Source organism: Triturus cristatus, chromosome 4_2, assembly GCF_964204655.1.
Source record: "Triturus cristatus chromosome 4_2, aTriCri1.1, whole genome shotgun sequence".
NCBI classification, from domain to species: Eukaryota; Metazoa; Chordata; class Amphibia; order Caudata; family Salamandridae; genus Triturus; species Triturus cristatus.
Genome location: NC_140586.1, coordinates 593,813,540 through 594,966,972, shown reverse-complemented (window position 1 = coordinate 594,966,972; position 1,153,433 = coordinate 593,813,540). Strand labels below are relative to the sequence as shown.

The following is a 1,153,433-nucleotide window of genomic DNA, read 5'->3' as shown; positions in this document are numbered from 1 at the left end:
GTACAGCGTGATTATAATTCCTTACAACCATAGGAAATCAAATGGTGAAAACGAGGTATGTCGCTCTAATGACCATAAATTCTGGGTACTAATCCCAGCAAGGACCTCATCTTGCCAAACTCCTCACTAATTTTTGGACAATTCACTTATCTGTGGTGTTCCAGTTTTCAGTGATAAGACACGGTTATCACAGCCTATCCATTCCCATATCTCCCTCCGCTATGTCTCTTGGCTTTTCCTTGAGTGTGTCCTATATTTTGCTATTATGCTATTTAGACATGCACCAATACTCTCTGGTATATGCAATTCAGGATTGTCTGTGTCTTTTTTTTTATATATGGGACTTCTTTCTTATGTATTTTGCACATGTGTTTTTAACGTTCTTTCCAAGTGTGACTATTTACATGTGGATTCTTTGTATGTGAATATTTCTATGTGAGTGTTACATGCAGATACCCAAGATGGAATCATGGTGTTAACACTGGTAATTTTATGTATCACTGTGTACTTTGCTGTTGTACACATTATTGTACTATACACTATATGTTTAGTATACCTTTACAGCCCTGATGAAGTCCACTGAAGCTGGACGAAAGGCTGCTTGGCTGTTTTTTATTACAAAAGAAAAATAAAGAAACTTAATAATAACAAACATTGGACGGACCCAATTACTTTTGAATCTGAACTTGAAGGTACAATCCACAGTTGCGGCGAATTTTTTACCTGATGTTTACTCTAACAACTTTTTTAAAAGTCTCAACGTAAATATTTTTTTAAGTATGCCTACATTCTATGTGATGCAATTATTGGTTGTAAAAATGTAATTTTCCATAACGTTATTGGGGTCCCAACCTTTCTTGGTGTTAATACCTAGCCTGAAACTAGGTGGGGGATCTAGTTTTCCCGCACTTGTCCTTCCTTTGGACCAGAGGCAGCCAAGCCACCTCGAACTGATCTGGACTGTGGCCTAGTTTGTCCCTATAGACTACAAGTGGCCTAGTTTGTCAAATGTGATTACAACTCTTGGTCCAAGGACCAATATGAGACGTTATACTTTCTAGAACAGTTAAGTCGAAGGTAAAACAGCTTTTTTATGATGTATGAAAGGTCAGAGGGGGAATAGCACATTGTTTTCTGCATACTGCTTGCACAGCCAGAATTTACTGGGAACAAGGAAGGGCTAATGCCATTTCCAGTGTGCCAAGCATACTATGCTGTACAAATTAATACTGTACCCAGGGTGTGCCAGAATGCCATGCCTACATGAGCTATGTACAATATACATTGTACACAGGCTACTGACCAACCCAATGCCCTGCACATAGTGCCAACATTTAGTGGGGATGGTGAAAGCTATTGTGGAAAGGGTGGTTTATTGTGAGAAAAGATGCAGTTGTGTACGGGTGGGTTGAATACGGAGGCCAAATAGAGAAATTGTGTAAAGGACGGTGAATATGAAAAAAAAGGAAGAGATTGTTGAACACAGAGCTGCTGGGTAAGGGCGATGAATGCGGACAATAGAGGAGGAAAACGTTGTGTGAAGGGAGGCAAATGCAGAACAATTGTGTAAAGGAATTAAAAACAGGACACATTGAACAAGGGGAAGTAAAGACGGGGAATGCGGGAAATTGTGTAAAGGGGAATAAAAAACAGAATACACTAAATTATTGTGTATGGGGAAATAAACATGGGAAGTACAGAGAAACTGTGTGAAGCTAAAACAGAATATACTGAACTATTCTGTAGGTGAAGTTACAGAATGGAGAATACAGAAAAATATTCTGTAAAGTGGATCAGAAACAGAAGACACTGAACTATTGTGCAGAGGTAGTAAACATGGAGAATATAGGGAATATTGTGAAAAGAGGAGCAAATAGAATAAACTTAAACTGAACCATGGCCTTAGGGAAAATATATACGAAGAACACAGTGACATTTTTTGTAGAACAAAGTAAAAGGGGAATAAACTGAACTGTTGTGTAAGGGTAAGAAAACATGGAGGATACAAGGATATCGTGTAAGGAAAGGATACAATGAGAAATTGTAGAAGGGAAATTAAAAATGGAAAGCACAAGGTAATGCCTATGGAAAAGTGAAACTGATCACAAGGAACTATTGTGTAAGGGAAAGTATACATGGAGAATATAGGGAAATGGTGTGTACAGGTGAGTAAAAAGAAAAAACGTAACTATTTTCTAAAGGAAAGTAAATATGGAAAATGCAGTGAAATATTACGGTAAAGAAGAGTAAAAAGAGAACAAACGAAACTGTTGTGCATGGGGAAGAAACTATAAAGAATACTGGGGAAAAAAGTGTAAGAGGAGGTGTAAACACAGGGAACTAATGCCATAGTGGAAGGTAAATGCAGAGAACATTAAGGGCCTTATGTAGGTGGGCTTGCATTTACCACTTCATAAATACCGAATCATACCGATTCGGTATTTATGAAGTGGTAAATGCTATGTAGGTAATGAGTCGGTAATTATTACCGATTCGTTAGAATTCGGTAATTACCGAATCGGTATTTACCGATTCGGTAATGAGGCATACCTTCCCATTGATGGGAAGGTATGCCTCATTACCGAATCGGTAAATACCGATTCGGTAATGGGGGAACACATGCAAGGGTGACAGGGTGTCACAATGACACCCTGTTGCACCCCTGAAACGGCCATGTGTGCACATGTGGCACACATACATGCCCTAAGGGCATGTATGTCTGCCACATTGCACACTTGTAGGCGCTTTGAAATGCATTTCCACATCCATTCTTCATTTACCACCAACTATTAGTTGGTGGTAAATACCGACTCTAAACATCACCCACACACTCCCCCTACATCTAATTTCTGTATTCGGAATTTACCGAATCGGTAAAATTACCAATTCGGTAAAATTACCAATTCGGTAAAATTACCGAATCGGTAATTTTACCGAATCGGTAATTTTACCGATTCGGTAAATTCCGAATACAGAAATTGTCCCCCTACATACCAAAAGCCTAAATACCGGTCGGTAACGGTATAATTACCGAAAATCGGCCGTCACCGACCGGTATTTGGCTACCTACATGAGGCCCAAGATGTGATTTAGGGTGGTGAATTGTAAGAATATTAAGAGCTGCGTTGCAAACGTCAGGAAAAAAGAGGATCTTAGAAGCTGCTGTGTAAAGAGGTGAAACTGGACATAGAAGGAGGTGCTGTGTAAAAGCAGTGAGAACTCACTAAGCGGTTGTGTAAAGAGGGTCAAATACTGAAAATATGGGTAGATGTGTTAATAGTGGTGAATTTTCAGAATCACGAGAGCATGTGTGTGAGGTGCTTTGTAAGGGTAGATGAGTCGAGAGATGGTGCTGAAGAATGTTAAACAGTTGAGAATAGGAGCCGCAGTAAATACTGAGGTTACAAAGTGCTGCTGCCTAAAGGTGGTGAATGCGGAGATTATAAGGTGCTGCTGTATAAAGGTGGTGAATGCAGAGATTATATGGTACTGCTGCATAGAGGCGGTGAATGTGGAGATTATAAAGTGCTGCTGCATAATGGTGGCGAATGCATAGATTATAAGGTGCTGCTGCCTAAAAGTGGTGAATGCGGAGAAAATAAAGTACAGCTGCCTAAAGGTGGTGAATGCGGAGATTATAAAGTACAGCTGCCTAAATGTGGTGAATGAGGAGATAATAAGGTACTGCCGCCTAAAAGTGGTGAAGGCAGAGATTATAAGGTACTGCTGCCTAAAGGTAGTGAATTCAGAGATTATAAGGTATTGCTGTCTAAAGGTGGTGAATGCAGAGATTATAAAGTGCTGCTGCATAAAGATGGTGAATGCAAAGATTATAAGGTTCTGCTGAGTAAAGGTGGTGAATGCGGAGATTATAAAGGTACTGCTGCCTACAGGTGGTGAATGAGGAGATTATACGGTACAGCGACCTAAAGGTGGTGAATGCAGAGGTTGTGAGTGCTGCTGGGTAAAGGTGGTGAATGCAGAGGTTGTGAGTGTTGCTGGGTAAAGGTGGCAAAAGCATAGATTATAAGGTGCTGCTGCATAACGGCGGTGAATTCAGAGATTGTGAGTATTGCTGGGTAAAGGTGGCGAATGCATAGATTATAAGGTACTGCCGCATAACAGTGGTGAATGCGGAGATTATAAGGTACAGCTGCCTAAAGGTGGTGAATGCGGAGATTATAAGGTACTGCTGCCTAAAGGTGGAGAATGCAGAGATTATAAAGTACTACTGCCTAAAGGTGGTGAATGCAGAGATTATAAAGTGCTGCAGCATAAAGGTGGCGAATGCAGAGATTATAAGGTACAGCTGCCTAGCGGTGGTGAATGCAGAGATTATAAAGTAGAGCTGCCTAAAGGTGTTGAATGCAGAGGTTGTGAGTGCTGCTGGGTAAAGTTGGTGAATGCAGAGTGTTGGACTTGGCCCGTTTTGGCTAAAGTCCCCTAAACGTTTTGCCATCCCCCTGGACCTTTTTTCTGACATGGTGTTGCCAATTTAGATGCTTTGGGCACTTTGCCACTGCTGATCAATGTCAAAGTGCAAGTGATCCCTATATAAAGTGTTATGGTAATTGGTTGTCCATAATTGGTATGTTTGCCTAACTATTAAAGTGCACAATGTGTGCCAGGGCTGGTAATGCAAATGCTACTAGTGGGCCTGCAGCACGAATTGTGCCACCCACACAAGTAGCCCTAAAGAGAGAACTCAGGCCTGCTACAGCAGTGCCTGCGCGCAGTTTGCTAACTGCCATGTTGTCCTGACAAGTGCACCCACTTGCCAGGCCTTACCTTTCCCTTTCCATGCACATCAGACACCCCTATAGTAGGCCCAAGGGACCTGCCTGAGCAGGGTGCAGTGTCTGTGACAGGTAGGACATGTACTGAGGTGTGTAGCATGTCCTAACAGTGAAATACTCTGCATTTCGTTGATCACTGTTGCAAGGCCATCTTGCCCATAGGACAGAATGGTGAAGGCTGTGTAATATGTTTCCAGCCTATCTATCCATAGCCTTAAGATGGAGAGGTGAAGTTTAGTGTGCCTGAACTCACGATTTAATAACACATCTTTTTGTGAAGGTGGTTTTTTGAATTGTGTGTTTAGGAATCATGCTTTTAGAAGTGGCTGAGTTTTTTGTTCTAACAATTCTGTGTGTCTCTGCCTGGCTGTGGATTGACTGTCTGGATTTGAATGTGATTGGATATGGGAAAGGGGAGGAGTAGGTGAGACAGCAACAGGCTGACCTGCATCTGGAGTGTAGGGGGGAGGAGTAGCCCCCTGGATGTGAAGAGGCCTGGGCTGCTGTCATAAAAGAATGTCTCCACCTCCTGCTGAGTGATTGAGGAACCAGACCCCCACTTTCAAAGGAAGAAGGTGTCACTGGCAGGGAAACACCCAGAACTGGTTTGGACAGGGGTCAGTGCCCCCTGAATACAAAGACTTCAAAGACATTTAGGGGTATAACTATGAGAGATGAAACCCCTGAACGTTGGACTAATCAAGACTGAAAAGGATTGAAACAACTTCACGGCCAAGAAGAACCTCTGCCAAGGAAGAACAGCTGAAGAGACTGAAGAGAAGGACTGACCCTTGCTGTGTGTTCCGGGGCTGTCCTGCAGTTTGCTGATTTATCCAAGGAGAGGCTAAGGGACTTTGCTGTGTGCTGTATCTCCCTGTTTGAAAGGACTTTGCTGTGTGCTGTGTCCCGAAGTAACTTGTCCCCAAGGGCCCGAGGAGAGCTGGCTCCCTGTTGCGGAAACTCAGGAACATCAAAGTTTCCATGTGTGTCTCAGCGACGCTGTGTGCGTGTGCTTTTTCCAGCCTGAGACCTTGGTAAGTATTGCCCCGGGACTGTGTGGCCCGAAACCCAACCCAGTCTCAGCAACGCTTTGTGTGTCTGCAGCCTGAGCCGTGGGGTCAGTAGTGCAAGTTGGAAAGTGCCCCCGCAGTGTGAATCATCGTCCACGCTGTGGTGTTGCGGTTTGTGGCCCGAGCAATCATAGTAACGGAGGCTGCGGACCAAAATTACCGCCGCCGGCCCGAGCCGCAGCGTGCTGAAGGATTTCGTAAAGCTAAGAAAGTTGTGAGGTAATAGTGATCGTTGTTCGCAAGAGGAATCTGCCCAAGATCGTCAGCAACAGAGAAAGCAGTGCCGTAACCTGTCCGGGTACAGCGTCTCCTTGCATCGGAGCTGCGTCGTCATCGGGAGCGCCCAGCAGGACATCCAACGAGCGGGGAGAGAGAGAGAGAGAGAGAGGCAGCGCATCCCCCAGGTAAGGCTAGGACTCCGGTAGGGAGCCCCAAGCATGTGTGGCCTGGCGAGGTGTGCAGGAGGAGTACAGGAGTGCTCCTGTCTCTCTCCCGCTGAGTCCTCAAGCGGCCTGGACCTGCCCGGCAGGACCGGGGCCGCCCTCGGAAGTTCAGGACTGTTGTTTGTGGTTGGGGCCTAGTGGTGCCCGCGCTAATCGGATCGATTGGCCTGGTATTATTCCTGCATTACGAACTGCCTTAATACTTGCATTAGGGATTGTATTATTCTGATTAACTGCCTGATTACGTGCATTGAGGATTGAATTATTCTCGCATTACGAACTGCCCGATTACTTGCATTGAGGATTGCATTACGAACTGCATTGGTCTGACAATACGAACTGCATTATGAACTGAATAGCATTGCATTAGGACTGAATTCGAACATCGTGAACTGCTCATTGATACTGCAAGAACCTACAAGTGTTTGCTGACCTAATAACCGGCCAAGTGAAATATTAAGAATACGCATATGTTGGATGTTTTTCGTTTGGTCTTACCGTATTTTTCTTCTTGATAAAGATACAGCTATTTTCATACATCAGTTTGGTGTCCATTTGTGGTGCGATCACTGTGTCACTGAGATTGTGGTTGCAAATACTTAACACATTGCCTTGAAGATAAGCCTGGCTGCTCGTGCCAAGCTACCAGGGGGTGAGCAAGGGTTTTTAAAGAGGGTCTCTCTCCTCTCCCTGACTAGAAGCAAGGGTCCCTATTTGGACTAAGGTAACTGCCTCAGATAGCTAGAGACCCCCATTTCTAACACAGAGGTTATAGAGAGTGCTGCTGCGTAAAGGTGGTGAATGCAGAGGTTGTGAGTGCTGCTGCGTAAAGGTGGTGAATGCAGAGGTTGCGAGTGCTGCTGCGTAAAGGTGGTGAATTCAAAGGTTGGGAACGCTGCTGCGTAAAGGTGGTGAATACGGAGGTTATAGAGTGCTGCTGTTGAAGATGGTGGACTCTAAGGTTATAGAGAGCACTGCTGCCTAAAAGTGGTGACTTCGAAGGTTATACAGAGCGTTGCCGTTTAATGAAGGGAATAGTGAAGTTATACAGTGTTGTGTAAAGGGCGATAAACAGTGAGATTATGTTGAGTTGTTCCGTAAAGGTGGTGAATGTGGAGGTTATAGAGTTCTGCAGCATAAAGGTGGTGAATGCAGGGATCATAAAATACGGCTGCCTAAGGGTGGTGGATTCTCAGGTTATAAAGAGGGCTGTTGCATAAAGGGGGTTTTGCTGAGATTATACGGTACTGCTGCGTAAAGATGGTGAATGGGAGGTTATAAAGAGTGCTGCTGCGTAAAGGTGGTGAATGGGAGGTTATAAAGAGTACTGCTGCGTAAAGGTGGTGAATGGGAGGTTATAGAGAGTGCTGCAGCGTAAAGGTGGTGAATGTGGAGGTTATAAGGTACTGCTGCATAAAGGTGGTAAATGGGGTGGTTATGAGGTACTGCTGCGTAAAGGCGGTGAATGCAGAGATTATAAGATACTGCTGCATAAAGGAGGTTGATAAAAATACTTTTATTTGATCTGTTAAAATCATAAAAAGAGTGGAACATACCACCATGATGAAAGCATCATAATTCAGATACAGAATAAAAATTACATTAAAACATTTTTAGTTGTCGTAACCCTTGTGTGGGATGAAACCAAAGAGCAGCAGATTATTATAACACCAACGTAAACATGTCCATGCTTTTTGTTGTAATTAAAGTGCTAATGCCAACGAAAAGTGAGAAGGGAGCAAAGTTCAAGACTGCTATGCATTATTTTCTATCCAGTTTCTTAAGTCACTATGGTTTCATATCCTGGAACATTTACTGGTATGATCATATTTGTGCCTGGGGCTTATCATAGAAAGGGGCTTTAGAGAAAAGGGAGTACAGGGACAGGTCTAAAAAGGACTTAGGCTGGCTACTATATACCCTTCTGCCAAGTTCTTATTTTGGTGTTTCATTCTTTCCAAGATTTTGTGCCGTTTCTTTCTTTTCTAGTTCTTGTGCTGCTAGTGACAAGAATTTGACGGTGTTGCAAGACAGTTGAACTGAAGAACCGCTGAGGCATTTTATGACACCGCTCTGCAAGTCCGAATTTGAGTTTCTCTTAGGATTGGCCTTAAAAGTGACGTCCTTAGGTTATGTAGTGCCGGACAGATGCACAATAGATGTAGTAGTGACTCTGCTCCGTTACCACAGAGGCGGCAGTCCAGGGATGGCCAGGTCTGTAGCCATTTTGGGGTGAGATCTTTATTTGAATAAAACCCAATCTCAATAAGGTCAATTTCCACTTGTGGTGGTCTCTGAAGGATTCTTGCAGATAGGGTTGTGGTTTCATATGATTATAGTATGGAATCACTGACCATGCATGACTTGTACCGGCAAATATGGTTTTATCGGTTTGAAATGATGATTTTTTTTATTGATTTGTGATTTTTTGTTTAAACAGGGTATGACGTGGGTGTTTGCCAGGCTTCCTCCAGATTTAGCGTTAGAAGTGCTTGTTTTAAATTTGGCATATCGCATTTTTGTTCCTTGATTGTATTTCTACCTCCTCCCAGCAGTGGTGGGCAAGCGTGTGTCTTCCGCAGCCCTCATACACCAGTAATATTTGGCCAGGGCACCTTGTCTAGCCTGCGTCTGATTTGTTAATCCATATTCCAGGCGTCTCTGCGCCTGAGAGATGTGTCGCGGGATTAAAAACAGTTTTTTAAACAGTCTGGACTGGGCTAGATTTAGCATTTGGGAATCCTTAGTATTCAGCATTTCTGAGCCATATGTTATCGCTGGCAAAAATTTTACTTCCACTACCTTTAGGAGATTGTTTGTTGAGCTGCCACTTAAGCTTTTCTGTAAAGTTTTGAAAGCAAAACATAATTGATTGGTTTTTGTGTTGGCATGTTCTAGGTGTTGTTTAAAACTTAGTTGACAACCTAAAAGAACCCCCAGATATTTATATACTTCTACCTGCGATAAAATACTTGAGTTTATCCTCCAGATGAATTTGGGGCGTTTTTTATGAGTGCTGGAAAAACATAAAACATTAGATTCTTTTAGATTGATTATCAGATGTTCTTTTGAAATGTATTTCGCTAGTTGGGACATCAGGAGCTGTAGACCAAACGGAGTTTGTGAGATTAACACGATGTCGGCCACATACTGCAGGCTTGCTATTGGTGCCTGTTGGAAAACGAGGCAGCATCTGTGAGGCCTGCACAAATAACATGACTACATTTGTCCTTCACTGGGAACCAAACACCCAATTGTAGCGCCTGACTCTCAGAGGGTAGCGTTGCAGAGCAATCTGAGGCTTACTCAAGGGAGGTGGTGTGGGCTAGTAATCGCCATTTGCAGGTGCACAAAAATAACACTCAATAATTGATTGTCCAGTCTGTACTTTGCTTTATAAAAGTAAGAGTACATTTATTAAACACACACACTACTCAATACCATGCACCAATTTACAAATATACATAAGCTGTTGGAATTACTTTGTGACATTGCATAACATCTCCACCCCTCCCGCAGGGGGCGTGGGGTCTAATACCACCACTCCCATGTATGCACATCAACTTGCCCCCAATGCAGTTAGTTGAACATAACCTGGAGCGAGGGCCCTGCGCACTGGCACCATCCCAGTGGCGACCCACCCCATTACCTCAACAAGCATTAAAAAGGGGTAAACCTGCCTTGGTGACACATGACCCTGACTGAGCATCTTCTACTGACCATAAAGTATGCACCTCTATATCTTAAGGGCTAGCAGTCTGGGGTCTTCACCTAAGCGCAGCAGCAAGAATCCATGTTTACGCACACTTTGGAATGACAGTACTTATCACCTTGGTTTATCATTTGAATGCATTGCAATTACAGCCCCTAACGGCATCACAGATGAAATCACAGGATTACGCACAGACACCCTAGCAGGACTGTCTGGCAACAAAACCCCACTTGGCTTATGACATCACCTCACACCAGCACATTACATTAACCCATTGAACTTCAGTCCCTCTGAAAGAAATAACTATTAGTAAATGCATTTCGGTGCAGTTACACCACTTCACCTCCAGGGGATGCCCTTCGTCGTACACCCTCAGCTGCAGAACATAAGTTCCAGCCCAGAAGATGATAGATGCTGGCTGCGCCCTTGAGGGGTTATTCTTTCAGATGCCCCATGAAACTTATGGGGGGGGACGGTTCTCCGTTAGGCTGGGGGAGGCTGAGGTGCTCCTGCAGCCCCCATGCACTGTCTTTCACTCATGAGGGTGACCCCCTCCTCTGGAGGCCACCCGGCGCCAAAAACGATGTTCTCACCATGCCTTGCAAGGCATTATGGGGCGCTTAGAGCTCCTTTCCGTGAATATTAGATGAGCGGCTCTCCCGCTGTGCCGGGGAGAGCCGCGCTGGCGATGCTGGCGGCTTCGCCGCTTCTTCTCCCCTCGGTGGGGGGCCCGGTCCCACCCGGACCCCCAGGTGCTGCGAGGCGACTCGGGGAGCCCACCCCCGGCCGCTCCTTCCATTTCCTGGGGCCCGGTCCCACCCGGGCCCCTCGCGCCTTATTTTTCTGGTTCGGGGTCCCGGTCCCACCCGGGACCCCCGCCTGCCTCCACGAGGGAGGGCAGCCTGGGGAGCCCACCCCCGGCTGCCCCCGCCGGCTCCCCGCCCGGCCAGCACCCTCGCGTGCTGCCGCGGGAGCCGGCACGACTCTTCTCGTCTGCCCGCTCCAGCGGGCAGACACGCCGCCTCCTCCATGGAGCGGTTCTTCGGGGGGAGTGCGACGGCACGTCCCCCCCACCTTCTCCACCCTCGGGGCCCGGGGATGGGGTCCCGGGCCCCCGAACATCTTCGGGGGGCGCGACGGCGCTCCCCCACACCCAGCATCGGTGGGGGCCAGGGTGGGCTTCTGGCTCCCAGCTTACAATCAGCTTCCCGGGGAGCGCTCCGGAGCTCCCCACCCTCCTTCTTCGGCGGGGGCCAGCGTGGGCTCCTGGCACCCCGCGGAGGTACTTTCACGGGGTGCGCGACGGCGCACCTCGACTTTTCTTCCTTGGGGGGCAGCCCCCGGGACCTGACCCACCCCGGGGGCAGTTGCCAGACCGGCGGCGGAGCCCCACGTGCTTCGTCGTCGGTCCCATCAAAGGTCAAAGGTCGTGTACCTTCTGGGGGGGCATATCTCAGCCCCCAGGGGTCCGATCTTCTCCATTTTCGCGTCCTTTTGCTCCTGGTGGCGCCCCCCAGCCACTGGGCGCACTCTCCTTCCTCCTCAGGGTCTCCAAGGGGGTGCCTTCTGCAGGGAACGGTCTTCACTGGCTCCCTGCGCCAGCCGTTCACCTGGCTCTGGGCCCCTCTTCTCCCTGCGCTGGGGCCACTGCTCCTGCGCACCGGTCCTGGGCTTGTCTTCTGGCGCTGGTAGGGTCCTGGGGGCAGTCAGGGGGTCTCTCCTTCCAACTGCCCATTGCGCCAGGCTCCAGCACCTTCTGCCTCTGCCGACCACACCCCAGAGAGAGCTTCACTTCCTGTGCAAGCACTTTTTAAAAGTTGAGTAGGGGGCTGGCAGGAAGTCCCTGTTGGTCCTATCAAACAGCGACACATCACTTTCCTGCCCCTGCTCCCTCCTTGTCCAGCCTCTGCGTTTGTTAAAAATGGCGTCGTCCAGTGTCTCTGGCCACATGGCCTCTGAAACCCAACTCCTTCCACGCTACCTTCCTTCCTTGGTGCAGCCTGGTGCCTGGCACCCAGCGACAGCAGTTGATGCATTGGCCTGCAGCCCCTCCCATCTTCCGTTCGTGGAGAGGAGGCCCTAGCTCGTGGAAGAAAGGTTATCAATCCATCCAGCTGAGGTCAGCCCTCAGCCTGGGTCTGGTCCTGGCTGGCTCAGAGGAATATGACAGTTCTGGATGACCCAAAAGCAGTACAAATATGACTTTGGACTCTGCAGAATACTTCTTTTCACATATGCTACAGTGGACTTAAGTGCGTGTCTGGAACCTGTAGGCCTAATTAAAGTTAAACTAGCCCCTGGCTCCACATTCCCATAGGGGAATAAGGAAGTGAAGACACAGTAAAACACACTGACTTTCCCTGGCATGTCTCGTCCATCCTGAGTTCACTGTGGGTGAGTCCCAACTTATGAGGCTCACCCCCAGTAAAAGCTCAACTATAAGGTGCTCAATAAGCGAAAAATCTGGGCGGCCCATAGTGTCAGAACCACCTTCTAACAGTGCCTTTCCCAATTTGGGTGGGTCTCCATGAATGAGACTGAGGTTGCTTTCTAAATCCGCCATGTAGAGGTTGAAAAGACACGGCGCCAGAACGCATCCTTGCTTTAGCCCAATTTTCTTGGTTAGACTCCATCCATCCCCTTTTTTTATCTGAACCCAGGTTTGTGAATATAGGTTGAGGATTGCTTCTAGTAATTTGGAGGGGATTCCCCAAGCTTTCATTATAGCCCATAGCTTGGCACTTGATCAAAGGCTGCTTTGAGATCTATGAAACATGAGTAAAGGATGTTTGAATTAGCAACCGCGTTGTTTGCGAAGAGGGTGAGTGCTGAAATGTTTGTTAATGTCCCCATACCGGCTCTGAACCCGGTCTGTGTTTTCAGGGTTAGACTATTGCAGGTTACCCAGGTCTCCAAGTCTGCCAATAGGTTTGTTGCATAGATCTTAGCCTCTATGTCTATAAGGGCTATCAGTCTATAATTGCTGGGCTCTGAGCGTGTTCCTGACTTATAAATGGGTTGAAGGATACTGCCCCTCCAAGAGTCAGGAATATTTCTAGTCTCTAAGCTATTGGACAACAGAGGGGTTAGATAGCAGGACCAAAACTCGGGGTCATGCCTGAACAGTGCATTCGGTAGACCATTGGGGCCAGGTGCCCCATCCGATCTCAATTGTTTTATTGTATGCAGAGTCTGCTTTTGTGTTATCTGTACGGGTTCTACTCTTTGCACATGCCTGATAAAAATACTGCTGTCTTTCTGTATTTCGGTATGGAGTTTGGCGTTGGATAGTGTCTTAAAATCGTTGACTGATGCGCCCGCCGATGTCCATTTTTCCTTGCTCTGACTCCTAGCCTCTGATATTTTCTCCAGACTGAAACACCTTTTGGACTTGTTTGTATTGTCCCCAGTGCTGTCTGTGTCTGTTCAGGTCTGGAATTGTAGGTCTCTTAAATATGAATGCTCCAGGATTGTTCTGTTATGTCGGAGGAAAATCGGCGATGTTTGCCATTTAGCAGGAAATTGATTTTTGCCCAAAACTGTTTCGAGTTGCTCTGCTTACTTGCATGGAGCAAGTTGGCCTCAAAATGTTCCTTGTATCTTCGTTTGGCCACCTTTATTTTGTGTTTTAGTTCCCTTTTCGTCTTTTCTATGATTATGAGAGTCTGTTGTGAGGGTTGCGTACGTTGGTTCGAAATAACCTTAGTTGTTTGTTCAGTCGTGTTTTTATTGCCCGTATCTTTGGCATATACCGTGGCCCTCCTCCGGTTCTGGGAATTTTATGATCTCTGTAGGTAGGTTGACATTTTTTATTGATGTTGTTTGTAAAAGACTCCCAGAGCCCCGTAATATCTCCAGGGTGGTCTGCGTCTATAGGTGTTGGTTGTATGAAACTTGGTAGGTTGCACTCTTGGCTTTGGATTAAATTCATATTAAAATCCCCTGTTATTAGTATGTTGGCACTTGGGTAGGCGTTTTCAGTGTTTTAATTGCCGCTATTAATTGCTTGATTCTTTGATCCTTCTCCTTTCTTACTGGATGGATGCAAAGATTCAGTAATAGTAGGTCCATTGAAGGTGAAAGATCTACTTTGGTGCATTGCATCCATGAGGAGTTGAGATCGATGCTTATGTCTCCCCAGGAGAGGTCCATAGATTTATAAGTCGACAAGCCCCCTTTGGTCCTTCCATACTGTGCCTCCTTTTTTGCTGGAATAATATTTTCTTTGTAGCCCACTAATGGAGTTTTTTGTCTGCCAGGTTTCTTGAAAAAGGAGTATGTCATGATGTTGGATAAATTCCACAAAATCTTCTTCTTCTAACTTTGCACTTATGCCATTAACATTCCAGGAGCAAATCCTAATGCCCCTTGATTTCCTAGGTAATTGGCTTGGACTGGTTCATACTTGTCCCCGCTGCTTAGGTCCCGATAGTTTTTGGGGAAGTGCCTTGAGATCTGCTGCTTCTGTTTGTGCAATTGTAATTGTTATTTGTCTAATTGGATGACCCCCTTCTTCCTTGATGCGGGCCACATCCGAATACGAAGAATACGAACTGCATTATGAACTGCATAGCATTGCATTAGGACTGAATATGAACATCGTGAACTGCTCATTGATACTGCAAGAACCTACAAGTGTTTGCTGTCCTAATAACCGGCCAAGTGAAATATTAAGAATACGCATATGTTGGATGTTTTTCTTTTGGTCTTACCGTATTATTCTTCTTGATAAAGATACAGCTATTTTCATACATCAGTGTGGTGTCCATTTGTGGTATGATCACTGTGTCACTGAGAGTGTGGTTGCAAATACTTAACACATTGCCTTGAAGATAAGCCTGGCTGCTCGTGCCAAGCTACCAGGGGGTGAGCAAGGGTTATCAAAGATGGTGTCTCTCCTTTCCCTGACTAGGAAGCAAGGGTCCCTATTGGGACTAAGGTAACTGCCTCAGACAACTAGAGACCCCAGTTCTAACACAGAGGTTATAGAGAGTGCTGCTGCGGAAAGGTGGTGAATGCAGAGGTTGCGAGTGATGCTGCGTAAAGGTGGTGAATGCAGAGGTTGCGAGTGCTGCTGCGTAAAGGTGGTGAATGCAGAGGTTGCGAGTGCTGCTGCATAAAGGTGGTGAATACGGAGGTTATAGAGTGCTGCTGTTGAAGATGGTGGACTCTAAGGTTATAGCGAGCACTGCTGCCTAAAAGTGGTGACTTCGAAGGTTATACAGAGCGTTGCCGTTTAATGAAGGGAATAGTGAAGTTATACAGTGTTGTGTAAAGGGCGATAAACAGTGAGATTATGTTGAGTTGTTGAATGCGGAGGTCATAGAGTTCTGCTGCATAAAGGTGGTGAATGCAGGGATCATAAAATGCGGCTGCCTAAGGGTGGTGGATTCTCAGGTTATAGAGAGGGCTGTTGCATAAAGGTGGTTTTGCTGAGATTATACGGTACTGCTGCGTAAAGGTGATGAATGTGGAGGTTATAGAGAGTGCTGCTGCGTAAAGGTGGTGAATGGGAGGTTATAGAGAGTGCTGCTGCGTAAAGGTGATGAATGTGGAGGTTATAGAGAGTGCTGCTGCGTAAAGGTGGTGAATGGGAGGTTATAGAGAGTGCTGCTGCGTAAAGGTGGTGAATGAGGAGGTTATAAGGTACTGCTGCATAAAGGTGGTAAACGGGAGGTTAGAAGGTACTGCTGCGTAAAGGCGGTGAATGCGGAGGTTATACGGTAGGCTGCATAAAGGAGGTGAATGTGGAGATTATAACTAAGGTACTGCTGTATACATGTGGTGAATGCAGTGGTTATAGTATGGATCTGCGTACAGGTGGTGAACGCTGCGATTATAGGGTGCTGCTGCGTCAATGTGATGAATAAAATATTTTTGCAAAATGTGGCTTTAAAAAAAGTGCGATAGGTGGTAGGAATGTCTATTGTGTAAAGTGACAGTGAATGGGGCTAAAATAAGAGGCAAGTCTCAGAATGAGACCATCTGAAGGAATATATGGAGACGTGGGGAATACTGAACCTATAGGAAGTGGTTTGGAAAGGTCGGGGGGGGGGGGGCACATAGAAATGCTCCAAGCCAATATAGGAGGCGGAAGAAGCGTGTAGCCAGCTCCTCTCACGAACATAAGACAAAACACGGCGCTCGCCGAATTCAAAAAGAGTCGTTTATTTTTAGCAACATTAAAACCAGATACAACATTAGCAACAACTCAAACACAGTATGCATACACAAAGCATCTGATCAAGAGTATGAGGTGTGCGCGTGGAGCTGCTGTGTCAAGGGGCGCGTGGTGCGTCCGGCAGACCTTTGGTACATACCGGCCCGTTGTTTGATAACTGAATAATGGGGGTTACGGCAAAAGTCCCTTTTTTTTTAATCTACGCGCGAATTGGACCCGAAGTATCAGAGCGCTTTACATAACATGAGAACCAGTTGCGTCACAGAGGGACCCTTTCATTTTGTTAGGCACGGGGAGATTAAGTGATTTGCCCAGAATCACAGGATGTTGAGCGTCCCTGCCGAGATTCGAACCAGGTTTCCCAGCTTCAAGCTGTTAGGCCTCATCCTCACCCTATAGATGTTTGCTTAATATAGAACGGTCGTTTTGACATATGCCGATCGTCAATACTCTTTCATATAAAGATCACCAGAGACCGCGTTCACTCCTACATACACAGCCCATAGATTGACATAACGAAAAATCTTGCAATAGTAAATACAGGATGCGAACCCTTGAGAAAATGCGGAGCTGGTGCGTTTAGGAAGTCACGTGGTATCGCTTGGACAATAATCTGTCACAGAGCTCTGGCTTTCGAGGTATTCGGTAATAAGGGGTCGGGGGTTTCACCTATAGATATTTGGTTAGTATAAACGTGGATTGTTATGGTCGCCGGCGTTATACACAGGGAGGGATAGGGACTGTCCTATAAGCGACAATCCCAGCATCCTTCATTTCTGCTGGTTCCTTGGGGGTGCGCACATGATCTTTAGTGGCTCGCTGGAGAAAATGATGAGTTCTGATTTCTTGAAAATTATTATAAATATCCATAGTATATTCGTTTTCCATTCGCTGGCGACCATTTGGCTTTTGTTATTTTGATTAGAACGTGCTGGTGTGGCCATCGTCAACAGGGGGTAGGGGAGGGGGTCTAAGAGGGCGAATGCTGACGGGTTTGCGAATCTATTCTGTGCAGCTCAGGAACCGAGATCTGATGCAGGCACAGTAGCCAACCGAGCTAACTTCTCCCTTCTGTACAGAGAGCCTGCGATGTGAACTCGTCTCCGTGGATGGGTAAAAAGTTGTTTTTTTATAGGATCGGTGCAGAATACAAATCTACATTGTATGGGGGGGGGGTTGCACGGCGTTACCTTTACACATATTTGCAATAACACCGGATAGCTAGCTACAGGGTGGACAAATCGGGTGTGTGTTCCTTTTCTGATTTTTGGTGGTGAGGCTAAGATTTAAGCGGCTTATCAAACGTTGCCACTGGTTGGGGCACACAAGATTTCTGGGAGCAGTGGCCTGTAGGCGCTTGAGTGTATAAAATACAAAGATTGTGTACGCCACCTCAGGGCTGCGTGTACTCCTCGGATACGAATCTAAACAAGCACAACTCGTGTGCAGTTGCAAACCCACACACGCCTGAAACACCACGTCATATCTGGGGGTTGTGACCCCTAAAATGTGATTTATTAATCGCTTCATTCTAAAACCTACGCCTGTCTCGGCTCTCCGACGTTAGCAGAAATCCTACAGACAGGTCGAAACCCCGCTTTTACCTTTCACTTCCAACAGTTATTTACATTGCTTTCGAGTGGTAAACCATACCCTGCGCCCAGAGAATGTGTGTTTTGTTTGGTGGTCTTATTACGCATGCATGTCTTTCTTCCATTACAGTACTTAATTTGCCCATCCCTACCTGCATAGGCTCCACACAGAACAGACTTGGTGTGTGCAAATGCACATATTATGCCAGTAAGTGCCTGGGGAATACCAAAACTCACCTGAAGCCTGCTGGGCCACGCCACGCTATTGCCGCCGACACCGCCAAGAGTCATACCGAACAGCGAAGTACACGCCATCTTCCGCGTCGCCGCCCCGGGACTGCATTTCCCGGCTGCCTCAGCGGCGGCGCGACGTAGTGACGCCATAAATTACTGGAAGACCGGCGGAGCGGGGGGAATACCAAAACTCACCTGAAGCCTGCTGGGCCACGCCACGCTATTGCCGCCGACACCGCCAAGAGTCATACCGAACAGCGAAGTACACGCCATCTTCCGCGTCGCCGCCCCGGGACTGCATTTCCCGGCTGCCTCAGCGGCGGCGCGACGTAGTGACGCCAGGAGGCGCCATAAATTACTGGAAGACCGGCGGAGCGGGGGGAATACCAAAACTCACCTGAAGCCTGCTGGGCCACGCCACGCTATTGCCGCCGACACCGCCAAGAGTCATACCGAACAGCGAAGTACACGCCATCTTCCGCGTCGCCGCCCCGGGACTGCATTTCCCGGCTGCCTCAGCGGCGGCGCGACGTAGTGACGCCAGGAGGCGCCATAAATTACTGGAAGACCGGCGGAGCGGGGGGAATACCAAAACTCACCTGAAGCCTGCTGGGCCACGCCACGCTATTGCCGCCGACACCGCCAAGAGTCATACCGAACAGCGAAGTACACGCCATCTTCCGCGTCGCCGCCCCGGGACTGCATTTCCCGGCTGCCTCAGCGGCGGCGCGACGTAGTGACGCCAGGAGGCGCCATAAATTACTGGAAGACCGGCGGAGCGGGGGGAATACCAAAACTCACCTGAAGCCTGCTGGGCCACGCCACGCTATTGCCGCCGACACCGCCAAGAGTCATACCGAACAGCGAAGTACACGCCATCTTCCGCGTCGCCGCCCCGGGACTGCATTTCCCGGCTGCCTCAGCGGCGGCGCGACGTAGTGACGCCAGGAGGCGCCATAAATTACTGGAAGACCGGCGGAGCGGGGGGAATACCAAAACTCACCTGAAGCCTGCTGGGCCACGCCACGCTATTGCCGCCGACACCGCCAAGAGTCATACCGAACAGCGAAGTACACGCCATCTTCCGCGTCGCCGCCCCGGGACTGCATTTCCCGGCTGCCTCAGCGGCGGCGCGACGTAGTGACGCCAGGAGGCGCCATAAATTACTGGAAGACCCGCTTCGCGGGACGCGAGCGGGACGCCCGGAGCGAAGCCCGGGCAAAGGGCGGGCCCTCTACGGCCCTCATCGGCAGGAAGAGGCAGGGGCAGGGCCATACATGCCGCCTGAGTCATATTGGACTGCATTGCGCAAGTAAGTTGAGCACTAAGTAGCCCCCATTCACATTGTTCAGCGTGACTGACGGTTACAGTTTTTCCTCATGCCTAAAAAAGCAGCAATAGTTCAAAACAACAAGATGAACAACTATTTGGTACAGACTGTACAAAAAATTAACACGCAAAGGAGGGAGTCATTGGGGCTGAGTCAATCCCCGGACCTACTTTGTCTGTCCCCGCCCTCTTTTGCTATTACTTCATTTAATGAAACGAACACACAAGATGTCTTTAGCGCCATAACGTCAGCAGATAGTGTTTCACAAGTCATACCTGAAAATCTGGTTAATGTAACTCCGGCTCTTGAAGTTTCTTTCATTGAGGGGGATATAGTGGTTGAGAGCGATATTAATTTAGATCAAGACATGCAGGTTCAGACTTTTGAGGTACCTATCCTTGATGTAACATCCCCAGCTTATGAAGTAAGAACTAAACGTCAATGCACTAAGAACCCCCCTAAACGGGGTGGCCTGCGTTCTGGGGCTAAAGGGAAGAGGGCCAATACCTCAAAACTTGCACAAACGAACTGCTCCGAGGACTTTTCTACTTGCCCTCTTGAAGAAGCGCTTTTAGAAAAATTTGCGGATTTCTTTGAGACCAAAATTAATTCCATTATTAAACCCTTAATCTCCAAGATAGATAATCTACAAGCAGAGATCAAGAAGCTGGGTGGTCAGCAAAATATAGTTGCAAGTGGCATTGAAAATTTTAACCACGCTAGTCACCCCTTTAAATGATGACCATGGGGACCCCGCTGATGGTCCAAATTTGGGGGTTGCAAAGGGAACAGAGCCAATTAGGGATAACCCAGCGACACTCACTTCTAACGTTGTTGCTGGGATTTCTTTGCCACAGTGCCCCCCAGCAAATTCAATTCCTGTGGCGAATGTTACCCAAACACAAACATCACAACCCCATACTTCCACGTTGGATTCCCTGCAATTCATTGTTGAGGCCACACCTGTGGTATTAGTCCTTGCAAATGTTCCTCTTTTAGAAAAAGGCTCAGCGGAAAGTTCAAACTCACTGTGTAGCAAAGCCTTACATTGGTTGAGCAGAAATGTGCGGCTAGCTCCAGGAGGTCAGCAACACCTTGCAAGTGTAATTAAGTCAGCATTTAGGGTTCCGTGGCTTGGAAATCGCCCAAAAAAATTTAAAGGAGATTGTGTGACTGTGAGCTTTTCAAATCCAAGCGTCCTTCCTAATATCCTTGCGAATATTCTTCCACCCCAACGTAGACAAGGTACTGTGGTTCCCCTAACTTTGAAATTCTTTTATGGGGAACAGCAGAACGTATCATTCCCAAGGACTCCTTTTTTAGGACCAATTACAAATTGGGATTTTCATTCTAAATGGGGTCAAGAATCAAGGAATAACGCACCAGCTCATCGACAACAACCCTTTGTATTTAACCCTGTTACACAGCCTGTGGAACTGTTTAACCGCTTTGCGCCACTTTCTTTTTTGGACCAAAATGATTGACTCTTGCCAAGTCCAATTGAAAATGCTGAGGAACAACAGCCGGCTCCTGTCTTACCTTCTGTGTATTCTGCTGGTAATAGAGCTTGTAGAATCTTGAGTTGGAATATTGCTGGTCTTAGACCCAAATTTAAAGATAAAATTTGGTTGGAAAAAATCAGGAGATATGACATTCTTGCTTTTCAAGAAACTTGGGACTTGTTAGAGTGTTTGCCCTTAGATGGCTACTCTTACTTTTTCGTACCCGCCGTCCCCAGTAAAGCAGGTAGAGCTAGGGGCGGGCTAGCTGTATACATTTCTCTTGACGTTAAAGGCAAAACTAGATATATTCAGTCTAATTCCAAAAATTGCTTAATGATTGAATTGATTTTATCAAACTGTAACCCTATTTTACTTGTTAATTTTTATAATTCCCCAACCAGTCAATTTCCTAACGAGCACTTGTTAGCCTTACAGGATTTCTTAGCCACTCATACCGAGAATAGTTGCCGTGACTTTGAGGTAATCCTAATGGGGGATTTTAATATTCATCCCTGCTTGGCAGGTTGTTTGAGGGAAACTGAGATACTTCCTTTTTACCCTTTATCTCCGCATTTTGAACACACTTTAAGCGGAGAGTTTTTGGAATCATTCCTGGCTACCCTCAACCTTTATGAATTTTGTACCCCCTTAAATGATACGAGGCCACCAACATACGTGGGTCATGATTCTGGTACAATCATAGATTATATTTTTGTTTCTTTAAGTCTTTTATCAAAAATATTTTCTTATGGGGTAGAATCCTCTGTTTTTAGTGATCACAATCCTGTGATTTTAGAGGTTTTAGCATCTGGAGTCCTGGAATTTAGGAAGATTGACACATTGTGCGCATTAGGCCTTGAGCTTAAGGATCAAAATCGCAGGTTAAAATGGGACCAAGTTACCCCAATGTCCTTTGTACGGGACACATTGGCAAAAGTTCCTGATGAAATTGCTATTTGTCTTGATAATGAAAATTCGAGTGTTAAAGTGGTAGACGCCTTTGGTGTCATATGTCACCAAGTTAATTTAGACTTGACCGTAAAGGTAAAGTCAAAAAAATCTTCCGGCCCTAGATGGTTTGATTCAAACTGTTCTAGGGCCCATTCAGCCCTTTTAAAGGCGTTAAAGGGTAAGCCTAGAAATAAAATACTGATAGCTTCTCTGAGGAAACAATATAATTTTGCCATTAGAACGAGGAAATCCGAGATTAAAAATGAGGCATGGAATGAGCTGTTACTGCCCGAAACACAGAAAGATAGCGCCAAATTCTGGGCAGTTATAAACCATCCATATTTTGCGGGATTAGACAATCAGAGAGTTGACTGTATTATTCCAGATGATCAGTGGGTGTCACATTTTAGTAACATCTATAGTCAAACTCACACTACAATAGCTCGCGAAATAACACCATCAAACTCACTGACTCGCATTCCCCCTTTCACTCAGGAAGAGGTGATATTTGCCCTAAAAGACACTCTCTGTAAAAAGGCACCGGGGCCAGACGGGGTCCCAGCAGACTTTTTTAAGACCGCCCCTCAATTCAGCTCAAAAATTTTGACCAACATTTTTAATGCTACTAGGGAATTCATCTTCCCCTCTAGTTGGTTAATCTCGACCATTGTGCCAATCTTCAAAAAGGGACAGCGGACAGACCCGGCCTGTTATAGGCCTATCTCTCTCATTGACTCAAGCGTAAAAATTTTGGGGAGAGTCCTGTTAGGCAGACTGTCCACAATTTTAGAAAGCAAGGGCATTTTATCCAATGCACAATATGGCTTTAGAGCCAAAAGAGGAACTTTAGATCAATGCTTAAACTTGGAGCTTATCATAAATAAATATGTGGTCGCTAGGGGTGGTTCACTGTACATGGCCTTCATGGATCTCTCCTCAGCCTTTGACCTGGTTAACAGGTCGAAGCTGTGGGGGATCCTGTTGACCATGGGCCTTGACCCACCCCTGGTCGATTACTTAGCTGAGCTACATAAGGACCTCATGACTTCTGTTAGAGTTACTAGGGAAGGAAGATGCACCTGTCTCTTTAAGTCTGAGAGGGGGGTTAGACAAGGGTGTATACTCGCCCCTCTCTTATTTACTTTATACATTAATGATCTTGAGACAGTAATGCAAGCATCACACAGTGACATCCCGCGTGCAGGGGAAACAAAGATACCCGTCCTACTGTATGCGGATGACGCCGTTCTTCTTGCACGCTCTGGAGTTGCATTAAATAAACTCCTTTTATCTTTCGGAGCTTTTATGGTATCTTTGGATATGAAAGTTAATACAGATAAACCTCATGTAATGATCTCAGGACAAGCAGGCAGGAAAAAAAAGATGATGACATTCTACTGTGCAGGAAAGGAGGTAAAGAGAGTTTCTTCTTTCCCATATCTTGGTGTGACTTTTGACGATAAGGGCTCTTGGGGCCCTCAGCTCCAGGTTAAAACCAATGCTGTCGCTAGAACGACCGCAGGGCTGATGAGCTTTGCCAAAAGACTGGGCGCTCGTCCCATGGAAAGTATAATTAAAGTTTATAAAGCAAAGTGCTTGTCAGTTGCCCAGTATGGCTCTACTATCTGGGGTCATACTAACCCTACTAAAATACAGAACGTGGAAAATAAATTTTTAAGATCTCTTCTTTCTGTTCCCCAATCAACCCCGACATTTGTATCACACAAAGAGGTAGGACTGGGCTATATATCTGACACTTTGAAATTAGCTCCAGTGATTGGGTGGTTAAAAACTTGGCTTAACCTAGAGCTTACTTTAAATCACACCATTTTAAAAGATTGCTTAGCCCTGGACAGAGCACTTAAAATTCCATGGCTAAGCTACGTGAGATCTCAGCTGTCCTTAGCAGGTCGATTGGAACTCTTCTCATCTCCAGATAAAATAACTCATGAAGATTTAAAATTAATTAAAAACACTCTGTTAAATCTTTATGCTCTGGAAAGGGAAGCACAAGAGTTAAAAAAACCTTTGGTAGGGAAATACATTCTGCTCACTTCTGTTCCCGGAATGGAACCATACCTTTTGTGGGTAACAAACCCTTATCATCGTTTTCTCTTAACAAGATTTCGCTTCAACTTAATTCACTTTATCCTGGGTAACTTCGGAACTTGGGCTAGACCTGATGACGCTGAACCCTGTGACTGTGACAGTTTCTCAGTCCAGGATACGATGCACTTTATTATGTTCTGCGGCCATTACATTGAGATTAGAAAAAGGTACTTGCTCCCTATTTTACGCACTCAGAGTTTTATTCAGGTAAAACCAGCCCTGTTGTTTTTGCAACTCCTCCCTAACATAAACGTAGCCTTTGCTGTTGCCAGTTTTTTAGTGGCAGGAGCACGTTTGAAGAGGCTCCAAACAAGGCATGGGCATTCTATTTGTGATAAATGAATTTCCTCTTTTTTATATCGTACCCTTTTCTTTCTCTTTTTAAAATATTTATGTATGTTTTAATTGTATTAAACCCTTAATTTTTTCTTTTTCTAATAATTGTATGCAGTATAATGATCTGATGTATTCTTGTTATGTAACTTCTTGCTCGACCTTTTATGATTTTTATTAATCGAATAAAGATAATTTGACTGACTGACTGACTGACAAGCGCCGTCATATATTAAGAACTATATTGAAATGTTATTTTGCGCATTTGTTTGCAGCAAGGTGCCTGGGTGGTCCATTTTGCGCACTTGTTTATTTTCATTCCGTAGTCATATTTTGCTAGTGATATATATATATATATATATTCGCGAATTCGACTCGATGGTATCGGAGCGCTTTAAAAGATCATTACACACCGACACGTTCATTTTTAGGCACGGGGAGATTACGTGATTTGCCCAGAATCAAAGGACGCCTGAGCCTCCTGCCAGGCTCGAACCTGGTTCCCCAGCTTCAAAGTCGGCGCTATATATTGCCCTTAAGCCGCATATTGAGCAAAGCCGAGCTTGACCATTGTGGCGTAATAATTTCATAGACAACTCGGGATATCACCAGAACCTGCACTGAAAACGGACCTCGGCGATTTTCCAGAGACCTGTAATAATTATTCGTTAATTTCCCTGTGCGTGTTTTGCTCGTGTCTCATCGTAAGACAAAAGCGGCGTAATTGCACAACGACGGGTTTGATAGCTGACTGCACGGTCTGTTTTGTATTTAATAACATATGTTCTACTGCGTAGGTTAGAAAAATAATTGTATTAAAGAATGCCAGGTTTTCCTTTAATTTATACAGGACTGCCATCGTATTCAACGAATGCGACCCGGGTAAGGGAGTAGTTAACTCGCACAGACTCACTTCTCCCAGATTTGGGGAATCAGGAACGGGTCCAGCGGAAGCAGCCATCAAGTTAGACACACTACCCTGCAGCTTTGGAGACGCGGGGTCCACGCGGTTACTGTCGAGCGCCGCGCTCTCCGCCCGTCAGAGATGGGTGGGCCGCCGGTCTAACCCCTTACCCGAGCACCAAGCGAGCTGTCCTGGGTGTCCTCACACCTGGCCCGTGATAGCAGCAACTTCGGGCCACATCGGCTGCCATCTTGCTACGTTTGATCCGCGCGTGACAAACTGCATCAGAAAATAAAGGGGAACTGAAGTGAGGGAAAAAAGAGGCACGTGAAGGAAAAGGAACACACACAGATGTCATTAAGAGCGCCTGCAGTCGAGTTAGTCCAGACTATGCTTCTCACCTGCTTTACAGGGTTTGCGTGCCTTCTCTTCACCCGGTGTAGTGTAGTGTGTGCCTTCACCTGAGGCAGCGTTGCCTGCCCCCTCACCTGAGACGCGGGGTCTCTGCTTCATCTCTCGGTCTCTGGCTTCAGACACACTCTGGGTCTCCTGGCCAGCTGGAGGGGATCTGAGCGCTCCTGGGCGTCTTTACCTCACCTGAGCTTCTTCTCACCTGTCTGGGGCTGTGAGTAATCTGCCCACCTGATGCAGTGGTGGTTTTCCAAAGTTATTATAAATGTTTGCAGGTTTGTGCGCTTTCTTGGCTTAGAATCATTTGCCAGGGAAGGGACGTTACTCACTAGTGCTCGGGGAGGTTGTGAGCCTCTGCGCGCTACTCTCGTTTGGCTGTGCTAGGGAAGAGTTTAGGTTTAATTGATTCCGAGTTTTATTTTGGATGTAGCTAGCAAGAGGCTCGAATGTCTCTTCATTCAACCACGGAAAGTGTGAAGATGGGCCCTCCAGATTCTGTGAGGGATGAGGCAGTGACTGTCCTCTCCGCAGCCGGATCCTCTCTGGGGGGGCTCCTGTTCAGGTTCTGGTGTGGGGTCTCCGCTGCCCCTCGCTACTAGAGTCGTGCACCCCTCCTTGGAGTGAAGGTGGGCCCGTCTGAGCTTTAGACATCAGCACTGTGGCGCCCGCTTGCAGGATGGCGCATGCGTTACCTCGTCTTTTTGACAGCACTTTACGCAGCAAAGAGAGCCAAATCTGGACAGAGGCATGGGCGTGCTTACACCAGAAGGGGCGGACAGGAAGCCGGGGGACGTTTTTCTTCACCGCAGAGGTTCCACCCACGTTTAAACTTTTTTCTGAAAGCGCTGGTAGCAGTTTGGCTGGAGCCGAAGAACCGCCCCAGCAACACTGCGCCTCAGTGCTGCCGTGCCAAAGCTGCCCGCTGGTCCCTCTGGCACAGAGGGCACTTATACCTTTACTCCTTTGCTGTTCGGGGTTCTAACTGCATAAGGCTCAGCGGGTACCCTTCAGAAGTAGCCAAGGAATCCGAGCTGCTCCAGGGTGCCTCTTGTGCAGAGGGAGGGCACGGGCGCCTATCGTTCTCTTGGAGTATCATCTGCACTGAACCCACCCTTTGCCCTCAAGAACTGCCACTGCACAGCGCTGCCCTGGTGCCGCCGGCTCGTTGCTGCCCCCCGGTGCTTCTTGGAAAGTGGGGCTCCGGTGCCCGCATAACTCCCTCCGCCTGGCTCTCCACAAAGCTGCCACTGGTGCCCCCCCGCCCAGAGCTGAGCGCGCGTGCAGTCTGCACACAGCTGTGCTCGGATGCCCCACAGAGCGGAGTGCTGTTGACCCCCACAGTTGAACCCTGGTGGCCCGTACCTCGGGGCCGCTCCGCGTCCGGAGCCCCTGCTTGGCATGCGCTGAGCCGCCCTCCAGGGCCATGTATTGGAAGAGCGAGCAGATGTTTGCGTGCAAGCTGGAGAAGGACGTCCCCGCGCTGCCGGCCCCCATGGACAAGGTAAGGGCTGCGCCCCTCGCCCCAGGGAGGGATACGGGAGGCAGAAGAAGCTACCCGTGCCCTGGGCATGCCCATGGACATTTAGAATCAACAGGGAACTTTAGCAATATAGACAGTCAGGTCGCTCCACCCAAGGGCCAACGCTCGCAGTTAAGACAATCAAAACATTTTATTAAACTATTCCACTTATCTTAATATGTACTCTTAATATTATTTTTTTTACGCGTAGCCTCCTTTTGGCGCTTTTTTATTGTGTTTTTTTATTTAATATATTTTTTAGGTTTAGGCTGTTTGCGTAGACTTGTATACAACACGTTAGCGTGTGGCCCAAAAATGACACCGATACATTATCGCCCACACTAGATGAATTTCAACAGTGTCTGTCATGTTTCAAAATGTGCCAGGTATCCCCCACGCATCTCTCCTTGCATGTAGTTTTGGGGAGTGTGAGATAAATATCTCGATATAGTGGGAATAAACGATACCGTGAATACGGTTGATTCTTGAAACTCGTTACAAAATATATATATATATTTTTAAAAAATATGACGTAAGCAAAGTCTTGTAAAAATTGTTTGTGGGCATTTATTGTTTTTAATTTATTTTTTTATTTAAAAAGCGTGTATTTTCTACGGAGGCATTTGACAAATATTGCAAGCGCTCCTATGAATGTTTATTATTTAATGACTTGTTTAAATAGTTCTTCCGACAACAGCTTTAAATTTCCCTTCTGAGAATTTTGTAGCGCTTTGAATGTTTTTACAGACAGGTTGATGGCGCTCAACGTAATGCTTAAGACTTTAAATCCAAGGCCATTCCTCTCAATAATGGAGCGGTACCACTACACTCTTTCGAGTATATATTTTGTGTGTGTATGTATGTATATATGTGTATATATATATATATATACACACACCCACACATGCTCAACTTCCTGGGTCATTCGCACACGATCTTAATTATGCTGAAACACGTCCAGACATAATGTGGACCCGTTTTATAACATTTTCTTGGCTGGTGCTTGCCCACTCAAACCACGCTGATGTGAGTAATATTTGCGAAACGCGCATAAATACCGTTTGCGTGCGTAATTCCCATTTATTTAGGAAGAAGTTTTGTAAAGCGCTGGTATCCCCCTTTTATTGACTTCATAGCACTGTATGGCACTCAAGTCCTATCGGGCAGAGCGAGTAAACCTTTATAATATTGTTTAGCATTGACCCCTCTTTAGCCCCACTCTCTAAGGTTCAGTTTCCGGGTAGAATAATTACCAACCAATTTCTATCGTGCCATTGCATGGTTAGAAATCTATCGGGTGTGACACCCACCCCTCGATCAGGATTACACAAAATTCAGCATGGCTGCTGCACCTGAACCGGCATGCAAATATAAAAAATATTGGAACAACCTGTCGAAATATTTTGACGTTCCCAGTGAAATATGCAATTTGGAGAGTATAAATATTCTCGAAGTGATTGTAAAAAAGTAAGACTACACTGTATCACTCTGGTTGCATATATGTTCAACATTAATGAACGTTCACAAAAGAAATTAAAAGTATTTAAAGTCTGCTCGTTGTGTAGTAGAATTTATGGAAAGAGCCGAGTTAGGGGTGTGAATGTCTCCAAGAACCAAAACACAAGCCAAACCTGCAACAAAAATGATCCTGCGGGGGCTAGGAGGGGATGGGGACATGGGTGGACTGACCCACAGTTTGGTAAGGATGTACTGTGACAGAGGCCCCTGGCAGACTGCATAGCTGCCAAGTCTCCCACTTCTATGCGTGACTAGTTAGGCCCGGATTTTGCATAGAATTCTGAGACTTGTAGTCTTATAACCAGGACTACCAGTACCAGAATTTTAAGGGAAAACGTGATTGGACCAACTAGACAGGTATGGACCTGAGAACATTTTCAGCTATGAGACTGGCGGTCTGGGCAGTCACACTTAGGACTTTCCCTAAAGCCCAACTGCCTTTCAACCAGAAAGACAGCTTCACTCCTCCGGGCCATGTCTTTCCTTTCCCCGGTCTCTCCGCTTCCCATGCCAGACCAGCCCCCAGTCCCCCCCAACCCATCACATGTCCGGCAGAGGTTGGCAACTCTGCCTTGACTTTTCTAACCACAATCGCCCTTTCTCCCCCCGCCCCTCCCCGTACAGGAGAAGTCCGTGTTCTCCTCTGGGTAAGGGGGCGCCTCGAACCCGTGACAATCAGTGAAACGTCATAGCGGAAAGGATTCGATTGGGTCCAAGTGGGCTGCTTTTCGCTCTAGAGGACTTTGGGCTGAGTCAGAACCAGGCTCGAGCTGCCACCGGTTCTTCACTTTTATTGTGTACAGCTCTCCTTGGCTCCATTTTCATCTCTCCGTGGCTCCATTCTACGCCTCTGGATTAATTTGCCTCGCGCACCTAGCTATCTACTCCCTCACGCACCCTGTGTCCATTTCATTCACATGCGTAATGCCAGTCTCTCTACTCCCGAGTCCCACGTGTTCAATTCCACCACATACAGGAAGCCAGGCTTGCTACTCACGCACCCCTGTGTGTCCACCCCCTTGCCATACATGATGCCAGGCTCTCTACTCCCTCATCACCCTGCGCCCATTCCCTTCACATTCATGAAGCCATGCTGCCAATTCCCATCCCTTTAATCCCTTCACATGCATGATGCCAGACTCTTAACTCCCTCACTCACTGTGGCCAGCCCCTTCACAAATATGATGCCAGGCTTTGGCCTTCACATAGTCATAGAGGATGCCGGGCTTTCTACTCCCTCACTTACCCTACGCCCATTCCCTTCACATACATGGCATTCTGTCCATTCCCATCTCCCTCACACACCTTGTGCCCAGCCCCTTCACATACATGATGCCATGCTGCCCATTCCCATCTCTTTTATCCCTTTACGTGCATGCCAGGCTCTTTACTCCCTCACGCACCCTGTGCCAATCCCCTGCTCATGCACCACGCCAGGCTCTCTGCTACCTCGGGTATGATGGCAGGCTATTTACTTACTCACATACTCTAGCGTCATTCCCTTCACTTACACGATGCCAATCGATTTACTTTCTATGTTAATTCTTCGCCACACATGCCATGCGCCCTTGTCCCTTGCACACTCGTCTGCCCTTTTTTGAACTTCGGGTCCTTAGTGCGCAAGTGTTTGTGACATTCAGTAATGATGGAAAATAACTTTCAAAGGGTGACTGAGTGACTTGGGGAGGGTGTCTACTGCCCTCCGCCCTCAGCTTTCTTCCTCTTTTAGGGATACGTCTGTGTGATTTTATTCTGCTTTGAAATTAAGGCATGCATAGAGAAAACAAAGCTTTCGGGAAGATCTAAACAGTCAAATCTATACGGAAATAAGGCATTTACCTAGAAGGAAGAAACTGAAGTACCAAATTGGGTTGTCACTTGCACATTGACTAACAATGAAATGTCGCTAATGGTATGGATAACTGTCCAGGGTTAAATGTCTCGGTTCTTAAGCCAGACTCGTTTAAACTCTCCTCAGCGTGTCCTCGCGCTGCAACCGGTGTTGTGTGCCCGAGCTGCACACTCCCAGCCTGGCTCTAAAATGCTGTCCGGGCATCCAGAGCACACATTTACTGTAATGCCACCCATTAAATGCAGATGGATAGCTTCCATTCTCTGCCCGCCTTTGTGATTGGCAGGACGTTGACTTTTATTGAGCCACAAGTGGCCATTTATGGCTGAAAGGCGCGCGCGTGCATCACCTGCGGCTCTAATTGGGCCGGGCGGGCCGGGTTCAATCTGCAGCTTTTCAGTCACGGGCCCCGGCGCGAGCCGCAGCGCCTGCTGTGCGGCCGCAATTAACTTTCAAGTATCCGATTAAAGGCCCCGCCCCCAGCCCGCGCGCTGCTCATAAAGCGCGGCTGGCGCTAATTGGGGCGATTAGAGCCGGACCTGCGAGCGGCGTCCTCTGAGGTGGACTCGGGAGGGGCGGGGCTGAGATGGGAACCGCCCCTCGGGAAAATGGGGGGGCCAGGGTGGGAACCATTAGAGGAGAGTAGGTGTAGAGGCGCTCTGAAAGAAAGTGGTAGTTGGTGGTCGTTTAGAAATGGTGGGTATATTAGGGGCGGCAGGCTTTTGAGGTGATGAAGGACCTTTACAAAAAGTGGGGAATCCTATAAAGAGCGGCGAGGTCCTGAGTGGATGGGGCGGTGAGGAGCCTCCAAGAAAGATGGGGGAGTAAGCTGGCAGGGTTTTGAGTCTTTAGCTAATGTAACCAGAAGGACAAAATGCTCCAAATCATGGTTGTCGTTGCATTGTGGGAGTTGTAGTTCTGGTTGCTTTCAGACTACCCCATCGAACGCACACATGAGACCTGCTTTTTAAAAATAAATCTTGTATCCCAAAACATTTTAAACTAAAAGCTCTGGGGGTTAGTAACATAATTGAAATCACTAATTTAGAGTACAAGGAACGCTCTTGTGTTCTGAGCCCTCTCGGCTTTGAGGGGCTTATACGGAAAAGAGGGAGAGGCCGTAGCTTTAGGTTACAGGGATAAGACATAAAACTATTCCTGACCGGTACGAGTGTTGCACTACTGTTATCATGTTGGTACTTTTTCTGCACTTCTAATGCAATAGGAAAGAAGTACTGCAGTTAAAGAAACACTAACCTTTCGCGTGGGCGACCTAGTCCTCCCTCAGATGGGGTCCCATGCGCCCAGAAGGCCTCCCCCCGGCCCTGCAGTGCGCGCACTGCAGGGCCGGAGCCCCCCCCCCCCCCCCCCCCCCCGCAGCCGGGTGTGTAGGAACGTTCCTTGCACCGAATCCAGTGCACGCGCCTCCTCCGGGAGAAGACGCCCTGTGGCCCCGGGGTGCGGGGCCCCTTCTCAGGGCCGCTTAGTTAACTTTTTCGGGCTCTTCTTACCACCCAGTAAAGGAAGGTTCCTCTGAAGGGTAAAGGGGGCAGCAGTCGGGGCACTTGTGGTGAGTTTGGGGACGGGAGGAGAGTCGCCAGTCTGTCCCCGAAACCTAGTCGAGGGTGGTCCGGTCAGACCTGCGGCGCTCCTCGAGCGGCCCCTGGGGGACGGGAGGCCACCGGGGTGGGGGTATTGCTACTGGGAAGGAGGAAGCCTCTCGCCCCTTGTCTAATCCTCTCTCTGTCCCAGTTCAAGGTGCTCATGGCGGAGGAGTGCGGCAGGCCGGTGTCCGCGGGCAGGAGCAGGAAGGGGCCGGCGCCGGAGTGCCTGGTGAGTGTCCGTGTCCATCCAGCCTTCACCGCCCTCGCCGCGGCCGAGGAGGCGTGGGTGGTTCCGAGCAGCCCGGGGCTCTCTGCGCCACACACCATATCCCCGGCCCTTCTCAGTACTTGGGCCCTTTTTGCCCTCCGGCCCCCGGCCGGTCGCCATGCTCTGCGGGCCTTGCACAGTGCACGAGTTTGGTTACTCCCACACACCCTGCAAGCTCGCTACAGCACAACCTACCCACCCGGCCGCCCTACACCTGATGGTAAACCATGCCTCTACAGCACGGCACATGCTGCCAGTTCAACACCCAGCAGAACAGATCCCTTGGTCTAAACTTTCCCTCTGACACAGTGGCCCTCCATCTTCTCCGTGGGGTGTTGGTCGCCCGTGACTGCCCCAGACTGCGTCATTCTGGTGACGGTTTGTGGCCCGGTGCTTTGGTCTGATTTGAACTTGAAAGCTTGCGCGTGAGGGCTCTGTGAAATGAGCTTCTGTCGTCCGCATGCATGTTTTTGAGTTGATTTGTGATGTGTCTGAACTGGTTTCATGACTTGTCTCGCTATGACAGTAGCGCAGCCTCTGCAGTTCTGCGCGTGCCAATACATCTTCAGATACTGTCGGTTTGTTAACCGAGACCTTGACGTTTACAGAAATATAGCAATAAAAGTGTGTGTGTGCGAAACGTTTATCGCCCGAGAGTCGCCTGCCAATTATCTGCAAACTTTTCCATACATGGGATTTATACTTTATAATGCCCTTTATGTTTTTAGCGAGGCACAAACTCTGCCCATATACACCTGACTCAGAATAGACAACACCACTTTTAATGCTAATTATGCAAAACCGTGGGTTAATTTCAGGCCAGCTCACACTTTTAAGGAAATCGTGTCGTATTAAAAGGTTACCTTAGACTAGTGCATCGAAGCTAAACAAAAAAAAAAAGTTTTAAACTCCTCCAACGTTTGCTGACTAATCACTTATCTACTGAGACCAAACTTGAGTAATAAAATATGTGCACATCACTTCATATATACTCAAATTGAAAAACATGTATTGTACGTTTTGTATTAAGTTTCATGTTTTGTTAGATATAGTACCCATTTACCGAGGTACATGTAAAAGACGCCCGCCTCAAACCACAGGCACTCGTAGAAAAACGGAATCCACATCCACGAACGATAGGTGGGTGTAACGGGGATCACTTGGAGCCAGTAATTGTTCTTGTTTCTGGAGGTGGCAGTTTCTTGCACATATCTAGTCGCAGGGTGTGCTGGCTGGCCTCATCCGTGCTTTCCAGATGTGGAGTCCTTGGTTACACTGAACATGACAGTACTGTTCCCTGGCCTTGCTGTGGTGATGCTGCATTCCCGGTTTATTGGAATTGTGCTGGTTAAGAAGTGCTGTCCCATGCACACTACTAATGTAGGCCTTTGTATCCCCCCAGCCTGGGCCCACCAGCCCCTGTGTGCCCCTGGATGAAGACTCCAGCTCTTCCTCGGTGCCGCTCTCACCTGCTTCCCCTCCACCCTCTGTGCCCCGGGGCAAGAGCGTGTGCAGCAGCTGCGGCCTGGAGATTGTGGACAAATACCTCCTCAAGGTAATCTTCAGCCATACATGATTTATAGCTGTCATCCAGATGTCATTCCTTTTTAGAAGCAGTGTATATTGGTCTTATGAACTAATTTTAACAACTTCAAGTTGTAATTGTGTTGCTTACAATCTTTTCGCAATGTTGTCAAGTGTCCTGCACGACTGTTATTCTGAGAGCGTTTCAATCGATGGGTACACATTGAAACACATTTATATCCTATGTATTTGACGAAAGAGCATAGTATGGAAACTCTGTTGCACGGCTTTATGGCCCCACATGAGCACACTGGCAGATGTGCAATTACCTAATAAATGGCGATGGAATGTTTGAGGAAGAGATGCACATTGTATATCAGTCAAAGCGTGTACAGAACTTTACCAAAAGTGTAGCACTCATGAATTTTTGCTGTCTTTGCTAATTTATCCTCTACCCCTCCTTCCTGCCTCTAATATACTAACCAGACGAAATACCTGCTAACAGACCTGAGCAGTGTCACTGATGTCTGTGTGTGTGTGTGTGTGTGTGTGTGTGTGTGTGTGTGTGTGTGTGTGGGGGGGGGGGTGTATTTTTTTTTTTTTAATTTTATTATTACTACTTCATTGAAAAGAAAGTGCCTCCTCTCTGGAGTCCTTGGGTTTTCGTAGAGTTCACGAGCCTAGTTGGGATAGCTCAGGTTCAGCACCTGAAAAGTGGACTTTAATTTTAAAATAGCAACTAGTTAGTATTCCAAAGTTTCCATATGTTAACGTGGTAGAGTTCTGGGCTATCAGACAGACTCCTATAATAGAGAGCCTGTTGGAATGGGCATGCTTTGGAAATTGACAGTTTACTGTTGAAATACAGATATTTTACATTGTTGTATAATGTGCAACCTTGCCAGAAGCGTGTTCTAGAATTCTGTACAATGTGCAATAACACAATATAGTAAATACAGTGCACTACAACTTGCACATACACAGGATAACAATACAGACCTTTAGGAAGGCGAAGCATTTCCCTGTGATGGCATCCTATAAATGCAGGACAGCAGCTGCAAGAATAGTGGAATTTAAAGATATTGGTGTAGTGTTTGTAAAGGAGAAAGGATGGTAACCGAGCAGAGAATTACTAGAGTAGATACATTCTTAAAGTAGCAGTACCTGTTGGCTCATGGCTGTCGTTTTTTTTTCAATTTTATATTTTAATATTTTCTTGTGATATCAATCGGGAAGCTAATCCTGATGTGTCATAGGTTTATATATATTCTCTCAAATGCAAGAGCAATACGTGATTCCCCTGGGGGGGAAGAAGAGATGACCCGGTTTGATATGATGTACCCCTCTCTGCTCTCTCTTGTGCCGACGAGAATAGGGCTGTCGTTCTATACCCAGATAAAATATACATTTTGGATGAGTGATAACGGAATGCAATCATTAGGACACTGCTAATAGTGAGACCCCATGGCATATGAAGGACTGCCTGAGAAATGCTTGGTCGACCGGTTACATTTTCCAATCGAGGGCAAATTGAGGCACATTCTTTGGCAATATTACTTAAGTGCTATACATTTTAACTCGCCTTAATATTGTCAGTGCAAACGTTTCAGGTCATTGCCACCACTTTAATACCGGGCTACCACAATCCGAAGCTAGAATCTGACCAGTTAACGTTTTCACAATTCATCCCACGTGTTTGCCAGTTGAACAGCATTTTAATCTAGTTCAGCACTTCAGCAAATATGCCAGCCTCCTCATTCTCTGGAGTGTTAAGAAACTCCCAGTTTTGCGGTGGAAACTGTACTGCTGCATTCCAGTTGCCACAAACGGGGATACTGGGTGAAGTGGTCGAGGCCTTACAAAAAAAAGATACAAACCAAAAATGAAGTTAAAGGGCATGTCGACTCCCTATGGTTTGTTCTGTTCATTATAGATTACTGTAAAATTATGAGTAGAGGTCCTGCCTGTGGTCAAACTTGAACTGTTTTTTAGATTTGTGTGCAGATAATTCTGTTTGGTCTCGAATGTGGTTGCTAACTGAAAAAGTACAGCAGATAACTTGTAAAATACTGAGGTGGTGATTTCGGGTGCAAAAATATACTTTACTTGTTTCTGATGGTTCTCGCTTCCAATGGAGATCTTTCAGCTCTCCTTCATAATTGATTCTCAGTTTTATGGTTGGTCAAAGATGTTTTGGAACTAAAGCCATAGCAACAACAGATGTCTGGGCCTATTAGCTGAGGTTGGCCATATCCAAAAATCTATTCTGCACTGAAAGTTCGGAGTGATACTCTGTGAAAATCCATGTTTTAAAACTCTGCATTTCAACCTCGGCTGTGCCACTCTGTTCGTTCACTGCTCAGTGGGGTACCTACTAAACATATTCGTAGTGGTTGGGTAAATGTAAATCGTGTTATTTTATAATCTGTTCGCTAGGCATATACCTCAAGACTGTATTGCTTATCCAGTTTTAACTCCTAAAATATTCTGTTCTGAAAATATCTTGTTTGATTTTCATTCCTCCACTGGCATGTGCCGAAATTTGAAAAACTTTACCCCTGGAATTTATTAAGTGGGCACGAAGGTGTAGCAACAAAAGAAATTAGCAACCGGGAGAAATAAGACAGTAAATCTGATCCAGCTAAATTAGTCGCAAAGGCTGCATTTAAAAATATCTTATGTTAAGGCACCTGCTGCAGAGTGCCCAGTATACCTGCGGCAATAATAATGGTAAAATAACTCTGGTACAGTACTTGTTGCAGAGAGAGAGTGAGGTTTTATCTAATCAGTTTTGGCTTCTAAATTAGCAAATTGTCTCCTGCAAAACCCATTCTGTAACATGCAGACGTCAGATTTGAGTTTTATGTAGATAGGTATGTGGCTTGCTGCTTTTGACAGTCTTGTATTACTTGCAGTTCATATCTTGCAATCCTTCGAGTAGACCACAGTGAGCTATGCACTGTCATCAAGGACGCGCATGCAAAGTGCAAGGCATGCGTTTAGAACCATATTCCTTTTTTTTTTTTTTTTTTTTTTTTTTTTTTTTTCTCTGTCTCTTATAAGTTGCTAAAAGGGTTTCTATGGGCACTAATAACTCGTAGCAGTATCGAAAACCCCAAGCAATGCGTTGCGCTTTGAATCCTCCCTTTCGGTTTCTTCCGGCCATGCATTCCATCAAATAATACCTACTTATTGTCTTGTGTAACATTCTGTACATCTCTTTAAACACTTGTGTGGTTATTGTCAATGTCAAATGTGTTTGTATGATATAAAGAGCTCTTAAACACTACTTTGGGATGACCAGCGCTATAAATGAATAAAAAAACGAGTAAGTGCTTTTTAAATTATCTGTAAATACTCGTACTGACCCTGACATTCCTACAGTGTCCACCCCCATATAGAAGAGATATACATGCAAAGTCAAAAGCTTGCCTCCAAATAGTAGTTTCTCTTAAGTACTTGTGAAGCGATAGCAAGCTGTGGGCCTTTTTCACTCCATTGCATTGACATCTAGGTTTTAGGCTCAGGATAGCTCCCAGCCAGGATGAAACTCTAACAAAAGGAGGGCTGAAGGCCCATAACTCCAGTCTGTGTTTTGGGCCCAGCTGTAATCTATAATAAAGTCCCCTCTTCTGCATGTTGCTACTCCGAACAGAAAACAGACAATATGCGGGCGCTGCTCAATTGTGTCCGGGTGTTGGCTAATTACACCGGTACAAATTCCATCATATTTAACTGGGGTCAGATGTTTATCTGATCTGTCTCCATATCTTCTGGATATGGGCTCCAGCTAGACCCACCCCATTATTCTAAGCACATTTGTAGTCTTTTCACAGCTGGAATTTTCTTCTTGCCACATGAAGACCTACTGACCTGCCCATGCGGTGTTTTTCACCACTCGCCAAACAATCTTATTTCACATTAGAACTCAACCCCTAACCAAGTTGAGTCATAAGACTGTGGTGATAAATGACTAAGAATAATGCAGTATGGTGTTTTCCCTCCCACTAGAGCACCCACCTGATGCCATAACCGTTCTTCAGAACTACAAGGATTAACCTGTAAAATATATTTTTTTCTCCATCAAGGCTATATCCACTTTCTGCTCAGGAAAGTTTCAGTATAAATAACCCATTTCTCAAATGGCAACTTTCCTAGAACTTGAGAGAAACTCCTTGTTGGTTAGGAGCTCTGTGCCAGTTCAACTCTACTGAAGTGTGCTCCAAACAAGGAGTATCTTGTTGATACTTCTGAGGAGCTACACCCTTAGGCCTCAATTATGTGGATATTTTGAGGATGTATTGCGATTTCTTATAACTGAGAAGCTTTGTTAGACGTTTTTCTTGTAGTACTTCTTGAAGCTATGGATTTTAGTATCTCACAGCAGGTGGGCGATCGTGTTCTAGTGCTGTGAGCCTTGAAAAGCCAATTGCTATCCTAAAAAGAACAAAGTGCTTCCTGGTTCTTAAGTCAACATGCCATTTCTACTTTTGCCTGGGTCTAAGCTGGAAACATTTCTTCTTGAAATATGTACTGATGCCCAACCCCAGTGCACTGGGGTTGGGCATCAGCACAGATTCTTCTTGTCTAGGATACTAGCTGCATGGATCTGATCATGTGAGGACTGTGATCCATGGTGGGCAAGTGAGCAGGTTGCTGTATGTGGCAGACATGCCTGCTCTGCACAAATCTACACCCCCCCCCACAGTTTGCTACTGTCTCTATAATCGCAGCAGAGCTCCACCTGTCCTGTCATTGAGCTGGGACCTCTACCTCCCCACCTCTGTGTTGGGCGATATTTGGTGGCGCCTTCTGACATGCAGTTGCAACAAGATTCTGTGACCCTTATAAAGCATTCCTTGTGCACATGGACTGGCCCCGATTGAAATCGCTGCAGGATCCCTTTGTCTTGGGAGTTCCTAACCCCACCTAGAGCAGATGGAAAGAGCTATCATTGTCATACAAACTTTGTGATGGCACACCTCGTTCACCGGAGCACTATCATCGAAACACAGCATTGAGAGACTGCTCAATGCACTTGGATGTGTGGAAAGGGATACATATTTCCATTCTAGATACCAATGAACAGCGAAGGTCCTTAGTGGAGGACTCTGTAATACTGCTGAATACCTGTTAATTCAGCTATCATCGAAGATCTAAAGGTTTGAAAAACTAGAGGCATCTGATGACCGAGAAATCGAAGCAAGGTGAGCCTGCAAAGGAAGAAGCATATGAGTGAAAGTGAATCTAAGCCCTCCCATTGCTGGGTTTTAGTTGGACTGCAGTGACGCGTGTATTTGAGTCCGTGGAATTAGGATAGAAATTTTGATTAAATCCCCCATGGGCAAAGATGTAGTTGGTGTGTGGAATAGCTGGGCGAAGTTCCTTTTTCCAATTGGTCAGGACATGTGGCGCATCTGGTAGGAATGTGAATGGATGAGGGTACAGTCTAAGATTTAATTGTAATACTTTCCATTCAAATGTCAAATGTTTTTGCGGTGAATACATTCTTTGAATGAGTACCAAGTAAACTGAGGGACTCCAGTACTGCAATATTGAGTTTTTTTCCCCTGTTGAAAGTGAGATTTTGGTTTATAGGTTTGGTTCTAGGAAGAAATGAGGCGAGATTTTTTTTTTTTTCTTTCAAACATTTCCTATAAGATAGTTTAATACCTTTCAACATCAATCTTGTGAAGACCTTCCTAGTTTTGTCAAAAAGGAAACTATTGCAAGTTTATTTTGCTCAATTTACGGCTGCTGTAGTTTGAACATAATCTTTCTCGTGTGTGTGTGTGCGCGCGCGCGCGATGGAAGAGTCTAATGTGCTTTTTATTGCCACTGTTGCTTGTTGGATTGAGCCCGGACTTGAAATTCAGGAGTCGCCCAACCATCCCTTATTGGTTACATGCAGTCTGTGAGGCAGTAAAGCGCTTGGGATTTTGCTGCTAAATTCTGGACAGGCATTTTGTGCACAAATGAGTTGTGTGTGTTTGTTTCTCCTTTAGGGCGGAATATTGATTTTATTCACACACTTAGGAAATGGACAAGCATTTTTAGAAACTTAATTGGGTCATGTTCTATATAATGCTCACCACAAAAGGTCACTTCAAAAGCATTGTAAGGCAGGAGTTGTCCAGGTTACTGGCTATTGAGCTAGGATTTACTCCAAATGTCTCTTGGAATGTGTAGATGTTATCTTTTCTGAAATTTCCTAGTGGAAGTTCCCTGGCTAATTTACTTTGTGCAGACAACTGCCCTGAGACAGTGATCTGATGACAAGGTAGATTGGACATAATTGCTGAAACAGTGTGATCTATGGAAAGTAGAGATCACTGGGAGATAGAACTTGGGGTAATGGGGACTAGCAAGAAGTAATTTGTATTGTGGCATTCTAATCCTTCTATGGTCACCTTGTATTTTTCTTTTCCTGACTTTTGTTGAACCGTGTTTTTGCTGGTCGTAGAACTCTGCACTTTACCCCTGCATAACCATAGTAAAGTGCCTGTTCTCTTCCTTTAAATATGATAAAATTGGTATGCTCTAAATTGGCATGGTTCACTGTAAGTATTTAGTGTATGGTACAAAGTGTACTCTGCCATGTAATGTAGTTGTAAATGCTGCTAGTGGACCACAGCACCTTCTTGTCATCTACTACAGTGGCAGTGTGAAAAAAGGCTTTATTCCAAACTAAAGCAGCTTTTGAACTGCAATCCGATATTCAGTTTGAATACGAATACATCACTACTAAGTAGGCCACATTGCCCATAAGGCAGGGTGCACAGTATTTAATAGAACACTTAGGAATGTAATGTTTAAAATGTCCCTAAAGTAAAAACTGCCTGCGCCATAGGTATACACCGGGGTGTTGTATCAAATTTAATAGTGCTATCTCCTGCTAGGAAGTGCCTAGAATTTTACTCCCTGAACTCTTTATTTATTAAAATCCCAGTTAACTGGTGAAGTTGGGGGTTTAATAAATATTAAGGAAAGGGTACTTTTAGACATTCACCTTTTCCCTGTGTAACGCCTCTGGATGTTAATTTGCATTTGCCTCTGCTGCAGCTCTGAGTGCTGACCTTTGTTATAGGAGGAAATACTGCTTCCAAAGCAAGTTACAAAGGCTTGGATGTGGACGGGTGCTTCAGGTTCTCTGGTAGAATCGCCATTTGGGCAGTGTCCAGGAACTGAATACGTTTTAAAGGGGAGATGTCTGTCACAGGCAGTAGTCAGATAACCCCTGCACAGGCCCCCTGTTCACCCTCCTCCCTTTGCTCTTCCGCCCCCCCCCCCCACCCAGCCAGGCTCAAATCACAGTGGTTAAGGAACTCTTCCTCCCCCACCCCCCTAAACTTGTTTTTAGTGATCAGAGGAGGGGTACTCACTTCCCTGGTCACACATACAGGATGAGCATACAGGCTCTACAGAAGGGAGAAGGGTTTCACCAGCTTGGATTCAGGCATTGAGGTGCAACATGGAATTAATTGCTATAGGAATGCAGGAAATGCTGTAAAAGTGGGTAGGGATACACTGAAGATTTTTTTACCCCATTCATCAAAAACCAACTCCGCCACATTCCCGGAAGACTGGAAACATTCAGAGATCAACCCCTTGCTGAAGAAACCCTCTGCCAACCTGAAGGGCCTCAAGAACTTCAGAGCCATCTCTTTGCTCCCCATTCCAGCCAAGGTGATCAAGAAGGCAATACATGCCCAACTTTTCAAGATCAAGTGGAACCACAACCTGGATAACTCTTATTCTGGCTTCCGCAGCAATCGCAGTACGGAGACCGCCCAACTCCCAGCCAAAGACTACTTCCACACCCTCCTCGACTGAGGTGAAACTGCAGCCCTCATCCTCTTGGACCTCTCATCTGCCTTAGACACCATCTCCCAACACACCCTATGCACAAGACTTCATGACGCCGGCATACACTAAAATGCCTGGAATGGATCCGTTCCTTCCTCACCAGCTGAACAGTCAGGCTACCACCGTTCCTCTCAGAACCCACAGATATCCGCTGCGGAGTGCCTCCAGGCTCCTCCCAGAGCCCTGTTCTCCCAACATCTATATGGCCCCACTCGCAGCCATCGTCTGGAAGCACGGATTCAACATAATCTCCTACATTGACGACACAGCTGATCCTCTCCCTCACCAATGAGCCCTCAGTCGCCAAGACAAACTTCCATGACGGCATGAAGGCTGTTGCCACCCGGATATCAAAAGGGAAAGGAAGGTACTCTACCTATTTTTTTCTAAATGTACAATGTATCCTGTCATAAATATACTGACACTTAAACTGGACCTATACAGAGCAAAGAACTTTCAGCACTTGGTCAAAGAAAAATTTGTTTATATTTTTATTTTTTGTTTTAATCAATTTTAGACCAAGGAATTCAAAAAATGAATGAAATTTTCAATAATTTATAAGAATAACAAACAATATCGTGAGACAAAATACAAATAACGATGATAGCTAGGTCACAATCACGCACATACAGACACACAAGCTTATACCGGTATCATATCACACCTTAATAACAAAACTCATACATCTACTCATAAAAATGCCACTCAAGTGGGGGTCCAAAACATTGCCTCGTAAATCAATATATAAGCAAAAGCATATAAGCATTCAATGCTGTGCTAAAGAGTACATGTTCAAAATACAAGATTTAGGGTTTGAGTGGACCCCTTGGGAGCGCCGACGCGTGTTTCGGTGAACGCACCGAAATGCAGGTGCCACCTTCCTCAGTGCGAACAAGGAAATGGTTTTGGCGTTTTGCTGGGACCTGTGAGAAATCTAGTTGTGGCAAATATGTCCAAGTGAGGACACAGGCAAGAAGAATCTCTGATCTCAGGAGAAAAATGGGGGTCAAGAATGTTCACATGAATAAAGTCTGCTGTAGGGGAAGTTTTGGGCTCGCCGTCAGCCGTATCTTTTTAATTATACATTTTCGGCGACATAATGGTGAGATTAGGATCCCCGATGACGCTAGAAAAACCCAATTCCTGGGGAACAGGGATTTATGCCACAATGGAAGAAAAAGGCAGGAGCAGACTCTGGTTGCTGCGGTGGATATCAGCGAGGCGAATAATTGAAAGCCTGATGGCACGAACGTCACGCAGAAATGCACACCATCAGAGCGCGAGACTCCGGTGAAGATGTAGACTCCTCGGGGGCGGGAGAATCAAGGTGAACGGACGGTCAGGTAAGCCACCCGGATGTCAGACAGCTGCCCCAAACTAAACTCAGAAGACCAAAGGCCTCATCTTGGGCTCCACACCCTCCACTTGGGATGACTCCTGGTGGCCTGCAGATCTTGGACCTTCACCCACAAACCATGCAAGAAATCTCAGCATCATATTGGACTCCTCGCTCACCATGAACCGCCAGATCAACGCAGTCTCATCTTCCACATGCTATGCCTCCTGCGAAAGACCTTTCCCAATGAGTCCAGAAAGACTGTTACTTATGCACTCATCAGCAGCAGACTCCACTACGGCAACGCACTCTATGCCGGCATCACTCAAACTCATCCAGAAACTGCAAAGCATCCAGAACGCCTCTGCCAGACTCATTCTCCACATCTTTCCCTCCCCCCCCCCCCCCCCCCCCCTGCTGTAGCCACATCAGCGGCCACCTGAGACCCCACTGGCCCAGTCAACAAAAGGATCACCTTCAAGCTCCTTGCACACTCCTACCAATCCCTACACGACATTGGAACTGCATACCTCTACCACCACCTCTCAATCCCCACACTCACCTGAGACCTCCATTCAACTGGCCCTAGCCACCATCTCTCTTATCTGCAAGACCACAGCCAGGGGATGATTCTTCTCCTGCCGGGTAGCAAAGACCTGGAACACCCTGCCTCTCTGCCCCCCCACTCCGCCAAGTCAATCCCCGTCACTGCCCCAATTCAGGAAGGACCTCCGCACATGGCTCTTTGACAACCTCTGTGCCTTGCGACCGATCTGCAGCCCCTCCCACACCTTGAGACCCTTATGTGTGAGTAGTCACACTTTACAAGCCACATAATTGATATTCATAAGGGAGTGGCCAGTAATGACACCATCTACAAGCTAGTGCCAGGCACAAATGTGGCATCTACAGTAACCTTCCCAGAGCACTACTGGTCCTGGGCAAGATCAAGAGGATTGAACCTACTTTCTAAGACCTGAGGTGAAAAAAAAAAAGTAATGTGGAATGCTTGAATTTAATCTTTGCCACTGTTAATAATTTGAAGCTGTATCCCATTCCTTCATTATTTGCACACCAACACTTTAAAATGTCACATCTTTGGTTATCCTTAATTGTATTTTTTTTTTTTCGTTTTTGGTGTCACTTTTTTTTTTTTCTTTTTTAAAGTACTTTTTCTAAATTGGTGTCTTTTGTGACATTATTGATGTTGTGTACTGAATAAATACTTTATACATTGCCTCTAAGTTATGCCTGTCTGCTCTGTGACGTAGTTACCAGGATCTTGAGCTTGGGTTTTAATGACTTTAGTGGTTCAACCTGACTAGGATTGTGATTATTACTGTGGTTGGTTAGTTGCTCCCCTAAATTAATACTCCTAATTTCTTACAATAAACTAGGAGTTAGTAGAGGTTTGTCAGTCCATCATATTCCCGCTCATGTAACTATGCTAAAACATATAGTGTGGCATCTCAAAAGAAGTTGTCTGATCGCATAAATAGTAAGATGTTAAATGCTAGGATAGTCTTTTTCAGGATGCAGTCACCCCCCCCTTCCACCCACCAAGGTGTCAAGGTTCATCATTGGGCCGTGTTGCTTGATGGGTAGGGGCTGCAGCAACCCACAAGCTTCGTGCCGAACACTTTACAGATATCTTTTATTATGAGTTTATGGGTCACCAGGATGCACAGAACACCCCCTTGCAGAAAAAGTGTTCAAAGGAATGCGATTAATAGATTGAGCCTGGTGATATAAAAATGTCTGAATGTCCAGTAATGAGGTTTATATTAACTGATGTTGGCATCTATGATAATGTTCAACATAAAAGGACTCGGAACATAGGTAGCCAAGGAGTCACTTAAGATTAGCCTACATGTTTCTTGCCCCCAAGTAGCCCTGTAAGGTCTCTCATTTAAGACTAAAGTTTTGCCCTATTCGAAGTAATAAATGGGCCTGCAATTTACATTGCATGTTGTAAACTGGTTCCTATTGCGCAACCCCAACTAGAAAAGGCTCCTAAATTGGTGTCTGTCTGCCCTATTATTTCCACGAATGTGCAGATATCAATGACTCTTAGACTTCAATGAGCTGATGACTAGTCGCACAAGGACCTGACTGCAGCAAGGGAGCACATCACTGAGTCTTCTGTGGAATTAAAAATGCATGTGTTGAAATACTGTGCATTCCTGCGGCCAGCTCTGGCTCTGCTTCCTTGCTGCAGCCGGATGGCATGAACTGATGATAAAATGATGTGCCAGGTCCGAATGAAGTAGCTCAAGCAACACTGCACCTCCGTTCTGGCAAGAGAAGGCAGATGGGAGTGGCTGGTGTTGCTGTACCACTATGTGCTCACCAGTGCTGCAGCAGGTAAGGTGTGGGCTGCCTTGCAACAAAAGGGTGACACCCAACAGTGTCAAGATAGTGTGTTTTGGGGTTTTTTTTTTTTTTTTTTTTTTGGAACCAACTTTTTTTTTCATAAATTGGGCACCACCCACATACCAAGACAAATTGCCAATTCTCTGAGATTACTCAAAAATCCCTTCTAGTAGCCACAGGTAGAGTTCTGATTTAAAGAATGACTCTCCTAAAGCAATCTGTTAAATTCTCCACCCAAAAACAAGAATGCACTGTAAACTGTGAATTTAATGCTCTGCTTATTGCATAAAAGAAAAATGCTCCAATCTAATACGAGTGGAGCCAAGTTTGTTTCCATAATGAGCCAGCGTTCATTTTCTTATCAACCAAAAGCAAATTCCATTTTGGCTCACTGTCTGTGTGTGTGTGTGTGTGTGTGTGTGTGTGTTTTTTTTTTTTTTTTTTCTTCCTTGCTACCTCCAGCCAATTTACAGTTCATCTTAGTCTTGGACTCATTGTCCTAAAAAAACATTGCAACACTGTAAGCAGCTAGGTTCCCTAGCTTTAGTTGGTGTTGCAGACCTACAACCATGTGATTCAGTTTTATTGAAATTTGTAAAATACAGTGCTCGAGTGGTATGCTGCGGAGCTTGAGGTAACAGCAGAATACACAAAGTCCCCTTAACCTTTTGTCAAATTCTACAAAGTATTAAGACCGGGTGCACAGCACGCTTCAAGTCCAAAGCACATGATGCTACTCTTGTAAATTGCACCACATTGTTTCTAAAAACTACTGCGTATGCATAACTGAGTGAAAAGAACACTCTAGCCAGCAGGATGACCGATGGCCCCAAGAGTCTAACTTTAACGTTCCAGGCGACCCAATCTACCTTATCAAAAATCTCTGTCCACTAATGCACAATGTCACAACTGGCCATTCTGTTGGCCTAACTACATTGTGTACTGAGGGCAGCTCCTGCTCTCACTTAGTGTTTGAAAGCCCATGTAATAGCTTCATGCAGGCTGCTGATGAGATGCTCCTATCAAAGTTCCTCCCAAAAAATGTAGGTGATGGTTTCTGGGAAATTTTTGTGAATTGAAACTCGTGTGTCTAGGGCCTCTACACCGTTCACAATTGTATACTGCCCTACACAATTTAAATATGGGGCGGAACACTCCACCTAGAGTAGGCTCGGACACAATTGCTTGACAACCCATATGGTTCCATCACTTTTGAAGACCCCTCCCTTACTATGGACAAAATGAATTGATTGCACTGAAGAGTATCAGCCCCCCCCCCCCACCCCATTCAAAATGTGGAGGCTAAAGTTCTTAAGGTGACAGCTAGACAGTGATCGAAATCCGATCAGTCTCTTTAGACATAGTCCAAAAGTTGTGCTGCTCGTGTTAATAAAGTATCTCTCGACCCTTAGCTGAAGTGTTTATTATAATTTTTATAACCGATTTTTGCAACCGTTTTTAAGTGGTTTAATTTGGTTCACTCAATAGGGATCATCTGCTGTTACCATCTTTTGAGCTCGACATATTGTGTTTCCTCTTGCTTCAGTCACATCTGATCAGTCAAAACGACTTTTCACTCTGGGTGCAGACCCTGCTTCTCTGGGTGGGGCTGATCTTCATGCCAGTGGCAAGGCTGACAAAATAAACTTGCCAATATTAATAATGAACACATTAAACTGAAGTTGTACATGATTCTGCTATCGAGTAACTTATGAGTGAATTATTAGCAGGATGCTTCTTCTGAAGCTTTATAAAATGTTATTCGTTCAATTATTGGACTATGGAATTGAACGTTTACCCCCAGAGTTCAGTGCTTCTCTCTCATGGTCTATTAGATGATCCTAAAAGCTAACGACCATGTTGCACGTCAAAGAGTCATCTACTGACTTGCTATTAGTGTTATTTATGCAATTGCGCCTGGAAAGACCATATAAAAACAGATTCCAGTCTTTTTGTGCAAGATCTCAGACGAAATACCGAGTGTAATTCGAGCGACAGTGAATTAAAAAGGTAATCGCAAATTTCAGGCTTAAGTCCAGCTTAATCATGCAATTGTCTTTGACCATATGACAATGGTCAGGTTTTCAAGAGATTGCTCAGTAGGATATTGGGGGTGAACATCGGTCTTGGGTTTATCAGTGCTTAATTTGAAAAAGAATAAGTGCCAGTTCCCATAGCACTGCTCGGGAGCACGAGGCTGGTGCTATCAAACGCACTATTGGCACTCTGGATCTTTTATTTCCCTACTAAACAGTGGTGGAGGGGATAAACACTTCATAACACGATAATATTATACCTGAAAGTACCACAGACTCCGACTTTAGGTTTGTCAATTCATTATTATAAGGCCAAAAATAAGATCAGCATATAGAGATAAGAAAATCAAATCAATACAGAGCCGATTCTATGAATGGAAGTAATTCGGCATAACAAGAATACAATGGTAAATTCAAGGATCAAGATACAGCTCAAAATAGAAACAGAATCTAGGTCCTTTTTCATTGGTAATAAAACTAATCTGTCCCTACACTGTACTAAAAGAAAATGCTATTGAATACCCTTCTATCTATTCCCAAAGGTGTCAGCACGTGTTGATTTCCTGAGAAGTACTCATGTCAAATGGGTTAAGGTGCTTAAGGCTAGGAGCGAGTTCTAAGATGCTCCTTTCTCTCCGAAAGTTAGCAGAAGTCTGGGGTCTCTGTCACTGCGCATCATACAATATAGAATTCTGTTCATCATGGTAAAATTTTCCATTGCAACTTTTTCTATGTGGGTAGGTTCACGATCTTTCCTTAAGATATCTTTATTCGGCATGGTGACCTTGATTCCCAGACCGGCCAGACACGAAAGATAGCCTCTCTTCTCACTTCCAACTGTCTTCAAAGCATTCCTTGTATCTTCTCCAATCTGAAAGTAACGAGTCTGCATTCCAATACCTGCAGTCGGATGAGAACACTGCCATTTCTTGAAAAAAACATGCATTTCATTATTGATTTTCTCGAAGCCAAGGAGGTGCAAAACAAATAGTCTTGGGCCTAGGAAATCGGGCAACTTAAACAACGATCGATTTATAGTATATGATTATAAACTGTCCTGCTCTCTGTATATGCAGGCATGACAATACATACATGATCCTATTATAACAATTGCACTACAATAAATGAGTAAATGAATCTACTAAATACATGTTCATGATCCTAAACACTGCAAACGATGTACTTGTGCGTAGGTGCATGGCAACTATGACTATAATGCACCCATACAAATAGAGTGCTGAAAGCGCTCTATCAGCACAATTCTCATGCCGTATTTATAACAATCAACATAAATAAGACATTTTATATAAACAGAATTATTCAATTCAAGTTTGCTCAGCGAACCCCAGCCAGGCCGCCAGCAACCTCACGAGGTGGATCAGCAGATGCGCCGATGACCTCGCCCCCCTGAGGACCCCACCCAGTAGACCCAGCAGTAAGAAAGCACCATGGTTCACCGACTAACTCAAGAGCTCCAAGAAGAACTGCCGAGCCCTCGAGAGAACTTTGCGCAGAGACCCAACACCAGACAACATGACCACCCTCAAACTCGCCACTCAAACACCACCAACTGATCCACGCCACCAAGAAAACTGCATTCAAGGAACGACTGGACAACAACGCACACAACAGCAAGGAACTCTTCAACATCGTCAGAGAGCTCTCCAACCCAAACGCCGGCAACAACGACATCACCCCATCACAAGACCTCTGCAACTCCCTCGCCGCCTACTTTCACAACAAGATCGCAGACATACACAACAGCTTCAGCACAGAGCCGACGAACCCCACGACCGCAACGGCACCCCCCACCACCATCCTCCACGCCTGGAACCAGATCAACACCGAAGAAATGCAACGCACAATGAACTCCATCCACTCCGGATCCCCAACCGACCCCTGCCCCCACCACATCTACAACAAGGCCGACACCATCATTGCACCCCACCTACGAGACATCATCAACACCTCCTTCGACACCGCTACCTTCCCGGAGAGCTGGAAGCACGCCGAACTCAGCGCTCTACTGAAGAAACCAGCAGCAGACCCCACCGACCTCAAACTACCGCCCCATCTCGCTCCTCCCGTTTCCAGCCAAAGTCATCGAGGACCGTCAACCAGCAGCTGGCCACCTTCCTCGAGACGAACGGATCCCTCGACATCACGCAGTCTGGCTTCCGGGCCAACCACAGCACCGAGACCGCCCTCATCGCAGCCACCGATTACATCCGAGCCCTGCTCGACAACGGGGAGACTGCGGCCCTCATCCTCCTGGACCTCTCCGCGGCATTCGACACTGTATGCCACCGCACCTTAGTGCAGCGCCTCGACCGTGTCGGAATCCAAGAGAAGGCGCTAGAATGGATCATCTCCTACCTCGCCGGAAGGACACAGAGTCCGCCTCCCCCCCGTTCAGATCAGAAGCCACCGAAGTCATCTGCGGCGTCCCCCAAGGCTCCTTGCTCAGCCCCACCCTCTTCAATGTCTACATGAGCCCCCTCGCGGCCATCGCACGCCAACACAACCTCAACATCATTTCGTACGCCGACGACACCCAGCTGATCCTCTCCCTCACCAACGACCCCGCCACAGCCAGAGCCAACCTACACGAAGGGATGAAAGATGTAGCCGAATGGATGAAGAACAGCCGCCTGAAACTAAACGCAGATAAGACGGAAGTCCTCATCCTGGGATCATCACCCTCTGCCTGGGACGACTCCTGGTGGCCCCCCGCCCTGGGCAGCGCACCCAAACCTTCGGACCACGCACGCAACCTGGGCTTCATCCTGGACTCCTCCCTCTCATTGACCAGACAAGTCAACGCCGTCTCCTTGTCGTGCTTCAACATTCTGCGCATGCTTCGAAAGATGTTCCGGTGGATCCCCACCGAGACCAGGAAGACGGTTACACAGGCCCTCGTCACCAGCCGACTGGACTACGGCAACGCCCTATATGCCGGAACGACTGCCAAACTCCAGAAGAGACTCCAGAGGCTCCAGAACGCCTCAGCAAGACTCATCCTCGACATCCCCCGACACAGCCACATCTCCGAACACCTGAGAAACCTGCACTGGCTCCCAGTCAACAAGAGAATAACATTCCGACTCCTCACCTACGCACACAAAGCCCTACACAACCAAGGCCCGAGATACCTGAACAACCGCCTCCGCTTCTACACACCCACACGCCAGCTTCGCTCGACCAACCACGCCCTCGCCGCCGTCCCCCGCATTCGAAGAGCCACCATGGGAGGAAGATCCTTCTCCTACCTGGCCGCCAAGACATGGAACTCCCTCCCGACCCACCTCCGACAGACGCAAGACCACCTCGCCTTCAAAGCAACTCAAGACCTGGCTGTTCGAGCAGTAGCGGACCCCCCCCCCCCCTCCCCAAGCGCCTTGAGACCTTGAGACCCTCCGGGTGAGTAGCGCGCTATACAAATGCCTTGATTGAATTATCTAAACTTTCACATGACATTTACAATATTTACATCAAGAATCCTTTGACTAGAGGAACTAATGCATGTCATCTCCTAGCAACAGATCCTTTAAAGGTGTCCTGGCTGCCCCCCCAGGCACCATGGCATTGTCTATTCCAAATGATTTGGGATCATGATCCCCATACTGCAAGTTGCATATCGCAAGGCAAACTCACCGGCCCCTCAAAATAGAGGGAGCATGGGCCAGTATGAAAACTGGACCCCCCAACATATCATGCTAGAGCCAACCCAAGAAGGAATCTCCCCCCCCCCCCCCCACCCCCACCCCCGGCACCCAATGAGATGGGCCTGGGCAGCCAGGCCAAACCTAGGTCCCCTGGTGCAGACGCCACCCCCCCCCCCACATTCTATGGGGCCATGTAATTGAATACAACGAGAGGCTAGGGACAATCGCTGTAGCAGGAGTCCCAACCCCTTCCTTACCTCAACTGCAACCCCTGCCCCGGTTTTAAGCCAAAGGCTTCCTAATTCAGAATTCGCTTGCACTTCAATTACTGACGCCAAGGTTGTCCACTTGTTTTGTGACCAAACATGACTTCTTCCCCCGTCCCACAAAAAGACTGTCTAAGGGGATGGGAGGGTGGGCAGAAATGCAGCTTCACCGGCTCGCTCCCCAGCAGTGGTGACAGAGTCAAGGGCGCAGGCTCTGCAACGAGGTCATCTGGGGCAGCCAGGTGAGGAATAGACAGGTTATTGTGTGGGTATGCATTCCCCCCTCTTATCCTCAACTGGCTGCCCCTGCGACCGCCCAGGTGCCCCCCTTCACCTCCACTGGCCTACTGGCCAATCACCTATCGCGGGCATCCCGCACAAGCAAATTCAAAACTATGGCATCGTTAGCGCCACCAGGCACTGGTCCGAACGGGCTGCACATGTCTTGGGGGCCCGCCATTGGTTGGCATTGCCCCCCAGGCCAGATCTTGAGGATATTCAGACTTAAGTTAGCTTTAAAAAGCCTTCTTTGGAGCTGGATGCCTTGTATATACAGCAGGTCCTGAAGAAAACGAGTAAACTTACCCTTTGGAGAATAGCCTGTCGGGTGAATTCTGACAAGAATTGGTGGGCGTGCACCTTTTATGGGGTTGCAGCTCTTCTGAAGTGTAATAGATTTGTCTGAACCACTCCTGAATTACCAGAAAGATGGTTTTGTTAAAATTGCTTTACCTTCATGCTGCATATGGCCAGCTAAAGGTCGGAGCACTGGGAAGATTAAACGACCTGCATCACTTGAGGCCTAACTCTGTTCCCTTCCCAAAGAGGTATGAAAAGGGTTCTCAAAATGAGCACGATCCTCTGCCATAGACTACCTATGTCGAAGACGAACTTTCTGTAGTGAATCTTTATGGGAAAATTGTAATTGGACTGTTCTTGGTACTGAAGCTATCACCCCATTCGTCTTCTAATAATTTGTTAGCGTTTTCCTTCTTTAAAACTATTTTTTATCAATGCCATGATGCAGAGGTGCGTCCTGCAGGTGCCATCTAGGTTTTTCCAGTCATGCAAGATCACGTTTGTATTGTCCTTTGTTTCCACATAATCAAATGTATCCATGTGGTCTTTGTGTTTCTATGAGGATTCCTAGGGAGTAGTGTGTGGAGTATGTGTTTTTGAGTGATTGGTATGAATAGACAAATAGTTGGAGGTTTGTGGCTTCGTTTTAATCTTTCTATAGATTGACACAATTGTCATGAGCAAATATAGCACTTGCAATGTAAATCTGTAAGCATAAGAAGTAATCATATTGAATGTATACATCAATGGAGTCTTACGCAATTATGGATTTTGTATGAATACTTCAAACCATTTTAAATTAAGTTCCTTGAAATAGTGTTAGCAATTATTAGAAGATAATTCATTTTAAATCAATGGCTAGCAGGTTCTTTAGTATATATTGATTTGCTATTTCCCCGTTCCAGAGTCGCTAAATAATTGTTGGAGGATACCCATCAAAGAACTGTGCTGCATGAAGATGGAAATCAAATTAGTCCTTCTAATAACATTCCGTAGTTGAAGTTGTTAAAGAGGAGTGATATTGTGTGATGGAAGTGTTTTTTGTTTTTGTTTTTATGGTTCCCACCACATGTTCTGCTGTGGGTACTCCAGATTCGCTGGGGCTTCTTGCAGACCTACTTGTCCTTTAGTTCATTGCTATTGCAGAGTTCCACTGAACCGGAGGCCAAGAACCCTACCTTCGCTATCCCATTTAAAAAAACAAAAAAAAAATATTTTCCCATTTTTCTCCTGCTACTTTTGCCTCAACAGTTGTCCACAATACACAAAATCGGAATCCATGACCCCGGAGCAGAATGATGTGCGTTGTAGCAAGCCTCATACCTCCTACAACTTACTTTCATCTGACAAAGCATCATTGAAACCCATGGACCAAGTAAAGCTTTTTACAGTTGCTATTGAAGTCTAGAATCGCCTACCCACCCTCATGAAAGATCAAAATGTTCAAACCTCATCTGAGGAGAAGTTCAACTTACCCTTTTTTTAAAATTCACAAACTTTAACTTGTTTGTGTGTGTGTGTTTTATTATTCAAAAAAAGCAAATATGACAATTGGCAGACTTGAGACACCCCTTGAATGTACTCCGAGGTGAATTATGCTTTCCTTTGTCACAAGGTATTGCATAGTTCACTCTTGTTACACTCCAGTACTGTGCTTAATGCAGTGTGTACTCCACACTTGGCAGGCTCAGAACACACAGGAGCTGAGATTTCCAGCTCTAAAGACTTGGATTGATGTACATAGCATTTTTTAGGTCGCAAACTGAATCGAGCCACTTGCGACTACAAAAATGCTTTTTTAAAACTTACAAACACCAAATTGTGATAATAACAACTTGCCAAATCGCAATTTGGTTTTGAGACCAAATGCAGATTTGGAAGAGACTTGTTAGCGGTGTCATTTCCAAATTATGAATCGTAGATGTATGTATTAATGTTTTGTGACTGAAATCCTGTAGCAAAACATTCAAATTCTACTGACCCATCGAAGGAAGTGGTAACTGGTTTGCATTGAAAGAAAAAAAATGCTTTATCTAGAATCAATCACAGACCTGGTTGTGTGCTGACCTCAGCAGGCCACCATTCCTGTAATGGATGCAATTCTCAGTAGGTCATAAATTGTGACCTATCATTAATATTCATGAGGTAGGTCGAATTGCCACCCACTATGAATCAGTAACTACCTATTAGTAATGTAGGTTGCTTTGCATATTAGCACACTGGGTGCAAAAATATTGGTTGCAAATTGCGGCTAGTATTTTGTGACCGGTTCTACGTAAATCTGAGTCTGAAATGCTAATTTGTTCTCCTCCCTCATGATGTCCAGAGTAATGTGCAATTACCTTTGCGCGCACCGATGTATGCTGATGAAATGCTCAGCATGAAATCGTAATGAGCAGATACCACTAATGGCAAAATAAATGAGGTTTTAATCGGTTAGAAAAAAGTAGAAAATTGTCTTAATTTTGAGATTTGTGACTTTGTCATGAATCATTTTTGACGCCTCCACACTCCATGACTGCCTCCTCGGATTCTTTCTCTACTACCAGGCATACGGGCCTCTCAACACTTCAACCATAATTTTTTTCTAAACACGGTGCACCCCCCCCCCCCCTTAAGGTTGGTGCCCACTTCACAGGTCCACATCTAGTGCGTCAGCACCAGTCGCACTGCCCTAAAGCTGGCCACGGTACCGTTCACTTGCTAATTTTGAAATTGCTTTAGGGCTTCGAATGCCAGCGTGGTAGTGTCCTCTTCTCCCTCCTTTTTTTTTTTTTATTTTTTTATTATAGAAGGGGAGAGTGGCCTCATAGTGCATGCCCATGGCAGGGGGGGAGGGGCAAGTGCTTCTGTCTCATGCATTTTGTATAGTTAGTTTTGACAACAAGAGTTTTTAATGTTCTTGGCCTGGGTAAGATTTCTTTTTTAGCCTTGTAGCTAACTTGTGGAAGCACTGTTGAGGTCGAATGCCCGAGACGTACGATTCGATGAGTAATAAAGACACACAGTTGATCTTGTTTAATGGGGATGACCAAGAAACTTCCATTTATTTTTTCAGATTAGAAAGGGGTGCCTACTGATGAGCACTGCATTTACAAGCTTTTTCGGTTAATCTATGTGCATCACTATATTTAAATTATTCCTCCAATATTAGTATGTCCGTTCTCTTCTTGTCCAGAGTCTGATATTATTAGAATCGTCATGCATGCTGCTCTTTGTGTCGTCATGGGTTGTCTCTGGAGGACCTCCCCCCAAACCCGAGGAAAAGTGTGAATCTACTGAAGTTTTCCAGATATTTCTATGGAAAATATAAGCTATTTTGTAAGCGTTGGTGAGGAATTTACATTACAATTTCCTAACTAATCAAGAAATATTTAAACTAGCTACACTGGGAAAATGTTTCCACATTCGTGGATGTTTAGATGGTGAGTTGCAATTTATAATATATTTGTCCCATCAGTCCACCCCACCTCCACCACCCACACTATGACGCATCTTTTCTCAGCTACTATTTGTGCCTTGGTGTCATGTCTGTTGATCTCACTCAACTCTGTTAGGCTTTACTGTCGTTTTTTTTTTTTTTTTTTTTGCATCTTTGCACATTAAACTGCTCTTCACACTTGGGAAGTTTTGCCAAGAGCCTGCCTGTGCTGGACCCATTCAATCGCAGGCAATGAGTGATTTAAAGGGGTAGCAAAAAGACTTTGGCTAGCGTGCAAAAATTCTATACAGTGGCCTGTATCTATGCTCCGCTGTTACAACAATAAATTTGTACCGCTGTATTTCCTAGCAGTGTTGCTTTATGTTGACTTGGGCCTGTTGCCTTGCCTTTCCAGTCATTCCTCCTTCCGGGTGTTTGCTTCTACTTTGTAGTTACAAAAATAAAGAATAATTAACAGGTAGCTTCCAAAACGTTGTAGGTAAGAAATCTAAATAAGGCAGGAAATGTGGATTGCCTCTAACCAATAAGCATTGTCAAAGCTGCTACGTCCGCACTAAGTGAAAGAGTGCTTCCTCATTGAAGTTTGTATATGTGAATGTGGCGGATGGGAAAAAAATTGCATTTGTCAAGCCAGTCATGTACTAATACACACAAGCGTAGACCTGCGAAATACCCCAATCTGCCATTATCACATCTGCAAACAATAAATTAATAAGCACTTTTACTTACGTGATACATATTTGATGTAGAAATGAACCCACATCTCGTCTGCTGAACTCAGTACATATAGACATAGATTTCTGAGAGAGAATACATTACTGGTTAATGTGTAATATGGGCATGTAGTGCCAACGGTGGGCGCTGGCGATCTTTAATCTGAGGTCAAAGGCTTGGTGGTTTATGTAATCTGAACTCTGAGATGGCATTATATAAGGGGCAAAGATCTCCAGCCTTACATTTTGAGGACCTTGCAAGCCACCGAGGAGCTCCCACCCCATCCAGAGGAATTGGACTGAAGGCTGAGTTTGTGTATAAGGTAATTTATCCCATATAATGCATGGTCAGGCCATCCCCTCTGCCTCAAAACACTTAAAACCTTGGTGTGTAGCTCTTTCATATGAAAGAGGGCATGTGTGCAAACATGAAGGAGAAAATAGAGCCTCTAGTGCAAAATTAAACTCCTCAAAAACCTGTTCGATATTAGTTCTAAAAAGATTTTTGAAACCGCTCAAGTTGTTTTTTTTTATTTTTTTTAAATGTTTATTAATCAATAAAAACCATAAATATTGAATTAAGACACAAAACAGATCATATGAAGGTTTATCAGTTATGTAAAAACACTTTCTTATTTAGACAGTGGTCCTTCATACAATCAGTAGCTCAATGTGTAGAAACATGCAGAAAGATTCATGCATTTCTATAATTATCTAAGGAATAGAAAAAAATCATGTTTACCTGTCGATGTAAGCTAGAAAAAATGAAGCAGAAAAAAGAAAAGCAGCGTTTCATTTTCGTTGCTTTAAACCGCTTCACCGTGACTTGACCGGTCTTTCACATCGACAGCTGGCTCTAGCAGCAGGCACTGATGTCAGAACTCTACTACAATACCTTATTACAGTTAAGCTCTGACGGCTTTTCTTTAAACTGCTAGTGGGTGCATCACAAGTCACCATTTATAAAGAAACTGGAGACAGGGGTTTATATAGGGTTTGCAGAATCCCATGTATTATTGAATGTTGCTTGCTTTTGTATTATGACTTTTATTAATTCAAATCAATTATCTTTAGAAAGATTTAGAGCATTTGAACCGTCTATTTAGTAGTCCATATTTGCCTGAGACTGCAGATGTTTGTCAATGTTTTGAAAAATGTTTGTTTTTGTTTAGGATAATTTAGTAATAGTTAATGTATTTTATATTAAAATGTGCATAATAAAACAAATAGTAAATGCAAAGTGCACTGTAAGGAATTTGAAAACATGCACTATAAAATGTGCTTTTTTTTTTTTATTTGAGTATGTTGACACTACAGAATAGGTTTAACAAATCGTAAGGAAAAACAAGAGTGCAATATGGGCCTGTAACATCTTGCTTCTGCATTTCCTTTTTTTTTTTTTAAATATATTTATTGAATTTTTACACAATACAATAATTACAGTCCACCAAGCAAATTCATCATAGCACAATATACACATAGGCAGCTACAAATCGCTCTCATAAAAAGAGTAAATAGTTGAAAATTCATCACTAAACAATATTTCAATAAACCATGAAGTGCAACCGTGCACATCTCCTACTATGAGATATGGAAGACTCTGTAATATACCCCAGTTCAAATACCACCACCCCATTGTTCCCCAATTAATCACCCTCTGCCATTGAAGAGGTCCAATTCATCATAGGTGTGCAAGCGTGTAAATCTTTCAGTAGATTTACCTTTCCGGTCAAAAACTGAGGTTTCTGTATGATATTTGGACCAAAGCCATGCCAACCTTTGAGGAAACTATGGGGAGGAATAGGATCTAGCCATACATATGCCAAACGCAACCCTAAATCTGACATTAAGAGAAACACAAAGGGTTGAGAGTAAGAAGGAACTTTTTCCTTAAGAACCCCAAGTAAAATCAACCGGTGAGTCACCTCAGTAATCAAACCCAGTTTTTTTTTTCTTTTCTCAAAATCGCTAATTTCCTTCTTTTAACCTTTCCAGTGGGGGACATAGATATGTATCAAATCCGTACCACAAAGTTGACCCTGGCCACAACACGTGGCAGAAGAACCTCCCCACTTTGCAATTTTTCCCGGGGTAATATAAAGGTTAAAGCAGGTTTTAAAATGTTGGGCTTGCAAATTAACTGACATTAATATTGATTGAGCCAGACCTAGGGACTCTGCCAGTTCACTATCTTCTGCCGGCACCGCCTCTTCCACAGTGTAACATGTTTATCAATATCATCAGGCTATTCAGAATCTGATATAGAGACCCTATTGAAGGCTTCTTCCCAATGATCAGCTCTACCAACTCCACCTTAGAGAACCCCGATAACCCCCCCCCCCCTTATTGTTTCCAAGAAAATCCCTAATCCGCAAATATTTAAAATATTCATTCGACTCCAGATTAAAATTGGACTTGATAAATTCAAACGTGGTTGTACAGTGGGCCATGCTCCTTCCAGTATCATGCACAAGAGTCCCAAGGTATATCTGTGGGGAGGTTTTCTTGGTACAAGCTTGCTTCAAGGCCGGTCCTGCAAGGATGAGCTCTCTGGGTGTGCGGACTGTAGTCTAAGAGCTGCACTGTCATTGAGTTAAAGCTTTATTTTTGTTTTTACGCAGCAAGGAAAGACTAAATCCTATGTTTACCTTTATTACTTGTTTAGGGAAGTTAAACATCTTGCAATTGAATTCAACACTGTGAACTACAGCAAAAAATGCTGTTGGAACTCGTCAGTGGTATTAAAGCTTGTATTTCACAGAAAAACCATTCAATAGGGAGGCCTACCCATATGGGGGGTGGTGGTGGGTGTGTGGTTGGATGTGTGTTTTCTGGCATCCAGTTGCTCCCGAACTGGGATATGAACTCATCAGTGATAACCTACCACCAATAATGTTATTTTCCTCATTCACTCTTTTGTGACTGTAGACAGACCAACTACACTAGTGGATATCCTTTTATGTAGTGGGTTTGTAAGCGGATTACAAATAAACGGAGTACCAAAGCGAACGCATTTTGGCCATGCTCGCAGTATCTCTAGGGGATCCTAACTCAATTGATTTTAAAGTGACAATATGACTATTGGAAAGTAAAGGCGCGTGTACAACACACACTAACTGGTTACAACAATTCAGGGTGTAATCTTTTTAGTATGGTGCAGCATTGTATATATTTTTCCATATTTACAACCTATCTACATGCATTTCGACATCACAAATGTTAATCAAAAGTTATAGCTAGAAGTGGTAAATTCAAAAATACTCTTAAACATCACTGGTTTAATTTCCCAAACCTGTCCAACATCAAGAATTGTCAATTGTTGTGCTAAAGTCGAATTTTCCAGTCATATTTAATGGGGAATTGTTTCCGTTGTCTAGCTCGCTCATGATTTATTTCAAAGTCCTACACTATATGAGAAATGTGGTTTGCTTTCACATGGGTCATGAAAAGTAAGTGTTATAAATTAGCACCACTGCAATCTTGACACCAAATGGCAATTACAGATGGCTAGATAATTCCACCTGTATTCATTTGGTGAGGGTTACAGCTTTTTTTCGTATGAATCTGGATTCAGTTTTTCTTCGATTACATATCCTCTTCTTTTTTTTTGGGGGGGGGAGGGGGTGGAATTGTTCAATTACAAAATATTTTATATCGTACCAGTTTGCATTACGTTGCTCCCACCACGATGGGAATCCAACTGCAGATTTATTAGTAAAGGCGATCATGCAATCTGGTTAAAAAAAAATTCCGACCCAGATGGCACCAGTGAGAAGCCTTTCAAAGGGTGTTCGGGGAAATGAGGAGCGACCCCCAGGGTAAAGTGAACAAGCATTGGCATAGCCAATAGGTCTCGTCCTTGGAACCTTATAAGTGTTTAGCCATGCAACAGTTGCATAACTAAACACTTATAAGGTCCCAAAAGCGAGACCTATTGGCTATGCCAATGCTTGTTTTAACTGCTGCAATCTATTGAAGCCTCACGGAGAACATCAAAGCGGACGAATCGCGGTAAAGCGCGACGCGCGCGCCCGCGCACATGCACAGTAGCCCTAGGCTGGCCTGGTAGCACTTTTTGGAGCCCTCTCAATAAGTCTCGCCAGACCAGCGCATGTGCTGGGTCAGGCGAGACCTAAAAACGAAGAGTGAGATGCACTGGAAAGAAGGCGAGGCATGCAAGATGAGACATGAGGTGAAGTGGAGGGGGGAGCTAGCACAGAGAAGCCACCAGAGAAGCCCATCACTGTCAAATACTGCCTCATGCACTTAAAAGCACGCACGCCACTGCAGGTATGAAGATGTGCTCCGAACCTGTAGCTTCGGCTCCGAGATACTTTTCTGGGCTGTAGATGTGAGTGACCAAGTTTCAAGTCGATGGCTGAAAGACTTGTCACAAAAAAACAAAGGCTAAAAAGGGAGGACCTAAAACCCACTCCATATATTGCAAGCAACAGGTCTGTTCCACAGCTGTTATCAAAACTCGGTCCTTTCAAAATGTGTTCTGCCCATTGATTGGGTGGCTATCCCATTGTTATGTAATCTTCTAAGAATGCCAAGTCGTCATGTGGCCACCATTTTTCATGTGGGGTTACCACAAGGGGTGTGTGAAATTCTTGTTTTTGCTTTCATGTAAATGCGCAAATTTGTGACCATTTTATGAAACTATAAGAAATGCAAATCCATAATTTCAAGCTTTGTGTTTAACACTAAATGGGGTTTTGTGTTATGTTTTGACACGAGGACCTATTTTGCACCAAAGTAGTGCAACAAAATCATTGTGAATGGTTGCTGGCATTCTGCGCCCTACATTTGCGGTAAATGTTTACCACTAATGACTCGTAACGATGCCAAGTGTCAATTTCACTTGTCCTTCATAAAGGAAAATTCCCTGAATTGGGTGAAATGAGCTCTCCTAATTTTAATTTTGCGCAAGCCCAAATTCCACCAGTAATCCAGTGACGTCGCTATACACTGATTCATAGAGTGGCATTTTTCCTCTGCCTCACGTGAAGACTGTTTTGTGTACTACTCCAAAAATATGTTGCGAAAAAAAATGCAGAAATCAAAATGCTGGTGACTGGTACAAACATTAGATGCCCCATCAAGCCAATGGTCCGAGGGTTTACCAAGATAAGTAAATCGTTAAAGGGGCGGTCACACAGCTCCCGTGCGTGCCAGGATGTATGTAAGTTTGGCACGCGCTCTGGCACGCAGCTTGAGTGCCTTGCAGTCCGATCTAAGAAGGGGGCCTGGCTGATTACCTCGGCTACAAAGCGAATCTGTTTGAGGTTCCCAATGTGCAATGCCTGCCCACACCCGGCCCGAGTTTAGATGGTATGTGAGGGATGCTTATTATGTTTCCGATGCAGGTTGAGAGGGCAGGTAAAACTGAGGCGGGAGTTTTGGGAGATTCAAACGAAAGATTTGTCATATAATTCAATGTGTAGAAGTGTTACTTTTGTACAGACTGTGAGTTATATTAGAGTTGTTACAATGAATGTCTAAAATACTCTAAATCGTCGTATTCCTCTTTACGAGAGAGCTAATAATAGTACAGGTGTAATTGCTTCAAGATTAAAAAGTCCCTGTTAATTGTAAGTGCGAAGACCGAGTTGAGGAGTTCAGACTAAGGTGGGCTGCAGCCTTTTTTAGAGATTTTTTTTTTCTTGTGTTTTTATTTATATTTATATATATATATATATATATATATATATAATATATTTTTTTTTTTTAAATTAGACCGTGCTTGTGAATAAATCAGAGGCATCCTTCATACCTTTGCTTGGCCTCTGTTTTCTCCTAACCCGTTTCTAATATCTGGTTTTCTAGAAAACGGTGGTTTGTAGACTCCAGGGAAATGTGAAAGTTCTCGCCAGCTTCCTTTGATTTATTTTAAAATGTGTGCTAACAATGTTTATTGCACGATGTTAATGTTCCGCTGTTGCCTTTGCTATGCCTTAATTGGTGCCCTTAGTTTAAAGATTAAATGTATCGAGCTGTGAAAATAGATGGTCAGGAAAAATACTTTGATACAAAGGTACCATTTTATACGATTCGGATGGTGGTTTCACTTTAACGAATAGATGCGTGATTTAAACTTCTCTATCGGTGATTTTCTAAAATTGCCAGTAGCGATTGAATGTGTATAGTGTATGAAACCCTCGCCAGCACAAGTTTGCGAGCAGGTGCCCGGCGATTTGAGATCGCGTATAAGTACCAGTGCAGCAGGTGCCATGGTACCGGGGCCCAGGCCACTGGAGTTTACACGTCAGCCCCTCTCCCGGTGTGAGAGACTGCACAGGTCTCAATACAGCCTTGTTCCTTGTCCTGTTTAAGAGTTCTGTTCGCTCATGAATTGTCCCCCTGGATTTGGAAGGGGGCTTCCACCCGCTCACTTGCCTTTTACGCACCGCGTTCTGCCGGCTCTGCTGCGCCTCGAGTCCTAAGTGCCTTACACTTGGGTTCAAAGTGCAGCCGGGCCTTGGCTGGCCCTCGCTGGTGCTTCGCCAGCTGTTCAGGCTATGACCCAGAGTGTGCCACCCTCGCCCCTAACGGTCAGTAACCCCCTCTCTCTCTCGCTCTCTCCGCAGGTGAACGAGCTGTGCTGGCACGTGCGCTGCCTCTCGTGCAGCGTCTGCAGGACCGCCCTGGGCCGGCACACGAGCTGCTACATCAAGGACAAGGACATCTTCTGCAAGCTCGACTACTTCAGGTACTCGCGGCCCTCGAGGGTGGCGGGACGTTCATGGACTGTTGTTTAAGTGTCATGTATCTATCCAGTGCCCAAATATATATAGTTTCGAGCGCTATACAACGAGCGCAAGTTACATTCCACTTGGGACACAACGCAGTTCAATGGCTTTTACAAAGAGGCTCGGTTACCTGTTAAACCGTGTTTGTTTTTTATATTTGTAATTTAATCTATAACCTGAATCTGTAGTATTAACCCCCCCCCCCCCTCCCCCAATTAAAACATAATTCGTAAGGGATTTTTGGCAATGTGTAAGCATGCTTCCGAGTAGCCATGCGCTTTACAAAAACCCATTTCTTTCAATCAAATAGTAATACCTGCTTTGTTCGGTTGGACTCCTGAGTGCGCTCCTGGTCCGTCGTTTTTCTCCTCGCAAGCCGCAGGTCTGTGGGTGGCCGGTTACCAGAGACCGTTACTGTGTGTAAACCGAAACGGTATTGGGGCACACAAGTCCCTCGTAGGACCTAGAAGCTGGGGCGTGTGTGTGTAATGGCTATGGTTTATTCCAACTGGAAATAAAAACGCCTTGACTATCCTGTTCTTTTTTTAATGGAGAACTTTTTTTAAAGTAATAAAAATGCCATTCTAGTGCGTTGTTTAATTTAGATACATGGTGCCTAAATGAGTCAGTTGACAACTAAATTTATCATGTGTGAACTTGAAGGTCAGAAAAAAATGGCCCCACCGATTTTTCCGCAGCTCCACGCTAGTATCTAGAGCCAAGCGTTTGCCTCGGTCACGGCCTCAACATCCTCGGTGCAATAATATTCTATTTAATCCTGTCCGGGGAGGCGCTTTGAAACGTCTCTATTTGTCAAGGCACATCGGCATTTTACTGCTTGGGTTTGTTGTGCAGTTTAAATGGATTTCCTTTGTTAATCCATATAAATAGTGGGTACGCCTACCTCATAGGTTTGAAAGTTCTAAACTGTCACATTGAAGTCCTGGCAAAATGGTTCTGACTGTGTTTAATTTGGTGTCGCACGCCTAACATCCCTATATCTAGAGTAGATTTACTGGGAGAGTCCCCGTTTTAAAACCTGCGCCGGGAAAATGTCAGTAAATTGAGCACGTCCTGCTTTTTTAGAAAGGATCGACAGAACTCAAACCGAGATAAGTTTTCAGGGGTTCAAATGCAGGGTTACTGGTCAGCTATTCACCGAAACCAATTTTGTTCGGATAGGTGGTGCTTTAAAAGTTGAATTGAAATACTAGGTGCATCAATGTCTGTGTGAGTGGTGAGGTCTGTCTTGTTACTGTGTGGCCTTTGGTTAGTGCAAAATTGTAGTCCTACTTCTGTTTTTGTCATGTCTTTCTAAACCACCTTATCTCCCCGCCGCGCCCGTGTCGCTTCCTCTGCCTTTATCTACTCTCTGGCCTCAGCTGTCACATTATTTTCTCTTAGGTCGGTGCCCCCTCATTCATTGTCTTTTCTTTTTCCCATCATGTGTTTCTTTTAGCTGTCTGTCCCTCTTTTCTACCTCCTGGTCACAGTCGCTTCCCATTGGGGCTAGATGCTCAGTACTCTGGCAGGACCCCCTCAGATCATGTCATACGCACACACGACTCCGAATTCTTCCATATCTCACATGTGTTTACCCTCTTTGGGCTGAAGGGCCCCACTGAAGCAGGGAGTGGCCCTGAAGGGTCCCCACCCGCTCCACGCCCGTGTTTTCTCATCCGTGTCGTCCCCTTTTCACGCTGTCTGACTGGCACCTACTTATCACATCTCTCCCAATCCCCAGCCGCTGTCTCTCGTCCGTGTGGCCGTCTCTCTGTCTCCATCTTAGGGTCACTGAAGGATTGAGGGCCTCTGAAGACCCCACCACCCGCTCCACGCCCGTGTTTTCTCATCCGTGTCGACCCCTTTTCACGCTGTCTGACTGGCACCTACTTGTCACATCTCTCCCAATCTCCAGCCGCTGTCTCCCGCCCGTGTGACCGTCTCTCTCCCTCTCTCCATTTTAGGCGCTACGGGGCCCGCTGCTCCCGGTGCGGCCGGCACATCCACTCCACGGACTGGGTGCGGAGGGCGAAGGGGAACGTCTACCACCTGGCCTGCTTCGCCTGCTTCTCCTGCAAGCGGCAGCTCTCCACCGGGGAGGAGTTCGCGCTGGTGGAAGAGAAGGTGCTGTGCAGGGTGCACTACGACTGCATGCTGGACAACCTCAAGAGGGCCGTCGAGAACGGTAAGCGGCCGCTCCTGCCATGTAAAGTGCACAGACCCAGCTACCCGCCATGTTTCCTGTGAGCCTTCATTGGGGTGTGGGCTCACCTGCTGCTCTTTGTCGTTGCAGGCGGCAGGGTGAGCGTGGAGGGAGCCCTGTTAACGGAGCACGACGTGAACCAGCCCAAGCCCGCCAAGAGGGCCCGCACCAGCTTCACCGCAGACCAACTCCAGGTAGAACTAAGCGCTTAGAGGCCTTTGCCGGACCATGGATAGCGCCCCCGTGCGTGTTCTCGGACGCGCCCTGCTCTGCAGGGTCCTGGTGCCCGCATTTACTTACTGCTGTTCCATTGCTTTGACCCTTTTCTTGCCTTTCTTCCAAGAGTTCCACTGAAATTGTGTGATGTTAACAGTTATTATATAATGTTCTTACTTTTTTGGCTCTTTCTACTGGTGTGTGATGCTGTAGTTTAAAATGAAACCGACTACTGTTCATTTCTGCCAGCGAGGGCCTCACTCCTAGTTTACACGCAGCTGTTCAGCGTGTTTTGTTTTTATTTTACAAGTTTGCAGTGTGTCTGCGCTGCGCCCTTGTGTGCCTGCGGTCTCGCTTGAGTGAAGCGGGGCCACCCCCGAAGGAGCGCGCTGCTCGCTTGGGAGGGACTGCTGTTTCTCCATTCTGCAATATTTCGTTCCTCAACTGCTCGTTTGTAGCCACTTACTTATTTTTGCCAAGTGTATGGAGCATTTCAGGCTCGACTATTGGCTGTACTGTTTAATTGGAAATGTATCTGGTTTACTTCCAAATATATATTTTTCGGAATATGTAGTTTTGTGCCTTTTTTTGTTCAATGCAAGCTGCCCAATGTCCAGGGCTCTGTAGGTGTGGACTCTGGGCGTTGTCCTGCACCCTAGGGACATCCTTGTAAAACCTGGAAGAGCAGTGAGTGGGGGAGTTTACGATAACTGTGAAAATCGTTCCGGAGTGCAATGTAGAACAAAAAATGCCATTAGCGCCCCTCTAATACTGTATTGTATTTATTAATCATGATGCAGTTAATTAAAACCTTTCCACGATAAAGCGCAGTCTACACATCTAAAGACTACTAAAAGGAAGCACATCCGCAAAAGGGCGCTTTTAGAGCGTGTCTAAAAATGCCACGATTTAAAGACCTGCACACGAGCCCTTAACAGTGCAACACACGCGCGATAGAAGCGAGTGTGCGTTCAGTGCAAATAGAAGGAGCGGGAGCGTTTGGCATTCTGACCTTCGGGTAGGTTGTACAGCAGCTGTAATTAGCTTCGCCACAATGTGGTTAAAGTCTACCAGGCAGACTATTACTTGGGCACTAGAACCTTGCAAGCCGAAGGGGGCCTCCTCGCATGATCTTATTCCATAAGTATCAAAGAGGTTACATACAAGCTTTCTGCGTGCAAATTGGGACATATGCCCAGAAAATGCAAAACACTTCTCCTGGCCCCTGACTTTGCCTACATGATGGCGCGCTAGGTTCTGGGGCCCGCGGCGGGAGCGCATCCTTCGTTAGCTAGGCCAAATCTTGGCGCTAAAATCCTGGGTTTTTAGAAACTGTTGATAGATCGGAATGGATAGCTCTGGGGAGAAGGCGATTTGTATGCGTTAATGGATAGGCACGATTGTTTATACTCCTTTGAATATGCTCCTTATCGTGCGCCCACGAAAATGGCTTTATGTTAATTGCAAGTTTAAAAGCATAATGGGGTAAGTCGGGGTGCTTCCCAGAGATGTAGTGGGTCTAGCGCCTCTAAAACCTCGCTGCAGTTCGGTTCACTGTTATCCTGAATTTCTTTCCAGAGGAGTGTTTTTCCTTTGTCCTAGGGGCCCATTCTTAGGGATGCCGAATACTTGAAGGGCACTTTGTTGTACTAGCCCTTGTAATCCGAATTCTAAACACATTTGTGCAGGTGACGCATTCTGCAGAAGGTGAATGTGAGGCGAAAGACTTTACTCTGAGGGCTGTGCAAGAATAGGCATAGCTTTCCGGTGAAGGCTACCCCCCGTAGGCGAACATTGGGATCATATTTGCTTTGATTGCCCCCAGAATTGCTTTCCAAGTTGGCGTGGGGAATTTACTGTGCAATATTTGAAAAGCGGCGATGAGTGAAGCAATGCAATGCAAGGCTTTAGCGTAGTTGGGTGGAGTTTAGGGGAATGGCACTCATGGAGCTAGACCCCTAGATATCTGTAGCTCTTTTCTACCAGTTTACCTCCAGGTACCATTTTTCCTTTATTTTATTTTTTTGGCGGTTTCTGAAAATAACTATTTTAGTTTTGTCTGGATTGACTGGCTTACGGCTTGTTGCACAGTAGAGAGCCAATGGGGGTTAATTTTATGAGTATTATATTGTGTGCGTGTTGGAGTGACATCAGATTTTGTGTACATTTTTGGGGGGTGTGAATGTGCCTCATCCAATGCTTTACGCCAACCTGAAATGAAGAGGTTAAACCATGTTTGGGCGAGTACACATACCTATTCTTAGGCCCCATCCAGTTGAAATTGGTGGAGTTAGGCCCTTATTTGTACCCAGGCTAACCGTTGGCCAGGTTTCGGAGTACAGGAATGTATTGCTCTCAGGAGATTAGGCGTGGTATTACATGGTGCCAATTTATGCCACAGCAGATTACCATCAGCATGGTCAAAAGCTTTTGAGAAGTCAAAGCAAGTGTAGAATTGTTGCCTTTTCTCAGCGTATTTCTGTAATGGCATGGAAAGGGCCACGCGATTGTCTGTCATGCTTGACTTGAAATCCTGTTTGGTTGCGCAAAAATTGACCTGTTTCTCCTGCACAATTTTCCAATTCCTGCAGCAGGATGCCTGCAGAGATCTTTGAGTCCATGTCTAATAGCGCAATCATGCAATAGCTGTCTGGCGTCCTAGTTGGGGCCTTTTACTTGTAAATCAGTTTGAGGATTGTTCCTCACCAAGACTCTGGTATGAAATTTTCTTGGAGGCAGAAATTGAGTAGTTGGTAGAGTAATTTGCTCTACAAGTCTGGGTCGTGCTTTGAAATTGAAGCTAGCAAACCATTTGGGACCTCTAATAAACCTTGTCTGATGTTGGCTAATATAGCATGTTTTGAGTATTATTGTGATGCAGGGTTTAAATCTGTGGATTTCTGGGCTTTTAGAGCTTCTGTTTAACTGTATTGGCTAGCACAAGTTTTAATACGTACACCTATCGAGTCTTTGAGTGAATGGCACAACTCGCCACAATCGCATAGTTGGAAAGTCCTTTATTTTTTGTATTACTTGTCAACTGTGGTTTGTGCAGCGCGCTTTTGAAGCCAAGTACATGACACCACGCAAAATTAGTTCTTATTGAACAAATGTTTTTGTATTTCTTTTGGTGCTTTGTAAGTTATATATATATATATTTTTTTTTTTATACAGTGGCATTCACCAATAGGTAGCTAGGTCTGCTGTCCTAGGAATAGCTTTTATTTTTATTTTTTTGTGTTGCTAATAACTTTTGACCTGTTTGACAAATGTCCATGAAACTTACCAAAAAGATGCTACTTTATGACTGGTTTGTGCATGGAAAGGTGCGGGATGATTCGTCAAGTGGTGCTTTGAAAAAAGGGGAGTCCAAAACACAAAATCCCCATATATTTTCCATAGATGTTTTAAACAAGTGCTACAGCAAAAAAGTGCTGAACGAATTAACACCAAATTTGGCAGGAACCTAGATCTTGGTCGGCAGATTGTGCTCTTTGTGATTTGATATAAATCAGTTCAGTTGTTTTTAAGGAAAGAATTGTCAAATATAGATATCTTGATGGTTGGGTCAGTGAGTCTCGAGACTCTAGCAGCAGTGCCAATTTAAAAATAGAGCATTCTGTTTGGACCAGGGAGCTTCATTTCCCTTGGGCCATCTCGCTCCCATGGAAGTCAGACACTCGCAAGAAAAAATGCTCTGACTGCCAGAAACGTGATAAAAAATGTTGCTGGCAGCCATTTCAGGCCTCGAGGACTTAGTCCACTGTCCTGAACATAAAATAAAAATAATATAGAGGAGCAGCGTAATTATACTCTGCCCCCTCAGGCTCCATGGGGTCCCCCCCACACCCCAGGCCTGAATAAAAAAAACATCTGTAGATTCTGCTGCAATCCCGCTGGACTCAGTGAGATTGAAAAAAAAAAATGCTGGGCCTCTTTCTTTTATGGACAGGGTGCATCAAACACCCCCCCCCCCCTCTTCCCACACCAGCACATGCCACCCGAAGCAATCTCAGGCCCTTGGGAGAGCCACCCTGAGGCCAAAAAAATTCCCAAAAAGGGGAGGGGGCCCATGCTGCCCCCATCCCTGAGCCTCTGTAGGCCCAGAGCACCTCATTCCCCAGTGCCCTTAAACTAATTAAAAGGGAGGGGGGCCACATGCCCCCCCCCTCCTTGAGCCATTAATGGTTCCCAGGACCCATCCCTGGGGCTGGTTCACTAGCTGTGTGCCATGGAGCCCACCCCTGGGACATAGCAGTTTCCCTTCCCGCACCAGTGAGTGTAGGGAAATCTGCTTTTGCTGCTGCCAAGCGGAAGCTATTTTGAATCTCCTGCCATGCCGAAGCAAGCAGTCTGCTCCCAGTGGGGTGGTGCTTAAAAAAATGCTCCTGCCAGCTGGGAGCAGACTTTTGATCGTTTTACCTGCCTGCTGTGATACGGACAGGAAAAATGATAAAAATATTACTCGCACCTGGAGGGAGCAGCTTAAGTAGCTGGTCCCTACAGGCGGGAGCAAGGCCGGTTCCCGCTGCATGTGTTAAGGCAGCGGGGACCATGGTGCTCTCCCGCAGACCCAATGAACGTATGTTGAATTTAATGCGTGGTGGTGGCTCCAGTTATAGTTGACTGTGCGAACGCTAACTGGTAAAGATGTGTATTTTTTTTTCTTTGTTCAAGTTAATGTCACTGACCTATTCACCTTACTAGAGCTGTACTTTAACCTGTTTTTTTTCAGTGAATATATATATTTTGTTTTAATGGGGATGTTACATTTTACAGCATGAGTCTTTAGCCGATTTTTGGCCTTCTGTGTGTACATTCCCAAAAGCTGTTTCACATTTAGTGCACTTTTACCGAAGATGATAACCAGAAAATAATGCATTCGGAATGGCCGTTGAAAGTAAAACGCAAGATTGAATGTAGCCAGGCTCCTGCAGCTTCTATACAGTGCTTGAACGCAGTGGTGTAACAAAACTTCAGCCCCCCCCTCCCCCAACCAGTCACAAGCACGAAGGCCAGTGCCGGAGGGGGCCCTCTGGATCTCGGGGCTAATGTTGCACCACTGCTTGTAGGTGGTCGTCCATGACGCTCAGTTTAAAATTTAGAGAATCTGTCATCAGTGGGAGAAGCAAACCCCACAAACTTTTGCTATACCATTACAAAATGAAGTTAAACGAATATAAGGCTGTGTAGTGTTCTAAACTTTATTTAAACACTTCAGAGTATGCTTATTTTCTGTCTGCCACTTGTAGTAATACAGCAAAAATGGAAATTTACAAGACTGTGGACTTGGAGCCGAACTGGCCCAGTCTTTGAGAGGTGTCGACTTGGAATGAGCTCCTGTGTCCCCTTTTCTGTACCAGGGTCTCCATGCCTGTAAGAGGGCAGTGTCCTTCAGTTCTCAGAGAATGTGCATCCATTTGGCTCCTGGTACATGTTGCGATGCTGTAATCCATGCCCCTGCCACAGAAATGGTATGACCTGCTGCTGTCCGCAGGGTCAGACTGGCCTGTGGGGCAATCGGCCAGTCTCCGACTGCTGGGTCTGTAAGATTAGTGTGTGGGTCGTGTGTTGGCTATTCGTGGGTTTATTTTATGATTTACTGGGCCAGTTTTTGCTTTTATTTCCCTGATTTAAAAAAAAAAAAAAAAAAAATTACCTCCGCCTGTTATGCCCAGACGTGGGTCCCAGGCTCACTTCACCACTGGATACAAGCTATCCTGGCTGAAGAGGGGTGATTCCCCGCAACCGGTCCCAGGATGCTTGTTTCCAGTCCAGGGAGGACCTGGCTTAGCAGTTCGGGCTGGAATGTTCCCATGAGGCACAGGGTCAAGCCTGATTTGCATATGGCCTGGTCTAAACTGGTGTGGCATGGTGAGCAAAAGAATGATTGATTTAACCCAGATCTCTTGACTGGGGGTGAATGTTTTGATTTGTTCTGCATGCCGTCCATCAATTGTCTTTCATTATCAGCTAGGACATAGTCCCAGATTTACCATTGTATAACTAATGCACATTTCCGGAGTCATAAGGGCTCATCCCTGAGGTAGGGTTTTCACTCTGCTAGCTCCAAATTGTTGGACCAGCTTGCTGCAATTGTGGCAGATTCCTAACCTTGCTAGCCTTCATATGTCATTCAATAATTTTTTCTGTTGGCTTCATATAATTATTGTCTGGTAGACATTGTCGTTTTTTCACCCTATTGCCAAGATTCCTGGGGTAGATGTGCACTTGACCACCATTAATTAATTTATATTGGGTTGTGGAAACAAACGTATTGGCATTCTTTATTCATAGAACCTGGACTGAAGGACCTCAAACTCTGATCATCGGATGCTGATGTGAGTGCTTCTGTGAGGTGGCTTTTGCACATGTCCAACCAGGGTTGTGGGCAGCTAACTCTACCTGTTTCATGCCAAGGTTTCTCTGCCAAGACCGACATAATGGCTGCAAAGTGCCAGTCTCCAGTTGTTGGGCCAAATAAGAAATCACATGCAGGCATTCATACTTTACCTTGTGTATGGTCTTCTCTTAAGTGGCTACTACTTTCCTAATCTGGAGTCTGTGGTGTAAGGAGTCTCCGCCCCTGAGGCACCTGAAGAGATCTACACATCTTGTCCAAGGAGGTAAAGCAAGTGACTTTTCAAGACAAACAAGAGAGATGGGTTAAACTACCCTGGGCAGGGCCTATTGAATTTAAATGGAGCTTTGCCAATTTCATGATGATTTATCACAAACAAAGAGGGGGGACCCAGGAGCTGATAAAGGTCCAGTGTCCATGCTCCATATGCCAATATCAAAACCACAAGAGGACACTGTTCCTGTTGCATGGTGCAAACAGTCACCAATGCATAAAGGTGCAAAAAGTCACCCATTTATTAAAAAGGAAAGAAAAAGAAAGAGATTCATGATAACCGGATGTCGATGGGATGCAAGGATGCTGAGAGGAGGGTCTGGCATGGATTGAGGAGACCATGTGAGGTGAAGACTTGTGTGGGCCCAACGAGAAGGTAAACAAGAATTTTAGGCCTGGATGAATGTCTTGTTCTAAGGAAGATTCTATTCTACAACATGTGGCCCTATTCTATCCGTTTGTGTGATGTTAATCAACAGATGATTTGTTACGTTGTTGGCATGTAAGGTTGGGCATTCTATACTTTAAAATATTGAGGTTATGGTAAACTTTATGGTATGTCATTCATGTTTTGGAGTGGTATAACATGTAATTTTTGTGGTACAGTGTGTTATGATGTATGGAACAATGTGGTATATTAAGGCTGCGGGATGCTGTGGTGTTTTACACTAAGTTAGCTTACGCTATACGATAGTGTTAACTGACCTTGTGGTGTCCTGTGCTTTATAATTCTATGGACTTTTCAGGAGGAAAGACTCCATTGAGAAAGCTCCATGCTCTGTGGTGTTAGGTGTCACCCGCAAGTTAGCAGCAGTGTCAGCCAAATGATCCCATCCGCTATTTCCCTAAGAGTGTACGTAGTTTGTTAGCCCTGGATTAAAAACGAGTGCCACTTCTGCATCCCTGCTAGCCTAATATAGATCCTATTCGACCACTAGAGTTAATAGGGATACCTGCATCTTTAAGGTGCTGTGCTAGTGGTGTGTGGGCACTGCACTGACCAGTGACACAGTACTTCAGTGGGGAGCAAGAAGGATGTTACTCTTTCATGCGTATTTATTTATAGGTATTATTTTTGCACACCAGTCCAGCACTTCTGCCCGCGCTCACCACCCAAGTACCTTGACTAACAACACAGAACTACATCTGTATGGCCAAAAGCTGGCTCTATTGGGTCAGCTGCATCCCTGCTCAAGGGTCCCATCATAAGCAAAAGGTTTAAGGTCACGTGCCCTCTTCCACCAGAATGGGTACAATGCCAGCTCCCCAAGCAGACCTGAGGTCAAGTCTTGTACACTTGAATAACACGTTGAATCCGGTCATTTAGTCGATTGACTCATTGCATCCACTGCTGAAGTCTGCATCACTGAAGGCTGCAAGATCGAACCCCTGTGAATTAATTGAATGTCACAAAGAAAGAACAAGGCAGAACTTAATTTGATGGGGAACCTGACGTTGGCATCTGAAGGATATGTATATTTTTGGAGAATCTGCCGCACATTACATGTGGCTGCACAGAATATGCCTACGTAATCTATTGTGCAATCTCTGAAAGTGGAATTGCTGGTTGACCTGGGACTAAAGACAGATTTGCATGTGGTTAAGTATTTACAAAGGCACGGGAAAGTTGAACGCGATTCTACCCAGAAAATATACAAGTGATTTAGATTAGTCAAAAATGACATGCTTAATAACAAAACATAACTCCTGCTAGTTGGATGATCGTTAAGATTATTACACATGCTTCTTAATAGGTGTTCACATCACCTTTCAGAAATACTCTGATCCTCTGAGATTTAGGCTTCCAGTTATTTGGCTACTAACGTGGAGATTTGCAGGAACTGACGGGCCCAGCAGGACTCCAGAACTACACAGACCAGAAACACTCTTTTGTTGGTTGAAGTAGGACAACCATCAAAGCTCTATTTGGCACCGGACGCTCTTGGGCTAAGGGTGGGGGGGGGGGGGGCAGTCTTCACCTGTCGGAGCCTGGAAGAAACTGGGCTGGACAATCCCTCCAAGGTCTAGTGTTTTCTGGGTGTTCCTTTTTGCTGTCCTGCTATTTAATGTGCAATGTACTCTTGCATCACGGGTAAGAGGAAGTCAACAGCTCAACCTATAGTAAAACACAGGTGCCCAAAAGCCACAATTATAAGTTACCTCTTTAATGCGTATGGCCTAACTAAGAAATTACAAATGTGATGAGATTAACCTCGACACAGCAAACTACACTAAAGGGTCTAATGATACAGAATTGACACTGTTGATGACTAAACAAGCCTTCGCTGGCAGTGATTTATGAACCCTGCAAAATAAAGGGCTAAAAACCCACGAGTGATAACCGAAGGCATGTGTAATATTAGTGTTTATCTGACTCTAAATGCACAATCTGCAATTCATTGCCCCCCAAAAAAAGAGAATTACCTCGACACCCAAGTAGAAAGGTTCAAGCTATATCTGGCCCTGGAATTAATAGTATCAATCCTCCTTATTACTAGGACAATAGACTCATTTATAATGTGTTTTTAACTTTCATAATGCTACTTTCGACCTGGTTTCTGCGATTGTTGTAGAATAGCTTTACAAGATTGTCAAACACTTGATCAGCGATAATGTCCAAATGAGTAACGCGTGAAGCTTCAATCAATCAGGAAATTTGTAGTGCGCACTAATTACCCGTGAGGGTCTCAAGGCTCTTGGGGGGGGGGGGGGGGGGGGGCTGCTACTGCTCGAATAGCCAAGTCTTGAGTAGCCTCCTGAAGGTTACTAGGTATTGGGTCTGCTTTAGGAGGATGGGGAGGGTGTTCCAGGTCTTGGCGGCGAGGTAGAGCGATCTGCCGCCGGAGGTCGCTCTTTGGATGCGGGGGACAGTAGCGAGGGTGCGGTCGGCGGAGCTGGCGGTTCGGTAGAAGGTGAGTCTTAGGTATGCTGGTCTGGTGTTGTGGAGTGCCTTGTGTGCGTGGGGGAGGAGTTTGAAGGTGATCCTCTTGTTGACGGGCAGCCAGTGCAGGACTCGGGTGGGATGTGATGTGGCTGTGTCACGGGATGTCGAGGATCAGGCGGGCGAAGGCGTTTTGTATGTGTTGCATGTGTTTCAGCAGTTTGGCTGGGGCTTCCGCTTAGAGGGTGTTTCCGTAGTCCAGCCTGCTGCTGACGAGGACCTGGGTGACCGTTCTTCTTGTGTCGGTGGGGTTCCACCTGTAGATCTTGCGGAGGGTGTTGAAGCAGGAGGATGAGACTACATAGACCTGCTTGGTCATGGAGAGCGTTGAGTCCAGGGTGAACACCAGGTTGCGTGCGTGGTCGGTGGGTGTCTGTGCTGCTTCCAGGGCGGTCGGCCACCAGGAGTCGTCCCAGGCTGAGGGGGCGGAGCTGAGGATGAGGACCTCAGTCTTGTCAGAGTTCAGCTTCAGACGGCTGTTCTTCATCCATTCGGCAACGGCTTTCATTCCTTCGTGGAGGTTGGTTTTGGCAGTGAGGTGGTCCTTGGTGAGGGAGAGGATTAAACGATTTCTAAAGTTTACTAATCTTTGTGACACAAGATGTTCTGTTGGTGGAACTCTTGTTCATGCCTCTACTGAGTTGTTGGTTCCACCCAGGAGGGGAGCCTGTGCGGAGATTGTCCCCTGCTGTAACCCAGACCCAATGTCGCCTACAAAAATTAGACCGGAAAATGGGTATCCTCAGGGAAGCACAGAGACTCATAGGACATGAATCCATTGAAAGAGGACCGGCTATTGGTGCAGCCCTTGCTGGGACCCATGTTAAATATACCTCAGGCCCCGAAGAAAAATCAGTTAAAGGATATTCCTGTCTTGCATTTACCCCTGGAAGTAACACTGTTTGTTTTAATCTTAAATGATGTCTCGTCCTTTAATGAAACTGAATCTGTTAATTCATTGGAGAAAAAATACATTCATTGACTAACAGAGTAGGTAATGTGCAACATCTTAATGGTGAGATGAGTCCCTTTTATAAAGGTAACGCAAGGAAATCCTGTGGAGGAGATTGCATTGCAATTCAGTTTTAGAACTTTGTATTTCTATGATGTATTCTCAGTGCTTTAAATCCTTAATCTCATCCGAATAGCAGAATAACACCAGTTACTCTAGGCTTCTTTTACAAACCAGGAGACTCCGTGCGAGAATAGTCTAGCAGCAAACGAACCAAGGTTCTTTTGAGTAAAGAGAAACGTATTGATTTTGCGTGGGAACATTAGATCACCGCCAGGTGAACAGGATTGACAATGACATAAAGCTATAACTTAAGGCAGACATTTCTCTCCTCTCCAAATTAATTCCCATCAAACAGGAGATATGCAACGCCCTGCTCAGAAGAGCGAGGGTTCTCCGTCCCAACCAGATCAAACCGAAATAAAGCCAGGAGTATTAATCCTGTGTAAAGGATTATCTAATTCTGTACAGGTTACTGAAACACATAGTTTAATAGCGAATGCAATTTTTAATTCATCTCCAATGCCTTCCACATTCTAGGTTTTGGAGTGGGCAAATGCGCTAACCAAACATAATGCCGGTCTGCTGGAGACTTGGGTAACCGAGGAGTGGACAGCTATACAATCTTGTACTCCAGTTACCCGATCAGCATCTGGCAGGGCAAAGGGAGGGTTACCAATTGTTATTTCGATCCTCCTTCCAACAGATGTATTATGGTCCAATTTAAAATCACATTTTCACTTAATTTCAAGTTTGAACTCCACTCATGAGTTAGGATTTTGCATTTTGTTAAAGTATTTAACTCGCAGCAGGTGGACCGAATTAAACCGCTGGAAGCACAAAGAGAGGCTCATAAGTAATAAAGTCATTTTATTTAGGCTGGGGACTTAAATGCTCATTTATGTCTGAAATCTGACAAAGATATTTGGGGTTATGAAGACAACTGAAGGAGGAAGGCCGGTGTATCTTTGTGTACTCGCAGTACAGAGAAGCACTCCATATACTCCTTGCTAGGTTTAACTTGAACCTTGTGGCTGGTATAGGGAGCTCCATTAAATCAAATATGTTACCAAAGTTTAGTGCTAAAGGGGCCTCAACTAGTCTTAATCTTATTGTAATCTAGGGTAATTTTACTCGGTTTATGTACTGGCTTTTGCACAACTTGGCGTGATCGCAATATGTTAACTATTGACCCAACTATACCTTTGCCTGAAACCCTGCCTCCCTAAACTAGAGTCAATATGGAGGCCCAGTGACACGATGGATATCCATCAAAGTGGTCCGGGGTGCAGCCTACAAAGTTAATGGCAGATTTAGTTGGTTTAAATATGTCTGACTTTTATGTTCCTCCAAGAACAGCTGACTGCAATGGATATAATTACATCCTTTGGAAAAATCTGCCGGTCAGCGGATGTTTTTGCTTACAAAAAATAAATCAAGCCGTAAACATTTAAAAGGTTGGTTTGACAGCAGATGCAGACAGGCACTAGATAATCTCAGGATTTCATTAAAATCTCTTCCGAAACTACCTTACTTGGTACAAGAAGCCAGAATAAACTATTACACATGCCATATTCCAGTGGACAACCATACTAGAAAGAAGCGTGGGGTTATCATGTTAAAGTGAGTGTCTCCGAAGACCACCCGTTACTCTGGCGCACCATTAACTCTTCTTTTTTGTTTTGGAAACAAATTGCAAACATAAACAATAGGACCTCTTCTAACACATTTTTCATTATATATTCAAATGTATTAACTTTTAAAGCATAATGTGTTTATAGCCGGAGAAAGTGAGTATTTGTGTCTATACGGCAAGATGTGCACTTTTTTTTTTTCTTTTTTCCCTGAGGTGCAAGCATTTGTGTTTACAGCCGCATTAGGCGAGTACATGTGTGTTGTCACTGAGGTGAGTACTTGTCTGCATATCTCTGCGCCCCACCTTGCCATGTCACTCCACCTGGTCTTCTCACCACCTTCACTCAAAACGAGACTTTCTAGCCCCTCAGTCTCAGGAGTACCTGTGGTGTCATTAGAGTTTTAGGAGGCCTCTAACAGTCTCAGAAGGTGGGCATTTGATGACATCCGAGTCAGAAGACTTTCACATCTGGGAGTGAAATCCCGCACTTCCCTCTCACATCGAGGATCCGTGGTGAGAAAAGAGGTAGGGCAGTCTCGAACACTGGGGGTGGGTCAGGCAGGGGCAGGTCCACCCTTCAGCCCCTCCGTCTCGGGAGGGGAGTCTATGGATAGTGATGTCAGGGGGCTCCGCCCAGAAGCCCCGGTGGTGCACTTACTGGTGTGTATAAAGAGAGCAGCCCCTGCGCTGATTACCAGCTTTGGAGGGGAATGAGGCAGACTTAACTTACAGCGAGTACAGATGTCTGACCAAGCTGCTTTACATACATAGTTTTCACTACAGCTTCATCCAGCTCAACATGGGCTCTTTAAATTTCATCTTTTGAATCCTTCGGTTCTTCATCCACTCCATCCACTCCATCCATATATGCATTCATCCATCTGTTCCTTTCCATTGTACAATATTGGGTGTCCAAGAAGGCTGAATTCAGTTCTTTGTATCTGGTGATCCTATTGAAGTTAGGAGAAGGTAATCATTTTCTTGACTATGAGGAAGTTTATAGGGTGGGTGTCCTCATTAAAGTCTATGGAAAACATCTAGCTCATTGGGAAGGTGATCGTTATTCCAAAGTGGGTGATATAAATAGTGAAAGTTTAGTAGTGTGCCTTTCATCCGTCTTCAAGTTACCACAGGTAGGAAACGCTGCTCTGAGAACACTGCCCATCTCTCAACTAATTCGGAGCATACGGCGAAAGGCCAACTTTTCTAGGTTCTTTTTTTAATTATACGTACCCAATTAAGTTATTTTCATATGACCTGTGTAAACTCAAAAGAATTGGGATTTTCAATTCCGCCTCAGTCAAATGCCCTGGAAGAGATGGTGCAGAGTTTTCTCAAACGGTGTGGGACTGTCCCATAGTGGCTAGAATATGGCAGTGGTGATGTTAGAAATTGGGGTCCCCAGTTGGCAGCAGCTGGTGCCGGTGTCAAATAGAGGCCCTTCTTCCTAAGTCAGAGTAAGGGGGCTACACCCTTTGATAACCCCTGCTCAACCCTCTGGTAATGTAGCACGAGCAGACAGGCCTATCTCAGAGACAGTGTGTGAAGCATTTATGATTGTACACAATAACACTGGAAAAAGCTACAAAACAGACACCACAACCAAGTAAAGAAAAATAGTTCTCTTTATATAGGTTGGGCATGAAACGGAGAAATGCTCAAAGAACCACAACGCACAATTTTAGATTCATTTGGGGTGATGGAAGCACTCATACGTGCAGGTGGAACAAGCTTAGTTCGAGATCGGGGCCTAGGCGGCCTGATGATACACAATGTACTGGAGATATAACTGGGGCACAGCTCCACGGGGGAAGGTGCAGGATGGCAGGCGGGCTGACAGCGGCCACAGCTCCTTGGCTGCAGCGGCCCACGGCAGGCACCCATGCTAATCTTAGGACGGAGTTTGAAGGCGGCACCCAGCGGCACACGCAGAAGATGGCAAGGTTTGTGATGTGGGGGCTAGCGTGGGCACTCAGCGGCACAGTTCCTCAGCTGCAGCGGTCCACAATAGCGATGATTCTTGTAGTATCTCCTCGTGGTCGGACTAATGCAGGCACTCTGCGTCACAGCTCTTCGGCGGCAGAAGCCCACACTAGCGATAGTAATGGTTTTCATAGCAAAGCCAAGACGGGCACTCAGCGGCACAGCTCCTCAGCTGCATCGGCCCACAATGGTGATGGCATTAGTTTCCATAGCAAGTCAGATGCGGGCACTCGGCAGCACAGCTCCTCGGCTGCAGTGGCCCACAATGGTGATTGCAGTAGTTTCCAGAGCAAGTCAGATGCGGACACTCAGCGGCACAGCTTCTCGACTGCAGCGGCCCATAATGGCGAGAGCAATAGTCCCCGTAGCAAGTCAGATGCGGCGTTTCCTACATTAGAACTAGTCCCTGGATTTCTCGACCGAGGCCTTACCTGCAAGTAGGATTTCCCCCCCACCCCCCTTCGGCAGGAGGCAAGCTCGATTCAGGCCCTTGGGTAGTTGCTTCAGTAGATGGATGAAAGTTTCAAAGTCCTTTTTTTCTTGTTACGTGGACAGAGGTTCGTCTTGGCATCCCGAAGTTACACACCTTGAAGGTGTTTACGCGCAGATCTCTATACCTCAAAAGTCTTTGTTCTTGAGTCACAAATCACTCGACCCGGCCAGAACCAGTTTGGTGTCGACTTGGGTCACTTTATATAAGAGGAGCATCCTCCCTTTCAGGGAGAGGGGGCCCACCATCAGGCGCCCAGTGGGAGGTGGAGCCATCATTCACCTTGCCAGTTGCAGTCCTGTTCAGATCAAAGGGGTCACCCCTCCCCACACTCCAACGGCAGATTCCTCCATTCGACCCAGGTCGGTCTTGGCCTGCTCTGGCCCTCTAAACCAGACGGCCAATACACATACCAAGAAAACACGCGGGAAGATTTAGACAAAAAGATACCTGCTTTTCCAAAAGCGGTAGTTGCACACTCAGAATACAAAGACTATCACCGCTACCAGATGCACGTTCAGATTTGAAGCTCAAGCATATCCAGTTCGATTCTCCTAACATGTTCCTTGGCACTACTAAGACTATACTAGTTCAGACAGTTAATTTAAATTTTGCAACATTTGTGCTGTCACTGAATGGCAGTAGCACAGCGCCCAGAGCGTCTAACGCCAGCAACCGCGAAGGAGACAAAAAATGACAAAAATATAGAAGGGAGACCTATGCCAATGGTGCCAGGTCTAACCTGATTGAATCAGCTAGGTGCCTGAAAGCTGATCTGACACTAACCATTGGTTCTCAGATTTAAGCGGCTCTATCTGAGGCCCTAATCCCAGTGTTCTCTTAGACGCTTTGCTATATTGCCTTTGCAGACCTCACCTTCCAGGGGAAAGCATCGCATCCCCACAGCTGAGCGCCTCGATTGCTTTTACCCTACAAGAACAGAAATGACAAGCCTTTGCAATGCAATAGATCTCACATTTGTGAGAGTTTATGCTATTGGCATTGTAAATGACAATGCCTTTAATTTATCTGTTTTGAAAATTAACACCTAAATAAAAGGCATTGTAATTTCAAAATGCAAATGGCTGCAACTCTCGTAAATGTGAGACCTATAGCATTGCAATGAAGTGGCCATCATTTTCTGGCAGGGGGGTGGAGGGGGAGGTTTGGAAAGTGAGTGTCGCACGCAGTAAAGCACTTTTTGTTCTTTTTTTTTTTTTTTTTTTTTTTTTTTTTTTTTGCAGAGTTTTATATAGTGCGAACTTGACCCGAATCCAATCGGGTATCAGAGTGCTTTACATAGCACCAGTTACGTTACATGAGGACACTCATTCCTTTTTTTTTTTTTTGTTGGGCATGGGGAGATTAAGTGATTTGCCCAGAATCACAGGAAGTTCAGTGTCATTACCAAGACTCGAACCCAGGTCCGAGGTCGAGCGCCCCAGCCGCTAGGCCAACTCCTCTCCTTGCCTGCAGTAGGACAAAACTGATTGAAGAAAATAGTGCTCACAAACTAAATAAAACATACCATGTAACACAGAAATAAAAGGGGTGAGTCCTCATGGGCGGTTACAAATTAAGAGATGGTCGTACTAAGGCTGGACTAACAAGCCTAGTAACGAATCAGAAGCCAGCATTTACAAAGGACACCGAAACAACTTAATGAAAAATATGTGCGGAGAGTGAGTTGAACTTAAAGTCCATACTCCAATACAGCATGCCCCGCAGAGCAGCGCATGCGTTGGTCAGGCTCGACCAAAAAATTGCTATTGTAGGGCCCGTTGCGGTAAGGTTAGACTTGTTCCAACTTCTCAACTGTCCGTTTCTTGTGGACGGGGCATAAGTTTCAGAACTACAAGGGACACGTTTAAATGAGTTATTTATGCGCATTTGTTGTAACAAGGATGTCTCCTGCATTATATACAGGCACATGCCCTTGCCCTTAGAGGCTAACTGTGTGTGAATCGAATATTCTGACTTTTTATTTTCCCTGATCTAGCATATGCGAAGAGGCGTAAGTTCAGACAAGGCAAAAGTGAGGCTAAGAACATTTTCTCTAAGCTGAACGGGTGCACCAAATGTGCCCCATATTGCTTGTGTAGGACTACTGTCCATGTCCTGTGATGGTCACAAAAAGCGGTGGTGTCATTGCACTAGGTTTTGTGAATGTCTAAAGATGCGGATTGCAGGTAAAAGTATGTGACCGGTCCAGAAAGATGTCCCTTGTGAGCATTATTTAATTTGTGAAACCATTAATGCTAGAGCTCAAAATATTTCTCCGAAGGCCACCGCTGCTGTCACCACCCACTCTCCCTGCCAGAGCTGCCAAATGCCAGCACCAATGCTGCTTGTCAACCATCATGCCAATGCAAACGGGACAAAAAGGACTGTTCCTGGTCATCCATAGAAGCAGAAAAGGCTTGGAGGTGCTGAACGAACTTTGTATTTATTTTGTATTTTTAAATCGACTGCTGATGTATACAAATGGACCGGGCCACCGTGTGGTAGACTGTTATAAATATGTGCTGGTGTCAAGACATATGTGCCAGTGCTGAGCACCAGCAAACACCAGCACTAATTTAGCACTGCTTATGAGAGTTCCATGCATGTCACAGTACAGAAATGGTGGTACATTTTGGTCAGGAACGAGGTGCATTGTGTGAGCTCAGTGAGTCTTTCAGTATTGGGACCAAAGTGCCAAGAAGCGTCTAGAAATAGATGCTTTGTGTGACCTCTGTGGATGTTTCAGCACACAGTAATGTATGACCGGTTTGGTAAATGACTGCAATGCGAAAGATATGTGGATGTTGTAATGCTGAGAAGGGAATGGTCTATCGGCAAAGAGGTGCATCGTCGGAGCTCTATGGATGTGTCCATCAACTGAGGTAGCGGTGCTGGACAAGTGAGGGCAAAGGTTATTACCTCTAACCGCATGAATATTGATATACGATTGCAATTCTTTTAGAAAGAACATTGACTGTTTATCAAAAAACAAAACCCCAGGCCACAGCCCAGATGGACCAGCACTGCGCTGCCACTGGGTCCTTTTTCCTTTGCAAAAGAGGTTCAAACCCTCTTTGCATTCCTGTCCACTCCACATCAGTTATGATATGGAATGCCCTTTCCACTAAGAGGCAGGGGGCTCGCAACTTCCGGACTCTGGCTCTCAAATGACAATATTCCAGTGCCATTGTAGCAAACTACAGCAACAACTGGGACCCACAGAGGGGTCTAGATGTCTGCGTAGGAACAGCATCTAGTCCAGAGGGCACTTGATCAAATGAATACTAGTGTCTTTGGCAATAGTAACTTGTTTTACCCATGATACTGAAAAACACACGTTGCCAGACCATGCATTGTGCCACTTTAATGGTGCTCGTCCAGCAAGAGAAACTCACAATGCCAAATTGCAAGAAATAGTTTTCGAACCTAAAACCCACAGGTGACAATAGGCAATGTCTATACTCGCCCCACCAAGCTCTGTGCTCCACAAGTGCTGAGTTGTTGTGGACATGGGTGAAATCCAATGCCCTAGCTGCATGGGTTCAGACCGTGAATAAAGAAGGTGCTATTTTCACCCATCTCAAAATAGGTTATTTTATTGACCTCCGAAGGATGAAAGGCTACTTCGAGCACCGGTTTCAGCCTGTGGCCAAGTTACACACACATCTCAGATTCAGCTCTTTCGTCCTGACTGGGCCAAAGCACCAAATTTGAGAAATATATAACTTCAGAGGCGAACTGACCTACAGTGGGTAACCTGTGCAGCAGGTTTTCAAAAACGCAAATAAAAGGCTATTGGCATTCTCGTTTACAATGCCAATAGCTGAAACTCTTGCATTGCAAATGTTTCTTTAATTTTATGGATGCCTCGTGGGTTGCAGTTTCGAGTCCCTTCATTGCAATCCTTTTCCGAGGGAACAATACAGATACACTTTGTGACTGGGTTGACAATAGGGTGACCAGAATTTTAAAGCCAAAAACCAGGACATTTCCTAAAAATAGAAGGACTACAATTTTATTTCAACCCAGCACACATAATGGCGGTGCTCCTTAGCAGAGAAACACAGAGGAGGCAGTAAGAACATAAATAAAATGCAATTTTTAAAGCCAGTATCACAACTGTTAATTACATTACTCTCTGACAGCTGCTAACAATCTCTGCTTTGCAAAACATAAAAAGATACCTCTGACCGTTTTCATTCAACCATCTCTAGAAACGGAGACATGAGCTGAATTTCCTTAAATCTGCTGGGACAGCTGTTGAAAAACTGGGACTGTCCGGGCAAATCTGGGACACCTGGTCCTCCTAGTTCAAAATGGTTGAAAACAGTGTGGGCCTTAAAGTTTGTCACCGTCACATGAACGTCTCATAGTTGCTGTGCCCTGCCTGTCCTATCATTGCCTTGAGGCATCAATAATGTAATAACTCGTTCACACGAATACCTACTCCACAAATCACATTTTCTGGACGTGTACTACGAGTTATCACACTGAATTAATGATACACTTTTATTTTTATCCTTGGAAAAGGAAAAAAGTGGGGGGTGAACCCAGCATATTACAATTGTTGCACGTAGATCTGCACCGGATGCAGTATTGTACTGCAGTAACCTTTTTTTTTTTTTTTTTTTTTTTTTAAGTGGAATAAATGTAGGTACTTGCGAGGAGGCTTTTCTTCTAAGCACTTCGGATTGAATCTCTGCTTTGGCAATTTCTTGCAATCAGGTGTGTTGGTCCATCTTAAGCATTTGCAGAGAGTCAAAAGAGCAACTAATAAAACACATTCTTTGAAATGCATAATCTCACACCTAGACGTTAGCTTCCCGTCGACCTGGAGTCCGCTCGTAGCTTTACACACGCGCTATATAAAACTGAAAAAAACACCAAACAAGAAAGCACAGCCGCCATTAATTAAGACTGTAAACAAAAACTCAAGTGGGTGAAAAAATAATAATTTAAGCAACAACATCAAGGGGAATCTACATTAATGCGTACGACAAAACAAATGAAACCTCAATAAAAAAAAAGTACTCACAAACAGGGAGATAAAAAAAGTAATCGTAAGTAGACTGTACTTTACCAGTGCTCCTGAGTCTTGAAAGGAAGTGACGTATGGGCTGCAGGACGAAACAGGAGGCTGCAATGAAGAGCGATGCTGGAGAGAACCAATGGTAAGCAGGGGGTAGGAATAGAGTGGTTTTATTGATTACAGCAGGTCTAGCAGCCGCGAATGTGCTGCTACGCTCGACCTAAAAAGTCCATTTGACGGGGTATTCCCCTGCCCCCCACAGGCTCACAAGGATTGTGTCACATCTGTGTTTTACCAGGTTAAAAAGCTTATCCCCTGCACACGCTATCATCAAAAAAGAATAAATGTCTCTTCTGTGTCAAATGTCCCTATTCAATTATTACAATTAACATAAAATCGTCTTGTCCATTCTTGATTAGATGCTTCTTCAATAACCAGTTGTTGGGTGTTCGTTTATTTTCTTTATTTCACATGAAAAAATGCCAAGCCAACACGTGTTTCATCGTGGGGAGTGACCCACACGACTTCTTAAGGGCTACAAGAAAGAAAGTGGTGTAAAGGATCAGCCGATCCCATACCCATCTCCAAACAATATGCTCACTGTATGTCGCACACCCAGTGACTGTAGCAATGTGATCCTGTTATTAAAACATCATTTTAAGGGAGCGTAAGTGTTGTCCCGTGTTAAAATTCATCGACGGTGGGAAAAATTAAACAATTACTTCTATTTCAAATTAAATTGTGAAGAACATACTTAAGTTCCTCTTTTTGAAAGGGAGTATAAGCCTGCTTTCCTCACGAATTTAACTGGTTCACACTACCCCCTTAATACATTAAGTGTTTGCTTCCTCCTTACCTAGGCGTGTAAGCCTTGTCTCGGTTTCCCACTCCGTGCATTTGTTGTGACCCGGCAGTGCCGAGTAAGGTCTTCCGGCATCACCGCACGATTATAGACCTGAATAAAACCATACGATTTGGAACAGTTGAATTACTGTTGACTGCAAGTGGGTCTATTTTTACGGTCTATCTTGCACAAAACTTTTCCCTCATTTATGTTCTTGCCTGAAATATACGATATGAAATGTGTGCACCAAGAGGAATTTAAGGATTTTCTTCACAATTTAATTTGAAATGGAAGTAATTGTTTAATTCTTCCCACCGTCGATTACTTTTAACACGGGACAACACTTGCGCTCACTTAAAATGATGGTTTCATAACATGATCACATTGCTTTGTGACATGTGCACGCTACAGTCACTGGGTGTGCGACATACAATTAGCATATTGTTTGGAGATGGGTATGGGATCGTCTGATTTACACAACTTTCTTTCTTGTAGCCCTGAAGAAGTCATGTGGGTCACTCCCCACGATGAAACACGTGTTGGCTGGGCATTGTTTCATGTGAAATAAAGAAAATAAACTTAACACCGAACGACTTATTGAGGAAGCATCTATCAAGAATGGGCAAGACTATTTTATGTTAATTATAATAATTGAATAGGGACATTTGAGACAGAAGAGACATATATTCTTTTCTGATAATAGCGTGTGCAGGGGATAAGCTTTTTGTTTGCATGTTGGATCTGGTTAACGGTCCAACAGGAGGGTTCAGGGTGTGTATTTCCTTCACCTGTCTGCACCGCACAGATTTTGTCATCACACTTTACGCACACTAGGGAGGCGCCACATCCACACTTAAATATAAAACCACACCACCTGTTAATTTACATGTATTTTACCAGGTTATCCAGCTTTCAGGCTCCCATTGTGCATGTGTGGACGTAGGACCCCCTCAGGTGTGAAGCACAACCTGATCTGTGGAGAGGGCTCTGCACTATGTGAGAGGCTGCAGTGCCCAGGGGCGATGGGAGGCGCCTAATGCAACAAGTGCATGGTTAATGCAAGCACTTCGAGTGAGGTTGGTGAAAACTGCTCTGTCACTGTTGCAGGCAGCTGCAAGTGCAGATTATCTTAAGTGTCCTGTTGAAGGGTGCTGTGAATACTGGTAGGGCATCTGGTGCTAGAGGTTGTGAATGTGCCCAGATGCAAGCTACTCTTGGCGCTCCAGACGCAGATGACGCTATGCTCCCCATCTCTAATCAATCAGAGTATTTGTAAAGCGTGCTACTTACCTGTGAGGGTCTTACGGTGCTGAGGGGAGGGAGGGAGGGAGGGGGAGTGCCACTACTGCTCGAAGAGCCAGGTCTTGAGGAGTCTTCTGAATGCGAGTAGGTCTTGGGTCTGCCGTAGGTGGGTAGGGAGGGTGTTCCAGGTTTTGGCAGCGAGGTAGGAGAAGGATCTGCCGCCGGAGGTTGTTCGTTGGATGCGGGGGACATCGGCGAGGGCAAGGCTGGCGGAGCAGAGCTGGCGGGTGGGGGTGTAGAAGCTGAGTCTGGTGTTCAGGTAGGCTGGTCCGGCATTGTGGAGTGCTTTGTGTGCGGAGCTTGAAGGTGAGCCTCTTGTTGATGGGTAGCCAGTGTAAGGGTCTCAGGTGGGGTGTGATGTGGCTGCGGCGGGGGACATTGATGATTTAGTCGGGCTGAGACGTTTTGGATGCATTGTAGTCGTCGTAGGTGTTTGGCTGGGATTCCTGTGTGAAGTGCGTTGCCGTAGTCTAGTCTGCTGCTGACGAGGGCTTGTGTCACCATTCTTCTTGTTTCGGTCGGGATCCACTTGTAGATCCTGCGGAGCATGTGGAGGGTGTTGTAGCAGGAGGAGGAGACGGCGTTGATCTGCTTGGACATGGAGAGGGAGGAGTCGAGGATGAATCCTATGTTGCGTGCATGGTTGGTGGGTGTTGGTGCTGTTCCCATTGTGGTCGGCTACCAAGAGTCGTCCCAGGCTGAGGGGGTGAGTCCGAGGATGAGGACCTCCGTCTTGTCCGAGTTCAGCTTGAGGCGTCTGCTCCTCATCCAGTCGGCGACTGCCTTTATTCCCTCATTGAGGTTGGTTTTGGTGGTGTGTGGGTCCTTGGTGAAGATGAGCTGGGTGTCGTCAGCGTAGGAGATGATCTTGAGGTTGTGATGGCGGGTCACTTGTGCGAGGGGGGGGGGTCATGTAGACGTTGAACAGCGTCGGGCTGAGGGATGATCCCTGGGGGTGCCGCAGATTATGTCGGTGGCTTCGGATCGGAAGGGTGGGAGGCGGACGCTCTGGGTTCTCTAGTAAGAACTGTCAAGTGCCCCTGCTGCAGGTTGGTGGAGGGAGTGTAAGGGCTCCTTCTGCAAAAGCCATGTCACTATTAACAAACTAGGGGAGATTGCTGCGAGTACCAGAGACGGGCATGTCCTGGGGTGCAGAGAAATTCCTTGCTAAATTCAGATTAACCGCCCCTTTGCTGTTCAAGATGTGGAGAAGAAGGCTGGTGAAAGTGCTTCTGACACAGGAGAATGTTGCTGTGTTGCTTCGTACGTGCAGAAAGCACAATGCCTTCTGCCTAGTGTGGTAAAGTGTTGCACTGTAAGCCCCCTGGTGTTTAGAGCGATGTCAGTGTAGTTTGCCTTTAGTGTCCATCTGGGCCACGCAAAGGCTACTATTTTGCCACAACACCCCCACACCTACTCTCCCCCAAAACCCACCACGGTGGCACCAAAGTGCCCTGACGCGATAACTGCTTCCACTGTTTTTCAGCAAAGTGCTTGCTGCAGTGTCAGTGATACGAGCTGATGAAAGTGGTGTTAGTGCAGTAGCCTGCACATGTACCAGGAGCCTCTGCCATTCCCAATGGGGTGTCGCCGATGGGAGTGGGAAGTGCATACTTTAACAAGTGACCCAGCACTAAGACCACCCCCAAGGCAAAGGAGCTGCAGTGTGCATAAAGCATCGCTAGTGCAAGGTGCTGTGACTGTTCTGGGTGTATGAGGGGAATGTTGCTTTCAGTCCAACTGGTGTAAGGACTCCGATACTGTATTTGCCCCGGAGATCGTGTGGTAAAGGGCTGCAGCTTGCAGGATGATGTAAATACTGCTGATGCAGGACGAAGTAAGTACCCCGCATAAGTTCTGTAACTGCTACTGGACAATAGTTGCCCTAGCTGGCATCAGATGAAAGGGCTGTATATGTAATTTGATGTAAATGTCCTGGTGCAGAGCGAGGCAAGGGTCTGGTATGGGTTTGCTTCAAGGGCTCCTGTGCTTTATTTACTGCCCCCCCACCTTGTGAGGTAGGGGCTGCAGGTGGAGCTATATGTCTCTTGTACATGTGGCTGTTAAGTACCCCACGCGCTGTCATATTAGCATCTATGCTGTAACTGTTCCAGTGGAAGGGGTGCTCTGGGGCGTAACAAGTGAGTGGTAACTTCACAAGTTCATTTAAAAGCTGAATTGCAATAAATGTGCCTAGTGCTGAGAGTGCCACATGGTGCCTGATGAAGGATATGCCCCTGTTGTATGTGAAATTACGTGTCATTGATGCAGACAAAAGCTGCCTCATATACAGTGGTTAGTGTGCCTAATTCAGGTTGGGGTGATTGCGCTTCGTGCAAGTTGTGGTAAGTACCCCATGTGCAGGCAGGCTTCAGTGCACGAGCAGTTGGAGGTAAGTTCAGGGTGAGATTAATTACCCTCCCAACCGGAGCAGGTAGGAATAAACATTACCAGGACAAGGTCCCTTTGCACTCACCCCTGCTGGCGAGTTGTCCCGGGCCTGACTTTCAACTGGGCACCGCACTGCACAACTAAAAGTACCTCCAAGGAGGATTTCAAAGCCCGGCGGCGTGGCGTGATGATTGGGCGAATGACTTCGTACGCGGGCAGGCAGTGTAATGTATACTAGGGGCAGGCAGTGTAATGTATACTAGGGGCTGGCAGTGTAATGTATACTAGGGGCAGGCAGTGTAATGTATACTAGGGGCTGGCAGTGTTATTTATACTAGGGGCAAGCAGTGTCATTGTACCAGTACAGTCATTGGCGGTGCTTCAATGCGCTGTACAGATTGACAGCCCTATGAGCAACAACCACACCACTGCTGTTTTCAAAACATTCAAAAATGTAACACCACACCTAAATTAGGGGTGGTGTTCACATTTTATAACCTTTTCAAAACGACAACCGAGTCCACCTGTGGCATGTGGGCTCCGGAAAGCTGGAATCTAAAAGTGAGTGCACTGAGGGACTTGATAGCCCACTGATTATGATACTGTGCCGATATTGCAGCACTGCTGCAAAATGGGTCCCCGCTGTAGCAAACCAGCATTTGCAATCGGTCTCGCCTTTGGGACCTTATAAGTGTTTATCCATGCAGCCATAGAGTGAATACAGCATTTCTAACGGACACTGTCTACAAAATGCACCAATAAAAAGGAAGGGAACACTGCAAGATAATTTCAAGTAGCCTGAAAGACAGATGACTACATAAGCCTTGACGGACTGAAAACACAAACCAGAATTCCTAAGAGTGAGAGACCTTTCTGATCGTAGCAAATCCTCTCGAATGGCCAGATGAATTGAATGCAAACTCTTCATAGGAGCCTTTCCAAGCCATCTAAGGTATTGGAACTACCCTCCTCCCCCGGAAAGAAAGGACAGGGGTCCTTCGCATACAGTTTCATCACAGCTGAAGTAGATCTGATCAGTTGGACATTGAGGCAAACCGCTAACAACCTTTATGGACGTGACCCCGAAGGAAAATAATTATTCACACGGAGAGAGTGCACATTTATCAAGACATAGAAGGATTGTTAGTGAAGCAAAATCTACTGCTTTTACCCCTGAGGCCCAAAACCTGCTTTTCAATCGTAAAAAGCATTTGTGACATTCATGGCACTCCTTAGTTTGTTAAATTTTATAAATACCTAGAGGCGAAACAATAAGCGAGCGTAGACCTATACAAATAATCAGTAACATAACACATGACATAACTTTAAATGGAACTGTAGTGACACGCTAGATGTATTGACTCTGTACTGTTACCTGTGCTGCTTGCATTCTCATTGTTATTAAAATCTCCTTAATCAAACAGTTGACAAACATTTCACACTACTTCACAAACAAAATATGGTAATGTGACACCTGGGTAACCCATCTAAATACCTGCTCCTCAGCTTCGAGGGTACAGCCTTTAAAGATAGGATCGCATCCCATATAACACGCCTGGTTGCATTCAAGTACGGATTAATATTTTCATTATGTTTTTAATCATAAGTGCACAAGTTTTCACCGCTTGTGTAACACCCCGGTTTGTGTTGTTTCTTAAGTGCTCCCAGCCTTAGTGAAACGGTAAAATGGAGTCCGAGAGATGACCTTACTCGCCTGCCGAGGCTCACACATCGGGGGTCGCGGTGGGGGAAGTATGCATTAGAAATAAAGTTAGGATACGTGTTTCTATTGGTGGAGAGCGGCCTACCCGACTCTTCCTACAAAACAACCGAAAACCTGCCAAGCCAACATTTCAAACAGAAAGCAGTGCAGCGCCACAGTGATAGAAGCGCTGAAGTCCCAGCACCGCACCTCCAGTCAGGATGAGGGTAGCTAAGGTACGTGGGGATACACTTGGACAGCGGTTACCTGTCCTCGTTCTTTCCATTGTTTCTTCCCCATGCTTTTGCCGCTGTTGGTGCTTTGTGCTTATGACAGGCTGGAGAACAGACTGTCAACAGCCATAGCTGTGGGGGACACAGCATCCAAACAAATGGAAATGTGCAGTGACATATATAACGTGACCAGGTACAGGCCGGGTGGCTCAATTCCTTTGAAAGCACCACTGTTAAATTAAATGGGCAGCCAGGTTCGAGTCTCTGCATCGGCTCAAAAACATATGAATTGGGTAAATCACCCAATCGCCCTGAAAGCAATCATGTTATGCACTCCAATACCTTCAGGTCAAGTTCACGATAGAGAGGAAAGCATTTTACACACTTCATTTAAGTTATTCATCACTGTGTTTTTGTGACGGGAATCCATGTTAGCTGACGCCACAGACAGCTGTTTAACAAGCCCAATCCTACTAATAAAAAGCCCAAATTAAGAAATTGCCTCGCGTGTAACGCGAAAATGAAACCATTACTCCAGAGCAAATAAATTTGCAATTGGAGCCGCCGATTTTATTTCTGCCCCTTACTGAACGCAGCATCTAGCCTGCAATACACCACCGCGCCCACTGCCTATTTTTACCACAATTTGACGCGATGCAACTGCTGCAATTCCGGACTGCGGGGGGGGCGAGAAGGCACCGGACTGAGGGGGGGGGGGGAGGGAGCGCGAAGGCATCCGACTGCAAGGGGGGGTCGGGGGACGGGAAGAGTTTGCCTCATGCAGAACGCGAAAATGAAACCATTACTTCATAGCAAATAAAGTCGCATTGCGAGCCGCTGATAGATTTCTTCCTTACTAAACACAGCATCCAGCCTGCAATACACCACCGCACCCACCGCCCATTTTTACCACAATTCTCGATGCGATGCAAGTGCTCGCTTTAACCTGCGGGTGGGCGGGCGTTAATAAGGCACGAACAACGGAAGTGGGGGGGGGGGGGGTCGGGAGTAAGGCTCGGACAGCGGGAGGGGTGCACGAAAACAAAGTAGTGCTCAGCAAACATGCAGTAAAGGGGCCAATAGTTGTGGTAGGAGACATGACCGCCATAAGGTGGGACTAGCCGCCTCTAAACCAATCAGAAGGCAGCATTTATACAGGACAAAGCCACAAACCAATGAAAAAGTGGGCGCGGAGTGGGCAGGGCTTCCCTCTCCTATGGTGTATACTGCATACCTCACAAAGCGTTCAGCGCATGCGCTGCATCGCTAAGCGAGACCTAAAAACGGCCCTGCCCTTCTAGCCTCCTGGTGAAACGCCCAGTACTGCCAGTCCAGGCCTGTTGGGTAATAAGATTCTTAAATCTATGATTTATTCTAGCAAATGCATATCTGCAGCAACGTATTTTGGGGCATTGGGGAATTGAACTGTTTCGCAAGGAGCTTGTTGGCGGTTCACAAAAGCACTTTATCCCATATTGTACATAAGGAATTGGCCGTGTCTTTGTTTGGAAGACATTATTAAAATATGCCTGTTATAATTTTGGTACTCTACTAGGTCTAAAATAGAAACCTGTTTTAATAGGTTTCTTTATTACAGATTGCATATAATTGGATAATGCTTTTAATATCCCATGGTTGGCATTTATTAGAAAAATGTATAAGCGATGGGGAACAACCCCGGACATTACAGGTCCCCATGCTACCATTATGACGAAAGTAGAAAACCAACAGTAGCTAATCATGCTTTGCTACTAACAGGCTATGCAACCTTCTCTCATGTACGTATCCAGTCCTCACCATTGATTTCTACTGAGTAGTTTCCACGTTAATGATTCATTTTTTGATATCCTTTCCAGAAATGGGCCAATGGCTTAACTATGTCCGGGTTTGCCCATCTATTTGAAGGTAGATCTCTGCGAAGCACTATATTTTTGTGTACATTTTGTAGAATTCCAAGATTTGTTTTATAAAGCCTTTTGATTCGAAATTTTACACAGTGTGAGCCCACATTTAGTTTTGTACCAACGTTTGAATCCCCGATGATTTGTGCTGCACTGGTAGCATTTTTAAATAAATCTTGTTTTTTTTGGTTTTTTTTAAAAATTAAGTGAAATGATCTGTAGAATATGGGGAAGGCTTTTTCTATTTACTTGATATTTTAACTGTTTTTATTTTTATTTTTGTAGATCTATTTTAGAAGTAACCGTTTGAAGTGTATGTATTAATTTTTTTCTAAAATAGAATCAAAGATTGATTGACCACGCTAAAATCTTCTTTTGAGCAACTGTGGTGAAACGGGTTTTGTTTCTACACCTTTAACAATAACTAAAGTTTCTCGACAACGTGATTCATCTGGATCCTGTGACATTCAGTAAGTAGTGTGCTAGGGAAGAATGTGTAGGCTAAATATGGTGCTTTCTCCTCGAGGCTTATTGCTGCTTTGAAAGGAATCTTCTGCTTCATATCTCGTCCTGCGCGAACATCCATGTACACCTCTCCAACAGTTGCTTACCAATCCATATTTAAGTCCTAACTTGAGGGATGGGTGGCCATAGACTTTCATTTATAAATCCACCTCAGCAAATGGGATTCTGCCAGCATTGCTGTGATCTGCAATATTGTAAGTGAGCTTTAATTGGAAAAGTTGTTGCAAACAATCTCATCATAAAAACAAATTGGGCTAAAAAAAATAAATGAATTGAAAAAAAGCTGCCCAGACGTGGATCCCATGCGCTCTCCATGCCACTGGAGTCCAGTTATCCAGGCTGAGGGGTGAAACCCCCAAACCGGTCCTAGGATGCTTGTTTCCAGTCCAGGGAGGACCTGGCCTTTCAGTTCGGGCTGGACTGTTCCCATTGGGCACAGGGTCAAGACTGATTTGCATATGGCTGGGTTCAAACTGGAATGGCATGGTGAGCAAAAAAACGATGACTTTAGGCCAAGATCTCTGTACTGGGGTGAATGTATGACCTTGTTCTGCATTCTATCCATCAATTGTTTTTGCAGATTGTGCACCAGCATCATCTATGCAGAAGTTAAACTTTATAAATGAATCACAGTGCAAGTCATCCATTCATGCATGTTTACGCATGACTGAGCCGCTGCTACATGTGACCCCCGAGCGTCTCAATTCCTGCGGACTGAATTATCACATGTGGACGTAAATCACTCTATATAACTAACCTGAAGCAGTCTGTTACTGGGAAATTTGAAACACAGTTGAACAAGGTGTGTTTTTTCAGATTCCGTTTACAAAGCCAGCATTGGCAAAGCCAGTCCATCTCGCTTTGCCAGTGCTGTGTGGGCGATGCTATTGGCTTTGCCAATGTGGGAACCTTTTAGGCACCCGAATTGACGCCGCCAAAAGCAGCAATCAGCCACGTTAAAAGTATAGGCAATGCTGTTTTCTATACTTTACACCTGGCTGCTGCATTGCATGTCACATTCGGCTAGCACAATATAATGGCCATCTTAAAAGTATAAAACCCATTGTTTTCTATGCTGTGACGTTTCATGACTGAACAATGTGTTCTGTGCTTTTAATGTGGTCGGTCAATGTTAGTAGCTTTGCTAATGCGGACACCTATTAAAAGCGTCCAGCATTGTCAAAGCCAAGAGGGGCCACAACCATGGAGATGACGATGGAGGGCGAAAACGCTAACAAGGGCACAAAGAGGCACAGGAAAACATAGCTGGACGACATCCAACCTATCCCCAGGGCTGCGTAGCAGTTCCCGGTGCATCACAGGCAAACCTATGGTGAAACAGTGTGGGGGGGGGGGAGACACTGGGTGAATGATTGGGGTACCAAGTGCAGTCTGAAGAGGAGTAACACATTCACTAGCATGCAGTGCTAAATAACAAATCCAAGAAAAAATGTAGATCCATTATGTTAGCAGAATACACCCATTAAAGAGTAGGAAACTAAGATTGATTAGAGAGACTTCTATGGGCTATTACGGGCCGCCACGAAGCCCATTCTGTGCAGTATTGCTGTTTGTGACTGAGACGGAGTCTGAAGTGAGACTATGAAAAGGTAGTTGTGGGACCTGGCCCTTTCATCATGTCACTCCCAGATTGTTTTGCCTTTCTTTGCTGAGCTTGTTTCTGTTGGCTTTTAGAGCTCTGTGCGTTTTTCCTTGCTAATCAGTGGTAAAGGACTTGTGCTCACCCTTTAAAACATGGTAAACCTTCCTTTTGTTTTTTTTTTACATATACAACACACCTAAAGTAGGCCCTAAAGTTTCATAGGGCAGGGTGTGTTGTAAAACCCAAACCCTCATGTCCTAAGTTTAAAAAACATGTTCTAGTAGTGAAAATCTCTTAATTTTCACTTCTGTATGGTCAATCTCTCCCGTAGCCTAACCCTGAGGTGCCTTATTACATATAAGTGTCAACTTCAGATTGGAAGCATAAATACTTATAACATTCAAATGAAGTGTAATTTAAAATTCTCTTTAAAAGTAATGTCTTATCAGATAAGTTTGAAAATGGCATGTTCTTGTCTCAGAGTTTGAGGGCTTTCTAGAAGTTTTCAGCTGCTTTGGCCTGTTAATGGTGTCCCCATCAAGAGTGTCTATTTGACTCCGAGTGAACAACGGAACCTGGATTTAGCTAGGAGAGGGTTTTCCTTGCAGGTATGCTGGGAAGGAGTTGTACCCAGCCCTGATACATTTATAAGGACCTTGGCCATAGCACATACAAAGGAACCAGACACCAGGCCTACCCTTTGTCACCTTAGACAGTTTGGAGCCTAGCCCAGGGAACAAACTGGCCAGAGCCAGTTTTGGAGGTAGATCAAGGAATTCTCCCACACAATGGCTGGCCCCGGGTTTAAAAAGTACCTGCAAAACCATTCATCTGAACACTCCTGGACCTTTGGGAGACTCGGGAGGACTGCCCTGCTGCGTGAAGGATTGCCTTGCAGGCTGAAGAAGGATGCCTGGACCTACTTATCGTGATCTAGGCTACCCAAAGTGATTCCAGGGACAGTTAACTGACCCTTTTGTTTGAGCTAAAAAGAACACTGCAAGCTTCCACAGGTCTCCCTGCAGCCGACCAGCTGCAACTGGACCGGACTGAGCCCTGCTTGTGGCCTCTGCTGCAGTGAGACCTGACCCCCCTAAGATATGCTCTTTCCCCCCCCCCCTTAACAGTCCTGGACCCTTGGCTAGCATCATTGCAAGCTCCTTCTGAAGTAAAAAAAAAACCGAAATTCTTGAAGTATGAGTTTCTTGTGACTATGAACTGGTCTGTGAAGACTGCCAATGTAAAGCTTCAATGAGACCCTCTTCGTGCCACCATCGGTGACCAGCAATGCGAGAGCTGCACTTCCCACTGCAACAATGACCACCCATGCAAAGCTCCACCAACAGTCTGCGATGTCTGACCCTCTCCTCGTGCTACCGTGATGACCTTCCACGACCCTCAGCCAGCTCCTCGCAGTCCCCTCCAACGTAAAGGGAAGACTTTGCGCTAGATTGAAGATGCAACTCTCAAGCGGACTAACCTGGTCTCTGTATCCGGCCCATACTCCATCTCAGTCAGCCTGAACCGGTGACGTTTCCCCGGTCTAGTGCGACCAAATAACCGCAAGTGTCGCTTTATGCTTTTTAGCGCTATTATCACTGAAAACTTTGTTCTTTCCGGTTATACTGATAGGATTTCATTAGTTTTGGTGTCCAAGTTTATATATTAAAATTCACTCTCATATTCCAAATTGGTTTGGGATTCTTCTTGTATTGTTTCCACTTTATTACTGTTTTTCTGCTGCATAAATACTTTACACATTGCTTCCAAGTTAAGTCTGATTGACTGTTGTTGTACTAAGCTATCAGAGGGGTTAAGTACAGGTTAATTTAGTGAGTTTTGGGGTTCACCCCGACAAGGATTGTGTTTGTTGCCTGAGTGGGGCTATCATCCCTCTCAATCAATAACCCAATTTCTTACAGTAGTGCAAAGGAATAACCTTACTATTTACTGGGTCCGGCTAAACCTTGCAGCAGCTAAGTCACCTGCTTGGGTTTATAGACTCATCCATAGAAACCTCTAAAACAGGAAACCATCTATATTTTTTTCTAAGCAATCTTTTTTTTTTTTTTTTTTTTTTATGGTTGGGGGAAAATTAAAGTCCTGAACCACGAAAAAATCTGAACAGTTCACTTAATCAGTATGCTTTCTTTTGGGCACAATTCGATTTTTGCGGTATAAATTAGGCCTTAATCATCATTGACCGTTACCTAATGGTGCGTTGATTACCTCTCAGTATCTTTTTGTTTTTATGCTGTTTCCCAGTAGATGGATGTAAAATTAAACGGTTGCTATAAAGATCCGGTACATCTACTAAGTATTATCATAGCTTTTATCCTGACGAACGGGGCACCCGGGACTTCTTGGTTTAACTTGTAGATTGTCTTCAGATATTTACTTTAAAGAACATCATATAGTGACATTCGAACAGTCCAGTGTTCCAGCCTGATGTGTCCCTAATAACTGGATTGGTGTAGCTGAAGACTGATCGAAGGCCTCCTCACTGCATTCTGTCGGATGTATATTGGAGTTTCGCTTTTGGCTACTGGGGGAAACTGTTTTGTTAGTACTAATTTTATTTACCAACAAAAACGTGTTTATGGGAAACGTTTACATAGCAATAAAGGTGGTAAAGAAAGCAGGTTAGTTATAGTTGGGTGGGGGAGGGATAATTACTTCCGCCAATATAATAATTTGGTTTGTAGAAAACAATTTGTATGTTGGGCAATGTCCCATGTCTATCTGAAGACTTGCAGTGTACATAGTTTTATCAGTGGTTCTGCACCAGTGTAACCGCTGGAAAGTAGGGGAACCAGGTATCTTCAATTCATGGGCAGGGTCTCTTCCTTTATAACCAGACCACACCTGGACTGGCAACTCTGCCAAAGGAGTGAACATACAAGATGATGCTAGAAACAACCACTTGACGATAAATGCCTGGCCATATTATGAGAAAACCCAATTGGATGTAAATGGGTAACAGGCACCGCTGGAGGAAACTGCATTAAGTCTAATTTATTAAAGGGCTTCTTGGAAAGGACTAACCTTGCACTTTGAAACCACTTGGAGCAATGTACGCTTCCACCTCTTGCCATAACCACTACTGACCATACCAGGTATTATATGTGAGACACATTGTACAAGCGGGGAAAGGTGGATAAGCGGAGAAGAACCAGACTGCAGATGTTGTCCCTCTGTCTTGTTCACTATTGGGCGCTGACACCCGGCATCTTGGAAAGATTACATAAAGGCAAATACGAGATCCTTCATGTGTCATAAATGTTGAGAATTGATTTTTCACAGTGACCGTGATATTCCTTGAAACTATCTTTGTCTGATCAACTTTGTATTTTTTTAATTATTTTTTTTTATATCAAGGTGACCTACCTGAAACTAAAATGTAGGAAGACCGAAGGAATAACAGAAATGTATTAACCTTCCTCCCTACTGCCAATTTTATATGTATGCTCCCTCTGCTAATGAATATTCTTTTTATAGGTCATATAAATCTTTGTACTTTAAATTGTACACGTGCATATTATATAATTAAGTGCCATTTGTACTGGAAATGACATGTAGACATAAAAGGTTTTTAGATACAAGAATTCCCCTTTTGATTCCCAAAGGATTAAAAGTTCAGCAAGACATGGAAAGTCATACTATTTGATTAAACATATCGAAGTACAAAACACTTCAAAGTTTGTTTTTGGCTTTGCTTGATACCCAGGATATTTCTATGAATGAAATCTTTGAACAATCCCCCAAGGATGACAATTCCCCTCCATAACCCAACACCCCCAATCATAAATCTAAGAAGCGCAAGGGTCCTGGCAACAGAAAGGTAGCTCTGTGATCTAAGATGGCGCAACCCATCTCAAACTCTCATGAGTTTTGGGGTGGGGTTGTTTGGGCTGGAAAAACCTAGTTTATTGTCTTCTGCTGTAATGTTGCGCTGCCTCCATGCACACAAAGCATTCCGCCTGGTTGTGTTGACAGTGTGTATACCAAAAGCCTCTCCACCAGTGAAATATGTTTGCCATAGATTAGTTTAGAGTATAGTGTCCTGCACTTGTCTCCTAGCCAGTAGTAAGCCTTTTCTCCTGACAGTGCCAACCAAAGGACATACAAGTTCAGGTCTATGACAACCAAAAGATCATGGGAAACGTCCGCCAGTGAGAACACACAAGTGCTAGAAAAGTTACCCTGGGATGCTCATGGGGGCCGAGACACAAGTATTCTATTTTTTCTCTTTTTTACTAAGGGATGTTTAGTGTCCGGTTTAAGTCTGTAAGCATAATTAAAAGCAAGCCCCAAGCAGAAGTGGGGATTTAGGCAAGTTAATCCGTAAGATAATGGTGCACTGTAGAAGGAACTGTTACTGCAAGTGTCAGTCAACTGTTGAGCAATGCTGCTGGGAGCAGTGCTTATTTTGTGAAATAAGGGCAGAGGCACAAGATTTTGCTGCGTAATCTTGATTCCACCTGTTGCCTCTTTCATCCCCACAAGTTGTTCTCTGCCCCTTTATTTTCATGTTTGAGGTTGTTCTCTATGCCTTCTTTCTTTATCACTGTTTCAGTCTTTCTCTTTATGCTTTTCTCTCTTCCTCTGGATCAAAGTCCAATGAAGAAAAATAAGCACAAGACCCCAAAAATGAGTGCCAATGGGTCCCACCTTCACCCACCAGCTCAAATTAAGCACACGGCTGGCAGATGCAATAAAACTCATAAACAATACTGTGGTAGACCTCAAAACCACAGTCCCTTCCTACCATATTTCTGCTTTGTGCTATTCAGAATTCTAGTACACCAGTGCCTTGCAATGGAAGCTGAAGATTTAGGACATTTCCTTTTTGGGCCTTTTTGCTCCAGAAATGATTTTGGGCCAGAGCCACTGTTCTAATGAAACCTACAAAGTAGGAGCTCATTCTGTACCTCACCCAGCAGATCACACTGATTTGTGCTGACACAAACACCCAACATCCTATACATCTCACTAAGCACACTCCCTCAAATTGCTTAACACACATTCCAGTTAATCCTCATTATTGTAAACACTGCGCTAGACATCCTCAACAATTGCATCCTTGATGCACTTCATCAAAAAAGCCAGATTTACCTTGCATCCCTACAATCCTAGACATCATCCCACAGACTACAGTAGGTGGACTTCTCATAAGGGAGAAGGCCTCACGGTCATTCAGAAATTCACCTGGTCCTGCATCTTAGGTAGGCAAGCAACTCTGACTCGACTGAGCTTCTTTAATTTCACTTCCTGCAACTCAGTCCATCACCTTCTACCTTATTTACAGGCCTCCAGGACATAAAACCAGATTTCATAAATTCATTATCTAACCCTCATTCTCCTCCTTTGCCACCTTGCCCATCAAACAAGCCCACACCACTATCCTTGGCAACTTCACCTTTCCAAACTGCTTCAGCACGGAAAAAAGGCACCCTCCTTAATCTCAATGAGACACTCTGTGTGATACAACATGCCACCCAATCAACCCACTGCAGAAACCATCTCCTGGACCATGTCTTGTCAACATCATCAACCATCAAGTGGAAGCCTCATTGCCATAGGCTGGACTGACCTTACTACCTACACATGTAAGTAGACACAAAAATGAACACCAGACCTACAGATACTTCAAATACTTAGACACCCTAAAGAGTTTTCTGTTGCTCTGCCACAAACCCATCAGACATCAACCCCATGCTTAAGGATTTCAATGCATTTCTCAAAAGTCAAGTTAATACTTGCGTTCCAACTAAAACACAAATGTGCAAGCTGAAACCCCCTTCCATAGATGGGAAATAAAAAAGAATGAGAGCCCCAGATGACCTTGCACTACTGTAGTACCTTCACATCCGCCAAAACCAAATACTAAGCGCTCATCATCAATGAAGATGGCAACAGAAGCAGAACTCTCTTCAAAACAATGAAGCACTCCAACTTCCTGTCTGACCACCCTAACCCACATCATATGGAGTAGTGCAATTCCATCAGCCACTTTCTTTCATGAAAAAGTAGGGACGACCCAACAGCACAGCAACGATACCAGATTTTTTTTCTCATCGGACAGCCACTATGCTCTACTGCATCCCACTCTGTCATCCTCCAAACCACTTTCTTCCAAGAACTTCACCAATATCCTCAACTCCCTCATAGCTACTATCTTTATAGATGTTACCCTCCTCCTTGATGGAAGCCCTAGTTGAAGAAGCTTTCTCTCCTACTCTCCATTGTCAACACATCCCTCATGGTTTCTGAAGCTGTCAAGGCTATCCAGATCCATTCACTCTTGAAGAAATCCACAGAAGATCTTGATAACTTTGACCGCTACTGTCCCATCACTCATCTACCCTTCACCAGTAAGATCTTAGATAAAGCGTTCAATACACATCTTTGAGATCCCAGCATCCATCTCCTACCTAACTTTGTTTCAAATCGCACTGCACCATGAATCATAGAAGAGGCCCTTGTGACTACAGGAAAGATGACTCCTTCCTCCCAATTCTTAATGGACCTCTCCGTGCCTTCAACACGCCCTGCTCCAGCCTTACAGTCTCACATGGGGTTCACAGGAGAGGACTTTTGTTGGTTCTCTTCCTGCCAATCTAATTGACACTAATACATTTGTAAGGGATCTCCCAAGTCCCAGAAGGTACCAATCATCTGTGGTGCTTAGGGTAACCAAGTGGCATGGGTGCAAATTCAGGGCAGTGAGTGTAAAAATTCAGGACAAAGGGTCAAAATTCAGGACAAAACTTCGAGACAAAAGGTACATTTTACAGACTCATCACAGGAGGTCGCGCAATAGAATATTATTAAGCCCATCCATAGCCAAACATATTCAACCATTTGCAAACCTATCCATCATGTATCCTTCCATCCACCATTTCACTCATCTAGTGCCCCATCCACCCTTTCACTCATCCATCCACCCACCCTTTCACCCTATCCATTGGTACACTCATCCATCCACTCTTCCACCCACCCATCCATTCACTTATCCATATAGCCTTTAATCCATCCAGCCATCCTTTCAATTACTCACCCATCCACTCAATCACTCATCCTTCCACCCATGCACCCTTTCAGTCATCCATTCTCCCTTTCTCTCTCCATTGACCCTTTCACTTAGCCATCCTTCCTTCCACCACCTATCCATCTACTCATACTCATGAATCCATCCATTGAGCCTATCACTCATCCATCCACCCTTTCATTCCTTCACTCATCTATCATCCTTTTGTCCATCTACCCTCCATTTCACTCACTCGTCCATCCTTACATCCACCCTTTCACTCATCTGTTCATCCAGTCACCCTCACTTAAAAATTAATCAATCCATCCATTATTTGACTCCTCCATCCACCCATTCACTTGCCCCTCATCTACCCTTTCACTCATCCATCCTTCCACTCACCCATCCATCCTTTCTCTCATTAGTCATCCATTCACCCTTTCACTAATCTATCCACCCATCCCTTCACTTACCCACCGTTTTATTATGAGCTGAGCCTTTGTCTGCAGAGTTGCAGACCGAAGAGGCCCATCAAGAATTTCACCCTTGCTGTAGGTCCTAAAGCAAGCGGTGGGGTGGTAGTAGGGTTCACTATGCACTTGCACATTGGCAATATGAGTCATGCATGATGCACAGTGCTAGGCCATGAGGAGACTGTGACATGGTGCTGTTTCCAGGGCTTTAGGGATGAAAAAACTGGGGGGGGGGGTCTCTCTAAAGGGGGTGTTCGATGTAATTAAGGACGTGGCTTAAAACACCTAAGCTAAAAATCTGTGCTTAGTATACTGTACCGCCTGACTAGTATTTTGCCTCTTCAGTCTGTATCCAGATATATAACACAGCGCGTAATGTTACACCTGCAACACGCCAGAACTATTGGCTTCGTCAATGGTTGTTAGTCGCATTAAAAAAAAAGCAGCAATCATGGTTTCCTTGAATATAATATTGAAAATGCATCAGTTCTAAAATGGTGAGACTGTAGACAAACTCTCTAGCCCCTTCTTTTTACCTTCTCACCGGCTTCTTTTCTTAAACTGGATTCTCATGTAGCGCCATTGGCGTTTTTGCACAATTCTTGCATCTGACATTCTGTCCTGCCCTAGACGGAGGCTGGGGGAGGACCACCACATGCTTTGCAGCCCAGTTTGGCTCATTTTCATTCTGTATGTGGCAATCAGCCAGAATACAGAATGACAATGGGACAGTGGGGCTGCTCCGAGGAGGAGTGGGAGGCGGCCCTATCAGGCTTCATGCAGGGAACAGTGCTGTTCCCTGCAATGCCCAAAATTATGGAAAAAAGAAGTCCGTGAAAAGGATCTACAGGGACAAAGGACGTGAGGCCCAAATTACGGACGGTCCCTAGTGGTGCTCCCACATGTTCCATCTTGTGCGCTTTCTTTTTTATCCTCTACATTAAGCCCCTCGGAATTCCACTCAAGTGAAAATTAAATTTTCTGTTGAATATACAATTTACAACTATATCTGTTGCCAAATTATCATTCAATATTTTTTCTCTTCTTCATTGTCTTCGCGATTTTTTTTGAGTGGATTTTTTGCAATCATTGTAATGTGTTGATTAAACTTAAATATGGACTCTTTTTGCAATTATTGTAGCATGCTTATTTAATATCCAAAACTTTCACGATACAGGAATCTTTATTTCTAACTCCAAAAAGTTGCCCTGAAGAAGCATAGTAATTAATTAATTAATACCTCATATCACTTGAAGGCGCTGCTTTCATTGGACGGGTAGAATCCAAGGGAAACCCAGTTAAAACATCTAATTTAAAAAAAAAAAAAAAATATATATATATATATATATATATATATATATATTTCTCCAAGCACAACTCATTGCGACATTAACAAATAACGCACACAAGATTACAATAAACCAAAACTAACCCTAACAAGTCTTATTTTCCACGTTTTTTGGTTCTAAAACCAGCAAGAAAATACATTTTTTTTTTAAACGTATAGAGTTATGGTTATCAAAGTCAATTCGTTTATGAAGTGGAGAAAAAACCATGACGACTTCCAGCAACATCGTCATTTCATACAACCTCCGTCTGCATCATCTGAAGTGAAAACTAATCGGAACAACTTCAAGTTACATATTTCTGCCTGGGTGAGGGATGCAGCGGATCCTAACCATCATTTCCCATCTTTGGTCTCGAGTGAGGACCAAGGATGCACTGTTGTAATTGCTGGGTTATCTACCTGCCACTAAACCTGTGGTGTCACGTAATCCCAAAATCCCTTTACAATGGCCATGTCCATATCATATGTAGGAGGTCCACTACCCAATTTTGGCATCTAGGGCGTTCACCCATACTGAAAGGGTTGATTCACTGCACGATCTGTTGGTGAAAAAATTCCTATATAGGAATTTATATTAGGTGCACTGGAAGCGTGCATTGTTAGTGACTGTCTTATTCAAGCATCTTGTCCATCTGTGTCTGAAATACGTCTTCCTAAGGTCGGACTGACCGTACTGGGCATCAGACATTTCCCCAGGACACTGGAATGGTGGGTGGCTAGTTTTGTTAGTGGGAGCCAGTTTTTCTGCAGTGCAACAGTATTAAAAGCAATGCAAAATTCCTTGTATATCCAGCAGTTTTCAGGCAACAAAAGTGTCAAGATAACTCTGGTGATTTAATGTACCTGCTGGAGAGTGATGGAAGTTTTGTTTAGCAGTAGTTTTGACTCCTCTAAAATAGCCCTATGGTTAATATGCCTGCTGCAGAGAACATGTGCCATGCATATCGAAGAAAAGCATTTTATGTGCATAGCTCAGAGGCTTACTGCTTTTGTCACAGAGCTTCTTTTCTTACTGTGCAGTTCATAAGTTACAATCGTAATCTAGCACAGTGAGCTATGAACTGCCATCCAAAGCGCTGCGTGCAAACTGCATGCTACAGGTTAGAAAGTTATTTTTTATTCCCAGTATTTCATTATCGTGATGTAGCTTAAAAGGGGTTGTTTGAGTTGAAATACCTTGTTATTATTAGTCAACCCCAACCACAGTGCTATGTTCTGAATCCGAAGTTGGTGCTTCTCTAGACCAAACCCTCTTAAAAAGGCCTCCCAGTATGGATGACATGTAAATCTTACACCTCGTAGCTCCCTTTACCTTATGTATCATTTTCTATACGCTGATTTACACGCTTATGATTTTCTGTTTCTGAATGTGTATTTGAGATGTAAAGTGCTCCGACGCCCTACGGCGTGCTATTGAGCGGTGTTATTAAACAAATGAAATACATGCGAGATGCACTGTGAAATGATGAGGCCCTTTTGGAAGGTGATCTTGAGGGAATCCTTGAAGAGCCTCAACAAATATTGTTGTATCCTGGTGCACTGCAAGGTCATCATTTACTATGCTTTAAAAGCTAATGCAATTGAATATATAATGACCAATGTGGTGTAGAAAAGCACCATTTTATCCCAAATTTTCGTGGGGGGAGGAGGCCCCCAAGTACCCCTTTGTAGTGGTTAGGCTCACTTGCTGCACTCGCTTTGCACTGTACAGGAGATGGTTTGACAATTTGGCAGGAAGGCTTTGGGTTACCAGTCCACCCCAGCGCCTTCTATGCACCTCTCCTGCTCTGTCAGAGGATGGTCTGCACAGAGCTCTTTGTAATATGGACATCTCTATGCTTCCTGTAATGAAGTTCAACTAAGGTAATCAAACTGTGTTGCCTCCCAATGTACGATGGATTGCAGAAGCCAAATCTGACAACTCCAACAAATCTAGCTACGAAAGGGATCATGAAATTTGTCAGGCTTGCACATCTATCTTTAAAAAAAAAAAACACCAGTAGTCTTCTCCAAATTGTAATAGCTTGTGGTCCCAAAAGCAATGAAACTCTCAAACAATTGCAGTATCCGCAGGGCTCACGTGAACGCATCATATCTCAATTTGCCTTAAACCCAATGTTGGCAAAAGGAGTGAGAAACTAACATCGGGACCAATGTTAAAGGCGTTTTTAATGCAACAGATGTGGGCTTCTAATGGAAGACCTGCCTGTCCTTCTAAAGGTTTTTATTCATCACAGTTGTTTCTAAAAGACGTATGAGCATGTATGACTGGCCAACACTGAACCTCTGCTTTTATTTCTATAAAGTGAAGGTGATTCGAAAGGCATCTCGGAGTCTGTGTTGCTGCTTAGCGTCGAAGTTTGTCATCCCCAAATCCTGGGACCCAGGCTGTGTTTGGCCCCCTGCAGAATGGATTCCATGGAGTCTTGGGTAGTGAATCTGGTAGCATCCTTTTTCCTCAAACACAGGGGTAACAAAGGAAGCATCAAATAACCTTTGGCCCAATGACCTCACATGAAGTGACACCACACATCCTTTGAACTTGACCATGAGCCCTAGTAACGTATTGGCTAGACCTATTCATACCCACAAACAATCCGCTGTAAAACCCGGAAAAAGGGAAGTAGTTTTTTGTTTTAAAAGATAATTACTTTTGTTGAGTGAGACTAAAGGGTTGCAAGCATCTATGTTATAAGTATCCGCCACTGCTGCCAGGGGTGGTTTTCCTTTGTTTGACTTGACTAGAACAGCTTGGATTGCCTGCAGTTTAGATGGACTAGGAGGGACACTATTTGCCTCTGATCTAGAAATTCTGATGTTAAAATCCTGGCATTTGTCTTGACTAGCATTCCTTTGGGGTTTGCTGCTACTAATCCATGGAAGGCATTTTGAAGTCTCCCTCTTGTTAATAAAAACTAGCCCCTAGAGCCTGCTTGTCTCCCTCTCCCTAATGTGGTCTGAGCACCACTTGCCACATTATCAGCAAATCTAAGATGGCTGCCCATAGGTTCACATGTACTCCAGGCGTCCTTGAATGCATTTTCTAAACCTTTAGGAAAAGACCTTCAAAGATGGCTGCCGTCGATGTGCAGTCATCTCGAATTCTTGTTTTTGTTTTTTTGCAGTGCTGATGGGTTTTCTGGGTGATACCTTTCAGTTTTGTATTTGCTTTGTCTCTTATCCACTACCAATTTTGTTTGTGTGTTGGTATAAGGGACTGGAATTTTTTGTCTTTTGTGACACCAAGAACTGTAGATATTGTCTGGTAACAACCTTTAGCCGTTTTTCCAGACTGCAGGACAGGAGTAGGCCCTGCATGTACTAGATGAGCGCTCAAGTCTACAAAGTTGGTAATTTGTTATTTCACCTGCAATTGCACCTCTGATTTATTCTCTATTTCCTTTTCCCCATTTAGAGATGCTCACCATGTTAACCAATGATGGGATTGTGAAATGCATCTATCTCATTGGCTGAATTAAGTTTGCCGTATGATTTTTGCATACGCACACACATTGAATCATGTACCATTAGAGTATTCATGCCAAGTCTGGTTAGTTTTAGCAATAAATTAGTCCCATGTTATTCTTGTAGTCTGTTTGCTACCTGCTGATGGCATCAGCTATAGGCTCATTGTGTATGCTCTTCTGCTTCTTCAGTTCATGCGGTGGTTTGCCAGCTGTTGCAAAGTCATCCTGTGTCCCCTGTGCACCCTCATGTTTTGCTGACTGGTACTGGTGGTAACTGACTCTGACTGGCCTTGGGCTCTGTCTAACCAGGCCCAGGGCAGGTGCTATGTTGAAAATGCAGTGTACACACACACACACACACACACACACACACACACACACACATATACATATATTAGGGTACACTTGCAATTGGCATGACCTACCCTGTAAGTCGCTAATAGGGCAGGGGGAATTGAAACGACCTACAAGTCCGAAGTATGTAGTTGGGCATGGTAGTTTAGAAGCCAGCAGCCCTGATGTCCTTGCATGTGTGCACTGCTGAGGGCCTGAGGTCATTGTAAAAGCAGCCCTGTCTTGCATCATTCCTTTTTAATGTACATTGTGCCCAAATTCAACTTTGGGGGTAGGGGCACTTGAAAAGTGATAAACTAAAATAGTTTGGCATTTTAGGCACCCCCAATCCTACTGTTGTGTGTAGATTTAGATTCCGTATATAGGTTTCTCGATTTATGCCCTTATATAGGTACAATTCATATTGCCCTTATTTAGGCATAGAAAATCCAGCCCTTATTTAGGCATTGTCCATGCTACCCAAATACAGTCATGGTCTCCTACATCCGTCCATCCACGTCACAACGAGTTCTTGGAAAACCAGACTCTTAAGCTTTTAGGAATTTCCCTTGCTTGCATATTGATTTCTCCAAGAACTCATTTAGTATGCGTGAACATCTATTCCTTAGGGGTTCATTCATGATGTTCCGATGCCTGACTTTTATGTCAATACAGGCATTCCTAAACACCTTCAAGGTATAAATATACCTGCACTTGCCCTGGCAAACCACGGTTCCGGTACGGTCGAGCTCGACTGCCTACTTGCGGTTCGCCGCGGCAAGTTCGGAAGGAGATAGAGTCCCAGCCTGATGCACTGACCAGATGCTGTCCTCCTCGCAGAGAATCCAGCTCCAGTGTTTCTGACTCCCCTTGCGGGGTGTTAGATATCGGGTCCCGGAAAGAGATTACAACCTCGCACATTCTAAGGTATGGAGCAGACTAGCACTTACAGAAACTTTTGTCAACTCTTGGCAAAGCTATAGCTAGCTATACTTTAGAAAACAGCACCTACTTCTTACCTCGCACTACACTTAGGTTAGGTAAACTGGGGTAGAACTATTTAGAAGCATCAGATGAGTATTCACACTTTAGCCTGTGTTATTTATGTATGTATTTTATAAATATAGGTCATAGCTACAAACCATGCTATTACTCTGTACATATTGTACTTCGCAGCCTGTCTGACGATTGTAGCAGTTCATATCTCTTGCATGGGAAATAAGACTGTTCAATAAGCCCTTTTTATTGAAATGCCCGTCTCTCTATTTCTGTGCAACTCTGTAGAAACGAAGCATGCACGATTGACTGAGTGAAACTTATCTATTGTTTCTACGGTTCTGAGATTGTTCCGATTCAAAGGGAAACAAAGTTGTCATGTTTATGAGGTTGTCAGAAACTAATCCCGTCTTTCATATTTGAGAAGTTTCTAGTGACCTCTGAGTTAGCTGGCACACACAAGTAATTAAGTTTAATGTACTCGATCAAGACATACTGACCTCAGTCCTATGTCAAATCTATAGTGTATATTCTTCCAATGCGCAGAGCCGATCAGGGATATAGGAACTACACTACCCTAGGTGTCCCAGCAGAGGAGGGTCATGTTATAATAAGATGGTCTCTAATAAAAGATGTTGACATGCCCTGGGGATAGAGAAATTGCACATTTCACTCCTACACCCCCTCATTGAAGTCCAGTTCCTCCCCAAATTGACTGGTTTCTAGAAGCACTGCGGAGTGAGGATCTAGACTATATTGTTTTCCATATTCAGGACCCCTAAAGCCTCCTCCTAGGTGTCGAAGGGGTCGAGGGGTGGGAGAGGATCATGTAACTATAAGCAGGGGGCTTAGAAAGATGTTTTATATGCTCTGATGATGGAGAAATTGCGCATTGCAGTTTCTCTATTGTAGATGCCTAGCCAGATAGGATAACATGGAAATAGTTTATGAAGACATAAATCTCGCTAGAAATTAAATAAAATACCATTCAAGGACTTGGGAGAATGATATTGATAATTCCAACAATATGCCACTGTTGAATGTATCCTAAAGTATACAGAAAATAAGTTATAAGACTTTCATGTCTGTGAGGTAAAATTCCGCCTTCCTGCCCTCTTCCCCGATTGGTCAGAGTTAACAAGATTAGCCAGGCTGCTTTCATGAAGTGATCGGGGGGGGGGGAGAGCTTTGCTAAACCTAGGTTTCTAAGTGCTATATAGTGCTATATCTTTAAAAATTAATATCTCCAGTTCCCTCAATTTGGCTTTTTGACGGTTTATCATTTTAAAGATTAAAATATTTCCTAATTTGATAGATTGGTGTGGGATTTCTATTGTGTGTTGTCTTAATTATCTACGTTTTAATTATTTACTGAATTGGGGTTTTTAAATGCTTTACATACCAGTCTCCTAAGTTAAGCCTGCCTATTTGCATCCAATCTACCAAGGGTTGAGCATGGGAATATTTTATTGAGCACTAGACCACATTAGTGGCCTTGTAGCATTTAGCAGCAAATCTGCAAGTGGGTGACTCCACTTTGATGAATGACGTGGCTCAAAGAAGGCATGTGTATGAGTTGGTGATTGCTTGTCCTCACAGATGTAATGTTGAATAGTTGTTTACACACAAAAATGGATCTACATTAATCTCCCAACAAGTGTAAGTTCAATTGGATTGCAAAATTGTATTCTTGTTTCATTTCAAAACTCTAAAGAGTGCTTATAAATTTAAGACACTAAAGGCCTGATGAAAAGTTTGGCGGATGGGTTGCTCAATCACAAGCGTGATGGATATCCCGTCCACGGTATTACGAGTTCCATTACATTCCATTGGATATAATGGAACTCGTAAAATGACAGATGCTATATCCGTCATGTATGTGATTAAGTATTCCGTCCCCCAAATTCGTAATCCGACCCTTTGATTGTGACCACAGAAAATCGGAAGCACATCCAGCTAGTGGTGACATTCGTGTAGTCCATACTTTCACCACATGTTTACATAAATTTAATTTGGAGAATGAATTATGCTGTGGTCCATGAGTGACCCGTAGGAAACCTGTGCATTCAACAAAGGTAAGTGGGGGCAAGTCAATTACCTAATTAACAACTCTTCCACTGGTGTCATATCCCTTCTGTCACTGGCTTTGCTGTGCTCTGGAAGGGCACTAACTGGCTATTTTGAAGTTGTACCTCCAGACACATTGCCTCAGCTACCATTATGCAAAACTCTACTGCTGACAAAGCTGACCACACTTTTATTTCTTCAGTATGATTGGTGGCTCTCATTGTTACATGCACATAAGCGGTGCTTATTCCATTTGCGTGTTGCCTTGTTTGCCTCATTTTCTTGTGGCTTTTTACACATTTGTCGTGAGCTACGTAGATCAACGCAAACTTCATTGTGAGCAGAATGTGGAAAATGTCCTTGCTGATACTGTTTTGATCTCAGGCGACCCCATCATGTTTGGAAGTGAGATGCACCACAGTTGTCAGTCAGAACTTTTTCAGGGACGCCGTGCAACAATGTTGATCCCAAGTTAAAGACTCCTAGCTTCCAGAGTTAATGTTTGCCACTCATTCTTAGACACCCTAAAGCATGTATTTGCTGTAAGAGCAAATGGTCTTCTGTGGAATGTGCTCTGCTACCCAGTACATAACATGAAGCTGGGAATTATGGTCCAAAATCCATTAAGAATGTCTGGTAGTTTGTAAACTTCACCAGAAACCAGAGATGGTGTTATTGAGCTATAGTGCATGGTTATCGCATTACGGTAAAACATGGCGAGACGATGTGGCCTAACGGCTAGAGCGGTCGACCTCTAAGCTGGGGAACCTGGTTTGAGTCCCGACAGGGAAGTTCAACATCCTGTGATTCTGGGCAAATCACTTAATCTTCCCGTGCCTAACAAAAAAAATGAATGTCAGTCTGTAACAAAACTGGTGCTCATGTAAAGTGCTCTGGTTCCTTGAAGTCTGGTCCCAAACAAAAGAACCATGGGTTTCAAACCCGTAGTTTGTTTTGTAAAATAAGCCGCGAAACATGGTTGCGTATAATGTAATTCACAAAAATGCTCCTGGAACTGGGCTAGTTCTACCACCATAATATAGTTTGCCACTCCCTCTGTCTGCTGTAGGTACTGCTGGTCTTTGTCTCCTCTCTCTGCAGGGGCGCACCAACTTCTTTCTCACAAGAGGGAGGAAGGCCTTTGTAGTGCAAGTGGCTTCCCTCCATGGAGCTTTGTTTCATGTATGTGCCTAGTTTGCAGAGCCTTTGCATCTTTGGAATCAAAGTATGATGTTGCCTCACATCAAGTGTCTTGTATCTTGCTCACCATCCACTTTGCCTAGATACATTAAAGGCAGATAAGCCAATATGTACATATTTACAGTGGAATGCCATCTCCAAACCTTTAATTGTTCCAAGCTAAAGATCACAATTAGAAATGGTGCTGTCTGAATGGTAACAGACTATAGCTGTTTAATAAACCCAGATGAGTCGTATCTACATAATTGTGCCATAGGCAAACGTATAAAAATGCTATATTTCTTTTCTGCAGCAAAACAAACTGCAGTATGGCAAGGGCACATGTACCTGCACGTGTCATACTGCAACACGTGGTAAAAATGTAAGTTCTTAGTTAAGGGGAAGGGTGACTACTCTCCTGAAGTAATATGTACAATCCTAGTCGAGATGAAGCACTAAAGTCACTAAATTAGCCTGAGCCCACCCACCCCCTTACTTCCCCCATTTGTAGCTATGGCACAGAGCAGACTGGCTAAACTTAGACCATGTGTAAAGTTTATGCTCCACCAAAACAATAATGCAGCCAAAAAACAACACAATAAAATTCCAAACCAATTTAGAAAAATATTCAATTTTAATAACAGTAAATGAAACCAAAAATAAGGGAAATCAGAGAGATGAATTTTTAAAGTTTAAATTAAAAAGAGTGCCAAATGTAAACCGCAGTCAACTGGTAGCTGTAGACCGGCACCTTGGTGCGATTGGAGACATACAGCAATAGAGCAAGAGTTGGAGGCAGAAACTAGGATGTAGTCGTCGGAAGTTTTACATAGGTACTTACTCTCAAAAATGGAAGTAAAAAATCCTGAGCCTTGTAAAACCGAAGGCTGTGTCCCAAGAGGGCTCCATCCAAACAAGGCTGTACTTTGTAGCAGGGGAGGGCTCCACCACGCCATATATCGTCTGTGAGGTTCAGTTAATGAAGATTTGCTGTTGCAAAAAATCTCAGAGGAAGAAACTTGAATCTTAAGGCCAGAGGCCACGCACCTTGTTCGGATTTGATGGTTAGGTTTGTCCTGGTCCTCCGCAGGTCTTTGGAGCCAAAAGGATTCTAAGATCCTGGTTCTCAGGCTGGGTAGAAGTCCAGACTGAACTGCCAAAGGATCGGACCCAACTGGTATGTCAAGACCATCACGGGTACTCACCTGGGGACCTTTTGTCCAACTTCTTTGCGATCACCTCAGTGCCCTGTATGCTTCCTTTTATGTAAACACCAGGGATTCAGATAAAAATGTATGGCAAGGCCTTACACAATCGGCCCACCTCACTCGCCAGAGAACACGTGTGGCAAGTGGGCTCCCATCATTAACTGAGATTACTTATTGGAGTGGTGGAATACGAGATCAAATAGTTTAAAAAAGGCAACATCCTGAATTATTCCTTTTAATGTTGAAGGGCCTCTTAGATGGCTACATTATCATTGCCTAGGGGTGCTATTTGCCCCTCTATCTGCTTGGTCAACATGTGTGCCCTTACTAGACCCCGGTCTACGGTCCCTGGCTTTCATCATGGCCAGGATTCCTGATGTCCCACCTCAGTACCTAATCGCTCTCAACCAGCACCCATGCTCATAGACCGAATTATGAATGTCAGCTAGCAATTGTTCACCTTTTTCAGCTTGTTGGTGACTCTGAGGTACATGAACATAGAATTCAAAATAAAATGCATATAGATCAAATAAGATTCAACAAGACAACATATGCATATTTTGGTCATGTGCCACTGCCTTGTCAAATGTGTGGTAAATCACTGTAAACCACTGCAAATCATTTGGGAGTGAGTAAAAAGGCATTCTGCAACCATTCCCATTTTATCCTAATGTAAATTCAGAAGGGCCCCATGGATGAAATCACAAAGGGGAGCCTTGTTGTCAAACTCTATTGAAAAAGGAAGCTTGGTTAGCAAAGGGTCTTCAGTGAATAAATGTATAATTCAGTCTTTGTCCCCCTGGGTGGGCTGTGTGCTAAAAATGCCCCTCACTTACTTAGTCAAATGATCTATCCCTGCTTCCATACCTGCAGTTGGTTCATTTGGTAGTGCAGTCTGTGGTTAGGAATGAAGCAGACAAGTCCAGCCCACTTTTTGCCTCTTGTTCCCTTTATCCCAGTAGTGGGAATCATATGTTTCATACTGGTAGAAGTCCAGTCAGTCACAGCCAAAGGTTCCAGGTTTTCAGGAATTGCACTTGGGGTCAAGACTTGCTGCAGCAGAGGCCATGAGCAGGGTCCAGGGCCGGTCCTGATGGAACTGTTCATCTGGGCAGTTACAGGATAGGCCTCTGATAGCTTGTGAGGCGTCCTCATCTTTGTTCTGGATTAAAGCATAGATGTTTAAAGGTATGGGCAAAGTGGGCTCTGGCCCAGAGCCTCTGCCTTTCAGGGGGGCACCTGATCGAGCCAGCTCTGTTCTACAAAGACTTGATCTGATTACCTTGAATCATTTTTCAATAGATTGTTTTAAATACTGTTTTGCTTGAATTTTTTTTATTGATATGAGTGGTGTGTGAAAGTCTATAACTGGCATCTTGCAGAGAAATCTCATGTTTTATGTTGCATGCAATCTCCATAAAAAGTTTCTTTTAGATCAAAACAGGGCATCATATGTGAGAAATGGGAAGCTGCCACAGACCTTATTTGCAGTAATATTAGTGAGCTGTTGCTGTTACAATTTTAAAAACACATCTATTAATATATTAGATGCAACAGCTTTAGAATTTGGAAGAGTGTGCCTGTCTACTGTCTGACCTGGCCAAGGAGCATGAAATAGCTAAAATAAATCATAAATACAAAACTGTTCTGAACGGGTGCCCCAAAATACAATCTGACCAGGCCCCCAAAATCCTTTAAGATGTCCCTGGGTTCAAGAGAGCAGGTCCAGTCCTTCAGTACTCTTATCAGGTCACAGTCAGCAGGTTCAGTCCTTTTCTGCTCTTCCACAGGTCCAGTAATGTTATGAAAAAGGTACTGGGTATGCCACATTCATGTCTGACACCAGCTCGTGTTTGGTGACAAATGGCGTAAAAGTTCCAGGGGTCCCCTACATACATTGGAGCATTTCCTGTAGCCCCTTCTGCATACAAACCCACTGTGCCCCCTCTGCCTAAATCCAAGATGATCAAATCCTTCTCCTGTGCAGAGCCTGTGTGCCCACCCCAGAGGCATGGCCAAGGAAATGATAAGCCTCTTCATATGTGGTCTCTCTGCCCCTGTTGTAGGGGCAGCTCCCCTTCCACTGGGATTGGTGCCAGAGGTATAAAAGAAGGCACTGTCCAGGTGTCGTCTGACATCTGTTTGACAGGGGAGGCTCCTTTGAATTACATTAGATTTCTGGGCAGCATCCAAATGGTCGCCCTGTCAGAGGAACAAAACACCTCTCCACACCCATGCTTTTGTTTTTGCTCTGGGAGCAGTTTCATACCTCATTCAGGGCTTGAGGACTGCAGCTGGAGGCTGATGCAAATACACCTCCAGAGGCTTTAGTCAGGGAAAAGGAACTTTTCTTGAGGTACCATATTTCTTAAAAAGCTTACTTTACCAGAGAATAGGGATTTTAATACATATTACAAAAGGTTTTTAATGTTGTCTCTAACTGTTTCCTAACCAAAGATAGCATTTTAAATGTATTAGTGCATGTCAGTTTTTGGTATGGATAGCCGACCTTGCTACAGTACAAAGAGCTTTTAGGTGCTAGTCACCGCAAGGAAATGTTAAACATTAACATACATTTTCTAAATGCCATACTTTTAAATGCCATGCTCTCTGCTTTTGTGGGCTCTAAGGCCTAATTAGGGGTGAAATAAATATTTTAAAAGTAAGTTTTTGACCTGCCAAGATTTGTTTTGACTTGTCAAATTGCAGTTTTTACACTTCTACAGTCAGGCTACAACGGTAGGCCTGAAGCCATATTTTCACCGTCACTGTAGAGAATGGCATATTTGCTGCAGCAGTCCACTAGTGACATCTATCTTGCGGGCCCTAGATACACCAGGTGCCATATACTAGGGACCTGAAAGTAGGTTAAATATGCTTAATAGAAGTATACCAATTTATCCATCTTAGAATGGGGAGTACAGTCACTTTACTACTGGTTAATATGTGTGAAGTGCACAGAGTTCTACAGCCACATAAAGTATCTGGGAAAAATCTGGGGGTACACCACCGAAAAAAAAGATTATCATTTCCTTCACATCACCAGAAGACGATTTGTAACCTGGGACAAGCAGCATGATGGAAACTATTGTTTAACATTGCTGTACTTAGCCCTAAAACACGATTTTATTCCTTTTTAAAATCCTGGCTCTCCAAGGGTAGGGATAGGCAATGGTAAAGGAGTCCCTTTTAAATTTACATTGACAAGTGTTTTATTGCACATTGTCACCATAATGGTATTATACATACACACTATTAAATATACATTTATGCTTGCTGAGTTTGGTTATTCCTTTCCCACGAAGTCTCTATTGATTTTTTTTCTTTTTTTTTTTTGGTCAAGTGCAGGATTTTATTTTTTGTGTTGGGCTCTGCCTTTGGTTACAAAGGCCACACCTCTTATGAAGGTCTCTTAGATACGCTTCTTAGTCCACACCCATTTCAGAGCTTCACCTTTTAAAATCTCCCGGACGGCACTGGAAGTATTTAATGGAATGTGCTGCAGTTCATCAGTGACGCAGAGTAGTGTAGCATTGACACCCGAAAAAAGTGGACATTTCTCCATGTCATTCTTACTAGCACATTGGCAGCCATGGATATCTTTGCCCCTGAACTCGAAACACTTATCTTGACATGGTGACGTAAGAACTTATACTGAAGAACAAAGTTTGTATTCCTTAGCAAATCCTAAACATGAGGTTCCTACTTTACTGCAACTGGGATTAGCAATGGGCAAGATGGCTGTGAAGTGGCCCAGGTGGCATTTGTATCTTGTCACAAAGTAGGAGATGGGCCTGCAGATGATGGTACAAGCATTTGTATGCTTTACTTCCCTTCTGGAATAGAAGATACTGGTTCAAAATGTATTCTGGTGCTTATCAGAAGAACTGAGCGTTTCCCAGTGCTCTGTTAATACTGCTGTTCAGGGTGGAGGTATGCTGGTGAAGAATAATGGTGCAATAACAGTATGCTTGAAAAGGTGGATCTTACCTGGTTTGCCACGGATAAGGTCTTGGGTGGGAAGGAAGGGGCATGCGGTTTGAATAGCTACTCCATGTGGCCCCATCATTCCACCTTGAAAGGAATTACTGTACAGAAAGCCTATATGGGCAACAGGCACAAGGAAATTACCTTGCCGCTGTCCACTAAAATCTATTGCACAGAGCAGCATGAAGTCACTCTGTCGTTGCTTTTCCTTCTGTTGGAGCTATGGGTAGAGTCGGTCAAGCATTGAAGTACTGTAATTGTTCAAATCAGTTAGTACTGGATTAGTTAATCTACCTCTTTCCAAGATGCTTGTAAAAACTATTGTCAATTTACTAAGGATGTTTTGAGAAACTTTGACCATTTAGCATATTTTGTCTTGATTATATTGAGAGCTGAACTCGCACCACTATCCCCCGAATAGGCAGGCGCTGGTGAGGATCTGTTGGCACGTGTCCATTTGATAAAAAAAAAAAAAGAATGTATGCAGAAAACCTTTGTGAATAAGCACAATAGACAAATGTCTGTCACGGTCCCATTGATTCCTCTCATCAGGATGACGCCGATGCTATGTGTGGGTCCCCCGCCCATCCGTCCCCTCTCCGGTGTACGTGTGATACCCTCGGACGAGAAGATAGGTGGGTGAGGGAAGGAAGGGTAGGAACAGCGGGGAGAGACCTGGAAGAAACAAGACGGATTAGCCACAGGCTCTCCTCAACCCCCAAGTCACCACCCTAGACTTGTCGTTCCCCCTACCTGGTACTCCTTCCTTCCTATATCGGAGGATGGGCTAGGGTTCTCTCTGGAACGCTGGTGGGGTCTTTGGTGCTGGGGAGTACAGTTGGGGGGCTCTCCGCTAGTCCCTGTCCCGTTAACTCACGGGGAGACGAAGAGGGAGATGGCCCTACACCCCCAGAGAAGCCAGCTCGGAATGTTGCCGTTGCTGTTGGTTTCAAGGCGCCCTCCTCAACCGCCTTCCTCGTTTCTTCCCGGGGAGGCGAAGGGAAAGAGCCAAGCGTTACCAGAGGATTCAGGCGCTGCCACTCAACGCCCAGGAAATCCAGGGGCGGAGGAGCGCCGGTGCAGCCGTAGGTGTGGTAGGCGCTGCCACTCAACGCCGCGAAATTCTAGGGCGGAGGAGCGCCGGGAGGTCTGGAGGTGTGGGTGGTGCTGCCACTCACGCCGGGAAATCCTAGGGCGGAGGAGCGCCGGGAGGTCTGGAGGTGCGGGTGGCGCTGCCACTCACACCGGGAAATCCAAGGGCGGAGGAGCGCTTGAAGAATCGGCACGGTAGCTGGTCGGGGCCGAAGGTACTGAGCGGGCTTAGGAGAACTCCCGAGTTCCTGCGGGCGATGCGGAGTGAGGTTACTAAGGCGCGCTTACCTTCGTGAGGGAGTCTCGTAACCTGCTTCAGTAATATCCTCGCCGAGTCTCGGCAGGATCGAAGAGACTGGAGCGAGGACGTTGCGAGGGTCTGCTCGGTGGAGCCGTTGATCTTTGCAAGTTTGACGGGAATCATTGGCCCCGCCTTCCTGGTTGACGCGCTTTTTATCTGCGTACGTGGTTACGTGATGTCTTCTTCCGCCGGGTAACGGCGGGGGCTTCTGGGACTTGGAGTCCTCTGCTCTCGGACTCGCGTCGTCGGACCCCGGATCATGACAGCACACCCCTCTTCACCCCGGTCACCGGACCGCCGGAGCCCCCGGGCTTGGAGGGCGAACGACGTTGGAAGTCCGCCACCAGTCGGGCCGCTTGCACCGCCGCAGCCGGCTCCCATGAGTTTTCCTCGGGTCCGTAACCTTTCCAGGCCAAAAGGTACCACAGTTTGCCCCTCACAAGTTTGGAATCCAGGACGCGGCGAACGACTTACTCCTGTTCGTGGTGCACCCAAACAGGTGCCGGGGCCTTCTTCACTGGGCACAGAGAGGGTTTGAGCAGCGACACGTGGAACACCGGGTGGATGCGCAGATGCGGGGGTAACTGCAGCAGCACCGCCACAGGGTTCACATGTCGAACTACAGGGTATGGCCCTATGAATTTCGGGTGGAAAACACTGGGTTTGCAGAAGCGGATGTTTCTTGTGGATAGCCACACCTTCTCCCCTTTACGGTATACAGGTGCGGGTCTCCGCCGCCTGTCTGCTTGTGCTTTGTACCGTGACTTTGCTACCTGTAGGCTAGCCCTGGCCTGTTTGAGAGCGGAGTGTATGGTGCTGAGCCGTGTCTGCAAATCAGGAAGGGACACAGTCTCCTGGGGAGAAGAAAAGGAACAAATCGTGGGTGGAACCCCGAAGATAGAAAGAAGGGAGTGTGGTGTGTTGAGGTGTGTTGTGAGTTGTTATATGCTACCTCAGCCACCCAGAGCAAGTCAACCCAGGAGTCTGCTGCTTTATCTGCGTAACAACGCAGATATTGTTTGAGGGTCTGGTTGAGTCGCTCTGTCTGCCCATCCGTCTGAGAGTGGAAGCTCGTGGAGAGGGAGGAGTGGATGCCGAGCTGTTCACACCACACCCTCCAGAACCGGGCGGTGAATTGCGACCCCCTGTCAGACACTATCCCCACCGGGAGTCCATGAAGACGCACCACGTGTCAACAGGAGTGTCGCCAATACCCCTGCCAAGGGGACTTGCTTGCAGGCGATGAAGTGTCCCATCTTCGTGAGGTAGTCAATGACAATGATGATGGCGGTACATCCCTGGTCCTTCGGCAGCCCCACCACGAAGTCTATGGAGATCCGTTCCCAGGGATTCATCGGGGTAGGAAGCGGCATCAGCAGCCCTTGTTGACGTTGATGGTCGGTCTTCATCTGTGCACATACCGCACAGCTGTTCACCCATAGTAACACGTCCGGTCGAACGGAAGGCCACCAAAACTGTCAACACCCTTTCCAGGGTTTTGGTCCCTCCCATGTGTCCAGCACTGGGTAGGTCATGGCACCATGAGAAGACGAGTTTTCGTAGCCGCAGTGTGGGGACTAATACCCGGGACCCCCACAGAGGAAGACCTTGGTGTAGCCGCCATTCCTTGTGGCTTCGTAACCATGACGACCAGGCGAATGTTTGGATTCCTTTCTTTACCCCCTGAATAAAGGATTCGGTCTTCAGACTGCCTATGACCTGTTCTGGAGCGAGAATGGATTGCTCAGGAGTCACCGCAGGGAGACACGGAGGGCTTTGGCGTGAGAGGGTGTCAGCTTTTCTGTTCAGCGCCCCGGGACGATACGTCACCACGAAATGGTACTCCGCGAAGAAGAGCATCCACCTCTTTTGTCTGGGCGACAGATGGCGAGCGGATCGTAGGAATTGGAGGTTGCGATGGTCCGTGAACACGGTCACTTGATGACGAGCCCCCATCAACCAATGCCGCCATTCCAAGAATGCCTCTCGTATGGCGAGCAGCTCCTTCTCAGATATGGTATAGTTGAGTTGGGCCGGGCTTAATTTTCTGGACATAAAGGCCACCGGATGGAGTAGCCCGGTATCCGGCTGACGCTGAGATAGAACAGCTCCCACAGCTTCGTCGGAAGCGTCGGCTTCTACAATGAACGGTAGCTCGGGCTGGGCATGTCGTGAGATGGGAGCGGATGTAAACGCTTTTCTGAGTTGCTCGAATGCGGTTTGGGCTTCTGGAGACCAAATGAAGGAGGCCCCTTTACGGGTTAACTTGGTGAGTGGTGTTACCGTTTGGGAGAAATGGTGAATGAACCTCCGGTAAAAGTTCGCGAAGCCGAGGAAGCTCTGTATCTCCTTCACTGTGGTCGGTTGAGGCCATGTGGCCACGGCTTGCACCTTCCGGTCGGTCATGATCTGTCGTTCGGGGGTGAGCAGGACGCCAAGGAATTCAACGGTGGTAACGTGGAACTCACATTTTGTGAGCTTGCAGAACAGTCGGTTTCGTTCAAGGGCCCTCAACACAGACCGCACGTGTCCGACGTGTTCCTTGGGATCAGACGAAAAGATCAAAATATCGTCAATGTAGACCACGACGTATTTGTCCAGATAGTCCCTCAATACTTCGTTGAGGAAGTATTGGAAAGCGGCCGGGGCGTTGCAGAGCCCGAATGGCATCACCAAGTACTCGAACAAGCCGAATCGGGTCTTGGACGCGGTTTTCCACTCATCCCCAGCGCGTATCCGAACCAAATGGTACGCCCCTCGGAGGTCCAATTTCGTATAGATCCGCGCTTCCCGGACTTGTTCCAATAAGACGGGAATGAGCGGCAAGGGATATTGGTTCTTTATGGTCATTGCATTGAGGGAGCGGTAGTCGATGCAGCAGCGTAGCTCGCCGTTGGCCTTGGGTATAAAAAAAAAGGGGGGATGCCGCAGGAGAGCTGGAGGGGCGTATAAATCCCAGTTTCAAGTACTTCTCTAAGTACTCTTTCAAGTGGCAGGTTTCGGGACTGGTGAGAGGATACACCCTGCTGCACGGAACGGTGGCTCCTGGGACTAGATCAATGCGGCAATCAAAGTCGCGATGTGGTGGCAGTTCTTTGGCCTTTTGCTTATCAAAGACTCTGGTATATGGTGCATACCATTCGGGGAGAACCACCTCCTTCTCCGCTGCGGTGGCCACATGGTGCGGGGTTCCGTCTTCCCTCCCCTGAGGTTCTTCACTGTGACGGCAATGGGTCTGGCAGAAGGGAGAGTCGAACGTGACTGTGTTCGTTGCCCAATGTATCCTGGGTTCATGTAGCCTTAACCAAGGTAACCCAAGGATGATCTTGCATCGAGGGGCTTGTATGATGTTCAGGGTGAGCCACTCTCCATGTTCTTTCCCTATCGTCACCCACAGGGACGGAGTGACTTGCCGAATGGGACCAGATTCCAACTCCTTGCCATCGACGGCATACACCAGTTCGGGAGTGTCTTTGAGATGGAGGGGAATTTGCAACCTCTCCGCTTCCTTGATATCCATGAAGCAACCTGTGGCTCCCGAGTCAATCATGGCTCTGACGTCCAGAGGGCTGTTGTCAATCATCACTTGCGCGGTGATAAACATATGGTCGGGTTCCTTGGTGACGTCGGCTTCCAGAGAAGGGATAAACTGACAGCTCGAAGGTTTCCCTTCCCGTTCCTTCAAGCTCGGGGGTTTTCCGCCGGTCCCTCGCCGAGGCTGGCCGCTGTTTGACCCGTTCGGGGCCGACTGGTCTTCGGGCGCACCGGGCATTCGTGTAAGAAATGGCCCTTCTTCCCGCAGTATAAGCAGAGGCCCTGTTTTCGTCGGTGGTCCCGCTCCGAAAGGGTCAAGGACGCTCTCACCGTCCCTATCTCCATGGGGTCGGGTCTGGTCGACGTTGATTCCGACAAGCGGGGATGTTCGACCGGTGATGAGGTTTTGTCCTTCCGTTTATGTTCGCCTTTTCGTTCCCTGAGTCGATATTCGAGCCTGGAAGCCAGTTCAATCATGGCCGAACATGTGAGAGGCTGTGGGTCGATCTGGGCGATGACGTCTTTCAGCTCTTCAGTGAGCGGAATGCTTCGTCTCAGGCCAATCGGTTTCGGCTACCAAGCGGCGAAAACTGTTAACATACCCCAGGAAATCGGAGGGGGTTTGACGTAGGTCTAGAAGGTCGCGATCGGCGGAGAAGGTGTCTGCTCTGCGGTCGAAAGTCTTCTCGAATTCCTGCCGAAAGGTGTCCCAGTCGTATAAGAGGGCGTCGTCTCTCCTTACTATGGGGACAGCCCATTGTGCGGCTTCCTCGGTCAAGTAGGAGATCAAAAACGCCACTCGAGCCTGATTCGTGAGAAAGAGCTTGGGCTTGCAGTGGAAGTGTAGTAGCACCTGTGTTAGGAAGACCTGCACTTTTTGGATGTCCCCGTGGAACCTGTACGGGGGGCCAAGGGGATGTGAGCCGGCATTTCCACAACAACCTGCGGTGTGGGTAACTGGGATGGCATACCCGCATCAAAGGGATTACGTTGCATGCGGTCTAGGCGAGCATGCAGGGCGACGGAGTCTGCTCTGGATGCAGCTAATTCTAGCTGAACTTGGGCCAATACAGCCATCACATCGTCCAGCGAGGCCATGTTTCCGCACCGACGAGATCAGGAGAAGAAATATTCGTGGGCCAATGATTCTGTCACTGTCCCATTGATTCCTCTCCTCAGGATGACGCCGATGCTATGTGTGGGTCCCCCGCCCATCCGTCCCCTGTCCGGTGTATGTGTGATACCCTCGGACGAGAAGATAGGTGGGTGAGGGAAGCAAGGGTAGGAACAGCGAGGAGAGAGACCTGGAAGAAACAAGAAGACGGATTAGCCACAGGCTCTCCTCAACCCCCAAGTCACCACCCTAGACTTGTCGTTCCCCCTACCTGGTACTCCTTCCTATATCTGAGGATGGGCTAGGGTTCTCTCTGGAACGCTGGTGGGGTCTCTGGTGCTGGTGAGTACAGTTAGGGCGCTCTCCGCTAGTCCCTGTCCCGTTAACTCACGGGGAGACGAAGAGGGAGATGGCCCTACACCCCCAGAGAAGCCAGCTCGGAATGTTGCCGTTGCTGTTGGTTTCAAGGCACCCTCCTCAACCGTCTTCCTCGTTGCTTCCCGGGGAGGCGAAGGGAAAGAGCCAAGCGTTACCAGAGGATTCAGGCGCTGCCACTCAACGCCCGGGAAATCCAGGGGTGGAGGAGCGCCGGTGCAGCCGTAGGTGTAGTAGGCGCTGCCACTCAACGCCGGGAAATCCTAGGGCGGAGGAGCGCCGGGAGGTCTGGAGGTGCGGGTGGCGCTGCCACTCACGCCGGAAAATCCAAGGGCGGAGGAGCGCTTGAAGAATCGGCACGGTAGCTGGTCGGGGCCGAAGGTACTGAGCGGGCTTAGGAGAACTCCCGAGTTCCTGCAGGCGATGCGGAGTGAGGTTACTAAGGCGCGCTTACCTTCGTGAGGGAGTCTCGTAACCTGCTTCAGTAATATCCTCGCCGAGTCTCGGCAGGATCGAAGAGACTGGAGCGAGGACGTTGCGAGGGTCTGCTCGGCGGAGCCGTTGATCTTTGCAAGTTTGACGGGAATCATTGGCCCCGCCTTCCTGGTTGACACGCTTTTTATCTGCGTCCGTGGTTACGTGATGTCGTCTTCCGCCGGGTAACGGCGGGGGCTTCTGGGACTTGGAGTCCTCTGCTCTCGGAGTCGCGTCGTCGGACCCCGGATCATGACAATGTCGTAACTCCATAAATAGTAGTCTATTGTTTGCACAAAATGTTTAGTACATGAGTGCACATACTCCTCTCAATCAAGAAGTTGAATTCATCCTTTTCGAGCTGGGACGTAGGAGCTCACTTTTAAAGCCATTATTACCTCCTCCACACACTCCCACACCCTTAAAAATCCTATCCAGTCTTTTCCCAGGAGTAGAGGAATGCACCTATGCCTAAATTCTGTGACCTACTTTAGAAAGTCGTCAAAAATGACATTTTTGTGTTTTGTTTTGTTTTTAAACTAAAAAATGCGAATATATCTTGTTAAATTGTGTTTGTAGTTAAGCATGGCCTCAACAGAAGATTTGCTTACTAAAAGCACCAGTTGTCAAATGTGTTCAGATGGGGGAATTTGTATTTCACCATTATTTCATCACATAGAAGTGGTGGTCCATATTTGCATTTTTTGCTGTTTCAGATGCTTCCTATTAGCGATTAAAGAAGGGAACGAAAATCGAAAGTAAACCCAGAAAACTATACATTTCTAAATGTCACACATTTGAATTCCGTGATGGACAATTTGCATAGACTGTGTTAAATCACAAAATTCGCATTAAATTCTCAAGAAGCGTGTATCACTTGGATAAGTAACCTTGCCAATGAGGTCTGACTGAGGACCTTATAGTGATGATGGCTAATGTATGAAAGCGCTCTGAGAAACCGAACATTAGCCAGCAATTTATCCTTGGCGTGCAATAGTTTTTCATTGCGTCCCTTCCATGCATTAAATGACCTTGGCAAATATATTGAATTCATATTGTACATCGAGGAACGCTCTGCTATTTTCAATTGTACCAAAGAGTCTGACCTCAGGATTATGTGGCACTTGTATCTATCAAGCTTGGAATAACCATGATGCCACATGACCGATTTAGTAAATATTTGTGTTGACATTCACTTTACTAATCTTGCTAAACGTTCATGAAAATTGAGCGAAATGAGAACTTCATGTCATGAACATAACTCCCACGTAGATGGGCACAGCACATGCGTGACAAACGGCTTAAAACAGCATGGCTAGTTCATTACTATGTAGTGGTTCCTAGAAATGTGTCCAGTGGAATGAATGCCCAGCATCCACAACACCCTCCCGATGCATACCGGTTTAAAAAACAGGACACTACAGAGAATGCAGAGACATGTGACTGGGGTAGATCATATTTCTTTATTGCATTTAAGGCCCTGCTAACGCCAAACTATAGTTAAGAAAACATTTATTTATACCTGCATACCGTATAAGAGAACATGGCTGCAAATATCCCTTATCATCCCTTATATGCCCTTATCATAATAGAAAATGTATTCCACATATGTGATGGACATAAGAGCCGAGGACGCCGACTTCACACACACACACTCGGTATACCGCGTGAGTCTACAGTGCTACACATATTGGATGCGATTACCAGCGTCCGTTAGCCAGCATAACACTACCTGATGAAGGCCAACTGCCCGAAATGCATTGGGCTTTTGCGAGAAACCGTATGAATGAAAATTGAATAATCATAATGATGGAATTATGAGTATAGATTATGAAAACCACCTATGAAAACCATTGAGAAAATTCAATACATTCAATTGGAAGAAAAACGTTATTGACAAAGATTCTTACTTGATTACCTTTTTTTTGAGTGCAAGTGAGGGATGCCCCTGAACTTAGAGGGTCTCATTTTCAAAAATGGACATTAGTGCCACAACCACGTTATGGAAGTGCCGTAAAATCTCCTTTCCAGTGGTTCCTGTCTACACCATGGTTGCTGTGGTTTTTTCAGTCCCCATTTTGGCACTAAATGCATCCGAAACTGATGGTGCCTAACCCTGGGCGTAGTTCGCGAAGTAGCACTACGCGAAGCTACGCAAAGTGCACTTCGCGAGCTACGTGTAGCACTTCGCGAAATGCGTAGTACCCTGTTCGCACTGTGCAAGATGTAGTTTTCAATGATTGCACAGTGCGGACAAGCAACCTGCACTGTGCAATCATTGAAAACGGCATCTTGCACCGTGCGAGCTGTAGTTTTCTGCCGCTAGAGTAGATTTTTACTCTAGCGACAGCTTTCTCAATGCGGACTGGTAGTTTCTCGTCACGAGCATACGCGACCACTCGCAATGAGAAACCTGACCTCCTCGCGTTGAGAATCTCGCCGGGAGGTTTATTTTCCACGCTCGCAATCGCCAACTTGATGTTGCTGATCGCGAACGAGGAAAAAGTCTCGCCGGGATGTCATTTTGCTTGCTCGCGGTCACCAACTTGTCGTTGAGGACCGCGAGCAAGCAAAAAATGACCGCTGCACTACGCAACGCGTGTTCGCACTGTGCTACGTGCAATTCGCGTAGTGCGAAGTAGCGCAAACTACGCTAGCCTAGTGCTTTGCCCAGGCTTAGTGCCTAGCAGGTTTGCCTCACCGGTAAGGGAAGGTGATGACCCCCAATCAGACCCTTCAGTTGAGGGAGAAGTATGTTTATGATTTGTCCTCTGGTAGAGATGGGCTGTTGCCATTCACTCCTTGCCCGCCGGGTGTCAGTTGGGAAAAATCCTGCATGGGGGACTGGAATCTTGCTTCAATCGGAAAGCAGTAGTCCTGCTCGTGGAGGGTGAGGACCAACTCACTCGCAGTGAATGCTGTCCCCGTTCCCCAAGCACAGGATAAAGGTCGTTGGAGCCTGCAGTGGGTGAGTAGGGTTTTGTGCCAATGGGGCCTTCCTTCTTTCAAAATCACTGGCTCTAATGTGCTTTCTCTGCCTCAGGAGTGCAGATCAAGGGTAACCCCATCGGATCCGTCCACTGACATCTCCCAAGGAATGGAAAGGGTGTTTTCAGTGGAGCAAACATCAGTCCTGTGTCATGAGTGCAGGAGCTAAATCCCTCTCCTTGGAAATTGTAGTTCTGGCATCATGCCCAACGAGGGATCTTTTCAGTGAAGGTATAGTTATAAAGGGGAGAAAGTTTCCCTTTGCAACAATATCTTTGCCATCTTTGGCCCATAGTAGTACTGCAAGATCTGATGCAGCCATACTGTTTGTCTACTGCTTCCAGATTGCTACAGGAGCTTTTGGCTAGGGGTTTTAATGATGCTGGCATAGATTGTATGACAAGTTTTATTGGAAAAAAAATCAATATAACACTCTTGGCACTGAAACAGTTCTGCTTCTATCCACAGGATTGTGGGAAGGAGTGTTGGAAGAGCCTTATGGCATGAGTGCCATTGCATTTTTTGCAGACAGGCGCTAGGATGTTGAAATTAGATCTTCTCAATTTTTGTATGTCTACATGTTGAATGAAATTGAATACAAAAAGAATGGAAGAATGCTATTGGCAGGCGAACTGGATTGTAAAGCGGTGTATCTGGCTACTGGATTTCTGATTGGCTTGTAGCAGATAATTTAAATGGACCTAACAGAGTCCTATTCTGATTGGTTTGAAAGGCATGTGAACCCTTTGTTGGAGGACCATTCTGTCAGTACATCCCATACTCAACTTTGTGAAATACCCACAACTTGTGTGGTTGCTAGAAATTACATAGTGGTCTGTGGATGACTGCTAAATTGCAACTTGCTGCTCACTTCCTTTTTTTCTTATTGTCAAATGTACAAATGTAGGCAGAACCAGATCCCAGTGTACATCAGTGTATTAACAAAAATGCCTACCCATAATCGCACCATAGTGCTGATGACATGACCTCATCATCCTCCACACTGGAGAAGTTAAGAATTTATAGAGAGGGAAACTAATAGCTGAGCTCATCTACCCAATTGACGTGATCGTTTCTCATGGAGATTGAAAGAGAATTGAATGTTTCTGGGAAATGAAATTCAAGAAGCTAAACAAATCTTTTCCCATATCCTCTTGTGGCCAGCCAATTGAAAGGAGTGAGATTTGTTACCCACTAACAGATTGTTTCCAGTAGCCATCCTTCAAAATAAAGTGTATTGGTAGATTTTCCTATAGCTTTTTTTGGGGGATGCATCTCTGAAGGAAAAACATACTATTATCAATATTTTGATCAGATGTAGTTTAAGATGACCTGTGCATACATTTAATTGTACATATCGAGCACTCAGTTTTCAGCATTCTATTATGACATTTATTATACTCTGCTGCCAAAGGTTGTACTACTTGTTAAAGGCCCTGAACCTTAGATATAGGTCCATCCCACAGACTGGGCTCATACCGAGGGAGAGGGGGCCTTTAACATCCAGTATAGCCTAAGTCTGAGAGCTACAATGCTATGAGCACATTGCAACCACTATGGGTAAAAGGTTTCTAAACCGCGAGAAACTAAGACGAGCATTGGATTGTTGGAGCAGAAGGTCTATACCAACCGTTATTGTCCCAGAAACTCTTCTTTGTATTCAGTGGAGCTTTCCACATTCCAACGTCGGAATATCTATGAACGCATTGATAATGTTTCTAAAAATGAGAAACCTCGTATTTGGTCCCAAACCGCATTGTTTAACGTTATAAAATAGCTTTCAAATGATATAGCTAGTTAATTGAAAATTTAGAAGTCGAGCAGTTTTGTGGGAAAATACTCAGAAGACCGTATCATATTTTCCAGAATAATGTTCCATTCAAGCTGGGATTCTAGACATATTCTGCATATGTTGGGCTATTCTGCTCTCCTGATCGGCCTGAAAATTCCAGGTTCAAGTACAGTTTATGTCCATAGGCAGTAAGCTAGAGGAGCCGAAAAGGCCCCTGCCTGAGTCCTGTAAGAAGGCTTGGTGTTGGTCCACTGATCTTACTCCATCCTGTTGATCGTTCACTGGTTGGTCATATCTAAGATCTTGCAGAGTAGTAAGCATACTTGCTACTCTACATAACATTTTTTTCTTAATCGTTTAATAAGTGGTGCTCTGAAAAATATACAATGTTTGGACATGTTGATGCCCGATCTATAGTTGAACCTAGACTATCCAAGTCACAACAGTAAAATGTGTAATTCTTTGTTTCACTAATACATGTTTGCATTCGAGATTCTGGTGTCTTCAGTCCAATCCCCCCCCCCCCCCCCCCCCAAGGGTTCATAAATTAAAATTATTTTACTTCTTTCTCAGGTCATGCAAGCACAGTTTTCACAGGATAACAATCCAGATGCACAAACACTTCAAAAATTGGCAGAAAGAACTGGTTTAAGCAGACGTGTTATACAGGTAATTGTATGGGAGGTGCATTTTCCAAATTCACTCTAAATACATTTAGATGGACACACAATATCATATTGATACAGTGGATACACTTTTTTTCTGCTTCAGATTAAAGGCTCTCCAATGGTACGACTTTTGCTTGTAATACACAATATACAATTATTTTGTACATAGAAACTTGACTGTAGAAACCATGCTGGGCAATGGAGTAATACAGTGCACCTAGGGTGCACGGTGCCTCAATTCCAAAGTTCTGTTTTAAACGCAATGTACACTTCCTGGCATTGCAAATATTATTACTCCCTCGTGTTGATAAACTACAGGAATCCTTTAGCCCTGTAAGTGATGGTAGTTTTCAAATTCTAATGCATTAGACGGCTCTCTCCTGTGCATTTGACCACTCTCCTACAACATACTTATTCATTATATTTTCTCTTTACAAGAGTGGCATTGCTATTGCTATGATACTATTTCTGTCTTAATGAAGACCTACTTCCACCCCCACAACCTATTTGATCTTCCATTGTTTATTTTACTTTGTTGCAAGGGAGATGTGGTTGTAGTTTCCTGCTGTTGATCCAGTCAGTCCGTTTAGGCTAATATTGGGAATTTCCACTATGCCACTTAATTGATGGCTAGCTATAATCGTTGAAGTGCAGTTTTCCTGGATACTGAATTTACTTTTCAAGGTTTGCAGACCGCTTGTAGGTAGCTAAGGCTCAGTACAGGCCTGGTATGACTAGTAAGACCTTGCGGGTAGGGTGCCCCATCTGTATATTATAATCTATTTTTAGGCTATCCTAATTGGGTTTAAGCCTATAATAACTGATAAAACCCCACCAAAATGGACATAGCCTTCACCAGTGTAAATATATAAACACTGGAAAAACACCTGCACAACCACAAACAAAATGCCATTCAAAGAAAGGCGAGTGAAAGTCCGTTATTTCATCCTGAAGGTGCCAATACAATGAAACTTTGTTATACAAGTAGCAGCAAATAAGACTAATAACATTATTCTGCTTGGGCTTTGTTGTTTACGGATGTCTCTAAAATATTGTTTCGTCTTCCTTTTTTAAGTTTTGTGGTCTTTGGTCTAAAGATGCAGGGTTTAGAAGCATGTTTTAGGTCTCTTCATTATTTTATAAACTGTAGAGAATCAGGAAATATCAAAATCATATTTAAACTTTTAGCTAGGTTTGATTGTTTCACTTATAGGTAAGATGGCTGGCTTCATAAGAATCGTTCCCAATATGTATCCTCTCATTTACCCACAGAGAATTGGTAAACCCCTTGATACATCAGCCCCCTTTTCTAGAGAGATCATCTTAATAGTAGGTGAATTTCCAAACACCCCAGGCTTTTAACATTCAATGCAAGGTGTTGTGACTGGTATATGTGAAGAGTGCTGTCACCAAGCATCTGGGATAGAGGTGAAAACATGACACCAGATGTTTGGAAAACATGGACCGCAGTGTTACTTGGAATGCTGCTGCAAAAAGGTCTTAAGTTCAACAAAGATTGGAGTGCTATTGTTTGTATTTGCAGTGATTCACTAGGTATATGAGAAAGTTGTGATAACTTGTCAAAATCGATACCTGAGCTGATGTGCTTCCCTGTACGAGATCCTTGCCATATGCTAAATGGTATGCTAAAAGCATCCCTACAATCTTCAGACTTAATGAAGAATGCTATTGACTTTTTTCTCCATTCTGGTGCACTGCTTTGTTATGCGTGGGAACTAAAACACGAATATTTCTTATTTTGTGCTTTGTGTAGCATCAAAGAAAGAGTCATCCCCACGGTGTCATTTAGCTGGTGGTTCTCAGTCCTAGAGGTACTGAATGCTATATTATCCATGTGACAAACATTTACAGAATTTATACAGACTGATGATGCCAAAGGCAAGAAATGTGAGGATCTTTGGTCACATATTGATAGTGATGTGAAAAAAGTACACTCTACTGCATTCTTTGATTTTTACAGGAAAACATGACTTCTGTAGTGGACATAATAAAACTAGAGTCTGAAAACACCCTTGTCTACCAATTGTTCAGCATAATTGGTGTTGATGTGAAACATCTCCTTCAGAGTAGGATGGGAGACCCTGTTGGTGACTTTGGCACTGCAACATGTTCAGTGTTAGAGTGGTTGCCACTTGGTAAGCAAAGAAATGTTGAGGAGCAATTCAGGAAATTCTATTTTACAATGTATGAGAAATGGCTTGCAATCCATAGAAATATCCCTTCACCAACCATGGCATTTGAAGTCAATGAAGCTTCACTGTGGTACTCTGCACAAGTCCTAGATTTCTTCTGTGAAGGGGAATTTTCCCCTGACTTTCAAAAGTGTGGGCTCAATAACTCTGAGGGCATATGCACCCAATTCAGCGCATTTGTTGCAGAACCTGTCCCAGAGAATCTCTATGTTCAGGTGCACCAGCATTGGCATGGAAAGCTATGTCAGTGGTCAGAGTTAGCAAATTGTTTACTGGCTGTTTTGGTGTTGCCCGTCTCCAGGGCCAATGTTGAGAGGGCCTTTTCACAGAGAAGTTTGCATGGGAAGGAAAAAATGAACGTGCATGACCAAAGAGACTCTTAAGTATTGTATGGTGTATTAAATAAACTTTGATTTGTAAAAATGTATTTGGACCTTCTACACTGTACATACACTGAGTGTATATATAATGCGCCATCAGTGCAGAAAGCAATATTAAAAGCAAAACGCACCATAAACACCGGAAAAACACTGTTTCTAATGGCGCAAAAATGTGTGACCAATGATAACCACTGTTTTTTTAAGGTATTGAAATCACTGGGACAAAAACACCAGAATTTACAAAAAAATAAAAGCTAAAAAAAAAAAGCCTAACTATTTTGCAGAACATTTCTTTTGTCACCAGATGAAGGGGGTTTGAAGTGTTCTTACTTAGGTGCATAGATGCCATGATGACCTACACTCTGCTCAGTCTCACAAGACTGGTAGCATAATGCTTCATGATGAGCTTCGTTCTGCAGCACTGGTTAATTGAAAGAGTTGAATTGCTGAAAAGATCCCGGTCATGCCAGGCTTGCCCATTGATCTAAATCTTGAAGATATTTTGTCTGATAATGAATGATTCAGAGAGGCTGGAGATAACCATCACACTCAATAAAATCTAACCCTGGGATTGGAATTTACTTGGTTCAATAACTATTATTTAAGCTTTTATAGCGCAACGACTACCCACACATGGTTTCCCGGCACTTGACGCCAAATACTCCAACCAGAGTCAACTAAGAAGCCAAATAGTGCAACCGTAGTCTACTAACTAAAACAACCAGGTCTTCAACTGTTTCTGAAAAGCAGTCCGTGAAGTGCATTTTCTCAAGGTGGGCGACAGGTCATTCCAGAGCTTAGGGCCCAGGTAGGCGACGCATAGGGGTCCGTTTAACTCTCGGAACCAAGCATAGGGTGAGAATAAACTACTTTCCTCACCAAAATCTTCATGTCCTAGTTTTTACAGGGCTTCCCCCCACAATACAGTAGTAGTAGTAGTAGTAGTATTAGTAGGTTAGATCTGTTTATAGTTATCTGTGAATTATCATTTAGGGAATTAATTCTATCAGAGACTGACATCTTGGCAATAGAATCATCTGCATATATCCTGGGAAGGTGCTCTCCTGCTTGCCTCTCACGGAGGGCACCTGAGGTATTAGTGTTGGCAAACATTGCATGCTTTTTCTGTCTTTGGCATTACTTAATTTTTGTTGATGCCTTTCTCCCTATTTAATACTGTTAAAGCCTTTGTCCCTTACAGAAAGTGGGGAAACATAATTGATTTAAAATGTTCCTCTTTCAGGTTTGGTTTCAGAATTGTAGAGCACGCCATAAGAAACATGTTAGCCCAAATCATTCCTCAACTGCTCCAGTTACAGCCGTTCAACCTTCTAGGCTATCCCCACCAATGATGGAAGAAATGGCCTACTCCGCATACGTTCCTCAAGATGGACCTATGTTAACAGCTTTACATAGTTATATTGACAGTAAGTAATTTTGCATCAACCTCTTGTTTTGCCTTCTTCCTATCTGATCTGGGGTGACTGCATTGCAGGCAGGACTGTACTAGGCTTCTCAAATGAATGCTGTTAGTTTAAATGTTAGACACACAAGTAATGGTCTCCTCAATTGCACACCAGACATTCCTGCAAGCTAAGTGTCTCAACTGCTACAGCCCACTACTGATTTTTCCTGAATCAGTTGGATGCAGTGAAGGAGTTCCTGTGTTGGCCATTGGCACACACTTCTCTGCATCCCCTTTGTAAAAGTGTATTTTTTCCAGGTTCTTGCATTCAGCTTTTCTTTTCATTACGAAAATCCCTGCCTTCCTCTTCTGCCTATGTTAGTCAAGATCAAGCAAGCAATGTAATCAGTGTAGAAATGTTGATAGGAATCCTGTATTAAATCCCAGTCACCAAAGGATGTGCCTCATTGGTTTCTGGGTCCCAGTGACTTGATACCAGTGTTCTCAGGATTGATACGTCTGCTTGGAAAAGATTGACAAAACGCAAGGAACATTCAAATCACACCATACAGTGAGAATGGAGGAGACGGGGTACAGCTCAATGCAGCTCTGCCCCGCCTCCACATCACGGCCATAGCCTCAATACTTGCCATATGATGCGGCTGCAATGAACTCCCTACTGACAACACAGAAGCAGCTCCTGCTCCAGCGGCCAGGTACCACCTCTACAGGAGGAGCATAATTCAAGCAACGGCTTACTTGTATTTTGTCTTTGTGAATGCAGAAATAAGGCCAGCACTTGCAAATACAAAATACAAGAGCACAACACCATATAGTGCATGGTGAGGGAGTGTGGGTCGGGGTGAAGGTTGGGGAACAGGAGTCACACTCTACATGGATAAAAGAGGGTATGTGGACTACATTTTACAGTTTTCCATTTCCACAAAATGCTATGGGCTGATCCTAGTGCTGATTGGAAGCCCTGTTGGCCAGTGCCTAAAGGCAGTTGAACCACAAAAGTGAATCTCTCCATCAAAGTCCTTTTCTATATCTGTATTTCGGTGTATGTGCATATGTATGTGCGTGCATAGTTTGTGATGTGTGCTCTTACCAGACAGGGAAAGTGGTCTGTAGGTGAGACCTAAAAATGGACTCCTCTGCCTGATGTTGCAACAGTCGAACAGGAGCTTCTTTTGGTGTTGGACTATGTAGCTGGTTAAGGCGGAAACCAAGAGCAATACTGTTTCAATGAGCATAAAATTATCAGCAGGGAACCCTTCATGGACCTCCTGCAATGGGAGACATCATTACCACGCGGGCATTGCATCGCAATGCCTTTACATCGCAGGTATTACAACGTTACAACGACTTGCGCTGGATGGCGCTCTCACCTAAGGAATAGTATGATTTACTATTCCAACACCTTCCCTACTATACGTAGGCTGGTGTTGGATTAGTAAATCAAACTATTCCTAAATCCAGCGCAAGTTGTTGTAACAATTGCGTTGGAAAACTGCGATGTAACGTTTGCATAATTTACTATATTCGTAGAACGAATTCCAAAGTGTACACCAAAGAAACGTGAAGCACACAGTTCAGATTATTGAATAACTGAGACTTAAATGAATACTGAAGCCAAGACAAAATGTGTTTTGCGATGCTAAAAACTGGTCCCACACATGATCTAAACTTCCATCCTAATCTGAAAGTCTATCCATTATTAATCCAATAATTTCATGATTCTACTAATTCTATATTTTGTAAGAATCCATCTAAACCAAATTTAATCTAAACCGAGGTCATTTGCTCAAAGGAAGATCTATATATATTAGTCCCCAAATGAGGAATCGCTCCGAAAGGAGAGCCAATTGTAGTAGAATATGACTCCAATAACGGGGAAAAGTTTTTCACAAGGTAAACAAATGACGCGACACATTAATTCAAAGAACATAATACGAAAGTATTGTACGAGAACAAAGTTAATTCAGTTTGTAGGTGAAAGCTACTTCATCTAAATATAGAGAAATTTCAAAACATATTGTAAGACCATTAACATAGGCATAGACAGAGAAAGATACAGAGCGATTAAAATGGGAATTATAACCCCTTATCTTACTGATTAGGTAATTGACCATAATATCAGATCTGTTGTGTAAGCTACTTAAAGAAAGGACGGTGATACCACACACTTTCTTACCATTCATTGGGGTTTCTCAAAAAGTATCAGCCGATTTTAAAGAGCCAGTGAACTCGTTAAAGAGAGCCAGTTTTCAACAACAATCCAAGATGAAGAATACTGGCGGCCCAGCTGGGAGTTATTAATAAATGGGTATACAGCCCCCAAACAGAACCAGCACTTCAACTAGCTAGATTACCAATGGGAAGGGACGGCTACAATGGGGTCCTATACTCCAAACCCACACAAACGCCAAGTAACCCCCACAGATCTTACGTTCAGCATATGGCACCAGGCTACTAAAACACTCGGATGGCACGAAACTATCACTCAAGCTACCCCGCTCTGGACAACACAAAATCTGGGTAGGTTTTGCACGCAGCTGGGTTTCGACAAGTGGGACATCATCGGAATCTCAACCATCGGTGATCTGTGGAAAAAAGGGACAATCCTCAGTTTCACAGACCTGCAAAAAGAAGATGATCTTGCCAACCCGTAAGTGTATAGTTATATCCAAATCCGACACGCCCTCAACGCGATCTTACCTATGCAAGGGGAGGTACTGTAAGCGTCCCCACTAGAGAATAGATTGTTGTCTGATCCCATGATGAAGAAGGCCATATCTAACATCTACCGAAAACGATGCAATAATCTGCCAGATCCACTCACACGACCCCAGAAACAGTGGCAGGATGATATAGGGCTGCTCAAAGATGACGAGTGGCAAAATGCTCTAATGTCCCCATGTGAAGCAGCTAACCCACTTAGACTCCGCTTGATACAACTTAAAATTCTACACAGAATATATTTAACTGGGACGATACTGACCCAACTGGGCTGCAGAGACAATGCGTGCTGTCTCTGGCATTGCACGAAAGAAGCCGCATTCTATCACGTGCTCTGGAGCTGTGCAAACATATAATTCTGGGTGAAGAGCACATGACGTATGCAAACCACAACAGGCAAAGAAATCACGCTCACACCCAAATTAGGGTTACTCAATATATGGGGCGCCACAGATCTCACTAGCACTGAGCAACAATGGGCCACCCTGGGGTTTACATTAGCCAAGCGAAGCGTAGCCATGAGGTAGAGTGTAGACTTCGCCAACAATGAGAAATTGGGCAAACTAAATGGACAAATGTATGGTAGCCGAGAAGGAGGTCTTTAAAAGCAGGGGCTGCCCTAAAAGGTGGTATACGAAATGGGGGTAATGGCACTCATATAGAGGGGAGATCTGCATCTCCCCATCCTCTGAACAGAAGAAAACCAAACCAGAAACACTCTGCTGGAGCGTTCCATGAAAATAAAGAACTTTAAATGTGTAATGTTATACATGTTGATTGAAAAGACGGTCTGACATGTACTATAACTATGTTTGAAACTAATAAAAATGTATTTAAAATAAAAAAAGATTACGAATACTCTAATTCCAAAACAGAATTCATAGATCAAAATATTAATTTATAAATGTATATTTTAAAAGGAAAGTGAGACATTTCATTCAGGGAGAGTGACAGTCTTCAATAGTAAAATGGGGGAATGTTTCGCTTTCATTTAGAAGGGTATGTTCCTCATCTGAAAAATGCAGATACTAAAGCATAATCCAAAAATCAGATGGTGTCAGAGTGTAAATAGTTAAAAATGCCAAAATAGTAGGGGAGATGGCCTGCCCTGTATTGCATGATGGCAAGCACTTACTTTATCAACATCATAACTGCGCCCGCTGTCTGAAAGTGTCAGGTTAGAAGCTACTCTTCAAGATCGGGTGTCAGGGCCGGACTAGGAACCAAAACCGGCCCTGTCAAAGTGCTCGACCGCCCCCCCCCCCCCCCCCCCCCCCCGGCTTGAGGGGGAGGGGGGGGGGCGGGGCGGGGCGCCGCGCTCCTTGCCAGGGCCGATTTTCGGCCGATTTTGTTACAGGGCCGATTTTGCAGCTATGCTGCAAAAACGTCTCTGTAAAAAAAACAGCTCCCAGGGGCCCAACACCGGCCCCCACCCGTGCGGCGCACCGGGGGATTGCCCGGTGCCCGCTACGGCCATCCGGCCCTGTCGGGTGTAATGTACCCGGCGCCATGTTGTGCACGAAGAGAAGATGCAGTGGTCTACATTATCAAAACTCTGTTTGAGCCCTTCCCCAAAGCACGAAAATACACTGTAGATTTTACTAATCACCTCTAATTCTAAAATTATTCACCACAATCCTTATAAATTATCCCCAAGATTACAAGCCTTTACAAAGGAAAAAAAAGGAGGGCATTTTTAAAAGATCAATACTGTGTCTGACCCGTGATGACTAAATTCGCTACATTAAAGTGCACCTTTCTGTTGTGCAAAAGGCAATGCTGACCTTGGATCTGGCTCCCACCTTCTAAGCTGGTCGCTTAGTGACTCTTGGAGACTTCCTCGCGCAAGCACAAATACATTTTGTCTGTCTTTCAACAACTTCAAATTAACAAAGAGACACTGGAGCCTACAGTGATAGCCATGAATGACTCCACGTTTTTATGCAGACATGTATTCTTAACTTACCAACCCTTTCCTTATCCACGATCCAGCGTTTAGAAGACTCAAGATGTCTTTCTACTATTTTTCTTTACTTCCTCAATTAGTGCAATTGACTATCCTGACTTTGGTCCTCCGATGGATCTGGCTGATCGCATTGATGGGTGGGAAAAGTAGGGTATCAACTGTGTTGGTTACCCAATGAGCAGCAGGAATTGGTAACAAACTTACAAATTAGAAATTAAACTTTAATATATCAACCTCAGGACCATACTATAAAGACATCTGATGGCAACAGGAAGTCCAAACGTACTGAATAAGTTTTGTTGGGCCAAAATCATGCAAATTAATAACTCTGCTACCACTTGCTAAGCAACAATAGGACTTGATCTGATAATACTCTGACTAGCTCAGCTATTCATTAGAAATTAAAGTATTATATGCACAGTCTGTTGAAAGAAGATTAGTGAAATTTAAAAGACTCAAACATTTGAGGTTTCAATGTATTCAGTAATGATAACAATGAAGGCACTAACCGGCTTTTCAGAAAACAGTCTCGGTTTGCAACTACAGATGTTGTATAAAACTACACATTAAATGGAGTCTAAAGGAAATGAATCTCAACAGTCCACAGAGGAAAGAATCTAGTAAATCAGGCCTAAGGGAAATATATCAGCAGGATATTGGACAGTTATGGTTAGATCAAGGAGTTCAAGGAAAGTTTGCTAGGCATGGGGTTCCTGCCAACAACAAGGGCAGGGGAAAGTCCACAATGTTCTCTCCGCTGGCATTGAGTCTGGTCAATAGCAGTGAAGGAGAAACTTTTAAGCTGGCAGACCAGAGAGGCCAGCAAGTCCACCAACATGAGTTCAAAGGACAATAAGCTAAGAGGGGCAGCCGCTCGAATGGGGAGACAGAATACGCCCATGTGCGTTCTCCTCTGTCTCTCTCCTGCATTCTGTCATGCCTCTCTCAGCTGTCCACCTCTGCCTCTTCCAAAGAAGCATTCAATAATGTAGTTGCACAAGTCCAGAGTTGACATTGACTGGCACAGTATTAATTCAATTTCCATGAAGTAGTCATCGGCTCACAAGGTACAAGAGTGGCAACATTCACATATTTTCCCACACCAATCATGGGAATCGATTGTCCCTCCTGGGTACCCTGGTTAATTTACAAAGGTCTATTTATTGCTGGAGTTTCCCATGTGTCAGTAGCAAAAGTTTATGCCACATGGTAGTGTCAATATTGTATTGCAGTATGTAGTGACTTACTCCGGAATGCCATGGAAAAGAACAAGAAAGTTACACAAGTGACTCACGATGTCTGTGAAAAGAAATTTTACTTCAGCAGACAGTTCAGGCCTAAAGAATAGTCAAGAAAAGGCATTAAAAGACAGCACATCATAATTAATATATAGGTGCATATTTAAATATAAGCAGCTGTGATTCATTTAATACATTTGTCAAGGAAGTCAAGTGTCATAAATAGTCTGAAAATGTAGCAGTAGGTCATATTCACTATTGAATAATTTAATTAAAGTGTATACATGCAACTTGTAGACCTACATTAATATACAATTTTGTTTTACAAATTCTAAGTCATTTAATATAAAGATTAAGTGTGGAAAAATTCATTTTTTTCTAACTAGTTGCATATATTTTTCGCCAACTTTTCAATGTCAATGGTGCATTACAATAAGAGTAAAAATGATGTTCTTCAACGATTATACATTCATATGTAGTATGCAAGTCCACACAATTGGTAATGAAGCTCATTAATGCATCAATATTCAGTTGCCATATACAAATTTCTTATTCATTGCAAAAAATACATTTTTGTGAGTTTCTTCAACATAATTTAAAATGCATAGAAACTTTAACTGTTAGCGAAGTTAGACACACGGTATAAGATTCTTCTATTTCTACAAACTAAGCACTCTTTTACAGTGCTTGTACTATGTTTTCTCCTAACATTGTAATTTGCTATAACGTGTACAAGGTGCACATAGTTCTGTGTTTTTTCGTTCTCCTGTTCAGTATGTGAGTTGTGCAAAGGAAGATCCACTTTTCAGCTGGGTCATCCATGATAGGGGTGTTGTATTTTGTTTAACACATTGCAACAGAAAAACATCTACTGCTCTCTGCTTTTTTGAGGTTTTCTTGGCCAGGCAGATGTACTTTTTCACTTTAAACCATCATTTATTAGACTAAATGAACATTTACAAAGCACATCTGCTCAGAAAACAAGCCGACATTAAAATAGAATTTTTATTGCTTCAGCGTAGTTAAATCCATTTCTTTTTACATAAAACAAAGTATTACACACATATTAAACATTTGCAATAGATACGTATGTTAAACCCATAATTGGAACTAGTATACTCCGCTACTGAAAATGGGACTAAATAACCAATAGCAAGCCTTTGTCAATAGGGCTGAGAAAAGAAAAATCATCTCTGGTTGTGCTATTCATATTCAATCCCTCTAAAAACAAAGTGTCCTAATGTTTATACATAATGAATAAAGTGCCTGGCAAGCAAAGAGAGCATAGGGGTGATTTGTGCATCCTTCTTTCCTAAGTAGACATTTTTTCATTCACTTTCAGCCTCATGCACATCCCTCTTTCCTTTGCCAGATGTCGATCACTTGATTTTAGATTTAGATACATTCTCCTAATTTTGCCTGTTAGTCTGATTTCAAATAAAGCTTGAAAGAGCCCATTACAGAAGTCTGTCAGATTGTCTGTAGTTGCTTGATCTTCATACAGTGTGCCAGATCAGAAAAAAAAACCTTCGCTGTGCCATCTGCTTCTAGATGTATCTTTGGGCAAATGAACGACTCACAAATAAAAATACCTTCTGTCTAGGGAGTTTCAGCTTCAAAATACATAGCAATGTAGTTGGTAAAATTAAATATCTATCTCTGACCCAGTTCCAGGTCTGCAGAGATCAGGTAAGGAACATTCTGGGGAGAAGGGCATCTCAGAAAAGTACTTAAGAATTTGCACGTAGTCTTTGTGAGTAATACAAAGTCGGCCTATGCTCATGGTGAAGGTCTTTAACAGACACCCATTACCACACCGCTGTGAGAAGACCGCAGATTCCTCTCTAATTGATTTCCCAGCAATACTCAGTAAGTATGCCTTTGATTCTATATAGCACCACAGAGAAATCTTTGCTTCAAAGGTCTTTTTTAAAGCCTGTATACTCCTAAATCCTATAGAGGAATGCTAGGGAGGCTAGTATGCCTCTACAAATTCAAGATAACAATCCAGTTAGTTTCTGAAATTGGGCTTCCCATAGCAAATGACTGGAGAACATTAACCCCAGTGTTTATTAACAACCTTCAGCTGTTATTTGTCTGGATGCAGCCTAAACTTAGCCTTCACCCAATCTTTCGAGAAGATCGTAACCTTACTGTTGGAGGGGGAGGTTCATAGATGGTTGTGCCTACCATACTTAGATCACTGGTTAACGGTCCATTGAGCACCAGTAAGGATGAGATCCAAAAGTACGAGGCCATTAGCATACATAAAGAGCAGTAGCACAACAAAACAGACATTGCCATATAACTTTGGGCAAATATGTCATTGCTAATAAAAATAGTCAATTTTACCGCAGCTAGTCTTTATATTCTTTTAGTTAATAATTTGAAATACTACTTGCAGAGCCTCTGCATAGTGATTCTCAGTGTCAAGGTATTGTCCGCTCTGGAGCAATACACGCTAAACCCTGCTTGCATACTAGGATTTGGGCCATTGGATTCCATTGAGTCTCTTAGATGTTGATGGACCTATTTAGCAAACAGTTTAATACACACATCTAGTAACATTGCAACATTGGCTCTCACTAGCATGAATGTGAGAGCTAAAGGGGACAGGTGGCTGTGGCAACGTTACTTAAAAGAACGTTAGTGGGTTGAATTGAATACTTTACGGGACACCTCCCGTTTGTTATTCTGAAATTCTGCAATTTACCTGTGAGCAGTTCCTTTCTAGAATCTTAGATTCGAGATATTTTTTTTTTTTGCCCTAAAGGGGTCTTGGATATTCATATGAAACATCTTGTCCTGATGATGGTCTCATAGATACACCTCACAAGACACTGACATGTCTACCCTGTAACCCATTTCTTTTTAGTTTGTTAAATATTAAAATCTGGAGATTTTGTTTGTCTAGGACACTCTCCAAACCATATGTCCTTAAGAATAGGTTAATGAACATTCAGTAGTGAAATCTAAAGAAAGTATTTCTTCATGTTGAACCCCTAACAAAACTATTTGTCTTTGATTTGAAATGAAAAAAGATTTCAGAGATAAGCCTGGTTGTGTTGATATATTTCTCTACTTAAATAATATAGACTCTAATGCTTTGAATTTGTTTAGTTTCGTCATGATTAAATGTTCAAGGAGTAATTATTTTAAAGTGGCATTTTAAAAATTGTAATCAAAAACACAACTTTACCGTTAAATAGGGTTTTCATTCAATTACCAAAGATACTAAACATGACAGAGCTGTCTGTTCTCAATTGGAAATTCTAGCTCATTAAATGTAATAAGGAATATCCAATGTTATCCTATGGGAGGGATTGGCCTCACAGTAGTGAAAAATTAATGTAGGTGTTTTTCACTACTAGGACATGCAAAACTAAAAAGTACATGTCCTACCTTTTAATTACAAGGCACCCCGCCCTAGAGCTTCCTAGGGCCTACCTTAGGGGTGACTTGTATGTAATAAAAAGGGAGAGTAGGCCTTTGCAAGGAGATTTTATTGACAAGTCGACATGGCAGTTTAAAATTGCTTTCAGCCTGCAGTGGCAGGCCTGGGACATGTTTGAAGGTGCTACTTAAGTGGCCCGCTGGTAGCATTTATTTTACAGGCCCTGGGTATATGATACACCACTCTACGAGGGACTTATAAGTATATTTAATATGCCAATTGGGTATAAGCCAATCTAACCATGTTTTAGTGGAGTGAGCACAAGCCCTTTAGCACTGGTTAGCGGGGAAAATGCATAATCCTAAAGCCAACAAAAGCAGTTTCAGCAAAATGGAGGAGGAGAGGCAAAATGTTGGGGGAAGACCACCCTATGGCTGTCTGGTCTAACAGGTGAACACACACATTAGGATAACGATCTCACAGCTGAGGGACTTATTTATGTTATAACCAATCCCTGACATTGGCTCCCTACCCCAGGACACAAAAACAAATCTAAATCTTTGCAGCTTGAATGGCCGTGTCCAAACCCATCACACATTATTTGTAGTCCCCTCTCTGAGATATGGCTATGACTCTGGATAACCTAGTTCATTGGCTTTCTGGTTCTCAGATCCAGGTTCTAAGGTGTGCACATCAGACTTTTTAATTAAGGTCACTTTTGTCCATTTTTTTTTTTAAGTCCTCACCGTTATTCTGGTGAAGAGCTTTGGTATCATTGATATTTTGAACCTTGCTTTAAACTCTCAGGAATTCCATGGACAAGATCATTGAATAATTTCCTGTGTTTTTCTTCATAGCTGCTTGACTCACTTCTAACTAAGGCAGTTATTAGTAGGTTTAGTTGACATTTTCACTATGCCAGAGTAATTTTGGGTATTTAACATTATTCTTATGTAAAAATATGGTATTATGATGCATTGTGTTATTACCCATCATTTGTGGTAAAACGAACGCACAGGAACAACGCAAACATCTGAATGTAAGCAGCTTGTTTTTGCACAATATTTTTAGTGGGAAATGTAATCTTGCATCCAAAGTGGGAGCAAAGAAAAAATCTGCGCTAAAAGACAGCGTGAAATAACTGTTTAAATGTTTGTGTAATTAAAAAAAAAAATAATGGCTAAAAGCAAATTATGGGAGTGTAGCACACTAGTTATTAGTAGGGATTGTCTATTTAGTTCAAAGAACTACACGGGATGGGTCCTTATTCTAGCGCATTTTGAACCTTGACCTAGGTCCAGTTTCAAGCCCAGTTGCCAATTTGTTAAATGCTCATGTCACAGGGTACAGATATCCTGGCTGCTCTTATCATGGCCTTCTTACAGGACCATACCGCGGTATTCCTAGTTTTTTGCCTTGAGCTGCACCCTCCAATTCTCCAATTCAAAATTACTTCATTTAAACCTTTCATAAAAATACTTTCAGAATTTATAACTACTTCGGAGTCTCACTGCCTCACTTGTTTGGGTTGTTAATTTGCATGTTTTCCTATTGTGAAAAAGTTTAATGTGAGATGCATGGGCCCTCATACCTCTCCCCTATTAATGACTGTGCATCATTTCTATTAATTTAATCTACCCAAAAGAAACTGGAGTAAATGCATGGAAGATCAGCTTGAGCACATAAGAGTAATACTAGTCACCAACAATAACCAATAACTTTGGACTAACCATCAACCTTGGGTTCTGGAGCAGCATGCTGCCCGATATAAAGCACTATATAAATGCAATGCAGTGTATTTTTCTCTTCATAGAGTTGCCATGCTGAAATCTGCTAGGAAAACATGCAACCTAAATTTGCCTGATCTATTGTAGGTTGGAAAACATTCCCTACATCCTATATACCACCAAATGCATTTACCCTGTGCAGGGAGCACGGGCTCTGCAAAGACAGTTGTCTCAACGGAGTGACCATAAATACTATTTGGAAATGAGAGTTCCCATTTAACTAGAGCACATGTGGCTATGCCTGCTTATCAGACAACAGGAACTGCAAACCTCAAAACATGAGATGTCTATAGAAAAGAAAACCAAAAACACTGAAAAAGATGGGATTCCTTATGGTAGAGATTAAACGTATCGATTATCAACTCCTTACAGGCTGGTTTATAGGTAATACATGCCAGCATGAAAAAGTTGTGTGCCTAAAGTGAGTGTAAATGATAAAAGTGGCTGATAGTAATCAAATGCCATGATACCCAGAAATTTGGTAAGCCGTAGCATGTTCGCAAATTTGAATGGGTTTTGGTCGCCTGATCAAAGACCGACCAAGGCTTGAACCAAAGACTGTAATAATTTAGATGACTAAAACGCTAAATGTGCATCACTAGATGTAGCTTGTGATGGGGTCTGTCTGTTCTCTGAGCAATAGCACAGGTCCTCAAAAAGCTCACAATCAAACCGCTTGGGCAACATTCATTAGGAGTAGATATTGTATAGGGGATGACCTCGACGTCTTAAATCAGAAACCAAGATTGAGTCTTGGCAGAGGTTCCTTAGTTGAAAATAGGATGCTCGGTCTTGAATGGATTAACTTTTCAGTGGCTCTTGGTCACCCAAGATTGAATACCGAGACTGCATTCCATCAGTTAGATGTCTGAAATGGCACAACATGAAAAACATTGGTGTCGCTGACGGAAATTGTCAATACTACTGCTATTATGTTCATATTTTTCGAATCATGACATTGGTATGGCTTGTAAACAATCACAAGTTACCACAGCAGCTGTTGGCAATCACCCTTTTGGGCTACCCCTTTGCTCCTCACTTTATCAGTCTTAATCGTTAATTGAAAGGCATGAATCCTTATAGGCTATATATGCTTATGATATACAGACTCCCTGCTCTGAAAGAATAGGCACCAAAATACTTCTGTTGACCCCGAGGAGTGGCATGTTGCTGGTCGCTGTGGTCTGTAGTACAGCACTCGCTCCCCCATACATGGCATAGCAAAAATGCTGTCACACCCACGTATGGCTCGATAAGGAACAATCTGTGCCATGCTCCTCCACAACTTCTCGAGCCAAATACCTTCTGCCCCGCTGTACAAAACTGCCATTAGCTTCCACCTCTCCATTCAGGGTAACATTTCTCATGCGTCCATAACACCTTCTTTCAACTAACTTCATTTCTTTTGACTGTAAATTGCGTCATTAAGGTAGTTCGCCTCTTGGTTCTAACAAAGGATCTCTTGTTGCTCACTCACTACAATCTGACCCCAAAGTAATAAAAAGAGAGCTAAAGCAAATGCATTTAAAATGACACGAACATGACTAACAACCCTAATAACTTTCCTTGAGCAAGGGATGTGCATTTCCTGTAGTCTCCTTCTGGGTTTGTACAGAGGGAATGTACTGCTGCACCTTCCCTCAGCTGGGGAAAAACTAAAGTAAGTTACCTATACATATGTCTTTATGTGAATATTCAGCTGTCTGTCTCTTGCCTCGCCACATCCAGGTGAAATTGTAATCTTTATTTGGCTAATATTTGTATTCAGGAGCGACACAAATCTCCTTCGGAAAATTTCATGGATTCTCATTCGCAAACATTGCGGTGTATTACAGAACCTTCACAGGAGGCATGTGGTCCTCAATTCAGCCACAGTAATCAGTGGATCACACTGAGCCTCCGAGTTGTATAGATCCTGGTGAATTTTGAAAGTGAAGAGGCATGATCCATCCCTGAGCCATGCATTATTTATCCACATTTATGGGGAGCAACGACCAGTAGAATCAAGAGGAACTCCATTCTTTGATTGAGTTTAGTTTATACAGAGACTGAAGCTAGAGCAGTTTATAGCACATGTAAAGAGTACTGTAGGAAGTCTAAATAATTCTGCTATATTTCTTTTGTAAAACATCCCACCAGTCTATTTTGTTGAAGGAGCAGACTGTTTAGTAAATTAGGATTACCAGCCTATTTTTTCCATATGCTTTCATGAATTGGACAATTGAGTATCCAATTGATTTTTGGAACCAACTAAGTTAGATGCATCCATCTTCGCAACTTTGACAGAGGGTTAAGATGTTTACATCAAGCTTACAAGCCACTTGTGATCCCATTAAAGTAATCTGAAGGCACTTCTCTGCTGCCAATACATCTATCTTTGTAAAATGGATGTCAATTCAAAATGAGTAGAAGATTTCTGTGCAAACTCAAAGCTAGCTCTTGATTTTGGCAGCGGCCTGCTACCTTTAAAGTCACTGAAGGGCACTTAGTATTCCTTGTATTACTGTGGATAGCTACCATCAATTCAGTTTTTAAAATATTGTCATTGCGTTTTTTCTCCACAGGTTCCCAAGTTGCTGGGTATCCTCGCCGTCATGCAGAGGGCCCAGAAGCCAGATATGTCAGCTTAAAAAGGACAATGTCCAACAGCTGTGTGAGTTTACTTGTTTTCCTTGGAGATTTTCTGCTGGGCTCTTCTCCCCCTTGGCTTTGTGGTTTCTAGTGCATAAAGGTTTTGTATTGAAGATTTGATGCTTCTGAAGAAAGCCTTTCCTTGCGCAATGCTTTCATTGACTGAATTCACTTTAAAGTCATCCGATTGGCATATTAAATACTCATGCTCCTAATCCAGAGGAATACCACACTATTCTGTACATGAATATCCTTAGTAGAGCTCTACCGAAAATCAGAGTAGTTAGTTTAAGGGCATGCTTATCACATATCTTGGAAAAGGTTACAGGCTAGATCTGAAATAACAGCATTCCTCTCCTGAACCAAATTCTTCTAAGAACCCTTATGAAATATAAAGACTTTGAAACCCTAGAGAGCCCACTAGTCCAACAAAGCTGAAATTTTCAGATCCTCTTAGCTAGTCCGATAAGTGAATACAGCATACTGCTTAGTCCTGGGAACAGAATTAAAGGTTTCATCCCAACACTTCTATAATCCTTAGTTGCACTCTGGTTTATGATACATGCTGAGGGAATAGTTGCATAGTTTTTTTTTTTTTTCTAGGTCAATTCTTCTCCCGCAAAAACCCCGTCTCAGTTCAGCTCTTCATTGGAAGTCTGTAATTCGAGTTTTTAGAGAGTCCCATTCAAAAAGAACTAAAATGGAGCAGTTGTCAAGAATCCCAAAATTGACTCTTGTGACATAGGTCATTTTGAAATTTAGGAATGTCAATAGTGACTTTAAATTTACATATATTGAGTCTGATGAAACTACCATTTTTTTGTTCAGTACATACATTGGACTTTGCGGAAGCCCTCTTCAATCCGTAATCTTACCTTGCAACATGTCAATCACATCTTGGATCAGCTATGGAACTATTTTAAGCTTACAGTCCTACTTTTTGCTCTTTTGGTGTATCTTTCTGTGCCTTAACAATTGCTTTTATTGGCATGCAAGAGGGGCTAGTTCATATCCGAAAAGTACACTCAATCGCATTTTTTGTATGATTCAATTTTTTATCTCATACTTGCATTGTATACAAAACACAAACCTTTTTTGTTATCCTATTTTAAGGCAAGGCACACAAGTTCACTTTGTAGGAAAATAAGGTAATCTCTATGGACACCTGGGGACTCTACCTCTAAGTTTAATTAAAAATGACTTTAACCACATGCAGCCACCGAGTAACTGATGAGATTGATTTTGCTCAGCAGCTCCTCTGATCCTGCTGCAGGGCCAATGCTGAAAAAAACAAACATTCAATGTACCTGGCTGCTATTACAAAACCAACAGGTCTCACTTATGAATGGAAATGCAAGTCAGAACTACTACTTTGCCATTTCTTATTTTAATGATGGAAAGGTGATCAGTCCATGTTCCCTTAACGTAAGCTACTCAGACTGAAAACCTGTTTGTTCCTGTTCCTCGATAACCGCAATCATCAGTCTGCAATTCCTCTATAATCCTACTGAGATTAACCTGGTCCACTACTTTACTTCAAGGGGATGTACTCCTAGACTTAACCTCTACTTTTTGGTCTTGTTTCATCTGCAATTGCCTTAATATGGACCTTAACTTTTCAACATCTGGGGCCTCATGTAGGTAGCCAAATACCGGTCGGTAACGGCCGATTTTCGGTAATTATACCGTTACCGACCGGTATTTTGGCCATTGGTATGTAGGGGGACAAACTTTGCTTTCGGAATTTACCGAATCTGTAAAATTACCGATTCGGTAATAATACCGAATCGGTAATGTTACCGAATCGGTAACTTTTCCGAATCGGTAATTTTACCGATTCGGTAAATTCCGAAAGCAAAATCGAGATGTAGGGGGAGTGTGTGTGTGTGTTTAAGAGTCGGTATTTACCACCAACTTATAGTTGGTGGTAAATAATGAATGTATGTGTGAATGCATTTTTACGCGCGTAGCAGTGTGCAATGTGGCATACATACATGCCCTTAGGGCATGTATGTGTGCCACATGTGCACACATGGCCGAATCAGGGGTGCAACAGGGTGTCAATGTGACACCCTGCCACCCTTGTATGTGTTCCCCCCCATTACCGAATCGGTATTTACCGATTCGGTAATGAGGCATACCTTCCCATCAATGGGAAGGTATGCCTCATTACCGATTCGGTAAATACCGATTAGGTAATTACCGACTAGTAACGATTCGGTAAAAAATACCGACTCATTACCTACATACCAGTTACCACTTCTAAAATACCGATTCGGTATCGTTCGGTATTTTAGAAGTGGTAACTGGTATGCTACCTACATGAGGCCCCTGATGTTTGTCCAACTTTACATTGAGCCCCCTCTGTTATCTCAAGAACTCTAGAGTACTTTTTATTTTCCTTAGCACAGGAACCTATTGAGTGATACACATACTTGCCAGTTTATAGATGTTTCTTTCACATTTGGTCAGTTTTTGCTGTTGTATTTAGCTTTCAAACTATGACTACAAAATATGATTTTCACTAAATTGATTTTCCTGGTGACTAATTTGCTGTCCAGAGCAATCGTAGTTTGGCTGGAAGTAAATATGGACTCTGAAAAAGTGTCTCGGTGGGGTGCATTCCTTCAGCATGGTTTCATCTGCATAATACATTGAGGAGTTTTCCAATAACCTCTTGAGTCAGTCTGTATCTTGAACTACTTGTAATGTACATTAACTAATGGGCCTACTCTGCTCCTGGTTGTCAGTCAAGTGATTGACATGTGCTATTTTAGTGCCCTATGCCAAAGTTAGCTCTTAATTTGGGAAGTGGGAATCGTTAAAAAGTTTATATAGCCTGTCTGTTCACATCCCAAGACCAGTCTTGCAGGAGCTCTGCTCAGTCCCTGGTAGCTATGGGACAAACAGCAGGCAATTCCCCAGAGAAATTCATGTTAAGCTCAAGAAGTTCTAAGATGTTCAAGTCAAATCAATACAATAAAAATCGTGTACCAATTTAGAAAGAATATTCCAATCCATTTTTAAAGTTTTAAGGCTAAGAGCACCTGTAAAAAGCCTTTAAAGAGATTCGTTTTTTAATGACTGGTACCTCGGTTCGATTTCAGGCTTACCGTGATGGAGACTATGTCTAATACACAAGCAGGTCATCTTGGTCAAAGTTTGTACCTTCTGACGTAGACTGTGATGAAGATCAAAGTCTTCCAGTGAGGCATTATACAAATCTAAAGCCAGCAATGGTCATTAGAAGTCCTGTTAATGCCATTTATTTTGAAACCAAAAGCTCAGACTGGGAAGAGCCTGGCCTTCCTAGCTGCTGCGGTCACTTAAATATGGGGCCACATTTGCTTTCTTGCCTGGGCCAAGGTTTTAACTTCAGACTTTGGGTCATATTATTGGTTGTCAAAATCCTACAGCAAGCATAGATGGAAGCTGTAGCTGTGTAAGGCTCCTTGAGTCTGGATACATTTCTGTAAGGTCCAGCTAAATCGATTTCAGTGTGGCAAAAATCACATAGCGGGAAGAACAGAGTTTTCTTACCCTACTTGGGTGCGACCTCCATGGGCAAACTTGACACCTTGCCTCAATCCTCTTTTGTCCAGCTGCTAAAAAGGTTTCTTCCCATCTCTCAATGCATACTTCCAGGCACCAAGTTTGTCTTCAGCCAGGGCTCCCCTCAGTGGTCAGCTGGGCCTGTTTGAAGTCATGAGTCCTTTTCCTTTCAAGTCCCTGGAGCAGGCTAAAATGTCAGCCACTTGACTCTTGCAGAGCAGCTCTACTCTGTAGGTGTTAGCATTAGCCAGAGGTGCTCAAGTTCTTTCCATCTAGCAAGGCTGTCTTCTTGAAGTGTCTTCCCAGTTCCAGTGGAGAGGTGCCAGATTTGTCCTGTGCACTTTCCAGTGTTGGACACATTTTTCACTTACTTTGGACTACTTTCTCACACTAAGCACACCTCCTTCAACAGCACTTTCCCTTTGTGTTACTATAAAAGTTCCTAGAAGCTATAAATGCAATATAAGTTCTCTGTTTTCACTGTATGATACATATAGGCGAAATCTGCCCTAAAGTGCAGTTTTATTCCACTTAGGCCTACAGAGTCCAGCAAGATGTCAAACCCTCTGAAATTTTGGTTGGAAGCTGTGATGTCAGCTAGGGGTGTAGCGAAGGCCCTCAAAGGAGCTCTTTTGAAAGGAAACTTGATAGAGCCATTTTGGATTGTCCTAGAATGCTGTGCAGGAGTGTTGGAACCAAGGTGAAGGCATGATGTGGCATGCAAAGATTGGCCACTGGGTGCCTGGCATCTAGAACCTTCCACCCCACTTAAAAAATGCTGACGATGCTGCATGTGGTTAGAGCTTACCCCCAAGATCAAAACGAGGCCAAGATGAAAATAATGTTACACCCCCCCCCCCTCCCCCCGGGGGCGAGATGTATTGCTTTACATGTTTGACCATTCTAACAGTCCAAAAGAAAAAAGTGAAATGCGCTCTGCAGTTTTCAGCTATCATTCACCCGGGGTGGGCCAGGGGCCAGCATCTTTATTTTATTTACTGGGGAGGGGGGGCATGCATGGGGTCCCAACCCCTGAATGTTTACCACTTCTGGGGCCCCCATCTCTCTGGGGGCTGGTGCAACAAAGAAAAAGCTTATTTGGGGCTACTGAGGGCAGAGCAGGATTCCAGAACCCAGAAGACGGAGCCGCACAACTATACTCCGTGCCTTTGGAGCCCCATCTTTGGAACACATCTTTGAATATAAATGCTTTATAAATCTTGTTGAAAAATCCCTCAATGCTTATATTTATAATGGTTGCATATGAACATTGTTATTGGATTTAATGGTGGTATGTTGGTACTGTATAACATGAAGGTTATTGTTGTTAATGTGGTGAAACTGACAGTCAGTAGGCCTGTGTTGTATATATTGATGTCCAGACCCATTGACAAAGCCAACTAGCCTGCCTTATAAATAATGATGCCCTGTTATATTATGATGGTACATCTGGTCTAAGAGGCCCTGGGGGGCAAAGGGGGGTAATATGGCATGAGGGGGTCACCAAAGGTATTTCCATCTACCTGATATATATATTTGTAATTTAATGGATAGTATTTAGGTGTGTGTGGCTCTGTGTGTGTGTGTGTGTGGCTCTGTGTGTGTGTGTGTGTGTAAAAAATGTACTTTTCCTTGTTGGGGGAAAAAAAAGCATTGACTATACTATCATATCAATATTGTTGCGTGCCAGTAAATTATGATTGCTAACGCCGACCACCTCACCCGGAAAGGCTTTTGACTTCTGCTACGCTACCCTGAGAGAGTCCAGTGCCACAACGGGGTTCTTGGGTCCCAGTAATACAACTATTGTGGCCCTATTACTTGTGAATGACTCCCATCCTGAACAACTATTAACCCAATTGCTTACAAGATTGGTTTCTGCAGATCACAGGTGTGAGACCCGCCTGCTCCAATTCTGTATTTTTATACAGAAAAAAAAAAAAAACTAAGCACCGTTGTATTGGGTGATAGCACTTGTCTCAATGTTCCAAATGACAGTGTGCTAATCAATGGTTCACAAAAATGAAGATGACTAATCGTGTAATAGTAGTGAGTGTGGAATCTTGAAAGCTGCATCTAGACTTTACTATATTGAAAATCTTGTCTGGATGTCCATCAGCAGTCTTGTACTACTTTTTCAGCAGTATAAAATTGGTGTGTCCTTAGATTGGTTCTTTTGTGTGTGTGTGTGTTGGGCGGGTGGGGGGGGGGGGGAGGGGCAGCGTTTATAGGGTGCTTCAAGGGCCTCTATGCTCCCCTGTCTTGAGTATAGAAAATGGGGCATTTGGGACAGACGGAAATTAGAGATGTGTTTAGCTTCAGATAGTAATCATTTTTTTCTATTCTAGTCGAAAGAAAAGGCTGTCTGCAAGGTCTTAAGGTGTATCTATACTTGTTGCCCAACTTTAAAGCTCCTATTTTTGGCTTTTCCATCTCTCCTACTTTATGATCCATTGTTTAGAAGAACCATCCTTAGAGAGCGACACAAATGTAGACCTGATTGGTGCAACTGTGCTTCAAAATTTCGGTCTGTATATGGACTTTCCTCTGTGTCCTCTCAGGAACCAGGGTGTTGCTTTGCATACATATAGGTCAAGTGAACCATATTTGCAATTTTGAAAAGCTTTTAATGTCTTGTAACTTGTCAAGTCAAAATATGATTTCTTATGAAATGGTACTGGGTTCAAAGATTTAGACATTATGGGTTCAGAGTACTATATTTGATGGAACGTTATGTTAGTTGGCTTCGAAATATTATTTGACTTCTTGTATTTACTGTGATCTCCCTTGTTACTTGAAGAACTTCCTCCAGCGTCTGTTAGCAGAGAGTTTGCATGGGGCATATCATTTTGTCTCAAAGAATTTGAGATTGGTGAAGGCGAGCAGAGATGTAAAATTCCCTAAGAAATAATTTTAATTCAAAATCGGATGCCTGCATGAAAATACATAATGCCTATCAAGATGTAAATAAAATTTGTGTGTATATATATATATATATATTGAAGGAAGCATAGGCCATGATCAGAAGCAACCCTAAAACATTTCGGTCAATGAATGAGGATTAACTATTTGGACTGCTTCTGGGTCACATTACTGCAATTCTTGCCAGTCAACAAAATTGGTTGTCACATCCCATGGATATCTTGAGTGCATTGTGAGCTTGTAAATAAACTAATAGTTATAAGTCAGACAAACTGGTACCATGTTTAAGTGCTGCTTACATTCTATAGAAAACATAGGTTTCACAATGCTTCTTTTCAGTAAAATAAATATATTTGATGAACTGAAGTAGGCTCCTTTTGCAGTATTCTAGCCTGCAAAAAGTAAACCTGGATGTATTAATTGTCTGAGAACGCTAGGCAGATTGGATGGATCGGGGGTGAACCTGTGTCTTCGTCAACCACTATCCTTGCTCCGTACAATATCCATTATCTTGTCTGAGACCAATATACATTCTTGGTAGCAGCTAGCAAGAAATGTTAGAGGTTACAGAAGCACCAATTATGTATTTTTCCTTGAAGCTTATACAGCAATTTCTGCCACTGGTTACCAATATTTCGGTACTAGCGTTTAGGTAAAGCAGACGTATTTGTCATAATAAAGTAGAACATTTAAATAGTGGAACAAAATAATAAAGTAGAAATAAAGGAACCACGTTACGTGATATGATCGCTTTGAGGGACATTAATGCGGAGAATGCAAAAGGAAGTGTTTGGACGAAACACAAGTGCAGAAAATTAAAAAAAAAACTACAGTTTTGCAAAGGGAGCAAATAAGGAATGATACTACAATCGGGTCAGCAATGGACATGGGGGAGCTATGTTGTGGTGCCCTTGAGAAAAAAAACGATATCCTCAAATAAGAGTCTAGCAATTAGAAATGCTTCATCAAAGGAAGTAGAGGGGATAGTAGGCAGCAAGAATACACATGGAGGGGATGTGAGCTAGAGTCCCCAACGTTAAGCGATTTTATGAAAATACTTGAGGATCTGGTGGAAACAAGACAACGGGGTCAAGAAACATTCGAGTGGGGGATATCACCTCCAGAAAATAATAGAAAATTTAAACTGGAACTAATGGGAGCAGAAGATTTTGAAATAATAAACTTTACCTCTACTTTTTTTAATAGTACGTAACATCAGTAATGTCAGCCAAAACGGACTGATACCACATCATATATCACTCTATTTGTGATTATTTTTTTGTAGTGAACTTTTTACATACATTCAACAGGTGCTGCATTTTTATATTAAACCTTTGTTAGCAAATAATTTGTTATGCTTCTCTTTGTCTCCAAATCTGCTGAATGTTCACATAAAACAAAATCAATAGGTGACAAAAGCTATTACTTCCTTTACACTCTTGCTAATATTTTCCCTTTATTACATCGTGTTACCATTCTGAAAGAGCATTTCTGGAATGGTTTAGTGAGACTGAATTTTTTTTCTGATTTCAGTCTTTACTCTGGAAAATAGATTGCTTCCAAAACAGTTTATGGGAACTTTCACAAATCATTTTGGTAACATTTTATATGACTAAGGTTTTTTTTAATACCCCGATCATCTTTCGTATAATGCATGCATAGTATGTACATCCTAAAAGATGATGGTTTGCATTATTTTTATTTCCTAATACCTCCATCTTGTTTATGAGGTTTCATCGGCTTCAGAGGTCGTCTAGTTTTTCCTTCATATATTTTTTTGTATTAAAGTAACAGTGTAAAGAAAATACATTTTATTGGGCCCCTCTTTCCTTTCTATTTATTTTACTTGTACATTTTGTAAACAAGGATAATGTCATATGCTGAGGACTTGTTCTAGGCAATCCCTATTCTTTGCATGATGTTCCCCCGGATTGTTGCCCCATCTGTTTTTGCTGTATATAGAACTCTGTGCAATTTCCACTGATTAGCGGGTGACGTGCTGGTCTTCCCCCCCCCCCCCACCCCTTTTCACATGGTTGAATTGACATAACTGTAGCTAGCAGATTTAACTTACCTGGAGGTCCCTAGTATATGGTGCAGTATACCCAGGGTTTGTAGGTTAAATGCTAGAAGTGAACTGCAACATCTTTTGTGGCAGTGAAACCTGGCTTCAGGCCGACCATTGTAGCCTGACTGAAGCAGTTTTTAAACAGCAATTCAATCTGTCAAAATAAACCCTTTTGATAGGTCTAAATCTTCCTTTTATATATTGATTCAGCCTAGGGTAGGCTTTATAGCTGATTAGGCAAGGTGCAGGGTATGTAAAAGTAAGATCTGTGTAAACTTAATGTTACACATGTCATTACGGTGACTAATGCCTACAGCTATTTTCACAGTAGCAAATCTGGCTGTTCCATAGAGAATCACTGGGACACAATATTAGATTTAATAATTCTACACCCAGTAATTTCAGTCTTGGGCTCTTTGTAATATTTATTAAAAGTCCAACCCCCTAATAAATCAGATTTCTAATAAAATATTAAGTAAACTGTACTTTTAGAAACTTACTTTTTCCTGCCTAACGCCTCTGGAGGCTAATTTGCATTAGCCTTTAACTGAAACCTTCTCGGTGCTCATGCCCTGAATGAGGTGTGAAAACTGCTCCAAGAGCAGAGGTAAAGGCATGGATGTGGGTAGATGTTTATGTTCCTCTGGCAGGATGGTTATTTCGGGAGTCACAGGCAGATGTCAAATGACACCTGCACCGATTCTTTCATTGTTTTCCCTGTCAGCTAGGCTCCAATCACAGTGGGGAGTGTGCAGTCCCCTGAACTGTTTTGAAGTGACCACATAGAAGGTGTTGCTTATTTGCTAGGCCACACCTCTGGAATGGGCACACGAGCTCTGCAAAGGGGAGAAGGGCTCCACCACCTACGATTCAGGCAGAGAGGGGCACTGTGAGATAGTTCTCAATAGGGCACCCAGGAATGCTGCACAAGTGTGCAGGGTAAACCCTGGGATCATTTACCCCATTGGTAAGGGAGGAGTCAGCAGTCACCCCCACCCACAAGCTGGTGTCCTGTATAAATATGGCATCCCCAGTACCCTCCTCAGAACATTACTATACCTGAGGCAAATCAGCAGAGGGATTAACCTACAGTTTGAGACCTGAGAAGAGCCCTGAATGACAGGACCTGCTCTCTCTTGTACCCAGGACAAAGATGTGGATTCCAGGGGACACGAGGCTCACCTCCTGGTCAAGCTACAGAGAAACTACATGCTACAAGAGGACTTTCTTGAACTTTCCAGCTGACCAGTTCAAACTGTAACTGCCCTGGACCCTGCTGTTGGCCTCTGCTGCAGTGAGTCCTGACCCCCAAGTACTGTTGCTGACGTCTTGAAACCCGTGGCTTTGTGTAGGTGGACTTCTACCAACCCGGAAAACTAGGGGCATAGAAATGTTTGGCTCTAAAGACCTCTGGAGTACAGGGATAAACCTGTCATGCCAATCCAACCAAGATGCATTGCCGCTGAGCTGAAGGTTCAAGTGTCTCCTGCTGCAAGCTTTTTCTTAGCAGCAAATGCAATTTATTGGTGTCTCGTGGAGATTGTATCTGGTCTTGTGGAGCCCTCTTCGGCTATAGTCCAAGGCCTTGCCCAACTGGAGGCATCTGGGGTTGCTTGTTCAGGAAGGACCTGTCCTGCCAGTTTGGTCTGGCCTGCTTGTATTGGAGCAGGGTCAAGACAGATTTGCGTATGGTGAAGTCCAAACTGAGGTAGCATGGTGGGCAAAAGAATGATGGGTTTGAATGCTACCCTGAGTGATTAGACTTACTGCAGTCATTCCTTTCATCACCTTTTGTGTGTTTGAAATAAGAATTGTGGTCAAGAAAAAACGTTTTTGTACAAGTTGCATACAGAAAGTGATGTTCTGTTGAGCTTTCCTACTGCACACCTTTTGGGTTAAGATTTATTTTGCCACTTGTGTTTCAAGCATGTGTTTTTTAATTTAAAAAATATATATTTTCCCAATTGCAAAGTTCACAAGCTTCCCTCCCCCTTTTAGTTTAAAGATATTTAAATTGAAAGTGTTTTTCTCCTGCATTATAGACAACATACTTTGGCTCTCACTCTTTAACCACTAACCCTTCTTCTGTTGTACTTTGCACTCAATATAATATTCTCTTAACCTACCCATCATGTTTGTTGAAACAGTACTATACTTCACCACCTCTCTTAACTGAAACTATTTTGAAGCAAAATATGTAGGAGTTCAGTGTATTGTTTTCATTTCTGGGAACATGTGTTTGGAATGGAGATTGCACTGGTGCACATATGGCGAAAATAAGGAAAACTGATTGCAAATAGGGATGAATTGTATTCAGGGATGCAAAATAGTTGTACATCTTTTACGTTAGCGTGCAGTGAGGCAATTGTGTAAAACTGTGAAAAGCACATTTAAATATTTTACGTATTGTTTCTCTTTTTTTTTCTTCTTCATAGCTCATTCACCAACCGCACTTGGACTCCAGCTTATGTTACACCGCTCCATGACACAGCTGCCAAGGAGTCACACTTAAGTTTCTTTTTTGCAGGGATACAAACTTAAAGATTTATTGTGCATTAAAATATCTGTGAAGATATTGTTTATTTAACAAACTTTGAAGACCATTTTTACATTCTGCTATGTATTGTTGGTCTTTAAGACGTTCTTATGAATTCTACATAAGTACTCCTGTATAGTTTAAAAAGTACACATTTTTGTATTGTCTGGAAATAGTCAACGTTAGCTGTGTATTTGTTAATTTATTTGTCATCAAAAAAGCACTTTTCCTAATGACTAGCAAAGGTGCACAATGTTTACAATTCTTTGTGAAATTATAGTATGTCATCCGTTACGTCTGTAAATTATTGCCATAAATTGCATTATTTGTATTTTGACTTAAATGCAACTCACAGTGCAACTCCCGATTTTTATCAGAGAAGTGTCAACATTAAATTCAAATGTTTTGAGTGAGCTGAATAAAATTTCATATACGGCAAGTAAATTTAGTATTCAACCGAAGTCTTCAAAAATGCACTGATGTCTTTGACGCTACCAATGTCCCCCTTCTGTGCACTATTTCATGCAACTGTCGGAACCAGCTTTACCAAGTGAGACGCCCTAATCCTTATATTATTCCCTCTTGACTGTAGTGCCACATCTTTATCTAAAATACTTTTGCTACCACTGAACAACATGCTTGTGTTCTGTTTGTGTAGAAGTTGTGTCTGACTGATGTGAGTGGAGTGCTGTAACCAATGTAATTTCACCACCATCTAAATGAAGATTCCAAGAAAGAGATCCTTCTTCAGTGTGATCCGACTGCTTCTGTTTAGTTTAGAGTATTAATATGGAAAACAAGACGGCAAAACCACAAACGTCTTTACAACGAAACAGTCTTTGCCACGAACGACGTTTTTAACCATGAGTATACCTTAAGCACAAATTGCCTTAGAGCGAATTTCGTTGTAAAGGCATTTACGTGGTAAAAAATGAATTTTGCACGTAAGTATTTAATGTGTTTTATGTATATATTAGGGTGGGTGCGGTGAATTCGGTGGTAATGGTAATTTTAGTGTACAAGTTGGGTATGAGCTTTGGGATGGCAATGTTATGTTTAGGGTACGAATGGGTTTTTGGGTGGCAAGAGTGTTTTTATGGTTTAGGGTGGGTATGGATTTTTTGGTGGTAAGGGTAATTTTAGGGTGGGTATAGGTTTTTGGGTGGCAAGGGTAATTTTAGGGTGGGTATGGGGTTTTGGGTGCAAGGGTATTTTTAGTGTTAAAGGTGAGTATCGGTTTTTGGGTGGCAAGGGTAATTTTAGGTTTAGGGTGTGATGGGGTTTTGGGTGGAAAGGGTCATTTTAGGTTTGAGGGTGGGTATGGGTTTTGGGATGGTAAGGGTAATGTTAGGGTTTAGTGTGGGTATGGGGTTTGGGATCGCTAGGGTATTTTAGGATATAGGGTGGGTATGGGGTAGCAAGGGTGATTTAAGGGCTCAGGCATTGGGGGTTAATAGTTATTTTAAAACAAATAGAAATGGGGTTAAACTTCCCCCTTAACATTTTATACCACGCAAATACCTTTACTATGCATGCTTTTACAACGGAAATGTCCGTATTTTATAAGCAAGTATAAACCCATTGCACTTATAAAGAGTTTAACCTGCCTGTAAAATAGTAACATTTTTGTCGTTGCCTTGGTTCCAGCATCGTTGAAAAAGGCAGTTGTCGTAAATGCCCTTTGCTGTTCCGTCATACATCCTATTGATATACGAGCCATTTCTTTGCAGGTCACATGGGTTTAAAACAAAGGATCTGAACAAACCTCATGGCTGGTCCCATAAGTATTTGACTTATTATATCAATCAAGTAAACAACAGAGATCAGCTTGCGTTTTCAGTTATATATTGAACTTGGCTTTAACAATGCTAATTGTGGTAGCAGGCACAGGGGGTTCAGGTAGAGCGCTCTAGGTGGAACAGTGGATGCAAAGGAGACACCGGATTGTGTTTTAGGTGATTGGCACTTAATGCGGACAAGATGCTAGTGATGTCCATTGGTTGCAAGGCATGGGGATACGGAGTTCAAAGGAAGGGTACACATCAAGAGAGACTGGATGCAAGCAGTGGATTTGTGAAGGACAATGGATTTAGGACATGAATACAAATGAAGGTCCAATGGATGCCAGAGTGGAGTACATAGGAGGGACGTAGGATGCAAAGGATTGTCAAGCGGCAGGAATACAAAACACAAGCATATGGGATGCCAGAAGTAAATTATGGACAAATAGGAGGAATGCAAGGCGGCTTTTGGGGCTGAATGCAACTTACTAGCGAACACATAATTACATAAGAGAACAAGCATTGGCATAACCAACAGATCTTGCCTTTGGAACCTTATAAGTATTTAGTTGTGCAGTACAATATCCTTGGTGCAACAACATCAACTGTTGCATGGCTAAACACTTATAAGGTCCCAAAGGCACGACCTATTGGCTATGCCAATGCTTGTTTCTTCTTGTATCCTTTTTGTCCGGACTCTGGCTCTTGCATGCGGGATGCAGATGCTGAACTGAATAACCCCTTCACCTTTTGTTATTTAATGAACCTGCAACAGCGCTTTGTGTGCCATCGATAAGTGGTGAGAAAGGTTTCTTAAATTAGATCATGGGTTTAAACACAGAGACCAAAGGGGAAAGGACCCATTTTGTTGAAACATGTAGGGACAATAAAGCTGTCTCCGAGTCTAATTCAGCCTGTGGATGAGATACATCTGCGAACGTTAAGGGAGGGGGGAGTGCATGGGCAGGAAACAAATGCTGTGTGTGTTAGCTGTGAAGTGAAAACCCTGCCTGCAAATACAGATCGGAGAAAGTATATTAACAAATTAGTGCAATGTCAACCATTTACTATGAAAGCGAGTTCCACTGAGACTCGTTGGATAGCGAGCGCATAATGCAAAATGGATTCTAAATACTTTGTGGAACGTTTCATTCATGTCTAACTCCGTGCAGTCTCCATTGGCCATTATGAACACAGTGCAAAAAGATCACTTTAAAAGGTAACTCAAGCACTGTCCAAAATTAACTTATAACAAGCTACATATGCAGGAGTGGGGCTGAGTAAGCAAGGACGCAGAATGGCATTAGAGATTGGGAGGTGTAAGCAATGTGGGAGGAAGGCGCACGTTAAGTTGCAGGTTCCATCGCCTAAGGGGGTGGAAGGGGCAAACAACATCGGGGCAGTTAATGACGCAAGCAATGACAAAGCTACAAAGACGGGGCAAACAACAACAATAGAGAAACAACGGGGAAAAAAAGCAACAAGCCCCATGGGTGAAAACACAGAGACCAAAGGGGAAGGACCCATTTTGTTGAAACATGTAGGGACAATAAAACGGTCTCCGAGTCTAATTCAGCCCATGGACGAGATACATCTGAGAACGTGAAGGGAGGGGGGGGGGGGTGCATGGGCAGGAAACAAATGCTGTGTGTGTTAGCTGTGAAGTGAAAACCCTGCCAAGTGAGAGGGTGAGAGCCAATGGTGGAGAGGGACACGTGGAGGGAATGAGGGGAAAGCGTTAGTAGGCTGATGGCAGGGAAGAGGTGAGCGAAAACACGAAGGGAAAGGTAGCGAAATAGAAGACGAAAGGCCTTGCGGAGAAAGCAAGGAAAAAGTACAGAAAATGGTGAAGACAGACACGAAAATAACGAAAAGGCAGATATAGACACTACAAAGATACTGGTAGAGGGGGCAGCGAGAGGCGGCAAAGTATTAAAAGATAATATGCAAAACAACAGGAGGTAGGGGTACAATCACCTTTGAGTAAAGAAAATGAGAGAATAAGCAAACCATCTAGCTGCGAGAGAGCATGAGAAACCGGTGGGTGGACGATCCCCTTTAAAGAGTATGGAAAATAAGAAAGTAAATGAGACATTGGGATGCGTAAGAGAAACAGCAGGGGATAAGATCACCTTCGAGTAAGGAAAATGAAAGAATAAGCCAAACATCTGGTAGGGAGGAGAAACAGCAGTGTGAGTAAGAGAAGCAGAAGAGGGTGAGATTCACAGGCTCGGGAGGTGGCATTAATGGGAGAACCTGGGTAGACACTGAAGACAGGCACTGGGGAGGATGAATAAACAGGTCAACAGGGAGCGATTTAATTTAAAGAAGGGTAGAAAGCGATACAGAACGATGTACAGAGAGGGACGCCCAGAAGAAGGGAGGCAAAGAAAAGGTACGGAGTAATAAAAATAATGGGAGAGATGCAAGGAGCAGAGAGAAGAGATGCAATCGAGCGTAGTGGCAGACAGAAAGAGATAGACAGGAGAGAGACAGGAAAAAAATACAGGAGGGTAGAATGATGCATAATGAAGCAACAAAGTAGATTGGTATTGTGAATGGAGTAAAGTGAGAACCAATGAAGGGTGGGATGAAAAAATATAAGAGATGGACACAAGTTAAGAAACTAATAGGGAGGGCACAAAGTACGAATGAGCGGAGAGAGGTAAGCAGAACGGAAGAGAATAAAGTAATGGAGGAGCAAACAAAGGCAGCAAAAGGGTAGAAAGACTTAGGGGCCTCAAAGGAGAGAAGATATGTGTGGGTAGACAACAGAGAGAGATGTGTCTACTGTAGAATCTGCTGGGTGTGCTTTAGCAGTATATGGGTGAGTGTACAGAAGGGTGAGTGGACAATAGGGAGGAGTATGTGGACAGCATAGAGAGATAGGTAGACAGAAGAGAGGTTTGGGGAAGTAAAATGGTATGGGTAGCTGCCATAGAAGAATAGGTGTACAGCATAGAGAGATAGGTAGACTTGAAGAGAAGTTTGTATCAGTAGAGTGGTATGGGTGGATGTTGCAGAAGATATGGGTGGAAAGTAGAGTGGTCTGAGGACAGAAGAGAGGAATGGATGGACAGTAGTGAGAGGTGGGAAGACTGTAGGTTAGGATAGGTGGACAGTAGAAATGCATGAGCTGACTGTACAGTGGGTAAACGGACAACAGAGAAGCATAGGTGGACAGCATATAGAGATGGGTAGATAGAAGTGAAATCTGGGGAAAGCAAAGAGGGATGAGTGGACAGTGGGGAGAGGTAGATGAGTGGGCAATGGGTGGGCTAGCTGTACAGAGGAGCGGGTGGAAAATAGTTAGTAATGTGGAGTGAGGAAGCCCACTGAAAGGAGGGGTGGGGAGGAAAGATGCAAGAAAGATAAAGAGCATCCGGGCAAACATAACAGCATGGGAAAGAGAAACAGCAAGGAGGGGGAGTGAGAATCAACTATAGGAAATTGAAGACAAAACCAGACAGAATTCTGGGGGAGGGAAGAGACTGAAACACTAATAGGAGCGATAAATAATAACAGCAGGGAGAGCCATTAGGGCAGAGAGATATAAACAGAAGGGAGAGAGAAAGAGAAAAGATGGGGGCAGCAGATGGAGGAAGAGTGAAAGATATATTGAACATTAAAGGGTAATACCAGAGGAGAGACAGAGCAGGTGACGGGCACAAAAGGAAGAGCAACAGCAGGACGGGGCAAATCAACAGAGAGGATGGGTCGAGAAGCAGCAAAGGGAGGGTGTGAGAAACAGCAGAGCTAGGCGGCGTGGATGGGACAGCAGGGAAACTACAGTAACAGGAAAGACAGGAACAGCAGTGGAGACGAAGTCTCGGAATTTATTTACATAGGATAGGGAAACAGCAGACTGTGGAACGGTGAAGAAGAGATAAGGTGAGCGAAGATGTGGCGTAACGACAGAGCAGCTGGTTTTGGAACTGGGCATACAGATTTGAGTCTCGGCTTCTGCTCATCAGCCTGTGATTCTGGGCAAATCACTTAATCTCCCCCTTCCTACCAAAAATGAATATGTCCTTGTATAATTAAACCGGTGCTTAGGTAAAGCGCTCCCAATACCTTCAAGTTGAGGTCGCACTGCATAAAAACTGCAACAGAAAAAAACGGGGGTGGAGTAGAGGAAAAGGCAGAGGAACAGAAGTCGGGGAGCAAAAGGAGAGACAACAGGGAAACACAAACAGAAGGGGGGCGGAAAAAGCAAGCGGGAGAGCAACGGAAAGGAGAGAGAAAAGCAAAAGCATTGGCCGCGTGTTAGTAAAAGTAACGCCGCGCGGCCGTAAAAGCGAAAGTCCTCGCGATCGCTCTGAAAGCGAATGTGATCGCGATCACGATGACGCGCTAAAGCACGAGTTTTCAAAGTGCTGCTGAAGGCTAGCGGTTTGCGCGTGCACACTCGCATGAATGCAAGCGCTAGGCCAGCCAGCAGCACTTTGAAAACTCACCTCCAAAATGGCTCATCGAGACCTAAAAACACGGGCAGCCTGGTAACTTTTCAGAGGCATTGGTCTGGAGTTTGCTCTGCTGTAGAATAATCTTTGGGAAAGGAAACCCCTGGCAGACCCAGTTCCCTTTGAGACAGAGAAGAAGGGAAAGGCAGAGGAACAGAAGTGGGGGAGCAAAAGGAGAGACAACAGGGAAAGACAAACAGAAGGGGGGCAGAAACAGCAAGCGGGAGAGCAACGGAAAGGAGAGAGAAACGCGAAAGCATTGGCCGCGCGGCAGTAAAAGCGAAAGTGATCGCTCTGAAAGCGAAAGTGATCGCGATGATGCGCTAAAGCACGAGTTTTCAAAGTGCTGCTGAAGGCTAGCGGTTTGCGTGTGCACGCTCGCGTGAACGCAAGCTCTAGGCCAGCCAGCAGCACTTTGAAAACTCACCTCCAAAATGTCTCTCTGAGCCAGCGCATGCGCTGGGCTCAGCGAGACCTAAAAACTAGGATCACTGGATGGGAAAACAGGAAATGCAAGGACAGATGTAGATGAGACCAGTCTCAAAATGATGGGTACACCTGATGGGCAGATGGTGAAAGGCACTTGTGGCAAAAAGGGGGACAGTAGAAACAGGTTTTGCAAATATGGTCAAAAAGTTTAAACAAATAGTATTGCCTACTTGCTCATCATGCCTTTGACATAAGTCCTCTTCACAAAGGTAAAACTGGTTGTCGACTTTATTTACCAGTTTATGCCTGACTATACAACGGAATTGCTGGCAGGTGTAATCCAATTTGTGTGTGGACATCTATGACACTAGTGTGGAATGCTCTGCACCTGTAAATTTCACTTATAGGAAAATGGATGTTCCCAGGCCTAGTGAGTCCTCAGGTTTATTGGCATTTTATAAAACCTCCAATTCTCCTTTCCACCCCAGAAATGGTAGGATTTTAATCCAGCCAAGTGCTGGCATGAATCCCATCCCTGAGTGGCAAGGGGAATGGATCATCTCCAGATTTAGAGATTTAGAGGGGGTACAGGGGAAGGAGTTTCTCCATGAGGAGAATTTTTAATCCGAGACTATATAAAAATTAATTAGCGACAAGGTTTTCCTCTGGCAGGTAAAAGGGAGTAAAATATTTTGGCTACTTCAGTAGCCAATGGACTATGTTCTCTCTTCACCTCTCACCAGTCAGCCCCTACCCTCACTCCCCAGTGCTGAACAGATACCAGAATACGCCGAGGTCTGCAGAGGGTAAATTCAGACCTGCCTCTTGGCTCACCAAGCTTTCCATGCCACCTGCCCCTCCCTGCCATGACTTCCCCCTCTTTTAGGACTTACGCCCTAGATTGACCTCTGCTTTGTAGAGCGCACTCATATCTCCCTTTCTCCGTATTAAAAACGTAATTCACTCATCAGCCCTAACTTCATTATCAGGCTATTATTATTTTTTTTTTTTATTCATAATGACTATATTGACTGTAGCTCTTTGACCCAAAAGGAAAAATATAATATTACATCGAAACCTCAAGGATGATACCGGTAGGGGTTCTCAGAGACACATATCCATTTTAACAAATTAGTGAAAAATTGAAAGTGGAATTTATTACATTGATCAAGAATACAAACTTTGTAACAAAAATATCCTTAACTTTCCAGCCCTAGATAATCTGTTCATTCTTTTGATAAACAAGTGCAGTTTGGGATTTGCAGCTCTCCTTCACTTTAAATTGGTCTATTGCAAGAATGCAACTCCAGCCATAATACAAATGTAGATCAAACAATTATTGTACGTGCACGATGTAGATGCAATAATCCATTCCACTTTTAGTATCTGTCCTAACTTAAGCAGTGCCTGATAACTGCCAATGCAAGTGTGCAATCAATTCAGTTTTTTTAACGAAATATTTCCTATTGGAAAATGAGTTTCTCCTAGCTATTAGTGAAGCAGAGTCCTGATTTCATTAAAGATAATGGAGGTGATTATTATGTAATCTCTTTTCCTGCTTTATATGTACAGCACATTCAATGAAACCACTACAGTTCCCCCATTCTCCTGCAGGAAGAAATATCATCAAAGAAAGATACCCTACACCATACATAGGTGTGGTTCCCAACAAACTTCCTCTTTTCTTAATGTGCTAAAATTACGGACTATGGAGAAATGTGAATTTAGCAAAAATCAAAAACACACAAGCCACAGTCAAAGCAATTTTGCGTTCCTTTGAGCAAAATCCTTGGTACCAAAGTCTTTATTTCAGGAGGCCTTCCTCTTTAGCACTTCAGTCAGGCTTGATCCTTGAAGCTCATACTTAATTAGTTGAAACCGGTATTTGTAATAATCAAAATAACTATTCATGTAATACCACATAGGGTGGGGAAAAGATATTAACATATAGTGGCAGGATACTGTTCACCTCCATTATCTTTAATAAAATCAGGACTACCCTTCAATTAAAGCTAAGAAATTATGAAATTTCATTACAAGGCAGGAGTTGCTATTATGCAGCTTCAGAGTTTTCCTGCTACATCTATTGCAGCATGCTGGATGGTTTGACAATACGTTTTAAATGTAGGAACCCTTGACCAATCTGTTGATCTTAGAATATCTTTCAGACGGGCTCCAGCCCAGAATGAAGCTACAGCTCTCAACATGGAGTCAATACCCCTTTCTATTCAGTATGGCTGAGGACACATGGGACAAAGGTTTTTTTTTTGCAATGCTCTAATTAAGTGTAGGGCTACTGACCGAACACCTCAGTTACCAGTGTATATTGTTGAGGACCTGTTTCCAAACACAGTTTAGGATGTAAGGAAAAAGTAGGAACTTCAGTAGGAGTTCTTGGTATGCCTTGTAATTGTACAGTGCAGCCCAAAATGCATAGAAGAAACCTCTAAAACCGAAATATCAGACACATATCTAAAAGAATAAATAAATAATAGAAAAGAAACCAAAACATAACAATGTTTTGCTAAACAACCCGTTTAGCTGTCATACTTGAATAATAATTTCATTGTCTTCCAGGACTAAGAGTTGTAACACCAAAATTAACACCCCATAGGCTAGAATATCTAGTCTAAGGAGGCTTCTCATTTCTAACCATCTTCAGCAATGTTTTCGCCAAAGATGCACAGCTGAAATTTCAGACCAGTTGGTGTTAACCATTCTGTAAGTTTTTGACCCAATGCCAAGCAGTTCAGAACACTTGCACCATCCAAACAAATGGTATTGATGTTCCTTTCCACACACCAGACATCCCAAGATGATGCATAGGCTCTAGCTGTGCCTTTGGCCAAAGACATATTGATATATTTGGAAGCTGTCTGTGAAAGGTCTGGTGTTAGAAATTGGGTTGTTGGTTAACTAGGGTCAGAGCCCAATTCAGGCACCAACCACAATCCTAGTCAGGGTAAGAAGCAGGCAAACCCTAAATTAACCTGTGCTCACCCTCTGGTAGCTTGGCAAAAAGCAGTGAGGCTTAACTTTCAGGCAATGTGTAAAGTATTTGCACAACAGTTCAAACAGAAAATCTGTGAAAACACCATACAAAAGGACTCCACACCAGATTAGAAAAATAGAACGGAATAGAATAAATGAAACAAGAACAACATGACAAAAATCCAATAAGTAGAACTTGAGATTAGAAGTTTTAAAGAATAGACTGTAAAATTGTGCTTAGAAGCGATAAGTGCATATTTGGAATATCTGGTCGTGCCGAACTGTGACAGTCAAAAGTTCAGACCAACCATGATGGAGCGCAAGCTGGATACAGGGACCCAGTGAGGCCCGCTGAGAAAAAGTACCTTGATCCTGGCTGCGTAGACGTTGAAGATGCTGGATGCAGTTGAAGCGATGCATTGGTGTCAGTCCACACAATGGTGGTGAAGCACTGGTCATGATCTGTGCAGCAGCGATAATGTGTTGGCTTCAATGAGCAAACGGCTGCGATGCAAAGGGTCATCATCGAGGGTGCTGTCGACGGAGATGCAAAAGACCTACCGCCAAGAACAGCATCCCGCAGTGGTGGTTCTGAAGATGATGTGTCGGGGCCTAGCCACGCAGCAGAGTCGATCCAACACTAGCGATGCACCGGTTCTGATCCACGCAACTGTGGCGATAGGGCAGTTCGACAGAGGATGCATGGGTTTCGCTCGAGCAAGCACCTTCGTTCCACTTCCAAGGGTCCAGGACTGGAATGGCACAACTTGGCAAGGCAGACTCAAAGATAGGTGCAGCAGGTAGGCTGGAAGTCTTTTATGTCCCTGAGACTTCAGATCAAGATGCCTGCTAGCTAGACCTTGGAGTCCCTCTGGGTTCAGATAATGCTTGCTGTGCAGGCAGGAGTCCAGGTCAGAAAGGCAGGAGTCCTGCCAAGCAGCAGCCCTTCAGTAGCACAGCAGCCCTTCTTCCTGGAAGAGTCTTCAGATTTCCAGAAGTGTACTTCTAACCAGTTGTGCCTTTGAAGTGGAGGGAGACTTCAGAGACAGGCCTTTGAAGTTCACAGAGGTCCTCCCTTCCAGCCTGTCCAACCGCCCTCCAGAGTCACTACAGGGGGTATGCAGCCCTTGTGGACCCCATCTGTGCAGCACCTAACCATAATTTGCCCACAGATGCATCCCAGTAGGCAGACAGTAGCACTGTGGCCAATAAAGTGATGTGGCCCATTCCTACACTTGGATCAGACTTCTGTCCCAAAGAAAACTCTGTCCACAAGGACAGCAACCAACAGAGGCTACTGACAGCTGACTTGTCAGGAGGCTGGCCCCAGGACATCCACTGGCAGGTGGAGATCCTACGTGGGGTAATTGGATAGGCCTCTCTTCCAGCCTTGGGGTTGGCCAGGAGTTGCCTATGGGCTCATGAGGTTTCTCCTACCTTTGAGGTGTCTCATAGAAGGGGGCAGTAGCCAAAGGTGCTTTGACCCTACTTCCACTCTACTTTCTCCCAGTTCACAGGTGGTATTCTGACACTGGCCACTAAACGCAGGCTCTCTACCCTGAGGCTGAACATGAGACAGGGGGTTAGTCCTCCCTATCCCTTCCCCTGGATCCTCGTTCACTCCGTTTAGGAGGGGCATCTCCCCAAAAAATAGAACTGGTAGGGCACCTGTGGCTCCCAGCTCCCCTGGCACTGTGGAGCTCATATCAGTGGATGGTCTCTTGGTACAGAACATGTCCCCCTGCTTTTGTCCCCTTTGGGAGCTATCCAAGCTCTGGGCCTGGAAATAGGGCACCCTGGGCCTCCATCCATCAAATCCTCATCCTACTCTTAGAGGGAGCATGGGATCCCTGTCCCCCTCACCATCCTGGGACCTGTCTGGGTCACTGCATACCTCCCCCTCCCTCTGATGAGCCACCCTCATTAGGATCGCTCTCCAGTGTATTCTCAGACACTCTGGTACTCACCCAGATGTCTGCCTCCTTTGCAAGCTCCCTGGGGTAAGTGATCTTTCAATCAACCAGGTGTAGGCGTAGCTCTGGAAAACAGTGACTAAAAGTGCTCTCTAGCAATCAATTATATGACTCCTCATAGGTGTTTACCTCGCTACCCTTCACCAAGCACCTTGCAATAGTACCCCATGAAATCCCCCCCAAGGATGGTGAGACAGTTTCTGGCTGCCCCTGAATCTCAACCTGGACTCTTGTTTGGGTGAATCCATATCTCTTCATAAGGGTCTCCTTCATGGTGGGCTACCTCTGCCTGTCTCCCTTCTCTAGGGCAAAAATGGCGTCCCTACCATCACTAGGCAGATGCCTCCATATGCCAGCCCACCAATCCTCAGGGATCCTGTGCACCTCTATAGTAACCTCATTTGCTTTAAACCACATGTCTATGTCATCACCCCTCAGTGAAGTCCGGTACCAAGTCACTGGGTATGTGGAGCCTTCTTCAGTGCTGGACACTGTCATGTTTCTGCCACCATTCTTGCAAAAGCTGCTTGGTTTTCAAGTTCAGCTCTTTAGGACTTTGTTAATGAACTAACAGGATGTTTCCGCCATCTCAAGTTTGGTGATCTGCAGCCTAAACTCCCTATCAGCTTCCCTGTCCACCAGCTCTTCTGGTGACAGAGCTTGGGAGGACATACTGCTTTCTGCGCTTGATGGGTGCTCTAATTCTGGAGGCAAGACATCCCCCCCTACCCTGTGTGCTGCATCTCAGTACCTGCATTCAAGCCTTCCCCTTGCTCCTCCTCATACTGGTCCTCTGTTGCTGACAGCAACAGGATAGCGACCCCTAAGACCCTCCGAGCATTCTGACGCCCTAACTTGCTGGTTCCTTTCTTGTTTGGAAGACCCCATTCCTTACATAACTCCATGAGCTCACCCACTGTGTAGCTCTACAGTTCAGTGAGCCCAAATTCCATTCTTGCAGGTATGGTCGCAGACAGGTAGGATGAGAGAGTAAATTTGAAAAAAGCAAAAATGCCAATCAAGGAGTATTGAAAAAGAAACAATTTGGTCTTCGGTGTGGAATAGTAGTGTACATCAAATCACTGTATGGCACTGTATAATCACAAGTCCTATCCTCACTGCTGAACACCAATGTTAGAATTTGTGTTCTTGGTTGATTAGACTGAGAGCCCAAGTCAGGCAGCCACCACAGTCCTAGTGAGGGAAAAATGCTGGCAAACCCAAAATTGACCTGTGCTCACCCTCTGGTAGCTAGGCACAGAGCAGTCTGACTTAAGCTAGAGGCAATGTGTAAAGTATGTGTGCAACACTTCAAACGGTGAAAACACCAAAAGACTAAAACAATAAAAATCCAATAAATAGAACTTGAGATTAGAATTTTTAAAGAATAAATGCAAAAATAGAGCTCAGAAGCAATAAGCGCTCATTTGGGATATATGGTCAAGCAGGATCGGGACAAAGTCAAAAGTTCAGGCCAACCGTGATGGTGCGCGCGCAAGATACAGATACAGGCACCCAGTGAGACCTGCTGAAAAAAAGTACCTTGATCCTGGCTTTGTCAACGTCAAAGATGTGGGATGCAGTCAAAGCGATGCGTCTGTGTCGTTCCACGCAGTGGTGGTGATGCACCTGTCATGATCTGCACAGCAGCAGTGATGCACAGGCTCCAATGAGCTGCGATGCTTAGATTAATTGAGGATGCCGTCTATGGAGATGCGTAAGATTTTGAGCTGGGAAGAGTGTTGAGCAGTGGTGGTTTCAAAGATGATGCACTGCGGCCAAACTGCGCAGCAGATGGGATGCGCCTGTTCTGGTCCACCCAACTGGACCTTTACGCCCGTTCTGATCCATGCTATGGGGGCGATCAGGCAGTTTTGATCTGCACAAAAGGGGCAGTGCACTGGCTATGATCTATGCAATGGTGGCGATGTATTGGTTAGGTAGAGGATGCATGGATTTTGCTGGAGCAAGTACTTTGGGCCCACCTCCACGGAGCCAGGACTTGTGCATGACTTGGCAGGAAAGATTCACAGATGGCAGAGTCCAGGTGCAGCACCAGGTAGGTTGGAAGTCTTTTATGTTACTGAGACTTCAGATCAGGAGGCTGGCCAACTAGCCCTTGGAGTCACTCTTAGTTCAAGTGGTGCAGTCCATTCCTTCTCACCCAGGCAGGGGAACAGTGGGGCAGCACAACAAGGCAGGAGTCCAGTAGAGTGGCAGTCCTTCTTCCTAGCAGGGTCTTCTCAGGTCCAGGAGTGTAATAAAGTGGGGGTGTCTGAGGTCCAGTACTTCTACCCAGTTGTGACTCTGAAGGGGGGGGAGACTTCGAAGACATGCCTTTGAAGTGCATGGAGATCCTCCCTTCCTGCCCTGGCTCCAGACTCACTATAGGGGGAGTTATGGAGCCCTTTTTGTGGAGACAGGACACAGCCTATTAAGGTGTAAGTGAGGCTGTGTTCATCTCCTCCCTCTCATCCTGCCAGGATGGCCCATCAAGTCACACCTAAGCTCTGTTTGTGTGAGGCTGTCTAGGGAGAATACACAAAGCCCAACTGTCACCCAGCCCAGACATGTGACCAGAGACAGGCAGCAGGCACCAAATGGCTAAAGTAATAAAATGACAACTTTTGAAATGTGCCATTTTCAGAATTGAAATTTAAAATCCAATTTCACCAAAAGCTGTGATTTAAATTGTGATTCCAGAGATACGAACCTTGAAATGCGTCTCTTCACAATTGGAAATTACACTTATAGAAGGTAATAAATGAATCCTAATGTTATCCAATGGGAGAGATAGGCCTTGCAGTAGTAAAAAACGTATTTGAGAGTTTTTCACTACCTGGAAATGTACAACTTAAAAGTACATGCCCTGTCGTTTAAATGCATTGCACCCTGCCACTTGGGTTGGCCTGGGCCTACCTTAGAGGTGACTTGTATGTTAAAAAGGGAAGGTTTGGGCCAGGCAAAAGGTTTATTTGGCCAAGTGTAAATGGCAGTGTAACTGCACACACAGGCTCTGCAATGGCAGGCCTGAGACATGGTCAGAGGGCTACTTAAGTGGGTGGCAAAAGCATTGCTGCAGGCGCACTAGAATCATTTAATTTACCGGTGCCCTGGGCACATTTAGTGCACTTTACTAGGTCCTTATAAATAAATATGCCAATTGGGTATCAGCTAATATTACCATGTATTAGGGCGAGAACACATACACCATAGCACTTGTTAGAAGTGGTAAAGTGCGTAGAGTCCTAAAGCCAATAAAAATGAAATCAGCAAAAAGTGGGGAGGAAGGCAAAACGGCTGGGGCCATTTTCCAATATCTAGCAATTCTCTAAATGCCCTGAAAGGTTACAAACCCCAGCACTAGCTTGCTCTCTACAACTAAACTGTGAGGTTACCCACCGGGATTCCTCAGCAATTCTGAGAATACCAGGCTTAAAACTTGACAAACCACTGACAATTTCAGAAGAGATGGCAACCAAGGCTGTGCCTTTCATAAAAGAGTCACGGTTGCCACCCTTGCTGAGTGTCTGAACTTTAGCAACGCACCTGGGGACTACAAGCAGGAGCAGCCCATGCAGGTAGGAGCGGGGGGGCGGGGTGGGGGGAGTCGACAGACAGACTAGGACAAGGAAAAATTAAGTTAAAAAAAGAAAAACACTTACCTTGTGCTCACTGCATCGCTGACTCGGTGATGCAGCTAGCACAAGGTAAGTGTTTTTCTTTTTTTTTTAACTTAATTTTCCCTCGCTGTCGACTGAGAAAATGGCATAGGCATTGGGGCTGTTTGCACTGTATAGTATTAAACTGCAAATGATCCATGAGAGCATGGCAGCTCTGGTTTACGATGCAATCACATACAAACAATATATAAATTGAAGCAGTCTGCCTCCCACTTTTATGCGGGGGAGAGGAAAGAACAGTTACTTAGCCCATGCTTGGCAATTGCTGATCTTAAATCATCCTCCCTTTCTGTGTGAGAAGAATGTGGGCTGAGTGTACTGGAACCATTCCCTGAAGGGATAGGTTCTGAAGACGGCTGTCCGGCTGGCGAAACAACCTACAAGACTGCCAGAATTCGCTAGATTGGGTGTAGAGGGTATATAGGCGCTCATATAGTATTCACACTTATGTTTAGTCAGACTCAACAATATACGGTGCATCCAAAATGGGAGGGAAAACACCCTACCTCCCCAAAACTCAATCAAAGATTGATCAAACTATTCCCAATTTTCAGAGTACTCGTCCCTTATACAATAGAAAATATAATAATCAAACAATAAAGCACAAAATAATTGATTGGGCTCTTGTTGTCTTCTCTTTAATTTCAACAAATCCTCCAATCCCTTATGCTAACGTGTTTCGTCGTAATAGGGAGTAACCCTACGACTTCCTCAGGGCTTGTGGTTTCTTTCAATATGACTCTCTAATAAAGGTAATCCACTGAGTTTTAATCTTCATCCACTCGTAAAATCAAAATCCACATTTCTTTATGAAAAGTATTAAAAATCCTCAAGATAATGTAGTTCTCCAAATTATACAAATGTCCAAAGTAATTTGCCGAACAATTTGTGAGTCAAAAAGGCCTTTTATGTTTCCAACAGCAATAATAGTGTAATGTGTCGCTCCGTGGCTTAGCTTTGTAGATGTATCCCACTGTGAATGGCGTTCATTACCGTTGTGAATCGTATTTCAACCGTTAGGTCCCTCAAGTATCGGGCACCTTCACCTGTAATCTGGTGCAGTTGCGGCAAGAGAAGGTTCCCGATACTTGAGGGACCTAACGGTTGAAATACGATTCACGACCGTAATAAACGCCGTACACAGTGGGATACATCGGCAGAGCTAAGCCACGGAGCGACACATTAAACTAATATTGCTGTTGGAAACATAAAAGGCCTTTTTGACTCACAAATTATTCGCGAATTACTTTGGACATTTGTATAATTTGGAGAACTTCATTATCTTGAGGATTTTGAATACTTTTCATAAAGAAATGTGGATTTAGATTTTACAAGGGGATGAAGATTAAAACTCAGTGGATTACCTTTATTAGAGAGTCATATTGAAAGAAATCACAAGCCCTGAGGAAGTCGTAGGGTCACTCCCTATTACGTTAGAAAAAAGTTTTCCCTTTGGACACAACCAATACTCAATCATTCACACATCAGAAATACCCAGCCAACAAGGACTTCTAAATGTTCACCATGAATGTATAGAAGCACTTATGAAACCAATTATGAAAAAATATACGTCTTTTTAATCATAAAACCTGGTCACCTGATACACCGTATATCATACATTAAAAAACATCTTATTATTTATAAAAACGTGTAAAAAACCCACAATTCATCAGAATTATAACATCTCTAAAGGAGAACAAGCATAGACAATACACTTTGTCATTTGTATGTTAATCCGGTTATCTTATATACAGCAGATAGCATAGATCTAAATATCCTGTCTTTTTGAGGCTGCTGAATGATCCGGATTTAACAAAACAAGTAGGCGTCGACGCGTTTCAGTGGTATATATACGTTTAAACCACCTTCATCAGGACAAATAGAAGTATTTTCTCCTTAAGTTTGGTTGTACTCTTGCCTAGTATGGGATCAAAAAGTAAATAAAATATAGCAGTCTGTCAAATGAATTACATTTACATAAAATCAATCAAAACATTATATTCATGGAAAAAAAAATGTCCCCCTTTTTTTAACTAATTGTTTTGACAAGCCATTAGTACGTATGTCTACATATTCATTTGATTATATAATCATTCACGATATATATTCCAAGGCTGCTTCATATATTATATCATCTTTTATTCATAAGTGCTTCAACCATTCCCTAATCAAACTATTTCAAAAAACGATTTACCCCTAGGCTGTACATACTTAGATTAAAAATCCAACTGTTCCCAAAATCCAGAATATTTATTTCGTCTCAATTGGATGACGTTTTCACTCTAAAAATCGATAAAGAATTTTTGCATTCTCTTATCTATGTTAGAAAAGTTTTTTTCTTTTCTCACCGGTTATGCATTGATCACGAAATTCCGGCATTCATGTCTTTTCAATTGCGGGGATATTATTCGCGGCTAAAAAACAAATAACAGTAATGCCTAACTACTCCAACCTTCTCATGAATTTCTAATGCCTTATACCATCCGTTTAATAGCAACCGTATGAATTGTAGTCTATACTATATATCCCAACTTCCTCGCTCCTTTACTCTTCATTGGAATCATACATTTTTATAAATTGCCCAATGAATCGTTTTTATGAAAGATTAAAAAGGGCAAAGATTCAATAGGGCTGTCCCACCGTATTCCAAACCGCCCTACATCAGCTCTGCTGTGGTCGAACGTATCTAATGCCGTATTCCGCCGCTAAAATTGTTATATAAACGAGAGACCAAATATCAATTTTAATCATAGCCCCTCACGGTTCCATACCTTTCCAGCCTGACGTGTTCTTTTACCCGGTACGTGATTTCGTTGTGCCGTGAATGCAGTATATGGGTAGCCCGTCCTAGCGTTAACCTTTTTAAAGTCGCTACGTCGTACGTGATCACATGTCCACGTCATATCACGTGATTTATTTTTATTTTTTTTAAACTCAAAGAGTCTGTATTGATATACGATCATGTCGACATTCAATGCCCATTGCGTCTATCTTAACCGATAAACGCAATCGACATCATTTTTATTAACTTCATGTTTTATGGAGAAACGATTCATTGAAAACTTTTGTCTACCTACTAAAAAACTGTTCCAATACAGATATCATTTAAAATTTCAGCATGCCCACAACACACTACTAAATCAATTTTGAAGGAGAAAAGAGAACGTAGTAATGTCTTCTACACGACATCGTCTACTGTTCTAAAACATAATGTCACAGTTCGACGTCAACAGTCCAAGTTGTTTGCTGAAAGATCTATATATTAATTCAACCCAACTACATGCAGGTTAAATAACTATCCTCATCCAAACTTCTTTCATATTTAATCCTTAAATCCTTTCAGTATGGTGGCAAGAGTTGAAATATACCATTGTTCCCTACATTTTCTCTTGATTTCAACATTACTCCCTCTCTTGGAGCTGATAATTCTCTCAATGATGAACCATTCAAACTCCATATGCTTGTGGTTCATCTTCATATAATGATCTACTAGAGGTGCATTTGGCTTCCACGTTTTTAAAGCTGATTTATGTTCCAATAATCTCAATCTAACTTTTCTAACATAGATAAGAGTAGGTTAATGTGTATTCTAAGAAATATATAACAAATAATGGGCGACCATAGAAATCCAAATAGATATCTCTAATTCTTATATATCTTTTTCAGAATCTAATATGAAGAACATAATGCTTATGGAGTCTAATTGATAAAAAACTACAGAATGCAAAAATTCTTTATCGATTTTTAGAGTGAAAACGTCATCCAATTGAGACGAAATAAATAATCTGGATTTTGGGAACAGTTGGATTTTTAATCTAAGTATGTACAGCCTCCCATCATAACTTACAGTTAATGTTCAAGATAATGAGGTGAATTGAGATAAATCCCCTTTCTTTGATCATTCCAGCAGATGAGATTAGCTGGTTTACCCTCACTCCATTAAACAGCGGGAGTATTACTCACTACAGTGCTGTTGCACCGGTGAGTATCAGCAGGTTGAAATATATGAAATGCATGAGAGTGGTACATGAGTGATGTGAGATTAGGGGTAAATCGTTTTTTGAAATAGTTTGATTAGGGAAAGGTTGAAGCACTTATGAATAAAAGATGATATAATATATGAAGCAGCCTTGGAATATATATCGTGAATGATCATATAATCAAATGAATATGCAGACATACGTACTAATGGCTTGTCAAAACAATTAGTTAAAAAAAAGGGGGACATTTTTTTTTCCCCATGAATATAATGTTTTGATTGATTTGATGTAAATGTAATTCATTTGACAGACTGCTATATTTCATTTACTTTTTGATCCCATACTAGGCAAGAGAACAACCAAACTTAAGGAGAAAATACTTCTATTTGTCCTGATGAAGGTGGTTTAAACGTATATATACCACTGAAACGCGTCAACGCCTACTTGTTTTGTTAAATCTGGATCATTCAGCAGCCTCAAAAAGACAGGATATTTAGATCTATGCTATCTGCTGTATATAAGATAACCGGATTAACATACAAATGACAAAGTGTATTGTCTATGCTTGTTCTCCTTTAGGGATTCTGATGAGCTGTGGGTTTTTTACACATGTTTTTATAAATAATGAGATGTTTTTTAATGTATGATATACGGTGTATCAGGTGACCAGGTTTTATGATTAAAAAGACGTGTATTTTTTCATAATTGGTTTCATAAGTGCTTCTATACATTCATGGTGAACATTTAGAAGTCCTTGTTGGCTGGGTATTTCTGATGTTTGAATGATTGAGTATTGGTTGTGTCCAAAGGGAAAACTTTTTTTCTAACTTGATGGTTATTGGGAGCTCTATCCCTTTGGCGTAGAGAGCCCCCTCTCTTTTATTTTGAGGTCACTCCCTATTACGACGAAACGGTGGGCTTAAAATTCAACTGCTTAGAGCTATCATCTGATGGATCAAACCACACACTCGGAGAAGGAAAGGCTATGGCCTTCGCAGGAAAGGAGGCATAAATGTTTACCACCTTTTCGGAAACAAATTGAATTAAGACATTAAAGACATCCTCTGATGGCAGGGTGGAAGCTGAGATAGGGACAGCAGGTAGAGTGATTTAACTATGCAAAACATTTTGCAAGAAGAGTTATGGACAGTTTGATATTTATTGGTGTAATATTCATGCCAAGGCTGATTAATACGGCAATGATAACATTTAAGAGCTGTCAAATAATCCGCTCTGCAAGTTGGATCATAGGGTTTATGCCAGAGGTGCTCAAGGCACTTGCAATTCTTTTTTCACAACAGAAGTTCATCATTAAACCAATTGACCAATGGCTTTTGTCTGTGAAAAACCTGATTCACGGGGGGGGGGGGGGGGAGTGTGATTTTGCCAAGTGCTCCACTGCTCCAGTTATCCAGCTGTGCATTGCCCTTTCGACTTGGTATCTTATGCATGGCTGAATCTAGCAGCGGTCACTTTAGCCCACTGACACGCCCATGCCAATTTTTTTTTATTGTTCTATTACTACATTGTGAAAGAATCAACACCCACTTAAATATATTGTCAGCTCTGAAGCATTTTGGGCGGGGCTGAAACAGGACTGCTCCCATCCGATTTGAGTACAAAAAGGACAATGGTCAGCTGTTCTGCAGGCCACACCAAGCCAGGTACGGGTTAATCGCATGCGGGCAAGGCATGTGTGTAACTGGACATACCTCTATGCCCAGGCAGCAGGGTGAGAGCTCCGGTGTCACACAGCCCCACAGTGCTCTGACTCACTGCGTGCTTGGGGTGAGGCCACCTGCTTTGCGCTGTTATCAGGGCAGCCTCGGCCAGTGTCCCGGGACAGACTCATAAAGTGCCCATGTCACGGCTGCCAGTGACTTCATCACGCAAGCCTGCAGTTTGTTAACCTAACGTGCTGTGTCAAGGCACTGTGTACATTATTTTAAGACTGTGGTTTTGTGCCGAAATTACATTGAAATCAAGGTTTTTAAAATAAGTCCTTAAGCAAAAGTGCAAAAATGCACTTGCATTAAACACATATGCCCCAATATTGTAATGCCACCTTACACATAGGCTTCTGGTGCCAAGGCATGGCTTGAAGTGAGAAGTTATTTCACTGAGGGGGCAGCTGCCATCAAACATGAATCTCCAAGGTAGTAGCACTCCATCGAGGGAACACATCTGTCTCAACACACAAGTTGTCTGTATGTGGTCAATATTGATGGTTTTTATTTGCCCGACTGTTTAACTTTTTTAATGTTTCAAAAATGTTACATTTGAGCTCCTGCTGCCCTGTTCTTCTTTTCCTCCTCGTACTAGTAAGTGCCCATTCCAGTGATGGAATCATAAAAAGGCAATAGTGTTCTTCTTGTACATTTAGAAGTATAAGTTGTAATTACACAAAAGGAAGATTTAACTATTTCATCATGCCCTTGCTCTATATATCAACTAGAACTATTTAACAATTTGACTGAGTAGAGCTGCCTTTTTTGTGACTGTCAGTGATACTCACTAATCCCCATTCAGGGAGTAATAAGTGTAGGTTGGCTCTTCTTTATGGCCCTCTTGCAGGCCTGCTAAGGTTAGATACTCTTTGTAGTGGGTGGGTCAATGTGGTTATGCAGGTCAAAGATTTGTATTTTATGTAGGTAGTCAAGTAAGTTACTGGTTGTGTTACAATCCTAGTGATATATATGCATGAATTGTGAACTGGAATCCAAGAATTTTGTAGAAATTGCAATGTGTGAGTTTAGAACCTTAATGCTATTCTCAATTTTTCACATTGCAATTTTGCTCAAAATTAATAAACAGTTATTAGCAAGTGCCATGTAAATAGTTATTTATCAAATACCTCATCTAGACAGTTACATCTGACGTTCTTACAGTGCATGCTTAGCTCTTACATACAGAACGGAGAAATGTCAAAAAGATGGCTCCCAATTCTAGTTTACCTCTAAACACAAGTGAAGTGTTTTTGTTTTCTCAGTGTCATTGGAATGAAGGTTCTATACTCCAGCTAGTTCCTTGGCTAAATGATACTTAAACAAAGATAATGCTAATGGCCTTTTAATTGAGCCATTTGTGTTGTGTCAACCTGGAAATGAAAATAAGAACTCATTCATCAACTGTAGGTTGTTGCTCTGAATGCAAAGCACACAATGTGGAGGTGATGATGAATGTGTCCTGGTGCCTATAGGTTGGACAGGGACACAGTCCTCATATTTCACTGGTGCTTCAGATCTGATTCAGTATTAGCTACCAGATCCTGAATATGGCTAGATCCGTCTACAATAGCATTGTTTCTCTTTCTTAAACACATTCTCCCTTTCTTGTCACCCTTTCATGTTTAATCTCCAACTTACTTCCACCTTCTTTCTCCTAATTTCAATCTTGCATCTGCACTCACATTTCTCTTGCTTTATTCCAGCCTATCATTCCCTCTGCTCTGTCCTTCTCGCTTTACCTCCATATTCACCGCTGCATTTTCTCTCCATCTGTGCTTTGAGGTAAGGAAGCCCTCCGGAATGTTGCCGGTGTGGTGTTTACCAGAAGTTCTCTGAAAGCTGGAGATCGTTAGCACAGGGAAGGAGTCATATTACCCACCACTGCAGTCACATTTTAAGGGGCCTCTTGTAGTTAAGAAAGTGTGACCCCACAATTTCAGGCAGCTATCAAAGTCCACAGAGGAAGCACTAAAGCCATAATGTGGAACCTTGGAAGCAATGGTGTAGTACGTTTACCAGGGGTCTATAAGCACTTGTGTGTAAAGAGTCTGAGCATCCATATTTAATAGTAAAAACACATTTGGGTGGAAGTGAGCCCCTTCACATGGATGGCTCCTGTCACCACTACTAATGTTGCGTACTGATCGCCATCAGGGAAGGCTGTATCTAAGAGGCAAAGGCCAGGCTACAATCGTAGTCCATCAACTTTCTTCAGGGCTATAGGAAAATACCCCTTTTTGAATTTGTATCCACACCTTTTGTTGGTTTTTGTACTGTGTACTGCTGTCCAGTGCTCCGTGTATGTGCTCTGACCCCTAAAAACATGTTGAATTGGTACACATTTAAATGGAACATTGATCTTACCTATAAGTTCAGATGCTATGCTACAGAGTGAACCCAGAATCTGTTAGTAAATGTCACTAGTAGACTGCAACACCTTTTGTGTCTCCTAATACAGTGACTGTAGCCCGTCAGTGCAGGTTTAAAACTTTGACCTGTCAAAATAACCTTTTTAAGTGGTCTAAACGCCCCTTTTTAAATATTAAATCATCCCTAAGTGGGCCTTAATGCACCTAAGGCAAGGTGCTTGATATTTAGAAGCAGGACATGTAAAGGCTTAGCACTAAACATGCACTTACAGTGACAATGCCCCAAAAGCCATTTTCACTGTAGCAATGTTGCTATTCCATGAGAAAGCATTGGAATAGAATATTAAACTTAATAAAGTCATCTCCGACGATGTACCCACAACAAAGTTCATTGTTGGACTTTTTAAAATATTTATGACAAACCCAATTCACTAGTATAGTCAGGTTTGCAATAAATATTTTTGGAAAACTTACCTTTAGATATTTACTTTTTCCCTGTCTAAAGCCTCTATAAGACCCCTTGATGAGGTGCGAATTTGTGGGTGTTGGTAGGTGTTCTATTCCTCTGGCAGAATGGTCCTATTGGCTGCACCCAGGAACTTGATTAACTTCAAAGAGGCATATCCTGTCACAGGTAAATGTTAGCTGATGCCTGGGCAAGGCTCTCTTTTGTCCACCTAGACAGGCAGGTACAAGTCCCACTGGGTAAGGAGCAGCCCTTAGAACTGGTTTGCAGTGATTATTGGGGAGAGATTGTTCATTTCTTTGACCACACCTCTGGGGTGGGCAGAAGAGAGAAAGAAAGGTTCTGCAATGTTAGCTTTAAGTAGAGGGGGGCACTATGGGATTCTTTGCAGTAGGGTCTATTTGGAAAATGGGTAGGGGAATATCCAGGAACTTTTTCACTATTGGTTAGGGAGGAGCATTGAGTCATCCCCCCACCCACAGGCCAGTGCCAAGCATAAACGTGGCACCCCTGGGCGCTGTCTTCAGAAAATCTACTGGACCTGTGAAGAACCAGAACCTTATGGGCCTGGCGGCGCAGGGTACGCCTTAATCTCCTGGGTTCACCTGCTTTATCTAACAGAGACACAGGACACTCTGTTGGGCGTAGAAGATCAGGTTTATTAGCTGCAGCTAAGTACAGTTGTCCCAGAAGTACACTCGGTATGTTCTTAGGAGACTGCCACTTCACTCCGTGGCGCACAATCTTTTATAGTACATGGATGACATACAGATTAACCAAGAACACTCCCAATACATACATAAAGAGCCAATAAGAAAAGTTCGAAAACAAGGCATTACCAATGGAAAGAGCTTGGGAAATAAGATATCGAGTAACCCGAAGAAGCCTCTCCTCCAACTGTGTTTGTCACCCCTCCCCACAGGTTAATTCATTAACGTGTCTGCAGCTGACTTGCAGATGGCAAGATACATTTGTGTGCTTTGGAGGACAGTTGTGAAACGAGAGAATACGAGCAGAGAACAGCGAAGGCCAGAAGATAAGATAAAGTCAGGAGAGAATAGTGTGAACCAATAGATAGTTGAGACAGGGATTAGTCAAACCAGACAGGGATTAGTGGACTCGGCCAGTCCCTGACACCAGTTCGTAAACAGAGGCAGAAGGCTATTTTGACACGATGCCGCAGGAAAAGCAGAAAAGACCTCGTTCGCCGTGCTGCCTGAGTGAGGGCAACACAAAATGGCGGCGGAGCACAAAATGGCGGCTCAATACGATCGAGATCGAAAAATTGAATTTCCTCACCTGTGGAAGACAGACGAAGGACTGCATCTGCTGTTGAGACCTGTGAGGAGACTTCAAAGGCTGGACGTGCTCCCACTTGAACCCACGGAAAAACAGGGGACTCCAAGGGTCAATTGACTGATTTCCTTTTAAGCTATAGAGACACATCAAGCTGCTAGGAGTATTTTTCCTGAAGAGCTCTGCTGACCAGGGGGAAAGAATGTAATGTCTTCAACACACATCCATTCCCACGCAATGCCTTTACCACACATGTTTTCACTACGCGTATATATGTATATATATATATATATATATATATATATTCACTGAAAAAACCATAGGTTTCAGGTCTGATATAGTTAGGAATTAGCATTTAAAAAACCTTAGAAATTCACTGAAAAAACAATAGGTTTTAGGGGTGTTATAGTTAGCTGGACATTTCACTCGAAAAAAAACATTGAAATTCCTCCGATATAGTTAGTTGTACTAACTGCATCTCGCGCGCCCGCAATCCACTGCTGATGATGTCACTTTTTACATCATTCATGACATGGTCAGTGACATCACTGATCACATCTCAAATGACATCACTGATGACATCACTGATGACATCATCCACGTGACAATCAGATACACCTCATCATACACTAGTATAACCTTTCATCACTCACTGTAAAATAGAGAGTGCCAGATTTAAAATCATTGACACACCAATACAAGTTTCTAAACACCCACTCAGTGATTCCTAACACCCACTCAGTGATTCCTAGATCTATACACACATCTAATCACTTACCTATAGATTCACTCATACATGCTGTCAATGATCAATAGAACACTATCAAATATACTTATACACCTATATTGACATAACACACCAGCACACATCCTAATCACTTATGAAGTCATCCTACTCACTTATGCAAACAATAGATCATACTTACTTTTACTTAGCTATACACTTATAAAAACACCACTTCATCTATTCATATAGATAATAACTCATACTTAGTGTGTTATAAAAACACTATTACAACTATACAGTTATCCATACAGTCATTCATACAATCACTGAGTCTTATGTATACTTATTTATATACAACAACTGACACATACACTGGCTTTTATTTTTCTAATTTGTTGGACATGTACCATTGAGACATATATTAGCTCATCGCCACACCCATAAAGAAATTCACTCACCCAAACAACTGTTATAACATGTAGTTTTAACTTCAGATACCTACTGAATCAACTATTCACACATCTTTGGGCAGTCACACACCCCCCACCGAACCACACACACATTCACTCTCCCATACAAATACTCAGTTAACTAATCAATAAATAATATAGACTTTCATGTAGCTAGTAACCAACTGGTGCAGCAGTTTACACAACAACTGACAAAGTGATACAGATATTCACACAGTTTTGTCACTATCCAATATATTTAGCGAGACACTATAAATTAGTTAAGTAAACAGTCAATCACACTGCTACTAAATCCTCCATCCAGATATTTATATTTATATATCCACCCATTCTTCAATGCAAATTGCTGTATATATATATATATATATTCACTGAAAAAAACATAGGTTTCAGGGGCGTTATAGTTAGCTGGACTTTTCACTCGTACAAAACCATTGAAATTTCCCCGTTATAGTTAGTTCAGCTAACTATAACTCGCGCGCCCGCAATGCACTGCTGATGATGTCACATATTACATCACTCATGACATGGTCAGTGACATCACTTATGACATCACTGATGACATCTCAAATGACATCACTGATGACATCATCCAGGGAATGTGTGTTTTTCTGAAAATTACATATGTTTTATATATGTATATCTCAAGGTCGATGGAAGAATAAATGGGTATATAAGTGTCTAAATGGATGATTTGTTTTTGAAAAATTGATTGTATATCTGACTGATTAAGTGTATCTTAGTGAATACATGGCTTAGTGAGTAATGTTTAAATGTGTAAATATCTGTATCAGTCTCTCACTTTGTGTATAAGTGGCTGCATGGGTTGGTGTGTAGCTACATGAGTGTCTATATAGGTTATTAGTTGGTTTTTTGAGTATCAGTATGAGTGTCTGAGTGTCTGTATGGTTTGGTGGGGGGTATTACGTAGTGCATAGGTGCATGAATGAGTGACTCACTGTTTGTATGTGTTGAAGACAGCATGTGTGCAGGACTGTATGGGTGGATGAGTGTGTGCATGGGTGTGTTAGTGAGTGATAGACTGTCTCAATAGTGTCTTTATGAGTAACTACATATGTTTTAAACTAGTATATGTGACTATTGGTGTATATAAGTGAGTATATGTGAGAGTGAGAGATTGAAAGAGTTCCTGTATGAATAAGTATGTGTTTCTATAAGTGATTGTTTAAAAGACTAAGTATGTGTAAGTTTCTGTAGAAGTAAGTGTGGTGGTGTGTGTATAACTGTATATGCAAGTAAATGGATGTTTGATTCTTTATTAGCATGAGTGACTATGTGTGTGAGTAACTCTATGGATGAGTGGCGTTGTGTAACAGGATGTATAGGTGTGTGAGTACATATGATGAGTGAGTACATGTATGAGTGACTGTATAGGACTGTTGGTGAATGAGTGGATGTGTATGTGGATCTTAGAATTACTGAATAGGTTGTTGTAACTAGTATTGGTATGTCCATTGTTTTGAACATTGTAGTTTCTATTTTTGAATGTGTGTATCAAAGGTTATATTGGGGGAAGAGGAGGTCTGCCACTCTATCACAAGGATGATTTCATCAGTGATGTCATTAGTGATGTCATTTGAGATGTCATCAGTGATGTCATGAGTGATGTCACTGACCATGTCATGAGTGATGTAATATGTGACATCATCAGCAGTGCATTGCGGGCGCGCGAGTTATGGTTAGCTGAACTAACTATAACGGGGGAATTTCAATGGTTTTGTACGAGTGAAAAGTCCAGCTAACTATAACGCCCCTGAAACCTATGGTTTTTTCAGTGAATTTCTAAGGTTTTTTAAATGCTAACTCTTAACTATAACGTGCCTGAAACCTATGGTTTTTTCAGTGAATTTCAAAGGTTTTTTAAATGCTAATTTCTAACTATGCCTACAGAGATAGGACATGTAAAGAAAGAAGAAAAAACGCACAGAAAGAAAAAAAAGAAATGCAGAAAGAAGCAACAGAAGTCCTCAAAGATGAAGAAAAGTGCAGGAAGAAGGATAACGTGCAGAAAGAACAAACAGAAGAGCAGAAAGAAGCCTTGTTGCAAAATCATCCTGTACCCTCAACTTTTTCAGACAGATACTGGTGGTAACTGAGTCTGACTAACCAGTCCTAGAGCCAGTGCTATGTTAAAAGACATTCAGAATACAGTGAAAACACCTACATACACTAGGGGACACTATGCGTTGGAGTCCCCCTGTGATCAGCATGACCTCCTCTGTAAGCCCCTCGTATATAATAGGGCAGGGGATTAAAACTACCTCTTAAAACGTGCCACAGGGCGTGTTTGCACACGTCACCTCAGGCCCCGTCCCCTCACTTCCCCACTGTGTAAACACGCCCTGTGGCCGTTTTAAGTTGGGAGATTAAGTCCCCTTGAATCCTGAGGGTCCCTAGGGTCCAACTAGACCACTAGGTACCTCCAGTAAGCGCCACAGAGCTGCGTTTCAGAGAGATGTAAAAAGGGGCACGGCCTAGACCACCTCTCTGCAATGCAGCGGAGTGGGGCTTACTGGAAGCACCTGGTGGGGTAGTTGGCCCCCAGGGTCCCTCAGGATTGAAGGGGAATTATTTCCCCAACTTAAAACGCGCCACAGGGCTTGTTTGCACTCGTTAACTCAGGCCCCGTCCCCTCCCTTCACCACTGTGTAAACACGCCCTGTGGCCGTTTTTAGTTGGGAGACTAAGTTCATTTGAATCCTGAGGGTCCCTAGGGTCCAACTAGCCCACTAGGTACCTCCAGTATGCGCCACAGAGCTGCGTTGCAGAGAGGTGTAAAAAGTGGCACGGCCTGGACCACCTCTCTGCAAAGCAGCTCAGTGGCGCTTACTGGAAGCACCTGGTGGGCTAGTTATCCCCCAGGGGCCCTCCGGATTGAAGGGGAATTATTTCCCCAACTTAAAACGCGCCACAGGGCTTGTTTGCACACGTTAACTCAGGCCCCGTCCCCTCCCTTCACCACTGTGTAAACAAGCCCTGTGGCCGTTTTTAGTTGGGAGATTAAGTTCATTTGAATCCTGAGGGTCCCTAGGGTCCAACTAGCCCACTAGGTACCTCCAGTATGCGCCACAGAGCTGCGTTGCAGAGAGGTGTAAAATGTGGCACGGCCTGGACCACCTCTCTGCAACGCAGCTTAGTGGCGCTTACTGGAAGCACCTGGTGGGCTAGTTAGCCCCCAGGGGCCCTCAGGATTGAAGGGGAATTATTTCCCCAACTTAAAATGCGCCATAGGGCGTGTTTGCACACGTCACCTCAGGCTCCGTCCCCTTCCTTCCCCACTGTGGAAACATGCCCTGTGGCTGTTTTTTAAGTTGGGAGATTAAGTCCCCTTGAATCCTGAGGATCCCTAGGGGCAAAATAGCCCACTAGGTATGTCCAGTAAGCGCCATTGCAGAGAGGTGTAAAAAGGGGCACGGCCTGCACCACCTCTCTGCAACGCAGAGCAGTGGCACTTACTGGAAGCACCTGGTGGGCTAGTTGGCCCCCAGGGTCCCTCAGGATTGAAAGGGAATGATTTCCCCAACTTAAAACGCGCCACAGGGTGTGTTTGCACACGTCATCTCAGGCCCCGTCCCCTCCCTTCACCACTGTGTAAACGCGCCCTGTGGTCGTTCTAAGTTGAGAGATTAAGTCCCCTTGAATCCTAAGGGTCCCTAGGGTTAAACTAGCCCACTAGGTACCTCCAGTAAGCGCCACAGAGCTGCGTTGCATAGAGGTGTAAAAAGGGGCGTGGCCTCAGAACACCTGTCTGCAACGCAGCTCCCTGGCGCACACTGGAGATACCTGTTGGGCTAGTTGGCCCTCAGGGACCCTCAGTATTGAAGGGGAATTAATTCCCCAACTTACAACTGGCCAGGGGGCGCGTTTGCAGAGTGCTGCAAGGAGGGGGCGTGGCCTCCAGCGCGATGCCGGTCTTTTATTTATTTTATTTTTTTAAGAAGGAGGGCTGTGTGGCCCCCCTTCTTTTTCTAATTTACTGGCCCTGGGGACCCCATCCCCCAGGGCCTGCACCCTAATTTATTTTGTTGAAAAATATTAATTTGGCCCTCCCAAGGCCTTAATCGGCCCCGGGGACCCCAACCCCCGGGTCATAGCCTTTTTTTTAATTTAAATTTTTTAGGAGGGGGCTGCGTTGCCCCCCTCCTCAGGTCACTTATGGCTCCGGGGACCCCATCCCCCGGGGCCGGCCTTTGTTTTTTAATATTTTAAAAATATATATATTTATAGAAACACCTAGGACATGCTGGACAAACCGTATGTACCTTTCACCATGACGAATTGCGTGATATTCATTAAAAGGCGACTATGCATAGAATGAATCCACATGGAATGTATTTACACCGCTAGTGAAGCTCTGACGTGTCTGACGCCCTACCGTGCCTAATCCCGGCGCCCCCACCGGTGGGTACTCTCCAAGTAGACACCCTTGTCGTTTATTTATACAAACATGGGTAGCTATTGACGGGCACATTTAATATACACGCACACCAAGCCATTCAAAGGGGATTCGACAAAAATTCGACCAAACTATGCAAGAAACCCCCCTCACGGTTAATAAAAAACACATCCACCGCAAGATGTATAATACGTTTTATTTTACTCTCTGAAAAGGAGACGAACCTCACTTGAGAGTCACAGCATGCTCCTGGCTGAGCCCAATGCTGTGTTACACCCACCAGTGCCCGCCGATTGCCTCACACCTCTGTGTTGTATTCCACCAGCTAGTGCGTATGCTATGACACTCTCTAGCCCATGTGCACTGTAACACCACCCCGTGAATATGTCATGCCACACTTGCCTTCGCACGGGTTATATTGCCCCATCTAACGTGCCTTCCTCGATGTGTATGTTATAACGCACAGCGCTATGCCACACATATTATAATCTGGGATCCATATCTTTGTCACAGTGCATATGCAAAGTTACACTCCCCAGCACATATTTTATATTACAACTTTAGAGACTAGTTATGTTACACAACACTGCCCTGTGCATATTACACTCCAAGGCGCATATCGCATAGCACGCGCTAGTGCCTGTGCTATCTCGCGCTCTCCAATGAATCTGTCATTGCGCACAATGTATTGCATATTATATTTCACGCCACGGTTCATCTTATATCACACTTTTTGGTGCATAGTTTATACCATATATAAGGCTTCCTGTTTTCCGTTTTTACTGATTTTTACAGATAAATACAGACAGAAAACATTTTTTTTTGTGTCTGTATTTATTTTTAAATGTGGATAAAAACGGAAATTGGGGTGCTTTTTGAGTAATTCTAAACACTGTTTGCCATGACTGTCAGGTCAATAGATGTGTGGATTGATAAATAAGGGGGATAAAAAAGAAAGGAATTTTAGTAAAGAAGCTTTAACAGCGGTAGGTATGCACAAGGTTGATACTGAAATTTGCATATTTTCATATAATGCACTGATTTATCTTCTGCGGGTGTTCACAGCACTGAAACCTGTCAGGCATTCAAACATGAGTGCATATTTATGGGTTAAATAAATGTGGAAATATACTAATTTCAGCTTAATTTTTGCACAAACCCAAAATAAATATGGATAAACACAGATAAATTTAGCAAAAAATAAATATGGATAAATACAGACGGAAACGGTAAGAAAATAAATACCATAAAACCGGGAGCCCTAACCATATACTACATCTAGTTTTCATTTTCAATCGTGCTCTCAGGACTATGTTCGATATAACACTGCGTCCACCTACCCTTTTCACGGGCATTACATTTTGCGATGGGGGTGGAGGGTCAGGGGGTGTTTCTGCCAAGTGAGCCCGGAGTCACAGTCACAAACGTCCTCTTCTTCCTGAATAAAAGTGAGATTATGCTGCATACTTGTTCATATTTTAAGTAGTTCGCACAGACACACATTTTAAAAACAATAAAGTTCCTAATACCCACCTTCTCTGAACAGTTAGCTTGCTGTCCCATCCACCTCCTCCCTATCCTCTGTTGTCTGAATCCATGGACTAGCCTCCTCCCTCCTGCCATGCATGGTCTGATGTGCTGCCACTGCCTTCCATTTAGCATGATGTACCAGTCCACTCCTCCTGCCCTCCATTGCCCAATTCTATGGCCCATCATTGACCTCCTGCTTAGCCTCTGTGCTTAGCTTGCTGCCCCTATTCTCCTTCCCCCTGCCCTCCGATGTCTTTGTGCATGCCCCTGCTCCATCCTTTTTGCCCACTATGTTCCATGGACCTGCCACTCCTATCTACTCTGAGTGTTCTGTTGAGCTGCCACTCCCCTCCCACCTGCCTAGCATTGTCAGATGACTGTAACCTGTCCCTGCCACCTTGTCGTACTTTAGAATTTGGGACCGCGTAGGAGACAGGGCCCTACCCCTGTCTATCCCGGTATTAGCGAACCGCGAATGGTTAATGCGGTATGTACAAGTGCTTTTGTATAACGTTTTAGCTATGAATGCACTGTGTATACGCTATTATACATCACTACGTGGGTTCCATCTTAGAGCGGTGGCCATCTTATGGTTGCCCTCACATAGGCTACATAGCATGGAGCAAATACGAGCCTTTTAGAGCACATGTGTTTTCCTTTGACTTCTCTGTGACCTGGGCAGCTTGGCTCCGCTGCCCCAGGTCAGTCCGGTCTCACGAGTTCCCCCGTCCTCTGGCCACCTGTGATTAGCATCAGGGCTTGACACACCATAAAGCCTTTACATTAAACACGAGCCTCCAGCTAATCTCTTTCTCACCTGACTGTTCCTGCTTTATGGCTTGTTTTCCAAACAGGAGATGCTCATGTTTATTGGGGCCTATCGATATCTGATGTGGGATCTGAGCCTTGCTGGGTAAATAATTGCAGGCTGGCTTAACTGGAATGTGGGATGGTCATCATGACTCTGCCTTTTCGTTTGTAATGTATACATGTAATGGCCATATCGTAAACCAAGGAATGTATGCCTGAAGCAGGATATTCTGTATTTAAGAAGAAGCCCGTTTCTGTGATTTTCAGCAGTCTCCTGAGAACATACACGCTGTTGTACTTCTAGGATACCTGTAATTGGTCTGCAGCCAATAAACTGATCTTTGACTTCACCCAGAAGACTCTGTGTTTCTGTAGGTCTGAAACAGGAAGAACCCCGAAGTCATAGGGTGTGTTCCCCTGCACCGCTGGGCTTAAAATACCCAGTACTTCAGTTGGCGCCCAACTCGGCGCGATTTAAGCGGTACCGGTCCAAGCCAGAGGTTCGTGAGGAGCTTCGTGTGGAAATTCTGGAGGAAGGCCGCCACTTCATCGACCCCTGCATTTCGACGTGGTCCAAAAGTCTTTTCTGCGAGGTTCTCCGCGTCCCGACGGCTACGAAGGACTGCTGCCCTGATTAATCGCCCTGTGTTGGACCCTTGACGATTTTTTGGTAGAGCGAAACAATCGAGAGAGTCTTCTGGTGACACCATCGATCATCAATATTCAGTTAAGTATAAGTGGAGCGTCTCCTAGTTTGAATTTGGAATCCTTCGGGATCATTTTGATTTGGTGCTTGCAAGTCCCAAAGCCAGAGGACTCGTGTATTCACGAGACTATCGTATTCGATAATCCTTTGACGTTTGAAACTAGACTAGTAAGCGAAGATGCCTGGTTCTAGTGTATTTTGTAGATTGTTTTGTTTGGGTTGTAGAAGGGATTTCCAGTTAGAGGATTCATGTCCGGTTCCTCCAATTGGAACTCCTACTTATGAGCTTTATGTAAAACATGGCGTGGGTCCCATTGCATATAATGAAGTATGGATCCGATACACCAGAAAGGACGGTGTTTTAAAATGGCCCCAAAATGGTAGTTTCGATACAGATATCTTAGATAATTTGGAAGTTAAATTGTTTAAAAAGAAAGCCCGGCCGGCGATGTTTGATTCTTTCCGCCTATGGCGAAAGGAAGCCAAACAGAAGGAAATTAAGCTAGCAAAAAAGAATAAGAAAGAAAGAGGTATGTCAGTGATGCAAGCAGCTCTGCAATTTAAAGATAATGAGGAGGACCAAATGAATGAGCAATTACACAGACGGCGCAAACTAGGGATTGATAAATGTTACCCTGTTTTGTCACCCCTTGTGCAATATGAGACAAAAGAGAAAGAGAAAGATTCCCTAATGTCCCATTTGCTAAGTTCGCCACCCCCGTATGCGCAAAATGCTACCGCGCCTCCACAGCTTGTAAATGCGCAGCCTCCAGTAAATATGCCGCAAGCCTTCCCACAACCGCCAGCTCCTCCTCAGCTGGCTCCTACCCCTGCAGTGCAGCCTTCTCAAGGGCCGCCAGTTTTGTTACCTGTTACCCCCGCGCTTCCTGCGACTTTGCCTAGCACACCAGCGGCTTCCCCTGGCGCTCCTTCTTACACTACCCAGGTACCTGTATCTGAATCTGTTTTTCTTCCCTCTGTCTATCCCCCCGTTGTCGCTTCAACTTCTCCTTCAGCACGACAACGACTATCTAATGTAGTGACTACTTTAATGTCGCCTCTCTTTGGGTCATCTAGTGCGACCCCTGGTTTACAACGTAGGCAATTGCGCAGTCAGCTGCCTGATCCTGAAGAGAAAAAGGTATTAGATCATATGGCGCGTAGGTGGATTATTTTTTCTTCACTCTATGAGGTGGAGTCAGTTGTTGACGTTTTTCACCAATGGGATGCCCCGAAACAGAGGTATGTGTTCGAGAAAATGTGTGAAATCCTCTGTGAGGAATTGGATGATCATGGTAGAGATCCAAACCCGCAGGAGTTATGTCGAGTGAGATTCGATTTTGGAAAAGGCACGATTGTGGGCCCCGATGTGAATAAAGCAGTTGCGACCTTATTATCTTTGAGGAATGATGATTGCCAGCAGTCGTTGTTTGAGCAGGATTTCTCTGTGGGGAAGAAGGTAAAAGCGCGCCAATATCCGATGCGTGAGGTTCCCCCAGTTTGGAGACCTGCTGATCCGAATGCTAATCCACCTGTCTTAGCACATTTTCAGCGTGTTTGGGTGCATGTCCCATGGAAGCGATCTGAGGAGTTAGCGCTTAAGCAGACATTGCCTGACCCCCGTAAAAACCCTACAGGGTATTATAAGGAGTTATCCCAAACTGCAGAATCGTGCGTCATGAATCTGGCTGACATAGATATGTTATTTGGGAATGTTGTTCCACAGCTTTTATGGGGATCCATCCGTAATACGGATCATGCTGCAGAACTAGGGGGTACATGGGCTAATATCGTTGCTGCAGACGCTAGACAAGTTGGTGGCGCAAAGCCTGACCCTTTAGTGGCAGAACTCCCTGGTCGAATTATTACATACATGAAGACCATAATGCCCGCGATGCACATAAATTGGGACAAACTATCTGCATGCAAGCAGAAGAAAGATGAGACAGTGTCCGATTTCTTCACCAGGTTTGAAGAAACGTTTATCGACCACAGTGGTCAAGACATGAGCACTGAAGGTGGCCAACGGTTATTTGTTGATAAATTTGTGCAGAATCTACTTCCGGAGTTGTGTAAAAAATTAAAAGACTCAGAAAGTTCTTGGGCTGTTTCCTCTTCAGCGCAAATACTGGCTACTGTACAGTATTATGAAAATAGAGACAAAGATGAGAAGGATAGAACAGATAAGAAAACGAAAGAACTAAAAACAAAGGTCCTCTTGCAGCAGGCCTATCCGCCACGTGGAGGACAGAATAATTATAGGCAAACACAAGGTGTCTATCACCAGCCCCAACAGTTTCAGAATAATCAGCAAATGAATGGGTATTATCAACCACGTATCCCCATAGGTCCCAATCAATGTTCATATTGCAAAGAGGAAGGTCATTTCAAGTATAGTTGTCCTAAATTAATGCAGCGTAACAGTAATGCGTATGGCGCAAGAGGTAGAGGTGGTCAGCAAGCTCCTAGAGGTAGGGGGCGTGGAAATGTTCCCCAGAACGCGCGTCCTCTTCCGCCTCAAAATACCATAAATAGCTTTGATCAGCAGGCCAACGCGACTGGTAATACAGCTCAGTACTACAATAATGATTATTATGCAGAAGACGACAATGTAGAGGATAATGATTACTAGGACAGCCGTAGACAGAGAGAGGGAGTTGTTTCAGTGCCAGTGGATCAGAGCGGACCTTATGTTAAAGTAACTACAGCAAATGTAACGGAGCCCTTTCTGCTAGACACTGGTGCTGCAAAGAGTTCAATTATGCATTCAAAACTCCCTGGCGCGCCTTTGTCTGGCGAAATTAATGTTTCAGTAGGTTTTTCTGGCGCCCCAGTTAGGAACCCGATTTCTAGTCCTATGTCTCTTTCTGTTGGACCTTGCGAGCTAAAAGCACCTCTCATCCTAACAACAGGTTGTGGTGAGAATTTGTTAGGATTAGATTTGCTAAAGAGATTGCATGCAACGCTATATTGTTCTCCCTCAGGAGTACAAATTACACTAGGCAAGAAAGTGATTTCCCCAATGTATTTGTCTAAGAATGCAATGCCACCTGAATTGTCATCCCTTCCGGATGTCCTTTGGGCTGCTGGTCCCAATGATGTGGGTCTCTTGGAAATACCGCCATATGTGGTAACTTTAAAGGCCAATGTCAGATTGCCACGTATTCCCCAGTATAAGATCTCCAATGAAGGTCAGAAAGCGTTGTTAGAAATTGTCAACGATTTGATTAAAAAGGGTGTGATTGAAGAGACAAGAGGCAACGTTTGCAATAGTCCTGTTTTACCTGTCTTAAAACGAACGGACCCTTCACAGCCACCTGTTTACAGATTTGTGATTGATCTTACAGAGGTTAATAAGATTGTTGTGCCACAGTTTCCAGTTGTCCCTGATATAACTGCCTTGTTAACTATGATTCCATCCTCCGCTGCATGGTTCTCAGTGATCGATTTAAAGAATGCTTTCTTTAGCATCCCAATTGCAGAGGAGAGCAGAGACATTTTTGGCTTTAGTTTAGGAGGTTGCAGCTTCCGCTTTAAACGCGCTCCTCAGGGCTACTGTGAAAGCCCATCAGTATACAGCCAAGCTTTGAAAGCGCAGCTTGATGCACTTGTTTTACCGAGTGGCGCTATCCTTATTCAGTACATTGACGATTTGCTAATCGCCGCGGATACTGAAAAGATTTGCAAAGAAGCTACATTGTCATTGTTGCGTCATTTGTCTGCCTTTCATCACAAAGTGTCTCTCTCAAAATTGCAATACTGTCGACAAGAAGTGACCTACTTAGGTCATCTCTTATCGAAGGAGGGAAGGAAACTGACCCCAGAAAGAATTCAAGCCATTGCACAGTTGAGTGTGCCAAGAACACAGAGAGAAGTGCGTGCTTTCTTGGGCATTACTTCATACTGTAGGCATTGGATTCCTAATTTTTCCTTGTTGGCAAAACCTTTGTTAGCATTAACATGTAAAGACACACCGAATCCTATCCCATGGTCTGAAGAGTGTCAGAAAAGTTTTTGGGAATTGCGTAATGCATTATGTTCAGCTCCTGTGTTGGGTACCCCTGACTACAGCAAGCCTTTTACATTGTATGTTCACGAGAAAGATGGTTGCGCGTTATCAGTGTTAACACAGCCTTTTGGCGACAGACCGCGTCCATGCGCATATTTTTCATCAACCTTGGACCCTGTAGCGAGGGCATTGCCAAGTTGTCTGAGAGCCACAGCTGCCGCAGCTATGTCTATTCGACAGTCTGCTGGCCTAGTAATGGATAATACATTGATTGTTATGGTTCCGCATGCTGTGGACACATTGTTAAACAGGACCAAGATGCAGCACTTAACTAGTGCGCGATTATCTGGATATGAGCTGACACTGTTAGCAAATCACATACACATAAAGAGATGCAACACGTTGAATCCAGCTACATTATTGCCAATTCCTGCAGATCTAGATGAGATTGAGCAACATGATTGTCTGTTCAGAACAGAAGAAGAGACGAAAGGGAGAGTAGATCTCAAAGATACTCCCCTGACTGAGTGTGATGGTACCTTATGGGTGGATGGTTCGTGTTTCAAGCTCCCGAATGGTGATACGACTGCTGCATATGCTATCACTACTTTGCACACGATTGTGGAAACTGCACGTGTGCCACAAAATTCGGCTCAAGCAGCAGAATTGATTGCCCTTACAAGAGCATGCGTGTTGTCTGAAGGAATGAAAGTGAACATATATACGGATAGCCAGTACGCCTTTGGCGTGGCTCATAGTTTTGGGCGATTATGGAAGGAACGTGGGTTCCTGACTTCGCATGGAGCTAAGATTCAGAATGGCAAGTTGGTGAATGATCTCCTTGAGTCACTGACCCTACCGTTACAAGTTGCGATTATGAAATGCAGTGCGCACAAGAAAATCACTGATGATGTTGGTCGTGGTAATGCGTTTGCTGATGAAGTCGCGAAAGAAACAGCAAAAGATGTGAAGACTCGAATGTATGTTGCAGGCCCTGCCAGATGGGTTGGTGATGTTGGAATGTGTGAAAACACAATAGAGAGTGTAAAGTCCCTTCAAGCTGAAGCCACAGAGAAAGAGTTGAGCAAGTGGAGAGAAAGTATGGGTAAGTTGGATGAGAATGGTTGTTGGATTGATTTGTCAGAACATAGGCGATGGTTGTTACCTGATGCATATGTGCTTCCATTGGTTACTATGGCACATGGAATGGCACATATCAGTACGAAAGGAATCTGTAAGTTGTTGGCTCCAGTATGGCAGAATGCTGGAATTCCCAAGTGTGCAGAGAATGTGGTCAAGAATTGTATGGTATGCTTGAAGTACAACCCTGGTAGGGGAACCCCAACTCCAGCTGGTCATTTTGCGCCTCCATCATATCCATTTGAAGTTTTACAGCTAGATTTTATTCACATGGAAAGGTGCAACAACCTGAAATATGTATTGGTGGTTGTTTGCGCTTTTTAAAAATGGATAGAGGCCTATCCCCTAAAAGATAATACTGCTCTATCCACAGCCAAAGCCCTTGTGAAAGAATTTCTCCCCAGGTTTGGAATGCCAAGAATGGTGTGGAGTGATAATGGGAGTGAGTTTGTGGGTAAAGTGATGAAGAATGTGTGTGAGGGACTAGGTATAAAGCAAAAGTTCCACGCTGCAAATCACCCCCAATCAGCTGGATTAGTAGAGCGCTACAACGGCGCTCTAAAACTTAAATTGGCCAAAATCCAGGCGAGCACCGGTCTTAAATGGCCTGACGCTCTGCCTTTAGCACTCCTATCCACAAGAATGACCGTGCACTCACGAGTGGGACTTAGTCCTTATGAGGTTGTTTTTGGCCGCCCGGCCAATGTATGGGGTGTGCCAAGACCTACGAAATTCAGTGAAATCGAGCATCCAGTACTGCTTGATTACTTGTATGATTTGACGGTTAAACTGCGTGTTTTACACCAACAGGTGCATGATACTCTCCCCCCGGCCTCTGAGGCTCCAGGACACCCTATCGACCCTGGCACATGGGTCCTCATCAAAAACTTCCAGCGCAAGAGCAACGATGAGCCTCGTTGGATCGGCCCTCATCTCGTACTACTGTCTACAAGATCAGCTGTTCGAGTAAAGGGGAAGAAGAACTGGATCCACGGCGCCCACGTGAAGAGGATCCCTTTGCCTCTGCCGTATGACCAGTGGGTCCAGGAGGGTATCGCAGACTCTGAAACAGACACTGTACCTCGTTTTGTACCATTCAGTGATAGACGCATAAAAGGCACCACTTCAGCACAACAGAGTGACGATATTTTGCAAGAAGCTGTGCTACCGTCAATTCGATTGGACACCACAGAGCCTGAAGTCTTGTTTCAAGATCAGACAGTACCTGGCCGTTTTCATTACAATCTGAGACCAAGGCCTATGGACAAATAAATATTCTTTTTCTTACCTTTTTATTTTTTGATAACCAGAGCTCTCCCATCTGAAGGACTTTCTTGATTTTTGTTTTTCAAACCACCATCCGGGTTCAGCCGCAGGGTCGCGTTGCCAAGACTTTGGGGTACAGGCCGAAGACGTTCGGTCAACGGTTCTGGTTGGTCTAGGGCGTTCCCTGGACTGACAGGCGTACTCCTTAGCAGAAGATACTCACCCACCGCGAGCGGCACGATTAGAGGATGGAGTTTTGTAAGAGGGAGAGACCCGCTGAGCAAATTAACTTTAAAGCAAGAATGTGTAAAATAATGAAGAGCAAACGTTTTGTATTTTTATGCCTATTTGTATTATGTAGTATGGTAGTGTTTACTGTAGGATTTGTATTCTTCTCCTCTCAAGAGCCCATTGCACCCACTGTACAGCCTAAACCTCCTCCTACTGTCTCCTCACACTCTTTTCACCCTCTGCCTGAACATGAACAAGCCAGACGATCAGAATTTGTAAACAACTCGTTTATTCAGCTCCTGCACCAGCACCAACTAGTCATGAATACAACCAATTGTTGGGTGTGTGGTTTAATGCCACATACCATTAATAAGGGTATTCCCTATCTAGTGCTGCCGTATAGTTACAATGGATCGTCATGGGCATTCCAGACCATGTTTCTCTATGCTCTAGATGCGTACTCCCCGCGACAACCGCGTTCCATCAGACCTAGCACCAACAATAAAGCCTTAATGAAAGGAGTTGCCGATATGAGCAGAGATATCGATGCATACTCATCTATACCCAAGGAAGAATTGAGAGCTTATGTAGGGTGGAACACAACGGGGTATAGTATTAGTCTGGGCGAAAGACAGCGAAAAATCTCATCCCCAATCTGTGTCGTACCCCACATAGGTCGGTTCTGTTTGCAAGGTAATGGTCAGAATCCTAGAGCTCAACTGGGAAGAAGTGACTGTACTGAAACGTACACTTTTCCGTCACAGTTTTCCCCTGCGTTTTTGGCTGCCAAGGGTACATATTTTATCTGCAATGACCGAGCATATACATGGTTACCCCCTGATTTCTCGGGCTCATGTTATATTGCAAATCTGCTACCGCCAACATTTACTGCCGCCTCTGACTATCACAAGACCAGAGTTGTGAGAGGCGTGATTAGTAAGGAAGATACTGCCGGTCAGGAAGCAGGAGATTTCTTTTTGGGTTTCCTGCCGTTTTGGGGACCTATGGTCAATAGTAGGAACCTGAGACAACTGACTCGTGTGGTTGAATCCACTGTTAATGTTACGGCTGGTGCCCTTGGTAATTTGACAGCTGAGCTCCAAGCGGATTGCCTCATGACTTTGCAGAACCGCATGGTTCTAGACGTCATACTTGCAGACCGCGGTGGGGTATGTAAGGTTATCCAATCTAGTTGTTGCATTTTCATACCAGACAACGCTCCAACAGTTTATCAAGCCATCTCCAAACTACATAAAATATCTGAGTCCATACACGTGGATAAAGGAGATTGGTCACTGGTGGGGTGGTTCTGGGAACTGATATCTGCCTGGGGTTGGAAAGTTCTGATGGTCATTGGAATGATCTTAGCCATCCTTTTCCTGTTCTGTCTGTGCATACAGTGTGCTCCTGCGATATGTGGCCTCTGTGCTACATTATGTGTAAGGAAACCTGTATCGAGGGACGAGCTAACTAATAGGATGATGCTACAGCAACATCTCCATGACTTCGTGAATATTGACATAGACTCGGATTGAAATGAGTATAGTTATTGCCTATGTAAGGGCAAAAGGAGGGTCTGTCGTACTTTAGAATTTGGGACCGCGTAGGAGACAGGGCCCTACCCCTGTCTATCCCGGTATTAGCGAACCGCGAATGGTTAATGCGGTATGTACAAGTGCTTTTGTATAACGTTTTAGCTATGAATGCACTGTGTATACGCTATTATACATCACTACGTGGGTTCCATCTTAGAGCGGTGGCCATCTTATGGTTGCCCTCACATAGGCTACATAGCATGGAGCAAATGTGAGCCTTTTAGAGCACATGTGTTTTCCTTTGACTTCTCTGTGACCTGGGCAGCTTGGCTCCGCTGCCCCAGGTCAGTCCGGTCTCATGAGTTCCCCCGTCCTCTGGCCACCTGTGATTAGCATCAGGGCTTGACACACCATAAAGCCTTTACATTAAACACGAGCCTCCAGCTAATCTCTTTCTCACCTGACTGTTCCTGCTTTATGGCTTGTTTTCCAAACAGGAGATGCTCATGTTTATTGGGGCCTATCGATATCTGATGTGGGATCTGAGCCTTGCTGGGTAAATAATTGCAGGCTGGCTTAACTGGAATGTGGGATGGTCATCATGACTCTGCCTTTTCGTTTGTAATGTGTACATGTAATGGCCATATCGTAAACCAAGGAATGTATGCCTGAAGCAGGATATTCTGTATTTAAGAAGAAGCCCGTTTCTGTGATTTTCAGCAGGTCTGCAGCCAATAAACTGATCTTTGACTTCACCCAGAAGACTCTGTGTTTCTGTAGGTCTGAAACAGGAAGAACCCCGAAGTCATAGGGTGTGTTCCCCTGCACCGCTGGGCTTAAAATACCCAGTACTTCAACCTCCACCCTGCCTGTCCACATGCCATGCCCCTATCCCTTTCCTCCTGTCCTCCATGGTCCATTTTACTGCCACACCCTTCTGCCCTCCCTGATCTGTTGTGCTGCAACTGCTCCTCCTGCCTGCCCCGCGCGGTCTGTTGTGAGGCCCCTTTCCCGGAACTCTCTTGTCTGTGCCCAGGTCCTGACCCTCCCTTCTATCCTCCATGGTCCTTTGTGCATGCCCCTGCACCCTCCTTCTTGCCCATCATAGCCATTGTGCTGCCACTAACCCTTCTGCTTGCCATGCATGGTCTTCTGTGCTGCCATGGCCCCTCATACCTTCCCTGTGTGGTCAGCTAGCTGCCCCTGACCCCCTCCCACCTTCCCTCCATGGTCTGTGTGTATGCCACCATAGTTTCATTGTTGCTCTCCATGGTGTGTCTTGTTTCTAGTGCCCATCCTGCCTGACCTCCATGGTCATCTTGCTGCTCCTGCCCTGCCACCTTGCCCCCAGCCCTCTGTTTCCATGTGCAGACCCCCTATTCCCTCCCTCCTGGCTTGTCTGTTCCATTGTAATGCCCCTGATCCGTCCCTCCTGCCCTTTATGGTCTGTTATGCTGCAGCTTTCTCTCCTGTCTGTCCATTATGGTCAGCTAGCTACCATTGCCTCTTTCCCATCTGTTCTCTGTTGTCCATGTGCATGGTCCTGTCCCCTCCCTATTGCTTTCTATGGATTGTTGTGCTGCACTCCCGTCCCGCATGCGCTGTATGGTGTATTGTGCTGCTGCAAACCCTGATGCCTGCCCTGTAGGGTCAGTTTGGTGCACCTCTCCATGTCCCTTCTGTCCTCTGTTATCCGAGTCCATGTCCCTACCCCAATTCCTCCTGCCTACCATGATTCAATGTACCATACTTGCGAACATTTTGAACTTGGTAAGAGGGAGATTTTCAAAAAAAACTGGGGTATTGATTTTCCATTTTGAGTTACATTGAAAAAGAGGAGATTGTAGACAGGAGACAGATCAAATAAAGCCCATTTGAGCTTAAAAACATTGGACGTTTCCTGGCTGAAACGGGTCTGTTGGCATGTATGGTTGTACTACCACTGCCTCTTCCTTCTGCCCACAATGGTCTATTATATTGCCACAGCCTCTCTTGCCAGTCCTGTATTGTTGGTTTGTTGCCCCTGCCCCCATTCCACTGCCGTCCATAGTCTGTTGTGCTGCCACTGCCCTTCCTGCCTGCCCAGTGTGGTCAAATTGTTGCCTCTGCACTCTCCTACCTGCCTTCAATTTTCAGAGTCCGTGCCCCTGGCCTCTGCCTCTCAACAGTATCCCAATGAACAACTAGATTGCTAACTTTCTATATTTATTACAAAAGTGTGGAACGTCTGACGTCATCTTGATGTAATCAAAACTGTAATACCTAGAGTATTTCCTTTAGAAATTACATATATGAGAGGGTCTTATTTGCATCAAAATTATGGTTAGTGCTCTAAAAAATTAAAATGAGGACATATTTTCTGAGTTTTCAAATAGCGACAAAGAACTTTTAAATTATTTGTAATCTTTATGTTTTTTTATCCAGTTGACCACTTGATTAAATGTCGCACCTCGGCGAGAGGATGTGGTGTTACTTCCAGAGCTGCAGACTTTGCAACTGGGGAACCAGGTTGGAGTTTCTGCTTCAGCTCAACATTCTGTGATTGCGGTCAAATCACTTAATCTCCCCATGTCTACAACAAAAATAAATTTGATCTTGTGTGATGTAACCAATGCTCATGTAAAGCATTCCAATACCTGACAAGTCTGCACTATATAAAACTGCAAATACACAAAAAATAAGTGTTTTGCACACTTCTGTCATTGGGCTACATGTGGGCTACATCTGGGTGATATGTGTGCTGCATTTAGGCTCTTTTGTGTCTGGTGGCCATCTTGGGAGATTTATTTGTTATGAAGTTTCCTAATTTCCTCATTTACTGCAGTCTCCTCAGTAGGAAATACGTTCAGTTTTTTACTTTGATTCCATCAAGAAGGTATTCAGATATGTCACACATTTACCATAAATTCTGAATGTTAGCACTCTAGTTGCTCATTAGATCACTGTAGTAAAGCTACTGCTCACCACGGAAGTCTGCTGCTGGTATTAAAAGTGCATATTTCAGTCTGCATGTCAGAATTTTTTAATGACATAGAAGAGGATTTGAGAAGTCACTCAAAATGTGCCCTAATTTTTCATTCTTCAGCACTAATCATAATTTCTATGGCAAAATGAACCCCCTCATTGTGTTCCTTTTTAAATTAAATGTTTTAGGTGTTACCAGTTTATTCCAATCAAGATGGCTTCAGGTGTGCCATACTTTTGTCATAAGTAAGACAGTAAGCGCGCTAGTTGTTCTTAAGAACACTCTGGGACATTCTGTCATTAGGCTGTACTTGGGCTACATCTGGGTGATATTTGGGCTACATTTGGGCTCTTTTGTCTCTGGTGGCCATCTTGGGAGATTTATTTGTTATGAAGTTTCCTAATTTCCTCATTTACTGCAGTCTCCTCAGTGGGAATACTTTCAGTTTTTTATTTTGGTTCCATCAAGAAGGCATTCAGATGTGTCACACATTTGCCATAAATTCTGAATGTTGGCACTCTAGTTGCTCATTAGATCACTGTAGTAAAACTACTGCTCACCAGGGAAGTCTGCTGCTGGTATTCAAAGTGCATATTTCAGTCTGCATGTCAGAATTTGTTTATGAAATAGAAGAGGATTTGAGAAGTCAAAATGTGCCCTAATTTTTCTTTCTGCAGAACTAATCATAATTATATGGCAAAATGAACCCCCTCATTTTATTCCTTTGTAAATTAAATGTTTTAAGTGTTACCACTTTATTCCAATCAAGATGGCTTCAGGTGTGCCATACTTTTGTCATAAGTAAGACTGTTAGCGCTCTAGTTGTTCGTTAGAACACTCTGGGACATTCTGTCATTGGGCTATACTTGGGCTACATCTGGGTGATATTTGGGCTACATTTGGGCTCTTTTGTCTCTGGTGGCCATTTTGGGAGACTTATTTGTTATGATGTTTCCTAATTTCCTCATTTACTACAGTCTCCTCAGTAGGAAATACTTTCAGTTATTTACTTTGATTCCCTCAAGAAGGCATTCAGATGTGTCACAAATTTCCCATAAATTCAGAATGTTAGCACTCTAGTTGCTTATTAAATCACTGTAGTAAAGCTACTGCTCACCAGGGAAGTCTGCTGCTGGTATTGAAAGTGCATGTTTCAGTCTGCATGTCAGAATTTTTTAATGAAATAGAAGAGGATTTGAGAAGTCACTCAAAATGTGCCCTAATTTTTCTTTCTGCAGCACTAATCATACTTTCTATGGCAAAATGAACCCCCTCATTTTGTTCCTTTTTAAAATAAATGTTTTAAGAATTACCACTTTATTCCAACCAAGATGGCTTCAGGTGTGCCATACGTTTGTCATAATAGGACTGTTAGCGCTCTAGTTGTTCTTTAGAACACTCTGGGAAGCTGCAGTAGAACACAAAGGAATCAACTGACAGTCTCTGCCCTTGTTGGATGTACATGTTTTACTGAGAATGTCAGACTTCATTCTCACATGACTGAGAAAGATAATGTGAATTTACAGAAAATATGCTCTCAGTTAGCTTATAGATCACCTTCCAAACCTCTGTGGGAAAAGCATGAGAAAATAGTTTTCTCTCAAACATGATTCATGATATCACAGCAGAAGGCTTTTTCACATGGTAAAATCACCTTAGAACACACCACAATTCCTAAAATGAGTATGGTACCATCAACAAATGATTTATAATGTAACTAAAGTCTTAAAACCTTCTAGTAACTGCAATGCTTTTTAATGAGGTGCTATCATGTATATTGGTCCCAAGATGGCTGCCAACATTTCTTGGATGAAGTGCTGACAGCCAATCAGATCTCACGATGAGATGTGTGGTTAGGCTCCGCCCAGATATATATGTGATTTTACTTTTGATTTTCTCAGGAACTACTGAACGGATTTACACCATTTAAGCAAAAGGCACACGCCTGACCTGAGGACTACCTCTTTGCCAAATTTTAAGTAATTCTGTTCAGCCGTTCGGGCTGTACCTTCGACTAAAGGTCCTATGGGAAAATGCATGGGGAAAATGCGTTTTGGGACCCCCCTTTTTTCTCAGCCCCCGCTTGACAAATCACCCCGAGACTTTCAGGGTAGGAGCTGAGCGGAGCGCCCCATTAGTTTTGAAAATTTCACGAAGATAAGTCAACCGGCGCCAAAGTTATTCAAAATAGAATTTTCAGATTTCCTATGGGAATTCGGTCCTAACTATAACTATCTACTGGCGACCGCCAGTAGATAATATATAATACATATTTAAATAACGAACCAAACCACATTCACTGGATGATGTCATCAGTGATGTCATCAGTGATGTCATTTGAGATGTCATCAGTGATGTCACTGACCATGTCATGAATGATGTAATATGTGACATCATCAGCAGTGGATTGCGGGAGCGCGAGATGTAGTTAGTACAACTAACTATATCGGAGGAATTTCAATGGTTTTGTTCGAGTGAAATATCCTGCTAACTATAACACCCCTAAAACCTATTGTTTTTTCAGTGAATTTCTAAGGTTTTTTAAATGCTAATTCCTAACTATATCAGGCCTGAAACCTATGGTTTTTTCAGTGAATTTCAAAGGTTTTTTAAATGCTAATTTCTAACTATATCAGGCCTGAAACATATGATTTTTCAGTGAATATATATATATATATATACCACTTAACCTTGTGATACATCCAATTGTTTGGAAGAAAAGACGAGTGCAGACCTCTAATTGTGTAACAACTATTTTATTCTTCAGTCTTCTGCCATGTGGATAGATAGATAGATAGATAGATAGATAGATAGATAGATAGATAGATAGATAGATAGATAGATAGATAGATAGATAGATAGATAGATAGATAGATAGATAGATAGATAGATAGATAGATAGATAGATAGATAGATAGATAGATGGATATACATGAGAACCTGTTTCCATCTCAGACTGGTATTTTGTTCTTTAAAGGTTTTCATTTGCCCTATATATGATGTCTACTGTGGGTATGTCATGTGCCCTAACATCAGGACTTTTGAACCCTATGGGGCACGAGCCAAGTGGGGCTTCGGTGCCACTTAGGTCATGCTTGGCAGAAGGGTGCAATGGTGCAGTCTGGCTATAACAGACTTCCGAGTGTTAACATTTTAAGCAGTGGAGTCGCAACATGGTAGTTGTGAGTGCTGTGTCACTACTATGACCAGTTTTAGAAACCATGCACTAAAAGGACTCTTAATTTAATTGTGCTGCAGCCCTAAAAGTGTAGCACATCTTCCTCACTGTGTGAATACGAAACTAAAAGAATCCCACAATGGGCCGATTTACCACAATAAAGTTATGCACCACTCCTTAATCCTTCACACTATCGTTCGTCGAGGAGGTGCATATAATAGCAGGATAGGCTTACAACAACAAAAAGATTGTCATCAATATACTGAATACATTTTACTGCCCTATGAAGAGGGTTCACTGTAGAACTTATCTTCATATGTGATTTACAAAATTATATAAACCCCGAGTGCGGATATGTGTTGATGTGATGCATAAATTATGGTTCTTGTTGAAACGGGTGAATTATTGTACAGATGTTTCTAAACCAATGATGGTACAGTAATATATAATACGCTTGTTGTCTTGTTAAAAGAGTGGATTAAGCCCAGCAGAGCATCATGGTGTTTCTGTACTGGCCTCTAGCTGTCAGCAGTCTTTAGTGACAGCTACTTAAAGATAGGCCAAAAAACAGATGTGTGTGACTGTCTTTCCTAGAAGTCTTTGGGGCCCTCCACGTCACTCGTGCCTCACCATTTGCTCCACAGGTAACTGAGGAGAAGTGTTTAAAAAAACAGCTTAAACTGACGCACTTCTAGCATGCCTAAGCACTCAAGGTGAGTTTACATAGTGTGAGTATATACTATCAACTTTTCACACTTTGCCAGAAAGGCAACTAAACTGGAGCACATGGAAAAAGTTTGACTGGGATTACATGGTTTTTGTTCATGTTGTGGAGGTGAAACAAAACGCAAGGGTTTGGTACTCCAGGGTTATCTTTATTGCTTGCCCCATAGAACTCAGCCACCCAGTTTACACACAAGCACTTTGATACCGGGACACCTCGACAAAACATGCCACAGTTGAGCTGGAGTTAGAAGCTGCCTCTGTGAGCTTTGCAATGAACAGTCACTAGTGTCAAGTGGCTCTCGTGACAGAAGTCCGGTCTGAATTTGTTATTTGACATGAGTTTACTTTTGTGATGTGTTGGTCATGAAGGACAGGGTATTTGGTAGTCCAAAATAGTGCATGTATGAAATGCACACATCCATTGTCCGCTAAAAGATGTGTTTGTGGGAGGATCTAGGTTGTGGAATTGTAAGAGCTGTCTACACAGCATCAGTTCAGCCAACACTAACATTATTATGACTTTTGTGTTTTATGTACCGCTGACGGCATAACACCCATACAGGGATTTCTGGGGTGCTAACTAGAATACGAAAGTGATGCACAACTCTCCCCACTGCAGTAGTATCAGGATACCTTCAATACTCCCATCGTACGTTCAGACTTCTGCGATCTGGCACTTACCCAGAAATGCCTGTGCTTGATGCAAATAGTAAATCAACACAGTCCAGCTAAAAACGGGACCTGCTTTCCTCGCACAGTCTTAGGTGAAAGTGAGGCGTGCCGAGGTGTGTGTATGAGACACTTTTATAGAGAGACCGTGTGCTGAAGCAGCTTTCTCGGTCTATACTGGTACTTTATTGGCGTGTTGTCTAGGGTGTATCTATCAATAGTGCAGCAGGTGCAGTGGCACCGTGGCACGTGGGTGTTAGGCAGCCAATTTCACCCAGGTGACTGCTGTATTTAGCTTCTCAGCCAGAGGAGGAGTGCACATTTGGCTTGCTTGCACCAGGGCCCGTGGCACCACTGCTGTGCTCCCGCTCTTGTCCCACACTGTGGACCGGACATCTTCCAGAGTACTGTGGGTGCTCCTGACCCTCGGCAGCTGAAGGCAGGGAGGCCGTGGTCTCTCGGTGCAGTGCGGAGGGCAGTGAAGTGGTGTCTGCGTGTGGCTGGCAGGCAGGGGTCACTGAGGCGCCGAGTCGTGAGCTGTGTGGTTTGAAACCACAAGCTCGTGAGCGATCCAGGAGGGCTGTGCTCGTGTCTTGTAAGGCAGAACTCGAAAATGGGTCAGAGTGTATTTGCGGTTCCAGAGTACCCTACAGCCCAATTTCCACATCAATTCGCTGTCAGGTTTTGCAGAGTCCAGATTTTTCGGAGAAACAGCTGTCACGTGATACATTTGGGTGACACACGATCGCTGAAGCTACCAATATCAGTGGATTTCAGCTGCAAGTTGAGGACACTTGAAATAGCATTCAGGGGGCATTAAAAATACAACGCCTCGCCCCCACTGTGCTTTTCTACGCAACCAGGTAGGTGCTCGGTGCTGCGCATTTTTTAAGAGGAAGAACATGCACGTCTTGACATTGCATGCACCTATATCTATGAAAAACTGAGCTCAGTGGTGTGTGCGTGCACGTGTGTGTGTAAGTGAGAGAGAGAGAGACGTTTCATATGCCACCGTGTGTCTGCTTTTTTTCTGGTGTGTCTGCTTGTTTGTGTATATTTGGGTTAGAATGTGTTTTATGTGTGCGTAAGGGTGACTATGTGAATGTATGCATGTGTGTGCGCGCGTGCATGTTAGTATGTGTCTGTAATAATATACGTGGGTATGTTTGCTGATGTGTGTGCTTGTGTGTCTTTTGCTTGTGTGTCTCTGTATGTCAATGTAGGTGGTGTAGGTACGGCTGCATGCGTCTATGCGTGGAGCGGATATTTGTTCTGTGCTGTTTGCGTGTCTGTGTGCCTCGGTGTGTTTGTGTCTTTTGTTGCAGTCAGCGCTCTAGCGGTTCTCGCTAGAGCGCCCTTGTTACCTGTGACGTGCGTACGCCACGACGGTGGCGTACGCGCAGAGTATAAATAAAAGGGGCGTGCCCATGTCGGGCACTCGCGCACCGACCTTGAATCTGCATGTGTGGTCTCTGTCATTGCGCGCCACTGCAATTAGGCCCGCGCTGCGCTCCACCGCAACATTGGCGACGAGGCGGTCGGACCCGCCGTGCACACCCTCAACGGCGCCCCGCTGAGCGCGTCGCGGCAGACCCGCGATCGCGCACCTGAGGCCCTCGAGCTTCTCCTGATCCAGCGCCTCTCACGCTACAGGCCTGACCTGCGAGGTGAGCACGTGCACCAGCCACAGACCACGCAGCTGAGCGGACGAAGATTCCCGCCCTCTGGCCCTGCACCGAACCTGCTTCTGCCCTGGCTGTTGGCACAGCCCACGTGCCACCCACTGCCCGGCGCCCTGGCTGTGCCGCCGTAGGCCGTTCTCTGCGCTCCTCACTGTCCGGAGTCACTCCCCAGTTGCTGCGCCATGGCAGATGACGAGGCTCCGCCTCCTGCCCACCCGTTCCACCCGCCCACAGGTGTCCTGCCTCCGTTTAGTGAGACGGCTGACCCGGCGACCGCCGCACCACGCTGGCACACGTGGATTGGGCGGTTGAACAACTATTTCATCGGCTCCCGGGAGACGGATGGCGCAGTGAAGAGGTCCCTCCTTCTACACTACGCGGGGGAGGAGGTATACCTGTTATTCAAGCACCTCCCGAACACTGGTAACGCGGATGACTACGATGCCGCTGTGACGGCCCTCAACACATATTTCGACCCCCAGACGAACCCGGATTTCGAGATGTTCAAGATGCTCCAGGCCAAGCAAAAGGAGGGGGAGTCAGTAGACACATTTCATGCACGACTGAGGGTGCTGGCGGACACCCACCTGGTCGGCGACCGCGCAAAGGAGGAAATTAGAGCCCAGCTCATCTACGGCATCTGCAGCAAGAAGTTGCGGACCCTCATCCTCCGCCAGCCGAACATTCCCATGGCCGACATCCTCGTGCTAGCCCGCTCCCACGACCTATCCGACGCACGGGCAGAAGAGATGGAACAAGCACTGACGCGAGGCCCAGGGCCGAGCGCGACAATCAAAACAGAGCGCGCAGACGCAGTGCGGACGCACGAGAAGAAACGCAGGCCTGCAGCCAGACAGTCCACCCCGACACAGTGCGACTACTGCAGGTATGAAGAACACCAGGGGAAAACCTGCCCAGCAAAAGGGAAGACGTGCACGAACTGTGGTACGATGAACCATTTCTCCTCCGTTTGCAGAAAGCGCGCCACAAGGAAGGATGCTCGAGGGAAGAGGCCCACAAGAGGCATGGTGAGGCAACTGTCCCATTTGTCCCTCTCATCCAAAGCCGACACAGGGCAGCGGCACGCGCAAGCCCTACAAGAAGACGACTTGGAGTCCGATGACGACGAAGAGACGTACGTGGTCTCGTTTACCAGGGCACTAAAGAGCACGAGACGTCCCCAGCCTTGGTGCGACATCATGGTCGCCGGATCGAAGGTGAACGCCGTGATCGACACAGGGGCGTCTGTCACCGTCATGGGGGTGCAGCAGTACAACCGCCTTCGACCCAAGCCAGAGCTCAGAACCTCGAAGGCCCGGATCTATGCATACGGCAGCGATGTTCCTTTGCCCCTCCTAGGGAAGATGACAGTGCCGGTGGGGACGGAAGATGCGGAGATCACCATTGAAGTGCACATCATCAACCAAGAGGTAGACACCCTCCTGAGTGGGCATGCAGCTGAAGACCTGGGGCTCCTGGTGTTCCTCCGGAAGGTTCAGGACACGCAAACGGCCGACCTTCTGGATCAGTTCCCCGAGCTGTTCACGGGCCTGGGGAAGATCAAACGTCCGCCGGTCAAACTTCACATCGACCGCTCTGTTGCGCCCACAGCCCTGAAGCACAGGCGAATCCCGTTCTGTCTACGACCTCTGGTAGAGGAAGAACTCCGGAAACTCGAAGAACAAGGGGTCATAGAGACAGTCACCGGACCCACTCCGTGGGTGTCCCCGATGGTAATCGCGGAAAAACCCCGCCAACCAGGCAAGATCCGGGTGTGCATCGACATGAGGCTCCCCAACAAAGCCATCAAGAGGGAGAAGCACATCACGCCCACCATGGATGACATCATTGCAGATCTGAATGGCGCGAGGTGGTTCTCCAAACTGGACCTTAACGCAGGCTATCACCAACTAACACTAGCCAAGGAGAGTAGGTACATCACCACCTTCAGCACGCACCTAGGGCTAAGGCGATACCGGCGACTCAACTTCGGAATATCTTCGGCAGCGGAAATATTCCAGAACACTATCAGAGACATCCTACAAGGCCTGCCTGGGGTCATGAATGTGAGCGACGATATCCTGATTCACTCGACGACCATAGATGAACACTATCGGCGGGTCAGAGCCACACTGACACGCCTCAGAGAGTACGGAGTTACCCTCCACAAAGACAAATGCCAGCTGTTCCAGCAGCGGATAGAGTTTTTCGGATACACATTCACAAACGACGGCATTCAAGTAGACCCCCGCAAATCACAAGCCATCAAGGACGCTCCTGCACCCACGTCAGCCGCAGAGGTGCGCAGTTTTCTAGGGATGGCCATATACTGTGGAAGGTTCATTCCGAACCTAGCAACGATTGCAGAGCCGCTCCGACAGCTCACGAAAAAGGACGCCCCGTGGCAATGGGGGCCCCAAGAAGACTCGGCGTTTCAGTCCGTTAAGACGGCGCTCCTTGACCAAGCCACATTAGTATACTTCGACCCGGAAAAGAAGACAGAGCTGATAGTCGACGCCAGCCCAGTGGGACTTGGTGCAGTCCTCACCCAAGAGCAAGAACCAGGCCGGTGGGCCACGTTGGCCTACGCAAGCAAGGCCCTCACGGCGACCGAACGGAGATACTCCCAGATTGAGCGGGAGGCACTGGCCATACGGTGGGGTTGTCGACACTTCCACCTGTATGTCTGTGGACATCCTTTCACGGTCGTGACGGACCATCAACCGCTGGTACCCCTGTTCAGAGGAACAGCTCCGCACCCCCCGCCACGGATAAAACGGTGGGCCATCGGGCTGCAACAGTACCACCTGGACATAATGTACCAGCCTGGAGCCAAGAACCCCGCCGACTTCCTGTCTAGACACCCAGGCCCTCGCGAGCACATCCCAGAGGGGACAACCGAGGAGGACGACGCCGAAGCACACCTCGACTTCATCGCGGCCTTAACGTGCCCACAAGTGCTGACAATACAAGAGATAAAACAAGCGGCGGAACAAGATCCCGTGATGGCCAGAACCAAAGAAGCCCTCCTGCACGGATCATGGGGTAACTTCCTACGGTCCGCTAACGCGTGGACACCGGAAGAAAGAGCGGACTTGCAGCAGATCTTGAGAGTACGAAACGAGCTCAGCATTACCAGAGACGGAATAGTCCCACGAGGGGCCAGGATCGTCGTGCCAACAACTCTGCGACGCCAAGCCACCCTTCTGGCCCACAATGGACATCAAGGGACTGAGAAAATGAAAGCCAGGATGAGAGAGAAGGTGTGGTTCCCAGGGATGGATGCCCTGGTGGGTGAGGTCGTAAAGAGCTGTCCAGCGTGCCAAATGACCAGCGGACCGGAGCGTCCAGCCCCCATCACAACTGAGGAACCCGGAAAACACCCCTGGGATAAAGTCAGCGTTGATTTTGGGACCCTCCCTGATGGCAGAGTCACGCTGGTAGTGATGGACAATTTCTCCAAGTATCCATTGGTAGAAGCGCTGCCATCCACTGCGTTCACATTTGTAGGACCAGCGCTGGAGAAAATATTCCACATGTTCGGACGCCCGTCGGAACTAAAAAGCGACAACGGGCCACCGTTCCAAGGCCACGAGTTTAAAGAGTTCCTCGCCCGCCAAGGAATACGACACCGGCGGATCACTCCACAGTGGCCTCAGGCAAACGGCGAGGTCGAACGATTTATGAGGACACTGAACAAAATCCTCCGCATTGCCATCACGGAACAGCTGGACCCCGAGCGAGAGATCCAGCGTTTCCTTGGAGAATATCGAAGTACACCCCACTGCTCCACCAAGCAAACTCCCTGGGCCCTCATGCTGAAGGGGGCCCGCCGGGATGGTTTACCCACGATCCCGGGGTGGGCTCCCCCACCGTTTGATGCAGAACAAGCGCTACGACGACGAGCGCACCGAAACCAGCAGGTGAGCCGGACGAGAGGGTGTCGGGAGCGCGCCCTCGAGCCGGGAGACAATGTCCTTATCAAGGATCGGCGGCCGGGGAGCAAATTCAAGCCACGATACGAGCAGGGAAGTTGGACGGTAGAACGAAGCCAGGGGACAATGGTCACAGTTCGCCGGGGAAATGAGTCAGCCACCCGAAACATCTCGTGGTTCAAACGCATCCCCACAGCCACAAGACACCGGCCCGAATCGGAGGAAGAGGAGGACGGGGACGCACAGGGCCCCGTGAGGCCGCAGTCACCGCCGCCCGACCAGCCTGAAGAGACGGCAGCCCGGGACGGGCCCAGCTCCGGAGCTGAGGAAGCAGCCCGTGACGACCCGGGGGTCACCAACACCCGAGCGACGGCCAGGTATGAACTGCGGCGGAACCCCCCGCCAAGCAGCCGCCTCAAAGACTTTGCCTGTCAAGTAAGTGACTGATAAAAGGAACTTTTGGTCCGAGTTTTTTTTCAGCCAAAGTTGGATAGGGATGTTGCAGTCAGCGCTCTAGCGGTTCTCGCTAGAGCGCCCTTGTTACCTGTGACGTGCGTACGCCACGACGGTGGCATACGCGCAGAGTATAAATAAAAGGGGCGTGCCCATGTCGGGCACTCGCGCACCGACCTTGAATCTGCATGTGTGGTCTCCGTCATTGCGCGCCACTGCAATTAGGCCCGCGCTACGCTCCACCGCAACATCTTTGTGCGGGTTTGTGTTGCGGTGAGTGCGTCAGTCTAAAGGTGGCCATGCCTCTATATGGGTTTATCGTGTTTGTGTCTGTTTTATAACATATGAAGAACGTGTGTGTGCTTTTATGTGGATGGAAGTGTCCAAGTTTCTCTCTGCTTTTTGTGCTCGTGTCTGTGTTCCGTTTCGCACCTGTGTACGTTGTGTGTCTGACAGTGTTCGCTTCCATTAAGGTGCCACTGTATTTATTGAATTGCGATCAGCGCAGTTTTGCCGCTGGTGCTCAGGTCGGTGGAGATTTCTGTTGTCCCATAAAATGTCCTCCTGGTGCCCAGCGCGGCCTCCTTTCAGGGTGCATTGACGGCAGCCTGGTGAATTATCACCGTCCTCCTCTGCCCAGCACAGCCACAGCTCCGTACCAGCAGCTTCAGCGCCCCTATCTATGCAGGAAGCATGCCACAAGCGAGGGAGGTGAAATCATGCTTTTATATTGCGAAGTTTGCACCCTCAGTCTTGGTGCCTGAGTGTAGTGAGGGGGGGACATGCACAGACGCCCCAGAACGCCACCTACCAGACCCAAATCTGGGAGGAAATCATCCTGAAGCGGCAAGGCAGTCAAAGGGTTAAGTAGCTTGGCCAAGACTGTGTCGGTGAATCCTTGAGACCCTCGGAACACTCTGCCTCCTCTCTAAACTCACCCCCCATCCAACCCCCCAGCCATACACTCCGATACCCAGGGCAATCTCCACAGTATTAGTCCCTGCTGTCAAATGTGACATGCAGAAGCCAGCCGAGCACTTCCCCCCCACCCCACCACCACTGCCACAACAGAGTCCTGTCGGACACACATTTGTATTTATCGATGTAGACCGGTTGTTGGTCACTGGGGTATGAAGGGGGCACGGGGTCAAATGCGCTAATAGGTCGACGCGTGCTAGAGGTGCAGCAAAGGCCCCATAAACCCCAAGCCGAGCAAGGAAAATTCCTTGTGATCTAAAGTTGTGTTGGGAAAAAAGATATAATTGGGGTGCAGCGGATCCCTCGTATTCCAAGGGCCTCAATATGACTGCACCTGCTGGTGCCTGCCCCCCCATTCTCGATGCCGGTCCTGGATTGCACCTCGGTACACTGGACCCTTCAGGGACACCTATCCCGCATCAAGGCGATGGTAGGGGGCCTTTATCCAACCAGATGGAACCTGACCGGGATGACTGTTAAAATGTGCACCTTGCTCCCCACCCGGTTACACAATGCCGGATTACAGAAGAGATGCATTCAGAGCTCCCTTTCAAGGGACTCCTAATCCGGGATTATAGCAGGTTATGTCCTCTGCCCCCAGCTCTGGATCCCTATTCATAATCACTGCACATATACGTGCCTTGCTTCCAAACGTTGGGTCCTTATCCAGGACTCTAGGCAGGATCTCTGCCCTGCTACCTACCCCGCGTTCCATTCCCGGTCTACATACAGGGTATGTGACCTCCCACACACCTTGTATATTCTGGCCTAGATTACAAGGGAATATGACAGAAACCCCTATCCCAGAATATGGCAAGGATTATTTCACAGCTGCCCTCTCCTGGCCCTTATCCAGGGGTGTGCAATCACTGCTCGGCTCTGTGGCTCCCTATACCGGCTGCAGCACGGGTGTGTGCCCTGCTCTCCACAGAGTCCCAGTCCATGATAACAGCACACCTGCGTGCCCTGCTCCCCCCACAGAGACTCAGTCCATTATTACAGTGCATGTATGAGTCTTGTTTCCCACCTCAAATCCCTTATAGGAGCTCTGCCCTGCTACCTGCCCCATGTGACCTGCTGCCCACCTTGTACGCCCTGTTCCGGATTACATGGGTATATGGTCACTAATCCACTTCCATGAACCCTATCCCGGATTACAGCAAGGATATTATCACTTCTGCCCTCCGGCGGCCGCCATTCAGGATTACAGGAGGTGTACACTCACAACTCCACTCCGTGGGCCCCTATACCGGCTACAGCGCAGATGTGCGCCCTGCTCCCAACACAGAGTCCCAGTCCATGATTACAGCGCATCAGTGTGCCCTGCTCCCAACACAGAGTGCCAATCCGTAATTACAGCGCGGATGTGTGCCCTGCTCCCAACACAGAGTCCCTATCCAAAATTACAGCGTGGATGTGTGCCCTGCCCCCAACACAGAGTCTCAGTCCATAATTACAGCGCCTATGTGCGCCCTACTCCCCACACAGAGTCCCTATACATAATTACAGCGCGGATGTGTGCTCATTTCTCTCATGGAATGGCTATCCCGGATTACAGGCAAACCCCGGCCCGCTCTGCTTCCCTAAACCGGATTACAGCGGGGGCATGTAAATTAGTCACTTTACTGGAGCACCCTCCCGGGTCCTCGTCCTGGAATACAGGAAGGAAAGGTGTTCTGCTCCCAATCCCGAATTCCGCATTACAGCGGGGACATGTTCACTGTTCGTTTCATCGACCGCCCCCCCTCCACCTTTGCCAACCCCCCAAAGAGATTACAGTGAGGATATGTGCCCTACTCTTTAACCCGTTTCCCCACATTACATGTGTTCACTGTTCCCCACCTCGGAGCCCCTCACGTGCAGCGTCCATGAAAGGGGGGGGGGTCTGTGACCAGCAGATGGGCCGGCTGTAAGTGAGATGTAATCCCTCAGGCTGTACTGCAGACCGGGCGAGCCGGCCCCTCCGCGGTGACAGCTCACCGGACTTCTTCTGAGACCTGAGAGGTGCCGTGGTGTAATCATTCATTGGCCGGGGTCCGCCGCTGAGATTTAATGTCTTATTCTTATCACCAATACACCCCCCCTTCCTCCGCCTCACCGCATGCTTGCTAGAGCAAAGTTTGGGATTTGCATACATTGAAAAAGCAGCAGCCGGAGCTAATAACAGGCTGCCAGCAGATTTGTGGCAGATTAAATCACAATTAAAGAGCAGAAAGTGAATTCTGACGTCTCGAATGCAATTTATAAAGGACGTTTATAATATTGTCGATGGATATTAGGAGGTGTAGTTGACACCTCATTTTTTTAAAATTATGCCCCCGGGATTTGGCCCCCGGGGGCAAATTAGAATACTCAGTGCGGAAGCCCATTTTATTTTTATTCTCGGCCGAAATTCACGCTGGGTGCACAAATCTCACCGATTTAAAAAAAAAAGAAAATCTTTTTTTGGCCCTGGGGGTCCTTGTGGGACCCCCTGAGCAGGTCTAGGGGATCAGGGTGTTTCTACCCTGCCCCCTTGTCGCGTATTTCGCGTTTGTTTTTTATGTTTCTTGTGCCTCGGTTCTACCGAGGCACAAGATTGCTGCCAACACTTCCTGATCTGAAGTGTTGACAGCCAATTAGAATACAGCTCGCGCACGGCAGGGTGTGCACTGGGTGCGGGGAGGGTGCGCGGATCCTCCGAGGCCATAGATATATCTATCTTTTTAACTCTAATTTTCTCAGGAACTACTGAACGGATTTACACCATTTAAGCAAAAGGCACGAGTCTGAACTGAGGACTACCTCTTTGCCAAATTTGGTGTAATTCCGTTCAGCAGTTCGGGCTGTAGCTGCGTCAACAGGTCCTAAGGGAAAATGCATGGAGAAAACGCGTTTTGGGACCCCCCTTTTTTCTTGGCCCCCGCTTGACGAATAACCGTGACATTTTCAGGATAGGAGCGGACCGGAGCTGGCCAAAAGTTTGGACAATTTCACGAAGATTCGTCAATCGGCGCCAACGTTATTCCAAATAGAATGTTGCAGATTTCCTTTGGAAAATAGGTCCTAACTATATCTACCTACTGGCGACCGCAAGTAGGTAATATATGTGTGTGTGTATATATATTCACTGAAAAAACCATAGGTTTCAGGCATGTTATAGTTAGGAATTAGCATTTAAAAAACCTTAGAAATTCACAGAAAAAACCATAGGTTATAGGGGCGTTATAGTTAGCTGGACATTTCACTCATACAAAACAATAGAAATTCCTCCGTTATAGTTAGTTCAGCAAACTGTAACTCGCGCGCCCGCAATGCACTGCTGATGACGTCACATATTACATCACTCATGACATGGTCAGTGACATCACTGATGACATCACTGATGACATCTCAAATGACATCACTGATGACATCACTGATGACATCATCCAGTGAATGTGTGTTTTTCTGAAAATTAAATATGTTTTATATATGTATATCTCAAGCTCGATGGAAAAATAAATGGGTAAATAAGTGAGTAAATGGATGATTTTTTGTGTGAAATTGATTGTATAATGGACTGATTAAGTGTATCTTAGTGAACACATGGGTTAGTGAGTAATGTTTAAATATGTAAATATCTGTATCAGTCTCTCACTTTGTGTATAATTGGATGAGTATCTATATAGGTGATTAGTTGGTATTTTGAGTATTAGTATGAGTGTCTGAGTGTCTGTATGGTTCCGTGGGGGTATTACTTAGTGCATAGATGCATGAATGAGTGACTCACTGTTTGTATGCGTTTTGAAGAGAGCATGTGTGCAGGACTGTATGGGTGGATGAGTGCGTGTATGGGTGTGTTAGTGAGTGAATGACTGTCTCAATAGTATATTTATGAGTAACTACATATGTTTTAAACTAGTATATGTGAGTATTGGTGTATATAAGTGAATATATGAGAGATTGGAAGAGTTCCTGTATAAATAAGTATGTCTTTCTATAAGTGATTGTTTAAGAGAGTAAGTATGTGTACGTTTCTGTAGAAGTAAGTGTAGTGGTGTGTGTATAATGAATGGTATATGCAAGTAAATGGATGTTTGATTCTTTATTAGCATGAGTGACTATGTGTGTGAGTGACTGTATGAATGAGTGGCCGTGTGTAACAGGATGTATAGGTGTATGAGTACATATGATGAGTGACTATATAGGACTGTTGGTGAATGAGTGAATGTGTATGTAGATCTTGGAATTACTGAATAGATTGTTGTAACTGGTATTAGTATGTCCATTTTTTGAAAATGTTAGTTTCTATTTTTGAATGTGTGTATCAAAGGTTATATTAGGGTGAGAGGAGGTCTGCCACTCTATCACAAGGATGATGTCATCAGTGATGTCATCAGTGATGTCATTTGAGATGTCATGAGTGATGTCATGAGTGATGTCACTGACCATGTCATGAGTGATGTAATATGTGACGTCATCTGCAATGCATTGCAGGCGCGAGTTATAGTTAGCTGAACTAACTATAACGGGGGAATTTCTATGGTTTTGTATGAGTGAAATTTCCAGCTAACTATAACGCCCCTGAAACCTATGTTTTTTTCAGTGAGTTTCTAAGGTTTTTTAAATGCTAATTCCTAACTATAACGTGCCTGAAACCTATGTTTTTTTTAGTGAATTTCAAAGGTTTTTTAAATGCTAATTTCTAACTTTAACGTAACTGAAACCTATGGTTTTTTAAGTGAATTTCAAAGCTTTTTTAAATGCTAGTTTCTAACTATGCCTACAGAGGTAGGTCATGTGAAGCAAGAAGAAAAAACACACAGAAAGAAGAAAAAGAAATGCAGAAAGAAGCAACAGAAGTCCTTAAAGACAAAGAAAAGTGCAGGAAGAAGGAAGACGTGCAGAAAGAACAAACAGAGGAGCAGAAAGAGGCCTTTGTTGCAAAATCATCCTGTACCCTCAACTTTTTCAGATGGGTACTGGTGGTAACTGACTCTGACTAACCAGTCCTAGAGCCAGTGCGCAGCTAAAATACAGTTAAAACACCTACATACACTAGGGAACACTATGCGTTGGGGTACCACTGTTATTAGCATGACCTCCTCTGTAAGCCCCTAGTATATAATAGGGCAGGGGGATTAAAACTATCTCTTAAAATGCACCACAGGGTGCGTTTGTACACTGGTGAAGGGAGGGGGGAGCTGAGTTGACGTGTGCAAACACGCCCTGTGGCTGTTTTAATTTGGAGGATAAAGTCCCCTCGAATCCTGAGTGTACCTTGGGTATAACTAGCTCATCAGGTATCTCTAGTTAGCACCACAGTGCTGCGTTGCAGAAACAATGGGCACGGCCTGGACCACCTCTCTGCAACGCAGCACAGTAGCGCTTACTGGAAGCACCTGGTGGACTAGTTGGCCCCCATGGGCCCTCATTATTGAATGGGAATTATTTCCCCAACTTAAAACGCGCCATAGGGCGTGTTTGAACACGTCACCTCAGGCCCCGTCCCCTCCCTTCCCCACTGTGTAAACACACCCTGTGGCCGTTTTAAGTTGGGAGATTTACTCCCCTTAAATCCTGAGGGTCCCTTGGGCAAATTAGCTCACTTTAAGAAGGGGGTCTGTGTGGCCCCCCTTCTTTCCCTAATATTCGTGGCCCTGGAGACCCCATCCCCCAGGGCCGGCCCCCAAATTTATTTATTTATTTATTTAATTTGGGAAGGGGGCCATATGGCCCCCCCCTCCCGAGGCCTTAATCGGCCCAGGGGACCCCATCCCCCGGGGCATAGCCTTTTTTGTAAACAAGGTATTCTTTTGGAGGGGGGCTGTGTTGCCCCCCTCCTCAGGCCACTTAAGGCCCCGGGGACCCCATACCCCGGGGCCGACCTTTGTTTGTTTAATTGTTTTTAATTTAAATATTGGGAGGGGGGCCGCGTGGCCCCCCTCCCGGGCCACTTGTAGCCCTGGGTCCCCATCCCCCGGGGCTGGCCCTCCCCATTGGGAACCGTGGGGGGGTCCCCAATCCCCCCACAGTCCCTGCTGGCTCCCCGCATCCCTCAGGAGCCGGCATTGCTTTTCCACATGGGGAGCTGCTAAGATGCAGCTCCCCATGTGGAAAAGCAATTTGGTTTGAATTTTGAAAGAGAGAGCAGGTTTCCTGCTCTCTCTTTCAAAATCCAAACCAAGTTTGGATACCAAACTACTGTGTCCCAGGGTGGGCACCCCAGGACACTGCAGGAGCCGGCCCTGGGGGGTGGCGGTCCCCAGGGCCACGACAAGGCTCCAGGAGGGGGGCCGCGCAGCCCCCCTCCCACAATCTACAGAGCCCCGAGGAGTGGCGGTCCCTGGGGCTGGGGGGTCCGTCCGTCACAGAACCCCCAATTTAAATATTTAGAGCCCCGGGGAGGTGGCAGTCCCCGGGGCGTGCCCCCCCACAGGGTATTTTTTTAAAGGTCTGAGAGCCCCCCCGCAACTAATTTAAAGAAGCCCCGGGGGTGGAAGTCCCCCAACTAGCCCACAGGTACCTCCAGTAAGCGCCACAGAGCTGGATGGCAGAGAGGTCATCCGAGGCCACGCCCCTTTTTACACCACTTTGCAAATGCGGCTCCTGGCGTGTGGCCCCCCTCCTTAGGCCAATTATGGCCCCAGGGACCCCATTCCCCAGGGCCAGCCTTCCTCTTAAAAAAATAAATAATATTAATTGATTAAAAGAGAGTGGGCCACTTCTGGCCCCGGGGACCCCATCCCCGGGGTTGGCCCTCAATTTGGGGACTGTAGGGGGAACCCCAATGCCCCCACGGTCCCGCTGGCTCCCTGCCTCCTGCGGGAGCCGGCATTGCTTTTGTACAAGGGGAGCTGCTGACGTGCAGCTCCCCTTGTGCAAAAGCAATCTGCTTTGGTTTTTGGGCCGTCCCAAAAGCAAAGCAGAGTTTACTTGGACAGGTCATAGCAAACTGCAAAGTCCCAGGGGTGGGCACCCTGGGACATTGCAAAAGCTGGCCCTGGGGGATGCCGGTACCCAGGGCCATCAAGGGCTTCAGGAGGCGCGGCCCCCTCCCTTCATTTGCATTGCCCGGGGAAGGTGGTGGTCTCTGGGGACGGGGCTCCATAACAGACCCCCATATTACCATAACCAATGCCCCGGGGAGGTGGCAGTCCCCGAGGCTTGGGGGGGCCCATGAGGCCACCCACCCTAATTTCAAGAAAGCCCTCTGTAAGTGGCAGTCCCTGGGGCTTGGGGGGCTGGAGAAGCCCCCTGCCCTTATTTCATTATGCCCCGTGGAGGTGGTGGTCCCCAGGGCTGCGGGGGGGCCTCATGCCCCCCCACATCATGAATGAAGCAGGCATGGAGGTGGCAGTCCCTGGCAGACCCTCAGCCCAACATTGTTCAACATCTACATGGCCCCGCTTGCACACGTCGCCCAACAGCACGACCTCAACATAATCTCCTACGCCGACAACACTCAGCTGATCCTCTCCCTCACCAAGGACCCCATCACCGCCAAAACCAACCTCCACAAAGGAATGAAGGCCGTCGCCGACTGGATGAGGCCCAGCCGCCTGAAGCTGAACTCAGACAAGATGGAGGTCCTCATCCTCGGCTCCAAACCCTCAGCCTGGGACGACTCCTGGTGGCCGACGGCACTGGGGACAGCCCCGACACCCACAGACCACGCACGTAACCTGGGAATCATCTTAGACTCAATGCTCTCAATGACCAAGCAAGTCAACGCCATCTCCTCCTCCTGCTTCAACAGCCTCTGCAAAATCTACAAATGGATCCCAACAGACACAAGAAAGACAGTCACCCAGGCCCTCGTCAGCAGCAGACTTCACTACGGAAACGCCCTCTACGCGGGAGCCCTGACCAAGCTCATCAAACGACTACAACGCATCCAAAACGCCTCGGCACGACTGATCCTCGACATACCACACCACAGCCACATCACCCCCCACCTGAGAAACCTGCACTGGATCCCCGTCAACAAGAGGATATCCTTCAAGCTCCTCATCCACGCACACAAGGCACTCCACAAGACCGGCCCTGCCTACCTCAACAGTCGACACTCCTTCTACCCCAACCGCCAGCTACGATCCGCCGACCTCGCACTTGCCACCGTTCCGTGCATCCGAAGAACTATCACTGGCGGGAGATCCTTCTCCCACCTCACCGCCAAAACATGGAACACCCTACCACTGAGCCTACGACAGACCCAAGACTTGCTGACCTTCAGGAGAACACTCAAGACCTGGCTTTTCGATCAGTAGCAGCCCCCCCGAGCGCCTTGAGACCCTCGCGGGTATGTAGTGCGCTTTACAAATGTTTTGATTGATTGATTGACATAATTTGGCATGCCCCGGGACCTGGCCCACCTGGGGGCTTAAGTACAATGAAATGTGGGAGCCTGCGCTTTGTTTTTTAAAAATTATTTTGTCCAGATTCGCACACCCAGCGTGAATCTGGCCAAAGTTATTGTAAAAATGTTTTTTATGGCCTTGGGGGTCCTTGTGGGACCCCCTGAGTAGGCCTAGGGGGTCAGGGTGTTTCTACCCTGCCCCCTTTTCTTGTTTTTTAACCTTTATTTTACTGTTTTCTTGTGACTCGGTTCTACCAAGTCACAAGATGGCTGCCAACACATTCTGGTTTGGAGTGTTGGCAGCCAATCAGAATTGAGCTTGTGCTTGGGACTGTTCGTGAACCCTCCTCGATGCTGAAGTATAAATATCTATCTTTTTTTAATTTCCCAGCAACTACTGAACAGATTTTCACCATTTAGTAATAAATCTATTTTATTGTCAGAACCCAATCCAAGGAACAGGAGTAAGATGCCTACAACCCAGAGGGCTGGCTTATTGTGAATTTGATTATATCAGGAGGCAACAAACCATATAATACTGTCCACAATTAAACACAGCAAGTCGCCTACAACCCCTCTGGGCCGGCCGCGTCTGCAAAATGTGGGTATTAGCTCATACATGATGCCCGGGACAGGCATGTGAAACAGTCAAGAAGCACTAAGGCCGTGCCTACAGTGAAGCGGCCAGCTGAGTCTATAAGCTCCAGGAGGTGTTCCAGAATTGAACAGGAAACAAAATTGGACCATAAAAGAGGAATACCAAAAAGAACTCATAACTCCCATCCCACCCCAACCCCCCCCCTTTCCGAGAGCGTAGTTTGAATCCTTGCTGACCATCTAAGTAGCTCTGCAACATCGCCCTCACGGGGGTCATGAACCCTCCCCTCCCTTCCCGCCCCTACTCCTGCCCCCCCCCTCCCCATGTTCCACATCCATCTACCCCTCATCCCTCGGGGACTCTGCCAGTCTGTAAACCTTACTCGTCTTCTGTTCTTCGGGTAAGCGCAGTAAGCGCAGATATCGGGGGCAAGTGACCTCCCGAAATTCGGAGGCCAACAAAGCCAAAAAGGGTTTCCACAGATCCCCGTATTTGGGGCCCTCCCCTGCTAACGTTAATGTACGTTTTTCCATGCCCAGGACATGCCATAACCGATGTAACCACACAGTGAAAGTTGGAACGCTGTTAGTGCGCCAATGAATAAGTATATTTTGTGTCGCTGAGCCCAGCGCTATGGCTATCATTCTTCCCCTACGTGTTTGAAGCGGGTAGGTCAGGGGATTTGGAAGGCCCAGTAGCGTGTATGCAGGGAAGCGCGGTATCGCTGTATTAAAGTGCCTGTCCACCTCATCGAGCACCTGTGACCAGTACGGACGGACATACTCACACTCCCAAAGTAAGTGGGTCAAAGTGCCCACCTGCACACATCCCCTCCAACAACAAGCCTCCCTCTGCTGGTCCATAGCATGTAGACGCTCTGGGGTGTAATACCAGTAGGTCACGATCTTCGTAAGCGTGTCAGTGAGTCCCATATGGTATGCGGAATGGCGGGCCCTATAATATATTCCCTCCCACTCCTTGTGAGTCAAAGTTCAACCCAGCTCCCTCTCCCACCGTGTCCTACCCGCATTATAAGTATGCATATGTCGGACTTGCAGCATTCTATACAAATCGGAGATTAGTTGTTTATCCAATGTACGTGTTATTAGCCATTTCTCATACTGTGAGAATCTCCGATCTGCCAACGGGCGCACCCGTCTGTCCAGCGCCCAATGCCGAACCTGCAGGTAGCGGAGCCTCTCCGTCTCCTGCAGCTCGTGTTCCTGCTTGAATTGCGTAAACGGACAAACACCATCCCCATCATACATGTGGTAAAGAAAGCGACAACCAGCCGGCTTCCACTTATTGTATGCCTCCGTGTCCATCCCGGGGTGAACTCAGGATTATCAAACAAGGGGGTAAGCGGAGAGGGGAAGGTGGTGAATGCATGCGTGATATTGGTGCGGTCCCAGATCTCTAAAGGCACACGAGTGATGTGAGAGGCGTAGAGGTTAGGGGGCCTGTGCTCCTTACGTAGGAAGGGGATTTCCTGCAGGGGCCGAGCCGCAACTGCTTGGTCTTGAAACAGCCAGTGTTTCTCTGATTCCCAGCGACTCCACTCCACTAGGTGCCGTAACTGTGTGTCCTGGAAGTAGAGCTGAAGATCAGGAATCCCCAGCCCCCCGCTCTCCGGTGGAAGAGTGGATAACAGCGTCTTATTCGTGGTTTCTGCCCGCTCCAAATAAATTGGGCCAGCTCCGATTGCGTCTGTCGAAGCCATCCGATGGGCGGATATAGGGGAATAGTGCGGAATAGATAAAGAATCTGTGGCAGGACAGTCATCTTGACCACTGCGACTCTACCCAACCATGAAAGAGGACAATACTTCCATTGCCCCAGCTCCCTGCGGATCTTCCGACGCAAGGCTGCGTAGTTGAGGGCCACCACCTGCGGCAGTGTAGAAGCCAGCTGAATCCCCAAATAGGGGATGGACTCCCCCTCCCACTGGAAAGGGAGTAGAGTCTGCAGGTATTCCCGGGTGGGCCGAGACAGAGATAGGTCAAGGGCCAGTGACTTGTCCATATTCACCTTGAACCCCGCCACACGTGCAAAGGTGTCTAGGTCCGCCATACAGGCCGGCAGGGTCTCCCGCGGGTTAGCGATGGAGAACAGCACATCGTCTGCATAGAGGCTGATGGTGTGTACATATCCCCCAAATTTGATACCGGAGATTCCTGGGTTCTGTCTGATCTTCTGGGCCAGAGGTTCCATATAAGCGGCAAAAAGCAGCGGTGACAGCGGACACCCCTGTCTCGTGCCCCGCTCTATCTGAAAGCTGGAGGACGTGTGTCCATTCACTCGAACCACCGCCGAGGGGAATTTGTAGCAATTAAAGATGTGGGTGCGGAATTTCTCCCCTAGGCCCATTCTCAGCAACACCTGCTCCAAATAGGGCCAGTGGACCCGATCGAACGCTTTTTCCGTATCGATCGTGAGCAGCATGTACTCTCCTGTTGTACGGGAGGCCTTCTCAACCAGATGCAGGACTTGTTTCGTATTGTCAGGAGCTTGACGCTCTGGGATAAACCCCGCCTGATCTGGATCGATAAGACCTGGCATACAAGGTGCCAACCGGCTGGCCAGTATTCCCGTATAAAGCTTGAGATCGACGTTCAATAAGGAAATGGGACGATATGCCCCACAACGGGTCCGATCTTTCCCCGGCTTGGGAATGACCGTTATGTGGGCCCCCAACAAGTCCACGGAGAGATTTTCACCATTTAAAGAAAAGAGTACTTTCTGGACCAAAAGCTACCTTTTTGCCAAATTTGGTGTAATTCCGTTCAGCAGTTCGAGCTGTAGCCGTGTCTAACGGTTCCTATGGAAATTAACATGGGGAAAGCGCGTTTTGGGACCCCCCTATTTTTTTGGCCCTCGCTTGATGAATCACCCCGGAACTTTCAGGACAGGAGCTGACCTGAGTGAACCATTAGTTTTGAAAAGTTCACGAATATTCGTCAAACGGCACCAATGATATTGGCAAAAGAAAAAACGCTTTTTGAATAGAAACAAGGTCCTAACTATAACTATACCATATATATTATATATATAGTATATATATATATATTATATATATATATATTCAGCTCCTCACTCAAAGTAAAGGGACCAGCACTCACGTCAAGGTAAATCCACATTCAGGATTTATTGTGATTTAAAAGTTACAGAACAAACGCGTTTCGGCGTTACCCTTCGTCAGAGTCAACGGGCGCCATTACCATGGCTGTATATATCACATGTTCAATTCATCATAAACATAAAAATAGAAAGTGGACTGTTATATTGGCTTGAAAAATAGGAGCCATATTAGAACATCTCTAAACCTCTTATCAAATTGCAAGGCAGCCTATTACAACATCATAAGCGCACTTGTAATTAAGCAGTCACTTCTTTAAATTCATTACGATTACTAAATCAGGCCAATCAAGTGTATCAATACTTTCATTTGATTTCTGACATAATTTCAATCAGTATTTACATTATCTTAGAGCATCATAATACATTTTTCCATTCAGTGCCTATGAACCCATTGCCTACCTTCTCTCTTCTAATTCTATAAGAGCGTATATTATTAATTTATCTGAGCCGGTTGGCCATTCATGTGACAGCCTATATAAGGCATAATTCGGCTATTATGTGAATAACACATATTCCCACTAAAGCCCATATAGGGCGGCCTTCCTCCCAAGTATTTAAAACCTCGGAGAAGTGGTGGTCGCCGGAACCAGGGGTCTGCAACGGACCCCCGCATTTGAATATTTAGTGCCCCAGGGAGGTGGTGGTCCCTGGGGCAGTGTGGGGGGGCAGGAGCCCCCCACACATCTTTATTATAATTTAAGCCCCGGGAGGTGGCGGTCCCCGGGGCAGCATGGGGGAGCAGGAGCCCCCACACATTTTTTTAGAAGCCACAGGGATGTGGTGGTCCCCGGGGATGCGGGGGGCTGCGTGCCCCCCACACATATTGAATAAAGCCTCATTAATTACACATTGCCCCCAGGACCTGGCCCACCCGGGGGCTTACAGATAACGAAGCGCGAATTCGGCCATTTAAAAAAAATGCTTTTTTTGGCCCTGGGGGTCCTTGTGGGACCCCCTGAGCAGGCCTAGGGTGTCAGGGTGTTTCTACCCTGCTCCCTTTTCTTGTTTTTCATCTTTTTTCCACCTTTTTTTTTGTGACTCAGTTACCGAGTCACAAGATGGCTGCCAACACTTCTTGGTTTGGAGTGTTGACAGCCAATCAGAGCAAAACTCGTGCCCGGGAGAGTTCGCGAATCCTCCTCAGTGCTCAGATATATATATTTTAATTTTTGTAATTTCTCAGCAACTACTGAACGGATTTACACCATTAAAAAAGCACGCTTTCTGGACCAAGACCTACCTTTTTGCCAAATTTGGTGTGATTCCGTTCAGCAGTTCGGGCTGTAGCCTGTTTAAAAATCCCTATAGAAATTAACATGGGGAAAACGCGTTTTGACCCCCTTTTTATTGTCCCCGCTTGACGACCCACCCCGAATCTTTGAAGACACAAGCTGACTTGAGCTAACCATTAGTTTTGAAAATTTTGCAAAGATTCGTCAAGCGGCGGCAAAGATATTGGCAAATCAAAAAACCCATTCCCTATTGATAATAGGTCCTAACTATAACTACCTATTGGTGACCGCCAGTAGGTTTTATATATATATATATATTTCAGAGCAATTTGAAAGAAAACGCCGCACTCACTCTGGAATAGTCAATAGGTTTTATTGACTACATTTCTCTCTACCTACTTCTTTCAAAAATATATATATATATTTTAATGTATTTATTTTATTTATTTGTCTAACGACGCTTTTCAAAACCCGTAGTTTGTTTGCCCACATAAATTTTTGACTTTGCATTTATAATCGGAGTGGCTCGTTTCTTACTGCAAATTGGTAAGAGTGTTGGATTATTTACTAAGCGGGGTGTCTGCTCGTAGCGAGCCCCGACCCGAGTGGAAGGGCATTCTAAGGCGCCATTCATCTGTTGGATATATATATATATGTATATATATATACACACGCACACACTCGCACACATACACGCACGCACACAGGCACTCACACACACACACAAAATGTCCTATAGTATATTGTTCAAGTAAAAGGTAAAATAAAATAACACAAAAATTGTGTAGAGCCTCATAGTATTTCTCAATACTTATTTCTTAGAAATGTCAGAAATAAGACACTAATATTCCTTGCTGAATTTTGTCTTTCAGGTTTTGGCAAGCAATGGGAAATTTCGGATAGGTATAGCACATATGGTAGTATTGCTTTACCACCATTTATCCTGTAAACATAGATGCTTTAAATATTGTTTAAATATTGTTCTTGTTATGTTTTGCAGGTAGCAGAGCGGGAGCAGGTCGCAGGAATCGTCAGAAGCCTTGGAAACCAAAGAGAAAGCTGTTGAACAGCAGCACTGCCGTCAGAAAGCTATGTGGATGTGACCCTGAACTGGAGGTAAGTGATCCTTCGGCAGAAGATTGCAGACTTGAGGGCTAGAACGCTAAGTAATCTTCTGCTATAGAAGGATGGCTTTTAAGCCTGCAGTGCTCAGACCCTGTCTCTTCCAAGACCAGGAGTGTGGCCGGCACGACAGAAATGAGCATGACAGCCATAATGTAACCTAATTTTTTTCCAATAAGAGTTCACAGTTTTGCCGAAAATGTCTACCCAACTTAAGTGCTACCTCGTTGTGTAAATATCTAGTGCATAGTCTACATTACAGCTTAAAGACCACAAGGTATGTCTCCACTGACCTTGTGTGCATGTAATTTCGGCAATGTGATTGTTACTCCAGGGTCTTTATCCACAAGTCTGTGATAATGGGAAAACTCATCAAGAGAAGATGACGAGACTACAAAGAGGTGAATCTCCACCGAATAGGGTTACATACTCTTAACTAAATGAAACAAGTGCTTCTTTGTTTGATGGAGATGTCCTCGTATTCCTGTGCATTAATAACTCCCTGCTAGAATCGGCAAGAAATGTCCCCGGGTACCTATGGGTAAGTTGTACATTAACATGGGAAATTGCGGGAAGACCTTTGCATACCACTAAGGAAAATGGGTCCGGGCCAAATGAGCGGAGCTTGCAGCTCATTTGGGGCATTTCCATACTCAGGGTAGTTACCAGGTAAACCCATGGTCTCTCTTTTTATATATTTTTTACAACAGAAGGACACGTGGCCCCCCTTCCTGGGCCAAAAGACCCCCATCCCCGGGGCCAGACTTCTTTGTCCTGGGTGCCCTGGAGCCCACCCGGAGCATCCAGTGTGCTATGTTGGGGACCGCAGGGGGAGCCTGAATGCCCCCAAGGTCCCTGCTGGTTCCCCACATTCAACGGATGCCAGCATTGCTCCCACACATAGGGAGCAGCCAAAAGTGCTGCTACCTGCATGTGGGAGCAATCCCTTTGTCTGTTTCCCTGCCAGCTTGACAGCAGGCACGGAAACAGATGAAAACTCCGCTCCCAGCGAGCGGGAGCAGTTTAACTGCTCCCACTTGCTGGGAGTGGAGTTAGTGTTTGCTCTCACTTAATGAGACTGCTCCCACTTGGTGGGAGCTGTCAAAGTTCCTGCCAAGCGACAGCAAACTGCTATCTCCAGAGGGTTGGCACCTCATGAGATAGCAGGAGCCGACCCTTGTGGGGGGGGGGTTGTCCTCAGGGCCTTTAATGACTCCAGGAGGGGGAGGTAAAAAGATCCCCCTCACTTATTAGCATGGCTGGCCCCAGGGAGGTGGTGGTCCTCGGGGCATATATGGCCCGGGAGGGGGCCCCTCCCTGTCTTAAATACACAGTTTGCCCTTGGGAGGTGGTGGTACCCAGGACCCGAGGGGTCTACGCAGCCTACGCATCACCATCATTTATTTAGCCCCAGGGAGGTGGTGGTCCCCAGGGCATATCAAAGCCCCAGGAGGGGGGTTTGCGTGCCCCCCACTATTGTGGCAAAGCCCTGGAGAAGTGGTGGTCCATGGGGCTCAATTTGCCCAATATAGGGGGTGTACACAAGGCACCCCATATTTAAATGAAGCTCCGGGTAGGTGGTGGTCCTCTGGGATAAGGAAGCCATAGGAAGGGGGCCCCATGTTCCCCTCCTTCTTTTTTAATATACTAATCTGCCACCAGGTCCAAGCCCACCCAGGAGCTTTAAAAAAATCAAGCGTTGGGGACCGCACTTTATTTTATTTTTTTACTGCGGATTCATGCCTCCTGCGCGATTTTGTGTCATCAAATTTGTAAATGCTTATTGGCACTGATGGGGTCCTTAGGGGACCCCGGCAACAAGGCTACAGGGTCAGGGCATTCCTAGCATGTCCCCTTTTTCTTTGTTTTAAACCTTTTTTTGCCCTTTTTCTTTGGGACTCAGCTAAGTTCGTGTCTCAAGATGGCTGCCAACACTTCCTGGTTGAAGTGTTGGCAGCCAATCAGATATCAGCACGGGGACTGTCGGATCCTCTGAGGAACTACATCCCTATAGATACAAATTTGGATTTCTTTTATTAACTCTAAAACTACTAAACGGAGTTACACCAAATCGAAGTGCTCTTTCTGGTCCAAGAGCTAGCTATCTGCCACATTTGGTGTAATTGCATCCAGCTGTTCGGGCTGTAGTCGTGTTCAAAATCCCTATGGCAATTATCATGGGAAATACACTTTTTTGACCCCACCCCCCTTTTTCTTGGCCCCCGCCAGACGGATCGCTCTGAAACTTTCCATGCAAACTAGAATTTGCAGCACACTTTTTGGGGAAAATTTTGTGAAGATTTGTCTATCGGCACCAAAGATATAGACAAGTCAATTCAATTCAATTGAGTGTAAGCTTTATTCAGTTCTTTGAATAGAAACCAAAAAAAAGCAAGATACCAAAAAGCAACCAATACAGCGACATGAGTCAATATTCAAATATGCCAAATGTACACGATAAAAACAATACATATATAGTTAAAAACATCAAATGTAGTTCCATAAAAATCTTAAAAAGGCCTATAAAAAGGTTATTTATAAAATCAAGCCCGGCTTATAAATGTCAGTCATTATCAGTCAGATTGAGTAATTCATCACACGTTTTCCTCAGTCTCATGGCAGCTTTAAAAACTGACCACATTTAAAAACACACTTTTCTGAAAGCAATTGTAGGTACAAAAAGGGTCAGTCATACTTGGGAGGAATTCATTATTTTTAACAACGGGATAATGTATCTCTTCCTTGGGACCTCATAACATTTTCTAAATATTGTAAAATGCAAGGTGTCCTGCTAAGACAAATTGTCGCATTTGCAGGACTGGCTCTCTTACTCCCCCGGGAAAATGCTTGTAGAAAGTGCAAAAGTTCCAGCCTAAATCTGGTTAGCAGAAAACGATCATACCTGCTTTTTAACCGAAAAAGATATGGTTCAGTAGATGGAACGGATTTTAGCAGGAAGTGGGCACGCACAAAAGGTTTCAATAGGCAGCCTCTTTTCTGAAAACAGATCTAAGCCGAAATACATTTTCTTTTGCCCACTTACGATCTGTCCTAACAATACCCTTCAATGAGCCAAACAAGTCACTCCTGCCTAGGCTCTGAAGAGTATACTTTATGTACTTGAGTCAGGGAATACAATATGGCCGATCAAGGGACATGCAATCTTTTAAGATATCCTTGTTCAGTTTGGCCTCAGGGCTAGTCCATATGTCTAACAATAGGGCAAGGGGGCGAAATGCCGTAACGTCCAGAATGTATCCAACAATCCAGCTCCTCATGCCCTGAAAAGGCAGGGGCACTGTACGGGACACACATGAGGCAACTCAGGAAAACATTTTTTACAGTCCGAAGTTCAGCCTGATCAAAATAAGAACAGAATTACTTCCATAGACTGCCTTAGAAATACATTCAGCCTGGTAAATCTGAAATAAGGCCTCCTTCCTAGTCTTGAAGCAAAGTTGAACACAGAAGCCTTTGCCCGTATAAATTCCTCCTTCATGCTGCTCGCAAGAGGGCACCAAGACAGTGAGGAATCAAACAGCATTTCCAGATAAAAAAAGAGTACATCTCAATGACTTAGTTGTGCGAGAGCCAACCACCATCATAAAGGATTTTTATATTAACTAGTAAATCCAAATCCTCCATGAAGTTGGCAAAGAAACTTAGCAAGGATTGTAATCTCCTGGGAGTTTTGGCCATGATGATAACATCGATGGCATTTAGGAGCACCAGTAAACACCGGGCCCCCACATTTGGACAATCTCCTTTGGTGTCAATCAGGGCCTGCTCCAGTCTATTAATGTACAAGTTAACTAGAAACAGAGCCAGGTTACAGCCCTGTTGTACCCCTGTTTTAATGTCAAAACTTTATGACCATTTTAGGTTTTTTGAGTATCGTACTGATGCTGTGGTATTCCTATGCAGATCTCCAGGTAGATAGGCAAGTCAAAAAATGCTTGTTTCCTATGGAAACATGGTAATAACTATTACTACCTACTAGGTCATATATATATCTATATCTATATATATTTTATATATATATATAAATATATATATATATGTGTATATATATGTATATATATGTGTATTACCTACTGGCGGTCGCCAGTAGGTAGTTATAGTTAGGACCACGTTTCCATAGGAAAACCTCAACATTCTATTTTGAATAACTTTGGCGCCGGTCGACGAATCCTCGCGAATTTCTCAAAATAGGTGGGGCGCTACGCTCCGCTCCTACCCTGAAAGTCTCGGGGGGATCCGTCAAGCGGGGGCTGAGATAAAAGGGGGGTCCCAAAACGCGTTTTTCCCATGCATTTTTCCATAGGACCTTTAGACAGGGCTACAGCCCGAACGGCTGAACAGAATTACTCAAAATTTGGCAGAGAGGTAGTCCCTAGGTCAAGGAAGTGCCTTTTGTAGGTTTGGTGTAAATCTGTTCAGTAGATTCTGAGAAAATAGCCTTTAAATCAATATATATATCTGAGCCCGCTTACGGTACGCTTACCGTACGCTTACGGTAAGCGTACGGTGGCGTGCGCGAGCGCGATTCTGATTGGCTCTTAGATCTTAGTAAACATTCGAATCGGTCGAAACCAGGAAGCGGCGGCCGCCATTTTGTGTATTTCACTCTGAAAAAAAAGAGTGAAAACAAGGAAAGGGGGCAATGAGGAGAGTTACAGACCCCCTAACATTTGTAAGGGGGTCAAAGAAGGACAGAAAAGTACAAAAAAAACATTTATTGATTTTAAAAAAAATCACGGGGTACGCGTACGGTAAGCTCACGGTAAGCGTACGGTAGAAAAAAAAAAAAAAAAAAAATGAAAATCAGATTTAAGTGTTTAGATATTAGGGGGCTCTAAAAAGAGCCGTTGTGTTTATGAAATGATTTTTTAGTGGTACCTACAAGTAAGTACCGATGCAGAGTCTAAGGTTCAAGAGGAAGACTCTGTTCCCTTCATCATTGAAGTGCACACCATCTCCTCTATAAATGTCTTGCATGTCATAACGCAAGTTGTTGTGGTAAATGGCACCCATACCATAGTCACGGAGGAAAGCAGAAACAGATTTGTTGACGTGCTTTCTTGCTTTGTCATCGCACCGCGTGCCCACCGTGCGTGCACGGCACTAACTGCGTAAAGTGGGCGCGCGGTGCGCGAAGCGCACCGCGTGCTCACTGTGCGCGCACGGTGCGCGAAGCGCACCGTGCGCGCACGGAACGAACTGCGTTAAGTGGGCGCGCACGCCACGAATGGCGTAAAGTAACTTAGCATTTAAAAAACCGTACAAATTCACTGAAAAAACCATAGGTTTCACACACGTTATAGTTAGGAATTAGCATTTAAAAAACCTTGCAAATTCACTGAAAAAACCATAGGTTTCACACATGTTATAGTTAGCGGAAATTTTACTGATAAAAAACCAATGAAATTCCCCCGTTATAGTTAGTGCAGGCAACTATAACTCACGCGACCGCAATCTTCTGCTGATGACATATGTGTCTTTATGAAAAAAAATATTTGTAATATATGTATAGCTAAAATTTAATGGAAGAAGACATGGGCAAATAAGTGTCTAAATACAGTATTAGCATCAGCAGAGGATTGCGGTCGCGTGAGTTATAGTTGCCTGCACTAACTATAACGGGGGAATTTCATTGGTTTTTTATCAGTAAAATTTCCGCTAACTATAACATGTGTGAAACCTATGGTTTTTTCAGTGAATATATATATATACACACACACACATATATATATATATATATATATATATATATATATATATATATATATATATATATATATATATATATATAAAAATTACCTAATTACCTACTGGCGGTCGCCAGTAGGTAGTTATAGTTAGTTAGGACCTATTTTCCATAGGAAATCTGCAACATTATATTTGGAATAACGTTGGCGCCGATTGACGAATCTTCGTGAAATTTTCCAAACTTTTGGCCAGCTCTGGTCCGCTCCTATCCTGAAAACTTCACAGTGATTCGCCAAGCGGGGGCTGAGAGAAAAGGGGGTCCCAAAACGCATTTTCCCCATGCATTTTCCCATAGGACCTGTTGACGCAGCTACAGCCCGAACTGCTGAACGGCATTACATCAAACTTGGCAAAGAGGTAGTCCTCAGTTCAGACTCGTGCCCTTTGCTTAAATGGTGTAAATCCGTTCAGTAGTTCCTGAGAAAATTAGAGTTAAAAAGATAGATATATCTGGGCGGAGCCTAACCACACATCTCATCGTGAGATCTGACTGGCTGTCAGTACTTCATCCAAGAAGTGTTGGCAGCCATCTTTGGACCAATATACATTATAGCACCTCATTAAAAAGCAGTGCAGTTAATAGAAGGTATAAGACTTTAGTTACATTATAAATCATTTGTTGATGGTACCATACTCATTTTAGGAATTGTAGTGTGTTCTAAGTTGATTTTACCATGTGACAAAGCCTTCTGCTGTGATATCATGAATCATGTTTGAGAGAAAACTATTTTCTCATGCTTTTCCCACAGAGGTTTGGAAGGTGATCTATAAGCTAAACTGAGAGCATATTTTCTGTAAATTCACATTATCTTTCTCAGTGATGTGAGAATGAAGTCTGACATTCTCAGTGAAACATGTACATCCAACAAGGGCAGAGACTGTCAGTTGATTCCTTTGTGTTCTACTGCAGCTTCCCAGAGTGTTCTAAAGAACAACTAGAGCGATAACAGTCCTACTTATGACAAACGTATTGCACACCTGAAGCCATCTTGATTGGAATAAAGTGGTAACTCTTAAACATTTAATTTAAAAAGGAACAAAATGAGGGGGTTCATTTTGCCATAGAAAGTATGATTAGTGCTGCAGAAAGAAAAATTTGGGCACATTTGAGTGACTTCTCAAATCCTCTTCTATTTCATTAAAACATTCTGACATGCATACTGAAACATGCACTTTCAATACCAGCAGCAGACTTCCCTGGTGAGCAGTAGCTTTACTACAGTGATCTAATGAGCAACTAGAGTGCTAACATTCAGAATTTATGGCAAATGTGTGACATATCTGAATACCTTCTTGATGGAAATAAAAGTAAAAAACTGAAAGCATTTCCTACTGAGGAGACTGCAGTAAATGAGGAAATTAGGAAACTTCATAACAAATAAATCTCCCAAGATGGCCACCAGAGACAAAAGAGCCCAAATGCAGCACAAATATCACCCAGATGTAGCCCACATGTAGCCCAATGACAGAAGTGTGCAAAACACTTACGGGCAGATTTACAAGCCCCTTGCGAGACATTTACGCCGCCGTTGCGTCACTTCTGTGACGCAGCGGCGGCGTAAACCATGCGCCATGCTGCAACAGATTTACAACGTGACGCATCTAAGGAGATGCGTCACTTTGTAAAGCCCTGCGCTATATTCAACCTGCATCAGGTTTAATGTATGCAGGGTGGGCGTTCCGTCGGAAAAAGCCTCGGAAAAGTGACGCAGTGAAATCTACAAGATTTCACTGAGTCACTTTTCCAACACTGCTGCGTCAAAACCCTGCGCCTGCTTGAAGCAGGCGTAAGGCATGACGCAGCATTTTCGGTATGGGCAGCCCCTGAGCATTGCTGAAGTTGCGTCGTGCTTGCGACACGACTCCAGCAATGCGCCGCCCTTATGCCATCAGATGCGTCACGCATCTGTTTATCCTTGCGCCATGATGCGCTGCATTGTAAATGCGGCGCATCTGTGGTGGCGCAAGGGTAAACTTGCGTGACGCATCTTTCCTGACGCATCCCTGCTGATTTGCAGGGATGCGCCAGGAAACATAAATCTGCCCCATATTTTTTTGTGTATTTGTAGTTTTATAAAGTGCAGACTTGTCAGGTATTGGTGTGCTTTACATGAGCATTGGTTACATCACACAAGATCAAATTCATTTTGGTTGTAGACATGGGGAGATTAAGTGATTTGACCACAATCACAGAATGTTGAGCTGAAGCAGAAACTCCAACCTGGTTCCCCAGTTGCAAAGTCTGCAGCTCTGGAAGTAACACCACATCCTCTCCCCTTAGTGCAACATTTAATCAAGTGGTCAACTGGATAAAAAAACATAAAGATTACAAATAATTTAAAAGTTCTTTGTCGCTATTTGAAAACTCAGAAAATATGTCCTCATTTTTGTTTTTTAGAGCACTAACCATAATTTTGATGCAAATAAGACCCATTCATATACGTAATTTCTAAAGGAAATGCTCTAGGTATTACAGTTTTGATTACATCAAGATGACGTCAGGCGTTCCACACTTTTGTAATAAATATAGAATGTTAGCAATCTAGTTGTTCATTGGGATACTGTTGAGAGGCAGAGGCCAGGGGCACGGACTCTGAAATTGAAGGCAGGTAGGAGAGTGCAGAGGCAACAATTTGACCACACTGGGCAGGCAGGAAGGGCAGTGGCAGCACAACAGACTATGGAGGGCAGTGGAAAGGGGGGCAGGGGCAACAAACCAACAATACAGGACTGGCAAGAGAGGCTGTGGCAATATAATAGACCATTGTGGGCAGAAGGAAGAGGCAGTGGTAGTACAACCATACATGCCAACAGACCCGTTTCAGACAGGAAACGTGCAATGTTTTTAAGCTCAAATGGGTTTTATTTGATCTGTCTCCTGTCTACAATCTCCTCTTTGTCAATGTAACTCAAAGGGGAAAAAACAATACCCCAGTTTTTTTTCAAAATCTCCCTCTTACCAAGTTCAAAATGTTCGCAAGTATGGTACATTGGATCATGGTAGGCAGGAGGAATTGGGGTAGGGACATGGACTCGGATAACAGAGGACAGGAGGGACATGGAGAGGTGCACCAAACTGACCCTACAGGGCAGGCATCAGGGTTTGCAGCAGCACAATACACCACACAGGGCATGCGGGACGGGAGTGCAGCACAACAATCCATAGAAAGCAATAGGGAGTGGACAGGACCATGTACATGGACAACAGAGAACAGAGGGGAAAGAGGCAATGGTAGCTAGCTGACCATAATGGACAGACAGGAGAGAAAGCTGCAGCATAACAGACCATAAAGGGCAGGAGGGACGGATCAGGGGCATTACAATGGAACAGACAAGCCAGGAGGGAGGGAATAGGGGTCTGAACATGGAAACAGAGGGCTGGGAGCAACGGGGCAGGGCAGGAGCACCAAGATGATCATGGAGGTCAGGCAGGATGGGCACTAGGAACAAGACACACCATGGAGAGCAACAGTGAGACTATGATGGCATACACACAGACCATGGAGGGAAGGTGGGAGGGGGTCAGGGGCAGCTAGCTGACCACAGAGGGAAGGTGGGAGGGGCCATGGCAGCACAGAAGACCATGCATGGCAAGCGGGAGAGTTAGTAGCAGCACAATGGCTATGGTGGGCAAGATGGAGGGTGCAGGGGCATACACAAAGGACCATGGAGGATAGAAGGGAGGGTCAGGACCTGGGCACAGACAAGAGAGTTCAGGGGAAGGGGCCTCACAACAGACCACGTGGGGCAGGCAGGAGGAACAGTTGCAGCACAACAGACCAGGGAGGGCAGAAGGGTGTGGCAGTAAAATGGACCATGGAGGACAGGAGGAAGGGGAAAGAGTAATGGCATGTGGACAGGTAGGGTGGAGGTGGCAGGGACAGGTTACAGTCATCTGACAATGCTAGGCAGGTGGGAGGGGAGTGGCAGCTCAACAGAACACTCAGAGTAGATAGGAGTGGCAGGTCCATGGAACATGGTGGGGAAAAAGGATGGAGCAGGGGCATGCACAAAGACATCGGAGGGCAGGGGGAAGGAGAATAGGGGCAGCAAGCTAAGCACAGAGGCTAAGCAGGAGGTCAATGATGGGCCATAGAATTGGGCAATGGAGGGCAGGAGGAATGGACTGGTACATCATGCTAAATGGAGGGCAGTGGCAGCACATCAGACCATGCACGGCAGGAGGGAGGAGGCTAGTCTATGGATTCAGACAACAGAGGATAGGGAGGAGGTGGATGGGGCAGCAAGCTAACTGTTCAGAGAAGGTGGGTATTAGGAACTTTATTGTTTTTAAAATGTGTGTCTGTGCAAACTACTTAAAATATGAACAAGTATGCAGCATAATCTCACTTTTTTTCAGGAAGAAGAGGACGTTTGTGACTGTGACTCTGGGTTCACTTGGCAGAAACACCCCCTGACCCTCCACCTCCATCGCAAAATGTAATGCCCGTGAAAAGGGTAGGTGCACGCAGTGTTATTAGAACATAGTCCCGAGAGCACGATTAAAAATGAAAACTAGATATAGTATATGTAATAAGCTATGCACCAAAAACTGTGATATAAGATTAACCGGGGCATGAAATATAATATGCAATACATTGTGCGCAATGACAGATTCATTGGCGAGCGCAAGATAGCACAGGCACTAGCGCGTGCTATGCGATATGCGCCTTGGAGTGTAATATGCACAGGGCAGTGTTGTGTAACCTAACTAGTCTCTAAAGTTGTAATATAAAATATGTGCTGGGGAGTGTAGCGTTGCATATGCACTGTGACAAAGATATGGATCCCAGATTGTAATATGTATGGCATAGCGCTGTGCGTTATAACATAGACATCGAGGAAGGCACGTTAGATGGGGCAATATAACCCGTGCGAAGGCAAGTGTGGCATGACATATTCACGGGGTGGTGTTACAGTGCACATGGGCTAGAGAGTGTCATAGCATACGCACTAGCTGGTGGAATACATTACAGAGGTGTGTAGCACTCGGCGGGCACTGGTGTGTGTAACACAGCATTGGGCTCAGCCAGGAGCACGCTGTGATTCTCAAGTGAGGTTTGTCTCCTTTCCAGAGAGTAAAATAAAAAGTATTACACATCCGGCGGTGGATGTGTGTTTTATTAACCGTGAGGGGGGTTTCTTGCATAGTTTGGTCGAATTTTTGTCGAATCCCCTTTGAATGGCTTGGTGTGCATGTGTATTAAATGTGCCCGTCAATAGCTACCCATGTTTGTATAAATAAACAACAAGGGTGTCTACTTGGAGAGTACCCACCGGCGGGGGCCCCGGCGATCAGGCACGGTAGGACGTCAGACACGTCAGAACTTCACTAGCGGTGTAAATACATTCCAAGTGGATTCATTGAATGCATAGTGGCCTTTTAATGAATATCACGCAAATCGTCATGGTGATAGGTACATACGGTTTGTCCAGCATGTCCTAGGTGTTTCTATAAATATATATATTTAAAAAAAATAATAAAACACAAAGGCCGGCCCCGGGGGATTGGGTCCCCGGGGCCATAAGTGGCCTGAGGAGGGGGGCAATGCGGCTCCCTTCCAAATTTATTTTTTTCAACAAAAAAAATTAGGGTGCAGGCCCTGGGGGATGGGGTCCCCAGGGCCAATAAATTAGAAAAAGAAAGGGGGCCACACAGCCCTCCTTCTTAAAAAAATAAAATAAATGAAAGACCGGCATCGCGCCGGAGGCAACGCCCCCTCCTTGCAGCACTCCGCAAATGCGCCCCCTGGCCAGTTGTAAGTTGGGGAACTTATTCCCCTTCAACACTGAGGGTCCCTGAGTGCCAACTAGCCCAACAGGTATCTCCAGTATGCGCCAGGGAGCTGCGTTGCAGACAGGTGGTCTCAGGCCACGCCCCTTTTTGCACCTCTATGCAACGCAGCTCTGTGGCGCTTACTGGAGGTACCTAGTGGGCTAGCTTGACCCTAGGGACCCTTAGGATTCAAGGGGACTTAATCTCCCAACTTAAAATGGCCACAGGGCGCGTTTACACAGTGGTGAAGGGAGGGGACGAGGCCTGAGGTGACATGTGCAAACACACCCTGTGGCGCGTTTTAAGTTGGGTAAATAATTCCCTTTCAATCCTGACGGACCCTGGGGGCCAACTAGCCCACCAGGTGCTTCCAGTAAGCGCCACTGCTCTGCGTTGCAGAGAGGTGGTGCAGGCCGTGTCCCTTTTTACACCTCTCTGCAATGGCGCTTACTGGACATACCTAGTGGGCTATTTTGCCCCTAGGGACCCTCAGGATTCAATGGGACTTAATCTCCCAACTTAAAACGGCCACAGGGCGTGTTTACACAGTGGGGAAAGGAGGGGACGGGGCCTGAGTTAATGTGTGCAAACACGCCCTGTGGCGCGTTTTAAGTTGGGGAAATAATTCCCCTTCAATCCTGAGGGACCCTGGGGGCCAACTAGCCCACCAGGTGCTTCCAGTAAGCGCCACTGCGCTGCGTTGCAGAGAGGTGGTCTAGGCCGTGCCCCTTTTTACATCTCTCTGCAACGCAGCTCTGTGGCGCTTACTGGAGGTACCTAGTGGGCTAGTTGGACCCTAGGGACCCTCAGGATTCAAGGGGACTTAATCTCCCACCTTAAAATGGCCACAGGGCGTGTTTACACAGTGGGGAAGGGAGGGGACGGGGCCTGAGGTGACGTGTGCAAACACGCCCTGTGGCGCGTTTTAAGAGGTAGCTTTAATCCCCTGCCCTATTATATACTAGAAGCTTACAGAGGAGGTCATGCTAATCACAGGGTGACCCCAACGCATAGTGTTCCCTAGTGTATGTAGGGGTTTTCACTGTATTCTGAGTGTCTTTTAACATGCACTGGCTCTAGGACTGGTTAGTCAGACTCAGTTACCACCAGTATCCGTCTGAAAAAGTTGAGGGTACAGGATGATTTTGCAACAAGGCTTCTTTCTGCTCTTCTGTTTGTTCTTTCTGCACGTTATCCTTCTTCCTGCACTTTTCTTCTTCTTTGAGGACTTCTGTTGCTTCTTTCTGCATTCCTTTTTTTTCTTTCTGTGCGTTTTTTCTTCTTTCTTCACATGTCCTATCTCTGTCGGCATAGTTAGAAATTAGCATTTAAAAAACTTTTGAAATTCACTGAAAAAACCATAGGTTTGAGGCACGTTATAGTTAGGAATTAGACGGATACTGGTGGTAACTGAGTCTGACTAACAAGTCCTAGAGCCAGTGCTATGTTAAAAGACACTCAGAATACAGTCAAAACACCTACATACACTAGGGAAGACTATGCGTTGGGGTCCCCCTGTGATTAGCATGACCTCCTCTGTAAGCTTCTAGTATATAATAGGGCAGGGGATTAAAGCTACCTCTTAAAACGCGCCACAGGGCGTGTTTGCACACGTCACCTCAGGCCCCGTCCCCTCCCTTCCCCACTGTGTAAACACGCCCTGTGGCCATTTTAAGTTGGGAGATTAAGTCCCCTTGAATCCTGAGGGTCCCTAGGGTCCAACTAGCCCACTAGGTACCTCCAGTAAGCGCCACAGAGCTGCGTTGCAGAGAGATGTAAAAAGGGGCACGGCCTAGACCACCTCTCTGCAACGCAGCGCAGTGGCGCTTACTGGAGGTACCTAGTGGGCTAGTTGGACCCTAGGGACCCTCAGGATTCAAATGAACTTAATCTCCCAACTAAAAACGCCGCAGGGCGTGTTTACACAGTGGTGAAGGGAGGGGACGGGGCCTGAGGTGACGTGTGCAAACACGCCCTGTGGTGCGTTTTAAGAGGTAGTTTTAATCCCCTGCCCTATTATATACTAGGGGCTTACAGAGGAGGTCATGCTAATCACAGGGGGACCCCAACGCATAGTCTTCCCTAGTGTATGTAGGTGTTTTGACTGTATTCTGAGTGTCTTTTAACATAGCACTGGCTCTAGGACTTGTTAGTCAGACTCAGTTACCACCAGTATCCGTCTGAAAAAGTTGAGGGTACAGGATGATTTTGCAACAAGGCTTCTTTCTGCTCTTCTGTTCGTTCTTTCTGCACGTTATCCTTCTTCCTGCACTTTTCTTCGTCTTTGAGGACTTCTGTTGCTTCTTTCTGCATTTCTTTTTTTTCTTTCTGTGCGTTTTTTCTTCTTTCTTCACATGTCCTATCTCTGTAGGCATAGTTAGAAATTAGCATTTAAAAAACCTTTGAAATTCACTGAAAAAACCATAGGTTTCAGGCACGTTATAGTTAGGAATTAGCATTTAAAAAACCTTAGAAATTCACTGAAAAAACCATAGGTTTCAGGGGCGTTATAATTAGCTGGACTTTTTACTCGTACAAAACCATTGAAATTCCCCTGTTATAGTTAGTTCAGCTAACTATAACTCGCGCGCCCGCAATGCACTGCTGATGACGTCACATATTACATCACTCATGATATGGTCAGTGACATCACTCATGACATCACTGATGACATCTCAAATGACATCACTGATGACATCACTGATGACATCATCCAGTGAATGTGTGTTTTTCTGAAAATTACATATGTTTTATATATGTATATCTCAAGGTCGATGGGAAAATAAATGGGTATATAAGTGTCTAAATTGATGATTTGTTTTTGAAAAATTGATTGTATAACTGACGTATTAAGTGTATCTTAGTGAATACAGGGTTTAGTGAGTAATGTTTAAATATGTAAATATCTGTATCAGTCTCTCACTTTGTGTATAAGTGGCTGCATGGGTTGGTGAGTAGCTACATAAGTGTCTAAATAGGTTATTAGTTGGTTTTTTGAGTATCAGTATGAGTGTCTGAGTGTCTGTATGGTTCGGTGGGGGATATTACGTAGTGAATAGGTGCATGAATGAGTGACTCACTGTTTGTATGTGTTGAAGATAGCATGTGTGCAGGACTGTATGGGTGGATGAGTGTGTGCATGGGTGTGTTAGTGAGTGAATGACTGTCTCAATAGTGTCTTTATGAGTAACTACATATGTTTTAAACTAGTATATGTGACTATTGGTGTATATAAGCGAGTATATGTGAGAGTGAGAGATTGAAAGAGTTCCTGTATGAATAAATATGTGTTTCCATAAGTGATTGTTTAAAAGACTAAGTATGTGTAAGTTTCTGTAGAAGTAAGTGTGGTGGTGTGTGTATAACTGTATATGCAAGTAAATGGATGTTTGATTCTTTATTAGCATGAGTGACTATGTGTGTGAGTAACTCTATGGATGAGTGGCGTTGTGTAACAGGATGTATAGGTGTATGAGTACATATGATGAAAGAGTACACATATGAATGACTGTATAGGACTGTTGGTGAATGAGTGGATGTGTATATGGATCTTTGAATTACTGAATAGGTTGTTGTAACTGGTATTGGTATGTCCATTGTTTTGAAAATTTTAGTTTCTATTTTTGAATGTGTGTATCAAAGGTTACATTAGGGGGAGAGGAGGTCTGCCACTCTATCACAAGGATGATGTCATCAGTGATGTCATTTGAGATGTCATCAGTGATGTCATGAGTGATGTCACTGACCATGTCATGAGTGATGTAATATGTGACGTCATCAGTAGTGCATTGCGGGCGCGCGAGTTATAGTTAGCTGACTAACTATAACGAGGGAATTTCAATGGTTTTGTACGAGTAAAAAGTCCAGCTAATTATAACGCCCCTGAAACCTATGGCTTTTTCAGTGAATTTCTAAGGTTTTTTAAATGCTAATTCCTAACTCTAACGTGCCTGAAACCTATGGTTTTTTCAGTGAATTTCAAAGGTTTTTTAAATGCTAATTTCTAACTCTCCCTACAGAGATAGAACATGTGAAGAAAGAAGAAAAAACGCACAGAAAGAAAAAAAAGAAATGCAGAAAGAAGCAACAGAAGTCCTCAAAGACGAAGAAAAGTGCAGGAAGAAGGATAACGTGCAGAAAGAACCAACTGAAGAGCAGAAAGAAGCCTTGTTGCAAAATCATCCTGTACCCTCAACTTTTTCAGACGGACACTGGTGGTAACTGAGTCTGACTAACAAGTCCTAGAGCCAGTGCTATGTTAAAAGACACTCAGAATACAGTCAAAACACCTACATACACTAGGGAAGACTATGCGTTGGGGTCCCCCTGTGATTAGCATGACCTCCTCTGTAAGCCCCTAGTATATAATAGGGCAGGGGATTAAAACTACCTCTTAAAACGCACCACAGGGCGTGTTTGCACACGTCACCTCAGGGCCCGTCCCCTTCCTTCCCCACTGTGTAAACATACCCTGTGGCCGTTTTAAGTTGGGAGATTAAGTCCCCTTGAATCCTGAGGGTCCCTAGGGTCCAACTAGACCACTAGGTACCTCCAGTAAGCGCAACAGAGCTGCGTTGCAGAGAGATGTAAAAAGGGGCACGGCCTAGACCACCTCTCTACAACGCAGCGCAGTGGTGCTTACTGGAAGCACCTGGTGGGCTAGTTGGCCCCCAGGGTCCCTCAGGATTGAAGGGGAATTATTTTCCCAACTTAAAACGCGCCACAGGGCTTGTTTGCACACGTTAACTCAGGCCCCGTCCCCTCCCTTCACCACTGTGTAAACACGCCCTGTGGCCGTTTTTAGTTGGTAGATTAAGTTCATTTGAATCCTGAGGGTCCCTAGGGTCCAACTAGCCCACTAGGTACCTCCAGTAAGTGCCACAGAGCTGTGTTGCAGAGAGGTGTAAAAAGTGGCACGGCCTGGACCACCTCTCTGCAACGCAGCTCAGTGGCGATTACTGGAAGCACCTAGTAGGCTAGTTAGCCCCCAGGGGCCCTCAGGATATAAGGGGAATTATTTCCCCAACTTAAAACGCGCCATAGGGTGTGTTTGCACACGTCACCTCAGGCCCCGCCCCCTCCCTTCACCACTGTGTAAACGCGCCCTGCGGCCATTCTGAGTTGAGAGATTAAGTCCCCTTGAATCCTAAGGGTCCCTAGGGTCAAACTAGCCCACTAGGTACCTCCAGTAAGCGCCACAGAGCTGCGTTGCATAGAGGTGTAAAAAGGGGCGTGGCCTCAGAACACCTGTCTGCAACGCAGCTCCCTGGTGCATACTGGAGATACCTGTTGGGCTAGTTGGCCCTCAGGGACCCTCAGTATTGAAGGGGAATTAATTCCCCAACTTACAACTGGCCAGGGGGCACGTTTGCAGAGTGCTGCAAGGAGGGGGCGTGGCCTCCGGCGCGATGCCGGTCTTTTATTTATTTTATTTTTTTTAAGAAGGAGGGCTGTGTGGCCCCCCTTCTTCTTCTAATTTATTGGCCCTGGGGACTCCATCCCCCAGGGCCTGCACCCTAATTTGTTTTGTTGAAAAAAATTAATTTTTCCCTCCCAAGGCCTTAATCGGCCCCGGGGTCCCCATCCCCCGGGGTCGGCCTTTGTTTTTTATTATTTTAAAAAAATATATATTTATAGAAACACCTAGGACATGCTGGACAAACCGTATGTACCTATTACCATGATGATTTGCGTGATATTTATTAAAAGGCGACTATGCATACAATGAATCCACGTGGATTATATTTACACCGCTAGTGAAGCTCTGACGTGTCTGACGCCCTACCGTGCCTAATCCCGGCGCCCTCGCCGGTGGGTACTCTCCAAGTAGACACCCTTGTTGTTTATTTATACAAACATGGGTAGCTATTGACGGGCACATTTAATACACACGCACACCAAGCCATTCAAAGGGGATTCGAAAAAAATTCAACCAAACTATGCGAGAAACCCCCCTCACGGTTAATAAAACACACATCCACCGCCGGATGCGTAATACTTTTTATTTTACTCTCTGGAAAGGAGACGAACCTCACTTGAGAGTCACAGCATGCTCCTGGCTGAGCCCAATGCTGTGTTACACCCACCAGTGCCCGCCGAGTGCCACACACCTCTGTGTTGTATTCCACCAGCTAGTGAGTATGCTATGACACTCTCTAGCCACTGTGCACTGTAACACCACCCCGTGAATGTCATGCCACACTGGCCTTCGCATGGGTTATATTGCCCCATCTAACGTGCCTTGCTCGATGCCTATGTTATAACGCACAGCGCTATGCCATACATATTACAATCTGGGATCCATATCTTTGTCACAGTGCATATGCAACGTTACACTCCCCAGCACATATTTTATATTACAACTTTAGAGACTAGTTAGGTTACACAACACTGCCCTGTGCATATTACACTCCAAGGCGCATATCGCATAGCACGCGCTAGTGCATGTGCTATCTCGTGCTCTCCAATGAATCTGTCATTGCGCACAATGTATTGCATATTATATTTCACGCCCCGGTTCATCTTATATCACACTTTTTGGTGCATAGTTTATACCATATACTATATCTAGTTTTCATTTTCAATCGTGCTCTCAGGGCTATGTTCTATATAACACTGCGTCCACCTACCCTTTTCATGGGCATTACATGTTGCGATGGGGGGTGGAGGGTCAGGGGGTGTTTCTGCCAAGTGAGCCTGGAGTCACAGTCACAAACGTCCTCTTCTTCCTGAATAAAAGGGAGATTATGCTGCATACTTGTTCATATTTTGAGTAGTTCGCACAGACACACATTTTAAAAACAATAAAGTTCCTAATACCCACCTTCTCTGAACAGTTAGCTTGCTTCCCCATCCACCTCCTCCCTATCCTCTGTTGTCTGAATCCAGGGACTAGCCTCCTCCCTCCTGCCATGCATGGTCTGATGTGCTGCCACTGACCTCCATTTAGCATGATGTACCAGTCCACTCCTCCTGCCCTCCATTGCCCAATCCTATGGCCCATCATTGACCTCCTGCTTAGCCTCTGTGCTTAGCTTGCTGCCCCTATTCTCCTTCCCCCTGCCCTCCGATGTCTTTGTGCATGCCCCTGCTCCATCCTTTTTGCCCACCATGTTCCATGGACCTGCCACTCCTATCTACTCTGAGTGTTCTGTTGAGCTGCCACTCCCCTCCCACCTGCCTAGCATTGTCAGATGACTGTAACCTGTCCCTGCCACCTCCACCCTGCCTGTCCACATGCCAAGCCCCTATCCCCTTCCTCCTGTCCTCCATGGTCCATTTTACTGCCACACCCTTCTGCCCTCTCTGGTCTGTTGTGCTGCAACTGCTCCTCCTGCCTGCCCCGCACGGTCTGTTGTGAGGCCCCTTCCCCTGAACTCTCTTGTCTGAGCCCAGGTCCTGACCCTCCCTTCTATCCTCCATGGTCCTTTGCGCATGCCCCTGCACCCTCCTTCTTGCCCATCATAGCCATTGTGCTGCCACTAACCCTCCCGCTTGCCATGCATGGTCTTCTGTGCTGCCATGGCCCATCCCACCTTCCCTGCGTGGTCAGCTAGCTGCCCCTGACCCCCTCCCACCTTCCCTCCATGGTCGGTGTGTATGCCATCATAGTCTCATTGTTGCTCTCCATGTTGTGTCTTGTTTCTAGTGCCCATCCTGCCTGACCTCCATGGTCATCTTGCTGCTCCTGCCCTGCCCCCTTGCCCCCAGCCCTCTGTTTCCATGTGCAGACCCCTATTCCCTCCCTCCTGGCTTGTCTGTTCCATTGTAATGCCCCTGATCCATCTCTCCTGCCCTTTATGGTCTGTTATGCTGCAGATTTCTCTCCTGTCTGTCCGTTATGGTCAGCTAGCTACCATTGCCTCTTTCCCCCCTGTTCTCTGTTGTCGATGTGCATGGTCCTGTCCCCTCCCTATTGCTTTCTATGGATTATTGTGCTGCACTCCCGTCCCGCATGCCCTGTGTGGTGTATTGTGCTGCTGCAAACCCTGATGCCTGCCCTGTAGGGTCAGTTTGGTGCACCTCTCCATGTCCCTCCTGTCTTCTGTTATCCGAGTCCATGTCCCTAACCCAATTCCTCCTGCCTACCATGATCCAATGTACCATACTTGTGAACATTTTGAACTTGGTAAGAGGGAGATTTTGAAAAAAAACTGGGGTATTGATTTTCCCCTTTGAGTTCCATTGAAAAAGAGGAGATTGTAGACAGGAGACAGATCAAATAAAACCCATTTGAGCTTAAAAACATTGGACGTTTCCTGGCTGAAACGGGTCTGTTTGGGACCATTTGTTTGTTGTAACGCTTTTCGCCCTAAGTGGGATGGGTATTCCCAGATGTGGGACCCGTGCTCACTACGCCACTGGAGTCAAGCTATCCTGGCTGATGACGGCTGATAGCCAGAAACCGGTCCTAGGATGCTTGATTCTGGTCCAGGGAAGACATGGCTTGGCAGTTCGGGCTGGACTGTTCCCATGAGGCACAGGGTCAAGACTGATTTGCATATGGCCATGTCTAAACTGGGGTGGCGTAGTGGGCAAAAGAACGATGGATTTAACCCAGATCTCTTGACTGGGGGAGAATGTCTGCATTGTCAGCATTCCGTCCATCATTTGTTTGTTGTAATGCTTTTCGCCCTAAGTGGGATGGGTATTCCCAGACGTGGGACCCGTGCTCACTACGCCACTGGAGTCAAGCTATCCTGGCTGATGACGGCTGATAGCCAGAAACCGGTCCTAGGATGCTTGATTCTGGTCCAGGGAAGACAATGGCTTGGCAGTACGGGCTGGACTGTTCCCATGAGGCACAGGGTCAAGACTGATTTGCATATGGCCATGTCTAAACTGGGGTGGCGTAGTGGGCAAAAGAACGATGGATTTAACCCAGATCTCTTGACTGGGGGAGAATGTCTGCATTGTCAGCATTCCGTCCATCATTTGTTTGTTGTAATGCTTTTCGCCCTAAGTGGGATGGGTATTCCCAGACGTGGGACCCGTGCTCACTACGCCACTGGAGTCAAGCTATCCTGGCTGATGACGGCTGATAGCCAGAAACCGGTCCTAGGATGCTTGTTTCTGGTCCAGTGAAGACATGGCTTGGCAGTTCGGGCTGGACTGTTCCCATGAGGCACAGGGTCAAGACTGATTTGCATATGGCCATGTCTAAACTGGGGTGACGTAGTGGGCAAAAGAACGATGGATTTAACCCAGATCTCTTGACTGGGGAGAATGTCTGCATTGTCAGCATTCCGTCCATCATTTGTTTGTTGTAATGCTTTTCGCCCTAAGTGGGATGGGTATTCCCAGACGTGGGACCCGTGCTCACTACGCCACTGGAGTCAAGCTATCCTGGCTGATGACGGCTGATAGCCAGAAACCGGTCCTAGGATGCTTGATTCTGGTCCAGGGAAGACAATGGCTTGGCAGTACGGGCTGGACTGTTCCCATGAGGCACAGGGTCAAGACTGATTTGCATATGGCCATGTCTAAACTGGGGTGGCGTAGTGGGCAAAAGAACGATGGATTTAACCCAGATCTCTTGACTGGGGGAGAATGTCTGCATTGTCAGCATTCCGTCCATCATTTGTTTGTTGTAATGCTTTTCGCCCTAAGTGGGATGGGTATTCCCAGACGTGGGACCCGTGCTCACTACGCCACTGGAGTCAAGCTATCCTGGCTGATGACGGCTGATAGCCAGAAACCGGTCCTAGGATGCTTGTTTCTGGTCCAGTGAAGACATGGCTTGGCAGTTCGGGCTGGACTGTTCCCATGAGGCACAGGGTCAAGACTGATTTGCATATGGCCATGTCTAAACTGGGGTGACGTAGTGGGCAAAAGAACGATGGATTTAACCCAGATCTCTTGACTGGGGAGAATGTCTGCATTGTCAGCATTCCGTCCATCATTTGTTTGTTGTAATGCTTTTCGCCCTAAGTGGGATGGGTATTCCCAGACGTGGGACCCGTGCTCACTACGCCACTGGAGTCAAGCTATCCTGGCTGATGACGGCTGATAGCCAGAAACCGGTCCTAGGATGCTTGATTCTGGTCCAGGGAAGACATGGCTTGGCAGTTCGGGCTGGACTGTTCCCATGAGGCACAGGGTCAAGACTGATTTGCATATGGCCATGTCTAAACTGGGGTGGCGTAGTGGGCAAAAGAACGATGGATTTAACCCAGATCTCTTGACTGGGGGAGAATGTCTGCATTGTCAGCATTCCGTCCATCATTTGTTTGTTGTAATTCTGGTATTCAAAGTGCATGTTTCAGTCTGCATATCAGAATTTTTTAATGAAATAGAAGAAGATTTGAGAAGTCACTCAAAATGTGCCCTAATTTTTTTTTCTTCAGCACTAATCATAATTTCTATGGCAAAATGAACCCCCTCATTTTGTTCCTTTGTAAATTAAGTGTTTTAAGTGTTACCACTTTATTCCAATCAAGATGGTTTCAGGTGTGCAATACGTTTGTCATAAGTAGGACTGTTAGTGCTCTAATTGTTCGTTAGAACACTCTGGGACATTCTGTCATTGGGTTATACTTGGGCTACATCTGGGTGATATTTGGGCTACATTTGGGCTCTTTTGTCTCTGGTGGCCATTTTGGGAGACTTATTTGTTATGAAGTTTCCTCATTTCCTCATTTACTACAGTCTCCTCAGTAGGAAATACTTTCAGTTTTTTACTTTGATTCCATCAAGAAGGCATTCAGATGTGTCACACATTTGCCATAAATTCAGAATGTTAGCACTCTAGTTGCTTATTAGATCACTGTAGTAAAGCTACTGCTCACCAGGGAAGTCTGCTGCTGGTATTGAAAGTGCATGTTTCAGTCTGCATGTCAGAATTTTTTTATGAAATAGAAGAGGATTTGAGAAGTCACTCAAAATGTGCCCTAATTTTTCTTTCTGCAGCACTAATCATACTTTCTATGGCAAAATGAACCCCCTCATTTTGTTCCTTTTTAAATTAAATGTTTTAAGAGTTACCACTTTATTCCACTCAAGATGGCTTCAGGTGTGCAATACGTTTGTAGGACTGTTAGCGCTCTAGTTGTTCTTTAGAACACTCTGGGAAGCTGCAGTAGAACACAAAGGAATATATATATACACAATATAAAGAATGTATTTCTGTTTGAAAATAAGTCCAGCCTAGACAGTATCATGGTAGAGGATGAACAAGCAGCCATTCCAAAGATATTGAAATCAGGCACATCCTCCAGAACACATACACCCTTTAAAAATAAATCTACTTTTAATCCAATTTTGGCAAGAGATTCATTGGATATCTTTAATGAACAGGTGGTGGCACAAATAAAGAAATTGAATTTCAATCTCCAAAAAGCAAGACGGAAACCCACATGCCAGGAGCAGAGATATCGCCAACTCATTTCTAAACTACAGAATGACAAACAAGTAGTTATTCGAAATTCGAACAAATGGCGGGAATATTGTCCTATGGCCGAAAAAAGACTATATAGAGGAAGCATTATCTCAGCTCAATGACAGTGCATGTTATAAAAAGGGCTCCACACAATTGGCACAGATTACACACAACGAATTCTATTGCAAGCTGTTGGCTTGGAAAAGTGCAGGGTTGTAAAGTCTGGAAGAACATACATTTTTGAAAATGGAACATCCTGTCATGCCAGTGATCTACTTTATACCCAATGTCCATAAAATTTTAGAAAGTCTCCAGGGAGACGAATATTATCAGCATGTGTTGGGTTATTGGAAAACACATCCCGATACATTGATTACTTTCTACAGGATTATGTTAAAAGTCTGCAGTCGTATATACAGGATACCAGTGATTTCCTTCGGAGGATTGATGACATTGAGTGGCACAAAGGTTATGTTTTGATGTCATTGGATGTTGCATCATTATATACTAGGATACAACACAAAGATGGCATCCGTGCATTGGAACATTACCTCAGCAACAGGACACCTGGCCTGGTACAACATAGTAAGATGCTCGTGAATATGACCCTGTTTTGTTTGGAGAATAATTTTTTTTTATTCCAAAATCTGGTCTATCAACAACTACAGGGTGTTGCAATGGGAGCCAGCTTCTCTCCCAGCTATGCGTGTCTACAAATGTGCTGATGGGAGGAGCTGGCACTCAGAGGCAAATTACTCATCTAACACAATTCCTGACATTCTCAGAAAAAGCAAGGACACCTTGGAAATTGAAGTATAAAGATGTTACTGACTGCACCAGCAACGCATTTCAACTTGCGCCTTGGTCACGCCATTTTTTTCTTTTTTTGTTTATTCTAAACTTTATTTAAGTTTTTTCTTAACAACATAACCATGATTGTGCACACAGTAGTAAATACGGTTGCACCAGTTCTACTGGAGGTACATGAGGAAGCATATCAGGTTTCTGCGATCAATGCAAGTAGCAATAATATTCACGTTGCTGAAGTCGGGTAAGCCAACATATTCTGTGGTTGTATAACCCTCTGTCCTTCAATAATATTGATCATAAATTGCTGAAGAAAATTCTTGCTAATAGACTGCTGCCTCTGATCTCTGCCTTAATAAGGCCAGATCATTGCGGTTTCATGCCAGGTGGCTCTACAGCAGATGACTGGCATACTGTATTTGTGTATTTGTCATCACCCACCATATAGATCCACACATAAATGTTGTAGCAATCTTTCTGGATGCAGAAAAGGCATTCAATTCTATTGAATGGTCTTTCCTGTTTGTGAAACTTAAAAGAATGGGTGTGGGTAGAGCCATGTTACTGGATTAAATTGATATACACTGAAACTTTAGCCATAATAAAAGTTAATGTTGTTCTATCTGCTCCAGTAAGAATAGGCAGGGGAACTCGCCAGGGTTGCCCGCTGTCCCCTCTTCCCATTAGACAGCTGGTCGGGTCTACAAATAAATTGTCAAAAACGTCATGATTCCACTAAAATCTCATTCTACTTAGCTCAACCTTGGCTGAAGTGGAAAACCGACTCTATTAGATATTTGGGGATAATTTACCATAGAGCTATTCCTACTGTACTAAGAGAAAATTATGGGGGTTGCACAAATAACATCAGGGAACTGATAGGTAGATTAAACTCCCAATGTCAAGATCTATAAAGACCTATTTAGACCAAGTTTAGACCCCCTTTCTGATCCTTTTGGGTCTCTCGTGGCATTCAACACAGTTTCCCATCAAACACTCCTACAGTGATTGGTGGGTATGGTGGTCTGTGAAAAAGCTCTGCAATGGTTACAATAATTCCTCAGTAATAGAGGACAATCAGTATAATCGGAGACCTTCACCGTTAAGAACGCTCTGAAATATGGGTCCCACAAAAATACACAGTGACACTTGCACTTTTTAATGTGTACATCCACAGCTGGCACCTTGCATACAATCATATTGTATACAGGTAATCTCTTATGCATATGATGCACAGATTATTCTTTCCATTGGAAAAAAGGTGACAAACCTCACAAGCTTTTAAATTGTCGTGCTCATGTGACTGGATAGGGCAGAGCTGTTTGAAGTACAATTCAGACAAACTGAAAGCTTGCTCTTTGGACAAGCCACAGATAACTGGTCTGATAACTGGTGGCCTACTGCATTAGGAGCGAACCTCAAGCTGGCATCTGTCACAAAGAATATAGGGGTAAAATGTAATAGCAACCTATCTTCTTGAACCCTTCCATTTTGTCTGTAACAGGAACTTGTTTCTCTTTATTGAGAATATTGAGGACAGTCTTGGACTTTATTCCTATGGAAACCCACAAAACCATAGTTTACACATTGATTACATCCAGAATCCAATGTTCTTTATTTTAGGTTTTCCTAATTATCTCACTGATTCCCTTTAGATTGCTCTCAATGTAGCAGCAAGGCTGATTCTCAAGCATCGTGCAGACAGGCCATAGCTCCTCATTTTAAACAACTGCCTGAGCCCCGCTGGCCTCTGCTGGATTGAGTCGTTGATCTCCAAGAGATGCCCCCAGGTCTAGGAACCCTGGCAGGCATCAGACAGTACTCCTCCAGAGGAAAAGGTGAAAATCCTGAAGTTTGAGCTTGTTGCGAATGGGGACATATGCACCAAAACTCTGCCACCCTCGGTGACTGCCAGCATGAAGCTCGGGTGAAACCTGCTCTTCGCGCCCACAATGACAGTACATGGCAACTAGCAATGCGAGATCTGCTCTTCGCACTACAGCAGTGACAGCCTGCGATGACCACCAACACGAAGCTACAGCAACGACCGACCACGATCTGCTCTTTGCTTTACAGAGACGACCATCCATTATGCTCAGACTGCTCATCGTGGCCTCTTCCAACTCTAACAAACCTGGTCCATGCATCGGACCTGTGCTCCATCGCCGTCTACCTGAACTTGTTACTTTCCACCTATTAAGGCTGGCAATCTGACCGTCAGTGGCTCTTTGTGCTTTTAGGCAATATTTTCACTAACATCTTTTAAGTTGAATATCTCCAGTTTTACTGATTGGATTTGGTCGCTCTGGTATCATTTTATTTAATAAAATGTACTCTATTTTTCTAAATTGGTTTGGGATCTTTCTTGTCTTTTGTTTTTAGTTTATTAGTGTTTGTGTGCTGCATAAATACTTTACACATTGCTGTTAATGGTAAGCCTGACTACTTTTGTGCCACGCTGCCAAAGGGTTAAGTGTGGGTTAATTTAGTGACTTTTGTGGTTCACCCTGACAAGGATTGCAGTTGTTGCCTGAATAGGGCTTCCATCTCCCTCAACCAATAACCCAGTTTCTTTCATTGGTGTTCAGTGGTGGGATCCAGTACTCGTGATTGTGCAGTGGCACTGAGTGAGTTATGAAAAACTGAAAATCCTATATAAATAAGGTGACATCAGACTCAGCCTCTTTTTCAAATTTTCCTTGATTAGCTATTTTTCCTTTTCCGAATCCTTACCTAATCTTTGCACCTGTACCTCTTGTCTGTGAGCATGGAGACGGGTATCAGCAACCTGGTAAGCTACACTGTGGCAGAGTTGAAAGGAGTTTGCAGGTAGATGGGGTTACCAGTAACCAGGAGCTCAAAGCAACAAGTGCTCAAGAAAGCTCTCAGCACCTGGGAGAAGGCCCACCAACTACTAACTACAGCACAGGAGCAAGAGGATGATGAGGATGTAGAGAAGCGGAAGGAGGAATTAATAGAGAAGGAAGATGAACACCCCTGACCATAACCTTATTGGAGAGAGAGGAGGACCCACAGGAGTGAGGTACCCCCCTGGATCCACAATAGGCAGCTGTGTTTCCTCCTGCAAGCTGTCCCCTGTGGAACTTGAGGACAGGTGGGTAGAGAGGGAATTTAGGCTACAGCTGGTACAACTGAAGCTGGCTGCAGATGAAAAGAAGGCAGAAGCAGCCAGGGAGGATGCTGCTGCTAAGAGGGCCTTTGAAGAGAGGAGATTGGCCCTGGAAGAAAGGCTAGTAGATGAAAAGAAGGGTGAAAGTGATGCAGATTGGGGTGTATAAAATCTCCCTACTTCCACGGATAGAGTAATTCCACAGTTACACGCACATACACTCACCATACACTAGGGCCCATTTCACTAACATACACTCAAATACTCTACTAGCACTGAACCTGTGGAAAGAAAACTCCTAAACCTCCTAAACCCCACATCTACACCGAGGTCGATAAGACCTAGTTATTGCAATTGTCATAATCTAAACAATCTATACATCAATAATCAAATAGAGTACTCAATAATTGACAAGAAATAATCACCAACACCGTATTTAAAATTATGATTCTTTATCTAAAATTAGTCAAAAGAAATTAATCAGAATAAATCATTTTCTCATAATTACCTATTCTAGCTAAATGTCAAAATGGGTCATCAGGACAAGTCTCCCAGTAGGAATCTCCCAAGTCACCGTCCTCTCAGCATCGATTCCTCACCAACGCAGGTTTGGGAAGCAAAATCTCGAATGCAATGCCATGGACCCTCTCTAGTCTAGTATATTTATAATGAAACTTGCAATATTAAAGAAACATTAAATGTTTTACACGTCCGCCGAACCGCTGAGCAGAGCGAGCAGGAAAGGATGTAGCATCGCTACATTTGGAAAATCTCCGCTCAGGAAATCACAAAAATAAAAAGACAGAACAGGAACCAAAAATAAAAAAGTATCTTCTTACAGTCCACATTTCCTCAGCGATGACACAATGCTCAGAGTTCTTTCTTAACAGCTCCTTTGTCCTCCAAGGCTGTCCAATACATCTGGAAACCTGCCCAGAACTGCTGCTGTCCTCACGGAAAGTTTTAACCAGGCAAGGACTGTGATCAACCGTCATATTCAGCAAGGCCTTCTCATCACAAATTCTCACTCGAGGCCAGGCTGCAAACGGCGGACATGTTTGGTTAGGCCAAAATGGACCATCTTAATTAAAAGAGACAAAAACAACGTTACCACAGCATAGTGATTAATCAGTGTTAACCCCACTAATACCCTTATGTGTATGTAATTATCTAGCTTTAGCAACACAGAAAAGCATTAATTCAAAAGCGTTTCGTGCTTAAAATAAACAGCACTCAGCAACGTTTATTTAATAAAACATGCACATTGTTAATAGGCAACACATACGCGTTCCCACATGTAGTTCTCTCTTGTTAATACATACATGTTGATAAGTAAAAACACTTACACAAACAAATAATTAGTAATGAATAATGTTAACTTATGACAAATAGACAAACCAGAGCTTCAAAACCCTATAGATTTTCATTAGAAAATCCTGCTCCAGCAATCCCCCCTTTGGTGATTTTATAACCAAATAACCCAAAAAAAAAAAAATTAGTGAAAATTTAGTCCCATTTTAGGAGAAATTGGAAATGTCTTTTTCCTCCTTACACAACACTACACACCAGACACTCTTTCATCATCCCTCTTTGTTTCTAAGTAGACACTCTCCCTTAATTCTTCTAATTCAATTTCTTGTGGTTCTCTTTTCAACCTTTTATTTCTCTTTTCATTATTTCTTTTAATTAATTTCTTTTTCCCTCCCCTGTTTTTACAACACAAACACACCAATCTCAATATTAATAAAGCAACAATTATACAAGTTAAAGGAAACAATATTTTACCTATAATAGTACTACCTATTTTTGCAATAAAACTCTTAACAGCTATCACCTTATTAGCTAATTTAGTCCAGATACTTTCAGCTTCAAGTGGTACTAATTCTTCATGCAAATCAGTAATATTTTTGATATAGACCTTCAGGTCTTTGCTTTCGTCTGGAATGTAAGTGCAACAATGTTGAACTTTCAGCATTCCATAAACTCCACCCTCCTTAGCCAATAGAATATCAAGAGCAAGTCTATTTTGCATAGACATGGCACGTACGGCAATTAATTCCGTATTCACCAAAAGAAACCCTCCAGCGGTATTTGTCGATAAGCGATCCACCACTGTTGGCAGTTTCCGAATCCCATAAGCATTTAAAGAAATTCCCACTGCTGGAATTAAAGCTCCAAAAATGTCACCCACAATTTCAGACCAAGTTTCCCTCTTGAAGCGCATTAGTAAATTAATATGTTCTACATCTTCTATTCTATCTATATGAAAAATCTTTGGAAAAACCAGGCCCACATAACACGTGCCATACCAATGGTCAGGCAACTTGTAATAAGCCTTGTTCCCACAAACATAATACACTCCTGGAAAAATTGTATCTTCTCCACCTCTGAAACCCCATCCTGTTGCAATGAAGTATGTATCATGACATTCACTAGTCCCAACAAAATATGTATCATATTGGGATTTCCCTCTTGTAATGCACAGCTTACCCTTCTGTGGTGCATCTAAAGCTAAAGTTGGACTAGCTCCATTTCTCAATTCTTTTCCCATCTCAATGTCCCAAATTGTCTCACTCACTTTATATTTCCCTGCCTTTTCATGCATACTCAATCTCCTTTCCTCCACCATGTTCAGGAAAGCTTTCTCCTCTTCTTCCAAACTACAAGTTAAATTATTCTTAAAAATGTAATCTAATGTTAATTCTTCTTTCTCAATAAAAATCTCACCAAAAATGTTAGCTTCTTTAGCTGGATTCAGCTCTTTATTCATTGGCAAGTGCCCAAAAATACTATCTTTGTTAGACATCTTATAATCTATTTTCCCTAACAGATAAAAAACACTACTTAATACACTACAAGAAATTCCATACGTAGCTGGTAAATGGTGATAAGTAACACCCTCTGAAACGGATGCAGGTAATTGCATACAAACGTAGCAATCCCTTACTTCCATTGTTTTCACATATTCGTATAACAACTTTGAAAAAACATTACTAGAAAAATCATTAATTGACCTATCTTTATGCATGTAAGTATTACTAATTCTAGTTGGAACTACTTTTTGCAAATTCTTCTCTGCATTTGTCTCATTCTCAGTATGTATTTCAAATGTACCTATTGAAACTCTAAATGGAACTAATAAAGCTAAAATACCCCATAGTAGCATTAATAATCCAGTACAGCAGCAGCACATTCTACACCATCTTCTTAAGAAGGCACATCTACTTTGATTATTCTCTATGTTAGCCATTTTACTACTTTGACCTTGTCTTTTGACTTAGCCTCTACTACTCCACTACTGTAATTTTTCAAACTTTGGATTACTTCAGACAGCTGAATTTCAGACTTTCTCCTTTTCACTTTCTCCAAGTGATTTCTTCAGTTCACTCAATTTGGATATTCATCACTTTTCACTCCTTCTTCTTCAGCAACATCAAATTGTATCAGATCATCAACAACATCCTGTGCATCCGACTCTTCTCCAATGTCAGTCAGAATAACTTTTAAGATTCCAACAGATTTTTCCTTCTCCTCAACCACTTTTCTCAAGATCCCCTCCGGATTATCTCGAGTCACTGTTTCTTCTTCTCCTTCTTCAGACAGTGCCACATAAGACCATTCCGGTGATCTGTACTTTTGGTTGGGTCTTCTAATTCTTTTTATTTCCTCAGGTTCTCTTGACTCCTTTTGCTCCTTCCTTTTTACTTCGTTTTGACTCGACACTTCATTCACTTGTTCAGCTTTCGATGTATTCCCTCTTATCAGTTTGTATCTCAGCCTCTTTACTCTGTTGTTAGGCCAAAAATCTCCTCTTACGACCTTTTTCGGTCTTGTTTCTGTATTATTTCTTTCTCCAATCCAAGTTCTCTTTCTCAGAACTCGACCCTCTGATTTTCCATTCTCACTTTCATCCGATTCTGTTTCAAATGCCTCTTGTTCTTCAGCAGTTTTCTTTCGCTCCACAGTCTTTTTCACCACTATTTGAGACTTCCCTACCTTTACCTCTTCGGGTCTCCGACACGCAATCTTCTTGCTGTCTACTTGTCCCTTCACCTAGCTTATTAGAAGTGTTCCCTACACCTCCTCGGGGGTCTTTCGCAATCTGTCCCTCTCTATCTTCTTCTGACCCTATTTCTTCAGATATAATCTCAAGTGGTTCTTCAATCTCCTCCTCTTCTGATTCAGGAGTAATTTCTGTAGAACTGCTCTTTTCTTTTCCTTTTCCTCCACTGCTTTTTGGAACTTCAGGCTCTCTTTCAGAATCAGATCTCTTTTCTGAGATTCTCAATGGTTCTCTTGAACTTGAAGCCTTTTCTGCTTCTTTTCCTGAACTTTGATTTTTTCTCACTGGTTCTGGGTCTTCATCATCACTGGAATCTGATTCTTCAAAATACTCTCTACCAGTCCCATCCTTTGGGTTTGGAACTCTCAGAGTATGACTCGCATGCACCCAGTTTTTCACACCAGCACACTTCACTGCAGTCGTCGTAGTTAGAATGACTTGTCTTGGTCTTCCCCACCTTGGAACCAAGCAATTTCTTCTTCTGTGAACTTTAATCCTCACCCAGTCTCCTGGACTCAGATCATGAGCTTGCTTCTTCTCAAGTGTAGTAGCTTCTTCTCCAATCTGGTGAAACACAGAATGAACTGCGTCAGCCAGGCCTTTACAATAATCCAAAATCATGTCATCAGTTATTGTCATCAACTTATTGACAGGTACATATGCATGTCGCATTGCACGTCCCATTATTATTTTGTGCGGACTTAAACCAGTAGTTCTATCTGGAGTAGATCTAATAGTCATTAGCACTAGAGGCAAGACATCCGGCCATTTCATGCCAGTGGCTAAGCACATCTTACCAATCCTGTTCTTGATTGTGCCATTTATCTGTTCAACCACACCAGAAGCCTCTGGTCTGTATGCACAATGTAGCTTCTGCTGTATGCTTAATGCTTCACAAATCAAACTCATGAGTTCATTATAGAAGTGTCCACCTCTATCAGACTCAATCGTTACCGGAAATCCGTACCTAAGAATCAACTCTCTTAACAGTAACTTTGCCACTGTTACTCCATCATTTCTCCTAGTCGGATAGGCCTCAACCCATCTTGAAAACAAACAGACTACAACTAGTACATATCTCAGTCTGTTCACTTGGGGCATTTCAATGAAATCAATCTGCATTCTTGTAAAAGGACCTCCTTCTCTGCCTATAGTTCCCAGACTCACCACTGTCTTTTTCCCAGTATTAAATTGCTGGCAAATCAAACATCTTTGACAGATACTTTCTGCAATTGTCCTGAACTTTGCATTGTACCAGGTTTGCTTAAAAGACCTAATCATTGAATCCCTTCCCAAATGTCCCTGGCCATGATACATCCTTGCCCTTGCTGACAGCATGGAATTCGGCATTACTGGTCTGCCATCTCTATAGACCCAAACATGGTCTGTCTCTCTCGGGGCACAACCTGCCTTAATCCAATCTTTCTTTTCTTCCTCCTCTGCCTCATCCTGCAACTGTTTCACTTCATCCCACGTCTCTAAGACATTAGTAAACATCACAGAACAAAAAGACATTTCTCCTTCTCGTTCCCGATTAATGGACTGGTTATTTTTGGCGCAATATTGAGCAATGTCATTTGCATAACGGTTGCCCACTGTCACAAAATCATCTCCTTGTCCATGAGCAGCACATTTTACAACTGCTAATTCTTTAGGCAGCTGTATCGCCTCAAGTAATTTCCCAATCACTTCAGCATTCTTTATTGGAGTCCCACTCGACGTCAAGAAACCTCTTTTTGGCCAAAGTCATGCACAACTCCAAATCCATACTGACTATCAGTCATCACAGTCGTTCTCAAATCTTTCCCAATTTCACAAGCTTTTGTCAATGCCACTAATTCAGCAACTTGCGCAGATTTCACTCCTTTCAATGATGATGCTTCCATTACTTCTGAAACCTTACACACTGCATATGCTGCACATAGCACACCCTCATCATTCCTCAAGCATGATCCATCCACAAACAACACATGATCACTCTCATGCAAGGGAAGATCCCTTATGTCTGGTCTCGGTTTTGTACAGTAATCAAGCAGATCCAAACAATTGTGATCATCTTCTGTTTTCACACCCACATTTTCAATATCCGGCAACAATGTCGCTGGATTCACATTCACACATCTCTCAAGAGTCACATTTGATGCTCCCAGAATGACTTTCTCATATTTAGTCAACCGACTATGTGACATGTACTGAGTTCTGCTTCTCGTCAAAAGAATTGCCACATTATGAGGTACGAATACCCTTACAGGATATCCCATTATGATTCCCTCACTCTGTTCTAGGCTTCTGCATGTTGCAGCCACAGATTTCAGACAACCTGGTAAACCCACAGCTACAGGGTCAAGTGTCGATGAGAAGTACGCAATAGGCCTTCTCAGTAATCCATGCTTCTGAATTAACACTGAAAGTGCACATCCATTTCTCTCACTGCAGTACAATTCAAATTCTTTTTCATAATCTGGCATACCCAAAGCAGGAGCTTCACACATTCTGCTTTTTAACTCTTCAAATGCTGCCATTTGTTCTCCATCTAGTTCCAATGGGTCTGTCATCTCACTTTTTGTCAGCTTAATCAGTGGCTTTGCTATCAGCGAGAAATTAATTATCCACTGACGACAATAACCCACCATTCCCAGGAACATTCTCACTTCCCTCTGGGTCTTTGGGGTCTTCATTTCCCTGATAATTTTGATCCTGTCATCAGTCACTTTTCTCAGACCTTTCTCAATATTGTGTCCAAGATAATGCACCTCTTTCTTGCAGAATTGCAATTTGGCTGGAGATACTTTTAACCCTCCATCTGCCAGATGATTCAATAAAGCTATAGTATCTACTTCACAAGCTTCACGTGTCTTTGATGCCACAAGTAGGTCATCAATATACTGCACTAATACTGAGTTTTCAGGCATGATCAAACTCTCCAATGACTTTTTCAATAACTGATTGAATATTGAAGGACTCTCCGTATACCCCTGTGGGATACGACACCATGCTAAAATACGCTGGCCAAATCTAAATGCAAAAATCGGCTGGCTGTCATGATGCAATGGAATTGAATAGAAAGCATGACACAAATCAATCACTGTATACCACTCAGCATCATGTGGAATCTGATACAAAATCACTGATGGATTTGGCACAATAGGACAACATGCCACCACAATTTGATTAACTTTTCTCAAATCCTGTACAATCCTGAACTTCCCATTAGGCTTCTTTAGCCCCATTATCGGTGAATTACACGGACTACTTAGTAGTTCTCTCAGAACTCCCTGCTGAATCATTTTCTCAATTATAGGAGTTATTCCCTCAATTATTTCTGGTGTCATTTTGTACTGAGGAATGTTAGGATAAGTAATTCCCTCTTTCACTGAAATTTTCACAGGATCTACATTATTCATCAATCCCACATCCTCTCCAGTAAAATCCCAAACTGTCCTTTTCACTGTGTCTCTCAACTCTTGAGGCAAATCCTCTGGATCAAACACAGCATATGCACCAATTAACTCACTCTCTCTATTTTCTAGAGTCATTCGGTACAAAACATCCTCATCTGGTGTTTCAAAAGCTATTCCATCTGGTGTACAAAAAATTGTACAATTCATTTTACAGAGTAGATCCCTACCTAACAGGTTCACTGGACTTGTGTCACAGACGATAAATCTGTGCATGTCTGAAAATTTCCCTATTTGTACTCTTACTGGTTCAGTAAGACGTGTTCTGATTTGTGTATTGGCTACACCAACTACTTGGATTGCTTCATCCGAGAGAGGAAGATTTTTAATATCTGTTGACCTGACAGTTGATCTTGTCGCACCTGTGTCTACTAAAAAAGTAACACCTTCTTCATTTATTTTTCCATCCACAAATGGTCCTGCCTGGTCTATTTCTAGAGTTGCACCAAGTATGCACTCTTCCTCCTCTCTTCGGCACCGTCAATAATCACCCTCAGACTCACTCCCTTCATTCTTTAACAAGTACTGTTGTACCTGGTTAGAACGCCTTGGTTTGTTTACCTGCTCATCATTGTAGAATCCCGAATCCGGATTATACTTTTGTGCTCCTCTATTCTGCGGCAAGGGCGGTTTTGGCTCTTGACTCTGCTGTCTCACAACTTTCTGCTGTTGCTGCTGTTGATTATTCCCCTCGTTCTGCACCTGTTGATTTAAGGATTTTCCCTCATTATTCACTAATGGTGGATTGGTACACTCAGATCTCCAATGTCCCAGTTGGCCACAGTTGTGACATGGGAACTTCTTTTTAGCTTCCTCAAGATTCCCCTTTCCTTTCCCTGCATACCTAGGTCTATTCCCTGCATTATTTCCTGCATTATTCGCCTGTTCCACCAACTGTGCTTCCTGTCTTTCCGCAACTTTCACTTGTGCCCACATTGCTTTCTCTTTCAGCTTTCTCTGTTTTGCTTCAATCTCATCACTGAAGTATTTTGCATGTCTCAGAATCTCATCTATTTTCTTACTTTGCCAATCCACAGTATGCTCACGAATTCTTTCACTAATCTCAGGTCTCAGGCCATATACAAATCTGTATACAAAATGACTCAAATCCTTGTCACCCAGGTGTTCATCTCCACTGAATTGCTTAAATGCCAGTATCAGCCTCTCGTAAAAAGCATGAACTGATTCTTTTGCTTCCTGATGTGTTCGATCTATTTTAACCCAGTCTGTTTCTTTTGGAGGTACTTTATTTTTCAGGTATACAATCACCTGCTCATACTTTCTCATTACTTCTGGATCTGGTGCTCCTGTTCTCTGATCCCTTGGATATTCCTCAGTAGGCCAACTCACAACTATTTTACACTCAGCCCACAAGTCTGCTGGAACAATTATATCAAACAGACTATTCAGGTCAATCCACAGCACTTTTGACAATTTCACAAACCTGTCTACCTGCCTATACCACTCGAAGGGCTTTTCTCTCAATCGAGGAAAATCATTCGTAAATGATAAAATATCCTGTCTGGTCCATGGAACATGTACATATCCTCCTCCAGGTATTTCTCTCATAGGATAAGTATCCACTGGTTTTTCCTTTTCTCTCACAGGAAATGCTGAATAAGTCCTATCCCCTGATTCTTCTCTATTTTTGTACCATCTATCCTTCCACTTCTCAACATCACCCCATTTTCGCAATAAAGCGATCATCTCTTTAATCTGTCCTGTTCTACCAGTACCATTCAAATTTTCAATATCTTTATCTGTGAAATCCATCCTGTAAAACTTCTGCAAAACTTTCACTTTATCAATGTCAACTCCATAGTCATTTGCTATTGCTCTTAATCTGTCATGTGTATTTCTCGCTCTCCAGGTGATGTTCTTACACATAAACAATAATTCACCATCATGATGATTTTTCAGAATTTCTGTTGGAACTGTCCCTGCAACAAGCTCTTCTAATTCTACACGTAACCTAGCAACATCAATTGCTTGTGAATCTTTATCCCTCTTTTGAAGAACTTTCATCCATTCATTCAAATCTTCAGCTATTATTTCAGTAGATTTTCTCACTGGAACCACTTTCTTCTGTGGTTCTAAAATTGGCATCCCTGAACAACTAGCTTCACCAGCATCCAGTCCTGAATTAGACTCCTCTAATCCTTCACTACATGTGTCATGTCTGAATTTTCCTGCCCTTTTTCCTGAATCTCCTGAAGGACCAGCCAAACTTGTCAATCTATTCCCAACATATGGAATAACCAAACCATTCTCACCCGTCCTCTGCTTATCAAAAACAGGCATAACCGGACCTATGGTTACGGGTACCGTAACAGCGTCTAGATTCTTTGTCAGCTCCTTGATCTTTTCAGTCAACTCCGATGTAGTTCTGGCTAGTTCTCTCGTATTTTCGCCACTGCTTCTATTCTCTCTTTCCCTGAAAGGATTACGACTTCTTAACTCAGGTGTCACATTTTCTGTCTCAATGATACGCACTGTATCTCTTATCGGAGAAACAACTGGTGTACTCTCTTCTGGTTCCGGTCTATATGGAGGTGGTCTTTTGTAAATCATGTCATTTAAAACCTCATCCTCATATTCATTAACTCCATATCTTCTCACTTCTGCCTCAGGAACCCTTTCTGCTCCCTCTTCAACTGTTCTCACAGGATATAATCCCTCTGACATACTAGCATCTCGCCATCTCGTCATTCGATCATGATGAGTTTCACGACCATGTCTCCTCCCGAACATATACCTATAGTTGCCTCCAGATCTCTGTTTCTCTCGCTCATGCACTTCCTCTTCCCATTCCACTAAAGCCTCGAACTGTGTCGGCCTTGGTCTTGGGTCAAGACATAACATCTTTTCCCGTAAATTTTTCAACACGGCCAGATTAAATGAACCATGTTCTGGAAATGCCAAAACTCCATCTTCCTTGGTATACCTAACCCAATTTTCCAACCATATACAGGTATGATACCCATATCTCGCAGCCATGAAGGATGCAGGCGTTTTCGATGGAGGTAACAATTCACCCTCTCTCGTTTTAACATCTTTATCCTTGTCGAACCAATTTTTAATCTTTCTGAACAAAGATTTTTTCTTTTTCTCTTCTTGGTAATACATTTTAACGCTTACCAAAACTTTCTAATCCCTTCCGTAATACAACTGCACAATATGATTTTTTTAACCAATAACAGTGCGACTCACACTAACGCACCAATCCTGGAACGTTACGTCACTAGAATAGCTCTTCCAATCCTTGCGCGGCTCACACCAACGCACCAATCTCAGCGCGAACACTATTCTGATCTAATATCCAATCAGAGCGCGGTCTGTTTGACGTCAGCAGTCGCTGCAGTCGCTTCTGTCTCCTGTCTCTTGTCACTCGTCTACCCCTCCTTTACAAAATTTCTCAGTAGACTCCGTGTCAAATTTCTACAAAATCTATTAGTTACAACATATAAACATCTCCATTGTCTGCTTCGCTAACCACAGAATAGTAAAGAAAATCTATTTCACAAGAATCAACGGAATTCTTTCATACATTCCTTAACTGTTTCCTCTAGGACTTGTCCAAAGAGTCTTACAATCAACTAAATATACAAACATTCACGCACATTCATACAAGAAAATATAGTACATACACACAGAATCCTGCTTTTCCCAAGAACAGCGAACAATCTGCTCTACTACAGAATTATAACACACATTAACCAAGCAGCTTACTTCTACCCAGTTTCTCAAACAAGCTCAGAGAATACCTATTACTTCTCCTGCGATAAGCTTTAACGGCGAACCTTACGGATCCCTGGGACTTAAAACCAGAGTTTCACAGATAACCTTCACTACCATACGCACTCCTTATATACCAGAAATATTTCTAATAGTAACATACGACAATGTCACTTATTCCGAATCCAGACAATGTGACGCGCAACTTCAATTGTCACACGTTTTCTTTTACCTGCATACATACAGGACCAACAATCCCGTCTTTCCCGAGAGCAGCATATACGTCCCTCTGCCCTACTACGGAACTGCTACTAGCTCCCAAGTTCCAGAAGCACTACATATAACTCAACATGACGACTCCAACATATAGTATTAGTACATATACCAACATCAATCAATAATCAATAAGCTAATGTACAAGCAATCTAATCAGATCAAGACAATCCTCAATAACCATCATCACTCTGCTACCAGGAACTTGATGCAGATTGGGGTGTATAAAATCTCCCTACTTCCACGGATAGAGTATTTCCACAGTTACACGCACATACACTCACCATACACTAGGGCCCATTTTACTAACATACACTCAAATACTCTACTAGCACTGAACCTGTGGAAAGAAAACTCCTAAACCTCCTAAACCCCACATCTACACCGAGGTCGATAAGACCTAGTTATTGCAATTGTCATAATCTAAACAATCTATACATCAATAATCAAATAGAGTACTCAATAATTGACAAGAAATAATCACCAACACCGTATTTAAAATTATGATTCTTTATCTAAAATTAGTCAAAAGAAATTAATCAGAATAAATCATTTTCTCATAATTACCTATTCTAGCTAAATGTCAAAATGGGTCATCAGGACAAGTCTCCCAGTAGGAATCTCCCAAGTCACCGTCCTCTCAGCATCGATTCCTCACCAACGCAGGTTTGGGAAGCAAAATCTCGAATGCAATGCCACGGACCCTCTCTAGTCTAGTATATTTATAATGAAACTTGCAATATTAAAGAAACATTAAATGTTTTACACGTCCGCCGAACCGCTGAGCAGAGCGAGCAGGAAAGGATGTAGCATCGCTACATTTGGAAAATCTCCGCTCAGGAAATCACAAAAATAAAAAGACAGAACAGGAACCAAAAATAAAAAAGTATCTTTTTACAGTCCACATTTCCTCAGCGATGACACAATGCTCAGAGTTCTTTCTTAACAGCTCCTTTGTCCTCCAAGGCTGTCCAATACATCTGGAAACCTGCCCAGAACTGCTGCTGTCCTCACGGAAAGTTTTAACCAGGCAAGGACTGTGATCAAACGTCATATTCAGCAAGGCCTTCTCATCACAAATTCTCACTCGAGGCCAGGCTGCAAACGGCGGACATGTTTGGTTAGGCCAAAATGGACCATCTTAATTAAAAGAGACAAAAACAATGTTACCACAGCATAGTGATTAATCAGTGTTAACCCCACTAATACTCTTATGTGTATGTAATTATCTAGCTTTAGCAACACAGAAAAGCATTCATTCAAAAGCGTTTCGTGCTTAAAATAAACAGCACTCAGCAACGTTTATTTAATAAAACATGCACATTGTTAATAGGCAACACATACGCGTTCCCACGTGTAGTTCTCTCTTGTTAATACATACATGTTGATAAGTAAAAACACTTACACAAACAAATAATTAGTAATTAATAATTAATAATGTTAACTTATGACAAATAGACAAACCAGAGCTTCAAAACCCTATAGATTTTCATTAGAAAATCCTGCTCCAGCAAAAGAACCTTGGAAGAGAGAAAAGCTGGCTGCAGATGAAAAAAAGGCAGAAGCAGCCAGTGAGGAGGCTGCTGCTAAGACGGCATTTGAAGAGAGGAGATTGGCCCTGGAAGAAAGGCTGGTAGAAGAAAAGAAGGGTGAAAGAACCTTGGAAGAGAGAAAAATCTGGTTAGCTCATTAAGGGGCATATTATCAAGATAGGCGATAAAATTATCACCGCTTTAGCGGCAGAAAACTGCCGCTAAAACGGCGATAATGGGCTTGATAATATGCTCTATGGAATTCCAATTGAAGCCCATGTTAAATGTGAAGGACGTCTAACATGGGCTTCAATTGGAATTCCATAGAGAATATTATCAAACCCATTATCGCCGTTTTAGTGGCAGTTTTCTGCCGCTAAAGCGGCGATAATTTTATCGCCTGGCTTGATAATATACTCCTAAGTGAGTCTTAAAGAGCTGGACCTAAAGGCCAACAGTACACAGAGGCCTGCAACAATGGTGGCAAAGACAATCTAGGGGTAGATTTACTAACCAAAAGTGATGCTCACTAGCACAAAATGTTTTTTTCCCTAATTTACTTTCCAGTGTAATACTTGTTTTGTGCTGGAAAGTACCCTGAAATTAACACAAAGCAGCACAAAGCACTGACTTGCGTTACTTAGCACAAAGGAGGCGTTACATGGATGGTACATTGGCATTCTACCACCCATGCCTTTTGATGCAAAACCCTATTTACAAAAAATAGTAGACAGGGTTTAGTGTCAAAAGCTAACGCCATTTAAACAAAGGCATTAAGAGGAGAAATATTGTTATTTCTCCTTTCTTTCCCAACTTTGCATGCGTGCTGCACTGTGCAGTACACATGCAAAGTAAGACAAGTTTTAAAGTGTGTCTACGTATATTATTTTGTACTGGAAGGGTACCCTTCAGTACAGAACCTAGAGTAGACTCAGCCACGCACCCTAGCACTATGGTGCTAAGGTGTGTGCATGGCACACGGCAGCTGAAATCAGCGCCTGCGCTAGGGAGTGAGGAAGAGAGAGCCACATCTCTGTAGATATGGCACTCTCCTTCTTCCTCCCTGCCACGCAACGGAGCACAGTGCTGCATTTTTGGCTTCTGTGCTGCATTCCATGAATGCTTTGAAAATCTGATGCAGACAGAAGGGCCCTCATCCTCCAGGATCTGGTGCTTAGCTTTATTGTGGGGGATAACATTGACGAAGCGATTTGAGGCACATGAAGTAGCTCTAGAGATGCATAGAGTACTTGAGGAGGATTATGGAGACAGTCTCCAGAGGCATATACTCAATGAGGGGAGGGATTCACTCTTGGCACTAGGGAAGTATGACAGGATGAAGTATCCACTCATGAAGAAAACCCTTGTCAGGAAATATGGTCTCACCCCTGCGAAGTATAGGTTGTAGTTTAGGGACAGCTGAATATCTCATACCAGACTTGGGTAGATTACATGGATTACTTTTGTAAGGCTCTGGGTGGTTGGTTGAAGGGCAGTGACGTGAGTGATTACAATTAGCTGTACAATTTGATTGCAAGAGAGCCCATGTTCAGTAGTTGTTTTCCAGAGATGCACCAACATCTGATAGATTCCAAGCTCAGTGACCCCAGAGAGGTTGCAAAGAAGGCGGACCACTGGTTCAGCACCAGAGTTCGCAAGAAGGTATCTGGGGGGTTCATTAAAAGAGTGGACTGAGTCCCTACCAGAATAAAAAGGGGAGGCAAAGATAAAAACAAAAGGCCATATTATCAACAACGGCAATAACATTATCGCCGGTTTAGCGGCAGGAAACTGCCGCTAAAGCGACGATAAGGGGCTTGATAATATGCCCTTGTGAACTCCAATGGAAGCCCTGGTTTGATGTCCAGGTTTAAGCCCCTTATCGCCGCTTTAGCGGCATTTTCCTGCCGCTAAACCGGCGATATTGTTATCGCCGTTGTTGATAATATAGCCCAAAGAGTTCTCAAAAGGCCTCCAAAACTGTTTTCAGGGGAAGGATGCCCAAGCCTACAATAACCAGAAAGGTGGATATCTTGAGAAGAAATCCTAAGGATGTTTTCCCCCTAAATCCTACACGTGTTACAGGTACAGGCAGATCAAGGGGGACGCCCCACTTACGAAAAGGTCAGCAGCCCCCCACTGGTGGGCAAACACCAGGGATTGCCAGTGTAGCACTTGAGAAGGAGGTTGCCCAAGGCAATGTGGGGGAAAGTGCAGATATTACCCTTGTTTCTCTAGGTGACAAGGTGATGCTACCCAAGGCTCACATGCCTAGTGATACTAAAAGTATAGGCAATGGGTCACCATCAATGAGCAGTGGTTGAAAGACACAGGCCAGCATGACTGCTGTCAGGTGTCATTTTGCGTGTGCAGAGCAGGTGATTCATATATATAGTCCACCAAGTTGTGGTAACTGACGACCACAACAGCCACTATCCAATGGCTCTGGTTCCCTTTGAATGGGGGAGAAAGGGTAAGGCTCCTTAACGGTAGCTGTAAGACTAGCGATACCTGTGGATTATCTGCTTGGTATGGACCTGGAGCACACCATCTGGAAAGAGGCGAAGCTCCAAATCCCACTTGGAGATACTTAGGTTGCCTGAGTGGGTGAGTCTGACCCCACAACAATGGCATGGCCCCACACCATGGCAATTGAACCTGGAGCGTGGAATATGTCCCAGGATCCTGCCAAAAAGAGAAATGGCATAGGGCATGGTAAACCTACAGCCTGGGAGTCTGAGGGTGACACCCAGAACCTACAGGGGAGGACATTGCTTCCCTGTAGGGCCTACACGAGTTGGCTGGCTGGAAAGCTGAAGGGAGAGTCATCCTTGGCAGAGTTCTGCAATGCCCAGAGAGAGTGTACTACTCTGGAGGGCCTACAACAGCAGGTCAAGGCTCAGGCATCTGGCGACACCTCTGGAGACGCTTTGATTTATTGGGAGAATGATCTCCTGTATAGGGAGCCTAAGGATCTTGAGCCTGGTGCATCCTGTGGGCTGATGGTCTGCCAGTGCTACAGGGCCTTTGTATTGGGTTTGGCTCATGAAGTGCCCCAGGCAGGACATATTGGACAGGCCAAGACCTTTGCAAGGATGGTCACCCTCTTTTATTTATACTGGATGAAAACAACCCCAGATACATTATGCTGGTCATGTTCTACCTACAGCGTCTCCACATCCTACCATCTCCAGAAAAATTGGCTTGTTGAAAGGTTAAACAGGACTCTCAAAGGCATGATTATGGGTCAGAGCCCTTGAGAGGGAAGTGGAATGTCCTCTTGCCATGCCTGTTGTTTGTGTAGAGATGTACCACGGAAGGGAGTAGGGTTTGTTCCTTTTCACTTCTGTATGTCCACACCCATCAGAGGGCCTCTCAGTCTCGTAAAGGAGGGGTGGGTGCAAGCTCCCAAGAACCTCCCACCCCCAGGATGTAGCCAGCTACATGTTGGCACTCAGGACTCAGTTGAAGCCTTTTTGGAAGAAAGCCACTTCGACCTGGAAGCCATTCAGGATGTCGTGAAACTCTGGCATGGCCAGAAGGCCACTCTGTTTGAGTTTCAGCCTGGTCAGAAGGTGTGGGTGATGAAGCCAGTGGAAGCCCAGGCCCTGCAGGACCCGTGGGCTGGGCCCTATGAGGTAAAGGAGCGTAAGGGGAAGGTCACCTAACTGGTAGATGTCCAGACCTCAAAGAACCCCTCAATGGTCCTACATGTAAACCGCCTCAAACCCCACTTTGAGCGATCTGAAGTAACCATGCTCCTGGTTACGAATGATGGGGTGGAAAAGGAGAGAAATATCACCTATCTTCCAAGGAGCACGATGGATCGGTGGGAGGTGCTGTCCTCTCTCCTATCCTGTCCCCGGAGCACCAGAGGGACTGGCCCTACGTGCTGGGGCAGTTTGCCTCATTATTCTTGTCAACCCGGGGCTCACCACTTGGTGCAGTCATGACATTTATATGGGTACAACATGCATGTTAAAACAATGTTTGCAGGCTGATTGACAAAGTGAGGGCCAGTATTCAATTTTATTTATTATGTTTTGGCTCTCAAAAGAGGGCCACATAGAAGTTTACAATGATAAAAGCAGAAGACAAATACATATCAAGATTATAACATTTAAGAAACATATTTAAGTACAAAAATAACATACAATGACAGATCTACAGCAGGAAGCAATGTCAAACATCTCCAGAGGCATGTTAATAAATAGCTAAAAAACCTTTAAAAAAGTTAAAAATATAGAAACAGAACATTTCATTAGGAGGCCAATAAAGTGCTTGGAGAAAGCCGTTCAAAGTGGAAATGCCCGGACGGATACAAATAGGTTTTAACCATCTGAGACGCAATATACGGAGCGCAGGGCAGGTCAATAAAACATGCATACAATCCTGGGTACTCAATTTACATAAATTGCACATAGGAGAAGAACCGTACCATTTGGATAAAAGTAGATTTAAAGGTACTAGGTCGTAACGTAAAAGAAACCAGAATCTACGAATACCATGCGGCAAGTTCCATGTGACATAGGGTTGGGCCAACTTCATCACATAAGAATTAAGGAGAAGGTCTACATCCCTTTTTTCACAGATTAACTTCTTATCAGACTGAAAACATAGTTCCCACGAGGCCTGTTTTAATACGAGTTTTAACTGTAAGGGAGAATACAAAAACAAGGTGTTTTCATCTAATTTTAGAAGGGTTACGGCTTTTCTAAAATTCCTTACAAGTTGTGAAAACTCTTTAAAATTACCCAGTAATTCACTTCTGAGGAGAGCTCTCATCGTCCCTAGTTCAGCTCTAGCCAGGCAGGCCACCCATTTTACTAGGGCACATAGTCCCTGTACCCAACTGCTCCTGAGACCGAAATCGAGCCTACAAGCGGCCAAAGAGCACGCAGTATTTAGAGAAGATAGGGATCTTAAGAGTTTCCCCTCAATCTTATGGCAAAAGTCCCAATATTTCACCTCTATAAGTTCTATACCATACAGTATCGTTGCGGGGATTTTAGACCTGTACACCTCCAGTAAACACGAAAAGTGCCTTTTCCCCGTAGCCTGATAGAGGGAGTTTAAACCTTTGCCATGGGCGAGGGCTTTGCGTGAACTATGCTCAATATGGGGCCTCTCACTCAAGTTAGCCGTGATAATTTTCCCCAGGAAGGTATAGGAGTTAACAACCTCCAGTTTTTGGCCGCCGATATACCATCCAAAATTTACAGATCGGCACTTCTTCTTACCGGCTATGCACATAACTTTACTTTTAGATATATTAATCTTCATGCAATGGGCAGCAGCAAAAACATGAAGGGCATGTAGCCGATTTGTAAGTCCTTTAGGAGTCAAGTCTAGAATAAGGACGTCATCGGCATACATCAAGCAGGATATTGGGGTCCCCCCCATCACCGGAGCAATACCCTCACTGGCAGACAAGGCGGCGGGTAGGTCTACAGTATATAAGGAGAACAAAAGGGGAGCCAATAAACAGCCTTGTTTAAGGCCATTCAAGGACGAAATTTGGTGGGAGAGCCCCCTTTCGCCCCCTTGCAAGACACTACACCAAGTCTCTGTATGGAGAGTCCGAACAAGCTCCAATAGATAAGCTGGAACACCAAGAGCTGCCAATTTTCTCCACAGCGTTCTACGATCTACTTTATCGAACGCTGTGGAGAAATCAATAAAAGCCGTATACACCACCCCCCCTCTCACCTGCACGTATTTATCAGTAACCACATGGAGAGCGGTGAGGTTATCTAAAGTACCATGCCCCCTACGGAAGCCAGTTTGTTCAAGAGGCAAGATATTATTCTCCTCGACCCAGTCGGAGAGGAAATTTAAAAGACATTTCGCAAAGACCTTTCCGATAGAGTCGAGGAGGGCTATCAAACGATAATTGCTGGGGCTATCCCTGGTTCCCTTCTTAAAAATAGGGACCAAGATACTTCCCCTCCAGGAGGCAGGTACCGTTTTAGACAAGAAACAGGCTTTAAACAATGGATACAGGATTTTACTCCACCTTAAAGGATCCTGCTTCAGGAATGTCATAGGGAGTTCGTCAGGACCCATTGCCCCAGAGGCACGCATATTTTTTATAGCCATCTCAATTGCTTCCTCTGTGGGATAATTAATGAGTCCTTCGGGCGTTGCATCTAGGACAATATCTTCACCTGTAATACCATTCCCTGCATAGAGGTCCCGAATATAAGTGATCCATACCTCTTCAGCTATAGGGATGGGGCAAGGGCTTATTCTAGTACCACATCCCTTCCCAATTATTGCCCAAAATTCTCTAATCCTACCATGAACAACTGATTCCCTCAAGTTGATCCAAACTGTATCTTCCTTCTCCTTTTTTATTTTCGCCTTTAGTCTGCATCTCTTTCTTTTTAGTCTAGAAATTTCTTTTTCTCGTTCCATAACTCTATCTAGATATTGCTCACGGACTAGTTTATTTATTTCCTTGTTCAGGATGCGTAGTATACTAGGCACCACTACCCCTTTTCTAGGGCGGGAAGTCTTTTTTACATGTAAAATAATGTTTCGCATGAGTTTTTCAAAATTAACTATTTCTAGACCACGCCACTCATTTAATTCTATTAAAGTTTCACATAATATATCCTGGACCCCATTAATGGCAGAAGGATTCCAAAAGCACCTTCCCGTGGAAGCGTGGAAAGCGGCGTCACTGCCGTTAAGGGACCATGGCGCAGTGGGCATGGGATTTAAAGAAATAGTTATGAGCATTACACTATGGTCGCTCAGAGATGTAGGAATAATCTTAAAATCCTGAATACACGGAAACAAGCCATAATCCGAGATTGCATAATCCAAGATAGAAGACCCAAAAGGAGACTTATGTGTAAATTTGGCAGGCACATCGGACGGGAATCTCCCATTTAATATAAGTCCCTCAACGGCCGCTAGTTCTTTTAGCAGAATCTTCCTTCTTTTGTTAGTCACTAACTTATCTGGGAAGAGGGGTTGGGGAACAAAATGCGCCTCTTCTTTAGATTTATTTCTAAAAAGTTTCAGACTAGCATTGGAAATTTTGCAGTTCAGATCTCCTACGAGAATGATTTCCGGAGGGGATGGAACATTTTTAATTTGATCAATATATCGAAATACCTGCTTCAATATGAGATTAAAACGCTCTTCTGGAGGAATATACACATTAAGAATAACAATGGGTGACTTTTTAAAATTACTAAACAGATTTGCTATTGTTATAGCGTGAAAAAATGTACTTGGGTCGGTGTAATGGGAAAATCTCCACTGCAATTTATTTGATAATAGACAAGCGATTCCCCCCCCTAGCGTGACCTTTCTTGGAAGGGGCAGCTGGCACTTCCAAAACATAGAAATCCTTCGAAACGTCCAGCATATTAATACACCAGGTTTCCTGTATACAAATCAGATTTGCTCCTAAAGAGAATAAAAGGTCAAATTTCTCTGGGCTACTATGAATCCCTGCCGCATTCCAAGAAATAATTTTCAATGGGGTGTTAAAGATGGTGAAACAATTTGGGGTTATCTGTGGTCTTAGTAGATAAAGCACTGTGCAGCCAATTCCACCGATTATTATCCTCTATGAAGGAGGAATTCTGAGGCAGAGGGAGTGGCTTTACCTGAGAGACCGAACGTTTCCCCTTAGAGACCCAAATCTTCAGGTCTCTAAGAGGGGAGGCTACCCCATTTTGTTTATCGCCCTTTAGTGCCATCCCAAGGGAAGGGTTGGTATTACCAAGGTTAAAAATAGGGAGAACATCAATACCTGTGCGTTGAAAATTCTCAGCTTGCTGTAATATCAAATTTACAATGATAGGTGAATAAAATTTAACCCTTATACTCAAAACCCTGTCTCCACCAGACAAAGAGACTAGCTCAATGTCCCTAGATTGAATAGGGTGAAGACTTTCAATCTGGCTAAAACGCTTAAGTAGCCATGCTCTGTTTAGGGGTATATCTGCATCGAATAAAGGTAAAAAGTCTAACACGAGAGTGTCCACATGAGCCTTTGAGTTTTTTGGATGGCGCGCAGGAAGAGAGCGGTCTCCAATCTCTGGGGCAGGAGAGAAAGAAGAGGCCAAAGGGTTAAGGGGCCCAAGTTGATATAGGATTGGGGCTCTTGTCGCAGTCGATGGAGAGGAACTCGGAAGAGGGCCCTCCATTTGCGGCAAAACTTCCAAAGACATTGGTGGGCAAAATTCACTTTCCACCTTTAAAGACGTAGAAGTTGGATCCAAGTCTATTTCTTCGTTCTCCGATGCAACTAGAGAGTTTTGGAAGATTATCCGTCGTTGTCTTTTCTTCCTGTATTTTCGGATTGGTTTCCTTTTATTCCCTTTATTATTTCTATGTTTACCGTTTTTTACCTTTACCTCTTGTTTATCTTCAGAAAGTTCTTTTTTATTTTCAGACATGAAGATTGGGAATAAATCTTGAACCACTTTAGAACCGGAAATAGATTTGTTTTCTTCCTCAATCTCTAGAACAGAGTTCTTAACACAATTGGGCACTGCGGTTAAAGGCTGAACTGTAGTATGAATTTCATGAACTATTGCTGCAGCCTTTATGCCAGTATCCACTATGGGCGCATTTATTTTCCCCTTTGGAGAACTGGGTTCAGCCTTGGAGGGGGAAACACTCCTCGTATCTGGTGATTTTTGTAACAATGTCTTCAGTATTTGGGTAACTGAATCCAGGATACAATCCGAGCTGCCTACAAATTTCCCCAGGAGAAATAGAATGGAGGCTAATAATTGTTCCAAAGCAATCATGGATTCTGATATCGGTTTATCACTAGCTTCAGCTGGACGACAAATACCAGAAAGATTGAGACCCGAGCTCCTGGAAACATTTAACAGATCAGACATGTCCTGTCCGTTTAACGAAGGGGTACTACTATATAACATTAGCCCAGAGGGAGTAGCACCCCCAGAAGGCTTAATAGGATCCAGAGTCTCCAAATTAGCTGTATTTACATAGCGGCCGCAAAGTTCAAGATCAATGGATAACGGTGAGGAATCCCCACCTAACCTGTCATTCAAAGTAACAGCTTGAGGCATAGGTGGTTGATTCTCTAGTTTTCCTTCAGATACAAGAACTCCGAGATTACTCTCCCCCTCCCCTTCAGGATGTACAGGGCAGGCATTCATCGCTGCTGCTGTTTGCGGTGGCGCGGTCAGCAAGGATGAGGACAAAGAGTTTGTAACAGCTTGAGTAAGATCCTCCTGAACTGCGGAGCGGAGAGCTTCCTTTACAGCAGAATTAGACTTCTTATCCATAGGAATGTCCCATAGCTCAAAGAGTTGGCATTGACCCTTCAACGGGGGATTATTCACAGATTTATTTCTTGTGCGGATGGTATCTATTTTAGCACCAGGTTTTCCTCCCACTAACCTTCCTGAACGGAGTTTTTTAGACATCTTCTGCAGACTTTTCCCACAAATCGATGTTATACAAGTAATTTACCTCCAGAAGAAAAAGTCACAAAATAGTACAAGGTTCATAGGAGAATAAATATAGTTCTGGAGATGCAGCAGTAACTAACCGGTAGTAGATAGCAAGGAAGCGACTTAATAATTTCACAGAATGTTCCTTCCTCTAACTGCCAGACGTATATAATATGAATAGCGACAAGGACAATGAAAGTAACAGGGCCCAGCCCGGCCTACCTCAGCCACTGAGGGCCACAGAGGGCCCGCCCTTTGCCCGGGCTTAGCCCCGGGCGCTCCCGCGACGTGGATGTCAGACTGGATTTATGGCGCCTCCGGGCGCGTAATGCGACGTGCGCGCCGCTAAGCCCCCTGGGAGTAGTAGTCCTCCCCTCGGCTGCCGGTCCGATGGTAGTGCGGCAGCGGGAGGACTACGGGGCTTTAGGAGCAAGTGGCAAGCAGGTAGGGCTTACAGGCAGCAACAGCGGGTCCTCGGGGTCCGCAAACAGTCACACCCGATCCACCCTCGGGGTCCGCAAACAATCACACCTCCGCAAACAATCACACCATGGCCAGTATTAAGGATAAGGTATCCAAAATGAAGGAGTTCGGGGAGATAGAGCACTTCAATAGCCCTTGGTCCAGTCCAATGGTTCTGGTACCCAAGGCCACCCCGTCGGGTGCTTCACCACAACTCTGGTTCTGGGTGGACTATAGAGGACTCAACTCAGTCACTAAGAATGATGCTCATCCCATTCCCCAAGCTGATGAGCTCATTGACTATTTAGGAGCTACCATGTTCCTGGGTATGTTTGATTTGTTGTCAGGGTACTCTCAATTTGCCTTAGCCAATGGGGTCTGCATTCTCCACCCGCCAGGGCCATTTCCAGTTTCAAATTAAGCTCTTTGGGTTAAAGAATGCTCCTGCCACCTTCCAGTGGATGGTCAACTCTGTCCTGGCTGGGATGTAGGACTTCAATGCTGCCTATCTAGACAACATTGCTGTCTTCAGCTCCATTTGTGGTTTACATGGGGCAACATATTGGTGGGGGGCAAGGTGCAGTCCCTCCAGGCCAAAATCCAGAGTATATTGGCTTGAGAACCCCATAAGATCCAGACGGAGGTGTGAGCTTTCTTAGGCCTCACAGGTTACAACACAAGGTTAATCAAGGGATATGGCACCATTGTTAACCTCTTGACAGAGCGAACTTCCAAGAAACAGCCCAGAAAGGTGATCTGAACAGAGGTGTACCTGAACACTTTTGGCATCCTGAAGGAGGCCATGCACACGGCTGTTTCTTCACAGCTGAACTATGAAGGCTTGGACCAACCTGTAACCTTCATCAGTACTTCCTGGGAACAGAGGTGGAGTGCATTTGAAAGGGAACCTTTGCATTAATCTGGGTACTGAAGTAGTTGAAACCATACTTGTTTGGGACTCACTCCCGGGTTCAGACAGACCACAAACCCTTCAGATGGCAAATGCAGATGACAGGTTAGAATCACAAACAGCTGGGAGTGGTTAATCTCTTTACAGGGAATATACTTTATGGAGGAACATTGTCCTGGAACTGATGGTCTTTCCAGGTTCTTCCACCTGAGCAATGAAAAAAACTCCCATGAGGTGGGTAGTTCTCCCTGCTGTCTGCTGGGGGGGAGGGCACATGTTAGACATAACATCCTTAGAATGATTTTCCCCCAAACCCTTTCCTTCACCCCTCCTGTTTTGCTGAATTTATTATTGTTGGCTTTAGGACTCTGTGCACAGTACCACTGCTAACCTGTGCAAAAAGTGCTGGTGCTCTTTCCTTGAAACCTGGTAAACCTGGTAAAATTGACCTACACCTAACTGGCACATTTAATGTACTTGTACCTCTCTAGTAAATGGTACTGCGTGCACCCAGGGCTTGAACATTGAAAGCTACTCCTGGCCCTGCAGCACTCATTGTGCCTCCCACTTTAGTAGCACTGTAAACCAAGTCTCAGGCAAACCATTGCAGACTGTAGTGCAGTTTTAAACTTCCATTTCAACTAGGCCTAGACCTTCCTTTTTAATGTTTATAAATCATGACTAAGGTAGGTTTTAAAGGCTCATAGGGCAGGCTACTTTGTATTTAAAAAGTGGGATTTATGTACTTACGTTTAACATGTGCTAAACAAATGCTAAGCCATTCTCACTGTTGTGAGGCCTATCTCTCCCATTGAGCAACATTGGCTTACCTTATTACATTTAATAAGTGCTAACTTTGGATTGGGAGCAGATAGAGATATGCTGTTTACACTCAAATGAATTGTAATCCTCTTTAATTGGGAAGTTGGATTTTAAGTTATAACTTTGAAAATGCCACTTTTAGAAACTGTGCCTTCTGCCAATACCCTGAGTCTCATGACTGTGAATGACTCTGCTGTTTGGGTTTGTGTATTGCTTTCAGGCAGTAAGATAAAGGGGACTTAGGTATGGACAGACCGGGCCTTCCTGCCAGGATGACTGAGGAGGAGCTGTACCCAGTCCCACTTACACTTCCAAAGGCTTTGCCTCCACACACAAAGGGACCTGACACAAGGCCTGCTCTGCATTTTGGCACGCCCAGACAGTTTGGAGCCTTGATGGGGGAAGGAGAACTTTCCAGAACCAGATTTGGGGGTAGGACAGGGAGTCCCACCACACAAAGGCAGGCATCAGGTGTAAATATTGGGCCTCCAGAACCACTCATCAAACTACTCCTGGACCTGTGAAAGTTACAGAACAAAGACTGCTCTGCTGCCAGAGGGCTGCCCTGCTACTTGAAGAACTGCCTTGCTGTCTGAGAAGGAACAATATACCTGCTTGACGTTATCCCAGGCTAACCAGTGTGATTCCAAGGGTCACTTGGCTGACCTCCTTGTTGCAATGTACAACAGGACCCACACTGTCTCCATTTTAGCTACTCGTTTTAACTTGACATTTTTTTCTAATGGTGACTTTTACCCGTTTTACTGAGGAAAATAAAATATCATGAGGCCCATGTGTCCCCGTGCGTTCCCCACCACTCATGTGCACATACATGTAACCTATGTATTTCCCCTCCATGGCCTGTCTATCATGATGCTTATGCTATAACGTGGCCTGCCATAATCCAGTCTCCCATGAGAGAAACGACAAATCTGCTCTGAGGCCTACACGTTTTACATCATGTTTTCCTGCATTTCCATTATTGTGGCCCAGCCAGAGCCGAAAAGAGGTTTCAGGCCTCAGAACGCTCTGAAAGCTGTAGCTGCGTATCCTTGGCCTTGCACACTTGGGCCTCAGCCAAAGGGGCCCTGTCCGAGACAGTATTAAGCACGGTTATCTGCTTACTCCTACCGAAACCACATTCCTGCCTGGAAAAGGAGGGATAAACATGACCCATCTGCAAAGGAGAAAGCCTAGCCTTTCTGTCTCTTTTTGTGCGATTACAAAGCTCACGTCAGTGGAAAGCCCATAGCCCCCATGTAAGACTTCAGCAGTAAACGAAGAAATAAATGCCACATTGGCCCTTGGTGATGGGCAACCTATGTCACGAATCAGTCCCTGCTCCAGACTTTAGATATCAGATAATACAAGATGTGCTGGTCGCCCTGACACTGAAGGCCTCACTTCTAGACTACAGACACCCCGGTTGCATAGCAACCCTTTCACACATCAGTTACACGTCATGCTCGAGTTGAGCACAAGTAAGGCAAAGTTCCAGTAAAGTTCCAGCCGATCACGCAACCCCCTCCAGGCATCCACCCACCTATGACACTTACCTATTATCATCAAGTGGACGCCCACCTTCACGCCTACTTACACACCCACATGCTCTTATCTCATCCTCTCTTGCTCCGCCTGAAGCACTCTTGCTTACGTATATTATTACAAACATATATATACTGTACTCTGTGAATAAAGTTGGAGAATATCTTTTTGAGAATCCTGGTCCTGATCCCTTGTGGTGATGGAACTATTCTCCCTATAACTCGAGTTATTTGAATAAAGCCCTTTTGAACCTGATACCACGGACTCAGCCTCTTGCTTCATGCATGATCATATTGATATATAGAAATTCAGAACGCGTAATATTTTATTTACGACATTAATGGCGCCCGAACAGGGACAAATCTCCTTCCCCATGCGCCGGAGATGAAGGTCCAGTTTTGCCCCCTTCCACAGCCGTGACGGACTTCGAGTGTACACGCCGCGGGTTTTCCCGCCAACTCCCTCAGGCCAACGAAGGAGACGGACTGCGACCAGGCATCCATACGAGGCGGTGAGGATTGCGGATCGTCCCGACCCAGAGCCCACCCTGCGAGAGAGCTGTGTCCGAGGTTTCTAGGGATCCACCTAAGATACGCCATTCCCTGCGCAGCGTCAAGTGTCCAAGGCCTTCAAGTTCAAGTTCAAGTTCTGCTTCCCGGTGAGTTTCTCATGGGGGTTGCAATAATGACGGGTTCATTTAATGAACACGGTAAAGACGTGTCTCACTTGTGAGACCGATATGTTCAAGAGCATGCATTCAAGAATTCAAGTCCAGGTTTTTAGGTGCACCGATATAACTGTATGAATGTTATTGTCTTAGTAAGGTTCAGTTAGGTTTGAATGTGTCAGGTTTTTGTGTAAGTTTGTTTCATTGTGATTTTTTTTTTTTTTTTGTTCATTGTGATTTTTGTTTTCGGTTACATTCCAACATGCCGTTATTTACAAAACTGCGTAAGATATGTACCAGGAAAGGTGTACTAGAGGAACCAGTTAACATTCCTCCTAGGGACACACCTGGACATTTTATGTACTGTAAGCATGGTTTAGATGCCGTGTTGTTTTTAGAACTATGGGTGGATTACACGAAGGATTTAGAGACAAAATATAATTGGCCCATTACGGGAACGTGGGATGCAGAATGCATTATAAAGGTAGAGGAAGAGATATGGAAGAGAAAATCTAGACCTGCTCAGAAGGATGCCATTGAGTTATGGCGCAAGGAGTCACATAGAAGAACAGAGAAAGAGTTCCACAAAGCAGAGAGAAGTAGACAAGAGTCCGAAAAAGCCAAAGAAGAGAAATTACAGGAAGAAGGGGAACGGGTAAAAAGAGAGCAGGCTGAAAGAGAAAGAAATACTGCCGTTGCTGGTATATATCCCGTCCTTTCAGAGGAACTAGCAAAAGTGGCCCCAGTAGAAAGACCAGTTAGAGTGCCACCGCAAGTACCCCGAAAAATAAAACAAACTGCATCCGAAAGGTTCATTAACACCTACCTAGAGGAACCCCCACCATCATACGTGGACGGAATTTTCCCTGCACCCCCAACGCAAGAACAGCTCCAGGAGCTCGAGGACGGCGGGGAGGGAGGATCCGGGGCAACATCAGGAGGGGGGCCGACAGTAAAAGTAGACATCTCCGAATGCATATATGACCCAGATCCAGGAAAGGGCAAAATGCTCGTGTTTTCACTATGGCTTAGACGAGCAGTCGCAGATTTGGAAAAATGACCAGATATGGATAAACATCTAAAGAAAATGTACACATTCATAAGAACAGGGGAAGGTCCTGAGTGTATAGCAGAAGCTGTACAGAATAGAAAGGTAATTGTTAAGAACTATATCCTTCGCTTCCTAATTAATTGTCTGATCAGGGAAAAAGACGAAGGCGACGGGGACGTAGACCGTTGTTATATTGGTTGGAGTGATCACATAGATGCCGGTCAGCATGATAAATCAGGCCAGACAGACAACATGTTGACCAAAATCCGCAAGGCAATAATAGCGTCACACGAAGGAGGCCCGAACGAAACAGCTGAGTTATCGTCTGATGACGAAGCAGGGGACAAAGACAGAATAAATTATGTGGGCCGTGCCCGGCGATTCGAAAGGCCCAAGGGCCTCAATCACCGTAAACAGGGAACTGCCATAAAAGAAAGATACTCCCTTGAAAGTTTGTTCCAGATCACCGAAAAAGCGGTGAATAAATGGCTAGGTAACGATCAGCCCCTCACCCCGACTGAAAATGAATTAGCACGATCAGCCACCCTGTGGATATCCCAATATGATATATATAATAATGATATCGTAGCCCAAACGTTCTTGAGCCTCCCACCAAACGAACAGCGCATAGCTGGTGTTTACATGGTCCAACATTTGATCACGTTATATGAGAGTCAATATTCTGGTCCTGGTCTATTGTATAAGTTGCTGGACGACATAATACTAGACAGGTGGATGAACATGGGTACTGAACTGATTAATGTCATTCTGGATCAGCGACACAAGTATATAGTATACGTGACTAGATCCCTGCTTCCCGCTCCACCCCAGGTTAAGGGACAGTCATACGACAAGCTGAACCCCCTACGAGAGGTTCATCCTGTAAAGGATGCAAACAATGACCTGCAACGGGTGTATGTCTACACCCCCTTGTCGAAATTAGAGATACTGGAAATGAAGAAAATGTTACCATCCCATGATAAAGACCCGGGGGGTTTTCACCGAGAATTAAAGGACATTCTTCGCTTAGGAGAATATACATATGCTGACATTCTAAAGTTATTAAAAGTACTATTGCCTGCTGGTATTTACGAGAAGCTGAAAGGACAGGACTGGGAGGTGGGAGAGAAAAGGCTCAGCTGGGATCTGTTGGAAAGAGAGGAAGTGGGAAGAGGCCCGGGGGTTGGTCTGGGTCCCCGAGCTAAAGACCTACCTGAACTCCTTGTACAAGTTTTGCCCAGATTACTAATTACCAAGAAAGAAGACTGGGATGCTATTTCAGCCTGTAAACAGAAACCAGACGAGGACACTAGCGACTTTTACTCTAGGTTTGAGAAATGTTTCACTATCAATAGTGGTCTTAAGCCCGGTAGTGATTCATATCCCCATCTTTTCGTGAGCAAACTAGTAGAAAATTCCCTACCAGAGGTGAAGTATAGGGTACTGAAGGTTGAGAGTACTTGGCAAGCAAACAGCCCTTCACAAATGTTACAGATGTTACAATATCACCAGAACAGAATTAGAGAAGAACACGAACAGGACAAAAGACGCATGAGAGACACAAAGATGAAGATGCTGGTGGCCCAATCGACCCCGGCAAACACAAACACGAACAAGAATAGCACGAAACAAAATAATGGGACTTGTAATTATTGCAAGAAGCCAGGCCACTTCGTAAATGAATGTGCGGTCCTGAAACACAATATAGCGATAGGTAAAACAAAGCCACGATCTAATCCTCCCAAAGAAAATAACACACATCAGACATCAGATACATTTCCACCGCCGCCGCCGCCTGTCCATGCACCTGCACCAGCCCACGCCACAGCACAAATGTATGAGCACGCTCAGACTAACTATCCAGAATACCAAGCATATTCGTGAAGAAGCCCAGAGAGGGAATTCGACTTGCCCCTTATTCCAGTTCCTGTGGACCAAGCGGGTCCCTATGTGCATGCACGTTTACTAGGAAAGAATAAAAAGTTTTTGATTGACACTGGGGCAAGTAGAACTACCATCAGTCATTCTGAGGTTCCAGGGGCACCTCTCTCTGGCTCAAAGAGTATATCCCTGGGCTTTTCAGGAAAGCCTATTATCAATGAGGTTTCAGAACCAGTCTCTTTAGGAGTTGGTCCACTAATACATACAACAGACTTACTGCTTACTAAATCATGTCCAGAAAACTTACTAGGCATAAAAACGTTAAAAGAACTGGGGGCAATTATCTGTTGCTCGCCAGAAGGAGTGCGACTGTATTTACGTGATTTCAAGGGACATTTCGTTATGAAAGATATTGACATCAGGCTTCAAAATGTACCACAGCACCTATGGGCACAAGGCCCGACTGACGTAGGTTTCATGAACATTACACCATACCAGGTCACCCTCAAGGAAGGAGTGGTGCTGCCACGGATTAGACAATATAAAATTCCACCTGAAGCTGAAGTAGGGTTGCTGAAAATTATCGATGAACTCATCGCACAAGGGGTGGTGATAGAGACAGAGTCAAATATATGCAATTCACCTGTTCTTCCTATTCTTAAAAGAACTGATCCCAATGCATCACCTGTCTATAGATTAGTTGTGGACCTGCGAGAATTAAACAAATGTGTGGTGCCACAGTACCCTGTGGTCCCGGACATTTCTTCATTATTGACTGCCATTGATGCAAGGGCTACGTTCTTTACAGTTATCGATCTGAAGAACGCTTTTTTCAGTATCCCAATACATCCGGACAGCCAATATCTTTTTGGTTTCAGTTTAAAAGGCCGCAGCTTCAGATTCACAAGAGCACCACAGGGCTTCACGGAAAGTCCTAGCATCTACAGTCAGGCACTCAAAAGACAACTAGACAGTATTCATATGCCTACCACTACAGCACTGATACAGTATGTAGATGACATTCTCATTACTGCACGATCGGAAATTGACTGTGAAAATGCATCACTCACTGTTTTACATTACCTGGCTGACAAGGGGCACAAAGTGTCCCCTTCGAAGTTACAATTCTGTGAACAGCAAGTGGCATACCTTGGGCACTTGCTATCCAAGGAGGGTAGGCGACTGACACCAGAACGTATTCAATTGATCTCTGGCCTTTCACAGCCCAAGACACAAAAGGAGGTACGTGCATTCATTGGCCTCACTTCATATTGCAGGCAGTGGATTCCCCAGTATGCTCACATAGCCAAGCCCCTAATACAGTTGACGACACAGGAGGTAGCTTCTACTAAAGTCCTCCCTTGGACACAAGAACACACTGTGGCATTTGAAGAATTAAAAAGAGCTTTATGTCAAGCACCAGTTTTAGCGATCCCTGATTACAACAATTTTTTTTTGCTTTTTGTGACAGAGCGAGATGGAACAGCACTATCTGTCCTAACACAAGATCATGCAGGAAAACACAAGCCCTGTGCTTATTTCTCTGGTACATTGGACCCAGTAGCACAGGCTTTGCCTGCGTGCCTAAAATCTGTTGCAGCAACAGCCTTAGCCATAAGACAAAGTGACTCGATAGTGCTGGGCCACCCCCTGACAGTACAAGTACCACACGCAGTAGAGGTTCTCTTGAATCGAACACAAACACAACACCTGACTGTAGCGAGACTGACAGGTTATGAGCTGACGTTATTTCAACCACACATAGAGATCAGACGATGCAATATACTGAATCCTGCAACTCTTTTGCCCTCCAGTACAGAAAACGTTTCCCCACATGACTGTGTTGAAGTAATACATACCGTGACTAAACCAAGACAAGACTTGACAGATGTTGCACTCCCAGACCCTGACCTAACACTCTATGTTGACGGTTCATGTATGAGGACGGGGGCGGGAGAATTAGTGGCAGCATATGCAGTGACCACTGCTACTGAAATCATAGAGACTAAAAGAATAGACATACTGTCAGCACAAGCAGCAGAGCTCATCGCTCTGACACAAGCGTGCATAAGAGCTAAGCACCTGAGAGTAAACATTTACACTGACTCACAATACGCATATGGGGTAGTTCATGACTTCGGCGTACTATGGAGGGAAAGAGGATTCTTGACCTCTCACGGGGCCAAGATACAGCATGGCCCCCTTATTCAAGCCCTTCTAGATGCAATACATTTACCAACAGCTATAGCGATCCTGAAATGCAAAGCACATACTAAAGCCACAGATACCATTTCTCAAGGCAATGATCTGGCAGACCGAACAGCTAAACAGACAGCTCAGACCCCACTAGACATGACGAAATCACAGGTACCATCAATGTCCAAAGCCATGACAGTTAGGGATCCTTCCAAGGATGTACAAGACATACAGACACATGCTACTCTAGACGAATTGAAGAAATGGTCGGAACAAGGAGGGGTACTGACTGATCAGGGTTGGATGACTAAGGGCAAAGAAACATGGTTTCTTCCTGATGCAATGGTACAAGTGATCATAAATACCGCACATAGTCCTGCACACTTAGGAGAGAAAGCAATGCTAGACAGCTTACAGAATATATGGTTCAACAAGCACCTGCGTGCAGCAGCGAAACAAAAGGTCAGAACATGTATGATCTGTTGCCAATTCAATCCAGGTAAAGGCATTCCAATGGAACAAGGTGGATTCCATCCACCTGACCATCCTTTTGAAGTCCTCCAAATGGACTATATCCAAATGGACAGATGCAGAGGTTACAAATATGTCCTAGTAGTAGTATGTTCACTATCAAGATGGACAGAGGCCTATCCAGTCCCTGATTATACTGCTGTAACTACCGCCAGACAATTGGTACGAGAGTTTTTCCCACGTTATGGATTACCGCGTGTCGTATATTCCGACAACGGTCAGCCTTTCTCCTCTGAACTCATGAAACAAGTGTCCCTTCTGTTAGGGTATACCTGGAAGTTCCATTGTGTACGACATCCTGAGGCAGCAGGCCTTGTAGAAAGACATAATCAGACTTTAAAGATAAAACTAGCAAAGATTTGCGCAGACAAAGGTGTGGATTGGATGGTAGCCCTGCCGGTTGCCCTCTTTTACATGCGAATGGTAGCCCATTCTAGAACAGGCTTATCTCCCTATGAAGTGGTCTTTGGTAGACCACCGAATATGTGGGGCACTCCAATGCCTAAAAAGATCACTGATGTTGATAGTAACATGCTGACAGATTACCTGGCTTCCTTGATGTCTGCACTACTCTCTTGTCGTTCGCAGGTTGCTGCCGCCTTCCCTGACAACACCCAGGTCCAGGAACATTCCCTCGTTCCTGGGGATTACGTGGTCATCCGGAACTTTGATAGAACGAGCCCTCTTGAGCCAAGGTGGAAGACGCCCAAGTTGGTGTTATTGACCACGAGGACCGCTGTTAAAGTCGAAGGACGGAAAGGATGGGTTCATCTTCATCATTGTAAGCGCTACTTTGGAAATAACGATTCGTTTAAAAAGGACATAAAGACTTCAGACTTTGAGCCCCCTTTACTAGAGAAGACTCCCCAGCAGGAGTACAAAGCTAAACTTAGATCTAAAAAGTCAGAACCCGTTTGATCAATTAAGTCCACTAGGTGGTGAAGCGGTTGAACATGTATTCTGGCTTGCATAAGATCTTGGATACTGCGGATGAGAAAAAGAGCAAGATGAAAAGCAAATACTGTAAAATATTACGTGGTAGATGTATAGTGACTTTGATTTTTTTATTTCTTCTGTGCATCACGATGATATGTATCAGCTTAATACTACATGCTATTTGTCCTCCTATTGCCTCACTCTTACACTCTTCTACTAATGATACCATAAAGCACACATTTAGTGATCTGCCATCCCATGAGCTATCATATCGACTTGCCTTACGCAACAATACCTTTATTCAGATGCTGCACCATTCACATCAGACTAGCAATGCTACAGACTGCTGGGTCTGTGGTCGACTTCCCCCCGTATCAGAAGGTGAAGGGAGTGTTGCCTCTTTTCCCTTTTCCATTCTCCCATAATGGTTCTTGCGGAGCATGGTTTGCCTTAATGACATCCATCAACGGTGATGCCAAAGAATGTCAAGACAAGGAGTGTAGGGGCGACTGGATATGGGGTAACTTGAATAAAGTCATGAATAAATCATGTTTCCCAGATGAAGAAGGTCTTCCCCAAAGGAAAGGTACAGATCTAGAAAATGAAGAGTATCTGCAAGGAAATGCGACCCTTGACTTTATAGTGTTGAATGTCAAGCCCATACACGATTTAGGTCCATCCTCAATCACAGTCCTGCCAGTAAAAGGGAACTTGTGTGTCAGAAAAGAAGGCTCTGTACATTTGGGGCACAGCGAGTGTAACACTATACTGGTGTTTAAAGACAAAGGAAAGTCTTACTTCAGAGCATCACGACACACCTACTTTATTTGTGGCCAGACAGCCTATGTACAACTGCCCTTAGACTGGGGTGGGACGTGCTATATATCATTCCTTTTACCGCCCGTTTTCTTGGCCCCATCGAACTATCATCAAAATCTCAAACTAGCACTTATCAGACACAGACGAGGGTTCGATGCCTCTGGCATTGACCAGACTGAAACAGCTTGGGAACAATATACAGATTTCAACAAAGGATTCTTTTTCTTCATAGGTCCCGTCCAGAATAGTAAACTTATCCGCAGATTAACAAGGATTCTAGAAACAGTTGCTAATGAGACTGCATCAGCCCTGGGGAACTTGACCCAGGAACAGTCTGCTATGAGAATGGTCGTTCTTCAGAATCGTCTTGTTCTTGACGTCATCCTAGCGGATAGGGGCGGGGCCTGTAGGGTCATCGGTTCTAGCTGTTGCGTTTTCATACCTAATAACGCACCGTCTGTATACAGAGCAATAACAAGGCTTCACAAGATTGCCCAAAGCATTCACCAAGACCCAGGCACGTGGACTTTGTCCAGTTGGCTCTGGGAAATAATATCAGCATGGGGATGGAAAGCGTTGACAGTCTGTGGACTAATACTACTGATGATATTCAGTTGTTGCCTATGTCTGCAGTGTGGCCCGGCCATTTGCGGCCTGTGTGCTACTGCATGTGTTCCACATCCCCATTTACAGAGCATTGAAAATGGTAAAATAATGCTGCAAGAACATATTGACTGTCTCATGAGAATAGATATGACATGAGGGTCCACTAGGGGACAAGGAGGGAATGAGGAAAATAAAATATCATGAGGCCTATGTGTCCCCGTGCGTTCCCCACCACTCATGTGCACATACATGTAACCTATGTATTTCCCCTCCATGGCCTGTCTATCATGATGCTTATGCTATAACGTGGCCTGCCATAATCCAGTCTCCCATGAGAGAAACGACAAATCTGCTCTGAGGCCTACACGTTTTACATCATGTTTTCCCGCATTTCCATTATTGTGGCCCAGCCAGAGCCGAAAAGAGGTTTCAGGCCTCAGAACGCTCTGAAAGCTGTAGCTGCGTATCCTTGGCCTTGCACACTTGGGCCTCAGCCAAAGGGGCCCTGTCCGAGACAGTATTAAGCACGGTTATCTGCTTACTCCTACCGAAACCACATTCCTGCCTGGAAAAGGAGGGATAAACATGACCCATCTGCAAAGGAGAAAGCCTAGCCTTTCTGTCTCTTTTTGTGCGATTACAAAGCTCACGTCAGTGGAAAGCCCATAGCCCCCATGTAAGACTTCAGCAGTAAACGAAGAAATAAATGCCACATTGGCCCTTGGTGATGGGCAACCTATGTCACGAATCAGTCCCTGCTCCAGACTTTAGATATCAGATAATACGAGATGTGCTGGTCGCCCTGACACTGAAGGCCTCACTTCTAGACTACAGACTCCCCGGTTGCATAGCAACCCTTTCACACGTCAGTTACACGTCATGCTCGAGTTGAGCACAAGTAAGGCAAAGTTCCAGTAAAGTTCCAGCCGATCACGCAACCCCCTCCAGGCATCCACCCACCTATGACACTTACCTATTATCATCAAGTGGACGCCCACCTTCACGCCTACTTACACACCCACATGCTCTTATCTCATCCTCTCTTGCTCCGCCTGAAGCACTCTTGCTTACGTATATTATTACAAACATATATATACTGTACTCTGTGAATAAAGTTGGAGAATATCTTTTTGAGAATCCTGGTCCTGATCCCTTGTGGTGATGGAACTATTCTCCCTATAACTCGAGTTATTTGAATAAAGCCCTTTTGAACCTGATACCACGGACTCAGCCTCTTGCTTCATGCATGATCATATTGATATATAGAAATTCAGAACGCGTAATATTTTATTTACGACATTACACTTACACGATAATGAACTTAGAAATTAATCTGCATACAGTTCATTTCTTTAGAAGTGTTATAATCATGTTATTCATTTACTCTGTCTAAGGCTAGGAATATTGAGCACAATGCCTTTGCCTTGGGGTATCTGGTTGGAGACAACTCTCAGGCTCCATTCAAATCATCACATCTGCTCTGCATCTTTGGCACAATGCGATTGAAACTGTGCTTTCATTATGTAAACTGCCTCTACGTTATATTCTACAGTGGAGCACTTCTGCTAGGTTTATCCTGGAACGCTGTGCACTGTCTTAGATGTAGCCCTTCTGACTCTGACCTCTATCCTAAAAAGGACAATAGCCTGGTCAACCCAGACCGGCTTCCTGGCACATTATAATTAGGATTGGGGGGTAGGCTGTCCCAAGGGTTCTGGCAGTGGGTACTTCCACTAAGCTCACAATAGTATAGGAAGTATTAGGTGGGAGTATAATTATAATCACACACTAATATTATCATGGTTGAACTGTTATCTTTTTCATCATTCTTATAATGCTGGTTATAATGCTTTGTTTCATCTGCCTAATAATTGGAGCACATGCTTTCTATACGATTCTTTCAATAAATGTTTGAAAAGCCAGATTCGTATCTTTCTTGTGTCTACCTTGGGATGCAGAAATAACAACGAAAGAGTAGGGAAAGGGAATAAGAGTGATCACGTTTGAGGTGCAGATATCATCTGGTACATTAGTAAGGTTAGTGGTTTGGATGGGGCACTGTGAGCTAGTTAGGAATTGTCCCAACATTTTCTGATGATATGTGTGGACTGAGTATCCATAATCTGATGTGTATGTTGTCCAGATACACAGTCCTACTTAATTTGAAAATCTGTATAACATCTTGTGTGAGCTACAAGGACACACAAACTTCACAGGCCTCCCTGCAACTGCCCTACTGACCTGCTGCAACTTGACCTGCCTGGTCCTGCCACTGGACCTACCTGCCTGGGCCCAGCTGGTCTCTGCTACAGAGAGTCCATATGTCCAAAAGGTTCCTCCTAGGTCTTGGACCCTTGGTTGACATCAGAGGGTACTCCTCCTGAAGAAAAGGTGAAAATCCTGACGTTCTGGATCCTTGCAACTTCAAACAGGTCAGCTTGTGCAGAAACTCTGATGCCCACAACGATCATCACAGTGAACTTCCTGTCCTCAGCGACCGTCAACCAGAGATCTGCACTTCGCGCGATAGCAGCAGATGCCTGCGACACCCATTCTGCCCTTTGCTCTACAGCGATGACTGTCTGCAATAAACAGCATACTTCTAGCAGCTTCCTGCGGCCTCCTCCTAACTCTTCGCGCCAGACTTAAAAGGAAACTTTTAGTGGGAATAACTACTTTCACTAAACACTGTTAAATTTAATATTTCCGATTCTACTGATTGGATGTTTGCCATCTGATATCATTTTATTTACTAAAATGTACCCTATTACTCTAAATTAGTTTGGGATCTTCCTTGTGCTGTGTTTTTACTTCATTACTGTCTGTGTGCTGCATAAATACTTTACAAATTGCCTCTAAGTTAAGCCCATCTGCTTTTGTACCAAGCTACTAGAGGATTAAACACAGGTTAATTTAGTGACTTTTGTGGTTAACCCTGACAAAGATTGTGGTTGTGGCCTAAGTCAAGCTTTCACCCCTCTCAACGAGTTCTTACATACTCATTTTACAGTAGACCTTTTTTCAATTCCAGGAACTGAAAAGATTGTGAATTAAGGACTGTTAGTTTTTAACAGCCAATCAACTTCCAAACAAATAACAATGAAACCTTGCATATACCTTTAGAAATTGGAGCACCCATATGTCCTTTTATTCACCTAATTTATGACAGCAGAACTCTACGAGATCAAGTAAAAATGTTAATTGCGATTTGATTTTGGAACATTTCTTACAGAGTCATCAAACAGGTGTTAGATATAATAAAATCATTTGTAAAATATTTGGTTCACAGTATAACGTTTCTGTACTGCTGTATCCCGTGACTTATTGAAACCTAGACATCTTTCTTACCCAGCAACCTTAAAATAAAAAAGTCAACGTTTAGGTCATTATTATGAAAAGATTTTATTTGAAAATTATTATTCCTTAGATACAAAAATGGAATAGTTCTCAAATGCAATTTTCTTGCCTACTTTATTAGGACAATGTAACAGCTGCAAAGCACCAAGCAACAATAAATTTAATTAAATATCAACCAATTTTATTATCAAGGATTCTTTAACAAAATGCTCCTAATATTTCTGCACAGCAGAAGCACACATTATAAAGCTTGAATGGACATGCTCATGTGATTTTTGGCATTAGAATAAAGAATATTGAAAAACACTTTAGATGTTATAAAGGTATAAATTAACAATCTATTATTCACAATTGTTTTATTACCTAGGGCCCATGCAATGGACCATAATTACATGGTACATGACATAGGAATCAATATGTTGCAGTTGAAGCTGATGCAGCAGCAAAAATGTAATGACAAAAAGAAATTATTTCCAGAGTTTTAGCTCAGTGCAGGGCAAAGTTTCAAACAAGTTCAAATGCAACTAACATTCTATATCAAAAGTTAGAAAAAAGTCATATATAAAGCATTATATTTATATTAGTAAAACTAATATTCAAAGTAAATACATCAAGTCCATTAGTACAAAGGCATACACTGCCAATGTACAGTAAAATCTTTGTCCCATTCACCCCTTCTTCTAACATGAAGAGTAAGAAAATGTCTTGAAGCCCTATTTACAAATGCTGCTTGCCCTAGGCACAGAAAATACACCATATATTTTTTTATCACAGGTCAAAAGGGTTGTTGCAGTATATTTTATCAATTGATTACAGAAAAAGTCAACATCCATATTCTTATATTTCATTACCGAAAGAAAATTAATATTCTCTCATGATAATATTTATCTTCATAATGCTATCAAAAACAGTAAATTCAAACATTTTGACTGTAACATTATCTTACATATCAAATAGATGTTTCAATTGGCAGACAATAAATATGTTTGGCTTGGAGCTTGTTACTGCAAATCACTGTTAGTAAATTCATTACATTTTGGAGAAATATCAAATGTAGGTGACCTATATTCTGCAAGTACACCAGCTACACTATTTAGGCTTGGTGTATAAGGCAAGCAGCTAAGGCACTTTGTTGCAGAGGAAGTTATAATTAGGGATGGGCGGAACTGGTGGAGTTTCACTCTGCGGAATTCGGTGGAATTCCACCAACAAGAGGAAAATATGCAGCTCACAAGCAGCACTGAAAATCAGCCCGCATGCCACTATACATTACGCAAGAACATGCGGTCCCTCGAGTTCATTTTGTTGCTGCTTGAGTAGAAAATCTATTCTAGTGGCAGCAAATCTACTAGAACGGCAGCCCTCTTACTCCAGAGGCCCGCGAACACCGGTGAACGCCCACGTTAGAAAATTAGTGGATGCCAAATCTCCCTCGCTCGCCAATTCCAATATTCTGGAGCCTCGTTGTAGAAAAAGTCCACCACGCGGCTGCTGGCGGAATTCGGCCTGAACTGTGCACTAAAGAGCAATGCAGAGTGTTCAAAATTCAACCAGTTCCGTGGGCAAAACAGAACATTCTGCCCACTCCTAGTTATAACACAAGTAAGATCTACTAATATTTGTTTTAACATAAAACATATGAAAGGGAACATAAATGCGAAATAGTGTTGCAATTTCATGTTTTGATCATTATTGGGATTTTGAAATCACAGGTTCTACTGAACATATTTTGTAATTTTACATTATGGAAAATAATGTCTGAGTTGTCCATTAGTGGCAAGTAAAATTAAAATAATCTATTTAAAATTTAAACACATTTATCAAGTTCTCAAAATATTCAGGATTCATTGTGACTGAGAAAGCATAATAATAATCAGTTTACCTAACGTCAATCAGGAAAGTTGTACACAATTGGCCTTTGCGGGAGATCCCAGCAGCAAAATGTCTTCTTCTGAGTTGGAGACTCAAAGAATTTACTTGTTCATGTGTTAATTGTCACACATTTTATTAGTAATCTGTCATTTCAAAAAGTGCTCAACTTTGGATTGAGACTGGCATATACAATAGGTAATTGGATTTGACAATTAAATATCTTTCAGCATTTTATTATCAATTATTTGCACAGATATACACTGCCATGTAGATCGAGGAAAAAGATAACTTTGTATTTAGCTTTAGTGATCTTCTATTGAGTCCTCATTTCTACATTCTCTTTGTGCAAAATCTTCCTCAGAGACTTGTTCATGAGAAACGGCCTGTCGGGTGAGCCATCATTTCTTTCTAAATCTTCCACTAGTAGAAAGAATGACACATGATAAATAACAGAGGTACTAGATGAGAGCAAAGCATTACATATTGATTATTGATGCCATTGATTGCTCCACTGAACTTTTAGCAGCATTTTCAGCAACCCATTGCTCATTTTCATGTTTCAGTTATGAGATTTGAGGTTGATCAATTTTAAAATATGAAACTGTTGCAAAACGTCCATGCCCTTTTAAAATGTGAAATCAATGTCTCCATTCCTAAGTTAAGTGAGCTGTTACCTCCATTACATTTTCCAATGCATTTGTAGTATTACTCCCTACAAATTTTCAATTTGAAGACAGTTCAAAATGACATCGCAATATTTCCATCTGGCATGAAAGTGTTAATTTCTAATCTAAATTATTTTGTTTTGAAAATTGTGTAATGAAAGGTGTTAATGTTCCATCAGATAAAATAGATTTTCTGGATGGTGATACCTAGCATTGAATAAACAGAAATATCAGACACATTTTACAAATATGTGTGAAAGATTTTGGTTCAATTAAGAGCCCTTCTTCAAATAGGGGTACATGGAATAGACTGGAATGTAGAATTTGTCCCAAGGAAGAGTTGTGTATTGAGGAAAGAAAGGAAAGCAGTTGGAGTGACTTTATGGTAAGGTGAATACATAAAGAGTTTACCTAAATAGCAGCAAAGTAGCTTCAGAGTACAACAGTGAGAATTTAGAAATGTTGGGACTGGTTCTGAACGTTTTAATATGGATTTCCAGGACATGACATCACATATTGGAGATCCACCTCGGTTTTTCTCTGTGCTCATACTGAAGACTAGCAGTATGATATGGCTAGTACTTGTTTAATTTCCTATCACATGAACCCCAAAATTAAGAGAACCCAAATGTTTTGAGATTGAAAGGTCCAAGTTACTAGTAATTGACAGGTTTTCGCCTTCTAAGTTGGCTTTAAAATTGCCTTTATTTTCAAAACTAATAACTTCATTAGGGTGGATATGCAACACTAGGCTAATAATCATGTCTGATTTATTGAGTATTATACTCTGTTTGATTTTTCTTGTTCTCGTGCAATTGTTTTATCTTGCCTATTTATCTATTGAACAGCATTTCTTGGTCTGAATTAGGCGCAGGCAGAGAACTCCGCTCTGCCCGCGGAGTGTGCGGAGATTTGCCTACTCCGCCTTCTCTGCCGAACGCGGAGTAGGCAAATCTCTGCACACTCCGCAGCAGAGCGGAGTTGGCCAACCCCCGCCTCCACACCCCTATTAAAAATTAATTAGAAATTAATTAAAACAAAAACAAAAAAACAATTACCTGTACTGCGGCATCCCCGGGCTGCCCTCCTCCTCCTTGCCGTCTCTGGGTGATCATTGCGAAAACTGCACATGCACGTACACCCGCACATGCACATTTCTCGCAATGATCACCAGAGACGGTGAGGAAGAAGAGGAGGGCAGCCCGGGGATGCCGCAGTACAGGTAAGTGTTTTTTTGTTTTTGTTTTAAATAATTTCTAAGTAATTTTTAATAGGCGAGTGGAGGCTGGTGTCGGAGTGGAGTTCCCAACTCCGAGGACATCCGCATAGTCCTGCTCTGACAGCTCCACCCAGGGTTAGTCTGAATGCTTTACATTACATTTCTGGATTTGTAGATAAAAAAGCCAAGATCTTGGCATGTGTACTTTTTAATTCTGTAAAATATGAACATTTAAAAAAAAGCACATGCGTTTTGCAATTTTGGTTGTCTGTCTAGGGCTGAGCACAATCTCAGCTTAAAGGTGTTAGTTCTTTCCAGTTGGTAAGTTAATTTAATACATTTGAGTTCTTTGTAAATTGTAATAGGTTCATATAAGGATATAAGGATTTAGTTCAATGGAGTTAATGTTGTATGGCATATAAAAGCCAAGGACACCCTTATTCACTTCTTAGATCATTACCGTTTTTCAGGGATTTGTTTCTCTACTTGTCTCCTCGAATGACCCTCTTAATAATCTGTTGATTCAGATCAAGAGATGTCTATTTTATGTTTTGTTTCCGCACAACTATATTTTGTCTCTATGTAAACCTGCCAGTAGATTACATATTTTTCTTTTGGGTAACTTCAAAAATACATTTAAACAACTCACTGCAGAAATTACAATAAATGAAATGGTAGATAGATGGAGACAAGTTTTGATGTAAAACATTCATTTTGAATAGATTGCTGTGTTAGTGTAATAATATTGCTTTGCATATTCACAGTTATGGGAGCTGCTTTGATAATGGAAATGGCTTTTCAGTTTTGTCTAAGAAAACATTCATATGTTTCATTCTAGTTTTTAGAAGAATACTTCATAAATATTAACGACCAGCACTGAACTGAATATAAAAGTGTTCGCACTAAATGCATAGCTATCAGAATATTTTGAATCCAAGTCACACTTTCTAACTCTGGTCAGGTTGTTTTCATTGCTTTAGCAAATAATGTAATCCCAGTTTCTTGCGAAATGTACAACTGCAATAATAATAAGCATTCACACTGGTCTAACTGCAATAAATGTTCTTCAAGTACAATGTATTTTTCTTTTGCCTACTGAATTGTTGCTGCATATATTTACTAAACCACTAAATTCATTACCAAAAAATCATCAGTAATGAAATGCAATGGTCTATATAATACAATTAGGCGTATGTAAACAAAGTTACTTCATAACCAACTTTCCTGTACTGTCATCTAGAAGTTTATAGTTTTCTTATTATATAACTAGTTGTTATTCTTGTGGTTTTTTTTCCGTTTACTGGAATAAATTAAAGCCCTTTCATTAGAATTTTTTATGCTATCCACTTGAAAATAAAAACTAGTTTCACAACTAGACAGATTTCCTATGTAAGTCAAAGCACTATTCCATTCTAAATTATTCACCATGAATTGACAGCAGGAGAATATACAGTTGTGAAAAAGGTAATTGTTTGTTTGCCATAAGATTCTACATTTTAACGATATGGGCTTTTTATATTTAGTGTTTGTAACTCTTGTTAATCTGATCTATCTATGTATAATCTTTGGCTATAACCATTTTTCAGACATAATCTTGACATGCAGCTGCTCATGATGGAGGACTTTAAAGCAAATATGATTTTCAACTTAACTGTGGGCCCGAGTCTGCCTTTCTAGGAAACAGTATGTCAATCACCATTGGTTTCAATTACTCTAAGCGCATTTGTTCACTTAAAATGCAAACTTAGCACCAAATCCTGACCACTTATCTGTGTCTTCATCATGGTACACCAAACACGTTTGTATGGCTAATAAGTATATTACATAACAATGCTTTCAAAAATAGCGAGGGAATATTTAATAAATGCACATTTATCAAAAGACACATATCAAAAGTGTTGAGTCTCGAAACAGCACCCAGCACTGCCAAACATCTTTAAAAGGTTATTATCAACAGATAGAAAACACTTCACAATTATAATTTCCATTTTCAGAGGCACTATAAACTATCATACTGTTTCACAGCTGTTTAAATTATGCATTTTTCTCAGCATTTGAGAGGTTCCTCCATAGCTTAGGCCTGGGTATGTCCAAAATAAATAAAAAAAAAGACAAGTATTTTTTCAAGGCCTTTTCTCTCTTTTTCGGTTTTGCTAGTCCACATCACAAGTACTGCTTGCACGATGAACCATTTTTCAGGTAAATAATTCTGACGTTTACTTAAATGCCTTTTGTGGGCTTTTGTCCTTTTTTTCCAGGATTCTGTGGAGGTTGGGAGACATGAAGTACGGTTTGGACGCTGAGCCGTCATTCCTTTCCAGATCTTCGCCTGAATGTGCAGCCCCCAGCAGCAGCAAGTGGTCAAAGCAGCAAGTAGCAGCAGCATTCAAAAGCAAAGGAGGGAAAAGGAGAAAGAAAGAGACAGAGGGAAGCAGAACGATTAATGTTAGAAATCCAATGCAGACTGATTTTGCAGGTTTGTTGAACAAAATCACGGCGGAGTGCTGCAGAAAAGAGCTGTCAGGAAATTGACAGGAGGAAAAACAGCATGAGGGAAAAAATAACGCTCAGCGTAGTTCATTTACCACACAAAAGCCATACCCTCAAAATAGACCCACTGGCATAGGCACCAAAAGAGAAAACATTTTCTTCAAATGTCTAGCAGCATTTCTACTGAAGGCAAATTGTTTCTTTCCTGCAAATCAACTGGTGGCATCCAGAACAAAGAGCATAAAGCAATCTAAAATCCAAGCTGTGACGATTTAGCGAATGATTATATAAAAGGAAGTCACCGGCCAATTTCCATTTTGTGTTTAATAGTTTCTAAACGAAATATGTGATGTACAAAAAAAAACCTCCACAGGACTCAATTCAAACTGCTCCATTTGAAAATCTACTAATAATAAAAGATCGGTCGGTTCTGCCGAAAAACAACTTTTTGCACAAGGTTTATGTGGAAAAGACTAAAGCGCCAAGTGAATTAACTATAAATGGCATTGACGACATAGACGCGGGAGAGTGTAAAGATTGCAATAGAAGGTTTTCATGTTTGTAATTCTTTTTTCTGTAGTTATTGCTCTTTAACACTATTACCAACTAATGTACACCCTACATATATATATATAATATATGTGTGTGTGTACATATATAGAGATAGAGAGACATAAATATATTTATGCACACATATCTATCTAATCTATCTATATATATAGAGAGAGAGAGAGAGAAAGAGAGAGAGAGAGAGAGAGAGAGAGAGAGAGAGAGAGAGAGAGTTCTTTGTATGTGTTGTGTGTGTGTTCCCAAATAGCAATGCATTCTTTTTTCAGCAGATACAGTGAAGTATACTACGTTCAGCTCTTGGTTGGTGTAAGGATTGTTTGTGGCTAGTGAGATTTGATGTAGTGACTGCAGATGGGGTGCAGCGAAGAGTAGGTTTGTGAGGAGTGGTGTTATTCATTTGAAAGGGGAGTATCCCTATCGAATTCATGAATCCACTCTGGTTAGGCTAAATCATAGAGGTATGTGATTAGGCATGCCACATATAAGTGATTTGCTATTTATGAGGTCAGTAGGTTTAGGGGTTAGCCTTTGAAAGCACATGTTTATCCAGGGTGGGACATCCTATTGACCCAGGAGGTTTCAGATCAGGTTCAGCATCAATCCATGAAGACCACCCCCATTTGCAAGTTTGCTCTCACTCCCAAAAACTATCAAATGAAGTTTAGGAGTACCCCAAAACAGCCACAGTAGTCTTGGGGCGATTTTGTAGATGTATCTGTTAAAGCTTTGGAGGGTTGGGTGAAGGGTAGCAAATTAGCAGACTATGATGGTCTGTATAGGTTGATTATATGTGAGCACATTCTGAATCATTGTGTTACAGATTTGCTCCAGCCCCTGATTGGTCTTAAGTACACTGATTCCACGGGGCTTGGAGCGGACTTCTAGTTTAGCAACAGAGTGTCCAAGAAGGAACATGGGGGCACCCAACAGAGGATATTTCTGGCTCTTAACAACAGAAGCATGGGGGACCAAAGATACTAACAAAAGGAGCTCTTCAAAGGACCCCAAAAGATTGCCAAGGCGGGCGGGGACCCAGTCCACTTTAGATTGGAAGAAGGGAGTAGGGTTAAGGGGATGACATCTCTAGTTCCCGCCGTCAGAGATTGTATCCTGATATTGCTTCCCTTAGGTATCTGTTGAAAAAAGAAAATTGTTCCAGCTCATCTATACCAATATTTTCTTTGCAAGGGATATAAAACATAGAGGGAATTGAGAACATTTTTTTTTTTATTTACAGATGTAGCATGCTCTTCTGACGGTGGTGTCCTATAATAGTTGTCATAATCATTAGGCTTATGTACTTTATGGGAAGATATTTTGCTCAATACAAGATGCAACCTCACACTTGATCCTGTCATCCCTTTGCTGAATAACCCCAAAACAGATCTCTCTTTTGGAGAGAGGGCTGACTCGATTGTTTCAGAAACTTTAAGAGTGAGAACACATTTGTCTTAAGTTCTAAAAGTCACAACAGTGAACTACTAAATGTTTCTCCTTTTATTATATGCTTGTGTTAAGAGGGGTCGATGATGTGCGGATTGTCACTGAGCAGAACATTTCAGTGGAAGTATGGTATTCAGTTCATTAACTAATATAATTTAACACTCGGGTTCAACATATCAATATTTATCTTTCAATTTTTAAAATTAAGGGTGCAATTGTTTCTGGGTTGTGATGCTCCATGGGTATTGTAGGGAATTCAGTTGCTCAGCTCTGGATTAGAGAGACCATGGTCTAGATGTTAGCTATTGTTGAGAGCTGCCCAAACAGAAGACCTACAGACATATGCAGATTTCATTAGGGTCATCTTGATTCACCTGTGACAGCTTTCCTCAGCAGCAAGGCAATCATTTGAGGAAATGTTCACCTTGTATTGTTTCACAAATCAACCAAACAGCAATACAAACAGCACATGATAAAGTAGAGAAATGTCACAAACAACGAGAAAAATGAATACATTCGAAAGTTCAAAGGTTATGGAAAAAGGCATTTAGCTCATAGTGCAAGGATGCCTGCATTGTGGGAATGATTGTTAATGTCCAGGAAGGTGTCCCTTCCTACACATAAACAATCATTTTAAAAATGACCAGTTACAACTGCTATGTGTGCTGCACAAAGCAGCACACATAGAAGTTACAAATCGCCATTTAGGGACCCATTCATGCACATAAGCATCATTCCCACAATGCAGGCACCCTTGCATTATGATGCAAGGGGGCCTGCATTGGCACTAAGCAGCTGTAATTAGTGCCAGCGCGGGGAAAACACTGGGCTGCTCCTTATTGTTGCAAATACAGTGCAGCCCTGCGTTTCCAAAGTGGTGGAGCGCTGCGTTAAGCCAAGAAGGCTACCGCATTGCGATGTCTCTTTCCTTATAAATATACCCCTATGTGAGGGCATTGTGGCCAATGTGGGAAGGATTTTGGAGTTGCATGTGAGTGGCAGAACCTGCTCTGTCCATGTCACCTCCAGCAAGTAGCTGCACCTATGTGTGGGTGAGGGAGGACGTGTGATAATAGATGGGGTCATGAATGCACCTATCGTCAGAAATATGGCATATATTTCATGACAACAGAGTGCCAAATAGGGTCAAGGCACTATATGCTTTGGAATAGTTTAAGGGTTGTAAGAAAGCAGCCCCTGGGAAGGGCATTATTTAAGTAATGGTATGAAGATTATAGGAGCAGCCGAGGGCAACCTACTAAAATGGGCATAGCGTGAACACAACTGAGGGTGCTCTGATGGGTTCGCTGTGGCATGACCAAGATTATTGGGGTAGGGAAGGTATTCATCATCTATACACTCCTCTTAGCTGTGGTACAGAGTGGCCCATTTTAATGGGTTGGTCCAGGAGTGTCAGAAGAGTACTAAAATGATGGTTGGACCAGTGAGAATCGCACACTCTGCACATGTGCTGTCAGTGGACACTGCTGGAGGATCTGATAATCTCAACAACACTGCAGAGTACTCTTCATGCAGTGGTGCTAGAAACACACAACAGGACAAACAGTACATGTCAATCTAGTTGAGACTTAGACAGAACGGATGCATCCATCTTAGTACAGCATGTTTCACTTTGCACAAATAGTAGTGCTATTTGATTTGGAGGTGAATGGTGATACATTTCATGACAAATGGGTCTTGTTGTGCCCGTTTATGTGTAACACAGATAAATGATTAGTAATGGGCATTAAGCATCGAGTCCATGAGTGGCAGGTGAGCAATCCCAGGATTGTTGGAAGGGAGTGGTGCAGCCTTTGGTGGCATGGCCTATGAGTCACAATGGAGGACTTGTAGTCCTAGCAGTGCTATAAGTTACACTTTACTGTTTGCTTTACGGTGCTCGCATAAGTACTGGCAATTCCAGGATACACTTCAATTTGAGCACGCCTTAAATAGATTAGGGAGTGTGATAATAGTAGTACAGCAATTGCATTTTAGTCCATTTGCACCATTTGTATTAACCAGTCATTTTACGTGGTTTTATTGAGCCTTAACCACATTAAATAGTCCATTTAGGATAGAGGCATACCACAAGGGAAGTCTAAGAATACATTAAAATTCAAGTAGGCCCTTATTAGGTGAAATATTCTAAAACAATCTGTAAACAGATTAAAAAGTTTAGTAACATCAGTAGAGCAATTACATTATATATCATTGAGTATGTTTATGCAAACAAAAAAGATCGTTTACATCTTTTTCCCCTAGGCTTGGACGAAATTAAACAGTGTGTAGACACTACCCAGATGTAAACAGGGATAGTCAAAGAATGCATTTCAAACTTCGCTGATACTCAATCAGATTAATAATGCCTTTGTAATGTACAGTCATTTGCACTTTAAGCCAGTAGTGCTACTCAACCAGAGGCAGATCAACGGCAAATGAACTCAATTAGGTGTAAACAAAATGGGCAGTGAGGTAGCAGCAGTACAGCAACTGGGGCTTACACTGGTGGTACTATTTGCACAGCCACATACTCTGAATTTCTTTTGATTTAGCCCTGCTTTAAGCTGAATGAAAGTAGCCTGAAGCAGGATTGGAATGACAACTCTGTGCTGCAGCACTTTGAAGACCACAGCAGGTATCTGAAGCTTAGTGATCTATTGAGAGCATCTATCTTTTGCTGTGTTGACCCATTGTACATCTGGGGCCGTACTACGCAAATGTTTCCGGTGGAACAATGGGTGTGTGTGAGACCTGTCATCATCAGGGTGGTTCCCCCAAATATCTTGCATGCTACCTCCTCTTTTTGCTGATTCTTTTTGTTGGCAATAGAACACTGAGCACTTTACCACTACTGACTAGTGCTAAACTGCATGTGCTCTCTCCTCCAAACATGATAACGTGTATATACAATTGACATACTTAGTTACTTGTATGTCCCTTTCAAAGTGGTATACCATATACCCAGGGCCTGTGAATTAAATGCTACTAGTGGGTCTGCAGCACTGATTATGCCACCCACAAAAGCAACCTTTCAAACCTCCACTTTTAATAGACATAGGTCACCCCTACGTTAAGCTAATTGTGCGTTATCTACAATCAATGATGTGAAGTACAAGTAATCCCCCATATCAAGTTTCAATTTTAGGACTAAAGCCTCAACCATTTACCTACGAACTTTCTATATATCCCCTTTTCTGTGTTAAATGGGCGTGCAATGGATGTTGCTGTGGGAATTCCCAGCAACACCTATGGCTTTCTGACATTGCCCCAGATTTAGGAATCATAAATCTGACGCAGCACCCAAAACATGCTGGTGGCGCGACGAGGTAAATACTTTTATTTCTCCTTGTTTTTCGCTCTTTCTATGAGTGCTGAATTCTGCAGCACACACAGAAGGAGAGAAACACCATTAATTATTGTTTTTGTGCAGGAAGGTGTCCCTTCCTGCACTACAACAATCATCCCTGCAATGCAGGCACCCTTGCACCATGGTGCAAGGGTGTCTATGTTGCCGCACGGCTGCTGTGTGTGTGCCGGCACAGGGATGAGTACAGGAATGTACTGTATTCCTGTAAATACGGTGCATTCCTGCACTTAGACAATGACACAGCTTGGCGCAGTAAAATTGTTTGCAGCACAGTGCTGTGCCATTGTCTTGTAAATATGCCCCTTATATTTTACCATCAACGAAGTGGTAACCCATTCCCAAACGAGGAGCCAAGAGACCACTTACCATTTATGAATATTGACAAAAGCATTTTCGTCTCTAGGCAAACCCCAGCGTACCCCTTGAAAAGGTTAGTGTAACTTTTCAATTTTTGAAACGCATCCCATTGTCCATTATGGAAAACGAGCTGCATTTAAAAAAAAATGAAGATTGCTGTATTTAAAAGCAATCCGAGACATGGAGGTCTGCTGTCCCCAGCAGTCCACCATCCCTGTGATTGTGGCCAATTGTACTGGGCCACAATTTGCAACCTACCTCATGAATATTAATGAGGTAGGTCGAATTGCAGCCGACTAAGATTCTGAACTTTGTGAACCAACCTATTAGTTAGTAGGTCAGTTTGTAAAATCAAAAATGAATTTATAAAAGTCTGTGCGCAATTTGTGACCACTTTCAACAAAACAATTCTTTGTACGAGACTCTAGATACCTTAGCAAGTGTAACCAACTTTTCATCCACTATGGGCTCATTCTAATGGCTTTAGTCACTTCTAAACAATCCTCCTTCCGATGAATAGTTTCAGACATAGTTTACTGTTATCAAAAATCTAACCGATCCCCTTCATGGTATCCAAAGATTCAGCCCGCAAGGGGAAAAGTGGCTCCTGCAAGCCTGTTTGGGATTGTCCCAAGTGAAAACATTTCCAAGAAAGTCACCTATCTGTGCATACCTTTACAAGATATTCTTGTCTTGATGGTGATAGTACATTTTTTTGTAGATTTATATAGCGCGGCTTATCACCCGTGAGGGTATCTAGGCAGTGGGCACAGGGAGATTAAGTGATGTATCCACAATCACAGGATGTTTAGCCAACGCTAAGACTCAAACCTAGATCCAGAGTGTTTTCCCCGTAGGTTGGTTATCTCAATAGTTTTGAAGGTGAAAACAGCCAAAATCTCTGCGTGAAAGACAGTGGGGGAACATACAGGAATGGGAGCAAAAATACCGAGCACTAGTAATGGTAATTTGGACAGTGAAATAACAGGGAAGGATCCTGGGCATTCAAATGGATATTTTTTTTAAAGTAAAACGAAATCGAAATGCAGTCAATATTGCCTGCAGATAGACTTTAATATAGTTTTATGTTTAAACTGTCATATTTAAATATACTTAATTTAACAAATATTCCTTGAAACCAAGTACGAGCAGAGCTATTACACGCTTATGGCATCAATATAGAGGGCCTCATTTACTACTTTTTGGCATAAAGCAGCACCGCAAGTCTCCATGCAGCGCTGCCCTGCATCAAAAGGAAAAGGGCAGCAATGTACCGTATTAATGAAATACGGCACATCCCTGTCCTCTCTGCCTGTGATGGCGCACAAATTGGTGCCTAGCGCCAACACAGACACCCTTGCACCATGATGCAAGTGTGCCTGCATTGTTGGCACGGTTGTTTTTGTGCAGGAAGGGACACCTTCCTGCACAAAGACAGTCACTGGAGGGTGACTTTGCGTGACCTCAAAGCTATGATTGAGAGGCCTGCTCCACCGGATTGTCATAAATAGGCGTCTTGTAAATGAGGTCCAGTGTTTCCATAAAAGAGAAGCTTTTCACTAGATTCTAGGGGCCTCATTTACAAGAGGCCTGTGATGCTGGAGCATCACTTTTTATGACACTCCAGTGGCACAGGCCTCCCAATTGCATATATGAGGTCATGAAAAGCCACCCTGCGTGGCTTTGTATGTCTTCATAGATATGGAGTAAGGCAAGGCAGCGCAAAAGGCTGCCTTGCCTTACTCTACATCAAGTAGGCATTCCATATGCGTTGCTGTGGGTTTTCCATGCAACACCTATGGGTTTTGACACATTCCCACATTTACAAGGATCTGTAAACCCAGGAATGCATCAAAAGTGTGCACCACCCCGGGGGCGGCATAAGGAGGAGAAATATCTTTATTTGTCCTTCTTACTTCCTCTTTCCACACATAGGAAAAAGGAAACGTTTCCATTGATTGTTTTTGTACAGAAAGGTGTCCCTTCCTGCACAAAAACAATCATGGCGCAGGCAGAGAGGACAGAAATGCGCCATATTTCATTAATACGGCGCATACCTTCCCTTTCCGTTTGATGCAAGGCAGCGCTGCAAGGAGACCTGACGCGTGGCCCTATGTCAAAAGGTAGTAAACGCGGCCCTAGAGGTTTTTAGATCCATTAAGTAAATAAACAAGTGCTCGCTGTTGTGCCAATGGACAGAGAGTGTTAATACTTTGAAATGTGCTCACGCGAAATACTTACAAAAGCAGAGGAAAAGTGTATCAACACACATTGCATAGACACTGAAAAATCCATGTGCAATTAGATACGATCCGATGATGACAGTCTAAAAATAAAAAGATACATTATATTAGCAAATAGTCTACGGAGTCACAAGTCTTAAATAAACAGTTATTTAGTTATTACAATTACAGATGTGTGTTAGAAATGGGATTTCTGGTTGGCTAGGGCTTGCGCCAAAGCCAGACAGAAACCACCACTCTAGTCAGGGCTGGGGAGTTACACGCCAAAGATAACCCCTGCTCACCCCCTTGGTAGCTTGGCACGAGCAGACAGGCTTATCCCTGAGGCGATGTGTAAAGCGTTTGCGCGCGCACCCAGCAACAACACCCAAGGCCCACCACAAAGGAAACTCCACACAAGGTATTCTATAAAAATAGCCTTTGTATTATACACAACACATTAGATAAAAACACACACTCTACAATGTGCCAACAGGCACGGGCAGAATTTACAAGGGATTATATATACAGGGGACAGGGCCACATGGACCACTGTCAGGAATTAGCACTTAGAACATAGCACAAATCACCAATAGTAAATGTAGAACATAACACAAAGTAACTGTAGAGCACAACCAGTAACTACTGGCGCACTAATGACCTCAGCGTCATCACACTAGCATCAGGTGTAAAACCTATCCTGCATCTATCACAGGGGCATAAATCACATTATGCAATTCTCATTGGTCTAACTCATTAGACCTAACCACCTAGCTATAACTATACTAGGGGCGCACATCGCACAGGGAAGTACATTCTCCCTACCATCAACCTAAACAAGGTAAAACAACCTCCTAGGCAGAACTAACCACAGTTAGAGGTACAGACACAGGGTGCGCAAAACATGCTATATACAATACATTTCCTAGCACCCAAAAGCACATTAGCATGAATCGCAATAACACCTCAATCACATTAGAGTCCCGGACGCACCAGAACCTAAACGTAGCAGCTGCCCACTACTTGCTGGGCAGCTGAAGACAAGGCAGGGCCTAAACGCTGCAGCTGGCACTAAGTGCTGCGCAGCTGGGGAAGGCAAATAGGAGGCATGGGCTCTCACTGGCCCTTGATACACTGTCACAACGTTGGAGCCACCTAGGCTCTAGAAACAATAATGCCCCCTTGTTGGAGCCATCTGGCTCTGGAAATACATAGCCCCTCTGGAGCGCACTGGCTCCGTGATTAACTGGGGCCCCGAGCGTTGGAGCCCTCTGGCTCTAGACTACTGATGGCCCCTGTGGGAGCCTCGTGGGCCCAAACCATAAGATTGCCCAGAATAACGTGGGAGCGGCCCGCTGCAAGACGGGGCCGCTCGAAACTGGCATTACCGCATCGTGCCTCAATCAGGCACTAACCAGAGTCCATACGGAGCATCCCCCCCAGCCCTTTCTTACTCACCGGGCTGTTCTCAGGGGGGACTCCTCTCCAGATGCAGCAGGCAGCAGGCGGGGCTCTCTCTTGCTCATGAGAGCCTCGCCGAGGATTCAGCTGCCACACTCTCGCCGCAGGCTTCACCGGTGCAACGGGCGGGGCTCTCTCAACACCCTGGGAGCCCCTCTCGGCCCGCAACCACGCCTCCTTACTTCAGCTGGTCACCCGGGGCTCTCCCTCGCTCTCGGGAGCCCCGGTGGAAGACAATGGCTTCTTCCGCTTCCCGGCTCGCTGGCCGGAACTTCCCTCGCGCTGGGCCAAGCCCCGCCCACGTCTTGGCGCGGGCTGCCTGGCTTCCGGTTCTCCCGCGACTCGGGCCACAGCGGTGATTGAGGAGACAGTTACGTCGCGGGGTGGGCACCCGCGACGTGAGAAATATTAAGAAGGCGGCCATGACGTGGGGTGGGCACCCGCGATCATCACGGGCAAAGTCACGGGGTGGGCACCCGCATATACTTAACATAAAGCGGAGTAGGCTCCCGCTATTAACGACCAAAGAAGCGGGGTGGGCACCCGCGAAAGCACGCATCATGGGGGAATCCCTACGCTGGGGACTCCCTCTCTCTTGCTCGTTGTGCAGCGCCGTGCTGCGAGGCCCAAGCGCTCCCAGGGCCCTTGGTAGGCTGTAACAAGCCTTGGCAAAGCAAAAGGACCAGCACAAAGGTCCCCAAGGTCCTGAGGGCATCCAGGGGGCAAGGTAGGGCCCAGGGGCCAGCACACAGGGCCCTCCAGCAGGGAGGTAGCCCCCATGGCGGTCACTCCTGGGCCCCTCCAGCAGCAAGCCCCCCCCCTGTCAGGATCCAAAAAGAGAACCAGCAATAAAGCGCTCACCAGGCGCTAGAAGTACAGTCCTCCAATATCCAGGACATCCAGGGGCTGGGCAGGGCCCAGGGAGGCAAGCCTTCCCCTGGGCCCCAGCAGCAGCACGCCCCTGGTAGATTCAAGACAGAACAAGAACATTTTGTAAGGGGACACAGCCCCTTTTTATACACCAAATCCCTTTGTTCTGGGTTCAGGGTGAGGGGGAAAACCAGTCGCAGCTGGTTGGGGAGCACCCTTGATGTGCTCAGCCCCTCACTCTATTCACTGGCAGGGCTAGGGTCGTCAGTCGCACCACAGGGGGCGGGGCCAGCATTGTGTGTGGAAAACCCTGTCCTATTCAGGACCCAGGTGTACTCCTCCCACCCATCTAGCTGCTGATCTCCCCATTCACCACTGGGTGACTCATCCTGACTCTGGGGAATCCCTAGCCCGTCACATGACATGACCAGCCAATCACGCGACAGACACACTGCACACAGAAGTGCCCACTTCTAGAAGTGGCACTTCCACACTAGGTACATGCACGCCGCACACATCATCGCGCAGCATTCACTCCCACGAGTCCGCACATACCAAACTCGGGCCTGCACACCCCACGCATCAGGAACTACTAGGGACACATACATTCCCCATGCATTCCTATGGGAGGGCAGGCCTATCTCACCACATGCACTCAGAGTGTGCACGCACTTTACCCTGGGACACAGGGAAAGTGCGCAGGAACCAAACAAATCACCACACCAAGTCACCAATAAAAAGCAAAAAGTTCAGGGGTGAACCTGCCAGAAGGGCCAAGTCCAACACAACCCCCTTCCAGCCAAAACGCAGGGCAGACCAATCACCACCGTGATGGACTTCCCTGCTTGGGGCGATAGAACACGGACGCAGGCCCGCACTGCAGGGACACTCTCCGGTTCTACGCCATTCTCAATCAACATGGTTCCATCTGAAAAAAACACAACCGAAAAGAACTCAGGCCCAACTAGGCTACCCCACTGGTACTACCTAGTTGTCCACGGCCAGGACCAGGCCCTAGGCCACCCAGATACCACTGGTCCTTGCCAAACCCAGAGTGGGGGGTAGTAACCCCTGGCATACAAGCCATTCTCCACTCTCCCTCTCAGTGTAGTTCCCAACTACCACTGATCCTTCAACCTAGGGTCCGCACCCTCAGGCTGACCAGAGGTCACGGGCAAGAATGCCCCACCCTACCTCTACTTCTGGGGTTCCGCACCCTCCCAGGGAAGCACCCACCAGAACACAACTCTCCCACCAGTTCAGGACCTCTCTCCACCAACTGGTCTACCACCTAGGATCCAAGGGGTCAGAGGCGAGGACTCCCTCCCTCTGCACCCCCTTCCACTGTAGAGCAGGGTCTCTTCACCTAAGATGAGCCCCACCTGCCCTCAGGACTACAGCTGCCCTTACGTCCAGATCCGGAAACACCGACTACTGGCTCCCCAACCGAGGGACGTACCCTTTGGTCAGATGCCTGGCGAACCAGGACTTAACGAGGGTGACACATAACTAATGGGTCGTGTGACAGTCTGCCTGGCGCTGATCTCACTACCTCCTGTCCATCTGACAGTGCGTGCAGACCCCCCAGGACAGAAGTGGCGACACCACGGTCACTCAGTGGCGACACAGCCCTCCCGGCTGGTCCCTGACCTACTGGTTCCCACTGGGGAATCCCTCCCCCTCTCACCCCTCCCTCTGGACTTCTGCACCCTCCCAACTGGAGCGGTACCGCCAGACACCAGGACTACTGGAGCTCTGATTACAGACGCTCCACGTCCTCTAGACACTGGGAGATCCTCCTCAAGTGACCTATTGGTACAGCCTAGGCCCCCGACCTGATGTTCCCTAAAGAAACCATCCAGGCCCTGACACTGGGTTTCGGGCACCTGGAGACACGCAGTCCCACCCACTCCTTCTCCGCACAGACAGGCCGTGAGCCCCTACACCGAGACCTAGCTGGGCTACTCTGAACCTCTTCCACCACGCTGGGCTGGAAGACACCTCAGCCACTACTTGTGGAATCACTCCCCAATGCAAGCTCCCTATCCCAGAGAACTCACACCCAATCAACCAGCAAGCTCCTTATTTCAGAGAACTCACATCATTCATCCACATACACACACCCCCCAGACTAGTAAGACAGTTTCTACCGCCCCTGATTTCTCAACCTGACCACCACGTGACACAGGTACTATTACTCTGGGAACTGGGAATGGGACATTCACATTCATCCAGCGTATTAACCATTCATCCCCAAACCCCTCCCAAGACTGGTAAGACAGTTTCTACCGCCCCTGATTTCTCAACCTGACCACCACGTGACACAGGTACCACTACCCCTGGAACTGGGAATGGGAATACATGCACTGGACACACATCTGCTGCCACCACTGGATCCCACCCTCTGGTGAATCCAGAAAACACAATGCACTAAGGGGGATGATCTACCCTCCCGAGCTAGGGACACCTAACTCACAGTGCACAAGAACACATTAAAAGCAAACTTTAAAACAATAATCCCTATACCATGTGATTTATCTAAATGCAGAGTTTTGTAGTGCGGCCAGTTGCCGCTGCGGTACAGCGCAAACGCAAGTCCAAATCCCACCGCTGATCACCAATGTTAGAAATGGGATTTCTGGTTGGCTAGGGCTTGCGCCAAAGCCAGACAGAAACCACCACTCTAGTCAGGGCTGGGGAGTTACACGCCAAAGATAACCCCTGCTCACCCCCTTGGTAGCTTGGCACGAGCAGACAGGCTTATCCCTGAGGCGATGTGTAAAGCGTTTGCGCGCGCACCCAGCAACAACACCCAAGGCCCACCACAAAGGAAACTCCACACAAGGTATTCTATAAAAATAGCCTTTGTATTATACACAACACATTAGATAAAAACACACACTCTACAATGTGCCAACAGGCACGGGCAGAATTTACAAGGGATTATATATACAGGGGACAGGGCCACATGGACCACTGTCAGGAATTAGCACTTAGAACATAGCACAAATCACCAATAGTAAATGTAGAACATAACACAAAGTAACTGTAGAGCACAACCAGTAACTACTGGCGCACTAATGACCTCAGCGTCATCACACTAGCATCAGGTGTAAAACCTATCCTGCATCTATCACAGGGGCATAAATCACATTATGCAATTCTCATTGGTCTAACTCATTAGACCTAACCACCTAGCTATAACTATACTAGGGGCGCACATCGCACAGGGAAGTACATTCTCCCTACCATCAACCTAAACAAGGTAAAACAACCTCCTAGGCAGAACTAACCACAGTTAGAGGTACAGACACAGGGTGCGCAAAACATGCTATATACAATACATTTCCTAGCACCCAAAAGCACATTAGCATGAATCGCAATAACACCTCAATCACATTAGAGTCCCGGACGCACCAGAACCTAAACGTAGCAGCTGCCCACTACTTGCTGGGCAGCTGAAGACAAGGCAGGGCCTAAACGCTGCAGCTGGCACTAAGTGCTGCGCAGCTGGGGAAGGCAAATAGGAGGCATGGGCTCTCACTGGCCCTTGATACACTGTCACAACGTTGGAGCCACCTAGGCTCTAGAAACAATAATGCCCCCTTGTTGGAGCCATCTGGCTCTGGAAATACATAGCCCCTCTGGAGCGCACTGGCTCCGTGATTAACTGGGGCCCCGAGCGTTGGAGCCCTCTGGCTCTAGACTACTGATGGCCCCTGTGGGAGCCTCGTGGGCCCAAACCATAAGATTGCCCAGAATAACGTGGGAGCGGCCCGCTGCAAGACGGGGCCGCTCGAAACTGGCATTACCGCATCGTGCCTCAATCAGGCACTAACCAGAGGCCATACGGAGCATCCCCCCCAGCCCCTTCTTACTCACCGGGCTGTTCTCAGGGGGGACTCCTCTCCAGATGCAGCAGGCAGCAGGCGGGGCTCTCTCTTGCTCATGAGAGCCTCGCCGAGGATTCAGCTGCCACACTCTTGCCGCAGGCTTCACCGGTGCAACGGGCGGGGCTCTCTCAACACCCTGGGAGCCCCTCTCGGCCCGCAACCACGCCTCCTTACTTCAGCTGGTCACCCGGGGCTCTCCCTCGCTCTCGGGAGCCCCGGTGGAAGACAATGGCTTCTTCCGCTTCCCGGCTCGCTGGCCGGAACTTCCCTCGCGCTGGGCCAAGCCCCGCCCACGTCTTGGCGCGGGCTGCCTGGCTTCCGGTTCTCCCGCGACTCGGGCCACAGCGGTGATTGAGGAGACAGTTACGTCACGGGGTGGGCACCCGCGACGTGAGAAATATTAAGAAGGCGGCCATGACGTGGGGTGGGCACCCGCGATCATCACGGGCAAAGTCACGGGGTGGGCACCCGCATATACTTAACATAAAGCGGAGTAGGCTCCCGCTATTAACGACCAAAGAAGCGGGGTGGGCACCCGCGAAAGCACGCATCATGGGGGAATCCCTACGCTGGGGATTCCCTCTCTCTTGCTCGTTGTGCAGCGCCGTGCTGCGAGGCCCACGCGCTCCCAGGGCCCTTGGTAGGCTGTAACAAGCCTTGGCAAAGCAAAAGGACCAGCACAAAGGTCCCCAAGGTCCTGAGGGCATCCAGGGGGCAAGGTAGGGCCCAGGGGCCAGCACACAGGGCCCTCCAGCAGGGAGGTAGCCCCCATGGCGGTCCCTCCTGGGCCCCTCCAGCAGCAAGCCCCCCCCTGTCAGGATCCAAAAAGAGAACCAGCAATAAAGCGCTCACCAGGCGCTAGAAGTACAGTCCTCCAATATCCAGGACATCCAGGGGCTGGGCAGGGCCCAGGGAGGCAAGCCTTCCCCTGGGCCCCAGCAGCAGCACGCCCCTGGTAGATTCAAGACAGAACAAGAACATTTTGTAAGGGGACACAGCCCCTTTTTATACACCAAATCCCTTTGTTCTGGGTTCAGGGTGAGGGGGAAAACCAGTCGCAGCTGGTTGGGGAGCACCCTTGATGTGCTCAGCCCCTCACTCTATTCACTGGCAGGGCTAGGGTCGTCAGTCGCACCACAGGGGGCGGGGCCAGCATTGTGTGTGGAAAACCCTGTCCTATTCAGGACCCAGGTGTACTCCTCCCACCCATCTAGCTGCTGATCTCCCCATTCACCACTGGGTGACTCATCCTGACTCTGGGGAATCCCTAGCCCGTCACATGACATGACCAGCCAATCACGCGACAGACACACTGCACACAGAAGTGCCCACTTCTAGAAGTGGCACTTCCACACTAGGTACATGCACGCCGCACACATCATCGCGCAGCATTCACTCCCACGAGTCCGCACATACCAAACTCGGGCCTGCACACCCCACGCATCAGGAACTACTAGGGACACATACATTCCCCATGCATTCCTATGGGAGGGCAGGCCTATCTCACCACATGCACTCAGAGTGTGCACGCACTTTACCCTGGGACACAGGGAAAGTGCGCAGGAACCAAACAAATCACCACACCAAGTCACCAATAAAAAGCAAAAAGTTCAGGGGTGAACCTGCCAGAAGGGCCAAGTCCAACAATGTGCAACTAGAGTTTTTGATCACCCAAAGCCATGACGTAAGCTTGCTGCCTCAGTTTCATTACTTCAATGCCATGTGCAAAATTCCACCCTTATATGTAGTACGTGGCACCAAAAATCGCGATGAGGTAAACATGCCGCAATCTAGCATTTTACTATTACACTCACAAGCAAAATTTTTGTCTAATGCTTGTTTATTGTTGCAGGGATTTTATTACATGATATCTCTTTAACATGTTTAATTCATTTATAAATTGACTATTTTTTTCTATGCTGTTATTGTGTGATTCTGTTGTTGACTGAAAGTTTCAGTGTTGAAACAAAATTTGGGGAAACTGTTATGACGTGGTATCTTTATATTTTACCACCATGTGCTACAATGGGTCCACATCAATGGGTCCACATATATTAATTAAAACAGTACAGATACTATGGGGCAATGGAAGCTGCATTGTCCAGATCACCAACCTAGGTCTGAACTAAACTTTTTGCACCATTACATTTCTGAATAGCAGACTGCAATGGAGCCAAAATAATTTTCACTGATATTTGCACCAGCTAACAAGTGTAAAAATAACATTTGCACCAATCAGTCAGTGCAAAATCAATATGTTGCGCTAAGCGGTAGGTTCAAATTTATTGTAATATTTTAGTGGCACAAATGGAACCTTGACACTTCGGTGCAACATTGCATCATTTATCTGTGCAATTTATGCAACCTAGTCATAGAGTGAGGGACATTGTTAAATTAATAGAACCACTGTATGTTGTTAAACTTTCAAAAAAGAGTAACACCACTAACCAACCATCCTCTAAATGTGGTTCTTTGTTCGTGCAATATGGCTCCTCCATATATAAATCCCCTCCACAGTAAGTCTACCTTAGTTTACACTGAACCTAGCCAGCCACATAACACAGAATTGTAGAAGAGCTTGGAAAGGGAGAGTAAGAAGTGTATTAGTTACTTGAATGAGACTATGAGTTAAGAGGACTGACGTATTCGGAATGAAGTGATTGATTACAAAGCAAAACTTAACTTATAAGTGCGATGTGATATAATTATAAATGAACAAAGTTGACCAACTTCTTCCAATCACAAAGGTAACCATTTTTGAACCTGTGGAAGCTCAAAGGGTAACCCGCTTGTGAAGTAAAACATGTAACAGGTGCTAAGAGGATCTTATCAATAAATACCGCTGTTCAAGAAGAACCTGGTGGTGGTGTTTGAGCTGTTGCGAACTGTGAATAAACAAAAATGCAGATTTGGCAACAATGGACAGTCGTACAAAGGAAAGAGCACTGTGCTTTCTGATACTATAGGTTCAGTAAAGTGGAGGGGGGGCTACAGCGAGGGATGCGACTAGGCACTTAACCTCTTCAGTGCCCCGCCCTTTCCACGCCCTGTGCCGGGCGTTTCATTAGCGGGCGGGGTTCATGACGAGGTCTCGTCATGGGCACAGCGCAACCGCGCTCCATGACGAGACTATCTCGTCATGGGCACTGAAGGGGTTAAGGTAAGCATAGGATGGATCTTGCAGAGGCCGCCCCCAAAGGGGGCCTCACAGGTTGGCGCCTTAACAGCTGCCAGGGACCAGAAAAATCCAGTTTGGGTGCGTCACCAAGCCGAAGACAAAAGGGGTGAGGGGCGGCCCTCTCCTTTCAAGATTTAGCGCACCAAACAAAAGGGCGTCGTAATACCTGGCCAATGGGGGGGCAGATATTGGTTTGAACCCCCCAATGAGGATGCCGCTGCCGCAATGAGGGGCTTGGGGGGATTTATAAGACACTGCTCCGCCAGCACAAGCCAAATAATTTACCTCAGAGAGCTGAGGAGCGGTGCCACGACAAATCACCACAACATAACAACCCATGTTGGCTAATTCATTGCAAGAGGATAATGTAAGATTTGCATGTCATTTGGAGTGGGTACAGTGCGGGGTTTACTGGAATGCAATTACATGCATTGATATATAAGAAGCGTGAGCACCTGACTGACGAGACTCAGGCAGCATGTCCAAGAGGGCTGCAGTAAAAGCTTCTGTCACATTCGGGTGATGCTCTCTTTGCACCTTTTCACTTCTGCTTGCATCAGCGTTCTCCCACAAACTCCAGACGTGAGCCAGACACACACAGTACATCCCACCTGATCCTCTTGCTGACAGCTCCACTCATTAGTGGACTGCGAGTTTCCAGCTTGTATTCTGCTACCTGGCTCTTCCGGAAACTGGTATTAATATGTGTACCTTCTGTCTGTCTTGGTATTGTCTACTCTGTGCCTGTGTTTTGCAGTTGCCTGCTTGTGCATGTACAGCACTGCACCGTGGCGTATGTTGTGTGTTGACATAATATTTATGCCGAACAATAGCAGAGAACATTACGACCACATAGTGAAGTACTGCCAAACTGCTGACAGGATCTGTAAACTGTAATGTAAATTGACACATTCACCCTCATTCTTACACAGAGAACACAGCCTGAATGATGACGGCCCACTCTCGCAGGCTAGGTCTCGCGAGAGTTAGGACAGACTTGAGACAACTTTAGTGTCACCAGGGTCAGGGCGCTGAACCGCCAAACAGGATACACAGTGTTCCTCTTTATAAAAGTAGCTCCTCTCCCCTTGGGTTAAAACGGACAGCATGTCAATTTACTGAAAGAATCAAACTACTCAAATCTAGGGTTACCATAAGGACCATCTCACCTGCATACCTGATATCCGGTCAGTACAAACACATCAGTGCATTCTGGGAGTGTTTGTTGGTTCAGTTCATTTTAACCAAATAGGTGAACACACCGCTAAACTAATACATGATAAACGTTAACTCCGAACTGTGACATCGAGTTACCATGTAACTCTACTCAAACCATTTTAAAAGTGCTGTTTTAAGCAGGGTTCCAAGACCACTGAGGCTGAACAAATGAACTCGTGCAAAATATACACTAAGCAGAGTAAAACACAAAAGTGTCAATTCATTCTTCTGGTGACGCATTTTATAGGAATAGAAATATGACGTAAGTTCACAAGGATACCTTCTTTGCCGCCCTTAGCTTTTATTTTCTATGTAAGTGCATTCTGGGATTTATTGTCTTTGGTTCGATTGAAAACTAGAAAAGGCGTTGGGTGGAAATGGTGGAATTGCTATGAATCTTTAGGAGTTGCTCAGGACTGCAATCCTGCAACCATTTGTAAATTCATTGTGCAATTACATACACATATTAGCCAAACTAATCATTAGTTGTTCAGATTCAGTCACCAAATTTGTGCTCAATTAATGCAATTTAATCCATTGTTCTTTCAGGAATAAAAATACTGATTTGTAAGAAAAATCTACTACAGGAGTGACTATTGAGGCTGAACATACAAAGCTGCGAAAAACAGCAGCTGCTGCACAGAGTAAAGCACGTTCTTATTATTATTATAGTGGATAATTTTGCTTCAAGAAGACATCCCTTTACTCCTGGCCTAACACATGAAGTGCCTAGAAATAGAAGAAGGATGCTAGCTCTGCAGTCCTATAATTGAGGCAAAAGCGGAAACTAGAATATCTGTACAACCAAGAAACAAGAACAAATCAAAGATATTTGGCGCACCTGACACAATCGCATTTTGCTGCAGGATCACTTGCTGTCCCATAAGAATGAGGCTATTTTTATGCTCTTTCCTTGCTATTTGATTCTACCTATTTGTTTCTTGCTTTATGGATGTGAAAGGCGTGCTAGAAAGCATATTGTGGGGAAACTCATCTTAAGGGCTCGTTCAGACAGGTGTTTGAGAGAAATTGTGGTATTAGTTGACGGGGGGAGTAACAGAGCTGAAGAGCTTGTCTCATTCCCTGAATCATGGTAAAATTGGTTTACATATTCAGAGTCAAATTTATCAAAGACTTGGTCGCCCTTGCACCACGCAATGAGGTGCAAGAGTGACGCAACTCTTAACTTAGATTTATCAAGCCACGCAAGGCCACCTTGTGTGGAGGTGACCTTGATAAATCTAGTGTAGCAATTTGCCCTGAGTTGCATAAATCTGCCCCAGGGAGGTGTTTCATGGGTGGAGCGTGGGGGCTCCCATGCAACCACCCATGGATTGTGGCGCATTCCTTGATTTACCTTTACTGGTAGACCTGGAAATGTGTCAAAATGCTGCGCCTCTTGAGGTGTGGCGTAAAGAGGAGAAATATCTTTATTTCTCCACACTACTTCCTCTTTCAATGAATAGAAAGAGGAAAATGCCTCTCAGGATTGTTTTTGTTTAGGAAGGTGTCCCCTCCTGCGCAATAACAATCCTTCTTACAACGCAGACACCCTTGCACCATGGTGCAAGGGTGCCTGCATAAGCACTAGGTAGCACATTGTGCAAAAAAGACAGGAATGCACCGTATCATGTTAGATATGGTGAACTTCTGCCCTTGCCCTATCACGCAGTGCAGCGCAGAAAAGTGACTTGCTGCACTGCGTTATTTTTCAATAAATATCCCCCTTAATTTAACTTGAAGTCTCTAGCAAAGTGGTGTACCATATACTCAGGGCCTGTAAATTAAATGTTCGTATTGGAAGATACAAGTAGAGAGTCTTATTTCTTATACAAAAATACATTATTAGGCTTAGTACGGTGGCAGGTGTGGCAGTCCAGTAGGTGAGTGTAGGAACACGTAAACTGCTAATTCAATTTGCCAAAATAACCCCATTGCCGAGCCTTAAACTTCCATTTTATTACATATAAGTCAACCCTAAGGTAGGGCCTAGGCATCTCATAAAGCAGGATGCAGTGTAATTAAAAGGTTGGACATGTACATTTAAGTTTTACATGTCCTGGTAGTGAAAAATTCACAAAGTTGTTTTTCACTACTGTGAAACTTACCTCTCCCAATGGATAACTTTGTGGTTGCCTTATCACATTTAATCATTGCTAACTTTGGGCACACATAGGGAATTCATGTTTGGAAATTGTAATTTAAAATCCTCTTGAACGGTAAAATCGGATTTCACATTTCAATTTTAAAAATGCCACTTTTGGAAAATTGGTATTTTCCTGCCTTAGCTATTTGGTGCCTACAACCTGTTCCTGGGTTAGATGACTGGGTGTGGTTGGCAGTTGGACTTTGTTTATTCCTCCCAGACAGATTAGGAGTGGCTGGATGGGCCATCACTAGCAGCATGGGTGACAATGCTGGGTACAGCCCCACTTCCAACTCAATATGCTGTGTCCTGCCTCCACACAAATGATTTCACACTAGCCTATTGTGCTTGCAGCCAGGCTGGAGCCAGGGCAGAGAAGGCAGGAAACTCCAAGCACTTCAAAGCTTCAAAGAAAAATCCCTATAAACTTCTCCTACTTCAAACAAGGCACCATCGATAAAAATAGGACCCTCAGAATCAGTTTACCCTCTGGCTCTGCATAAGAACTCTCAGATGATTGCCTGCTGTGGCCAGCTGTGTACTTCAGAAGACTACTTTGCTGCACCTGGGAGGACTTCTCTGCTTGCTGAATCCTGCTTTGAACTCTAAGAGGCCTGCCCTGTGGCAGGAGCTCTGTTCCACTGCTTGAGCCCTAGACTACCAGAGTAACTCCATGGGCTAGTTGGATGACCTAATCAGAGCCTGATGGAAATAAAAGGCTTCCACTATCTTGAACCCGCACCTGGACTCAGCCTGAGTGAGTCCTGACCCACCAAGTGGTGCTAAAGTTGCCCATTTAGCCAAAATCTAAAGCTCGGGTGATAGAACTGTAAGTCTTAAGACGGTCTTCCCTCAAGCATTTTGCCTTACGCCTGTTTTTGCTGATCTGGTTTTTGTTGGCCTTAGGATTCTGAGTATTTACGACTACTAATCAGTGCCAACATGTTTGATCTCACTCCCTAAAACATGGTAAAATTGTCTTAAACCCAATTAGTTTACCTGTTAGTCCCTAGTAAGGTAGTACTACCTGAACCCAGTACTGTAAATTAAATGCTAGAAGTCAGCCTGCAGCACTAATTGTGCCGCCCACATAAGTAGACTTTTATCCAGCCTCTGCAATCTCTTGTTGCAGTTTTAAACTGTCGTTTCAATCTGGCAAAGGAGACCTTTTCCAGGCTCTAAACTTTTCTTCTTGTTACATATGTCACCCCTAGGGTAAGCCCTAAACAGCCCACAGGGCAAGGTGCAGTGTATTCAAAAAGTTAGACACGTCCTTTTAAGTTTTACGTGTCCTGGTAGTGAAAAACTCTTAAATACGTTTTTCACTGCTGCAAGGCCTACCTCTCCCATAGGATAACATTGGGTTACCTTATTACATTTAATTAGGGACAACTTTCAATTGGGAACAGGTAGGAATGTCAGGTTTGCTGTCAAAGAATTGTAATTAAAAACCTGCTTTAATGGTAAAGTTGAATTTTAAGTCACAATCCTGAAAATGCCACTTTTTTAAAGTTGCCATTTTCTTGTCCTAACCTTTTAGTGCCTGCAGCATGTATCCTGGGTCACATGACTATGTGCAGCTTGCAAATGGTCTTTGTGTGTTACTCCCAGACAGTGAAACAAATGGGTAATAGGTGTTGGCAGGATGAACCATCTCTGACTTAATGGAGCTGCCACCTAACACACTTGCACATCACAACAAAGACTCTGCCTGAGAACACTCACAAAGGTTTTCACACTAATCTATTGTGAACCAAGACAAGCTGGGGCCAGGGCAGGAAATTCCAAACACTTCTGGGGGTGGAAACCTCAAGAACCTTCTCCTTCTTCAAACCTGGCACCAACTCTAAATATTGGACCCTCAGACCCGACTGTTCAGTACACCTCTGGAACTGTGGAAGACTCAATACTGCTGTGCTGCTCTGCTGCAAGTAGGACTGCTACTCTGCTGCCCTGATACTCTGCTGGACTGCTGTCTTAGTGGGAAGGACTGGGCTGGCCTCTGATCAGAGCCTTAGGGACAGAAAAGGCTCCAACCTCCTTGCAACCAGCACGTGGACTCTGATTGCTGTGAGTCTTACCCTGAAAGTGGTGACATCCTGGTCCTGGACCCTTGGAAGTGCGCCTGAAGGTTCTTTTGGGTAGAACCAACGCAGCGTGATGGATGTCCTCACAGCTCCCCATCAGAACCACGGCTGCACAACACAGCATCAATGCAGGACTTCACATCACCGCCCTGAAGCTCCTCAGAACCACCATTGCACAGCACATTCTTGACATGGGATCTCGCAATGCTCCACAACCAGAATTGAAGGTACTTTGTTCAGTGGGTCTAACTTTGTCCCTGTCTCGTGCTCCAGCATGGTCGGCCTGGATTTGTGACGGTCCGGCGTGACCAACTAACCACAGTAGGGTTCTTAGTACTGTTTTCACTTAAATGTTTAAAATTGCATATCTCTAGTTCTACTGATTAGATTTTTTATCTTTTTGGTCTCAAATCATTTTTTAAATTCTACTCTATTTTTTAAGTTGGTGTGAGGTTTCTCTGATTAGGTGTTTTCACTTTATTACTGTTTCAAGTGCTGTATAAATTCTTCACACATTGCCACTAAGTTAAGCCTGACTGCTTTGTGCCAAGCTACCAGAGGGTTAAACACAGGCTTATTTGGGGTTTGTTTGTGTTTCACCTTGACCTAAATTGTGTTTGTTGCTTGAGTAGGGTTTCCCCCATCAAACAGTAACCCAATTTCCTACATCGGGTCTTATTTGGCTAAAAAGTACTTTGAGAGCTGAGAGGAGACCTGCCCCAACCTGCTCTTCAATTCGCCCAAGGAGCATTGCTGGTGCACCTGAATTCATGCAGGTCCCACTACATTCTTCTCCGTAGCAGCAAATCCTGTTCAGCAGTCCTTGGCAGAAGGACCAGTTTCCAGTTTTGTGCAGCTGGAGGTTTTTTTTAAGTTTAGAAAGCTTTATTAAATATCATAAGCCAAGTAAAACATCATTACAGAGAAAATCAAAGGCAATGTGATAGAACAATAGAGTAAAATTGAAATCATACAATATTAACAAATGCCAATAGAGAAATATGGAATATACTTAGAGGAAAAGCATTTTTAAAGGTTTTGAGCAATGGGCAGGGAAGAGGAGAGAAAGAAGGGGAAGGGAGGGGGAAATGCAAACATTATACAGGGTAAGCATCATGTAATTACCGTAAGCTAATAAATGAATATCTAAAATAAATGAAGCTGTATGTTAAACATGACCAAAAAGAGAAGTAAAAACAAGCTATTCAAGGGGCAGTTTGAGAGAGAAAGTTAGTTAACGGCAACCATAACAAATCTTTTTTGATCAAAAGAGGTACAGTGGTGGCAAAAGCACGATCCAGTCAATGGTGGTGGCATAATAGGTTCCACCATGCATTGTAAGAGATCTTTGAAGTATCTTTCCAATTGGTCGTAATTACCTGTAGAGAAATGGCTATATACAAATCTATAAATTTACGTACATTACTAGAAACATTCCATATAGGAGCCATACCACCCAGAAAGATATGAACAATCTCAAAAGTGTGGTCAGTGGCTAAGATTTCGTTTAATTTAGACCAAATGCGGGACCAAAGGGATTTAACCAATGGGCAGTGAAAAAACATATGTAAAAAATCACTATTGTCATAGGGGCAAGACCAACATTTTTTAGAGTCAACTAATTTGAAACTATATAAATCAGAAGGGGTAAAAAAAAGTTTATTGTAAAAAAAGTACAGAGTCTGTGTGGTGTTAGCAGAACGTGAAGCAGTGTGCAATTACGACCACAAGGAATTCCAAACCTGAAGGGGAAACTCTTGAGCTAGATCCTTTTCCCAGGAAAGTTCAAGTTTAGACTTGGTTCTTTCGACAGGAGAATGGGAAAGTAGTTTGTAGATAGCAGCAGCTTTAAGAGGAATAGAGAAATCTGGCAAAGGGAAAGTGGTTGAGTCAATAGTAGAGAGGGAAGCACCATGAGAGATAAAGAGATCTAAAGATTTTTTAAGCAAGGGATACTGAGAAGAGTGAGCATTGGAAAGTTGAAAGGAAACACGAATGTCAGAGAAGTCGCGCAGGGTATTATTGCTAAGTAAGGAATCGAGAGTAATAATGCCTTTATCGATCCACTCTTTCCAAAAGAGTGCTCTGTGATTGATCTTTACAGATTTGTTATACCAAATTGGGATTGAGGAATGAAACTCCAACTGCGAAAGGGAAGAACGAAAAACAGAAAGGGCAAGTGCTTCAGAGTGCCTGAAGATAGGAGTGAGAAAACGTTGCGGAGGATGAGTTAGTCGGGCAGCCGTAACAAATGAGAAGGACGAAAGCTGCGCAAGTTCAATAGCGCTCCAGGCTGTTAGAGGAGGGTCAGACAAATCAGATAGAAAAGGCCAGATTTGTTTCAAAGTAAAGGCCGAATGAAATCGAATGAGGTTGGGGAAGTTAACTCCACTCAAATCTTTGGGTTGTTGAAGACGGGAGAGAGAAATCCGCGCCTTACGTTTATTCCATAAAAATGTTATAAAAATACGGTTGATTGTTTAAAAAAATAAAGTGGAAGGGAGATTGGAAGCATTGAAAGGTAAAAATTGACAATAGGAAGAAGCATCATTTTAATAGTGGCTAGCCTCCCCCACCAGGATAAGAAAAGGGGGGACCAGCTTTCTATAAGGGAAGAGAGCTTTTGAACTATATCCTTCTGATTAAGCTTAACAGTTTCTCTAATGGTGTTAGCGTAAAGAATTCCTAAACATTTAATATTACCAGAGTTCCATGCAAAGCCTGAACCCTGAAACATATGAGGAAGGCAAAATTTGTTAAGTGGTAGAACCTTAGATTTATCTATATTGAGTTTATATCCAGAAACCAAAGAATATTCTTGTAACAAAGAAAAGAGTGAAGGTAAAGAAGTGGACGGGTTAGAAATATAAAGCAAAATATCATCTGCGTAGGCCGTAAACTTAATATCAATGTTCTGAAATATGAAACCAGTATACGATGATGAGCGTCGAATTTTTACCAAAAAGGGTTCTAACGCAAGAATAAAAAGAAGAGGAGAGAGAGGACAACCTTGTCTGGTGCCTCTATGCAGAGAGAAATAAGGGGATTGAGACCCGTTAACCCAAATAGAAGTAGAGGGAGCATAATATAACAATTTGACATAATGAATGAATGGAGGACTAAAGCCATGCCACCTCAAAGCACCAAACATAAAATCCCAGCAAACTCTATTGAACGCTTTCTCAGCATCTAATGTAATGGCAGCGATTGGGGAATCCATCTTTGAGGCCAAGTGAATAATGTTAAGGAAAGTTCTCGAATTGTCAGTAATGGATCTACCTTTAACAAACCCGGATTGATAAATGTTGGTGAGGTCAGGAATAACTTTATTAATACGAGAGGCCAGAACTTTAGCATATATTTTACAGTCAGTGTTAATTAAAGAAATAGGTTGATAATTTTTGAAAAGGGAGGGGTCTTTATCTTTTTTAGGGATTAAGCATAACATAGCCTGTGTGAAAGAACCTTGGGACTCTCCCTGAGCAACAAAGGAGTTAATCAAAGAAAATAAATGTGGTAACAGGATATCCTTAAAGTGGAGAAAGAAACGAACCGTAAAACCATCTGGGCCCGGAGATTTATCTTTGGGAAGAAGAGTAATAGCATTAAGTAGTTCTTTCTCTGAGAAAGGAACGTCAAGGGAGGAGAGATCCACAAAACTATCCGAGGACCTAGGGAGAGACTGAAAGAAGGAGTCAATTTGAGAAGGCGAGGGAACGGTTTCGGGCGTATAAAGTGAGGAATAATATTGAACAAAACAATCGAGAATTTTATCGTCAGTATACTGAGGAGTCCCATGTGAGTCAGTAATAGTTATTATTTTAGATTTTTGCTTTTTAATTTTAAGGTAAGTAGCGAGAGACTTGCCAGCCTTATTGCGCCCTCCATACATTTTGGAGTGAAAATTGAGAAGATTATTACACGCAGAGTCCCAAGAGTGTTTGTTGTATTGCATTTTTGCTTTGATGAGGGAAGAGAGTGATTCTGAGGAATTAGTGGTAAAGTAGAGATGCTCTAGGTCTTTGATTTGCCTAAGAATTTGAGCCGACTTTGATAGAGCTGTTTTCCTTTTCCGTGAAACAAAAGCAATAATAAAACCTCTAGCAGTAGCCTTGAAGGCATCCCAAATAGAGTGAAAATGAGAAGTAGAATGGAGATTATTTATAAAAAAATCCTTTGCAAAGAATATAAATTGCTCAACAAACTGTGAATCTAGGAGGAGCGAATTATTGAAGCGCCAACGCCTGGAGGTGGGGGTAGGTGAGGGAAAGTCCATGTCAGTAATAACCGGAGCATGGTCAGATATAAGAATTGAGCCTATTTATGAGTTGGTCATAAATTGGAGTGATTGCTGTGTGAGAAAAATATAATCTATACGGGAATGTGAAGAATGCACTGGAGAAAAAAAGGAAAATTCTAAAGTGTCGGGATGAGAAAGTCTCCATGAGTCTATAAGACCCCTAGAGGAGATGGCATTAGAAAAGGACTTTTGCATCTTATTGGGAACATATCTGGTGCGTGATTTACGGTCTAAAAAGGGGTCCATGAGTTGGTTACAGTCCCCACCCACAATCAAATTATCACTTGCATGAGAGGAAAGAAGCTTAGAAAAATCCCTCCAAAAGGATAAATCTACACCGTTAGGGCCATAAACATTGCAGAAGGAAAATTGTGAATTATTAACAGTAACATCTAAAAATAGCCACCTACCACAAGCATCATGGAGTTCATTATGCAACTGAACTGTTAATGACTTATGAAACAAAATAAGAACACCGTTTTTACTATTTACTGCTGGAGAACAGAACGCCTCCCCAACCCAATGTCTACGCAATGAAGACAAATCTTGAGAGTTAAGGTGGGTTTCTTGTAACAGTGCAACATGACATTTCAACCTTGCTAAATGAGATAAGACACGTTGTTTTTTGACAGGGTTGCGAACACCTTTAACATTCCAGCAGCTGGAGGTTTTTGACTTTAAAAAAGAGACTAAGCCCTAGTGTGGAAATCTTCACCGCTACTTTGTCCAGTGGCTCCCTGACGCCTCTTCCTTGGACACCTCCTGCAGCTTTACCCCACTGAACTTTACCTTCTCAGACAATTTATGCAGAAAATTCTTCTAAGTCCAAAGTTAAGTGCCGACCGGGCCTGGCCCACTTCTTGTATCCAACCCACGCTTCATTGTGGTCAGCCATATTTTTCAACTTTGACCCGGTCTAGCACGAAACTAGATGTCCACAGTTGTCACTTTAATCTTTTAGGAGTTAGTTTTTACCTTAAATATTAAAATTTCATAACTCCGGTTCTACTGATTGGATTTTTGTTGTTTTGGTGTCAAATTATTTATTAAATGTGCTTGATTTTTCTAAACTGTTTTTTTCTTGTTTTGTGTTTTCACTTTATTATTGTTTGCGTACTGCATAAATACTTTACACATTGCCTCTAAGTTAAGCCTGACTGCTATGTGCCAGACTACCAGAGGGTTAAGCACAGGTTAATTTAATGACTTCAGTGGTTCACCCTGGCCGGGATTGTGACTGTTGCTTGAGCCGGGTTTCTACCCCACTCAACCAACCAATCAATTTCTCACAGTTCCCAAGCAGGATTCTCAGTGGTCTTCTTATTTGTGGTGCCCTCATTGATTTCTTCTAATAGCACCATTAGTGATCTTTCTCTCAGTGCAGTCCTCGGACACCTTAAAAACAACAGCCCACTCAGTGATGTTCTGTTGTATAGTGATATCAGTGAACTTCCTGTACGCAATATCCTTAGATATCGTCCACACAACAGAACTTTCAGTCATGTTTTGCTCAAGAGTGCCCTCAATGATCTTCCTCACAGTCTTGACATTTGTAAGCTTCCTCCTAGCAGTTTCCACATTGATCTTTCTTGCAGTAACGTCCTCTTTGACAGCTTCCCCAGTAGTGTTCGCAGTGAGCTTCCTTACACAGCAACCTCTGCATCAGCAGCACAGGAGTGCCTTAAATCTCAGCTGCTTTCCTCATTCCTTTATTATAACTTCCTTCACCAATGTCTACAGCATGTGTTCCTACATGAGTACAGTTTTAGCCCGAGAGGTGAGCGAGGTGAGAACAGTGGGTTGAGCAAGGAAGTCCAATCCAATGAAAATGTCCTAAAAAGCTGCTTGAAGCTCTAACTCCAAGTTGTCTGCTGTCCCCAGTCTGATCATCTCAGTTCACCAAGGGTTGTGGAGGGAGAGGGAGAGGAGGAGGAAGATGGGAGCAGAGAGAAGGAGGTCAGTGAGGTGAGAATGTATTCATAACGAGGAATAGGAAATGGGTGACCTTCTAGTCAAGTAAACAACCTATATTCACTGTACTTATTTACAATTATACCACTTTGAACTTTCCAAACATATATCAATTTTCAATTGAACGCATGGGATTCTCATCACAACGGTGATAACATTTGCCTAATATACTTAACTATTAATGTGTTCTTTTAGTTCATTAAGCTGTTGCCTTAAAAAACAAAACACTGCATTTCATGTTTAGGTAATGATTTCAAGAGTGTGCAGATGTCTCTAAAATTGTCTATTTCGAGTCTGTTACATTTCAATATACAGAAATAAATTCCCCAAATCTTTGTGCCTTTACAAAGTAATTTAAACATTAAAGATTTCATAAGTTCTGCACAAGAAGTATACCTGTGACAATAGAAGTTGGGTAACATGAGAGCTCCAAAATCTTGGGACTCTAGGGCCTGGTGTATGAAATTTCCATTTGCATAAAGCGGCCACAAATTGTGCTTACTTTTAGTAAATGGAAAAGAATGTTGATAACCAAAAAGGCCGATTCATAACATTTTGAAAGGTAGTGGGTTGCAATCCAACCTACTTCTTCAATATTCATAAGATAATTCGTAAATTGCGACTTACTACGATTGGATGTCATCATAGGGATGGTCAACAGATGACCAAATCTGTGTTTGCATTTAAATAGGGTAATTTTTTTGAATGCAACCCTTTTTCTTTATAGAAGGCATGCATGTAAAAAGAAAGATTTATTTTCTTAAGTTTGTTTGAGAGTTGGTAGTGGTCCTCAAGATCACTGCCTACACCAGAACAAACAATATTTACATTCACAAATGGGAAGGGGCCCCAAAGGGACCCCATCGATTTTGACAATCTGTTACCACCCACCTCAGCAGTCTGAAACTTTTTAGAGTTTTGAGAATGGATTAAGGGCACAAAACATTGATAGATACAACAGCAAAACGCTATGTGGAAGGGACACCCTAAACACACCCCTTTTAAATAGGAATTATAGTGATATCTTACCATCAGCTAAGGGGAATATCAGCTCTTTTAAAACCTATAAGTCCCTTATTAAAAATGCCTGTTGTGGGCATATTGCTTCCACCAATAGCCCCTCTTGTGAGCTCTTCAGTATTAGAGTCTGCAGCCTATGTTAATACAATTGATCCTTCACCTGCACTCTGTAACTCCCTAACAAGTTGTTTCCATGTAACAAAGATAAAATATTCACCCGGAATTTACAGATGCCGTCGTTACTTCTATTGGTGACTGTTCGACAGTCTTCTTGAATTTGCTTCTCTAATATCTAATGCAACATCTTTTTTTGCCCTGACCATTGTTTAGTTTTTCCCTTTAGCCCCTGCTTGGTCCGTAAACTCTCTAAAGGCCTCAATACTCTTTTCCCAGTCATTGCTGATCTATGCAATACCTGTCTTTAACACATCTTATTTCACTCGGACTCTAAACAAATCTATGAATATCTAGTTTCTTAAAGCCCCCATTGCAGATCCCAAATCTTAAGTACTTTCCATCCAATCTTGCTCTTGACTTTGTGGAAAAAAATCCATGAAAATGAAGTCAATAGCCAGATCACTTGATTTGAAGAAGGCCATATTCTGTTGACGACAATATACATTCACATGTATGACCTTCACATGGTGTTAAAGCTGCTCTTTTTGCTGATCTTTATCATATTTTTAGAACATGGGGCAAAGTTGCCCAGTACTATTTAGCCCGAAGGAGGTAGAAGGAAGAGGAATAATATGTCAGGAAGGAACACTAACAGCCTCATGCATCAAGCCAAAATCCAGTCGGTAAAATACCGATTCGCTAATAGCTCCCGGTATTGAGTCAAAAATACCCAATCCCAATGCATCAACCCAAAAGCAAAAATCGCTATTTAAGGAATCCTTAAATAGCGATTCCTTAAATAGCGATAGCATTTAAGGAATCCCAAATAGAGATTCCTTAATTTAAGGAATCTCAATTTGGGATTCCTTAAATGCAATGCATGAAAGTTAAAAAATTAGCGAATTCGCTAATAGGGGGAGCAAATTACCATGAAGATGAACTGCATGGTAATTTGCTAAAAGTTTGAAAAATGCACTTTTGTGCATTTTTCAAAGTTTCATGTTGAGCACACACATGCCCTTAGAGCATGTGTGTGTGCAACATATGTGCACATATCAATTTCAGGGGTGCAATAGGGTGTCATTTTGACACCCTTGCACCCTTGAAATTGCATGAGCAATTTGCGAGAACCTACTGGTACTCGCTATTTGCTCATGCAATCTCCAATTCATTCCTATGGGCCTGGAGGCCCATAGGAATGATTGGGATGGCATTCCTTAATTGCTACTCGCAATTTGCTAGTAGCAATTAAGGAAAGTTAAGGAATTGCTATTTGAATAGCGATTCCTACATGCATAGCCTTTTGCTATTCCTTATTAGCGATTCCTTATTTTTCGCTAATAAGGAATCGCAAATGGCATTGTTGATGCATGTGCCCCTTAGTGAACAAAACCTAAAAATAAGCCTCAGAGACTATATGGAGAAGAAAAAACTATCTGACGTACTGACGTGCAAATTAGTTAACATAGAAATGATAAAAGGAGCAAGGAAAGAGGTACAGAGGGAAACACATAGCCAAGATGAATCCCCACTGCACTGGGGCATCTACAAGAAGAAGCTTCCAAGGAACTCTGGAAAAGAGCCAAAAGGTCATGTCAGGGGAAACATATATAAAACCACATTTTAATGTTGTGCTATTTGGGATAAAGTTTGTCTACTCTGGATCCAATAGTGGCCAGAGACACAGAACAACAGTGTGACAGTGTTTTGCTTATATGGAAATAAGCTCATTAATGCCTAATGCAAAGAATCAATACCAGTGAACCACAAGTGCTGATGACGTTTAGTATATGATTCGATTCACATCTAATGTAAAAACGTAAATTTGAGTCTTACCAGTAGAGGCACCCAATAATAATTAAGGTCTGGTGTTTCTTGCGTGATAACAGGTATTCTTTTAGTAAAGAAAAAGAACGCTAGAACACCTACAAAAAAACACAAAAAGCAGCATTATTTATGAATGTACTTTTCAAGTGATTCATCACAATGGATCCACAAGAACTAGTCTTTCTTTAAACACCTTTCTATTAATATTGTTCAGAAAAACATTGAATTAAAATAGGGGGTTGTGTTGAGGAATTAAAATAGGGGGTTTTGGTGATGACTAAAGTTGAATTTATCACTTCAGTGGGTCTAGACCAACTAATTACCTGTTTTCTCACAAGGAAACCACAGTCTAACTTCTTGTACTTGGCATATATTCCACGTGCCTTATAGCTTGATGCCACCTTATGTGACAGAGTCATTGCTTTACAAACAGTAAAGCCACCATGGTTGCACATTTAACTCCGGTGCACCTATTTTTATGTACCAGGGTATTCCCCCTTTGTCTCACACAAGGCTCCACGTATATATCTCCGCCCCACTCTCTACTTTAGGCTATACATTTTATGTTGTAATGTTATTCACATATAGTTTTGTTAGCACTTATTGCGGTCACTGCACCCACGGTAAACCGGACAAATTTAGAGCTTGCCCATTTATTTTGCACTCTTCTTCAATAGATTACATCCTGCGGAGTAAGAATACTACGTTTATACCTTAATTCTGCCTCACAGTTTCTATAGAGCACTATATTGTGAGACACTGATACTTTCTTATCGCCAAACAACTGACACTCGATTTCTTCACTTCTGCCACAATCCTGAGGTAACATTTGTACACACTACCCACCTTGAAAAAGGTGTGACTATAACTTCAGGTTTCATTTTAGTCATGCATGATTTTACTTAGGTCTTTATTATGAGTTGGGTGGTCCGACCACCATAGGACCGTGTCCACCCCGCCAGCAGCTCACAGCACAGGCGGTCCAAACGCCACCATATTATGAGTCGACCACGAGGACGATAGTGTGGAGGTTGGGGTTTTGCAGCGGTGGTGAGTACTATTACCAAATATATCGATTGCTATGTGTGCATTTCGATTGCATATATGTCCCTCTTCCTGGAATCCACAGATCCAGAAGCATACTAAAGAGTTGGGGCCTGAGGTCCCTTTTTATATCCTAGTGCCCTGTTTCTGGAAGGTGGGCAAAATGTATAAGCAGTGGCTTTGAAGTGCATGGAATTTCCTGTTTCCCCTGCCCTGGCTCCAAGCCGGCTGCAGTGACAATGTGGGGTTGTTAGGCCCTTTGAGTGAAGTCAGAGCACAGGCTATCCTGATGCAACTGGGTCTGAGCTCAGCTACACCCTTGCGTCCTGCCAGCAGATGGCCCATTAAGGCACACCTAATCCATCTACTGTGTGACTGTCTGGAAGGAACACAAAAAGTCTAACTGTCAGTTACAAGTTACACCCCATCATGTGATCCAGGCCAGGCTAGTAGCACAAAAGGGTTAAGGGCAGAAAAGTACCTACTTTCGAAAAGTGACATTTTAAAAATTGTAATAAAACACCAACTTTACTTTCAAATACAGATTTTCAATACAATTCCAAAGACACCAAACCACCTCCCATTTGCAATTATAGCTTATTTAATGTAATAAGGAATCACCAGTATTAGCCTCTGGAAGGGGTATGCGTCACAGTAGTGAAAAAATAATTTAGGAGCTTTTCACTACCAGGACATGTAAACTTTAAAAGTACATGTCCAGCCTATTAATTACACAGCACCCTGCCCTATGGGTTATCTAGACCCTACTTTAGGAGCAACTTATATGTAATAAAAGGGGAGTTTAAGGCTTGGCAAGGGGGTTTAAATGGCAAGTCAGCATGGCAGTTTAAAACTTCATTAAGGCTGCAAAGTGCTACTTAAGTGGGGGATGCAGTAACACAATAAGTGCAGCGGGCCCACTGGTATCATTTAATTTACAGTTCCTGGGTATGTGATATACCACTCTACAAGAGACATACAAATAAATGAAAAATTCCATTTAGGTATAAGCCAATGCAACCATGTTTGAGAGGACAACATTCTTTAGCACTGGTTAGCAGTGGTAAAGTGCATAGAGTCCTAACACCCACAAAAATAAGGTCAACAAAAGGGAGGCGGTGAGGCAAAAGTTATGGGGGAAGGCCACCTTAAGGCTGACAGCTCTAACATGTGTCCCCCTCAGCTGAAAGTGGGAGGAACGACCCAACCACTTGGGAGTTCTCTTCACTAAGGTGGAAACACCTGGATAGACCATCCACATTGGCGTAGTCTGACCCAGGATGATGCTCCACTGTAAAGTCCAGTCCCTGTAGGGAAATTGACCACCTCAATAATTTTGGATTCTCACCCCTCATTTGCATTAGCACCTGAGTAGTCTGTGGTCTGTCTGAACTCAGAAGTGAGTCCCAAACCAGTATGCTCTCAGCTTCTTCAGTGCCAGACCACAGCAAATGTTTTTCTTTCAATAGCACTCCACCTGTTCCCTGGAAAGTAGCCTCCTACAGATGAATGGGGAGAAACCTCCTGTAGATGAAGGCTACAGGTTCGTCTAGGCCCTCTTCATTGATCTGTGATAGGACTGCCCCTATGCCATGGTTCGAAGCTTCTGTTTGGACAATAAACTCCTGGAAAAAAATCAGGGGACTCGAGCACAGGGGCTGTACACAGGGCCTGTTTGAAGGAGTCAAAGACTTTCTGACAGGCCTCAGTCCAGAACACCTTCATGGGCTGCTTCTTTGAAGTCAGCTCAGTCAAGGGGGCAGCAGTGGTGCCATATCCCTTGACAAACCTATAACGTCCAATGAGGCCCAGGAAGGCACTCAGCACTCACCTCTGATTGAGTTTTTGGGGGCTTCCAGTCCAAGATTGTTTCTATTTTGGCCTGGAGGGACTGCACCTTACTCCACCAATCAGGTGTCTCGAGTACACCACAGACCCCTGTCCTATCTGACAAGTTGCTGGTCTTGGAAGTCAGACTTGCCAATTGCAGAGCCTGAAGCACTTCCTGCAGGTTAAACAGGTGGCCCTGCCAGGCGCTGCTGAAGACAGCTATATGATCTAAATATGCAGCACTGTAGGCTCCCATCCCAGCCAAGACCTGGTCTACCAGCCTCTGGAAGGTGGCATGAGTGTTCTTGAGTCCAAAGGGCATCATTTCAAACTGAAAGTGGCCCTCAGGGGTGGAGAAGGCTGACCTCTCTTTAGACCTCTCAGGCAAGGCAGTAATCAGGAACCGGTCAGCCCCTAACTTGTCAATGAGCTCATCAGCTCAGGAGATGGGATTTGCATCAGTCTAAGTGACCAAGCTGAGCCCCCTGTAGTCAACAGAGAACCTGAGTTCTGGGGCAGTGCCTGCTGGGGCTGCCTGGCCTCAACACCACTGGGCTGGACCAGGGACTACTGAAGGGCTCAATGACTCCCATCTTGAGCATCTTAGAGACTTTTGTTTCGATGCTGGCCCTTAACCTGTCAGACAGCCTATGCAATTTATTTGTGACAGGCAAGCTGTCCCCAGTGTCTATATTATGGATACATACGTGTATAAATCCAGGTGTGAGAGGAAATAAGGACGCAAACTGTTCCAGTAGCTGAGAACAGTTCCTCTGCTGCTCTGGAGTCAGGGTATGGGAGAGGTAAACACCCTCCACTGACCCGTCCTTCTCTTTAGATGAGAGGAGGTCAGGGAGAGGTTCACTCTCCTTCTCTTCCATATCAAGTCATCAGCAGCATGGTGACCTCAGACATCTCATAGTAGGGGTTGAGACAGTTGAGTTGGGGTACCCTAAAGGGGTTTCTGGGGGTCTTGAGATCCACCAGGTAGGTAGACTCCCCTTTCTTCTCCACCACCTTATAGGGCCCAGTCCTGTGCTCCTGAAAAGCCCTGGACTCTACTGGCTCCATCCCCCACACTTTCTGCCCAGGTTGGAGTTCCACCATGGTAGCCACTTGGTCATACCATTGCTTCATTACCTCCTGGCTAGCCACCAAGTTCTCAGATGCCTTCTTCCAGCAACTGGCCATCTCGTTCCATAGGCTTAGCATGTAGCTAACCACATCCTAGGGACGTTTCTTGAGAACTTGATTTCACCCCTCCTTGACCAGATTGAGAGGTTCCCTTACAGGATGGCCATAGAGAAGTTCAAATGGGGTAAAGCTCACTCCCTTATGTGATGTCCCACTTCTGCCTCATAGGCTTAGGTAGGCCCATAATCATGCCTTTAAGGGTCTTGTTGAACCTTTCAACAAATCCACTGGTTTTTGGATGGTAGGGTGTGTAGAACTCATAGGTAATCCCACAGTCCTTCCATATAGACTTCATGCACGCAGACATGTAGTTGGTGTTCCTGTCTGACTTCACTTCCTTGGGGAAACTCACTCTGGGGAAAATCCACATTAGGGGCATAGCCACTACAGGTGCAGGGACGGTCGCCAGAGGATGGCCTCCGGGCACCTACTGGCATGGTCCACCAAGACCTGGATAAACCTGTTGCTTAAGGCTATCTTGGGGTCCAAGGGTCCTAGAATATCAACAAGGTCCTTCTTTTATACACTGGTGCCCTGGTTCTGGAAAGTGGTAGAAGCTTCTAGACAGTGTCTTTGAGGTTCATGGGATTCCCTACCTCCCCTGGCTCCAACCTGGCTGAAATGACAATGCACGGTTGTCCGCCCTTTGTGCGGAGACAGGGCACAGCCTATCCCTCTCATTCTGTCAGTGATGGCCCATCCAGTCACACCTAAGCCCCCATTGTGTGTGGCTGTCTAGGAGGAATACACAAAGCCCAACTACACCCAGCTATGTGACCAGAGACAGGCGGCAGGCACCAACTGGCTAGGGCAAGAAAATGACAACTTTATAAAACTGGCCTTTTCAGAATTGTAATTTAAAATCCTACTTCACCAGAAGTTAGGATTTTAAATTACGATTCCAAAGACACCAAACATGAACCAGTTATCTTTCCCCATTTGTAAATTACTCTTACAAAATGCAATAAGGCAACTCCAATGATAACCTATGGGAGAGGTAGGCCTTGCAGTTAACAACCAGGACATTTAAAACTTAAAAGTACATTTCCTACTCCTTAAATACATTTCAATTTGCCCTCTGGGATGACTTATATGTATTAAAAATGAAAGTTTGGACCGGGCAAAAGGTTTATTTTGCCAGATCGAAATGGCAGTTTAAAACTGTACACACTTGCTCTGCAATGGCAGGCCTGAGACATGTTTAAAGGCCTACTTAAGTGGGAAGCACAATCAGGGCTGCAGGCCCACTAGTAACAATTAATTTACAGGCACTACGCACATGTAGTGCCCTTTACTAGGGACTTATAAATACATTAAATATGACTATGTCAGGTATAAGCCAATGTTACCATGTTTTAAGAACAGAGCACTAGCACTTTAGCACTGGTTAGCAGTGGTAAAGTGGACAGAGTCCTAAAGCCTACAAAAATGAATTCAGCAAAAATAAGAGGAGGGAGGCAAAAAGTTTGGAACTGACCCTGCAGAGAGGGCCATTAACAACAGGGGGTTGAAGTCCATATGGCAGCCTATATGTGACATCTGCCGAAGGTACAATTTCTGTACCCCTTTACTGTGGCTTTACCTAAATGTAAGCTATACCAAAAACGAGAATTTGTCTTGTGTATAGGTAAAAGCATATGCACGAGGAGGAGTTAAGCATCCTCACAGCACCTTGAGTTCTATCTGCTAATACATACAGTACAGAAGACTGGGATACCATGCAAAAAGATGTCTCAGAAAGGTTTTCCTGGCTCATTCTATTGTGGGAACATGCATTTTTCATGAACGTGAAAACTCGTAAAGTGAATTTCCGCATCTGCAAATATGCTGTATTGGAGCTAATAATGATTAACATTTGCGTTCATACCCTTCACACAAGAAAGGCTTGTTTGAAAGCATGCCTAGGGTTGTGATAGGCACACATCTTGCCACAAAGGTCCATCACAAAGGGATGTAGCAAAATGTGCACTTAGCTCAAATCTGATTAGTCAACAAAATTGCTGATGACAATTGATCATAAAACCTAATTACATATATAATAATCAGAAAAAAGGTAGTTTTGGGGGTTACACTTAATGAACTTAAAATGTGAAATACGTACCCACTCCACCAGCAACAAGAATTTTTCCAAGGAATAATAGAAAGTCTGTAACCTGATCTAATATTGCCACTCTGTGGAAAAAAGCAAAAATATTGTAAGTAATGCTTTATTCTAAAACGAAAATACAATTTCAACGCAGTTAAATCTAATCTCATACCCCACCACATCTCTTCTAGTAGCCGTGTTTCCTTCAAAATCATAACTTGCAAGGCTAGTCTTGAGAACAAGAAGGAGTGCAAAACATAGTTTTCACTGCCTAAAAAACATGTGTGCTGGTGGTTTCCCCAAAGAATCATTTCAGTAAAGTCCACATATTTATTAGTTTCGCTATTTCATTTTTTGGTTCATTACAACATAATAGCCATTTTACAGCAATAAATATAAATGAATATGGACCTTTCCTATGGAAAAAATCACTCATATAACATTAGTAGAAATCTAATCCCTGCATGGTAAGCAGATGGTAAGCACATTACAACAGTATTAAGCCAACTCTGTTTGTAATCCGAAAAGCAAATCTCATATTGGAAACCAATATAAGATTCACCCATAAATGTTTGCATAAGCACAACAGACCACTGAACATTCACCATCAGACACCCCGAATGAATGAGTTCCTTCTTCCAGATCAGTCTCTACAAAAGGCACTACTGATGAGGTGCCACAAGGCCTCACACCCACATCATCATACTGAATAGGAAGCAGCTGAGCAATTGATGAGCTTCACCTTACAAAATACCTTAGCACAGCTCTTAATGCAAATGGTGGAACCTGTGATGCCACAAAGAATATCTATCCAAGTGTTTACAAACAGAAACGTGCAAGGACTACTAAGGCACAATTTCAGTATTTTATCACAGAAGGGAAAACTGCCACCACTGACTTTTTCAAGATTGACAAAGGCGTGAAAAGCATTCAACAGTCATTCAACCCCACTCCTTCTCTTTCTCGGCAACTATGCAATACCCTGGCAGTTTTCTTTAGTGACAAATCAGTACAAACAGGCCGAACAGGCCAAACATATTAGTTTAGTTCATATCCATCAGCGTCAATCAGTATATAGAGCCACTGTTCACACACTTTCAGGTATTGGATATGATAAAACATCTTTGTATTTAAGATTGCCCTGACCTCAGCCACCTGTAATATATAGCTCATAAGATACATCATTCATTTCTGATACGCAGGGCTCTCAACTCTGATGCAACTACCTCAGAAAATCACCTGGATTCCAGCGGCATCTATGTCCCTAGAAAAGTACTGTAATATTATGTACATGTGACTATCAATTAAGACAATTTCCCAATCTTATAAATCAGTCTGCAAGTGTTCGACCTATGACTGTAAAGCTCCTCCCTACCGGCCAGCAGATGCTTAAAACCACCCTTATTCCATCATGCGTATATCTCCATCATGATCACGTTTTTATACAAACAGCTTTCTTCAAGATTTCGGGAACCGATAGCAACTCACTAGACACTACCAATCAGTTGTTCCTTGCTTTTTCGTTCTTTTCACCGCTCATCTCAAAATGCTCTGAGGTGGTCATAAAGTAACATTTAGCACTCAATAAGCAGAAAAAATAAATAAATAGTTCTAAAGAGAGTAGAACTGATACACACACTTTGCATCAAGATTGTCAAAAGCCTTTGTTATCTGCAGAAGGCAGGACTCTCAACACTCTCTTCTTCCTGGCAAGTCTCTCTCCCTCTCATCCTAGTTAGTGAGAAAGTCATATCAACCCAATGAGCAGTGGATATGGGATGACATGTGGGGCCTCTAAAACATACATTTATGGTTGTCACAGCTCGTTAGAATTAGTGAACATCAATTTGTGACCAGAATTCCCAGCCATTCACTTTGTCTATAACAACACTGAAGATCCCTAAGTGGAAAAGAATTTACAACAATACTATGGGTCCTATTATGATGTCGGTCGGAGGCCATCTTGATGTGGGAACCAACCGACAGTAGGTCGAAGATTCCAAACACCGTATTACAATGCAACTGCACATGGTGCGGTCGCAAACTCCCATTTCTCTATGGGAGCATGTGCAAACCTCCCGCCGCACAAGATCCCATAGAGAACTGGGAGTTTATGTAAATCCCTGTACTGTGTGGCAGGCATCTCATGGTGTCTGCCACATGGTGCAGGAATTTACAGGGGGCACCATAGGAGTCCCCATGCCAACAACCGTAGGCCGCAGAGGGATAGGGACCCAGCTAGGGGCCCCAAAAGTCAGTTTCTGACAGCTTTTCCATGTCGGAGAGCCCAATATGGAAAGGCTGTCTGAAATCGGCATCATAATCCCAACAGCGGAAACGCCGACTGTAAGGGATTATGACAGGTATCTGACTGCCCGGCGGGCTCCTTGAGCCCGATGGTACACAGTTGAATTAACGGGCCAGTTTACACTCCAACCGCCGACATTGAAATTCGGCAGTCGGAATGTAAACCTACAGTGTTGGTCGGTAAGCCTCCGAAGAGCGGTTAGAGGCATGCCTAACAACAACGTAATGAGGCCCTTAATGTTCCATTTCTGATAACATGAGGAAATATAGCATAAAAATATTGCGTAAGAAAACAGTGTTCAAACGTAACGATTTAAAAATACAGATTGCACAAATAAAGATCATACAAATATCTATCTACAGAAATGACAATTTGTGCATTTCTCTATGGAGCACTGCATCCTAAATGCAAGAGGTTGAGAAAGAACAATGGGGCATATTATCAAGCACGGCGTTAAAATTATCGCCGCTTTAGCGGCAGAAAACTGCAAGTAAAGCGGCGATAATGAGCTTGATAATATGCCCTAGAGAATTCCCATAGAAGCCCATGTTGACACCAGAACATGGGTTTCTATGGGAATTCTCCAGGGCATATTATCAAGCCCATTATCGCCGCTAGCGGCGATAATGTTAACGCCGTATCTTGATAATATGCCCCAATGTTTTATGATGTTTTAACCCAGTTCAGCAACATGTGGGTAAGGGGTTTGACTAGGTTTACGAATGTATAAAACGTTGACATTTTTGTTGAATGATTTTTGATATGCTCATTATTTTGGCAGTCTACATTTTGGAATCGTTATCGGTATAGTCTTCAATTAAAAGTCCATATTTTCACTTCAAACCTCACCACAGTCCCTACACAACAGAAGACTTCAATATGCTGCAAAGGGCTGTATGATGGGCCTAAGGAATCATTTACTGCCTAATGGGGGAGAATGAATGAATTAATGGCATGTACAGAGAACTGTCTCAATCTCTTCAACCAGTTGCATGATATTTCTTTGGGTCATTGCATTTCTTTAAGTATTAAGTAATTCGTAATCTTCAGTATACTATAATCCTGTATTTCATTTATGCATTAATGAATTATTGTGCATTACAACATTATGAAATCATCCACCAGCCATAGCATTTCCAAATCTACTCTTTGCACCTACGTTTCAAACCGATTTTAATACGATTTCCAAAGAAATACTACTGAAAATAAACTCCATTGACAGTGTTTTGAGAGCATTTCATTGTAAAGTGTGTGTAATAAGGCTGTGGTCAAAGAACTGTTAAATGCATACTTCCTAATAACCAATACAGCATCACATACTAAAAGTGTCTGCTTACCTAACGACATTCCTCATGAGTAAAAAGAATGCATCTTTTGCTGATGTGCAGAAATTCTTTCCATATATAGCAATCTGCAAAAAAAATATATTCGCTAATAAACTCTCAACAGACTGATCCAATGCAGAAACACAAAACAAACAAGCATTTGCAATGCAATAGGTCTCGCATTTACAACATTTTGCACTTTTGGCAATTCAATAGCTTAAATTCTCTGCCTGATTGAGCTCTGGGGGCAGATGTGTAATAGGACAGAAGAGGGGGTGAAAGACAAGAGGAGAAATACAGCAAGAGGAAGAGAGCCGGCCGATTAAAGTGAGAGAAAACCACGAGAGAAAGCATAAGAATGGGGAGAAGTGGTGGCTCTCATTGCAGTGAGGGCAGCGCTCACTGCGAGGTCATTCAGTGCAAGGAGCTCAGTGCAAGGACACTGCAATCAAGACAGCTCTCACTTTGATATCACTGAAACCAGGACAGGTAGCAGTGCATGGCAAGCTTCCAGTGCGATGCCAATGCAGTAAACGCAGCACTCAGTACGGTGCCACTGCATTAGCAGCGCCCCAGTGCGATGCCACTGCATTAGCAGCGCCCCAGTGCGATGCCACTGCATTAGCAGCGCCCCAGTGCGATGCCACTGCATTAGCAGCGCCCCAGTGGATGCCACTGCAGTAAAAGCAGCGCCCAGTGATATTCCACTGCAATAAAAGCAGCGCCCAGCCTGATTTCATAGCAGCATGTTAGAGTTCAAATGCAGCGTCACTGCACAAAGGCCACCTCAAGTGTGCTGGCACTTCGGACTGGACAGCTCAGAGTGAACGTCAGTGTTGTGCTGGCAGTGTCCAGTGTCACAGCAATAATGCAGCTACCAGTGCCATCTCTGCAGAAAAAGCAGCCCTAGTGTGAGGTCACTGTTTAATGGCAGCTGTCAGTGTCCATTGTCAATGCAGCAAGGGCAGCCCCCAGTGTGCCACCGCTGCAGTATAGACAGCTCTCCGTGGTCACTGGAGTATGCAGCTCCAGGGGGATCTCAGTGCTGTGCTGGTACTGTCCACTGTTCGTACATTAATCGCAGCTCTCAGCGTGCTGTTAGTGTCCCATGTTACTGCAGTAATGATAGCTCTCAGTGTCCAATGTTACTAGATTAATCGGAGCTCTCAGTGGCCAATGCTACTGCCGTTATGGCAGCTCTCAGTGTCCATTGGTACTACATTAATAGGAGCTCTGTATATTGTCAGGGCCCATTGTTACTGCAGTCATGGCAGCTCTCAGTGTGCTGTCAGTGTCTTAGGTTACTGCAGTCATGGCAGCTCTCAGTGTGCTGTCAGTGTCTTAGGTTACTGCAGTCATGGCAGCTCTCAGTGTGCTGTCAGTGTCTTAGGTTACTGCAGTCATGGCAGCTCTCAGTGTGCTGTCAGTGTCTTAGGTTACTGCAGTCATGGCAGCTCTCAGTGTGCTGTCAGTTTCTTAGGTTACTGCAGTCATGACAGCTCTCGGTGCCCGTTGCTTCTACATTAACTGGGGCTCTCAGTGTGTTGCCAGTGTCCAACGTTTACACATTAATGGCAGCTCTCAGTGTGCTTTTAGTGTCCAATGCTACTGCAGTAATGTTAGCTCCAAGTGTGCTGTCAGTGCCCAGTGTCACATCAGTGATGGCAGCCCCTTTGTGTAACATCACTGCAGTAAAAGCAGCTCCGTTGTGAGGTTAGTTCATTAATGGCTGCTCCCAGGGAGCCAGCTGTGAAAACTCAACATATTCCTATGTAATGCAGCGTTATTGTTTCATTTGTATATATCCATATGACGCAGTGTGCAGGGATATCATTTATTATCAAATATGGATGTCGATTCATATTGATCTGGAGTATCCTTTAGCCTTAACATGCTTGCTAATTTGCATAGTGCGAGTAGGCCGGGAAGCCACTTTATTCAGTGTTGTACATTTGCACATTTCTGCAAGACACAACCTACTGGCGGCTGGAAGCGGGATTTGGGAGAATAAAGCGCTCCGTATTGCATTTATGAAGGATATCATCTCCTCAAGGACGCCTTGAACTTCCTCTTAAGAAGATCCTGCCACCCCCTCATTAAATATGTTTTTACTGAAATTAACATGTTTCTGTCACGTGATTATGTTCCATAAAGTTGCATTGAGAGAAAACATATACAAACTAAACTTGATTTTTGAGCTTTAGCATTATGCTGCAGCTGACTCTTTTCTAGTGGGAGCTCTGATCAGTTGAAATGACCATTGTCTTTAATTAACTGCATTGCTGATTACTACAGTGCATTACATTCAAGTTTGACGTTGGGTTTCCCAACATGTTGTATTTCATGTTGAACACATCACTGCAATAGCAGCCGCTCTAATGTGAAGTCAGTGCAGTAAGGTTAACATCCACTGTATCTAGCTCTGAAGAGTATTTTACAATATTGGCCCACATGCATCAAAGCAAAAACCTGTCGCAAACGGTCAGATTCTCAGAATCTGCCCCTTTGCGAATGGTATTTTTGCATTTGGGATGCATCATCCCAAATGCAAAAATCGCAATTTAAGTAATCTCTAAATTGCGATTACTTAAATTGCGTTTGCATTTAAGGAATCTCAAATTGAGATTCCTTAAATGCAATGCATTAAAGTAAAAGAATTAGCGATTTCGCTAATAAGGGGAGCAAATTGCCATGAAGTTGAACTTCATGGTAATTTGCAAAAACTTTGAAAAATGCACTAAAGTGCATTTTTCAAAGTTTCATTTTACACACACACATGCCCTTGGGGCATGTGTGTGTGCAAGATGTACTCATATGCAGATTTCAGGGGTGCAACAGGGTGTCCTTTTAACACCCTGGCACACTTGAAATTGCATGAGCAATTTGCGATTCGCTGAATGAGAATCGCAAATAGAGAATGTCTTCCCATTCATTCCTATGGGCCTCTAGGTCCATAGGAATGAATGGGGAGGTATTCCTTAATTGCAACTCGCAATTTGCGAGTCGCAATTAAGGAATGTTTAAAAATCGCTATTTTTTTAAGCGATTTCTATATGCATAGCCTTTTGCTATTCCTTATTAACGAATCCTTATTTTTCGCTAATAAGGAATCGCAAATGGCATTGTTGATGCATGTGCCAGATTGTGTTTAGACCACAGAGCTCTCACCTGGAGCATTGCTCCGATATACAAATGCTAACACAGGATGAATATTTAGAGGCCACATGGGGCATATTATGTACAATTCTGAAGGGGGATGGAGGGTTTGTTCCTGACATTCAAGGCCACATTGAACCCCAAAAGGGAGACGTGTGGTGCACTGGGCCTGGACGAGGCCTCATTTCGAGCGCCCAGTTCTTGAGGCTGTAACTGGAGCATTGAGTCCTGCTCTGGAGGACACATGTGGAAATCTGTGTAGCTCTAAATAGGTCATTGGAGGGGTAACCTGGAGCACTGTGCCAAGTGCCTGAAGTGGTGATTGGGTACATGATGGATGGCTAATGCACTGTGATTAGATAAAGGATGATGCACTGATGCTGAACAGCGAATCACAAATCAATGTTTCAACTACAGCTCCCAATGAATACCCCACAAAAAATCCTCGCTCCAACCACAGCATTACGATAATTCGAGTGAGTAAAATGTTTGCGGGGTGGGGGTGGGTGGGGATGTTGGGCTGGTAAACACCTTGCCCCACAAATTACAATTCCACAAAGCATCCAAACATCCTCCATTAAGCCAGGCGCTGCAACCCAAGACTTCGAATAACCTCAACTGGAAATTAGTAGGGGCACCCCCAAGCTGCCACCACCAGACACCGGACAGATCCCCAAGGGGAAAGACAGCAGTTAACCCCCATAGACGGTGATGAAATTTAAACTGGGATTTTGTCGACGTCTAGGACAGCTGCTTTAATCAATCACTTTGCTGGAGTCAGAGTCTTAAGTGACCCACATTCTGATCAGAGTATCGGACCCAGGGTTAGAATGGGCCGCTGATGCCTCCGTGATCCTGGGCAGCTCTTCATTACACAGACAGAAGGAGTCAAGCCCTCTCCTGCACCGGACAGGAGGTGCCCACTTCTCACAAAGGAGGCGCTTCTGCCTCGTTGACACCCTGAAATGCAAGCCGAGGGCGGGAGTCTACCCGCGGGGCCTGCAGTACATAGAAGCGCGGCTGGCACATCAGGGCTGAGGTGCACAAGAGGGTGGGGGATGACTTCAGTAATCAGACCTCAAATCTGAACAAATCATGGGGGGGATGAACCGAAGAAACAGGAGAACTTTAACCAGCCAGGTGTTTGAGAATTTCAAAATCATGTTTTAGCATTAACTCAATATTCTGGGAAAAGGAAACTTCCTTCCAACTGTAGTCACCAGGAAAAACTCTTTCCACAGACAGCTCTAGTTTCATCCTCTCTTGTAGCCTGAAGTGGCTTTCCCCGGGCCTCTTGAGTAAGCAGTTTTACTCAAGATCGGGAGTGCGCCCGGTGTTTAGTTTCACCAGGAGCTTTGTCAGGGTTTGCGCCTTGCACCAGGGCACTCTGGTGCACTGACCGACCTCACCACGCCAAGCATCAGCAGACAAGAGCAGCATTGATGGAGCTCAAGGATGAGAATTTCATATTTCTGCAGTTTCAGGAAAGGAGCTCATAGAAAGTATGTTTCCCCATTTAGAAGGGATTTCAGCCATGCTCGCCACTACGTCCGGCTCGTTTAATGAAAGGTCAACCGTGCAGAGGACTGTCCGTGGCTGCCCTAGTGAGCGGGGTTTGTTGATGGCAGAACTGGTGGGACTGGTGTCTACTGAAACTCCCTCACGACCCAGAAAATCATTGGGTTAAAATACAGAGCGACACTCGGGCTCCTGCTTGATGTTGTTGACGTCAGCAGATTGGAGAGCGTGCTCATGTACGAGTCCGGATGGGTGGAGCCTGAAGGAGACAGGGGGAGATCCAAAAAGTTTCTCTCCAAATGAAATGCGAGCGTTTTACATAAAGTATGATGTGCGCAAATGAAAAGCAGAGGCGGAGCTTCCACCCCACTTCCGAAACAAACCCGATGACAATTGATCTCGCAGAGTGAGCAGCGCATGCGCTGCGACGCTAGGCGAGACCTTAAAATAATTAAGACAAACGTAAGGGACACCAGTAGGTTTAGAGTGCTTGTGTGGCTTCCAACCAAATAGCATCTAACCAGCATCCAGTTTCTTTTAAGTTGGCAGCTTAGTAACTGGGCGACACACAAGTCTCTCCCTCTTCCTCTGGTAGCTGAAGAAATCAGAAAATGGATTATCAGACTTAAGGGTAATGCCTAAATACAGAAAACTAACCAGATCTCCCACCCTCAACCACCAGACATATTTCTCCATCTGGAAGTATTATTCTACATTTGACTACATATTCACAATATTTTTAGATTTTATAGGTATAGCCTGATTTTTTTCTAAATTAGTGAATGTCACAATCCTGGGTCAATTACTATTCTTTTGCTTCATGTGAACATTTTAAACTCGCTATGGAGATAATTTTTAGGCAACAAAAAAACTAAAACTGAGAATTCCATTTTACATTTAGATCTTGTTTTTTCAATGATAATTTAGACAAGAAATTTGTAATTAGAAAGAAAAATATGTGTATAGAAGCTGTGGCCAGAATATATTTCTGATGGTGAGGGTAACTAAGAAAATAATGATAACACAGAGATCCAAGAGAGGCTTGGTGAGTCCAGATCTTTGGAGATATTACCAGGTGGTACAAGTACTTCTTCTTCAAGTCTGGAATGTACAGGAAAAAGACAAGACTCGTCCACATTGCTAGACCAGTGGTGGCGAGGATGTTGTGGGATTTACTGTGGCTTCCCAGGAGTACCAGACCAAAAAACATGCATTGCAATGCAGTCACATAAACACTAATGTAAACGTCAGACTCAGTGTCTGTGTGTCAGAACTTCACAACATCCCCCTCCCCCTTGACCTCAATTCACTGTACCCTGGACTTCACACCAACAATGGAAGATCAACCCCTCCACAGGCGAAAGCTTGGTGAATGCCACTTTTCGAGAGATATGTTTAACAAAGTGTTCATTAAGTCCTGTCTCCAGTGTAAATGAGAGAGAAAACTGATATAAACAGACAGGATGTGATATGTGCATTTGAGACCTTGAGCACACCATCCCCTGAATAAAGAGGCCTCTACAGGAGAATTAACTGTCTTTGAGTGATGTGTAATGAAATGCTTAGCATCCAAGTGAATGATATTGACCATCCATAGGCTAAAGAGGGAGAGACGCAGAAGAGATGGGGCTATCAATCTACATGAGAATGTGCTTTGCTCAAGGAAAACTACATAGAATGGTTATGGTAATGCCCACATAATTTCAAGATTATCAATGCACGCCTACTTGTACAAGCAGGACCATCTAGTAAAGCCCCTAAACTCTCCTCTAACGCTAAAGTTGAAAACACAGATCTTCCACAAAATCAATGCACTTTATATATCCACAAATCCCATTTGCGAAGGTAAAATTCAACCAATTCCGATTGTGGATATCGGTATATATTTTTTCTTACATTTCGGATTTTTTTGCACATATATTTCATCTTAAGTCCATAAAATATTTTTAGAGCCGGGGCCTTAGCTGAGCTGGTGGTCTCATTTTACAATTTAGGTTTTATTGAAGAGTGATAGTTTTTTAACTGTTCAGTCACCTTTTATTACTGATGATGTCATAGATAGAAATAATTCCCTTTGTTGAGTACATCTCCTCTGGAAATCATTACTAAAATGATAATTTAAAAACTGAGAATTGCATAGTGAAATAAATATTTTAAAGAAATCCTAAAGGCCACCTCTTTTAGGGGGAGTTGCTTAAACCATACCTAGGTCAACCATGTTGAGAAGCCAAAGTAGCAATAAAAAAATAAAAAGAAACTGTCAAATTGCACTGAGGAAGGATAAAGTGCCACAGGAAAGACAGCAGGTATAACCAGGTCAGTAAAACACCACTGCCATTATTGGAGAGACAGCATTCTCCTTCACTCAGTGAATGATCAAGATTAGAGAAAGGTCTAGGATCTGACATACCCTGTCAGTGGGACATAGAAGCTAACACTAGGAAGACTGGACACTCAAAAGCAAATTAGATAATTTTTTAAAACCACCACTTAAACTCATTTAAGCTTTAGGGGTTTTAATATGAAAGCAAGCCAGGATTACTAAAGAAGAAGGCGCTACTGGAATAACAGACAAATGACCTACGACAGATGCTTATTCATGCACAAGACAGATACCTCCCCTATAAGCATTTGTGCAAGCTAGCCCATGGTAAATTCTCAGCAGCCATCAGATACCAATCTGGTCTGATGAAGTGAGCTAACACGAGGCCCAAAATGGCTTTGTTCTGAATTAAGTGTAGTAAGAAACTGGTGTGACTCAAACCTTCTAAAAACAACTGGGTGAACGAAGGGATCAAGGAGAACGATCATAATGGGTAATAAACTGCTGAAGAAGTAGTGAATCCAAAAAATATTCTATTATTGCTACACACTGTACCACAATGAACACGTTTTAGACTGAAAATTACCCCTAGTTTCAACGGTGCTAAGCAACTTGAATGGGCTACTTCTTCACAAGACCAATACACAGAACTAAGGGGCATATTCTCAAGACAGGCGATAAAATTATTGCCGCTTTGGCGGCAGAAAACCGCCGTTAAAACGGCAATAATGGGCTTGATAATATGCTCTATGGAATTCCAATTGAAGCCCATGTTAGATGTGAAGGACATCTAACATGGGCTTCAATTGGAATTCCATAGAGAATATTATCAAACCCATTATTGCCATTTTAGCAGCAGTTTTCTGCCGCTAAAACAGCGATAATTTTATCGCCTGTCTTGATGATATGCCCCCATGATTCAGTGATGTAATGCTTTCATTAAATAAGTATGTTTTTGTACTGAACAGAAGGAAGTCACTATTGTTTTGCCTCCTTACTCCTGGTCAATTGTCTTGGCCAAAAGTGTGCCCGCTAGCTTCAGTAGGCTGTGTTTTAGTCATGTGATTCATTTTCTAGCTGCTCGTTGGTGTTGAGGAACCATAGAATGTGAATCTGCTTTTCTTTCAGAGGTGTCATTGTTATTGAAGCTGTTCCTTCATATGCTTAGACCCTCGACGATGGACTTCCATGTTCCATGTGGTGCAGCGCCTTCATCCAGCAATCCAAAAAAGGCTGTGTTATAGGTTGCTGCTATACTCCAGACCCGTAGAATGGCAGCCACAGGTCAGAAAAGTAGCTGAGTGTTCCTTCTTATTCAAAGATTCAAGAAAGCTTTGGTCATTGGTACAGCACTTTCTATTGAAAGATAGTGGTTGTTCATGATAGGATCAACTTTTAAAGTGGCTGCAAAGTATTGATGCACCATTTTGTACAATAGATGGCAGTTTTGTTTATCGGTGTGATGCAGTGCTTCAGGCATCACCTACCCACTGTGTGCTTCTCCATTTTGCCTTGCCTTTTTTCCTGCCAGGTACTAATTTGCTTTCTATATTGCTTTTCTTGCTTTATTGAGACAGGTAGTCTTTTGGTCTCTTTAAAAATGTTGCTACTTTTTCTCCAGATAATTCATTTGGGCACCTCAGTTTTGAGTCACCTTCCACTTCCCACAGAGTACCCGAAAGCAGCAGCATGGCTTCAAGACTATGGTTTGCGGCTATCACTCTTCAACTACACATGTGGCTGCAGATGCGCAGAAGCTAAGGCTGCACAACCACTTTTGACCTCCAGCTAATTTAATATACATGTAATGGTACCTATTATGTCATTTTAAGCAGACATACAGGATAAGAAAAACAGTGTTACCAAGGTGTATAGCAGGTTTGCAATACATACCATTATATATGCATTTCTGTTGATGAACTTTATGAATTTTTCCAAACACCAGAAGCAACACTTCAGGCAGCACAACAGGAACCTTGCAAATGCATTGTGGGAGGCTGCCGGAAAAACAAAGAGGGATAAATAGTAAGACAACAGCAGTACTAACTAAATAGGTAAAGTAGCATAAACGTTTTCATATTCTACACTGACTACACATTGTTACATGGCACACACAGCCAAGCATATGATTAATTACACAATGATTCAATTTATTTGAATTGTGTGTGTTTAAATTTGCAGTTGTCCTGAAAATTGCCAGATTAATGTCAAGTCACACTCCCTAGGGAGATACACTAAGCCAGGATTAGGGCTGTAAACCTAAGCTTACGCGGGCAGTACAAAATGATGGCTAGCAGGTACAAATGGTTTTTCTAAAACTTAGCTGTATACCATGACTGCATACAAATGAAACAGTTAAAGATATACTTCAGAAAAAGGCTGAAATAACTCCCCTGCCAGAGGTGAACACCCTCAAAGTTTATAGCGCTGTAGGAAAAGGGGTGTTCTATGGAAAAATATGTTTCTCCCCCAGTGAAATTAAAACTAAAGAAAATATGGATTAGCACAGTGTGCATGACTTTCCCCAAAGCAAAGTAGGGCTTTGCACTGGAGAGTTAAAAAATGTCACAAGACGTTCCCATTAGTATGCCTGGAAAGCAGTGAATGTTGCAGCTTTCCATGCCTACTACTAGCATTTTAGTGAATTCCCAAAGGTCATAGATTATACTATTGAGTAGTAGGATGTGTACATATGTATATGTACTAATCTTTTTGTGACTCGTTCCCCATGTCTTTAATATAAAGCGCTGCAATCGTTCATAGTAGCACATACTTAGTGCAAACTTGTGGTGAGGCATACGCTATCTCAGTAACAATGCTTATTACACTCTTGTCCGATGCGAGTGCAGCTCAATGTCTTCTCAGGAGCTATTCTATGATCTGCATGTTAGAGTGTCACAAATGCTCACAAATAAACTAAACTAATATCTGCCAATTTCTATCACCCAGAACAGGAGAACTGATATTGGTCAACCCCAACCTGACAGCCATTTAAAGTTGCACACCGTCATGAATGTATGCTTTCGGTCCTAGGAGACTGGTGCAAAGATAAGGATATTGCCATGGCGGCTACTTATATTCACAGAGGTTGCCCCAGGGCCGGACTGGGAACCAAAACCGGCCCTGGCAAAGTGCTCTGCCGGCCCCCCCCCCCGCCCCCCCCCGGGGCTTGGGGGTGCCGCCGAGCTCTTTGCCAGGGCCGGTTTTCGGCCGATTTTGTTACAGGGCCGATTAAACGGCCCTGTAACAAAAACGGCCCCCAGGGGCCCAAAACCGGCCCCCACCCGTGCGGCGCACCGGGGGATTGCCCGGTGCCCGCTACGGCCAGTCCGGGCCTGGGTTGCCCTCGAAAGAGGGAGCGGGTACGGGGTAAATGGAATACATACAGGGGAGGTATCTGTACTCCACCTATTATAATCCCAGGTTCCGACGACGATGATTAACATAAAATACATTCCATTTATTGACATGCCACAAGATGTATGTCTGTCAAATTGCTAAACTGTGTTCACAATATTGTGTAAAGAAGAAACACTGTTGAATGCAAATGTCATGCTGTAATGTTATCACTGCAAGTCTCGAATCAATAAAAATGTTTTTTTTTTTTTTAAATAAATACATTTTTTCAAAAATGTATGCTTTCGATCCAAATACTACAAACCTGTTGTAGACATGTGTACAGACGTAGAAATCCAAGATCCAATTTTAGCTGGTGACCAGGTTTAAGGACAACATCTTGTAAAACCTGAACCAAATTATTGACCTACCCACTACCCTCAAATTGATTTATTTTCTCCTACAGGGCCCATGATAGTCATTCAGTTATATCTGTAAGTAGATTTAACAGTATCTCCTAATTTACTCCTTTTATCTTCAAGGGAGCATTTAACAAGCATTGGCAAAGTCAATAGGTCTTGCCTTTGGGACCAACTGGCTTGCCAATGGTTTTTAGAAATGCCGCAGAGCTTCCTTGATACTGTGCAGCATGGCTAAATTTTGGACGCAGACGTAAAAAAACCCACAACCGCGGTGTCATTTTGTTGGCATGCACATCTGTGTTTTTTCCCCCAGGGGAGGGACAAATACAAGAAGAGGAAGGAAAGCCCAAATAGGCTAACAAATAAGAAGCAAGGAAATGAGAGTGAAAATGATAAGCAATGAGTGGATTCTAAGCCTGCTGTAAGCTGAGAATATGTCTTGCAACAGGCGAGACCTAAAATTGGTGTCATGCTTGGACAACACAAACTGCAGAGCAAAAAACTAATCAACAACAGTCAATGCGAACTGCCTGTGATTGAAAAATCACAAACGGATGCAAAAGTGAATAGAAAGCTTAGAGCCTATCTTGCATGACTACAATGGTAACCAAATGATATCTGAATAAACTACATATAGATGGCAGTTTTGTGAATTAACTTGCACAAAGAATCATATGTCATATATAAATCAGTTAAGCAAGCACAAACACACCCTATATATAGAAAATATGGCACAATGGAAATAGTCATCTGTGTCATATAGAATTCTCTATTTGTTTTGCGTGTAATCCATTATGTACAGAGAAACAAACAGGATAACAATGTTGTAAATGTTGCAATGAATCAAAAGCTAAAATTAAGTTAGTGAACCTTACCTTTAAGTTTGTGGTCTAGGTATTCTAAAATTATTCTGATCATTTGAACAATAGCAAGTATCAATGATCCAAAGGCAAGCGACCCTGTATGATATCTAATGAACAGAAAGAGTTTCATAGGATATGAGTTAGTCAAAGACATACAGCATCACACAATGTGCATGGTATAAATAATGACACATCACAGAATCCAAAACAGGTTGATGTACAGATTACACATGTTGGTACAAGGTGACTTGCCTCTCACAATAATCATCAAGCAGAGTAAAACATGCTTTAATAGAATAACTACAAAAACTATGTGAAGATCATTTTACCAGTGCTATACCAAATAACACAATCTCTAAACATAGTTGAGAATATACGAGAAATGTGTCCATTTCACTCCTGCCAAGCCATAAGCTAAAAAGTTATTTTTAAGTATAGCATAAGCCAAGGCCTCCAGCTGCGTATTCACATATGGGCCTAGTCATAAACTGCATTTTGAAGTTTGTTTAGTAGTACAATAGCAGTACTACTTAAGTACAGTCTTCATGAGGATCGAACGGCTTCTGTAAGACATAGGGTGAATGGGGAATGCACCCATCCCTTTGCTGTGAGGAGAGGGGTGCGCCAAGGTTGCATTATGGACCCTTTTCTCTTTATTCTCTATATCAATGGTCTGGAATTGGCTCTATTGGATCAGGGGTGGATGTACTGAGCGTGGGCAGTCATCGTCTGCCTGTTCTTATATAAGAGGACAATGCTGTTCTAATGTCATGCACGGCCAAGGGTCTACAGCATCTCCAGTACCTTTTTGTAATCTTTATGAATGACACTGACCTTACCACCAACTACGCTAAGTCCCATGTAATGGTGGTAGGCCCCAGAAACACTGGCTCCAAAAGCTTCTTGATAAAGGGGTAGTCTATCTTTAGGGTTGATCATTTTTCATACATAGGGATTCAAATTGGACTTCAATCTTATTTGGCAGCTCTTACTCAAGAAAAACTCTATTAGGTTTAAGTCAGCAATTAACAGGGTAAGTGTCCTGTCTAAACTCATAGATTACACCCATGTAGAACCATGCTTAAAGTATTCAGGGCTAAGTGTATTACGGTGGCTTGCTACGAATCCAAAATGTGGGGATTTGTGTCCTCCTCTTAACTACAGGTCATTGAAAACTCTTCTGAAAGGTCTTCTCAGAATTCCCCAGAGTTTACCTTCTGAGATGGTTCATGAGGAAGCTGGGCTGGGGTAGGTTTCTGATCTTATCAGGGTACGCCCCTTGCTTCTGTGGCTCTCCATTTGACTAAATGAGGACCAGAATCTCAATAGGCTTATTATTTAAGATTGTCTTGCTTTGGATCATATGTTGCGCATTCCACGTTACATACATCAGACGTACCTTAAACTCTTAGGGTCACCCTGAATTGTTTGCTGAACCAGAGAGGATTGTGAGGGGAGATATTTCTTGGATAAAACAGGCGTTTCTTGCCAGGGCAGCAGAAGAGCGAGAGTCTGCGTCTCTTCACCAGCGTTCTATGTGTCATTTTATTATGGTGAAAACTATCCCTGGGATGGAACACTTTCTGATGCTGGAGATGTCCAATTTCCATTGCAGATTGTTAACCTATTTGGGATTTAATCTGTTCTATTAATTGTTGTCGCCTAAAGGGACTTGGTCTAAAGTTTTGGACTTACAGGCATGTTCTTGTGACATTGTTTCCATTCCTGATACCTTTCACATCTATATGAGATGTCTCTGTCATAAGTATATTTGTCCGCTTCTCTTGCCTTTGAATTTCAGTCAAGTTAAACCAGCCTTTCAGTTTCTGCAATTGTAAAAGTCTCCCACTATTTGTTTCTTCATGATTCACTTTCTATCTGGGATTCTGCATGGATGTTAAATTTTTATATTGGGCCATAAAGCTGGTATTGATGTGATTTTTATGATGCTTCTTAGCATTTTTTTCTTTTAATCAACATGCATTATGAGCTTGGCCCCTGTAAATTGTAGTGGCTGTGTTTTAGACCTTTTTTTAACTTTTTCACCTGTGCAGTTTTTATTGTGAATATTTTAATGATTTTCCACACCACAAATGACCAGTCACTGTTACTGCAAGACTCTCCCATAAAGAATATTGGAGGAAGGGACTTAAAATAAAATCCCATAGAAAATAATGTTAATTTAAAGTATCTCAAGTAGTTAAAAATATAATTGAAAGTAAATAAAAATCTAAAAATAAAAAAGAATCATTATTAAATTACAACATATTTTAACAGCTTTTTATTAAATGTAATTAAACTACCTGGAATGTATAATATACATCACTTTTAATGATTATTTTATTTTAATTTATTTTGTAATTAAAACTTCATAAGAAATATTTGTATTTAATGAAATTTATTTAAACTAAGTAAATATTTTTTTACAAATAAACTAATAGTGTTTTTGCATTTATAATGTTGTTCTATATTTGAATTAAAAATAGAAAAACTTGTTATAAATTTCAATAAATGTTTTAAACGTAGGTTAAAATGTCCCCTATACTCTACAATTTAGAGATCTCCAACCTGACTGTTTCTCTGGTAAACCATCAGGAAAAGTAAATAAAAAGTTTATCAAACTTAGAAAAAAATTATTAAAAATATTTTTCTTTTAAATATTAATGTAAATAAAGGTATACATTAATTTTAAACGTAGAACTTATTACAAAATTACAGTATTAGCCTCATTTTTAATTAAATCTTTAATTATTTAAATATATTATATTAAATAACATTGTTTTTCTGAGGTTTAAATACAAATATTGAATATAAAACAAATATATTAAATCTTTTTTAATGCATAAATTATTGTAACATTAATTTGTATTAAAATATAATTAGATTACTTTTAATTGTATACATCAATTTTAAGAATTATTCTTATATAACAAAAAGTAATTTCACTTACACCAGTCCTTGAACCTTTGTTAATACAGTGAAATTTATGCAGGCATAGCTTCTACTTGTTTTATAGTTATACGTCTTAAAATCACCTTTGTGACTCGGTTCCAAATTTCCTAGTAAAGGTGGTCATGGCTTAATGGTAGGCCCATATCAGTTTCCATCCATCCTAGACACAACTCAGTTTAGCACAGTAGACAATAACTCTCTTACCAAGCTCATACTTCCAGGACGCTCTAGAGTGCTTGCTCCCTCAAAATTCTCCTCCACTGCCCAAAGATGAAGGTCAACATCGTAAACCATGCACTATTATGGTTATTTACAACTGCACTCTAAGTCCCCCGTTTAGACCTCCATGTTTACTTCACAGGGATATACTGGGGCCAAAATTAACAATTTGACCGGATATCTTTCTATAAACAGGGGTGATAAACTAAACTTTGGGGAAATTGGGAAAACAATCTAGATTATCAGGCCCTGTAAAGAGGGTTTGTGTGTTATTCCTGATACTCATCTCTTTCTCTAAGAAGGTGGTTAATATCTGTGAAGGGCCTGTATGGTTTGCTGGTGTTAGTTAGGGAGGATATCTGGAGGGGGATGATGAAAGTGGCTGAAGACTCTCATTGTTTGCTCACGCCATAGTTCTGGAGGAGGACGGTGGAGGTGGGCAGTGTCTCTGCCTGTCACCCCAGCTCCTCTCTCAGCAGTGACTTTACTGGGTGTGGATCAGCATTTGATAAAACCCGATCTTGTGTTTCCAGACCAAGTATGTTTTAGGTCCATAAATATAATACCACTTGGAATTCCCAGAACGGTTTTAGGTTGTTTATCTCTCACTGCTACAGATAGGAACAATGTCACCGCAGAAAAATGGAAAAAGCATTTTACTATGCTATATAAAGCTTCTTCCATAAAGTCCAACGAAGTGCCAGCCTCAAGTGAACAAAACCTTGCACAGTTCCCGCCAACATCAACTGTGGCCATAAGCTATCAATACTTCTTAGGTAGTGCAATCGCGCGCTTTATACATTCACAAATCAAATCAAATCAAATATGCAACAACTTTTGACGATGGCAGATTTGCAACGTTGATTCGAAAAAGTAGAGGAGACAGTGCGCCTGGCCCGAATGGCATCCCGGCATCAATTTACAAACATGACATCGATTTTTGATCTGGTATATTGGAAAATGTATTTAAGAGATGCATAGTGCAGCATACAGTGCCCTCTTCTTGGCAAGGCTCGATTCTCCATCCCATATAGAAAAAAAGGCCCAATCTTCCTCCCAGACAGTTACAGACATATTGCACTACTGGACATTGAGGCAAAACATGTTACATCGTTACTTCTTGAGGATTTACAAGACTGGGCAATATCAAACAACTTGCTCTCCCTTAACCAAACTGGGTTTAGAATGCAGGCTAGCACCACAGATAATCTGGTGGCCATAAGGATGCTTGCCACTAGACAAACAAAAAAAAGGAAGAGCTGTTTTGATGCTTCACAGACTACAGTAAAGCTTTCGACCAAGTCAACCGTCACTGCGAATCAATACAAATACTTGGGCTGCTGGTTAGACAATACAGGTTGTCACTTATTGCACTTGAACTCACTAAAGTCAAAATTTGCTACGCTGCAAGATGCTTTCCAGACAACATTTAAGAGCACAGAAAAGTTCTCTTTTGAGGCACTGCTGAAAATAGTCTCTGCCAAATCAGTGCCAACATTGTCATATGGGTCAGAGGCCAACCCGGGAAAACTGGGGGCTTTCTTAAACAGGGCAAAGAGCGCAGTGTTCAGGTCTTTATTTCAATTACCAGGCAATACCTCACCAGCTCAAATTAGGATGGAATTTGCATTACAGGATCAACTGCTCGTACAGATGGCCTGCATTATAAAATATGTGCATCCCACAAGGTCTGCTGAGTAAAGATCATTGAAACATCTTATCTGGCTGGAAGTTGCGTTTTCTGACAGTGCAACTGCATTGGTGCAAATTCGCTCAAGGGAGCTGTGGAACTTAAAAGTACCACACCTTCAGTTTAAAACAGCCCTGAAAAGGAAGGTAAAAATGATATCTCTTAAATTTGATCAAACAGCATTTTCTAGAAGAGAACATGCCTACTTGGTCCTTAGCAGTAATGACAAAAAGGCCCTCAAAAATATATCAACAAAACATTCTTCTACTATTATAAAATGAAATTCCTGCAGCTTTGGATGGGCTCTTTTCCGTCCTTAGATCTGTCGCCACCATAGGCAGTTAAACCAGAGTTGAAAACATGCCGATTGTGCAGTCTAATCCAGGAGTCAATAACTCACTTGCTCAGTATATGCCCTAAACTTCTGGAAGACCGGAGAAGATTTCTTCAGCTCCTATAGGCTAAGGAGGGGACGTGGGCAATACCATCTGCCCTCAGCTTCCTACTGAATAATGAGCAGCCGCAAAAGATCACCAAACTGGTAAAAGTTTTGGGGAGTGTGGAGAAGCAACTAAGAATAAATTCAGAACCCCAAAATGAAGAAGGGGAGGAACTTTGAATCTTAGGAGCCTTAAAAGTTTACCCTCAAATAGATAGATAGCACTGCTTTTTTAACCAAAGTCTAATTTATTAAGTCACTAGTTGTTTATCAAATTGTATATTAAACATTTTTACAGCTGAGTAAACCTGCGGACTAAACTACAATTATTGACACTTACGAAAATCCATGACATTAGCTATCATTTTGATTTTATTTGGAATTAATGCACTTTGACAGACGTCATCATCTGAATAAAGTATTTTTGAATTTGATTCACAGAGCGGTAACCACCCCCCCCCACCCCAGGGATTCTGCTCCAGACAACTCATAATGAGATCCTAAGTGTGAGACTTGGATACTGATCCTCACCAAGCCCAACAACTTGCATTGCCCAGATGGGCCCATCCTTTTCAGCCTAATTATTTAACATGCATGCTAAACACCTCAAGGACTTACTCTATTCATACCACTTGCATTTCCACTCCCAGCCAAAGGCACTCTAATCCAAAAGCATTCTCAGCTATTTCAGAGGTTCAGCAACAGTTCTCAACTAAATGGTCCGAAAATGCAAATCATAGTCCTAATTCCACCCCATCTTCATGCCTTTGTGAATAGGCACCAATCAATGCAACAATATATGTATGTTTACAAAGCTCCTTCAGCTTTCAGGGTAAAGGATCAACTGATACTTAACGCTAATGGTGCAGAATCAATGTAACATCCACAGGGCCCAAATGTGTTTCACCAGATCCTTCTGACCTCGATCTACCCTAAGCATCAACATTACAAAAATGAAGTGACTGCTCTAAAATGCTACAGATCTGTGAGGAATCTACTACATGAAAAAATATCACAAACATACCGTGGATCTTACCTTATTGCACGTCCAAATGAAGAGAAAAGCGGACAGGTTGGAATGTCAGCTGGTTTGTTGAAGGCCCAGTAATAGGAAGCAAAGGCACCAGCAAGGGTACACTGACCCAATGCAATTGCAAAATTTACCAGCCATAGAAAGACAAACACATTGCACAGTTGAAAGACGAGGATGTATTTGTGGTACAGGCTTTCACCACCATAGAACGCAAATGTACATTGAGCGCCAGGGCACAACTTGGTCACGTTGGTCATATTAAATGTCTGTAAAAAACAGATACAAGTGAAAAATTAAAAACACAAAAATAAACAATAAAAAACTATTTCTATATAACATACAAAGTTGGATAATATGGTTGAGTCCATCAAGTACCTTTTATGTAAAATGTATTCATTTTTTACAATCTTCAATTTGTAGTGTCTCCTGCTCTTTAAGATGATTGTAGACACCTACCAAAATCTTCACCACAGTGAATTCAAGCTCATTGGGAATCGTTCCAAGTGCCCTTGTTGCAGGGATTCTGCACATACACAGAACTATGCGCAAGAAACCAGGAACTCGGTGTGTAGTGGTGTACCAAAATACCCACCTCGGTACCCAGAACCCCAATCCGACTAGCTTTATATAGTGTCTTATTCGTTCTCCATGCTACAGCGAAGATACCAATGATTAGATAGCCTAAAAAATGCTACGCCGTCCCTCTCAGGATACGTGGAAACAAGAACACTCTTTCATTCAAACTCTCATACTTTGTCCACAACATGAGTAAACAGAGCCAATAAATAGTTTAAAATGTTTATTTTAACTAACGTGCTCTATAATGCAGTACACTAGCCAATACTAGCAGCAATACGCATAAGATCAAACAAAGCAGCATTGTTACAATTCATATAGAACAAAAGGGGAAATCATATTATAATGATGGTGGAAACAGGACTATAGCGCCTTGTCACCCTCCCCGTGCTAGAAGCAAGTTTATTATAATTATAGAAGACCTCCAGGCTTTGTCAGGGGGACCCCATACCTCCGAGTTCAGATGCAGGAATTTACATCACTGGACGAGCACAGCTCTTCTATCCTGGAAAGCATTTCTACAAGAGTGTTTAACATGCATGCAATGCAATATTAAAAGCACCAGATTTCCAGGTTTGCAGCTGTGTTCTATGTTATGGCTAGGGACGTGAGACTGACCAAAGCAAATCAACAGGGCTTATTGTTTTTCGGCCTTGAACACGCTGTACAGACGAGCAGCAGAGTTTCCAACTAAATTTGTGAAATGCAGACAGTTCTCATGTGAAAGCGAGCAAGCAAAGTGTTTACGAGAAATGTGGCATGTAGTAACGTGAGCAAAAGAGGCAAAATGGCGGCCAAGCATATACTAACTTATGCTAACTTAGCAATATCCGTAGGAGTGTCCATATCCTCACTACACCCTGTTATTTTGGTGTGATAATCCTGCCTAGGGACAAACCGATAAGGCCGGGTGTGCTATTTTTTCAGGTTGGCATTACTTGGTGAATCTAAGTTGGAGGCATCAGAAAGAGGCAGAACATGTGGTATCAGAGTTTGTGCACCTTCTTATAGGTTGTGCTTCTTTAACCAGTCCTTTCCCCAATAAAATTTGCTGGTTTATTCTTCATAATTATAATTCATACCAACTCTTGTTTGTGCAGGAATCATAATTATCATGGCTTCTATTGCAAACATATGTCACATACAATTCTTTGATGAAAATTATGCAGAATTTTCATCAGCGAACAAAATGTCATTTTAAGGCCAGCTCAGAGGGCGATGGTTGTGCTGCAGAAATCCTTGGAAGTACCCTCAGGGTTTTGGCAGAAGATATCTATTAATCTTTTAAGGTAGAACAGGCTTTCAATTAGAGGGCGTCTCTAATCTAGCTACAGAGAAAGCCTGCATTTGTCTAACAATTTGAGAAAAAAGTATATTGAAAAATGATTCTTTTAAAGACCTAATTAAACACATCTAAATCTTGGGCAAATACCGCAGGGTTGAGTTACAAAGATTTTGCTATGGCTTACTAGTGCAGAACTCCTGACTGACTCTTGAATTCCAGGAGAAAGCCACAGGTGCTGACTTACTCTTGAATTCCAGGAGTAGGTACGGAGTGCAGAAAGAGTATGTAACACCCACTCACAGCAACATCTTTGTGAATCAGGTCCAGCTTCTCTCTGTATCTTAGTGTTCTTAACTCTAAACCGAGAGTACTCAGTAGCTCTAAACCACTTCATATTTAAATCTTAGAAGTTCCATTACAATCTATTCATTATTGTGTATGTCGAGCAACATGTGGATTTATCCTTCTTTACTCCAACACCTGTTGCTCCTCTTATTGTCAAACAATTTTTAGGAAACTCAAAGCTTAATGAGTGATTTATCGATCAAGAAAGTGAATGAGTGAGTGAGTGAGCATGTGTGTAAATCATACATATAATCACTAGGTGGTAAATAGCACACCATGCAGGTCTACGAAAATGTTGTGATCCTCAAAATGCTCTATGCACAATTCACATCTGTTGAGAGTCAAGCTTCAAAACTTACCTCAGGCTCGCAGGTCATGTTTGCGTACTTGCACAGTGTTTGATTGGCCATCACTTTATAGATAGAATCACCTGATGTGGCTAAAAATCTGAATTGGCAGTGTTAAAGCAAAAATAAAATTTAAAATCATTCCAGGTCCAGCTCATTCTTGTGATGAAAAATTGTAATACTCTTGTTGAAACTGTTCCTACAACATTATTGATGAAATACACTCAACAAACTAGACTGTTTAAAAATATGTAATGAAGTATAATCTATAAATCACAAGATCATGAGCCAATATTGAAAATTTTACATAAAAGCTTATGAATATATCGAAATATTACAAGGTGAAATGGGTTTAGAGCACGTTATTCATGTAGAGATGAGAACTAATAAATGAAATATTTTCACTATTATTATCCAGATAATGTAGGATTGCAAAGCTGATATTCTTTGTCATTGAGTCATTATGATTATTTGATTGACTAATGTAGATTATCAACTTCTTTAATATTCAATGGTTTACATCGATATGAATTAACTTGTGACTTTTAATAAAGATGATTTACTAAAACATTCAATAATAAAACCCTTTAACTCATACCAAACTCTCATTATTTATCAAAGAAATAGATTAGTGAATTGTGTTTAAAATTTCATTTGGTGTACAGCTCCGAGAATTAAAAATTTGGAACCAATTCCCTCTCCAGCAACTATGATGAGGAATCTATTGTCCAAATGCAAGCTAGTTAGTTAGCTGTGTCTAAAAAGAAAGTATTCCATCTCAGTACAAAAACCTAAACGACCACAGCTCCACGTATCTACTCACTAGAATGTATGGTATCATAGGCTGCTGAAAGCCCAATTTGAAGGAGAGCTAAATTTCAGTTATAAACCAATGACAGGCGACCCTGTCTGATGCTGGCCAGGGTAGTGCAACTGGGGTTGGTTTGTCTAAGCCTAGATTAAGGGATGTACAGAAGTTTATTTTTTTAAGTGCTCTTATGAGTCATTATATTGCTGGCTGCAGTGGACTAAATTGGGAATTATCAATAGTTGGAAAAACTGTTTAGATCAGCTTACATTTTCTTTTAATACATAAGGCAAAAAAAAAAGAATGTTTCGGAATGCCGATCATAGTTCAGTTGAAAAGTAAAGCATATAAGTAATAGACGGAAAAAAGTAATTGTTTACTGCATACAACTATTTTGCAAGCCACACTCAACATTTCCTCCCTGGTCATTGACTAAAAAGTAGTTGAAAGTATCCGAAAGAATGGACCTGAAATTAGGGGTACAGTAGTGATGATTCTACATTGTTGACAATGTTCCTCCAGTTCTTGTAGATTGTTAAGTTAAGAAAAAATTTAAAAGGTCTTTTTAATACTGGAAGATCAGTCATGAGGCATTTATGAGTTAGCTAGTGTTGGTCATCTACTGGTAAAGGTAGAAAAGCTCTCTTGAGTTAGAGTTTTCTTTCAGTGTTTGGTAATGTATTACTATGTGTCTCTTTTAACTGCATTGTGGTAGCTCCTACTACATTTCTTAAAACACAACTTGTCCATGTTTGCCTAAAAGGATTCGAGGATTCTATCAAATTCTTTTCACCAGTCAATTTTATATTGTATCATTTGTTTAATGACTGCTGTTTTTAATTTTTTAATTTTATTCAGAATAAGGCAATCTTTTTAGTGTTGATGTGATGTTCAGGTTGAAATTTCCAACAGAGTTTCGAAATCATCAGACTTCATATTTGCCACTTTGACTCTCCTGCAAGGCTTTTTTCAAAATAAAATTCCTCCTCTGCTCTCATGTTTGTGTATTGTTTGATAGCAGCATGATGTGGAGTCTGTCAGTTGTGAGGAGTAGGGCAGTAGAACATGTCTGAGAGGTGGACAAATTCAAGAGAATGGTCTGACCATAAAGGTAGCAGTATTGATATCTAAGTAGGGAAAAACTAGAAAACAAGCTGACTATTCTTTCAACCCTTTCCTCTAACAAACACTCCATTACTCACCTGAGAATCATAATCTCACTTTTCCTCCAAGAAATATATTTTCCTATTATAAAGGGACTCTTTCTGTCTATAAACAGTGAGCACTGTAAACTTTGTATATTCCATGCTAACAAATGTGTAAAAAAGTAAATTTGTAAATTATAACATTCTGTAATACTGTTGTAATCTTGTTTCTATAATCTATGGTACTTAGCGTTTTGGATTACCCAACCTGGTCAGAGCTTGAGTTATAATGTGCTGTATTATGTTTATTTTAATTATTGTTTCACTGTGACTCTTCTGCTGGAATTAAGCTTCTTTTTCGAACACACACCATGGAAAAGTTAAAGGTTGGTGGGAGAATCAGTAGTTTGTCCCCCAGAGGCACTTCATAATGGCACCATGCTCAATTATTTTGCACTGTGGGCAGTCCCAGAGCTACCCAAGGTTCTGGCATTCAATAAGATAACATTGGTCCATTATGTTCCTAAAACAATGTTTGTGAACAGCAGAGTGTTCATAAATAAAGGTGGGATAATAAACGTTAGATGAGGGGTTACAATTTGTAAAAAGCTTTTTATATTAGAGACATTTGACCCTCATTCAGTGTTTTCATTGTATTGTTTGGAAGGCTTAAGTTGTAATCAAAGGAAATTCCTTTTTCCAAAGAGGTAGCCCTGACTGCACTCACATTTTGTGATGTTATAATTACTGTGAAAACTGTATAGTGTCTGACTGCAAACTCACTTCTCATGAGCAAGGAATTGACTACTTGACCAAGTAGGGGACAAATGAAAATTTTGGAAGCTCAGCTATTGAGTGTTCAAGAAGCTAGAAATATGTAGTTCAAGAACACTACACTCAGCTGAATATCTTATTCATATGATTCATATATATATGTATCATCAAAGTGAATAATGTGAAGTTAAGTATAGTACATTTATATATAGCTATAGATACTAACCTTCACTGTATTTTGGGATTCAATATTCTAGGTAGGGTATCTTTGTAGCACTGTATCTAAAACTAACATTTCTGCTTCTATAATCCCTCGAAACCACAAATCAACTTACCACTAAGGGCCTAGTCACAAATTGTATTTTGTAGAATCCTTAATAGTACCACAATAGTGCTATTAATGTACTACAAATTGCTATTCAAATACCTAAGCACCAAGGTCTTTGACTCCACCTCTCCTTTCTTTTATGTACAGAAATCTGCACCCCACTGCAGAAATCTCCACACACAAGTAAGTATACATTTTAGCAGTGAATGTGGGAGGGACAGAGGGGAGTTGCTGGCAATTGGGAAATACTTACTTCTAAGAAGGAGGGGTCAAGGGAAATGGAAGGAGGGGTTAAAGGAGGTTTAGGGATGGGTTTAGGAAGGGACATGATCTCATCCACAAAAGATAAGCCTCTACCTATTTGCACAATACCCTTCTTCAATCAGCATTTTGTAGAGTGGGGCACTGTCACCCCTGGAAGTATCTGTGCGCTGGGGTGAAAGGTCTCTCAAGAGGGAAGTAACGAGCAGAAACAGGCAAAAACAGAGCAGAAGAGGGCAAAAGAGAGGGCAGAAAAATAAGCAGTAAAGGCCAAATAGAGGGCAGAAAAGGAGCAGAAAAGGCAACGCCAGAAAAAGGCAAACAGAGGGCAAAAAAAGGAGCAGAAAGGCAAAACAGAGCAGAAGAGGGCAAAACAAAGGGCAGCAAAATGAGTGGAAGAAGGCAAAACAGAGGACAGAAAAACAAGCAGAAAAGGCAAAACAGAGCAAGAAATGAGCAGAGGAGGCTCAAGCAGAGGGCAGCAGGTAGACAGGCAGTAGAGGGTAGCTGACTGTGGGCATGCTAGACAGTAGAACAGGCAATGCAGCCTCTATTAAGTAGGTCCTGGGTGGAAGACTGGGTGCTGGGTGGTGGGAGGAGGGAAATGGCTGGAAGAAGGAAGAAATTAGCAGAAAAGGCAGAAAAACAAGCAGATAAAATCAAAACAGAGGGCAAAAAACGAGCACAAATGCCAAAACAGAGCAGGAGAGGGGAAAACAGGGAACAGAAAAACGAGCAGGAAAGGCAAATGGAGAGCAGAAAAGCAAGCAGGAAAGGTAAAACAAAAGGTAGAAAAACGAGCAGAAAAAGCAACACAGAGGGCAAAAAAACAAGCAGAGGAAAGCAGGTAGACAGACAGCAGAGGGTAGCGGACTGCGGGCAAGCTAGACAAGAGAACTGTCGCAGGGGAAGCTGGCACAAGGAGCTGCTTATATAGTTACTACAGTCATAAATGTTCCAAATCAGTTGTAAATCTATTCAAACTCTGAGCTGGAGTAAGTCTAGCACCACCCATGACCACACATAGGCATTGCAACATCCTTCCATATTAAATAAGGGAGGTAGGAACTGAGGGACATATGTACAACAAAATATCAGAGCACGGAGCTCTGCAGCACACATAGAAAAAGCAAAAACAAGGAGAAATGAAAGCATGTCTCCCCATGTGTCATTCAAACGCCTGCTCTTGCATGGCGTTAGTTTTTGGTACAGCCACATATTTACACCTCCTTGTAAATCTGGGACAGCATCAAAAAGCAATGGGTGTTGTAGTGGAACACCCACAGCAACACCCATTGCACACCCCTTTTACACAGATACCTGCGTGAAAGGGTAGCATATTTACAAAGCGGAGTTAAGCCACAGAAATTGGATTAATGCCACTTTGTAATATGGTGCAGGGCACACTGCCAATGGAGCTTAAAATAAGTGACCCCCTGGTGGCGCTAGGGGCTTGAACATATGCCCCATAGAGAAAACATACACGTGTAGATTTACGTTTAACTTTGTGAATAGGTCTCTAACATTTCAACTCCTCTAATTAATTTTTCAGATGTCCAACGTCAGCAATTTCCTCCTAGCCTTCAAAACATCAGCCATCACTTACATGCTCATGATGATCCATCTCCTTTCTTCCCATCAGGCCACACCGTTGATTGTGTAGACAAAGTGTTGAATAAAATACACAAAGTTAAATACACTTACTTACCTTATAGACAAATTCCATAATTTAAAAAGTAATTGTCTTACACAAAGAACACATATTTCATAAGTTACAGCAGTAAATGTACTTTGTCTAAAGTCATCAAAGAAAGGTCCCAAAAGGATACACTGCCGTCACAGCCCAATAGGAAATACATATTGCAAGGAGGATGAAGGTAATTATCGGGTAGAAAAGTGCAGACATGATGTATCCAATGGCCCTAAAAATAAAGGAAAATATGAGATTACTGTTACTGTTTTGTTCGAAATCACAGTTAAGCCCTTTTGGATCTTTTGCTGCCTAGACATTTTAGGTCTTTCCTCATTGCCATTTATACTGTAACTCACTGCAGTGACCATTGCAAAGGTAGTCCTTAAGCCGCTTGCTCCAGACTCACCGAACAGAAGGAAGGAGACTAAAGATGACCGACACAAGAGTCCCTGTGGTAACTTAACTACTGATTTTTCCAGTTCCCCTCCCTTCAGACTTGTGGGACGATAGTAATTGACTCTTTCTTTGGTGGTATTTCTATTTTTAACATTCTTGGCAATTATATTGTAAACCTGATTGTCTGTAGGTTTCCATTTGTGCACATATTGCCACTGCTTATCGTTATTTTTTGTGTTCTGTGTGAAAACATTAAGTTGCAAATAATGTACAAATTTCTCTAACAGATAAATATACTCTCACACTTGGATGCATCTTGTGTTTTAGCTCTATAATACAACAATGCACACATCTAAAACCTGAACAAGAGAGAACAGACAAGGGAAGGACCCAAAAGAGGTCCAAGGAATAGGACTGAAAAAAAATTGACAGCAGAATCCCTAAATCGAGGTAACAAGATGATACATGTAGGCGGTATGATCAATCAGATATACATCAGCTGGGTCACAACAAGACAAGAAGACAACAACATACTACCATATATTGATAATATCCTATTTAATCTAAGAATAAACAAACAAAAGAGTGTCAAGCCTTTTCATAGCCACAGTCTATCATTTTTCCTGATCATGAGAAAAGATACAGGAAAAATACCCAGAGGAAGGTCTAATAAGGCTGTACGCACTTGTTTCCTTCTCTGATAAATGAGATGGAATACAATTAGATGAATAATTAAACAAATATTATCTTTAAAAGTGAAAATCCAGGGTTTAAAACAAATCTTGGTTAGCTTGACTGCAAGTCAAGTCTCTTAGCACTGTACCTTTCCCTAATCATTCAGTGTTTTCCAGCAGAACCTTACAAATACAAGACATACTTAATCTATTAGAAGTAAAAAAAAAATCCCCCTGGACCTTTAAGAACTGGAGTTTACAAGGTCGTCCTTTTCTGGATTACTTAAACAGAGAACGTGCACTTTCATGCATCCAGGGTGTCATGGTGCACCCCCTTCTGAGCTGAATTACAATTCTGTGAAATTAAATGGATCCCTCTGCAGAGGAGGGGAACTGAGTTGCTCCAGTAGACCAACAATGAACCCGCTAAGGTGGTAGGCCAGTGGAAGTCATCCATCTTCTTTTACAAGAGTGGTACAGTTCCTTCAGACAGTACTTCAGACAGATTGAAGGACAGCAATACTCCTCAGAAACTAGGGCCCCAAAAAGAGTTGTGACTTCTTATAAATGCCTTGTCAGGAAGAATCAGAATGTGGCCACACCAGAATCATTCTACTATTACTCACTAGCCTCCGTGACAGAAGGACCGGCTCTAGAGCTCTCAGTGTGTGATAATGACTATGAGTCTCAGAAGACCCAGAGTATCTGTGAAGACCCAGCATTATCTGCACTACAGGAGGTGGGAGATTGTTAGACCTGTCAGCCCTTTGGGTGGTCCCTCCTCATCATTATTTATTTTGTCCCACTTTTGCCTCAAACCCTATTATAATTTTTCCTTTTTGGGAACCACCAGACTTTTTAGTGTTGATGCAGGGTCAGGGAGCCATTTTCCCTACCCCTGGAACTTCTGTCTGAGGGCCTGAGACACAAAATGGTGGCCACCCATTGTCACCTGTGACATCATCAGGACCCACTGGAGATTTCTAGAACCTTCCGTAACATTATAGAACCCTGGGACAGAGGGAGGCAGTTTAGAATGTTGGGAGGCCATCTCTGAGGGGCAGTTGGCACCTGACTGGAGAGGAGAGAGGACCAGTTCAGAAGGAGGTCGGAGTAAGGCAGCAGGGTTGGAAACCAGTGCTTGGAGTGGGGTCCAGAAACCCACCCTTGATGCTAGTCCCTACTGACCAAGCCCAGCCTAGAGCCCTGTGTGGGATCAAGACCAGAAAAACCATCTTAAGGACCTAAAAATTGTGAAGAGGCCTTAAAGAAGAAGACCAGCAAGCTCCTGACCTGTTTAGCGGTGTCCTCCTGGAGTCCTGACGTCGAGAAGCCGGAGACCTGAGGCCTGGGGTGGAGAAGCGGCGCTGACAGAAAGCAGACATCGTACCCGGAGCCGTCAGAGGTCGAGAGAGGGCGCCGACGGAGGTCGTGGAGAGGCACCGGAGGTCGAGTAAGGAGTCACCTGAGGTCGAGGTGAAGCGTGCCGGAGGTCGGGAGTGGAGATCGCACTCCGGAGTCGCCGGAGATCGAGGTGAAGCGCGCCGGAGGTCGGGAGTGGAGATTGCACTCCGGAGACGCCGGAATCTAAGGTGAAGCGCACCGGAGGTCGGGAGTGGAGGTCGCACTCCGGAGACACCCGGAAGCGGGGAGACCGTGACCCTGCGACGCCGGAAGGCGACATCGAGCCGGAGCAGCCCAGCGACATCGAGCCGAGGCCGCCCAGCGACATCGATCCGGAACAGCCCAGCGACATCGATCCGAAGCCGCCCAGCGACACCGAACCGGAGCCGCCCAGCGACATCGAGCCGGAGCCGCCTCACGACATCGACACGGCGCCGAGCGGAGCCGATCATCGTGAAAAGGGCAGTAAGTGGTAGAAAGGGCATCTGAGGCCCTGTGGAGCCCTAAAAGACCATTCTAGGGGCTAGAGGGGTGTTAGAACCAGCCTGGGAGTGCCAGGGGTGAACTGAGACTGATGCAGTGACCTCTGTGAGGGGTTGTGTATTTTGGGAGAGCCAGATCCTTAGGTTACCCTTATTCTACCTCAGTTCAGGCCCAGCCTTGACCAATCTAGGTGGGACACCCCCCATGTCATCCAAATGACCACAAGCTGTACTTGGGCATAGTAAAACCAAACTACCTCAGGAAAGTGATGTGAACTGTAATTGTCATTAATTGTGTTATTTAAGTTATTGAAGGTGCTTTATTCATTGACTGTATTTATTGTCTGACTGTATTTATTCCTGCATTATATTTATTGTCACATTGTTACAGTATTTATTAGCCATTTGTATTTATTGCACCCCTATTTATTCCTTGCTTATTTATGACCTGATCCTATTTATTGAAACCCCACTGTGGTATTATTTATTTGACCTGCCCTTTTAAAGGAGGATCTTATGGTACTGTATTTATTTTATGAACCCTGCAACTAAGAGAAAATAAGATAAAGACAAACTACTTTCTTTCATAATTTTTACGGTGTAGTGTTGTTTTTGGAACGGATGAATGCATGGTTATTGTGAGGGTGTGACGTACGCTTAACACGGTGCCTGTCTTCCTTACCGCTCGAGCCAAGCTACCATTGTGCTGGGAACCTGGTGACTGCTAACCCGGTTGCCCGGTTTCCAACATAAAATTGGTGTTCAGCGGTGGGACTGAGCTGTGCTTGCGTCTACTCGACAATAACTGTGGGTAGTCCATAGGCCTACACCGGGAGTTTTCTCCAAGCGGACTTCCTAATTTTGAGTTTTGTTTTTTTCAAATTTACTTCTGGTGGTGGGAGGAGGTATTACAAAAGGTACCCCCCTGCATAGCTTCTGTAAGCAACTGTCTTCTATCCTGAGTGGGCAAAATGGAGTTTGTGTTGGAGGATCTGGAAACTTACACGGTGACCCAACTCAGGGAGTTTTGTCAGAGAGAGGGGGTGTTTTGTCCCCAAGGTGCAAAGAAGGGTGAGCTCCAGACCAGCTTAAGGGCTTGGTGGGAGGCACGACGAGAAAGTAAGGTTGAGAAGGAGGACAGGGATGGAGAGCCTGACAGCGAGGGGGCTGGTTTGTACCAACCTGAGGTGGGGGACCTAGTAGCGGGGCCCAGAACACTTTCCAGGAAGGGCAGCAGTGTCTCTAGCAACGGCTTATTAGAAGCAGAATTCACTGACCGGAGGGAGAAAAGACAGCTCACATGGGATTTGGCGAAGCTGGAGAACGAAAAAGAGGAACGGAGGATGGCTCACGAGTTGAGGCTCAGGGAGATAGATCTCCAGATCCTACGGGTCGGGGCACACCCTGTTCCTAGTGGTGGCAGCGAAGAAAGAGAAATCACCAGGGAATCCAAACCCTATTTGCCAAAAGACATAGTAGCTAGCTATAGTGTAGGTGATGATATCGCCAGGTGGCTAGCAGCCTATGAGGTCTCTTTAAGAATCCATGGGGTTCCAGAGAAATATTGGGGAGGGGGATTGTATAGATACATGCCTCCAGCTGGCAGGGATACATTATTGGCCCTGGAGCAGGATGAGCAGACCCACTACCCCACCATGAAAGTGGCACTCGTGAGGAAGTTTGGACTAACACCCGAGAAGTACCGACAGAAGTTCCGGGGTAGCCACAAACTGGGCACACAGAATTGGGTGGATTTCCTGGACTATGCAAAGAAGGCATTAGAGGGTTGGATACAGGGCAGTGAGGTGAGGGACTACGAGGGGTTGTTTGATTTGATGTTGAAGGAACACCTGCTCGAAAAATGTTTCCCTGAACTGCGTCAACACCTGGTGGATAGCAAGCTGACCAATCCCCGGAAGCTTGCTGAGGTGGCGGACATTTGGGCTAGTACCCGGGTGTCCACAAGGGGGACTGGAGGGGACTCTCAAAAGACCGGACAGGGCGCCCCCCAGAAGAAAGAGGGAGGGGAAAAGAAAACGGAGTTTTCCAAAGGCCCCCAAAATAGTTCCCAAGGGAAGGGAACGGGATTCACCCCTAGGGCTAACCCACCCAGAAACCCTAATCCTGGCCAGAGTCAGCAGCCAAGGGTTGTCCATTGCTACGAGTGCGGTGGTGTCGGACACTATAAGGGAGATGTGAAGTGCCCGAAAAGACCACCCCCTCCCATCGGAGGAAAGGCCCCCGGAGTAGCTAGTGTAGTGCTCGGGGAGGAGATGCCCTTAGATAAGGGAAGGGAGTGGGCGGGTGTCACTTTAGTGTCCCTGGGAGAACGGGAGATGGTTCCTAAGATCCAGGTGCCCGCAAATACCACAAAGTATGGGCAGTGGGTCACCATCAACGGCCAAAGAGGGGAGGCTCTGAGAGACACAGGAGCCAGTATGACTATGGTACGTAGCCAACTGATGTCTCCAGAGCAGGTGATTCCCAATGTACTCCACCCTGCCGCGATGGCTGACGGCAGAATGGGTCACTATCCGGTGGCCGAGGTTCCATTTGAATGGGAAGGGGTTGCAGGTTTACTTCGAGTTGCCGTAAGCCCTGCCGTGCCAGTCGATTGTCTGCTGGGGAATGACATGGAGCATAATGCTTGGAAGGAGGTGGAATACCGGACTCATGCTGAGATGCTGGGTACACCTGACTGGGCCTGTGTCAGCACAAGGTCTGCGACTACCCGGAGAGGGAGTTCGTTTAGGCGGGAGCCTGGAACAAAGGCACCGCCGGCTGCCAATCAAGGGAAGAACCGAGGACAGGAGGAGCCTGCCTCGGCATCCGCGCCCCGTGTGACGGATAGGCCACCGGAGGTGGTGGACCAGGAGTCCGCGGAGGGGGATGTTACCAAACTGGAGAACCTACCCATCCCGGCCGAGTGGCACGTGGAGGGAGGGCCGACCAGGGAGGAATTCTGCAAGGGCCAGAAGGAGTGTCCTACCCTTGAGGGACTGAGGCGACAGGCCGAAGCCCAGGCAGCAGGGAACGTTGAGGGGAACTATAATATTTACTGGGAGGACGGCCTCCTCTACAGTGAACCCAAGGCACCCATGCACGGATCGTCACGGGCCTTGGTTGTCCCTCAACGTTACCGAGCCTTCCTTCTGGAATTGGCTCATGAGATCCCCTTGGCAGGACACCTGGGGCAAGACAAGACCTTTGCCCGGCTTGTCCCGCACTTTTATTGGCCTCAAATGAAAGTGTCGTCCGACACCTATTGCCGGACGTGTGTGTCTTGTCAAGCCAGTGGGAAAACAGGGGTGAAGCTGAAAGCTCCCCTGGAACCACTTCCTGTCGTTAGCACCCCCTTTGAAAGGGTGGGCATCGACATTGTGGGTCCATTAGATCCGCCTACTACAGCTGGTCACAGGTTTATCCTGGTTTTGGTGGATCATGCCACACGATACCCAGAGGCAATACCTCTGAGGACCATTACCGCACCTGTTGTGGCTAGGGCCATGATGGGAATCTTTACCCGAGTGGGTTTTCCCAAGGAAGTTGTGTCCGACAGGGGGACCAACTTCATGTCAGCATACATGCGGGCGATGTGGAAGGAGTGTGGAGTGACCTACCGGTTCACCACTCCTTACCACCCCCAGACCAATGGTCTGGTGGAGAGGTTCAATAAAACCTTGAAAGGCATGATCAGAAGTCTGCCTGAAAGCCTGCGGAGGAAATGGGACGTCCTCCTACCCTGTCTATTGTTCTCTTACAGGGAAGTGCCACAGAAGGGAGTGGGCTTCAGCCCCTTCGAGCTTTTGTATGGGCACCCTGTGCGTGGACCTCTCAGCCTGGTGAGAGACGGATGGGAAAGAACTCCCAGAAAGCTTCCCCAGGACGTGGTGAGCTACATGCTGGCCTTCCGGAGCCAAATGGCTAAGTTGTGGAAGCAAGCTTCTGACAACTTGGAAGCCAGCCAAGCAGTGATGAAGGCGTGGTATGACCACAATGCTCACCCGGTGGAGTTGGAGCCTGGCCAGAAGGTGTGGGTGATCGAACCAGGAGAGCTTAGCGCCCTCCAGGATCGCTGGTCAGGACCCTTTGAGGTGTTGGAGAAGAAGGGTAAGGCTACCTACTTGGTGGATCTGAAGACCCCTCGCCAGCCCCTACGGGTGCTGCATGCCAACCGCCTCAAACCCCACCATGAGAGGCCCGAAGTCATATTGCTGATGGTGACTGACGGACAAGAGGACGTGGAAAGCGAGCCTCTCCCCGACTTATTTGCGTCTCAAGAGAAGGATGGGTCGGTGGAGGGAGTGATTCTCTCCCCATCTCTAACTCCTGAACAGCAGGAGGACTGCCGCCAGGTCCTGGGGCAGTACTCTTCGTTGTTCTCCCTTGTTCCGGGTAGGACTCACCTGTGCGTCCATGACGTGGACACAGGAGACAGCCCACCTGTGAAGTCAAAGATCTACCGGATGACAGACAAGGTGAAGGCCAGCATTCACAGTGAAGTCACTAAGATGCTGGAGCTAGGAGTGATCGAACCTTCCAGCAGCCCCTGGTCCAGTCCGGTGGTATTAGTACCAAAAGCTGTACCACCGGGTGCCCAACCGGAACTGAGGTTCTGTGTGGACTACCGGGGACTGAATTCAGTAACCAAGACTGATGCTCATCCGATCCCGAGGGCGGATGAACTGATTGACCGGCTGGGAGCTGCCCAATATCTGAGTACCTTTGACCTTACTTCCGGGTACTGGCAGATCTCTCTGACTGATGGAGCTAAGGAAAGGTCAGCCTTCTCCACGCCCAAGGGCCACTACCAGTTCTGCGTGATGCCCTTTGGGCTCAAGAACGCACCTGCCACGTTTCAGCGTCTGGTGAACCAGATCCTCGCCGGAATGGAGAGTTTCTCTGCTGCTTATCTGGACGACATTGCCGTCTTCAGTAACAGCTGGGAGGATCACTTGCGTCACCTGCAAGCTGTTCTCCAGGCCCTGAAACACGCTGGTTTAACGATCAAGGCCAGTAAATGCCAGATCGGGCAGGGGTCGGTAGTGTACCTTGGACACTTGGTGGGTAGGGGAGCGGTGCAACCCCTCCAGGCGAAAATCGAGGCTATCATGGCCTGGGAACCCCCCAAGACTCAGACTGAGGTCCGAGCTTTTCTGGGCCTCACAGGATATTACCGCCGCTTCGTGAAGGGGTACGGGACCATTGTGGCCCCCCTCACGGAGCTTACGTCCAAGAAACAACCTCGACGGGTAGTCTGGACGGAGGCTTGCCAGCAGGCCTTTGTGAAACTGAAGCAAGCCATGTGCGAGGCCCCGGTCTTAAGGGCCCCAGATTTTTCCAAGGAGTTCATTGTCCAGACGGATGCATCGGAACATGGCATTGGGGCAGTGTTATCGCAACTCAATGAAGAGGGTCTGGATCAACCCGTGGTCTTCCTATCCCGGAGACTACTTCCCAGGGAACAGAAGTGGAGTGCAATAGAGCGTGAAGCCTTTGCAGTGGTATGGGCTCTGAAGAAGTTGCGGCCATACCTGTTTGGCTCGCACTTCCTAGTTCAGACCGACCACAGACCCTTTCGTTGGCTAATGCAGATGAAGGGGGAGAATCCCAAGTTGTTGAGGTGGTCTATCTCCCTACAGGGAATAGACTTCCAGGTGGAACATCGGCCTGGAGTGGACCACGCCAATGCAGACGGTCTCTCCAGGTATTTCCGCCTTAGTGATGAGAACTCCCAAGGGGTTGGGTAGCTCTCCCCACTTTCAGCTGGGGGGGACGCGTGTTAGACCTGTCAGCCCTTTGGGTGGTCCCTCCTCATCATTATTTATTTTGTCCCACTTTTGCCTCAAACCCTATTATAATTTTTCCTTTTTGGGAACCACCAGACTTTTTAGTGTTGATGCAGGGTCAGGGAGCCATTTTCCCTACCCCTGGAACTTCTGTCTGAGGGCCTGAGACACAAAATGGTGGCCACCCATTGTCACCTGTGACATCATCAGGACCCACTGGAGATTTCTAGAACCTTCCGTAACATTCTAGAACCCTGGGACAGAGGGAGGCAGTTTAGAATGTTGGGAGGCCATCTCTGAGGGGCAGTTGGCACCTGACTGGAGAGGAGAGAGGACCAGTTCAGAAGGAGGTCAGAGTAAGGCAGCAGGGGTGGAAACCAGTGCTTGGAGTGGGGTCCAGAAACCCACCCTTGATGCTAGTCCCTACTGACCAAGCCCAGCCTAGAGCCCTGTGTGGGATCAAAACCAGAAAAACCATCTTAAGGACCTAAAAATTGTGAAGAGGCCTTAAAGAAGAAGACCAGCAAGCTCCTGACCTGTTTAGCGGTGTCCTCCTGGAGTCCTGACGTCGAGAAGCCTGGAGACCTGAGGCCTGGGGTGGAGAAGCGGCGCTGACAGAAAGCAGACGTCGTACCCGGAGCCGTCAGAGGTCGAGAGAGGGCGCCGACGGAGGTCGTGGAGAGGCACCGGAGGTCGAGTAAGGAGTCACCTGAGGTCGAGGTGAAGCGCGCCTGAGGTCGGGAGTGGAGATCGCACTCCGGAGTCGCCGGAGATCGAGGTGAAGCGCGCCGGAGGTCGGGAGTGGAGATCGCACTCCGGAGACGCCGGAATCTGAGGTGAAACGCGCCGGAGGTCGGGAGTGGAGGTCGCACTCCGGAGACACCCGGAAGCGGGGAGACCGTGACCCTGCGACGCCGGAAGGCGACATCGAGCCGGAGCAGCCCAGCGACATCGAGCCAAGGCCGCCCAGCGACATCGATCCGGAACAGCCCAGCGACATCGATCCAAAGCCGCCCAGCGACACCGAACCGGAGCCGCCCAGCGACATCGAGCCGGAGCCGCCTCACGACATCGACACGGCGCCGAGCGGAGCCGATCATCGTGAAAAGGGCAGTAAGTGGTAGAAAGGGCATCTGAGGCCCTGTGGAGCCCTAAAAGACCATTCTAGGGGCTAGAGGGGTGTTAGAACCAGCCTGGGAGTGCCACGGGTGAACTGAGACTGGTGCAGTGACCTCTGTGAGGGGTTGTGTATTTTGGGAGAGCCAGATCCTTAGGTTACCCTTATTCTACCTCAGTTCAGGCCCAGCCTTGACCAATCTAGGTGGGACACCCCCCATGTCATCCAAATGACCACAAGCTGTACTTGGGCATAGTAAAACCAAACTACCTCAGGAAAGTGATGTGAACTGTAATTGTCATTAATTGTGTTATTTAAGTTATTGAAGGTGCTTTATTCATTGACTGTATTTATTGTCTGACTGTATTTATTCCTGCATTATATTTATTGTCTGACAGTATTTATTAGCCATTTGTATTTATTGCACCCCTATTTATTCCTTGCTTATTTATGACCTGATCCTATTTATTGAAACCCCACTGTGGTATTATTTATTTGACCTGCCCTTTTAAAGGAGGATCTTATGGTACTGTATTTATTTTATGAACCCTGCAACTAAGAGAAAATAAGATAAAGACAAACTACTTTCTTTCATAATTTTTACGGTGTAGTGTCGTTTTTGGAACGGATGAACGCATGGTTATTGTGAGGGTGTGACGTACGCTTAACACGGTGCCTGTCTTCCTTACCGCTCGAGCCAAGCTACCATTGTGCTGGGAACCTGGTGACTGCTAACCCGGTTGCCCGGTTTCCAACAGAGATACAGTCATAAATTCACTCAGGATGCAAGTCATGTAAGGGACCGGAAGGCTGCTAAATGTCTTTATTTCCAGGGGTTCTACAGCTGGCACACATCCTACAGCATCCATTTCATGGGTAACAGTATCATTCCCAGTTATTGTGCAACATGAGATGCCCAGTTTCTTGGATAAAAGGTAGGTCCAAGGAGAAGGAAAGGCCAGGTTCTGAGACCTGTAACAGAAAGACCATCCTGAACAGCATAGACTTTTTTCTCAGCCCAAAAAGGAATGTGTGGTGGAAGACATACTGGCAGAGACGGAATCAAAATGAACCACTCTAAATGAAGAATAAGTTGAAGGCAGTTAGAGAACCAGACCCTGACCTCTCCATTTTCTCCTAAATGCTGGCCAATGGTCGAGGTCAAGTACCCTATTGTGAAGTCATGATGTTTAGGAGAATCTCTATTCCATCTCCTCTTATATTTATAGTGATAGCCATTGCCACCTCCCTGTGAAAGAGAAACCTAATAGGGAAAGTAGACTTCTAGGAAGGAAGAGAGAGCCTAGTGCTCGCACCTGTCGAGTAGCATTCGGTATCACTCAAGAGAAACAACTAAATCCCTCTTGGACCTCTCAACTGTCTTTGATACCATAAACCATCATATTTTACTTGAACAACTGTCCACCTGTACCCATGTAACAGACAATGCGTGTCCTAGTTTGTGTCCTTGTTGCTGGCCATTCCCATCAAGTGAAACTAGGAGAAGACCACAAATATCCACTGGGGAGTTTCCCAAAGCTCTGCTCTGTCAACTTCACTCTTCAGCATTTGAATGGCCCCCTCGCTGCCATCTTGAACTCCCATAAGACAGGTTTTTACATATATGTGAATGCCACACTTCTCTAGCTTATGCTGGATGACAAACCCAGCAAACTCCTTAACTTGTCTCATTGCCTCATCCATGTCCACTAATGGAGGGAGAATAATGGGTTATGACTCAATGATCATGGCGGTAATATTATCCTATTTGGACTACTGTAACAACCATTACACGCGCTTTCTCCTAACATGATGACTGCTAATTTTTAATGACTCCAAACCTTTGTTGTCTGCCTGTTGCTCAGTCTGAAGAGGCAAGACAACATCACACCTGTCCTTAAATCCCCCCACTGGCTCTGAAAAGAAAAGAGATCAACATTCAAGACTCTCTGCACATCACATAAGGCACTACACTGCCTTGCACACAACTACCTCAAAATAAATGTTTACCCATTACCTCCCACGAGAAAGGTCTCCTGTAGATATGCATGACAATATACAAGACATTTGGTGGATGTCGTTTACAGGTGCAGGAATGCATACTGTGGTGCTCTTTGCCCTTGGATATAGGACAACTATGCCAAGTTCAGAAAACATCTAAAGACTCACCTATTTTCAACAGATTTTGATTCATGTCACATTCTCACCCAAAAGTTCATAACCGTGTTGATCTGATGCCTAAGACTTGCACTCCTCCCATCGGGCCTTGAACTTCAACCTTAAAGGATTGGCCCTCAATGGACTCTTACCTTGACAGATATCCCAACTAACCCATTCATACCTACTGCTGACTGATGGATTTGTGCTCACTACCTGACTAACTGCCATAAACCACTGATTTGAGACTCATAGCACTCTGAGACCATGGGAAAGTTCCCCGAACATTAGAGTTGATTGCATTCCTATCAGAAGCATATAGAAATGTTCAAAACTCCCAGAGTCAAGTGTTGACACTCTGCCTAATCAAGTACTCTGGGAACCACTCAGATCCTGATTGGGAGTGCACCACCATGCCAATTAAAGGAGCCCCAATTGCAGTGGGTCTCTGAGCTGCCACAAAAACAGTAAGGCAAAGCCAGAAAGAGGGGATACAACAGGGCCAAGCACACAACTCTAAGAGTGAGTCAACAGCTCAAAAAGCAACCAGGCAGCACATCACGTGGGAGGCCTATGAGGTTGATATACTTCCTTTGTCTGTTACTCAGCACACGGTCTTGTGAGGCTCTAAATATTTGCATAGTTTGGTATGGTATGGTATGCTAAATTGTATGGTATGGTATGGTATAGTATGGGGGTCATTTTATCACCTTTTTGACGGTCAGCATAGGCCTCAAGAGCCCTTCAGGTAATTCATAAATTTGGGTGAGGATAGCCCTGGGGAAGTCAGATTCCTCCTCCTGAGATCAAAAATAAGGAAAGAGCCAAGCTATGCCAAGATAAGAATCCAGAAGGGAAATTATTAAACCTGCTTGAAGCAAAAACAGAGACAAAAAAAGTAGCATGGGAGCAGGGGCAACAAAAAAATCAGGAAACAAAAACTGTGTATCTCCCTCACACAAAGTCTCCTTCACATATGCCTTACAAAGGAACTGAATTAAAAAAAAGGCTCTGCAACATCTTGGACTGGGATATTCAGATATACTCAATGGACAGACCAGCATCGTGGAAAGGGCTCCATATAAGGTTTGTGTCTGCCCTTTTTCAGGAGATCGTGAAATTTGTTCAAGTATGAAGAAGAACCCCAAAGTCTGACAACCTGCACGCTGCACAGAATGCTGGATTTCCGCTACTGATCTTCGCACCCTGCAAGACTTGCGGAAAACCTCTCCAGCTCGACACAAGAGCTGAAGCACCAGACAACTCAGGCAGCAAGGGCACCTAGCAGCAGTCCAACTATGCACTGATGGAGATCACGTGGAATGCTTCTTCTTCTGAGCCCAGGCGCACTCAGGTAATCGCTTGGTACTGGGGTTTGCACATCCAGGTACAAATGTAACAATACGAAGGGTGGAAACACCCTTCACAGCACAACCCAAACAAAGGGGGGCAAAAAGCACAACATGATATTTTACATCTCAACACTCATGTGTTAGAGGCTACATAGACAATCAAATACAAAAAAAAAATCTAATAGTATTAACATATGATTTCTCATTACCAAAAAATGAAAACAATTGAGGTGAAGGGCATGTTTTGCACTGCGGAAGCACATAAGCCCCATCAAAGGCAACCCTTCGGATATGCTGTGTGCAAGGAAGTCACAACCAACTCACTGTGTCTAACTTCTAGCTGTGCTTTTAGTCACTCACTTTACAATCAGTTCTACTTCCACTTATAACAAGCATTTGCAATGCAATAGGTCTCGCATTATTAAAGTTTGAGCTATTGGCATTGCTAATAATAATGCAACATCAATAGCTCAAACATTCAGTAATGCGATACCTATTGCATTGCAAATGCTTGGTTTTCAATGTATCCCTTTTAATTTATATTACAAGTGTTTGCAAAAAAAAAACATTATCAAAGCATGTTAGACTTGTCAAGGCCAGACCAATTTGCTTTACCAGTGCTTGTTTAACATTGTATGTATCATTTCAAAATCCCAGCGTCTGGAAAGTAGTTTTGAGTAAACATTCAAGACTGCCTGAAGGTGCCACACCTAACAAGGTGTCCATATTGTTGCTATCGGATGTAAAGATAAAATTGAGCTCTTAGCTGTGAATGTGTCTGTTGAGTCCACAGCATGTTTCTATCTGCTCACTTCAGTTTTGCTTCAGGTGTTTTGTTCCAGACTTTCTGGTTTCTTTGACAACACGGATTTCCCTTTCCTATGGCCATGCCCCTCGTTTAGAATTCTCAAACTCTGAGGTCACATGTGCCTGCTGTATTCTTGCAGCCTGGGGGCGAAGACACTCCTCTGGTAGTGAACACACAGCTGTGCCCTGCATGGATGTGAGCCTGTCTGAGCGGGAGGGATAACAGCCTACACTTCTGTGAGTGCGCTCGGAATCACTTCTAGTTCTAGCTCCGATACCTCTGCTAATAAACTGGAGTAAACGCTTGGAATGGTTTCCTTGAAAGCTCAATACTAACACAAATACACCACAATAACCAACACTGACCTTGAGTTCTTCTGGAGTAACATGTTACTCACCACGAAACGCTTCGATCCCCTTCAGTGGAAGTAAGCGCTATCTACATTCAAGTAGGCTACATGGAAAGAGAACAACAATGCATAGTGAGGAGGAAGAGGATGGAATGCTCTGACGTTGATGGCATGAGGTCCAACCCAAGGTCTGTACCCGGAGCTCGTCACACACAGGGATATAACTCCTGCTGAAGGGCAAGAGACCAGAGTTCGCCGCGCTGCTGTGGTGAATAGAAGAGCGCACTGCATGTGTCACATGACACTGGGTCACACACGGCAGCTCGGAAATATGTTTGTAACGGAATCAAAACAACTGTTTATATAACGGAGAAAATAGTGTTGAATGCTGCGGTTAGTTTAAATGAGCATCTGTAAGCGGTGAGGTTAAACCATTTTAGATGCATCATAAACATATACATATTAAACATACAATAATAATTAGAAACAAAACTGTTAAAACCCATTCCCCCAAATAAACCCCTCCCTTGGAGTTTGTGAAGTTAATGGCAGCTTCAAAATCAGGCAAGGATATCGTGGTAGAAGGGGGTTCATTTTACAGCCTGTCACTCACTCGGAGCAGGAAGGGGACCCCGCTATTCTTACCCTCCTCACTTTCAAAAGCTTCCATTCCAGCCTCGGAGCTCATTCACCATGGCATGCCTCTGCACTCGCATCCGAGCTGGGCTCCAAAGTTACTACAGTGGACCCCATAACATAACACCATAGCATGAAATAACATGGCATGTGTCCTTGCTAGCACATATTCAACTGGGAGGTTCTTGTCACTATGTAACAGATGTCTATTGTTACCAAACTATATGGTACTCCTTTCATCTATCTTAAGGGTGTGACAGGCTGTATGGACTGCCAACATGTGATGGGGGAGGAGTCACACAGAATCACGCATTAGTGAACGGAACCCCCAGACGCAGCCATGTAATGGGGGACACCACATTCCAGCCCTGGGCTCCAACAGGTGCAGCGGCAATCAACCAAGACTACAACACCCATAATGCACTAGGTCATTGAAGCACAGGAATAGAGCATAATATACTCGATGACATCTGGTAAACTTGTTTTCAAAGGTGTGTGTAGAGCTTTGTCACAAATGAGAACTTTTACAATGTTGCCAAGTGTTAGCATACTTTTTCCTAGACCAGTGTAACCTGGTTAAGACAATCATACATAGGCATTCTCTTTCTTCATGCAACTGAGACGTGACACTGGTGCCATGGCAACTCGCGCAGCCTCTCCCGTTTGTATGGCATGATCAGAGAGCCCGGGCAAGCAGAGAGTACAGACACCCACGCCACAAGTGTAGTGTGAAATAAAGACAGAGCCCTTACCAGACTGCGCGCAGGTGAGGCGCCCACGCGTCCAGTCCCGCGAGTCCACGCGTCTGGGCGTCCTGCGCCTCTGCTGGGAAGCGGAGAGCAAAATATTGCAGAAACCAAAGGCACACAAACACACCGAGAGCACACAGCAAGCAAACCCTGGGAACGAGCTGCCACTCCCACCTCCGAGAGCTGCCTGTGAACGGGGTGATTCACAACAAAAACTATCTGCAGGAATGCCTGGAGTACAAAGAGCTGCCATTTACTGCGGACCAAGACAGGCAGGTGACAAAGAGACGGCACCGCTGCACAGCACTGCCCTGGACCAGCGCTGCTGCTGGCGGCTTCCCCGCACGCCCCCTTCATGCCCAATCCAGAGCCCTCTGCTTTATAATGGATGCATTCCCGGAGGAAAAAACAGCAATGGCCGCGCGAAAGGAAACTAGTGGTGCGCGCCGAGGTAAGTGGAGCTTGTGCGAGCGCAGCTTCGATTTCAAAGACATCATTAGCACCTGTGCGATGAGTCAAGCTAGGCGGGGGGGCACCTGTATAGAAGTGTTATCTAATCATCAGTTAATGGCTGCTGCCGCCTCTGAGACGATTGAAGCGTCTTAGGTGAGTAGCTCAATATTTAAACACCACCTGTGTATAGAAAGTAGAACTCGTTTCCACCGTCAATGGATGGCATAAAGGACGCTATTTTTCAGCCGCCCTCTGATTGGTTTTCGTGCAGGATGAAGCGACGTACACCATGTACCAGCACAACACCCACGAGAGCTTCGCAGAAGTGCTGCTAAGAACGGGCAAATTAGCGGAAACCAAGAGCGACGGCGACAACCTGTTTCCAGCCACGGAAGGTAAAGTCGCGAGGCCTACTTGGACGAATTTCCTTTGTTTTGCGCAATATGCATCCCACCCTCACCAAGCCCTCAGTTTTTACAACCGTACAGATGTATTTTGGATGCATGCAAAGTAACTATTGTGCTTTGCAGTAGCCAATTTATGATTTTCCGCATTTGATAAATGGCAAAATAATGTGCCGCCTCCCGCGTTCATCATAATTTCCAAAGTTAACTGCACTCAATTTGCTTTCAATAAATCCACACTTAGCCCCGGGTCTGAACTGCTCACGAGGCACGATGAAGTGCAGCGGAACTAAAAGAAATGAGTCACAAAGCGCAAGGCAACAATTAAATGTAAATGTGTTTGAGCGCGTGCAGGGTTGGTGGGGGTGGCATCTCGAATGCTCGGCATGTAAGAGGGACTTGGTGCTTCCCTGTGAAATGGATCCAAAAAAGCGTTCGCCATGACGTATTTGCTCGGCTTTTTCTGCCGAGCCACTTGGACGGCCTCGCCTGCCAAAAGGTTTCTTGTCTTTATGGGGCCATGTGTTTGGCCCCATAAAGATAAGAAACCTTTTGCGACCAACACAAAGCAAGCAAGACCATCCAAATGGGACGGCTCGAAAAGCCAAGCAAATACGTCACCGACACCTCTTTTCCAATGGCTGGCCACCGTTTAGCATAAACGGTGACGCCGGCCAATGGGGGAAAGGGGCGGGGCTTAAAGCCCCTTACAGAAAATACCTATTAACATTAAATCTCGCCAGCGAGACTGCGCGTGCGTGCAGCCTTACGCTAGCGAGACCTAAAAAGGACACATCATATATTTATCCACATGTACAGAAAGTTTACAGTATTTCAACACTCACAGAAAATTATAGTATTTCAGAAATAATCTCCACAGAATCAGGAGTTTCCAGACATTAATGATGGGTTTATAAATTCAATAGACAGCAAGCATACTACCAAATTGGCATTTAACATACTAAGCACCGTTTAAAGTGGATTAAGACTATGCCAAGTGACATTTCCTGAAAGGGCACATAATTGAGTAACTCCGCTGGAAAATAAAACACTCAAATTCCTATTCATAAGGAACTCATTTTTCTTTGTTCTGGCTGCAAGACAATGTATGTCGATCATAATCACAGAGAACAGTTCTGCCCTTTCACACACCGAATGTCGCCGTCTGCGGGCAGCCATTATGTGCGATTAAACTATTTCATGGATTTCGTGTTTTAAAACCTTCAAACAGTCCCTACTGTACTTTATTTCCAATTTAAAAAGTGTTGATGGCCATTAAGTAAAACCCATAACATTTGTACATTTTTCTTCAAATTACAATATGAAAAAGGAAAATATGCGACTTTTTGCTCATCATGGGAAATGATTTGAACGCTCAGAAATAGCAGGAGAATTCAGTATCACGGTCCTTGTAAAAATATATTAGGCAAGGTTAAATCACCACTGTCCAACGGTGGGTGGAGCTCTAGGTCACAGAACCAACACTGTGCTTAATATCCCACTAATAACCTCCTGTGAGAGTAGTTAAACTTCCGTAATTCACTGTGGGTGGTGCTAAAACTCAAGGTGGGATTGTTGGCATGACTAAAACTCTGGTCAACTTGGACATGGTTTACTAACAGCCATGTTCTGAAGGCTCAAAACAATACTGACTCCACTGTATTCCAAATAACAAAATAAAAAAATGTGTGCTGTGCAGATGTTTTCTGACAATGAATGGCAAAAGATAAGACTAAAACTCAGTAGATTAAATTTATGGTACAACAATGTATGGTGCACGCTCTATTAACCCTTCGGTCCTTTAGTAAGGCCACGGTTTAGGCTGGGCCCGAAAACTGTCATTTTCACTGATTTTGGCATAATTAACGTCCTGTGGCCTCTTATATATTTCATTTGAGTCTCCTATGCGTTTATAATACTTGCATGCAATATATTAATGGAGCCTAGATGGACACTATCATATCAGGATGATCTGAGTAAACTATGTGGTCCAGACATCTGGCATGGAAATATATTAAAAATAGTATATGCTTCTAACAACCCTCAACCAAAACATGGACAGCAATGTTGGTGAATCCCCTGAGGTCAGAGTGGATTACTTCTTTAGCTGACATGATAAAATTCCATGAGAAAATAGATCGCGCGCATGATAAATTCAAGGAATAAGACCTTCAAGTAAGGAGTGTCTAGAGATATTCATCACTTAGAGGAGTAGACCATGAGTCCAGCTCAGCAGAGGTAGATCACACCAAAAAACAAAAAAATAGCTATGGAAAAAAGAGAACTAGAATACAGTCCTTCACAAGCTAGCTCCTGCAGGAACTGAGGGGCACCATTATATAAATGCATGCCGTGCCCTGCTCTAGATTAAAACCAAGGGAAAATTATAGTAAAATACCGTTCTAAAAAGGAAACAACACCTTTAAAGCAACCGCAGAGCTAGTCCTGCACCAACCATGGGGTTTTGACCAGAAGACAGACAAAAGCACTACTCAGGTCTTTATTTGTGCCTACTGAAGGGGGGAGTTGGAGTCTTTTTGTTTTTAGAAAAGGAAATAGGGCTCTGGGTCAACTGGCAAACATGGGTTCTTCAGCACATTGCTAGTTTGGACAATGAAATGCATAGACATCCTGTGAAGGCGTTAATGAAAGGTGTCACTGGGCTGACTCGAATAACCCAATTTGCAGGCTCATCAGCTGGAATGCCACCAGAGGTCTAGGAAGAGGCAGGAAGTAATCTCAGGACAGTTTCAGATGCAAAGGCATCCTCTGACAATAAACTTTCCAAAACACCTGGGGGCACATTTACCATTCTTTCAACACAGTCCAGCAAGGGAACTTGCTGCCCTGCATAGCGTGCAAGGGAGAGAGCAGAAATGCTCAATATTTACAAAAAGTCTAAGTATTTCTGCTCTCTTTCTTTGCTGGTGAACTGTGTGCTGTTTAGCGCCAATGCAGAAAGCAACATACATGAAAAGAGGAACAAACAAAGAGAAATAAAGATATCTCTCCTCGTTAAGTGGACAAAAGTGACGCAAGCCTGATGCAAAATCATAGCAATTCTGAGCCTTTACATCAAATCGCACCAGCATACCCTAACTTTGTAGAGTAATCCAACCAAAGCAATTCCCCCTTTGGGATCGAAATGATTTTGCCCCATGCGTCCAGCTGGCAAGTTTTGGTTACAAGGCTATTGTGCGAGTTACGGATTGTAAAGCTAATTGAGCTAGAAATAGCAAGCGAGAGAGACACAGAGGCACAACCCAGGTGAAGAACACTTCATATGCACTTATTTTATATTATCAAGTGTCATCCTTCTATGCTTAGGTCCAACCTTGTATGTGAACTATCATACAGCCAAGTACTGCCATTACATATCCAGATGCAGGGTGCTGACATCAAATGCCTTGTAATGTCAATATATATATATTGTTATTATGTTATGTTATTTCCACTTGATATAGCGCAACAACTCATACCCAGAGCAGTATCTCAGCCCTAAGCCAACACAGAAACACCACAAAAGCCTAAAACAACCAAGTCTTCAAGAGCAGCAAAGTTGGTATGGAAGTTGACTCCAAGCCGAAGAGGAAAAAACGGGAAAGCTCTATCGCCCAGTGTGGCAGCTCAGAAGCGGGGTACAGTCAGGAGAGACTTGTGGCTTTATCTAAGCATTCTTGTGAGAAAGAAGAACCACAGTTTGTCCTTTAGATAGGAGGGAACATCACCCAAAAGAGCCTTGTAAGTAAGGCAGCAGATCTTGAAAAGATTCGCTTTGACCGTAAGCCAGTGCAAGGTTCTCAGAGTGGGCGTCGAGGGAAAGCCTGCCGGACGATTGCAAACCAGGAGCGCAGCCATGTTCTGTACCACCTGGAGTTTGGCCAATAAGGTGTTGTTAGTGGCCATAAGCAAAGCATTGCCATAGTCAAAGTGGCTTAAAACCAGGGCCTGGACCCGGGTTTTCCATGCTGAGGAAGGTAGCCAGGGGAAGACTTTCTGCAGGACCCACATGGTTGCAAAGTGGATGTCGCAGATTGCAGAAGAATGACCCTTCATCGACAGAGTCTGATCTAGTTTGATGCCCAGATTTGTTTGGGTCAGACTGGGGCAATGGGCTGCCCCAGGTTCCAGAGGCCACCAGTCAGGAGACTAGAGGTCCTGGGTTTTTGCCAAACAGCAGTATTTCTGTCTTGTCGCTATTAAGTTGAATGCAAAAAGAACAATTGATGGACGAAATGTTGAAACAATATTAAACATTTACCCCCAGTACAGAGATTTGGGCCTAAATCTATCTTTTTTTGCACACAATGCCATTCCAGTTTAGACCCAGCCATATGCCAATCATTCTTGACCCTGCTCCCCATGGGACCAGCTCAGCCCGAACTGCCAGGCCATGTCCTTCCTGGACCAGAAACAAGCATCCTGGGACCGGTTCAGAGTATCACCCCTCATCAGCCAGGAAAGCTTGACTAAAGTGGAATGGTGAGCATGGGACCCACGTCTGGGCATACCCTTCCCACTTAGGGCAACAAATGCAAGAAGAACAATTGATGGACGGAATGCTGAAACAATTTCAAACATTCAACCCTAGTACAGAGATCAGGGCCTAAATCCTTCGTTCCCTTGCACAACATGCCATTCCAGTTTAGACCCAGCCATATGCATATCAGTCTTGACCCTGCTCCTCCTGGGAACAGTCCAGCCCCAACTGCAAGGCCAGGTCCTCCCTGGACCGGAAATAAGCATCCTGGGACCGGCTTCAGAGTATGACCCCCTCATCAGCCAAGCTAGCTTGACTCCAGTGGCATGGTGAGCACGGGACACAGGTCCTGTGGCGCTCCTTGGGCGCACCAGTGGCGTGCCTGCTACGGGGGTCCGCGCTAGCATGAGCCTAATATATAGACGTCGCCAGACTGAAAGCTAGACCCCCCTAGACCACCAACCACCAAAATGGAGGTGAGGTGAGGGAACAACTACGAAGTGGGGCAGCAAGATTTACCTGGAAGTCAACTAAAGCCCTATCTGCTCAATCAGCATAAGCAGGGGAGTAATTCATTAACCCCTTCAGTGCCCGCCCCTTTCCCCGCCCTGTGCCGGCCGTTGCATTAGCGGGCGGGGTCTATGACGAGCTGGACTCGCCATGGGCACAGCGCAACCGCGGCCCATGACGAGTCCAGCTCGTCATGGGCACTGAAGGGGTTAAATGTGCTCTGATACTGTCTAATTTACATAGATGAAACCTCATAAAGAAAGATAGGACATCACATACCAAAGAACTTCACATTGTAATGCACCATATCAAAAGGAGGCCCTCACAAGCATGAAAATATTGACAATATACAAAAAAAGTTCAAATCTGGGTTACAGAAATATAAAACGGTGTTCAGTGAGTATATTTTGTTTGCTTATAGCTTTACTTGGGGACATGCACGATTGCAGTAGAGCAGTGGAAAGGATCATTAAATACCCTTTAAAGTCTCTTTCTGCTGACTGCTGGGTTTTCATCAGGTATCTGCTATGGAACTTAAAGATGATTAGAACATTGGCATGTTGGGAACTCTTGAAGGCAATGGAGAAGCTCCGGGCTTATAGTGGCTGGTATAAGCAAGAGCACCGACATTCCAATGTTTGTCTTCAAGTCTCTCCGTTTTTAATTTAGAACATTCTGCCCTTAGTGAGTGGAATGTTCTAATAGCCTTATAGCCCTTCTGCCTCGAGCTATACTAGTTGTTAAAGGCTCTCTCCAATGTTATAGGCCAGAGCCGCATTCAGGGCATTTAACAACCGGTATAGCCCTCAGCAGCGGGCTATAAAGCTATAATAGACATTGTTTTGCCATTCATAGCCCCAAATGGATATGTTTCACGCAGCTCCTCATTTTCTTGATGAAATGTTTTTATTTTAATGGGGGAAAATGTCATATCTCGATCCATATGGAGCACCGTTTTTGTGAAACATGATTTTGGCCTTACCTGCTGCCTTCTTTCAAAAGTGCTATGGCAATGCGAATTCTATTCCTAAGAAAGATGAGCATCAATATGATGATGACTTCAACGATGCACAGGATTATCACTGAAAAGAAAAACAATAAGACATATTATGGTGAAAGCAAAGATGATGTTGACCAGCTTTCTTATTGTTAATAACAGAACACCAATCAGCATTGGCTATCCATTCACTTACAAAGCTTGCTTTAAAATTTCACATGATAGCTACCACACCTGTCCTCAGACATGCAATTTGGAGAAAAAAAACATTTTCCCACTACTTTATTCAAAATTAAAGTCACTCCATTTATAAGGATGTTTGAATAATCATTTTATACAAACAATGTGCCAACCATTAAACAACTTTCAGAGGACGATAAGAATTCTGGCTGCAGAACGATCATGCAAGCTTGTATGACATGCAAGAGATGTAGACTGTGCTTTGTATGTATGTAAGTATATGGTATTTCTATGGCATGAATAGAGTCAAAAGGCAGCTGAGCACTGTACATGGACAAAGACAAGCAAACTGTCAAGGAATAATAGGAGAGGAAGCTTAGATGTGGATGGTTTATGCATTGTGATATAGTTTTCTTTAAAGAGGTGAGTCCTCAACTCTTTCCTAAATTCGAGTGGTGTTGGGGTAGTCCTGAACAAAATGGAGATGTTGTTTCACTTCTTATTCTTCCTTCTGATGGTGTCCTGGCTGCAGGTGTGCCGGGAAACACCAGAGAAGGTAAGCTCATCAGGCATGTCTGAACTGGGGTGGCAGAGTGGGCTAAAGAACGGTGATGGATCAAACCCAAATCTTTTGACTGGGTGTGAGTGTTTGATTGGTTCTGATGCTCCGTCCATCACCACCCCCTTTTGTACCGCTTTGTTCGCCATAAGTTGGCAGGGTATGCTCAGACGTGAGTCCCTAGCTCACTTTGCCACTGGATTCAAGCAAGCCTGGCTGAAGACGGCTGGAATGCCAGAAACCGGTCCTAGGAAGCTTGTTTCCGGTCCAGGGAAGGCATGGCTTGGCAGTTCGGGCTGGACTGTTCCCATGAGGCACAGGGTCAGACTGATTTGCATATGGCCATGTCTGAACTGGGGTGGCAGAGTGGGCTAAAGAACGGTGATGGATCAAACCCAAATCTTTTGACTGGGTGTGAGTGTTTGATTGGTTCTGATGCTCCGTCCATCACCACCCCCTTTTGTACCGCTTTGTTCGCCATAAGTTGGCAGGGTATGCTCAGACGTGAGTCCCTTGCTCACTTTTACACTGGATTCAAGCAAGCCTGGCTGAAGACGGCTGGAATGCCAGAAACCGGTCCTAGGAAGCTTGTTTCTGGTCCAGGGAAGGCATGGCTTGGCAGTTCGGGCTGGACTGTTCCCATGAGGCACAGGGTCAGACTGATTTGCATATGGCCATGTCTGAACTGGGGTAGCAGAGTGGGCAAAAGAACGGTGATGGATCAAACCCAAATCTTTTGACTGGGTGTGAGTGTTTGATTGGTTCTGATGCTCCGTCCATCACCACCCCCTTTTGTACCGCTTTGTTCGCCATAAGTTGGCAGGGTATGCTCAGACGTGAGTCCTTTGCTCACTTTGCCACTGGATTCAAGCAAGCCTGGCTGAAGACGGCTGGAATGCCAGAAACCGGTCCTAGGAAGCTTGTTTCCGGTCCAGGGAAGGCATGGCTTGGCAGTTCGGGCTGGACTGTTCCCATGAGGCACAGGGTCATACTGATTTGCATATGGCCATGTCTGAACTGGGGTGGCAGAGTGGGCTAAAGAACGGTGATGGATCAAACCCAAATCTTTTGACTGGTTGTGAGTGTTTGATTGGTTCTGATGCTCCGTCCATCACCACCCCCTTTTGTACCGCTTTGTTTGCCATAAGTTGGCAGGGTATGCTCAGACGTGAGTCCCTTGCTCACTTTGCCACTGGATTCAAGCAAGCCTGGCTGAAGACGGCTGGAATGCCAGAAACCGGTCCTAGGAAGCTTGTTTCCGGTCCAGGGAAGGCATGGCTTGGCAGTTCGGGCTGGACTGTTCCCATGAGGCACAGGGTCAGACTGATTTGCATATGGCCATGTCTGAACTGGGGTGGCAGAGTGGGCTAAAGAACGGTGATGGATCAAACCCAAATCTTTTGACTGGGTGGGAGTGTTTGATTGGTTCTGATGCTCCGTCCATCACCACCCCCTTTTGTACCGCATCAGGCAAGATAAGCAGGGGTGTTGGTAGTAATGGATGTGTAAATTATGCAGCTGTTTTAAAAGCTGGCGTGGGCTGGCAAGTGGAGCCAATGGAGGTTCATCAGGATAAGAGTAATGTGATTATAGCCATTAAGGTCCTGGAAGAGATGTGCTGCAGTGTGTAGGATACCCTTAAGCGATGCCATCTGAGTCCCATTAGGTATGGTCTCAGCTTCTTTAGTGCCCAGACCACAGCAAAAGCCTCCCTCTCAGTTGCATTCCACCTCCCTCTGTTCCCTGGTAAGTAACTTCCTACTGATGAAGGCTACAGGTTAGTCTAGGCCCTCTTCATTTAGCTGTGAGAGCACAGCCCTATGCCACGCACTTGGGCATCTGTCTGTACAATAAATTCTTTGGAGAAGTCAGGGGGCTTGAGTACAGGTGCTGTAAACATGGTCTCCTTAAGGGAGTCAAATGCTTGCTGACAGGCCTCTGTACAGATTAGCTTCTTGGGCTGCTTCATAGAAGTCAGCTCAGTCAAGGGGGCAACAATAGTGCCATAACCCTTGATAAACCTCCTGTAATATCCAGTGAGGAACAGGAAGTCTGAGTTTTCGGGGCTTCCCAAGCCGAAATAGTCTCAATCTTGGCTTGGAAGAACTGCACCTGCCCCCGCCCACTAGGTGTCCCTGATTATCCACATATCCCTGCCCTATCTGGAACTTTGCTGGCCTTGATAGTCAGAACTGCCTAATGCAGAGCTTGAAGCACCTCCTGGAGATGGAAAAGGTGATCTTCCCAGCTGGAACTGAAGACTGCTATGTCATCCAGATACGCGGCACTTAATGCCTCCAACCCAACCAAATTTGTAATCCACAATGAGGAGAATTCTCTGTTTATAGACTTGCTGATCAATTATTTACATTTACTTTAGTGTTTCAAGTGTGGATCCAGGATTGCTGATTCAAGTTTTCTGACTTGCTCGTATGGCTCAATCAACATAGCAAGGTATCAGGGTGAGCACCTATGTAGTACTGTGTGGATGAAGGAGAGGGTATTAAATTGAAATCTTTCTTTTTGGGAAAGTCACTGGAGTGACCTAAGCACTGGGATAATATAGTAATGGGGCATCTATCCTGCAATACTTGGATTTTAATAATGAACTTAGGGGATCTATGCAGATGTGTCCACAATAATCTAGTCAAAATGTTAGTTCTACAAGGAGTAGTATGATTTTCTGAAGTGTTAGAAAAGAGATAATACCACTTTTAGTACATTTAGATGGTGGATATTTAATTTGGGAACTATATTTACTTGGGGAATAAAGACAATCTTGCATTTTAACATCACATTAAAAAAATTAACATTTTCATTAAGTAGTTGTGGTGGAACAATTGACTGTCTAGACAGTAGCTCTCTACTTCTCTAAGGGACAGGTTCACAATTAGCAGGAAATCAGTTTTCAGAAATGTTATAGAAAGCACGGTTGGTTGCATCCAGTGATGTACCTGTGATAGGAAATAACCACATTTGGGAGTTCCACAAATTAAACTTCAAGTCTGCGACAAGTCTAGGTAGGTTGATGTAAGTATCATCAGTAAACATGTGGTAGCGATCTTGTGTGCATCCACAATTATGAGTTACATAAAAATGGAAGAGGTTGATGGCAGGTCCAAGCACTGTTATCATAGACATGATATTGGATGGTCTGGAGAGATAGGCTCCAGTTTAACAGGGTGATTTCTGTTTTGTATGAAGAAAGCAAAGTTCGAGAAGTCTATCTCTCAAAACTTTCAGGTGGTTGAGGAGCATATTGTGATCAATTTCATCAAATACAGATTGATACTCTGAGAAGTTTCTTGGTTGCAGGCTTAAAGTATTACTTCCCTAATGTTCGAAAACAAATTAGTAGTTAAATAATGAGCGCTGAATCCTGAATCAAAATCACTTAACAGAAGATTGGCCTCAAGATGTAAAGGAAGCTGGCAGCTGAATACAGTTTCCAGTGCTTCTGCAACGAATGAAACTGAAGAGACAGTCATGTAAGTTTATTCACAAGCGTAATTTAGACCTTGGGGGATTTCCGTAGAAGAAAGAATATTGATTACGAGGAAACTCGTAATCTGCTTTGTGGGCCCGCCAACCATATTGCGGCCTCTGACTGCCGTGCCATATCAAGGGAATGGTGGTTCCCTGGCGGCAGTCTGACCACCCAGCTCGTAACAGGGCGGACCAACCACCAATGCAACGGTGGGTGGACCGCCACTGCTGTGCCCATGTGAGTCTGGAGGTAGAAATCAGGCCCTTAGACTTTACGCCAAATTAGATGAGGCAGGCAAAGAGCCCTTCTCTGCTGTTCCATAGGCATGAAGCAACAGATCACTACAGCAGTTAACAACCAAGATCTCAGTTTTGCTTCAGCTCGTTTCTGTCCATCCACTGCCAGATAAATCTCATAGTATATTGGAAACCTGAATAAGATCAGGGATTGCTTTCTAATCACACTAGAAGCTAGGTATCATCGGCACACATGCATAATCTGATGCCCATATCAGAAGGGTCTCTTGTCAGTGGATTGACATATTTGTTAAAGAGATGAAGGGAGAGGAGGCCTGAGGGACTCCGCAACTGACAAAGTTTGCACTGAATAAGAGGCCAACTTCCCAGGATTTGACAATGGTACAGTTTATGTCTCAGTTTAGCACCAGTGGGCCCTGACAAGTTTTGAAGGGAAGAGGCAGGCCTCAATTGATGAAGTGTAGCTTTCAGATATACGTGCTCTGGTTTCAGATCAATTTGCCATCCTGAAATCTACCTGGAATATGACATAGAAGTGAGGGGCAATGGGTTGGTCAAATATCAAGCCTTCTGGGCTTGCTTCATGCATCCTGCCAGGTGCTGATGTGTATTATTCAGTCTAAATCTGAACTACTGATTGGCATTGGTAATTGGGAGAGGATGTGGCCTAACGGCCAGGGCGGTCAACCTTGAAGTAGGGAATCAGGTTCGAGTTTTGGCAGGGATGCTCAACAGCCTGTGATTCTGGGCAAATCACTTAATATCCCTGTGCCTAACAAAAAAAGTTAATGTGTCTGTCTGTAACTCAACTGGTGCTCATCTAAAGTGCTCCTATACCTTCGGGTCTAGTTCGCCCTACATAAAACTCCCAGAAAATAAATTATGTTTCTAAACCTCCTAACAAAATAAAATCTTGATTTTTTTAATGCAGCTCGGTGATAATGTACGTACATGCAAATAAAACACACTGTGGCATAGATCAAACATTGACATAGTCTATAGGACTGTCCTTAATTAGTCTGTCATCTATTTATATAATTTTTCTGAACATATGCAAACAGTTTTGGCAGTTTATTTGTTTGCGGATATGTACAATCGGCATTCTAAGCTTAAAAGTAATAAATATATACTGCCATCCAAAGCTGAGGTGCATGTGTTTGCAGGAAAATAAGAAAAAAATGATCCATCTCAAAAAGTAATTTAAAAAAAAAAGGAAAGTAAAAAAGATTGCAGAGGTTAGCCCATCAACCCTGGCATTGAAGTGGACTACTTTTTAGGTGAGTGTGCCAAGTAAAAAAAACATTACCCACGGCTGTATGCATGAGATGGGTGAAAGCATAATGTGAATGACACATGAACAAATGATTGGACGAAAAAAGGTGATTGAAAGATCATGTATTTTATAAATACACATATGAATTTATATTCTTATGTTTTCTAAAAACAGCACAGTACCGTGGCCTGAGAGCTCCTGATCAACTCCAGAGGGGGTACTTTGCAGGGGGGGCGCCTAAAGTTTCGTTATGCCACCGGTGATGTCCGAGACATGAGATTTTGCTATAGCGTATTTGATAATAGACTGGGATGGAGCCCTCCTTCCGCTACTCCATTAATATCATACTTACTAAACGCTAACCATGTTTGCCTCAGCTGCAGGTAGACTCTGAAATCAGTCTGGAATCCAATGTCGTAGATAGTGAGGTCAGCTCCTGGAATACCCCTCAGATTGTCATACTCCCAGTAACAGTGCCAGATACCTGCAAGAGAAGGTGAGCACGCTCAGGGTACTTGAACTATTCAAAATAAAAATACAATTCATTTCTTGTACGACTCTCCCTAAAATTTACACCGAGCTCGATTCTGGTTCATATCCATTGTGCATTCAGATGTTATGCAAGAGATGTGCTCCATACTCTAAATCTCGCGGCCATGTTGGGAGTACTCGGCTACCCACTTCTCCCAGGCGCATCAGCAATGTGGCCTTGCAGCTCATTGAGCACAGCACCTAATTGAGTCCTAACAGATATTGCATTTAGTCTCAGCATGTTTATTGTTAAGATTGACTTTTGCTTATGCCACCACACCGAACATGCGCTTGTCTGAACAATACTTTGACACCCAGATGTGATACCTGGAGCAGAGAGACTGAGCATCACTTGAATGGTGGTATCTTTTGGTAACGAGAAACAGCGCTCCCTTGGCTGCCTTGAACGAAAGAAATGTTTGAGAGGCTTCTGGGAAGAAGGAAAGATGTTAAGAGTCTTGATTTACAGTGATATCCTGCTAGCCATGTGATAACATCAGAATACCAATAGTGCTTTTACCCATCATTTTGAGCTGTACTTCTGCTCTGCCATGCACAGGTTGTGGCCCAGATCTACTAACACTTGGTGTCGGGTTTGCGTCACAAAATTGCTGCAAACCCAGAGCAAAGTGATGTGGTGACGTTTACTTCATGTTTTGATTTATACCAGCGCCTGGATACCACGTCGTGGTGATCAGCGCGCTCTACAAATATTGACTGATTGATTTGCATTGGCAATTTGATTATTGTAATTTAAAGTAGTACTAGCTTCTAATTTGTGGTACTTTACATCAAATATGTGCATGAAGGGTGGTATATAGACGTTCCCATGCAACCAACCAAGGGGTTTGAAGCAAATGCCTATCTACTATCATTTGTAGCCACAGAGTTGGATACAAAAGTATGCTTCCTTAACCAATTGTCTAGCATCTACTGGACCACCCCAGAAAGACACTTGATACAGAGTTAATAAATGGCACAGAAGTCAATGAATGTTCATACATGAGAAGTACTGTCTGCACAGTACTGCACGGCAAGACCAGCCCCTTCCCTGTCAGCAATGCACAGGTCTCCTTTGTGAGCTGATAGATTCAGAATGGAAAACAAAGTAATTTTAATTTATAATTGACATCAGTTTATACAGTAGGAAACACCACAGAAAAGTGGCATTGAAGAAGACCAAAGATATACAAGGTAGAGTTAAGATTCTCAGTGACTACAGGACATTCTCGGCACACTAGTACATTACTGGTTTCTCTACTTCCTTATATATGTTGAATATGTAATTGTTCCTCTGCACCTTGTTATGTTTTAAACAGCTGCTTGTATATTTATGTTAAGGAATATTTGTTTGCACAGATGTAACACACACCATCTTGCTGGGTTTTATATTGGGTTTTATATTGTGCCTTTATGGTCTTTGTTGGCCAAATTAAGAGCTATTGGCTGACTATATACATTGATTAGTATCATGAAAGCTGATTTACCAAAATATCAGTACTAGAAGAAGACACATCGAGCAAACTTCAACACGTGATGGCATCACTGGTGAAACCAAATATCCTGCACTTAGAGCCTTCAAGACTTTATTTGTGGTTTAGAACATCAGTGAAGGAAAAGAATGAGGACTAGAGAACACTTAGTGTACCCTGATTATTTTCCCCTATTCATGATCCCTCTAATGAGGAGTAGCAAAGGCAGTCAGGGATATCAGCTGCTAATTCTGCATACCTCTGTTTGTCATCCATGTTTAGTATCTTGTTCCCCATTCAGTAGGAATAGGCCAACAATTAAAGTATCCAGTATGGGGCAAACTAAAAGAATGAGACCTCTAGTAACTGAAGTAATTTGAATTCATGTTAAATCAAATTACAGGATTCAAAAATATTATAAACTTTTTACATTAATTGCAACATTTATGTAGACGGGAGCAAAATTGTTCTTAAATCAGCACAATCTAACATGAGTTTGTTGATTTTGTGTGATTACCTAAATTACGCGATTACACAACGTCACGTATTTCGGCACCATTTGCAGTAAAAAAGTACGACTAATATGCCATTCAAGGTCAAAGTTTACAGCAAACGTATAGAAATACCACAAAGAACAGAAGATAAGCAGCTTTTACTGACTGTACTTTTGGGTTTTTGCACTTCTTGTAGCAGAAAATTCGTCGGACGTGAGGACGCCTTTCACGCTAAACTACAGTGCCAAATATCAGCTTTGCACTTTGCAAAATCATGTGCAATTTTGCATAACTTTTCAGAAATGTCATGAAAAAGCAAACTACGTGAATTTTGCTCGCTCCTAGATTTATGTGTTTTAGAACAGTTGTGATAACCCTTTCTTTGAGATACTTCTTGTAAATCATATTCAAACATAGGAACTTTGGAGCAGAAGGCGCACACCAGCAATTATGAGCCACCTACTGCTTTATCGTTTTCAATTGTCCAGTGCTTTAATATAGCCTTAGAGCCTGTCGTAGCGGGCTCTACAGGCCATTATAGGCCTGCTCCAGTATTAAAGGCCCGAGCCGAAGGAGAGGGCATTTAACATGGGAGCGGGCCTTTATAGGCCAGTTGAGCCTGCTACGGAGGGCTCTAAGGCTATTAGGACATTCCGCCCCTAGAGATTAAAATGCTCTAATTTGGAAAACAAAGTCCTCATGGTACCCAGGGGGGTTCAAATCCCCTTGGGCTCTGTGAGGCCTTTGTTCACACCTGTTGCTGTTAGCAACCATTGGAATGTTGCTGCACTGGGCTTCTACCAGCCATTAGAAGCCCGGAGCACCCATTGTCTGCAATGGAGCGCTCAACATTCCAATGTTCTAATAAAATGGAGATTTCCACAACAATGGATCAATATTTATATATTCACTTGCCGTATGCCAATATAAGGGGGATTTTACTCAGGCCTGTGAGCATTTTTGGGCCTTATTTATGAGGCCTTGCATCACTTTTACGCCGCTGGTGCATCGCTTTTTGTGACGTATCGGCGATGTAAAAAATGCGCCATGTTGTGCCCTATTTACAAAGTGACGCATCTAGGCAGATGCGTACCTTTGTAAACCCCTGCGCCACATTATACCTGCATCAGGTATAATGTATGCAGGGCGGGGGTTCCCCCGGGTCCAAGCCTCATAGAAGTGGCACATTGAAATCTATAAAATGTCAGTGCGCCACCTCTAGGAAGCTACTGTGGCAATATCTTACGCCTGCTTCAGGCCAGGCGTAAGACTGATGCAGGCCCTCTCAAAAGGAACATTGCTGGAGTTGCGTTGCACTTCCGACACAACTCTAGCAATGTGTCAGTTTTACGCTGATAGATACGTCAGTAATACTGATGTATCTGTCATTCCTTGTGACATGATGTTTTCAGGCAGCGATGCGTCACTTCTCATAAATAAGGACCTTAGTGTTTTTCTGTAGTATTTGTGTCTCTTTAAGAGAAGCATGAACAGTCCCAAATTTGGTAGACGTAAACCAATATTTAGATTCAAAGTATATGCAGGTCTCATATTTGTTGCTGACTTTGTGAAGATAGATGTATGTATTTACAGATCATTGTTCAATTTTTTTCCAAGACATTTTGCATCAGTATGCATTTTCATTGGATACATTTTACTAAAATAAGTCCTGGGAATAAACATGTTAGAAAAGCAGGATAAAAAAAATAATAAAAGGAATCATTACTGGCTCATCTCTTTGCAGAAGTAAGTGGATGCTGCCAGTGATAACTACTCCACCAGGGGGTTTAACAAAATGGACAGGACCAGGAAGGCACCTCAAAGTAAACCTTTATATGGCTTGAACTTACCATATCCCACAACACCAATAACGCCAAATATGAAGACCCAGAAAAGTACTCCAGCCGTGAACCTCAACAGCACAAGGAAAAGCAGGCTGACGATCATCGCGATAAACAGGGCTCTGGAAAGAGGGAACAGTGTGAGTACATTGTGGGCACCACCAACTAACCAGGTGAAAATCATTTAGCTGAAAATATTGAACAAAATATATACACATGCATATATATATATATATATATATATAGATTGAGGGGCATATTTATCAAATATTCACACAAGGCAACAATCCATAATGCTACACTGCATGAAAGGAAGTGGGCAACAATGTGCCATATTCACCATTATTCCCTGCCTTCCTGCTCTCTGCCTGAGCTGGCACACAAACTGCTGCCTGGTGCAAACACCGGTACCCTCGACCCATGGTGCAAGGGTGCCTGCTTTGCTTGCAGGATTGATTTTGTGCAAGAAGGGACACCTTCCTGTACTTTAACAATTCTCTGAGGCAGAGTGCAGCACACATAAAAAGAGGAAAACACACGGAGAACTAAGCATGTTTCTCCTCGTTATGCCTCACCTGGGGAGGTGTAGCATTTTGACGCATTCCCAGGTCAACCATTAATGGAAAATCCGGGAATGTGTCAAAATCCATGGGTGGATGCGTGGGAACATCCCCACTTCACCCATGGAATGCCTCCCTGGGGCACAGTAACGCAAGGCAGCAACCTGCGCTGCCTTGCGCTACTCCACATTCACCAAGACACACAGGGCCACGCAAGACGGCTTTGCATGGCTTGGTACATTTCATTGTAGGTTTTGAATCGCCCTTGTGCCCCCTGACGTGGTACAAGGGAGACACAAAACCATGATAAATATGCCCCTGAACTTCAAGGCCACAAATAACACATTTTACAATACCATTTGTTTTTTTACTTAGTAAGCACATCCTTAGCATTCTGACATGTGAAAGCAGAATTGGGAGCCTGAACAATGCAAAAGAAGTGAGATGGTTCTCATCGAATACTGAGATGTGTTTCTACTTTCCTCTCACGGTCCAACGACGAGCTAAAATGCTGAAACGTAAGGCGATCCCCTGCAGGAGATAAGTGCCGCGGTTTGCCTGTTCAGTGGTAGGTGTGTTCAGTTCCCTGTACTAAGTGCAGCTGGCACTGTCATAATAGATGCTTGTTTGGAACAATTACTGAAAAGGTTTTATGAAAAGCAAAGTCACCTCAAAATGTCAGCGCTGTTTTCCTAGCATGATGCATATTGCGAAAGACGTGGGAGCCTATCACAATGGACTTTGCAGATTCAGTGCAGAGCTGAACACCTGTTTCTAAGGGCCTGTAGTGTGTGATGTGAATTTATTTTACCTAATATTTCTTTGAGTTAGTGCTTTAGATTCTAACAATGCATAAAGAAAAGGGGGGCATATTATCAAGAAACAGAGTTAAAATTATCGCCGCTTTAGCGGCAGAAAACTGCTGCTAAAGCGGCGATAATGGGCTTGATACTATGCCCTTGAGAATTCCCATAGAAGCCCATGTTTTGGTGACAATATGAGCTTCTATTGGAATTCTTAAGTGCATATTATCAAGCCCATTATCGCCCCTTTAGCTGCAGTTTTCTGCCGCTAAAGCGGCGATAATTTTAACTCCATGCTTGATAATATGCCCCAGAGTGAGCAGAGTTTTCATGTTTCTGTTTCTCCTGTCCCAAATCTAGATTTTTGGACTTTGATTAGTAAGAAATTATTGGATTCATGTGAGAGCTCCAGACATGTCAACTTACATGGTGCCACCATGTGTCACACGATGTTGACTCCCCTTACAGTCACCCAGCAAAGAGTCGATATCACACGGTGGAAGGGAAAACAGCTTGAAACCACTACACTATAGTGGATTTTCAGCTTCTGATTAGTCAATGTCAATTACGAGTGTGAAAACACTCCATGACATCGGCAGCAGCAGCTTCCGCAAGCTAATGTTAATTATTTTTAGTAGGGAGCAATCTAGAGTGGAGGGGCAGAAGTGCCTCTTGCAGAAGCAGTTTTCTCTAGCACAAGGCTCTGCCTCCTCCTCACACAGTGAAAAGTTTCATTAAGTTGGCAGGTCTGGAGTTCCCATGGAAGTGCCGCCCCGCCCCCAGTTTCATAAGCCACAAAAACGTCGAGTAACATAAGAGCTGTGTCTTTTTTAGGTCGAGGGACCGTCCGGTCTGCCGAAGGCAGAACCGGAAGTCCGGAGATTTAATGATTCTTAGAGTGGCTATTTAGCCCGCCTCTCTTTTTGCTTCTCCTCCATTGGCTGGCTTCCTAAACGGAGGCCAGCCATTGGAGGAGAGAGCCGTCCCTCCAAATAGGCTCCGTCTTTTTCAGATTCGGGGGCGTGTTCCCTGCTCTTCTTTCCACTTTTTAGCCACGCCCCGAATCTGAAAACCGCTGCTGCGTTTCTCCGAGGCATTTCTGCTTTGCCTCGGAGAAAGGCAGTGGTGTGCTTGTTACTACAGGCACGAGGGGGGGTTAAGTGATTTACCCAGGATCACGAGAGTTGAGGCCACAGCTTGCATCTGTTCCACCGACTCCTGCGCCCTCCGCACCAATGGCGCCCACTTAGCATTCCACTCGGGGGAGACTCCTTTACGATCGTTGCATTCGGAATGAGGGGATGCCGGTGCACATTAAGGAGTAATAGGAGCCAGCTTTAGTAAAGTACTTGTCCTAACTTTTTTTTCATTTTTTTATTAATATAGCGCGAACTCGCCCGAAGGTATTGGAGCGCTTTACATGCGCGCCGGTTACGTTGCGCATTCAGGCACGAGGGGGCGGTTAAGTGATTTACCCAGGATCACGAGAGTTAAGGCCACAGCTTGCATCTGTTCCACCGACTCCTGCGCCCTCCTCACCAAAGGCACCCACTTAGCATTCCACTCGGGGGAGACTCCTTTACGATCGGTGCATTCGGAATGAGGGGATGCCGGTGCACATTAAGGAGTAATAGGAGCCAGCTTTAGTAAAGTACTTGTCCTAACTTTTTTTTCATTTTTTTATTAATATAGCGCGAACTCGCCCGAAGGTATTGGAGCGCTTTACATGCGCGCCGGTTACGTTGCGCATTCATGCACAAGGGGGGGTTAAGTGATTTACCCAGGATCACAAGAGTTAAGGCCACAGCTTGCATCTGTTCCATCGACTCCTGCACCCTCCGCACCAATGGCGCCCACTTAGCATTCCACTCGGGGAGACTCCTTTACGATCGGTGCATTCGGAATGAGGGGATGCCGGTGCACATTAAGGAGTAATAGGAGCCAGCTTTAGTAAAGTACTTGTCCTAACTTTTTTTAATTATTATTTATTTATATAGCGCGAACTCGCCCGAAGGTATTGGAGCGCTTTACATGCGCGACGGTTACGTTGCGCATTCAGGCACGAGGGGGGTTAAGGGATTTAGCCAGGATCACGAGATGTGGACGCGACCCCGAGTGTCGAACTCTGGTTTCCCGCACCAAGGTCGGCAATCTAGCCGCCGGACCGCATCCGCTTCCCCGCTGCTTAAGCCCTTACCCTGCCACTGCTCTCGGCGCCAAGAACCTCCTCGTCTTCGCCTGGGGAGCTGGGGGTCGCTACTGCGCCTTTCTATCTCACTAACTCACTTTCACTGCCTCTTTCACTACCTCTCTCTATCTCACTACATCACAACACCACTCTGCTTACATCTCACTACTTCACAACATCCCTCTCCCTCACTACATCACTGTTTCACTACCTCACTCTCTCTCACTACATAACTCTCTACCTCACTACTCCACTCTATCTCACTACCTCACTATCTCACAACTTCTCTCTCTCAAAACATCACTACCTCACTCTCTAGCTCACAACCTCACAACTTCACTCTCTCTCACTCACTACCTCAATCACTCTCTATCTCACTACCTCACTCTTTCTATCTCACTAACTCACTTTCACTCTCTCTTTCACTACCTCTCTCTCTATCTCACTACATCACAACATCACTCACTACCTCACTCTCTATCTCACTCTCTATCTACCTCACTCTCTATCTCACTACCTCACTCTCTATCTACCTCACTCTCTCTCACTACCTCACTCTCTATTTCAATACCTCACTCTCTCTATCTCACTACCTCACTCTCTCTCTGCTAATGCAATAGGTATCACATATGTAAAAAAAAAAGCTAATGCCAATAGAAATGGCAATGCCATTTATTTAGGGATACAATAATGATAAAAAAATAATGAGCAATACCAATAGCTCTACCTATAATATTGCCAAGACCATTGCATTGTAAATGCTTGTTTATCATTCTTGACAAGTAAGAGCTTCTCCCTAATGAAGACCAACACTGAATCAGTCCCCTTTGTAGGTGTAAAACCTGATTGAGTTTCACACAGTCTGACACAGTCACATACAGCCTGATTTAGAGTTTGGCGGAGAGGATACCCCATCCCAACGGCGAAGGAGGACCCTCTCTGCCAAACTAAAGGTCTGCCCGTCTCATCTAGAGACTACTCTGTCTCCGCCGCCAACGTAAACCTCTGATGGCCCAACAATGAAGTTTCGCTATTTGTCCACTCGCCCTATTCAGAGTGGGTAGACTAATGGCAACTGTTTACTGTCCATCGCCGCAAGGGACAATCTTACAGTAAGGACTGCAAAATGACCTCCCTGTAATGCAAGAAAACTTTGCAGGTGTCTTTGCTTTTTTTAGTTTCAAAAACAAAATCCTGCTTTGGGTTTCCATGAAAGTTAAGAAATATTTGTGATTGCGCCCTTTCACAAAAAACAACAAGAAAATAAGGATGAAATTAAATGTAATGTAAAAAAGGAAATATACAAGCAACACATTCTGAAAAGCAATGTTGAATAGATTAATGACCAACACTGCTAGTTTATTCTCTAGGCTATGACACACAAAAAAAACAATGAAGCGTGTTACAAGTGAAATTATTTTTTTCTATAAATCCATACCATGTGTAGAGTCATCATAAAGTACAATACTTCTCAGAAGAGAAGAAAAGCTGAAAAAACATGCTTTGGGGCAGGGTCTCATTACAGGTGAGACACAAGTAAATCAAACTGTTGGTGTTTGATATCAGTTAGAAGATAACGTTTAGTTGTTGTTTTTATATAGTGCTCCAGACTTTACTTCTGTCATTTCTAAGCACTGTAAATGATAGATGGTAACAATATACAAACAATTTAGGGACCACAGAAGGATGGATGGCTAAGTCTGCCCTGATGGATTGTAAACGTGTGAACTTTAGATCACTGCACTGATCCACAGTGACAGTTCAGCTCATTGAGCAACGCTTTGGCTATTTATGATTTTATAATTTTAAACATCTGCACTAAAAAACTTCTACAGATCTGTTTGCATTGCTAAAGCACAAAATAATTTTTTGCTCGGAACTTGACACATGCAAAGGTTGATATTTCTTTTCTGGGATGCTATCATAAGCTTTTGGGAGGCTATTGAATAAGTCCATAACATAAATGAATACGGATCTGCTAAAATGTGTTTTTCATTTGTATATAATCCTGTGAGGGCTGTTACATCATGCAATGGATGCCTTCTTGATATCCCAATCTTGCAAATGCAGTGCACAGCATATCACATCCATAACCACCAAAGAAAGCAGTGAGGCCTTTCTCGGGCAGGGGGTCCTTTACTTCTCTCTATCCGAGTATTACTTATCTTCGTTGATCGCCGAATCGGAACACTTGTGAGGTTGGGTCATCCCTTGTAGTACCATCTTACCAGGGTGAGATGGGTGAAACCACCTCATCCAATATCTTAAAACCTTGAGATTAGGTGATCACCTAGGATGAGTAATCCTCAGATCCTCAGATAAGTAATATTCCCCTGAGAAAGGCCTCACCGCTCTCCTTGGTGGTTATGAGTTCTGGGAGGCAGTGCGGTGAGTAAAGCCTCCATTTCCCTCCATGTGATAACAGCATGTCACACGTCAACTGCACGCAGTCCTATTCCTATGTTTCCTGCACTTCGGCACTGATTTTGATCTGATATTGAGCTGCAGGCGGGGGCGGGGGTGACATAGCATCCGCTGTGTGCAGCTTTGATGCTCCCTTTTTGTCTCCAAAGGTCTGTGCAGGGCGACAGAATGCAGACCGCACTGGTGCTGTTCCTCTGTTTGAGCCTAAGAGCCACTTATCTCTCTGTGGCAGAGCAAATTAAGGCAAATTAGCACTGAAGTTGTGGTGGGGCTGCTGCAACATAGCAACCAATCGTGCAGCAGTTGCAGTGGCATCAGGACCAAAGGACCCGGGAGCCCACAGCACCCCAATTATTACTGTTACTGTGGGACTGCTTTATCATCCACTTTGCTTAAAATACCTACTAAGCATTGATGAACATACGAGCACCAGAGTCCTGCTCCTATGTACTTGCAATGTAACACAACTGCAGGTCTGTTGCACACCAGGCCCATTTTGTTCATGTTACAAGCACCCATGACTATATCATTACTGCCCATCTGTCCATCAAGGCTATAAAGTAATTTAAGGTGAGCAGAAGTGAAAAAAAGCACCAACCACCACAATGTCCCTATTAAATGTAGAACGGCAGGATCTCTGTAACTTTACAATGTTTTGCAACCACATTTTGGACACAACAATTTGATATGTAGCATACCAATTCAGTATCCGGAGGGACGCTTACAAGATGCCCCTTCTAGATATTGAGTGTCAGATATGTCAAAGTGGTGTGTTGCCCGAGCGTCATGCAAGGTAATGCATAGGCAATGCAAAACTAATTCATATTTACCAGCGGTGCTTGGTAAATCTGGAGTATCGCAAAGCATTGAAAGTTGTTGCCTTCCATTACTCTGCCCCAGGGAGGCATTCCATTGGTGGAGCTTGGGTGTTCCCACGCATCCACCCATGGATGTTGGCACAGATTTACCATAAGTGCTAGACCTGGGAATGCGTCAATATGCTACACCTTATTAGGGGAGGCATAACGAGGGGAACCATGTTTATTTCTCCTTGTTTTTTCATCTTTCTTCATATGCTGAATTCTGCAGCACACATAGAAAGAGGAAAAAGCCTCTGAAGATTTGTTTGTGAAGGAACGTGTCCCTTCCTGCGCAAAAAACAATCTTGGTTGCAACATAAGTACCCTTGCACCAAGCATTGATGCTAGGAAGGACCATAGTGCGCCAGGGCAAGGAGAGGACAGGAATGTGCCATAAAACGTTAAATATGCTGCATTCCTGCTCTCTACCTGTCTCGCAATGCAGTGCAGCAAGTAGTCTTCCTGCACTGAGCTACGCTGATCTGTGCTGTGCTGCGTTGTGTGATACTGTGATACATTTTCCCCTGAATCATTATCTATTTGGAATACGCCGTCTTACTCCTATGCTTTCCTTACTTCAGCACCAGTTTCGATCTGATCTTGAGCAGCAGTTCGAGAAGGGGGAAATAGAATCCGCTCTGTGGAGCTTTGAAAATGACATGTTTTGATGAAGGGCAACAGAATGGTTACTGAGCTGACACTATTCATCTATTAAGGTCTGTCAAGGGGACCACTTCCCTTTTGTGCAATGTTTACCACCTCTTTTGAGGTTTGGTAACTTTTCACATCACAATTTATTTTTTACACAGCATACCAATTTGATATGCATAAGGGACGCCTACAACATGCCCCTACCAGATATTGAATTGTTATCTATTTGCAATCCCAGTTTAGGAGTCAGAAAAACGTTTCTGACTCCTAAAATGGACTTGGTATATCTGAAAAAGCATTTTAATAGTCGCAGGATAGATGAGAAACAACTGTTTAAAATCGAACTTTGAAAAGGTGGAGGTCTTGATTATGGGGGATGCTCCTTTCATTTGGCCAATTTCTGGTGGACACCCTCCTTAGGGGAGGGTCCAACACCTGTAGACTCTCTCAGAAACTCAGCGCCAGATTTATAAAAAAAGTCATGGAATGCAGCGGGCAAAAATGATGCGCTGTGCTGCGTGACAGGGAGGGTGAAGGAGAGCGCCAGTGTACAACAACTGTGTGGATCCTTAGTGAATAATTATTCAGGGGACTTTCCTAAAGATTGCTGTAAAGTGCTGCATCTCCAAGTTTGTTTTCATTTTTGATTGCCTCTGGTAACAGGGGTGTGTTCCTGGACAGTGAGCACTGTTGGAGATTGTGCACACAAGAAATCAAATTTGCTTCTGTTTAATTTGTATTGGTGATTGTATTGGATTGGTGCCTGACTGGTTGCTTGGCTGGTCCACTGTCCCTTTTTTTGCATTGAGCCATATCTACAGAGACATGGCTCTCTCGTCCCCTCTCCCGGGTGCCAGCACTGATTTCAGGTGCCGTGCACCAGGTACACACCTTAGTGCCATCGTGCTAGGGTGCATGGTTGAGTCTACCATAGGTTTTATACTGAAAGGGTAACCTTCCAGTACAAAATACTGTGCGTAGACACACTTTAAACCTTTCCTACTTTGCATGTGTGCTGCACAGAGCAGCACAAATGCAAAGTCGGAAAAGAAAGGAGACATAGAAACATTTCTCCTCGTGATGCCTCCTTTTAAATGGTGTTAACGTTAGGCGTTAAACCCTGTATACTGCTGTTTGTAGTTAGGGTTTTGCGTCAAAAAGCATGGGTGGTTGCATGGGAATGCCCATGTGCCACCCATGTAAACCCCCATTGGCACTAAGTAACGCAAAGCAGTGCTTTGCGCTGCTTTGCATTACTTTCAGGGTACTTTTCAGCGCAAAACAAGTTTTGCACTGGAAAGTAAATTAGGAAAAGACATTTTGCGCTGGTTGGCTTCACTTTTGTGACACTAACCCAGTGCAAAATGTTTGTAAATCCTCCCCAGGGATCACATTTGATAGCAAATATAATTGCTCAGCGCAAATTGTCAAACTAGCCTCCTCTTGTTTGCTTTACCTAACACAAATGAGGAAAACAATTGTTATACTGCCTCCTGACTATAGATTGGCAGGGATCCAAGCAATGGTAGGGTCACGGCAGACCACTTCCTGTATGTAGCCCTTTCAAAATAAGCCATGCACAAACTTCAAATTATCCACAAATGGCAGTGATAGTCATACTAAATATGCCTCGAAGATCATGAGTTGCAAGACACTTTGATCACCTACACTGGCTGCCAATCAAGAAAAAGTTAAGTTCAAAGTTTTCACCATCTGTCACTGACCCATTTATTGACCTTGTACCAAATTTGTCAAGGATCTGATTCAGATTCATACTCCAGCTCGATATTTGAGAAACCTCAATTGCATGTCTTCTTATGGCTGCTAAAATTTGAATGTTTAGGCAAAGAGGACATTCCTATGGAAAAAACTGCACATTCACATAGAGTCAAATGCCAATGATGTCAATTGTAGTGTTGATGTTCAACGCAGAGCCAGTGTTGTCTCACATCAGAATTGTAATGGAATAGAGGTACTCTCTCCATTACAAATCTGCACCCGATGAAAATTGATCAAGGAGAAGCAGCAAAAGATGCATTATTTTGTGCATACTGAGCGTTACATGTTGCAATATCATGGAATATTAAACGTGTCCATTGTTTGCACCTGGTTGTATTTGGCTCCAGGATTCTAAGCAAAGCCAAGGCCATGCTTGTTTAGTAGATGTGGCAATGCACAGAATCCTGTTGGCGTTTCAAATGTTCCCACCCTGTTATGCATCTTTTTACTTGCATTTGCAGAGGTTTGGTGCACTGAAATGCAAAGGCATTTGGTGCACTGAAATGCAAAGGCTCGTTTACACTTTCAGCACAAAAATAAAAAATAGATTAGTCCTACCATTTGGACCATTTTGGAGGCAAAGCAATTCTTTGTATCTTGCAAGCCCTCACATAAGACCTTAGGATAGTTTACTAGTGGGTTGAAACGCGTCGAAGCTCACTGGGCCATTGAACTAGGGGGCAGATGTACGACCATTTTTTGCAGTCACAAACAGGAATTTGGGCTGTTTGCAACCGCAAAATTGGTCAGCCCCATGTACAAATGATATTTTGCGAGTCTCTAACCTATCAGCGACTCGCAAAATATGGTTTGCGACTCGCTATTAGGAAGGGGCGTGCCAAGGGCGTCCCTTCCTAATACCGAGTCTGACTGCAATGTATGATTGCTTTGCGAATGGGCCGCAAAACACTCGCAGTTTACCACCCTTTTCAAAAGGATGGTAAGCCACTCGCAAATGGGAGGGGTCCCCAAGGGACCCCTTCCCCTTTGTAAAAGGGTGCGAAAATATTTTTTAAGAGCCGGCAGTGGTCCCAGGGACCACTGCCTGCCCTTAAAAGATGAAACTAAAAAGTTACATTTTTCTTTTTTAAATGCATCCTGTTTTCCTTTAAGGAAAACGGGATGCATTTTTTAAAAAAACTGTTTTTTTAAAAAAAGCAATCCCAGACATTGTGGTCTGCTGACCCCAGCAGGCCACCATCCCTGTCAGTGCTAGCTATTCCCAATGGGGTCGCAAATTGCGCTTGCCTCATGAATATTGATGAGGCATGCGATTTGCGACCCCATTGGGAATCTCAAACAGTGTCTGGGACACAGTTGTACATTGCATTTTGCGAGTCGCAAAGCAACGCAATTTGCGACTCACAAAATGCAAGCATCGTACATCTGGCCCTAGATCCCTCCCTAGGCAGCAGCCCCATCACACCCAGTGCCATTTTCCGTTTCCTCCCTTCTGGGAGGTTTGCTTGCACTGGCATCCAAGCTCACATTGTCCCAGCCATGCCAGAGTATGAGCAGCGGCCTTAAAGGCGATGCATGTCTCATGGTCTGTTGGAGATGGCTTTTGAATGATTAGGTGCTGTTTCAGCACAATTACTCCTGATATTGCTTCAGTTATTGTTATTCTATACTTCAGTCAGTGATGCGTGCGATAATAAGCTTAGCACTCCCCATTATTCACCCCGCAACACGATCCTTACACAATACGGTGGTATGTGATACATCGTGAGGGTATTTACCTTGGAATTAGCCTGTCACAGGTTCCATTGCAGGCCCACACACTTTGACATGACTTGTTTTATGAATACTAATTTTATTTCACAGCATACAGCAAAACCACTCTTCGTTATTGACTTTACACAATAGACAAGAATGATTTTAAACTAAAGTTTACTTTAATAATAGAAATAAAAGAGAAGAAATGCATTACCGGACATGCTAGTTCTAAAAATGTTTCCTCCAGCCGCAGATTGCCAAGTCTTGAATTATTTTTGTGCTGCTGAAGCACAGGACTCCTTCATGAACTTTTACATGAAGGGCTGTACATTATTCCATGGAGCCAGTACCACAACCACGAGCAGTCCTTAATTTGTGCCAGTGGTTGCAGGCGGTGGACATCAACACTCATTTGTAGACACTAAGACCTATTTTTCATCATCAGATTGGCTCAGAGCAAGCGGTAAAAGGTGGAAAAGGAGAAGAAAATAGAAAAAACAGTGGCAAATGGAGAAAGCAGGGATGAAAAAAGAACCTGCAGGAATAAGATGAAGACAGGGAAAGGGTAGTACGGGGTAGGAAGAATGCATGATGTTAAATCAACACTAGGCAGCCTTGGTTTTCGGAAATCACGGTGTTTAGCTGCACCAGTGGAGGGCTCCTTTGAAAACCTTGGGGCTCCAGCAATTACATGTTTTATAAATTGAGCCCTGAATTCACAAGAATTACTAACTTTTTACAACCCAAAGATGGACAAGGGTTAGACTTTAACAAGAAAATGAATTGGCTACATACGGAGACGATAACTAATGAGAAGAAAAAGACTTATTACCAAATAATTTGGTCTTTTCAGCTGCAGATTTTCACCACAGATCCCTGCCAGCTGATGGATGCATAAGACTGCAGGAGTTGAAACATAAATACTGGGACACTCAACAGAAAGCAGGAGTTTGTTTCTTGAAAACAAAAAAGCAAAGTCTCTGACGTGCACAGTGTTTTCATTCTGCGGGTTGGGGTCATTTTTGGATTTTCTTGGTTTGACCTCCGTGCCCCATTCTTTATATAGTGGTCCTGGGCAGGGAACACTAATGACAGTCACCACACCATACGGCGGATGGTTATACGCCACTGTGACCTGATGGACCAATGGCGGACAGGCTGTCACGAGAGAAGAACCCTGGGCAGCTCAAAGGGTTCCGACAGTGGAGCCGACCGAGGCTCTGCCCAGGGTCAGAATGGTCTGTAGGGCAATCAGGCAGTGCCCGACGGGCTGGTCTGATAGGTCAGTGTGTGGGCCGTTTTTGGGCTGTTTGTGGACCTCTTTTATGGTCTCCTGGGCTGTTTTCTACTGTTAATTTCTCTGATATTAAAAGAAACATTGCTTGTGCCAAGGTCAAATCCATGCAGTCTTTGAGACCTCTCAAAGCAATGATAGAGCATGTCTTCACAAGTTCAAAATGCCCCAATTTACAAACATGGGCAACTTTTAAATATACAGCACACCATGTTAAGACACAGAAGGGCAACTTATGAACAGTTACAACCAAAATAAAGACACAGGCTGCAGCCCTCATCACAGACCATATTAGCAACAGATAAAAAGCCATATGTAAGACTGCTGCAGTGTCAATGGCAATGCCAAGTTCTGCCAAGACAAGGCAAAGAACATTACTGCACTGTTTTTTTTAATTTGCTTTGTAGCACAAAACATGTTTGTTGCTGAAAAGCTGCCTGAAAGTAACACAAAGCGCTGCTTTGCGTTACTCTGCGTCAAGGGGGCATTTCACGGGTGATATATGAGCGATCCAATGCAAACACCCATGCTTTTTGATGCAAATCTCTGTCTACTAGCAATAGTAGACAGGGTATTGCACCAAAAAATAACATCACTTGAATGTAGGGGTTAAAAAGGAGAAACGCTTTTATTTCTCCTACTTTGATTGTTTGCTGTACTTTACAGCATACATCCAATGTGCAAAATGTTTTAATATTAGTCTAAGCATAGTATTTTGTACTGGGAGGGCTCCCACACTTCATGTCGCCTAATAGCTAGGGCAGTCAAATTCGAGTCTCAGCAGGGATGCTCAACATCCTGTGATTCTGAGCAGATCACTTCATCTCCCCATGCCTAAAAAATTATAAAAAATTAATGTGTCCGTCTGTAAGGCGACTGCTGCTCATGTAAAGCGCTCTGATACGTTCGGGTCTAAAAATCTATGCTCGAGTCCTGCTGACACCTTTGCGCAATGGCGCAAAGGTGGGTGTGTAGCGCTCGGCAGCCTAATTGTCCAGCAGCACTAAGGAGAGATCAGGATAGTGCCATACCTTAGTAAATATGGTGCTATCTTGTTCTCTCCGTGTCATGCAACGCATCACAGCAATTTTGGATGCAATGCTGAATTGCGTTACTGTTTTTAGAATCTGGGCCAAGATGTTTTAAGAGAATACAAGCATACACTAGGAGAAGACACTGGTGGACCATTCCTGTACCAGCCAGGCATGACCACATAAATATAAAGTGAGAGTCACACAAAACTCAGATAGCCTGTCAGTGGGCCCAACATGCAGGCAATGTATAACACACCCAAGAAACATAAATTACAAGACGGAGGTCCTCATCCTCGGACAATCCCCATCTGCCTGGGACGACTCCTGGTGGCCCTCGGCGCTGGGCACCGCACCGACACCCACGGACCACGCACGCAACCTGGGATTCATCCTGGACTCCTCCCTCACAATGACCAAACAAGTCAACGCTGTCTCATCCTCATGCTTCAACACCCTGTGCATGCTTCGAAAAATCTTCCGATGGATCCCCACAGAAACCAGAAGAACAGTCACCCAGGCCCTCGTCACCAGCCGGCTAGACTACGGGAACGCCCTATACGGAGGAACCACCGCCAAACTTCAGAATCGCCTCCAGCGCATACAGAACGCCTCCGCACGACTCATCCTCAACATCCCTCGCCACAGCCACATATCCACCCACCTGAGGAACCTTCACTGGCTCCCCGTCAACAAAAGAATCACGTTCAGACTGCTCACCCACGCACACAAAGCGCTCCGCAACATGGGCCCCGAATACCTCAACGGCCGCCTCTCATTCTACACCCCCATCCGCCAGCTTCGCTCCACCAGCCTCGCCCTCGCCATCGTCCCACGGATTCGCAGAACCACCACCGGGGGAAGATCATTCTCCTACCTGGCAGCGAAGACCTGGAACTCCCTTCCTATTTACCTATGACTGACCCAGGACCATCTCAGCTTCAGAAAGCACCTCAAGACCTGGCTCTTTGAGCAGTAGCAGCGCCCCTCACCCCCTAGCGCCTTGAGACCCTCACGGGTGAATAGCGCGCTCTATAAATGGAAATGATTGATTTATTGATTGACTGTGAATGTACACCGATGCAGGAGGATCAGTCTGATAAAGTATCAGGGGTGAAGTAAATGAGGTCAGGAAAACAATTCTGGTATAAAGATCAGAAGGTCAGACTTCATTTTGAGGAAGCAGAGACTTCCTATTCTGCCTGGTCATCGGGATGTCTACCTTAGACATAGATGCCATCTTTCCTTATCTTTAGAAGAATCTGTTGTGTTATCCAGAAAGTGACATTGATAATTCACCTAATGCAGCATCAGTCTGAGACAAGCTTCATGTTATCTGTATTTCAGCTGTAAGGTCAGCTACCAGCAATAACAAACAATGTACTCTGAATTAATTTATATTTACAATATTTGTTTATACTAATGCGACTAAGAGTAGTCACAGTAGTGATGGACACAGATTATGTAAGGAATTCCTCAGAAATTCCCCATATCAGATAAGATCAGTGATCAACAGTATAAAAGACTCATCAAGTGGGCATTGGGTTGGTGAGGTTCTTTGCCCCAGATAGCGCACAAGATACTGGCAGAAGATACTGACAGAGACTTCCAGATTGCCTTACTGCCACAGCATCCCTTCCTGCACGGAGAGTTGATACCGAGCCAAGTCCTAGAGGAAAAGGGCTAAACCCAGCTGCTGTTTGCTTTCCCCTCAAGGAAACACTTTCTCCCTGCTCCTGGTAACTACAGCTTCTTGTAAAAAGGTATGTAGTGCACTGATTCCTCCTTCTCTGCTTGCATGTTAAGATACTCCATGCTCTCATAGTGAAGTGTATAGAAGTAGGCTTTAGGGTGTTAGGCTGCAAGATGATATTTCAGTCGATGTTTCCACTATAGTAGAAATGTTCACATTATTTTCACCTTTAATGCAGTTTTAATAACATTCTGTGTGGTTACTTTATATGTGCTAAGCAACAGGATTGGACTGTTGAAATAAAACACTTCTAAGTATGAAGTACCTTTCTCTTAGTGTAGTGCTTGTGTGTGGCATTATAAAGAATGAAATTGGGTTAGAATTACCACTGCGTCCCTGACCTCTTTGTAAAGGACAGTTTGTAACCCAGAAAACATGGACACGACATAACCTATGTATTGAGTGTGGTTGTGTGGGACTAAAATAACCTATTCTTTCACATTTAAGCTCTGATGGACTGAACTAAGTTCAGTCATTCTTGGGTGTGAAAGCAGACCATATAGATGCTAAGCCAGAGTGTTAGTTCACGCAACAATACAGGACTGTGCACCAGGAGATGAGAATGAATGAGTGAAGAGCACAGGGTAAGGGAGAGGGAGAACCGAGGGGAGAGTGCATAGGTATGACAGTAGGGAATGAATGAGGAGTACAGTAGGCTGCACAGGAGAAAGAAAGGGGGACTAGGTAGGAGATTGATGGAAAGAGCAGAAACTCAGGGAAGGTCTCAGGTGGGACAAAGCAGGCCATAGAGACGGGGGGGACAAGCCCTTTGGGAATAGGCACCAGGGAGAATGTGAGAGTTAAAAGGTCAAAGGGAAACCAAAGGTGTGAAGATGTATTTGGGAAGAGAGAGAGGGAAGCATAGGGTGAAAGTGAGGTGAGTTGGGGGTCAGACAAAAGAGGGAGAGAAAAGTCAAGTATGAAGTAAATATCAAGAGTGAAAAAGCAAGAGTGAGGTGGGGACAATAAGGAGTGGAGTAGGATAAAGTATGGAGGTAGCAAGCAAGGCAATACCTAAACATTGGAGAGAAAAGAAATTCTCTGACGCCTTGCAGCAAGGAGAAAGCAGAAGATTGAACAGGGGCAGCGAATAAAAAGGGGAGGAGAAATGGGCCTTCCTTCAGGATTTTGCTCTGGCACTATCTCCAGTGACCTACAACCCCCTATCCTGTATATACATTGATCACCCAGCAATAATTGCCTGACCTTCTTGCACTTCCTCTTAACAGAACTGTCAACTTCCAGAGCTGCAATGATGAGTGTTGAAAATTGGGTTACTGGTTGAGGGGGTGAAACCCTACTCAAGCAAGAACCACAATCTCTGTCAGGGTGAAACACAAGCAAACCCCAAATTAACCTGTGCTCAACCCCCTGGTAGCTTGTCACAAGTAGCTTGACACAAAAGCAGTGAAGCTTAACTTAGAGGCGATGTGTAAAGTACTCATGCAGCACTCAACCGGTAATAAAGTGAAAACACAAGACAAATCCCAAATCAATAAAAAAAAAATAGAGGAAAATATAATATATTATTTGAGACCAAACAGACAAAATTCCCATCAGTTGCAATTTTAAACATTTAAGTGAAAATATTGCCTAGCAGCACAAAGAGCCAACTGTGGTTATGTGGTCGTGCCACACCAGGACAAAGTCACAAATTTAGGCTGTCCTCAATGGAGCACGGGTCGGATACAGGGACCCAGTTAGACCCGCTGAACAAGAGTACCTTAAATCCTGGTTGCGTTGCGTTGCACAGCGGCAGTCCTGAAGTGGAGCTGCAAAGAGATGCATTGCGCTGTGTCGGTTCTGACCACAGTAGGGCTGGCAGAGCACCTTCAAGTCCACTTCCAAGGGTCCAGGACTGGGGTGACACCACTTGAAGGACAAGAATCACAGCAAGCTGAGTCTAGGTTCTGGGTTCAAGGTGGTTGGAGCCTGTTCTGTCCCTGAGGCTCCTGATCAGGAGGCCAGCCAGCTGGCCCTTGAAGGCACTCTGGTGGTCCTGGGATCAAGATGCAGGTCCAGTCCTTCTTGCTCAGACAGTAGTGCAGCAGGGCAACAAGATGTCTGGACAGCAGAGTAGAAGAGCAGCGGGCAATAGAGTACCAGTCCTTTTGGCAGAGCAGCACAGCAGTCCTTCTGAGTTTTCCACAGGTGTAGTGGAGTACTGAGGAGTTGGATCTGAGGGTCCAATATCTATACCAGGTGCCCACTTTGAAGTAGGAGAAGATTCAGAAGGTGTCCACCCCCAAGGTGTTTGGAATTTCCTCCCTCCCATTGCCCCAAATTGTCAGGGGGTCTCAAGAGACTAGAGTGTGCTCATGCAGAGCCTTTGTGATGCTCAAATGTGATAAGTGACAGCTCCTACCGCTCATCAAGTCAGAGATGGCCCATGCTTCCAACACCTATCATCCCTGTGTCTCACTGTCTGGGAGCAATACAAAAAGACCAACTTCCAGCTACACCTAGTCATGTGACCCAGGATACAGGCAGCAGACGGTAAATGGTTGGGACAAGAAAATGACAGCTTACTAAAAGTGGCATTTTCAGAATTGTGACTTAAAATTCACATTTATTATAAAAGAGGGCTTTAAATTACAATTCTTTTGACACCAAACTCGATATTTCTACCTTCTCCCAATTGAAAGTTATCACTTATTAAATGTAATAAACTAACCCAATGTTATCCTATGAGAGAGGTGGTCCACTTCCAGGGTATGTGAAAGTTAAAGGTACATGTCCAACTTTTTAAATACACTGCACCTTGCCCTCTGGGCTGTTTAGGGCCTACCTTACCTGTATCAAAAAGGAAAGTGTAGGCGTGGTAAAGTGCACAGAGTCCTAAGGCCAACAAAAATGAGATCAGCAAAAATGGAGGAGGAAAGCAAAGGGTTTGGGGGAAGATCACCCTGAGGCTGTCCGGTCTAGCAATGAGCATAGAGCTAGAAAAAGGACTCAGCACCACACACTGAACATGACTAAAATGTAAAATCTGTTAGAGGGTCAGTGAGTTATGCATCTAGAAATGTATAATTTATTTCTGCAATGCTATAATGTAGGTGGACTGTGGGGGAGGATTATACATAATTCTCTAAATACTATCAAGAAATAGAAACTCTCAAAACTATGTTGTGAACATGCCTTCTAGTATAGCACATCTCACATTTTTGGGGGAAAGCAAATGTTTACATTTTGTTTTAAAAAAAAAGTGTTTCTCAAAGTTTTACAGTGACAGGAACAAATTCAGGCATGCCATCACGCACATTTTCTGCCAAGAGTATTATTTTTAAGAGAGCTTATATAAGGAAGGTATAGTCAAATGCTTTTGAAGCTATGTGGAAGAACTCTGAAAGCAAACAAATGTCTGATATGCCACTTCGTGGAAAGCAGAAGCTTCTTATAAGCAGTACAATTCCTATTTGCCTATAGCAGAGGGCAAATGTGCCATCATTCGCATATGCAGTGCAATGTAATGGATCCAGCAGCTTCCTACCTGACTACGTACAAATATGTTGGCTTCTTGGCACTACCAAGCCACTAAGCAAAACATAATGTTCTGTGAACGGTACATTTTAAAACCAAGCTTTAATACCAAAGTGAGAAAGGTTTACAAAATGGCATCTTTCTGCTTTGAGGTGGCAGAATAAAGACTGGCCAGCCTGTTTTTCTGTCATTCCAGCCATTTACGGACTCATTAGAAGTGCTTTCACAAAAATGAGATTATGCCGTTCCTCTGTAAATAGAGTCAAAGAGTCAATGAAGTTAGGAACCCAACTGAACGTCTTAAAAAAACAATCATGGGATTGGTAGACTCTGCAGAAAGTCAAGGATGGCTGAGCAAGAAGGAGGCTTTGTTCCTCATAAAAAAAGAACCTAGGACCCCTTATTTCTATATTTTACCAAAGATTCATAAGGGAGTCACACCAGTACCAGGCCGTCCAATAGTATCCGGCATCGATTCTGTTCTAGAACCCCTGTCACAATTTTGTGATTACTTTCTACAACCGTTGGTTAAACTTATACAATATTATATACAAGATACAACGGATGTACTACGGTTACTGGACCAATTCCAAGATACCAACCAAATCGACTTCCTCATCACTCTAGATGTGGAAGCCCTCTACACTAACATCCCACAGAGGGCCACACTAGGAGGGATTGAGGAAGTACTGAATACATCTGTCTGGGGATCACCTACCTGCCTTCATTATGGAATGTGCCACACTGGCCCTGACCGAGAATTTTGTCGAGTTCTATATGGCAGCTTTTGAAGGACAACACATTTTCCATGACTCGAACCCATACCACAACAACATCCGGTTATGGAAGCGCTTTATAGACGATATCCTGATCTTCTGGACAGGAGACTGCGATACCTATGGCCATTTTTTTAGGTGGTCAACAATCTTAACCCCTATCTAAAATTTACCATCACAGCATCCCCATCCCAGATAGCATTTCTGGATCTTACCATTAAAATTGGACAAGGCCATTTTACAACCACTATGTACAGAAAGGCCACTGATCGTAATAGCCTGCTACACTTTACCAGCCACCATCCTAAGTCTCTCAAAGAAAATTTGCCCTTTGGACAATTTTTAAGAGTTAGGAGAAATTTTAGCACTGTGGAAGAATACAAGATTGAATCAGCAACTCTAGCCAAAAATGTAATTGCAAGAGAATACCCACAGAAGAGCATTACACTCTCTAGGAAACAAGCACGTTACAACCACAGAGAAGGGCTCTTGGAACTCAAAGAACAGAATAGTACTGAGCTACTGACTTGTGTAACCACTTTTACTCCAGCCTCCAAACAATTGACCAAAGTGTTAAAAAACACTGGAATATCCTCAATACAGGTACCATGAACTTTGAACTACCCCGGTTTGCATATAAACGCTCTAAAAATATCAAAGATATGCTTGTACAAACCAGACCAAAACCAAAAGATAAAATCCAACAGACCACACTGTGGCAATTGCCCACGGTTAAAGGACACTATCCCTGTGGGAGTTGTAGTGCTTGTACCTTTACATCAGTACACAAGACCATAACACTTAACAGTACCTTTGTTTGGGAGATGAGAGCACACACAAACTGTAACACTGCTAATTGCATTTATCTTTTAACATGCCCTTGTGATCTCTATTATGTGGGTATGACGACTCGCCCTATAAAATTATGAATCTCGGAGCATCGCAGCAATTTTCGCTGCCACAAGAATAACACCAAAATGTGTGCCCATTATCTCGAAATGAACCACTCACCTGATTCTGTAAAATGGCTAATCCTAGAAGCCAATCCAAACACAACCAAACAAAACCTCTTTTTAAGGGAGCAGAGATGGATACACCGCTTATCCTCAGATACTATTGGCCTCAATGAAGAAATACCGTGGGGCTCAATTAAACTTAGCCCACATTAGATAGCACAGTACTATCCACAGTTGCAACTATCATCATCCATGTAACAGCTTTCTCTGTTACTTCTATCCTTTATACACTGCTCATCCAAGGACACACCCAATGTACACCCCCAAAAAACCACTTATATGTGATGGCACCTCTGTACTGCCCTTCTCAAGACCACATCTTCGACTCAATTGATCTTTCACACTAGTATTAGAACTGACCCCACTGCAACACACATAGATCGTTTTAATCGGCGCCACTTCAGAAATCCTGTTTTTAACTACACCTAGCAACGCTGTGTTTCTACTGTAATTGATATACATATTAATACCACTCTAAGATGGCTGCCGCCAAAACCTGGTTTGTGAGCTTACGCGCATCACGCCACCTTTGATCACATGACACGATTATGGTTATAAGTCCTTCCCTTCTCTTTACCCCGCCACCTCCCGGACCCGGTGGAGTGGGCAGGGCACAAGGAGCAGCGTGAGGCAACATACTGTGAGGGATCGACACTGATCCCGCACCTCCCTTGTTAGTCGAAGCAGCTACGTTCTATTTCCACCTTTGTCAAGCGCACCTAACGGAATCGCCATTGCTTGATGCTTAACTGCAGTCCCGTACGAACCTGTACCTTGTATCTTTCATACACTGGCGGCAAACTGTTATGGTTTAAACCTCACTCTCAAGAGCTAACATTACGAACCTTCACAATTTTCAGGACATTCCTTCCGTTTTTTAATAACCGACCTTGAGTTCGAACCCTAATACATGACATACCTCCCCATATACCAACTCACCAGCACATATAGCGCCAACCCTCTACCTCCCATCAACCTGCCTCCCGTCTGAATTTAGACAGATCGAAAATGGCTGTCACATGTAATTGGCTGCAATAGACTGAAGATTATCGGAATGAGATTACAATCCCATTACACACAGCTGCCATACAGATCGCCGCAAACAGCGCTCATTCTCCGTCCTTCCCCCGATATCTCCCTCCTTGCCTGCCTCATCTTTGGCCATACGAACATGAGGAGAAAAGTATAGTTAAGTTGGTCTCATGATAGAGAATTAAGCTTAAGGTTATCAAGACTTCACTACACACGACTACTCGACCCAGGTAGCAAACTCATCTTATATCGTTAGTTCAATGTAGAGATTGTTATCTTACACATACCTAGTACTGAGGTACCATGTAAGTGACTCCTTCCCTGCACGTCACTGAAGACTTCTTGTCTACCACTTTCAGCTGTAAGACACCATTAATACCAGAACTAGACACGGCTGCTCTACCCCCTCCAGGCCATATTTAACATTAGGCAATAACTATCCATTGTGCATTTTTGATTGCTTGCAATATATTTTTTAACACCAAAAACATACTTGCTACTTGGTATGTCGCACTACCTTTGACTTACCGCTTACTGACCCAGACACTTCCTTCAACCCGCATGTTTATCATTCTTCCAATACAAGTGTTCTGTGTCAATAATAATCTCAATATATTTTCCTTAGATACTTTCATCCCTCCTTGTCTAGTCCTACATACGGGGGAACTTAACCTCAGGCGTGGACCACCGGGTACTGTTGATGCCTAGGTTGCTATTGAATCGGGTGAGTCATATCTTTGTGTCTCTGCTGCACTTTTGGATTTCCACTTGGGCAATTAGTCACGTTAGCCCACTGTGGATATTCACCACTAGTTTTTATTATTTTTAACTTGTCCGCCCACGCACCGGGGTTCACCACCAATAAGTTAAAATTCAGAGTTTTAAGTCACGATGGAGGCCGTGTTTACAAGTGTTGTTCATGATACATACCTGAATGATATCTTCATAACCATTTCTCTCCCCTCACAGGTAGCTCCTGGTCACAACAGGTATCGTAATCAAGAAACACTTTTCTCTTCTGTAAACTTTGGTATCAGGAGACTTTAGATGTGGATCGTTTTTTCCTTTTTTCGGTCCTGAAGAATCGGGAGTATATCCACTCTATGCGAGAAACATGTTGACCCATACTTTCTAACATAGGACACTCCAACACGAGACATTACACTCGGATGAGTGCCTTGTTCACTGTTTTTAATCAGGGTAGGAGACCCCCAGAATAAAAATCAATTTGTGTTAGGTACTCCCAACCCTGTTTTAATCACCACTACACATCTACACTATTCTGGCCCCATACCCGCACTTCACCATACGGCAGTTGGATAGAAGATCTCCGACAAAGTGCCCCTTTCTAGGGAGTCCGTTGGGTATTGCACTGCCGACCCGACGAGGAGCAGCCCATATGATGAAGCATGACACCTGAAAGGGCGTGTGAGGGAACCATGATCCAACATATGGATTCCCAACTATAGACCCCTTGTGGACCTAGTTGAATCCGGCCTTCTCATTGACTCTTTGACTCTATTTACAGAGGAACGGCATATTCTCATTTTTGCGTACACTACTTCTGGGGCCCCCGTTTATGCTGGACCTCCCACTCCCTTGAGAGTGGAAAAAGCCCCTCCGTCCCTCTTTTGTTGCATTCAACTCATTAGAAGTGCTACATAAATATGGATTTGGGTGCAAACAAATCGATTTTCACAAGATCAAAAAACAAGAAAGAACTGTTGCTGGATTTCGATTGGCTGCAACAGAAACAACAAGTAATTGATCTTTAGAAACAACAATTCATTTGCTGTCACACTCACACTCCTGACATCTGCTGTGATCTACAGGCCACAAGTTTGAATCCAGACAAGTTCAACTAAAACACTTCCGATGATGATAAGGATCATTCATTACGTGGGGTAATTCATATTAATACCTGTTATTTACAGCACATAAAGATGGCAAAATGTGTTGTGAAGAGATCAACCAAAAATATATATATTATTATCTGACTTTCTGACCTTAGATGTTGTCAGCAAAATATTGCTTTATATTTTAGTGAATACATAGGCACTTTACTAATTAATTAATGTGGATAGTTCGTCGCTGCCTGAAATTGTGTTTGCATTAAATATCTGTATGTATTTGTATTAATGGGACTTTATTACACATGAGTACAGAGGGACTTATTTACAAGCCCCTTGCGCCTCTGGAATGTCATTGTCAACGTAAACCTGGGAATGTGTCAGTATGCTACGCCTCCCCAAGGTAGGCGTAGGGAGGTGCAACGAGGAGAAATGATTTCATTGTTCCTCATTTTCTCCTCTTTCTATGCATGCTGCATTAAAAAGAGGAATTCACCTTTTGTGATTGTTTATGTGCGGGAAGGTATCCATTCCTGCACAAAAACAATCTCCCCTGAAACGCAGACACCCTTGCACCATTTTGCAAGGATGCCTGCATTGGCGCATGGTAGCCAATTGTGCGCCAGTGCAGGGGAAAGCACAGGGATGTGACATATTATTGTAAATATGTTGCATACCTGTGCTTTGAAAGTGACTCAGTGTGGCGCAGCCAAATAGCTTGCGGTGCCCCGCTGGCTACATAGACATGTCATCCCAGGGCTATGGGGGAAACGTCATCTTTGTTTCGGTCGCACACGTGACTTGACAATGTCGTGTCGTAACAGAGGTCAAAATAGTGGGTGGAATCGGAGGGGCACAACATGTTGAAAATTGAAACAACGATGTGATTAAGCATTCACTAAAGACATGAATTCCCCTTTAGGACCGAGTTCCTTTCGTTAAGTTGACTAAAGTCTGGACTCCATTTTGTATTGTCATGTCTCCACGTGCTCAGCACGAGAAGAGTCCTATCTTCGTGTTAGTTGCTCTTGTAATCTTCCTAGTAACAGTCTATAAATAGCTCCTTTGTCCGTCTGGTGCATGCCCAGGCTTGACCACATCTCTTATCAGTTAATCCTCGCTCGACCATGTTTTCGCGGGCTTAGAGATGTGTTAACTCCGCCCACATATTGATTCTGTATCGAAAATGTCCATAAAAGGTAATGTTCTTCGCCTCATGTTGTATCCACCCACTTATGAGCCCCTCTGTTGTGTATAAAAGGGGACTGTGTTCGCAAGTTCGGTGTGCTACTCTATGCAATACCGAAGGGTGTTGTATGGATTGTAGGACCACCCTTAAGGGTTAATAAACTTTGTCTTTGTACTTTGCAGTTTCCGTGCCAACTTCCTTGTAGATTCCATTACAGGAGAGCGAACCCTTGTGTCCTGCGGGCCTAGCTGGGGCCTGTATTCATCAATTGGCGCCCGTCACGTGGGGCTCATCGGCGACTCGGATGCTCGAAGGACTGGTCGTGACGAAGGTGAGGAATTTGGCCGGGGATGTGATCACTGCCAGAGGCATTTTAGTCCTGGCATCCCGAGGTTTTCTTCCTTCCCTTCCGAACTGACCATCTGGGTGGCGCCGGTCCTCGACTGAGACCTCTTCTGTCGGTTCTGCCGTGACAGCCGTTTGGGCGAATTTTGGAGCTTGGCAGTTGGAATCTGGACACTCTTGATTGGTAAGAACCGTTGTACGGTACATGCTCCGAGTTTTTGAAGCCTGGGTTGGCTATTTGAGTTTGATTTGTGATGACCGGTCATATCTTGTATTGATTACTGTGAGAATATATGCGTTGCAACACATATAGGCAGGTAATGTGGAGATATTTCTCCGGAGCTGTGTAAATTTGAACGGCACAAAGTTTAAGTGCCATTTTTTTGATAATACTGCATATTTTGCATTATTTTGAGCATGCCTGCTTTTAGCGCACTCCGTAAGTGGTGCTGCTGCTTTGGAAACCGGTTAAACCTCGAGGAATCTGCTCCAGCCCCCCCAGAGGGGACTCCTAATAGGGATATGTATGTGAAGCATGGTCTTTCTTCCATAATGTACAGCACAGTATGGAGGAAATACACCAAAAAGGATCCTGAGTTGCGCTGGCCTTTGTATGGATCATTTGATATGCGTAAGATTGAGTATGTGGAACAGTGTATGTGTAAACGGCGTGCTCGTCAAGATATGTTTGAGTGTGTGCGATTATGGGTGAAGGAAGTGCGTGAGCGAGAAAAACGTGAGAAAGCGCTGTTTGATAAAGAGCAACGGAAGAATGATCATGTGCGAGCGCAGGAAGCGAAGCGTCGGGAGGAAAGAGAACAGACGGAGAGACAAGAGAGAGAGCGTAGGCTGCAAGTGTCGGGTCAATATGCTGTTCGGCAGCCTCTTTATCCTGTCCTTACTAATCTGGATGATGATTTTTTCTTATTAGATCGTTCCCCGCCACCTTATGTGGGTGCGTCTGCTCCGACAGTTCAGGATTCTGGATCGGGTAAAGATAAGATAGACACGCGATCCATGTTATCTCTTGAGCGCTCGGGTGAGCTTCGGAAACTTTCTTATCGTGCAGTTTCAAATAAGATGTCTTCTGCAGAGTTATTACCGGTTCTGGAAGGATGGCAGGATAGGGAGAAATTGTATTTTGCTGCCATTTTCTCTGATGAGGTGGTTGCTGCCTTTTGAAAATATTCTGATGTTTTTGAGCCACAGGAGATAGTGTTGGATTCTAGAGCACTGCGTAATGGTACGTTCTCTCCCTCTCAGGTGCCTGATGCGGTCAGACGTCTGTTTGCGCTACGGGATGAGATGCTCCAACTGCGGGACAAAGCGCGCCGGAACAAGGAGGAGGAGAGCTTGACCTTGCAGGCGGACGACCAGCAGCCGTCTTCCTCCCAGTCAGATAAGGACGAACTAGTGCATGCTAAACCCATGCGAGAGGCGGCACCTTTGTATGTTCCTCCTAAAGGAGCGGGAACTAGTGCGGATATTACTTCTGCCGATGCTAAGGGATATTTTGTGTACAATTGGGTTTATACTCCCTGGCATAGGGCTGATGTTATGGCATTAAAAAATGCATTGCCTGACCCCCGCAAGAATCCAGCGGCCTTTTACGAAGAAGTCGAAGGGGCCTTGAATTCTTGTACTATGACCTTAGCAGATATAGACCTGTTCTTTGGGCTTATCTTACCACCGGATATGTGGCGATCTGTACGGAAGGTGGATGATCAAGCCGCTTTTAAGGCTAGGTGGTCTGAGATTGAGGATGAGGATAGGGAGAGGAAGCCCGCGCAGAAACCGCCTCAGATTATCTTAGATCTCCCCGCTGCTATTTTGACCAAGTTGAAAACAATTATTCCCCCTAAAAAGATTGACTGGAACATGTTAGCCTCATGTAAACAGAAAGCTGATGAATCAGTTGCAGATTTCTTTACGCGCTTTGAGGAGACATTTCATGATTTTAGTGGTCAGTCACTTACGGATGGTACGGGTCGACACCTTTTTGCTGATAAATATGTGGCGAATTTATTACCGGAAATAGCAGCTCGTTTAAAAGCGAGTGAAAGTTCTTGGTCCACCGCGTCTCCGACATCCCTCCTGACTATAGCTCAGTATTATGAGCGTCAGGAACAAGAAGCGAAGGGGCAGGAGGAGAAGAAATCGAAAGATTTAAAAACGAAGGTGATGTTAGCGCAAGTGTATGGCCCGCCTCGTCGGGGTGTTAATAGAGGTAGGGGAGGATTCTATGGTCCCCCTTCGCGTCGATCAGATTTAAATAGGAATCAATGTGCGTATTGTAAACAGTCGGGTCATTGGGCCAGAGATTGTCCGGCGTTGTATGCATCTCGCCAGGGGCATAATCAAGGTCCACCGAGAGGTAGAGGGGGTTTCCCGAATCTCAGAGGGAATTCTAATGATCGTGCTCGTTTTGAACCTACCGTGCAGCAGCGAGATAGACCTAATGTCTTTGATCGACCGCACCAGTATCAAGTGTCAGGGACGGACCACTCTGGGTACCATGATTCGCAGCATGCATAGGAATGCGTTGGATGGGGGTTAGAATCAGTTGAAGTGCCGGTTGATCAGAAGGGTCCTTATGTCTCAGCGAAGGTTTTGGGTTCTACTGATCGGTTCCTCGTAGATACAGGAGCGACTCGTAGCGCGCTGTCTAAACAATTGGTTCCGAGGGCTCCCCCATCTGGCTTAATGGTTACATCGGTAGGGTTTGATGGTACACTCTCTCGAAGCCCTCTTTCTCGACCCCTTGCATTCCAGGTTGATCCCTTTTCTGCACCCTGTCCGTTTTTGCTTGCTCCAAACACGCCTGACAACATTATGGTTCTTGATATGCTCAAGCACTTCAGAGCTACGATCCGCTGCTCCCCCGCTGGAGTATGTGTGATATTAAACGATAATCACCCCATGACAGAACGGATGTGTGTGGTTGCAGAGGATACAGTCTTAGCCTCCCTCCCTCGTACTTTGTGGGCTACTTCGGATACTGATGTTGGACAGATGGTGATTCCGCCTGTCCACATTAGTGTCCAGGAGGGTGCGGTGTTACCACGCCTCCCTCAGTATCGTATTTCCCAGGAGGGGGAGGAGGCCCTTATACAGATTGTGCAGGATTTGATTAAGGTGGGAGTAGTGGAGGAAGTTCCCTACAACGTCTGTAACAGTCCGATTTTACCCATCTTGAAGAAAGATACGGATGCCAAGGTTTATCGGTTTATCATTGATTTGAGGGTGGTGAACAAGATCGTGATACCTCAGTATCCAGTGGTTTCTGATATCACGACGTTGCTCACTTTGGTCCCGCCAACGGCGACCACGTTTTCGGTTATTGATTTGAAAAATGCCTTCTTTTCGATCCCTATTCATCCTGATAGCCGATACCTTTTTGGTTTCACTCTGAATAATAGGTCTTATCGATTTTGTAGAGTTCCTCAGGGCTACACAGAAAGCCCTAGCATTTACAGTCAAGCGATGACATCTTGTTGGCGGCTGACACTCCTGAGCTGTGTGAGAAGAGTACGTTATCCTTGCTTTCCTTTTTGGCATTTCACAATCACAAAGTATCGAGGAAGAAATTGCAATTCTGTAGACCAAAGGTGACTTATTTGGGTCACCTTTTGTCTAAGGAGGGGCGTGCACTCACGCCAGATCGTATTCAAGCAATTTTGGACACGCCAGTGCCTTCCACACAGAAGGACGTGCGTGCATTTTTGGGTCTTGTTTCTTTTTGGGTCTTGTTTCTTTTTGTAGGCAATGGATATTAGGGTTTTCACACATAGCCAAGCCATTATTAGCCCTTTTGACAAAAGACACACCTATTCCGCTTCCCTGGTCAAATGAGTGTGCCATTGCCTTCCAGCAATTGCGACAGGCCCTTTGTTCAGCACCAGTGTTAGGGACCCCTGATTATACAAAACCCTTTTCGCTGTATGTGCATGAGAAAGATGGATGTGCATTATCAGTTTTAGTGCAGATGCACGGCGGCAAGCAGCGCCCTTGTGCATATTTTTCGGCTGTACTTGATCCTGTTGCCCGAGCATTGCCTGGTTGTTTTCGCTCGGTTGCGGCGACAGCTGTGTCAATACGCCAAAGCGAGGGAATTGTGTTATCTCACAAACTGTTGGTATTAGTCCCCCATGCTGTTGATGCCCTGCTTAATCAGACAAAAACGCAGCATTTGACCAGTGCCCGTTTAACGGGATATGAGTTGACGCTTTTTGCTCCTCATATTACGTTAAAGAGGTGTGTAACGTTAAATCCGGCTACATTGTTGCCGTTTCCGGAAACTCAGTCTGAAGCACGAAAAGCACATGATTGTATTCTTGTGACTGAGGAACAGACAAAGGGTCGTATTGATCTCCAAGATACGCCCTTTCCAGATGTTGATGGAGAATTGTGGGTGGACGGATCATGCCTGAAGCTACCAGATGGTACGACTTCAGCAGCGTATGCAATTACCACACTGCAAACGATAGTGGAGACAGCACGCATACCACAGAAATCAGCTCAAGCAGCGGAACTTATAGCATTAACACGAGCATGTGAGCTCAGTACAGGATTGTGTGTGAATGTTTATACAGATAGTCGCTATGCCTTCGGAGTAGCGCATGATTTCGGCCTACTCTGGAAGGAGAGAGGGTTTCTAACGTCGCATGGAGTACAGATAATGCATGGAGAGTTAGTTCACAACCTTTTGACCGCATTGACATATCCGAAGAAGATTGCTATAATTAAATGTAGTGCCCATAAGAAAGTGGTTGATAAAGTTGGAGAAGGGAATGCTTTGGCAGACCGGGTGGCACGGGAGACTGCAATGCAGCCTGGTGCTACTGCCATGTATGTAGTGAAGTCGCAGGTAGAAAGATGGCACGATGCAAAGAGAGAAGTGCTGGTAATACAGAGGACCGCTTCTGACAAAGAACGGGAGCAATGGTCCAATGATGGAGAATTGGATGATGAGGGTTGTTGGAGAAATAAGCAGATGGATAGATGGAAGTTACCCACAGCTTTTGTACAACCTATGGTTCAGATGGCACATGGGCTAGCACATGTTGGAGCTTCCGCAATTGTAAAATTGCTTACTCAAGTCTGGGAGCATCCAGAGATTGCTAGCATGGCAAAGAGGGTAGTGCAGACCTGTATGATTTGTCTGAGGTATAACCCAGGAAAGGGTACTCCAACTCCAGCAGGAGGATTTGTGACACCTACTGCACCCTTTGAGGTTTTGCAGATGGATTACATCCAGCTTGAACGCTGTAACAATTTGAAGTATGTTCTAGTAGTGGTTTGTGCCTTCAGTAAATGGGTTGAGGCATACCCTACGAAAGATAATACTGCAATGACTACAGCCAAGATGCTATTGAAGGAGTTCTTCCCTCGATATGGTGTTTGTAGACTGCTGTGGAGTGATAACGGACCTCACTTTATAGCGGATGTTATAAAGTATGTCCTGAAGGGTCTAGGCATTACCCAGAAGTTTCATGCAGTGTTTCACCCTCAGTCTGCAGGACTGGTTGAGAAGTATAATGGTACGCTGAAGCTCAAGATCGCTAAGATCCAAGCTTCGACTTCTTTGACTTGGCCAGATGCCTTACCGCTGGCATTATTGTCAATTAGATTGATACCACATTCTCGAACCGGTCTCACGCCTTATGAGATCGTTTTTGGACGCCCAATGAATATTTGGGGTCCACCAAGACCTAAGGCTGTGTATGATGTACCTTGTGTAATGATGAATGATTATCTGGCACAGTTAACGGATAACTTGGTTTCTATTCATCAACAGGTCCGAGAGGCGCTCCCTGATCGGTCCACAGGCGAAGGTCATAGTCTCCGACCTGGAGACTATGTTATGCTGAAGATTTTTGAAAGGACGAACAGCTTGGAGCCGAGATGGGTTGGTCCTGAGCAAGTCTTACTTGCAACGAGGACGGCTGTGCGGGTTTCCAACCGAAAGAACTGGATCCATTCCCTGCACTGTCGTAAAGTGCCGCCTGGATTGGTGGAGCCTGCTGTATTGACCGACCATCGAGAAATTCTGACTGCGGAGAAAGACCGTGCTGTGGAACCGAACGACACTGAGGAGCTCTTTCCGGACCATGTGATTCCTGGAGGAAGACGATATCATCTCAGACCAAGGAAGTGAATTCTTCAGTATCAGGGCAAGTTGTCAGAACGGCCCTTAGGTTAGTGAAACGGAGAGCCAATGTGGCAAGGGGGGGGATCAGCCCTGCATTAGTGTAGCGACACCCGTCTTGGCCCGCTGGTGAAGAAATCAACCGCTGCCTAAGGGGAAGAGTTCTGACAACCTTTTAGTTTCAGGAAGATATTGATTTTTCGTTCTAAGATGGAGAAAAAGAAAATCCTTTGTGCAACAGGTTTTATTCTTACAGTAGCTATTGTTGGGATAACCACATGGTTTGTTGAGGATGTGACTCCTGCTCGAGAGTTGCTTGTTTTGACTACTCCAGTGCCTGAGGAGCACTACTTTTATACCCTTCCGTATCAAGAGTTGAAGCATCGCCAGTCTTATTTGAATAACACTTTCATCCAGATGTTGCATCATACTCATGTTGCCACTAATGCTACGAACTGTTGGATATGTGGCATGATGCCAGCTCACCAGAAGAAAGGAGGAACTCCGTTCATACCTCTTCCTTTTTCTCATAATGGCTCTTGTAGAGCATGGTACACTTTGCTTTTTGCCACTCGGAAACCTACAGTGGGACGGTTACTTTTCAGACTTAATAGGGAATGTCATCAAGATAAAGATGGTTATCCACAAGCGAATGGGACAATTTGGGAATGGGAAGAGTATCGACCAGACAATGAATCGATTCCCTATATTTTCACGAACACTAGGGACACTGTGGGGAAAGACCGATTCGTGATTCAAGTGGCACAAGCTCAAGCGGACCTGTGTGTCCAGAGTGTGGGTTATATTCCTGTTGGTGTTAGTGACTGTATCACTATCCTGAACATCGACGGGTTGAATAACAGTACCTTCTTAGCATCCCATAATACGTACTTCGTATGTGGAAATAAAGGTTATTATCGTTTGCCAGCCGGTTGGTCTGGAGTATGTTACGTAGCATTCCTATTACCTCCTGTATTTTTGGCACCTGCATCTTATCATAAAGATTTGAAGTTGTTGAATAATGTGACTGTAAATAGGTATAAACGTACTCTATCTATTGATGATGTTGACCAGACTGATACTAGTCTGCAGCAGTATATTGATTTTAATTTAGGATTGTTCTTCTTTGTTGGAGCTGCCCTAAATAGTAGGAAAGTTCGAAGGTTAACAAGAGTTGTAGAGGCTGTGACAAATCAAACCGCTGCTGCTCTTGGGAATCTTACGGAAGAATAAAAAAATCACTAGAATTGTTGCATTGCAGAATCGTATGGTGTTAGATGTTATGTTAGCTGACCGAGGTGGAGCATGTAAAATTATCGGAAGTAGTTGTTGTGTGTTTATTCCTGACCACACGCCATCAGTCTATAATGCTATTAACAAGTTACATAAAATTGCAGCTGAAATCCATACAGAAAATGGCACTTGGACCTTTTCTGGATGGTTTTGGGCATTGATCACCACATGGGGGTGGAAGGTTTTAACTGGTCTCTGTATTATTGTAGCAATTCTGTTTTCCTGTTGTATTTGTATCCAATGTGGTCCTTTACTCTGTTCCCTATGTATGTCACTCTGTATTCCTGATAAGAAAGCTATTGCCAATGTCACTTACCAGAAACATTTAACTAAAGAAATAAAAGAAATGATGAAAATTGACATATACGATGATTATTCTAATAAACCGGATGTCTTCAGTAAATGCTGAAAGGGTCGTCTGTTGAAAATTGAAACAACGATGTGATTAAGCATTCACTAAAGACATGGATTCCCCTTTAGGACCGAGTTCCTTTCGTTATGTTGACTAAAGTCTGGACTCCATTTTGTATTGTCATGTCTCCACGTGCTCAGCACGAGAAGAGTCCTATCTTCGTGTTAGTTGCTCTTGTAATCTTCCTAGTAACAGTCTATAAATAGCTCCTTTGTCCGTCTGGCGCATGCCCAGGCTTGACCACATCTGTTATCAGTTAATCCTCGCTCGACCATGTTATCGCGGGCTTAGAGATGTGTAAACTCCGCCCACATATTGATTCTGTATCGAAAATGTCCATAAAAGGTAATGTTCTTCGCCTCATGTTGTATCCACCCACTTATGAGCCCCTCTGTTGTGTATAAAAGGGGACTGTGTTCGCAAGTTCGGTGTGCTACTCTATGCAATACCGAAGGGTGTTGTATGGATTGTAGGACCACCCTTAAGGGTTAATAAACTTTGTCTTTGTACTTTGCAGTTTCCGTGCCAACTTCCTTGTAGATTCCATTACAGGAGAGCGAACCCTTGTGTCCTGCGGGCCTAGCTGGGGCCTGTATTCATCAAACATGCCCATACTTTTTTAATTTCTGAAAAAACTTTCCGCTACTTTTTGTAAATAGAAAATCGCCCTGGGACGGTTAAGTCAACTGAAATGCCATTTAAGGAGTCTCCTGTGCTGTGAAACTGAAGGCAGGGGGATATCTAAATATGAAATAAGGCTTGTTGCCAGAGTGCCCTGCTTGCCTAAATGAAATGCGAATGTACGCAACTGGTTAATCTGTGAATGTAAAGGGTGCTTGAGAGCCAGTACCTGCTTTAACCCCATGGGTGCTCAGGATGGCTCCCGGCCGTCATGAGTCATGGTAGTCGTGAGCTCATGACGGCCGGGAGCCGTCTGACCGTTGCCGCTCCGCCTACGCGCAGCTAATTCACCGCCTGTGCGGGCGAATTAATTAGTGGGTGGGGTTCGGACGGCTCCCGGCCGTCATGAGCAAACGCCCACCGTGATTTATGACAGCCGGGAGCCGTCGTGGGTACCTGAGCGCCACGCCCAGCCCCGCTCCCCCTCGCACCGCGGCAGAATTTGCTGCGCGGCGAAGGGGTTAATTGATGGAATCACTTGAAGCTTTGTGATGACAAAGATTTATTCTTTAAGTGGTGGTGCAAGGGAGTTACTAGCTGAGCTGTGAGGTGTGTGCTTTTAAGGGACAGTTGTATAAAAAGAATTGCATTACGTACAGTCTGGGTATTACTAAAATCTATATTTTGGAAGCACCATTTTAGATTTTGCGCATTTTGTAGTAGTCTATCTAATACTGTGTGCAATGCAAGTTTAAAATAATGACTTACAGACTAACAGTGCTTTCTGTGTCAGGTTAGGACCTCAAAGCACAAAAAATACACAAGTCACTATTCTCCACTGCAACCAAGATGTAATTCTGTGGCTCTCTGGTTACATACAGACCTCTGCAGTGCATTAACAAAGGTGTCATAATGTACCATAGTGCAATTCCTACTGATTAGCGTAATTTTTAAAATGTATTTTTTATTTAAGCTATGCGCTATATTATATGTAACTACCTGAAGGTGAAAGACCAAAAAAACGTACTGAATATTTAGTTTTTTAAGCCACACCTTTGACCCCGCCCCCACGCTCACTGACCCCGCCCTCACTGCATGCAGCATCACAGCTCCAGTACTATTCTTAATGCCTTTCGACCGCTGTGACTCGTAATAAACACCCAAAAACGTTGCTCACAAAGACGTTTCACTCTTATCCGGGAACCTGTGTTATTTTCTAAGAAATCGAGTTGTGTTTCCTTCCTTACATTGCCATTATTCTGGGTTTGATTGCACTGCGCACGCATCGTCATCACTAACGCCTCAGAGCTCCCTCACAGGGACTCATTTGATAGGAAAATGTTGCTGACGGAATTACGTTTGTTTTTGCACTTTCTGTCTTCTCTACGTCTTTGTAACTTCAATTAAAGTGTTAAACGCACAGAATATGTAAACAACAGCTTTCACATGTTCCCGCTGCAGTACCTGGCATGCTCATTGATATCTGTGTGTGTGACATGCTTATTTATTCCTGAGCGCTCTTATAGTTTGCGGTGTCACGGTTTCACATATGATACAATAATTGAATTACATTGCCACACGATGGCAGCATTGGACATGCAATGAAACATTTTACTGCATTTTCATATTGCCGAACTTTTAACTATTAGAAAGAGGAACAAGGACAAGGTATTGTCATTGTTGACAGCGACATTGTCGGATTAACTGTACCCATTTTAGCTTACTTTTCTATATGCCTTTCTTGTCAGTAACTTTATTTCTTCTGACTTTTCTCTGGAACTAAGAAAAACGTCTGCATAGTTTAGATGTTTTTTTTATTTTGTAACGTATTTACGTTACATAATAAAAAACACATCTAAAGGAGAGGGTGACACTAGGGACCGTATTAAGGAAAGTGCCCCAGCGGCCCAACGGGCACTTGCCTGCAAAAGGATCTCTCTCCCCGCTTCAAAGTACAGGTGCGCCTGCGCAGAGCAACATGGAGCTCTGTATTGCACCTGATGCGCAGCCGCCCTGGCAGCACATTCATCAAAATATGGCACACAGTTCTTGTTTGGGTCTAGCAGCCCTTTTTTCTAAAGGAGCGCCGTGACGCTGAAAGGTAAAGCGCACCCTATTTGTAATATGACCCCAGGTTGGCATATACCTATATTTTCCAGACGTGCTGGATAAGGTGTAAATACTGCTTTTTTAATTTAAAAAATGTGATCAGGAAAAGTGTAGGCACAAGCAAAATAATACATTTTGATGAAAGACACAGTTAACTGAACTAAATGCTTGATTTATTTTACATCTATCCTTCATGTGAACTCCCATTACTTGCATATTTGTCCCAAAAATATATTTATTTAAAATCTTTTAAAGGGCTAATTGCTGATTTAAATATATGCAATTATTACTGAAGGTTCAAGCACGTTGTACAAAAAAAGTTTGTTACGCAATATTACACTTTGTAGAACCAGCCGTTTTACTAGGGTGCAAGGCAAGTAATTTGCTGTTTGACTTTAACCAAGTAGTTTAGTCGCCGTTTTATTTCATACCTAAGTCTAAAAGGCAAAGAATCTGAGTAATTCGCCAACATTATATCCATGATCTGTATGATCAAGTAAACAAACTGACCCTACTGTAATAGTGATGTAATTGCTGCTCCAGCAGGTCATGTTTGCCTCTTTCCTGGCAGATTCAAGCTTTGAAGGTTTCTGGTGGAGATCCTGTGACAGACTGGACGAGGAGGATCCGGAGGGTGGCACTATCACTGTCCTGTGAGCCATTCAGAGCTTGGTGCTCATTTAATACTCAATATATTGACCTCAGAAAATGAAACACAGAATTGGAGCAAGGCCAGCCTTCGAACTTGAAGTCAGTGATCTACTTTCCTGGTGATAAGGTACGCATATTAGGGATGTGCAGAAAGAGTTCAGTCTCTTGATGCTGTAGAAATCATAAGTGTTGACATGGCGGAAATGGATACCCATGTTATGCCACAATGTCATTTATTAATAGAGAAGATAAACTGTATCCTACTACGCCTCCACAGGCACTACTTCTGGGTTGATAATTGAAATGCTAGGACCCTTTTCACAAAGGTAAGCTTACATGTGTAACTTTTCTCTCGTGTAGATCTACACCTACATCTAAAAGAATCTCCTCATGGATGGAATTTAGCATTCCCATGAGTAGATGTGCACTTAAATGTAGACTTTTGAGTCTCCCCCTCTCAAATAAGAAAGTGAGGGATTCTACAACTGAATTTACAAGTTTACATTTCTTATTAGTGACTTTCCACCTGTTTGTGGTGATCTCCACCACTAGAGTGTAGATCTTCCTATAAAAAGTAATAAAGGAATTTTAAGACAATCAATTTTAAATGACAAAAAAATTAATTTTCTTGTTTTCATATAGAAATATTGAAAACACATTTCCCTAGCTCCTATTCAAGATGAGAACTGATTGGCTGCCACCACATCAAAGAGATGTGGCAACAGCCATCTTAGGACTCAGGACTGAGTCCTGAGAAAAAAATGTAAAAAATAGATATAAGGGTGCACAATAGGGAAAGCCTAGTAGGAGGTGCCATTATAGTAGGGCACGGGTTATAGTAACTTGAGACAACTATAACTGGTACATTTCAGTGGTTTTCATCGTTTAAAACAGTATGTTTTAATTGACATTTTCACCTAACTATAACATCCCTTTAACCTAGTTTTTTCAGTGAATAGATAGCTAGCTAGACGGAGGGATGGATAGATAGCTAGCTAGCTAGACAGAGGGATGGATAGATAGTTAGATAGCTAGATAGAGGGATGGATAGATAGATAGATAGATAGATAGAGGGGTGGATGGATAGCTAGATAGAGGGGTGGGTGGATAGCTAGATAGATAGATAGCTAGATAGATAGCTAGATAGATAGATAGATAGATAGATAGATAGATAGATAGATAGATAGATAGATAGATAGATAGATAGATAGATAGATAGATAGATAGATAGATAGATAGATAGATAGATAGATAGATAGATAGATAGATAGATAGATAGATAGATAGATAGATAGATAGATAGATAGATAGATTGATTAGATAGATTTTTTATTCACTGAAAAAAGCAAAGTTTAAAGAAGAGTTATAGTTAAGTTATGTGGTTAAGTGCTAAGACATTCACTTAACTTTAAAAAAACTGAAATTCCTTAAAAAACTATGGTTAAGGAGATGTTATAGGTAGGTGTTGGAATGAGACTAATTTACAAAACAAATAAAACACTAAAATATGCCAATTATAGTTTAGTGAAAAAACTATAACTTGCAAACCCATCATGCACTGCTTATGACCTCACATATTACATCACTCCTGACATTTTATGACTCGGGTGGAGTGGAATTACCATATGGAAACTCTCTTCACTGATCATGACAACTCTCTTCACTGATCATGACTGGTTTGGTGTTTCAGCGCCAGGTTTTCCTAGATGCAGGAACGGCAGAACTATTTTTCACTCTGGTATTTTTGACCAGTAAAATCTCACATGCAGCCAAAATCGCATGCCATGGTCCCTGATAAAGTTTTTCTTTGTTTGCCCTGCAAAACTATTCTTCCCTTTCTCTCCCCTACCCTGCCACACAGTCCTTCTACCCCCACCCCACAGGGAAGTCCCTGGCCCATTTCCCGCCTGTAACAATGAGCAAACATAAACGTTCCTGAAGGGAGTAGAATCGGAAATGTTTGGGACCACCACCCCCCAAGCCCTGATTGACTAATCAGTGTGAAACCTACCATAAGGGATGCAAAATGGAAGCCATTTTTGGGAAATTTCATGCAGATTTAGGGCACAGTGTCAAAGTGAATAGGAAACCCAAAATGCCTTCCTGGTGGAAACTCAGGCCTAACAATAACTACACTGTCACTATCACCACCAGTGTAAGATATCTCTGATATCATCCCAACCCCAAGCTTGTTCACACTTTTAGTGAATCTGTACAAATAAATATTAAATTAATAATAACACAGAAAAGCATGAATACTTACATCAAGATCCAGTACCACGATAGGGCATAATCTTCAAATACTTTCATCCCAATCGATCTTGCATCGAGAACATTATTGATGCCACTTTAAGAGAAACAGGAGCATTTCAGAGCCACGCACAATATATGAACACAGCCAACAACAAGCACAATGTCAGCAAACAAAGCATTTATTGAACATGCAAACTTGTGTACACAATGGTTTTAGTGAAGCAGTGCTTAAAATGTAAGTTTTCAGTTATTTAGTTTTTTTTGTCACAAAAAGGTAATGCCAAAATGCAACAGCTCTATGTCTATGTTGAGAAAAGCATCAATAAAGTTAAATCAAGCTGAAAAGAGTCTAAGAAGAGCCAACAACCTCGAGGAACATATTTCCCTTTTAGGCATGCTGTCAATACATCTTCTTTAACTAAAGGTAAAGCAAAATGAGTCATCGTCCTTCATTTTGTTTTGGAAAAGGATCCAAAGGTCTTTTCCCATTTGAAAGAAGCACTTGGAAACAGTGTTAAAGATAGCCTGTTCTCACACATGAAGGATCTTCATACATGCAGGCGACAGCCTGAGCTTGAGAGATACAGAACTGATGTCTTACACATACATATTGCAGCCTGATCTCCATACATACAGGATTCAGCCTTGTCTTTATACATACAAACATTAAGCAGTCTGCTCTTCACACATACAGAAAGCAGCCTGATTTTCATACATGCAACCTGCAGTCTAATCTTTGCACATACAGTAGTCTGATATTTATACATGCATATGGTTGTCTCATCTCCATATAAACAGGAGACAGTCTACTCCCCATACTTTGCTCATAGGTTTCAGTCAGATCTTCAGTCATACAGCTGGGAGACAGCCAACATTTCATATATACAGGTGAAACCATGGTTTTCATACATAGAGGGGATATTCTGATCTTCATGCTAGCAGACAGCTGGCTGATGTTTATACACAATAATGGTAGCCTAATTTTCATACACACGGAAGGCAGTATATTCTTTATAGAAACAAGAAACATTTCAACCTTCATACATACAGAGGGTATAGCAGCGTGATCTTCATACATACAGAGGGTATAGCAGTGTGATCTTCATACATACAGACGGTATAGCAGCGTGATCTTCATGCATACAGAGGGTATAGCAGCGTGATCTTCATACATACAGAGGGTATAGCAGTGTGATCTTCATACATACAGACGGTATAGCAGCATGATCTTCATACATACAGATGGTATAGCAGCGTGATCTTCATACATACAGAGGGTATAGCAGCGTGATCTTCATACATACAGAGGGTATAGCAGCGTGATCTTCATATATACAGACGGTATAGCAGCGTGATCTTCATACATACAGACGGTATAGCAGCGTGATCTTCATACATACAGACGGTATGGCAGCGTGACCTTCATACATACAGAGGGTATAGCAGCGTGATCTTCATACATACAGACGGTATAGCAGCGTGATCTTCATACATACAGAGGGTATAGCAGCGTGATCTTCATACATACAGACGGTATAGCAGCGTGATTTTCATACATACAGACGGTATAGCAGCGTGATCTTCATACATACAGATGGTATAGCAGCGTGATCTTCATACATACAGAGGGTATAGCAGCGTGATCTTCATACATACAGACGGTATGGCAGCGTGACCTTCATACATACAGAGGGTATAGCAGCGTGATCTTTATACATACAGACGGTATAGCAGCGTGATCTTCATACATACAGAGGGTATAGCAGCGTGATCTTCATACATACAGACGGTATAGCAGCGTGATTTTCATACATACAGATGGTATAGCAGCGTGATCTTCATGCATACAGATGGTATAGCAGCGTGATCTTCATACATACAGAGGGTATAGCAGCGTGATCTTCATACAAACAGACGGTATAGCAGCGTGATCTTCATACATACAGAGGGTATAGCAGTGTGATCTTCATACATACAGACGGTATAGCAGCGTGATTTTCATACATACAGACGGTATAGCAGCGTGATCTTCATACATACAGAGGGTATAGCAGCGTGACCTTCATACATACAGAGGGTATAGCAGCGTGACCTTCATACATACAGACGGTATAGCAGCGTGATCTTCATACATACAGAGGGTATAGCAGCGTGACCTTCATACATACAGAGGGTATAGCAGCGTGATCTTCATACATACAGACGGTATAGCAGCGTGATCTTCATACATACAGAGGGTATAGCAGCGTGATCTTCATACATACAGAGGCTATAGCAGCGTGATCTTCATACATACAGAGGGTATAGCAGCGTGATCTTCATACATACAGATGGTATAGCAGCGTGATCTTCATGCATACAGAGGGTATAGCAGCGTGATCTTCATACATACAGACGGTATGGCAGCGTGATCTTTATGCATACAGACAGTATAGCAGCGTGATCTTCATGCACACAGAGGGTATAGCAGCGTGATCTTCATACATACAGACGGTATAGCAGCGTGATCTTCATACATACAGACGGTATAGCAGCGTGATCTTCTTACATACAGAGGGTATAGCAGCGTGATCTTCATACATACAGAGGATATAGCAGCGCGATCTTCATACATACAGGAGGCAAACCGATCTTCATCTAAAGAGAAATCCAATTGATCTTCGTAGAAATAGGAGAAAACCTGCTCTTCCTACATACTCTTCCTAAAACAATTATTGAGCTCACAACATTCATTGACTCAAAACCTGCCTCGATCTAATCTAGATTTGGAGGTCAGGTGCTGAGCTACTGAACAACTGCTTCAAACAACCACATATTCAATCTTGACTATCTGATAAGTCCCTAGATGGCTTCAACACTCACCACCGCCAACATGCTACATACCACAGCAGGGCTCACGAAAGACCTTCAGATGTTCAACCACATTAACCCAACATTTTAGGAACTATTCAGCCTCAGTCCAGGCTGCATCGTTCTAGACCAGATGCATCAGCTATAATGCCATCGGAGAGGGCTCGCCTGCTTAACTAGTTTGGAAAAGAGAATCCTCAGGCAGATACCACCAAACCAGGAGCTCAGGCATCGCCAAAATGAAAAGAGATGCTAAATGAAATGGCCAAAAGATAGACATTTGCTATTTATATCCAAAATCTGGAAAAAGACCCCTATTGCCAATGCAGCTGTTCCTATCCTCCTATTATTAAGAAATAATCTGATGATGTTCCTTTTTAAAGACCAGTACAAACCTAAATAAGAGAAACTGACCTCCTCTGCCTCAACCTGCTTCTATCTAATTAATCACAAAGCATATCCTAGAGACTTCCAGAAGATAACCTGATATTAAATCAGACAAGACTGAGCCTCTTCACATTTGCAGGAGTAAGCCTGCTCTTCACATAAACAGGAGTCGGCGTGCCCTTCATATACACCGGGGACCGCCTGATCTTCATCTATGCAGTAATCAGCCAGATCTTCACACCTAAAGGGGACCGCCTGACCCTCTTACAATCTGGAGGCATCCTGATGCTCATATGTACAGAATACAATCTGGCCTTCATACACCCTTACAGGAGACAGTCAGATTTTAATATATATAGACGGTATCCTTATTTTCAAGCATAAAGGAGGCAGCCTGGTCGTCACACATATCGAGTCGCTTAGATCTTTATACGCACTTGATTCATTCTAATTTTGATACGTACAGGAGGTAGCCTGATCTTCGTACATACTTTAACAGAGGGTACAAGCAAAACGAAACACAGTTTATGACAAAAAGTGTTACCAAATATTTCAGCAAGTTGACTGAAGTTCAATGAATGAAGATGCATGTGACCTAGGGAATGCAGCAGAACACACACTGGTTCATGTCTAAAACAGAGCAATACCTTTTTGTTGACAAAACTTTTGTTCTGGTGCAGAAATGTGCAATAATGTGCAATACTATTGGATCTTTGGATTTTTATAGATGATAAAGTGTCTCACCAACAAAAACGTGTAAATCAAATTAGGAAATTAAATCTAACCGGTCAGTCAACATTGTTAATTAGCAGTCTTCAAATCCCACTTGAATTTCAGTACTGAAATCTTTGAAGTCTCAAGTAGTTTAGTTTCAGTTCAAGGTGTCTGAAAAAAGTGTGGTAGTTTATTCATTTTGAGTAGTGAGGGCGCATTTGGGCCCTGATGCAGACGGGCCCTCACAACCCTGTGTATGTGTAAAATAGGATTGTTATTTGTGCATAAATTGCAAGTATTTGCTCCCACAATTTGCAGCACATGAATGTTTGTGTATCTCAAAATGGGGAATAACGCATGATATTAGTGTGTTCTTCCCCATTCCCAGGTGTCGAACTTACAACTGGGTGAAAATGTTGCACTTCCTAATTTCCAAACCTTGCACAATCCCAAATTAGCAGATAATACAGTCTGCACCAGATTCTTACAGTTCAGTTGTGCGTTTTGCTGCTGGGCAAGGCTGCCGCCGCTGCAATTTGGAAATTCTAGTGTTAGGTGTGAAAAACATAAAATAACTTAAAGAATGACCTTCAAAGCAATGGGTGAATTTGGAAGAAAGGGTGTTGCACACTTCTGCCCTGGACTATGCTGTGTATGGATGAAGTACGAAATGTGCTCCATTACAGACACTGCTCTGTTCTAGCTGAACCTCGGCAAGCATTTCTAGAAAACAGCCATTCATTTGCACGAATGAACTTGAAACCTTAGAGTTGCACGATGGACTGCAGTAACACGGCTAAAAAATAAAATAGATTGTTGATAAAACACCAGATTTGATATTATACAAGCATCTGCAACACCGACCTGTGGACAACCAAACTAAGAACATTTGAACAACAACTCTAGTTAATGTTCTCTTTCATCAATGGGTCTTGATACCTTTTATTTAGCTTAAGTAAGCATAACATGCTGCAATCCATACGCTTTAAAATTCCTACCATGCTATTCTCATAGCAAACCACATGAACACAACTGATCATGGACAAAATCTGAAATCTTGTTTTTTCCCTCAGAGCTAATTGCTTTATTCTGGCATCCCTTCTTAGCACTAAGACACCCTACTTTAGGGTAATAAATACTCTAAATATCATTCATTCATACATTTACAAGAGACATCCTGCAGTACAATCTTACAATTTCATAATTATTGTTGTAGTAACGTTGCTTTTCTGTGTGACCTCCCCAGATGTTTCACCTTTCACATGCTTTGTCCCTCATAACAAGAGTTGTAATTGGCTAAACCCAAGTGGCTTACTAATTTTTAGTAAGACCACAGTATATTGGCACAGGAAGTGCATCAGTGGCGTGGGAACTAATTGTCTCATGTGGGCTGCAGTATACATTTACATCACACACATTTATGACTGGAAAGATATATCCACAGTGGACTGGATGGCTGCAGTCCGAAGCCCTGTAGTGCCAAATGACAGAGGACGTTGCTCTGAGATGTGGCATATCCTACTTATATACATCAGATAAGAAAGACATATGTGGCCCTTGTAGGCCCCAGGCCTGACTGCCTCATGTCTAAAAGTGAGACATGATAAATAATTAAAGAACATATAGCCGCACAGGAGCAGTTACCAAGCGCTGTGTGTCAGTGGAAAGGTAAAGTGATTTCTTTTTACAGAGATGCTTAGTTGCACATAAAAGATTCATTTTATATTTCTTACTTGATCCAAAGTTCCTTTTTAATATAAGCAAGAAGGAGCAAAGCCAGCGGTATCCCTCTAGGACAGCACCGGATTATCAGTTAGCCCATTAAGTTAGTTGGTGATAGTTCAAATTCACCCTATGTGTGCGCTCTTGAGTAGTACCCGCTGACACAATACTTCCCCAGACACTGGGGCAAAGTGAGAAATAAACAGCAAAAGGCGCACCACTTATACGAATGTAAGTAATGTCAAATTAGTCCATATACATCATATGTTTTCTTTTTCAAAAGTTCTTCTTTATTGTTCATTCGTTAAAGTGACATTTAAGAACAGCCAAAGCAGCCGACGCGTTTTGTCCAACTTGGGACTTCTTCAGGGCGTAAAGAACAGTAAGTCGGTAACGTTACAGACCACTGACGGATTGGGTCCCGTCCCGGATTTTGAATATGCGGAATCGGGCATTTTAAAGACTTTGACTTTTATCCTTATCATTGGATAAACTTTTGACTCGGTGTTATACTAAAAAGACGGGACCAGTGATTGCCATTTGTCTGATATATATCTGCATCCTAATCGACTTATTCTCTATCTCATAAATTGACATTGACTGACGCTCTAGAAATCCCCAGAAAACAAACATATACCGACTTACTGTTCTTTACGCCCTGAAGAATTCCCAAGTTGGACGAAACGCGTCGGCTGCTTTGGCTGTTCTTAAATGTCACTTTAACGAATGAACAATAAAGAAGAACTTTTGAAAAAGAAAACATATGATGTATATGGACTAATTTGACATTACTTACATTCGTATAAGTGGTGCGCCTTTTGCTGTTTATTTCTTCCTTTTTAATATAACAGTCCAGTTGCAAAGGTAGATTTTTGATAAAGTTATTGGAAAGTTAACTTTTAAAACAATAGTTAGTGCTGCTAGAAGGCTCCAGTTGTCCTTAATTCAGCTTTGTTTAGCTTCCCACCTGACAGCGATTAGACCTAGATGAGGCATATCTACCTCTGCCTGTTAAGCAATAGAACTACTTCTGGCAGCAGGAACGATGGTAAAGGGGTAATGACTAGACAATTATCTGTAAATGTGCCACTTGGGAGTAGATGGGAACAAGAAGCAAAACAAAGAGCCTATTCTCCCACTATCAGAAGGGATGAATGAGCTATTCCTACATCAGGAAGAGGGGTGGTTCCTCACTTCCATTCGTGAGGACCTGGGCTAGAGTAGCAGCTTGAAGAGGGGAACCCCACTACTGCCATCTTAGTCAAATGCTTCAAGATAGTTTCTAGGCAAGCAAGATGGGAAGTGCCACAAATGTATGATGGCTGTTGGTGGAAATTCTGACCCAGAGGAAATCAGATCCAGAATATCACCAATCACCAGCTAGCGCACGAAATAAAATAACATCACAGAAACAGCTTTTCATACCATTCCTGTACCTTGGAAGGAAGTAGAATCATGCCTGACCTGCCTGTGAATAAATCTGGAGTGTCTCCGGTTCCCCACCTGAACGCAGGGACAGGAAGTGCTCTGCAAGGGTCACATGGTTGACCTCCATTACTGAGGTAAGGGACATGAAAGGCTGAATAAGGGTTCCATTGTGTATGGAAGCATTCAATTCAAAAGCATTTCTTAAGCCACCTGGCTACCCAATGGGTTTCCCAGTGCTAAAAGGTCTGCCAGACTCCTAGAAAATCATGATTACACAAGCAGGTATGTTTTAAGCTGTTTCCTGAAACTGGGTAAATTGTCTCTCTCCCTGAGCACTAGAGGAAAGGAATTCCTTCATAGAACCAGTTGCCTAGTTGGTAGTGTGTTGAACTTGACCCTGTGGAAGCCCTGGTTGGTGGCCTGTGCTTAAGAGCTTTCCCTGGTAGCCTGGGAGAGGTGGGAAAAACTGAGTAATCTTTTCTGTGTCTACAGTAAATTAGGGCTCTAGACTCTATCAGGAAGTGGGGCAGACAGGCTTTCCCACACTTGGAGCTGTGCAGCTCACCATATGACTAAGAGAAGACCAAAAGCATTTAAGCATACTGGTAGGCAAGGCAACTCACCCTTCCCTTGCCCTCCTGGCCTCTGAAAAACAAAACAGTGTGCTGGTAACATTTTGAATTTGGTACAAGAGCAGCCTTCAGTGGCGGATGTGTACTGTACACAGACTAAAATTGGCTTTCAGAACAACTCACTTTAATTTGTGTCTCCACCTTACTTAAACCGCTCTTTAAAGAAATGTCCTATTCTTTTTCTCTGGATTTGGTGAAAGTGGACTGGTAATTTTAGCGTGCTGTTTATTTACTTCAATGCTGTTTGGTTCTGCTTGAGCCAACCATAAATTTCTGTCTGAAAAGTGTGCTGCTCGTGCCATACCCAAAGGCATAGAGCTTTCTCAGTGAACTGTATTCTAACCTATTATGTTGGTGGTGCAAGACCCACCAAAACTATTAACTAATCACAATATCTCTCAAGTGTAGTAAAATAAGACACATGATAGGTGAATGTTGGAAAGCTCTAAAAGCAGTCCACTGTTAGCAAATTTCACAAAGAACATAAAAAAATTAGAATGCACATGGTCTAGCCTCAATCGATGTTGACGGAAGTGAAAATCTCCCGGCCGTATGTGATGATAAATGCGCGTGAACGCGGCGGAAATCCGATGTTTGAACTACAGAGAAGAAAGACTCGTAGTTCGGTATACCGTGTTAAACGCGAGTTAAAAGAATAGTTTTCGGAAGACAGTGAAAAGTGAACCCCCGGTTCAGTGTAAAAATAGAGAAAGATAGAGAAAAATAATTGGAGTGTAGCGGATGTTAAGATGTGAGATAGGGGCTGATGTTAAAGGACACCGTGTATAAAAGTAAGAGGGAGAAACAAAAAATAAAGTAGTTTGTCATGAAACTTCACCATAAGGTAACAAGAAATGTCAAATGATCATGGAAATGAATCTGGCTGAGCTAACAAAATTGTACATGTGGAATGAGGCATGTCATGAATAACAGAACATGAATTATTTGTACAAAATCAATAATACTGCAAATATTATAAGTGAGTTAAAGATCAGTTATAAAAAGAACAGTTCCAGGAGGGTGATCTGTTCCATGTATATCGTCAATGACTCATTGCAAAAAGCAGCAAAGGTCGTAACGTTCATTAAGACCTTTGGGACTATTGGAATCCAGTTTATTGATCCAGTATACTTCTCTTTGTAACATGAACTGGGTGTTATTACGTCCTTTCAAAATCGGTACCTGTTCCAAAATTAGAAAACGTAGTTGGCTGATGTTATGTTGGAAGAGCTGAAAATGATTAGCGATAGGAGATTTAGCTTGTCGAGTATGGATGTTGCTTTTATGTTCATTGAGTCTCATGCTAATTTTTCGCTCCGTTTCGCCCACATAAACTAAGCTGCAAGGACACTTGAGCAAGTAAATTACATTTTGACTGTTGCAGGATTAAGACACCAGGTTGGCTGCAGGGTCTCTTGGGATGCACAGGTGTTTAGACACAGGGCATGCACCCAACACACAGCAACCATGGCAGAAGGTGAGCCGTCACAGGGGCTGGATGGGGGGGCAGGGATAGGATGCATGTGTGAGTGAATGCAGGCATTGGTCACAGGCCACACCCTGCGCCTACCTCTAGAATACACAGAAGAAAAGAGTGCATCAGGGACTTGCTCTGCCACTTTGAATAATTAGCTCCTTTATATACACTCACAATGTATCCTCTATATAGGACCTTGTAATCTATTTAATACACGCTCTGGATTCCATACTACATATACATTCTGTTAACAGTAATTACTCCCTTTAGTTTATCTATTTACTCCATGTCTTAAAATCCTGTTTTAATTTACTTATTCACTGTTAAATATTATCAATAACATGTTTTATAGTCATGGTAGTTTCATACTCAGACCCCTTTCTACTCTTTGCACTACTTGAATGTAACTGTGCATTTCAGTGATTAACGTTCATTTTAATTTATCTGGCTGTTATTTAAAAATTCCTTATATGTTCATATTTCCAGTTTTGTGTAAATTTTTGAAGAATGTTTGACTTACTTTAAAAATAACCCCTCTCTGTGTAAATATTTATTAATGTTGTCTGTCAAATTATTAGCATCAATATACTTTTGAATCACAATGTATTCCACATTACACTGAGGGTTGTCCTATAGAAAATAAATAAATAAATAAATCATGTATATTAGATACAATCCTCATTGTATGTTTTTGTGCAGATATTGAGGTTAAACGTACATGTAACAAACGAAGACACAAAACCTACTTAGCAGCCTCCCTGAGATCAGTGACATTCCTCATCTTCCCGTTCCCATCTTTAAAGGTTGTTTTGTTTCCTACAGTCAGCACTCCATTCCTCGTGGTAAAATCTGGGAAGCATCTTTTTAGAACTGTTGAAAGAAGTCAAAAGTCAATATAATCAAAAGTCATCATAAAGTCTGAAAATATTAGAAGAGGATCTTGGGAGAAGCAGATGTTCTGAAAATGGAATAAGCTTACTTTGTACAACTGCAAAAAGCTGTGGTTTGCATTAGGATAACTGTTCATATTGGAGCAGGTCCAAGGCTGAATTGCACATGGCTAGCGCATGTATGTCGCGGCACAGAGAACAAAATGATGGACTGGAATCCCCAGAGGCTGAGATTATTCCAAGAGTTCATCATTTTGGCTTTTGTTTTTCCTCAGCTTGGCATCAGGCCTGCATAACTCCAGGCCCTGTTTGTCCTTGGGAACACAAGAGGATGCAAGTTTTCCCTCAAATTCTTATTTCCGATTCCCTGAGTTACTCCTGTTACCAAATGAATCAGGGTTTTCTCCACACTCGTAATGAAGAGTTAAGTCATGGTTTGCAGTTCACAGTTGCACAAAACTTTATTTAATTACATGTCACCAATAATAATGAATAATACACAATATAATGTATTTTGGTGACATCAAGAAACGTGTACCAGCACAAATTCAAACACTGCAGATAGAAAAGGTTTACTTGATCTAGCACAAGGTAGTCACTAGAGAGATCATTGGCTCTGCAACCTCTCGAGAACTCTAAATATTGCCCAATAAAATCACACTACAGATGATTTACTAAATTTCATGGCAACCTGTGGGCCGTTCTGTTTATGTTGTTAGCAGATGTTTCCATGGTTCTTTTATTGTGTATACATTTTTTTATTGTATCTTCATTCATAGCAGTCTGACTTTGTATAGGAAATAATGAAAACCTAAAAAAGATAACCACAATTTCTACATGAAAAAGTTTATAGCGGTGGCAGGTCATGCAAAGCAGGTTAATAAACATTTTCAAGGCTCAAAAGAAATAGTCATGATTTCAATGTATCACAAAGCAAGTACACAAATATTTGTTTTGAGTGTGTAAGTGACTAGTTTATGTCATACCTCATACTTTAGTATTAATTATTTTACACGCATAAGTAGTTAATATAATTTTCCAATCAATAAAGAAAATCACTCACAAGGCCTGCTCGGGATTATCATCGAGGGACAATCTTCATCACGAAGAACCTCTGTAATTCGCTAAAAAAATAGAAAGATTATTTTAGTTCAGAAGTCAGTGCAAGTACAATTTGTAAATGTTGTTCAAAATGAAATCTCTTTACATTCAATGTTGAAACAATATATATTGAACATTGAATGGTGTTGTTCCCTCCTAGAAATCATGTCACAGATTTACTTTGCGTCATGCAAGGTGACGCAAGGCAGCCTATAGCTTGCTTGGGATGTACAAACCCACTCAAAGTTCTGATTTGCATGGCCTTGTGTGGCTCTGTAAACAAAAGTATTGCAATGCAGCAACTTGAACTGCATTGCGTTGCATTTCTTAGAGTTCGGTGTTCCATGGGTGGAGCATGGGCATTCCCGTGCATCCACCCATGGATTTCACGCAATTACAGATTTACTAAAGTTTGTAAAGCTGGAATTGCTTGATATCGGTATACCTACCATAGAGAGCCGTAATCAGGAGAAACATGTGTTTTTTCTCCTCGTTACTTCCTCTTTCTATGTGTGATGTATTCTGCATAGTGATTAGAAAGAGGAAAATGCCCTCTTTGTATTGTTTTTGTGCAAACAGGCTTCCCTTCCTGCACAAAAACAATCCTGCCCATAACGCAGACACCCTTGCACCATCTTAGTAGATATGCCCTTTTTCAGTGTTCTCCATTCATTCCATGCAACACAGCAACTTTGTTTGATGCATGAACATTTGATAAATGTGCCCCATAGTTTTAATGGTGTCACTCTTTATTTGGGGTATATGTAAGGACATTGATTTTATCAAATAATGACATATTTCTGTTCCACAAACCATTCAACTAAGTACCACGGATACAGTGAGCACAAGTACTTGGCAAGGCATAGCAGACAGTGTGGGAGAGAAAAGATGTCCAGTTGCTGGAAAGTGGTGGCCTTGTCTGTAAGCAATTGGGTTATTAGTTGAGAGGAGTGGTAGCCCTATTCAAATAATAAATAATAAACACAATCCTTGTGAAGGTGAACCACAAAAGCCACTAAATTAGCATGGGCTTAACCAGCGGTGGCCGGCATTGCTCACTCACAGGTGGGGGGGTAGGCAGGTGTTTCGCGAGGGGGGCCCGCAGGAGGTGGGGGTCAAGGGTGGTGACGTGCAGGGGTGGGGGCAAAATAGTTTAAAAAAATCTAAACTTACCTCGAGGCCGGGCCCAGCATCCTCTCTGGTCCTGCTCTTCTGCCTCCAACAGGAACAGGAAGCAGGCAGCCAGGCTCCCTCCCCTGAGCCAATCGCAACGCTGCATTGCAGTGTTGTGATTGATTTGAGCACAGTGACATGGCACTCAGCCAGGGGCTGGAGGGGTGGGCATGTTATCCATGCAGGCTGTAATGCTGCCTGCATGGAGAACAGGGAAGTGTGTATGACTGGCCCAAGAGGGCCGACCAAACAGTCACTGCACTCTTTGGAGTGGGCAAACCACTCCTCCCCTGCTCAGCTCGGAGAGCAGAGCAGTCCCGCACACCCGCCCGCAGCAAAGCAGTAGGACACGTCAGGAAGCATAAAATTATAATAACTTGGAGTTACTATCATTTTATGTTTCTCTTCTTCACAATGCATGAAAGCAGTGGGGTGACGCTCCTCCGCCATAGCAGAGGAGCCGCCCTTGGGCTTAACCCTCTAGTATCTTGGTACAAAGCAGGCAGATGTAACTTAGAGGCAAACTGTAAAGTATTTATACAGCACTCAAACAGAAATAAAGTGAAAACATCACACCAATAAAATCCCAAACCGATTTAGAAACAAATAAAGTAAATGCTAATAAATAAAATGACAGCAAAATTATCAAAATCCATTCAATAGAATTGACGATATGAGTTTTTAAAGTTTTAGGTGAAAATAGTACCAAGAAGCACAAACCTCTGGTAGAGCTGGACCGGGGAAAGTCACAAGTTCAGGCCGACAGCGATGGAGCACCGGCGGATACAGGGCCCAGGTTAGTCTAGCTAAAAAGTTACCTCTTTAAGTCTGGATCAAAGGGTGCTGTTTGTGTTGAAAGGAGGAGGCTGTCAGCATGAGGAGCAGGTCCAAAGTTGTAGGCAGTCCTTGCTGTAAAGCGGAGCTGGTCGTCACTGGAGCTTCACGTTGTTTGATCATTGTGGCCAGTCACTGTCATCATGAAGAGCAATTTCTGCTGGAGCTTCGCATTGGTGGTTATCGTAAGTGGTCCATTATTGGGCGGAGCCCAAACTTCTATCTTTTCACCTTTCCTTCAGGATGAGTTCTCACTTTTGCCAGCCAGATCCTCAGAAACAATGGCAGTCCTTCTAAATATTCCAAAGGTCCAGGACTGTTCTGATTAGAAGTTCAAAAGATGCAACTTTTATACCTTGTTCAAGCCTTTGTGAGGAAAATTCCCACAAAACTGGTTCTAGTCAATTTTTCCCTTTTCCCTGGATTTGTCTCCAAACTGTCTAGGAGGAAAAATGCACGGCCAGTTTGGTGCCAGGTTCCTTTGTGTGTGCTGCAGACAGGGCCCTTTAAAGTGTAATCAAGGCAGGCTACAGCTCCTTCTCAGCAATCCTGAGAGGAAGACCCACTCCCCTTACACCTACGCATTCTTTGTTCCCATGTCTGATAGCAAAACAGAACAGAACTCACAGCAAGAGAGGCATTTACAGTCAGGTGACCCAGGACACTGGCAGAAGGGCAGAGTTGATTTTGGCAGAGAAAAATCAACTTTCTAAAAGTGCCATTTTCAGAATAGTAATTGAAAATCCAACTTTACCATTAAAGAGGATTTTAGATTACAATTCATTTGAGTGTAAACATCGTTCCTGTCTGCTCAAAATCTGAGGTTGGCACATGGTAAATGTAATAAGGCAGCACAGCTTTACTCTAAGGGAGAGATAGCTTTACAACCAAAAAACGACTTTAGGGGATTTTAACTGCCAGGACATGTAAAACTTAAATCCACATGTCCTACTTTTTAAATACCATGTTTCCTGCTCTATTATCTATTAGGATCTTCCTTGGTTTAAAAAGAAGGTTAAGGCAAGGTTTGTAAGGTTGAAATGGCAATTTAAAAGTGCACCACAGGCTGAGGTGCGAGCCAACAAACCACACTTTAGGGGTGACTTATTAATATATAAGACATCTGTTTTGCTTCATGGCAAAGGAACTCTTCCTTACTGTGTGTTATTGCAGTACTTCGAAATGCAGCCTAGCTAGAACACAGTAGTACTCTGGTTGCCATATATTTGCCAAATATGTGGGTGATGTAAAAATAACCTGTAGCCCACATAAGACATGTTCTCCCATGCCACTAGTGTGTTTTCTGTGCCATCATCTATGGCCTTACAGTAAGGTTAAATAGATAAATGGGGTGACACCAATATCATTTTAGGAACATCACACACATGCTGTTCACAGCACCCACAGTTCTAAAACCAGCAATGGAAGGGTACAGTAAAAGGCAAACCATCTAGGGGGACCAGACAGAAAATGTAAATTTGCTACAATTTCATAAGTATGATAATAAGGCACCTGTCTCTTATAAAACTTTAAAATGTAATACATGGGGACAGGCCATGTCAAGCCACAAGCTGTCTGTTGTTCTTCAAGGCTCTAGTATGGCTCTCTTCCTACAACAGCGTTGAACAGTAATGTAGTACATAGAAGCCAGGTGCTTCTCAGTTTCATGTGGTCGAAACATCAGTCCATCTTTTAACTGGTCCTTTTACTTTAGGGAGCATCACAGATCTTGATCTTCTGGGGGCCGTCCTCCTTCTACTGAATGAGAGAGCTCGCATACAAGGCAATGTGCATGGAAATATACTTCCAGACCAAGGGCCAGATGTACGACCCTATTTTGCATGCGCAAACGGGTTTGCGACCCGTTTGCGCATGCAAAATACATATGGGCCATGTAGTAATCCTATTTAGTGAGTCACCATTTTTTTGTGACTCTCTAAATAGGTTTAGCGACTTGCTATTAGGAAGGGACGTTCCAATGGCATCCCTTCCTAATAGCGAGTCTGAGCCCTTTGTAAGACTGTTTTGCAACTGTAATTGCGGTTGAAAAACAGTCGCAGTTTACCACACTTCTCACTCCCAGGGGACCCCTTCCCATTTGTGAATGCAGGGGGAAATATTTTTTAGGGGCAGGCAGTGGTCCCAGGGACCACTATTGCCCTTAAAAAATGAAACAAATTTGTTTAATTTTTCTTTTTTTTAAATGCATCCCTTTTTCCTTTAAGGAAAACAGGCTGCATTTAAAAAACTGCTTTATTTAAAAGAAGTCCCAGACATAGAGGTCTGCTGACCCCAGCAGACCACCATACCTGGGAGGCCCAGCCATTCCCAATGGGGTCGCAAATTGCGAGTTCCTCATTAATATTCAATTGGCAGGCAATTTGCGACCCCATTGGGAATCGCAAACAGTGTCTGAGACACTGTTCTACATTGTGATATGTGACTCGCAAATTGCGACCTGCAATTTGTCGCAATTTGCGAGTCGCAATTCACAATGGTCGTACATCTGGCCCTAAGTGTTCCTAACTAATCCTTCATCAAGGCTTTCCCTGAGGCTACATCGTGTCTGTTAGGAGATGTCTGTGCTGCTCTGATTAATAATGGTGAGTTGTTCTCCCGGCTCCCAAGAAAGCAGCGGGTTTAGTTACAATTATGCTTACTGGTGTAGGAAGGTGGATATCTGACTATGGTTACCCCCAACTTTTTGCCTAGTGTCTAGCTGGTTTTTCGACTTAGTTGGCCTGAGATCCTGCCATTCAGGGTCTCAGGCTGTCTGCTCTCTCCTTAAAATGGACTCCATGTACCCTAGGTGCATACACAATTGGTAAGGATCACCTTATTGGACCCTGTACAGTGTACCCTAGGTACCCAGGGCATAGGTGTACCCTAGGCCTCCCAGGGGCTGCAGCATGTATTATGCCACCCCTGGTCTGGCCTTCCAATCAGACACAACTGGCTGATCACTCAGCTGGGGCAAGGTCATGTAATCACCCCTTGCTTAGATATAGTATATCTATATCTACCTTATATATAGACACATGTGTACCTATCAGACACTCCTATGGCAGGCCTTAACAATCCTGGAGGCAGAGTGCTTGGTAACATGTGAGATGGTGCTCTAGCATGAGCTGAGCCTGTCTGCAGCTTTCGGAACCATGTCCTTATAGCTGTTCTATGATATAGCCTACCATATACTCTTAAAGTGCCTTATAATCTTAAACGGTTATGGTAACTATGGTTTGGCTTTATCAAAACATGTCGTGTAAAGTGTCTAACCCTTTCGAATAAAACCCCTATACCATTTCTGGTGATGAGGATATTATCCCTCCCTTCTAGAGGGAGAGATATGTTAAAATCCTACTTTGCTGTTTAACTCTAACCAAAGCCTCAGCATCACAAAATGGATGCTGCTGCCACAGACACAAGTCTGACCTCCTGCTGCTGGGAGTGATCCCAGCCAGGGAGGCCTGGACAATAGGTTTCCTGCTTGGGGAGGTGCTAGCACCTCCCCAGACAGCCTTTAGTGTATTGGGGCAGGGTGGGCTGAAAGGAATGAGACATGCCTGGGGCACACAAGGTGTCCCATGCATAGTCCAGTTCAAACCGGTGCTGGGGCACACCAGCCCCAGTCCTGGCGCGAAACTGGACAAAGGGAAGGGGGTGTAACCACCCTCCTCCCAGGTCCCACCCATAAGGCGTGACCTAGCAGGTAACCCAGCCCCCCCGATTAGTATAAGAGTGGGAGTTGGGCCTCAAGACTTTAGATTATCCTGAACCTGCAAACTTGAACAGAAACTCTGGACCTTCGACATTCGACGAAAGAAGAAGACTGAAGAATCTCCCTTGTGGCCAAGGAGTGGCTACCCTGTGCAAACAGGCACCATCAAGAGACTACCCTTTGCTTTGCCCAAGTTCTACAAGGAACCGACTGCAGAGCCCGACCAGAGCCTTGACTTCCAGACTTCTCCGACCCTGATCCACATCCACAGCAGAGCTGAGATCCGTGGAGGCGACGAGAGACGTGGGACCGGCTACCTGGGAAAAGTGGCTAGTATCTTCAAGCGCAGCTTCTGAGGCACCCTCGAAGTTGTGCACCGGGGATTGAGAAGCCCCAACCCCAAGCACCATCTGCACCGAAGACCAGCCCCCCACACTCCACGAGTCCTGCGTGGGGCCTTTCTGCATTTTCCTGCTTGCCGCGTCTGTCCAGTTGCTTGCCCGCTGGCTAGTGGCCTTTGTGACGACGCACCCCGTAATCTTCAGCGCTGGTTTGGCTCCTCCAGACTGGCTCCTGCTCCTTTGAAAAAGAGAAGCATCCCAGACCTTCCTGGTCTGCACCAGAAGCAAGTCCTCCGTTCTGCGTGGGTTCCGCTTGCCAAGGCTTGGTGAGTCCTAGTCCAACTTCGACACCGCCGACAGCAAGAGCCTTCGTGGGACAGCTCGCCTCCTGGTCCTGGTCGCCCTCGACGCTTCCTGGTCCTCGTGGCTGCAGCGACAAGCTTCACCTTCACCTGCAATCTTCACGACATCACCTGGTTCCTTCCTGGTTCCACGTGGTCACTGGCTAGGGACCTTGACTCTGTCCCTTCTGCTTGCAGGTCTCCTCTCTTCTTGATCCCAGCCTTGGGATCCACCGGACACTCTTCACTGACTGCCTGTCAGCATCTTTCTTCAGGCATCCATAGGAGTCGACGACGAAACCCGACGCAACTTCACCCCTATGCACCCGCAGCCTGTGGGCTAGGTAACTTGGGTACCCCGGTGCTCATCAGGATAGTGACTATCCTAGTGTCTAGTTTTCCAGTCTCGACTTCCTAGCTACTCCGGAAGTGTCCTAAATCTATCTATTTCTAAACTGTACTATTGCTAGTGACTTTTACGCATTACGCGTGAGTGTTTCCACTCTGCACCTGAATCCCGTGGGCCTCCCACTTCCTAACCTTTGGTAGTATAGTGTAGCCCCAGCGATTCCCTAGGCCTAGGCCTATCCTATTTACGTGACAGTGGTCCTTATACCACTTACTTAGTATATGGTTTGCGTGGCCCCTAGGGCCTAACTGTATTACTTACCTGTGTGACTTAATGTATGCATAAATAAGACTGTGTTGTACTTACCTCTAATCTCATAAAGAGTGCTGAGGGTTTGACTAGAATAAATACACTTTATTTTATATATATATCTGTTGTGGTGTCCTTTCATTTGGTATTCAAGGGATTATATATGGTATCACAGCTGGCTTCACATGCCATTCAGAGTTTAGCCTAAGACTGCTCTTGTCCATGCTACCACTAGGATAGCTGGTCTATAAGGTTGACTTTACAACCAATCACCATGAGGGTATTTGGACTGATATAAGGTGTACAATAGAACTAGTGACATCATACATCAGGCCAACTTCTCACAACTGGCACCTGGGAAAATCAGCATAAGGGAAGAAATGGACACCATGTCTTCCTTTATGCCCCTGGAGTCAAAGCTGGAGATGCATAAAGATATAGCTGGATGCTCCTCCCTCAGAGTTGTGTTTTGGTGTGCCAGCGTCAATGGATTTCTCTGCCTTGCAAAATACAATACAAAGGTTTTTGCTGATTGCAGAAATTGGCATACAGTCTGCTTGTTGTGGTCCCAACCTCAGTAGTGTAGTGCTTCGAAGGAGACAACAACTCCAACTGCATAGACGTGTGGTCCCCTGCTAGACTGAGAGAGAAACATATGGGGAAGCTTTATGATATTTCCCAGGTGTCTGTGGCACATGAGCTCCTGGTGGCCCTGTTCCTGAGGAGACGGTGAATGTCACATAGTGAGCATTATGAGTTTTTTATTCGGAGTACCTGTTCTGTTTGGCTCACCCAATATACATTCTTTCTCTAGGTTGCAGGCGGTTGTTTGTTGTGAGTATTTTGTTGTTAATTATGGAACCTTCCCTATTGGTACATTGGCTTCACTCTAGTGCTTTGACTATGGAAGTTACTTTCCTACAGTAGTATTGCATATTGATGTTTTCCCTTTTTCCCCTCTCTTTTTCATGTCAGGGGTCCGATATGATACATGCAAATCTTGGGTTTTTGTTGAATCTCGTACATTGTGGCGTTAAAAATGTTCAAATGCTTTACAGAGGGCTATCTTCACAAGGATCTATGTCTGAGTTAACAGCACTTTATCGCAGCCAAAGTTGCAATAAACTTATCACCCCAATCACAAGCTGGTGTTTACATCCCACAGCACCAGTTTACCCACGATAGCAGCCGCAAAAAACATCGCCACAAATGTCCCCCGCAACTATCGCTAATGACATGCAGAGTAAGCGTTCCTGTGCCAAAAGCAGTGACAACACCACTCCACAACATTCACAACGAAGAGCCAGAACTGCGATAAGAACACAAAACAGGCGATAAGGCGCGTTAGCAGCAGGATTTTAACACATGCTCTGACCTGGTGTAAAGTCGGACCACAGCCTGCACCACAAAAGGGAGACCAGCCCAGAGCCACATCGGAAGGGCAACAGATGCCATGGAGCCACTAGTCATGTGGCCCGGACACCCAAGAGGGCCACAACACCCACTGCCACCACCCCATGAACCCAAACACCACCCGGACCACCCCCCCGGACCACCACAGAGGCAGCGCAGACAAAGACAGCGGACCCCCAGGAAACACACCAGCCTCACAGACCCAACACCTGACAATGTCATTGCCCACTACAGGCTCAAAAGGACAACCATCACACGCATCCTGACCAACAACGCCCAACAGGCCGATGGCACCAACACAGCGGATGACCAACATCCCACCTCACACAAAGCTGCTGGCTGTGCTGCACCTGTTGGCCCCTGGTACCCCCTAACCAACACCAGCCAGAGTCGGAGGAGTCACACAGCCAGCCAGACGTGATGGGATTCTTTTGATCTTCAAACATTTACACGTGCTGTTGCCTTTCCGAGGGATTATATTCTTACTTTCAATATTAATTTCCCCCGAGGGGCCTTAACCACACCTTCAACATTGAAGACCCCATTTTATATTCTATGCGCCAATCTGAATATTGAGCACTCTGCTTCATTTATGTCTTACTGAAGGATTTACATACATCTATTGACTAAAGCCCTGAAGAAGTTCCTGTGGCAAAGGGAACGAAATGAGTTGGCTGTTTGCTGTTTCTAAAATAAAAGAAGAAAAATATTGCTTTGGAATATACTTGTTTATTGGGACTTAACTCTGAGTGCACCTTCTTTTTTGTGAAATTTCTTGGACTATTGAACATCTAACAACGACAGATGTTGGAAGTTGCTGCACCAAATTTAAAAAATCTTCTTAGACTTAGGAATTGAAGTGCTTAACCTTGGTCCGTCATTGGTGTTGTTTTTTTGTAGTCACTGTACATGTGGCCCTGCCAATAAAGGGGCTGGGCGCACGTGCCCGTAGCCAGTTCAACATTATATCTGCGTGTGTCCCTGTGGTCTTGTTGTATGCATGAGGTCCCTGGGCCAGACGACATTACATTGTGCTGTGTACAGCGGATGCAGACATGTCACCTCAAGCAGCGGGTTGGAGCTTGGACATGTGGCTTTGTCATCACCCACTCAATTCGTAAGGGGAGTGGCCCGGGCCATCATACGCAGAGCCAACGTGGGTGTGTGCCTGCTATTTGCGTGCCCCTGGGCGTGGTTCTGTACTGTGAATGTGCATCTGCATGTGTCACTATGGCTGTGTGGGTCTACTTTGTGGGGTGTAGGTGGTCCATGAAGGGTAATAGACACCTAAGTATGTGATCTAGTTCACCTACCATGAGTTTGGACCACACCCACACCTGTTCGGCCAACTCCTTTCGGCGTACTGACATATGGCATTGGGGTGCCATGTGTGGGTGGGTGAAGTGTCGTGAGCCAGCTGTGCTTGCGTGTGCTTCCTGCTGTGTGGTCTGTTGTAGGCTCTGTGTTCTCCTCTAAGTAGCTTAGCTGCCCGGGTCCTGGTGGTGGGTTGCGTGGGATGTCCATGGGCTGTTGTAGGGCGTTGGTGTCAAAGGTGTGGTGGTTCTCTCCGGCATCACAGATGTGTTGTCTTCTGTGCTCTGCTGGAGGTGTTGTGTGCCCCTCTGCAATGTGAAGGGGAGATGTATGTTGACATTGTGTTGACATGTATGTTGGCGCATTGTTCTGGTTTACATGCAGACTGTATGACAATGTACATTGTGACTGTTTGGGGGGTGCTGAATTCTGCTGCGGGACAGTGTACATTTGGACTACATGATGGATGTGAGGTCGTACGCATACATTTACATTTCACAGTTTCCTGCTCTGTCAGATGTAGTAGGCATGTTTCTGTGCATGTGCGGAGCCAGTTGTGTCCTCTGTTCTGCAGTGTCGGCTATGCGCAATGTACCACGTTGTTGTCAATGTGGGTGTGCTGTTCTTGCTATGTGTGTGTGCTGCAGTGTGCCAAGGAGATGAGGGACATGATCCAGGATAATTGTGGGTGTGCAGTGTGCTACACCTCATTGTGCTTGTGTACCATTGTGCCCATCTCCCCCTGACCCCCCAGTCCCTGCTCGTTACTCTCCCTGCTGATGTTGTGTCAGGTCCTTTCGAGCTGTGTCCGTACTCCCAACTCCTTGCACCATCTCCACACTGATGACTGTGGCCTCGGTGTCCTCCAGCTCCTCCAGTGGTGCAGGATTGCCACCTCCTGTCGCCGTTGCTGCCTTCCTGTTGGCAGTGGGTTTGTGCCTGGTTTAGGTTGTCACGTCATGCCGGAGCCTCTTGGCCTCCTGGATTGGCCTCCTCGGCACTCTGACTGCATTCCAGGTGGTCTGCTTGTGGGTCAGTTGCTGGTAGTGTTCTGTCACCTCCGTGACACTGGTCTTGTTTTCCTGCGGTCTGCACCCAGTCTTCCTCTCCCTCTTCTTCTTGGCCTTCCCTGACCCCGTTGTTCCTTGCTGGTGGTCTGTGGGGGTTGTGGGGTTCGCGTTGGCCTCTGCGCTGGGTCAGGGTGCATCCATGTTGCTAAATGCTTTCTGGTGTGTTTCTGTGGTTTTTATGGTGCAGCCAGACGTGTGGAATTTGCAGGTCTGTGGCTGGTTTTCGCTACTTTTTGTACCGCGAATGGCCTAATCGCATGATTTTTTGCTTCGCGTTTCACATTTTTGCGCCATGGTGTTGAATTTTGCGCGGCCATTTGAGGCTTTTTCTGGTGACTATTGCATGCTGCTGCCACGTTGTGAATACTTTGTTGGCACGGCGTAATTTTCCCGCGACGGGCTGCGATGTTGAGAGTTGCATTAAGTTACTCTTGCAGTAGTTACACACGTTCTTGTGAATATACCCCAGAGTGTTTCCCTCAGTATTTTGCAATATCTATTGGATGGTGAGTTGTGTTTCTGTAGCACATGCCAATGAGGCATTACTACTGTTCAATAAAAACATTTGAACTTAAAATGAAATAGATTTAAACAAATACAGTCAACCACGAGATAGTGATTAAACAAGACAGGAGATTAATGCATTTCTGTCATTGACACAAGAAAAGTTTTTGGGAAGGTGAATGGATAAAACTGACTCATGGTATAAGTTTCAACAACATTTGCACCATTGTTGTGTGTCAGTTAGGTTACAACATGAGGTTTTGAAGTGGGAGTGGATTGCCAATTGAAAGTGACAGGCAGTAATATCCGTGTTGGTGAAACTAAATAAGGACATAATTAATGATTGCTTTTAAACGCACCTGTGATGTTGGCTGACAAATGCAATATCTATGATCTTTGTATCCATACAAGTCAGCACCTATGCCAGAAAGTGCTAATCAATAAATTGACCTCTTGGGTCATACAAGCCCTCACGTATAAGAGTTTTACTCTATAAACCAACAGTATATATACACTGGCACAGGTAGTTGAATAGCAATCTCTGGAATTCTAAGGCCATGTTCAAATAAAAAATAAAAAATAAAAATGATCGGAGATCACAAGGCATGCATAGGTTACCGGACTTCGATCATGGTACTAGGGGCCTTTTACTATTGATGTCCTGGGGCTGGCAAACTATGGCACTGCAGATTGGGTGCGTAGTACAGTCCTTCTGCACTTGACTCTCAGGGCAGAGAGAGAGAGCAGTCCAAGGCTTTACAGACAGCACTTTGGGTTTAGAAACTAAGAAACAAATATTCAACAGAGAATATATGCTTTCCTGCCCTCTACTTTCTTTATAGAAAAAGAGAATCATTTTTATTATACACCATCTGTAAAACTACACAAAGTAAGGTCAATCAGACACAGGGTCCTCATACAGGTTCTTCAAGATTATAATTGAACAGAATATGAATAGGCGGTGTTATGCACAGGTACGAGCTCACAATGGCATATGTGAGCATCCTTTATGGTTTTGAAACATCTAGGTCAGCTTTATCATATCTCTCTATTAAATAGTTCTCTCAGGGCCTTAATGCATAAAGAACAAAATACCATTGCAGTTTAGTGGCAGAGTCATAGGCAGAGTTCGTGTTTACTTGGTTTATTTACTTGAAATATTGAGCACTCGGAAATATTGAGTGCGAGGCTGGCAGTCAGTGGCAGTGCTCTTGATTTATAGCAGCAACGTGCATTGGTGGCCCACCTCCTTTTCTCTTGGTCAAGGAATTAGGTGGCTCAGGCAAAGCAGCTGCTCAGACCCAGGTGGTCCCAGCACCCAAACAACAAGGAACCTTCTAACCTTTAGACCTGGGTAACCTCGGTCTCATCCAAGAGGTAGAAGGAGCCACCCACACCACTGGACACCCAGTGGACCCTATATTTACTACCCTCAGTGACATCACAATATACGAGCGAACACAGATCACCTGGACCAACCACACCCCCATCAAATTTGCCATTCCCATCCTGTACAACCTCAAAATCAACAGTGTCAAACCCACCTGCCAAGACTGGAATAAGGTCTCAGAAGAAGCCTGGACTACCGAACTCCTGAAACACCGGCCCGCACAGAAGCAGCCTTCAAAACTCCATCTCCAACTGGATCACTGCCTGCGTTTAGCCCTTAGTACCTCTGAAATGCAACAAAACCACAATATCCAGGCCACAGGTCAGCTGCTACATGGAGGAGCTAAGGATGGCCAAATGCCACTGCAAACAACTGAAGCACAGTTGGAGGATGATCCAAGGCAACAAGGATGGGAACAACCTTAAAAACAGCAGCAAAGAGATTTTTTCCATTATTCAAGATTTCACCTCCTCAGCTGCCAGCTCCACCAACATCACCCCTTTACATGACCTTTTACCAAACTGCCCCAGTTTTCTCTAAGAAGATAATCAGCCTATATGAAATGTTCGACTCTCAACTGGACCCCACCTTGCTGCACGCCTCCCCATCTTGACCACAGAAACCACACCACAGAGACGGTACCTCCCACCATGCAGTCCATCCACTCCAGAGCCCCTTAAGATGCACGTTCTCACCATGACTTCATCAAAGGACTGCAGTTAATCAGCACAGGGCTCACCTCGATCCTAAATGCCTCCATCACAACAGCTCCATAGGCCTCCTCAAGAAGTTCTCCATGGAACCAGTGACACTAACCAATTACAGACCAATCGCGCTGCTACACTACCCAGCCAAAGTCCTGGAGGAGTTGATCAATTGGCACTTAGTCAGTCACCTCAATGAAAACCAGTTTCTCAATGGCATTTAAACCACAGCATGGAAGCAGTCCTCATTGCCGCAAGAGATGACATCTGCATGATTATGGACAGAGGAGACACTGAAGCCCTTATCCTACTGGACTTCTCCATGGATTTCAACACTGTATCTCACCTCATCCACATCAAAAGACAACATGAATCTGCCATCCAAGGGACAGCATTCAGCTAATATGCTCCTTCGTTTCTGACAATACCCAGTCATTCAGCTTGGCTTGCTCAGACACCCACAACCTTATCTGTGGAGTACTACAAGGCTCATCACCTAGCCTGATACTCTTCAAAACTTACATGATCCCGCTCTCCAGCATCATCTATACCCATGATATCAACATCCTATTCTACTCTGATGAAACACAGCTGTTACTCTCTCTCTGTAAAATCGCCTAACACCTGGACCAAGATCGCAGTCTGCATGACCAAAGTTATTGACTGGATAAAAGCCAACTACCTCAAAGTGAACATCGACCAGACATAAGTTGTGATTTTCAGCAGGAAATCATTACCATGCGACACCACCTGGCCAGCAGAACTCATCCCCACACCCACCCCCACCATCCACACCAATAATTTCGGTGTAGATATTGACAATCATCTCACAATGACCGTTCATGTCAATGCAGTAACCGCCTCCTGCTTCCCCACCCTGAAGATGATAAAGAAAATCTTCAAATGGCTCCCCAACAGCACTCTCCGAACCATTACCTAAGGCCTCATCACAAGCAAATTAGCTAAAGGAACCTCTATGCTGGAATCAGCACAAAACTAACCAGGAATCTCCAAAACATACAGAACTCAGCCACCAGAATCACCTTCAACCTACCAACTCTCACACACATTATCCAACACCTCAGGGAAGTCCACTTACTTTCAATACACAAGCTCTTTTCAAATTCCTCATACACACCTTCAAAGCTTTACACAACCCATGCCTCAACATCCAGATCGTGTTCGTGCCTCAACATCCAGATCGTGTTCCACAAACTCACCAGATACCTCTGCTCATCAGGACTCCTGCTTGCACTCATCCCCTACATATGCAGATCTAGAGCCAGGCCTTCTCCTACATTACTCCTAAAGCCTGGAACCAGCTGCTGCTGCACACCAGAGCCACCTTTTCCATTCTAGAATCCCACAAGAAGCTGAAGACGTGGCTTTTCAAATTGGTCCCACTGGCCTACCCTAGGCTAGACCAGGTTGCCCCTGCTTAAGTGCCAGGATTCCCTCCCAGGTGATAGTCCTCTACAAATGCGGATAATATAACATAACATAGTGTGGGTCCTACTCTTATAGTCATTTACCGAACAGGGGAAGTTAACCCCACTGTCAGTGTTTTCTAACCAGTTTGAAGCAGTTCTATGTCACAAGCACTTTCTTTGGTGTATGATCTGGCTCTCTCAGCAGGAAATGTTGATGCTCTCTGTTAGACCTGACATCTTTTGGCGTGGTCTCCAAGACCTTTTTGGCTGCCAACCTCATGTTTGGATCTTGTTTTTGCTGGCTTAGGAATTTAAGCGCTTTTGACACTGTCAGTCAGTGCTAAAGCGATATGCTCATCATATACATAATGATGATTGGTGTATACATGATTGGCTGCTTCAAGTTAGCTGTAAGTCTATTGTCTATGGGTAAGATGTAGACCCAGGGCAAGTACCTTGAATGCTCCTCCGTGGGCCTGCAGTAGTGGTTGTGCCATCCACGGAGGTAGCTCATCGATCATGCCACAAGTTTTCCCTGGTGGGGCCTGTGCACAGGTTACTGTTACTCGGCTTGGAATTTAAAAAGCTACATGCCAAGGTTCTGCATGTCTCTTGCTATATTGTAGTTCCCCATGGTGACAGGGTGCAGTGTTGGGAAGAGGTAGGGCATGAGCGCTTGTGCGATACATGCAAGGGTCGTCACTGGCACTGGGTGGTGTGTTCGGTATGACAGAGCCTGCTTCTTGCATTGAATTAGCATGTGGGAATGTAGGGAAAAGCTATTGAGCAATGCCTCCTCCATGCAGAATAGTAGCAGTGTAGTGCTTGATATATTAATGAGTTTGTAATGGTGAATCCTCTCCGGTAGTGTGAGTGGATCCGACATTACGTGTGTGGATATGTCACTTTGGGAAAGTGGATATTTTGATGCTCATGGCTCAGTGTGCCTGTCGACCTGTCTCCAACTCACATCTGGGTGCTGGGGGGACATCTGTGCATTCCTGATTGAAGGCCATAAACTAGGGGCTGAACGGAAACTGCAGATCCCTGACTAAGGGGCCTCTCAGGGACGGTTATTTGGGGGTGGAACTGGCACCAGCATTCCAAGGGGCAGGGTCTTTGCCCCACTAAAGGTAGTGATCTAACCTCCGAGGATAGGATGGCAGACAGGTCACAATTTAGAGAGGACCTGTGCATTTCAAAGATGGCCTTTGAAACTGATCATATTTTCAAAGGCCACTGGGGGCATAACTACAGGGGCTCTGGCCTTCAAAAGTAGAGATGCTTTTGGATTTGGAAGCATGCTACACTGGTTTGACACTGGGACATCGACAAGAGGACTCATTAGGGCAGGAGGGACTGCAACTGGATTATCTGCAGAGTTGTGGTGGCCTAGAGCTTGTCGTGCTCCAGAACTGGGACTATCACTTGGTGGATTTGGCCTGGACGTTGCTGGTCTGCAACTAAGTGCCAACTGCCATGGCCCAGGTCCCTAAGTACTCTCCAAGGACCAGTTTGCTGGCCTCCTGTCCATGAGATTCCAGGGACACAAAGGATCTCCCCATTTCCACAAGATAGTAAGGACCGCGCAGGGTGTGGGGAAATGGGTGGAAGTGATCGTCGATTGGGACAAGGACCGTCCTGACATACACCGTTATCACACTGTGCAGAGGAGAATACTCGGAAAGATCCGCAGCCCACCTGAGGTGCTGGGACATGAGGAGTTCAAGGAGTACGGGGAAAGCTTGACAAGTCAGAGGGACCCATACCTGCAACCAGGGGACCTGTGCTAGCTTGTACTCTGAAGCGTGAGGTGTCTGAGGGGTGGTGGGGGGACCTGGGCTAGGAGCTGAGACTGTCTTTGACTTCCAGATCCCTCTCCCTGGATGCACGCCACAAGGTATTTTGCTGTGGGACCATCATGACGGGGCCCGAGGGGTTTCATTGTGCCTTGTGGGCATCTACAGCTGGCTGTCGGGAGCTATGGCAGTTCGCACCTCTGCCTGAGGGGAATCACTTCTCCAGACTTGGAAGCCCGCCAGCTTCCTGGGTCACAACCTTTTGTCTAACCGGGGATAGCGATCCTGCACTCATGCAGGTGCCGCCAGGCGCCCAGAGGTCTAATTCAGATGGACAAAACTAAGTTACTTCTTTCCGTTTTAGTTGGTTCCGCCAATCTAATGAACGTGGCGCCAGCTGGGACAAGGTGTATCATTGGCTGGTGTAGTTGAGTGACTGAGGGGCTGCGTCACGAGGTGTAGTTAAAGACCTGCGACTGTTTGACCATTGCAACTGTTGGGGGTATGCGATATTGGGGAATGTTGTGTCGGATAAATATCTCTGATTAGGGCATATATGTTCATGTTGTTCTGCAGCTAATAGGAAAGTTCGACAATTTCATATAACTGTAAAGTGCATGTATAATGTGTATCTCATTTTGATTTCAATGGGAAAGTTCAACAATTGCATATAACTGTAAACTATATTTACAATGAGTATCTCGGTTTGAATTCAATGTGTGTGTGTAATACAACGACCAGTGTTTTACACATATGGTGTGGAGTCTTTTTGTGGCATACACAGTGTTTGCGAGGGTGGGTTGTGCCAATGCTTTACACTTGGGCCCTGAGGATAAGCCTGATTGCTCGGTGCCAAGCTACCCAAGGGTGAGTACAGGTTATCGGACATGTCTATCATACTCATCCTATCTAGAGCTGTGGATTCTGATTGGCTTCGATGCATCCCAGCCAGCTGGAAACTGCTGGGTCTAATACTCTCTGTAAATTAGAGTACTCAAAGCATTAATACAGTGAATTGTGAAGACGCTGCAATTGGCACCATCAACCTTCTTGAGTAGCACTAAAACCATCAAAGTATACAAATAAATACAGAATTTTACGATTAAAAGCAATTAAAACATGATGAACTCCTTGGGTTGCATCTAAAATGTACAATAAAAGGAACAAGAGTAAGACGTTAAAAACGTTAAAACAAGTAGTTGTCCTGTTGACAGCCTTACAATTATGAGGCACACCACTTGGGAGGCTTTGGAGTGAAATCTTTTATGCGATACCCAATTCATTTGCTCAGATACCCAACATTTCATAATTGCAAAAATGTATTCTGATAATAGCAGTTAGCACAGCCTAGGATAAAAACTTCTGTCGATTGATCCAAAAGGAGAATAAAAAACGACTGACTGCAAAAACTATTGGTCCTGAGGTATCTGTTTTCAGGATTCTGTAGGCAGCCTGATGTTGCCTAACTCCAATGTTTAAACAGGTCGGTTGTATCCACCTCCTGCGGATCATTTGGTATTTGGTGCAGAAAAAGAGTAAGTGTTCTTCTGTCTCTTAAGTTCTAGCACAGGCAGGGCATAGTTCTAGTGATAATCCAACAGCCTGATTGCTAGGGAACCTTAATAAGAGGTTGCCGCACCTGAATCTAACATAGAGGGGTATATTCACAAGAACGTGTGATAACTACCGCAAGAGTAGCGTAACGCAACTTTCAATATCGCAGCTCATCGGGTGGAAAAATAACCCCGTGACAACGTGGGATTCACAACAAGGCGGTAGCATGCGATAGTCTGCCGAAACCGTGGACAACGTCTGCGATAAAACCACCTTGATGGAGATAAAAATACAAACCACAACAACAGAAAACTTGTGATGGGCCAAAGTGCGATGAGGAAATCAGCAATAAGCAGCGCCAAGCCTGCAACACACACCTGGCAGGTGGGAAAAATCTCCATAAAAGTAGAAAAAACACCCACACACAAACTGACCTACACCCAAGCACCATGGAGGCAGCCAGAGCAGGCGCAGAGGACGAGCGCAACCCCACAAGCACCCCGGACGACCAGCTTGGGATCAGGGACCAGGGAAGGGCAAGGACAAGAAGACAAGGAAGACAAAGTTCAGTCCGCAGGTGAAGAGGATCATAGTCACGGAGGTGATGGAACACTATCAACAACTCTTCGTCACCTCTAACGTGTCACTGGGCACCAAAACTGCAATATGGTGGGACATCGTTGACAAGGTGAATGCCGTCGGAGAGCACAAGCGGACAATGGACGAGGTCAAGAGGCGATGGAATGACATCAAGTGGAAGACCAAGGAGAAACTCTCCGCCAACCAAAAGGCAGCAATGCAGACCGGAGGTGGGGGCCAGCGCCACAGCTGGAGCAGGATGACATGGAGGAGCTGGTGTCGACAGTCATCAGTGTGGAGACTGTGGTCGGAGTCGGGGGACCGGACACTGCTTGACAAGACACAACATAACCGCAACAGGGTGAGTGACCATCAGGTACTGGGGAGACGGGTGGAGATGGGCACAATGGCACACATGCACAATCAAGCAGACGACAGTGCACACCCAAAATGACTCTGGGTCATCGCCCAGATCTACAGACTGTCACAATGTACAATGCTATGCTGTCTGAATGTCAGCCTGTACCATGCGTCTACACACATGTGGACACATTGCAATATACCATCTCCCCTTCACATAGTAGGGACACCATCAACACCTCCTGCAGAGCAGTCCCAGCCACTCTTTACGGATGACGAGGAGGATAACACCAGCATCGACATCCAAAGCATCCAAGACATCATTGACCTCATCCACCACTCATCTCCAGGCTCAGGGAAGCCCAGCTACATCGATGAGACCCCACCCACCACCCAAACCACCCAGCAGGAGGCACCCACAGCCTCCCAAGACCTCCAGGAACAACACATGGCCTTCCAACGCCATGTGCTGGAGTGCCAGATGGAGACAGGTGCAGGTGGGCTTCGGCATCATGGCTGCCAAACTGGACGCTATCCTTGGGTGTCTATGTCCGCCCTGTAGTCTCCAACAAGCCCTGACTGACATCGCTGGAGTCATGACGGGGAGAGAAGAACAGCTGTCCACTCAGAGTGGCTCCAGCGATGCCAGCAGTGAGCTGGCACACATACGGAGGTTCTTGGAGGACATGGTGCGGATGGAGGCAGAAAGGATGGCAGCCACCGCTGCACATCATCGAAATGTAGCTGGGATCTATCATGCCCTACAGACCTCCACCATGGCATTGCCGCCACAAGGTGTGGCGCTGATGAATGCTGCTGCCCCCACACCATCCACATCCCCGCCCCCTGCTCTGTCAGTGCCACCCAGTGCTGTAGCCGGATCCACTCAGGTCCCTGATGTGTCAGTGGCACACAGTGCGGCAGACGTATCCACCCAGGCCCCTGATGTGTCAGTGGCACACAGTGCGGCAGCCGGTTCTGCAACACTCACAGGTGGGGCAGGGCACACACGCGGGGACGAGGACGTGGATGGGACTGTGTTCAGAAGGACAAGGCACTAGCATTCATTACCGCCACATGGCCTGTTTCTGCTTGGTCCCGCACATGGCCTCATGACCTTCCACTGACCCACGATACACTCTGATGCACTCACCTTGGACAGCGACATGGACTGTCAATTCTGGATTGATGACCAATGACACTGCGACCAGGCTGCAAACTGTACCCTTCCCTTCAGCAGGACTTGTCATCCCCGGATGGACTCTGGCTGGCTCTCCACAGGCCCATATTGTATAGCGTGATTGGGCATTGCCCTGAACCGATCCAGCTGCATAACTACACTGGATGTGCAATAAACATCCATTGACGCACTGCTGTGTCATGTCTTTCATCAGTCATGTATGCATGTGTGGATGAATGTAGGGGCAGTGATTTCTCTTGCGTCAATGATGCTCATCCTGTGGGATGCCAGTCAGAGGGTGCTACATTGCATTTTGTGTACCGGGTCCCGTGGATACTACAACAAGAACACACTCATCACTCACCTCCTGGTTCGGACATGGACTGAACCACGCCCAGAGCCCACAGATCATTGTTGCAAGCCCTGCGTCGGTCCGGCGTACGGCAGGCCAGACCACTCCGCTTACACTCAGAGGGGGACCCTCATTGCTCCCCGTCGCAGGCGAACTCGCTGGAGGTGTGCAGGTCACTGGTCTAGTTGTCAGCATGTAACAGCCACTCCCTGGGGGCAGGTTTGCACGCACACCACACCCATCCGGCACAGGCACCACAGGACATGTGACTCCGCCAACATAAGGGGCCGGCGACTTCACATTCTCCTCTGCTCGTGGTGACTGGAAACCGGTCCTAGGATGCATGATTCCGGTCCAGGGAAGACATGGCTTGGCAGTTCGGGCTGGACTGTTCCCATGAGGCATAGGTTCAAGACTGATTTGCATATGGCCATGTCTGAACTGGGGTGGCGTGGTGAGCAAAATAACGATTCATTAAACCCAAATCTGTGACTGGGGGTGAATGTTTTGCCAATGTGCAACATTCTGTCCATCATCTTGTGTGTTTGGATGACGGACGCCACGGTTCACAATCACGAAGTGCACAAGAGTTTTGTTGCGCACAGGGTTAGTGGGAACCCAGGCCTGCGTACGTCATGGGCTGACTACCACGTGGCGCTGACTGGGGTTCCACAGGGTTAGTCGCACCCGGCGCATTGTGGCCGGCACAGGCATCCCGCCACGGGACGGTGACTTTGGGTGCACTGAATCAGTGGCACCTTGAGCTGATGAACGGGTAGGCACCCTGCGATGATGCCCTGTCACGGCGGTCCGGGCAACTCAGGTTTTGTGTGCCCTGCTGGACCGCAGTGTAGCCAGAGCCAGCGGGCAGCGTGGGCCTACCGCCACGTGGCCTCGCTTCCAGGTCACAGACTTAGTGGCACCCATTGGGCTGATCGGGTGTGCATAAGACACACAATTGATGTACGTAATGCAGAACAAATCAAAACTGAGCGGGTGTGCAGCCTGTGATGTTGCCGGGTGCACTGGTATGTCCACTGCCATGGAGTATTCAAGACCCAGCACCAAAAGTGAGACCTGTTGGCCTGCGGAGCGTGGCTGCATGGTGTGGAGGGTGCCATGTCCGCGGGCCCCGGGCTTGTGATTTGCAGCGGCACGTGGTGGGACATCCAGTCTACACGCCGGTGGCGGAAGGTGAGCAGTAAGGCCATGGTGTGCATGGGCGGGCGTGCTCCATGGGCGGCGGGTGCCTTTGTGATGCCTCTGCCTGGGTGTGCATGGGCGGGTAGGCGATGTTATCTTGTGCAAGTGTGTGTACTGTGCCAGTCATGTGTCTGGGCTCTGTTTCAGATAGATTTAACATCTCCGAAGCCCAAAGCTTGCCCTCCTTGTTGCAAACACTGGAGTAAGACTAGCAAATTGAATCCTTCTGAAGTCCAACACTTTCCATGCTGCGGCACAGACTGGAAATGGATTAGTAAATGTAAACCCTCCAAAGTCCAACGATTTCCCTACTGTTGCACAGACTGGAATGGGAATAGTAACTCTCTGAATTCCAATGCTTTTCCTACTGTTGCACAGACTGGAGAGGGAATAGTATATATAATATTGGATAAATATAGCTATTATTTTGACTTGTTTAATTATTTGTATATATATGAGTGTGTATATCTATATATATATATATTCATCTAGCTATCTGAAAATCCAAAGGGAGAGATACAACACCAGTGTGTTAGCATTTTACAATTTGCTTGATAAATGGAGGAACAGTGGCATCCTGGAGGAAGATGAATTTCAGTTCCTAAAAGTGGATAGCCCGGTATTACCAACATTTTACCATTTACCTAAAATCCACAAGGATACCCTAAGACCTCCAGGACGTCCCATTGTTTCTAGCAAAGAGAGTCTGCTTGAAAAAGTATCCATTTATGTTGATCATTTCTTGTTCCCTCTGGTAAAAGACTTGAGTTCCTACGTCCAAGACACCACAGATTTTATCAAACGCATTCAGGAAATACAGTGGGAACCGGACTTCGTGCTCATCACCATGGACATAACAAGTTTATATACTTGTATTGCACATACTGACGGGTTGGGGGCACTCTAGTACTTCCTCAAAGCCAGACCTCTGAAATATCAGATGCACAACAATATGCTTCTTGAATTTGCTGAATTCTGTCTGCACAATAATATTTTTTTGTTTGGTGGGCAGCTGTACCTGCAGACCCAAGGTACCGCGATGGGCACGTGCTTCGCCCCCAGCTACGCAAACTTGTTCGTGGGCTGGTGGGAGAAGCACGTGGCCTGGTCGGAGGGCAACGATGCATGGGTCGATAAAATTGCCCTATGGGCACGCTACATCGATGACCTGTTCATCGTGTGGAAGGGTACACCTGACGAAGCTACAGAATATATCAATATTCTGAATACCAACTCTCTGAATTTGCGCTTTACCAGCTTGATTAGCAAGATTGAAGTACCCTTCCTAGACCTCTCAGTTTTTGTAGCAGATGGTAAAATATGTACCAAGCTTTACCGCAAACCCACCGCAGGGAATTCAGTTTTGCATTTTACTAGTCAACATCCACGGTCACTCATTAACAGCATTCCCTATGAGGAGTTGTTGCGTCTTAAAAGGAATTGCACACTCCCCATAGACTATACCCAGGCAGCAAGTGATTCACTTAAAAGGTTTAGACAAAGAGGTTACACCAATACTCTCCTAAGTGAAACAGCCCTCAAAGTACAGTCAATTGAGAGACATTCCCTCCTTGGCTTGGAACAATCCAAATTGATCCAAGTAGAAGATAAGCCGGATGGTCCCCGACTTATACTAGGCTTTTCAACCAAGGCTGGGATTATAAGGAAGCTGGTAGAGAAGAATTGGAGTATACTGCAGACCGACAACATCATTGGTCAAGATACACCATGTAAGCCTGAGGTGACCTATCGTAAAAGCAAGTTGTTAAAAGACTTGCTGGTACGCAGTCACTTTTCCGATAAGGTTCCCAAAAACACTCCGGTTGGCTTTTACCCATGCGCCTCTTGTAAGGCGTGTAAAAATAGTAAAAAGGTAAAAAAATATACTGTTCCAGGTAGAAAAGGAACACGCAGCATTAACAAATTCCTTAACTGCAATACCAGTTTTGTTGTTTACTGCCTGGTGTGCCCGTGTGGTCTCCAATACATTGGAAGTACTATTCATCCTGCTAAGAAACGTATATTGGAGCACACACGGGCGATCACTAATCATGACACAACTTATCCTGTAGCCAGGCACTTTGCAGATAAGCACGAATCCCGTAGTGATAAACTCAGTTATTTTTGTTTGGACCATGTCCCCGTCACTGAAAGAGGAGGAGACAGGGTAAGAGAGTTACGCCAATTAGAGGCGCGTTTCATCATTGAATTGCAGACACGTACCCCTGGGGGCCTTAACATGGAGGAAGAATTATGGTCCTTTATCGGTTGAGTTTTTCACATTATTTTAAGTTCCCATTTTACTGTACGCCATCAATATGTAGTCATATCAATATGAAATGTTTGTGGATTTAGTGTATGCCTCTCACTTCCTGTTCATTTAGTCTGACTGAGTATTACGCCCATTGGAGGGCTCAATTCTGCGTTCTATGAATTACTGAGCAATGTATATATTTTTTGTAGATTGAGTGAATGCCCTTCGCTTCTTCTTCTTTTTCTTTTTCTTCATTTCAGTTTGATTTAGCACCATTGATGGGACCTTTAGTCAATGAATTTAGGTTAGCACAACGCTTACCTCAGCTGTGGCTCCGCCCATTGGTGGGTGTAATTTCATACTTCATGGATTATGGAGCAATGCTTTTTCTGCCACTAATACAGCAAGTCATACTATTGTATGGACGTAAATATATTCTGTTGACAATATTGCATAGGAATTATACCTATTCAACTCTCTGGACAGTCATTATCATTTTATCGTATTTTTGCATTTGCGCATTTTGATCAAATGACTTGACATAACGTATCATATATGCTTTCTGTGTCTATGTGGCAATTCTAATATGGCCGCTGAGGTTACGATGAATTTAGGTTAACCTTATGCGAAGTCCCTTGTCGATGTTGCTTGCCAGCCCTGTCGACCAATGAGTGTATTTATTATTTATGTGTGTTTTTTGAACATGACAAACTAACACTGACGAAGGCCAGGGTGCCGGAACGCGTGTGTTAGTCTTCACGGAGAAGAACTAATAAAGCCAATTTCTTTTGACTGAGCCTGAGTGCGTCGCACGTTTTTTCCAGAGACGTGGTGTTTGGGAATAATTATTTGCGCTATCGCCCGCGCAATCGACGCACCCGCACTGCAGAGAGCAAAGGAGAGGGGCGGTGTTGTTTTTTGCATATATATATATATATATATATATATGTAGAAAGCAGGTTCCCCAACAATCCAACAAATCTTGGAAACGGGTACAGACCACAGCACGCCTTGAACGTAAAGTGCAAGATAGTTTATTCCATGTCTAATGGTTGATCACGGCCTTGATATATATATATATATTCGGTCATGTGATCAAGGTTCATTTTTCGAACCGAAACGCGTCAGACCGAGCAAGCTAAATAAATCACGCTATCTGGCACTCAACTGTGGTCCGTCTCCGTCTTTGGCGCGAAGCTGCAGAGGGACGGAGTATTTTGATATATATATATATATATATATATATATATATATTCGCTGAAAAAAACAAAGATTACTGGGACATTATAGTTAGGAAGTATAGTTAAAAAGCCTTAGAAATTCACTGAAAAAAACACGGGTTGCAGTGATGTTATAGTTAGGCTCACATGTCACAAAACCATAGAAATTCAGCAGTTATCACTCATGGTCAGTGGCGTCACTGATAACATAATTGATGATATCACTGATGACATCACTGATGACATCATCGAGTGGGTGTAAGTGTTTCGTAAACGTTTTTGAGAGGTAAAGATATATACTAAGATATGTTCTAAGCTACTGCATAAGATTAATTTCTATGTTTTTGTACTACTATTGAGTGATACGGTTTCTAATATATGTCATTTGATTGGCACTGTGGTCTGTATCAGTGTCGGAGTGTGTGTCTGAGTGGCAATTTGGGTGTGTGAATGGCTATAAGGGTGATTAAGTGGGTGTGTGAATAGCTGTCTGGGTGAGTGAGTGACTGTGTGAGTGGCTGTATGGGTGGGTAAGTCTGTATGTGAGTGGCTGTATCAGTGACTGGTGGCTGTGTGACTGGCTCTGGGTGGTTGATTGTGTTTGTTATTATTTGTATGGGTGCCTGAGTGGCTGTGTGAATGGCTCTATGGGTGAGTGACTGGGTGTGTAAGTAGATGAATGGGTAAAAGAGTGGCTGTTTGACTGGGTGTATGGGTGAGTAGGTGTGTGAGAGGCAGTTTTGAAAAATAAGCCTTTATGTGAGTGGCTTTATAGATGAGTGAGTGGGTGTGAGTGATTGTACTGTTGTGTGAATGGACATATAAGTGGTATTGTGGATGAATGAATGTATGTGTGAGTGACTGTATGGTTGAGTGAGTAGGTCTGTTATTAGCCGTATGGGTGAGTGGCTGTGTGAGTGGCTGCATGGGTGTGTGAGTGGGTGTGTGAGTGGCTATATGAGTCTGAGATTGGCTGTGTGAGTTGCTGCATGGGTGAGTGATGGATTGTGTGAGTGGATGTATGAGCATGTGAGTGTGTGTAAGTAGTTGTATGGGTATGTGAGTGGTTGTGTGGTTGTGTGACTGGGTGTATGAGAGGTTGGATAGGGGTATGAGTGGGAGTGGGAGTGGGAGTGGTTCTGTGGAAGATGTCATCAGTGATGTCATCAGTGTTGTCATCAGTGATGTCACTAACCATGTTATGAGTGGTGTAATATGTGGGGTCATAAGTAGTTCATGGCAGGGGTGTAAGTTATAGTTAGCTCAGGTAACTATGACTGCTGAATTTCTATGGTGGAATGTGAGCCTAACTATAATGTCCTTGTAACCTTTGTTTTTTTCTGTGAATTTCTAAAAAAAATTTAATTTCGATTTCCTAACTATAACGTCCCTGTAACCTTTATTTTTTATCAGGGAATTTCTACTTTTTAAAAAAAATTCAATTTCCTAACTATAACATCCCTTTGTTTTTTCAGTGAATTTCTAAGGTTTTTCAAATCTATTTCCTAACTGTATCCTGTTACCTTTGAGAGGGGGTGTGTGAGTGGCTGTATAGGTAGGTGAGTGGGTCTGTGAGTGCATGAGTGTCTGAGGGGGTCTGTGAGTGCCTGAGTGGGTGTGTGAGAGGATGCACAAGTCTCATTAGGTCTCTGACTGGGTGCGAGAGTATCTAAGTGGATCTGTCAGTAGATGTGTGAGTGTCTGAGTAGGTCTGTGAGTGGGTTTGTAAGTTCTGGGTCTGTGGGTAGTTACATGAGTGTCTGAGTGGATCTGTGAATGGGTGCACAAGTCTCTGAGTGGGTCTATGAATGGCTGCATGACTGTCTGAGTGGGTCTTTGAGTGGGGTGTGGGTCTGTGAGTGGGTGCATGGGTCACTGAGTTGGTCTGTGAGTGGGTGCATGAGTCTCTGTGTGGGTGTGTCAGTGGATGTGTGAGTGTCTGAGTGGGTCTGTGAGTGGGTGCATGGGTCTTGGAGTGAGTCTCTGAGTGGGTGCATGAGTGTCTGAGTGGGTCTGTTAGAGTGTGTGTGAGTCTCTGGGTCTGTGAGTGGGTGCATGAGTCTGAGTGGGTCTGTGAGTGGATGCATGAGTTTCTCTGTGGGTCTCTGAATGGGTGCATAAGTCTGTATGTGTGGGTTTGTGAGCGGGTGGGTGCATGACTCTGAGTGGGTGCATCATTGTCTCGGTGGGTCTGTGAATGGATTTTCTATAATGTTTTACCGATATTTTCAAATTTGCCGTGCCGTTACATGGGGGGCCATGCTGATGCTCACAGCACATTTGCAAATATTACGTATGAAAAAAACCTGTTTGGCAACATATTGTACATATGCGGACTCCCTTAAATATCCTTGTATTACTCCCATGGGATCAGGACACATGCAACCTGACCTCCTATATCAAGTTCTGCCAATTCATTTCAACCCCAGGGGCTTTCTTGATACACTAAAATGGCGGCACCAACTCTCTGCACAGGTTGCAGCCAGCCAATCACAGCATTTCTACTGGTGCACGCATTTGCGATTAGTCGCAAATTATCCGCGATCGTGGATATACAAATTTAGATATCCTTACATTTCTCAACAACTACTGAACTGATTTACACCAAATAACAAAAAGCACAATCTTCAGACCAAAAGCTAGCTTACTGTCAAATTATTCCGTTCAGCGGTTCGGGCTGCAGCCATGTGTAAAGAGTCTATTGGAAATAACATGGGCAATGCACTCTCCCCCCTTTTTCTTGGCCCCCACTTGTCGGATCACCCTGAAACTTTTTATGCACAACAAGACTCACTATGACACTTTTTGGGAACATTATATGAAGATTCATCAAACAATGCCAAAGATATAGGCAAGTCAAAAAACGCTTTTTCTATAGAAACATGGTCCTAACGACCACCAACAGGTAAAATATATGTGTATATATATATATATATACATATGTTTGTATATTTTAAAATATTTTTGATTTTATAATATTGTTTGTAAATGTCTTTTTTGCTTTTTATATTGAATTAATGTGGTAATTTTTTAATGTTTTGCTGTTGATATGGCAATATATTTTATGTTTCATTATACATATATATATATATATATATATATATATATATATATATATATATATATATATATATATATATATATCTTTTTATAGCAGCAAATTCAAAATAATAACACAAACAATTTATCATAATGTAAAATATATTTTTTTAATAAGTGTTACATTATATGTATCTATATAAACATCTACACTGTGAGACCCCCAGGGAGAATGCTGCACCCGTGGTACCGGCACTGAGGAAAGCCAATTAAGGCTGAAACGCGTCTGCCGAAAGCGTTTCATGGAGTGCTGATGCTGTGCGCGAATTTTATCAATAAAGTCACCTGGTGTATCCTGAAGCTGTGTCACGCTTTCTGTCGAGTTTGGGAGAAAGTATTGGACTGCATATTTAGCCAGCAAGCAGTCGCTGGCTTGTGACACGCCCTTTCGTTCAGGTGCGGCGTGGAGAGACTGCAACCTCTTGGGAAAGCATCAAATGCAAGCCACGCTGCCCCCCTCCTGCACGACTTCAGTTCCACAAGGACGGAATTTGTATCCTGCATTTGGGAGAAAGGAGGCAAATTAATTGCCTGAAAACGGGATTGGCTATGTGACTTTGGACCCTCCTGGCACCTGAGCTGGTGTGGGGACCTTTTGCCAATATTTATTGGGGCATCACTTGATGTTTGGCTGCCTTAATCACTGGATAGGCAGCCGCTCAGGACTTCAATGACCAGGATGCATCTGCCTGGTTGTGGTCAGCGCGAGTTGAGAGCACACCCTGTAATTGGAGGAGGGGCTATATAACACCTGGCTGGGAGCGGTCACTAATTAATCTACACTCTGTGAGACCCCCAGGGAGAATGCTGCACCCGTGGAACCGGCACTGAGGAAAGCCAATTAAGGCTGAAACGCGTCTGCCGAAAGCGTTTCATGGAGTGCTGATGCTGTGCGCGAATTTTATCAATAAAGTCACCTGGTGTATCCTCAAGCTGTGTCACGCTTTCTGTTGAGTTTGGGAGAAAGTATTGGACTGCATATTTAGCCAGCAAGCAGTCGCTGGCTTGTGACACGCCCTTTCGTTCAGGTGCGGCGTGGAGAGACTGCAACCTCTTGGGAAAGCATCAAATGCAAGCCACGCTGCCCCCCTCCTGCACGACTTCAGTTCCACAAGGACGGAATTTGTATCCTGCATTTGGGAGAAAGGAGGCAAATTAATTGCCTGAAAACGGGATTGGCTATGTGACTTTGGACCCTCCTGGCACCTGAGCTGGTGTGGGGACCTTTTGCCAATATTTATTGGGGCATCACTTGATGTTTGGCTGCCTTAATCACTGGATAGGCAGCCGCTCAGGACTTCAATGACCAGCATGCATCTGCCTGGTTGTGGTCAGCGCGAGTTGAGAGCACACCTTGTAATTGGAGGAGGGGCTATATAACACCTGGCTGGGAGCGGTCACTAATTAATCTACACTCTGTGAGACCCCCAGGGAGAATACTGCACCCGTGGAACCGGCACTGAGGAAAGCCAATTAAGGCTGAAACGCGTCTGCCGAAAGCGTTTCATGGAGTGCTGATGCTGTGCGCGAATTTTATCAATAAAGTCACCTGGTGTATCCTGAAACTGTGTCACACTTTCTGTCGAGTTTGGGAGAAAGTATTGGACTGCATATTTAGCCAGCAAGCAGTCGCTGGCTTGTGACACGCCCTTTCGTTCAGGTGCGGCGTGGAGAGACTGCAACATCTTGGGAAAGCATCAAATGCAAGCCACGCTGCCCCCCTCCTGCACGACTTCAGTTCCACAAGGACGGAATTTGTATCCTGCATTTGGGAGAAAGGAGGCAAATTAATTGCCTGAAAACAGGATTGGCTATGTGACTTTGGACCCTCCTGGCACCTGAGCTGGTGTGGGGACCTTTTGCCAATATTTATTGGGGCATCACTTGATGTTTGGCTGCCTTAATCACTGGATAGGCAGCCGCTCAGGACTTCAATGACCAGCATGCATCTGCCTAGTTGTGGTCAGCGCGAGTTGAGAGCACACCCTGTAATTGGAGGAGGGGCTATATAACACCTGACTGGGAGCGGTCACTAATTAATCTACACTCTGTGAGACCACCAGGGAGAATGCTGCCCCCATGGAACCAGCACTGAGGAAAGCCAATTAAGGCTGAAACGCGTCTGCCGAAAGCGTTTCATGGAGTGCTGATGCTGTGCGCGAATTTTATCAATAAAGTCACCTGGTGTATCCTGAAGCTGTGTCACGCTTTCTGTCGAGTTTTGGAGAAAGTATTGGAATGCATATTTAGCCAGCAAGCAGTCGCTGGCTTGTGACAAGCCCTTTCGTTCAGGTGCGGCGTGGAGAGACTGCAACATCTTGGGAAAGCATCAAATGCAAGCCACGCTGCCCCCCTCCTGCATGACTTCAGTTCCACAAGGACGGAATTTGTATCCTGCATTTGGGAGAAAGGAGGCAAATTAATTGCCTGAAAACGGGATTGGCTATGTGACTTTGGACCCTCCTGGCACCTGAGCTGGTGTGGGGACCTTTTGCCAATATTTATTGGGGCATCACTTGATGTTTGGCTGCCTTAATCACTGGATAGGCAGCCGCTCAGGACTTCAATGACCAGCATGCATCTGCCTGGTTGTGGTCAGCGCGAGTTGAGAGCACACCCTGTAATTGGAGGAGGGGCTATATAACACCTGACTGGGAGCGGTCACTAATTAATCTACACTCTGTGAGACCCCCAGGGAGAATGCTGCACCCGTGGAACCGGCACTGAGGAAAGCCAATTAAGGCTGAAACGCGTCTGCCGAAAGCGTTTCATGGAGTGCTGATGCTGTGCGCAAATTTTATCAATAAAGTCGCCTGGTGTATCCTGAAGCTGTGTCACGCTTTCTGTCGAGTTTGGGAGAAAGTATTGGACTGCATATTTAGCCAGCAAGCAGTCGCTGGCTTGTGACAAGCCCTTTCGTTCAGGTGCGGCGTGGAGAGACTGCAACATCTTGGGAAAGCATCAAATGCAAGCCACGCTGCCCCCCTCCTGCATGACTTCAGTTCCACAAGGACGGAATTTGTATCCTGCATTTGGGAGAAAGGAGGCAAATTAATTGCCTGAAAACGGGATTGGCTATGTGACTTTGGACCCTCCTGGCACCTGAGCTGGTGTGGGGACCTTTTGCCAATATTAATTGGGGCATCACTTGATGTTTGGCTGCCTTAATCACTGGATAGGCAGCCGCTCAGGACTTCAATGACCAGCATGCATCTGCCTAGTTGTGGTCAGCGCGAGTTGAGAGCACACCCTGTAATTGGAGGAGGGGCTATATAACACCTGACTGGGAGCGGTCACTAATTAATCTACACTCTGTGAGACCCCCAGGGAGAATGCTGCACCCGTGGAACCGGCACTGAGGAAAGCCAATTAAGGCTGAAACGCGTCTGCCGAAAGCGTTTCATGGAGTGCTGATGCTGTGCGCGAATTTTATCAATAAAGTCACCTGGTGTATCCTGAAGCTGTGTCACGCTTTCTGTCGAGTTTGGGAGAAAGTATTGGACTGCATATATATATATATATCTTTTTATAGCAGCAAATTCAAAATAATAACACAAACAATTTACCATAATGTAAAATATATTTTTTTAATAAGTGTTACATTATATGTATCTATATAAACATACACACACACATTTATGTGTGTGTATTTACATAAAAATATATGTATATATAGTATTAAATATTATTTAATTGTATATAATTCACATTATATTAATGTTATATATTAAATTATTTAAGATTTTCAATTGAAACTATATATATGAAAATCAAATATATGGAAACTTTATTTTGTAATCAATATTTTTGACATGATATTTCTGAATCTCAATATTGTTGTGTTCGACATTCTGTCAGTGATCCATCAGCTATTGAGTGTTTGTGTTCACTAAATTATTGTTAACATTGGGCAATCCTGAAAGACAAAAGCCTAATGCTACAGCAATGGAGCTATGGTAACAGAAGTAAGGTTAAGCAATGTTTGTAAACATATGACAATTACAGGTACTAAATGATCATGGTCAATTCTATGAAAATTGAGTTACTTTGCTACAAGTAAATAACATTTAGTGGTAGCGACCTCAGTTTCTGTAAACACCTAAAATAATACAAAAACAAAATCATGCAGTGTATGCGGTAATCTGCAAATGTTTCTCAGAGCTTAGAAGGTTTATTTACTGAGCCAATGGTGGCAGGTTTTCCGCCAGGGTTTAGGGCTGGTTGTGCCAATCATCGAAGATGAGAATATCTCTCAACCTAGGAGAGGACTAAAATCTCTGGGTCCAAAACCGCAATCAGGGGGATAATCTTTGGTGACTAAGGGAGATACCATGCCTGGACCAAAGAAATAGGCACAATTCCACAGGCAGAAAGGACATCTTTAAGGAAACACAGTCCTCTCTCAAACCAGTTACCTTACAAGCCACAACTACCATAGAAGCACGACCAAGGCAAGGCAAAAATGAAACTAGCAGAAAGTGGTACATTGAAGAAATGTATTCACAAAAAGCAGCTCCATTTCAATCACAGAGTATCCATCCTCCAGATTCAAAGGGTGCAGTCAATCAGGTTGAGATGTGGTTTCCCTTGTTACACAGTAGTCTGGGTGTCCTCTAGACAGAATTCATGCCGTGGTTATTCCATACATGCAGAAGACCAGACATACCTTGTAGGGGAAGCACTGGGGGATATATAGCATCTTTCCTTCGACAGTCCTGCAAAACAGTAGAAGAGGAAGAGGTGTGGCATGGGCGTGCCCATTGTGGGCAGCAGCCTTTCTCCATCTTGCAACTGTCATTCATTGAAAAATGTTGCAAACAGCCACAGGTATCTCTAATGACAGGTAAACAAGTAATTTGTCAAAGCATTTGCCACACACACAAATTATAATGATCTCAGTGAATACTCCAAAGGTTATGTTTATTAGGTGTGAAAACAGAACAAACATACAACAAATAATAAATATGAAAGGGCCCTTTTCTTCCTATCTGGACCTAATGCACATGTGGAAACCAGTACACTCTTCCCCTAGGCACAGCTGCTAGACCCCAGGAACTAAAATATGCTGTCAGAATCCAGTATCTGTGCTTAAATGTTCAATGGGCTGCACCCACTTTAGTTTATATGATGGGGAGGAGAAAGGAGGGTCTTCCAATTTTAGGACCTGTCTAAGGGGGTCTCACTCAGAAGCACTATATTTGCAGTTCCATAGATCTGCAGTTTGAGGAGTACCTATGAACCACAGACCCACAACGTCTGCCCCAAGCGAAGGTAAAATGTAGACGAATCGTGAGACAAAAGCAAGAGGGGCGGACGAAAGCGTAGGGATGTTCAGATGGTTCAGGACTTTTGTCCCGCCATCGTTCCTGAGAAAGCACAGCCAAATAAGCTGCTTTTTAAAAGATCCCTGAGTGCTGAGCTCTTCAAGCAAGAACTTGAATGGTGAAAGCTAAATCATAAACGAGTTTGCAGCATTCTTTAAAAAAAAGTGGATGACATCTAAGAATCACTTCCGTGTAATAACCCAGCATAGATCAGAACTTAGGAGCAGACTCCACAGTGATCCCAGCCCCACCTGTTCTGGATCACTTTCCAGTCCTGAAGCACTATGCTTCTTCTGAGTAAAATTAAATTAGGATCCCCCCAAGACCTGGCACCCCCCAATATCTTCTTCAAGGGTTGAGAATCTATTCTCCCCACCACAGTAGAGCTTCTCACACTCTCACTTGAGTCTGGAAGGGTCCCAATGAAGTGGAAGCATGCTATCGTTAGGCCCTTGCTTAAGAAGCCCCACATAGATCCAGTGACTTTAGGGAATTTCTGACCTATCTCGCTACTACCTGTCTTAGGTAAAATACTTGAGAAACATGTCAACCAAACATGTCAACCTTACTGTATCCCAGTTTCTGGAAGAGAATAACTATCTACATAAGACTCCGATGGGTTTCCAACCACAGCACAGAATCAGCTCTTCTGGTGGTCACCAAGAAGCTCAAAAGCCAATTGGATCAGGGGGGCTCAGCTGCAATCCTGCTTCTGGACTTAAGTGCGGCTTTCGATAGCGTAGACCACTCAACTCTGGCAAAAAGGTTGAGGGAAGTGGGTATCCAGGGAAAAGCACTTCAGTGTCTTACCTCCTTTTTGAGTGAAAGAACATTTTAGATCATTGAATCCACCTGTCTCTCTGATACAATGCCAGTCTTATGCGAAGCCCCACAGGGATCATCGCTTAGCCCCGCGTTGTTCAATGTATACAAAACATATTTGATTTGAAAATTGAGACGTGAATGACTCTGTGAAGAATGGAAACACAAAATAGTTATAGACTTAGTTCAGCACTAATTCAGAACTGTGTCGTGTTTAGTGGAGAGTGATGAGTGACACTGTATAAAATGTGTCTTAAGTGTATTTAACATTATGACCACTAGATGGGGCAGCGGGACTAGAAAGCTCACATGTTCATAAAAGTAACTTTAGTTTCCGAAAAAAACGAATTGCTGTCCGTGCCTGGTTTATCTGTTTCTGTATTGATTGTTTACATGTTTTAATGAACGGTTTTACCCGGTTTCCTTTTCGCCCTACAATATATTCGAAGGGGTTTCAAAATAATTATCAGATTAAGTGATTGCATTCACGGTCTGTTATTATTTGCAGTGCCGAAATAAAATACCAGTGATCCAGCTTCTAGGATTAGCAAACAATAAAACAATGATATAGAATAACGGGACAAAATCAATCATATAGACAGAATGCTGAGTACAACCCAATAGGAAATAACAGTAAATAAATACATCAATACTGAAACTTAAATTATATGAAAAGGAGGTTAACAAATTGAAGCGGTTCTCACAGACAGACAGACAGACAGGCAGGCAGGCAGGCAGGCAGGCAGACAGACAGACAGACAGACAGACAGACAGACAGACAGACAGACGATAGATAGATAGATAGATAGATAGATAGATAGATAGATAGATAGATAGATAGATAGATAGATAGATAGATAGATAGATAGATAACCAAACTAACTTCAGCACAACATATTGGCATGGTGCGGTCCCATCGAAGTAAATTGCAGGAAAAATAAGTATATATATATATTCACAGAAAAAAACATAGGTTTCAGGGGCGTTATAGTTAACTGGACTTTTCACTCGTACAAAACCATTGAAATTCCCCCGTTATAGTTAGTTCAGCTAACTATAACTCGCGCGCCCGCAATGCACTGCTGATGACGTCACATATTACATCACTCATGACATGGTCAGTGACATCACTCATGACATCACTGATGACATCTCAAATGACATCACTGATGACATTACTGATGACATCATCCAGTGAATGTGTGTTTTTCTGAAAATTACATATGTTTTATATATGTATATCTCAAGATCGATGGAAGATTAAATGGGTATAAGAGTGTCTAAATGGATGATTTGTTTTTGAAAAATTGATTGTATAACTGACTCATTAAGTGCATCTTAGTGAATACATGGCTTAGTGAGTAATGTTTAAATATGTAAATATCTGTATCAGTCTCTCACTTTGTGTATAAGTGGCTGCATGGGTTGGTGAGTAGCTACATGAGTGTCTATATAGGTTATTAGTTGGTTTTTTGAGTATCAGTATGAGTGTCTGAGTGTCTGTACGGTTCGGTGGGGGGTATTACGTAGTGCATAGGTGCATGAATGAGTGACTCACTGTATGTGTTGAAGACAGCATGTGTGCAGGACTGTATGGGTGGATGAGTGTGTGCATGGGTGTGTTAGTGAGTGAATGACTGTCTCAATAGTGTCTTTATGAGTAACTACATATATTTTAAACTAGTATATGTGACTATTGGTGTATATAAGTGAGTATATGTGAGAGTGAGAGATTGAAAGAGTTCCTGTATGAATAAGTATGTGTTTCTATAAGTGATTGTTTAAAAGACTAAGTATGTGTAAGTTTCTGTAGAAGTAAGTGTGGTGGTGTGTGTATAACTGTATATGCAAGTAAATGGATGTTTGATTCTTTATTAGCATGAGTGACTATGTGTGTGAGTAACTCTATGGATGAGTGGTGTTGTGTAACAGGATGTATAGGTGTATGAGTACATATGATGAGTGAGTACATGTATGAGTGACTGTATAGGACTGTTGGTGAATGAGTGGATGTGTATGTGGATCTTAGAATTACTGAATAGGTTGTTGTAACTGATATTGGTATGTCCATTGTTTTGAAAAATTTAGTTTCTATTTTTGAATTTGTGTATCAAAGGTTATATTAGGGGGAGAGGAGGTCTGCCACTCTATCACAAGGATGATGTCATCAGTGATGTCATTTGAGATGTCATCAGTGGTGTCATGAGTGATGTCACTGACCATGTCATGAGTGATGTAATATGTGACTTCATCAGCAGTGCATTGTGGGCGCGCGAGTTATAGTTAGCTGAACTAACTATAACGGGGGAATTTCAATGGTTTTGTACGAGTGAAAAGTCCAGCTAACTATAACGCCCCTGAAACCTATGGTTTTTTCTGTGAATTTCAAAGGTTTTTAAATGCTAATTTCTAACTATGCCTACAGAGATAGGACATGTGAAGAAAGAAGAAAAAACGCACAGAAAGAAAAAAAAGAAATGCAGAAAGAAGCAACAGAAGTCCTCAATGACGCAGAAAAGTGCAGGAAGAAGGATAACGTGCAGAAAGAACAAACAGAAGAGCAGAAAGAAGCCTTGTTGCAAAATCATCCTGTACCCTCAACTTTTTCAGACGGATACTGGTGGTAACTGAGTCTGACTAACCAGTCCTAGAGCCAGTGCTATGCTAAAAGACACTTAGAATACAGTGAAAACACCTACATACACTAGGGAACACTATGCGTTGGGGTACCCCTGTGATCAGCATGACCTCCTCTGTAAGCCCCTAGTATATAATAGGGCAGGGGATTAAAACTACCTCTTAAAACGCGCCACTGAGCGTGTTTGCACAGTTGTGAAGGGAGGGGGGCCTGAGTTGGCATGTGTGCAAACACGCCCTGTGGCCGTTTTAAGTTGGGAGATTAAGTCCCCTTGAATCCTGAGGGTCCCTGGGGTCCAACTAGCCCACCAGGTACCTCCAGTAAGCGCCACAGAGCTGCATTGCACAGAGGTGTAAACAGGGGCATGGCCTGGACCACCTCTCTGCAACGAAGCCCTCTGGCGCTTACTGGAGGTACCTGGTGGCCTAGTTGGCCCCCAGGGGCCCTCGGGATTGAGAGGGACTTAATTCCCCAACTTAAAACGCCCCACAGGGTGTGTTTGCAGGCGTCACCTCTGGCCCCGCCCCCTCCCTTTTCCACTGTGCAAAAGCACCCTGTGACACGTTTTAAGTTGGGGGATTAAGTCCCCTTGAATCCTGAGAGTCCCTGGGTCCAACTAGCGCACCACATACCTCCAGTAAGCACCACAGAGCTGCGTTACAGAGAGGTGGTCCAAGGCCATGCCCCATTTTACACCTCTCTGCAATGCAACTCTGTGGCACTTATTGGATGTACCTGGTGGGTTAGTTGGCCCCCAGGGACCCTCAGGATTCAAGGGGACAATGGGGCATATTATCAAGCACTGCGTTAAAATTATCGCCGCTTTAGCGGCAGAAAACTGCCGCTAAAGCGGCAATAATGGGCTTAATAATATGCCGCAGAGAATTCCCATAGAAGCCCATGTTGACACCAGAACATGGGCTTCTATGGGAATACTCAAGGGCACATTATCAAGCTCATTATCGCCGCTTTACCGGCAGTTTTCTGCCGCTAAAGCGGCGATAATTTTAACTCAGTTTCTTGATAATATGCTCCTTAATTCTCCAACTTAAAACGTGCCACAGAGCGCGTTTGTGCACTTGTGACATCTGGCCACGCCCCCTCCTTGCACCACTGCACAAATGTTAAATGTTGTATACTTGTAAAGCGCACAGCTGCCCCAGCAACAGGGCGTCCCGGCGCTGTATACCGCTGGGGAACCCATCCTGGCTTTCCCTGTGAGATGGTCCCTACTGGGCATCTCCAAGGTGAAGACAAGCATCCCCGGCACTGATGGGGCCGTAAGTGGAGATTAAGCAAGCTATTGCCCAGAGTTGCTGAGTGGGATCCATGGTTAGAGTAGGCACCGAGGCGAGAATTATCGAGTCCGCTGACCTTGGCCCAAGACCCTGCCGCGTCGGGAATCGAACCCTGGTCCCGGGCCGACCTCTGCTTCCGGGTCTGCCGCCTCTAACCAGTGAGCCACACCACTCCCCCTGGTGCGTTGTAAATTGGGGGATTAAGTCCCCTTGAGTCCTGAGGGTCCCTGGGGGTCAACTAGTTCACCACTTACCTCCAGTAAGCGCCACAGAGCTACATTGCAGTGTGGTGTAAAAAGGGGCATGGCCTGGGCCACCTCTCTGCAACGCAGCGCAGTGGCGCTTACTGGAGGTAAGTGGTGGGCTAGTTGGCCCCCAGGGACCCTCAGTATTGAAGAGGACTTAATTCCCCAACTTAAAACGCATCACAGGGTGTGTTTGCACACATATCACCTCAGGCCCCACCCCCTCCCTTCACCACTGTGCAAACGCGCCCCATGGCGCGTTTTAAATTGGGGGAATAAGTCCCCTTGAATTCTGAGGGTCCCTGGGTTCCAACTAGCCCACCATGTACCTCCAGTAAGCGCCACAGAGCTGCGTTGCAGAGAGGTGTAAAAAGGGGCGTGGCCTCTGAACAACTCTCCGCAACACAGCTCCCTGGCGCATACTGGAGGTTCCTGGTGGGCTAGTTGGCCCCCAGGGACCCCCAGTAATCAAGGGGAATAACTTCCCCATCTTACAACGCGCAAGGGGGCGCGTTTGCAGAGTGCTGCAGGGTGGGGGCAGGGCCTCCGCGCGATGCCGGTCTTTTTTTATTTTTTAAAGATGGGGGGCTGTGCGGCCCCCCTTCCTTTTCTATTTTATGGGCCCTGGGGACCCCATCCCCCAGGGCCTGACCCCCATTTAACAAAAATTATAAGAATGTTACTGGAAGGGGGCCGTGTGGGCCCCCCTCCCCTTGCCAATTCCAGCACCGGGGACCCCATCCCCCGGGGCATGGCCACATTTTTTTTTTATTATGGAGGGGGGCTGTGTGGCCCCCCTCCTAAGGCCTCTATTGGCCCCGGGGACCCCAATCCCCCGGGGCCGGCCTTTATTTATTTATTTATTTATTATTTATTTATTTGGGAGGGGGGCCGCGTGGCTGCCCTTCTGGCCCCGGGGACCCATCCCCCGGGGCCTGGCCATTGCTTTTTTGGGGGGGTTTTCGTAGGGAGGCGCGTGGCACCCCTCCTCAGGCCTATTATGGCCCCGGGGACACCATCCCCCCAGGCCAGCCTGCCTTTTTTTTTGGTTGAAGTTTTTAGGGGAGGGGGGCTGTGTGGCCCCCCTCCCGGGCCACTTCTGGCCCCGGGGACCCCATCTCCCGGGGCCGGCACTATCCGTTGGGGACTGTGGGGGGTCCCCAATCCCCCCACAGTCCCGCCGGCTCCCCGCATCCTGCGGGAACCGGCATTGCTTTTCCACAAGGGGAGCTGCTGACATGAAGCTCCCCTTATGGAAAAGCAATTCTGCTTTGCTTCATTGAAGCAAGAGCAGGTTTCCCTGCTCTCGTTTCAATGAAGCAAAGCAGAGTTTGCAATGACAGAGCCCTGTCATTGCAAACAGCAGTGTCCCAGGGGTGGGCACCCCGGGACACTGCAGGAGTCGGCCCTAGGGGGTGGCGTTCCCCAGGGCCATCATTGGCTCCAGGAGGCCCACTTGATGCAAAGCCCTGGGGGGTGGTGGTCCCCAGGGCTCAGGGGTCCATAACGGACCCCCTATTTTGAGTAATTAGTGCCCCGGGGAGGTGGCGGGGCATGTGGGGGGGCTCGAGCCCCACCACACAGGTTAATTTTATTTTTTTTAAAAAGCCCCGGGGCTGCGGGAGGCTGTGTACCCCCTGCTTACAATTAATGCAGCCCCGGGGGTAGCAGTCCCTGTGGCTTGGGGGGGCCTTAGAGGCCCCCCACACATTTAAAAATGTGCCCCCGGGGTGGCGGTCATCAAGCCCCGGGGAGGTGGGATTGCCAAATTTGGTGTAATTCCGTTCAGCAGTTTTTGCTATAACTGTGTCTAAAGTTTCCTATGGGAAATTGATTTTTTTACCTCTATTTTTTTAATTTCTCAGGAACTACTGAACGGATTTACACCATTTAAAAAAAAGGTCTCTTTCTGTACCAAGGGCTACCCTTTTGCAAAATTTGGTGTAACTCCGTTCAGCAGTTCGGACTGTAGCCTATTTCAAAATTTCCTATGGGAAATAACATGGAGAAAACGCGTTTTGAGACCCCCTTTTTTTCTCAGCCCCCGCTTGATGAATTACCCCCAAACTTTCAGGATAGGTGCTCCCCACCTGTTTTGAAAATTTAACGAAGATTCATCATCCGGCGCCAAAGTTATTGGAAAAAGAATGTTACGAATTTCCTATCGATAATAGGTCCTAACTATTATATATATATATATATATATATATATATATATATATTACCTACTGGCGTTCGCCAGTAGGTAGTTATAGTTAGGACCACGTTTCCATAGGAAATCCGCAACATTCTATTTAGAATAACTTTTGCGCCGGCTGACGAATCCTCGCAAATTTTTCAAAATAGGTGGGGCGCTACGCTCCACTCCTACCCTGAAAGTCTCGGGGGGATTCGTCAAGCGGGGGCTGAGATAAAAGGGGGGTCCCAAAACGCGTTTTTCCCATGCATTTTTCCATAGGACCTTTAGACACAGCTACAGCCCGAACGGCTGAACAGAATTACTTGAAATTTGGCAGAGAGGTAGTCCTCAGGTCAAGGAAGTGCCTTTTGTAGGTTTGGTGTAAATCTGTTCAGTAGATTCTGAGAAAATAGCCTTTAAATCAATATATATATCTGAGCCAGCTTACGGTGCGCTTACGGTACGCTTACCGTACGCGTACGGTGGCATGCGCGAGCGCGATTCTGATTGGCTCTTTGATCTTAGTAAACATTCGAATCGGTCTAAACCAGGATGCGTCGGCCGCCATTTCGTGTGTTTCACTCAGAAAAAAAAAGAGTGATATCTTGAAAAGGGGGCAAGGAGGAGAGTTACAGACCCCCTAACATTTGTAAGGGGGTCAAAGAAGGACAGAAAAGTACAAAGAAAACATTTATTGATTTTAAAAAAAATCGCGGGGTACGCGTACGGTAAGCTTACCGTACGCGTACTGTAGAAAAATAAAATAAAAAATGAAATGAAATGCAGATTTAAGTGTTTAGATATTAGGGGGCTCTAAAAAGAGCCGTTGTGTTTATGAAGTGATTTTTTAGTGGTACCTACAAGTAAGTACCGATGCAGAGTCTAAGGTTCAAGAGGAAGACTCTGTTCCCTTCATCATTGAAGTGCACACCATCTCCTCTATAAATGTCTTGCATGTCGTAACGCAAGTTGTTGTGGTAAATGGAACCCATACCATAGTCACAGAGGAAAGCAGAAACAGATTTGTTGACGTGCTTTCTTGCTTTGTCAATCTGCGGACAGAAATGATTGGACCAGTTCCATTTTTGCCTTTGGCATATGTTAGAAAACACAAAGGCAGTTTTAGGGAAAAGTGAAAACAGTTGTGCAAAGGTGTCCTTCATAAGCATTTCCAGACCTACCCCAGTCAAAGTGCCTAGGTCATTGCCACCACAGTGCACTATTATGAGGTCAGGGTGTTGGATGTGCATGAAGGATTTCACCAATGGCATCAATTGGTGCCACTTTAACCCTCTCTGACCAATCCATTTAATGTCTACATTTGGCAAAGCAAGGTCTCTCACCATATCTGTTTTCTCTGCATACTTTTCACTCCAGAAGACATAGCTGTGCCCTACAATCCACACTGTGAACATCTTCAAAGGAGAACTGGATGCACTCAGGAGGTGTCTTTCAGTAGAATGGCAATATGAAAAGAAAGACAGTTTGGAAATGGAGGCATACATATTTTTTTCATAAAAAAAAGAACTGATTGGCTGTTTCATACCATTCTAGAATAAAAACTAGGCTGTATGTGTAAATTAATAGAAGCATGTTTTGTATTGGTACAGAAAAATGTGTTACCAAAGAACAGTACTATGGATTTGCTGTTAGGTTTGAAAAGTCAAGCACTCTTGCTCTGTGGAATTGAAACATTGTTTGGTGAACTTCTGACCTAACTCCACACAGCAGTGTTTCAAGAGCTGTTGCTATGGTAGCAGGCAGAAGTCAAGTTGGGGGAAGGGTACTAGGCAGAAGTCAAGTTGGGGGAAGGGTACTTTTGGAAAAGGGTTGGTTTTCAACCAATAGAAATGTGTGATTACATTTGAAAAAAAGGGGGAAGCACTGAGATTTGAAATTAACATGTATATGTGTGGAAAAAGAGAGGGAAAGTTTGCCATTATCTGGGTCTGCTGAGAGGAGAGAGGTGTAAAGAACAGAGATCCTGGCTCTGATAATCTGCTGTTTGAGTGCCACATTTCTTTCACAGCTAACTAATTTTAAAGGTGAGTTTAGAGTTTGAGAGGGGATGTATATGGTAAATTAAGAAATGAATAATAGAAATGGAATTCCTTTTGTTGAAGTTGTGTTTATTATTTTCTGTTTTGGGAGAAATTTAAATGTGAGGAACATGTAAAATAATATGGACTATGTTTTCACGATAAATTAAGGTGTACTGGTAAAAATAAAGAATACTTTAGGAGTTTGAGGTTTCAGTCAGTAATGCAAATACATTCAGCATCACTAAGGCTGGTTGCCCTTGCTGGAGTGTAGGCAGTCAACCAGGTTACACATGGGGCTGGTCTGAAAAAGCAGTTTGGACATGTGCTTTTTTAAGAATCTGAAAAGTGGATTCATAATGTGTCAGTCTGTAAAAGTGTTTATCACTTGCCAAAAAAAAGTAGTAAGTGTGCTTTCAAATTGGCAAAGAAATTTCGTTTTGTGACTAATGTGAAAACATGACTCTGTGTGCATATAGGAATTACAGGCAGAGATTGATTGCGTATTGCTCTGGTGATTTCACAGTTGCATTAGATGGAAAGGGGGAGCCATTTTTTGGTGGAGAAGCAGACTCTTAGCACACACCCAGCTGCTTACCCTGTGGAATCATGCACAGTATTCACAAGCGAGTGGGGTTTGAGGTTTCAGTCAGTAATGCAAATACATTCAGCATCACTAAGGCTGGTTGCCCTTGCTGGAGTGTAGGCAGTCAACCAGGTTACACATGGTGCTGGTCTGAAAAAGCAGTTTGGACATGTGCTTTTTTAAGAATCTGAAAAGTGGATTCATAATGTGTCAGTCTGTAAAAGTGTTTATCACTTGCCAAAAAAAAGAGTAGTAAGTGTGCTTTCAAAATGGCAAAGAAATTTCGTTTTGTGACTAATGTGAAAACATGACTCTGTGTGCATATAGGAATTACAGGCAGAGATTTATTGCGTATTGCTCTGGTGATTTCACAGTTGCATTAGATGGAAAGGGGGAGCCATTTTTTGGTGGAGAAGCAGACTCTTAGCACACACCCAGCTGCTTACCCTGTGGAATCATGCACAGTATTCACAAGCGAGTGGGGTTTGAGGTTTCAGTCAGTAATGCAAATACATTCAGCATCACTAAGGCTGGTTGCCCTTGCTGGAGTGTAGGCAGTCAACCAGGTTACACATGGTGCTGGTCTGAAAAAGCAGTTTGGACATGTGCTTTTTTAAGAATCTGAAAAGTGGATTCATAATGTGTCAGTCTCAAAAAGTGTTTATCACTTGCCAAAAAAAAGAGTAGTAAGTGTGCTTTCAAAATGGCAAAGAAATTTCGTTTTGTGACTAATGTGAAAACATGACTCTGTGTGCAAATAGGAATTACAGGCAGAGATTTATTGCGTATTGCTCTGGTGATTTCACAGTTGCATTAGATGGAAAGGGGGAGCCATTTTTTGGTGCAGAAGCAGACTCTTAGCACACACCCAGCTGCTTACCCTGTGGAATCATGCACAGTATTCACAAGCGAGTGGGGTTTGAGGTTTGAGTCAGTAATGCAAATACATTCAGCATCACTAAGGCTGGTTGCCCTTGCTGGAGTGTAGGCAGTCAACCAGGTTACACATGGTGCTGGTCTGAAAAAGCAGTTTGGACATGTGCTTTTTTAAGAATCTGAAAAGTGGATTCATAATGTGTCAGTCTGTAAAAGTGTTTATCACTTGCCAAAAAAAAGAGTAGTAAGTGTGCTTTCAAAATGGCAAAGAAATTTCGTTTTGTGACTAATGTGAAAACATGACTCTGTGTGCATATAGGAATTACAGGCAGAGATTTATTGCGTATTGCTCTGGTGATTTCACAGTTGCATTAGATGGAAAGGGGGAGCCATTTTTTGGTGGAGAAGCAGACTCTTAGCACACACCCAGCTGCTTACCCTGTGGAATCATGCACAGTATTCACAAGCGAGTGGGGTTTGAGGTTTCAGTCAGTAATGCAAATACAATCAGCATCACTAAGGCTGGTTGCCCTTGCTGGAGTGTAGGCAGTCAACCAGGTTACACATGGTGCTGGTCTGAAAAAGCAGTTTGGACATGTGCTTTTTTAAGAATCTGAAAAGTGGATTCATAATGTGTCAGTCTGTAAAAGTGTTTATCACTTTCCAAAAAAAAGAGTAGTAAGTGTGCTTTCAAAATGGCAAAGAAATTTCGTTTTGTGACTAATGTGAAAACATGACTCTGTGTGCATATAGGAATTACAGGCAGAGATTTATTGCGTATTGCTCTGGTGATTTCACAGTTGCATTAGATGGAAAGGGGGAGCCATTTTTTGGTGGAGAAGCAGACTCTTAGCACACACCCAGCTGCTTACCCTGTGGAATCATGCACAGTATTCACAAGCGAGTGGGGTTTGAGGTTTCAGTCAGTAATGCAAATACATTCAGCATCACTAAGGCTGGTTGCCCTTGCTGGAGTGTAGGCAGTCAACCAGGTTACACATGGTGCTGGTCTGAAAAAGCAGTTTGGACATGTGCTTTTTTAAGAATCTGAAAAGTGGATTCATAATGTGTCAGTCTGAAAAAGTGTTTATCACTTGCCAAAAAAAAGAGTAGTAAGTGTGCTTTCAAAATGGCAAAGAAATTTCGTTTTGTGACTAATGTGAAAACATGACTCTGTGTGCAAATAGGAATTACAGGCAGAGATTTATTGCGTATTGCTCTGGTGATTTCACAGTTGCATTAGATGGAAAGGGGGAGCCATTTTTTGGTGCAGAAGCAGACTCTTAGCACACACCCAGCTGCTTACCCTGTGGAATCATGCACAGTATTCACAAGCGAGTGGGGTTTGAGGTTTGAGTCAGTAATGCAAATACATTCAGCATCACTAAGGCTGGTTGCCCTTGCTGGAGTGTAGGCAGTCAACCAGGTTACACATGGTGCTGGTCTGAAAAAGCAGTTTGGACATGTGCTTTTTTAAGAATCTGAAAAGTGGATTCATAATGTGTCAGTCTGTAAAAGTGTTTATCACTTGCCAAAAAAAAGAGTAGTAAGTGTGCTTTCAAAATGGCAAAGAAATTTCGTTTTGTGACTAATGTGAAAACATGACTCTGTGTGCATATAGGAATTACAGGCAGAGATTTATTGCGTATTGCTCTGGTGATTTCACAGTTGCATTAGATGGAAAGGGGGAGCCATTTTTTGGTGGAGAAGCAGACTCTTAGCACACACCCAGCTGCTTACCCTGTGGAATCTTGCACAGTATTCACAAGCGAGTGGGGTTTGAGGTTTCAGTCAGTAATGCAAATACATTCAGCATCACTTAGGCTGGTTGCCCTTGCTGGAGTGTAGGCAGTCAACCAGGTTACACATGGTGCTGGTCTGAAAAAGCAGTTTGGACATGTGCTTTTTTAAGAATCTGAAAAGTGGATTCATAATGTGTCAGTCTGTAAAAGTGTTTATCACTTGCCAAAAAAAAGAGTAGTAAGTGTGCTTTCAAAATGGCGAAGAAATTTCGTTTTGTGACTAATGTGAAAACATGACTCTGTGTGCATATAGGAATTACAGGCAGAGATTTATTGCGTATTGCTCTGGTGATTTCACAGTTGCATTAGATGGAAAGGGGGAGCCATTTTTTTGTGGAGAAGCAGACTCTTAGCACACACCCAGCTGCTTACCCTGTGGAATCATGCACAGTATTCACAAGCGAGTGGGGTTTGAGGTTTCAGTCAGTAATGCAAATACATTCAGCATCACTAAGGCTGGTTGCCCTTGCTGGAGTGTAGGCAGTCAACCAGGTTACACATGGTGCTGGTCTGAAAAAGCAGTTTGGACATGTGCTTTTTTAAGAATCTGAAAAGTGGATTCATAATGTGTCAGTCTGTAAAAGTGTTTATCACTTGCCAAAAAAAAGAGTAGTAAGTGTGCTTTCAAAATGGCAAAGAAATTTTGTTTTGTGACTAATGTGAAAACATGACTCTGTGTGCATATAGGAATTACAGGCAGAGATTTATTGCGTATTGCTCTGGTGATTTCACAGTTGCATTAGATGGAAAGGGGGAGGCATTTTTTGGTGGAGAAGCAGACTCTTAGCACACACCCAGCTGCTTACCCTGTGGAATCATGCACTGTATTCACAAGCGAGTGGGGTTTGAGGTTTCAGTCAGTAATGCAAATACATTCAGCATCACTAAGGCTGGTTGCCCTTGCTGGAGTGTAGGCAGTTACCCAGGTTACACATGGTGCTGGTCTGAAAAAGCAGTTTGGACATGTGCTTTTTTAAGAATCTGAAAAGTGGATTCATAATGTGTCAGTCTGTAAAAGTGTTTATCACTTGCCAAAAAAAAGAGTAGTAAGTGTGCTTTCAAATTGGCAAAGAAATTTCGTTTTGTGACTAATGTGAAAACATGACTCTGTGTGCATATAGGAATTACAGGCAGAGATTTATTGCGAATTGCTCTGGTGATTTCACAGTTGCATTAGATGGAAAGGGGGAGCCATTTTTTGGTGGAGAAGCAGACTCTTAGCACACACCCAGCTGCTTACCCTGTGGAATCATGCACAGTATTCACAAGCGAGTGGGGTTTGAGGTTTCAGTCAGTAATGCAAATACATTCAGCATCACTAAGGCTGGTTGCCCTTGCTGGAGTGTAGGCAGTCAACCAGGTTACACATGGTGCTGGTCTGAAAAAGCAGTTTGGACATGTGCTTTTTTAGGAATCTGAAAAGTGGATTCATAATGTGTCAGTCTGTAAAAGTGTTTATCACTTGCCAAAAAAAAGAGTAGTAAGTGTGCTTTCAAAATGGCAAAGAAATTTCGTTTTGTGACTAATGTGAAAACATGACTCTGTGTGCATATAGGAATTACAGGCAGAGATTTATTGTGTATTGCTCTGGTGATTTCACAGTTGCATTAGATGGAAAGGGGGAGGCATTTTTTGGTGCAGAAGCAGACTCTTAGCACACACCCAGTTGCTTACCCTGTGGAATCATGCACAGTATTCACAAGCGAGTGGGGTTTGAGGTTTCAGTCAGTAATGCAAATATATTCAGCATCACTAAGGCTGGTTGCCCTTGCTGGAGTGTAGGCAGTCACCCAGGTTACACATGGTGCTGGTCTGAAAAAGCAGTTTGGACATGTGCTTTTTTAAGAATCTGAAAAGTGGATTCATAATGTGTCAGTCTGTAAAAGTGTTTATCACTTGCCAAAAAAAAGAGTAGTAAGTGTGCTTTCAAAATGGCAAAGAAATTTCGTTTTGTGACTAATGTGAAAACATGACTCTGTGTGCATATAGGAATTACAGGCAGAGATTTATTGCGTATTGCTCTGGTGATTTCACAGTTGCATTAGATGGAAAGGGGGAGCCATTTTTTGGTGCAGAAGCAGACTCTTAGCACACACCCAGCTGCTTACCCTGTGGAATCATGCACAGTATTCACAAGCGAGTGGGGTTTGAGTTTTCAGTCAGTAATGCAAATACATACAGCATCACTAAGGCTGGTTGCCCTTGCTGGAGTGTAGGCAGTCACCCAGGTTACACATGGTGCTGGTCTGAAAAAGCAGTTTGGACATGTGCTTTTTTAAGAATCTGAAAAGTGGATTCATAATGTGTCAGTCTGTAAAAGTGTTTATCACTTGCCAAAAAAAAGAGTAGTAAGTGTGCTTTCAAAATGGCAAAGAAATTTCGTTTTGTGACTAATGTGAAAACATGACTCTGTGTGCATATAGGAATTACAGGCAGAGATTTATTGCGTATTGCTCTGGTGATTTCACAGTTGCATTAGATGGAAAGGGGGAGCCATTTTTTGGTGCAGAAGCAGACTCTTAGCACACACCCAGTTGCTTACCCTGTGGAATCATGCACAGTATTCACAAGCGAGTGGGGTTTGAGGTTTCAGTCAGTAATGCAAATATATTCAGCATCACTAAGGCTGGTTGCCCTTGCTGGAGTGTAGGCAGTCACCCAGGTTACACATGGTGCTGGTCTGAAAAAGCAGTATGGACATGTGCTTTTTTAAGAATCTGAAAAGTGGATTCATAATGTGTCAGTCTGTAAAAGTGTTTATCACTTGCCAAAAAAAAGAGTAGTAAGTGTGCTTTCAAAATGGCAAAGAAATTTCGTTTTGTGACTAATGTGAAAACATGACTCTGTGTGCATATAGGAATTACAGGCAGAGATTTATTGCGTATTGCTCTGGTGATTTCACAGTTGCATTAGATGGAAAGGGGGAGCCATTTTTTGGTGCAGAAGCAGACTCTTAGCACACACCCAGCTGCTTACCCTGTGGAATCATGCACAGTATTCACAAGCGAGTGGGGTTTGAGTTTTCAGTCAGTAATGCAAATACATACAGCATCACTAAGGCTGGTTGCCCTTGCTGGAGTGTAGGCAGTCACCCAGGTTACACATGGTGCTGGTCTGAAAAAGCAGTTTTCTGCCTAATTTCAAAGCATGACTTTGTGTGCACACAGGAATTATTTTTAGAAATTTAATTTGTGAAGGTGTTATTGTGATTTTCATTTATAGGAAAGGGATTTATAGTATTTTAAGATTTCTAAAGAACATAAAAAATGTAGTAATATATTTAAATAAAATAAAGGAATTTTTTTTTAGTTTTTTTCAGGTATTGCTGAAGAGCAGTGAACAAAATTTAAGATGCCTACAAAATCCAGAGTAAAGAAAGACCACAAAAAAAACCTATATTTGAAGACAACTGGAGGACCTAAGTTAGTTGGAGATGCTCATGTTGGGAAAAAGAAAAAATCTTCTGGTAAGCAAACAAAAGATTTTTTAAAGAACATATTCAAAAAAAGGAAAATGTACAAAATGTCTGTACTGGAAAAAATGTTTTCAATAGAAAAGGAGAGGAAAAAATTGAGCATTAAGTTAATGCAAATATACCTTCTGCAACTAAAAAGATAAACTTAAACAGAAAAACAGCGTTTAAAGAGATACGTAGAAAAATGTTTCAAAGAAGAGTTATGTCCAATTTGATAAAGGATGTGAAGAAATATAAGCAAAAGGCTAAGTTTTATAAGAGAAAAAAAGAAATTGAAGCCATTGCAGCAAAGGCATTAGAATTAAAAAGGAAACTATTCATTTTAATTTTGAATAGGATGCGTACATTAGATAAAATGGTTAATGTACTGAAATCACAAAGCAAAAGGAAAAGAGTAGTGAACAGAACAAACTTTTGTAAAGTGTTTTTAGGAAAATGGATGCATAGTTCAAGTAGTGAACCTTTTTTTAATGAAGAGAGCTATTTTCAAAGTAATAGTTTGCTGCATGCAGTTGACACCAGAGGTCGTGCTTACGAAGTGAAAAATGGTTGCATAATGGAGAAGGAGATAATGGTTCCAAGAGATGAGGTACAAGTGATGTCGGATGAGGCTATGGGGAGACGTCCTAAAGCCCCAGTATACACTTGGAATTGTAGTAGTATTTGCACTGTGCGTCAGGAATCTATTGATAAATTCCGTGAGTTTCTAAGAGAATATAGTAAAAAAAGTGTAAAACAGAAGATTAAGGTGCTTCAAAGTCTGGATCCATGCAGAGTGAGAGAGAATACTGGTTTGCAGGGTAATTCTCTGGCTTGTCTATCTAGAAAAGTGTGTAATAGTGTTTTCCATCATTTTAGGATGCTGGCTGTTCATCATACTGAAATGAGAAAGTTTGTGAGACGGTTGTATTTTGCTAAAAGTCCAGCAATAAAGTTAGATGAATTGAATAGGGCTCTGTTCCGTGGATCGGTATCAGATGTAGAGAAGGTTGTTGATGAAATTCAGTTTTGTTACTTTGGTCCTGAACAAAACAGTGCAGAAAAGGACACAGTAAATGAGGAAGAAGTGGAAGAGAATGTAGAACCCTCTGTAAGTAAGACATTTAATGATCACATAACAAAATTTGCAATAATCTCTAATGAAAGACCAAATATTACTTGTATTTGTTGCCGCAGAACTCATTATAGAAAACAAACCAGGTATGTTGATCTCTATAGAAAAAGTGAAAATGAAGATAATTATAAGTGGAAGGATTTTGCCACATATATATTTCTTGAAAATTGTTTTGAATTGGGTGAAGTTCAGCGTATTTGTAAATACTGTTATAATAAGTTAGAAGAAAATAGAATGCCGACCAGAGCTGTACATAATAATTTAGAATTGGATGCAATTCCTGCTGAACTTTCTGAATTAAATACATATGAGTCTATACTCATTCAATGTGTTCATCCGTTCCAGACCATAGTACGTATGGAGCCCAAAACTGGTAAATTACCTCCTTCAGATTTACTGAGAGGTTTAAAAGGTAGAGTGGTGTATTTGCCCTTGTATTTGAAAAAAAATATGGAAACTATTGATGCGGATACTTTGGAAACTGAACAATTAATTATTCTGGTTAATGGTGTACCTACAAAGAATAAGAAGATTTGGCAGGAGCTGGTAGATGTACGGAAAGTAAAAGAGCAAATTTGTATTTGAAAAGGAATAACAAATGGTATGAATCAATTTATATAGAAGAAGAAGAAGAAGAAGATTTACAAGAAGACACAGAAACACCAACTGGACAAATTGAAAAAGTGGACAAGTCAAAGGAAGAAGAAATTTATGAACATTTTAGCATACATCCTCTTCATTCAAAAGAAGTTATGGGAGACAATATTGATCTGTTTCAGATGAAGAAAGCAAAAGGAACTCCCGTGAGTGTATGGGAGGAGAGCTTGGAAGCTCGATGTTTTCCCCAGCTGTTTCCTACAGGAAAAGGAGGACGATACGATGAACGTCCGGAACAGATTCCAGCTTCTGAGTATCGGACTACAAGACTATATGCTGAAGATCCCAGATTTCGACAAAGTATTCCTTATTTGTTCCATCTTTTATTTGAAAGCGACTTGTCTGCACTGTCTTATGCAGTAAATCACATTTTAAAAAGTGGAGTACATTTACAAAATGTGTCTGCTAAGGATTTTATGGAGAAAGTGCAGCACCGAGATGATCATTTGGAAACACAACTGATCAATCTGATGGCTTGTCAGCGTGGGACAAATGAATATTGGTACCGACGTCATGGTGAATTAAAATGCATGTTACGGAATTTAGGAACACCAACATGGTTCGTTACCCTAAGCTGTGCTGAGTACGCTTGGGATGATTTACTGGATTTTCTACGAGAGGCAAATTCAAACATTAAAAACATCGAATACAAGACAGCAGGAGAACTGTGCTCATTGGATCCGGTTAATGTTTGCAGATATTTCAATCATAGATTTGAGGCTATGATGTCGTTCATCTGCAATAAAAAAAATCCACCTCTAGGAGAAGTAGTGGATTTCTTTTGGAGAACAGAGTACCAGGCAAGAGGTGCTCCACATATTCATATGCTGTTGTGGATCAAGGATGCCCCAAAGTTTGGAACAGATGCTGATGAAGCAGTGTTATCTTACATTGAGGAATATGCAACATGTGCTATACCAAAAAGCACAGAAGATAAAAAGTTAAAGGAGCAAGTTTTACGTTTCCAAAGTCATCGGTGTGGAAAATACTGTCAACGGAAATACAAGAGCAAAGATAAATACTACACTAAATGTCGATTTGGATTTCCTAGACCTGTTCTTTCAAATGGAAGAGTAAACAGTTTTATGTCATCTGTGAGACATACTATCACAAGAAAATCACCTAAGAATACCTACAACCTTAAAAGAAAAGAAGAATCAAAAAATATAAATGACTACAACCCAGTCATTTTATCCATGTGGAATGCTAACATGGATATACAGTATGTAGCTGACAATTCCATTGCTGTTGCTCGATATGTAACGTCTTACATTACGAAATCAGAAAAAACAGAATTGAAGGAAATGTGGGAAGAGATTTCTCACGAGAAGACTGTCAGTAAGAAGCTGTACAGTTTCAGTTTGAAGATGTTATCGCATCGAGAAATTGGATCCTACGAATGTTCAGATAGGTTATCTTCTGCAAGTCTCTACTCGAAATCAAGAAGAATAATTTGGGCAAGTTTAGGCCTTGCAGCAATGAGAAATCGGGTACTGAAATCTGTTGGAGAAATTGAATATTTGGCCGAGAATGACCCAGAAAGTACAGATATTTTGAAATCAAACATGTTGGACACATATTATCCCAAGAGAAGTCATCATCTGGAGAACATGTGTCTCTATGAAGTGCTGCAGAACTACATTTATTCACGGAAAGCCACAGAAGACATCAACAATGGAAAATATAAAGTTATTGGTGAGGAAGGATGTTTGGTGAAGCAAACAAAAGGAAGTTTGATAAATCACAGGAAGCTGAGTTGCGACACTACTGACAAAAAGGAATTTTACTACTTGGCTCTTTTACAGCTGTTTAAACCATGGCGTACAGAGGATGAACTACTGGGAGAATTTCAAAGCTATGAAGATTCTTTTAATGCTTGCAAAGACAGCATACAATGCAGTACATTCTCAACTTATCTGCAAATGTTAAATGAAGAAATTGAACAGGAAACTACAATTGCAGCAGAAATAGCTAGAGACAGTTCTCAGGACAGCCAAAGTTCAGGAACACTCAGTCAAGATCCCCTAGGACAACCAATCATTGAAAATGAAGCATCAATAGCCATGAATGAAGTGGAAACAGCTATGAATCAAGCTCAAGAAGAATTTATAGACTTACAAAATTTGGAAAGACAACTGAACGAAGAGCAGCAACAAATTTATGAAGAGATCAGAAACAAAATTGATCACGGATTTCTACATGAAAAAAAAGAGTGCTCATGCACATCATTTCATCCAATCAGGATGTATGTAAGCGGACAAGCTGGAACTGGAAAAAGTTTCCTTATAAAAGTCATCAGAAGCTACCTACAGCAAAAAACGGATTCTACTTTGTCTTGTGTGGTTACTGCTCCAACTGGGTTAGCAGCATATAACATAAAAGGAATCACTTTACATCGTTTGCTAATGTACCAGTGGAGCATGAGAACAAAATACAATACAACAATCTAACTGGAGAAGCATGCTTGGAAGTTTCAAGAGTATTGAAGAAGATGCAAGTTCTCATTATTGATGAGGTGAGCATGGTATCAAACTTAATGCTTGCCTTTGTGCATTTAAGAATGCAGCAAATTCTGAAGACAGACTATGACGTGTTATTTGGAGGAAAACACGTCATAGTTTTTGGAGATCTTTTGCAACTTACTCCAGTTAAAGGACAACCAGTGTTTAATACTGTGACACATGAAGACACAAAGAAGTCATTGGGAAGCATCGGTAATGCAAATATTTGGTCCTTCTTTGAGTACAAGGAACTTACTACTAATATGAGACAAGCAAACGATGAAGAATATGGAAGTATTCTGAAAGATATCAGAATTGGACTACTCACTGAAGCTGGCAAAAAAGCATTACAGAGTCGGCTGCTACATAATTTATTTCCAAAGGAAGAAATAGTTGCAGAGAAGATATACAAGAACATTGCAGAAAAGAAAAGTGTCATCTGCTTAATGCCAACTCTACGTGAATGCTCAATATTCAATGAGGAGCTTTTGAAATTGGAAAAGGAAGATATCAGGAAATTGGAAGCAGAGGACAAAATTGAGGATGGAAGAATTACTGTCACATTAACAGGCACACTGAAAAATAAATTGGATTCACTAGAGAAGAACATTTCCAAAACAGCTGGATTAGAAAAAAATCTATATGTTTGCATGAACTGTAGAGTATTTTTAAGGAGAAATTTGGATGTTGAAAAAGGTTTAGTTAATGGAGCTATGGGAAGAGTTGTGGGTTTTATTAATTATCAGAAAAAAGATGGAATTGAATGTTTAAAAATAAAATTTGATCAGATAGAAGAAGTTAAAGACATTTGTCGTTGTTCAGTTCGTTTCATGCTTGTGAAAGATTTATATGTACGTAGGAAGCAGTTTCCGTTTTCTCTAGCATATGCTGTATCTATTCACAAGTCTCAAGGATTGACTGTAGATTGTGCATTTGTGAACATTGGTTCAACTGTGTTCAAAGAAGGTATGGCATATGTTGCTTTGTCACGAGTGAAAACATTATCAGGTTTATTCATGATAGACTTTGATGACTCAAAAGTTCGTGCTGATGCAAATTGTGTAAAGGAGTATAATAGATTAAGAAGAAGCTATGCTCCTCATTTAGGTCAGTATCCTGTGTTGGAGAAACGTGTAGTTTCTCGTAAAAGGAGAAATGTGAATATCTGTAATGAAGATGTAGAGAGGAGGAAAAAAAAGAGGAGTGATGTAATTGCAAGCAAAAAGAAAAAGGAAAATGAAGAACAGGTTGTAGGATGTCATTTTGAAAATAGCTCTGGTGTCAACTGCTACGCTAATGTAGTGCTGAATGTTGCATTTTATCTGGAAAGTGTGCAAGAGCAGATAATAGTAAATCAGGGAAAAAGATTCTGTTCTGAGTTGAGTCTCCTTTTTCAAAAGCTGAGTAATGATAAAACTCAAATAGAAAGTGCCACTGAAATTAGAAAACTTTTAGATGTATGTTCAGGACGAACACAGTTTTCTCAAAATGTACAGCAAGACGCACAGGAATTCTTGATGTTTTTTCTTCAGGTACTGGAAGAAGAAGGGGTTCCCATTAAAAATGTATTTGGTCTCTCTTATAAATGGGAACATAGTTGTGAAAACTGTTATAATATATGTGGCTCTAATGTTGATTCTGAAAGGTTTATTTATTTAATATTGCCAGAAAGTAAAACAGTCACTTTTGCTAAATTAGTTAAAGATGCTAATCATAGCATGGAATGCAGTGAGTGTCAATCTGACATGTTTTCAAAGTTAATTTTAAAGGAATACGGACAGTATGTAATTTTAATGATACAACGCTGTAAAGCTGATGGTTCAAAATTAGATACTTTAATAAAGAAGTTTACAGGACAGCAATTATCAATTTCAGGAAAAACTTTTGTAACAGTTGCAATAATTTTCCATGATGGACCTACTGTAACTTCTGGACATTACACAGTTTATCTTAAATGTGAAAAAGGCTGGACACTGTGTAATGATTCCCAATTGATTTTTAAGCAACGTTTGCCTTTTGATTTAGCAAATTCCTATCTAATCTTCCTGAAACCTAAATTTTAGAGAGATTTGGCAACATCTGGACAAAACAATTTTACCATTTTATTGGATTACCAGTGGAATTTTTTAAAAAAATGATTTTACAAATTACCATTTGGCCTAATGGAAAGGTAACCAATTGTAATGTGGACTTTTTAAATTTTTAATGAAACTTTGGAAAACCAAAAATTTAGACAAAATCGGTAACATCTGCACAATTTAAATTTTGGAATGTTATTGGATTGCCATTGGAAATTTATTCAAAAAAGATTTTTAAAATTACTATTTGGCCATGTGGAAAGGTAAACAATTCTATTGTGGACTTATTTAATTATTAATAAATCTTTCGGAAACCAAAATGTTACAGAGAATCGGTGAGATCTGTACAATTTAAACTTTAGATTTTTATTGGATTAACATTGGAAATTTAATCAAAAAAGAATTTTAAAATTACTATTTGGCCTAAAGGAAATGGAACCAGATGTATTGTGGAGTTATTTGAGATATATTTTTGTGATTATACTTCTGAAACAAAAATGTCAGACGATATTTTAAAGAAATAAGTATTGATATTAGTTGATATTTTTTTAGAATATTATGCATTTCTATAATGTTATGTTTAAGTTAAAAGAGATTCTGGGCTTTTTTTATACAATCTTTGAGATTGTTATTTTTTTTTTGCCCGCTGTTAAATGATGAATGCAATTGCTTTCACAATTTATAGTGAAATGCAACATATTCTGAAAACAGCAAAAAAAGGCATTTTTTTTTTTGAAAAATATGTAAATATGTGTACAGTATTATAAAATGTTTTATTAAATATTAATACTTTTTTCTTTTTTTTCAGATTGAGATAGAAAATTTTCGAAAACTAGAACCATTTTTAAAGCAATTAAAACATTTTTTAAATGAATAAATATTTTTTTGAGTGGGTATGGTAAGTCAAAAATATCATGGTCCCTTTTTTCCACTTCTCCACAATCACATTTTCAGTTTTTCATTGTAGTCTCTCAAGGACTTTGTAATGTGATAATTGATTTTTATTGTTTTTAAAAAAAAAAAAATAATAATTACGCATACCGTACGCGTACGGTAAAAAAAATAACAAAAAAAAAGTTTTAAAAACATATATAAAAAATAGTGAAAGGTAAGGTTGGCTCTTAAAAGAGCCATTGTGTTCATGCAGGGACAGAGGAAAGAAAGAATGGGAATATTAGACGGTACGACAAGTGTGCTGATCTATTTTATTGTTCACTAGGGAAATACTGGTCTCCCTATAACAAATTAGATCATGACAAGTGGTGCACCGTATTTCAACCCTCAGAAACCGAGGGTTAATTTCCTGAGGAGAAGAAAAAGGAGATGCTCCCCCCACAGATGAAGGGCTCACCTGACCTGCAGAAGAAGGACTCGGCACTGCAGATGATGGTCCAGGCTGAGCTGCTGTGGATGTGCTTGGTTGATTTACTGAAGGGTTATATTCAGTAAGTCGAGCATGTGTCCTTCTGTGTACATCCTTAAGGTGTCTCAACATGGTGTGATTCCCGAAGGAATACTTCCTGTCGGGATTCCCTCTTGAAAGTACACGGCCACACAGCTTACAAGTCACTAAGGGTGCATTTACCTTTTGCTGGCCCTCTGGAAAAGAAAAATACTCCCATATGAAAGAGGTCTTTTGTTTCCTCGCTCTCTGCCTCAAGGTAGTGCTGCTAGCCTCACTCTCAGAAGGGCTCTGCTGTTCTGCCATCGTATCACAAAGACAACCCAGCTCCTTCTCCTAAGGGATCACAAGCAGAAATGAGGGGAATGGGTGTGGTGTAGGAGAGTTCTAGAACTGAAAGTAGTTTCAACCAATCAAAAGTTGTGTTTCATGATCACATGACCCACCGTTCGCTTACGGTGCGCTTACGGTGCGCTTACGGCAAAAGTACGCATGCGCGTAAAAAAGACACGCGCACGCGCGCATGCGCAAAACTGGCACGCCTCTTCACTTCCGCGTAACGTGCGCGTGCAGCGTACGCGTTACGCGCTGTGCGCGCGTGACGTGCGTCTACGCAAATTGCGTAAATGAACGCAAACAGCGTAGAAATCTAACGTAATTACAGCAAGACGTGCGCTTACCGTACGCGCACGGTAAAAAAAAAAAAAAAAAAAAAAAAAGGAAAAAAAATAAAATATGTAATACTAATAAATTTTACCTGTTTATTTTTAAAAAATGGTAAAATAAAAACATATTGTAGAATTTTTAAAATTTAACCATAGTCTTTAAAAAAGGATAGACAATTAAAATAAAAATATGTAAAAAAAAAAAAGAAGAAAAAAAAAAAAATTAGCATTTAAAAAACCTTGCAAATTCACTGAAAAAACCATGGGTTTCACTCACGTTATAGTTAGGAATTAGCATTTAAAAAACCTTGCAAATTCACTGAAAAAACCATGGGTTTCACACACGTTATAGTTAGGAATTAGCATTTAAAAAACCTTAGAAATTCAATGAAAAAACCAAAGGTTTCACACATGTTATAGTTAGCTGGACATTTCACTCGTATAAAACCATTGAAATTCCCCCGTTATAGTTAGTTCAGCTAACTATAACTCGCACGCCCGCAATGCACTACTGATGACGTCACATATTACATCACTCATGACATGGTCAGTGACATCACTCATGACATCACTGATGACATCTCAAATGACATCACTGATGACATCATCCTTGTGACAGAGTGGTAGACCTCCTCTCACCCTAATATAACCTTTGATACAAACATTCAAAAAAAGAGACTGAAATTTTCAAAAAAATGGACATACCAATACCAGTTACAACAACCTATTCAGTAATTCTAAGATCCACATACACATCCACTCATCCACCAACAGTCCTATACAGTCACTCATACATGTACTCACACATCATATGTACTCATACACCTAAACATCCTGTAACACAATGCCACTCATCCATAGAGTTACTCACACATAGTCACTCATGCTAATAAAGAATCAAACATCCATTTACTTGCATATACAGTTATACACACACCACCACACTTACTTTTACAGAAACTTACACATACTTAGGTGCCGATCACGATCCGGTAAAAAATTCCCCCGTGCGACTCGTATCGGGTCTTTTTACCGTACGAATCGTACAAATGCCGTACGAACTGGCAATCACGATTCGCATGGTAAAAAGTCCATACGACCCGCACCGGGAATCATTCCCCACACGTCCTCGGGTCTGAAAATGTGTCCGACACGTCCTCGGACGATTTACCTTACAAACGTAAAAATCCAAGTCCGACCGAGGAATCACGATCCATCCCGTGCGTCCGAGCCTACAACCGTATGGAAAAAACACCGTCCGCACCGAACACCAATAGCAACCATGGAGACATGTGCCCGCATACGCGCCCAACACTCCCCCCAGCCCCCGTACGTCCGACACGTACCCCCCGTATATGTATACCCCCACCCGTCTATGTACACCCCAGTACGTTCCAGTCGTACCCCCACCCCAGTACGTGTCGTACCACCGTCAATGTAAACCCCCCCACCCCTGTACGTGTCGTACCACCGTCCATGTACACCCCAGTACGTACCAGTCGTACCCCCACCCCAGTACGTGTCGTACCACCGTCAATGTACACCCCCCCACCCCTGTACGTGTCGTACCACCGTCAATGTACACCCCCCACCCCTGTACGTGTCGTACCACCGTCCATGTACACCCCAGTACGTTCCAGTCGTACCCCCACCCCAGTACGTGTCGTACCACCGTCAATGTACACCCCCCCACCCCTGTACGTGTCGTACCACCGTCAATGTACACCCCCCCACCCCTGTACGTGTCGTACCACCGTCAATGTACACCCCCCCACCCCTGTACGTGTCGTACCACCGTCCATGTACACCCCAGTACGTACCAGTCGTACCCCCACCCCAGTACGTGTCGTACCACCGTCAATGTACACCCCCCCACCCCTGTACGTGTCGTACCACCGTCAATGTACACCCCCCACCCCTGTACGTGTCGTACCACCGTCCATGTACACCGCAGTACGTTCCAGTCGTACCCCCACCCCAGTACGTGTCGTACCACCGTCAATGTACACCCCCCCACCCCTGTACGTGTCGTACCACCGTCAATGTACACCCCCCCACCCCTGTACGTGTCGTACCACCGTCAATGTACACCCCCCCACCCCTGTACGTGTCGTACCACCGTCAATGTACACCCCCCCACCCCTGTACGTGTCGTACCACCGTCCATGTACACCCCCCCACCCCTGTACGTGTCGTACCACCGTCAATGTACACCCCCCCACCCCTGTACGTGTCGTACCACCGTCAATGTACACCCCCCCACCCCTGTACGTGTCGTACCACCATCCATGTACACCCCAGTACGTACCAGTCGTACCCCCACCCCAGTACGTGTCGTACCACCGTCAATGTACACCCCCCCACCCCTGTACGTGTCGTACCACCGTCAATGTACACCCCCCACCCCTGTACGTGTCGTACCACCGTCCATGTACACCCCAGTACGTTCCAGTCGTACCCCCACCCCAGTACGTGTCGTACCACCGTCAATGTACACCCCCCCACCCCTGTACGTGTCGTACCACCGTCAATGTACACCCCCCCACCCCTGTACGTGTCGTACCACCGTCAATGTACACCCCCCCACCCCTGTACGTGTCGTACCACCGTCCATGTACACCCCAGTACGTTCCAGTCGTACCCCCACCCCAGTACGTGTCGTACCACCGTCAATGTACACCCCCCACCCCTGTACGTGTCGTACCACCGTCAATGTACACCCCCCACCCCTGTACGTGTCGTACCACCGTCTATGTACACCCCCCCACCCCTGTACGTGTCGTACCACCGTCCATGTACACCCCAGTACGTTCCAGTCGTACCCCCACCCCTGTACGTGTCGTACCACCGTCAATGTACACCCCCCCACCCCTGTACGTGTCGTACCACCGTCTATGTACACCCCCCCACCCCTGTACGTGTCGTACCACCGTCAATGTACACCCCCCCACCCCTGTACGTGTCGTACCACCGTCCATGTACACCCCAGTACGTTCCAGTCGTACCCCCACCCCAGTACGTGTCGTACCACCGTCAATGTACACCCCCCCACCCCTGTACGTGTCGTACCACCGTCAATGTACACCCCCCCACCCCTGTACGTGTCGTACCACCGTCAATGTACACCCCCCACCCCTGTACGTGTCGTACCACCGTCTATGTACACCCCCCCACCCCTGTACGTGTCGTACCACCGTCTATGTACACCCCAGTACGTTCCAGTCGTACCCCCACCCCAGTACGTTCCTGGCGCACCCCCAACACAACCTCCTAAGTACGGAGCGCACCCCATGCCCCAACATCACAACCGCATGTACGAGTCGTACAAAGCCACACACAAGGACCAAATCGTACAACCAAATGGCCCATGTACACACCGTACACACGCTCAAAACGCACGTACACAACAAGGACAAAACAAAACAACTCAACAATACACCATTCGAAAGGCACACAGCCACTAAACATGGCCAACAACCACTAAAATAACACAATCACTGACCTGCAACTGTCAAAAACAAACAGAGGCCCAATACACCACCACTCCTTATAACACACCCACCCAAAATTCAAACACTGCCACACCCACCCATGGACCAATAAAAAGGGCCCACACACACAAACCATGAGCCTTTGCAACAGACCCACTGCTGCCAGACACCACAGAACCAGACTACAAGCGACACCACATCTTACACTTGCACACCTTCACACGACCACCCTCACAAACACCCTCTCATCACATTCACACACACACACAACCATCCACACCCCCCCCCAACATCCACACACCCCCCACACCCACACCATCCCCACCCACACCCCTCACCATGCCCACTACCAAGAATCCAAAGTTCAGTCACCGAGAGTTGGAGGTCCTTGTTGATCAAATCCTCAGAGTCGAGCCACAGATCTTTGGAACATTGGTCAGAAGCACCAGCCAGGCAGCCAAAACAGCCATGTGGCAGACCATCGTCGATGCTGTGAATGCTGTTGCGGACACCAGGAGGACCAAGCAGGATTGCCAGAACAGGTGGTACGATCTGCGGAGGAGGGTCAGAGCCAAGAGACAGGAGGAACACGACCAGGCCAACGCCACCGGAGGAGGGCCCTCCCGCAGACCCGTACAGTACCATCCCTGGGAGGAGAGGGTGATGGCCATACTGCCGGTGGAGGCAGTTGAAGGAGTAGAAGGACTCCGAGACCCGGGTGAGTACACAAACAACGCACCTCACATGGGGGGAACTGCAACCACAAACAAAATTACTAACAGGCACGCAACCACCACAAGCCATCGCATTACTCAACCACACTCCATGAGCAGGCACATGCCACTGCTGCCACCATGCCCCATGCACCCAGCTGGACAATGTCAAGTCACAGGCCACAGAAGACAACAACACATGACACGGTAACCCGGATGGCGGGAGTGTGGGCACCAAGAATCACATAGTGCGACTCCAAAGCAGACAACAATGCCCTCTGCCCATATGGCCTAGGTCACAGCCAGACAAACACTGTGTCCCAACACAGGAATGACTTGCCAGCAAATGGCGGATGCCTTGCATCAACACATGGGGGTGAAGGCACTGTTTTGCACATGCCAGCAGCTAATGAACAGCCAACAGTGTGAAAGAGTGGCAGCACACACCACCACAGCAGCAGCGCACAGACACACAGCAGACAAAATGGGTGCCTGGAGATCAGAAACAAACTCACATCAACAGGCCAAGGGCCACTCAAAGATCTGCTAACAGTGTGTGCCCAGGAAGCTGGGCCAAGGTGACAGAGGGTGACACACGGAGGGAGGGAGAGGGGGACACAGAGGGAGGGAGAGGGGGACTGAGAGGGAGGGAGACACAGGAAGATGGACAGAGGGAGGAGGCTGACACACAGAGGGAGGGAGAGGGGGACACAGAGGGAGGGAGACACAGGAAGATGGACAGAGGGAGGAGGCTGACACACAGAGGGAGGGAGAGGGGGACACAGAGGGAGGGAGAGGGGGACACAGAGGGAGGGAGAGGGGGACACAGAGGGAGGGAGAGGGGGACTGAGAGGGAGGGAGACACAGGAAGATGGACAGAGGGAGGAGGCTGACACACAGAGGGAGGGAGAGGGGGACAGAGAGGGAGGGAGAGGGGGACAGAGAGGGAGGGGGACACAGGAAGATGGACAGAGGGAGGAGGCTGACACACAGAGGGAGGGAGAGGGGGACAGAGAGGGAGGGAGAGGGGGACAGAGAGGGAGGGAGAGGGGGACAGAGAGGGAGGGAGACACAGGAAGATGGACAGAGGGAGGAGGCTGACACACAGAGGGAGGGAGAGGGGGACAGAGAGGGAGGGAGACACAGGAAGATGGACAGAGGGAGGAGGCTGACACACAGAGGGAGGGAGAGGGGGACACAGAGGGAGGGAGACACAGGAAGATGGACAGAGGGAGGAGGCTGACACACAGAGGGAGGGAGAGGGGGACACAGAGGGAGGGAGAGGGGGACACAGAGGGAGGGAGAGGGGGACACAGAGGGAGGGAGAGGGGGACAGAGAGGGAGGGAGAGGGGGACAGAGAAGGAGGGAGACACAGGGAGAGCAAATCAGTCCTTTGGTGTGTGGGAATGTCTGCTCGTCAGCAGGTGGACTGCGTGCATGTAGACAAGGGTGCCCAGTGCCAGAACCCCCCCTCTTCATCATGGCAAAACGCAGGGCCATGTTACAACCTGTACACGAGCACAAGGACAGCCACCTGCATCATATGAGTGTGTGGATCCACTCCATGTGCACATGTACAGTGCTACAAGGAAGGCGCAAACGCATAGCTCGGCACACATGCACACTCCACTGCTGACTGCAGTCACACTTGACGCAGCAAGTAAGACTGTGCCACACATAGTTAAAGGGGCCAAATTGGTGCCCAAGGGACACACACATGCACAAGTGCACTGTGAGTGGAATGCAAGACAGATCCTAATTCCAAGAGGAAATGTGCCAACTTTGTAACGGATGCAACATGGATGTTGCATGGATCAAAAGTAACATTGTCTCTCTCACACACAGGTCAACGTCGTGCTGCACCCCCCAACACTGGGGGGGAACACTCACAGGACCCGGATCTGCAGGAGACCGATCCCACCGGCAGCGACCACTCTCACCACTCTGCGGACGACCCCGACCGACCTGGCCCCTCTGGTGTCCAACCACCTGCAGCACCTGCGTCAGGTACAACCGTGCCAACCACCACCCCCACTCCTGCCACATCCCAGGAGACACCCAGGATCCCTGCCCCAACACCACAATGCAGCCAGGCTCGCCAGGAGGGACACGGTGTCCCGGGCACCCAGGAGGAGGCAGGCGACAACGCCAATGCCACCCCTCAGGGGTCCCGGAGACCCCATGTGCCCACAAGTGCAGGCCAGACGCAAGTGGGCAGGGGTGGTGGGAGTGGAGAGCGGCGGAGGCGCGAGCCTGACCAGTTGGCTGGGGATCCGGTATTTTCCCATGTCCGTAACATCCTGGACTCATACCGGCAGGACACCACGGGCATGGCCCAGGTTGTGTCCGTCCTCGAGGGGATCAAGGTCCAGCAGGCCCAGCAACATGCGGAGCTAATAGCCTGTCTACAGCTACACCAACGGAGGATGGAGGACAGACAGGCTGAGCAAGTGACGGCATCCCAGGGGATTCACGCTGAACTCCGTCGGATGGCCGACACCATGGCCGACCCTCCCTGTGCCAGAAGGCGGAGAACATCACCACCCACAGGGAGGGATCATGAGGAGGAGGAGGAAACATCCGACGGAGCATCCCAGACGTCGTCACGGCCTGCTGCTGAGGTTCCCCGTAGGAAGCCGGGTCGTCCACGGAAAGGACCGTGAGGGTGGCTGCTACATCACCATCTCCCAGGACACCTGGCCTGGCACCTGGCCCACTGGAGCAACAGCATCACAGCATCAAGAGACATTCTCTGCCACATGGCCCTGCTGGTCACTGGCTGACCAATGTTGACAAAGACTGTGGCATGGACTCTGAGGATTTCCAATGGCAAGGACACCAACTCCCCTACTGAACTTTGGATTCCCTAATCCCGGAAAGGCCCTCACTTGGCCCCCCCCCCCCAATAATAAATCACACTATTAAGAGTAGATGCCTGCTGGTAGCATTATTACCTAACATGTGTCTTGTACAGTCTAAACATGCCTGAGTCATCTGTTCACTTCAACCATCCACACCCTGGGGCCTGAGTCTGGCACAGGACACATGGGTCACAGTTTTCTAGGCAAGACAGACATGGAGCACCATACACACCCGTGATGGTCAGAACCAGCTGAGGGGGTGGCCGAACAACCGTGCTGACAGACACATTGAGTACAGCAACAGTCATGCGCAGAGGTCAGGGATCCTGGCCCGTGTCCTGGGGGGCACCCAGGTACGTGTAGACAGGTGGCAGAACCATGTCCTGCAAGCTTGAGTCCGGTGGATGCAGAGAATGGGGTCATGGACAACGTTGGATGCATGGGGATGGCACATGTCACAATACCCACACAGTCATGGACATCATGCCCATTACACAGTCTCAGCACACACACACAGCTTGCATCTTGCCACTCGACACATTGACACATAGCCACAATCAGGGAATACCATGCCAGACATGCAGGATGCACCGTGCCAACACACCAGCATTGACTGAGAAGAGGCACCTTGGAGGCATAGGGACACCTTTAATAGTCATGTGTTTGGGATTGCAGAGGCAACTTGAAGTACACATGAACACATCATGTGGAGTAACATGTGGCTCCAACACTGGCACCCCCCTTCTGCAGCACAAATGCGTGATAGCCATGGAACTGGCACACAAGTGTCGGATAATAGCTAAATACCCACAGCTGCTCACGGAGAGCCTGCCATACACCATACATCCGCAGATGTGGAAGTCCCATGCCATGTCAAGACAATGTTAACCGTATGTGTCCGAGGGCAGTGTCACACACATTGATGCCTTCATCACAATCCACCATCCCATCACTGATGACTGACAACCAGGCAGCCCATCTATTCAGGTGTACCCAGCTGCATGTCGTGTCCCATGGGGATGCCACATGTCTGCAGAGGACCCAAACCCCGACCGGGGCAGTGTGCACACATCGTGAACAACTGCCACACCCAATACACCCCAGATGCATCCCTTACCCCATGGAGACTTCCAAACGTGTCCGTGCCTGTAACGCTGAGTCAGCCCACGATGCCATGTCCATGAGGAATAGCAGTGCCACAACAATGCAACCAGCAAACGGCATGCGCAGGTACCTGGGGAAGAGAGACACACAAGAAGTCAGCCACAAGAAGCACAGCCACTTGCATGTGCATGTACTCGACACATGTATGTATGACAACATGCTAGGTCACAATTATGTCTGGGGAAATACTACCATCACTGCCACCATCACTCCAGTGACACACCCACACACACCTCTGACCCACGTGCCATACATGCAGGTGGAGACACACATCACAACGCATGCCACACGGGGACCAATGCGTGCACACTCAGACCCTGGTACTCACCACTAAGCAAAGAAGTCGCGTATGAGCCGAGTCCGGATGTCCTCTTGCGGCTCCACATCCTCCACATCACTAGCCCCATTGCCAAGCCCTTCGTCCTCCACGGGTGGATGGTCCTCGTCATCTTGATCCAGGATGAGGGGCACAGCTCTTTCAACTGCCATGTTGTGCAGCATGCAGCAGACCATGAAGATCTTGCAGACCTTCGCCGGGGCATATGGGAGTGCGCCGCCGGTCTTGTGGAGGCACCGGAATCGGCTCTTCAGCATGCCAAACGTCCTCTCTATCACTCGCCTTGTCCGGCCATGGGCGGTGTTGTAGCGGAGCTGGGCCGGCGTGATGGGGTTGCGGAGAGGTGTCAGCAGCCAAGGCATGTTGGGATAGCCAGCGTCCCCTAAATGGAAAGCACATGGATATCGTTAGAACAGGCGAAGCGGTAGTGCTGCTCGGCCAAACAGAATACAGGACAGACAGACTGTACCCACCAACAACACATGCACGTTCGTTGCGCAGCTGCATCATCATATCAGGCATCCCGCTACGCCTCATGATGTAGGCATCGTGTGCTGATCCTGGAAAACGAGCACAGACATGTGAAATCACCATGTTGGACAGACACACCACAAGGGCATTGATGGAGTGGTAGTGCTTCCGATTGCGGTACGCCACCTCCCGTGCGTGTGGTGGTACCAAACCTACATGTGTCCCATCTATGGACCCAATGACATGGGGCATCCCTCCCAGGGCATAGAAACCACGTTTGACCTCAGTCATCTGTTCAGGGGTTGGGAACTTGATGAAGTCATCCAGGTGAATCAACATGGCCTCCAAGAAATCATGCAGCACACCGCTGAACATGCTCTGGGACATGCCACCAACATGAGCTATGGTATATTGGAAGGTACCCGTGGCAAGGAAATGTAGGGCAGCCATTACTTTCAGCTGGGGTGTCAGTGCCGTAGGATACCTGTGCTGCGGTTGCAGGTGTGGTGCCAGTCTCGCCGTCAGCTCCAGAATCAACGGTTGGGTGAAGCGGTAGAGCCGGATCCTGTCATTCTCCTGCATGGTGGCCAAGTCTGGAATTCTTCGGGCAACAGGAGGCGCTCTGCAGTAATTTGGAAGTGACAAGGAAGAGTGAGTGCACTACGAGAACAACTCATGTCTACTGAGCACATGTAAACCTGCCAATACACACATGCCACATAGGGAGTCAGGCATGTGCTACATGCCCAGGACACGTATGGATGCAAGGTGACACTCCTTCCAAGACCCAGCTACACACGGTGATTGAGAACCTCCCCATGCCACGCCATGGGAATAGCTGTGTCCCAGTGCAAGTGAACAGCCCGACGCAAGACAGAAGTGACATACACCCACACATCAGCAGAAGTAGGATGCCGATTGTAGAGACTGGTAGCGGAACACCGGAGCCACAGGTCACATGACATTACACTAGGCCTGCCCACACACCTTGCCATGAAGGTGCACATGTCATGACTCACCACACATTCCTTGTGAGGATGCTGACATGGCCTTGTCACGCTACTCCGTGTCCCATGCATACATGTGCACCTCACATCAGATACCACATGTGGCATGGTGTGCGGAACAGTGTGCAATGACAATCTACACACAGACACATGTTGGTTGCTGCAACGGCTGCAGCTTTTGAGAGTGCTACAACATCAACCTGATGTAAATCCCGGACACATAAATGACATAGTCACATTGTGCACTGTGGGTAGTGACAAGTCAGGTGTCATGACCCCTGTACCGGGCATCATGGGACACTTCCGTGTGTTGGTGTCCGTGCCATGCCAGTGACGCTCACCCCAAGTGCGCAGTACGACATGCACACATGTCAAAGGAGTCAAGGGCATGCCTGGCACACATTGCACCCTCACACAGTACACCTGTAAACATCTCATCATACATCTGGTGCCTCCTCCACTCAGGAGGCATGTTCCACATCACAGCCTGTCACACCTGTGCCCCACACATGTAGTAATGCACAGACGATGCCTTGATGTCCATTCCTGGACAAGTATGTCCATCCATGGACAAGTATGTCCGCCCTATTCCTACCTGTGTGTCGACTATCACCACAGTGATGTGTACAAACCGGCGTACTGCTGCTAAGAGGGCCTGTGTATGTTCCCCAATCACTGTGGGAGTGCTGCCGTATGTGTACCCATCGTGATGGCGAGCGTACAGGCATTTGTACGGTCCGTACCACAACGAGTACGCATACGCGTGCAGACCCATAGTGATAGTGAGCGTACATGCGAGTGTACGGCCCTCTCACTATGGGTCTGCACGCGTATGCGTACTCGTTGTGGTACGGACCGTACAAATGCCTGTACGCTCACTATCACTATGGTTCTGCACGCGTATGCGTACACGTAGTGGTACGGACCGTACACTCGCATCTACGCTCACTATCACTATGGTTCTGCACGCGTATGCGTACACGTAGTGGTACGGACCGTACACTCGCATGTACGCTCACTATCACTACGGGTACACAGACCCATAGTGATAGTGAGCGTACAGGCATTTGTACGGTCCGTACCACAACGAGTACGCATACGCGTGCAGAACCATAGTGATAGTGAGCGTACAGGCATTTGTACGGTCCGTACCACTACGTGTACGCATACGCGTGCAGACCCATAGTGATAGTGAGCGTACATGCGTGTGTACGGTCCGTACCACTACGTGTACGCATACGCGTGCAGACCCATAGTGATTTTGAACGTAGGCATGCATGTACGGGCCGTTGCCATGCATTTGGGGTGCCCTAGGGCCCGGAAACGCACCGTACCTGTGTGTGATTCTCCTAATTACATAGGGGACAAGTATTAAGGCCTACATGCATGCTGGTTGTCATGGCGACCAGGTTCAAATTTCGATTTTGTTCTGGAAGGTGCACAGCAGAAGTCAGTTGGAATTCTTCTACTTTGTTGCAATGTGTTTGTGGGGCTGACATCATGCAGGAGAATGAAACCGATAGAGAACCCACAGACTGCTAGGTTTGAAGGGATTGGTGGAAACATAGGATGCAAATGTGAGTGACCAATCACTCTGTACTCCTGTGCATGAGACTGGGCAGAAGGCCACATATAAGGCAGCCAGGTCCCATGAGGGATTACTTGCCTGCACATCTTTGCATTTGTCGACCAAGCTGCTGCTACTGATTCCCTGGAACCATGTCAAGGGCTGTGGAGAGGACACAGCCATTCACCCTGGAGGAGAACATGGCTCTGCTGGATGTGATCCTCCCACAGTACCCCATGCTGTATGGGCGACCAGGGTATCAGGTGAGTGCATAGGCCACTGCCACAGACTGTCCCTATGTTGTGACTGTGTCTTCAGGCATTGTGACCCGGTGTGACACACATGCCATGTACTGTCGGGGGGGTACCAGGGGGGGGGTGCCTGATGTCTCCCAGCAGTGCCCTGAGACAGGAGGGGTGTGTGCAGAGTCCTCCCAGCAGTGCCCTGAGACAGGAGGGGTGGGTGTGATGCACAGTGTGAGCCTTGATCATTGATTGTGACATTGCCATCATTCCACCTGAGTACCCACTATGGCACGTACTGCCTTTTCCCTCACCAGAGGATGATGTCCCTATGACAGAGGTGCAATGCGTTGGCTGCATTACATGCCATGTAGTAACCAGCTATTATGTTCACATATGTCTCTCTGTGACATGTGGCTGGTGTATTGATGTGGTGTCACTTGTACTTCCTCACAGGTAGGCGCCTCTGCCAAGGAGCAGATCTGGCTGACCGCCGTCAGTGCCGTGAGGCGTGTGGATGGTCGGAGGCGGAGCCTGTCCCAGGTGAGGAAACGCTGGCAGGATATCCGGTGCTGGACGCGGAGGATTGCACGGCTCCTGCTGGGGGACTCACCTGAGAGCCACAAGAACCGCGGCCGCCGCCGTCTGACCCACCTCCACAGGCGTGTGCTGCCGGTGGTCTTTCCAGACCTGGAGAGGCGCTTACAGGCGATGCAGCAGGCGGAAGGGGGTAGGTACATGTGCGTTTGTTGTGTGTCACCGGCATTTGTAAGGGCACAGTGGCATTAATTCACTGGCAGGGTTTAAAGGTGCTGTGCCCATCCAGTTTGCCCAAGTGTAGCGCTGCGCCCCTGCCACCCTTCCCCTCCTTGCAATGTGTTCCCTGGTCTGTGTGTAGTCACTCCTTCACAAGGTAATGTAGGCTGGCGCTTTGTCCACGAGAACAATGACTGTAGCATCATGGGTGGTGGTGGTGGGTAACAGGTTGTGGGACCTTGCCTGTGAACTGTCAAGTTCACTGCATGTGGGTTCCATGTCAGTTGGCACTGATGCTGGCTCCAGACATGGGAGTTGGTCTCTCATGTGTCATGCCTTACAGCGCGCATGTCCTATGTAGTGGCCTGTGACATGATGTGCATGAGTGTGCGCTACGCATAGTGCAGGGATGGTGACGTGTGTAGCAGTCATTCCCATTCAGCCATTCAGTAGCATGTAGTTGCGTGCCCAATACTGTCCCCTGGGGCACCTTATCCTCAGTGTTGTTTGTGTCATCATCAACGTGGGCACTCTCACTGTCTACAGCGTAGGTTGTGCTCTGTGCCATTGTCCCCTGTCACCATGTATATAGACGTGCTATTATGTACAGGTGTCCACTGTGCAGCCTGACCTGATTGTCCCTCTTCATACTCACAGTTGCCAGTGCCTGTGTGTCTTGTTATACTCATCTGAGGATGGGCACTGGTACCTCATTATTTGTACAGGCGCACCTTTGCTGTTTTGCGTCCAATCTTGCCTTTTGCCTGCCACTGTGTTTATCACCCAGACTATGAGATGTTGGTGCCACCTGTGTCTCAGCAATTAGCATTGTGTGGGGGTTGCTTGGGGCGGGCAATGCCTATGTGTCAAATCCTGATTCCTAATTGCTGGGTCTGGACAGTGTGTGATGTTACTGGACACACACGCAAGGTGCAGTGACCGAGTTATGTTGGGCATGTTTGCAGCATTACCTATGCAGCATGTGTCTCAAGTTCATGGATATTGTCCCTGGTCATAGGTATTTTCACAAACGCTGTGTGGTGCAGAGGCAGTGCAGGATTGTCCCCAGGGCCTGGGTGCTATGTCAGACTCCGTTTCCTGTCATCAGCTATTGTCTCATGCTCTCCATGGTATTTCAGTGGCATGGTGGCTCAACCAACTGTGTTTCATGCCCTACATCGGTACCTTGTTTTGCAGATGTTAGGGATCTGCCTCTTCAGGCTATGCAATGTTGACTATGTAGATTGGACTCATGTGACAGATGTGTACAGGTGTCTGATTAATTTCTGTCTCTCCACCCTGCCCACAGCATCGTCGGGGGACACAGAGGGAGACATGGACACGGACCAGGCGGAGGGACCGAGCACCAGTGGCAGCCGTGACATCGGGGCTGGCACATCGAGTGGGACAGAGGCGGAGGATAGTGTGGCCGAGGACCTGTCGACTGGCACATCAGACTACGAAGCTGACAGGTCCGAGGAGGATGTCTCAGGGTTGGCGGAGGCTGCACCAGCAGCTGACAGTGGAACAACACCTGCCACCGCCCCCTCAGTTCCCACCAACCGCCTCCCACTTGCTCGTGTCCCTTCCCAGCGTGCCCGGTCACCGCATGTCTCCTTCCTGCCAGGCACCGCACCCCCTGCCCCTGTCTCCACTGCTGCCGCCAATGCTGAGTCTATGGACATCCAGCGGCAAATGCAGGTTGGTCAGGCTGCGATCCTGAATGTCCTCCATTCCCACGGGAAAACCCTCACCAACATCGAGGCATTCTTGGAGGGCATTCATTCTTTGCAGGCTGACCAACGCAACTTGCTGAGGTCCCTAGACTCCACACTGACTGCAGCAGTGGGTCTCCTGCAGCGCGACCTCCCCCCACCTACCCCTGCCCCATCCACACTTCCCACTTCCATGCCTGTCCCACGTACACCCAGACGTCGGCATGCACCCACCACAACAGACACAGGCACCACACCAGCAGGGAAGGTCCACCGCACTCCTCCTGACACGCACACACAGGGTGAGATAGGCACACCCACTGGGTCGGGGGGCAAACGTGTGACACGCAGCCAGAGTGGGAGTCCGCATTCCACACAATCCACTCCCTCCAAATCCCCTCCCCTCAGCTCTCCTGGCCACATCTCCCCCAAGGACTCCTTCATGGCCGCTCTGTCCCTGAGCCCCACAGTTACGCCACCACGCAAGCGGTCAAGGAAGTCCTCGGTCAGGGTGGTTGTGTCTCCCCCCCTGTCTCCACCCTCCCCCGGTGGCGCTGCAACCCATCCCTCTGAACCCCCTCCCTCCTTGGGGCCTGAGGTCACTTCAGGTGCAGGGGACTCCCTGGAGGACCTTGCTAAGGTGTGTAGTGCCATCCTGGCCTCCGCCTTTGGCCATGACACACCCCCTGTGGTTGAGTCCTCCATCCCTGCACCCACAACGCCGCCCCTTTGCCCTGATGTCCCTGCGGTGCCTGTTGCTTCCCCCCCCCCTGATGCCCTCACCAGTATGGAAGACGATGGCATTTGACTGTGCAGGCAAGGTAGGGGACACACATCCCACTGTGTCCCCCATGCAGCTGGGAATAATTGACTGCCCTATGGCCTTTGTTGACTTTGAACTGCCGTTGATCCACGGACATTGTGCTCATGCTGATTAAAGCTTATTTTTTTTTTCATTATCACACTCCTGCTATGGTGGTATTGGTGTTGGTGGGGCTGCTACATTGTTTTGGGTGGTGTTTAAGGCTTTGGGTGTGTGGGATTTGTAGTAGTGTTCTGCTCTTTGGGGCCACCCTAGGATCTGTGTGCCATCACAAGGTGTTGGCTAACTTCCTTAGGTCATGTCAGCAGTTACTGCATGGTTCAATTGTCCCAGGGTGTATTCCTTCCTCTGTGTACCCAGTTTCTTCCCTGCAGGGTGTTCCCAATGTTTAGCGCAGAGCTGTGTGTACATGAGCTGTGTGTGTGACGGAGCCCTTCTACTTTGGCCATGCATGCATGGCCATGTCTCCACCTGCAACAATCGTGGCATCCTTGGTGATCACTGTACTTGTGTGTGGAGTCAGTTGACATGAGTTCATGGGGACATGTTCCCTTGTAGGCAGTATGGATGTGGGTAATTGTGGCATCACACACATGTGTTACACCCCTCCTGGGTGTGGACACTGCTGGGAGGACTCTGCACCCACCCCTCCTGGGTCTGGACACTGCTGGGAGGACTCTGCACACACCCCTCCTGGGTCTGGACACTGCTGGGAGGACTCTGCACACACCCCTCCTGTCTCTGGGCACTGCTGGGAGGACTCTGCACCCACCCCTCCTGGGTCTGGACACTGCTGGTAGGACTCTGCACCCACCCCTCCTGTCTCTGGGCACTGCTGGGAGGACTCACCACCCACCCCTCCTGTCTCAGGGCACTGCTGGGAGGTCTCTGCACCCACCCCTCCTGTGTCAGGGCACTGCTGGGAGGACTCTGCACCCACCCCTCCTGTCTCAGGGCACTGCTGGGAGGACTCCACACCCACCCCTCCTGTGTCTGGGCACTGCTGGGAGGACTCTGCACCCACCCCTCCTGTGTCAGGGCACTGCTGGGAGGACTCTGCACCCACCCCTCCTGTCTCAGGGCACTGCTGGGAGGACTCCACACCCACCCCTCCTGTCTCAGGGCACTGCTGGGAGGACTCTGCACCCACCCCTCCTGTCTCAGGGCACTGCTGGGAGGACTCTGCACACACCCCTCCTGTCTCTGGGCACTGCTGGGAGTGATGGGCACCCACCCCTCCTGTCTCAGGGCACTGCTGGGTGGACTCTGCACACACACCTCCGATTTCTGGATATGTGCGCTTGGCACATACACGGTGGGGTTACGCACACTGCATTAGAGGTGAGGGTACGAGTCTACTGACACTGGTGTGGTGGGGGTACGCTCCGTACGTCCGCGGGTGGGGGTACGGGTCGTACTTACACTGTTGGGCTGGGGGTACGCTCCGTGCGTCCGCGGGTGGGGGTACGGGTCATACTTACACTGTTGGGCTGGGGGTACGCTCCGTGCGTCCGCGGGTGGGGGTACGGGTCGTACTTACACTGTTGGGCTGGGGGTACGCTCCGTGCGTCCGCGGGTGGGGGTACGGGTCGTACTTACACTGTTGGGCTGGGGGTACGCTCCGTGCGTCCGCGGGTGGGGGTACGGGTCGTACTTACACTGTTGGGCTGGGGGTACGCTCCGTGCGTCCGCGGGTGGGGGTACGGGTCGTACTTACACTGTTGGGCTGGGGGTACGCTCCGTGCGTCCGCGGGTGGGGGTACGGGTCGTACTTACACTGTTGGGCTGGGGGTACGCTCCGTACGTCCGCGGGTGGGGGTACGGGTCGTACTTACACTGTTGGGCTGGGGGTACGCTCCGTGCGTCCGCGGGTGGGGGTACGGGTCGTACTTACACTGTTGGGCTGGGGGTACGCTCCGTGCGTCCGCGGGTGGGGGTACGGGTCGTACTTACACTGTTGGGCTGGGGGTACGCTCCGTACGTCCGCGGGTGGGGGTACGGGTCGTACTTACACTGTTGGGCTGGGGGTACGCTCCGTGCGTCCGCGGGTGGGGGTACGGGTCGTACTTACACTGTTGGGCTGGGGGTACGCTCCGTGCGTCCGCGGGTGGGGGTACGGGTCGTACTTACACTGTTGGGCTGGGGGTACGCTCCGTGCGTCCGCGGGTGGGGGTACGGGTCGTACTTACACTGTTGGGCTGGGGGTACGCTCCGTGCGTCCGCGGGTGGGGGTACGGGTCGTACTTACACTGTTGGGCTGGGGGTACGCTCCGTGCGTCCGCGGGTGGGGGTACGGGTCGTACTTACACTGTTGGGCTGGGGGTACGCTCCGTGCGTCCGCGGGTGGGGGTACGGGTCGTACTTACACTGTTGGGCTGGGGGTACGCTCCGTACGTCCGCGGGTGGGGGTACGGGTCGTACTTACACTGTTGGGCTGGGGGTACGCTCCGTGCGTCCGCGGGTGGGGGTACGGGTCGTACTTACACTGTTGGGCTGGGGGTACGCTCCGTGCGTCCGCGGGTGGGGGTACGGGTCGTACTTACACTGTTGGGCTGGGGGTACGCTCCGTACGTCCGCGGGTGGGGGTACGGGTCGTACTTACACTGTTGGGCTGGGGGTACGCTCCGTGCGTCCGCGGGTGGGGGTACGGGTCGTACTTACACTGTTGGGCTGGGGGTACACTCCGTGCGTCCGCGGGTGGGGGTACGGGTCGTACTTACACTGTTGGGCTGGGGGTACGCTCCGTACGTCCGCGGGTGGGGGTACGGGTCGTACTTACACTGTTGGGCTGGGGGTACGCTCCGTGCGTCCGCGGGTGGGGGTACGGGTCGTACTTACACTGTTGGGCTGGGGGTACGCTCCGTGCGTCCGCGGGTGGGGGTACGGGTCGTACTTACACTGTTGGGCTGGGGGTACGCTCCGTGCGTCCGCGGGTGGGGGTACGGGTCGTACTTACACTGTTGGGCTGGGGGTACGCTCCGTGCGTCCGCGGGTGGGGGTACGGGTCGTACTTACACTGTTGGGCTGGGGGTACGCTCCGTACGTCCGCGGGTGGGGGTACGGGTCGTACTTACACTGTTGGGCTGGGGGTACGCTCCGTGCGTCCGCGGGTGGGGGTACGGGTCGTACTTACACTGTTGGGCTGGGGGTACGCTCCTTGCATTCGTGGGTGGGGGTTCGAGTCGTACTTACACTGTTGGCATGGGGGGTACGCTCCATGCATACGGGGTGGGGGTAGGGTCCGTACATATCCGTCCTCACGCTATGTGATGTTTGTGCGGCCCGTACCCAGGCCTTTGCCACGTGGGTGCGATCCGTCCCGCCATTGTTGGGGTGACGTGTGTGGGCGTGGTCCGACTCGTACCCACGCTCTTCAGGCGTGGGTACGGGACGTACCTGTCTGGTTGTGTTGCCGGTTCGCGTGGTGACGGACTTCCGTTGTGGCGGTCGCTGGATTATCAGGACACGCCCCCACCCCCTCGTGGTGACCAGGGCATGGGAGTCAGGTATGTCCAGGCCATGTGTAGTGTGTCACTCATGTGGTTGTTTTGTGGCCTGCCCTGGTCGTGCCACCCCCACCCCACCCCACTTTCCCCCCTCCCTTAGTTATTCTGACCTTCTGCGGCGTCTGCGTCGTAACCTGTAGAGGAGGTGTACTGCTATGAGGGCAGGGATGACTCGTAGGTTCGGGTCCATGTCTGTCCGTCGCGTACTGGTACTCCTTGCTCGCGTCGTCCTGTCGCGTACGGGTCCTCCTTGATCGCGTCGTCCTGTCGCGTACGGGTCCTCCTTGGTGGCGTCGTCCTGTGTGTCCGTCACGTACTGGTCCTCCTTGTTCGCGTCGCCGTCTGTCCGTCGCGTACTGGTGGTCCTTGTTCGCGTCGTCCTGATTTCCCGGCAGTTTTTGGCTGCCGCAAAATATTCACCCTGCGGGGTGACGTCGGTGCGAATCGTGATTCCTGGGTCGTGAATGGCTGGCTGCGTGCGTCCCGACGTCAGGTCGGCGCTTTCCCGGATCGCATTGGTAGGTGTTTTTTGTTCGGTCGGTCTTTTTTACGATTCGTACGGTAATGGTGTACCCGTGCGAATCGTAATTCCATGTTTGTATATTTTGACGACCGGGTACGCGTCGGACGGAGAATATGCTCCGTCCGACGGTTCGTACCCGGTTTTTGCCGGATCGTGATCGGCACCCAAGTCTTTTAAACAATCACTTATAGAAACACATACTTATTCATACAGGAACTCTTCCAATCTCTAACTCTCACATATACTCACTTATAAACACCAATAGTCACATATACTAGATTAAAACATATGTAGTTACTTATGAAGACACTATTGAGACAGTCATTCACTCACAAACACACCCATGCACACACTCATCTACCCATACAGTCCTGCACACATGCTGTCTTCAACACATACAAACAGTGAGTCACTCATTCATACATCTATGCACTACGTAATACCCCCCACCGCACCATGAAGACACTCAGACACTCATACTGAGACTCAAAAAACCAAATAATAACCTATATAAACACCCATGTAGCTACTCACCAACCCATGCAGACACTTATACACAAAGTGAGAGACTGATACAGGTATTTACACATTTAAACATTACTCACTTAGCCATGTATTCAAAAAGATACACTTAATCAGTCAGTAATACAATCAATTTTTCAAAAACAAATCATCAATTTAGACACTTATATACTCATTTATTCTTCCATCGACCTTGAGATATACATATATTAAACATAATTAATTTTCAGAAAAACACACATTCACTGGATGATGTCATCAGTGATGTCATTTCAGATGTCATCAGTGATGTCATGAGTTATGTCACTGACCATGTCATGAGTGATGTAATATGTGACGTCATCAGTAGTGCATTGCGGGCGCGCGAGTTATAGTTAGCTGAAATAACTATAACGGGGGAATTTCAATGGTTTTTTACGAGTGAAATGTCCAGCTAACTATAACATGTGTGAAACCTTTGGTTTTTTCATTGAATTTCTAAGGTTTTTTAAATGCTAATTCCTAACTATAACGTGTGTGAAACCCATGGTTTTTTCAGTGAATATATATATATATATATATATATTACCTACTGGCGGTCGCCAGTAGGTAGTTATAGTTAGGACCACGTTTCCATAGGAAATCCGCAACATTCTATTTTGAATAACTTTGGCGCCGGTCGACGAATCCTCGCGAATTTCTCAAAATAGGTGGGGCGCTACGCTCCGCTCCTACCCTGAAAGTCTCGGGGGGATCCGTCAAGCGGGGGCTGAGATAAAAGGGGGGTCCCAAAACGCGTTTTTCCCATGCATTTTTCCATAGGACCTTTAGAACGAGCTACAGCCCGAACGGCTGAACAGAATTACTCAAAATTTGGCAGAGAGGTAGTCCCTAGGTCAAGGAAGTGCCTTTTGTAGGTTTGGTGTAAATCTGTTCAGTAGATTCTGAGAAAATAGCCTTTAAATCAATATATATCTGAGCCCGCTTACGGTACGCTTACCGTACGCTTACGGTAAGCGTACGGTGGCGTGCGCAAGCGCGATTCTGATTGGCTCTTAGATCTTAGTAAACATTCGAATCGGCCGAAACCAGGAAGCGGCGGCCGCCATTTTCTGTGTTTCACTCTGAAAAAAAAAGAGTGAAAACAAGAAAAGGGGGCAATGAGGAGAGTTACAGACCCCCTAACATTTGTAAGGGGGTCAAAGAAGGACAGAAAAGTACAAAAAAAACATTTATTGATTTTAAAAAAAAATCACGGGGTACGCTTACGGTAAGCGTACGGTAAAAAAATAAAATAAAAAAATAAATGAAAATCAGATTTAAGTGTATAGATATTAGGGGGCTCTAAAAAGAGCCGTTGTGTTTATGAAGTCATTTTTTTAGTGGTACCTACAAGTAAGTACCGATGCAGAGTCTAAGGTTCAAGAGGAAGTCTCTGTTCCCTTCATCATTGAAGTGCACACCATCTCCTCTATAAATGTCTTGCATGTCATAACGCAAGTTGTTGTGGTAAATGGCACCCATACCATAGTCACGGAGGAAAGCAGAAACAGATTTGTTGACGTGCTTTCTTGCTTTGTCAATCTGCGGACAGAAATGATTGGACCAGTTCCATTTTTGCCTTTGGCATATGTTGGAAAACACAAAGGCAGTTTTAGGGAAAAGTGTAAACAGTTGTGCAAAGGTGTCCTTCATAAGCATTTCCAGACCTACCCCAGTCAAAGTGCCTAGGTCATTGCCACCACAGTGCACTATTATGAGGTCAGGGTGTTGGATTTGAATGAAGGATTTCACCAATGGCATCAATTGGTGCCACTTTAACCCTCTCTGACCAATCCATTTAATGTCTACATTTGGCAAAGCAAGGTCTCTCACCATATCTGTTTTCTCTGCAAACTTTTCACTCCAGAAGACATAGCTGTGCCCTACAATCCACACTGTGAACATCTTCAAAGGAGAACTGGATGCACTCAGGAGGTGTCTTTCAGTAGAATGGCAATATGAAAAGAAAGACAGTTTGGAAATGGAGGCATACATATTTTTTTCAAAACAAAAAGAACTGATTGGCTGTTTCATACCATTCTAGAATAAAAACTAGGCTGTATGTGAAAATTAATAGAAGCATGTTTTGTATTGGTACAAAAAAATGTGTAACCAAAGAACAGTACTATGGATTTGCTGTTAGGTTTGAAAAGTCAAGCACTCTTGCTCTGTGGAATTGAAACATTGTGTGTCGAACTTCTGACCTAACTGCACACAGCAGTGTTCCATGAGCTGTTGCTATGGTAGCAGGCAGAAGTCAAGTTGGGGGAAGGGTACTAGGCAGAAGTCAAGTTGGGGGAAGGGTACTTTTGGAAAAGGGTTGGTTTTCAACCAATAGAAATGTGTGATTACATTTGAAAAAAAGGGGGAAGCACTGAGATTTGAAACTTACATGTATATGTGTGGAAAAATAGAGGGAAAGTTTGCCATTATCTGGTTCTGCTGAGAGGAGAGAGGTGAACACAACAGAGATCCTGGCTCTGATAATCTGCTGTTCGAGTGTCACATTTCTTTCACAACTAACTAATTTTAAAGGTGAGTTTACAGTTTGAGAGGGTATGTATGTGGTAACTTAAGAAATGAATAATAGAAATGGGAATTGTTTTTGTTGTAGTTACACATGGTGGTTTCATAATGTGTCAGTCTGTAAAAAGTGATTTACACTTGCCCCGAAAAAAAAAGAGCAGTAAGTGTGCTTTCAAAATGGCAAAGAAATTTCGTTTTGGGACTAATGTGAAAACATGACTCTGTGTGCATAGAAGAATTATAGGCAGAGATTTATTGCGTCTTGCTCTGGTGATTTCACAGTTGCATTAGATGGAAAGGGGGAGCGAATTTTTGGGGGAAGAAGCAGAGGCTTAGCACACACCCATGTGCTTGCCACGTATAGTCATGCACAGTATTTAGAAGCGAGTGGGGTTTTCAGGTTTAAGTCTGTAATGCAAATACATTCAGCATCACTAAGGCTGGTTGCCCTTGCTGGAGTGTAGGCAGTCACAGAGAATACACATGGTGGTGGTCTGAAAAAAAAACAGCTTGGACATGTGCAATTAAATACATTTTAAAAAAAGGTTTCATATGGTGTCATAATGTGTCAGTCTGTAAAAGTGATTTACACTTGCCCCGAAAAAAAAAAGAGCAGTAAGTGTGCTTTCAAATTGGCAAAGAAATTTCGTTTTGGGACTAATGTGAAAACATGACTCTGTGTGCATAGAAGAATTATAGGCAGAGATTTATTGCGTCTTGCTCTGGTGATTTCACAGTTGCATTAGATGGAAAGGGGGAGCGAATTTTTGGGGGAAGAAGCAGAGTCTTAGCACACACCCATGTGCTTGCCATGTATAGTCATGCACAGTATTTAGAAGCGAGTGGGGTTTTCAGGTTTAAGTCTGTAATGCAAATACATTCAGCATCACTAAGGCTGGTTGCCCTTGCTGGAGTGTAGGCAGTCACAGAGAATGCACATGGTGGTGGTCTGAAAAAAAAACAGCTTGGACATGTGCAATTAAATACATTTTAAAAAAAGGTTTCATAATGTGTCAGTCTGTAAAAGTGATTTTCACTTGGCCCGAAAAAAAAAGAGCAGTAAGTGTGCTTTAAAAATGGCAAAGAAATTTCGTTTTGGGACTAATGTGAAAACATGACTCTGTGTGCATAGAGGAATTATAGGCCGAGATTTAATGTGTCTTGCTCTGGTGATTTCACAGTTGCATTAGATGGAAAGGGGGAGTGAATTTTTGGGGGAAGAAGCATAGTCTTAGCACACACCCATGTGCTTGCCATGTATAGTCATGCACAGTATTTAGAAGCGAGTGGGGTTTTCAGGTTTAATTCTGTAATGCAAATACATTCAGCATCACTAAGGCTGGTTGCCCTTGCTGGAGTGTAGGCAGTCACAGAGAATACACATGGTGGTGGTCTGAAAAAACAGCTTGGACATGTGCATTTAAAAAAATCAAAAAAAGTGGTTTCATAATGTGTCAGTCTGTAAAAGTGATTTCCAATTGTAAAAAGTGTTTTTCACTTGGCCCGAAAAAAAAAGAGCAGTAAGTGTGCTTTCAAAATGGCAAAGAAATTTCGTTTTGGGACTAATGTGAAAACATGACTCTGTGTGCATAGAGGAATTATAGGCAGAGATTTAATGCGTCTTGCTCTGGTGATTTCACAGTTGCATTAGATGGAAAGGGGGAGCGAATTTTTGGGGGAAGAAGCAGAGTCTTAGCACACACCCATGTGCTTGCCGTGTATAGTCATGCACAGTATTTAGAAGCCAGTGGGGTTTTCAGGTTTAAGTCTGTAATGCAAATACATTCAGCATCACTAAGGCTGGTTGCCCTTGCTGGAGTGTAGGCAGTCACAGAGAATACACATGGTGGTGGTCTGAAAAAAAAACCGCTTGGACATGTGCAATTAAATAAATTTTAAAAAAAGGTTTCATAATGTGTCAGTCTGTAAAAGTGATTTTCACTTGGCCCGAAAAAAAAAGAGCAGTAAGTGTGCTTTCAAAATGGCAAAGAAATTTCGTTTTGGGACTAATGTGAAAACATGACTCTGTGTGCATAGAGGAATTATAGGCAGAGATTTATTGCGTCTTGCTCTGGTGATTTCACAGTTGCATTAGATGGAAAGGGGGAGCGAATTTTTGGGGGAAGAAGCATGAAATCAGATGTATTTTGGAGTTATTTGAGATATAATATTGTGATTATACTTCTGAAACAAACATATCAGACGGTATTTTAAAGAAATAAGTATTGGTATTAGATGATATTTTTTTACAATATTATGCATTTCTATAATGTAAAGTTTAAGTAAAAAAAGAATCAGGGCTTTTTTAATACAATCTTTGTGATTGGTTTTTTTTTTTGCCCGCTGTAAAATGATGAATGCAATTGCTTTCACAATTTATAGTGAAATGCAATATATTCTGAAAACAGCAAAAATAAGGCAAAAATATTTTTTGGTAAAAAATGTAAATATGTGTACTGTATTATAAAATGTTTAAAAAATATTAATACTTTTTTCTTTTTTTCCAGATAGATTTAGAAAATTTTCGAAAACTACAAACATTTTTAAAACTATTTTTTTTAAAAAGAAATGAATAAATATTTTTTCAGTGAGTATGGTAAGTCAATAATAATAATTGTAGTCTCTCAAGGACAATGTAATGTGATAAATGATTTTTAGTGTTTTTTTAAAAAAATAAAAAAAAGGTACGCGCACCGTACGCGTACGGTAAAAAAAAATAAAAAAAAGTTTTTAAAAACATTTGTAAAAAAAAGATGAAAGATAAGGTTGGCTCTTAAAAGAACCGTTGTGTTCATGCAGGGACAGAGGAAAGGAAGCATGGGAAAATCATTCAAAGCTACAAATGTGCTGATCTATTTTGTTGTTCACTAGGGAAACACTGGTCTCCCTATGGCAAATTAGACCTTTACAAAATGTGCAATGAATATCAACCTTCCGAAATCGAAGGTTCATTTCCAGAGGGCCAGCAAAAGGAGATTCTCCCCCCACAGATGAAGGGCTCACCTGACCTGCAGAAGAAGGAGTAAGCCCTGCAGATCATGGTCCAGGCTGAGCTGCTGTGGATGTACTGGCTCGTCTTTCTGAAGAGTTACCTCCAAAAAGATGACCATGTGTCCTTCCGTGTACATCCTGGAGGTGCCTCTTCATGGTGTGATTCCCAAAGGAATACTTCCTGTTAGGATTACCTCTAGAAAGTACACGCTTACACAGACAGCAAGTAACTAAGGGTGCATTCACCTTTTGCTGGCCTTCTGGAAAAGTAAAATAATCCCAAACATAAGAAGGCTTTTGTTTCCTCGATCTCTGCCTCAAGACAGTGCTGCTGGTGCTAGGCTCACTCTCAGAAGAGCTCTGCTGTTCTGCCATCGTATCCCAAAGACAAACCAGCTCCTTCTCCCAAGGGATCACAAGCAGAAATGAGGGGAATGGGTGTGGTGTAGGAGAGTTCTAGAACTGAAAGTAGTTTCAACCAATCAAAAGTTGTGTTTCATGATCACATGACCTACCGTACGCTTACGGTACGCTTACGGTACGCTTACGGCAAAAAGTACGCATGCGCGTAAAAAAGACACGCGCTTCCGCGCATGCGCATAACAGTCACTCCCCGGCACTTCCGCGTAACGTGCGCGTGTGGCGTAAGCGCGCACGCGTCCCACGCGCAGTTCGCGCGGCTACGCAAAGTGCGTAACTATACGCAAGCAGCGTAGATAGATGACGGACGTTGCGTAAACCGTACGCTTACCGTGAGCTTACGGTACGCGTACTATAAAAAAATTAAAAAAAAAAAAAAAAACGAAATAAATTTTACATGTTTATTTTAAAAAATATATTTAAAAAAAAATATTTAAGGATTTTTAAAATTTAAGCATAGTCTTTATAAAAGGTAAGAAAAATAAATTAAAAATATGTTTGAAAAAAATGAAGAATAAAAAAAAAATTAGCATTTAAAAAACCTTGCAAATTCACTGAAAAAACCATGGGTTTCACACACGTTATAGTTAGGAATTAGCATTTAAAAAACCATAGAAATTCAGTGAAAAAACCATAGGTTTCACACATGTTATAGTTAGCTGGACATTTTACTCGTAAAAAACCAATGTAATTGCCCGTTATAGTTAGTTCAGCTAACTATAACTCGCGCGCCCGCAATGCACTGCTGATGACGTCACATATTACATCACTCATGACATGGTCAGTGACATCACTCATGACATCACTGATGACATCTCAAATGACATCACTGATGACATCACTGATGACATCATCCAGTGAATGTGTGTTTTTCTGAAAATTAAATATGTTTTATATATGTATATCTCAAGGTCGATGGAAGAATAAATGGGTATATAAGTGTCTAAATGGATGATTTGTTTTTGAAAAATTGATTGTGTAACTGACTGATTAAGTGTATCATAGTGAATACATGGCTTAGTGAGTAATGTTTAAATATGTAAATATCTGTATCAGTCTCTCAGTTTGTGTATAAGTGGCTGCATGGGTTGGTGAGTAGCTACATGGGTGTCTATATAGGTTATTAGTTGGTTTTTTGAGTATCAGTCTGAGTGTCTGCATGGTTCGGTGGGGGGTATTACGTAGTGCATAGGTGCATGAATGAGTGGCTCACTGTTTGTATGTGTTGAAGACAGCATGTGTGCAGGACTGTATGGGTGGATGAGTGTGTGAATAGGTGTGTTAGTGAGTGACTGACTGTCTCAATAGTGTCTTTATGAGTAACTACATATGTTTTAAACTAGTATATGTGACTATTGGTGTATATATGTGAGTATATGTGAGAGTGAGAGATTGAAAGAGTTCCTGTATGAATAAGTATGTGTTTCTATAAGTGATTGTTTAAAAGACTAAGTATGTGTAAGTTTCCGTAGAAGTAAGTATGGTGGTGTGTGTATAACTGTATATGCAAGTAAATGTATGTTTGATTCTTTATTAGCATGAGTGACTATGTGTGTGAGTACCTCTATGGATGAGTGGCATTGTGTAACAGGATGTATAGGTGTATGAGTACATATGATGAGTGAGTACATGTATGAGTGACTGTATAGGACTGTTGGTGAATGAGTGGATGTGTATGTGGATCTTAGAATTACTGAAGAGGTTGTTGTAACTGGTATTGGTATATCCATTGTTTTGAACATTGTAGTTTCTATTTTTGAATGTGTGTATCAAAGGTTATATTAGGGTGAGAGGAGGTCTGCCACTCTTTCACAAGGATGATGTCATCAGTGATGTCATCAGTGATGTCATTTGAGATGTCATCAGTGATGTCATGAGTGATGTCACTGACCATGTCATGAGTGATGTAATATGTGACGTCATCAGCAGTGCATTGCGGGCGCGCGAGTTATAGTTAGCTGAACTAACTATAACGGGGCAATTTCATTGGTTTTTTACGAGTAAAATGTCCAGCTAACTATAACATGTGTGAAACCTATGGTTTTTTCACTGAATTTCTATGGTTTTTTAAATGCTAATTCCTAACTATAACGTGTGTGAAACCCATGGTTTTTTCAGTGAATATATATATATATATATATATATATATATATATATTGCTGCTACGAAACATCAGTCAGGTGCACTCACAGGCGGGTGCTTCTTCGTGCGGGGGTGTACCCGCATTCAATTATTGCTGCGACTCTCCTTCTCACATCCACCATCCAAAGAGAAAGACAGCACTCACGGGGGCCGTTTCCAAAGTTTATTAAATGGAAACTGTCACGTAAACAAACAGACGCGTTTCGGTAACAACCTTCATCTATGTTTACCGAAGCGCCCGCCCGCCATGTTTTTAAATCATCATAATGTACATAAACATAAATGAGGGACCAACGTCGATAACGTGGTCTCCAGCATTTCTTCCCCAATGTCGGCGCCATCTTATAGTGTATGATAACCAACAAGCCTAAATGACAAACTCTCCTCGCAAATGCGTGCGGAGTAAAGGAAGAATCTATCCATACACGTCAATCCAGCCCTGGATGGGCATACACCTGGAGAGATTCGCCAACTGAAATAAAACATGGCTAGGGCTGCCTACTACTAAATATTCTATACAATCATATTAGCCAAAAAATATATTAGCGAAAAATACTGAGTGGGTGAGCAAACTACTATGTCTATACATCTGGGGATTCTATAAACAATACAATACAATCTACCGTACATGATGTTTCCGCAGGAAGCAACCAAGGTGAAGTAACGGGTCCTATACTCGGGTTCAAATAAAAATACAAATACAGATACCAGCAAATATATACATATATACATGTACATATATACAAATATACAAATATACAAACCTACAAACACATATGGGCCATATATATACACATGTAAATCATATGCATACACATCGAGTATATATACACATAATATGTACAATATATACAACAGCAAAATCCAGTATCATCATACTATAGTAGATTGAAGGAGGGGGAGGATAGAATATTAACTTCACTCCCCTAGGTGCACAGCTAACTCTTCACTACTATTAAGGCCCCATGGTGTTTTTGTTTGGAGATCGATGATGTACCGTGACTCCAGTCTCCGGAGTTTCAGTATCCTGTCTCCCCCTCTAGGATTCAACGGTACATGATCCAAACAAAAGTAGCTTAACTCATCTCGATTACGATTGTGAGTTTTGTCAAAATGACGTGCTACGGGGTAGGTCTCGTCACCTTTACTGATGGCCCGCATGTGTTCTAAGATCCTGATTTTAGTAGGATGAATAGTGCTGCCCACGTAGCGCAGGCCACATGGGCATACTAGGCAGTAAACAGTATATGGAGTGGTGCATGTTAAAAACTTTCTGATGTTCCTATTGATTTTCATGATGGGAATGTCATAACTAAGCACTCTTTTACTCCCTTTGCAGGCTTTGCATTTGCCACATGGAAAAAACCCTCTTAGAACACATGCGGGCCATCAGTAAAGGTGACGAGACCTACCCCGTAGCACGTCATTTTGACAAAACTCACAATCGTAATCGAGATGAGTTAAGCTACTTTTGTTTGGATCATGTACCGTTGAATCCTAGAGGGGGAGACAGGATACTGAAACTCCGGAGACTGGAGTCACGGTACATCATCGATCTCCAAACAAAAACACCATGGGGCCTTAATAGTAGTGAAGAGTTAGCTGTGCACCTAGGGGAGTGAAGTTAATATTCTATCCTCCCCCTCCTTCAATCTACTATAGTATGATGATACTGGATTTTGCTGTTGTATATATTGTACATATTATGTGTATATATACTCGATGTGTATGCATATGATTTACATGTGTATATATATGGCCCATATGTGTTTGTAGGTTTGTATATTTGTATATTTGTATACATGTACATGTATATATGTATATATTTGCTGGTATCTGTATTTGTATTTGTATTTGAACCCGAGTATAGGACCCGTTACTTCACCTTGGTTGCTTCCTGCGGAAACATCATGTACGGTAGATGGTATTGTATTGTTTATAGAATCCCCAGATGTATAGACATAGTAGTTTGCTCACCCACTCAGTATTTTTCGCTAATATATTTTTTGGCTAATATGATTGTATAGAATATTTAGTAGTAGGCAGCCCTAGCCATGTTTTATTTCAGTTGGAGAATCTCTCCAGGTGTATGCCCATCCAGGGCTGGATTGACGTGTATGGATAGATTCTTCCTTTACTCCGCACGCATTTGCGAGGAGAGTTTGTCATTTAGGCTTGTTGGTTATCATACACTATAAGATGGCGCCGACATTGGGGAAGAAATGCTGGAGACCACGTTATCGACGTTGGTCCCTCATTTATGTTTATGTACATTATGATGATCTAAAAACATGGCGGGCGGGCGCTTCGGTAAACATAGATGAAGGTTGTTACCGAAACGCGTCTGTTTGTTTACGTGACAGTTTCCATTTAATAAACTTTGGAAACGGCCCCCGTGAGTGCTGTCTTTCTCTTTGGATGGTGGATGTGAGAAGGAGAGTCGCAGCAATAATATATATATATATATATATATATACATATATATATATTTTCACTGAAAAAACCATAGGTTTCAGGCACGTTATAGTTAGGAATTAGCATTTAAAAAACCTTAGAAATTCACTGAAAAAACGATAGGTTTCAGGGCTGTTATAGTTAGCTGGACTTTTCACTCGTACAAAACCATTGAAATTCCCCCGTTATAGTTAGTTCAGCTAACTATAACTCGCGCGCCCGCAATGCACTGCTGATGACGTCACATATTACATTACTCATGACATGGTCAGCGACATCACTCATGACATCACTGATGACATCTCAAATTACATCACTGATGACATCACTGATGACATCATCCAGTGAATGTGTATTTTTCTGAAAATTACATATGTTTTATATATGTATATCTCAAGGTCGATGGAAGAATAAATGGGTATATAAGTGTCTAAATGGATGATTTGTTTTTGAAAAATTGATTGTATAACTGACTGATTAAGTGTATCTTAGTGAATACATGGCTTAGTGAGTAATGTTTGAATATGTAAATATCTGTATCAGTCTCTCACTTTGTGTATAAGTGGCTGCATGGGTTGGTGAGTAGCTACATGAGTGTCTATATAGGTTATTACTTGTTTTTTTGAGTATCAGTATGAGTGTCTGAGTGTCTGTATGGTTCGGTGGGGGGTATTACGTAGTGCATAGGTGCATGAATGAGTGACTCACTGTTTGTATGTGTTGAAGAAAGCATGTGTGCAGGACTGTATGGGTGGATGAGTATGTGCATGGGTGTGTTAGTGAGTGAATGACTGTCTCAATAATGTCTTTATGAGTAACTACATATGTTTTAAACTAGTATATATGACTATTGGTGTATATAAGTGAGTATATGTGAGAGTGAGAGATTGAAAGAGTTCCTGTATGAATATGTATGTGTTTCTATAAGTGATTGTTTAAAAGACTAAGTATGTGTAAGTCTCTGCAGAAGTAAGTGTGGTGGTGTGTGTATAACTGTATATGCAAGTAAATGGATGTTTGATTCTTTATTAGCATGAGTGACTATGTGTGTGAGTAACTCTATGGATGAGTGGCATTGTGTAACAGGATGTATAGGTGTATGAGTACATATGAGTGACTGTATAGGACTGTTGGTGAATGAGTGGATGTGTATGTGGATCTTAGAATTACTGAATGGGTTATTGTAACTGATATTGGTATGTCCATTGTTTTGAAAATTTTAGTTTCTATTTTTGAATGTGTGTATCAAAGGTTATATTAGGGGAAGAGGAGGTCTGCCACTCTATCACAAGGATGATGTCATGAGTGATGTCATTTTAGATGTCATCAGTGATGTCATGAGTGATGTCACTGACCATGTCATGAGTGATGTAATATGTGACATCATCAGCAGTGCATTGCGGGCGCGCGAGTTATAGTTAGCTGAACTAACTATAACGGGGGAATGTCAATGGTTTTGTACGAGTGAAAAGTCCAGCTAACTATAACGCCCCTGAAACCTATGGTTTTTTTCAGTGAATTTCTAAGGTTTGTTAAATGCTAATTCCTAACTATAACATGCCTGAAACCTATGGTTTTTTCAGTGAATATATATATAGATATTCACTGAAAAAACCATAGGTTTCACACATGTTATAGTTAGCTGGACATTTCACTCGTAAAAAACCATTGAAATTCCCCCGTTATAGTTAGTTCAGCTAACTATAACTCGCGCGACCGCAATCCACTGCTGATGACGTCGCATATTACATCACTGTATTCACTGAGATACTGTTAATAAGTCAGTTATACAATTAATTTTACAAAAAAAACATCCATTTAGACACTTATTTACCCATTTATTCTTCCATTAACCTTTAGATATACATATATAAAAAATATATTTTTTTCAGAAAAACACATATTCACTGGATGATGTCATCAGTGATGTCATTTGAGATGTCATAAGTGATGTCATGAGTGAGGTCACTGACCATGTCATGAGTGATGTAATATGCGACGTTATCAGCAGTGAATTGCGGTCGCACGAGTTATAGTTAGCTGAACTAACTATAACGGGGGAATTTAAATGGTTTTTTACGAGTGAAATGTCCAGCTAACTATAACATGTGTGAAACCTATGGTTTTTTCAGTGAATTTGCAAGGTTTTTTAAATGCTAATTCCTAACTATAACGTGTGTGAAACCTATGCTTCTAAAAATGTACACATACAGCCTAGTTTTAACTGTAAAATGATTTGAATCAGCCAATGAGTTCTTTTTATTTAAAAAAAATATGTATGCCTCCATTTTACAACTGTCTTTCATTTCATATTGCCATTCTACTGAAAGACACCTCCTGAGTGCATCCAGATCTCCTTGAAAGATGTTCACAGTGTGGATTGTAGGTCACAGCTATGTCTTCTGGAGTGAAAAGTATGCAGAAAAAAGAGGTATGGTGAGAGACCTTGCTTTGCCAAATGTAAACATTAAATGGATTGGTCAGAGAGGGTTAAAGTGGCACCAATTAATGCCTTTGGTGAAAACCTTTCTACATCTCCCACAGCCTAACCTTATTATTGTGCACTGTGGTGGAAATGACCTAGGCACTTTAACTGGGGTAGGTCTGGCAATGCTTGTTAAGGACACCTTTGTGCAATTGATGTCGCTTTTTCCTCAATCTGCCTTTGTATATTCTAATATATGCCAAAGGTGGAACTGGTCCAACCAATTTTGTCCACAGATTGACAAAGCAAGAAAGCACGTCAACAAATCTATTTCTGCTTTCCTCAGAGACTATGGTATGGGTTCTATATACCACAACAACTTGCGTTACAACATGCAAGGCATTTATAGAGGACATTTCACTGATGAAGGCAACAGAGTCTTCCTCTTGAACTTTAGACTCTGCATCGGTACTTACTTGTAGGTACCACAAAAAAAACACTTCATAAACACAACGGCTCTTTTTAGAGCCCCCTAATATCTAAACACTTAAATTTGATTTTTACTTCTACTTTTTTTATTGTTTTTTTTCTGCCGTGCGCGTACGCACCCCGCGATTAAAAAAAAAAAATGTTAATGTATTTTTCATACTTTTGGGACCTTCTTGGAACCCCTGACAAACGCTAGGGGGTCTGCAACTCTCTTCGTTGCCCCCTTTTCACGTTCTCCACCTTTGTTTATCAGTGTGAGACACACAAAATGGCGGCTGACACTTCCTGATTTCGACCGATTCGAATGTTTACAGTCATGTAACCACCAATCAGAATTAAGCTCGCGCACGGCAGCGTGCGCGTACGGTAAGCTTACCGTACGCGCTCGGAGCGCACTTATAGATATATATATTGATTTAAATGCTATTTTCTCAGGAAATACTGAACAGATTTACACCAGACCTGCAAAAGGCACATCCCTGACCTGAGGACTACCTCTCTGCCAAATTTCAAGTAATTCTGTTCAGCCATTCGGGCTGTAGCTTGGACTAAAGGTCCTATGGAAAAATGCATGGGGAAAACACGTTTTGGGACCCCCCCTTTTTCTCAGCCCCTGCTTGACGAATCCCCCCAAGACTTTCAGGGTAGGAGCGGAGCGGAGCACCCCACCTATTTATAAAAATTTTGCGACGATTCGTCAATTGGCGCCAAAGTTATTCAAAATAGAATGTTGCAGATTTCCTATGGAAACACGGTCCTAACTATAACTATCTACTGGCGACCGCCAGTAGATAATATATATATATATATATATATATATACGTATATATCTCCAGCCTCAGGTCCACCATGAACGTACTAGAGCACTCATGGGCGGGTGCGGTCAGAAACGTGGCGGTGGGTCCACGGAATCAATCAAGCTCATTCTCCCAGAAAATGGAAAACACCGCACTCACGGATGGTGACAAACACGGTATTTATTTCACTGGGTTCAAGGAAACAGGACGCGTTTTGGCTCGCACCTTTCAGTACTATACAGTTTACCGGCAACAACGCCATATTATAAACAAGTGCGCATGTGCAAATGCATTATCGTCATGAACAATAAGAACAAACTACGGTCACGGTTTGCTCCACTGTCACCACCATCTTGGAGTGACTAAACGCCATCACATTAATGACTTTTCATCAAAAAAACAAGTATATGATACATTTTAACACAAGTAAATCTTGAAAAGTATGATGATAATCATGGCATGTATATCCGATACGATCAAGCTCTGAATAAGCACCATGACCTTTTTAATTCATCACAATATATAATCAATGAATAATTCATTCTTAACCGAATGTTTAAATTAATAAAAAATGACAAGAAATATTTATGGCATAAATATCTCAATATGATCTCGCTCTGGATGAGCACCGTAATTAACGTCATTAATGGCAGTAATCAATCAACATACTAAAATAGACGAGCTCAATGTCAAAAACTGGCACATTCTGGTGCATTTATGCAAAGTAAATGATCATGAACTGAATGAGCTATGTAACCTATATTCATTGGGGATTCCAATTACCAATTAATAAACATATATTGCTATTTCATGTTATGATCTGAAAGGAATCTCAATTGTAGATTAAAAATAGTCAGTCAGCCGAAGTGGATTGATAACTCCTCTTCAACATTCACTTCTTTCGGGACCCGTGTCTGTAGATCTACAATAAACCTAGACTCGAGTCTGCACAGTTTTAATTCTCTATTGCCCCCTCTTTCCTGATGTGGGACATGGTCGAGGCAGAAAAACCGTAACAGATTCCTGTCACTCCCATGCGATTTAGCAAAGTGTCTGGCAACAGGGTAAGACGCATCGTTTTTCTCATTAGCCCTTGCATGTTCTAAGATTCTTTTTTGGTTGAATGAATGGTACTTCCGATATACATAAGGTTGCAGGGGCACATTAAACAGTAGACACAAAAAGGAGTGTTACATGTGAGAAATGTGTTTATCATTTTGGACTTCTCACAACCTGGTATGACATATGTTAATGTTTTGGGACTATTTTTGCATGCGTTGCATTTTGTGCAAGGAAAAAACCCAGTCAGATCACTAATACGTGGATTCCTGGGACTGATCTCAAAATGACTCTGCACTAGGCTATCTTTGATTGATCAAATTATCCTATATGCGATTCTTGGATGGTCGGGTAAACACCTTCCAATGATGGGATCAGTTTTAAGAATCTGCCACTTACGATTGAGAATCTTACAGACATTCTGTGCTTCATTGGAGAAGGTCGTGATCATTCTAAATTCTGGGCTTTCGTTAATCTTTCTTATGGTTGTTATCTTTTAGAAGACACTTCCTGGGAATTCTGTCCACCCGATAACTCATCAGAATATCCCCATGTTCTGAATATATTTATGGCCTCAATGGCTGCCTGTTCGAAATCTAGTTGCCTTGTACAATTTCTCTTTGTGCGTAGCAGTTCCCCGTACGGTATGCTCTTTTTTAGGGGAAAGGTTGACTGCTACCTGCTTCCAAAATTGAATTGCCTGCTGTTGGCTTATGGAGAAAAGAAGTGCAAATCTCACCATCTGCAATGAAAACCTTGAAGTCCAAATAATTTACCTCAGTAGCACTTATTTCCCCACTGAAGTGTAAATTAACTGTATTGTCATTCAGCACATCAATGCATTGTCCCACCTCCTCTCTGGGACCTTTCCACAAAATAAATAGATTGTCTATATAGCGATACCAGCCCACTATACATGACACCCATCTGTTGTTATTATCGGTCCATGCCACCTGCTTCTCCCACCAGCCTATGAATAAATTCACATAGCTAGGGGCAAAGCAGATGCCAATGGCTGTACCTTTCATTTGTATATACAGTTGTTTTTGAAAAAGAAAAATGTTGTTGTTTAAGCAGAATGTTGCACACTCAATCAAAATTTCATTGTGGTCAATCAATTTTAACGATCTGCACCTCAAGAAATATCTAATGGCTTGTATTCCTTGTATGTGGTCTATACATGTGTATAAGCCCATGATATCCAGCACTACCATCAGCGTATCAGGATCCCAACTGATATTGGAGATTATTCTGATGATGTCTGTTGTGTCACGTACATAGGATGGCAAGGTTTCGACGAAAGAAGCAAGGAAGAAATCAAAGAGTTATGACATTTGTTCTGTGAGGCTGCCTTTAGAAGAAATAATGGGGCGGCCCGGGGGTTGGTTAGCCTCTTTATGAATTTTGGGAAGATGATAAAATGTCAATGTCACTGGGTGGGAACAATTCAAAAACCTATTTTCTTCCTGATCGAGCATCCCCAAACGAAACCCTTTTTTGTATCATTTCATGATAGTTAATGATGTACTGATTATATATTTCTTTTGTAACTCTTGCATAACAGGCAGTATCAGATAATTGTTGCAATGCTTCCTAGCAATATAATCATTTGGAATTTGGAAGCTGCATAGCAGGTTGCTTTTCGGTTTCTTAATGATATGTGTATATAGAAGATATATATCACAAAAGCGCAAAAAAACAAAGGATGTGCTCGGTAAGTGCTTAATTTGAGCCATTGGTTGCAGGTGAGGCCCACCTGCATTCTTTTTTGGAGACTGGGACTTATTTTCATTTATCAAATTTAGCCCAGAACAATAGAAAAAAAAGGGCTGAAAAGGAGGAAAGAGGGAGAAAGACAACAATGAGAAAACAGTGACAAAGCGATAAAGACGTGATGAAAACTAACCTGTAAGAATGAGAAAAAGGGACAAGGAGGGTGTGGCAGAGATAGAAAGAGGCATGAGGTGGCATCTAGACTAGGCAGTACTGGTATTCCTCATCCCTGACATTCGGCAGTGCCGTCCCTGAGCTTCTGAGACTAACTTTAATTAAGCACTGTGTGTGGTGATTAGACAAGAAACATTTGTCCATGGTTGTCATGTTGCAACATGTCAAGATTTTTAACCTTCTCAACAAGTCCCTTCCCTCCTCCTTTAACAGCGACAGTTTGTCAGAGCCTATCTACAGAACAAAACGTGCAGGAATGATACACACATTGGTAAACTATTGTTCAACATTGATCACACTTACCTTCGATGGATTATTAAATCCAGGTTTACAGAACTGCCTATAATATTCCCAGTAGCTTGTGTTGTACCTGTTTCTTTGCATATCAATATAGGTTGCAAACCTATCAGGGCACTTGGAAACACAGAGCTGAAATGAAAACAAACACAATTTTAATGACCTGTAAAAGGGCACAGAGGCTGAATGAACAGAAACAAAAAGTAAATGCAGAAATACATACATTGAGTGATTTAGTAGCAGACTTCTTGGGGATGGATATGTATTTCAATGTGCTGTTAACACAATGGTTTTACAATAGGCATCAAAGACCTCTACCTAAATAAGGGCAGTTGAACGGTTGGTTCCTGCATGGCAAGTCCTACCTTCAATTTCTCTGTGCCTCAGTGCGTTCTTCACTCTCTCTCTCTCTCTCACGCTCCTTTTCCCCTCCCCCCCACTCCTCTCACTTTCTACCTTTGCCTCCTTCTCTCACTCTTTGCCTTTGCTTTGCCTCTTTATCTTACTCTTTGTCTTTGATTTGACTTTCTCTCTCACTCTTTGCCTTAGCTTACCCTCTTTCTTGCACTTGTTTCTATTACTTTGCCTCTTTGTCTGTTTCCTTTACTTAGCCTCTTTTTTCGCATGCTCTGCCTTTTGCTTTGTGCCCCTTTTCTTTGTGGCTTTTTTTGTTTATGGCTCTTTTCTTTTTTTCTTTGTTCCTTCTTTTTCTTGTGCCACTTTACTTTGTGCCTTACTTTGTGCCTCTAGCCCCCAACCCCTCCCACAATTTTCCTCTTACCGCCTCCCATTGCCTCCCCGCGCCTTACCTGCTCTCCTACATTTCCCTCCCGCCTCTTCTTCCCACCTAATCTTCTCACATCCCCTTAGTCCCGCCCCCTGTGCTCATTCCCCTCTTAGGACCTACTTAATAGTGGCCACAGGGCGACTGTGCAGCGCGCGCACCAAAAGGCAAGCCCCTCTACACACGTCGGTGCCTGGACCGTGTCCAGCGCCACGACCCCTGGTCAGATCACAAACCACAGGGACAGGGCACCGTTATGCAACAGTGAAATCAGTTCTCGCTTTGGAAAATAAACCTCATACACCTCAATCACTCTTCACCCAAATCTTCATGTAACTCACTCAAAAGCCCCCAATCAAAATAGTGCCACAACAATATGGCAACGTTTGCAAATTTAATAATGTGATTTACATCACAAAAATAGACCATTGTTTTCTGTTTAACAAACAAGAATGCAAGTGATCCCAAAGTGCAAATCACCATAATATCAGTTAAAACATTATTGTACAGTGAAATATTAAAAAACAGCGCAAAACAAATCACATAAACATTGCAAAACAAAAATAGGCAAAGCGAGAAACATATAAGACACAAAACAATCGTCTATTTTGTTAGTACCACCCTGCTCAGCACATTCTCCTTGATACATGATGCACTCTCATAGTGACATCTATTGTATCAGCAATGAGAAGCAGATTTGGTAAATATAAGAGGGTCAACGCATTTCGGTGACCTTCCACTTACAGCCACCTTCTTCAGGACAATAACAATAATTCCTCCACAATTTACAACATGAAAATAGCTAAAACCAAACAATACAGTTTACACTTCTTACTAGGGATTGTCTTGCATCAATCACAAGTCCCCAGCTTCCACTTTATCTACAGATTTCGCGTTCACCCTGTACCAGATTTCAATTGCCTCTTCCACACCTTCCTGTTCTGGGGCAGGTTTCACTAATGTGTAGGCTCTTATTTGAAAGTTTGTAGCTTTCACTGGAGCAGATCAAAACGTGGCTGTTCCTTATGTTTTTGTATCTGTCACTGCCAGTGCATTGCCTCCTTCGTATTATATTCACCTACGTATTAATGTTTTTTAGGTCTCCCTGAGTTTGCAGTTAATACTTCTGGTCCTCTTCAATGTATCTGCCACGTAATTGTTGGTGTGCGTATCTATGGTATGGTAGATGCATTTATAGTGCGACAAATAAGCCTTCTCGAGTTTCATTATTCAAACTTTGTCAAGCTTGCACACTCCGGATTGCAGGAAAATTCTGCTCATTCCGAGTGTGACCGAATATCCGACCATGTCTATGAGGGTTTATCACTATCATCACTCCTTTTTACTACCACCTTTTGATGCATTGTGACAAAGGGGAACAGGACTGGTCCCACACCATCAGGCAAGCAGCACAGAAACATTGAGGAATGAATCCATTTGTCATCAGGATGTGTTCCTCTTCAGCAAGATCATCATTTTGTGATTCTGTTCAACAAAAATGCTAAGACATGACCGTTCTGCCCTGATGTGTCTGCGTGATGTAGAGTTCAATGGTGCAACATTTAAAAGTAAAGAAATACCTAGTTGCAATGAAGCTTTGTGAGCTGCAGCACGGCTTGTGATAATCTGTAACTCAACAGACAGGAGCACAGACTGACACAGACAAAGACACAGACTGAAGAGGCTAAAACTGCAGCATAGCGTATTTCAAACATCAGTTTTAAAGTACGTCTAACAACATTTATTTGGATGATGCTCATAAAGGGTCTTAGAGACCGCTTGACATTTCCATTGAAATCACCCTTCCATTAGTTGAACATTTCCTAAATGTAGATATACGCTGAGGGGCATAGCCATCATTTGTACAGACGGTGCAGTGCCACCAGCGTCCAGGGATGTGAGAGGCCCACTGCACATTAATTATGTCTGTCTTTTCCTACCTAACAGGGGAGGAGAGGGACTATTTTCCTATTTTCCATGGCACACTTCTCATTCCAATCTATGTGTTGTAGGAGTCCAGCCAGGGAACCAAGGGCTTCATTTACAAAGAGCTGGCTTAGGGCAGCACCGCAAGTCATATTACTGCCCTGCCCTACTCCAATTCCAAAGGGTGGGAGGGAATGCACCTTATTTACAAGAAACGGTGCATTCTTGCCCGTTCAGCCATTGCCAGCACACAGTTTGCAGCTGAGCGCCAACGCAGGCACCTTTGCACCATGGTGCAAGGGTATTTGTGTTGTTTGCATGATTGTTTTTATGCAGGAAGGGCACCTTACTGCACAAAAACAATCACAAGAGGCGCTTTTCTCATTCTATGTGTGCTGCAGAATGCAGCACATGTGGAAAGAGGAAACAATTTGGAGAAATTTAAACATTCTCCTTGTTATGCCCGCTCAGGGAAGGCGAACTTCTTTGGCACTGCCCCAGGTTAACGTGATGTTGTAAATCTGGGACAGCGTCAAAATCCATGTGTGCTGAGTGGGAACACCCACAGCAATGCCTATGGAATGCCTCTTTGACGTAGAGTAAGGCAAGGCAGAGCTTTGCGCTGCCGTGCCTTACTCCATATCTATAAGGCCCTCAAAGCCACGCAGGGTGGCTTTGTGTCGCCTTATAGATATGAGTAGAGAGGCCTGCGCCACTGGGTCGTCATAAAAAGTGATGCTCTGGCACCGCAGGCCTCTTGTAATTGAGGGCCCAAGTGTCCAGGAGTTATTGATCACCAGGTCTCTTTTGCTGCCTTACAAACCAATTATGAAGCAAATGCATGGGCCTGCTCATCCCTATAGAGTATATGTTAAAATGTATAACAAAATACATTTATTGAATACCTTATACGAATTTTAGACCTGTTATCACGAAATCTGTGACACACTGTAATAACCCAACCACTTGTTAAAAATTTGAAAAGTTAATTGCATTAAATACATTTAACTAAGAAAAACTCGTCGATCACATGTGAAAGTCTCATTCTATATGGGCCTATTTTTGTGATAGCCTCCCTCCACTGCCTCCACCACACATTTGGCAGAAACAATCCAAGGTAGCACTGTTGCTAAAATAAACTCTTAAGAAATGAGTCCTCTTGCTCCAACACAACAATACTTGCAGAAAGTCTCTGTTCTGGTTCCCCTCTCTCTCTCTCTCTTTCTCTCTCTCCCTCTCTCTCTTACACACACACACAAAACACAATTCTTTTGAGGATGCCACATGTGTGTTATGTCACCATACTACAATCACATTGTCATCACTTCACATATTACATAAAGAAACAACCTACTCATAAAATAGAAGGGCTTTTCTCATACCTGTGTTGTGGGGCACTGCAGGTTTATGAGCACAAGCGGGCTGGCACAATTTAAAATGTTAAAGTAAAACAAAATGGTCTTGTTCCTGTAAAAATAGACACAAAATAGGACCAATTACAATTCAAAACAACTGACTTCACACAGTACACTCAGTCGCAGAGGAACCACATGCTTTTGAATCTGTCTGTAAAGAGTCTGGGCTTCACTGAGTAAGAGCGAATAGTGTGTTTAAACTCACTCTCAGTCAATTCGGTCAAGTAACCCAACATTCTGAGTGGCCTAATAATTTCCAATCAGGCACAAATCTCTTTTATGTCCAATTTGAAGGTACAAGTTATGCACATTACCGCACAACTGAGGCGTTTCTTTTAGAGATTTCACCAAGAAAAATCTGGCTAACATTAGCCTGGAAACATGCTGAAAGGGACAAAATCAGAGTTAATCAGGTGAGCAAACCACAATATTACAGGGTGTCCCTTATGGTGAGCAACAAAACTCAGATTAGGGAGGTAGAATTTCTAGTTTTCTGATCTCATGCGCAGGCAAAGGCATACTTACTACTAGAAGAATCTACAAGACATCTGAATGTGTACTTTAGGGTAAATCACAGAAGTCTTACCCATTTCTATAATGATATAATACTCCCCAGCTCAGCTCTCCAGGCTTTCAGGTTTTAAAAAAGATATTGTTTGTCTGTAAAGAGGTGGAAGTATGGGCCTCACTTTGAATGCTCCTGGAAATCCGGCGAGGGGCGTGGGTATCGGTAACAGGATTTACTCACTTATAAGTAAACTCAACATACTTACCAGTAATCATGTCAGACGCGAGGACTTGAAAGAGTGTAATCACACTCGCTGCTGTACTTGCCAGGTTAGAGCCCTTTAAACATTGGGTCAATACAGAGGCTCTCTCAGTGATTTACAGAATTTCTAAAATGATGTCCCTAGACAGAGAGCATGATTCTTTAAGGACAAGAGAGATATTATAGATTTTGTGGAATTGGGGCTTATTTACAAAAATGTGATGCAGGGCAGCGCTGCACGTCAATTTGCCGTGCTGCCCTGAGTCAAAAGAAAAGGGCAGGAATGTGCCATATCTATGAGATACACGCAAACAACAGTTGATGGACAGAATGCAGAACAATGTCATACATTCACCCCAGTACAGAGATCTGGGCCTAAATCCATCGTTTTTTTGCTCACCATGCCATTCCAGTTTGAACCCCGCCATATGCAAATCAGTCTTGACCCTGTGCCTCATGGGAACAGTCCAGCCCAAACTGCCAAGCCAGGTCCTCCCTGGACTGGAACCAAGCCTCCTAGGCAGTTCAGGCTGGACTGTTCCCATTGGGCACAGGGTCAAGACTGATTTGCATATGGCTGGGTTCAAACTGGAATGGCATGGTGAGCAAAAAAACGATAGATTTAGGCCCAGATCTCTGTACTGGGGTGAATGTATGACATTGTTCTGCATTCTGTCCATCAATAGTTGTTTTTGCATTTGTCACCCCGAGTGGGACGGGTATGCTCAGACGTGAGTCCCGTGCTCTCCATGCCACTGGAATCAAGCTATCCTGGCTGAAGAAGGGTGAAACCCCAAAACCAGTCCTAGGATGCTTGTTTCTAGTCCAGGGAGGACCTGGCCTGGCAGTTCGGGCTGGACTGTTCCCATTGGGCACAGGGTCAAGACTGATTTGCATATGGCTGGGTCCAAACTGGAATGGCATGGTGAGCAAAAAAACGATGGATTTAGGCCCAGATCTCTGTACTGGGGTGAATGTATGACAATGTTCTGCATTCTGTCCATCAATAGTTGTTTTTGCATTTGTCACCCCGAGTGGGACGGGTATGCTCAGACGTGAGTCCCGTGCTCTCCATGCCACTGGAATCAAGCTATCCTGGCTGAAGAGGGGTGAAACCCCGAAACCGGTCCTAGGATGCTTGTTTCTAGTCCAGGGAGGACCTGGCCTGGCAGTTCGGGCTGGATTGTTCCCATTGGGCACAGGGTCAAGACTGATTTGCATATGTCTGGGTCCAAACTGGAATGGCATGGTGAGCAAAAAAACAATGGATTTAGGCCCAGATCTCTGTACTGGGGTGAATGTATGACATTGTTCTGCATTCTGTCCATCAATAGTTGTTTTTGCATTTGTCACCCCGAGTGGGATGGGTATGCTCAGACGTGAGTCCCGTGCTCTCCATGCCACTGGAATCAAGCTATCCTGGCTGAAGAGGGGTGAAACCCCGAAACCGGTCCTAGGATGCTTGTTTCTAGTCCAGGGAGGACCCGGCCTGGCAGTTCGGGCTGGACTGTTCCCATTGGGCACAGGGTCAAGACGGATTTGCATATGGCTGGGTCCAAACTGGAATGGCATGGTGAGCAAAAAAACGATGGATTTAGGCCCAGATCTCTGTACTGGGGTGAATGTATGACATTGTTCTGCATTCTGTCCATCAATAGTTGTTTTTGCATTTGTCACCCCGAGTGGGACGGGTATGCTCAGACGTGAATCCCGTGCTCTCCATGCCACTGGAATCAAGCTATCCTGGCTGAAGAGGGGTGAAACCCCGAAACCGGTCTTAGGATGCTTGTTTCTAGTCCAGGGAGGACCTGGCCTGGCAGTTCGGGCTGGACTGTTCCCATTGGGCACAGGGTCAAGACGGATTTGCATATGGCTGGGTCCAAACTGGAATGGCATGGTGAGCAAAAAAACGATGGATTTAGGCCCAGATCTCTGTACTGGGGTGAATGTATGACATTGTTCTGCATTCTGTCCATCAATAGTTGTTTTTGCATATATCTATGAGATACAGCGCATTCCCGTCCTCTTCCACTGCACTGGTGCAGCACTGGCTGCCTAGCGCCAATGCATGCACCCTTGAAAGGGTGCCTGCGTTGAAATCAGGTTGTTTTTGCACAGGGAGCGGCACCTTCCTTCACAAAAACAACTGTTATGCCACCCCTGGGGAGGCGTAGGCTTTTTGCGCATTCCCAGATTTATAGCATGTTGTAAATTTTGGAATATGTCAAATGCCATCGGAGGTACATGCGAACACTCACCGTAATGCCTATGGCATGCCTCACTATCGCAGGGTGAGGCAACACAACGACTGTGCTGCATTGCCTCACACCATATCTACGAGGCCATGAAAAGCCATGCAGGGTTGCTTTACGTGGCCTCGTAGATATGGCTCTGCAGTGTGCGCCGCCAGAGCGTCACTAAAAGTGATGTTCCGGCAGAACACAGGGCTTGTAAATGAGCCCCATAATATTTTAACTGAACCCCTAGATTGTGGTTTTGTTTTTCAACGTGGGTTCTACACGCCGCTGCCTTTGGCCAACACCTTCATGTATGGGCCCATCCTGCATCTCTGGCCTCCATCCTGCAACCTGCTTCCACCTGTGCCACCACCAGACTCCTCATCTTGACAACCTAAATGAACTTGGGCAGTCTCAAAATATAACAACTACAACTCCCAGCATCCTCTGCTGGCCGCAGGAAAGCACCCCTAACAACTCGTGCATGCTTCCCAGAGAAATATCATTGACCAGTATCAGGGCGGTGCTAAATCATGCTTCTCCAGCCTGAACTTGCCCGTCCCCTTAAGGCAGAGGTCTTCAAACTGCGGGGCGCGCCCCCCAGGGGTGGCGTGGAAACACCTCAGGGGGAGGCAGTAGCTTCACAGAAAGAATTCTCCTTTACCTCATTCATTCCGACGTGTGAAGCACGTTTACTGCCGTTTATTTTTGAGAATCATGGCCATCGCAAACAGGACTCTCTGATTGAAGGCAGCAGTCAGAGCAAATAATAACTATGTGGAGGCATCAACTTGGACATTTCTTTAATCCGAGACACAGCAGCATAAAGGCAGGAAATGTCAGCGAATTTCACTTTCATACAATATGAAACATAAATACATATGCTGCTTTGCAGGGAGAGCGGTGCTTCTTCCCCGGCCTTAGATTTTCTTGCTGGTGCCTTTTGGCCTCCTAGCTGTTGCCTTTTACATCAGTTCATTGCACTGCTGTCTAGACATTTGAAGCTACTGGTAGGTCAAGCTTACACATTTTCCTGCAGTATAATTTCCTTATTCCCCCATCTTCGCTCTACTTCTGCCAAACATAAATTGAGTTTTGCCTCCCAGCTCAGCACTTGTACAAACATTACCACTCAACAGGTGTTCACACTATCAGACAAGCTGATATTCTTTCACACACACGTAGGGCATGCAACAGTTCCATTAACTGTACACGTACTTGAAACAGGGAAAGGTTCACGAAACTTGAGTGGGTTTAAACATCACTAAAAGGGAAAGGAATATTAGTGACTCGGAATGTAATATCCAGAAACTTTACCACGCGCTGGCTTTCAGATTGCAGCCACAGAGTCACTCCAATTCTACTAATTCTGGGTCGCACCAAAAGGTACAATTCTGGAGTCACTTCTGTCGACCCTCTCAAGATCCGGGTGATACTTTCTTTGCTGAGAATCTTTCTAAAAGGCAGAGGAACACCCTGATAGCCAGACAAAAAGGAACCATTAAATACAAACAAACTGGAGAAAAAAAATAGAGCGCTTTGAGTTCTTACACAGGGCATAACTGCGCCGTGCAAATGCTGATGACCTAGCGACCTTGCACTTTGTTGTCCAGTGGTCTCAGCTGAGAGTCTTAGCTCTGAGAGTCCTGGAATATTAGCGAACAGCAGTTTAGCGTCTACAAATCTGCTGTGATGCAGGCATTTTCGGAGCTTGAGGCACAATTACATTTGACCATTTGCCATAGTATTTTCCATAAAATGGCATTTTCAGGCCACTTGTAGCAGTTTTGCACCCATTCCTGTTCATGTGTGATAGTGCTGCCAAGAAGCCTCCTGCACAGCCTTAATGTAGTTTCAACCCATTAAACCCTGATACTTGCAGTGTATTCCTATACCCAGCTCTAGTCAAGGAGGACGTTATCGTTGCCTGCACCAGGGCCATGGTATCTATATTGCTTTCACATGATAATAAAAAATAAACATATATGGCAGTGAGAATTTCAATTGATTGAGATGTATTTTCAGAGTAAAAACCTTGCCCTGAGAATGATGTGGTTGCCAGGTCTGCCATCAATCAGCTTGTTCGCTAGATCAGGCTGCATGATATTATATGTGGTCCTGAAAGGTGGGGGTGCATGCACTGACCTTGTGGTGGTTTTCCCCAAAAGAAAGTTTACCATCAAAGGGCGTTGAATGAGTTCAGTGGTTGTGGGCCAGATATACAACTCACAAATCTTAACTTCACAAAACCCTGCTAATGTTGTTTTGCTGTTGTGAAAATTAGTTGTCAGCTGACACCTCGGGGATAAACAGGCTGTCAAAGATGCTAAATCCCAACTTCCAGAAATTTTAGTGATGGGGGGGCCTGGCTCCTAAAAAATATTGCCGGGGGGGGCTGGCCCTAAAAAGTTTGAAGACCTCTGCCTTAAGGTGTTACGTACCTGGCAGCCTAGAGTATAGTTGTGTTTCTGAGAGATCTGCAAGCAGCTGCGTCTGGTCAATGATGGACCCCAGGCCCCCTTCTGGCATCTACAGCCTTCACCAGACCCCCACAGGCCCACATGACTGCCAGGACACACTCTGGTGGTCTTAGATAATCAATAGCATCAGGGCACAGAATACAGTTTTCTGTGCACAAAAATATATTCAATTATGTCTGCATGATTTCCTCCTCTACCGTCCGTTTCTTTATTGATTAATAGTTTAATCTCGCAAATCTAAGGTTCGCTTTTCCTTTCTTTTTTTAAGAAGAGTGCTTGCACAGTTTCTTCAGCTAGCCATGCCACGCTGTCATGAAAAACGTCTGTCACTGTGTTTTTTGCCCGAAACATGTCAATGCTTAATTATGTATTGCACAGAATATGTTTATTTAACTATCACTTACTAGGCATACGAAGAAATTATTATGGCCTGTTCAATCATCCCTTGACTATGAAACTTTTGTGAAGAAGCTAAGTCGATGCTATCCTATGGAGCACAACAACTGAGGAATACTTGCCTTGATCCATCACTAAATAGGTACCTATTGGAGGCGCTATACTCTTTAAATCAAAGAGGGAAGCAGATGGATGAATGAAGAGGTAGATGGTTAGAGCGGAGGATGGATAGGTAGAAGGGTGGAGAGGATGGCTTGAAAGATGGATGGAAGGAGAAATAGATAGATAGAGAGGATAATAAAAGGAGGCATGGAGAAAAGTGTGGATGGAGAGAAAGACGAATGGCGAGAAGATTGAATGATGGAGAAAAGAAAGAGTGACCGATGAGATGAAAAGAAAGACATAAGGCTGGATGAAGGGAGAGATGGATGGATGGATTGCGAGATAAATGGTGACAAGAATGGATGGATGTTTGGAAGGAAAAGATAGAAAGAAGCATTGACAAATGGAAAAAAGTACAGAAAGGATGGAAAGAAAAGGAAATCAAGATGGAAAAGAAAAAGAAGGATTGACGAATATTTGTTCAAATGACTGAAAGAAGGAACGAGAGATGGAAGGAATTGTAGGAATTTCCTCGGGAGAGCAATCTGCCGAACCTCTGCTGGGTTTGCTTGTCTCATCCACTTGGTTAGAGCTACTCCCTTGTTTGTAGATGATTTGAAAGCCTCCCTCGGTGTTTGAGGCAACTAACAGAAAAAGAGTGCCGAAGGTGAACTGAGGCGCAGAAGACAGCACTTCATCGGGTGAAGAGGTGGACAGTCTGGTCAACAGCAGGTGCACAGAAGTGAGAGTGAGTGTGAATATGTGCAAATTCAGTCTGGGCCCATGATATGCGTCAAGACCTGGCAAGCCATCATGTGCTGTATTCCACCATACACACCATAAACGAAGTGGTTACATTCCGATTTAGAAGGATTCCACACCTTGTTGATTTTAGGATCTCAAACCCAGAAGGCCTGGCAGTTCTAGATACAGTTATCTGAATCCAACCAGGAAAATTAAAATGGTATATTGCACAGAGAATGTAATGGGATTAGGCAGCATTTAAAAGAGCCCTGCAAGGCCTATTTTCTCCACTCACAGGAGCACCCGATTTGTTAAACCTGGCATCCTTGGCGTGGTTTACCCTGTCCTTTTGCCTCTTCCTCCTTTATTTTTTTGGACTTTGTGCTGGATTTCGTTTTTGCTGGTTTAGGTACCCTGGGCACTTTGCCACTGCTGATCAGTGTCGAAGTGCAAGTGCTTCATGTGTAAATTGTGATTATGATTGGTTATCCATGATTGGCATATTTGATTTACTGGTAAGTCCCAAATAAAGTGCCCTGAATGGGCCAGGGTCGGTAAATCAAATACTACTAGTGGGCTTGTAGCACTGGTTGTACCACCCACATGAGTAGCCCTGTAAATGTGTCTTAGACATGCCACAGCAGTGTCTGTGCGCGCAGTTTTAAACTCCCATGTCAACATGTCAAGTGCACCCACTTGCCAGGGTCTAACCTTCCCTTTTCTTACATGTAAGGCAACGCTCAGGTAGGCCCAAGGTACCCCCATGTGAGGGTGCAGAGTATATTAGGACATCTGCAGGTGTGTTTTGCATGCCCTGTTAGTGAAATACTGTGCATTTTGATTTTCACTATTGAAAGGCTGTCTGTTGCATAGGTTAACATGGGGGCTGCTTTATAACATCTTACAAGTGTAACTTTCCATTGGTATAAGATAGAGATTTGGAGTTTAATAACACACCTTTTTGTGAAGGTGGTTTTTAAAGCCCGGCTGATGAGGGCTGTTAGCCCGAAACCGGTCCCAGGATGCTTGTTTCCGGTCCAGGGAAGACATGGCTTGCCAGTTCGGGCTGGACTGTTCCCCTGAGGCACAGGGTCAAGACTGATTTGCATATAGCTGTATCTGAAGTGGCGTGGCGAAGTGAGATAAAGAACGATGATGGATTCAACCCAGATCTGTGACTAGGGGTGAGTGTCTGAAAAGTTTCAGCACTCCGTCCATCATTTCCTTTTGTTTGCTTTGTTTGCCCTAAGTTGGCAGGGCATGCCCAGACTTGGGTCCCTTGCTTACTTTGCCACTAGATTCAAGTTAGCCTGGCTGATGAGGACTGTTAGCCCAAAACCGGTCCCAGGATGCTTGTTTCTGGTCCAGGGAAGACATGGCTTGGCAGTTCGGGCTGGACTGCTCCCATGAGGCACAGCGTCAAGACGTATTTGCGTATAGCTGTATCTGAACTGGGGTGGCGAAGTGAGCTAAAGAACGATGATGGATTCAACCCAGATCTGTGACTGGGGGTGAGTGTCCGAAAAGTTTCAGCACTCCGTCCATCATCTCCTTTTGTTTGCTTTATTTTCTTGTGTAACCACCCTGTGTGCCTCTGCTTGTTTGTGTATTCACTGTCTGGTTTTGGAGTGACAGGAGCTAGGGATGTACATTCACTCTACACAGTCACAAGGAAGGTTGAGGTATGTCCTGCCTTTCCTGGGTGACTCATAGACAGGCTGAATAGATCTTTCGGCATTTAGAATGGTGTGAGGAGTTTTCACTAGCACCTGAATAGGCTGTGTCTGCTCTGCACAATGCTGTCGCCACATCCTGTAGTGTAGATTGACCAGGGAGGACAGAACTGTTTTTTTGTGAGCTCAGAGACTCTTGCAACAAAGACTACAAAGAGAAAATGGGGTATAAATATTAGACCTACAATCCCAGAACTTTAGATTACTTCTGTAATCAAGAGGAACCTCTGCCAAGGAAGAAGAGCTAAAGAGCTGTGGGGAAGGGACTGCCCCTTTGCTGTGTGCGGCTTTGCTGGCTTGACCTGCAGTTGCTGCTTCTGCCAAGGAGGGGACAAAGAGTGGAACTTTGCTGTGAAGCTGCCTGTGAAGAATCTCCAAGGGCTTGTGTGTGCTTGCCTTCTGTTCTGAAGTCTCAGGGACGCAAAAACCTAACCACCAGCTTCAATGAACTACACTACTGGAAGTTCTGACCTGCCAGGGGGTTCCTGTTCCAGTTCTGGGCCTCTGGAGGTTGCTCCTGTTGCTGGGAGCTGGAAAAGCTTGAATAAGCCAAGTAAATTGACGCATCGCCCTCCCAGCATCTGTTTTTCCGATGCGTCACCGCCATGCAGGAAGAATTTCCACATTTCACGTCCGTGCAGCCAAAGACTCGATGCAGCACCTGTCAGCGGCTGAAAAATCCTCTGCACCGTTCTCTGATATCAGGGATCACCGCACCGACGCAGGCCCCGCTGTGTGGCTGAAAGAGTGGACGCATCGTGGGACCTTCAGCCGCGTGGGACCGCAGCTGAAGGAATCAACTCAGTGCCTGCTTGCCACCCCTGCATCGATCTCCAACTTGTCCAGATTTCCACACATCGCATCTGTGTGGCAAGTTTTCCGACGCATCACCTGCAGACCAGAACCAAATTGGATTCAATGCATCACTTCCCCCTACAGTCCGGATCCGAGGCATCAGTTCTCCTGTGTGCAGCAGAACTGTTGGATCACATCCCCAAGGACTCAGAAACTGATGCATCGCTGTGTTTTTCAACACTTCCCTTCTCTGCAGCTGTTTGGCCTTGCAACTTTTGATGCACCTAAAGGTACAGTGTGTAAATCCATGCATCCAAACTTTTCTATGGACAGAATAGCTTGAAACCTTTTAAAAGTCATATTTTGAACTGTGTATTTTGGATTTCTGTCATTTTGGTCTTGTTTGGTTTAGATAGGGATACTTTATTTTTCTAAACTGGTGTAGTGTCCATTTGTAGTGTTTTCACTGTGTTACTGTGTGTCTGGGTGCAAATACTTTACACATTGCCTTTGGGATAAGCCTGTCTGCTCATGCCAAACTACCAAATGTGTACCTCCCTCATCCTGACTAGAAGGAAGGGTCCCTACTTGGACAAAGGTGCATACCTCTGCCAACTAGAGACTGCCATTTCTAACATTATTTTTCTTATACTTTGAGAATTAACATGCATGTTTTTCTGCAGCCATGACTAAGCAACACTCACCACAGATTCTACATGTCGAATCATTTTTTGTTAATAAGACATCTAACAAAGGCGCAGAATGTTAATCATGGTGCATTTTGATGGATAAAGACCCATGTTAGAACGCTCAATGTAAGCCCAATTAAGAACATTTGCACTATCAATGATTTTATTTCATAGTCTTGTTCTCCAAAGGTACTTTAATTCTGATAACTGGTAACATTGGCCTACATCAGATGTGCTGTATATTCACTGGCACTTCTGGTGCAGGTCAACATTATTATCAGTTATGACAATTAAAGTTCTGATGGGAGACCAGAAAACATTTGAAGATTTTGTGAGAACTGTGTGTACAAATACCATACTTCTTCACCTCTAAGGCCCTCATTACAAGTAAAAGGCTAAATTCCAATTCCTGTGCAAACACTTATGTATGCAGAATTACTAGTTGTGTGATAATGATCACACATTTGCAGTTTTCTCCTGGTCGATTTCAGCAAGTCAAACCAGCCAAAATTTATCGGGTGGGGTATGGGCGGTTGGGGTTTGATAAGCCGGCAATAAATGGCAAAACACGTGGAATTCCAATTAATCATATCATGCCTAATTTGCAAGTTAAAAACTCAGAATAAAGGGGTATTTACCACTTGTAGTAAATATCTCCACCTTGGTACTGTTATTTAACATGTGTGGTAAATAAGTTACCCTCCCCCTAATTTGTAATTAGGCACTAGAGGGACATTCAGAGTGCAGGTCTCATTATCACAGAAGACCCGCGCCTCAAGTTTACCCATGCTCCATGCGGAATTCCAGTGGCACGTTGAATGAGGGCCACTGTATATGTGCAAAAGTAGGAGATAAAGTTTCTAAAGTAAATTACCTTATTTACACATAAAATGAGCAAAGTTTCATCAGAGAATCATACATTAGTGTAGTACGAATATGTCCTATTGAGTTATGTACAGGATGCTCATTTAATAATTCAGATAATTTCTGATCAGTTCTTCCAGCAATACTTACTCATTTGGGGTGCCCTTTTGCCCACAGAACTGTCCATAGCTGTCAGTTGGATAAACCACTTTTCTGGGATCCCCATGCACCCAAGCTGTTAAAAAAGAAAAATGCAATTTTTCAAAGAAATGCCTGTGGGAATACACATTTCTGGCAGTGAACCCCGCGTCTACCCCTTCCACCTCTCACAATGTCCATGGCAAGTGCTGGCAGCATCTGATTATTGATTTTTCTTAAACAAACTGTATTCTTTAATTAAATGTTGCATAAAATATGTATGAGCAATGCACAGTTAAACTTTGCCTTTGGCATATATCTGATTTGTGGCCAGGATGTGAAGAAATGTACGTATAAAACAAAGAGCTTTTAAAAAACCCATAAAAAAGAGCACATATCATCTCAAACCCAGTTAAATGAAACGTAATATTCTTTCGTTTAAAGGCAACTGGTATTGCAGATTAATAACTGAACAGATTAGGTAAAACCATACCACATTTCTGTTTTTAAGTGCTGTTATTATTACTTTATGATACCCAATTTACGGATCTCAGGTTTAATGACCAGTATTCACTGTATAGCAACTAGGCAGTGCCCGATGAACTGTTATGAAAGACCAGTGTGTGGGCCTGTTATTGGCATATTTGTGGGTCTGTTTTAAGGGCTGGTCAGTTGATTTTCCTGATGTTACCACAAACATTGCCTGCTACAAGCTCAGATCCGTGCTATTCCCCATACATTGCAAAATACTTATACAAAGGGCCTGATTATGAGTTTGGCGGTCCGAGTACCACCAAATCACGGTGGCGGTCCAGCCACCGCTGCACCGGTGGTCCGACCGCTGGATTACAACTTGGGCAGTCGGACCACCATGGAGCCGCCACAAACGCCATGGATCAGAGATCCCTGTTGGTGGCATGCCTCAATATGCTTGGTGGTGCCCTGTTGCACCGCCAAGTATATACGACTTTCCACACTGCCAGCGGTCTCTTGGATTTTCCATGAAACTGTAGGCAATGAGAAAATAAATGGAGCCCTACAGGGCCCCCTCTTGGCCCTGTGTATGGGGGTGCATGCAAGAGGGCACATGTTGTGCCCCCCTGTGTGCATGCACCCCAGTTCCTGCTCAGCATGGACTGCAGAGTCCATGCCATGCAGGAACTGTCTTTGGAGCTCCCATTATAGTGCCCATTTTCAGAGGCACCACCGTGGAACCACCTATGAAATGCCCTCCAGACACAAGAAGACTTGTAATCTGGCGGGTGGTGCTCACACGGCTTTGGCGGTGTGGGAGCGGGACAGCGGCGTGGCAGATCCGCTCCCACACGACCAAAGTCGTGATTGGACGCAAAGTGTCTACACAAAATTCCAAACTGCCTTAATTTGCAAACATGGACAACCTTTTTAGCCATGTAATTCATTACTAGAGGCCACTTTTATTTTAGTACTCCAGCCTTTTTTCTGTCTGTCAGACCCTGTGGACCCTTAATGAGTACAATTGGGCAATAGACTTTTTAGTACTCTGTCAAATTGAAAACAAAAGGTAAGGTTTTGTTGAACTCGTGTTTGCACAGGGATCAGAATTTAGCCCTTAACTCATGATAAGCACCAGAGAATCAATCACGCTAAAGAACTGTAATGCCAAAGGCCTCAAAGCTTCTCAGAAGAAAATATCTCTGCATGCTGATACACCAGAGGGCCTTCATGCTGCAGATAACCTCATAAAACTGGTTGCTATGTTATGACATACCTATTTCTGTGAATTCAAAGCCTCACTGATGGAATTATGGAGACATAAATTCTATGGCACACATAGGGGGAAAAGTTCAAGTGAAAACCCAATACAATCCAAAATATAAACAGTAGCCATTGAAACATGCAACCTAATGCTTTCAGATCATTCATTTCTGCCATCAAACACAACAAGAAAGATTTACTGACGACTTATTTAAGTGCAAATCAAATATATGTATAAATAAATCCAGTTTATGTAAATTGTTTATTTTTATGATACTTCTTTTTTGTGTAATGTTGACAGTTAATGATATCCAAGCACTGTTCTATCTTATGTTACCATCACGCAAATCGGTCCTATTTTTTTCATGAATCCCAGAAGAATTAAATGCTTTTCACAAACATTCAAAGCTGTGCAACCCACAAGTTAAACAAAAGCTTAGGTATGATTGCATTAACCAATGACCTACTTTACCAGCTTACATAAAAAGGTCCTATTTTACTCCCAAACGATTAAGATATGTATTCTGGTGATTTAGATATAGGAGACACACACACCATTATTATTTTGATATAGGAAACAAATATAGGTGCACACACAAACACACAATCTCCTCACCACCTTCCAGTTTGGTCAAACCTTAGACACGCACCTGTATACCTCCATAAACTCTCATAAAAGGGAAGTGGCTAGCTCAGTATTGCAGATTAGGAGTTAAATCCTGGTCTGGCAGGCGGTGCTGTGGCCGTCTGATTGTGACCATCTGTTAGGCTCATAGGTGAGCCTAACATGTAGCCCAATGCCAACAAAGTGCCCTCTGCACATTTCTGCACGGCTTGGCATGCATCATGTCATGCATGTCACTCCATGCAGGAAAGGATGTGCAACTCCAGGGGGGCACAGCATGAGCCCCCCCACATGCACCCTCAGGCCCAGAGGCTACAGGGGACCCTGTTAGGGCCTACTTGGTTGCCTCTCTGCCACCCTTTTCATGGCTGTTAGAACCGGCGGTCTCTAGTTGGCAGAGGTATACACTTCTGACAAATAGGGACCAACCAACTCTAGTCAGGGAAAGGGGATTACACACTCAGATAACCCCTGCTACCCCCTTGGTAGCTTGGCAGAGCAGACAGGCTTATCTCAGAGGCAGTGTGTTAAGCATTTATGACCACATACAGTAATAAAGTGAATACACTACAGATGGACACGACACAGGAGTTATTATAAAAATAGTATTTTTATATAAGGCTTAGCACAAGACCAAATAACGACAAAAATATACCACAGTCTTAATAAGTACTCTTTGGCAGGAAAAATAATAGTTCAAGTAAGGTTTCTTCTTGGCAAATAGTTCTTTAGCAAAGTATTTTTCTGAGCACAGTTCTTTGGCAACAATGTAACCCCCACAGGAGTCACACGACGTCGAGTCTACAAGATTCCCAAGGTTCGGCGTTGACCGCGAGGAGCGCTACGTCGAGCCTGGAGTCGCAACAGACCCCACAAGTACAGTACCTTGAGAAACGGAGAAAACGATGATCCACGGCGTCGAGATGTCGGCGTCGGGGTCGGCGTCGATCGTGCCTCGGAGTCGGGTCAATCCGCAGCGGCGTCGAGGGATGTCGGGCCGGAGCAGCGCTCACGGCGTCGAGACGGGCGTCTAGTCGATGCGATCAGCAGCGGCGTCGGGACGGGGTCGCTTGGAGGCAGAGCCGATACTCACTCCTCACTGGCGTCGATACCGGCGTCGAGACGGGGTCACTTGGAGCCGGGGCCGATACCCACTGCTCACTGGAGTTGCTGCTGGCGTCGATCGGGCCCGGCGGCGTCGAGACTGCAGATTTTCCCTTGTGTACTGGAAACAACACTTTCCAGCAATTCAGCAATTCAGTAGATGGTGAAGTCCTTTGGCCCTGTGACTCCAACAGGAGACTGGCACTCTTCCAGTCCTTGGAGATTTTCTAGCAAGTGTTCAGAGAGTACACACCCAGTTCCTCTCTCCTTGTTCCTTGGCAAAAATAAAGAAGCAGCTTTCAGGTTCCTCCACAGCAAAACAGCCCTCTGGCAGAAAGGGGAGGCAAGTCCTTAGATCAGCAGGCTTCTTGTCCTTGGTACAGGTTTCCTTGTCAGAAGTGATCTGAGTTCTTGGTTCAGGGGTCCTTCTCTTATACCCCTTTTTCCCTTTGTTCCCTTTGTCCAAGCAGGGAGATTCCCACCATCTCAGGTTTGTTGTGGGTGTTGCCAGGCAGAGGCACCTGGCCCATTCACTGAGCAGGGCAGAGTCCTCAGCCGCCCAGCAGGAGGCGGAGCCAGTATTGTCACTGGCAGGAGCAGGGCTATCAGTCGCCCAGCAGGAGGCGGAGCCAGTATTGTGTCAGGCAGGGCAGGCTACTCTTCCCTCACTCTACGTGTAAACGCCCCATTCACCCCACACTGACTCACTCAGACCTCTGGAGCCACCCAGCCCCTGACACACACACCAAACCAGCAGAGACCGGTAGATAGTTGGACAAGAAAATAGCCACTTTCTAAAAGTGCTATTTTCAAACATAGAATTTAGAAACCATCCATCCTAAAGGGTGTGTTATTAAATTCTGAGTTCAGGGATACTAAACTCGACTTGCTACCATGCTCCCGGAGTCAGATAGATTATAATGGCGTTAATAATCAGTCTGCCCAGTCTGGCCTATTGGAGGCAGGTAGCCCTTCAATAGTGAAAAACGAAAATGGCTGTAATTCACTATTAGGTCATGCCACACACATCAGGGCATGACCTACCTTTTACCCACAATGCACCCAGCCCTAGGGCTTACCATAGAGGTGTCTGAAATGTGGCAAAGGGAAGGTTTAGAGACTGGTAAGTAGGTTTCCTTACCAAGTCGACATGGCAGTCAGGGACTGCCCGCAGGCGCCGCGGTGGCAGGCCTGAGACACATTTTGCACGCTGCTTCTGTGGGTGGCACAACCAGTGCTGCAAGCCCACCAGCAGCAGTTAACTTACACGCCCTTGGCACACGCAGTGCACTAGACTAGGGTCTGAACAGTAAGTCAACCAAGCCAATCATGGTAACACCAATCAATGTAACAATTTAACATAGGGAGCACTTGCACTGTGGCACTGATCAGCAGTGGCACAGTGCCCAAAGCAATAATCCAGCAAAAACATCGTAAACAGAGGAGGCAAACAGAAAAAAATGGGGGAGAGACTCATGCCAATGATGCCAGGTCTAACACGTGTCCCCTCCAGCTGAAATGTGGGGAGAACTACCCTTCACCCAGGGAGTCCTCATCACTAAGGCGGAAAAATCTGGACAGACCATCAGCATTGGCGTGATCTGTACCAGGGCGGTGTTCCACCGTAAAGTCCATCCCCTGTAGGGAAATGGACCACCTCAACAGCTTTGGGTTCTCACCCCTCATCTGCATTAACCATCTGAGGGGCCTGTGGTCCGTCTGAACCCGGAAGTGAGACCCAAACAAGTAGGGTCTTAGCTTCTTCAGCGCCCAGACCACAGCAAATGCCTCACGCTCTATCGCACTCCACCTTTGTTCCCTGGGAAGTAACCTCCGGCTGATGAAGGCTACAGGTAAGTCTCGGCCCTCCTCATTCATCTGTGCTAGAACAGCCCCCACACCATGCTCTGAAGCGTCCGTCTGGACAATGAATTCTTTTGAAAAGTCGGGTGCCTGGAGGACCGGTGCTGTACACATTGCAGTTTTCAGGGTGTCAAAGGCTTTCTGACAGGCGTCAGTCCAGATCACAAGTCTCGGCTGCTTCCTGGAAGTCAGCGAGGTCAAGGGGTGCACAATGTTGCCATACCCCTTGACAAACCTCCTGTAGTAACCCGTGAGACCCAAGAAGGCTCTCACCTGAGTCTGGGTTTTGGGCGGTTCCCAAGCCAGGATGGTATCTATCTTGGGTTGCAGGGGGGCCACCTTGCCGCTCCCTACTTGGTGCCCCAAGTACACCACTGAACCCTGCCCAATCTGGCACTTACTAGCCTTGATTGTGAGGCCTGCTCTGCGCAGGGCCAACAACACTTCCTGGAGGTGGCGCAAGTGTTCCTCCCAGCTGGCGCTGAACACTGCTATATCGTCCAGGTAGGCGGCGCTGAAATCTTCCAGCCCGGCCAATACCTGGTTAACCAACCTCTGGAATGTGGCAGGGGCATTCTTCATCCCAAAGGGCATCACACGGAACTGGTAGTGCCCATCTGGTGTGGAGAATGCAGACCTCTCTTTTGCCCCATCAGTCAAGGCGATCTGCCAGTACCCAGACGTTAGATCAAACGTACTAAGGTACCGGGCAGCCCCCAACCGATCGATGAGCTCATCAGCTCTGGGGATGGGGTGCGCGTCAGTCTTGGTGACCGAATTGAGTCCTCGGTAATCCACACAGAACCGGAGTTCTGGTGAAGCACCAGGCGCTGCAGCCTTTGGGACCAAGACCACTGGGCTGGCCCAAGGACTGCTAGAGGACTCAACCACCCCTAAGGCGAACATCTTGGAGACCTCCTCCTTGATGTATGCTCTGACCTTGTCAGTCACCCTGTAGGCCTTGTGCCTCACAGGAGTGCTGTCCCCAGTGTCCACATCATGGACACACCACTGAGTGACACCAGGGATCAAGGAGAACAGATCAGGGAATTGTACCAACAGATGGCGACAATCTTGCTGCTGCTCAGGGGTCAGTGTGTCAGAGAGGACAACACCATCCACTGACCCATCTTTTTCTTTTGCACACAGGAGGTCAGGAAGAGGCTCACTCTCCTCCTCCATCCCAGCATCTGTGGCAAGGAGCATGCCCACTTCGGACCTTTCTAAGTGGGGCTTTAACCGGTTGACATGCAGGACCCTTAAGGGGTTCCTGGGAGATTTCAAGTCCACCAAGTAGGTGACATCGCTCTTCTTCTCCACAACCTCAAACGGTCCAGTCCACCTGTCCTTGAGCGCACAAGGTTCCACAGGGGCCATGACCCAAACTTTCTGACCAGGTTGAAGCTCAACCAGAGTGGCATTCTGATCGTACCACCGCTTCATCTCTTCCTGGCTGGCCTCCAGATTTGCCTGAGCAAGATCTCTGAAGCGCCGAGTCTGGTTCCTAAAGGCCAGCATGTAACTATATACATCCTGGGGAGGTTTCCTGGGAGATTGCTCCCAGCCTTCTTTGACCAGACTCAAAGGTCCTCTTACCGGGTGACCATACAAAAGCTCAAAGGGGCTGAACCCTAGAGACTTCTGTGGCACCTCACGGTAAGCAAACAGCAGGCATGGCAAGAGGACGTCCCATTTACGCCTCATTGGTTCTTCAAGACCCATGATCATGCCTTTTAGGGTCCGGTTGAATCTCTCAACCAGCCCATTACCTTGAGGGTGGTAAGGAGTGGTAAACTTGTAGGTTACCCCACACTCCTTCCACAGAGACTTCATATAATTCGAAATGAAGTTGGTGCCCCGGTCTGACACCACCTCTCTGGGGAACCCCATGCGGGAGAAAACACCCATCAGTGCCCGTCCCACCACGGGGGCCGTCACTGTTCGGAGAGGGATGGCTTCCGGGTACCGGGTGGCATGGTCCACCAAGACCAGGATAAACCTGTTGCCCATGGCTGTCTTGGGGTCCAGTGGCCCCACAATGTCAATTCCCACTCGCTCAAAGGGGGTACTGACGACGGGAAAAGGTTGGAGGGGAGCCTTCTGCTTCCGCCCGCTTTTCCCACTTGCCTGGCAAGTTTGACAGGTCCTACAATGGATATCTGAATCCCTTCTCATCTGAGGCCAATAAAAATGGGTGACAAGCCTGTCATAGGTCTTGTCCTGCCCCAGATGTCCAGCTAACGGAACGTCATGAGCCAACCCCAGTAGGAAGGCTCTGAAGCGCTGGGGTACCACCAGCACACGGGCTGACCCAGGTTCAGCAGCCTTAGGCTCGCTATACAGGAGGTCGTTCTCCCAGTAGACCCAATGTGATCCTGACTGATCACCTGTCGTTTGGGCTGAGGCCTGCTGCCTCATACCCACAAGAGAAGGGCACACTTTCTGCTCAGCACAAAATTCCTCCCTGGAGGGACCACCATCCTGCTGCCAATGGGTCAGCTCGGGCAGGTCTCCCAGTTCGGCCACTTGTTCTCCTGTCGGTTCCAGGGCATCCCCCTCAGGGTCTGCTCCCTCCTGGACCGCGGGAACGATGGGGGACGGTTTCCCGCGCCCCCTGCCCCTTCTCTTCACGGTTGTGACCTGGGCCATACTTTCAGGCTCCAGGGCCCCATCAACACCCTTACTGACTGACATGGACCGGGTGGTCGCACACACCCACTCAGGCAGACCCAACATTTCCAGATGCGATTTTCTCTCCACCTTAGCCCAAGGGGAGTCCTCCAAATCATTGCCCAGGAGACAATCAACAGGCATGGCGGGCCTCACAGCAACCTGAAGAGTACCTGAGACCCCCCCCCACTCAAAGGGAACTTGAGCTACCTCACACTGACTCTGTGAGTTGTCGGCAGCTACAACGGGGTAGAATGCATGCGGGACCACCTGCTCTCTGGACACCAAGTGACACTTGACAGCTGTCACACTCGCTCCGGTGTCTCTGAGAGCTTCCACCCTATGGCCATTAATGGTCACCCACTGCCTATATTTCTTAGTGTTACTAGGCAGAGGGGTTGGAGGGACCATTTCCACGTCTCCTAAAGAGACCAGGGACATTTCTGCGGGACCCCACCCACCGGGGGCACCCATCTCCTCCCCTCCCAGGGCTACACTCGCTACCTGCCGAGGGGGTGCACGCGGTGGTGCATTCGAATCCTTCATGGGACACTGGGGATCATAATAACGGTGTCCCACCTGCTTACAGGCATAGCAGGTCATGGGGCCCCTGTGAACAGGTTTACCTGTCGGGGCCTCTGGCTTCTTTACCGGGGGAGGCTGGGAACCCTTCCCTTGGTTCCCTTGGGGACTACTTTGGGGCCCTTTCTGAAACTCCCTCTGTTTACCCCTGTCCCCCCCACTCTTCTGCTGGGGACCCTGCCCACCTTTGGCTGAGTCTCCCACTGGACCCTTGTGGACCCTGGTACTGACCCAGCGGTCCGCCTCCTCAGCAAGTTTTCTAGGGTTAGATAGCTTGCTGTCAACAAGGTGCTGGCGTAGCTCTGGAAAACAGTTATTAGACAAGTGCTCCCAAGCAAACAAATCATAAAGAGCATCATAACTATCAACCTTGCTACCCTTTATCCAACCATCCATGGTTCTGCAGAAAAAAGACACATATTCAACCCACGTAGTACCAGGCAACTTCTTACATTCTCTAAAGGTTTGTCTGTACTTTTCTGGAGTTAAGCCATATCTCAGCATTAAAGCATCTTTCATATGAGTATAAGACATCCTATCCTCAGCAGGAAGGCTCAACAAGGTATCTCTCCCTTCATTTGTAAAGCGGCTCCACAACCCCGTTCCCCAATCTTTCTCAGGGACCCGGTGGGCCAATAACGCTAACTCATATGCTTTAAACCATTGGCTAATATCTTCATTCTTACTGTAATCTTTGATCACATCTTTAGGAAAATAAAACCTACTTTCTGCAGGCACAGATGGAGTGCTGCCACCAGAGGGATTCAACTCTAAACTCTTAGTTTTAAGCTCCATCTCCCTCACCATCTTCTCACGTTCAAACGCTAATTTCTCTCTCTCAAAATCTAATCTTTTGCTCTCCATTTCAGCTTCTCTCTTGCTTCTTGCATTCTCTAATTCCAACTGCCCTCCTAATTTGAGTTTTGCCATTTCCAACTTGTACCCCCTCTCCTTCTCCCTGTCTTCTAATTCTTCGGGGGAAAGGCTCCTAGAGGACGCACTACTGCCTGGAGATGACACTGGCCCACCTGTGGGCTCTTCCTCTTCTTCTTCCTCTTCCGGTACCACCACCGGATCAGAGGGATTTCTGGCCTCTAACCAGGCCTTCAGCGCTTTGAGGAAGCCCTCTTTCTTTGAGACACCTGTGGTAGGAACTTTAAACTGCTTGCAAAATCCTTTTAGATCTTTTAGCGTGTAGGAATCTATCTTCTCCTTATCAAATTCCCCCACAACATTCTCCACAGGTGTAGCAGCTCCGGCATTCTCCATGGTCAAAACTGGCAGTGTTTAAGAAAATAAGCTCCAGGAAAGCGGAGAACAAAAATAGGCAATCCTACCAAACAGACTGTGGCTGCGTTATGGTCTGCTTTCACTATGTAGCGTACACTAATCACTGCACATGAGTCATAAATGCAAAGTTCAAATCCTCACCGCTGACCACCAATGTTAGAACCGGCGGTCTCTAGTTGGCAGAGGTATACACTTCTGACAAATAGGGACCAACCAACTCTAGTCAGGGAAAGGGGATTACACACTCAGATAACCCCTGCTACCCCCTTGGTAGCTTGGCAGAGCAGACAGGCTTATCTCAGAGGCAGTGTGTTAAGCATTTATGACCACATACAGTAATAAAGTGAATACACTACAGATGGACACGACACAGGAGTTATTATAAAAATAGTATTTTTATATAAGGCTTAGCACAAGACCAAATAACGACAAAAATATACCACAGTCTTAATAAGTACTCTTTGGCAGGAAAAATAATAGTTCAAGTAAGGTTTCTTCTTGGCAAATAGTTCTTTAGCAAAGTATTTTTCTGAGCACAGTTCTTTGGCAACAATGTAACCCCCACAGGAGTCACACGACGTCGAGTCTACAAGATTCCCAAGGTTCGGCGTTGACCGCGAGGAGCGCTACGTCGAGCCTGGAGTCGCAACAGACCCCACAAGTACAGTACCTTGAGAAACGGAGAAAACGATGATCCACGGCGTCGAGATGTCGGCGTCGGGGTCGGCGTCGATCGTGCCTCGGAGTCGGGTCAATCCGCAGCGGCGTCGAGGGATGTCGGGCCGGAGCAGCGCTCACGGCGTCGAGACGGGCGTCTAGTCGATGCGATCAGCAGCGGCGTCGGGACGGGGTCGCTTGGAGGCAGAGCCGATACTCACTCCTCACTGGCGTCGATACCGGCGTCGAGACGGGGTCACTTGGAGCCGGGGCCGATACCCACTGCTCACTGGAGTTGCTGCTGGCGTCGATCGGGCCCGGCGGCGTCGAGACTGCAGATTTTCCCTTGTGTACTGGAAACAACACTTTCCAGCAATTCAGCAATTCAGTAGATGGTGAAGTCCTTTGGCCCTGTGACTCCAACAGGAGACTGGCACTCTTCCAGTCCTTGGAGATTTTCTAGCAAGTGTTCAGAGAGTACACACCCAGTTCCTCTCTCCTTGTTCCTTGGCAAAAATAAAGAAGCAGCTTTCAGGTTCCTCCACAGCAAAACAGCCCTCTGGCAGAAAGGGGAGGCAAGTCCTTAGATCAGCAGGCTTCTTGTCCTTGGTACAGGTTTCCTTGTCAGAAGTGATCTGAGTTCTTGGTTCAGGGGTCCTTCTCTTATACCCCTTTTTCCCTTTGTTCCCTTTGTCCAAGCAGGGAGATTCCCACCATCTCAGGTTTGTTGTGGGTGTTGCCAGGCAGAGGCACCTGGCCCATTCACTGAGCAGGGCAGAGTCCTCAGCCGTCCAGCAGGAGGCGGAGCCAGTATTGTCACTGGCAGGAGCAGGGCTATCAGTCGCCCAGCAGGAGGCGGAGCCAGTATTGTGTCAGGCAGGGCAGGCTACTCTTCCCTCACTCTACGTGTAAACGCCCCATTCACCCCACACTGACTCACTCAGACCTCTGGAGCCACCCAGCCCCTGACACACACACCAAACCAGCAGAGACCGGTAGATAGTTGGACAAGAAAATAGCCACTTTCTAAAAGTGCTATTTTCAAACATAGAATTTAGAAACCATCCATCCTAAAGGGTGTGTTATTAAATTCTGAGTTCAGGGATACTAAACTCGACTTGCTACCATGCTCCCGGAGTCAGATAGATTATAATGGCGTTAATAATCAGTCTGCCCAGTCTGGCCTATTGGAGGCAGGTAGCCCTTCAATAGTGAAAAACGAAAATGGCTGTAATTCACTATTAGGTCATGCCACACACATCAGGGCATGACCTACCTTTTACCCACAATGCACCCAGCCCTAGGGCTTACCATAGAGGTGTCTGAAATGTGGCAAAGGGAAGGTTTAGAGACTGGTAAGTAGGTTTCCTTACCAAGTCGACATGGCAGTCAGGGACTGCCCGCAGGCGCCGCGGTGGCAGGCCTGAGACACATTTTGCACGCTGCTTCTGTGGGTGGCACAACCAGTGCTGCAAGCCCACCAGCAGCAGTTAACTTACACGCCCTTGGCACACGCAGTGCACTAGACTAGGGTCTGAACAGTAAGTCAACCAAGCCAATCATGGTAACACCAATCAATGTAACAATTTAACATAGGGAGCACTTGCACTGTGGCACTGATCAGCAGTGGCACAGTGCCCAAAGCAATAATCCAGCAAAAACATCGTAAACAGAGGAGGCAAACAGAAAAAAATGGGGGAGAGACTCATGCCAATGATGCCAGGTCTAACAATGGCGGACTCATTGCCATGAAAATGGTGGTGGAGAGGCAACTCGGAATATGATCGGTCGTGTTGCTGCGGCACCGCTAGCATATTCCTGACTCTGACTGCTGCGTGACCCCTGCAGGATCCTGGATCCCTGGCGGTCGCAGCGTCTTGTGGCGGTTCAACAGCCACACTCGGTATACTGTGGGTGGGCCTGCCGTGTGACGGTGGTGGGACCACCACCGCGGGTACCGCAGTCCTATAGACCGCCTTACTTGTAAAAGGGTCATTAATCTCTAACCTGTAGTGGATATGTTGATTGTTTGGCATTAAAGGTGAATGGGAGCTAGCGCCAAGTGGCTTGGTTTGATCAATTTGATTATTTTTTCTCCAGATGTCTCTCGGAATATCGTAGTACCCAAATATCAAGTCAAAAATATTGATGGCAAATATATTGTCAACCTCTACTTATCATGGTTAGTACAAAAATATCCAAACAAAAATATCGTTGACACTAATAGCATTAAAAAATGATATAAAAAATAAGAATGTTCATTATAAATATAGTATAAAATATTAAACCTAATATATTTTAACATATAACATTAATATAATGTCAAATAATTAATTTTAAATATTTAAAAATCTATAACTATATGCTCATACTCATATAAAAACAAACACACATATATATACATGTTTTTATATATATATATATATATATATATATATACATATATATAATGTAACATTATTAATAGAAATATATATTTTAATTTATATTACTTTTTTTAATTATTGCTTTTTAATTTCTCATTATTATAAAAAGCATAAATATATACATATATATTTAAATAAACATAAAACATATGACAACACTAGTACACAACATAAAATTCTATAAAAAAGCATAAATATATACATGTATATATTTATATATTTAAATAAACATAAAACATATGAAAACACTAGTACAAAACATTGAATGAAATTACCAATGAAGTACATATAAAAACGATAACATTAAAACAGTTATTAAAAGTAATGCACAAATTAAAACAATATCTACATATAAACAAATAATATAAAATTAAGCAAACAAAATATATGAATATATCTACTTCAACAATTTTAAAAATAAGTATTTAAATCAACATATAAAACCTTCCCAATTCCCAATCAAGTCCGCACAACAGTAGGTAAAGCGTTGGACTTCGGAAAAGTAAATTGTACTATTCCCTCTACAGTCTGTTCAACAGTAGATAAAAAGTTGGACTTTAGAGGCGTTTAATTTACTATTCCCACTCCATTCTGTGCAACAGTAGGGAAAGCGTTGGAACTCAAAGGGATAACATTTTCTATCACACCTAGTCTGTGCAACAGTAGGAAAAGTGTTAGACTTTAGAGGGGTTACCTTTACTATCCTTACTACAGTCTGTGCAAGAGTAGGGAACTGTTGAACTTTGGAAGAGTAAAATTTAGTATTCCCACTTCAGTCTGTGCGACAGTAGGTAAAGTGTTGGACTTCAGAGAGGTATAAAAACGATTCCAACTTCAGTTTATGCAACAGTAGGGAAAGTATTGGACTTTGAAGCGGTTAAATGTACTATCCCCACTCTAGTCTGTGCAACAGTTGGGAAAGTACTTTACTTCAAACAAACAGCATATTTTAATAACCCTAATAGGTGGTTGAAATTATATTTATATAAAATTAAAAACCAATGAAAAAATTTACTTAATTATTAAAAATGTTTAATAATTAATTTTGAATTATAAAATCTCATTCATTTATTATTTAAGTTCCCACACTATACCCCCAGAAACCTAGCAGCCCACACTTAAAATATAAATAAAATAAAGAAGTTATATATTAATAATAAAAGTGCATAATTAAGAATCAATTAAATAATTAATAATAAATTAATAATTAACTATTAACCAATTATTACTTAATTTCCCACTCTATACCCCTACAAACCCAACGACCCACACCTAAAATATAACTTGCAAAATATAATAATCATACAATTTAGATAATTAATTATCAATGTAATATTTATTAATAATTTAAAAATGAATTATGATCAATTATGCTCAATTTACTTCTCACCCTGTACCCCTACAAACCTCACAATCCGCTACAACAATATAAATTACTATTAACAGTTAAATTGAAAATTTATAAATCACTTAAAATTACAAATTATATTTCAAAATATTGTCAATAATTATGCAAACAATATTTAACATATCAAAGTAATATATGAAGTAAAACACATAAAGATAATTTTAAAAGATTATATTTTTTACAACTACATTATTGAAAACAATATTAACAACAGAGATTTTCTTGAAAACGATATTAATTATCTAAAAAATCGATGTTCTTGTCAATGATATTTCTACATCACAATATGTATGTGTAACAATATTTAAAACACAATATTTCCGTAGCTCGATATCTCTAAATCAATCTTTTGTCCAAATATCTTTTTTTTCTCAAAGTCTTTTGCCCTGGCAGTGACACCACATGACTCCACTTCGCCGCATCGGACTGGGTATAGTTACTTACATGAGATATGTGATAGGGCCTTTTATGGTTCATATTGAACTCTATTCATATCCCTCCGTTTGACATGACTGATGCTGCTTTTCTTTGCCCTGAAGAGACCCTTCTAACCCATCGAATGGGTCAAAACCTCAAAAACGTTTTAGGAGCTGTCCTGACGGCAAATCATACTGATAAGGAATAATATATTTGACTTAGATTTGTACGAAGATTAAGGGGCACCCCTATTTGTACATGTGTGTATCAAAATGTATAATTGCACTTTCACTTGAGCACTATGCCATCTTCAATGTTGTTTACTGTTACATCAACAGACAAATATTTAATAATTTTTACATTCAGAAAGGACTTTGTTGATACAAGGAGAGAAGGACAAGCACACCTGATAGTCATGGTTGCAAATCCATGAATACCTTACCCAGGCTTGGCTATGTTTATCTTAGCGTATCAAATGACATAGGAAGGCCAGGTGTCATAGCTACTGACAGATATTGCTGTTATTGTCAGTCTTCTTAAGGAGTTGTGTCCCTCCTATCGAGACCACTCCACATGATATTAGAGACTCTGACTCACCAGACTTGCCACTCCAACACCAATGTTTCAGAGAGAAGCAGGCACTCCTTAACAGACTGCCCTGAAGCATGAGCTCTAGGGAGTCATACCAGCATTATCAGTGCCCTCAACTACCAATTAGGCCATCATTATGAGTGAACCAAATGTAGGTGATAGGATACAGTGTGACTGGAGATACCATTTCTGGCTGGTATCACTACACCCAAATCCAGCTATTTGAAGTTATTCTGTATGGAATGGGGAATTACATGCACACCAGTTTTTACCTAGTAAAAGCCTACATGTGGATTCCTATCCCAACTAGAATAACAGGATGTGTTCTGCTTGCAGCAGGTGGTAGTTGGGAGCAGTGAGATCACAGTGGAGTGGAAGGCAGTCGGAGGTGTGGTTGAGAGGTTGCCTCGGCACGGGAGGCTTGGTCAAGGCAGGGGGAGCCATCTATGCTCCCCAGTCCCATAGGAGATTTCAAGCGGTCGCCAGGCTGCACTTGTGTCTGCAGTCCCTGCCTGATCCTCCTCATATCGTACCTCCTGCTTTTCCAGCAAGTAAACTAGGCCATGGTGTTTCTGTGCCTTGAAAATCCCCGTGAGGGAAGATCAGTCCAGTTGTAATCAGTTAGAGGGATGTCTCCCCAAGAGATACTGGGCCCGATTCACAAAGGTAATCTGAGAAAAAAGTCCAACTTTTGGTATTCACAGAGGTCATTTACAGGTCATATCTTTACATCCGCAGTCGGGCCGGAATCTCCGCACTCGGGCCGTACTCTCTGGCTCTTGCCGTACTCTCCGGCTCGGGCCAGATGAATTGTAATCAATGGGTTGGAATACAATTTTTTACAAAAAGGAACATTAGGTCAGGGAAAAGGGCGTGGCCAGACACTACATAATTTCCCAGAAAAGTTTGCTCCTTTCCATCATGGTACATGCAGTTCACACTAGTGTTGACACTACAGTCAATACTGAGGGGAGCGCAAATTATGGACTGCATGTACCATGATTCAAAGGAGCAAACTTTTCTGGGATATGGTGTAGTGTCCGGCCACGCCCTTTTCCCTGACTTAATGTTCCTTTTTGTAAGTACGGCCCAAGCCGGAGAGTACGGCCCGAGTGCAGAGAGTACGAACTGGGTGCAGAGATTCCGGGCCGACTGTGGCCGTAAGGAGGTGGCTCGTAAATTACCTCTGTGAATACCAAAAATCATAAAGTTAGACTTTTGTCTCAGACTGCCTTTGTGACTCGAGCCCACCGCTCTGTAGGATTCATAGCTGGGACCAATCATGCCAGCTCGAGTACAATGCAAAACACGATATGAGGGATGGGGCCAGAACAAAATAGGGGAAAGCGACTATGAAAAAGAGAGGAGAGTCATTAGGAAAGGAGGTCAGAGCGTGGACAAACAGGAAGTGGAAGTACAGGGAGATAAGAGCAATCAATGGAAAATAGATGGATCATGGTAGATGGACAAAGTGGGCCAGCCAAAAGAAGGAGAAGCTGGCGAAATTACTGAGGTTACAAGTAGATCACCCCTGGAAAAGGAAAACAAATGGTAAACATGTTGGGTGATCTCCAGACCTGCAATGTTAAAACCACCGAAGGCCAAGTGTTTGCTATTCTTTTCTTAACCTTGCTAGGCTTTGTATACTTCTGATTAAAACATGTGCTTAGGCGGTCTCTTAGCCACAGCTTAACCATATTCTAGCCAACTGTACCTGATTTCCCACCCAATTATCTCTGATGTGCTCTAGCTGGTTATGTAAGAAAAAAAGTAAAGAATCACTCAATTACCTTTTAATAACATGCAAGGTGTATTACAAAGCATTACTATATTTTGAGACGTATGAATAAAATAGAACATACGTACAGTACATATCATTAACTCGGTCGACACTGGATGAATCATAATGTATGTTGCTTGAACCCAACTCAAAGGTTTTCATTTCGGTCGGCTTTCAAAACAGGCATAATTGGTGTTGTTAGGGTGCAAGCACGTGACCAGAATGTTACGCACAGTTCTCCGCAGCAGAAGCTCAACCTGATGAACTTTGTTACTTGAAAGTAAGCTGGGATGTACTACATCCAAATGGTGTACACATGGTGTATGTTTTCATCCAGTTAAACATGGTGGCCAGTAACAACAACTGTAAGGAACAGACGGAAATGTGCACCTAACCCTTGTGCTAAAATGGAGTGGCCATATTTGGTTTACATGGCATGCCAGTTTCAAAAACACCCATACCTGTTGTCATTTTGCAATGTATGGCTTCCATTTGCATCACTTGGCCCATACTCTGATATTATTTTTGTTATAATAATACAGTAAAATTAGGAAAACAACAGTTATTTCCATTTGATTTTCAATCCATCTACCTGCATTGGCAAACCTTACTAGTATATTTGGCAAAAAAGTGCTTAATTCCTGGAACAAAAAAGACTACTGTTGTCATCATTTATTCTTGCTTTGCTCTGGATTCTGGGGCTAGGACAGAATAAAATATCCCCAGAAAAAAAGCGTTTCTCTTTTTCAAGAACGCGCTTCACACAAATGATCTATTTTTCATCATTTTCATCATTACGTGTTTCATTTCATGTTACAGTTGACAGCAGGGCCGGACTTTCTACCGGGAGTTTTGGCATGCTGCTGAGCTGGGGGCTGATGTCACTGCGGTGGGGGCTAAGTTCGTTGATGGAGACCTGGGGTGCTTCGAAATAAACAAAGCAAAACGAATTTCGTTCAGCACATGCAGGTCCCCATCAACCAAAGCAGCCCCCAGCTCGGCAGCATGCCAAAACGCCCGGTAGCCAGTCCGGCCCTGGTTGGCAAGTGCTGCCAGGTCACTCTAGTCTCTCACAGCTGCTGCGCAGCGTGCAAGCGTAAAGCAAGCATTGCCAAAACCAACAGGCCTGGCCTAGGCAAGCCGGTGGGAGGGATACATTTTTAAAGCATTTTTATTTTTATGATATTGCAGAGAAGTGGAAAATAAAATATGCCACCACCTAAGAATGGTCACCACATGCTTGCAACAACATTTAACTGTGTGGATATTTTACTAGTGGGGTTGTTTAAATACCAATAATGTCAGGTGTGCTGTGCATTTTTAATTACTGTTATTATCTGTGAAGGAGAGAAAAAAAAATCACTACCCAGCTGAGCATTCTGATCACAGTAGCTACAGTGTTACAAGGTCATCTAAAGCCTTTTAATAGAGCAACTTTGAGAAGGAGACGGAAAATAAGTTATCATCTGGCTGGGCACCCAAAGTGTCGGCAAAATAAATAATTAGTATTCAAAGTTATTATAAAAACTAAGTAAAATAGAAAGCAGATTATGAACCAACTTTGTCACTGAAGAGAAACCAGGATCAACCATTCAAAGTGAAGGGAACCAATAGGTAAAGTGGGCTGAGCAATTGCCCCACATGTATTCTGCGGTGAAGGAAGCAAAATGTAAATGACAATTTAACAGGCCAGTGTTTGAAGCGCACTGACCTAAAGTCCCTCTATGGGTGCACATTATGTATGAGGTTTTGGGTAAGGTAGCTAAAGCTCTCTCCAAGTCTAGACCTACAGATAGATACATGTTCCCAATGTAAGCACAGACCAGGCCCGGCACAACACATTCAGAAACAATTAGCCACACTGAGGCACAGTTCTATCAATGATAACCATGAATGCTTTTTGTCACATTACCCGTGGGCAGCTGTGCTTTGCTGTAAAAAGAACGCACATTGCATGCAACATCAGAATATTTTCATTTCAGTAAATAGGCAAGGTGTCTGCTCAACTTTCATCCTTCTAAGTTCTGCCTGCTGATGTAATAAGAAAACATATTAGCCCACTGAAAATATTGTATTGTTCTGGGGTTCACTCCCCCCCCCCCCGACCCCCCCCCTCCCAATTGCAACTGAAGAAAAGTCTGGTTAATGTTTGGGACCAAAACATGATGTGGCACACGTGTGTTACAAATTATTGCTTTTTTCATCCTCTTGCACTCTGCTAATAGAAAAGGACAGAACCAACAATAACACCCATAACATAAAATGAGATTAAATCACGCTTTTCAGCAAGTGGCTTTAGATTTGGGTTTTTACTGTGTTTAGGAAAAGTAAAAAACAAAACACCGGGGCTTATTTACAAGCCCCTTGCCCCACCGGCCTTCCCTTTTTTTTGACATACTAGCGGCGCAGTGTGATGGCGCATATTTACAAGGCCATGCAAAGCCACCCTGCGGGGATTTTATGGCTTTGTAAATACGGCCCCTTTTCACGCATCACTATGCATGAAAGGAGCTTGCCATGGGTTTTGCTGTGGGTGTTCCCATGCAATACCCATGGATTCTGCTGCATGCTGGAGCATGGCAGCCAATTGTGCGCCAGCGCCGGGGAAAGCACAGGGATAGCTGTAAATACAACATATATATCTCTGTGCTTTTAAAATGACGTAGCTCAGCGTAGCAAAATGGCTTGCAGTGCCGCAATGTGGCAATTTGTTGTAAATGAAGCCCACATTGTTAGTTTGTCAAAAGTCTAATATTCAGACAATGGTACAACAGAATTTGGTCTGCCATCTACTTCCTGCCTTCCAGACAAGGGGGTTAATGAAATGAGGAGAGGTGACAACAATAAAAACAACCTGCTTAGGTCAAAACACAGTTCTGAGAGAATCTCTGTTCCACCCCTCGCAGCAATGGGACAAGCAGCAGGCAATCCCAGAGAAGTGTAAGTTAGGTTTAAGCAGTATAAACAATTTTAAAGTCCAGAAGACAAAATAATACAATTCCCAAAACCAGTCTAGAAAACTAGAAAAATATTTATGAGCAAAAAGACACCAAGGTTAATAAAGGTGCACCAAAGATATAATCTTTTAAGGTATTAAGGTAAAAGGAACCCAAAAAAATAAAAAACACACCTGAAAAACAACAGGTTGCAGTTGACTGCTACCTAGGCTAGATTTCAGGCTAACCGTGGTAGAGCAGAGGTCAGAAACAACAGGCAGTTCATGCCAGTCAAATTTTTTATATTCAAATTTAGTTTCACTCAAAATTTTCCATGGGGAAAGGTCCAAAACTGTGGCCAGAAAAGGTGTCTTGTAGTCAGATACACTGTGGTCATTGGTTTTGGAGCCAAAACCTTTGAGCTCAACAAAGCTGGATTTCTTGGCTGCCAAGGGTGATTTGTGGTTAGATAGATTTGCTGCCTTGCTTCAGTCCAAGATTTTACCTTCAGACTTAATCATTTGTTTGGAAGTCAATGTCCTTCAGAAGGGCAAAGCTGGAACGGGTCAGTGGGCAGAGATCCATGAAGCTGGATAACTTTAACACAAGGTCTCACTGAACTTTCTTTCAGTGTGGCAAACAGCTTGCAGCAGGACTAACCTGGTTTTCTTGCTCATGTATGAAGCAACCTTACATAGCAAACCTTCTGGCCAGACATGCAGTCGCTGATTCCTCAAGGCAGGCCTCTACACACCATGTCTCTCTCCAGCCAGTTCTGCTGCAGGGTCCATTTATCTGTGGTTAGATGGCCCTCTTGGAGTCTGCAGTCTTTCTGCTTCATGCGTCCCTGATACAGGCAAACAGGAGGCCAACTACCTTACCCTTGCAGAGCAAGTCCAGTGCCTGGTTACCAGTAGAAGTCAGGTGAAACAGTGGGAGTTCTCTTTGTTCAGCATGAGTCAGGAGTTCTGTTCCTGCAGGCCTTCTTCTTCACATAGAGCCGGCTTCTCCAACAAGTAGCTCGTGAGCTACTGGTAGTTCTCCAGCTACCTCTAAGTAACTCTCCTGAGTGTAGCCCAGCTTCTTAAATTTGATGCTTTTGCTTTGTTGAATTAATATACATATACCAAAATTGAGATTATGTATTCAAGATTAAAATGTAATTATTTTCAGTACTCATGTGCTGATATTTAAACTAAAATGGCTGAATTGCCAAAGTAAATGTAAAGCTGACAATGAAGTGATAAATCCAGTGGCATTGGGGAGACCTTTTACAAATGTTACTACCTTAGTACCAGAGGTATTGCAGCTATGGCTGTTATGTATTACCCGTGTAGTGGTATTTCATATGGACAAAGCCTTTACTACATCACTACTGGCAGCCATGCCTATTGCACTGAGGCGATTGCTGGTAGTACCCTTGCATATCATGACCACAATTGTAATCTTGTATGATGTGGACTCTATAACAACACTAATAACATTAGTAGCTCTCAATGAGTTTCACTAAACATTAGCATCTTTCATCACATAAAGAGTTAGAGACTCCTGACATGGAGTCTTGCCTGATCCAGGAACGTTTAAAGGAGGTGGTGGATGAGGTGCCAGATTAATCATTTGCACTTTCCAATTAAAAGAAATTTCTACCAGCCATTCCTAACTATGTTTTCACTGTCCCCAGCTCCTTTTGCAAGACCTCCTCTGTAAGTAATTGTAAAATTACCATGTGCCCCTTTTTCAATAACCTTCTGCCATTAGACAGGCTTGTCATCAGCTTCTTAGCCAATCCCCTATTGTCATGAGCTCTCCTCCTACTTGATATGGTTCAAATTGTGTCTCTCCCCCAATGTGACAGAGCCTTGGGAATAAGCGGAAGTCCTAACTGCCATTTCCAAGTCAAAAGAGTCAGTGCTAAGGCTGCCTTTTGTTCTGCCAACTGTCCTTGTACAATCTGAGGTAATCCCAGCTACGTTATCAGCAGTTAACAGCACCCAGTTCTTCCTAGGATCATAAGCAGGCCATTTACTTCTCTGCCAGGGTTGTTAACTTTCCTTTCCTAGGCAAGGATGTGTATACTAGCTCTGGAGGACTAATGGGTGGCAGAATTGGCAGCCTACAGTACATTTTTTTAGAGTTACTTTTCAACTTATGATATCAAAAATCTGTTTTCACTGCTACATCAAATTTCGAAAATTAATTAGGGAATAACTTTGAATGACTTTGCTAGCATTTTTCTGTGTGGATATACGGGTTTAAATATTTTAATTCCATCTAGGCCTGTTTTAGGAAATATGTGGCTGAACATACACAGTGGAATAGCTTTTAGGCCTTCAGTCACTGTGGGTGCCACATTTTAGATATACAGTGTGGCTTTTTAAATATATTAGACACTCTGCTCTGTGGGTTTACAAGGGACACTTTATGGGTGGCTTAATATGTAAAAAAATTGATTTTCCTACATGGCAAATGCATTTTGTATTGACTTGTTACATCTGTGCCTTTAAATTGCAGTGCAGCCAGTACACACCTGTGCTTTTGGCACCACATATTTTTATGAAAGTTGGTGGTGTAAATACACAGTACTGCCTGCATATTTCTTTAAACGCCTTTGTCCTTTGTGCATTTTCTGTGCCATCTATTACAACCTTACAAAAAATTTAAATAGACCAAATGGGTGAAATCAATTTTACCAATACCATGTAAGGGCCAGAGCACTATGGCACTGAAAAGCACTATCACAGTGCATACAGTCCTAACATTAGCAGAAATAGGGCCCAGAAAAGTCTGGGGTGACTTTGCATAAAAGGCATATTTGATACACTGCCCATAATCCATCTTACTTCAAATCCAATATTACAAGTGGCAGGGAACTCAGGCTATATGTATCAGGCTGTAGGCCACGTAGAAGCTAAATGAACATGCAACAGCCATAAGCAAGGCCTTTTGTCAGCCACACTACTGGTTAGAGGTACTGTCCTGGGGTGTTTGGGCCAATATTCTTGCACAAACGGGGTTCGCCATGTAACAACAATGAAAACTATTCAATTATTTACTAGGATTTGAATATCAAACATACAACACACATCATGTGTTTTGAACAAGACAGACAATTATCTTTCACCTAATTGCCTCATTTATAGGGGTAATTTGCCTAACTATCAGCCACTAGTGGTGTGTCCCTTGAACAGATCCTAAATAACAAAGGTGTCTTTCCCTTCTACAGAAAAGGCCCTGCCATCAACAAAGGGAATTCTTCATCTAAACTTCACAATAAACTCCAGCAGGTCTTCAAAGGCCGAATCAACATTGCAGAAGGTGCTTTTCATATTAGTTGCCAGCCTGTTGAATGTTTCTTTTCCTGTCAAAGCGATAAGCCAGGATGCATCAAAATGATTTTGGCTGTTGCAAAGCACAAGCACAGTGCATTCGCCAAGGCTCTGCAGAGGCCCACTGAGCAGTCAGTAGCTTCCTCCCTATGCTCAGGAGGAATGGAAGCATAAAGCTCCCACTTTGTTTCAGGAAATTAAGAACTTTCCAAAGTGCCCTAAGCAGTCTAATAGATATGAGGATTCATTGTTCGCCACTATGGCTCCAGTCTGCAAAGTCGCTTTTAACCTTTGAGCTTTTTTCATCCTCATCGTTCTGGGTGCATGGCCAAACATCCAAGACCCACCCCGCATCTCTTCTTACACCCCATCCATCCATGCTCGCAGCGTATCCTGCATCCTTCGACAAATGGGGGCACCCAAACTTTATAATCCACAGGGTGAAAGGAATGTTTCTCTTCTACTGAATCATTAAAGGAAACAAGCATTCTCTTTAGTCTTGAGCAGGTGTCATTGAACATATATTTTTTCAGGGCCATAACCTCCACTGTATGTGTCCTCATTGACTCGAGGTAGATGCCTGTGTGTTATTATCATGAACTGGTCACTATGAATATATGTCGATACAACGCAAAGCGAAACAACGCATGCTTTTACAACGATGTTTTTAGTTCGCCAGTACCATTACAGTGCAATTTATCAGTACGCATATCATTAATTCGCGAGTGTATTGAAATGCATTTAAAATGGCATTACAATGTATCCGAATACCCCACATACTTTTACAATACATTTTTTTAATGAAATCCCCCAACACTACGCTAAATCCTAAATACAAATACACTTCCCTACACAACACAAACTCCACAACACTACCCTAAACCCTCTAACACTACCCCCAGCACGACCCTCCCCCTTCCCCCAGTCCCGTTCCTACACTCTAACACTACCATGCATGAACCCCGACACTACCCTAAACCCTAAAACACTACCCTACACTACACAAACACCACAACAGTACCCTAAACCCTAAAACACTACCCCCAGCACAACCCTCCCACTACCCCAGTCCGATCCCTACACTCAAACACTACCCTGCACGACCCGACACTACCCTAAATCCTAAAACACTACCCTACACTACACAAACACCACAACACTACTCTAAACCCAAAAACACTACCCCCAGCATCACCCTCCCCCTACCCCCAGTCCAGTCCCTACACTCAAACACTACCCTGCATGACCCCCGACACTACCCTAAATCCTAAAACACTACACTACACTACACAAACACCACAACACTACCCTAAACCCTAAAACACTACCCCAGCACGACTCACCCCCTACCCCCATGCCGGGTCCTACACTCAAACACTACCCTGCACGACCCCCCACACTACCCTAAACCCTAAAACACTACCCTACACTACACAAACACCACAACACTACCCTAAACTCTAAAACACTACCCCCGCACGACCCCCAGTCCAACCCCTACACTCTAATACTGCCCTGCACGACCACCTCGACACTACCCTAAACCCAAATAAACTACCCTACACTACACAAACACCAAAACACTACCCTAAACCCTAAAACATTACCCCCAGCACGACCCTCCCCCTACCCACGGTCCCGTCCCTAAACTCTAACACTACCCTGCACAATCCCCCCCCAACACTACCCTAAATCCTAAAAAACAACCCTATACTACACAAACATTACAACACTACTTCCACACTACCCTAAACCATATAAAAGTAACCCCCACCCCAGGCCCAATCCCCTTTACCTCTCTCTCCTCATGGTTCCTCTGTTCTGGTTCCAGCATCGACTGAGGGGCAGTGCACGTCGTTGTGAAGAAACGGAACAGCCTCAGCCTCAGTTTCCTCACAACGATGTGGATAGCCATTACATCGCATGCATTGTAACACATGCAATGTAATGACTTGCGTAGCAACAGCCTCGTTGTAAATGGCTGTTTACCGGTCACTGTATCTCCTAAGCAATGCCCCTGTGAACAATAGCCTCTCTCCACATTATTATCCAATTGAGTTCCATCAAATGTTTTGAACACAAATAAAAGTGCACAAAACACTTAGCAATCTTGGGAGTTTTACATAAGAGGAAATATGCCCAGATTCTGTTTAGTCACAAGCATCAGACTTTACGTGATGACCTCTAGCGGATGCAGGAAGGAAGCAAAATACATATAGAGTTTATTATTGAAATCAATTAGTAGTAACTTACCATTGGTAGTAGCTACTGTCAGAGCTTACCCTTTGCTTCCTCAAGCACCGCTTTTGCTTGCCCATGAGAGCAATATAAAGTATACAGGGCACATGGAGCTTTAAGTATACATGGCTTCTAGAGCCCTGCTTACTCTCTGTTGCCCTTCTAGCACCAGATCCTCAGCAGGAGGCTGCTGAAGGACGATGGGTGGCAAGGAAGAGTGAAATGTCATTGATGGTCAATCACTTTCACTACCCTTTGCATTGTGGTGAATCAGAGTCTGTGAAGCTAGCCATGAAACACTGTATGTCCGCAGAGCACAGCAGACCTGCATATTTTACTGCTTTGTGGATAATGCAAAATGATGAAAAGAATGAGGGTGATGTAAGTAAAAGGAAGCAGCGTTCTGCTATTAGGTACTGAAAAAATATAACTTAATTGAAACATATATAGAACAAGCACGTGTTGAACCTCTACCGAATACTTCTTATACACATGAATTCAAATCCTAAACAAAGCACTATATGTCTTATTTTCTGCTACCGAGACTTAGATAGGTCCTGCAAAGCAAGAAGACCACATTATTGAATTAAAGCCTCTTACGCCTGAAGGTACAGAAATAGACATTTCCACAAAATACAATTGTGCAGAGTTTATTTTGTTGCTTTTTGAACTGGAGAAGGTCTTCTGTGTTTTTTGTTTTTTTCTTAAACTGACTTTGTTGTAAAAGCCCGTTTTCTTTTGCCACTTAGCTATTTATTTGATGGCATAATGGAAAAAGGTTGAGGTGTTCTTTGGCTACAGGCACAAGGGGTTTTATTGTCTCATGATTCACACAGCTTCAGATTAGAAAGGGACCTGTTACTGAAGTAAATTACACAATCACAGGAAGCACCAACGTGGCAGTTCTTCTCCAGTTGTGTTCCTCAAAAACTTTTCCATACCAGGGAGTGTTGCTATATTGTTAAATAATGTCATATATAAATTACCGCACTGGCTTGAAACAACGCTTTTTCACTGTGGGATAAATTCTTAATATTTTATCAGTTTTTTAATGCAATAAGAATACATGAATAATAAATGCATCAATAACAGATTGTTTTAATCAGTTTGCTCATGGGCCTTTATCTACACCGACACTTTTCACTAAACCCCGCCACACTTTTCGTTTTGCACACTCCCATTCACCAGCCACATATGGATGTTGAGAATTACATTCTCCCACAGCCACTTACTCAGTGCTTGATGTGGACATATAGAAGTGTAGGTACTGCTTGTCCGAGAGTACCTGTTTGCTGCTACTCTCGAATTAAAAGGATTGGAACAGTTCTGAGAAGTGCTTGTGCTATCCCATCCAAATTAAAGATGTGTAGGTTCTGAGGGCTTGATACACCAAGCCTTTTTGAGGTCCGATTTGTAGAATCGTGCTGTTTGGGAATGCAAAAAGGCATTTCCAAAAGTGCAAAGCCCAAATTGCAATTCAGTAACCTGTTACCGAATTGCAATATCGGTTTACAAATTGGTATTTGGAAGGGGCATTTTGAAGGCGTCCCTTCCAAATCCCGATTCTCATTGATTTGTACAAATCGAAATGTAGTCGCAAAACATTTGCACTTTACTGCCATTTAATAGTTGGTGAATACCCATTGGCAAATGGGAAGGGCTCCTCAAGAGATCCCTTTCCCTTTGAGAATGGGGAAAAACTTATTTTTTGAGAGCAGACAGTGATCCAAGGGACTTTAACATTTCATTTATTTTCTTTTTAAATGCAACCTGTTTTTTTAAGGAAAACGAACTGTGTTTAAAACAAATGATATATTTATTTAAAAGCATCCACAGACATGGTGGTCTGCTGTCCCCAGCTGGCCACCATCCCTGTGAGGGCAGAGAATCGTAGTTGGTCACAAATTGCGACATACCTCATTAATATTCATGAGGTAGGTCTATTTGTGACCCACTGCAAATCGCTGATGGAATTCAAAAGTGTTTTATACATTAGGAATAGTGATTTCCTAATTGCTATTACAAAAAAAAATTGCAAACAGGAAATTGCTATTCCTGACTTTTGTACATCTAGTCCTGAGTACCTGACAGTACTTACCCATTTAAAACACTGCCCTTACTACACTCCTTCTCCAGAGAGCAACAACAGTCACTAATAACACCAGTTACGCTCAGTCGCTTCTAACAGTAACTCACGTTTGAATAACTTACTCAAGGTCTTCAGAGTTTATCTCCGCTGAACAGCACCCTTAGGGTCTGAAATCTAGGGATGGTCACCTCGTGCACACAATGCACGGGTATTGAAATGAAAGTTTGGGAGCATGTTTTGCAGTGCAAGCAAGTTCTTTGTCGAAAGTTCTTCTTTCTACAAAAAATTGCAAGCTGGAGAAAAACAGTTATCTGTTTCCTTTGTATTGAAAGGGTGGTCAATAGCTACTAAGAAAATACATGGGGATACATGTAGGGTTTAAGCTGCGAAGAGCGAGAATAAGAATTAGGTTTTATATAATTTTAAAGAAATAGAATGAATAAAATCACTTTAATAAGTTGATTAAAAAAGGCTTTGTGGCTAAATAGTTATTAGTACCATATATTATTCAGAGCGCTTAAATACAGCAAATGTGCTGCATGAAGAGCTTTATAAAACAGGGTATCATATAAAAACATGGTAGAATTATCCCCCCAAAAATAAGGATATAGGGGGCCAAATCCATGAATCCTCTTCCCCATTTAGAGGTCACGAAACAATCATGAGCCATTTTAGACCCTTAATCCAAAGTCCCATCTGCCACAGCGCTGCTACATCACAGAGGAAAATTAAAAAAAATCCCTGAGGTCCAGAGAGAAAACCCTCTGCACAGCAGAGACACTTGTTACAGAAAAAGAGAATGCCTAGCAGGCTCCATGAAAATGGTTGCCATCTGGTACAGAAATTCTCACAAGATATTCCAGAATCTCTAGATAAAAGGGTGATCTTCTGCCAGTGGATTGGCTTGAGCCCTTCTGCTGACTCACCAGATTGGTGGACTGATCACCGACATCTAAATGAAATCCATTGACCATGTGATCAAGACTGAAAACTGTTCGACTCAGGACAACAGTTAAACAGTACTTCTTGAGATGAAACTTCTTGCAAACCACTTAGAGAACGTAACATTGGCTGCAAATATGAACCAATAATACAAATACATATGCAAATAAGATATAGTAGGTACATGATATATCCAAATCTGAGCAATCAGTTATTCAATTGAGTGCTGAATACACACACGGCCCTGAATAACAGAACGATTTCTGGGGAGAGACATGCTCCAATAAAGACAGCCAACTGTGAATTTCACGACAAAGGATCAAGATCTTCAGGAGCCTTTGAAAAATACTTAGGCTCTTAGTGAATCTAGAAAAAAGCAGTGGACAACATCGCAGGGCCACACAAACAAACCGCAGTGGATCCATGAATGGAAAATCTCTGGTCCTGATATAGTTTAACCTAATTTTCCCAATCTCATTGTTCGCTTGCCTTACACAAGGCGCTAACCAATTGCCAACCAATTTCACAACTTACGAGGTCTGTCACGCACAAGATGAGTGCATCGTCGCTGCACCAATTTTGGCAAGTAAAAGATCAACAATTGTCTAACATTCCGACATACAGGTGTTTGTGGTCCATGGAAGTCCATCGTAGATAGACCTTAACACTCAATTGTCATCCTTTCTCTTCTTTTTATACTTCATTGACTACCACTGTTTTTTCTCACAGTGATTCTCTAATTTTTCTGAATTAGTTTTCGAGGATTTGCTTGTGAATAATTGTTACCGTATTTTAATGTCATTTTCTGACTGGACTAATTCGAAAACATTGTCATTTAACACATGTAATTTGTTCAATGCAGTTGTTTTGCTTGTTTTGTTAAAGCTTTAAATAACAACAATGCAAGCAAACTTTTAATACGATACAAAGACATTTTGAAATACAATTTACAGTCCTAATACAAAAGACTTCATATAATCCAAAGATTATAGATTACAATTTATTTAAAACATTTACAACTACTAAAACATTGTTTTAACTGGAGCTGTAAGTAGTGCAATATTAGTGCTTCAATGAAACTACACAACTTTACTTTGATGCCTTGCATACCATTATTATGTGCTCTATGTCTTGAATGCTTTCCACATTCTCAATGCACACTTCCATGGCTATTTCTGGATATTGTCCCATCTGCCTAAAAGTCAATTGATAGAAGCATTTTTTTTTTAAACTTCCATTTTAACCACCCTATGACTCACTTAGGGGCCTATTAGAATGGTGGGCGGACCTGAGTCCGCCCGCCCTCCTCGCAGTGTTGGGACTGGCCGCCAGACATGCGGCGGTCCTGCACCGCGAATTAGGATGCAACCGCCACCCTGGCAGTCGCATTCCGCAGTTTGACATTGCGGCGGGTGCTGCTTATGTGGAAGAGGTGTGGCGCAGAGTGCCTGACTCCAGACTACGGGGTTCACGGTTCGATCAAAGGCACCGGTGGCAGGTTAGCCCAGCACCATGTGACTCTGGGCAATAGCTCGGTTAAACTTCCAGAGGGCCCCCAGCGCAAGGACACCACTTCGGAGGTAGCTGTGCGCTTTACAAATACTGGTATTTCATTTCACCCACCACGATGTCAAACTCGTATGCCTGGCATTTCCCTGCACCACAAGGTGCCTGCCACTTGGTGCAGGGAACTGCAGGGTTTGTACCATGGATACCCCCCCAGTGCACCCCCCCACCCTCCCGGGGGCCCGCAACAGGCCCCCAAAGCCAGTCCCCGCCAGCCCTTCCATAGCAACATCGCCGCAATAGAAGGGCCTGTTTCAAACCTTCATCATAATATGGCTGGCGGTGCCTGCTAGGCACTACCACCATATTTCTTGCCCAGCACCGCCCGGCTGGCAATCGTAACGAATGCCGACCGGCGGAAAAGCAGCGGACGGCCTTGGCGTCCGCCATGATACCCCCCGCCATCATAATATGGCGGGGGTATTTCACGTTATGATGGCGTAACGGTCGCCACCGCCGGCTCGGCAGTGGCGATCGTTACGCCATCATAATGAGCCCCTTAGTCACAATTTTATGTGCTCTCAACAACAAATTTCCTCCACACCAATTCTCAAGGAAAAATCATCCACAGCCAAAAAAAGCCGTATTCGGTCTGACAATCATTAAAAAAAAAGACATAACATCAATCACTCAGTCACCAGCAAATCCTACTTGCCCACTCAACACACAACACCAAACACTCACAGTCACTCATAAAATCTACCAGCAATCATCTACATAGCCCTCATAGATACCCAGAAGACCACTCATCCATTACTGTCCACATCAGCACTCACCCATAACTAATCATAACATTTATCCACTATGAGTAACATCACCACACTCTCAACAAACAGTGATACCTCCCTTTACCAGTCATTGCCTTTCCCCTGCTTCCTCTACACATAAGATAGGCAGCTTTCTTAATGAAAGGTCCCAATTACCTAAGCGGCCTAACATGCAACCTGAGATTCACAGGCACCAGGGTCCCTCGTTGAAGTTGTCATGTTCATGTATGCATCAAGATGCTGATTCAGACTATTTTTTATTTTAATTTACTTTTCAAAGATGGCAATGCCCATCTTAGAGCAGGAAAATTAAAAAAGGTGCCCCAAAGCGCATTTTGGGGAATGAGTAGCCTGCTAGCAAGTTGATGCTGGCTCCTCCTAAACTGAAAATAAAAATGAACATAAAATTTAAAAAAAGATGTTGGAGAGGGACAGAGGAGTAAAAGTGGAGGAGAGAAGCAAGTTGAGATTTTGTCATATGTAGATTACCCTCAATTAATAATCTAATTTGGCCAGGATCTGGAGGCAGCGAAATTCACATTTCATAATTGCATGCAGAAAATTGCCTCCTAAATGAGATGAAATTGTCTTCAGTTGAATGGGGGAAAGACAAAAATTCTTCTTTTTGATAAAGCCAGGGAATACTGGGCTGACGATTAGTGGCGTGGTGAGCTGAGTTTCACCCAGTCCCTAAACAGGTGGTAAAAAATCTTGGTATTTTACAATATGATAAGATTTCTCTGGCTGACCAGGTTAAAATGATCTGTGCATCCTGCTTAGACATTTTCTGATTGCTTAGGAAAACATTTGCTTGGCTTCCTATTAACTGTAGGAAAACTATTACTCAAGGACTAATAACTAGCCAGCTAGATTACAACAACGCCATCCTGGTTGGCTGTTTTTGCCACTTTGCAAGTGATTTAGAATACATTGGCTCCCCTAGTATGTATTTGTCCCTTTGACTCCCTCAGAACCTTTGCTAAGATTGCCACGAGCCCTGTGTATCGAAGGTTCAGATTTATATCTCTGGTACGTTTTTATCATCCAGGAAGATGTTTTAGATCATCTAATATGGTCTGGAATGAACTTGCCAGATTCAAATGACCAGGAATGTTGGTAATTCATTCTCCTAATCGGATTTACACTACTGAAACTCATTGTCCATTGAGGTTCTTCATGTCCTAATGTTCTAAATTTTAAGAAATACTTAGAACGTAGATATTTTAATTCTTTAAGTGGATTAGTCTTTCTTCTTCCCTCTGCATTGTTAGATTGAGGGCGGGGATACTCTTTTGGGAATGAGTTGTAGTGCTATATAAATCCATTAAAATAACATAACAAGTTACTGCAGCAGGAGCAGGGAGGGATGGAAGTGTGGGGGTTAGGGAAAAAACACAAAGCCACACAGAAAGGAGGGGGAAGCAACAGGTGAGCTTTGGGGAATGAGGCATCAATGAGAGTGCTGGGGGTATGAAGGTGGAAGCAGCACAAGAGGGAAAGAGCAAATACATACATGCACTTCATGAAGTGCTCAAAGAAAAGGAACAAAAGTAGTTAAACCTAACATACTTCCAACATAAATAAATTGAGAATAGAAACACTGGTAAAGAAGATCTACAGTTGCTTGATTGGGGACTTTGGTTGAAAGGCAATAAATATCCCAGTTTCCTTGTGTTCCTTGACCCATTAGCAATATGCAACACATTCTTATCATTCTACATTTATCCGTAGGTGAATGTAAGACGTTCCCATGAACACTTTTGCAACATAGTACTTTACAGCATGGTTTTTACCAGGTGTTATAACTTAAATCTATGTAACTTACACCTAGCCCTCAAGTCTTTACCATATGATTTTTTTACCCATGCATACAAAATAAAACCTTTTTCTGTAACATGAGCATAAAGATTAATTTAACAAGATTTGCCCCATCTTCTCTAACCCCAAAGATAACCTAATGGGTACTTACATCAACTGGGTATTTAAATACCCTCTCCAGGGACTTACCCACTTCTCTCCAGAAGTCATCGATCTGGGGGCACTGCCGAAACATGTGCAAGTCGTCTACCTCTTCTTCTCCACACTTCGGGCATTTTTTTCGGTCTGAGTTATTACATTTTGAGAGCTTTTTCGGGTGTCCAGTACGCTCTATGAAGAGTAAACAGGTGGTTCCTCCTTAGGGCAGCAGAGTTTATAACACCCCAGCATTTCCCCATAGATACTTGCCATGAGTTCTCAATGTCCATCGTCGGCAGTGCATTCCTCCAGATCTTCTCTGGTGTCTTGAGATTATCCTCTCCTGACTCTATGAGGGCCCAATACCATAGAGAAACTTCTTTCTTTTGGGTTCCGATGATTAGCATTTTATGTTCCAGTTCTCTATCTCCTTCGTATGTTTCCGTCAACGTCTTTATCCAGCTAGATAATTGATAGTATTTAAATTTAGATAGGGAGCCTCCCATGATATTATCAAGGAGAGACCAGTTTATAATATGGTCCTGTTTTATGAGTTGCCCCCATCTAGTAATCCCTGCTAGAATTAGGGGAGTTGAAAGACTATCTTGGAGACATTCCGGTGTGCCCGGAGATTCCCAAATCGATCGGGGCGTATTCGCTGTAGTAAAGGATTTTGATTGTTTTTCTTATCTGCGTCCAGAGTTTAGCTGCTGATAAGAGAACCTTTAGTTTAATTGTTTTGTAGAATTTCGGGTGGCCGAATTTGTATAGAAAATTTCCCGCTGGTCTCACTATAGCTTGAAGGTGAGGTGGGTAAAATCTTGTTAAATTAACGAAAGAACAAGAGAACCTGCTTTTTAGCCTAATTTTACTTGCCAGAAGGGAAATATGTGTAAACTGGGTAAGATCTAACCCTCCCTCACATATGGGGTGGATTAACCACATACATAGGATTTCTCGACTAGATAGAGGTGGGAAGGTTAATAAAAGATTTAAATTTTGGGAAATTGGGGAACAACAAAATGTTTCGGCTAGTTAACCAAAACGCTGCCCTAAATGGGTCCAATGATTATGAAATGGCAATACAATAGAAGCTTCGGCTTCTTGAGTAGCCCGAAAGGCTAGCTCTTCCCACTTTCCCTAAAAGGGTAAAAGAGATACAGGGACCTTGACAGAACAAGGGAAGCTCCCCTATCCACACTCTGTAATGGGGGCAGCGAAGGAGAGAAACACAACTGTTAAGAGATCCCTGAGAAATCTCAATACCCAGTATTGCAAAATGAGGACAAAAAAAACCAAAAAAAACATGAGCATGAAGAGTAGATAAAAAAGCACGTCTCAGCAGTGTCCGAGCTATTTACCTTGTCATTGTGAATGTCTTTTAGCCATGTTGGCTAGTAGCACATCTGCTGTTCAGCATGGCTGAAAGTTACTTGTGTAATGTAACTGGTGAGCACTTCAAGCGCTCCAATACATCGGCTGGTGTTAGCACTATGGTAAGATGGAAGATGGAACAAGCTCTCCAATACCATCGGGTCACCCCCAAAAAATAAAAATAGAAGCAGCAGCAATGAGGGAGGCAGTGGGGGGATGGGTCAGGCAGGGAAGCAGTAGGGGATGGGAAGAAGGGCAAGCACCGATGGGAGAGGGTGGCAGGAAGCAACAATGAAGGGATAAAAAATACCTTAATTGAAGCAGGATCAGAGACAAAAATGAATGTGTCATTGTGGAATGTAAATGGTGAGCACTTAAAGTGCTCCAATACCATCGGCTCTTGGTCACGCTATGGCAAGACAGAAGAAGGAGGGAGCGCTCCAATAACATTGGATCAAGCAAAAAAATAAAATAAACAAGTGCATGTGCATACGCTGTCTAGCTGAGAACTAAAAATAATAGACTTTGACAATAGGCTCATTTCAGTTTCACTTTATATGTGCTCAGGGGGTTATCTCAGCTCCCCGAGAACGTAGAAAGACAAGAGAGGTATCATTGGAAAGGGGAGAATGTCTCCTTTCCAATGGTACCCCTCCCTAGTGGATCCCTGCTTTGGGATTGCCCCAGGTGGGCAATCTCCAAGCAGGGATCCACCCACTGGACATCAGAGATGGAGTGGCCCCTTGACAAGGGCCTTTGCTCCTCCCAAAATAATTTGGGGCAAATCAGTTTTTCTACCCCCAGGGGACAGAAACCCCAGTAGATGCCAGGGATTATATTTCTTAAGTTTTTTTTTATACTGTGTTTAGGGGTTTGGGCTGCCCGAGATGGGCATGCCAATGCCCCCACTCCCGCAATATTCCACATTTTTTCTGTCCCCTTCCGGGAGGTAGATAGAGGCAATGGCCCCGGGAGAGGGGCAGAAAGTCCACTAGATGCCAGGGATTGTATTTCTTATTTTTTCCAGGGGTGGGTGCTGCACAAGATGGGCATGCAAATGCCCCCACAATCCCCGCAAAGTTCCACCGTCTTCCTGCCCCACGGGGGGCAGAGAGCCCACTACATGCCAGGGAATTTTTTTTAAAGTTGTATTCAGGGGTGGGAATGCCCGAGATGGGCATGCCAATGCCCCCAACTCCACAACAGTCTTTCTGCCCCCCCGAGAGGCATATGGGGGCAATAGGCCCCAATCTGCCCCCCTGGTGGGGCAGAAAGCCCACTAGATGACAGAGATTATTTTTCTTATTTTATTTAGGGGTGGGGGCTGCCTGAGATGGGCATGCCAATGCCCCCACCCCCACAATATTCCACAGTCTTTCTGCAAACGTCCCCAATCTGCCCCCTCAGGGCAGAAAGCACACTAGGCACCATGGATTTTTTCTTATGTATATAACGGTGGGGGCTGCCCAAAATGGGCATGCCAATGCCCTCACCCCCCCAAAAAAAAAACAGGAGGCAAATGGGGCAATTGCCCCTGATCTGCCCCCCGGGGAGAACAGAAAGCCCACTAGGCATCAGGGATTGCTTTTTTTTGTACGTAAAGGTGGGGGCTGGGCAAAATGGGTCTGCCAATGCCCCACCCCAAAGATGGAGCAATAGTCCCAATCACCCCTCCGGGGGAAGCGCACTAGGGATTTATATATATATATATATATATATACAATTATAGGTGTATTTCTTCTGTGAAATAAACATCCAGCACTCCAAAGTTAAAACTGGGCACTCGGTCTTTATTTTGATGAACGAGGTGTAACATCAACGCGTTTCGCACCATTTTTTTGTCAATAAAATACACATCAATTGGTGAATGACATCAAAGAGGGACTCAACATATTAAATCACAGGCTCTGCTTGATGCACTTTGGCCGCCATTTCTGAAAATGTTCGTTCCTATTCCTTTAACATGTTTTTATATTGCACATTATGCCTACTCCCCTCTCCTCCCTTCATATTTTCTCCGAAATCAAGTTAGAGTGTGTTACTTCTCTATATATTTTCAAAGAGGGAGAGAAGAGAGAAGAAATATTTTTTTCCCAACGACCCAATAATTAAAACTATTCTTTATACCGCAGGAATACCTTTCCTTGCACACATTCTTAATAGTTAATTATGGTCGGAGATATCCATACATTTCTATAAAATTAAGGATTTTTTCAAAGTGCAAGTGCAAATGATATATTCGGCAAGTGCCTTTCTCATTTCGTTATAACAATTGGCAATTTAAAGTGCTAGTGCTTGTTGTGCAAATTACGCAAGAGATCCCCATTCAACTGTGTACAAATAATTGGTATATATAGCATATTATGGTTTTCTCCTATTGAAACAAAACCAAAGCCATTTTTATATACATTCTGTAGAAAAATTAAATAATCAAAACAGTTTCTCCTAATGATAGATATATATATATATATATATATATATATATATATTACCTACTGGCGGTCGCCAGTAGGTAGTTATAGTTAGGACCACGTTTCCATAGGAAATCCTCAACATTCTATTTTGAATAACTTTGGCGCCGGTCGACGAATCCTCGCGAATTTTTCAAAATAGGTGGGGCGCTACGCTCCGCTCCTACCCAGAAAGTCTCGGGGGGATTCGTCAAGCGGGGGCTGAGAAAAAAGGGGGGTCCCAAAACGCGTTTTTCCCATGCATTTTTCCATAGGACCTTTAGACAGGGCTACAGCCCGAACGGCTGAACAGAATTACTAGAACTTTGGCAGAGAGGTAGTCCTCAGGTCAAGGAAGTGCCTTTTGTAGGTTTGGTGTAAATCTGTTCAGTAGATTCTGAGAAAATAGCCTTTAAATCAATATATATATCTGAGCCAGCTTACGGTGCGCTTACGGTACGCTTACCGTACGCGTACGGTGGCGTGCGCGAGCGCGATTCTGATTGGCTCTTAGATCTTAGTAAACATTCGAATCGGCCGAAACCAGGAAGCGGCGGCCGCCATTTTCTCTCTCGCACTGAGAGTTAGGTTTTAAAATAAAGCCAAAAAACATGTAAAGGGGCTGTTTAGACAGCTCCCACACACATAGCCATGTTGAGGGAGTCCCCAAAGATCCCCCAAGGCCAAAAACGGATTTTTTTTTTTTTCGCTAATTTCGCCGATTACGCTTACCGTACGCGTACGGTAAAAAATTATAAAAAAAAAAAAACTATCCACACTCTCCCCACCCCATGTGCAATTGGTGGCCGCAGGCCACCAATTGAGCATGGCTTATAAGAGGTGTGATAAACTATAATATTTTAAACAAAAATAATAAAAGAAAAAATTATCCACACTCTCTCCACCCCGTGTGCAAATGGTGCCCGAAGGGCACCATTTGTGCATGGCTTATAAAAAATACGAAAAATTAAAATATTACCTTTCAAAACGAAGTGCATCATATGTCCTCCATGTGCGCACGGTGCGCGAAGCGCATCGTGCGTACATGGCCCATCTAGCGTAACGTGGGCACGCGGTGCGCGAAGCGCACTGCGTGCTTACCGTGCGCGCACGGAACGAACTGCGTTAAGTGGGCGCGCACGCCACGAATGGCGTAAAGTAACTTAGCAGTTAAAAAAACGTACAAATTCACTGAAAAAAACATAGGTTTCACACACGTTATAGTTAGGAATTAGCATTTAAAAAACCTTGCAAATTCACTGAAAAAACCATAGGTTTCACACATGTTATAGTTAGCGGAAATTTTACTGATAAAAAACCAGTGAAATTCCCCCGTTATAGTTAGTGCAGGCAACTATAACTCACGCTACCGCAATCTTCTGCTGATGACATATGTGTCTTTATGAAAAAAAATATTTGTAATATATGTATAGCTAAAAATGTATGGAAGAAGACATGGGCAAATAAGTGTCTAAATACAGTATTAGCATCAGCAGAGGATTGCGGTCGCGTGAGTTATAGTTGCCTGCACTAACTATAACGGGGGAATTTCACTGGTTTTTTATCAGTAAAATTTCCGCTAACTATAACATGTGTGAAACCTATGGTTTTTTCAGTGAATATATATATATATATATATATATATATATATATATATATATATATATATATATATAGGGGTCGGGCTGCAGAGAATAGGCATGCTTATGCCTCCATTGCCAAAAAAGGCTTCCTGCCCCACAGAAAAGCCGATTGGGGTAATAGCCCGTTATCTCACCCCCACTAGGCACCAGGGGTATGTTTATGGGCATGCCAGTGTGAAGCCCCATAGGCAAGGATAGCTCCCTTTTCTTTAGGCACACATTTTTGCTGATTCAGTGAAATTTGTATTCTCATCTGCACCCAAGCGGGACAGACAACCACTAGAAACCAGGGAGAGTTTGCGTGGGTCTAAACTGGACTTTGGCTGATGGTCTGTGTGTACTGGCCTTTGGCTGGCATTTTGCTCGCAGTGTGTGTGGACCTGCATTTGGCTAATGGTGTGGGTGGACTCGCGCTTGATGACGGTATGTGTAGATTGGCGATTGCCTGATGGTGTGCGTGGGGTGGTACTTGGCTGGCAGTGTACGTGGACTAGTGCTTGGCTGGCTGTGTGCAAGGATGGTGCTTGGCTGCAGGGCCAGATTGGCCGTAGCAGGCATTTCCCTGGTGGGCCGGAGCGGTGGGGGCCGGTTTTCTGGCTGTGGGGGGGGCAGTTTTGTCAATGGGGGCTGGTTTTGCAGCAGTGCTGCAATATCGAACCCTAGTAACAAAAGTGGGAGCAGTGCTTTTTACTAGCATGCCCTCCTCATCCCAGGGCCAGTCAATTAGCAATCTACCAGGGCCGGTTGATGTTCCCAATCTGGCCCTGCTTGGCTGGCAGTGGGGATGGCGCTTGGTTGGTGGAATGCCATGGTGGTGCTTGGCTGGTGGTGTGTGTGGATGGTGCTTGGCTGGCAGTGTATGTGAATGGCACTTGGCTGGTGGTGTGCGTGAATGGTGGGGTGCATGTACTGACTCTTGGCTGGCAGTGTGGCTTGCATGGATCCCCCAGCGTTTTCTTACCTAGAGTTCCCTACAAACTTCAAATTTACTTATAAAGTCACATTCTCCTCACATTTCTGTGTGGGTAAGTTGTAGGATCACCGCACAGGCACACATTTCCTACTAGCCAGTATTCCCCGTGGCCTCCTGAGAAAAATGATACCTCACTCGTGTGGGTGCTCAAAGTAGCGTCAGCCTAAAAATCAGTGGCTCGCAGGTGGGTGGGCACGCGGGGGTAAGGGTTTGGCCAGCGGCTGCATAAAAAAAAGAAAAACCCTTGCCTTGCCGCTGCCGGGTCACGTGTCTTGTCTCCTGCTCACCTGTGTCCGACTCCACGTTGGAACATGAGGCAGGCAGCCAAGCTTCCACCCATAACCCAATCACAATGCTGCAAAGCAGCGTTGTGATTGGTCTGAGCGCCGTGAAATATATGGAAAATGTGATTATACAGGGGATTCTGGGTAGGAAAATGTTGGGGGATCCACGCAAGCCATACCTTCCTGGACTCCCCTGGGTGTCTAGTTTTCAGAAATATGTGGGTTTGGTGCCCCCCTTGCAAAACCAGGCCATTTGTGATAGATAATTTTGATGTTCCCACAATACGTTTGGGCCCTTGCCTGTCGTGGGTACTTAGCACCCACACAAGTGAGGTTCCATTTTTATCGGGAGACCTGGGGGAATGCTGGGTGGTAGGAAACTTGTGTCAGCCCACTGATTCCACAACTTTGCCGCACAGAAATTTAAGAAAAATTTGATTTTTTTCAGCTAAATTTGAGGTTTGCAGGGGATTCTTAGTAGGAAAACTTTGGGGGGTCCACGCAAGCCACACCTCCCTGAACTCCCCGAGTCTCTACTTTTCAGAAATGTGTGGGTTTAGTAGGTTTCCCTAGATTGCACCCGAGCCCAGGGCCAAAAACCCAGGTGCCCCACCTTGCAAAACCAGGTCGTTTTGTGAAAGGTAATTTTGATGTCTCCACAATACATTTTGGACCCTTCCCTGCCGCAGGCACTTGGCCCAACACCACAAATGAGGTACCATTTTTATCGGGAGACTTTTGAGAATGTAGGGTGGTTGGAACTTTTTTTAATTTAATTTTTTTAACTTTATTTACCAGTTTTATGGGAGTTAGAGTCAATACATGATTACCCACTGAGATTTTGCATTTAAACAAAACACGATGCAGCACATGAAAACCGATACATCTTTAGCTAACCCTGCACACCTTCTGAACCCCCCACCAAATTCCAAAGCCCACATATCCAATCTAAATCCATAAATGGTATTTGCTCTAACATCAAATGGATACTCTCATATCAAACCAACTAATCTCTAACTCGTTAAAACATTAAGGGGCCGATTCCGATCTGGGTCGGAAGGGCACCAAACGCGTTCTGGTGGGAAAAACTACGAGCCGTACGCGTGTTTTCCGGCCGACTCGTACAGCTGTACGAGTGAGCAAGTACGATGCGAGCTACATGAAATTCAGCGACCGACTCGTTTCCGGGTCCGAACCGCTCCGTACGTCTCGGTCATAAGCTAACCGTGGCGTGCAATGGATGCGATTCACGACTGAGCCAGTACGATGCACGCGTCGGACAGCCTGTGCGAGCCGGAGTGTCCGGCTCGCAAAAGCTCCCGGAGTAGGACTTCGAGGGTCTGCGTCGGACCCCCTAACACCCGCAGCCCTATGACTCGGACACAGGGGGAGACCTATGGGTCTCCCCAACACAGGCATGTACGGTGCGAATGGCACCGACGCATACCCACTGTAGGGGGCGCACTTGTTCGAGACGTACCTATTCAGTCAATGGGAGCCCATGTACGGGTCGTACGACCAGCTCCCATTGACTTCTATGGGAGTCCGACCGAACCGAGTCTGACAGCATACGTGCGCATCATACTCGCTCGGTCAGACTGTAGGGGTCCGGCTCGGTCGGAAAACACTCCGGATTCGACTCGTCAGAGTGCTTTCCGACCCGGATCGGAATCGGCCCATTAATAATTTCTTCTACTGCACAAGTACCTTAATAACATTTTACTTTTCAGGTGCAATGAAAAAAGAGAAATATCATAAGTAGAATTCCGGTTTTGTTTTTCTTACATAATTGCAACTTAACAAATGTATGTTTTGACAGATTAAAAAAGCCAGAAGTGAAAAAAACACTCATTCAAATTAGAGAGTGCTGCATTGAGATAAAGAACAAGGTATGCAGTAAAGCAGGATAGTTAACACACAAATCTACAATAACAACATTTAAAATAAAATGACATCATTTTGTTCTCTATATATACTTTTTTTCCTATTTCATACACAGTTTGAGAAAAGGTCAATCTTATACTTTCAAAAAGGGGGAAGCAATTACCTTAATATGTAGGTTACCTAGCAAGTAAGAATAGACATAATAAACCCAGGGTTCATTGGTGGTTTGTAAATTATTTCTGTAACTGTTGCAGGAGCAAAGTTGTTACTCTGGAGATCTACAGTGAACAAACTACTAAACATAAACACTTTGCTGTACTACAGAAATTGAAGTTATAGAAAATATACAACAAATAAAGCCTCTAGCTACCACTTCAAGTGAGCCCTCCGATGCAGTACTAATGGAGGTATGCAGAAGCATCCCTATCCATGTTACTGGAGTCATGCCTGCAGTACCTAATTTGAAAAATATAATAACTTGAAAAAGACAAGTAAGTAAAGTTCAACCTACAGAGCCAAAATTGTTTAGTGATATAAACATCCCAGAACAGCTATCAGTAACCTATACACTTGAACCCTTTCCTCTATATAATAATCACAACTCTCTAAAAGAATACTCATTTTTAAACTCTACGCAACATAGATACCTTAGAGAATAGTATAATTTGGATGATGGCTGGGACATTCACTCTACAGTAAATGAATAATTGTATCATGCCACTATTGTAAGCCTAACAGTCATCTATATACACAGATTATTTAACAATTGCAAAAATCAATAACAAAATACCTGAGAAAATAGTGATTGAGTTTAAAATGTCAATGATTACTGTTATTTAAAAATAAATATCCTGACACATAAATTCAAGGATGCTTTTTTTTCATTTTCTAGGGCAGCATCCCTTTCAAGTGACTGTATGTCTGATAGTAAGCTACAATGTGAAAGCTTTTTTCAATCCTACACAACGTCGAGGAATTCTACACAGCAATTATTCAGCCAGCCTATTTTTCATAAAAATGAAGAAAAATGGCACCTTTACTAAATTTCTTTCAGAAGACATGGATTAGACATCTAAACAGGTCATAGACGCATTCCAAAATTCCTAAATGAGTGATGAAAGTGCTACCCGACTTGTTTAGAGAGAGGAGCATACACTAACAATGCTGTGGAGGGTTTGCAAAATGCGGTCTGTGGTTCTCTTGAAAAAACTACACTTCATTTTCTGTGGTTTCCTGAAAATTTTAAAAAAGGAGCAACATTTCCAGGAAAAGCATTAAGGCCAATCTTTTACAAGTAGTCTGCAGTTGAGAGTCACCAAAAAAACAAAAGGAATGAAAAACAATTCCTTTCAAAATTTTAACAATTTGGCATTTTTGGGGGAGACACACTACATACCCTATATTCTATATTACTACCGTAAAAACAACAAACTAACACAGTTTAAAAAACTTTACTTTCCTGTCTTGACATTCAATAAATACAAATTGGATACTTTCAAATAATTTTAATTTTTCTTACTAGAACCTCTCTTCTGTTTTGAACTAACAGTGGGATTTTAAAAGCCTACCTCCATCACTGTACGGAAATTCAAATTTCAAAATGTAAGATCCTTTAACGAAACCATATAAACCCCAAGAAATGCTTCTTTTTTACATTAAAGTAATGCTCCAGGGAACACAGGTATCCACCACAATCGATATAGTTTCCCCTTTAAAAGCAAAAAATACTTAAAAGGTAAAGAAACGCTCCTTATACCATGGGAAACAAAATGTAGGGAGGGAATCTATGCCTTTTTAAAGACCCAACATCTCCCTACGACTTGAGACCAAAGTCTAACAGATTATGAAATATTTTTTACAACCTATATTAAAACGTCAGGTAAAATGTAGTAGTAAAAAAATTAAAAACTAAATTGCTTAGAAAATGTAAAACAGACACTCCAACAGAAAAAGAAACATCCTCGAGATGACTGATTTTCACAACCTAAATAGAGGAAAATGTTTCAAAAACATTCAAAACAAGCTTAATATACAACTTTAAACTAAAATAATCTCCCCTCTATTGATCGTCCAATAAATTGTTCTGAATTTGTTTTTAATATATCTAAATATAATAAGAATGTACATTTTATGTGAATAAAGTGTTATTTATAATACAAAATGTACTTTCTTAATTAAACACATTTTTAAATGTGGTTTCCTTTGATTAGTTTTCAAAATATTAATATTAACATATTATGGTACTTGTATCATGTGTTATTATGTGTGTAATTTGTTGCTAAAAATATTTATGTCCCCTCTAAAATGAAACCCCTAAAAATAAAATATATCAAGAATTGTGAAAATAAATATGCAAATAACCAGAATTAAAAATATACTTGCACCTTTTCAATACAAAAAGTTCAATGAAAATAATATATTCCCTACCTTGAGCCCCATACACTAACATCCCACTCCTAAAACTGAGAATGCACAAATAATTTAAAATACATGTTTAAAAATGTTAAAAGTAAAGATTCTTAAATTATACTAATACAGCAAAGAAAACAAAACATAACCCTATGAAACAAATACATTTGAAACATCTCCACCGCCAAAAAACAAACACTTACAAAATAAAATGCTCCCAACCTACACCTCTCACCTAAATAAATCCCCTGGATCCCTGTATGCATACATAATGTAAACTCTCCTCCTCAAGAATATATATATATTTCCATTGCGCTTAATGTGCTCCTTGGGAATGAGCTACCAGCCATGAGATGTCAGGGAGTTATCTGAGTACTTGTATGCTCCTATGTTTCTCACTTCTCTTGACGTAGCTGGAGGGGCATCAATTTCCTGGGGCCAAATAGTGGTAGGCTTGTGTCTGTGCCTATAAGAAACTGAAGTATTAGTTGAGGGGGTGAGAAACCACCTAAAAAAATAATCAAAAGTTAAGGCCGATTCTGATGGCCCATGAGTTGGGTACAGGGACTAGGTTCATCCTGGCGGAAAGTTTACCTTCATATTAGGAAAGTTTTATGGAGACAAGCGCTGTCGATGGGTAGTCTGCGGAGCAGGCTGCAAGCTGGATCCACAGTAGGGCTCATCGATGGTAGGTTGCTGAATAGCTGAGTCCCGATGCTGTCATTGATGATGGTGAGTAAGCTCCAAGTGGACAAAGTCCAATGTCTGTGCGCGATGAAGCACTTTGGACTAAGAAACTCTTCTGGAAGTCAGAGTTCCTTCAATGGGGCAAACCAGCAAGTTGAGAACAACCAGTGATTCATCCGCAATGGGTTCAGTTTGAAAGCAGTCGCTGTTTCCTGACAATTCTCTGAAAGCAAACATCTCTAAGTCCCAGCTCTTGCAGTGTGGGCAGTAGGAGTACACTCTAACACCAGTCAAGGACGAGGAGATCAGGAGCACCACTTAGGGGTTAGGACTCACTCCAGCAGAGGTCAGCAGCAGGGTCCAGGGCAGGTCCAGTTAATCCCTGAGGGAAACTACAATATTGGGTGTAAGGGGCAGATATGAAAGGTTGTAGAAATGCTAAGCTCTGTCTCTCTTTTAGGTTTGAGGCAATCCATTTTAGGGCATTTCCACATATTTGGAGATGACGGAGTCTGTATCGTAACCCCTGGTATTTGTCTGCTATACTTATTCTCTTCTTGGTATGATTCATTCCAAGTGAATTGAGTATATTCTTTTACACCTCTTGGAGAAGTCACCCTATCCCTCTCCATCTTGATTGAGAGCCTTCAAGTATTTGAAGAGAGCAGACCTGTCCACGAGGGCAGCAGAGTACTCACAGTTAACAAGGCTGAAGATACATTGCCTAAGGGATCAGCAGAGTATGTATTGGGTGGAAACAGTAAAAGTCAACCATGTCAAAGTGCTTGATAGAGGGACTTATAGAAATTGTTGAAAAGGGGGCAAATTAGGCTTTAAGGTGGATTCTAAAGTAGAAAGTCTTTAACACGTTTCGAAAGAACAGTTTATTTGGGTTAGCTTTTATGTTGTCAATAGACAATTCCAAAGTCTTACTGCAAAGTTTTGTGGTTCAGCTTTTCTTTTTGTTCAGCCTGACGGGAAAGTACAAAAAGATATACTAGATGGGGGGAAAGTGAGTATTCTCATTTGGATTTAGCTTCGTTCAGATAAAGTCCAATTGGGACAGAATACCACAACAAAGATATAACACACAGTTTGCTGATAAAATTATTGTGAGGTTTGCCGGGTTCAAGGCTTTCCCGCCTTAAGCTAGCCTTTCATATCAGATGGCAGTGTAAATGTGGTATTTTACAACAGCAAGGCAGCAGTTTTACACACCAAGGTGACATATGGGATCAACATATAGGGTCAAATCTGACAGTAAGGCATAGACACATTGCTGCACTAGGCGTGCTTGTGGGGTTTTGAGCGTTTCCTCACCATTTACTAGTCTCACCCTTCACATAGACCCGCTCTCTCCTCTAATCTCCTTTGCAATATCAGGTGCATCTAAACTGTTTTACTCATTGTATTCCCTTATCCTTCCATTACATTATTGTTTATTCACTATAAGCAAGTGTGTAGCCGGGGTGAGTCTTTCAGGTGTTACACCCCTTTAATAAATGCATTTACCACTTAATAGCTGCATTTCTAGATTCTCAATCAGTCTGGCGGTGGCAATGTTGGACTTCCCTTCTCATTAGCAGCATTGGGAACACAATATCATGTCCATCTAAATGTTTGCAGCATGTAGGCCATACTCTCATTCCCCTTCCTAACCACACACATGGCGGGAAAGGGGAAATAATGAACTCACATTAGCACTTGCTAGGCCATGAAGCTATTCACCACCTGATCCTCATGTTGTGCCTAAATCAAAGAAAATGAGTAGATCTGCACTCTGAGATTTACAACCACACATTTATTTTTAGAATTCACTGTTGTTTTTCAGATCATACCTTCAAGGGTGCCCCAGTCCAGGTTTACAGATGTGCTCCTGGAAAACATTGATCACTTCTATTTTTCACATGCACGTATACGTGCTTATATTTGCACTTTCAAAACAATTCAGAGAAAGTACAAATATGCTTGATACCTTGTTTCTCTACAGGGAAATATATTCCTACAGTGCAAAATACTTTCAGAACTCCCCACAAGTCTTGTGAGTATTCCCTTACCCTTTCCATTCATGGCAGGGATTTACTCTTACCATTGACAGGAGTAAGTCTCCAATCTTTTTCAGTTAGGCAAGATAGGGGGAGAGGAGTTTGTGAACACTAACAAATAAGGACGTTTGTGGGTGTTCATCAACTCACATGGCATTTGCACCATGGGTGACTCAAATTCCCTGCCCTCTCCTTTCCTAATACAAAAATCTTTGTTCAAGTAAAACCATATATATGTGTGCAAACTAACTGCTCTGAATGAAAAAACAAGTCGATTTTCACTCATGAATAGGGCTATCTCTGTGTGTAAGTCTGACTTACATGCACAAATAACTTTATGAATGTCCATTCAGTTGTGTAAATGTGTTTTCAACCAGACCACATGCACCTTAACCCAGACCACATGCACTCAATACAGTCGTGTGTGCCTCACCTTATGGTTAAGGTGCTGTTTTTGACAGAAACATTTGTACACAGACACAAATACACACAAACACACATATGCGCACACATAGACACACATTAACTAGCATTGGAGCCTGTGGCCTGTAAGTTTTGCAATCTCTTGGGCTATATAATTGATATTGGAACGTGTAACCTGCAGATAGCAACATGTTTTCATTTAGACCTGGGGTGAGGCAGCACATCTGCTTTAAAACCAGCCACCACCCCACAGTTCCCTCGCCATGTCAAATATATGCAATTGCTCTCTATTACAGGGGCAAGTAGGTTGTGGTGGAAGTACAGGAGAGGTGGTAGACATCAGCTTGGCAGTGTAAGGCGTTCTTTCTGCTTAGCAGCCTGAACGGCTACTTGGTGGGAAAAGTGCCTTTCAATGATCTCTGGGACATTCCTGGGATTCCTTCATGCACTGGATCCAAGGAACCTTTGGATCCCCCTATCTGGAGCATGCAAGGATATCCTCCTCAAGATACATCCGGAATCCAGGGGATTGCTTTGCAAGCACCATGCATGCCTGCTGTATCGGCAAGAGAATCCCTGGGATTCCTAATTTGTCAGGGGGCTGTGCACATCCCAGGAAAGGTGATCATAAGGATTCCTGTAATGCCTTTAGTTGATGGAGAGCCATTTCCTGCACCACCCAGAGGCTGGATAGAGATCCCTCCAGGCCATGTGCAGCAGTCTGGGGGAATTCAAGATTTCTAGAACCTTGGTGTGGACCAATTTAGACAATTACCAGTCCTGCTCTGTGGAGGCTGGACCAAGCACCATCTTCTTACCAGGGCAGGTAAAAAATGTGTGGAGAATATCGCCAGTTGATTCTAACTTTTGTGGAGTTTAATAGTCAGCTGGCAGTGATGTACTGGAGGCAAAGATGCTGTGTCTGATTTTCCCCATCCTTGCTCCTGCTTTGCAATTGGTGGTGAATTGACTGTTTTTATCAACATACAGATACCCAAATGCTGGAATAGATTTGAAAGGCTTCAGTATGGTGCAGTTGTAGCTCCTGGAGGAAGTGCTGCGGGGCGGTGTGGCGGGGCGGGGGAGGGACAGGGTAGGGGGTTGTAAACTCCAATGCAGCGTGTGCAATGTAATTCGTTTTATTTATTTACTTACTTACCTCCGTTCGGCCGTATGCTGGAGTTTACTACCCTCCACCATGCCCTCCCCTGCCCCGCCTCAGCGCCCCGCAGCACTCACTCCAGGAGCCGCCACTAGTATGGTGTACACGTTTCCTTCCCCAAATCTCCCCAATCTTCTTCCCTCACAACATCATAAGTACCCCATCTCCCGCGCATTGCATTGACAGTTGTGGTCTCAGATTGACTAAGCTCATGTAGGGCAGCCCTGAGGAGAAATCTGCAACATTGCATTATGAAAACCAGGAAACATAGCATAAAGCCATATGTACAAATAGTCATCGACTACACTAGAAATTATTTGTGCGATGCTAAGCGTTGAGCTTTGGAGCAAAGTCAAACTACTGTTTTTTGTGTGACAATGGTACTTGAGGTACACCCTCAAGTTGTACAAAAAGTGTAATTTTGTGAAAATTTTACATTTTAGAACTGGGAATACCATGCAATATTTCACTAGCCCCTTGTTTGCACCTGGTTTCATCTGACTCTAGAATTTCATACAACATATAATCATGTTACTTTAGTGGTTCTTGCTTCGTGTGAAAGGAGTATTTGTGGTTTTATTGCCCAGTTGTGTCCTGTCCAGATAGATAACAGAAGGACTGACTGCTTGTCCCGAAAAGCCATTTTGCGCTGTGATCACGTTGAGTTGTCAGCGCTAAATATATTTTGATCGACATTGTTGTTTGCACCTCAACCTGCTGCTCGGTGTTGTGCTAAGTATGAGTAGACTAGTGCCTTCCTGGTGTAATCCATGGTGACTGCAAGGAAATCTTAGGCCCACAACCTCAGAATCTCACTGCCCAAGCTACTCCCTTGACTATGGGCTAGGCACTGAATTCCTGCTATGCTATTTGTTGAGACACGTTTAAAAATGAGCAAAGCATCTGTCACAAATTCTATGGGAGCAGTGCTTAATTTGAGCCTGTGGTTTCCAGTGCTCTGCACCGGCACTTAATTGTCAGCACCAGTGCTTGTGAAAGCCTGCCACAAGGTGGTGCTGTCAAGCTAATTTAGAGATGACCAGAACAACAGGTAATTATTAATGCTATACTCATTAAAAATGACTATTACCTGCCGCCCAAGCCATTCTTAAAGTTTTGGGGGTCTGAGATAGTCCGAATTGTCACACTTGGAGGAGTGCGATGGTTAGTAGTTGTGTGGTAACTATAATTGGCAGCATAGCGGGGCAATGTGTGGTGGAAGCTACAGTGGCCTCCTGATGAGAACCTGGCACTTATTTTTTTTTTTTCAAATTAAGCATTGTCTGGAAGGACTATTGCATGAAATTACATTTCCAAGGTGTTCTGTGAAGAAATTCCAATTCTGCGAAACACTAAATTCTCATAAATAAAGAGAAGCTTTATGCATTCCCTTTCTTACACATTTGACTTGCTTTCGAGTCCAGCAAGATTTATTTACAGTGTTTTACATGGATTCTTGAATCATGCCTTTAATGTATTCATAATCACCGAGGAAATGGCCTTTCCATTTGTAGCTCGTATAGGAAATGAAATGTCTTCTCTAGTTGAGCGTTACGCGTAATAGTCTTAATGGTAATAAATCTATATGCATGGAATACTTTATATGCATAGAAATGTCTGCCAAATTGCACTTACAGCTCTTAACGTGAGCATTTTGCAAATCCACCGAAGTCAATGAACAGAACACGTTGCCATGAACGTGCAAATTAGCCTTCCGTCAATTGCTGCTGTTTTAACATTGACGGGAAAATGGAGAAAAGCTTCGAGAGAGTTCTTCAGAGGCGAGTAATGAAGAACTGAACACCATATAGATTTATCTTTTCGCATTATATACTATGCTCAATTTCAGAATGATTTACTTGCGATGCGCTAAACAAATGATCTTACAGAATACAACACGTGCATTAACAGCTAAGAATGATGTAAACATTAGCTCGGCGGGCCTTGCTCAGATAGAGAGCTCTGGGCGGAACCAAACCTGGCGCCCAGCCTGCTGCTTGCAACTGAAAGCATGAAGCAGCAGGGTCCCGTTTCTATTCACAGGCTCGTTGCTACTTCACTGCAGTGTCTCTGAACACAAACACGTCCGCCTTCATCATCCACACTGGTGACAAGTTGGTAGTGATGGGGTAATGGGGTGTTAACTTGTGGGATGGCTGAGGATGAGAGGGAAATTGTGGATGTTATCAAGTGTTAAAAGAGGGGCCTGTACCATGTTAAAAGAAAAAAGATTACAATTAGTTTAGGCAGAATCACTGGAGTCGGGGGACGGGGACTGCTGCATGCACCATCTTCCTGTAGAAAGGTCTGTACGCCCTTCTAAAGGTTGGCGCCCTGGGCATAGGCACAGGTCGTCCATGCCAAAAGCCAGTCATGTTGGTAATTCATGCACACCGTGGACCATTTTACACCTGAAAAAATGTGGTCAGTGCTGATCGTGACCACATGACAAATATCATCAAAACAAGGGCTGTTCCCAGGGAGGCCACAAACTCACACCTGCACTGAGGACAGTTCAGCAGTGAAAGACAGGGTGGTAATATCTAACGGATGGTGCTTTTTTATTACCAGTGGGATGGCCTGATTTTGAAGTAGTGGGCAGGCAACCAACGAAGGCAGCCACAGAGGGTCATTGCATCCACTTGCATGGGGTTACCTGGGGGTCTAGAGACCCTGCTGTAACCCTCGCCCATTAACTGCGCACCACTTCCTAGCTGGTGATGTTAGTGCACCATCTGAGCGCCTGCTTGCCCTTGTGCTCACACCAAAAAACATCATAATACGGCGCAGGGGCAAAGGCGTTTCCCTATTGCAATGTGCCACACATCAATGTAAATGAAGAAATGCTTCCTTGACATTGCATGTGTTGAAAATGGCCCTTTTTAGGGTACTTTCCAACAACTTTTTGCTTTTGTCCCCCAAAGTTTTCTGTTGATACATGTGCTAGCCTTAGGACTTTCAGCGCTTTTGACACTGCCATTCAGTGCCAAAACGCTGTGCTTTTCATATACATACTGGTGATTGGTGTATACATGATTGGCTGATTTGAGCTAGCTGTAAATCCCTTGTCTAGGACTAAGACGTATACCTAGGGCATGTAACACAAATGCTCTTCCGTGGGCCTGAGGGACTGGTTGTGCCACCCACAGAGGTAGCTCTTCAAACTTGCCACAGGTTTGCCCTGTTACTCGGCTTGACATTTAAAAAGCTCTTTGCCAAGGTTCTGCATGTCTCTTGCTACATCAGCGTTCTCCCTGGCGGCAGGGTGCTGTGTCGGGAAGAGGCAGGGCTTGGGCACGGATGCACTACATTCAATGGTAGTGAATTGCACCGGATAGTGTGTTCAGAACAGTGGGGCCTGCTTCTCGCATTGATTAACATGGGGGCCAGTGTAAAGGCTATTGAGCAGTATTTCCTATGTGCAGAAGAGTAGCAATCTAGTGTTTGATATCGATGAGTTAGTAATGGCAAATCCTCACCAGTCGTGTAACTGGATTCAATGTTACTAATGTGGAAATGCCACTTTGGGAAAGTGGGCATTTCTGTGCTGGTGGCTCTGTGTGCCTGTCAGCATGTCTCCAATCCACATATGGGTGCTAGGGGATAGCACCATATGTGCATTCCTGCTAGAAGGCCATAAATTAGGGGCTCAAGTGAAACAGCAGACCTCTGACTCTGAGGGCCTTCTTGGGACAGATACGAGGGGGTGGAACTGGGACCTATATTCCAAGGGGCAGGATCTTGGCCCCACTACAGATATTTATCAAGCCTCCCAGGATAGGATGGGAGACAAGACAACATTTAGAGAGAGCCTGTGTATTTCAAAGGTGGCCTTTTGAACTGATATCATCTTCAAAGGACATTGTGGGTATAACTTCTGGGGCTCTGCCCTGAGGAGTTAGGACTGCTTTGGGATTGGAACCATACTACGGTGGTTCAACGCTGGGACATTGACAAAAGGAACCATTGGGGCAGGAGGGACTTCAACGGGATTATCTGCAGAGTTGTGGCGGCCTGGGGCTTGTCATGTTCCAGGAAGGTGACTATCACTTGGTAGATTTTGCCTGGATGTTGCTAGCCTGCAGCTAATTGCCAACTGACATGGCCTGGGTCCCTAAGCACTCTCCAAGGGCTGGCTGGCTGGCCTCCTGTCCACAATATCCCAGGGGCAGGAAGGATCTCTCCATTTCCAAAAGATCATAAGGACCAAACAGGGTGCAACAGAAATGGGTGGAAGTGAGGACAAGGACCATCCTGACGTACATCGTAATCACACTGTGCAGAGGCGTGGCTCGGAAACATCAGCGACCCACCTAGGCTGCCGGAACGTAAGGAATTCAAGGAGTGTGGGGAAGGTCAGCAAGTCCAAGGGACCCGTGCTTGCAACCAGAAACCTGCGCTAGCTCTAACTCCGTAGCATGTGATGTCCAAGGGCTGTTGAGTGATGTTTGCCGAGTCTGTGGGACCTGAGCTGGAAGCCTAAAATGTCTCTGACCTCCAGAACGGGAGGACAAAAGTGTCTAACATTGCAACCTCCGTCCGAGGTCGCCGTCTCCCTCTCCCCGGACCCACACCACAAGGTACTCTGTTGTTGAGAAAATAGTGACTGGACCCAAGGGGTCTCGTTTTACCTTGTGTGCACCCATGGCTGGCAGCCTGGAGCAACTGCAGGTCGCACCTCTATCTGAGGGAAGACATTTCTCCCATTTGGAAGTGCGCCAGCTTGTGGTGTCACAGTTTTTTGTCTAAGGGAGGGGATAGTGATCCCGCACTCGTGAAAGTGCTGTTGGGTGTCTGAAGGCCTAATCTGGAGGGATGAAACTAAGTAACTGTTGCCTTCCATTTTAGGTGGTCAAGACAATCTAATCAAAGTGTCGCCAGCGGGTGCAACATGTATCGTTGACTGGTGTAGTTTGAGTGGCTGAGGGGCTGGGTGATGAGGCATAGTCAAAACCTGTGATTTCATGACCATTGCAATTGTATGCGATATTTGGAATGTCATGTTTTATGCTAGTGTGTTAACAGGAAAAAGGAAAACTTCTGAACAGTCTGAACATATGTTTCTGTCACTTTTGATGTTGGAGGGATAGCTTGGATTGTGAACACCTCAGGGAAGCAGGCACATGGGTTTATGTTGCTTACAAGGCTGAGGGGATAACAGGGCAAGTGAATACCTATGACTAGTACATATATGTTCATGCCGTTCTGCTGCTAATGGGAGAGTTAAACAATTGCATATAACTGTAAAGCATATATCCAATGTGTATGTCATTTTGATTTCAATGCGTGTGCAAAACAAAGACCAGTCTTTTGTACAAACAGTGTGGAGTCTTTTTGTAGTGAACTCAGTGTGTTGCTAGGGTGGTGTTGTGCCAATACTTTACACTTTGACCCTGAGGATAAGCCTGACTGCTATGTGCCAGACTACCCAAGTGTGAGCACAGGTTATCAGACAAGCGTATCATACTAATCCTATCTAGGGCAGTGGATTCTGTCCAGCTTTGATGCGTCCCAGACAGCCAGATATCGCTGTGTCTAACAGCATGGTTAAAAAATGTGGGTCCACAAAACGAAATTACAGCAGGGGCCAGAATACATTGAGGTATGCTTGACAGATGACCACTGTGGTCGAATCTGGTTATAACCACAACATCCACCACTGAGCAGAAGCCGGATTGATGTATGTACTTTTTCTTAGGTAGTGTAGATGCACTTGCATTCTGGGCCTGGTCTGAGGCCTAAGTGTGATGCTCCACAGGGTTTAAGTCGATTACAAACATAGGAAATTTAAGTCCACATAGGTTTCTATTACTGTGCAGAAAGGAGAGGTCTCCTTTGTGGTAGTTTGTTCCTCTGGAAATAATGAATCTGTTCTGTCCTTGGATTTTTAGGAGACAGTTGTTCTAAGCAACCTTTAGATCATTCAGTATCATCCCTGGCAGTATGCAGATGTTGATCTTTTCAGCTTGCAGGGACTCAGACTCCTGCCCATCCCTGGTGGCAGGGGTTTCACATTCAAATTTACTTTCTTTTGTGCTAGCACGGTTCTTTAGCGATCTCTCATTGAAGCCCTCCTCAAAAAGTTTATACTTATGCTACTATATCTACGAATACTCATGAGACTTTTTAGCAGACAAAGGGAGGTGCATCTGGGGGGACCAATAGTACTGATTATCTATGTATTACACATTTTTGCATTATGGTTAAGACCACTTCTGTTTTAAATAAAGGGAATGAAGGCTGTCATTATATTTCTCTATTTTGACTTTCAGACCAAAATGGCAGACTCTATTGAAAGTTAATTAATGGCAGCATTTAGTTATATAATCATCAGACAAATCTCCCTAAGACCCAAATGTTGACATCAAATACTGTTGCACTTACTGGAGTGAGAACAGTAATTTTTACCCCTACTGCTATCTAACACTTTCACTACTGTAGCACTGACTGGAGTGGGAATAGTAAATGTTATCCCTCTGCTAGCCAACACGTTCCCTACTGTTACGCTCACTGGAGTGGGAATAGTAATTTTTACCCCTCCACTATCCAACACTTTCCCTGATGTTGCACTCACTGTAGTGGGAATAATACGTTTTACCCATTTGCTATCCAACACTTTCCCTATTGTTGCATGCATTGGAGTGGGAATACTAATTTTTAACCCTCCACTATCCAACACTTTCTCTGCTGTTGCACTCACTGGAGTGGGAATAATCAGTTTTACCCATTCGCTATCCAACACTTTCCCTGTTGTTGCATGCATTGGAGTGGTAATAGTAATTTTTAGCCCTCCACTATCCAACACTTTCCCTACTGTTGCACTCACTGGAGTGGGACTAGTAATTTTTACCCCTCCGCTATCCAACACCTTCCCTGCTGTAGCATTGACTGGAGTGGGAAATTTAAGTTTAAATATTTTTAAATAGTTTAATGTTTTAATTAATAATAGAATGTTTTTAACATATATTTTATGTTATTGGTAAATGTATATATATGTATTTGTTAAATAGTTATATAATTTTAAAATTATAAAATAAATTAAAACTAATAGTTTATTAATTGTTTTACAGTAAATATATATAATAATTATTATATATGTGTGTTTAACTTCACTCCCCGGTTTAGTTCCCCCCCCCCCTAGTTTTTCTTTAACTGGCACAGACCTGCTACACCACAGACCACACTCACACCAACCATGATGTACATGTAATATCGAACTCTACGATGGTCTACCCCACTGCGTATATGTTCCAATCATTTATGTGAAAAGTGATAAATGTACGTTTATATAACTAAATGCCAATAAAAAGAGTTTTCAAAAAAAATATGTGTGTTTAACTTTTTTAAGTCAAGTTTATTCGTTATATTTGTTCAAATGTATATTAAATCTATTTTTTTACATTAATTTTATTATTTAATATATATATATATATATATATATATATATTGTACATCTATATTTATGACATCGATATTTTTTTCCGATATTTGTGTACTTAGCATTACATATGTAGGATGTCGATGTTTTTGACATCGATATTTATGATTCAATATTGTTGTATGGGGGTGTTTTGGGTGTTGATGTTTTGTCAGTGAACCTAGCACCAGTGTCTTTGAGATCTGACTATAATTAGGAGATAGAACTTGGATCAGGCCAAGAATGCAGCATTCATTACCACAACCTAATTATATATGATTAATCTCATCAATCGTAAAATGTGCTTTAGAAACTGGTAAAAAAATCTATTAGGTCTTAGCGACTCTTAGCTCTGATGAGAAAATGACAGCAATTGAATAATAAGTGTAGTGCTTTTCAATTCACATTAACAGAAAAGATATAATAAAGGCAGTAAACCATATTGGCATCCTAATAATGTGTTCATCAGACGTACAATTCTATTACATGCACATATTCTTAAGGCTCATTTCAATTGCATTAGAAAAGTAATGAAATGAGACCTTGTGTAATTACTTTAGCAAATTCTCAAAACTAAGTGCATTTATAATTACTTACCCACAATCCCTAGTGCAATGTAACCAAGAATGACCACTACAAAGATTATGCAGCAAAGGACATCAGTGCAGTGCCTGAAAACAGAGAGAGAAATAGAATACATCAGAGAATTCCGAGCTGTGAGACTTACTGGGTGAACATTTTGCAAGCATTTGCTATGAAAATTAAGCATGGGCAGCAGGATGAGAACCGGTTCAACCACAGAGGAAGATGAGATGCCCCAGAAGCAAATCAATCGCTTATTTTAAATAGCAAAGAGGAGAAGTGATTCATACAGTCACGGCCGGACTGGCCGTAGTTGGCCTCAGGTGTTTCCCCAGGAGGCTGGAAGGGTGCAGCCGTATATTCAACGAGGGGGCTGGCTTTGTAAGGGGGCCGGGGTTGGATATCAGCCCCCAGTAACAAAAGCAGCAGTGCCCAATCACGCCACCTCCCCCTCCCCCTTCCTGGGGCTGGTCCAACTAAATTGCCAAGGCTGCTTTGGGTTCCTGGTGCAGCCTAGTTTACAGTGAGTGAATGACTGAGTGAATGGTTACACGAGCTACAGAGAGTTCATTAAGTGCATTAAAGGAAGCAGCAGTAAATAAAGCTCCAGGTGCTTTGGGATCTATCAGTCTACCCGGAAGAGGCCCATGGTAAGATCAGGCAGCAGCACTAGCAATCTGCAAAAAAACATAACAAATTAATAAAATGTGTACACACATTTGAGATGACAGCTTTTTATTTCCAATGGAATTTGTTTACGTAACTAATGTGTGTGTTTTAGTATTTATGTGGTAAATAATTTAATTACCGGGACTTAATTTGATACAGAACATAATAAAAATAGCTCAGTAAATAAGAGGCAGAATCCGTGGTATTAGAGGTTCGGAATGGGCTTTATTCCAATGGACGATTTCGAAATCGTGGCCTCCAAGTTCCATCACCACGGAGGTTCAGGAAGTGAAGTACATACATTATTGATAATTAATCACTTTTATACAATAGGCATTACAGTGAAGTAAATGCAAGAGGCGTAACAATTGATAGCAAAGATAACATTTCACATGCGTGGCTGAAAGAGGCGTAATTGGGTGTAACAAGGAAACGTCATTGGTTGTGATGTCACATATGGGTGGACCTATGAAATAATTTCGCAATGTCAGCAGAAATACTTGGCAGAGATGCGCGCGCAGCAGTATGACGTGTGATTGACGTGCAACTAGGGGGTGAAGGGGACTTGACATTTAGCTCTACATGTGGCGACAGAAGTCTGGAGGGTCAAGTCAACCTAATCCCAAATCATATCTAACATCCTATGTTTAAAGAACTATGTTATCCAGAAGAGAGGTCTCTTAGAGTAGAATCTTATTCTATACTGACTATACTGACTGTTAGTGCGTGTACAAGCGTCTAAGTGTCTACACTAGATGCGAGGGCAGGAATCTTCCATAGTAACAGGGCTATGAATTACTTGCATGAAGACAGAGAAACCGGGCCTTTGCTCGGTAGCTGGAAGAATGTTTACTTAAACTACTAGACAGGAATGCATTGGGCAGGGAACGGAGCAGATAATTTCGAAGGTGAAATATAGTTTCTTGGCAGGCAACAGGCTGATGTCAGGCTTCGTGAGCCGCGCAGGGAATGAGACAAAGTTCATGGTCACAGATGCAGGCTCAGACTGGAGCTTCAGAGGCAGAAAGCAAGAAAAGCTTGATGACAGAATCAGGGCCTACTTGCCTGGACTGTAAAATGGCATAAGTAAACCATATAAAGGCGGTGGCCTTTTGTACTTAAGAATGGAATATCCGGCCTATTCATGGCGGATCTGAAAGAGGACATGTTGACGGTGGACGCACATGTGTTTGCGTCTTCATAACTGGAACTGGAGGGAGCATACATGTACTTGTGATTCATACATGAAACCGTTGGGGTCCAAGATAGGGGACATAACTGATCAGAAAAATCCATATTTCCACATTCCCTCCTTGTCCCCTACTTGCCCGTCAAGAGATATCAATCTTCATCAATCCATTGATCTGTTCATATAGTATCATTTGTTCTTCTTTTTTCTTCTGGGACGAATGAAATCTTGGTGATGGGACACACGATGTGGCACACAGACCACAAATCGCTGGTCCACATTGTAGGCATAGACAGCAACTGAATAGTATGAGGAAGCCAATACCTAGGAAGGATAGGACCTTCCATCCAAAGGTAGATAATACATTCCAAAACCAACCGGACCAAGTCCAGGTGCCTGGATTCTGGTGTATCTGGCTTACAATCTTATGAAGGCGAGTTATAGCTTTATATACAGATGGCGAATTTTCTGGTATGAATACGCAGCAGCTTGATCCGATGACCCTACAAGCTCCGCCCCTATCGGCCAAGATGACGTCAAGGACAAGACGATTTTGAAGCACAACAATCCGCATAGCAGACTGTTCTTCTGTTAAATTGCCTAAGGCGGAAATAGTTTCGTTCACTACTGCTTCAAGGGTTCTAGTTAATCTACGTATCAGCTTACTATTAGTAACGGTACCTATATAGGGAAAGAGACCTTTATTGAAATCTGTGTATTTTTCCCATGCTGTTTCAGTGTAATCGACAATTGGGAGATCTCTCCTTTCTCTATTGTGTACTAAATGAGTATTTCTGTGATAATCAGGAGGAGCTAGGAAAACAGGAGGCAAAAGGAATCCAATGTAGCAGGTACCATCCCAATCCAGAGGCAAACGTACATATGCCGTCTGACCACATATGAAATAGGAATGGCGGGAAGCTCTAAATGTCGACTTGCCTTGATCACTGAATTCTATTACAGTGGTGCATTTACTATGGCCCATATGTATGGAACCATTCTTTCTTACACATAATTCACCTTTTACTGAAAATACTGACATGGCGGGCAAAATTGGAGTAGCTTCGGATTCAACATTTAGGATCATAAGATTAAGCGTAAAATTACCTAATCCATACACTTCATTTTCTAGATCAGTTCCTGTTCTCTGGGGAAATCCCTCCTTGTTAGGATAGCAGACCTTAAGTAAAACTAAATTCAAATTTCCCCATACCCAGTTATCTTGATAAACTGCAGAATTCGAATCTAGGGAATTGATTAAGCTAAACCATGCTCCACAGGAGCCGTTGTGTGTGAACGGGTATGGAAAAAGAGGTAGAATACCTTTATAATTCTGATAGGGAGGGAGTCGGCCACATACCCAACAATTTGTAGCATTGCTAACCTGATGGGAATGATGTAACATACTAATAAAAGTGTTATTGCGCAGCGCAAATCTGTATGACAATTCATGCGGAGGTAATTCACTAAAAGAATGTTCAGCAGTAATATTATAAACATGTCTAGAAATAGGATAATATATGTGCAACAATATACTTGCAATAATTATAAAAAGACTTAAGGAAAACAAAATTAATAACGTCACTGTGCAATGACTACGCAGTGATTTACAGTACGCCTCTCGTTTCAACATTTTTCGGGTGTATTCTCTATTCAGGTCCAAGGGATACATGTCAGAGACAATTCAACCGCTTCACCTCGGAGAGGACTTAAACAATCAAATTGCTTGACTGATTGGACCTGAGTTTTAGTTTATAAAGTTCGGAATTACTCTTTTCAACAAAAGGAAGTTTTGAGTCAATGGGTGAAGACACACGAGGTGTGGTATTCACATCCGCTGGTAGTCCATGAAATTTCTTGATATGACTTGAATGAATCCAGCCTTTTCTGCCCTCGATCTTCACGGCTGTCCTTGTGGTGAGCAAGACCAATTTCGGTGACTTCCACCTAGGATCCAGCTGAGTCTTTCGATCAAAGTTCCTTACTAAAACGAGATCCCCTGGAATTACGTCATGGGGTTTCACCTCAGTGTTGTCAGGAAAGGCTGCAGCTACCTGTGAACGACAAGATTGTAGTGCAGACATCAAGGAAGCCAAATAATCTGTCAGCATATTACAGTCAATATCAGTTATTTTACGTGGTATAGGCGTCCCCCACATATTTGGTGGTCTGCCAAAGATCACCTCATACGGAGATAGCCCTGTTCGAGAGTGTGCTACCATTCTCATGTAAAAGAGTGCAACTGGTAATGCTACTACCCAGTCGACACCTTTCTCCCTGCATATTTTGGACAATCTGATTTTCAGGATCTGATTATGTCTTTCTACGAGACCTGCTGCTTCGGGGTGTCGGACACAGTGGAATTTCCACTGATAGCCTAACAAAAGTGAAACGTGTTTCATTAGTTCGGATGAGAACGGCTGGCCGTTATCTGAGTAGACAGCACGTGGTAAACCGTATCGTGGGAAGAATTCTCGAACTAACTGTTTGGCAGTAGTCGGGGCAGTGTAATCTGAAACCGGGTATGCCTCTGTCCAACGGGACAGAGCACAGACAACTACGAGAACATATTTGAATCCTCGACATCGTTCCATCTGGATATAATCCATCTGGAGGACTTCAAAAGGGTGATCAGGAGACTGAAATCCACCCTGTTCTACGGGAACGCTTTTTCCTGGGTTGAACTGACAACAGATCATACAGGTACGAACTTTTTGTTTAGCTGCTGCTCGTAAATGTTTGTTGAACCAGATATGTTGGATGCTGTCTAGCATAGCTTTTTCTCCTAGATGTGCTGGACTATGTATAGTGTTAATAATAACTTGGACCATTGAATCAGGAAGGAACCACACAGATTTTTCCTTCGTCATCCATCCTTGGTTCGTTTGAATCCCTCCTAATTCAGTCCATTTCTTTATTTCGTCTGGTGTAGCATGTGTCTGTATGTCAATTACGTCAAGAGCGGGATCTTTAATCGTCATACAATGTGTTGGTGTCCGGACTATTGTCTTTGTCATGTCGGATGTTTGAGTTTGAGCAGTCTGTTTAGCTGTTCTGTCAGCTAGATCATTGCCTTGAGAAATGATATCAGTAACTTTCGTATGAGCTTTACATTTCATAATTGATATTGCAGTGGGTAGATGTATTGCATCTAATAAGGCATGAATGAGGGGTCCGTGCTGAATGTGGGCACCGTGAGAAGTTAAATAACCTCTCTCTCGCCACAGCACGCCGAAGTCATGTACAACTCCGAATGCATAACGTGAATCAGTGTATATGTTGACTTTTTTATTTGCGGCTTGAATACAGGCTTGTGTCAGAGCGACGAGCTCTGCTGCTTGAGCGGACAAGGTATTTATACAATTTGTTTCAATGATTTCAGTGTCTGTTGTGACTGCGTAAGCGGCCACTAACTCTCCTGTATTTGTTCTCATACATGAACCATCTACATACAACGTCAGGTCTGGGTCTGACAATGGGACATCTGTCAAGTCTTGTCTGGGTTTCGTCGTGATTGTAATAACGTCAATACAGTCATGAGCTAGTGGGTCTGTTCCGTTTACTGGTAACAGTGTGGCAGGATTTAATGTGTTACAACGTCTGATTTCTATATGTGGTTGGAACAATGTTAATTCATACCCTGTAAGTCGCGCTATAGTCAAGTGTTGTGTTTGCGTTCGATTCACGAGAACCTCTACTGCATGTGGTACTTGAACTGTCAATGGATGTCCTAACACTATGGCATCGCTTTGTCTTATTGCTAAAGCTGTTGCTGCCACCGATTTCAGGCATGCAGGCAAAGCCTGAGCTACGGGATCTAATGTACTAGAAAAATAAGCACATGGTTTGTGGGATCCTGCCTGTTCCTGTGTGAGTACTGTCAAGGCAGTACCTTCGCGTTCTGTAACAAAAAGTGTAAACTGTTTATTGTAACATGGTGTTGCTAAAACCGGTGCTTGACATAAAGCTTTCTTTAAGCTTTCAAAAGCTTGTGTATGTTCCTGAGTCCAAGGGAGGACAGTCGATGTGGCTGCCTCCTGTGTTGTCAACTGAATGAGTGGTTTTGCTAGAAATGCATACTGAGGGATCCACTGCCTACAATATGAAGTGAGGCCTATAAAAGCCCGCACCTCCTTTTGTGTCTTGGGTATTGGCATGTTAGCTATTAACTGAATGCGATCTGGTGTAAGCTGCCTTCCCTCCTTGGACAGCGAGTGACCAAGGTAAATAACTCGCTGGACACAGAATTGCAGCTTAGAAGGGGACACCTTGTGCCCCTTTTCGGCTAGAAATTGTAAAACTGTCAGTGATGCTTTCTCACATTCACGTTCGCTTCTAGCGGTGATCAGCAGATCATCGACATATTGAAGCAAGGCAGTGTTAACTGGCATGTGGATACTGTCGAGTTCTCGTTTCAGTGCTTGGCTATAGATGCTGGGGCTTTCTGTAAATCCTTGAGGTGCGCGTGAGAATTTGAAGCTACGTCCATTTAAACTAAATCCGAACAAATATTGGCTTTCCGGATCTATAGGGACGCTGAAAAAGGCATTCTTGAGATCAATTACAGTAAAGAATGTTGCTTCAGAATCAATAGCTGTCAGTAATGACGAAATATCTGGGACCACAGGGAATTGTGGCACAATGCATTTGTTCAATTCGCGCAGATCAATAACCAATCGATATACTGGCGGGGCCTTTGGATCTGTTCGTTTAAGAATCGGAATTATCGGTGAATTACATACATTGGAGTCTGTTTCTACAACCACTCCTTGGGCAATGAGCTCGTCAATGATTTGTAGTAAAGCCACTACAGCATCTGGTGGTAACTTGTATTGTCGCATTCGTGGTAGTACCACTCCTGCCTTTAGTGTGACTCGATATGGTGTAATATTCATGCAACCAACGTCAGTAGGGCCTTGTGCCCATAGATGTGTAGGTAAAGTCTGCAGTCGGGGATCCATGTCTCGAGACACATAATGACCTTTGAAATCACGTAAAAACAATCTTACTCCTTCCGGAGAACAACATATTATAGCTCCTAGAGCTTTCAGTGTTTTTATACCTAACAAGTTTTCTGGACATGATTTAGTAAGCAATAAATCTGTAGTTCTGGTCAAGGGTCCTATCGTCAGGGGAAGAGGCTGTGATACTTCATTAACAATAGGTTTTCCTGAAAAACCAAGGGAAATATTCTGTGAGCCTGAGAGGGGTGCCCCTGGAACTTCACTACGTTTTATAGTTGTTCGACTTGCCCCTGTATCGAGTAAAAATTTTCTGTCTTGACCTAATAATTCACTATGTACATAAGGTCCTTCTTGGTCTACAGGGACCTCGATAAGGGGTAAGTCAACTTCCCTCTCTAGGCTGTTTCATGCATATCGTTGATAATCAGGGTAGTCGTACTGTGCGGTCTGGTACAGCTGTCGTGTCGTGGTTTGTGTGGCAGCAGCAGGCAACGCTGGTGCGGCCGGCACAAACTGTATAGACTGTTGTGGAGCTGGCATGGCCTGTGCATGCTGCGGTGCTCCTTGTTCATTCTGATCCTGTCTAAGTGGCCGTGGTCTTTCTTTTGTAATACCTGTGGCGATATTACGCTTCAGGACTGGACAATCGTGTATATAATGACCTGGTTGTTTACAGTAGTTGCATGTCCCTTTTACAGGTCCTGCTGATTCACCGGAATGTGTCGTACCCTTTTTATGTCCTTCAGCTGGAACTGTCTGGGAGACTAGCATTTTCATTTTCGTGTCTTTCATGCGTCTTTGTTCATGATCTTGTTCCTCTCTAATTCTATTGTGATGATACTGTAACATTTGTAACATTTGTGATGGGGTATTACCTTGCCAGGTACTCTCGAATTTTAATACTCTATTCTTCACTTGGGGCAAGGAATTTTCAACTAATTTTGTCACAAACAGATGTGGGTATGACTCGCTACTTGCTTTTATACCACTATTTATACCAAAACATTTTTCGAATCGGGCATAGAAATCACTAGTGTCTTCATCTTGCTTTTGTTTACAGGCTGAGATTGCACCCCAGTCTTCCTTTTTCGTGGTTAGTAAACGTGGCAGTACCTGTACTAGTAAACCTGGTAGTGCTTTAGTTTTGTCCCCAAGCCCCGAACCTGGACCTCGGGCCTTTTCTTCATTTTCTAATGCTGTCCAATCTATCTTTTGGTCTCCCACTTCCCACTCTTTTTCCTTGAGTTTTTCATAAATGCCAGCAGGCATCAATACCTTTAATATTGTCATAATGTCGGGATAGGTATACTCTCCCATGAGTAACATGTCTTTAATTTCTCGGTGAAAACCCGCTGGGTCTTTGTCATGACTGGGTACCACTTTCTTCATTTCCAACAATTCTATTTTTGATATGGGCGTATATACATATACACGTTTAAACTGATTGTCCTCGCCCTTTATTGGGTGCACTTCTCGTAAGGGCATGTCTTTGTCTGTCTACTTGTTCTGATTTCACTCGTGTACCTTCTTCAATTAATAGATTTTCTCGGACTTCATTTGAATTCTCTTTACTCTTCTCTTCCTGTCTACGTGCTTTTTCTGTACGTCTATACGATTCTTTACGCCATAATTCAATGGCGTCTTTCTGTGATTGTCTAGCTTTCTTTTTCCATAATTCTTCCTCTACTTTCACGATGCACTCTGCATCCCAGGTCCCAGCTGCGGGCCACCTCTGACTTTCTGGTAATTCCTTAGTGTAGTCTACCCATAAATCAAGAAATAATATAGCGTCTAGGCCGTGTTTATGATACATGAAGTACCCTGGAGTGTCCCTAGGAGGAATAGGAACAGCTTCTTCGAGTACCCCTTTTCTAGTTGTGATCTGTCTTAATTTCGAAAAGAGCGGCATATTGAGAACTGATCTGATACTTGATTTTGAACAAACTTAATACAATAAACACGATAATGAACAGTCATTCATACCACAATATGCAGAACGTATTAACACATTTAACATTTTAACATTTAAGTGAGCACAATGATGATACGATCTAAGGAAACTTAATCATAAAACATAATTCTCGATATTAACGGAAATTATTCTGGATTTATATACTTGATATACTAGATATACTGCTAAACAGTACAGATACACTGCTAAACAGTGCAGACCGGATTTGTGTACCCAAACCCGTCTGGACCGGCACAACTTATGTGCACGCCAGAACGCCTCCCCAGTAATGGTACTCACCGGGTAGCTCGGAACGGAAGGCCTCGGAACGGAACTGAACTGAACTGGACCGGACTGGACTCGACTCGACTCGAAAACTTCGGACACGTCAGGACATCGGAAACCTGGTGGGCCTCTGTATACCTCGGATCTTGCTCTCTCAGCTAGGCTCTGGTCGGGATACTTCGCACTTCTCACCGCCTCGTCTGGGTGTTGATCGCAGCCTCAGTCGCCCCAGCTTGACCGGAGGGAGATACAGGAAATCCTGCTGGTACGCGTTGTTGTCCGTCCAGCTGTGGCAGGAGACCGGGCCTGCAACGCACCGCCGGCGCGTGAGATGAGAAAGTGTCCCTATTCGGGCGCCATTTATGTGGTAAATAATTTAATTACCGGGACTTAATTTGATACAGAACATAATAAAAATAGCTCAGTAAATAAGAGGCAGAATCCGTGGTATTAGAGGTTCGGAATGGGCTTTATTCCAATGGACGATTTCGAAATCGTGGCCTCCAAGTTCCATCACCACGGAGGTTCAGGAAGTGAAGTACATACATTATTGATAATTAATCACTTTTATACAATAGGCATTACAGTGAAGTAAATGCAAGAGGCGTAACAATTGATAGCAAAGATAACATTTCACATGCGTGGCTGAAAGAGGCGTAATTGGGTGTAACAAGGAAACGTCATTGGTTGTGATGTCACATATGGGTGGACCTATGAAATAATTTCGCAATGTCAGCAGAAATACTTGGCAGAGATGCGCGCGCAGCAGTATGACGTGTGATTGACGTGCAACTAGGGGGTGAAGGGGACTTGACATTTAGCTCTACATGTGGCGACAGAAGTCTGGAGGGTCAAGTCAACCTAATCCCAAATCATATCTAACATCCTATGTTTAAAGAACTATGTTATCCAGAAGAGAGGTCTCTTAGAGTAGAATCTTATTCTATACTGACTATACTGACTGTTAGTGCGTGTACAAGCGTCTAAGTGTCTACACTAGATGCGAGGGCAGGAATCTTCCATAGTAACAGGGCTATGAATTACTTGCATGAAGACAGAGAAACCGGGCCTTTGCTCGGTAGCTGGAAGAATGTTTACTTAAACTACTAGACAGGAATGCATTGGGCAGGGAACGGAGCAGATAATTTCGAAGGTGAAATATAGTTTCTTGGCAGGCAACAGGCTGATGTCAGGCTTCGTGAGCCGCGCAGGGAATGAGACAAAGTTCATGGTCACAGATGCAGGCTCAGACTGGAGCTTCAGAGGCAGAAAGCAAGAAAAGCTTGATGACAGAATCAGGGCCTACTTGCCTGGACTGTAAAATGGCATAAGTAAACCATATAAAGGCGGTGGCCTTTTGTACTTAAGAATGGAATATCCGGCCTATTCATGGCGGATCTGAAAGAGGACATGTTGACGGTGGACGCACATGTGTTTGCGTCTTCATAACTGGAACTGGAGGGAGCATACATGTACTTGTGATTCATACATGAAACGGTTGGGGTCCAAGATAGGGGACATAACTGATCAGAAAAATCCATATTTCCACACTTTTGATAGTCCAGTAACTCGTCTACTTTTCTGGTACACATCACATCCAGGATTCAGAACCTTGGTAAGGGAGGTGTACTACCAGATAGCGTGAGTAACATCGTGCTGCAAAATAGCATATTAAAAAGTATTGACTACAAAAGTATAGGGGAGTTTAGGTTTCACATGTTGGCAACAAATATATCATCAAGGTAGATGTGGCGTTAGGCATACTAAATATATGCTTATCGATACAAACTCACACCTTCACAAAATTTCATAGTCAATATTTCGGCTACAATTTTTTGGCAGCACAATATTTATGTCCTTGATATTCGGACATACAACCTCCTAGAGGAGAGCAAGGCTAGGGATGCCCTGGCCTCCTGGGCTGTTACTGATACCAGACTATCAATGTGATTTTCCCACCATTCTTTAAGCCTCTGGGGAAGATACTGCCTCATGAGCAAAGAAGTGATTCAATAGGAAGGGACCACAATAAAGTGAAAACACAAAACTAGATTATTTGGGAAAAGAGAGAGGGAATTGCTATTGAGAAAAACAAGAATACGTTTCAATCTACATAATATCTATGCAGCACCACAGATGAAGGTGTGCAGCATGATGCATACTTTCCTCTCTCGTCCTCCCTCACAGAACAAGAATAACTCTGAACTAAGGCTAGGGGGCATATTATCAAGGACGGCGTTAAAATTATCGCCGGTTTAGCGGCAGCAAACTGCCGCTAAACCGGCGATAATGGGCTTGATAATATGCCCTAGAGAATTCCAATAGAAGCCCATGTTGACACCAGAAGATCATGGTGAAACAAATTACAATAACACACAGAAGAAACCACCTACCAACAACTCTACACACATATGGACAAACACAAGTCACTTAAAGTAAAGGGAGTGACCGCCGGGCCCAGCTACATGCCTTTGCAAGTAAAGTATAAACAGAATTCCGAAAACATGGACAAGGAACAAAAAAGCAAAAATGGCACAGATAAACTTTCACTAAATACAAACTCATACGAAGAAAACAAGCACACAACACCATAGAGAGGCATCATTAAAAGATAAGCATATCCAATAAATATAAATGAGCTTCTTACCCCTCAACAATATTTATAAAAGATGAGCTAAAAGAAAAACCCACAAGGCTAGCACAGTACCGCGGCGTGGTCCACCGATGTCCAATGCGGGGATGAACAGTAATGTCTTCCCGCCCTGGTGGATACTAGTATTCACTCTTTGATACATAAAGCCAACCAAGAGACAGAAGAAATGCCGCAGAACAGAGTCAGTTGGCACTTACCAAACACCCCTCTTTCCATTTTTGATGTCACACACAGACATCTGTCACGGATGCACTGTTTACTAGTCACATAGAAATGTTACAAAGATCCCACAAAAAATTAATTTGCAAATCATCAAAATCAATTTCCAACATTAGAACCCACTGAAGTACTGCAGTGTGTGAGTGGAAGCTTCAGGCATGGAAGGGAACACACAGAGGGCTCATGGGCCACCGTAGGCTCTCCCTGATGTCTCTTTTCCAAGAGGCTTCTTGTTTCAGTTACTGTGGCTCGTGCTATTAAGGGTCAGGCTTTGCAGTGCGCGCTGCGACATTGGTACCAAGCGAATGAGGAGGTGAACGCAGAAAGGTAGGTCTCCGGTCCATTGCAGGCTTCCAGCACTGCATGCAGCATCTCACAAACGTTTGCAGAATGCATCCTGCCTCATGAATATTAACATGACGTGAATGATATGAGTGCATGGGAACAACTTCTTTGCGATATCCTGGATTAATGCATCCATCACAGTGCAAATCTGTGGCCTGGAACATTGCACAAGCAAAGGTCTATGATACCACACATCACCTAATATATATGGACCTTCATCCCTTCATCTGATAACAATCTAGTTACAAAGACACATACTTAATCGGTGTCCACCCCATAACAAGACACGTGCACCGAACACAAGAACAACATCAGCAAGCAGGGTGCCAAGCTAAAGAAACCTTCACACACCAAAAACACTGTGTTCATTTTACAATAAAACACCAATCCCTAGGGGATGTCACACACTGTTTTCAAAAGACTAGCAGTAATACTTAACAACAGGGCACAATGATCTTCAGCAGCAGTATAGCATTTGGCGTAAAAACATCTTGGAATTCTGTGAAGAAGGGGGATGTCTTGTCTCTCCCTGGAGACCGAATAGGAGCGGAGTAAGAACATCGGAAATAACGTCCCGAGAGAAGTACCAGTGACAATAACAGCTGTGACTCCTAAAATATTGAGTTGTGCATTCCCACAAGCAAGAGGCCCTCTTTCCTTGCAGGAGTTCAGAAGACCAGAAAGTGAATAGCGTTCTTGGCCCATCACACATGATAGCAACTGTGACAGTTTGTAGGGTAACCAGGGATACTCCCTGCTCGCTTGTTAGAAGGGCGCTCAGCAACCAAGAAGTCTCTGAGAGCTAACTTGGTGCCTAGATGCCTTATGCATCAATTATGCTTGCCACAATAGAGTTCACCCCAGACGTGAATAAGTGATGGGAACTTCTACAATGCGCTCAGGTCAATGTCCTCAAGTCCCTGAGCCGTCGGAAGGCCCTCAGGAAATCCTGATTTCTGATGGGGACAAGCAGTGATCCCAGGGGACAATTGTTGTCCAATGCCTTGCTTGACATAGTGCGGAGGGACACAAAATTCCTCAAGCATCATTATGAAGGATATCTTTTCCAGTGTTGCCAGTAACAAGCAAGCACAAGGGCAGCGGTGAATCAATGCATACCTGGTTTTGCCTGTATGTCTGTGGTTTTAGGCGCTGTGTGTTCCCGGACTACTTGGCCTGTTATAAATGGTGTAAGCACTGTTGGTGTTCATGAAAAGAATCCCAACACCCCAACACCAAGAATCCCTATCTGCTTGTCTCGAAATACACTGCCCCGGTGTGGTAAGGAGTGCGTTAGTTGTCCACTGTGGTCTGTAAGACACAGTGGTGGCAGTGACATGATGTCCCACAGGGTGATGAGGGTAGTTATATCTCCAGAGATGTTATGTTTGGACAGGTATGACGTAGGCCAACATTACGAGTGTCCTGTTAATTCTGGTGTGCCCAGTAACAGTAGTTGCGGGCCACTGAATTTATGAGGTTAACGGGAACAAGCAGACAAAGCCACTCGGTAGAATACTATGGACAACTTGTGGAAATCAGCATGTAAATCCAATTCCCAATTGTAAATCTCAAACCCTCATAATCCCCGTGATTTAGTCATCCAAAAATAATGGGACCCCAGTAACTGTAAATCCAAGCAAGCAAAAGAACAAGGTATTTTTATAGGCCACTCATATTGAGGGCCTTATTTGTTCTCCTCGGTGAGCTGTTTACTCCTGTCGGACTCGTTTACTTACTTTTGAAGATGAATGTTCCTGGTTGGAAAGGGAAGTGCACACATCCATTTTGTTGCACATTGTTATTCGGGTGAGAAAGAAGTACCAAGGAGAGGCAATAGTTTCCAGCTCTGGTACACTAACTACACCAGTCATCAAAGATGACAACGCATGGCAAGCTTCACTCTCATAGTAAATAGCACCGGCCCATGCATGGGCACAACAGTACAATAAACATTAGACTAAAGCTTTAAAGTGTTTCCATCACATACTCTTTAAACACTGCATCTCAAGACAAAGCAGTAGGAAAATGCAACAGCCCAACAGCTGCAAATATATCTGTGACTAAAGCTTTGCCTCTTAGGGAATGGTGAGAAGGAAGTTCATACAGACTGAGCGTTCAGCTAATTCTAGAGTCTCCATAATTATATGTTGGTGTTGATTAATGCAATACACGCTTCTGACTTTTCTTTCGGACATATAGCTTTATAAATCCTCCAAACTACTCTAACGCGGTGCCCCACTCCTTTGGCCTCATGGCAGAATGTGCATTTCACACACAAAAGCTCTTTTGCTTTCTACCATTGGTGTCAATTTTCAACAAAATGCAGACGTATTAGAAATGCCATCATCTGCTCTTTAACTTCCAGACATCCCACAACTTTTGTCCTGTGGACATCACAGGAAGTAACATCATGTGATCTTTGGAACCCGTACCCATGACATCACAAGAAGTGACATCACACAACCTTTAACCTTGTGAAATCACAGGAAGTGACACATCTGATAGTTACATCAAGCAAAGAGGCTGGAAAATTGCTAGCAGATACATATGAAATACTGAATCATACCTTGTTCTAACCCTATTAAAAATTCACCCCCATGCATTGGGGAACATCCATGTTGCCCAAAAAATACATATTATACACATTTCAAGTGTCCTGAAGCTACCATTTCATGGTATAATTTTGCTATAAAAATCAACTAAATATCAGCAATACCACTAATGAGCTTAATTAATTAGAGAGAAAGTTGAATGTAGAGGAATAGGTTCCATATTTGGATTCATTGGACAGGGATTTGCCAGAATAGGAGAATGGCTAGGAAGTATAGATGGAGGCATACTAAAAAAGCTTTGAACTCCTCTTTAGTGCTGAATGTGTGGTTTTCTTCCTCAAACTTTGCAAAAGAATTTCATCAAATGGTGGGTTAAATTGTGGGACAAGGAAGCTGTCAGCAATGAGCCAAAGAAAAAGAGAAGATGTTGAGGTTGAGGAGGTGCGGAGACAACCGTAAGATGAGATGAAAGAATTGGAAGGATCCAAGAAGAACTATTCCAGAATGATGACAACTGTCCTGTAATAAATAATTCAATGAATGTGATGATTTAGTGTGGGACATGTTTTTCTCCTTCAAATCTTGTGCATAATATGCAAGAAGCTTTTACTAACTAATGGCATCTTTGTTCTGTCGTCCATCTTGAATGTGACATCATAATAAACCACGTAACCAGTGCTCTTGCTATTATTTTCCTGCAATAAACAATGTCTAGTTTTGTTACAAATGACTGAGACTTTCCCAGCAACGTTTAAGAAATTATACTTTCTCAAGTATACCCCAACTGTCCCAGACTAGAATACCATACTATGTAACGAGCCATGTTGCATGTGAAGACAGAGTAAACACCCAAATTCGATGTAGTAGAATGAAGAGAGAATCTCCTAATGTACATGGAAGCATAAAGCTCTTTTTACTTGCTTCTTATTGGTGAAAAGCCTGTGAACCATGTACTCATTTAAATAAATCCTTTGTCTAAAACCTTATAAAAGAATGTGATTTCTCCGTGATAGAAGGAGACCCTTTCCCCACTCCTTGAGGGTGAATCTATGCCTATTACAGAGCTCTTTGCATCTAGACTTGGATTTTTTGCTCATTTAACTTGCTAATTGATGGTTCATGTAACATGCTAAATGATGACCCAATTTGGCATTTCTGTAATTTATGTTCTTTAAGTAAAAACTTTAAGTTTAGTCCTTGCCTGTTGTCCTTTATCATAAATGCTTTGTTCTTTACAGAATAATTTTGCTGTTGAATGGAGACGCTAAGATCCTGGCAAAAATCCTGGCCTCCCGACTGCTGCGAGTCATAACCCGCCTGGTCCATCCGGACCAGTCGGGTTTCATGCCCGCAAGGAACACTGCCCTCAACCTGCGCTGACTCCACGGCGTGCTCGGTCGAGCGGACACGATAGAGGAGGATGCAGTAGTGGTGTCACTGGACGCCACTGCAGCATTTGACTCCATCAAATGGCCCTTTATGTTTGCTGTGCTTCGTAAATTGGAAATGGGACTGGAATTTATTGGGTCGGTTCGGCTTCTCTACTATGAACCTCTGGCCCGGATATAAATCAATAATAGGACTTCCTCCACCTTTGTTCTCAGCCGGGGCACCAGGTAGGGATGCCCTTTGTCCCGCTTGTCTTTGCCCTGACTCTAGAGCCAGTGGCTATGTGGATTCGTAAAGATCCTGTTGTCAGAGGCCTTAAATGGGCTCCGGGATGGGAGGATTGCATCTCACTATACGCCGATGACATCTTGCTCTACTTGGCTTCGCCGGCTGCCTCCCTCAACGTGATCCTTGACATCTTTCGGGTCTTTGGGGTTTTGCTGGCTACAGGATAAACTGGTCCAAGTTGGTGATCTACGTCCTTAGCGGGAGGCTACCTCCGTTCTCTCGCGGGCTTCCACTAGTCAAAGCAGTCAATAGTTTTAAATACCTGGGGATTAGGGTCTCTAAGGATCCCACTAGATTTAATTAACTAAACCTCCTACCGCCTTTGACTCGTCTCAAATCAGACGTCAGGCTCTGGAAGACGCTCCATCTCAGGTTGTGCTGCCCTCTTTAAAATGATGTCCCTTCCCCGCTTTCTTTACATCTTGCAGAATGCCCCGAACTATTTCAGACCCTTGTATTTCAAGGAAATCGACTGCCTCCTGAGAGACCTGCTCTGGGAGGGCAGGCCCTCTGCAGAGCTCTCCATAAGCTCACACGAGGATGGTTCGATGGGGGAATTGGGTTGCCAGATATAAAGCGCTACAACTGGGCATCTCAACTTGCAGCTATCAATCAATGCACGTACAAACCCCAAGGTGACCCAGCCTTTCAGATTTATAGGTGGTTGCTGCCGGGTGGGAGATTTGAAGGAGCAATATATGCGCTCACGCTGAGCCCCAACTTGACAGGACCCACTGCACATGCAGTGCGAGTATGGAAGGCTGCCTTGCAAAGTTTGGGGTGGGAAGGCAAGATCACGAAGGCCCCACTTCTCTGGCGATGCGACCAACTAGGACGCTTGATTCACTCGAAGGGTTTTGATAGGTGGGATCTTATTGGAATTGGGAGATGTGGTCACATTTGACAAGCTACAACAGGACTATGAAATGGCGTGCTCCAAACATTTTAGATACTTGCAAATAAGGCATGCCCTGCTTGCAAAACTCCCTAGAAGGGAACTGCTCCCTGACTCCTCTCCATTGGAGTGCTGGATGGGGACCTGCCGAAAAAAACATATCACTCATTTATAAAAAAACTGCCGGACCCACTGGACCATCTGCGTGCTAAGTGGGACCATGATGTGGCTGGTCTGGACGATGATGAATGGCTAGCGGCGGTGGCTTCTCCTCGCGAGGTGGCCATCTCTTCTAGGCTGTGTTTAGTGCAGCTCAAGATCCTGTATAGATCGTACCTTGCCAGATCAGTCCTGGTCCGAATGGGGTATTGCTTTGATGAGAATTGCAATAGAAGGTGTGGACAGGTAGACACATTCATCCATATGCTTTGGGAGTGCACAGTAATTCAGAGATATTGGGTGGGAATTGTGGGACTTATGGAAAGTGTATTGGGCCAAAAGATTGATGGCAATATAAAACTAGTTCTCCTGAACGCCTGGGGGCCAACGGACTTTACCGCCAAAGAGCGCCTGTGGGTAACCTTGGGATTGATGGTGGCAAAGCGTAATATAGTAAGACTATGGAAGGCCCAGGAACCGCCCAACCTAGTGGATTGGAGCAAGGACATGGACTGGTGCATGGTCACTGAGAAAACGATTTATGTTGCAAGAGGGTGCCCGAACAAATGGATACAGGTCTAGGATAGCTGGAACACATTTAGGGGTGGGATATGCGAATCCCCGATGACTAAGGATGATGCCATCGCACAACGACTAAGCACGCTGCAACTGTAATTAATATGGCTGATGTTTCCTGTGGGGGGTGCACCTCCTCTGGCATTTACTTGCTGTATCACTATGTAAAAATGTGGTTGTGATGATTGCTGTCTATTTGTCATACTTGATTTCAATAAAAAGATTTTTTTTAAAGAAATGCTTTGTTCTTTTATTCCATGGGTAAGATTTGCCAGTGATAACTTTATTTCGGTCAAAAGACCATAAAAGTGCACATATGTACATCAACAATTACAATAATACAATAAGACAATAGATAGACATAAAAGTTAAAAATTTTAAAAATAAAGATTAAACTACTAGTTATCAATATAAGAATAATTAAATTAAAAAGGCTTGTCTCCTGCGCCACATACTGTGTAGATAGCGAGATACAGCAAAGACAATAATGGGATGAGTATCATAGATTAATGACCTACACGCCTGCTTAAAATGACGAAATCCCAGGTTCCTGCAAATAGGAATCAACCAACATTTCCTAATTGTGTAATAGGCAGGACAAAAAAACAGCACATGTGCAACAGACTCCGTTTTATAGTTACAGGCAGGACAACATTCCTGATTTTGGGTCTGCCATTTGAATGAAAAGGACCTAACCGGTAATGTGCCATTTCTAAGCAGGATATACAATTTTCTAGCAAATGGGGGTTCTATTTGATCCATGAATTCCTCTAGTTTGGGATCTTGCTTGACCATGAGGAATTCTAAGGTCAACCTACCCATAGCTGAAGAGCTCGAAAGAGAAGAGAAATCATTTGTGGACATCAGGGAAAGAAGATTTGCCAACTAGATAGATGGATCCAGCGAGGAGCACCAAAGCTAAAAATTCAGCAGTGCAACAAATAACCATAAATAAATCAATGTCCAGTGACTGTGTTTTCTAAAATACAAAATAACTTTATTACATGAAAAACAATTACTGTGCACACAATTACAAACTTATGCAAGGTAACAGGTGGAAAAACTAGGGAAACAACCTGTAAAGGGAAGGGTGTGCACAGGAAAGAAAGGTCACACAAATCAAACAACGCCCTAACTACATAGTACACTTCCTAAGTCTGAGGCACCTTTAACAGCTTGCAAGCTAGCACAGAAAGACTCCTAAAACCACAGCCCCATATATGCCTATATCAACCATGTAGAATGCAATTATAAACAGACAGACCTGCAGACTTTGTCACTGGGTGTCACCATACACTGAACAGAAGAATATACTATTTCTCATATGTTAAACATTTCAGGTTGTTACCACAGACATATTGATACTTTCATTAAGAAGAAAGTCATAGCTATGGGATTTGGCATACCTTCCATCTGAACTGTTATAAAACAGCGAACATTTTAATGAAAATCATACATCATCTATCAAAACAGGTAACTTGGCAACCAGAAACTCAGTGAATCCACACACTCACAGGAAACAAACAAAACAGCCCCAGAAGAGCTTGAAATTCATCTTACTCCCTCCCAAGGTGCCTGGTGCTGTGATCTGGGAGACTTAGGGTGCCAATTTAAAAATCAAGTGGGGTCTTTTGTTCACACCAGATTTGCTGTGAGCAGCCTCCAGGCCTAATTAAACTATTATTATACCCCTTATACTTCAAGGAGCATCAAAAGGGAAATAAGAACATTTTTCTAAGCTCTTGCTGGAGCCTATTGGGTGCTCCTTTGCCCCAAGAAAATGTCTCATCAATGCCTTTGATGAAGCCATGGCTTCTGAAGACTTCCCTTTTAGTTAGTTTAGTGATGCATCTGCCGTGGTGTACGAACCCCACTGGTGTCACCGAGGCAGATCGTTCTCCCTGACTGCCCTGGTCAAGCACCCATGGTCTTCTGCCACATTCAGACTGCCTGTGTACCCACCAAAAGCCTGAGGTACCCTCTCTTCAGACACCTACAACCAGGACAAGCACACAGAAGTCCAAGGAGACCCCCCTCCTCCACGGTCCCCAACGAGTCTATGTCTACAGGCTCAGAAAGAGAGCTTGGTACCTAGTGCCAAAAGCTCGAAAGAGTCCAACCAAGCTCAAAGAACCACAAGTTAGAGTCCTTCCGCTGCAGACAGGGGTTCATCCACGGTGTATGTTCATCCTTCTTCTTCTATTCTCCCCTTATTCTCATCTGTTCTTTCCTGCTCAGGAGATTACAGACGGATGTTGAGAGTTAGAAGGTGGGAGTTCCTACAAAATCATAGATGACACATCACCCTCGATCCCTGACTGGCACTCCAGGAAGCAGCCTACTAGCTATTGAACTCCCCAGCACAGCATTCTGGGAAGAATAAAGATGGCAGCTTGAAGAGGTATTGAAGCACATCTCTCCTTTATGACAGTCTCTGCCCACTCTGGTCTGATTTCATCCCTCCAAAACTTCAAAGAAAGTCCCCTATGGAGACTGAAGCCAAAGGTTTACCTCCTCTCCCTTTGTCTGGTAGGAGTACCGTCCCAGTGCGCGCTAAGGAGATAATTAACTAATTACCTTATGGAGATTTCACACCCACTCCCTCCACTTCCAGGAAAAGTATAATCTCCCTGATGTGTCTATTTCAGGGGACGCTTTGACCTGCCAGCAGTGTCATTTAACTTGGCCCAGTAGGGTGTCAGCATATGAATTTCATTGAGGCTGGCGCCGCGAAGTGAATCAATTTACAAACGCATAACAGATACATGTAGAGTAACACTAACACTGCATATGCATCCATGACCCAGGAACGTATGGTAAAGGACAGGTCAATTGCTTTCGATCCTCCTGCTAATCCAAAGTAAGGATTTGGAATACTTTATCCAAAGCCTAAAACAATTTAACACTGACGACTTTACACTTCAGAGGGAAAAATGGAACATTTCTATTTGGAGTCCCAATTCAATTATAAGGCCATATGAGGCCATAACAAATACATTCTGGGTCTGCTCTGCCACATTGTTACCTATGCACAGATGTCTGGCTGTATTAGACAACAGGCATCCTCTCTCAGTTTGCACACGTATGCACACATACATATACTCATCGTCAGAGCCTCTTACTGAAGCTGTGCATTAGTGGACTTTATTTCAATGGTGGTTTAAGTGGGTAACTGGAGGTTACAGCTCAAATTCAGTTTTAGCAGAAGTTAACAGTAAAGGTGCTCCAAATGCTCAATCTAACTGGTTATAATCTTCTACCAACCAGGTAAAAACCAGGGGCATTCTCCAGGGGATTCAGTGCATTTTAGATGCGCAGCAAAATGCATGATTACCTGACCCTTCTCTACTGTGTCAAGTCTGTGGTTGTCACATTGAGTTGAAATCATCTGCTGCTGTTGAACATATTTACAGGAATTACAAAATGAGGCATTGCTGTAACCTTAAAATTGTCTGTGATGCTTAAGATAAGATGGCAAACACAATAGAAAATAGCTAACTAACGCCTGTGACTCATATCTGCAAACCTCAGTCTGTGGTAGAATTGGCACAGTGGCAGTGGAGTAACTATCAATAGGGCAGCGGGGGCAGTAGAACCTGTGCTCAAGGATGTGATGGGCCCTCTGCACCCCCATTTTAGATGTTATTCACTTCCTAACCAGCAGTTATGGGATCCAGTTTCCGTGCTTCCATCAGGGCCCCTTAGCACTTTTGCTATCCCACTGCACTGTGATAGATGGCTGCCCTCAAGGGTCCTGGATACAATTGGCCCATTTAATTGCGATATGTATAGTAACCTTTATGTTTGGATTGGCAGTACTTCAATATAGACTTACATATACCACTTAATGAGAATATCAACATAACGTTAGAATCAATACAAGCAGGCGCCCTTCTTAATTTGATTGTATGTATTCTCTTGTGTACAATAAAAATAATTAATATGTGTATATACATACAAAAACAAGGTTGTTGACAATCCCTGGTTTATATAATAATCCCTGCAGAAGCCTGTTGACACTTCACAGGTATTGCCAGTATGCAATAATCCTTACAAACTAAGGGATTTTTGTCAACCTTTCGACCCTGAGGTTATTCACAGGGTCTCATCAAGAGATGTCCTCTGACTATTGTAAGCAGCGAGAGACTCTCTTAATATCTTAATACAATGCTGAAGGTCATCAGCATTACAAACTCTCTGACATAAGGTCCAATCACAAAGAATTAGAGACAGTTTCCCACATGAGTTACTCGATTTCAAAGGGGTTTGGAGATATACAGTCTCACCACTCTGTATCAGAGCCTAGACGTGCTTCCTGCATTCACTGTTGAACATACATCAGAATCCATACAAATTCTTAACAGGAAGGCCCGGATGTATTGATTATAATTATATGTTGATATTCTCATTAAGTGATATATGTAAGTCTATACTGAAGAAGGTTTCTGTTGATCTAAACTTAAGGGTCTATTAGGATACCCTATTGGTGCTGGGACCGGCCGCCAGTGGTGCAGCTGTGCCAATTAGGATGCGACCGCCACCATGGCGGTCGGTTCCAGTATATTTAACATTGTGGCGGGCGGTGCTGTATTCAGCACCCGCCACAATGTTAAAAAGGCATGTTGTGCATTTGCATGCACAACTTGACAGGCTCCGCGTGGTGTTTGCCACCTTGTGCATGCAAATGTCGTGGGCTACCATGGGTACCCCCCCAAATGCAGCCAACCACCCACCCAACCCCCTGGGAGCACGCAATGGGCCTCCAAAGGCATTCTCCGCCATGGAAAGGCATGAGACCGCCATCATCGTAATATGGATGGCAGTGCCTGGAAGGCACCGCCACCATATTGCAGGTCTTTTCTGCCCGGTAGGCAATCGGGCGGATTGCCCACAGGCGGAAACTGGCGGATGGTCTTTCCGTCCGCCTGGGTCCCCACTGCCATCGTAATATGGCGGGGGGGAAATGTTAGGCCGGTGGACGGAAATGGCGTGCGGATCGCCACCACCATGCGGGCGGTGGCGATTCGCCCGCCATCCTAATATACCCCTTAGTGTTTACCTTCTAAAAAGAGTTCCATGGCACCACTGGTTTCTATAATATTTGTACCCAGATCTTGGTGAGTATATTGGGTTGATCTTTGTGCTAAACATATAGATACTGGTGCAGTAAGCACAAAATTACACACAATAAGCCCTGTTTTGCAGTCAATAATTGTAACTGGGTGCTATTTATCACACCAAATGAATTCTCATCCGCGAAGTTTCCGAAATGTATAGCGTGCACGAAATATGCATCCTTATCTGGGCTAAACATAAATAGGGCCTTGGTGTAAAAGAATGCATAACATAAGTACCTCCTTAAATTTGTCTAATGTTCATTAAAAAACTGACAGATCCACAGGTGACAGAGTGGATGACATCACAAAATGGATCACAACGCCATACTTGATCCTACTGAGGGACGCATGTTATGTAACATAACCAGCTAGAGAAATACTTTTTGATAGCATCCTCCTAAGGTTACACCATGCATATTTGGTCTACCTCAGTCTCTTTTTGATGCTCGGGAAGGAAAATTAAGAAATTCAGCTCAATACATCAGAAATGACGAACAGGCTCCTTCTGTTTTATTTGAAAATTACATTTTCTGAATTGGCAAACCACCCTGCCTGTGATCCATGACAAGAGGAATTATTCTCCCTGAACATATTTGAATTCTTACAGAATTAAATTGTTTTTCCAACAGTGATCACATTGGGGCCGATTCACAGAACTAATCTAAGATAAAATCCTAAACGTACTACTTTTGGTATTCACAGAAGGCATTTAGTAGTAGTAAAGTTAGGATTCCTAACTTTACTACAACTAAATGCCTTTTGTGAATACCGAAAGTCGTTAAGTTAGGATTTTGTCTCAGTTTAGTAGTAATAAAGTTCGGAGTCCTAACTTTACTACTACTAAATGCCGTCTGTGAATACCAAAAGTAGTTTAGGATTTTATCTCAGATTAGTTCTGTGAATCAGCCCCATTGTGTCTATGTGCTGAGGAAAGCATGCTTTTTAGATATGCCACTGGATAACATTTTATGTAAAATCCTGTGCCATTGAAGGTACGACTTTGGATATTCCTGACAGACTCTAGATTGCTCAGGTCATGTAGGAGCATGGGATCACAGGACCTATTCGAAAAATCTCCATCATGGTTCATCCAAACTGTGAGTCATGTCACAAACTCTAAAGATGTTTAGTCAGTTATGTATACAACCCTCTATAGCGTTATTTTTTGTATCTGCAACTTTTTACAGAGAACCAATTTGTCACCGTAATACATATTTGTTATTGGTTTGCAATTTGTTTCGATTCTTTATGTTAGACGAAATACAAACACTGATTTGTGCTACAGCACTGACCACAGCCAAAGGTAATAGAGAACCATAGTGCGGCCCATGTGAAATGGTGCTAAATAGAATAATTTCAAAATTAGTAGAGGCTAATAAACAGCACTACTATAGGTTGCTTATGAAATCCAGCCCTACATATGCTTTTTCCTTCTTGCTATTTTCTTCTCTTGTGACAAGAAGATCTTCTTGCAGCACGTAGGAAGAGTTTTTCTTCTCCGTTATTTCAGAAATTTTCTGAAGTGCCAGTGGGCCACGAAATAGTTTTTAGGTCGAGCCTGGGCAGCTCATGCGCTGCTGTGCAAGACGTGCTGTATTCGAGAATGGACTTGAAGACCCGCCCACTCTCCGCCCATATTTTTCATTGGCCTGTGTCATTGTCCTTCATAAATGCTGGCTTTTGCTTCATTAATAGGCTTGATAGTCCCTCCTTTGTACCACCTTGTCTTCATTTGTAACCTCCCGTGAGGACTGGCCCTTTTACTTCTGTTGTTACACGGTACGTCTTATTTAGTCTGTAAGCACTATTTTCTTTCATGAGTTTCTCCTACTGCAGGCACGACATGCTTTCCCGCAACATTCAGCGCACCATGCACTCTTTCACTTTCCAAGCAGCCTGGGACAATGGCGGACGCTTCTTTGAAGTGAAATAGGTCTCGCATTTACAAGAGTTTGAGCTATAGGCATTGTAAATGACAGTGCCTTTTATTTATGTGTTTATTATCAAAACAGATCAATAAAAAGGTATTGTCATCCACAATGCCAATAGCTTAAACTCTCGCAAATGCGAGACCTATTGCCTTGCAAATGCTTGATGAAAGTGGTGTTTGCACACCCCACATCAATGTTTCTGCTAACCCAACTTTTATTCCAGTGGCACTCTAACTCTCGCAGAGCACTATATGATCTAAAATGCAAGAAGGCACAGGAGACCACGGATCATTTCCACACACTGTCATCCAGTCTAGCCCGTCCCACTCAAAAGGATCCCAACACTTGATATCCACCTTAACCCTGGATATTCTTCTAGAGCGTGACGTCTCAGGATCTGACCCAAAACTGCTCAAGAAAATGAACCAAATGTCCCTGCATAGCGCTCAGCCTAGTTTCCTGGTATTGGCAATGGCAGCAGATGCCTTCCCACCAAGCCTGGGAAAAACTATGCGAGCAGAAACTGGCACTGCAGCTGAAGCGTGAAGTAGGCGTGTAAAATGCTTCAGCTAGAACATGCATCTCATTAAAGAGCTGAAGTTGGATTAAATCCCCATTCAGATGTCTCAAAAGTCACAAAATTTAAATAGGCATCTTGGATCATATTACATACTTGAGTCTATCAAGCCAGATTACACGTAACGTTACACGCCTTTTTCAAATTTGAAGCGGAAATCAATAGTAAAATAACCTTTTATTTCAAAGACACATAGGTTTACACCAAGCAGCTATCAGATACCAGCGCAGCATGAGATAAAAAATAAGAGAGGAACTAGTGCATGATATGATATATCTTGCATCCCAGCTCCTATAATCGATGTCCCACAGCAAACACAGGGGCGGCTTCTCCATAATGACTAAGGGGCATGGCCCCACTCGGCAGAGTCAGTTAAAGAAACATAAAATGATAGTGAAACAATATCATTTTATTTTTGTTTGACTGGATTTGACATGTGCAGAAGGTGGGGTCAGGCCATGACAGGCAGGTGGTGGCACTTAGAAGTCTGCATGTATGTTTGGCCTGCAGTGAATGTGGCTGTGTTAACAGCCGGGTTGGAAAATGCCTCAGGCTCACAGGCAGTGTCTGAGTGGCAGAGCAGGCCGCTCAGACCACTCCAGATGCTGCTCTCCCATCAGAGCAGCGTCTGGATTGGCTGAGCAGTCAATGTCTTCCCAGAGACTGCTTGGACAGCTCCGAGGTGGGAGGCGGCCGTCAATGGTGTCGGAGGCTCGGGGAAAAAGGTACGGTTTTGAATATTATTATTTTGCCAAACCACCCCTGATTCCTGCCCGCCTGTCCTTCCCCTGCCCCCCCCCCCCCACCTTTGTGTAATGGCGGCCGCGACTGAGCAAACATACTGTTGACTTACAAGTGAGTTAAACGTTTAGAATGCCTCAGTAACAAGCTAGGCCCACTAATGAAAGCTGCAATATGTCAACAAAAGCATACCATTCTGCAGAACATATGGCTCAGGAGTGTGTTTTAGCAGTCTCCATATTGCAACACAAGTACAATCCAGGTTTTGCAAGGGAAAAACACGACACAACACAGAAAGGGAATGGATTACTGCACAATGGTATTAATGTATAGTATGAATTAAACAGCATCATTTCACTCAGCTTACATGAAATGGTGTATTTAAAAGTATTTATCGCATACATGATTACTCCACTGCTTTACAGGCAATGCAATCTAGCCAAGCAGTAATCAAAATTAGCAAGTCACCTAAGGCATCAATGGTTTCTGTGATACAGCATTGTTTCCATACTTACTGAGTGGCTGGTATGTGTGTGGCTGATTAGTTGTAATGTTTGAAATGTAGGCTGGAAAACATCCACTTCCTTTTTCATTAGGTCTGTCATCAGCCAATCCCTCTTTTGAGTTTACTAACATTATACAAATAATATACTTCTGTCAGCTCCCTTTATTCATTGGTCTGCTGCTGTCTTTCTCATTTTCTTCTTCTCACTACAGCATACTGCACGGGGCAATGGGTAAGGCCATGTTAGCCATTTGCTAATTTCACTTTACATGATCAAATTGTTCACTTTTACCAGGTACACATCCACACACAAAACAGTTGCAATCAGCATACATGCCAATAGACCATGTGGGAGACACCCAATTTTTGAAGCCCAAAATGGCTTTATTTTAGCTGCCTCCAGCATGAAATTGCCTCCACGTCAATACTAATCAATGGGGAAAAACTATACTCCTGGTTATTTTGCAAAATCTCACACTTATCTGTTCTTAAATGTTGGCATGTGTCATTCAGCATCAGAGACTACATGGCAATGCGAGCTTTGTAAGACCAAACATATTTTTTCTTTAAGACAATTTTTTGTTATAGATTTGCGAGGGCTGGACAGCTTCCACAACAATAACATTTTGCAAAAACTATTACAAAACAAACACAAGGATTGGCAAAACCAAAAGTCTGGAACCCAACACCAGATCTATTGGGTTTGACAATGCTTGTTCCAATTATGTTCCTGAGCATTTACCACATACTGTGATTATTTTTAATAGCTTTTCACCAGTTTTGAATGCTTACTAGCTTCACAATGTGTTACTTAAAAAACAGTATTTGGTCTGATTCACAAAACAAGTTTTTTATTATAACATTTCTATTAGTTTTGAAACCACCAACACAGTACATGTACAGGCACCTTTTCCTATCGCCCATACAATGTAGTCAGCCATAAACCACTCTATTCCCCAGTCCATAATATGCCCCTCGCCTCCCGCATATTTTGTCCTTCTTCCGTGGTCACCCTTGGGCAATGTAGATAGATTTTTCAAGTTGAGCACACAAGTCCACTCCATTCTACCAGGATTGGTGCGCTGGGGCAGTTCCATCTACGAAAAATGTCTCTCTCAAGTCTCCAGTGTGGTGACACCTACAAATATGCGGTCAGCCTGGGATCCACCACCTCATCAATCATGCCCAACATGGCCACATAAGGAGTCAAATTGAGATCAAGCTCAAAGACCCCCGAGAGTTCACTGCCTACTCACTGCCAATACAAAGAGATAACTGGGCATGCCCAGACAATATGGCAAAAATCAGCCGGGGTCTCAGAACAACGAAATCGGATGGGGGATCTTGCCAGCCCGGTCACAAAATAAGTTTTTAAACTACTTAGATACTGTGGGACTTGGCCCTCTCTGCCGGGTCACCCCCAAACGTTTTGCCTTCTTCCCTTCAGTTTAGCTGACTTTGTTTTTGCTGTGCTGTTTCCCACTAGTAACCAGTGCTAAAGTACTTGAGCTGATTCCATAGAAATTATAGTGTTAACTTACACTTGTTCCTCATATTTAATTTACTTATAAGTCCCTAGTAAAGTGGCGTACCAAAAACCCAGAGCTGGTAAATTAAATGCTATTAGTGGGCCTGAAGCACTTATTGTACCACCCACTTAAGTAGCCCCTTCAAACGGGCCTGCTATGGAAGCCTGCATGCAGTTTCCCACTGGCAACTCAACTTGGCAAAATAATAAAGCCTAAAATCCTTTTTATGAGCTATAAGTCACCTCTAAGGTAGGAATGTCCTAAACAGCTCAAAGGGCAGGGTGCATTGTATTTAAAAAGCTGCACATGTACTTTTACGTTTTGCATGTCCTGGTAGTGAAAGACTCACAAATTTGTTTTTCACTACTATGAGATCTACCTCGCCCATCGGATAATAAAGCCATTTTGGGATTCAAAAATTGGGTGTCTCCCACTTAATTGGGTCTATTGCCATGTATGCTGAATGCAACTGTTCTGTGTGTGGATGTATACCTGGTAAAAGGGAACAATTTCATCATGTAAAGTGAAATTAGCAAATGGCTAGCATGGGCTTACCCACTGCTTCAGAAAAGGAGGGCGTATATGCAGCGCCCCTCAAGGCAACAGAGCCCTGATCTGAGTTTGTTCCAGGTCACAGTGGGACTGCCACATACACTTTGTTATTGTGTGTGCGCGCTGAGGCCTAAAATAAACAAGCAGTGGCATAGCCAATAGGTCTCGCCTACGGGACCTTATAAGTGTTTAGCCATACAGCACATTATCCATTACATTAGCCATTAAAGTTTGTGGTCAATTAATGGTGGGAGACATCATTATTATACTGTCAAAAAAAGCCTTCAAATGAATGGATATATAAGCACATTTAGTAATAATTACAGTTTTGCCAGAAATTGATTGATATTTTGATTAATTGCCAGAAGGCATTGGACCAGGTGTTAAGTATGTGCAGGTTTGCTTCTGTGTTCTGTAACCCTCATGCTGCATGGAAGGCACAGACATATCCATTTATCACTAATTACTCACCTGTTGGCCTTCCAAACAAAAAAGCAGCATCTACAGCACTTTGCAGAGTACTTCAGCAAGCACATTCCATGCCTTTTGCAGCCGAGAGGTGGAACAAATGAATTTCAATAATGGGCAGAGTTGGTTGTCCTTTCTATGTATGGAGGTTCCACTGCCTTTTTTTTTAAGAAACTTGTCTTGATTTAGCACATTTGCGCATTTTCTTGGCTTTGTAGTGCTGTGAATTAGAGAGGTATTACTGAAGTGAGGTAACTGCTGAGTGCCTTGAGAGAGAAGTCTGTGTGTTCTATCATGGACAGATAATAGAGGTGTGATCACTAGAGGTTCAGCCACGTGCTGCAAAAAGTACCCACTTCTAATGCATAGAGCAGTTGCAGGTAAGGAATTGTGTTGGGACACCCGTACTTTGAACATGTTGTATTGCTGTAGTCTGAAAGCCTTGTATGCTTTGCCATTTTGCACGTGTTGTTTGTTTCAGGTACATGTGTTTAACACTGTCACGTTCTCAGGCATATCCAATGAGAATTACAGAAATTACAGCATTCAGCATGCACCAGTTAGGGTGATTGTAAGAATAGAGCACTTACGCAGGTATTGCCAATCAATGGTTCCAACACTATTAATGAAGACGTGAACCATCTCTATGGCATTATATATTTGCGGGTGTTAGAAATGGGGTTTCTGGTTGGCTAGGGCTTGCGCCTAAGCCAGGCAGAAACCACCACTCTAGTCAGGGCAAGGGAGTTACACACCGAGGAGAACCCCTACTCACCCCCTTGGTAGCTTGGCACGAGCAGTCAGGCTTATCTCAGAGGTAAGGTGTAAAGCGTTTACGCAACACACACACACAGTAGCAACACACTAGGCACACTACAAAAGAAACTCCACACAAGGCTATATAAAAAAAATAGCATTTGTATTATCATAAACACATTAGAAACGTAAACGCACATTTACACTGTGCCAACTGGCACTAGGCAATATTCACAGGGGATTATATACATAACAGGACCAATCGGGCCACTGTCAGCACCTTTAGAAAGTGCTAGTAGTAGATAAGACACAACCAGTGATTACTGGTAAAATACTGTACTTAGCATTAGCACCTGCAACATAAACACATTATGTCCCCATCACGTTAGGCCAGAACATTACGCATAAATCACATTACGCCTAAATATCCTAAGCATAAACACATTATGCAATCACTGTAGGCATAAACATGTTATGCAATCACTGTAGGCATAAACACATTATGCATCCATCACATTTAACATAAACCTCATTAGGCATGACATCATAGCATAGAATACCCTATTATGCAAAAAACATAATCAGCAGTAGGGTACCCCAATAAACACTGCACACCAGGGTACGAAGCATAACATGTGATGCCTAAACCTCACTAACAGTGGTGCACGTCCTAACATCACCTAGGTCAGCCTATAAGGCAAAACCTGACCAGTATAACATGCTGGGTATCCCATCAGCTACTGTGCATCATAACACACCTGCCCCGCGGTTCCTGTCCCTCATATCGGTATCTCTAAGCGGGGGCCCTGTCCTGGGCTCGCCCCGCAATGCTAACAGAAAACCGGGGGTGGGGGGGTCGCAACTCGCCCCTGTCTCCTTCCTTGGAGACTGCCCCAGTGCTGCTGAAGCCTACCAGGCTGTTCCTGGCTCCCGCTTCTGAACTCGAATGCCACTGAGCAGATACAATGGCAGCTGCCCGCGACTCTGCGGTGCAGCTGTGCAAATGCTGGGAATGCCCAACAGGGCTGGTCAGGAGACTCCCGCCCTGGTTAAAAAATTAAGGCTGCTCCCGCCCTCACGGTGACCGGAGCTTACTGAAAGGAAGCTCAGCCCCACTCACCATTCCCTGGGAGCTGAGCAATTCTCCTCGCAGCCGGTGGTTGTAACACCCGGGAGCCGGGAGGATTCCTACCTCTCGTGGGCTCTGCTCTCCTTCAGGTGACCGCTTCTCCGTCGGCAATACCGTCACTCCGATGCAGCCGCCGCAGTTGGGGGCCCGTCTCAGACCTTCGTCCGCCTCTCTTGAGGTCCTGCAGACCCGCGTCCTCCGGGGAAGCCCTCAAACTCTGGCCTCACTTTTGGGTAGCATGCGGGGCTCTCCCAAGCTCACGGGAGCCCCGCCCACAGACGTCCAGGATTACCGGGCAAATAAAGCTTGCGGGGATCTCCTCTTCCTCATGGGAGCCCTGCCTACAGTAAGGCGTCTTCTGCCTGACTTCCGGGTTTTGCGGCAGCACTCGTTTTTAGGTCGCAATGCAATGCGGGGTGGGCACCCGCTTTTTTTTAAGGAACTTTACAAGCGGGGTGGGCACCTGCTACAGCACACATTGCGGGGTAGGCTCCCGCTGTTTGAGCAAAGTTTAAAAACGCAGCAATAACGCGGGGTGGGCTCCTGCTCCCCAGCAGCACAGGGAAGTCCCCACATTGGGACTCTCCCAGGAGGAATCTTCATCGCACAGCGCTGTGGAGCCTGCACGTTTTTCTCCTCGCAAATAAAGTACAGCGCTCACAATGCGCTAAGCCCACAGGTCCTGGTAGTCCTCAGAGTTCAAGGGGCACAGCTGGGCCCAAGCAGGCCTGCACACAGGGCCCTCCAGCAGGAAGGCTGTCCCTCGTGGCGGTTCCTCCTGGAGCCCAGCAGCAGCAAGGCCCCTAGTATGCACAGGAACAGCACACCTCCATGGAGTCACTGCCCCTACATTTATTCACATATTCCTCCTTTGTCTGAGTTGGCACAGGGCTTGGGGAACCAGCAAAACCTGGTTCAGGGGGAATTTGAGCACTGTGTTCACAGGGCTCCCCTTCTCTATTGTTAGGTGGAGGCTCGTCATCAGACACACCACAGGGGGGCGGAGCCAGCATTCACTAGGGCAGGCACCATCCTTTTCAGGGACCAGGGACTTCTCCTCCCAACACTCCAAATGCAGATGTCCCATTCAGCCTAGCGCTGACTCACCCTGCCCCTCATGGAGCCACACACACCTCCCAGCCCCTATCACTCAAAAGCCAGACATGCAATTCACATCAGGCAGGCAGACACATAGCACACAGAAATGCCAACTTTAACTTTTAAAAGTGGCATTTCTAAAATAGTTATAATAAATCTGCGCACACCATTGCGTAGCATTTATTATCACTATTCCAAATGTACCAAACTTGACCACGCTGCACCTCTCTTATCAGCAATTACCACTGAAACACTTATCAGGGAATCCCCAATGCATTCCTATGGGAGAGCAGCCCCACAGTAGCGAGAAACCAAAGTGGTCACTACCAGTACATGTCACACACTTAAGGTACACGTCCTATCTTTTACCTACAATGCACCCTGCCCATAGGACTAACTAGGGCCTACCTTAGGGGTGACCAACATGTAGTAAATGGGGGGTCACGGACATGGCACAAACTTTAGGTGCCATGTCACAGCGGCAGTAACACTGCGCGCACAGGCCCTGCAATGGCAGAGGCCTGAGATAGGTTTGAAAGGTTACTTTGGTGGGTGGCGCAATCAGCGCTGCAAGCCCACCAGTAGCATTTAATTTATTAGCCCTGGGTATATGAGATACCACTTTACAAGGGACTGACAGGTAAATTAAATAGGCCAAAACAGGTGTAGACCAATCCTTATCATATTTAACACAGAGAGCACACGCACTTTACATTGGACAGCAGTGCTAAAGTGCCCAGAGTCCTAGAACCAACAACACCATGTGAGAAAAAAGGCTAGGAGGAAGGCAAAAAGTTGAGGGATGACCCTGCAAAAAGGGCCAAGTCCAACAGCGGGCTACTGACATTAAGGGCCACGACCTGAAGAAAAAAATTTAAACCGAAGTTAGACCAAACCAATACCCTTTTGTGACGTAATTCATGCATGAGCCTTAATGAAACAATACCTCCGAACCAAGGCAATGCTGATTCAAACAAGGCTGGCAACCATGCAATAATAACCAAAACAAATTCTTGTATTAATTAACTTGGCGCATGCTACGGCAAAATAGCTGTGCCTAATTTAGGCAAAAGTTGTGGAATAAACAAAGATGCAGAGTTAAATTGCTGGAAAATTACGGCTCCAAATTTGTAAGAGGCATTCTCTCGTATAGAGGATTCATTTCCCTCGATGTCAACATGAAGATTGCAATATTACACAACTTGCTGCTGGTGGCGACACCTGTATGAATTAAATAGCCATGCCCGAAGGAGGCATGAGCTGTGACTGAAAAACCTCAAGTTAAGGTGACTCTGGTGCTGGAATATATTTCAGGAACTATAAAAATGTGCACTCGCAGTGTGAGTGAATGTAATTACCTTGGGAGTAAACGTGACGCCTTCATGGACCACCAAAGGGAGTGCCTAAACGCTGAAACCACTAAAGGTTTTAAAGTAGCGCATTCAGGTGATCGAAACATGAGGTGTAATAGAACTGGTAAACAGACCAAAACACCAACAAGATCTGGAGTGAAAAAGCACTGCACTAAGAAGATCATCTGTGCGAAAGGGTCTGTGCAGAAATCAAAGACAGAGGAAACTAGGCATGAAGCCTGTCTAGGCACCTAATGCCACAACCAATAAGCAACAGAGTTGCCAACTTTGGCACTGAGGAACCGGGTTCAAATCTCGACATTGGCTTTCCCCATGTCTACAAAAAAAAGGCCACTTGCGCTGCTGCTGCTACGTCTTGGGCTGCACTGGTTGTTATGCCTGGGCAGTGATAACAGGGCGTGGGTGAGGTTTGGCACTGGCGTGTGTTTGTTGTTAATAAAGAAAACCGGAATGCCGTATGTGCTTGAAAGAAAATAATGCTGCCAGACGAACGCAGTAATCAACGTAACAAAGTAACTAGTGGCATGGGCGGAGTTTGGCATTGGCGTGTATTTATAGTTAATAAAAAAAAGTGTGAATGCCATGTGTATTTGAAAGAAAATAATTCTGTCAGCAGAGCGTAGCAATCAAAGTAACAAAGTAACCAGTGTGTTTCTCAAATAAAAAAAACAATTGTGTGGTTGAAAACATCAGCTGCATGTGTTTGCTTCAGAAAGACAAAAAACACAACATTCTAAACACACGAGTCAAGGCAATAGAAATATATAGTGCACTGTAACTAACTCAAATGGCATGAAGTTAAATAAGACATGTAATAGGGCCAGTAGTATGGAAGGGAATGACACACGAAAAGGAGGGACAAATGGCCACGATTTACCAATGAAAAGTATGGAAATTAGAAAGACAATCAAACCAATGAATTACAAGCGATGGACATGCTAAAAGCCCACGGAGGAGATACAGCAGGTCTCGAAGCGACACCTAACAAAACTGGGGTGCACGGTCTCCCAAGCCATGCAGGGGATTTCTTGCATCCTAATAGAAGTGTAAGTAAAAGTTGTTGACATAAACTTAACTAAAATCTTTATGAACTGACCAAGCTGTACTAATTTGCACCAAGGTGCGATTTAGCACAAGAATATTCATTGTAAGTATGTTCTGTTGCTCCACTTCATTACTGATGGTCATGCTCTTTTAGCTTATTTTGTTATAGGGGTACCTACCCCGTAAATACGATACCCCAGGGTGAAATATTTGTTATGGTAAATGTTAGAACTGGAGGTCTCTAGTTGGCTGAGGTAGGTACCTTAGTCCAAATAGGGACCCTTGCTTCTAATCAGGGCAAGGGAGTTACACGCTGAAGATAACCCCTGCTCACCCCCTTGGTAGCTTGGCACGAGGAGTCAGGCTTATCCCAGAGGCGGTATGTAAAGTGTTTGCGCAACACACACACACAGCAGCGACACACTAGGCACACCACAAAAGAAACTCCACACAAGGTTATATATATAAAAATAGCTTTTTTATTATCCAAAACACATTAGAATAGTAATCACACAATATACACTGTGCCTACTGGCAGTAGGCAATATTCACAGGGGATTATATACAAGACAGGGCCAATCGGGCCACTGTCAGACCATTAGAACTCGCTTAGTAGTAAAATGAAACAACCAGTAACTAGTGGCACAGACACTTCGCATAAACACATTATGCATCATCCTCAAACATATAAGCATAAACACATTATGCAGTAACTCAGCAGTGCACCCTAGTAACACTGTCACAAGGTGCGTACATCACCTTAGGGCCTTGCACACAAAAGGGGCCCATGGCCAACTGGCCTTTCACTGGGGCTCAATGCCCTAAGTCCAGAAATGTCAGGGCTTGTAGATAGGGCCTCTCAATTAGCCCCAGGGCTGCAAAAGCAGCAACAGAAAAGGGGCACAATGCGCTGGGGCAGTGCAGGATTGTATCTCACTCCTTTCTCATCAAAGGAAACAAAATGCCCCCCACGTTGCAGCTTCCCGCAACTGCGGTGCAGCTAAAGATCAAAAAGCACTGGCACTGCAATGTGCTGATGGGAGCCCCACTCCGTGGCTGCTAAACTCAAAATTGCCCAATGTTGCAGCTGCCCGCCACTGGGGTTCAGCTGTGTAGCAAGGGAGCACTGGCACTCACCGTGCCTCGGGAGAGCCCCACTCTGAGACTTTAAACTTAAAATGGCCCCAGCATTGCAGGGAAGGCACCGACAACGTGCCTCGAGAAGTGCCCCACTCACCGGTCTCTTTCCTTGACTCCTCCGGATCGCAGTCAGGCCCCACTCACAAGACCTCTTGGCTCCACCAGGTCCCCGTTCTGGGACACGGGATTTCTCTGGGGAGCCTGAGAGGCTCCGGACAGTCTCGGCTGCATGCGCGGCTCTCCACATCAACACAGGAGCACCGGCTCCACACCGGCAGCCTTCTCCTGTGTCCCGCTCGGCCACGCCACCACTGCTCGCGTCTCTGCATATGTGGGACTCCCATCAGCTCACGGGAGCCCTGCTCGGGTCAGCCACGACTTCCTGGTTCCGGCCCCGGTCCACTGACAGCAGGCCCCGCCCACAGTCAGGCGCAGGCGCCGGTCTACCGGTTTTAGTGCTCACGGCGGCGGCTTCACTCAGGGGCAGAGTGCGGGGTAGGCTCCTGCCTGGAAACGATGCCAACGCAGGGTGGGCACCCACCAGAAAGGCATAAATGCGGGGTAGGCTCCCACTCGATCAGCAGCGCAGGGGGGAATCCCTAAGCTCAGGATTTCCTCAGCAGGCACTTCAGCAGTGCGCTGCCAGATGCCAGCTCCTCTCTTCTTTGTCAATTAAAATATAGCGCTCTTCAGAATAAAAGTAAAGTGCTTACAAGGCGCTAGAGTCCAAAGTCCAGGGGGCACAGCTGGGTCCAGGCAGCCCAGTACACAGGGCCCTCTGGCAGGGAGGCAGTCCCTCGTGGCGGTCTCCTCCTGGGGCCCAGCAGCAGCAATTCTCCCCAGCCAGACAAACCGCAGCTTCCTAAACACATGGGGCTCTAATACTTATACCCCTCAAATTCGTTGAAGTCTTTGTGATCAGGGGGCACTGACTTCTGTCTAAATCAGTTCTGGGAGTCTCCCTTCCAGTGGCACCTTCTTCCTTTGATAGTGGGGGTCTTGCTCCTCAATCACTCTGCAGGAGATGGAGCCATTGTTTTATGGCAGCAGCCCAGGCCTCTTCACCCCCAGGGGCTACTCCTCCCCCCTACACTCCAGATGCAGGTCAGCCTGTTGCTGTCTCACCTACTCCTCCCCTAGGTCAAGACATTCCCCAGATCCTATCACATTCAGATCCAAACAGTCAATCCACAACCAGGCAGAGACACACAGAATTGTTAGAACAAAAAAACAGCCACTTCTAAAAGTGTGGTTTCTAAACACGCAATTCAAAAACCACCTTCACAAAATGATGTGTTATTAAATTGTGAGTTCAGGCACACTAAACTTCACCTCCCCATCCTAAGCCTATGGGAAAATAGGCTGGAAACATATTACACAGCCTCCCCCATTCTGTCCTATGGGCAAGATGGCCTTTCAACAGTGAAAAACGAAATGGAGAGTATTTCATTGTGAGGACATGGTACACACCTCAGTACATGTCCTACCTTTCACATACACTGCACCCTGCCCAGGGGGTACCTCAGGCCTACCATAGGGGTGTCTGATGTGCATAAAAAGGGAAGGGTAAGGCCTGGCAAGTGGGTGCACTTGTCAGGACAACACAGCAGTTTAACAAACTGCCCGCAGGCACTGCAGTGGCAGGCCTGAGTTCCCTCTTTAAGGCTACTTGTGTGGGTGGCACAATTAGTGCTGCAGGCCCACTAGTAGCATTTGTGTTACCAGCCCTGGCACACATAGTGCACTTTACTAGGGACTTTACTAGTAAGACAAACATGCCACTTATGGACAACCAATTACCATTACACTTTATACAGGGAGCACTAAGTTGGCAACACCATGTCAGAACAAGCATTTGCAATGCATCGGTCTCGCCTTTGGGGACTTATATGCATTTAGCTATGTAGCACATTAGCCTGGGTGCTGAAACATCTATTGTTTGATATGGAGGGAAAGAAAGCACCAAACTGCGTGACACGCTCGAACTGAAGCAATTAGAGCACTTTACATGTGCACCAGTTACATTACACAAGGATACACTCGTTTTTGGTAGGTACGGGAGCTTAAGGAATTTGCCCAGAATCACAGCATGCTAAGCTCTAACCTAGTCCCCCAGGTCCAATCACGCAGCTCGCCTCTTAAGCCACATCCACTCTCAAGTGGCCGTATTCCCTGCTTCTTCTTTTAAAGGAGCCTACGGGCGCTGGCAGAAATAAAAAATAAAAAAATTTAATAAAAACCACCTCTGCTGTTCCAGCACCGGACCATAACATTTCCCCACCAAGCCTCGCTCTGAGTTGCATTTGTAGCATTGTCAACATCTCGAATGCTTACAAATGCGAGACAGGTTGGGTGGAGGAGCGAGTGAAGAGAGAGACACGAGAAAGAAAGCAAAACCAGCGCGGTGCTCGTGAAAGGGCACCGTGCTGAAACTAGATCGTGATCCTGCTATATTTATTTGCAGACAGTACATGAAACATGTATTGTTTAATATGGAGGGAACGAAAGCACCAAACTGCGTGACACGCTCGAACTCGAACTGAAGCAATTAGAGCACTTTACATGTGCACCAGTTACATTACACAAGGATACACTCGTTTTTGGTAGGTACGGGAGCTTAAGGAATTTGCCCAGAATCACAGCATGCTAAGCTCGAACCTAGTCCCCCAGGTCCAATCACGCAGCTCGCCTCTTAAGCCACATCCACTCTCAACTGGCCGTATTCCCTGCTTCTTCTTTTAAAGGAGCCTACGGGCGCTGGCAGAAATAAAAAATAAAAAAAAATAATAAAAACCACCTCTGCTGTTCCAGCACCGGACCATAACATTTCCCCACCAAGCCTCGCTCTGAGTTGCATTTGTAGCATTGTCAATATCTCGAATGCTTACAAATGCGAGACCGGTTGGGTGGAGGAGCGAGTGAAGAGAGAGACACGAGAAAGAAAGCAAAACCAGCGCGGTGCTCGTGAAAGGGCACCGTGCTGAAACTAGATCGTGATCCTGCTATATTTATTTGCAGACAGTACATGAAACATGTATTGTTTAATATGGAGGGAACGAAAGCACCAAACTGCGTGACACGCTCGAACTCGAACTGAAGCAATTAGAGCACTTTACATGTGCACCAGTTACATTACACAAGGATACACTCGTTTTTGGTAGGTACGGGAGCTTAAGGAATTTGCCCAGAATCACAGCATGCTAAGCTCTAACCTAGTCCCCCAGGTCCAATCACGCAGCTCGCCTCTTAAGCCACATCCACTCTCAAGTGGCCGTATTCCCTGCTTCTTCTTTTAAAGGAGCCTACGGGCGCTGGCAGAAATAAAAAATAAAAAAATTTAATAAAAACCACCTCTGCTGTTCCAGCACCGGACCATAACATTTCCCCACCAAGCCTCGCTCTGAGTTGCATTTGTAGCATTGTCAACATCTCGAATGCTTACAAATGCGAGACAGGTTGGGTGGAGGAGCGAGTGAAGAGAGAGACACGAGAAAGAAAGCAAAACCAGCGCGGTGCTCGTGAAAGGGCACCGTGCTGAAACTAGATCGTGATCCTGCTATATTTATTTGCAGACAGTACATGAAACATGTATTGTTTAATATGGAGGGAACGAAAGCACCAAACTGCGTGACACGCTCGAACTCGAACTGAAGCAATTAGAGCACTTTACATGTGCACCAGTTACATTACACAAGGATACACTCGTTTTTGGTAGGTACGGGAGCTTAAGGAATTTGCCCAGAATCACAGCATGCTAAGCTCGAACCTAGTCCCCCAGGTCCAATCACGCAGCTCGCCTCTTAAGCCACATCCACTCTCAACTGGCCGTATTCCCTGCTTCTTCTTTTAAAGGAGCCTACGGGCGCTGGCAGAAATAAAAAATAAAAAAAAATAATAAAAACCACCTCTGCTGTTCCAGCACCGGACCATAACATTTCCCCACCAAGCCTCGCTCTGAGTTGCATTTGTAGCATTGTCAATATCTCGAATGCTTACAAATGCGAGACCGGTTGGGTGGAGGAGCGAGTGAAGAGAGAGACGCGAGAAAGAAAGCAAAACCAGCGCGGTGCTCGTGAAAGGGCACCGTGCTGAAACTAGATCGTGATCCTGCTATATTTATTTGCAGACAGTACATGAAACATGTATTGTTTAATATGGAGGGAACGAAAGCACCAAACTGCGTGACACGCTCGAACTCGAACTGAAGCAATTAGAGCACTTTACATGTGCACCAGTTACATTACACAAGGATACACTCGTTTTTGGTAGGTACGGGAGCTTAAGGAATTTGCCCAGAATCACAGCATGCTAAGCTCGAACCTAGTCCCCCAGGTCCAATCACGCAGCTCGCCTCTTAAGCCACATCCACTCTCAACTGGCCGTATTCCCTGCTTCTTCTTTTAAAGGAGCCTACGGGCGCTGGCAGAAATAAAAAATAATTTTTTTTTTAAAAAAAACACCTCTGCTGTTCCAGCACCGGACCATAACATTTCCCCACCAAGCCTCGCTCTGAGTTGCATTTGTAGCATTGTCAATATCTCGAATGCTTACAAATGCGAGACCTGTTGGGTGGAGGAGCGAGCGAAGAGAGAGACACGATAAAGAAAGCCCAATCCCTTTAAAACAAAGCCCCAAACTAACTACCATCCTACCAAAAAGAAGCCCAAACAAGGGGAGCTGCAAACCGGGAGGTGATTTGGAGGCAGCAAAGCTCACGGCCATGTTTGAATGTAATGTGAGTTGATACCAGAATGCCTCGGATGCTTTAACAATTTAAAAGTGAAGCAGTGCGTCGCGCTTAATAATTAAAAGTGAAGGCAGCTGTGACACTTAGAAATAAAAGTGATGGTGGGATAAGTGAAGGCGGCCGTCGCGTTTAGATGTAGAAATGAAGGCGGGCTCAGACTAAGTATTTTAAACTAAAGGCTGCCCTCACACTCAATATTTAAAAGTGAAAGCGGGCGCCGTGAGGAATATTTTAAATTTACAAATCACCAGGTGCCCAGTGCCTTTTAACCATGCTGCCTGTACACAGAGCGCACTGTAGCAGCAGCAGCTTTCACAAGAGGAACAAGCCCAATCCCCTTTAAAACAAAGCCCAAAACTAACTACCATCCTACCAAAAAGAAGCCCAAATGACGATCGACTGCGAAGTAGTACTCAGGAAACATGCAGTAAAGGGGCCAATAGCCGTGGAAGGAGACATGGCCATCATAAGGCGGGACTAGCAGCCTGCAAACTAATCAGAAGTCATCAGCTTGGCCACAAGCCAATGAAAAAGTGGGCTGGGGAGTGGGCGGTGCTACCCTCACCTATAGTGTATACTGCATGCCTCGCAAAGCGATGGCAGCACATTCGTGCTGCATCGCTAGGCGAGACCTAAAAAAGGTCTAGGGGAAGGCAAAAAGTTTAGGGAACTTTAGCCAAAAAGGGCCAAGTCCAACAGTAAATACTTCGTATTCCGATCTTTTACTCTGAAATAATGGAATTGCATGCTAAGTCAGCACTGCTCACGTTTCTCTACAGTAAATTTCAGCATATCTGATTGTCAATATGTGCTAATAGGAAACTGCAGGTGTGTGAGATATTTACCATCAGACTTAGAATTCTGCTTCTGCACAAATTTCAGTTTGGGCAGAGATAGGCATGTATTCCCATCAAGTAATCAGGTCCCTAGTAAAGTAGGAACATTGACAAATTAAATTGAGCATAATAGCATGCTGATCGGTATAGTGCTAGTTAGTACCGTATCGTTAGTGCTACTGCACAGTTTATATAATTTGACACATGAAAATGTATTCAAAAATTTCAAAAAGCTTTCTAGATGGAATTTCATCGCCTGCACTTCAAACAACAAAATCAAGAATGAAAAGCATTGTGCACAGATGACGTCTTCGGGTCAGTTTGAAATTACAAATTACATTCCGATTTTAAACATTTGGCTGACATGCGCAAAGGCAGAATAAATGGCAAGTCCAAAAAACTCACTATCAGATAAAATCACATTTATTTTCTTGAATACGTAAAAACAAATTATTATGCCGCTGGTCTCTGCCAAAGTTGGAGATCTAGGCTCAGATTTAATGATGCTTTGTGCCAAAGCAAAGAAAGTGATGCACAGTGGCCCTCTGCATCAAGCGGGTGTAACTGGGCATGTCAGCGACAAACACTAACAGGTATGGGCACAAAGGCCGATCTACTAATTTAGCCAGACAGTGCTTTGCTCAAGAACTAATGCCTACTCGAAGCAGGCGTTAACCAGTGAAAATATATTTATTTATAAAATAAATGATCCATGTCATGTGTCCTACACAATGCATAACACATCAACACATTGGATGCTTCCGAGCTTGTGCAGGCATAGGAAGTTGCGGTGAGGGTATCCTTCCATTACAAACCCAGTGTCCGACACTCACTCTTCTTTGCTCCATGGTTGGGTGTCGGGCAAGGCAGCCTTGCTGTAGAGCAAGCACAGGGGATGACAACAGGTTTGTATGACATTTTAGCCATTGTAAACAATTGAGATAGCATTAGTTCTGAAGTTTTACTTGAGGTTACCTTAATAACCGTTAAATAGGGTTATTTGCATTACATTTGGATTCCTTTGTTTGTTTTTATTTTATATAAAAAATTATGGACTCATTTTTTTTAAAGTGTTGACCTCGACCCTTAAAATCTATTTAATCCTATTTCAGCAACACTTTGTACCCAATACACACACACACACCTAAACCCTCAGAAACCCTGTAAAGCCAATCCATTTGAAACCCCTACCAGATCATACATAATTACGCACCACCGAAACCCTTCATTTTTACTTACCTTCCAAATTAGTTCAAAGTAAAAGTAAACAAAACTAGTTTTTAATCTACAGTAAATGATCTGAAATAATTGTATGGAGAAATTATGAATCCGAAAAATACAAGCACATCAACAGCTGTAGTGGGTAATCTTGGTAGAAATGGCTGGGATTTTTTTTCTCGCAAAACACATCGAAGCACATTTTGTAGCTGGGCTCCCTCGCAGGGCAAAATTTGTAAATCTGGGCCGAGTGTTTTGCATTATATAAAAGGAAGTCATGTCGTGACTTGGAAGAGTTTACAGCTAAGTGGCGACAAAGCAATTATTTCTAAAGAAAATGCCATTCCATCTCCGTGATTTATTTCTAAAGCACAAATGAGCACTTCCTATGCCTGGGTTTGAACTTTTGTATTCTGAGAATTTTGCATGACACATTTAATAAATGGAAACAAAACTTTGCCACAATTTCGTTCAGCATAATTTGCAAAGATTAATTAGTCTATAATGATAGTGCAAATCGTATAATCTGCTTTCCCCTTACTATTTAAATTGACATGAAGTTGATAACAACCAGTTGTTTTGGAAATGGAGAAGAAGTATGTCATTTGAACTTCATAATGGATAAAGACCACTTTTAGTATCTTAATGCAATTTTGGAACAATTGTTCTAGAAACTAGTTTCATCTGAAATAACAATGGAAACAATCCAAGGGCAACTACACGTTTAACTTTTAAAATAAAGAGATCTACATGTTTCATTCTTCATATTTTTCATCATCTAGTGCATATCGTCACTATAGTAGGAGTATACTGTGTACAGTTAGGTAAAGTTTTACTAGAAGATGATTTAATATAGGTATGGAGCACCATTACATAGTGCCCCACCCCTTTATATGCAACATATAGTGTGTTTAACTGTATTAATCTGTGTGCATTCTGTTAATCAATTGTAGTGAGCAGCTATGTTTTCATTTAGATGAGAGGCATCCATAAATGTTTCTGAATTATAGTAAACGTATGCACCTACTTTCCAGAAAATGCTCAGTCAATTTTTCTATCCCCTGCACGGCTAAGGTCGGGTTATCAAACATAGAGGACCCCCCTAGCTCTGCAACGCTTATGTGGACATAAGCAAGCTCAAGTAAGTTATGCCCATTGTTACATGAAAGACAGTTTCTGATAATGTTATGATTCAGAGTCGCTTCACAGTTAAGCCAGATCAATAGCCAGATCAATAGCTACAGGGAAATCAGGTACAGCTTTACACAGGGCCGTTTCTAGGTGTTTTGCCGCCCTAGGCGAGAATTGAAAAATGCTGCCCCCTCCCTTTTACTACCATCACTCTCTCCCCCTTTCATCCAGGCTAGAAGAATTAAAGCATCAGATATTCCCAAACTCATGTTTTTTGCCGCCCTCCCCCTCTTGCCACCCTAGGCAGCCGCCTAGTCTTGCCTAATGGTAGAAACGTCCCTAGCTTTACACTATGTTATAGATAAAGCATGTAATGTGATGCAGAGAGTGGAACTAAAAGGAGGCCCCTGCAGAAATGATTCTCCTCCACCTGTAAGGCTGAGCATGTGCCACATAGAGCAGTGTGGGCACACTGGCTCGTGTGAATTTCAAGAAGGCGTAAGATTGAAAATTGTGCCCACAGATTGGCTGAGCTTCAAGCAGCAGTCTGAAATGTTAGTGGCCCAGGTTGCAAAGGAATCAAAGAAGACCCCAAGATAAGGAAAACTGTTGACTCTATCTAATCTATTGTTATCAATTGCAAGGGTATGCACTCTCAGCCGTTTTGTGCCAGAGGCCATTATATGGGATTTGGTAAACTTTGTTACTAAATCAAGATCAGCCATTAAACAAGTGATGGAGCTGAACAGGCAACTCACGGCCTTAGGAATGTGGGCCATCAACACCACGTCATCTGCGTATAGGAGAGCAGAAGTGGGAATGCTATTAATCATAAGAACATCAAAGCTAGCACTAAAAGAAGGGTGCGATCCCTGACGCACACCCTGCAATAAATAAAAAGAGTCAGATAGCTCTCTTCTTGACCCATATCGTACCCTGACTGAGAGAGTCTCATGAAGTACATATAAGAAGTGCAGCAGCGCCACATCTAGTCCCTGCTCTTGCAAGATTAGCCATAACTTGGTGCGGTTTACATTGTCGAAGGCTGAGGACAAGTCCAGAAAGGGTGTTCCACTCTTTTTCTGGTTTCAGGATCACATGGTTTTGTTGAAGGACGACACTCTATTGCTCGCCTTGCCCAAAAGACCTGGTTATGCATGTCCTCATAGTCTCTTCATTATGAGAGATGTAGCTTAATTCAAAAATCGAGGAAGTGAGATAGTGCAAGCAGTTCCTTTCTAGCAAAGATGGTTGTGGTTTCCTGTTCTCAGGGCACACACTCCGGCTCATCAGTGTTTTTTTTTTATTGCAGATTTATATAGTGCGAACTCGACCCGAAGTTATTGGAGCGCTTTACATGAGCACCGGTTACGTTACAAAAGAGGGTAGACCACTTTCATCTTTTAAATCTGAACGCCTAACCTCTGAAGACAATTAGTATCCCATTCACACTTTCTTTGGTGAGCAGGTAGATTTGCAGAAGTTAGGTCTGTTCTGCTGAGACAAACATTTCAGAGGGCCAGTAACCCCACAGGCATACACTCGTTGATGGGTGCCCTTCCAATCATGCTCTGTTGGTGGTTTGTTATTCTTGCACTGTTCGGCAGTCATCAGAGAAGGTTTCCAGAAGGTCTTCACAGAGACTATGATCAAGGTCCAGTGGGTGGCTATTAGAGCTTTATGACAGTACTTGGAAAGCTAAAGGCCTTATGCCTCAGGGTAGCCCATCCCCTGAAGGTGTTTCTTTGGCTAAAGCCACATTTGAGGCTCACAACTTCACATGTTTAAGCAAAGGGAGGACATTTCAAAGGATCTATTCATGTACAAAGGACTATCTGGTAGTAGTAACCATCTTTAGATATGGTATCTATCATCAGATGTGGTAGAACTAGTTGCAATGTAGAGTCCAATTACATTAGATCTAATACCACAGGGGAACACTACATTGACTTCGACCTTAACACACTGCAGAGATAATTATATAGGAGACAACTATGGCACTGAAAGGTAAGTTACCACATATTTATTTTGTTCCAGAACTTAATTTAAATTGAGGATTATGGCTAGAGTTATTAGTTGAATTTATTTCAAGTTGATTTAATAACATTACATGTTAAGGTATGTGCTGGAAATAGGGTTAGGTTAGGATTAGATATTCAATTAAAGTAAACAAAGTTAAGAAATATGGTATGCATTAGCATTCAAATAGGGGTAATGTTAAGATGAGCAATTTAATGTAGTATTATTTATATTAATTAAGGGTTACTAGTTTGTACTATGTTTAGGTTGATGTCACTTTTTATTTTGCTTAATTAAAATGAAAATAATTATGAAGAGATTAGCATTCAGCTGAGGTTAAGTTAATTATGTAGGATAAGTAAACAATCAGGGTTAAGAGAAGACAAATTAAATAATTGATTTAAATAACATTCAATTAAAATAATAATTAATTTAGACACTGCATAGTGGCAGTCAGTTTATGTAAGTGGTAAATTACACCTTAACTTACTGGTGTAATTTTTGTAGTTTTTGTTGCGGTAGTGACTCCAATAGCGGTAAGGTAGCGGCCCTCTTGGTATATAGGAGTACTTACTTAAGGGTACCTCAATATGCTCTCGTCCTAAAGCCAAGAGCACATTTTCTCTCTAAGTGTTGCTTCTCTTTCAGTTTGGCACAGAGGGTAGTCCTATCTTTCTGCAGTTCAAAAGCGTTGTTAGACCCGGCCCTCGTAACATAGTCAGACCTGACCCTTGCACCTCACACCAGCCCCAAGCCCCTGGCCTGGCCGATCCTTCCCACCAGAACACACACACCCGACCCGGACTTCCCCCGTCAGTAGGCCTTCCTCCTTCGGCCACCCCGGGCCCGCGTGCCCACTTCATGCACCAAGATGGCCGCCCGGCCCCAGCGCGACCCTAGCCTACAGGCGGCACTCCGGCTGGAGGACATCGCGCTCCCCTTGAGATGAGAAAGGGAGGAGCAGTTTCCATCACACCTCTGCGCTTCCCTGGGAAGGTGGGTTTCGATCGACCCGCCAGCCTCCCCGAGGGCTGGCTCCACGCCTGCTGGGTGTCTGGGGCTCCTCCCGACCCGGCCCTGAAAGGATAAAAGGACAATGGCAGGAAACCCCCCAACAAGCGACCCCCAGGTGACAAGACCCCTGCCTGCACAGACTCCGGACATCAAAGAGGAGTCGCCCTATAACAAGGGGTGCCCTGGGACTGTCCGGCAGATTCGCCTTGGAAACACATGAGCCCTGCTGAGTGACTCGCGGCTCCCTGAAAGATCGTAAGACCTCCGAACTTGTGCTTGAGCCCTGCTGAGTGACTCGCGGCTCCCTGAAGATCGTAAGACCTCCGAACTTGTGCTTGAGCCCTGCTGAGTGACTCGCGGCTCCCTGAAGATCGTAAGACCTCCGAACTTGTGCTTGAGCCCTGCTGAGTGACTCGCGGCTCCCTGAAGATCGTAAGACCTCCGAACTTGTACTCGAGCCTGCTGAGTATCTCGCAGCGCCCCCAGACTCCCTTGGTCCCGCCGAACCCCACGACGACAAGCGTATCCCCCAGCTCGAGGATTGTGAGCTGTGCGCCGGATACACTCCTGCATTTGATCCATTCCCCCAAAGACTGTCCCGCTACCTCCTAACCCCCCTCCAGGACTTTGTGAGCCCGCGCTCTACTTGTATATATATTGCCTTGCTGATCATAAAGATCTTACCACTCCGATCTGATAAAGATTTGCTCTTAAGAACTCTCAGTGTGGTGTCTCTTTGTCGTGTGGTGCCGAGTGTACGATCCTAGATACGAGATTCCTCCCCTGAGGAGTCTCCCGCCAGTGCCCGGCTACGATACCTCGAGGGTTGGTCTCAGGACAGTCAGGGCCCCCTCCGGGCCCCTCTGAGGTCACCTTCTAACATTGGTGGCAAGCGACGGGATTCGGGCCCATAATCTAGAGATCGTACCGTGAACGGCTGACGCACTACCGACAAAGATGGCAGAAGGAAACGCCGTGGTTCTCGTAGAAGACAACGCCAGTACCGTTTTCCAGGTGGAACAGCTGGAAGAGTACACTCACAGGGAACTAAAGCAATTCTGTAAGGAACTCAGAATTGCTACCACTGGTCTCAACACCAAAGAAGATATGCAAAAGGCACTGAAAGCTTGGGTGGATTCGGGAGCCCCCCGCCCAGAAGGAGCGGTGGAGCCCCACGACGAAGCAGGACCCCCCCAAGGAGAACGCAGCAGCAACCAGGTGCGAGGCTTCGTACCAGATGGGGGCCTATCCCCGGAGGAACTCGCAGACAGAGAAAAAAGTCGCCATCACGAGCTCGAATTAGCCAAACTCAAAATTGAGGGCGAGTTGAAATTAGCCAAAAAAAAGCTAGCAGTAGAACAGTTGCGAGTGCAAGGAGAATTGGAAGGGAAGAAACTCCAACGAGAACACGAGGGAAGGAGACTTCAACTAGAACATGAACGCAGTTTGAAGGAAATAGAACTGAAAGCAAGAAGCGAAGAAGCGCGGCCCCCGGGGAACCGAGAGGCGGCCGCCCCGACGGAACAGAAGGTCCACATCCCCAAGGATGTGGTCAAGGAATATTACAAGAATGATGACATTCAGCAGTGGTTTCGGACCTACGAGGTCGCCATGACCTCCCATCGGGTCCCGCAGAAGGATTGGGGGGCTGGGTTATGGGGACGGTTCCTGAGCGAAGGAAGAGACACCCTACTCGACCTACCCACCTCCATGCAGACCTCATATGAACACATGAAAGCGGCCCTCCTCACAAGGTACGGCCTCACCCCGGAGATGTACCGCCAGCGGTTCCGGGACTGCCGGAAGATCCCGGGTACCACCTGGGTGGAATATGTGAATTTCTTCAGCCGTGCCTTCGATGGGTGGATCAAGGGCAGCAAGGTAACCACCCTGGAAGAACTAACTGACCTTATGTTATGGGAACACCTGGCTGCCAACTGCTTTGTGGAACTACGCCAGCATCTGCTCGACAGCAAGCTCACGGACCCGAGAAAGCTGGCTGTCGAGGCGGATCGCTGGACCAACACCCGGGTCTCCCGGGGCCCTGTAGGAGAGTACCCCCGAGCCAGTCAGGGACCACCCCACCAGAGAGGGGGGGGAAACCAGGGAGGGCAGAGAGAGCCCCAGACCAGTCCCCCGAAGTCCCAACCTCCGCCTTTCCCGGCACCCCCACCAGCTGTATCCGGCCCCCCCCCTGAGACGGGGGCACCGGGTAACCATCACTTGTTTCCGTTGCCAGAAGCCCGGGCATTACGCCAACGACCCTGAATGCCCCATGGCCCCACGCACCAACCAGGCAGCACCCCCCGCTAGACAGATAGCCAATGTAGCCCTGGGGGAGGAGGTTGAGGAGGCCGAGGAGTGGGAACCCGCCGCCATGGCCCCAGTGTCCTTAGGAGATAGAGAGATGGTCCCTGGGAGCCTCCTGCCCTCTAACACAGAGAAATATGGGCAGCTCGTCACGATCAATGGCCACCAAGTAGAAGCCCTCCGTGACACCGGGGCCAGCATCACCGGTGTCCTCAGCCATTTAGTCCACGAGGTCCAGGTCCTCCCCAACGTATTTTGCCCTGTCATTTCAGCCGACAACACAGAAAGCCTATGTAAGGTAGCCCTGGTGCCTTTCGAGTGGGGAGGGGTGGTCGGTAAACTGAAGGTCGCAGTGAGAACATCCCAGCCCGTCGACTGTCTCCTGGGGAACGACCTGGAAAGTTCCCCCTGGGGGCAAGTTGAGCGCAAGACCCACCTAGGGATGATGGGCCTCCCTGAGTGGGTGTGCGCCACCACTCGATCCATGGCGACTCGACTGACCCCCCTGAGGGACGTCGACGACGCCCCGACCCCTGAAGATGGGATGGTCCCAGCCGAGGGCCCCCACATCCCCCCACCAGAAGAGTCGCTCGCCAGTGACGAACCGCCGCCTTCCGACTCCACCCCAGACACCGAGTTAGGCGATCTGCCCGAATTAGCACAGTGGCGCCACGAAGGGGGCCCCTCCCGAGAGGAGTTCTGCCGAGAGCAGGCTACCTGTCCCTCCCTGGTCGGGCCCCGGCAACAGGCAGAGGCCCAGGCCGTAGGCGACCAGACGGGGACGCACCGGGTCTATTGGGAGAATGACCTTCTGTACAGCGAACAGAAGTCGGTGGAGCTAGGGTCCGGCCGAGTGCTGGTGGTACCACTACGCTTCCGAGACCTCCTCCTGGGCTTGGCCCACGACGTCCCCCTCGCAGGCCACTTGGGTCAGGACAAAACATACAGTCGCCTCGTGACTCACTTCTACTGGCCCAGAATGAAAGCGGATGTAGAAGCCCACTGCAAGTCCTGTCCCACGTGCCAGGCCAGTGGGAAGAGTGGAGGGAAGCGCAAGGCTCCCCTCCAGCCCTTCCCTGTCGTCAGTACCCCTTTTGAGCGGGTCGGGATCGACATTGTAGGACCTCTGGACCCCCCAACTTCCCAGGGGCACCGGTTCATCCTCGTCCTGGTGGACCATGCCACTCGTTACCCTGAGGCCATCCCCCTGCGCACCGTCACGGCCCCCGTGGTGGGCCGGGCGCTGATGGGGATCTTCTCCCGCATGGGTTTTCCCCGCGAGGTCGTGAGCGATCGCGGTACCAACTTTATCTCCCGATACATGAGGTGCTTATGGCAACAGTGCGGGTTGTCCTACAAGTTCACCACCCCGTACCACCCCCAAGGAAACGGCCTGGTAGAGCGGTTTAACCGGACTCTGAAGGGGATGATCGCGGGCCTGGAAGAGCCCCTCCGGCGTAAGTGGGACCTCCTGCTCCCCTGCCTCCTATTCGCATACCGAGAAGTTCCCCAGAAATCCTTGGGATTCAGCCCCTTCGAGCTACTCTACGGGCACCCCGTCAGGGGGCCCCTCAGCCTGGTCAAAGAAGAGTGGGAGGCAGCGCCCCGAGGCACCCCCTGAGACGTGTTCCGTTACGTCCTGACCCTCTGCAATCAGACTAGGAGGTTCCGGGAAATGGCAGAGGCCAATCTGGAGGCGAGTCAGGAGGAGATGAAGCGCTGGTACGACCAGAATGCCGCGCTAGTCGAGTTTCAGCCGGGCCAGCTGGTGTGGGTCATGGCCCCCGTGAAACCCTGCGCTCTCCAGGATAAATGGACCGGGCCCTTCAAAGTAGTTGAGCGAAAGAGCCCGGTCACGTACTTGGTAGATGTCCAGTCACCCCGGGACCCCCTCCGGGTCCTCCACGTGAACCGCCTCAAGCCCCACTTTGTGCGGACCGAGCTGAGCCTCCTACTGGCCACTGACGATGGGTCCGAAGAAGAGTCGGATCCTCTCCCTGATCTTCTATGCACCAAAGAGAAGGACGGCTCCGTAGAAGGAGTGAACCTCTCCCCGTCTCTCACTCCCCAGCAACGTGAGGATTGCCGCCAGCTCCTAGGGCAGTTTCCGGACCTTTTCTCCCTGGTCCCCAAGGTCACCGAGTGGTGTGTCCATGATGTGGATACCGGGGACAGCCCACCAGTGAGACACCGAGCCTACCGAGTCCCCGATCGGGTCCGGTCCTGTATCCAAGCCGAAGTCTCGAAAATGTTGACTCTAGGCGTGATCGAACCCTCAGACAGCCCCTGGGCCAGCCCCGTGGTCCTGGTCCCAAAAGCAGCCGCCCCCGGGGTCGCCCCGGAACTCCGCTTTTGCGTGGACTACCGGGGGCTCAATGAGGTCACCCGAGCCGATGCCCACCCCATTCCCCGAGCCGACGAGCTCATTGACCGGCTCGGAGCTGCACGGTTCCTCAGCACCTTCGATCTCACCTGCGGCTACTGGCAAATTGCGCTCACAGAGGGAGCCAAGGAGCGGTCCGCCTTCTCCACCCCGGATGGGCACTGTCGCTTTCGCTTAATGCCCTTCGGGATGAAAAATGCCCCGGCCACCTTCCAGCAACTGGTAAATAGAGTCCTGGCCGGGCTGGAAAAATTCAGCGCTGCATATCTCGACAATATCGCAGTTTTTAGTTCCGAATGGAGCGAGCACCTCCAACACCTCCGGAGGGTGCTAACCGCCCTACGCCAGACGGGCCTCACCGTGAAAGCCAGCAAATGCCAGATTGGGCAAGGTTCGGTAACCTACCTGGGGCACCAGGTCGGGAGCGGGCAGGTCGCCCCTCTACAGCCCAAAATCGACGCCATCCTAGCCTGGGAACCTCCCACTACCCAAACAGAGGTCCGAGCCTTTCTGGGCCTCACGGGCTACTATCGGAGATTCATCCGGAATTACGGCAGCCTGGTCGGTCCCCTCACGGGGCTCACGTCCAAGAAGCAGCCCAAGAAGGTACAGTGGTCCCCTGCCTGCCAAGAGGCGTTCAATGCCCTGAAAACGGCCATGTGTACGGCCCCCGTCCTCCAGGCCCCCGACTACTCCAAAGAGTTTGTGGTACAAACTGATGTCTCCGAGCATGGCATCGGGGCCGTCCTCTCCCAAGTAAATGACCAGGGTCTGGACCAGCCCGTGGCCTTCCTCAGCCGACGGCTGTTGCCCCGGGAACAGAGATGGAGTACCATCGAGCGCGAGGCGTTCGCAGTAGTCTGGGCCCTCAAGAAACTACGCCCTTACCTGTTCGGCACCCATTTCAGGGTCCAGACCGACCATCGCCCCTTGCGATGGCTCATGCAGATGCGAGGAGAAAACCCCAAGCTTCTGCGGTGGTCAATCTCCCTCCAGGGGATGGATTTCACCGTGGAACATCGCCCTGGTACGGACCACGCCAACGCCGATGGCCTCTCCCGATTCTTCCGCCGCAGCGAAGAGAACCCCCAAGAAGATGGGTAGTTCTCTCCGGCTTTCAGCTGGGGGGGACGCGTGTTAGACCCGGCCCTCGTAACATAGTCAGACCTGACCCCTGCACCTCACACCAGCCCCAAGCCCCTGGCCTGGCCGATCCTTCCCACCAGAACACACACACCCGACCCGGACTTCCCCCGTCCGTAGGCCTTCCTCCTTCGGCCACCCCGGGCCCGCGTGCCCACTTCATGCACCAAGATGGCCGCCCGGCCCCAGCGCGACCCTAGCCTACAGGCGCCACTCCGGCTGGAGGACATCGCGCTCCCCTTGGGATGAGAAAGGGAGGAGCAGTTTCCATCACACCTCTGCGCTTCCCTGGGAAGGTGGGTTTCGATCGACCCGCCGGCCTCCCCGAGGGCTGGCTCCACGCCTGCTGGGTGTCTGGGGCTCCTCCCGACCCGGCCCTGAAAGGATCAAAGGACAATGGCAGGAAACCCCCCAACAAGTGACCCCCAGGTGACAAGAGCCCTGCCTGCACAGACTCCGGACATCAAAGAGGAGTCGCCCTATAACAAGGGGTGCCCTGGGACTGTCCGGCAGATTCGCCTTGGAAACACCTGAGCCCTGCTGAGTGACTCGCGGCTCCCTGAAAGATCGTAAGACCTCCGAACTTGTGCTTGAGCCCTGCTGAGTGACTCGCGGCTCCCTGAAGATCGTAAGACCTCCGAACTTGTGCTTGAGCCCTGCTGAGTGACTCGCGGCTCCCTGAAGATCGTAAGACCTCCGAACTTGTGCTTGAGCCCTGCTGAGTGACTCGCGGCTCCCTGAAGATCATAAGACCTCCGAACTTGTACTCGAGCCTGCTGAGTATCTCGCAGCGCCCCCAGACTCCCTTGGTCCCGCCGGACCCCACGACGACAAGCGTATCCCCCAGCTCGAGGATTGTGAGCTGTGCGCCGGATACACTCCTGCATTTGATCCATTCCCCCAAAGACTGTCCCGCTACCTCCTAACCCCCCTCCAGGACTTTGTGAGCCCGCGCTCTACTTGTATATATATTGCCTTGCTGATCATAAAGATCTTACCACTCTGATCTGATAAAGATTTGCTCTTGAGAACTCTCGGTGTGGTGTCTCTTTGTCGTGTGGTGCCGAGTGTACGATCCTAGATACGAGATTCCTCCCCTGAGGAGTCTCCCGCCAGTGCCCGGCTACGATACCTCGAGGGTTGGTCTCAGGACAGTCAGGGCCCCCTCCGGGCCCCTCTGAGGTCACCTTCTAACAAGCGTTTTCCCAGGAGGAGAGGAATGTGGAATGTGATGGAGACGAACTTCAGGAACTGAATACAAGATGGACGGTCTTGGCCCATGTTGAGTGTTCATGCAACTCTGCACAGCGTGACAATTTATTTGTGAGCTTTGGTGTAGTCTGCAATGATTTTATACCAATAATATCAAAATTAGCTAGATGAAGACAACCATAGGACCCGTGGGCAAGGTTGCTGTCCCAGTGCTAATCATTTAAATAAAAATGAAATACTTGAGGTGACTACTTAATGCTTCAGCTTCTTTAGTTGGGGGCAAATATGGCTAACTGTTTTTGAACAAGGACTCTATTAATAATGTGTCTGCACTGTTTAAAGAGAGTTATGCAGATGGAATCTGGGAATCTATGACATTGTCAAACAAGTATTGGCAATTCCCATATGTCTGGCATTGGCTGCCATGGTACTGGCTCTGCCAACACTTGTCTGCTATGAATTTCTGTTGGCAAAGTGTAACAAAAGTATTTCAAAGATGGGCGTTGCAGCAACTTTCAACCAATCATTACCTGCACTGTTTGGATGAATCTGGTTCATGGCTTTTCCACGTTTAGGGATGCTGGATATGCCTTGAATCCATAGGAAACTGCCACAAAGATCTGCCGGATATCTTGTAAAAAGTGCCTCAACCATAGAGGAAAAGTGTTGGAAAACTAATCTGGGGCCTAGCAACAAATAGTGCATTAGGTGCAGCGGTATTGGTCCCATTTTTACCCAAATTATGGTGATCTTCCATTTTGAAAAAGTTATTTGAGACTTGGTAGTGGCCCTCTAGCCACTGCCTACTCCCACCAAAGTTGCCACCTTGATTCTCGAATGGGAAAGGGTGCACATGGGACCCCTTCCCCTTTGCAAATCAGTTGCTATCCAAACTTGGGAGTTAATAACTAATCAATGGTTTGTGACTGGCGTTGTGGTTGCAAACCATTGATACATAGCTTGCTAAGTCACGATTCTAAAGAGTTGCTCCTAACATGCCTCTTCCAAACTACGATTCAGTAATCATTTTTAAAAACCCTTTGTACATCTGAGCCTTAATTCCCATTTTTATACTTAGATCCTTCTCCAAGCTACTGCACCCCAGCCATAACATCTGGGTTGTTATGCACTCGGTGCAGGCCCTCAAATTCACTTAAGGAGCTTATCGGTCCAGGACTAGCACCACCAGGCCACCATCTTCAAACAGAGTGCACTGAGACATGTTATAGCTGGATGACTGCTGGGGGAGAAGGTGCACTGGAAACTATAAGCCCAGACACACCTAAGGTGGTGACCATATCCTGCCTAGGTGGAACGCTTCACCTTTATCTGAGCTAAATCTCAAGACCCTTGCACCATCCTTGGTTCTGGTATTTCCCAGTCGTTGTCTAATCTGCATGTTCTCTAGTGCTCAACTCATGCTCCAATCATTTGTCAATACTATGTTTAATAAAAGCTTTTGATTCCATTCTCTGGAAAACAATAATAACCTAGAAATAACTGCAGAGGTGTTCATCTGAGTCTGAAGTATTCCCAATTAAATTAAATTCCGAGTAAGATCACATATCCAATGATTTATTTATACACCTTCTCCACACCAAGACCATTTTGTACATTTTATTTACTGGTAACCACTTCACAGATCTCAAAATCATGCTCAAAACTACCAGGTGCTCCCATAATGTAACTTATTTGGTCATTTTGTTTTACTTTACATGTTATTGGACAATGATTGCCAATGTTTTTTTCAGTTTTTTTCACTTATTTGATATAGGCAACATATCTGTCTTCTATATCTCTGGAGCTTCTCCCATTTCCAATGATTTCACAACATCTGCAGGTAACTTAGATAAAACTTTCCTTAGTTCACTGGAAACTATAGGACAATATTTTTCTGGTTGTACTTATTAATAATATATGCCCACATTTTCTGAACGTCTCATATTTTACCTACCTCAAAGGGGCCGGTATATATACATATTGGGGTCCTGAGGCCTGCAATTCTCAAAATCATAGGCTTGGTAACCGCCAAAAGGACGAATGTAGTGTATAAAAGACATTGGCCCGTCATAGAAGCTTTTATAACTTGAATTTTGAATCACAATCTTGGAGAGGGCATGAAAGGGGTGTCCCATCCTAACTGCAATTCGCAATAACATTTATCAAGTTTCATAACTACAACTGCGGTTGCAAACCATTCAAGTTGAAGTGAAATTTGATCTGCAGAGAGGAGCTGCCTGGCTAAGACAGTTATCTTTTGGATATTATGTTAGCGGGCAGTGTCTAGAGAACCACACCCTGTTCCCCATTTCTCCCGAAATGGGAAACGTATTTTTAAGCAGCATCTCTGCCCCTTCAGTGAAAATGGGCTAATTTTAAAATACTGACCTGCTTAATTAATATTCATTAGGCAGGTGCTTCCGAGTCCACTGCAAATGACACATTTGCACTGTTACTTATTAACACTTAGGGGCAGATTTACAAGCCCCTTGTGCCTCATTTACGCTGCCATTGCGTCACTTTTGTGACGCAGCGGCGGCGCAAATCCTGTGCCATGGTGCTCGGTACTTACAACGTGGCGCATCTGGGAGATGCGTCACGTTGTAAAGCCCTGCGCCACATGTAGGCATTCCTGCGCAGGGGGGGGGGGCGTTCCGGCGCAAGAACGCCTCCTAAAAGTGGCTGAGTGAAATCTACAAGATTTCACTCAGTCACTTTTAGGCCCATGCTGCGTCAAAACCCTGCGCCTGCATGAAGCTGCTGGAGCTGTGCTTGCGACGCAACTCCAGCAATGCGCCACTTTTACGGCACAGACGCGTCACGCATCTGTGCCGTTTTTGCCCCATGGTGCGCCGCATTGTAAATGCGGCGCATCCATGGTGGCGGAGCTGTGGCGCACAATAACTGGCGCATCCCTGCTGATATGCAGGGATGCGCCAGTTATTGTAAATATGCCCCTCAGTATTTTACGTAACAAATTCCATCACTGTTTGTAGACCAGCCAGTGTGCAATTTGCACATACAGGTTTGGGAACAGGGTTTAGTACATCGTGTCCAACTTTCTTTCAGAGGACAAAGCATATCACAAACCTTTTCTCAATGTGGTGCCTGCAGGTTTCACATCTCAATTCAAATGCAAGCAAGACAAGTATTATGTGTGCTTCTTAGCTACTGCACAAACACACATTATTGCATCAGTAGTTTAAAAAGAGGATTCCCCTTTGTTGTCCACAAACCCCTATCACCTGATTACTCTAGTGATCCCATAAACCCTGGCCTTTCCTTTACTCCTTTATTCTGAACAAGCTTCATATCCTCACCCTGAACGCAACAGTAAAGCGTTCCCTGTGGCTTGGTTCGGTTTAGTACAGAATAAAACTCAAACAATTAGTATGTGCCATTTCATTTTTTTTTTACTGAGTTTTATATAGCGCGAACTTGCCCCGAATCGAGTATCAGAGCGCTGTGCATAGCACCAGTTGCATTACATGAGGACACATTCATTTTTTTTAGGCTGGGGGAGATTAAGTGATTTGCCCAAAATCACTGGATATTCGGTGTCATTGCCGACACTCGAACCCAGGTCCCCAAATTTGAGGTCGACCGACCTAGCCGTTAGGCCAACTCCTCTCCCCTTGTCACTATCCCTTAGATTTACCTAGACACGACAATTTTAGGGTTACTCCTGACATGCTGGCAGTCTTTTGATCTTAACAGAACCATTTTCATTAATTGGTGCTTTTATTCCGCAGTGTTTCATTTTCATTAAAGGCTTTGCTTGCTGGTAAAGGATTATTTGCAGTCTATTTTTGCAGCCACCGTGACCTTACACAGCCCTAATGCAAAGCTTACAAATACATTTGTAATTACCATTCCCCTATTTTCAGGACAAATTCATTCAGATTAAATGTATGTAAACCAAGAATTTGAATTCATATTGTTCGTTCCTCAATATGCATTGCCAAGCATTTCAAAATTGCAGCTAATAGGCACTGGTACTTTCAAACAGTGTCGTCTCACTAGGGGAAAACAGGCCTGTCAAGCCCTACGATTGAACAAGTCCAAAAGACAAATGCAGGCAGGGGATAAATCCAAGCAATTATTTGCGCCGCCTGTACCCCAATATCTCAGGGTCAGCATTGGATGTCTTTGCAAAGTACCTGCAGTTCATCACAAGCCTGGCTACACTGGCCAGACGAACATTGATAACCCTACCAGTCCACCAGCGATCAAGTGCATAGAATCACTGGCCACTCCGAGGCCGGTCATTGTGCAAGTGAGACAGGAGCATTACAAGCTGGCAACTAAAGGGTCATTGATTTCATGAAAGGGCCACATCACACATCGAAGTAGTCATAAATAGCTTCTTAGGTCTCGCCTACGCAGCGCGCATGCGTTGCATAGAAAAAAGACCTTTGGCAATCGATTCCGTTTTTCAGGCAAAAACTTGCACGCATTGCATTGCTTCAAATGCAGCGCGTGCACGTTTGGCGATTCCCTTGCGGAAGCGAGCTTTGAAACCATGTGTTTGTAATTAACATATGGTTCCTGCTCGCTCCCGCAAGGGAAACAGGAGTAGGCCCCCTCCACTCTCCCCTCTTCCTGCTGCCTCCTCCTCTCCCAGAGCTCCAGCCACACTGCGACAGAGTTACACGCTGCAAACAGGGGCTGCTACTGGTAACCTGCTTAATGGTACTGAATTCACTTTTACAAGAGTTGTCTCCGGGCTTGGCCTGCGGATAGTGAAAATTATGTATTCATTCATGCATGTGAGACTGAAGGATGCCTTTAGTTAACTTGTTGACCGAGGACACGAAGCTGGGTTTGCTCGGTGCCACCTGTCTGGGCAAAATCTACAACACTTAGGAAGTACCCTGGCACAAATCCTGCATGTCCCCAGAGCATATGTTAAAAGCATCCTTCACTGCTCGAGCTGGGGTGTTCCAGTGTCCTTTGCCCTTTAGGTTACGTCACAGAATTCTAGAATGAAGGGGAGACGGAAGCTGCGCCTGCCGGGGGTCGGATGCTGGAAACTGGTTTCTCAATAAACGTGTGAATTCCACTTAATCCTAAACAGCCCTCTTTTATAAAACAACAACACACCAAATCATTTAAATGAGGTTCCTTGGTGGGTGAGTCCACCCCGGGCAGTCTGTCGGGGGTGTGGGTGATTGTTTCACTAGTTAGATTGTACAGCTGGCTTGGGTACAGTTTGGAGGGGGTGGGGGTGTAGGTGAGGAGGTTCGAGGGGGGAGGTGCTAGCGGTCCCCAAAGTCCTAACTATGTCAAAACACCTTGATGCGCTCTGAACTTTTGAACACACGAGTCGGCGCTTTATCTTCGGCGAGGATGAGTTCTTTACCTAACTTTAAGTACCTCTGGCTGCCAAAACAGTATGAACTCTCTAGCTATGTTTATTTATCGTTACAGTTTAACCCCTTCGATGCGTGCGTCGGCCAACGGCCGTCGCAAGCACTACTGCAGTAGTGCTGCACACGTCCGTTGAACGACGCGGCCCCGCCCACGCACAATTTCACCCCCACTCCGGCGGATTTTACACCGCGGTTAATGGGTTAAATAACTCGGACTGTGCCTTTGTTGACGTCAAAGCACTTTACAAGCATTGAGACATATTCACAAGGAATCACGTTTTAAGCACTGCTGTTTCCACGATTTTTAGCAAATACAGGAAAGAATCTAGAGTTGGCACATGGGGGTTTCTCAACACCAACGGCTTCTTCCAACTTACTGAGGGCAGGAAGGGCGTTTCAATGTCATAGTTGCCACAGGGCAGTTCGAATGTGCACGACTGTGATCCTCGGCAGCTTTCAGGGTCTGTTGCCTAATACCGCAGTCTTAACTATTCTGTCTGTTTTATTAAGGCAGTTCCCACACATCCTGGATTTTGCCAATCACCGAGGACAGACAAAGTAGTTGAAATCTTACTCCCGGGCCGGGGGCAATTAGTTAAACTGCTTCCGGAACAACTCCTTCAATCCAGGAAGTTCCATCACTCGATGAACAGTTGAGGCTGAGCCACAGACATCGCGGCTCTGATTCTTTCGAAACAGATGCCGTTGCATCACGTCAAAGTGTTGATGGCATCACTGGTTGTTTTACAGTAACACAGAGTAGAAAAGAGCGGTATTATCTTATTCATAATCACACGCATTGGTACGTAACAGCCTGGCACCTGCAGGTTTCAATCTCACATAAACTTACGCAGGATGTCATCATTCCAATGTTGATAAAAAAGAATGAGTGATTTTTATAATTATTTTGTAAAAGCACACAGGTACTCAGGAGTGCGTATTATACCACCTCTTTATATGTATTGTTCTTGTCAGACATGGAAGCTTGTGGTAACGCTTGCCTGTAATTTACAGTGCAGATGTGACATCACTGCTCCTCTGTAATAACAAGCATTGGCATAGCCAATAGGTCTCGCTTTTGGGACCTTATAAGTATTTAGTTATGCAGCACAATATCCTTGGTGCAACATCAACTGTTGCATGGCTAAACACTTATAAGGTCCCAAAGGTGAGACCTATTGGCTATGCCAATGCTTGTTTAACTTCTTAGCACTTTACATAAAATGGCCAGCATTGTGCCTAGAAAGCCCAAAACTCCTTGTATGACGCTGCCACTTTTGTATGGTAGGTATATCTCCATTTGGTATTTCCAAGGTATGAAAATCAGCCCCAAATGTGATTACATCCGGCAGCCTATGCCTTGTAGCAGGTATCTTCATTTTTCCGGAGTCTTTTATCTAAAGTCGTCACAGAAATGGGGCCCCTCCTCCCAAACTTCACTGATGGCACAAGAACAAGCCACCCAGTGTTGGTCCAAACTCACAAGATTGTGGCAGCAATAGAGCTGACTTTAGCTTACTTTACCTGGAACTGCTAAGCCTTCTCCTCTTTGATTTAAAACTGATTCATGTTCTCCTTTATTCTTGCTTCCACTCTGATGATCAAAATGGGAAGCAAGGAAGCCTTCTCTAAGGCTGAAATGGTACAGTGTCTAAGGCAGACCACCAAGATGACTTATTGCGATCGGTTACATAGACACTATCACATAATGTAGGCGTGATGGAGCAGTACCATGTACCGCTAGCTGGTTTCCTAACGTGATCTTTTAATGCCAAAGTACCACAGAGGCAGCTCCCTGGCCACATCTTTATGGGATCTCTTTTAAATATATGGATCAGCCTCATGATGCTGAAATATTTAGACAAGAGGGCGACAGAAATTGACTCTACTGAGAATACTGCAGTCTTTCTGAAGCTTGAGAGTTTTTTTCTTGACTGCACTTCGACAAAGATGTCAAATCACATACACCTGTCTTGGAAACTTTCTCACCATGTTGAGCCTATTAGGCCCACCGCACATTCTAAAACTGAATATAAAATCTTGTACGTTTCCAGTACCCCATTCCGAGCCAGCCACATTTCCATGTTTACTGCTGCCATTTTTCCTTCTGCCATAGATTTGCACTAGGATTACTATTTACAGTTTCCATATGTAGCAATATTTTATATTCACTAACTTTTAAAACCCTCAACCAATTTTCATGGTTTGTGTGCCATTTAGTTATTTAATTTTTACATATTTGTAATCTTACTTGATGGAAACCTTTCTGTTTCTTACCTCTATCTCTTTATTGCTGGTTGTTGCTGCTAAGGAGAATATTTGCAAGCAAGTGGCAGAGTGCCGGTTAGCTCCACAATTGATAACGGTGCGCTCCATTACTTTAGAGATGCAGAGATGCGCCTTATTTACAATGAACCCCTGCGTTTCTCTCGGCAATAGTGCTAAATTCAACCAGCTAGTGCCAACGCAGGCACCGTTGCACCTTAGTGCAGGGGTTCCTGCGTTGAGGGAAGGATTTTTTATGTGCATGAAGATGTCCCTTTCTACACATAAACAATCCAGAATGGTGATTTGTGACACCTATGTTTGCTACACTGTGCAGCACACATAAAAGTTACAAATCTTAATTTTTTTTAATGATTGTTTATGTGCACGAAGGTGTCCCTTCCTGCATATAAACAATCATTTATGGCAATTTCCTGTTTCTATGTGTGCTGTACAACAGCAAAAACGAAGAGAAATATAGCATTTCCCCTTGTTTTGCCACGTTAAGACCGGGTTTTCCTGGTCTTAATTTTGGGGCTGCCTCCTAATTATGTCACCCTCATAAATACAGGGCAGCATCAAAATCAATGGGTGTTGTGGCACAACGCCCACCGCAACACCCATTGCCGCTCCCTTTCATGCTAAGTGTAGTGTTAAAGGGGGCCATATATACAAAGTGGCTTTAAGCCTTTAAGTGGCTTAACGCTGCCTTGTGAATAAGGCGAATCCCCTATCACCACAGGAACTTCATTAAAAGTGATGTTCCTGTGGCAATAGGGGCTTGAAAATATGCCCCAAAGTTTCCAAAGGTAAGAGGATCTGTTTTATTGGAAGAGGTTAATGCTTAATGGTTCATATAATCAAGTAGTACTGTTTCCCAGTCAGAGCTCCCATTCCCAAAGACTGCCAGTTAGATTCCTTACAGTAAATGAAAAATAATTCAGTCTGACATATGAGCAGTACCCTATGGAAATATGGCAATGTAACTTGATTGGGATTTTGTTATATGCACGGATCTCTTAGATTATAGTACCTAAATAGTAAATTAAGGTTCTTGTTATAATATGTTCACAAGACCTGCATGGTTTCCTACTCAGTGGGATTTACCAGCCCACTAAGAATGAGGACTGTTATATGTCCACAGTTCTCATTTTAAGTGAGTTGCTAAAACCAGAGTTAGGCAGAAGCAATATGTGCACCTGAATCCATATTATGTGTGGTATGAAATTACCACTCATCCAGGACTTTTCCCCCCTTTGCCCATGTCAATCTACAAAAATACATTGGTTGAAATGGAAAATATGTTTTGGTCTCATAAAGCACACATTGCCATAGTAGCCCCTGTCACTGAAGGGAACTACTTTGTGTGTGAATGTTCTCCTTGTAAAAGGGCAGAGTGTCATCATTCACAGTGAAGTCAGCCAATGGCTGAAGTGGGCTGAACCTTAGCCCCATGGTGTGTGCTGTAGTGGGCGGAAGAAAAATGTAAATGAGAAAATAACAGACCAATGGATGAAGAGTGATGGCTAAAATCCCCTCTAAATAAGTGTATTATACATATCATTTTAGTAAGATCAAAAGGTTTTGCCTTATGTCAGGCCTAATACTAAACTCTGTTGGCTATTTTGATTGTTAATAGTGTTACTCAATAGAGGTATTTCAAGATTGAGGCCTTACACATGCCTGTCAACGAAATCCTAAAAAATAGACTGAATGTGTATTCAAACGCACGCCTTGCCTTCAGGAGATGAAAAATGTATGAGCGCCCCCCAAAGCCCACAAACAAGAACTTTGACCACGTGAAACCCCGTTGACAGCGTAGAGTCATTCATCTCTGCTATTAACAAGTGCCTGGATCGTGGAATCGCTGACGGTCCGAGCTTCAGTGGCAGGAAGGGACGGGGCACCCCAGAGGACGGACTGCGGATTAACACGACCGGGTTTCCATTTATCTCATCTTGGCTGAAGGCGTAGTCGAGGGAGCTGTTCAAATGTGAAACCTTTAGCGAGGCAGCAACCCTACCGCGCAGAGCCAAGTCCGATAACGTGCAGATAGCGCATAAACATTGGCTCTTGAGTCCGATACCCACTGAGATATAGGGTGCACTATTTGCACATTAATTCCAGTGAAACCAAACCTGAGGAATCATGTCGGCTTTCATGTTAAGAGTAACCTAGAGACGAGGAAGATTAGAAATGTTGCTTTCATTCGTATGCATCGTTTTCGATTAGAATAAAACGGTCAAAATGGGAACAAAGTGTGTGTGAAAAGTTTCAGTCACAAAGGTAAAATGATCAGCTCTGTTTTACATTTGTAATGGGCGATGTTACAAGGCGGCCACAGCTGATTAGTGTGCACAAAGGGGCACGCTGACCCAAAGAGGTCATTACAGAATGGGCTCCTAGCATGTGCAACATGCACTCATTTCCTGTCACTAGTGGCGTCGTGAACACCAGCTCCTACACCCCCCACCCCCCACCTTCCTGTCTAATACTCCCTCCCCTCCCCCCCCCCCTCCGCTTCTTAAGTGGGAGCTAACTACTTAGGGGCATATTATCAAGCCAGGCGATAAAATTATCGCCGCTTTAGCGGCAGAAAACTGACGCTAAAACGGCGATAATGGGCTTGATAATATGCTCTATGGAATTCCAATTGAAGTCCATGTTAGACGTCCTTCACATTTAACATGGGCTTCCATTGGAATTCTATAGAGCATATTATCAAGCCCATTATCGCCGTTTTAGCTGCAGTTTTCTTTATCGCCTGGCTTGATAATATGCCCCTAAAAATGTAATAGTTTTACAGTGGCCTCTGCCAGGCTTTAGGAAAAGAGAGGAGAGAGGAAAATAAATGTTGCAAACAAAGAAAAAAGTTACAAAGAGAGCACCAAATAGTGTTTTGGAAAGGCATGTAAGAAACATTTAATATGAGAAAAGAAAGAATTGTGGGGCATATCAACAACAACCGGCGATAATTATCGCTAAGCGCACTTAGCGCTAGGATAATTATCGCCGGCTAGCGTTGATTTTTATCGCTGAGATAGCGTGCTATTAGCAACGCTTATCTCAATAGCGATAAAAATCCTCACGCTAAGTGGCTAACGTGAGAATATCGCCTTGTTGATATGCCCCTGTGGGAGTTAGAAACTGTAACGACAAATGGGAGAATGCAGAATGTGAAAGTAATGAAAGGTGCAAAGAAGGAAGGGGCATATTAACAAGCCAGGCGATAAAATTATCGCCGTTTTAGCGGCAAAAAACTGCCGCTAAAACAGCGATAATGGGCTTGATAATATGCTCTGTGGAATTCCAATTGAAACCCATGTTAGATGTGAAGGACGTCTAACATGGGCTTCTATTGGAATTCCATAGAGCATATTATCAAGCCCATTATCGCCGTTTTAGCTGCAGTTTTCTGTTATCGCCTGGCTTTTTAATATGCCCCGAAGGAAGTAGCAAAGTGAGGTGCAAAGAAGGAAGGAAATAGCAAAGTGAAATGAATGGTTGTTCAAAAGAAAAAATGAAGAGTGAGAGTAAGGATGGATGGTTGAAAGGATGAATGGATGGATAGAATGGGAATTGATCAGTTGGTGCAAGGATGGAAGAAAGGGTTGATAGAGAGACGGATAAGTTGATGGAAAGGTGGACACAAGAGTGAAAGGATGAATGGCTAGAAGAGTGAAAGGATGACAGATCTTCGTGTGAAGTGAATGGTCATTGATTGGATGGATGGATGATGCATGGATGGATGGAAAGGTCAAAAGGTGGATGGATGGGTGAAAGGATTGATGAATATGTGAAAGGATGGATGTAATTTCAGTAGCTGGTTGGAATAATTAATAGATGGACAGAAAAGTGAAAGGTTGATGGATGGTTGGGAGAGTGGCAGGATGGATGGACAGATGAGTGGATGCAAAGTAAACAAATATATTAAGGCCAGGCCTACTTTCTACGCTCGCTCAGTGTCATTAGAGGTTTGATTCAAAGTTGGGGGCATTTGGATGTTCCGGCTACTCCCTTGAGTCGCACCCACCGCTGTATGTCCTGAAGTGCATAAGAGTCGAATCCCAGAGTTCAATGCACCAAAAATCCCTAATGGCGAATCTTGCCAGAGTTATGGACAGCTCTTTCTACCTTCCAGCTCTATGCTGGCCCTCTCATTTACGCCCTATAGGCTTCAAAGGAAATCACCCACAACCAACGCATGGGCCAGGCCTTCCTCAAAGCACGACTCAACTGAATCTCTCTCGTTTCCCTTTTTGGATGAGGAAAAGCGCTACACATTTTATTCTGGCACAGAAGTCCACAAAATAGTCTGCAGGCGGCACATTCTTCACTTTCGGGGCATTGTTTGCCTATTTCTATGAAATGACAGATGGGAAATAGCTCGCTGTGAGATGGGAATTGAGTAGGTCATTGGAATACACTGCAACTGAGCTCAGGCAGGGACCAGTGTATATTTAATATCACATAATCTTTCTGTGGGTTGTCTAGAATAATTCAGTAACTCCCATCTCTGTTCAGGTAGGCTTTATTCACAGGAGAATCATTTCTGACAAATCTTATTATCTTTTGGTAGTTGGAGCTATGATGAATCCTCTCAATTACTGCTGGAAATGGTGGTGCTTCATGTAGAGAACAGAGTAAAGTGGAATTACATTAGTGGGAAACTTGTCCAAGTATTAGAAATTTTATGATTGACAAAGCTGCATGACTGCCACTGAGCCAAAATTGTAAAACTACATCAGTTACTTTCTGTGGGGAGGTATTGGTATATTGTGAAAGCACCTAACCTTGAGAACATGGTCAGTAACTTTTTTTATAGCAACATATATATAATCTGTACAAGTTTGTCCTGAAAATGTTAGAATCCATCCATGTGTAATCTATATAATGCTTGATATTGTGAACTGGGTAACGTGGTACTTTATGTTAGAAATCATGTTTCATGTTGTTGAATGTGTATGGCGGGGTTTCACTTAAGGCAGTACTTTAACTGTGGACTTTTCTATCTTTTAAGGTTTTATATTTTACCCCGTATTACAACTGTGTCAACTTTAACTTTCTCCTAAATTTCGTTTTTTAGGTCTCGCCTAGCCAGCGCTGTCTCTTTGAGACATGCTGTATTCGGGATATGTGAAGAAAGGTCCACCTACATCCCACCCATCTTTTTATTTGGCTCCTGTCCCTTATAAATGGTGGCTTTTTTTATTGGTTATTAGGCTTTGTAGTCACTCCTTTGTAACTCCCTGTCTCTTTTTGTAACCTCCCATGAGGACACCTCCTATTACAAGTGCTGTTACACCCTAGGTTTTAATTACAACCCCAAGGCACTATTTTCTTAAAGGCCTTCAGACAGGACACTCACTTGGTCCTAAACAAGGTGGCAGTGATTACTTTACTTACTAGCACATCGCACATTTATATTAGACCTTCTATAAATTTCCCTTCATCAGCTCCACATAGAGTACAGCCTAATCCGGAATTAATATTATAATTCTTTGTCAAAGCTACTAATTGTATATATTGAATGTACTGTGGTACTGTCATCCATACAATGCATTATGGGTAGGGTGGATTTACCATATCTTCAAAGTTTATGATGCTCCCTAGGGACATCTAGGAGGAGCTGGCGGTACTGCACCTACTCATCTATGTTAGACCTTCTATAAATTTCCCTTCATCAGCTCCACATAGAGTACAACCTAATCCGGAATTATTATAATAATTCTTTTGTCACATTTCAAAGCTACTAATTGTATGTATTGAATGTACTGTAGTACTGTCTTCCATGCGCTGCATTATGGGTAGGGTGGATTTACCAAATCTTCTAAATTTATGATGCTCACTAGGGACATCTAGGAGCAGCTTGTTCTACTGCACCTACACATCTACGTTAGATCTTCTAAAAATTTCCCTTCATCAGCTCCACATAGAGTACAACATAATCAGAATTAATATAATAAATGTTTTATCACATTTCATAGCTATTAATTGCATATATGGGCATAGCTATTTCAATGTACTTGTGGTACTGTCTTGCATACAATGCATTAAAGTGGTATCATTTGCAACCAGAAGTTTGATGCTCACTAGGGACCTCTACTTCACCTACATATCTATGTTAGACCCTCTATAAATTTCCCTTCATCAGCTCCACATAGAGTACAACCTAATCTGGAATTAATATAATAATTATTTTCTCACATTTCAAAGCTACTAATTGTATATATTGAATGTACTGTGGTACTGTCTTTCATGCAATGCATTATGGGTAGGGTGGATTTACCATATCCTCAAAGTTTATGATGCTCACTAGGGACATCTAGATGCAGCTTGAGGTACTGCACCTACACATCTCACATTTATATTAGACCTTCTTTAAATTTCCCTTCATCGGCTCCACACATAGTACAACATAATGCGGAATTAATATAATAATTGCTTTGTCACATTTCAAAGCTTTTAATTGTATATATGGACATAGCTATTTGAATGTACACGTGGTACTGTCTTGCCTGCAATGCATTATGGGAGAACCATATGTGACCAAAAGTTTGTGATGCTCACTAGGGAACTCTAGGAGCAGCTTGCGGTACTAGCAGTGCTAGTGCCTTGCTTACAAGGGACCTCTAGGAGCAGCTTGCAGTACTGGCAATGCCGGTGCCTTGCTCACTATTGACCTCTAGGAGCAGCTTGCGGTACTGCACCTACAACATCACACAGTTATATTAGACCTTCTACAAATTTCCCTTCATCAGCTCCTCATAGAGTGCAACCTAACCTAATTCGGAATTAATATAATTCTTTTGTCACAATTCAAAGCTACTAATTGTATATATGGACATAGCTATTTGAATATACTCGTAGTACTGTCTTTCATGCAATGCATTATGGGTAGGGTGGATTTACCATATCTTTAAAGTTTATGATGCTCACTAGGGACCTCTAGGAGCAGCTTGCGGTGCTGCACCTAGACAAGCAGCGCTGGTGCCTTGCTCACTAGGGACCTCTAGGAACAGCTTGCAGTACTGCACCTAGACATGCAGTGCTGGTGCCTTGCTCACTAGGGAGCTCTAGGAGCAGCTTGCGATACTGCACTAAGACATACAATGCTAGTTCCTGGCTCACTATGCAATTATTTGCAATGCACTAGGTCTCGCATTACTGAAAGTATGAGCTATTGGCATTGCATTATTATTTGCAACACCAATACCTCAAACTATCAGTAATGCAAGACCTATTGCATTGCAAATGCTTGTTTAAGAAAAGGCATTGAGTTTAATTGAGTCATTGAGTTTTATAGATGTCTGGGAATCAATTTTAGATTATTTAGAATATAAAGTTATTGTGACACATCTCCTACACGGTTTTGGTTGATGTTCGCAAACACAGAGGAATGTTTTTTGTTTTTTTAACCAACCAACGCTTATGGCAAGTGTGTGTGTACGTTTTATGTGTGTGACAGATGAACCTGCCAGGGTATAAGCTTCACCTACGCTGAGTATTTGCGTACTTTAATTTGTGAGGTTCCGAACCAGTGGTGTTTGCAGCCACTAATGTTTTAAGACATTTGAGATAAGTGTAAAAATATACTAATGCACAACAGCCTTATCTCCCATTGTTCGCAAAAGGAATATCGTAAGTTCGTGAACACACACATACTAAGATACAAACCTGGTGCTCAAGCACTGGACACAAAAGGAGCTAAGCACTGGCGGTGCAAGGGGCTTGGAGATAAGCCCCAATGGCTCTGAAAAATCTTTAAGCATTTTTTTAACCTCTTCATTCAGAAAGTTGACATGTGGCATCATCCAGTGAGCGACATTGATGCTATTGTGTTGGTCTATCCAGATACTAGTAGATCAAGCCTTGTGGGATGCTGTCTCCGGTGCACCTCACTCCATTATTGGTTCTTAGCTATCAGTAAGCAATACAACTTTTTTCGCCATTCAATATAGCACCATGGGATGATGATGGAAAAGATTACATTTGATAAAAGAGGTTAAATAAATTAGGTATGCATATACCTCATGGTACCTTTGCACAGCCATTCACATGAGGCTTCATACAGGTGTACATGAATGTGTACTCTTTAGGAGATTTTACATTAAACATTTTTTGTATAACAGAAGAGTCTTTATTGAGCTCTTTCATTCCTGTAGAGTGCACACACAATCAGAGCATCTACTCTAAGGACAAAGTGTTAACTCACTACATTGACAAATCACACTGGGATTTAATTGCATTTAAAGATGTCCTTGAATGATATCACTTTTAAATTGAGTTCTTTAATTGACTGCCGAGATAACAAAATACAGTTTTAAATGTAAATTTTTATGTCAGGCGAGTTGTTCTTTGCTGTTTAAAGATTAACCGATTATTAGGTCCTTTCCAGAGGTTTGCTGCATAATGGAAACATTGTTCCAGCATCATAAATTGGATATGTAAATGCAGGCAAAGCAAATATATAGTTAATGTAGTCACTGAAATAGGGATTGTATTTGGTTTACCCAAAATTAGTTCTCTATCAAAGCTAGTCATAAAAGCACACCCTATAAAATTAAAGAAACATAATTATTACTTTTAATTACATTAGGCTAAAAGACACAACGAAGAGCAATATTAGTTTTTTGAAATAATTTTGAATTTGAATTTGAATTTGAATTTGGATTTGTAAAGCGCATAGCTACCCTAGGGCGTCCCAGCGCTGACCTGACCTAAAGTTCCAGAGGGTGGAGTAGAAGAAGTGACAGTTTATGGGAAGAGACAAGTTTTTAGTTGCCTGCGAAAGGCTAAAAGATTGTGTTCTCTCCGCATGGCAAGTGGAAGAGCGTTCCACAGTTTAGGGGCGTTGTAGGAGAACAAGCGCCCCCCGGATCGGGACTTTTTTATTCTGGGCACGCTGGCCAGGGAGAGGGAGTCTGATCTGAGTTGTTTGTTAGAGTTATGGGGTTTGACGAAGGATCTCAGAATCAGGGGGCCACTGCCTTGCATTATTTTGTAGGAGATGCATAGGGTCTTGAAAGTTTTCTTTAACTGGAAGCCAGTGCAGGCTTTTGAGTGCTGGTTTTGCAGAGCATCTCGACTTGGTTCCGGTTAGGAGTCTTGCTGCAGCGTTCTGAGCGCATTGCAATCTATAAATAACTGATGCCGGTGCCCCCAGATGCAGGACGTTGCCGTAGTCCAGTCTGGAATTCACCAACCCCTGCAGCAGCAATTTCCTAGATTGAAAGGGGATCAGATGGAGGATCTTACGTGCCATTCGAATGAGAAAAAAGCAAGTACCTGTGGTTTTTCTGGCCTGAGTTTTGAAGTTGAGGTCTCGATCCAACCAGATGCCCAGGCTTTTGACTTCGGGTTTGGGGGTAGGAGGTGTTCCTATACATGGCGGCCAAGAAAGGGATAGAGGGAGATTGTGTGGGTTTCCCAGGAGAAGTATCTCAGATTTTTCTCCGTTTAGTTTTAATCGAGATTCACACATCCAGTGGAAAACACTCTCGAGACACCTTGCCAGATTGTCTAGGCTTTTACTCATCTGGTTGATCGAGACCACCAGCTGGGTGTCATCGGCATACATGACTGTTTTTATGCCAAATGGGGCAATAATGTCCTTTAAAGGGGACATGTAGACGTTAAAAAGTGTGGGGCTCAGGGAGGAGCCCTGGGGGACCCCACACTGTAGTGGCAGGGCTGTGGACACTGCTGTGCCATCCGACACTTGGAAGGTTCTTTCTTCCAGAAAGGAGTTGATACAGGATAGGGCGGAGCCAGAGACTCCTATCAAACTTAGCCGGTGGATGAGGATGGCATGATCCACCGTGTCGAAGGCGGCACTCAGGTCGAGGAGGATCACTACCACTGATCCTCCTGAGTCTATGATGGTTCTTGCCTCTTCGACCACGGCTAGTAGAGTGGTGTCAGTTCCTTGTCCGGGTCCAAACCCTGTCTGAGATTGGCGCAGGAGTTTATTAGTTTCTAGAAAATTGGAGAGTTGGTGGTTGACGATTCGTTCGGCCACTTTGCTGATAGCAGGAAGAAGAGATATGGGTCTGAAGTTGGTGGGGTCCGTGGGCTCAAGGTGGGGTTTCTTTAGAAGAGCCCTAACCGTTGCTTTCTTCCAGTTGGCTGGAACAGAGCCAAGTGTGAAAGAGGCGTTAATGAGGTGGGTTAGAGGAGGGGCAACGGTGGAGGCGACTAGTTTTAGTTTGCTCATGGGAGCTGGGTCTGATGGAGCGTCACTTTTTATGGTTTGTAGAGTGGACAGAAATAACTCTGTGGTAATCTGGGTAAAAGTTCTGAGGTGTGGCGCATCGAGGCGGGGGGGATGTCTGGGATTTGAAAGGAATTGGGGGCTGGAAGTGAGGTAAGAATTTTGTGAATTTTTGATGAGAAGAACTCAGCGAGCTGGTTGCATCTAATGCCCGATGGGTCGGGTGTGGGTAAGGGTCTGGAATTTTGGTGAGCAAACGTACAATGCGATAGGTTTCTTTCGCAGATTTGGCTGCTGCTGCTATTTTTACCTCGAAGTAGGTTGCCTGTGTGTTTTTTATACAGTTTTTGTAGAACTTGATGGCGTCCCTATACTCGTTTTTGCTTTCCGTCAACCAGTTCTTTCTCCAAAGGCGCTCGAGTTTTTTGCATTTTTTCCTGAGATTGCGTAGTTCTTGAGTGAACCACGGGGATTTGGCTGTTCTCTTTTTACTGGGGAGGGGTTTAACTGGCAGGGTAACGTCGAGGGATTGGTTAATCCACTCGTGTAGTTGAATGTCTGCTCTGGAGGGGTCTGGGTCCAGTACTGGTATGGTGGAAGTGAGTACTTGTGCCCAGGAATTGGTGTCCAGATTTTTCCACGGGCGGGAGGGTGCTTGGGGGGGAGGTCTCTCTGGCACCTCAGCCGAGAATTGTAGCTTAAAGGGGACTAAAAAGTGGTCTGACCATGGGACAGGGAGGGGAGTATTTACAACTAATCTCGTGAGGTTGGTAAATATGGGGTCCAGTAAGAGGCCCTTGTTGTGGGTGGGCTGGTTACTTTGTAGGTGGAGATTCAGGGAGGCTAGATCTGCTTTGAGATCGGCAGCTGATTTATTAGAGAGGTCGTCGCAGTGGAGATTCAAGTCTCCCAAGACCGTGAAGTTTGGGGATAGACAGGCGAGGGAGGAGGTGGTGTCCATTAGGGAATCACAGAAACGTCGTTGCAGTCCTGGTGGGCGATAGACTAGTATCCCTGAGATGGTAGTGGATGGGGGCTGATGGATAGAGAAATGTACGTTTTCACAGTCCAGAATGGGGCTTTCTTTAAACTGGCAGGACAGGTAATCTCGGTAGATAATTGCTATCCCACCTCCAATACCGGACGGTCTGTTCTGGTGCTTTATAAGATAGCCAGAGGGGAGTGATTGGATAATATCTGGCTCCGAGTCTGAAGTAAGCCAGGTTTCTGTGAGAAAAAGGGCCTCGATTTCCGAATCCTGCAGACGTATGTTGATTTCTGCCTGGTGCTTCGGGAGGGATCTGCAGTTAAGCAGGGCCATCCGGAGCCAGCTTGGTTTAGGGGGGAAGTGTGGGGTCAACCTATATGTGCAGTTTGAACAGCGGGAGTGTCCTTCCTCTAAGGTAATGATACAGCGACAGGGCGCGAAAGGGAGATCCCTTAGCCTGTGCAGGGTTTCCTGGGTATATATTAGTGGAAATGGAGTCGGTAAAGCAGGGTTCCTGGGCTCTGGGCTCGGTCTGGCGCGGACGGGCGCAGACGGGCTTGCCTTGGGCGCGCAGACGGCGCTCCCGCTGCACTCGTCCACTGCGCTTCCGGCCGGGGCACATGATATATGCAGTTGTCGAGGGGGAGGCTCAGATGGGCGTGGCCTAAAAAGGGGGCGTGGCCTAATTCCTCGCGGTGCTGGCGTCGGGAGGAGAGATCAGGTGAAGGCTACGTGGCAGCGCTGATATCCGCTCCCCGTGCCAATTCGTGCTGGTCAAGTGCCCTGCGGCGTGGTGAGTTTTAAAAGATACACACACAAAATCAAGTGACAGTAGTAATGTTTAAAAGGCTATGCTTAGCTCGATGCTCGCCCGGCTTCCGCCTCAGGAGTATGGTCAGTTCTGGTATATGGCGCTAGTAGTCAGCGTCTTATACTCGTCGCAGTGGGCGTGGCCTAAAAAGGGGGCGTGGCCTGATTCCTCACGGTGCTGGCGTCGGGAGGAGAGATCAGGTGAAGGCTACGCGGCAGCGCTGATATCCGCTCCCCGTGCCAATTCGTGCTGGTCAATTGCCCTGCGGCGTGGTGAGTTTTAAAAGATACACACACAAAATCAAGTGACAGTAGTAATGTTTAAAAGGCTATGCTTAGCTCGATGCTCTCCCGGCTTCCGCCTCAGGAGTATGGTCAGTTCTGGTATATGGCGCTAGTAGTCAGCGTCTTATACTTGTCACAGTGTGCGTGGCCTAAAAAGGGGGCGTGGCCTGATTCCTCGCGGTGCTGGCATCAGGAGGAGAGATCAGGTGAAGGCTACGCGGCAGCGCTGATATCCGCTCCCCGTGCCAATTCGTGCTGGTCAAGTGCCCTGCGGCGTGGTGAGTTTTAAAAGATACACACACAAAATCAAGTGACAGTAGTAATGTTTAAAAGGCTATGCTTAGCTCGATGCTCTCCCGGCTTCCGCCTCAGGAGTATGGTCAGTTCTGGTATATGGCGCTAGTAGTCAGCGTCTTATACTCGTTGCAGTGGGCGTGGCCTAAAAAGGGGGCGTGGCCTGATTCCTCGCGGTGCTGGCGTCGGGAGGAGAGATCAGGTGAAGGCTACGCGGCAGCGCTGATATCCGCTCCCCGTGCCAATTCGTGCTGGTCAAGTGCCCTGCGGCGTGGTGAGTTTTAAAAGATACACACACAAAATCAAGTGACAGTAGTAATGTTTAAAAGGCTATGCTTAGCTCGATGCTCTCCCGGCTTCCGCCTCAGGAGTATGGTCAGTTCTGGTATATGGCGCTAGTAGTCAGCGTCTTATACTCGTCGCAGTGGGCGTGGCCTAAAAAGGGGGCGTGGCCTGATTCCTCGCGGTGCTGGCGTCGGGAGGAGAGATCAGGTGAAGGCTACGCGGCAGCGCTGATATCCGCTCCCCGTGCCAATTCGTGCCGGTCAAGTGCCCTGCGGCGTGGTGAGTTTTAAAAGATACACACACAAAATCAAGTGACAGTAGTAATGTTTAAAAGGCTATGCTTAGCTTGATTCTCTCCCGGCTTCCGCCTCAGGAGTATGGTCAGTTTTATCCTACTTTAGCACAATACTTTACCAAATTGATAGTTGTAGCTAGAAAAATGTCTTTGCACCAATGAATTCACTCTAGATCCAAAGATACACAGTACTATTTACAAGACAACTAACTGTAAAATCACTTTACACATGTACCCGTTTCAAAAAAGTGAACAATAAGGTTTACTCTCAAGACTACAAGAATTGTCCTTTGCTGATTCCTTTTTTCTTAAGATGACTTGAGTGTAATAGAACAATATTGTCCAATCAATAATTTGCTCATTATACATGTGCAACACATAACTTTATTCAATTGACCTTTCCTATATACACATCTATCAGCCTAAGGTATATTTTGACATCTAAATGGCCTATAATTCAGGAGAAAGCACATCCGTTGAATTTCTTCTAATGCCAGCTTCACTTTCTATGAAGTTTGACGGGCAGGACACCATTGAGGTGAAGAATGTGTCTTAGTTGACTGCTTTATATCATTATAGCCAGGTGTTGGAATCCAGTTTTAATTTTCATGAATTATGAACTTGCATTGTCATTAAAGCATTCCAATATCTAGGGCCTAGCTTAGAGTTTGGTGGATGCAGGGATGTGAAAAAGTGAATTATTAGTTGAGATGGATGGTAGTCCTAAGAAAGTCAAAAATCATCAGAGGAGCAAGGCAGCAAACCGTGGCTAAGAAGGGTTGCATGAGGCCAGATATCTGTCGGAGAAGATCCAAGTGAAGTGACTGACATTGAAGAAATCTCCAAGTGGGAGAAATTCTAAATTTGCACCCTAAGAAGGTCCTTCAGCGATCAGACACTTTTGCCGCCTTTGAACGGTGAAGATTCGTACCATCGGAGTCACTTTTTTGGACCACGGATTCCTTCAGCAGAGCAAGCCTGAAAGCTATAACTGAACAGGGTCCCACAAGGCCAGTTAGCCTTTTTGCAATGTCCCACTGAAACAGATTTGCTACTGCAGAAAAGCTCAGAGTGGGAGCAACCGGAATCTTTGGCCATGAGGCAACACACCTTCATCAGATTGACTTGGCAGGTTTGTCCTGGTCCTCCGGAGGTCTTTGGAACGAAAAGGTTTATGAGTCCCAGGTTAATCAGGATGTTAGGAGTATTACACTTTGACACAGTCAAGGGTTCTTGGACCTCAGGAACACCACTTGGGAGTCAATACTAACTCAGCAGAAGCGACTAAAAGGGTCTAAGGTAGGTCCTGTTGGAAATGATCAGCAGGGATCTTTAGGAAAAGGCACTTCTTTCAGCCTCATCTGTCCCGGTATCTTAACAGAAGGTCAGCCAACTGACCCTTTGAGTTCACTCTTTGTCCAGGGTATAAGTGGTAGCAGTTCCAGCCCCACATGTCTCCTCTCAGATCTACAGCGCAGGTGCAGTTCTTCTTCTGTCTTCCACAGGTTGAGAAGTGTTCTTAAGAGGGTGCCCCGTGGTGCCACATTTTGCCAGGCACTAGACTGCATGCTGGGGTGACTCCTGGCCCTTCCCTCACCTTTATGAATGAAGTTCTCAAGTATAATCCTAGCCACTTTTACAGCACTTTCTGTGTGCCCTACTGCAAATAATCCAACAGTACACCTCTGTACCAAAATACAACATGGCAGAACCTTTCTTACCCTGTGCAGAGCTCCTCTATCCATCCCTAGAAGCGTGGCCAAGGAAATTAGTAAATCCTCCTCTGTGGTCACTCAAAACAGGTTCTGTGGCATAGCTCATCTCCCACTGAGATTGGGATCTGGCTGACTAGAAGGACACCGGGGGCAGGTCCAGGTGTCTGCTATATCTGCCTGTGACAGGGTAGGCCCCTTTGAAGTTAATTAAGTTCCTTGACCCTGCCTAGATAGTCACCCTGTCAGAGGAACATAACACCTCCCCATATCCAAATCCTTTGCTTCAGCTCTGAGCATGTTCACACCTCATCATGGGGCTATTCAGCTACTGGGTGTAGTGGTGGTTCCTCGAGGGAGTGCTGCAGGGAGGTGGGGCGGGGAGGGGAAAGGTGGGGCGGGGAGGGGAAGGGTGGGACGTAGTAAACTCCGGCATACGGCCGAACAGTTAAGTAAATAAATAAATAAATAAACCAATTACATTGGGCGCGCTGCAATGCCAAATGGCGATGCAGCACGTGCAATGTAATTCATTTTATTTATTTATTTATTTACTTATCTCCGTTCGGCTGTATGCCAGAGTTTACTACCCCCCACCCTGCCCCTCACCCACCCCACCCGACCGCCCCGCAGCACTCCCTCGAGGAGCCGCTACTGCCTGGATGAAAGTTGGAAGTTGAAGCAAGCTTCTGATGGCTTTACGCAGGTAAAAAGAACCTTTTGTAAAATAGTTATTATAAATCCTACTTTACCAGTGAACTGGGCTTGTAATAAACATTTTAAAAAGTCCAAGAATTAACTTTGCACCTGTTTCCTAAGCTGAGATAACATTATTTAATTCTTATATTGCATCCCAATGTTTTCCTATAGAACAACTAAACCTGATACAGTGAGAATGGCTTTTGGAGGCTTGTCACTGTAAGGAAGTGTGTTACATTAAACATTTACATGTCGTACTTTTATATATAATGCAGTCTGCATTATTGGGCTTTAAGGCATGCCTAAAGGTAAAGTGATAATATTTAAAAGGGGGTTGAGGTCTGTCAGAAGGGGTTATATTTTGACAGGTCGAATTTGCAGTTTTAAAACAACACAGGCAGACTACAGTAGTAGGTCTGAAGTTCTGTTTTGCATTGTCACACTAATATTGGCACAATGTGTGCTGCAGTCTACTAGTAATAATAAACTTACATGCCCTGGCTGCACTTTGTACCATATACTAGGGACTTATAGGAAAGTTAAATATTTCACTTAAAACTATATCCAGGTTTGCCTTTTTTAAGCAGAGCGCATTCACTAATGCCTGGTTAGCAGAGTCTTAGTGCATAGAGCCAAAAAACAGAATCACTAGTCCAAAAAATGGGTCTGATCATGCAGAAAGAGGAGGTTCCTACTAGGACATCTACCGAAAAATGGCAACTTTGGCCTGCCGACTCTGAAGAAGAAACATGTATAACCTGATATGAGCCCTTCAAAAATGTTAAGGTATAAAATGAAACACATGATAAAAAAAAGTTGATCACCAAAACAAAATAGCAATTTTTAAAATATCTGATGATGTATTAAACAAATATAAAAATGTTTGTAAAAAGAAAGGAGATATATATTGCAGAGAAACATTAGGTTAAGAAACATCAACAACAAAAACTCTGAAGACGTGTTCTGTGTTGAATAAAAAAACCTGTAATTGAATAGATACAGAAGAAAAAGTTTCCAAATTTGTGAACAGACTTTGGCTATATAGGGTACTGACCTCTGCATTCTTGCAATATTCTTATTTTTCTCGGAAGTAAGCCCACTCCTATGGGGCTGACCGCACTTAGAATTAAGTTAGTTACTTCGGAAGCTCAAACAAGCGATGTTACCTCTACAAGGGGTACATATTAAATATCTATATTTTTTAACTATTTCAAAAAGAGTGCCCTCCTTCCTGTATGTGAACTTTAACTACTTTCCTTTCAAATTTAAGAAGCATTAGTTTGTAGCTGGTCATTTCTGGACAGCTATATTGGATGACACAACATTGAGACTGTCTTCATCTTTTATACAATTTTCTTCCTGCAACCCATCATTGGCTTGGACATGGATTTTTACAGAACACAACTACTTAATTATATTTGTTGGTAGTCGTATAATGCTCTGTACAATGCATTTTGATTTTTGATCTTATTTTCAAGTCATAAACGAAATCATTAATATAGACACGCTGCTATCAACTTGCATTGATATTCATTGGAAACTCTTCTTATTGGCCGCCTTATTCTCATGCGAAGGTGTTTAGATTTTAGTTTATTACATTCTGATACCTTAATCATCCATTCAGCAACTGCAAGCTTAGCAGTGAATTGCATTTTGCGGTCTTCCCAGGACCGTCAACTAGAGTCTCAAAGAGAGCAAGGTCCAAGCTACTATCTCTCTTGTACAGCCTAAACTTGATTACGCCAATGGCCTCTACCATGGATCATCTTTATCAACTATGAAAAGACTACAACAGATTCAGAACTCTGCTGCCAGACTACTCCTACATGTAAAGACATAAGCCCCCATCTCCCCTGCCTTGAGAGCCCTACATTGGTTACCGGTTGCCAGAAGAACCGCCTTCAATCAATCTGCTTTGTATCACCCACAAAGCAATACATGAAACAGGACTGCTTTTCATTAGAAAAAAAAATCATCAAATACATTCAACAAAGGAACCCCCACTCAAGATTGGTACCTTGTCTCAAAACCCACCATATAAGAAAAAGCCCCATGGTGGTACATCTTTCTCTGTTCAAGCAGCCAACCTATGGAATTTATTTTCCCCAAAATAAGGTCCACAGATAATTATCTTATCTTCAGAAGACTACTCAAGACTTGGCTGTATCCTACATAACCACCATACTCAAACACTAATGTCCAGCGTATCCATGTGTATGTAAACATTTATGTATCTAGATACGTGTAATTCTTTGAACAAATATGTATAATAATGATGGTTTTTAAAATATATAGATATTCTTTTGGTCTGCTTAACAAATGTATATATTACTTATGGTTAAATATATATTTTATGCTTAACATGTTTATAGGTCACTGCAAAGTTTTTATAGAAGTTATTTGATTAGATGCTTATGGGTCTCTGTTTTATGTATCTATCAAAATATGTAAACATGATCATAAATATTTTATCTACAAATGCTTCACTATTGCAATATTGAGGAAAAGATCATAGAAAGAGAAAAAAGAGAATTGAGTTATAACAAAATACACAAATAAATTAGCTTCAAGTACAGCAACACTTAAAAGTCTGAGTTTATACAATACAATTTTAAATCTAGATATATAATCTTCCTTAGACATGTATAACCTTTTTATGTTGTCATGTTCCTATAAATTTATTACTTTACTCCTACTATAGAAGAAAGAAAACGAAAAAGGAAAAAAAGAAAAAATAAATCTTTTACTGTCCAAAGCAATACTGTCTCACCCTATACCTCTCTCAATATATGCTCTACCTCCACTCTCTCACTCATCGCAAACCTCATTCTTCTACTATGATCTCCAAAATAACCATTACTACAATCTTTCTTTCTCTATCCCTCCTGGCTCACCCCAACCCTCATTTTATCACTATGCTCTCCCAAACAACCCTTTCTAAATTATTCCGTCATGTATCTCTCCTTTGACTCATCCCAAACCTTAATATACTACTATGACATTCCTAATCTCTTCCTAAAGACTCCTCTCTCCTCCATCTTGCCTTTTACTCACCCCAAACCTCATCTTCCTACTATTAGCTCCCAAATAACACTTTCTGGACTCTACCCTCTTCTATGCCTCCATTATCCTATTAAGTCCAACAAGCAGACTCACATGTCTACCGCTCAAATTAACTTATATTTCTCAATTAGAATCCAGCACAAATCCTTTTGGGTTCCAAAGTGCCATGCTACTCGACAAAAATCGCTTCAATGCCTCGTCAGGGGAGTAAAGGCTATATAAATCAAATTACAGTTAGTTACATATGGGTATAATGGGCACTCCACTCTGATTCAAAGTGACATCCATTCGGGCTAACTGAAAAGTCACTTTATGAAGGCAAGATAGCTCCATCATCTACAGTACCACAGGTGCAAGGTTATGTCTTTATACCTGCTTAGTTGGGGCTTTTCTGGACTCAGCTACAGATAGCATTAGATGTCTGTTAGCCAAACCTTTTGTTTCCATCACACATGGAGCAAGCTTTGGGCCAGCCCCTTAATAATAATTAGATAGCTTTGTTGCTTGTCTCAATTGTCTAATTATGATTTGATGGCTTTCCTCCCTATCGTTTTTGTTCCACCCAGGCGCATTTTGCTCTCACAGTGTTCTGACTGGCTGACTTGTACCCTTCCACTGTTGACATTGCATGATGCAATGTGACGGCCTTCAGAAAAATGCTGTTTTCTATACTCTAACGACATCCATCAATGTGGTGATGCAAAATGTTCTATACTTGATTATAGAGGCACCAGTGCTTTTCGCCTGTCCATTGTAATGTACATAGTCCCTCATTGCTTCTTTAACACATTGCTAACTTTCCACTGCCTTTGTGGGCTGCTTGAAAACACGACTTCAATTCCAGCTTCCACATCAAAGGCAAGGCCAGTCTGTTGTGAGAAACTAATGTGTTACAAGCATAACGTTTAGAAAATGTTGAGAGGCACCACAACGTTCAGTACTTTATTGTGAAACTGGGTGTGTGATCATCCATTGTTTAGCATTGGTGTCATCCCCTTGCTAGCCTGCCAGCCATCACAGTGGTGAGCAAGGATCGGCAGAAAAAACAGAGCAGACAAAACAAACATAAGTGGCAAGTAAGTAAAGGTCATGTTTTAGGCCCCAGCAACAAATTGAAGGACTGTCCTCTACACACACTGGATAGGATGTGGGGCATACAGATGACTGCTTCTGTGGATCATCCAATATCGGCAGTCGTCTAGGAGATGCACTTGTCTCAAAGTGTTGTTCCGCCATGTTCTTACACTCTCTGCACTGCTAATTACTGAGAATCAAGCCTGCGAGGGTGAATTCCATGCAGATCTTCAGTGGAATGAGCAGAGGTTTGCCACACACAAAGTACATTCCCCTACTCACTCTTACAGATCTGCTCCCTCCACTGTGAGTGAAGACCCCTAACCCTCCTCACTGACACTAACGCCGCAGCCAGAACATAGTGTAAATGTATGGAGGTTCCCCTGCTAACAATTGTAGCTCCTAAGACAGGGACAAATCACTAGATTGTACAAAAAAATCTTAGCCAACAATATATTTCAACATTATAATTATATCTTAATATTATTGGGGCATCAACGGTAATGACTGCAAGAACAGCAGTTTTCAAATTGAATACATTGATTTATCAAAAAATTGTATCTATATTAATTTCATGTGCAAGCCGTCGTCGACCTTAAAGCTGGGGAACCGGGTTCAAATCTCGGCAAGGGACACTCAACATCCTGTGATTCTGGGAAAATCACCTAGGGTCTGATTATGATGGCGGCCACCGTCAGGCCATTGGTGGTGGCCCCACCGCCATCCAGCCCATTGGATCCGACCACAGCATTAGGATGCAGGTGGTCGAATCTCAGCTGGTGGGGGGAAAGATCACCGCGTTCAACAGGATCAAAGATCCCATCGGTACGGTGGTCGGACTCCTATTCCCTACGATGGGGCGGTGCCTGCTCAGGCTATGCCGTAGGGATTAGTATGTCCCATACCACCAGCCCTTTCATGGTGATTACCCCACCATGAAAAGGCAGTTAGACAGTAACTTTGGGGGCCTCTAACAGGGCCTCCTTTCCCCATGGCCCTCCGCTTTGGGCCCTGCCCCCCTAAACATCCCAGCACCATGTGGCATGCAATGCATGGTGCCTGCCACATAGTTCAGGGATGTTTAAAATGTGTATATTTTGTATAGCGGCATGTGCTGCAGACTGCAGCACATGCCGCTATGTAAAGTATACACACATCAAATCTTAATGCGAGCAGCGTGACCACTGACTTCTAGTCGGGCGGTCCTGCTCCCGCCACAGTGCCGGCCAGACGAAAGTCAGAACTCTTAATCAGGCCCTCAATCTCCCCGTACCTAACAAAAAGAATGTGTCCATCTGTAATGCAACTGGTGCTCATGTAAAGGGCTCTGATAACTTTGGGTCAAGTTGGCGCTATATAAAACTCCCCCCAAAAATAGCTTAGTCTTAAATATCTGAAAAAATATAATCAGCGGCATATTTCATAGTTTTGCACTCATACATACATTTATACCCTCTGATTCTTCCACATAGGTCAGTTTGTCACATGCATACATGTCATTGTATGCATAATAAAGTCAATACATTAATCATAATGAATGATAAACATGGCCTTTCTTCATGGGCTTTCGAAATATAATAAAACGTTATCAGATAATGCTCGTTTGACTTATTAGAATTCCTCTTATTCAAAAGATTTGTCAAACAACGGCTGTGGAGCATGTTCCTCTAGGCGCCTTTCGGCTGGAAGAGTTCATCAGGAAGCCACGTGTTTGCCAAATAAATGTATCTGTGAACAACATAAATCTAAATCAAGGTCATGCATGCCCTCTCAGGCATTATAAAAACGAACTAATACCAATGTAAATGCCATGGTCATGCCATGCCACCTTTGAACCCATAGTGTATATACATTCGTAGACTTCATTCAAATAGAGTTTACCGCGAGTCATGGATTGTCCGGCATCCTATAGAACCGACATCTAATGGTGCTCAGAAGCAAAAGAAAGTGAAAAAAAAAAGATTGAAGAACCACCAAAGGAATGTAAAAGAAAAAGGCAATAATAAATGTTAAAAGCTTGCGAGAACACAGGCATCATCCGATGTCCAATCGAATACTTAACAAAGGAATAGAAAAAATAAAAAAATAAAAGTAAAGAGCATGCAAGAGCACAGGCATCATCCGACACCACCTTATGTGGTTTCAGTAAAACCCTTGCAAACCTGCAGTTGATCTAAAGTTATACTCAGTTATGGAGCTGTTCTGTTGCTGTTTCTGGTGGGTGTTTGGGTTTTCCAGATATATCAACAGGGCTGGACTGGCCGCAGCGGGCACCAGGCGTTTCCCCAGTGGGCCGCCAGGGTGGGGACCGGTTTTAACACCCCCTAAGAAATATAATCTAGGCTTGGAAGTTGGATCTGGGGGGACCTTCATTTGGGTCTGCTATGCCTGTGTTGGTTTTTCTTGTTGTTTTCATTCACTAAGAGGTTTTAAGTTGTTATTGGACAAATACATCTATATATATATTTTGTTTTAAACTTATTTTTATTAAATACTGCTTTCAATTCCATCAAGTATGAGTACTCACAAGTACATTTACAGAAGGTATGGTCAAAATATCACTGATATTGTTAATAACACATCCAGTGAGCATATACAGGCTCATTACTCGTAGGAATGAGTTACTCGTACATTTATCCGCAGTACAGTAGTTTGTCTATGGAATCGTTATTGTCAAACAATTAAACCAATATCCTAATTAAATAATAATAACAAAAATCACAACCAGGAATGTGAATTCTATTATTTGAACCCACCCCCTTACCCTCATCCCCTGTGGCAGCTACAGACAGGTGACACTGTACCTCCAATCTAGGTAAAAAAAACAGCATTACACTCATATCTTATTTAAAGTTTATGGAATAATGGTGTTAGAGGATGCGTGTGATAGTGTGATTGCTGGAGGCATTGAGGCAGACCCAGTGCTTGGTGAGCTATGTGTGCTTACTGTCTTGCCCTCATACTCTGTTGTGGACACTTCAGTCACCATTTGCCCCCATTCAAGGAGATCAACTTCCACGTTCTCATCAGTCCGTACTGCTTTGAGGCGACATTGCTATGCTACTCCCCACTCCCGCAAGTCATCTCTCCATTTCTTCCACACCGGTGCACCGCGATGTATCCAGTGGAGTGCTATTCTTCGTTTCGCAAGTACCAGCCCTAGGAGCACAAACGTACGGCGCATCTAAGCCCCTTTCTTGGATGTCGGAAGCACTCCTAGAATGCAGTGCTTTATAGACGAATCGATAAGCACCGCCGTGGCCGTGCACAGAAATAACACCATCCATTGCCAGTACAACTGCAGGCGTGGACAATTCCAGATCATATGTATAAAGGTGGCGGGATCTGTGCCACAGCATGGACATGGGGAAGACCACCCAGGTGTGAACCGTGCTTGCCGTTGGGGAGTAAGATACGTGCGGTGTAGATAGTAGAACTTGATTAGTTTGAACCCTGCATTGCAAGTGGCTTCAGCCACTTGTGCCAATGCTCTCTTCCACTCACCATCCGTCAACGGGACAGGCAGATCCTCATCTCACCTCACCCTGATTTTGTCTAAGTTCGCCCCCCTGTCTGTCTTCAGTGTCGTGTAGATTCTGGAGATGAGCCCCTGACTAGAACCAGGGTCCAGCAATGTAACCAGTGTACCGCACTCACCTGGTTCATCAGGGAACGTTGTCCACATTTGTCTCACGGTACTCGATATTTTGGCATACAGCAAAAATTGCCACGGGGATACCTAGAACCAGTTCTGTGCTTCCTGAAACATCATACAGGTACCATTTTGATATAGATTCCCGACGTCTCACATCCCCCTTCGTACCACATCGAGAGATCCATAACGCTCTGGATATTCTGAAAGCTCTTTAACCAGCGTAGGGGAATGCACTAGCATATGGGGCCCTTCTAACCACCAAAGACACTGCCTGTTCCCAGACTTCAGTAACCCTACGGATTCTATCAGGGCACGTTTTAGGGACTCTAGAGCCCATCAGGAGAAGTTGCTACAATTGAATCCCATCATTCCAGCTGCCCAGTAAGTCTGTCTCAACTGTATGCTCCCCCATACACCATTGAGCAATAAACCAGCCATATAATATAGTCGTAGATCTGGAAGCCCCAGCCCGCCCTTGTCCATATCCAACTTCAACACATTCAGTTTGGCTTTGCTCCATTTTCCAGCCCAGACCAGGGAGGTCAAGAGACTGTTCAGTGTGTCGAATGCTGACTTTGGAATTTTGCAGAAGGAATTCTGGAGCGCGTAAAGACAGCGAGGCAATAGTACCATTTTTGATACAGCTACTCTCCCCATAACCGACAGTGGTAACTTGTTCCAGAACGCTATTGATGTCCGCAGCCCATCGAGGACCCTCCCCATGTTCAGATCATACTAAGCCTCCAGATGGTAGGCAATCTGCAATCCCAGATACGGGAAGCAATCACATTTCCAGTCAGAGCCAACTACTGGAAGATCTTGCACTGTACCCCATGTCAGTGCAGCAAGCGGGAACAGTATGGTTTTCTGGCAGTTAATACGGAGGCCCGAAGACATCCCAAAGGAATTCAACATTACCCAAGCTGCAGGGAGCGCCGCCTCTGGCTCTCGCAGATAGAGGAGAGCATTGTCGGCATACAGAGAGACCACGTGGGTACAAACGTCCACCTCCATACCCCACAGAGCCATATCCCTACGCAATCTGATCGCCAAAGGCTCCATGGCCAGGGCGAATAGTAACAAAGACAATGGGCACCCCTGTTGTGTGCCTCTGCCAATTTCAAAAGTTTCCAACACATGTCTCCCGGTCCGCACCCTAGCCATCGGCTTATGATACAGCAGCCTGACCCATGCTATGTAGTCACTTCCAAACCCCACTCTCCGCAGCACCTCCCAGAGGTAATCCCACCGAAGGGTATTGAAAGCTTTTTCAATATCTAGCACGACTACTGCCGCCCTGATAACTGTACCCGCCATCGAGTGGGGAACATGCGATAATCTACGCAGATTCATATGCGCCCCCTCCCGGGCATGAACCTACATTGGTCCTCATGCACCAAGGAATTCACCACCCTTTGCAGTCTAACAGCCAGGACCTTGGCCAATAGTTTAGCGTCCACTTCCAACATAGATAAAGGACGATATGCCGAGGGGTCTTCGGGGTCTCTGTCGTGTTTGGGGAGCATAACAATTTGTGCCTCGCGCATAGAGCGGGTTAGGACTCCGGTCCATTTAGCCTCCCGCAACGCCTCCAGTAAGCGTGGAAGAATCACAACAGCAGGGTCTTTACATCTGGCCATTCCACTCAAGGCTACCCGAAGGTCCTCGAGTTGCAACTCTGCCTCCAACTCCTCCCGTTGGTCATCTGAGAGACGTGGTAGCGGAACTCCCCGAAGGAAGTCACATCCATCTCTACCATCTACGCATGTACTCCCGCAGTATGTGTCCATCAGGTAGCTAGTGAAAACCTAATTTACTCCTAACTGTGTGTTCACGGTACCTCCCCCGGGAAGACGTAATGTAAGAATCAGTGGGGGGGGGGCGTTCGCGCTTTAATAACCACGTGAGCAATCTATCCGACCGATCCCCTTCCTTATGCAGTAGCTGCTGATATTCTCTGCTGGTCAAACAATCTAATCTATCCCAAGTCTCCCCCACTGCTCGCTGCGCTTTCAATAGGGCATCTGAAGGCTGCTCCACCGGGCACCCCTCATCTTGTAATCTGGCCAGCGCCTCTTCTGCCCCTCTTAACTTCACCTCTAATCATTTTCTCGTGCCCCCCACTCTGAACAGGCAGTCCCCCCTGATGACCACTTTGAACGTGACCCACTAATTTCTCCTAGAACTGGTGGTAGACCAGTTCTCATTAAAGTAAACTGTTATGGTTGTCCCCAGTTCATCTCTAAATATCTGATCTTTTAACAGCGGCGCATGCAGCCTCCACAATGGGACTCTCGGCCTAGCTCCTACAGACTCCCATTCCAGCAGTACGGGGGCATGATCCGATAGAAATTGACCCAACATCGTGGCTCCACCCACAGAATCACAGATCTCGCGTGATATCAGAAACCGATCGAGTCGACTATACACCGCAGGGGCCGGGGTATAGCATATAGCAGCTACCCTGAGGCCTCCTAGTGCTTACGGAGCAGGCAGACAGATTGGCACGTCATGTTAGTGCGAAGTACTGAAAAGATGGGTTTTGAGAAGTTTACGGAAGGCCAGTATGTTTGGTTCCCCTCGGCGAGTAGGGGGAAGAGAATTCCAGAAATTGGAAGCATTCAGGGAGAAAGAGCGTCCACCCCATCTAGATCTTTGTACTTTCATTGGGGTGGCGAGAAAAGCGGAGCTAGAACGAAGACTCCTGGAAGGTTGGTATGGGGTGACAGGATGATGGCTGAGCCTGATTTCCAAATAGATCTATGGGCCAGGCACATGGCCTTAAAATTTGTCCTAGCCCAAATTGGGAGCCAGTGAAGATTCTGCAGTGCAGGTTTCGCTGATTGTCTCAGAGGAATCTGGAGAAGTTGGCGAGCCACACAATTCTCGATCACTTATAGTTTCTGGATTGTGGACTGAGGGGTGCCCAGATACAGCGCATTCCCGTAATCCAGGCGGGACAGTATAAGGGCTTGCACCATAATCCTTCTCGCCTGGAAAAGGAGCAGGGGAAGGATCTTTCTTATCATTCTCATTAGGCCAAAACATGTAGCAGAAAGTTAGTGGCTTGATGATTAAAACAGAGGGAGCTGTCGAGCTACATGCCCAGGCTCTTAATCTGCTGCTTTGGGGCTGGAATAGGGCCAAGACAAGTCGGCCATATAAGTGCTGAGGAGGGTGATGGAGGTTTGCCCAAAAACATCAATTCGGTCTTGTCCCCATTTAGCTTGAGGTGAGAGAGTTCCATCCATTCGGCTACCGCCTCTAGGCAGGTACCTAGAGAGCAAGATTATCCCTCAGGGTGGTTTAATGCCACAACCAATTGAGTATCATCTGCGTAGGTGATGATTTTTATGCCGAATGGAAGGACTATCTCTGCCAATGGAGCCATATAGGTGTTAAAAAGCGTGGGGCTCAGGGAGGAACCCTGGGGAACCCCACAGCTAAGAGGCCACTGGTTTGATGTGGCATTTTCCTCAAAGACTTGAAAGAACCGATCCTTTAGAAAGGACTGGAACCAGGTAAGTGCCAAGTTTGTCACTCCAAGATTTTTTAGTCGCTCAAGCAGGATGTTATGATCAACAGTGTCAAAAGCGCCACTGAGATCTAAAAGAATGATAGCTGCTGAGCCGGCCTAGTCCAGAAGTCTCCTTGCCTCCTCTGTTACAGCCAGAAACAGGAATCCTGTTAAGTAGACATGGAGCAGGTTGTTGGATTCCAAGTACTGTACCAGCGTGGAATTTATGTGCCTCTCAATCAGCTTGCTCAGCCAGGGAAGGAGAGAGATGGGTCGATAATTGGCCATGTTGGAGTGATCTAAATTGGGTTTTTTCAGAAGGGCTCTAACCTGAGCACATTTCCAGGCCAGGGGTACCGTGCCAGAAGTAATGGAGGAGTTTAGAGTATCCAAGATAACTGGGTGAATGACATTAGTGACTAGTGAGAGATACCATGGAGGAGCGGGGTCCACAGGAGAGCCCGAGGTTACCCTAGAAATAAATGTATCCAGGGAATCAGCGTCTAACAGAGGAAACTCTCCCAGCGAGCACTGTAATTCGGGATGAAAACTTCTGGTGCTGAGAGCTGTAGACTTAGTCTGATGGGGAGATAAAGGCAGGCATATCAGACAAATTTTTTGATGAAAATAATCTGCCAGGTTGTCACAACGATTTGGTGCTTCCTCCATTTTGGGAGGTTTATGCGGCATGGTGGAGAGGGATTTAGCGATACGAAAAATCTCTTTAGGTGAGTTGGCAGCTGCACTGATCCTCTCCTCATAAAAGGTGGTTTGGGCGGTTTTGATTTCTGCCTTATAACTCCTGATTGCCTCTCTGTAATCATTTTTCCTCTCTTCTGCAAAATTCTGTCTCCACCTCCTTTCAAATTTTCTGCAGGTTTGCTTAAGCTCCCTTAATTTAGGGGAAAACCATGGTGCAGATTTTTGTTTGAATCTCTTGTGAGAGAGTTTTTTGGGAAGTATTGTATCCGATGAGCTTTGGATCCATAGATTGAAGTTATTATTTGCCATCTCAGAGTTAGGATCACTATAGGGTCTGGTGGCATCAAGAACTGTGATCCATTGGCTGATGGAGAGATTCGACCATTTCCTTTCTAGCGACAAAGTAGCGCTCTGGGGAGGAGTGGGAGCCAAAGTCTCCCAGACCAGGGGAATTAATGAGTGGTCAGTCCAGGGGAGGGGGATGGGAGTGCCTACCGAAAGATTCTGCTCATTACTAAACACAGGATCAAGGAGATGGCCTTTGACATGCGTGGGGGCAAAGCCTTTCTGCTTAATTTGAAGTGCAGAGAGGCTTGTTAATAACTCATTGGCCAGATTATTGGTGGGGTCATCCAAATGGATATTAAGATCCCCCAGTATTGTAAAGTTAGCTGGGGTTAGTGCTATGTTGGCAACAAGTGTAGGAAGTGCACTGAGAAATTGTCCTATGGGTCCTGGGTGTCGGTAGAGCAGTAAACCGGAGAAGGTGCTGGTAGGTGAAAATTCTAGGGAAAAAATTCATGCGTTCGCAGTCTGATAACCCGTCCGTAGAAGACCGGCAACAGAAGTTGTCTTTAAATATTATAGCTAGTCCCCCACCTCTTCCAGTCTTACGGTCCACTGTGTGTATTAGATACCCAGGTGGCAGGGTTTGAGTGATGACTGGGTCAACTTCATCTTGTAACCAGGTCTCAGTCAGGAATAAAGCATCTGGTTTGAGGTCTTCTAGTAGGAGTGCAAGTTCGACTGAGTGTTTAGTAAGAGAGCGGCAGTTTAGAAGGAAGAATTTTAGGGGAGGGCCAAGTGAAGGTGCAGCCTTACTGTGGGGTTGAAACTTAAAATTACAGTAGGAGCAGCAGGAGGGACTGTTAGCAATGTTCAGTGAGTGTAGACAGTTGATGCCAGTCAATGTCCGAGCACTATAGATGAGATTATTTATTTGGAAACTGCCATGGGTCGTGGCCCCTGGTCCCGGCCGGGCACGGACGGGTGCAGACGGGCTTGCCTTTGGCGCGCCCGCTGCGTGCATGCGTGCGTGCGTGCGTTCGGGCATCCGGTTAAGTAGCAGTGAAGCGCGAAGGCTAGTGGGCTAACTGCAGCCGGAAGTGTCCCGCCCTGAAAGTTACTCCCGAGAACGCCCTCCACTAAACGGCACTTGCTGAGTCAGACCGGGGCGTGGGAGCAATCAGATGCGGGTGAGTAAGACTGTGCAAAATGCAATTAGAACATAGCCATAGGAAAGGGCAAGCAGATCCGTACAAATTTCAATATTTGTTAAAACAAGGCTTATCTAAAAAGTTTGAGCAACAGATTAAAAACATCATTCGCAGCTATCAGCACTACCTCTAATCAAGGTTCTGCAGTGTCTAAATGTATATTGTCTCTCTGTAGGGTGCGTCTCATGCCATATATCTACACACTCAAGCCTGCCCATCAGACCCTTCAGGGCTGCTGTCATGTTCAGCTTGGTCTGATGTCTGGGGGGATTTCTGTCTAGTGACCCATCTAGCACACAATTAAAGTCACTCACCCAGATCATGGGGATCCCCATGAATGCTAGTAGCCGATCCTCTAGTTCACCAAAAAAGTCTGCATCATCCAGATTTGGAGCATAAACATTCACCAGGCACATCTTCACACCGTCCATATCCCCATGCACAATTACATATCTACCCATGACATAACTATGAAGCTTAAATGGTACCTGAGGTGCCAACCAGATAGCTACCCCCCTCGCAAACTAAGAGAAAGTAGATGCGAACAGTTGTCTCCTCCATTTCCTATGAAGTTTCTGTATTTCCATGTCCAATATGTGAGTCTATTGAAGCATAGCCACTTGTGTACCCTGTCGGCGTAGATATGCATGTACCCTGTAACACTTAAGGTACAAATTCAGCCCACTCACATTCCACGTAACAATTCTACAGTGTCCCATAGCTATAGTTATTACCCAGCTAATTTCCCAAGTAGGCGACCTGCCTGCCACCGCTGCCACTGCCAAACACCACCCCCCTGAAAACATCAACAAATACCCACCCCACGGGTAGGTGCTGTTTGAAACTAACGTGCATCCCCATGCGGCTCCTGAACATAACTCTCCCCACCCTAATAATGCAACCCTGTACCCCTAGCACGATCCCCCTTAACCCCTTCAGTGCCCATGACGAGCTGGACTCGTCATGGGCTGCGGTGGCGCTGTGCCCATGACGAGTCCAGCTCGTCATGAACTCCGCCCGCTAATAAAAAGCGCGGCACTGGGCGGGGAAAGGGGCGGGCATGCAAGGGGTTAATACAGAAATGAACAACAACAATAGCATAAACCCACACACACTCGCCTCAACCACCAAATCACGTGCACCGCCACACCCATCATCCATAAACATATCGAACATCTCTACTAACGGGACAAGAGGACTGTGCCCCGCCTGGACAACCAGGGTCTGTCAGCCGGGCCACCCGAGCCCAATCAACAATCACTCCCACACATACCATTGTCACTCCGAACTAAACATACCACACACACTACCCCAAGTGAAAAAACTGAGATAGAAAGAAGAAAATTAGGGATATAAGAGAAAGATGGAGAAGGGTAGATAATGACCCCCACCGCACCATGACTTTGTACCATCCAGCCACCCCATGCCAGGATAAGGAGAGTAAACCCCCCCCCCCCCGGTGATAGGGGAGGAGAAAGGGACAGGAGAAGATGGGTTCCCCAAACATCATCCCCACACACTCTCAAAAAGATGAAACTATAGCGTTATGTCCCAACGATACCCTCATCTTGGGTCTTGCACTCATTGTGATGTCAATTGTAAGAATGTTCATGTAGGACTTGTTTGTTGGGGGGTATCCGCAACAACCTCGCCCATACTGGAGTCCGAAACCTGTAGCAGTCACAACTTCCACCAATGCTCTGTCTGCATCACGTTCAACCCGCTGAGACTCCAAATCTGTGCTGGGTGATTTCCTGCCGTCGTTCTCTGATTAGGCCCCTTTCAGCTCTAGGGACCCATCCCGCTGCACCGCCACTCTCTGCGTTGATCTAGAGCTTTTTCTGCGGCTTCTTGTATGACCAATACCAGCTCCACCTTCAGGACGCAGCAAGGATCTTGCCACCCCCCCCCCACCCCCCCAGCACCCTTTCCTCTCCATGCACCTCCAGCCGATCCCACAACTCATCCTTGTAAAAAAATGTGCACGTTCGTTATGGAAAACTTTCTATTTTACTGGATAGAGCAGCATATACTGTAGGTTCATGGCTCGCAATTTCTGCTTCACCCCGAGAAAGGATGCCCTCTGCTGTTGAACCATGCGGTGTAATCTGGGAAGATACGTATCTTCTGATTCTCAAACGCTGGACCCCCCTCTTGTCCTGCTGCCCTAAGGATATAGTCTCTATCCCTATAGTTTAGGATCCGAGAGATGAGAGTCCTGAGTGGGGCCCCTGGTGGCGGGGGCGCAGCAAGCGCCCGATGCGCACTTTTAATAATGAATGCGGGGGAAAGCTCAGCAGTGGGCAAGGCCTCCCTAATCCACTTTTCAAGGAAGAGTACCGGCTTCTTCCCTTCCGCCTTCTCCGAAAAACCTACGAAACGCAGATTACATCTGCGGGACCTTCCAGGGACAACGTTTTCTGCGACAGCTCGGAGAAAGACACCTTCAGGGCAGATACCTTGTCTCACAACTCACTGACTGTCTTCTCCGTGGCCAGTGAGTGATCTGCAACGGTGCAGAGATTTGCCCTCAACAGCCCCACATCCTGAGAGACTGCATCTCTCTTCTCCTGCACTCTTGCACTAGAGGATTTGATTGCAGCCAAAATCTGGGATCCTGTGGGCTCAGGCTGCACCGCATCTCTGCCCACCGAATATCCCCGGAACCACAGTAGTCTATAGAGGCACACTCAGAGCCGTATACTGGTTCATCTTTGTTTGCTGAGCAGCTCTCGGCAGGCGATCCTTGCCCATCTCTGGGCACCCCACCGAAGTCTTCACCAACCTGCAGCCACCTCACCTCACACTAGCACACTATTTGTGGGACATGCCTCATGCCGCACATACAGGATAGCAGCTCTGTAATTGTTCAGGATGTGCGTGCAGGCACCTGGCACCCACCCGTGGGTCTCAGTAAATACAGGCGTCGGGAGCCCGAAGTAGTTCGCAACTGAAGATCCACTAAGGGCCATAGCCCCAGCACCAGCACTCTGCCAGCTCTCTCCTGCGTTGCTATCCAGTCTACTCTTGTGGCAGAATACACAATATCACAGTGTCTGCTTTCGCTTTTTTTTCCTCTTGGAACCACCTTCCACTGATATAAGGGCCAGGTTGTACAACTCCTCAGGGCCCTGGGGGGTCCCCGCACTTTGGCACCACACCGATTCTGTGAGTAGGGCGTGGGAGGGGCAGAGCCCATGCAGTGACAACCCCGCCTGTGGCGCGAACACCTTCAATAGGCCCCGGATACCTTCCAATACACTGAAAGAGGGTGAAGAGTGGGCCCACCTCGAGCCTTATGCCGCCAATCACAGCCACACCGACTGCACCTCTGTGCGCCACAGGTACTAGAAGCCTGGTCGGGAGCGAAGTCCGTCCATCGGCCTCATCTCGTGGCCACCTTCTAGGCCCACCTCAGGCCTCGAAGCGCCTCATGATGCGACCCCCTCTCCAGGGCAAAAGGCAACCCGGGCCAGCCGACACCACAGCAGTACAGCGCCCCCGCCCCTGAGTCCGAAGTCGAGGGAGGGGCTGCATGACCAGTCCTCAATTTTCTGGTAGCCACACCCCGGGCCCACCTCAGGATTCCATGCCCCTCACGGGGCAACCTGGAGGCCAGCTGTCGACGCAGCAGTACATTACCCCAGCCCCCGAGTCTGAAGGCAGAGGGGCTCCTCACCCAAGCTGCAATCCGCAAGTTGCCACTCCCCAGGCCCACCTGAGGCCAAGAAGTGCCTCATGGGGTGACCCTCTCTCCAGGGCAAAATGCAGCCAGAGCCAGCCGACCCCACAGCAGTACGGCGCCCCGGCCCCCGTGTCTGAAGGTGGAGAGCCACGCCCCGGGCCTACCTCAGAAATCGCTTAGTCTCACTGCTCGATCCCAGCCCAACGCCAGCTGGGTTGGTTCTCGCGGCTCCCGCGATCCGCAGTTCAGGTCGCCACCGCACTTGCAGCGGCTATCCGGTCATCACCGATATCTGCGGTCTGGACGGTGCTCCAGGAGCCGGACCGGGAACAGAGTGTCTGTCTTCCCCTCTGCAGCCAAACGGTGCACTTGTTTGGCGCGGGCGATGGATTGACAGGATCTCTTTAAGGAATTAGTGCAGGCAGGCATGGAGCTCCTTTAGGCAGCCACAGAAGTACTTCTTGAATGGGTACAAATTTACTACTTTTTGGATTTCACAATCACTGACAATAGTAGGTTTAGAAAGCGGCACCAATCTCAGATTTCCAGCCATTCTACTGGCAATCAAACACACAAAAGGTGATGGGATGAATGCTTGCAAATAGTCAAACCACTGGCAAATCAAACTCATTGTTTATTGCCCACTGTGCCGCTCTAGACAGAGGCCAACCTAATGCAAATCAGTATTAACCTTGTTCCTTATGGAAACAGTTGAAATCTGTTGATCTCACCCCTTTACTCTATGGCCCACTGTTTTCTTAATATTTGGGAAATTTGAGTTTCACACCTCCCAAATCTCACTGACTCAGCTACATCCCTGGGTATAAACTGCAATATTTGTTTTCTTTTCCCTCTACCCTTACTTGAAACACTTTTGCAATTGTATTTGAGGTTTTCAGCAAGTTGATTCAGCAGGGCATGTGCTCAACCTTCCATCCCTAGGGTGGTGTTCCCCCAACTTTTTGCCTGCTTACCTCCACTTTTTGCTGTATCTTTTTGTTGGCCTTAGGACTTTGAGCACTTTACAACTGCTAACCAGTGCTAAAGTTCATGTGCTTCTCCCCTAAAACATGATGACATTTTAGTGTACTTATAAGTACCTTGTAAAGTGGTATAGCATATACCAGGGCCTGTAATCTAAATGCTACTTGTGGGCCTGCAGTACTGGTTGTGCCACCCACACAAATAACTTATCAAAGCTGTCTCAGGCCTGACATTGCAAGGGCTGTGTGTGCAGTTTACTGCCACTCCGACTTGGTTAAATTCACTTGCCAAGCCTTAAACTCCCCTTTTATTACACAAAGGACACCCCTAAGGTAGGCCCAAAGTAGCCCTTAGGGCTGGGTGCTGTGTATGTAAAAGGTGGGTCATGTACTTTTAAGTTTTACATGTCCTGGTGACAAACAGCCAAATTCGTTTTTCACTACTGTGAGGCCTGCTCCTCTCCTAGTCTGGCATTGGGAATTCCTTGGAACACTTCAAGCTGTAATTCCTGATTTAAAAAGAGTAGCTAAAACATGTTTAATATCTTTCGAACTGTAATATCAAATTCCCATTAGTGGTATAGTTGGATTTGACATTACTATTTTAGAAATGCCACTTTTAGAAAGTGGACCTTTCTCTGATCTTTACTTAGCTCTGTGTGACTGTGGCCAGTCTCCAATACACATCAGATCTGGCTGACAGTTATGTTCTGTGCATTCCCTCTTGAAAGCCACAGAGGAAGGGTGGGTGTGACAGAGGACTCATCAGCATTCATCTTCATTCTGATAGCCTTCCTGGGCAAGAAGGAGGAGAGGGAGATGACACTTACATCTGGAGAGGCTGTGTCCTGTCCCCACACAAAGGACTTATTACCCCCCACAAATAATTTGGCAGACAGGGCCAGGATGAATGAGGACCTCTGCACTTCAAGGAGGTGCTCTGAAGTCACCCCCACTTCAATGGCAAATTCGGGTATGAGTACTGGGGCTTTGACCCTACCAAATCAGTACACTATTTGACCTGTGAAGAACTCTGCCATGAATAAGGACTGCTGAGCTACAAGGATTATCACTCTGCTTAACTGACTGTTCTAAGGATCTGCTTCACTGCAGTGCTGAGACGTCCTGCTGCCTGCTGATCTCTACCCTGCTGAGGAGAAGGACTGGACCCATCTCACTTGAACCCAGAGTAACTCCAAGGTCTTGGTGGCTTGACTCCTGTTTTCTGAAGTCTCAGAGTATAACCTACAAATCGGCTGGTGCTGCTGGACTCTGCCATCCGTGAGTCTCACCAGTGTCTGAAGTGCCCCCACCAGTCCTGGGACTCAGAAGTGTTTTTGCAGCTTTTCCTACATCGACCCTGAGGAAACTTTGCGCAGAACGGAACTGACACATTGCCCTTTGATGCAGACGCTGTGGTTGCCCAATGACTATGACTCTACAGCCAGCACAGTTCAAGGGCGACGGATAGCGCAGCTCGATGACGACACGGTGCCTGCATCGTACAGGGGTTCGTTGATGAAGCTTCCATCACTGGAAGCCAGCCTGCCCTCCACTGCGGTCTGCCTGAACTTTGGATTTACCTCTGTCTAGCGTAAGCTCAAGTAATCATTTAGCTCTATTGACTTCTAAGCACTATTTTTGGTATATTCCTTAAAAATTCATAATTTTGAGGCTACTAATTGGATGTTTGTCATTTTGGTCTTGTTTTACTCATAAGATTATTCTCTATTTTTATAAATCTGTGTCGAGTCTTTTTGTGATGCAGGGCAAGGCCAGGTCATGCCAGGTAGGTGCACTGTAAAGTACAGATGTTGGTTTGGCCAGCTGTCTTAGGCTGGCCAAACAGCCATGCACACTTACATTTCTCCAACCCAGCTGTGTTGCACAGACAAGTTGGTGAAACAGCACAGACTCCCAGGCACTGTCTGAGCAGCAAACTAGGCAACTCAGACCAAACCTGGCACTGCCCTCATACTATTGATAGTCAAAAACAACAGTATTATAACCAATAGACCAGGTTGAGATCTGGGTAAGTAAGCAAAGACTAACAACAATGTCTCAGCCAGTATTATTGAGAAAGGTAATTATATATGAATGTACAAGACATTACAAGTAGAAGAAGGAGGGACACTCGTGGTTCACTGTAAAATGTACTCATTTCATCATATAATTGAAGTAAGACAAAATTGTAAAGGACATACTAAACAGTTGTATCAGCAATGTAGGCAAAGAATGCACAGGTAACCCTCTCCGTGGAATCCATTGTTTCCTTGCCAGGGCAAGCTACGCTGCCCCCTGTCGCTCGCCTACTGCTTCCTTCAGCACCCCTTACTTGGCTACACGGTCCTGAAGATGATCCTGCACAACCAGGATCGAAGCGCAGTCGACATTTCAGAGCAATTTGCGGTGCAAATTCAACTGTGGTTCTCACACAAAATGTCTATGAAGCTATGACCAACTACTGTAAATAATCCATTGTGAACCATATATTCTTGTACATATCAGTCACTTATTCACATTACGCCTTCCGCTGTTCTCTCTCACTTGTCACTTGCGCCGTCACCTTTTTGTGTCACGAGCACAATTGTGCACAAAGTTTTTGGGTTGCCTGTGCATTCTTTACCTACAGTGCTGATACAACTGTTTAGTATGTCCTTTACAATTTTGTCTTACTTCAATTATATGATGCCATGAGCACATTTTACAATGAACCACGAGTCTCCCTCGTTCTCCTTGTAATATCTTGTACATACATGTATAATTGCCTTTCCCAATAATACCGGTTGAGACATTGTTAGTCTTTTCTCATACTATTGATAGCAGCGCCAGGATTGGGTGAGGAGCCTTTGCTCGTGTCCCAAGGACTGCTGGGACACCATCAGGAACAGGAGAGAAGAGGAGCACTGAGGCGGCCAGCTGCAGCAGGATAGGTAATTTTGGGGGTTTTGTTATTATTATTTCCCTAATCCCCCTCAGCACCCCCCCCCCCCCCCCCCCAACTTGACTTTTGCTGCGGCAACCACTGATCTAGCTTACCCTGACTTGGACTGTGAAACCTACTTGGACAGGGTGCATACCTCTGCCAACTAGAGACCCAGTTTCTAACAGCATACTGATACATCATTGGGGCTGGTATGTTTAACTCCCAGAGCTAAAATGCTCAGACATGGCACGTTGTTGCTCGAACCTGACAAAAAAGACTTATCTATTCAGTTTTGTCTACCATTAATCATAATTATGAAATGTTTAATGACCGTGCATTTTTATGTACTGCTTTAGACTGGAGATTAGTTTGTTTCTAAACACTGCTGGTTTTGGCAGCTGTGCAGGTGCAGAGATTCTCCAGGGATTGACACAAAATTTGGACAAGTGAGGAGCCATGGATTAGAGCACAGATGTCCTAGATCCGAAGGCTAAAACGTCTAAAGCGTAATTGGTCAGCACCATAAAATGGATAATAACAGCCTCACAAAAGTACAACCAAAGCAATCGATCTTATGAACCTTTATTGTTGTACTTTGTGCTAAAAGGGTATTAAAATTATTAGTGCTACTAAACAATAAAAGAAGAAACGTGTTGCCTATTTACCTATCTGAATGCAAAACATCTATTTATCTGCTTAGGTCCTATTCACTGTCCTTCGACCGTATCTAAGGTAAACACATTCCTAAGACCTCAGACCATGTTGAACTATAGTTTGCTGTATTCTTTCTCAACATCTTCATGATTGGAAAAAAAAGTCGAAGGGACCATTTATAAAACAGCAACCTTCCTTCATCAAGGATCAAACTTTCTTCTTTTCTAATCGACAAATCTAAAATGACAAAAGAGCCTTCTCTGACAAAAAATAATATTGTGCAGGCAGTGGCACAAACAAACTCCTTTCTTCAGAGCATTTCAGGTATCTGGTATTTGACTTGTTTCATCTTAAAAATCTCTTTGGCGACAGTTTAGCAGTAAACCTTTACATTATCAGTCTTTACACATTTTCTTCACATGTCAAGATCTCCTCTCATTTCAAATCTGATGACACTGCATCTTGCTTCATGCTTCTCTCTGCCTCCCCTGCTTGTCTACCTCCCACTGTCATGAATGCAGGGTCTTGAAGATCTTTTTAAATCACTTAAACCTTAAATCACTTCAACCTATCCTCTAAATCCTCAGTAGCCTATTATGCTGGTCATTTACTCACAGAAACTAACTCTCTGAGATGTCCTCCAGCACACACCTTGTACATTCCCTTCTATCTCTCCTGTTCACGCCTTTGGGTGAAATAAAGACTACGTAGGTAACCAACATGTATCCTACTTCCCTGTACCCTTTTCCTTCCCTCTATATTTCTTTTTTGATAGGTATGACGCATCTTTTGACTCGATTCAGACTCCTATATTGCACATTAGACATTACGTTAAGTGTTAGTCTTCACCCAAAGGGACTGTGCCATTACAAAACATCCACCTACACAGCCCAGACCTAATTACTAGCTTTGCCGATGCTTGTTTTAGTTTGATCCAAGCGCTCAATGGGAGTGCTAGTGTTTCCTTGCTTTCATTCTTTAATTTCCTATTGTGCACTCTATCTTGAACACCCATTCTCGTCATCCCATTTATCATTCAACTCCCCACATATTTCTTATTTTTTCTATTTTTATTTTTTATCAGGGCATGACACTTGAAAAGTCTTAACCAGCCACTCGCACATTCCTGTAATTCTTCTACACTCCGATACTGCCCGCCCTATTCTCCTTCCTTCTAATTATTCCACATAAAAAAATATATACACATTTTTTAATATTACAATTGTGGAAATGTGTCTAAAAGTGGGCACCCTCTTGTCCATGGGTCCAAAGACCAACAAAATAGAGATCAGCACTGGAGTTGAAATTAAATAACACGTTTATTAATCACTCATGAGTGGGACCACATCCACACAACACTCTCAAGTGCTGCAGGAGGTAGTACACTTGAACTCACAGACCGTCGTCCTTATATACTCTTTTTCTGCAATGTAAGCATGTGGACAGAAATAGAAGGAACAAGTTTAGAAATAGCTATCAGCAAACAAGGGCAGATAGATAACCACTTGGTCAGCAAATAGGGAGGGGGAGCAGAAATGCTTATGGCAGCAGTAAATGGTCGACAGTTAACATCTGAGACCAGGTGCACTGGCAACTACAAACCCCCAGCACGTACATTGCTTAGCCATGTCAGGAGGTCAACTAAAATAGATGACACAAGCAGAGTGAAAAGGCAAACAGCACAGTACGAAAGAATTACGAAGGAAACAAAATGAACACCACAGTCAAAATGGCTGTTTCTTATGCTAAGTAAAATATTACACATTTCCACACAATAACAACTGCAAAGCCCTGCCAGGCCTCTCGCTCACAATTTTCGCACTTTGTGTGACTTGTTTTAGATTTTTCTTTTTGTTTTTTAGCAGTCTGACATGGCCGTTCACCTTAGAAAACCCATTCCGAGATTGCGAGCCATGTGTGCATGTGTGTCATGTGCATGCACACACTTGGAAATAAAATATTGACAAAGCCAATTGCTTATCATTTTAGGGCCAAAACCTCTTGACTTGCCTATGCTTGTTTCTTAAAGACTTGAAACATGTTTTTGGTTAATTTAAAGCTGTACACGTCAAGAATGAGTATAGCTGTGGAACTTCTATGAAAATGTGCATAAATAACATTTCTGCTAGGGTGAAAATCATAGTGGTCAAAGATACCTGCTCTGTCCTTGAAAGCCACATGAGCAAAGAAACTGCTTCTAACACATTTTTACTGGACAGTTTTGGTAATATGGGTGAGAAGGTTCCCCATTTTTCTGGTCTTGGCTAGCTGTCTGTAGCCATTATGTATTGTGTCCAGTGCATAACATGTACTTAGAGTGAGTTTTGGGACAGGCTCTTTCTCATGATTGGATGACTCTCTTGTGTATTTCAGTTGCCTGCTGTTAATGTGATGGCTTTCCAGTCTACTCTGGTGTTTGTCACTCCCAGGAGCATTTTGGTCTCACAGTGCTGAATGCAGACTTGATGGGACTGTTTTTGGTCTGACTGTGTTTACATTTTGCCTATGGAAAAATAAATAGTGTATCAGTTCCACTTGAGCACTCTTGTATCTATGGTCTTACAACCTCAAAGAAAAACTGCAACGTCTGGCGGTGTCTGCTGTATTTCATTACAGTCGCAGTTGCTCACAGGACCCCAGGAAACCACATAGACTGTGTTCTGTGTGATCATCCCTGGTGGCACTGACCTCTGCTGTAAGTGAGTGTCCAGACACTGACAGTCTACTAGTAAGGTGAAAACACACCAGGGGCTCCAGCACTCTTAGTGACAGTAGTTTGCTGCTTGAGGCAGTATAACTTTTTACCTACCCTTCCTATACCAAAAAAAGGTTCTATAGGGGGCGTGGCAAACCATCATGGCCATGCGTACGTGATCCGAATTTGATCCGCTCCATGCCCCGCATTCAAGGGCACTACGGTGCACAAAATGCCAAAAAAACGCCTGCAAACCAAGAATGGGGACGCTACAGCCGGAGGACACTGTTACACTCGGAATAACCGGCTGAAGGAGCGGCATTCTCAGACAGTCCCGGACTGAGACGAGGAGCAACCGAGGAGACATAATGGCAGCTAAACCCACCGCACCTTGATCGGCTCGCCAGGACGGCTTTCCCTGCTTGTAAGTGCCGACAGGTGCACGGTCTCTGGCCCGCAACATCGTCTAGCCCCCCGGTGACAGGGGATTAGAAGGGAATCCGAATCTGGGCTAATTCTGGCCTTTGGCGGTGCCTGCAGATGAGCTGCCCTAAGCAGTGAGGACGTGAAGGAGGAGAACTCACCATGGACAAAGCTACTCAGGTGGGAGCGCGCATACAGACCTGCGGGGGTGGGGTGCTCCCTGGGATCCCACCTTAGACTCACTATTGGGCCCCACGAGAGAGGACTTGGGGGGGATCCCACCAACCCTACACAAAGCTGCCTGACCCTAAGATGGCACCTGGTGGGCCTGCAAATAATCGAGAGACTTCTGCCTGGGTCTAACTCTGCGGAGGGAGCTGACCTACCCGTGGGGTGCGGGTCCCGAGGTGGTTGTGGAATGGAGGAGACCCTGCCCCAAGATCGACACGGAGGTTTTGCATAAGGCGAGAGGGTGATACGCTGGGGGAATCTGGATCATTGCTATACAGGCCATATTGCATGGGTCTCTGAAACCCCACCATCACGGTGCCCCCCGCGGATCGTAGGCGGCCCTCCCTCCTTCCAACCACAATGCCCTGGCTTAGTGCTTGACCCGTCCGGGCGCGACATTGCGCTGACTGGGGCCCTCGCTCATTTGCCAAAGAAAAAGTCTAAAAACTAACAGACTCTCCAGCTACTTTGCCCCAACTGAGTACCGGGCAGAGAAGGAGGGAGAGGACTACGCAGCTGGCAGCATGGCGCTAACCAAGGAGGACCTTCTGGCAACATTGCGAGAGTTCAAGAAGGAACTCAGGAAAGACATCAAAGCGGACATTGGCGCTTTGTTCGACACATTTCGATCAGAGATAGGGTCGAAGCTGATTTCGCTTCAGGCAGACGTGGATTCGGTGGGTACCCGCACCCTAGACCTCAAAACGAAATTCCAGGAACTCGAAGGGTGATTGAAGCCCCTGGAAGAGGAATCTGCCAATCTAAACACCCTGCTACACTCTGCCCTGCTAAAGTGTGAAGACTTGGAGAATATAAGAGTGAGGGGCCTTGACGAAGGAAGCGAGGGACCAGACCTGGAAGCATTCATGGTGGGTCTCTTCTTCAGTGTCCTTGGGGACGACTATCTGGAAGTGCAGTTGGAACGAGTACACAGGGTGGGTCAGCGTATCCAGGGGGAAAACAAGCACCCAAGGGACATCCTGGCCAAATTTAGCTACTTTAAAACAAAGGAACTTGTTATACGGAAAGCTAGAAACAGTGAAGATTTTACCTTTCAGGGGGCCCCGTGCTCCCTTTTCCAGGATGTAGCTCAAGCTACGTTGGCACGCAGGCAGCACTTCTGACCGCTCACAGTGGCACTGAGGGAATGCCAGATCAAATACCGATGGACCTACCCTTTTGGTATTGCCTACTCGTTCAGCCACAAACAACATCATTTTACTCAGGTAGAGGGGGCGGCGATTGTGATTGGCCTCGAAAGATCTCCACCACAAGAGGCAGCGACTGCGGAGAGGGACTGCATGGATCAATCATCAGAGCAGCACTCGCCGGGACCCTGGCAGACATCCAAGAAGGGCGGCAAGACGACAAAGCACTGAAAGACGCTGGTCCTCTAACTCAAGACTCTTTGCTAATGTGATTTGTTCCTTCTAGCCTGTGGAGCATTCTAGGATATCGGCCTGAAGTGGGTGCAACACCGCAATTGGGTTTTCCTTGGCCTGGTGGTGTGGGGTACAAGACAGTGATGCAATGGGGACCTTCTCTTCGATAGGCCCGAGACTTTTCCACTCACTCTAGTCCAGATGAAGAAGGTAATTAGAAGACTAATGTCCAAATATGTACACAAGCGGGGCTCCAGGTGCAGTTCTGGACTCACCCCTGGGGTCACCAACAGTGAGGTTATTTCATTGTTTTGGGGACTTCTTAGTTAAAAGGTTTTTTTCATGTTCTGTTGTTTTGTTTCCACCGTGGTGCCTATTATGTGGCTCAGTTGACCAGATTGGAGATGGGGGGGTGGGGTGGAGGTGGAGGTGGGCGGGGTTTGGGGCCGGGGGGGTGGTACCAGGACATGATGGGAAATCTCGACCAGGAGGATATGCTCCTCTCAATCAATTTAATGTCAGTTAACTGTATGTCATGGAATGTTAGGAGGCTAAACTCCCCCAACAAGAGACAACGCCTGTGGAAGGTGGCCATTGAGGCAGTAACGAGCTTCACAGCAGGTTGGAAGGCCCTGAAGAACGTCGCAGCTGCCTTCTCTGGCCCTTGATTGGCCTCACCTCTGGTACCGAGGAGCTCCCAAGCAAACAAAACGCAGGGGGCTGCCCGATCAGTGCAGGCTCCACTTCGGAAGGTCGCTAAACATGGATCGCGCAGGCTGGCAGCCGAGCAGGGAGTCACAGTGAGTGAGCCCTGGGCCACTGGGGCTATATGACGTTCTCTCCCTTAGCCAGAAGCAGCCCTCCCGCACCGTTGATGGTGCCCCCTACGTGCTGTCCCTCCCAGCTGCCAACTGTGGAGCATGGGTATAGCACCCGGCGGGGCTCCAGGGCTGAGCTGGCAGTCGTGGCCTGTGCAGTGTGGATATATACACCACGCATCGCGGACGCCTCCACCCAGGGGGACCCCCACTTATGCCTCCCCGAATGTACCCAGCCCACAGGGCGTCTTAGATAGAGATAGCAGGGCTCCCTGATTGCCAATAGGAGCCTGGAGGATTGAAGAAAACTGTGCCTACCACATGTTCTAGGGCCTGACAGGAGGCGTAAAGCAGCGTGTGCAATGGTTGGTCGAACATGTGCCCTTGGGGCACAGCACCTTAGCACGGCAGATAAAGGTAATTACTGGAGGTATACTCGTGCCATTGGATGTCAGCAGAAGAATCTGAGCCCTCCAGCAACCTAGCATTATAAGCAGAAACAGTGGTTCCTATGGAACATTAAAGAATATTGGGAATGGTAATATTATTAAGCACAATCGCAATGAACAGATGGGTTATGATGATGTTAAAAGGAGAAGAACCGTACATGACTCAGTGTTAAGTTTAGACAATAGTTGCTTTTATATATATAAATATGAAAAATAATTACAAAACTGAACAGTGCATTTTTTTCCCAGTGAAGATGGAACCTACAACAATTTGTGACAAATTTATGACAAATGTAAATGGCTTCCAGGAAAATATTAAAGTCGACCGTCCAAAGAAATCTGTAATAGGAATGGTTTGCTTTGTTTTTGTCTATGGCGTTTCAACCCCTGTGGGGTTGAGGGGTCTCTTCAGGACCTAGCAATATAGGGACATCTACAATGTAAGACAGAAGGATATTGTAACTAAGGTGAGCCAACAGGGCAACAGCCTTGCTGTATTGAGAGACTAGAGTAGACCTGTACCTGAAATGATGATTGCCCTGTCATTGTGATAAGTGTACACCTCAGGATGTGAAAAGTGAAAAAACGTTACTCACATGGGACCCAGCCGGGCGCTGCACATGTGGTAAAATAGAATGAGACAGGAATGAGCACAATGTGAATTATAACTGATCTCAGCATGTCAAGAGCAGGTATGACATAAGGAACTTACCCCAGCGAGGGGAAGGGGAGAGATTACAGGAAAGCTGAACTGCAACACGGGGCAGCTGTTTGTACAATAGTTCATACGCTCTGGATTGTGTGTATTGCAAGGCCTGTATGAGGGCAATAACATGTCATTAGTGTTGGGGCTAGCATAAAACAATTGTCATTGTTTAAAATCATAGCGGTGGCATAGGGTTGTAAGGTATAGTTACCTGGTCTCACAGTGGCTGTCCTTGTTCAATGAAATTTGGGTAAAAATAAAAATTTTCCTCTTCAGGGAAGAAGATCTGAACAGGTCACGACAATCCATGTAACTGTAACGTAAGGGAGTGACTAATTATATACATCTGTCAATAAGAATGATGTAGGTGTGCATGATACAGCCGTGGAGCCAGGGCTTTAAGTGGGAAAAAAAACTGGGGGTGCTCTAAAAGGGGCGTGGCAAATTTCTTAAAGGGGTGTGGCCTATCCAAGTAGGGGAGTGGTCTAAATCAAGATAACTAGCATTGTGTGCGTAAGAAAATCATGAAGTCGCATCCAGCAAAGGAAACATTCATATACGAGTAACAATTTTGTTGTACTTCTTACTATACCCTGTACTGTGCCCCACCCTGCACACACCCAATAGCGGATCCTAATTAAACCCGAGCATCTGCTGGATGTGGCAGCCTTGGGCTGTTTGTACTGAGCAGTGGCGTAATATAAAATAATGCCCCCCCGCAGAATGTGAAGAGGGGGCCCTTCGCCTAACAAGGGGACGGATGACCGCCTTCAGGCGGCCCAGGCAGTGGGATAGCAAGTGTTGTGGGCTCTAATGCAGGGAAGGGAATATGGTCCCCATATATCTGGTTTGTTATTGAAAAACGGTCATAATTGGGGTGAAGTGAGGCCCATTAATCAATACCCCTGGCCCCGGTGTTCCTGCAGTCACGTCACATTTGGTAGTTACGCCCTTGGGCCCAGAGCTATTTTCAAATAAATAGTAACGCTAGAGCTTTACACAAAGCTTCAATCAAAGTATACATGGCTTGTTGTTAAATATAAGCGACGTACAATATAACCATCACTATAAAATGTACTAATATGCCATTACTAATATTGTAGCCAATTACAAATGCACTGATATTATAGAACACAGGTGCGGGTAATGCTGCAAGAAGGACGCGCACCTTACACCCTAACCCTGTAGAGGGCACTTCTTTTTCACAATTGATATTTTCACCGAACGCGACACGACTGCCAACATCTACAGGGTCCTTTCATTTCCCTAACATGCCCGGGCGTCGCTCGTAGTCGGTATTTAAAAGCAACCGCTCTCCTCATATCCGCTTATACCAGTTGTCTAGGGCCATAAAAATACTCACGTTGCAGGCTTGCAGGCTGGGAGGGCAAGTCTTGTGTGGCTTCAGAAGGATCCTGGCTGAGGCAGCTCTGGTGTGGAGACAGGGTCCCGATGGTGCTGGTAGGGCTGGGGAGGCATCACAAAGGTAAGTGTCCTTTTCACTGCTGCTGGATTCTATCGTAGACCCTCGTCCCTCGCTTGCTTTAAGGCAGAGCAGGGTCACACTGGATGCTGGAGAAATCTTGCTGCAGGCCGTAAAAGCAGGGTTGTGCCGGTTCTAACCGCCCAATCAGCACCAATGACCTCAATCACGCATTAGATACCCATCAATGCACTCACTGAAATGTTCATTCACTTAATTTGTCAGGTCTTTTGGATGGGAGGCTACTCGATTAGAGCGGAGGAGCGTCGACCCACTTAAAATCTGCCCAAAACCCTGGAATTTATTACCATTTTATTTTTCATGCCCGTCCCGAGCCAAGTGTCAGGAGGGGGGTGGGCCGCTGACAGCAGCAGGGAGTAGTGTAGTCTGTCTAATGCACTTGTTTAAAGGGTGCATGCCTTTTTAGCCATCCGTCTTGCAACGGCCAGCCACACATGCGCACTTTAAACATCTCTAACCCAGCTGGGTTAGAGCAAGTGCAAGCCTCTGGAGCAATGTGGAGCGCCGAGTAAGACCGCTCCCTCGAATCAGGGTGCTGCTCTCATGCTGAATGAGAGCTGCACCCTGATTGGTCAAGGGAGTTGCTGCATCAAGTTCCAGTGGTAGGAAGAGGACTGGAGCAGACGACGTCACGTTCAGGTAAGTTTTTAATAATTTGCATTTTATTTTGCACTCATGCTCCCGCCCCCTCCCCTTAGATGCCAGCCACCACTGGTCTTATGCCCATTTATTAATTGACTCCTCCAACCTTCCATGCACTGCACTGCACTATGCAAGATCCTTCCATAATCAGAATCTTGCTGCAAGAACTTTTGCCTTCAGCTGTTGACGAGGCTATACTACTAGAGGCTACCCTACTATTGCACGCACACAACACGCAGCCTTCTTTACCTCCAAATATCGGACACACACGTACAGCAAACCCATCCTGTTTACATTCACCCACTTACCTTCAACCACCCACTCACTTTCAACAATCACTTGCCAAGACTGTCCTCTATGTAAACCACCATGGTTAGGGCATTTCCATGAGAAAAGAACAAACCATCACGGTAATTCAATGTGTGACTGCAACCAATCTATTTCTAAGAGAAACACAGCTGATGCAGATCTGCCCCACTGAGCACGTCACTTTACATTTTTTACAACTCAGGCACAGTGTCCAAGATCACAGTCTGTGCAGACAGGTTCTTTGCCTTGAATGGATGGCCATTGGCTAACTTCAGTGTGAGTGACATCATTCTACTTTCGCATGGAGAACATCGGCTCAAAAAGGAGTACCTTACAGTGCATTGGCTAGTATGGCAACGTGTGCTTTTTTAAACCAAAAATGTGCTTTTAGCCAATGTCTTTTATGTTGTAGCGGGCCTAGCATTTGTTTTAGAAAACCAACACAAGCAAAATAAGTACTGAAAAAGCCAAAAGTCTGCAGCCACCGCCTTTGGCAGTGTTTGTTACATCATATTTTATTGTTAATGAGAATCCAGAGAGTACTGTAACCACCACTGTAGAATGTCAATTTGTAGAAGCTTATTTTAATGTGTTTAGTGGGTGGACACATTAGTTGTAGATGTGGGTGTACACACCTGAGACAATGTGTCTGGTGTTACGCTGTGTGCAGGGAGCTGTTATTTTGTTCCAATGTTCCATATGGAGGAAACACGTTACCGGTACAATCGTGTCCCTGTGCATGTTGTGTGGGTACCTTTGGTCGCCAAATGTCACTGCGTCCAAGATTACAGTCGGAGTGCTGAGAGCTGGAATTTGAACGTATGATTCCAGATGAAGGATTGTGCGAAGCTTTGCGTCACCATGCATGTTTTATTTTCACACTTGATTTTAATTTATGACTCTAGCTATGGTATTTTGAGGCTGGATACATGTCCACTGAGCTGCTTTAGTGGATATTAGCAAACAACCGAGTTGTTGTGTCTAAGAGCATTCTCTGTCTGCCTGAGGTAGGGATTTCAGGCTATGACTCTGGATGTAGGAAACATGTCTCCAGTAGACTTGAGTCACAAAGCGCGTTTTATACATTTCATTTAAGGTCGGACTGGGAAAATTAGGCTGCCAATTACCACCGTTATTCTTTATGGTGTATTTTTAATTGTTGCAGTTAGCAGTTGTGGGAATTATTTCCTGCTGAGAATGATATGTGCTTATTATTAGGAAAGATTTCAAATTAAAACGAAAACGCTGGGACGTACAGAACTATGGTTTCTTGACCTATGCTAAACTAGATCTTAACTAGGCCTAGTCTCCATGTTGAAGTAACATGACCAATGTTTTATAATATTCATTGTGGCCTGATTTACAAATTGAAACATACATTTTTGTGTAAGTTTACTCTTTCGGTAGTCACAAACTCTGATTTAATAGTAACTTGACGAATGCGGAGAATCCGCAGTTGGCCGGAGAACTCCGCACATAAAAAGATAGGACAATCCTACTATTAAATCGTAGTTTGTGACTACCGAAAAAGACTAAACATACACAGAAGTGTAAGTTTATCTTTGTGAGTCAGGCCAACTGTGTTTATATTTCTCATTGACATTGCACACTGCAAGACGTGCACTATTTGTTTTGTAAAAGCATGTTGTTCTCGAAGTATTCTGGAGAAAGTCTTTAGATACATTTCAAGGCTTTTCCTGCTGCACACTGTGTTGCTTTAATTTAGGAGTCTTTTCATTGTTTATGTAGTCATATTGTTCTGACACCTCCAAAGACAATAGGTCACAAGGGGTTTGATAATTATTAATTTAGGGAGAAAGTGTTAGGATAATGGTATTACATGAAATATCATAATATACACAAAAGATAAGCAAAAACATTGTAGGCCCTACCGTTGTACAAATGTATCGTACTAAATATCATCATTGATCCCATGCTCAACTTTTCATGGCCCACTGCTTAGAAGCAACAACTTTTCAATTTACACCACAACAAGTAGAAAAGGAGCATCCACTATATTGCATTTTTTCCCGCCCAAATTCAGGAAATCCAATGTTAACAAATATTACAATGATGAACAAAAAGTGAAATTGAATGTCTTAAGAATGCATCCAGTATCCAACTTTTATTGATTTTTTAATACATTCAATTTTCCAGTCAGCCCAGCCAACGCGTTTCGTCCCCAATCGACTTCATCAGGGTTTTCAGGACTCTGGATTTTTCCGTGACACTCGAGCCTTGATGCAGGAAGGAGGAAGATAATTTAGGGGGTACTACACCACCCGAAAAGGAATTTATTACCCATGAAGACACTGCAGCAGGAGGCCATACTTCTTGCTACTTAATAGTTACACAAGTTTGGAAAGCCCAACTCTGATGAAGTCCATAGAGGACAAAACGCTTTGGCTGGGCTCACTGGAAAATTTCATGTATTGCAAAAACAATAAAACTTGGATACTGAACGCATTCTTGAGACTCCTGACAATTGAATCTCACTTCTTGTTCATCGTTGTTATATTTGTTAACATTGGCTTGCCTGAATTTGGACTGAAAACAAAACAATATAGTAAACGCTCCTTTTGTAATTGTTGTGGTGTATATTGAAATTTCATAATGTTGCACTTTGATTTGCTGTAGATTTGATACATTTGCTAACCTGATTCTATTGCTTTTTATCGGGAAATGAACTATAAACAAAAAAAAAGCTGAATTTGAGGGTGAGACACATCTTTTTGGATCTCTACTAAGGATACTGCCGTTTATTTTTTTGATGTGCTGCACATATTGGACTTGGTCTATTTTTCAGATTTTGCATACACTGCATCTATTTTAAATTCCAAGAGCCAACATAGCTATTGATTTCTATGTCTTTTGACTTATTAATTGATAGCAATATATTTTTATCTTTCTGTATTACACTTTTTTATTTTTACAAACCTTCACAGTTTCTCTAAATCTGATCTCAATCTCTTTTATTTTAGCCATTCTTTTTTATTAGCTAGATTTGGAAATGCTGCTTTGGATCTTATGATAAGGGAAATATTGCCTCATTCATTCTTGAGGACAACACTGTACTTGGCCGTGCAAAACTCCAACCCAAGGAAGGCGGCCTGTATGTTTAATCAGCAGCAGCAAGCTGGCTCAGTGTGTGCAATGCTAGGGTGCATATTATCATCTGCATTAATGAATCACCCCTTTCTCATGCTATCTGCCATAAGTTACTATTAGGGACCCTATTCTCATGCAAAAACACAAATTTAAAACATAATCTTTTGATGCATTTTTTAAATGATTATGAAGAAATCCCGACAGCGTTCCAGAAAACATAATGGGGACAGCCTTCACAGTAGCCCAGGAGAAAGCCTTTCATATTCGGTGAATGTGAGGAGGACAGCTTCTCTCTCATGTCACAGAACTTACTGGTGCAATATTTTCATGTATTTTGTAATATTATTAAGGAGAAGCCCAGCCAGTACTTTAAGTAAAACACCATGGTGAGACTAGAGTGTAAATTACCTCATCAAAACGCAGTATTTCTTGCTTTCTCTCCCCCATGTTTCTGTGACCCCAGTGTGCTCTCTTATAACTTCCCTCCCACTCACCTGATGCTCTGTGTCCTGCCCCCCACCACCCTCCTATTTCACAATTTATCTATTTGTTCATTTATTTTATCCATGCCCCGGAAGCTCCAAAACTCTCCTGGGCCACGCACTTCCTTTATGTGTGTTCTCATGCACTTTTCTTTCTTTCTCGTTTCCCTTTCTTTTTACTTTTAATTTACCAATCTAACATAGCCTTCTGCATGTTAGACTGGTATTATAAAAACAGATACCATGCGTCCCCATTTATGCACACGCTTGTATCATCACCATGCATGCTCCCATCAGCGGCCATCGTGGAATGGGTCTTCTTGATAGAAAAACCCATTGCAAAATTGCCAGTCATACACGCATATGAATCCTGACACATGCCTTCGCTGGTCAATAACAATGAAATAGCACTGGCAAAACCAATAGCTTGGCCTTATAGAGCTGAGACCTATAGGCTTTGCCAGTGCTTGTTTTCAGGCAGGTGTGTCATGAAAGTGATTTCTACTCATGCAGAATGCCTTCTATGTAAAGAAAATAGAGGGAACATTTGCAAATACAGATTTCCGCTAACTCTACACCTGCAAACTGTCTTCCTTGCAAACCACCAGCAGGCATGGGTACGGCTGACTAGCATATGCAATGGAAACTACGAAAATCATAGTTTGGGAACTACAACTGTCTACGTGTCTGCATTATTTTACAATTGGTCCCTGCCAGATTACAGGTAAGAGGCAATAATGTACATTCTACCATAACATATTAGCATGTAGGGTCTAAATGGTCCTTAAACCTACCCATATTTTACGGGTTAATATTCCTGTAAAGTCTCACTTCTTTACCTGCTCTTCTGGGAGTCCAGTTGAGACTGCACGCCCTCCACACCACGTATATTCATGTTGACACTGACCTTTGTCTTTTGGTTAAACTACTTCAAATCCCTTTCTAAATATATTCCTTCTTCCTTGGTCACAATTAAAGCAGCTTTGGGTTTTACCAATAGCATCCTATTTGCCTTTTTTGGATTTTCAGATTTGAAAATTTTATTTGGGTAGGAAAGCTATCTGGATGTGGCTTCAGTGCATAAAGCGTTTTTTGTTTTATCTAAGCCATCTTATAATCGTTTACTTGCCTTTTCAGCCCGCCACATAATATAACTTAATGTGAAAGAATATCTTCTTTTTAGTTGTGTTTTCTGGAGTCTGGCTTTCTTTTTAGTTGTGTTTTCTGGAGTCTGGCTTTCTTTTTAGTTCTGTTATCTGGAGTCTGGCATGAACAAGACACGTCATAAAAGGCAAGGTTGGCACATAGTTTGAGAAGTAAACAGACCAAGACTTTTGACAGAAGCAAATAAAAGGAGACAAGATTTACCTGTTCTGAATGGGCCCTTTGAACTTTGGGTCAAATTTCCGAGGTTCACCTACAACGAAAATAAAAAGCCTTGTAAAAAGTACATTCCACAACAAATGGAAAATCTGTACAGCAAATGAACTCTACTTTATGGATACGTCTATCCATTGATTGCAATAAGGATGGGGCCTTTGACTCACCATTGGAAAATCCTACCAAATGTGCTGGATGACAAACAATTATGTAAACAATCTGCACTGAAATCCATTATAGAGAAATTTGCCTCATACAGAATAATTATGAACATCCCAAACTCCTGATTAGATTTTACTGTTCATTGAGTCATGAATACAAAGCCTATTGAGCAATACCATTTCGCTTCCAGACTTTCCAATCTACTTGGATATTGTGAGGATCCTATCTATTGTGTGATATATATATGCCACTGCTATTATTTCAATGCATTTTTTCTAAAACCTCCAAGTCTCTCATTCAAAGAATAAATTACCCTGTGAGTAAAATTACAGTCATTATCCGGCTGCGGAAAAGGTTACCTGCAGGAGTGGCGGTTGCCCATGCACTTTTTTTAAGGTTTGGGGGAGTTGGATGGAACACTCTGATATACAATTCCCTGCCGATGTGTCGGATGCTTCTACCTGGTCTTTCTGTGCGTTGTGTTGTCGTTCGACAAGTCATAGTCTCTTATCCTACTGAAGCATTGCATTGCTGCCATGCGCTTCCCTATGTGGAGAGTTGCTTGGTTATACTTGCCTTATCACTTGTTGTATATTTGTTTTATTGTTGCTTGTGATACACAAACTAAAAAACTAAAAAAAGATATTAAAAAAAAGAAATTGTACTAATTATCCCAAACGTGCCTTTGCTAATCCGCAATATAAATTCCAATACTTTTAGGAACAGATTTATTAACACTTTGAACAAGGTTTGCATCACAAAAGTGATGTAAACCGGCCCACAAAGTGTTCATTTGGAATTTACTTTCCAGCACAATTCATGATTGTCTTTGAAAGGTAGCCCTAAACTAATAAAGTAGCCCTTTGTACTATTTTGTGTCAAGGGGGTGTTTCATGGGTTATATGGGAGTTCCAATGCACCACCTTTGGATTTTGACATAAAGCCAAATATATTAAACAGGTAGACAGGACTTTGCATAAAATGGAAGCGCCTCCTTGAGACAGGTGTAATGTTTGATAAAAGTTTTCTTGCATTGCACAGCACACATACAAAGTGGGAAATACAGGGCCACTGGAATTATGCAACTGTGGGGCCGGAACGATTTTCACATAATTATAGATTTGCGGCATTTGTCACATAATCCATAATCTGCCTCATGATCTGCAGATTTTAACAAAAAAAATGGTTTATCTCAAACGCTTCAGATGTTATTAACAATGCAGTGACACATGTTGCAGCGCACTGGAAGGCCCTAAGCAAAGCTCGGCTGGTCACATTTCTGTTGCTTATTGCTACATTGAGAAGTTAAACTGGTACTAATGAGGTGCAGCCAATGCCCAGACAGTGTTACTAAGTTTAAAAATGATGAAATAATGAAGCAATACTATTATAAAATGTGCTGCATTATGCAGCATAATTGGCTTTTTCTTGCCATATAATTTACTCAACCCTGCTGCATAATTTGGTCCTCTCCTGCCACATAATTCCAGTGGCCTCGACCTTGCAATGGTGAAATGGTATTTGCACTGAAGCAAGGCAACCAAAAGTGCACCAGTGCAGGGGGCGAGAGAAACAGTGCCATAGTAGAGTGCCATGGCATTGTTCTGCTCGCGCCCTTTCACGCAGCGCAGCAACGTGTGCTGCTGCACTGCGCTTAAGGTTAGTAAATCTGCCACTAAATTGATAAGGGCTGGAATAGAGCTTAACTAGTTTTTCAAGTCGACCTCGGTAGTGTCTGATGTTGGTCTGAGACTAATGAGCTCCAGCCCATCTGCTTGCTATGCAGTATAAGTGACTTTGGAAATAGGAGGATATGGCACCAAAAGGTCAATATCATAGCATGAAAAATCACATTCTGAACCTCGAGCATTCCCCATGTTCTAATTGTTTATAATCAGGGGTGGAGGGAATCTGTAAATAAGCATTCACATGTCCTACCTGTGAGACGTATGGCCTTCCTGTGTGAATGCACATGGGGAATGCCTAACATGGTTGGCAGTAGCAGAAGCCTGCTTGGGCAGCTGCAGAGGCGAGTGCAGTCAGACAGTACTTAGATTTTTTTCTTCATGCGCTACTACTGCTTACAGCCCCACCCCTCAAAGACTGTCTGTTGGGACAGGAATGTCCCCCGCATCATGTGCTCTGGAGTCGCCTGTCCTGTGTGCCCCTGTCCAGTGTGCCCCGGTCTTTGACAATGATTGATTCTGGACCTAGTTCTGGACCAGGAGGGGTGCACCAAGCACATCCACATAGTAACAAGGACTACTGTCCCGGTCGCAGGTATCATGCGTGGAGCACAGTGATGGCAGCATACCATTGTTGGTGAATTATAGTGACAGGTTTTTACCTGTACGCCCTGAATGTGCACTTACAGGACCATTCAGATAAAGTTCCACTGCTCACGATGAACCTGGAATCCTGAATACAACATCCCATGCGTTGTACGTGTGTGAGTACTAGATGCGAGAGTGTGCCATGCACCAGTGATCCATGCCTGCAGGTTCCATTTTGGAGAACCACAGCCTGGACCACAGTAAAAGATGGAGGAGTGGTTGCTTTCCCTTGAGAGCACATATGTATTGCTGGCCTCTCCTAAATGGGAGGTAGAGCACCAGAAGCTATGATGAGGAAAGAGGAATCTGGCTTTTATTAGAAGTGACAGGGCCCTTCCTGATACATGAGGCTGTAAAAGAATCTGACTGCAGCTGCCCTTAGGTAGATGGGTGAGACCTGCAGTATCTGTCATTAGGGAAAGGAGCCCTTTGAAAGGGCACAAATTATAGTCTCGCTTCCAGATCTCTGTGGGCAAGGCACATGAAAAAGGAACTGAGCCAAATCGGTTTCACGGAAGCAGACCTGAAATAGACATCCTTCATCTGCGAAACCAGTATTAAGATGTGAGCTCAAGGCCCATCATTATTTCTTTCTGTGGTCTCTTCTGTCAAGGAGGGGGTTCTCCACAGAGTAATCAGGGACTACTATACCTCCAAGGGTTGGTGTCGCTCTGAATACCAACTCTCCAGAGTTGAGGGAACATCGCCTAGTGTCTAAGCTAAAGGGGAAATAACTGGTCTGTCCTAGATGCCAAGATATCCTACCTGAGAGTGAGGGACAGAAGAGCCAATCCTGCAGGAGTGGCAGATCATGGAAAGGGCTACCGTCATTGACCCTGATGCAGTCTTTCAGACAGACACATCCAAAGCAAGTGCACAGGACGGCAGGATTGGGCAGTTTGACTGCTATCATTTATCCCAGTCGTAGCCAACAGGCACCTGGAGTGGTGTGCCCCTGTGATAGGCTGGACTGGAGATGGGATAAGCACCTACTGGTGCCGCACGTGCTCCACCAGTTAGCTGTATGACCATAGCGCCTCAAGTTTGTCAGTGGGTCCAAAGTTTTGGTGGCAAGCACAGAGATATTTATACAACTACCTGCCTTGAGAATGGGGTCAGAGACAGGTGTAATACTGTTGAGCAGCACAGCTGTGATCCTTTTCCTCCAATTTCAAAAGAGAGAAAAGCTTCACAGACTTTCATATTCTGCTATTGAAACCCTGTCTATGTCTCCCCTGCAACCCATTCCTCTTCACCGCTCTCACTAGCCAGCATCAAAACATGGTTTGCAATGACGCTACACTAGGCCTCCAATATAGTGGCGGCTGACGCAAAATGAAAGTGGGGGGGACGGGGGGAGCAGAAGGGGGCAGGTAGACGGGGAATTTAGGGTAAACAAATAAAACATTTATTCAAAAATACTTACCTGTGGCTGCCCCCGCCAACTGCTGCCTCTGTGCTTCTCTCACAGCAGTCACAGGGAAAGCACGGGCTCCCCACCCAATCCGGACGCTGCTCTCATTCTATGACAGCAGCGCAAGGATTGGGCTGAGTTGCCTGGTCTACTACTCAGACAGTGCCTGGGAGCCTGCAGCTTTTCTCAAACCCGGCTGTACAGCACAGCTGGGTTGGAGAAACACAAGTGTGCATGTCTGTTAGGCCGGCATAAAACTACCGGACAAACTGACATGAGCACTTCTAAGTGCCCACCACTTCTCCCTGTCATGGCCCAACCCCACCCCACCCTACACACATATGCCAGAGCCAGTCACAGAAAAATAAAATGATATTGTTTCATTATCATTTTATTTTTGTGTGACTGACTCTGACGAGTGGAGGGACGCTCTTCCGCCAATAGGGAGGAGCTGCCCCTGGTCTAATCTGGTGGTCAGAACGTTTTTTGATGTACTTCACAGTCCTTGAACAGAGCCCTCAGACAAGAAATCAAGAGTAACCTGTATCTCCTTCCAAAAAGAGGTTGCAATTGTCCAATATTGAACTGTGCCAAAGACACTCCGAGAAAGAGCTTTCACCCCCACACAATGGGCCATATTATCAAGAACGGTGCAAACATTATTGCCGCTTTAGCGGCAGGAAACTGCAGCTAAAGCGGCGATAAGGGGCTTGATAATATGCCCTAGAGAATTCTAATAGAAGCCCAGGGTTGCTGTCCTTGACACCAGAACCTGGGCTTCTATTGGAATTCTCAAGGGCATATTATCAAGCACCTTATCGACGCTTTAGCGGCAGTGTCTCTTTTGTGAATACTATGCAAAACATTAGTGAGGGACAGATTCTGCTATTCAGGCATTTCCCGTATAGGCTGTAGGCTAGTGAGCCATTTTCAGAACAGGTCGGGCTACCATGACCCAACCCTTCCAATAGTTTTATTTTAATTTCAGCCTTCTGCAGTGTGAGGCTGGTTTGACCATCTTTGCCATGGACGTCATTTAGGAATAGCTGGGGGTCGCAACTGCGACCCCTGGCTTGCTGCTTGCAATTTTTGACACTGTATTTGCAACGCAGAAACCAAAGGAAATGATGGACGGAGTGTTGAACATTGCAAGCACTCACCCCCAGTCACCTGATCTGGGTTTAATCCATCACCGTTCTTTAGCCCACTCTGTCACCCCAGTTCAGACATGGCCATATGCAAATAAGTCTGACCCTGTGCCTCATGAGAAAAGTCCAGCCCGAAGTGCCAAGCCATGTCTTCCCTGGACCGGAAACAAGCTTCCTAGAACCGGTTTCTGGCATTTCAGCCGTCTTCAGCCAGGCTTGCTTGAATCCAGTGGCAAAGTGAGCAAGGGACTCACGTCTGAGCATACCCTGCCAACTTATGGCAAACAAAGCAGAAACCACATAAATCTGCCCCTGGGTGTTTCCTCTTTGAACAAACCCATATATTTTCTTGAAGTAAAAAAGAGAAATGTGTAATGTTTCTATAATGTCAGTACCATATTTAAAATATAGGTGATGTATATATAATATACTTTGATTTTTTGTTAGTAACTGCTGTGGTAATGTGTAATTATGTGCATTAGGGGCTCTTATCTTCAGCAGTGTCAATTATTGTGATGTCATCAGGATTAAGGCGATGTGACAACACTTAGGATTCAGAGTCAAAGATCAAATGATGTCACTTCCTATTATGGTATTGGAGCAAAGGGGGGTATGTGATGTCACTTCCACTACCCCTGGCACATTGATGAAACAACGTCCATGATTTTTACCAGTGCTGATGTTGGTTTCTATTCCAGTCGTTGGACCACACTAGCTTCTTATCATCAGCGTGTATTTTGAAAGGAGCCAGAACTGCCAGATGACATTGCCTTGCATCGCGCAATAAACAGACCACACCGTGTCTTAAGCGTAAAAGGCCCTTTATTAGGACCAGGCTGCACAACAATAAACAATAACCAAACATTACCTGAATAACAACTTCCCCACAACACTCTATAATCCTTCACTCCTTTCACCCACTCCGCACTCCCCTTTTGTACCACTCCATGCCCCTTCCGTTCCTCACCATTCCACAAACCTCCTTGCATCCTCCCCGCTCTCATCGGCCATTTCACTCATGCCTCCATTACCCCCACCTCGTTCACTCTTCCCCCCCCGAGGGATGGGTGTGCCCGCTAATGACTCCCCCCACCCCTCCAAAGTACCGCCAGCCCTCGCAGCCTGTCCTAAACTGGCACGCTTTAGCCAACCCTAAACCCCAACCCAACTGCGAGGTGGGTGGGTGGCCTTTGCTAAACCCTCCCGATGGTGCCGAGCGCAGGAAGAGGAAGTCGCCTTCCTCCCCTGCGCTCTTATACCCACCCCCTAACTCCACCCCTTGACCCTACCTGGTCCTACCCCTGCGCGAATGACCCCGGGGGAAGACTAGTCTGCGACTCTGCCTCCCCCGGGGCCCGGCATTCTCAGGGCGAACGGGCAGGGCGCTAGGATCACTCGGAATTCAAGACAGCTCACTAGAGAGAGAGAAAGGACTGGCTTTTAACCTTCTAGGTTGTGTCTAAGAGCATTTTAGGATATAGCAGCACTTAAACGTCCAGCCAGTAACCCGTAATAATCTTTTGAAATAAAAAAAGACTAGCTATTAAACCTTTTGTAACATCCCACTAAATCATAAATTAATTTGGCCTCGTATTATTAAAAAACTGCATTGATGTGGCATCTTTCTTTAGGAAACACTGCAAACTTGTTCCTGAAAAAGCAATTAATGGATTAATTAATTCAGAAACGTTTCGTTTTTAAGAACAAGCAGTGAAAATGTATTGGGGCCGGATGTTTCTTCCCACGGACAGATGGCAGTTTAAATTATCATTCACAGATGGCATGAGGAAAACAGGATCACCAGAGAAAATACTACAGACACGTCAAAATAATCCATTTAAAATTTAGAATCAGAACTAGTTGCTTATCCGGGAATAAAGGTGCACACGTGGTTGGTACTCTCTAAGTATTCGCCCCTTCGAAAACACCCCCTCAAGAGCCGCAATCTGTAGAAATGCACTAAAATGAAAGTGGTATTGCACGTGGTCATGCCCATATCCTAATATGGAAGCCAGGTCACGTGGTACAGTGCCCCCGACAACATGCATGGAAAAGAATAAGTATAGGCAGGTGGTTGGTGCTCACATGGAGCCAAAAAACCATTATCACTAAGTACTCTGGGAGTTAATTACTATAGCTTGCACGGGTACTTGTGTGGTGGGGTACATACAGCTATGCAATGCTTTGCACCCCTTAGTGTAGTTTTTCACCACAAGAAAAACCTAATTAAATAACCACCCAGTTCTGTTCCTTGTTGTGAGTGTTGTTGGTTCATATTACTCAAAAATAGGAATTAAAGTCCATTTAGAAACTATTAAAATCCAACTAATCAATAGGCAAATATATTCTGCAACATAGCCTATAACAACATTTCGTTATTGACTGTGGATCAATGCAATCATGTTTAATTAAACAGGCAAAGAGAAGGCCATGCCACAGCTCTTTGCACGTGCAGTGGCCTTGCTTCCACTGGAGTGATCCCCAGTGCCTCATGGGATGGGTGTAACTGCTAAGAAACAACACAATGCAGCACTAGCTATAATCAGATGATACTAATAGTGACACAGGCTCAATAATCCAGTTCTGAACCAGCATTCGTGAACCTTTAAACCGACAAACAGAATCAAGGGTATGTTTAAAGTAAACCACCTTGCTGTGCAATTGCTTTGCAAGACCGGACTGGGAACGCAAACCGGCCCTGACAATTGAGTTGGACCGGCAGGGGCGTAACACAGGCCCCCGCAGCCCCCGCAGTGCGGGGGGGCCCCGAACTGCAGGGGGGGACCTCCGCACCGTACTCAATCCTGAGAGCTCCATAGTAAATACGGAGTGGGGGCCCCTCTATGTACCTTGAAGGAGAGTCCCCTCAACTTTTGTTACGCTAGTTGGGACCGGCCTCAGGGGGATAGCGGGGTGCATGTATAAAGAACTGCAGCTGCTTTTGTTACAGGGGGCGGATATTGCAGCTATGCTGTAAAACTGCCCCCGGTAACAAAAATGGTCCCCAGGGGTCCAAAACTGGTCCCCATCCTTGCGGCCTAACGGGGAAACGTCTGGCCAATCTGGCTCTGTTGCTGTGGTGAAAAAGAGTGCATAGCTTGCCCATTGGTCTTGCTGAAGTAATGCCTTTGGCTGGTAAGAAAGTTCACTGGGCCATTGTACCCACTGTAGAGCCCTGTGAGGAATTTGATAACAGCATTGAACCCCAGCGAGTCGAAAGAGGATTTTCTCTTTCACAATTTAGTAACATAACTAACAATGAGATGAATATTAGCAACATTTATTATAAGTGACAGGAGAGAATTTGTACCTAATAAATCATGAGCATCAACACCTGCTACTGTTGAGTTGACAGAAACAAGTTAGTATTAGATCTCTCCTAAGCAGGGTGCTAAAACACAATTTAACTGAACCATGAAGGGAAAACTGGGGCGGTGTTTCTCTAATTCACTTATCATATTTTCATCTTAAGCCCCTGAAACTGGATCAGTACGCAATGTTTTACTGCCTACTAATCAAAGTATGAAGAGCAAGCACAACTTACTTCTAAATCACTTAATATCTTCCACATGTAAACTCATTATTAATCGAACAGCTGTTTGAATAATCGACTGACAGAATAAACTGTGCTGCTAGCAGCATGTTTTAGGTGATATTAATCTCCATTGGGGTGATGGAGCGGGTAGTACAAAATGTTGTATATCCCCCCTATTCTGCATGTTTATACTAATTAGAGTAATCTATTAATTATAATATTATTAATGTGTTTGTCTGTCATTTATTCAACATTACTAATGTACAAAATACACGTGGGATTTGCATTTTTGCATGACTAACTAATTTGTAATTAACATATGTACGCATACTAACATTAGAAAATAGAATATCGCATGATATATGTTGCTTTTGTGACGTTTTCGTAATGTCGCACCAGATGACATCAATGGGTGATTATGAACGCTTTAAATGTCGCCATACGCTAGATAATTACATGCACATAGAGGGATTAGTGAGGGTTTAACATTTCATTCATTATTTCTATGTATTAATTACTCTTTTTTGTTTGTTTCGATTAAGTTGTCCTGTGGGCCTAAAACTAAGATGGACGCCGACTTGACACGACGTGATGGCCACCATTCCACGAGCTTTCGTGTGAAGTGCGCCTGCGCTATTGCATGTTCCTGTAGCCTCGACATGACCCCGTCCCTCTGTACCCAAGCAAGGCCACGGTGGGATGCCTGCAAAGTATCTTGACAAAGGACTCTTACAAAAAAACAGAACCATCAAGAAAAATGACATTATCTCTTGAACTGTGTGAAACCTCACCATACGATCCCAACCGACCAATGGGTGAAGCCCAAATTTTGTAAAATGTAACACATCGACCTTACTTTTATTACAAAAATGACAATAGAATAGAGAGGGATGATGCTGTTGCTGAGAGGTTCTCGTGCTTTCCTTTTTGCTGACGAAGACGACGGTGATGCAACAAGACTACTGCGTTCCTGAACCTTTGACAGACTGAATGCTGCCCAATTTCTTGATGAACTGAGGACTTCCTAAAATTTATGGGCACTGATCGATGCTTGCACGTCTCTGGTCCTTGACCCAATCTTTGGGACTGTAGTGTGCTGCATGAAGAACTTTCGAATTCCGACTGATTGACGGCTAAATTTGATGACTTAGAGGACGACTGATAGCAAGATTAGGTAAATACGGTGTTGTGTGATTTATGAAAGGTTTAATAAACTTACTAGATGGAACTAAATTCTTGCATTAATTAGATAAACAAAATATTGATTAACAAGCAAATGTGTTTTGGTCGTTTATTGAGAGAAGATAGATCAGGATCTTGAGTGTGTTTTAGCAGGACTAAATCACCCTATCAATCCAACTAAATGATCCATTGATCTCGTGGGAGGAGTATCTTAATGTCTAGGTTTGTGATGTGTAGATATAAGGATATTAGTGTATAGATGTGTAAATAATTTTTTCTCTATAGGTTATAAGGTATTCCTTTCATCTCAGCGCTTGGAACATTCATCTCTCCTGTAAGTGCAGACCAGTGAGAAGTGAAGTGTGAATGTTGGTGTTATGGGCCCCACCAATGAATGCATGTGTGAAAGCGTTAGTGTGATTTCTGGCCTGTGATGAAGGGAAGAGATTTGGTACGGGGTTTTATCCTGATCTCCATTACCCAGGTTTCCGCGCTGTAACAGGGGAGTCCTGCATGACTCAGAAGCATCTCAACTAGTAAAATTTCCAAGAATCAGGAATCTTGACTAACTATGCACATTCCCTACTCATGAAATAGGCGCTACTGTGGAACTTCTCACTGCCAAACCCAGGTGCACAGAGATTAAAATTCCGTTAGAGTGGACAGGGCAGACCACTGTGCCTTACCTCTCACCCCTCCCCACAACAAATCTCATGTCATAGGTGGGTTAACTTAAGAAATAGAAGTTCTGGGTAAAACATTTCTCAGATACAGACACAGCTGTGTTAGAAAAAAAAATTCTTCAAAATTACAGCTCCCTATTTCTAAACCTGATGCACCTAGCATGACAGACCATTAAGACTCAACCATGAAGGATATCTCAAAAGAGTTAATGCCACTGGAACAAAAGAGACAGAAAACTAAGATGTTCTTGCAGTGGTTCTCTAAAGAACAGCCCAAAGACAAGAATCTGCTTAGAGCAACAGAAATACTATGGTAACAACATTCTTTCATTCAAAATCGTTTAAGCCTGACGTCCAAGCAAAAGGCCAACAAAATAAACTTTGTTTGGGCTAAGACATCCGTCATCAAAGTGGAGATCATTATGGCAAAAATTTGCCCCAAGAAACTGTTCAAAATTGGTAAAACACACACAACTCACCTATCTGACAATGTAAAATGCTCCAGATAAAACTGTCAAAACTCCCATCTTTGTTCCTAGACAAAAAAGGAAGCTTGAGCTCTCTGGTAAGCCTGACTCCACGTAATACTATAAACTGCAAAACCTCAAATTCCTGGTCCATATTCCCCCAAACAACTTAATTTGATCTGTAAAAATGCCCTCACATTTCTTAGACCCTGCTCCATCCAAGCTTAAGAAAGAGATCACCCTACTTCATCGCTTACATTACAGGCGTAGGTTAACACCTCCTTGAAACATAGCATAGTAACCGGCATCTTAAAATCTGGCCCAGTCACCCCAGTACTTAAAACACAGGGAGCAGACCCAGAAGATCTGAACAATTTTCGACTAGTATCCAATCTCGCTTTCTTTGCTTAGGTTCTTAAAGTGTGTGGCAAATCAGCTAACACTTTTTAACAGTATCAATGAAAATCACCTAATGAATGATCTGCATTTGGGATTCCGATTCGGCTGCAGCTCAGAGACTTCTGCGTTGCGAATTAATGAAGATGTGCTGCACATACAAAGAACCATGTATGGGAGTGTGCAGCACTGTTCTGGGTTGGTTTGAGTCTCATCTGGCCAACAACTCTCAACAAATAAAACTTCCAAGCTTTCTTTACAGTCCCACACTCTTCAACAAGTAGTCTCCCAAGGCTTATTTCGTTCGTTACAATTCTTTAATTTGTTCATTGAGCTCCACTGCTCTCTCCTAAATCATTGTAACATTTGTTTTAAATCTATCTCGTGACACCCAGCTCTATAGGAAAATTGCCTCCGTGGAAGACATTTTCAGCCTCCCCAGTACCTAAAACATCCTTCCATTGCTTGTGACTCAACACTACCTCAGGCTTAACCTGGAAAATGATTTCCTTCTTATCTCCTCACTAAAATCATTGATGGGTGTAGAAACCTGTTCAACTAAAGCGCAAAATTGTAGACACTGCTAAATTTCTATGGCTTTACCCTTGATAAAATCTTACACATGCAGGTCTACATTAAAAAACCTACTAAACAGCACACCACCACATCAGCCTACTTTGAGAAATGAAGTCACTCATTCCTCCAGATGGCTTCAAATCAGTGGTACAAGACATAGTACTCTCCAGGACTGGCTACAGCATATCCCTGTTAAAAGAAATCCTAAAACTTAATCTGGCTCCCTAAAAGGGTTGTGCGCTAGAATATAATGGACAGAAATAGTAAGCAACAGAAACATCATAGCCTAAATATCAGCTACAAAAAATATTTAGAATACAATATTTGTGTCAGATAATATTCTGACATTGATTTTCCAGTACTGTACCCTTCTGAAAGCAACTCCCAATGCTGCAGCTTTCCTAATATTGTAGTAATTCAGGCCATATCGGTCTGATTTTGGGCTTCGTTAGCTGACTGCCCCTAAAGCTGAGAATAATATGTAATGTGCCCTGCATAGTATATGTCTGTTCACAAAAGCTCTCCGAGATTTCTAGCCTTCACGTTGATCATTTTAGGTGGATGATGTGCTTCACCACCTCTCCTGGAAAACCCATCTTTCAAGAAGATGAAAACTCTCAATCAAATTGCCTCCTGGAGCGGCCCCAAAGTCTGCAATTCAACTCCCCCATTAGTTAGAGCTAATTAACGAACGTCTGTTGCATTTAACTTAAGGCTCCCTTAAATTTGGCCAAAAACAAAACCACAACGTTAGACTTCATCCACGCCGTACAAGCCTGTGTGGAGGAGACCCATGGGTCTCCCCCTGTGTGCGAGTTGTACGGCTGCGGGTGTCGGGGGGTCCGACACGGACCCCCGAAGTCCGTCTCCGGGAGCTTTTGCGAGCCGGACACTCCAGCTCGCACAGGCTGTCCGACGCGTGCATCGTACTGGCTCGGTCGTGAATCGCATCCATTGCACGCCACGGTTAGCTTACGACTGAGACGTACGGAGTGGTTCGGACCCGGAAACGACTCGGTCGGTGAATTTTATGTAGCTCGCATCGTACTGGCTCGCTCGTACAGCCGGATCGCGTTCAGTGCCCTTCCGACCTGGATCGGAATCGGCCCCTATCTAGTGAATATGTTTCACTCACAATGCTGCCATCGGCCACCAAATTACTCTTATAAATGAGAAATGGGCGAGAATAAATTGAAGGGTAAGACGAAACTAAAAATATTTGCTTGTATAGTATCTACGCCTAATGATTTATAAATAGAGACTGCTCTCAACATCCAGAACCTTAGAATCATTTGAACTGCACAAAAGGCAAGATACCATGAAGTGTTTAAAAACAAATCAGTAAACTTATAAGCACCATTCAGATTGTGTATAAAAAACCGTTGCACCAATTTGTATCAGTTAATTTCAGGAAATAGCCATCCATATGTAAAGCGGGCAAAAGAGAGTTGTCCTTCATCTCTTTTAATATCTGCACTTTTCATGCAGCCTTTTTCAGTTGAATAAAGGCAAAAACGTTAATACAAGTTTGGAAATGGAGACAAATGTACATTTGATAAAAGGTATAAAGCTCAAGATTAGAAAGGAGGCAAATTAAAAATGAAGTGATTTTATTAATTTTACTCCCCCCAACCTAGAGACAATTTAAAGAAATTATGAGTTTATATTACCACCAGGAGACATTCAAATGCTGGCTATAAATGTCAGATCTTATTTCTCTCACTGTTTGAAATAAGGGGTTGTTGCTCTACTGCTGTGTTAATAAGCAAGCCTGGTAAACTCTGGTGGATTAACTTAGATCCACTGCTGACAATTATTGCTTCTAAATGTCTTATACGGAAGAATATGGTCTTGATAATCCTAACTATGCTGAGGAGGCACTACTATAATTTCTGTTTGTCTTTAAAGCACTACATTTATATGAATATACCTGCCACATTTTTAAACATTTACAGACTTCCACCACAAACTTTGCTTGGGTGTCAGGCATGCGCATAATGCCCGTTTCACCTTGATTCTGTATGCAGCCATTGGTCAGCAAGCTCATAGCGAAGGGCAGACAACAGTGTTTGTGAGATCCACAAAAAACAAATTTTCTTGCGACCCTGTGGGTGGGTGCACTTTAGTTGCCATAATCGGTGGTGGGAATGGTAAAAAAGCCTCAGTAGTGCAAGATCTTGCAAGAGATGTAAATAAATTGAGATCTTAAGAGAGTTCATGATCTCGGTGGCCATTTTGGTATTAATAGGGAGCACACGCTGCTCTTTTTTCCAGTTGTTCCCTGGTGGTAGAGCGTTGGAGGTTCATGGTCCCGTTCCAGTCGCTGTGGCAAGAGATCATTGAAGTCCCTGAATCGTGAAGTACAGCAAGATATTTTGAGAGTAGATTGGAGATTCCAGAGCTGTCCTGCAGTATGGGAAACATTACATTTCTGCGGGTAAGGCCTTCAAGTAATTATGTTATTTTGATTGCTATTTGAAACCAAGTCAAATTCAGAGATGTTTAACTGGACAATATGGAAAAGAAAATAACTTCAGCATAGACAATTGAAGATGGCGACCTAGTGGCCAAGACATTTCAGAAACTGATGATCGTTAAAATAAGAGAAAATCATAAAGTCAATGGTTCAAGGTTACACTAAAACGTATTAAACTCACTGTGCTTAAGATTCTGAGAATTAGATGTGTCACATCTGAATTGAAATGCTCTGGAGACAGAGGTTAAAGATTTGGTTTAAGGACAATTGTCACACACACATTGAGACAAGTGGTATTTTACAGAGCGTCCTAAGTGAAGTTAACTTAAGAACAACAGCTAACAATAAATGTGTGGCAAGCTGTAATATGTAGAAAGGAGCACTATCTGTTATGCGTGGACTTAAGGAGCATTTTCTTGACTCCTTCTTTGTTCCAGAACTCCTTCCCCACTGTGCCCATCCCACAATCTTTACTCTTATCAGCCCAAACAGATACCCTTTGAGCCTTCGTTTCAGAGTCAGTGCTGGAGTATAAATGGAGGAAATCTTTTTTACTCATTGCGTTGCAACACTGAGTAATTAGCCTTTGCGTTTCCTAGCTCCTGGCCTTTTCTTGTGGTTTTCCCAGCTTTACGTTAATCCTGTTTACTGTTCCCTCTGTCTTTCTTTCCTCTGGTGCCAGTTTTGCTCCACTGCTTCTATCAGCAATGCCGGACGGTGTCTTTGAACACCTGATGAAACCATTTCCTTCGACTCATCGATGCCTCATCCCTTCACGAGTCAAGTCACCTCCGTGCTGCCTTGAGCCTCGCCTGTCATCTTTATCGTTTTTTACCATTGGCCTGTTTTCTTCCAAAGGGCTCCTTTTGCAAGGCACCTACTTCTAGGGGACGCACTAACCTATGGCAGACCAAGTCTGCAAAGACCCGGACGCCCCGAACCAGGCGCAGCCTAAGAGATTCTGCTGTATGTCAGTCTCATCACACAATCTCGAAAGCAAAGGCATATTTTTTAAAGAGGAACCTAGAATGGCTTAGACAAAGTCAAAGAAAAATTGAAGGACAGGTGAGAATCAGTCTCTAGTGCTCTAGATGTGCACATACGTATGCGATTCAAATTGTGGAAAGCATATTTTTGATGTATTATATTTCTCAGTGGATTTATAAAGTGCATTTTTATATTGAAAGTGCAATGCCCAAAACGTGTAAAGTGTAGTCCTAACAACCTTGACTTCTTTTCTCTTGGTCTGACTCATATTGTGAAAGTGTATTCAGAAGTCTAGATGTTGCCGAAGAGAGAAGGATCTATTAGTAATAACCATTCAGGGGATTGATGAGGCAAATAAAATAGTGGAGCATTTGCCTTCTTTCCCTGTATCATTGCTAGATTGCACTATTCTGAAATAGTTTTATCTCTCATGCATCATTAAATTGAGTCTTGATTTCAAGAGTGCCTTGAAAGCTTTTATAGGCAGTAACGGGTTTATTATACAATAACATAACAAGCAATTTTCAATAGGATTTGGTCTAAATGTATATTGAGAGTGTTCTGCATTTTATAAAAGTTATTTTTTCGTGTTATGTGTTCTGTTGATTTTCATCTGTCCCTTTTTAAATCTTTTTATTCTCTTTTTTTCAATGGATTAGGACACTCTAATGTGACTATGTATTTATTGGGTAACATCTTAGGTGTATTATTAAAAAAGAAAATGGATAGATCTGGGTATTAAAAGGTCATTATGTTTGCAAATGCATGCCAATAGTGTAGCAGTTCAGAATTGCTCAAAAGATTTCTGCTTTACCTCCTTATGAAGAATGCGCTACTGTGTAATATGAGAATGACCTATACTGTAGGTTGCACTGAACGAAATAAACCATATGCGCGGCAGGTAAATTCATGCTAGCTTTGCATGTACTTATCCAAGCTTTCGACAGTGTATACCTGCCACCCTGGACGGCTGCATTTACCCTAAGGTTTACAGGGTGAGCTGCAAGCTATAAAGCAGAGACGTTTTAAGGCATGGGAAAGTGGGCTCTGGGCCAGGGCCCCAGCCTTTGAGGGGACCCCCTGATAGAGCCAGCTCTGTTCTGCAGAGAGTCTTGCCCTGATGACCTTACATAATTCTTAAACATATTGTTTTACATATAGTTTTCCTGAATTAAATGTTTTTATGTGGGTGAAATGTGTCTTTTATAGACATTTTGCAGATAAATATTTTTTTTGATTCATGCAACATCCATAAAAAAGTTCTTTTAGTTAAAGCAGGACCTCACATATGAGAAACAGGAGGGTGTCACAGAGATTATTTGCAGTAATATAAGTGAGCTGCTGCTGTTTAACAAAACACAGGTGGTCTCTGAATATTAGATGTGAACACATTTTGAATTTGGACGACTGTGCCTGTACACTGTCAGTCACCTGACCAAAGAGGGCACTAAAGAGCTGTAACTGGATCATAAAGTGAACGCTGTTCCGAAAAGAGGCCCCTAAAATTCGTTTGGCCCAGGGCCCCCAAAATCCTTAGGATGCCCCTGCTAGAAAGCTGTTGGTAACGTAGTCACACCCTCTGATCATGAGACATTCTGAGGTTGGACACCCTACACAAAACGCGATGGGTAGAGACACTGTGGGAAGCATTCCATTCCATTGTTTCTGCCCTCTGTGCTACTCTAGCCAGAGGTTGACATCTTAATGTGTACCATCGGTTTGGAAACCTATCGGAAATCATCTTTTTAAAATTCATATTTGGGCAAAGTCTTTTTCAGATTTCTTGCGCTTGATAGATGGCTTCCTCCCTCGGGCGCCTCAGACTTGTTCTGCATGTCAACCGCAGGACACATGCACTTTATTCATTTCCAGTTCTGCTTTAGACACCCTTTAGAGCAGGTGAAGTCTGGGGCACAGGGGGCCTGTGCTCACAAGGACAGACTGACGCCTGGGCTCGCTTCCAACATTCAAATTCCAGCGGCCTGCAATCGGCCGCCTCTCAGGGGGGGCGGCTTCTCCCACCCTCACTTGTGTTGCTAGTGCGTGCAATCACAGCTAATAACATGTTGGTTGCCATCCCGCTGCCTGTCAGGGTTCACCCTCTAAGCACCTCTATTTTTAGCGGGAATCATAGCCATGAAATCCTAGCAAAGAGATTGAAGGGCTGGTGATTTAGTTGGGCACAAACAGGGAGGGAGAGTGTTCATAATGTTAACCCTTCTGCAATATACTCAGACTTTTATCATCAGGCCAAAGGCTTAGGACTCATTCGGCTCTGTCGCTGGCACACACACCAAAATGACTTTCTTTGGGGTGGGGCAGACAAGGTCATGCCGGTGCCCATTATGTTATTTTATTTCCTTTACGATCCCAAAATACACAGACAGCAGAACCAGGCAGGAAAACATCAATGTAACTCATGAGTGGAAATAAAAATAACTTAGTGTATCAAGGACCTTGCATTTTTGTTTTTCGAAAATATTTTAGAGTTTGTGATTGAAAGACAAAAAAATACCAGCCTGTCATGGCAGGTTGGGCCAGACAGCACTGGCGAAATGTCACCAAAAGTGCTTCTTTGTGTCATCAGAAACCCTTTTAGCAAATGTTCCCACCATATATAGTGGATAGTAGTTCCCCTCTCATGTACGCAGATAAAAAAGATGTGATGATGCAGAGGTGTGTCAGAATATCATTGCACATACACCATTCCCTAAATGTTATTTACACATATAATCCCTTTGGAGTTAAAAATAAAATATATATTGACTCTCAATGGATTGATATTTTTGTAATGTATCTTTAAGACACAATATTTAGGACAATTTTTATGACAGACGGTATTTATGTGTTTAATATTCTGACATACAACCTCCCCAAGTGACAATGGTGGGCAAATTTGTTAAACGAGGCAGGCGACAACGATGATAAAGACACACACCACCTAAGGAGGGTTTTTTCTGGGCGGACTTTAATCTCTAGAGGGACTATGTAAAATGTCATGGCTAGAACTTATGTTGCTTGAGGGTTTTACAAAGTCTAAGAAATCTGGCAGATAAAGCAGGCTTGTTCTTGATGCAAGGAGTAGGGTGTTTGAAATGTATTTTTTCCTGCAAAAGTTGTCAGCTTGACAAACTTTGCAAATTGTGAAGACTGCAATGTTTGACAACATCACAGAATTCCCCCCAGTGACGAACATTTTGGCAACATAAAAGGCTTTGCAAAAATAAAACCTTCAAAGCCATTTTAATGGCAGTTTTCTCTGTTAAAACTGGTTCTTTGTTAGGAATTCCAAGGCAAATGTTGCAAGATTATGTATTCTGTACCTTTTATACAATTTCACTGCCCTTGCGATAGTTTCAAATGTTTGAATAAAACTTCAAGACATTTTCAGAGGGAAGTTTTGCAGCTTTGCGCATCCCTAATATGCTGAGAGTTCAATAACCTGTCAGAGGACCAGTCGGCCTAGGAAAACAGGAACATATAGAGAAAAGGAGGAGAGGAGTGGGTTTCTACCAGAATGTGGAGGCTTGATATCAACCTGCTAACACATCATGACCAAAATATCGAAAGCCACAATATTGTGAAAGTTATTATATATGGGAACATAAAGATTTACCATTCATAACTTCACAAAGAGGAAACTTGGCAAAAAATATATCTTCATAGTACATAGATGTGGAGTTAAGAATATTACATCTTTTCTTATCTAACATAGTTACCTTCACAATATAATGGTGATCAGTAATATGACAATGTTATTTTGACGAGACAATACTTGTTTTCAATATATTCTAATACTCATTCACAATAGTGAGGGATAAAGCTAAATGTAGAAGCTTGATTTGTTTAGGAGGTAGTTTGACATCTGCTGCCACATTAGTTTGGCCAAGGATGTGTTTGTTGTAAGCATTATCCTACGTCTACAATAAGGTTACCTTATGTCAACTTTTAATTACATCCATGTTGGTTTCCTCTGAACCCCAAAGAGTCCTTTATCTGGGGTATCCAGCCTACTCTATGTTCAGGGAAGCTGGGAGGTAAGTGAAAGACCGAAGTGGTGGGCATCATATCATCACAAAAAATCTCCCCCAGGCCGATTCTTGGGGAACACATGATGAGTTACTAGCTGCTGCAAAGGGCAAGCAATTCTCCATGCATTAGCCTAAAGGGATGGCTAATACCCAACCCTCCTCTCAGGATTTCAGTCTGAGTTCAGCATGAATGGGACAATGTATAAGTATGTTGCACTATGTGTTAACATTCGAATCACCCTATTCAGATAGGAAAGCGATTTGAGACTCTGGAGGATAGGTCCATGGCGAGTGAGAAAGCTAGACAGCTAACCCGCATGCGGGTGATTCCACATTGACAAATGCACTTGCAGGTTAGTAGTGGCAGACCATATTTAACCATCATACACACAGGCCTCCTTTCCTGACACGATTTATAGTTGCATTGGTACACTGCTTTCTCATAGTTCGTCCACCTGTGCTCTGTACCTTTGATGTTTTGTACCCTCTTCATTCCCCTCCAATTAGTCCTTATCCTGGGCAAATGGGGAGTATAGACCATGGAGAGACTGCCATGAGTTGAATGCTATCCCCATCCAGAATCTATACCCTCTCGCTCTCATTCGGTGTTGTTGGATTAAGTAAAACCTGGCAAGAGCTTCTCAAAACGTGACTTCAGTGGAGCTTACACACTCATCCAAATCAGAGAGGGAGATTAATTGAAAATCATTTTCACTAAATGGTATGAGCAACATGTAAACCTTGCCATGGCATTTGGTTTATGTAACAGTCCAGCAGCTTTTGAACATTTTCTGAATAACATTTTTAGAGACAGATTGGGTAACTTTACGGAGGTGTACTAAGATGATATTCTGATCAATTCAGAGAACATTCAGCAACATTCAGAACATGTCAAGGAGGTCCTCATCCATTTACAGAAACATTCCCGGTATGCTAACTTAGAGAAATGTCTTTTTGAAGTGTAGGAAATATCTGAGAAAGGTCTTGGAATGGAGAAATCTAAAGTATGAGCCATGTTGGATTGGCCTTGTCGTATAAGACCTATTGGCAATCAAGGAATCCTTTTCACACTGGCGGCATTATTTAGAAGGAGCTAACCATAAGATCACCATGTGGACCATTCCTTACAATATTCTTTATTTCACAGTAATGAAGTGTGCTAATGCTTGCCATGCCCGGTGGTCTCTCGTTTTTTCCCAGTTCTACTATGATATCACAAATCATCCTGGTCATCAACATATTAAGGCAGATGCTCTGTCTAGACAGTCAGGAGAACAAAAGGAAGTGTCTTCACCTTCAAGAATATTACCAATGAATTAAACAATAATCAATGAATGGCTGGGATCTCCTGTCAGGGGAGGTTGTTAAAGTCCAGCAATTATTGAATGGTCCACAATGGCTAAAACAGAAAGACATTTTGCTATATTCGGGTGAGGCCTTGTACTTTCCATACAAGAAATTACAAGATATAAATATTCTGCGGTGTCCTAACTCACCAGTAGCAGGTCATCCAGGACAACTATAGTTCCAATAACTAATCAGTCACCAGTTATGGTGGTGGGTGGAAGGATACCAACAAGGAGTATGTAAGGCAATGTATGGTTTGTGTTCAAACCAAAGCTTCTAATACTATCACCACTGGATTACTGCAACCACTGCCAGCGCCACAAATATTTTGTTAGAATTTATTGTAGAATTCCTAAATTCACATAAATATACCACTGTCCTAGTTGTCATAGACTATTGCATGAAACCAGGACATTCCTTCTGTTAAAGAACATACCTACAGCAGTGATGACATCTTCATCTTCATGACCTTCCCAATGCTATCATTACTGACAGGGGACCCAAACAATGGCTTATTTTTGGATGACATTAATTTCAATTACACCAGTTATCATCTCCAAACAGATGGACATGAGTAGACAGTTAACCAGGGAATTGAGCCATACCTTAGAGACTTCTTAATGAATCATCACCTTGAATGGTTCAGCTGGCTGTCTCTTGCAGGATATGCTTACAGTGGCCCCTTACTAGCTCTTTATGAGCATCCCCCTTCTGTTACACCTGTAGCATTCATCCCCATATGCTGCCTGTCTTCATTTCTCCCTCCATAACACTTTCAGTCTATCATTTACTGCATCAGGTCCATGGCATCAAGAAGACAGTACAGCAGCAGCATCATTTAGTGAAGACCAAGATAGAATACCCAGGTTATACCGTTCTACAGTGCCAGCTTCCTCCTTCATGTCATCCTGGGCTCTCTACTAAATTTCTTTCTATTTCTGAGACGCTTTCAAAACTTTCACTCAGATGTGTAAGCCTCTTTAAGATCTTAGAAATAGTAGATAATTAGATTAAATCTGTCCCAAAATTGGCAATTAAATTAAAATCTGCTCCTGAAATGATTAATACATGGGCTGTTCATCCTGTGAGGTGTAGTGCTGTGTTTTAGAGAAAGGATCAAAATTGCCTCTTATGAGAGGGTCAGATTTAATTTGAAAATATTTAGGAGATTTAGCAGCACTAATACCAGTGTGTACAACCATGTCGTGGCACCAGTAGGTATACAGGTTGAAGGCGGATCCATAGATGAAAAGACAGAAGGAGACAGTAAATCTGTTGAAGAAAAGATAGGTCCAGACAATCAAGGAAAGACACAGAATATGAATAATTGGATAAATGCCCCAGTGAAAAAATGTTAGAGCTAAACAGAGAGTATTGATTTGAATGGATGTGGGAAAGATGTACACCAAACAATGCATTCATTTGGTTTTAAATATTATTAGTTAGCACTGCATAAGGGATGAGGACATGTTAATTCTAAGCTTTAGCCTACCTCAATAATCAAGAACCATCTATAGGACTGAACACAAGAGCCATCATGTAGCTGTGTTGCCAGTAAAGGTTTGTTTCACTTCCCATGATCTTGATACATTTAAAATGAGGCCCTAGCGAGTTGTAGGATGTTGGGGAGATGGCTTAATGTACTATAAAGTTACCCAGTGCTTGATAAAAAGTTATATAAAAGTGAAAACACATTAGAACTATGTGGCCAAAAAACATGCATCGCAATATTTAGGCAATCTTGTGAACTTTGTTGACAATTCAAACAATGGAAAGACTTAACCTACTCATGCTATATAAGCCTCAGGCACTATTACACTATATTTAACATGCTGAAATCACAATCTATATTTTCAATTGTGAATTGTGAGCTATTGTGAGCACATAATCTGTATTAGTGACCATAATTAATTGAAACTTGAGATTTGAGATATTTTTAAAAGTCTGCACATGTACGACAAATCAAGGCACAAGGTAAATCAACCACAAAATGTTGTCTATGTTTATTGAGCCAACATTATACATCAGATCAATGCCAGCATTCAGCCTCACATGCAGGTCACTACATATTATTTATAAGTGTATTGTGCAGTGTGTATCATTCAAACAACGTCTGCATCTAGCTATTTCTTTTACTGAGAAAATGTGAAACATACATTAGTAGAGCCTCAACCATATCAGTCTCAACAACGAGGTAGTGGGTATCACCACGTACAGGATGCCAGGTTCTTAGGTCTCTCGTATAAACAGCTTCAGATGTCTTTTGGTAAAACTATTGTTTCCAATGTGTAACATATACTTAGACTGTGCTTTGTGTCAGCACATTGCTCATGGCTGGATAGCTATGCTGTCTGGCTCACTACCCAACTTCTGATTCAACAACGTTCCTCCCTACCATTCTATTTGGCCTGCCTCAGAAAACTGTGGTCTGAAAGTGCTCTAAGAGGATGAGTTGTATCCTTCCATTGCATAGTTGAGTGGAGTCTTTTTTCTATTTTCTTTATGATTCCTTGCTCCCACCCTTTTTTCCTCCCTTCGCTTTCTCCTCTTTATGCTCTCCCCTGCTTCCCGCCACAAATGTGTTTTTTGTGTTCATTTTTTAACAGAGTACAGCAGCTGCAAAATATTCACAGAATACTCACTATTTCATCTCCCCCTACCATGTCCCTCTGTTGTTGCACTTCCTTATCTCGTATTGAAATATCCAGTGCCCGGCAGCTTGACTTTGCGGCTGGGTCTGTTGCTTGCTTTTCACCTTTTGCACAACTTGTTTTAGGTCTTTTTTTTTAATTTAATTTAATGGTCTACTCTCATGGTGTATATGGGCATATATATCCACTGGAAGGTACTATTAAGATCTACATGTAGTAGTTATAATCCAAATCAAAACAAGAGGGTACACCTACCTCTATTATTCAAAAGCCTACACATAGGTTTCTTTTTTTCTAAAAGAAGACAATTATTTCTATTTTTTTAATCGTAACGACATACTAGAATCAGTTAACACAATAAAAATACAAAGTGCAAATTTGTTTTCCTCACCTACTCTATCTTATATCCCATTCTAAACACTAATACATGCAAAAATTCAAAAACATTATTTTAAAGTGCTATCTGTCTGTGAGACATTTTGAGTAATGAATAATGCTTTTCTCTAGTCCCTTTTTTCAAACCCAATGCTACTAGTTCAGTCATATATGTTGATATCTGTCAATTTAGCATTTGGGCTATCCATCATTATACAGAGGTGTGATTAGACATAATTACACACCAGACAAACCACTATATACACATCTTGCCATCTAACCTCTTTAGGCCTATTCAAATTTCATTTAGCTTTTCCAAACCTCTTTTCAAACAAACAATTAGTATTCTCATCACACATGGTTCAAATAAATAATCATGACCAGTAATCCAATCACAGAATGGCACATAAATTAAAAATACAAACAAATATTTTACTTATCCACATCATAGTTTTGAACATACAAAAGCTCTCTAAATATATGGAAACTGCTTTCTTCTGGGAAGAAAAGGCCGACTCCTAACAACATTTCATTTTTTAAATGTATTCTCATGTGTGTAATACTACAGTAAAAACTGGAGGTTGCATATAGTGTATCCCTGCAAAGGTGTAAAAACACCAAAAAATAATAGTCTGTTTCTGAAATCTCTTTTAACTTGAGTTTTTGACTTTTCCTAACATATCTTGTTCGTATTTATTTCTCATTATACATATTCATATGATTTTTTTCACTACAAGACCTATGAGGAGCTCACTAGCTATCTCTACATATATCTATTTAGGAAAATGACACAAAAAAGCATTCTCTTTTTCTACATCTATTCTCTTTCGTTGACAAAGGTCTTGTTGCTCACAAAATTTAACCTATTCTTCTATTTTTCAGACCACTGTGTAGAACGATCAGACCAACCCTTCTTCAAACAATCTTCTTTTCTGTTTGTATAGAGCAAGCTCTAACATCCAAATGTATTATTTAAAAAAAATATAACAAGAAAGTATTGAGTAGTTAAAATGTGACTACTTATGTCATGGCTGCTATTCTTCAAAATAAGAGATATAGGACTCCATTCCAAGCTCCCCGTTATCACTGCTCAGAGATACCAGTGCTAGAATTATTGATACCGGGCAGCATCTCCCAGTAAAATAACTGTGATTACAAGCTATTTCCCCAAGAAAGGGTAATACCATCCAGAACTGTACCATTGTGCCTGTATTTCCTACTTTTGAAGGTAATCACGGGCTGAAATCTGTGAATATTTCCCACTTGCGGAAAATGCAGCAGGAGCGTTTTCTTTTGCTTGTGGGAGATGGAAAGGGGCAGGGGCTACAGAAGGGCAGGATCTGTTTTTTACTTTAGTTGAGACGAACTTCTGCTTTTCCAGTTGAAAGATGCGGACAGGCAGGGCCCACACACAGCCTTTGCAGCCACATAGGGATTATGAAGACCCAATAATTGCAGACCCGGATACATCGGTAAAGAGGCAGTTTCACAGGGACGTTTCTCTTCCAGGAATACCGCTCTGGGCAACTCTTGATGGGTCCCTTATAGGCTATGGCATTCCTTAATTATTCCTTAACCTCACTCATACTCTAATTTTAATGGAAGATACTCTGAGTAGAGCCAGCAATGTCCTTCTGCTATTCATGAATCCTACAAGATACAAACAATGGACATTTCTTAGCTTAAAATATGTCTAATGAGTTAAAGGGGGATATACCTCTTTCGTCTCCCCGAATATTCTCAAGTGATCGCATATATGAACAAACACCAACTGCTTTCAAATACATTTTGTTTATTTCCATCACATATAAAAGCTTTCTGCAAACGGAACCGGAACCCCTCTCACTACAACTGACGTGCTTCTACAACAGCATAACCAATAATAGTATGATCTTAATTTAATAGTTTAACATCTACGGCTAGCATTGCAAATAACGCTTTCTGATATGATCTAAGATGTTGCCTACTTAACTAACAATGCAGGTAATATAGTCCAGCAGACCACAGCCTCCCTTATCACAAAAGGCCACTATCTTTGATGCAAGTTCTTTGCAGAATAATATAGAGTACTGCGCCATTGCCTTGAAAAAACTTATAAAGATATGAAATTAAGTAAACCCATCATTCACCTTACTCCCTCTTCAAACAATTTAAAGGCACAAAATGGGCATTTCTGGCTATTCTCCTATACACCAGAATAGTGGGCCACTGTGATCATCTCTCTCTTTCCCTTACATGTGTCCTATGCTCCCACTTACCACTGGATGTGATGTTATAATCTAACAGTTTCCATTTATCATAGTTCTAGTATCTTAGAAAGAGAACAAATATATCACAGTCAGATTATTTTACAAATTATAATTAGCTAAGCAAATGCTAGTTACCTTAGACCAATATGGCACCAGCACATGCTATCCAAACTTGCAATGCTTGTGTTAATATCCACTCTCTAGTGGGCTGCTAATGCCCACCATCTTCAAAATGTCTTTTCGTCAGTATACATAAATGTGATATCTTTAATTGAGTGAGCTTGAAGGCATGTGTCTATCTTCTCTAAATTATTGCCAAGATTAAACAGCATGAACAAACTGCCCCCCTCTGTTTCTTCAAAGACTCTTACAGGATCCTAACATCTTACAAAGATACCTTATTAAATAACAGCTCCATCTCTCATGAAAAACTTCAACTTAACTCGCTCTCGTCCTTTTTCTCATTTATCCCTTCGTTAGTACATTAAAGGGAATGGATCCAAAATCGTTTCCTTATATGCCTCTTTCTTATATGTCAATCCTTCTCTTATTAGAGAAGACTTTTTCTTGCACACACCATCTTGTGTTGTCTCAACTATGACACACTTCTATCTTCAAAATGTTGCACAGGAGTTTTTAGTTTCTTTGAAAATTTCTAGTAAATTTACCAGAAATTCAAGCAGTACTACCAGATTATATTGATTTCCCTGAACATATTTTGATGGCTTCAATGTCTTTCTTTTGAGTGATATTGGTACATAAAGACTCTATGCCTAGACTCATCAGCCATTGGGCTCTAGGAGTACACTAAAGCGCTCTAGTTCTCAATCAATTTGGTTGTGTCTCTCACACGAGATGGAGTTTCCATTACTATGGGCTTCAGAAGGAAACACAGCAAATTTGATTGTGGTTCTGCTATGGGGTCGATGCTTGCCTTTATCAGTAGTGTCCTATTTTCGATTACCCAATCTCCAATTTCCTTGACATATGAGTTTATTTTTAAGAACTTGACAAGTTTATCCATTGCCCCTCTGGTTTAAATCTTCCTTTCACCCCCAATCCTTGTCTACCTCTACCAGTGTAAGCCCTGATGTATTAAATATTTTCACATTTGCATATCCTTAGGGTATGCAAGCAGAAAGGTTATGTGCAATGTACTTAACCCACTTTTTGGGTAGGAAAACCTTTTCTGACTCGCAAAATGTCCTTTTCTAACCATTCGAAATCACAATTGCAGGGAGCATGGAAGGGTCTCCCCTCCTTATTGAGAGTCATAATGGTAGGTATCAATGGTTAGCAACCAACATTGACATCTTAAACTATTGATCTGTTAGTGCACCTTAAAGGAGGTGGCAACTGGTTTGCAAATGGTAATGTGTATCAGGGGACCACTGCCTACACCCCCAAATGTTTTCTGAAATGAAAAGCATTTTCTTGAAAGCAACAGTGGCTCGATTAAGGAAAAACAGCGGTTTAAAAATACGTTTGGTGACTTGAAGTGCAAACACAAAGATCGGTCTGCTGTTCCTTGCAGGCCACCATCCTTGTGTTTGTAGTCAATTATAGGGCATTGTGTAACTAGCGAGCTGCCTCATTATATTTAATAGACAGGTTGCTGTGCGACCCCTTCCTTTCGGTATATATTATAGCAAATTCCTTTAGTTTATAGGTCGCATTGCAAAATTAGAGACAGAGCGCAAAATATAATTGTGCAACTTGCGACCATGTTTTTGAAACCTGCTTCGGGCCCACAGTTCGTACATAAAATGTAAGTTTGGACTTCTGCATCTGAATGATGCTGTTTTAGCTTCTAAACAGCGATTGGCACACATATCGATTTTTCTACTTGAGTGTTTTTGGCAGTCAGCATTTCTGTTTTCATGCGTCTGCTCATTTACACTTACGTAAGAGCACATCCTTCAGGGAGACTGCTGAAGTTCTTCACCATGAAAGTCTATATTTAATTAAAAGAAATTAGTTTGCATTGTCACCTTGTAGTTTTCATATGTGCTTGAGCACTGTTTATTGCCTTGGCTACCTTAAAAAGCACCTTTCTGAGAACACGATATTTTAAAGTAATGAATGCTCTTAAAGGACTTCTCAGTGGGTGAACGGTTGCTTTAAGTACAAAACAGCTATAGTATTAAATTAACTGCCTCACAAAATGCCTATTAGTGATGCAATTGGAATATAAATGCCCCAAAAACATATTATAATAGAATCATCTCGAAACGCGCTCTAGTTCACATTCATCTGCCATCTGGTTCTAATATTTGTTTCAAGAGAATGATCGAATTTTCAAGAAGTCCTGGAAAAATCAATCACAAAATGCAACTGAATGAATTGACAATACAAATGACCAAACTATTATGTAAAGAGAAAATGCATGGTACGCACAACAGTCCTAATACCCTGAGTAAAAATCAGGAGAAGCCATGTCGCTTAAGATCACATTTGGTTCCGCAAATAAATGCACTTTGGTAAAATCACAAACATACGTAGGTCTCACAAGCGACACACGAGAAACTTCTTAAATAGTTAATAAGTTACCATGTTTGCCGTAATAGTTTTCGTCTCCTTCCGTGGCCATGTCGCGGTGCACCTTGGTTCCAGTTCTAACTGGCAGCAGCGCGCGAGTGAAACATTACCTACAATGTACCGTTGACACAGTTGTCTCTCTGTCAGGCCCCAGCTCTCTACTGTAACTATGGTTAAAAATATATCACTGTGTGCTACTCGGCACCAGTCACAGGGAGGACTGAAGTGGAGGCTGAGCTGTGTCCTAGAAGAGAAATGACGTGACGTGTTTGCAGAGCTGCTGCCCTGCCCATAACACACTAGAATATCAGTGTAAGGCAAAGTTCGAAAGCTACAGACCCAGATAATATTATTCGTACACATGCCAGGATTTGGGAGCGGGAAGTCACGTTTTTTGATATCTCAATATTTGAGTTCTTTTTTAGGCACTCCCTTTCTTGGTTCCCCTTTTCCATGTAAAAATCTCCCAACATGTAGGTCTCATGGCGCTAGGAAGTAACCAGCAGTAGAAACCTAGTTAGATGAAAAGAAAGAAGAAAAAAAAAATCCAGGTTTTGGGCAACTTCTAAAAGCGCAGAAGCCACCCTTCTGCCAATATTTAAGGAAAAAGGTTCCAGAGCATTGGGCCAGTGCCTAAGTGGTATGTGTATATATATATTATGGCGGTTGGTGCAGGGCACAAAATAAATTAATAGCACCAGCATTCTGGGTCCGCATCGTCTTTTCCTGGTTTATGGGATTGTGCATGAGTCGAGTTACAAGGATATATATATATATATATATTACCTACTGGCGGTCGCCAGTAGGTAGTTATAGTTAGGACCCTGTTTCCATAGGAAAACCGCAACATTCTATTTTGAATAACTTTGGCGCCAGTCGACGAATCCTCGCGGAATTTTCAAAACTAATGGGGCGCTACGCTCCGCTCCTACCCTGAAAGTCTCGGGGGGATTCGTCAAGCGGGGGCTGAGATAAAAGGGGGGTCCCAAAACGCGTTTTTCCCATGCATTTTTCCATAGGACCCTTAGACACAGCTACAGCCCGAACGGCTGAACAGAGTTCCTTGAAATTTGGCAGAGAGGTAGTCTACAGGTCAAGGAAGTGCCTTTTGTAGGTTTGGTGTAAATCTGTTCAGTAGATTCTGAGAAAATAGCCTTTAAATCAATATATATATCTGAGCCAGCTTACGGTGCGCTTACGGTGCGCTTACCGTACGTGTACGGTGACGTGCGCGAGTGCGATTCTGATTGGCTGTTAGATCTTAGTAAACATTCGAATCGGTCGAAACCAGGAAGTGGCGGCCGCCATTTTCTCTCTCGCACTCTGAGAGGGGGTTAAAAAACAAAGGCCAAAAACATGTAAAGGGGCTGTTTAGACAGCTCCTAAGCACCTAGCCATGGTGAGGGAGTCCTCAAAGATCCCCCAAGGTAAAAAACGGAATTTTAAATTTTTCGATGTGCAAATGATGCCCGAAGGGCACCATTTGCGCATGGCATATTACAGATGAGAAAAATTAAAATATTACCTTTCACAACGAAGCGCATCATATGTCCTCCATGGCCCATCTAGCGTAACGTGGGCACGCGGTGTGCGTAGCGCACAGCGTGCCCACCGTGCGTGCACGGCACTAACTGCTTAAAGTGGGCGCGCGGTGCGTGAAGCGCACCGCGTGCTCACTGTGCGCGCACGGTGCGCGAAGCGCACCGTGCGCGCACGGAACGAACTGCGTTAAGTGGGCGCGCACGCCACGAATGGCGTAAAGTAACTTAGCATTTAAAAAACCGTACAAATTCACTGAAAAAACCATAGGTTTCACACACGTTATAGTTAGGAATTAGCATTTAAAAAACCTTAGAAATTCAATGTAAAAACCAAAGGTTTCACACATGTTATAGTTAGCTGGACATTTCACTCGTAAAAAACCAATGAAATTCCCCCGTTATAGTTAGTGCAGGCAACTATAACTCACGCGACCGCCATCCTCTGCTGATGACATATGTGTCTTTATGAAAAAAAAATATTTGTAATATATGTATAGCTAAAATTTAATGGAAGAAGACATGGGCAAATAAGTGTCTAAATACAGTATTAGCATCAGCAGAGGATTGCGGTCGCGTGAGTTATAGTTGCCTGCACTAACTATAACGGGGGAATTTCATTGTTTTTTTACGAGTGAAATGTCCAGCTAACTATAACATGTGTGAAACCTTTGGTTTTTTCATTGAATATATATATATATATATATATACGTATGTGTGTATATATATATATATATATATATTCACTTAAAAAACCATAGGTTTCACACATGTTATAGTTAGCTGGACATTTCACTCGTAAAAAACCAATAAAATTCCCCCGTTATAGTTACTGCAGGCAACTATAACTCACGCGACCGCAATCCTCTGCTGATGACGCACCGTGCGCGCGCTGTGGGTACTCGGTGCGCTTCACGCACCGAGCAACCACGGTTCGCAGTTCGTGCCGGACCACCAAAGGGAGAAAAAAACAATTTTTAATTTTTTTTTAAATCGCGAGGTGCGCACCGAGCGCCCACGGTTCGCAGTTCGTGCCGTGCGCGCACCTCCCGATTTTTAAAAAAATTAAAAATTGTTTTTTTCTCCCTTGGGGGTCCTTCTGTGACCCCCTGACCAAGGCTAGGGGGTCAGGAACTGTCCACTCTGCCCCCTTTTCTCGTTCTCCATCTTTGTTTTTGACCCCCTCAGACTGCGAGAGACAAAATGGCGGCCGACACTTCCTGGTTTCGACCGATTCGAATGTTTACCGACATCTAACAACCAATCAGAATTGCGCTCGCGCACGGCAGGGTGCGCGCACTGTGCGCGCACGGTGCGCGCGTATAGATATTGATATGCTTTTAAATGCTATTTTCTCAGGAAATACTGAACAGATTTACACCAGACCTGCAAAAGGCACTTCCTTGACCTTATGGCTACCTCTCTGCCAAATTTCACGTAATTCTGTTCAGCCGTTCAGGCTGTAGCTGCGACTAAAGGTCCTATGGAAAAATGCATGGGGAAAACGCGTTTTAGGACCCACCCTTTTTCTCGGCCCCCGCTTGACGAATCACCCCGAGACTTTCAGGGTAGGAGCTGAACGGAGCGCCCCATTAGTTTTGAAAATTTGGCGAGGATTCGTCAACCGGCGCCAAAGTTATTCAAAATAGAATTTTGAGATTTCCTATGGAAACTAGGTTGTAACTATAACTATCTACTGGCGACCGCCAGTAGATAATATATACACACACACACACACACATACACATATATATGTATATATACATATATATGTATAAATGTACATATATGTATACATACATACATACACACACACACGTGTGTGTGAAAAAGTTTTAATTGCATATTTGTTTAATAATGTTAAAACTTGATTTCAACGCTTTGAACTATAATACAAATCAGCAGTTTGACCCTCTTAGAATCTTTGGGCCAAATTCTGACTTTTGGCAGAGCAGTGGCAGAGTGGTGTCAACCTCCGCGCCACCGCACCGCCAAAGGTTGCTGCCACCCACCCGCCAGATTACAACCCCTTTTGTGGGCTGGCGGGCGGACGGCGTGGCGGTCCCGCTGCAGTGTGTCTTTCAAAGGTGGCAGTGCCTTTGAAAGAGGCACCGCAATGGGAACGCCACACTGGGTTCCTGCACAAAATTGTCTAAAAAGTCCATGCTGGGCAGGAACCTGGGTAGGCTGAGGGGGCATAAGGGGCCCGACAGGGTCCCCTTTCTTTCTGCACCACCAGCCATTTCATGGACAAAAGATCTCCATGAAACCGCTGGCTGTCCTAAAACTTGTAATATGCATGGTGGTCAGTAGCGGCCCGTGCAGGGAGTGCCGTGGGGTGGGGCCGGGGAGAGGCAGGGTAGGGGGTAGTACGCTCCGGCTCACGGCCAAGCGGAGTAATGTGAGGAAATAAATAAATAAAACTAATTTCATTGCGCGCGCTGAAACGCATTTGGTGTTTCAGCGCGCGCAATGAAATTTGTTTTATTTATTTATTTCCATTCATTACTATGGTCGGCCGTGAGCCGGAGTTTACTAACCCCCACCCTGCCCCTCCCCCGTCCCCCCTCACCGCCCCATGGCACTCCCTGCACGGGCCGCTACTACTGGTGGTGCCACAGTGGCACCACTTACATTTGACATAATCCCTGACTGCAGAGCCCCCGCCGGGACGCTGCCATGGTACGGCAGCGCCCTGGCGGAGCCAGCGCGCCAAACACGGTCTGACCGCCCAAGTCGTAATTGGGTAGTCAGAGCGCCGGTGCAGCAGTGGCTGACCTCCACCGCCGTGCCACCACGGTTCTGGAGGTCCTCAGATCGCCAGACTTGTAATTTGGCCCTAAATGTCATTGTTAATGAGGAATTACTGGGGGAATCAGTAATTCTGTGTCTGGCTCCCCTATTAATTCTTCATTTTCCCACAGACATTTCGTTTTTTTCAGCAGCCGAAATCATTGTGCCAAATAAACAAAGTATCATTTTGATGGGACCCGTAACTTTCTGTTCACTTACAAATGAGCAAAAACGGGTGTATTCACACCGGGGCACTGTAAATAATAGCCTACACCAACACAGCAGTCAATCACACAGCAGGTAAGATGATTCACAAAACGAGATCACTAAATGTTCTCCTGTATTACCTGTCAATAAAGTAATCTTAGTTCAATCTAACTTGTCATTTGGGTTGCATTTGGTAAAAGCAGCTAAACTATCCTGGGTAAACTAATCCAGTTTACTAAGCCTTTTCCAAAAGTAATGAGATGGCACAATTATATCGTCAAAATTGAGAAAGGATCTAAAGAATGAAACATGAAAGAAGTAACAGAGATCCATGAGAAATAACCATGGTGGGAGAAAGAAATACTCACTGCAGCAAAATCAGTCAAAGTTGTGTGAGGAAGTGAAAACGGTTCTCTGGTTGAAATAGCCTTTTGCCTCTCAGTCACTCTGCTCCTCTGTTCATCTGTCATCGTCTGCATTCTGACTTTGTCCTTTACCTGCAAGCTTAGATGTGCCTCTTCTGATAACAGACTGATTACAGGTGACACCTGTCTCTATGAATCCCTGTGCTCAGCCTCCTCATCTGGCTACTGAAGTCATCACATTGCTGTAAATGTCTTTACACCGGCTTTACAACACTACGAGGCAGATTTACGTTTCCTGGCGCATCCCTGCAAATCAGCAGGGATGCGCTAGGAAACTTGTAACACGCATCTCAATCCTTGCACCACCACAAATACGCCGCATTTACAATGCGGCGCATCATGGCGCAAGGAAATGCAGATGCGTGTCGCATCTGCTGCCGTAAGGTTGGCGCAGTGCTGGAGTTGTGTCGCGGGTGCGACGCAAATCCAGCACTGTGCCAACCCTGCCTATGTCTAACATGGTGTGTCAAGCCTTACGCCTGCTTCAAGCAGGCGCAAGGTTTTGACGCAGGGGAGTCGGAAAAGTGACTGGGTGAAATCTTGTAGATTTAACTCAGCCACTTTTCCGAGGCGTTCCTACGCCGAAACGCCCCCCTGCACCAAAACACCCACATGAAACCTGACGCAGGTTTCATGTGGCGCAGGGCTTTACAACGTGACGCATCTCCCTAGATGCGTCACGTTGTAAATAACCCGCAGCATGGCGCTGGCTTTACGCCACCGCTGCGTCACAGAAGTGACACAACAGCGGCGCAAAAGTGGCGTACGGGGCTTGTAAATCTGCCCCAACGAGCATACCAAGAGCAGAGTCTGCCCAGGGGTCGATTTCTACCTTGTGTCAAGATTTATTGGTCCTACCTTTCCCTTCAATAGAAACAGCCGATATATTACCCTTGAACATCATTGCCTAATTACTTTCCTGTTATCTGAATGCACTTACCGTGGCGGGGATAACCACCCGAGAAGGTGCATAACACCGACTTTGTAATGCACTGGTATTCACATTAACCTAGTCGGTGATCGATTAACCACCTCTAATGAACAGCTGCTTTTAATTTCAAACACCATTTGTTTGGCTTGAGCCTGTAAGCTGACTCTAGGAAAGAAAGACGGCGCTGCGGGTTTACAGCAGGTTCTTGGACTTTAGAACATTTGAGCTGAGCTGTCAGCAGTAGTCCCACTTGGAAAATCCCAAACTACACATGCTTCAGCCTTAAACGGCTACTTGTCTCCTTTCCTAATAATGACATGAGCGCCAAAGCCAGATTAAAATTCTTATAAATATTATGCAGGTAAGAGCCGTATTTTTTCCAACAAATTAATACACAAAATGTACGGATGCCATAAAAAGAGCACAATAATTTAAGTTTCCGTAAATTGTAATTTCAATACATTTTACTTTAAAATAGGTGAACAATTAAAAATATAGTGGTTTGAAACCTATGTAAATAAAGGATTGCATGCTCAGTATTTACACAGAGTTTAAATAAACCTGCAGACATTTTATATTTATTGTGATTTAAGTGTATTCTTTGTGTCAGAAATTGGTTGGATTGATTATTGCCAAATGACAATACTGTTTTGTCCTTTTTTATCTATAATCTATAAAATAACTCTTCTATAATCCTACAGAATTACCCCAATTTTGGCAGAAAGCTAGGTCTTTACTTTGAAAGTGTGCTTTTTGTGATTTGGTGTAAATCTGTTCAGCTTTTTTTGAGAAATTAAGGATCAAATGTTCATTACACTTGGATGGTTTGGTCTTACAAGACATGCAGGGTACCGCAAATTAAGAAAATAGAACATTCTGATTGGCAGAGAGGGCTATTGGTTCTGATGGCTAGTTCAGTATCGCGGACCTGTTCCTTCTCCTGTGTTACAGAGCAATCAGATTGGCTAGCCACAACATGAATAGAAATATTGAAGATTTGGTACAATACTGTCTATTCCTAAATACTGCTGTAAATCTCTATTACTGTTATGTATTTCATTGAAGTGCCTGGCTACTGGATTGGTGGGATACTTTTTAGTGATTTTTCTTATATGTTCCAGTATTCAGTATAGTTAGAAATTGGGTTACTATTGACTGGAGTGTGAGCCCTGGTCAAGCAGCAACCGCAATCCCAGTCAGGGTGAAGCCCAAGAAAACCCCAAATTAACCTGTGCTCCACCTCTTGGTAGCTTGGTACAGTGCAGTCAGACTTAAATTAGAGGCAATGTGTAAAGTATTTGTGCAACACTTCAAACAGTAAAATTGTGAAGAGACCACACACAAAGATCCCACACTAAGGGGTCTATGAGGATGGCGGTCGGATGGCTGCCATCGGTCCGGCGGTGCAACTGCCAGACCGGCGGAGGCCATCCGCCCGCCATCGAAACCCGGAAAACCGCTGGTCCGATTAGCATCGCGGTCGTGATCGTGGCTGTGTGATTTTCCTCCTGCCACTTTTCCGCCAGTTGCAGTCCGCCCGCTTGCCTGGCGGGCGGAGCTGGACCGCTACAATTGTTGTGGATCAGGGCCAAGCACCGCCGGCATGATTATGATGCCGGTGGTAGCCAGCCTTTCCACTGCGGTGGAACCACCATGGAAAGGCATGCAGAGACATGTTCCGGGGGCCCATTGTGGGCCCCAATATGTTGGGGGGTGTGGGTGCACTGGGGGGGTACCCCCTAATGTCCATGTACCGGGTGACAGGCACTGTCCAGTGCCTGCCACGCAGTTCAGGGATATGCAGGACATGTTCTGTTTGACATTGTGGTGGTGCTGCTGGCAGCAGCGACCGCCGCAATGTCAATCGGCATAATCTGACCGCAGCGGTCGGATTTCGAATGCGGAGCACCCTAATTGGATCGGCGGTTATGCCGCAGTCCTTGCCGGCGGTCTTTTCCTGCTACCATGGGGGTCGGGGAGATTTTCCGACCGCCATCCTAATGGGCCCCTAAGTTTGGAAAATACAGCTGAATTTAATAAATGAAACAAGACCAAAACAAACAACAAAAATACAATCAGTAGATCTGAAGTAATTAATTTTCAAAGAACAATTGTAAAATATCCCCTAAAAGCATAAATAGCTGGACCAGGTCATAGTCAAAAGTGCAAGCTGACCACAATGGAGCGCCGGTTGGACACAGTCCCAGAATAGGCCAGCTGAAATGTTACCTTCTCAAGTTTTGTGCCAACAGTCCAGTTTGCGTTGGAGAGGGTTGCGGGGAGCAAGGAAAGCTTCACAGGCAGCACTAAGCGTAATACGAAGAGTAGGACAAATGGGCGGGCCGGTGCTTCGCGTTGGTGGTCCTCCACGGTCGAACGATGCTTGCTGTGCGAAGAGATAGGCTGGTGGCAGCTTGTGCTGAATTTTGATGTGAGTGGTGTGGTTCCATTGCAAAATGGCCCATTCGCAGTCGCACAGAACTCAAAAGCTTGATTTCACAACAACGGGCCAGGACCTGAGAGACCTCACTTGGGCCTCTCAGGGGGTCAGAAACTTGCTGCAGTTGAGTCCAGGAGCTGAGTGAGGGAGCCTTTTATGTCCCTGTGGTTCAGATCAGAAGGTCAGCTAACTAGCCCTTTGAGGAATTTTTGAGGTCCTGGGTTCAAGGTGAAGTTGCAGGTCCAGTTCTACTTCCCTAGGCAAGAGGGCAGCAGGGAGCAGACCAGCACAGCAGGACAGTAGTTATTTTAGAGCAGCAGTCCAGCAGAGTGGCAGTCCTCTTAGTAGCATCACAGTCCTTTTTCCTGCCAGAGTATCCACAGATCCAGAAGTCTAATGAAGAGTTGGTGTCTGATATCCTTTTTTTATTGCCCTGGTGGCCTGGTTCTGGAAGGTGGGAGAAGCTTCTAGACCATGGTTTTGAAATGCATGTAATTTCCTGGCTACAATCTGGCTGAAGTGAAAATGCAGGGTCTTTGGGCCCTTTCATGAAGGCAGAGAACAGATTATTCAGGTGTAAGTGGGGCTGCGCTCAGCTACGCCTCTGCAAACAGATGTCCCACTCAGGCACACCTAATCCCTCTGTTATGGAATGGAATGGAATGACATTTATAAAGCGCGATGGCTACCCGGAGGCCTCCCAGCGCTGCGGACTAAACAGGCGAAGGACAGTGGACGAAGATAAAGAGCTAAAACAGCCAAGTTTTTAAGAGCCTGCGAAATGAAAGAAGATTGGGTTCTTTCCGCAATTCCAACCAGTGGCACCATTATATGAGAAGGATCGACCACCACATCTGACCCTCCTTATTCTGGGTGTGACTGTCTAGGAAGAATTCACATAGTCAAACTCACCTACACCCAGTCACATGACCCCAAACAGGCTACACGAACAAAAGGGTATGAGCAGGAAAATTTTAACTTTATAAAAGTGGCATTTTCAAAATTGTTGTACAAAATCCAACTTTACCATTGAAAAGGGTTTATTATTACAATTTCATAGACACCAAACATGACATAACCACCATCTCCAAATTGAGAATTATAGCTTATTAAATGTAATAAGGAATTCCAAATGTTATCCTATGGGGGTAGGCCTCACAGTAGTGAAAAATTAATTTAGAAGTTTCACTACCAGGACATATAAAGCGTAAGAGTACATGCCCATCCTTTTGATTACACAACACCCTGTCCTATGGGCTACCTAAGATCTACCTTAGGGGGGACCTATATCCAATATGTAATAAAAGGGGAGTTTAAACACCAAGTCGACATGTTTAAAACTGCATTCAGGCTGTAATGTAAGGCCTGGGACAAGTTACCTAAGTGGGTGGCAAAATTGGTGCTGCAGGCTCACTAGTAGCATTTAATTTACAGGCCCTGAGAATATGAGATACCACCCGGGTTCTACAAGCAGCAGGAGCCAGCCATGTCTGGCATGAGATCCCTTCTCTAACAACCTGAAGCACAATTCTGATGAGGCCTACCTCGTTTCCTTTACCAGAGAACCACCATATTGCACTGATGACAGACATCATATAACTGTGCCTGCTGGAAGTGGTCCAACCCAGGAACTAAGCCAGCACTGATGTAACCAAGGGCACAAAAAAGCAATTGCCCCAGTAGCCTTACCGAGCAAAAGAAATATGGAGGCAATCCATGCAGCATTAGATAAAAGTCTGATTACCCCAAATTGTTTCACCAGGCTAGGGCATGAATGAGAGGTTGTAGTGTGAATGTGTTTTGGGTGGTGTTTGAAGTGGAGAGTGATTTGAGATATAGGGAATTACACATTTGAGATGTCATCAGTAATGTCATCAGTGATGTCACTGACCATGTCATGAGTGATGCATTACGTGAGGTCATAAGCAGTGCATTGTGGGGGCATAGGTTATAGTTAGCTCAGGTAACTATAGCTGCCAAACTTCACTGTTTTTGAGTGAGTGAAAACTGACCCTGTAACCTTTAGTTTTTTCAGCGAATTTCTAAGGTTTTTTTAATTCTATTTGCTAACTACAACGTCCCTGTAACCATAAGAAATATTTCCCCAAGTCAAAGGAACAGCGATGGGCTTTTCATTTAGTCCAAGTTTTGCCTGTCTCACTATGGATTGGTAGGAAAACATCATTGCCTGGTCAACAGATAACGAACTACATGTAAATAAGACCGTAATGTGGTTACGGTATATAGACGATTTGCTGCTAATCTGGGATGGGACTAATGAAGAATTCAAAGAATGTTTTGAAATCCTTAACAATACAGAAACAGGTTTAAAATTCACATACGACATCAGTAGAGAGAGAGTTGTTTTTCTGGATACTGAAATCTATATTGAGAATGAAAAAGTCCAAACTACGCTACATCGAAAAAGCACAGCAACTAATGCTGTCCTACATGCTGAGAGCTTCCATCAAACAAGCTTGATTAATAACATACCATACGGGGAATTTTTAAGAATAAAGAGAATCTGTTCACAGGAGGATGAATGGAAAGCGAATTGTCAGAAGGCATGTGAAAGATTTAAAAAAAGAAAGTACAACCCGAAAGTTGTAGCAGCATCTTTTGAAAGAACAACAAAAATACCAAGAATGTAACTATTGAAAGAAAAAACCCCACAATTGTTAGAAGAGGAGAAAAAAGATCAAAAAATCCGCCTAATAACTACACACTCCACTGAAAATAAATAAATTACGAAGATTATAAGAAAAAAACGGCACATCTTACATCTTGATCCAACTGTGGCAAGCATAATAGGAGACCAACCGAACATCACGTACAGAAGGACGAAAAATCTTAAAGATCAGTTGACTCACAGTCATTTCTTACCTAAAAGAAAGCAAGACTCAAGGTTGAAACCACAGGGGTTTTACAAATGCACAAGCTGCAAAGTGTGTACCATAGCAAAGAATATGAAAGAAATCAAAACGGCTGACAATAAAAAATGGAAAATCCAACAACTCATAAATTGTAAGAGCCAATACGTAATTTATATTATTGAATGCCCCTGCCAACTAAAATATGTGGGAAGCACCAAATGTGAACTGAAAAAACGCATCTTGGAGCATGTGCGAGCTACAATCAACAATGATAGAAGTAATGCAGTAGCAAAGCATATGGAACAAAAGCATGGGGGAGATTGGAAGAAATTAACTTTCTATGCGGTGGAAGCTGTAGCAAAACATATAAGAGGTGGCAATAGAGAAAAAATCCTGAGACAAAAGGAGTCAAGACATATCCTGAACTTTCGTACTCTGACCCCGAATGGATTGAACCAGGATGAAGAGATGCACTCGCATCTGTGTAATTCAAAAAGAAGTCAATGAACCGTTTGAACTTTTTTGCCTCCAAATTGTAAAAACTGTCAAATAATTTTAATTTTAAATTTGTATAGAATTAGATTTATAAGGTAAAAAACACTAAGGTTGGTGGTGGGTTTGCAGTAGCACGATTGCAAAAAAATTCACTGGAAAATAAATGAGTACTCCTAAGTAATCCGACATATAGAATAAGGGAAGTTAAAAAATAGAGGGCAAAACTAAGTGGACAAATTCTAAAAGGATGAGGTCGTTGTCGTTACCCACCGGAGGGTATTAACCAAAGAGTATAATCAATACGAAAGTTAGCTTTTATATATAAAAAGAGCGACGAGACCTAATATAAATAAATAAATGGATATTGATACCCGTAAATAAAATTCAATTTGTAATTTTAAGAAAGCCAAGAATAGGCAGTGGATAGCCGGTAAAAATTAAATTCCTTTGAAATAGAAATTGGTTTGAAAATGGTACAAAAAATAACATGATCGGAAAGGAGTCAAAAGTAAGATAAATAAATAATGAGTAATAGTACACTAACGGGTGATAATGTAAATAAAATAAAGAGCAGTAACAGTGAAAGAACTATACTAACCAGAATGCACTGCAAACAATAACCAGGAAGTGATGTAATGACGTATGAGGAAATGGGTTTAAAGATTGGAAAAACATGGCAGAAGTGTAATGATTGAACCTCGTGAAAAAGATCTTTGTAAAGATTGAAACGCGTAGAGGATTTTTTACTGGTATGCTGAATTAAATCACAACATTGCTAATTAGAATTTGGAATCTGCTTCGATTATTTCTGAGTGCGAGCGGACCTGTCTCCAACTGGAGACGTTGCTTTTGGAAATATATATATATATATATCATGTGATCAAGCCCAGTTGATGGGCGAAACGCGTCATCAGCCATGCTAAGCGCCAGCAAATAAAGAAGGAAATCTTTGCAGTTAACTGGTGTCCGTGTCCCGCTTGTCAGCCAGCAGCTGTGGGGATTGGGTGAAGTGCATATATATATATATATATCTCAAACAATGTGGTCCTAAATCGACGCACTCAGCAGCGGGTGCTTGCGTAGGGCCGAACCAGTGGCCTAGGCTTATCTTTTTGAAAAACAAATTAAGCTGCAATCAGGAATCTCAGTAAGGGGGTGATTAGGATGGCGGGCAGACCTAAGTCCGCCTGCCATCCCCGCGGTGTTGGGACCTCTACCATGGGTACCCCACAAGTGCAACCCCCACCACTCTGGGGGCCCGCAACGGGCCCCCAACGCAAATCCCCGCCAGCCTTTCCATGACAGCGATGCAGCCATGGAAAGGCCTGAACATCCCAGCATCCTAATATGGCTGGCGGTGCCTGCTAGGCACTGCCACCATATTAGTGGCCCAAGTCTGCCTGGCCGGCCGACTGGCTGAAAAGTGGCGGACGGACTTTTCGCCTGCCGCGTTACCCACCTCCATTGTAATCTGGCGGTGGGTAAATCAGGTTACGATGACGGATGGATCGCCATCGCCGGGCTAGCAGTGGCTATCCACCCGCCATCGTAATCAGCCCCTAAGTTATTTTATTTCATACGCAGAGCCAGTCTGCCTCCACCAACGCGTTTCAGCCTCTCGGCCTTGCTCACGGTTAATTGACAACATGGCTAAGTAGAGTTTATATACCTCTCCCATTACAAGCCCATTATGTCCTAATGTTTCCTAATGTATGTTGTTTTCATTCTTGCATCGACAATATAACGAGTACTATATCAGGATTTGCATTGTATGCACAGTATTTCTGAATCATGTTGTTTTGGTCTATGTTGTATGTACAATATATACTATGTTTTCATATAATCCTGTGTGGATTCTCTTTTTGTTGTGTCGTCCCTACATAGCCCATTGTCATTTTCCCTATGTTAGCCTAACTATGAATGTTGTAGGCAGCATCTGCTTTGCACACATTACCAAACATCATGCTTGTTTTGTTCCACATTGCATTCTCACACACAGTCAGCACATGTTTTTGTATTTTGTTATTTTCCTGGGATTTAGTGGGAACAGCCCATGCAAGGTCAAACAACATTGCTCATTTTTGTTCTCTGTGGATTAGGTCTGACAACCAAGGTAATTTCTGATCAGGTAGTCAACCTGATGCAGTCAGTTTACCTAAGAGTTTATGGCCGGCATAAAATAGAACCTTGATGATAACAGTGAAGTAGGAAGCATTAGGCTATCACCTTGAACAGATTTCAAGGGTTTACACCTACTTAGTCAATACCTTTGATGGCAATACAAATGTCATCACAATGCAGAAAATGTTTATGTATTTTGCAAATCTGGTGAAGTATTTCTCCACGTTCAGTTGTGTTTAGCATCATCATTGCTTCTTCTTTCACAATTCTTGATCAAGGTTGCCACCTGGCTGGTTTTCTAAGGGCACCGCCGGTATTTTGATGTTCCGGCCGGTACCAATATTTTTGCCCTTTATCTCTGAATACCTAAATAGCAAATATAAGTAGAATGCACTTTTAAATGTGTTCTAGAGCTACATTAATGATCCGTGACTACTAGATTAATTAATTAGCTAATTAATTGAAAATAAATAAATAAAGCAAACATAGCCAGAAAAGGTATGTATTGTTACTAAATGAATTCATACGATTTTGTTTAAGGTCCTGTTTTGTGTCACGCCCTGGCCTTTGCAGACTCATAAAACAACAAATAATGGTGGGTATATTTCCCCTGCAATGGTGGCAACCCTATTCATGATGCAGGACCACGTATTCCCCAGCATTCCAGGAGGTACTGGGAGTTTCTCTAGCAGGAACTCAATGGCAGTGAAGCATAAGCACCAGGAAAGGCAGAGCTCTAACTTCTACCCGCTTCTTCAGTCCTCGGTGGTGCAGTTGTTCATAAAGTAGCAGCATGAAGATTGTTTCAAGGAGAATCAAAGTGCCCTAGACCTCAGTAGCATTTTTTGGACCTGTTTCCATTCATCTATTAACACTACTAGGGAAGACGAGGCAGGCCTCGGCCTGTCGCAGATTCCGGTTAGTTGATATTATGGATTTACCCAAGTTTATAGAGTCCATTTTTTTAAAAACAGGAATAATACTTAATAAAGTCAAAAATGGTAATGAAAGGAGGATGGGCCACGCTGCCAGACTGCCTTTAAAGGGTTAAGGTAGAGTTGGCTGAAATTATCATATAAAGTATTTTGTGTAATTGTGTTTGGACCAGAGAACATTCTGATAAAGAGCAGAGTGTAAAATTAAACAAATAAAAATGCGTTGGCAATAAACTACAGGCATTATTCCAAATCCAGTGAGAGAAAAGCTAAAGTGGGACAGAATGTGTTGAGTCTTGTGGTCAAATACATGAAGTAAATAGGTTTTCCAACTGAGTACAAAAATAACAACGACCACTGGAAACTCCCACTTGAGAAACGGTATATATTCGGTAAAATCTGCCAAAAAATGAGATTCTAGCACCTAATTCGTCTTTTGGGATTTGTACTTGTTTTTTTCTCCTAAAGGAAAAAGCTGTGGTAGAAATATCTATGATAACTCATCTGAATCAAAAAAGGTGTCATAAGGAGAATCCTCTCCTCTTACTGTTTCTTTTTCCGGGGTTGAGTTTCCACTGAAAGTGAACTATCTGGGGTGCCTTTTTGTGAAGTAAGTTGCAGCTTTAACAGCATCATGAAACACATTGTGCAAGGGCTGGATTGCAAAGAGAACCAGCTCCCACCCGCAAACCACCGAGGAGCCGCTCCTGCCCACCACCTGTTTCAAACACGCGAACAGCGGGCCCAGCACCCCGAGTGCCAGGGCACCATTTCTCCTCCTATAAATCAGCTTGGAGCCGGAGGAGACAGCGCTCTGAATTATACATTATAACCTCTGGAGCGCCTCGGGGCATCCAAGGCTGAGTCAGATAAAAATGACAGCATATCATCTCCCGGCAAGACAGGAGACAGCGAATAAGCGGCTCTGAAGTTTTTATTATAGAAACACATATTCTAGGAAATTGGCAGAGCTGTAACATTTCAGAAACACCAAGGAGCCTGCCTCCAAATATGAGATTAAACCGCAGCATTAGGTGATTGTTGTGTATATTTCAGGATTTCAATTTTGCTGTAAATGGGATGGATGTCCTGTGGGATGGATGTCCTGTGGGATGGATGTCCTATGGGATGGATGTCCTGTGGGATGGATGTCCTGTGGGATGGATGTCCTATGGGATGGATGTCCTGTGGGATGGATGTCCTGTGGGATGGATGTCCTATGGGATGGATGTCCTATGGGATGGATGTCCTATGGGATGGATGTCCTATGGGATGGATGTCCTATGGGATGCACGGCAGAGGCAATGCTGCCTAACAGTACAAGCAGGGTCATTGACTTCTCGTATCTTTGATGAGCCTTTGGACTCCAGTAAGCCAAAGCGAGGCATCCCTCTTCGCTGAGTGGACCTAAAACCAACTGGCGTCCCCCTTTGGCCAATCCCAGATGGTCTCATCTGACAGATATGACTCAGGCTTTGAAGCTACTCTATATGGACTCCTGCTTCCATGCGCAGGGGAGCGCTGACGCTGAAAACGCCCTCCATCTTAGTAGACCATTCAACAAAAGCACAGGAAATGACGAACTACAACATTCTCTGTCAATAAGAGCGTAAAGTTTGCTTGAGAGGCCACAAGGAAACACGACTGTGCTCGGTATAGTAATCAGTAAATAGCACAACAAAAAATGTTGTTCCTGAATAAGCATGAGAAATGTGTACTATATACAAAAGAACTGCATGTTAGACAAATAATACCCCCAAACAAAAACATTGACTACAATGCTGTGTGCAGACAACACCCGGCCTGTGTGAACATTCTTGGTAGGACAGAAATGACAGGAGGAGCATCTTTTAATTGGCTGACAGCCCATTTCACAGCAGGCACAGGAAATGGGAATGAAATGATATCTACCAGCAGCTAGACCCAGGAATTGAGAAAGTTTCATCTGAAACTAATACAAGGGATACCAGCATTGGACATCTTTACGACAATGTGGTTTGAAAGGCTTCTGTGTTTATTGTGGTGCTAATGATGTATCATAAACTGATATCTGATTGGTCAAGGGAATGAACCATAACCTGTACATGATAAGCAAATTAATCCCGTCATTTAGATCTTGCAAGAGTAGAAATAGTAGGACCACTGGTTCTCTTAAGGATGGGCTACTGTCACGCCGTAAACCATGGCCTTCTGGAGAGTGTTACCTTGCAAAGAACACAGAATGGGCTACTGTCACGCCGTAAACCATGGCCTTCTGGAGAGTGTTACCTTGCAAAGAACACAGAATGGGCTACTGTCACGCCGTAAACCATGGCCTTCTGGAGAGTGTTACCTTGCAAAGAACACAGAATGGGCTACTGTCACGCCGTAAACCATGGCCCTCTGGAGAGTGTTACCTTGCAAAGAACACAGAATGGGCTACTATCACGCCGTAAACCATGGCCTTCTGGAGAGTGTTACCTTGCAAAGAACACAGAATGGGCTACTGTCACGCCGTAAACCATGGCCTTCTGGAGAGTGTTACCTTGCAAAGAACACAGAACAAAGCAGTGAGGTGAGGTCTCAATCTGAGAAGGTACAGGCGTGTCGCTAACAACCTTGAAAACACTCCACTGGACTCCAGTTACGCAGAGGCTCCAACTCAAGGTTTTACGCACCCTGCACAAAGTTGATGCAATGATCTGGAACAACAGTGCAATCTTGACTTCCACTACACTCCCACCCTAAACACCCCCTCTAGCCAGAATATAGGCCTATTTTTCGCATGCGTTTACAACGCATGCCATAACAATGCGGTTGTTACAATGACCGCGTTGGCATTTCGCATACCGTTACCACACAAGTCGAAACCACGACTTGCTTTTAGGGGGCGCTGGATGTTGGAATAGTATAATTTACTATTCCAACTCCAGTCTGTGCGGACACTAGGGAAGGTGTTGGATTTTAGATCCAACACCTTCTGCCCCCTAACGCAAATCGTGGTTTCGACTTGCGTTGTAACAGTATGCGAAATAACAACGCGGTTGTTGTAACGACCGCATTGTAATGGCATGCGTTGTTTGGCATGCGAGGTAAACGCTGTTTACCCTCTAGCCAATACCGCCTCATCAGTCAGAAGAACTTCACTGGAAAAACATAGGGGGGCGTCTTCAGCAAGTCTGGGGACTGCTTTGTGGCAAAAAATTACCCGTACCTCTCAGATCACCCCATGACTTCGGAACACAGGTAGGACCTGCAAAGCTTTCCGTTCAGACAATTGGTTGATGACCAGCTGATACTGCCAGTACCTTTCCACCATTTACACAAAGGAACTGAGACATGATGACTTTTTCTTCAACAGAGATAATTGTCAGCCGCTGCCCGTGCAGGTAAGAGCGTGGGGCCCGCTGGGGGGGATTTCGATGGCCGATGAAGGAAAATGTATTATTTATTTAATTTTCCCTCCTCATTATCTGTCGAAATCTCCACCGTGCCCCACCGTGCCCCACCAGGCCTCACCGCTCTTACCTGCACAGGCCGCTGCTGAATAATTGTTCATAGTACCAGTCAGTTACACAAGTCTAAAAAACCAGAATCAGCACCACCCTGAAGGCCACACGCCCTATGGACCGCCACTACCAGGATGCGGAAAAAAACAAAATATTGCACGAGAAACAATACAACATAGGCTGCATGTATATATTATAGTTTCTCCACTGGTACAACATCCTATGGAAAATAAATAAACAAATTACGTTTAAATTCAAAAGAAGGATAATTGATTTCTAAAACATGATTAAGTCCAAAATAATCATGAGGAGTGCTAAAAAAAGAACGCCAAGAAAAGCATAGCCCTTCTTCATGAAGTTTAAAGCTAAAGCAAACCTCTCTTTTTGAGTGCCTTCTTTATGCAAGTTCCGCACTTTGTGGGATGCTTTGAAGGAGCCGCCTGGTAACTAAAACAAAACAAAAAAAATGCTGGAAGGGCCCTTATTAAAACACTGCCTCATAATCACCTACAGTAGCGCACACTTTGCAGACAAATCGGCACAAAATCACTTATCCAGCATTACATTGCCCTTTAGACTGCCAAAGAATTTCACTTGCGTTTTACATTCACTTTTCTGATATCTAAGCCTATCACGAAACCAGAAATATAAGAAAAAGGGAAATAAACTGTTCAACTAAACATCTGACAAATTGTTTACTTCTTTGCCCATCTGGCTGGCTGTGATCGAGTGTGCTATGGACATTTTAATGGACATATAAAAGAGAATGACGACGTCAGTATACAATACTACCTCAATCATGGGTCGGGGAATTTTAGCAAAGTAACGATCACGCGCTGTGCCCTTCCGTTTCATGTCTCGCGCCATCGGAGTTGTGAATGGCTCCAGGAGGCACACTGGTTTTTGCTCTCAAGACCGACAAAATGTGCGCTTTCAGGCAGAGAGTGTACCCTGGCGAGGGTATACAGGCTGTTAATTAGAATATATTAAGAGGCGCTGGTATTACTTACCGGCAGCCATCACAGCACCGGGTCCAGCTCTTCCTCGTCACAGCCTTAGATGTGGGCCTGATCCGAGGCATCTGGGTTCCTTCGCGTTCGGGGCGGGTACCACGTGCTGCGATGGTCGTTGTGTAACGAAGGCCGAGCGAGGAAGCGGTCAAACATGAAGTAATTACCCAGTATTCGGAGTTCTAGTTCCTTATTTACCGGTGACGGACTCTAATTTATATGGTAGCTTGTTCTAATGATACACGGAATCTGACCTGATCGCTTTTCCATAATTGTAAGGATATAGAAGCCACAGGTTAGCCGCATCTATGTCCCGCGTCTTCGGATTTGTGCCATAGAACACACATAGCGCTTGAGTTACTGCGCACACCATCGAATGGCAACGGGTTAACGGGTATTTTGTTTTAAAGCATGAGAAATAATATAACCTTTAAATGCAGAGAAACAAGGTAAACAAATGTGGATATGCACGTCAGCTAGATGAAACGCAAGAGACAGGACGGTATCTGAAGATGAGTCCGCACTGACCAGAAAAAGGCCTCTATGCAACGACAGAGAAGGAGAAACGGGCAGGCAAAATGACACCTCAAATGAGGCATGGCACAGACTAAGAAGCGTTGAATTACAGGCAGGCCCTGCCTTTGGCATGTGCCCGCCACCAGAGGGCGCTGGAGCTCCTTCTGCAATCTGCATGTCCCCACTGTCAATTCAACTTTAAATTGGTGTGTGAATGACTGACGCGGAGGTGCAGCTGTGCGTTTCGATGTGAAGTGATCAGCCGACCCACACCTACTTCAGGGCACTACAAGATGTTTCAATGAAGAATAAAAAAAACAGAGCGGGGAGAAGAGGGCAACAGCGAAAAACAATAACATTGCAAAAACAATAACATCAATATATTTAAATGCAATTGTCCTCAATGTCCATGCAGATACCTCTGAACATTCAACAAACAAAGCAAACAATAAAAAAGTTTACACCCCATACAACTCAAAGTGTGTTATCCCTTAATCCAGTGCATCAACAGAACAAGCAAATCCAATGAGTCCCATCACCCCTGCGTGCATACGCCACCTATCTGCGGTGTCGTGGGCCTAGGCCCACATACTGCATAAATCACGACACAGACTCTAGATAGATAATATGCACCTGGCCCAGGGCACGTGCACCCGGCCCGTTTTATTAGCAGGGTCACCTGACCGGGGACGCCTGTGATGGGTGGGTGTGCAGTGTAGGTTAACAGCAGGCGGAACACTAGAACGTGTCCAGCAGGACACTACCCTATCCATGCCAGCACCCAGCTGTGCACACATTCACCTTAAACTGTGGTTCTTGTTATTAGCACCCTAGCCCACTGCTCCACTTATAGTACAACTGAAATCTGCGCCTGATGTCTATTGAATTATTCAAAGAGAGCCATCGCGGCTAGAAACTGGGTATGGCATTAGTAAGGACTGCCCATCATTCCACGTGCGGATACTTCCACTTAGCAGGTGCTGAAACTGACCACTAACCTAATAAGTAATTGACTAGGAATAAGAGTCAAGGAAATTTCAACCAATAATCCTCAAATAGAAGGCTTTGTTTAAGGGAACTAGTCCCGCTATCCGTCCTTTTGTGAAATTTGAAAGATCTCTTAAGTGGCCCACGGAATGAAACTGTTCAAAATAGACAGGTCCAAACTGTGAAAAGAAGCATCCAAACATAAGTGCGGGAACCCAACCAAAAGCCGGTCCCAGGGTCAAAGGGGCTGACTTCTCGATCCCATAGAACGCGGAGGAGCAGATCCCATCACCCGGACCGATTCCATCCACATCATCAGACCCGCCGGCACCAGTATTGGAGACCTTGGTTACCCTAGATTGCCTTCCCATATTCAATTTGACTCATTTGACTCTTGGACCTGCCACCAATGAAGCACTCACCAACTGGTGAATATCTGTGATTTTCTGCATTTTAGGCAGAACCTTAACTCAGTTTTTAACTGTGCTTTTTTCGGTGAATTTCATTTTTATGATGTATACATTTCAAAGTCCGGGTGCGCATGGATGAAGGGCTTGGCCTGCAGCTCGGCTCTTTGCCCAACCCAGGCTGCCTTTGTTCTTGCACATCAGCGGTTGGCCAAGGGCAGGCCCTGTGCCCATCACAAAGCAGGCAGTCAACCCTACTCCGTCATACCATGCACCCAACCCGCCTTAGACAGCCGGATGTTAGCCATACATGCAGGCTGGCCCTGTGCTCACGTGACCACCCATAGTTGACAAATCAGACAAGGTTGCTCATAGAGCTTAGATTTTTACCAGGCCTTTTTATTTTTTATTTTTTCGGAGCGATGGACATTTAGGTCTGCAAATCCAGGGCAAGTGTTCTACTCAGTTACCACAAATCCAGGACAAGCTTCTCCATGCATGGCACCCCTTGGGTGGGTCACGATTCTGTTTCAGAGCAGCAGATCTGCAATATAAAGGTTGGGAAGCTTGCCATGGTGTTGCAGTACCCATAAGAAAGTGTGGGCTGGATTCGCAGTACCCTTTTAGGAACCACAAATTCCTGACACCTAAAATGAAGGCTGGGAATCTTGGAAGTGAGACAAGTACCCCATACCCCGTTTGCCCTTTTAGATGTCAGGGTTTTGCAGTTCCCAAATAGGTATTACAGATTCCACAACTCCGTTTTTTTAAATTGACTCCATGGGAGGCCCTTTGATGGTTCCCTCCCCCCATTATGTCCTCCTGCTAATGGCGGGTGTGTGTCCCCTGCCCCCTTACATGACTTTACATTTGTTTTCAGGGCACAGGGATTGTGCTTAATATCCTGAAATGGCAGTCCCTAGAGAAATGTTTCACTTGCATGGCCAATCAGATTAGTCAGATTTGCTACTTTGGAACCAGAGTCCGGAAAGGATGATGGAAAAAAACCGATGCCTGTGTTTTTGTTTTGTTTACAGGTACTGTGTCCTGTTTGCTATACTCTGGCTGGTGGGACTACTCTACACTCTGAGAGTATTAGAGCCAAGGCTGGGGACTCATCATATTGGTGTCTTGAGTCAGTGGCGCAACAAAACTTGAGGGGGTTCCCCTGCAAGGTACACAGAAGGTCTCCCTCCGAGCTCAATCAGGAGCTCTCCGGCCGAAGTTCTGTGCTGAGGGGGCCCCCTGATGTTTGGGGGGCCCCGCACCGCGGAAACTGCGGGGGCCTGTGTTATGCCCCTGTCTTGAGTGTTCATTCTTGTTTGAGAGACTATGGGGAATCGAAAGGCCTGGGAGGTAGCACCAGGTCCACCTGTTGCAAAAAGGTCATCAGGATCTGATAGATGGCATCATCGAAGATGTGAATGGGATACTGAATTCCTCAGCTGAGCAGAATTCTGATGCCTCGCCCAATTACCAGCTACGCCAAGTCAAGAAAAAAAGATCCAAGAGAAGTGTCCCAGAGATGCTTAAGAGGAAAAAGACTGCCCCCATCGCGGACTTTCACCATTCTTCCAGTATCTCTGATTTGCCACCAAAGGAGAATGCAGTGGTTGTTGTGAACCCAGATATTATATGTGAAAATAGGTATAATGCCTCAAGCCCCCAGGATAGTACTATAAACGTCAAAGAGGGGGGAGATATTGATGTTGATTCGGTTAGGGCTACCACTGACGTAACAGGATTAATAGAGATGGTTCAAGGGCTTAGGGACGAGGTTAGGGCTTTGAAGAAGACCATAAAATCCCTAGAAGATTAAATTGCTAATCCGCAAAAGAGGGTCCAAATGATTTCCGTGCTTCCCCAACCCCTTTAGTTAATGCTGGTCTGCATGTAAGAGAGCTTCCCCCATCCTTCGATTCCCAAGCTACGTCCTCAGCTTGACTCGGACGGATCCCATAGCCCAACCAGCCTGTGTTACCCATGGATGCATGGCACAACAAGCACCTGGCTCAGCTCTTAACATGCTTTTGCAAACTAGGAGCCTTCAGGGGAGCTGGTATCGGTAGGGAGTGGATTGGGCAAGAAGTGGATAAAGGTTGCGGCTGGAGCTCTAGATTCATAAGGGAATGCGATAGGGTGGGACCAGGGAGAACCCTGGTATTTTCAGCTACCACGACTTATCACTTCGATCCAAACAGATATGCCTCCTGCCCCGCTCAAGTAGGTCATGAGGTCGCGAGACCACAGCGACTTATTCCCTAGTTCTTCCTAGTCCATGTCCCCAAGGTAGCCCGATGTTGTAGGGAGAGTGAGGACTCTCTGGCCAATAAAGTCATCCACTAACTCAGAAATGTGAAGGGATGTTGTTCAATTATCAGAAGCGCATCTACGAATAGAGCGCATTGAGGCCTCTGGAAAAATCAATGACGTTTTAAGGGTAGTTCTGAGGGACTATGGGTTTGTTGAAGGGATACTACCCATGGATGCCCGGAACATTTGCAATACCCTCACTCAAATCCAGATTAGATATAGAGACATTCATGGTTCACAACATGTCCCTAGAAGTGACTCAGCCAATCACCCAGGTCTTAGTGATTTGGTAGATATCGACTGACTGAACACAACTTTTATAGGGACCAACCCGGCAATTGGCCCCATGGCTAGACTTGGGGCTCCTAATGGAAAGTATTTGGGAAGCATAAGTTCCAGGGTAGAGTGCATAGAGCATCTTGCAGAGAAGTTAATATCTTCCAATCCCATGGCAAATGCTGAGGGAGAGGGGTGCGTACCGACACCTGACATTCAAGAGATAATTACTATGGGGCACCTATGTAGAGCCAGACAATCTCAGGGAGTACAATAAAGAATTACAAAAATCTGTGTCTTGTAATTCAGCAGAGATTGGTTCTAAAGTTGGGGGCTCTGATCAGGTTCAGATTATAGTGGGCTAAGACATCTGCCGCAAAAGTTTGGCATTTGAACCCCCAAAAGGGAGGTCATCGGCGGCCCAGCAGTAATGAATGAAGCTCCTGTTGTGAGTGTTGATGGCCTTGACCGAGGGGCCTGTCTAGGTATGATTAATGTTACCCCTGTTGACATATCCTTGTCCCTGACTGTTCCAAGTCTAGAGGGCTCTAGTAGGTCAGCAACTATTGGTGAATAAAAAGAGCTGACACTGATTTCATAGAGTCTAGCAGGGATTAGCTCTAAACTTACTGTCAACGATTTGCTGCTTTTTGTGGAGGAGAAAGAGGTCTGTATTTTTCAAGAAATTTGGGCTGCAGATAGAATACTTATAAATGGTTACACCACTTACAGAGTTGAAGCAACGCCCCTGAAAAAAGCTGGGCGGGCAATGGGGGGACTACTGATCTTGGTGAAACACTCAAACACAGAACAAGATTGACTCCTTAGGTCTAATCGGAGTCCAATTCAAGTTCTCCTGTGGGTTAGTCATGGTATTGTTACATTTTTATGCCAGGTAAGTTTCTATTAGAGATGATTCTCCTATTTTGGCTCCCCCAATGATAAGATTGAGTTTTATCAACATTGAGCCAAAGTTAAGGTAACTGGGATTTTAATGCTTCTTTCAAGCCTTCAGTCCCACTTAATGCATTGTTTGAAGATGAGCATGAGACATGGAACATCCCGAGCTTGAGTGGTAGGCCTCAGCACTCTTTTTTTCTACTGCTGCATTACAGGTAGCATTGAAGGTGGCTTGGCTCAGTTTAGGTGCTTGCAATGGGCAGACTCGATCAGATCCTGACAGATCACCAACATTTAAAAGAGTTTTTTACTCAAGTGCCATAGATATTATATTACTCAATGTTAGAATTTGACCACTGCTTAGCGACATGGTAATTGTACCTTGATTCGACAGTGACCATAATCCACTGTTTTTAACCTTAAGATGTTCTTAATAGAGAGCTGTGCAGGTGTCTTACTGGGATCCCAGAACCTATTTTAGCCAACAACTAAAGAAGGGGTTTTTGGCATCAAGTGCTGGCTAATAACAAATCGCACCCTGAAATTTACAAATGGTATGTGCATTTTCCCCCCTTTTGAAGGAAATTTGGCAGTTCCAGTTCCAATCTTAGACATCCACAAAAAGTTTTGCTCGAGAATTACTTGATTTTTTTTTTTTGTTTAAAATATTTTTATTGCAGGAATCAGTAAATCGTTACATAATCGGCCAACATTATATATCACGCCCAATCAATGAGATGCAACCCTCCGTTTCCCCACCGTAAGTTACTTACACAGCCATTCAGCCCACAACCCTAGGGTCGGGCGGCGAAATTCAATGGGGGCTCAGGAGGATGTCGAAGCTGGCCCGGAGAACCGGCTATCCGTCATCTGCTTTTCCAAACAAACCCATAAACCCAAAATAACACCCCACTCTTAAAACACCCCAAACCCAGGTAAACCCTCCCCCCCCCCGCCATCAGCGCGCGGCACCAACCGCCACAGGATCTCCAAAAGGACCCACAGGGAAAGCAATTGATCTGAAAAGTGCAATCGTCTATCGGGACTCAGGGCGAGCCTCTTCCTCAAGCTCAGGGTCGCTGGGGGCGCCATAATCCCTAAGGGCCTGCACTAACATCTCCCATTCCAGCGCTGCCTCCTGTGCCTTCTCATTACGCTGCCTCCAAGCTAGCTGGTATCTGAGCGTACTCTCCCCCGCCGCCCACTTCAAAAATTCGCTGCGCCACCGGCTTCCCGTCGGACCAGCTCGTGCCTTCCAGTTCCTGGTCACCTCCCGTTTAGCAAGGAGCAGCCCCAGATCAATGAACTTGCTAGAAATTTTATTTTTGGGGGTATGAGGGAACCAGTGCAGGAGACCCACCGCCGCGTCAAGCGATAAAGATCTCTCCGTCGTCTCCTCCAGGGTCTTCCCCACTTCCTCCCAATAGGATGACAATCCCGGGCAGGCCCACAGCATATGGAGGAGGTCCACCTCCTGGGCCGGGCACCTGGGGCATTCCGCCGAAGTCGTACCAAAATATCGCCTGATTTTCACCGGGGTCAAATAGGCTCTATGGAGCACGTAGTAGCGGACCAATTGAAAGCGGGCGTGGCGTGTGCCCCTCCAGGCCCTCCGCACTAGCTGGGCCCAGGTCGTCTCCGGGATCTCCCTGCCAATGTCCTCCTCCCAGCGGTTTCTCAAAGTGGTGAGGGGAGCTATCCCCTCATTGATCAGTCTGCCGTAAAGGCAAGTGACCGCCTTCACCGTGCCCGCAGACATCATCACATATTGGCACACTGGGGATAAAGGAGGTTCCTCCTGCCCGCGACTCCAGTGCGCCTGGATCGCTCGAACAAGGGCCGAGTGCAGCAAAAAGTCGCCGCGGGGAATCCCGAAGCGCTCGATGAGCTCCTGAAAGGGCAAGAGCGACCCGTCCTCGTATAGATCCCCGATTAGCTGCAAACCGGCGTCCTCCCAGGTCGCCAGCCGCGACCAATCACCCCCATGGGGCAGAGCCGTTAGCATCCCCAGCGGTATTTCGGGCGCGTACGGTGTTCGCAGGTGGCCCCGGGCGTGAGCTCGGTTCCAGCACAGGCGGATAGTCCGCTCCTCCATTGACAAGTCCTGCAAGGCCAACCGTTGTCTCATCGCTATGAAGGAGAGAACATGCCTGGCCATGCCCGTTCCCCTCTTTTCTTCGGGGCCCCGGAACTCCCGGGCGATCTCCTGGGTGAAGGCCTGGAGCTGCGCCGCTAAATAATACTTTTCGAAGTCCGGCACCGCAAGCCTACCCTCCTCCTTCGGCCTCAGTAGAGTCTTGAGGGCCACCCGCCGGCGGCCCGAACCCCAAAGGAATCCGACAATCATGGATCGTAAAAATCGAAACGTGGTCGGTGGGACCCAGATCGGTAGTGTCCGGAAATAATATAGCAACCGGGGGAGCGCCACCATTTTAAGCAAAGCAATCCTCCCAGCCACCGAGAGCGGTAGTGTGGCCCAAAAGCCCATACTGCCTCGAAGTGCTCGAATGCCCCGGGCAATGTTCCCATCCAGGAGGCCAGAAGGTTCATGATAGACATACACCCCTAGATACTTAAAGCAGTCGGGTTCCCATCTAATCTCCCTACTCAGAGTAGGGGTAGGGGTGCCCCTGCGGACCGGGAAAAGACAGGTCTTAGTCCAATTCACTCGGAGGCCCGAGACCTCCCCAAACTCCGTGAGCGCCGTCGCAGCCCCATGTAGGGCATCTAGCGGGTCTTCTAGGAAGAGCAACAGGTCGTCTGCATACAGTGAGATGTAATGCGGGCCCGAAGGAGTCCACAGGCCTGTGTAATAGGCTCCCGACCGGAGATGCAGCGCAAGAGGTTCCACCGCCAGCGCAAAGAGCAATGGGGATAACGAGCATCCCTGCCTCGTGCCTCGTTCCACCGGATATTGTGAGGAAATCAGCGGTCCCGCCCGAACCCTGGCCGACGCCGAGGCGTACAGAACCCTGGTCCACCTGATGAAGCCCTCTCCGAGGCCGAACCTCCGCAACACAGTACAAAGGTAGTCCCATTCCAGGCTATCAAAAGCCTTCTCTAGATCCACTGAGAGGACAACCGGGCACGGGGCGTCCACAAGCGGTTCCCCTAGCAAGCGGAACAACCGGCGAATGTTCATGGTCGTGTTACGCCTGGGGATAAAGCCAGCCTGGTCCTCATGTACCAAGGAGCTCATGTGGCCGAGCAGCCTCGAGGCCAGGATGCTGCTCAGTATTTTATAATCCACCGTCAGCATCGATAAGGGACGGTACGACCCCGGATCGGAGGAATCCCTTCCAGGCTTGAGGAGCGGGACCACCAATGCCTCACACATCGAGCCTGGGAGACGCCCAAGCCTCCTCGCCTCCCTGTATACTACCAACAATCTAGGGGCTAGGAGATCGGCATAGGCCGCATAGAACTCCACAGGAAGACCGTCCAGGCCCGGGGTCTTATTTCTCGCCATCTTTTTGATGGCGCTACGGATCTCTCCCAATTCTATGTCGGACCCCAAGGCTTTCGCCACGTCCCGCTCCATTGTTCGGATCTCTAAAGGCCGCAAATAGTTATCGAGCAGGTCAGGGTCTCGGGCCGAGCGACTGCGGTATAAGCGCTCGTAATATTGCCGGTAGCAGCTCAGAATCGCAGGCTGGGTGTACACCTGGGTTCCGTCTGCCCTGCGCATGGACGTCGTCAGTGAGGACTGCCGCGTAGGGTTGGCCAGCCATGCCAACAGCGCGCTCGACCTATCCCCCTCTGCGATGGATCGAACCGTATAGGCCTTATAGTCAAAACAGCGAAGCCGTTCGACCTCCGCCGCCACCGCCTCCTTCGCCTCCGCCGTGCGCGCCTGCAGTTCGGGGCGCCCGGGGCGGCGTAACTCCAACTCGCGGAGTTTTCGATCCGCTGCCTCTAGGTCGGCGAGGATACTTCGCCTCACGCCGACCTGTTTAGAAATGCAGTACCCCCTCACCACCACCTTAAAAGCGTCCCACTCTAGCGCTCTCAAGCTCGCGGTGCCACGGTTGGACGCAAAGTACTCTGAAATCGTATCACCTAGGTCCGCCTTGAAGACACTGTCCTCAAGGATCTCGGGCCGTAATTTCCAGGTGGGCACCGCCGGTACCCCGGGAAACCAGCCAAGGTCCAACAGGAGGGGGTTATGGTCAGAAATGGTCCTGGTCAAATATTCAGATCGGACCGCTGCTGAAACCAGTTCGGGCGAGCCAAGAAATCCGTCCAGTCGAACGTGCAGTTCATGGAGGCTCGAGAAGTAGGAGTAATCCCTGGTTGTGGGGTGTTGCGCCCTCCAAATATCCGTTAGACCCCAGTGAGTCTGCCAGTCCCGACGATCCCTAGCCAAGCGACGAACCGGAGAATCGGGGAGGGGTGGATGCGAGCGGTCCATATCTACATCCACTACTGAGTTGAAATCTCCACCGAGCAGGAGGGGTCCGGAGAGGCAATGGGCCAACGAGCCCGATAACCTGGAAAGGAAGGCAGACTGGTCTACATTAGGAGCATACACACAGCAAACGTTTAGGTCTCTCCCTCCCAAGGTCCCCGAAATAGCCACATAACGCCCCTCTGGATCTATCACTGTGTTCGTGACCTGGAAGGGAACCCCAGCCCTAACCCAGATCAGCGCCCCTCTGGCATACGCAGAGTATGAAGTGCAAAAGACCTGCCCCCTCCACCTACGCTGTAAGGCCGCCCCTTCCGCCTTGTTCAGATGAGTCTCCTGCAGCAGCGCCATTTGTATTCCCCTACGCACTAAGTAAGCGTGGACCTTGTGGCGCCTGGACATAGTGTGAAGCCCCCGTACGTTCCAAGTAACACATTTCAGATTAGCTACCTCAGCCATTGTCCCATATTGTTCTCGCAAAGTCTCCCCATCCGGGTCCCAACAAAAACAGAACATCGATCCTCATAGCACTGATGGCGGCCATTTTCCCCAACCATAACTTAGCAACCCAAATATGAATCAACTCCCCATCCACCCTCCCCAGAACAGGACCCAAATAGCACCATCTAGTTCCCATCCAAACCATATTCTACAACTATACCCTACTAATCCTGCAGTCGCCACCGCAGGAAGGCCTTAAGGGCCAGGTGCAGGCCGGGCGGAGGCAGTGGGCCCTCGACGCTCAGGCCACCAGGACTAACCGAAGCCCAAAACAGTGTCACAAATAAACCCCCTCGGGGCAAATCCAGGGCACCCCACCCTCCCTACCCCGATAGTCAGCATCTCTGTTCGACACCCGCCACCCCCTCGCCGGGCCCCCACCCAAAGTGAAGAAGCTCACCCCGTTACCCCTGCCCATCCAGAAGGTCCTCCGCCGATTGCGGTGTGATCACCGGCGTATGGTCACTGTCAGGCACGGATTCCTCGGAGTCCGTTGGACCCCCCTCGTCCTCAGGGACCGCTTCCTCCGCAATGGCAGCGTCCCGTGAACCAGACAGCGCTGATAGCACCTCTAGTACTCCCTTCCGCTCCGTCGATGTCTCTACAGTTGAGGGACCCCCCGAGCGGCCACGGCGACCCCGAAGCCTCCTGGATCTCCGTCTCTGCTCCGGCTCCGCCATCTGTCGAGGCGAAGAGCCGGATCCACCTTTCCCCGCTCTATATAGTTCGAGCCAGTGACAAACGTCCTCTGGGGTATCGAAGAACTGAGTTTTGTCATCGACAATTATGCGGAGCCTCGCAGGATAGAAGAGCGAGTATTGGATACCCTCGCTCCGGAGCTCGCGCTTGACCGCCAGGAAGGAGAACCGTCTGCGTTGAGTTTCATAGGTGTAATCCGGGAAGATGTTCACCTGGCTGTTTGCCACTTTAAATGGCCCATTATGTCTGGCGACATTGAGGATGAAGTCTCTGTCCCTGAAGTGCAATAATCGCGCCACCACCGGTCGTGGGGCACGTCCCTGCTGTGGTGGCCTCGCCGGGACCCGATGGGCCCGCTCCAGGGTGTAGAAGGAGGATAGACCCTCCGGGGCCACCGTGTCTCGGAGCCAGGCCTCCAGATATGCCACCATGTCGCCATCCTCAATCTTTTCTGGCAGGCCCACCACGCGGATGTTGTTCCTCCTGTTACGGCCTTCCGCGTCCTCCGCCCTCTGCTCCAGGACCGTAATCCGGGATAAGGCATCCTTCATATCCGCGGCCAGGGTCCGCTGTGCCGGCTCCAAGGTTTTCACCGAGCCCTCCACTTCCCTGACCCGGTCCGAAAGTTTGTTGTGGTCCGCTCTAAGGAGACCCAGGCTCGTCGCTACCTGGGCAATGTCCTGCTGGAGGGCCGAGAGCGTGGTCGCTATTGCCTCTAGGACTCGGTCAAATTGCTGCTGCAGTGGTGCACCGCCGGCATCCTCGGGGCCCCCGCGTTCCTCCTTGTCCTGGGTCTCCGAGTCCGAGACAGCTGGGGCAGTCCCCTTGGCTCCTCTAGGTTTCCCCATGTCGCCTGCCGCTCTCCGTGCAGGTCTCGGAGCAGGCGCCTCCGAGTTCAGGCCCCGGCCGTGACTCCCTCGAGTGCTAGGCCTCAGGTCGAATGCCGGAGATCCCCGTCTCCAGGGCATGTTGGATCGTCTCAACCTTGGCTCACGCCACCAACACGGCGTCCGGGGGCACCGAGGAGGAGGCGGAGGCAGCCGTCGCCAGGTCGGGCAGGCCCACACGGCCGATAGAGTCCCGGAGTGGATGTCACCAGCTCCACCGGACGATTCGCGGCCCCAAAAGGTTGCGCCTCCCATGGAAGTGGGTCGGCCCGGAGAAAGTGGCCAAGTGCGGTGTAGGGAGTGGGGCCACCGACGGGGCCTCCCGCCGTCCCCGCGTGGGATCCGCTAGGGTGTGGGCCTCCGTTCATTCGAGTGCAATCCCCGTTAAAAGAGACCGCTCTGATCGATGTCCAGCTCCGACCCCCACCGGGAGCCGGCAGAGCAGGGGATGCACCGCCGCCAACAACGTTCCTCCAGTCTAATGGATCTGGCCAGGGGGACAAAGAAGTCCGGGCGCCATGTTGGGTCGCACTGCGTGGTACCCCGGACTGCGATTGTCGCCGGGTCACCGCTCGTGCCGATCACGCCAGGGGCCCCGGCAGGTTTCCGTCGGGCCGGTCCGCAAAATGCGGGGGCTGGGGTGCCCCGCAGCCGCCGAATTACAGGATAATCACGGGCTCAGTCCCGGAGCCGAGCTCTCAGGCGACCATCACCATCGGCGCCCAAGCCACGCCCCCTCGAGAATTACTTGATGTTTATCATAAAGATTTCAAACAATGAAGGACCCTCTATAGGAATGACAATCAGTGGTATAATGCAGAGTGTAGGCTTACAAAAATACAGTTAAAAACACCAGTTAATGAACGCAATAGTGCAAATATTAGTGCAGCTCGACACAGATATCAATTGGTATTAGATAAGGCTAAGAGGGAATGGGCAGATACGTTTTGGGAAGACTTGCTGCTGGCTGTTAGAACTGATGACAACAGGGCGTTTTGTCATATAATTTCTCATGGAAGCTTAGATACTGTTAAGAAAAACCTTTACCATATTGAACCAGAGAACTGAGTCCATCATTTTACATTATATGCAGAAGAAACTATTCCATCTCTGCTACACGTCCATTACCAGTAGTGTGGTTTTAAGGATAATCCACACTCTACCTATGAAGCTGATTTTGTATTTAGTCTGGCTGATACACCCTCTGCCATTAGACACTTAAAAGCAGCTGAGGCTCCTGGCCCAGACCATATACCAGGTGACTTATACAAATCTGAACCTTTAATCTGGGAATTCTGTGTTAATCTTCTATTTAACGCAATCACTGCTGGGGTTTTGATTCTGGATACCTGGAGGGGAGAAGAGTTAATCCCTGTTTTAAAAAAAGGCGATGTCTAGAGTTCGTCTAACTATAGGCCAATTAGCCTTATTAATCATCTGCAAAGATTTCTGCAAGGCAACTGCTTGACAAATTGCAAAAGTGGATGGACACTAATCAAATCCTGTACCCTCGCAAAGCGAACTTCCATGACAAAACCAGCACGTGAGATCAAGTTTTTAGATTTACATTATTGTATTGGAAGCATGCATTGATTGGCAACCTAAAACTCTACGTGGCATTTATAGATGTATGTGCTGCCTTTGATTTAGTTCCATGAAGGCTTCTGTGGAATGAACTCATTAAGATGGGAGCCCCTGTCAACCTGATTAATTTAATTGCAAGGCTGCACGAAAATAATTACACTCAGGTACGATAGGGAAGCCAAGGGGAATTGACAGAGCAAATTCCAATTTCATGTGGGGTACGCCAAGGGGTGTTCTAGCAACAACTTTACATATAAATTATGTTGTTAAAGAACTTGAGGATTGTAACGATTCTCCAGTACTGAATGGTAGGAAGAACTCTATATTACTTTTTACTGATGATTCTCTGCTTATAGCAAAAACCTTTACTGACCTTCAACATTTAAACAATACATTTTTGAACTTTTGTGTTATTAGGGGACTGAAAATAAATGCGTCAAAATGAAATAGACGATTTTTGGCAAAGGTCTCATTAGAAACAGTACTGTAAGAGTTGTTTGATGAACCCCTAGAAAGAGTTTATTGCTTCGACTTTCTAGGTGTCAAATTGACAAACAAGCTTAGTTGGGAAGCCCAGCTTAGAAAAAGCACCCTGCTCTTGATACAAGGCTCTACTGAGATTGCACAAGCAGGCCATGTCCAGATCTATATCCCCAGCTTTGGAGGTACACTGCTCTTTTCGGCGCTGAAGTCTGGGGTATGTTGATATTCTGAAGTTGACAGTGGAGGAGAACAAATGCATTAGATCACTTAGTTGTGTCCCTGCTAGCACTCCTCTAATTCCACTTTTTTGGGACTTGGTTAGCAAACATATTTCAGACATGGCATTTAAAGTACATTTCTAACGATTTGCGTTAAAACTTGCAAAGTAATGGTTTATGCTAAGTAAAAACATCGCAGTAAAATCGTGCGCAGTGATGGTATGCGAAGTATCGACATACATTCGTCCTGCAGCACTTATCTCAAGGAACAATTTTAAGTTTAACAACATTGTGCAGCAAACGTGAAATATGGTAATGGTTCTTCAAAATTCACAAATGTGTATTTTTCTAGCATATGGAAGTGTTTCATCTTAGTACATCAGATTACGTCCCTGTTTTCAAAGGCATTTATTAGAAGAGATAGTTTCATACATGAATTTAGACACATTTATGCCCTTTCCCCATCTCGGACAACAATGCCATTAGTAAACCAAGAAGCAAGTCAAATGTACTCTATATGTGGTCTTGCATCTTATTACATATGGAATATGTTTATAGTCCATAAAATCAAGCACAAGAGAGGTTTTTGTATAGCACATTAACTCATTTTTGTCAAGGTGCTCTCAAATGTGATAAAGGAGAAAGACACTAGATGGGTATCTCCATGTTACATCAAAAGTTAATGTTTTATCTTTAATTCTTGCCTCTTGAGTTTAGTGCATGGGTAGAAGAGAGCAGCCACATGAAAGTTTGGATAGTTTTGGGCTCCAGAATCCAAGAGAACTTTGAGCTCAGCAAGAGCCAGGAATCATCTTTTTCGAGCTTTCAGCGACTAACTCACCTCTAGGTCCAAAACGTTTTTACTACATGACAATTTAGTGAGTGGACTAGGAGACTTGGTGTTCTCTCCCTTATGGGCAAAATAGGCAAACTCAAATGATTGTTGGGCTACACTCCTGTTTTCTTATCACATACGTAAACTACCAGTGTTTAGTTTGTTTTAAGTTCTTATTACCTCTATAACAAATAGGAGCAGAGAAATATGTTCAAAAGTGATTGCCCACAATTTGTCACAGGAGCCAGGATTAATAAACATTTTTCCACCTTGCTCATTACACAACAACTGGGATCTGAGTGGTTCTGATGGTGAGATTCAGGAACGACTCTGGGCAAAGGTGTTGTAGAACCTGTCCAGACTTTAATACAGAGTACACAACGAGCATATTTTGGCAAAGTGGTAAAGTCGTGATTAAACATCAAGTCTCGTCCTGTCAAAGCTAAAACTTACTCACTGTACCATGTCTATCAAAGAAGGGTGGGTGTTTGTGTTTGCCCACCTCAGTGAATTGCACACCTTGTTCACAGGTCTTGATCAGGGACTTTTTTTTATAGCACTACCTTAACTAAGCCTGTTTCTAAGCACTCCTAATATTTACAGATATGAGGCTAAAGGCATAAAGAGATTGCGAGTCCTAAAATTCTATATAATTCTAATTCAGTATTCAAGTCACTTCTTTGGTAAGACTAAACGTAGCAATAGCAAGCAGAGAAGGCTTACTATAGGGTGCTAAAGGAGGATAGATACTCAGATACAGTATGACACAGTATAGTCGGATCTATGTCTCTTATAGAGACATGGGGCTAAATATAGAGGACATTATTGAATGAAACCCTCAAAGAACGCAGCAACTCACAGTCTGCCCCGTGTACCGGCTAGTATTATTGTAGCATCGGTCACACAACATTTAGCACTTTTTGTTCCCTGGGAAAATGTTGCAAGAATAAACGATATAAGGAAAATTGACCCTGCAGCTATCTACGATGTGCAGTCTCAATATTGGAACAGCTAGCTTACGCTGAATACACTGACGGTGTTGTTGATGTTTTTTTTAGTTTCAAACCAAGATCAGCATCAGCTAACTATGCCAATTTTCAGGCAGCACATTACCTTTAATCTGATAGGAAGGGATAGAGGCGAAGAGGTACCTGCAGGCTCAACTTCCCCATACATCTTTTCACTCTGCTTTGCACATTCAAAAAGATACAAATTTTCTTATCGGTCCACGGTTGATTTTAACAAATAAACTTGTTGGGGCATATTATCAAGAACGGCGTTAAAATTATTGCCGCTTTAGCGGCAGGAAACTGCCACTAAAGCGGCGATAATGGGCTTGATAATATGCCCTTGTGAATTCCAATAGAAGCTCATGTTCTGGTGTGAACGCCGTTCTTGATAATATGCCCCGTGGTGTCTTTCCAATGGATAAATTATGTTGATAGCATCCAGTATTACCAAGTTCCGAAAAAGTAGTAAGTGTGTATAGTTTGGATTTCATATATCCTAAAGGAATTGGTTATCCTTTACAGTCTGTGTTTGTTAACTGCTTCAGAGTTTTTATTTTATTATATTTTTAAGAATGGATGATGGTAACAGAAAGCATTTTCCTTGCTCTACCAAATCAGTGTTTTTCTGAAAAGAAATTGGACTATTTATACCTTCACACCACAATTCCTCAAAGAAATTAGCTAAAATCTCAATTTCAAATATTTTAGTAGGTAATTTTACAGAACCTACTACTTATTTTAAAATGTAGAAGGCATCCATCTTCAGTACTACTTCCAGTTCCTTCTATTTTTACACCTTGATATTTCAAGAAGATTAACTTTCATATAATTTGGCTGCACTCTACTTAGGAGGAAAAGGGTGACAATTAAAAACATTACAAGCCCTAATGGAAATTCACAGTTTCAGACCTTAAATATCAGAGCTTTCCCTCAGCTTTTCAGGCTCAGAAAGCAAAGCTAGATTACACATCTCACACAATCTCTAGAGATAAACAGGGCTTCGGTAATTACCAATATAGATCATGGAAAGGCTCCACGAGTCACAAATTCATCACTGCACCACTTTGCTAATCACTCTGTATTATCATTCAGATATCAGCTTAACATACTTTTTAAATACAGTATTTTAGCTTAAAATATCAGTGGGTTATCTTTTTGAAAAATAGACACATAGTCACACAAGGTCAAATGTTATTAATTGTAAATAAACAAATGTTGTCGACGAACATCAGCTTGTCGTTGTCAACAAGTAAAACTGTTGGCCCCAAATACCATCTCGCCCTCTTCAATATGCAAGTCATTGCCATTAGCTGTTCAGTTACAACAACCATTTGGCAAAGATTGCCATCAAGTGTAACCACATCCCAACCTCACCCCTCCAGTACCAAGTCCATAAGCCAGTGAATGCATGGTGTGCCCAAGATGCTCCAATATGCCTATCAATGCCCACAATGTACCATAGATACTTTTCATATAGCAGTCAATGCCCATGGTGTGTCCCATATGAGGTGGATTGCACCACTGGGAGGTAGACATTCTAAGAGGGATACCAGAGTGTGAGAGCATCTGGACCATGGTAAAGCAAAAGAAGAACCCAAGGAAAGCCTAGAGTTACTTCACAGAATAGCATTGTATTTGCAATTCACATATTGGAATGGCATTGTTTACAGTTGCCGCCCCGTTCTATGGTGACCGTGCCTGGAGTGAGAGGAGTCACGTGCGAGAGTGTGGTTTTGCAGGTCGACATGAAAGTGGTCCACTTCCTAGATCAATTGCACAGGGAAAAAGGGCAAGTAGGTTGCTATTGTGAGGGTGCTAATTCTGTGTTTGTATCCTACAGGTGTAAGGATCTCAGCCATGTCATAAACACAGATTTACAACCACAAAAATATGAAGATCATTCCCAGTAGCATGCAGTGGTTGTAGATCAGTACTAGCAGCAAGGCAGTGAAAGTGCTGGGGAACGGGTCTGTGGCAGCTGGGGCACAGGTTAGGGTGGAGGTCAGGAGACACAGGTCAGGGAAGGGGTAATGCAGATAAGATTCCGGAGCTATTTAGGTACAATCATTCAGGAACAAGTGGCCTATCAAATGTTATGTGTTGTAAGGGTTTCACTTTTCATATTAGTACACAACCAACTTTGCTCTCTCATGCTTGTTTTGCTTCCTCTTAGGTTTCCTCGTGTTAGGTTGTTAAATTGTATACTTGTTGTTGTATGCTCCTTTTTTGCTTCGCTTTCTCCAGGTTCTCTGGTTTTTGAGGGTTGTATCCTAGTCACCCTTCGGCTCATCATCGCCTATTTCTTGAAGAAGCAGATAAAACCAAAACCTATATTTAACGTTTGCAACCTGGTTATCTGGAATTATTGATATGGTCTAGTTCTAGTATGTCTTACAGTACACACAGTGTGATTCCCTCCTGGTTTGTGAGCCTGTGCTCTGACCATTCATCAGACCTCGGTGGCTGTGTCGTTCACACGCCTGCTCATGCTGAGACCTATAAAGATCTTCCATTCTCTGCCCAAACTCCCTCTCTTGCCCTTTTGAGTACAACACTGGAAACAATTTGTTAAAGACCTCTGTGAGCTAGATCATGGGAAAAGTTAGGGATTGGCATTGAAGACCTGCTGTACACATCCCCCGAGCATGACTGCCAGTCAAAGACATATGTACTACATTGTAGCATTCCTATAGCATTTTGCGGCCACTTGTTAAGGCACCAGAGCGCTTTCTAGCCACTCAAGTGAGTAGTTATTTCTTTAGTGATGATGGGAAAGGGGCTTCAATTGGAGTGACCTTTATTAGTGTTGACTTTAGGTGTCTTGTGTGAAGCCTGGTGAATGTGCTTCAGACAAGTGGCATGTGCACACATCTTATGCATGTTGTTGTAAACAAAAGAATGTGAGTGCGGGATCATAAGCAGCATATAGAAACACGTTACACATTGTGATCTGAGAGTCAGTTGAGTTGTACATTTGGGTAAATAAACTTTTGAATTCTCTTCAGAAGCCTCTGTGGGAGTTGATTGTCCTTAACTTCTTTGAGAGTGTATTTCTCAGAGGGCATGACTGCACTGGGAATGACTTCCATAGCAATTGTTATTTTGATAAGTTGGAATAATCAGTAGTGGGGTCAAATTTCATCTGCGATTACTCCATTGGTTGCCTGCATCTTAAGTCTGAATTGTAAGAAGGTCGGTGACATCCAATGAACCACGAGGTGTGCAAACTAAAAGGCTTTGAAGAAATTCTTCTTGACACTGGTAAACAGTGAAGAGATTTGAAAGCAGGGGTAATGTGGTACTGTCTGTATAGGTTACATTTCTAAAGCACAAATAGCCTGTTTCCATAATCTAGACGGGACATCCCCAGTATCACTTGTATTCTATGCGAGAGGGCTAAGGAGAAGTTATAATGAGTCTCCTTCCACTTAGTTGATCTGGGAGCTACAAGTCCATGAGCAAATCAAGGTTTTGCACCTCACTCAGCTTCTTTGTAAGATGTCCACTTTTCAAAGGCTATAAGGACCTAGAGTTATGATTTTTCTAGGATCCTCTGGTAAGTATTCCCATTTTTTGAAGGGTTAAGCCTGAGATGATTCTTTAGGGTCCCAAGTTGCACAGCCATTAAAATTCGCCGAAGGCGAACATCTTGACTTCAGAAGGCTGTTCCAGTTTTAAGATGATCTGTGTACTAGAAGCAGAGTTGTAGCATCTGAGGTTGAATGAGTTCACGAGACTAGGAAAAAAGGGTTTGGCAGGCATTGGGGTATGTGGAACGGCTACTGGTCAGAGGTATGGCGAGGACTTAAAAGAGGACATTGAGAACATGTGGGATATATAGCCTGATGATAGGATTTATCCACTTCCATACACCACCCTGCATGCCAGTGTCTTTGAGGTAATAATTGTTGTTCAGCTATGTCAAATGCTCACAATACAGAGAGCCCGAGAAGACATTATTAGCGTCTACAGATTTTATGAAATCATTCTAGCTGGAGATCAATTCTGGTTCCTTACTTCTTCAAGGTATGGCACTATTCTGCCGATCAGATATCAGTCTGTGAGTCGAGGAATTAGCTATACATACTATGATCCAGGTCTATGTATTTTACAATGTATGTTGCATATAGTGACATAAATAGGTGGAACTGGGGATAAATATTATGCTCTGCTTCCGAGACTTGTAGTGGAAGATAGAGAATACAATAGAGATGATTTCTGTTGAGAGGAAAGATGCCAAAGGCAAGTGGAGAGGCGATTAGATTGGAGAGCGGTGCTCGGGAGCGATGAGGAAGTCGATGTTGTTGAGTGGGAGACGGTGTGGTGTCAGAGGATTGCCTTTAGAGGGCCTGCAAATGTAAGATGAGAATAGGAAAAGACAGGAGGGGTGGGAGGCATAGAAGTGGAGGGGGAGGGAGAAGGAGGTTGGTTTGTGGGGTAATGAGATAGATACGGGTGAGACACGCGAACGGTGAAGGGAGATGTTGGTTTCCCTTCCAAAATATGGCACTGCAGCCAAGAGAATTTTTGTTTGCGAGATTTGTAGTGCTTTTTTTTAAGAGTGGCAATTTTGCCGCTATAGGTTGTTGGTCAGATAGGCCCTGTTGATTCTGTATAAGTTCACTTGAGCAGCAGTCACTTGATTGTTTAATGTTGCTATCTTTGCATTGGAGAATTTTGGTAATCCTTAATAGGCGCCCCTGCTTGTTGAAAAAAATGTTTCGCATTTGGGAAAGCAAATGCAACTCCGGTGGTCTGCTGTCTCTTGCAGGCCACCATTACTGCATCAATAAGTGTCACCTGTAGCGAATTGTGACCTGTCTAATTAACATTCTTTAGACACATTGTAGGGACCTGCAGAATAGTGTTGTTAGGCAGGTCGCTTTGCGCCCCTCTGAGAATGTGTAATGTGATATGTGTGATATGCGACCCCTGAGTGCATATGTCTATCACAAATGTAATTTGCCTCATATGCCAGTGGGAGTGCAAATCGTATATCCTAGTTTAAGCCCATTTCTCGATTCACCGATCACGGACCAATAGTCGTCTACATCACAAACTGTCTTACAATAGGTGGAAGGGTCTCTTCTCTGTGGTGGCTGCTAATAGTTTGACCTTGCTGCTTGTACACCTGGACTTAGATAAGCAGTTGCTGCCATTTTCAGAGAACCTTAAAACCCGGCAGCTCAGTCTTTAGGCGCAGGCAGACAGGTTTCCCAGTAACCAGCGCATGGAAGCCTCGCCGCCAGGGCGCTCTATAATTGCCCAAGACTAATATTACTAATAAACGAGTAAGTAATAAACGAATTGAAGGGCACTACCCACCTCTGATGGTCAGAATTATTAATCATAAATATGATCTCTCAGTCTTGAACGATCATTTTACACATCGCACTAAAACATTAACACATTTCACTAAACCCCTCGAAGTTTACCAGCCCATTAGGAAACTCGGAAGTCGAAGAATGATTAACCTTAAGGAGTTGTGTATTGACGGCAGCGTTCAGTCCCCGGGGCGCGCAGACATTTCTTACGGTGGGAAGGCTGCAGCTGGTGCATGCTAATTATAACAGCTGCACGCGAAAACTGTTTCCGTGGTAACAATGGGGGATGAATCCGGGGCTGAGGTAGTATGTACTTTGCAGCAACTGTAAGTGAGATTAACGGCAAATTACCACCTCCATATCTCGCCATCCATTCAGAAGTGACTTTGTCCTCTTAAACAATTTTCTCAAAAATAAAATATAACTAACGTTTATCTTTATAGCGCTTTTAATCTACCGCATAGAACGCCGATTCTCTTTTGTAGGGCAAGCCGAGGGTCTCATATTTCCATCAGCTTCTACGGAGTTATCGGATCTCACTAACAGTGCTTAATTTGTCAAAAAGAAAAGTTGCCAATGCCCTCGAGGCCATTGCAGCTTGCACCACCCATTGCCAGCACCACCAATGACAGTACACACGCCAACCACTAACTATCACACTTCAACAAATATGAAAATTCACAGTGGCGGCTTCTCCGCTAAGGCAGAGGAGCGTCGCCCCACTGCCATGAAGCAGCAAAAGAAAGGAAAAAATAAATGATAATAACGTAATGTTATAATCGATTTATTTTGTCCTCCTGATGCAGCAGCTTGCGTGAGAGGGAGGGGCTGCAGAGCAGGGGAGGAGCGGTAGACACTCCTAAGTGCACAATGACTGTTGGCCGGCCCTCTCGGGCCGCCCAAAACAGTAATTTGCACTATCCCTGTTCTCCATGCAGGCTACATTACAGCCTGAGTGGAGAACATGCCCACACCTTCAGTCCATGGCTGAGCGCCCTGTCACGGCGCTCAGACCAATCACAACGCTGCATTGCAGTGTTGTGATTGACTGCCGAGAGCGTGGGTTCCCTGGTGCTTTCTGCTTCCTGTTTCTCCCAAGAAGCCAGGAAGAGGAAGCAGGAGGGGTGACGGCGGTCGCCAGCCGGACGGCCGACTGGGAGGTACGTTGTGTGTTTTTTAAACCGATCCCCAATAGTATAAGAATAGCTAGGACGGCAGATACTATTTATTTTTAATGTGTATTGAATTAATAAACAACTGTTGTTGTGCTCACGCTAAATCAGACAAACAGCACCACTATGTGGCAGACTGTCATAAGTGCAGGTGTTGACATTTAAGTGCCAGTGCCAGTGCCAAGCACTGGAAACCATCAGCTGAAATTAAGCACTACTTTCTCACAAACAAAATATAAACCATTGCATCTTTGAAGAACTGAAGCCTATAAAAACATGCGTGGAATACGCGAGAAAATACATAATTCTTATATTCCTGAACCAGGATGTGAAAATTAACAATTTGCTTACTTACTAGTTTAACTACCTAATCCCAAATCCAGTTTACTTCATCCTACATTCTCTATTTTACTAGCCCTTTACCTCCCAGGATCGTGAGGTGAAACACCAAGCTGAATCAGGAGAATCTGACATCTCACCATAGCAAACCAGTGGCTGCTTTTTGTGATTTCGATTTTTGATCCGCAGATATACGTTACATGCGGGTGCAGATTCGCCGCTTTTTTGGGTTCACAAACATACCCTAAAGCAGGGCTGCTTTTGGCGTGGGCGAGCTGGGCACAGGCCCAGGGCGCCTACAGTTAGAGAGGCGCACACGTAGATCATTAATGCTTTCATTCCAGGCCGCCATTCTGCTCATTATCTCCGGAGTGCAGACTCTATAAGGTTCGTTCTGCTCCTTCCAATTACCCGTCCGCCTTCATTCTTCCTCACCTGTTCCCATAGGGGAAGTTGGGAAAAGGGTGGGGGAGGAGGATCAAGTTGGGTTGCTAATTTGGTTTCGCCCATGGCACTGCCTGATGAAAGGCCAGCCCTGCCGTGAAGTACGCCTGAAAATTTCCCCCAGACATAGGTTTCCAGGCGTAACTTTGGGAGTGTCGTAGGGATGTTCCCATAGGGTCCCCCTCTAAGAAGCTCTCCATTTCGGACAAGTGCACTCAGGGGGAATAAAAGCCTCATGTACAAATTCACACTTTTGTACTTTTTTCCCTCTGAGGGGCAAAACATGTTTCTCCATGTAGAAACCCCTTCTGCTATCCCTTTCCACCCCATTTCGAGGGTGGAACGGGCATGGAGAGCAGCTTGGGAGAAACATACGTTTATGGTCATTACCAAACTTCCAAGCTGAACCATGCCTTAGAACGGATTTACACCTGCTAGGAATCCCTTTGTGAATTCCTGGCAGGCATGGAAAAAAAGTACATTTTGGTTGTAAACGTACATTTATGGCCAAAATTAGTTTTGTATTTCCGGCCAATGATCCTTGAAGTACAACCCCCACAAGGCTCTCTTGGACTCAGCAAGCATGTATCAACCATAAGTGAAAAAAGGTTAGATAAGGGTCCTTAAGATCTGAACCCCCGTGCAATTCAAGAAGCAGATACAACTTATTCCAGACTCCGAACTCACACCGGATAGACTGGAAGGTGATGAGCCCCACCTTCTCCCCTCCACACACAGAGATTCTGCCATGGAGATATCTGCCAGCCTTTCACCAAACATGGTTTAGGAATGGAATCCCATCCAACAATCTCCAACTGGAAAAAGACTGATGCCTGCACAAAGCACCTAGAGGACAAATAATTGGCAAATAATACACTACATAAATACTCAGTAGCATAACAAGAACATCTGCAGACCTTTCGCACAAACCTGACTCCAGCTACCTAGTATTGTGCTAGCCTGTATAATCCTACCAATGAATTTCACACTGTGTCGTAGGTATAAACCATACCACCAACATTTATACACAAGAGGACTCAGAACCACACAGTTGTGGGAGGCTCTGGACATACACCCCCTGAGAGGACGTTTCATAGAGAGATCTGGCCTTACAAGTGCAATGTGTGGGTTCATGTGGCTTCTAACTGCAAATAACCCTCACCAAAAAAGGAGAAATACAATGTGCAAGTGCTGGTCAAGTACATTCTGTTATAATCTAAGTCCCACTCTGGAATTTAGGATGCTGATAATTGCAGAGCATATGGGGACCTATTTTAGTGGCTGCTCTTTAGAACTCCACCACATGTTCATTTTTGGGACATGCACTTGTTGGTTGCTTTTTCCAATATTTAATGGGCCCTCAGCACAACAAATGACACTACCCAAATTGCAATCATGCTACTTGGAGCTGCTCTGTGCTACAGATGGAAATGTTGATGTTACTTAAGAATATTTGCTTACAGACCCTTGCTCATATGAGCCTCAAATGGGAAACATCCATTACAACGCAGTCATTACAACACACTACCTTTACAACGCAGCTGTTACAACGCAACAGCCTTTACATCGCATGCCTTTACAACCCATGTCACTACAACACATGCCATTACAACACATATCACTACAACGCATGCCATTACAACGCATTATAAGGTAAGTAATGGGGATTATTTTAAAGTTTTAGGTTGGGTATGGGTTTTGGGGCACATGGGAATAGTAATTTTTACCCCTACACTATCCAACACTTACCCTACTGTTGCACTCACAGGAGTAGGAATAGTATTTTTTACCCCTACACTATCCAACACTTACCCTACTGTTGCACTCACTGGAGTGGGAATAGTCATTTTTACCCCTACACTATCCAACACTTACCCTACTGTTGTCCTATAAGTATTATGCGTTGCAATGGTATGCATTGTAATGGTATGCATTGTAATGGAATGCGTTGTAAATGTAGTGTCTAAAAATGTGTTGTGATGGCATGCGTTGTAAAATCATGCGTTGTAATGGATGTTGCGATGTAAAAACCGTGTTGTAAAAGCATGCGTTGTAAATGTTTGCATTGTAACGTGTCCTATTCACGTAAAATAGTGAAAAAACTCTTGAAAAAGTGGAGTCAAGCCTGTGGTACACTGTAGTGGATGGGGTCCGCCAAATATATATTTGCTGGACTTGTTGTTTGATGACACCTCATTGAGCTTCACACACATCAGAAACTGGCAAATGCCTGAACTGTCTGAGTTAAAAGCAGAACAGCATTGTCACACGGTTGGCAAACACTCTTCAACTATGTCTGTGAAAATCTTACTGCCCAGAATCCGCACTTGAGCAGAATTTTTGTAGTATGTATTTAAATAGACATCTGCTTCTTCCTAAATAATTATACACCCTCCAACTGCTTTGTGTTTTGATTCACGAGTGGAAACATCTGCATTAATGATTGTCGTAGTATGATTTGAATGGAAAAGATCAGGAAGCGAGTACTGTTGACAGTTTTACAATCTAATTGGAGTCTCATCTGGGGTATTGTTTATGTGGAAACCAATTGCTAAAGATGGAGGGACACATAAGATTTCATGGTTCAGAGTATTCAACATTGCTACTTGTCATAAGGTCTTTTTAGGGAAAAGGATCAATGCGGAGCAGAGGGGTGGATTGTGTCCTCTGTTACCAAGCAAGGTCGTAACCTCAATGGCAATCATGGCAATGGAATTGGTGTCCCAAATTGAAAGATTTGTGAGCCATCAGTAATGGGAGTAACGCTGCCTGGGACTCAGACCTAACCCATGATGCCAGTTCCACTGAGAACTCGGACAATGAACTACCCAAAGTCACGCCTGGCACGGTAGACAAACTCATTTCACGGAGATTATGAACTGTAAGGTCTCTGTTGATTATTGGGGGGTCATCAGTTATGTGCTATTGAGTGGATGTAATATTGGGGTTCCCGAAGGCATAGTTTCCCTTAGTTTCTCTGGTCGGGTAGGAAGAAGCCAGAAAGGTTGCTCTTGGAGTTGGCAGACTGTTTGGATGGGAGGTGTTGACCCACTAGTCCTGGGGTGTGGGAGTTGGGGAGTTTGTAGTTTGCTACTTAAGTGGACATGCTTCAGACATGCCCAAGATAGATGCTCCTTATCATGCTGGGATGGAGTGGTACCCTATGTTTGGGATATAGGAGCATGGCGGTGCCCTTCAATTTGTCTTTACCCCACACAATGGTGACCCCCATGATGTACAAAGTCGTGTCTTGGAGCATTAGGGGGATGCATGCAATGACCAAGAGGCACAATGTTTTCTCATATCTTAATCGACACTCTTTAGAACAGTGCCACTAATTGTTCGAATGATGACATTGAGGCCTTTTCAGCGCCCTTGACTTTCCCTAACATTAAGCCTGAGGAAACTGAAGTCCTGGGGGGTGATATCACGCTGCCAGAGATCTGAGCAGCCTTAAAATCCATGGGCCGGAACAAAACACCTGGCACCGATGGGCTACCAGTTGAGTTCTACTCCACCTATGTGGAAGACTTAGCCCCCAAATTAGTGGACCTTTATAAGGCCACTAGAGACACAGGAGTAGTACCATCCTCCACACGGGATGCCCTGATTGTGACCCTGCTGAAACACAGGAAGCCATGACAAAAAAGCCTACTGACCATCGATTACAAGATTCTCAGCAGGATGCTAGCCACTCAACTCCTCCACCACATGCCCACCCTTCTACACTGGAATGAGGCAGGATTAATTACGGGTCGCAATACAGCTCTTAACATCCGCAAACTTCTTACAGTGTGGGGGGAATGGGAGTTAGGGGGGTTACTGGGCTGATATGGAACGGCGATGAGAGAGAGACCGTCTAGAGAGTGCCAGTGTTTGTGAGGGGACTGGCTATTGTATTCAGAACATCAAGTCTTTTATTTGCATATTTTTGTATGTTATCGCTATAATCGAATGAGAACCAAAGCACTGTCCATTAGATATGTGAGCGGCACAGATCCGTGCCCCATTTAATGTTGGCTGAGTTCTTTGAAGCTACAATTAATTTGATTTAAAAACAAAAAAGAAGCCTCTTTTTGCACTGTTACAGGCCAGATTACATCCATTGCAACATCTCTGCTGGGCAGTTTTGCATTGAACCTTACTATTTTGCAACAGTGCACCAATGCGCGCCATTTGTACCGATTGACTTATTCAACCTGTTGATGATGGTCTGGATACTTAATCCATTTCCGGTAGACTATTCCCACTTTTACCAATTAGGAACAAGGCCGTCACTCAAGTGGTCCAAAGCATTTCTTGCAAGAACACCTTAAGCAAAACTCATAGCTCACATGCAGCTCTGACATATCACCCGTACCAGCATTGGTGTCTGTGAATTAAAAAATGTTGCTAACTAGGTAGTGGAAGCTGTATTATGATTAGTCTGTGTTTATGTCTATGGTTGGTAGCCATTCAATGCACTCAAAACCATTTCCAGGAGAAATAGATCTACCTCTGCAATACTGTCCCAATTTTCATTTTTCAATTAACTCTTTTTGCATCAATAACAATGCTACACTCATTTTTTGTGACGATTCATGGATTCTGGTAACGAGGCATCGAGTCTGTGTTCAGTTGAACTGAACGTGCCAATGCCCTTGAAATATGTATTCTGCACTATATGAACTATTGTTGCATCTTTCCGTAGTGCCTTAATCTGGCAAACTCAGGAGGCAATCAGAGCTCAATTGCTATTAGCTTCTCACTAAAGTTTCTGTTCAATGGTTAGTGAAGTAAATTTGGTTTTACATCTTGTAAAATTACATTGTTTGGTGTTTCTTTGAATTTGTCTTCGTTGCCTGGATATCGAATGAAGTCTTGTTGGCAATGTTAATTTGGCAACGTCAAAACTCACGTTTGCATTAAATGAAAAATATACACCTCTGCGTTCATGTACATTTAATTATAACTACATGGCCCATATACTCATTTTATAAATATTTTATTGTATAATGGGGTGCATATCCCAGTTCCCAAGCTGCATTCCCTAGCCTCCAATTTTCACCCAGAATCCTTCATACCCACTGTCTGATCTGAACCTCTACTCTGGCGTATTCGGCGTAAAAGCCACATTCGCTGGGACAATTCTAGATATATCCCTGTATCACAAAGAAGAGGAGCATCCGGTGAGGGTGGTGACTCCCTAGCTGGTACATGTACCTTATTTGACTTCATCCTGAGCATCCAGCAAAATATCAATTCAACCCTGTTGACAAAAAACAAAACTGAAAGCAGTGGAGAAAGAAGGTTTCATGCTCTCTCCTTAATTCCAAACAGTCACAAAGAGATAACAAATCAGGTCCTTTCTTGGAAGTATCATAGTTTTCATTTAAAATGGTTGGAATTTCTCAATCCTAGGAATTACTGTTATGATTTAAATATCACTAATAGGGTAGTAAAGGGAAAGTGATGTAAGGCTATGAGAAATTTCTTAATACGTTCCGAACTTGGTCAGTAATCAAATTAATTACTGACCATAAATACTTTTAGTTTTACAGTGGGCATTCAAACATTAACCCATATGAAATACTAAAAATTACTATTGGTTAAACTTTACCATTTTATGGTATACAAACTGGTAGTGGCTTTGAAAGATATATCCCGGGGTCAGCAACTGTGTCATTTATGTAATAAGGACATTAAATCTCTTGATTATTATTTTCAGTATTGTAAAGCACTGGATGAATTAAGGTCACAAGTTTCACATTGTCTTTGTGTCACTATGGAAGGGCTACATATGCTAATTTGAACATTGTGTACATTGTGAATACCGAAAGTCTTAAAGTTAGGATTTTTCTCAGTTTAGGAGTAGAACTACTCCTAAACTGAGAAAACTCCTAACTTTAAGACTTTCGGTATTCACAGAAGGCATTTAGGAGTCCTAAAGTTAGGAGTCCTAACTTTACTACTCCTAAACTAAGAAAACTCCTAACTTTAAGACTTTCGGTATTCACAGAAGGCATTTAGGAGTCCTAAAGTTAGGAGTCCTAACTTTACTACTCCTAAACTGAGAAAAATCCTATCTTTAAAACTTTCGGTATTCACAGAAGGCATTTAGGAGTCCTAAAGTTAGGAGTCCTAACTTTACTACTCCTAAACTGAGAAAAATCCTAACTTTAAGACTTTCGGTATTCACAGAAGGCATTTAGGAGTCCTAAAGTTACGAGTCCTAACTTTACTACTCCTAAACTGAGAAAAATCCTAACTTCAAGACTTTCGGTATTCACAGAAGGCATTTAGGAGTCCTTAAGTTAGGAGTCCTAACTTTACTACTCCTAAACTGAGAAAAATCCTAACTTTATGACTTTCGGTATTCACAGAAGGCATTTAGGAGTCCTAAAGTTAGGACTCCTAACTTCTGTGAATACCGAAATGAGTAAGTGCGTTCTGTGAATACCTAAATGAGTAAGTGCCTTCTGTGAATACCAAAATGGTAGTAAGTTTAGGATTTTGTCTTAAGTTAATTCTGTGAATCGGGCCCCTTGAGACTATTAATAACATTTTAGAATTTAAATATTTCACACATTTACATGTTTTTAACGCGAAAATTATTGCACATTTTAAATAAAAATAAAATAAATACTAAAAATGAACAAGAACGGACCTGCTCTGAGTAGAACCATAAACACAATTGTCCTCACATTTTTCTTTTAAAACCCATCGCCACTCACACGTGTGTACTTTGGGGTTATCGCTGTCCCAAAGGCTTCAAGGAGCCCTCCAGCTTTCTAAAAGAACATATGTAATATGTGTTATGCCACCATCAAGAACTTTATTAGAGAACAAAGATTTCAAGCAAGATGATCAGCCGCTGGAATAAAATGCACTGTGACTCATCTGGTCAACTCAGAACGTCACCTAAGTTTTGGTTCATCCCTCATGCATGGTCGGAAGATGTTGGATTATTATTTAGGGGAAGTGATTACTCACCCCAGGGAATAATAACAAACCTTGTCATGGTGAAACCTCAAAGTCACAAATCTAGCCTGATGCCAACTCCCTAGTAGCTATGACAAGGAGGAGACAGGCTTAACCTAGGGCAATGTATAAAGTATTTATGCAGCACCAAAACAGTAACAAAGTCAAAATGCAACACAATCATAATCTCAAATTGAATTAGGAAAAGTAGCATTTAATAAACAAAATGGCATTAAAATGGCAAAAATCAAATAAGGAGAAGCAGAGATATGCTTTTTGAAAGGTTTAAGTAGAAATACAGCCAAAAAGCTCATAGTACCAAGGATAGTCAAGGGTCACCGTAGACCAGAAGCTAGGTGCAATTTGAGACTGACCACAATGGAGCACGTGTCAGATACATCAACCAAGTTCATTCTAGTCAAAGATTTTACCTCCTGACTTAGTCTTTTGAAATCGAGATCCACCACAGGAGTATACTTCTAAAGCTCCTCAGGGAAGGCACGTAGAGACTCATGTGGGGTCAGGAAGAGGGCAACACCACTGTCAACATAGTCTAATGCTGGTCCAATTACCACTGGTCATCTGGGTACTTCCAGGAAAAGGCCTCTTGCAGCTTGTTGTCTCCCTGCAGCAATGCAGAAGGTTATCAAACTGACTCATGGAGCCCACTACTTCGTCCTGGACACAAAAAGGAACAAGTCCAATCCATCAGGGCTCCTCTCAGGTCACAGACAGCAGGTCCAGTCAGTCCCCTTCTGATCCTTTGCAGGTCCAGAAGGTGTTCTGAAGTGGGTGCATGGAGGTACCACATTTGAGCCTGGAACTAGTTAGGGGTATGGGGTAAGTCCTAGCCCCTCTCTAACCAATGGAGTAAACGTTACTGGGCACACTTTTGGCATTTTCAAAATAGAGAAAGTCTTCTGGTACTCTCCATTCGGGCTCTGTGGGATGGGTGTGTGTCTGTGGTCAGTGTACTGTGGTACTACTAGTGTCCTTCCACATCTAACACTAAATTCCAATTTGGAGCAGGTACTATACCCACAACAAACCAAAAGTCTGTTAGGACAAAAGCCAAGTTCTCCAGCAACCAGACAGTGGAGACATGACAATTGTTTTTGCGTCTTTTTCTCTACCTTTCAAGTGTGCGCCAAGTGTTATATGGAAACCCAGAGGCAGAAGTCTAATAGGAAAAATGAGCAATCAGCAACCAGACAGTGGAAATATAGAAGAATTTTTTGGCATCCTATTTTCTCCCTTTCAAGTGTACCCCAAGTGTTGTATGTGAACTCAGTAGACCTGTCAAGCAGGATTTGACACTGTACTATCAAAAATGACTCCCACAGTCCCCCGTCCTGCATATTCTGAGTTCAGAGGAGTCATCTCTGCCCGTTCTGGTCAGCCTTTTGTTTGCTCCTGGGAGGCATTTCATACCTTTATCACGCCTATTCAAGGCTAATCACTAACTGGGATAAGCTGAAGAGGCAGTGCAAATTACCTTCCAGGAACTTCAGGCAAGGAAAAGGTAACTTTCAAACAGTTATTTTCCCTTAATATATATTAATAAATCGACTTCACCGTTGAATACGATTTAAAATTACTAGTAAAATAGTTGTTGAATTCTCTTTCTAGCTGGTCCTATTCTCTTAGATACAGCATTAGTGGTTTAATCTGTTCTCTGGTTGACTACAAAGGACTGCTATAGCAAACAAAGTCCTGCGCACGCAGTCAGGATAGCGCTACTGATAGCATACAAAACGAAATGAACAATACTCAGGGACTGTGGTTTCTTGAAAGAAAAGCATCAACATCAATGAAATTTTTTAGAGTTGTATTCTTTATGTGTAACAAAGTCTGACCAATACATGGTGCAAGAACATTCAGCCGACACGTGTTTCGTCACACTGTGTGTAGCAATGACTCTTCAGGGCTAAGAAGGACATGAAAACAAAGAAAAATTTAGAAAATATAACATTAAATATTAAAGCAAAATTAAAAGAAAAACATGGGTTCACATGGCCTGGTACTGTACAAGTACAGTTGAGTGACAAAATAAAGCGGAAGCAACAAGAGCAGTGTGCCACTTGTGACAGGAGAAGAAAACACCCTATGTGTTGGGGTGGATGGGGCTATTCAAAAAAGGGAGAAAGAGCGTGGACCATGCGAAGTGCTCGTGGATGAGACAGGTAACACATGGTGCCTTGGAGTTGAAATAAAGCCAAGAAGATGGAAACCGTGGGGAATGAAAAGTCCTCCTCACGTCACTAGGTAATGTAAATCCAAACGGTAAATGATACTAGAGTAAGACACCATGCTGTAAAGTCCAATTCTAATTAAACTGGTAAACCAAAAAACCAAGAAAATATGGTGAGGAGACAGAAAATGAAAAGGTATAATCAGTAGTGATCGTGAAATCAACATCAAGTGTGTGAAAAACAGGACATTTTAGAAAAAATACCCACGTACAATAGGTGGTGAGTATATAAGCGATTGAACTCGGACACTGTGATAACTCAAAAGCAAGTAGTGTAAGAAAAGTTCGTAAGACTTGTTGAGAACACAAAGAACTGGTGCGGATGAATGCACAAAGTTATAACAAAAAAAGTAATAGGCATACAATCATGAGACACAAGCAGTATGTGGAAAGAACGTCTTCACAAATGAGAATTTAAAACATGTAATAATGAATGCAGTCTAAGTATATAATAAGGCAACTAGGAAAAACAAAACTTAAACAAACAGCTCGAAGAATTATGGAAAACAGGGGTTGATAAGGAGTTTACCCAAGGAGCACATAGAAAATCAGTAAACCTGTGTTGTAGGAAGAAGAGCACGGGAAGAAAATAGACAGCATGCACGCACAATGACACATGGAACGAAACCGCATAAAAGCAGAATAAACAACAATCCCGTACCTGAAGTAGTGTACTATGACGCGGCTCCAGAAAAAGTAATGTGCGGTTTAAATTTTTACCGTATCAGATGTGGTAAGGTGAGCGGCGAGATATATCGACAGCTAGGGTAATCAGCTGGGCGCTCTAGGGTGGAAAAAGGCACCGTGAGCCTATGTGCGAGTATAGAACCTATGAGTGAGGCTGGCGGGGAAAAAAAACTCTTACCGGGTGTAATGCGGATCACGGGTGGTGGATCCTCAGGTTCGGGTGAAAGCTCTGAAGTGAGGAGAGGGGCAGAGTAAGCCGGACGTACTAAGCAAGAATTGCAGAAAAATGTGGTTAGCGCTGGTGGAGTCTTACCGGGTGCGTGAGTGGATCGCGGATAACGGGTTCCCGGTTTCCAGGGTGTTGGAACCTCGAGGTCTAAACACCGGAAGTTTAAGTAGGTCAGGTGCCATTGGGGGCAAAAACAACTAGAACGCGCGATGCATGCAACAGAAATGGAGAATAAAAGGCAGTGTGTAGGAGTTCAATGCAATCAGCATATTAATAGATGACAAATATGGGATACAAAGATGATGTGAAATTCATGTGTGACACTGTAAAACGAGAAATGGGCATTGAGTAGAAAGTCCAACATTCTGAACCTATTTAACACAAAATAAGTCAAATATGGAGACTCAAAAGAAAGGAACAGAGATCTCTACTGTAGAGAGTAGGCATAACCAAAACATACATAGAACTATGTAAGAAAAACAAGTACATGTGTGAGGAAGCAAAACAATCAGTGCTAATTGTAAGATAAAAGTTATGCAATGACGATCATGGAGAGACCTGAAAGAAATTTACAAAAAATCCGATTAGGTTCCTAGAAAGTACTGTAATTCGTGGTCGATATTGAGACCGTGCTTCACCGACTGAAGACGCATGATCCATGTCGCCTCCTGTCGTCTCAGTCTTAGCTCACGGTTGCCACCTCGGGCATTGTTCTTGGCGATGTCTATTCCGAAGAAGGAAAGTCTTTTCCGTGTGCCCTGTGTTTTGCATGATGCTATGTGTGACGCCATAGGGTATTTGGCATCCACATTGTGCATGGCACGGACGTGTTCGCTGATGCGCTCCTTCAGTGGTCTGATCGTGCTTCCCACGTATTGGAGATTGCAAGTACATTGTAGGATGTAGACCACAAAAGGGGAATTGCAGTTGATATTGCAAGAAATTTTGTATTTTCTGCCATTCCAGCCACTGAATTCCTTGGTGCCGTTCGCGGCCCATTTACAATTGCCACAGCAGCCACACTTGAAGAAACCAATGGTATGGGGTTTAAGCCACATGGAGGATGCAGGTGTGGAGTGAGGGATGGTCGGACAGAGTCTGTTTCTTAGCGTTCTCCCTCTTCTGAATGTGATTTGTGGATGATTACTGATGTTCTCTTTGAGGCTCGGGTCAGCCAGTAGAATGCCCCAGTGTTTAATGAAACTTTTGCGTATAGTGGTACTGATGGCGTTATATTCTGTGATGAGTCTGACGGGTTGTTTGTTAGTGGAACCACCGGTTTTCATTTGTAGAGTCTTGTTTCTTGTGATGTTGTGTATTCGGGTGGCTGCTTTTGTGAGGGTCTGTGGTTTGTAACCCCGTTTCTCAAGTCTGTCTTTCATGTCCTTCAGACAGCTGGAAAATTCTGTGTCTTCACTACAATTCCTCCTGGCTCTGGTAAATTCTCCAAACGGAATTGTCTCTATCTGGTGAACAGGATGAGCGCTGTTCGCATGCAGAATGGCGTTGCATGAAGTTTGTTTGCGATATAATTTACTTTGTAGGGAATTGTCCTTGACATATAGTTCCACATCCAAAAAGGAGATATTGGTCTTGCTGGATTCACATGTAAATTTCATATCCATGTTGTTGGAGTTGAGGTAATCACAGAATAGATTGAGGTTATCTTGCGTGCCTGACCAAAGCAGTAGACAATCGTCGATGTATCTGCCCCAGTATATGATGTAGTCTGTCCATTGGGCTGCTTTCTTGCCCCACACCCATTCTGTTTCTAAGGCACCCATATACAGGTTGGCAAAGGATGGTGAGAATTTGGAACCCATTGCCACGCCCTTGATCTGTCTGTACCAGTGTTGTTCATACATGAAGACGTTGTTGTTAAGTATGATTTCCATCATGTTGGTTATCATGTTAGTGTGTTGCCACAACGAAGCTGATCTGTGGTGAAGAGATTTGGACACCACCTCGAGTCCCAGACCAGGTTTGATGGATGTATATAGGGAGACGACGTCGAGAGTAGCTATAATCATGTTGGGTTGCCATTGTATGTCGTTCAGAATCCCTAGTATGTGCTTAGTATCCTGTATATAGGAAGGCAAGTTTCTGACCACTGGGCTGAGGAACAAGTCCACATACTGGAAAAGTCTTTCAGTTGGTCCCCCTATGCCAGAAATTATCGGACGGCCAGGAGGAAAAGGGGCCTGCTTGTGCACCTTGGGAAGGGTATACAGTACAGGATATGTAGGTTTGCTTGTAGTCATGTAACATGTCTCGGCATCGTCAATAAGTCCCATCTCCTGCCAACTGCGGAGTTTGCTGTTTATGAGGCTAGTCAAAGGACCAATAGGGTTGTTGTCTAGTAGTTCATAGCAGGTGCTGTCTTGCAATTGGCTCATGATCTCGTTTTGGTAGTCTCCGCGGTTCATCACAATGACGTTTCCGCCTTTGTCGGCTTCCCTAATGTCGATGTTGGGTTCTGCGGACAAATTTTTTAGGGCTATTCTTTCTCCCTTGGTGAGATTTTCTTTGGTCTTACGGTCGCTCCTCCGTAGGTTATTTTCATACTTTTCAAGATCTTCTAGTACTAGGTTATGAAATATGTCAATAGTGTTTCCTCCAGACAGAGTGGGCGTCCATCTTGATTTGTTCTTAAGGCCACTAGGGATGGTGCCAAATGGATCGATGTCGAGGTCTTGTAGTAAAAGTTCCAGGCTTGGAGGTGGGTCATCTATTTCAGAGATAGACAGGAGTAGGTGGGTGTCATAGACATCTTTGATGGTTTGAGGGTTTAGAGGGCCGATGTCACGAGTAGGTCCAGTATGGTATGTAGGCATGGTTTGAAAGTGTTTTTTGAGTTTGAGCCCTCTGATAAATTTAAACAGATCTATTTTGGATCTGCACACGTCTCCTGCTTCGTACGGATTGAAACTGAGGCCTTTGCTGAGTAGAGAGATCATATTGTTGTTGAGTGTAAAGGAGGAAAGATTGACTACTTGTATTTCAGTGTTGTTAGTCACTGTTTGTCGTTCCCCGATCTCAGTTTTTTCTTGTATTGTTCGGTTTCCTGACCTTTTCCCTCTGTGGGTTTTTTGTCCCCTGTGCCCTGTCTTTGTTGTGTTCTCGTCTCGCGTCTGATGGCTTGTACCTCGCGTAAAAAACTGGAACTGGTTGTCTGTGAGTTGGCTTGATCTGTGCTCTCTGGCTCACTTTCACTGGTGGCCTCTGTGTTGAGAGATGAAGTACTCGAAGAGGTTGGAGATTTGGTGATATTTGTGGTTCTTGGTGCATTAAGGACTATGCGGTCGTATTTGCGAGCAAAGGTGAAAACCCGTCCCTCTTTGTAGTCAGCTTCATCCCTTTTAAGTTGTCTAGTTTTTCTTTCTTTTATGTCGTTTTGATGTTTGGTCAATACCTCTTTCAGAATTGCATAGTTTTTTTCGGTTGCGTCTTTCAGGTTAAGTTCTTCAATTTCTTTTTCTAGATTTGTAATCTCAAGTTGTAGTTTAGTCACTTTGCGCTCTGCATTTTCTATTAAGATGTGAATGAGTGTTTTGGAATTATTGGTTAGAGTCTCTTCCCATTTGCCCAACAAATCGTCATCCAGGTCATCAAAAGTGGGGAATATTTGTGAGCGTAGTCCTCTCGGGACTCTGTTCAATCTAAGGTAATGTTTCAGTGTGGCGCTGTCCCACCATCTAGAATTTTCTGTCTTTTTTAGTTTTTCCAATTTAATGAACTTTTCTTTAAGTCCTTCTTTGCGTTGTGGATCACTATTGCTTGCTGTACCGGTCAGTGGTGTGCCTTTGGCTAGATTCTCAAAAAGATCTGCTGCCACCTTGTCTCTATCCATAACAAGGGAGATGAGCACGATACTCGAGAGATAGAGGGGTATGAATAAAAAGATTGGTGCTATGCGGCTGCCCTTCCTTATTTTGTCCAGGAAATATACAAAATGACAGGGTTGGATGGGAATGAAGGAAGATGGCGCTCAAGCGTGTGCACTAAGGGTATCACTATGCGAAAGTAAGTTTAGGTGCTGCCAGGTCAGGGATACCAACCCAAAAGGATCCCTGCGATTAAGTGGGAAAACCCACTTGAATAAATAGCAAACAAAGTCCTGCGCACGCAATCAGGATAGCGCTACTGATAGCATACAAAACGAAATGAACAATACTCAGGGACTGTGGTTTCTTGAAAGAAAAGCATCAACATCAATGGAATTTTTTAGAGTTGTATTCTTTATGTGTAACAAAGTCTGACCAATACATGGTGCAAGAACATTCAGCCGACACGTGTTTCGTCACACTGTGTGTAGCTATGACTCTTCAGGGCTAAGAAGGACATGAAAACAAAGAAAAATTTAGAAAATATAACATTAAATATTAAAGCAAAATTAAAAGAAAAACATGGGTTCACATGGCCTGGTACTGTACAAGTACAGTTGAGTGACAAAATAAAGCGGAAGCAACAAGAGCAGTGTGCCACTTGTGACAGGAGAAGAAAACACCCTATGTGTTGGGGTGGATGTGGCTATTCAAAAAAGGGAGAAAGAGCGTGGACCATGCGAAGTGCTCGTGGATGAGACAGGTAACACATGGTGCCTTGGAGTTGAAATAAAGCCAAGAAGATGGAAACCGTGGGGAATGAAAAGTCCTCCTCACGTCACTAGGTAATGTAAATCCAAACGGTAAATGATACTAGAGTAAGACACCATGCTGTAAAGTCCAATTCTAATTAAACTGGTAAACCAAAAAACCAAGAAAATATGGTGAGGAGACAGAAAATGAAAAGGTATAATCAGTAGTGATCGTGAAATCAACATCAAGTGTGTGAAAAACAGGACATTTTAGAAAAAATACCCACGTACAATAGGTGGTGAGTATATAAGCGATTGAACTCGGACACTGTGATAACTCAAAAGCAAGTAGTGTAAGAAAAGTTCGTAAGACTTGTTGAGAACACAAAGAACTGGTGCGGATGAATGCACAAAGTCATAACAAAAAAAGTAATAGGCATACAATCATGAGACACAAGCAGTATGTGGAAAGAACGTCTTCACAAAGGACTGCTATGCCTGCCGTACTGATAATTGCTCTTGAGTGCTACTCACTGTAAGGACATGCTAACATTACATTTCTGCATGTCTTGCATTTAAATATCTTGCACCCTGCCTTCTGAGCAACAGGGTAGGCATAGAGGTGAATAAGGGCCTGATATGAATCTTGGTAGACAGGTTACTTTGTTACAAAGGTGACAATCAATCAATCAATCAAGGTACTTGTAAAGCGCGCTACATACCCGTGAGGGTCTCAAGGCGCTGAGGGGAGGGGGTGCCGCTACTGCTCGAAGAGCCAGGTCTTTTGAAGGTGAGCAGGTCTTGGGTCTGCCGTAGGTGGGTAGGGAGGGTGTTCCAGGTCTTGGCGGCGAGGAAGGAGAAGGATCAGCCGCCGGTGGTCGTTCGTTGGATGCGGGGGACGGCGGCGAAGGCGAGGCTGGCGGAGCGGAGCTTGCGGGTGGGGGTGTGGAAGCTGAGTCTGCTGTTAAGGTAGGCTGGTCCGGTGTTGTGGAGTGCTTTGTGTGCGTGGGTGAGGAGCTTGAAGGTGATCCTCTTGTCGACGGGGAGCCAGTGTAGGTCTCTCAGGTGGGGGGTGATGTGGCTGCGGCGAGGGACGTTGAGGACAGATATCCCGTCTACCAAAATATAAATCCCATAGGATATAATTGGATTTATATTTCGACGATGGGCTATCCATCACCCTTGTGACGGAGTAACCCGTCTGCCAAGCTCTATATCAGGCCCTTAATATTTAAAAGAAAGGTTTTTACCTCTCAAAAGGGGTTTACTTTGACAGGTCGCAGTGCATGCTTTGCACTATTACTAACAGGTTACAATGGCAGGCCTGAAGCCATGTTTATACGGCAACTATAGTGGATGTCACAGCAGGTACTGCAGTCCACTGGTGTCATTTAATTTCCAGGCCCTGGATACATTTTGGACCATATACTAGGGACGTTTACGCAAGTTAATTATACCAATTAGGTTTATGCCAATTCAACCATGCCAAAAGGGGGGCCCAGGCACCTTAAAACTGGTTAGCAAGGGTAAAATGCGCCGAGTTATAAAGCCAGGAAAAATATAAGGCAACATTTTAAGGGGACATCATGCACAAGATGCTCATTTCCTACATGTGGGCATTGCTGTCAACATTGCAGCAGGAGTAGCAGCACCAGTGCCCATGTGTGGGTGCCCACTACACCTAATTAGTGCTGTGTTTAAATTCCTTTTGGAGGCGAGGAGGTCCTATTTTCCTTCAATCATGTGTTTGTTAAGCGTGACTACTCACCTGTAAGGGTCTCAAGGTGCTGGGGAGGAGGGGAGGTGCAGGTTCCAGTCCACCAAGGAGGGGGTCTGTCGAAGAGCCAAGTTTTGAGGTTTGTCGTGAACATGGGGAGTGATGTTGTCTGTCTGAGGTGGAATGGTAGGGCGTTCCAGGCTCTGGCCGTGAGGAAGGAGAAGGAGCGGCCTCCTGATCTGGTCTTTCTGGCGTGGGGGACCATGGCGCAGGAGAGCTGGGCTGATCGTAGGGTCCTTTGGGGTGCGTGGAATCTGAGTCGGCTGTTCAGATATGCTGGTCCGGTGTTGTGGAGGACTTTGTCTGCGTGGGTAAGGATCTTGAAGGTGATTCTAGTCTAGATGGGGAGCCAGTGGAGTGTGCGCAGGTGCTGGGAAATATAGCAGTATTTTGGCAGGTTGAGGATCAGTCTTGCGGCGGTGTTCTGGATGTTTTGTAGCTTGCGGGTGAGGTTTTTGTTTATTCCGGTGTAGAGTGCGTTGGCTTATTAGAGTCTGCTGGTGACGAGGGCGTGAGTGACGGTCTTTCTGTGCTCCAGGGGGATCCATTTGAAGGTCTTGCATAGGGGGCGGAGGGTGTGGAAGCAGGAGGATGTGACGGAGTTGATCTAGCGGTCCAGTTTGAGCTCGGAGTTCAGGATGATTCCAAGGTTGGGTGCGTGGTTCGTGGGGGTGGGTGGGTTTCCGATGGCGGGGGGGCCACCAAGTGTCGTTCCAGGGGTCGGGGTGTGGGACCATGATGAGTACTTCTGTTTTGTCGGTGGTGAGTTGTAGCCAGCTGCATTTCATCCATTTGGCGACAGCTTCAATTACTTCTTGAAAGTTGTGTTTCGCTGCCTTGGGTTCGTTGGATAGGGAGAGGATGAGTTGGGTGTCGTCTGCGTATGAAAAAATGTTGAGTCCATGAGTTCTGACGATGGGGGCGAGTGGAGCCAATTAGATATTGAAGAGCATGGGGCTGAAGGAGGACCCCTGGGTGACTCCGGAGGTGGTTGGTTTAGGGTCCGAGAGGAAAGGAGGGAGTTCAACCCACTGCGTTCTGCCGGAAAGGAAAGAGTGGATCCAGTCGAGGGCCTTGTCCCGGATTTCTGCGTCATGGAGTCTGCATGTTAGGGTGCGGTGGGAGATTGTGCCGAAGGCCGCTGAGAGGTCGAGGAGGATGAGGGCTACTGTTTCTCCTTTGTCCAGTAGGGAGCGGATGTCGTCTGTTGCGGCAAGGAGGGCAGTTTCTGAAGCCGGATTGGGAGGATTCGAGGATGTTCTGCTCTTCGATGAAGGTGGCGAGTTGGCTGTTGATGGCTTTTTCAATGACTTTCTCTGGGAACGGGAGAAGGGAGATGGGTCTGTAGTTTTTTAGGTCGGTGGGGTCCACCGAGAACTTCGTGAGGAGGGGGTTGACCTTGGCATGTTTTCAGTCGTCGGGGAAGGATGCGGTCGCCAGGGAACGGTTGATGGTGTGGCGAAGCACGGGAGCGATAGTGTCAGCGGCTCTTTTGAAGATGTGGTGAGGGCAGGGGTCCGTGGGTCCCCGGAGTGGATTGACTTCATCGTCTTCAGTGTGTCTTCGGTGGTGAGGGCTGTCCAGCTGCCAATCGTTGGTTTCAGGGTGTCGGGGTGGCTGGTGAGGGTTCAGTGTGTTTGTTGTCTTAGTTGAAGTTGTCGTAGGTGTTCTTGATTTTGTGGTGGAAGAAGGCACTGAGTTTGTTGCAGAGGTCTTGTGAGGGAGGAATGTCAGTAGACTCGCTGGTGGGTTGGGCGAACATCCTTGATGATGCTGAAGAGTTCTCTGCTGTTGTGTGCATGTATGGAGATTCTGTCTTTGATCGCTGTTTTTCTCGTCTTTCTGATGAGTTGGTGGTGGGCGTTGGTGGCGGATCTGAAGTTGTTGTGGGCTTCTGAGGATCTGGAGTTCCTCCAGGCCTTTTCGAGGCGGCGGCATGTGCATCTGGAATCTCGAAGTTCGGTGGTAAACCATCTGGGTTTCTTGGCATGTGGGTTGTTGTTGTTCTTGAGGTGGGCTATGGTATTGGCGCTGTCGGAGATCCATCAGTGCAGAGTTCGGGCTGCGGTGTTGGGGTCGTCGTCTTCCGTGGTGGTTGGGGTAGAGTTGCCAAGTGAGGAGGTGAGCTGGTCATCAGTGATTTTGTTTCAGTTTCTTCATGGGAGCAGGTGCTGGGGTCTGTGGATGGTGGGTGTTCTGAAGGTAAAGTGGATGCATCGATGGTCTGTCCACAGGAGTTCGATGGTGTGGCTGAAAGTGATGGAGTTTCCTGATGTGAAGAGGGAGTCGAGGGTGTGTCCTGTTGAGTGCATGGGTTCGGTCACGATCTGGCGGAGTCCAATGTTGTGGTTGTTGTCCAGGAAGGATGCGGTGTTGGGGTCTAGTTGGTTGTCTAGGTGGAAGTTGAGGTCTCCTAGCAAGGTATAGTTGGTGGATGCGATGGCTTGCGGGGAGATGATGTTCGTGATTGAGTTGGTGAAGGGTCCGGGGGGTCAGTAGATGAGAGTTCCTTGGATGGTGGTGGTAGGACTGGCCTGTATCTTGAAATGTAGGTATTCCATCTGGTCTGTGGGCTCATTGGGGAGTGTGTTCAGGCAGAGGGTGTATTTGTGCACGATGGCGATTCCTCCTCCCGGGGGAGTAGGGCGGTCCTTCTGGGAGATCTTGACTCCTTGGGGGATGGCGATGGCGATGTCCGGTCCCGAGGTGGTGTTGGTCCAGGTTTCGGTGAAGAATGCTACGTCCGGGGTGGTGCTGTCGAGGAGGTCCCAGAATTCAGTAGTGTGTTTGTGGAGTGATCAGACGTTAAGGAGGATGCATTGCAGGGTCTTCGGTTTGGTTGTGTTCTTGCGAGCGGGTTGTGCTGGGTCCGTGTTCCTGGCGGTGCTGCAGGTGTGCTGACAGCGTTGACAGCTGAAGGGTCCGTGGGTGTCAGCTGGTGACGCTAGCTTGCAGTTGTTGTTGCGGCCTGGGTTGAGTGGGTGGAGTGCCGCTGGGTTGTAGCATTGGTGGTGCGGAGGTCCAGGGTTCCTGGCGCTAGTCGCGCTTGGGTTGCGGTCGGGTCACGGACGGGTGCATATGGGCTTACCTTTGGCGCGGCCGCCCAGCGGCCGCCATTAGGTAGGGGTCGGGGAGGGCTGGACAGCTGAGAGGCGGGAGCGGGGAGGGGAACTGGCTTAGGCTGGTCGTGCTGGGGGGAGGAGCCGCGGGGGCAACAGCGGCATGAAAAGGAGGAAGCGGGCAAAGAAGAGGAAAAAGAGTAAAGAGTAAAAAGGGTGAAAAGAATGAAGGGTGAAAACGGAGCAGAAAGCAGAAGAAGAAAGTTATAAAGAGTGAAAGGGTGAAAAGGCTAAAGAAGCTAAAGGGTGAAAACAGAGCAGAAAGGGGAGCGAGAGAAAGGAGTAAGAGGTCCACTGGACCACCAGGGATGAGGTGCAGGTATGACCTGCGGGTGGAGGAGGGCCTCGAACGCCAACACTACGGGAGTGCAGGGGCTCAGGAGAGGCCTCACTTAATGGTGGAGCTGCGAGGGTGTGAGAGCAATTTCACTGACAATGAGTCAGTGGTCTTGTTTTGGGCCCTGGTTACCCTTGACATGTGACTTCTCTTCGGAATTATATATTATTAAGAGTTACAGCACACCCTTGAATATGAGACTTATTCACAATTTCAACAGGGAAAAAATGAGTCCCGAGAGCAATAAGTTGAGTAATGCATGTATATTTCCTCATATTTTGTCACAGAGTGTTGCATGTTCCTTCAAAACGAATAAACACCGATCATTGTAACAAACAAACAAAAACATGTATTCGTGTCCCTTTTTCCAGTTCGTAAGAGCAAAATATACAAGCGAGTGTGCCGATATATCAACAGAAAACTGATAACTCTAACCATCACATTACTTTCTTGAACAATCATCACTTAGCTAAATGTCAAATGAATCATCACTGCAGATAGCAAAACAGAACATTACAGAGAGGAATATGCAAAGCAGATTCAACACTTGCAGCAGAGGAGGCGACAACAATTGGGTTTCTCATAAAATGAGAAGCCAGAAAAATTTGCAAGCAATGACGAATGTTCTTGCAGCCACAAAGCTGGGATATACTAGCGCTTTGTTCGGTAGAGCGTGGACACATTGTTATTTGTTCCTGCTTTAATGTTGCAGATGTCAATATTAATGGAATAGCATTTTAAAAGACTTTTACAGCAACCAAAGTAATGATAGTTTTGAAGGTATGTATTTCTGATTTATTTTGCCGCTATAACAGTCTACACGTTGGCCACAGAAAGGGTAGGAGCGAAATGAAGGCCCTCGCAGCCCCTGATGGTGGGGAAGGTGGGGGCAACCATTCAAAGGGCCTTCATCCCTTTAAGGGGCCCCCATTTAGCCCAAGACAAATGCACATATTGGAGACATTGGAGACTCAGAGCCCTTTCTTCACATTCTGAAGGGAGGCCTGCAATTTTACCTTATGCCACTGAGGATAGGTTCAGGACAACAACAGAAAATAACAAGCATTTGCAAAACAAATAGGTCTCGCATTTGTGAGTTAGAGCTATTGACGTTGTAAATGGCAATGTTTTTTACATACATGTTTTATTTTTGGAGTGAATGGATGTAGTGTGCAAAATCCCTTGGAAAGGTCCTGCACTTCGTAATAAATATATTGAAAAAGACGCAAAGTGTGGATTGTGTCAACAATTTCTTGGCACGTACCTCATGGGCGAAGTGTCGCCACACATGCATACCGTGTTGCTTTACTAATGCGAAACTCATTAATAAAAGTAGTGCTTACAGACTAACCAACGCGATCGGGATCGGAGCATGTGAATCCGAATCCCAGCTTCTCTTTCATTTTCTAGACTATTTGACTCACTCTCCTGTGTCTTGGTTATCCCCCAAACACTGGGAGGCAATGAAGTTTGCCAAGGGGTGGGGGCAGGGTGGCTTTGGGGGTACATGAAAATGTATTCATTGCCTAGTTGTCAAAGGTCGCTCGGTGCTATTTGCTAAAAGTGTGCAGGTTTCATTAAGATATTGAGAGTATTTTACTCGCATCTATGAGAAAATAGACATTAACTAATCAAAATGCCAGAATGCATGTCAATTTTCAAAGTGTTTTAGACAGTACTGGTTGCTTAGTTTCATTGCATTAATTTTTGTATTTACTCTTTTACACAGCATCCAAAGTAGGTTACCTAACCCCAAAGCCCCAAGTTGTTAAATGACCCATAGAAGGGAGTGTTTTACAGTTGAGCAAATGTGTCCAAATGGAATTTTGGTAGTGCCAGGGAATGATCAGCCAATGAGGTACTCGATGAGCAGGTATTTAACTACACGTTCAAAACGTACTGTATTGTGGCTGTTGTTTGTTTGTACCCAACCACCTCTCTGAATGTGTTTATTAACACAGAGCTCCATCTACCAGACAGTGCTCACAGATGAGCGACTAAAGCACAGAACAAAATGTATTCATTTATCCTGAGTGTGAAGGCACCCGGAAGGCTTAGGTGCCCGCCTGGAGAGGCTAGGGATCCCAGCACTTCTACAGACTCTGCCGTGCTCCTCTGCACCAGCAGGGCACAGCTCAGAATCTGCCGCTTCAGCTAAGAATAGGTGAGGGGGATGAGGTTGGGGCATGAAGGAGTTGCCGGCAGATTTCCAGGTTATTGAAAGTGATGATTCTGACGTGAGGCAATGGAGACTGACTTTGTCTGTTTGTCTGCACCAGTCTATTTCTCTACCATCTACCGGGCTCACTGTCATGTATCCATTAATCTCTCTTTGTTAGAGGTGCACGAGCCAATATATTAATTAACAGGTAGAGCCAGCCGGAGCCGAGCCAAGCGCATACGTGCCAGTGGGCGAGCTGTGAAAATGATCGGCATGTTAATCATACAGTAAACATGATGTAAATGTGCGATAATTCTCTTCAGAAATCAAAAAAGTGCATTTCTTTAGCGCGTCACCTCAGTACACAAGATTATAGCACTGAATTGAGAGGAAGTCATTAAAAGTGCTCGTTTTAAGCATGAGTTAAAACACTGCCGCTCCTCCCGCCCGACAACAATGCCATTTGTGAACTAAGAGGTGTCAGTTGGCATGCAAACCCTGAATGTTGCCTAGAGTCTTATTATATTTAGAGTAACATTAAAATCCAGTTCATTAAACGCAAGAAGTTTTTGTACAGCACGCATCTTGAACTCGCATATTGCAAAGTGGCAATAATAAAGATGAAAACGGAAGTGCCGACAGGCAAGAAAAAACGAACGGGAGTGGGGGGGCGGAGGAGGGTGAGAATTCACAGACTGAGGGAGGGGGCAGTGGGGTGGGGAGACAGGGAAGAAAATAGTGTTAGGAGTAAAGGGGCCAATAGCCGTGGAAGGATACAAATGATGAATGAGGAGGGACTAACAAGCCTCAAACCAATCGAAAAGCAGCATTTAAGACAAAAGCCAATGGGCAGAGAGTGGGTGGAGCTTCCACGAAGCTTCCACACTACAGTATATACTGCCTGCCTCGCAAAGCGATGGCAGCGCTTTCACACTGCAATGTTAGGCGAGACCTAAAAGAAAATAGTGTTAGGAGTAAAGGGGTCAATAGCCGTGGAAGGATACAAATGATGAATGAGGAGGGACTGGCGCTGCAACGCTAAGCGAGACCTAAAAACAAAGGCGCACAAAAGCAAATACATTCATCTGCACTTTGTATGGTTAACCTCTTCAGTGCCCATGACGAGATAGTCTCGTCATGGAGCACGGTTGCGCTGTGCCCATGACAAGACTATCTCGTCATGAACCCCACCCACTAATGCAACGCCCGGCACAGGAGGGGGAAAGGGCGTGGCACTGAAGGGGTTAACTGTGCTAGATAAAGCTAATTACCTAGGGAGTGATAAGCGGTACCTTGCAGGAAAGAGGAGAGCATGCTGAGGAAAGGGGTGGGGACTGGGTGTCTGGTGTCTGGAAAAGAAAAGTGATGGTGGAGGGTATGAATATATTCTGGCACTCGTAATTAAAGAGAATTAGTGCTAACTGTCACCTCATAGTAAAGAAGGGTAGTATCTAGACCTAGGCTGAGCGCTGGAAAAATCTGGACCCTGGCCTCAATTACCAACATGTTTCTCTTCTTGGCAGCTGTTGTGGCGACCAGTTCTCACTGACCAGAGACAGCCAGTTAAGCTAATACTGTTGCTGTACTCAATCTCTTGCACAGTGCATCTTTAGTTGGTTAAGCAGGAGATTATCATTACCAACAGCTGCTCCGCTGCATTACCCTACAAGACTAGTGACCTCAGAAAATGTTGAATGTTGTTCCTCTCTTGGAACTCCATTATGGTCCTAGACAGCAAATGATCAATTGCTAATTGTAGGAACTGGGGTCACCAGTTCCCCGGCGGGGGAGGGTAGCTTGGCGCGAGCAGGCAGGCACCCGAAAGCTTAGGTGTAAAGTGACCATACAGCACACACATCCACTGAGACAGGAAACGCACGCAATGACTGACACCACACCAGTGAGTTTGAGTAAAAATCAAATAGCTTTTATCTAGATCAGAATCAGGGTAATCAATAATCACGGTATCACTATTTCATCAAAGCATTTCATCAAGGATAAAAATGTCATTGGGTCATTGGAGGCAACTAATCAACATCTCCCTCTGCAAGAGTAAACAACTCCTTTTGCAGTACTAAACATTTCAGTAGAAATCAGACAACATCTCATTAGGCAAGAATAAAACCTTTCGCCAGGCAGGAATAAACATTTCATTTAACCTGGGTAGCATTAGCTCTCTCAAACAGTATTTCCTTAGACAAAAATAACCAGCTCATCAGGCAAGGATGAGCATTTCATGAAGCAAGAATCAACATGGCATTGGGCCGAATGTCCACAGTTCCTGGGGCAAGAACAACTTTTCCCTAATCAGGGCCTGGCAATAGCCTGTAAGGAACTATTCCCCAGCCAGGGGCTAACTCTACTAAGTTCAGGCCCCGTTCAGGATGCCTTCCACAGCAATTGGGGGCCAAAAGGGCCCAACTACAGTCCTCCCCAGGGGAGGGGCGATCTCGGGGCCTCCCTCCGGCCTTCCGCCCTCCTCTCCGGGGGTTACCTTTTTCTTCGGCCCCCTCAGGGCCCTAGCAGCGTACTGCGGGCAGATCGGGGGCTCGCTCTCCCTGGAGCCCCTCTCGCCAGCAGTGCGGGCTTCCTGGCAGTGCCCGGGATCAGCAGGGGTTATGTGGGGCCTCCGGTGGATCTGGATTAGGCCGGGGAGCCCCGCACTGTCAGGGAGCCGGTCCCGGGCCCTCCGATAGCTCCTGGGGCCCTGGGACCAATTGCAGAAGGCCTCGGTGAAGGCGTGCCGGCAGCCGCCAATGGCAGCACGGCCTGCAGGGGCGCGGTCGCGAGGGCCAATGGGTGTGCGACAGGGGCGGAGTCCGGGAGGATGCCTCCGTCCCGTGAGGCGGGATAACGGCCTCTGGGTCTAGCGCGGCCCACTCTGGATTCCGGCGGCCCTCTCCTGACCGAGGGCCGCAGCGAGGGACGAACAGCGGCCGGGCCCACGTCGGGGAAGTGCCCAGGTCGCGACGGCGGAGCTCCGAACCCCTCAGAGGACCCGGGGATGACAGCGGCGGTGAGTTCGCCTGCAGCGCCTCTGCAGGGGGGCTTCGGGGACAGTTCAACAGTTCTGGCAATATCGCTGGTAACACAGCGCTCTGGGGAAAATACAGCGCTTTCTTGGCATAGTAGTTCTGGGCAGGAGCCCAGCGCTTCTTCAGGCACAGCCGGGGAGCGCTGAGAAGCAGCGCAGTTCGGTTCAGCTTTAGGCAGGTTAGCAGTTCAGGCAAGGCAGGACAGGCCACATGACAGTGGCAGTTCAGCAAAGGGGACCCAGGTGGAGTCAGGGGGCGCAGGGGTGACACAGCACCAATACCTGGTTGATCCCCCAGTAGTCCTGTGGGCAGTTAGAGGGTCTTCTCGGCGCGTGGTGGTTCCTGCGCCCTTGGTAGGGGATTTCTTGAGGGGGGGGGGTTGAGTTGGTGGTTGAAGGCAGGATAGTCTCAGTAGGTCACTGCAGATGGTCCCTGGGTTCCCCTCCCACGGGCCAGATCAGAGGGCTAGTCCAGTGTTCCTCACTCAGCTTGGAAGGCAGCACCTAAGCCCTGTCACTCCCAGTGGTATAGGTTCCTGACTAGGCCCTACCGCCTAAGTCTCCTGTATAGGTTCCCCCAGGTCAGTGATGCCCCAACTGACTAAAAAGTTTCCCTCCTTCCCTTATATATGCCCAGGTCAGGTGGCCACACTCTCAGGCGGCAAAAAGCAGACCCCTCCCCTGTTCTGGAAGGTTCCAGGAGCTTCCCTATTCTAACTATGGGAGAAAAAGGCGGGCTGGTGTTGCAACAATGTTTAGGGTCCCAGCCAGCTCCTGGCAACTAGGGTGCTACTAAAAAGACCACTCTGCAGTAGCAGGGGCCTGTGGCAGCCATGTTGGAAGAAGAGAGCACCTGCCCCTTAGCATTGATTAGCAATGGGAAGGCGCTCGCAGACCTAAGGCCAACGAAAAGGAGGGTGGAAAAAAATGAGGCAAGGCTGACAGGTCTAACACTAATCATCAAGGCAGTTATCATAATCAGTTATTCTAATGCCCTAAAATTAATAGAATACTGTCAATACTATTAGTTAGGAATATATAATATTAATAGGAAGAGCGTTTTTTGTTTTGCTAAAATCTTTGGCATAGTTTGACTACTCACAGCACCGAGACCGCCCTGATCACAGCAATCGACAACATCAGACGTCTCTTCCACCTAGGTGGATCAGCCACCCTCATCCTCCTTGACCTCTCACAGCCTTCGACACCGTCTCCCACCACACCCTCCTCAGCAGACTCCACCACATAGGCACCCAGAGCAAGGCACTCAACTGTATCTCCGCCTTCCTCTCCGGCCTAACACAGACGATCTACCTACCACCCTTCTCCTCCACATCCAAAGACATCATATGCAGCGTCCCCCAGGGTGCCTCCGTCAACACCACACTCTTCAACGCCTACATGGAACCTCTGGCAGACTCAACATCATCTCCTACGCTGATGACACCCAGCTCATCATATCTCCCACAGAAGATGCAGACACCACAAGTATCAACTTCCAAACCACCATGACAGACATCGCCACCTGGATGAGGACCAAATGCCTGCAACTCAACTCGGACAAGGCAGAGGTCCTCAGCTTTGGCAACAAGCCTTCCCCCTGGAACAACACATTGTGGCCCCCACTCTCTGGCCTGCACCCACCCCTACTGACCAAGCTTGCAACCTCGGAATCATCCTGGACATCCAACTCACCATGAACTGCAGATAAACGCCATCTCTTCTGCCTGCTTTCACACTCTCCACATGCTCCACAAGATGGATCCCCGTCTCAACCAGGAAGATAGTCACCCAAGACTTCATCTCCTGCCAAATCAACTACAGCAACGCAATCTACACCAGAATCACCAAGCAGCTCCTGAATGGACTCCAAACCATCCAGAACTAACTCAGTGGCAAGACTCATCCTCGACCTTCCCAGAAGAGCCAGCATCACCCCACATCTCAGGGCCTTCCACTGGTTCCCAGTCCAGAAGAGATGCCTTTTCAAACTCCTCACACAGGCCTACAAAGCCCTCCACAAAACTGGACCCTCCTACATCAACAGTCGCCTGACATTCTACCAACCGACCAGAGAGCTCCAATCCTCCACCCTTGCCTTGGCCCACATCCCCTGCATCCGTTGCTGCTGCTGCAGAGGTCGCTTCTTCTCCTATCTCGGAGCAAAGTCCTGGAACGATTTCCCCTCCACCTGTGCACCTCCCCATCTCTGAAGGACTTCAGGAAACAGCTAAAAAACTGGCTTTTCGACCACCACCTTTCCAACCGAGGCTCGTACAACAACTCAGTGCCTGGAGACACCCTGGGGTGACAAGCTGTGCTCTACAAGATCTACTGATTGATTGATTAATTCACAAATGTTTCCAAAAAACAGCTCAATGACCTCAGCTCCTTCCTGGAAAGGTCCAGGGGGATCACTCAAGCATGAGTCATGAAAAAGAGGGTGGGGTCCTGATACAAATCTTTTTCCCCAACAATGGTTCCATAGAAAAAACAGACAGCGATACACAGAAAACAGCTAAACAGAATTCCAGAATTACATCAAATTTGGCAGAAAGCTAGACCTTTATTCAGAAAGCATTCTTTGTATGATTTGGTGTACATCCATGTATCTGTTTTTGAGAAATTAAGCTTAAAAAACAGATATCCAGATGACTGGTACTGCGGGACTCTGTGAGTGAGCACTTGATGGACTCACAGCTTGATAACTTGACTAATAGGTACTCATTTCACCTCCAGAACAGACTGGGATTCACTAATCGTGACTGGGTCTGAACTGGGGTGGAGAAGTGAGCTAAAGAATGATGATAGATCAACCCAGATCTGTGACTGGCGTGAATGTCTGAAAAGTTTCAGCACTCCGTCCATTATCTCCTTGTGTTTGCTTTGTTCACCCTAAGTTGGCAGGGTATGCCCAGACATGGGTCCTTTGCTCACTTTGCCACTGGATTCAAGCTAGCCTGGCTGATGAGGGGTATTACCCCAAAACCAGTCCCAGGATGCCTGGTCTCTTCGGAACGTGCCTCCGACCTGACAGTATTTCTTTTTTAGTTGGCTGCTCGAGAATGGATAGGGACCTACTTGTACCTTTTTCCGGCCCTGTACAACCTCCCATCTGGACTTTTGGTAATCCACCGATTTCTCCTTCTGGTGTGAGGGGCCCAAGCCGGGCCCTGGGACTGCCCGTGTTCCGGATCTGTTTTTGGCACCGGGTCCAGTGGTTTCACTCTTTGAATTAAGCACCCTATTCTCTGAACCTAGCGCCTCTGTGTTTCCCTGGACATCGGTTCCGAATTATATCTATTTATCCCTTCAGATTGTTTGGTGGGCGTATTTCGCCTTCTGCTGGAACCCAGGTGCCTCCTTTTGTGCTTGTTTTGTTACTTTGTGCCCTGAAGAAGGTGAGACCCACATCGGGGTCACCCACCAAAACGTGTGTCGGTGCTGGAAGTCTTATGTTCACTTGGTTTCCCCCTTTCATGCCAAGAAGAAATTGATTCTTGTATTTGATGACTTGTGTCAACAATGGTTCTTCAATTATGAAACAACACTGAACTGATTATGTTTTCCATTTAGTTGATCTTTGTGGGTTAATACAGTGTCATTAACAGTCTAGAATCAAAGGGGGTCTGTGATTCTTTGTATATATTAGCATGTAGAATGTTGTGAATCCTTATTTTCGGAGGATCTATGTGTATGTATGGGTATGAACGATAGTGTGTGTGAGTTGTTAGGTTGCGCTTGGGTTATTTCATGTTCAGCATAATTGTACTTTCAAATATTTTTTTTTGTTGTAATATATTGAATAAATCTGACATTTTTGTACTTGTGTATTGTGTTGCAGTAGGCCAGCTTTCATGTACATATGTACCTGTATTAATGACGATTAGCACTTTGAGTATATTGTTCAGGCAGAGAACTTTTATTTTGACTGTATATCTCAGTTTCCCCTGTTTTTTCTGCCTATGTATTTGCCTCAGGGGTCCCTTCTGTGTGAGTGGATGCTCCGGTCCAGGGAAGACCTGGCTTGGCAATTCGGGCTGGCCTGTCCCAATGAGGAACAGCATCAAGACTTATTTACATATGGCTGGGTCTGAACTGGGGTGGCGAAATGAGCTAAAGAATGATGATTGGTTCAACCCAGATCTGTGACTGGGGGTAAGTGTCTGAAACGTTTCAGCACTCCATCCATCATCTCCTTATGTTTGCTCTTTTTACTGATAGTGATGGCATAGGGTAACTGTGGGTCATATGCATATACTTGCCTTGTACTCTAATTAAATCATATTGTTTCCTGACTCACTAGCAGGGATTTTAGGGGGGTGATTGTGTGTGAGAGGGTGGACTGATATTTGGAGGCACAAGGGGGTCTAGCTACATTTTTCTTAGCTCTGCAAAGGAGCCCTCAGGAGAATCTGCAGAGGCAGATTCTATGTCCCTGAGAGAGCCTATGGTTGAGTTTTACACATATTTCGGTTATCTTAATTCTTATGGTATACAAGGATATCAGAGCTGGAAAGGAAGGGTAAGGGGAGTATCACAATTCAAGTAGATATTAACATGTGTAAAACAGTACCATACGACGTTATCCCATGGGTGCACATTGAGCTATCCTTAGTTTATATCATGACTGGTTAACATTAACTAATTATGCGTAAAGGGAGTAAAGTTTCCAAACAAGCAGGTTGAAGTATAGAAATACTCCAAGGTGTCCAAGGGGTGCATGGGGACCTGAGCTAGGAACTGAGACTGTCTTCAACCTCCAGATTGGGAGGACGGCAGTGCCTGACATCGCAGCCTTCATCCAAGGTCGCTGGCTCCGTCTCCTTGGACCCATGCCACAAGGTACTTTGCTGTGGAGAACATTGTGACGGGGCCCAAGGGGTTTCGTGGTGTCTTGTGGGCACCTACAGGTGGCTGTTGGAAGATATGGCAGTTCGCACCTCCACATGAAGGGACACATTTCTCCAAACTTAGAAGTGCACCAGTTTCCTGGGTCACAACCTTTTGTCTATGGTGGTGGGGATAGCAATCCCGCACTCGTGCAGGTGTCCCCGGGTGCCTGGAGTTCTAATTCAGATGGACGAAACCAGGGCACAAGTCCTAAAAAAAGAAGTGGGGGGACGCTGTCACCGGAAGTGACGTCACAACAGGAATCTCATGAAAAGAAGTGGGGGGACGCTGTCACCGGAAGTGACGTCACAACAGGAATCTCATGAGTATTCATATGCCTTTAGATGACGGGGCATTTCACAGCACTGCTACCCCTGGTCTGTTCCTCGATGTCCTTTGCAACCCCCCCTCCTCCCACTCCCCCGAGGGGGTGCCCCAGTTGCACAAGGAAGGACTCAAAAGTGCACAAGAATCGATACAGAAGGACACACATTCCAAGCGTTAACCGCCAACGCCTGCTCGCTCCGCCTCCCAATCACTCCAGCCTGCACACACCACCGGTGCCTCTTAAAGTCTCCAATTACAAATATTAGCATATCTTTGGCAATTTACGGGAAACTTCCCTCCCACCCGGGCTCTCTGCTCACACAATGCTGTCCAGCTTTTGGGCAGGGGGGACGGCGTCCACCCGGAAAAACCTGGTAAAATAAGTGGGGGGACGCCGTCCACCCGCGTGGTACCCCGACTCGAGCCCTGGACGAAACTAAGTAACTGTTTCTTTCCGTTTTAGGTGGTTCCGTCAATCTCATCAATGTGGTGCCAGTAGGGGCAATGTGTATCATTGGCTGGTGCAGTTGAGTAACTGAGGGGCTTGGTCATGAGCCGTAGTCAAAGACCTAGGATTTCTTGACCATTGCAAATGGTATGCAATATTGGGAATGTTGTGTTTGTTGAATAGGGTGTATATGGTTATGCTGTTCTGCTGCTAATGGGAAAGTTTGACAATTGCATATACCTGTGAAGTATATATTCATTGTGCAGATCGTTTTGATTTCAATGTATATATCATGTTGATTTTAAGGTGTGTGTGTAATACAAAGACCAGTGTTTTATACATACGGTGTGGAGCCTTTTTGTAGCATATGTAGTGTGTTGAGAGGGTGGTATTGTGCCAATCCTTTGACCCTGAGGATAAGCCTGACTGCTCTGTGCCAAGCTACCCAAGGGTGAGCACAGTTTATCAGACATGTGTTTTGTACTCATCCTATCTAGGACGGGGGATTCTGACTGGCTTCGATACTTCCCAGTTAGCCAGAATCCACTGGGTCTAACAACACCCAACACCAAACTTCATGCTAATGCCTTGAGCAGTAAGTTACATTCCACTCTGCCATGGATAGGTGACCTGGAAATATGGCTTTGGATAGATAAATGCATTATAAACCATTCTAAGTGTATTCTATTGTATTGGAAACGACAATTCAAAAGATATCTCAGCTGTTTTATTATCTTTTGAGCCTGAGTAGGTGCTTGTGCGCATGACGTTGGCATCTATTGAAAAAGCGATTTCAAAAGCTTCTATTGGCCCAAACTATAGGATGTGGGTAAATAACATGGCTCCCTCAGCTAGAATTACCATAAAATATCTCTCCTCATTGAAAAGTAGAACATCTGGAAACAATGGGCATTACTTACCCACTTGCACAAATGTTCAGGTAGAATCCTTTTACCTTGAATGTGGCCTTGTGTAATGGACCTGGTGCTCATGTAAAATACATAAATACCTTCGGGTCGAGTTTGCCCTATATAAAACTACAAAAAAATCTCACTTTTCGTAGATCGCTGACCAGTAGCAGCCTCCTCCCCCTCCCAGCGCCTTGAGACCCTCGCGGGTATGTAGTGCGCTCTACAAATGATTGATTGATTGATTGATTGAGGTGCAAACATAAAATGACAAACTATGTACTAATAACTCTACTAAAAACCCTCAAGCTCCTCCTTGCCCTGAAACAGAAACTGTGTCTCTAAAGGGAGGTAGACTGCAATTTTAATATTTGTAAAACAGAAGTACTTAATCTAATTCTGAATACAACAGAAAGTGTAGGCTTCAGGACACTTGAGCTTTTTAATTACGTTCTGGCACATATTATTGTGTAATTCTGACTTCTTCAACTTGTTTGCTTTTTCAAGGTGGATCTGAATATGGAGTCACGTGTTTGTCTCTGGGTTTGGATGGACAGCAGCACTCAAAATCAACATGCTTCCATTGCTTCTTTGTATCCACCAGCCCTTCCCATTTCTTATAGCTAGGAACAAGACTCATTGCTCAGTTACATACACAATTTGTGAAATTCTCAGGGCGAGGGGGAAAAGTAAATTGCTGCAAACAAGCAACAACCAAAACATGCATGTGGATTTTTTTACAAACATTCTCCAGTGCTACTCGACAGTCCAGTTTAGGAGAATAACAGATTGGGTGAAATATGAAACAGACAAAATATGCACTCAAGGTGAATCAAGAAGCGCTCAGTGGGCTCTATGTGATGAGCCTATAATGAGATGAAACTACAGTGATTGTAATGTACACCCGCAAACCTTGTTTAAACACCAGCCATAATATTGATGACTGGAGGTGCCTAATGACTTTTACCTGCCCTCTTATGCTTTCACTTTCACGAAGTTCACACCAGCCACATGCGGCTAGCCTGTAGTGATAGATTAATGAGCAGGGAAACTGAGAACTGACATTATACGAAGGATTGACATCAAAGGTTTGGACAGGTGGTTCAGAAGTGCTTTATTCAAAGTATTTATTTATTTCAATAATTTCTGATAGCATTGGCTAGGCCGATCAGGGATTAGATATTGAACAGTGACACTTCCAGACAGAGAGAACAAAGAAGCAGAAATATCATGCATGTTCATGAATAAATATTACTCCACAGGGGTAGCAGGTTAGCATGGTTGACATTAGATGCAGTGTCATTTAGAATATATATCTATTGCGCAAATTCAACTTGAGTAGATTCACTAAAGATGACGGGGAACAGCAAGGCCACATCCTGGTGAGGCAGCTTACTACTTTGCCGTGGGGCAGGCATGATATTTTGCCCAGTGTTTTAAACTGCAGCAGTACAGTAGAATGATAAAGTATGATAAGTATATAATTCTTGTTCTGACCTTTTGTGTCATAGAACTATTCAATATGGTATTGAGTCCGCAACATATGCACTGTTATTCCAATATGTAAAAAAGAGTCAGAAAACCTTGCAAATTATCACTGCATTGCCCTGTAAGCTCAGGAGGTAAGGCTAATGGTTAAATGTTTGCTAAATTCGCTGGGTTTCCCACAGACCAATCATTTAAGATTTGTGAGAGTCAAACTATCTTGTAAAAACATGATAGATAATTTCAGAAGAGCTTGAATGAAACCTCAGAATGAGAACATTTTACAGATGAATGTCAAATCACTTTCACAGGATACGGTCAAGAAGAAAACAAGGCATGGAGTTCAGCTTCTCTTCTTGCCAAAGTAACAGGTACTGAAAGGGTGGAATTGTCTGAAAAGGAGGTTCTTTGGTAGGGAAAACAGGTGGTGGTTGTCTGAATTACTAGGATTAATGGGAGGAGACACCACAGAGAAACAAGAGTAAAATGGGCCATTAACAATATCTGGAGCAATCTTTAAACTACACATAGTCCCACTGAAATCATTTGGCATTGGATATCATAATTACACAGCACATTGATTAAATTATGTGGCAAGGAAAGGCAATGGGGTAGCTGAGGGGGTTCACCCCAGGCGTCACTTTTTTGTGGGCCGAGGCAAGCCACAAGCGCGAGGTAAGTTTTGTTTTTCCTTTATTCTCCCTCGTCGGTGTCGCTGAACGACCCCCCCCGCTCGCTGTTGCAACCCCCCCACTCCTACTGGGAACCTCTGCATATGTAGATCTACATTTCAGTAGTAGATGTCGAAGGAACAAGAGAGAGTGGCTCTGGTTAATGGGAAATACCTACTAATAATTGGGAGGAGTTGAGGAAACTTTAAGGAGGGTAAATGGTTACAAAATCCTCTCCTATTTACTAGTAAGTATTCCTCATATTCCAGTCACTCCTCCCGTATTTACTACAAAAAGGTATGCTTACTGGGATGGAGATCTCTGAACAGAAAAAATAGGAAAAGTGGAAATGTAGGTCTCCGGCTGTTGGTTTGTGAATAGCATTATGTAGTACATGAGTAGCACTGCTGTAGCACTGTTTCACGTCCTACAAAGTACAGTTTGTGAATCAGCTTCTTCATATTTACTTTGCACTTGTCACACATGGCTGGGGGCATTTAAAACTTAAACTTAAACTATGGAATCATAAAAGTTGATGCAACATGCTTGGTGTTATTCTAAAGTTCGAAATAATGGCTGCCATGAAAGAACAGATGGTAATATAAACAAGACTGTTTGCATAACAAAGAAGGAATCATTTGTCCTCCCTGTATTGCTTACATATACGTTTTTAAGGCATTTAATGGTGCAGACAAAAGCACTTCGCTAGCCCCTCAAATGGAGATGTTCATGCTGCTGCAATTCTAAGAACTTTGGATTCCTTTTAGCTGTAACATTTTTTGTTAAAATCGGCATACTATGCAGCAGATGATGAATTATATGGTGATTTCAGCAAATTCCTATGAACACAGAAAATGCTTCATCCACACAGTCATATTTTTTCCTTGGCCCTGGCTAAGTGATTTGCTGCAGTTGTATGACAAAGTACAAGAAAATACTGAAATGCAAAAATATCATGGAAAAAAATATTGTCTACATACTTCATACTAGTCCTATACTTTGTATGTAAAAGACAAAATATTGACTATGAAATATAGACAAGCAAACTATCCTCACAAAATAAGGTATATCAAAATGTTAATTTTATACAATATATGAACTTTAAAATATGTATTTGCTTAAAAGCTATATCACATAGATAGATAGATATTGAGCTTTATTCGATATGTAAATACAATATCAAAAAAGTACACATAAGTAAAAATCCCTAAAACAGCTAAAATTACATGCAGTTAATAACATAAATAAAATCACAAAAGTTAAAAAGATAAGTACAGCTAAGCAACAAAATGTAAAACAAGTTAGGGTTGCATTGATGACCTCAGCCTCATCGTCATTTTCAGGTAAGATGACATAGCTGCCAGGACTAAAGGGGTTTCCAGGGATTTTAATTTGCAGTATGCCAGTTTGCATGTGCATATACCCCAAGATCTCAGCAGTGGTTTTAAAAAAATAGTCCTTGGCAGATGATAAAATCTGCAGAAAAGGATGCAATGGATATTGGATTGGGGCGAGAGGCCATCGCAGGGGCATTTTTGTAAGTCAGTGTCCCAGCAGTTTGGGTTAGGGAAAGTAAGGAGTCTGAAGAACGTGTTAGTGCGAAGACGGGTCAGGAGCATACGGATGAATGGAGATGGTTCCAGTAATAAGTATTGCTGTATGCCAGTCACAGTGATCAAATTTTGGTAATCAACAGTGGTGGACTTCTGTGATTCTAAGAGCCAGCGTTTACGGTACAGATGATTTAAAACAAGTCGCTTAAGCTCGGCTTTGGATATGTGAGATAGGGTTGATGGATCAGCAAAAAATTCTGGATGCCCGATGTCAGTGGATAACCCTTTTACATAGTTCAGCCATTTAATGTTCCTGACCTCTGTCAATTTTAGACAGTCTACTATGATTTCCCTATTAAATGGTGTTTCTTCATTAATCCAAATTTTATGCCATAGGAATGAGGGGAGAGGAATTGATTGTGTCTGCAATGTATGTGAGGCCCAGTTCTGTATGCACCATGTGGGTAGAGGTGCCGGGGGGAACAGCCAAGAGATAACGTAGAAAAGCATTCTCAAGGCGCTGGAGATGTTCGACAGATTCAATCCCCCAGATCCCTGACCCATAGGTGCCGGTTGAGGTGCACTTCGCCCGATAGATCTGGAGTAAGGGGCGTAATGGGCGACCCCCTAATTTTTTTGAAAAGTTTGTCAGTGCACCTATTGCTTTAGTCATTGCTGAGCCTCTGGCTTGGGCCGCAGCTCTCCAGGTGCCCCTCTTATTAAAAGTAATACCCAGGTAAGGGAAGCTATCGACATTGGATAATTTGTTGCCATTCAAAAAGATAGTACATGGCTTTTTCCCAATCCCTGGGCCACAGGACATGCTATGGGTTTTGGAGGTATTAACTTTTAGGCCTCTCTTTGACATAAAGTCAGAAAATTCAGAAACAGCCCTCTGAAGCCCCATGGGAGTCTGGGACATTATTGCCGCGTCGTCGGCATAAAGCAAGATGGGGATCGATTTACCGTTAATTGTTGGGTAATCGTAGAAAGTTCTAGACAGGTGGTGACTGACAGAGTTGATATAAAGGGTGAAAAGTAAAGGGGCTAATATACAACCCTGTCTTACACCTCGCCTAATAGCGAAACTGTCGGAGCATTCCCCGTTGATGCCATATCTCACGCGGGCCGATGCATCCCTGTACAGCTCTTTAATGAATAATATGATGGTAGGGTCTAAGCCAATTTCTGTGAGGGAGTCCCATAACTGCCCATGATCAACACAGTCAAATGCTGAGCTGAGGTCAACAAAGGTTATATAGAGGTTACCTTTTTTTGCCTGAGTATATTTGGCTATAATGAGGGACAGATTAAGACCCTGTTCAATGGTGCCTTTGCCTTGCCTAAAACCATATTGCATTTCGGAGATAATATCTTGGGTGCTTAGCCAATCGTGTAATCTGTTTAAAATAATTCGCCCGGCTACCTTCATGAGGGAGTCTAAAAGTGAGATAGGGCGGTAATTGGCGGGATTATCCCTCGCGCCTTTTTTAAAAATCGGGACGACGACAGCCGATGGCCAGGTAGAAATAAAACCAGTGGAATTCAGAGAGTTCAAAGCGTTAGTGAGCAGTGGGGCCCATAGGTCAGGATATGACTTAAAAACGTCTATAGGGACACAGTCAGGGCCTGGAGCTTTCCGGGAGGGGCTGTCATTTAAAGCCGTTAGTACTTCATCATGGTCGATAACAATATTTAGGGGAAAAGAAAAAGGGGTAGTAAAATCATAATACATAAAAAATATACAATACAAAAAATATAACTTACAAACATAAAACAAAATTATATACTTTAAATATAAACAATAAAAAACATAATATATAAATCATTAATCTTATAAAATAAATATTAATAATGTAATAAAAATGCTAATAATAATTAACAATAACTAAAAGCATGATAGATCAAATTTCAAAAAATATTCTTATGCTACAACTTTATTAAATATAAAAAATACATTATTAAAAAGGATGTATTACTACATAATTAATGTTTTTAATTGTCAAATCGTTTTTTTATTTTCTATATTCTTAATTGTTAATGTTTTCACTTTTTCGTGACTAACTATTAAACATTATTTAATTTATTTATCCTTTATTGAAACATATTTTCAATATTTGATATATCATGCTTTTAGTTATTGTTAATAATTATTAGCATTTTTATTACATTATCAATGTTTATTTTATAATATTAATGATTTATATATTATGTTTTTGTATTGTTATTTATTGTTTACATTTAAAGTATATAATTTTGTTTTATGTTTGTAAGTTATTTTTTGTATTGCACATTTTTTAATTGGCAGAGGTTTGCACCCTGTCCAAGCAGGGACCCATATCCTAATCATGGTAAGAGGATTACACAGCTAAAATAACCCCTGCTCACCCCATTGGTAGCTTGACATGAGCAGTCAGGCTTATCTCAGAGGCAATGTGTAAACTATTTGTACATACACACACAGTATCACAGTGAAAACACTACAAAAGGGCACCACACAAGTTTAGTACAATAACCAATATTTATCTGAATAACACAGGACCAAAACGACACAAATCTAACATACACAAGCAAAGATATCACTTTCAAAAGGTTCAAAATAGTTCAGTCCATAGGAAACTATGAATGCGTCACTTTTATCACACAGTACCTGAGCTGCATCAAAATCAAAGACAAAAACAGGAGCACAGGAGATGAGGTGATGGGAAAGCAAAGTGACTTGTCGATTCCTTACTCCCAGGGGAGGCGATGCGTTGATTCCTTACTGCAGTGCAGGGGAGGTGATGCATTGATTCCTTACTGCCAGGGGAGGTGATGTGTCAATTCCTTACTTTGAGGGAGGTGATGCGTCGCTCTCAGGACTGGCGGCCTCAGTTCCTTATTGCTGGGCCATGTCGATGAAGAACTTGGCGCACAGGGACGATGTGTCAAAAGTCCAGACATGCTTGGACGATGCGGCGGTGACAGAACAGGCACGGGGTCAATTTCCCACTTGAAAATCAGGTGATGCATTGATTTCTTCAGCAGCACAGCAGGGTCTGCATCGGAGCAGGCGCCACGGATGTCGATGACGAGGTGCTCAGGACTCAGGCTGTGGTGATCTTTCAGTCACATGGCAGGTGCTGCGTTGATTCTTCGGCCGCACCACAGGGATGCGTTAGTCTTTCAGTCACATGGCAGTGCTCCATTGGGAAGAACAGGCACTGAGAGTGGATGCATGGATTCTATTGGGTACTTTGCAGCAAAGCCACCACCTAGGGCTCAGAACTGAAATTGGCACCACTTGGCAGGGCACAGCTCCCAGAAGAGGAGTTCAGGGGCTGCAGATTAAGTCTTTGATGACCCAGGGACTTCTTAACAGGAGGCAAGCACACAGAAGCCTTTGGCGAACATTGGCAAGTAGGATGTAGAAAGCAAAGTCCAGTCCTTTCATTGCAAAAGACAGAAGCAGTAAGCAGCAGACCAAGAAAGCAAAGCCCACCGCAAAGTGTTAGTCCCTGCTGACAGCTTCTCCAGCCCTTCGTCTTGGCAGAATTTCCTCTTAGCCCAAGAGTGTTCTGAAGTTATGGTGTCACAGCTCTAGTACTTATACCATTTTCTGCCTTTGAAGTAAGCAAACTTCAAAGGAAAGTCTTTGTAGTGAGCAAGATCCCACCTTTCCCTGACCTGGCCCCAGACACACTACAGGGGGGTGGAGACAGCTTTGTGTGAGGTCAGGCATAGTCATATTCAGTTGTCAGTGACAACTCCTCCCATCGCTCTAGCTCAGTAAGACCCCTCAGCCTGGTGATGGGCCATCAGGACATGGAGGGCGCACCTCAGCTCCCTTTGTGTGGCTGTCTAGGGTGAATGCGCAAACAGCCCACCTTTCATCCTCCCTCAGACGTGGATTCCTCAGGCAAGCAAAGGCAAAGAATGGTAAAGCAAGAAAATGCCCTCTTTCGAAAAGTAAACAAAAGGAGATGATGGACGGAGCGCTGAAACTTTTCAGACACACATCCCCAGTCACAGATATGGGTTGAATCCATCATCGTTCCTTAGCTCACTTCGCCACCCCAGTTCCGACCCAGCCCATATGCAAATCAGTCTTGACCCTGACCATGGGAACAGTCCAGCCCAAACTGCCTAGCCAGGTGTTCCCTGGACCGGAAACAAGCATCCTGGGACCAGTTTCGGGGTAGCACCCCTCTAAGAGACATGGTCAAGACTGATTTGCATATAGCTGGGGATGAGTGTCTGAAAACGTTCAGCTCTCTGTCCAGCTCCTTTTGTTTGCTTTGTTCACCCTAAATTGGCAGGGTATGGCCAGATGTGGGTCCCTTGCTCTATTTGCCAGACCCCCCAGGATATTGCGGCATGGATTAGCAAATTTGGCGGCACAAATATGGAAATTTAGTAGCACAAATATGGAAATTTAGCGACATTTTTGCTGCACTTTATTTTTCTCATAATCATTCAATTTCAGCCTTAAATCAATGGAAACTGTTTTAGCAGACTATTCCACTTTGAATAGAGAACCTGGGATATGGAACAGAGGAAGCAGCTCACTGGTGAAGGCTGTTATCCCTTGGAAATGCAATCCTCCATTTGCTTTAGTATAGGTTCTGAGAAGCCCATCAAAGATGGCCTGGTAGCATCCCATAGGAAATGGCATTCTAGAACCTACCTTAGTGTATGCTCTGGGGTCCAGATTGGAGGGACAGGGAGATAACCAAAGAAATTGAAATTATGCAACCAGTCACAGTATATGACCTGTGGAATCCACTTAGGAACAGCAGAGGAGAACCTCATAATAAAGGCATTATGCAATGGTGTAATACTTCGAGGCAAATCGCGAAATCCTGGAAGGTCTGGCTAGGGCTCCAACAGCTTATGTTTTCATGGGTGAAGGGGGCGGAGGGGCACAACGTTATAACATTTGCAATGTAATAGGACTTGCATTTACAGGCATTCAAGCTATTGTCAATGTGAATGGCAATGCCATTTATTTATGTTTTAAAAACCAAAACATAAATAAAAGGCATTGTCATTTACAATGCCAATAGCTGGAACTCGCGTCAATGCGAGACCTATTGCATTGCAAATGCTTGTTTTTTACTATTCTGCTAGGGTGACAGACATTTACACAGGACATGTATGGATGGATTTTGCTGCTGCTCTGTCCTCTCTCCACCACTTCCTTGCCACCTGACAGTTTCCAGAGTGTGACTTCTTTTCACCTGATCTGCCCAATTGGACTCACTGCCTGCCCGCTAAGTGTCCTGTTCTGTTCCCTTGTCTCCATGGTACCCATCACCTTGCTGCCCATAAATTACCTGCCTGTATCCCATTCTGCCCCCAATATGGTCCCTTCCTGTTTACCTTTCCTCTACTCCCTGCTTTTATCCAGTTGCCACCTCATCAACTCATATCCTGGTCTTACCTCGTCACTTCACTTGATGCCTGGAAAATGTCCTCCTCTCTCTTGATTTCTACCCGTGCCAGGTTCTGCCCTAAGGTGCTTGCTGCCATCCCACTCCTTCCTGCCTTTGTCCTCATCTCATCATCTTGTACTGCCTTTTGCGCCATGATGCCCAACACCTTTCGTTCGCCTGGCCCTTACTTGTGCCAACTCTGTTACCAGGAAGCTTGCCGCCTGCCCTTCTCTTGCCTGCCACCTACATTTGACATGTTGCCATTACCATACCAGTTCCTTCACTGGGTTTAGCTCCCAAGATGTCCTCTTTCTGTCCGAGTTTGCTATGATAAAGGCACCCTCTTAAAATGTGGAAGAAGCGTCTCCCAATGAAACTTAGTCACCAGCAGTTACTGTCTAATTGTGCGCATTACTGATTTCGCGGGCACTTTTGTAAAAATTGAGGCATTTTAACAAAAGTGACGATTTCGCGGGCACTTTTGTAAAAATCGCGGCATTTTTACAAAAGTGACGATTTTGCGGCAAACCGCAAAATCGCAAAATCCTGGAGGGTCTGATTTGCCACTGGATTCAAGCTAGCCATCATCTCCTTGTGTTCACTTTCTAAAAGTGCCATTTTCAAGCATAATTTAAAAACCAACTCCATAAAAAGATGTATTTTTAAATTATGAGTTCAAGGCACCCCAAACTACAAATCTCTTGTAAGAGGTTACGAGGGTGCTCCAATGATCATCTATGGGAGAGATAGCCCTTGCAATAGTGATAAATGAAATAAGCAGTATTGCACTATCAGGGCATGTAAAACACATGAGTACATGTCCTCCCTTTTAAATACACTGCACCCTGCCCATGGGGCTTCCTTGGTCCTACCTTAGGAGTGCCTTTGGCCGACCTTAGGCGAGCCGAACATGTGCCTAATACAAGCCCATCTGCAACCTGGATGGAGCCAGGGGCCAGTCCCCCTGCAGATTTGACATCAGCCACCCTACAATATTCCTCCTTGGAACTGAGGACTTTCGCTCCTGTTACCTCATATTGACATTGTGAGATTCTGGACCGCACACAACCTAGTTTTTGTTGCAGTAAGTGTGGTTTTACACCTTGCACACCCACAGAATCTAGTGCCGCCGGGGGAAAACTCCCTTTGCCCCCCGGCACATTTCTATTCTATCAATTGTCGTTTGTTAGCTAAGCATAAACTGGAACTGTACGACTTTCTAACTATTCACTTTCTTGATGCCATCTTTTATTTGAAACATGGTTGTCAGAGGGCTCAGCTCCCAATATCCTTATGGCCATTCCTCATGGATATGCCTTTGTTAGGCTTGACAGGCCTCTGCAGAGAGGAGGCGGGATTCCAATAATTTTTAAAGACTCTTTTTTCATTGTACCTTTTCGGAGTTTGCAATTGCAGGTAGTGAGGCTGCTTTTTTCTCCCACACACTCTTGGCCAATTTCACACTAACTGGATTTTTTAATTATAGGCCTTCCGGCCTAACTTTAATTTTTACTGCCTCTCTAGTCAATATTTTGCCTGACTATGTTCTCCGATATTCAAACTTTACAATAATTAGAGATTTAAGCCTCCATGCTGAAGACGCTGACTGCCTGGCAGCCTCTACGCTAGTAGCTGATTTAGAAGTACTTCAGCTGGTTCAATTGATCCATGCCCTGACTCAAAGAATGGGTCACACATTAGACACTGTCTTTTCTAATTTACCTCACATAGGGGCTCATTACACTGGCGGACGGACTGAAGTCCGTCCGCCATCGTCCCGGTGATGGGGACCGCCCGCCTATAAGGCGGCGGTCCCACATATCAAATCACAATGTGGCGCCACCAGGGCAGCCGCATAAGGCATTTTTTACATTGCGGCGGGTGCTGATGGCTGCAGCACTCGCCACAATGGAAAAAAGGCAGCTTATGCTTTTCCCTGCACTACGTGGCAGGGACCACGCAGTGCCTGCCACATGGTGCAGGGAAATGTAGGAAGGCACCATAGGTGCCCCCCAAGTGCAATAACCAACTGACCCTGCACAAGGCGGTCCGACAGGCAATTTTAACGATTGCTTCTGTCGTACCCATGGCGGTCGGGCTTTCCACCCGCCAGCACACCGCCCGCCATCACAATCTGGTGTGTGGTAATTGGCCTCATGATGGCGGTGAACCCGGCGTTTTCTGAGAGAGGCAATGGTATTGACACGGACGCCATATAGCGGAGCTGGACCGTATTGAGATACCACCAAAATAATACATACTTTATGCTATAAGTATATTCATTGATGGCCACGACCTTAAGAAAAGCGTCTAAATAAATGGGCATTGCTGCTCACTATATTCTTCAGGATAAGAATAAGCCATCTGTCCCGTAAAACTAAAATTCTTTGTTGGGTGATCGGGCCAATAAAAGACAGATAAATATTAATACCTATCAGCTTATTTCATCTCACCCCTTGGCATGAAATAAATAACAGGAGTCCACCCACTTCATACACAGATTTAGAAGCGAAAGGGAATAGGTGACCTTGCCAGAATTCTCATCTATAAGAATCAGCATTTACATATCCCTTTGTTGAACCTCGAATATTGATCAAGGAATAGTGACTACTGTGACAGAGTCCTGACAAGGGCCTTGCCAAAACGTGCGTAGTTTGACAACATGCCGCCAGTCTCTCCACATCATCACCAAATTGTTCTCTTCTGACTATTGATCTCGCAAAAACATTTTTTGCAACAAAGGAATACTAATTTTACATACATGTCTATATTGCTGGTTTTGTAAATAATGATATGAAGTATGACAACTGGAAATGTTTTTTGACAATATTTTATGAATGAGTAACACTTATGTATGTTTATTGATATAAACAAGTATCATGGAATAATTTTGATATCCCCAAAAAAAGAAAAAAAGAAATGACATAAATACATACTGGCTAAATATCTGTTCTTACAATTATTGCCAAAATGTTGAAAGTTTAGAATTTCTTTGCTTGCTTTAACTGTAATTCACCTTGCCCAGGTGTGTCTTTACATTTTATGGTGAACCTACCACCGACAGCCTGTCGGTGGCGGGTTCACCGCCATCGTAATCAGGGCCATAGTGATTGACTCCCCCATTCAGCTTCCGTGGATGGATCACTTTCCAGTACCCATGCAATTGCTCACTCGCCTGCCGTTGCATCTATCCATTTCTGGTCAACTAACTAAATTTCGCAGATGGGCTAAAGTGACCTCTGCCACTTTTACCCAAGCTTTGAAAGAAAGCTGCCCTTTTCTGGAGAGCAGTATTGATATTGCTGATTCCCTAGTAGTAGAGTGGATCAAGGGTGCATTGAATCAGGTTGCATGTCGTCATAAGACTGATATCTTTGGCAGAATGCTTCAGTGAAGAATTATATATTCTAAAGAAAAGCTGCAAACATCTAGAGAGCATTCGGTGCTAAAACTATCACCCTAATAATAAGATTAACGATCGCATATCTCTGAAAAACTATCTTAGGCAAATTAAGATTACACAATGTAACTTCTATACATACAAAATAGAGACAGTGCAGAATTCTTCCCGTTTACTCTTCTCAATAGTCAAGTCACTTTCTTCCCTTGTGCATGTCTCGGAAACCATTCCTCCATCCGAAGACAGGTGCCACACACTTGTGCTGTTTTTGTTTGATAAAGTTGCCTCCATCTATTACACATTTCCTGAGGCAGCCAGAAATGCCCGCTGTCTCAAAGTCTGGTTTGAACCTATAGAGGACAGGGAAGCACTCTTGGATGGTTCACTGACACAACATTGATGTAAAAAATATCAATGTAAAAAATATTGACTAAAAAATATAGACAATAAAAATATCGACAGGTAAGTACAAAAATATTGACTAAAAAATATTGATGTAAAAAATATAGATGTATAAAATATCGACCTTTATGTAGATATAAAATAAAATAAAATATATTAAATATTTAATATAATTTTGACAAAATAAAATCAATGTAATATACATATTAATAAAATATAACAAATACACTTAATAAAAAATAAACACACAAACATAATAATTTATACATATATATTTACTTTAAAACAATTAATAAACTATTATTTTTGATTTATGTAAAAAGTTTAAAATAATATACAAAATAATATATATTCATTATTTAAAATATAAATAAACTAAAATCTATAATCAATTAAAACATTAAACTATTACAAAATATTTAACTTTAAATTTCACAGAACAATCAGTGCAACAGTAGGGAAAGTGTTGGATAGCAAAGGGGTAAAAATACCTATTCTCACTCCAGTGACTGCAACTGTAGGGTAAGTGTTGGATAGCAGAGAAATTTAATTTACTATTCCAACTCCAGTGAGTGCAAGAGTAGAGAAAGTGTTGGATAGCGGAGGGGTAAAAATTACTATTCCCACTCCAGTGAGAGCAACAGTAGGGATCGTGTTAGATAGCGGAGGGACAAAAATTACTATTCCCACTCCAAAGAGTGCAACTGTAGGGAAAGTGTTGGATAGCGGAGGGGTAAAATTTCTATTCCCACTGGAAAAAGTGCAACATTACGGAAAATGTTGGATAGCGGAAGGATAAAAATTACTTTTCCCACTCCGCTGAGTGCAACAGTAGGATAAGTGTTGGATAGCAGAGGGGTAACATTTACTTTCCCACTCCACTGAGTGCAACAGTAGGCAAAGTGCTGGATAGCAAATGGGTAAAAAATACTATTCCCACTCCAGTGAGTGCAACAGTAGAGAAAGTGTTGGATAGCAAAGGGGTAAAAATAACTGTTCCCACTGCAGTGACTGCAACCGTAGGGTAAGTGTTGGATTGCCAAGAAATTAAATTTACTATTCCTACTCCAAAGAGTGCAACTGTAGGGAAACTGTTGGATAGCGGCAGGGGTAAAAATTACCATTCCCACTCCATTGGGTGCAACAGTAGGGAAAGTGCTGGATAACTGAGAGGTAAAAATTACTATTCCCACTTCAGTGAGTGCAACATTAGGGAAAGTGTTGGATAATGGAGAGACAAAAATTACTATTCACACTCAAGCAGTTATAAAAAAAAAAAAAAATTATTTTTAATCATAAAAATGAATAAACAATATTTTAAAAATGAAAAATCTAATATGTTAAATATATTAAAAATACATATTATAATATATATAACATATAACAAAAACCTACAAATATTACATAAAATAACATAATAAATACATTTAAAAAAATATGTTTTTAAACTTGAAAATATTGACAAACAAAAAAAGTGTATTAATAGATAAATTTATTTTTTTCCTACTTTATAACACCACACCAAAAACAAAACACTTCAACATTTTAAATTACATTTACTTCCATAATTAATATAATTGACAATCAATTAAAAATATTATTAATTAAAACAAACAAACTTATAAACATTAATTGACTGCACACACTTTAACACATCCACAACACACACCTAAATTAAACTAGAAAATAATAAAACCCAATTAAAACTTATTTTTAAATTAAAAACTATTACTATTAACATCTAATAATAAAGTAATTAAAATGTATTTAATACCCACTCTTTACCCCTTTAAAAGTAAAAGCAACACACACAAAAATAAACAATTACCCAAAATAAATAACAACTATATATTAATCAATTATACACAAATTACTTCCCACCCTTTATTCCTATAAACACCACAACTCACACTAAAAACGAATTACACTATTACATTTTTATTAATTTAAATATTATAAATTAACAAACAATTAATAAAAATAAATAAACTACTTCACACCCTTTACCCCTATAAACCCTAAAACAAACACCTACAATTAATTACACAAATACCATAATTAAGTACCAATTAATTATTTAAGTTAATTAACATCCGATCATTAATTCATCAATAAAAAAATTAATTACTTCCCACCCTTTAAATCTATAAACACCACAACACACACCTAAAATTAATTACACAATTACCATATTTAATTATTAATTAATTAATAATAAATTACTTTACACATTTAAAACTATAAAATCTCAATCAAACAAATATTAATAAATAAGAAATAATCAATTCATTTAATATAATTAAATTACTTGCCACCCTATTCCCCTATAAACCCACAACCCGCTACGGAACTAAAAACACTATAAAATGTAACACATATATTAAAAATACAAACAATTCTTATACAAAAACACATATATAAAATATATACTAAAATACATAACATTAATTAAAAAAACAATATTTTAAACAACTATATTTTTGTAAATGATATTAAACACCGATATTTTTTAAATCGACATTACTTACCTTAAGTCGATATTCTTGACCATGGTATTCTTGCTGTCGATATTTCACAACCACAATATTTATGACTCGATATTTGTGCAACTCAATATATTTTACTCAATATTCTGTCTGCACGCCCTCTTGGATTTCAAACCCATTACTACTGAGGAAGTAACCTTGATTATGGCATCTGTGAAATCAGGGGCTCCATTTGACCCTGCCTCTCCCGTTATTCTGGATCGCAGTGTTACTTGCATAGCTCCAGTGCTGTGCAATCATTTGAATTGTTCATTCAGTAGTGGACAGGTTCATCTAGCTGGGAATCATGCCATCATAGTGCCCCAGATAAAGAAGTCACTACTTGACGCTACCAAGCCAGTGAACCCTAGACCCATCTCTTTGCTCCTTCATATCAAAAGTAGCAGAAAAATATATAGACCATCAGCTCTCTTCCTTTATTGACGCAGGAGACCTCCTGCATAAGACCCAATCATGCTTTTGCTCTCCATACAGCACTAAATCAGCACTTTTATTTACTTCCGAATCCATCCACCAAGCTGGGGACAGAGGTGACACGAATGCATTGCTCCTATCGGACCTCTATGCAGCATTTGAATCCATGTCCAATAGCCTGCTCTTTGAATGGCTGCAAAACCATGGAATTGGAGGTAAGGCTCTGCAGTGTTTGGCCTAATTTTTGCAGAACCGCACCTTTCAGCTGGCACAAAAACCTTTTCTTCAAAGACCTTTCCACTACAGCAGGGGTGCCCCAGGGCTCTTCCCTGAGTCCAACACTATTTAATTTGTACATGCTCCCCGTGGCTGATATCATCGAGTGCTACGGCCTTTACATTGTCTTGTACAGCGACGATACACAACTTATAGTCACTCTTTACCAAAACCAGCCGACTCTGTGGCACTGCTCTGCTCCAGCTTGACAGAGTTGGCGGAATGGATGAGCCTCAGCTGTCTCAAGCTTAACGTGGATAAAACGGAGGCTCTCATCCTCAGCAAACAACCTTTTGTTTGGTCAATGGCGCGGCGGCCTGATTCGCTGGGCCCCCTTCCTGTGCCCAAAGCCAAAGTAAAAAACTAGGGGCCTATTAGGATCTCGGGCAGATCGCCACCGCCGGCCTGGAGATGGCGATCCGCCCACCAAATGTTCCTGTGTCACCCCCTGCCATATTAGTATGGCGAGGGGCACTGCAGCAGACGGAAAGACTGTCCACCGCTTTTCCGCCGGTCGGATTGCCAGCCGGGCGGAAAAGGCACACAATATGGTGGCCGTCCAAATTATGATGAATGCAGTGGGATGCCTTTCCATGGCGGAGACTCCGTCATGGAAAGGCATGTGGGAAATCACTGTGGGGGACCATTGCGGGCCCCCGGGGGAGTGGGAGGGTGGCTGGCTGCACTGGGGGTACTATGGTATCATTGCCATGCACAAGGTGGCGGGCACTGCGTGGTGTCTGTCACGTTGTGCATGGCAATGCACAACCTGGGCTTTAACACTTCGGCGGGTGCTGCTTACAGCACCGCCCACCGCAATGTTAAAGTCGAGGATGCGCCCACCAGTGTGGCGGGCGCATCCTAATTGGCCTGGCGGGACCGCCGCTCCTCTGGCGGTCGGTCTCGTGTTCCGTTACGTTGCCATCATAATAGGCCCCTTAGATATCTGGTTTGACCCAAAGTTATCATTTGACAATCAAATCATGAGCCTAGTGGGACAATTTTTTGAGATTTAACATCCCTGAAAAAAATCCTTGGCTTCTTGCCAGAGGCAACTAGGAAGACAGTGGTCTAGTCTTTTACCATGTCCACACTGGGCTATTGTTATGTACTATATCTGGGAGTCTTTCAGTCACAAATGATGAGACTCCAGAGAGTGCAGAATATGGCAGCTCGCTTACTACTTAAACTGCCTATCTGTTCTCCCTCACCTCCTGCTCAGGCAAAATTGCATTGGTTTCCTCTGAAAGAACCAGTCACCTTTAAAGTCTTCTGCTATTGCCACAGAATCCTCAACGGTAAAGGCTCCAGCTATCTGCATTCCTTGGTTACATCCTACAGCCCTAACAGAAACCTGAGATCAGCTGATGCCTCCTTAGCATCCATTCCCAGAATCAAAAGAACTCGCATCGCAGGATGCTGTTTCAGCTTTCTGGCAGCTAAGCTATGGAACTGCCTGCTTCTTCCACTTAGACAGGATAAGTCAGAGATGTAATTTCATTAGGAACTAAAAACCTGGCTCTTTAGATCCATTTAATCTCCGTTTCCAGCATTTTATGAACTGTACTGCGGGTGATAAACCTTAGTGCTGGGACACATTGGCTGAAGTAACTATGCCTACTATAAAACACCTTTTTTAAATTATTATTATTACTATATGTAGTAAAAGGGAAGGTTAGGGCCTGGCATGTGGTTTGACTTGCCAGACACTGCAATGGCAGGTCTGAGACATGGTTGCAGGGCTACTCATGTGGGTGGCACGATCAGTGCTGCAGCCCACTAGTAGCATTTGATGTATAGGCCCTGGGCACACACAGTGCACTTTACTAAGGACTTACCAGTAAATTAACAATGCCACTCATGGATAACCAATTACTTATACAATTTACACAGGGAGCATATGCACTTTAGCACTGGTTAGCAGTGGTAAAGTGTCCAGAGTCCTAAAACCAACAAAAACAGGTCAGAAAAAATAGCGCGAAGAAGGCAAAAGGTTTTGGGATAACCCTGCAAAAAGGGCCAGATCCAACAGTTACTGTTCCTAGTGCCAATACATTAATACCAATTAAAAGTAATTGTAAAATAACAAAAAGCAAGTGCCCAGGTTCCAAAAAATCCTTATGATGACCCTGGGGAAGCAGATGACAACGGTAGAGGTAGGTAATAGAGGAGAATATTTGACACACAGAAATAGAGGTGAAGCAGAAAGTAAGTTCACTTGGCCAGTATGTCCTTTGGGAGATGGGGTGCTTGGGCAATTGCCCATGCCTTAAAAACGTCTCTCACTTCACCCCAATTAGTAGCTGCTATTTACTATTGAACCTGAGAAGGAAGGCCCAATTAACCTGCATTAAGGCCCACAGCTCTCTTGCGAAGCCGCTGTGCAGACGCAGCGCCGTGTGACACCCGCAGCACATCTGAGAGTTGAGGGTGTCATGGTCCTTTCAGCGAGCAACGAAAATAGTTGGGCAGTAAAAGACATCCATAACTGGTATGAAGTTGGCCTCTAACAGCACAAAGGCCTGGTGCCACAGTACCTGCTGCACTAATGGTAGCTCAAACAAACCCTGTGGCAGGACGTGGGTAAGGGTAGTGAGAGAATTTGAAAAAATTGCATGGGAACGACATGCTATATCTAAAGAAATGCCATCCAGCACTTAAATATATTTATAGCTCAGATGGTTTTGAATTAAAGTTAAAGGTGGGCAAGGGCCATCTGGAAATGGCCAGGAGGGGCTGATGTTAATAAGCACCCACATCAGAGAACAGTGCCAGACTGCTTTTGGACATGCTGTTGTGTTTTTCGACGACGAGATTCGTTTTAATTCCAAAACTCCATTAAGTAAAAGGGGAATTCTGTTATAGAGCAACGGTGGAGACATTTTGTCCTGACACATTATGGCTCGTAACAAAAACAACTGAACAATGCCAATGACTTGGCAGGGTGCGGGGAGGGGGGGTCCTTTCTCTGTGGCGCTTTGTGAGCCCTGCGAGTTTTCACAATAGCACAATAGTCCTGCAGCCGGGATTCCTCGGAGCAGGATTGTTTTGCCCCACACTGCTCGGGACCTTGACCCCCGGGCACTCAGGGGCAGCCGAGACCCCGCCCCCAGGCCCTGAGTCCAGACAACAGCTGCCGCTCCCAAAGACGGGGGCATGAAAACAATCTCTGGATGCGTGATATTTCTGTATGAGCCGCAGCAGATGGCATTTGAAGAACTATGATCATCATTTAGTATGTGCCAAAAAGATTTATGAGCATAATCAATATGTAACAGCAAGAAATATGGCATTGTTCGTACAGGCAGCCTCGTTCGCCCTCTCGTTTTCCTTTTTTTCTGCTTTATTTGCATGCGTCGGCTCTTCCCGAACTGACATTTCTATGTAACACTTCCCACGCTCTTTCCCCGCCCTTTCGTTTTTTAATTTTTTTCATATAACTTCCTACCGAGTCGCTCTTTTCCTTCTCCTCACTGCTCACCTGTCTAGCTAGCACACGTTTTCCTCCTAGTATCCATAACCCTGCCTTTTGAGAACACTTACTTGTCCTCAGGGTCGTAGCTTCAAGGGGGGGGGGGGGATGTTACACCCCACTAATAATATAAATGAATAGTTGGGTACAGTTTTTGGTCTCTGTCGGATTTCACCGGTGATTGTTCTATACATACACTGACAAAAATACACGCACTATCACTCATCTCTGTTTTGAAAGCCCTAAAATAGGATTATTTTATCAAATATTAAGTTTCTCTCATTTAGTACTGCTATTAATCCGTATCACTGTATTGTTTTAATATATGCCAGTGGGATGGTCATGAAATTCCATGCTCACACCACTACCACCCCTACCACCACCCTCCCCCCCCATCAACAATCTTAGACCAAGCAACGCCCGTGCTTATCCATTTACTAAAACAATGATGTGAGATTGCACTTAGAGAAAAAATCACTGCTGTTCTGGCATTAAAGCAGAAAGCTCCTCATCTTCAGTCCGCTGCTCCTCATGCAGGGGATGCAAGATGGCTCCTCTCCCAGAATGCCTCACGTTTTTTTTTTTTTTCAAAGAGAGAGGTTTCTCATGAGTCATGGCCCAACTGAAACTATGTTGGTGCTGCAGTGCGACTCTCTGCATTGTCTTTGCTTGTTTATCTTTCTGCAGCTGGGTGTTGGGAATGCAAGCTACTGGTTCCAGTTATCCCCGCTGTAGCAGGGGTGTAACACAGGCCCCCGCATCCCCTGCGGTGCGGGGGGCTCCCGAGCTGCAGGGGGCCCCCTCAGCACAGTACTCAGGCCCAATAGCTCAGATTAAATCCGGAGCGGGGGCCCCTCCGTGTGCGTGGCAGGGGGGCCCCTCAAGTTTCGTTACGCCACTGCGTTGTAGTGTCTTGCTTATATGGTAAGTGATGCCGTTGTTGTCTGTTGTGCTGGAGCTGAGCGTGAGGCATTTCTGGCTTCTGGTGGGTCTTCCAATGCAAGCACCTGTTGATTCATTCACAGAGCTCATTGTCAGTGCTGTGTTCCTTGATTCACCCTTCCTCTTTGCTTGAGTGTCTTGTGCACAAGCTTTCTCTGGAATGTGGAGTTTGGGAGACAGGCAGATTTTGGTGATGGCGGGTCGTTAACAGGATTCTGTGGCTGGGAAGCTCCTGAAATGATTACACTTACCTTCCTCTCTCTTTAAGTGGTGTATACCTTACTACAGTATCCTATAGTCAATAACGTATTGTCTATACACACAGCGAGCCATCATGTTTCTGTAACACATTATTATCTTTACACCCCTCTCACAAATGAAGTGTTCCCTGGCGGTCCAGAGAATCATCTGGACAGGGGTGGTTAACAAGAAGACGATCCTCCAGTCTTATGCAAGACTTAAGATAGACTGGAGCATTTGTAATTGTACAGCCCAGTTTGGAGACTATCCCTATGGCATTTTTTTTAGGCTATCATTCGTTTAAGAGCCCTGATAAAGAAAAATGGAAGTGCACTGCCCAAAGAAGGCACCTGCTAGGTTGTCCTTGCTAGATTTTTATGTACTAATTTTCTGTATTTTTTACAGCTGGGATCCTACCTGAAGAGAAGCAAGGAAACTTTTTGGGACAATATATTTTGTAGTAGGAGTATATTATCATAGGGTGCAGTATATAATAAAACAATAATGTGTGAGATATAGCTAAGAAAAGATTACAGAAACGAGGAATTGATGGAGAGAACACGCCTCTGACTTGGACAATTTCAAACAACACAAATTTATGTCACACATATTTACCTTCTGGAGATTCATGCACCCCACACCCAACATGTAGGTGGCAGGACTCTGTGTCCAATAATGCATGTAAATAGGGCAATATCTTTCAAGGAAAGGCCAGCTGATGAGGTTGTCAGGTTCCACTGGATCAAGAGCGGGAGCAGACTCAGGATGAAAATGTATAGAAGTGCTTGGCAAGAAATTGTGTTTGAAGGCAACTCATAGGCGTTTTCTTGTTGTCTAGCAGTGTACCATGATAGGACCAACTCTGGAGAGGTCGAAAAAAGAAAGAGGTGCTATAATCTGGCTGAGTGGAACAGCACAGACTCCCCATGGATGTCAATTTTCAGCAGAGAGCATAGAGTGTGACTCATGTTTACGTCTCACAGCCCAGAGAAAGAGAAGATGTCAGCAAGATGAGGTACAAATGACCTTATCCAAGCATAGGGACCCTACATTTTGGGTGTAAAAACCTCATTGTTTCAAGCCCAGCATATAGAACTAATACATGAGATACAGACGTGCAAGCAAGCAGAAGCCCCAAGAAAAAAGATGCAAACAAAGCAGCCGTGGTAACAAAAAGTAGGTGAAGAGGGGCTCATATACCTTTTCCTCACCTCTATCCCTCTCTGACCAAGGGAGTAAAGATCAGGCTGCTAGGGGAAAATGCATCCACAAAGAAACAGAGACCAAGATTTTCCATTCTGTGCAAGTAGACTCCACAGTGTCTGACCTGACATGGACAATATTATTGATAACACAAAATTAATTTCCTGCTCATTTGGCCTATAGAAAGTCGGGGGGGGGGAGGTCCTTGAACAAGATGCACAGATGGAGGAATTTAGCAATCAGGGCAGGCATGCATTCTTCCCATGCCTTCCACATTTTAGTGGCAAATTATCAGAAGCAGGCAGGGGGATTGGACTGGTCTTCGATCATTAAAGAAGATAGAGTTGCAAGCAGAGTTCTTATTAAATGAATCAGCAGATAAAAGGGTTGAGCATTGGTTCTAATGGACAAAGAGCTTCATAAGAAGGAGGAAAATAGTGAATTATTTGATAGAACAAGCTGTATTTTGTTAGGTGATGATCCTACATTGGAATACCGGTCTAGGATAAGACATTTGCTTTAAGCAGGGGAAGCACACCCCACAAGATCATCCAAAGATACCAATCCTATATCTTATTACCAATGTACACAAACAATTTTTCAAACACCATATAGATCAATAATTAATGGGATAAACAGCTTACTTCAAGAGCTGTAGACTTACATAGACATATTCCTTCAAATTTCTTTAAAACATATACCTAAGATACAGGACATTTATAATGCCATTTGGAAAATGTCGATGTAAAACATTTGGAAGAAACTCTTACAATTGATATAAACAGTTTAAATGCAATACATTTTGGAAATGTGACGGAAATTGCCTAAAGCTCCAATAACCCCACACCATATGTCAACATTTTATGCTTCATATTGGGATAACCTAATGTGTTTCATAATCAAGAATACAACAGATGATATATTGAGAGTTTGGCTGGGAACCAATAACAGCTTGTAGATTTTTGTCATATTATGTAAATAATATGCATATCACAATAAGATGTACAATGTCTCTTAGCATCACAGATAAGGACTCTTTGGATGTACAAGCTAAGGTTAATGGTGAACAATATATAACAAGATTTCTGACAGTACGCTAGTTTGTGAAGAACTTAATGATACAATCGCCCAGCATGGACCCATGTACACTATTGTTCCTTGAGCTCCCTTCAACTGCCATCTAACCTTCTGCATGTCCTCGAACACGGGCAAAAGCACACCGACACGGAAGAACACAGAAGGTGGAAAGGGTCACAAGAACATGCGGCAGCCACATGAACACACAATATGGAATTATACCTTACAAAAAAACAGAAAGGTAAAGCTTATGCACTCCGTACAAACCATCTCCCCTTTCTACAATTTAAATCTGCAAAGAACAAAAAGCAAACTATAAGGGTGTATGGAAATAACACCGGCTGCAAGATTAAATAAACATAGTGAATCAAATGTTTTGGTTGAACATATATCTTTGAACTCCAATGATTCTGCAAAACTTCTGAATTCTCTTCACTTGTTTGAATCAACATTGGGTACCTCCATGCCAGGCTCAGGTGGAGACGCATGCAAAACCAAGTTATCCAAAGGATCAAACTCTACATTTGTATGAATGTCAGCATTATTAATACTATTTGCTTCAAAACCACTCTAATAGAATGATTCTCTACATGGTCCTTCTCTCCATGTTCATTCACTTTTGCAATTCGTTTAATATACAACCAATTTCTATCATCTAGCCCACATCTTCCTGCGCATGAATAACAAAATTGCCTTTTGTTATAGTGATCTGAAATCTGTCACACATGATTTTGTTAACCTTTCCTGAAAGACCATTACAATTAGGTGCATATGGAGGAGTGTGTTTATGCATACAACCTGTAGGGAAAGCATACATTTCAGCAGAAGTGAATTGCAGACCATTATCGATGGTGATGAACTTAGGAAGTCACCATATGAAGGGACACTCCCTATGAAAATCCAGAACAACATTACTGGAGGGATACTTGACAACTCTCCTTCCACCCATTTCACAAAATAATTCAAAAGGACAATAAAATATTTGCAGTCCTAAGTACATGGGAAAAGTACATAGAAAATGAATGGTTAAGTGTTTGCAAGGACCATCAGGAAATTGTACTGAGGTTAACAGAGTGTTGCATACCTTCATTTATCAGAACTGGCACAATTAAAACATATTTTAACATACGTTCTGATCATATTGTACATGAAGGACTAAGAATAAAAAGGTTCTAACTTTTTTTATGCCAGTTTCACTAAAATGTCATTTGTGGGCAATCTTTATGCTTTCCAGTCTAAGCATTTCAGAAGAAACGATGTCAATCCCCCAAATCTCTTCTCATACATAGGCCCACTCATCCGTGATATTGTATTAAAAAAAACTTGTACACTGGCGGACAAACATCCTTCCCTGAACCAACTATCTCAGATACATTTTAATGGCATCCAGCGTTTTGTCAGTTAACAAAGATTATACCCAGTGGTTACCACTAAAGATAAATCCAAACAGATTCACTGCATCAAACACTGGGACAACAATGCAACCATCATCATTCAACAAAGATGGAGGAATGTGTATCATAGATTTAAAAAAACAGCTCTGCAGATCAAACTACCAGCAGTGTGTTCTACATTTCAAATCCAATTCATTTAGTTTAGACCCAATCCAAATAATGTAAAAGACACTTTTCCTGTTCAATTTCTCAAAAGGAGAAAAATCATGACCTAATGATTTGATTTGGTGACAGAATTCGTTCCCCACATGAAAGCCTTAAAACGTTCCACTGCCTGCAGCCAAGCCCCCATTTCAATAATCGAATACATTTGCTCAGCCATGGATAAGGTTCTTAAAGTGTCAGCTCCACAACACGAATGACTTGTTAATTTGTGTTTCGTGATAATAAATTAGCAAATGCTGCTGTATTCTTGGGGCAACTTGTGTATTTCTTGGTTTTGCGAGGTTTTGGTCAGTGCACTTAGGTCCTGGGGATGTTGTCATTCATTAAAGAATGGGTTGAGGAAATTACTGCCGGAGGTAATGCTTTACTCACTAGAAATCTTTATGTTATGTTACTCTTTTGTTATAAATGATGTTGTTGCAACCAAGATAGCCTTCTAGCACTAGCATACATAACCATCACAGGTGTATGCATGCTTTCGCAAGGGCTCTTAGCATTACATAACACACCACGCCATAACATAAGAACACTCAAAACAAAGGGGCCCATTAGGATGGCGGGTGAACTTTAGTCCGCCTGCCACCATAGCGGTGCTGGGACCAGCCGCCAGTGGTGCGGCGGCCCCGCACCTGCAATTAGGATGCCACCGCCACCGTGGCGGTGGCATCCTCCATTCCCAGCATAAGGGCAAAACTCTCACCAAACTTTGTGATGCCGAGTGGAAGGTGCATGTTGTTCATAGGCTCAAGAATTGCTCTACAGAAAAAAAAGCAATTCCCATAGTCGTCTACACACATCTGCTTGAATTGAACTGGACATGGTTAGATATATTTGTGGAACCATGAGCAGGTTAAAAGTGGGGTGGCTGCATTCTTTAGGCGTGTTTAAGCCCTCAACCGATACGAAGGGGGGACCAGGTAGAATTATTGGCATATCTCCATCAGGACTCCATAATGGAGACAAATTTATTATTCCGGCTATCAACCGCATGCTAAGTAAATCACAACTTCTATGAATATATTGACACCAAAACACTGCAGACATGTCACAAGCGGAATTTTGAGACTCATGTCAGAAATAGAAACACATGAATTGGTATGAGTGGCACTCAGACAACCATCAGTACAGCAAAACCACACCAATGGAAGAAGATGCGCTATATGCCGTTAGGATAACATAACACTCGTTTACGCTCTCTGTTCTTGTGTGATCAGTAGGAAAATAAATGTTTGATGACGTTTAGGTAGATGAATGCCGACATCTTCACCTGGACTGGGTTAGAGTCTAGTGACAGAACAAGGTCAAGTAGCACCCCTAAATGTGTCACTACCTCAGTTTATCTGCAGCCCTTCTGATGCCACAAAAGGATTTGAAATTATCAGTTGGTTTGCCCAACATGAGTATTTCGTGGGTTTATGTTCAGAGTGCAATTACCTGTCCACCTATTTAGTAATAACATGTAGTCTGAAAAAATACTCCCTGGCCTCCAAAAAGAGTTTTTCTCAGCTCATGTCTGAAAGAAAAGTGAAATGCAACTCAGAATATGCGAAAGTTTATGGCAGCTGTACTTCTCCACATGTCTAAGAGTACATCTAGCATCTGATGTGTACAACGTGCAATCCACACGTCTTCAACCTTGGTGACTATCAATAAATTGTCTGCTACCTGGATAGTCCATAATGAAAGGATGTTCTAAAGTTTCAAAACATGTGCACCGCCTCCCAGTCAAGAATAAATGGATAAACATTCTCTATGGAAGTTAGAAAACCACCCCTAAGTCTTACTAGTAACTACCTATGTTCACAAGGTGTTTGTTCTCTTGAATGCATTGTAAACTAAGAACAATAAAAATATATTTTAAAAAACTGTCATGGTACAAAACGTTTTTGGGTTGGGATGAAAACTTAAACAATGTCTAGCAGGCTATGAAATCATTTGAATTTATGGAGCAGCTGGGCATGAATGTCCTTCCATGGTAGGTCATGTCTTGTCTGCCAAGGATATCAACGGCATAATTTTGCAGCAAAAGGAAGAAAGAGATTACCCTTCAAGGCACAAGATAACAAAAATTGGCAAAGCCAATAGTTCTGCCTTGGCAAGCCTGCATTTTATTTCTTTTTTGCAATCATGTCCACTAGACATTATTGACATGTAATTGTAACAAAAAGTAAGACTACAGCCTTATAAAAGTGGGGTACACATGTGTGAAAAAGTAATGTAATTTGAAACTTGACTCATTGCAAAAATTAATTTAAAAAACATGAACTGAAAGAGAATAGCCTACCTGAAGCTGAAGTGGACTATTTTCCAGGCAGATAAGCACATGTGCAAGAGCAAAAGACTGTCACTCACAGCATGAAAGGCAATGGCTGAAGTGGCTGACCAAGCCCTCCACATGCACATATATGGAAATTATTGGTAAATCAACAAAGCATTTGTTATTCTTTCTTTCTCTTTCTTAATTCCTACTTTCTTCCATTCTTCTTCTCTTCTTTTTTTTTTTACGATTTCCCCTAGTAAGCTTCTCTTTCATATTTCTTCATCCTCTTAATTTCAGGCCTTCACTGACTCCATCTTCTGATTCGTCTTTCTTTCACCTTCCTCCAATTATTTCTCTTTTTCTTTCCTGCCGTTCTCTTCCACCTCTCTGGGTTTTTATATCTCTCCTCTTCTCCTTTGCCTCTGTCTCTCTTCTTTCATCTTGCTTGCACTTCAAACCGACAAAAACACATGACACATATTTCGAGCTAAATTATTTTCCCCTTGTCTTCCTTTGGCAAGACAAAAATCATTTGCAAATAAATGAAAAACAGAATAATTGCAGCCAATGAATACCCTATTTAAGTCAGTGTCAACACACCACACTTTCTAATCAAAACATGTAATTAGGATATAAATTCGGTAGAAAAAGAGTTGTCACCCCACAGTTTTCTCTGTGATATGAATGTGAAGGCTTTCATAAAGGAAGGCATGGCGAGATGAAGGCAAGGCTTTGATTTTCCAAGCAGCAGGCTGGAGCTGTGCCATGCTCGCTCCACGCTGCACTGATAGCATCGGTGGCACCGTTGGCACGGCACCAGATGATTAGAAGTTTGCTAGAAGAAATTAAACCGAAGCAGTGGGGGGAGAAACCCGCCTCTCACATGCTTATTAGTATGATTTCTTGGCCTTGCAGAAGAATGCTGAAAACAAGTATTGATAAAGTCAATAGGTCTCGGACTTGTACGCTGCATGCACACAATGATAAAACAAGCAGCCAGTGGCAAACAAATGTGTTGCGGGTACCCAGCGACTCACAAACAAAAATCAAGAGTGACATAGTCTGAGCTCACTTCTGAAGCATATAAAGAAAAGTGAGATGCACGTCTGACTCCGAGGACTTGTGGCAGCTGTCAGGGCCTGCTTTAGGGCAGTGTGACAGGTGCGGCCGCACAGGGCGCTGACCTGTGGAGGGGGCGCTGACATCAGGGGGGATGCGTTGTTTTTAGGAATAACGTATGATTGGAGAGATGAGGGGCACTTTTGCCTGGTGGTAGTGAGAGAATCCGAGAAGGCGGTTATGGGGTGTGGGGGCGCCAAAAAAGATTGTCGCACCTGGCAGCTGTATATCTCCGAGTGTCTAAGAATACATATTTACTAGCTTATGATGTGTAGACGGCAAAGTGCAATGCATGCATCTATTAACATGCTGACAGAGTAGGGCATGTGAGAAGTACATGGACGAAAATTATGCCCCTGTATCTAGATGTCAAGATAGATAAAATGCTTCTGATAATGTAGGGTGCTTTCCCAGCAGTATCACATACTTTGATAAAGAGTGTGTGTGTGTGTGTGTCTATATATATATATATATATATATATATATATATATATATAGAGAGAGAGAGAGAGAGAGAGAGAGAGAGAGAGAGAGAGAGAGAGAGAAAGAGAGAGAGGGAGAGAGAGAGAGAGAGCCCTTTTCGCGTTTGTGTCTGCAGAACCTTGACTGACCTTTAACTTTGCTTTTTCAATGAATTATATATTTTTTGATGCACCTTCCACACCTGCCCTGTAACCATATTGAAGCTAGGCACAGCGTCTGATCATGCATAGCACAAGTTTGCAGCAAGGCCTGTCCCTGAGCCGAACTTCATCGGAGGTGACCGACCTCCACCGCACAGGGCCAAAGAGCACTAGGGGTTGGCTGCAGGGCCTGGCTTACAGCCAAGCCCTGTGGCCAACCTGCTGCAGATGGCAAACCCCCAATGCGCACAGCCTTTGGCCATGTGCAGCAGGGGTGAATCAGAGCCTGACAATGCTGCCTCAGACAGCTGTACAGGGTCTTAGAACTAACAGGTGTAAACTCGTTCATTGTTTTCTTTTGTTTGTTGGTGGTTCTGAAAGAAAGCACTTTATGGAGCATTTAGGGGATTTTAAGTTTTTGTGTTTTATTGTTTAGCTTTCTTTTTTTTACACTATTATGATAAACTGCAAATTCTAACTTTCTAAACTTTTTATACCTTATGCAATTTCTAGTAGTGGTCCTCCATCATTGTATTTCCAAACCTGGGATTTTGCTCCCGGCACCAGATGTTTTCTTGGCGCGTCATGCCATAGAGAACAAAAAATACTTACGTGAGGGTTGATTTCCACTTCCGCACCTCTTGCTACACATCCTGGGGCATTTTATGTTCTTGTGTCCAGCCTTTTTACTCTGCTACTGCAGCAGCCTTCCTTACTTCTTATCATGATTCAACCTCAAGCATCGTCTCATTGTTGACGTGCCAAAGGAATATGGTCCTCTGTGCTCTCTGGTCAGTTTCTGGTCACAGATTCTTGCGTTAACCTTTTTCTCACCGGAGGGATGGCTGAACACATCTCAAATGTTCGATTGTTACTCAGCCTCTACACTCTACTACAGATTACTTTTTATTATTCCTTCGTTGAGCAGCAAAGTATGGTGTAGGAACCTGTGGTTCTCATTTCTGTGCCATTTGTGGTGAGAATGGTGCTCAGAACCACAGTGTCACCTGCACAGGTCTTTTGCTTCTCTGAAAATGGTGGAAGTTCCTCTTCCTCCTGTTGCTAAGGAAAAGGCACATTTTGTTGCAGTGGAAGCTTACCTTAGCTCCCAACCAGTGAAATGATCAGAATGCACTTTGAAAATTTAAACAGTGTAAGGACTAGACAGGAAGTCCGCGGACCAAAGTGGAAGGCAAAACCTCTTTGCTGGCAATAGGGACTGTGAACTCTGCGCTCAAACAAAATAGATCACTGGGAATGGTTCCTTAAAATAGGATTTGATACCAGGGAACACATAAGTGGTTCGATTTATGTGGTCAAAGATGAGTTCTTTAGTTTTGTATAGCTCCCACATGTGTCAGTAACAGTGTACTATTTTTTGGAGCCAAATACAAAATGGCATTCATAGTCCACAGCCTCAGTGTTGTGACCACAGATTATGAAAGGTGACCCGACGTAGGTCCACAAGTATCAGTTCATGATCTCAATACCGAGCCACTGACTGTGGGTTCCATTTTGTGCGTGATGTCATCAATAATGTCATTTGAGATGCCATCCATGAGGTCATTAATTATGTCATTTAACATGTCATCAGTGATGTCATATGTAGAATCAAATACAGTGCAAAACAGAAGACAAGTCATGGTTAGTTTTTTTACCAAAACCATAACTGGCGCATTTCCGATGTTTTTAGGCTTCGTTTCTCTAACCATAACTTTTTTCTAGTATAAATATAATTTCAATTAAAACAAAAATGTTTTAACGATGATGGGTACAATTTTCCAGGAACCAGTATATACATATCTATTATGGCCAGCAAGCCTTAGAATAAGTTCATAAAGATAAGACAGATATGTACTTAGTCCAGTCTTGTAAAAGAGAATTATTGCACCAATCATCCATTTAAGAAGTTGCGCAGATTGTGGAACGATGTTTATATCAGACGTCTTTGTATCCTTCTTTAATTAAATTTAGTTTTATGTATGTATGCCTTCAATAAATGTAACTATATTTTTCGTTTGCTGCATTTTTTATATATTACTGTTCTAAATGAGTCTGCCATCACCCATTTATTAACAATCAGAATAAGTGATTTTCAAATGTTCTTTTTTCGAAGATCCACTTGCTTGTTCTTTACCCTATTTTGAATATATATACAAACTCGCAGGAGATTATTTAGTTGCCCGTATCTTTTTTCTATTGACTGGTTACAGGAAACCAGCCTAGAACTGTACAGGATAAACGAGGAGTGAAAGGCGGGCAAACCACAGCAGGCACTGGATACAGGCAGCCACAGCAAATGATCTGAAGAGCCAGTCCCTGCGTGCTCTGTAGAGTGTATACGTAGTGAGATCGGAGCCAATGGGTTTGCAGTATACAGGTCGTACTCATAAATGATCTAGAGTCAGCTCAGATGCTAGGAACTGTAACCTATGAACATGCACAAGAAAAACACAAAAGACCTTTAGGGCCTGATTAAGAGTTTGGTGGACGGGTTACTCCATCACAAACATGGATATAATGGAACTTGTAATACGGCGGACGGGATATCTGTCACGTTTGTAATGGAGTATCCCATCCACAAACTCGTAATCAGGCCCTAAGTGTCTACCTATAGGCGATAAAGGTTCAGTCCACAGGCATCCACTGCTTACAGGTAGCAAGGTCGTGATCACGCATGCTGAGCACCAATGCGGGAGTCTAAACAAGACACACAAACATGGTAAGTCGCAGATTGTCTAGCAGGCTTTAGCTGAATGCCCAGTTCATTTATTTCAAGAACAGAGTGTTAGTTAATCATATACAACAAACATATATATATATGTGTGGGTGAACAGATGTGACCACAATGTCAACTAATCAATACATTTTTTGAGAACAGTCATGATGATAAGATTACTGGGATTTCCTGGTTGTCTACAAAGGAATATATTTAGACAACAAATGTAATTCAGTTCCCACACCATCCCTCTCTGGTTCCACTCCCTCCATTGCCCCTACCTGGGCTACTGAGGTGGTGATGGCCTCAAAGCCCTGCCATCTGTCCAGGCTCATCCCTACCCAAGCCCCACATCCTCTCTCACTGTATCAAAATCTTTTTGAAGTTGGCAGGTCTATACTACTCAGTTCTCAAAGGATGTTGCTAAAAAGCTGCAACATTTTTCTTACTTTCAGCTTCCTCTTTTGTTCCAAGCAGACGTTTGTTTCACGTTTGTGGCTTTTGTACTGTTGCAACCATTTCCTCTGTAGAATATCACGTATTCTTGTGAAAAAATATCAATATGTTACAATATGGAAAGATCCATGTAAACAATTATTTGACCAAGTAAAATCAGCAACACGTTCCCTGTTTTAATTCACGTTGAACGCTCAATCAGTTCTTTTATTTGCCAATATTTTATCATCTTCCTAAGAAGTTTGAATCAATTGGTAAAGAACTATTTACTGAAAGGGTTTTCTCATCACCTTCTTTGCGTACTCATTTGCCATGAAAGTGACCACAGACAAATGAAATGAGGAATTACTGAATAAGTCGATTATTTGTAAGACTGGTGCATAATTGGCCAGCTGATGTCTGCGGCCAGTTTTCCTTCTGGTAGTCAGGGATGTCAGAAGTTGTCATGCAGCTGGAAGGATACAGTTTGCCTAGAAGTAAAACTGAAAGCTGTGGAGAGTGAGGATTTCTTACATATATATATATCACTTTCAAAGAGGAAGCAGAATTTCTGCCAATATCCTCAAGATTTTTAACACCAATGGTGCTTTTCAACCACTGCTGTCAGTCCCACACTTTCAGTGGGCTTAGAGTGCTGCACAGATTTATGTGGTCTCTGACAATGGCCAATAGGATGCTTATTAATGACCTACAATTCGGAAAACATCCAGGAATCAGATTTACCTGGTCCAATTCCGCATGCTTCCCCCAATTTTGATTCAGCAGATGCTTGTGTGGCCCCTTCTGAAATACTGATAACACTGGTGCATATGTAGTGCCAGCACTATATTCAGAGGGTGCTACCTCATTTGCATGGGGGCATGGCCTTTGCAAATGAGGGCATCACTTTGACTCAGCGCCCGTGCCTTACTACAGATGAAAGCGCAGAAGTAAACATGCCTTTAGGAGGTATACTGAAAGTGCGCCACAAAAAGGTGGTGTACTGTCAGTGCATACACTGAGGGAAGCTTTCTGGAGGACACCCAAACAAAAAGGGGGTGTTCTGTCAGTGCATACCCGGAGGGGGAAAAGCAGGTCCTATGAAAGCCCAATCATCCCACTTCCGGTGAGTGCAGTCACTCTCGGCACTCATCTGCAGGGGGAGCTCTCATCTCTCTTTAAGGTGCAGGCTGGTTGCCACCCTCACACAGAAACACAGAGCAGCTTTGAAGCTGCCTCTCCATATGTCAATGAATGGTCTATGCCCAGGGCGGCTCGAGTTCGTGGCTGCCATGGAGGCAGTGCATTTATTGTAAAAAGGCACAGTGTCCATGTTGGCACATAGATCGCCTGCATCAAAGTGCGCCATGGCGCAAACAAGAACAGTGTGACCTATATGTAATACAGGTCCAGGTGACCCTTAGCAGTTGTTTCTTATGCTTTTGTTATGGACCTACTGGCTTCTGTCATTTTTTGCGCTCAAATGTGGAATATTGTGTGGATGAGCAGATTTATAATTAACATGAAATTAATGCAAATTTTAAATTAATGCACACGAAAAAGGTGTAAGGCATGATGAAACAGCATAATTAGAATGCACAAAACTGTAAAATGTTTTATTTACTCGTACTAGGTCGCAACACTGGCTAAAAGCAATGCTGTTAGACAAGCAAGCTTGAATAGAAAATTCTAAATGCACATAAAAAGTTTGCTTCTTAACCACATCATGACCTTTTGCATTAATAAACAAATAGGTTGCTTATGTAGTTTTAAGTATTCTCGCAGAATGTTTCCACATATATAAAGATTCCTGCTCCATTTAGCTCATTCTTGTTGATTGAGGATGTAAAGAATAGCTTAAGCATTGAGTTGCAAGGTTTAAAATGTGAAGATGACTTTCTAATCTACTTATTTTCCCTCTTCATGATGATTCTGCAGAAACGTTTTTCTTTTATTAAATAGATGTTTTGATTCTTACATAGTTTACTGGTCAGAAACTGGTATTAGAGAATTAAATAACATCATACATAAGTGAGAAAGCAAACCTGAAGGATGCAGACTCGATGTGGAAGTATAATAGTTAATTTATTATTGAGAGTTAACTTATTATTGAGAGTGCAACATTATCATCTAAGGACCCTTGTATTCGAGTGAAAAGATGATGAGTGATCCTGTTCCCAGGAGAGCATCTAACACTGATAGGCTGACGGGAGATGAGAAAAAAACATGTTACAAATCTATGAAATATGAAGTCTATAATAGTGTGTGTTCCAAGAGTAGGTTAAAACTCCTACCTGCCACTTTCTCTTTGCCTGATTTGCTATGTACCCATACCCATACCTTATTGCATTGAGACACTACTGAGTTTCTTGAACTACTCTTTATGGGAAGTTCTTGCTTTGATTTTTTAACTACTTGAGCTGATATAAAGTCTAAAGCTTTCTGCTTTCTCCCCCTCTATTGATTTAGACACTTTATGGGCTCACTAACTCCATTTCTGCACGATTCTTAGAATAGGAACGTATTCCTTTACAGAGCACGCTTTATGCAATATTTTACTGAACTGATTAATCATTGTTGATTTTATATTTCTGTAATTTATTTATTGTTAGAATTCCCAGGATCCTTGGTTGGTGGAGGTAGGTACCGTAGGCCAAACAGGGACCCGTGAGCCTCAACTTTAGGGAAAAGACAGGTCGCCTCTAGAGATAACCCCGCTCCACCCTCTTGGCAGCTTGGCACGAGCAGCCAGGCTTATCTTCAAGGCCAATGTGTAAAGTATTTGCAATAACCCTCACAACAATCCAATGATGACACCACAACTAGACTCCACACGAGTTTCATAGAAAAAACAAGTATATGTTTATAAAAAGATATATGATGCGACCACACAATACTAAACCAACATATGCGTCGGGGTAATACTCCCCCTGGCCAATTATTATTGAGCTAAACTAAGCAATCCTACATAATCCTAATGTCGTAATATTCAGTTCATTATGCAAGAATCAGGTACTTCACAACATATGAATAATGCAGATCTTAATACGGCTATCTGGCGATTTGTACTGTCACTGTAATGCAATGCGTAAAGCAACAACGTGATAAACTGCTATGCCCCCGTAATGCAATGCGTACGGTCCCCTTTCAGGTACTCTGTTAGGAAAAAGCAATGCAACGTGTAATACAGTTATTAGGCAGTTCGTTATGCACCACTAATGTAATGCGGAACACATATATCCGGCAGTTCGGTATGCAACACTAATGCAATGTGTAATACGGCAATCCGGCAGATCGTGATGCAGGACTAAGACAAGGCGTAACACATCTATCAGGTAGTTTGTTATGCAAACCTAGTGCATTGCATAACACACCTATCAGGCAGTTCATTAGGCAAACTAATGCAATGGGCACTACGACAAAACAGGCAGTCCGTTGTGCAGGAATAAAGCAATGCGTTATACAATCATCAGATACTCCGGTATGCAGAAGTAATGCAATACGTAAGTTACTCCGGCAATGTTCACGGGGCCTCCGCCGATCTCTCTGCCACTCGTGCTGGCTTGCGGTTAGTCTCCGGCCACAGTTGCCCCCCCACACGGGTAAGATAGAACACAGTAAATGCAGCTTCGCACTCTGGCCCCGGTACTGTCACTCCCTTGGCACACGGGCCTCAATCCAAGCCGAAGTAGAGGCTCGCGCTGCAGGACAGAGAGAGAGGCCGAGAGCATCTCCCTACGAGCCCGCACCCCACCCCAGGAGTCCACACACGTTATCTGGGGGGCGCGATCCCACTCTCCTCTCCTCGTGCAGAGACTTGGTCTTCCAATGCAATGGGAAGATCCCAGGCTGCACAATACACCTGCGCTCAGAGTCAGTGAGACTCACGGGAACTCCGGGTGTATGATAACCAGACAACTCCTCACGAGGGTCTCAGGCTGCGCACGGCACACGCACGCAGTGTCGCTGAGACACACTTGATCTTCTGGTGCTCACGATCACGGGGCACAACTTGCGCAGTTCGCAGCTGGTAGAAGGTACATGCACTCAGCATCGCTGAAACACACTTTATCTTCCGGTGCCCCAATCACAGGGCAACACTTGCGCAAGTCTCAGGCAGTAGAAGGTACAAACACACAGCGTCGCTGAGACACACTTTATCTTTCGGTTCCCCCGATCAGAGGGCACCTCCAGCGAGGGTCTCAGGCTGCAACAGCACACACACACACAGCATTGCTGAGACACACTTGCTCTTCTGATGTACATGATCAGGGGCCAATCCACACAAAGTCTCGGGCTGGCCACAAGCACACATACACAGCGTCGCTGAGACTTACTTGGCTCCCCGGTACACACGTTCACAGGACGATCCCCTCAAAGGACTCAGGCTAGACAGAGCACACGCACACCGCGTCTCTGAGTCTCGTTTGGAACTCCAGGTGCCCAAGATCACAGGGCACGACTTGCGAAGGTCTCAGGCTAGACAGAGCACACGCACCCACAGCGTATCTGAGAATCTTCTCTGGAAACTTATGTGTTCCTGTGTTTCCAAACAGGGAGCCAGCTCACCTCGGGCCCTTGGGGATAGTTACTTCAGGACACAGCACACAGCAAAGTCCTTCAAGCAGGAGGACACAGCACACAGCAAAGTCACTACAGCCTTTCCTTAGTTGAAACAGCAAACTGCAGGCCAGCCCCAGATCACACAGCAAGAGCAGTCGTATCCAACAATCTCTACAGTTGCTTCTTCCTTGGCAAAGGTTCCTCTTGATCCACAAAGTAGCTCCAGTCTTGTTCACACTTGATCAAGCCATTCTCCAAAGTTTAGGGGCTTCAGCTCGCATAGTTATATCCCTCAATGGCTTTGAAGTCTTTGTGTTACAGGGGGCACTGACCCCTGCTCAAACCACTTCTTGGTGCCTCCCTACCAGTGACACCTTCTTCCTTTGATTAGTGGGGGTCTGGATTCTCAATCACTCAGCAGGAGATGGGACAATTGTTTTATAGCACCAGCCCAGGCCTCTTCACCTCTAGGCCTACTCCTCCCCTACACACTCCAGATGCAGGTCAGCCTGTGCTGTCTCACCTCCTCCCCTGGGTCAAGACATTCCCCAGATCCTATCGCTCTCAAATCCAGCCAGTCAATCCACAACAAGGCAGAGACACACAGAAATGTTTAAAGCACAAAAACCCAGCCACTTCTAAAGGAGTGGCTTACAAACACATAATACAAAAACCATCTTTAGAAAAAGATGTGTTATTGCAGGGTGTGTTCAGGCATACTAAACTTCACCTTTCCATCTTAAGCCTTTGGGAAGATAGGCTGGCAAACACATTACACATACTTTCCATTCTATTCTAATGGGCAAGATGGCCTTTCAGCAGTGAAAACGAAATGCAGTTTATTTCACTGCCAGGACATGGTACACACCTTGGTACATGTACCACCTTTCAAATGCACTGCATCCTGTACAGGGAGTACCCTAGACCTACCGTAGGGGTGCCTGATGTGTATGGAAAGGGAAGGGCAGGGTCTGGTAAGTGTGTGCACTTACCAGAGCAACATTGCAGTTTAGGAAACTGCGTGCAGGCCCTGCAATGGCAGGCCTGAGTTCCCTTCTCAAGGCTACTTGAGTGGGCGGCACAATAAGTGCTGCAGGCCCACCAGTAGCATTTGCATTACTAGCCCTGGCACACATAGTGCACTTTACTGGGGACTTTACTAGTAAAACAACCATACCAATAATGGACAGCCAATCTCCATTACACTCTACACGGGGAGCACTTGCACTTTGACACTGTTTAGCAGTGGCAAAGTGTCCAAAGCATCTAAGTTGGCAACACATGTCAGAAAAAAGGTCTAGGGTAAAAGCAAAAAGTTTAGGGAACTTTAGCCAGAAAGGGCCAAAACCTACAATTGGGATTAATTTGATTTTTATTTGTGATTTTTAATAAAGATGATCTACTAAAAGATTTAAATAATAAAACCCTTTAACAACTCTTGTTATTGTCTGAAATCATTAGGATAGTTATTGCAATCATTTTTGATAAATGTTTTAACCCTCTTTTTCTCAGCACTAGTGGCAAAGGTTCATCGCAATAGGCAACAATGTGGTGGGGGATAGCCCTGTTGATGGTAAACTCTGTCTTTTAATCCCTGTCTTCACTTTAGCATGTGTGTTGAGTCTGCTTTCAGATAGCTGAGCAGTATTGGAGAAGAGCTTTGGTGCAGCAGGTAGACACAACATAAGCATAATTCAACAGATGGAACATGTACAAAACCACTAAGGCCACTATTACGAGTGGCCATTTAATTCCGATACGGCCAGTAACAAAAGTTACCATCTCCATCATAATTATGAGTTCCACTGGAACACAGTAGATCTGTTTATTTACCCCAAGTGATTTTGGTTGCTGAAAGCAATTGGAATCCCCGAATGAAAGTCCAGCACCAGATTTAGTAATTACTCAGAATTACCAATTATCCTGGTGATTCCTCCTTTCTTAGTGGAACTCTGGAGCCCAAATAGTAATAAGCCAGTATTTCTCCCACCCTCAGAGTTTTTAGCACCCGCAGTATCAGAAACTTTGGGGATGAGTAAATGCTGGCCCATTTCACAAGCCACTCAAAATGAGGGTGCCTGAATGGTAGGGGTCTGCATATTTGCCAACCCTATTTGGGAAGTTAGGCTTCTGATTCTTGTGTAAAAACTATAGGCTACAAATGTATTGGCATCTCCGACCGCCTTTGGTGAAGCTGTCGTCTGAACCAATTCCTTGATCAGGGCCAGAATTGTCAACAATCCACCGAAAGATGCAAAATACCATGAAATGCCAACCACGCAGCAGCTATATGTTTGCATGTAAAACAGTTTATTAGTTATTAGTGATTTTATGGTTGGACATAGTTCTCGAAAGTCAGTCATTAATTTATGTCACTCCTCATGATATCATCTGGGACAAAAGCAACACTGTCACACGGTCTCATGTCGGTCCAGTGTTATATACTGCATTTTCCTGTAATGTCAACATTGAACCTATGGCAGGATGCTGTATTTCTTCATTTGGTTTTAAAAAATACAAAATGCTAAGTCTTTTTGGTTGCTGAGAGAAAAGAAGCTACCAACACACCCAAACTCATATCTTAAGTCTGAGTCAGGAACTATCACATGAGAAAGTATGTGAACAGGCATCACAAATCCTCCATAAAGCCAGAGTAACAGCACACGAGGAGTCAGAATATACGTGATGTTAAAATATTTACAGGAAGCATGTAATTGGATTGCGACCAATTTTGCACAGGTCTATAATGACATACACATGTTGGCTATGCTAAGAAGCACAGGTATATTTTGGGTCGTAAAAACTACTTTAAGTTGAAAGCTCAAAAGTTTTAGTATAGTATTTCCTGCACTTTGAGGGCCAGTGCAGGCCAGGGGGTGTAGAGGAAGGCTCCTGGATGGTGGAGAGGCTGTGATTACTCTGAAAGCACCATTGTCTGCTCCCCCTGTAATAATGGAAGGAGTGAATGAAGGATGGGCTGTGCATATGCGTATAGTCCCTGGCCCTCCTCATCCTTGGTTTGACTCGGCGTGGATCAGCACCCAATAAAACTGGGTCAGATGTTCTGTTGTAATTTCCTGACCACAAACCCCAGACCATTCATAGTTGCCAGAGTTTGATTGCCCCAGGGATACCACTTAGGGCAACTTGAAACAGGGGATGGGGGTCTAAAAAGCTTGTCTTCCATAAAGATATGGGTGGGTCTAGATTTGGCAACAATCTACCCTATTTTTCTTCATATGAGTGAAGGTGACACTCACTGTGATCAGGTAGCACATAGCTATGGGTACTCACTAGGAAAACTGAAATCTCAATTCCAGAGGACCCATATAACAGGGAAAGCTAGCTGCCTGATTCTAAATTTGGAATAAAAGTCAACATGATCGATCACAACCTTAGTCACCTGCCTCTGTTTGATCGCCTTAACCCACCTGAGAGTGCTGACGTGCGACCTCAAAATAACAGCGAAAAGGTATTATTCTTATATCTCTCCTCATCTACTCCTCCTATGCAGTGATGCTCACTGCTCCCTAGTACCCATCGTCCCATCATCTCATGACTCTATGCCTTGAAGAGTGTCTCACAGGATCCCCTTAATGTGTTGTGTGGTTGCACGTGCCTAGTCATTCCAGGCTGTATATGAAGGGACAGGAATACGCAGTCGGGATAGTTACAAGTTATATAAATACACCCAGAGCACTACAAGGTCCGTTAAAGGTTTGCTTCCAAAAGCAAGTTTACTTTATTTGGTGAACACTCAATAATCCGACATTTGCTTGTATTTCCAGGATTCCACATTCAACACTGGGGAGAGGATCTGGCATAACGGCTAGGGCGGTTGACCTCAAAGCAGGGGGGAACCGTGTTTGAGTCTCGGCAGGGATGCTCAACATCCTATGATTCTGGGCAAATCATCACTAAATCTCCCCGTGCCTAGCAACAAAAAAAAATGTATGTGTCCATCTGTAACGCAACTGGTGCTCATGTGAAGTGCTCTGATACCTTTGGGCCTAGTTTGTGCTATATTAAACAAAAACATTCGAAGAACGCTGACATGTGTTTCGTCTTAGACGACTTTTTCAAGGCTGATAATGATTGCTTAACGAGGTCCAAATTTCGAGGGCCTAGTAATGTACACAGGACCCTCTGAAATGCAGAAATCAAGTTCACTGTCACTTCACAATTAAAGTAATAATGTCACCATGATAAGCCCATTCATAATAGGTAAAAACAACAGTGGGTCGTGTGGGTCCCGTTTGCAACAGTCATCAATTATATAAAATCAGATTTCCTTAAAAGTATTCATCTCATCGCTAAAGTTTCCCCAGAAACCTCTACCTTTGTAAATAGAAGAAAAATATTAAGGACCCATCCCCTATTTCTAGAAATCCTAAGTGCTCAATCAAAACAATTTATTTTAAATGCTTCTTATAATCAATTATAAACAACATCCACAGTCATTGTAGATCGATTAATAGCATATCACCCCCACATATCACCATCCAATAACACTACCATCTGTAGCTTTCTAAGATCTCAATAATTCAAATTTGTGTTGTTGCATAAAAATATACTTACATATTTTCTACTGGAATTCTAAGTCCAGATGATGATGGACTTGTGAGACCAGAGAACTAGGATCGAAGACCCTCATCTTGTGCTAGCCGTCCAGGCAAAGATGGTGCCTGATTAGCCTCTGCGGTGTAAGCCAGCATCTCCCAGAGAGACAAGGAAGCCTATTAGAGGGCTATCCAGTGTAGAGAAAAAAGAACCCAATAGCCAGTCATGCATCTCTAACCAGTGGTTATAGATCGAGTGGTTCAGAAGGCGCTGCAGCACTCAAGATGGCCCTGCAAGGGTTCACTTTGAATATTAACAGTAGAGGCCTGTACATTTTAGGCTTGCAACATCTAATGCTTTTTCAAAGGCAGACTGCTAAAGGTCAGACGACTTCTTCTGACCTGCTGGAAAACTAAACCTGCTGTTTAGTTTTCTTTGTTTGTCTCAAAAGTGAATTCAATGTGAAGTGAGAAGGATGCAATGTATCAATGCTTCCTAAAATGGTAATGTCACAATCCCCATGTTCCAAAAGATTGGAATATTTCCCCATAGAAATTCTGCCAGGCTTTAGTCGCCAAAATTTGTGCTGGAAAAAGTGCAGTATTTCAGAACAAGTTGAAATCTCGATTCAACAGGAAATTTCAGGGCAAGAACTTATACTCCAAAATTTGCAAACCTTTTCTCCAAAATGCACAACTGGACCTTATATTATTTACTCCTTGCTTCATTAAATACACTTGCTATTTGAGTAAGACTGGTATTTTTCCAATGTCTTTTGTGGGTTGATGTTCCTGGCCAGCAACTCAAGGGTCAAAACGGTTCCAGCACCATCATATCTAACAAACACCAACCATAGGCATTCTGGAATGCTGTAGGTCGGATGATATCTACTGGGGTTTGTGGGTGTATTGCGACATCATTCAATGGATTGCCTTTTGTCACTGTGGGTACGCAGATGCTTGTAGGTCTTCTTTTAGCCACGATGGTGCAAAGTGATGGGAGTCAGTTGGGCAGTAAATGGACATCATTTTCTGACACACGCCAACCCTTGCTTTGTTTCCCATGTTAAATAAGCATTGGCCATGCCAATAGGTTTGACTTCAAAGGAATGTTGCATGGTAATGTGAAGCATCACAAGTAAATCGCATATGAATGGATATGTATTTGTGTGGAAGTAAAGAACTGTAGAATAATATTGGTGTAGATTAAAAAGTCAGGAGACAGTTACGCTGTCAAGCCAGGAATAAAGATCCTTGTTGGTTAATGACTGCCCTCCTCCTATCCGTGCTGCTACCACAGAAAAACAACATAAAGTATCTAGTCATCTAAGACACTTTAATAAAATTCCAATGTCATGTGTTTGCCCCTGAAAATTCAAGCTTAGGCAGCTTGATAAATAACCAAATTTATCACAGCTGCTTGGAGGGCAAGCATTGTTTTTGTGGAAGCACACAACTTATGCCCCATCAGAACAATTACTTCTGGCTCCCAACCTGTGGACGGGGCCAAAGTCCTCTCTAGTGATGCTCACATAATTGTCTGCTGACAGCTGTGCTGTCAAGCTAGACCATAAAAATGGGAAGGGAGGAGAAGAAAATCAAGTTATAGACAGGAGGGTCCCCGTGAAGAGTAAGGAGGAGCTGAGCTTCGAATATATAGAGAGACTGACTGCGCATTTGGTGGCGAAACAACAAGGGAAAAGTCCCTTTGCTGTTAACAGCTCCCTCACCTGCCAATCAGGATGAAGCATTGCCCACATAACCTGAGAACCACTACTACTACTAACAAGCATTTGCAATGCAATAGGTCTCGCATTTGTTAAAGTTAGAGCTGTTGATTTTGAAAATTACAATGTTTTTTACTTTTGTTTTTTTATTTGCAGTGTCATAAATATATTTGCATAGCGCAATTGCTATTGGTATAAAAAAGCAAAAGTAAAAAACATTGTCATTTTTAACGCCAACAGCTGTAACTTTAAGAAATGCGAGAACTATTGCATTGCAAATGCTTGTAGAAAGCTACTGATAGGAAGAAGAGAAACAGGAGCGAGCTTAATGTGTACGGCAAAAACCGGGAGGGGAGAGGGTTATAAGAGAATGAGAGAAAGGCGGCTAGGAAAAAGAATGACGGGTAAAGAATATAGTGAGGAGTACAGACAAGGGAAAAGAGAAGATAGGAGGTCAAAACAATAAAGAAATGGGAAGGAGACGGGAGTGAGAGAGAAAGAAAAAAATGTGTATGCCGAATAATTCACACTTTTCTCAGTTTGTAATGGCTGTTAATAAAAGGTGTTTCCAGTGACTACTTACTTGTAACTCAAATATTTACCTCAGGAGAGTAAACGTACAAGTCCAGCAGTGGTTTGAACACATGGCCTGAATTTCACCCCAGATGTCAACAACAAGCGCTTAACTCGCTGAGGCATCTTGACTGAGTTTTGTACTGTCCTGCATATGCTTTTACACAGCACTTTCAATGATGTTTGCAACGCCTAAGCGCTTTTCTGGGTGGTCCGCTTGCATTACTTAAATAGCCCTGGTATGCTCCTGACTGCTCCGGTTTTCATCGGTTCCAGAGCTCTCTTCGGAGTGCACAGCTAAAGGAAGGCTGTTTGCGGATCCGCCGTTATGAGATAGCTTCCTCCACACATAACACACACATGACGTAGTAAGGGACGCTTCACACACATTAGAAGCATCAGTAGGACAAGCTCACAGCACGTATATCATGAGCATCAGTAGGGCAAACTTTAATCGTAGACTGTCACCAGTGTTGTGAATCTTAACCTACCAAAGTGCCTCGATGTCCGGAAGGCAGGGGTAGACCTTCCTGTTAATATGCCGTTCCCTAGAGGTGGATTGATGTATGTCTAACACTGTATTGCACAGCCATACATTATGGAAGGAACAATTGACATTTACAAAGCTATAATATATATGCATTGAATTTGGCAGCTTTGTTTAAATCATGAAAGTTTCCCACACTCAGAGGCAGTGCACTCCAGTTACCTTTGCACAGGATAAACCACCCTCAAGCTATTTACACAAGTGTGAGTTTGTGCTGGGATATTGCTGTTACATGTTGTTCTATTGACAGAGGATTAATTCCTTTGCCAGGTAAAGACTTGCATTTTTACTGTGTTTTTTTTTAACAACCCACATAGATAATTGATGCAAAAGACAACCAACCGTGGCTTCACCTAGAACGCTTTCAGAATGACATCAGCGTGTAAAAAACGCAATGATGTGCGGTAGACTTAGCGACTTGACCCGAGAGTACAAATATCGGATTTACTTTACTCGTCTTTGTTTATCTATATACTTAAGTTCATTGTAAATACGTGAGACAAGCTGTGGAACGCTGAGCTGCTTCCTGGACACTGTGTCCTCTTATAACGAGGCAGCAATCAATAGCCCTGAGAGTCAAGCTGAATCAGATAAAAGAGATTTTAGCACATCCAGAGATCAGAGCAACAAGCCCGCGAGTGGTGCGCGCACGCGCCACAGTGAGCGATCTGTTTTCAATTATCGCGCCTGTGTCTGGGCACGATAATTGAAAACAGATGTCGGCCGTGCGGGTAACAGACACCAATAGGCCATGGTCGGAGCAACGCGACCGCCTTCGGCCTATTGGGTGCTGTCTTTCTGAAAAAGACGACCGCAAAGGCCAATCCCGTAGACCAAAAGAAATCGCACATGCACCCCCTACAAAAGGGCTCTCGCTGCGCGAGCAGTGCTCGCACTGCATCGCTGGGCGCGAGACCTAAAAACAACCGCCGCCTACAAAAACTACAATACAAAATTAAGTCCCAAATGATATAGTTCAGAAGAAGAAGCCCAAAGCCAATTCTTTTTGGGCAAAACATGGAAATTCTTCTTGCCGCCAGGTGTAGAAACCCAAGTGCGTGGACACTATAAACACAGGATATACCATATATTTTGAGCAGTTTTGTGAACTAGAATTGGGTCTGTCAATATTTGAGATTATTGGGAGTATTTCATGGTTCCAGAAAACGTCAGAGGCTTCTGGGGCACCAGCAAGAGAGGCCAGAAAAAAATGAGGCCCAGTTGTGAAAAATAAGTGTATGTAAAAGTAGTGTGTCGCAAAAATAACCACTCAACTATGAAACAGCAAATAATAAAATCAAAGTTTGATAAGAAGTAGCATTGGTCAAAGCTTTAGATTTAAAAGCATTTGATATTGTATGTGGAAATTTGGAAAAGGTTTTGTAAATAGTGCATTATAAGTAGGTGGAACATCCGACTGCTTAGCAGTGGGCAAAAATTAAAAAGTGCTTGTAGGGTGTTGCTGTAGATACATTTGATGCAATCTTCCTGTAAGCGTGCGTGCATGTGTTTTTTGGGGGGAGGGGGAGTGTATGTGTGTACCCTGCACATGCCTTTTGTGAAGCCGAGTCTAAAGTGACCCGCCCACCTCCGAGTGAGGCGGAAGCCAGGTCGTCCCTGTGCCTGCCCTCTGTTTATGCCTGTCCTCTGGGTCCCAGAAAGGGATGGGATGTGGAACCATTGCTGTTCTCAGTTTTGTTTGTAAATGGGGGCAGTTCCTGTGAATATTCCCGGAGCCTTGAACCCGAAACACAGGGATGTGACAATGTAGCTGTCTTGAAAGATTCTTGCAGCACGGTATACAAGTGCTTAATTTGAGCCGGAGCTTTCCGGTGCTGAGCACCAGCACTTAATTGGTTTCCGGCACCGGCACCTTATTGTCAACACTACACGTAGGGCAGTCTGCCACAAGGTGGTGCTGCTCATGTAATTTAGAGAGGAGCAGTATTACAGCTGTTTAGGGGAACAATATACATAAAAAATTCTAATACCTGCCTTCCCAGGCATTCCTGTAGCTTTGGGGACCTGGAATAATCTTTACTGTCGCATTTACATGCAAGTGAGCAGGTTAGTAGTTGTTTTTGCAGCGATGACGGGGGCGATGGGTGGTGCAAGCTGCAGTGGCCTCCTGGTCAGAGCCCTGGCACTTAATATTTTACAAATCAAGCTCTGTATGCAACCGTCCTTCCGGCTCGGGGAGAGCACTGGAAGAATGGCCCGCTTCAAGAGCCTCACATCTCTAAAGACTTCCGCAGACACCGGATATTATTCATCACTGGAAAAGAAGCGACCTCCACTGCAAAGCTGCGGATGGAGCGCTGTGCGCTCATAAACTAATGCTCTAAACATATAAATCAGGAACATGATGGGTACCGAGGCTCGAGACGCATTTACACTGCCCAGCTAATCCCGACAATGACAACCTGCCGATTTACAAGAAGGCATTTACATAAATGAAGTACTATTTCATGCAAACGCATCGCCAGCTCCAGACTCCTTCCACGAGCCCTCCTTGTAGATGTACCCCTCCTTTGAACAATACCTCACTTATGCTCTGTGCCCACTCTGGTCACGATTACAGCTGCCCATGTCTTGAGTCCCCCCCCCCCCCCCCCAGCCTTTCCTGAAGTCGCGATATGGGTAGATTATATTTCAAGTCTCTCCCCAAAGGCCGGTGAGCACGACGAGCCAAGCAAGACTGGATTCTCAGCCCACGAACACTTGGTAAATTGTGGATTTTGGGCTGGAACAGTCACTACAAGATTCTCCTATTTCTGCAACAAAACCACCACAAACAAAGGAAGAAACAACTCAGGCCTACTACAAAGGAGCATCAAAGCAAAATGGCCGGCACCGTCAAAGAGAAAGAAACAGGCCTTCCCGCACTACAACCTGTCGATACAGTCTTGAGGGATAGTTCCCACCTGAGTTTACCTAATGCCTTCATGAAATGTATAGATCATGCTTTCTGTAGGTATTAGAGTTAAGCACGTGACAGCCTACTGCAGAAAACAATACAGGTGAATGATACCCCTGTCTTGGAAGAACTTCAACACTGACCCTGGCCAATGGGCAGGCGATTCCTTCAAGCATGGTGAGCAGCGGCAGCACTAGTCTTCAGCTATGATCAGTCAGAAAAAGACAGGACAGGAAAGATCCTGGCCTCCTCCCACACGACGGGTTGGTCATAGTAATGTGTACCGTGGCCAAATGCCTTCCTTCTCTAATCGAAGACAGAGATCAACGAAAGCTTTTGTACTCTTTCTACAAGAATCCTAGTGCCATTTCGATGAAGTAGAAATAAGATGTAAAGACTCAAGCACAACATCAACTCTCAGTAGGACCTGGTGGTTTGCAACCGGAACAGGTTCGGATTCTTTATCAGCGTGGAGGAGTGTCACCCCCACTACTAAAATGCCTCCAGAAAACCCCAGAGATGAAACATAGAATGTCAACAAAGTTAATTTAATACCATTTTATCTTTGACCATTCTGTCCCGAATCGAGTGTCAGGACGGGGCGGGGCCATTGCTTGTGAGTGGCAGCAGCAGGGAGTGGGCTGTGCACTTATGTTTAAAGTGCACATGTTACTTTTGCTGGCTGTCTTGCGATGGCCAGCCAGACATGTGCCCTTTAAAGCTCTCTAACCTAGCTATCTTAAACAGCTGTGATGAGAGCAAGCACATGCCTCCAGTGCCCTTGAGAGCGTGCGGGTGGCCGTCCCTTCAATCCTGGCACCTCTCTCGAGCTGTTTAACAGCATAAGAGCAGCACCAAGAATTGGTTAAGGGAGTTGGCTAGGGCCTGCACTGGCGTCTGAAGAGGAGAGAAGAGGGTGTGTCATGCACCCATCTGCCCATCCTACCACTTTCCATAGTTGCCCGTGGCCACTAAACCGGAAGCATCCGAGGTGATCCTACAGTCACACCCATGCACCTGAACACACAGGTCTGCCTGTAATCTCTCAGGACAGTGAGGGTACTATGATGACTCGCTAGTGGCAGTTTCACACAATACAAATGCTAGACAGATATCTCACTATGCTCTACCTCCCTAGCAATGCTTCAAGATGTTGAGGTCAGCCCCCTTGAACCTACTTGCAGTTTGTCTGCACAGATTTTAAAAAATCTGCGCAAGGCTCCTGAATTCACTACCCCTCTCCTTCAAACTCAAAGAGAATTTCCTGAGATTTAGAAAAAAACTTACAATTCTTCTCTTCCCACAGGCATAAGGTTTATCCACACTGAGTTACGTGGCCATATCAATGCCTTCAGCCTATGCCACTTCTTGACCATAATTCAATCCGATGCATTACAGCCGTCTGGGTAGATCTCAAGGTGTTTGCACCATCCTTCCAAATGCAAGGTCACATTCATTGTTGTGGACACTAAATGCATAACCTATGCTTCTACGGCCTACTAATTTGCATCATGGTCCATACGTAGAGCTTATGCCCCATGACTAGCATGTTTACTAGCCCCCATGTTCTTCAGCATCAACAACAAAAACTTTCCAAACTTCCTACACTCAGTATCAAAGCATGTGCCAAAAATGGGTAACAGAAGAACAAACATCCTGCTGTGTGAAGATGACCCTTTGATCTAGGCTAAAACTTTAAATATTCCCCAGAAGAGGTTTAACTTGATAGCCACGTTTTGCATGGACAATGAAATCCAAATAAACTATGACAAATCCAAAATGATGACCTTGATCCAAGGACAAGGTGAAGAAAATACTTCTGGGAGGCCACCAACTGACCCACATCCCCTGTCTGTGCATTTGGTATGCTTCTTCTATAAACTGGTTATAGAAGGGGTATACCCAAAATCACTGGGACCTGGGTGTAGGACAGTATAGAGAAAATGGTCCCAGCACAAAACAAACCATATGAAACAAACATCAATAAACACTTGAACCAAAAACTGAAGGAAGTTCAAGTGTTGTTTAATCACACTGAACTACAATTGTCATACATTTGATGAATCTATTAAGCAAAATCTTTTCAACAAAGTATAATAGAGGTGCCCAGAAAGGGAGGAAGGGGAAGGAAAGGTCAGTGATTGAGTGTGGAATTGGGGGAAATGTGAAAACAGCAGTATATCCACTTAGTAACAATCAAATTGGTCGGAATCATTTAGTCAATGCCACATGTTATACATAGATCCAGTCACAAAATACAATACAAAGAACTGAACTTTCGCCATGTATAATAAGAATCACAGTGCACCATGTACTGGTGATAATACTGGCAGTTATGTTGTGTCGACGTTTCGACCCCTTAATTCGTGTAGGTGTTCACTAGGACCTTACAAAATGGGGTCTTCCTCAGGACAGGGGTGCGTGTGGGAAGAACGGAGGGCACCTATGGAAATCAAATAGAACGAGTGTAAGGCGTATGATTAATATCAATACTTCTAAGGGAACATGAAAAAACTTAAAGTTTCAAGGAATTACCGTGTCTGCCTTGTGGCAGGGTTCTAAGGCGCAGTAAGGCGTCAGAGAAAGGGGGTGCAAAGCCTCCCAATGGTACGAATGGAGAGAGTGATGGCCACCTAAAGAATTAGGGTAATCATTACTAAAACAGTCTCCCAAAACTTAGAGATCCGAAGCAATTTCTAGGGGGATTGGCATAAACTTACTCTGCCTCAGGGAAAAATATCTCCTGTCGAATACATTTGAAAGCAGTCCAAAATCTGCCTGGATAGAGCCGTGGAAAGTAATACACGGACTGGGGCGAAAGACGGGGCTGAGCCTCCGCTGGGTCCCCGTTGAAGAGTGAATCTAAAAATAGATTCATCAAATGTATGACAATTGTAGTTCAGTGTGATTAAACAACACTTGAACTTCCTTCAGTTTTTGGTTCAAGTGTTTATTGATGTTTGTTTCATATGGTTTGTTTTGTGCTGGGACCATTTTCTCTATACTCTTCTATAAACTGGGCAAAGCATTTTACAAATGTGGATGAACAGGCAGAGATCACAGATGTGCAGACTACATTGGAACAGGCTTAGCCTAACACATTCTTTGAGACAATCAACTTGAACTTCAAGGAGATCTGACCTGACCTGCCTGGGGCCTCCCCAAAACTTTGGCATTAACCCAGAGATTACTCACTCAAAGGATATTCCATATTCCCCAGGCTTACTATTTGACCATCCCGAAGGCCCTATGTGCCTTCAGTAAAAACCAATCGTCTTCTCACTAATGCTTGAAGTGCCAGACACAGTTTGAAGAGAACGGTGTATGAGTAGGAAGCACAGGACTCTACTTTTCAGGAATAGATTGACTGGTCTGTAATAATCCCCTGTACATAAAACACAGAAAGAAGCTTCTGAAGTGCAGCTTTCAATGTGAAGCCCTGGGCCAAGATGTTATCATGCCAGCAATCTTTGACCCAGTGATACCTTGTCATCATACTTGGCATCTCTAGAATATAGAGATAAGAGATTCTTCTATGCCCAGCCTAAACTAACTGAAGACCAGGCCTCGCGATGAGAAATGTGAAAGGGCCAGCAGCAATGATTGCCTATGCTCAGTAGGCCAGCCGGAAAATCGTCCACCCTCTCCTCTACCACCTTCCATGGGATAGAGATGCAAGACAAAAACACAAGGAAAAGTGACGATGATCTTTGCCCCTCACGACCTAGATGAAAACACTTCCTGCTTGCTTAGAGACCAAATCCTAGATGTGACTAACCTAATTTTTTAATTTCATCTTTAAGTATGCAGGGTAAGCAAAATGAATATACAGACAGCAGTAATAGTACCACAACCTGAAGAAAATCCTCATTGAAGCATGACCATATGAGTCCCTGAATCGACAGGACTATGACCCACAGAGAAGAAAAAACATATTTATTACGGTAGGGCGTGCAACTGGAGCTGGACACATGAGCAAGAAGGTTGTCACATGAAAACTGTGTGAGTCCACCCCATTCCTCCGAGGGCCCAATGGTATTTACAGCTATTAGCATGTGAAGACACATAGACAAGGGCTATGTGGGACAATTTGAGGACCTCACTACGTCTGCGCCGGGACACTCCTTGGAGTAGCTGCATGCATTATAAATTGCCTATCATATCATATCATCCCTTCCCCCTCCCTGTGGTAGTCTTCTCCCCTATTAACGAACGTGGTATATCGAAATTTGAGGGCACACTCGTCACTTTGCACCCTGTTTTTTAATAATTCTTCGTTCACAAATGACATCCACTTGCCAAAAGTAGGAAAAATTGTATACATTTGGGATTACAATACAATATTTATTTTTATGGAGTTTATGCCACGCATATTGTGAGCTTAGAGAGATCCTCCAGTGGAGAGAAAAGAGCTCTCTTTGCTCAGGCCTGCATTGATCTCACCATCGGTGAGCATTCTAGAATGTTCCTGGATTTGAGGATGCTGGCTGGGCTTCTGAAACATATTATGAAATAATTCGCCGGCGGTCCCCGTTAACTTTCTCCAGAATGGACTCAATCAGTCTTTATACTCTGGAAGAGATGGTTTTGAGATCTTGCTTCCATATCTTCATGAAGGCTACCAGCAACGTGAACCCAGGTCACAGGGCTAAACAGATATGCATATGGACCTCCAGCTGCTGCTTAATTCCAAGGATTGATTGCACCCCAACATTTTATGGTACGTGCTGTGCACAATGTGTACTTAATTTCTTTTTGATTCTTCCCCAGAAACAGACATTATTACCTCGGCCTTCGTTTCTAAGTCGTGAGCGGAGTAATAATAGGGCGGTTATGGGCACTGCAATATGGTAATTAAGAGGAGAGTGAAATAGTAAATGGATAATCCCACGTGCAGCCGCAGGTGCTGGGCCAGTCGGTCAGGCCTGGACCAGCGTTGGTATCAAAACATGAATACAAAGTGTTCAATTATCAGCAATCCTATCAAGCGTCAGCCTTGCAGGTCTGGAGCCTGGCACCAGGCTCAGCTCTGGCTGTCCTCTATTTGATCTGAATGTATGACGGAATTAACTCCGTCATTTGATCTAATGTGCCTTTAGCATGCATTTGTTCCACACGCAAGTCATTTTAACGACTTGCCTTAGGGGGCCGCTGCATATTGGAATAGTTTAATATAATATTCCAACTCCAGTCTGCACAACAGTAGGTAAGGAGTTGGACTTTAATTCCAACACAACTTCACCATTACGCCCCCAATGTAAGTAGTTGTAATGACTTGCGTGCGGAACGATTGCGTGCTAAAGACACATTTGTTCCGCTGCCGGGGCTGTGAAGGCTCAGCGTGAGTGGGGCTTCATTTTAAAGGTCGTTTCTCATTTAAATCTGACTCTACAGACAAGAAACACAGAGATCCATGGACCCCACGATAACACATTCAAAGAATTCTGAACAATGTGGCTGAGAAACATGCTTTGGAGGAATGCTGGTCATCTGGGATACAATCATATGCAGATAAACACAGATTACCATCTATAAATGAATGGAATTCGTGCTTTTTCACACAGAATATTTTGCTTTTCTAATTTGTAGTCCAACAGCACCTATCTCTATGATAAGCATTGGATCCGTTTCCTCTATGGTTTGGCGAAAACCAGGAGTAAGGGGCTTATTTCAATTCTTAGGGTGTGTTGCCTTCGAGTAAAGGGATGCAGGCGATAAAAACAATTGCTCCTCATATAAACGTAATTGTACAAAAAAAGGTAAAATAAGGCAGACTGAAGAGTCTGCAACTAATGACTCCTTCTGCACAAGAAGAGTAATTAATAAAATATATATATTGTACCTCGATGTGGTTCTTCCGTGTGAATGCGGGTTGCTTCCCTAAATCTGGAATCTTCCACTGGATTTTGAAGTAAAATTAAAACTGTAAACGATATAAAGTTGCGCATTTTGGCAGAAATTTCGATTCACCAGCCAAGTATTCCTGTACACAAATCGTCATAGAATTCAAAACTGATAAAAGAATTCTTAATCGGTAGCTATTTCTAATTTTCCACATCCATTAATTCATTAGAGTCCATGCCTGCTCAATGCAACAGAAAGAACCACATACAAGACTTTTCCTGTTAGGCCCACGTTCCAAAAGAGGATCAAATTCCAATCTCCTTTGACCAAGAATCAAAGTTCCGAGGTGTTGCTCTACCTATTGTGTGACCCTTGTTTTCCTGGCAAATTTCATTATAGTAAACCTCATAGGTGTAAAATGGCCAATAAAGAGACACGTTTCAATGATGTAAATACCAATGCCTCATTCCAAGATGAGGAACTCAGAATAAGATAATGATTGCAACAGGTATATACCCTGCTCCACAATATCTGCATTTACAGGTTGGAAAATGCCTGTCCTATTCCGCCCTGCAAGGAATCTGGGCTTAAAACTACAAACCACCTGAATGCAGACAAGGACAGGGCTTTATGTATATGCTTGCATTCTTAATTAAGTTTGTCTCAAACAATGTATTCCAATCTACTCAGCTATTCAACTTCCTATGAAAGAGCCATCATTTTAGCGGTATCTAATTTGCAGTGCAAGAAATTAATTTGCAAAATTAAAATTTCATAAAAACTCTTCAGTTCTCACTGCAGGGTGTGAAGCCAGATACTACTGCCAAACCTCCAAACACAGTGCATCCTAGGACCAAGGGAGACCCCAATAGTGGCAGGCAGACCACCAGAACCCCTCAACTTTTAGCTTTGCTGTTATATAGCCCACCCCAAGCTATGAAACGAAAATAGCATAATTTTCTCATTTGCTAGAGATTGTGGTGTGCAAAAGCTCAGGACTGAGGTGTGTCGCCATTGCTACAGTTTGATCTCACTCCACAAAAACCAAATGGTGTTACAGATCAGAAGTGATTAGCATTGAACCAGCTACTCGTTGGCCAAGGTATTTAAAAAGATGGGCGCGGTTGCATACAGACTGACCTGTATTGAAAAAGCTCTGCATAGGCCCTATATCTGGAATCCCTAGAGCTGCTTCTTGCCAGGCCTGAGCTGCACTGGCAGAGAGGTGTGTGGATTTCATTACTAGAGAGCCCGGGGGGAATGCTGGCAAGATCGGAGTGGGTCGCAGTACTCTAGTTTCAGTGCCTGTTGCAGGCCAGACTGCAGGACCAAAGACAGAGGCAGTGGCGGCTGCTAGGAAAAAGTGGCAGGGGGCGAGTTCGCAATACATTTTCAAAAAAAGGAAAGACGCCTTACCTGCTGAACGCCGGCCACCGCCTGTCCTCTGTCCACCCTCTGTTCCTGGCTCCCAGCAGCAAATAGGCTCTCAGACTCCCCGAGCCAATCACGATGCTACTGTCATGAGCTGCTGGTTTCGCGCTCAGACCGGGAGTCGGAGTCTGTGCATGTTCTCCACCCAGGCTGTGCAAGACAGCAAGGTGGAGAACATGCTAAGTGTGCATGATCGCTTGGACGGCCCAAGGACACCAATGCCCCTCCCCCCCCCCCCCCCCCCCGTTGGCTGTGACGACAGCCCAGCCCCACCCGCCCTGTAAAACTGCCTCAGTACAGAAACATAAAATGATAATAATATTGTAATTATCCTTTTATTTCCTTTTTGCACTACTCAGAGAGCAGTGGGGCGGTGCTCCTCCACCTTAGCGGAGGGACCGCCGCTGTGCAAAGGTGTATCTAGATCCAAGCATATTTTAATAGCTGTGATCGATCACGCCAACTCTTACATTGATGCTTTTCATTATCAGCTCCATATTAAACTTAATACAATACGTAAGCCCAGAAAACATGAAAATATATATTGTATTGAGTCTGCTTGGCTCCCTACGTTCCTAGGACTCTTTCTTTCTATTGCACCAATACATTAATCATTTAATTCATTCTAAAGCACCAAAAAAAGCTGTTTAGCTGCCCTTTCCTCCCAAAGGAAAAAGAAGGCTCTGGGAATAGAATCTTTTCCCGGCGAGTTCCTATTTTTTCGAGAAATGTCAGTTCTATATCCCCAATCTTATATCAGAGGCAATATTTTAATTCTGCTCCGACTGAGGGAACATATGGAGGAAGGTCTATTTCTTGGCTTCTGTGACACATTTTGCATATTTTTCATTCTTTCAGGTCATTGAAAAGTCACATTAACTGATTGTGATTCTTGGCGTTTTTCTTTTTTTCCATTAACTAGAAGAATAATCCTGATCGAGGCGAAAAGAAGTAGAAACAATGACAGAAAAGAAGCAGAAACAATGATTCTTTAGAGCGGTTCGCGTGGGATTTTTTCCCCAGAGTGACTGATTTAGATACTATTTTGCCTCTCGCTGTGGGGCTTTAAAAGCAGCTAATCCTAGATAGGTCCCATCTAAATGGAAAAGGAATTTTAAGAAAAATACACTTCCTAATTTATAGCACTCTGCCAAATACCAAACATTTCATTTTTTTTGTTACCTGGTTAATTATAAGAGGACCATGCAGTTCTGAACATTGCAAGAGGATAGGAAGCCAATGTATGAGTATGGAGAATCATGCAGGTACATTTCCAATGAGAACTCTGGACAATAAATGGACAAATAAATAAGAAGCCCTGCAGCACAGTAGGGTGAGGTGAGGGAGGGACACAGTCCAGGCTATAAACTAGGATAATTGTAATGAGGTGGGTGTGAGTTTTTTCTTGAATTGCACCAGTGAGGAGTAAGTATATGAGGTGCGTTGGCAGGTCATTACAGTCTGTCCCTTATGCAGAGAAAGGCAGTTGCAATGTTTGTGCTCTTCGTGAGTCTTGGGCTGTTATTAGTACGCATGCCACCGTACACTATCCTCAAAGGTAAATTTGGTTGTAAACAAAACTATATGACTGAATAAACCTCTTATAATACGCCTTCCTGGGATGTATCGAGTGATTCCACACAGGCGTAAATGCATTTCTAGTGTAAAATATTTCACCATCAGTAAAAAGAAATCCATAGAAGTACACCAATCCCACTGAAAGGGTGGGGAGTGGGTGGTCTGAGGCATTTTTTGCCATGGAAGTTTGGGAAGTACTACAAAGATGTACATTTGTGAGCATTTCAAGTCAGATCAAACCATTCACATCATGGACATGTTTGAAGATGTACTTAAGAACAGGCCTGGAGTAATGCTCCTTGAAGGGTGGTAATGGAAGAGATCATCCTTATATGTTTTACCTGAGACCAAAAATGTGCATTTTCAAAGGAAGCTCTCCGGGCAAGGTTCTCTGCTATGCTGAACTCCACAGAGGATGGGAGGGGGAAGAGCCTTTGGCAAAAGTCACATGACATTCCCAGATGTACTCCTGGAAATCAGCACATGGTACAACTTTCCAAGCAGACATCTGGGATGTTTGTAACTCTTTAATCAGAATAAACTAAATTTATGCAGAGATCTAAATCTCCATCCGTATGTTTTGTACACTTTTGTTTGCTTATATGGCCCTAGGAGTTTAGAGCAAAGGTAGGCAGGTTTAGTCCAGTGAGTATTGCAGCTCACACAACCAACTTTGAAGTGAATTCTGGCATACAGAGTGAGTCAATGAAGTTCTTTCAAGGTCGAGAAGATGTGCCTTAACTTTTTTTGTCGATGATTATCTGCTATATTGAATAAAGAACTGCTTTGCTTGGAGCCAAGAGGACTCTGGTAGATCACAAAGTAGTGCATTGCCTCAGTCAATGTGTGACAAGATGAGGAGCTGCACTGTGGCCTCTACGCTCAGAGCAAGGGATTGATTTTGAGGAGTAAGTAACCTAAAACCATGTAATTGGACTCTTTCTGTTATCCTTGAAGGACAGAGTGAAGTAAATTGGAAAACCCTAGAATTTAGTGGCCAATGAAAAGTGGATAGTAAGCATACTGAACTGGGTAATAATTTCTATCCTTTAATCGCATGTTGTAGGTGATTTATCTGAATGGACATAACATAGAATTTGTTTATATTAAAAATATTGAGTGATGGGACTCATTAGGACTGCCAGCATCTTGCAGTTTAAATAACAGATTCCTTATAAATTCGATTTAAAGCCCACCTAATATAAACCCTTTTTGCAAATGTCAATTTGCCTAAGTATGAGCACGAAGTCAGAGTCCATTCTCCTCAGCATATGCACAAAATATGAACAATTCATGCATTGCACATCAAATATGGATTCCATATTAATGTTGGTGGGGGAGCGCGTGCCCTAGGATGAGAAATTGAAGATTCATTGTGTTTCCCTAGTAAGGTCACATTGGTATGTTTATGTGTAAGTTCAGCTGATAGCAATCTCACTTACTTGAGGACAGTGTTGCGTTCACAAGAAATTACATTAAGGATCATGTGTAAGGGTACTCCATTAAGTAATCTTTCATCTTTCCAGTTGGAGTAGTTGTTATTTTATACATGCTTTCTAATTTGGACTACAGTAGAGGTCTCAATGCCTGGAGCCCATGAGTCTCCTCTGTGTTGTGTTAAAGATTGCATATATGTTTACGTCTCAAGGAGCAGCAAGGAAGCACCCAGGCGAGTCATTTAGGTACATGCATTTGATAGTGTGACGCTGTGTGTTTCTGTCTCCAGGGGAAGCAAGGAAGTGCACACGTCAGTCATTTAGGTACATGCATTCCATTGGGTGAGGCTGATGGATGGAGGTAAAAGTGTTGGCTCCTCTCAGGGATTTGGTACAGATGAGAGTGGTAGGGACGTTGGCGTAAGGCAAGGAAAGGTCAGAAATATGGCTCTAACAGAATAGCAGTTAGACACTGCAGGTTGAGGATTAAGGTGTGGCATTAGCTCTCTGGGGTACTGGGCAATGTTGGCAGGAGGGAACTTCTTTGGAAGTAGGCACGGAGATGCCACCTGCAAAAGGATAAGTAGGGAATGGGTTAAGGCAGCAGGAGTTTGGGACCAGAGGAATTACAAGATTGGAAGGAATGTGAGTTACAACAAAGTATAGAGGAAATGAATGATGGTACCTTGGAGGAGTAACTTTGCTCGGAAATAGAAAAATCTGCATGTTAATCCCTTGGAGTGGTGTAGCACTTCTAGGGTGAATCTAGCTAGGAGCGAGAGAGACACCAGTCATAGAAGTGAGATAGGAAGTTGAGAGGCAGAAGGACGGGTGAAAGGGTGTGGATGAGAGAAGGACAAATTGTATGATGCATGTGGTGGAGAGGATGGTTTTTAGGTATCGCCTACGCAGCGCGGATACGCTGCATAGGAGGAGACCTCTTGTAATCGATTCGGTTTTGAGGGCAAAAACGTGCACGCATTGCATTGCTTTGAATGGCAACGCGTGTACGTTTGCCGATTCCCTTGCGGGAGCGAGCTTTGGTGACATCTGTTTGTAATTAACTTGCAAACATATGGTTCCCCCTGCTCGCTCCCGCAAGGGAAACGCTTTGTGGGTCTGTTTGCTCTGCATGCACAAGTACTCTCGCGGCCGGGGGGCCGCGCTTGTCAGATAGAATGGGGCTGGTATTACTTTGGACTACTTTTGGTAGGCCCAGGCTTGTTCCGGGCTTGTTTTGAATTTTAGGTTTTCTCCTTCCTTCAGTGGGCGGGTTTGTGGCTTATCGATAAAGGACTTCGTTAAATTTATACCTATCCACTGTGCTCGCGCCAGGGTGTAATGGAGGCATGACCCTGGCGACCAATGCGAACGATCTCTATCCCAAAACGCTGCTTTAGTGTCTGAACGACTCCATTCTTGAAGCATCTCAGTTGGTGCTGTTCACCGCCTTTAGCCACCCGGCTTGGCTTGCACCCTGTGACGTGTACACGTGATTGCTTTTTTTCCCCCACCTATCTCAGTTTTCCCTGCGAGTCCCGCAGCCCAGCTTAGGTCTCCCTTTCACCCTGAATCGCTGCAGCGAGTTACACTTGTGTATTTTGTGCCCTTGCAAGCACGCACGGGTAAGCGGTGCCGTCGGGAGCGGTACTTGCACAGTAGAGGGTGACAAATTGCCTTTTTGCTGGCATGTTTGCGGGGGTGGAGCAAAGTCATTACACTGTTTAACGGGAGGAAAAAAGGTTTGGGAAGGGTATGTCTTTTAAAAGGGGCGTGACCAAAGGCTCATAGCTGAAAATCCCGCATAAGGAGTAGTAATCAAGAGCTGTAAAATAAAATTGATCGCTTCACCGAGCCTGCCCCACTGATCAATATTTCGATGACCCTCTTATAGTTTTGTTACTGCATCCAAGTGTGTTACACAGCAACCCACAAAAATACCTATAACAAGACAGATCTATTGTCTTCGCCAACTAAGTTCAATAAATGAACAAACATGAATTAGTTGTAAATAATTAGAATCAAAAGTTTTTCAATTCTGTAAACATGGCACGGTGGAATTAAATATTACGACGAGCTCGAGACGGGACAGTGGACTGTGGAGTGCATCTGACACTCCCGTTCTCTCCTTCGCCCCTCTTTCTGCAGTCCATGTCTTTTAGACAGTTATTCTTTTTCTCCCTCCTATCTTTGTGAAATTGTCCATCTGCATCTCCATACCTGGCAACTCACTTGGTGCCAGACAGCCACAGCAACCTTATTAGGGCGAGCCTGGGCAGCGCATGTGCTTCTCTGCGAGGCATGCTGGATTTGAGTATGGCCTTGAAGCGCCACCCACTCGCTGCCAATATTTTTCATTGGCTAGTCATTGTACTTTGTAAATGCTGTCTTCTGAATCGTTAATAGGCTTGTCAGTCCCTCCTTAGTGCCGCCTTGTCTTCATTTGTAACCTCCTTGAAGACTGGCCCTTTTACTTCTGTTAAAGACTAAATAAGACATACTGTGTATGCACTATTTTCTTTAATGAGTTTCTCCTACTGCAGGCACAACATGCTTTCCTGCAACATTCAGCGCACCGTACGCGCTGTCACTTTCCAAGCAGCCCAAGACAATGGCAGACACTTTTTTTTTTAATTAAATACGTCTCGCATTTACAAGAGTTTGAGCTATTGGCATTGTAAATGACAATGCCTTTTTATGTGTTAATTATCAAAACAGATAAATAAAAGGCATTGTCCTTTACTATGCCAATAGCTTAAACTCTCACAAATGCGAGACCTATTGCATTGCAAAAGCTTGTTAAAGATACAATTGTGTTTTTGAATGATTTAACTACATTAGTGTGTCAGAATATGGGATAGCATTAGCTCGAACTGAATCTCTAATCCTGTTCTGATCCAGCAAGGAGTGCCTCAAGGTTCTATTCTATTCTCTCTCCTACACTCTTAATCTTTACATCAAATCTCTAGTCTTCAAACTCAGTGCCTCTGGCATTTCAGTTCTAGACAGATGACACCCCACTCTCTCTGAAAATTTCCAGCCACAAAAATGTTGAATTTATATCCAATGATTTTGAAGACATACTAGCTTGAATGTCACATAACCGCCTAAGGGTAAACCCACTTAAAACTAAGTTCCTCCTGTTTTCTATACCTCATCATTTCTGATTAACATAGTTAAACTGCATCCCTTCTTTCATGGAGTCTGCCACTTTTCTTGTATTCATCTTGGAGGGGAAAATGTATCCTTCAACTGCACATTTTCAACAAGATTCACCCATTTAGTCCAGATCCACCTTTGAAATAAGGCTGTGAACAACCTGAAATCTTTTTTTTAATATGTGAAGTTTGTGAAACATTACAATGAAGTGCATGTCATTTGATGAAATACACAAGTGTAGCTTGTGTGAAAATTAAGCATGTGGGCCTGCATCACATTCAAATGTCATTTGTGATTCTGGCAAGGGGACTAGCTTGAGGAGAAAACGTATCCTGCAACACTTTTTTTGCTCAAACCTGTCTTCCATGAGATTTTTAAGTTAATAACTAGTCCCCACACACAAACATCAGCAACATTTCATGCACGTGTAATTTAAAACAATTCCCAAAATGTGTGTAATGCGAAAACTGCACAAATGACTCAAATTATGTGTGTGTAATGAAAATTTCACACTGGCCTATTTTAAAGATACTATCGACGCTGGGCTGCTGGTGACTCGCTACTCATATATGTTGCCAGTTTGCATCTAGCTTCCCTCAGTGAACTCCTCTATTCTGCTGTCAAGCTGGCAACATACATAAGAAAGTTTGACCACCCCTCACCAATTTTGATCCCTCTACAGTGGTGCCCCATAAAAGCGAGGAAAATCTTGTATCAGCCATAAACGTTTGTTTTGGGGACCCCTAAATGCCTTGAACAGAAATTAACCATATGTGGCAAAACAAACAGAGTATGCTTGAAACAATATTTAAGAAGGCAAAAGCACTAAATCATTCCTTTTTGGGGTGTGGAACGGTTTCCCACCAGACACTTTACTTACTTCCTTCCTTTGCTGAAAAAACCCTCATTAAATCCCGCTACCCTGGCTAATTATCACCCAATATCACTCCTCCCGGCTGTTGCTAGGGTGTGTGAGAAGGCAGCCCACAAGCAGCTCTCTGAGTTTGTTGAGACCTCTGGCGCCCTTCACCCTGCCCAGTCGGGCTACAGGGCCTCTCACAGCACCGAGACAGCCCTGGTCGAGGTGGCGGAGGCTATTAGAGAGTGCCTGGATGCTGGCGGCAGAGCAGCTCTGGTGCTACTAGACCTCTCTGCCGCGTTTGACACTGTGCCACACCGCCAACTTTTGGCGCGGTTGTCTCACATCGGCATCTCTGGTCAGGTGTGGGACTGGATTGAATCCTTTCTAGCTAATAGAACACAGCAAGTATGTCTGCCTCCTTTCTCCTCTACACCGAGAAGTCTGATGACAGGGGTCCCCCAGGGCTCAACACTGAGCCCTCTCTTGTTTAATGTCTATATGACGCCCCTTGTTTATCTGGCAGAGGAGCTGGGCGCTAAGATCATAGCTTACGCTGATGATACCCAGCTCCTCTTCATGTGGAAGAAAACTGATTTCTCGCCGATCATTGCCAAAAACTGTCTTGCAGAAGTTTTTAAATGGCTAGCGCAGGCCCGACTAAAATGCAATGAGGAGAAATCTGAGGTGCTCCTTTATGGGTCCTTCCCCCTGCATTTTATAGAAGACATCTGGTCGGTGGGTTACCCCATACCTAAATCTACGGGGAGCCCGGCGAAAAATTTGGGAGTTTGGTTCAGTGAGGAATTGTGATTTATGCCTCAGATCAATAAACTTGCCGGTGTGTGCTTCGGCACACTGAAACGGCTAAAGAAGTTTCTGCCCCTTTTGCCCAAAGTGGCCAAAGAAATGGTGAGCCGTGCTCTCATCCTTTCATGTCTAGACTACGCCAATGTTCTGTACATTGGTCTTCCGGCATATCAGCTAAAAAACTGCAGATTGTCCAGAACACGACGGCTAGAGCCTTACTGGGTATTTGTGGAAGGTCTAGTGCGAGGCAGACTCTACGAGATCTGCACTGGCTCCCGGTTGACCAACGTATTTTGTTTAAGGCTCTTACGCTTGCCCATGCCCCTTCTACAAGGCAGGGCCTCAGGAGACGGTTCACGTTTTATGTGCCGCCCAGACATTTACGTTCTATAGGTCAATGCCTCGCTGTTGTACCCAGGTTCCGCCTGGCGAGAATGGGAGGCAGCTCCTTTTCTGTCAGAGCAGCCATGGCTTAGAATGCCTTGCCCTTTGAACTGCGGAACACCGGCGACCTCAGGCTGTTTAAAAAACATTTAAAAACTTTGTTATTTAAGTAATCTTCCAGCCGGGTCCGCTCCTCTCTGTCTCCACCATTTGGCTTTCGCGCCGGGACACTTCCAAGTAGCCGTGCGCGTTATAAATGGAGGTTAACATAACATAACATAACTTCCTCTAATGTTCTTAAAAAAGAAATGAAAAACCTGTTATTTCAAAGGTGTTTCTAGTAATGAAAGACCTTTCTTAATTTGGTGTTATTTTTCAGAAACTGGCATATCATTGAAAATATGTCCCGTGCTCACTGTACCAGCTAGCCTGGCTACTGAGGGGCAATGCCCCGAAACTGGCTCCAAGATGCTTGTTTCCGGTCCAGGGAGGACCTTGCTTGGCACTTCAGGCTGGACTGTTCCCATGAGGAGCGAGGTCAAGACTGATTTGCATATGCCTGGGTCAAACTGGGGTTGTGTGGTGGGCAAAAAAATGATGGATTGAACCCAGATCTCTTGACTGGGAGTGAATGTTTGCATTGTTGAGCATTCCGTCCATCATCTATTCTTTTTGCATCCACTATACAAAACTACAAATAAACATATAAACAGCGTAGTGGCAAGTTATAATTTCATTTTGGTGAATTCATAAAATGCTAATTTTGGAAGTAAAGTACCTTTTGTTCAATTTAAAATCAGCATTTGATAAAAAGCAGTTGTTACTAGTCCACTTCTAATAAGTAAGCGCAAATAATATTCGGCCAAATCACTTAAGCTTGAACCAAATAAGGCAAGGCGTATAAAGCAGTCTGAAATTCGGTATATATCTAATTGTATTTTTTTTAACTAAACAGGGACTAGACCACAAGGGGTATCAGAGCACTCTACAAAGCAACAGAATATATAGATGACATCAGCACTGATAGTAACTTTTCACAATACACACAAACATAGGTCCAGATTTACTATGATTTTGCATCAGGGGTGCGTCACTTTTGTAGCTAAGTTGATTTGCGTGTCTTGTTTAGTTTAGTAAATGCAAAGTAATGCAAGGCAGCGCATAGCGCTGGCTTCCAATACTTTGCTTTGGGTGGCCGTTACATGAGTGGTGCATGGGTATTTCCATTCATCCACTTAAGTATTTTAGTGCAAACGCAGATTTACAAACACTTGTAGACCTGGGTTTGCGCCAAAATGGTGCACCTATCCAACAGAGACATAACAAGGAGAAATATCATTATTTCTCTTGCTACTTCGTCTTTCTACGTGTGCTGCATTGTGCAGCACACATTCAAAGAGTAATATGTCTCTAAGAATTGTTTTTGTGCAATAATGTATCCCTTCCTAAGAATTTGTTTTTGCTTCAAGGGTGCCTGCGTTGGCACTAGGCATCCCCAAGTGCCCCATTGCAGGGAGAGAGCTGGAGAGTGCCATATCGTAGTAAGTATGGTGTTGTAGAGCTCTCTCCTGTTCACGCAAAACAGCGCAGCAACTTTACTTCCCATACACAGTCACCTTATACAAGCAAACGTCAAAATCCAAAACTCAGCAACATAGATATGAAAATCAGCCATTGGTAAAGCTACCAACTACTATGACCATATCAACTTCTCGCACTCTTCTAAGCAATCAGTAGTCACCAATGGGAGAATTGGCGAATAGCTGCAGCCCATGAACAAACGTAGAAGTTGTTGTTACGCTTGAATTTGGTAAACAAGACTAAGAATCTACCAAAGTTTATGGATGTACTATTATCAGGGCAACTAGAATTAAGCAGCAGGAGGGTCAAAGTATGCAAAAGGATCGAGTAAATTATGCGTCTTGAAAAGAAAAATGTTGGCACATGATGCAGCACATTTGTTTATAGTATGAATTCATTATTTTGTCATTTTTAAACTTGTTAACATTGACTGGGTATTGGTTGCACCTCATTAGTACCAGCTTAACACCCAAATACAGCAATAAGCAACAAAAATGTAACTAGTCAAACTTTGCAAAGGCCCTTCCTCTGCGTGGCAATAAGTTTCGCTGAATTTTTAGTAATTTTTGAACAGTTTAAGCCTGAAACAAATTTTTTTGTTTGTTAAAATCTGCAGATTATGCAGCAGATGATGGATTATATAGCAAATCCGACAAATCTATAATTATGCGAAAATTGCAGTGGCTGCACAATCGCATAATTCCAGTGGCCCTGAGTATTATTCATTAACCTCAGAAGGGCAAACTGACCCAGCTCCTTTGCAAGTGTTTTCAAAACTCCAGGTAAAATGATATTTTGATGTTTACATCCCCCTTCCCAAACAAAAAAAGACATTTTTGATACCAATTATTGGAACCTGGCTCCTTTTTGTAGCCAAATGCAGTGGTGCTGTGAGGCAGCTGGCAACAACAGCCTAAATGTACTGGCATTAAACTGAACTGCTGGTGAGAGTACGGGATTCATCTTTAGACAGAATCAGGCAAGTAATGAATTTTTATACAAATCTTCCCACAATAATTGTCTGAGTTTCACTTTTTTAACAGTATGCCCATATGTGGTATGTGCGTCTAGGCCCGTGCATCGGTGCCTGCATATTGCGTCTTTGAATGCCTGCACTATGCAAATGCCAGACTCACTCGCCAAAGCTCACCTATAATCCAGTTTGTGTCCCTCATCAGTTGCCAATGGTACAAACGTAGCAATGCAAATGTCCCTCCTGATTTAAATGGCGTCTGGAACATCCAATCTAGCTTTGATGCAAAGGTCACCGCAGTGCGCTTCTCTGAGCAAATCATAAGGATCATTACCTTTGCTGCCTCTGCAGTTATTGTCTGGTTCACCTCAGTCATAAATACAGCTAGGTCTGGCCAGGAGAGACAAGGTGAGGCCCATAAATGATGAAGGCTTGTAAACCGCAGAAAAGGTACTAAACTCTTAAGGCCGTGATTACGAGAATGTTGGTGTTTTCCGACCCCTGCATAAACCCCAGTTTGAGCAAGGGTAGAAATTACGATTTGGCCGGTATTTAATGCACCTAGTAAAGACTGGGTGCATTAAATACCTCACCCTTTTTTAAACTTCTGCCGAAATTCAACAGGGGAAAAGTGTATGGTATTTACTGTACCTTATGGATTTTGGTATGATAAAAATCAAAATCTGCATGTTATTCCCCAAAAACTCATAACAGGCGCTATGTATTGCACTCAATAATTAACGTATCCTGGGGCATTGTCATTTATGAGTTGTGATAAATAGCATCTTGATTCCGAGGAACTGGTAATCAGGTCCTAAGTGTGGTAGTTTACACAAACGGGAGGGATAGATAGACAGAAATGTGCACTGGTAGCCAGCAGCACAATATGGTGCCTTTTCACTAGACTAATGTAGGCTGCACGGTGAGGGTGGTGCAATCAATCAATCAAACATTTGTAGAGCGCACTAATCACCCGTGAGGGTCTCAAGGCGCTGAGGGGGGGTGCAGCTACTGCTCGAACAGCCAGGTCTTGAGACGTCAAACTAACAACTCCAACACTCCTGGAAATAGAGTGGGTCAGGCTTTGTGCGGCAAAGGGCAAAACAGAATGGATCAAATATTTTGCTAAATGTTACATAAGTATGGAACTGTATGGATATTTGTATAGTGCTTTCCATACTTCTCGTGAGGGCTAAACCACTTTCAGATTGTTGTGTAAGTAGCAACTCGGATATGTATCAGGTACATAGTGCTTCATATTGGTCATGTATCAAGGTACAACATTGGTAGGAATTAAATATTATTTTACACAAAGTAAAAAAACAATGATGTGCTATTTCTGTGGAAACGTGGAAAAAGCCCTAGCTGTTGCCTCCCAATGACTCTCTGCCCGAAAAGCACTGGCTGGAGTATTTTTCAAATTATAGGAGTTTCAAGCAGTGCACGTGTAAAGTTCAATATGTTTGTAGGTGCGTCCTTGTACATGTACATTGTGAAGACAGGACTTAATATTCCTCCCTAGACGGGGATTCTGCTACTCCCCTGCCATTGCCTTTAACGTGTAATCGGCACATGGCAGGGGCTGGGGGCATTTTGTTTAAAATGTGCAACGGACAAAGGAAGTCTAATAAGTCTGGTACCAGGGCTGGACTGGCCGTAGCAGGCACCGGGCATTTCTCCGGGGGGGGGGGGGGGACCGGAGCGGTGGGGGCCGGTTTTGTGGCTGAGGGGGGTGTTTCTGTCACTGGTGGCCCCCTGGAACAAAAGTGGGAGGGTGCTTCTTACTAGCACCCCAACTCCCAGGGCTGGTCGAGCAGCAATCTGGCAGGACTGGTTACTGCTCCCAGTCCGATAATGTCTGGTAACGAGTTGCAATTAAAACTAGCAGTCTTTTTCGCAGTTCCTTTCAAAAGGATACTTGTTTTTGCTTGCCATATATCATGAATAAAACAACACTGTTAAAACTGCATGCTCTTCTCGACTTTCCTAATGTTGAGAAACCACGTGTCCTGAACCATGAAATGTGGCCTTGCGTCGAGAGATGCTGACTTTGGAACTGGGGAACAAGGGTGAATTCTGGGATAAGCTCATTATCCAGTGATTCTGGGCAAATCCCTTGGGGTTTTATTTGTATTATAGCATTTGTAGAGCACTTACTACATCTATGTAGGTTACTGAAGTGCTCACCCACATGGTTAGCAAGCTACACTGTGTAGGGTGTGTGGTTGGGATGGTATTGTTTTTCTATTTAAGCCTATATGGGAAGCATTATCATGTTGTGTGTGATGACCACCACGGTACGGTTATCACATTATGACAATCTGATGGATGAGGGTATGTGAGAAATAGATGCACATAAGGACTAAAGGATTAACCATCCTAACCACAGGGTGAGCGAGAATTTGTGTGCCCATACACTAAAAAGGGGGGCATCAGAGAAGGCCCAGTAATCCATAAGGAGTCATGCACCAGGCAGAGATGCTGTTGAATGAGACACAGGATGCTAAAAGGGCAAGAATGGAAATTGGTGACAAAAGCTGTAGCCTTGCACCATTCATTATTTTAAATTTATTTTGTAGAGTCTACTCCTCAACAAAATACACCCCATAAAGGAGGAAGGGTGTGGAAGAGCAATCAACTCTGACAACCTGAGCAGTAGCAACGCAAACTTTAAAAGGCTTACGTTCCACCTACTCTCGTTAATCTGAAGGAACTGCAATTTGAGCCGGGGTTCATGCCCCAAGCCCTTGAAGGCTCTAAGAACCGGACACGCACCAGTTGGGCAGGTCCTAGTCAGATCGTAGCTCAGGCCCCAGCTCGGGGGCAATCTGCACATGTGAGCGTGAGAGACGAAGCAGTGGGTAGGTTGCTGCCCTGACAGCACAAGAGCGAATTGTTTTGAGCATACTTTCCAGCTGTCTTCACCCCACCTTTAGTGCCAAATACTGACCCCCCTCCATTAGCGCCCAATACTTTTCATAGATCCCAGAGACCCTTGTTCTTTCTAGTTTACATAATGAGGCATTATCAGAAATAACCTCCTATTTCATGTAATTTCAGGGTAAAAAAGAGACTATGTAGTGTAAGGAGGCCTACCCTACCTCCATTATTTCGGCCAAGGCAGTAGCTGTTCTCAATTTGCTCAACCTTAAACCAGCTCTTCTCTGACCCTTAGAGTTTAGCGAATGGGATAAACAAATGCCCAATCCGCCCTACTAAGAGTGTATCATAGCCTGTGGCCCTTGTATTATGGCAGACGGATATCCATCACGTTTTGAGTATTCCTTCTAACTCTAAATAAGGCCCTTCATCTCTCGGTGCCTTTACAAATTCCGTTGCTCATGTAAAGGGCTCTAATGCCCTCGGGCCAACTTTGCACTTACAGCAAACTGTTATAAAGTATGCACTGTACTTTCAGGGCCAGGCACGGGCTGAACAGTTCTGGAATGATTGCCTTGAAGATCTGCTCGGGAAAACTGTGGCATCCCATTAAAGCCGCTTTGATGCCCTATCATGGGATTTAAATCAAGCCTTGCTTTAACATCTTAAGCGCTGAAGCTGTGCTGTGCTTGATGAATGCTGAAGGAGTCCTTGGGCGTCAGTCTCACCGAGGATGAGCGCTCCGGGGAAACGTGCCCCTGCTGGGCGACGCTGCAAGCACTTCCAAGGCGTGAAAACCACTGCTCATCAGCTCCAAAAGAAATATTTAACTCGCAGATTTAAATATTAATGCTATTTGCCATGAGGCTATTAGCAAATCCCACATCCCTACGGAATGATCATTTGCAACACGGAAATACGCTGAAAGTGAGCGATGTTTTTCATTAGTTTCCCTACTTTGCATTTCAGTACAAAAACAAAACAAGGACTGAAAAATGAAATGAGCAAATAAAAAGCCAGCCAGAGCGATGTCATTCTGGAAACTGGGGCTGTAATATTTATTCAGGCACAAAACACTTGGAAACGTCTGTCCTCCTAGATCTTCTGCGCCGGCTCAACTCATGGGGTCCCCGTACCATCGCTCAACTCATGGGGTCCCCGTACCATCGCTCAACTCATGGGGTCCCCGTACCTTCTGCCGAGCAGCCATTGGCCCGGGGATGAGATGAGTTACAGAGGCATGGAAGGTCTATTATAGTGGAGAAACAGACACAATGAATTTCCTGGGTCCATGGGGAAACAGCATTTACAACGCTGTCGGTACAACGCAGTACCATTACAACGCAGTCAGTACAACGGCCGCGTTGTTACCACACATATCATTACAACGCAAGTCATTACAACGACTTGCTGTAGGGGGCTTTAGGTGTTGGATTTGCAGACTGGAGTTGGAATAGTAACTTATACTATTCCAAACTCCAGCGCCCCCTACACAAGTCGGTGTGATGACTTGCGTTGTAAAGGTATACATGGTAACAACTAGGTCGTTGTACTGACCGCAATGTAAAGGTATGGGTTGTAAAGGCATGCGTTGCAACGTCATATAGTCGGGTCCATGATTGAGGAGTTAGGAAAAACTTTAGAAGTTTTGAGTGGGAAATGAACCTTTTGGGGTGTATGATTTATAAAACAGTTCATTCACTGTGCACAGAGCTGGGTTCAATGCCATGCTCTGAACATGGCAAATAAATATTGCCAAGGACCAGCCGATTGTGGGCAATAAATAGAGAGTGTGGTCTCAGATCACGTACTGTGTGCAATGTGCCACACAATGAACAACTTAAACTATGCTTCAAACCTAGAGTGCATGTTTTGATTGGGCAGCAATTGCGTGCTTCCGCAAAAAAGTGCATAGCTGTAGTAATTTTTCTTTTTATTCAGCAATGCAGAGAGCATGGCCATATGATAAGTCCTGTAAACCAGACAAGAATGGCATGGTCAAAGGCCAAGTCCTGTTTGACCTATGTCATGAATGCACTATCTGCACAAGGTACAGGCAGTCTATATTAGCATGTTTTGATGTGAGAACTCTATGCCCTTATACACCGTGCCTACAGCTCATGCATAATGAACCATGGCACTATATATACTGTTCACTGAACACTTCTAAGGACTATACCTGGTGCATGGTACATACAGCTACTTCCCAGGGTCCTTTTCGACCTCTCTCCTTGTAATAGAGATCACATCACATGACACTAGCCCATACCCAAAATGTCCTGTATATTTACATGAAATACTGAGAGCATGGCCAAAAGATATTCCCGGGGCACAATAAATAAAGGCTGTGGCTCAGTTCGTGTTCTGTGTAGATTATGAACTATATGTGCCATGCACGGTTCGTAAAGGTAACTTACACTTTTAAGTAACTTACATTTTTGAGTAAGTTTACCACTTTTTGGCTATTCACACAATCTGAGTGCAAATTTACTCCACTCGGATTTTGTGAATAGCAAAAAAGTAATGTAGGAAATTGGGTTACTAGTTGAGGGGGGTGAAACCCTACTCAAGCGGCAACCACAATTCTTGTCAGGGTGAAACACAACCAAACCTCAAATTAACCTGTGATTAACCCTGTGGTAGGGTGGAACAAAAGCAGTCAGGCTTAACTTAGAGGTAATGTGTAAAGCATTTATGCAGCACACAATTAGCAGTAAAGTAAAACACAACACAAGAAAAATCCCACACCAATTTAGAAAAATAAAGTAAATAAAGTAAAATGTAATAAATGAGTTGACACCAAAGAACAAAAATCCAATAAGTAGAACAGGAGATATGCAGTTTTAAAGGTTTAGATATAAATAGTTCTTAAAAGCACAAAGTGCTATCTGTTCACACAAGACCAGAAAAAAGTCATGAGTTCAGGCTGCCCACGATGAACCTCGGGCCAGCTACAGGGACCAAGTTAACCCGGATTAGTACCTTAATCCGGGTTGTGGAGCGTTGCGAAGTCTGACACTGAGGATGCGGGACCTCTGTACTTGTACCCAGGGCCTGTAAATTAAATGCTACTAGTGGGCCTGAAGCACTTACTGTGCCACCCACTTTGTGCTCTGTAATTGGATATTTTGGGCAACTAAATATCCACAACTGTTTTAAGCACCCACGTTTGATGTTTGTGATGATGTGACTGTTGAACTAATGACTGTTGTGTGCACTTCAATCACTTCAATCAATCCATCAATCAATCAGGGGTTTGTTAAGAGCAACTACTCACCCGAAGGGTCTCAAGGCGCTGTGGGGGAGTGCTCAGCTCCATGATGTTCGCTGTGAGACATGTCTTGGGGTCCTCCAAGAACTTGGAGAGTGTTGGGTCTGTCGGAGGTGGGGAAGGAGGGTGTTCCATGCCTTTGCCATGAGTAAGGAGAAGGAGCGATCTTCTATTCTGGTCTTCCTGATGCACGTTGCCGTCGCTAGGGAGAGCTGGGCTGAGCGGAGGGATCTTTGGGGTGCGTGGAATGTGAGGCAGTGGTTCATGTAGGCGGGTCAGGTGTTGTGGAGGGCTTTGTGGGTGTGGGGGAGAAGTTTGAAGGTGATTCTCTTCTCGAAGGGGAGGGTGGGTTCCCAAGTGCGAGGGGCCACCAGGTGTCGTTCCAGGCATCAGGGTGTGGGCCCATGATGAGTACTTCGGTTTTGTTCATGTTTAGTTGTAGGCAGCTGTTCATCCACCTGGTGACTGCTTCCATTCCTTCTTGAAAGTTGTGTTTGGGGATGTTGGGTTCATTGGATAGGGAAGGGACGAGTTGGGTGTCGTCTGCGTACAATACAATGTTGAATCCATGGGATCTGACAATAGGTGCGAGCAGGGTCATGTAGAGGTTGAACAGGGTGGGGCTGATTGAGGATCCTTGAGGGACTCCGTGGGTTGTCGGTGTGGGATCTGGGAGGAAGGGTGGGAGTCTGACCCGCTGCGTTCTGCCAGTGAGAAAAGAGCAGATCCAGTCAATGGCCTTGTTCTAGATTCCTGTGTTTTGGAGTTTGTGGGCAAGGGTGAGGTGTGAGACTGTGTCAAAGGCTGCGGAGAGGTCCAGGAGGATAAGGCCACAGTCTCTCCTCTATCGAGGAGGGAGGGGATGTCGTCTGTCGGAGCGAGGAGGGTGGTTTCGGTACTGTGGTTCTTCAGGAAGCCTAATTGGGAGGGGTCGAGGATGTTGTTTTCTTCTATGAAGGAGGAAAGCTGACTGTTGACGTTTTTTTCAATGACTTTTGCCAGGTACGGGAGTAAGGAGATCGGTCTGAAGTTTGTGAGGTCCGTGGGGTCCACCAAGGGTTTTTTGAGGAGAGGGTTGATCTCGGCTTATTTCCAGTCATTGGGGAATGAGACGGTCTCGAAGGAGCGGTTGATGATTCATCGAAGTTTGGGGGCAATGATGTCTGCAGCTCTGTGTGAGATGTAGTGGGGCCAGGGGTCCGTGGGGGCCCCTGAGTGGGTTGACTTCATAGTCTTCAGGGTGTCTTCAATGGTGATTGCGGTCCAGCTGTCAAGTGTCGGCTGCGTGGTGTCGGGAACGGTGAGTGTAGGTTCCACGTATGGCTTGTTGTCGTCGAAGTTGTCACTTGATTTTCTCGGGTCGGCTATTTCATTTGACATAAATTATCCGATAAGTCTAAACAACTACTGCCTTGATTTTTACTGTTTGTCACTGTTTTTCTGTCTACATGGACTGTTTTACTTCTCTTCATCTGGAGATTTTAGTCTGGACGTGAGTTTTTTAGTGCTCAGTAGTACAAAGAATTTGAGCACGCTAGTAGTAAAGACAAGACATCAGGAAGTGGCCATGATTACATATGACCACTGCATTTATTTTATTGTATAGTAATTGCATTTACATAGCTCTTACTACCCCGACTGCATTAAAGTGGTGATGCTGTTGTGTGGACATTCATAGCTGCCAAGTGTCCCTATGGCAAATGTCTCACTTTAACTAGTCCTGACCTTTTAATAGACATCACACTGTATTCTGGAACTTGAAATGTATCCGTTAATATTGTAACTATGGGCTCAAGAACTCCAGCAGTAAAGCGCAGTTGGGTAAAAAGCCAGGATTGGCTGACGATATCACAAACAACAATGAGGCACTGCGCACCTGGTATGTGGAAAGTTTGGTGTCATGTTTACACCACTTTTTCGTGTGCATAGGGACAGCACTCTTTTCACAGGTAACTGTCACTACACCTTGCATTGAATGTATAATACCTGCGGTGTTTGGCAATTCACCTGAAAACAATAATGACTCGTAAAAAAAAGGAGCTGATGTATTAAAGTGTTTTGCCCATTCTATGTTGTGGGTAAAAGTACATATTGGCCAAGATTGTTATGAGTCACCAATTTCACTAATCAGCGATATAATTAAACACTACTAAAAGATCAAATATGGTTTCAATATTCCGAGATTCTCTACAATGTATAAAATAATTTGATTAGACCTAAAACATGCTTCTAAACCCTGCATCTGTAATCCAAGCACACAAAACTGAAAGAAACATGTGGAAGAGGAAACAATATTTTAGCGAAATTCCAAAAACAATAAAATCCAAGCAGAATATTCAAAGACCAATCTTTCTTGTTGGTACTTTGTACAACAAAGTTACATTGCGATGGCTCCTTCAGTAAGAAATAGATTTGACTCATTCTCTATCCCTTTCCTTTCTTTGAATGGAATTTTAATTTGTGGGTGTGTAGGTGTTTCGCAATGTATATATATTTACTATGATGAGGGCTAATTCTCTTTTGGTGTGGTTTTATAGAACCTACCACTCTAGTCAGAGCAAGTAAGTTACAGACCAACAATAACCCGTGCTCACCCCCTTGGTAGCATTGCAAAAGCAGTCAGGCTCATCCCAGAGGCAATGTGTAAAGCATTTGTGCAACACACTTACACCAGTAATACAATAAATACACCACAAAAGAAACTCCACAAAGGATTATATTAAAATAGACTATACTGTATATAAAACATAAACCAATATGACATAAACCATTAATGGCGTTGCCAAACAGGAGTTGGCCTAACGGCTAGGGCGCTCGACCTCGAATCTGGGGAACTGGGTTCGAGTCTCGGCAATGACGCTGAACATCCTGTGATTCTAGGCAAATCACATAATCTCCCTGTGCCTAACAAAAAAGAAATGAATGTGTCCTCATGTAAGGCAACTGGTGCTATGTAAAGTGCTCTGATACCCTATTTGGGTCATAAAACTCAGTGAAAAAAACAAAACATAAAAAAACACAGTGCGTGCAATAAGAGCAAGACCTATAGGTTGCAATCATCATGAAAACATCATTACTGTGCATACTATGCAGTTACTTTATATAGTACTCGTTGTCCTGAACTGTGCAAGGTAAAAACAACATACACTTACACATAGAGAATGTAATGCAGCTGGTGATGAAACAAACACATGAATCATCATACTTCACTGTAATACAGAAATCTCCAAACATCACTTGTAATGCAGGAATCAGGTATTACTACTAGACTCGCTCACAGCCATAAGCCCTCGTGGGCTCAGGAACCCCTTCACCCCTAATAGCAGGGTTACGGTACCCCCTGAGAGCCCTAGTGTGATTCCTGATAGGCATACGACGAAGGCCACAGCAGCACCTGTGCACCTACTATTGCAATATGGTAATTTCCCAGTCAGGGACAAGCAGGATCAGATAGCTGAAGCTCAAATGCCCCTAAAGGTATGTGTGAACATGGGGTGGAGGTAACCCTCCCACTGCAGACTCCATGGGAAGCGCACACACTGGGGATCCCAAGGGGAGACCTCACCGAGTCCTCCCCTATGTACCAAAATTAGCGCTGCCATTACCAGACCTGAGACTTCTTCATTCAGTGAGTCATCAACATTTTAGTCTGCTTTTTTCAGCTACATGATTAGCCTCCCCCTCACCCTGACACTTTATTTTCAGGTGTCTTCGTTCTCCACCCTGGGAGCCCTACTGCCCCGTTATTCGTGATTCAGCTAAGAATTCATTTAACGGTAACTATGGTGATTTCCTCCCATCAGTCCTATTTAAGCTTGCTCTAGGACCCTAGAGTCGTTTTTAATCACTATTGTTTCATTATACAGGTGCCCTTCCCCACTCCCTTCACCCCTGCGACCCTGTCCTGATGAAGACCCCGTCAATAAGGAATCCAATTACCTATCCACCCTCTTGGGTTTAAGGGGTCGAAACGTCGACTTATCATCCATACCAGTACCTCAATAGTGTATTTTACACTGTGTTCTCTTTTATGTACATGGGTTTTCAAATGATCGCATGTCTCAACGAATCTATGTCAGTCTGAATATGTGGCATGAAATATTTTGCCCAAACAATTAAGTTGTGATATTGTTTTGAATTGTTGTGTCACTTAACCCCCTCCTTCCTAAAATATCACTATCTACACGTTACCCTTTCCCCCCCCCTCCCTCCCTGGGCACTCTCTTGCACCTAATTTTGCTTAATTGGAATTGTTGTTGTATCTGAAATGACTTGATACCAGTGCAGAGTGTGATTAAATAACACTCACGCTTCCTTTTTGTTGATTCAATTTTTTAATTTATTCTATTCAGTGTGCTCTATATTTCATATACGCTGGGACCCCTTTCCCTATACTGTTCGACACCCAGGTCCCAGTGATTTTTGGGTATACCCCTTTTTCCAATGACCTAAGTGCAGGTACCCACCTGCGAGGTATTTTACGAGATTCTTCCATCTACAATGGTGGAGAGTGAAACTCTTTCGTATACTGAGGAATACATTAACCAGCTCCTGCAGGACCCTAGGAACCTTTTCCTTTCATCCGATACACCCAACATAGACTTTACACTAAACGATAAAGTAGCCAAACTCGAACGTCTTGAAAAAAAGTTGATACGCACCAAACTTCATGGTCATCTGCTCACCAAGTACCTACAGGCAGGCATTATACCAGTTGGACTCCAGATCAGGAACGAACCTGCGATCTTCATTGACGTACCCAAATTCAAGGAAGGGTTTAGCTTCATTGCCAATAACGCCTCGAGATATTGGATGGTCTTAGGCGTGGAGACAGCGGCAGAACAGGTTCACACACTGACGAGAGAGATTACAGCCCTGAAACAAGAAATTGCTGGGGATTCTACTTTGATCAACGCTAAGAATGCTCTTGAAAATCTTTCCAAATCACTAAAGGATTTTGAAACCACCACCCAAAATAAGAAGCTTGATAAACTCTCCAAGGATATCAGATTCTACGATAAGAAAAACGTCTATCCCTACCTCAACGACGACTATTACAAACAAGATAATTCTGGTAGATTCACGGGTCGAGGCAGAGGTGGCTACAGGGGAAGGAGGAACTACTCCACATTTTCCGACTCCACAGTGAGTTCAGACAGTGATCAGGAGACGCACGGCCCAAGCTACGACTACAATTATCGTGATAATTGGTACCCCCCCCAAGGTTATTTTCCTTTTTTAGGGGAAGGACAATGGCGACCACCACGTGGCAGGGGCAACTGGCCAAGAGGACCACCGCGAGGTCAACAGAATCCACCAATGACGAATTGGGACAGAGGCAGAGGCACGATCCCCAAGCAGGTCCGGTTCCAACCGGAGAACCATGGCGAGATCTCAACGAGACGGAAGGTTTACAGATGGTAGTGGCCAACAACAGCCCTGTAGTCAACATCTCTTCCTATGTCTTGAGCGCAGACGAACAACAAATCCTTTCTAAAGGTCTGGCTTTTGTCCCCACGACCCATCCTAATGCATTTAACCTCAAATCAGAATTACATGGCTTTTTCCGAAAAATCCGCCTTAGGTATTTTTTCAAAAACTCCGAGAATAACTCGTCCAAATCCTTCACAGGACTTCGGGTCCCATCTAAGTTCGTGCCACCTACCAATGCAATGAGCAACAGAATCCTGGTCTACGAAAATATGGTTTTGAATGATGTTAATACTCTGCTATTAACCTATAAACATATCATACCCAACACAAGTAAACCTGAGAAAGCTGCATTGTTAACTCTCAAGCACAACAAGGATATTGTGATTAAATCCGCCGATAAGGGCGGGGCCATAGTGGTGCAGGACACCAGTGCCTATAAATCCGAAATCATGAGACAACTCCAAGATGGGGTGAGCTATTCCCTATTGAGATCCGATCCCACAAAAGACTTGGCAGATGAGATACATCGAATCACCACTGAAGCGTTGGACCTGGGCTACTTGAGCAAACTAGAATTTGATTACCTTAATCAGAAATGCCCACGATTACCCACGATTTACACTCTACCCAAGATCCACAAAGACATTCTTCATCCGCCGGGTCGCCCCATCGTGTCCGGTTGTGGTTCACTTCTAGAACCACTCTGTAAATACATAGATTTCTTTTTGAAACCCATCGCAGAAAAGACGGAAACCTATTTGAGGGACACAATGCAAGTCATTACCTTGGTTGACCAGAGACCTTTCGATCCAAAAGAACAGCTACTTGTAACTTGTGACATTGTGTCTTTATACACAAGTATTCCCCAAGAACCAGCATTGGGTGTCATCAGGGATGTCTTGAATCTACGACCTACTCCAATGAGAGTACCAACCGAATTCATCTTGGCGCTCTTGACAATTGCAATGACGAAGAATTTTTTCTATTTCCAAGGGAACTACTATGTCCAGACAAAGGGAGTGGCGATGGGGGCGGCCTTCGCGCCAGATCTAGCCATTCTGTACATGGACAATTTTGAACAACTACACGTCCTGAACAACAACCCCTTCTATTGTCATATCGATTTATCGAAACGATACATCGACGACATTTTGCTCATCTGGAATGGTGATGCCGCGCTACTTGAATCTTTCCACGAGTGGTTGAACCAACGCGATCTGGACATCCAATTCACCATCCAATCCGACGCCCTGGAGATACCTTTCCTTGATCTAAAGATTTTCAGTGAGAACAACCAACTATGCACTACCCTATACAGGAAACCTGCCGAGCGAAACTCCCTTTTAAGGTATAGCAGCTACCATCCACGCGGGTTGCGTGACAACCTTCCAATAGGACAATGTTTGAGGATTCGGAGGAATTGTACCAAACGTTCAGACTATCTTTCAGAATCCGAAGATTTAAGCACTAGATTGATCTCAAGGGGCTATCCTAAACGTTTGGTCAAGAGAGCCCAGAAGAGGGCTTGGTATAATCCAAGGGAAACACTCCTGGTGGCGAAGGATCATGATGACTCTATTTCAAACAAAATGATCTGTGTGACTACCTTCTCGACAAGAAGCAACGCCATTAAGAAAATCATTAACAAACATTGGAATCTGGTCTCAACTGAAATTGAACAACCCAACTTGCCCATGCATTCCTTCAAAAAGGCCATGAGCATTAAAGACTACGTGGTACATTCCTTTATGGAAGATCCAGTTGAGCCGACCATCCAGTCACTTTGGAACCTATCTCCCATCATAGGACACTACAAATGTGGATCCTGCAAAGCTTGTTCAACAACCATACAGACTAAAGAGTTTGTTTACAAACACCACACTATTACGCTGCGTGCCCAAACGAACTGCAATTCTACGAATGTTGTCTATGGGATCACGTGTCCTTGCGGTTTCCTGTACATCGGCCAAACACAGCAAAAAATAAAAGCAAGGGTCCTCCAACATCAGAGCAGGATCAGATGCCGTGTTGCAGGGGCGCCCTTGGTTGAACACTATGATTTACTGGGCCACAGTCCTGACCAAATGCAATGGCTAGTCATTGAAAAAATCCAACTGGGTCCGAGAGGTGGTGACATTACCTCACTCCTTACTATGAGGGAATCTAAACTCATGATCCGTCTGGATACAATCAATAATGGCTTAAATGAACTCGATCCAAGTAATGCCCAATTAGCCTGCCTCAGTAGATAGGGTGGTTAGGCGATCTAAACAGCTGACTCATTACTATACTGTATATTACTTTAACATTCTTCTGAAAATAATCCCGAGATGCTACTCCTTTCATTCTCATCACCTGCTGTGTTCTAATAATTATAACCGTCAATTGTTTTTGTCAATTTGAACTTATTATTTTTAGTTTATTCGTAATGTTCATACAGCCCGTTTTGGACTTTTCATTATTTTTCAAAGCACCATGACCTAAAACATTAACCAATGATGTTGAAATGTCTTATGTATTTCTATCTGATTTTATGCGTAAATATTCGATCCAGTACACCTTTTTGTATCATGTACACTTTCTGACTTGTGAGCGCCCAGGAAGATGTGTTCTGTGAATTCGAATCGTATGCATTTCTACGTTACGATGGCAATTTGTCTGTTCTAAGAAATAATTATGTTGTTGGTGTCGATGCTTCGACCCCTTACTCCTTTATTCTTTAGTGTTTATTTATTTTTCAACGCCGTTTCAACCTCACAACAGGGACTGGAGACACCCCTCGGATGTCTTTTTTCTATTACCCTCTTTTGCCAGCATCTAGCGGCTGCCCGCGCCGGTACGCAACGTGGCGGACAGCGTGCTCTTTCACGTTATATAATCACCCCCAGACGCGGCGCCTGTCCATCCACTACGGGTTGATTCAGCGCTTCCTCCTTGTGGTTCGGTAAGGCTCTCCCTCCTCCCTCTTTTGTTGAACTAGCCCTGGGTAACCTCGGTCCTCAGCGCCTGTTGTCTACGAGTTGGTTTCTGTCCTTCGGTTAACATTCTTGAATGCAGGACCATCCCGTTTTTCACATTAATGTCTCCACGCATTTAGTTCACAAGTTGAGAGTGTGTGATTTGATTTTGGAGGCTGTCAACTGTATGATACACAGGTCTAGCTTCAGTAATTAATTTCCCCATTTCCTGACATGACCTGAGCCTCATGATTATTTAACCCTACTATATTATGAGTCATCACGGATGTTGTGAATTGGTTCCTTGAACCTGTTACCCTTTTCCTCAGTAGCGCTTTTAATACTTTATTGAAATGTTCTTTCGTAGAAGTAATAATCGAATGCGATTTATTCCACGTCTTTCACCGATGGTCCATTTCCACGGCTTAGACTGAGTTCCTAATTTGCTATCCTGAGACTTCTTCATTCAGTGAGTCATCAACATTTTAGTCTGCTTTTTTCAGCTACATGATTAGCCTCCCCCTCACCCTGACACTTTATTTTCAGGTGTCTTCGTTCTCCACCCTGGGAGCCCTACTGCCCCGTTATTCGTGATTCAGCTAAGAATTCATTTAACGGTAACTATGGTGATTTCCTCCCATCAGTCCTATTTAAGCTTGCTCTAGGACCCTAGAGTCGTTTTTAATCACTATTGTTTCATTATACAGGTGCCCTTCCCCACTCCCTTCACCCCTGCGACCCTGTCCTGATGAAGACCCCGTCAATAAGGAATCCAATTACCTATCCACCCTCTTGGGTTTAAGGGGTCGAAACGTCGACTTATCATCCATACCAGTACCTCAATAGTGTATTTTACACTGTGTTCTCTTTTATGTACATGGGTTTTCAAATGATCGCATGTCTCAACGAATCTATGTCAGTCTGAATATGTGGCATGAAATATTTTGCCCAAACAATTAAGTTGTGATATTGTTTTGAATTGTTGTGTCACTTAACCCCCTCCTTCCTAAAATATCACTATCTACACGTTACCCTTTCCCCCCCCCTCCCTCCCTGGGCACTCTCTTGCACCTAATTTTGCTTAATTGGAATTGTTGTTGTATCTGAAATGACTTGATACCAGTGCAGAGTGTGATTAAATAACACTCACGCTTCCTTTTTGTTGATTCAATTTTTTAATTTATTCTATTCAGTGTGCTCTATATTTCATATACGCTGGGACCCCTTTCCCTATACTGTTCGACACCCAGGTCCCAGTGATTTTTGGGTATACCCCTTTTTCCAATTACCAGACGGGCAGGCAAAGTACCTGTCAGGCCCGCAGAACGCCTTCAATGCGGCCGTCAGGAGCGGGTCTCAAGCCGATGGGCAGCTACCCTGTGGAGCAGGTAGTCTCACTTTGGTATGGTGCATCTTCGTTGGGCCGCCAGGCTCTGAGCAGGCTGCAATGCAGTGGAGTTCCTGCACTTTACTCGTGCCCCCTCCTGAGATTCACCTCGCTGCCACGATGACTCTCTCGCTGGAGAGGTGGCAGGAAATAACAGACGGTACACAGGAGGCCCCTTCTTACTGAAAGAGTATGTTCTCACGGGCCACAGCGCTCCCCCCTACCCTGAAGTCGCAAGGCAGCAAAAGTGTAGCGCTTACCATGGACTGAAGGGACAGTTTAGGTGGGCGGACTCCTTGCCCAACGGCCAGTTCGGGGCTGCCACTGGAATCCTTCCAGACCTCTCAAGAGTAGTGGGGCAGCCACCAGTCCCTTGAGAACACTGGGGGCACAGAGCAGGGTGCAGGCAGGCAGGCCAGCACATGGGTCCTCATAGCAAAATGGCAGTCCTTCTTTCAGCCCAACAGCCAGCAGGTCAGCACTACAAAGCAATTAAGTCCAATGGCTGTTCCTCCTGGCAGTCCTCTGGCAACATGCAGCATGTAGAGCCAGCAGTGTCTGGTTATAAGTCTCATGCAGTCTCTATTAACACGGGGTCAGAGCCCTTGTATTTATACTCAAATACATAATGTCTTTGATCTGGGGGAACTTCAAAATAAACCTTAGAAGTGCACAACACCCCTTTTAACTCAGCCCTGGCTCCAGGTGTACAGTAGGGGGTAAATGAGCCCATTGTGTGAGGTCAGGACATAGCCTATACAAATGTAAGTGCGCCCTGCCTCCCTCTTTCCCAGCCCAGGAAGGTCATTCAGTATGCAGATTAACGCAGATGCAACTCTGTTGCACCAACCCTCCCTATGTGATGGCTGTCTGGAAAGTATGCACAAAGTGTAGCTGTCAACCAGGCCCAGATGTTTATTGAAGTCAGGCTGCAAAGCATATAGAGTCATATGCACAGAGACATGTCCACTTTCTAAAAGTGGCATTTCTACAATAGTAATGAAAAATCCATCTACACCAATAAGCAGGATTTATCACCACTATTCCAAACATACCAAACATGGCAACACTACTCCTTTGAGATATGGAATTACCACTTTAGTACCTATAAGGGAATGCCCAATGCCAGCCCATGAGAGGAGTAGGCCTCACAGCAGTGAGATACCAAATAGGCTGTTTGTTAATACCAGGACATGCCACACAATAAAAGCACATGTCCTACCTTTTACTTACATAGCACCCTGCCCATAGGGCTACCTAGGGCCTATCTTAGGGGTGTCCTATATGTAGAAAAAGGGAAGTTTAAGGCCTGGCAAGTAGTTTTAAATGCCAAATTAATGTGGCAGTAAACTGCACACACAGGCCCTGCAGTGGCAGGCCTGAGACAGGTTTGAAAGGCTACTGCTATGGGTAACGCAAGCAGCCCTGCAAGCCCGCTAGCAGCATTTAATTTACAGGCCCTGGGTACATGGGATATCACTGTGCAAGGGACTTACAAGTAAATTAAATATGCCAAACAAGTGTAAACCAATCATACCATGTTTAAAGGAGAGAGCACATGCACTTTAGCACTGATTAGCAGTGGTAAAATGCCTAGAGTCCTAAAGTCAACAAAAAGAGGGTCAGAAAATGGGAGGAAAGCAAAAAGGTTAGGGATAACCATGCAACAAGGGCCAGGTCCAACACCCCAGTTCTTCTCACAAGGAATGTGTAGTTAGTGAAAGGGGTCTCCAGGCAGCAGTGAGTGTCTTTACAGTGACAAGAACAGGTTGATCCCTCCCTTAGCACCAGCAGGTTTGTTGCTGCCTGCATCATGGTGCAGGGGTATCACCACGAGAGAGTCCTGACACCAGTTAACTTTTTGGATGCATCTTGGCAAAACACTGTGGAGACATCCTGGGGATGTACAGCCAACCTTTTATCGCTCCTGTGTTTTCCCCATCCTCTGTGGTCCACAAAGACATGCAGAAAGAGCTGTGTTTTTGGGATGCTCCCCCTATCAGATCCAGGGCACTGCTGCTTCTGTTTGCTTTGACACACCACTCACACTACAGATTGTACTAAAGAGTAGAGCAGATTCGTTTGGTATCATTTGTTGGTTTACTTATTAACCTGGGATGCTTTTGGTTGGTAGGCTGCTTTGATTCGGTTGTTAATTAAAATAAAAGGACAGCCAAGATGGTGTCCACCAGGCCATGAAGTCACCTAGAGAAAGCCACGGGCCCTGAGACAGGAAAGTTGTTTGAGAAGTAAAGTACAACAGTAATCATGGTTCAGTTGGCCCCTCAGACCTTGCCCTCCGTGCCACTGCACCTGCTGCACCTTTGCTAGCTACGACCCCATACATGACGTCAGCTAGTAAACTTAACCTAGTTACTTTTGCTTTTCTCTGTCTGTACCATTGAAAAGTAGGCAAACGTGCGTAGTAGACGAAAAACATGAATTTGTGCGGGCATAGAAAGCCCCCTGTACATGAGTGTAGAAGCTGGAATGGTAGGTGTCAGAATCGACACTGCCTCCTAAAGATAGACAGGTGGGAGGAGTTACGTTCACTTTCCTTGCCTCTGAAAAGAGTAGATTTTAATTAGAGTTTAGGTGTGAGGAGAGTTTCTTCAGTATCTTGTTGCTTGATGGTAGTTGATTGTATTACTCTAAGGGGTGGCATTGGTTCACACCTTTTTGAACGTACATCTTACATGTTAGAGACCTCTATTCCACTTAGGGAAGAGTGTTAATCTAATGTTCCTCTACTGGAGTCACGCAGCTCACGTGCGTGGTGACGCTGCTCCAGATTCACGTAAACAGAGGTCAAGAGCTCGGGTCAGCTGATAGTGAAACAGTCATTGCTGATGCTGACACGGGTCTCTCAATGAGCCGACACCATTTTAAGGAGTTTTTTTGTGTGTTTTTTTATGAGTTCTAGGCTCTGATGGTTAAGTTGGGGGAGGTTGAATCTTACATAACATTTTTAGGATCAATCGGATAGTTATTAATGGTCTAAAGTCGGGATGTTCAACATAAGGCTAGGTAGTCTGGATTCATGCTTTCATTTCCAGACACCCACATATGATACATTTCTATATAATAGGTCTGATTCACAAAGGTTCACTACCTCGCATGGGGGCCCATTTATGACGTTCTTTAATTCAAAAAACATTAGAGCGGTGCTGCTCTGCTGACAGAGCAAGGGAGGGGAGGAGTGGTTTGCACTCCCTAAAGTGCACACAAATGTTTGGCTGGCCCTCTTGGGCTGGCCAAGCATTCATTTGCATGTTCTCCACCCAGGCTGCATTATAGCCTGGGCAGGCGGGCAACTAGAGCCAAATTTCGGGGGGGGCTGAAAAAGATTTCGGGGGGGGGGGGGGGCTAAGTCTTCCAGCCATAGGCAGAGTGGCTGTAAGAAGGGGCGAAAACGCAACAAAAGCCTCATTAACGTGTAAATGGTCTTTTAAAGACCCGTGAAGTACTCAGGTGTGGCTGCAATTAGACGGACGCCAGCCCGCGAGGCTGCCTCAGCCCGGCTGACACACATGACGGGGGGGGCTGAAGCCCGGTGAGCCCAATGGGTGTTGCGCGCCTGAGCCTGGGTGGAAAACATGCCCAAGCCCTCAGTACCCGTCTGAGCACCAGACCACGGCGCTCAGACCAATCACAACGCTGCATTACAGTGTTGTGATTGGCTCAGGGGAGCCTGGGTGCTCTTTACCTGTTCCGGAGATGACGATGCAGAGAGCACTGAGACCCGGCGAGGAGGTATGTTTTTTTTACTTTACCCCTTCTCCCCCCTCCCCCGCCTTCCCACCCCGATCTGTGCCAGCATCCATTGGGCAGAGTGCACTCAGGGACCTGCGGAAGGGGCAGGTTTGAAAGCATAATACTGGAAAAGCCAAGTGAATTCCTCTTTTTGGGCATTGGCATGTTCTCAATGTGAAAATGTAAGCATGGTATAATTATGCATTGCGGAAAGTCAACTCCCTTTTGCAATGGCACGTTTTGTTTTATGTTCCTTCTCCTCAGGGAAAATACTTTTCCATCTGCAGAAACCCATTCTGCTACACCTCTATACAGTTTGTGGGTGTCCCTTTCTTCTTCCTACATTGGAATATGATTTATTTCTACATGAATAAATCTCCTACCATTTGAGAGTTGCAAAGGGTGGGGAGGGGGTTGTGAAATGTCACAACACCGAGCGTTTATGAGTTTTCCCAAACTTTCATACTTTGAAACACCCACTTCCACCCAAAGTATGGGAATTACTCCTGAATAATAGTATGCATCCATGAGGTAATGTTATGCAAGCTTAAAAGGATTTATAACTGCAAGGTCACCTTTTTTAGATTCCTTGCCATTGTAAACCTAGCTGTCTGCACTGGTAAATTTAATTTAGAGGTGCAAATGCTTTTGTGGATGGGCCTGATGACTCTAAGTGGATCTGTTTTACCTACGCAGAAGTTATCCAGCAAACCTGTTGTGAACCTACATTGGACATCTCTGTTATGGAAGGGCCGGCATTGGTTTGCCTCTCTTTGAAAATTACACTTCTGTAGTCTGTATTGCCTTAAGAGACCTCCAGTCCCTTTGGGCAGTGTTTTAGATCAGCATTCGTATGCTGGAGCTAGGCAACTCTTAGAAGCAGTGATGCTTTTTCGGGTGCAGATAAGTGCACACCAAGCGTGCGCTAGTGCTGTCCGTTTCCACCAATATTCTATGCAAAGCCTTAGAAACCTAAATGTAAACCAAGTGATGCTGCACAAACTGTGTTCGATATAGTTCATGGAGGCCTCTTTTTGAGGCATGGAGACTGGTTTTTGGGGGGCATTTTTCCCCTATCTGGCAGCCCTCAGGGTTGTCATTGACGTTGATATCCAAACTGCCAGGCGTAGTAGAAGTGGCATCACATCACTTTGACTTTAATGACATCACAGGAGGTGAAATCATATGACCTTTGACCCTCAATCTTCTGAGGAAGTAATGAACATGACCATAATCCTGATGACATTACTGAAGTTCCATTATAAATGCATGATTAATATTATAAGTCAACATAGACAAATGTCTCTTTTGAATACCTTCTGGATTAGGGTGCTAACGTGATATGCAACAATAGCATTACTTGTTTCTCTTAGTAGTACATGCAAAATTATGTGTTACTCTAAGGAGGATATAGTGCTGCAAAACACACAACAGCACTAGGAACCTCCATTTTATATACCCCAAAGTATAATGCTGTAATATTTCCACTACTGTATACTTCAATGAGAAATGTTTTGATAACTCATAGGGAGAGAAAGACAGTAGTAATTATGTCCACATGTAATAATTGATGTAAGCCATATATTGAATATGAACTTTATTATTGGCCTAAATTATTCCTCACAGTTAATACATTTTGTTTTAAGATCATTTGCAAGGCTTTAACACTTGTGTGAAGCACAGAGGTGAAGTTTTTATTCAGATACTTAAATTTTCATGTATTCAAAATAATGAAACATGGAAACAACTTGTTTCAAAATGGTTGTTTTTTTTTGTTATGTAATCAGAAGAGTGTGCATTGTACTCATATGTCAAAATGCCTGGGGTAGCGGAAATTATACCACACACACTTTGACTTTCACTTTGACTCATACACACATGCTTACACATATACACCAATAGCCACACTCTCTTTCACATAAACACACTCTCAACCGCAAGCCCATTCACAAACTACATTTAAAGGCATTTGTTTACTACCTTAGCTGCAAGGGAAAGTCATATTCCAGTTAATTGTACTCGATTTTTATTACACTAATGGCAAATAATGCAATACTATTTACTATTAGTGTAATAAAAAAACTGACAGCAAACTAGGAGAGGGAGTCCCGGCCGACGTGCTGCGCTGTGTTCCAAAACGAACAATTGATGGACAGAATGCAGAACAATGTCATACTTTCACCCCAGTACAGAGATCTGGGCCTACATCCTTCGTTTTTGTGCTCACCATGCCATTCCAGTTTAAACCCAGCCATATGCAAATCAGTCTTGACACTGTGCCCAATGGGAACAGTCCAGCCCGAACTGCCAGGCCAGGTCCTCCCTGGACTGGAAACAAGCATCCTAGGAGCGGTTTCTGGGTTTTACCCCTCCTCAGCCACGATAGCTTGACTCCAGTGGCATGGCATTGATTTTGGCCACCTTTGAGGCCAGGGTCGCAAACGAAGTGCCAGGAGCGCATGGGGCAACCTAGGGGTCACAGCTGCAATCCTTGGCGACCCCAGAGTGACGTCCATGATTGTACTGGGGAATTAATTCCTTTTTACAAAACCTAACATATAGTGCCCCTGTCCCAGTCCTAGTGGAGCTGCAGAAAGTCAATAGTGTACATCAAGACACAGTTTGCCTGCTGCTCCCAGAGTGGTGCCTGGTGATTTCTGAAAGGTCCATAATACTGCTTTGCATTGTATCAAGTGAAGAGAGTGAATGAGTGAACCTGACATAATCTAGGCAATATTCCTGGGTGGATCTGTCCCCATGAAAAAGTGAAATAAATGAGACCAGATAGTGCATCGTCTTCACATAAATTTGCTAACAATCCCCAGCCTATGAAAACAGATTCATTAAATATTCAAGATTTTCATGGTATGCCAGGCCAATTTAACTTGATGCTCCCTACTAGTTGAACCCATTTTTTCCCAAAATAAGCTAGGGATGCCCCATGTGCCAAAAATGACCTGTATTGGGCCACGTCCTGCATATTGTTATCGGTCCCCAACATATGCCATGGGTGCCTCTTTAGTCCAGAAATTACAAACAGAATGCCACTGACATAATTTTGCCATGGGAGTTTACATAAATCATGGAGGACCCTTGTATCAAAAATTATTTCTAGTATGTCAGGGCCAGCATATTGTCATAATTACTCCCCTCCTATATACCGTGGTTGTCCTCCCATGCCAATACTTACCTTCGATGTGCCAGTGGTAGCATTTTGCCGCAGGTGCTCCCAAAGCCAAGAATCCATTTTAGTACGCCAGTGCCAGCGGTTTTCCATTACATTCGGTATGGCCATGCCAGCATTTTATCATGGGCATCCCATATGCCAAGTATAACTTCTAGTGTTCCCTTGTCTGTTAGCATGTTGTCAGAGGTGTCTGTCATGCGAAGAACCGCCCGCAGTATACCGGTGCCAGAATTTTGACATGGGTGCCTCTTTAAAGCTAGAATTAACTTTGGTTTGCCAGGGTCAAGGAAACTCTTGCAAGCATAACACCGCATTCTCACTTATGCTCATTTATGTTCACTCATTCATACTCAATCTCTCATTCATTGTCACTAATGTGCAGTCACTCATTCATTCTCACTCACCGTTCATTTGCTCACTGCCACTCACTCTCAATCATTCTTGCTCACTTTCCCTTATACTATTTCATTCTCATCCACATAATGTCACTTTTTTGCAGTCACTCTTTCTTTCTCTCACTCACTTATTCTCATTCATTGACTCATTCATACTCATTGACACTTAGTGGCATATTTACTAAAAGTAGCACCATGTCTGCACAGTAATCAAAGTTGCTATGCTGCGTTGCGCTACGGGCAGAGAGCATTGCAGAGCCATATCTAGTAAGACGCGTCAGTGCGGCTCTCTTCCCCAGCGCTGGTGCACTAACAGGCTGCCTAGCACTATGCACACATTCCTTTACACCATGAGGCAAAGGTGTGAGCATGAGGTCTAGCATAGATTATGTATTTCAAGGTACAAAGTACAAAATACTATGCCTAGGCAAACTTTAAAACTTTTCACACATTGTATGTATAGCATAGTGCAGCACGTATGCAATGTGTGAAAACTTAGAAGAAATTCAAACATTTCTCCAAATTAACATGTGCTTCGAAAGGTGTTATTTGTTAGTGTAAAGCACTGACTAATATTTTTTGTAGTAGTTAGGGCTTTGTGTCAAAATCCCTGGGTTATAGTATGCAAACAACCATATACTACCCATGTCATGCAATGTTGTACAAACATTATTCGCGCTAGTTTAAGGCTACTTTCCAGTGTAAAAAAGGTTTTGCACTGGAAAGCAAATAGTTTAGCAAGACTTTGCACTAGTTTACACCCATTGTAAGACTTTACACACCCCACAAAGACTTGATAAATATGCCCCTCAATCTCAAATCATTCTCGCTCATTCTCACTACCTGTCCCCTACCCTCGAACACTTTCACACATACACATAGATACATGCTCACACACTCATACATTTGAAAGTATTTTATTTTACGTACCACAGCTGCCAGAGAAGGTCCTGTTCCAGCTCCTGCTGCTTTATATTTTGTTATGATAATAGTGAATAAAACACTAGTGTTCATTTTTAGCATGCTACAAAATGGGCTAAAAGGGAGGGTGGAGCCCAACACCAATATGGGGGTACTGCCCCAGTGACCCAGGCACTGGTTTTCCCACCGCTGAGGCCAAGAGTCACAAAAGCAGTGCCATGGGTTGCAAGTGGCAAGCCAGAGGTCGCAGCTGCAGCCTCTGGCAGCCCCTGAATGACGTCCGTGGTTATTACTGCAGGAATGAACACACGGCCACTCACTCACTCACTCACTCACCTTGCCTCCGCTGCAAGTCGGATGCATGCGCAGCCTGCCGCGGTCAGTCAGTGGATCCTTTCGGCATCAGAGTTTGAGGGAGAGCGGGTGCCTGAGCGGTGTAAACCCTGCTGGGTTCTGAGCACATTCAGCACCCTGTCACAGCAGCACTTTAAAATGATGTATTCACAAAGGCCATCTAATGTAAGCACATCATTTCCAAAAGAAGGGACTGCTTCACATAGTCTGTGACAGGCAGCCAGCCTCACAGGCGTGTCACTGCTAGCGACACAGAGTTCCCATTCTTGGGTTTTTTCTTTAGAAAGATATGCATTCTGGGACCTGTAGTCTGGTAAAAGTTCAAGACTGCAAACTGCCGGCACCGGTGCGAACACATTTGCCAGGGTTGCTTTAGCTCCTCGGCTATCCCTGGATAAGTATACCATTTCTCCTCCAGATAGTAATCTTGAAGAGATATCACACACTAGCAGTCCCTTTTATGCACTTTCCCTCTTTCTACTACAGAAACATACTGCACGAGTCACTGACACTCACTCACTTAGAGTGGACCACCAGTTTAAACTAGTGGCCCTGCTAAACAGTTTAATGATCTGCTAGTGACTTCGTGAACTACCCTCTTAAACAGCTTAAGCGGAGGCTGCCACTGGCCATGATGGGCTATGGAACTTTGCCCCACTAAACCTTAATCAGTAGTTTATGGGCTGCTGCTTCTGCCTCCAGGTCTGCTGCCAAAATGCTCATAAATAATAATGTTAGAGAATGCCATGACTGATGGGTGTGCAAGGTGGCATGACATGCACAGCAAAAGAAACAGAGAAAGAGAAGAAAATTAAATGATGAAAAGAGAGGGGTGCACAAGGCAAGCATGAGAGAAAAGGGTAAGAAAGAAAAAATAAGGATGAGAGTCAAAAGATGGGTAGATATAGAGAGGAAAGAAAAAGGGGTGAGGGTGAGAGGAACGAAATGTGAAAGGGAATTAGGAAAAAAAGGTGTAAGGTAGGATGGAGGGTGAAAGAAAATTTGAAAAAATTGATGGAAGGGTGTAAGGATGGCTAGATAGAGGAAGGGTGGAAGAGTGAAAGGATCAAACGGTGAATGGAGGGAATAATGAAGGATGGACGGATAGGAACAGTGAAAGAATGGATTAGTGAAAGGATGGACAGATGGAAACATGAATATATTTATGGGTGGATGGGTGAATGGATGGATGGGTGGATGGAAGAAAAGGTGAAGAGATGGAAAGATGAATGGATGGATAAATAGGTGAAAGGATGGATGGATAGATGGAAGGAGGATGAAAAAGGGAAGGCAACTATCCTGAGAAGGGTCAGGTCTGCACACTTTGCATACTCGGTGTAATTAGAGGCATGGTTCAAGTGGGGGATAATTTAATTATCTGGCTCCTGCCTTGCACACTGCCCTCATTTGCGAGCCTCAAAATATCTAATTGCCGCGCTTCACACATTGAAGTTTTATGAATGGACCCGGGTTCTGACCTATTTTAAGGTTCTCATTAGGAGCAGCCCGGTAATTGGTGTGCTATTTATCCCATCTGATAAAATCCAACCCTGCTGAGATGGAATTTATTTGGTGCTAGAAACACCACCCAATTATGGGCCTGATTACAATGTCGGTCAAAAAGCCTCCGACCAGCGGACGGAGGCTTTCCAACTGACATTGTAGGTTTACACTCCGACTGCCGTATTACAATGACGGCGGTCGAAGCGTCAACTGGCCGTCAACTTGATTCTGACAGGATCAAGGAGCCTGTCGGTCAGTCAGGTTGGGCACATAACCCTTTTAGGATGGTGTTTCCGCCGTCGGGATTATGATGTCGGTTTCCGACAGCCTTTCCATGTCGGCTTTCCCAATAAGGAAAGGCTGTTGGAAAGCGACTTTGGGGGCTCCTAGCAGGGCCCCCTGGACCTCAGGTTGTGGCCCTGGGGGGCATCTATGGTGCCCCCTGAAAAAACCTGCACTGCGTGGCAGGGAGGTGCCTGCCACACGGTGCAGGGATTTTCACAAACTCGCATTTCTCAATGGGATCTTGTGCTACAGGCAGTTTCTGCCCGCAGCACAAGCTTCCATAGTGAAATGAGAATTTGTGGCTGCACCATGTGCAGTCGCATTGTAATAAGGTGTGTGGAACCGCCGAACTATGGCCGGGCGGTTCACACACCTAAACGGCCTCCAACACACATCGACGCACTTAAATCAACATGTTATGGTAAATACTGGGCATTTCCCCCCATATAAATATCAGCAGGTTTCACCTGTCAACATCTATCACTAAACTCTTCATTGCAACATGTGTTGAACCAGGAGGTATCATACATAGCACATTCAACCAGGTCGCTCATAATGTGGGCCTAAGTGTAACATTACTGACTCAAGCTCAGATGTAAAGTTTGAGCGTACGTGTTCACAGCTGTCCCTGTCCATGGAGTATTAACACCTGCAGGTGCTGAGTGAGGATGAAGGGAGGTGGGAGGAGATGGTAGGGGGAGGGGAAAAAGGTGCCTGGCAGCGGGGCAATGCTCCACCTTACCTAAAAAAAAATCAGCAGGGACGGGCACACAGGATTGGCGGCCATGGTTGCCAAAGCCTCAAGTGATTTTATTATCCATTTTTTTCTGGATGGAAAAATCGGGTCTGGTGTTCGCATACCTGGGAAAACTGGGTGCTGGAACACTGGCCCACTTGTAATCAGGTGTAACTGTAATTACTCCTTCCCCGACTTGTAATCAAGTCCATGGTGGTAATGTGATCTGTTATATTGGACGGTGTTAAATCCAAATTTAAATGGTACTAATGGCAGAGCACATTTGCTACCTCGGGATCTGTAAATAGCCACCTATTGGCAAGAGGTGTGGATGAAGAGTCTGCTACTGTTGGGTGGATTCATTACTGTCTTTCTCTAAGTCAGGCTTCTAATCTTTGCTACATAAAATGTGATCGGCACCTCGCCTCACAGGCCACTGTGGTCCTTGAGGACCCGGTATTAAATTTACACTCCTGATAAATCAATATTAAAGAAAATAATTACCACTAAAAGGCATTAATGCAAAAAAGGGGCTACACTGATGCTCTGAATCCTTTAGTCAGGATGCCCCACCCACACCCCCCCCATATCTTCTGGCACATGGAATTCCAAAGGAGTTCAATTAATGTATAAATTAGCATGAGACCTACCATCCCTTAAAAACTCCTCCTGGCCACCAAGAAAGAGCCAATTATAGCCCAGGTTTTCGAAAGAAATAGCTAGAACTATACAGGTAGAATGGCATGCTTAACACAAAGTGACACTCAATCACCTAAGTACAGCACAGATGAGCAATATACAGGATGTACGTTTTTATCAAACTGTGATAAAAAAAAAGCCTAATATACTAACACCTCGATTATGAGTGCCTAGGCAATTGTCCTTTTGTATTGTACCCAGTAAATAACGACACCCTGGGAACTGTAATTTATCAGATGCCAAATACGAGTTTTCCTATGAAAATGGAGCATAGCATGTGGAGGTTGGTATTTACGGTACCAAGATCTGATGTCCCAGTATTTACCAAGTCTTGTTCCAATAAACTTTAGAGGGGAAGATTTAGAAGCCCCTTGCGCCACTTTTGCATCATTTTTAACATGGGAAAATGACGCAAAAGTGGCGCAAGTGGCTTGTAAATCTGCCACTAGGAGTTTACCAGTGATGCAAAGAAACTTGAGAGGGGTGCCTGCAAAGCACATGGAGGAGACCCCACATGCTCTGGACCCAGCCAAAAGCTCTCAGGGCAGTGCCCGGTGCCCGTGAACAGTGCCGGAGGGGGCCACCAGGAGCTTGGGCTACCCCCGGCACCACTGGGACTCCGGAGGCTAATGTTATGCCACTGGCTAGACCCACCATATTCTACTGGGGGGAAAATCCAACATTCTCAATACCCATGCAAACAGTTGAATTTTGTGATGCCAATATCTATTTTAAGACTACTTGCTCAGAAGAAATACTCCTTATCAGCCTATACATTTCTCCTTCTGGAGAGCTCTGTAGTAATTTCTCGAAGTAGCTTAGTATTGTATGTCAGAATATTTTAGAATGCAATTAGCAAAAAATATAGTCTGGCATAAATATTATGTGCCAAATATTGTTTACATTAATTTCATTCCATTGGGTGTAAATTTCGATTATTAACTCCAACAATATTTCGGACTTAACATTTCTCTCAGATGGGGTTTTCATTATGATGTTCTGGTACCGTACCCTGAAAGTTTCCCTCCAAAGTTTCTCTAGTGTGCACCCGGAGTCTTGTGAGCCTTCTCCAGTTAGTGAAACCCAGTAAATACACAGGCGCAGCATTTGGTAGCTGCCACCTGCAGGTGTTCAATGAACTCACTACAATGCCTTCAATGTTTGATTGCCTGCTTGGCATGATCAATTATTCTTTCAACAAGGAGCAGTCTCCAGTTACCTAAAAAAACACCTTGGTCCACCCAGTCTTAATGAAACTATCCCAGGACACTTAGAATAGGGCAGGCTTTCACACTGTTTCCTATTTCCCATTGACTATTCTGTAGTGTAACAAGCTCGTCGGACAATCACTGCTGCTACACCTGTAGCTACTCCCTGAGCTTAACACCATGCCGAACCACCAGCAAGCAGTTTGTGGACTGGATCTGCGTACAAAATCTGTAGTGAGCACCGCACTGCGTGACCAGAGGCTCGAATTAGGTCAAGGGAATCCCACTTCAATCATTGTACTAAGCCTGTTCGGGGTTCACAGATTATCGATTTTTCCATACTGATCAACTGTCTGACTAGCTTGGGGCAGGGGCGTAACACAGGCCCCCGCATCCCCCGCAGTGCAGGGGGGGCCCGATCTGCAGGGGGTCCCCTCAGCACTGTACTCACGCCAGAGAGCTTCGGATTAAACCGGGAGCGGTGCCCCTCTGTGTACGTTGCAGGGGGGCCCCTCCAACTTTCGTTACGCCACTGGCTTGGGGCTATACTACACTGTACTATAAACTGGTGCATTTTTTTCTCAAAGACTCAGCAGAGGATTTCCCCTCTTTCTGGTCAAACCTTGTCCCCACATGCTATGGGACTGCACAGGTTTTTGGCCTCTTCAACAAGGTTTAATGTCTATTCATATTTGATTTACCCCCTCACAGCACAGCAATTAACTCTTTGGTTTTGACAACCAACTTCTGTACAAATCTCTACTACCATAACCTGATGGTAGGAAGAACCAGAAAATTGCATGTCGGCCTTTGGCTCACACTTGTTCCTCGAGGTCAACCTCAGCCTTACTTATAGTCCCAGATTTCAGGAAAAGCCTGGTGTAGAAAAAGATCCTTCTCTGTGCTCAGCACGCACAGAAGAATTGTGAATAAGACTATCTTTGCGAACAAACTTCCAGTTTGTTTCTTCCTTAGTCAACTGCCAACAACAGCAGAGATGTGCCCAGGTCAACAAGTGTCTCCTTATTCTGTTTCTCTCCAATGCCTCAGAATGACCAAGATTTAACATAACAACAACTGAAGAAGCCGAAACTACATAGGAGGTGATATGACTAATGAACACAGGGCAAGGACCAACAGAATATTGATCCAACCAGAGGTCACACTATACATGAATGACTAGGACATTGTCAGGACAGGGGCGACTGTCTTGATCTACGGAAGAAGAACATGTGACACTGTAGTCTTCAAAAGACATCAGAGAGTCTCAAATCCCAAAGGTAAACTTTTTATAAATTAAACCCTACTTGAGCAAAGGACTAAAATATATGGGATGTCTTGCTCAGTAAAAGTCTTTTCTTTCTTTCTTTCAAATAAAAGTGTACTCTGGCATGTTCAAACTGTGAATCAGGCTGTTGAGTAAAAGTGAAGTCGAGCACCCTCAGAGTCTAAATTGGCTGTGGTCAATTGGTGCCTAGTTGCCCCCTCTAGATAGCCTTGACTACCCTGTGCGGAGGCTTTTGTTTCTGCACTGTCCATCACACAACACAATTCCATCTTACTGCTAGGTAAACCAAAAATATATTATCCTGCCGGATAGCGGGAGAGGCAGTAGACAAGTTCTTTTACAAGAATATGTTTTGGCTTACCAAGGTAAAGGCAGTGACTCCAAAATCCAGGTGGGCAACAAAAAAGAAACGACAACACTGTCTATGGCAAAATGCAAGGTATAACAGGCTATAAGGAACCTGTGAAGAAAATGTGAGCCTTAAACACTGCTACCACCTGAGGTCCAGTTCCAGCTCCAGCAAAACCAAAGCTCCAAGGTTTCACACCGGAACGGAGGAAGAAGGTCAACTTTAGCTTGTTTACCCTGAACCCTGAGTCACTGAGTCTTTCAAGATTATTTTTTGCATCTTGACAATAGGTTCAGGAGTAACTGGGTTCTATCAATGCCAGTGTAAGGTGCAAATTCATTAGGCACAAGTATGTGGTAATGAACACAGCAAAAATAATGAAGTCTATGGCACTCTTGATGAATAAAAGGGGCGTGCGCACTTCTGAGGTGGTTCCTGGGATAACTAACCAGGTTATCTTTGTCAAACATACCAATGGCTTCAGACAAGTCAAGTAGGACAGGTTTACTTTTTTATATCTAAAAGTGATACCATGTCTGGCTTTAACCATTTCCAAGCCTTAACTCTAGAGGACATTCAACACGTGGGTGCTCTCAACTAATGGCAATGGTTAATTTGACAGGGAAAGTGTTGGATAGCGGGTGGGTAAAAATTACTATTCCCACTCCACCAAGTGTAACAGTAGGGAAAGTGTTGGATAATTTAGGGGAATAATTTAGTATACCCACTCCTGCAATATAATTAACATTAATTAACAAGTAATTATTTTTTTCTAAATTAATTTACCTCCCACCATTTTCCCCTATAAACGTCACCTACAATATTGTAAAATATTAATAAATTAACATAATTAATTAACAATTCATTAATTAACTAATAACAATTAACAATACAATTAATAACCATCAAATCTAAATTAATTCACACAATTAACACTATAAAATAACTTTTAATAAATATTATATAAAAGACTAATAAATATTACATTAAAACTAAACTACTTCCTACCCTACTCCTCTATCAACCCTCAACCCACTCCTAAAAAAGTACACAATTAACATATTTACACATTAATAATTAATAATTAATATATAATTAATTACTACTAATAAAAAATAACACAATCACCATAATTACCAATTAATTAATAATTGGTATTAATCAATTTATAATTAATTAATAAAGACTTAATTAACAATATAAATTATTAAATACTACATTAATTAATAAATAAATTAATTAATTAATTTCAATTAAATTACTTCACACCCTATTCCCCTCTAAACCCACAACCCGCTACAGAATTAGATTACGCAAAAAGTAATTAACATATAATTAATTAATTCTAAATAATTCTTAAAAAATATATTATAATTAAATTACTTTCCACCCTATTACCCTATAAATCCACAACCCGCTACGGAATTAAATTACGCAAAAATTAATTAACATAAAATTCATTACTTTAAAAAAATTCAACCATACATTACAAAAATAATACATACTTTTAACACATATAATAACACTTCAAAAACACACAAAAAATCGATATTTTTAACAACGATATTATGACTGTCGATATTACTAACTTCGATATTATGAAAAACGATATTTCTTACCTGTATTTCGATATTCTGCACCACTATAATTTCGATATTGTGTCCACTCAATATTTAAAATTCGATATTTTGACTGTTTACCGAATGAACACAGGCCTAAATTTTGGTATAACTGTTGATCCAATAAGATCTTCTTTGAGTGTGTGTACTATAGCATTTTTGGATCAAATGGTACTACACCATAATACCCAGCATGCACAGTGTGGTGGCAACCACAAAGTGACTAAACTGTGCTTTAAGTTGGAAGTTATATTTAATTCTCACACATACATATTTGCTATAAAATTTCACATTTGTAAAATATCTGTTCAAACATTAAATTGTGGGTTAGCTAATACGTCTGGCCAAAGAACAAACAGTAGTAACCTGCAACTTTCCCCTAAAAAGTCCAAGTAAGTTATGTGTGGGAAGATAAAATTGACTGACTTATTTCAGCACTGTGTGCAGCTGTTGTCTCAAGAGCGCTCAAAACAGATGTGACATTGTACTTATATTAACAGAAGCAAGCATTCATATTCACAGTACATTGTTCTTTGTTACGCTATAGCAAAGTAAACAACCAGGCACAGCTTCAAAATATATCTGACTGGTGTTCAGAAGCACCCTAAAGCATTTAGCCCATTATGTAATTTTGTGTGTTTTATGCTAGTAGTGCATCTCCTTGTGTGTTATATTCTTGTGGACATGCCCATATGAGATTGAAATGTTGGGCGTACCCATACCAGCTCTCAGGATCTGGAAAAGGGGCAGAATCCAGCAATTGCTTGGGCAGAAAAACTTTGGGGCTTTCACTATGATGGTGTTTTGTATGGATGGATAGATCTTGGGACTTAACGAGAGGAAGTTAGAGTTGCATTGTGGGGTTTACTCACAGAGTGCTCTGTGAGCATGGTGCTCCACCTCTAGTGTGTCATATACAGCAGTGTTGTCATGATGGGGCTACAGACCCTGTGTGCTACCAAATGACCTACCTAGTTGAGTGTCGGGTTCGCGGAATATTTTGGCAGTACAAATCTCCCTGACAGAGGGAGGTGTCCTTTTAATTGTAAATTTTTACAACTCTTATGATAGAGTCACCACAACTGATCATCTCGTTGCTTTAACACGCTTTTTGGTGGACTATAAGGAAGCTAATCAAAAGGATTGTTTCATCATAATCTTGGGTGATTTTAACATCCATGGCTGTCTGAATAAATGTTTGTCCTCTGATCCGTTAGGTCCGTCCGTACAAGGTGAGGCTCACTTTGAGCATTCTGCCCAGGGAGATTTTCTAGAGTCAATCCTAGCAGATTATGGCTTGATACTCCCTTCTTTGACGTCTGAGGAAATCCCTACTTTTAAAGGGAATGGTAAACATTCGGTAATTGATTACATTTTTATTAGTATTGCACTCGGTGATTTGATCCACGGTTATAGGGCGATTTGGTCTCATTTTAGCGACCATAACCCTGTGGTCCTTAGTATTTCGGCCATTCTTATAACCCCCACTAAAACTTTGGACAGGACGGATAAATCTAATATTCGCCCTACTGATCAGAATCGCAGGATTAGATGGAACAAAGTAATTCCGGGCGATTTTCATACTAACCTAAGAAGGAAGGTGGGTCCGGAGATAAACATTTGTTTGGATTTGGATGCAGGGAACAAGGAAGTTTTAGAGGCATATTCGGCTATTTGTTCCCAAATCTCTGCGGACCTTATATGCCCTGCTAAGAGTAAAGATAATACCGACTTGGGTTGGTTTGATAAAAACTGTTCTTTGGCGAACAGAAGGCTGAAGGCCGCCCTAAGTTGTAAACCTATTAACAGGGCGATCATTGCCACGCTCAGGAAGGAATATGATAAAGCCTTGAAAACTAGAAAGCAAAAGATCAGAGAGGATGCTTGGGCTGAATTATCTTCCATAGATGTCCTTAGAAACAGTGCAAAGTTCTGGTCTGTGGTGAATAAACCTTATTTCCGTGATGCATGTAACGGCCAATTAGATTGTGGTATAGGGGAAGAGTTGGGGTGCTCTCATTTTAAATCAGTCTATGAAGGGGCAAACAATGGGGCATCGAATTTGTCCCCTATTGTAAACCCATATACTTTATCGGTTTCTAAGATCGAGGTTCTCGAGGCCATCGAAAAGATGACGAGTAACAAGGCCCCAGGCCCGGACGGCGTTCCGGTCGACCTTTACAAATCTGACCTTGAGACCTGGTCTATAGTTTTAATGAATGTTTTTAACAGGGTATGTGTTTCAGGTATTCCGGACACTTGGTCCGAATCTGTAATTATACCCATTTTTAAAAAAGGTTGCAGGGGGGATCCTAGTTGTTGCCGCCCTATCTCCCTTATCGATTCTGCAGTCAAAGTTCTGGGGCGCGTAGTTTTGGGGAAATTAACAACATGGTTGGAGGATACTGATACCCTCTCATGTTTACAATATGGGTTCAGAGCGGGTCGGGGTACAATAGACCAAAGTCTGAACCTATACTTAATAATAGGTAAATACATTATTGCCAAAAGAGGGAAGTTATACCTTGCCTTTATGGACTTGTCCTCGGCCTTCGACCGAGTGAACCGGTCGAAGCTGTGGGAATTGCTCCTTAAGTGCGGCATTGATGAAAACATTGTATTTTTCCTGGCTGATTTACATAGGGATCTCTCCGCCACTGTGAGATACGATCGCCTGGGGAACTGTACAGGCAGGATTGGTATTACTAATGGTGTTAGACAGGGCTGTATTTTAGCCCCACTGCTTTTTACGTTATATATTAATGATTTAGGTGCTGCTCTAACTGGGTCTTGCAAGGATATCCCAAGAGCGGGCAAGTATTCTATTCCGGCATTACTATATGCCGATGATGCCGCCTTGCTAGCACGCACAGTCATGGGTTTGCAACGCTTGTTGGATTCATTTGCTAGTTTCATGAAAGCACTTGATCTTAGTGTGAATTTTTCTAAATCACATGTCATGATATTGGGCTGTAAATCAAAAAAAGTTAAGACAATGTATTGTGAAGGGCATGTTTTATCCCGTGTTACCAGATTTCCCTATTTGGGGGTTATTTTTGATGATAAGCTTACCTGGTCCCCGCAGTTAGCAGCCAAACGCAATGTCTTTGTCAGGTCCACTTTAGCCGTCCTGGATTTTGGTCGCAAACTGGGGGTGAAGCCAATACAGGCTATGTTGAACATATATGCTGCTAAATGTCTCTCCATAGCAATGTATGGGGCTGACTTATGGGGTATTAAAGATGTTAAGGTCCTACAAGTAGTAGAAGACAAATTTTTAAAATCTATCTTATGTCTACCTCAGTCAACCCCCGCCTATATTGTTCATCAGGAATGCGGGATAGATTATTTACTAGATCGTATTGCTCTAGCCCCATTGCTTAAATGGATTACAACTTGGTTAAACCCAGATTTGGAACTAAATCATGTGATTTTAAAGGATTGTCTATCTCTTGAGTATGGCAATGCCATCCCTTGGCTAAAATATGTTAAGAATTTATCCAGGGAATTAGGCCGTCCCGAATTATTCGATTCACCTGGCAATTTAATTAAGGGGGATTTGAAATGGGTGAAAATTGCCCATAAACAGCGGGCAACTTTAGAAAGGGAAGAAAAAGAGTTACTTAAACCTTCAGTAAGGGCTCATCAGTTGGTAATTACTTCAAACAGTATTGAACCCTACTTGGTCATTGTTAACAATATGAACCACCGTTTCTTATTGACCAAGTTCAGACTGAATAAATTTCATCTCCTGCTCACTGAATCCCCAGGGTGGACGAAGGAGAGTAATTTGGAGATCTGTTCTTGTGACGGATTTTCCATCAAAGATACGGTGCACTTTATCTTCTTCTGTAAGCACTTGTCCCCTATTCGTAAAAAAATCATTATCCCCCTTATTAAGGGTAAAGGTTTTAGGCAGGTTAAACCTGCTCTTCTATATTTACAATTGCTGGGTTCCACTTGGGAGATATTTAATATTGCCAATTTTTTAGCAATCTCAATGAGATTAAGGAAAAAAATTTCTTGGATTTAATATAACAATGGGTAACTCATGAATCGAAATCAAGTGTCTTGTATACCTTTTTAACTCAATTGTAGTGTTTATTGTCATTGTTATTTATATGGTATGTTTGTTATATTTATATGCTTTTATGGTTTTTGCTATGAACCGAATAAAGTAATTTTTGACTGACTGAGTGTCGGAGCTTTGCTAGTGCATGGTTTGTGGATCATTAGTTCCTGATCTGGAGAGCATTGTTCCTGGTCTCGGTTCTAATGGAAACATACTGCTACATGTTCTTGTTTTCCTGTCTCTGTAGTAGGAACAGGTCTGACTCTTTACTGTACTGTTTCTGTTGTTCTTCGATGCAGCGTCCATCTGTTGTTCTCTACAGTGTTTCCCAGCCCACAGTTGTTCAGTTTAGGAGTCCCTGTTCCCCCATTCCTTTTTAACCATATTTCCCTGACCACTGATTTACCTGTTCCACCAGAGTCATCTTTGATGTTCCCTGTCCGCAAAGCCTCCTATTCCCCAGCTCCCTTTCCTCTGATAGACCTAGCACTTCACATCCTATGTGAAGAGCTAGGTCTATCAGATGAAAGGGTCTATCTTGTTTGTTCATCAGGGCATTCATAGTCTACCATCTAAACAACTATTTGGCGTAATTGGATCTAGTAGAAACCATCTGCAGCCACTCAACTGGAATTCAGCCCAGGACACTATGTCTATAGATGTTTAACAGAAAGGGCATTTGCACCTCGACAGTAAAGGTTGATATTGGAGTTATGTAGAGGCAGCCATTTTTACCCCATTTGCTCCTTCATCAGCCTGCACTAAATGTTCAAAACAAACACCAATGTATAATCACTTTAATTTCCCCAAATTTCCAGCAAAGTGATAAAGGGGGACAAAAATAGAGGTAAAAAGTACCATTGCCATGGAATCCTCCACACACCAGAATAAGGGGCTGAAAATAAAGTACACCAAATTTGGCCAGCATGGGTTAATAGACATCATTTGGTTCCTTTTTCTAGTCTGGTGCACTTACATTCAGCTGTTAAGTAGAAATGCAAAAATATTTTTAAACAAGCCTTTGTTTTTAAAGAAAGGTAGCAAGGCCTATGGTTGTCTCAGTTTCCTGATATTTGTATGTTAAAAAAACGTCACATTTGATAACGAACATTAAAATCTTCACAATCATAGGAGGGAATAAAGATAAATTGGTTGCTTTCCTACACAACTAATAATGCTAGAAGCATCAAAAGAGTATGAACATGTAAGGGATGGAGGGGAATGAGACATAAGGAGTGTATCACTGCAGGATTATTGGGAAAGATGCTCACCTCTGTCATTCTAGATGTGGGTTGTAGGGAGGGACTGTACTTCCTATACTCATTTATTGTTGACAAACTACTATCATAATTTGGGGCTTATTTATGAGAGTCCAGCATCACTTTTGCACGATGTAAAGAGGTACATGTGTGACGCAGGGCTCAAAATCTGATTTGTGATGCCACGCAAAGCCACCCTCCGTGGCTCTGAGGGGCCTCATACATCTTGAGCACTGAGTGATTTGTGCTGCGTTGCCTTACTCTGAACCTGTGAGGCATTCCATGAGTGTTGCAGTGGATTTGCCCATGCAACACTCATGGATTTTGATGCTGCCCCAGATCTATAAAATCATGTAAACCTTGGGATGCACCGAATCCATACACCTCCTGAGGTGAGGCATAATGGGCTGAAATATCTCTATTTCTCCTCATTTTTTCCTCTTTCTATGTGTGCTGCAGCCTCACAGGATTGTTTTTGTGCAGAAAGGTGTTCCTTCCGGCACAAAACCAATCCTGTTTGCTAAACGGGGGCACCCTTGCACCATGCCACTATATTGCATTAACAACACCAGTGCAGGGAGGAAGGACAGGAATGCACAGTATTGCATGAATCCAGTGCATCCCTGCTCTTTCACTTTAGCGTAGGGCAGTGCAGCAAGGTGTCATGATGTGCTGCCCTACGCCAAAATCCCATAAAAGAAGGCCTTTATTCCTTTGGGATGCGGTGGATTGTATCATGAATTTGGTGTCTCGTTTTTTGTTCTGTCTGCAAAAACCTCAACAAAATGTTTCACAAAGAAAGAATATGAGCATGGTGTAGCATGTTCCTTTTTTCGAAGGTATGACTTCCTTTCCTTGAAATACACTTTTGATGCTTACAAGCATTGGGAGGAATACAAAATGTGCAAAGACAATGGTAGACCTGCTGTTACATTTGCCAAAACTGGGTGGACCATTTCCAGAACTAAACACGAAAGCGAGTTATGACGGGAACATGCAGCATAACAAAATGACCCCTTCGTTAGAAAGCGTGACATATACAATTGTGCCTTTGCATTCCCCCTCTAAAGAATTGTCTAAGTCCACCACTGAAGCTTTTCTTTTATTTTGAGTACATCTCTATCGAGGAAGAATGCTAAGGGAATAACAATAGGTGTATGTGGTGCTTTCCAGATGTTACTAGTAGCCCAAACAATCACCTACCAATGGGATAAAAGCAGATGTTTTGAAAGGATGGTGTAATTGAAGTGAAAGCAGAGGAACTAATGTGTAGATTGGGTGGAAAAGGGTGGCTTTGAGATTGATTCCCTAGAAGTCAATGGGAAGCATGTGACTTATTGGGAGGATGAAGATGAGTCACCCTTAAAGTGAAGGTAATGTATGAGAAATATACATTGTATCCAGTTACTTCTCAAAAATCTGCATTTCATCATACACCTTACCATGCCTTGATCAGCGTGGAGTTCAGTTTTCTGGGTAGTCGCCAATGTGGAGTCTTTAAATGAAAATGGATCCTGAGAAAATAATTGGGCTCTCAGGATATGAACTTGGATTTCTGTGACAGCTAACACCTGCATGGCTACACCTTTTCTTGCTTTAAACGTCTGTACATTCCAAAAGGTTATTGTGAATAATACTGCACCGGGGACAGACACCCTTTTCAAGGCCAGTTTGTGACAACGCACCTATCACACAGACCTATGACTTACAATATACATAGAGTATAGAAGCACTGGGTCTTTCCCTTTTATCCATTGGCTTGGTTCAACAAGCCTCTTTCAATCATTGGCTTGAGACTTCGTCAATTACGTCTTGGCTCAGCCCACTGGATTAGTCACCTTTCATGGAATGCCTTCAGTAATTTGGGTGTATTCTCCACCCGCGCGCTTGCATTTAACAAAATGAAGAACCGCTGTACAGCAATAGCTCTCTCTGTCCACTCCTTCTGGCTCCCACAGATGTGGCTTCCTATAATTTTCTAATGTTGCATGTGTTAACACATTGAACATAGACATATTGGCATTATTATTGTTTATTTTCCTGTGAGTGCTGACGGTAGCTGTCAGAGATCCACAGACTCAGTTACACCTTGTAAGGTTGCAGCACAAAGGTTCAAAGCTAAAAGACTACAAATACTTTGAAACAACCTCTAAAAAATGATGAATTCACCTAGATTCCCACAAGAAACATTAACAAAGTAATTGAGGCTTTTCGTAGCCGAAAAGTCCAGGTGGTAAGGTAGAGAACAGATGTTTCCAAACTAAAGTTGAAGGTAATTCAGGTATTATTACATAATCCCACAAGGTATTGAATGTGAAGTTGGCAATGAAAATTGTGGTAGCACATAAAACACAAGGAGCTCTCGAATCTCTGTCAAAACAGGTGATGCTTTAGATACATCAGCATTTGTTCAGCGAGGTGTCAGTTGTGGAGATGTGGTTCCACCCACGTTGCAGCAGGTACTTATTTGCATAGCAGTACATAGAATGAAAAGGAAGTGGCCCAGTATAGAAGACATTTCTGAAGTTTACAAGCTAAAAGTATTTCTAATGTCCCAAGCCTGACATGTAGATACACACACTGCATTTTAATAGCATGTCTAAGTACTATGTGCATGTCCCGAGGAAGCAGAGCAGGCACTTGGTCACCCACCAATCTAGCAGTGATGGAAAATATCAGACTCCCATCTAAGTGTTTCAAATTAAAGCTGAGGGCAAGGATTTAGAATGTTAAACTAATGTGCCCAGCATACTTGGCTGGTGATTTTTAAACTGGTGAGGCATGCAGCCCTGAGCCAAACAGCACTGAATAACTAACTGCAGCAAGGCAGCACATCTCGCAGGCGGATTAACCCACCCTCCCTGCCCCTCCTCCACACCCTATCTCCTGTATTTATTTTAAAATGAGGCCAAATCGTGCAGGATGTAATAGAATTTTCCAAAAACTTGGCTAAAAGGTAAAAGGTTAAGGTTTTACAGCAAACAAAGACTCCTGAAAGACTCCACTAGTTCGCGTTGCCGTTGCCAGAGATGTTGGAGGTGTCCACAGCCTCTTGAGGAACAGAAGGGAATTTACAGCACAGCGAGAGATCAGCAAAAGCACCGCACAAGCGAGTCCACGAGCATGCAAGGAAGGGGCAGGATTGGAAAACGAAAAGCTACATGCTTCTCCTAATCTCAAGCCTTCCAGGGAGGCCAGCAGACACACCCCTGAAGGCCCATCAGTGGTACAGGCTCAATCCTCCCGCACCACTAATGATATCAGAAAAGCTACATGCTTCTCCTAATCTCAAGCCTTCCAGGGAGGCCAGCAGACACATCCCTGAAGGCCCATCAGTGGTACAAGCTCAATCCTCCCGCACCACTAATGATATCAGAAAAGCTACATGCCTCTCCCAATCTCAAGCCTTCCCGGGAGGCCAGCAGACACATCCCTGAAGGCCCATCAGTGGTACAGGCTCAATCCTCCCGCACCACTAATGATATCAGAAAAGCTACATGCGTCTCCCAATCTCAAGCCTTCCAGGGAGGCCGGCAGACACATCCCTGAAGGCCCGTCAGTGGTACAGGCTCAATCCTCCCGCACCACTAATGATATCAGAAAAGCTACATGCCTCTCCCAATCTCAAGCCTTCCAGGGAGGCCAGCAGACACATCCCTGAAGGCCCATCAGTGGTACAGGCTCAATCCTCCCGCACCACTAATGATATCAGAAAAGCTACATGCTTCTCCTAATCTCAAGCCTTCCAGGGAGGCCAGCAGACACATCCCTGAAGGCCCATCAGTGGTACAGGCTCAATCCTCCCGCACCACTAATGATATCAGAAAAGCTACATGCTTCTCCTAATCTCAAGCCTTCCAGCGAGGCCAGCAGACACATCCCTGAAGGCCCATCAGTGGTACAGGCTCAATCCTCCCGCACCACTAATGATATCAGAAAAGCTACATGCGTCTCCCAATCTCAAGCCTTCCAGGGAGGCCGGCAGACACATCCCTGAAGGCCCGTCAGTGGTACAGGCTCAATCCTCCCGCACCACTAATGATATCAGAAAAGCTACATGCCTCTCCCAATCTCAAGCCTTCCAGGGAGGCCAGCAGACACATCCCTGAAGGCCCATCAGTGGTACAGGCTCAATCCTCCCGCACCACTAATGATATCAGAAAAGCTACATGCTTCTCCTAATCTCAAGCCTTCCAGGGAGGCCAGCAGACACATCCCTGAAGGCCCATCAGTGGTACAAGCTCAATCCTCCCGCACCACTAATGATATCAGAAAAGCTACATGCTTCTCCCAATCTCAAGCCTTCCAGCGAGGCCAGCAGACACATCCCTGAAGGCCCATCAGTGGTACAGGCTCAATCCTCCCGCACCACTAATGATATCAGAAAAGCTACATGCTTCTCCCAATCTCAAGCCTGACAGGGAGGCCGGCAGACACAGCCCTGAAGGCCCATCAGTGGTACAGGCTCAATCCTCCCGCACCACTAATGATATCAGAAAAGCTATTGCTGCGGGTGATGAAAGGCTTCCACATCAGCGATGAAATGACCGCCACCACAGCAAGGATGCACCCACCGGCAGGCAGGAAGGTGCCACATGATTAGCACTCAGTGCTGCTTACTCAGCATGGAAACACGCTGATTTGTCTCCGACATCGGCTTGTCATTTCTTGAAAATATACTCAGTGTTGTTCCTCACTAATTCATTTCTTTGCCAGCGCACCATTGAGCATTTCACAAAACAACTGCTGTACAAAAGCAATAATGTCATAGCACAATAGGATATCAGCAGTTTCAGTGGATACCTGGAGTGTGATGGGTAGTGATCCATGACCAGTGTAGGACAACAGCAAGACTCGAGGTAGGCTTATAATGAGTAGAAGTATACTGAGATACCGAGAGAGGTTAGAGTGCTGCTAAATTAGGACAGGTGATTCTTGTATGATGAGGTGTACCTTGAGGGCAGGGTTGAATGATGTAAGTGGAGGGAGGAGCAAATTTCAAGCAGAAGTGAATTCCAGTGCGAAGACCCCAGGAATTAGAAGAATTAAAGCATGGCGGAAGTTTAGCAGCTCCAAGGAAGTTTGTTGTTGGATAAGTATAGGTAGTAAGTTGAAACATATTGACCCAGGATTTGTGAGAGATAATTCAGGGAGTAACTTGCATAGTTTTTGAAGACAAGGATCAGTACCTTGTATAGTGCAATGTTTTAGCTCATAGACTGCTGTCTTGCTGATGGGACTGTGTTGTTGTAGTGTGTCGGGGAGATTATAGAATGTCCTTGTATCAAGAAGTTTAACTTTATCTAGCAGGTAAAATAATGTACAGATACACCTTCTAGAAAACTGTTACAGTAGTCAAGTTTGCTAAGAACTAATGAGGAAATCACTTTCTTGGCTTTCTGGAAGGAAATGCTATGGCATAAAATTCAATATGTTCAATGGTAGGAATCCGGTTTCTGTAGCTATATTAGTTACACATTTTTTTTTGTTCCGTGATGGGTTGAAATATTTCCCAATATTTCTGGTTGAAGCTGTTGTGTTGATTATGTTTGGGGAAAATAGACAAGGTGAGTTGAGAGGTACTGTTAGACCTGTCAGCCTTAGGGTGGTCTTCTCCAAAACGTTTTGCCGTATTCCTCCATTTTTGTTGATCTCATTTTTGTTTGGCTTAGGACTTTGTGCACTTTACTACTGATAACCAGTGCTAAGGTGCTTGTATTTTCTCTATTAAACATAGTGAGTTTGGCTTACAACCATTGGCACATTTAATTTACCTGTTAGTCTCTAGTAGCGTAGTACTACATGTACCCAGGGCCTGTAAATGTAATGCTACTAGTGGGCCTGCAACAGTGATTGTGCCACCCACTTAAGTAGCCCTTTAAACATGTCTGAGGCCTGCCATTGCAGCATGTGTGGGCAGTTTAGATGGCCATTTCGACCTGGCAAAACTACCTTTTGCCAGGCCCAAACCTTCCTTTTTAACACATATATGTCAATCCATAGGGAAGGCCCTAAATAGCCCAGAGGGCAGGGTGCAGTGTGTTCTAAAAGTTGGACATGTACTTTTAAGTTTTACATGTCCTAGTAGTGAAAACATTTTAAATACATTTTTCCTACTGCAATCCTACATCTTCCATAAGATAATATTGAGTTAACTTATTATATTTAATAAGTGATAACGTTCAATGGGTTGTAGATAGAAATATCGAGTTTGGTGTCTAAAGAATTGTTATTTAGAATCCTCTTTGCTGGTAAAGTTGAATTTTAATTCACAATGCTTAAACTGCCGTTTTCATTTCCCAACCACTTGGTGCCTGCAGCCTCTTACTGTGTCGCTTAACTGGATGTAGTTGACAGGTGGACTTTATTTTTTCCTCCAAGATAGCCACATGAGTGCCTTGATGGGCCATCACCTGGCAGGATAGGCACAGTCCCACTTGCATCTGGATAGGCTGTGCCTTGCCTTCACTCAAAGGAATTGTCACCACTGCATTGTCCATGCAGACCGCTTGGTGCCTGGGTATGGGAGGCAAGGATCTATAAGGACTTCAAAGGGAATTCTCTTTGAAACTTCCCCTACTTCAACGTAGGCACCAGTTATTAATATTGGACCCTCAGACCCAACTCTTCAGTACACTCCTAGACCTGTGGACACTCCAGAGAAGGACTGCTGTGCTGCTTTTCTGTAAGAAGGACTGCTACTCTGCAGCTCTGCTACTCTACAGCTACTCTACTGCTCTGCTGCCCTGCTTGCTGAGAAGGAAGACAGGACCCGCACCCTTCATCCCAGGCTGAAGTGATGCCAAGGGTCAGATGACTGACCTCCTGTTTTGAGCTCTAGAGGTTTCCTGCAACTGCCCAGCTGACCTGCTGGCTGGACCTGCAACTGGACCTGCCTAAGCCCTGCTGGCCTCTGCTGGAGCGCACTCCTGACCCCCAGGAGGTCCCCTTCAGGTCTTGGACCCTTGGTGTGGCATAAGTTGAGCTCTCTCCTAAAAGAAATGAGAAATCCTAAAGTTGTGGGCTCTTTGCAAACAGCAATGTGAAGCTCCAGTGAACTTGACTCTTTGCGCCACAGAGACTGCCAGCAGCGCTCAGCAACGTAAGATCTGCACTTTGCGCTACAGCTTCGACAGTTTGCAGTGATTGCCAACGTGAAGCTCCAACAACAAACGTCCGCGATGTCCAACAGGCTTTTCACGGTACAGCGATGACTGTCCGTGATGCCCACCCTGCTCTTCACGCTACAGTGACTACCATCTGTGTTGCTCTCCCTGCTCTTTGCGGCCCATTCCACTGCAAGCAGAACTCTTCGCGTAGGACTTTGAAGGTAAATCTTTTACTGGGACTAAACTGGTGGCTGTATCTGGCCTGCACTCCATTGAGGTTGGCCTGAACTTGTGACATTGAACCGGTCTCACAAGACCAGAGTGATGCTTTGTGCTTTTAGGCACTTTACTTACCTCAATGTTTGAGATTGTATAGATCCAGTTCTACCAACTGGATTCTTGTCCTTTTGGTCTCAAATAATTTATTACAATTTACTCTATTTTTTTTAATTAGTTTGTTTTTGTTGTGGTTTGTCACAAGGCCTTTGACTATGTCCCAGTTGTTCGCTATCGCCTTCATCACAGACATTTCAGGATTCATAAAACGTCTTCTTGTTGGGTTTGGCCAGTTTTTTTTAATATCTAAGGAAAGTTAAATGTTTCTTTTGTGCTACTTGTAAGAAATGCAAGCTTCATGAAGGCATGCCCAAGTTTCATGGACTTACCTGTGGTCCTCGTTTGGGATCAAGTGCACATGCACAAGAGAAACAGCTGATAAAAGTGGAGAGTGCAGTGTCTGTAAGAAGCAGGGGGACTCCTGCTGATGATACGATGGGAACTAACAATAGCATCAAAAACCCCAAAAACATGATTGGAGGAATGCTTGCTAAAAGTCTAAGCCACTGACAGTGGTTCTGGAAGCATTCCAATCCATTCTTTTTCGCCCACTTTCCCACTCCATACAGAAAATCAATGGACTGGAATAATACCCAGAGTGATTACAATTAGTTACGACAATTTGCAAACATTCCTTGCATCATCTTTTATCTGTTTGATGTAACGCCTTAAGTTGCCAAACGTATGCCCAAATGTGGGTCGCTTGCTCGCTGTGCCACAGGTTCCAAGCTGTACCTCACTGAAGAGCACTGTACTTGCTATGTATTTCAGACCATACCTGAACCACCTTACCAGGCCTATATCTATGTTGCTTACTCTACTATTGTATAGTGGTATACAACAGCCATAGGTAAGATGGTAATCAGCCATGACCCACCGCCAGATAATTTGGCACCTCCCATCCATGCAATTGTTATTTATGGCATGATCTATAAGGTGTATAAGCTGAAATGTCAGAAGCCTTCAGAATTACACAAAGAGACACAGGGCACTTTTATTACGCTGATATAAAAAAGTGGGACAAGGTCTCTTACAGAAGATATATCTTAATGTTAAAGAAATTTTACGGTTGGCAAGAAAGCAGCAGGGAAGCCAGTATTCCTCACTGTACTCCTCCTTCTCTATGAACGTGGCAATTTGAGTCAATAATGGGGATTCATTTTTAGCAACAATGGTCACTTAAGATCTCAAAAAGTGCAATGTGATGGTGTGCACGTCTCTGAATCGAAGGGAGCACTGTCTATTGAATGTGCATGCTCTGAAATTCCTCAACATGTCTATTTTTCCAAAGTTGGTAGATGTATGTTGCGGGATTAGTAAATAGGATACCTCTGAAGTAGACTCCTGATACAGGCGGAACCCACATGATCTGCTGCTAGCGCACTCTAGGACCTCCCCTCGTTACAATGCTGTTTGCGCCTCTGCTTCTGGGTGCAGAATGCTGAGAACACAGAATTTGAGGAAATCCCCTGGTGAAGCGCTGATGCCGGCCTATTAGGACCAGTTTTTTTGTAGAATTATCTGATCAGCCGATATTTTGGAAATAGGCCGTCAGTCTAGCGATTGCCACCGTATAAACTGCGGCACTCAATGCAAACCGCCCTGGGCCATACGGTGCAGTTCAGATGAGACGACTGCATATCGGGGCCACATGGGGGATCTGTGAGGAGTCAGGGCAGGGGGCTTTTCTACTGCCTGACTGAGTGTCTCTGGGCCAGCTCACCTAGGCAGAGTCACCCCACATGGTGATATGTGTTGTTTAAAGAAGTAGCGCTGAAAAGATATAGTCTACCTGAGCAAAAAGACACTGTTTCATATGCTGAGCAGGGTTCCGTAACAGGACTTTAGTATTGCCGGACTTACATGAGACAGTTACATTCTCATGGGGTGACAATTAGCACAGGTTCATCGCCTCTTCTGCAGAAAGCCAAGAAACATATTGCACAGACACGTCTTGCTGCAGCCCGCCAAAAGAAAATTCTGGTGCATAGAGGCAGCTTGCATAGTGTGATTATGGAGAAAAGGGTCTCCATGGACGCTTTAGAACCTCCTACCCAACAAGGAGATAACAGTGAGATGCTACTAAGTGCTTCCTCCAATTCATGGCAGATGGATAGTGAGCAGCCTCTGCCAGGGATTATTAACCCAAGTAGTATAGTATCTGGTTATAGCTCTATGGAGTAAGGAGAAGGGAAGGAGGCGGCAGTTCGGGAGAACCATGCAACTCTATCACAGGCCAACCCAGGTACAGAGAGTATGAAAAGGATGGCTAAAGGGCTAAACAAATATCCACTATTTGCAAGGCATCAGAAGGGCAGTGCTGAGACTGCTGAGTCACAACAGTCGCTCGCGGGGCCTTTATCTACAGCAACATGTGAGGAAGAATCTAGGGCTATCCTTTATCGGTCTCCCACTTGGCCCATAGTAAGTGATTCCTCTAATGTACTGAGCCAGGACTTGGAACTCTATTCTTCTTTGCAGCTAACTAGCTGACAGGGAACTAAGGTAGCACCGCTTTTAGATCAGATAAAAGAAGTGGGCGATCAACGTTCTCTGCCGTCAAGTATTGGCACAGTATCGACTTCTGGGCCTATAAACTACAATAATTTGAATCAACCAATATTACTCCAGCCTCTTTTAGTGCCTATTTTGGCCGAAATTCGAGCTCTAAAGGCAATCCAGGCCCAAGAAGTTGCTGCACTCCATCAAAAGTTAAATAAAATTTAAGAGATTGTGCTGTAAATACCAGAGCGATTGCAGGAGGTTGAACAAAGGATGTCAGATCTTGAGGATCGCTCCCTCACCTTGGGTAAGAACATTTGCAATATTCAAAAAAAGCTATTGGATTCACAGAATAAGATCGATAAAATGGAAAACTATGCCAGGAGATCCAATCTGCACTTCGTGTGAGTGCTGGAAGGAGCAGAAAATTCAGGGAGCTACCAGAATACTCTCCAGTTCATGGAATCCCTGATCGAAACATATATTCTCGAAGATGCGCCACCAGATCTCTCCATCATGAGGGCCTATCAGGTCACCACTCGGCATCCTGCTAATTTCATATTTCCTTGTACCATCATTATCAATTTTGCAGACTATCGAATAAAAGGAGCATATATCAATAGCTAATCAGAAAAGAACATTTACGATGGCTGACAAGGTACAGATTCGAGTCTTTTCATACATGTTTGCCGTAGCGACTCGCAGACAGAGGGATTTTTTAGGACTTGACGTCCAATTTAAAGCTGCAGTCGAAGCCTAAAGTTCTACTTAAAGGTCAATTTCATTTGTATACCACCCTAGTAGAGGTGCAAGTTGATATGACTCTGTTTTCTGGTACTACCTTTTTTGGTTTACATTTTTGCCTTTTTTTTTTGTTTTCGTGCAAGGGAAGGTTTTTTTTTGGGGTGTGCTGCCAGGTGCATCAACATGGTACCAAATAGGAGGCAAGGGGTGGCAATTCTTCCTCTCAGGGTTGGTGGGTTATGCTGTATGTAGAATGCATTAGGGGTATATTTTAGCGGGGGTCGAGGGGTCATGGGGTTTGCCATTTTGAAGAAAGAGAGCAGATACACCAGAAATAATATAGCCCTGGATATATGGAAGTTTGGAGGGGCATGCTAGCTCAGAGATTTGTAGTGATCAGGGTTTCTGGTTGAGGCTGTAAGATCTGTTTGGATTCAAAGACTGCTAGGTTAAATGGGGGAGGTAATGCAGAAAACAGCGAGATTTTTTAATGGTGTGTAATGTTAGGATAATCTCTTGCCCAATGGTGTTCTAAATAAGCAGAAATTTGGGTCCATTATGAAGTGGCTGTCTTCTTTTAATCAGGAAATATTTTTATTACAAGAGACACATCTCAAAGATAATAGCCCATAGCTCTTCAACCCTAAGAAATACTCATTTGCATGTTTTGCATTGGCTGGGATAGCTATACGTTGGTGGCAATATATTTGGCTAGGTCCATTGATTGACAAGTGTGTGATGTGATAAGGGATACATATGGGAGGTGGATTTTTTAAAAGGTGGTAGCTCAGGACATCGCCCTGAATCTTGTGAATTACTATGGTCCAATATTTGTTGATGTGAGAGCTTTAGGAGACTTGCATAATCTCACTATGGTGCAGAAGGGCCTATGATTTTTGGAGGAGACTTCAATTTTAGTCAAGATGTGATGCTAGACACCTCCAATAGGAACATAAAAAAACTGAAACCTAAAATAGCCACGGCTCTCACCACAATTAAACAAGAATTTTATCATGACAATCCTTGCTGAGTTGACCATCCAGATATGGAGCAATATACATGTTTCTCTCGCCAGTTTAACAATGCATCATGTTTTGATATATATTTTTTTTGCAACATAGACTTTTGGATGGAGGAGCATGGGGCCAATGCTTTAGCAGACCACTCAATTGTGTCTGTCGATCTAGAGCTGGAAGATTTAAACATTGAGAGACCTAGGTGGCAGTTCGACAAAGCTCTTTTCAGAGATCAGGAATGGTTGACAGCAATTTGTATATTCATTAAGGAATTCTTTGAGATATACCGTAATTCGGCACGAGTCTTTTCAGTCTGGGAGGCCTTGAAATCAACTTTTTGTGGCTGCGTGATTGCATATAAATCAATTCAGAATAAAATGTGTAGTGGCAAAATACAGGAGCAACAATTTGCAGTTGGTTTGCTCTGACAGATCTGGCAGCTCTGGCAAGGGCGGATGAAAAGGCCGTGCTAAATGAACTGCTCATATTGGCTTAGTGTAACATCAGGAACTTCTTTATTTTAGAGGAAATTAAAAACTCTAGGACCTACCAGCAAACACAGTATGAGGATAGTCATTTAATAGGAAGACTTCTTGCCTGGTCCACTTGGATCAAGCAGGACACATAACGCATTGCTCAAATTCAACCCCCCCCCCACTCATATAGTTCAGACAGATAATAATTACATTGTCAGGTTTATCTACATCATTTTAGAAATTTTTATACGCGGGCCCATCCAATTCTGATATCTAGTCTCGAGCAATATTGTATTTCAATGTGACTCCCTCCACTATATGATGACCAAAAAGATAGCTTGTTAGAGCGTATTTTTGTACAGAATGTGGCTGCTGCTCTTCAGATGATACCCAATGCTAAAGCAAGTAGTAGCGTTGGAATACCAACAAGGTATTTGCAAAAGATTTCCTTCCATTCCTGACTGATTTATTTAATTTTATTAGGGACGATGAGGATACACCATCTACCTTCAGGGAATCAGTGATATATCATCCAATAAGTCTCCTTAATGCAGGCTATAAATTGTTCGCCAAGGTATGGGCTTCATGAGTAATTCTCTCAGATCAATAGTTGGTTCATAAAGATCAGAATGGAACAGGCTGATGGCTGCAAACATGAATTTTCTTATCCAAATTATAGACTATTTTCCAGTTGTGAAGAGGAAGCAGCAATTGTGATGCTAGACGCCGAGAAGACATTTGATCTGGTTAATCAGATGTCCTGCTTTTCATATTGGGCAAAATTGGGTTTTCAGATCTCATTATTAAATTGTTCCATAATCTATATCAAGATGCAGAGGAACAAATCATTATAAATACAAAGGTAGGTGGCTCGATTAAAATTAATAGAGGCCCCCGCCACGGATGCAGGATGTCACCTATCCTTTTCACTCTCTTTATTGAACCCCTCTCGTGCTGAATTTGTAGCGGATTATCCATCGCCCCTCCATTAGAAGCGATGCATGAAATCAAACTTTTTGCGGATTATATAATTCTATATCTAAAGGCCAATAGGGCCAATATTGAAGGGGCTAATAATAATTCATGAGTGTACGAGAGTAAGTGGATCAACCAAGACAAAACAGTCACTTTTGTTTAATGCCCCTCCTACGGTATTGACTTCAGACCTTCAGTTTAAGTGTAATTCCAGCTTCCAATTCATTATTTCGGGGTATTTCTAACAATCAAGCATTCTGAATTATTTCTTGTTGATCTTTAAAACCATAATTGGCAAGGTAAGAACTTTATTAGCAACATGGGCTCTTCTCACGCTGACATTGATTGTCAAAGTTTCTCTAATTAAGATGTCTATCTAACCTTTTTTTGTGTTTCTTTTTTCTAATCTCCCCATCAAACTAAATAAGGCACTTTTCAAGGAATTAAATTCTCTCATTATCAAATTTGTGTGGAATGGTAAATTTAAATGTTTGGTTTTCCAGCTAGACAAGAACCAGGGCAGGTTGGCATGACCTGATTCTTTTCTCCTATTATCAGACATTGTTACTGGATATCACAGTTTGCTGAGACAATAACCCTGGCGGGTTTGACAATTTTTTATTAGCCACAATGGTGCTAGAATCATAAATCGATTATCCGGCATTTTTAGATGGCCAAGCTACCTAAAAAGGCAAGGTACAAAGTGCCTACTGAAACTGAAAATGGTTTAAAGATTTTTTTAAGTCAAGACAGGTGCCGACCTGTTGTAGGTTTGTTCGGTTGCAGGAAAGCAAATTCTTAGATTTACATCTTGCCAAGCCAGTGCTCAAATTTTGGAAATTCCGGGGGTTCCGAGTTAGGGGGATTTTTGTGTCGGAAACAGATTGATTACTTGGGAATAATGGGTGCTGCGCTCGGGGATAGTTTGTCATCGGTATTGGCACAGTTTTTTGCTGATTGCTGGATTCTTGACTGCTAATAATCAGGAGGAGAGTGAGGCGACCCAGGCTCTCATTCAGCTTTAAGCAAGAACTGAGCTTACAGAGATTGGAAACTGGTTTAGGGCCCTGGGGGGGATGCACCGGTTTGACCTTAATTTCTGAATATTTGAACAAGTTAGATAATAGAACCCGTTGCAGGTTAACTATCGGAGAATGGGAACATATTTCTATGCTGGATCAAAAGTCTCTCAGGGCAGCCAATTTCAAATGAATGGGTTTACTTTTGAGATGATGACATACTACACCCCATATGCGTTGCACAAAATGTTCCCGATGACCCCGTGTTTTCGATGTTTGCAAAACGATAAGGGGGATTGGCTACATATTTTTTTCCTTTGTCCTAAATTGTTTCAATTCTAAGATAAATTATTTATAGATTTGATTGGACGTTTGCAAACTACAATTACGCCTGAAGCCATGTTAGTGTTATTTGGGGAATGCTCTGTTAGCCAGAAACTGCATAAAAATGTGCAATATTATCTGTCGGCTGCCTTAATGATTTGTCGTTCTCTGTTATTCCAGTATTGGAGGCCATCTACTATCCCCACTGTTAAAATATGGCTCGACAAAATGAGGAGGACCAAGGCCTTTGAGAAGGCATATGCTGGAGGGGTTGGGAACGTCAGTAGATTTACAGCTGTTTGGGCACCGTTTGCAGCTCTTGAGCATAATATGATATAGACGTGCACATTTTTATGCTTATTATGTAGGATACTGCCAAAATTGTATGAGTTTGCAGTTTAAACTCTTAGGACGTAGCTAAAAATGTATGAATTTGTTCATTGTGAGAGTCACAGTAGAGACCTGCCCTTTATTTTTTAATTTCTAGGTTATCTCTTTCGCACTTTACCTGTTGATACTTCATTTCTGCTGATTTTCACATGATATCTATTGCCAGTCTTTACTAAGGTAATATGGGCCAGACATTGCTATGCTTTAGATATATGAAATGTTTATGCCAGGAATCATCAAGAGAATGTATCATGGATCCGGTCCTCTCCTATTTTTGGACAGTCTCGTCTCGATGTTCTTATAAGGTGTGCAGTTGCTGTTTATAAGGTGAAATGTTGCCAAACTGATACTATACCCGATTGTAATTTATATAATGATCTTTTTCTTGCATTGCAGATTTTATTTCAATTTCTACTATAGTATTTGGACACTTTATGGCTTATCGCAGCTGCGTATATCGTACAGTATTGCCGTTTTGGTTTTTCCATATGTAATTCGACATGCCGTGGAGCAAAGATTGATGCATTTGCCAAATCAATAAAAAAAAAAATTAGAGCCCTGAACCAAGGTTCTCAACGCAGCTTCCAGAGCTGCTCCGGCGTCGCAAGACGTGTGGAATTTCCCGCATCCCACCATGTGGGTTTGACAGCAGATCGGATTATATATTCAAGAGCAGTGAGCTATGTGACAGATGTAAGGGAGTAAAGTGTCAGGGTAGAATCTTATCCGGCTGCTCAATGTTGCACCTAACCTACACACAATATGAGAGACACCACACCTCATCTTGGAGGCTTAGGGCTGAGGTTCTCCAGGACACGTAGTTCAGTATTATCCCGAGTGATGAACTGACGCATTACTTGATGCTAACTGGGGCCCATCCAGCATGGCTGCAGCTGAATAGGAGGCAATGGCGGTATTTGTGAGCAGTATATGTATAGGTGAAGTATATGGTGTAAGCAGACAGTTGAAAAGAGAAATTAGGACCTCAAAGAGAAGGTTGCTGAGAAGAGTAACAATCGCAGGTGTCAGCTTCAGTTACTACTGAGCAGAACACATTAGCTAGGAGACGTGCATACCATGCTAAAAAATTATTCATATGCATTTTATCCCTAGATGCTGCATTGTAAAGGCGATAAGTTGAGAACAATCGTAGTTTCGTGTTGAGGTGATAAACCATGTGGAATCATATGCAACAGTTAATATATGAGGGTGGAGAGTTGCAATGAAGAGATTATCCCAGACCCAGAACTGATCAGAGGTTTTTGGAGAGGCCCAGATAATCACTCGATGCTCTAAGATGAGGGAAGAAATGCAGATGCAACTCACTGGTGGGGATTTGGGAACACCCTAAGGGATATGCAGAGAGGGAAGACTGCCATGACCGATCAGTTACTGGCTGAATCTTACCACTAAGTACCAGACTTCCTTCTGGAAAAATTGCTGGAAGTGAGGACTGATGTTTTGGGTATCAAGTCTCCCAATACAACACAGGAGGCTGTGACGGTGACGGTCCCTAAACCACACAAATACCTTATAGATTATAAACTGTACACACTCCTTTCTATGATAAATACAGACGCAAAAATGATCAGTAAAGCTACAGCGGCAGACTGGTGAAAGTAATCAATCTCTGGTCAACATAAACTAATCAGGTTTTGTCCCTCACAAGAGCATAATTGCACATGTTTGCAGGTTAGCCCCCATTATGTATTTTCTTCAGATCAATGAGAAGGACAATGCTGTTATGTCCATTGATACAGAAAAAAGTGTTTGAATTGGATGGGAGTTCTGACTCTTGACACTAAAGAGGTAACATTTTCATCCCACATTCGTAAAGTGGATGAGAATATTATTATATGTTCACACAAGACGAGTAGGGTGACATTACAGTGGTAGTAGCTAGGTCGCTGTACCAGGACGGTCTGCTCAAAGTCACCCTTTCCATTCACTTTCGCTATAGAACCATTAGAGCCAGAAGTACTAAAGGAAGGGATGTCTGACTAGAGCATTAAGGTAGGGGGACTCTAAAATGTCATTATAGACAGCTGACACATTGTAAGTGAATCATTAGACCGCATATGGTAATAAGACAAATAAAGAAAGGTCCAAGTAAGTACCAAAAGCTCAAGAGTTTAGAAATGGGATATTTTTGTTAGTTTGAGTGGTCTCCGAAGGAAGGGCCCACAATCACATATAGCAAATGCATCAGTTCAGGAGCGAAGCCAGATGAATACGCATCAGGCACGGTAATTTGCCAGGTAAGTTCAACAAAATCTCCATATCCGTTCGTAATCAGCAGGCAATGCAGAACAGCAAATAGTCCGTCACCACCACCACCAATAGTATTCAAGAGTGAAAGAGAGAACCAGCCAGATATCCGTTAGGTCAGACAATATTATATTCTTTGCGTTTCCGGGAGTGACAACTCCTGGGGTCACCTCATCTGGTCAGTTCGTATGGAGTGTGTGTCAGGTGACATAAAGAAGACACAACATGCGAAGAAATAGGTGGGGCAATTACACAGTTCTTAAGCCATCCAGTATGTGAAACATTAGAACAATGCTCTTTTAGCTAGAGCAGAGGACAAAGTTCAAGAGGACAGTTTCCCAGTCAGATGTCCTGAAATGGTAACATAATTATAGCAAACTCTTTCCATGTGTTCCTATGAACTTGGTCCAGAGCTCTGACTCAATGATGAAGAAATGATAGCTGATCTAAAGATTTGTATGACTGGAGAGAAAAGGTTGTAGGTTGGATGAGTACAGAGAAGAAATGGATTGACCTCTCAGTAGCAGAGCTATAAATGTTGTGGCTCCCCCAGTTGATACCTATATGGGAGATACCAATGACAATGCATGACTCTGTGATGTGGCATGTCACCACAGACTCAAACTTAGGCACTAGCTATTGTAAAGATATCATACTTGACCATGAAACCCATAGTGCCCAAACCTGTCACAGGACAGGATATGTTTGTCTATTGTTATAAATCATTATCATTGTTTTAAAAATCACCAGCAGTGCACTGATCTGGAAACACTCCATAGGCAGAGTACTCATATTCCTGGACTCTAGTGAATGCTGCTGCTACTGGGTACATTGGCCATGTCCCATCACTGTCACCCATTTCACGCCTACCTGAGTTGCTGAAAACCCCCAGTCTCCCCACCAAATGAAAGTTCCTCCTCACTCGGTACCGCGATATGCACCTGTGCATGCACTGCATTTGTGGACCTTACAGCCACAAATAACCAGCTCCACCTGCTCGTCATGCTACCGTGTCACTACATTTCAATGCTGTGGTCATCTTCAGAGATACACCATTGTCAACCTCACCATCGTGCACCCACTGCACAGAAAACATTTGCTTGTCTTCATAATTCACAACACTAGAAAAGGAACACATAAATGTACCCTCATTCCACCAAATATAGCAACAAAAACACAAGAGCCAAATAAACTACAAATAGTTAATCACACAATTGATAAAACCAAATAAGGCTAAAGTGAAAGATAGCTGAACTTCATTCTGTGGACTCCACAACCTGAGTGAAATACCACATCGAATAACCACTAAAAGCATGCCCAGCATAAAGAAGATTATCATGAAAACGCGGCTAAAGACCCTCGCTCAATACTGCTTCATAACACTCTCTCTTGAGATGACATGAGCTCTGGCAGGTAGGTCAAGCAGTTTGTTTATTGCATGTTGACGCTGCCTCGTGTCTCGTCATGTGCAAGTCAATTATCAGGCACATTTGCTTGGCTGCTGTTGGGTGTCTACATTAAGCTCCAATTGTCTGTATTACCTAAGGATGGCGAGCTATGCAGCAGCGCAGATCCAATCATATGTGTGTGCCCTTTACACAAAACCCTCCCCGTGGCGCGTCTCTGTTGGACATTCTTCACACCTTTTTCTCATTTAGAAATCTGCTGTTAGGTAATATTTTCCACCGGATTCGCATTGAAGCTCTTGTTTCACAGGCCTGGGTTGTAAATACTTAACAGTGAGGTGACAAGTATTCACAGCGATATCTACTCCCACTGTGCTGCTCCTCAGGATGTGAATCCAGTTACTGGAAACTCTGTGGCAACAGTTTCAAAAGCAACAAAAAACACATTGCATAATTACAGCAGTGTTCCTGCTTTGAATGCAAGAACTGCAATACGACTAAAACAATTATTTTCCGAATCTGATTTAATAAATGCCCCATTTAGCAGTTCATCCTCTTAAACACCTTGTTAGGAATGGGATTCCTGGTTGGCAGAGGTATGCACCCAGCCCATGTAGCAACCACCAGTTTAGTTGGGGTAAGCTAGATACCCACTAAAAGATAACCTGTGCTCACCCTCTGGTAGCTTGGCATAGAGCAGTCAGGCTTATCTAAAGAGGCAAAGTGGAAAGTATTTGTGCAACACACACACACAGTAACTCAATGAATACACCACAAAAAACTCAGCACGGGTTTACAAAAATAGATTATATTCTGAACAAAAGAAGACCAATACAACAAAAATCCAATTATAGAAGTTGAGGTATCGAATTTTAAAGAAATAAATGCAGTAAAGCGCTTAGAAGCAAGTAGGGCTAAAAAGGTTACTTTAGCTCGCACTGGACTGCGGCAAAGTCAAAGTTCAGGCCAACAGTGATGGAGCGCCAGCCTGCTACAGGACCCACATAAGCTTCAGAGAACAAAGTACCTTTCTTGGTAGCAAACAGCGAGGTGCGTTGATCTTCTCCACGCAGTGAAGGCGATGCCTTAGTTTTGAAGACGGGTTCCAGAGTCAAAAGGTGTCAAGTGACGCACCGGATTCTGCCACGCTATTGAGAAGATGTGTCAATCTCACCAAGCTGTCCAATGCATGGATCTCTGGTGGCAGAATGCTGGTTCCAATGCAATTCGCTGATTTTATTCCTGCAACCGGGTCGATGCACCAGTTCTGCTTCACGCAGACAGGAGATGCACCTAAATCCATGTTGCAAGTATCTGGGCCACTTCGAGTGAGCCAGGCACAGAAGCAGCAGTAGAGACTTTGATATCCCTGAGTGTCAAGCAACAAAAGGTAAGTCAAAGTCAAAGGCATGCCCTTAGAGATCACTTGGAGTGAAGGTAGAGTCCAGCTCTCCTTCAGCAGAGTAAGAGAGAAGCGGGCAAGGCCATCAGAATGTAGATGTATGTAGATGGGTACTCAGACACACCTTTCCTTCCTGTGTTGTGGCTGTCTAGACAGAATGCACAAAGTGTAGCTGTCACCCACTCCAGACATGTATTGGAAACAGACTGTCAGGCACACAGAGCAATAAGTACAAAGAAATGTCCACTTTCTAAAAGTGGCATTGCTAAAATAGTGACATTAAATCCAACTTCACCAGTAAGGAGGATTTATCATTACCATTCCAAACATATGAAACATGAACAAACTAGCTTTAAAGCTTATTAAGGAATTCCCAAGGCTAGTACAGATTTAAAGTGTAATGAGGAATTCCCAATGCTAGCCTATGAGAGGAGTAGACCTCACAGTAGAGAAAAACGAAACAGGCTGTTTGTCACTACCAGGACATGCAAAATATAAAGGTACATGTCCTACCTTTTACTTATATAGCACCCTGCATTGAGGATTACTTAGGGCCTACCTCAGGGGTGACATATGTAATAAAAGAGGAGTTTAAGGCTTGGCAAGTAGTTTGAAATACCAAGCCGAAGTGGTAGTAAATTGCATACACAGGCACTGCAGTGGCAGGCCAGAGACAGATTTGAAAGGCTACTTCTGTGGGTGGCACAACCAGTGTTGCAGCCCACTGGTAGCATCGGAAATACAGGACCTGGGTACATTGCATACCACCTTAATAGGGACTCATCAGCACAACAAATATGCTCAGGCATACACCAATGTCATATGTTTAAGGAGGGAGGACCTGCACTTTAACACTGGTTAGCAGTGGTAAAGTATTCAGAGTCCTAAGGATAACATAAAGACAATTTACAAATTAGTCACTGCTGTTAATAGTCACCAGCGTGTGCCACCACTGAACCTGTTACTCAAGCAATATCATCCGGGGGAGGGCGCTCAAATTAATAACTACCCGGGTGTGCCTCCAATTTGATAAGATTGCTAATCTAAATCAGATCCTTAACATTTAGGGTGAAATTCACAGAATTTTTAAATTATTTTTCATGGTACTATTTATGTAGAAGTTTAGAAGAAGCACGTCTGGTGGATTGTTTTATTTTACTGCACTACAGCGTATGCCTGGTTTTGAAAGTCACAAAAAGGTCCTTACTGAAAGGGCGATAGTAGATTCTACTTCTACAGCGTAGGAGATCGGTATGCTGCTCACTCACGGATTTGAAGGAATACTGGATTTACAGTCCTCATAACTCTTGTGCCACGATGCAATACATGTGACCTCATAGATTTGTAATCGACGTGTGGGAGTCACCTGATGAATCGGTTATAGATATTGGTCCTTGGATATTTAATTATCATTGCTTTCACGGACTTCTCCGTCCTCCCAGCACGGATTGATCGAGTTACGTTATCAGATACTGGACGAATTCAGCCGCTTCTACTGTTGCCACATTGATCGGACACCTTTTTCCAATCGTCAAATTACTTTGGGCTGCCTACTTTGTGGCGGATCTAACTTGAGTGCAGTGTCTAACGGATTGTTGATCCTATTTGATATTTACAACGGATAATCATTGGATTTACTTCTTCCATTTTGTTGCGGATTTATTTGAAAACTACAATATTTTTATACAGGAACATATGGGAATATTTCAAGCACCTCAGATACGACAACGTGTATACTGCTGGACAACGAGCAATCACATATCAGAGAGAAATACGCTGTGACTGGTATATTGCCAATTGCCACATTTTTTTCGCCCTGAGGAAGCTCCCTATGTGGGAGCGAAACGCGTTGGCTGATTATTTTGAATGGATTGTTTTTAAAGTGAAACAATTTCAAATAAAGAAGTGACTTTTTCTTATAATCTGGCCTACTGGACTTTGTGAGCTGCGCACCCCCATTTGTTATATAGATTCTACTTCTTATCTAATAAGGTAAACCCCTCTGCAAGCATGAGCATGCAGGAAAAAGAGCACAACTAACAAAGCCAGAGTAAACTATGTAGGCTATTCCGTTATTGATCTGTCATGTTTTCCTCTATCTCTCCCCTTGGTTCACCTAACAATGATGCCTCCATTCTGTTATAGTTATTCAGAGGAATGTATCTATGTGCTGTGCATGAAAACATTAGTTGCAAAAAAATATTTTGTCAAATGTGTAGAACTTTCCACTTGGAAAATCACATTGAACAATTCCATGCCATACTAATGTTAGGAATTGAGGTGAGTTTTAAGATTACATCACCCTGTCAAAAATGTTAATCTTTTGCTACTATTTGGTGAAACATCTTTGAGAGGAAATGGTTTTCCCTCATTATATTTTGATGGAGAGTATGGTTAGTGCTCCAGAAGCTGAAATGACTACCCCTTTTATAGAAATTCATTAATATCTTCCGAATTTCTGTGAGAAAAAAGTCTGATAGCTGAGTAAACATGCACTGCCAACAGTAGCAGCAGTCAGTGAGATGATTCCACAGTGTTCTACTGCAGCGTCACTGCCAAGTTCTAATGAACAACTAGGATGCTAACATTCATGACAAATGTGGCACCTACATTCCATGATGTTGGCATGTGAGCTGTAGAACCGAAAGTATTTCCTACAGATGAGATTGCAGTGAAGGAACAAATGGTGTCTTTATTTTCTCATAGGGATTATGGTTAGTGCTTCAAAAAGCTAAAGAGTCCACATTTTCTAGAAAACCCCAAGTATCTTCCTCAACTATATGATTCCCATTAGAAACAACAAGTAAAATAATTCTATATATAAGAAAACTAAGAAAGAAAATTGTTCTTTAATCCAGGATGTTTAATACATATACGTATTTGCAGTTCAGCTTCAATTAGTGCAAATGTACTAATGTTTACCGCACTATTTTCATTTTCCCATTGCGAATGTTTAAATTTATTGCCACAGTACCGAGCTCTGGGTTTGATTTGTTAGGTGTTTTTTCTTTTTAATTGTATTTTAAATTAGGCTTACAAATGGTTTGTAATTTTCAGTGAAACATGTATTATTAAACTACTGTAAGAACGTACTCGTAGCGAGGATGTTGTGATAGAACTCTTCATACGGTGCCTTAATTAGAAACTCTTATCCGCTTTTTTTAATCTCACCTGCACTTGCTGCGCTCAGTTTGACTGTGCTTTGTTTCCAGGTAATGTGCCTTTCTTTATTGTCAATGTTTGCTTTTATGCTCTGAAGGTTCTGAAATTACCATTGCAGGAGTGAGTCGTGCTCTTTGCGCCTGCATGGGATTTTCTTTTTAAGGTACCTCTATTTTCCCAAACTCTTGCTGATGGTAGAAGCTTGGCCGTGCCTAGCGCCAAAATGTAAAGCTGCCTTTCACACTCGGTGCACATGTCCAGACGTTTATTCTTAAGAAATCTCTGGCACAGCAGCAGTCAGGAGAGTCACAGCCTCCCGTGAAAGCTATCTCAATACAAAGCTATCTCAGTCCAACATCACACAAGAAGAGACTAATGCAGGATCAGATTCTCAAAGGCGGTGTGGCAATACTGATGTTTACACAAAGCCTGGGTTGATTGGGTACAACAGCTTTCTTTCTTTGTTTGTTTCTTTGTTTCCTTGTTTCTTTCTTTCGTTCTTTCTTACTTCCTTTCTTTCTACCTTTCCTTCCTTCTTTGTTTTTTTCCTTCTTTCTTTCTTTCCATCCAATAGCTCAAACATTGCCACAGGGGGTGTTTCAGGACTTTACAAGTACGTCCCAGAGCAAGTAACATCAGAATGGCACATCGGTTACTTGAGGAGCATATTGTATAATCACATTTCTATATGAAGATTTTGGTGGATCTCATGTAGGAAGTAAATAAATAGCCCAGATAAAAGCTCTTAAAGGAAAGGAAAATGAAGAGAGACTTCGCCTTCAAGTACTGTGAGGAGTAGTCTGTAGAGAGGTTCATGGTGCGCTGAACTGAGTCAAAAGCCGATGATTTTTTAGGCGCACATTGAAGGAGGCGAAAGAGGGGTCCTCTTTTTTTCTCAAAAGTTATCTTATTTCAAATCTTGGGAGCGAATTTGGAGAAAGAGCAGAATAAATTAGAAGTCCTTTCACACCCCTTAGTTTTAAGGTGAAGATAAAAGGTGCTGCCAAGATGGCTGCCGTTTCCTAATATACAAATATATTGTCTGTAGATAAAGTGCACAATCCCTCTTGGAAATTTAATATACACTTTAAATAATTACCTCAGAGGTTTTTACACAGCAGGAGGGAAATATGTCCTGACCCCTTATAGACATCATTTGGGAGTTGCAGTCCTGGACTCAGAAGCCAGACAGACAGTGCTAGGATCAACATGCACTGGTAAAGCAAATTGGTCTGGCTTGCATTTTGAGTTCTGAATAAAATATTGTTTAAAATCCTGCTACAATGAAAAATAAAAACCCTTCCTTAATCTACAAAATGTGTCCATGAGTTCACAAAAACTGAATGTGTGATGATTTAGTGTACTTTTGAGATGTAAAGCATACGATGCAGTACGAGATATAGATGAAATGCAGCATGAGATGCAGTATGAGATGCAGTATGAGAAGTAGAGATGTAAAGTATGAGATGCAGTATAAGTACTCCATAAGAGACAGAATGATGATACACCAAATAGTCAATAGCATGAGGTGCGTGGGTAATACTCATTTGACTTGAAGCCAAAGCCTACTCTGTGTATGGTAAAGAATTGGTAACAATAGGTCTTGCAGACAACCACACTGTCAAGGTAGACCTAAAAACTACGGAGGATTCTCAGAATACCAGTTTACATTTTGTATGTCACACCCCTAGTCCCACCTCTAGCCCCTTTGTAAAAACTAGGAGGGGCCACGCAGCCCCCACTCCCCTTTATGAACATACTAAATGCAACTCAGCCGCTATTTTGGTCTTTTTTTTTGTTTTGTGGTCCCACAGGAGTCCCGCAGGATCACACAATTTTTACCAATATTTTAACTTTTTGTCCCCAAGAGAGGTTCTTCTGGGTCCCCCCATAGCGTCTAGGGGACAGGGTATCCCTACACTGCCCCCTTATATATTTTTAGGTCGAGCCTAGAGCAGCGCATGCGCTGCTTGCTCGACTTTAGTAAGAGGGTTTTCAAAGTGCTACCTTTGCTGGCCTCAAGCTTGCGTGCACGCACGCGTGCACGCTCGCAGTCGCCATCTGCCTTTTTTATCTCATCTCGCATCTCGCCATTACTTTCACTTTCGCAGCCGCAAGGGAAACGCTCTGTGGGTCTGTTAGTTTGGCAATTAACTATTTTCTGTGCAATGCCCCCATCTAGTGGTGTTAAGTCTGTATTACTCATCCTTCATGGACACAAATTTTCAATAATTGTTACTACCTAGTACCCATGTGCTTGCCGAAGAAACCTGTTGTCTTAAAAAGGGCATCAGCATTTGATTATTTCAGGCAGGATGTCCTCAGCCGCTTCCTTTCGCTAATGGAAATGACCCTGGTCTGTTAAAAATGCCAAATGCCAATATTGTAAACTGGAATGCAGTTTATAAATTAACGTCCTTATCTTCCCAACTGTTTCTCGAGATCACATTTTAAAATGACAGTCTTGAAGGGTAAGTGAACTTTATGTTTAATGGATCGTGAAGCCATATCACCTTTTCATTAATTTTTTTGTCAGGAACTGAGCAGCAGTTAGTTTAATTAAAGTCTGCTTCGAGTGGCCTGTCTGCTTGAGTACATAGCCGTTGGTCTCATTTTTAACCTTTCCCCACTTCCATTTTTAAAACATGTTCTGGGTATGTTTTGTCCGCTTACCAAACGGACATCCTAGTCGCCTCTTTGGAAACAAAATAACCTTTCCAGTGTTAACCAGAAGCATACAATTAAGGATCCCGTTGCATAATCTATGGTAGTCTTGTGTGAATTAACCTTAAGCTTAGTTTGTTGGCACCGTCGCATACGATTTAACTTGTCCTAAAACAAATCGTTGTGCGCTGTTATTTTCGTTATCTTTCAGCATATTTGCAAACAAGAACTGATGAAAAATAAGCGTTCCAGATTCTTCTTGCACTTGTTACTCCAGTTTAATGGATTAGAAGTTAAGATGTGGTATAATTAGGGTGACCAGACATCCCACAGTTTCCAGGGGAGTTTTGGTTTTCCACCAATGGTCCCTACAAATTTCGTGTTTCAGACACCCCGTATAATAAAGAGGGAGAAGTTTTAATTTGTTCCAATATAGAATTAGCTAGCAGGCATAGCAGAAAGAAATTTACTTAACACAGGTGATACCTTGTGTAAATGTTTCATTCGATTCCCCAAATGTCTCGTTTAATTCGTATCATTGCCACATTGTGTGTTTTCTATGTTGCTGAGCATTGTCAGATAAGTCATTCTGTCAATAAGTCATTCGGGCAATAAAGAATTGTAGTTCTACTTCTGTTTGTGAATGCCCCTTTTTTTGATTTTCAAAATTTGGTCATCCCAGATGAAACAAATGCAATTCAAACATCACTAAACAGAAAATAAGTCAAATGCCTAGTTTATCTTCAAATGAAAAGACTCCTTTAATGATCAGACCAGACCTATCCCCTTCCCCTTTTCAGGTTACTGCGTTTTCCACATAGGACGAAAGGACAGTTTTTAACGCCTAGCTTTCTTCTTGGCAATAGCCATTTGAGCCTTGACAACCCTATTCCTATACTGTTCATACTCCCAAAATTGTGAATGCTTTCATCCTTCCTATTCCAATTCCAGTATTTACAGGGAGTTGCATTGTAAATAAATATTGCTAACTATTTCTGCTTTCAAAAAGAATGCCCTATCTTGTTGAATGATACTCTGATATCCACACCAGTGTGAACATTTTCAATAATGTTTGTTTGTGCTGCATTAACTTGGTCTGCCAGTTTCCTAATAAACAACAATGGGGATTGTAGTCATTTACCTAATTGAATAGGATTGCAGGGACTTGGCTCCAGCATTCTCCCACATGTATTCAAGCATCACGTTTTCTGCCACTGGCTTGTTTTTCACGCTGCCTTCTCCCTTTGAGCTTTTTATTGCTTTTGCTCGTTGTCATGCAAACGTTTGTTTTTCTTGACTTGCAAATTCACTTTAATTGAATTAAAGCTCCCATACAGTGTCAGGGCATTGCTTTGGTGGTGTCCACTATTGTCTCAATATCAGGATCGAGAATTCCTGAATGAAGTTGTTTTTGTCTCTTGTATGAGTGCCTTAGGCATTTTTGTCATCTGAGTTATTAATATTTTCTTCTAGAGTGTGGGAGGGACCCATCTGTGATTTCTTTTTCTTTGTGACCTTTAGGTGCTTAAGACCATGTGTAAAGGACAGTTGGTTTACACCTTGAGTGCCTCATACGTATTGTCACCCTTGAAAAAGTGTATCTATTTTGTGGGTTAAGATAAGAGACGACTTATCACATATGACCCTTAGGTGAGTGTCTGAAAATTATGCTTTTCAGCTTTTTGCATTTGTTGATGAAGTACATTTTAGGTACAGAATTTAGTGGCTGTACTGCTGGTCATATATATGTTGTTTCCCAATATATTTTAGATTATTGACTCCAATTTGTAGGTGTTCTGTTCCCTCGCACTGTCTGGCTCCTCATCAGTGTGCTACATTTTACTCTTGCAATTTCACCCTTCTTTCTGCGTGAATGTATTTCGCCCTCTAATAAATCGTCTACTATTGTTTCACCCACATAACACAACTTTTCTTTTTTTCTTTATAGCGTAGTGATGCATTTGCAACACTAGGGCATAATGCTTTCTTACTAATGGCATTAAGGGAACAGAGGCAAAGTTTATGCTTCCTAATCCCTTTACTACTTCAGAATTATAGCATGTCAAAACAAGCATTGGCATAGCCAATAGGTCTCGCCTTTGGGACCTTATAAGAGTTTAGCCATGCAACAGTTGATGTTGTTGTACCAAAGATATTATGCTGGATAACTAACGCTATGCCAATGCTTGTTTGTAACTTGTTGAGGATAGGGGACTTAGTCCCAGAGTCCTGTAATGTCTGCCAGCAAAGTTTTTCTCTTGTTGCTGGCAGACAATCAGAGCGAGTCTATTAAAAATGCATGGAGATTTTGGGGTTTGGGACCCTCCTTTTTCATGGCTCCCTCTTCACAGATAACCCTGACATTTTCCAGGTAGGCGCTGAGGCGGATGAACTTTTTCTTTGGAAAGTTTTCTGAAGATTCCTCAATCAGGGCTAAAGTTTAGCAAACCATAAATAGCACTTTCTATGGAAAAGCAGACCTAACTACAACTACCTAGGTACGACCGCCTGAAGGCATGCTGTCGAGTCTGTGCTGAGCTGACACCGCAGCATAGAAAATGGCAGCCGCCGAGATGTCATAGGCCTCTCTGCACTGTGGGACTTTGGCGTGTCGGCCTAGATCTCCACACATCATCCTCTGCTCTTCTGGGAGCTGCGCCCCGTGGCTGCCGCTGACTACCCTGCAGCGATATTGCGTGATCCGCGTCGGTGGTGTGCGGAACTGCCTGCAGTGGCTGGGCGAGCTGTTAGGCCCGGGTCGAGTGCGGTGAGCGGATCCCGGCGGCTGGGGAGGCCTCCCTTGGTGTTGACGCTGGCTCTTTGACGTTCCGGACACCCGCCGGTGCCGTTCGCGGTGTGTGGGGTAGTGGCCTGGCCGAGGCTTGGGCTGCGGAGGCGGGCGCGGGCCTTGTGCTCGGGTCATGGTCTGCGAGCTGCGGCTGGCGCGGGGCGCACCGTGGGTGGCCTAATCTAAGCGGGGTAGCGGCGGCCGAGGGAAGTGACATCGTTGGGACCCGCTGCTGGTCGCATCACTGTGGGCGCCTGTACCCCGACATCCCGGGCTGGTTGATCTAATCTGCTGCTGCATCACCCGCTCTGCCGGCAGACAGAGGTCTCGGTGCTCTATCAACCCCTGCATTTTTATTGTGACTAGCCTGGCCCAATCAGAGGAGCACTCTTTGGCCCTATTGAGTGCTGGCTGGTGTTGCTGCTTGGGTGGAGAAGTAGCATAGAACCCCCCCGGCTTGCGCCTACGACCTGTGTGGGCCCACGGAGATGCTTGGTTCGACCAGGTGTAATACATATGGTGCTTGGAGGCCGCTGCAGAGCCTAGGACACCAAGTGCCTGTGGAACTTTACACTCCCATCGTTGGGCCTGCTGCCGATCGCATTACACTGTGGGCGCCTGTCCTCCGACATCCCGGGCTGGCAATATATTCTGCTGCAGCATCGCCTGTTCTGTCGGCAGACAGAGATCCCTGTGTTATATTACCCCTGCATTTTGTTGAGACTGGACTGGCCCAATCAGAGGAGCACGCATTGGCAATATTGAGGGCTGACTGGTGTTGTCGCCTTGGGGGAGAGGTATCATAGCACCCCCCGGCTTGCGCTTACGACCTGTGGTGCCCACTGAGACGCTTGGCTTGATCAGAGGTACTACATAAGGTGCTTGGAGGTGGCTGCAGAGCCTCAGACACCAATGTTCTGTGCCTGTGGACCTTTCCACTACCATCTGTGTCCATTGCTCCGGAATTGTCATCCACCACCGGGGGTGGCTGGTCAGGAGCCGTGGGGAGAACCGACAAGTCACAACCACGCCTAAATTTTGAATCGTGTAAGCTTACTAAGACCCTGCAGAAAGCTGCATCGGATTCGGAGGCAGATGCCCAAGCAGACGGCCCCCCCACGTTGGACTCCACGTTAATGGCCATGCAGCGAACCCTGCAGTCCATTGAGGGCACGATGGCTGCAATAAATCATCGCCTGGACCACATATCCTCCCAGCTTGAGAAACAGAATGCACGCGTGGGGGAGGTGGAACAAAGGGTTTCAGCCACGAAAGATGGCCTGAGTTCAGTTGCCGACAAGACTTTAAATATGGAGAAAGTTTTAGCCCTCATCCAGGCCAAGAACGAGGACTTAGAAGCGCGGTGTCAGCGCAACAACATTCGCATTACCGGGCTGCCAGAGTCCACGAATGTGGGTTAAATGGAGACCTATATTGAAAACCTTGTTTCTGATATTTTTGGCACGGATCAACTGTCTACAATGTTCATAATGGAGCATGCCCACCGCTCTTTAGCTGCCCGACTGATCCCTGGGGCGCCACCTCGCCCCATTATAGCTAGGATCTTCAACTATAGAGATCGGGACACTATATTATGGATGACAAGAGACAAGGGCACTATCACTCATCAGGGCAACACCCTGGCCTTCTTCCCTGATTTTACGGTGGCTGTCCAAGCGGCCCGATGAGAATTCGGCACCGTAAAAAAGTTTCTACAAACTGAGGGGGTCCCGTACACTATGCTGTAGCCGGCCCATCTCCGTATTGGCGTTGACGGCGACAGTAAGATATTCTCATCCCCGAAGGCTGCGATGAAACACACGCCAAGCAGTTGAAGCGCAGGAGACGTGAGTCTAGTACTGCGCCTGCGGAGGAGGAGTAGTGGTGGGATATATCGCCTGACTCGAACTCATATATGCACTTGGTTTCTTAGACTGCACCCACTTTGTTGTATGTGCCATTGAATTGCGCCAACTGATTTCATGTAACCTGCTGCGTCGCTCATGAATTTTTTTAATATTTAACACTGGTGTTGTTGCCCTACGGGTTCTTCAGTCCCTATGTTCTTACAATTGTTAGGAAGCTAGACCGCTAAGGGTTGGTGGTAGAGTCCCTTATATATGGTCATCTCATGGACACAGTTGAGGTCATGTTTGTTATGTTCTCCCTTAGCGTTCTCACTGACCAGGAGGATGCAGTACTTTGCTTAAAGAAGGGTGTGTTGAATTGGACAGGTTTCTGCATTGCCGCATATTGGACTTGCTCGGCCACCTCCTACCTTGTGGAGGCTAGCAGCACTCTGTGCCCCCCGTAAATGGGTGTACCCCAAATCTGTGTTGCTGTTGTTGGGTCTTTGGGGGGTGGTAGGGTTGGGTATTGGGATGGCTTTGGCATGTTGGGGCAGCTGAAGTGGGTGGGGGGTTGGGGGGTTTGGTTCGGGGAAGGCAGAATGATGGTTACCATACCATAGCTCGGACAACCACTATGTGGGTATGCGATTGTAGTTTGCGTGTCAACTGCCTGTTATAGTTTTTATGTGTCCTCATATGGCCGGCCGTACACAATGAATAATGTAATCAAGTTCCTTACTTGGAATGTATGTGGCCTGAACACGCCTAAAAAGATTAGATCGGTGTTTGCATATTTAGACCGCATGGGAGTGCAGATTGCCCTCTTACAAGAAACTCATTTAACTGTGGAATCTGGCACACGGTGGGCATGTGTGAAAGCTGCATCTTCCCTTTTCCACCTACTCAAGAGGTACTCCAACCCTGGTGAAAAAGGGTGTATCCTTCACAGTGCTTAGATCTGACGCGGACGATTGTTGGCGGGTTGTGATAGTGCATGGGCGCTTAGGTGGAGAGAGTGTACTGATTGTGAATGTCTATGCTCCTAATGTGGATGACCCCGCATTTTTCTCGGATGTGTGGCGTAGAATATCGGTGTTTCCTCCGGTAGCAATCAATTGGGGGGGGGGGGTTTAATTTGTGCTTAGATGTTGCCATGGATAGAACTGGCCGTAGCGAGACCAGGCCCAAACGCGCTGCGGGCATGTTACTGGGGCTTCTAGACACTGGCCATTGGCTCGATGTTTGGCGCAAACGCCACCCCGCTGGTCGGGAGAGCATATATGTTTCCTCGGTGTATGGGTCCTGGTCCCGTATTGATTTTTGGCTGGTCTTGGAGATGGTCTGCACTTGGACAGTAGCTGTGTCGCATGAGGCTCACACTCTGTCTGACCACTCCCGGGTCCTCCTCGCGCTACAGCTCTCAGCATATCAGAAACCACCCTTTGCGTGGAGGCTTCAACCTTCAGAATTCAAAAAGATCCTGTATTCAAGCAGGCTATAGCCGAGGCAATACAAAATTATTTTAGGGAACACGAGGGAACAGTGGACAGCGCAGGAGTGCTATGGGAAGCATTCGAAGTCACCATAAGGGGATCTTGTATTGGGGCCCAATCCGGAGTCTTGCGTGACATCAGACGCAGGATACAAAAATTAGCATCTGACATCTCTCAATTAGAACGGGAATTCGAGTCTGACCCCTCTACTGCAAAATTAGCTGCAATAAGGGAGCTTGTCACAGACCATATTGAGACGGTGAACCAGGAACTACTACACTGCTCCCGGCGTAGAATGGCACGGTATTGTGGTGAGGGAGGCTGCCCCGGCCGCTCTCTTGTGCAGAAGCTCTCAGAACCACGTAGCCAGGAAAACATAACTGAACTTATTGATAACAATGGGGTGGCCCGCCACTCGGCTGCGGAACTCTGCGATACTGTCTTACAGTTTTATACCAGTCTTTACGCCTCCAGAGAGTCTCCACCGACTGTGGAGATAGATGCATATCTTGATGATGTAGCCCTCGGGTGGCTGTCTAATACACATCGGGAGTATCTCGTACGACCGTTCGATGAGGATGATGTTAAGGAGGCCATAATGTCCCTACCGACTTGTAAAGCTGCGGGGCCAGATGGGCTGCCCAGTGAATTTCATAAAGCATATGCGTCAGACCTGGCTCCCCGGCTACTGGAAGTTTATGCAGAGGTCGATGAGAAAGGGGCACTGTGGCCATCTCTCCGGGAAGCTCTCCTTGTTACACTATTAAAACCGGATAAGCCCTCCAATCAATGCGGGTTGTACTGACCTCTCTCGATTATCAACATCGATGCAAAGATCTTAGCTAAAATGATTGCTATTAGAATGCAACCCCTGGTTCCCCTACTGGTGTTGCCAGATCAGTCCGGGTGTGTCACGGAACGCTCCACGACTCATAACTTACGCACACTTTTCTCCATTTTGCATCATTTTGAATCAGACTTTCAAGCGGTGGCCGTGCTGCTAGATGCAACAAAGGCCTTTGACTCTCTGCAGTGGCCGTTTCTGTTCACTGTATTGAGTAGGATGAGCTTTCCTCCCTTTTTTTTACAGTGGCTCAGGGTGCTGTACAGTGATCCGGTTGCCCGCGTTCAGGTTAACGGGTGGGTGTCATCACTGTTTCCCATTCAAAGGGGCACAAGGCAAGGGTGCCCCCTGTCACCCATGCTCTTCTCTCTAGCCCTGCTGCCCCTTGCATGTAAACTGCACCAAAAACACACGGCAGCTGCTCTGCCGTTCAGGCAGCGGCCTTTGATTGTCTCCCTTTATGCGGAAGACATGCTGCTATATGTCCGCGAGCGCGCTGTGCACATATCGGCATTACTCAGGGAGTATGTACAATTTGAAAGATTTTCAGGCCTAGGGATAAATTGGTCCAAATCTGTAGTGTTTCCTCTAACTGCGCCCACGAAAGAAGTGGAGCTGGACTTTCCACTGTCCTGGACTTCCGATCCTGTGAAATACCTCGGGGTTTGGGTACACAGAGATCCCGCTATTGTCATTTCTGAGAACTATGGCCGCACGGTTACACGCATTGCTGAACAATCTGCGAGATGGGTGCACCTAACCCTCTCTCTGGCGGATAGGATGGTGGTTGTAAAAATGTTTTTTGCCTAAATTATTGTACTTCTTTGTCAACATCCCTATAAAATTGAACATCGCGCTGTTCCGCACTCTCCAATCTGCGCTTTTGACATTTGTGTGGGGAGGTAAGAAGCCCAGATGCAGATGGGATCTGTTGGAGCAGCCATTTGACCGGGGAGGTTTTGAGGCTCCTGATTTTCGCCTTTACTACCTGTGCGAGCAAGCGCTCTTTGCGCACTATTGGCATTTTCCACAGCCTTTTCAGCCTCATGTGGCTATTGAATCGGAAGCTGTTGTTCCTGTCCCGCTGCAGGCAGTGGTCCTTTCGGGGGGAATCGGGAGGCCCACGGACCGAGATTAACCCTACACAGTGCACGGTGTGGGCATGGCGAATGCTTGCATCACGGGCTCAGCTATCCTATCTATATGCTCCACTGCTGCCACTAGCTTCCCATCCTGATATCTCTGCGGCACGGGAGGCGCCCGCCCTGCGGGATCTGGCTGCACTGGGCATCTCTCGGTTGGGCGACTTATATAAGGGGGGACAATTTAAAACACTGCAAGAGGCACAGAATGGTGCAGATCGTAGATTTATGTTCAACTTTACATATGTCCGGGTTCGTCAAGCAGTTCGCGCTGCCGGAATACCCTGCTGAGCCAACTACTCTACGAGCATTGCAGGCACTGCTGATGGGAGAGGGTCGCAAAGGTCTAATCACAAAACTTTATAATGCCTCTTTACGTGAACGGGATCAGGAGGAGCATCCCTCTTGCTTACGCTGGCATTTAGTGTTGGGCACTCCTATTACACCGGAAGTCTGGACGGCATGCTGCCAACTCACGGGTCGCCTTACAACCAACTGTAATCTTAGAATTATTCATTTTAAATTTCTGCATCAGGTATATTATTCCCCCTACAGTGTACAAGTATGGTCTGAGAGAGACTGCTAACTGTGTTAGATGTGGAGCAGCGGATGCGGATTTTCTCCATGTTGCCTGGATGTGTATGGGTGTGTTTGCTTTTTGGACTGCAGTGGTGTCCATTCCCACTGATATTGTGTTGGAGCCTGTGTGCTGTACTCCTGAGCTATGCTTACTGGGCTACGTTAAATGTCTTAAGCCTTGCAACAGGCGCATCGTTGCAATTTCTACCCTGTTCGCAAAAAGGGCGATTGCGCAGTGCTGAGGTGCCAGGACAACACCTACTGTAAAATAATGGCTCCGTGACTTGATTTATTGTAGGGATCAGCTACAGATCTACGAGGAAGAGTTGCCGGAGTCATCCCGCCCCAAAGATTTTTCGGCCCCCCTTATGGCATATTTGGTGTCCCACCCTGACCTATTGTGAATGTTATGTGCAACAACCCTTTATGTTTTCCCCATCTGCAGCTCGATGGCCCAGTGGAGGTGCTCACTCGCCGCCAGGTCATTTGTAGCTCCCAATTAGCTACCCTGGAATTGATGTGTACCCATTACCGGCCTATTTTGATGGTCTATATGTAAGAACTTTTCTCATAATTGTCCTTGCATTCGCCTTACATTAGAGGATGTATTGCTGTGTCCGAAATGTGCTGTAATTATGATACGGTTCTGCCTGGGAGGGAGGGAGTGGGAGGGGGTTTGTGGGGTTTATATGTTCTTCTCGCTCTTTATCACGCTGTACTATCGATTGTTCTCCTCACTTTGAAATTAATAAATACATTTTATAAAAAATAAAAAATAAATAGTACATTTTATTAAATTTCCCTATACTTTCCCATGATAGAGGTATCCACCCTAGTGGTAACTTTATGGTCTTAAATACCATCATTGGAGGCTCCATCCCCTCAGTGGGTGCGATATTGATATGTAAGTCTACACTTAGGAGTAACTCTCCACTCAGAAATAGTGAATATCAACAATTGGAAGATTTACACATTGGTTTAGGAGTAAATATGCATATGACCAAATATACATATGTATATTTACTTTTGTGATTCAGGTCACATATGTGTATATCTAAGTTCCCGCCCCACTCCTCATTTTCGGGATTCCATATGTGCAAAGTCCCACTGTTACTGAATGGAACTCCATATCCACCAATCAGCAAAGAGGGTGAATCTGAACTAATTGGGAAGGTCAAGTAAAAAAATGACGGGTGAAAAATGTAAAAGTGAAGAAACATTTTATGAAAAGCAATGGGGCATGTGAATATGTATTTTCTGGCCTGTCTCTATTATTCATAGCCTTCTGACCTTTTAGGGACATTGTGCTAAAAAAATGCACAATTTACCACCATATTTGCAAACGTTACTTAAGGAAAGTGAACCCTCAAGACACCTGGGAATGATCTGCTGTGCTTGGCACATCATGAAAGTACCAGGATATATCATAAGCCTACCTTCAGAACCTCTGGTGACAAATATGGCAGCAAGTGGCCTATACAATCTAAGTTTTAAAACATTTATTGGAGGTTAAACCCCTGAAGCCCACCCTTGAAAAAGTTAGGTTCATTCACTACACTCGATTTGTCGGTCTAATTTGAGGATGACGCCTACCCTCAACTGCTTTCAAAGACCAGTCACCTCTGCTCACTTACATTGTGTAATGTGGAAATGGTATTAGAATTGTTGTTAGTAGGGTAGTTTTTAGTTCCCAGTCCTTTTCTGAGAACTGGTTCCTGCATTGGCATGATGCAGAAATATGCTTGTAAGATGAACTACCTCTAACTAAATATGAAATCCTGATGTATCCTAGAATCTATGAGAATTGGGGGAAGCAGTAATATATTTCATAACCAGTTATTAACTTTTAGTGAATATTAAGTAAACTGGAGCAATTGTGAGCCAGTGTCAATTCATATACACCTCCTGAAAGAGTTCAGGCAAAAATTCACTTTATGAAATCCTTAAGCTTCGAACATAACTGGGCGTAGTCCTTATCAGAATCTCTGACTGGACTGGGGCCATACAATATGGGATCCAGTGCATTCTCCCCAATCCATATACGGGGTAAGTCTCCTTACACGTTAAGCACAATTTGTGAGCCATTAGACACCTCAGACTCCACAGCTGAAGAATTTCAGAGGTGATGCCAATCAGAGATTATGGGTAGATCGCCAATTGTAAGTGTTTAAATATTAGGAGGTATTGGCTACAATTTTGGATTTGCCATAGAGCATCAAATTCAATAACAATCTCAAGAATCCCCTTTGTACTACGTTACTTAAATGCACAAACACCTAGTAAATACAAAACAGTTTGCTTTCTGTGATGAACACAACACAAGGAAGTCAACACTCGGCGAAAAACATTGTGACAAACGTTTTTGCCCCAAAACTGAGCTAATTAGAAATACGGTCTGCTAATACAATTCCTCCAGTCTATGCACCAAGACTGGAGGAATTGGTGCATAGACTGTTGGAATAAGGTATAATGTATTTTTCACAATCACTCATTAGTTTGTTTACAACATTTTCAAAGTGATATTAACTCAATCTCCACTTTTTCTATACATATAAATGGACGGAATTTATTTGACCATGTCGATATGCTTTCTCTCCAGATTGGCTCTTCTTATTGTATATTCCGTGGAAAAGGCCTAGTACTTCGGGAGGTAATAGTTCCAGGACCAAATATTTACTAGTGTTTGATAGAATAGATGTTCAAGAGAACATATTCAGTTGTATATTGGACACATTGGAATGTCAAAAGCACTTGTTGGGTGCTTTATGTCTTTTCTGCTTGTGTGTGCCTTATAGCCTTCATTTATTTATTTTGCAGGTCGTTTGTTCATTTGTTTGTGTGCACATTTATGCATGTTTTATTCAGTGTTTTATGGCACACAATGACGTATGGCTTTGATAGTGCACCAATCGGTCACATATTATGCATTAATAGTGATTTACAAAGTGTAATACGTTTAGATAAATATGCATAAGAAATTAGGTGTTAATGTGCGCATGTTACTTCACAAATCATGAGCTCTGACGTGTTCATAATAATGAGGAAAATAGTGTTTAAGTTTGACGAAGCAGCATTTCGGAGAAAACCCATCCTCAGATGTTCCAGGGAGCTTCACCCTCGTTACACACTGAAGATACTCCACATACAGGCCATGAACTGGCAAGACCAGTGTTATCTGTGCTTTCTCAGCATGGACCAACATAACAGACCCAGACAATGCCTTCAATTGTCAAAGAAAAGCACAGAAGCAGAATGGAAAACATCTTGCGATGTCCCAGAAGATTAGTGTCGATGCCCATCTACAAAACATGCACTGGCAGAAGTAGGTTCAACGTGTGGCTTGGGAGGAAGGGTTCCCAGTAAACATTAATGCCATCAATAATTTGATTTTAAATGAATCATCTGAAATGTGCTTTTTTTTAAATCTGTATGTCTATATTTTCTATGTTTAACCATTATAGTTATTTTTGCATCCTTTATTCATATAATCTGCAGTACAATAGGGCATTAATTATGTATTAATAAAGCATTTTTAACTTTAGTGTGGAATTCCTGTTTGTATTTATCCATGGCGGAAAAGGATGCCAGGAATTACTAAAACATGTAATGCTGTAGGTTTACGGGATTGACTGTTACCCATTATGCACCATCAGCAAATAGTTTGAGGAAGGTATGTGGTTTACAGCCCACATAATTCCCGGGATTATGTTGGGATATTGTTCCAAATCACCACTTGGCTGTATTTGCCTGGAAACCTACAAAGATGCATAACACCAGGTATGGGGAAACCTGACCATGATGATGGTTTTCTCCAACATATACAAGTTACCTAATTGGAAGTGAAACCTGGCACGCTGTCCACTATATCCTGAATATGAGAAAAAAACTGTATTTGAAGAACCTAGGGGCATATCAACAACAACCGGCGATAATTATCGCTGAGCGCACTTAGCGCTCGGATAATTATCGCCGGCTAGCGCCGATTTTTATCGCTGAGATAGCGTGCTATTAGCAACACTTATCTCATCAGCAATAAAAATCCTAGCGCTAACTGGCTAACGTGAGATTATCGCTGGAAACCCAGCGATAATCTCACGTTAGCTAGTTGATAGGGACTCACAAACTTGATATCCACCTTCCATAGGATATCATGGCTAAGTCAGTCCTGAAGCAGGCGTAAGGGAAGTAGCGATAACAGGGGTTATCGCTACTTTTCCTGACGCTATGCTTCATAGCGTTAGGCTTGCTGATAGGAGAAATGTCGCTTAGCTGCATTTCTCCTGTCATGCTAGGTCAGGAACGCCCACTTTGCATCTCATTAGAGATGCAAAGCTGGGCGTTAGGAATCCTGACGCTAAAGCAAGGTTTCACGCGTTAGTGTGACCTTGCTGATTAGGCGATAAAATAATCGCCGCTTTTCGTCCGAAAACGGCCGCAAAAGCGGCGATAATTTTTTATCGCCTGCTTGTTGATATGCCCCCAAATGATTTCTTATTTCACTCCATTTCCTATGCACTTGTGATTTGAAAATACATGGTCAGTTTCTCAACAAGACACGTTTATAGAATGGCCCTGCTAAAGGTGTCATTACAGGTATTGCAGGACTCCCATGTTCTAACCCCACACCAGTAATTCAAAATCCCATGGGGTGTGGAAATTCAAGGATAAAGTATTACCACAGCGTTTACATGTTCAGAGCCTGGGAGTGGGAGGTAACCGGAGAAATCTGTGTTTGGGTACAAAATCCTGCAGGCATTTACCGCACCCAGTGGCATTCACCCATGCATATTTGACCAGGCTTTTCTTGGTTAAATTTGCACAGGGAAAACCTGTAAGTATGGGAGTTTCTGCTCCACTTATAATCGCAAATCAGTTGTACAACAGAACATCGTAAACAGAAATATTGTCTGATATAAACTTATCGGCAGATTTACTAAGTGCTTGCGTTGCCCTTGCATCATGCAAGGTGATGCTGGACAATGGAATCTCTTAAATGGGATTTAATAAGCCACGCCAAGCCACCTTGTGTGGCTTAGTATTTCAGAGTAACGCAAGACAGCCCTAAACGCTGCCTTGCGCTACTCTGCATTCCCATGCATCAACCCTTGGGTAGAGGCTGTAGCCTTATGGCTAGAGCAGTCGCCCTCGAGGTTGGGGAACCAGGTTCGAGTCGCGGCAACGACGCTCAACATCCTATGATTCTGGCCAAATCACTTAATCTCCCTGTGCCTAACAAAAATGAATGTGTCCATCTGTAACAAACTGGTGCTCATGTAAAGAGCTCTGATACCCGATCTCTTGGGTATAGTTTGCGCTATATAAAACTCTAAAAAAAAAAAAAATTAAAACATGGACTTTGCGCAACCCCAGATTTACTATAACCAACAAAACCTGGCATTACGTCAAAATGGCAGGCCTTCCCAAGTGAGGTTCAACGAGGAGAAATATCTTTATTTCTCCTCGTTATAACCTCTTTTCACATGTTCTGCCTTCTGCAGCACATGAAGAAAGAGAAAAATGCCTCTGGGGATTGTATTTGTGCAGGAAGGTATCCCGTCCTGCACAAAAACAATCCTGTCTGAAATGCAGGCGCCTCTGCACCATGGTGCAAGGATGCCTGAGTCGGCACTAGGCCGCACACAGTGCGCCGGCACAGGGAGCAGAAATGCGGCGCATCTCAGTAGGTATGGCACATTACTGCTCTCTTCCGGTCACGCAAGCCGGCGCAGCAAGTTGTTGTGCTGTGTTACGGGACTTCTTATTAAATCTGCTCCATAACGTCATATATATCATTATACATTATAAATATCATTTACAAAAATATTGTCCCATTGGGTTAGATTTTCCTCCATTAACTCTAATGAGGCAATATTCTTCTAAACGATATTAGACAATAATCTCGCAACATATTCTTATTCCACCATTCCGAAAGGATTTTATCTCCTTTTTGAAATCTCAAAAAGGGAACTAAAGTATGTTTTTAAAAAGATCATGAAAATAATTGCTCACATTATTCTTTCCCCGTCGTTTTGAAGTATAATACAGCAAAAATAAATATCTCAATTAAGGTTCTGCACAGAGTTGTATCCTCGTTGCAGACCTGCTTAATTCTTAGAGAAAGTTAGATTGCTGTTTCAGAATCATATTCCTTGACCAGCAGAAAGCATTTCATGTCTGTCTCATTAGTAAATTGGGTACATTTTGAGTAAGCTGAAAGATATTTCAAAGTGCTGCTAAACAAACACATAATATATTTATCTTCCAAGAAATGATTTTTTGGGGAAAATATGTTTTAAATAGTTCTGGGCACTAATAAACAGTGGTTTAAGTAAATGCTTGGGTGCAGTTTATTAACGACCACATCCCCCCACCTGAATCAGGCCGACCATTTCTAGAAGTACATGTTTCTCTACAACAAAAAGTCGAGAATGAACTTGTCGTGACTTGTAATATATTTGCATAACATTGCCAAAAGTTCTGCGTTTCCAAAGCTAATAAGTATGATTGACATTTCCTTCTACCCAGGGTGAGTAAGCCCTTTAGAAATGCAAGCGTGGCAGCTCACCGAGGGCGCTGCTCAGAATTCAGAGGCAAGCATGGCAAAGCTAATGGGAGAAGTGTTTGATACACAAATAGTGTTTGCTTCCAAGAAAAGAGAGGTTCCAGAGGAAAGCTCTGAGAAACTCTGATTTGCATTCATCAGAACACAACTTCTCCTTTTTATTTAAATGTATATTCCTAAAGACCAATCTTTTCATCTTCTCCACTAAAAGAAACTGAACCTTTTGATTACGTTAATGCTAGGTCTGAATTGTGGTTATATATGTATTCATCAGCAAAGATTTTTGTCGCCAATCAACATTGGCACCGAAAGCCACGCAGTCTGACCACAGCCGTGCCATTCAAGTGGCCCAGGTGCCCAGTTAATTGCCTCTGGGTAGTGGCTCTGGAGCAATTTTCATGTTAGGGCCATCAACGCCACCGAGGGCCGGCCTTTTGCATGGGCAACCTGGGCCCAGGCCGAGGGCACCAATATTCTGAGGGGCGCACGGGGCTGTGTCCATTAAGGTAATGCCAACTGCAGCACCCCTGTCATCTTGCGCCATCCGTGTCCCTGTGTGCTCGTTTCTATCTTATTTGCCAGTTTAAAGTGGTTTTAATCCTTCATTTTCACACTGTGGGCACTGCTTTAACAACCCATTGCATCCCGTTGCCCTCCCTTCACTATCCCACCCTTGGAGACATACACATACCGACAAAACCATCAAGCTAAGCTATCAGTGATTTAGGTGAGCTGGGGGAGGTCGGAAGATGTTTGTGTTTAGGGGCCAGTCACTGCTCTGCCAGGGCCTGCCTGACCTGCAAAAGGGGCCCCCTGTTGCCTCCTGTGGGGGCATATTTACAAGAAATTGGTGCAGCGCGGTGCCACAAGCAATTTTGCTGTGCCAGCTTAAGTCATTGTCTAAGCGCAGGAATGCACTGTGTTTACAAGAATATGGTGCATTCCTGTATTCACCCCTGCGCCGGCGCACAAACTGCCGAGCCCCAACGCAGAGAGCCTTGCACCATGGTGCAAGGGTGCCTGTGTTGCAGAGATGATTGTTGTTGTGCAGGAAGGGACACCTACCTGCACAAAAACAATAATTAATGGCGTTTTGCTCCTGAAAAACCTGAGAAGCAATAAAAGTATTTCTCCTCATTGCGCCACCCTTACGCCTCACCTGGGGAGGTGTACATTTTTGGCTCTGCCTCAGATTTACGAATCCTTGTTATCTGGGGCAGTGTCAAAAAGTCATGGGTGTTGCCGGGCATGCACACAGCTACACCCATTCAGTAGCATCAGCAAGGGCGCCAAATTTCTCTCTGCCCCGGGCGCAGATCTTAACAAAGTTTGGCTCTGATGCCACCTCTGAGCCAGGTCTGTTCAGAAGAAGAGTGGTGTAGGAGCAGCTGATGTCGAATAGTGCATTTTGAAGATTTGTGGATATTTCACAGTGGGACAAACACCAACGAAATCGAGGCACAGATGTTTGCCACAGGGTGATTGTCCCGTGTAATTTTGTCTATACTAGGGATGCCCCCACCCATTCCTGCTCCCTCCTCCCACAGTGCTGATGGGCATTCTACCACCTGCATCTGCCGCGCTGTTTATGTATGCAGTGCAGGCAGTGAAATGCCTCTTGGCAGGAAAGACGCAGCACAAAGGCCACATTCGCATTTTGAAGCACTTTTTCCCAAATATATGGCTACATCATGATGTGGTAGCGAACTGGCATTTGTGCACATTTTTCATTGAAACGGCCACTTTATGCCACTAAGGGTTTCATTTAGAGTTTGGCAGACAGAACTCCATCACACACATGATGGTTATCCCATCTTCCTCATCACAATTATATCCCAAAGAACTTGTTAAAAGATGGACGGTATACACATCAAATTTGTGGTAAAATATACATTCGCCAAACAATAAATGAGGCCCTAAATCATCAAAAAATAATCAGCATAATGCCAACTGAGCTGTGATTGACAATGATTGATGTCTAAAATGACTTTCCACATCTTACAATGAAAGGGTTTTCAGACAGACCTGTGGAATAGAAGTGTCTTAGCACGAACTGGCAATGGAGCTAAAGTCATCCACCTCCTGGTAACCAGATTCCATTCGAACCTCACTAGCGTGTGATCTGTGTGAATACGTGACATGAGTAAGGTTGCCATTGACTCCTGGGTACTTTTCTGTGCCCAGTGCCTAATTAATACAAATAAATATGTGAAAGGCCCAAAGGTTTTCTTAGGTGTCTTCATCAACACTGCAGAATGTTGGGGCTGCTAAATACTAAGGGGCAGATTTACTAAAATCTCACACAGCTCAGCAGGCAAAAAAGCTGCGCTGCGTTGCGCGAGAAGAAGAGAGCAGGAGCGTGCCATATTTACATAAATATGGCGCACTCCTCCCCTCTCCATAGCGCCAGCACTGAAATGCGCTATGCACACACCTTTGCACCATAGTGCAAGGGTATCTGCGTGAGTCTAGCATATGTTTGTACTGGAAGAATGGCCTTCCCGTAGAAAATATTACGCTCAGATAAACTTGACACATTTTCCCACTTTGTATGTGTGCTATACAGTGCAGCACATATACAAAGTCAGAAAAGAAAGGAGATATTAATGCATTTCTCCTTCATAGCGCCTATTTGAAATGGGCGCTATTTTCTCATGTTAAACCCTTATTAATTTTTTAAGGAAATAGGGTTTAGCATCAGAAACCTTGGGTGGTTGCATGGAAACGTCCCCTTGGCACTAAGTAATGCAAAGCAGCGCTTTGCGCTACTTTCGAGTGTTTTCTAGCGCTTAGTAAACTTTATTTCTCATCGTTTTGTGTCACTTTTGTGACCCAATGCGGCTTTAAATCTTAGTAAATAGACCCCTCAGGGTGGTACGTTTGGATTCTACCTCCGACCTTTGTCTCCCATTACCCTAATATTAATATCCTTTTATGTCTCATTTGCATGCAGTGCTTAATTTGTGAAAGAATGAGTGCTGGGGTTCAAAGTTCTGCTCAGAAGCCCACGGGCGGCGCTATACAATAAATGTGTTTTGATACCCAGGCCACTTAATCTTGAATCCACCTCATGCCTTTTAAACCCACTACCAGACACTTTGTGTGCTTTTATCTCTCTCTTGCACGTTCTGCTTTCCCCCTTTGTGACGGTTTTTCTGTCTTCTCTTCCTTTTTCTTTCCCCTTAGTGTGTTTTTCTCTCTCTTGCTCTTGGTATATGTCTGATGAGGTAAAATACGTGATGTTCTACAAAACTGAGTGCACAAATAAAGCACTGCTTGCAGGTAGGTCCTTTTGCTCATCTAATTCGCTTTTTGCCACTGTTCTGTCTTTTTCTTCCTCCTTCCTTCACCAATTGGCTTCTTTTTCTTTCTTGCTCTGGGTCAAAGTTTCATGATGAAAAATAAATCCAAGTCGAGATAAATAGGTGCCAGTGCTCACCATGTGCATCCAGTGGCACAAATTAAGCACTGGCTGTGCCTCTCAGTATAGCATAGAAAGCATCACAAAAACTTCCCCCTCTGTGGCACATCAAGAACATGAATTGGTTGTGTTTCAAGGAAGAGGCTGGGGAACAGAGGAGGCTGGTGCAATAACTGTGATCCTGTCTCCATCTTTTAAGGAATTCTTTCCATTCCTCAGTGTAACAGGCTTTAATTCTCTGATATCTTTGACCAACTTGATGCTCTGTCCACATCTTGCTTTCTGTGAATCGGGTGGGCAATTACAGGCATAATTAATTTTACGTAGCATGCATATGACATGCATATGACATGTACAATAGATGTACAATAGATGAGGAGGTTAGTCAGGGAGTGCAAACATCTATTTAACAAGTACTAGAGGGTGATATAAAGTTGTGCCAAGAAGCGCTATTGGGCTCCATACTGACACTTTTATGTCACTTGGGTCAATAGTCTGTTGTGGTTCCAACATATTTGGGAGCTGGTGTTTCACATAACATAAAAATATCTTGGGGAGAGGATGTGTTCTAATGACTAGGGCAGTTGACCTCAAATATGGGGAACTACGGACAGAGCGTTGCCTCACGCCCTGAGTTGCTACCAGGAGTGGAGGGTGTTATCCCCAACTTTTTGCGGGTGATTACCTTGTATCCCTGTAGTTCCGCCTACCTATGAATACGCAGGTATACTAGTTGGTTGTATCGTTCCTTTGATTTATTGTTTTGTGACAATTTTCACTTAATTTTTTGTTGTAGTAGTATTATCACATGGTCCTGAAGAAAGCCATGATCATATTGTCAGATTATAGTTGGCTGAAACATGTAGACCGCATTTGTTACTAGCACGTTCGGATACTTACCTAGAACATGCTTTTTTGGTTTTTATTCTTTGACACCCTGAGATACTGAATAAACATATTTTTCTTTGGGTAGTCAATTTTAATACACTGTCTATACACGCTGCACTCTTACACTTTTTTCACTACACCTTAGGTAGCTTCATCGATCTTTAGGAGAACTAGTCCTCTGTTTTCTCATTCAAAACTTCCGCGAGCTCCTCCTTTTGACACTAGCAAGGAGTTGTAGCTCCTTAACTGCACTAGGTGCGGATAAGAGGAGGTCCCATATGATGAAGCATGCCACTTCGGTGGGTGATAGGATTTCGTCCTCTTTAAGAGGACTCTCCTTATAAACTTGTTGTCTTGTTGTTATAACAGTTAGCTCTCAGTTTTGATTCATGAGACCCGCGGACTTTATGTTGATATAGGCCCTTGATAACCCAGAGGGCAGGGTGTAGTGTATTTAAAAAGTAGGACAGGTACTTTTAATATTTACGTGTCCTGGTAGTGAAAAACTCTTAAATTCGTTTTTCACTACTGCAAGGGCTACCTCTCCCATTGGATAACATTGGAGTTACTTTATTGCAATTTATAAGTGTAATTTACAAATGGGAATAGGTAATCAATTCACGTTTGATGTCTGTGGAATCCTAATTTAAGATCCTAATTTATGGTGAAGTTGGATTTTAAATTACAATTCTGAAAATGCCACCTTTAGAAAGCTGGTGTTTACGTATCATAGCAGTTTAGTGCATATAGTCTATCTCTGGTCACATTATTGGCTGTAGCTGACATTTGGACTTTGTGTATTCCTCTTAGACAGCCACACACAACAGAGAGCTTAGGTGTACCTGGATGGGCCATCAGAGGCAGGATGGGAGGGAGAAGCTGGGCGCTGTGCGACTTACACCTGAATAGATTGTGTCCTGCCTCCACACAAGGGCTGCATACCTCCTGCAGTTAGTCTGGAGCCAGGGCAGGGATGGCAGGATGCCTCAGGACTTCTAAGGGAAACCTCTAGAAGCTTCTACCCTACTTCAAAGGCACAACTGGGTATGAATACTGGACCTCAGACACCACCACTTCTGGACATAACATGTGTTTTGTAATCACGCTTTCACCCATGGGCATCTTGGTGCAGAATAACAGATGTGTATTGTTACCCAACAGTACTCATTTTATCGACCTCAGAAGGATGAAAGACTGAGTGGGACCGCTGGGATTTGAACCTGCGACCATGAAGTCAAACGCAGGCCTTTACAGTGGATGCATTAGTCCACTAAGCCACCAGACTCGGCTCTGTGGATATTCTGCCAGAAAGAAGGACAGATGAAGCACTATCAATCTGCCTCACTGCGCTGCTGCCTTGCTGCACTGACCTGCTGCCTACTGCCCTCCAGCTTGAGTGATAAGGACTAGACCTGCATCTCTTGAACCCAGAACCCCAGAGTGACTCCAAGGGCTAGTTGGCTGGCCTCCTGACATGAGCCTCAGAGACAGGCGGCTCTGACAACCTTGCTTCTCCACCTGGTCTCTGCCATCTGTGAGTCTACCCTGCCAAGTGGAGTGACCCTAGTCCTGGATCCTTGGCAGTGTGCCTAAGATTCTCTGCCAGCCTCTTTGGATCCAGAGGACCCAACGCATCTACTCTGTTGTGTGGCGCAACCCAGAGCAGAACCAATGCATCGCCGCTGCTGCACTGATCGGAGCCTCCTCAAAGGCCTGCATCGCATAGCAGCACTTTCGCTGAATCGGAACCGCTGTGGTGCAAGGCATCCTCGGCATAGGCTCTCGCATCTCTTGTCGTTGGCAGCGGAAATGAAGAGGTCAGACTCCATATCGCAGCCTCACTCCAAAGCATCAACCAGACTGCACAACATAGCCTCGACTCCAGACTTTGCAATGCAAGACTTTGTCAACTTGATCTTCGACAACAACGCAGCTGGACCTCGCACCGCAGCTTTGCCGTAGTTCAGAACCGACGCATCGTGTGGGCTGCATGGCGCAACTTCTACACGGATCTCGCAACGCTCTACAAACCAGAATTTAAGGTGCTCTGTTCAGCGTGTCTAACTGGGTCCATGTAGACAGCCCGTGCTCAATTGGGGTCAACCTGAACTTGTGACTTTGTCCTTGTCCAGCGTGACCCGATATCCACAGTTGGCGCTTCGCGCCTTTTGGTGCTATTTTTACTAAAATCTTTAAAATTGAATATCTCCAATTCTACTGAGTGGAATTTTGCTATTTTGGTCTTGTTTTATTTATTAAAAACGTCTTTGTTTATCTAAAACTGTTGTGGACTCATTTTAAGGTGTGCTTCCACTGTATTATTGTTTTAAGTGTTGCATAAATGCTTTACACATCACCTCTGAATTAAACCTGACTGCTCTGTGCCAAGCTACCTGACGGCTGAGCATAGGTTAATTTAGGGTTTGGTTGTGTTTTCACCCTGAGAAGAGTTGTGGTTGCTACTTGTTTCACCCACCTCAACCAGTAACTCAATTTCTTACACCCTAAATCTAAATTTTTCAGATGAACAATTCAATTCCTCTCCTTCTGTTTTAAACTATATTATATAATTTGCCAATTAATCATCGCCGCTACATAATATGCCTTCACTGAAGTGTTTTAGATGCATACTGCAACACCCTCAAAAATACTGGGTGGCGCACAGAAGATAATTACCTTGCTTATCCACCTGGAAATGAACTTGCTAATTCAAATCAGTGTTTGTTCTAATAGGTGTTAGTGAGCTGATTTTAATATAACCTGCCTACATGGAAACAAAACACAAATCTTACAGCATCTGATTGCCGCAGCTGTGCTCTTTCCACATTGCGACTTTCTCCCTCATAAGAATGGCCTACATATAATTAGATAGCACTATAGCTGGGACGCTGGGAGCAGCTTGTGCGTGAGCGAGCAGCTTGTACGTGATTATTTCCCAAGGATTATCCTATATATCCGTTCCCCGTGCACATTGCAGATAGACTGTAACAGGATAATGACTCGGAGGGGCAAAATGTTGATTGCATAAAAGGAAAAATGAACACCAGCTCACAGCTCCTCCTTGTACCTTGTTGTGCTTCTGAAGGAGGGTGCCATCAATGAAGATTGGAAGATTTTTACATTCTGACTGCTGTATTCAGAAGCAAATAGCCAGCGGAGTCCACCATTTCCAGCATCCACCTCTGTAACCATGGATATTAAGTGGGTGGGTGCTAATTAGCAAAATTGAAGGCCCACCCATACCATTATTGTCCTTGATTGGACGGGCAAACACAGAAATTGTATTCTGATTGGATGAATAGCAACAAATCAGAATTGCTGAAAAAATCTTCTGTTTCAACAATTATGATAGACTGCCAATCGAAGAACAGGTCCCTGTGTTTATACTATTCTGAATAGTTGCCTGACAATCAAAATAGCCCAAGCAAAGCCGCGCCTTGTCATACCACTCTTCTGTCCAGCTAGAATGTGTTTGGCTTACATATTTCACTGACGTATTAGAGGGGGGTTCAGATAGGGGCACTTACTCCAGCTCTATTTGCCTGGCCCCTCCCCTTGAGCCCCACCAGCACAGCATTTGAATGTGTCAGGCAGTAGCACAAAAAACAAGCATTGACAAACCCAATAGGTCTTGGCAATGCTCGAGCTATTGGCCTTGTCACTGTGAATGTATTGCAGTCATGGTGTCTAGTAGCACATCAGCTGTGCAGCATGGCTGAAAGTCACTGAAAGCCCAGAAGTACAAGATTTCGAGCTGACACCAAGTCTCTTCACACCCCCATGTTAATTTTATTGTCATGCCCCTCCTAACGCAAAAAGTGCTATGACTTGGCTTGCGCTGGCTGCATCATAGCGCATTTTTCAGTCACTTTCAGCCATGTAGAACAACAGATGTGCTGCTAGACAAAATAGCTAAAAGAATTTCACATTGACAAGGCCAATTGCTCGGGCATTGCTGAGATCTACTGGCTTTGCCACTGCTTGCTCAGTGTTTGTGGTTCTTGCTGAACAAATTTGGAAGTGTTAGTGAGAAACAGTTGAGAAGCTTTGAAGTGAAGATAGGATATGGCATAATGGCCAGAGCTGCCGACAGGTGAACTGGGGAACCAGGTTTGAATTTAGGGATCGGCTGAAAGGTTTGTGATTCTGGGCAAATCACTTACGCTTCCCCCTGCGTACCACAATGAATGTGTCAATGTGTAATGCAACAGGTGAGCACTTCATGTCCTCCAATTTTATGGGCTAGTGTTACCACTATGGCAAGATGGAAGACGGAACAAAAGCTCCAATACCATCAGATCATGCAAAAAGAATAACAAATAAAAGCGCAGTGGGAGACGGGTCAAGCAGGGAAGCAGGTAGAATAGGGGGATGGGCAAGCAATGATGGGGCGGCCGGGAGGAAGCAACAATGATGGGTTAAAACAAATACCGTAATTGAAGCAGGCAGGATCAGCAACAAAAATGAATGTGTCATTGTGGAATGTAACTGGTGAGCACTTAAAGCGCTCAAATACCAAAGACTTGCGTTCGCACTATGGCAAGATGGAGGATGGAGCGTGAGCTCCAATACCACCAGATCGCACTGCAGTGCTCGTGCGGAGATTCTGCCACAAGTATGGAGACTCCACACTCGTAACTGTACGAGTTGAAAGTCCCTTTGTGTATCAGGCCCAAAGTGTTGGGACACCAGAACAGACTTTAAAAAGCTACCACTGTTCGAGCAAATCCAGCACGTCTGCTTACCCTAGAACATGGTCAAATCCAGCACGTCTGCTCACCCTAGTGCATAGGCATTTCAGGCGTTTTTAGGACATCTTAGTTAGACCAGAAGTACTCTGGAGTGTGTGTTGCCGGAGGTCGAGGGAAGCACGAACTACAGTAGTCTTCATCAGGAGTTAGTTCGGAAGGGGACATATGGCGAGGAACAGATTTGGAAGTGGAAAGGTAAAAACAAATGTTTGTTCAAAATGCTTCAAAATACTCCACCCTAAACACAAGCACCCTACAAAATGAAGGCTACACACAAATAAAGTCCAGTGATCAGGTGTAAGTTAGCTTTATTCGTGAATGCCATTCACTTATAGCTGTATCACCCAAAATGTGTAAATTACACAGGTGTGAATCAGGCTCTGTTCATAGTGGGGGTGGGGGGGGTGATATCCATCTGAGCAGAGGTGCATTTAGATCTTTGTTGTGTGTCCTTTACTGGAATAGCAGGGGGTGCCGCAGGTCAGAATCGGGGTGTTTTGGTGAAAGTGTACGCGAGGCAGTGGTGGGATATCTCGTGGTAATGCAGAGAGCACTGAGGCGCACAGGCAGAGCAGTGCAGCTGTATCCGGTGGCAATGCAGATTAAGACACTAAAAATAACTTTATTATAAGGGCTTATCTCTGCAGTTTTCGTAATTTTGTTGCAAGGTGACCGATGATTGCTGGCATGAGCAAATTCACTGGTACTCTTGTGATCGACCTTGAAATGACAAAAGGCCGATTCTGCCCTGCCAGAGTTCTCAACTGTGAGAAGCAGGTTGTGCACAATCTCAGTGTATCAGCAAAGCTGAATGGGGCTCCCGATACTGAACTAGCAGAAGGTGATGCCCGTCACAACTGTGGAGCAGTGTGGATCCAGCAGGTCAGAGCTAAGATGGTAATGACAACTGTGGTTGTTGGGATAACAGTCCCTTTTACAGTTGTGTTGTAAATAGCATGTGGGAGTGGTATCCAAATGAGTGACGCCACACATGGCCTCACATCTGTGACCTGAATACTACACAGAGAGCTCAGAGGCAAGCGCCTTACCCATGGGGAGTCAAATCCACAAAATGTCATGGGTAGGGAAAGTGACATCATGCACACTTGCATGACATCACATGGTTGATCATCAATAGCCTGCTATTTGCTGCTGAGGGCCTTGAGGTAAGGGTGAAAGTAAACAGGGCTCCTAGCCCCTTCTTTACTATCTGCTCCTCCTGTACCTTCATGATCACCAAGCCAAAGTTAGGAAGGGCAGTGCCAATGCAAGCCAGGGGTAATCATTTCCACCAGCGACTGCCACCTAAAAGACATGAGTGGCTTTAATCAATAAGCTATCCAGCCAGTGCCTTGATTGTTAACTAGGGAGGCTTCTTAAATAGCAAAGGGCCAGATATACAAACATTAGGAATACCGATTTCCTAATTGGGATTTCCTTCGAATCGCAACTAGGAAATCGGCATTCCTGATTTATGAAACGCATTGAGTTTCATTTAGGGATTCCTTGTGGGTCGCAAATCGACCCACCTCATGAATATTAATGAGGCATGTCATAGGTTGCGACCTATTAATAATCACAGCCATCACAAGGATGATGGCCTGCTGAGGTCAGCAGACCACCACGCCTGTGATTGCTTTTTAAGAAAGCAATTTTAGTTTTAACTCGAGCCTACAGCACTTGTGCTGCAAGATGATCTGTTGTATGTACCTTGTGGGATTTGACTCAGGAGAGCGTCACTCACAAAAGCCTGCTTTTCAGTGGGTTATTTTGCCTTCATGTCCCACGCTATAGTGTATTGCTCCTCCACTGGAGTATTGGTCTAGTGATGTTTTTGGTTGGCCATCGCAAAGCTTTCTTCCCATCCCACAATTCGCCTAGTGATGCTTTTGGTTGGCCATCGCAAAGCTTTCTTCCCGTCCCACAATTGGCCTAGTGATGCTTTTGGTGGGCCATCGCAAAGCTTTCTTCCCGTCCCACAATTGGCCTAGTGATGCTTTTGGTTGGCCAATGCAATGCGTTCTTCGCATCCAGCTAAAGCCCCGCCTCCCTGGCTCCTCCTGCTGCTCGTGTGATGGATCCTTTGCTTCAAAAGTGAACTCCTAAGGAGTATTGCTTCAGGAACAATCAGCGACGCGCACACTTGTATATCTAACCCCCACATGGTCATTGTCTCAGCGTAGTTTCTCCAGTCCCGACATGTGTCCACCAGGATCTGCGCTCCTTCCTGCCCCTGCTGGAATGTGACTTGTAAATAAAACATATGTGGTTTCCAATCAGACGGGCTGCGGCTGTAGCCATTGGGTGGGCTTCTTCTAAACACTGCACTGTAAACAATAAGAAGCAAGATAGAACCCGGGCCGGGTAGGCAAAGCCGGACCCATTAGAGGCCCGGGTAAAAACGTCATCCGGGGGCGGCGGCCCTCCCCCGCCCAACCCCCTCCGGAAATTTACATGGGGACTAGGCCAACGCGGCCAGGATTGGCCCTGGGGGCACGGACAAGCCCCCCCCAATCAGGGGGCGAGCATAGGGGCCGGGGGGGGGATAAAAAGGGACGCAGGGCTCCAGTGGAGTCACAAATCCCCCCCCTCCCGAGCTGAGGACGAAGAAAGAAGAAAGGCTTACCCGGAGGAGTTTAGAGGTAATGCTCTCCCATGACCCTTGGGATGCCTCACGGCAGGGGCTCAGAAGGAGGCAAAAAGCAAAGGACCCAATCGCAAGAAAATAGAGCAGATGCGCAAGAAAAGGCCCTTGGGATGCCAGCCGGCAGGGACCTCTGGGCGAGGGGAGGGCCCACGAAAGGGCACAGGGCGAGCGGGACGGCACTTGCAGCCCGGACAGGTCCAAACGGAGACCCGCCAAATCGGTAGCAAGCTGAAGCCTAGACCCGGAACCACAGAACGCAAAAAGGGTCCCCTCCTCGCCTAGGTGATTGCTAGAACTGGGTCAAGGACAATAATAATGCTGCATGTACATAACCACGATCAATGTGATACAAATGTGTAAATTGTTATCATGCTAATAAAACTGCGACCTTTTCAGGCACCCAAGAAAGTTGTCAGTGGTGTTTTAGGGTAGCAGAGCGGAGCTAGACTGTACAAGGGGGAAGCGGGGAGGGGTGACTCGCCACCTGGAGGGGGTTAGTGTTTCAAACATATTTTGTGAAACATATTTTGTGAACCAACAGTAGCAATGCCTCTAATACCTCAAGTCACTCAGTTTTATAGGATTGATGTGCTTTATTTTATGCATTGTTTTCTTGGAGTATTTTTAATACATAACATTTGTGCACAGTTTGCACGATCTTGCTTTCTATTGTTGTTGGAACAAAGCACAGTGAGGCAATGAAACCAGCAGATGTACTGCTACAGTGTGTACCTGTAAAACTGCCCGCAGCCCCAGAGTCACGTTCCATGCTATCCCCCCTGCAGGTTTGATACTAACACCTAATCTGGTGTTAAGTTAATTAAACCTATGTGGTTTCCAATCAGCCTAGCTGTGGCTACCTCCTCCTGCCCCCTGCTTGTCCGGCTCTTTCCTTTACTGTTTCCCACACGGCGCTGATGAGCCGCTACCTCTGCTGCAACAGTGACCAGATACAGAGCAGACAACCCAGGCGTGCTGCGGGTACATCAGCTGGCATTGGAGTGCTGCCCCCTACTTGAAGCCTTTCTGTGCCACCCTCTCTCATTCCTGGGCCACAAAATCGCACTCTGAACACTGGTAGCAGTAAACACTCTCAGCCGGATATAGGGCTGCATCGAGGCACTGCCCCATTCTCGCGTCTCACCCTCACGTGTTTATGCAGATCAGCCATTTAATGCATAGCTGGCAAGTTTCCCAAGTTCAATATGCGATGTGCTGCTCCACTTTGGGTTCTTTTCTTTGAATTGTGGGATTAGCAGTCCTGTTTTAAAATACAATAAGCAAGACTCCAAGTCCCAGAATTCAATGAAAAAAACAAAACTGGAGCAGCACATCACAAATGAGTTTGCATGAACATGTATTTTGTGTTAACATAAAGATCCCCTCTCGGCTATCTTTCTAGTGCTGCAGCCTTATTTTATTTTACTTCTCTGGTATGTGCTAGTTTACAGCCTTCACCCTCCTCCTCGGAGGGAGCTGAGGTTTAAGCTGTCTTTGTAAATTATGTAGATACGGTTACACAACCGACACTAGTTCCAGCTCATTACGCACTTTTTAAACACCTAGGGGCATATGTATCAAACGATTTTGTATTCGCAAACGCTGCGAATCGCAAAAAAACAGCGTTTGCGCATACAAAATCGATGTATGAGGCATTTCAGCATCGCATTCTTAAGGAATCGCTAATTTTGCGATTTCTTAAGTTTGCGTAAGCATTTAAGAAATCGCAAATTGCGATTCCTTAAATGCTATGTAACACGCACCCAAGTTGTGCGATTTCTCCTTAAGAAATCGCAAATTACCACCAACTTCAAGTTAGTGGTAATTTGTGATTTCTTTGAAAAATGCACTTTTTGGCATTTTTCAAACTGCCATGTGGCACACATACATGCCCTTAGGGCATGTAGGTGTGCCATATGCGCACACATGCTAATTGCAGGGGTGCATCAGGGTGTCATCATGACACCCTTGCACCTTTGAAATTATTCTCAATTTGCGATTAGCAAATTGCGATTCGCAATTTGAGAAAGACTTCCCATTCATTGCTATGGGCCTCCTGGCCCATAGGAATGAATGGGAAGGTATTCCTTAATTGCGATTTCGCAATTTGCTAATCGCAATTAAGGAATTTTAAGAATTCGCAAGATTTGTGCGAATTTTTAGATACATCCCGTTTTGCAATTCTCAAATAGCGATTCTCAAAAAATCGCTATTTGAGAATCACAAATGGAGATTTTGATACATATGCCCCCTAGCCTCTTAAGAACTATGCACCATATAAACTTTTGTAGCAAGATCATGATCAGGAGGATACACTACTTATTACATCCTTTATACACATGCACCAAACGCAGAGGTAGCGCCTGGTGGCACTGGAATTATGCCAGAGCTGAAACAACAAATTATGTGGCAGGGCTGGCTAAATTATAGTAAAGAAAAGGCAGGTAATACTGCGTTTTGTAGTGCATTTTGTGTCAATATTATCTTGCTATTTTGGCATTTTGGCATATATTGACCCTAAAGGTACCCAAACAGGACACAAAATACAAAGGTTTCTTAAGACAGCCAAATACACCCAATCACACTATCCGATTAGAAACATAGCCCACTAGTAGATAGTGATTTAGTCTTTTCAGTAAAGCGTCCCTTTTAACTTCTGAAATACACAACAGACTGCCTGCTATACTCTACACAGCAACACTCTATGCCACTGCACTCTAAACCACTCTATTCGACACCACTGACCTGTACACCACTCTACTCTGCACTACTACACACTATAGCTGCACTCTACTCTGCACCACTCCACTTTACACCACTCTACTGCACTGCATGCCAATGCACCCGATGCCACTACATTCTACACCACTACACACTATGCCACTACACTCTATACCACTGCACCCTACATCAATGCGCTCCACGCTACTGTAATCTACTGTGCACCACTGCACACTATTACACTGCACTGGGTGCCACTCTATTCTACAACTCACCACTCCACTCTACGCCTCTCTACTCTACTGTGCCCCACTCTACTCTATGCTAATGCTCTCTACCCCATTCTACTATACACAACTGCACTCTTTGCCACTGCACTCTATACAACTCCAAGATAGGCCACCCCACTGTACTTTGCACCACTCCACTATGCCACTCCATGATACTCTACTTTGCAACTCTGCAGTCTATGGCACTCCACTCTATGCCAATCCACTCTACTATTTACCACTCCACTCTATACCACTTCACTGTACTCTAAAACGATCAACTCTATGCCACTACACTCTATACTACACCACTCTAAGCCACTCTTTCACAATCTATGCCACTCCACTCTACTCCACTGCAATATGCCCAGCGCCACTCTATGCCACTATATCCAACTTTACTCTACACCACTGCGCTCTACATCATATAATTACTATAAACATAATTCCACTCCACACCATGCCACATATTTACACTACATAAGTCCACTCAACACAACACAAATCCACGCCACACAATTACACAACTAGCAATTCCAATCCAACCCACATAATTCTACTCAAACCACATACACCCTCTCCATAACACATGGGTAAATGACATTGCCATTTACAATGCCAATAGCTCTAACTCCCAAAAATGTGAGACCTATTGCCTTTCAAATGCTTTTTAGGTCTCGGGCTAGGCAGCGCATGTGCTGTCTTCTCAAGAGATGCTGTATACACTATAGTGGGGGAAGCTCCACCCACTTTCCGCCCATATTTTTGATTGGCTTCATTCATAAATTCTGTTTTTGATTGGTGTTTGGCTTGTTAGTCCCGCCTCCTGACACCTATGGCGTCATTTTGCTCCTTCCGAGGCTATCAGCCCCTTTACTGGAGCAGTATTTGCTTCCCTGTGTGTCCCCCACTGCCCCCTCCCGCAGTTCGCAGTTTTTTCGCCTCCCCTCACCCCCCCCACTCCTGTTCGTGCTTTTTTAAATGTGGAAGCTGCCATTTGTAATGCAATACGTCTCGCGTAAATGCGAGCCGTATTGCATTGCAAATGCTGGTTTAAAAATAGTGCGCAGTCACTAGCACGCCCACCTCCCGAAACGTTGTCGCAAAGACCGGAAGTCAGGCGTCTCGCACCTCAGTGTGGGCGGGGTTCCCATGCACCGAGGAGAGTCCCGCACACCGACCAGAGGAAGATTGAGCTTCCCCAATTGCACCAATGCCACAGAGGAGGATCGGAGCCTCGTAGGCTTCCAGAAAAAAATCAGGGCTTCATGCTGCTGATCCCGCAGTCCGTCCTTATCGGCCCCTCCCACCTGCACTCCAGTTCGTGCACTTTCTTCGCGTGCGCATAGCCCCCCCAGCCAAGTGCTGTCTGATTATCCAGGACTAGCATTCTCAGTGGCAAATGCCCCGCATTAGTGTCACCCCTGTGTCTTTGACGAGGATAGTTTGCCATTTGACTTGGCCTTATTAGTGATTAAGAAAGCAGGGAGAACGCTGGTGATCCGGGCGTGTGTCCAGGCTGTACAAAGGCAACAGTACTCCTCGGCTGCAAGCGGAGCATGAATTGGGAACAGTAGCGGCACGGGCATGGCGTGGGGCCGGGGGTACGCACGGGCGAGCACGAGGGGCTGCCAAGTAAGAAGGGTACCCCAGACCCCCACTATAGCGAGAGAGGTGTGCTGCGCTGGGATCGGAGGGTGTGTGTGTGTGAGTGTGTTTGTCTGAGTCAGGATGTGTCTGTGTGTGTTTTGTATGCGTGTGCCTCTGAGTCGGTGTGTGTGGGTATGTTTGTTTGTGTGTGTTTGTGTCTGAGTCCATATGTATTTGTGTGTGTGTTTTTGCAGAAAACGGGCTCAGCCCGGGTTCAAGCTCCCGGCCACTTATTGGAATTCAAAACAATTTAGGAACAGAGACAATAGTAAAGGTGGACCTGAAAAGCATACACAAAAATATACCTTTTATTACAAAAATAAAAATGTATTGTTTTTTTCTTTTCTCTCGTATTTTATAAATAAATTTTACTTTTCATGACGTGAGGGCAATATAGACAATATCACAAATGTATCTTAGAAGTGATAATAGCCTCTGTATTTAAACGTGCAACATGTTTACACATAGACGTATTTCAAGCATTTTGAAACAGAAAATACAATAGTTTGCATTTCATCTAAAAGTCATCAAAATTACATACAATCTATACAATATTGATTCATGTTGTTGAAGACAAAATGTATTTAGGCATGGCTCTTGCAAAATTTAATTCCTACGCGCGTTTCGGCTTACAGCCTTCATCAGGACGCCATGTATTTCTATCATAAGAAACCTAAAAAGGTATATATAGACAAAAACATGTATCAGTGTTGCAATTAGGTCCTATTTAGACATAATTAAATTTCAATTTTAAATTTTTTCAAGCTCCCGGCCACTCCATCTTCTGCTCCGCCTCCAGCTCCCATCCCTGCCTCCTCCCTGCATTCCGCTGCTTGGCACAGTGCTTCCTTGTGCCCATGCCATGTGCTCACTCACGCCCTATGTGCAACATGGCACATGGTCATGCATATTTCCGTCTACTGCACTCTATGCACACAAAGTATTATTACCTGGAAGTATTCCGCACAAGCCCACTGCTGGGGATTCCCATGCAGTCATTACATACAGACTGCGGCTCTACTCACATTGCACAGGGCATCGGAGTCACCCTGCAGTTTTGAACTATGCCTGGTGCACTCCGACTGTGCTCAGGGCACAGTAGTGGCCATTCCTTCTCCTGCCTACAGCATATACAGGGCATGGCCATCGCCCATGCCAGTGCATGGCATATCAATTCACGCTTGGAGTGTGCCCATCCCAACTAACTGGCACAGTGTATGCAGTTTCCGTAGATCACCCAACGTGGTCCTGTCGGCCCACTAAATCAGACTGTCGCCACTCTAATTGTCCCAGGACTCTTCGACATTTGCATAGTGCCTCATTATTAGACCCAGCTTCTAGTTAGTGTCTACCACAGATTTTGGAAAGGTCACCTCACCCACAGGTTATTGTGACATGCTTCATAATTGGTGGCATAACCACACCGAGGTAAATAGATGCTACAATGGTGAACTCAACCGCTAGTTGGAAGTTCCGAATATATGTTCTCCGGATATAAGCAGTGACGCAGAACAGTGTTTAAAACTATCTTAGTGAATATTTCCTATGTGGAAGTCTGAAAAAACCCTATTAAATCTTCTATACAATCAAATTTGCTAACATGTCTCCGCCTTATATTTTCTATTCCCTGCCTATTGTACATCCCAATCGTGTAAAGTGATGAGGTTTAAGGCTTTCAGGCTTGTACCAATTAATTAATATTTTTTTACCTGCAAATTACTTTTGATAACAATCAAAAAAATATTGATGCTGTCTGTTAATAGTTACCAAAGTACAATGAAGTGTCATCTTCCGCGTGCCCCGCGATCTGAAGCACCAGGAGCGGTGGGCTGAAATCGTTCCCGTCGAGGCAGCCGAAGGCTGTCAGGGTAGGCTCTGAACTGGACATCAGGCTTTAGAAAAGGCAGGGCTCCTTGCGGCTCTTTTCGGTTCCCAACAAAGGTATAAATAGGCTGTCAGGAACAATATTTATTTGTTGAAACAAAGCCTGCGCTAGCAGCAGGATTTGGGCCACAGACTCTGAAACTGGCTAAAACATTTGTTATATAAGGTCCCAAAGGCGAGACCAAATTAGCTGCAAACAGCAGAATCAACATACAACAATGGTTAAAAACAATGTGAATAGACTGAAGATGAGTTCTGTATCGCTTAACAAGTATGTCCATAACATCTGCAGGGATAAACCTAGCAATAACCTGAATAGAATATATAGTAAAAAATGCCAAAGTCTCTGCCCAAGATGCTTATGATGATGAGATATAAGGAAACACAGAGAAGTGCATCTGCCATTCCTCCTAAAATGTAAGCTTGTCTCGTTAGCTGATACATGTACTCTCTCCCTCTTTTGGAGCTTCTGTTTGGTTGGAACCCAAGTGTGTAGTCTCATCTGCCCCGTTCGTACTTCAGAGGCTTTTCTTTTAGCACTATGCAGTATTTTTTTGTAGACCGGATGTCAGACCTGATGTAGACCTGTGCCATCTCGCACTGACCCAATTGCTACTCCTTGAAGTCTTGCTCCATTAGCCTAACAGTGACCCCTCCCCCCGTTGCACATCCCTCATATACTACCGCATCTGTGCTATATGTCCAATTTTACCCTTGCTCTCTGTCTTGCCTCAGCAACATTAGCGCCCCAGACGACTCTGCTTCACTTTAGTGGCATCTGAAAATTGGTCCCCAGATTCAAAACTTCTCTTCCCTTGACAACTGCTTGAAAAGGACACAACCACGTTCTAAATTATTTGATAACCGTAAAAATCCATTATTAGTGAAGTATTTACCCCATTAGAATTCAAAAGATACCAGGTATTCCAAAAATTACGTTAACTTAATTAACCAATGATGAAAATATCAACAACCTGAAACCTATTGAATTTGGATAAATACTCATATAATGGGGATAATGTGTATAACTCGGACACTTGCTAATAAAAGGGAGAACTTGACAAAGCCAATAGCCTGGCTTGGTGGCGCCAACACATGCTTTCACAAATGCTGATTTTTACAAGTGGTTCGAAAGGGGGCTTGACTGATCACGTCACTTTATCACCATGCATGCTAACAGTTACATTACACAATAAATGTTGGCATCTATACAGGGCTTTAAGTGGGCCGGGTCTTGCCGGTGATGAAGTTTTAACAAGCATTTGCAATGCAATAGGTCTCGCATTTACGCGAGTTTCAGCTATTGAAATTGTAAATGACAATGCCTTTTATTATTGTTTTTGATTTTGAAACCTAAATAAAAGGCATTGCCATTTGCAATGCCAGTAGCTTAAACTCGCGTAAATCCGAGACCTATTGCATTGCAAATGCTTGTTTTAAATGTAGTCTGTTTTCCTTGAAAAGGAGAACAGGATGCGTTTGAAAAGGAAAAAATGAAACCTTGAAGTTTCATTTTTTAAGAGCGTCCAGTATCCGTAATGCAGGGTAGTAGGGAGCATAAGCCGGCGTCTTGAGTAGGACGTCCGGATGCGAAAAACTGGTGATTGAGTATTGAATGCACCAGTGGTAATCACACTGTGGCACCGCGTAATCTACTTCTATCGGTCTTCTTCTTGGCACCCTCCGGGCAGTGCCTTTTCCTCCATCCCCCATCCCACCTGCACACCACACCTTGGGTGCATGTTTTGAAGTTCCCTTAGTTGGAGTTTTGTTTCAGTTCCCATACAGCGCCTACAAATGTGTAACCTGGTCCTGATGATGACCTGAACTGATTACAAGTAGAAACACCGCCAACTACAAAGCACAACCTTTGGAACACTTTTGGTTCTCTAACTTGTTAAACTCTTTCATTTTTTTGTAACAAATTGTTTTGAACCCTTGAAGTTTTTGGAATTATTGACATGATTGTTTCTCTTGCCCTGTTTTCGCTGTTTCACTTGTCACTTGTGTGTTCACCTTTTTAACAGATACCGGTGGACACCGCACATGCTCGTGGCGGCCCGGCTATACTCGTATGCGAAACCCCAACTGGATTTTTCCGTCCTCACTACTAGATTTACCCAGGAATCCATATCTGGCTCCCTCCAGCAGTGGATCCGGGCTCTGACCCTACATCTGGCACAGGATTCTTTCTGGCTACCAACGGATCACAAACCCGTGTGCCACCACTGATAGCAGACGTTCTACAACGGTGCTACCTCTCCAAAGGACCTATTCAACTCCTGAATCCTGATCACCTTCACTACAGCACCCATGAATTTGGCTTCCTGGTCCTGATGATGATCCTGACTTACTAAGGATCGAAACGCCGTCGACCATTCTTTTCCAGTGCAACATATGGCGCACATCCTTCTCTGGTTCATGGAATTGTTCTGAATCATGTTTAAAATATTCCAAGAAAATTATTGTTTAGAACCGATCATCCTGTACATATTTTACATCACTTTGCGCCTAACGCTGTGTTCTTCACTTGTCACTTGCGCCGTCACCTCTTGTCACGAGCACAAAGTGCACTAAGTCCTTTAGGGTTGCCTCTGCATTTTTGCGATACAGTGCTGATATAACTTTCATGTTTTACTTTTTTCCAAATATATGATGCCATGAGCACATTCAACAAATAATTCAGAGTCTCTCCCTTTTGCTCTCTCATTGTAATGTCTTGTACATACATATATACTAACTTCTACTGAATCCAGTTGAGATATTGTTGATACTTGCATTTTACCTTTTTCGCAGAGCACATATGTGCACAAGATTATATGGGTTACACGCACATTCAATGTAAATAGTGCTGATACTGATTTCTAATTTTTATAAATATAGACTGCTCCTTGCATTGTACAAACGACCATTAATGTCTCCTTGTCTCCTCCATTCTGCAATTATTTTGCATGATTTATATAACTGTCTGTGAATATTACCTGTTGAGACACTTTTCTAAAAGTGGCATTTTCCAACACGCAATTTAAAAAACAATTTCACCAAAATTGCATTTTTTAATTGTGAGTTTAGAGAACCCAAACTCCAATTCTGGATCTGCTCCTAATGGGAAATTACACTTAAAAGATATTTTAAGGCAATCCCCATGTTACTCTTTAGGAGAGATAGTCCTTACAATAGTGAAAAACAAAATTAGCAGTATTTCACAATTAGGACAAGAAACACACACCAGCACATGTCCTGCCTTTGAAATACACTGTACCCTGCCCATGGGGCTACCTTGGGCCTACCTTAGTGGTGACCTACAAGTAGTAAAAGGGAAGGTTTCGGCCTGGCAAGGTCGAAATGGCAGTTTAAAACTGCACTCACAGACATTGCAGTGGTAGGACTGAGACATGTTTGCAGGGCTACTCATGTGGCGGGGGCACAATCAGTTTTGCAGGCCCACTACTAGCATTTGATTAGCAGGCCCTTGGCACACCTGTTGCACTTTACTAGGAACGTATTAGTATATCAAATATGCCAACCATGAATAAACCAATTACCAATACAATTTAGGCAGAGTGCATTTGCACTTTAGCACTGGCTAGCAGCGATAAAGTGCCCAGAATCCTAAAACCAACAAAAACGGGTCATAAACAATAGGAAGAAGAGGACAAAAAGTTTGATAGCCCCGCAAAAAGGGCCAAGTCGAACACCCCCTTCATTCCAGCCTAAATGTAGGGTAGACTAATCAATATCTTGATGGACATCCCTGCTTAGGGCAATAGAACATTGACACTGACCCGCACTATAGGGGCATGTTCCAGTTCTATGCCTCTCTGAACCAAGTTGGATCCCTTAGTCCATACTCTCAGGGCCCACTAAGCTAACCCATGGGAATCCTTCTCCTCAATTGTGGATCTTATCTGTGTAGCACCCAACCTTACTTTGCCCACAGATGTGTCCCAGTAGGTAGACATTACCACCAGGGCCAACAAGGTGGTGTGGCCCATTCCACTGCTGGGGTGTGATTCTTGTCCCCAGCTCAAGGACAATTCTGTCAATAAAATACAGCAACCCACAGTGACCACTGACAGGTGCCAGTGACAGGAGCCAGGCCTCAGGCTGTCAAGGGCTCTCTAACCTCTGTGGTTTCTCAGGGTGGGGGGGAGGAAGCCCCAGGTGACTGCTACCCTTTGTCCAATCTTCCTCCCACCAGTTCAGGGGTGGTATCCTGGTACTCCAGCCCAAGTTCTGCACCATTAGGCAGGACCAGAAACAAGGGTGCGCTCTCCCACACCATGAACCCCCTCCTGGGGCCCTGTACCCTCCTTGTGGGAGTGGTACCCCCAGAATCCTTAACAGGGTGATTGTGGCAACCGTCCTACACACATCTCCCATCAGTTCAGGAGTGCTACCCTGCAACTGTTCCCCCAACCCAAGGTCTGTATCTTGCAGATGAGCATGAGCCTGGCAGGCCAGGACTTCCTGGAGAGTACTTCTACCCCCCGCAGGGAAACACTTACTGTAAGTGTTGAGCAAGAGTGTGCGTGGCAAGGGTCTCCTGCCACTTACCATCTGACAGAGCATGGAGCCCTCCCAAGTCAGAAGTGACATCATCAGGATCAGTCCTGGGGTGCTTTCCTCAGATCAGGCATACCATGACCCACTGGTCCTCCCACTGTGGACTGTCTCCCACTCTTACCCCTCTATTTGGCACATTTAGCAAATAAGGTGGTGGAGCCCATAAAGTGGGGCAGGACAAATAGAGATGGTGCACAGGTCCCATCAGGCTCTCCCTCTAACAACACCACTGCCTTCTTCTGCCAACAGCCAATGATGAATATTAGATATTCGTAATCCGCAAACCCAACAAAAATAGCAAATCATTGGTTAATTCTGGCATCTGCATGCAACTAAATCAGGTTCATACTGGGTTTTTTACAAAGTGTGTCATGAAATGACACCCTGGTTTTTTGACTGGCTTACATCTTATCTAATCTGTCAGAGGTCCTGTGTGCTAACTACTTCAATAAACCACTGTTCTTATTTGTTTACCACTAAATTGTGATCACTTTTAAATAAAGGATTTTTTTAATTTTTTTAAAGCAGCCTGTTTTTCTTTTATTGTTTGAGAGTTGACAGTGGCCCCTGGACCACTGTCTACTCCCAAACATACTTTTTTAACATTCACAAAGGGAAAGGGGCACCCTCGATCTCTTCCCTTTTGCAAATGGGTTGCCTTCTCCTTTGAGGTATCAGTAACTTTTCAATGTTTTGCTACCACATTTAAAACGTACCCCTTCCAAATTCTGAATTAGTATCCATTTCTAAGCACATTTAGCAATTCGGAGACAGTTTTCCACAGAAAAAGGGTTTCAGCATTCGCAAACCTGATTTACGTGTTCAGAGGTAATGCAAACTAACCCTGGACGTAGTACTACGCTACGCTCGCGGAGCGTGCGTAGTTTGCACTACTACGCGAATTGCACGTAGCACAGTGCATAAAAGCATAGCGTAGCGTAGAGGGCATTTTTTGGTTGCTCGCGGTCCTCGACGTCAAGTTGGTGACCATAAGCGACCAAAATCAACATCCCGGCGAGACTTTTTCCTCGTTCGCAATCAGCAACATCAAGTTGCCGATCGCGAGCGTGGAAAATAAACCTCCCGGTGAGATTCTCAATGCGGGGAGGTCAGGTTTCTCATTGCGAGTGGTCATGCATGCTCTCAACTGCTCGCAATGAGAAACTACCAGTCCGCGTTGAGAAAGCTGCCGCTCGAGTACAAATCTACTCGAGCGTCAGAAAATGACCGCTTGCACTGTGCAAGATACTGTTTGCAATGATTGCACAGTGCGGACAAGCATCCGGCACTGTGTAATCAGTGCGAACAGCATTTCCCTACCGCACTACGCAGTTCGCGTAGCGTGTGTAGTCCGAAGTGCACTTCGCGTAGCTACGCGCAGCGCTACTTCGCAAACTATGCCCAGGGTTAACATTAAAACCCTTCGCACATGTGGCCCGATATTACATGTCTGTTGTCTACGCTACCTCCTTTTACCTGCATCAATACATCTTACACTCAGAATCTAGTACGTTTTTAGGCTCCATAAAAACATTATTGTGAAAATAACAAAACGCCACTATCTAAAATACAACGTTTTTATCTATAATTTGACCATGAGTTGAAATCGTGAGAGCCATTAAAATAATTGCAATACACACCCAGGAAGCATGAGTGCATAGAAAAGTACTACCTTGGCCATAAAAGATGAGCAGAGCTGTTGCTGCTGTCTGTGACATCAGTCAAACAAAGCAGGTAGCCCATCTTAGGGACAGATGTACCTTTTGTGAGCCACACAAGATACCGAGATAAGCACGAGGTAGTAAGCTGAGGTTGGAAGTTAATTCAAAGCTTTGGCAAAGAGCAGCTGTTGAGTCTACAGCGACGAGGGCAAGTAAAGACAGAAGATTGGCTGTGGATGGCCTGAGCGTGCGACAAGGCATATGGCGATTAAAACATTGTTGAATATGATTCAGACCTGAAGATGATATATATGGCCCTATGACAGAAATAGAGTGGATTGAAAAGACCTCTCTTTTCCATGCTTAGTCAGTGTAGGCTTGCTTAGCCAATGCAGGTTTTAAGGTGATATATGGGAGAACTTGCTAATTCTGAGAAGAAGGCATGCCATCGCATTTTAAGTGACCTGAAGACAGAAAATCTGTCTTTTAGGCAGTCCGAGAAGGATGAGATTACAGTAGTCCATACCAGCCTGGGGGATACAACACGATTCCTCGTGCACACACTAATCATGGCCCCATCATGGCAAACAGCATCAACAAGACATTGAGACCATGTAAAATGGAAGTGCTGCAATGTTTTTGTGCTTATTACCACTTTCACCTTCCACAAAGTCTAAGCCACTTAGGCCTATATTTTACAAACCCCTGGCATCGCAGTTGAGTCACTTTTTGTGACACAATGGCAGCGCAAAGCACTAAATCATATTTATGAGGCCACCCAAAGCCACTTTGTGTGGCTTTGAAAGGCCTCATAAATATGGAATAAAGCAAGGTAGCGCAAATCGATGTGTTACCTTACTCTGTGCTAGGGAGGCGTGCCATGGGCGTTGCGGTGGGTGTTCCCACGCAAAGCCCATGGATTATGACACATTCACAGATTTACAAGACCTTGTATACCTGGGGATGCGCACTGAGGAGAAATATCACATAGAAAGAGGAATATGCCTCTCAGGATTGTTTGTGTGCATGAAGGTCTCCCTTCCTGCATAAAAACTATCCTGCATGCAACTCAGAATCCCTTGCACCATAGATACGGTGCATTCCCTCCCTTTCCCATTGCTGCAGGGCAGCGCAGCAAGGTGGCTTGCTGAGCTGCCCTGCACCAAAATGTCATTAAATCTGCCCCTAAGTGTCCACTCTGTATCGTGCTAACTATTCTTAAAGGGTAAAACTAATTCACATGGATCCATTCTGGGTTTTATGCGAGAGAAGGACACAGAGTAATGCAATTACTGGTAAGTAATAGAAACATTACCTCCTCGCCCCTCTCGCTTATCTCCATTACATAATGAGACATACCAAGCCAAAAAAGACCAGGACAACTATACGATTTTCTGCTGCGATAAATCCCAAGACAAAAGCACATCAAGGTCAGACAAAAAGTAAAGACAGCCAAGTTCTGACACAGTGGACAGACATGCGGAGCACCAGACACCAAACACACAAAAGAAAGGAGATAGACAAGACAACAAGTCGAGCACCTCCAGCCGGCAAGCAGACATTACTGCCACCAGAAAAAAACACCAGCAAAGACAGAAAGGGCAAACCCACAGACAACAGAGGCCCACCAAGGGGACACTGGAGAGACTGCAAAACCAGTTGCAAATCCCACAAGGGCCACACCACCTGTGGGTAAGGACGTAGAGTAGACTACCCCTTAAAGATTCAAGAGACCAGGCCCAGACTGACCATCAGACCCCCACAAGGGGGCCGGAAAGCCTTAAAAGCCCATTCCGGAGGGATTCCAGCACCCGGGGCAGAGAAACCAAAAGCGGAACCACATGCGGCGATCACACCGAGCCTGAAATGACTCACAATGTCAAGGATAAGTAGGTCTGGAAATAACCTTCCAGATGCCAGCAGAGTAGAGGAGACAGAGGCTAAGAGATCCTGCACATGAGTCCACCCCACACAACAGCTAAGTCCTCAACTTGGGATTCACCAGAGAGGGTACCAGGAGACTCAGAAACCTTGGGGAGACATAATCAATGGAGGCCGACACTCCAGATCCACCATTGTTACACGCAACAGTGGAAACCACACAGAGCGGGACCATGCCAGAGCTACCAGTACAACATGAGTCCCTACCCACTCCAACCGAACCGGACCACTGGATCAAAGGAAATGGAGGGAAGGGAACAACTGACCAAGGGTCAAGGAGACGGCAGGGCAGCCAACCCCGAAACCTACAAACTGTGGCAAACACCCAGGGAAAAAAAACAACCACATCCAAACGGAGACTGCCTGAACAGGCTTTTCACATGGCGTGGATTGTAAATTATGGGTTTCTGCACGACTGCATTCCTTCCTCTGAGAGTGATTGTGTCATGGCGGAGGCTGCGGAAGTGGCACCGCATCCTTGAGGGCCCATCTGTACACGTTGGAGCTGTGCTCTGAATCAGGTGCGGACAAGAAGCCTGAATCTGGGGGAACCCTTGGACTGTGGAAATCCCTGGGCTTGTCGGGCCACTTCAGAGCTGTGCTCTGACTGTCGCTGTGACAGGATGGCGCAGAGGCAGCATGGTGCTGCACACTTTCAGTCTTTCCGTTGTGCATGATTATGGGAGTGCTGTGTCTCTCAGAGAATGCAGAGAGTGACAGCCTGTTGGGATGCGGTGCTCCTTACTACCAGCAAAACAGTTACTAATGGTAAGGCAATCTTCTTTATAAAATGTATAGCCGTGCTGTACTTTTTTGATTGGCTGTTTCCTGACCTATGACATGGCCATGTTCTCATTGGTTGATGGTTTTACTCTTTGGTTTTCTGATTGGTTTTCAATGACCAAATCAGTGCTTACGCAGTATTAAAGCTACCTGGGTGCTGGTTTTTGAGTATCCTTTATTGGTGACGATGGAAGGGAACAGTGCAGAGAAGAGAAGGCGGATTGAGTCTGAGTCGGAGTCGGAGTGGGGGAAACCCTTTCTGGTGCTGGCTTACTTTCAGCCAAGGAGATGCAGGCCATGATCGATGATGCAGTTGCCACGGCGTTGGCATCTAAGAACAAGCCTAAATCAAAGCATTTGACAAGCCTGGATATTCTGACGCGGGGTCTGATTCGTTTTCTTCCATGCCCAAGGCTGCTGGTAGGAAGGATATTTCCCGTGGGGTGTTGTCTCTTATATGGGATCACATAAGAGCAAATTTTGGTCTGGAGCCATCAGCAGTTCCTGAGCAGGGAGATGTGGTTCGCCAGTATTCTAATCCTGATAAGGTGGCTTTGCCTCTTTACCCTCTGATTAAGGAGTCTATATTTTGCGGGTGTGAGGAACTGACCATTTCAAGGTCCCCAGATTCGTGCTGAAGGCTTATGTCCTGGAGCGGGCAGAGGATTTGCCACATTCAGTGAAGGTGGATACTCTCCTGGCTCTGCTTCTTGGGCGGTCTTCCTTGAGTGCGGAGGACTGCTCCCAGTCTGATCAAGTGGACAGGAGATTGATGGGGGCTAGAATAAATCTTTTGCAGCTACTAATCTGGCCTTGAGAGCAGCATCTTATGCAGCCCTGACTTCTCAGTCTTTCGCCAAGTTTTTGGGGATTTTGTCCGATGCGCTGCAGGAGGGCTCGGACACCTCTGCTCACTTGGGGAGCATGGAGCTGGAAGCGAGGCTGTTCTCTGATGTTTCGGCAGATGTGATTACAGGCGCATCGGTGCACCCAGTGCTGCGATTATGGCTCTAAGGCATTTATGGTTGCAGGATTGGGTAGCTGATTTCACTGGCAAGAGTGCTTTCCTAAAAGTCTCACAGATATGTTAATTCTGAATCAGTGCTGCTCACTGGAAGTCCAAAACCTTTTTACCGTACAATACATCTAATCTGTGTTGGTCCAGGGAAAAGAATTAGCAGATCCGCAGCACCTTTGAAGTGCTGGTCCAACTCGGCCTGAGGTCCTGAGCTCCAGCCCTGGTAAAGGTGCTATGTGCTTAAAGCCTGCAAAGACTGATCACTTTTTGTACCCACATCGCACCTTGACCCACTAATTAAAGATTTCTAAAAAAACTTTTGCAAACAACGCAAAAGCATTCACAAAGTCGCACACTTTTTCAAGACACTGAAAATTAAATGAATGCATAGTAAGGCTTTTTTACTCATAGAAATGGTTTTTAGCCTGTTCACATATCTCTTGCTCTACTCTAGTCTATCCTAACAGATGTTAATTAATAAATGTTAATTTTACAAATGATTGCTCTACTGTAGGGTTTTTTTTTATTTATTTCCCCAGTGGTTATTTTACCATTTTATGTTTGGTAGTTGAAACTCTTATGTTTTCTTAAAGTTCATAATTTCTTTTTTATTCGTTTAGACCTCTGAGAACCAGGAGTTTTTTGTTTATTTGTAATGCGTTCCTTCTCAGCTGGACCCAAGCGACTGAGAGTCCTTTAGGTCCAGATGTATCCCTGACTTAGAGAGCGTCAAGGCTCAGAAGGAAGTCATTCACAAGGTAAGGATCCATTATTCAGCTGGCCCTGCACACCAATGGTGAGCACACAAGATCACATACCTGCTAGGTAGACAATAGAAGCATTGAAAAACGCCAATAATTTTCACTTGTCTATAGCAAAATTAATTTCTCGCACATCCCATAAACACCCGAAACAGCAGCAGTGTAAGACTGGTATGAAACCCTGGCAGCAGCAGGGAATGCTTCTTTTCACACACGGAAAAGGTGGACCATAGTTAGCTTAGCACACTGCTTAGTTTGAGACTGTGGTTTCCGGTGCTTGGCACCGGCACTTGTTTGTTGGCACTGGCAATTATGACAGCTGCCACATGGTGGCGCTGTATATATAATTTAGAGATGGGCAGAACAGCAATTGTTTATTAATTCAGTATGCATTAAAACAACTAATACCTGCCGCCTTTGCTATTTTTGTTGCATTGGGGGCCTGGAATAGGCTGAATTGTCGCGCCTGTAGCAGTGTGCTGGTCAGTAATTGTGTAGGTTCTGTCACTGGCAACACTGGAAGTGGCAATGGGTGATGCAAGCTGCAGAGGCCTCCTGATTAGAGCCCTGGCACTTATTTTATTTACAAATTAAGCACTACAAAAAACATATTCACAGCATGAGTAGCAGCAGCACAAGCGGCCCTCTCTCACAGGTCACAGCTGCGCACATCATATGGAGCAAAGACATCACCAGTCCAATCTTCCAACCTACACAGAGAACAGGTACAACCTGTGGGTTTAAGGAAACTTACAAATTCAATGAAATCTAGGCTTTCTCTCGGGATTCTTTGGAATTCACAAAAAGTACAAACTATGCACATTGAGTATGCAAATCTGTGATGCATTCATTTTCAACTTTGCTAAAAATGATCATGAATCTGTCTCAACATGCAAAATGCTATAACACAGGACAGCAAATGCAGTCAGCACTCACACGTGCAAGCAATAAACAATTAGAAATCAATACTTAGACCTAGATTTACTCATTTTTCATGCAGTGCAGCACAGCATCCAAATTTCGGGCAGTTCCTTATGCAAGGGTGAAAACAGAGCAGCACCATATTTACATGTAACAGCCTGCTACTCAGGTCATTCCCTGCCCAGATGCACGAACAGGGTGACGTATGCAATAGTGCCGAGATGAGTGTGCACTATCTAGCACATTATTGGCACTGGAGGCATCCCCTTCCAGTACAAATTCCTGTGCGTAAACTAACTTAGAATGGTCTCAGGCACTGGATGTGTGATGTGCACTGCAGCACACCGCCGATGCAGTTCTGGATGCAAACTGATACATTTCTCCTCGTTGGGCCTACTTCAAATAGAGAGTTTTGATGCACAGCCCAGTCTGGCTTTCTTAGTAGATTACGTTCTGCGTCAAAACCTATGTCCAATAACGACCCCTTGAAGCAAAACAATGCAAAGTGGACCAAAGCAGTTATTGTCCCATGAAAACTGCATAGTGAGTAGCATGTGCAGCCGTTTACCACTTTATGCCGCTTTGCTTCATACGAGCACTGGCATAGAAAAGTAAGATGCGGTAAGGTGAAATCAAAAGGAATAGCCAGTATGTCGACTTCGGGAATGAATATAGGTTTGGCATCCAATTACAGATCTAGGAGAAAGATTTACACATTTTTCATGCAACGAAGAACAGTGAAGCAAACAGATCTGCAGCGCTAGAGGAAAGCATGCCGCAGGGCACTATCTGCTAAGATTGGCCTGCTGCTGCCGTCATCCCCTGGGATGGAGCTCTAACAAGGCTGCCTTGCATGATATACAGTCTGGTGCCATGGGGCAGAGGTGAGTGTGCACATTCATATGCCTAGAGGAATCCATAAAGATCCTACAGATTATATGTGAGCTGGGCAACATACTTTGGGAGGAATAAACTCTTTTCTCTTGTTGTTGCCTGATTCAAGGCATTCCTTTTTGAAACAAAGGTCTGGCCACATTAGTAGATTGGGTGTTACATGAAAACCAATGTGCGTTTGTGATGATCCACCCCAGTAACATCCCCTTGACAAAAAGCGATGCAAAGTACTGTTTGAGGGGAAAAATACGCCTTCTGTTCTGCATAATAAATACCATGTCGCTATGCATCACTTTACACCACCAGTAAGCCTCTGCCTGTGTATTTTAGTGATGAAATGGGGATGAGGGTAGTTCCCACAGTGGAGGGACACACTTTGTGTCAATATTCAAAGATTTCTGTACATCCACTGATCTATGTTCTTTTAGAACAGCAACGAGTATAACAAAATAATTATAAAAATGAGTGTTCAGTTAGAAAAAAGGCTGTCCTCTGGTTGTTTTTAATAAAATTAGTGTGACAAAACCTCAATGCATCTCTAGTCAGTTGTCATTGCCAACCCTGCCAAGTACCACGCATCAGGCGTTAGACTAACGCATTTCAGTGTGGTAGTCCGCATCACAGCACTGAAATACAAAGTCACCCATATTTAGTGCATCCTCAGTTCTCAAGTGGCCCGGAGCATTGGCTGCTAATACACTATTTTTGACTGAAAGCTCAGAGTGGCTGCGCGCGCTGGTCCCAGGAGGCTTGGGGGTGCCTAAGCTCCAGCTCAGCTGCTATTGCTACAGTGTAACAGACATGATTAGGATTTAATTCACAGTGTGGCCTCGGCATTACTGATACATTTCACTGACATCAGGAGGAGTCAGTGAGTGCCCGATGGCTACTATGGAGAGGCAGACAGAGATCAGTCAGCCAATGAGGTCAAACGTGAGTTTGTGAGATTCACAGAAATAGGCGGGTGGGTCCTGCCAAAGCCTCCCCGAGGGCACAAGCAGGCGGCTGTTGAATCAGAAAGTTTGGCTGCTCATCTGGAGGAAATCATGTAGGCTAGCGCAGCTTGCCATGGCCGGTAAGAATGATAATCCAGCGACGCAAACAAACCCGACCCCCACCAGCAGCAGACTGAACCACGGACTGGTGAACGGAGTGGTTTGCAGATATTCAGAACACCTTCCTGACTATGCAGCTATGTAGCTGAGCCGACCCACGAACCTCAATCATGCCCTGCTCCCGGCCAGTGCTTTAAATGGGCCGGTACTGTCCGGTATGGAGTACTGGCACTTTTTTATTCTAAGAGGGAGAGTACCGGCAGGTACTCTGTTGCAGAGTACCTGCACTTCTATTTTTCCATTAAAGCACTGCTCCCGGCATTTCCCTTGACAGGGTCCGAGTCGGGTTGTGGCATCCAGCCACCACCAGGTTGACCCTAGGTGGCCATCGACGCAGTCACACTGCAAAAAAGTAAGTGCCTAGCTTAGCCCCTGAGGTATCATGATTCAAAAGTTGGCGGTCGTAATGTGCTTCCAAATGCGCACATGCACACTAGAGCCCATGTGGTATGTACCCAAGGTGTGACAAGTCCTGCCAGTCAGGAGAGTCATTGAATCATGTGTGAATCCTGGCAGATGGGCACGGTGTGTAATGAGTAGACACCATCACACATCATTGAGACATTTCTAGTGTGCTGCATCTTTCAAAAGATGTGTTCAGTGGCCCTAGGAGGGACAAGTACTACAAGATTGCAATCAGTGCACCAGTGAACTGGGAAGAGGGCATCAATCTTAACTTTGTGGTGCTCAGTTACCAGGCTCTGGAGGCCCCAGTGCCTGCTTCAGCAACTTTGGAAGCCAGGGTGAGCCAGGTATGCAGATTAACTCGCAGTGCCATTGATGGGGTAGCTGTCAGTAGTTCCTCTGATTGCTCAGAGAATACCTCGGTGACCTGCAACATCTTTAAGACCTGCAAATAGGGTACTGGGTCCCATATATAATGGTTTATAAGAATGAGCAGGATTTTGGTCAAACACCTGTCTGAAGCAGAAGTTGAATACACCGCTTTCAAATCGGTGTATTTCTTTTGTTGGTCTATAATAGTGCCCTTATCTGCACACAGTTTGTTTTCCCCTGAACTGGCAAGACATTGACACATTGTTGTGTGCGGGAGTTTATAGAGATTCTGTGCATTTGTACATTGCTCAGCTTCTCAGTTTCTTTGAGTAGGAAGGGGTGCTGTGGGAGATCCGAATGAGTGGTAATTCTTGTGACATTTTGTAATCAAGCCCCCAACTTGCTCTCAGAGTTTTGATTGTTCTTGGAGAAAGGAGGTGAGTCAGACACCAGTCCAATGCGAGGCTGGAAGCCAATGAGCGCTGTCCTTTTACAAAGATGCAGTGCTCCCCAGGTAGGATTGTGTTTGGCCTGTGGTACCCTTTCATGGGACACTCCTTTCATTGTTTCCTCCCGACTGCCCGGCCACAGGTCAAAACGTTGGGAGAAGGGCCTCAAGTTTTTAGGTCTCGCCTAGCGTTGCTGTGTACATGCGCAGCTCGTTCTGCGAGATTTATTGCTAACAAGGACTTTCAGAAGAGGGCTTTAAGCCCCGCCCGTCATTTCCATTGGCTGGAGTCACCGTATATGCTAAATGGTGGCCTGCCATTGGAAATGAGGGTTTTTGGTTCACGCCCTTTCGCCTGCGAGCCGGACTGGCTCGCCTGCTTTACTGCTGTCGCAAAGCACTTTCTTATCTTTATGGGGTCATGTGTTTCTAATTAGAAACACATGGCCCCATAAAGACAAGAGATCCCCATGCTCCGGCTGCAGCGCGGTCCTCTTTCACTTTCGGGACCGCACTTGTTTTTCTTTCCTGTGACTTTATTTATTTTTTAACTAAAAAGCCCAGAACCAGAGCAGGAGATCCGTGAAATGTGGCTCCATTTTTTACAGTCCTTTAAACAAGCCCGGGTTTACAATGTACAAATTGTAATAATTCCAGACAGGAGAGTACATGTTTCTGAAGACAGCGACAGAGTTTGTGGAAATTAGCATGAGATATAAGATAGCAAAACACTGAGAAATCTTGCAAAGCAATTCAAAATAACTGCATATAAAGTTCTATCATTAACCCAGCCTGTTAAAACTTCTCGAAGTTCTTGCACGTGCTGCATTGCCCATTGTTCGTCGTTATGCCATTTTATTCAAAAGCTTGTTTCATATGTCATGTATGGGAGAAAAGAACACCTTTTCTATGTTCTTTTAAGAGATCTTCTGAAAGGTTGTGGGTCAAGCCTTGCCAAAGCGCTTTGGGGGCCACACAATGGTGGAAGGTGCTATGCAAATGCACTAATCACAGCTATCGGCTGCCATCTTCAGAGCACAAACGTGATGAGTTACTGTGACGTCTCAGTGTAAAAGGGCTTCTGACATACGTATTTCTAGGCACTAGAATAACAGGTACTATTCTATCCCGGTACTTATGTTATTGACATGAGAAGGAAAAAAGCACAAGTCGACCCCAGAGAGGATTCTACCCTAAGACAATCAGACCTAAAAGATTGGGGGGATGCGAAGGAAGATAATCTCAACCCACCGAGCTATCTTGGACGAACCTGGTCCTAACAGCTCTCAGTTCACAAGTGCATAGTGAAAAAAAAACACTTTACGTTGTCCCACATCTGGAGGAAGACGATCAGACGGACACTACTTCTGGTGAGTATTCTGTTACGATTAACACATGTATTTATTTAGTGTGTGCTGAAAAGTAGGTTTGACACTTCCTGCGCTTCCCGCACGTGCACCTGGTACATTCGGGATCCCCTGTGCTTGTTCACCGATGCTTCTTGCACGTGGTCCGTGCACCACAAGTGCTTGTGCTCGTTAAGGCACATGCAGTGGTGTGAAATATACTGTGGCTCCTGCGCAAGGAAACAAGATAAAATTCATCAGCCGACCTGTAAAATGTCCCGTCTACCTGTGGGCACTAGGAGAGTTCCGCATCCGCGCGAGGCACTTTACGAAAGTTATTCAATAAACCCACTAAATAATAGTGCTAATAAAAACAATCTAGAATTATAGTACTAAGAAAACCTAACAAATATTATAATTAGTACGATTAGTATTCATTGTGTTATTATCATTACTATATTATTTGCAGCTCCTCGCTCCCCCGCTCCCCATCACTCTCAGTAACTGCCCCCCCTGATGTCTCTGTAGCTCACATCGGTGTCGCTCCTGTGATATGACCCAGACCTTTGCCTCCTGGGAAGGGGAGGGGGAGGCTTTTAAAAAAACTGAACCTACATTTTTGACTCGTGAAAATTGAGGTTTCCTTTGCAGATATAACACGAGGCGCGGGCACTCGCAGGACGCTGCGTCTCTCGGTTCGGCCCTCCCCAGGTGTCTTTTTACCTTATTTTATTTTCCATCTTTTAAGAGAGAGAGAAATAGGAAAGACAATTGATTTGGAAAAATGTCGTATTTTTATTAGTGTCGGTTGAACAGACACGATGAGCGCAAAGACGTGTGTGTATGTGTCGGGGGGAGGCTGGGGAGAGAGCACCCCAACGGACTGATGCCTCGACGCCACGGGGTCTAACAATGCAACAGTGTACCCGTTGCACAGCGCAGAGTAGCCAAGTGTGTCCGACAGAAAAATATGTAAATTGCCTATTGGAATTATATATATATATACATATATATTAGGACCGTGTTTCCATAGGAAATCAGAAAATTCTATTTTGAATAACTTTGGCGCCGGTTGACGAATCCTCGCAAAATTGTCAAAACTAATGGGGCGCTCCGCTCAGCTCCTACCCTGAAAGTCTCGGGGTGATTCGTCAAGCAGGGGCTGAGAAAAAAGGGGGGTCCCAAAACACGTTTTCCCCATGCATTTTCCCATAGGACCTTTAGTCGAAGGTACAGCCCGAACGGCTGAACAGAATTACTTGAAATTTGGCAAAGAGGTAGTCCTCAGGTCAGGCATGTGCCTTTTGCATATATGGTGTCAATCTGTTCAGTAGTTCCTGAGAAAATTGCAGTTAAAAGTACATAAATATCTATAGGCGCGCACCGTGCACGCACGGAGCGCACATGGTGCGCGCACCATAACGTGCGCGAGCGTAATTCTGATTGGTGGTTACATGTCAGTCAACATTCGAATCGGTCGAAATCAGGAAGTGTCGGCCGCCATTTTGTGTGTTTTGTGTGTGACAGTGAAAAAGAAAGGTGGAGAACGTGAAAAGGGGGCAGTGTAGAGAGTTCCTGACCCCCTAGCCTTTGTCAGGGGGTCCCTGAAGGATCCCGAAGGGTGAAAAAAACATTTTTTTTTCTTTCAAAAAACCGCGGAGTGCGCGCAACGTGCGCGCACGGTAAAAAACCTTAAAAAAAACAAACATTTTAAACGAGCCATTCCATATTACAGGATACAGTCAATCTATAACTATATACATAGGTAGCTTATTGTAAAATAAATATATAAAAAATATAATAAAACATACATAACTTAGCATTTAAAAAACCTTACAAATTCACTTAAAAAACCATAGGTTTCACACACGTTATAGTTAGGTATTAGCATTTAAAAAACCTTGCAAATTCACTTAAAAAACCATAGGTTTCACACATGTTATAGTTAGCTGGACATTTCACTCGTAAAAAACCATTGAAATTCTCCCGTTATAGTTAGTTCAGATAACTATAACTCGCGCGACCGCCACTCTATCACAAGGATGATATCATCAGTGATGTCATGAGTGATGCCACTGACCATGTCATGAGTGATGTAATATGTGACGTCATCAGCAGTGGATTGCGGGCGCGCGAGTTATAGTTATCTGAACTAACTATAACGGGGGAATTTCAATGGTTTTTTACGAGTGAAATGTCCAGCTAACTATAACATGTGTGAAACCTATGGTTTTTTAAGTGAATTTGCAAGGTTTTTCAAATGCTAATTCCTAACTATAACGTGTGTGAAACCTATGGTTTTTTAAGTGAATATAGATATATATATATATATATATATATATATATATATATATATATATATATATATATATATATATATATATATATATATATATATGTGTGTGTGTGTGTGGGTGTGTGTGTGTGTGTGTGCGTGCATACACACAAGCGTATACACCCACACATTTTACTTATGCGGATATACGATCTACTCTCTGCGCCGCTAACACGTTTAGTAAGACTGTGAGCATGTTACCTATACAAAAGTACAAACATACTAGTCCAATACTAAAGCTGCTGTCAGTGACACCTGTAAAAGTAACTGAAATAACCGTATAAGTCTCAAACAATGCTGACAGTGTCATACAGGCGCGCAGCACCCATTGGGCTCACCGGGCTTCCCCCTCTCCCATCCGTCGTGTGTGTCCGCCCAGGCTGAGACAGCTTCGTGGGCTGGCAACCGTCTAATTGCAGAAGCACTGAGTACTTCACAGGTCTTTTAAAGACCATTTACTTGCTAATGAGGCTTTTGTTGTGTTTTCACCCCTTCTTAGAGCCCTCTGCCTATGGCTTGAAGAATTAGCCCCCCCCCCCGAAATCTTTTTCAGCCCCCCCCCCCCGAAATTTGGCTCTAGTTGCCCTCCTGGTGCCACCTATAGAGCTATATATTCACCCTGACAATATGAAGTATGCCGGCAGTATCACTTCTAAAACTATATGAACCCTGTGAGTGTACAGAGTGTACCGGCAGCATTACTCTTAGAGGTAGATTAACCCTGTGAGCGTACATTGTATGCCAGCCCCGTCCCCTATACAAGTACATTAACTCTGTGAGGGTACATAGCTTGCCGGCAGCGTCACCTACAGACATACATTAACCCTGTGAGTGTATATAGTGTGCCGGCCTCGTCACCCATAGAAGTACATGAAGCCTGTGAGTGTACAGAGTTGCCTGCGGCGTCACCCATAGAAGTACATAACCCTGTGAATGTACAGAGTGTACCGGCAGCGTCACTCTTAGAAGTACATTAACCCTGGGAGTGCACATAGCATGCCGGCCTCGTCACCCATAGAAGTACATTAAACCTGTGTGTGTACATAGTGTGCCGGCAGCGTCACTCATAGAAGTACATTAGAACGGCGGGGCCGGCATCGGCTGTGCCAAAGGTATGGCGGTCGTGCCGGCCCCCTCCAGAACGGGAGGTGGGCCTGTCGCGCCCAGTAGTGACGCGACAGGCGCGCCTCCTCACGATAGGTCCTGGCCCGGAGGCGTGACCCGGAAGTGATTAGAATCACTTCCGGGTCGCGCGAAAGGGCAACGTCTGGTCAGTAGCCCTGGCCGGGCCATCAAGGGGGTATAAAGGGCTGGGGAGCACGGGAGTCTGTATCTTCGCTCCGTGCTCCCCAGCTTGCCCCCAAGCCTCACTAGGACGCTTTAACTTTTGTTTTTCCCAACAACCATCCCCGAAAAGCATGTAGGTTGTTCTGAGTACAAATTAGGGAATATTAGAATGTTAGGAGTGTTTCGATGACGAGGTAATTTTGCAAGGTTATGTAGAAATACTAATTTGTTCATCCACAGGTCTTCAATCGTCTTATTTATGATTAAATCTCGGTCAGGCGGTAAGGTCATGATTGGTGAGCAGTAAATTTAAGGTCCTTAGAGGGCGGCGCCATTCTTGAATTGGGTCGCCCAAGTGGGAGGGACAAGTGGTCTCTCCTAGAACTCCAGGGGCAGTTGGGTGCGGGGGCAGGAGGGAGTCACGCTTTCTCTAGGCTGATTGGCCATCCTGCACGTGCACAACGGCGCCAGTAAATGGCACACCGCTGCAAGGGCCCCTTTATGGAGATCAGGTACAGAGCGTACGGGGGTAACCGGGGGGGAAGTACCCTCACGGTGAACGGGCCCTCTGCGCATGCACACACCGGCTGGAGGGCGTGGTTAAAATTGATAAGGATCTGACACCAGTTAGTGACCTTGCCGTAGGCTCTATTAAAGTACGCAGAAAATAGATAAATGTATTGATTATTAAAGATATGTTAGATATGGATAGGAAACCTTTGTATTAGAGTTATGTTAAGGTTAGCCATCTAACATCTAACATCTGTACTTATCAATTGTAAGGTATATTTTCTGCTGTATTATGTAAATATTGTAATTAAGATAAATGTTTAATAATCTCTTGTTTAATAAATACGGCCGGGGGGTGTTACGCCCCCCGCATCCAAAACTTCTCTCCTGTCCCTTGCTGGGTCTTGAGTGGGGAGGAGGGGGTGTAGGTAGTACCTGGCCATATAAACCTGTGTGTGTACATAGTGTGCCGGCGGCGTCACCCATAGAAGTACATTAACTCTGTGAGTGTACAGAGTGTGCCTGCGGCGTCACCCATAGAAGTACATTAACCGTGTGAGTGTACAGATTGTGCCGGTGGCGTCACCTAAAGATGTACATTAACCCTGTGAGTGTACAGCGTGTGTCGGTGTCATCAAACTTAGAAGTACATTAACCCTGTGAGTGTACAGCGTGTGCCGGCGGCGTCACCTATACAAGTACATTAACCCTTTGAGTGTACAGCGTGTGCCAGCAGCGTCACCTGTGAGTGTACATAACTTGCCGGCAGCGTCACCCACAGACGTACATTAACCCTTTGAGTGTATATAATGTGCCGGCCTCGTCACCCATAGAACTACATTAACCCTGTGAGTGTACAGCGTGTGTCGGTGTCATCAAACTTAGAAGTACATTAACCCTGTGAGTGTACAGCGTGTGCCGGCGGCGTCACCTATACAAGTACATTAACCCTTTGAGTGTACAGCGTGTGCCAGCAGCGTCACCTATAGAGGAATATTAACCCTGTGAGTTTACATACTGTGCCTGCAGCGTCCCCTGCACAAGAACATGAACCCTGCCTGGAATTACCATCTGCTATCAGCTCCATCGGAAAGTTACACGGGGGTGCCCCTCCCCCCACCAGGGCTGGAGAGAGTCACCGGATACACTCCCCGCTGCTATCAGATGCTGACAGGGCAGGCTCGGGTCACAGGAGGAAGTGTGATAACGAGCATTTAATTCAAGTGTCCTGGATGCAGGTTGGGCTACCCACGGAGGTCACGAGAGGTCACGCGGTCCGCAGATACAAATAGGGACCACAAGCGCCCATGGCCAGCACCCCCTGTCCAGAGGGGGCACCCCTTCAAGATGTCATACCCCTCTTGGCTCATTCACAAGCTTCCCTGAGCGCCGCTGCTTGTGCCGGGGTCACGCTGTCCGCAGCTACACCTCAGGTCCCAAGGGCCCATGGTCCACACCCCCTGTCCAGAGGGGGCACCCTGTTGAGATGTCACACCCCTGACCGCTCATTCACAAACTTCCCTGAGCGCCGCAGCTTGTGCCGGGGTCACGCGGTCCGCAGATACACCTCAGGCCCCAAGCGCCCATGGTTCACACCCCCTGTCCAGAAGGGGCACCCCTTCGAGATGTCACAGCCCTGACGGCTCATTCACAAGATCCCTGAGCGCCGCAGCTTGTACCAACAGATAATAACAAGCATTTGCAATGCAATAGGTCTCGCATTGACGCGAGTTTGAGCTATTGACAATGCCTTTGATTTTTGTTTTCTTTTTAAAAACATAAATAAAAGGCATTGTTATTTACAATGCCAATACCTACAATGCCAATACCTTAAACTCGCGTAACTGCGAGACCTATTGCATTGCAAATGCTTGTTACAACTTGCCCTGGAGTTGAGGTGCCTAGTCCAGAGCACCAACAGTTGGCACTAGACAAAGTGAATCCCTAGGAAACCGGCAAGGCGTTTCCTGGAGGTAATATGTCTGTAAGGTGAGGAACTCCAACACCTCTGTAAAATAGAAGTGATGAGAATATTTGTTCATTTCTGACAAACTGCAGGTGCTGGGGTGTAGCAATGAACCAAAAATATGATATTTAGAATTAGTGATAAATCTTGTGAGAAACAACCAGGGTTGTCCGGGTGCTCAGGAAGTTAGCAGCCAATGAGAAGGCACAACCGCCCTCCAGGAGTACTAAATGCTCCTGCACTTGAGTATGAAATTAGAAATCTTCATCTGGTGGAACCTCTTGATTTCTGCTCTTCAGGTACTCACTAGCCCAGATGACTTTAGCAGTTGATCCTTGACCCCTCTTATGTTCTAACGTGCTCACATTTTTTTAAATCGATGAATTGATTAAATGATTACAGCAATGAGCCAAAGATAGGAGAATCACTAAAATGTCCCACCATTCCTAAAGGGAATACCCTCCTTACAGGCATGTGCATGCTTTACTGATCTGAGAGATGTTGTTCATATGTTTGTATGCAACATTTTTTTTAAACTCTTATCTTTATTGAACTTTAAGTGTCTGGCCCCTCTTGTTCATTGTGTATCACTGCTGAAAGGAAGCACTGTGTGTTTAGTATCCTACCCAAAGCAAGAAGTAATGGTTGTCTCCTACTGCAGGACTAACTGAGTCTGATCAGCCAGGGACATTGGCTTGGGTTTATCTCTGACATGATCTGCTCCCTTTGCCTGCTGCCCCTCTGACTGAAGAGCAAGGTGGATCTGCACAAGGTTTATGTGACTGTCCTGTTGGCTGATTTAAGAATTCCTTGTTTCTGTATTTTATGAAGCCATGTTGGCTACTGAATATCTCCACTATATAATGTATGTTTCAACGCGTTAATGCGCCTTATAGATATCACCAGTCACAAGGAAGAAACACAAATAATGCTCTTCAGGAAACAAAGCACTTGGGCACTGGAGCATGTAACCTGCTAGCTATTGCATGGCCATCTCTAGCCACTTTAAGTTGGCAGTGATACATTATAAAATTCTGTCCGGTCGATTGCAGTATCATAACTTGACTGGACACGCTTATGAACAAAGGCTGGAAGCACAAGATGATGGATATATTTTCATATTTTTTTAACCAAAGCAACTCCATAGATTAACCACCACACTTCTGATTTAACACAAAGGGGGAGATTTACGAAAAATTCACGCAGTGCAGCCCTAAGACGCTGTGCTGCGTTGCCCGACAGGGAGGGAGCAGGAGAGCACCCAATCTTCAAAGATATGGCTCTCTCCCCCCCTTTCCCTTGCACCGGCGCTGATTACAGCTGCTGTGTGCCAGGTAGACACACACTATAGCGCCAGGGTGTGTGCATTAGTCCAGCATAGGTTTTGAACAGGAAGGGTACCCTTCCTGTACAAAATACGATGCCCAGACACATGCAAAGCTTTTCCCACTTTGTATGCATGCTGCACAGTGAAGCACGCATGCAAAGTTGGAAAAGGAAGGAGAAATAAAAGCATGTCTCCTTCCGTGCGCCTACTTCAAAAGGGCGCAGTTTTCTCCCACTAAACCAAATCTACTTTATTTAATAAATTGGGTTTAGTTTGAGAAACCTTGGCTGGTTGCATGGGAACGCCCACGCTCCACCCTTGGTATGCCCCCATGGCGCAAAGTAATGCACAGCTCTTTGCATTACTTCTCCATTATTTCCAGCGCTAAACAAGTTTAGCGCTGGAATGTAAATAGGGAAAAAAAACAGTTTGCGCCGATATGCGTCACTTTTGTGATGCAAACACGGAACAAAATCATAGTAAATCTCCCCCCAAGTGTTTCATAACAGGACGCTATTAGGTATATTAAAAAATATTTAAAAGACAGTTAAATGTATTTAAGAGCACACACATACACATATGCGCAAACACACACATATACACAAGCACACACATGACAACAAGAACACAACATCCAGCCGGGCCAAAAATCTGAATCCACAGCGGTACAGTAAGTCTCAAAGAATGTTTGGATCAAAGAAAGAACTGCTTCAAACAGGTGGACTCCTCGAAGAAAAACCACAATATTTCCCCTGCAGTGTTTCAGCTTCCTCCTTTCTCCGGTGCTACAAGCTTGTGTGCCAAGTGACTGCTCAGCTGACACTGCCGGATTTTCAGAAAGCATCACGAGTGGAATTCCATGTGTAATGTTGAATGAGCGCAGTCCTGTGATCTCTTCATAAACACACACAGTAATCGGGTGCTGTTTCTACTTACTGCTCACCTTTGCAAACTCCTGGCATTGAAGTGCCGCCATGATCAGGTTTTGGCAGTACGCTGCCATTATTAACAATTCCATAAGTGCTTTTAACTTGAAGATTGTCTTCTTTAAAATGCCCTGAAATGAGTAACACCGACAGCGGAAATACTGCCCGCACCACCCCTGAAGGCGTTGAGGAATGTTCACTGTTAGTTCCATTGGCATATATTCACTTGGCATCAGCTGGTATAAGATACATTTTTCGAAAAGGTTCAACTTCTCCATGTAAACCACTAGTCCAGCAGAAATGCTGATCTATGCCCACGGGCCACCCTTCTCTCCTACAAATGTGGTGACCTACTGTTTATGAGGGAATGGGGAGGACGTGCCTATTTCCTATTCAAAAACATAAACTCTGCAATGTGAGGAGGACGTGATATGATGATGAAGGGGGCAATTCATGTTCACAGCTGTCAAGCTTTCAGTGTGTGTTTTGTGTGGGACTCCCATGCAGGCCATGGGTCTATGTGTGACATTTACACGCCTTTAGCGTGACACTTCGAAGGACACTTTATTGTGAGGTGCAAGGCATAATGACTAGCGTTCAATAGGCCACAGACAAGCAGTGTTGCACGAACTGGAATGGTGAACAGCCGAGGACTAGACAGCCTGTCTCCTGGTGTCACTGACAGACGAGACCTCGACAGTCTGACACGGAGAGTCCACCAGAGGCATTTCTTTCCCCTTACCATCTGAATTGTGAAAGAAATTACACCTATAAAAGTCTCCTGTAGAGTTAGCTTTTCCTCTACGTCATCTAACTCTAAATCAAAGCTTTAGACTACTGCTCCACGTGGAAACCAGGACAGTGCACATGAGGCACTGGCCATCCTTTGCTTGTAGGGACAGACCAGGAAACCGCAGCCACGTCTACTCTCTGACTTTCCAATTTCCACCATTTGCTATTCACTTTTAGCGCCAAGATGCACAGACTAGGGTGTACCTGAACGTACATACAGCTAATTCACTCACTTGTCCATCCATCTCCCCATATGCTGTCGCACTCCTCTCCACTTTCGATTTCGATTCCCAAACTCATCTAGGCTGGGGATCAACTACATTCCCTTCTAGGTGAGTTACATCCCTTCCCCTGCCACCCATCTCTCCCCGAATCCGCCTTCTAGGCAGTTTCTAGACAGTTTGGCCAGGGAACACTGTTGTGGCAATAGGTCTCTACCGTCCCCCACAGGCTGATCCCTTGGATATCCTGATACTTGATCTCTGCAAGTACAAACTTCAAGACAGGTATGAGTAACCAGTATGTAACTTTCATGTTTTATTCCCTTTTACAAACCTTTCCACAAGGTTGGCCGGTCATCTTCTACACTGTAACACATATATCATTCTTACCTCATCAGTATGTTGTGTCACAGGTTTCTTCATATTACGATACCATGATGTCTTACCCTCGCTGTTTATTCCCCTTTTTACCTCCAGGCTCTCACCCACCTCCCCCTTTTCTCTGGATTACCGATGAATCCATTACACAGGGACAGTACTCCTTAGGACATCCTCTTGACCGTCCCTGACACTTTCGTGTAGATTAACATTCTTGTTCACCTTTTCCTGATGAAATGATGCTCATCCTTTAGGAGAATCAAGGCATGAAACATGTCGACCTATTGACCACATTTCACCTCTCACTTCACACACTGGGCTGCAGCAGATTTAATTTTCCTTGCCACACACTGGGCTGCAGCAGATTTAATTTTCCTTGCCAGCCACGACTCTCCTCATCAGATTTTAACTATAGCATCAGTGTCCAGCGAATTAAGGTTCTTCGGACACTCATAGCTATTTTTAGACTCACTTTGACATCCACTCTACTCACTACATACTTGCCCCACCACCCCATCGTCTAGGGCATCCTGGCAAACAACAAAGAAGACCTCCAGCAAAGAGCCCCCCTGTGGGGCCCATTGGGCATTGCAGCGCCGGCCCAATGAAAAGCTGCCCTATGATAAAGCATGGGACCTTTGGTGTGTGTGAGGACCCTTGCTACTTATTGGAGCTCTCCCCTCCCTTCCTTCCCTCTCTTACCTGGAATCCTGTCTCTCCTTGATCCTCTAGACTACCTCCATAGGGACTGCATACCTTCTGGTTCACTTCTAAGCATATTCCCTGCCCACCCTGGGACCCATCATGTTCCACACTCACTACCAGTGCACGTGGGTCCCTTCAGAGTGAAGAGGAGCGTCCCCATGGCACCAGCCAAGCTCTCCTTCTGAGCGGGTATTACATAGTGTATTCCAAAGAGGAGCCAAGGGTCCACCTGCATAGCTGTTCCTTTCACAAATCAAGACGTCATGATGGACCCAGGCAGTACGAACATTATCATCCTCAGTTCCTGCAAAAACTAATCTGGGCAGGCAATGCCATCACAAAGCCCAAATTTTATTGCATGACATCCCTGCGTTCTTGTGGTAATGTTGGAACATTTACAGAATGTGCTAGTCTAACCCCCAGTGTCTGACATTTGGCAGAACTGCAGGCTTCTTATGAGAGACATTTCATTCTCATTACAAGTTAATGCCATTGCAAGGGGAAGGCGCATTTCATTGGGATATGAGGTCAATCACACAGCTTGTTTAAAGACATTAAATGATCAATGAGGGGGCTTAGGATGATTGTAGGCGTAATAAAACCCACCATACACAAGCACGCCCACTGCCTCCCCCGCAGAAGCTGAAACAAAATCACAGAAGACCAGCTCACCTCTTCCTTCATCAGCACCACCGACTACGCCAGACACAAACACTTCAGCAAGCAACCTACACGGCTGGATCACAAATTTCGCCGACACACTCGCCACCCTAAAGAAGGCCACCACAAGACAAAGCAAGAAAGCAAGCTGGTTCACCCCTGCACTCCAAGAATCCCGACGCTCCTGCAGTCAACTCGAAAAGACATGGAGGAAAAACAAAACCCCAGAAACATGAGCCGCCTACAAAGCAGCCACCACTGCACACCACCAACTCATCAAATCCACAAAGAAGAAATCCCTCCAAGACAGAATCCTCACCAATGCACACAACACCAAAGAGCTTTTCTCCATCATCAAGGAATTCACCTAACCCTGCAGCGAAACAACAGAAGTCCCACCCTCCCAAGACCTCCACAACAGACTCAGCACCTTCTTCTACCACAAGATCAAGATGATCTACGACAACTTCGACAAACAAGACCACCTCACCGCTCCAGCTCCTCCCTCATGTGATACCCCCCAATAGACCCTGCTCAAATGGATCCCGCTCACGACAGAAAACACCTTGAAGACCATGAAAAGCATCCACTCCAGAGCACCCTCAGACCCCTCCCCACACCACATCTGCCACAAAGCTGATTCGGCCATCGTACCTGAACTACGTCGGATGTTCAACTGCTCCTTCGAGACCGCCACCTTCCCCGACGACTGGAAGCACGCCGAAGTCCACCCCCTCCTGAAGAAATCCTCCACAGACCCACGGACCTCAAGAACTTCAGGCCCATCTCCCAGCTTCCCTTCGCAGCCAAGGTCATCGAAAAGGCCGTCAACACCTAGCTAACAAACTTCTTCGAAGCTAACAATGTCCTGGATATCTCCCAATCCAGATTCCGAAGCAACAAACGCATCGGAGAACGCCCTACTCACTGCCGACACAGCCGCTCTCTCCTCGACCAGGGCAAAATGGCAGCCATCATCCTCCTGGACCGCTTGTCTGCATTCAACACCGTCTACCATGCAACCTAACCACCAGACTCCACGATGCCGGCATCCGCAGCAATGCCCTCGAGTGGATTTGCTCCTTCCTCACTGGCAGAACTCAGCGGATCAGACTTCCTCGCTACTTCTCGGAACCGACAGAGACCAACTGTGGAGTGCCCCAGGGCTTCTCCCTCAGCCCCACCCTCTTTACTGTCTACTTGGGCCCCACCGCAACCATCATCAGTAAACACAGGCTCAACATCATCTCCTACACCGATGACACCCAGGTGATCCTCTCCCTCACCAATGAACCCAACATCACCAGACACAACTTCCAAGAAGAGATGGAAGCCATCGCCACCTGGATGAAGAACAGCTGCCTGAAACTCAATTCAGAAAAAACAGAAGTCCTCATCCTTGGCACCACTCCCTCAGCATGGAATAACTCCTGGTGGCCCTCTGCCCTCGGAAATCACCCAACTCTGACGGACCTTGAACAAAACCTCAACATCATACTAGATTCATCGCTCAGAATGAACTGCAAGATCAACGCCATCTCCTCGACCTGCTTCAAAACCCTCCACATGCTTCAAAAGACTTACAGATAGACCCCAACCGAAACCAGAAAAACTGTCACGCACGCACTTATCAGCAGCAGACTGGACTACGGCAATGCTCTCTACACTGGAATCAACAAGGAACTCCTCCACAAACTCCATACTGTCCAGAACGCCACAGCCAGACTGATCCTCGACATCCCCCCTCGCAGCCACATCACCCAATACCTCTTGCTTCCAGTTGACAGAAGAATAACCTTCAAACTGCTCGCTCCCTCATACAAGGCCCTTCACAAGACCAGACTCGCATACCTGAACAGCCGCCTCTTCTTCCATGCACCCAAAAGACACCTCCTATCAGCCCAGCTCTCTATGGCCACCATCCCACATATCAGCAAGACTAGAACAGGAGGAAAGTCCTTCTCATACATCGCAGCCAAAGCCTGGAACACCCTTCTCCTCCACATCCAGCAATCTCCCACACTGCCCCAGTGATAGCAGTGTTGTGATTGGTCTGAGCCCCGTGGTTCAGTGCACAGACAGGGACTGCAAGACTGGGCATGTTCTCCACTCAGGCCACCACTCCTCCTCCTGTTCTTCTGACACAGGCCAGCCCCACCCGCCACGCCCCTAACCAACTGAGCAAGGATGAAAAATTAAATGTATCATTTTATTTTTCCTTTTTCTCCTCCTAACAGAGCAGTGGGGAGACGCTCCTCCGCCTTAGTGGAGGAGCCACCCTGGCACTGGGTATGCACAGACATGGGTCTTTGGCTCACTGTGCCACTGGATTCAAGCTAATCTGGCTGATGAGGGGTGATATACCCCGAAAACAGTCCAAGGATGGTTGTTTCAGGTCCTGGGAGGACCCGGCTTGACAGTTCTAGCTGGACTTTTCCTATGAGGAGCAGGGTAAAGACTGATTTGCATATGGCTGGGTCTAAACTGGGGTTGCATGGTGATCAAAAGAACAATGGATTTAACCCTGATCTCTTCACCGGGGTGAATCTTTGATTTGTTCCACATTCCATCCATCATTTGTGTGTCTTTTACTAGTGAGTCTGCAGCATTGCTTCTGCCACCCACATGAGTAGCCCTCTAACCATGTCTCAGGTCTGCCACTGCAGTGCCTATGTGTGCAGTTCACTGCCACTTTGATTTGGCATTTAAAGCTACTTGCCAAGCCTTAAACTCCCCTTATATTACATATAAGTCACCCCTAAGGAAAGCCCTTGGTAACCCAAAGGGCAGGGTGCTCTGTAAGTAAAAGGTAGGAGCTGTACTTTTATGTTTTACATGTCCTGGTAGTAAAACAACATATTTTAGTTTTCACTACTGTAAGGCCTACTCCCCTCATAGACAAAGCCTTGGGAATTCCAATGCATGCGTCTAAGTGATAATTTCTGATCCTAGGGGAGTAGGTTTATCATGTTTGGTATGAGTGGAATAGTAGTGATAAATGCGCTTTGCTGCTAAGGTTGGATTTAATACTACTAGTGCAGAAATGCTCTCTGTGCCCCATCCTGTCTCCAATACACCTCTGGACGGGGTGACAGTTCTTATTAGTGCATTCCTCCCAGACAGCCATTAACACTGGAAGGCCAGGGGTGAGTGCACCCATCAGCATCAATCTGAATTCCGATGGCTGAGCTGGGCAGACGGGAAGAAAGGGGGCTCACACTGGGACATCAAAGAATATTGACCTGAACCCACACAAATGGCTGGTGATCCCCGTAGATAACCTGGTAGACAGAACTGTTTAGAAAAGGGTACCTGTGAACTTCAAAACCTATCTCTGAAGTTTCCCCCACATCAGAAGCACATTTGGGTATAAGTACTGGGTCTCTGAGCCTCCAACTCAACCACTTCTGGACCTACACTGAATCTCTGTCAGAAGAACTCTGGTGCTGTGCAAAGGCCTCAATTGGACTGTTTTTCTGGAAGGACTGCGTTTCTGCTTGTTGCCCTGACGCCTGCTACTCTCTGACTCCGCTGGAAGGAGAGCTGGACTTTGCCTTCCCACCAAATTGATCTCCAAAGGCTGTTTAGCTCACCTTCTGTTTCTGAAGTCTCAGGGACACAAAAGACTACCAGGATTTCTGCTGGTGCTTCCGGACTCTGCCTCCTGTGAGTCCTACCCTTGCTTGAGTTGCCTACTCCAAGTTCTGGGCCTCAGGAGTGGGTTCTGCAGCTGAGTTTATGCCAAACAGAGCAAAGCTCCGCAAAGCCTCGCTGCACAGCTGACAGCTCTCAGAACGGCCACTGGACGAAGCAAAGCCTCACAAAGCCTCGCTGCACAGCCTCTCGGAAAAGACGCCGGATGATGCAAAGCCTTGCTGCACAGACTGAGTCCGAAGATCTAAGGTACTGTGTTCAGTGGGCCCAAGCGCTCCATCCTGGTTAGCCTGAACTTTGGATATGCACCGGTCCCTCGCGATCTGAAGTAACCTTTTAACTGCTACCCGCTTCTAAGCACCTTATTGCATTTGTTTCTTCAACATTCAATAACTTGACTTCTGCTAGATGGATTTTGATTGTTTTGGACTTTTTTATCAGGTAAATATTCTCTTTTTCTAAACTGTTGTGGAGTGTTTTAGTGGTGTATTTACTGTATTACTGTAGGAGTTAACGCACACATACTTTACACATTGCCTTCAAAAGCCTGCCTTCTCTGTGCCAAGAGATGAGGGGGTGAGCACAGGATAATTTGGGATTGAGTTGTGACTTACCCTGGCTAAATTTGTGGTCCCCACTTGAACAGGGTGCATACCTCTGGCAACTAGACACCTGATTTCAAACAAAAAGGATATGTTATGATTGTATCTTTAAATCGTTAAGACACTTTTTCACCTAATTTGCTAGAGGTAAAGTGTTTCATGACCTACCTTGAGGCAATTATTTTCCCTAATTTAGTGTGGCATTAAATAGGCTCACATTCCTCTTTTTTTTTAGTACACTTGATTTTAGAACTGCCTCATCGTATATTGTCATTTACAACTGATTCTCTTAAATGTATCTTGTTGAGGATCAACTGCCTCAGACATGCGGTAAAAAAAACGCTTACTTTCTCCTACTATTTGTGTTGCATATTTTTTACCTCAAACAAATGTTACAAATTATTGCCTGAATAGTATCCTGTTCTGTTCAATCCATTCATTCCAAATTTTTGAAGGTTCCTTTTTTGGGGAACTTCTTTATTTACTCATGGACATAAAACATAAGAGTTTTTTCTGCTTTCTTTTTAGGAGGACTGTGGCTCATTACAAGTGGTCTTAAAATGCCATGTCCCTTTTAGGGTCTGTTGCACAGATGGTGTTCTGATGCTTCTGCCCACACCAAGATTTCATTTTTAGCACTCAGCGAACATACTGCGATCTGTGTAATAGATGACAGTGATGTTACATCATATACCTACATCACCCAAAGGAGAACCCTGAAATGTACATTGCAAGTACCCAGTGGTGTAAACACTCAAAAGACAGGATAGCTCACCACACAAGGATACATCACTTCATTTCAGATAAATATAACCATTGGTACTTCTCCCCAACAACCTTGGAAGAGAGGGATCCATCTCAACAACAATGTACAATAACTTGTTTTGTACCAGATATGTTCAAAAATAGATGTCTGCACTTGGACAGGGAAAAATGTAACATCTTCATAGAGCTACAGTATCACCTTACCTAAGAGGATCATGTTATTACACGGCTGCTTCTGATGCGCAAGAAGTCTGGATTAGAGGTGGGAAAGTCAAGCAAGGCTTGAGCTTGGTTCTAGGCAAATATCTTGTTTTGGTGCCATTCTTGTCCCGGGGGTTGATACACAAAGAGTGCTGCACAAAGTCATTGAAAGACTTGATGACATCTTTGTCAAATGGGGTGTTCCAGCCATAGTGAAGTTTGACAATAGCCCACCTTTCAATAGTGGCGAGTTTAAAGATTTATTGGAGCATTTGATTATAAAGCATCAGAAGAGCACACCTTTGTGGATGCAGTCCAAAGGACTTGTTGAGAAGTTTACGAGGAGTACACTAAAAAAAAGTACTGCAACGTGCTAATCTTGAAAAACTTGGATTTGAAAACTGTATTGAATTCTACCTTGAGGGCTTATTGTTACACCCCACTCAACCATAGGTAAAAGTCCTGTGACATTGATGTTCGGGAGAGCAATGAACACCAAGTTGCCTCAATGGACCAATCAAAGAAAGAAAGATGAGAAAGCCATAATGATAAAGACTTAGAGAAAAAACAAAAGATGAAAACATATGCTGACCAAAGACGACGTGCGAAGAACATTATCTTTTGGAAAGTAGGTCGATTGCTCACACAACAGACGGGTAGGAGAAAATCTGAACACTCCATTTGATGTAGAATCTTTTCAAGTGGCGTTTACCAAGGGACACATGGTGACTGCCAAGCGCCCAGGAAAGTCTATTACCAGAGAATCTTTTCACTTTAGGCTAATCAGCAACAGCGGCCGGTGCAGGTAAGCGTGGTGGGACAGTGGGGTGGGGCGGGCGGGGGGGGGTCGACAGACGACGGACTAGGATTTAATTATTTAACGTTCCCTATTCGCCATCTGACAACATCCCCCCCATCCGCCCCGCCCCACTGCGCTTACCTGCACCTGCCGCTGCTGTCCGAACCATCAATGAATGCTATTACCTTTACAACACTGATGTAGATCCTGGACACTGGTGATGACAGTTCTCAGTTTCCGAGAAGAAGATTAGGTAGAACAGGTAAAGCGTGAGAAAGATTGATTGAGGAGATTTAATTGTATATGTCTAACTATCTATGTATTTTGTAAAATAAATAATTTTTTATTTAACGTGGGAGATGTAGTGTCTTGTGAGTTATAAATGATGGAACCCTTTTGGCTCCTGATGAACTCAGTAGAACTGGGGCGTAAGGGTTAGAGCGTAATGTATTGAAGGCTGGTTTAGAATGTTGAGTTTGCAGTTACACACAGATGAATAAAGACGTGTAAAACTAAGCTCCGTGTGTGGCGTAATCATTGGCTGGGACCTAGGCTGGGGAGGAGGCTACATATAACACACATATCACAGAAAGCTGTTAGAAGTTGGCAAGCAGTTAAGTGCCTCACATAGAAATAAGTTAATAGAATACAGTCGGGTAACTGTTAATGCATGGTCTCAGAAACAGGTTACAAAAAGTGCCAGAGGTTTAATGGATTATTGGAGACATCATTAGCATTCCTAATTCTGGGTATTCAAGCAGAAGAGCTATATATTACCAGACTACTGCAAGTACACAGTCCTGGTGGAGTTACATGTGATCATGACATTAATGACATTAAGGGCCTGATTTAGAGATGGCAGACGGGTACTCTGTCACTAACGTGACGGATAGCTCATTCGCCTTATTGCAAGTGCCAGTGTATACAATGGAATTGTAATAAGGCAGATGAGATATCCATCAAGATTGTGTTAAAGTTACCTGTCCATCAAACTCTAAGGGCTCTATTATGAATCTGTCGGCCCAAGGACCGTCAGACTCGTGGGGGCGCGGCACATCACAATTAGGGCGGTCGGACTGCCATAGCCCTCCCACAGCCTCCAGGGAACTGTCGTTCCCTGGCGGTGTTGCAGCTGTCAGGAGGCCGCAATATGCTGGGTTGGACCGCCGAGGTTCCTACTCCATGAACACCATGATGGAGAGGAAACAAAGGAGGCCCTGCAGGGCCCCCGTGCCTCCTCCGCATAGGGTGTATGCAGGGGGGCACAACATGTGCCCCCCTGTATGTATGTACCCTAGTTCCTGCACGGCATAAACTTCACAGGCCGTGCCATGCAGAAACTGTTTTTGGCGTTCCTATTGCAGTGCCCATTTTGAGGGCACCGCCATGGGAACACCCCAAAAAAAGCTCCCCACACAGGAAGAAACTCCTACTCTGTTGTGCGCAGACCAGGAGCTGAGTACAGATAGAATGATGTAGAAGGGACTATGAAGAGTTGGGTGGTGACATGGAATAGTCTTTGTAATGTAAGGGTACACATGTATGGGATAGTCTGCGTGCTTTGCTGTTTCACTGTAGGAACACTTCAGTATACTCCTATGGAGAAGGAGACTACTTGGGGTAGTTTCAGTTCCCTTGGGCCTATAAACTCCAGACACTCCCAAAAGTACACAGTAAATTGTGTGAAAAGAACCATACCGCTATGTCCAAAGGCATATCTGTATTTCTTATGGGTCATCCAGAAATGTCATATTCCTCTGACTCAGCTCAGAACCAGGCTGGATTAATTACCTTCCTCCCCAAGCTGTAGCATCAGAGGCCTAGCCCTTCACTGAAAGCATTCCCCAGGGTGGAGGTCTTCTTTCCAGGAGGGAGATATGGCCTTCCCCAGGCCTGGGTCATGATGTCAGCACGTGAGGGAAGGGAGCTTTTCAGAGACCATGTAGCATGGGACCCCTGGAAGAAGCCATCTTGAAGTATCTCAGAGGTCTGTGCAGGAAGGAGGGATTAGGGGCATAGAGGTGATGTGGCACTGCAGGACAGGGCAGAAGTGCATTCCTGCCAGCCCCCACAGTCTTTTCTTAAAAAGGCTTTGCACAGGAAGAGGAGCTTTCTCTGGAATGTGGTCTTACTGAGGAGCACTGGGGCTGGAGGCTGATACCATGACAGTTGGAAGGAGGAGCCCCTGAAGTCCCCAGGGCCAGGAACTCTGCCTCTAAATGCCTCCAGGACTGGTGAAAAAAGAGCTGGGTGCCTGTGCAAGGAGAGGAGAGGCCAAGAAGGAAAGAAAGGTGAAAGTCTGGCTAAGGGGTCCAGTGAAGCCAGCTCCTTGCCAGGCTCGCCTTCTTGGAGGCCAGGATGGTGGCGAAAAGTGCTCCAGATGGCTAGAGCTGGACACCAGGAGCAGAAGGAGATGAAGGGCTGTGAGATCGCCCCCCCCTCCCCCCGGGGCCTGAGATACGGCCCCCGGAAGGTAGGCAACCTTTGAGGAGTTCGACGAAGAAGCGCGTGGGGCTCCATTGCCGGTCTCTGATGTGCCCCCGTGGTGAGTCAGGTCCTGGGGCTGCTCCGAGATGAAGCCGGGCAGTGCCGTCATACTCCCCGCAAAACTGAAGAGGGACCCAGGATCCCATCCCTGGGCCCCCAGAAGTGAAGTAAAGTCAGGGAGCACCATTGTGCCCCCCATGAAGGTGCCTGAGGGGCCCAGGACCCCATCCCTGGCAAAAATGAAGGGGGGCAGCACCATAGTGCCACCCATGAAGGGGCCTTGGGGCTCAGGATCCCATCCCTGGGCCCGACAGAGAGGAAGTCGGGGAACGCCGTTGCGCTCCCCGTGAAGCTGGACACAGACCCATGACCCCATTCCTGGACCCCAACGGCCAGAGAGAGGAGGGTGGAGTGTTGTTGCACTCCCCCACGGTGGGAAGAGGAGGGGAGAGTGCCATTGCACTCCCCCACATCACTGTCAGGCCAGCCGCAGTGCCCGCGTCTGCCCACAGGAGCAGGCATACCAGAGTAAAGGGCAGGCTCCCTCAGCAGCATGCATGGGTGCTGGCCAGGCAGGGAGCCAGCAAGAGCAGCCAGGGGTGGGCTCCCCGGGCTGCTCTCCGACGTCATACCTGTGCGCAGGGTGCCCGGGTGGGATCGGGCCCTTCCAGAAAAAGTGGAATGAAGTGCGAGGCAGCGAAGAAATCCGGCGCAGCTCTCCCCAGAGCAGCTGGGGAGCTGCTGCTCAAGTATGCATGCTCCTGAGGAAGCACCCCGTAATACCCTGTGAGGCATGGTCAATGCTTTAGGAGAAACCCGCTCATTTGTGGTGTATGGTGACCCCTGGAGGATGAGGTCACCACCAAGGTGAAGTAATGGTGGAGGGGAGCTGCTGGAGCAGTGCAGATTACCCCCATAATAATTTGAAACTTCCCAGCCTATGTCTCTGGTGACGTTGAGAAGATAACCCGTCAACAGTACAGCCATGTTTTCAAGCCTGCCTTTTGTTCTTTAGTGTGGAAGATCCTTTCTTCTAAGGACAAGGATTATGATTGCATGGATTGTGGCTAGAGGCAGCCCATTGAGAGTTTTCATGTGAAGACACCCTTCCTAGGGCTGGAAGGGTGTAAATGCTGAGAGGTGCTGTTTCACTGAGGTGGTCCTTTAGGGACTAGGATTCACATGCCTTGTTTGGTACTAAATGTGATAATGGAATAAATGTTGCTAGCACCCTTTACGGGTATAGGTATTATAATTACACAGCATTGTCATGATTACCGTGGTGCCCTTTAGGGGCTGTGATTGAATTGCATTGTACTTGTTACCAGATATGATAAGTACTCCTCACCCCGAGTCATGCTGAGACATGTATTTTTGCTACTGCAATAGTTGAACAACTAGACTGTCAGCCACTGTGATTTAAGTGTGGATACTGTATTGTCACTATGACAGATGTTCCCTTTATGAAATGCTTGTTGAAATAATGTGGTAGGCAGCCACTTGCGTGGTGCCAGTGGTAAAGGCCCTCACTCCAAGTTATGGTCAAACGTGGCATTTGGGTGCAAGATGATGTTCGTTCATGTGAGGGGTGGTACTATACCAACTTCCAGCGGGAGGGGTGGGAATGCTTACACAATGTCAAGAAATATTTACAGCATCTGATGTATATTTGGAAATTGTTACATCGTTTTGAGTTGTGTGTGTAATAAATGTACTTTACTTTTTTTAAATAAAAGCACAGACTGGGTAATCAATTATTGAGTGTTATTTCTGTGCATCTGTCAATGGTGATTACTAGCCCACACCACATCCCTTGAGTAAACCTTGGACTGCTCTGCAGCGCTACCCTCGGAGAGTCAAGAGCTACAATGGGCTGTTTGGCTTTCAGTGAAGGACAAATGTAGACCCATTACTTGTGCAGACCTCACAACTACTGCCTCGTTTCCTACACTGCCCCTCAGCCTTTCACTAGCCCAGATGGCTTTTAGTGGTTGATCCTTGACCCTTCTTATGTTCGAACATGCTCAAATTAAAAAAATCCCTGAACTGATTCATTGATCACAGCAATGAACTAACACCAGCAGAATCACTAAAATGTCCCACTATTCCTAAAGGGAATACCCTCCTTACAGGCATGTGCATGCTTTACTGATCTGAGAGATGTTGTTCATATGTTTGTATGCAACATTTTTTTTAAACTCTTATCTTTATTAAACTTTAAGTGTCTGGCCCCTCTTGTTCATTGTGTATCACTGCTGAAAGGAAGCACTGTGTGTTTAATATCCTACCCAAAGCAAGAAGTAATGGTTGTCTCCTACTGCAGGACTAACTGAGTCTGATCAGCCAGGGACATTGGCTTGGGTTTATCTCTGACATGATCTGCTCCCTTTGCCCGCTGCCCCTCTGACTGAAGAGCAAGGTGGATCTGCACAAGGTTTATGTGACTGTCCTGTTGGCTGATTTCAGAATTCCTTATCTTTTCTGTATTTTATGAAGCCATGTTGGCTACTGAATATCTCCACTATATAATGTATGTTTCAACGCGTTAATGCGCCTTATAGATATCACCAGTCACAAGGAAGAAACACAAATAATGCTCTTCAGGAAACAAAGCACTTGGGCACTGGAGCATGTAACCTGCTAGCTATTGCATGGCCATCTCTAGCCACTTTAAGTTGTCAGTGATACATTATAAAATTCTGTCCGGTCGATTGCAGTATCATAACTTGACTGGACACGCTCATGAACAAAGGCTGGGAGCACAAGATGATGGATATATATAGATATATATGTATACTTTTGACCAAAGCACATTCGTAGATTAGCCACCAAACTTCTGATTTGACACAGTTTTTTTCGTAACAGCCTGATACTAGGTATATCAAAAACACAGTTAAATGTATTTAAGCGCACACCCACTCACACATACACACACATACAAAAAGACACACAGGTACACAAGCACACACACGACCACAAGAACATAACATCCAGTCGGGCCAAAAATTTGTATCCAGAACGGTACAATAAGTCCCAAAGGAATGTAACATCCAAGAAGGAATTGTCTCGAAAAAGATGAACTCGTCTCAGAACAAAAAAATGAATTCAAAGTCACTTTGCTGGTAGGTGGCAGGGATGTTTACTAGATGATCACTTCCCTTCACTCATGTCCCATTTGAAAGGGACGTGGGGCGCACCCGCCATTAGAGTGCGCTTTGGTGAGCGCGGGATGACCGATGATGAAGCATGACACCTTGGGGGGGGGGGGGGGTGAGTGAGGCTATCTCAGGGAAACAGGACCCACCCATAATTGTGGAACTCCTCATAAAATAAGATGGCTAAGCCAGAAATGTAGGCTTAATTGAACGGGTATATTTGTTTTCTGTGTGTTCATGAATACCCTGCATGCAATCGTGAGGTCGCTTTCTTTTGATAATTTATTTAATTGCAGTCGTTGAGGCATGAAGCCACGCCTAAAATTGGTCTGTTATGTTGAGTCATGGTAAGCCTGCACTATTAACATAAAAATAGTGTCCTGCTTTCCCTTTTATTCAACATTTTACTTTCTTCTTGAGAGACTTGCCTTTACTTATGTAGTGTCAGAATGATTTAATGTAAAATTTGCATTTATTGAACGCAATGTACTAATTTAGCTCAAAAATGAAGTGAACACTTTTGTTGTTTTGCTGTGAAATGGACGACCGAAGGAGATATCCAGCCTGTGGCTGAATCAAGCAATGTGCAACCAGGAATCCTGGGCTCAAATCCCAGTCACATCACTTGTCCAATTTGTGTGCTGTGATGATGGACGCATCTTTTATTTTATAGTACATCACTTTCCTTGTGTGACCACTTTGAGAGCACCGTGTACTAATTCAGTTCAGGAAGTGTGCTACACAAAGTATCTTTCCTGTATGGTTTACTAGGTAATAAAGTTGTTTCGTATGTATAACAACGATCTTGGCTGCATGTACAGTGCATGTAACAAGCTGATATTTCCAGGGGCGGCTCCTCCACTATGGCGGAGGAGTGTCTCCCCACTGCTTTTAAGCAGTGCAAAGAAGAGAAACATAAAATGATAATAACTTCAAGTTTCCTGACGTGTCCTGCTGCTTTGCGGCAGGCGAGCCATCCAAACCAGTCATGCGCACTTCCCTGTTCTCCATGTAGGCTGCATTACAGCCTGCATGGAGAACATGCCCACCGCTACGGCCCTTGGCTGAGCGCTGTGTCACGGCGCTCAGACCAATCACAGTGCTGCATTGCAGCTTTGTGATTGGCTGAGGGAAGGGAGCCTGGCTGCCTGCTTCCTGTTCCTGTCGGAGGCAGGAGAGCAGGAGCAGAGAAGATGCGGGACCCGGCCTCAGAGTAAATTTAGATTATTTTATTAATTTGCCACACCACTCGTGACTCCTCCCCCCTACGAACCCCACGCCTGCCCGTTACCCCCGAGCCATGCAGACTGTCGCTGGATATTTCCTTTGTTTACTCATACCAAATTACAGTGCTGAAGTTATTAGTGAATGAAACTCTAATTGCCCTTCCATTTATCTTTGAATGTGCCTGCTCAAAACTGGTTATAACCAACAATAAGTTAAACCAGCTAAACATTTTTGTGGATTCATTAAATAGTGCCAGATTAGCAGATGAACACTTCTTTCACCCTCCTTTCCATCCATCCTGGATAGGCCTGCAAGAAATTGAGAAACCCAAGAGTAGGCCAAATTTCAAGCAGACGTGCCACGGTTATTAGTACATTTAAAAGGTTTTAACCTGCTCTTTAGCTCCAATGCACCATTGGATATGCACAAAACCTAAACTACCTGCACTGTATGTAACTTGCTAACTGCCTGCCACATCTGATGCAAAGTCATCAAACAGTGGTAAAGTTATACACAACTGAAAATGTTGTTGCCCTCCATCTTTAACTCTGCCACCCTCCCACTTGACGGATTGGCACAAAACTTGCCATACCAATCAAAAATCAAATCTTCCAAGCTTCTTTCAAATTGTGTGACATGTATCACACTCATACAGTGCCAACGTTATTAGCAAATGAACACTCCCCCATCCCCTTTTGTAACTTGCCCCACCTGGTGGTTCTACACAAACTTAAAAATATTAAAAGAAGGTTAAAAGTGCTAAGTTCCTGATTTCTTTTGTACAGATCCATCAAACAGTGCTAAAGTTATTAGTAAATCAGAAATATGTGTGATTCCCACTTAACTTTGCAACCCCTTTGGCGCTCCATCAAACCTAATATATCTGAACTGGGTATCACTTGCTAACTTGTTGCATAAACTAAGACTGTGGCTTAGCTCTGCAAGGTTTTTCCCACCCATGGGTGGCCAGAGTGAACCTAGTTCAATATACCAACTTGAATGCGAAAGACTTGTAATTTTAGCCACACGGAAGCCCACCCAATACATAGTTGAAGTGGAGTCAATTATTTTGCATTACTAACAGTCCCTAAACAGGGATCCAGGGATGCCTTGGTGATTGGAAACAAACCTGTGTCATTCTACTGAATATGTCACTCACAAACTGCACCAAGAAAAAGACACTTGAACTAAAAAGTGTTTTGTTTCAACAGTCTCCACTTCTTGCTTACACAACCTAAATAACCACACAAAATATCATAATGGCAGCGCAAATTAATGTTGTGAACAATATGAATAAAATGAACATTGCTATCATAGTTAAAATGTCATCTTAAAACCTAACACCCTAAAACCTATTTCTACGTGCTACACTATGAGAGCATGGGGTAGTATAACTTGCATCCAGAGTTTCTTTGGGAGAATCTAGGACAAAAGACCTCTCCTGACAAGTGGTCAAGTGACAGGCCTTTTATACTGCATCTTATCTAAGATGGGAATTACGAATATAAACTTCGGAATGTCTCATATAACCTATGTGCATCAAGATGCTAGTCTTAGATGCATTCTTATAAGCAAATAAGGTAAAAACGCGCAAATTAAGACTACACTGTTTAGGTTATTGTTCTTGTCTGACCTTGAAACATAGATAACAAAGCACTTGTCTCGAACTGATGTTTCATCAGGTGTCTTATCGATGTCACTGTCTGAGTGACTTGACATTTTCACAGGTTCTTGGAAAGATAAGGACAGACGACATCTGTATCAAAGCCAGACATGTCAATGATTCTGCAATAATAGAGAAAATTGGGTCTCACCCTGCTCAAGATGGAGTTTGGGCCGAATGGTGTTTACGTCAAACTACTTGCCACACTTCATACAGTCTAATCAATCAGCTCCACAGTTGTAAGAAATTAAAATGTTATTGACACCCCATTTAACTATGGTTCCCCTTTATGGATTGGTAAAAAAACATGGCATAGCAATAGAGAATCAAACCTTCCCAGTGTCTGCCACATTTTGTGCATATCAATACAACAGTGCCAACATTATTGGTAAATGAACACTTTTTGGCCCCATTTTTTAACCATGACTTCCTAATGGATATGCACAAATTTTAAAATACCAATAGTAATCTCATTGTTATAAGCGTATGCAAATTTTCAGACATATTCCTCAAAAGATGTAACAGCTACAAGCACATTAACAATGGTTTTTCAATTGACAAGATATACAAAAGTGACACCTTTTCCAAATACTTATCTCTGAATAACTACTGAATAGATTTACACCAAAAGAAAAAAAACACACTTTCAGAGTAAAATTCTATGTCCATTCAGTGTTTGCTCTGTCATGGGAAATTATAGAATTTTTCACTTTATATTTTTTCACGAGGGCGGCCCTTGAGAAAACTTTACATGCCGAAACGTAGCAGCCTCAGTAAGTAGACTGCCAAGTGCCATGCACATTTCTCCACGTGTTCTAAAGTTATAGGCAAATCAAAACAATGCCCTTGCAATGCAAACACCACCCCAAACATCGTCATACAGTGGCTTTTACCACTGTAAAAAAAAGTAATTATAATACCAATATAAATGAAAGGCCCTAGTGTGATCGAGAGCAGAACGTCGTATTAATATTGGGGGGGGGGGGTTGGTTGAGGTGGAGGTGTGGTGCTAAAATTATTAATGTAATACGAGCAGATGTTATTCTTCACTGGCTTCTCCCACTATGTGTTGCACAACCCAACCACTCCCCACACATGGATAAAATCTACCACGATGACACAAGAAATCACAAGCAGAGAGAGTATACCCAAGTTAAAATTGAGAAACCAGCTCAAGACTGGAACATTGTCAGGCAAAATCAGTCCTACTGTGGAGATACAGAAATGTAAAAAGCATTGACATAAAAATCTGCAAAAAAACAGAGTGGGGTTGCGGCCAGAACCAAAGCACCCACTACAAAATGATTACACGGGCTATTGAAATATGATATAATGACAATAACACGAAGGTGTAAGTGAGAGCCACCACAGCCGAGTTGATAACTTCCTGTTTTAATAGATTTAAATAATGCGCGTCTCTTGTAGGAAAAAAGTATACCTTGGTATTCGCTAACACGAGGGAGCTGCCTGAATATTATTGACTTGAGAAAGGTACCTCAGGAGAAGAGAGTGCGCGCACTGGTGGCAGGGTGGCACAAAAGCGCCATTCAGCTGTCACCTGGGCCTGGCCGAGAGAGTATTAGCATAGACTGAATGAGGCGTCTGTCTTCGCCATGGCTGCCTGGGTGTGAGCAGGAGAAGGGACCAGGGCGCTGCACAGACCAAACAACACAGTCCTCCCTCGCTGTCAATGAAACCACCGAAGACTTTGGGCTGGCAAGCTTCTAAAGCAAACTGTTCCCATCGCAAGGGAGGTCTTAATAGTGCGCATTCACGAGACCAGACGCCACACGTTAAAACGTGTTGATTTTAGTCCAACCAGTGGCCCTCAGTGAAGAAGCTAGCAACTTTCAACCCAGTAGCAACATTGCTAAATGGATGACAGCGCACTCCTTCTGAACCAGGAGTGCATGTGTTTCATAAGTTGTCTGGCTTTCTTAAGCATATTTCACAAAAATGTTGTAAGAACGTGTTTATGAATAGCGCTTCCTACAATAGGCTTGTGGGTTCCTGGCGCTGTAGGTAAAATGCGTGACTACAACTTAAGTCAACTTATTTATTGTCCTCAGAGGAAGTAAAGGGAGGGCTGGGACTGACCAGCTGCAAATGCTTTAACCCACCAAGCTGTCTTGCTGCCCCCATACGAAGTTGTTACGCGCCTATAGTGACACCACGCCAATCAACTGTTGCTCGTCATGGAGAGCAGTACTGGCTGTGATAGCTAGAACGTTCTACTGAGCACCGTTTCCCTCTTAGAGCACACAAGTCTGTCTCCAACTTTAGAATGTTGAGGTGTGTCTCACCAGCACGCACGGACACACGCTCCAGCGTGCACCTCAAAAGCAAATACCATTTTAATGCTTCTGTGAATCTTTAATTTCTCTAAAATGATTTGTTTCTAATGAAAAGCCAGTACTGGGAATGACACCCGTTTTGGCCGTGCGTGCATGGAGCGCCCGCGTGCACCGCAGCCTCAGGGAGCATCGCGCTGTGGCACGGGAGGGCCGGCAGCCGCTGGCACCTGCTGCTGCTGCTCAGAGGGGGGCTGCGGGGGGACGCCAGACTCCTGCCCCACTGCACAGACACTGGAGGGCAATGTTGGGAAATGCGCCCCCTTCCCCCTCCCCCTACGTTCCCCAAAGCCCAGAACATAAACATCTGTAGCTGCAAATGGTGTGGCGTGATTGGGCCCGGTAGGCATGCACGGGAAGGATCCGTCCGCTGTGTGGGTCATAGTGATGGAAGTAGCATCGGTCGCCTGTGCAACAATGTCAAGAGAGAGTGGGGCGGGAGCGCAGAGCGGGGACAGGGCAGCCCCCTCCCCGCGTACCAGATGACTCCGAGGCAGACCTGTTCTATTCAGTCAGTATCTGAGCAGATCTTTCAGCGTCAAATCTGTGCGCTGGTCGTGCAGCTAACGGGAGAGGAGACGGCTGCATCTGGGGGCCCTGCCTCGGAGTGTCCTAAAACGGGCGCTATCTATGCTCAGACAGGGGTGACATAGGGAGTGCTTACCGTAGGGAGAGGGAGCCACCGTCCGCTTGGCCATCTTCCCTCGGTGGGTGCTCAGGAAGGCAGGCGGGCGGGGTCTCTGTCAGTCGGCGCTGCTCCTCTTTGTGGCGGCTGTGATGGCATGTGAGTCTGGGGCAGGGTGGCTGGGGGAGATCTGTGGTGGAGCGGATCGCAGGGCAGCGGGTCTGAGCTGCCTGCGGCGGACGGCCGGCCGGCCGGCTGCCGGGTCCGTTGTCGTCTCTGTGGCCAGCGCTCGGTTCCGGGCGTGCAGGTGTTTGTCTGGTGTATTCAGAGCTCAGAGGCTCGGGGGTCTTATCTCCCTGAATAGCAGGGCTCTTGTTTTGCAGGCTGACTCCCTCTCTCTCTCTCAGTGGAGGGCTTACAGCCGCGATGTGTGTGAAGTGCTGAGCCCAGGATTCCGCGCAGAGAGGGGGCGGGCAGAGGGTGGCAGAGATGCGCTCTGTCTGCCTGCGATGGACACTGGGTGAAACACGAGTGAGAGCTCTGACTCCACTTGTCCTGAGTCCCCCCGACCAACGTCAGAGCCTCCCCGCCTCCGGTGAGGGCATTCTGCTTCCCAAGTACTGGCAGAAACCCCCGCAGCAGGACACCCACAACCGCGAGCCAGAGACACGGGTCCCGCAGACAAGGACCCACAATGGATGCATAGAAAGAAGAGCCTCGCGCGAGAGAACCGGCCACCAGGCAGAGTAACTTTAGAACACCAGGCCTTCTGTATTCTGCAACGAGCCCCGAAATGAGTAAATATCAAGATGTTAGTGACATAATAAGCTGTATATATATTTCCAAAAGGAAGGCATTTGTTGTTTCATTAAGCAACAAGCAAGTATGGACATCTTTATTTTACAGTTAAAGTTACCCTATTTGGATTGAAAACATTTCACTTTACTGCGGTAACCGTTGGTGGTGCATGACACAGGTGTCCGTCTACATTTTTATAAACAAAACAGACTTGCGTTCCCCACAGCACAGCTGAAGGAATAACAGCTTGCTACGCTTCTCTGTGTCAATCAATCAAATTCTTTATTCAGCACAAATACTGCTACCATAAAAGATCATACAATATATCACAAATAAATATATCATTTAAAAGCAATAGAAATTAAAACAGTCAAATCATTCCTAAAAATATGTTACAATACTTTTCCTACGATGTATAGCGCCTAAAATATAAAGTGCAGTACTAAAGCACACAAAAGGATACTCAAGTGCAAATATATGATGAGCCGCAGTTTTAAAATCCCTGATTGGTTTTGAATAACGTTTTCTCAAACCTACACAAAAATCACAGAATAAGATAAAGTGCTGCGTGCTTCGTGTCGATACACCATCACAGGGACTTAGGGTCATACTTGTAGGAAAGGCAAGCAGGTGAGAAACAGTGCCCAACCACAATCTGGTTAGGACATAACTGTGCTGCCCGTTGGTAACCCAGATAAGATATGATTGGCACCCGACTGGCAGATCGCTCGATAAATATGACATAACTGTTTGCTTCCGGAATTCCTCCTGCATCCTTCACTCTAGTCTATAGCTCATAAAGGAGGCCTTGATTACACTCTTCTCAATGGAGAGGTTACTTTTGGGGTCTCTCAGTACAGGTAGGTCAAACAATAACAAGCATTGGCATAGCCAATAGGCCTCGCCTTTGGGACCTTATAAGTGTTTAGCCATGCAACAGTTGCATAACTAAATACTTATAAGGTCCCAAAAGCGAGACCTATTGGCTATGCAAAGCGGCCGTGCGGCCGCGAAAGTGATCGCGATCAAACATCACAGCTCTAGGCTGGCCTGGTAGCACTTTTTTGGAGCCCTCTTAATAAGTCTCGCCAGACCAGCGCATGCGCTGGGTCAGGCGAGACCTAAAAAAGAGTCGTCTATATAGGACAACCACTGAATCATAAGAGCATCGTCTAAGGCAACGCAGTCTAAGCTGACAGAGTTTGTAAAACTGGTTTCAGCTTTTGCCAGATAGACTGCCAAAATAGTAAAGGCTTATAGCATAAAATGTCCTCTAGGTAACACAATCCAGTTTTATTATGAACTATACAAGATGATGCAGAGCTAGGTACACACAACAAACGTTTGAGAAAACGAGTCTCTTCTATCTGAAGGGATTTACTTAGTGTATAGCCCCATGACCCTCCCCGTAGTTAGCAGTTGATACACCTCTCGCTTTATATATTTCGACCATCGCCTAGATTGGCAGACAACCGATTTTATGTGTGAACTCAAATACTCCCACGCATATTCGACTCAATTTCAGCTGAGTATTTGAAACTTCCTGCACCCATGATAAAGTGTAAGAAAATAAGATCCCTAGATAGCAAAAGGAGTTTACACTAGCAATGGGTGAACCTTCTATGTAAAAGGACCTGCACGTGTGCACCTTTTTTCAGCAGGGCATTGTGAATGGTTTTTCCTTGTTTATTTTCATTCTCCTATATGCCATGAAATACCCAAAGGTGTCCATTAATTTTTGTAGGCCAACCAGCTTCCTGTATAACAGCACGGCATTGTCGGCGTACAATAATATTGGCATTGAGCGGCCGTTGACTGTTTTCTATGCCGAATTCCCTCTTTATGAGGTCAGCTCCACATTAAAAAAAATTTAATAATACATTTTTTACTTTTACTTCTAAGACACCCAAATTCTGTAAATGTTAGTTGGTATATACAACAAACTTTGTTAGTTAGTTACTCCTTTCTTACTCAAAATGGCTCACCTTCATATCCACAGAAGTTTGAGTGTATGGTGTCCAATTCCTCGGTTTTACCGCTTCCCACACTGTTGTTTCCTTTCCGTCATTGAGATAGAGAGCTACATGTAACACATTTCTCCCTCCTCAACACTTCATGTTGTTTACCAAGACCCTGACTAGAGGCTGACTAAGATAATAGGGTATTAATTTTAGGAAATGAGGATCTGCTTTAATGGTCGCCCCAACTTTTTACTGATGTCATTTTGTATTACAGACTAGTCTGATTGGTATCCTGCAAGGCCTGTAGACATCCAAGACACCCGAAGGAATCTCCCTTGGAGTGAAGGAGTCACTCCCCTGCATCTGCAAGCACCGCAGTGAAGCTGTTCCTGAGCTCCTAAAGACTCCAAAAGGTTCAGCAACACAGATGGTTGTTCTGCAACTCCCTCAAGGCATGTACTGTCTTCCTAGCAAGTTGGAGGTTTGTATCCCTTGTGCAAACCGCTAGAGCAGTACCCCTGTGCACTGCATTGATTTGCCGTTGCCAAGGCTTTTTTGCTCTCTCCTCCAAAGATCTTCGGGCTCCAAGAAGCTCCAACCTCAAGCATCTCCTACAGCCAAGATCTTTGCCTCCACCGCATCCTTTGCACTGTGGGTTTTCATCCTTTGGTGAGCTGCTCGAAGTCCTCTTGCAACCTCTGTGCCTCCAACCTGTGGATCCTCTTGAGGGTCTTCTTTGGCTCCAGTGGGCACCTGTGCTTGCTTGTTGCCTGTTCTGACTTACCTGCTCGTGGTGAGTCATTTGGATGTTGCTAGTCCCAACACTGCACCTTGTTACATGCCAAACGCGGCATTAGTGTGCCTAGGCATCGCGTTTCGAGTGTAACAAGGAAGATTTTCTAAATAACCTTTGAGATATGTATTACGTTACAATCTTATTTGTTCACCACTTCTACCTCCGGTTTATTTATTGTATTTCCGTTTTTTCTTAAGTGCCATAGTAGGTATGGAAAATTCAAACAGCAATACTACACGTCGTAGATACTCACTAATGGCTTTGACTCAAGTAATGGCAATTATTCAGGGCATCTCGATGTCACAAGTAAGGAATTACATATATTATTATTTGCAGTAAGTAGATATTGCAATTCATGAAATGTTTTTTCACGTCACTGGTAACCTTAAATTAATTTAAGATGGCAATGCTGTTGTTTTCTTCCTTAGCCAATTTAAGTTATAAATGATACACAAATAACGTCCTTACCAATTATATTCGAGTTTATATTAGTCTTTTTAGAACATTTCTGAACAGTGCTTCATATTTTCTTTGGCACAAATAGATAACTAGCCTATTTTGTAAAGATTTCTGTAAAGTTTTCATCACTCATCTTGGACTAATTATTTTAAGGCCCATTTGAGCTATTCTCTAGTAAGTTTCTTAAATTCTATTTTACTATAGTTTACTATTGGTTGGTGTGGGCTTATCTATCAATCCTTCCTAACGTATATCTTTACAATAGATTAGCTAAATTGCACATTAAAGGCTCCTGTGTTGCTCATGATTATAAATGATCTTTCTCAATTTTTTCACTTTTTTCAGGGTGTATATCTTCTTTTTTAGAACGTCTTTGGCTGGCAAATACAAGTCTTGTGATGATACTTTTTAGAGGGGTCCGCATTCTACATAAGAATCTTTCTGTCCTGAAGATGGTCTATTAGATGATTTACATGCCAAGACCAAAACGTCAACCAGTTTAACCAATTTTCATCTATGAAATAATATTGTTGTACAAGAAGTTTTTGCAGATTTTAAAGAAACATTTCTTGTTGTAACAGGTCTTTGAAATGGGTTATTTACATTAGTGATTAGCAGATATAATTTTATATACTGTGAAAACTGTTAATCTCTGTCACTTCTCCATATGTGAATACCGTTTTGTACCCTATAATTTATTTTATCTGATTATAATTCTTTACAAAACCCATTATTCATCTATTCTTTTGTTTTATTCACTTTCTGATTATAGAAATTGATTTATAAAATTCATTTGTTTGAGGCCACTTATTTCAGCACTCATAAATGATTCTATCAAATATTGTATCATCATATTGAATTAAAATCCCTTGTAGGCACTTTTATTAGACAACATATTTTGTTACCTAATCCCCCAAGGGTATATCGCGTTGCCCAATTAATATACTACTTTTAGAAAGTTAATGACACACAATTGGTGGACGGAATGCAGAACAAATCAAAACATTCCCGACCAGTCAAGAGATCTGGGTTAAATCCATAATTCATTTGCTCAGAGTGCCGCCTTTAGAAAGTTGCAAAAAGAACTATTGATGTACAGAATGCAGAATAATGTCATACATTCACCCCAGTACAGAGATCTGGGCCTAAATCCATCGTTTTTTTTGCTCACCATGCCATACCAGTTTGGACCCAGCAATATGCAAATCAGTCTTGACCCTGTGCCCAATGGGAACAGTCCAGCCCGAACTGCCAGGTCAGGTCCTCCCTGGACTGGAAACAAGCATCCTAGGACCGGTTTCGGGGTTTCACCCCTCTTCATCCAGGATAGCTTGATTCCAGTGGCATGGAGAGCACGGGACTCAAGTCTGAGCATACCTGTCCCACTCGGGTGACAAATGCAAAAAGAACTATTGATGGACAGAATGCAGAACAATGTCATACATTCACCCCAATACAGAGATCTGGGCCTAAATCCATCGTTTTTTTTTTTGCTCACCATGCCATTCCAGTTTGGACCCAGCCATATGCAAATCAGTCTTGACCCTGTGCCCAATGGGAACAGTCCAGTCCGAACAGCCAGGTCAGGTCCTCCCTGGACTGGAAACAAGCATCCTAGGACTGGTTTCGGGGTTTCAACCTTCTTCAGCCAGGATAGCTTGATTCCAGTGGCATGGAGCGCACAGGTCTCACGTCTGAGCATACCCGTCCCACTCGGGGTGACAAATGCAAAAAGAACCTTTAGAAAGTTGGCATTTTCTTACTTTACCATTCTGTGGCTCAGCCTGGGTTTGGGTCAGGGTGACAGCTGGACTTTGAGAATTCACTCTAGACAGTCACACACAAAGGGAGTCAAGGTGTTCCCTGCATATCCTTATGGCCCATCACCAGGCTGATGGGTCTTCTGAACTAGAGTGGTGGGAAGAGTAGACACTTGCACCTGTAGTGTGTCTGGAGACAGGGCCAGGAATGGCAGAGTCTTGTGCTCTATTAAGACATTTCTTTGAAGTCTCCCTACTTCAAAGGTTTAAATGGGTATAAGTACTGGACCTCTGACACCATGTCAACCAGCTTTTCAAACTTTAGCTGTGTACCCCTCTGGATGTGCTTGTCGGCCTCCAGGGGGTAGTGGGTCTCTCACCAACTCACGGACCGTGAGTTGGTGAGAGACACTCGAGAATACAGTATTTAAGGAGGTTTGGGAAGCAAGCACTGATGGACTTTGGCATCAATACATGACGTTCTCTAATGACTGAACACTACTAACATTTTAAACCCACTGCCCCGTGGAGGCCGACCAGGCATCCAGAGGGGTACACAGCTAAAGTTGAAAAGCTGGTTGATTGATGATCCTTGAATAAGAACTCCTTTTGGGTTTGGAGGAGTTAATAGATTAAACCATGTAAATTCCCAACCACCAAGGGGTGTCACACTTTCTTCTTTTGTCCTGAGGAAGACCCTACTTGATGTATCTACAAACATATATATTTACAGGGTCGAAATGTCTTCGTACAACCATCTCATGTCATGGCTCACTATAACAATTCTTTTTAGGACTAGCTAAAGTGAAAGAGCTGAAAAGGACGGATAATTTATCTTATTGTCTTGTTTATTATTTGAATTTGAAAGGTCACCCATTTGCACTATATGTCACCACAGACACCCATCGAATTGTATGTGTATTTATTATTGTGTTTTCTTTGTCAGACAGCCCCCATTGGTATTATCTTTTTGTATACAACTTTTACACAATTAGTAAGAAAAATAGAGAATCAAAACAAATAATTTAATAGATATATATTTTTGATAAAAACTTACAGAGGTGTGGTGCATTTATAAAAGTCTAGTACGAAATCACTATTGATTGTGAAAGAAATTATCAGGTTCTGAAGCAGTACCCCGTGGTACTTACTCTGACCCTAGAGCAGCAGAGACACTGTCGCCAGTTGCTTGGACAGATTGCCTCTATGTTCTCACTCATACCAGGAGTCACCCATTGTACACTTATTTAATTGACACTGGGGATAGCCTCCCTGTTAAGCACAACACTTACAGGTTGTCTGACAGAATGAGGGCTGGCATCAAAGAGGAAGTCTCTAAGATGCTGGAGTTAGGGGTTATCGTGCCCTCTAACAGCCCTTGGTCCAGTCCAGTGGTTCTGGTCCCCAAGGCAGTTCCACCCAGTGTCACACCTGAACTACGGTTCTATGTAGACTACTGTGGGCTCAATGTGGTCACTAAGACTGACACATCCCATCCCAGAGCTAATGAGCTAATTGATCAGCTTGGAGCTTCCAAATTCTTCAGCACGTTTGGTTTAATGTCTGCGTACTGGCAGATTGCCTTGATTGACGGGGCACAAAAGTGGTCAGCGTTCTCAACACCAGAAGGGCACTATCAGTTCTGTGTCATGCCTTTTGGGTTGAAGAACGCCTCTGCCACTTTCCAGAGGTTGATCAGCCAGGTCCTGGCTAGGTTGGATAACTTCAATGCCTCCTAGTTTGACAACATTGCAGTCTTCAGCTCCAGTTGGGAGGACCATTTGCACCACTTTTTAGACGTGCAGAGGGCCCTGCAAAGTGCAGGCCTCACAATTAAGGCCAGTGAATGCCAGATTGGGCAGAAAACTATGGTTTACTTGGGACTCCAAGAAGGGGGCGACAAGATGCAGTCCCTGAAACTAAAGAATGATACCATTCTGACTTGGGCACCCCCCAAGACCCAGACAGAAGAGCATACTTAGGTCTCACTGCTTATTACAGGAGATTTGTCAAGGGTTACGGCAACATTGTTGCCCACTTGACAGAGCTAACCTCCAAGAAGCAACCACATCAGTTGATCTGGACAGAGGCGTGTCAGAATGCCTTTGACTCCCTGAAGGATGCTGTGTGCTTAAGGCTGATGATTTCTCCAAGGAATTTGTGGCACAGACTGATTGCTCAGAGCATAGCATGGGGGCCATGCTTTCACAGCTAAATGAAGAGAGCCTAGCTGAGCCTCTAGTCTTCATCAGTTGGAGGATACTTCCCAGGGAACAATGATGGAGCACAATAGAAAGGGAAGCTTTTGCTGTGGTCTGGGTGCCGAAGAAGCTAAAACTCTACTTGTTTGGGACTCACTTCTGGGTTCAGACAGGCCCCAGGCCCCTCAGATGGTTAATGCACATGAGGGGTGAGAATCCTAAACAATTGAGCTGGTCCATCTCCCTACAGGGAATGGACTTTACCGTGGAACACCACCATGGAACAGAACATGCCAACGCTGATGGTCTTTCCTGGTTCTCTCGCCTTTGTGAAGAAAACTCCCAGGAGCTTGGGTAGTTCTCTCTATGCTCTGCTGGGGGGGAGGTAATGGAGGGGAAGAGGCACGTGTTAGACCTGGCTTCTTTTGGCATGGTTTTCCCTGTCTTTTTGCTCCTGACCTCCTGTTTTTAATTGTGTGCTGAGTTTTGATTTTTATTTTGCTGGTTTTAGGACTTTGGGCACTTTTCCACTGCTGACCAGTGCTAAAGTGCATGTGCTCTGTATCCAAAATGTAATGGTATTTGGTTTCTTCATGATTGGTATATTTGATTTACTAAAACGTCCCTACTACAGTGCACTACATGTGTCTAGGGCCTTAAAATCAAATGCTACCAGTGGGCCTGCAGCACTGATTGTGCCACCCACATATATAGTCCTTCAAACATGTCTCAGGCTTGCCACTGCAGAGCCTGGGTGCACAGTTTTAAACTGCCATGTCGACCAAGCAAGTTCACCTACTTACCAGGCCCGAACCTTCCCTTTTACTACATGTAAGGCACCCCTAGGTGGCCCAAGGCAGCCCCATGGGCAAGGTGCAGTGCATTTAAAGGTAAGACGTGTGCTTGTGAGTTTTATATGTCCTGTGTGAGAAGTTGGCCACGCATATGCTGGTCACTAGTTAAAGTGGCCACCTTGCACCAGTCCAATTCGACTCTTATGGTAGATAGGCTTAAGGCAACCTTTTAAAGAAAGCTATCCTAGTGGTAGCTGTGGAGAGCAGCCTTCAGGCTAAATCTCAGAGGAATGTAAAGCAGCTTGTTTTACCTTATAATCTCTTGAATTACCAAATGAAAGGACACCACACAGGTATATATATAAAATATATATGTATTTCTTTCTAGACACACTCTACTAATCTCTTTATGAGATTAGAAGTCAGGAACATATGCACAAATCAATGTTTCACAACAAATTAAGCACTTATATGGCTGGGGCCCTAGGGGCGTACCAGACCATATACTAAAAAAGAGGTATAAGAAGAACGACTTGAGAAGGGAGAAGGCCTAAGGTCATCAGAAGCGCTGGGGCTTCACTAATCCACACAAGGCAGATAAGTAAAGGACCCACGGGAGACGCATGCAGTGTGAGAACACAGCCGCGGATCCCAATAGACTTCAATGGAGCAAGTCGCGGTTGGAATTTTAAAGCTTTCGGGTACTTTGGGAGAGTCTACAAGCAAGTCACTTACAGGGAAAGTAGTTCGAGGGCCAACACACACAGGAGCACCGGAGTGCATGAGTTACCTCACCCAGGGAAGCCAGGTGCATAGGTGTCTTTTGGTGTCGGGTCGCGGCGTCGTTTTCAATGGGAGCCAAAGAAGACTTGCTGCTTGTGAAGACAGGAGAAGTGTCCGGTGGAATCCAAGGCTGGATTCTGAAGAAAGAAGACCTGAAAGCAGAGGAGACAGTGTTCAAAGTCACTTGCCAGTGACCCGGGCCCAGGAAGATGGATGCCCACAGTCGTCGGGTGATTTCAGGTGATCACGGGTGTTTTGACTCTTCAGCCACTAGGTCCAGGAGGCATCGACGACAACGAGGAGCTGGATTCGGAGTGTGTCACAAAGTCTGCAGCTTACCGAGGTGTCGGCAACCGGATTGCAGCCAACAAGCCTTGGCAACAGCAAGTCTCGTGGAAAGTGAAGAAAGTCAGCGGTGCAGACCAGCAAGGTCTGAGGGACTCACTCAGCAAGGGTAAGTCAGGGCAGGCCCGGAGCAAACAGAGGAGCCCTTTGGTTTGATGAAAAAACCTTCAGGGGACCCACAAGCCAACCGGCAAGGGATCGCGAAGATGCCTCGGGAGGATTTACTTCACAGGAGCCCAGGTAGGCCACTGATTTTCGGTGGGAACGTCGTGAAGGGGTTGCACTCGACAATAGTGCACGGTACCCGGGTATTGCTGTTCCACGTCACTCGTGGGGTCCACTCGCCTCAGGTTTGCAGGGGACTCACAATGGCCGTCAAGTAGTCAGGCAATCCACTTCCGGGGCTGCAGGGACTTCGAACTCTGGCGGGAGCGGGAAAGTTTGCGACCGCTGATACAAAGTTTTGGTGCCTGCCAAGCAGGGGAGTCACTCCTTGACTCCAAGGGAGATTCTTCAGTCTTCCAAAGGTAGTGGAACGTCGAAGGTCCAGGATTCTTCTTGTAGAGCGTCGTTTTGGGATATCTAGTTTGCAATGGCAAGGGTTCCCTATCTTATACTAAAGGAAAGGGAGGCACTAGCTCTATGACCACTCCTATGGGAGGGTCAGGGGAGTGGGTTTTTACACCAACTTCCCTTTGTTCAGTCTTGCACCAGAGCAGGGGCTGGTAGCCCCTGAACCGGTTTGAGCTGGCATATGCACAGAGGAGCCTACTGCTCCCCCAGTGCAGGACTTCAAAGCACTCTAGGAGTGCACCCACACAGCCCCAATACACTAAATCCTGTCTGGAAGGTGGTTACACCTCCCTGTGACAGGATGCCTATTGTTGGGCCTCCTCCACTGCTCCACTGCGAGTTTCAGTCAACAGCGGGAGGGCAGCCCAGTGTCTGTGCTGGTGGCATCCATTTTGTGATGCCAGGGCTCTTCAGGATTCTCTGTTTCCACAGTAGGTACATGTCTATCCCTATAGAAGGGTGGGATCATACTTTCATACCAGTTACTGGTGTGGGGGTATGATTCCAAGGCGTTTGACACCAAACACGACATGTTTTGATGCAGCCATCCCAAAGTTAGCATTTACCGCTAGGTTATAATGCACTTAAGAATATATGGTTTAACCACATCCACAAACAGCCACAGAGAATTGACTCTGAGAGCTGCAGAGGGGCCCTGCTCAGGCAGGGGCACCCCCTCACATGGAAACCAAGCACCCTGCCCTCAGGATTGATAGGGCCTGCCTTAGGGGTGACTGATTAATATGTGTGTGTAAGGTGAGATATAGGGAACCTATACCTCAATGAGGAGTGCTAACACTACCTCACCCAGGCTGCAGTAGCAGGCCTGTGGTGTCAGATTTATTCTGCTTCCCAGGGGTTGCATAATACATGCTTTAGCCCCTGGTAGGCCTGTGAAGTACCTATGCCCATGGTACCTAGGGTACCATATACTAGGGGCTCATAAGGTACCACAGTATCCAATCACTAGTGCATCTAATATGAACTCCAAGTTGTTTAGAGAGAACAGAGAGCCTGGGGCCCTGATTAGCAGGGATCCAGCCAGACTAGAGCCAGAACCCAGTGTATACATCAGAAAAAAGTGGGGGCAACATAAGTGCAGATCTTACTCTCCTACACAACCCACCTCCCCCCAAACGCAGGGACACTAAACTAACCTTGACCAGTTGAGTCTTCGTGTCCTAAGTGGAAATACCTTGAGAGTCCATCTGAATTGGCATGTTGGGTCCCAGGTCTATGTTCCACTGTATAGTCCATCCCCTGTAGGGAAATGGACCACCTTAAAAGTTTTGGGTTTTCACCTTTCATCTGTTTGAGCCATAGGATGGGCTTGTGGTCAGTCTGAACTATGAAGTGAGTGCCAAACAAGTATGGCCTCAGCTTCTTCAGGGCCCACACCACAGCAAAGGCCTCTCTCTCTATAGCTGACCAACATTTCTCTCTAGGGGTCAGCCTTCTGCTTATGAAAGCTACTGGCTGGTCTTGACCTTCATCATTCAGTTGAGACAGTACAGCTCCCACACCCAGCTCAGAAGCATCTGTTTGGACAATGAACTTTTTGGTGTAGTCTGGACTCTGTAAGATGGGGACACTGCACATGGCCTGCTTTAGGTCTTCAAATGCCTTTTGACAGCTAGCTGTCCACTGAACCTTTTTTGGCATTTTCTTTGAGGTAAAATCGTTTAAGGGGGTCACTATAGATCCATATCCCTTAAAAACCTCCTATAGTACCCAGTCAGGCCTAAAAAGCCTCTCATCTGTGTCTGGGTGGTTGGAGCAACCGATTCCATGATGGTTTGGATTTTGCTCTGCAATGGTTGAACCTGGCCTCCACCCACAAGGTGGCCCAGGTACACAACCTGATTCTGCCCTATCTGGCACTTAGTGGCCTTGATAGTGAGGCCTGCTTTTTGCAGGGCCTCCAAAACATTTCTGAGGTGGACGAGGTGATCCTGCCAGGAGGAACTGAAGACAGCAATATCATCTAGATAAGCTGACCAATAAGTTTCCATCCCTGCCAGAACTTTGTTCACCAACCTCTGAAAAGTGGCAGGTGCATTTTTCAAACCAAAGGGCATCTCCACAAAGTGGTAGTGCCCACCAGGGGTTGAGAATGCAGTTTTGGCCTTGGCATCCTCAGCTAACCTGATCTGCCAGTAGCCAGCTGTAGGTCAAATGTACTTAGATACTTGGCTGAGGCCAACGTATCAATCAGTTCATCTGCCCTGGGAATTGGATAGGCATCAGTCCTAGTGACTGCATTGAGGCCTCTGTAGTCTACACAAAACCTCATTTCTTTCTTACCACCCTGGGTATGAGGTTTGGGCACCAGGACTACTGGACTAGCCCAAGAGCTTTCTGAAGGCTCAATCACACCTAGTTCCAACATTTTCTGGACTTCAGTCCTGATACAGTCCCTGACATGGTCAGGTTGCCTGTAGATTTGACTCTTGACAGGCAGACTGTCTCCAGTGTCCACCTCATGGGTGCACCAGGAAGTCTGACTAGGGGTCAGGCTAAACATATGTCTAAACTGTTGCAGAACTTGTCTGCATTCAGTTTGCTGATGATCAGTGAGGCTGCTTGCCAAAGCAACACCACCTACTGACCCATCATCAGTGTTCTGTGAGAGCAGGTCATGGAGAGGGTCACTCTCCTCCTCCTGTTCCTCATCAGTTGCCATGAGCAAGCCCATGTCAGCCCTGTCAACATATGTTTTCAATCTGTTGACATGGAGCACCCTAAGGGGGCTCCTGGGAGTTCCAAGATTCACCAAGTAGGTGACTACTCCATTTTGCTCAACAATTGTATGGGGGCCACTCCACTTGTCTTGGAGAGCTGCTGGGGCCACAGGCTCCAACACCCACACTTTCTGTCCTGGCTGGTATACAGTCAGCACAGTCTTTTGGTCATGCTAAGTTTGTTGTAGTTCTTGGCTTGCCTCCAGGTTTTTAGTTGCCTTCTTCATGTATTCAGCCATCCTGGAGCGGAGACCAAGTACATAGTCCATCACAGCCATCCATCACATCCTGTTTGGGAGGTTTGAGAGGTAACTCCCAGCCCTCCTTTACCAAACATAATGGACCTCTTACAGGATGCCCAAACAGAAGTTCAAAAGGGCTGTAGCCAACCCCCTTCTGTGGAACCTCTATGTATGCAAACAGAAGGCAGGGAAGTAAAAGGTCCCACTTTCACCTAAGCTTTTCTGGGAGGCCTTTAATAATTCCCTTTAGGGTTTTGTTGAACCTTTCAACTAACCCATTGCATTGTGGGTGATAGGGAGTAGTGAATTTATAGTTTACACCACACTCCTTCCACATTGCTTTTAGATACCCTGACATGAAGTTGGTACCTCTGTCAGATATAACCTCCTTAGGGAAACCCACTCTGGAGAAAACTCCAATGAGGGCCTTTCAAAGGGCACCCCCACCACAGGTAGTGGTATCAGGGGGGCCTTTGTTGTGCCACCTGACTTGCCACTGGCTTGGCAAGTGACACAGGAGTGACAAAACTCCTTGGTGTCCTCTGACATGTGTGGCCAATGAAAATGTGGAACAAGCCTATCCCAGGTCTTGTTTTGGCCCAAGTGTCCTGCTAAAGGGATGTCATGTGCTGGGGTCAAGAGGAACCCCCTAAACATCTGAGGTATTACCAACCTCCTGGTGGCTCCAGGGGTAGGATCTCTAGCCTCAGAATATAGGAGTCCCTCATCCCAATAAACGTTATGGGACCCACTAGCACTCCCAGCAGCCTGCTGTCTGAGGGGTTCAAGAGAGGGGCAGCACTGTTGCTCCTTACTCAGATCTTCCCTAGAAGGGCACCCTGCCCCCAAGAACTCAACCTGATCAGGTTCCAGTTTCTCTGGGGCAGTTCCTTCTTCAGGATCTGCATCCCCCCCCCCCCTCAGGAGGGGAATCAGTGATCTGAGACAGAGGGGAAGGCACTGCCTTAACCCTACTGCTCCTTCTCTTGCGTAGCATCTGGTCCATAGTTTCAGGATCCAGAGCTGGTTCAGCTTTATGCATTTTGGTCTGTGACCTGGTCACAGTAAATAACTCTGCAAGTATGCCCAACATCCCAGCATGAGTCCATAACTCTACTTCAGACCAGGCTTAAGTCTCTAGATCATTGCCCAATAGACATTCGACAGGGAGATCTGCACTGACTACTACCTTCTTGAGGCCAGTTACCACTCCCCAGGAGAAATTCACAACTGCCAGGCTATGGTTGGTCCTGACTTTGCTTGTATTGGTAACCTGGTACATTTCACCCAGGATGATCTGCCCAGGGTCCACAAGATCCTCTTCCACCATGGTGACACTAGCGCCTGTGTCCCTGAATGCCAAAGCCTGTTTGCCATTTATTACAGGCTGCTGTTTGTATTTGCCCAGATTACTGGGGTTCACTAGGAAGGACATATCAATGTCTCCATCACAAATCGTTATCAAAAGGGTGTACCCAAAAATCACTGGGACCTGGGTATAGGACAGTATAAAGCACAATGGTCCCAGTACAACAATATAAAGATAAATTAGGGGAAACATAAACACAAAATTAACCAAATTCAAAAAGACGTTCAAGTGTTATTTAATTACACAGAACCAGAATATTCTATATTGAATAGTACAATACACTAAACATCTTTATAAAGAATCACAGTTGATGTGCCCAAGTAGGAGGGGATGGAAGGGAGAGGGTCAGTGAATTAGTGTGAAGTTGAGGAAAGCGTGAGCAAAATATTGTAGACACTTTGACACAAACAAATTGCAAAGCAAGTCTTAATTAATGCCACAATTTTAGACAGGAAAATTCATCTCAAAAGACAATACAATCCAAATAGGTGTCGCCATGTAAAAAATGAGTCCCAGTGCCACATGCACTGTAGATGTTACTGGCCGTTGTAGTATGTCGACGTTTCGACCCCTGAGTTCGAGTAGGTACGTTTGCAACCTTACAAACGGGGTCTTCCTCAGGACGGAAGTGCAAAGGGGGGGAGAGGAAAGGGCACCTAGGAAATGAATTGAAAGAAGGGGGGTAGTTAGACATGTCAGATCCATGAGTCTAATCTGGTCATGACATCTAAGTGAAAAAGGGAAGAAAAATTAAAAGAGATTACCGTGTCTGCCACAGGGGCAGTCTTGTAAGACGCAGTCAATCGTCTACGGAATGGGGGATGAACCTCCTAACTTGAAGGATGTAGAGAGTGGGAAGCACCTGTAGAAATAAGTTGCTGGTTAGAAAGGGTCTCTCAAAACTGACAGAGATCCCAAAGCACACTAAGGCATAAGGGCATGAACTTACTCACTCCTTTTACGGTGATTCAAGCTGAGACTTAGCCTCGGTGCTCCAGCCAGTGATTGCTTAACTACGGCTGGTTTCCAGCAGACGTTAGACTGCTCCGAATTAATTCAATAGGGGATTGTTTCTCCTGTGGCAGAGTAAGTTCATGCCCTTATGCCTTAGTGCACTTTGGGATCTCTGTCAATTTTCAGAGACCCTTTCTAACCAGCACCTTATTTCTACAGGTGCTTCCCACTGCGTCTTACAAGACTGCCCCTGTGGCAGACACGGTCATCTCTTTTAATATTTCTTCCCTTTTTCACTTAGATGTCATGACCAGATTAGACTCATGGATCTGACATGTCTAACTCCCCCCCTTCTTTCAATTCATTTCCTAGGTGCCCTTTCCTCTCCCCCCCTTTGCACTTCCGTCCTGAGGAAGACCCCGTTTGTAAGGTTGCAAACTTACCTACTCGAACTCAGGGGTCGAAACGTCGACATACTACAACGGCCAGTAACATCTACAGTGCATGTGGCACTGGGACTCATTTTTTACATGGCGACACCTATTTGGATTGTATTGTCTTTTGAGATGAATTTTCCTGTCTAAAATTGTGGCATTAATTAAGACTTGCTTTGCAATTTGTTTGTACCAAAGTGTCTACAACATTTTGCTCACGCTTTCCTCAACTTCACACTAATTCACTGACCCTCTCCCTTCCATCCCCTCCTACTTGGGCACATCAACTGTGATTCTTTATAAAGATGTTTAATGTATTGTACTATTCAATATAGAATATTCTGGTTCTGTGTGATTAAATAACACTTGAACGTCTTTTTGAATTTGGTTAATTTTGTGTTTATGTTTCCCCTAATTTATCTTTATATTGTTGTACTGGGACCATTGTGCTTTATACTGTCCATCACAAATCAGCAATGCCTGAGTGGGTACTCTGACTAGGGCAGAGTCCACTTCAGAACCCAGGGTCAACCCTACTACACCCTTATTCTGATTACCACCTCCACCAGTAGCTGTACTAGGGAGAACAGTTGCCTTAGGTGCAGGAGTGGTGGTAGTTTGGTCTTTGGACTTGGTGCAATCAGAAGTCCAGTGCCCTTTCTGTTTACAGAATTTGCACCAGGGCTTCTTTTGGCCTTTTCCCTTGTTAGACTGTGACTCCCCACCAGATGGAGATTTTTGGGGCCCTTGTGAAGACGTCTTTTGACTTATCCCCACCTCTCTCACAGGCTTTAGGATCTTGCTTCTTAGTGTCACCCCCTTGGTTCTGGGTTTTCTGCCTCACCCTGGTTCTGACCGATTTGTCTGCCTTATTTCCCAATTCTTGGGGAGAGGTCAGATCAGAGTCCACCAAGTATTGATGCAACAACTGGTTTTGGCAATTATTATGGATCTGTTCTCTCATCATAAGATTATACAATCCCTTAAAATCAGTAACTCTACTACCAACCAGCCAACCCTCAACAGCGCCTTGGTTGCACAATCAACAAAGTCAGTCCAATCCTGAGTCTGTGCTTTCTGGGTGTCTCTGAACGTCAACCTGTTCTGTTCAGTGGTTAAGCCAAACCCATCTATTAATGCACTCTTCAGGATTTCATAATCATCAGCATCCTCTTCTCTAACAGTGAGGAGCTTGTCTCTACCTTTATCAGAAAAGGAGAGCCACAAGATTGCTGCCCACTGCTTCTGGGGGACCTGTTGTACTCTACAGGCCCTTTCCATAGCAGTTATCCATTTGTGGATATCATCCCCACTCTGGTAGGGAGGAACAACCTTGGACAGGTTCCTATGGTCTGGAATGTACTCTCTGACTCTAGGGACACTGTTGCTGCCACCAGGGGGTTCTAACCCCTCTTTTCCTTTTCGAGAAGCTCTCTGGAGCTCAAAGGCTTCTCTATCTAATGCCAACTGCTTAGTCTTGAGGGCAAATCTTGCTTCCTCATACTGCAGCAGCTTGAACATTCTGTCAGAGGAGGTTTCCCTTCTAGGAAGGTATATATTCCTCTGCTGGACAGATTCTCTGCCAGAGTGATAGGAGTGGTCAGATTCCCTAGAAAGGGACCTAGGCCTCTCCTCCACTCTGTCAGTCCTCTTAGGGAGAATTCCTCTGTCCTTTTCAGACCCTTGTGGGTCTGGCCCTTCAATTACAGAGTCCAGGTCATCTTGATTTTCATCATCTGACCCAGAGACTATAGCTGACCCCCCCCCCCCCCTGATTCAGACCCCTTAGCTCCTAGAGCTAATTTCAGATCATCTGCTATCAGCAGATCTATCAGGTGTAGTGTGGAGGGACTCTGTCCTATCCTCAGGTGCCTTGCAGCACACATGGCTTTCAAGTCAAAGAGAGTCATGTCCTTATACTGAGGCTGGGTGGACCCACTGGCTCCAACCCTTAAGGAAATTCTAGTGTTGTGCAGTGCTGTACTACCTACACTAGTGTGTGGCCTACTGATCCTAGCTTGAGCTGTAGCAAGGGTGTGCTATCCCTTCACAAACAGCTCTAAGTTCAGTAGAACTTGTTGATACTAAGCTTGACTTTATATGTACCTTGAGTACCTTTAGTGGTTTTCAGTTAGTAATTCAAATAGAGATTTTCTGGTAAAACGATGGCAAGCTGGAATCCCACACACTGCCCACCAATGTGAGAAGTTGGCCTGGCATACGCTGGTCACTAGTTAAAGTGGCCACCTTGCAGCAGTCCAATTCGACTCTTATGGTAGATAGGTTTAAAACAACCTTTTAAAGAAAGCTATCCTAGTGGTAGCTGTGGAGAGCAGCCTTCAGGCTAAGTCTCAGAGGAATGTAATGCAGCTTGTTTTACCTTAAAATCTCTTGAATTACCAAATGAAAGGACACCACACAGGTATATATATAAAATATATATGTATTTATTTCTGGACACACTCTACTTATCTCTTTATGAGATTAGAAGTCAGGAACATATGCACAAATCAATGTTTCACAACAAATTAAGCACTTATATGGCTGGGGCCCTAGGGGCGTACCAGACCATATACTAAAAAAGAGGTGTAAGAAGAACGACTTGAGAAGGGAGAAGGACTAAGGTCTTCAGAAGCGCTGGGGCCTCACTAATCCACCCAAGGCAGGTAAGTAAAGGACCCACGGGAGACGCATGCAGTGTGAGAACACAGCCGCGGATACCAATAGACTTCAATGGCGCAAGTCGCGGTTGGAATTTTAAAGTTTTGGGGTACTTCGGGAGAGTTTACAAGCAAGTCACTTACAGGGTAAGTAGTTCAAGGGCCAACACATACAGGAGCACCAGAGTGCATGAGTTACCTCACCCAGGGAAGCCGGGTGCATAGGTGTCTTTTGGTGTCGGGTCGCGGAGTCGTTTCAATGGGAGCCAATGAAGACTTGCTGCTTGTGAAGACAGGAGAAGTGTCCGGTGGAATCCAAGGCTGGATTCTGAAGAAAGAAGACCTGAAAGCAGAGGAGACAGTGTTCAAAGTCACTTGCCAGTGACCCGGGCCCAGGAAGATGGATGCCCACAGTCGTCGGGTGATTTCAGGTGATCACGGGTGTTTTGACTCTTCAGCCACGAGGTCCAGGAGGCATCGACGACAACCAGGAGCTGGATTCGGAGTGTCCCACAAAGTCTGCAGCTTACTGAGGTGTTGGCAACCGGATTGGAGCCAACAAGCCTTGGCAACAGCAAGTCTCATGGAAAGTGAAGAAAGTCAGCGGTGCAGACCAACAAGGTCTGAGGGACTCACCCAGCAAGGGTAAGTCAGGGCAGGCCTGGAGCAACCAGGGGAGCTCTTTGGTTTGATGAAAAAGTCTTCAGGGGACCCACAAGCCAACTGGCAAGGGATCACGAAGACGCCTCGGGAGGATTCACTTCACAGGAGCCCACGGTCACTCGGGACAAGGTAGGCCACTGATTTTCGGTGGAAACGTCGTGAAGGGGTTGCACTCGACAATAGTGCACGGTACCCGGGTATTGCTGTTCCTCGTCACTCATGGGGTCCACTCGCCTCAGGTTTGCAGGGGACTCACAATGGCCGTCAAGTAGTCAGGAAATCCATTTCCGGGGCTGCAGGGACTCCGGACTATGGCGGGAGCGGGAAAGTTTGCGACTGTTTATTCAAAGTTTTGGTGCCTGCCAAGCAGGGGAGTCACTCCTTGACTCCAAGGGAGATTCTTCAGTCTTCCAAAGGTAGTGGAACGTCGAAGGTCCAGGATTCTTCTTGTAGAGCGTCGTCCAGGGATATCTAGTTTGCAATGGCAAGGGTTCCCTATCTTATACTAAAGGAAAGGGAGGGACTAGCTCTATGACCACTCCTATGGGAGGGTCAGGGGAGTGGGTGGTTACGCCCACTTCCCTTTGTCCAGTTTCGCGCCAGAGCAGGGGCTGGTAGCCCCTGAACCGGTTTGAGCTGGCATATGCACAGAGGATCCTACTGCTCCCCCAGTGCAGGACTTCAAAGCACTCTAGGAGTGCATTCACCCAGCCCCAATACACTAAATCCTGTTTGGAAGGTGGTTACACCAGGGGCACCCCCTCACATGGAAACCAAGCACCCTGCCCTCAGGATTGATAGGGCCTGCCTTAGGGGTGACTGATAGGTTTATATGTGTGTGTAAGGTGAGATATAGGGAACCTAGACCTCAGTGAGGAGTGCTAACACTACCTCACCGAGGCTGCAGTAGCAGGCATGTGGTGTCAGATTTAGTCTGCTTCTCAGGGGTGGCATATTACATGCTTCAGCCCCTGGTAGGCCTGTGAAGTACCTATGAGGTACCACAGTATACAATCACTAGTGCATTTAATATGCACTCCAAGTTGTTTAGAGAGAACAGAGAGGCTGGGGCCCTGATTAGCCGGGACCCAGCCAGACTATAGCCAGAAACCAGTGTATACATCAGAAAAAAGTGGGGGCAACATAAGTGCAGATCCTACTCTCCTACATCCTGGTAGTGAAAAACTGCTAAATTTGTTTTTCACTACAGCAAGGCCTATCTCTCCCATAGGTGAGCATTGGAGCTGCCTTGTAACATTTTACAAGTGGAACTTCCAATTGGGACCAGATAGAAAATTTGAGTTTGGTGTCTCTGGACTCACAATTTAAAACACATCTTTAGTGAAGTTGGTTTTTACATTGCAGGTCTGAACATGTCACTTTTAGAAAGTTGCACACCTGATGCATGCACTACTCATACCCTGACTTGCATCCTTCTCAACGTGCGCTCCCTGCACCAACATGCTGTAGAGATCTGGGACCTGATCAACACCCTCTCATCCGACGTCGCATTCTTCACAGAAACCTGGACAAACGCCACCTCCGGCCCCGACATTGCCACTGCCATCCCTGACGGCTACAAGATCCAGAGAAAAGACCGACCACACCACCCAGGAGGTGGACTCGCCATTGCACACAAGACCCCCCTCCGACTCTCCACATCCAGCACAAGCGACCCACACTCCAACACAAAACACCTCCACTTCCAGATCCAGACTGGACCCAGGACCATGCTACGTGGCATCCTCATCTACCGACCGCCTGGACCCCGCACTCACCACGCAACCACCATTGCTGAACTTACCGCACCCCACGTCATCACCTCTACGGACTACATTCTACTCGGAGACCTGAATTTCCACCTCGACAACGGCAACTACGCTGACTCGACAACTCTCCTCGACAACCTTGCCAACCTTGGACTGAAGCAGCTCGTCAATATGCCCACCCACAGAGCGGGCCACACCCTCAACCCCATCTTCACAGGAGGGACTAACATCTGCTTAGTCACACTACCCAACCCCGCTGGACCGACCACCACTGTGTCCATTTCATGTTCAACACCACCACCGCACCCAAGCCCGCCATGAAGAAACTGGAGCAAGATCACATAGGAACTCCGAACTCCTCATCAGCACCCTCCACCAAGACCCCCCCAGCACCACGACCGACACCAACTCCGCGCCAAAGAACTTCACCGCTGGATCTCCCACTGCACCGACAAGCTTGCACCCCTTCGCCTGCCGCCAAACAACGCCCTCTAAAAGCTGCCTGGTTCACCACAGAACTTCAAGAAGCCAGACGATCCTGCAGACGCCTTGAGAAAACCTGGCGAAACCTGAGAACCACGGAATCGCGGAACAACCACAAGAGCACCCTAAAGGATTACCACCAGCGTATAAGAGACACCAAACGGACCTTCATAAGAGACAAAGTCCAGACCAATGTATCAAACACCAAGGAACTGTTTGACGTCATACAGCAGTTCGCCAAACCCAACTGCGAATCCACGGACGTCACACCCACCAGGGAACTCTGCGACAAGCTCAGCTCCTACTTCCATCTGAAGATCAAGGCTCTCTATGACAACTTCAGCGAACCTATGACGAACACCACCCCGACTCACCGCTGCCGACAAACCCACCATCACATCCTGGGACCGAGCGACCATCGAACTCATCACCACGACCATGAAGAAAACCCACTCAGGCACTCCAACGGACCCCTGCCCACCGCACATATTCCTCAGAGCCGCCGCCACCATCGCGCCCGAACTAGGTCGAACCATTAACGCCTCCCTCAGGTCAACTGGAAACGGGCAGAAGTAAAACCCCTCCTCAAGAAACCAACAGCCGACCCTATGGACCTGAAAAACTATCGGCCCATCTCTCTCCTCCCCTTTGCAGCCAAAGTTACAGTGAGAATCGTAAACACCCAGCTGACCGCCTTCATAGAAGAGAACTCCATCCTGGATGCCTCTCAGTCTGGATTCCGCAGCAACCACAGCACCAAGACCGCCCTACTCGCAGCCACCAACTACATCCGCATGCTACTGGACCAGTGACACAACGCGGCCCTCATCCTTCTTGACCTGTCCGCAGCTTTCAACACCGTCTCACATCGCACACTCGCTGCCAGACTGCACGTTCCGGGAATACAAGGAGCCGCAATCGACTGGATCCGATCCTTCCTCTCCGACAGGACCCAGAGGATCCGACTCCCGCCCTTCCTCTCCAAACCCACGGAAATAAGCTGCAGAGTACCCAGGGATCATCTCTCAGCCCCACGCTCTTCAACATCTATATGGCCCCCCTTTCCACCATCGTCAGACAGCATGGACTCAACATCGTATCCTACGCCGACGACACCCAACTCATCCTCTCACTCACGAAGAATCCCAAAGACACCAGACTCTGCTTCCAGGAACGAATGAAGAACGTGGCAGCCTGTATGAAGGACAGCTGACTGAAGCTAAACTCAGAGAAAACAGAGATCCTCATCCTCGGACCTCTCACCACCGCCTGGGACAACACCTGGTGGCCACCCGCCCTCAGGAGCCCACCCACCCCTACAGACCACGCTCGGAACCTCTGCATCATCCTGGACTCCTCCCTCTCCATGAAACGCCAGATCAACGCTGTCGCCTCCACCAGCTTCAACTGCCTCCGCATCCTCCGCAAGATCTTCAATTGGATCCCCCCCGACTGCAGAAGAACCGTCACACATGCACTCATAACCAGCAGACTGGACTTCGGAAACTCCCTCTACACCGGAATCAACAAAACTCTTCTACGCACACTACAAACCATCCAGAACGCCGCTGCCAGACTCGTCCTCGGGACTCCATGCCAAGAGCACATGACCCAACGCATACGAGGCCTCCACTGGCTCCCCGTCGAAAAAAGGGTAACGTTCAAACTCCTCACCCACGCCTACAAATCCCTCAACAATATCAGACCCAATTACCTCAATGACAGACTGTCCTTCCACATACCCAAGAGGAACCTCCGCTCCGCCGACCTCACCCTGGCAGAGGTTCCCCGCATCTGCAGAAAGAAAACCGGCGGGAGAGCTTTCTCTTACATCGCAGCGAAAACCTGGAACGCGCTCCCCGTGAACATCAGACGCTCCCCCACCCTGCACACGTTCAGAAAGGACCTCAAGACCTGGCTCTTCGACTGACCCGGAGCCGCCGCTTCCGCTGCCCCCGCCAGAGCCTTGAGACCCTCATGGGTGAGTTGCGCGCTAAATAAACCCCTGATTGATTGATTGATTGAAAGTTGCCATTTTCTTACTTTAACCATACTGTGCCTCTGCCTGTCCCTAGAATATACGTCTGGGTCAGGGTGACAGCTGAGCTTTTTGAATTCACTCTAGACAGTCACACACAAAGGGTGCTGAGGTGTGCCCTGCATATCTTGATGGCCAATCACCAGGCTGATGGGTTTTTCTGACCTAGAATGGTGGGAGGTGTAGACACTTGCACCTGAATAGGGCTGTGCCTGTCCCCACTCAAAGAGTTGCATACCCCCCTGTAGTGTGTCTGGAGCCAGGAAGGGCAGGGTCTTGTGCAATACACAGACCTTTCTTTGAAGTCTCCTTACTTCAAAGGCTAAAATGGGTATAAGTACTGGATCTCTGACACCATATACTCAGAACACTTTTGGACTACATGACATTCTGCCAGGAAAAAGAGCTGTTGTACTGCCAGGCGGGACTGCCACTTTGCTGCTTGCTTTGCTTTGTTGGCCTGCTGCTTTCTGCTTCTTGCCTGGAAGTGAGAGGACTGGACTTTACTCTCTGCATCCTGCTGTTAGACCTGGCACCTTGGTGTGAGTCTCCCTTCCACTTTTTGTTGCTGTGCCTCATGTGTTTTGCTGGTGTTCGCTGCTCAGAGCACTGTGCCACTGCCAACCAGTGCCACAGTGCAAGTGCTCCCTGTATACAATATATATGTTGATGGGATTCCATGATTGACTTATTTGGTTTACTGTCAGACCCCAGTAAAGTGCACCAGGAGTGCCCAGGGCTTGTAAATCCAAATGCTGCTAGTGGGCTTGCAGCACTGGTTGTGCCACCCACAGAAGCAGCCTTGTAAAATGTGTCTAAGATCTGCCATTGCAGAACCTGCGTGCAGTCTGGTACTGTCATGCTGACTGGGCAAGTGCACCCACTTGCCAGTCCCTAAAACCTTCCCTTTACTTCATGTGAGTCACCCCTATGGTAGGCCCAAGGGCAGGGTGCATTGTAAGCATAAGGTAGGACAAGCCCTGATGTGTGTGGCATGTCCTAATAGTGAATTACAGCTATTTTCGTTTTTCACTATTGCAAGGCTACCTGTTCCCATAGGCCAGAATGGGCTGTTAGAATTGTTACATTCTATGATCCTAACAGACCCAGGGAACATGGTAGAAATTCGAGTTTAGTATGCATGAACTCAGAATTATAAAATACATCTTTTAGTAAAGTTAATTTTAATATTCTGTGTTTGCAAATACCACTTTTAGAAAGCTGGTATTTGCTTGTATCTGTTGTCTGGTTTCTGTGAGTGACAGGGCTGGGGGATTCCAGAGGTCAAGGCTAGGTAGCCTGGTGGTGAATATAGAGATTTACATCCAGATGGGTAGGAGGAGTACACCTGGACTCTGAATAGGGCTGTGCTCTGCCACCACAATGCTGGCTCCACCTCATGTGGAGCGTCTGACCCTGAATGGAAAGTCAGAGACATGTCAACAAAGTGCTCAGGAACTGGTTCTGGCTGGGCAAAGGCCCCTCTACCCCAGAGGAACAAAGGAATTATGGGTATAAGTATTGGGACCCTGCTCCCAAGAAACTAGATCCAGATATGCCAAGAAGAAACCTCTGCCGGAAAAGAAGGAACTGGTAAAGCTGAAGGAGGAACACTGTCCCTGACCTGGGGGATTGGCCTGCAGTGGTTGCCTTGCTGCTGAAGGAGAGGAGAAAGACTCAAAGACTTAATTTTTTTACTTGTGCCAAAGATCTCCAAGGGTTTGTGAGTGACGACCAGTGGACTTCACCCGCCTTGAGGAGAGCTGCTGGAAACGCTGTTTTTCCCATAGCGCTGAGGCAGGGAGCTGTGTGCGCCTCGTAGGATCTACTCGAACTCTGTGAAACCCCGTGCCAAGCCGTCCGCCTCAAACAACGCGACTCTGAGCCCAACGACCCGCACAAGCGCCGTCAACGAGCCGTAGCTCGCACCGTGACAGGGGGACCACGCATCGCACTTTGTTTCACCCCCTTCGAGCCGCACTGATCACCGCGCACCCTGCCGCAGATGTCAAGGCTGCAATCGTGCTGACAGGTGGGGTACGCCTCGCCCCGCGCTTAAGGGCTGACAAGCGCCCACTACCAAGGTATGGCTCGTACGCCGCAACGTCAAAAGATCGCACCGCACCAGGCACCGTCCCCTCCAAACAACGCGACTCTGAGCCCAACAACCCGCACAAGCGCCATCAACGAGCCGTTGCTCGCACCGTGACAGGAGGACATCGCCGCGTACACCGCTTTCTTTCACCTCGTTCCGTCCGTGCCGGACACATCCAAGTAAGGTACTGTGAACAACCCGCCCTGCATTTGTGTGCACATCGGACCGAAGCGTCCACTGCGCTGGTTAGACTCTTCTGGGCCTTTTTCATCATCGGGAGAGCCAGACAAAGGGTGCGAAGCGCACAGAACTCTAAGATAAGCATTCTTAAAACCAGAACTCGTTATTGATGACAGTATTGTGGATTATGTTTGTCGTTATATGGTCTTGTGCTAAGTCTTACATAAAAGCTAAACTATTTTTGATAGAATACGAGCGTTGTGTCCATTTGTGGTGTTTTCACTAAGTTACTGTAGGTGGTCACAAATGCTTAACCTACAACGCCTCTGAAATAAGCCTTGACTGCTCGCGCCAAGCTACCTAGAGGGTGAGCAGGGGTTATTTTGAGAGGGTAATCCCCTTGTCCTGACTAGAGGAGAGGGTCCCTACTTGTCACAAGTACCTACCTGTGCCAACCAGAGACCCCCAAATCTAACACCTGCAAAAGGTTCTCCAAGGGCATGACTGAGCCTGCCTCCTGTTGCTAAAGTCTCAAGGACATTAAAGACTTCACCTGCATCTTGCTATCAGTACCTGGGCTCCTCTGCTGTGAGTCCTGACCTGCCAAGTGGTGCTAAATCCAGTCCTGGGTTCTTGGAGGTGATTCTAGTGCTGCAACCAAGAAATCAACACATCAACTCCAACCTTCAGTTTGGAACTGGCACATGCCTGATAGATTGACGGATCGCCACTGCCTGCACCAAAGCCGTGGTCACTGTTCGCCTAGTGCGCAACGCAATGACCTCGATTTCTAATACAGCCTGACTTTGCTGCAGCACCTTCAAAGAACCGCTGCTGTGTGAGTCTCGAACACCGTGTGCCAATGCCTGTGGTGCACAGTCCCTACTCCAACGCACCCCCAGCCCTGCATACATTTCTAACGACACATTGCCCATAGCCCAGCGGTTCGACTTTGATGCAGAGGAATCAATGCACTGCACTCTTGACATCAACGCATCATTGACAGTGCATCACCTTCAGGAACTGAGGTCTTGCACCCATAACCCACTCATCACCTCCTCTGCACAACGCATTGTCTCAGAGTGGCAAAGCTTCAACGACCTTGCTCTACCTTAAGTAACCGATGCCTCATTGCATCCACGACACCTCACCTCCTCTGCACGAAGCTTCGTATTTGATTTCTGACACATTCAAGGTACTGTAAGGGGGTCTGCGTGATTCCTGTATCCTTCCCACACTCCATCACGGTCAGACTGAACTTAAAAATGTGTCCAGGTCAAGCGTGACCACACAGCTCTAATTGGTGCTATAGACGTCTAAGCACTGCATTTGGATTTAAACTTTAAAAATTCATTTCTTGACTTGTGGATGTTAGATTTTTATCACTTTGGTCTTGTTTTACTCAGCTACATATTGACTATTTTTCTTTACTAGTGTGGAGTTCTTTTGTGGTGTTTTCACTGTGTTACTGTCTGTGTGTGTGCATGCACAAATACTTTACACATTGCCTCCTTAGTTTAGCCTGACTGCTCTGTGCCAAGCTACCAGAGGGTGAGCACAGATACATGTTTAGTGTGTACTACACTTTTTCTGACTAGTGTGCGTCCCTACTTGGACAGAGTGCATACCCCTGCCAAGTAGAGACCCCAATTCTGACAATTAAAAAAAGTCTCTGATTTGCTTAAGCAGCTCGCAGTTCAACTCTGCAGTACACCACCATGTAGTAAGCCACAATATCATGTTACACCAGATTCATGTGCTGCCACATCAAGATATGCTGTGTGATAATGGAAATCAGGCCATCCAGCAAAAATATGAAAGGAGTCAGCAACACAGGATGCTGGACAAAAACCATGATCAAATTAATACATCTGGATACCCTGAACATGAGTCAATCAGAGATCCTAAGAACATGCATGCTCAATATAGACATTACGCTTAATATGCTTACATCATTAGGGGATACTTTGAAGCCCATCATATGGAGCAACAAAGTCATTGCCCTCCTGTAAATGCTAGCAGCCTCAGCATTTTTTGCAGTAGGCATCACACATCACACAGAATGATTGGCGTGTGGTATCTCTCAGCCATCTTTTAGCCAACTTCAGCGATACACTCAAGAAGATTAAGGATGTTTTGCTTAGAGTGACTGGACTGCATGTAAAATTTCCATTGGGCCCCCATGCAATTAATGTCACCGAAGGAAAATTTCTTAATGTACTGGGGTCAGTTGATTGCACCCATGAACTGCTTGGTGTCTCATGTACACGTCAATAAGTTTACTCCAACTGTAAAACATGCCATACCATCAATGTGCAAATAGTGCTTGATTCAGTCATGTATACTGAACTGCTGAGACAGATTTTCAGGCTCCATCTACAATGACATTATCTTGTGAAAGAGCAACATTGACTACACTATGGAGATACATCACCCTCAATGTACATGGTTACTTGCTTGGCGAGTAACGGGGAAAGAAAATCACACCAGAACCTTTACAATGTGGGTGATGTAGTTCAAACTCCTTAAATGTCAGCAATATCACTGGAAATTAGCCATTCCTTATGGTATCATATAAATGTTACAATGTGAATATGTGTGTCTAATTACATGGTCACTTTTCACATTTGTGATGATTCACAGTAAAGTCAACTCTGTAATAACCACATTTACTTCCATTCCAACATGCACATCTATAAGCGTTTACCCACTTGCTCCACTCACACATATGTCCTTCCCCTGCAGATGGCGCTAGGTACTCTCTCATACTTTGGATGATGACACCAGAATAGGAACCATGTAGTGTCCAGGAGGAAACATACATTCAAGTACACAGCTGGACCAGAAATACAATAGAGAGCATGTCTTTGGTCTCGTAAAGTGGAGGTTTAGATGACTGCCGGTGCTCTATGTAGCAAGATGGAGTATTACGTGGTGATGCTAGTTAAGCTTCACCATGATATATCATCTCAAACCCCAAAGATGGTCCTTGGATTCACACTAACATATCCTTAGCTCACCTGGTAGTGTGGCAAAGAGCAGTCAGGCTTTATTTGAGGAACAAGTGTTAAGCATTTCATTACCAACATGTATGAGAAGTAATTGACACGACTCAAACGAAATCCAAAACCAATTCATCGAAATAAAGCAGATTCTTAGTTTAGACACTAAACTGAATGACATAGCATACATATAATCAGAGTTCTAGATTTTTGAAGCAATATACAATTAGTGCAAGATAATACAGTGAAGCTTTATAATTGTGGTCATTTGGAAAAATCACTAGTGACAATCAGTCACTTGCAGGTCGATTTGTGTGGAACCCTTACAGGGTAAAGGTGATGCGGGTCATAGGACCAGGCCACAACAGTCAATTCAATTTTACCTGGCCCATGGAGCCTGGGTGCGGTGTTGTCCTAGCTGTCCCTGGAGCTGCGAGAAAGCTACTTTTACTGCTTACACAGTGCTGTGAGAGAACAGGACGCTAAATGTCAACAACAATGCTGTTACTCACGTCAGATGAAGGTTTTGAGGAGTGCCCTCTAGAAGCAGCATCGAGTGAAGGGGTCAGTTGCAGAGCTGGCGGCCAAAAAGCTCCTTGGGAGCTCCTTCGACTTCTGGTGGAACCCCATAGCAGCCTAAAAATTTGTGGAAGGCAGAACTACCGTTCCCACAGTGCACTGGAGCATATGCTTCTGGGGATCAGACCACCCTCTGGGAGTCCATTGTCTAGGATACAATGTAGGGAGAGGTCAGGATTACCTACCACCTTATGCCAGCTAAGGATGCACTCCCTCTCTAGGGGCACTAAAGCTACAGATCTGACTGTGACCTCCTTTAGGACTACCCTTACTCTTCTTGTCTCCCCTAGCACAAACTGATCTAGGGACACTAACCTATCAACCACTATAGTATGGTTGGCTCCTGTGTCTCTCAAGGCAGTGGTAGTGATCCCATTTACCTGAATAGACTGGAAGTGCTCACTTCTACCCTCAGGGATCACCAGCTTACCATCTGGGCCCTTCTCTCAGTTAAAAGCTAAGAAGGCCTGTGTATCTGAGGTGTCCTTTCCATTGGCGTCACTGGACAGCCTATTGCTAACCACCCTTTTGGGACAGGCTACAACCCATCTGTAGTACCCTGCCTGTTGGCAGTCAAAGCACAGCCTGTTATCTAACAGTTTGTTTAGCTCTGAGTCCCCCTTTCTCTGCTTGCTGGAGTTGGGGTGGTTTTGCTCTCTTGATTTTTAGGGTTATGGGGTCCTGAGGGGGCTTCTTTGGTGGGTTTGCCACCTCCCTCCTTTCCTTTTTGTGGGTCTAAGCCCCCTTTCTGAAGTCACCCCCATGGTTTTCTTGGGTACTTTTGTCCTTACCCACTCTTCAGCTTTCATGCTCACCTCTCTAGGGCTAGAAATCTCAGAATCTACCAGATGCTGGTGTAACTTATCTGAGGTACAATTGTTTATAATATGCTCCTTCATAATTAAATTGTAAAGCCCATCATATGTGTCCACCTTCTAGTGCTTTGACTGAAAAGTCCAAATAGTCCACCCATGTCTGTTTTTTTACATTTATGGGTGTCCCTAAACTTCAATCTGTATTTCTCTGTGTGGAGTCCAACCCCTTCTATGAGTGTTTCCTTCATATGCTGATAGGACTCAACCACATCCTCCTTAAGGTTCAGACGTCTATCTCTGCCCTTTACTGAGAACAACTCCCAAAGTAGAGAGCCCCAGTGTTGAAAACCTATCCTTCTCATTTTGCAGGCCCTCTCTCAGACTGCAAACCACTTATCAATGTCATCACCATCACTATACTTGGGGATAATCCCTTTGGGGATCTTAGGGACCGAAGATTCCTCTTTCTCCCTGTTTTTATTTTTTTATTTAAAAAAAAAAAAACATTTTATTGGGTTTTCCATTTTACATATCTGTTAAACATTTAGATCACAGTAATCATACAGCCATTGTTTCACAACTTCACATTTACTATTAATGCTCCGACATGGTGATATAAAGACAGGAGCTCGAGTTGGCAGGTTATCCACTGTTTATGTGGTTGGGAGATGTCATCTGCACTCCCAGAATGGTGTAATACCCAATGATATAGATCCTGAATGTGGGCGAACTGGGGTAGATCTGTTTATTGCTAGCCGGGTAATAAAACTGGGAACTCAGTGGTTGGAACGTAGGAAGAAATAGGAGGGAGGGTGGCCAGTTCGTATCGTTTCCACAGGGTTATGTCATGGGGCTTAAGCAGTGGCTTGCGTTAAGTATTGCTGGGGTGTGGATATACCCTGGACTCCAAGTGTGCGAATGGGATTGGGTGCCTGCCTGGGGAAGCTGTTGCGTTGCAGCAGGCGCGCAACACCCATTGGGCTCACCGGGCTTCAGCCCCCCCCCCCCCCCCCCTCGTGTGTGACAGCCCGGCTGAGACAGCCTCGCGGGCTGGCGTCCGTCTAATTGCAGCCGCACCAGAGTACTTCACGGGTCTTTACTTGGGTTTCAATTCCATGCTGTCGGAATTGCTGGAGGAGCTCGGCCCATTCTTTGGAGATGCGCCGGAGGCGTACACCTCGTACCTCTTCATTCCTCAGTGCATCCTCCTCCGATGTGCCCCACTTATAGACTGCCCCTGACCAGGCTGCTATTGGGGGTCCCTCATGGAAATGCCAGTGCTTGGCAATTCCACGCTTCGCTAATAGAATAGCCAAAGAAGCACTCCGCGTTTGTGTTTTATAACGTTTCCGGAGGTGGAACACACTGTGCGCGCAGGCTTCCCATGTAGTTATGTCAGGCATCCCGTGACCTCCTGTAGCCTAGTGTGAATTTCATCCCAGTATGGTTGTATGATGGGACAGTTCCAGAACATATGCTGGAAAGTAGCGCCGGGAGTATTACAGAGCGGGCAGAGAAATTGTGTTTCTGGATAGTATCGTTGAAGCCGTTGAAGCATTTCTGGATATTTTCTTGGGGTACTCTAAGGCAAATCCCATTCCTTGTCATGTGGTGCCCTCTCTATTTCTGCTACCCACGTTTGCCGGAGCCTGGTGAGCGGCACTACTGTGAGTTCACGGATGGCTTTGTATAGCCAGGTTATTAAGTGTCGTCCTGGGCCCATATTGAGAATTGTCTGTAGGACTGGGTACGCCTGTAGTTCCCCATTCAATAGGTTCCATAGTTGCTGGCAGTCTGCGACTAACCGTCTGTGTAGGAGAAATTGTCTTTGTGGGAGCCCGGTGTCCTCTGCCAGGCGTTCAAAGGTAAGCAACTGACTGTCCTCGAATAGAGAGGCGATCTCATAAATCGAACGGTCTGTCCATGGCTGCAAGGTTTGGGCTGTGTAATGTTTATTGCCTCATGGTAGGCCTGCTAGTAGTAGTAGTGGAGTGTATTGCTGTGTTCCGATGGATAGGCTGTGGATTCTGTGCATGCATGATTTCGCCACTGTCACTTGCAGTGGGTACAATACTTCTGCTCGAGCAGTGTGAAGAAGCAGACGCTTTACCACTAGGAGTGTTAGGGGACCTGCTTTCGAGCTGGTCTCCACCACCCCACGTCCGACTGTCCAGCAAGACAGCCACTGTAATTGAGCTGCCAGGAAGTTTGCCTCAAATATTGGGGCTCCGAATCCTCTCTGCGTTGCTGGTAACTGCAGCTTTCTCAGGGTCACTCTGCGTCGACCTGTGTTCCAAATTAGAGAAGTGAGCAGGGAGTCTGGTTCCCGAAAAAACAAGCGCAGAGGGATGATCGGCAGATTTGCGCAGTGGTAGAGGAGTCATGGCATTATGACCATCTTCATTAGGGCTATTTTGCTGATCGTGTCCAGAGCAGGGTTATCCAGAAACCAACTTGGGCCCGTATCCCTGCCACTGCTTTACGAAGGTTGTCCTCGTATAAACCTGTGGGGGAGTGGTAGAGTCGGATTCCAAGGTAGCAGGGATTTTGCGCACTCCAGCCTAGTCCTACGTTACCAACACTAATCTCTTGTGGGGAGAGGTCAGAGCTTAGGGGGTATTTTGCGGCTTTTGCCCAGTTGACCTTTAGGCCTGCTGCTACTTCAAAGTCTGCAAGTATCCCCCAGATACTTGCAAGGCTCACTGTAATGTCACGCATGTTTACCAGTAAATCATCTGCATATAAGCACATGCTGTGTACTGTGTCTGTTATAGGGATGCCCCACTCTGTCCCACTTTCCCGAAGCGCAAACCGGAGTGGGGAAAGCAGGCAACCCTGACGTGTGACCCACGCTATCAGGAACGGTGCAGAGATATGACGGCCGAGTCGCATGCGGGTCAATAATTTTTTTATATAGAAGTCGTATATACTCTAAAAGCATAGGGCCCACTCACACTCGTTGCAGCATCTCAAATAAGTATGGCCAAGTCAGAGTATCAAGGGCTTTCTCCAGGTCGAAGACTAGGTAAGCCGCGCAGGGATATCGATCCTTTGCCCACTCCTTGACGTGAACCAGCTAGCGGATATTATGGGACGTGTTTCTGCCTGGCACAAACCCGCATTGATCCGGGTGTATTAATGTCGGGAGGATCTGCGTATAGCGATCAGCTAGGATTTTACCGTCCGTCCCAGTAGTGTGATTGGTCTGTAGGAGGCCAGTAATGTTGGGTCTCAATCTGGCTTCAGAAATGAGATTGTGATGCATTCTCACAGCGAGCTTGGTAGTTCCCCCTTGTCTAATGCCTCTATATACATGGCTTCTAACCTGGGTGCCAGTTGTGTGGAGAATGTGGCATAATACCATGGATAGGCCGTTATGTGCTTGGGTTTGAATTGCATGCTTCGCATGCTGTGATTTGTACATCTAGGGCTGTTCTATCAGACTGAGAGATTTGTGGCATGGTGATATGGGACAGGAATTTCACCTCTCGTTCCGAGTTCTCTTGTCCATGGGGGTGTGCATATATCATAGTATAGTAGGTTCTAAAGGCCTGTAATATATGTTGCTGTGTGCGAACTGTGGTTCCTGGAGGAGCGACCATTTCTGTAATTGGGCTTGCTATTGTTTCCTGATGAATGAGCCAGGCCAGTAATACACCAGCGAGTAATACATATGCTCGCTGCATAAGCTTTGAAGTTGTATCTGCGGATATCTACCAGTGCCTTTGTGTATGTGGTCTTAGTCTCTGCAATTAGAGCTGCAGATGCTTGACCGGCATTTCTTGCTAAGGTCAAGTCTGCCAGACTCTTTTCTGAGGCACTCAGCCTACGTTCTAGAGTCTTCCGAACCCCTGCTATCCACTTAATGTATGCTCCCCGGATGACTATATTAAAGGCGTCCCATTCCAGTAATCTGGAGGAAGCTGTGTGTGTGTTCTCTGTGAAGTAGTCACAAATGCTACTTTCCTGTTCATGACGGAATATAGGGTCCTCAAGACAGTCCCGGGGCAATTGCAAGGTGGGGATTGGGGGTGGAGGCGGGGTCCATCTGACAGTTTGCAAGTGTGCATCATGGTCTGACAGTACTCGACCCAAGTAGTCTGTGTGCTATATCATTGGTATTATTGTCAAGGTGAATAGTAATCGGTCTAAGCGCACCTATAGGTCATGCGGGATGGAGTGATGAGAGTAAAGCTTATGCGTGGGGTGCTGGCTTCTCCAGGCATCTGTAAGTGCCCAATGTGTTACCCAGGCGTGGTATCATTCCACCTGTCTGCCCACTGGGGAGCTGGGAAGAGGGGGATGGGATGTGTCCAGAGGGAGGTCCAAAACGCTGTTGTAGTCTCCTCCCAGGTCCCCCTGTGACATTGTGAATTGAGCGTGGAAACTGGATAAAGAATCTCCAAAAGTCCCCTTTCTCAGTATTTGGAGCATAGATACTACCTATTAGTATCTGCTGGCCATCTAGAAGTCCCTCCAGGAGTGCAAATCGCCCCTCCTTGTCTATCACCCTGGTGGTCTCTCGGAAAGGAACTCCCGGCCTGACCCAGATCAGTGCTTTGCGCGCGTACGCTGAGTATGTGGTGGTGCAGAAGGTGCCCCGCCATCGCCTTTGTAGCTTGTCTAGTTCCCCAGCTGTGAGGTGCATCTCCTGCAGCAGTGCTATTTGTGCCTACTGATATTTGAGGCAGGAGTAGACTGTGTATCGCTTGTGCGCCGTATGCATTTCACGGACATTCATGGTGAGTAGGTTAATGTCTGCTGTGCGAAACCATGACAGGGTGTTAGTAGTGGTGGAAGGGGGTTCCCGTGGAGACCTCATGCTCTGCCACCCTCTAGCCCCTGTGGGGTGTGTGTTTAAATTGGTGCGAATGCATGCCCACTGCCTGCTACTGGTGTGAGGGTTGACACCAAACTAGTGAGAACACTCTAAAGTTCTGTGGGGGGCTGTGGCCCCACGGGTTCAGTGTGTTCCGTGTGTGTAGCTCTTATGGCAACTATTGTAATGGTGGGACTTGCGGTCTGTGGCAGCCACATCAGTGGGTGTACTTATGAGATTTAGGTTCCCATGGCCTGTGTATGACTGAATAAAACTGCACAGTGAAAGAGTCCTTTCGATTGTTTCTCATATAAGCGTGTCCGCTGTGTGTGGGGTTACCAGTGGAGAAGTTACTGATTCTGCACAGGAGGTAATAGAGTCACTGGGGTCCTCTTCAGTTGTGAAAATGTGCGGGCTTCTCTCCTCGTCCGAGGTCAGTTAAGCAGGTCCCAAATCCACCGCCTGAAGGGTCTTCCGACGTTCTGCTATTAATTTGTTCAAGATTGGGTGGTCCTGTGAGCGAGTTGCGAGACGGCGACTTCGGGTGGTGTTGAGTGTTTTTTCCTCCACGGCGGCGCCTGTTCCTGGCTTCATGCAGGTGTGGTCTCTGGGTGCATTTTTGACCTAGGTTGATCTGCAACTGTATGCCTCTGTCGGATCTGTGAAAAAAGATGTGACATCCTCGTGGATTATCTTGAGGCGATCCTGGAAGAATAAGGAATATTTCATTCTTTTTTGGCGAAGGAGACGCTTTACCTCTAGGAAGGATGACTGGTGGCATTGCGCTGCTCTGGAATAGTCGGGAAAAAGCATTACATGTTTATCTTCGACCTTAATAGGGCCTTTTTCCCATGCGGCTTGCAGGACAGCATCTCTATCCCAGCATTGGAGGAGCTTGACAAGAAACGGTCTGGGGGGTCACGGGGGTCGCGCGGGAGGTCTTCGCGCTGGGATCCGGTGTGCTGTCTCCACCGAGTAGAAAGGCGAGAGCTCCTTGTTTGGTGTGAAGGATTTCAGCCAGGTCTCCACATAACTCACAGAGTCTGTTCTCTCTATCCCCTCTGGTAGGTTCAGGATCCTGATGTTGTTTCTTCTTGAACATCCTTCCAAATCGTCCGCTCTATCTTCGAGCTGCAAGATTCGGGATTGGAGATACCGTATGGTTTCCTGATGTGCCTTGGTTAGAGGTTGCAACGCGGTTATGGCTTTCTCCGTGTCAGCTACTTTGTCGGTCAGCTTGCGGTGATTGTCTCGCAGTATGTTGTGGTCTGTTGTTAGCGTCCCAAATCGTACCTCCATTTTCACTCTAGAAAGCTCAATGGCGGCGAGGACCTTGTCTAACTTCTATGACATTGTTAGGGCAGCCGGTCTTCTGCCACCTTTTCAGGATTTTGCATTGACGTTGTAGGTTGCTGTCCCACATTCGATCTCAGTATTCCCATAGTTCATGATAGTTTGTGCGTGGTATCCTTTTTATGAAAATTTTACTGTGCGCCCCCGCCGTTAGACTGGAATCCGGTGTTTATCTGGCTGTGGGAGGATCGCCTTGATGCTGCCACTCTGAGTTCGAAAGGTTGTATGACGCACTTTTCTCCACCAGTCGCTGGGGGATTAGGACTGCTCTGGAGCAGAGGGTGAGGTTATGAGCAAGGTCCGGTCCCACTGTAACGTTTCAGCGGGGGATGTTGTCTATTTATTATTGAGGGCCAGATTCTCTTCTTCCATCCCTAACCACAAGGCCATACGCACGCTCGACTCTCGCAGCTCAGGATGAGTTCTGTGGTGCCTGCTCACTGACGGTGATTCTCCAGTCCTCTGACTCTGCTTGAGGGTGCCTTACACGTAAATTTCGCGTCTCTGGGCTTCCCGGCGTGGAGGACATCTCATTAGGGGGATGCTATGGGCCGGCCGCCTGGTGGTTGGTTCAGGTCTTTGAGGTTATGTCGCACCGGTGCAGGCTGTCTGTGTAGCCGGCTGCAGCAACATTTTAGATGATGAGGCCTGTCTTTTAATACTCTGCTCTCCTTCAAATGGGGAGGTGATGGCCACGCTGCTCGCCCCCCCTATACTTGGGCCATCACCCAAGGTTATTCCTCCCTCTGGGGTTGCTGGCTCTCGTGTGCTCCCATGGCCATGTGCGGTCCGCCCAGGACCCCAGATGGTTCTCTTCCTGCTTTTTTGGGGGGGGCTCGAACCCCCCCCGCTGGCCCCCAATGTACAGGCACCGTTCTCTCTGGTGGTACCAGCGAGCTCCGCACCCTGACCACAGATGCTGAGTTGTCTACCCACAGGTGGGAGAGGGAGTCAGACTCACCTCTTGTCTGCCCCTGAGTACCTGCGCCTAACAGGATCTGCCGGCCATCTGTCTCTTCATCCGTTGTCGGGCCTAGCCGCAGCCAAGCACAACCCACTCTGGTCTCTCCGCCTCTTTGGCTACAGGGAGAGCGCAGCCAGAGCAATCCCATCAGTCAGCTGCAGCTCCTGGCGTCTCCGGAATGTGCCTCCTAGCTCTGGGGTCTGTCCACACTTCTCAGGCCCTTGGACCCAGAACGGGTTTCACTCCGTGTCTTCACTGGTACAGGGAGGGCTTTCTCTCACCCTCTCAACGGTCTGGCCAGGCTCGAGGGATTTACCCACTGGGCACCGCCATTTTGAGTGAGACCGAGTGTTCTTCCCTCGCCATCATCAGATGAAGGTTCCTCCGCAAATCAACGCCTGCCAGGTGTCCGCTACCTTGTGTGCAGTGCTTGGCCTCTGGTTCCTTATTTCTTGGAGGCCCCCACTACTTCGGATTATTTACGATTGTTGGGCTCGTTCACGGAGCCTTAAGCCATTGCGTTCCCAATCTTGGCGGCTCCGGCCATGCCCCCTCCTTCTCTTCCTTCCTGTTTGTATTGCTTCCACCATCTTTGGACTTCAAGTCCATCTTAACCCTTCTTGCCTCAAGGGCTAGTCTCCTCTCCTTGAGTTGAAACTTTTCCTCCTTCAAGGAGAGTAGGCCAAGCTCTTCTTCCAGGGTTTCTACCACTGTACCATTGGGGAATCTACTAGAGTGACTCCTGTCACTTCCCACTAGTGAAGGGGGTCTGGGAAAGAGTGGAGTATTTTGGTCTTCACCTTATTCCCCATCATTATCACTTTGGGCTAGGGCATCATCCTCAACCTCTTCAGCGTCTTCATCTGAGGAGAAGCCCTCCCTCTCTAGTCTTTCTTTCTCATAGGAGAGGGGGGCCTTTTGAAGCTTCTCCTTCTTAGCTGTAAAACTATAGCTAATTCCCCTACCTTTGCATGAAATCCTAAGATCACAGATCCTCAGGACTGGAATAACTGACAAGTCCAGATCCTTACCAGCCTTCATTGTGTCTAACTTTTTACTTGGAAGTCGGAACCACTTTAAAAATGTAGAAAAAACTTTTAAATCTTTTCCTAACTCACATAAGCCTTTTAATGTACTATTGGAATAGGGGCCTACACAGGGCCCTAGAATTCCAATGCAAAAAAATTCGAAAACATTCTGAAAAAATAATTTTGATAGTCAAAAGTCAATTTAGGTTCAGGATCCCTACCACTGTAACATCAATGTAGAAAGGTAGAGTATTATGCGATGATGCTGGTTAGGCCTCACCATGCAATACTATCATAAACTCCAAAGATGGTCCTTGGATTAACACTAATAAATCTTTAGCTAGGTCCTGGTAGTATAGCAAAGAGCAGCCAGACTTTACTAGAGGAACGTGTTAAGCATTTTAGAGTACTAACATGTATGATAAGTAATTGAAAAGACGCAAAAGAAATCCGAAATAAATTGATATAAATAAAGCAGATTTTTATCTTAATTTAGCCACCAAAACAAATGGAATAGCATACATATAACCAGAGTTATAGATTTTCGAAGCAAAATAAAATCAGTGTGTGAGAAGGGTCCGGGTACTGACCAGAAGTCCACCACGGACAACGCAGATGCTCTCAGCTGACAGGAAACGCACAATGCTCCAGTGTTGCCAAAAGACCAAAAGAGGAGGAAGGGGCGTGGTCAAGCTGTATAAAGGCGAACGGAGGAAACGTTGTGACATCACAAGACATGTTGGAGCCTCACACGATCAGGGAAGGAGGAAATCCAGCGAGCTGGAGAGAGAGGACAGCATGGAATAACGGGAGTAAGGACAAAAAGCCAGACCCGAAAAAGTAGATGGCGGCAGCCCAATGATGGTGGAAGAGAGGGACTGGGCGAGTCCACTCTCCTGTGTACAATGACAATGCCCGGCAGCCAGGAGAGCGGTACGGATGCCCCGGGTACCAATGCCATGGCCCTGGAGATGGGTCGTGGTCAGAGTCAAGGGCCTTAAAAGGATCTTTTTGGTGAGGTTGTTGGGGTGGCATGAGGGCGTAAAAACTCGAGTGATAAGGAGCATGCAGTGGCCTCACAACAAGTGAAGGTAGCACTAAGGTCGCATGACCAGCTTATTATTCATGACTTCCTAAAACTCCTATTTTTGTTTTTGCTTTCCTTATTTCTACGCCCAAGTGACATGTTGCCCCTGGGACTCTCAAGAAGAGGGCCAAGCATCGACCACAGGAATCCCCCAGATGAAATCCTGAACCTTCAGCTGGGACAAGAAAGGATCCCAAAGGAACTGTTACTTATTTAAACCTTTGTTTTGATCCAAAAGATAAATTAAACATTACTTTCATATCAGACCTCCCCAGTGTCTCCCCTCCTTATATCCCTACAGTGGTGTCTGAAGTGGGATACTTCCTCCTTTTTGTGTTGAAAAATGTCACAACCCGTGCCCATAATATCCCAATTAGCAGAGGGTCAGAGACATCTGCAACTTGTAATGGAACAGCAGGCACAGACTGCCCAAAGAGATCAGGAAGTGTTACAAGAAGCCCTAAAAGACCAAGAAGAACTCATCACCAACAATCAGCAGATCCAAGACACGCCCATCCTAAGACTGACAGAGGCCATTGTTGGTGCTAGGGTCAGACCCAAAGTTCCTGGGACAGTGCTACAAAAATACCAGGAAGGTGGGTCCAGTACATAGCCCCCCTACTGTCAGGAAATTACAGTCTGCCTACCAGGCCATTAACCCATCAGGCACTACGGCATACGAAGATGTAAAAAGGGCCATACTAGAGCGACCGGCCTGTGACCCAGAATATTTGAGGGCCAGATTTTGAAAAGAGAGATGGTCTGCAGGGGACAATCCATGAGCCCTTTATTACAGGATCAGGGATTTGGGAAATAGATGGCTATCACCCATAAATCTAGCATAGATGAACTTACTGAAAAAGTATATCTGGAACAATTTCTAAACACCTTACCAGTCAGTACCCGAAATTGGGTAAAACAACACCCCAGCCTCACGTCCACAACAGAGGTAGAGCTCGCTTGCGCCTTTCACAGATCTCCTGACTTTAAAGCAAATGCATCATGCCCCCCCATCACATCCCCTAGGGGAACCACACATACAGAGAATAAACCAATGACTACTCCCCGAATCCCCCCTAGGCTCCCATCCATACTCAGCAGACAGGGACCGCAGTGCTACCATTCTGCAGAGTGGGGGCACATAGCCAGACAATATCCCCATCTGACACCGACAGCAGAACCCATGGAACTAGGGTATCTAGAGGTCATATATACATGACAGGAAGGGGACCTAGCCAATACAGGAAGAGGGTCTTAATGGGAAAACTCAACAGGCTCTCTTAGACACCGGATGCCATTTCACTGTCGTAGACCAAACATTGGTATCCCAACCTCAAGTAAGGGGAGGGGAGAATGTCGCATCACGTGTGTCCATGCTGATACGAAGGCCTATCCAGTAGCCGAAGTCCTGTAAGAAGCAGAAAACGACCCCCACTCGATAAAAGTCGGGGTCATGCCTTTCTTACCTAAATCAAATATAATAGGTACAGGTCACCCCAGATTCCAACAATATTGGAAGGGACTAGAAAGCCTCACATTTCTTGGTTACAGGATGCCGCATTTAGTGGAAGCAAAGTAGAAGACACAAGAGTAAGGTATAGCAAGAGATAGACGAGAAAAGAAAACTACAGGCAAAAAGAAAGTATAGCTATATGCACAAGCCACAACCTGCTTTTGTTCTTTCTCAAACAGAAAAAGACAGAACTACACAGACAAGCTTTCGAGCAGCTCCGCGAGATGATGGCACACTTAAGTATGCCTGGGAAAGAGCCAAAGAACAAGAACCTGAGCAGGTAGGACCCTATTTTATCATAAAAAGGAGTTTGTTGTACAGGGCTGTAAAAGGGGAAATGAACTAAGGTATGCATCTATTAGTCCCATCCTCCTTTAGAGAACAGGTCTTGCATTTAGCCCATTACCAGATGGCACGGGGCATTAATGTAAAGAAAATACCCTGAAATACCTGACAGACCAATTTTATTGGCCAAGTGTCTATAGCGATGTTGCCAAGCACTGTACGTCTTGTGTAAGATGTCAGTATTCAAACCCAGGTAATGTAAGAAAAGCGCCCTTATTTCCACTACCCATAATCGATGTCCTGTTTAAGAGAGTCGGTATGGACTTGGTAGGACTCCTAACTCCATCCGCAAGGGAACACCGATATATCCTAGTCTCAATAGGCTATGCCAGTCGATACCCCGAAGGCTTCCCTCTGACCAGCATGACCACAACCAATGTGGCCCAAGGCATGAATTCCTTTTTCTCGAGGTTAGGGTTCCCGTTGGAAATCCTAACGGATATGGGAATCCACTTTATGTCCTGCCTTATGTCACATATATACAAAGTTTTGGGAATTGACCAAATCCAGACTTCTGGAGACCACCCCCAAACCGATGGCCTTGTGGAGTGTTACAACAGAACTATTAAAAGCATGCTCCGCATGGTCATGTTGGAGACAGCAAAGGACTGGGATAGAAAGCTACCACTAGTTTTGCGATAAGATCGCAGGAACCCTGCTCCACAGGTTTCTCCCCTTTTGAACTGGTATTTGGGAGGAAACCCAGGTCCTTCCTAGAAATGGCGGTGGAACAAATGGGAGAGTGAGGACGAAGATGGATAACCCCTGATGGAATAGGCAGCAAGCTTAAAAGACACTTTGTCACAATTATGAGGTCTGGTACATGACCATATGGAAAAAGCTCAGGAGAATCAGAAGAAATATAATGACTGAGGAAGTCATTTGAGGGAGTTTACCCCGGGGACAAGTTACTCCTACTCCTCCCATCCACAGACAATAAACTCTTGACACAATGGTAGGCACCCTTTGTCATAGAAAGAAAAATAACCCCAGGAGGAGCCACGCCCCCGTAGCGAGGACCATCATCCCCATCCATTTAGTCAGTAATACCACTTAGGTAGATATCCCCTTACTCTCCAATCAGGAAGTCGAAGCAGATCCAGTAAAGATGGAGATGATTATGACTCCAGGACAGAAACAACAGCTTCTTCGCTTGCTAGATGAATATCCAGGCCTTTTTTCCACCACCCTAGGTTCAATCCCCTTGTACATCATGATATAATCTCCTTGGAAAATCAGGTAGTGAAGTTAAAACAATACCGCACACGAGCTGCGCAAAGAGAGGCTGTAGAGAAAGAAGTAACAGCTAAGCTACAATCCCAGATAATAGAGCCCTCACAGAGTGACTGGTGTTACCCTGTGGCGATCGTTCCCAAACCAGATGGCAGTTTGCGCTTTTTCATTGACTTTCGACAAGTCAATAAAATCACCAAATTTCACACTTAACCCATGCCCATATCGATGAACTAATCAAACAACTAGGGACAGATGGTTTATGTCTACCCTTGATCTCACGAAGGAGTATTGGCAAATCCCTCTGACTCCTCAGGCCAAGGAGAAGACGGCCTTCTCCACCCCTTCAGGTCTGTACCACTTCCAAGTCCTCCCTTTTGGCCTACATGGGGCACCAGCCACATTTCAACAGCTCATGGACAAAATCCTTGGACCCCATTAGGGTCAAGCAGATGCATATCTTGACGACATATTAATTTTCAGTCCCACCTGGGAGGAACACTTGTTACACCTGGACTCAGTATTTGCTGCTATCCAAGCAGCGGGCCTAACCAGAAACCCCAAAAAGTACTTGCTGGTCACAGACCCAATCCTATATCTAGGATATACAATTCAAGCACGGCTCATAAAACCAAAGGTAGACAAAATAGAAGCCATTTTACTTCTATTTCTTTCTCCAGAGTTTTATATAGAGCAAACTTGATCCGAATCGGGTATCAGAGTGCTTTACATAGCACCAACTGCATTACATGAGGACACATTCATTTTTTTTTTGTTAGGCAAGGGGAGATTAAGTGATTTGCCCAGAATCACAGGATGTTCAGCGTCATTGCCGAGACTCAAACTCAGTTCCCCAGATTTGAGGTCGAACGCCCTAGCCGTTAGGCCAACTCCTCTCCCTGCAATAGAAGCCATTAGGAAAATTCCCACCCCTACGACAAAGCAGGATATAAGCTCGTTTTGTGGGTGCATTGGCTACTACCGTAGATTAATTCCCTATTTTTCAGCAATAGCCAGTCCCCTTTCAGACCTTCTTACTAATAGATATCCATCACATATCCCAGTCTGGAAACAGGAACATGAGAAAAGTTTCCAACCCCTTAAAGCCACTATTTGCAAAGAGCCAGTACTGTACTGCCTTGACTTCAATAAAAACGTTTGTTCTGCAAATGTATAATTCAAGACAGGGTCTGGGCGCTGTTCTCTACCAACCAGATGATTTCTGTACATCAGTAGGAAACTGTTTCCCAGAGAAACCCATTATTCTACAATTGAAAAAAGAGTGCCTAGCCAAAATATTTGCCATAGAGGCCCTGCAATAATACCTTTTGCGACGAACATTTCTTGTCATCACCGATCATGCACCCATTACTTGGCTGTTCATAACAAAGACTCTAATTTCTATATTCTCCGATGGTTTCTAGCATTGCAAAATGTTTAATTTCAGACCATCCATATGCTAGGGAAAAAGCAGATAGGGGCTGACTATCTATTCCCACACCCGTCTTCTGAATGGCCACAAGGGCCATTCCATTCCTAGGGGAAGAGCTATGTGAGAAGGGTCAGGGTACTGACCTGAAGTCCACCACGAATGATGCAGATACCCCCAGCTGACAGGACACACACACTGCTCCTGTTGCTGAAAGAGGAGGATGGGGAGTGGTGATCCATCGGTAATTTCACGGTAATTTCTCAGTGCAAAACCTCATTTACCTCTAGTTTACCGCTTGAAAAGTGATGGACCTTTGCCACCATGTATCACTGTCAGGAGACTTTACATAAACATGAAAAATCAAAATGCAATTAATATTTAAGCCAATAAAGAGAGTTGGGAGTATTTTTAAAGGGTTTTATTTTCAAGTTAAAAGTTAAGGTTCTCTGACCCTTTACTCATTAGTCAAATATCAATCAGGTTACAGAATTGAAAATAAGAAAAATAGAATGAATACAGAACATATCACAGATTGAATACAAGGTATTCCATAAAGAAAGGGAATGAGGCATCAAATGACAGTCAGAATTCTTTAATGATTTCAGGAAAACTTAATTCAAGAGTGAGTTTTGCAAGGCTAATCAATAATTAATAATTGGCAAAAATCTCCCATAAAGAGAAATAAACACATAAGAAAAATAAATCTTTTCAAACCTAGTTAATTAGTCAAATCATGAACTTAGAGTTTTAGCATCTAAATCTAAACCTGTTCTATCAGCTGCTCTCTCTGCCCTGTTCATCTGTCTCTCTGTGTCTTACACAGTCACACGTTTCACCATCAATAATTATACAAATATTGCAACATTTAAGCGGAAAAATGTATCAGTCCATTTCCTTATTGCTTTCACATCACACGCAGAGATGACACTCTCCCACAAACACTGGAACATTGGCACGGTGACAGGAGTGTACAGTTCATTGTGGCCTTGACCCATGTGTCTCCACTTGAGGCACCTGGCAGTTCATGCAGCTGGCACAATCTTCTGCGCATGCGTCTCTCATTCAGCACACTGTTAACAATTCTCAGCCATGCTGGATTCTTAGGCATCCATTTTATTTTGGGCCCCAAAACAAAACAAACACAAAAGAATATTAATTTATGAAATAAACCCATTATGTTTACCTCCCCCATACTAGTACCCTGTATTAATTATTACCTAGCAAAAGCTATTAGTTTAAAGCAGCTTTTCTATTATTTGTGCACCAAATGCAAAATGTGCAATGTAAAACATAGTATAAACATGCTCTAGTGCAAATTTTCAAAGCGCAAACATTAAATAAATACTCATAGCAACATGCTCTAATGTTTTAGATAGCTTTTCATACAAAATGCGTTTGCCCCACATGTAGTGTTGGAGCATGGTTGATTAATTAATACACATTATAAGAAGATGTTTTATGAACTGACTATGTATTGTTTAAATATGCAACAAAGCCAAAGTCTCTTGAGACAGGAACAGGGGGTGTAGATTACAAGGAAAAGGAGCTGGGAGGAGAGAACACACATTCCATGCTTATCTTCAAAGCTAAAGAGGTCAACAGTGAGCCTTCTAAAGGAAACTGAAATCACAAATTTTCTTCACTGCAAAAACACATGTTAATTCAGCACAATTATGTGCTACTTTAAAAGTAAAAAAAAACATTCTCCATATTAAATGTATATTCTATAGTGAGGTTAAATCTAAACTAAACACTTTAAACATCCATGATTAATTAATTAAGCATGGTTTTAAATGAAAGCATTTCAGATTGAAAGCATTTTAACCAGGCCTCATTTCATGTCTTTCACTGTGCATGCACCAAAAGTGCCACTTTTATCTGCGTGCCATTTTAAATACAGTCTGTCTGAAACACAAACAGAGCGATGCTTAATCTTGATGAAATCTAGCTCTATCAGTGGTCAAGCTGTGTAAAGGTGAACCAAGGAAACTTCGTGACGTCACAAGACATGTTGGACCCTCTCGTGATCAGGAAGCCGGAGCCTGGAGAAGGAGAAAATCCAGCGAGCAGGAGAGAGAGGACAGCGTGGAACAATGGAGGGATTAGCGGTTCTTCTAGGAGTCGGGATAAAAAGCCAGACCAGAAAAAGTAGATGGATGGCATCCCGAGGACAGAGAGAGGAGAGGTTACTGTGTGAGTTCACTCTCCCATGTACAGCGACAACACCTGGCGGCTAGGAGAGTGGTACAGATTCTCGGGTCCCAACATCATGGCCCTGGAGATGGTCGTGGCCAGAGGCAAGTGCCCTTAAAGGGATCCTTTTGGTGGGGATGGTGGTGTGGTATAAGGGTGTAAGAACTGGAGTGATATAGAGCATGCAGTGGCCTCACAACGAGTCATACCCTCACTGCCCTTTCTCCCATGCACTTTGTGACTGGTGAAGGTAGCACTATGGTCGGGTGACCAGCTTATTATTCATGACTTCTAAAAACTTCTATTTTTATTATTGCTTTCCTAATTTCTATGCTCAAGTGACGTTTCGCCTCGGGGACTCTCAAGCAGAGGGCTTAGCACCGACCACAGGAATACATCAGACCCTGAACCTTCAGCTGGGACAAGAAAGGATCCCAAAGGAACTGTCACTTATTTATCCCTTTGTTTTGATCCAAAAGAATAATAAAACATTACATTCATATCAGCCCTCCCCAGTGTCTCCCCTCCTTATTTCCCTTCTCAGTGCAAAATAATACAGTGAAACTTAATCATTGTGGTCAATAAGAAAAACCACTAGTGACAAATGGTCACTTGCAGGTCAAGTTGCGTGGAACCGTACAGGGTAAAAGCGAAGCGGATCCCAAGACCAGGCCATGACAGTCAGTTAAATTTTACCTGACCTGTGGAACCCGGGTGCAGTGTTGGTCTGGCTGTCCCTGGTGGTGAACAGGAGCCATGGGAAAGCTGCGTTTGCCGCTTGCACAGTGATGTGGGAGACCAGGTGGAAAATGTTGACAACTACGCCATTGCTGACATCGGATGAAGGATTTGCAGAGTGACTCTAGGTGCACCATCGAGTGAAGCGGTCAGTTGCCAGTCTGGCAACCAACAAGCCTTGGTAGCAGTAAGCTCAGGAGATCTTCTTCAACATCTGAAGTCCCAGGAGGACACCGTAGCAGCCTGAAACGTTGTGGAAGGTAGGATTATGGTTCCCACAATGCATTGGACCATCTTCTTCTGGGCGATCCCTTGGAGGGCTCGATGGCCAGCAATTCTTTGGATTAGGAGTGTTGATTAACCTGCAGTTTGCAGCGGACTAGTCCCACTAGTCCAAGGGAGACTGAGGTTGCTTCTGGCTCTCACAGAGGCCACTCAGTTTGAGGGGACCAACCTTTAGTCTAGGACAAGCCTCATTTGTGCAGTTCAAAGAGCATTGCTACTGGTGCAGAGTATCCCTCTATTATGTTGTGCAAGCCCTGTTGATACAGGTCTTTTGTTTGACCTTTTTGATGCAAGTTGGATCAGAACTGAAGTACTGGTGTCAGGGGTGTCCTTTAAATCCTATATTTAGGGGAGTTAGGGGTGTGGGAGCAATTAAACAATGGGCTGCTAGTCCCTGCAATGAATCTGCCCCTGAGGTGACCACATCCAGGGATGTGGGTCACCGTGTTTAACCAGAGCCCACTATTTCTACCACTTTTAAATATGGCAAAAGTCTTCGTTAGGTGTACAGACCAGGCAGTTCACCCTCGAGACGTGTGGCTAGCCTTCTGGGGCTGTACCTTTTCTGACTACCTAATTTTCCAGCCTGCCCAGGTGTAAATATGCCCGGAGCAGGGCTGTTTACTCCTACCGGAGACAGCCTGTATGCATATCAGAGGTGGTGCAGCCTTTGAAGCTCACCGCCATGATGTGCCACTTCACTAGCCAGCCTGGGACACACATCAAAAGAAAGACTTACCGAGCTTTTTAAATCATTAACTCTGAAGGAAGTTTTCTCTTGGTGCACGCTCTTGTAGAAGTAGTATACCGGCTCTTCAATAGCTGTTCTGATGGGGGCCCTGTTCTCTGGAAGGGGAAAATATCACTTTGGGAGCAGGTGGCTGTTACCAATGTCGTTTGCTGACCTGCTGGTGTGAAGTGCATTCTTATGTAGATGCACTTAGAACTTTGCAAGCTCTTTCAAACCCGATTCCTTGTCAGCAATCTTCCATGTGGCTTCTGTGGCATTAAGGCCAGAGCTACTGACTTTGGAGCTGATGAAACAAGTTTGATTCTCGGCACCGCTTAACATCCTGTGATTCTGGGCAGATCACTTAATCTCCCCAGGTTTACAAAAACAATGTGACTGGGGCTCGTGTAAAATTTTCAATACCTTGTCCTAAGTAAAAACAGCAGAAAAATGCACAATTTGGTGACATTAAAGCATTAGCATGTATGAGTAAAGACAAATAGATGAACATTTAGTGGCTGATTTGAACAAAGTAAAACCTGGTTAAATCATAATTTCCCTGCTTAACTTGTGTGATCTTAGGTAAATGTTTTATTTTACTTCATTATTGCATATGAAAGCACTTTCAAATAAGTGAGTTCAGAATACCAGTTGTACCATAACTTATTGTGTGTAGTTTAATAGACTATAATGTTTCTCCTTCACAATCTGGGCCACCTACAGGGCTTACATCAAAACTGTCTTGCCTATTAGTTCACTAGTGGTTCACGTTTAAAAACAATGGGGCTTATTTACAATATTTTGATGTGCAGCAAGCCTTCCTGCTGCACTGCTGTGCGTCAAAAGAAATGGACAGTAATGCACCATATCTTCAAGATACGGTGCATTCGCATTCTTTTACCCTGCGCCGGTGCTCAATAGGCTGCCATGCACTAACGCAGGCACCCTTGCGCCACGGTGCAAGGGTGTCACTGTTGTAGGGGTGATTGGTTTTGTGCAGGAAGGTGTCCCAATCACAAGAGTTGTTTTCCTCTTTCTATATGTCCATAGAAAATGGAAAAATGAAGAAAAATAAAGGTATTTCTCTTTGTTGCGCTTCCCTTATGCCTCCCCTGGGGAGGCGTAGGAATCCGACTCATTCCCAGACTTACAAAACTTTCTAAATCTGCGAATGCGTCAGGTATCAGGGATGTTGCGTGGGAATTTCCACAGCAACACCTTTGGAACGCCCCTTTGATGCAGAGTAATGCATGAAAGGGGGCCTTATTCACAAGGCCATGAAAAGTCACACAGGGTGGTTTTACGTGGCCTTGTAAATATGACAAGGCATACTGCACTGCCAGTGCATCCAAAAAGGGACACACTGGCAGTGCAATGGGCTTGTAAATAAGCCCCTATTATTTTAAATGAGGACTTCTCTGTCCATTGCTGTAATGTGGTGTATTCATGTCAAAGCTTCCACATGTTAAAGATGCTTGTTATATGATTTACATAGCAATTTTTTTCAGGGCTAGGCTCGTGCACGGGATTTGAAAGTCAAGCCAGACCCTTGGCTATGCTCTGGTTCGGCTCTACTACTTAATATTTTTACTTAAATAGTGTGAAGTAGAGAGGGTCCCTGTATACTGACATTCCAGTTTCTGGCATTAAAATTCACAAATAGGAGTTATCTACTCATTGTTTTAATATCATTTTACACTATTCCCTCCTAAGAACATAAAGACATGCCATGTTTGTATTGTGACAGGGAGCTTTATTGCTGCTAGTCTGCAAATAGATGTGTCTGTGCATTAGTGATATGAGGCCTGCTTATACTTTGGCTTAGAAAACTGTAGGGTGATGTATTTTTTGGGACCTAATGACTGGCCCTTAGGTCTGTCCTCCATAATATTATTAATTTTGAAAAATCACATGCTGGTTGGATTTTTTTTAAACATTTACTGGCTGATTTGTCGGCATACCTACCATGTTGAAAACATACGTTACAACAAACAAATGATGGACGGAATGCTGACAATGCAGACATTCTCCACCAGTCAAGAGATCTGGGTTAAATCCATCGTTCCCATGTCTAAACTGGGGTGGTGTAGTGGGCAAAAGAACGATGGATTTAACCCAGATCTCTTGACTGGGGGAGAATGTATGCATTGTCAGCATTCTGTCCATCATTTGTTTGTTGTAACACTTTTCGCCCTAAGTGGGATGGGTATTCCCAGACGTGGGACCCGTGCTCACTACGCCACTGGAGTCAAGCTATCCTGGCTGATGACGGCTGATAGCCAGAAACCGGTCCTAGGATGCTTGATTCCGGTCCAGGGAAGACATGGCTTGGCAGTTCGGGCTGGACTGTTCCCATGAGGCACAGGGTCAAGACTGATTTGCATATGGCCATGTCTAAACTGGGGTGGTGTAGTGGGCAAAAGAACGATGGATTTAACCCAGATCTCTTGACTGGGGGAGAATGTATGCATTGTCAGCATTCCGTCCATCATTTGTTTGTTGTAACACTTTTCGCCCTAAGTGGGATGGGTATTCCCAGACGTGGGACCCGTGCTCACTACGCCACTGGAGTCAAGCTATCCTGGCTGATGACGGCTGATAGCCAGAAACCGGTCCTAGGATGCTTGATTCCGGTCCAGGGAAGACATGGCTTGGCAGTTCGGGCTGGACTGTTCCCATGAGGCACAGGGTCAAGACTGATTTGCATATGGCCATGTCTAAACTGAGGTGGTGTAGTGGGCAAAAGAACGATGGATTTAACCCAGATCTCTTGACTGGGGGAGAATGTATGCATTGTCAGCATTCCGTCCATCATTTGTTTGTTGTAACACTTTTCGCCCTAAGTGGGATGGGTATTCCCAGACGTGGGACCCGTGCTCACTACACCACTGGAGTCAAGCTATCCTGGCTGATGACGGCTGATAGCCAGAAACCGGTCCTAGGATGCTTGATTCCGGTCCAGGGAAGACATGGCTTGGCAGTTCGGGCTGGACTGTTCCCATGAGGCACAGGGTCAAGACTGATTTGCATATGGCCATGTCTAAACTGGGGTGGTGTAGTGGGCAAAAGAACGATGGATTTAACCCAGATCTCTTGACTGGGGGAGAATGTATGCATTGTCAGCATTCCGTCCATCATTTGTTTGTTGTAACACTTTTCGCCCTAAGTGGGATGGGTATTCCCAGACGTGGGACCCGTGCTCACTACGCCACTGGAGTCAAGCTATCCTGGCTGATGACGGCTGATAGCCAGAAACCGGTCCTAGGATGCTTGATTCCGGTCCAGGGAAGACATGGCTTGGCAGTTCGGGCTGGACTGTTCCCATGAGGCACAGGGTCAAGACTGATTTGCATATGGCCATGTCTAAACTGGGGTGGTGTAGTGGGCAAAAGAACGATGGATTTAACCCAGATCTCTTGACTGGGGGAGAATGTATGCATTGTCAGCATTCCGTCCATCATTTGTTTGTTGTAACATGTTGAAAACATAGGCCTGGTTGGTGTCATTCTTAAAATGTTATAATCTGTAAAGCTGTTGAAGAGTGTTTCTCCATATGCAAGTGGTGTAGTGCAGGCCTGACAGTACTCGCCTCATTCATAATTATGTGTGTCAGTTGTGTATAACTTGCCCAGTATTGTTTTGCAGACTACTGATCGGGAAAACTTAGGAAAGTTCTTCCCAGGAGGTTTGGTAACGCAGAAAATCTTTGCCTCTCCACTCTCAGTGCACCGGTAGCATACCTGTATTGGTCCGTGTAAATAATTTCACTCCTAAGAGTTGAAATGAAATCTGCATACCAAATCACATGTCTTCTCCTCTCCATGCATTGCTTGTATCCCTACATGAGCCTTGTGCTAGATTGGAACTCCTAATATCTTACTTGGGCTGCCCTCGAGAAACATCCTTTGTCCAAAACAATGTTTCTCACAGCAGTAAGCACTGGAGCTGTCTCTAAGCTACACCACCTACAACATGGGAAAAAGGAAGTATGAGATCTCAGTGATCCAGCGGTGAACCAGCAACAGATACTCCAATACCATAAACACACACATACACACCTAGGCTAGTAAAACCGCTGGAGTCAAAGATTGTGTTGTTTCTTACTTCAAGATTAGTTACCCATTGTTCCTAACTAATCTTTTACTGATCAAAAAGTTCTTTCCTCTGGTCAATGGACCAATAGTTGAACTAGTTGATGTTGAAATGACATAAATTATTTCTCTTGTAATGAAATGACCACAGACTCGGGTAAACATTTTAAGGCTTTATCTAAATTAATTTCATGTGAACCACTTTCAAAGTACAGTACAGTCTCCGTCACTCATAGGAAAGAAGATTCAATTAATCTGTCAATCAACAAATAATCATACTCAAACAATGACGTTGCTCAGAAAGGAGAGGATAGGGAGAGAGAAAAGCACAGCTGCACATTCATGAAAATATGTTTACCAAGAATGGTGTGAAAACCAGCCCCCTTGCCAAGGAGCTGGGAAGGGTCCCCCTGGAAAGATCAAGCGACAAAGGCTTCAGGAAAGGAATCAGGGCGGGATAGATGACCTCTCTAACACTGACGTTTGTGTAGCACCCCTCTCTGACACTCTCTTCCTCCTCGAGATTCCTCAGCGATCTTCTTCTAAATCAATTAGTTCTAAGATAGATAGTTCTGCATTCGATTCTTCTTCACTCCGACAGCATCCCGAGCTCTGCAGCAAAAACTCTGTCTCCTTCTCTCTAACTAACTAAGACTACCTCAATTATATCCTTTGGCATTCATGTACCACCCATTAATGTTTCAATATCGTAAAATACTAACTCCAATTGGACCGGCAAGGGGGGATGATCATCACACCATGCTTATTTTTCAATTTAATCTTTCAGTCTATTGTTCAAAGATCCCACCCTTATTAGACACAAAAGTATCAATTTCATGTGTTCCCATTCATTTCAGAGGTCTTTGGACAGGTTCCCAGGGTATGTATCCTTTGCGACCTTGGACTGTGTTTAAGAGTCGCATCACTTCTTCCGGCTCATTCACACCTCGCATGTGCGGAGATCATGTGGGTTATGGACTCTGGATTCGTACGAGATGCCCAAATACATAATAGGAAAGTCAAAAAAACAAATATTAATTTCAAAATAAAATGGTTTCACTGTATACCACCTATCTCTACTCTAAACCCCTTTAATCAATATTGCTTTCCCCGCGTTAGCATTAGAAAATAGCCTGGTTTCGTTTCAGCAAAGCAGATGCTAAACATTTGAGCTTTCAAGCAGCCATATTAATAGCTTCTACGCAGGCGCAAGAAATTCCCTCCAAGGGACAGCTCATCATACTACGTAGATGCAGTTGACGCATGCACAATAAAGATTTCTCGTTATCGGCCATTTTAGAATTCTGCTTGAGTTACTTGTTAGTAAGACACGTAGGTAAGCTTCCCTATCTTATATGTCAAATGTGGTGCTTATTAATTTACACAATACACAATTAATACGAGGTTAGAAGTTAAATGAGAGGATTGCTTCCGAGCAAGTCTCTTTCCTACGAGTCCTTGCTCCATCAATCCCCTCACTGATGGCGTTTTTGAGCCATCATAAAATCACCCATCCCAATCAGATGCCAACTCTAGCACATCTTAATTCCCTTTTCACTATTTTTATCTCTGTCCTCATCTTTGTTTCTCAAATCTTTCATTCTTTTATATATTTCTCCGTTCATTTCTTCTAGCTGAATCTCTTCAAATTTTCTCTTCTTCCCCTTTTCATTTATTTTATATTTCCTTCCCTTTCTGCAACATTTGCACCATATCATTATTTTTAAGACTATTATTGTTATACCAACTAATGGAAATACTATTTGACCCACAATACCTCTCCCAAGATTAGTAAACCAAGTCCCTATTCAAGAAATACTTTTTGTTAGTCTTTCCCATACGCTGTCATCCTCTAGTGGTTTCAATTCTTCTTGAAGTTTTGTAATATTCTTAATATATCCTCTAATTTCTGTGCTTTTAACCAGAATGTAAGTGCAACAATGTTGCACTTTCAACATTTTAAAACTCCACCTTCTTTTGCTAATACTATGTCACGCGCAAGTCGATTTTGTAAAACCATAGACCTAATTGAAACCATTTCTGTATTAATCATCAAGAAACCTCCAGCAGTATCGGTCGATAAATGATCAACTACTGTTTACAATTGACAGATTCTTTGCAAATTTAGAATGACTCCCACTGAAGGTATCAATGCACCAAATATGTCACCTATTATTTCTGAAAAACTAGTTCTCTTTCTTCGTGTTAGTCCATTTTTGTCTTCATTGCTTCCAGTGATTCTTTTTATATGAAATATCTTCGGAAATACTATTCCGAAGCAGCAACTCCCGTACCACCATGCAGGCAGCTTATAATAAGTATTATTCCCGCACACGTAGTAAATACCAGGAAATACTGGATCTGTTCCCGCTTTTAGTCCCCAACCTCCCATAATTAGGAAGTTATGTTCACATTCACTGTAACCAACAAGTACATTGTTATAGTCAGTATTTAATCTATGGAGGTAGGTTTTCCCTGTTTTTCCAAAGTCTAGGAACATCGCAGCATGAGCTTTGCCAGCTGTATACATTCCTCTTTCTCAGCCCATGGTGGTATATGGGTGTTCTGTTCTGTAGCCTTTCTTTGGAAATCCTGTCTCCTTTCTTCAACTAAATTCAAAAACACTTTCTCTTCTTCACGTAATGAGCATGTTAGGTTATTCTTGTGTGCCTTTGCTATATCTATTGACTTCATTGTTAAGAAAAATTCACCCATAAACTGTGCATCGAGACTACTATGTACTGAATTCATATTCTTTCAAATAGAAATTTCTGGAATACTACATCTAGGTTTGAATAATAATATTGAAGTTTTCCTGTTTTATAGAATAGACTTGTCAGTATGCTACATGAAATACCATACGTTAACGGTAAATGATGATATGTGACTCCTTCTGCTACTGAAGCTGGTAATTTCATGCAAACATAACAATTACTAATCTCCATTGTGTCTACATATTGAAACAATAATTTTGTAAATATTTTTAACCCCTTCCCCGCTCATGACGGAACCACTCCGTCATGAGCCACGGGTGCGCTGTGCTCATGACGGAGTGGTTCCGTCATGCTGCGGCCGTTGGCGGCCGCTCCGCCCACGCGGCGCTAATTCCCCGCCTGTGCGGGCGATTAGCGCAGTGGGCGGAGACGTGACGGAACCACTCCGTCATGAGCACAGCTCACCCGTGACTCGTGACGGAGTGGTTCCGTCACGAGCACAGCGGACCCGCAACTGCCCCCAAACCCCCCCAGCGCCGCGGCGGAATTCCTGCCGCGGCGAAGGGGTTAAAGATGTGTCATTATCTGTTACTGTGTGATGTAAACCTTTCTCATCTGCTGCTTCTAATTCTACTCTATCTCCTTTCATGTTAGCTGTCTTTTCATTGGTGTCTGTGTCATTATTCTTGTCTGTTATCATAAGATAAGGAACTGCTATTGTTAGAAATAGCCATACTATGACCACTAATAAAATGCTACATATGCAAGCCGTACAGCATTTTGCACAATTTCGTTTTGGTCATTCAGCAACCCTGTCGTCAGCCATTTTAGTTTAAGAATATTCCTCTTCTTTTCTTTTCTATTACTTGTGAATTAAATTCTTTGTTATTTCAAGGAGGCCTCACTTTCCCTTTGTCAATCTGTACTGCATTCACGTCTACATCTGTCTCTTCATTTAAGTCTAGATTCTCGAATTCTTCAAGAATCACGTAGGTCTATTCAGGACCCTTGAACTTATTGTTCAAGACTCCTAGTCTCGGACTTCTTTGGGTGACTTTCACAGCTGACTGCTCAGTCAGACTTGTAACTTCATTCACTTCTTTCAGGAATTTCTCTTGTTTTTCTCAAATGATATTTCAACCTTTTGACTCCACCTGGCCAGTTATCACCTTTCCTGATCTTTTTAACTTGCACTGCACTTTCACCTTCGTTGTCTTTTTCAAGAGCTCTTTTATTTCCGTTATGTTGTGGCACAATCTGGTTTTCCTTTCTCTCAGAGTCACTCTCTATGTGTCCTTGTTCAGGTCTTTTTATTGTCGCTTCATCTGCCTGAACTTGTTCTTGTTCCTCTATCTGTTCCTGTTCCGGCCTTATTTCAAATGGTTCTTCTTCCACCCGTACTTGTTTTTCTCCTCCTAACTGGTCCTGTTCAGTTCTTACTACAATTTGTTCTTCTGCAGCCTGAAAGTGTTCTTCTATTCCTTTCTGTCCCTACTCAGGCTCTTTTGTTTGTTTGCTTGCCTGAGTACGTTTTTCTTCCTTTGTCTGGTCCTGCTCAGGGTCTCCAGTAGCTTTATTCACTTTTTCCTGAGCGTGTTCTTCTACACTTATCTGGTCTTCTCTAGTTTCTTGTCTTTCTAACCTGGTTCTGCTTCTTGTTTGAATAATCACCTCAGGTATGTCAAACACTGGTATCCAGTCCTCCTGACTTGTGCTCGGTTGTTCTTTGTCAGCCTCTTCAGAATCTGTTACTCTAGATTCTTTGACAGCACAACCTTCAGCAGTCCCAACTGTTTCAGTCAGTTGTGGTCTCTCTTCATCAGGGGCTGGAACCCTCTTTGTGTGGCTTGCATGAATCCAATTTGGCAAACCTGCACACTTTATTTTTGTAGTAGTGACCAGTATGGCTTGCCGTGGATCATCCCACCTAGGTGCTAGACACGACCCTCTGGTATGCTTCTTCACTACCACCCAGTCTCCAGGATTCAAATCATGCGCCTGATCCGGCTGCCTGGCAACTACATCTTCTCCAAGCTGGTAAGAGACAGAACGCACTAAGTCAGCCAATCCTTTGCAATAGTCTAATACCAGATCATCAGATATATTCAGCAATTTATGCCCTGGTATATTTTGGTCTGCCAAAATTATTCTTTCGTACATAGTCATCCGACTGGGGGTAAGATGTATCATTGCTTTCCCTATGAGAATCTTGTGAGGACTCAAACCTGTTTTCCTGTCAGGAATACTTCTGAGTCCCATCAATACAAGGGGCAATGCGTCTGGCCAACTCAGTGATGTGGATGCACACACTTTTGCCAGTCTTGATTTGATTGTGCCATTCATTTGTTCTACCACTCCAGAAGCCTCTGGGCGGTATGCGCAGTGCAGTTTCTGTTCAATTTTAAATGCTTCACAGATTAATCAAATTATTTCATTATTAAAATGAGGCCCTCTATCTGATTCCAAAGTTACTGGAAAACCAAAGCATGGAATTAGCTCCCTCAACAATAATTTGGCAACTGTTATACTGTCATTTCTCCTAGTGGGGTATGCCTCCACCGATCGTGAAAACAAACACACTATGACAAGGACGTACTTCATTCCTCTGCATGGTGGTAGTTCTAAAAAAATCAATCTGTAATCTTATGAATGGTCCTTCTGCCTTTCCTTATTTTTCCCCAACTGACCACTGTCTTCCTGCCTGGATTTATTTGTTGGCAGACTAAGCATCTCTGGCAAAGACTCTCTGCGACTACCCTAAACCTTGGGTTATACCAATCTTGTCTAAATAGTCTGATCATTGTTTCCCTGCCTACATGAGTGTCTCTATGGTACATTCTTGCCATTTGGGAGAGCAAGCAGACTGGCATGACTAGTCTGCCATCAGGATATATCCACATGTCATCTTCTGCCCTCCTTTCACAACCTGATTTTATCCAGTTTTCCTTTTCACTTACTTCCACCTCATCCTGCAACTGTCTCACCTCATCCCATGTTTCGAAAGCTGAGAATATCATAAGTTGGCAGCTGTTTCAACCTTTTTATTTAGTGCCATATTATTTCTTGCACAGTATTGAGCAATCTGGTCAGCGTATCGATTACCAGCCGCTAAATAGTAATTTCCTGACTGATGAGCAGCACATTTGACCACTGCTATATATTTTGACAATTGTATTGCTTCCAATAGTTCCTTCACAAATTTCCAATATTGAATGGTAGCTCCTGAAGAAATCAGAAGTCCCCTCTGCATCCAGAGTTGGCCAAAGTCATGCACAACCCCGTAACCATATTGGCTGTCAGTAAATATGGTCACTTTCCAATTTTTCCCAATTTTGCATGCTTTTATTAAAGCTATCAATTCGGCTACTTGTGCAGACTTGACTCCCGGTAAACTGGATGCTTCAATGACCCCAGTTATTTTAAATACAACATAAGCTGCACTTAGTCCTTCTCCTTCAAGCCTTAAACAAGAGCCATCAACAAATAATTCATGGTCGGGTTCTTTCAGAGGCTCTTCCTGAATGTCAGGACGGGGCTTAGTACACATTTGAGTCAAATCTAAACAGTCATGATCTACCTCAGCTCTCACTTCTTCACAACGTGAATCTGGTAATAAGGTAGCTGGATTCACCATTGTGCACCTAATCACTGTCACATTCTCTGCTCCCAAAATTATTCTTTCGTACTTAGTCATCCGACTAGGGGTAAGATGTTGTGTTCAAGTCCTTGTTAAAAGAATCTCGACTGAATGTGGAACATAGACTTTTACTGAATGTCCCATCACAATTGACTCACTTTGCTCTAGACTCATACAGGTAGCAGCTACTGCTTTTAAGCAGCCAGGTAATGCTGAAGCCACAGGTTCCAAGGTAGCAGAGAAATAGGTTACTGGACTTCGGCTTAATCCATTTCTCTGGGTTAAGACTGAAAGTGCACAACCCTCTCTCTCACAACAGAACAGTGCAAATTATTTTGTATAATCATGCATACCTAGAGCAGGGTCCTCACATAAACAATTTAGCAATTTTACAAATGCTTTCACACTTGCATCATCCCAGACTATTGGATCTTTCACTCTCTTCCGTGCCATCTGAATAAATGGCTTCGCTACTAAAGAAAAACCTACAATCCACTGTCTATAGTATCCCACCACTCCTGGAAGCATCCTGATCTCTCTTTGTGTCTGTGGTACCTGCATTTGCTTGATTATTTTAATTCTCTCAGGGGTCACTTTCCTCACTCCCCTTTCTATCTGGTGACCCAGTTACTTAACTCCTGTTCGGCAAAATTGTAATTTTTCTGGAGATACTTTGTGTCCTCCGTCAGTGAAATGATTCAGTAATGCAATTGAATCAGTAACACAGTCATCTCTGGATTTCGATGCCACAAGTAAGTCATCGATATACTGCACTAGGACTGAATTTCTGGGCATAACTAACTTCTCTAGACACTTTCTCAGTATTTGATTGAAAATTGAGGGAATTTCTGTGTACCCTTGAGGAACTCTGTTCCATGCCAAAATACGATCCTCAAATTTAAAAGAAAAAAGATACTGACTGTCTGGATGTAAAGGAATGTGGAAAAGGCTTGGCACAAATCAATTACTGTAAACCAGCCTGCATTCCAGGGTATTTGATACAGAATCACTGCTGGATTTGGCACTACAGGACAACAGAGGACTACGATTTTATTGATCTTTCTCAAATCTTGTACAATCTGGTACTTTCCACTAGGCTTTCTAAGTCCTATTATAGGTGAATTACATGAACAGCTCATTATTTCTTTTAAAATGCACTGTTTAATCATTCGGTCAATCTCTGAAGCTACTCCTGCTTTTACTTCCGGACTCATTTTGTATTGTCGAGTATTGGGATAAACTGCACCTTCTTTCACAGTCACTTTCACTAGGTCTACATTTGCCATTAGCCCTATTTCTTTTCCAGTGAAATCCCATACCATTGGGTTCACAGTGGTTTTAAGTTATTCTGGTAAGTCATCTTTAGTCATTAAAGAATACATCTTGTCTACCTCTGTGCCTTGTTTATCTAACATTATCTTGTATACAATATCTTCATCAGGGGTTTGAAGATCAACACCATCCGGTGTGCAATAAATTGTGCAGCTCATTTTGCACAGTAGATCCCTTCATAATAGATTCACTGGACTGGAGTCGCACACCACAAATTTGTGCATGTCTTTAAAATTTCCGATGCGCACCTCCATTGGCTCTGTAATTGGGGTTCTAATCTGCTTATTTGAAACACCTACTACTTGGATGACTTCTCCAAAGAGGGGTAGGTTTGGGATGTCTGCTGTTCTCACAGTAGAACGGGTAGCACCAGTATCCAACAGAAAAGTGATATCATTGCCTTCCACTTTTCCATCAATAAATGGACCTGACTGATCTACTGGCAAGGATGCGCCAAGTATGCACTCCTCTTCCTCCTCCCTCAGGCACCGTCATTGTTCATTCTCACTGTCACTGTTATTCTGCAAAATATATTGTAAAATCACAGAATTTTTCTCACCACTTCCTTGAAATCCAGCGTCCGCACTGTACTTTGGCTGGTTCACAAAATTTGGCATAGGGGCAGGTGGCACCTGACACTGCTGATTAACTACCTGCTGCAGTTGATTCATAAGCACCTCATTCTGCGTCTGTGGATTTAAATTTTGGTTTGGCCCATTATAATTCTGAATATTCTTACACTCGTTTTTCCAATGTCCAAGCTTTCCGCACCCATGACAAGGAAACTTCTTCTTTGCATCCTCTCTACTCATTGGTCCTCTTGATTTACCACCACTCTCTGCATTATCACTCTGACCCTGTTCTTTCATCTGACCATCAGTCTGACTATTTAATTTAAGTTCCTGTTGTTCTGCCAATTTCACTTGTGCCCACATAATTTTCTCTTTTAACTTTTTATGTTTTGCCTCAATATCGTCCCCATAATACTTCGCGTATTTTAAAATATCATCAATGGGCTTTCCCTGCCAGCATAACATGTGCTGTTGGATCATCTGACTAATTTCTGGCTTCAGACCGTACACAAACCGATATACAAAATGACCCACATCCTTATCTCCAATGTTCTCAAAGCCATTATACTGTTTAAACACCTGCAACAGGCGTTCATAATATGCATGAACAGATTCATTCGGCTCTTGGGTTGTTCTATCTATTTTTACCCAATCTGTTTCTTTAGGAGAAATTTTCCCTTTCAAGAAAGTAATTACATGGTGATATTTCTTCATCACATCATTAGAGAGTGCTCCTGTTTTTGAGTCTCTTGGATACTCGTCACTAGGCCAATCAACTGTGATCTTACATTCTGTCCATAAATCAGCATGTACCACTATGTCAAACAGACAATCCAAGTCTCTCAACAAAACCTTTGAAACCTTCACAAACCTTTCCACCTGTTTGTACCATTCAACTGGTTTCTCTCTCATTTTGGGGAAGTCATTTGTAAATGACAAAATATCTTGTCGACTCCATGGAACATGAACATATCCACCACCAGGTACCTCTCTCATGGGACACAATCTTTCTACTTTCCCTGACTCCTTCAACATAGATGCAGTAGACGCTTCTTTTGCCTGTGCTTCCTCCTTTTTCTTTGTCCACCTTATTCTCCACTTGTCAATGTCTCCCCATTTTTACAAAATATTCATCAACTCCTTTACCTGTAACTTCTTTCCAGATACATTCATATTTTCTAAATCTTTGTCAGTAAATTCCACTCGATATTGTTTCTGTAGCACTTTTGATCTCCATATGTCTAGTCCCCATTTCAGAGGCAAGTTCTGTCAATTTCTCATGAAATAATCTTGCATTTCTAGTTATACTCCTACATATAAACAACAACTCTTCTTCATTGTAAGTGTTTAATCTATCTATTCCCACATTTCCAGCTATCATTTCTTCCAATTCCACTTTCAGTTTGTAACTAAAATCTTTGGGGGTGAGCTTTGTTTTACTATTCACTGTGCCCATCTCTCCAGATCTTCTGTAGTTACCGCTGTTGCACTTCTGACTTCTGAGGATACCACTAACCTTCCTTCTTTTGAATTACTGGGTGTAACTTTTTCTGGGTTTCATTTACCGATTCCCATATTGGCAGATCCATTAATGAAATTACTGAATCGCACTCACTGGCTTGATCATCAGTTATTATAATTTCTTTTCTAGGATTATTCAAAGGAGTTGTTACAGCTTGTGGTTTTGGACAATTTACCTTGTCTCCATACAACGGAACATCTGGACCTATAGTTACAGGTACTGTCAATGCTTCAGGGTTTATATTTAGTTGGTTTATTTTCTGTATTAATTCCTCTCTGTTTTTATTCAACGCTTCTCTTTCTTTATCATGAAGTACCCTATTAACTCAGATGACACGGAAGAGAGTACCCTATTAACTGTTGGTTCATGTAAAACCTGTCGAATCAAAGGTGTTCCCAGGACTGGTGCACTTGGGGGGACTTTACTTGGACCTTCCTGATATGGTGGAGGGTTTTTAGTTAAAATGTCCGCCATAAATTCATCATCTGATTCACCATAACCTGTTACTTTCATGTGTTTAGTTTTTTCCTTACACTTGCCCCCTGACTGTTCTTCAGCCATCAATACTGAATATAATCCTTCTGATATCATTGCTCTTCTCCAGTGCTTCATCTGACCTTCACGTGACTCACGCAAATATTTAGGAAAATGACCCATATATCTTACACTTCTTTTCTTCTCTCGCTCATATGATTCAGTCTCCCATTCTTCTAATGCCTCATACTGTGTCATCCTGGGTCTTGGATCTAAGTCATTCATTCGCATTCTCAAATTCTGCAAAATTCTCCCATTAAAGGAACCATTTTCTGGAAAATCTAGAACACCATCACCTTTCGTATATTCTATCCAATTCTCCATCCATACACACGGATGATATCCTCTCTCCATCATCATAAATGAAGCAGGTGTTTTTGGCGGAGTTTTAGGAATTCCTTCTCTAGTCAATACTGGCTTATCTTTTTTAAAGAAATTCTTAATTCTCTTTATGAATGAAATTTTTCTCTTTTCACCATACATTCTATATTCTGAGTACATAAGACGATAATCTGCAAACTCTCAAGTTTCTATGTCTTGGCGACTCGCCCCAAAAAGGCAAATGAGAATCAGGCATACAAAATTTAGCCAACCAATCCAAAAACAGCTTTCATCCAATGACTCAATCCAATTGCGACTCACGGTCATGGTCTGACCAATACCAGTGCGGCCTTTTCGATGTTGTCAGTTCTGCTCCTCACTACTGACCCCTCCTTTACAATTCCACGTCAGTCACACACCCGCTGTTTCAACCTATCCCAGCACGGCTCTCTGTGACGTCAGTGCAACTCCGGCGACTGACCCTCCCTTTACAAGGTAATACAAAAACTTTATTTCTTGATACTTTGCATCAATTCTTCATTGATAACAACATGAAAACATTCGCTACTCTGCCTGTTCCACTAAAACCAAAGGATAGATTATTTCTTTTCACTGCGAGTAAAACCTTCCGCTTACTCTTCACGCACTGCAAACAAAACCTTCCATTTACCCTTCATTTAGGCTCAAGAGAACCTGTTACTCCTTCAGTATTACCCCTTCTAGGTGATATAAGACCAAAGTTTCACCAGTGAACCCTTTTGCTTTCACTCACACTCAACTTATATATGAAATAGTCCCTAGTTTAACAATGCCAGCCCTGCATAGTTTCTCAGTGCTATTCCAACAGACGAGTAACCTCACTGCAGTGCGGCTTCTATCACCATCCGCTATTAATTTCCCGGGAATTTTCGAGACAACATAAAACATGACGCAGGCTTCTTTTGGTAAACATAAAACAATCATTAATAATTAATACCTATCACCAAACTAGTCAATAATAACCATAGCTCTGATACCAGAAAACTGATCCAGCGGTGAACCAGCAACAGATACTCCAATACCATATACTCACCTGGGCCCATAAACACACACATACACACCTAGGCTAGTAAAACCGCTGGAGTCAAAGTTTGTGTTGTTTCTTACTTCAAGATTAGTTACTCATTATTCCTAACTAATCTTTCACTGATCAAAAAGTTATTTCCTCTGGTCAAGGGACCATTAGTTGAACTAGTTGATAGTGAAATTTCATAAATTATTTCTCTTGTAATGAAATGACCACAGACTCGGGTAAACGTTTTAAGGCTTTATCTAAATTAATTTAATCTGAACCACTTTCAAAGTACAGTACAGTCATAGGAAGGAAGATTCAATTAATCTGTCAGTCACCAAATAATCATACTGGAACAATTGCGTTGCTCAGAAAGGAGAGGATAGGGAGAGAGAAAAGCACATCTGCAAATTCATGAAAATATATTTACCAAGAATGGTGTGGAAACCAGCCCCATGGCCAAGGAGCTGGCAAGGGTCCCCCGGGAAAGATCAGGCGACAAAGGCTTCAGGACAGGAATCAGGACAGGATAGATGACCTCTTTAAAACCGACATTTGAGTAGTACCCCTCTCTGACACTCTCTTCCTCCTCAAGATTCTTCTGCGATCTTCTTCTAAATCAATTAATTCTAAGATAGATAGCTCTGCATTCGATTCTTCTTCACTCCGACAGCATCCCGAACTCTGCAGCAAAATCTCCATCTCCGTCTCTCTAACTAACTAAGACTACCTTAATTATACCATTTGGCATTCATGTACCACCCATTAATGTTTCAATATCGTAAAATACTAACTTCGATTGGACAGGCTAGGGGGGATGATCATCACACCATGCTTATTTTTCAATTTAGTCTCTCAGTCTATTGTTCAAAGATCCCACCCCTTGATTTTTATTCATAAATCTTTATTTCCCACCCGTATTCACATCTTATTACACACAAAAGTATACATTTAATGTGTTCCCATTCATTTCAGAGGTCTTCGGACTGATTCCCAGGGTATGTTTCCTTTGCGACCTTGGACTGTGTTCAAGAGTCACCTCATATCTTCCGGCTCATTCACACCACGTATGTGTGAAGATCATGTGGGTTATGGACTCTGGATTCATATGAGAGGCCCAAATACATACTAATAAGAAAGTAAAAAAAACAAATATTAATTTCAAAATAAAAAGTTTTCACTGTATACCACCTATCTCTACTCTAAACCCCTTTAATTATCATTGCTTTCCCCGCGTTAGCATTAGAAAAATAGCTTGGTTTAGTTTCAGCAAAGCAGATGCTAAGCATGTGAGCTTTCAAGCAGCCATATTAATAGCTTCTGTGCAGGCGCAAGAAATTCCCTCAAAGCGACAGCTTGTCTTACTACGTAGATGCAGGTGACGCATGCGCAATAAAGATTTTCCATTAGCGGCCATTTTAGAATTTTGCTTGAGTTACTTCTTAGTAAGACACGTAGGCAAGCTTCCCTATCTTATATGTCAAATGTGGTGCTTATTAATTTACACAATACACAATTAATACAAGGTTAGAAGTTAAATGAGAGGATTGCTACGGAGCAAGCCTCTTTTCTACGAGCCCTTGTTCCATCATCAGCACCTGGATGCCTTCATCCTTCCCGAAGCAGTAGTCAGGGGCAGACAATGGATATACCTGACCTAGAAACTTCCTCACCTTGAAAAAAAAACTACAGCCAAATCTCTTCTACTTCCCATTCACTGAATGGCAGTGCTCGAGGACTAATCTGCTTCTCCTTGTTAAATGAAGTGCCATTGAATTTTTTTGAGGTAGCTCGGCCTCTCCCTCATCACTTCAGTGTCTTAGTGTCTTGGTTTCCTCCCTCTAGCTACAGGAATGCAGTCCGTGCACTTCCACTGTCTGGGAAGCTGTTCCCAACTCCATCATATGCAATGCAATACCAGGGGCATTCAAATGCTTTCCTTTCGTACTTCGGCAAAGCATTAATGAGGCAAATTTTAGTAAGCATCAGAAGACATGGCTCCTGCATTGGTAGATTCTCTTTTCTATGTTTCCATTATTTACCTTGTATATTCTCTCATGTTGCTTTGAATATGAGGGTATTGCATTATTCTAGCGTAACCTAAAGTGCTCAACAGTTCCCTATATATGCTTCCAGCCATTTCTTTATGCTTCCAACCCTTCAGCTGATCAGCTGTCCATGCCGAAGCAGGGTTCTGGCAATACCCTAGAAGTGCATTTGCTGTTCGCCTGATTCTAGGGCCTATCCAAGGTGCTCAATATAGCACCACATCACATACAAATAATGATGTTTCTTTTTACCGTTTGCTCTCCTCGGTGTCCATGCTATGTCAAACGTCTACTCTGTGCCTAAAACTCTCCCTGAAACTTTTGACCTTGATTTGCAATTTAAAACTTCCAATTGTCACCACTCCCTTTTTTCTTTGATTGACCCTGTCCTTGTTGTCCATCCTCTGCATGCCTTCCCTCTGAATCATGTGCATGTTTGCCTCAATCTCTGTTATTGTATTTGTGCAAATTTCTCACACTTCATCTCAGAGCTTGAAACCAGTCCTTCTTGGTAAATCAGACCGTACAACCTAGTCATACCTAATCTGCTCTAGCTCATCTACTAATTGCACCGGCCATCTGCATTAATTCATATACCCACCCTCGCTAATGATCATACCTAACTGATACTAATATTAATCCACCTCAAAGCACAACAGTGGACATGGAGATATGGAAAGGTCCCCTTGAGAGAATAAGGCTAAATCCTTTACAAAAATAACCACTGGATTAACCACTTAGCTTGGTTCCCGAGCAAAGTGCTGAATGGCATAAAGCACTTCAACATCTTGTTAGGACTAATAAGCGCTTTATAAATGTAACTGCAATACCATATTCAATGAATGATTTGTTAACTTTCCATAGTGTCCACTCCTGGTTTTTCCATCCCCTTTGATCAGTAGATGTCAGCTGACAGCTACAGTCAGAAAAGGGGTCAGCCCGGAGGTGTCATCTTCGTTTAAAGGGTGAGTAATGTCACTTCTGGCACATACCACTGATTCTAGTAGTGCACTCCCTTGGTTAGTGAGTTGTCACATATTTTTGATGCACCTGGCCTTGACTGCAGTGCACAGAGACTATTCACTGGTGCACAGAGGGAAAAAAATTAGAGGGAACATTGTGTCACTCAAATGTTATTCTCTCCTAACCCAGCAGAAGGTATGGCTCAACATACCAGCCCACTACAGCCACTGAATGATTTCACTGCCATTTGCCCTTGCATATGTGCACATACACATAAAATTGTTCCCAAAAAGTCGAAATTTGGTAGACACTTGCACTTCCTAAAGATTGATAGCCCTATGTATACTGGGTTTACATCAACTATTTTCATAACTGTTAGACTTGGGGGTCTCTAGTTGGCACAGGTATGCACTTGTGACAAATAGGGACCCTCGCCTCTAGTCAGGGTAAAGGGGTACACTCCTAAAATAACCCCTGCTCAACCCCTTGGTAGCTTGGCATGAGCAGACAGGCTTATCTCAGAGGCAGTGTGTAAAGCATTTGTGAACACATACAGTAATCAAGTGAGAACACTACAAAGGGACACCACACAGGTTTTATATCAAAAATAAGTATTCTTTATATAGATTTACCACAAGACCATAAACGACAAAAATCCACAATACTGTTACTTTAGATGGTAGAATTTAGCTTAGTTCTCTTTAGTTCTTAAATGCGACACTTTAAGTCAATGTACCTGTAGATGCGACACGCAGGGCAACAAAAGTGTTGCAGCGATGTTGATGCGATGAAAGTTTGGTGCAAAGAAATAAAGACGTGAAGATCTTCCAGATGCGGCACGCTTCTCCGATGTTGCGAGAAGACTCGATTCGATGCGTCAGCTAGAGCGGCGACACCCCTTTACACGATGCGACGACAGCGGCTTTGCCGGCGACACTCTTCTCCGACGATGCGACAACTGCAGCGGCGACACCCTTTACGCGATGCGACGACAACAGCTCCGACAGCGGCACGCTTCTCCGTGGATGCGAGGTGCTTTTCTTGATGTGGTGCAATGCGACAGCTACAGCGGCGTCATCCAAGATGCGACGCAGCAGCTGCGACGGCGACACGCTTCTTCCTCGAAGCGAGACTCTTCTCTTGATGCGGTGCAATGCGTCAGCTATGATGGCTGCGATGGCGACATGCTTCTTCGGCGTTGCGAGAAACTTCTTCGAAGATGCGAGACGCTTCCGCTCGATGCGTCAACAGCAGCGGCGACACCCCTTTACGCGATGTGACGACAACAGCTCCGACGGCGCACGCTTCTCCATCTTGAGTCGCGCTTCCAGCTCCTTGCGACACACAGTCCCTCAGAAGGCCCCAACACAGCAGCAGGCACTTCCAAAGAACTCTGGGGAGCTGGTGGTTGAAGTCTGTTGTTCCTGAGACTTCTGCAGGAGGCAAGCTCTTTTCCAAGCCCTTGGAGATCCTTCACAAGTTGAGCAAAAGTACACACAAAGTTCCTTTCTCCTCTCTTTGGCAGTAGGCAACCCCTGCAGGCCAATCCCCCAGTTTCAGGGATAGTCTCTCCTCAGTTTCTTCTTGGTTCCTCTCCTCAGCAGAGGTTTCTTCTTGTTTTCCCAAAGTGATCTAAATTCTTGGGATCTTTGTCCTCTGAGGGCAGAGGGGCCTTTGCCTTGTTCAAACCGATTCTGGTCAGCCCTGGAGCACTTTGTTTACCTGCCTCCTTCTTTCCTTTCAAAGTGGAGGGCAGAGACATCAGACGCACCACAGGGGGTGGAGTCAGCATTGTGGAGGGAAGGCACAGCCCTATTCAGGTCCCAGGTGCAATTCCTCTCTCCCATCTAGATGCAGATCTCTCTATTCACCATTGGGCTACCTCTCCCTGTCTCCTGGAATTCCCCAGCCCTGTCACTCAAACCCCAGACAAGGAATACACAGCCTAGCAGAGGCAGGTTTGAATGGTTAGACAAGAAAATACCTACTTTCTAAAAGTGGTATTTTCAAACACAGAATGTTAAAACCAACTTCACTAAAAGATGTATTTTATCCTTCTGAGTTTAGGCATACTAAATTCGAATTTCTATCATGTTCCCTGAGTCAGTTAGGATTATAAAATGTAATAATCAAACTGCCCATTCTGGCCTATGGAGAACAGGTAGCCTTGCAATAGTGAAAAACTAAAATGGCTGTAATTCACTATTAGAACATGCTACACACACCAGGGCATGTCCTACCTTATCCTTACAACGCACCCTGCCCTTGGGCCTACCATAGGGGTGTCTGATATGAAGAAAAGGGAAGGTTTAGGGACTGGCAAGTGGGTGCACTTGCCCAGTCAGCATGACAGTACCAGACCGCACGCAGGCTCTGCAATGGCAGACCTTAGACACAATTTTACAGGCTGCTTCTGTGGGTGGCACAACCAGTGCTGCAAGCCCACCAGCAGCATTTGGATTTACAAGCCCTGGGCACTCCTGGTGCACTGTACTAGGGTCTGACAGGTAAACCAAACCAACCAATCATGGAATCACAAATTCATACATTAATTTACAATAGGGAGCACTTGCACTGTGGCACTGGACAGCAGTGGCACAGTGCCCTGAGCATCTAACACCAGCAAAAACACATGAGGCAACAGCAAAAAAATGGAAGGGAGACCCACGCCAAGGTGCCAGGTCTAACAATAACTGTCAAGACATTTATTGTAAATTACAATGTTCACTCCTCACTCTAAACCAGCTTCGGGGCGTGTCCAAGATGGAGTCGGTGTAGCTGCACCACCACAGAGCTCCACAGCATGTCCATTGCAAATCATAAAGGCGGCGCAGCCCGGTTGCGATACAGCTACACCGGAAGCCCTCTACTCTGGCGGGCAGATGCCCCCTGACAATACCGCAGATTCTGCCCACCATCGGAGTCTCTCCCACCTCATGGGGCCAGGCGCAGACATCTAAAATGGCAACCGCTCATGACCTTCTCTGCAGCCGACCTGGGGCCTCTGCCTGCCTGATTCTCGTACCCGCAGGCCACGTGGAGCGATAGCGACGACACCGGTGGGACCCGGGGCGGCGAGTTGATGCCTGCTCACCTACTCTCTGCAATTCACCTACAGTGATGGTGTGGGGCCAGTGATGGAGTGGCATGCGGGCAACCAATGGATCCCTACGGCGGGAGGCCTGGTGACAGCACTTGGCATATCCCCCACAAACACGTGAGGATTGGAGGCCATGCCCGCTATCTTTGGGGGCAATTCTGGTGGCACCAGATCGAGGGGCCCGCAGCAGTGCCTGCGCAGCGCGGCCAGAACCCGAGGTGGCGTTTTAGTGATCTGGTGCACGAGGGCTAAGGCGATCCTCGCTACCACGCCCCAGCGAGATACCGACGAGTGAAGGCCAAGACACTGGTAGGGCTTGGGGCAGTTGGTGAACGATAGATTGAGTACTGGGGAACAGCGCAGAGGCTTGTGCTGGGTGGTGGGCCTAGTAGGTGAGCCGACTGCACCGCTAGGGGGCGACTGTAGGCGAGGCCTACTCTGCGCTTGACCAGCAGCGCCTCCCCATTTGTAATAGAGCTGAAAACATGTGCAACTCACTGCTGGGTCCATTGATAAGAGGCATTTAGGGGTGGTGTGAGTCTGATTGGGGACCTGTCTTTCCCAAAATCGGAACACCTCTCGAGGATTAGGGGCGCATCTTCAACACGTGGAGCAGAAACGCTCCCCATGGCGCCTGCACCTTTGTTTGCCCACTCCGTTCGCTGGACATTTACATTGGCAGTGGGCCCCTCCCTGGTCCACATTAGCAGCGACATCGTAGAGGCTCTGGGGGCCTACCATAACACCCACTTGCTGGACCCTAAGGTTACACAGATCCCGTGCAGCTCTGGTCCCCTGTGCCCCAGGGAAGACACCAAGAGGTCACCGGTGGAAAGGAGGCATCATCGCTGGAAATCTTCGATAGGCACAATGGCAACACATCACAATAAAAAGGACACATCTCTCAAAGACATGTTGAACAAACCCCCAACATAAAAAGAGAGCTGCAGCTTGCCACTCCCCTTGACATTTCTTCTCAGGTAGTGGCAGCATGGAGGCAGATCAGCCCGTTACACATGCGTATGTCTCAAGACTTTATTCGGGGCTCTGACTGATGATATTGCAGCCCTTAGGCGGAACATGGAGATGGATGTTAAACATGTCAAAAGGAACTGAATAAAATGGCATAAAGACAGAAGAGCTCCAATACCGGCTTAAAAGATCTTGAAAATCAGTCCAGGCACTCTAAAGTTTGCATCAAAGGAGAACCACTGCAAGCGGACTCTGGGAGGTTGGAGGATTATGTTGCGTGCCTTTTCCACCAGTTAACACCGGAGCTGGAGGACAAAGACATCAACCTGGAGCGTACCCACAGAGCAGGCCAACCTGCTAAGTCCCCAGGTACACCTCAAGACATCCTAACCTGCCTACACTCCTATAGACAGAAAGAAATCATCATGTTGGCCGCCCCAGACCAGAATTCCATCACCTCCGAGGTTAGAAAGGTATGGCTCTTCCAAGACCTGTCTTCTATCACGCTTCAACAATGTCAGGCGCTCCACCCAACTACAGTAGTCTGGTGGGAGAGAGGGATTTGCTACAAGTGTGGCAATCCCTTCCTCATCATCTTTGTTTGGAAAAAAAAGAGACTCATATTCCCCACACTCTAGAAGGGGCCAACTCCATTCTAGGCCCTGAGATTTAATAGGGCACTCTCGCGGCCAAACCAAGCAGCACGTCCTCAGGGCTCACCTAAATCACAACAGCTGCCTTGGTCTGTGAAAAATAACTTTGCAAAACCCACTGACAAGGAAAGACACAAAGAGCGAACAGCACTGCTGCGTCAGCTGCAACAACAAGAAAACACGTCAGACCCTGACAACAATTAATATCAGCCTTCCCTATGTACACTAAGTCTCACAGGCACTTGGCAGCTGAACAGGGCTACCCACCGACTCAACCTACGCAATCCTAGGTGAACTGTTACAGTTCACCAGTTGTCTATGAAGCATGTGGCGGGGCTCCAAACTCCATCCCAACTGCTTGTGGAAATGCACGACCACCATGAACATGGACCCTACAGGTAAAGATACCAGGTAGACTGCTGAAGTTGCGAATCTCCATAGACACATATACCTTCTCAATAGCTACCATTTATGCCCCCAATGACCACCAAGAAACCTTCCTGGTGTAGGCCATGGGCTTGGTAATGGCCACCCCGGACTCTGATGCTCTACTAGGTCGGGACTTTATTTTGGTGCCGGATGCTCATATGGACAAATCGGTTCAAAGCATGGGCAAGCTGGGTCGTTCACTACGGCTGGCCTTCAGTGGTTGAGGGACATGGGCTGGTTGATGTGTGGTGACAGCGCCATCCGACAGTAAAGGCCTTTACATTCTACTCAGCATCTCAGCAAACAGATGCCGGGATAGACCAATTCCTTACCTTGCTACATCTGACAAAGGCAGTCATAGGGGTAGATATAGGTGGTGCTACCCTCTCTGACCACGCACCCCTTTTCATAACTAGGCACGCCCATATCTAGCACCTGGCGCCTTAACCATAGTCTGCTAACATATGACTTGACCACACCTGAAATTGCGGACACAATTCACACCTTCCTCAACACTAACAATATCCCGGACACCCTCCTTGCTCTCTTTTATGATACCTTGAAAGCGGTGGTAAGGGGCTCCTTTATAGCCATCTCTGCTAGGCTCAACAGCAATAGAAAGGCTAAGAGGGCTACACTGGAGGGACGAGTGAGGGAGCTGGAAGAGGCCCATAAATAATCAGTCTCCATAAAATACGGCAGCAATTTACACTGGCCCACAAAGAACTTAAAGCTTTAGATATTGATAAAGCAGAATACACCCTTCTGTGCACAAAACAGAAATTCAATGCGAGGACAATAAAGCAGGATGACTTTTAGCCCATGGGCTTCGGGCCCAAAGCTCTCAAGTAGAGGATAACAGGTATTAAAGGCCACTGGGGGGCAGGGTATGTCAAAACGCCCAAATTGTGCAAGAATTTGAACACTTCTACTCCCCTCTGTACACAGCGGACACACTAGACATGGAGGAAGCTGCTAAATATCTAGGCAAAACCAAAGGAAATGATGGACGGAGTGTTGAACATTGCAAGCACTCACCCCCAGTCAACTGATCTGGGTTTAATCCACCACCGTTCTTTAGCCCACTCTGCCACCCCAGTTCAGACATGGCCATATGCAAATCAGTCTGACCCTGTGCCTCATGGGAACAGTCCAGCCCGAACTGCCAAGCCATGTCTTCCCTGGACCGGAAACAAGCTTCCTAGGACCGGTTTCTGGCATTTCAGCCGTCTTCAGCCAGGCTTGCTTGAATCCAGTGGCAAAGTGAGCAAGGGACTCACGTCTGAGCATAACCTGCCAACTTATGGCGCACAAAGCAAAACCAAAGGAAATGATGGACGAAGTGTTGAACATTGCAAGCACTCACCCCCAGTCAACTGATCTGGGTTTAATCCACCACCGTTCTTTAGCCCACTCTGCCACCCCAGTTCAGACATGGCCATATGCAAATCAGTCTGACCCTGTGCCTCATGGGAACAGTCCAGCCCGAACTGCCAAGCCATGTCTTCCCTGGACCGGAAACAAGCTTCCTAGGACCGGTTTCTGGCATTTCAGCCGTCTTCAGCCAGGCTTGCTTGAATCCAGTGGCAAAGTGAGCAAGGGACTCACGTCTGAGCATACCCTGCCAACTTATGGCGAACAAACCAAAATCAAAGGAAATGATGGACGGAGTGTTGAACATTGCAAGCACTCACCCCCAGTCAACTGATCTGGGTTTAATCCACCACCGTTCTTCAGCCCACTCTGTCACCCCAGTTCAGACATGGCCATATGCAAATCAGTCTGACCCTGTGCCTCATGGGAACAGTCCAGCCCGAACTGCCAAGCCATGTCTTCCCTGGACCGGAAACAAGCTTACTAGGACCGGTTTCTGGCATTTCAGCCGTCTTCAGCCAGGCTTGCTTGAATCCAGTGGCAAAGTGAGCATGGGACTCACGTCTGAGCATAACCTGCCAACTTATGGCGCACAAAGCAAAACCAAAGGAAATGATGGACGGAGTGTTAAACATTGCAAGCACTCACCCCCAGTCAACTGATCTGGGTTTAATCCACCACCGTTCTTTAGCCCACTCTGCCACCCCAGTTCAGACATGGCCATATGCAAATCAGTCTGACCCTGTGCCTCATGGGAACAGTCCAGCCCGAACTGCCAAGCCATGTCTTCTCTGGACCGGAAACAAGCTTCCTAGGACCGGTTTCTGGCATTTCAGCCGTCTTCAGCCAGGCTTGCTTGAATCCAGTGGCAAAGTGATCAAGGGACTCACGTCTGAGTATACCCTGCAAACTTATGGCGAACAAAGCAAAACCAAAGGAAATGATGGACGGAGTGTTGAACATTGCAAGCACTCACCCCCAGTCAACTGATCTGGGTTTAATCCACCACCGTTCTTCAGCCCACTCTGCCACCCCAGTTCAGACATGGCCATATGCAAATCAGGCTGACCCTGTGCCTCATGGGAACAGTCCAGCCCGAACTACCAAGCCATGTCTTCCCTGGACCGAAAAACAAGCTTACTAGGACCGGTTTCTGGCATTTCAGCCGTCTTCAGCCAGGCTTGCTTGAATCCAGTGGCAAAGTGAGCAAGGGACTCACGTCTGAGCATACCCTGCCAACTTATGGCGAACAAAGCAAAACCAAAGGAAATGATGGACGGAGTCTTGAACATTGCAAGCACTCACCCCCAGTCAACTGATCTGTTTTTAATCCACCACCGTTCTTTAGCCCACTCTGCCACCCCAGTTCAGACATGGCCATATGTAAATCAGTCTGACCCTGTGCCTCATGGGAACAGTCCAGCCCGAACTGCCAAGCCATGTCTTCCCTGGACCGGAAACAAGCTTCCTAGGACCGGTTTCTGGCATTTCAGCCGTCTTCAGCCAGGCTTGCTTGAATCCAGTGGCAAAGTGAGCAAGGGACTCACGTCTGAGCATAACCTGCCAACTTATGGCGCACAAAGCAAAACCAAAGGAAATGATGGACGGAGTGTTGAACATTGCAAGCACTCACCCCCAGTCAACTGATCTGGGTTTAATCCACCACCGTTCTTTAGCCCACTCTGCCATCTCAGTTCAGACATGGCCATATGCAAATCAGTCTGACCCTGTGCCTCATGGGAACAGTCCAGCCCGAAGTGCCAAGCCATGTCTTCCCTGGACCGGAAACAAGCTTCCTAGGACCGGTATCTGGCATTTCAGCCGTCTTCAGCCAGGCTTGCTTGAATCCAGTGGCAAAGTGAGCAAGGGACTCACGTCTGAGCCTACCCTGCCAACTTATGGCGAACAAAGCAAAACCAAAGGAAATGATGGACGGAGTGTTGAACATTGCAAGCACTCACCCCCAGTCAACTGATCTGGGTTTAATCCACCACCGTTCTTTAGCCCACTCTGCCACCCCAGTTCAGACATGGCCATATGCAAATCAGTCTGACCCTGTGCCTCATGGGAACAGTCCAGCCCAAACTGCCAAGCCATGTCTTCCCTGGACCGGAAACAAGCTTCCTAGGACCGGTTTCTGGCATTTCAGCCGTCTTCAGCCAGGCTTGCTTGAATCCAGTGGCAAAGTGAGCAAGGGACTCACGTCTGAGCATACCCTGCCAACTTATGGCGAACAAAGCAAAACCAAAGGAAATGATGGACGGAGTGTTGAACATTGCAAGCACTCACCCCCAGTCAACTGATCTCGGTTTAATCCACCACCGTTCTTTAGCCCACTCTGCCACCCCAGTTCAGACATGGCCATATGCAAATCAGTCTGATCCTGTGCCTCATGGGAACAGTCCAGCCCGAAGTGCCAAGCCATGTCTTCCCTGGACCGGAAACAAGCGTCCTAGGACCGGTTTCTGGCATTTCAGCCGTCTTCAGCCAGGCTTGCTTGAATCCAGTGGCAAAGTGAGCAAGGGACTCACGTCTGAGCATACCCTGCCAACTTATGGCGAACAAAGCAAAACCAAAGTAAATGATGGAAGGAGTGTTGAACATTGCAAGCACTCACCCCCAGTCAACTGATCTGGGTTTAATCCACCACCGTTCTTTAGCCCACTCTGCCACCCCAGTTCAGACATGGCCATATGCAAATCAGTCTGACCCTGTGCCTCATGGGAACAGTCCAGCCCGAACTGCCAAGCCATGTCTTCCCTGGACCGGAAACAAGCTTCCTAGGACCGGTATCTGGCATTTCAGCCGTCTTCAGCCAGGCTTGCTTGAATCCAGTGGCAAAATGAGCAAGGGACTCACGTCTGAGCATACCCTGCCAACTTATGGCGTTCAAAGCAAAACCAAAGGAAATGATGGACGGAGTGTTGAACATTGCAAGCACTCACCCCCAGTCAACTGATTTGGGTTTAATCCACCACCGTTCTTTAGCCCACTCTGCCACCCCAGTTCAGACATGGCCACAAGGATGCTTCTAAATATCTAGGCCAGGTCTCAGCAGAATGCATTCCCATGGATGATGCAGTCCAACTGGATATGGACATTTAGCTTACTGAGGTCCTTTTAGCTATAGCCCTCTTGCAATTGGGTAAAGCAGCTGTATAAGACAGTTATACATTAAAGTTCTATAAAACATTTGCCAATGCACTAGCACCAATGTTAATAACTATGTAGGATGAAATTCTCCCGTGTGGATGTGGCGCTCACTAATTCCAGTACAAAGTTTATTTGGTGTATCTATCTGTTGGTGCTCAAGGGAAGAGGAGTCATCCACCCCTCAACATTTGCGACCCAAGGGGATCACACAACTATTTCTACAAGCTCGAGCACACACACAATATCATTCATTAGTTTAGGCAAAGCAATATAATGTACAAGACAGTATACAATTGTTTGTATTTTAATTTTCTTTCTTCCGTTGGTCCAGCCAACATGTGTTTCATTGCCCGGGAGTAACCCACAACTTCCTCAGGGCTGGAAAACAAGTTACAAAACCAAGTCGTAATGTAATGCTTCAAAGTTTAAATTCTATTACAAAACTGACGTAGTGGAACCCACATTATAGAAGTTATCAATATTTACCCCTATGATGGACCAATAGGTCACAGTTGAAGACATTCACTACTTTGTGCAGGGACCATTCATTGCTGTTGAAGAGTGAAGAAATTCAAACGTCAGAATACTATATCTGTATCTGACACTGGTGCACATAACTAATGTCCTTATTGGTGTCAGTGCTGTGAGGGGATCCACTATATGACCAAGTGCGGGTGCTCATAGCATAACTTATTCTGTGTCTGTGTTCTCAAATTAGAGAATGTGAAAGGAAGGGACAAAGCATACCTAATTGGCATTAAGGTGAGTGGTCAACCTATGAATAGATAAATAGAAGTGTAGATAGTCAAAATTAGGACTGTCTAAGAAGCGCTAATAGAGAACTCCATCAGTACAATTCCTACCTTTGGACCGGTTATAATCAATGTTCCCTCTAATTGTTTTCCTCTGTGTGCGGCAGTGTAGCCATGGCTGTGTGCGCCAGGAACTAGACCGCACTTGTGCGCAGCGCCAAATATCACTCCAAACCTTTGCTTTAAAAAACTGAAAAGACGGTGCATTTCCACACATACAACCCACGTTAAGGGGCTTAAGGCAGATTTGCAATGACATGACATGAATTGGTTACAAAGGCAAGTACACTTTAGGTTTAGAAAAGCACAAGACTCCAACGGCTGAGGGTCCATAGACTGCCTGAAGTACATGCAGTTCTCCAGCTGAAAATGCCATTATAACGGAATGGTCAGAATGAAATTAGGGGAGAAGAAATTAGATGGGCGATGGGGAGAGCCTGCAAGCTGACAGGAATAACTGACATACTTTAGTGCGAACCTTCCAGGACTTAGTGCAATCTCATAATATCCCACATACCCAACAGTGGAGACATGCTCTACTGGTGCACCCAATACGTGGAAAACTGGGCCCATGACCTATCTACATACCACAGTCCCAAATTCTTCAAGATCTACTCACCTGGAAGGAATATGGTGGGACGGATTCTGGCTTATATGCAACTCTAATTGCTAAGCTCTTCCTGCAAGCCACCTCAAATGCACTTCATAATTGGAGGGAAGTGCAATTACAGACACAATTCTTTGAGGGAGATTCAGAGGAGCCATTCGAAGAACATGATTGAGAGTTAAGGGAGGCCCGTCTGAAAGATAGTCATTTTAAGATACTACATCAATGGCAGTGGACCCCCAAAAGACTCTATGCCTCCTTCTTATCCAACCCTTTTTTCTCTCCTTTTCTCTTTCATGTGTCTTGCTTCTCCTTTTGTCTCTGTCTCCTCCTATTGCTCCCCTCGTCCTCTTCTTTTTGCTTTTCTCTTCTTCTGTCCTCACCTCTCGTCTCCTTACTTGTTTTTTCTCTTTTCCTACTTTTCCTTCCTTTTCTCTAGTTTTCCCTGATCCTTCAATCACACAGGTGATCTTTGTTTCTCTCATCGCCTTGTCACATCCCTCTCCCCTTATTCCATTTATCTCTCCCTCCATTTTGCCCTTCTAACTCTCCTGTCAATTAGCCTTTACCTCCCTTTCACCTAACCTAGAGGCCCTGTCCTTCCCTATCACTCCTTTCCTTTTATTTCCCTACCTCTCTCTCTTTCCTCACTGTTTCCGTTCTCGCTCCTGGACAGTTGCTATAAGATTAAACTGGTTTTAGTTAGCATTAGTTTGGACAAAGAAAATCAATCTTTTGGGCCAACATTACCCAGATGAGTGCCAATAACACTCCTTGCTCATACAGCTTTCTGCATAGGGACTGGAGCCTCGCTGTACGTGCAGTGATGTACACAGGACAGCCGGAGAAGAGACAGTCTAGCACAGCAGGATATCTGTGTACACCTCTTCAACTGGGCACACAGGAGAGGTGCCCTGCAGTCTGTGTCGGGAAGCACAGGGTCTACACTATGTAGTAAGCAACCCCTACCCAGACAGCTCTCCTCAGGAACAGGCGCCCCCCTGAGCTATAAAGCCTGGTCTATGCAGGCACACTACTCTAGCACAGCACAGAAGGGATGCCTGCGGTCTGTGCCCGGGAGCACAGGGTTCTACATTACAAAGCACGCAACCCCATACCTGAACAGTTCCCTACAGGAGTCACACTGAGCTATACATCCATATCTATGCAGCCACACACACAGGAAAGGCTGAAGAAGTGCTTCATTTGAGCCAGTGGTTGCAGGTGTTTTCCACCAGCATTCATTTTTTGGCACTGGGACTTATTTTTTACATTTCATACTTTGACCAAGATCAGGAGATAGAAAAGCAAAATAGGGGAGGCAGACGATTTCTGAGTACTTTTGGACCCGGCACTTATTATTTTACAAATTAAGCACTGGTAAAGCGCGGTGCAAGGAATACTGTGGGCTTTTGTTTAAGTATTCATGTTAATCACAGCCCCTTCACGAGCTGTGATTAACATGAATACTTAAACAAAAGCCCACAGTCATTCCTACACCGCGCTTTACTAACAAAAGTGTAGAGCAAGTTTAAAAACACAGCGGCAGCCATGTCAAGTATCACGCATTGCACGTTAGACTAACACATTTCAGTGTGGTATTCCGCATTACCGCACAGAAATGCATTGCCAGGCATATGCAGGTCTCAGCTGTCACTGAAAGTGCTGCCTCACTGTTGAGGGTGGCAGTGCGCCGTCCGTGGTGCGCTCTATGCTCCTACAGCCAGCGTAGGGCTCCCAGCAGAGTTACGGCTGCTGGCAAGCTCACTCACTCCAACTGCCACAATGCAGCATAATCCGTGATTGCGATTCCCCGGGACGCGGCTCTGTCAGCCTGACGAGTCCTGGGCTCTCAAAACAAACAGGAGCGCTAAAAATTAACACTACAGACAGAAAGCTGACAGCGCCCGGCGCGAGCAACTTGCAGGCTTGTTTGGGGGGCTGGCCCAACACGCACAGAGCTCAGGCAGGTGAAGTTACAATGTAACTAATTCACCCGCGCCGCGAGGTTGCGCAGACCGTTTCTACTGAGTGCTCACACCGCGCATAATTGCGTCGGACTATTAAGTACCGTAATTTGCCGACGCCGTCATCACCAACCCGTCTGCCCAAAAAAGTGACAGTGCCTCAGCAGACACTGCAACCTGCTGCGTGTCCAGCAGCACTGAGGCCATTATCAAATGCCGCGTTGGCACGGTCCTCGACTCGAGGCCTGGACCACAGTCGGGGCTGCTTCAGGGGAAAGTCATTGGCGCAGCAGGGTGGCCCATCACAGTCCGAGTCGTTGCGGCTACAAGGCGCAGGAGCAGGCTCGTTGGTAGCAGCTGCTGCAAAAGTAAGTGTCTCATTACTAATCCTAGTTGCTTATGCTGCTGCAGCTGTTTTCGGTGCAGTTAGTCACAGAGTTGGGGCATGGCTGAAATTCCTCATTTTTGTGCGGCTGAGCAATAACTAATTTTTGCTCGAGTGAGGCTGAGCTGCAGCAAAGACAGCACAATGGCATCCGCTGTGGGGATGTCCATGGCAGACACTGTCAGGATGGTGTCCTCTCCGTCAAAGTATCCCTTCTCTGGACCTCCCCTCCCTCCGCACTTTCCTTCTCTCCTGCTTTGCATGCTTCTTGAGGTGGCCTTATTATACACGGCACAAGCGAGGCCACGAGCTGCAAGGCGTGTTTCCCACAATCCCTAGTGCGCCTTGAAGACCGAGTTGGCAGCTGTAGCCATGGAACGAGGCCTCCAAAACCAGGAAACAAACCCAGGGGCAAGAGGCTCCAGAACTCCCAGGTGCCACATCGTATTGAAAACAGCAGCAGACAAAGACAGTGATAGGGGGCCCAATATAATCTTGGGAAGGGAAGCAGTCCGGGAGCCCTTAACACAGAGCACCTGTGAAGGCCAGGCCTCGCAGGGAGCGAGGACAAATCATCCACAAGGGAGGAACGTCCTGAACTAGGGAAGCATAGACTGTCAACTCTTGGAAATGAGAGTTAGTGAGAGAGACTGTGCCTAATTAAAAAAATAACAAGCACAGGGGCCCAAAGATTTTCTCAGGGGCCCGCTGCAGGAGCAGCCGAATGCTGGAGTGGCTAGACTTGTGGATAACTAATGTCTGTTTTTCCACCCCACCCCCCAACACTGCTTGTCTCTTTATCTCCTTCTCAAAGGTGCGTTTTCGTTTCTGCTTTCTCCTTTTTTACAGTTTTCCTATCCCTTCTTCATTTCCCGCCTTTATCTCGTACTCCGTCTGAATAATGAAAAATGTGTCCCATTCCTCTAAAAAAAGAGCAGGACACCATGTTTACAATCCAAGGCTATCAAGTGTGTTTATACAAAGTGGTCCACTGAGGAATATCAAGACTACAGCTCCCAGAATGCACTGAGTGGTTAGATCACCATAGCTGCCATGGTTTCAGATTGCTATGTCTGACAGTTTCATAATTTCATTTTAATTATAAGTCAGCTGTCACAGGCGTTTGCACCAGTTTTAAGATCTTCTTAGAGTTTCTCTATGCCTAAATGCGTCTAATTTCTGATATTTATATGTTTACCTCGTCTTCATTGCTTGATTTTTGCTTGTAAGAAAGTGTCACTCATACATGTTGAAACGTCACTCATAATTACACTGTAATTAGGAAAATGTCACATTAGGCAATCTGAAACCTTGACAGCTATGCAGCGTGTACTTAAACGCTGTGTTTTTAAACTTGCTTTACTCTTTATTTAGTAAAGCGCGGTGCGGGGAAGACTGTGGGCTTTTGTTTAAGTATTCGTGTTAATCACAGCCCCTTCATGAGCTGTGAATAACATGAATACTTCAAGAAAAGCCCATAGTCTTCCCCGCACTGCACTTTACTAACAAAAGAGTAGAGCAAGTTTGAAAACACAGCGTGTTTTTAAACTTGCTCTACTCTTTCGTTAGTAAAGCGCGGTGCGGGGAAGACTGTGGGCTTTTGTTGAAGTATTCATGTTAATCACAGCTCGTGAAGGGGCTGTGATTAACACAAATACTTAAACAAAAGCCCACAGTCTTCCCCGCACAGCGCCGCGCCCAAAACATTCAGCAAGTGCCCCAAGCCAGCCTTACCTGCACTCCTGCTGGCAAAACCATATCAAAGAAGTGCTTTTCGCGCCGCTCGCTTTTGAAAGCGGCGGCGCGAATTCTCTCTCGGGATCTCGGGATGTCCTGTGTGTGCGCGCTCCACACACGGGAGTGCGCGCTCACAGGAAGAGAGGTGCGCGCGCGCGTGCACCTTATTGGGAACAGTGGTTATAATTCCGTCCCGGCCAAGAAGGCAGGGAAAATAGGTATCTCAGTTCACGCCTAATTATTGTCTCTTCAGTGAATCTAAAAGTAAAAATTAATAGGATTTCCTAAAACAATTTCTAATTACTGTGCTGACTAATTGTAAATATCGTTAACTACTATTAGGCCAAAGAGGAGGAATTATAGTTGGGTACTGAGTTGAACGGTTGAAGTCTGGCTCTCTGTGTTGGGCCGGTGAGGAAAGAGCGGATCCATTCTAGGGCTTTATCGCAGATGCTGGCGTAGTGAAGTCGTGCACCAAGGGTGTGGTGGGAGATGATGTTGAATGCGGCTGAGAGGTCCAGGAGGATGAGGGCAGAAGTTTTGCCTCGGTCGAGGAGGATGCGGATGTCGTCTGTAGCACGAGGAGAGCGGTCTTGGTGTTGTGGTTGCTCCTGAAGCCCGATTGGGAGAGATCCAGGATGTGGTTCGTTTAGATGAACTCGGAGAGGTGGGCATTGATGGCTTTCTTGATGACTTTGGCTGGGAAAGGGAGCAGAGAGATGGGTCTGTAGTTGTTGAGGTCGGTCGGCTCGGCAGAGGGTTTTGCAATGTGACTGGGTCGATGTCCTGTTAAAGAGATATAAGATATACTCCCACCCCTGTAGACAGACAAAAGACTACATGCATGAAAGAAAGACATCTTTCTTAATCTGAAGGCTTCACCCTCCACAAAGGGTTGAAGGACAATTGATATACACAATGTTTTCCTTGTGGCTTTCCTTTGGGTTAGACCGCGAGAGCTGGTGGTGGTCCACCATAGCACAATTGATGCGGAAGACAGGTACGTAGTAATGGAAGGTACTCTGTACAGCAAACCCATAGTGATGACATGCATCTATTCACCGACCACCTCACAATTAGCCTGTCTGCATGAGCTGAAACCTCACTTGACCCAACCAGATCATACACCCACCATATGGGCTGCAGACTATATCTGAGTGGTGAACTTCCTTCAGGACAGACCAAAGTCACAGCTGCAGATCACATTACCATAGTACTCCCTGACACCAAAGGGATCTACTTTATGTGTTGATTTGATGTTCGTGGAAGGGCAGAAAGCCGTAACTCATAGCAGAGTCAACCAATGGCTGAAGTAGGCTGACACATAGCCCATTGATGCATACTGGAGTGAGTGGAAGAAAAATGTGAATGGCAAAACCACAGATTAATGGAAGAAGTCTGGCTGAAACCCCTATAAGTAACTATGTTATACACATACGTTTAGTAAAATCTAAAGGTCTTTGCTAACACAAACTTAAAAAAGCCTGTCGGTCTAGCATTGGCTGTCAGCCTTTTGCCTTTGGGAAAGAAGTCAAGAAAAAAGGAAACAAACAAACGAACAAAGGAAGAAAGAAAGTAAGAAAAAACAAACACACAAAGCGGATGTCAAGAAAGAAACAGAAGAAGAGAACGCAAGAAAGAAAGAGCAGAGAAAAAAAGAAAAAGGGAAGAAAGAATGTAGGAAAATAAGAAAAAGGTCAAAAGTAGTAAAGTAAGAAAAATTACAGAAAGAAGGAAAGAGGAAAGAAGTAAAGAGGGAAAGGAAGAAAGAAAGAAAGAGAGAAAGAAAGAAAGAAAGAAAGAAAGAAAGAAAGAAAGAAAGAAAGAAAGAAAGAAAGAAAGAAAGAAAGAAAGAAAGAAAGAAAGAAAGAAAGAAAACAGCAGATGTCAAGGACGTAATAGAAGGAGAGAAAGCAAGAAAGAAAGAGAGAAAGAAAGAAAAGAAAGAAGGAAGGAGGAATTCAAAAAGAAAACGAAAGAAAGAAATAGAAAGGCAAGAAAGAAAGAACAAGGGAAGAAAAAGTAGGAAAGAACTAAAAAGGTAAAAAGTAGCAAAGTAAGAAAAATTAAAGAAAGAAGGAAAGAGGAAGGAAAGAGGGAAAGAAAGAAAAAGAAACAAACAAATAAATAAATAATGTCAAACAGACAAGGTTGCAAAAATAGAGGACCCTCATGAGCTTATATTCTGCATGTGTTTATGTGAACTACTGGTATTGGGTAGGAATGTACAACAGAAAAAAAAGAAAGAAAGACAGACAAGGGAATTTAAGAAAGAAGAAGGAAGGAAAGAACGAAAGAAAAAGGAAGAAAAGAAAGAAGCAAAGAAAGAAGGAAAGGCAGAGGAATTAAAGAAAAGAAAGAAGGGAAAAAGAAAGCGCAAAAGGAAAGAAAGAATTAAAGACAGTTAGGGTTAAAAAGATTGAGCACCCTTATGAACTTATGATCAGAGTTCATGTGAGCTGTTGGTATGGTGTGAAAAAGCAGCAGTCAGATAAAGGCCACTTCAAAAGAAATGTACAACACATTGACAGGAGAGAGGAAATGATAAAGCTGGAAAGTGCCCTGTTGACTCACCTGGTAGAAACCATCCTGCTATCACAGCAGGCTCTACAAACAACGGCAACACTAACGTTATAATAAAGCAAAAACACTGGCACTGAAGAGAACTACCTTGAGTGTGGATGTGCTCCTTGTGAAATGGAAAAATGCGGACACTCAAAGTTAAGTTAGCCAGTAGCTGAAGTAGGTAGACCCATTACTACATGCTGTATGCTATAATGGGTGGAGGAAAATGTGAATGGCACAAGAATAGACCAATGGTATACATCTAATTTCACTAAAATCAAAAAGTCTTGGTAACACCAGGGGCGGTGGGTGAGATTTTCAAGTGGTGAGGCGCAAATGAATTAGCATACAGCACCGTAGCGAGCGAGCGCAGTGAGCGTGCCCGAACCCCAAAAGGGGGGTTTGGGGGGGTTACCCCCCCCCAAGAAAATTTTGAAAAAAAAGAAGAAAAATCGTGCATTTTCAAGCCAATTTGAGAAAGCAGGAAGGTTAATAAAGCAATTGTGAAAGTGCAGTTATTACATTAATAGATGGCATAACATAGGTAGCTGCTTATTCAGTATTACCACAGAGCTTCATACATTCTGTTCTATTCTGCTCAGGTGCTGAATTCAGACTATAAGACTCATGGAAATCTCAGCTCTAAGAGTAGAAGAAGTTGCACAGCAGTGTAATGGTTGCCAGGCTCGTTCCGCAGGAGCGTCAGGAACTTGAAGAAAAGTCCACAGTCTTCCCCTACGGCCTTCCAACTCTATTAGACTCTAGAGTAACGAATGGCACGCAAGGGGAAAACAGGGAAACAAAACAAGGAAAGGCGGGGGAAGAAAAACAGTCTTACAACATACTGAATATTAGACTCTAGAGTAACGAATGGCAAGCAAGGGGAAAACAGGGAAACAAAACAAGGAAAGGCGGGGGAAGAAAAACAGTCTTACAACATACTGAATATTAGACTCTAGAGTAACGAATGGCAAGCAAGGGGAAAACAGGGAAACAAAACAAGGAAAGGCGGGGGAAGAAAAACAGTCTTACAATATACTGAATATAAAAGAGGCAGCGCAATGCGCTGTTACCGTGATTCTGGTTGAGCTGAGCTTTGTACACACACTTCACATAGGTCCACGCAAGTACTTGTATTCAACAAACAAGTAGCAGCATTCACTTTTTGTAAATGAAATCCGCACGTCTGTCTTTCAGTGTAGCAAACTTGTCAATTACTTTCATGTTGAAGTCCGGTATCTTTTGGACTAGCTTGCTCTCTACAGATAGCATCGCCAAAGCATTTAGTCTTTCCTCTAGCATGGTGTTCCTGAGGAATGTCTTTATGCGCTTTAAGGCTGAAAAACATCGTTCAGCTTCTACTGTTGTCATTGGAGTCGTAATCACAATTTTTAGTAAAGTCACTGTCTCTGTAAGTGAGTTTTCCATATGCAGTTTATGAATTAAACTCAGCAAAGTCAAGGCGCTTGTGGCCTTCCGGTACACAGGCATTCCGTAGAGTACAGTTAACTCAGCTCTCAGCTGCTCTTTTTTGAGCATAGGATATGCTTCCACAGCCTGATTCAGAGCACGCTCAGGGAAGGATTCATCATATTGTGCAAACTCTTTGCTTTGCAATAAAGTCGCACTCACCAAATGTTTTGTGAATGAAAAACGTTCTTTCGCCTGCACAATTACAATGTCACATATCTCCTTTCCAATTCGAACCAGAGAGGTGATGTTTTGTCTGCGGTTTGCAAAAACAGAATGCTCCGGCAGTTTGCTCTCTAAATCTTCAACCCCATCTCTCACTTTCATAATCTGTTGTACAAATGCAGATGTATTGGCTTTCACAGAGACAGTATCTAGGTCTTTTCTTTGCAACTGATCGTATAACACATCAACAGGAATCATTATGTCATGAAATAAAAACAGTAAGAACTGAAACTCTTTGTCTTGTAGTGTTCTAATAAAGCCATGGGCTTCACTCTGACTTGTGTGATCAAAGTCTGCTCTGGATGCTATGGCGACAAAACATTTCTCAAGGCCCTCCCTCTGTTCAAAGATTAAGTTGACTGTACGAATGTGAAAGTTCCAACGAGTTGAGGATCCCCTTGGTACGCTTTTGTCCACAATCTCATGAAGGGCTTCTGTTCTTTTGGGGGAACGTGTGAAGAATGCTGCTATGCCTCCGATATCCTGAAAGAAAACTCGTGTCTCTCTGATCTTTGATACCGCCTGTTGCATAATAAGATTGAGTTGGTGGGCGTAACAGTGCAAAAAATGAGCATTAGGGTACACATCTCGAATTCGTTTCTGAACTCCACTAAGGCTCCCACTCATTACGGACGCACCGTCATAGCTTTGTGCGATAAGTTTTTGTTTTTGAGGCAGGTCCGGGAAAATTAAGTCCAGTTGACACAGTATTGCTTCAGTGATGGTTGCTGCACTAGAGTCACTTAAATGCGTGAAGCCATAAAATCTTTCCACAACGTTTCTGTCACTGTCAAGGTACCGAAACACTAACACGGACTGTGTTTGAGTGGACACATCAGTGGTGTCATCAGCCTGAATAGCCACAAAGTCTGTGTTTCGCAACTCTTGCACAATATGGCTTCTTATAATTTCGAGCATACAGTCAAGGAGTTCATTTTGTATTGTATTAGAGGTGCCCTTAAAGACTGTAGCATGTGCTAAATGTCTTTCCAAATCCTGGTCTATGGTTGACATTAAATCCACTAGGCCTCGGAAGATCCCAGGTTTTGAGGAAGTTTCTGATTCGTCATGGCCTCGCAATGCCAGTTCGAAAGCACCACAGAAACGAATGCAATCAATGATCTTGGATAGATTTTGTCTGTTCTTATCAACAGCTTCATTGTGTTTTTGAATGGATTTGCGATACGCATCATTTATCTGCTGCTCAATTGGTGCGTCTTCCCCCAACATTCCCAGTCTTGTCAGGTTTTCCAGATGATTTCTTGTGAGCGCATGCTTCTTTATTTTTTCAGCGATGTTCTTCAGGTCGACCATTCCTTGCCGTGTCCAAGAAAAGTCACCGCCAAACAGCAAGCAGGGGAAGCAGAACAGAGAATTTCTTATAGGGCACCCTGTAAGCCAATCAGCTTTTGTGTACCAGGCATTTGAGAATGTACGTTTTGACATTTTTCCTCTGTCCTGGTTAGTTTGCTGTAGGTTTATTTCAGGCTGATGAGGTCCCAATTGTTTTAACTGTAGTTTTTGTTCAAGTGGCCGTGACTGGAATGACTTTGTAATCAGCTCTTGTACTGTATTCATGTCGATGGTGTGTTGCTGGCCTTACCAATATATATATATATATATATATTAAAGAAACCTGTCAATAATCAAAGTATAACGTATAAGGTGCAGTGCAATAATATGAAATTTCAGTATAAATACATTATACATATATCTTGTGCATTATCCTAATACATTTCAAATGACTGCTAAAAATAGAGCCGTACTGCCTCCTGCCTCTCTGTGCCATAGTGGTTGCTGGAGGCACTGAAAGACACTGCTTGAGGGCCTTGAGAGTGACCACATACATAGCTCTAACTACGATGTAAAAAAAAATATAGCATCAGTTTCCTTACCTTTAACACTGGTGTTTGCTGGGTTGTAGCCGGGGTCGGGTGAGAGAGCAGCAAAGGAGGTTGGGGTCCTCTTGTTGTTTGCTGGAAAATTGCCCCAAAATGCGGTAATGTTTCAGGTTGTCAGGTGCTGAAAATGAAAAGATAACCCATTCAATCAACAAACACAACACAGAGATCTGGAACCTGCGGCACAACAATGCGATAGACCTACTTTTCCTCACAGGATTCTGGCTAAATTCTGCAATAGGACCTGACACCACATCCCCCACCACCCTTCAACCCCCCGGCTACAAGATTGCCAGGCAAGACAGACTTCACAAGCCCAGAGGTGGACTCGCAATAATCCACAAGAACACCATCAGCTGATACGTCATCCTCCAACATATAACACTGTTGTTCAAGCTCCATGTCATAGCCAACTTCACCCAAAGTGTCACTCTCATCTACAGACCACCGGGACCGCGTACCAACTTCACTGACACCATCAAGGACTTCGTCGCACCATTCACCTTAGATGCAGAAATTCTATCCTAGTCGGAGACCTGAACTTCGACCTGAAAGACCACACCGACCCCAACTCAAAAACACTCATTGAAGACCTTGGAAGCCTGGGCCTCACCCAACACGCACAGACACCTCCTGGACCAAATTTTACCACCTTTGACAATGTCTGAGTTGACTAGCCCACACCAGTCGACTGGACAGGCCACGCTCTTGCAAAGTTCAGCATCCCCGTCCCATCCAATACACAGTCACCACCGCCAGACCAGCCTGCCAAAACTGGAACAGGATCAGTGACAAGGACTGGAACACCGATGTCAACACCCACCAAGTCAAACACAGTGACAGCCTCCCAAAAGCCATCAAGAATGTCAACAATTGGATCGCCTCCTTCGCCAGCTCCCTGCCCCCTTCAAACAGAGCAATACAAGATCCAGACCCCAGGCCAGCTTCTACACAGAGGAGCTCAGACTGATGAAACACCACTGCAAAACACTGAAATGCAAATGGAGAATGAGTTAGGAGAATGCAGACAATAGCACATTCTAATTCGCTCATAGAGGCTACCACCAAATGATCCCGAAAACCAGTCACAAACGAGCACAATTCAGGCCCCTAAGCTACACTTACAAGACACTACAAAACACTGTCCCAGCATACCTCAACAATTGAATCTGCTCTTACAAACCTTTCAGGCACCTCTGCTCGTCCAGACTCCTACTTGCACACAGCTTACCCATAGAGAAAATCAGATCTGGCAGTCAAGCCTTCTCCTACATCCCTCCTAAAGTATGGAACGACCCGTTGATACATGTTAGAGACTCCTCCTCACTTTTTGAATTTCGTAAGAAGCTAAAGACTCGGCTTTTCAAGTAGTCCTACTTCCTAGGTGTGGCTAGACATAACATGATAAGACAGGTTTAAAATACTGTTCGATATGATTCTAGTTTTCTCTTCTTTTCTTCAAATCAGGCAGCCATTATAGCCTACACAGTAGTTGTCTACAAATCATTAAGATCGCTGGTTTGATGTAGTTCCTATATATTTTAAATCATGCACTATTACAGTTTTACTTCATTGCAGTTTTTGGCCTTAAGTTTAGGAAATATTTATGTACATAGCCACTCAGACACCTTCAGCCAGTCTTAGCGTTTTGGGCAAAAGTGCGTACTTACAATTATAGAAAGCGGAACGTTAAGTCCCACAATGCAATTTGCTCTGCTAAAAGCCCCTGCTGGCTGAAGGTGTTTGTTGTACATGATGTAGCCATTTGCAGCTAATCAGTCTTTCTTTCACATTATGGCCTACTTCATGGTGGTGTTTTTGAAGGGATCAGATGCATAGGAAGTTACATTTCCTCTACCATCATGACATGAGACATAGCATCGCCCTTCTCTCACTTTGGAGTGACAGCACTCATCTCACACTCTAGAGTGTGTGAAGCAAATCCATCTCTAGAAAGTGAAGTGAGTGAACAGGATTTTCTACTTTGTCCCCTTTCCGAGGACATACATCATCTGGGATGATTTTCATTCCTACTTTCAAATAATGTGAAACCATTTTCATCTACTTCTGCCACACTGAAATCTGAAAGTGGCGGTACTCAACTTAACAAAAACCATCCTTCAGTCCATGTTTATAAAGTAACATAAATGCAATTAATGGGAGAGAGGGAGAGAGGGGTGTGTCTGTGTGTGTCTGACAAGTGGCAGTATTTCATGTAGCTGGAGCACATTTTCGAGTTGGGGTGTGGACAGCAGGATAGATGGGCTGTGGACAGTGGGATTGATGAGCAGTGGACAGCAGGATAGATGAGGTGTGGGCAGTGGTCTATGTGCGCTTTGGGGCTGCAGAACAATGGGTCGGAGACAAAAGGATAAACAAAATTCAGCGCTGTAGGATTGTTGAGTTGGGGGACTGTAGAATGACGGAATGTAAATTTTGGTGCACATGTGCTGTGGGCAATAGGCTAGATGAATGATGGGACTGTAGGTTAGTAGTAGTATTATAAGTTTACTGCATTAATCAAAAGATTACAGTAAAAAGATATAAAACACCACGGTCAGTACAAGTATAGGGAATTCAGTAAAATAGATAATGATATTTTAAAATCAAGTCATAAAATACAGTTTACTAGCATCTGGACCCAGATGGATACAATTCAGAATAGAGGCATTATATCTATATCACAGAGTTAATGATGTGTACACCTTGTCTAAAAATTTCATTTTTGCACTATTGTCCTTGAGGCTATCGCGGTTTCTAGCGGTTTAAACAGTAAATCTCATGTTTTGCCCTATTGAAAATCCCTGGGAAAAGCCTTATCCTGAATACACCCTTCATGTCCAGCCAACCCTCACTGTGCATGGCCTCGAGTGTTAACCGCGGGGTCTGATCTCTGGCCAGGGGGCCTGTCCCCACCCTTCATTAAAAATATATATATATCTTTTATTAATTTTTTCAATACAATTAAACATACATTCCCATATGCATCATACATGTTAGAAGAAATGTTGTTATGGTCTTGTATACATAAAGTCGGGTATTACCATTATACAGTTGTAGCCATAGGTACAATCACAGCGTGTGTGTCTATATATTTGTGAAGAATATTATTTTCTCGTGTTTACCTTGTGCACGTGGCTACCTCTACAGACAAACAGCGCTTGCATAACACGAGTGCACAGTTTCACCCGATAACGTACGGGTACATTTCACACATATAACACATATGGAAACTCTGCAAATAGTAACACATCAGCGATGTTCGTGAACATGTATGAAGGTGACAGATATTATTATTTTCAATGGAAAAACCGAAAACGAAGGAAAAAATAACAGAGAGATGAAACATGAGACCAGCAGTAAAGGCAGTGTGAAAGGGGCCGTCTAGAGTGTGCTGTGACAGGTCGCACTGTTTGTGGTGAGGCGGAGCTGCGTTTCATGTTTTGTGCATGACCGGAGGAGGAGTGTCAAAGTTTACTTGTGCGGAACGTGTCTCATGCAAGTCCGGGCCATGTCACGACACATGCTCCAGGTTTCATCAATGCGTTGGGTGTGGTGGAATCACTGAGTGCTGTTTCCATCATTATCTCCTGCCTGCTGCGCGGGAGGCGTGTGTACCGCAGCGTTAGGATGTGTGCTTTCAGGATGCCATGCCATCCCTGGACTGCGCTGTTAATGCCTTTAATGATACGGTGGGAGCGAGGGTAATCGTGAACCGCTGACTCCGGGGAGGGTGGGAGTGCTCCAGAGTTTGCACTTTGCGCCCCCTCTCCAGCCAGCACTACACCTGCAGGGACCATACAGGCTTGCTGATAATTAATTAATTCTCTAGAGGTCATCAGAAGACGCATCCTACCTGTGTGTCCCCCCAGGCGTGAAGAGATGGAGCAGCAGGCCCGATGCACACCGTCCACGAGTCACGACCACGAGGCTCAGGCGACGCGAGTCAGTGAAGTGAACCGTTACCGGATCCGAGTCATCCGACGCACGCTTACCTTACGTCACGTGCTGCGCGGTGACCGGCCAATCCTGGCGCAGTGGCGCCGCATGCAGCGCCAGGATTGGCTTGGAGGGCACAGTGACTGCTCGCCCTGTCGCCCTTTTGCTGCCAGCGCTGCCGCCAGCAGGTCCTGCACCCCCCCCCCCCTACTAGCTAATGGGGCCGGCCTGGGTGCGCATGCTCGGGCAAGTTGCTGCCCGAAGCATACATGCGGGGGAAAAAAAAACGTTTTTTTCAAAGACCTGTCAATCATCATTCAAATCAATCACCAGCCAGCCCGACCCCCCCCCCCCTGCACACTCCCGATAAAGTCGGGTGCTGCCCGGCGCCGCCGGAATAATTTTGGTGCTGCGCTAAAGTAAATGGTAAAACATTTATTTTAATTATTTAACCGTAGGGCAGCCGCGGGTCCACGCAGCAGGGCTGGTGGGGCTACGCCCCTACGCCCCAATGGACGCACCGCGGCTGGGTAACACCAGGTGTAAAAACTTTTACAATGGTTGGATGTGCACCTGAGCTCCCGCTATGGTGCATATCCGAAATTGTGAGTTTAACTTTAAACTCGGACTGGGCGATTTGGACAGATGCTGTGATACGTACTCTGAAGGACTTATATAATTGAGGCATTTTATATACATCTCCCACTTTACGAGGGAAGAGCCCAACTGCATTACACCAATTTTTAATGTTTACTGCTCTTGACGTGTTATTAAACTACTCGTGTCCAGTGGAATGGAGAGGCCTAAAACCCATTTCACATTGGAAACAATGCTTTGAATAGGCAGGGGAGAAAGGTGGTGCAATGTTTCAATTGCAGAGTGAAAAGTGGTCTGAGGGTGCTGGGGGGACTTCACAGTAGCAGAGTGGCAGAGAATTATTAAATACCCACAAGTAGTATAAAGCAATGCTAGATTTAAATGGATTCAATTTAACTCCTGCTCCAGACTTCCCTAACACCCAATATGCTCGACAAGCTGTACCCCACACCACTGGATTAATGCTTATAGATGACAGTCTGGAGATGCTGAGCTTATGCTTATCTTCTGGAGTTGTGCACTCAGAACACAATTCTGGGTAGACACCACACAAGAGATCAGGCATTTAACAGCTCGAACGATCCACATCCCCCATAGATATGTCTGTGAGGACTTATGATGCGAACTAAAAGATCAAGAAAGGATGAGGATTCACAGAGTTGGCCCTACTCCTAGCTAAGATGTAGGTAGCCATGTTGTGGAAGGCCAGCAACGCCCCACAAACTGCACAATCAAGAATGGAGCTAATAATATAGGGAAAGCAGGAAACATTTCTTAGGCTCCACATTGACTTAGGGGAAGGTCTAACCAAAGCACTGCACCAACTGGGGTACAATACTTCAAAAGGTGTCAAAGGGAAACAATGACAAACCATTGTGAGGGGGAAGAAAGGCTGATGAAACGTTTAGACGGGGCAATTGGAATTATGAAGTAGGAGATGACCAAATTATGCAGCAGGGAATGATCAAATTATGCAGCAGGGTTTACTAAATTATGCAACAAGAAAAGGCAATTAATGCAGCATAATACCGCACATTTTGTGATAGTATTACCTCATTATTATGTCATTTTTACTCATGGTAGCACAGCCTGGGCAAAGATTTCACCTCTGTATTACCTGTTTAACAACCAAATGCAGCAATAACCAACTGAAAGACGACTAGTCAACTTTTGCAGAGGGCCTTCCACTGTACGGGAACACAGGTTGCCACGTTTTTAGTAACTCTTGATCCAACTGAACTACCCAAAAAGTTTTTGTTAAAATCTTCAGATTATGGCGCAGATGATGAATTATGTGGCAAATGTAACAAATCATAATTATGCGGAAACTGCAGTAGCCGCAGAATTGCATAATCCTAGTGGCCATGCTATGCACATGTTATCTGAGGTGCATTCTGGTGAAAGGGTCCGCGGTTGGGAGTGAATCAAAAACAAATGAAGGACAAAATCAAAGTCATAGTAGGTTTATACATATAGGGGAACGTTGGACGTGATGACCTCACCTTTGGAGCACTACCAGTCTATCACATACAGCTTTATAGACATTCTGTACTGACGCTCTCAGGTGTGTACTTGGGAAGGCACTAGTGTGATAGTCTAGGGGTGTAACGTACATCAGGAATTGAAGTATTGTGAATGCGTTTCATACATTGTTCATTGTGTTGCTATGAGATGTGTAAAGGCGAGGTAGGTGGCAATGCTATATGCTTCTGTGTGAGTCAAAGTGACGAATATGGACTGTTTCTGAAATCAATCAAAAAGATTTTTTTTTAGATACAATGATGACCCAACCACATGATAAGGCAGCATTGAGAATGTAGGTCTAGCCCATATGAAGACAATGCATGCCATCTGGACTGCTTTCTTTGCATACAGCAGCGTTGGAGCATATGAAAATCATTCCCTGGTCCTATTTCTGGTTCAAACTCACAGATAGGAGCCAAAATACTTATTTTGTAATTTGTTTAGGTGAACAACAAAGATAAGCAATATCCTCATAAAATGTTCATTTTTTTAACTCTTTTATTTATGAGCTGCGACATTAGTAGCATACAAGTATAAGTAGTTATTGCTTACTTATACATTGTTTTGCATACTTCTTTAACATTTCACTGTAACTTCAATAAGGAAACACCGCATAAACTAATCAATAAACAATCCCACGTTACCTTCTTCAGTATCTCATATTTCCATTCACATTATAAGCAATCGACCGCCCCCCACCCCCTTTATAAAAAGGAATTGTCTATTTACCCGACCACCAGCCAAATAGTACATAATCTCTGCTATTTACCCAGCAGTTGGCAAAATATTACATAATTGTAACTGCATGTGAGCAAACACCCATGTTCAAAGTCTTCACACAGCAGAGTGGGTGTCAGGCATAGATGCCCATGTCATGGGTGTCAGGCATAGTGGCCCCTTCAGCCACACTGACATTTCAGTCATCTGCCCAAACACAAGGAGATGATGGACGGAGAGCTGAAACTTTTCAGACACTCACCCCAGTCACAGTTCTGGGTTGAATCCATCATCATTCTTCTTCACCACCCCAGTGCAGACACAGCTATATGCAAATCAGTCTTGACCCTGTCACTCATAGGAACAGTCCAGTCTGAACTGCCAAGCCAGGTCTTCCCTGGACCAGAAACAAGCATCCTGGGACCGGTTTAGGGGTAACACCCCTCATCAGCCAGGCTGGCTTGAATTTAGTGGGAAAGGGACCCACGTCTGGACATACCCTGCCAAATTAGGGCAAACATAAGGAGCTTTTCAGACACTCACCCCCAGTCACAGATCTGGGTTGAATCCATCATCATTCTTTAGCTCACTTCGCCACCCCAGTTCAGACCCAGCCATATGCAAATCAGTCTTGACCTTGTGCCTCGAGGGACATTTGCAACATGAAGTCTGAGGCTGATAGTTTCGATTTTTAACATGCTAAGCACTGCTTTAGGAGTGATGTCTCTATAGAGCCCTCATTTCTGTCCTTGACAGTGCTGTCTCAAAAATATAAATCTGGGTGTAACTTCATAAAGTCATTCTAGAGGGGGTCTGGGAAAGTAAGGCGTAAGACCAGTAGGAGGTATATGATGGCAAATAGGAGAATAAGGGCTAGAAGGTGGACCACCAGGAGGTCAAGGATGACCAGACTCACAAGGACCAGGACAAGAAGAACCAGGTCCAGGGAGGCCCAATATACGAGGACCAGGGTTACCAGTGCCAGAGAGGACCATGAACAAATGAGGAACAGGACAATGATAAACAGAACTAGGGGTACCAGACCCAGGGTGAGAAGGATCAGGAGGGCCAGGAGGATGCAGAACAGAGGAATCTAGACCCAGTAGACAATGACCCAAAGGAACAGAAGAACCAGAAGTAGAAGGAACAGAAGGCCTTGTATTATGATTACAAAGAGATCTATGAAGGCCTGTGCGCACTAACCACGAACAAGGGCCAGGAGTAACCCAAGTAGACAGACCAAAGACAACCAGTACCAGGAGACAAATGGAGAGAAGGGCCAGAGACTGGAGGGCCAAGACCACAGAGATCAGATCAAGGAGGACCAAGAGGCCAGAAGCAAATGTGCCAGTATTGGTAACACTGCAATCAGAAAGGACCACGACTATCAGGACCTGGAGACCCTAGAGTAGAATGACCAAGGGGTAATAATGGACGAGAAAGTCTAGGTCAAGTGGTTCTAGGATCACAAAGTGTCAGACGCAGGGCATACTAAACCAGGAGTGTCAGACCCAGGGGATACTAAACCAAGTTTAAAAGAACTACACGAACAAGGGTGGCCCACGGCATAAGAACTAGGAGGACCAGTGTCAACGGGATGAGGAAGACTAGACTCAAAAGGGCTATTGATAGGAGGACCATGATACAGCAGCCCCTGGTCAGATGGACAGGAACAAGTTAAAAAAGAAAAGCAGGAGACCAGTAGGACTAGTAGGAGTAGGATGGGGCAGGAGGATGGGGGACTAGGAGGGCTAGGGATACCAAGGCCAGTAGAACTACCATCAGAAGACCCGGTACTTGAGGCTAGACAAAGGAGTAACAGAACTAAGACCACGACTACATGAACCAATGTGACCAGGATCAGAAGGATTAGGAACAAGCAAATGAGGGGACTACATAATCCAGAGAAGCCTGACCAGGAGGACTGATGAATGAGAATTAGGGTGAGAAAGATGAAAAGGACCACAACCACGAGCCTTGAAACAGGAGATATAGGATCCAAATGACTAGGGACAAGAGTACATGGGAATGATGACCAGTCAAACCAGGACCTGGAAGTACTGGGCCAGGATGTTCTTTGACTACATGAACTGGAGGTCAAGGAACATCAGAACTAGGAAAGGCTAGGATGATCTATCACAGGACAAGTTATTGCAGTGCCATACGGGCAAGGAGAAGCAGGACGACGGCCAGGAGGATCAGGGCCAGATTGAAGAAGATCAGGACCTGAAGGGTGATTACAAGTGCATCCAGGAACCTAGGATAAGGAGGACAGGGATTAGGAAGACCAAGGGCCAAAACCACAGGCACTCAGAGACCAGAGCAAGAGAACTAGATAAACTAAAAGGATCATCACCAGGAGGACCAGAAACAGGGCTAAGAGGGGCATGAAGATCAGGACCTAGGGGACCAGGGCTCAGATTACCAAGTGGGCCAGAGCAATCATTACAAGTAGATGGACCTGGGCGAGTAAGGAGATTCTGAGGTAAGAAGGCCACCCAGCATCTGGAAGATCAAGTGGAATTGACTGTGGTGGGAAGGAGGACCAGGACCAAAATGACCAGGTTCAGGAGTACCCGAACAAGGAGAACCTGGATCAAAGACTGCAGTACCAGTGGGACTAAATTGAGCAAGTAACAGATCCAGGAGAACAAGGACACCCCAAACCAGGAGGACAAAGACCTAAAGTGCCAGGGCACAAGAAGCAAAACGGACCAGGACCTGCGGTACAAGGGCTAGGAGGTTGACGGTGAGGAGAACCAGGACAAAGTGACTAGGACCAAGAGGACCACAAAGGAACTGGGCTAGATGGGCCAGGACTGGGGGAACCAGGCAGGGCCATGTTGGCCAAAAGACAAACTTTAAGATAACAAGCACAATGATCACAGCCTGGAGGTCCAGGCCACAGGGCTAGGAACAGGATGTCCAGACCCAGGAGGACCAGATAAAGTAGGACCATAATGAGTTTGTGTAGCATTACAAGGACAAGTTGCAAGAAGACCAGGGCCAAGAGGATCAGGACCAGATCCAGGAAGGCAAGATTCCGGCCAATAGGCCCAGGGGGGCAGAATATGCAAAGAAGAAGAGAGGGTCAGTACCACGAATAACATGAGGAACAGGACCACAGTGAGGAGAATTAGTAGGATCAGCACCAATAGGACCTAGAACAGGCCTACGAGTGCCAGGGTAATGTGACCATAGGAACAGGGCTCAGGGTACCAAGCAGAGCAAAAAGACAAGAACCCGGTGGAAGCAGTATCAGGGGGAGGAACATCAGGAGGACCAGAACAGCCAGAGCCAGAAAGACGAAGGGTACTGGAGCTGGATGTCCAAGATGACGAGGAAATGATGAGGCTCAGAAGGACCCAAACAAAAAGAACCAGGACAAAGATGGCCCAGACCACTGGGTGCAGTGCCAGAAGGATCACCAGAACAAAACACAGGGACAGGAGCACAAGGATTATCTAAAGCAGGAAGACAGCTAAGAGGGCAAGGCCTAAAAGGGCCAGGACACAAGAGACCTGGTAGACCCGGGGGACCAGCAGGACCAGAAAGTGACGTACTGGGAATCAGATGAGCTGGATCAGAAGGACCAGGTTAAATAGAGGAGGATCAAGAGAATCAGGAAAGAAAAGAAACAAATAGGAGAAGGGGGACAGAAATGACCAGGTTGGCCAAAAGGACCAGAACCAAGAGGATGAGGTATACAAAGACCCACACAAGGTAGACCAGAAACAAGAGGATCAAGTCTAGTGGGTGCAAAATTAGGAAGAGAACCCGGACTATGAGAACCAGGAATAAGAAGACCACTGCTAGACAAACATGACTGAGAGTAAGGAAGACTAGGAGAACAGGACCTGGAGAATAAAAAGGAGATGGTCAGGCAACCAGAGCCAACAGTACAGAGACTAAAAGGACCAGGGCAATGAGGACCAACGGGACCACAACCAAGGGAAAAAGGAAGCTCAATTCACAAAGGCCCAGAGTATCAGAACCTGGCATACCAGAAAAAGCAGGATCAGGATGAGGAATAAAAGGAGGGCCAGGACAAGGAAGGCCAGGATGACAGGAATCATGATGACAAAGCTGGGTATCTAAGAACAGTTAAGAGCAGAATGACCTGAACAAGGAGGATCAGGATAAAGTGGACATGTTTGTCCAAGATGACAACAAGCAGGAGGAACACGGTCAGGAAGGACTACAACCAGGAACACCAGATTCAAGAAACCAGTTCCAAGGTGACCCAAAATAGATAGACAAGGGCCAGGTGTGGATCAGGAGGACCAACAAAGCCCAGAAAAGGAGGACTTGTAATAGGACTAGGAGGACCAACGCCTAAAGGCACAGAAGGACCTGGGAGAGAAGGAAGAAGACCAGGAGCAGGAGGACACATTTGTGAGTCTAGGCCACATATATTAGGATATCCCTTTTGTAAATGGTTCTTATTCATGCTTCCCATGCAGCCAACCCTCAAAACTCACACCTTTTCAGACCACCTATAGAACTGGTAGTGCTAAGAAATCAATGCATTCAAAGTGAATAAAAAGCTGGGACTGTTGAACACTGACCTCTGTGTGTGGAAGAAATGGTTTGATCCTGGCCCTGTGGTCTGAGGGTGAATCTGAGGGCATAGGGACTGAAAATAGACAGAGGAGTTTAAAGGTGGATGGGTGAAAATGAGTGTTCTCTGTGAAGGATGGCAGAAAGGGTTTGAGTAACTCAGATGGCTGAAGTCGGGAAAAATTGTTAATGGCTAACAAAAGGGTCAAAGGGATATGGAAATCAGCAAACGGAAGCTCAAGATCATATGAAGGCACTAAATGGCAGAAGATGTGGAGATGGAGGCTCCAGATAGATCGTCTCAGATTGCCCAAAAGAGGTGTTCTGTGTGACTCTCTGATCTTTGCTCTGACATTCCATGTGTGTGTGTGTGAGGTGGGTACGTAGCAGAGGCAGATTTAATCAAAAGTAATACAACGCAAGGCAGCAAGACAACTTGCTGTTTTTGTGTTACAAGAGAGCCAAAATGTGCAATATCTACTAAGATATGACATATTTCTGCTCTCTCCTTTCACTGGCGCACTGTGTATTGCCTAGCACCAACACAGCACCCTTGTGCCATGGTTCAAGGGTGCCTGCTTTACAAGTAGGATTGTTTTCTGCAGGAAAGGGAACCTTCCTGCACAAAACCAGTACTTTGAGGCATTTAACTCTTTCTATGTGTGCTGCAGAATGCAGAATGCATAGAAAGGGGAAATAACGAGGAGCAATACAGATATTTCTTCTCGTTACTTGAGAAGGATTACCATTTTGAGGCAATTCCAGGTTTATTCGATTTAGTAAATCTTGGATTGCATCAAAATCCATGGGTGGATGCATGAGAACACCCATGCTCCACCCATGGAACACCTTCTCAACACCGGGTAACACAAGGAAGCGATTTGCACTGCATTGTGTTCCTCTTGATTTACTAAGCCATGCACAGGAGCTTTTCATGGCTTAGTAGATCCTTTTTAAGGGCGTGTGTTGCCTTGCTTCTCCTTGCTTGACACAAGGCCAATGCAAGCCCTTAGTAAATCTGTCCCTAAGAGGCTAGTAGTAAGACTCTTTGTGTGATGAAATTCCTAGTGCATGTACCAGTGGAATGCATTTTGCATGATGTGACAGAGAGTAGATACAGCTTCCCTACACAGCGGGACTGCATTGACTGCATCCCTGTGGATAGAGGGTTGAGACACAGAACTGAAATAAGGAAATATGGCGAAAATGCTACCCAAAAGAATTCTGTGAAGTCCTTTTTAGCAAAGGGTTGCTGATTACTTCTTACTGAGTGAAGACTAAGAGCAGATGGTAGAAGTAAATGGTACTTCATTGTTTTCTCTTGTTAAAGGAGTCAATGTTTTTAAGTGGGTCTGCTCTTTTGTATGTAACTGATGACTTCTCAGAAAAGCTGATGACAGGCAGGTGATGAGAACTCATTCTTCATTGTGTCCTTGTTTAGATACTTCTACTTCAACAGAACTATTTCTAATGCTGCCAGGGCCATCACCTAGCACATAGACTGTGTCTGAGTCACAGCCAGAAAATGACATTTGAAAGAGAAACACCCCAAATCAGTTCTGACACCTCAATAGTGGATTCACATCCCTTATCCCAAAAATGAGTATTAAAGTGGAACTGTGAAATGATTGATCAGTAGGTCACAAGAATGGAGGTAACAAAAGCTCTCTGTTTATTCAGTGTCTTATTTAGCACAATATTTGTGATAAAGTAAAATAATAAAAATCTCTGTTAGTTTCTTTTCTTCTGTGTCTTTGATGTCTTTATGTCATCCTCTGATTTTATGGAAAAATTCATTCATATTCCAATGACATGCAGTTCAATTAATTGTAGTCCCATTACTTTGTTTGTGGCTTCTCAACAGACTACTTCCTCTGATGGCCCGACAAAGTAGCGGCCATCGAAGGAAAGCCTTTATACCATCTACCCTATTTAAATTTGAAGAAAACCCTGGATGTAAGGGACATGGAAAGAAATAATGACCCAGTGACCCTGGGAGAAAACTCCCAGCGTGTGGAACCATTTTTTTTTCTGCTTGTTTTTCAAAAGACAAAACTACTGCTTTGGGTATTTATTTTTGAAAAACAAACATATTTTTTAAACTTTACTAGCAAGCCATCATGTCTGACTCTACTCTCCTTCAAATGTTCATGCATAGAGAGGAACCACCATGACACCCAGAGGACTGACCTAAATCTGGCAGACAGAGGTCCCTCAGGATTTTGGAGATATTGTCCTCCGCCATTCTGACGGAGTTAACTCCTTCCTTGAAACTCTAAATCAGGCCCATAGTTTTTTAGGTCTCGCGCGTAGCGTTGCAGTGGGTAGGACTGCTCGCGCAGCGAGAGACTTCTTGTAGGGGTTTTAAAAACTAACCTAGGAATCGCACACGCTCGTGCGTGTGCTTTTCCTTTTGGCCCACGCTATCGGCCTTTGCGTGCGTCTTTTTAACAAAGACAGCACGCAATTGGCCAAAGGCAGGCTCATTGCTCCTCCCATGGCCTATTGGTGTTGGTTACCCACACCGCCGCCATGTGGTTTCAATTATCGTGCCCAAACACGGGCGCGATAATTGAAACCACATGTCTCGCTGTGGCGCGCGCGCTGTACCACTCGCGGGCTTGTTTGTTTGCTGTTGTGCCGCGATGTTCATATACTTTGTCGGGTATGCTGGTGTGTTCGTGGGCTTCTAAATGCATTGGATGCCCACAACCTTAAAAACCCTGTTAACATAGGAGCTCTTTCTTGTTTGCGGAAAGAGGGAAGGCACTGCAGTATTTAGTCTGGTTTTTATTTCAGGCTTTCGAGACAGTGAAGGTGTTTCCCGGTGATTCTTTGAGCTCTTTACCTTCCCGTTTTGTGAATGCATTCCACTGCCGAGAGTCATCTGGCCTGCGCTTGCGTCACGTTTGTGTTACCTCTATGCCCGTCCCTCAGAGCCACTCTCCCGTTGCCCCGTAGTACTGCTGCTTCCCATCCTGTGCTGCCGCAGACTGCCCCTTGTTGACGGAATCTATCCCAGCTACATATATCGCCTTTCTGACATGACCTGCTGGTCCCCTAGTCTGTGTTTCCATTTGTTCAGGGGCTTTAGTTTCAGATTGCCACTGAGGTGACCTGTGCTGTACTGTGGTCCTCGCTGTCTTTCCAGCCGCATTACATTACCTCTGCTGGCCTCCTGTGGCCATCACTGTGAATGTCGCCTTAAAATTATAATGAATAGAAGCGAGAGGCCAGCACTAGAAAGATCTATAAGCCAGACTGGGTGGTGTGTGTGTCACACCGCGTGAGTATGTGGTGGACAGAAGGAGCCTGAACTGTACGTCTTAACGTACATCTGTTTTAATTTTGTTTTCTCTTCTCGCCACTGGCTGATAACAGACCTGCAGAACCTTTGTTGAACCGAGGAGGCCGGGCGCCTCAGTAGTCTTTCGATGAAGCTGAGGTTAACAAGCATTTGCAATGGAATAGGTCTCATATTTACGTGAGTTTAAGCTATTGGCATTGTAAATGACAATGCCTTTTTATTACATTTTAAAAAACAAAAACATAAATAAAAGTCTTTGTCATTTACAATGCCAATAGCTAAAACTTACCTAAATGCGAGACCTATCACATTGCAAATGCTTGTCTTACTTCTGTCATGAAGCCTCCCAATTATACTGTATTGGTTACTTCATAAGGGGCCTTATGTAATAGTTTCTATTTTGATAAAATCACACTAAATATTAGAAGACTGTATGTTACTGGTATACAACAGTTGCATTTCTGTGTTTTGCTTTTACAAATCAATGTTTTCAGATTTTTAATCGGTTGTTTAGTTAAACCAACCCAGAAATGATAATTCCAGAAAGCACTGGTTTGCTGCAGAAAAAGATGTGTTCTCATAACCTGTAGTCTTTTGTTGAGCCTATATCTGGCCCTAATACATTCCCATGGCTTTGTGAGTAAGAGTGAGTATATAGCTTTAGAAAAGTAAACAGCTTTCCCAAGTCTTTCAACGGTTCTACTCATCTTTATCATTAGTCACATCTGCAGTTAAATGTAGAAGAGTAGGAGCATTTGTGGAATACTAGACAGCTTAATAAAGTGCCACCCAAGTCGCTATGTCTTGGCCTGTGGTGTAATGGAGTGGCATTCTATGCCATGTCTGTCAAAATAACTTGGAAACATTCAAATATTTGGGACCTTTAGACCTATAAGCTAGTGCCTGCCTCAAAGCCAGTTTTAGCACTAAGCGTTTCATGACACAAATTCACAAGGTTTGTGATCACAAAAATGTTTATCATTATTTGCAAAACCCTTTTTATAGGTTGAAAATATATTTAGACTCTGGTTAAAGTTTCTGAATTGCAAATAGGAGGATTCATGAAAGGGGTTTCCTACCTCCCCTTTCCCATTTTAAGGGAATGTAATGATGATTTCTAACTGCAACTGCTGTGGCAAACCATTGATAAGCTAATGACTTCTCAGTTGGGGTGGTAACTAATTTGCAATGGTGAAGGGTTGCCTTTAGTATTATGTTTCATATAGGTACCCTAATTTAGGCCCGGGTATTATCATACACCTTCACCTACTTTATCTCCCTTATACACACAGTACCGAGCCTTTAGGATTGAACCTTTACTTAGTTCTAGTCCTGGGTGCAGAAGGAGGGTTTTTCCTGAACAATAGTGTCTTATAACTTCATCAATGGACTCATACAGTATGAATGAATATTCATGAGGGTTCTTGGAAACCAGGCAAGGGCTACACCACCTACCCCACCATATCTACGTACAAGGTTCATCCCATACGTCATCCTCAAATCCAACAATGGCTAATACACGAAACAAGGGACAAAGAAACCATAGATACTTTTTGTATAAATACAGCACATCTTGCTAGGGTTGGTAGAGGGAACCGAGACTTCCAGGCCGACACACTGACCAGAGACGCTGAGGCTCCTGCATGCAGAAGCTCAAGCTGACAGTGGTCTAACACATCCCTCGCGTGGTGTCCAACTCGAGACCAGGACCGGGTCCCACACTCTCTCACTTCAGGTAATGAGGTTAGACTAAAACCTAGAGGGATTCTTGGCTTTATACCTACTCACATGCTAGGTACACTTAGGTACATCTAACTAGGCATCGTAGGAGTAAGCGCACTTTTATCATGCATTTTATATTCATGTATGTATTCATGATCATTCCAAGATGGTAGAACTGTACTATCCTTTTATATTCACTGTACTGCTAATCATATATATCTGCTACTGCCAAAAGGTTATTGCAAGGCATCTATTTTACACTAGAAGAACAACTGTGCAATAAATTATTATTGTAACACGCCCAACTGTTTCTTCTGTGTAACTCTCTGAGACTGAATAAGTGAGCACAAGTGACTGAGCGAAAAGTAGTACATTGTTTGCCACAATCCTGATGGATCAGGGCTGTCATGTTCTAAGGTTGCCAGGAACTGTTCTCTCCCCGATAAAAGGAGATTCTAGTGGCACTGTGAGCTAGCTAAAACAGAAAGGCTAACATTCTCGGTGGGGGTGCTCAGTCAGTCTGCCACCAATCCTACAGTTTGTTACCCGGAACTCGCAGATCCTGTACGGGTAATATAGGAACTACACGACATTAGGACATGTTGGCAGCCTGATGAGACAGGGGGAGACGTTTTTCAAAAACTGCCAGTAAAACAGTGTAGAATCTCTACTATTTAGACAGTGACCTGGTAAACAGAGAAGTTTTTCTGCTATGTGCATGGCTGTAGGCCAAACAATGCAGAATCTCTATTATTTATCCAGCGGCTGCGCAAATATTGAAGCTTCTCTGCTATTTTCAAGGCCACCTGCCAAATAGTCAATAATTTCCACTATTTAACCAAAGAGTAAATAGTAAATAAAAATTCATTATCTATCCAGCAGTAGGGTATCTAGCTGCTACCAACCAATATAGTAGGTTTATTAACATTTTCTCAGTTACCAGTGGTGTAAAGTAACACTATGAAAAGCATGAACTACTAGCCTCTTACTTCTCTTTTACCACCATACTGTTACCTTCCATCTAGTCGTCACTGTATATAATTGCTCTGCTTTGAGTTCTACTTTGCTTATTGTTTTTATGTTGAACCGCAAGCATGTTGGTTTCCATGATTCCATGCTTACAGGCCTTCTTCGATGTAAAGAACTTTTGCCTTCAATGACGTGGTCCGTGGTATAAGAAACCTCAAACGTAAGCATAAAATAAATCTCATAGTAGATTATCAGCTCCTTGTTGAAACAAACTGCAGTATTGTGCATGCTGAGTCATTACTTGGAAGCGAAGCACATCTGCTTGTATGCAGGATTATCCAGAGACAGGATGAGGACTCTGCTATCCCCAACAGAAGGTGACAAACTCATTAAACATCATTGGCTTGCTACATACAAGAAAAATTCAATTTGTCATAGGTAGAAGAAACAAAACAGTATGTCATTTCCGACTGCAGATATAGCCTTTCAAGAACAAGTTCCCTAAAGACTTCAAATGTGAAGATATTCGTTGCCACCAAATTCCTGATCCAGGCATGAAGGTGCTGGCCATCCGTGCAGAGGGGATGTATGACGTTACAACGCATACATTTACATCGCGGTACATTACATCGCGGTTTTGACAACGCAAGTCGTTACAACGACTTGCGTTGGAGGGCGCTGGACTTAGGAGTAGTATAATTTACTATTCCAACTCCAGTCTACGTACAGTAGGGAAGGTGTTGGATAGTAAATTATACTATTCCTTGTCCTAGAGCGCCATCTAGCGCAAGTCGTTGTAACGACTTGCGTTGTAAAAACCGCGATGTAACGGCATCGCGATGTAATCCCCGCGTTGTAAACGATGTTTCCCGTGCAGAGGTATCAGCTGTGTGGCAGTTGGTTTTCAGCTGCTGAAATTAGTATCTTTTTCCCACACCCTCCCAACTAATCCAACAGAATGAAGACATGCACACTTATTGTTGCCCTATAGTGTTATAGTTATATGTATTTGTACATTTCAGACTGCCCACCTCAATACAGCTTGTGGGCTTGAACTTTTTCAGAGGTGATGATGAGTGAAGGACCATTTAAATAGTACTCTATAGTCAAATACTTTTTCTTGCTGCTAGAGAACTGGTGCTTAGGTGGGATGATACCAGGGCTATCTAAAAATATGTTTTACATTTGTTTGCAAAAGAAATTATAAAATGAGGCGTGGCCAAGGAGTCCCACAAGGCGAACGTGGATTGGAGGAGCTCCGTGCCGCGATCTTGTCATCCGTGCTGCTATCCTTGGCCGGGCATCCATTGGTTCCCCTGATTGATCGCTGAAGCTGTCGTCATCACTGGGGAGTTGGCTGAGCTGTGTGCGGGCCGTGTGGGACCAGAGGATGGAGACCTCTGGACAACAGCCTACTCTGGAGCTGCGTGGCTTATTGTTGACTGGAAAGGCATGCTGACTGCTGGGAACACCGCCAGGCGCAGCCCGCCACCTCCCACTCGGAGATCCTCTGCCCTATACTTCTCCTGCCTCCATCTCATGGTGGGAGGAGGGAAAACCTCCTGCCCGTGGCTCTGGACTTGGTGCCCCTGGACACACAGCCAATGTGGCCTGCTGGGCAGGACCAGACCTATGACACAGGTCCTTTGTAGTGCAGATGCGAGATATCTCTTCACTGCTGGGGCGGACCAACAAGCAACTTCCTGGGCAAGCGGATCTCCCCTCGTGGCCCTGAGTGAGTGCCTGCTTTTACGATTTCTTTGCCCAGACTGCACTCAAGCTGACACTGGGTTTGGAGACAAGGATAGGCCATATTGTTTACTGTCTATGCCTGGGGCCTCCTCCCAGCATAGCTCTCCCACAGGGACGCGTTAGAGGCATGACATGATTATTGTGAACTATGCAGTTGGACCTTTCATAGGCCCTTAATAGCCCTCATGCAGACATTATGGGAGTAGCAATCTTGATACACGGGATGGAGACCGACGTCATTACTGCCTTCCCAAAGGGCAGGTCACAAGGCTACTCCTGCAACTCACAGCTACCTGCTCAGCTGCCGCTCTCCGTGTTTGACTTCCACACTGGGCTGCTCGTACTGTGAGGTGTTGCTGCCACAACTGACACTCGCAAGCGCGCCCATATCCAGAACATGTCACTCCCCTCTGGATATTGCCGTACTACAGACTGAACAATGGAGCACCTAAAATCAGGTCTCCACGCCACACTCTCACAACCGCTGACATGGTCATTAGGTACTCATCAGAATGCGGACCCTGCAAGCCGGTCCTCTGACCCAGACTCAGTTACAGATAATTTTGATGTGGTACTTGCAGCAATAGTATGATCACAAGTATCATTAGAAGCAAAGATAGATGCTGTTGCTACAGATCTCACACTACTGTGAGATGATCATCAGAAATTATCCGACAGGGTCCATTTAACGGAACAATCACTGGCAACTATCCAACCAGAAAAACAGGAAACGCGGACCCGTCTACATACATTTGAGGAGAAGATCTGTATTCCTGAGGAATGTGCGGAGGATTCTGAGGGAGGTCACGGCAGAATAACATACAACTGGTAGGCCTCCCTGAAAATGTGGAGGGCCGCGATGCAGAGTCATATCTCGAAACCTGGATTCAAGGCTTTGTCCCTGCCGAGACATTTTCACCCTTTTTTTCGGTGGAATGGGCCCACAGAGTTCTGTCATTGAGACCCCCACTAGGCACCCCACCTTGTCTGACTCCCAGGCATGACGGATTGCCATCTGAATTTTTTAAAACTTTTGCTCCATTACTGGCAACACATTTAAACATTTTATGCGATGAACCCTTGTTTGTGGCTAATTTGCCACCCACACTGAGCGATGCCTTACTCATTTTGCTACCCAAACCAGGTAGGGGCACGTTGGAGCTGGAGTCCTACAGTCCCCATGCTAAACATAATCTAGAATATCACAAGCGTGGTTCAAGCTCTGTACTCTGCACAAGGGGAGATGGCACAGATGTCTTTTTTTAGGAAGAATCTCATTTAATGATATTCCCTTAGTGTTCTGCATTAAAAGTTATTTCATTCAATAAAATGAGTTATTTGGCACTGACTAAGAGCATCTTGCCAATGCGCAGTCAGATTAATACCTTGTTTTGTTACCCTATCCCATTCTAAGTTCTTTCAACAGCAGAACAACCTAAGATACAAAAAATATCTAGTGTGAGTACTTCAAATGGGCTGGGTCCTACCTGTGCACAACACCGGCAGTTCTGAAAAGCAGATACTGAGACAGGCCCCTATCGGGCTCTCCATTTTTACCCTCACCCTCAAGGTGAAGAAAATAAAACTTAACTCTGCAGCAGTACCACCCTTGACTGCCTTTGATGACTTTGATTTCATGGGATAGTTGTTGGCGCTGCCCGCTACTATCTAAGCCTCCCTTTCTGGCACCAGACCCTATACAGCTATTTTAACTGGTACACTTCTGCTATTTTTAACTTTCAAATTGTCTTACTTTACTGGGGCTTCCACTCACCTTCCTAGGTCTCTCTCTGACCCTTGCCCCGGTCCGACACGGCTGTTGTGCCGTTTGAGAGGAGGGCAGCGGTGCCGACAGGGGCAACCACTTCCGGGGCAGGGCTTACTTCCGGTACGGGAGCGGTCCAGACGCCTGAGAGTCTGACCTTTAAATTTCATGGTAGTGCGGATGTACATCACGCCGCAGGTGTGTCAAAGGCACACTAAAGGCAAGCCCCTCTGCACCCAGCCGGGGCCAAGGGCCAGAACCCCTGCCAGTTTTATTCCCCCCAACCTTTAAAATACTCTACGGACCATCTCAGAGACTTAGCACCTAAGATCTCTGCTGGCACAATCTTAGCGTAGACTCCTATTCTCTTAACTGCCCTCATTGTAAGTATCATCCAGTACATATGAAGCTGCTGCCTACAAACAAGTGCAAATTGCAGTCTTTGTTAATCAACTGCAGGTCACTGACCAAACACAAAACTGAAGCCTTCGATATACTTACTGAAAAACAGCCTGACGCCATGTTTCTAACAGAAACCTGGCTCAATGAATCCTCAACTCCTGACATCTAGATGCTTTACCACAAGGGTACAGAATACTAAGGCAAGACTGCCCTATTAAATGAGGAGGAGGTATAGCAATAATTTATAAACTGTCCTTAAAAGGCCACCAATGTTTAAAACTGTGAGGCCATCTTTTTCACGCTGGCCACAATAGACAACTTTGCTCTAACAGGCTTCCTAATATACCAGCCACCTGGTCCTGCTGAACAGTTCATATCCGGTCTTGCTGAGATTATTGTTCAGCCAGTACTCCGCCACAATAACCTGATCATTTTAGGCAACTTGGAGGCTCACTCTTTATGTAAGGAATTGAGAAATACGAAGCTGATTCAAATAGTAAACTCCCCTACCCACCAATTAGGGTATATCCTTTATCCTATTTTTGCCAATTTTACCGAGAACAAAATGGAGCTTATAGTGCCCTGGTCACACAACCACTTTATAGCTTTTTCCACGCCTTTTTGGAGACCCGCCCTGCCCTTGAAGCCTAGTCAGAAGATTACCAGAGGAAGTGGACTAAGTTGAACTCTGAAACCTTCACTCTCGAGTACCACCCTTCAACTTGAAGGCAACGTCAATAAGGTTCACTCTGATGTTGAAAAATTGATAGTTAGTGCTATAGATGAATTAGCACCATGAACCACAAAGAACACTCAAAGGCAACGGGTCTCGGCTTGCTGGTTCAATGAAACTCTGACCTCAGCCCAAAAAAACTGTAAATGCCTAGAGCATAAGTGGAGGATGAATTACTGCCCACTAGTAAAACCATCTATAAACATGAGCTCAAACAGTACCACACACGCATTCTGAAAACGTGACCGCATTCTACTCGGATAAAAATTGAGCGAGCCAACAATTCATCTAAAGAACTTTTCTCTATTCTTAAATCATTGTCTTCTCTTGAGCGCAGAATGGCCTCTCCCCCGAAATCCCCTGAGAACTGCAATATAATTGCTGACTTTTTCTCGTCTAAAGTAGCTAAGTTATATGACACATTACCGTCCGAAGCACGTAGCTGTATCGAGCTGGACACCTCCTGTGACGCAGCATTTGGGGGGACAGGTCTATCTGGATTCAAGACCTCTATGCTTGATGATCTGGAGGGCCTGGCCATGAGCATCAAATCGGGATCCCCTCTTGATCCTGCTTCGCCAAACATTCTGAGGCTAGGAATGGACCCCATTCTGCCCTATGTTTAGCAGCTTATTGATATATCCTTCCACTCATGCAAAGTTTCACTGAAATGGAAACAAGCGGTAGTCATCCCTCTGCAAAACAAAACGTCCGCTGACCCTATGTTGCTAGTTACCTACGCACAATATCCTTGCTGCCATTCTTTGGCAAAATTGCAGAGAAAGTGGTGAGCAATCAACTTGTTAATCATATCAATTTAAATAAGCTAATTCACCAATCTCGATCTGGTTTCAGAACCTCTTACTCCACGGAGTCGGCCCTACTATTTACAGTAGAAACTTTGAGGAAATGTGCCGATGCAGAACATACTGCAACACTGATCTTACTGGACCTCAGTGCAGCTTTCGGCACTGTATCATGCAGTCTACTTCTTCATAGACTAAGGCTGTGTGGGGTTAGGGGCTCTGCTCTCTGTTGGCTGACGTATTTCCTCTTCTCTCGCTGTTTCCAAGTCGCACCACACCCTTACCTATCAAAGAGCATTCCCCTTTTGCAAGGAGTCCCTCAGGGTTCTATACTTAGCCCTACCTTATTCAATCTTTATATTGGCCCCTTTGCTGAAATTGTAGATAAATACAATGTATCCACTGTGTCATATGCAGATGATGCACAACTTATTGTCACCCTATCCTAGGATACGGAGACTACGGCTAATCAGTTCTCAATCTATCTTAAAGATCTCGCGTTATGGATGTCCAACAATTGCCTTAAACTAAACGGCAATAAAACCAAAGTGATAATAGCTGGGAAAACACGCTCTATCTGGTCATTGGCTTCGTGGCCCCAGAGCCTGTGGCAAATACCGGTCCCTAAAGCAGAAACAATCAATCTGGGGGTCTGGATTGACCATAAACTTTAATTTGATAACTAAATAAGGAAGCGAGCTGGAAAATGCTTTGGGGCCCTCAAAGTTCTAAGGAAACTCCTAGATCTACTGCCGACTGCAGCTAGAAAAACCATTGTGCCCGCTCTAGGCACATCACAGTTAGATTATGAAAACATTCTCTATCTAGGTGTCTCCAAAAAAAACCTTAGCAAACTTCAACGCATCCAGAATGCTGCTGCCCGCTTAGTATTGAATAGGCCCAGAAGAGCATCCACTACTAAAGCTCTGTCTACTCTCCACTGGCTGCCAGTGGAGAAGAGGATTACCTATAAAGCTATGTGCTATTGCCACAGAATCATGTGGAAAAAAGGACCGAGCTACCTCTGCTCGATGATAACCTCTTACACTCCTGCCCGCAATCTTAGATCTACGGGAGCCCTACTAAAGGGGGTGCCTAAAATCCAACGGGCCAGGATGGGAGTACGCTCTTTTGGCTATCTGGCCGCCAAAAAAGTGAAATGCTATGCCACTGACTTTGAGAGCCGAACCCACTGAAAGCAATTTTTGTAGGCAACTAAAAACCTGGTTATTTTAACTCCAATTTGGGAGTTTCTGTTTGTCCCCTCAGTAATCCGCTTTCCTCTTAGCTTAGGCTGTGCTCCTCTTTTTTCTTTCTCTGGGGCTCTCTATCCTAGCGTGAGGACACACCATTGGATGTACCCAGGCGCTTTATAAATGGATTTTTTTTATGTAACTTCAAAGAGACTCTAGTTCTTTCACAGTCATATCATTTCAGAATTGAAGCATTTTCAATATTCTGTACAACAAAGCTATAGTTGTTGCTTATTTATTGTTGTAAATATGTTCTCATTATGTACAGTGTCTTTCATGTCTATGCTTAGTGGAACCTTATCCTTCAAGGTTCTATGTGATGGTTTAAACAGGAACGTTCCTGGTTGGGCAGTTGTTGCTGACCAGCTGAGGACAGGTCCATTTTATCGTCAGCTCCATGCCTAATAAAGTTACTTGCTTACCTGAAGATTTGCGGATCCACCTTTTATTTATGAGAAGATTTGGCGACGAGTTACCCTTAGATGGTTCAGTGAGGCGTCCCATGTAGAGGACGTGTGGAGCGGTGAAAAACGGATGAAAGAGGCTTGCAGGAGGACACACGGTCCCACAGAAGTGCCACAATCACGCATTCCTCATCAGTCAGGAAGCCCAGCAGATCTCAACTCTCCTTAATCTAAGTCGCTGTGACGTCATTCCTTGTACCCCGGAGAGTTCTACCTTTTGCTGACGTCAACAGCCTACAAATTCAGCGTACCATGACTTTATGCTCTAGAGCTTACGAGGTCACGCTTGGTGGCCATCTTGACTGGAGCACTGAATCTCGGCTGAATTATTGGCTGAACGAGGTGTTAAGGAGAGCAGCAAGCTGTTGAGGAG

The 1,153,433-nt window shown here is 44.5% G+C and overlaps 2 protein-coding genes across 11 annotated transcripts; one reads left to right on the top strand and one right to left on the bottom strand.

The window, feature by feature from the left end:
• The first annotated feature begins 25,876 nt into the window (after window positions 1–25,876).
• Window positions 25,877–159,441, top strand: LHX8 (LIM homeobox 8). 4 transcript variants are annotated; one of them, XM_085602269.1, is made up of 10 exons: window positions 30,996–31,017; window positions 32,210–32,290; window positions 33,732–33,884; window positions 62,720–62,841; window positions 64,849–65,069; window positions 65,178–65,281; window positions 129,864–129,959; window positions 133,795–133,978; window positions 147,648–147,736; window positions 158,692–159,441. In XM_085602269.1, the coding sequence occupies exons 2-10, from the start codon at window positions 32,222–32,224 to the stop codon at window positions 158,740–158,742; spliced, it is 1,089 nt and encodes a 362-aa protein (XP_085458395.1). In that variant the 5' UTR covers window positions 30,996–31,017; window positions 32,210–32,221; the 3' UTR covers window positions 158,743–159,441. The 4 variants fall into 4 exon arrangements, with proteins under 4 accessions (XP_085458394.1, XP_085458395.1, XP_085458393.1 ...); XM_085602267.1 differs by lacking the exon at window positions 30,996–31,017 and adding an exon at window positions 31,117–31,153; XM_085602270.1 differs by lacking the exon at window positions 30,996–31,017 and adding an exon at window positions 31,900–32,027.
• A 135,660-nt stretch (window positions 159,442–295,101) lies between these two features.
• On the bottom strand, window positions 295,102–1,040,602 carry SLC44A5 (solute carrier family 44 member 5). Of its 7 annotated transcripts, none has more exons than XM_085602260.1 (23): window positions 759,432–759,612; window positions 730,858–730,906; window positions 617,673–617,746; window positions 561,367–561,451; window positions 550,375–550,459; window positions 546,289–546,414; window positions 450,787–450,847; window positions 449,580–449,703; window positions 444,338–444,370; window positions 439,634–439,717; window positions 401,399–401,511; window positions 397,404–397,535; window positions 391,281–391,380; window positions 368,675–368,767; window positions 363,542–363,629; window positions 360,980–361,242; window positions 354,656–354,750; window positions 351,916–352,019; window positions 343,038–343,111; window positions 339,408–339,478; window positions 333,248–333,336; window positions 309,170–309,254; window positions 295,102–297,234 (listed from the first exon to the last, which is right to left on the bottom strand). In XM_085602260.1, the coding sequence occupies exons 1-23, from the start codon at window positions 759,469–759,471 to the stop codon at window positions 297,128–297,130; spliced, it is 2,175 nt and encodes a 724-aa protein (XP_085458386.1). In that variant the 5' UTR covers window positions 759,472–759,612; the 3' UTR covers window positions 295,102–297,127. The 7 variants fall into 7 exon arrangements, with proteins under 7 accessions (XP_085458386.1, XP_085458391.1, XP_085458387.1 ...); XM_085602261.1 differs by lacking the exons at window positions 295,102–297,234; window positions 759,432–759,612 and adding exons at window positions 299,789–301,027; window positions 1,040,241–1,040,602; XM_085602262.1 differs by lacking the exons at window positions 295,102–297,234; window positions 759,432–759,612 and adding exons at window positions 299,789–301,027; window positions 778,676–778,765.
• Between the last annotated feature and the right edge of the window lie 112,831 nt (window positions 1,040,603–1,153,433).

Excerpts from the sequence above, each read along its gene's own strand:
- LHX8 (XM_085602267.1), top strand. Across the intron at positions 65,282-129,863 it reads TCACCGCAGACCAACTCCAG|GTCATGCAAGCACAGTTTTC; the intron begins GTAGAACTAAGC and ends CTTCTTTCTCAG. Across the intron at positions 129,960-133,794 it reads TAAGCAGACGTGTTATACAG|GTTTGGTTTCAGAATTGTAG; the intron begins GTAATTGTATGG and ends TTCCTCTTTCAG.
- SLC44A5 (XM_085602259.1), bottom strand. The coding sequence starts at position 759,471 with ATGGCCACGGAAGGAGACGAAAACTATTACGGCAAACATG. Across the intron at positions 397,536-401,398 it reads TATTGGTGTTGTGGGATATG|GTATCTGGCACTGTTACTGG; the intron begins GTAAGTTCAAGC and ends CTTCTCTTGCAG. Across the intron at positions 343,112-351,915 it reads ACAGAAATGCATATATAATG|ATTGCTATATATGGAAAGAA; the intron begins GTATGTATTGCA and ends TTTTTTTTGCAG.